Source organism: Excalfactoria chinensis, chromosome 1, assembly GCF_039878825.1.
Source record: "Excalfactoria chinensis isolate bCotChi1 chromosome 1, bCotChi1.hap2, whole genome shotgun sequence".
NCBI lineage: Eukaryota > Metazoa > Chordata > Aves > Galliformes > Phasianidae > Excalfactoria > Excalfactoria chinensis.
Genome location: NC_092825.1, coordinates 129,103,026 through 130,143,093, shown reverse-complemented (window position 1 = coordinate 130,143,093; position 1,040,068 = coordinate 129,103,026). Strand labels below are relative to the sequence as shown.

The 1,040,068-nt window shown below is 43.0% G+C and overlaps 21 protein-coding genes across 35 annotated transcripts in view; 12 read left to right on the top strand and 9 right to left on the bottom strand.

The window, feature by feature from the left end:
- Positions 1-1,861: 1,861 nt before the first annotated feature.
- F10 (coagulation factor X) lies at positions 1,862-13,717 on the top strand. The gene is made up of 8 exons (XM_072347136.1): positions 1,862-1,983; positions 4,060-4,220; positions 5,622-5,646; positions 8,269-8,382; positions 9,271-9,411; positions 10,225-10,478; positions 11,466-11,583; positions 12,383-13,717. The coding sequence occupies exons 1-8, from the start codon at positions 1,914-1,916 to the stop codon at positions 12,925-12,927; spliced, it is 1,428 nt and encodes a 475-aa protein (XP_072203237.1). The 5' UTR covers positions 1,862-1,913; the 3' UTR covers positions 12,928-13,717.
- Positions 13,718-21,906: 8,189 nt separating this feature from the next.
- PROZ (protein Z, vitamin K dependent plasma glycoprotein) lies at positions 21,907-27,793 on the top strand. The gene is made up of 8 exons (XM_072357375.1): positions 21,907-21,988; positions 23,367-23,530; positions 24,172-24,196; positions 24,950-25,063; positions 25,678-25,809; positions 26,451-26,536; positions 26,616-26,739; positions 27,282-27,793. Exons 1-8 carry the CDS (start codon positions 21,922-21,924, stop codon positions 27,791-27,793), a joined length of 1,224 nt encoding a protein of 407 aa, XP_072213476.1. The 5' UTR covers positions 21,907-21,921.
- Positions 27,794-28,353: 560 nt separating this feature from the next.
- Positions 28,354-41,353, bottom strand: PCID2 (PCI domain containing 2). The gene is made up of 15 exons (XM_072358692.1): positions 41,235-41,353; positions 41,003-41,076; positions 39,141-39,230; positions 38,726-38,799; positions 38,284-38,349; positions 37,713-37,754; positions 37,181-37,235; positions 35,433-35,536; positions 34,641-34,716; positions 34,379-34,520; positions 33,396-33,496; positions 31,431-31,504; positions 31,147-31,272; positions 30,830-30,953; positions 28,354-29,318 (listed from the first exon to the last, which is right to left on the bottom strand). Exons 2-15 carry the CDS (start codon positions 41,036-41,038, stop codon positions 29,229-29,231), a joined length of 1,200 nt encoding a protein of 399 aa, XP_072214793.1. The 5' UTR covers positions 41,039-41,076; positions 41,235-41,353; the 3' UTR covers positions 28,354-29,228.
- Positions 41,354-41,869: 516 nt separating this feature from the next.
- Positions 41,870-74,973, top strand: CUL4A (cullin 4A). The gene is made up of 20 exons (XM_072335093.1): positions 41,870-42,098; positions 42,439-42,554; positions 45,849-45,952; positions 48,129-48,198; positions 49,719-49,792; positions 50,927-51,089; positions 52,590-52,679; positions 53,518-53,600; positions 55,476-55,543; positions 58,228-58,346; positions 60,605-60,797; positions 62,127-62,231; positions 62,650-62,760; positions 63,068-63,153; positions 64,043-64,150; positions 65,764-65,877; positions 66,920-67,025; positions 71,949-72,121; positions 72,964-73,116; positions 73,376-74,973. Exons 1-20 carry the CDS (start codon positions 41,930-41,932, stop codon positions 73,469-73,471), a joined length of 2,301 nt encoding a protein of 766 aa, XP_072191194.1. The 5' UTR covers positions 41,870-41,929; the 3' UTR covers positions 73,472-74,973.
- Positions 74,974-78,044: 3,071 nt separating this feature from the next.
- LAMP1 (lysosomal associated membrane protein 1) lies at positions 78,045-95,273 on the top strand. Its single transcript, XM_072358610.1, has 9 exons — positions 78,045-78,202; positions 86,755-86,870; positions 87,948-88,161; positions 88,267-88,428; positions 91,565-91,782; positions 92,928-93,050; positions 93,409-93,478; positions 93,650-93,820; positions 94,189-95,273. Exons 1-9 carry the CDS (start codon positions 78,169-78,171, stop codon positions 94,326-94,328), a joined length of 1,248 nt encoding a protein of 415 aa, XP_072214711.1. The 5' UTR covers positions 78,045-78,168; the 3' UTR covers positions 94,329-95,273.
- An 862-nt stretch (positions 95,274-96,135) lies between these two features.
- On the bottom strand, positions 96,136-121,297 carry GRTP1 (growth hormone regulated TBC protein 1). Its single transcript, XM_072345559.1, has 8 exons — positions 121,125-121,297; positions 120,103-120,254; positions 114,605-114,763; positions 110,041-110,165; positions 108,870-108,966; positions 97,456-97,628; positions 97,163-97,348; positions 96,136-96,616 (listed from the first exon to the last, which is right to left on the bottom strand). Exons 1-8 carry the CDS (start codon positions 121,160-121,162, stop codon positions 96,527-96,529), a joined length of 1,020 nt encoding a protein of 339 aa, XP_072201660.1. The 5' UTR covers positions 121,163-121,297; the 3' UTR covers positions 96,136-96,526.
- A 27,936-nt stretch (positions 121,298-149,233) lies between these two features.
- ADPRHL1 (ADP-ribosylhydrolase like 1) lies at positions 149,234-166,497 on the bottom strand. The gene is made up of 7 exons (XM_072356359.1): positions 166,284-166,497; positions 163,229-163,393; positions 159,577-159,702; positions 157,298-157,438; positions 154,090-154,217; positions 150,976-151,108; positions 149,234-149,391 (listed from the first exon to the last, which is right to left on the bottom strand). The coding sequence occupies exons 1-7, from the start codon at positions 166,495-166,497 to the stop codon at positions 149,234-149,236; spliced, it is 1,065 nt and encodes a 354-aa protein (XP_072212460.1).
- A 5,375-nt stretch (positions 166,498-171,872) lies between these two features.
- DCUN1D2 (defective in cullin neddylation 1 domain containing 2) lies at positions 171,873-190,862 on the bottom strand. Of its 2 annotated transcripts, none has more exons than XM_072343396.1 (7): positions 190,733-190,862; positions 188,454-188,670; positions 186,653-186,821; positions 185,562-185,692; positions 175,954-176,036; positions 173,605-173,701; positions 171,873-172,490 (listed from the first exon to the last, which is right to left on the bottom strand). In XM_072343396.1, exons 1-7 carry the CDS (start codon positions 190,733-190,735, stop codon positions 172,411-172,413), a joined length of 780 nt encoding a protein of 259 aa, XP_072199497.1. In that variant the 5' UTR covers positions 190,736-190,862; the 3' UTR covers positions 171,873-172,410. The 2 variants fall into 2 exon arrangements, with proteins under 2 accessions (XP_072199497.1, XP_072199488.1); XM_072343387.1 differs by having other exon boundaries at positions 171,927-172,490; positions 188,454-188,824; positions 190,733-190,814.
- A 172-nt stretch (positions 190,863-191,034) lies between these two features.
- TMCO3 (transmembrane and coiled-coil domains 3) lies at positions 191,035-220,006 on the top strand. Its single transcript, XM_072343373.1, has 13 exons — positions 191,035-191,172; positions 192,863-193,381; positions 197,116-197,295; positions 200,168-200,359; positions 201,140-201,268; positions 201,919-202,011; positions 203,150-203,336; positions 204,182-204,299; positions 204,897-205,092; positions 211,040-211,190; positions 216,170-216,249; positions 216,763-216,912; positions 218,504-220,006. Exons 2-13 carry the CDS (start codon positions 192,935-192,937, stop codon positions 218,615-218,617), a joined length of 2,037 nt encoding a protein of 678 aa, XP_072199474.1. The 5' UTR covers positions 191,035-191,172; positions 192,863-192,934; the 3' UTR covers positions 218,618-220,006.
- A 4,702-nt stretch (positions 220,007-224,708) lies between these two features.
- On the top strand, positions 224,709-259,847 carry TFDP1 (transcription factor Dp-1). Of its 3 annotated transcripts, none has more exons than XM_072336402.1 (12): positions 224,709-224,843; positions 225,832-225,916; positions 237,577-237,643; positions 249,008-249,114; positions 252,352-252,473; positions 252,743-252,908; positions 253,092-253,235; positions 254,451-254,519; positions 255,480-255,631; positions 256,432-256,598; positions 257,048-257,129; positions 258,502-259,847. In XM_072336402.1, exons 2-12 carry the CDS (start codon positions 225,905-225,907, stop codon positions 258,647-258,649), a joined length of 1,236 nt encoding a protein of 411 aa, XP_072192503.1. In that variant the 5' UTR covers positions 224,709-224,843; positions 225,832-225,904; the 3' UTR covers positions 258,650-259,847. The 3 variants fall into 3 exon arrangements, with proteins under 3 accessions (XP_072192503.1, XP_072192487.1, XP_072192494.1); XM_072336386.1 differs by having other exon boundaries at positions 253,089-253,235; XM_072336393.1 differs by lacking the exon at positions 224,709-224,843 and adding an exon at positions 225,268-225,380 and having other exon boundaries at positions 253,089-253,235.
- Positions 259,848-265,203: 5,356 nt separating this feature from the next.
- On the bottom strand, positions 265,204-270,280 carry ATP4B (ATPase H+/K+ transporting subunit beta). Its single transcript, XM_072326537.1, has 7 exons — positions 270,169-270,280; positions 268,729-268,857; positions 268,306-268,419; positions 267,174-267,373; positions 266,220-266,273; positions 265,811-265,903; positions 265,204-265,365 (listed from the first exon to the last, which is right to left on the bottom strand). The coding sequence occupies exons 1-7, from the start codon at positions 270,278-270,280 to the stop codon at positions 265,204-265,206; spliced, it is 864 nt and encodes a 287-aa protein (XP_072182638.1).
- An 18,161-nt stretch (positions 270,281-288,441) lies between these two features.
- TMEM255B (transmembrane protein 255B) lies at positions 288,442-354,464 on the top strand. Of its 4 annotated transcripts, XM_072352543.1 has the most exons (10): positions 288,452-288,584; positions 297,291-297,433; positions 301,605-301,667; positions 315,536-315,625; positions 334,929-335,009; positions 338,519-338,604; positions 340,381-340,540; positions 346,167-346,310; positions 353,745-353,931; positions 354,043-354,287. In XM_072352543.1, exons 1-9 carry the CDS (start codon positions 288,524-288,526, stop codon positions 353,910-353,912), a joined length of 996 nt encoding a protein of 331 aa, XP_072208644.1. In that variant the 5' UTR covers positions 288,452-288,523; the 3' UTR covers positions 353,913-353,931; positions 354,043-354,287. The 4 variants fall into 4 exon arrangements, with proteins under 4 accessions (XP_072208662.1, XP_072208644.1, XP_072208634.1 ...); XM_072352561.1 differs by lacking the exons at positions 353,745-353,931; positions 354,043-354,287 and adding an exon at positions 353,010-353,559 and having other exon boundaries at positions 288,442-288,584; XM_072352533.1 differs by having other exon boundaries at positions 353,745-354,464.
- A 4,110-nt stretch (positions 354,465-358,574) lies between these two features.
- Positions 358,575-400,567, bottom strand: GAS6 (growth arrest specific 6). Its single transcript, XM_072340191.1, has 15 exons — positions 400,343-400,567; positions 400,023-400,189; positions 386,577-386,601; positions 385,748-385,810; positions 380,073-380,195; positions 378,311-378,430; positions 376,388-376,513; positions 375,833-375,954; positions 374,783-374,901; positions 374,208-374,397; positions 371,057-371,221; positions 369,592-369,760; positions 361,563-361,735; positions 360,916-361,144; positions 358,575-359,207 (listed from the first exon to the last, which is right to left on the bottom strand). Exons 1-15 carry the CDS (start codon positions 400,485-400,487, stop codon positions 359,056-359,058), a joined length of 2,088 nt encoding a protein of 695 aa, XP_072196292.1. The 5' UTR covers positions 400,488-400,567; the 3' UTR covers positions 358,575-359,055.
- A 34,907-nt stretch (positions 400,568-435,474) lies between these two features.
- Positions 435,475-603,190, bottom strand: RASA3 (RAS p21 protein activator 3). 3 transcript variants are annotated; one of them, XM_072345786.1, is made up of 26 exons: positions 602,251-603,190; positions 528,129-528,246; positions 517,495-517,598; positions 506,076-506,170; positions 492,894-492,970; positions 468,788-468,868; positions 466,211-466,283; positions 462,024-462,103; positions 458,601-458,705; positions 457,970-458,126; positions 456,962-457,110; positions 453,228-453,342; positions 452,233-452,307; positions 451,732-451,855; positions 451,143-451,249; positions 450,456-450,533; positions 449,587-449,664; positions 448,955-449,028; positions 447,939-447,986; positions 447,316-447,339; positions 445,088-445,194; positions 444,061-444,143; positions 440,537-440,748; positions 439,670-439,773; positions 437,808-437,991; positions 435,475-437,344 (listed from the first exon to the last, which is right to left on the bottom strand). In XM_072345786.1, exons 2-26 carry the CDS (start codon positions 528,203-528,205, stop codon positions 437,269-437,271), a joined length of 2,487 nt encoding a protein of 828 aa, XP_072201887.1. In that variant the 5' UTR covers positions 528,206-528,246; positions 602,251-603,190; the 3' UTR covers positions 435,475-437,268. The 3 variants fall into 3 exon arrangements, with proteins under 3 accessions (XP_072201887.1, XP_072201868.1, XP_072201877.1); XM_072345767.1 differs by lacking the exon at positions 602,251-603,190 and adding an exon at positions 562,911-563,217; XM_072345776.1 differs by lacking the exons at positions 447,316-447,339; positions 447,939-447,986; positions 602,251-603,190 and adding an exon at positions 562,911-563,216.
- A 60-nt stretch (positions 603,191-603,250) lies between these two features.
- On the top strand, positions 603,251-621,635 carry CDC16 (cell division cycle 16). Its single transcript, XM_072335053.1, has 18 exons — positions 603,251-603,408; positions 603,759-603,813; positions 604,409-604,506; positions 605,154-605,192; positions 605,668-605,808; positions 607,692-607,851; positions 608,466-608,560; positions 609,142-609,275; positions 611,147-611,226; positions 612,948-612,997; positions 613,609-613,682; positions 615,100-615,225; positions 615,316-615,468; positions 616,079-616,142; positions 617,074-617,135; positions 618,544-618,679; positions 619,685-619,775; positions 620,262-621,635. The coding sequence occupies exons 1-18, from the start codon at positions 603,361-603,363 to the stop codon at positions 620,525-620,527; spliced, it is 1,872 nt and encodes a 623-aa protein (XP_072191154.1). The 5' UTR covers positions 603,251-603,360; the 3' UTR covers positions 620,528-621,635.
- A 2,124-nt stretch (positions 621,636-623,759) lies between these two features.
- Positions 623,760-643,494, top strand: UPF3A (UPF3A regulator of nonsense mediated mRNA decay). Of its 2 annotated transcripts, none has more exons than XM_072350287.1 (10): positions 623,760-623,971; positions 624,415-624,521; positions 629,341-629,447; positions 630,898-630,996; positions 631,087-631,197; positions 635,185-635,240; positions 635,332-635,490; positions 637,464-637,624; positions 640,220-640,458; positions 642,117-643,494. In XM_072350287.1, exons 1-10 carry the CDS (start codon positions 623,774-623,776, stop codon positions 642,182-642,184), a joined length of 1,305 nt encoding a protein of 434 aa, XP_072206388.1. In that variant the 5' UTR covers positions 623,760-623,773; the 3' UTR covers positions 642,185-643,494. The 2 variants fall into 2 exon arrangements, with proteins under 2 accessions (XP_072206388.1, XP_072206380.1); XM_072350279.1 differs by having other exon boundaries at positions 640,220-640,514.
- A 2,998-nt stretch (positions 643,495-646,492) lies between these two features.
- On the top strand, positions 646,493-657,287 carry CHAMP1 (chromosome alignment maintaining phosphoprotein 1). Of its 2 annotated transcripts, none has more exons than XM_072361280.1 (3): positions 646,493-646,684; positions 647,122-647,222; positions 653,602-657,287. In XM_072361280.1, the coding sequence occupies exon 3, from the start codon at positions 653,661-653,663 to the stop codon at positions 656,496-656,498; it is 2,838 nt and encodes a 945-aa protein (XP_072217381.1). In that variant the 5' UTR covers positions 646,493-646,684; positions 647,122-647,222; positions 653,602-653,660; the 3' UTR covers positions 656,499-657,287. The 2 variants fall into 2 exon arrangements, with proteins under 2 accessions (XP_072217381.1, XP_072217373.1); XM_072361272.1 differs by having other exon boundaries at positions 647,122-647,237.
- A 3,357-nt stretch (positions 657,288-660,644) lies between these two features.
- On the top strand, positions 660,645-722,551 carry SEPTIN10 (septin 10). 3 transcript variants are annotated; one of them, XM_072340036.1, is made up of 10 exons: positions 660,645-660,730; positions 703,437-703,554; positions 704,183-704,378; positions 705,953-706,139; positions 709,003-709,164; positions 709,903-709,999; positions 711,779-711,947; positions 717,586-717,718; positions 720,127-720,314; positions 721,713-722,551. In XM_072340036.1, the coding sequence occupies exons 1-10, from the start codon at positions 660,722-660,724 to the stop codon at positions 721,726-721,728; spliced, it is 1,275 nt and encodes a 424-aa protein (XP_072196137.1). In that variant the 5' UTR covers positions 660,645-660,721; the 3' UTR covers positions 721,729-722,551. The 3 variants fall into 3 exon arrangements, with proteins under 3 accessions (XP_072196137.1, XP_072196127.1, XP_072196145.1); XM_072340026.1 differs by lacking the exon at positions 660,645-660,730 and adding an exon at positions 697,992-698,136; XM_072340044.1 differs by lacking the exons at positions 660,645-660,730; positions 703,437-703,554; positions 704,183-704,378 and adding exons at positions 704,385-704,996; positions 705,526-705,581.
- Positions 693,423-697,865, bottom strand: SOWAHC (sosondowah ankyrin repeat domain family member C). Its single transcript, XM_072340014.1, has one exon. It carries the CDS (start codon positions 697,782-697,784, stop codon positions 696,318-696,320), a length of 1,467 nt encoding a protein of 488 aa, XP_072196115.1. The 5' UTR covers positions 697,785-697,865; the 3' UTR covers positions 693,423-696,317.
- A 5,768-nt stretch (positions 722,552-728,319) lies between the features above and the next one.
- On the bottom strand, positions 728,320-965,278 carry SH3RF3 (SH3 domain containing ring finger 3). 3 transcript variants are annotated; one of them, XM_072347435.1, is made up of 11 exons: positions 964,817-965,278; positions 820,207-820,482; positions 813,796-813,891; positions 788,589-788,936; positions 776,979-777,079; positions 773,488-773,658; positions 769,630-769,886; positions 765,888-766,192; positions 744,697-745,034; positions 736,984-737,031; positions 733,238-736,469 (listed from the first exon to the last, which is right to left on the bottom strand). In XM_072347435.1, exons 1-11 carry the CDS (start codon positions 965,210-965,212, stop codon positions 736,301-736,303), a joined length of 2,505 nt encoding a protein of 834 aa, XP_072203536.1. In that variant the 5' UTR covers positions 965,213-965,278; the 3' UTR covers positions 733,238-736,300. The 3 variants fall into 3 exon arrangements, with proteins under 3 accessions (XP_072203555.1, XP_072203536.1, XP_072203546.1); XM_072347454.1 differs by lacking the exons at positions 733,238-736,469; positions 736,984-737,031 and adding an exon at positions 728,320-728,553; XM_072347445.1 differs by lacking the exon at positions 736,984-737,031.
- Positions 965,279-997,364: 32,086 nt separating this feature from the next.
- Positions 997,365-1,040,068, top strand: part of EDAR (ectodysplasin A receptor) — a 74,116-nt gene continuing 31,412 nt past the window's right edge. The window contains exon 1 of the mRNA XM_072350198.1: positions 997,365-997,635. The gene's annotated coding sequence lies outside the window, so the exon portion shown is untranslated. The remainder of the gene's footprint in view (positions 997,636-1,040,068) is intronic.

The following is a 1,040,068-nucleotide window of genomic DNA, read 5'->3' as shown; positions in this document are numbered from 1 at the left end:
GGCATTCTATGGTACATGTGATACCAAATATCCCATAATCTCTGTTAGTGACATAGAGGAATGGGGGGTTACTCTTTTAAGAACAAAGATGGGAAAAGCTGCAATTTCCAGAGACCTGGAAAACAAGGTCTTACAGTATAAAAGCACGCCTCAGAGGTTCTGGTTATACCTAAAGAAATAACAAGACATAACAAAACCCACTGTGAGCGAGAGAAAATAAGAAAGGAAAGCATTTATGGCAGCAGAAGCAGCATGCAAAACAAATAATATTAAAAAAGAAACCAACAATGAGGAAAATTCCCAGGGAGAAAGGTGAATGGGGGCAGCAGGCAGCAAATAAAGTCTCGTTTTCACCAAGATGAGGCACCTGGCATTGCAACATCATCCCTCTAGGCCCCTCAAGCTGAAATAGCTGTTTGATTTTACAGGCTCCACCGGGAGACTTCTCTACTGTAAATATTGATATTATGAACAAGTCACCCTGCAGAAAAAGGGCAAAATGCAGACAAAACATCCAACCAGTATTAATGGCTGTGTGACATGACTTTCGCACAACAAAGCCAAGAGTTAAGCATATTTTTAACACAGCAGCCTGTGTAAACAATCATGGAATCATAGAATCAGTAAGGTTGGAAAGACCTCTAAGATCACCTAGTGCAACCCCAACCCATCTCCACCATGCCCACTAACCATGTCCCTCAGGGCCACATGCACAATGTTCTTTAATGGTGACTTCCACCCCCTCTCTAGGCAGCCTGTGCCAGTGCCTCACCATTCCTTCTGATAAGCTGTTTTTCCTAACATCCAACCAGAACCTCCTCTGGTGCAACTTGAGGCCATTCCCTCTTGTCCTATCACTGTTACCTGGGAGACGAGGCCAACCCCTACCTCACTACAACCTCCTTTCAGGTAGTTGCAGAGAGCCATAAGCTCTTCCCTAGACCTCCTCTTGTCTAGACTGAACAACCCCAGCTCCTTCAGATGCTCCCCATAAGACTTGTACTCCAGACCCTTCACAGATTTGTTGACCTTCTCTGGAAGTGCTCCAGAGCCTCTGTGTCTTTCCTGTAGCAAGGGGCCCAGAAGTGAACACAGAACTTCAGGTGCGGCCTCGCCAGTGCGGAGTACATGGGGATGATCACTACCCTGCTCCTGCTGGCCTGTGGCTACAAGCTGTGCTACAAGCCGTGATGTCTTGGCCACCTTGCACACTGCTGGCTGTCAACCAATGCCCCCAGGTCCTTTTCCTCCACACAGCTTTCCAGCCACTCTGTCCCAAGCCTGTAGCAATACCTGAAGTTGTTGTGACCCAAGTGCAGCACTGGGTCTTGTTAAAGCTCATACAACTAATGGAAGGCAAGTTGTGGCAGCAAGGAGACCTCGCTGGGCACAGCATTGGGAAACCCCCAAAATAGGGAGACAGAGGCCAGTTCTGGAGACCATCTTTATCGGTGAGGGATCTCTGTGCCACCACAGGCCATGAGGCCACAGGGTGGTAAAGCCAGCATAGCCAGCATTAAGCATGGGGATGCTGGATGGCAGCAGCAAGGAGTGAGGCTGCCATGGGGCACTCCTCAGCATCACGCCAAGCCCCACACCTGCCAGCACCAACTTGGGTGAGGGGCCAGCCTCGGCCAGCACTTGCTCAATAAGCTGAACATTCGTTCCCAACCTCTTCCTTTAAAAAAATAAATAAATAAAATAAAAAAAGAGAGAGAGAGAGAGAGAGAGAGAGAGACTTCTAATGGGGCCACCCCCCGGCTGAGAAATCCCACAGCGGCTTTCCCCCTTCCAGGGCGCTTCCGCTATTTCTGGGTAGGGTGAAGCAACGCCGCCGCAGTCCCTGCCCTCCCGGGGGTGAAGGCTCCGTCCCGTCCCGTCCGGTCCCGTCACGGTGCCCATCCCGCGTCACCATGGCCGGCCGCCTGCTGCTCCTGCTGCTCTGCGCGGCGCTGCCGGACGAGCTCCGGGCTGAAGGAGGCGGTAAGGGGCTGCTCTGGGGGGCGTCTGCTCTGGCGGAGGAGGGGGTACCGTCCTCACAGTTTGTAGGGAGCTGCCGTGGAAACGCCCGCATTGAAAAGTGCCTCCCGCACTGTGCGTGAGGGGAGCGGAGGCTGCGGACCCCAGGCTAGGGAAGACCGGGCTGTCACCCCCAAGAGTGCCCCCTCCGAGTCCTGCCGGAGGGCAGAGCAGCGCCTCGGGGCGGGGAGCGGCCGGGGGGCACCTGGGGTGCTGCGAGTTTGCCGCTGGGGCTTAGCCCTGGGGGTCCCCCTGTAGGACGGGGCTGCTGGGAGCGCGGCTGCCTTTCGAGCGCGGCGAGGTCTCGTTCTTGGGCTCTGCCGGCTGCCCCTGGCCGCGGGCTGGGTGCAGGGGTTGTGCTGAGAGGGTCAACATCAACGTTCAGAGCTGAAAGCCACACCGGGTGGCTTCTCTGAAGGCTTTGACTCTTCCTTTAGTGAGTCAGCCTGCTTGGGTTTTACAGCAAGGTCCTTCCTCGGCCAGCAGCCGGAGTGTCCTACTTGAGCTGACCAACAGCCAGAGCTCGTTTGTGTTTTCGAAGAAGGCAGGACGGCAGGAAGTTCGGATCTGAGAACGCTTATCGGCTAGTTCAAGTTTAGGAAAACATCCTCATGCAGCAGTAGTGATGTGGAGGCAAAGGAGTACCGTGCCACTGACCCCACCGGCTGCATCCTGTCACTGTCCTGCACTGCAGGGAAGGACTTAAGGACAAACGAGGCAGTGGGTGAATGAACTGACTGTTACTGAGCTAGAAGTTAGAAGCATCGCTGTAGCCCTCTTGCACAGAGCCTTCTTAGAGCAAGTGGAGCACCACAGTACACATAGGCTCCGTGCTGCTGCTTAGTATGAACGGCACTAGCAGAATTTGGCTCCGTTATCAAAAAATATGGTAACTGATCAGCTAATTCACCTCTTGCTGCATTGAGCTGTGTAAGGTCAATGCAAGCTGCCCATTGGTTTTCAAGTCCCATCTGCAGCACTGCCTTCCATGCTTCACACTGTGACTGGGGAGTGCTTTTTCCTCTGTAGGTTTCAGGGTTTTTGAACGCTAGCTTTCAGTGTCCACAAGCTTTCCTAAAACTTACACTTTTTACAAGGTAATTTGCAATCTACTACAGTGTTGCTTCTGTGATCCCTGTCAGGTAACATGTGCACAAGTTACTGCAGAGGGTTGTGATGGCTCATGCAGCCAAGTGACTGAGCTGAGTTTAACACCTCTGATCCTTCCATTAAATAATCAGTTACCTGCATCTTGAACTTCGAGGCAGCAGGTCATGTGCTCTGTGACATCAAGCTTTTAAAAGTAAAATGACCCAGCAACCTGAACTCCAGCTGTACTTTCTTCAGATGCTGAAGCTGACGTTCATTTACCTCTGCTCTTGATTAAATCTTTGAATACAGCTGCATTGGCTGTACTTGCACACTTAGAAGTAAGGCAATAGCGCTCTGAAAGACAGTTGTTAAGTGGGAAGAAAGACCCAAGGGCAGCACACTGGGGCCTGGGGTGGTGAAGGGCAGTAGATCTCACACATTGGGCTGTTTCTTTTCTGAAAGCGGGACTGTGAAACAGCTGTTCCCATCTGCCAATTGATCCCCATGCTGGCAATTCACTGCATCTTCTGTTTGTGTGGTGTTTGTTTTCTGGACCACATGTCTCCAGAGCAGCCAGTGGTGTTGCTTGGTTGCCAGCTTTAAAACCAAATCAGGGGCTGCAGCCTCTCTTGCTTTCACCGTGGCAGGGCAAGTCATTCTGTTCAAGCCTGGAGTCTAGAGCAGGAGCAACAGAAATATAAACCCTTGGCAGTAACCTGAACACTTTCTTCTCAAGACTAATTTTGTGTGCCTCTGGCTTGTCTTGGAATTACTGATCTCACAGACCCTGAGATCCCATCTGCGTGAGGGCTGACATAACCAGTGATGTTGCCCATGTGCAGTGTGGTGACAAGGTCTGACTTGTTTTCCTTTCTTCACTTATTTCTGATGACTCGTTACCACCACCATGTGCTACCCAGTAGTTGTACTATTTTCTCTATTGTCTAGTGTTCATCAAGAAAGAAAGTGCCGACAAGTTCTTGGAAAGAACAAAACGTGCCAACTCGTTTTTAGAAGAAGTGAAGCAAGGCAATATTGAAAGAGAATGCAATGAGGAGCGCTGCTCAAGAGAAGAGGCGAGAGAAGCCTTTGAAGACAATGAGAAAACTGTAAGGATGAACTAATATGAAACATAGGCCTACATATTTCATGTCTACAAAACAGTATTGATGCATTATGACTTGCCAGTGTTATTGTTGATCACTTACCACAAAGAATAGATGGTGATTTTGATTGTGGTTGGAATTGCTAAGGCATACACATACAAAACCAGTCATCATGTATCACCCCACAATAAGGACTCAATTCTTTTACCTATTCTGATCTGCTTAATTGCCATCATGAGGCGTTTGACCTTTAAATAATTTGGTACTCCCTATGTTAGAGCTATTTTCTATTGTGGCGTAGCTGAGCAGTGTGACTATGTTCAAGAGTTCTTAGATGGAGAGCCCATGGGAAGGCTGAGATGGCAAATACTGATGAGGAACTTCATGTCATTTTTTTTTCCATATTTATCCCAAGAAGTTTTGTGTCCAAAATGATCTTTCCAATATTTGAATTGTCAGAACATGTACTGAGGACGGTTCTTTATGTTAAATTGCCCGCATGGAATGAAGTTTGTGTTTGTGACTTTTGAGTCACCTTCCCTGCCCTAGAGGGTGCTTAACTTTAGCTAGAAGTGCAGACAGTGCCCAAGCTAAAGGAGGACCTACAGAGATGGGGAAAGTATAGGAACAAGGGTGTCAGTAGAAGTATTATATGGAAACTGAAGTGACTTGCTGGTGGAGGGAAACTGGGAACACTGGCTGTATGTGGAACAGCCCTGAAACTGGAGTCAAGGCCGGATTCATTTAACTGTAGTGTTACTTGCTGGCCAGAATGTTTTTGGAGTGGCCCTGAGGTGAACTGGGTGTGGAGTCATGGGTGCATCACCTGGGCACTTCAAAGCGCAAGTGTTGAACCATAGCAGAACCAGCACAGCCTGTTCTACCTGGTGACCAGACTTAGCTGGAAGGGACCGTCCTGGGCAGACAGCGTACCCAAGGTACTCAGTGAGAGGGACAGAAGCACAGAAGTCAGACAAAATGTTTCTAAACGTCAGGATTTCTGAAGTCCTGCTCCATGGGGGTACAGGGGAAGGAAGCTGAAAATTTGACATTGTAGGAGGGTAAGGAAGTTCAGTCAAAACCAAGGGCAAGATGCGGTTATGCAAGAAATGAAGAGCCTTATGCTGAGTGACATTAAGAAATCTCTGCGGAGGTTTAGGTATTTTTGAAGAGCATGTGAGACCTGTCTCTCTTGAACTGGGCGCTATAGGTGGTTTTAACCAGATGGTTTTAATTAATGAAATGACAATATCAGACTGCAAGACGCTATTTGCCTGTAAATTAAATTTTTGCATCCTCTGTATGAAAGCTCTGATATTTTCCTGAAGAACTGAATTCAGAAATTCTCATCTAACTCTTCTTGTTTTCTTTTGTTTTTTTCCCTTGCCTCACACCAACCCGTAGGATGAATTCTGGAATATCTACGTAGGTAAGGAAGAGTCTGCATTTGTTTAGAAAGTTAAGCTTCCTTTTCGCAAGGTTGAAAAGGATGCGCATCTTACATAACCACTTCCTGCTGCCTTGTTGATTCTTTTCACTGTTTCCCCTGAAAGAGGAATCTGATTGAGTTACAGCCTTGCTGTTGCTCGAACCCAGTCACTTCATTTGATGGCCAGATTCATCAGCCTCCAGTTCCTGGGATGATCTTCGTCCTCTCAAAAAAGAATACTGGTCCTTTGCATGCCAAGCGTACTGAGAAGCAGAAACTGGGCGTCTGGCTCTGCCCATTCATCATCATGCAGAGGGTCAGCCCGAGGTGGAAGAGTCCGAGTTGCAAAGAGTCATAGACGGGGGTGGCACTTCATTGCATCAGGCAATGTAACACATCAGTCTGTACTGCACAGCCGCTTACCACTTGCATGTCACCATCCATGCCACAGTGTTGCTGATTCCTGTAAGACAGAGATTCGGTGGGAATTGTTTTCAACAGAGCTGCTTTGCATTCAAGAATGACATACCAGTGGGTTAGCAGATACTGCCAGTCAGTCTTTTCGGGTTTTGTTTTTCTGAAGGTTTGACTTGTACTTATTAGGGTTCTGTTGTTCATAATAAGCTCACAGGGACATATTTTTAATGTATTATTGATTGGTAACATGTTCTCCTGAAGTACGTGTCTAGTCTTTGTGTAAGGAAAAGTACCTCAAAAATGTTGACCAGAGGTTGCTCAGCTTTGTCTTCTGAGTCTGAAGAAAATTGAAGACAGCTGCCACAAAGAAGATGCAGCCTTTCAAAATCCTCTAAGGGAGGGGTGGGGGGGAGGAATTCTGCATCCTACAGGGTGAAATTGCCAACAGAGTCTGCGTCAGTGCTGCAGTGAACAGAAGTGGAAATTTTCAAACCCTTTTCTCATGAGAATACAGGCAGTGGAACATCAGTGCCAGTGCTCACAGCGGAAATGCCAGTTTCATACATCCTAAACCACAGTCCACGTATGCTCTATTGGTGTTTAGAAGTTCTGAAAACCACAGCTGCCCTCAGCCAAGTTAGAACAATTCATTCTCGTTTCTTTTTTTAGTAGGGGATTCTGCAATGTTTTTGTGCAATATTGATAGAAAACTCAGTCCCCCAGCAGCAACTGCAGTACAGGGAAAATTAAGAAACTATGGTTTCTATCAGTAGGATGCTGCTTGGCTGAGTGCACTACAGAACAGTGCCCTCCAGTACAACAGAGGAGGCAGAAAGCAGGAGCTGTGCTGCAGGCCTCCAGTGTGCCTTTGTTTTAATAAATGGTGGTCTTGCCTTTCCACCATGGAGGACAAGCATCAGCTTTCAACATCTCTGTGGTGGATCATGTGGATGCAGCATTTGGAATGCTGGTGTTTGCAGTCACGTTCAGGTACAGAAGGAAGGGATGGAGAGTTGTGGGGTAGTACAAAAAGCCCCACAAGTGTTCTCTGTGTCAGATGCAGCTTCAGCAGTGGAGTTCACAGCCAGGGGCATCTTGCAGATGGCACACTGGATCTTTCGGATAAGCAGTATCCTGCATCTTCTCTCTTCTGTGGGCACTGCTGTTCTTTCAGCTGCTCCAAATGGAGCAGAATAGGTGGTAACATTCAACGTGTGCTTCTAAGGCAATGAATTAGCACTTCTCCAGATATCCTCCTTTTCTTACCGTGCAATTCAGAAGGGCTTGGCAGGTTCATGTGATGCAGGAATGTATTCGTTACTGCAGGTTGCTGTGTGGGAGAGACCATGGCAGCAAGCATCAGTGCAGGAGTGAGATGCCTTCATGGGGGTGGGAGAAAGGGATGCTATGTGGCACATGCCTCCAAATGCAGCACAGCCTGATTTCCCTTCTTGTGACTGTATTATTTGTGAGCTACATGTGTCTGGGGTCAAGTTAGGCAGTTGTTCTCGTGTCATGGAAAGGAAGAGAGACTGTAGAAATGTGTTTCAAATACAGAGATCCCAGCTTAAATAAAGGGAGAGTGAGGTAAGAGCTAATTCCTTGACACCGACGCTCGTACCTCAGTGGATACAATGGGACATTTTTCATACCACAAGCAGCATGAAACAGGAATTTGTCCCGCAAACATGGATTTAGAAGAGCTTTTAAAGTGTTTTATTTTGTTTATCTTCTGATTCATATGCTGGTTGCTTTAAAAGAGCAACACTGTGGGCAAAACACATGCACGTGGGACGAGATGACCTTTAAATTACTAATAGTTGAGTTATTATTACGTGGAAATGGCAGGGAAATGCTTTAAACAGTAGTTGCAACACAGAAAGGTCCAGTCTGCTTTTACAGTCTTCACTGTAAATAATGTACATTTTGACAAGCAAGTATTAATTTGTCTTCTTAGGAAAAAAGCTGTAACTACACACTGTCAAACAGTAGCCACCAAAAACCGATTGCAAAACTGAGGATATATATATATGAATCACGCTTATTTGGAATGATTGCAGTTGCTCTTGCTCTGCCTGGAATGTGGACACTCACAAGACATATGTCTTAAAAAGAATGATTGCTTGTCAAAACTAACCCCCCTTCAGAGTTCATTGAAAATATGTTTTCTCTAACAACAATTTGGTTTTTGGTTTGTTTTTGTAGATGGTGACCAGTGCAGCTCAAATCCTTGTCACTATGGTGGACATTGTAAAGATGGACTTGGTTCCTACACTTGCTCCTGTTTGGATGGTTATCAAGGCAAGAACTGTGAATTTGGTAGGTTTCTCCTTCAGACAATTGTGGCAGAGAATATGCCAGGTAGCTGAAGCATAGATGCTTAGCAGTCCCTTAGCAAGCATTATTTTTCACTTGGAAAGATGCATAGAATAGGTGGCCATCAACAGTGAGATATAAGCATGTCAGTGTCTGGATGGTGATAGTGAGTGCTCCAGTGTTACACTTGCTCCAAAGAAAGCGCTTTTAATTATCAGAGTGCCTCTTTACATGAGCTTAAATCCCCAAAGCATGACAGTAAATCTAAGAACCACAAGATTCTTATTGCTGATATCAAAGAGCCTAGACTCCAAGCTCAGAAGTACAGTCCTGTTCAGCTCACAGCATGAAGAACCAAAGAAGGCAAATCTCTGAAGGCAATACAGAGACTTGTAAGCCTTGCAAGGAATCATCTTTTTTTCTTATAAGTCTTTCCTGGGTCTCACATCTGTGGTATGCAGCTACTTCTAGTGACGTTGCTGGAGTGTGATTGTCCAGAAGTAAGAGTGGAGGGTGTGGAACTGAAGGTCAGAAACAGATCTGAGGGGAGTGGTGAGGAGCTGAGTTTTTTAAGGCAGGAGGGAGGAATCAGGCAAGGGTTTACCAATAACTGCACTTCTGTGTTAGTATTTTATTAATACTGTCTCTCCTTTTGAAGCTCACCGTGACACAGCCACTATTTGCACTTGGGTTTCGCAAGTATGCTTTGTGTGGTGGATGTGTTTCCTTTGTAAGGTATAAGCTAATGTTAGCCACTTGTGCTGTTATTAAAATGGGCTTCAGGTCTTTTACAGGGGGAGCTTATCCTGTTTAAAGAGTGCCATTTAATTTAATTAACTTCAAGATCTTCTATGAAGTCAGTGTTTATTCTCCAAACTTCTCTCTTTATAGTCATACCGAAGTACTGCAAAATAAACAATGGCGACTGTGAGCAGTTCTGCAGCATCAAAAAAAGCATGCAGAAGGATGTCGTGTGTTCCTGTACAAGTGGGTATGAGCTGGCAGAAGATGGCAAACAGTGTGTTTCAAAAGGTATGAAGCCATATGGTAAACTAATAGCAATGGAGGTGGGGCTTGTTTCATGGCTAGCAAATATCTTTTGAACTATATTCTACATGGCATAGGTTTAAGGCCGAAGCCAGCTGGTTTGTATTTTCATGGCCTTCCATGTGTGAAGTGATGTGATGAACATCTCAGAATAAAGCTAAGTAGTAGTTTTACCTGATCTCACAGTACTACCTGAGGAAATAAAATGCTGTTGACAGGAGAAAATCGTGGTCGTGTCTTGTAGTTGTAGAGAAAATTGTAGCTGTATCTTACATCCGTATAAAATAGCCACTTGCAGAAACCACTTTTGATTTCAGTTTAGTGAAATTAAATAGCAACAACTGACATTAAATAATTAAGACTGATGCTAATTTAGGTACATTTTCATTGTATTCCAACAAATCAGGGAAGGGAGGGGAATGTGAGTCAACTGTATGATTCTGACATTGGTTTTTATAGCCTTTACGACCTGGGCCACCTCTCTTACACAGTAAGCTGAGTTTTCTAATTAAGGTGATTGTAGTAAGAGTAGGACAAGCATATGGCAATGTGAAGAACTGAAGATAACTTTAAAAACACAGTGAAAACACTGTGCAGAGGCTGAACTTATGGACAAGCAAATACCTTTCATCTGCCAAAACATCTGCTCTTCCTCCTTTGTTGCATCTGCCAGGGCTTTGGTAGTCTTGAAAACAGCTGTATTAACTGATTTACTGTGAGATGGTGTTGTCAAGGAGTGTCCTCTTGTATAGGTGTTTCAGTCCTTCTTCTCTAATTGTAGCATTCTTTTCTTTACAGTAAAGTACCCATGTGGAAAAGTCCTTGTGAAAAGAACTAAAAGGTCTATCAATTTTCCCACTAATAGTAGTACCAATGCAACTACTGATCAAGATGTCCCCTCCACAAATGGAACAAGTCTGAAGGAGGACTTCACTGCTACCACAGAAAGCCCAACTCCCCCTCCTCGCAACAGATCAAGTAACACAGATCCAAATGTCGATACCAGGATAGTAGGTGGGGATGAGTGTCATCCTGGTGAATGCCCATGGCAGGTAAATCTCATGCATGTGTTTTTGAGGGAAACTTCATAATTGTTCATTGAATTACTTTGTGTTCTGCTGTGTGCTATTTGTAGTTGGAATTGGCTGAGCTACCTGAACTCAGGCACTTGTGTGTGCTCTTCTGCAAACTGTGGCCTAAGAATGTCAAAATGAATGGTTTTGTGACATTTTAGGTTGTGCTGCTTTTAACCTGTTACCAGAGAGGGCTTTTGAGATGTGCTGATTCAACAGTGTTGTCTTTACAGGTTGTGTTCCAGTTCTGTGCATAAGCAGTGCTGTTCTGGCCGAGCTGACCTGCCTTTCTTTGTCATCTTCCTTTGTCTTTCTTTGCTCAACCTTTCTAAGGAATGATGATTTACCTTCTCTGTTTCTCTGAGTGAGATTTATCATGGAGTGCTTTTCCATGTTAGTCTGCTCACTCACTGGGACCATTAGCATAATAATCCAATTCTGTATGGGAATAGTGTTGTGTAGATCTGACACAGGTGAGAGCAGGTGTCCATGGTAATGTGAGCACAGAGCTTAAACACTTCTAGCAGGTTGCTGATCTAATGGCTTGACCATCACTACCTAAACTTAACTGAATCAACCTCTAGTTGCAGAAGTCAATATCATACAGTACATTTGTGCATGTGTTGTAGAGGCTGTTTGCAGAGCCAGAGCCTATCAGGAAATTATGCTTGCTTAGTGTGGCTTGAGTACCCTAAGTGTACAACCACATTCTCAGTGCCTTTGTCTTGCAGCTTTCCATCCCTGTTCCCCAAGATAGCAGTCCCTTTAGGTAGTATACTTGACAGCATGTCAGGGGAAGCATGCATTTGCTTTCATAACTAACTTCTCTTAACTTGTGGAGCACTGCATACATGCTACTGTAATATGCATGTATGCGGTGTGCAGAGAAAACAATCAGCTGTTTATAGCTCATTGAGAATAAGCTGCTCCTTTAAATTTAGCACTTATATTTCTTTTGTCTTGTAGGCCGTGCTGCTAAATGAGAAAGACGAAGAGTTTTGTGGTGGAACTATATTGAATGAAGATTTCATCCTTACTGCTGCTCATTGCATAAACCAATCCAAAGAGATCAAAGTTGTTGTTGGTAAGGCGCTGTGTATTTTTTTCTTGTGATGCGCGAGGATACGTTGCAGACATTCTCCGTCCCTGTTACCCATGTTAGATGTAACCGTATCAACTGGTTTGTTACCAGTTTGGTGTTTCGGTGGTGTTATGCTATCTACTGTTTCCTACTGCAGAAATCCTGCTTTGTAATCACTGGCACAGCTGAAGTAGAAGGTGATAATGGCCATAATTTCTTTGCCAGATAATTGGAAGGGTTTAAGAGCAAATTCTCTGGAAGTGTTGGCGAGCACTGTGCTTGCCAGAGAAATGCTTCTCCAGAAAGCTCATCATGTTTTCCTGCAGGTCTGAAACACATCAACTGTTTTCTACAGGAACACTGAGGAAAGCTGTGACACACAAACTAGTGGAAGAAGAAACTCTTGTCTATCTCACATTAGCTCACTGCTCCACTTCTGAGAAATGATACTAGATCAACACAACTTTGTATTTGCACTCTTAGTTTTGATCCAGAGCAGATTCACTTCCTCAGTATAGGCCAGGCTCAAGTTGCTGTAAAACATCCACCAAATTTGTGTTAGTTTAGTTGAATGATTTTATGCTGATTTACATAAACTGGTACAGAAAGCTTCATACACAAAACCTTGGAGCTGAAACTGCATCCAAGCATGGCTAATAAATATTGAAGTCCATTCTTGCAATTTACTTGTACTGTATGAAGTCTTAGAGTGGTAGCAATGGGAACACTGGTGTCCTCCTTTATCAAGGCTGTTCTTATTCTCTGTTATCCTATTAATGATCCTTTTAATTATCTTGTACAGGTGAAGTGGATAGAGAAAAGGAAGAGCATTCTGAAACGAAGCATACTGCAGAGAAAATATTTGTTCACTCTAAGTACATCGCCGAGACTTATGATAATGACATAGCCCTCATAAAGCTGAAGGAACCTATACAGTTTTCTGAGTATGTTGTCCCAGCATGCCTCCCACAAGCAGACTTTGCTAATGAAGTGCTGATGAACCAAAAGTCTGGGATGGTTAGTGGCTTTGGGCGTGAATTTGAAGCTGGACGGCTTTCCAAAAGACTGAAAGTGCTTGAAGTCCCCTATGTTGACAGGAGCACTTGCAAGCAGTCCACTAACTTTGCAATAACAGAGAACATGTTCTGTGCTGGTTATGAAACAGAGCAAAAGGATGCTTGTCAAGGAGACAGTGGAGGCCCCCATGTAACCAGATATAAGGATACTTACTTTGTTACTGGAATTGTTAGCTGGGGAGAAGGATGTGCAAGGAAGGGCAAATACGGCATATATACCAAACTGTCCAGATTCTTACGTTGGGTAAGGACGGTCATGAGACAAAAGTAGTAGTGGTGTGGTTCTCAATCCTTCCATTAGAAAACAAGGTGCAGTTTCTCTAATGGAAATGTTTCTTATTTTATTTTATTTTAGCCACATCTGCTAAACCTGTTTTGAAAGCTGGTTTCTTGAAGTTATGGTGCTGCTTCTCTTTTTTTCTTGACTTTAAGCATGTATCTGTGGTCTGCTGGTGTTGTTTTCAGTTTGTACAGTAAGGGGCTTTCACCAAACAAAATGTCTGCTCATTGGTGTCTTCTGATTGCTTGACTGGTTATTGTCATTTTGGTTCCTTTCTGTTTGCCCAAGTGATTCCACCAGAGGCTCCTGGACATAACAATATGGAAGTGGGAAGGCTAGGACTTCGGTCAGTCCTCCTACTGACACCCACTGACTCAGTAGGGAGTTTGCTCCCACTAGAGCTTTTTAGCTTCTACCTGTGGATGTCTTCAGAAGATGAGGGGAGAAGGGAAGCTTCCTTGGCCAAAGTTGAGACACAAGTAAGTATTCAGTGTTTTGCTAAATAACCACGTTCCACAAAACTTCCCATTTAGGTCCCAGCAGCTAAGTAAAGTGTTGTGTTGCTTCATATGGTTGTACTTCACTCTAGTTTAATTTGAACACTTATTTTCTGCTCCTTCAGAAAAAAATAGCATGTATGTTCACTGTTTCCTGTATCATATTCTGGATTGTGCATGGCTGAGGATCAGAGAGGTCCTTCTGTGTGTACTTGTTCCAGGTGCTACTGTAAGACGTGTTATCAGTGTACATCAGCATTTGAAATAAAACGTTATTTCTTTTTTGTTCTTTTTTTATTCCCTCTGGTCAACTTACACATATATGAAGGCAGAGTCTTGTTTGGAAGTGAAGAAAGAGTGCAGGTCTTCAAACAAACACGTGACACATTTCCCTTGCCTTATGATTAGCAGTGGCTCAACAGTCAGATTTTTGTATGTGGAGCACTGCTCCTGCAAACATTCTTCTTCAGACATTCTCAGCTGTAGTTCTAGTCTCAGAAATCATGGAATAATTTGCAGTAGGTGGGATGAGTGAAAGCTGTCTTGTCCAACCCCATGCTGAAAGCAAGGCTAACATCAAAGAGAAATCGGGTTGTGCAGGGTCTGATCAAGTTTTGAAAACTTTTGAGGCAAAGTTGCTACTCCTCTGGGCAACAGGTTGCTGTGTTTTAGAACACTCACAGCTAAAGATTTGTCAGATCCACTTGGAATTTTCCTTGTTGAATGATCTAAATGCAACTCTCCCTGGCTTAACAAAACGTCATGGTTTTGTGATCATCGGTATTCCACACCATCACATCAGTTTCCTCAAGCTTTTTATTATGCACTATCGTGTCTGGTTCCCTACTTATCCTGATGGATTTTCCAAGGTTCCTCTTATGACGCTCCTATGCTGTTTAAGTATGCTAAACTTTGCCAGACACCTGCCTCTTATCTCTTAGGGTCTGAGTGGGTACTGTCTAGTATTGTATAGCAGGTGCTGTGAGGAAGACGGGTTGAAAAACTAGAAAGACAGCTCTGCTCAGCACCAAGGTATTGCTGCAGTCAGCAGAAAATGCAGACGTGAGGAACTGCAGGTCATTTACCCTGGATTGATGATCTCCACCTGTATAAAATCACAGGAGGGTTATTTAAATGTTTGTTCAGCAATGTTAGTTCCATGAATTTTTCTGTCCACTAACCCTTTGTCCCACATTCACCTCATACACCATCAGGGTGAAATGTCTGTTTTCAGAGGGAAGTGCTCAGGCACAGGTGCTACCCAAATCCCATTCATGTACTTGTGCTAAGGGCACTGTTCTGCAGCAGTGAAGTCTGATGTGACACTTGGACTGGACTATATATGTAAAGTGTTGGGATGGCTGAGGAGAGGACCTCCCTCTGGTAAGGCTATTGCTGGGAAGAGAGGAAATGTCATTATTCTGTAGTATACAAGAGAATGTCCTTGGGCTTTGCAATCAGAGTTTATCTTTCACCAAGCTTTAATCTTGTATCATGGTGCCTACAGAGCACTGGGTTTTCATATTCCTTCCTTATTCTGTAACGCCATCTCTGCAGCAGCACTGAGAAGATGAGTGAAATGTCTGCTTGCATCTTTCCCTTACTGATGGCATTTTACTTGGTCTCCTAACAAGACTCATAACCAATTCTATGGCCAGCAAGAAAGGACAGAATAAAAGCACTTTTGTTTATACAGATGAATTATTCTGGGGCCATTTCACCCAGCAAGACTAAAACAGGTCCTAAGAGTCAGGCAAGAGGTAGAGCACACAGCAGCAGTGCAAACTGGTGGATTTTAAAGTGCCAGAACTCTTTGTGGCAAACAATTACTGCTGATTTAGACAAGAGCTGCCATTTATCAATGGTCAATAGTGGAAGTAGAAGCTCAAAGCTACCCTCAGGTTGTCAGGTTTTCTTGGCTTTCAAGGAAAAGGCAGTGCTGAGTAGAAATGGTAGAAAGGAAGGATGGCAAGCAGAGTGCAATCACACTGAAGCTTTAGAGAGGAATGATATGATGAGTTTGGAACTGAGGTCATTTGGAACTGGAGTTGCCTAGTCTGGAGGAGGCTGAAGGGAGACTTCCTTGCTCTCTACAACAACCTGAATAGAGGTTGCAGTTAAGAGGGTGTCGGTCTCTTTTTGTCAGGTGACAGGATGTGGGGAAATGGCCTCAAATTGCCCAAGAGGAGGTTTAGATTGGATGTCAGGAAGAATTTCTTCACAGAATTGGTGGTCAGGCATTGGAATGTGCTGCCCAGGGAGGTGGTGGAATTCCCATCCCTGGAGGTAAAGAGATATGTAGACATAGACCTTAGGGATATGGTTTAGTGGTGGGACTTGGTATGGTCAGGTCAATGGTTGGGCTTGGTCTTAAGGGTCTTTTCCAACCTCAGTGATTCAGTGCATCTATTCTATGAATAAGAAGCCAGGGCATTTGTCAGGCCTAGTCTGAGTTAAGTATCTGGGCAAGAGCCCCTTGAACATGAGACACTGGATCTCATGAGAAAAATGAGGCTTCTTTAGAATTAAAACAAGGAAGGTAAAAAGAGTCCAGACCATTTGCAGTGAGGAGGGTTCAAAGAGATCTCATGGAAATACTTCTACCTCAGTAACTGGAAAAGCCTCTAATAGGTTTTATCTGGGTGAAGTCTCGAATGTTGGATTTCCTTAAGAAATGAGAAAGAATGCAGCACAATGGGCAACCATAAGGAATGAAGACGGGCAAGAAGGCCTTCTTTGTGATATCCTCCAGCACAGCAGGGAAACACACTGCTGCAGGGGCTGTGTCCAGATGGAACTCATTTTCAGCTGAAGAATTACCCATAGTGATCAGAGCCTCAGACCACAAGGCTCTGTCATTAGCTATCCCCATGGAATGGCATTGGCCAATAAATATAATATATGTGTTCAAAAGAAGGTGGAAATTGATGCATCTGTGAAAGTACTGTCCAGCATGGTGACTTCGTGAAGCTTTGCTGTCACAAGGTACCTACAAGCTGCCAGGTTGGCACTGTTGTGACAAAATGGCTTTTACTGCTTTAACATTGTCCTTTGCTTTGCCTTTAGCAATTTTGTTTTCTCCAGAGTTAAGAACCTTTGCTCTGCAGTGCTTCTTACTTAGCAGCTGCCCCAGAGCCTTGCAGGAAAACCAGAGAGAGACACCAAGTGAGTTCACAGGATGGCAGTGATGGGTCACTGTCGGGCAGTGTGGCTTCTTCCTGTTGTCTTCTTTCTCCTTCAGATGCTGCAAACAGGTGCAGTCTTCACTTTAACTTGGCTTTCTGCTGCTTTGCCTCAGTCACACAGGTAACTATTTGCCATCATTTGCACTCTGTGGAGCAGAGTGCCAGCAAGAAAACCTGTTAGCATTGCTTTCTTACCACGTTGCTCCCACTTGTCAGCTACAGTTATACAGTATATTGCAGTATATTCTTGGCTGAGTAATTGGGGGAATACCATTTGGGTGTGAAGTGACTGTGTGGGTGTTAAGGACAGGGTTAATATGTCAATATGCAGGGCTTTCAAACTGGCAGCACAAAGGATGTGCTGTTCTTTTGTCCTCAAGAGATGTGAGAATTCAATGATCCTTACTATCCATGTTGTTCTGTAAGCTACTGACAAACTGAACCTGTGGTGTTTAATAGTGCAGAGAAGAGCCAGGACTCTACACTGTAAAATGACAGAGTTTATTATGAAGAAAGCAAAGGAACAAGATAATAAAATTAATGTGTTTTTAAAAGAGAGAAAATATATGGATACATCTATTAAAATAAAAGCTCACTTACATGCCACGCTATCCCAAGGTCTAAAAAGGAAAGGAGGATTAATTAAAATAAAGAACTGTTTCAAGATTTAACCTCCAAAAGGAAGCATAGAAAAAATAGAATTGGGTCAAATCACAGAAGATCAGCATAAAAAATTGCAAACGTCCCGGCATAAAAATAACTAAGGCCTAAATAAAATAAGATAAATATGGTATGAAAATCAAGCACTGATCTAAGAATATGGGAAGAGAGAACAAGGAGAATGCTTCCCCACTGGTGAAGATCATCTTTCTTCCTTAAGGTATCAGATTATTTGTGTTCAGAGAGGAGAAAAGGAACTCCTGAGTTGCAGCTGTCAGAAACAAATCACATCACATTAACCTCATTTCCCCCAAGGACAGGATAACAGGCTGCAAAAGATGCCATACATCCTCATCATTTTGTATAATACTCTCACTCCAGCAGGTAGGGAAGCATGATCTGGATGAAGCTACAGAGAGATTGGTTCACATCAGGCTGTGGGGCTGTGCAAGTCAGTGTTACAGCATCAAAGGAAAGCTGGTAGGTAGTGCAGGGCTCCACGGAGGTGAGCCTTAGGACCTCTGCTATTCAGTATCTTCCCTAGTGACACAAAGGGCGGGAGAGAGTGTTTACTCCTGATATTTATAGCTGGTTCCAGAATGAAAGACTACCATAAATCAACATGAGAGTACAAGACCATCCTTTTAAAAAAAAAAAAAAAAAGAACTGTACAACATAAATAGGAGGCAATTCAGGAAGAGCAAAACAAAATTCCTCTTAGCCCTGCCACGTATAATCAAGGGTGTCTTTAAAACATGTGTAACAAAACAAGGAAGGAACTGAAGTAGTCTCCGGTTCCACTAGACAAGAAGTGAAGACAAGAAGCAATGGGATCGTGCCACGCTGTGGGAAACTCTGTGTGGATATTGTTGTTACACAGTTAGTTGTTATAACGCTATCTAAGAGTGGGTTAGCTGCATGGAATCATAGAATCATAGAATTACCCAGGTTGGAAAAGACCTTGAAGATCATCAGGTCCAACCGCAGCCTAACCAGTAGCCTATCTCTTAAAAAACAACAACAAACCTCTGCTAAATCATATCCCTGAGTACCACATCCAAACGGCTCTTAAACACATCCAGGGATGGCGATTCAACCACCTCCTTGGGGAGCCCATTCCAGTACCTAACCACCCTTTCTGTAAAGAAGTTCTTTCTAATATCCAACCTAAACTTGCCCTGGCGCAACTTGAGGCCATTTCCCCTTGTCCTGTCACAAGTCAGTAGTGAGAAGAGACCTGCCCCACTCTCACTGTAAGAACCTTTCAGGTACTGGAAGACGGCAATAAGGTCTCCCCACCTTGAGTACTGTGTCCAGTTTTGGGCACCTCAGCACAAGAAAGATATGTAGATACTGGAGCAGGTCCAGAGAAGGGCAACGAGGCTCATGAAGGGCTTGGAGAATCATCCCTACGAGGAGAGGCTAAGGAAGCTGGGGCTGTTTAGTCTGAGGAAGAGGAGGCTGAGGGGAGACCTTATCGCCTGATAAACCTCCCATTCAAAGGCTGCTACTAACTCAACTTTCCTGTGGAAGTAATTGTTTTATAGAAATAAATCTAGACCAGAATAATGTCTAAGTAGGATGGTATATCTAAAGACTCTGGAAAAAACTGCTTAAAATCTGAAAACACGTGGAAACCGACTGTGTATCCACACTTGAATCTAAGGAACTGGCCACATCACTGACACCAGTGTCTTGTTATATTAAGTAAGTTAACTGATCTGGCAAAGCTTGCTTGTAATTACCAGTATCACTGGTTTTCTGATAATCTCCTGCTGTGCTTCAGAGACACTTCTTTCACCATCATTACTTGTGTTGTGATTTTGGCTGTAATAAAGTGAACATATTACGTACTCCACAAATTACAATATTGTTGTAAGTCATCATTTATATAAGGTGTTATTTAAGTTAACAGCCAAAGAGATTTTAAATCTGTGAGGGTGATTTTTCTTCCAAGAATAAGAAAAGTCTGACTCTAAAACCAGCTGAGCCACACATACTCTGTCTGCTTTACTTTAATTCAGAGAAGAAAAAAGAAGACCCACTGTTCAATTCAGTGGTACATAAAAATGATGAACTAGACTGTAAGATAGTTGGATCCCAACAGAAAGATAAAGTGCTCTGTGATGTACTTTAAAAAGTGCATCAGTGTGTAAGAACAAACGTTGTCTGCAGAGGCGTTTCACCCAGCTGCTTAATTGCACAGAAAATTGCAGTTCTCAGGAGACGCGCCAAAGACAGGCATCGCATTACTGATGCTCTGCCTCTGTCAACCTTCTAAGCCTTCAGAGAGAGGAGGGAGTTGTAACTCAGGCCATTCTGGAAGATTTACTTTGATTCTTCCATAAACACCTACAAATGCCAGAAATCTTTTGTTGCAGATGGATATTTTCTTTTCCTGTCAAGAATGCCCAAGTCAACTTCTAAATGTTGTACTCCAGCCACGTAGCAGTTGCACAAGCCTACAGAGTCTGTCTCCCATGGCTTGGGAGCCAGGTGTACAGCTGGAACCATTTCCACCTCCTGGTCTCATCTGGCCAGGATGCAGCTAAAAGCTCTCATGTGGTGGCCTTGCACTGAGCTCAGGGCAGGGCTTCCCTTCTGCAAAGGAAGGGACTGGATAGCCATGAGGACACCATAAATCACAGCGTCTGGACTCAGTTGCAGGGCTGTTCTGCAACCTAAGGGAAGAGAACCAGGTGGAAAAAGAAGAGCAGAAATGGTAGAGGGAGGCTTCAGCAGCTGAGCACTAAGCAAGAACACTGAGCCTTGTAATGGGCTCCGAAGAGCCCTGTGATATCTTTAGAAGCAGAAATAGATAATGTCAGCACTTGTCTGCAGAGATGTCAGAGTAGCTCCAGGATATTTTCTGTTTTCACAGCCAGACTGTCAGGGGGCTTGCACAACCTCAAGAAAAGCCCTTGTGGGTGCAGAACACCCTAGAGGGAATCAGCTCTCCTGTGGTTTCATTCCTGCCTTGGGATGTCATGCAATCTGCAGCCAAACAGAAGGGCAGTGCTGATGTTCCTCCAGTACAAGCGCAAGTCCCTCCAGCTTTTAGAAATGGTGATGCCCTTCAAATACAGCAAGAAAAGCTTTTTCTTCTCCTGCAGATGGTGAACAGCACTGGTTGGCTGCTGCCCAGACCTTTAACTGAATTATAACTCATTTTAACTGTACTAAGCATTAAACCTTTGCAGAATATGTGCTTCTCCTGTTGTCCAGTTCTTCCTCAATCCCTGTCCCCCAGCTCCCCAGGGAGGTGGAGGCTGGAGCAGCTCCTGCTGTGGGCAGAACACATCACCCCTTAGCCTTGAACCACCTCCAGTGTCCACAAACCAACTACGGTGCCCTCGTGCTGCTCAGCAGCAGGACTTCCCAGGTACAGACATGGCTGTGAGCCCAGCCATCAGCTTTCTCTATTTGCTTAGTGCAAGGGCAGTGTTTTCTGGAATATCATTGCTGTACCCTTTCCATAGCTGAGTGTGCATTTCCCAAAAATGTGTGACAGTGACAGAGATCTCAGCTGACAGCCAGACAAGTCTGCAGCAAACAGGGGTGCTGGACGTGCTGATAAACTCTGTATCCATCTGCTCACTGTGATGTTTAAGGGAATGGAAAAATAAATTCCATTTGCTCTTCCTAAAGGATCATGCAAGCAAAGGACTGCCTTTCTAAGCCCCTCCCTTTGTGCTATGTTCCTTAATTTGTAAGAACTGTTGCAATAATGTCAACACAGAAAAAGCAAAGTGGTTGCTGTACATGGACTGAGTACACCGTGGTCTGTACAGATGTTCAAGGCATGTTTTGTTTAAAAAGAAAACGTGAACTTGTAAACTAAGCTCTACAGATAATACAGCTTCTGAAGCTGTGTGTTGCTACCACTAACCTAATCTGAATAAATATCTGATACCAACAGGAGTCCTTTAATTGGCATAGGCTTGCAAAGTGGGAGCAGCTTGTATAAAAAACAGATGAATGCTTGCAGATGTACATATGTGTGCTGCAAAGCCCTGTACTGACATCAAGTGGTGACATGTAAGCGTGCTGAGAGGAGACAGCCTGGCTCTGTAGCAAACCTGATTTTTATAACTCCAACTGATGCGAAGTTTTATTTGAGAGTTTACTCACATACTCTCAGATTGGTGTGTTCTTTATGTTTCTAAAAGAGATTAAACAGCACTTTCCCCTCCAGGCTGCCCCAAACCTGTAAAGTGAAGCATGTGCATATTGTGCCCTGCCACAATAAAGGTTTATGTAGAGTTGGTGAGCACAGCAGCCATGCTAAACTACTGATCCTGGAGTCACCACCAAGCTTGCTATGGCACAAAGAAGTGCTCATGTTGTCCACCTCTCCCCATTTTGAGTTACGTAGGTGAAGGCTGGGGGAGGAATATCCAAAAGTTGGAGGTTTCCAAGCATGCTTCGCCTTCTGCCTTTGCACTGAGAGAAGGAGCACTGTTCAACCACGAAACAGGTTTTTTCAGGGTTTCCACATGTTGACTTTGAGGCTGGGCTTTGCCCTCCGAGGTTTTGTTTTCTCTTGAGCAGATGGACTTTAAACTTCAACATCTCCCGCTGAGCCATTTCCCCAAAGAGCTGCAGGAATGCAGGCAAGCCACCATTGATCGCAGAGAGTAGCAATGGCAAGATGCTTTTGGACAATGTTGTTTCTTCTCTCTGCCCTTTTCCTTCAGACAGAGGAGACAGGTATGGCCTTTGTTTTGTTGTGGCTTTCATTCTCCTTTGGGCTCCTTGTCTTGTAAACACATTGTGTTTATGTACCTCCTGTCACGTTTGCCTTGTAGCACAGGCTGACACCACAAACAGCTGTCTGTGTTTCAGTACATTTTTGCTGGGTTGATTCTTATTTTCACATGCCTAAGTAAAAATGGCAGTAGGTTACTTGGGGCATTGTAATCCAGTAATACCATCACTGACATAGTAGGGAGAATTTTGTTTTGTATTCCTAGTTGCTGCTGTAATAAGAAGAAAGGTCAGAAATATATGGTTTTTGTATTCATCCTCCATGGTTTGTCCAAGCGTGCAGTGGGGGTCTAGACAACTTTCAGCAATTCAGAGCATGAAGGTGAAACATAGTCTTATTTAATATCACATGTGAGCCTGCTGCATACCCACAAGCTTTCACAAGCGTAACTAAGGAACTCCAGAATATTTTTTGTATTGCTATTAATATTCTTCAATTCTAATATTGATTGATTATCTCAAACTTTGGGCCCCCAAACACAGTATAAAATGCAGAACAACCAAGCAAACAAACAAAGCCAGTCCCTGCACCCCTGGATTTACCTTCTGAGTACAGGAGAGCTGACAAACACGCGCTGACACACGTGGCCATGTCAAAGGCAACAGTGCCGCCCCAGGCCTCCCCCTGCTAGGCCAGTCCTGTTGTGGACATCATTGCAAATAGGAGTTTCAAGGTTGGATGTCTCTCATGTCTTCAGCTTCTCATTCTCTTTGCTCAAAAAATATTAAGGTACCTTCTGTATGAAGGGTGGCATTGCTGGGGGTTGCTTTTATTTGTTCCCTTTGAGAGATGTGAGGTCACGCTTGGCAGCAAAAAATCCCCACGTGGTCAGACCAAAGGCATCAGTTTGGATTCCTCATCATTACAAATAAATACAAATAGTTTTCACTTCTGCTGAAAGCCCCATGGACTCTAACAAAATAGTGTCTGTCTGCCTCTCAGAAATCCTTTTTCCAAATTTTACTGAGACCAAAGAGACATGAAACCCACAGCACAGCAAAGCCTATCCACAAAACACATAACCAACCATGGGTCTTTAAGACACAGAGCTTGGAGTTGTACCAAATGCCCCCTGCCTGGGAATAAGTAAGGCACCCCCAGAAGAAAGAAGTGCTACATTCCTGTGACTCCTCAGCCTGGTTTAGGCTGTGGAAGTAGACCTTTTTTGGAGTTTATTGTGGCTGAAACTCTGAAACATCCAAAGGATTTCTTTTCACAATAAAAATTGGCAGCTTAATAAGATCTTAGCAAAAAATAAAAGTGAAATCATAAAAGATAGCCTAAGTGCTAATATCATCATCTTCCCATACAACATTTCAGTGTTTATATCAACTGATGAGGCAAACAAAGTTATCAAGAGGCATCGACGTGCCAACTCCCTGCGTTTCGAGGAGGTCATGCAAGGCAGTTTGGAAAAGGAATGCCTTGAAGAGAGATGCACGCTCGAGGAAGCAAGAGAAGTATTTGAAAACGATGAAATGCTCGTAAGTATTTTGTTTTCCTTTGTGCGTGTGAAGAACTATTTTCTTGTTGGCTTTGTTTTGCTTGTTATTGTTTTATTTACAATGAGTTCCAGCAGCTTGCTTCCACTGTTTGGGTTTCTCTCTGTGTAAAACCATCTTCTACACTTTTAAAATCCCTTCCTGAAATTGATGTGTTCTGCATCTTGTGTTGGAGAAGCCCACAGATGTTATCCTATCCTGATCACATGCACAAATAAGCCCCAGCATCCCCTGGGGACTGAGAGGGACAATGGAGTGCTGGGATGGAGGGAAGGACCAGAGCAGTAGTAGGACTTACAGAAAGAGGATCTTTGGGGCAATGGCCACAAGTGCCAGTGTACAAGAGCAATGTACAGTTGGATGCTCTGCTCTCTAACACAGAAGTGTGAGCAGAGACAGAGTTTGCAGGGACGAAGAAAAAACAGCCACATGACTGGTGGTCCAAGTGCCTCAGGGCAAGCTCAGGGGCAGCAGGCTGATAGAGGGGCATTGGCTGCTCCCTATGGGAATGAGGGGACAGTATAATCTTTCATTTACTGCTTCTGTTTTACAAAGCACTCATGGAAAATGATGTTATTTGAGAACTAAAGTCCAGTTTTCCCTTTTTTTCCCCTTTTTTTCAGAAAATGTTTTGGGATAACTACTACGGTAAGTTAGTCTCTTGATTTCTATCCTCACACTAGTGTCATGCTCTGAATATTACGCTTCAGTCTTATGCTATTTTCGAGTTTTCAGCAGTTTATTCAACAAGAAACACCCAGGTGCTATTTGTTATGTCTCTAGTAAAGCAAGAGGAAAAGTGCTGATGTGAAAGGATTTGACAAGTCACAGATAGGAAGAAATAGCTAAGACTGCAGAGTGTGTGTAAGCTGTAGGGGAGCAGATGCTATCATAGGAAGCAGCGTGGCCTTGTGGAACCAGTATGGGCTAGGATGGCAGCTGTGGCTCAGGGTGGTGTTAACAGTGAGCAACCCAGGAAGGGAAAAGAGGTGTATTTTTCACTGTATGCTGAGCATTAGTTTAAGAGATGACTGGCAAGTAATGAGCCTGCAAAAGACATGGGGTGATGCAGCCAGGCATTCCCTGGGCACGAAGCCTGGAGCAGACGCATGCAGCAACTAGGCCTCACCCCTCCCTCACCACTGCATGTCCAAAAAGTTCTCTCACATCTCTTTTTAATTAGTTTTTATTCTTTTGCAATCTGAGGTTTACATAGTGGATAGGGAGCCATTAAAAATAGCTGTGGTATTAATTTCCTGTGAGGGTGGGACCGCTTTTCCTTGACTCCAGCTAGGTGCTGCTCAGGACTTTTCATAGAGGAAGCCCTGTCCGCCTACAGCTGAGCTTTCAGGGGTAGGAGTGTTTCACCAACTCCATCTACATCTGGCCATCCTTCCCCAGGTGGCTGGAGGTGCTCCTCTAGCCCATGCCAGCATGGCGGCCTATGCGAGGACAGCATCCGTGGCTACACCTGTACCTGCACCGTGGGCTTTGAGGGAGAGAACTGCGCCTTTGGTGAGGCACTGCTGCCAGGACACAGGCTTGGACCCACTGCAGCGTGGGGTTAACATGCATTATTTCCTGATGCTCCTCCAGCTGAGATGCTCAACCTAAGTATCCTTACTTATGCTAAGCCACAGTTTGCAATGCTACCCCACATGCATGCCTAATGGTTATCAGATACTACTACATCAGACCAGATCTTCATGTTCACCTCCGACAGGTTTTGGTTCCCTGCCCTGAGTTCTGCACATCAGGGCCCTTCCCTGCAGCCCACTGAGGAGTAGCACCTGCTCCACAGGAGCCACCAAGAACCACACTGAGTACAGATTTCCTTGCTGCTCCTCTGCCTGTGAGCTAAATCCAGCACCAAAACCTCTTCCTATCGCTTTGCACTGAAGGTTAAGTGAGTTAAGTATAGTTTATGAGAACTATAAATTCGCTTAAGTTGGAAAGCAGCAAGCTGTAGCCTTTTTCTTCCTCACACAACACCTGCCTTTTGAAAAAGTGCAGAAAGCCACCCTGGTGCAATTTCTTAGTGCTTTCCTTAAATGAGCATCCTTTCACAGGTTCATGTGCAAAGCCTAACTCTTGGTTACTAATGCTTTTTCTCTGTCTGCTCCATTCAGCTAAAAATGAATGCCGGCACCAAGGGAAAGAAGGATGCCAGCACTTCTGCTACCCAGGAAGTAATTCCTACCATTGCTCCTGCGCTGATGGCTATGAGCTCGGGAAGGACAAAAAACAGTGCATCCCGTTAGGTAGGTGTGAGTGTGAAAGTTAGATGGGTTTTACTCAGATGAGTTTTACTTCAGACTAGCTCTAGTCTGGTAAGGAGGGCTAAATGCCATTAGCTGTTAAAGCACATGGTTACAGGGGCTTAGTTCTGATTCAGCTTCACCTGAATCTGGTTTATATGATCCAAGACGAGAACTCAAGGCGTAAGAAGATCTTGTGAATGCAAATTAACTGAGATCCGCTTGAAATGCAGGCTCCCTCTCTGAAGCAGAACACAAAGGCATCCCCCTTATAGTCTTAACTTCAGAAAGGAAGGCCGAGAATTACCCTGCCCAGATACGAAGATGAGGAAGCAACCTGTGATGATAGTTGGCTGGAGAGGAAGCTCTGTTCATAAGTCACAGGCAGTGAAATCTGGTGACCACAAGCCTAACACAGTGACCAAACCATTCAGTGCCATTGCTAAGCTACCAGACAACACATGTTAAATTAATTATTCTGATTTTCACCAGCTGAGAAATTGTCCTTTACCCAAACCCTACAGCATATGGAGAATGAATAACATACTTGCAGGTAGTTTTTGTCCTGAAATCTTACAGCATGAGTTGTTTTGTTTTGGAGGGGTGTTGTTTTTGTTGTTGTTGTTTGTCTGTTTGTTTGCTAGATCAATGTGCATGTGGCACACATCAAGACAGCGATAACCTGATCGGTGAAACCCCAAAGGAACATGGCAAACAATTTCCTTGGCAGGTATTTCTAGCAGTTCATGAAGTCTATTACTCAACTTCCCATGGACAGAGCTACTTATCTTCTTTTTGCATTTTCTCAGGTCCTGTTGCTAAACTCAGAAGGGAAAGGTTTCTGTGGAGGAGTGCTGCTGAAAAGTAACTTTGTACTGACCACGGCACAGTGTGCCCTTCTGCACAATCATTTTAAAATCAGGGTTGGTGCTGGTAGGTGATCAGACATTTTCTTTGGTTGTAGCACTTTTCAGCATGGATAAGCTTCTTTTAAAACAACAGCTTACTACAATTTCTGCTGCTTACTAAAATTGTCCAAAACCGTTGTTTTGGGCCACAAACACGCTGTCATCTCAGTTAAACACCTTAGTTAAATTATCAAGTTAGAACTACAGCCAAGGAGAGAAACAAGTACCTCACGTAGGCAATTCAGATGGGCTGTCTCAGCACCTAGGATAAACTAAACCAGGTTCAGAGTTCACTTGCTCTGCACCCCCAAGGAAAGAAACTACTCATGCCCAAATTCAGTTCTATTGGTGGGTGTTTATCCTTCCCCTGTGAATTATGGATGCATCTACCCGAGACTGAAGCTGTCATTCTTAATTCACCTTTAACGCATGTGTTTCAAGAAAGAGCATCTTTCTCTAGCGTAGATACTCCTCAGCACAACTAGGCAGCTGTTACCAATGTGCATGCAGTTATCGAGTTTCTGGTAGTTTCTTCCTAAGAGCAGTCAACATGTCGTTGCTTCACAGGGCATAACAGAACAAGCGGAGCTGAGAAGATCATGGAAGTTCATGAGAAACACATACACATCCGGTACGATGAAGACACTGGCGAGAATGACATTGCACTGCTACAACTCCAAGAGCACATTGAGTGCAGTAACCACCAGCTTCCTGTATGCATCCCTGAAAGAGACTTTGCAGAACACATTTTGATTCCAAAATTGGCTGGTACAGTCACTGGTTGGAAAATGGAAGGTGGTGAATTTCAAAGCGATGGGTTGCAGGTTTCATATCTTCCCAGCGAGGACTGTGAACAAATACTCAACGTAAGCCTCACAAACAGGCAGTTTTGTGGACACAGCCAGGAGGCCGTAGACAAACAGCTGGCTGGAGGGAGCTTTATGGCCACTGTGTATAAAGGCACGTGGTTTCTGACTGGTATCCTGGGACCTTGGCCACTAGAAGATGATGACAGGAAAACATTTTTATTTACCAACACTGCTAGGTACATGATATGGTTTAAACAGAAAATGAAGTAAGACGCAAACACCACCAATCCTCCAGCACCAAACCCCTACCAATCGCTGCAAGGAAACATGAGGAAGCAACCAGTAGAGCCATCTGGCTATCACAATTTGCAGCAGTGGAAGTCGCAATGATGATACCTATTTAACTCCAATTCATACGGAAAAGCCCATTTGTCTTTCCTTCCTCTGTTGGTACACAGTACTGTAAAAGCCATGATGCAGAAAACCTAGCGGCTTTGCTAATAAACAGACGGAACTTTAAGTTTACTAAACTGTTTGCTCTAAAACTGAAAAAGTACTGATGCTTTTCTAGTCTTTTAAATGTTGCTAGAATAAGTCCTTCTAATACTTGCTATCCTCAGGTCCGATTGAAGAAATCCATGCTCTTGTTTCAGCATTTGTAGAAGTACAACTTATAAAGGGACACTCCAGGCATTTAAATGTGTATGTTGATAAAGATCTGATTCTCTCATCACACTGAACATTCTTCTTGGTAGCTGTGTTTTGCCATAGGAATTATGTCTACTTCACTGTCTACTTCAGTTAGTGAGTAAAATAAAATCAGACTGTCAAAGAGGGGGGAAAATGTTTTATTTTCTTTAAAAAAAAAAACACAAACAACTAAAAACCAAAAAAACAGATAGAACTATCCCCTCATAACCAACAGGTACACTGTAACCATCCTCTTTCCTACTTCCAAAATAGAAAAAAATAACCCAGAACAAACACACAACAGAAGGAACACTTAAAACGTTGGACCCAGTGGCAGCCTCTTCCCAGGAAGCAGAATAAAACAGAATACAGGTAAGTTACTTAGATGCACTCTTTTGTTCATCACAATACATTTGAAACAAAACAATAAAGGAATTTTAATGGTAGGACAACCAACAAATCTATCCCTGAGTACCTACAGGCAAACATCCCACATATACTTGAACTTCTATGTATCAATGACATAGGCAAGCTTTTGGTGTCAAGAGCAATTTCTCTCGTTCTTAGAGAAGGCTTGAAGAGAATACTTGGGCCAGCAAGTTCATCGAAGAGATTTAGAAAATAGGAATCATAAAAAGAAAATATTACTTCAACACTGAATAATGGATTACCACATGTAACCCACTTGTTTTCCAAAGGACAAATGTGGAAATAGTAACACAAAGTACTTTGTAAAAGGTTTTAAGTACTTTGGGAGATCTTTGGAATGCTTTGCTTTTATTTCCTCAGGAGATACTTTTAATGATCTAGAAAACCTTCAGAAACCACTACTGAAAAGGAGTTCATGCACTTTGTTACACTGGCAGCCTTGGTCATTCTGGGAAAGGAGCCACAAACAGTTCCTGGTATTCCAACCCTGGATGTGAACCAGGTATTTATAATGTTCTCTGGCTGATGAGGAGCAGCTCCACTGGGCAAGTTGCATATCTGTTCTTGCATGAGTAAGACACAATACTCAACACACCGTTGACAGAGGAGGAAACGGGTTCTGTTTACTGACCACGAGTTTTTGATGCTGATGAGATATATAGCCTTTAATATGACCCTGTCAGGAGAAGAAAATAGTGTTAGCACTGGAAGCTCGTTATACCTCAAATGTCGTTAGATTAAATCAAAGCTATGTGTACATAGTCAATCACCACCACATTAAGTATTTGTAAGGACCCAATTTACGTGAGTCGCATCAAACAGCAAGCAGAAAGTTGGTACCATATCCATGCTTGTGTACTAATGCTGCTCTTGGACTGCCTGCTGTCAGGGACCGCTACTGTTTTGCTTACATTCCCTTGAAGAGACAGAGCTCTGGAGAAGTTCCTAATTTACTCTTGTTCATTTTAAAATTGGAATTCTAATTAATCCCTATTTCAAATTAAAAAAAATAAATTCTTCCTTTTAAGACATGTAGTGTTGCAGCACTGAAAGAAGTCTTCCAGTTACCTTACCCCACTCTCTTCTACTCTAATTAGGTACCAAATAACCCGTTTCAGAAACAAAGAATCACAGAATGGCTTTGGTTGGAAAGGGCCTCAAAGATCACCTAGTTCCAGCCCCTTGCTGTGGGCAGGGTTTCTAGCCACTAAATCAGGCACTAGATCAGGCTGCCCGATCCAACCCAGCCCTGAACACCTCTAGGGATGGGTCTGACACAGATTCTCTGGGCAGTTTGCTCCAGCACCCCACCACCCTCTCAGTGAAAAACTTCCCTATAATGTACAATCTAATTCTCTCTTCTTCTAATTTAAAACCATTCTCCCTAGCTCTATCATTATCAGACTGTGCACAAAGTTGATTTCTCTCCACTTATTAGCTCCCTTTAAGTATTGGAAGGCTGCTATCAGATCTCTCCTGAGCCTTTTCTTCTCCAGGAGAAGTAGTTTGTTTTCTTGTTGACACTGCAGTGCTGCTCCAAAACTTCTGATTTATTAGGAAACTATTGACTTCAAGCTTGTACCTGTTCACAAGTAGTGAAGACCCATTTAGAGTCAAAGACAAAACAAGAAACAAGGAAATGTGTGCCCCAGGTGTTAGAAACGCCGCTTGCAACACTGGAGGCCCGGGATGGAATCCCCCCTGTGGCGCAAGTGGTAGAAGTGCCGCTCTGCTACACTAGAGGGCTCGAATCCCGGGAGTTGGACTCGATGATCTCTAAGGTCCCTTCCAACTCGCACGATACTAGGATACTATGAAATGTAGTTCTTCTGATGCCGGAATGCCAACAGTCTCCTACTTCAAATGCAGAAAAACAAATCCCTTCCTGGTACTAGATATAACTTCAGCATTTTTAAACAAAGATTTGTATGTTACTTAGAAAAATCAGTACCAAATTTGTAATGCATAATGAACTGCAATTATAACTGATTCCTGCAAAAGTCAGAACTAGAGAAATATCCCAGGGCAAATGAAAACATCTATGCTTCAGGAACAAACAAATCAACATTTACACGCAAGAAAAGGTGAGATTACCGATATATTTCTGTAACAAACTTATAGTCTCTGCCTAATGCTTTTTACTGTCTGGTGTCTGGAAGGACTCAGAAACAAGCAGGAAGCACATACCATGTATATAAGGTTAGCTAGAATGCACTGGACTTCATCAATGTCAACATCGTCTACTTGCATGAATTTCAGAGCAAAAAGAAAGGCATCTAGGGAAAGCTGATGTGTTTTGAGTAGTAAATATCTGCAAGAAACAACAGAAAGTCTGTTATTGAGAAACAATAACTTAGAATTCTGGTTCATAGTAGAACAGACATTCTACTACAGATTCACTTTAACAGGAATTCTGCACTCCTTGAGAGTGCTGAAGAGCGTATACATCTCAGTCCTAGCTGAAAGCACATTGAGTCAGCTTTTGTAACTTTTGTTATGCTTACACTTTCTTAAAGAGATTTCTGTATGTGATGATTTTCAGCTTCTCGAGGATAAGAAAGATTCCACATCGAATGAAGAAAGTCTCATGCTTGGTCAGAGCTTCATTCAGGAGGAGGAGATTGCCTTCACTAGAAGGATGGAAGAAATGAACACGTGAGAAGGTTACATCCTATCAAGAAAAGGAAGTGTATGACTTGGTAGGAATCCTTCCTCAATCATGCCAAATAAATATGTTTTAGTTAAAGCTTTTTGAACTACTACACAATGTAATAAAATAACTGCATACCTCACAGCCTTTGTTACTTCAGCAAACTGCATAAGGTCGTACTTTTTTAAGAGCTGAACAGTTGGCATGTGGCCCTGAAAAACAAAAGGTTTCCAAGTTTGCCAGGATAAAGTCATGTTCATTTTAAATGTAATCTATAATGTGTTTGACTACCTTCTTTTTTTGCTTTGCAACAGAACAAATGCTAAATAAAGTATTTGAAACACATCCCCTTGTCCTGTCAAACTTCCTGCAACCCAACTGACAATAATTAGTTGTTTAGGCAGTCTCTTGATATCTGAGTGTTAGGAAACACCAAGATTGTGTGACATAAGGCTTAGGCAGGTCCAAACTCTGTGTTGCAGTTTTATGACCTATTTGCAAGCAAAAGAACTGTGGGAATCCCAGGCATTACTAACAACACAAGCAGTGCTTCAGCACGGTTATGTGTTAGCTCAGTCTACTAAATTATTTCTTCGCTGTGCCTCCGTATGGCCATTAAAACGTCAAGAGAAAAGAGAAGAAAGTTTCAAGAAACAAATTTAATTCTCACTGTTAGATCAGGTAAGACTGAATCAGGCTCACTTATCAAACAGAAACTTGGTTTTGTTTTTTCCCTTTGCAGAGCAGAGATCGGATTGCATACCAACTTGGTCAGTATTTAAATTTAGTTACCATTACACGGTGCTGCTGCTAATTCCTTTCCTGGCTGGGTGGATGAGTCAAGAGCAGAACTCAGCTGCATGTTTACTGAGCACTGCTAGGAATGAAAAGAAGGAAAAACAACCCCCAAACTCCCCCAAAAACCAATACCCAAACTATTGTTGTAGTTCTAAGGTTAGTGTTAGCGTTTGGATTGTGATTTCAAAAAGCTACTGTAAAAACAATGACCTTTATACAGATTCTTTAGTGCCTCCTGAACTGTTCAGAAAAGCTACCATAACCTTAGGCACTAAAGGGTCCACCAGTTTAAGGAAGGCTTAAGGTTTGTTAGTTTCCTTTTATCAACTCTACCACTGAAAATAACCACTAAGAAAGACAGTGAACAACAATGAAAACCAGAAGCCAATTATCATACCCACCATGCTCCCCCCTTACATGTAATTTCTGTCTTGTTTGCTTGTTGATACTGCAAGGGAATGAAAAGGGAGCACAAAGGGGTAGGTGAGAATGGTCATGACTCATTCTGCTAGGGCAAATGTGGAAAATGGGAACTCTCAGAACTGCACGATAAAAACATTCTCCATGAGAAATTTAGTAATGGAGTGAGAAACACTCTAGAATCTAGTCCTTGACCCCTCAGTTACACTGAATTAATTGTACAACCCCACTAACTCAAGGAATAGACAAATGCCAGCACAACATGCAGGAAGGACAGGAACAAGAAGCAGAGATAATTCTTTCAGCAAAAAGATGGAGAGAACAAGTGGTAGCCAGCTGACATGCCTTAAACTGGGCAATAGTGCACAAGGTACAATTATAAAAACAAAGACAGGAGTCCTCTCTTTCCTGTGGTAAACTCACCATAACTGTCTCCAACCATTTATGTACACACTTTCCTTCCCTTTGCCAGGTGAAAGCAACACAGATTTGTACCAGGGGATCCAGACATTCCCTGGATGCCATTGCACAGTTGTCACCACGAAGGCACTCTGGTACATGACAAGTCAACTTTGGGCTCTCTAAAGAAGCACTTATTTTCTTATAGCAGCAACCTCAAGTTCCACCTTTCAGAGGGGAAGAATAAGGCAGGGGGGAGAAAAAGCAGCTTTACTTCCTCCTTTCCTACTTTGCTGTAAATTACAATTCAATATTTTCTGTCCTTATTTGTACAACATCTGCATGTGCTGGTGTTTATGGAGGTCAGGCACAAATAACCTCTGCATTCCAATAAGGGAAAAGAAAGAAAACTGAGAACCACACTGAGTTTCAGTTTCAGCTTATCTGCCTCCTGAAAAACAATTTGCAGGAATAACATCTACTCACCAACAACATTTTTACTGGCAGCAGGTAGATCAAAATCATTCTTTTGTTTTTCTGGCTTGAACGGTGACAGTGCTCAAAAGCAAATGAGAGATACTCTTCAGCTGCAGACACAAATAAAAGCAGTGATAGTCAGTAGTCAAGAACTAAGACTGATTCATACCATCACCTGATTCTCTACTCAATGTCCATTTCTAACTTGAAGCTATGATATTTGGAATGATATCAAAAAGAACCACATCAATCAAAACACATTAAGAAACACAATGTAAGAATTATAGGTGAAACACATAAACGACAAAGTATTACAAGAAAAATAAGAGCTGCAGACATGTCAGTGATATCACACAGCATTATAGTATGAGAACTTTTCCATCACTCTTCTCTTAGAAAGAAAATAAGACAGACCTGACAGTCTGAAGATGCTTTTTAGATGTCACAAAACCAGCTCTCTAATAACATTTTTTCCCCTTGAAGCAATGGGCTATTTGGACAGAGGCTTACATTTGTAATTAAAGGCTTATGTCTCAGCTCTAAAAGCATTTGTGAATGACAAATCTCAGAAACGTGGTCTCCAAAAATCAATGCACTGAGAACCTAATTCCACAGCACAGTTTGCTAAAGATATCCTACATAGCATGGAGTAACTTCAAGAGGACAAGACAGCTGCAGAGCCTCCTTAGTGAAAACTTTTACAAACCTATTCTGTTGGATGCTATTGCAGGGAATAATTGTTCTAATATGCATGCACACAATGCATTAAAGTAGAGGGAATTTCACAGAAACAAGTATTTTAAAGCTGGCATACACTAGAAACAGAAGTGCTATGTAATCTCATCTCTAATCTGACTCAGCCTGTGGATCTTTCAGCCTGACTACCTTTTGATCAGCACGAATACAATTGAATCTTGCACACATTTGGAACCACACACACATAAGCCAGAGTTCACACCAAGCAGCTAGAGTTTAAATGTGGCACATAGTACCTTGCTTAAAGTCGCTGTCAAACATGGCTTTGCGTCCAACGTAGTATCTGTATGTAACTCGCTGTGCCATACTATATTCATCCTTCAAGTTTGAACTGTCAATTGCTCTAATTAAGGGTTTACATAGATGGAGCTTATTGATCTGTTAAATCAAATTAACCATATTTTATTCACAGAGCGTAGATACGCAACATCAAGCTAAAAAGGGTGAGTTTGACTTAGAGTATGAAATACAAAGCAGCTTACCAGACTTAAGCCCTACCTTAAAATAAATTTTGAACAGCTGATTCACAAGAAACAACATGCCCCACTTTTTGGAATCTTCAATGCCTGCTCGACTGTCGTAAGAATAGAAAACAAAACAAAACTGCTAGTACTGAACACTGTAGTAAAATAATTACTTCCTTTTTTTTTCTGTAGTAAATTCCATGCCTAGATAAATATCTCATGGATGTTTTTCAGGATAGAAACACGTGTCTGAAAATAGAAGCCTACTCTTTGCCTTAAATCATGCCAGCTCTATCTAAATGGAATGTCTCCAATCTTAAATTTTAAATAGCTCTGCTGCATTTCTTCTCATAACAGTGAGAGATATCATGCAGAATATTATTCACCTGCAGCAGGATCCTCCCTCCAGTCTGCATACACCAGCAAAGCAGTTGCTGGTAATATTCAAGGTGAAAGAAAAAACGATGGGGAATAAAAGCACTTTATCTACCTGGGAAGCCTTAGAATTGCTAAGACAGTAAACCGAAGAGTCACCCATTCCCAGTCTAACCACACTGAAGTAAACTTTATAGTTGAAGAGTGTACAAAAGGGTTAATAATATTCCCTGACAGGGTCAGTCCCTCCCAGAATCACCTCTTAGAAAGGTTAAACCTGAAAGGTGGCCTCTCCAGCTGCAATTGATAGTCAAGACAGACTATACATGAGAGGAAATAAGCCTCTGAAGTGTTTGTTCTTACGTAGATACAGTCCTAGTAAGTAGAGAAAAGTTTATATAAGCTCTTAAGAATATAATCATACAACTTTTACAGAGCATCTTTCACTTACGTGTCACTGGCACAGACTCGAAAACAGCTCATCAGCAGTTCTGCTGCTTTTTCTAGCATGTCGCCAACTTTGCTTTTCCCCTTCTTCACCAGCTGTTGATCTGCCTATCATTACATGACAAGAAACAGCACCAAATTCTATGTTCTAGTTCACTGGGTTGTAAACAACTTAGTTCCTTAATACCGCATTTTAACAATACATTTGACATGCTTATTATTACTTAAATCATGAGAGTAGCCATGCTGACAGGAGGACTGAAAACAAAACAGAACAAAACACTTGGAGAAGTTCCTGAACACCCTGTACCAAACTTAATGCATAGCAGAGCCAGTCAGAACATTGAAAATAGCACTGGCCTTCAGCAACGCTAAGTTTAACGCAGCTTTCAGAAGCCCAAATTCAGGATCACCTTATAGCTGAGTTAGAGGATTAACACTCCCAGTCAAGTTCCCAAAGAACAAAACCTGAGCTAAAATAATGTCTTTTAAACACGAACAAACAAAAGTTAATTCCTCAGTTACACAAACTAAGATTTAGAATTTACAATTAAGCTTCTCTCCACAGCTCCGAGGACTAGATTTTACTTCTAAAACACACCCAACATTTCCTGGTAGAAGTACACACTGCTACAACCCGAGACTTTAAAGAGAAAGGAAAATGCACGCTACAAACCAAGCGATACAACAAGTTGGCAATAATGTTTATATAATGTGAGAAAGAACCAAGCACTAGTTAATGAAGAAATAAAACAACAAAGAAAAAGGGGGGGAAAAAAACCCAGTGAGTAGATATTTGCTGTGTGCTTCCTAGAAAGTTTAATGTGTGCTTTCTCATTCGCTGAAATTTAAGGACAAGAAATAGAAATGCAACCATTGCTGTAGAAATCTTTTCTGTACCCACATCTTTTGAGCACATGGGAATTAGAAAATAGCATTCTAACCCTTCCAGTATAACTGACCCCATTCTTCCTCTTTCTCGCGCATCTCAAACCCACAAACTTGCCTTGTTCAGACTGAGAATTGAGACTTGCTACAGACCAGACACACAAACACACACAAAGCCTTCTTCATGCAAGCATGGAAATACTGACAAACTCTCCTGTAGCTTGAACTCCTAATTTCATTGCTTTAGGTTAAGTGACCAGGAGCAAAGCCATGACCTGCCGCTCATCTCGGGTCAAGAATTTCTCTGTAGATGCGAGCTACTCCAACTCACTAGCCTGAGCAAAAATTATTTCAGTTTGTTCATTTTTTGGCTGTGGGTTTTTCTTTTGCTTGTCAGGAGCTGTAGACTCAGCAAGGGCTCCAACGAGCATCAAAAGCAACATACACACACAGAAGAGGGAAACAAGGCAGAAACTTCACTCACTAAGGTGTGGTGTGTAGTTAGATAAGCTTAGTTGTCCTGTGTATCCCTACTCCTTCAAAGACTCAGGTTGCAAAAATAACACATGGAAATCATGAGCTGTGCCACCACACTCTTCTATGACAGTAATTAATCGCTTCATATGCTCTAAACTGTGAGTTGCATGCAGGTGCCCAGAAACCCTGCCATTCAAGTGGTAAATGAGAGTCAGGCAGACTGAGCAACGTAGTTCCTCAATAGGAGAGGACAAATCTAGTGCATTAACAAAATCTTAAACAACAAATTGAACACTGAAGAGCAAAATTAGGCTTTGTAATCTAGTCTCGAACATTTCCAACACAGAAACTCCCAACAGGCTAAGGTATTAAGGTTGTTTTACTCACATTATTAGCAAAAATTCGGAGATCAAGAGCTACAGCATACATAATAGGTAATGCCCTGGAAAAGTTAAGACACAGTATAAATGCTAATCATGCAATAAGACACTTTCCTCTTCCTAGCTGGTCATAAAAGTGTAAAAATATATAGGAACTTTTATTTAAAAGATGAATCTTTTTAAAAGAAGCCTTCAAGAAATCAGCATCTCAGAAGTCCTACACCAGAGGAATTAATTCAGACAACTTTTTTACTGTGGCTTTAAAAGCTTTAAAAAAATAGAACAATAGAAAAGCTATTTCACCTTCAACAAATTCTTAACATATTTGTTTACAAACATTCTATGTAATTAAACTTAATGTATACATAGTTTTCACGGTTTCAGATCTAAAAACTCAAACAGGCAGCAAAAACTATTGGGTGGCATTTAAGTACTGCTGGAGATAAAAAGGTACTGCATACAAACTGAAACCAAGGCTACGTTATTTTACCAATGAAAGACAGGAGTCTAGTTTTTAAGCTAGACTATGATATACTCACCAGTTTTCTTCTTTATGTGCCTGAAATGCTCGCAGGAAAGATGTATTGTGTTTAGGAGAATTTAAAATGCTGTGAAACGTAGCACAGACTATAAAAAAAATAGAGGTGTTGTGTGGTACTATATGCTACATGCTGCATGAAAGAGTAGAAACCAACAAAGCAGCAATTAAACAAGGAGAGACAATACAAAGACCCAGAAGGGAACAACGTAAGCACAACCACACACTTGTACGGTGGTAGCAATAAGAAACGCTGTTTACTTAGAGATAAACCTGCAGTTTTCTTTAGAAGCATCTTTCCCTTCATCCAAGCAGAAACTGGGATGTATATTAATGATTCAGGTTCTCCTGCTCCCTGTGAGAAATTATGCTTTTGTTTTTGAAGCAGGAGATAAGTTCCTTCTTAGTCCTACAGAAAGCTGAAAAGAGCATACCTGGATTTCCTTGAGAATCTAAACAGCTGAAGTGTAATTGGAACTAGGCCACAGCATATTAGATTTGAAAAGGGATGAAGACAACAAGAGAACCTACTCATTCTGAAAGCGATATGCAACATACATGGGAAAGGATATTGAACAATAACTGTTTGGCACTTGTATGCTTCTATAAAGTCATGGTTTCCAACGGCGTAAGTACATCTGTCAAAGAAAAGGTGCATTAGTGCAGCCAAAAATATCACACATGTAAGACAAATATTTCTTCTTCTGCCTTTTAACAGGTACAGACTTTACAGTTAAAGGAGATGCAGTAAATAGAAAATAGGAAGCGCTGAAATCAAAGCTTTGTCAATTGCCATATACAGATGTCCTATAGGTACAACACAAAAAAAACCTTTATGTGGAGAAAAAAAGAGAAGGCCTTTATTTTCTATCATCCTAGTGCTATTTATAAGAGTAACTAAGCAATTTTTCAGATATAATCACTTTAAAATAACTGAATAAACTTAGGGATATGCTTCCCTGTCCCTGCTGAATGTCTTCTAGCTGACTTGCCTATTCCTAAGTCCATCTTTACCTTAAGTGGGCTGCAAACATTTCATCATATGGTGGCTCCAAAACCTGTTGACACTTTTCCTCTGGAGATGGAAGCTAAGGATAGAATAAATCAATTAAAGAAACATCCACTACACCAGAAACATCAGACAGGTATTTTATCATGGCAGACTTACACATACATGCCTTTGCTAGAATCTTAATTATATTAATAACAAACCTAGTGTAAGACAATGCTAGTGTGCACTCTATGTACATGATCAGATCAGAGCTTGTCTTACATAAAGCACCTGCAATGCACACAGCACAAGCACCAGACAATTATTAGCCATAGGTTTGCTCTCCATATTCACTCCCACTATGCCACGTTACTGATGTAGCAAAAAAAAATGCATAAAACATCAAAAACAGATTCTTCCGGAGTAAAAAGTTCTTACCTGAAGCCTTGGATTTGCAACGTGTGGATGTTTAAATGATACCAATTCTGCACAAAACTGTCCATCTCTGCTGTCAATAGCTTCTTGCACCTAACCCACAAAACAGGCATAATATACAATTAAATCCAGCTACAGTCATACAGCATATTTATAGCATTCATCTATGGCAGTATCTTTTCAAACATGAGTTTGAAAGGTTTAAAGCTAAATAAATCAGCATTGTATTTTCAATACATCTGTTTCTCAGAAACGGAGAGGATGAGAAGAACGCTATTGTGGTTCATCCTTGTATGTGGGATACAAGCAAACCAGAGAACCTCAAAATAACTTATATGCATTTACTATCATAAAAAAGGGTTGATAACAGTGATGGAAATGGGATGGTTCAGAAAGAAGTAGCAAGAACATCACACTAAAAGCTCAATACTGAAGGCTCAGCAGAGCTGATGTCTGTGAGAACCTGCTCCTGTCTTTCCATTCTATCTGCCATAAACACGGGCGTCCAGCCTTTTGTCTTGCCTGGGCCACACTGAGTGAAAAGGAATTGTCTTGGTCACCTATATATAGGATGCTGCAATTAGGTAATGCCTCCTAATTATCTCCATGGAAGCAACAACAGATACATTGAGCACGGTAGCACTGTTTGATAGAGAACGTTCTCAGCTACAAAGCACTATTTTTCAACACAGTCATCACTACTACCTATGCATTTTTGCCTGAGATGAATAAGACCCCCTCATGCTGCTCTTGTGAAAATCTGCACCAGTGGAAGTGACCCACTGCCACTGTTGCCACTATTGAAATGTACTATCCACAGAATCATAGAATCAGTAATAGAATTACCCAGATTGGAAAAGACCTTGAAGATCATCAAGTCCAACCGCAGCCTAACCAGTACCCTATCTCTAAAAACCCTCTGCTAAATCATATCCCTGAGTACCACATCCAAACGGCTCTTAAACACATCCAGGGATGGCGATTCAACCACCTCCCTGGGGAGCCCATTCCAGTACCTAACTACCCTTTCTGTAAAGAAGTTCTTCCTAATATCCAACCTAAACTTGCCCTGGTGCAACTTGAGGCCATTTCCCCTCATCCTGTCACTTGTCACTAGTGAGAAGAGACCTGCCCCACTCTCACTGTAAGAACCTTTCAGGTACTGGAAGAGCACGATAACGTCTCCCCTCAGCCTCCTTTTCCCCAGACTAAACAGCCCCAGCTTCCTTAGCCTCTCCTCATTGGTCTGATTCTCCAAGCCCTTCACGAGCCTCGTTGCCCTTCTCTGGACCTGCTCCAGTACCTCCATATCTTTCTTGTGCTGAGGTGCCCAAAACTGGACACAGTACTCGAGGTGAGGCCTCACCAATGCCGAGTACAGGGGCTCACTGTAATCAGAGTCACTGTAATCACATCCACCATTGGGTCTACACAAACCCAGTGAACGATGAATCCTAATGGGTGCCATTTTTTTCCACACAGAGGAATTCAATGACACATCTTTGCTTCATCCACACTCCCATATCAGACACCAGAGTGTCAGAGTGCCCCCTCTGCTGCCATCTGTCACATGGTAACAACAAGTAACAGAATACTGGTGGGAAGGTTCAGCCTCTACTGCCATGCCACCATCCTCCCTTTACCATACCTACAGCAAACCACTAACCCATATCTCCTAGCTCCCTATCCAGACGCCTCTTGAACGCTACCAGGGTGGCAGCTCCACCACCTCCCTGGGCAGCCATTCCAGTGCCTGACCGCTCTCTGAGAGAAAAACTTCCTTCTTATGTACTTTTAAGCTCTTCTTATGAACTTTTTCCACGTATTCGAACCGCTCATAGATACATAAATCAACTCTTCCTTACCTGCTGCAGGTACTGATTTATGGTGATGTGCGCCATTGGAACAGAAGGGGCAGGAGTCCGAAATAAATCACGTTCTGCAATAGAACCGCAATCTTAGAGAAGGGAAAGCGGTGGGAGCCCAGAGGCACCTCCTGCTCCTCGCCCTCAGGAAGGACGGGACGGTGATGCCCCCGTTGTCGCCACGCTCCTGCTCGAACCTCTCCCGCAACCCCCAACCCGGACACTGACTGACCTCCCAGCCATGGCGCGACGCAGAGCGGCACTTCCGGCAGTCACCGGATACTTCCGGCAGTCACCGAGGTACCTCCGGTACAGCGACGACACCGCCTCTCGCCTATCCCCGCCCCCAGCGCCGTTTGGGAGGCGTGGCCTATTCGCGGCAGCCAATGGTAAAGCGCGGTGGGCGGGGCCAGAGCGCGCGTCAGGCACAAACCGCGTGCATCGGGGTGTGTGGCGCGTCAGTGGGCGGGGCGGCGGGAGGAGGAGGGGGAGCTGCGCGCCGGTCGTGGCGGGGTCCGGCGTCAGCTGTGCTTATCTGGCCCCGGGAGCTGAGCGCTGTGTTCTTGGGGCCGCAGTGTCCGCATTGTGAGGAGGTGACGGCCGCGCTCCGCTGGCAATCTGTACAGAAAGCTGAATAAAGTTCCCCGCGGGTTGTTTGTAAGAGGCTCACACCGAGAGTCTACCGGAGTTTCTCCTCCCCGTAGCTGTCCGTCCCGGGAGCCATCTTGCGAGCGGGGCCGCCCGGGAGCCGGTGGGAAGCTCTCGGGGAGGGCTGGGCTGCCGCCCGCAGGCAGGGCCGGAGCGGGGTGGGGGAGGGAGGGAAGGAGGGCGGGCGGTGGAGGAGGAGGAGGAGAGCGGAGGCGGGGACCGGGCGGTCCAGCCCAGCGCAGCGCCTTGCCCCGGCCGGACACGGCGCCCGGGGCGGAGATGGCGGACGAAGCCCAGAAGAAGCCGCACTTGTCGGCCCTGGTGGGGCACACCAACGGGCTCACCAAGCCCGCCTCGCTGGCCGCCGCCACGCGTGGGGGGAGCGGTGGGGGCGGCGCGGCCGGTGCGGCCGCCGCCTCCAAGAAACTCGTCATCAAGAACTTCAGAGGTGGGTGCGGGGCCGAGCGGCGGCAGGTGCCGGGCCCGGCCTCTCCGCACCTTTGTTTACCGCGGGGCCCGCTCCGCCTTACCGCCACGCGCAGAGCCTGCCGCCCCTCCCGTAACCGCCGCCCGGGGTCTCGCGTGGGGCCGCGGGGTTGGGGTGGCCCCGCCGCAGGATGGAGGAGGAGGCCCCGGGCCTGGACGCGCTCAGGCGCTGCCGTCTCGCGTGGGGTCGCGACCCGCCCCGTGGCTGTGCCCATGAGCGCCCCCGGGCAGAGCGGAGGAGGACGGCTGCGGGGAGCCGTGCCCCTCGGGCCGCCTTCAGCCTCCTCCGTGTTCCCCCGCAGAAAGGCCCAAGCTGCCCGATAACTACACGCAGGACACCTGGCACAAACTTCACGAGGCGGTGGCAGCCATTCAGAGCAGCACTTCTATTAAATACAACCTCGAGGAGCTCTACCAGGTAAGGCCCATAGGGCGGTGTTTGCTTTTGGTGTAACGAGGAAAACAGAGACTCTCGGGACTTCAGATGAAGCAGGGTGTATTTCTGACTCGTTAAAGGCCAGTTGTTATCTCCAGAACGCTCTGTCAGTGCTGTGTTTCCAGACAGTTCACAGTGTTGTGCCTCAGCCTCTCACTGCTCCTCGGAGAGCTGTCGAGGTCTGGGCCCGTGAAGAAGCAATTTGTGTCGGAAGGTATTGAGAGCTGCACTTGGGCATCCAGCCACCCCAACACTCTGCCTGCTCCACATCCTGAAAATGGGGTCTTGCTCTCTCTGGGCTTTGCAGTGTCTGTGTTTTACAATGGCTTATTTGGTACATGCCTTGGCGTTTGCGAGTAGCCAGCATTAAAAGTATTTGTTATGATACTCAGACTTCAGTGTCGGTACTCTCTGGAGAATGAAGGAAAGGATCGCACTGCTCGTGTTGTTATAAAACATCACTGATGCAGTAAGTTGTGCCACGCGGCCGAAGTTAACTGTGAGCGTTTTGTGGGTGTTTCTCTGCAGATGTGGATCTTGTTGCCCACTTCGGCACTGAAGATGTTAATGTTCTCACCCCAAATTTACTAGATAATCAACAACGGTAGTTTTGATGACAGCTGTAAAATAGAGACTGTGAGGGAGGAGAAAGGCATCAATCAGTCTGTGCAGGGAACGAGCAGGGTGAGTCTGAGAGCTGACCTGACTTCTCTGTGTCATTAGATGGAGTGTAACGTGTGGCACCAGAATGGCTCGTTGTGTGAAGGCGTATTGACCTAATATAACTTACTGCCTTCAAGCTGGACTGATATACATATATACATCTGGTAATACTTATAGGTTTGCAGAATCTGAATTACATAATACATTTGATGGTTTTAAATAGAGTGTTTGAGAAATCCTGCATTTTCATGCCCAGCTAGAAAAACACAGATGCTTTGAATGTTACCTAACTTGTTTTCAGAGGCTCGGAAATGAGATTATAGTAATATGGGTATGAAATTGCCAGGGCACGGACTTGAGCTTTGGCAGTAGAGGAGGAGGGAGATCTCAGATAAGCTGTAAAGAGAGAACTGTGCTTTTTGCTTATTCTGTTTGCAAAAAAATGTGCATGTTGTAAGGACAGCCCAGCGGTCAGGAAGTCATTGGTGCAAATCAGCAAGATTCCTGTACGGTGGGTGGTGGCTGTGAGCATGCCCGTACATACATACATATTCCTTCTGCCAAAGGAATAAGAGGAAGTTCAGCATCTTTTGGAAAGCTGACCTGTACGTACAGGTCTCTGTAACTCTTGGTTGGTGAACACAGAGCCATCCATGGGGAAAATGTCTGTGTGTGTGCCGCTTCTCGTTGGCAGCGCTCCTTTATGTGCATCTCTATCTGGCACCGTGAGAGGAGGAGAGAGCCTGCTGGGGCTCAGTGCAGCGGGCAGTGGTACCCCAGCCTGCCTTTGAACTTCTTGATTGATTGATTGAATTTGGCACGGTGGCAGAGTTAAAAACAAGGGACGATCGCAAGGCCTGGTGGGAAGCCCAAAGCATAGTCTTTCCCAAGCGGCAGTGGCAGCATGGGTTAAAGCACAAAGGTGCTTGGCAGAGGCAGTGAGCAATAGGAGGGTGGCAGCCAATTTTTGCTACTAAAATAGAAGTGATGTCTGGGATTGGTGGTAGATTGCCTGGATCTGGGTGGAAGTGGCTGATATTTGATGGGCTACAGAAAGTGGGGCAGTGCAAAGAACTGCCGAGCGAGGAGCGAGTGATAAAAATAATGGGAAAAGAGAATTCCCTTTGCAACAAGATCCTAAATAACCTGAAATAGGGCAGCAGCTGCCCTTCTTGAGGGCATGGAATAGAACATCGTTGCAGTAAAGGGGGAAAAAAATAAATGGCTTGAATTGGACCAGGCGTTTGTGTGGGTGGATAGGAAAGGCTGTGTCTTAGAAAGCGTAACCAAATATCTGACCAACAGTTGTGTGATGGCTGTTTGTTTCAGAGGTTACCTCATGTAACCTGTTCTAAGCCTGAAGTTAAAAAACAGCATAAACAAAAAAAGTAATCATGTAATGCCTGCTTGTTTCCATCTTGTGTGTTTTGGAAGATAAGCTCTTCAGGATATTAGAACTGATAGAGGAAACAGTACAAGCAGCAATAACTAGCTTACTAAACAGAGGACTCTGCTCAAAACAAGCCATTAAAATGGTTATTTGAAACTTGCACATGGCTCGTGTAGGTGAAGAGCCTACAGTGCTGTCTTTCTCATGTCGTAATAGAAGTGATAATTATTATTACAGCTTTTTCCCCAGACTCATTGTGTGCAAGATAAATAAAGATCAAATCAGATTTTTTTCAGAGGCAGCAAAAAATCTGAACAAAGCAAAACATGAAGAAGAAGGAAATTACTGGTTTTCCCCCTCTGCCTTAGTCAAAAAAAGGAAAGCAGAGAGAGCTTGCTGAAGGCAGTGCTGTGGTGATAAGGCTGTGGTTTGAAGCACACTTCAAGCCCATCCCACTGCCTAAATTGCTACTTTCCCCTTCACCTTTCTATTGATCTGCTCATATGCTAACACAATTCTTTTTGTTATCTTAAAGTAAAACAGAGTGGAGAACGTGTGCTGGTACTGAGGCAAAGAGTTACATGCTGGCATTAGGCAGCATAACTTGTCACATCTCAAACAAAATACACCTATAAAGCTAAACTTTGAGGAAAAACAAGTAAAGACTGAGAAAACACCAACACTTTGCCCAAGTTCACTGATGCTGTCAGCAAATTCATCAGCAAAATATGTCACTGTCAGTCCTTTGGAGCAAAGGAAAACGTTCTTGTGTCACTCGTAGTTGCCCGGATGAAGCAGTGCTCTTAAGTATGGTGCAGGATCATCTCACAAGAGAAAGGAAACCAAGGTGAGGTTAAAGGAAGAGATGAGCTGACATTCTCATCACATTTGGATACTTTTCTATGAAGCACTGAATGGCCAGAAGTACTGCTGTAAACTTCACAGTCCTAACAGAATGTTTGGCTGTCTTCATTGTGATTCATTTTAGGTGCTGTGGTCTATTAATAAAATAGTTTATTGAAATACGGGGCACAAGTTAAAATAAAGCGCGCCTGGAACAAAATCTAAATATAGGCAGTGGTATCAAATGAGGCTACGTTTTCTCTTTGGCATTTCCACTGAGTTTCTTGTGAGGGGAAAAAAAAATGTTGATTATACAGGGACAAAAATGAGAGTTCACTTAATTGTTTTTAATCTCGTCTGTTAACTGTTTTTGGTTTTAGGCTGTTGAAAACCTCTGTTCCTACAAAGTCTCTGCTACGCTGTACAAACAGCTGCGACAGGTCTGTGAAGATCACGTGAAAGCACAAATCCTTCAGTTCAGGGAATATCCTTTTCCTGTGCGAAGAAATTGTTAGAATTGGGCTTAAATCATTATTTTTAAGTAAGTTTTAAAACGATAGTCATAACGGTGGTGTTTGCAAATGTGAAAAGAGGTTCTTTGTTTACCACTGACATATTTTCAGATGGACCATGAGCGACTTGAGTCATCCAAGGGAATGATTTCAGCATTTAGAAGCATGGTAGCAATGAACCATTAAAACAAGTATTTGTTTTGTTATGAGTGCAAATGCTACACTTAATCTAGATTCATAGTTGCACTATGAATCTAAAATCCTCATGGATCTAACAGCAGGTATGGATTTCTGTGGCAAGTGTGTGGTGGAGGTGCTTCCAGTACCAATAGCTGAAGAAAAACTAATTTTTAACAACAGTGCTGGGTGTCTTCTGTAAGATAGTTCTTAAACCTCTCTGTATGGCCAGTTTTAGGTACTGGTCAGCAGTGATGTTTAATGGAGGCATTCACTGAGCCCTATGGATACCTCACGTGTACCTTGGGAGACAGATCAAAGTTTAGAAGATCACTTGGCTGCCTTGTGACCTTCAGAACACTTGCATTTCACAGCAAATTTCCCCATTGTTTTCTCAAGTTCTATTTCTAGGCTTCTCTTTTTTCCCTCTGAACTGATGACAAAAGTACTTGCAGATCTCTGGAAGCTTGAGTGCAGACAGTACTGTTTTCTGAAGTCTGTTGTGCTTTGCATGCTGAGAGCGTGCTTTATGTGTCTTGTATGTAATAGTCTACTGGTCTGTGCTTGCTGAGGAAGTAGGGTAAGTAGAGCCCATGCCCAGCAGGTCGTTCCCAGAGAGCGTCTTGGCAAACAGATGCTGGCGAGTGCTGGGGTGAACAGATGCTGTAGTGATTTGAGTGCTTGCCCTGCTTCCCAGGTCTCTGGTGGATATTCTGTTACAGAAAATGATTGGCTGAAATAGGAAGAAACAAGGGAGTGGGGCCCAGAAAGAGCCCTCTTTGTAAGTGAATGCCTTTAATGTGCTTAGGATTGTGACTCTCGGTTTCTCACTTCACAGCATTCTCCAGGTAGGTGCCTACACTCATAAAGAAGATAAATTGCTTTCTCTGTTCCTTTTTTTTTTCTTCTTCTTTTTTTCATTTTATGTGGCTTAGCTCCAGCACGGCGGTTTTTATTTGAGTTTTTGTTGAGTTCCACTAAAAGGACCTTGCTTCTACATGTCATACATGAAACACTGATATTGAATTGGCACTCTGAATTCACCTCTTAATTAGGTGGCATATTTTTTTCTATTAGATTAGATTCGATTCATTTTTAAATGACACTCAACTAAAAAGTCCATTAGTCAATACAGTAACCTCTTAAATGTAACAGAGAACCAAATCTGTTGGTCAGCTTTAAAGCAGTATACAGTTGGCCAGTTTTGCATCCCTGATTTTTGAGGCTTAAGAAAAACTTGAGCTGTAAGACTTTGCGTTCCCTCCACAAGCCCAATAGAACCAATATTTGGAGAGCTGAGAACTCTGCATTCTACAGGCATACTGCTTTCTACCCCAAGGACATGAGATTAGATTAATCAGATTTGACCAAAGGGAATTGGAGATGGCATTGTGTAAGAAATGAAGGCAAAGCCACTTTTGGGTTTATTCGTGATACACTAGAATTGTAGTAACAGGTAACAATTGGATCCATTGTATAGCGAGTAAAACTTTATGTTTTAATTGCAGAGACCTAGAGATGTATAAGGAAAGAGCACTATTTGGATTTATTGAGGATTATTTGAAACTGCAAATGCTTTCAAGAGATTAGGGTCACTCCTGTGGTGCGTGGTGTGAACTCATTAAACAAAGTAAACCTTTCTATCCAGCTCACCTCCGTGGGTGATAAGGTTGGTTTTGACACTGATGGGATTTCTTACTTCAATCTATATCAGAGCTATACAGTGCAGTCGGTGGATGGTATTAGTGAAGGGCTGTGAGTGTTGTTCCTTGAAAACATAGGGAGGTTTTTTGGAGAGCTGCCAGTTCCTGTGCTAGGCAGAAGCTTTGTAATTAACCGTTCATCTCTAGGCAGTCCCAGCAACATCGGAATATCCACGAAGGAGATTTGCTCAATGGCTGGCAAAGATCATCTCTGGAATCTGACCTCCAGTGTTACTGGCGAGCTAGTTTTCCTTAATAGGTGCTGTACAGATTCTCTGGATAGTCTTTTATTTTTAAAGAAGATAAATAAATGCTGGCAAGATCATTGCAGACAAATGGTAAGTTGAGTGTTTGTTCAGAATGTGTATCCTTGAGATGTACAGTCTGGCAAAAGGGATTTTGTCATGGTTTTAATTTGGGTCTGTGTTGCACTTCCTCCAAGTTTCAGTAGGACTTTTTGCTTTCTCCTTTGCTGGCTGGGAGCAGTTCTGTTGTCAAAAGTTACGTTCTGCTGTATTATTGGTTTGCTCTTCATTGATTTCCTAGTGGTAACCAGCTAGAATATCACTCAGAAACATATTGACTCCAGTGAAATCGTTCAGCAACTTCTTCAGTCGTCTTTGTTTATAGATAGCTTCAATCACTAGATTAATTTGTGGCTTTTATTTTGTGTTTTTTTCAAGACAGGGCTGAATTTCCTGACTTACTGGGCTGAGAAACAGGAGGAAAACAACTCAAAAGAATTGGCCTTTTAAGACCACTTCATTATAATTCTAAGTTTTCATTGCATTGTCACCGAGCCCTGGCTACAGGTGCCCAAAACAGTGGGGCACCCAAATTACTTCCTTTTCCCTCCCCTGTGAGAATGGGCAGGGATGTGTATGTGCATTTTACCTCAAATGAAAATGGAGAGTGTTGTGGAAAATACTCTAAACAAATTTCACAGTCTGATGAAATTAAGGTTGAAGGTTATTGCCTCGAAAGTTTAATCAAACTGGACCCATGTTTTTATAAATACATGGTGTTTTCTTTCTGTGAACTCTGTTCTCTTTAATTACTTGTGAGAGTTCGTTTTCTTGGTTTTATTTATTCATGTTTATTCCTCAGATCAGCAACCCTGGAGGAAGTGGCTTTCTTGCCCAGGTGCTGAGGTAGTACCTGTGGTGTCAAGAAAACAAAACAAAACCAGTCTTGTTGCTGTTTTACTTTTAACGTGGCTGGCTAGAATTTGTGTGAGCTTGAGAATTGCTTCAGAAGCAATGAAATCCTTTAGAGGAGGATTGAGTAAGCATCTAAGGATAGGAAATTCAGTAGCTGGCCTGGCAGTGAGTTATGTATGGACATCCTGAGGTACTGTAATGCTAAATTAAAAGCTGAGCAGCCTTTTGAATGAACAAAAGTAAAAATGGATGTTTGTGAATGGGTCATAAGATAAAGCCCACTCCTTTTCTCTCTCTTAATTTAAAAAAGAATCCATTTCTACATTCTTCCTCTTGTTATAATTAATAAGTGTATATTTTTCTCATAAATTTTGACAACTGCCTTTCACTATGAAGATACCACTGCTGAGTTTATTGCTGCCTGCCTATAAGCACTAAGGCCAATAGAATTTGTCATTATTTGCTTATTCCATTAATTGCTTATGAATTTGAAAATTGTCTTGAATCTATTTGGTTATAGTGATTAGTCATAGCATTAATGTTAACAAATTACATACCAGTAGAGATGCAGGTCACCAGAAGAGCTGAAAATAGGTGTAGCAGCAATGTGTCTGCAATGTAATTTTCCAGAATTTGCCTTATAATTTAAAGTGCTACATGCTGGCAAAGAGAAAAATGTTTTCTTGATGTATTTTCAGATCATGATCAGAAGCATTTTCTTATTTTTGGATCGTACGTACGTACTTCAGAACTCAATGCTTCCTTCTATATGGTAGGTGTCTGCATGTGTGCTCCTTTAGTCTGTACAATTTGTACTGTATTTATAAAGGTTGAAAATATAATGTGAGGGGAAAAAACAGTATTGGAGCTGTGTAGTAGGTTGATTAAACGTTTGTGTTAATTTATGGAAACTTAAGTCTCTGTCATATCCACCTTCCCCAGGAGGTAATATGAGGGTAAAAGAGGAAGGTCACTGTGGATCAGCTGCCAAGTTTGTGTGAGGCTGCTGCTCCTGGGCCTTCGCTTTCAGTCTAGTGGTTCTTCAGGTGTTCCTGGCTTGGCAAAGTTCAGAGCTTGGCTATTGGCTCTGTTGTTTTAAATGTTAGGTGCACTCACAAGGTGCAGATCATGTTTCCTGCCCTGGCCTTTTGTGAGTTGAGACCCATGGCTCAGAGCTCTGTGATTAACCCCTGCTTGCTCCTGCAGTTTGAGCACCCCCACAGTCATGTCTGTTTCTCAGCGTCTTTCCTGAGAGATATTTTGTATCATCACCAAGACAAACAAACCCATACTTTGCCAAAATTTTCTGGTGTCTGTATTCTGTCTAAAGCAAGAAAAGACAGAGATAAATTACTGAAGTAGCAGCATGCCTCTTCCCTGTGTATATTACATCTGTGCTCTCCCCTCAGGATGGGGAGGAAGCTGGCAGCCTTCTTCCTCCTCTCACTGGTTAAGTCCCACATGAAGTCTTTCGTTCTGCACTCTGCATTGGTCTTCCTTCAGCTTTTTTGTGTTAGGCTGTCTTTTACTGAACGCCATCAAAGAGGTCTGCTTGTACTTGGTCTTTTTTTTCCTCGTACTGAGAAAGTCACGTTTACCCGTTTTTATTCAGATATGTATTTAGATTCAAAATTACAGCAGTAATTCTTTCTCAATAAACAGATAATGTTATAGTCTATTATGGGAAACAGATGCAGGCCAGTCACAGTTCTGACCTGAGGCTTCTGCATCTGGCAGAGCCTCAGTTGATATTGTTGTGATAGTTCTTCTTATAGAATATATACATGATTAATAAACTCTCTCTGCGTAACGTGTATACAATACATACACATACGTGTTTCCTATAACATGAAAATTTTTGAAAAGAGTCAACAAAGTGATGTATTAATTTTCATTATTCACACAGGGACATGGGGCTGGAATTATTTAGAAATCATGTCATTAGTGATAAGCAAGTTCAAAACAAGACTATTGATGGAATCCTTCTGCTGATTGAACGAGAACGAAGTGGTGAAGCAGTGGACCGAAGTTTGCTGCGTAGTTTGTTGAGTATGCTGTCTGATCTGCAGGTGGGTACAGCAAACCTCAATCATTACTACTAGTTTTAGAAACTGACTTTGGACTTTTCTGGTGTGTGTGTTATACAGAAATGATTTTATTCTAGTAAGCGTGTGCTTCAAAATCTTTCTAACAGATTGAGAAAGCGGTTCCCTTTTCTTTGCCCAATCCACAGTCTTTCATACTCTGTTTTTTAAGTGAGATTTCTGTGCTTGTTTTTTTTCTTAGTTGGGACATGTCTGTGTTAATTGCTTGTTGTTTCTGCTTTCCATATTAACTTTCCTTTCATCCATAACTTTTAGTGTACCCAAAAGATTTAGAACTGATAATTCTGTTCAAGAGAGAAGACTTCTTATGATATGAAAAATCATTAGCAGATCTGAAGACGTAGATCTGATTTGTGTGCTCTTTCCCACTTTTTTTTTCCTGTTACTTGCCAGTCTTCTCTTAACTGCATCAGTTTTTTGTAGGTACTACCAGTGAGAACTACTGTTTTGTTTTGTTTTTGTTCAGCAAAATACACTGCTAAAGGCATCTCCTCTATTAGATCCTTCTTACAGGTCTGCATTTCAGTCTGCAGTCTTCTTCACTCTCTCAGAAGTGTTTTCTTTCTTCACTAGAGAACCTAACAAAGTATGTTCTTGTATATTAACAGGCACAAGTGTGCTTTTGATCCAGGATCTCTGCTTCTCTCTCCTCTTTCACTGGAGGTTAGCTTGTGGTGAAAGATGAATTAAGAACACAAATCTTATATTTCATTCAAAAACAATTAAGCTCTTACTCATTCCTGATTTTTAGGCAATTATAAAATTGAAGACCAGCTGCTGAAAGCTGATTCCTGCTTGCATAAATCTTGTTCTATTGCAGTTCCCTGTTGTAAAGCTTTATACGTGGTTTATGTAGAAATAACTCCTTATTATGTTAGCATAGGTCAGAAAGTTAGTGAAGGAAAGGAAGGTAAGATATAAAGTCTTGCATTTGACTCAGTTTAAAGAGATGGCTAAAGGAATCAGTCAGTGTCTGCTTATGACATTGAATACCATTACACTCTGAATACCTGTCAAGCCAGAGATTTTGTGTTCAATGCACTGAGGAAAAAGTCGAATACTTGAAAGTACTTCCCCTTATCAGCTTTGCTCCTAAGGCTCGTTACTGAGAGTATCATCATTTTACTGATGGGAATTACCTGTTTTGTTTTACCAGTTGGAACTGGCTCAGAAATATCAGTGGGGGTTTTGAGCTCATGTGGATTAGATGTCATTGCTGTGCTGTTGTGTTGAGTGCTGGTGTTTGTGTGAATTAAACAGAAACCTGTCAGTTTAGACACGCTGGGAAGTCAGCTCTAATTGTGGTCTTTCTAAAACCGGTAGGAAAGAAAGCAGATTTCTGCATTTGTACAACTTTAAACATTTATTTTGCCTTCCTGAGATTTTACTTGCCTCCAAGTAAACCAGGGTATGCTACCTTTATTGGCAGCTTAATGTCAGTAATTACATTGATTTCTTGAACAGGTTTACAAAGAATCATTTGAACAGAGGTTTCTGGAAGAGACAAATTGCTTATATGCTGCAGAGGGCCAAAGATTAATGCAAGAAAGAGAGGTAGGTGCATGCTGTAGTTAACTGTTTTTATTTTAGTTCTGTCTGCTGTGGGAACTTCTGGTAGCATCACAGAGTGAATACTAAAAGAAATTTACAGGGGCAAATGATGCTTTGGGGACTGCAGTATTGTATCAAAGAGAAGAACCAGTTCCAGTTTGCCATGATGTTGGGTATATGTATAGATATCTAGTATTTGTATATTGCATATAGAAACATAAACTAAGGGTAGAGAAGTGACATTTTTTGTTGCTAAAGTCATTCTGCCAGAAAGCTCATCTCCATGTAAAGCTTAAAAGCGTGCCATGAGCGTAGTATTTTTTCTGAAAAGCTGTGAAATATCCACTGCCACCATTTTACTCTGTACTTAATAGCTAAATTAACTGTTTACTTGTTTTAAGAAATACTTTGTTGCATTTATTTTGCTGTTTTGTTCCAGTTACTTACTAGTTAAGTAGACCTTGAGACATCTTTGTTTTCTGTGCTTTTGAGATGAAATTATGCTCTGTGGTGGGCAGCCTGAAAATGTGTTTCTTCCTGAAAATGTACATGGGCAATATGTCCTGGTTGTCTAAAATAGAGCGTGCTACCTTTATTAATTCAGTTCATTCAGTGACTCTTTACTAGTTGAGAATAGGTAGGTGCAATTACAATACTTTCATTATGAGGTAATATGGATCAGTGAAAACACGAATTGTGTAGCATATTACATTGCTGTGTAATAGTCATTTCCAATCCATGCTCTCATTAAATTAGAGTTTTAAAATACTTGTCATGAACAAGATGGTAGCTCATGATACTGTACTCAATTGTTCAATTTGTCCTTCTCTTCTCTTGCAAGGTCCCAGAATATCTTCACCATGTCAGTAAACGTTTGGAAGAAGAAGGAGACAGAGTGATAACATACTTAGACCACAGCACACAGTGAGCACAAATTTTGTCGTTCTTAGCATAAGTCAAGCATCCTTCATAAAACGGTGTGACTATCCATGGCTGTAGAGACACAGAGATCATCTCTGTACATACTATTTGGTGTTTTTATTGTTTCTTTAAATACTTTAGTTATATCAGAACCCATTTATTTTAAAGCCAAGTATTTCTTCCTTGAGTAAAAGGGGAGAAATCTATCTAGAAATCTTCCAGTATGAGTTGAAGTCAACAAAATATAACTCAAACATTCACTAGGGGGAAGAAATGTTAAATTATGACGTGGAGTAAAGAACATGGATACAAACATTCCATTTTAGTTTACAGTGGATCAGCTTTGGTACAGCTGCTGCCAATGGGTTGTGCAAGGCAGCTTGTTCTTTTTGACACTGAGGTATTGAGTAAGAGCATGCATTTTACTGGGGTAAGAACGCACAGTCACTGATGGGCTATAAATGTATATATAATTTATAAATAATGCAGTGGTAGCTTTTAAATAAAGAATATAACTAGATAGAACTAGCTTAGAGCTCTTTGCCGTCACACCTTTTTATTTCCCCTAGGTGAAGTGTTGCCATTTCATTGGGTGTTAAAGAGATAATTGAATAATTTTTGTCTTCTTGTCTTATATATTTGAAGAAAACAATAAGTTAAGCACATACCTTATATATCATGGTGCGTATTTGAGCTTGAGTTTTCTTGCAAGGTGCCTAGCTTCTTCATGCAAAATTAGTCAGGTGAAAACATGGAAATATTTCTGTATGTAAATATGATATTATGTCTGTCTGCTTTTTAGTAAATACAGCTCTGCTTCAGGCAGACCAGTTGTCCTTACTTTTTCTGTTGTGAGAAGGTCTTCTGGGGTAAAGGATAATATTTTATGTAACCTTGAATCCTATTCTTGAGGACAATCAGCAGTTGTAGATAGCAATAGCTGGAAGCTTAAAGAAAACAAAAGTAGCCATAAAAATGGCTTGGTGTATGAAGACCAAGGGCCTGCCTAGCTAGTCTTTCATGTTCACTTAGTACTTTAGGAAAAGAATAGAGTAAGTACATGTGGTGTCCTGACACGTACCTGCCTGCTTTTGGCTCAGCATATTTTGTGAACCTGATGCTGTTTGCCTGTTTTGTATTATCCATTGGGTCTCTTTGAAATACCTGTGCCATCTCACTTGGATTCATGTAAGCTTTTCCATCTATGGCATCTTTGGCAAGGAGACTTCCTCCCCCCCAGCCCAGCAGCACACCAGCTACCCCATAATAGATCACTTCCTTTTGTTTATTTCAAGTCTGGGTCACAGTGCCGTCACTGATATCTCCAGCTTCTCAGATCTTACGTTGGAAGGGAGAGTGATCAGCCTGTTGCTTTTCACCTTTTTTCGTGCCCATCAGTGTAATACTATATGTGTTACTGCCAGGTCATCACTTTCCCAGAGTCCAAGCCCAAATGTGTACAGTTGTTTCTCTTGCAGCTACTGTTACATAATTTGATCATCCCTATTCTCTTTTTTGGACCATTGCAAATTTGAATCCCTTCTTTTGACATGAACTATATTGTATTTAATTATCTGCATTCACAGGTGGTATTTTGGCAAAGGTGGGGATTTAAGAAGGATTGTTGGTATTTAAGTGTCTGCTTGTAATAGCTTGCTTTATGGTATTCAAAATTGAATTTCTTTTTTAATCCGTGGATTCATTGTTTTCTTTCTTAGAACACATATGACTTTTTTTCTTAACATGTAGGCTCTGGTTTAAGTAGAAAATTGTTGATATTTTTAATATGATAATGTGAATTGCTCATAAATGCACTGAGGCAGGAGGTAACTCCCTTATGCCATAGTACTTCTAACATACTTTTCTTGCCTTATTTAGGAAACCACTGATCGCTTGTGTGGAGAAACAACTACTAGGAGAACACTTAACAGCTATCTTGCAAAAAGGTATATATATATTTTTTTAATTAATGCATTATTTGATAATCTACAGATTCTCGTGGTCTGTGATAACTATAGGATCCATAGCTTTTACTTAATGAGATGTATTAGCTGTGGAAAAAAAAACTTATGTGGACCCAGAAAGCTAGTTCAGTAGAACTGTTACAACTGTTGTGTATCAGATCCTGTATGTGGAAACAATATCTAAAATGTAATTCCATATTTGTATATGTTGTTAAACCCCATAAGTCCCCTCTGACTTGGAGCAATGGGCTTAGGGATTGCTTTGGAACTATTATTTCCTTGAGCATGCAAACTTCCAAGTGAAAGCTACGATTATTGTTGTAGTTTCTCTTATGTGATGGTTACAAAGCGTGAGTGCCATAGTGTCACATATCCTTGGGACTGGATGGTTAAAGAATTGTGAGTTATTGGAGCTGACCGCAGTCAGAGGCAATGCACTTCTTATTCTTTCCTTTTTATTGTTCCTTCTGGCTGGTAATTCTGGATTTGAACTAAAGTCTTCTTAGCAATTCCTTATTCAGATATTAGTGTCTTCAAATCAGCATTTCTCTTTTCCTCTTAACTTTTAGTATTTGTCTTCTTCCCTAAATTCCTGGGTTTGGTCTGACCTTTCAGTATTTTAAATGATCCTTTTCTTTTCTTGCATTAGCCACCTTTGAGGCTTAAGATCTTCTAGCAAGTTATGCTTATGTCTTCGTTCTTTTAGTGCTGTAGTACTGATGTCCCTAGTACTCTGTTATCTTCAGGCTCCACCACATCAATATTTAATACTTTGGGGTTGATAGATGTACTCCTTTTACTTATTTCTTCATCCCTTTTTTAAAGATAGACATACGCTCCCAGTTTTCTCTGAGCTACTCTGTGAATTTCACTATTTTCAGTCCATTTACAAAAATAAGCTTGTTTATCCCATCATAGTTATTTTCAAGATTATTGTAAATGGTAAGAATAACTAGTATTTTTGTTGGTACATGTCAGTTTTTGCTTGCTTTTTAGCATTATTTTCAAGTCACTTCTCCGATGATAAATGTTTTCATTAGTTGACTCGGTTAAAAAATAATGTTCTTGTTTTAATCTGCACTCTCTCGGTTAATGATGTACATTCACTGTCCACGCACATTTTTGAAGTTAATTTGGAAGTCTAACATCACTTGGCTTACTTCACTTTCTGCATTCGTTTGGTCCAGGACACATTGTAATCTACTTGTAATATTCTAGGATTCAGTACAAGTAGAAGGAGATACTGTCTTTTGTAGGTTTTGTTCCTTAGGAGAGAAGGCATATGATGTAGTCAGTTTGATACAGGGGAAAAAAAAAAGCTTACAAATGCAGGGTATGTATGAGATACTTTATTTCGTGTATTATTCTGACTGCCATTTAATAGTTACTGTATTTTATTATTATTGTTTTTAATTGTGAGTACAATAGAGATTTGTAAGGCTGTGACAGTGCTTTCTGGAAGTTGTCTGAAGCGATGTCGGAAGATATTCCCTCAGTATCGGTTTTCATTAGTCAAGGATGTGACAGTATTTTTTCCACCACAGTTTGTATGCCAGAGGAAGAAGGAAGGTTGAACTCGATCAGCTAGATTGTAACAAAGCAGATAGTGCATTGGTCTCCCTAAATGAGGATGGAGCAGTGCTTGGATGTGATGGAATTGGCATTTCCTAATTTCAGCACCGAAAGAACATCAGTCACTTGTATTAATGTTTGTGTATTTTATCGTTCTGTATACTTTTAAAGTAGTTTAATTCTTCTGATATCTCAGTGTGGGCAAAAGTTGACATCATTCTTGGACATTGTTTACCTATCTGAACATGTAAATAAGTTAAAATTGCAGTGTTTTAAGATGAAGGAGAGAGTGTCAGCTACACCGATGGTGTGCATTGTCAACTTGTGTAGAATCAAGCTTTCTGGATTTTAAACAGTGGCATAAATGCTACCTTCCCCTTTTACTGAAGCCTCTGTCACTAACACCAGACAATGGATCTGTGATTGCGCTGGGACTAAATACACAGTGTAAAATTTGAGGATATGGTGAATGTAGTTGTGAAAAGCTTTCCATTTAGCCCCGAGCTTTGCTTCTCCACTCATTAGTCCACGGCCTTGTCTCACATAGGATGAACTGACAAAGACAAAAGTTGCTTGGAAACAATTTATAATTGTGTGTTATTACGTCAGTATGGATGTGGATCATTTAGAACGCGTTCTTAATTTAAAAACATGACTCAACACATTCCAGAGGGAAAAAAAAAGTCTTGCCAAGTATATATCCTTGTTTTAAATTTAGGACACTCTACTTAGTGTAGTTTGTGATATTCCTTAGAGATTCTGTGAGTTCTTTTGATAAAACTCTGCGCATAAAATCAAGTACTGTTCATAAACATGCTGCAAAAGGCTTAGAGTCAGCACGTTATTGGGGAAAGTACTTCAGCTGACTTAAAAGATTGTAACATAAGTCATTTCAGCTGGTTTGTACCAGGGAACTCGTTAACCCTGAGCATAGCACTCACTTGTCTTTAAAAGTTTACGCTTTTAAGCACACTGGAGGGTCTGTTGGTGTATTTCATAGGGATTTTTGGCTTTCTCTTGTATTTTCACTTGTGTTTATACAGTGCTATTCAAGTTTGCTTGTACCTCTAATTTTCTTTCCTTTTCTTTTTAAGGACTTGATAACCTGCTTGATGAAAATAGAATATCAGATTTGACACAGACGTACCAGCTGTTCAGCAGGGTGAAAGGGGGGCAGCAGATCCTTCTGCAACATTGGAGTGAATACATCAAGGTATTTCAGAGATCCCTTAATACACTGAAAATGTATGCTGTTATCATAGGTTTATTCTGTCAAAAAGAAGAATAGTATATCATTAGGTATATGCATCAAAACCATTTTAAGCAAATATGTTAATGCATCCCCCCTCCCCCCAATAATAATCACATGGTGAGAAACAGCAACACTTAAGTTTTGGTTTTTAAATTCCTAACTACTTGGAAATTGCTTACATCATACGTTTGAACAATACACAAGGAGCTATTCTGGTTTACTTTTAAATAGCACCACGTTCACACTTGTTTAGAGTATGCTGGATTGTAGAATGTGTTGAGTTTCGGTACAGATATACTCACCTGTTTTATATAGTTTGAAATGCAGGAGAACAGCAGAATGTAGCTGTTCTGCTGCAGGTTGGCAGTGCTTCATGTAACCAACTTAGAGCAGTGTGATCAGTAAGATGAATGCTTTAGCTGTTTTGAAAGGAATGTTGCTTTTGAAAACAATCCCTGGTGGAAGTGGTGTTTAGGTAATTGTGGTCTGTTTAGCTAGGTGTAATAGTAAAGTAACATGCTGCATCTAAGCAGATGAAGGCAGTAAAGCTTTACAGAAAATATTTCTCTCTGGAGTTGATCATGCTCATGTAGTTTTCTCCTGAATCATCCACAGTTATCTCTACCTTAGAGACAAAGCGCACAACATCAGTTTGTTGTGGAGGTGACTTTCTGGCTTAGCCATACCTGGAGTTACGTGCAGCACATGGGAGAGAGGCCATGTCCCCATCCACCCCTAAAGCCGAGACACAGTTTGCTCAGCAGATTGTTGAGCAGTGTCTCCACCACCTGCAGCCCATGGATACGTGATCAGCTTGGCCAGCATGTAGAAAACTATGGGAAGGAGGACCAGGACCTTGCCTTTCAGCAGCAGCAAGTTGACTTACCACGTCATCTGTCTCAGAATCAGACTTTCAATGGCCTCATTTTAAAGAAATTTTTCACGTGCTCAGAAAGGTAGAAACCCATTTTCCGTAGAGTCAATGAATCTTCTCCGTTCCAACATCTCTATGTTAAAGTACATTAAAGTGTGAGGCTACAGGAACTTAAATTCTATCCTGTGAAGCAGCATAAGAAAAAGTACATAGAGACAAAGTCCTGGAGGGAAGACAAGTGCACTGCTGTCGTCACCTTTTTATGATTTTAGGCATGCCACTTAGCAATGTGTATCTCCGCTCCCCATTTGCAGACTGGAAAAATGCTTTGCAATTTTGGAGCATAGATGATGGAGTCTGAAAGAGATCTGGATGCTGTTAATGAAAGGGAAAATGGACTTAGTGCAAGATATATATAATGAGTCCAAGGATGCTTGGCACGCTTGTGTTTGACTTGATTCACTCAGAAATGGTTCTTGAGAAAAATCTTAGTGAAAGATTGCAGGGATAATCAGGTATTAAGTGGAGATTTTGAGGCTTGTGAGGAATTTTTCCATCTTTACTTAACTGTGGTGGAAAACATAACACCATATTGATGTAGATACACCGATTAAATACTGTTCAGCTGTTACTGTGCAGGTGGTCCTCTTTCTCATGGTGGAAAACTACTCATTCTGTGTAGGGCAATGTTTGGTGTTGCAAAGCAGCTGTAAATTGTCTGATAGGTTGACCTCGTGGGCTGGTTTGGTTCAGTGGGCAAGGGATACCATAGTTCTAGTTCTTGAATAGTAAATGAACAAGAAAAGAAAGTCGGGTCTGTGGCTTTTGCTTGCCAATGGGAAAATCCTGTTTGTTGAAAGTCAGCTGATCTGGAGCCCTCACAGAGTGAGAAGCCTTGGAGGAATGAGCAGCAGTTGGATTTCAGCCCTCTGTTCCTGTCAGTGGAGCTCACTGGTGGGCTCCAGAAGAATAGTACATAGTTTGCCATTATACTTTTTAAGGCAGTTTCCGTATAATTTCTTTTACATGAATCATGTAGTTCTGTATTTAACTGTAAACCTGTACATCATACAGTCATGTCTACTGTGTATTTTTGTTTAGCTCCTGTCTTAAATGTGTATAATCTTTAAATCAAACGCTGATGTTTGAAATCCATTAATGTGTGTCTGGGCTTTTTATTTTAAAGTTTAATGCATCTCATTTTCTGAAACTGGGAAGTCACATAAGCAGCTCTGTGAAATTATTATTCTCTCGTAACGGTTGATTTTATAAGGGTGAATGTGTCTGCTGGGGGAGACAGGTAGTGCTCTGAAGTATTTTATCATCAAAAGTGTTTGTTTTACAGAACTTTGGGACAACAATAGTGGTTAATCCTGAAAAGGACAAGGATATGGTGCAAGAGCTACTAGATTTTAAGGATAAAGTGGACCATATCATAGAAGTGTGCTTTCAGAAAAATGAAAAATTTATAAACTTGATGAAGGAGTCCTTTGAAACATTTATCAACAAGAGACCAAATAAGCCTGCAGAATTGATAGGTACACAAATATTTTTCTGTAAAATCTTTCCAAAACCTGTAGAAAGCATGATAAGATGATGCTGCTGAGTGTGCTAGCGCAATAGTGGTGCATTATGCAGTTGCTTTAGGAGATTTGCTTTGGGAGCACTGCGGGACTGAGCAGCGCGGGGTGTTGTTTAGGTGTGTGCGGTGTCCCTAAGGAGTACATCACTTGGCTGTCCTGCACCATGCTTCCTACACTGCAACTGGGCTAACTTGTGCTCAAGGAGCGCAACGCGAGTGCTGCCGGTGGTGTGAAGGGCTAGGGGAAGTGTAGCCAAAGCAGAATTCTTAACTGCGGTGGCAGATGAGTTCTCTGGGTCTTAAAGATCTTTCAGAAAGGAGAAAGTACAGCCCATCTGACTTGAAGCATGATGTTGGAACAATTTTAAGGCCTTCAGGTAGAAGAAGGAAGAAAAAAATTGAGTATCTTGAAGGGAGAACTAATGTTCATTAAGGGGAAAAATCTTTTTACTGGGGTTATCCCTGATCTGGTAAAATCTGTCAATCTGTTTTACCTGCGGCCAGCATAGCTATGACATTTCCCACCAGTAGAGGATTCTGCTCCTTGTTTTTTTTTCCTCTCTTGCCTCTATTCAGCGTAGTTTGTGGCTTCATCCTAAAATGAACTTGGTGGGTCAAATTGTGCAACCTACTGAATGCAGGTTAAAGGCATGATACGGCCTGCTGTCATCTGCAGATTGTGATGTTTCAGCTATTGCAGTGGTTTCCTTCTTACCCCAGTAGGTCGCGTAGGGATACTAACGTGGCTTAATCAACGTTGAGCTAAATTCATCGCTTAACAGTATTCCTAGCATTCCGAAGCTACTAACTTGAAAGCATTGCTTCTGTTTAAATTTTTGTATGCTCAGAGCAAGGAGCAAGAGGGGTTTGCTAAAGGTTTACAAAAACTCTAGTCCTCTTTGTGTTGTTTGTTTCTGTTTCTCATAAAATACATTCATATGCATTGTACGCTTCCAAAAATGTTGTCTTTCTATGAGTAACATGCTTGCAATGAATATAACACAAAATATGGGAACTTCTACTGCTCTAATTTTAATGATTTTACTGTGTTCTTTTCTTGGATGGTTCCTTTTTGTGTTATTTTTTTTCCATGATGGCAGTAGTTACAATAAACGCTCTGTCATTCCAATGAATAAAGGGGTGGGAGAACAGAAAATAGAAAGCTTAGCACTTTCCCTATATTTTTTCATACACTGTACTATTTCAAGTGGGAAATGCTGAAGTTGATGACTTTAGAATTTATTTATTTTTTATTAAGGTGTTAAATTTTTTTATTCATTTATAGCAAAATACGTGGATTCCAAATTAAGAGCTGGTAATAAAGAAGCGACGGATGAAGAGCTGGAAAGAATCCTCGACAAAATCATGATCATATTTAGATTCATTCACGGTAAGAAATATCTGTCCTAAGTTAACACATATTTTCTTTGCTACTAGCTGAACTTCAGCCCTCTGAGGAGTGTAGAAGATCATTTTTAGTGTGAGCTTCCTTGAGAATTAGTCTTATATCTGAGTTGCCTTGCAGTTGAAAGAGCACAATAAATACAACAGGGAGGACAAGCTTCTTTGGAGGTGAAGTTACAGTCTGTGGTGGAGACTGAAGAGCGAGAGTAAGATTTAGCAAAGTATGGTAACAGAATAATTCAAACATAAAAAGAACTAAGTGTCTATGTAGTTTTCTTTGCTGTTGGGTAGCGAATATTGATCTTCTGATCAGTGTGTGATGAGTTAAGGCTTGTGTCACAAACCTGAATTGTGATGGTGCAAATAGAATGTATGGCTTTATTTTTGTTTCAATTTCCATGCAGGTAAAGATGTATTTGAGGCATTCTATAAGAAAGATTTGGCCAAAAGACTGCTGGTTGGAAAAAGTGCATCTGTAGATGCTGAGAAGTCCATGTTGTCAAAGCTTAAACATGGTAGGCTGTGTTAACTGTTTATTACTTTTTGGAATGTAGTTTGGAATCCTCATTATCTCATGCTTTAAACAGTGACAAGCCAGATCTTAAGTAATATCTGAGCATTGTGCTCAGTGAAAACTATTGTATTGACCTCTCAGAGACGTGACTGGTTCATTTAATCTGCCTGCATAGGAGCAGAATACGTACTTAGTTGCGGGTGCTCCAAACCCTGGCAAATCTGGCACAACCGTCTCTGGTTAGACCTTCATAAATTGTTCTGTGCTTGTTTGTAATTGTGGGATCTTTGCTTTAATTTGTGTGACAGAATGTGGGGCTGCTTTTACCAGCAAACTGGAGGGCATGTTCAAGGACATGGAACTGTCAAAAGATGTCATGGTTCAGTTTAAGCAGGTACCTTCAGATTGTGTTTATGTGCTAAATTTTGAACAGCGATGGGGAAGCACTTGGCAGTGTTAAACCTTGAATTAAGCTAGCATGAAAGTAAACAGCTTTTGTGAAGGGCCCTGATCGTAGTCATAGAGTTCTCATAAATCTATTTATAGAGCAGAATTTATTTATTCTTTATCAATTCAGAGATAACCTTTTTTACAGATTTATGTGATGTCTTTTTAAGAAAATTGAAGTCTAAATGCCACACAGTAATTTAGTTTGCTGACATCCTTTAAAGTCCATATTCCTTAATTCTGTAAACTATCGCTTCTCTTTGTGAATGACCTATGCCAGAGAGACTCCCTAAAGGTTGTTACAATGCATAGAAACCAAATGTATCTCAGGCACTGTACTTCAAAACGGTTGGTGACTGAGGAAATATGCTGCAAGAAAATGTGCATGTTTGCCCTGTTGTTGTGCTTCTCTTGGGCACCTTTTAGGGGCCTTGCTGTAGACTGAGTACTGGGATAGAGGCCTGACTTGGAGCAGCTGCTCCACTACTAAAATACTATAGTGATTTTTCTGTCCCAGACTTTATGGCCTGTTGAGGAATGATCTTATACTGAAATATATAAGATTATACTGAAAAATATAAGAAAATGTGTCGTCTCACAGAGATCTCAAAGTCCTCAAAATTTTTGTCCTGGCTTCTGGTTGAAAGCTTTTGTTTTGCTTTCTCTTCTGTGCGTGTGTGATACCTTGTATTATGTCTAATGAAGGATGTGACCTGTAGGAATTCATCATTATTCTCCAAAGATTAGATTTCTGATTTAAGTCAAGCATATATTTTTTTCTGATTTATCATGCAAACAGTAGACCTGAATGATTTGTTTTGTCTCTTGTATTTTAGTATATGCAGAACCAAAGTGACCCAGGAAATATAGACCTGACAGTAAATATATTAACGATGGGATATTGGCCAACTTATACGCCTATGGAAGTTCACTTGAATTCAGAGGTTAGTTTTTGAATGTTCTTTCTAAGTGTGGTTTATGTAGTACTATCACAATCAGTATCACAGGATGAATTAATGCCCTTAATTTAATGTATTTCTGGAAGACTTTAACTTCTTTTTCTCATTTCAAAGATTAAAAAGTACAAGTTTAAAACATAAATAAAATCTGCTCTGGGATTTTTTTTTTCATGTGATTGCTTCACTTGATTTTTATTTTTTTTAACTTCTTAATAATACTAATCTTAAGTTAGTATCAAAGGAAAAATAAGTGTCCTAATTAACATTGCATTTGAGCAGTTTAAAACAGTTCAGAGTAATTAGCCAGTCTAGCTACAATGGTTGTGAATACTGATCCCGCCAATACATTACTGCATGATCTCCCTCCCCCCCCCCCCCCCTTAAGATCCTTCCTGTCTATAATGTGTCTCATAAAACTAGCCCGTGTATAAATGGTGTGTCTGGGGGAAAGAAAGGATTGCTTCAAAGCTGACATATTCTGCAGTGCTTGTATCTGTAGGTATCTGTAGCTGTGTATATTTGGAGTACTGTTCCCTGTGGTACTTGATCTGAAGTGCAGCAAACACCTAGGAAATCAGGGCTGGTGACAGTGGTCCTCTTCTATTCAGAACAGTAGAAGCTTTTGTGCATTTGCCTCTGTGCCATGCTTTCCTGGAGTGAAGGACCATGAAGGTGATCAGAGGGCTGGAACACTTCTCTTGTGAAGACGGGTTGAAGGAGCTGGGCTTGCTTAGCTCCGAGTAGAGAAAGCTCTGGGGAGACCTCACTGTTGCCTTTCAGTACTTGAAGGCAGCTTATGAGCATGAGGGAGGAACAATGTTTTACTTGGCCTGATAATGATAGGACAAGGGGGAATGGCTTTAAACTAAAAGAAGGGAGTTTTAGATTAGATGTTAGGCAGAAATTCTTTACTCAGAGGGTGGTGAGGCGCTGGCACAGCTGCCCAGAGAAGCTGTGGTGCCCCATCCCTGGAGGCGCTCAAGGCCAGTTTGGATGGGGCCCTGGGCAGCTGAACTGGTGAGGGGCAGCCCTGCCTATGGCAGAGAATGTGGCTGGGTGAGCTGTGAGGTACTTTCCATCAAAAGCCATTGTGTGATTCCTCAGTAGCACTCTACTTTGGAAGGGTCCAGCCTGAACAACATATCATGAAAACAGAGGAATAAAAACCTGTTACTTGGAATTCAAACATTGGAATTGGACTTGAGTCTCTGTAGGACAAACTAAGGGAAGAAAGTTAGTAGTCAGTATACAAGTGTGAGGTGTATGCTTTTTGTTGGGTGGCCGCTTAGTTGGAAGCAAAGTCCAGAACAGGAATAATATTTTAGAGGTTTAAAAGTCTTTATGGTTCTTCTATTTCACTTTTATTTAAGAAAAAAACAGAAGTTAAAAGCTATGCTCGAGCAAAGAATTTATTTCTTGCAGAGTAGCACCAACATGTTTGAGAGCAAAGTTTAGTTCCTTTGAATTTAGCTTTTTTTGCACAAAAAAAATGCATAGTATGAAATATTGTTGAGGAGAACCGAAGAAATTATATATGAAAACATCCAGCCTCACTGCACTGGTAAAACACTAATGAACTTTGTCTGTTTGTTTTGCAGATGATTAAGCTTCAAGAGGTATTTAAAACCTTTTACCTAGGAAAACATAGCGGTCGAAAGCTGCAGTGGCAGACCACATTAGGGCATGCTGTCCTGAAGGCGGAATTTAAAGAAGTGAGTTTGTTAATAGAAGTTTGCTTATTTAATGCTTAGCCTGTTGGAGTGAAATTAAAGTTGGTTATTCAGAATCCAGTCGTGTTTAGTATTTCTTATTTTTAATAAAGGTAGTAACGTGTTTAGTGGAGGAACAATCACTGTTCAGTAGTTTTATTTTGAGCAGAAAGTGGGTTTTTTCTAATGAAACCGTAATACCGCCTAGCTAGAAGATGTGAGTGAAACCTCCTATTTGTAGTCATTCAGACAATATTATTGAAGTAAGGAGGGTTGTAATGAAGAAGAAAAGTAGAGATCAGCATCTTATTTTTTAATAGAGGATTGTTTTGATAGTAGAAATACTGGTGACATTTTTAGAATGCTTCACTGTTGCAAAAGGAGAGTGAAGGGCATTAGTGATGTAATGACTGGTTAAAATTTAAACGCTTGTTTAATTATTTAAGTCTTAAATAATCACATTGTTTCTTAATGTGGTTTTGTTTCTTCTCATGGAATATCTTGCCTTGCAAATGAATGCGGCTTAGTTGAAATAGAGTAAACAACAACAGTGTTATTTTATAAACTCACTGTAAATAGTGGATTTTGGCACTTATGTATCAACTAGGATAGAAAGATTTGTTGTTAATTGACAAAAGAGTGTACATCTGTCTGAAGAGTTTTATTTCCTTTTCATAGCCAGCTGGAACAAACATTTTACTACTGACGATACGAGGTTGAAGTATAAAGAAATTTGCAACCGGTTGTAGCAAAGCCAGAATTCCATATATTGTAATTAAAATGAAATGGTGTGGAGTAAATGCTGGGCCGTTCTAATGAGGTTCTGATTTGTACCATGCTACTGCTGTTAGATAAACAGAAAAGGTTTTAAAAACATCCTGTCTCCTTGATGCTGCATTCAAGCAGATTCTGCTGTGTGAATGGCATTCAAAAATGCACATCTATAAATAAAGAATGTACAGCTTCTCTAACTTAACACATGTGGGAGATGCAAGAGAAGACAGTCTGAAAATGACTTCTAAATCTTTGACCTTTCTTTTTGTAGGGAAAGAAAGAATTCCAAGTGTCGCTCTTTCAGACGTTAGTTCTGCTTATGTTTAATGAAGGAGATGAATTCAGTTTTGAAGAAATTAAAATGGCCACCGGTATAGGTAGGAAAAATACTTTGTGGTTCTTAAGTTTTCTTCACCGAGTGACTGACAATTATGGACCTGTAGGTAAAAATGCGAGTGGTGATAAAGGCTTGTTGTATGTACGGATTATTTCTGTTCTAGCACACTTTCAAATATTATAATCTGAAAATGATCTGTTATGGAATGCTGCCATTTGGGGGCAATTCAAGAGATTATTTCAATTGAACTGTTCTGAGAGCATGACCATCTCTTTTCCACCAGTGTTGCTGGAGTGCTCTGTTTACAATAGATCTGATTTGTTAAAAAAGCAGCATCTGGTAGCAAGTATGTATGGTAGCTGTTCCTCTTGCACTGTGAATCTGAAGATGGATGGAATATAGAAAACTGAAGAGAACTCAATCTCTGCATCAGCCAATAGGTTATATCCTGTAGCCTTTGCTTGTCAAACCCTAAGATCCACCCAATGAAACAGCTGCTGAAGAATCATAGAATCACTGAGGTTGGAAAAGACCCACAGGATCACCCAGTCCAACAAGAAGTATCTGAATACAGACAAACCCTAAAATACTGTAAATATATTTAATAAAACATTGTAAGAAGGGATTGTCAAGAATCCTTGTGGTTTGGAAGGATGCATTTCAAAAGGCAGCACAGCCTAAGTACTCCAGCTTCTCAGACTTGAAGCTTCAGCTTGCTTAGTCACTCATTCCATAAATACTAAGGTAGCTGAAAAAAACTTGTGCCAGCATGAATGATAAGCACTGGAATAGTCCAGAGACTAATTAGGTCAGAGTACAGTGCTTACAGAACAAACATAAGCTCACACAAGCCTGATCCAGATCCTGCATTCTCACTTTGTATTACTTTACCTTGGAGCTTACGTGCTTGCTGCCTTACAGCAACAGATTAAAATCCACTGCATGAAAACACGTTACATTATAGCACAATAGAAAGGACTTCAATAAACTGTTATTAGGGCAGACAGCTAGAACTGATGGATTGTTGGGAGCTGCCTATTTTATGTCATGTAATTGCACTGAGTGCTATGCCTATCTCTTAAGAGGAAGTAGTGTAGAATGTAATGAGGACAGTCCATGGCCCACAGGTTGCCCACGAGTCCAGGGGGGCTGAAGTAAAGTCTTTCTTCCACACATGGCATTCAGATCTTCTGCCATTCCCATTTAGCAGTCTCCCTCCTTGTAAATGAAAGTCTTATGGCCAAAAGTGCTCTCAGGAGTTGGTCTCACACTGCCCCCTTCCTGCCTTCTGCTACTTGGCTGATCCTTTTGCTGAGCAGTACTCTGGATTTTGCCCAGCAGTGATAAGCTGTGAAACTGTTGACCACTGTGTGTTAAAAAAACAGGAAGCTTACAGCATTCAAGGGACAAGGTTCAGTGATGAGAAATGCACTGGGAGGTTTCTCAATGCATGGAAGCCACCTCTGTCTTAGGAAGTCCCTTGGTCCTAAATGACTGAAACTCAGCAGTAGGGTCGGAGAGGGACAGAAGCAGGGAAGCATGGAACGTTCCTGCATTAGCTTTCCACTTGCATGCTCTCCTATGCATGTCAGCTTATGGCCTGTCAAAGGCCAGACACTGGTCTGGATGGACCTTCTGACCCAGATGTGTGTTGTTCTGTTCTAAAGCAAATGCAGATGGATGCTGAAACTCCCAACTCTGAAGTATTGTGTTCAGCTACTTCCTTTACTTTGGTGTTTACATGTGCTAGCCCTTCTTTGGGGGTGCTGGAAGCTTTGTGCGATTCTTATTTGGTGTTCTATTACAAGGTGTTAACCAGTCTTTGCACACTGGTAGTTACTGCAGAAGAGGTCAGATCTATACCAGTGTCATAAGACAAAATATCACAAGTTGAAGCATCAGTAAAGGGCACAGAAAGATCACTGTCAGACAGCAGCGTTTGATGACATTCATGTGGAAGCTGTAGAGGAACTTTCCAGTGTAAAGGCCGAATTAGTCTCTCACAACTGAAGTGAGCATTGGTGTGAGAAGAATGGTAGGTGACAAGAGCAGTGGTTTGGGAGTTTAGTTTTGGTATTTGTTCTTGGTTTTTAAGTTCATGGAGTAATTCTGCAGGGTGTCAGGCATGCAGTGGGAAGAAGAGAACTAATAGGCTCGTGTATCGAGGAAGAGCAAGCACGGTGAGCAAGCATATGCATGGTGGTCACTGTACACTTGATTTTTTTAAAAGTTCTTGGTTAGAGCTCGTAACAAGCTCTTAAGTAAGTTTTCATGGCTTGTGAGGTAAATTCTCCTGGGTGAATAATTGATTAGAAGACGGAAAATAGCTAGGAATTAAAAGGCTGCTTTCACAGTGAAAGGAAGCTCCTAGTGGGGATTCCCTTGTTATTATTCAACTTAGTCTCTAACAATCTGAAAAAGAATATTGATCTGACAGAATTTGATGCTTCTTCCTTAGGAAGGTCGAAAGTTCTAAAAGTTACAAAGGGATCTCCCACTCAAACAATTAAGAGATCAAATAGCATCCAGTGTTGCTGAATACAGACACATCTGCAGAGAGAGAGAAATAACTTCAACCACATGTGCAGAGACTGGCTTTGTTGTGTGCGACTACCACGTATTTTGATCCAATTCGTATAACATAATGCAGCTGTTCTCAACTGAAACAGAGTCAACTGTTTAAGATTAATGGCTGGCCTGAAAGCTGTAGTTCTCAAGCTTCAGATCAAGTCAGCCCCCAGTTTCTTGCACATGCATTGATGTTTAGTTGAGAACACCGTGTGATCATAAATTCTGCTCATTTAATATGTTCCTGTGGGCCTCTTAGAGGCATCATGGATAATGTACAGGAGTGAGGTGTAAAGCATTTGGGATTTTCCAGAGTTAGAAAAATCTGTTGTGTAACTCTGGTAATCTCCCTTCTCCTGTTGGAACTTTCACAGTGGTTCCTCACGCTTTTCAGTCAATGTATCCCCGGCTCCTTTGCTGACTGCAGCAGGAGATGGAGCCACTCAGATCAGTATTTTTGTGGTCTACTTGAGAGTCATACTGATAGTCTCTCCATATGAACATCAGTTTGTGTGGCAGAAGCCAGTAAGAAGGTATGACTCAAAACTTTCAATTGTTTGGGGAAGCACTTCACACAGTAAAGCTGAGCAATCTGCATTCCTCTCTGCACTTGGCAGGAGAACACAGCCACAGGACAGAGCATCAGTTAACTCGTATCAGTCAAACAGTTGTGATCTACTGTGTGCGCTATACAGAGGTGAAAATGATATCTTCTGTGATTCTACTGTTCAGACTCTTAGTCATTTATGCAGTTAGCTACATTGCTGGATTTACAGGTTTGTTTTGTAAATGGCCTGTACTTAAAGTAGGTGAGTGTCTGAGTTTCTAAACTCTAGGATACTGAAATAACCAGAAAACTGGTCTCTGCCTGTTTTATGGACTTTGTCTGTTGTGTCTTTAAGTCCCATTTAACACCAAATGTCTACACTGTTCTGGGACAAAACATGGACTGTCACCACATTTACACACGACCCCACCCACCCCAAAGATATCCCATTTGTCTTCGTATCCCTTTGTCTTTATCCATATAGAACATAGAATCATAGAACAGCCCAAGTTGCAAGGGGCCCACAAGGATTCAGTTTCTTTCCCACACAGGAGCACTCAAAAAACAAACCCTGTGCCTGTGGGTGTTTCCTTGAACACTGACGGCACGGCGCTATGCCCACTGCCCTGGTCAGTCTGTTCTGTGCCCACACACCTTTCCCTACAGACCTTCCCCCACTTTCATAGCCATCCTTTGGACACTCTAACAGTGTTATATCCTTGCATTTTGGCACCTACACGCAGTGCTGGAGGTGAGGCCACACACACAGGGCAGAGCAGGACAGCCTTCCTCACCTGGCAGCAGTGCTGGGCCTGATGCACCTCAGGGCACAGTTGGCCCTTTGGGCTGGCAGAGCACACTGCTGGCTCACATTCAACCTCCTGATAGCCAGAGCCCCCAGATCTTTTGTGTGGGGATTAGGAACCTCAACAGTATGCTACCTATGCAGAATTAATTAGGCAGGGCAGGGACTTGTGTTTTGTAGTCAGAGTTAGGATAAATTATACCCAGTCTCTTTAGAAGATATGAGATTGCTGCTGATAGACTGATACAGTTTGAAAATATATCAACTGTCACCCAGAGAAAGAGTGGTTACGTGCTCTTTGGTTGCTGTGCTTCTTTGAGACATACTGTCCAAATATATTCCTATTTTTCCTGCCTTTCTTGTTATTGAGAAAGCCTCTCTGAGATAAATGAGTTTCCTGCTTTTCCTTGCATGACTGAAAGGTGATTTTGAGTTCCTAAAATTTCCTTTGCCCGCTTGTTTCCACTCCTTTCCCATTGTGGACAAGTTTTATGAATATAATAGTTGTCAGCGGAACCTTCTAAGCCAATAGAAAGATGTTTGGTGAGACTTCACTCCTGTTTTCTTCTTTGTTTTTCATTTGTGTTTATATTTGCATCCGAGTGTTTAGAAATAGCGATGAAATCACCTAAAATGAGTGGTTTAATTTTCTTGTCATCATCGGCTGAGTTTTCTATTGATGTCCTGTTACTGCCAAAGTTGCGGCAATAACACCAGGCTTGTGTTGCTGAGATATTTTTCTTCTGATACTGCTGCTAGATAGAAGCTTTGCTGAGGTGATCCCTATGTTCCTGTCAGGTCTGTATTCTTAACTTGTGCAGCTCTGTGCACACTCGCAGTACATACTCTCAGCACTTACCTATGAGACGTGTGAGGCCAAGCTTGAAGACTGTAAGCTGTTATGTAATCACAACTTGGCTTGGAAGAACACATTAATATAAAAACCAGTAATTTTTTTTCATTCTGTACCTAATTTAATTGCACAAAACTTTTCACATTAATGTTTTGTTCTCTTTTCTCCTATACTTTGAATTTGTTCACAGAGGACAGTGAATTAAGAAGAACCTTGCAGTCTTTAGCTTGTGGGAAAGCACGAGTACTAATTAAAAACCCAAAGGGCAAGGATGTAGAAGATGGAGACAAATTCATCTTTAATGGTGATTTCAAGCATAAGTTGTTTAGAATAAAGATCAATCAAATCCAGATGAAAGAAACAGTATGTATTTATTTTTGCATTCATTCTGGTTAACTGTTTATCCATGTCCCACGTGGAGAGACAGAATCTCTGCATTTCCTCTCATAGCTTTTGTATTAATAGAAGGGAAACGTACTTTAATTAGAAGGGAAACGTACTTTAATTTTTTGGTAGCGAGGATGACTCACTGATTCTAAATCTCACTGAAACTGAAACATTTCAGATTCCTTCCTTTGCCTACAAAATTAAATGCTATTATATTGAACTGATGGTGTGGTCTTGCAGATGTTTCAATGTGTCTTACACGTTTTCATGGTACGGCTGAAGAGCTGGTACTACATTGAACTCATGACTCGAATGTCACTGTGTCACTTTTCTTTATTAGGAGGGTAAGAAGGCTGTTAAAAGGTCAGGGTTGTCCCCTCGTTTGTAGTGGATATCCTTGTTTTACTCAGTTCCCAGTTCTGGACACAAGCTGATGTGTTTTAATTAGTATTGAGTTGTTTCCTTTTGGTCTTTGTCCATGAAAATTAAAAAGTAAATTAGAGTTGAGCAGTTTTGTGCAGAAGACAGTATTTAGACTGTCAAATTCTTGCGTGTTCTTCTGAAAATATGAAGGGAGTTCTTAGAAGGTAGTTTATCAGATTTAAAATGTGACACGATCTTTATTTAGATTGTCTTTACTTAGATTATCTTTAATTTTATATTTGGCTTGCTTCAGCAGCACGCTTCAGAATCACTTAGTTCTTAGCAAGCAGTAATGTATGTATCTGTCCCATAGTCAGGCAATAAAACTACAGAAACACAACGGATAAAATGATAGCAATAAAAGGTGATACTTGTGGTTTCGTATTGTTCTTTAGGTCGAGGAACAGGTGAGCACAACTGAAAGAGTATTTCAAGACAGACAGTATCAGATTGATGCTGCCATTGTACGAATAATGAAGATGAGAAAGACTCTCGGTCACAATCTCCTCGTTTCTGAATTGTATAACCAACTGAAATTTCCAGTAAAGGTAACAGATTTTGTTTTTCAAACCATCCTAGGATTAAGTATTAAAATGAGCCTGTGAACAGAATGAGCCAAGGTATCAGAAGGATACAGTTTACCTATCTAGTACGGTTCATTTTCTTAATGTAGTTTTTAGCTGTCCTATTTGTTGTTGTTTTGTTTTCATCTGTGGGGTTTTTGTTTGTTTTGGTGGAGGTGTTTTAAATAAAATAGATTGGCATTCGTATGATTAACTGTTCTACTGATCTCGTCTTTTCTTGAAGCCTGGAGACTTGAAAAAGAGGATCGAATCTCTCATTGACAGAGACTATATGGAGAGAGACAAAGACAACCCCAATCAGTACCACTACGTTGCATAACGAAGAGGAAATACATATCCAAAAAAAAACCACCAAACAACCACAAAAAGAAACAAAATCATCCAAATATATCTTCAGGACAACAAATACTTATGCTGTTCAAGACTTTATTTTTAGCAGATTTCAGGTTGACGTGTATTATTCAACCAGCTGCATGCACTGCTGTGGACGAGAAGCAAAATGACGTTCATCGATCATCCTTATTCAAGACTCCTTACTAGTTTTAAATGTCACGTTTTTGTTTCTTTTAGATATTTGTTTGTTCTTTTTGGTTCTTGAAAATTTATTTTTACTGTTTTTGCTTCACAATGTCATTGAAGTTGGACGGAAAGGTAAAATTACCTGTGCAAGACATACGTTTGTGAAGGATGCAAGTCTGTGTTTTCCATTTCTCTGTTCTAGCTGCATCCATAAGGACCCTATATGCTGCATTCTTTAGCTACAGTGACAAACTTGGGTAACTTTTTAAAGACCCCTAATTGACGAACATTTATGTACAAGCGGTGTTGTTGAAATACACTGAGTTTTTGAAATTACGCCTCATGAAAACTCTCCACCTTGTGTTTGTTTGTAACTTTTTTCTTTTCAAATGATTATGAACTTCAGTCTGGTTTGATAAATCAGGTTTTGAAGTGAGATCCTTTATGTGCCAAGAGGACAACTGTGTGTGTAGTGAGTTGTTGGGTTATTTAGATAAGATATAATTATTACTTTATTTCTATTTCTGCTGGGTTGAGTGGCAAGGATTAGATAGAGTCAGACGCCCTACCTCATTTTAGGGCAGCTGGTTTTTATCACTATGTATGTGCTTGCCACAACATTTAGTTTTGCCTTTAAAATCGCCTACAGGGAAACTACTGTACAGCGTGATCCACTTTAAGAAACAAACCTTTTTTAAAAAAGAAAAGACTTTTATGGTCTTGATGTTGTGAAAGCATAGCTTTTTTTGTCTTGAAAGACTGAGGATTTTGTGAGTATTTTGTTACGTATTGTATATATGTAAGTGGATTTGAATTAAAGAATGAAAGACCTTGTAGATCTGTTAGATAATTGTAACTATAAAGAAGATACCTTTTGTGGCACTGCTTACCAGATACTGTTTATTTCCCAGATTTGCATACTGGTGTGTTTCATTCTGTAAAAGAACAACCAAAGGAGTTTTGAGCATGGCATAAATGCGAACTATAACAGCAATATTTTCTGAGAGATACTTTACTAAGCTTATGCAATATGGATTTAGTGTATCAGTGGGAAGGCCACCATCTCAAATTAAACCTTGCTGAGATTTGACATCTCACAGATTTACATAGTGGAGTCCTCATTCTGTCATCTGGTGTCATTAATTGTATCGCATTCTTCTGAATTGTTTTCGTTCCCTTTGTGTTTAGGAACTAAAAACATTCAGTTTCTTGTATTTAAAACATATTTAATATTGTAATTTAATGTAGACTTATTTTAATATTTGAATCCAGTTAATTCAAATAAAATCTTTGATGCATATTAGATTTCTTAGCCTCTGTTAGAATGTGGCACGAGTTTATTTATGTAGTTTGTTCTTTAACATTAATTGCCTTGAAAGTGACTTTCCACACATGCAAAAAGCAGTCGGCTCCATCTTTCTCGACTTTTAAAACAAACAGGAACGTGCAACTCGTATATGGAATGGGCAGAGGCTTTATCCACATAGAAAGTTGGCAGTTTTAGACAGTAACTGATACGAAGCAGTGAACGTGTATTACCTTCCCTTTCTGAAGCCGTCTTCCTGGTTCAATAGGTTTAAACCACATCTTAAGAGCAGTGGTGCTATCCTGAAGATTAAATCTATTCTGCCTTGCAAAGAGATGTTAATTGACTGATAAAAAAGTGCTAAGATGTGCAGTTTTTCTTAATTGCCATAGCCGAGGACTCCTTGGCCAAATTACTTCGCTGTAGCAATTAAAAATGAGTAGTTCCATGAACAGTGGCAATATTGAAGCCTGTCATTCTGTGATGTATGCCCTCTGTCCCTAACTTTATTCTCCCCCATCTTCCCCATAAATAATCTCAAGAAGCAGTTCCGTGGAGTTTTTATGCATAGTTCTGCCTTTCTTTTGATAGGAGTTAGCAGAAAACCAGTAGAATTGGTTCTATTGTTGGGGCTTTTTTTGTAGGCTGCTGATGGAAATTGGCTGAGCAGCCTGTCTCAAGCAGTTTTTTGGTTGATACTGGCTATTTGGTTCACTGTGCCCCATGGGTGTATCCGTGACCACATGGATGACATTGCTAAAAATTACTTCCTGGAAGACTGCTTAGTGATGAAGACATCAGGCTGCAGCAAAGTAACAGATTTAATCTGCAGTACGTCTGCATTCAGTAGAAAATATTCTTAGAGCCCGAATCATGGCAGTTCAACGTCCTTGGAGCAAATCGTGTAGCAATCCTCTTCGGTGGAACAATAAAAACAACAGCAGGAGTCTGGGATACAAGGAGGAATCCACGAATCCTGCCAAAATCTTGCAGTTTAAATCAGTTGATCTTAAACCTTCAGTTTAATTCAACCAGGCACATATTACATGTTGTTTTTTTAAAGCCAGTTTTTCATCTCAATGTTTTCTGAGGGATGTGTGCGAACACAAGTGGATGGCTGATGGTTGTAGGTTCTTCCTGAGTCTGGCAATTGGAGTTTTGCTATCAGCCCCTTACATCCTTCTTCCTGCCCACTCCTTGTGCCACGTTGCCCTCATTCTGTCTTTTATCTCACCTTGCATTACCTTGTCTAACCCCATGTTTATAATATAACTCCTTTGGTCTGCTCCAGCTTCCTTATTCTGCCTCTCTTTGGGGAAAAAAAGAGAACCCACACCTTTTGGGTGAAGTTCAATGTGTCAGTTATGCAAAGAGACCTACTTAGAGCTTTATGGTCTTTGACAAGTGTACTATGGAAAGTGGACTCTGTACTATAGATTCAGTTACCTATTTCTGGCTGTGTAAGAACTGTTTTCCCTTGGTGACAGCACTCACTTGGATCTCTGGGCTCCATCTGCATATCAGCCTTCATAGGCGCAGCATTTTACATTTGTTTGTATCTTACACTGCTATCAAGTTTGCTTGGTGTTGGCCAACAAATGCAGTGAGCAGTGAGGCTGATGGCCAATATGTTTGCATGAGACACGTTTCATTAGGAAAACAGACTAACAAACACCAAGTCAGTACTGCTGGCAATAATGCGGAGCTTGGATATAGTGCAGTCTCTACACTGCTATAAAAGCTAATGATCCACAGCACATAATATCAGTGTCGTTTACTGCTGGTAGCCTTCTGTTCTATAATTACCAACCTCTTGCCATAGTATTATTGTTTGATGCAACATATACACTGATGTTGGTAGTAATCCAACAATCTATCATTTTTCAATTTATAAATGCCTACTTTTTTTTTTCAGTAGAAAGGACAGTTATGATGTTGAACACCTAAACGTGCCACAGGGCTTCTCTCTTCATATTGTATACTGACAGACCTTACTTCACTCTCAGCGCAGGTTTCAATAGCAGCGATAAAAAGAAATGGGAACAACCAAGGTCCCACTTCCACTAACGTCCACTCCTTTGCAGATGACTCACTTGAGCACTTGACCAATGCTGCTACTTACGCCCTTTTTAAAAGCTGACTAACTAACTTCTGCTTTTGGTATTGCACAGTGAGAATAAAGGCTGCTACGAGTGCTGGAGGAAAACATAAATAAATGAAAACCAACATATTTCCACCTCTAAAAAGCACAGATAAAAACGCGGCGTAATTAGAAGGTCTGCTTACGGCAATAGCATCAAGATAGAAAGGCAGACCCTCAAGCCACACTTAATCTTTGGGAATTTTCATGAAAATAGGAAGTGTAAGTGAACTGAGACAACCGGCAGGGAAAGGTCGCCCAGCCTACAAGAACTGGCCTTGATTCAGCAGCTGTTGGTAACTAAACTGCATTTCCAAGTAGTTCTAAGTGAAAACGTGCAAAGGCAGCTTGGGAGCAGAAAGGCTTCTGGTGAACCTGGAGTGAGCTGTAATGAGCAGGATGACATGGCAGTCGTTTTGAGACAACAAGCACGCTGCTGTTGGCACACTTTCTAACTCCAGAAATAGCAAAATAAGTCCTTGTAAGGTTTCGGATGAGGAAACTCTATCCTCGACAGCTCAGACGAGAAAGAGTTGGATTACATTGAATTACAAAGCGATCATATGTCTGGGCTCCGTATCTCCATTACTACTCTAACATCTGATGACTACACTTCTTTTTTGTTGGTGTTGTTTCTTCTTCTTCCCCCAAAACAAGGGGATTTCTTTAGAATGCTATCCATAAAAATACCAGGCAACACCAGAAGCAATGTGACGGCGCAGTCAGTTTTGCCTGTACAGTGACAGCTCAGAGCTCACCGTTTAGGATTGGATGAGATACATTTATACACAGACACATGCTTACAGAGATAACAGACCATTCGCTTCCATTGCTTTTATACAGCAGGGCCTAGATGCATTTCTTCCCCCCCCCCCACAAGCCCACCTCCCCTTCTGCGTCTCACACATCACGTGAGGACGCGCGGGCGGGGCCAGTGACGTCAGAGGCCATATGACCGGCCGGGGCTGTCTCCTGTCTCCCTAGCGCGGTGCTGCGCCACCGCCCCCCGCTCCTTCCTGCCCTTCCGCCGCCCGTCGCCTCCTGCCCCGCTATGGCGCGGGTGCTGCTCGCGGCCGTCCTGCTCGGTAAGGGAAAGCGGGCGGGCGGCCATCGGCGGTAACCCCGAGCCCGGTAGGCTGGCATGGCGCTTGGAGGCCGCTCCGTGCCGCTCCCCTTATGGCTGCCCTCCTCTAAGCGGAGGGGTTCGGTGCTGGGACGCGCGGAACGAGGGGGACTGAAAACGTGAGGGCGGCTTTGGGGGGCTGCGGCAACAACAGCAGTGCGCTCCTGGAATAGCGCGTTGCCCGGGAGCGCTGTGCCGTGGGCCTGGGGATTGCGACAGCATGGGAGGCGGCTGAGGTCGCTCCGGCGGTAGGCAGCTGTGTGACTGTTGGCAGTTAGGCTGGGCCCGACGGCTGTCGCTATGGGGCCCGGCTGCCAGGCCTGCTCTTGGGGTTGCTGCCTGCAGCCCGAGAGGCACCGAGCTGCTGCTTGAGTGTGGAATCGTTGTGGCGCGTGTAGGGCTCCCATCAGAGGCTCGCACTTGTTTGCATTCCAGTCAGACGGCGGTTCTAAAGTGATACCGCCCGCTGCTGCTTTGTTCTGGGGTTGTGATAACCCTCCTCTGATCAAATAGCAACTGTAAACATCGCTCAGGCCATTTAACTGCTTAGCATGTCATCTGTGTGCGGCTTCTGTTGAAGCGACAGGCAAGTTGACTTTACTACTGAGTAGCAGTTTACTAACAGCCGTGGTTTTCTACTCGTGGGTACACAGACATCACTCCTCCCTAGGATCTTAGAACCATAGAAGCATAAAATGTCTTCAGTTGGAGGGGGCCTTAAAGATGGGCAGGATCTTGAGGGGGAGCTCTGTGGTGCAAACAGCACAGATAACATCCATTTTCCTGCAGCAGGACAGTGGCTGGGGCAGCAGTGAGGAGCAGCGCAGCCTTAGAGGAGCCTGTCAGGTGTTTGCAGCCCCTTAGTCATCAGAGGGAACGCTGATCAGGTTAAGGCAAGATCACAGGCGGCTGAGGGATTAGCATGGGTGGGTCCAGTGGGGAAAACATTTGGCAGGGCCTTGACTCAGGGATAAGAGATTGATATCTGCTTGGTTTTCTTTTTTCTTCCCTCCCTACACATTGGTTACTCTTTCCGTTTCTTTTCACACTGAGCAGCAAGCACTGAGCTGAACGTTTCGCATGTCAGCATTAAGCATCAGCTGATGATTTTCCTGACTAATAGTGAGATGGTGAGATGGAGAGATCTGAGTGCTGCTGAACACAACGTATCAGCTGTGCTGTGTCTCAAGCTGCTGCCTCTGCTTCTGCTGTGCCAGAGCACCAGTAGTTCTCCGTGCTAAAACATGGACACAGCAGAGAAAACGTTTCCCAAACAAATCTAAGTTTAGTCAGATGTTGATTGATTCAGTGTCAGTGAGTAAATAATGTCTAGAATCCGGGGGGGGAAATAATGAGATAAAGGTACCGTGATGCTGGCTCAGGATTATTGATGCACAGTCCTCGTGCTCTAATTGCACAACCTTCGTCTGAAGGGGAATTTCAAACTTTGCCACCAGTGTGTTTTGCTGTTTGTACTTGCAGTGAATGTGCTGATTACAAGAGCTTTGGTAACAGGCCAAAACACTCCTTGGGAATGGCAGCTTACACGGGGAGAAACTTAGCTAACAAATTAGAGCTGCTAAATAATGTGGTGTTATACTATTTTCCTGAGTCTTGGGGTTGCTAGTTATATGTGACTGTGTACTGAGTGGCTTTCATGAAATGCAACTGCTTATTACATTGTGCGACTTCTGAAACGTGGCTTTATCAAACGCTGCCCTTAACCATTGTGCTTGCTTGATGGCTTCTTTGAGTGTATTGGCACAGTGTTAAGGGACCTGAATGTGCGTGTGGCTGCCAGGTCCATCACGTGATGGCTTGCTCAGTCCGGACTCTCTGGCTCACAAGGCCAAGGCTCTGCCAGCTCCAGTCGCGCTGTTTGTCTGAGGCATGCTCCTTAGCTTTGTGGTTAGCCTCTGTTGAAGGTTTCACTTTGTGTAACCTGCTTCCAGATTGTTCTGTAGTGTGTAGGATGGTTTCTAATCACGTTTGCTGCGTGTCTGACTTCATGATGCGCTGATGTCCTGCTGGAGCTGAATCTGAGAGCAGCAGCGTCTTTGCCCTCTTTGTCACCTGGCAGGACTGTTGCTTGCCAGTGTTGCTTTCCAAGGGTGAGAGCAGGGACAGAGCCCCTGCCAGCAGTGGATAGAGTTTCAGATGTGGCTCAGCATTGCATAGGGGCATGTGGCTTAGCTGCTTCTTCTCCAGTGTGGGCTTGGACATGTGGTCCTTATTTAATTATTGGGGCTGTCAGCTTAATTGAGGGGCGTGTTAGCTGTGTGGTGTGACACAGCAGTGCCAGGCAGTGCAAGTGCTAAAGGAACTCATGTGAGTGCTGGGATGTCTCGCCATGGTAGGTCAGCCTTCCCGCAGGACTTGTGGCATCAGCCGCTGTAGAGCTGTCTCAAGACTTCCTTCCTCTAGACTGTAAACCATAAGAAGCTTCATGTGACTAAGCTGGATGCAACTATGGCCAAATGGCAAGTGTACAGCTGCAAAGTATCCTTTCTATTATAGTGCTCCTGTGCCATTGTGTTTATGAAGGCAGAGGTCATTAATCCACCTGTATATTTGAACTGAGAAACAAGATGTTGTCTATCTTAATGTAAATCAACAATGCTGAAAAGGTAGTCTGAGATTGACTGTATTATTTCATCCCTGCAAGTTGGCAGGGATGTGTCTTCTGGGACTGGATCTGGAACACAGCAGGTGCTGCACAAGTGCAGTTCATCCCATTCTCTCCTATAGTACTCACCTACATCTGGAGTTGAACTCTGGGCTCCTTTTATCCATGCTTTACACTGAAGCATGTCAAAACAGCAGCTGAAGTGTGCCCGGCCTTATCTCTTCCTGATGTTGAAACCCTGCACCCAGTCTGAGTCCATTGGTGGCAGGTAAATACTAAGTCAGAGGTTTTTCTGAAGACCAGCTTGTCTCGGGAGAAGCAATTCATGCATCGAATCTGCTTTGCTTTCATTCGTTCCCTGGAAGCAGGAGGGTGGCTAAATAGTATGATCTTTAAAGAGAAATGTATTTTTCAAGTTCTTAGGTTTTTTTTCTCCTGTACTCTCTTGAGGGTTATATAGGCCCAGGATGAAAGCAAGTCATATTGCTTGCTCTTCCAATTGTTCGAGGTATCCACCTGGGAGCGGTGGTTACATTAGAAGGTGTGATTAGTGGAGAGAATTAACTCCTCAGGAATGTTTCCATTCTCATTTCTGGCATAGACATTAGAAGTCTGAAGCACCAAGGTCACTGTTCCACTCCTGAAATGGCACAGAGTTGACAGGATCCTTCCAAACCAGCAGAGGGAGTGAATTACTGGGTAATTCTGTTTGCTTCTTCAATGAGAACTAAACCTTTTCTGGATAAGAAGCAGCATTTCTTAGCTCTTCATGTTGGTGCCTCATGGATAGGAGCGTTTCCTGTGCTCTCCATCAGGCTCCTGTGTCACTTAGTGCTGGGGATGTGTCTGACTGAACTGGGATGGCTTGCTGCCCTTTACTCACACCAGGTAGCACAGAAATACCGAAGAAGGTTTTGTTTATGCAGGAGAACATAGTAGCAAACCCTCAATTGCATAAGAGTCGCTTTAGTTTGCTGTCCTTATCAGTGGTCCTTTTTTCTAGTGCAACTTGGAGACAGTGAATCATTAACTGTTTTAACCCAAGGTCCTCTTTGTAGGCAGCCAGTGTAAACAATTGCCATTAATGATAGGTGCTTGCTTTTTTTTCCTCAAGCACAACAGGTATTCATCTTTTCCCTTTAATAGGTTTCCATTATACAGGAGTGTAGCCAAAGGGTTGCTGTGCTTGACCAGCAGGATTTGAATCATTCAAAGGTTGAAACCTGAAATCATCTTGGTGTGGGCAGGAGTGGCTCAAGCATCCCAGCTCTCTCTGAACCGTGTTCAGAAGGCTCAGATTTAGATTGTTCAGCCGTGCCAGCTTGTTTTGCAACCATTGTAGTTTTCGGTTTGAAGTGAACCGTGGTAGATCAGCGAGACAAATAGTTACGTAAGGAAAGAGGTTTCGTTTCTCTTTGACTTTATTCCATCTTGGAGTGTTAATACACACGGCTTGTTTTATTCTCATGTAGATAAGAATGGATGCTGGTTTTAAAGCAACATATCAGGCTGTTTCATAATCATTTGTAGCTTCAATCTTTCTTACATGACAGGATAACTTCAGAAATGAGCTCAGAAGGGAGATATCTTACAATGTTTCAACTGAAAATATGCCACTGGAATAAATGTAAGCAGGCCTTTTATAGGAACCTAATGGAACACAGAGGAAGCATCTGGACTACGTGAGGTTTCTTTGATGCGACTGCATTTCTGGTGATTCTCCTGCCGGATATTCATACCATTTCCAGCTGAACGAATATTGAGCTTCACAAAAGTTGCTTTTTTTTTCCTATTGAGATTCTGCGAGCTGTTGAGCTGTGGGAATCTGAAGTGCTGCTGCTGCTCTGGCACAGGTAGTGGTCAAGTAGGGTGCTGTGCTCAAGAAGAGCATTCCAAGACCAAAGAGAAGAAGCTGGAGGTTGTATCAGGTTTTGCATTGCATATCAAATGACAGTGTTGTTGTGAGAAGTACAAGCAATAGTCCCGACTTGTAGGTCTGTTGTAATTAAAATCGTGCGCTATTTTATGTAACTGAATTAGAAATAATCCCAAGACAGATTGATTCAGCATCAGTTTGCTTTTCTGTATTCCTGACATTTTGACTGTAGGCTCTTACTATTTGTGGGCTGCTGATGATTCATGCCTTAATCACTGGTCCATGCTGAAGCAGCCTTCTCAAACTCAACAGCTGCTTTCCTCCCAAACCCTGTGAGCTGCTCTGAGCTGGCTGCCTGGAGCAGAGAGTAGGCAGGAGTTTCTTTTCCTCAGTGCCTTCATCTGTTCCTCTGTGCTTTTACTAATTCTTCTTTGCCCTCCTGTCCCATATTCTGTCAATGTGTTCTGTGTACCTCTCTGCTTCTGCCCCAGAAGCGTGGCTGTATGTCGTGCTGCCAGCACAGTGCTTGCTCTGGTCACCGTCCTCATGAATGCCCATGTGCTTGCAGGGAAACAGCTCACTTCACCACTTCATCGAGGTCAGCTTGCTGTCTCATGCCTGATGTATGTCCTGTGTTGCTCTGACACTGCAAATCCAGCAGCTGTTGAACAGTTCTAAGGAGGGAGTGGTGTTTTATGCCTTTTGTTCCTCTCTAACCAGACTGAGTTTCGCATCATGGTATGAGCTTAGCCTTGCGGAAATCTAGTAGCTATGCTACTTAATGTCTTAATGTTTGCTCGGACCACTTAAACTTGTTGAGAATGATTTGTCAACTGTTCATTCCCAGAATCCATGCTCCACTCAGTGCTTTCTCTGGTACCTTTGCATTGTCTTTTGTTCTCTGAATCACCTGGAATGGGTAGGACTCGTATTTTCTGCAGGGTTTCCTTAATGCTGTTCCAGTCCTTTCTTTCTCCTGCATTTCTCTTTGAAACTTGTTAGTTTTTCTTTTTGTTCTTTTGCTGCCTATTACTTATTTTTAGTTCTAAGATCACCATGCTCTTTCAGTAGGTATCAAACAGGCAGTCAGCAAGCATACTGGAGATGTTCACTCTGTCATGTTTCCCACTGATAGAGTTAGTCCAAGCAGTCACAGGCGGCTGTTTTCTGCCTCTATGCTGCTTTCTATGCAGTGCTAGAAAACTTCAAGAAAGTGTAAGCAGCTCCGTTGTTGAGAAAACAAGTGCTTGGGTACTGTGCAAGCAGTTCCAAATGGAAATTCAACTTGAAGGAAACTCTGAGAACTGAAACTGCTGTGTGGAGGAACGTCAGTTATTTCTAGTACTGCACTGAGTTGTTTGGGTCACCTTTTTGGGGGGAGATGCATTCTTTTCCTTGGAGATGAAGGAAACTGTTGCCGCGGAAGAAAAACAAGGGAAAATGCTTACTGAGTGCCAGAGAGATTGTTTCCAGTGTGTTCCTACAACCAAAGTGCCTTCCGTGCGTGCTGATGGCCTTCGTGGCCTTTTATGATAGAGTTACACAGTGTCAGTGGATAAAGGAAGAGCAACTGATGTCATCTACCTGGACTTATGCAAAGTGTTGACACTGTGCTGTATGACATCCTGGTTGCCGAACTGGAGAAAAAGGGATGTGAGAGATGGACCTCTGGCTGCATAAGGACTTGGCTGGGTGGTTGCACTCAAGAGTTGCAGTCAATGGCTCAGTGCTCATGTGGAGACCGGTGGTGAGTGGTGCTCCTTGGGGGTTGGTACTGGGATTGGTGTTATTTAATATCTTTGTAGGTGACATGGCAATGAAATAGAGTGCATCCTCAGCAAGTTTGCTGCTGGCACCAAGCTCTGGGTGCAGCTGACATGTTAGAGGGAAGGGAAGCTATCTAGAGGGATGTGGACAGGCTTGAGAAGTGGGCCCATGCCAACCTTATGAAGTTCAGCAAGGCCAAATGCAAGGTCCTGCACCTGAGTTGGAGCAAGCAAGCACAGATACAGGTTGGGTGGAGAATGGCTTGAGAGCAGCCCTGAGGAGAAGGATTTAGGGCTGTCAGTTGATAGAAGACTCAACATGAGCCAGCAGTGTGTGCTTGCAGCCCAGAAGGCCAACTGTATCCTGGGTTGCATCAAGAGAAGTGTGACCAGCAGGTTGAGGGAGGTGATTCTGCCCCTCTGCTCTGCTCTCGTGAGACCTCATCTGGAGTAATGCATCCAGTTCTGGAGCCCCCCGTATAAGGATTTGGAGCTGCTGGAGTGGGTCCAGAGTAGGGCCACAAAGATAATCATTATCAAAGGGCCGGAGCACAACCTCTATGAGGACAGGCTGAGAGAGCTGGGGCTCTTCAGTCTGGAGAAGAGAAGATGCTGGGGGACCTTATAGCAGCCTTCCATTACCTGAAGGAGCCCACAGGAAAGCTGGGGAGGGACTTTTTATAAGGGCAGGTAGCGACAGGATGAGGTGAAATGACTTTAAACTGGAAGAGGGGTAGATTTAGACTAGTTGTTAGGGCAGAGTTCTTTACTGTGAGGATGGCGAGACACTGGAACGGGTTGCCCAGTGAGGCTGTGGATGCCCCCTCCCTGGGAGCATTCAAGGCCAGGCTGGATGGGGCTTTGAGCAGCCTGGAGGTGTCCCTGCCTATAGCGAGGGGCTGGGACTATAGGTGATCTTAAAGGTCCCTTCCAAAGCATTCTGTGGTGATACCCAGTCCAGCTGATAAAAGCCCAATTTGTCCTGATTGCCCCAATGCTATTTGTACACACTGTAGTCCTGTAGCAAAAAGTTTTAAGTTGTGATTCGCTTTTTAAAAACCTCTGGAGAGTGGGAAAGCCAGCTAATGGATAATCCCTCTGCTGGATCTTTTTGCTAGATCAGCAGTTGAATGGATTAGCATGTTTGACTCTTTAAAGCTTATTTGCTTGCGATAAATGGAGTGGTTTGTCTTGCAGCTGCTTTTTTTCAGGTTTTCTGTGAGGTGACAAAGTGCTAGCAGAAAACAGTGCAGGCTTTTTGTGGTGAGGTTTGTTCTGGGTGTGTGGGGATAAAGGCTATCAGGAACATGAAGAGAAGCTTCTGCAACCAAGAACTATGGACAGATGCTACTGAACACAGATGCAGAAGGTACTGTCTGTGAGGCTCTTAGTGCAAATGAAGTTGAGGATAACAAGCACTCGGCCAGTGCACATGCCCCAGCTGAAGGCCATCAGTGTCAGCCTGTGCAAGTCTGTCCTGCTGTCAGAGGATGATCCTGTGCTCCTCCAACCACACAGTCCTACCCCATAGAGTCAGTAAGAGTGTGTGAGTTGTGCTGGTGCTCTGAGCAGAGGAGAAGCCCTGCTTTAGTCAGCAGCTCTGTCTGAGATTAGCTTAAAGCAGGCAGGAAGCTGTGACCCCTGTCTGTGTCAAGGTCTTGGCCCCCATCTTCCTCTCAAGTGCAGGGAGTGTGATGGCAGGCATGAAGGCTTTCCTGACAAGTGTGGCACACTCCATCACGCTGCATTTGGCAGTGCCTCCCAAACATCTGCAGTCAGTCCAAGCCCACTAACTGCTGCATTCAGCATGTGTGCAGTTGGGTGTCTTGGTACAGTGGGAAGAGAGGCTTTTTGAGGGGTTGCTGAGCAATATAGGGCTGCAGGATCTCACGTGTTAAGTTGGTTCTGGCTGAAACGTGCAAAATAGTTCCTGTGCAGGGTGAACATGGAGTTGCTGCCTTGAACAGTGTGACTGATGTGCTTGTTACAAGCTTTTCCTATGCTCTCAGGACCCAGCACGTCAACAGCTTTGCTCTGGGCAGCTTTGTCTTTTATAAATGGGGTGTTAAATGTGTCCTGTTGGTTATTGATGTTAAGGCTACTATGGAAACTTAGTTGTTACGGTCCCTAAACACCACTGCTGTTCAGGATATGATTTCAGAATGGAGTTTTGCATGCTTGTCTTTGCTTGGATTGAAAAATTAAGTCTTATGTGATCTTCATTTAAATACTTGTCACTCTTACAGGCTTTTTACAGGCTTGCTCTTCATTTGACGTGAGAGATTCAACAGGCAAAGTCTGCATAATTGCTAACCTGACAGCAGCCTTCTCAGTGGAATACAAAAGCAATGGGCAAAAGCAGGTAATGGGAGGCACTCCTTTCTTGTCTTGTGTATTTTGTACCATGTGTGGGGTCTTTTTGTAAGTGTGCGCTACTGAAACTTTGAACAAATATTTAAGCTTGAAAAACTGCTTCTGCGAACACTCCCCTCTTTGTCATGTTACATCAACTTCTCCTTAATTACCAATGGTTCCTGTAATTAAAGACCGGGCTGCCTGAAATTACCACAGTAACACAGGTGTGGAACTTAGGCTGAAATTCCACATACGTCCCATTGGTAGCTGCAATGACTTTCATCATGACTGTAGATGAAAGCAAATGCTACCAGTCTTTTTAGTAGTGAATGGGATCGTTGCGAGTTACTCAGATGGACTAAATCTGAAGCAGCCACTGGTATGTAGCTTTCAGACACCTCTGAAACCTGTGGTCTGCTCCCTTAGCAGGTCTCTGTAATATGAAATTAAAACATCCACCTGCTTTGCTGGCGCTTATAATTTCTATGTGTGATTTGAGCTGTGTGGTCCATTTTCCAGCACTGCTGGTGTGAAATCCTGCTGATGGTGCTCTACAAGTTTGCATTCAGAAGTAACTGCTTTCATAACATGCTTTGGCTGTTTCTTGTTAAGCCATAAACTCAAAACTTTCTGGTGAATGCTGTTTGTCTTCAGGTGTCAAGTTACTTTGCCAATATGTATTAAACTCAAAGAATCATATCCAAACTGCATAGGCTGCCATTTGCTTTTGTTCTTTCTCAAGTCGCACTACAGGAAGCAAAACTTAAAACTCTCCCATCTTTCACGTGTCCAGAATTTGCCAGGTTTGATTTGCCTGGTGTTGGGTGCACCTGCAAATTCATAGCCCTGGCTTAAGGGGGGGAGTCTAAGAGTTGATGAGAGGATGTAGGGTTTTGTCCTCAAATTTGAGAGAGCATTATTCTTAGAAATCTGAGTGCCAGTAACATGCTACTTGCTGTATACTGGTAAGTAGATACCTTATAATGTAGATGCACGTCACTTGTATGTTTTATAGCAGGTTCCTAGGTTATTTGAATAGCTGTAATGTTGTCCCTTTTGTGTGTTCTCTTTTCTTACCCCACAGTTTGCACACTTCTTTCTTCCCCAAAATGCCACATCGCAGTCACACAGCTCGTGTGGTGAAGGTAACGCATCTCATCCAGTTCTAGCATTGAGTTTTGGAGCAGGGCACTTGATAAGTCTGGATTTCTCAAAAACTCTGGATGAGTACCAAGTTGAAGAGCTCACTTTCCACTACAATCTGTCGGATGAAACTTTATTCCCTAATGCATCTGAAGGTAAAATGAAAACTTGCTGTTCTTATTATGTCACCCTTGCGGATGTCATACTGATTTGTTTCCATACAAACTGTTACCTACTGATGCCATGTGATCTTTTCACAGGAAAAGTGATGGAAGTGACACAAAAATCTGTTATTCAGGCACGTATTGGCACAGAATACAGATGCATCAACTCCAAGAACATCCATATGAAACGTGTGAACATTACTTTCAGCAATGTTACTTTGGAAGCCTATCCCACAAATGGCACTTTCAGTACAAACAGTAGGTACCTCGTAACAGAAAATGTACTCGGTGGGCTAATATTTCCAGTAATAGGTGTTACCTTTAAGTCTTGATTCTACATATTTAGGCATTTGTTGACATGAAGCTGATAGAAGAATCTTCCGAAATGAATAAACTTGCTTCAGGTTTCCTCTGGGAGTGTCAGTGTTCATGGCCCAGATTGATCCAAGCAGTGTGTTCTTGGTGTTTTGTGCAGGCATCAGGGAGCGTTTCTCCAGCTTGTGATCCCTTCTGCCTATAAACACCTGCTGCTGTAGGTCAGCTGGGCATGTGGCCCAGATCCTGGTTTGGGGAGGTTCTCAATCCCTTTGAAGTATTACTCTGTGCCCAAGTAATGTGAACTGGTTACTGTGCGCTCTGGGGAAAATATGTGGTAGAGGACAGCTGTGATCAGTCTGCAGGGAGCAGTACCTAAAGCTTAACTGTAGGTGGATTCATACAAGCTATGAAAACGTTACCTCAGCTGCAGTCCCCAAAGACTTTTTGTCCCAATTTACTTGTATTTTAGCATTTTAGAATTTCACTTCTGTAATAAGTAGAAAACAGGCTACTTCACAGTGTATTCATGCTCTGTTTTTGTGGCAGTGTTCTTCAGATTACACGGCTCTTGTTTGCCCAGGGCATTTTAGGGAGCGGTAAGTCTTTGTCTTCTGTTAGGGCAAGTAAGAAGTCTTCATCTTCTCAAGGTGACTTGGAACTCTTCTTTCCTGTGCTGCTAATCCCAGTTGTGCGCTTGCAAAGTTGAATGTAATCTTAAAGCCAGAGTAGTGAGTAGTTGGTGCTGGCATACAGAGATGCATTGAACAAGTGCCTTCGAAAGGAGTATTTGTACTTTGTCCCATCTCCCTGCAAAATACTTTGATGCATGGTAATATTGGAGTTGACTTTTTTTTTTATGGCTGCTTCACACTATTGACTCTATTTTAACGGGTGTCATTCTCTCAGTCACATTTTTCCCTTTGGTGATCTAGTTTGCAGCACAGCTGTGGGCATGTTTTAAAATCTCCTTACAGCCTATTCAGCACCGCCTATTTATGGTCTATTCTTACAGTCCTTCAGTTGAACTGTAAGGCAATACTGCATTATTTTGGGTGGGTGTTCCTTGTGGAACACAAGGTCATCAACATTTGCTTTACTTTCTGTCCATCATTACTTCCTTTTCTTTTCTTTAGCTTTTTTTCTGTCTGGTGGTATCACTGTCTTGACGAAACTATCGACGTTTGGAAATAGACAGATAGTCCTTAAAGGTCTTGATCCTGAAAACAACTTGTTCTTCCCAGATCAGTTCCTTCTTTCCACTTTCAGGCTTGAGACTTCCCCCATGCCTTTTGGCAGCTCATTATTGATCAACTTGCAATCTGGAGTTCTCCTTTAACTTCGTTTTACCTGCGGTTCTTTCATTGCAGGGTATTTCTGCTGGTGATCTGAGCAGTGATCACTGAAAGGAAGTAGAGTCAGTAGGCAGGGCATCTATAATAGCAGCAGTTACAGTGTACCTACAAGTTAACGGCTGAGGTTGCTGCAGTGATTCCCAGCTCTGAAGAAAGAGGGTTTTGACTTTCTGTTGGTACAATTGTCAGCTGCTTTCCTGTAACTGTCAGAAGAAGACAAGAGCATCTTGCCTCCACATCTGTTTTGCAGAGCTGGCAGGAGCTGTGCTGTAAGTTAGTTCAGGAAAAACACTATATATCAAAATTCCACCTAGAACTAACTACCGCTTGAAGTCCATCTCTGCCAAGTTTAGTAAGAGACTGTATATGTCGAGGCTTTGCAGACAGTGGGAAATTATCCATTTATGTAGCATTTAAAACTGGCTGCCTGGTTTATTTGTTACATCAGCGCAATCTGGGACCTGAGTAGTGTCTGATGAACTGACTGAAGGTAGGGTCACTCCTCCATTCATCCACCTTCTCTCTGCTCTTCCCCTACTCTTCCACAAATAGAGTAGAAAAAGGAGTAGCAAAGCTGTGCGGTGATAGAGTTTGTACGAGTTCACAAGCTGTGGGTAAGCTGTATTTAGAGTTCTTTCTGAGTCAGAATCAAAAGCTAAGTTGCTTTTTAAGTACAGAGGCTGTTCATTACTTACCCATTATCTGCAAGATAGGAATGGACTGTGAGGCTGCAGCAGTTACTGTCATCCTTACAAAGTTGCAAGTTGTTATCCCTAAAGCAGGGAGATGACCTTGGCTTGGAACAGGAAAGCCTGTGCTACAGTAACATCTTTGCTATGACCTTTGGTTTTGGCTTAGATCCTCAATGCAGGAAGCTTCTTGGCTATCCTCAACAAGCTCAGCTCTTGCTGCCAGGTATTTGCAAATACTCTGGCAAATGAAGCCACTGTTCTACCTCTCTCTTTCTACGTGGAAGCTGGTGCTGAAACTGGGTGAGAAGTCAGGCAGTCATCTTCACTCAGCCCTGCACCTCAGGTGGTAGGTAGCTGTAAATGCAGGAGTGCAGAGAGGGTGGACATGAAACCCAAATGGAAAGGATACAGGAGACCCCTTGCTATCAGCAGCAGTGTCTTGCAGTCACAGTGGAGGTGCAAGAAGTCACAGCATTGCTGTGAGAACTCAATAGGTCCAGCATAGTATTCTTATGTTACTGTGAGTATTGACGCAATGAAGAAGTAGGGTTCTCATGACTTGGGGACATGAGAACCCTACTTCTCATGACAGAGGGGAATGAGAACAACACACCCCTGGGAGACTGCTTTTAATAATGGGCATGAGAATTATTCCTCTGCTTCTGGTACATGGCTGCCATGTCCAACAGGGGGAGTCCTTGAAGCCTTGCAGTGAGCAGACAGCAGGAATGCTGGCTCTGTCAACATGGAGTCTCTTGTTTGTACTGATTTGATTGTGAAGTAAAGTGATGGATATCAACAAAAGCAGATATAGGTACCATGAACTTCTGTAAATAACAGCAGAGGTATTTTCGTAAGCTAGACTCTTAAACTTTGAAATAAGAGTTCAAGTAATGTTTTTGTTATTGTTTGTCAGCTTTTACTACCTTCTCTTAAGAAAAGCTACTTGAAATTGTCCTCCTTTCCCTCGAGGATAAGAAAGGCAGATAATCCTGTAACTGGTGAAGACTGAATGTTTTCCTTTCTTTCCAGAGACAGAATGTAGGGAAGATATGGTCTCTACTACCACTGTAGTATCAACAACTTCAAAACACACTACTAGCCAGGTGCCGACAACCAGCCCAGCACCAACTGCAGCACCCTCGAGTCCCGCAGTTGGTAAATACAATGTGACTGGCGCCAACGGAACCTGTGTCCTTGCCTCCATGGGGTTACAGCTCAACGTCACCTACCTAAAAAAAGATGAAAAGGTACATTTCTCTTCAAAACCTTCAGGTTCCTTAGAGAAAACCTGCATAATTATTACAGGGTATTTCTTTTTCATAAAACATATATATAGTGTTTGTTTGTTTCTTCATAGGGTTCATCCATGATTGTTCTCTCTTTGAATTGCTTAGCTTGGCTTACGGTAGGGTCTGGTTAAACTCAGTAGCTCTGAAAGAGGTCATGACAGATTTTTTCCTTTAGTGAGAGTACTAAATTTGTCTGTCAGACCCATTTAGTGTACGTGGCCATTCTACAGGAGCAGGAACAATTCTAGGACCCACCTAGTCATGCTTTGATATCAAAGATTCCATCTAAATGAGGTACCTGATCTGTTAAACAGAGGAATTTAGCCTGAGGTGCCTAAACGAAAACAGTGGCAATTATCTTCCCTTCTAACATTGCTTCATTGCAAAACTAGACAGACATGACAAAGTTTTAGGGGACCCAGAACTGCCTGAAAATTACTTCTTCAACTCCCAGCTGATTCCAAAGAATATTTGACTCAACTGAAATGATGTAATCTAGTGGATGGCAGCCCTGCCTGCAGCAGAGTGCTGGAACTGGATGGGCTTTAAGGTCCTTTCCAGCCCAAGCCATTCCATGGTTCAGAGTTACTTAGTTTCAAGAACTGATTTCATTTCAGTGGTGAAAGTGCTGCATGGATTGTGTAAATTGCAGCCTTGGTGTAGGCTATTTGAGTCCACCAGTGCAACGAAGCCTGGCTTGCCAGCCTTGTCTACAAACCTGTTTCCTATTAGCCCGTAAGGCAAAGATATGAGCCATAATCCCAGGGACTGCTGAAGGTCTTTGATAGGAAACAACCACCAAAGCTCAGTAGACCTACACATTTACTGTGGAGAGCTTCTGTTGTGAGCTTTTTCAGTATCCTGTGGCTTAACCTGAGTTGACGTTGAGTAGATAGCTGTGTTGGCAACTGTGTTTAAGACACATAGAGCCACGTTCCCTGAGCTGCTGCCTGTTGCATGGCACTCTCACACAGCTGGGCTGGCTGATAGCAGATCTGTCAACCAGCGAAGAGGTGGCAGTCAAACCAGAAGTCTCCTAATGGTGTAGCGGTACATTAGCTTCTTAAGGAATAGATACTGTAATCGGTCCTCTTTTCTCATAGATGGGGTTAGATCTGCTGAATTTCATACCAGGTAATACAGTTGCTTCTGGAACATGTGAGAATACATCCGCCTTCTTGAATCTGGCCTTCGAGAAAACAAAGATCACCTTCCACTTCGTATTGGTAAGGATCTCTAGACAAAGCACGTAAGGTCTCTGCGGTATTTTTGATGTGGGTTTGTTAATCTGGATAATTACCACAGCAAAAAGAGCCGACTATGGGAAGGGGAATGAGTAATGGCTTTGGCTTTAATACTACGATATAGGGGATTTAATTCTTAGTAATTCTTAAGAGGAAAGAATGTAAACACGTTCTTCTTGGAAGGGGAATTTCTTTCCTTTGTGCTGCTGAACCTATAAAGGTTTTTTTTACCCAAGCTGGGAACGGCTGGTGCAGCACAGGAGCAGCAGGTGAATAAGGTGGTGTTGAACAGCGTTTATTTACGATGAAAACTACTGGTGTCTTTTTCTTTGTTTAAAAGAATGCAAGCAGTGAGAAATTCTTCCTGCAAGGTGTGAATGTCAGCACAACTCTGCCTTCTGAAGCAAAAGGTAGGGACTATTAAAGTGTACTTTCAGTAACCGCTTCCTTAAATATTAAGGGTTGCCTGCATGAAGGAACACATTAGAAATGCTGGGGAGGAATGTCTTTTGAATTCGAAGCTCAGTGAGCTCCCAGCTTCTGCTTTTCAGGATGCTTTAATAGGACTTTCTCTCACGCAGCTCCAACATTTGAGGCATCGAATGACAGCATGAGCGAACTGAGAGCTACGGTGGGGAACTCCTACAAGTGCAGCGCAGAGGAGAATCTCCAGGTCACAGACAAAGCCCTTGTCAATGTATTTAATGTTCAGGTCCAGGCTTTCAAGGTTGATGGAGACAAGTTTGGGGCAGGTAAGGAGTTTACATTTTGATACGGGGGTGGAGGGAACTGCAATCTAATAGAAACCTAAGTCTGTAGTCAGGGGAGGAAGAGCTGTGCTTAGTCTCCATGTGTTGTATTGCGGGTGTTGTGAGGGCTGATAAGGTGTTTGAATTGAAGCTAGTATAACACTTATGTAAAAAGTGGCTTTGAAATAACTGGGACTCGTTATAACGAGTTGAGCACAGACGGTTGTGTGAGAGGTGATAAGGTCTGGGAAGTTCCTTGGTGCTCCTGTTATTGCTGTTCTTTGTGACTGTGGTTAAAACAGTTCAATGGAGCTGTCTGCCCAGGCGGGTACCTGGACCGGTGCCTAACGTAACTCTTTCTCCCTCTTTAGTGGAAGAATGTCAGCTGGATGAAGACAACATGCTGATCCCTATAATAGTTGGCGCAGCCCTTGCTGGTCTGGTTCTAATTGTCCTGATCGCTTACTTGATTGGCAGAAAGAGGAGCCACGCTGGGTACCAAACCATTTAATGACTTGCACTAAATCCCACTGTAGGTGAAAAGCAATTGCAAGAAGCTGGAAAAAAAAACCCAACAGAACAGCAAAGCACCCCTCTCTCTCTCTCTCTCTCCCCGAGCTAAGATCGATATCGTAAGGGAACACCTTTTCTTGCAAATTGCTTCTAAAAGTCTGCTTTATTAAACGTGAAATCATCTTGCAGCATTTAACTATGCACAGAAATAACTTCTGACAATTCTGGTGTTTAATTTTGCTAACTAGTTGAACTATTTACCCACTTAGAAACGAGCTAAAAGTTCTCGGGTTTTTGGTTTGTTTTGGTGTTGTTTTTTTTTGTTACGGATGGATGGTTTTTGTTTTGAATTGGCGTTAAGGTGAAGTCAGCATGAAGATGCTGGAGAGAGATGGCGCTCAATTTACATTGACTCAATTTCAGAGCTCTTAACAAAGGGAAAACGTTCACGGTTGGCCCTGCTGCCATCCGGCGATGCTAACAGCACTGATGGTGCATTGACAGAAACCCAGTAACAACTGACAAAATGGAAGTCGATCTCAACCCCACCTGGTCTCTCGGCTGTGTACTTTGTATTACTAAGCTTTAAACACGATGCCTGGCACGTGCAGGGTGTGAACGACGCAATACTCCAACCTTACAGGAACTCGATTGGACAGCAGCTCCCCTGTTTGATCTTTTTGATGCTCCGGCAGCTCTTCAGGAGCTGCTCCTTTTTTAAAATGGGTGTTGTTTTTATTTACTTTTTTGTTTTGTAAAGTGATTTCAGTCTCTTCTGTTGGAAGGTCCGGAGAGATCCTCTTACTGCACATGTGTACAATATAGGTCTCAATCTGCTGATTCTCTTGCTTTAAACTTGGCTGAGGGGGTTGTACACTTTAAGGATCAGTTCTTATGTACGCATTGCCTGTAACAATGCTAATAAAGACACTTTTTTTCTGTATGCCCTTGAGTTGCTCATCAGTTTTTATAAACCAGGTGTGGCCATTGCCATGGTCATGGTTTGGCTCTACAGGAGCTCTGAGCCAGCCATCGTGTGGGATTGTTAAACTACAGCTCTGTTCCTTCTCTGCCACAAAGGTGGGGCTCACCTGCACGCAGCGGTTTGAAATGGCACTGCCTGCTGTTGCAGAGGTTGTCCTTGGCAACAGGGAAAGCTGCTGCATGTCAGTAAGCTGGGAGCTGGAGAGGATGATGCTTAGGTTAGATTGCAGCGTACTGAGAGACATCAGTGCAAAGGCCTGTCCTGCTCAGCACTGCTTTCTGAAAGCGCTGCTAGGATGCTCAGTATGAGCGCTCCCTCTGCAGTCAGCTTTTTACCATCCATTGGGAAGCGTGCCTGGCTCAACTGCATTCACAATGATCCCTTTCTTTTTAAAGCAGGAAGGTGAGGGAAAGAAGGGATGTGGCCACGAGAGGGCTCTGTGAGGACAGCCGTTCAGCAGGGGCCGGGCTGCTGCTTTGCTTCTTTCTGCCAGGAGGTGGAAGGATGCTTGGACTTGCATCTACATACGGCTTTGGAGCTGGCTGCTGCTGTGTCGTTAAGGAGGAAGTCTGTTCACAGCTGGCTGGGCAAGTGCCTCCTTCCCAAGAGCACGGGTATGTGAGGATACAGCATCTGCAGCGTAACCCTAGAATAAAGCAGCAGCATGGACCAAAGGACAGTGTCTTCTTACAGCCTTCCCTACACAAGGTGAGAAAGAAATGGTACTTCCACATCTGAGTCTTGTTCGATGCTGTGCTCTTGCAGCTTTTGAGCCAGAAAACCTTAAATGAGCGTAAAAAACACCAGGAAAAAACAAACTCTGACAAATTAAATTAGATTTATTTTGTACAAATGGTAAGAGGTGTCAGAGTTAATACAATATGAGGGATATGTAATTCTATACACCTGTTCTGACATTACAAAACACCCTGAATAGACAAGGAGAGCGACTTCAAGAGGAGTGTCCTTACACTGATCATATTCTACTCTGAAAACACTTGAATTCTTACAAAATAAGGACAGAGCCACCAGCTGCAGTAGTTCCAGTTATCAAGTCTGACATACAGTACAAAGCATCAAAAACACTTACTTGGAAGGCAGGAAAAAAATTGGTCAAGTGTCAGTTTAACTCATGGAAAGCTTACAGAGTGCTTCTAGTCAGTGCAAAAAGAGGAATGTGTCCGTTCCTGGAGTCGGAGTTCCTGTGGTCGCTATCCCTGAGCAAGCACCTTCTCTCTGCACGTCTCTCGGAGCTTGTCGATTGTTGCCATGGACAGACTGCCGGGTTCTGTGAATATTTTCTGGGGGCAAAAATGAGACAGTCCTGTTAAAATGGAGCCTTTAGCCAACGTGCCAACAGAAAAAGAAGCCCTTCAGGGACAGGTGTTTGCATCGGCCTCTGAGCTTCTATTCTCACACTGGTTAACATTTAACAAACCTCTTATTCTAGACTCTTTATGGAAGGGAAAACCCTTCAATCATCTTCCTTTCGAATAAAACTACACCTGTGATTTACCTTTCCCCTCAGTTCTCCAGTTAAAAGACTCATAAAGCACTCATGGTTAAATTCAGCTTCCTTGTCTATAAGCTAAAGTGAAACCTACCATAGACATGCCAGAGCTGTGCACGGAGCTCTGAGAGGGGCACCAAACTTCTGGGGGCAAAAAGCCACCTCCTGCTTTGTGCTCTATGCGTTGCAATAACAGCAATGGCACAGCTCAGCGAGTGGGTGCTGACAGACCTGCTCCTGTTGTCCCTACATTTCAATCTTCTGGGGTAAGCTCTGAACCTTTCTAAGTCAAAGTCAGTCCTGTCCACTCCTAAACTGAGGGTTGTGGAGAATTTACCTGCATGAAGGTGTGACACTCCGTTACAAAGGTTCCTTTGGTGATCTGCTTAAACTTGTCACAAATGTCAGGGAAATTCGTGGCTTCCAAAATGAAAGCTTGATGTTGCTTAATTAACGTTAAGGCCACGCGGAAAATGATCTTTGAGCCTTCGTAGAACAAGCAATCCCATATTCGGAGCACAGTCTGCAGGAGAAGAAAGAATTCAGCTCGTAGGAAACTACTGCTAACGTGCTACAAAGGAAACGATAAGCACGAATGTACATTGAGAAGAAAGGAATGCCAGTCATCACCTCCACTGGAAGGATGTCAATGAACAAGCAGATGAACCAGCGTGACACCACAAGGGTCCACATGACTCCGTGTCTTTCCATCAGCTCGGCCACAGCTGGAACTTTCATCTTCACCAGCTCTCCCAGGACTTCCTGGTCGGTTTTCAGGCCCAGCATTGCAGGACTGTAATAATCTTGGAGAGAGGAAGCCATTGTTTAGTAGGCAGTAGAAACTCTTTTCCACAGAACTGAAGAGAATGCCCACATAGAGCTGAACATACAAAGGCACGCTGAGCCCACATGTTCCAAGTCCCAGTAACTTAAACCACACAGTGAAGATACGCCTGCATTGTGGTCATACAGCCCCTCTCTTAGCCAAGGATGATCCCTGTAATGAAACAACATTCGTGCCTACCAACTCGTCTCCTACTCAGTTTATCAGAGCTCAGGTGGCCCAGCAGAGGACACGAGTCACGTGGATGCCCAAAGAACCCACATGCTGAGGTGCCCACCAACACACTGAAGCTTGAGCGGGTGGCTTCTACCACACAAAGCAAACCTGGAAGGTGCCCTCGTGCTGTGCCGTCTGCCTCACTATGAGCTGGGAGAACTAAGAGGTACTGTGCTATCCCAACTGCAGAACATCCGCTGCCGTTCTCATGGCACTAAGCAGTGTCACACTCAACTCTCAGGAACTGGAACTCCACTGTCTGTCTGTGGCTCTTACTTTCTTTGTTCTCGCTGAGGAACGATGAGCAAAATCCCTTCACAAGCAGGAGCAACTGCCATGGGATACACTGCTTTACCCGCCTGTCTCTGACACGCTCCACAGCCAAAGCAACAAGGAAGTACACAGAAAACAAACAGAGCTACACCCTGAGCTCTAAGCCAACATCACAACTCTCCCCACACACGTTATGTGCATTTGTGAGATGAAGCACAGGAAGAGTAACGTTAACTCATGAAGCAAACTTTGCTCAAAACACTGCTTTCATGCAAGAAAACCAACTTGAGGCAAAAGAACAAGCCTGCTCTTTGCTCCCCTCCTTGCTCCTCTCATACTTCCACAACCATTAATTTTGGTGTTCCTGTGACACGAGAGCAACAAACTTCTTCCCATCGTCACCAGTGAGTGTCCTTGGGAGGAACAAGGACCCCGTGCCATCACCTGATACTCTCAGATCAACAGCAGCCGCTATTTTTAATTAGTGCAGCAGAGCAAATGCCAGCAGCTCAAAGAGAACGCAACCGGACACTGTGCTGCGCTCCAGGAGCTGCCCAGCAAAAAGCTCACAGCCAGAGACTGTGCATCCGCTGCTCCATGAATGAGCAGAGCTACGAGCAGCTGAGAAGCCTCAGCATAAACTCCAGCTGCGTACAGGTTTGTTAGACAAGAGGCCAGGCAGCTGGGCTGCACACAGCTCTGCTGGGGTACTGCTGCCAGATTGCAGCAGGGAAAAGTCATGTGCAAGGGGCTGCATCCAAGATAGCTTTATATGTATGTACTTACTGTGTGTTAATTAGAGCTACCAGGGATATTATATCATTCTCTATATCATGATATATGTATTCGTGCCTCCAAAATGTCCCCCATCGCTAACGCCACTCTGTGTGCCTCCTTGTCCTGATCTTCTGCTCTGCCCAGTCTCTCCCAGGCTGAGTTGTCCTTGTTTATAAACAAGCCAACACAAACCTACCCCTACACAGAGCCCTTCTGCACAAGGATGCTGTGCAGCAAATGATTTCCACTCACCTGCCATCCCAATAGCCCAATATTATATATAGTCCAATAGCGTTATATCCTTCCGCGTTGTGCCATGAGCAATCTGAAATGCCTCAGTCTGCATTACCCAGAGCCAATTAGCATATTCATTACTATCCCCTCTATGGCAAACACTGCGCAACTTGTGACCTGGAACGGACCTAAGCCAGCATCTGCTCCCAATCTGCCACTCACTAATGAAAAATAAATAAGTACCGAGCAGGCATAGGCCAGCATTGTACCTATTGATCTGGGCTGCTTTGCGGGAGCATCCTCAGACGAGAGGTTATCTCCTGAGAAAACACAGTGTCAGCTTCCTCTTATTTCTACCTTGACAAATGGAAGCGATTTAGGCAATCGCACGCTACGTTACTTTTCATGTTCCAGAAGGCAACAAATGAAATACCGTACTAGAAATTATTCTTCTAATTTCTTATTCATTACTAAATTCCACAAACTCATCTGGATGAAAACCAACTTTCCCAATATGAATCACAGAATATCCTGAGTTGGAAGGGATCCTTAAGGATCATCAAGTCAGGGGGGAGACCTCAAAGACCATCTAGTTCAGGCTCTCCATTTCCAAGCTCTTTAGCAAGCCACCCGTAGGCTTCCCCTTGCTTTCCCCACATCATCACCCGCTCCGTTCCTGGGGCAGCCCACAGCGAGTGGCACCTCTCCACATCCCACCCCACATACGGCTGCCTGCCAGCATCCCCCAGCAGTAATGAGATTTGCAGGAAGTAAGGATTTGTGAGGACTGCACGTCCTTGTGAGGTGTTACAGCTAGATTAAGCGGTTCCAAAAATAAAAGTTTAAGAAGCAGTGCTCTCCTAGCCTTGAATTACCTCCCCGAGTCAGAGCTGAAGAAGTTATAAAAGAATCCTTCGAGTCTGTCGTGCATATGTCAGGTTAAATATAAACACTCCTTCTGCAAGAAGCAGCCTAGGAATTATTCTTAGTATTGCAGAAATACCTAAGGTACGACCTGAGCCCTGCTGCATGCCTTCCAGCATTTCTAACCATCATTTCAAGAGCCTACATAACCCAGCCCGGGACAAACAGAGCGATTTGTGCTTATAAGAGTATTTAAGAGGGAAAAGATTCTCCCCTTCCATTTTAGAAGTTCTTCGCAACGTGACCTCTGCAGTACAATAATCAGTCTGCCCACTGATCCCACCAGCAGGTAAAGGAGCTGAAGAGCTGCAGCATGCTGTGCAGCCACCACACCTACCGGTCTAAAGCTGCACTCCTTCCTTTGTAAAGTTTTCTTTCTCAAAACCAAAACTGGTTCATTTTTACACCGTTCTGCAGCGCTCCAACGTGGCCCGTTGCTGCAAGAGCAATGGGTTTGTAGCCAGACTTTCTTCAAGGCCCGTGCAGAAAAGCAGAGCAGGCTTTGGGCAAGAACAGGCTGCCAACTGCAACCGGCTAGCTTTAGGAAGAGCGTTGACTTCTACACTTCCAGTCACAACAGAAACAAACTCTTACTGCACGCTTTTGAGGTAAAAGACAAAACAAAACCTTTCCAGCATTCTTTCACTGTTTGTTCCCCATGGGCGGCTCTCAGCCTGCTCTGGCCAGAAAGGCAGGGCAGTGCTCTGCTCTTCTGTTACCACCATGGGATAGTTCAAAAAGGTGAGACAGGTCTTGTAGGAATCTGTTTGGTGAGTCTTTGAGTAAAAAAAAGCTGAACAAGACACGTTTGGGAGGAAATCAGAAAATCACAACAGGAAAAGGAGGAAAACCACGAGTACTGCCAACTCTTTTTGCACTATCAGGTCGAAATGACCCCCTGCAGATGTCCTGGCCACAGCGATATCCTGCAGATACGTGCTTCCATGGCAAGCTGAATTCTTACACTTAACGTTGTTTTAAAAACAAGATTCCCACCCTTCAAGGGATGACGAGTAAAACCCCCAAACAGGCTCAAACCATCATTTTTAATTCATTGGGTCAAAGCGAACAAGAACTTCTGTCCTGGAGTTCTGAATGCAGCAGCAGCAGCCATCCCACACACCACTGAACAGTAGCTCCAAAATAAACACAGATACAAGCAAGCCCAATTCATTTTGGATGGCTGCTACCTTAAAATAGGGAGAATACAGGCACTGTATAGATGTTTACTGGCTGTGATACCGGGATTATGCAACAATTTTAGTCTATGCTGCTTTGAGATATTATTTAACACCTTTTCAGCAAGCACAAACAGGCAGTGTTTTATTTTCCCTGCATAATCCCATTTGTCCATGTTCTTCTCTTGCCTCTGATCCCACATTTGGGAAACGGATGCTGGGGGACAGAGAGAGCCTTTTGGTTTCTTATTTGCTTTTCAGGCAGCACAACGGGATTCTGAGCAGATGTGGCAGCTACCGTTTGGAAACAAAAGAGTGATGCTCTTAAAAATAAAGACCAGAGAAAGAAAAGCAAAGGTGACATTGTTCCTGACTTCGCAGTGGACAAAGATGAAATACGAAGGAGCAAAGACTCTGTGTGCAATCTCTTGGACACAGAGAAACAAAGCGAAACTGGCAGCACGTTAGAAAGCACAAACACAGTTCAGCCATTCCAGTAATGAGGAATGAAGCAGGCTGGGTTTGGTTTTAATAGTAACTCACTGTTATATGTTTGATGCAGCTGTGCATCATTAGAAACAGATCTAGATTAAAGACACAGCTACCAAAGCACTCATGCACAGACTGCACATAACAGAACAAAGTGCTGTTGGTCAGTTTTCCTCTCTGACACAGGGTTTGGGTTTTGGGTGGTCCTGCACGGAGCCAGGATCTGAACTCCATGATCCTTGTGGGTCCCTTCCAACTCAGGCTGTTCTGTAGTTATGGTTCTATGAAGTCTCCTCCATTGGAGAGGATCTCATGACCTAACAGAGCAGATCACCACAAGTGCTTGCTGTGCCTATGGAAGAAGCAAACACAGCTGCATGGCGAGTCTTACAGGATTGGCGAGCACTGCTGAACAAGGATTCTGGATTTCTGGCTAATTCCTATATGGGATTAGGAAGAGGAACTACTTTATCAGTTCACTGCACTGATGAGATTATTCTTAACCTCTCAGCATAAAACACACACTTGTATTATCTCACATTTAAAAATAACCACACGAAGTTACATTTTCTTCATCTCCTTACAACAATGCTAAGAGTCACAGTGGGAGCTCCCTAATAAATCACATAAAAGACTTGGGCACATAGATGCAGGAGGCTTAACCAATAAGCTAAGCAGACACACATGGCTCTGGCCTGGTATTTGGAGAGAAAAACAAATCCAACCCTTCAGCTTCAAGAGAAAGGGAACAAAGCCCACAGTCCTCTTAACTTCAAGCCTGAAGAAGGTAACAAGATAATTAATTTTAGCCATCGCAGAATCACAGAACGGCCCGGGTTGGAAGGGACCACAAGGATCATGAATCTCCAAGCCCCCAGACACAGGCAGAGCCACCAACCTCCCCATTAATACTAGACCAGGCTACCCAGGGCCCCATCCAACCCGGCCTTGAACACCTCCAGGGACGGGGCATCCACAACCTCTCTGGGCAGCCTGTACCAGCACCTCACCACTCTCATAGTAAAGAACATCCCTCTGACATCCAACCTAAATCTCTTCTCCTTCAGCTTAAAACCATTTCCCGTTGTCCTGCTATTATTCACCCTTTCAAAGAGTTGACTCCCCTCCTGTTTGTAGGCTCCCTATAGGTACTGAAATGCTACAATGAAGTCACCCTGCAGCCACTACTGGGCATTGCTCACGATCTCCTTCATACCATTCCTTTACTTCCAAAGCACATACCCCTCCACAAACACATCCTTTATGTAGATGCATCATACTATGTTTTCAAATAATTTCAATGCTTGCTGTAGCTGATCAATTTAAAAACAAAACACAAGCATTCCAATATCATAAGTTACAAATAAATCCACAATAAGCAGGTTTTAGCTCAGGAAAAGCCCAAGTAGTCTTTGGATATATTCACTACTGGAGGAGAGAGTATGTCACTTCACTCCATGTATGACATTAACCCAACCAACATTAGAAGCCTGCATCTTTGGTTTAATGTTCACATTTAATGCAGAAAGCTGACTTGACGGCACATGAAAGAAAAGGTTATCAGCTCTACTTACTTTTAAGTCTTAAAAGAAGCATTAGCTACAACCGCTTGGATGTGGTGCTCAGGGCCATGATTTAGCAGAGGGATGTTAGAGTTAGGGTAGTATTGGTTAGGTTGTGGTTGGACTTGATGACCTTTAAGGTCTTTTCCAACCTGAGCAATTCTATGATTCTGCGATTCTATGACTTAAGCCCCGCTGCCAGAGTGCTAATACAGCCATGCTGAGGAATACAATGTTCTTTAGCATTTCTAAATATGCTGGGTTCTTTTGTTGTGCGCAGCCAAAGGTTCGCATGCTCCCACACTAAAGCAAGACTGAGAACACGAATACTTTATCACACACAAGACAAAACTGCAGTACTCCTACCCAGCTACCTAAAGCACACATACTGAACAATGAGCTTGCCCTTTTACTGATGAGTCTTGCAATTTGCAAGGGGTGTTTCTAGGAAATATTATTATTATTCCGTAGTATAAATACACTTATCATTTGAATGAAGAACAGCCCCAGTTCCTCACTTCCTGCTGTTTCCCACCTCCCAAGTCACCTAGCAGTTCAGATTTGTAAGTAATAAGCATTTCAGGCTTATCAAGGTTTCTAAATATACGCACACGATGACCCCAACATTCCGCTTTCGGCTTATCAGGACACGGCATGCTTAACTTCTAGATAAATACAACTGACCTCTAATGTTCAGAGATGAATCCTTTCATTGTGCAGCTGACTAACAGCAGAGTATGTCCAAGTCTCGTATTTTCAAACTCATGACTACTCAGCCTCTCTCCCTGGGGCAGATGTGATGTTGCACCTCAGAGCTGCACACGACTATCGCTTCATGCATGACCAGAGGAACGCTGCACGGGTGTGTGAGGATTTTGGCAGCATGCAACCCTGCAGCTGGGTGCTACCAATAGAGCACGATGAGGAAACAGCCCGGAAGCAAGGCTATAAAAAGGGTTTGTTATCAAAAACAACTCTGCAAATATGATGTCATGTACATTACAGACAGTCTTGCAAGCTCTCCACACCAAAGGCACATGCTTGCAGTGCTCAAGCACTCTCAGTGAAAGGACATGTTTTTCATTATGTGACAGTCTCCTGCTAAGCTGCAAATTCAGCTCAGCGTTACACACTCAGGTCCCACGGTGCCTTTTACCTGCACAGCTGACTAAAATTCTCCATGTGGAACCAAGTTCTGCTTCCCCTTGGAGAAGCAGGTCTTCAAAGACATGGCTGCCTTGCCAGCTCTGCGTTATGATGTTCCACAGCAATCCCTCTGGGCATTCATCCAGTCATCAGAAGGAAATAAATGCACGTTTACTTGCAACTAAAAGATAAATAAGCAGTCTACACAGAAGTACTTCATAGGTAGTAAAGCATTCTGTATTCCTCAAGCAGCTCCTTCCTTAAAACCTGAAGTCTGTCTGACAGGACTTCAAAAGAATGTCATAACATTGATCAGAAGAAAGATATGAGGATATGCAAAAGCTGCATGAGTAATTATGTTCTGTTACTCAGTTGAAATATTCTCATCTCTTGCATTACGCAACAATACCTGCAAGCCTATGGCTGATACAACTGTGAACCAGAAATGTGTCAGTTATCTCTTATCCAAACACACAGATGTTTGCCTTAACCAGAAGTGGCTAAGCTGCACACCAGAACAGTATCTTGCATTGCACCTTTTGTCCTTGCAGATAATGCCCGTTAGTGAGTCTGCCAGTCTGGTGACCATGTCAGCATTCAAAACTCCATTCTTACTTGAAGTTAGTTATAAACAATCGGGCAGCAAACCAGTTAAACAAACCAACTAACCACTTTTAAAAGCACCAGGCTGAAGGAAGGTTGCTAGACTGACCCCTGAGGAGTACTTGTAGGCTAAACCTAAATGAAGCCCTATGAGGAGAGGCTAAGGAAGCTGGGGCTGTTCAGTCTGAGGAAGAGAAGGCTGAGGGGAGACCTTATTGCCGTCTTCCAGTACCTGAAAGGTTCTTACAGTGAGAGTGGGGCAGGTCTCTTCTCACTAGTGACATGTGACAGGACAAGGGGAAATGGCCTCAAGTTGCGCCAGGGCAAGTTTAGGTTGGATATTAGGAAGAACTTCTTTACAGAAAGGGTGGTTAGGTACTGGAATGGGCTCCCCAAGGAGGTGGTTGAATCGCCATCCCTGGATGTGTTTAAGAGCCGCTTGGATGTGGCACTCAGGGATATGATTTAGCAGAGGGTTGTTAGAATTAGGGTACTGGTTAGGCTGTGGTTGGACTTGATGATCTTCAAGGTCTTTTCCAACCTGAGTAATTCTATGATTCTATGGTTCTATGAAGCACTTTATTAACAGTGATGAGGAAAAAGAAAGAGATGGTGTTAATGCTACTGAGCTGAGAGATGTTTTTGTGCTCTGACATGAGACATGTTCTAGGTATATTAACTTCTGCTATCTATATATGATATATGTATAGCGGAGTGTATAACTGCCACATTTTTCCCCTGTTAATTTCCCACCTTATTCACAGATGCATAAAAACACGACTACTACACTCCTTAAATTACATTCCAGGGTACCACATTACTTCCTACCATCTGCTCTCTAAAGTAATCCAGCCTCCCCAGTATTTCTCCAACGGAACAAAGAAGTGTGTCAACAAGCAGAGCTATACTGAACACAAGTTGCAGACACGTGCATTCTCAGTTTGAACTGAATCCCTACTGGTTCCTCTGGGCCACACTGTCTGCTCCAGCATCTTCTGACTGAACCTGGGAATAAAGAGATCTCGGAAACACCTAAAACTTCAGTTAAACAATTCAATTCTCCCATGCTATGGGGTGGAGATATATTCCTAATCCCTCCAAAGGCCTCGCTGAGAAGCTGGCAGACACAACAGACTGTGGGACTGCCTTCAGCACAAGAATGAATCTCTCTAGCTTCACTCAGCCGTACTGAGCAGTGCTGCATCCAGCCAATGTGTGGCACACACCCAGCTCCAGTCCTGCTCAACTTTTGCAGGGTCAGAAGGTTTTTGAGGGCTGTAATAGGGCAATTCAGCCAGAAAGCCTCTACTTAAATTGCACCATTGCCAAGCTGTCCCCTTCTGCCAGGGCAGAGGAGCTGCACTTCCATCACACTCTATAGCACATGCCTCCTTCATCCTAAAGCAGGGAGGTGAGCCCTGGTTTCAGGAACATGATCTGTTGCTGGTTGGCTTCACCTGCTGGCCAAAAACCCTGCCAGTAACCAGGTACCAGTGTGGAAGTTGAGTGCAATTAAATGTGTGTGGGCAGGGGCAAGGAAGCATTTGTTATAACACTGCAGAGGGCAGAAAAGGGATTTCCAAATTGTCCTAAATATCCATGGATTTAATCAGCAGTGACAGGACACAATCAGAAACGAGGACATAACCTGGAGGTATATCTACTGCAGTGAAAGAGGAAAGCACAGGCTGTAATGAAAACTGACCAAGAGAAGAGCAATGAAACTAAAGGAAAAGATCGTCTCATCAACCTGTTGGTATCCAACAAAACTGATTCTTCCCTCTGAAAATCTGGATAATGTACAGTATTTCTCTTCGTCCCCAGCAAGTAATTATATGGCTTTAAACTGAAATGCACTGTAACCAGCACTACTAACACAAGGGATGTACTCAGCTGAGAAAGTTTCTTCATGGACACAGTCTGTCTGTCTCTCTCTCTCAGACACACATGCATAATATTGATTGAAATCACGCAGTTGTCTTACCCACCATGCTATGAACATTATCAGATAACTTGGGCTCATGCTGAGTCAGCCAAGCTGGAAGAAGCACCTCAAGCTCTCTCAAAGCTGGCTGTGGAGAAAAGAGAGCCTGCCCAGCATAACCATTCTGAGCACATACACCTTTCCTCACTTACAGTTGAGAGCCTCTGCACTGGATGTCTGGAGAAGAGGCTCGGGGTGACCTTATTGCTGTCTACAACTACCTGAAGGGAGGCTGTGGTGAGGGTGAAATCAACCACTTCCCCCATGTAACTAGCAATAGGACTAAAGGGAATAGCCTCAAGTTGTGCCAGAGGAGGGCCGCATCAACCCCCAGTGACGTCAATGGCATTTGGGCAGTGACAGGCCACATGGCCGAGGGCAGCTTTCAGTCTCCTACCTGTTTGCACAGCTTACAGTTCTCAAGGCTGAGCCAAAACACGACGGTTGCTTTCTTTAGGCTATTTTTATAGCTTGAAAGTAAACTTCGGGGCCGTAAGTCTCAAATATTTGCAAACTGATTCACTGAAGTCAAAGTGCTCCTCGCCTGTCTCTAATCCAGCAGTTTGCAAACGAAGTCCAACCATTCTGCCTACATTTAAAGAAAAACTCAATTTGTATATGATGCATTCAGTGTTTTACACTTACAGATGGTAAAAAGATCTCTCGCAGCAATCCCAGCTCCTTCAGCCACTCCCCATAAGGCCTGTGCTCCAGACCCCTCGCCTCTGCCTCTCACCATCATTTAGCTGACACCGTCATACTGCACTCAGCCTCCAACCACCTGGGAAAAACATCTGTTCAAAAGCAAAACTGGACCAACAGCGAATTTCAAAGCTTCCTTATAGAAAAACAAGTTTCTCAACACGGCTTTACATTGAGGGTGTAGCTGCAGACATTCCCATGTGATGCTCGTGGGAATTTCTGACAAAGCCATTCTTCCTCTAGAACTAAATTCCTAGAAAGTACGTTCCCAAATATACTTTATAAGAGTATAGCACATAGCTGCGCCTGATGTCAGCTTATGGTTCTAAGCTAGTCTATGCACGTGGTGAGATTCAGCTTATATACAAGGCAAAATTCAGCAGGTAAGCTCCTACTGCAAAGCCAGGCATCCAGGCAAAATAACATAGGGAGCTGCTGAGCAGACATAAATGCCATCTGTACCTTACGGTGTGCTGTATTGCCCTCAAGGCTCTACTGACCAGCCTGGCTAGATCCTGTAATTGGTTATAAGAGCTGTGATAAGAAAGTCACATACACACACAGACGGGGTGACATTTGTTTGCCTTGCTGCGCAATACTACTGCACAGACAGTGCCCAAGGCACGCCTGCTCAGAGGTCCCCAGCCTAGCAGAAACCCACACCACCTTGCAGCTACTTCTGAAGAAAGGTCACACTGCCTCCTGCCAAGTCCCTGCGTCAGGCTTAGCACTCAAGCTGTGTGCATCACCCATCTTCGTGCTCTGCAATCACTGCTTCATCTGAGCCTCATCTCATATTCCTGCTACCAGAAGTGCCAAATCCCAGACACCATCCAAGCCCTGTTCCCCAGCATCACAGTGGCATAGGAAGACAACTACCAAACAGGTATATGCAGGGAGTGAAAAATAACAAAACCAAGGTGAAAATCTGACTGCGGAGCAGACAAGTTTGGCCTGTATGTTGTCTTTGCCTTGTTTCCACGTCCCTAAAATGTCTAAGTCCACATAAGCCAATTAAACATCTAAAACCTTGAAAAATTAACTAAAATGCCAAGATCAAACAAAAGCCAGGCTTTGGTATACAAAGATAACTGTGTAAGCCCTTAGCATACCAGGCAATATTCTTCCAATAAGGGCATCTAGCAACCAAAAGGACTCCTCTTCATTCTTTGTAATAAGAATCAGGTATCCAGCTATGAAATTCATGCCCTGAAAGAAAGAGAATAATCTTAAGATGCAGGCATTTACCTTAAGAGTTTCTAGGTCATTTCTCTTGATTAAGGGCTAACTTACTTCCATTCTACACAGTTGGAACATTAGGTGAAGTCTAGTAATAAAGGGCACTGGATGAACAGTAGTTTATTGTCTTTCTGTTTCTCAGCTTTAAGTTGTCTCAAGTATGTCTGTTCTACCACAAACAAGACAATACTTATAACAATACAGAAAGCAAACTAGCATGACAATTTACGTATAATGTCCCTGAGGTGCAAGCTCCCCTGGAAGTTTCCCTAGGTACAGAAAATTACATTATCTTTAAATATTTACAGGCTATGAAAGCCAGCACTGGTTACATTGCCTTCTTCAGTTTCACCCCTTTATTCAGCTTTCTCCCCGCTCTCTTGTCTTCCAAGCTCAACTTGTGCAGTATTGTTGGTGGCCACAGGCAGCAGCGCTGTCACGGCTCTGAGGAGGACAACAGCCACCAAAGAAGCAAGAAGCTTTTATGGAAATCAAGATCTCCTTTCTCAATCCAAATGTCCCACCACAGAAGGTCTTGTAGCACTTCCAGAACGTGGAAATATTAAGACACTGCACCTTTCCCAATGGCTCGTTTTCAAGCTTTGAGTCACTACAGCCTGGGCAGACCTTGCACGGCCTTACACAGTGCTTGGCCTCCTAGTCACGACATCAACTATTTGTTTCTAGGCTGATAGCTTAGTAGTTGCATCCATCTATGGTGACAAGAGACTGCCTGGCATTTAACACTGCACACAAAGAAAGCTTCTCTTAAGTGTAAATTCACAGGGCTCTGAACTTCACTGTTTGTACTAGGGGAGGCAGTGCTATGCATGCCCCTGTCCCAGCAAATCCACCAGCACTATGAAAATGCCCCCCCCAAAGAGTCTTCAAAGGGAAAAAACTCTGCAAAATACTACTTATTTATGACAAGCCTCGGAAAGCAGGAAGAGAACAGAAGACTTTATAAGTGAACTTCAACCAAATTTTCTTCCCACTTGCCACCTATACTAGGAGGAGGCACCACAAAAATTCGTGATCACATACCTGACAATATCCTACTGCCTTATTGTGATGTCCATATGCCACCAACACATTGTAGAGCGTATGCTGCAAGCAGGGATCAGCCGTTCTACGGAACTTCACATTATCTGGAAATGTTCTGTTCATGTCTAGACAGAAGGGGAAAAATAGACCAAAAGTAAAGAGTTATTCCTTCCTTTGCCTTCCAGATTCTACAGATTTCCTGAAGTACAATCAAACCCTCATTAAACCACAGTTTTGGTGGATGAATTTTAACAAGGAGCAGCTTTACCCCTATTTTGGCTAAAAGGCCATCTGCATTTGTAGATGATCTATTCCTAGAAAGACTAATCTCATTAGGGTACAGAAATCAATTCCAGGCAGATCTATAGGAATTCTGCAGAATGGATTCTCTCATGGTCTGACTGCAAAGGCTACATGAGAGCAAAGCACTCGGGCCAACAGAAAACGATTTTCATCTAATTTATCAAGCCAAATAGCACGAAATGAGCTGCACCTCTAGCAAAGCATATTCCATAACAAACCAATCAGTTGACTTATCACCCAGGGGGCTTCCACCAAGTATTCCCAAACTATTAAAAAAAATAAAAAATGAATAAAAGACCTATTCCTGCAATTGATTATTTTCACTTGAAATCAGGGTTTCTTTGTGGTTTGGTTTTAATTGGGGTTTATGATCTTTTTTCCCCCCCTACGATGTGACCATTAGACAATTTGTTCCTTCCTTTGTGCAGGATAACTGAGAAGGAGACTACGCACGTCCCACCTGCTTAGCTCAGTGCTGAACTGAGCACTGTGCAATTACTGCCATTTCAAAACACCCATTTCTTCCAGATCAAACATGAATCTTTACAAAGGACTGGAAAAAAAAAGGAGTGCAGGTTTGAACCAGTCGCCCCAACACTCAATAGTGTTTGGAAAAAAACGGGCAGAGTTAAGTTTTAGCCAGCTTCACCCTACAGAGTGGTGAGCAAAGGTTACTTGCTCTACTGAGTGAGCACATCTGATCTGTAGAAGCACAAGTTGAGGGGAAAAACCCTATTTAAAAGCAGCATTACTTTGAAGATTTCCAAAACCCGAGACATTAATAAAATAACAGTTCTGTTGGTTATATTTAACAACAACACAAAAGTGAGATACAGTAAAGCAAAACAAAGAAGCTCAGTGAGAGCATTGTTGCACAGATATTTGTGTTTATGAGTTATCAGATCTTATCAGCTATTTCTGCAGAAAGGACAAAGTCTATCACAGCTTTGACACGAACTGGAGCTATAAGCAACTAAAAGGTGGGAGTCCCCCAAAATCATTCTTAGTCTCATGGAATTCAAAAGCATTAAGAAGTCATCACACCAGTCACCTTTATTCCCTTCTGAAGTCAATAAATCATTTACAGAAATGGGAGGGTTGGAAAATATTTCACCTTTCATGTGACTTGCAAGAAAAGCACAAGGAAAAAGATCATTTTAAAAGGACTTGATCAGCAGCCAGGCAGTTATAGGATAACTATGTTTGTTTGGTTTCCTCTTGGTAGGAAGAGAAGCATTGTATCTGCATAATCAGAATAATTTGTTGTTTATTCGAGTATATGCTGGACTTAACGGAAAAGATGAAAGCTGACGTTTCAGCTCTTCCCAACAGCTGTGCAGAGCAAGGGTGAAGAAGGAATAGGAAAAGTCCAAACAGAGGCCGACCAAACTGAAGTCATCTTCAATTTCACAACCTTGGGAAGAGTCTGTAGAGAATCGGTTCCTATTTGCTTCCAGAGCATGTTTGGTTTTGGTTGTTTTTTTTTTTTGTAAATAGAGCACAAATTGCACAAACTCCATTCCCTCTCATCTCCAAAAGAACTGGAGGAGCAGCAAGGAAGGCTGCAGGTAAGCTACTCTGAGAAAGTATCACTACACACTTTTTCCCTACGGCTCTTCCTTCAGCTATTTTGGCAGACAGACAAGGTGAGGAAGCCATCTGGACGTGACCTGTTAAGATTCTCTCACACAGAGAACCCAAGGAGCTGATGCTGTTGCCTCCTAAATGCCCTGAACTCAGTGAGTGTTCCCAAACCTCACTAACAGGTTCACTCCTTTCAGAGAAACTTATTTGTGGGTTGAGAGTAGAACATCCACTGTCTCCAGTGAAAAGCCAACAGCAATTGCTTGCATCACTTTTCTGAACCTGTTACAAGTGATCCCACAAGCACCATCTGACCCACACAGCCAGGCCCTCACACCAGAGGTCACGAGGCATCATACAGGCTGAGGGGACTGTGAGTTTCTTGCCATTATAGCTCATGACATGCAGGAGTACAACTGTGCCTGTTAGCTGTGTGGGTACATGAGAAGAGCACACTATAGACTTACCTGCAATTCAATGGCCTGGTCTAAGGGTCACTCACTGCAAGCAAGCCACATTAACTTACAGCCAGACCTCTTTGGAACCAGCACATAGCCTTTGCATCAGGACAGCCACATTCTATCATACCAACATCACTTGTCCTACAAGATTTACTATAATAGGGCATGAACAACAAAGCTCAGTAGAAATGCATTCCCTTCTAAATATGTACAAACTTTGAGCTATGAAAACTTCCATCAGAACTTAGAGACAGGCACTGTTCAAGCTCTTAAGTTTAAGACTTCTTCTCTCTCCTGTACTTCTCTTAAAAAATAGAAAATATTCCAACAGCAAGTGTCATAAAGCAAAAGCAGCAACAAAGCTCATCAATTAGGAATCAGCAAGTTGAAAAGGGAAAACAGTCAAAGTTTAAGATTAGTTGCTATTAGTAGTCAGATTTTTCTTCAAAACGAGACCAGAGCTCTGCACCCATGCTGTACTGGGGGCCCAGGCCTGGACACAGTACCCCAGGTGAGGCTTTACAAGGGCAGAGCAGGAGACAATCACCTCCCTCTCCCTGACGCCCACCCTTCTTTTAACGTAGCCCAGGACACCATTGGCTTTCTGGGCTACAAGAGCACACTGCTGGCTCATGTCTAGCTTTTCACCTATCACAACTCCAAAGTCTCTGTCAGCAGGACTGCTCTCTAAGAGTTTGTCTCCCAGTCTGCATTCATACCTAGAAGCACTTCAACCCAAATGCAACACCCTGCACTTGGCCTTATTGAACCTCATTAGGTTCTTGCGAGCCTGCTTTTCAAGCTTGCCCAGGTCTCTCTGGCAACTTAATTATATCCCACTGAAGACATTTCCAGACTGCAAGTAAATTCCAAATGCAAATGAAAATTGTTTGGAGCTTCTGGGCACATAAAAGAAACAAGAAATGTTGGCTTTTACACATTTCACAACTATTTTAAGGCAATTCTATGACTGGCCTTGCCCTCCCAGTTCTCCTCCTGACATAAGAGGAAAACACGGTTGCTTTTCCCTTGTTTTTAAACCACAGCATTGAGCTGGCCTATTACTTTATAGCTAGACTCCAAGACTGCCTGAAATAGACTAAGGGAAACTGCCAAGCATGAGAAGTGAATGGCAACACAACTCCACATCTTTATTTAGTTTTCTCTTACAGAAAAAAACACTCTGATGGGAAACCAACGTAGGTAAAATGTACTGAATGTCATACAACAGTTCACATTGAAACAGACCCCAACTAAAGCCCACAGTAATAAAATTCGCACAGTCAAGAAGATTACAAGAAGGTAAACATAATATTTCCATTCACTTTTAATACTTCTCTCCTTTAGTCCTCATACATTCACACTGCTATTTCAGTTAGAAAGGAAAATTATCACTCTGAAGTACCAAGTTCTTTCCCCCCCCCCCTTCAAATAAAGCCCTCCAACCCATCTTTCCTATATCCCATTCCCTCATTTGAGCAACAGCCAGGCAGCTAAAAGATAACTGAGAAAACAAATTGCTTCATCTCTCTCTTGCAGCAAATACACTTGACTGAACACATTTTGCTCCTTCTCCTGGCCCTTAGCAAGGCTGGCTATAGAAACTCAATGTTGTAGTTTCCTCTGTATTCACAAAATTAAGAGTTGTGCTATTTCTGTCTCTGAGCAGGATGTGAACCAGAAGATTTCTGGCTACTCCTTGCATTTGCAGGAAAATAAAAGATTATGTTCCAAAATGCCTTACTAAGGTGTGTAGTGCTGCTGTGGAGAGGGAATTTGGCATAAAACAAGAGGAATTTCAATGGTTACCTAACTCCAGATAAAAATCAGTAAAGCCCCAACTTTAACTGCCTGGCCTTTTCAATATGGAAAATGACAACAGCAACTGCTTCTACCATTGTCATATCGCCATCACTGCTTGCTGCTCTTCCAGGTCCTCTGGGGGAGGAAGTAATAGACACAAAGACAGACCTTGCAGTAACTCATCATTCACCTAATACCTCCTAGTTTGTTCCTGCCCAAATAATTTCTAATCTTCCTTACTGTTTTTGACCACATGATAATCCTGGAAAGAACTGTACTGTTAAAGAGCTTATGGCTAATCTAATTTACATGTTAGTTCACCACTACTACTAAAACCAAGACATACTTGATCTCTTACGTTTGAAGGGCACAGGACAGCAGATAGACCAAGATTCTGTTATCAAGACAATTACCTGTTTTGATTGCTTCAACCAGCTTGTCGTTTTTCTCTCCTTCGAGCAGTCTCTGGTAGTATCCAGGGTTTTGCTCCATGTTGGTTTGAGCCCCACTCACGATCATCCAGATCAATGCACGGTGTTCATTGGGAATGCCTTTCCTGATATATCTCTTCACTGCAAAACAAAATAGTGGGGTTTTTTTTTAGTTTATTTTTAAAATATTTCCATTCACACTTTTCTTTCAGAATAAGTAAAAGAACGTTTAAAAGTCAAAGGAAAACTCTTGACTAAAGATTATCATGGTTTCAAACCCATGCTACCATTTAGGATAAACATTTTCTTCTCAGCTACACAGTACGTTTTAGACTCACTCCTAAGTTCTTGCCACTCACTCCCCATGCTGATCTTCAGTTCCTGCCCTCGATCTCCCATAAGGATTTTGAATCTTTCCCAGCTTTCTGGATAGAGCTATAAACAGCGATCTTTGTCCTTTTTCATTCAGGGAAGCACCACCTTGATCTCTCCATAACATCCTCCAACACTCTACCACTGTTTGCTTGGTTATGCTCTAGCACAAACGGTTATGTTAACATAATGCTGGGATTTCAGCTTAGCACCTAAGTGCTGAAACCATAGCAAAGATGCATGTGAAATAGGACGCTACTGTCTAAACTCATTTAGAAGTGATAAAAATGTGAGCGAGCAGCAGATTTTTCTTCCCAGAATAACTGGGGAAGTCTTTTTCAAATCTAAAATAGCTGTTATTGCCTGCATTGTACCATTCTTCAGTGTTTGTTTTTTAATTTATGAAGATGATTCAGTATGAATGAGGAGGGTGAAAGATTGTAGGAAGAAGCATCAGGCTTATTAACAGCCAAAGCAGCTTCCTCCTGGGAGTGGAATGAAAGACATTAACACAGAGTCAATGTTGGTCATTAATTCATAATCCTAAACCCTGATGATCCAAAAAGATAGCCAAGCATTTGAGGTCCTCTAGCTTTTACCAGGGAGAAGAAGCTGACAAAGGCAACAGATATTTCTTACTAAAAGAATGGGGTTTGAATAAGAATGAGGAATCCTTTGTTATTCCACACAATAGCATCACCTAGCCTCCTCATATCCAGTCACACAGATCTGTAACTCAAGATAAATGGTATCTGAATTAAAGGCAACTGGCCTTAAAAACAGCAGAGTTAAAGAGTTTACAGGAACTCAGCCAGTGACTTTCTATACACATTCACCTTATTTTAGCCCTCTATCCTTCAGGAGTCCAAGCTGCTTTCTCAGTGTCAATGGAGAGATCCGTGCATCTCTAACAGGCAATCCACCCACCTAAAATCTGGTACCTTTGGATCCTGCCCTTCACACTTGCAATAAACACTCAGCCTTCAAGGTGCAGTTTTTGTTTAGTGTTCCCATGAGCGTTTATAGCTCTCCTGTTCCAGCTGTAAAGTAACTAACTACAGCCTTCTACAGACAGACTGGAAATAATTCTTAAGTTTCCATGTTTAATAATCCCCACTTCACCTTTTTATTTACAACATTTTGATCTCGATGCTCAATAATTCCCAGGCCCAGCAAATGCATGAATGCATCTGAGGAACCCCAGTCCAGACGAGCCTGCAAATGCTCCTAAGAATCCCACTGACTGAGCAAATTACTGAGTTATCATACTGTAACACATAAATTTAGATGGTACTTTTTCTGTAACAACTATCAATTCTGAAAGGAGAGCCAGAATCCACATCCGGCAACATGACATGTTAAATTCAGAGATGTGGGGATGAGCCTTTGACCTTGGCACAAGGGGAAAGCAGCCCTGCAGCATCGCATACACTCATTATCCCTCAGTGTCATCATCCACATGACATTAGGTGGCCAGAGGCTCATATCAGCCCAGGCAACTGCCTATCCCAGCTTCCCCACTTCATGAAGAATGGAAAAGCCCACCAGGAAAATGATAATTCTTGACCTTTTTATCATAAAATAAGGTTGGATTTACCTTTTATTTATTTATTTTTCCTTCCCCTTTACACTGCTTCACTCTGCACCATAGACAGACTGAGCCTGCAAATGCTCTAAGCGTAGCTGATGAGTACATTACTGGGCTATCTTACTGTAAGACAAATTCAGATGGTATCTTTTTCTGGAACAGCTATCCATTCTAGAAGCAGAGTTAGCATCCACCTCCAACAGCACTGCATATTAATTCATAGAAGTGGAGATGAGTCTTTGACCTTGGCGCAAGGAGAAAACACAGCAGGATGCTTTCCAGAAAGGCCCCAGGAGAAAATAAAATAACAAGATGGCTTCACAGATAAATCTTCTGGTCCTGAGGGGGAAAGTGGCAAATCAAGTTATGCAGGAAAACACCAGCTAAAAACAAAAATTAAACTGCTGATAACATTAGAAGAGCGTAAAAAGCATCTGTATGTTACAGTTACGATTAAATTCTGAGGAAAAAGTTGCTGTAAAACATACAAACAGACTTCCTGAGATGCTCCTTCCTTCCTCCAAGCCCTGCACAAGAACAGAAATGTTCCCATTACAATCCCTACTTCACTTCTTGCTATGCTTTACCAACCTCCAAGACCAGAAAGGCACCTTTTGCCACTGGTCAGTTTTGACTAATGCACTCATAAGAGAGCACATCCAATTCTCTTGTACAGCATACTTTTGGTCAAAGTTAAGCTCCTTTGGGTAATTATGTCTGATGGTTTTGTTGCCTTGTGGTCCCTGAAAGATAGTAGTGAAATAGATGGAAGCAAAAATTAAGTGGACCTCAGCAATTAAGGAGACTGAAATAAGAGGCAAGGGACCAAATACCACCTAGAAACGTGCACATGCATAGAAGTCACTGTAGATGATAAGGGCAGAAACTGAAACAAAACACCACCAAACAATATGAAGGAAGAGACTGGAGAATGAGCAAAGGGAGCTATCAGCCAAAATAGCCATGACCCGCCCTGCCAGAAGGCTGTGATCCAGAACAACAGGATACACTCCTTAATTATCCTCATTAAAATGTAGTCTAATTACTTTTCTTTACGGCAGAACAGAATCACATACATACATACCACACAGGGCATGAGAAGCACGTGAACGCACCACATTTCCAAACTGGAAAATTAGCACAAGTCATCACTTCTTCCTGTTCACCCGAATCACCCTGTTCAGAGGAATTCCAAACTTCTCTGAATGTAAAGAGAAATGGGTGTGGAGCCACAGAGTTGCCTCACTCATGGCTAGCCATAGCAGGATGCCTTTTAATACAGCCCCAGGAAAACTCCAAGTGAGGATATGGGCTTGCTGATACATCTACAGGGTTTGTGGGGAAGGAGGGAAAAAGCACTCCTCAGTTATCTGCAGTATTGTGTCCAGGCATGGGAACCCCAGTGCAGAAAGGACATTGAACTCTTGGAGTGTGTCCAGAGGAGGGCCACTAAGATGATCAGAGGGCCAGAGCACCTCTCCTATGAGGAAAGGTTGAGGAAACTGGGACTGTTAGGGAAGGCTCAGGGGAGACCTCACTATGGCCTTACAGTACTTGAAGGGAGCGTATAAACAGGAGAGGGAAAGGCTGTTTACAAGGGTGTGTAGTGATAGGACAAGGGGGAATGGTTTTAAACTGAGACAGGGAAGGTTTAAGTTAGATGTTAGGAGGAGGTTTTTCCACACAGAGGGTGGTGATGCACTGGAACAGGTTGCCCAAGGAGGTTGTGGATCCATGGAGGCATTCAAGGCTGGGCTGTATGTGGCTCTGGGCAGCCTGGTCTGCTGGTTGGTAACCCTGCACATAGCAGGGGGGTTGAAACCAGATGATCATTGTGGTCCCTTTCAATCCAGGCCATTCCATGATTCTATGATTCCCACTTACGGCTGACTTCTGCAGCAAGGAAGGTGATCGGAATCAGCTCCTGAGCAAAGCCTCAGAGCAAGGACCCTCGTTCTGGAGGAGTGAAACTCAGCAAGAGCACAGAGACCTCCTGCTCTCTGGGTTCCCTCAGGGTCATCCTGCGGGGTAGGGCACACACCAAAGCCACTACTTACACAATTCTCTGTGCATCTGCCACAGACCTTAATACTGGTATCAGAGGGGAAGTATTTAAATCAGTAATGGTACAGGTTAATCTGCTGCTCTCCTCCCCCAAGGTATCAGCTGAAGATAACGAGGGAGGTTTATTATAACAACTTTAAAATTTACACTCAGACCGTATTTCCCCAACACCGTTTGTTCCAGTTATTCTCCTTAAAGTTACATGAGAACGCACAGTTGACAAACTGAAGTACCTTTTGCTAAAATTAATAATGTCAAAGATGAAACACCAGCACAAAGGGACTTGCTACCATCAAGGCTGTCTGCGTCCTCTCAGGGGATTTAGTACATCCCATTTCTCACACACTGCTGCAGACCTTTTGAAAATACAATACAGTGGCCTGTTACTGAAGATTGACACAACATCGATGATTATTAATGGTTATTACATTAATGGTTATGAGTGGTGTCATGGCAGCATGACTACTGCCATTGAAGCCTAATGGACAAGCTAAGAGAATTAGTCAAAGGTTCAACTCTGAAACAATGCCAAAGGCATTCACACTGCTGTGTCACACGAGTGTGACAAGGCTGGAACAGGCTACGTGAGAGAAAAGAGCCGTGACCAACTCACAGATATTACCAAAGGTTGCACCTCTCACAGTTCACACATTTTAAGAAAATAAACAATTTTTCCACAGTCTTCACTAACTCAGAATATTGCAAAGTTGCCATTATATTAAAATTTAACACTCTAAGCAAGAAAAATAAGAGACTAGTAGTTACTTTCAGGTAACTGGGCTTGGAACAGCCTGCACAAGGCAGTGGGCACAGCCCCGAGCTGCTGGAGTTCAAGGAGCATTTGGACAGCACTCTCAGACACAGGGTTTGAATGTTAGGTGGCTCTGTGTGGAACCAGAAGCTGGATTCGATGATCCTTGTGGGTCTCTTCCTACTTGGGAAATTCTATGACTCAGGGATTTAGCAACTATAGCTTAAACCTTCGTTTCCTGGTGATCCTCAGCCTCAAAACTGACATCGCTCCATACACGGGTGAATGTCGTTCTACAAAAGGAAGAATCTGAAAACTTCAGCAACCTAAGAGCTGTCAGAGCTGTCAGCAACTGCTCTCCTGGCAGAGCCCTCACACCTTCACCCAGGGGGCTTGCAGACTCTGCAGCACCGCACATCTATTCAAAGAACGCCATGCAACAAACAGCTGAACGCCAGCATCTGGAAGTCCCCGTGGCTGTAATCTCTGGGTTACAGATGTAATAAGATATTATCATGTATGCCAAAGAAGGATTACTCCTTTGTAAGCTTTAAATCATACCAACTATCTCCCCAACAGCAGCGTCTTCGCTCATGTATCATTACTGTTTATAATAAGAAAACAGTATTCATCATTCAAAAGCCCAATCCAATGCAATTTACACAGGTTCCAGCATAACGCGCTAGTACCTACAAGTAACCACACCTTTTAAACTCTTCTGTATGCTGTTTTTCCCCTTCAGGAGCTTGGACCATTTTATGGCTCTTCTGGTGAGCACCACGAGGTATCTGGAAAAGAACGCTTCGTAGGATGCATAATCAAAGTCGTCTGGCCTCTCAAACCCATACGGATCAACCCTGCAAAACAAAGCATTCTTGTACAACCGTTCCTACATACCTACAGTTAGGAAGAATACAAACAAAAAGCAATAACGCTTCAGATGGCTTCCAGCTGCTATTTCCAAAAGCAGCCCAAAAAAAAAATCTCTCCTCCCAACAAAACCCTGCTGTATGCACACTGTAAAACACCTTTGAGACATGATGTGGAATCCATATAAGCGAACTGAAACACACACCGCTCGCTCAGTCAGTTTTACAGACTTCACTGCTTTTAAGAGTTTTCAGAGCAAACGATCTGCTCAGTGCAAAACTGACCCAGATGACTGCACAGAACCCTATCTCGGGCACTAATGGAGCTTCAGAGCCACCCCAACCAGGCTGGGTTTCGGCCGGATGCACCTTGGAAAGGCGGGCTGGTGGCACCTTCCATCCCGCGCCGCTTCACACCTGCAGTGCTCACAGAACGACGGGGTTTGTCCCCGCGGTGACACCGGCACAGCCTTAAATACACGCGAGCACACCGGTGTGCAGCAGAGCGGAACGCTGCACCGGCAGCCCTCAGACCTTCCTCGGGTGACAGGGGAAGCCCAGAAAAGGGGACGGCCGCGGGACCCCCCCCGTCCCGCCCGCACCTGCCCCGGGTGCCGCCCCGCCTCACACCTGCGCCGCGGGCGGAGATGGCTGCGGGCGAGGAGGCCGTGCCGCTCTCGCTGACCGTGGCCGCGTTGCCAACGGGGAAAGGGCTATTTTAAGTCCGATAAAGTCCCCGCCAGGAGCCGGGCGCCGCCGCTCCGGCTCTCGGCTCGCCTCCTCCTTCAGATCGGCAGAAAGTTGTCCAAACGGCGTTCCCCACGGGCCGCCCAGCCCCGCCGAGTCCCCCCACCCTACCTGTACGCCCACTCCCGGCCGTCCTCCAGCCCGGCCATCGGCCGTCCGCGCTCGGCCCCCTCCGGCCGGGAGCCGCCGGCGGGCTCTCCTCAGGCCGAGCAGCGCCGCCTCCGCCGCCCCATTCGGAGCTCCGGCCGCCGAGCTCAACTCCCCGACGCGCTCCGCCGGCTGAGGGGCGGGGGCGGCCGCCGGGTTCCGCCTCCCGTGTGCCAGGGGCCGGGCCGGGCAGGGCAGCTCCGCGCCCGGGGCGGCCTCAACCGCCTCCACTCGGGCGGGTGTCGTGCCCCAGCCGCCTCCTCTCTGCGCCGGAGCGGCTGGGCTCTTCGAGAGACCCCCCCCCCATCCCCACCCCGGGGCGAGCGAGGCGGAGACACGGCGGCTCCCGTCCAGAGGGTCGGCTGCGGCCCTCCGCCATTTCAGGGTGCGCAGCCCCTGCGCTGAGCCCGCCCTTGGCACGGGAATCCTGGCCCCGTGTGCTTAACTTTATATATAGTTCTGACTTGACTGTCGTATCTGAAGTATGGATGTATATATACGGTTGCACCTGAGTATCAAATCAGGTGTCTGGTTCTGGAGCCTGGAGAGAAGATCTCAAAATGAGTCCCACTCCTCAGGAGTGTACATGTACCCAGATTTCAGCACACATCAGTGTGCTGAAAATGCAGCTAAGAAGTCTTTTACCAAAACCGGGATTCATCTCTTGGGTAGATACCTTCCCAAAAGCCAGTCCTGTTCCTCTATTGTACTTCATCCCACACAACTGCCACAAACAGATGTGCCTCTGATGCTGTTTGGGATGTATTTCCCATTTCTGTCACCTCATGAACAAATGTTAGAGACCTCAGTGTGAGCGAAACATCTCACTAAAACACAGTGAGAAGGGCTCCAAATGCCATCATTCTGACCAAAGGAATTTCCCCCTAACCAGTGAGAAGAGGTGGTTGTGTGTTTGGATTCATTCAGTTGGTTTGAACTATTTTTTTTTCCCCAAATCCTCAAACTCTGATACGCTCTTCCATTTAACTTCAATTCCCCAAATGATTCATCCCGTGCGTTGTTACATTAAAATCCTATTAACTTTAGCTGCTGCCTGCTTTGTTTCTACCACAAACTAACCATCTACTGCGGCAGATTGCTAAAGGTGTGTGGAGGAATAATAATACCACAAATATTAATCCCCAGAAGGGCTTCCCTGTTTCCTGAGCCCGCCCCTACCATCAGCACACTGATCCTCGCCATCGAGGCATGGAGTAAGCCCAAACCTCACACAGACGCTGTGCTGTCTGATTGCTGCAGAACAGGGTGGAGAGGGGAAAATTATCTTCCTGCCTGTCCTTATTTAATCAAGTTCTGACTTTGCACCAAGCAAGCGTTTGGAAAATTACAGCCACTGCCAGGGAAACATTATCTAGTTCAGACAGCAAAATCATAGTTGCTGAAGACAACAGATGGGATTTCAGGAGGGAGATCAACAGTTGTTCCTTCCCAGAGCGCTCCTCAAGAAAGCTGTGTGGGATCAAAGGCACTCACCCACACAGCAGTGTGGATGCAGCTCAGCTCCAGCAACAGGGAAAAACATACGGCTTTGTACTTCTTTCGTCTGCCATCAGAGCAGTGGGAAAGTTCTTGATTGTTCAGCAAAACGTAATGTTTGTCGTGAAGGCTGGGAAAATTCTGGGCTGAAGTTGGGCTGTGACCATTCTGGCAGGAGAATGATCCCTCTAAATGGCTGTGCGGCATTGCCAGGGTGCTGGAGGACTGGTAGGCCCAGGGCCCAATTGCGGAGTGGTGAAGGTAGAGCCACTAGCACCTTTGCCAAGCTCTCACATTGACATACTGCCAGCTTTACCTTGCTCAGCAGGCAGCTCTGCCCATCACTGGTTCACATAGAGCTCACGGGGAGCTGGGTTTAGAGAGAGAAATGCTGTCCCACCAAGGGCATGGAGACCTGCTGCTTTCTCCCCAAAAACTAAAACCACGGGCTTGGTTGGCACCTCAATTATGCTTCGTCTGACCAAGCTGGGCTCTGCTGTGCATCTTCCTTCTGAAGTGGTTCCTTCCAAGATCCCCCACAAACAACAGGCTGTAGCTTTGATTAATTAAAGGCACACCTGCAGCACATCAAGGATAGCCTTGCATATACCATGGGGCATTTTACCGTCAGCAAACTTTAAATATTATATACTTTTCCTTTTGCTTTGATGCAAGCTATGCGGTGTGCTCAAATATATGCTGGTTTTGCACAAAAGCACCCATTAAACTTCGCATAGGTCCTGCTAGAGAAGCTATGTAGAATGTTAATTAATAGAAATAATTACTGTATTTCAGTGGTAAGTCATAGCAATAATTTCCCCTCCGTACCAAGTATAATAACACGAAGCAGTGTGCTGTCTGGCAAGAGAATACCTCGGTTGTCCTTTATAGGGTGTCAGTGCTGCTCTCTTCTGGGCAGATCATATCACACTGTTTTAAAGGTATCCGAAGGAAAAAAAAAGAAGAAAAAAAGAAAAAGAAAAAAAAGCATGAAATCTCAAATCTGAAAACTTCACCCACTTGGTTCTTATCAGCAGGAAAGGACAACGGTGACATTTGATCCCTGACTTCAGAGTTTGCTGCCGTGGCTTTGTCAGTGCAGAAGGGCAGTCACAGTGCATTCAACCCAGTGAAGCACCTTCCTAACATGACACTTGGCACCTATTTTTCTTTAAGCCTCCAGAACCATCCGGGACTGTATTCCTGAGGTTTTTACATCTTGGTGAGTGTGTTTGTTAGGTAGAAATTCCCATCTTGCTGCATGCCAGAGTAAGTCCTTAAAATAGCGACTTCCCTGTAAGGCTAGGCATGTGGGTCTGCTCCCTGCAGGGCAGACAAGCACCGCCAATAGCGTTTCATGGGCTGTGGCATTCAAAGCTTCACTTGCCTGTATTGCATTTGCCTGGTACTTTAGCTGGGACCACTTCCACAGTTGCATTTGTAAGGCAGTTATTAAATAAAAATAGCAGCAAAATGTTCAGCCTTATCAGGAATAATAATTTCAGGTAGCTTTAGACCTGTGAGATGGACCATATGTAGGGGATTCAGCCTGTAGCATATGTTGTCATGTGCGTTCACATGGGGAACATGTTGAGTATGTATTTGGAAGGAGTCGTTTTGGATTGTCTCCACAGTTGTCAGGCTGAAGGGATGGGTAAGTGGGTGACCTGGCCTGGGGAGGATCTTGTCCCTTGGGAAGAGTGTGGAGGGGAGATCAGCAGTTCACCATGAGATATCTCATGCAGAACAGCAGGGAAACTTCACGGGATAAAATTACCCCTTAGCTATGAAGGATAACATAGATATCAGAGAATGAGGTGTTTTTTTTACAGTACTTAAGTATTTGAAAACAGAAACTTGGAATAAAAACATGTTTCTGAAATAAAATTTTCAGTTGCCAGTGCTTAGTGAATACATTGCTGGTACAAGTCTGTGGCTATTAATGCAGGATTCTGTAGTGCCAAAGCTGGCAGAACATATTAGAGTAATGCAATCTGCAATAGCTCTAGGCAAAGTCTCCAGAAAATGTGACTACCTCTTTGCCATGAGCAAATATACATACGCACACAAAAAGATAGGTCTTGTGGGTAACTGGATGTTCTAGAATCCTAAGGAAGTGGTGAAACTCCCACAGCATATGTGATTTGTTGTCTCTGTGTCTATGTTTAGTGAACCATTCCATTGGAAGTGTACCCTGCCTTGTTGGAGCTCTGCTCTGCACTGATTTGGCTTCATGGAACCCTTGAATCATATAATAGTTTGGGTTGGAAGGGACCTTAAAGATCATCTATTCCAACCCACTTGCCTTGGGCAGTGACATCTTTCATTAGGTCAAGGCTCAGTCCAATCTAATACTGAACGCTTCCAGCGAAGGGACATCCCCAACTTAAATATGGCCTTCCTCAAAAACTTCCTATTCCTTACTTGGTGAAAAATGTTTAAATTAAGCATATTTGTCAGCATAGAAATGCCCAGTAAGAAATGGAGATATAAATATATATATATATATATATATATACACACACATCTTAATCACTGGAGGTGTACGCAGTCTAAGCACAACGTGCCCCAGAATGAGACAGCTCATCCAGCTGGCCGGGTTAAGAAGTGCCAATTCATCCTGGCGCCTTTGGTTCATGTCTAACCACCTGCCTACCCAGTTCTGTCAACCTTCAGCCCACGGGTGGATGGAAGCTCTGGACGAGTAATGAAATGCTGAACTTGCTCCATATATCTGTCCCAGAAAATTGTGTCATGCTTACATAACTAGTCCGTGGGCCTGATTAAACCTGCTCATGTGAACTGTTCCAACAGCAATTGCTGAACTTTGGAACAGACTGTATAGCAAGGACAGAAACGTAGCTAAAAAAATAACAACTTCTCTTCCCCGAAGGCTTCACAGCTTCACATCGATGCAGGTTACTAGCTGGTAGAACGAGCTATAGTCCCATGTGCCGTCTCAGGCGGCCAGCCTTTTGATTACTCTCAGTGTGACTGTGGCCCCAGGAGCCAAAGCATGCTGATATGAGCAGCTATAAAAAGGAGCTCTAACACTCACTGCATACCACCACAGCCGCCTGGAGAATCAACATTACCCATGGAAATCTCTGTGGAAGGGCTTTTGCACTCAGCTGCCATCCGCCAGCTGCGTCAGCCAAGAAAGCTCAAGGCTGTAAGTGACAGTGCTGAGAACAGCGGGAAAGAGAAATGATGTGGCAGTACCCTTGGTGTGAAAAACACTGCAAAAGCGTAAGTCAAAGGTGATATGGAAACCGTACTTCAATGTTAGGAAGTATTCCTAGGACAGGGACAAGAAAGTAGCCAGTAACTCACAGAGCAGTGATCATCGGGAGTGGAATTAAGTGATGCAAATGAGAAGTTTATGATGACTCCTTATTCAATGAACCCAGCTTAGGCCAGGCCACAACTTCAAAAAATGTGATTGCAATTTGGACTGACAAAGTATTTTCCAAATGGCTGCGTTTTGTTTTGTTTTTCCCTATCTACTTGAATGGTCATAGGCAGCATACTGAAAGCACTTCAAATTCATGCTGCTGTTGTTTCATTTTCTCTGTTGGCATGAATGCAACGCTTGCAACTGAATCTTGAATTTCTCAGAGGACAGTGACTCCCTCTTATTTCTCCCACCTCCTTTTCTTTCCTGTCCCTGATGAGGTTGTGAAGGTACCGTGCCTAGCAACTCCCAGATCTGCTGGCTGGCACAGGGTTTCATCTGAGTGCTCCCTCAATACATACATACCGTGATTCTACACTTGGCTCTGTATGTGACAAGCAAAGGCAAACATTCTCCTGGCTTTCTGCTGAGCTAGGACTCCTCCAAAGACACTCATTGCAAATGTCTCAACAATAGCCTATTCCATAAACAGAAGCCAGGGTTATCATTACAGGCATTTACACACAATCATTTGATGTATGTATTTCTATCTGATGCATTATTAAAATGTAAGTGACCTAAATTTCATTTGTACGTTTCAAGTTTTTCTGATATTGTTCTTTCCTTTTCACAAAGTCACCAAACTGAGAAGGGATATGCAGCACTGAAAACTATCAGCAACGTTTTGGTATTTCCATGGTTTGCACAATACACGTACTGTTACCAAACATGTCTTAGGCTAATTAGCTTTCCTGATCTATGCAAAGTCAAGTTTTTCACATGGTTGCAAACGTGTAAGCATCTTCTTATTAGAATTTGGTGGAAAATTGACCATCACTGCCATAGTCACAATCCCTATGTAGATGTAAATCAATTTACCCCAATACACAAATAATACAGCCTGCATTAGACCACCACACTTTAGCCTGCTGTAGACATGCCTTACAGGGCCCAGTAGAACCCTTAAATTATGCCCCACTCAGATTCTACTTTTCCCACTGTATCTGCATGTAAAACTGTGCCAAAGAATGAGGTTGAAAGTAATTCCAGTTGCAATTCTCTTAGCTAACACTGTTCTGGATATGTACCTCAAGCATAACTTAATGCGTTTCAGTAGATGTATATATGTCCCATACAAAATTTGCTGAAAAACATAGACATCTGGGTATTTAATCATTCTTTGTAGAATCGCTCAGATTGGAAAAGACCTTAAAGATCATCGAGTCCAACCACAACCTACCCATACGACCCTAAATAACAACCCTCTGCTCAATCACATCCCTGAGCACCACATCCAAAGGGATTTTAAGCATCACAGGGATGGTGACTCAACCACCTCCCTGGAGAGCCTATTCCAGTGCTTAACAACCCTTTCTGTAAAGAAGTTTCTCCTGATATCCAACTGAAACTTAACATGGCACAACTTGAGGCCATTTCCTACCACCTGTCACCAGTCTCTACCAACCCTGTTCTCATTGCTTCAGAGGTATCTGAAGAGAGCAATAAGGTCTCCCCTCAGCCTCCACTTCCCCAGACTAAACAGCCCCAGTTCCCTCAGTCACTCCTCCAAATATATGTGCGCTAATGAAACAACTTTCAGCAAAGAAAGATCAGAGTCAGTCTCACCAAAGCCATGGGTGCCAGGAGGCTGGAGCTGAGTATTCATCATGCCTCTCTCAGTCACTTTTAGTTCTCTGTTCCAGCCAGTGAGCGAGTTACTCAGGGAGAGGAAATGGTTCTCCTACAGTGTGGAAAACTCTCAAGGCCTTCACCTAAGCTCTGAAGGCGATTTTTCTCTTCAGCTCCAGTGTGCAGCTCCAAAGCCAAGCTATCATTGCTGCTGCAGTGGAGCCCCTCAAGCTATATGCTAAAGCAAAACAGGTTTTGAATGTGAAGGTACAGCCACAATTTTACTTTATGTTTCAGGAGACAAGGAAAGCAAAGAGTTGCATATAGAGAAACTAGATCAATTTGCTGTCAAATAGGGAAGACGCTGGTGCATTGGATCTAGTTCTGCAGAGCACTGGAGAGATTTTTCCCTGTGTGCTGTAGAATCAAACATAGCTAAGAGCAAGCTTGCAGGTCTTGCACCTGTATTCAAGCTGAGAATCCAGTGGTCAGATCCCAGGAAGACAGATGATGACCTGAGAATTTCCCAAGACTGACTGAGAGAATCAGAAAAGAAAAAGAAAGGGAGAGTTTCCACAAAGAGCTGCAGGGATTCCTGCGCTAGGGAGGATTCAGCCTTTCAAAGTGCACCATCAGTATTCAGCAGGGTGACTGGGACCTCGTCTGTATGGAAAAACACGGGTAGCTCTTCTGGTTGCGGTGGCTGCCTTTTCGATGTGTGGTTACTGCAAGAGGTGGTTAGTATTCACAATGTGTTTTCTATTGTGAAACAAATAACCAGTTTAGCAAGGTGTTGTATTTCCCACAGCAGCGACAGGCTGTCTCTGGCAGTACTGAGCGTATACCCACTGTAGAAATCTGCCATGGATCCTTGCAGTCAAGCTTATGTGGTGATAATAAACAACACTTCAGAATCTCACAGTTGCTGTAGGGAGCCCTTGCCAAGAGGACCCTTGCACCACAACAAGAGACAGCCCTGGTGTACTGTTTTCTGGGAAGAAATAACGATTAGGTAACTCTTACATAAGCACCAATAGCTGTTTTTAGCTTTCTGATGGTCTGTTTTTCCTTCTGAGCACCCTTCGGTATCTTTTGTAAGCATGTTTCCTTGTCTATAATTGGCTTTGTTGACTTGTGCTTCAACAACATGCAAAGCTACCTTTGGATGCTCTGCATCAGAGTACATCATCTGGCATTTCTTGCTGAGCACTTTTGAAAGCCACTGGAGAAACATCAAGTAACATTTGGGAAATATGCAGCAGATGATTGCAAAGAGCATAACTGCAGATGCTGAAAGGGTGATTACAAGGACATGCAGGATGCATGTCTTGCCATTCCTTTTTTAGCACTTAATTAAACTAAAAAACCAAAGGCATCTGGGTCCCCCTCCCTAAATGTACTTCAAGAGAGTGAGGTAATGGTCTGTACTGTTAAAGTGAGCTTGCAGGGTAAGAATAGTTTAGAAGCTATTCATTGAGAGGCAAAATCCCTCTGTGACAAGCATGAGAACTGGTGAGTCAGAACACCACAGGGAGCCGTTGCATCCAGGGTTTGCAGCTCTGAGTTGAACACAGCTATTTTTAGGGGACCCATTGTGCACACCAGCAGCACCAATGGCTGCCAACATAGACAACCAAACTTCTACAACCAGCGACATCTTATGCAGCTCTCGAGATTTAGCTAAAGCATGTTTGCCAGGTAGGCATTCAGTAATTCACAGTTCTAATTTCCTCACTGATGGGTGAGGATGTTCATAAGTGATAACACAGACTGGTTAAAGCAGCATCTGAGCACCTGTGAAGGCTCAAGCATGCAGGCTCCATGGCAAGCAGTGTGGGGCAGGGAATGCTTTGATCAATGTCCACAGCTGGAAAGCTGCTGAAGACACATGGGAATGTCAAAAAAGCCTTAAAATCACTGTGGGTTTGGTTGTCCAGTCTCAGTAAAACACCCTCTCATCACTTCCAGTATGGGAAATGGATGGAGAGAGCCAGGTCCTATGAAACACAGGAGGCTGGTGTTTGACAGAGTCCCTTGGTCTCTTGTGGTTTGTGGTCAGCATGGCCTCTGATCCCATTGCAAATTCTGTACCAAAAACCCTTGCCCTGAAGCAGCAAGGGGATTGCTGTGGTTGGTGCTGTCCTCCTCCCAGGCCTCTCACCGCACTGTGGGAGTGACAGGAGACATTGGGATTATTTTTATGAGCAGTCATCTTGGGCAGCAGGTGAATGATTGCCATCCTATAAAGCAGAAAAGAAGACTGATCCACATAGTGACAGGGCTCTAAGATGCTGGGCTCCTGTGCTCTGAAAACCCCACAGTATCTTCATATTCAGCTGAGCCAGAAAGCCTCATATATGGTCAGTCAGTGGTAATGGCACAGTGAGCCTTACAGCAAGGCAATTTTTTTTCTCAAGCCAAATATGCTATGCATGCAAAAGGATTTCCCTTAGCTTTTCCCCTTCTCTGTCCACAGGACCCACAGACAGATGTGGGGTCAAAGACAAGCTATTAACTCCTAGAAATGAAGCAGAGTCTGTGCATAGCAGGAGGGATGAGGATGCTCTTGACAAACATGACCTTCTGAGCAGAGCCTGAAAAGCTGTTCCTTTTCCCTCCCTGCTTCACATTAGCTGTGCTCTTACCTTGTCTTGGTACTGTAGGAAACCTCCAGCCTCTTCTGTGCCCTGCAGCTGATTGTTATGGGTTTATGGTCCAGTAGCCGAGAGATCACTACTGCAACTCCAGTAGTTCATTGGAGAACAGGAGGAATGGAAAAAGCCCCCCCACCAAAACGTTACGTGAATGCGGTCATCAAATTGTCACCAAGTGTATTGGTTATTAATATACAGATGGTAGCAAATGTACAGAAGGAATAAGCAAAGGAAAACTCACCAGTGGTGGTGCCTTGGCTGAAGAAGCTGGGGCAGTCCTCACTGGAGAGTGCTCTCCAAGAGATGCTGCCTCAGTGGGAGTCAGCCCTTAAATGAGGTCTCAGAGGGGATGGAGTCGAGCTCCACCCCTTCCGGGAGCACAGCTACATCACTCACACCTGTGCTCCCACACCTGACCCCATACTTGCCTCAGCTGATTAATCAGAGGTTCAGGCTGTGATTACCAATCTCCCATACACCAAGTTTGAGATTTGCAGCCAGAACGCAGCATGTGTGCTTATTTGGGAAGCTGGTCAAAATAGCACATTGAAAATGTTTTTTGGAACGCCTGCCTTTTTCAATAGTGAAGCTTCAAAACGGAAAGACTACTGCGTTACTGAATGTTTTGTTTGTGCTAGGGGTTTCCCCAGGAATTAATGAGTAGCTGCATATTGGAAAGACACCCCTGAACACGTGGCTCTTGGGAGGGCTCAGAAATCTTTATTGAAAAATAAATGGAAAACTTGACCCATGGAGCACATTCTCTGTGCTTCTTGGAAATATCTTATTCATGTTCCAGCCTCATTTTGTAGCCTTTGGGCAGGACTGAAATACAAGGGAAAAGGTAGGAAAGTAGAAAGGATGAGAGGGAAGCCAGCAATGGGAAGTGAGTGCATCAGAACATGAGATTATGGCAAGTAGAGTTTCCATTTGGGCAGCTGGGGAAAAACATGCCTTTTTGCATGTATTTAAAGTACTCTTTTCAACTTCATATTTTTACTATTTGGTGAAGGAGTCCAGATGAGATTAAAATACAGATGTGGATTATGAAAAAAAAAAAAAATATGGAAACCATGTTTTCCTAAAAGCATGTGGTGATTCAGCAGGGTCCAGACTCAACATTTTTTACCTCCAGGGGGAAAATCACTCCAAATCTTAGTGTTCCACCTTACTGTGGAGACTTCAGGTCAGTCAGTCAATAGGAGTACCTCTTACTTAACGTTGGTGTCTTAATAAAAGCCATAAAGGGAACAAGAAAATGAAATTATATTGGGATCATCACATACCCTTACTGCACCTCCTGGAAGAGCAGTCTTAATGACTCTGTGCTATGTAGATTGTACCCTGTATATACTGCTGAAGTGGGTGAGAAAGTCCCCTCTTCCCTTTGCATGTTTCATTCCCCTCATGTTTCATTTGCAGCCAATCCTTATATTCCTATCCTATCCTTTCTCGCCCTATCCCATATCCTTAAATCATTATGGGAGAGGTGTTAGGGAGGGCAAAGAGTTAACTCTTCTCATCACTTCTGTCTTCTGTCCCAGCTGAAACTAAGACACATCTTCACACAGGATTCTGTACTCTGATTCCCTAGAAGAGGTAGGGATTTTGCTTTTATCTTCAAATGGAAAACCTGCCATCTGCAGGCCAGCGAGACCACTTGCACGGGCCTGGGAACAGAGCAGCCCCACAAACTCAGGGACGCCTTGTTTGTGACACAGAAGATACCAAAATGCAGTTTCAGCTCCAGCTTTCTTTGCTAGGCCAGAAAGATATTACTAAAGTGCTTTTATCTATTTGAAATAAATCTCAAGGAGAAAGTTATCTCGTTATGGTGATCAGGAATCACAGCCTCATCCAATTAGTAGCGAAAGGTCAAATCCAAAATAAGATGTTTCATTTTAATATATATTTTTTTACATTCAACACTAAAAATTGAGGTCACTGAGGCAACATCAGTTTCACTCAGTCTTGTATAGAAGCTCTTTCAAAGTTGCCAAAAGGAAAACATGCATAATCACTACAGAGGAAAGAATTTGCAGCCCTGACTTCATCATGCTTGTAAACTGTGTCTTAAATGCTGTCATGCAGCATACTAATGAGAAACAGAAGAGCCTCATAATGCCTCCTGCCCCTAATTCACCTCACACTTGGCTTCACTGGTCCTAGCAAGTGTGAGCATAACCCACCCCTATTTACCATGGCTTCTTCTGGCTCTTATCAAGGGTTTGCTGATGTCTGTGCCCCACCTGTAGCTTCTGCTATGTGATGACGCCAAGGGCAGCCACCTGGTGAGATGCAGCCCAGTGAGAGCTGCCAAAGCTTGGGGTGCTGTTGTACTGGTTGACTTGACTCACTCTTAGGACGCTTCATCAGTCACGAGGCACTCAGAGAGGAATTTTAATGGTCTGCAGTGATCTCACTGCCTTTGGAAGTGAAGGTGAACCAGTTCTTCAGCCTCTAGGAAGTGGAAGCCTATCTCACCACAATTCAGTCTGTAAGATTTGCCAACAGCTGATTTTTGGTTTGTGCTTGGGTTTCTAAAAGACAAAGTATTGAACTCCAGCAGCTTGAGGCCATGCCCACCGCCCTGTGGTGCAGCCCCTTTCCCTGCCCCCAGCTGCCCTTCCTCTAACATCTCCATGCCGTTCCCTCGGGCCCTGTTGCTGTCACACAGAGCAGAGCTCAGCGCTGCCCCTCCGCTCCCTGTGAGGAGCTGCAGCCGCCATCAGGCCTCCCTCAGCTCCTCTGCTCTGCGCTGAGCACACGGAAGGGCCTCAGCTGCTCCTCACACACCTTGCCCTACAGACCCTTCCCCACTTTTGCAGCCCTCCTGTGTACACTCTCTAACGGTATTATGTCCTTACGTTGTGGCACTCACATGCAGTGCTGGAGGTGAGGCCACACAGAGTAGAGCAGGACAGCCGCTCCCCTCACCCGGCATCAGTGCTGGGCCTGGTGCACCCCATGTTGTTGTCCCTTTGGGCTGTGAGGACACACTGCTGGCTCACATTCTACTTGCCAGAAGCCCCAGATCTCTTTCTGTGGGGCTGCTCCCCAGCCTGATAACCTGGATGGTGGGACAAAGTGAACCCTCTGCTAGAGCCCTCCCTATCTTCTGTGGGAGCAGAGAAAGGGCTCAGCTTGGGCAGGAGATAGGGTAGCCCTAGGGTTTGCTTCTCACAGGGCAGCCTCAGACTTGCCTAAATGCAAGTAGTGCTTTCAGGTCACTCTGGAGGGCAGAGGTGGCTGTACCATGCCGTATTTTCAAGGTTCAGATCTGAGGGACTGGCGGGAAACAGGAAATGAGGTGTACCATGCTCTTTTCAAAGCCTCTTTTCCAAGTATTTGCATAACTAATGCTCTGTGCTTTATACCTATTCACAGCTGTCCCATATGAAACTGGGCTCGTGGCAGCTCTCTTGGGCAAAAGGAGAAAGGTTTGCATACTGATGAGGAACGCACAGTCACTCTTTGTATTTGTCTCTCGTGCTCCTTCCTTTATAATGACAGAATGCCAACAAGATCGGTAGTTGGTATGGTTTTATTATTTTCATCTTCTTGACACACAAATAAGACTCAGTGGTACAAATAAATAGCCCATATACAAAGGAAAACGGGTTTATTAAGAAATCTATATGACGTGACAATGGTACAGGCTTTCTTGTTACATGAGGGATATAATTTGAATGAGTTAATAAAGGAGATGCCTTTGGGGATTTTCCGTTCTTATGCAGTAATTTCCTTGAGTCTGAAGATATTTAGAGTTGGGACACATTCAGTGGGACCCCATCTGGACTCTTGGATCACAACTGCCCGCTGCTGTTCCCATTCTTTAGAAGAATTAAAGAGCTCAGTAGCCAGAGCTAACAACCCAGAGCTGTGTGCTCACAGCCCACTGTGTCTGAACAAGTCCTCTTTGTAGTTCACTCTGGTGATGTAGCTTGACTAAACATGGTTGTTTTCTGGTAAGGATGGATGGCTCTGCAGCATCCAACAGTTTTATTTCTTTATTTCCAGAAGCCCTGGGGAGCAAAGTGATGGGAAGCACTCACCTTCTTTTTGGTTTGCATCTCAGCTGTGTCAAAATTCTCTCATTGCTCTGCAAGGGTCAGAGGGACTACTGCAGTGATTGCTGGGGGGCAGGCCAGAATGCTGAGGTCTGTGGGATATACAACTGTAACTCTTCATGGCAAAACCAGCCTGCTTTGGCTGCACTCACCCACAGGCCAGTTTCTGCACACCACTTCTGTATTTTACAGCCTGTTTTATGTAGGTATAGATGACTGTGTCCCATTTGGGACATCCATAGTCACTTGCCATCACTGAAAACATCATACCTGACAGCACTATTCTGCACTGCACACACCCCAGAGGCCTGCTGTTGTGCTGCTTGCCAAGTGAGGCAAGCAAAACTCTTCTTGCACTTGCAGCTTGGCAGAATACAAGCAATGGAGGCAGTCAGGGGCAAGTCGGAAACAGAAACAGGAGACGTGATCCTTTTGGATAGTGTGCAGTGATGGGAAGAAGAGAAGAAATGCTTCCCTCTATTTCCCTACTCTTTCCACCACCGTGTGACTTTCACTCCGCGCTTCTCAATGCTCGCTCGTCACCTGCTGTACAAATTCAGCCACTAGATGGAGCGTTTCCACAGCCGAGAGATGCATCTGTGGCATCTCAGGGCTGGGAGAGATGTTGCCCAGCGGCAGAGTGACACCACTGTGTTATTACGTGCTGACTACAGGTGGACAGGAAAAAAGAGCTAAAATGGTGGGAAAAGTTGCGTTTCAATATGAGATCTTCAGTATGCTTTTCAGTACTTCTATTGCCAGCTCCAGTGACAATACAGAAAAGCACAACTGCAGCTTTAATTCTCAGCCTCTATCATTTTTGTTGTGCACAACATTTTAAAGATTGAGGCAGAACTGTAGAAGAAGCTGCTAAATTACCAATCTGCTTCACACCTCAGAGCCTTGAGTGTGCATTTGTCAAATGTTTGTTGCCTTTGAACAACCTGGAATGAATGAGAATCAGAGAGAGACAGATGGAAAGAGAGCAAAGGACATATCCAGAGGGCACTTGACCTGCTGCTGGTTTGGGGGACCAAAGAGAGTTGTTTGTTCTTCAGTCAGAAATGTGAGAGGATGAGCTGGAGATGATGACCACATGTTCAGCAGTGGGAAGTACACTGACTGTGTGACCACTTCAGTGTGGAGGTGTTTGGGGTCCAAACTTGGCTATTTGAGTAGCTCAATAATCCAAATACCCAAGTCAGTCCTTTGTGATTTCCACACCTCTGAGCCCAGCTGGGAAGTATCTTGCTGAAGTGAAGTGCTTGGGGAGCTTTTCACTGTGGTCTACTTAGAGAAGACATAATAATATGAAATGCTTTATTGAACTCCGCTGCTGAAGGGAGCCTTCATGGATTCTTTGCCTGCCCTGATCTCTTCCCCATACTGACCATGAACTCTCCTTCTAGAACACTGACAACCACAGGGCATCAGCCACCTTTCTAGGACGCCTGTCTCAGTGTTTGACCACCCTCACAGTAAATAAATGCTTCCCAGTGCTCACTCTGACCCTCCATGGTTCAGCTTTGTGCCATTCCCTTGCATCCTGCCATTGATTCCCAGGAGCAGAGTCCAGCACTGCTGTCTGCTTCCTCTCCTCAGGGAGCTGTGGAGAGCAATAAAGTTGTCTCTTGGCCTCCTCCAGCTTGGACAGCCCAGTATCCTCAGCTGAGGTCTGTTTAGTTGACATAATCTATTGCTAAGCCAGGGCTTCAAGGAAGCATTATAAAAAATGGCAAAAATATTAAGAATAATTATGCCTTTCTACATTTAGTGAGGGCTAAGGACATGATGCCCTCAGGGACCTCATGTTGCTCCTACTATGTTTTAGTAGAGCAGAAACCTGTTATGTAGTGTGGGAAAAAACTTGTACAAATGACACTCGTCATGCAGAACTGCAAAAGCCAAGAGATGGGCCTGCAGGAGCAGCAGCACTGATCCTGATTAGACATGGTGAAACAGCAACCCTGGAGGGCTTCCTCACTGACTCTTCCATCATCAGGGGCCCAGAGCTCACCCATAGGCTGAAGGAGGCCCCCAGGGGACTGGAGTCCGGAGTGGGGAATAAAACTTATCTTCTCTTGCATATCATTCTTGGGCAAGGGTTGCACCAGGGTTTCAGCTTGCCCTCTTGCAGTTTCTGCTATAGATGATGTTGGTGTGTGTCCTCCTCCTCCCACCTTTCTCTTTCTTAAATACTCATCTGTGCACTTAAGCATGCATTCAATGTCAGCCTGTCATGTCTGAAGTGCAGGTGGCATGTGCTGCTCACATGGGTGACTTCCTGCTGGGCAGAAGTCTTTGATTTGTCACAAAGCAGTCATCTCTCAGGTGGGAAAAGGGGGGCAACAACAAGAAAAAAGCCTTTAGATTTCTTTTGAAAGATTAAAATGACAATAATAAAAACAGCTTCTCTCATGCCAGCAAGCAGGTCTGGCTGCTGTTCCAAAGGGCAACTCACAGAATTTACTATTCAGTGCTGGTACAAGTCCTTTATGTCGTAAGGGTTTTCTCCAATGGGAAATGAAATCATGGGCAACAAAACGTAAATCAGAGCTTAGGCTTAGCACTAAGTCCTTTACATGTGCTAGCCTATAAAAGCTGCGAGGATGACATAAACCTCCATGCACAAGGGCGGTGTTGTACAAGTAATAAATTCCCTATAGCCTCTGTTTTGAGGACCAGTGTCTTATACAAACACAGTTCTCATTTTATGAGCCTGCAGGTGCCAGGAAGCCTAATTTGTGATGTGTTGTGGGCAAGAAATCAAATCCTAAGCCACTCTGGTAGCTAGGGGACATTGTGTGTGTCCCCAGTTCCTCCAGATAGTGTCCCCTGGACAGCCCAGTTGTCTGTCACCTATATGACTTGAGTGCATTACGTCAGCAAACAGATCTGCTCCCTGTGTGCTGCCAGCCCACCTGTGTCCTCACTGCCTTGCTACTGCAGGTCAGGGCACCCTGCCAGCCAGGGACGGAGCACCAGCTGAGCTGCTGGGGCAACGTGCTGTGGGAGAGCATCTGAAAAAGTCAAGGGGAGGCACAGGCACAGAGAGAGGTGCCGTGCATGTAAGAACTCTCTTCCTGACCAGCCCTGAAGCTTGTTGCCACCTAAGAGATTGGGGTTTTAATTGGCTTTTTTGAGCACAAGTAACTGGGGGAAAAAAAATTAACCAGCTCTTCAGGCCATGCTTTTAAATACCCCAAGCTGTCGCTATGCTAAGCTATAAGCTCCCCTGGGGTGCATGGGGGAGTTTTGTTCTAACATCTCTGTTTGTCACAGCTTTCATAGAATCAGAGAATCACAGCATTATAGAATCACTAAGGTTGGAAAATACCACTGAGATCACCTAGTTCAACTGCCAGCCCATCCTCACCATGCCCACTGACCACGTCTCTCAGGGCCACATCCACACGGCTCTTGATCAGCTCCAGGGATGGTGACTCCACCTGCTCTATGGGCAGCCTGTCCCACTGCTTTGCTATAACACCGTTCACCAGATGCAGAGGGGCAGGTGAACTATTCCATCCCCATTACTCCAAAATACAGTCTGTCCCACCTACGCTTTACAGAATCCACTGATACACATTAAACACAGAAACCACAGCCCATCAGCAATGTTCAGTGATACCGGCTGCTTCCTGTTGTTTCATGTCACATCAACCTGTAAAAGCAGCACTTGCTAAGACTTCTGATGCCTGCTGCAATGCTGGCAGTGCCCACACACCCGAGGACCTGGGCTGGGACACAACCCCAGCTGAAGATGAGCTCCCCTATTGGGGCTTTAAGCCCCTTCTGCTGACATGGCCCTCTAGAGGAGCCCTCAGAACCTTTCAGCATTGAGCTTTCCACACTCTTACACTAGTTGAACGTTTGTCTGCAGTTATTAAGAATATCTCGAAACGGTTTATCCCTACCAAGAACAATGCATGCAGTACAAGGCCAACGTATAAATAACTTCAGAAAAGGCTAAATCATTATTTTCCCAATATCCGTGAGGTTGAACATTTGCATTCACAGTAAATCCCGTTGTAACATCAATGTCCTTTGAGGATCTTTCACCGACATTTTTCCCTTCCTTCCCTCCCTGATAGGCACTGAGTGGCTAGCATTGCCACTCAATGCAGCCATAGACCAACAGGCCCCATTAATCGATACAAAGGCAGAGCCAGGAACAAGTGCTTTTTGACTTAATTAAAGCTGACACCGCCTACCATCATTCCTGGAAAAAGTATGAGCGGGGTTTCATTAGAATAAGTAAATACAGACAGAGCTCACTCTGAAGAGTTGTCTTTGTTACAAACAAAACCCACTAGTTAGTACAAGGAGTCTGGAGCAGGACTGAATTCACACCGATCTGAAAGCCCTCCTCATATTTAATTTATAAACTGATGATTAATTCAGTGATTAGCTAATTCGTTTGCAGTGATTAATTTAATTCATGTCTTCAGGCTAATGTTAGGAAAGAAAAAAGCCCTGCTCAGACAGATGCACATCAATGTCCTTGTGATTAAAAAATGATAACGTAATGCCCCAGAGAGTAAAGGAGAAAAGAAAGATCGAGCAAATCAGTGGCACAATTAGTTGTAAGGTCTCACTTAAGCTGCAGCGGTATGTTTTAGCTGTGATGTTTAAACGTGTCAGTAACTCTAATGATCAGTGGTTTAAAAGACGAATCTAAGGGTCCTTCACTGTAGCTCTCCACCGTGTATTTGGAGAATGGTGCTGTTTTGGAGCAGTCACCCAGCTCCTCTTTTCTGCCACTTGCTGTGCCAGCTGCCTGCCAGCCAGCCTCCCTTCCAGCAGCACCTCTCTCATCCTTCCCCAAACCCTTTGATGACAGTGCTCGGTACTTCTTGAATTCAGGCTGCTTTCTTCTGCTTTCAGTTGGACTGTCACCATATTTTGATGCATCACGCGATAGGGATGATTTGGAGGATTTCTCTGTTTTAAACAAACTGGTCTCCTTGGGGACAGAGTTGCTTTTAGATTCTACACCACCACTTGGCAATGCAGTCTGATAGCTCTCAGAGCCTTCTTTTCCTGAGGTATCAATGCTGTGCTTCCCTATCTTATCTGAAGGCTGTCGCTGGTATTCCTCTGCTCCCCAGGGCCCGCTCCTCTTCTCTGTACTACCAGTTCCAACCGTAACTTTTTCATCAGATGGTGGTGCTGATGGTTTCTTTTTGGCTGTGATATTCTTCTCTTGGAGCTTCAACAACAGCTCTGGGGATGAGGACTGACACATTCCAGAACCTGGATCTTTGCTTCTATCTTTTACAGAACATGTGTCAGGCTTTCTAAAACCTTCAGTTCCAGTTTCTTGTTTATGTTCCCCTGGAGTCTTTTTCCCAGGCTTTGCTGGTTTACTTGAGGGAGGTAACCTCTGGTTCCCGGAGTGCTGGTGTTCATCGTCCTCTTTTACAGCCTTCGTTTTGGGTGTCATGACATCCCCTGCTACTGAGGTCTTCTGCTTCTCTCCTGAAGTGTTTTTTCCTTTGAAATTCACCCCTTTGTTTGAAGGAGGTGTCAGGAGCTTCTCAGAATTTGGCTGTTCATCTTTTTCTTTGGCAACATTAGTTTCAGGCTTCTTAAAGCCCGCAGTGGCTGATGTTTGTTGCTTTTGATCTGGAGAAAGCTTTTCCTGGGGCAAAACCGCTGTCTCTGATGATACTGATCGGTACTTCCTGGGACGAAGAAATTTCTTCTTCTCTTTTGCATTGCTATCAGGCATTGTGAAATCCTCAGAACTTGGTTGTTGTTTTTCTCCTCCTGGAATGTTTTTCCCAGGCTTTGCTGATTTACTTGGAAGAGGTAACTGGTGTTGCCCCCAGTGCTGGTTTTTGTCATCCCCTGTTACAGTCTTTGTTTCAGGTAACTGGACATCCTCTGTTTCCAGTGCCTTTTGCTTCTTCTCTGATGAAGAACTTCTTTCCTGAGGTCTCTCCACTGTCTTTGAAGGAGGTGACTGGGGCTTCTCAGAGATGTGTTTAGTCTTTTTTTCAGCTAACTTAGTTTCAGGCTTCACAGAGTCACCTGATGCAGTTTGTTGCCGTGTGTCTAGAGGGGAGAATTTCTTTTCTCGCTTCACCAGAGGACTTGATGATGGCATTTGATTTGTGGAATCGTATGAAGTATTTCTCTCTCCTTCAGAACTCTTTTCGTGCTGCACTGTATTATCTTTCATATCTCGAAAGGTGTTCTCCCCATCATTGGTCTTATCATCATGCCTTGATGTATTTCTTGGCAGCACTGAATAATCCTTGAAGTTCAACTTTATGTTTCTTTTCCCTGCAGTGTCATTTGTGTGTCTCATTGGTTCACTTGACGAGGACAGCTGGTGCTCTTCATTATTGCAGCAGATGTTTCCATCTACTGTCATATCATGTTCACGTTTAATGAAATCTCTTGTAGGTTTTAGGCACTTCAAACCGTGCCCAGAACTTTTCACTCCTTGAATGTTGGTGTCACTCTCTGAGGGAGGTAACTGGGATGTTTGAGGACTATGAGCATTCTTCCCACTTGAAGAGTTATTATCGTGATCCATCAAATCACTCGGCGTTGATACTTGTTCCCGCTCAAATTTATACAAGACATCTAGCTCTTCTATCTCCTCTGTCTCCATCCTATCATTGCCACGCTTCGTGTCATTGTCTGAGGGCAAGGGCTTATGTTTTTCACGTTTGGAGACATTATCAGTACCTTTTGCACACTTCTTTTGGCCTGACACCAATTCACACGAAGGAAACAGGTTCTCTTCCAGCATGTCACTTCCTTGCTTCAGGGTATCATCTGAAATCTGTGTTTTATTCTTCTCCAAGAGTAACAGGGGATTTCTTGCTACTACAGTTTTATTTGCATGTTTTCCTATCTTCTTAGTTGAAAATGAAAGACAGTTCTCAAGGCTCTGACAAGCAATTGTCTCTTCAGCTGCAGCATATTCATTTTCTGTTGAGTGATATGGGGACAACGGTTGGTTATTAAAATCACAGGCAGTTTTCTTCTCCACTGCAGCATTGTTTTCACAAACTGTGGACTCATCTGAAAAGGGTGGTGGATGCTTCTCAGAGCCACGACTGGCATACTCATCATCCACACCACCAGCCCCCGGTGTTACCAGACATGTAGGTGGAAGGGCCGGGGGATTTCCAAGTGTGTAATGGATTTTTTGTCCTGCAATCCCACTCATTAGTGTTGTTACGGGATTTGATGAAGGTGACAGCCATACTTCAGAGTCAGGCCATGGCACCTCATCTGCAGCGGTCTCTTCACATTCAATGAAGTTGTTAGATGGTTTGTAACATGTCTCCAGGTCAGTGAAGGTACTCCTGTCCAGGGCTCCATCATTTGAAGGACTCATCATCTCACTTGAAGAAGGTAACTGGTCCTTCCCAAGGTCCTCATCTACAAAGTACAATTTGTGCCTTACAAACTCATCTGACAAAGGGCCTTCTTTCTTATCGCAGCCAGAAGGGACATGCTGTTCTGCAGCACCAGGTTTCTGCTCCTGGAGATCACTTGAGGAGAGTGTGTGTTTGGTCTGATTTGCATCTGGATTTGATATCTCGACATTGTAATTACTGAAGTGATTTTGTGGGCTGGGCACACACATTTGAGGTGGCTGTGGCTGCTTGGTTTGGGGTTCATTTTGCATTTGGTAGTTGGGTGTTTTATTCTCCTGTTCTTCCATAGCTGAGCTATCATTATAACTTCTGCTAGAAGTAGAGCACATTTTGTTTTCATTATATTTCTCCTTTTCTTTGTCTTCCTTGGAAACTCTGCTTCCTAAACCTGGCGCCTCTTTTTGGACAGCTGGTGGCCTTTTGTTGGCAGCTTGCGTTATGTAACTTAGGTGTCGATCCTGCATTGGAGGCTCAACTTCACAAAGTGCTTGATCTCTTGGAGAGTAAAACGGCAAGGTGTTTTCCAGTTCTTTCTGCTCTGGGAAACATTTTTTGCCTGCGAAGAAAGGATCTTTTTCTGGCTCTGTGAAATCTTGGTCAACTTCCTCCAAACTGTATACATGCATAATTATTTTGGGAATCTCACTTGTTTTAGTATCCGGAGGACTTGGTTCACTGGATCCTTCTGCTGTGCTAGAGTGAGGTACGTTAGAAGGTGGGCTGTCATCCTTGGCATGTTGCACAGCCTTGGTAGTCGTCATTAGTGAAGGTGTATCAGGCCCAGCTGACGATTTATTGCTATCGCAGTCTAGATTATGTTCAGATGAGAGAACATCACAGTCTGCAAGGGCTTCATTTTTACAGATGGAAAAAGATCTATCTAGACTAGGATTGAAGCAAGGTCTTTGCTTTGAGGAATCTGTATTGGTCTCAGCACTCTCCTTTGCATCAGGCATCTCTTTGGGTGCCACTGGTTCTTCTTTGTCCTCCATGTGCTGCGCGGCATGTATTGGTGTTTTGTTCTCACCAGGTTTTCTCTCAGAATTCCCCTTTTCCTTCAGCCCTGTGTTGTGATCACAAGGCTGCATCGTAGCATTATTTTTTGACCAACTCCATGGATGGTTAATTTCTGTAGCCATGCTGAGTCTGGGCACTGGCACCATGGAGCACACTAAGTACTGGGACTGTGGACTGTTTATGTCTGTGGCTGCCAGTGCTGCCATGCGCAGTACTCTGACCTCTGGCTTACGGATAGCTTTCCTGCTTGGGATGGTTTTCGTCTTTTTCCCACCTTTGCGCAAGAGTGATGCTTTCACCTCTGTGGCTGAACAGAGGGAGCTTTGCTCAAACTTCTCCTTTAGCTTGGACAGGACCGAGCTCCTGTTTACTATTTTTGGCAAGCTGCTGTTTGGCCCTTTCTTTTTCCAGGTGGGAATCTTTTCCTTGTCTTCTTTTTCTTCAGCAGCCAAAAATTTCTTCAAAATGTCCTTCACTGTGTTTTTCCCACTCACGCAGCCCCACCTGACCCTCTCACTGGGCACCGTGTCTTCACCCTCTTCTGCTGCCTTTCCGTCTCCTCTTCTCTCTAACTTGTTGCCAGCCCTGTTCACCCATAGCCTCTCTTTAATGACCAATTTACCAACTTCTCTTCTTTTTTTGACATAAGGCTCGCGATTGTTGTTCAGAAATCTGGACCGCAGGAGCTGGAATCGGGTAGGGTAACGGCCCCTGTTTGAGTCTGGAGACCACTGTTTGCAACTCACCTGGTTTTCTTTACCTTCCTCCCATTTTGTCCTCTTGCTTCTGAGCTGCGGGTCGCAGGCGGCAAGCTCAGTGACGTACAGCAGCAGGCTGCTGAGGACAGCAAAGGCCCCTTGCTCTGTTACCATCCTATTGAGCTTCTTCTTCAGCACCAAAGGGTCTATCAGCATCTTATCTCCACAAGAGTTAGTGCTTTTGGTGCTGCACAAGAGAAAACACGCATATTCTTTTCAAGTTGTCAACATTGCTGCTACCTTCTCATTTTGCTTTAGTGGCATGCTACCATGCATAAAATGGAAAAAAATACTTAAACTTATAAGTTCTCAAGAGAGTCATCATTAGTGGCCTGTTAAAAAGCATGCAGAGTGCTTTACAAGCTTTGTGAGGCATCGTGTAGCAGGAGCGTGCAGAGCTTCACAGCCCCCATGGCACCATTGACTGTTCCTTCTGCACTTTGTGGCAAGTGGGAGCACCCAAGGGAATGAGCAACAGTAGCTGGGGAGACCACATCTCCTCCGTGTCCCGCCTTGCTCTAATTTGATATTGAAGTGTCCAAATGCAAGGGCAATATCAAAGGTATTTTCCACTCCTGCTAAGTGAAGTGTAGGTAAGGATAAATACATTGAAGACATAGGTGGCAAGAGAACATAGTTCTGCCTCTGGGTTATAAAAACGCTCTCAAAAGACTCAAACAATTAAAACAAAATCTCAAGGCTGGGGAGCATGAATGTGTTGCTGATAGTTTTTGCTACTGGTAGTGTTTAGAAGTAAGGAAGGAAGCTTCCAAAACAAACTAAATAAAAACTAAAACAAACAAGCAAACAAAAAATGCCCACATGATGTTCATTGTTTGCCTTTTGATTGAAATCAGATGTACAAGTAGTTCAGAATTATGCTCTTAAATCTGCTTTCCAAAAGGGTAGGGGCACACGGGTCAGCACTACCCAACGTAACAATAACCCTGGCAATGTCACTTGACTGCAAGCCCCCTTAATCTGGAGCAAGAAGGCTGATACGTTGGACCTACACTTGAGATATTGAAGAATAAGGCTCTTGGACAGCTGGGGATTTAGGCAATGCTTTAATTGGTATGGATCAGTTACTAAATAAAATACTGAACTCAGCACAAAAGCTGGAGCGTGAAGTCAATAACAATAGATTGGGCTGGGAGGGGAGAAAGCAAGAGGTGTCAGATTTCTAACACCAGAAAAATCTGGAAGGTTACTCCATCGTGCAGTGAAATAGCTTCACACACAGAATGCAGCCTGCATACCAGAAGGGTATTAATTTTTATAAGCAGAAGCAGAAGAAGAAATTCTTCCAATTAAACCCATGTGTAGAGAGTGGAGAAAGGCTGCGGAGGCTCATCCATTGGGGAGTGTCTTCCCCAAAAGGCTGGGGAAGGCCCAGCTGTGCCCCAGCACCTGGTACCCCACAAACTCCAAAAGAAACTGGAACAAGTTCCCCCAATGTGAGATTGCAGGGGCTGGTTACAAAGTGAGGGGCTGCTCCTCAACTGTCCGGGTGATGACATTTGGATTCCACTTGGCTGAGTTTCAAGTGCATGCACATATTGAAAATTACATCCCTCAGCAACGGGATGAAGTTGCCATCTTGAATGGAAGAAGGTCTATTTATAATGACTTTGTAGATATTTTTAGGGGGCAAGAAAAGAAAAAAGCATGACAACTGGCAAATGTCTAATGTAACAAACAATACTGCATTGGTTTTGATTGGGAAGAACTGCATTTCAACATAGCACAGGTGCTCTCTCCCACGTGCACAGTGTGATAACATCTACCCTGTCCTTAATGAATTAGACAGAGGCTGAAGAAGCAAGGCTGCCATGTTACGTCAAGATACCCATTTGTAACAACTATAGACATGTCCAAAACTGAAAAATAATAAATAAACAACAAATTGGGGTATAACTAAGGCTAAAAATACCCTAATTCACTCTTCCTATTAAAGCTGGTCTGTCAGGATTTTCACTGAGAGCTTGCCATGGCAGAAGTTTGCTCCTCTCCTCCCTAAAAAGCACCTAGTGTGTTCAGAAACACACACACGGGCACATCAATCATTGTGATATAAGGTCTCTGATGTCTCAGAACAGCAGCAGAACAGATGTCCTGCTTGCCTTTCTCTTCTATGCTACTTTGGGTAAGTGTTCACAGTAAGATACGGGCTAGTCCCGTTTTCAGTGAGGTCTGCATTGCCAAACTACTATTGATTGTGAAGGGAAGAAGATCAGATTCTCTTTACTATGAGTATTAAGAGTAATTTTTTACTTAAGAGCTATAAAATCCATACAACTTCATTGAAGTATATTACTTGTGAGCTCTGTTCAGGCTTTTCCTTTCATGCTGGTGGTAAGATATAAATGAGTGTGTTCTTACATGACAACCTCATAAATATAGAATTTATGGGATTACTGCATTGCCTTAAGTACTGAGATATGTTGTGTGGGTTGAGTGTTTGATCTGTACAGACCAGCAAGCAGCAGATGCTGAATAGGTAGCTATGGTACCTATTTAGGGCACATAGGCACCTTCCAAGGTGACTTTACATACAAACCAATCTTACAACCATGCCAATCTGAATTGCGTTCTGTGCACAGATGGTGGTACGATGAAAGTATGCTGAAACCACACAGAAAATATTGGGTAGTGATAAAACTACACTGCCTCATTGGTTGGAGAGCAGCACGCTTCCCCCTCACAGAGGGAGTGCAATGATGGAGGATTTCTCAGGTATACCAGGTTGGGAGTGTGACCATCATTTTTACCGGGCCGAGACACCATCCCTAGCATTTCTTCATCACCTCTTCTTATTTGCATCCTGCTTTTCTCTTATCTGGTGATCTATCAATGAAATATAATCTCAATATAAATAACTGTCAGCTCTAGTCTCACCTACATACCTGGAAAGAATGGGGCAGGTACCCACTGTATGCAGGGGAAACTCCAAACCAGCAGAGGCTCTGAAAAGGTCACCTCTGAGTGAATTATGTCACAGGACAAGCTGGCTGCACAGAGCCCTCTCTGAGGCTGGGAAATAGCCTGAGGAAGACTTCGGCCTCTTCCCCTGGTGATTTTCATTGTCCTTAAAGCACGTGATGCTGCCTTGACATACTGCCAGCTCCTGGCAGTGCTGCTGTAAGGATGTGGTTTTCGGAGACTGGAGGACAGTTTGCTTGGACCTTTACAGGAGGCGAGGCCATCTTCAAAAGTGTCCTGCCTTCTTGGCCCATGAATAATTAAGATACGTAAGACAGGCAATTTACTTATTTATTTATAGGTTCTTTGGTGACACTTAGCACGGCAGTGCTGGAGTGGCAACAGCCTGAAATGTTAATGGGCCGCAGTGCAACCCTATCCCAGAGGCTGGTCCGTCCTGAGGAAACCTCTGTAGTGGACCACACCATGTAGTGGACAAGGGACAGCAAGCACTCTCCTCTGTCCCTGCCAACACCCCAGTGCCCCAACTCACTTTTCTCACTGTGTTAGGGTTCTGGGGGCTGCTGAAAATAGGGTGGGGGCATCCTGTAGTGCTTGCTAAAAGCATATGGCTGGCAGTAAGGCACAGGCCTTTTTAGCGTTCCCAATGAAATGGCGGCCAACACATCTCACCCCAGCAAGCGCAGAAATGGTGCTTTGTGAGTTCACCCCTTTTAAACCACCTTCTAAATTTGATTCTCTTCTTTGTCTCTAAAGCTAAACTTGGTCCTCATCAGTCTGGACACATGGTGAAGTGGGAACAAAATAGTTGTTAGCACACTTCATCTTCTTGTGATTCCTTTTTTTTTTTTCCAAAGGAAGAGAAATGGTCGAAGCACTGGAGAAGACCCTACCTGATATGTTCTTCTCTCTTCTCTACTGCTGAATTTATTACGGCACCATAAACTGTATATACATGCACAGCATCTATGAAGCTAAAAGGAATGTTTTCAGGAAGTCTTGGTATTCTCTTAAATCAAATGCTACTAACAAAAATGGCCCTTTTTGTTTAACATATCTCCAAAGCAAACAAGAAAGCACCTTGCAAAGCCAAGAAGAAAAAGCATGCTAAAACAACGGTGTTTGAAGTAGCTGGTAGTAAGGAAATCCTTTTCACATGGATATTGTCATGCATGCTGCTATTCATAACAACACAGACCACCTGCTCCTGTATCTGCCACAGTGACAATCCCAGCAATTGCTTACATGGAAAAAGGAATAGGAAAGTACTTATGTATTTTTAGCTACCTTTTTAAAACACAGTTCAGCAGCTGGAGAAAGATAAGAGAAACCAACACCGTGTAGTTAATCACTAACTGTGAAGATTAGAAAGGGTTACACAGACCTCAGTTTCTGAGCTTCTGAGGTAAAATGTGAGGTTAAACACCAGGTGCTAATTCCGTGCTTAATTCTTTCACAGCATTTCACTAAGGATTCCTGATTTGTGCCCATGCTGCTGGAATATCAGGATCTCCTTCATCCAGTCCTACTGTTTACAGCTGCATGTGGCTTTTAAATGAATAGCAGTTTTATGGTTTTATTAAGAAAGACAAAGAGAAAATGAAAAGGTAAGAGAAATAAGAAGAGAGAAAGGAAAACAAGGAAAAACAGAAAGGAAAAAAAAATAGTGATGGAAGGAGAAGGAGAAAGGGAAGGAGAAGGAAGGAGAGGGAAGGAAAGGGGAGAGGTATAGAGAGGGGGGAAAAAGAAAGAAAGGAAAAGAAAAAGGAAAAGAAAAGGAAAAGGGGGAAAAAAAAGAAAAAGAGTAGTTGTAATGGTTTATTTCCAGGGATTCTGTTTCTCAGACTTGTGAAATGTATCACAGCCTGACTGTTGACCTATTACAACTGCTTGAAGACCTCAGCCAAAAATTCCGATACTGATACAGCAACATATAATCTGTTCAGTCTAAAAATAGATTATGATGCTTAGGAAATAGTGTAAGGTTAATTTATTTACAATCATTTCAGTCGGTTGCGTTGGTAAAAAAGGTTTGCTCTGAAGACCAAAGAATGACAACAGTACGGTTCAGAAAGTTTGGACACAGATGATTTGCTTATCCCTTGGGGTATTTTCAGTGTTGGCTTTTCCTTTTCTGGAAGCTTGTAATGTAACAATACCTTGCACCACTGTGCTGATGCGAGGATCAGCGGTTCATTAAAGGATAATCCGTGAGATGGTAGATTTACAAGTGTCACAGCCACATTAGATTTGAGAACGTGGTACAACAACAGTGGTGAAAGGATTGTCAAATATACAGAGAATATCCCCATAAGGGGGCAGTACCATTAGTTTTGCAAGAAAGCATTAGTTCTCAGAATTAATTCTGTGTGTGTCATTACTGCTCACAGCTGTTTAGAAAGTGGCATTATAGCAAGTTAGACTGGAATCAGTCGAAAGTTTTTATTTATTTTTTTCCATTTGAGATTATCTCACGGGCTTAAGCAGCAATATCTCTATTCAAAAATCCTTACATCTGTAAAAAAAAAACCCCACAAACACTGTAAATACCTAGTTGTTCTTCAATTATTCAGCTATCTTCACTTGCACACAACCTACATACATCCTTTCAGACTAACTCTCAGCTAATTCCTTTATCATTAAAGTCGAACAGTTATCTACAGGATTTGATATAGTCTTTATAGAAAGAGAAAATGGCAGAGACAGTTTTACTTTTCCTCCATGGACAGTCGGTAAAGGTTCTCGCCCAAGTACTCTAGCCTCTCTCTTTGCTCAAGATCCTGGTACATGCCCTTAGGAACCTTGCTCAGGCCGTACACCAGCCCATAGAGGCAGCCAGCGATAGATCCCGTCGCTGCACTTTCTCCTGCGGGTTCAAGCACAGATGCAAATTTCTCTTAGGGTCACCTTTAAGTACACAACTACAGCACAGGGGCAAAAGTATAAAGCCACTGATGGAAGGGACACGACGACTGAGCTGTGTTAGTCCCAAAGGCTTTTAAGACCCCGTGTCTTCTCCCATATCTAGGAAGGTAACACCAAGCCCACATACAGCAATGCCTCTGTGATGTGTGCTTCTGAGTTAGAGCTGGTCTCTCCATCTCCTGGCCCCCACGGTACCTTTTCCCACAGGTTCATCTGATCACTTTTAGAATGTATGTGGACTTTTAGGATTCACAGCATCCTTTCTCAGTGTTTGAAAGGAGCATCTCCTTTGGTCTGTTTTGAAGTTTTCACCCACGCTTTGTACTTGGTGCCCCCCTAGTTCTAGTGGAAGAAACTTCATAAGGTTGTCAGATGCAGAGGATGGCCAGTAGAATGGATAAGATCATCCCTGACAGCACAGATTGACTGCTTATTTGGGCTGGGAAAAACCTGCCGCAGCCCAACAACTCTTGCAAGCAAACAGCCATTATTAAGAAAAAGGGAGGGAAGAATAACTGCAGCAGTTTCTGCCGCACGGCAAACACCACAGAATCATCATAGAACTGTTGGGGTTGGAACAGACCTCACAGCCCACCCACTCAGCCCCAACCCCTGCTGTGGACAGGGCTCCCCCCCCACCAGCTCAGCTGCCCAGAGCCCCATCCAACCTGGCCCTGTGTGCCTCCAGGGATGGGGCACCACAGCTTCTTTGGGCAGCTGTGCCAGTGCTTCATCACCTTCAGTGGTTGGTGACATCTATGCTCTGGATTGGAAAGTGCACCTTAACAACACAGCAAAGCACTTCAATATGATTTAAACCATCCAACCACATTATGCAGCAACAAAGCTTATTGCTGTGCCTGCAGGTTCTTGATGGCTGGCCTCTACAACGAGAGGCTGTCAGCTTCCACTGCTGTGACTGGGCAAAGGTGGTTACAGGTGTTTTTGTGCTGGGATCATTGCCCATATCTGCCCTGGCCCAGCAGTATGCAGGTGACAGTAGGAGTTGTCTGGCACTTGACTGGGCACTTTACCATTTTTCTCCCTTACTTGACTTCACTATATGCAGTTAAAATGTGGCTTTGCCAAAGGTGCTGGTATTTTGGCAGGGGAAGATGCCAACCCTTTACTAAGTTATAGTAGATTTACTTTTCATTCAACTCTGGCAAAACCATGGGACTCGGACAAGTAACATTTGACAAGGACTATAAACAGCTTGCACGACAGCTGCTCCTGAAAGAATTTTTGATGGTCCAGGGAGGCTGTGGAATCTCTTCCTTGGACATCTCCAGAAGCTGCCTGGCCATGTGCCTGGGCACTCTGCTCTGAGTGGCCCTATCGGAGAGGGCTTGGGTCAGATACACCCTGCTCACCTTAGCCATCCTGTGGTTCTGTGATGGTGTAAAATCAGGGGATGTAGAAATAATCAGTGGCACAGCAGAGTGATCAACAGCAGCCATACATGAGTGGGAGATCACAAAACACAAAGGGGAAAGGGAGCTGGGAGCCGCGGCAGCGCCCTCACCTCCGTGGAACATGGAGCGGTTGCAGAGCTCTGTCCAGTCCCCACCGCACCCCAGCAGGGCATCGTAGGCAATCATTGGGGCATCATGGCCCCTTCTCCCACCCCGACCTTCAGAACTCCATCTGCGGTATGTCTGCAGGACAGATAGAGGCATCAGGGCGGATCAGTGGAAAGAAGGATGTGCACTGCAGTTACCACCCTGCATCTCACTTGCCTGCCATGTCCCTGTGTTCTATGACTAGAACACAAGAAGGCATTTGCTGCTCTAGAGCTTTTCTTCTCTGGGCCTGTTTCACAGTGAGAACATTGCTGAGGGGAAGTGTGGAAGTGTCCTGCCAACTGCTGACAGTTTTGTATGGGTGCATTCAATAAATGGGTATCTGCACCATCTACTGACAACTGAGTACAAAACGACTTCTTTCATATTTAATTTTCCAGAAGTAGAATCATAGAATCACAGAACGGCCTGGATTGAAAAGGACCACGGTGACCATCTAGTTTCAAGCCCCCTGCTGTGTGCAGGGTCACCAACCACCAGACCAGGCTGCCCAGAGCCACATCCAGCCTGGCCTTGAATGTCTCCAGGAATGGGGCATCCACAGCCTCCTTGGGCAACCTGTTCCAGTGCGTCACCACACACTGAGCAAAAAACTTCCTCCTAGGTTCTGCCGCACTCCTGGTCTCCCTGCTGGCTGGTCCCTTCTGGAAGCAGCATCTAGGGACAGAAGCCCCCATGCCCACAGTGAGGACAAGGCACTAGGAAGGATGTGGAGAAACTTGGCAGGCCAGACACTTGCTAAGCCTAAGAAGTAGATCAAGACAGATTCAAATTTCACACCCTAGAAGTCCTTATTCATTAAAAACTAGGGTTGAAGAGGGTTTATATTATCAGTCTTCCTTCTGCCTTTGGAAAACATTCTCAACCTCTCTTGTCACATGTATGCAAATATTTCTATCTGCCATGTTTTATGTGGATTTTGAAGAAGCTCTGATTCGGTCATTTCTTTAGGGACTCAGTTTCAGACTGTGTTAATTCAGGTCTCTTTCTCTGACTTCTTCTTGCTGAGCCATTCTCTCACCTTCCACTGAACAACAATGAAAAGAAAACCTGTAAACGCAAGAAGCGTTTCTTCCTCAGGAGAGGAAAGAAGGGGAAAAATTGAAGACCACAGTGAGGTTTGCAAAGACAGCAGAATTTTTGAAGTCAGTTGAAAAGAACTGCCCAAAATCCCCAAAGGAACTCATGGCTCCGATTAATTTATGTTAAAATCATAACTTCCCCTTAACAGGAATGGGCAGCTTTAGTTCCTGGAGCATTAGTTGCATCATGGTAAGTTAGCTGTAGCTGTTTTCCTGTAGCATGGCTTCTACAATGTGTATGAAGATAAGCACATATATCTACTCAGTTCCACCTGAGCCAGCATATACTTAGTGATGGTTTATCTACACAGACATTAAACAAGGCAGAGCTGGGTAATCCAGCTTCACTTCATTCCCATTTTTTTTCAGACTAGAGACAGCAGCTGTTTACTTTGCCCTCTGACACAAGTGAACTTTATAGCCTTATTCCTACAGTTTCCATTCTGGCGGAGCAGCACGGCCACAGGTGCAGCACTACCAATGCAAGCACACTGACTGTGGAAGCGCTATTCTGGGCCAGCAAGCCAGCTTCTCAAGTTTCGCTCCATTTAGCCCACGCTATCGCTGATGTTCTGCACGCATCTGATGTCACCTCGCTTTGCTGGGAATTCCTTACTTGAGGGAGAGCACTCCTTGGGATTGATCTGCTCCAAAGCAGAGTTTCTCAAGCTTTTCAAGGGGGCAGAACCTTGCATCCTGGTGGTGCAGCTCTGTGCTTTGGCCACAGCCCATCTTCCCTGGGTAAGGGCAAGTGAAGACCAGCATTGGGGAGTGGATGGGTGCAGGTGTAATCATGCTGTCCCTCATGCTGAGAGAACTGGGCTCCTGCCAAGCCCTAGAGGCAATTCCCACATCCTCTCCTTGCTACAACCCCTGTAGCTGGTCATTACAGCCACCTCCTACTAACATCTGATTACCCATCTCATATGTACACAGAAATAATCTGGCTTTTTTCCCCCTATATTTCTAGTTATCTCCAAATTTAATCCGTACCTGTCTATACAGAATGTGATCTTTAGTGTTTAGCAATCAAATGCTCTTGAAAATGATCAAGGAGAAATACTGATCAGTTTAATCTCTCATAAAACTCTGCAAAAACTCCATCAGAACTAGAAGGAACAAAAAACTACTACGTTTGTAGGACTGAATTGATAAAATAAAACTGGAAGACTTAGTAATTGTATTTAAAGCAATTTTTTTACTACCCAGAGTCAATCTAGCTTCCACTGGCACTTTTCACTGCAGAAAGGAACATCTAAATATATACGAAGTGTCTTCTCAGAATAGAGCAGTGTTTTAATACTCTGGAAAAAGGGATTGATTTATGGGGAAGGGTGACAAGAACCACATACTTAGTTCTTAGCTGCTAAGTGGAGAACATTGAGAGGTGCCAGCAAGTATCAGAGAGCTGTAAACACCAGGGAAGAGGAGTCATTATTTATCTCGAGTTAAGAAGTTATAACCTGTATTAATGAGGCAAAAGAAAGTTCACAGTTACTGTAAAACAGTACCACATAAAACATGGTAAAAACCCTCTTGAGACATCTAAAACTAGCTGAAGCACTGCTGGTATTTGCAGATCAGTGCTTAGGAGGGCTGCATTCTGTTCAAAGGACCTTAGCTCTATTAACCCAGCTCCATTAGGAGGCATTTCTGTGGGCACAGCTCCATTGGTCTTCAAGAAGAGCCTCCAGCTGGTTAGCTGTCTTTTCCACCTCAAATAGCTGTGGCTGACAGGGGTTCACTTATAAGCCTTATACCTGTGCTGAGCATCACCACACCTGATATTAGGACTTCCTCTCCCATTGTAGGAACCGTTAGCACCTCAGGGTTGACTGTAGCTGCTTCTTCCATTAACACGTACCCACACCAAGGATGGGAGCTCTTTACACTTTGTCTAGTATTGGTGTGTCCCACTGAAAATACCTCACTCATGGTAGAGCCTTTCTGGGTGCTATCTGAAGTCACAGTTACCTTTTCTCTCTCTTCAGCATCATAGTTGTCTGGAAAGACGGCTTTGTTCTGGTTCTCCTCATTGATTTCTCTCTCCTCCAAGTAAAATTGCCACTTGGCCTCGAAGTAAAACCAGTGCTCCTGATATTCTGAATGCAAAAGAAATTAATGATTTCTTTCCTGAAATACCAACACTTCCCACCTCAGTTTTTTATTCATACATTGCCTACAAGATTTCTGTCCATGACTGTGATTTTTCAGGAAAGGGCAGAGGGGAAAGACCAAAATTTCTATTTGGGTATATTATAATCCTTATTAAAGGTAGTAAAACAGAATAAATAACACACATACCCATACAAAAAGCCAACTGTAATATCCGTAGGTCTTTCTCCTTTTTAATGTAACTTCAGGAAGGATATCGCTACTAACTTTTAACCTGGTGCATGTGAATACTCTTACTAAATTCAGTGTGTCTTCAATGCAATGATCAACCATTTATAAAGGCTTGAAAAGTGACACTGAATACACATGTGCACCTCTGCAGAATTTATGCCTGAGCGAAAAGGGAGCTAGGAGTTACAAATGAGATGGACAAGGCAACTAAGTGTGCCAAGGCAAACTGGCAATTTGGTGTGGGACTATTTGTGTGTAGATTAAAATGTGACCAATTCTTGCTGCTTTTTCCCTGGTTCTGGCCTTTTTGGTCACTTAGTACTGAAAATAACTGAGGAGCATATGCACAATCAAATCAGTTTTCTGAAGGATGTAACCTACCAAGAAAGGCTGTGAGTTGGGGCTGTTCAGCCTGGAGAAGGCTCCAGGGAGACCTGATTTTAAAAGGGCCTAAGAAAAACAGAAATCTTTTACATGGTCATCTAGTGACAAGACAAGCGGTGCCAGTTTTTCAAACAGAAATTAAACTGATTTTGGATAGATATGAGGAAAAAAATCTTCACTCAGAGCGTGGTGAGGCACTGGCACAGCTACTCAGAGAAGCTGTGGTGCCCCATCCCTGGAGGCGTTCAAGGCCAGGTTGTATGGGGCCCTGGGCAGCTGAGCTGGTGGGGGGCATCCGTGTCCACAGCAGGGGTTGGGGCTGGGTGGGCTGTGAGGTCCCTTCCAACCCAAACCATGCAGTGATTCTATGATTTTTCTTCTTTTCCTAAAAAGCAGTACAAGTTTTTCTCTAAGCCATTTTAGGTCTTTAAAGCAGTTAAACGCCATGTAAACAAAACCAGGCTGCCTTGTATGATCCAATACCTTCAAGAGGTAGTAGATCAGCAGCCCCACGCTGGGCTGAACCTCCAACCACATGGCCCCATACATATGGGAATGTAGATCTGCCTGTGCCTGTTTTGCCCAATTACAAGGAAACTAGCTGTCAGAATTCTAATAAACATTCAGAAGAATGAAAAAACATGGAGCCACTAGGCCAGAGAATATTTCAAGGGAAAAAATATATCTCATGAAGATAAACCATATTGGTTGAAGAAAACTACCAAAACCCATCCCACTAGTTGGTTCCAAAATTGCTTTTAAATACACAAATGAGCTGACAGGTTGTGTCGCATTTTAAAGCAGACATTTTCCACTTTCCTTTCTCCCCCATGTACATAAAACATCAAAACGTCATAGATTACTATATTCTATTTTCTCAATAAGCAAGGAAGAGTGATTGTTCCAGTGCACAGGCTCAGAAGCAAAGGGGGAAAGGAAAGATTCTGATTGCTTGGACAGCCAGTAGCATGGTCAGGTACCCCATCCACCAGCCACACTGAGGCTCTGCCTCATTCCTTGTGCCCAGATGGAAGCTACATGTGGACCCATGGGCTGCCTGGAGAGTAAATGTAACTGAGTAACAGAGAGGGGTGTTGAATCCATCCCTCCATGTCTGAACATCATGTTTGTTATCCAAGGGGGGGTAAAGCAGCCAAGAAGTGTTTTCTGAAACAGGAGGACTCTGCTTGGCAGGATATCTTTGCAGTGAATCTCACCAGGCAAGGAGCTTATCTTTAATGCAGAAGACTTATCTTGCTACCAAAATAGGACGAAGCTCAACAATACGGACATTGCCCGCACAGCATGCCTCAGGAGTCCAACACACATACCTCCATGCAGAGGGGTCCTGCTCTGGTGGAGTGACAGGAACCTGCTGGAAAGTCATTCAGAGAGGATCTCACACTAATCCTGCACCTGCTGCTCATAGGTCTGGTCTAAAAAAATCTTAGTGTGCAATGAGACGCGAGTAAAAACACTGTGTTTTTCAGGGAGGCTCCCTGCTTCGTTCAGGTTTTAAAGCAGCAATTCTCTTTCCTGGGTAAATCTTCATTTCTGAGTGCTCTTGAGTAATTTCTTTTCCATAGAATACAGTCTTTCTCAACGGTTGTCCCTTGAGATTAACAGGATAATCTCTTTCCTCAGTGTTTTAAGGTAATTATACTTGTCTGCCCACGGCAGGTCTCTGTGTTGCAAATGCATCACTCCCAGGTAAGAAGGAACTAAAGTACCTCTGTCCTGAAGACCACATACATCAGTGATGTAGCAATATCAAGTTTGGCAGTTGTGGTCTGCTCACTTGTTTTAAACAAAGATACAAGGCGTTGTGCTTTAAATGTTTGTTCAGAACTGCTGCAAGTCAAATCTGCATCTGTGGTCAAAAACTAACGCTTTGTCAAGAGGTGCCTGCAAGTGAACTTCTCCTGGCAAAATGAGTAAAAAGGCAGTGGATTTTCTCATGGAAGATCATAGAATCATAGAATCATAGAAATACCCAGGTTGGAAAAGACCTCAAAGATCATCAAGTCCAACCACAGCCCAACCACAGTACCCTAACTCTAACAACCCTCTGCTAAATCGTATCTCTGAGCACCGCATCCAAACGGCTCTTAAACACATCCGTTGGACTATGTCAATGGATGGAAAGAGCTGAGTAATTTATATTTCAGCAATGTGTTTGCCTAACAACCCGCTAATTAATGTCTTCGTTCTTTCTCTCTCAGCAATCTTTGAATACTTCCTATAGATAAAATTGTACAGTGTGCTATTTTCTTTGCATTTTTTTGCCACCAATATATTGGGCACCTAACAGATGGTACAAGAGGAAGGCACCGCCTGTAAGAAAGCTTATAGTCTGAGCAGACTAAGCAGGATGACAGTTTGAAGGGTCACAAGGTGAGGGGAGAGCAGCAAGGTGAAACTGGGCATTTCTTTGGAATCTTTCAGACATTACCTGCCATGTGACGAATGGTCTTCTTGCAGTATTCCTCCGCCATTGGCACAACCTTCATCATTTCTCTTCCCCACTGCACCAGGGGCTTCCCTTGTATTGCATACGCCACAAAGAGAGCTGTGCATAGAGAGCCTAGAAAGCCTGAAAATAATAGATATAATTATTACCATGTGATCTGTGCATGTGCTGTCCTTGTCATGTCCCTAGTAAAATCATTAGTAGGATGTTGGGAGATTAACAAATGTACATACCCTACCACTGTCTGTTTACTGGCTGGCTCTTGGCATGTGGAGATTCTTGGCTAACACATGGTTCCCGGTGGTTTATGACTTACTTTGTTCAGAAGGGAAATTCTGTTCTCACTGGTGTAACTTGACAGAAATTGAGTTAGGGCTCAAAAATAAACATCATCCACTAAGAGGGTGGTGACGCACTGGAACAGGTTGCCCAAGGATGTTGTGGATGCCCCATCCCTAGAGGCATTCAAGGCCAGGCTGGATGTGGCTCTGGGCAGCCTGGTCTGGTGGTTGGTGCCCCTGCACATAGCAGGGGGTTGGAACCAGATGATCATTGTGGTCCTTTTCAACCCAGGCCATCCTGCGATTCTATGATTATGATGATTTGATACTGAAGATCTAATTGAAGTCACATGGAATAAGGGTCTTGCACAAGAGTGCTCACTTAAAAGTTATGTCACCTTGCATATGGAGTCATTCAGCTCAGTGAACCTCACACTATTTCTGGCTTATTTTACTCTAGGGGGACAAGTCCATTTTATCTAGTTAGATCCATTATTTTCTTTGGGCTATATCTGTCTTGAAGAAGCAGTTGTCTGAGTAAGATGCTGTCTGCATGTCCTTGTAGGTATTCCTCTTTGGGTACAAAAATTACTTGGAGAGAATTTTCTATTAATGGGCACTTACATCTTCTATGATGTCAGAAACAGACAAGCTTGTTTCTCATATTTACTTGTGATCTTGCCATTTTGTCAAATGCAACAAAACCAACCCAGAGCAATGGGCAAAAGAAGGTTAACAAAACAAATCTATCAGTCAGGCAAGCATTGGGTGAGCAGAGTATTGTTGAGTGTGCTTCACTGGGTGCATGGTTCAGAAAGCATTTTCTCATGCACAGAGATATTCACGAAATCAGTGTGTTCTTTAAAAGGCATACATAAATTATTTTAGGAGGTTACAGCTCCAGAGCAGATGTTACTGCTTCTGTCTACCATAAAACCTTCAATACCAGGTCAGGCCAAAGTCACATCTAGACATCTCAGTTGGGTTTTTTTCAGTCTCTGACTTAAGAGACTCACAGCTAAACTTTCCGTGGTACCTTTTAGGATGTTAGTGATGTTCATCATGCCCTTTCGTCCCCTCTTCTCACTGCCCCCCACTGTGCCACTTGTCTCCTTTCCAGCAGAAAAATCCTTCTGGACTTAATTTCTCCTCGTGCAGAAGGCATTTGATACTCCTTGCTGCCATTTCCTGGCTCAAGTGAAGTCCTTTTTAGAAGTGGGATGCCCAGACCTACAAGCAGACTTGTTGCTAATGAGCCATAGATGTTGCGTGTTGCCTCAAAAATATTCTCTACTTTGCTTTCAATACTTTTCCTTTAAATTTATGCCATCCTGATGGTTTTTCTGACTGCTTTAGAGCACTGAACATGTTGAACTTGTCACTCTTCATTATAATTTTATTTATTGCTCTTTAAAGCAGACTGAATGAATACATGTTTAAGCAGCATGAAACTATCAGATTGACAGTCTTGGATATTCAGAGCAACATTAAATCTAATTATTTATGTTTTGTTTAGATAATAATTCAGATTGTGTCCTAAATGTATGGAGTTGGAATTTGTTGGCTTTTTACCCTTACCTGCAGTGATCAGATGTGACAAGACCAGTCAATAGAAAAATGTTATTATCCTCTGAACCGTAAGCTCACCCTGCAACAGTGAGTCATCCAGATGTACACAGATCCTGAGTATAGATCAGGGCAAGTGGCATGAATGTGCTTTGGATGAGACAGCGTGTTTTGTTATTGGGGTTATAGGAAGGAGCACTCCTATGCTTGAGATTGCTGTTTGTATAATACACGAACCTGTAAACAATCTTGTATACATAAATGTACATATACTGCCTGAGCAAAATTCAAACTAAGGCCTTGGAGTCTGCAAACCAAAAGCTGCTTCACCAAGTGAAGGAGCTGTGTTAGTCCTCTCAGAAGTGAAAAGCAGCTGTGGGCACATCACATTAAAAATACACCTGCAGATATTACCTGTAGGGTGGTTGTGAGTCATTCGTCCACACTCAATGCTCACTTCAATAAGTGACTCCAGCCTCTCTGGCTTCCAGTAACGCATCCCTAAGCACATCGCTTTGGTAGATGCTCCAAAACCAGAACCTAAAGTAAAACAACAGTGCTAAGCACTTGAAAAGAGATTGTTGATGCATAAATATGTTGATACGATCAGAAAGAAGCACATTCTATTAATTCAGCGCCTAAGTGGGAGCTCTCCAGGAAGCAGGAAAACAGCATGCAAAGCAAAGTTACAGATTTGGGAAGGAACAAGTTTGACTGTTTTGAAAGTTTTGTGCATCTAATTTGTCCAATTTATTCTAATACTAGTAGATTCCAGTATATTCTGCCCGTATACTCCAGTATTCTTGAATGCTACAAAGAGCATAGCGGGTATCAAAGAGCAGCGTGCTCTCCTGTTAGCAGTGTTTGATTCAAACTCTCATGTCACTCTCACTAATCCTTGGCTGACACCTCTTGCTCCAATGCCAGCAATGGAAACAGCACTCTGCCAAACAGGTACACTTTTACTATGCCCTTATTTAAGTAGTTATCATGCTGAGAGTACGTTACTAAAACTCTTTATATGACTGTTACAGCTAATCTTACACTTCTATTACCTGGTTCCTTCTTGAGAGCCCCACAGGTAGCTCACAAAGTAGCTTCTATTTCTTGATAAAATAGCGTGTCAGGAAAACAAAAGATAGAATTCAGTGATTTTACACGTTCTCATCATGGCACTGCCTGATTTTACTGAGCTTTTGGTTGGGAATTTCTGCCTCATGCAGTGCAGAGTTTATGTGTTGATAATCTGCTCTTTCTTTTAATCCTCAGTGCTGAGTATATGATTCCAGGTGTTCGTCTTTTAAACAGTTTACTGAATGCAGAGCTAAATTTACTGATGATTTTCTCTCCAGTACTTATCACAGCCATATCAGGATCCCACTGAAGTTTTAATGAGCTTATCTTCACAAGATACCAGTGAGGTGATTATCTCCTCTTTATAGCTGGTGACCAGTGCCCAAAAAAGCATTTACTCATTGCAGGCACTCATTCCAAGATGGATAGGGTTCGATTTTTCAAAGTACTTAGCATGTTTTCAGCACTGCCTTCACTCACTCACACTTCCCAGAACCTTGGGTATTGTGGAGAGCAATTAGTGTTTCCCTGCTTGGCCCCTGGTAGATAAGGGGAAATATTTATGACACCTAATTTTAGCATGTGTGGGACCTACATTTGGAGCACGTCCTTCCTGCTTTTTCCCACACAGGTAGCAAGGAAACATATTGTCTCTGTTAGCAAGTATGATGGCACAAGAGAAGCAATCCACAGTGATGCAGCCGATGCCAAGGAGCAAAGGCCAGTGCTTTGGACAACTGGCTTCAGAGGAGCCCTCAGCTGCTTACTGAGCTGCACTCATTTTGGCTCTCCTACAGCACTGCTTTCTTTTCATTCTCAACCCAAACAACTGCTGCTTGTGTGCTCTAAGATCATGAGCATAATCAAAGTGTGAATGATAGTAAAGGGATGCAAAGTTAACTGCCCAATCCAAACTAAACCATTAACTCAGGACACCCACTGGCATCTCCAGATGTAACACAGACCAACCAGGATCTGAATTATTCTCTAGATGGTTGCTTGTTTTCTCCTCAGGAAGCAACTCTCCTGAGTGGGCACCTAGGTTAAGTGATCTGACAAGGTTAGATGAAGATGTTTCTTCCCTTCCTCCCGAGAGTCCAACAAGTACATTTTGTGCACAGTAACTTCCGTCTCTTTAACCTTGATTTACCACCAAGGGCAGCCTAAATGGTCAAATATCAAACAAATGTGGTATGGAAGGACTTTGACAAATACTGATTTATTCTCTGCAGGCTTCAGAGCTTTCTACTTCATCTCTTACAAGCCATCCTGATAACAGTAAAGAAGATCCTCTCTAGGACATCTTTGGCCACTCCTCTCAATGGACACTTGTCTTGCAAATGACACATTGCTTCATAAGTATGCTGCAAGGGCAGTGCCTGGCTACAGATAGAAATGCCTATCTGTTCCACAAGTCACATAGACACCACAGCAAAGAAGAAGGAAAGTAATCTTGTCTTCTAGAGTACCAGTCAGATTAACTGGGAGAATGTATCTTCTGCTTGCAAGAACAAATTCTTCATTAAAAAATCACAGTGTAAGGGCTCCACTTTAAAGGCAGTTATCTTCACCGTTTCTATAAGTGATCTGGATGCAGGATATAAGCTAAGAGCTCATACAGAAGCTTAAACAGAAGCTGTTGGACAGACTTGGGCAGCTCTTGATGGTCATAGGAATCTCATCACCCTTTAACATAATTTGAGTACCAGTGAACGCGCCAATGAATGTGGCGGTAGGTGGCCAAGAGACACATAGGGCAGTTTAATGTAAGAAGTTGACGTGCTGGCTATACACACACAAAGCTGAGCAGAAGAACTTTACATGAGCAGTTTGAAATTATCTAAGCTCCAGTTTGACTGTTCCATGAATTCTAGCACGTGAAATTTGCAAGAAGAGGGATGGCATAAAATGGCCACCAGAAAAGAGCACTTTGGTAGCGGATCATTCAAGGTATCACCTGCCATTGAGCAACATAGATTTTTCTCATCTCAAGTGGAAGTTTGTGGAAAGTCAGTGTGAAAGTAAATCATGTGTGAGATGTTCAGAGTAATATTTGTGGGACCAGATGGAGACAGTGTGTTATAGCTGCTGGATCTGAAGGAATTCATTTTAGACATTCGGATGACCGCCAAAGGGGCACTGTCTCAGATCAGCCCAGCGTATGGCTGGTGGGCAGGGTAAAGCAGAGGGGATCCTTCCCCACCTAGTCGCTATGGTAGTGGCAGGGGCTGGGTGAGAGTCCTTTTGTTTTGCATCAAATAAAACTGGCTGCAAAGATCCAGAAATAGCTGTGGCATGGTGCCACCATGTTTCTATCGCAGTGTTACATCAACATACAATGCTGTTGAGCAGCGTCTGTACATGCCACAGCAGTACTGCGTCACACTGACATGGTGCAATGCCTGTATGGGCAGCCATGGCCGCTGCAGTCATTAGTGGCACTGCTCAGGTCTATGAGTGTACACAGCTTCATGTGTGCTAATTAGCTGGTAGTAGAAATTCTATTAATCATAAGATGAAGTGATTGCAAAGAGAAAGTAATGGCCTTGGGAAGGGAATATTTGGGATTATCAGTTAAACAGCTGTAGTTCCTGGCATTGCATCCTCCTGAAGAAAAGTAGTGTATGACTGAAAAGATGTGTGTCTGCAAACATTTAAATGATTAAAAAATAAATAAATAAAAGGCAGAAAATATTTCTTAAAATAACCATTAAACTCAAGGACAAAGACCTGGACCCAGAGGCACAGAGCCAAGGACAAAGTCTCTTTAAATAGATATTAAATGGGGAAGGGTGCGTTTACGAGAGGACACGGTGCCCTAGAGCAGGAATTCCTGGCAGACCTCTTGCCATCCCCAGGCAAGCATGGAAATGTTTCAGGGGTAGTAACTTCTGACATCAGGGAGGAAAACAAAGCAATTTCCTCGTAACCCCAAATCTAGAAGGTGGGTGTTACCCAAGCCAGTGTCTGTGAATGTAAAGCAGTACGATACCCTTTTCGTTGAATGGAGTGTGCCATGCCAGAAGGTAGTTATCTGGCTTCAGCTCCCGGCAGCCCTCGATGGTTGCAGGGTCTGGCCGCCTCCCTGAGAGCTTGTCCACAGCATCCACGTAGCGCTTCACCAGCTCGCGGTACAGGTCCTCCAAACACCAGTAATCTGCTCAGAACAGAAGCGAAGGCTGTCACATGAATGTAGAATAGCAGGAGAGTGCCGACAGCAAACACAGAAGGCTAGTGATGCAGTTAATAGATGTTCCTATTGCTGTTTTTAGTATATGATGGCACAGTGCTGGTGCTACTATGAACAATTTTGCAAACTATGAGAGCAGGCTGGAGAGAAAACACTCCTGTCTCTCTGTTTTTACCTTTTCCCACTTTTCACTTTTCATTCCTAGAACTGAACAGACTGAGGGGTTCTGCTCCCTGCAGCAGCTGCTGAGGGGCTTTCTCTCACCCCAGGTGTGCAGTGATGCCCAGGCCCCGCTGCATGTACCCACTGCTTTGGTGCCCACTGCACCCAGCTTGGCCCACCTCTGTGCTCATCCACAGCCATGAAGTATTGCCCAAGGAATCTCTGAACCTACACTGTTTCTTCAGTCTAAGTGCTGCTTTGTGCTGGTCATGCCCTGGTTTGCATTAAGGAAAGAGCCTTCACTGAATCCTACAAGTTCAAAGCCAGTGGGAACAAAGGAGGCTGCCAGCCAGCTGTAAGTTTTCTGTATACTCAATGAGCACTCTGACATGTGGTTTGACTACGGATCAAACGATCCCCCATATCAAAGTGCCTTGTCCCTGGAGGTGTTCAAGGCCAGGTTGGATGGGGCCCTGTGCAGCCTGGTCTAGTATTAAATGGGGAGGTTGGTGGCCCTGCCTGTGGTGGGAGACGGCTAGAAATTCATGATCCTTGAGGTCCCTTCCAACCTGGCCCATTCTGTGATTCTGTGAAATGACACCAGGGGAAGTTCAAGAAGCGTCTTCATTTCATCAAATATTGGTGATTTCTTGAGATCTACAGAAGCACTTAAATTTGGGAATGAATTCTGAACCCCGTCAGCCACAGAATCTCTGAAGTAACATTTCTGCAGGCAGACAAATAAAAAAGATGCAAGAGTAAAATGGAATTTCCCTTCCTTTTATAAGAAAAAAGCCCTATCAATTACACTGGCCGTCTCACATACAGTTCTGGAGGAACAGGATGCTTTCAAACTGCCAACTCTTTCCAGATTTAGGAATCAGATGTCAGCTTATGAGGTTGTGAGCCAAGAGCAGGATTTACCACCCTGCACCTCCTGCAAGAGCCCTGTCCCCATAGCCGGGGTCCTGAGCCCACCGTGGGGCCTAGACATTGGGCCTCAGCAAGCAGGCCAATGGGACAGGCTCTTTCTTTAAGTGGGAACACTCAATGGCTTTAAACTAAAAGGGGAGATTTAGGTTGGATGTTGGGAGAAAATGCTTTATTCAGAGAGCAGCAAAGCACCGGCACAGCTGCCCAGAGGAGCTGTGGGTGCCCCATCCCCAAAGACATTCAAGGCTAGGTTGGATGGGCCCTTCTTCTCCCAAGGGTGGTGAGCCTGACCAGCCCTGCAGATTGCTGCATCCCCTCTGCAAGAAGATGCCTGCAGGACAAGCAGCCCTGCCTCCCTTCTGGGAAGCAGAGGAAATGAATTGCTTTCCCCTGTTTATGAACGTTGCCCTGAAATGAAGATTTTGCACTAAAATTCCCTTCTCCTGCTTGTTGTTTTCTCACCAGCCCACGGCAACATCTATTTGAAAGCTCATCTGATCAGGACAAAGAAATAAGAGCACGAGATAAGCATAGGTGATGAAAATTAGTGAGACCTTTCTTCAAAGAGGGCAGCACTCCTGCTGCCTGCAAGATTTATTACTATACTCATAGTCCAACCGGCTCGACTGCTCAGAAGTTATGGTTTTGGACAGTTCAACAAGCAGAAAACATACGACACGTATTTAATCATAGCCTATATTCAGAAATATGTTAGTCATCTTTGTTCTTGATAGGCTGACATCTTGCCCTTATCTTTAGTGTATTAGCTACCCCTTAAACCATTGGCCAGCCAACAGCCAGGCATGAAGCGTCTGCCACACTCTTCAACTGATCTCTGCACGCTAAATTTAGAGCACGTTAGAAGCAAACAGAGATAAAGCAACGAAGCAGAAGCACATTCATTGACTGTAACAATACCCAGCTTAGCTGTTGGGTTCTGCTGCTATTAGTTATCCAGTGCTACATGTGTTAAATGAAATCTGTGCTAAAAGTCTGCCTCATTAGAAGGAGACAAAACGTTGTGGAAAGCCGGTTGTCTTCTAATGGATTTCTGGTGACAACCCAGATGGTCTCAGAAAGCCTTAGTTCAGTGGGTAGGGTGTTGATAATAATATCACTTAGCCTGACAAACAGTACCACCTCCTGAAAGAAAGGTTTTCTCTCAAGCTGCTGTGCTTTTAGAAGACATACTAATAACTTGCCCCATTATTATCATCATATTTTAGAATATTGTTCGGATTAAAGGTGCAGAGCTCTCCCTACAAAGCAGCTTGCTCCTCTGCTGCCATTCATTTTAGCCAGGACAAGATACCAAGGGTACTCCACCCCCGCCTGTAGCATGGAGCACAAACATGTTAGAAATGCACTCATGAAAGCCCTGATCTTTTATGGCAGAATTTCAGGCAGGTTTCTTTCTAGTGGCTGTACTGTTCCCTAGTCTATATAGCGTACAGATCATCTACTTAACAGTTGTTTTGTTGCTCTTCACCTGCAGCATTTCAGGTCGTTAAGCTTTAGCCAGCTTTATAAAATGAGGAGAAGCACAGAGAGAGCCCCTCCACACATGAGAAATCCCAGCTCCTCAGCTGGAGCGGTGGCCACAGGACCACGCTCATGGAAGAGATGAGCTAAAACACAGCCTCATTCCCATCAACAGCATTTCTGACACACTTTTTCCTGACTTGGGCTTATTCTAAGAAAAAGCAGCAACTCTACAGCTTTGTTTCATTCCAGACTGCAGTTCTGAGTCCATCTTACCTACCTGTGATGACAGCCTCTGCTGTAGCCATGTGCATGAGCGTGTTGTCACTTACTGGCCATTTATCTGGGGAGAGCACCAGGTTCTCCAGCCCTCCGATTTCCTTCAGCTCCTGCTGGATTTTTGCACCTAAAGCATTGTCCTGTCGGGAGAAATTTCTGTAACCAAGAGCATCCCCTACCCCAGCCAGTACAAGCGCAGCCTTAAATTTATCCATCCCGGAGATACTTCTCGCTTTCCACAGCCACCGGATCTGGATCTTCCTTTGTTCCTTTGCCTCCGGCTCAGCTCCTCTGACACTTTATATCAGCCATTGTGTCACCCCACGAGTGCTCTCTATAAGGCAACAGCTTCCTTTTCTGGCTCTGCAGATGCCATCTCCTGTCCGGGACCCAATGGAGAGGAAATATTTCATAAGCTGAGGACTTTGCAAAGGCTTTGTTCAATGAAACTGCGGGAGCGCGCCCACAAAGCGAAGTGCAAAAACAACATTTCTGCCACACTGCACAAAGCAAGCCAGGAAATGCTGAGCCCTACCCGGTGCAAGTAACTCTACACCCAGAAAAGCAGATGGCTTCACGAGGGTGTTTATTTACTTAATAACTTGCAAATTAATACGTTTTCCCGTACTTTTCTGATAGGCTGCAGTCAGTCTCGCTTTCAGGGACTGACCGAGAAGCTGAAAGCCCGCAATAAAAGAGGTGCCCATTAATCAGGAACCACAAGAATGATGGCTAAGGTGGCAAGAAAGCCCACCTGAAGTAAAACGCCCATTTCTAATGATGCTGCACGGCAATATTTTGTCAGCAACTTTCTTGCTGTTCCAGCAGGAGCATTTAGCTAATTCACTGCACCCCTGGACAAGCAAAATGCCAGCTTCAGTCCCAAGTGCTGCTGCCTGGCAAAGAATGACTTTTTCCTAAGGCAGAGCTTATGTGAAGCCCACATCTGCACCCGTAAAGGAAACGACTTTGAAAGATGTATTTAAATGGCAACCTGCGAATCTCAGAAAGCTTTGATTAGAATGCATTTGGCTTTACTGCAGATAGGATAGGGGATACCTGGGGAAACAGCTTTGTTTTCCTTTGATCTTTTATGGGTAGCAATCCTGATTGCTTTTCAGATGGTAAAGGGCTGTGGTACAGAGATGCATCCTGCTACCTGCCAGAGTGATAAGCAGTTAATCAGAGACAGGATATTTCACATGAGTATGAATACTACTGTACTTCACACAAGAAACCTTAACATGGCTTCCAAGCACTTGGATAACAGTAACAGAAGTGCTGAGCTTTAAGGAACACTCCAAGTGCATTTCTTTGGTAGCAATGAACAGTTCTGAGTGAAAAAGCACACAGCAAAGGGCAGTTATGCCTTATGTCCCAGGGGCACTGCATAGGGCTGAGGGCTATTAGCTATGCAGAATGGCTGGGCAGCCAGATCCAGAGATGGCCAACCATGGACAGCTGTTTGGATGTGGTGCTCAGGGACATGATTTAGTGGAAGGTTGCTGGTTAGGGCAGTACGGGTAGGTTGTGGTTGGACATGATGATCTTGAAAGTCTTTTCCAACCTGAGCAATTCTATGATTCTATGTCAGTCTGAAAGGGAACACTCAAATGGAAAACTCAGGCAAGCACGTCTTACAAATAAACCTTGGAGGCACAGTAGTTTCCAGTCTGACATCTCAGTTACAGGTCCCTGCAGCCTGCTGCAGCACGCATTTGGCACTCCCACAGAACATTGTCATTCTAAAGCACATGGAAAGACTTGCAAACCACCTGCTGAGGCACTGCGGAGAGCTAGGATGGGCCTTATCAGATGAAAGGTTCCCTTCTGGAAATGGGCAAAGCTATTCTTAGTTTTCCATTTATCTCTTCCTCCTAAACGTGGCTGGCAGTACTGCCCTTTTGCCTCCCATAGACTTTACATTGATGCACGCACACACAACTGCTCGTAACATAGCCCAAATTAGGAACAAAGCCCTTAGCTAATGGAAATAAGCTAATGGAAATAAGTAAACTGCACGCGATGTCCTTTAAATGTGCTGCTTCCAGTCAACAGAGCATGAGCTGAGATGGCTGCCACCAACAGCCCGTCAGCATTTTGAGTAAAAGACGACTATGCCGTAGGTGCCTGACCTATGAGTCTGCCAGTCAATACACTCAGTAGGAAATGCCCTGGATTCAGATTTCACCTATTCCAAGGACATGGAGCTGTACCCCAGAAAAGTACAGTTGATACCAGACAGGACTTCTCAACAGTTCTGTTTTCTGCTCCAGCTCCTGCTTAGATCTGAACCTACTCACTAACCCTCAGCAGACGTATCAGAGATACGATGTTGTGAATACCAAAGGGAAGGGTTTCACTCTTGCATAAGGATCGCATCTTTAAGAATGGAACTACTTATAGAAGACACTGAGACCCAGGAAAACAAACAAACAAACAAACAAAGCCTTTACTTGTTTAATTACTTGGAGGTGCATCATTTTTATGCTGCTTCACACCACTGCCTTGAGAGAAAAATGTTTCTTCGGTGCCTCTTGATGAGCCAGGTGCCGGGTTGGCGGAAGCTGAGGGGAGCTACAGGTTGGAAAAGCTATCATGCCATGACTCAACAGCCATTTTGCTTTAACAGGAGAACGCTTGAGGCATCACAGAGGCTGGGGAGAGATGCCATGGGGAAAGCACAGAGGACACCTATTTTGCTCTGGACTTCATGAAGAGAATTAAGGACAGCTGAATACATACCTCTGAAGGTCTCTGCACAGATTTGCCTGCAGAGCTCAGAACCTAAGACTGAGCAAGACTTCCCCTGCAGTTACATCTCCTTGTTAGTAGAAACTGAGGATGCAAATGGGAGAGTTCAGTTGCTATTGGGTAGGCGTAGTGGATCCAGCACTGCAGCTAAACACAGCAAGCTGCTTAAAAGCTTAAAGGTGGCACAGATGAACAAAACAGGCAGGCATTTATTTCCAGTATAACTGCTAAAAAAAGTTGAGTTATACCCTTGCCCTCTTCTCCCTGATGGAATAAAAATGCAGGAATCCAATAAAGTAACCGAAACAAACCAAAATCCCACTAGCCTTTGCAAGGCTTCCAAAGCAGAATAGATCCCACATGACCGACTTCGATCCTTTATGTTCCAAGTCCCTTTATTCCTTTTTCCATTGCCACAAAATTAATACACGTACAGCTCACTTAGCAGCAAAGCTCCCAGGTGCGTTGCACAAACGGATGCCTGCGGGTGTGTTCTTCTTGGGATGACACGCGTGATGATAAATTACATTTAAATATAGAATTGGCAAGTCCAAATCCTATGGCTCGGTTTCAAATGCTCTAGGATGTAAAACCAACCAGCTTGGCAACAACTTGAACAAATACAAGCAGCTTGTCTAGGAACTAATATGGTATGCAGGGAACAACTTAAAGATTTCTGTACCATTTATAATTATAAATTGATCGGCCTACGCCTTACCAGTATATGAGCTAAAATAAGTCAGAGAGCACTGCGAAGTGTAAGAGTGAACAGCAGCAAATATTAGAATTCATAAGGAAATCATCATCTGAGAGCAGCTTATTTGCATTTGCGATTGTTCAAGCTTGAACAATCCATATTTATTCCCTACTTAAAGGAAGGTAAAGGTGGTTTCAAGTGGGTACAAGACTGGGAAGAGCAATAGAACAGTAAAAATACTGCTACACTTTTACCCAATCCTCTTCGGTCGGAAGGCCTAAGACAGGCAAACACTAGTGTCTGTATGGAAATGGAACGCTGTGCTAAGCACCTTCTTCCTTGGATTATTAAGTCAAAAAGCCTTCAGCCACATGCATTTGTTATGCTTCTTACTCTGAAATGTAAGAGGGTCATCAGGTTGATTTGAGGGAGTTCTCAGCACATACGAATGTTTCACAAGCAACTATGAAACTGATTACATCGCACACCAATAGATTAAATTCTTCTGCTTCTTCTAGATAGGTTAAATATTTCTGCTCTGTTATACTATAAGTTCTAAGGGACAGAGTGTGAACTGCAAGCACTCCACTGCTATGGGCTCTATAGAAGCAGCTGATGCCATCGGATGGAATATTTATTCTCCAAAGCCTACAGGACAGACAGAGAAATTACTAGTTTTGAGTAGGCCAAGTAGAAAAATCAAATGCATTACAAAGAGCATCATACTGTTTCTGAATCTCTGTAGACTTCCACAGAACACTGGGATTATGTACACAAATCCCCTTCTAAGAAGATAAAGTCAGAAAGTGAGAGTGTGTGTTAGCGTTATGGGCTAATTTCCCACATGACACAGATAAGCACCTGAAGATTGAGACACTGACATCTAGTGGCTGTCATGCAAGATCCAACACTTAAAAACACCGCTTTGGCTAGGAAGACAAACAATAAATAACAAGTTGGGTATTCATGACTTGCCTGCTGTCTTTCCATAGGTAGAAAATCTGGTTATTCTTTTAGCCCTGCTTTTTAAAGATCACGCACAACTTTAGTTTTCTCAAGTAGAAGAATGAAGGTAAACTCTCTGTACCTAGTATGTACATTTGTTCTTGTAGGCTTCACTGCCATACATGGTAGCCAACTGATATGTGAAACTAGTATTTAGAGGGTTGTTTTTTTTAAAGGAGACTGTAAGTTTGACCAGTTTTTATATCCTCACAATTATGGAATAAAATTGTTACCTGATGTGAACCAAACAGATGCGCCATACAACTTAATGCACAATCTTTGCAAATTCTTGTATCCATGCAGCTCTGCTTACAGCACATGTATTAATCATACCTGTAGATACTCTTTAGCAATGCTTTGCTTTAACAAACTTTTACAGAAGCTACGACCACCTCTTTTTTATGAGGTAGCGTTTTGAAGAGCCCTGTGTGAAAACATGTCTAATAATTGCTGGTAAAAAGGTCACGTTCTTAAGCACTGGAAGACATTGGGAAGAAGGAGATTGACATTTATGCACTTTATAACTACTGAGAGGGGAAAAAAATACATTCAGATTTGATAAAAACAGATCCAATTCAACTAGCCTCAGGATCAATGACAGTGTATTTTTTCCCCCCTCACATAAATATTACTGAATAGACAAAGTATCCTGAGGCTATCATCATTAACGTGAAGTTTTCTTACTTCTGTTTCCAAAGTAGAAGCCAACCAGTGAAGTCTCTGGGCTTATTCATGCTTACTTTCTAGGAGATGTGTCAGGAACTGCACTACTCACAAGTTGTTGAATTCTTGCTAGAATTGATGATACGTTCCAAGCTACAAGTAAGAGTTATATTCTACCAATCCATTATTTAAAATGAAAAAATACACAATTGAAGACTAGCTGGATAATGATATCAAACATGAATTGTAAAAGCATCTTCGGCTGCACAAAGTTAACTTCAAAATGGTTAATAAAAAGCTGGAGTCACAACACAGGATAGAGAAGCAGCTCTTTCTCAGCATTGCGTGTGCAAGTACTTCAAGAAGGCAAAGATGAGGAAGTCAGCCTCAGTGGAAGACAAAAGGCTGGACGCGGTCAATCTTTGTATCTAAGGCTTACAAATATAAATGTAAAAATCCAGCAACATATTTAAAAAACAACATGATTTTACAGTTCTGTATTAGGACAGATCCACAGAGCTGACTGTTATAAAAACACAACATAGTGCGTAAGTTTTATTTAGGGATTTAATTTATATACCACAAATACTGCCTTTAATATAAGTACAATATAATACAGTTTTATTTATTTGACTGCTGGTGTTCGCTTTGGATCATGAACTCAATGGCATGCTGTGCTGTCAAAACTTCAATAATAAAATGGCCTCTAGTTAAACTTCTCTGAAGTATAAAATCATGCAAAATCTACATCCTATATGATACAACCAGTACAATAATTGAAGCCAATAGCCTGCAATCAGCCTGGACCATCTTCTGAGCTTGTTCACGAAGCGTCCGCAACTCTCAACCATCATTTTTGTTAGGCAGAAAGGAAGAATATCTGTTTTGTCTCTGGAATCTCCCCATGACCACTGAAACCAGCAACAACGTGCACAGCTATCAGCCAACAAATCTTCATTACCTAACGCAGTTCAGACTGCACATTTAGTCCACGCTGATGAGTCTGGGGTTAGGAAGTTTTACGCTTTCCTCCTGTGACTACCGGTCGTGCATATTCCACAAAGTCATCTATAAGAACAGGCCATGCTCCTAAAGAGAAGGCATGCAGTTCAGAAATTAACACATTATTATTGGCAATAAGTAGGTATAGTCTCTAATATATATATATACATATAGTTAGTATATATATAGTTTTGCAGTTAGCAGTATTTTCATACTGCAACACTGTGACCCTTGTACCATAACAATTTCAGATATCATCTGTTATATCATTGTGTGACAATATCTTTACTTTCATCTACATATTACAGCAAGATTTTAATCATTAACATTTTGGCAACAGGTAACATCTTTATCAGTTCCATCACTGATGTCACTGAGTGCATCCACAGTAAGCTTGCTGATGACACCAAGCTGAGTGGTGTGGTTGACACAGTGGAAGGAAGGGATGCCATTCAGAGGGACCTCAATGGACTTGAAAGGCGGGCCCAGGTAAATCTAATGAGGTTCAACACAGTGGAAGTGCAAGGATTTAAACTTGGACCAGCTATACAGATGGTATCCTGGGGTGGCCAGCAGGGACAGGGAGGTGATTGTCCCTCTCTACTCTGCCCTTGTGAGGCGCCATCTGGAGTATTGCATCCAGGTCTGGAGCTCCCAATACAAGAAAGTTGTTGGAGAGGGTTCAGAGGAGGGCCACAAAGATGATCAGAGGGCTGGAGCACCTCCCTTATGAAGGCAGGCTGAGGAAGCTGGGTTTGTTCAGCCTGGAGAAGGCTGCAGGTTGACCTCAGTGCAGCCTTCTAGTACCTAGAGGAAGCCTATAAGCAGGAGGGGAGTCAACTCTTTACAAAGGTAGATAATGGCAGGACAAGGGGAGATGGTTTTAAGTTGAAGGAGGACAGATTTAGGTTGGATGTCAGGGGAAAGTTCTTTACTATGAGAGTGGTGAGCTGCTGGCACAGGCAGCCCAGAGAGGTCTCTGGAGGTATTCAAGGCCAGGATGGATGGGGCCCTGGGCAGCTTGGTCTAGTATTAAATGGGAAGGCTGGTGGCCCTGCCTGCCGCAGTGGTAGTAGAGCTTGATGACCCTTGAGGTCCTTTCTAACCCAAACCACTCTACGATTATATATTCCATTTTTTATTTAAAGCAATATTTCAATAACGCTGTATCAATTTGTCATGATATTCAGATATTATTTACCTTCTTCATCATAGTTGGACATATCATCTGCAATCATATTTCCAAAGTCTAACAGAAGATTCCAAGTATCTTTTGGAATTGATCTTTTATGATGTTCCTATAAAAGAAGAAGGGCTCTGTTCAATATAATCTATTTGCAGATTCCACAGAACTATTTTGACATACACAGAAACAGGTGGTTCACAATTATTTATTTTAATAAGTTGAAACTACAAGATGAACCCGCTACTAAAAAAAGACAGAAAAGAAAGAAAACAACTACTTCACACTTCCAGTTATGGATCTCATTGTCCAACCATTTCAACTTGAGCCCTTTTATCCTACCATTACCCAGCCTGTCTTTCAATTCAGTTACAGTTGTACGTGTCTTCCGCCTTTCACTCCCAGAGTACATTCTGGATCCATCATCTCAGCATTTCTTCTAGTAGCCTCCCAGTACCTGAAGGGGCCTACAGGAGAGCTGAGGAAGGACTTTTTATAAGGGCAGGTAGTGATTGAACTGGAAGAGGGTAGATTTAGACCAGATATTAGGAAGAAATTCTTTACAGTGAGTGTGGTGAGACACTGGAACAGGTTGCCCAGTGAGGCTGTGGATGCCCCCTCCCTGGAAGCACTGAAGGCCAAACTGGATGGGGCTGTGAGCAGCCTGGTCTAGTGGGAGGTGTCCCTGCCTACAGCAGGGAGGTTGGAACTAGGTGATCTTAAAGGTCCCTCCCAACCCAAACCATTCTGTGATGATTCTATGATACTCCCTCCTTCACTGTAGTGCGCATCTGCATCTGCTCCACTTGTTCTATTCTCTAATACCACTTCTTTGTCTAATTTCTGCCTATATGTTCCTGCCTCATTCACACAGAACAGTTTCCAGCATGGCCAGTTTGAGCAGCATGCAAAAAAGCTTCAGTTCTAGTCAGTGTTCTCTCAGCTTTTAGTCAGGCTCCCATTCTCTTTCTTTCTTTCTTCCTCACAACCCCATTAAGAGCCTTAAGACCTCGCTTCACTTCCCCATACTGGCCCCAGCTTGATCAGCCGGATCAAGGATCTGGCCATCAGTAACCATCCCTTCCCTTTCCACCCATTCTTTTCCACACCACAACCAGCCACACAATTCTGCAGAACAATCTGAGCAAGCTCTGGCACTTGGTCTGACTCCATGAGAAACCTCCTGATTAGCCTGGAGAAAGAAAAGTGTAGTTTTAGCTGGATTTCTTTACCGCCAGCTTAGCAAATAGAAACAACTCACAAGCAGTGGTCAATGAAGTGCCACAATTACTCTAAAGGAAAGCAGCAGAAACATGTGGTATGGAAGAGGCTGTGGAGAACCACAGCATCTAAGCAGTTGTGAGTTGTAGGATCATTTAATCTGTTCATACTGCTGCATTACTCGAAGTCAGCAGGGGTGATTAACTGAAAACTCAGTTTCATTCCTGAAGCCCAGATCTGATTTGCAGCAGGAAATTGTAACTGCATGTGAAAACAGGCTCAGTGGAATGGGTTTTTCTGCACTTATATAACACCATAAAGAGTCCTTAGCTTGCTGCTTTTTTAGGTCATTTTTGTTTTCCATCCATCCATTTATTCTAAAGTTTTGGCTCAGGTTAAATGTCTGTAGCAAAATAAGACACTCTACAACATAACTCCTCAACTACTGATAAAAATCAAACTGAGAAGTCCAAATAGATTATACATTCTTTTGCAAGGACACAGAAATGGAGCGTGGATGAATAAATCACTTTTTTTACCAAGAACATTTTGTAGTTTCTGAAGTTTAATTCATACACCTTTACTCCACTGCCCTCAGAACTGCGCTGACAATACAAAGGTGCCACGGTCAGCTCACAGCTGTTGTCCAAAGTGAGCCAAAAGAATTACTCTGACAAGAACTTCCGCTAAGAAGTTGCCTCTCAGGTTAAGTCAGTCATAATAGAATTGAGTTTAAAAAAAGACAGTTTCTGCATTAATACCACAAAAGGCAGAGCATGGTAAAATATGTGGCTAACAACAATCACAGCTGTCTTGAGTGTAAAGACAACATAGGTTCAATCTACAATTATGGCCTCATTTCATGCAGAAGTTATTGTAAGTAGGAGGTTACAAGGTTAAGCGAGCAGAACGCACTACTGCTTTGCTACACCTTTTTTGCTTTCTTCTCCATTAGAAAACTGTATTAAGAAGGTTTATTTTGGCTTGGTCTAAGACTCTCTTATATCAGCTCAAAAGAAAAAGGAAGGAATTCAAAGGAGGCATTTAGACAGTCAGTCTCTTTCTTCATTGTGAGCACAGCACCATCCATATGAGCCAGACTACTGTGAACTACAACAGTCAGGGATGAATGAACTGTGTACTTACCAACAAGAATTTATTCCAAAGGTCTAGAAATTTAAACCTTCCTGACAAGACTAAATTCCAGTAGGCGATTGCCATTTCTAGATCTGCAAGACAGAAAGCAAAACATTAAATGTTACGCTACATTACAAGCAACAGATCTGTTACAGTTAAGCAATTAATGCTACATTCAATATATTACCATATAAATGAATTACATTCTTCTACAATTGTTACAGCTGACAGGAAAAAAAAAGTAATGATAAAAACTGCATATTAAACATTACAGTCCTAAAGAGTGAAGTCTTCATTATTGCCCAGCAGTGCTGGCTTAAAGATGCAATTAATCTCCAGAAACAAAACACAACAGCTATCGATCAGCCTGCCCACAGACATGAAGCAAAAATGTGGCAAATATGGACACCAACCCAAACACTGAAGTTTGCAGGTGCCAATTACCGTAAGCTTATCACATTTTAGTTACCCGTGGCTGGAATAGGATTTTAAAGACAAGAGGGAATGGAAAAACTATTTCTCTGGGCATAATAATACTACAGCAGCCCTTACAGCAATACAATTTTCTTCATCCGGAATCATTTATCAGAAGAACACCTAGAACCAAAGCTGGAAATGCAAGTCCATAAAGTGGATCCTATTCTACACCACAACCTAACAGCAGAGCTCAGTTCATGCATGCCAGCAAGAGGATGCAGTACTGCCACATGTTCAAGTGGAAAAGGAAGAACAATATTAGATGCAGCATAAAAGAATTTCTTGAAGGCCTGTTTCATTCTCAGCCACACAGTACCTAAATGCTTCTGCCCCACTCTCACAGATAACACTGTCATGGATTCACCAATCATTGTGCAACAACAAAATAAAGGCACATCATTTCTTAAACCACGAAACGCTTTCAATTGGTGTGTTTAGTGTAGGTTAAGTATAAACCAAATATGAAACTTAACAGAAATGACTATGGTAGTAGCAGATGTAAAGGAAGCCTGGCCTGCCTACATGAAGGGAGTGTGGTATTTGGAACTGTGCATATCCTATTACAAAGCAAAAGTCAGTGTCACCTGGCTTCATACCCAAAAGAGAAGTTCCAGATTGCAACACAGCCAGTTTCCTAGAGCCTGTTTCATAGTGTGAAGCCCAGACTAAGATGATAGAGATGCAAATTAATTGTTTGTATCTGTTATTCCAAACAAAAACCAAAAGAAATGAGAAGGGAGAAACTCTAATAAACCTTATGAGTTCCTAAAACACACTGTGACGTGTCTGCCTTCAATTCCATTCACTCAGGCTTCATTACGAAGACTCAGTTTTTCTGAGCTGATCTTGTAAGCACTGGCAAAATGCACAATGATGAAAAAACAGAACCACGGGCTGGCTGAGGCTGACAGGGCCCTCTGTGTCCCTCAGGCCCACCCGCTGTCCAGCAGGGCACCCAGAGCAGAGTGCCCAGGGCCACGGCCAGGCAGCTGCTGGAGATCCCCAGGGAAGAAACCCCACAGCCTCTCTGGCCTCATGCCACGAGTTCTGCATCCCACAGAAAGATGCTTTTTGCAAGGTGGAAATTTTCCGTGCAGTCTTAAGAATACGCATCTCAGCGCTGCACAGTTACAAAAGCATCCATTCTAAAAGACAAAATAAAACTGCAACAGTATGCTGGTTTTGTCCAAAGACAACGTATGAGAGCTGTAGAGTTGGAAATGAAAAGATAGCTGCATGAACCTACGAACCTCTGGAAACTAATGTCTAAGCAAGGACTGTGCGCACAAGTAATCAAGGAAGCGAGGAAACAGATAAAATCATCAGATTGCAAGGAAATGACTGGAGAGCAGGATTTATGAAGGACATGAAATTAAGTTCATTTAGACCTGCTGTGCCAAAACAGCACTCTGGGATTGCAGCACTCACTTGTCATTCCTCTGCCAAATAGAGCTTTCCAGCTCTCTCAGACAGCACTACCAACAGAGCTGTTTATGCAGTTCTGTTTGAAGCTGTCAGAATACAATAACCAATCCATTTATATTACTGACATAAGAGGAGAAAATAGGCAGAAAACAAAATAGCTAATTTGGAGGCCAGTATAAAAGAAAATAAGATATTTACAGGGATACTTCAATATTAAGCGTGGTTGCCCATAAAATCTGTTGTTGGCACACTATTTTCTACACATTATGACAGTATAGTCTACCATGTTTAAGAGCTCAGAAAGAAATCATTATCTTCATATCAATGTGATAAAGCTTTCCTACATTATATACTAGTCATCTTTGTGAAAGACTCTGAGCAGCCTGTAAAAAGCCCCAGCGTTCAGTCAGACAGTAAGTTGAATACACTTTGACTGGGCAGGACTTTCTGTAGTAGGAAAGTGTCTGGAAATGTTACCTCACTTACAGATGCAAAAGAGAAAATTAGCCGAGAATGTAACATAAAGATCGTGGGAGGAAAGAGTTGCTTTTATTAGATAAGTTAATAAAGATTAAAGAACAAACAAACAAGAAAAGATAACAGAGGAATCTGAAATGGAAATTTCAGAGCCAAGAGTTCCTTCACTTGAGATTTTCCCTCCTCACTGCTTTAACCAAATCTTTATTCTATAGCTTTGAAAACAAGAGCATCCAAGAAATCCTATTTTTTTTATGCTATGTTTGGTACAGTAATCTGAAGAACTGCAAGACAGATCTATTTAAACCATTCAACTGCCTATAATAGTTTATTACACCTTTATGAGAGACTGAACTTCAGATGTTTTCTTTATAGTCATGTGATTTGTGTAAAACAAACCCAACTGGTGCGGATGTAGAAATGGTGGAAACAAGTGTGAAACTAAAGAACTAAACTATGGCACTATCCCCACCAAAACAATAAATGGGATGAATACTTGCAAGATTCAGCGAGTTACTTGATCCCTTGTATTCCTCATCTCTGAATGATTTTAACAGCCCTCTTGGGCCTCCAAATTACTGAGGATATGGACACAAAAATAGTTTGTTTCCTAATCATAACGTTTTTCTTCTACGTGCAAATAAAATCCACATAGAAAGGCAAGAAAACACCATCAGGATTCAACCTGGAAACCCATCAGCAAACTGTCAAACATTCAGAGCAAAACAACCCTTATCTACAATTAGGAGCACTCAGAGAGAAGGGGAGAAGCAGAGGAGTATGAAGCGAACACTGGAATTGGCTTAACTCAGGATCCAGCTGAGCTGTACCCATTCATCTCTGGCAAAACCATTAGCCAGGAGCTCCCCAGTGCTCTGTGTTTGAGAACGCATAATGCACAGCATCTGAATTAAGCCTCTGGTGGATGGGGAGGCACGGTGAATCACAGCATGTGGATTTCAGAACATCTCCGCAGGAATCAGTCAGGGTCTGACTACTTATTAACTCTATCTCAGTATCAGCCATGCTGAAGCAGACTGATTCCACATGGAATCTTTTGTGCTCATTTCGAGCATCCACTGTACAAAAGCAGATAAACTGCTTCTAAAAGTGAGCTAGGCTTAAAAGATGATAACTATCTGAATGTCAGCGTGAGGGCAGGATAATAGATCTGATTATAGCCAATCTTAACATCTTTCTGTCTCTCCAGATCTCTCCATGTACAGTTCAAACAAACAATAACTGATGACTTAAAGTTGTCTGGATAATACATATCTTAATTAAGAGTCAAACTTGAGTAAAAGAATCAACAAGGCATTACTAGAATGGGAAGTTACATCACATCTTTGGTGCCACTATAAGCCTTTTTTCATCAGAGCACCCTTTTCTATTCTAAAGTTCTCCTAAATTGCAGGTGTTTTCAGAATGAAAAACAACAACAAAAAACGAACAAAAAATAAAACAAAGACCATACGGACAGCCCAAGGCTATTCAAACACCTAAAATACAGTATCTGCAGACCTCTTCCAAAATAAACATGAAATTAATATGTTGGATTCCCTCAATTTCTTCATCTACTCACTCTTCCAAGCGCTCTAGAAACGGATCAATCTAATTCTTCATAGAAAGTGGAGGAAATGTTGACAACTAGCAAGAAAGAAAATGATATCCTTGTATAATGTCTAAGCATCTCTAAAGACTCTCAAACTTGAGATAATGCTATGATGAAAGCTAAAGATGATGCTGCTTCAATTAAAAAGAGCATATTATACTCATCTGCTCATAGAAGATGCAACCTCCTTGAAGTCCACATACCGGATGCAAAGATAGTCATTCTTCTGGTCTTGAGGTAACATTTGATTCAAGTCTGAATGCCCTCTTCACGTATCATGTCTTGCTTGATCCCAGGAAACTGGCAGAGAGAAGGAAGCACAACCTTTTGAGCCAGTAAGTAGGTGAAGGGGCCACGAAGGAGTGATGAAGGACCAAATCTTTTTGTTTCCATGTTGAAAGCTGAAGACTGTGAAGGAATGGGTTAAGTTCCTCCACTGTGCTGAAACAAACTGTAGTTAAAGTCCTGAGCACGAGGAACATCTTCAACAAATCTTGTTGAGGTTCAAACGGGAGATCCACTAAGAGACTCACAATAAGTACCAGGTTCAAAAACAAAACAAACAAAAGGAAAGATGGAGCTAAGGCCTTGTTTTGAGCTTGAACAGTGTCCTTGGAAATCCTGACCGCTCTGTACACAGCATGACTGAAGATCTGTAATCTTATTCTTTAATCGGACAAGAACGAGGATGCAAAATTTCACTGACTATAGCTGAAAAAGCTAAAACATGGAGTAAAATGTGAGATAAAGATCTCCAAGTATGTTTGGCAAAGCTTAAGAGTTATTATAGTATACACAGTAGCAAGACTATGAGAAAGCAGACTAAACAGGCAGAACCAGTTATCCACAGTAATTCTTTGTCAAGGTCTCCTGGAAAACTGGACCTTAATAAACCGTGCCGCTCACATTACCTCGAAAATACAAAGCACTCAGATGAACCTTAACATATCCAGACATTATGTCTGCTGTTCAACATGCAGCCACTGAGATGGCACTGCTGTGTGAAACTTCTCTTTTCCTGAATTCTGTCCGCCGCTCAGAGGGCAACAGATTTAACACTCATAAACAGACATCTTTTTCTTCGACAATAATCAAATCTATTCAGATGTATTTGAAAGAGACTTGACAGTCGGATCCTAAGCATTGTAATCAGAACACCGTTTTTCTGTTTTAAAGGAAATCCTGGTAATACGCTTTTGCTTCCTGCACCTCACTACTTACATGAGCCATCACCTAAGGGGACTGGTACTACTTCAACTTCTTTAAAGAACCTATGTTCAGACTGAAGCATGCTACTTAAGAAGCTAATGAAAATAAATGGAATTCAATTTGGATGAGGCTACAGAGACAGAAGTGCTGCAGATATAAAGAGAAAGATTCCGTGGTATCACCAAACAAACCACGGAAAAGAAAGAGACTAATACAAAAGGCAGTTCTACCTCTGGGAACAAACACTGAACTCTGTGCCTAGTTTGGGATCTGATGGAATCAATACAACTGAATTTACTAGAGAGGATTCTTCCCAACTAATAACGTAAATGCAGAATTTCTTGCTTTGGTTCTGAAGGGAACTGTAGAATAAAAAGAAACTAAAGAAGCAGTAGAAAACAGGTTGTCCTAAAAAAGAAATAAAACCAACACAATATTGCCAAAAAAAAACCAACAACATAGGACTGCTTTCCTGCAATGACTTTCACTGCACCATGAAAATAACTACGTCAGGTACCACTAAAGTTCTTCTTTTTATCCATCACCAAAAAATCCTTCTGTTCCTTCCTACTCCCTTCCTAACAAATGATGTCAATAAATAAAAGTTGCTGTCTCCAAAAGAGGAAATGTTTGGGACACAAGAACATTTTGGTTTGTTTTCTTCCTCCCGCTTCAGGTAAAGTTGCACTGAAAACTGACAGTAAACTCCAAATGAACGTCTAGAACTTCAGTTTTGAAAGCACCGATGACAAAAGCAAAGCTGGAGATGGCAAAACTCATCACAGCACACCGAAGCAACCTCAAACTGCTACCTGCCATACTTTAGACCCTGCAGAAGTCAAAGGTGTTTCTAGAAGACCACACCGAAGTGTTGACTCTCAATTGTTCTCTGCCGAACTAGAGAGACATGGCCTGTACACAGGAGTGACTCCTGTATCTAACACTGCCCAACACGTAAGTAATTTGGATGATACAACATAGGAAATCTTAATTAAATCTGCCATTTACAAAGCGTAGCATGGTGGAAGATGGGATTAGAATTCAAAGTTATCAGTACAAACTGGGAAAAAAAAACCAACATCCCGAAGCACTTTAAATAGGGAGCACTTTGTTATGGAGAAGTGCAAAGTAATAGGGCTAGTAGGAATAATCAACTGCAAAAGCCAAAGACCAGGATCAAGAGAGTGTACTGCAGTTAAGCATAAAACAAGTAAAATAATAGATCACAAGATGCAGATATTGTCAGTGTTAAAATGTAGAAAAACAATACCGAGTTGTAAAACGAGGAGCAAAATATCTAAGGCACAGGGAATGCTATCTTTATCACAAGAAATACAAATATTAATACAAGATGATGCTTCTATTTATTAAAAACATTAAAAATCAAGCAAAGAACCTGATTCACTATTAGAGCATCAGTTTGTCGCTGACACTAGCTGTCAAATAGGAGTATACCTGAGAATGAAGAAATGTTTTCCATCTGCGGATCACTGCCCTGAGTAATGAGTGCAACAGCTACCAGACTTAGTGGTTTAAGTTCCCTGTATAGTAAAAAGAAAACACTGGACACTTCAGGCCTCGGACAAATCGCATTAAAATATTTCTTGCCGTTCAATTGGGAAATAATTCCTTTTGTTGTTTCCATTTTATTAATTCCATTCACCTTTATTCTTTTTGCGAGCTTAGTGAGCTCACAGCCTTCGAGCCATAATTCAAATGTGAATGTATGGAAATGAGTAGGCAAACACTATCACTGGAGTACATCATCAGAAAAAAAGGTAAGCAACTAGGACAATAGCTTAGGAGCATCCTATATTTACATAGCACCGTGTGTCATCTAGTCTGCATGTGGAAAGGAAGAAGAGATCTGCACTTTAAAAGGATCTAGACAGAGTTAGAGGTTCATACCAGCTCCACATTGGATTAATAAAGAAGCAGGCTTTGTACATCAATGAGATGAGTTCCTGCATCTCTTCAACAATACACCTTGCAGTCATAGGGACTCAAATACTGCATGCTTCCATATAGTTGTGGAGAGAATGAGTTAGGATCAACAGAGAGAAAATCCAAAGCATACAGAACATACACTGTGCAATAAAAAAATACCTAATCTTACACTAGAGGCAGCTGAAAAAACTAGAGCTCTCAGCACACAGAAATGCTCTTGGAGGGCAACTGACTGAACTTCTTTTCCTTGCTGAATAGCCTTTTGCTAAAAGAGAACAAGAATTATTTTCAGAATAATCAGAGGAGAAAGCAATATGAAGCTCACACCAATCTATTTTTTTTTCTTCCACTTCTCTGCTCCACTGAATATAACAGCGTTCCTTGAGAAGAGTTCAGCTCCAAACTGATGCGGTATCACTTTTTTGTTTGTCTAAGCTACCAGTCACCCGAAGAACCCAAAAATGCCATATTAGACAACATGCTCAGCATCCTTGTTTCTACTCAATCTATGGAGGTCCAAGCTCACACTGGACAGAAAAGTGCACCTCCACAAGAATAAGATTTAATATCTGGAGTCACCTTAGTAAAACAAAGCCTGACCAAAAACATCCCCATGTTGCTGTGAATTTGGCATCACTTGAAATTAAGACACTTGAAGTATTGCTAAAATTATCATAATTCTTCAAACCTGAAACCAGTAACAGTTCCAATCAACTTTTTCTCTAGCATATCTTACACGTTCTTTCTGTACTGCACAGTTTATCTCACTAAAGCTTTATTTTTTTTTAGTGCAAGGAGGCATTTGGGTGTTTTATTGCTAAGAAGACACTTACAAATGAAAGGGCCTCCATACCAAATAAAGGGAGGTAATGGAACATAAGTAAATTTCCTTTTTCCTCCTCATGTCAAATAAACAGTACACTCAGTTCCATAATCTGGGTTGGGCTGCCTTCCCTCCCCTTCTCTTTGTACAGACTTGAGAAATAAGTCTAAAAAGCTTTTCACCTAAGTACGACTTTCAATCTGGAATAGAGCCAATTAAAACAGGAAACTATTTGTAATATTTCTTTAGGTGTTCCAGAAACTCCAACCTCCGCCATAACTTTTTTCCTGCGGTCTGACAGAACTAGGCTTCATCATGAAGAGAGGCAAGAAAACAAACAACTAGTTGATGAACCTGAACTCCAACCAGCTACTCAGAACCACTGTGTAACTATTTCCTCTTTGTGTCTGGAATGGTGGCATGTGACCCACAAAGGGATGACAAGCATAATGAGAAAAGAAATTAGAGCAAAAGATAAAGGGAAACTGACTAAAAGCTGTCCACGTAATTCCTATTAAAGAATGAGGAACAGACACTACTGGTTGAGAAAGCCCAAATCAGCACTATGCTTTACCAACAATTTTTGAGAAAGACTGCTTATTGACATATATATCAAGTGATGCAGACACAGAATCGAAGTGGCTAGGCTAAAAAGAAACCAACCACTTCATTGAATAGCCTGGGTTGAAAAGGACCACAATGATCATCTGATTTCAACCCCCCTGCTTTGTGCAGGGTCACCAACCACCAGACCAGGCTGCCCAGAGCCACATCCAGCCTGGCCTTGAATGCCTCCAGGGATGGGGCATCCACAACCTCTTTGGGCAATCTGTTCCAGTGCATCACCACCCTCTGAAACTTCCTTTTAACCACTACACAAACAGAACAATGATGACGTGATGCTGTTCTACAGAGGGAAGTTTTTATTCCTTTCTATACATTCATAGTAGATATAGATTTGAAATTTCACCTTACAATCTTTTTCCACGTCTATCTATTCACAAACCACAGATATTTTTCATGTGAATATAAAAGTTGAGTTTTTGAGAATGCAACATTTGAATTTAAATGATGTATTTATTTTACTACAGCAGTACAAGGCATGGATCTGGACAAATCTCAAGATTTAGAGAGAATATTCAATTAATACTTTTTATGTTGCGTGCCTATTTCTACTCGCTAGCTTTGAACCAAATCCATAACATTTATTTATTTATCTTCACATAAAAGCTGTGGGCTAAGGCTAAAGGTTCTAAAAAGGACAATAACTTCTGCCCAGAGTTTTTTTCCCCCACTTTTCAAGCTAATACTGAAATTTTCTTTCAGTTTTATTCCGAACAAAACAGAAAACACAATTCATTAAGTTCAGTTCTTTGTTGTTGTCTTTTTTTAACATAAAATTACGTCAGGGGTCCAAGAGCTGCTTTGACGAGAGAAGAGAACATCAGAACTAACAGAAATCCCTGTTACATTATCTGCACCACATGAATATTAAAGAAGAGAAGAACTAAAAGAACAGAGAAGAGAACTCAGGAAAAACGATCCATAAGCTTACTATAGAATCGCTGATGACACAGCTACACTACCAAATGTATTAGGAACTCAGTTCACTGTCTCTAGATATTTTCCCCACTTTTTTCTACTTACCTAGACCCTTCTGTCCAGGATTTTTTGCAAAGTTAAAAGTAAACTGATAAAAATCTTTAAACTTTGTTGGATCCTTCAGTTCTTGTTCCAGTCGTGGCAATAGAGCTTTTAATTTTTCTGTGGAGTCACACCTGTTGCAAAAAAGAGATGACATTATTTTGCTGTAGGTTATTTTAAGGGTTAGTTTCAGAGCAAAACAAAACAATAGTTACCTTAAAAACAGGAGGTCTTTTTGGAAAGTCTTTTTAAAAATATGATCATATGCCTTTACTAAACAAACTGAGATGGAACATTATACATAGGTCTTCATAAGCACACAACCCAAACAGGATTCCTTTTGCAGTCTCTTTGTGAGTTCACGAATTCAACAATCATAGAATCATAGAATCACCAAGGTTGGAAAAGACCCACAGGATCACCCAGTCCAAACATCCATCAACGACCAATAGTTCTCACTAAACCACATCCCTCAACACAACATCCAAATGTTCCTTGAACACCTCCAGGGTCGGTGACTCCACCACCTCCCTGGGCAGCCCATTCCTCTGCCTGACAACTCTTTCAGAGAAGTGGTGTTTCCTAACGTCCAGCCTGAAGCTCCCCTGGCACAGCTTGAAGACATCCCCTCTAGTCCAATCAAAGATCAGATGTTACACTGTTCTTAAAGCTGACTATATAAACCTCACTGGAACAGACTCTCCAGGGCACTGGTCGCAGCCCCAAGCTGCCAAGTTCAAGGAGCATCTGAACAACGCGCTCAGACATATGGTCTGATTTTTGTGTGGTTCCATGCAGAGTCAGGAATTGAACTCAGTGATCCTTACAGGTCCCTTCCAAGATTCTGTAAGATTTGTCTTCCTTGCAGTACCGCAAGAATCATTCTACTTCTACCTTCCCAAGCCCATTGTTAAGGTTTTGCAGTAACGTGCCACTGTAAGGATGACAGGACACTACAGGCCTTTAGCGGCTATTAAGCTTGTCACCACTACTACCAGCTTTTCAAAGTTTCACATCTGATTTAATTAAAAATGTTCTGATGAGAAACTGAACTCAGGCCTTGCGTTTTGAACTGCACAGAAATGGATACTTACCCCAGCTCTGTCATGCCATCTACAAATTCCTTTTTACTGAATTCACACTGAGTAGCCGCTCTGAATTTCCACGCTACAACCAGAACACTGATACTGGCAGGGTCCAGGCTTAAATCGTCACAGAACTGTTGTATTCCATCAATGCCAATTTTATTTTCATCTTGTGGGTCTGCAGTTCAAAATACACAAAGGATCACTCTAATTATTCATAACAATATTTACCGACAGTCATCATCAGCAGAGTTCTGATACCCTGCAAAATTCAAGTGTTTTTGACTTTACTGAAGTTTCACAAATGTCTTCACTTAAAATCAGGTTCTAAGTACCATGAAGAATAACAGTAGGTAAATCAAGTGCTCTGCAAGCATCCCTAAGAACTGCCTTGTGATTCTTTTCTAAATTCCTCAGGTAACTTGTTAATAAAACAGCTGTCTTCTCTCCATAATGCTCTGTGCAAGATACGAACTAACAGGAAGAAATAAGCCTGACCGAATCTACAACACAGTAAAGCCGGTATATACATCAAAGGGCAATGTATTCATAGGTTAGTATGTTCTGAACTTATTAAGCAGGCAATCAAAAAACCTACCCAGTAAGCCCACAGAATTTTTCCTGATAGCGATAGATGAAAATACACTACAACTATTCCAATTAACTGAAGCATTTTTGGTTTGCATTTGTTAGGAAATTTACCACACCGTGGCTCAAACAATGCCACAGCATAACAGATCCTCAAGCTAAACCTGATGTAGTTCTAAGGGAGGTATAATGCCATTCTTAGATATCTTGGGAATAACTGAAGATCCGAAAGCAGAACGTATGTGTGCTGAAATCAAGGAATCAAGCCTTTAATCGTATTCTTTCCAGCCTTCTGAAAGTTTCAAGGTTAAAATTTTAGCGTGATCTGTGTTAGAACTGCAAAGGTGTGCTGCTAACCATAGCACAGACAGATAACTGACTGAGCTTTCCTTCGCAGAAACAAACGGGACAGTTTGCCATTGCTAGAATATTGCCAATGAATAATATTTGTAGGTTTTTGACTGAATTTCTACATTCTTGACAGCATTTCTGAGTTACCTGGATCACATATCACATAAGTTCTCTTCCTTTTATTTTTTTCTGTTACTTTTAAGAAATGAGGTTAAAAAAAGAAACAACTCTGCCTTTAACCCACTTCCTTTTTTTCCTACCAAGCCTATCCAAACAGACACATCATTTCTGCAGTAAGAGGAGAGTAAAGAGTAAATCAAGGATGGAGCTCCAAGACTAGTTTTCTGAGGGTTTTTATTTTACTGCTCAGACAGATTTCTAGCTGTAACGTCACCTGAAATGCTTTTCGATTTCAAAGCATAGAAATACTACTATATTTGAATGAAACTCCTCCAAATGTTAGTACAGGATCATGCGTGTTATTTTGCCACACAAAGTATATCATCCGCGTATCTTATAGCAGCCAGCAGCAATAAATCAACTAAGTTCCATAATAAGCTCTACTCCCCTTCCCACATATGCAGCTGACACAATTTCCTCGTGGTCGGTTTTAAATGCTCTTAGTGTTCCATACACAACTTTGGTACATACTCCTGTAGAGTTCAAAATAGATTCCCACTGCAGAATTACACTTATTTCACTTGTCTCATTCTTATCTCACTGCTGCATACACAAAGTGAGAAGCAGAAGTTCGCAGTCTTTCCTTGGAGCTCCTTCAGAGCGGCAGAGGGACAAGCTACAGAGATACCACCCAAATGACATAATTACAACAACAAAAGCCAAAACAAGAGAAGAAAAAAACAAGCCTTACCTTTGTATCGATTATACAATTGCTCTAATTTCTTCCTGTCTACCGAATTCTTCATGGATTCTTTGTAGTACAAGTCTGGATTCTGGAAATAGTTGTCTGTTGCCACTTCTAGCTTCCATTCATTCTGCATCAAGCAGTATATAGCAGTCCTTTCCCCAGCCTGGGTAAAAGCCATAAACTGGCGGACCTTGTCCTTCTGAGATGATTTAAGCTTATGCTTTGGGATGCAAAAGAAGCAGGAAAGCCAATGAAGCTAATCCAGAGGTTTGTTTCAGCATTCTATTACTAATGCCTACATTTAAAAGGTTTTAGTTTTCTTGCTGGTGACAACCTTCACTTCAGAATTACAGGAAGACAAAAGCCTTGCTCTCCTGCAGTTAAAAAGACAACGTTTTCTTCCACAAACTGAAATGACAGCATCTATACATACATTTTTAACAGCAAAAATTCTGGCAGTAATCAATCTGTATTCCTGCTTTACTGCTTGCATATGCAAAAGCGTTTCTCTGTTCTGTAACATGAGCAAGCACGAATTTCATCATACAACAATATGGCTATCTTCTGAATATACGCCTGTTGCTTATATAAACAAGAAACCACGGAGGCCCAACGTACAGATGCTCAGGTCCTGTACAAGACCTCTGTAAACAGAAGAAAACATAAACCTTCCCAGTGGTTTTCCTGTCATTTTCCTAGCACTAATGGAGAGTTTCATCCTTTCAAATGATCACTTGAAAAGTCAGGAGCGTTTCTCCCATTTTTATGTAACTTCTGCCAACAGAAGACAGAAGGCCAAATGAAAACAAAGCAAGTGGCAGAGACGTGGTGAATTGCTACAGTGAGACTCAAAAGTTCTCGAAAACATGACCTAAAACTTTAACGTGGTCTGAAAAAGAAAACGATATTTATGCTATCATCATATCAACAAAGCAGCCTGCTGTAGTGGTACACAGGAGCCTGTAGGGAGTTTCTCTTCGCTCATGGCAGCAGCCATATCTACACCTACACACCACATTCCTGTGTTTCTGGAGAACCCAAGAGGTAGGAGAGGGGATTTTATGGGGAGCACGTCTGCTATTACCATGGGTCAGCGTGGAAGGAGGAGGAGATAACTTTAAATCAGTGTGTTCGTGCACTTCCTGATTCTGTTAAACCACTCGCAGTCAGGTGCAACAAGGAACCTCAAACCTGAGAAACCTGTCTGCAATTGCTCTGCTGCTGAGGCCATTGGATACAGCAGAAAAGATCAATGTCCCAGCCCCACGAGTATCAGAGGAGGAGCACAGCACCAGTGGCTGGGGCAGCTCTCAGCGCCCTTCCTATCTCTCCTACGCACATGGATGGAGACATCTCCACCGCAGATGGTCCCGAGACAAGGAACGTGTCACGTGAACAGGGTACGGACTTCAGTCCTTCTTATCGCTTCTCAATTTTATATAAGCATTAGGACAGAAAGCAGCTTTTCAGGGAAGTAAAAAAAAAAAAAAAAACAACCCGATGGGGAAAATAACTACAACGTGTTTAGGGAGGAAAATCCTCACTATCCCTTCACTTTCCCTATCCTTGGTGGCTCCCCCACCAAGCTTCCAGCTCTCCTTATGAGTTAGATACCCCCAGACCGAACTCCTCCTCGTGTACACAAGCTGCCGTGCCGGCAGGGCCGACAGAGCTCACGCAGCGGGGTCACTCGAGGAGAACACGCGGCTACCCGCTCGCCGCTCTCGCCGTCCCGAGTTCCGTGAGACGGGGAACCCCACGCGTTCTCTGTGGGGCCGGGGGGCCGTTTCTGGAGCTCGCGTCCCCGGCGTGCCCTCTACCACCGCTATCCAGCCCCAGCAGCACGGCAGCCCGCAGGGAACGCCGCGGCAGAGGCCGGGGGGGGCAGCGCCTCCGCTCCGGCAGCGGCTCGCCTCGGGGGCCCGAGGGCGGCCCGGCCCCGGGGACGCGGCGGAGGGACTCAGGGACCGCGCGGCGGCGGGCAGCGCAGCCCAAAAAAGGGCAAGGTACGCGGCGCCGCGCTGCGCTCCCGAGCGCCCGCCCCGGGTGACCTTCCCGCCGCCCCCCAGCGCGGCGGCCGCTCCCGTCGGCTGCTCGCCCCCCGCCGCCACCCGCCGCCCCGTCCCCGGAGCGCTCGGGCACGGCGCAGCAGCCGGCACCCCAGAGGGGCACGGGGGGACGGAGCAGACGAACGGCCGCAGGGCGCAAGAAGCCGGGAAGGGAGCAGAGGGTTCTACGCTCGCTGCCCGCTGCCGCCCGCTCCCCCTGCGCCCGCCGCCTACCATTTTACCACCGGCGCTTTGACCAACTTCACCGCCCGGCGCCGCCGCCGCTACCAGCACCGCCACCTCCTCCTCCTCCTCCCGCGCAGGCGCGCAGCGGCCCGGCCGGCGCCGCCTATCAGCGGCCGCGCTGCGGGGAGAGGAACGCGGAGCTCGGGGCTGCGCGCCCGCGGCCCTACCGGCAGCGGTACGGCCCGAGCGGGGACTACAAGTCCAGTCGTGCACCGCGCCCGGAGCTGCCGGCACGGGGAGGGAAAGGGTCCGTCTCGCCCCGAGCGGAGCGCCCGGACTACGTCTCCCATGCGGCTTTGAGCTTAAAGGCGCCGCGCCGGCGCTCGGTCTCTGGCGCAGGGCGAAGGGGCGGGCGAGGCTGTTGACGCGGAGGGCGCTGCTCTCTCTCTCTCTCCATGCTGCGGTCACGTCCCGGCCGCTGCCGGCAGGTGAGGGCGGGTGGGTAGCGGCCTCCTTCCCTTTCCCCTTCGTGGCCGCCTCCCGGTACCGCGGGGCGCTGGGTGGGGGCTCGCAGCTCCCGGCCCCTCCTCGCCTCTCCCTTCCTCCCCTGAGCGCCCCCGAACCGCTCTCAGGTGGATGCCGGCGCGGGGCCTCGGGCTGCGAGAGAGGGCTGGGCCTGGGGGTTGGGTGTCTGCGGGGTGGGAAGGAAGCAGGGACGGCTGCGAGGGTTCTCATGTGTGGATGTCGGGAAGAGGTTCCGCACCAAAGGGCGGTGGGCAGGGAACGGGCTGCCCAGGGCCTCGAGTGCCGGAGTGCGAAGAGCATCTGAACGGCGCTGGGTTTGGATTTGGGGTGGTGCTGTGTGGAGCCGGGAGCTGGACTGCATGGGCCTTGTGCGTCGTTTCCAGTACGGGATAAGTAGTCTGTGACTTTTAGCTGATCCATCGACCATCTTCTAAATGAGGTGTCTGCTGTGTGGCTTTAGAATGGCACGCTTCAGTGGCAGATGTGTGTTATGTGTGGCTGTGTGAAGGGAGAGTTGGATTGTTTTCAAGTATTGTGAGCTGTTTTGCTGTAACATCAGTGATCTTGTGAACGGTGAGAGGTGGAAATGGATTCTTCTTGATTTTTATCCTGCTTGGATAAACTGTGTAGTTTAAATATGGACTTTACTTTCTGGGCAATAATCTTGTGAATGATGCTGTTGTTACTTCAGGTGTTCTTGTAAGTCTGTTTCAATATCACGAGGACCAATTAGTGTTGAAATAATGCCTCCAGACCATGCAGCCTTGAGGTCTGTGATCTAAACTGACAGTGTGTAGAAGTCCAGGAAGCTCTGCTCGTGTTTTTTTTCATAGGCTCCTAGAATCATTTACACTGAAAGGGACCTTTAAAAGCCATCTTGTCCAACTCCCCTGCAATCAACAGGGACACCTACAGCTGGATCAGGGTGCTCAGAGCCCCATCCAGCCTGACCTTGAGCATCTACAGGGATGGGGCATCCACCACCTCTCAGGGCAACCTGTGCCAGTGCCTCACCACCCTTATTACAAAAAACTTCTTCCAACTCGCACAATACTATGATACTATGATGATATATCCAGTCCAAATCTCTCCTCCTTTAGTTTGAAGCCGTTTCCCCTCGTCCTTTTTCCCTGTAGAAATGTTTCTTTCACGTGCGTAATGCATAACTTAATCTCGTCCAGTTAAGGTTTGTTTTGTTATGTCTCATGTAATTGAATGTGCCAGTGCTTCTAAGAATGCATAAGCAAAAACTGGATATGATACACATTTTAAGGATAAAAGCAATGAGAGTTTTACTGATGCAAAGAAAGAAAGTGTTCTGGTGCTGGGTTGAAGTACGACAACAAATGTCATCATGGCATAGTATTCTTAATGACTTTAAGAAGAAGCGCAACTTAATACCGTGTGAGCCGACTAAACATTCTGCACGGTGTTTTTAAAACAAGATGACCTCTAGAAAATAGGCAAGGAGGAAACAAAATCGTATCAATGACCTTGGGCTGTTTCTCAGTTTTGCTAACATTGACTGAAGGAGGCCATCTACGTCGTATAAAAGATTGCAGTGTAAAATGCCGTGTTTGTTTTGCTTTGTAATTTGCTTATCCAGCAGCCCAACATGACTGTGTTTGATTAATGATCGGTACTGTCTTGCAGCACGGTGTGTGTCCTGGAGATGCAGAAAGCTCTGAGCAGTTGTGGATTATCAGTTGCTCCCAACAGTGAAGAATGAAGGCGCCTGGATTTATTTCCCTATGGACGTTGACTTCATTGCTTTGTGGCCAGTTAGGAAGTACTGCAGAGCACGACGATGTAGTAAAGCACGCAATCAAGCTGCATCGTGGGAAAGGAGCTGTTATTACTCAGCGAAAGCAATGGGTGATGGAAAGCTGCAGGAAACTATCAGGTCTCCTTCGCCAGAAGAATGTTGTTCTCAACAAGTTGAAAAATGCTATAAGAGCAGTTGAGAAAGATGCTGGGCTGTCAGATGAAGAGAAACTTTTTCAGGTGCATACCTTTGAAATATTCCAAAAGGAGCTCAATGAAAGTGAGAACTCGGTCTTTCAAGCAATCCACGGCCTTCAGAGAGCACTACAGGGTGATTACAAAGACGTTGTGAATATGAAAGAAAGCAGTAGGCAGAGACTGGAAGCCTTGAGAGAAGCTGCAATTAAGGTTAGTTACTCTCCACCCCCACTGTGGCTATTACTAGAACAGTAATATCTTAATTTCATTATGATACTTTTTTCAGTCTGTTCTATACAAATAAGTAGATCTACGAGAAATTGCAGGTTTACATTTTAAAATAGTTTTCAAATGAAATTAGGTGTGTTTGGTTTCATTGGCAAAATTAGAATCCTGGGATAGATCTGAAAACACAGTCGCAGCCAATAGTTATTTGAAAACAAAGCTAAGCATAGTTGCAAGACCCACATTGACTACTGTGTTGAAAGAAGACAAGAGGTGAGTCTGCACACAGCGTGGTTGTGCTGTATGAACGTCTTAGGTTATCAGAATGGAAATAAGGCGACAAATTCACGATATACTAAATGTTTTTTCCACTTTGGATTAGAATTGCTCATCCCAAACCTGCCTTTCTGGCAGAACAACTTCTTTATTTTATGTACTCATGGGGATGTTAGTAAAATGGAGGTACAAAATATTGGTGTCCGGTTTTTGGTTTGTTTTGCCTTGGTGTATTACTCCTAGCCTAAGAAGTGCAGGTATGGAAAATAACATCTCCAAGAAACAGATGGCTGAGGGAACTTTACTGAGAAAAGTAGGGGTGTGTAACAGGAGAGCTCAAGTACTTAAAGGAAAGTTTGGGTTCCCGGGTCATTCCAGACCTGTTACAGCTTGCACAGTCTGGCACCCAATCTGGTAGCGCTCAGAGCATGTACTGAAAGTCCTCCATTGCGAGAAAATGTTGCTTAGCTGACTTGGCATTGAAATCACTTGTTTCCTAGTCTCTGCCCCTCAACCGCTGAAGAAAAAATGCTAGGAATTTTCTTTGCATCTTCTTTTCTTAAAGAAGAGGCTGTTCTTGTCAAAGGGAGTAAAAGGAAAAAGCACAGGCAGGCTACAGAGGGCAGAGATGAGGACCCAGGCAGGGCAGCTGTCTGAGACGCACACAGACCAGGTGAGAGGGGTGGCATGAGACTGCTCGGGCTCAAGGGAGTGCAGTGAACAGTGAGAGGAAAGGCTGCTGAGAGTAGAAGTTAGGATGCAGACAGAGGAAACTGCAGCAGTCTGTGCAAACAAAAAATGAGTCGCTTGGATCCATGTATGTTCCAGTGACTCAGTATGACTGTGATACTGGCAGTTAATGGCAGTGCCAGCTTCTGCTGCATAGAAATAGTAAACATTGCTACATTCTTTTTCTTCTAACTTTTTTTTTCCCCTCAGAGTTCTTCACATAGCAGCAGTGAAGCCGTCTGTAACCTTTTGTCTCATTTACCTAATTCTTGGCAGCAATACAGTTGTAAAACAAAAAGAGAGAGAGCTGTAGTACAGCTTGAATGTTGCTTCTTCTCTTCCTTTATAAAAGGAAGCTTTTGTTTGTAGTGCTGTTTTAGAGGTGTGTCCTGTAAGAGTTTAACTTTTGCAGAGGTGGGTTGTGTAGGCTTTTTTAGTATATCAAGGGATTCATTCATTCAAGCTGTCTTTTACACCACTCCTTATGCCCCTTACATGATTGTTCAAGCAGTATTTGTTGCTCTAACCTTGTAATTTGCTTTATAATATGAAATAGAGGAGGAGATGATGGGCAAGCACGTGCCAAAGACGAAAATGACACGCATGGAGTAATTTTTTGTGTTGAAAAGATGTTCACACATCAGGTCCAATTTTATTCCAGTATGTTTTTGTTGTCATCATATTTGCTGATACTCATAAGAGTATCTTACTCATAAGATATTTTTCCAAAGAGTGGTTGAATGGAAAATACAGATGACTGTAGAGTATACAGGACTCACTCAATCACTTTATTTCTGTCAAGTTCAAGTGCTTGAAAATTGTTAGTATCAGAGTATGTATGTGATGCATTTTCTGCTGGTTTCTGCTGCTGGGAAAGAGTACAACAGGGTCATTCACGGCAGGGAAATGTGGAATCATAGAATCACAGGATGGCCTGGCTTGAAAAGGACCACAATGCTCATCTGGTTCCAACCCCCTGCTATGTGCAGGGGCACCAACCAGCAGACCAGGCTGCCCAGAGCCACATCCAGCCTGGCCTTGAATGCCTCCAGGGATGGGGCATCCACAGCCTCCTCGGGCAACCTGTTCCAGTACGTCACCACCCTCTGTGTGAAAAACTTCCTCCTAATATCTAACCTAAACCTCCCCTGTCTCGGTTTAAAACCATTCCTCCTTGTTCTATCATTATCCACCCTCATAAACACCTTCCTGCTTATATACTGTGCTTGACTTTGCTCAAGGAACTGTGGGGATGTTCTGGAAGAAGCAGCAAATCTTACCTACTTTCTATCTGCTTCAGATTTCCTGGGTGTCCACTACTTGTTCAATGACGGAAAAGATGAGCACTACATAGATGCATCCTCCTCTGAATTCACTTTTTTCATGTTATTGAATAAACAGCAGACAGCAGTAACGCTACTTTCTTAACTAGTGTTCCCTTTCTTTTGCACACATTGCAAGGTATTCCCATCTTGTGCTTAGTGCAGAATCCTTATGTGTATTACCTTGCTTAAAACACTGTTTAGCATATACTTTGTGATCAAATGTCACCAGTGCTAGCATGAAAAGCAGAACAGTGTTGGTTCTGTGGTACTCCTTTGCATAACGTATAACAAGGTGTTTGAGAAAACATTTCCATCTCATCAACACCATTCTGTTACTGTTCCACTCAACAGCTACAGCTATAACAGTGGGTAAAAACTGATACCACCTCCATCGGCAACGCTTTATTTTTTCCATTAAAGGATCTTACAATTAGATCCAAATTATTTCCACAGCTCTTCTTACTACCTTGCTGTTCAGAGACAGCAAACCTGCTTCTTTTTTGAGGGCAGAAACTCTAACTTTTATTAACTCCATCTTGAATGGTAAGTTGTTGATTGAGGAGGATTGGCTGCAGATTTTACATCTTTTTTACATCTTTTAAATGATGTCTGTTAGCAGAGAACGGTAGAGACAATATCTTTCCCTGAGGCTGTACAAGAGTGACTGACTCTCACTCACCTGTTGCATAAATAAGCTGTTGCCATTGGTCCAAACACATTAGTAGCTACATTGTTTTTCCCTATCTAGAGTTATTTTAGGAACTGGGGCCTTTTCATCATTCCAGTGTGACTGTGGTAATTCCAAACGGTGGTATACAAGAACCATAATTCTGTGGTTTCATCACAACCTGGAGCATTCATCTCATTGACAAGATTGTTTTCTTTAAAGGGCTAAACACAGTTATAGGCTGCTCTGAATGTAGTGTTGTCTTGGCATCAAGGAATTGTTTGAATTATACTCATCCTTGCAGGGGTCAATGGGAAAAAGGTCCATCTACAAATGTGTGTAGAGAAGGGAAAGCTTCATTTATTCCAGCAGAGGTCTTTAGGACCATTGTAGATGCCATTGTGGGAAAGGTAGACAAAACCAAAGGGAGAACAACGTCTATCTGATCTCTAGCTGGGTATGGCAGTGTATGAAAAATAGGGATTGAAACTTGTATGTTCAAGCAGTGGAGTCTGACTTAGGGATTACTTGTGTTCCTTACCCCCTTCCCTCAGTTACAACTGGTACAATAAAAACATGATTCAGCCTCTATTACAATGTCCATATTGCATCTGCAATTCTATTGGTAAGATGTTTTATGTCAAAAGAAGCACATGTTAATATCAATGTTTTGCTGCATAAAGGCCTGGCTAGTGCATTATCTGTGTTCTGAAATTCAACAGGAAGAAATGGAATATGTTGAACTCTTAGCAGCAGAAAAGCATCAGGTTGAAGCCCTTAAGAACATGCAGCATCAAAACAAAAGCCTGTCAATGCTCGATGAAATCCTTGAAGATGTCAGGAAGGCAGCTGATAGACTGGAGGAAGAAATAGAAGAGCATGCCTTTGATGACAACAAATCTGTAAGTAAGGTTTTGGGTTGTCTTTTCATTCATGTGTATTTGTATTTATGTTGATATTTGCATTGTAGGGGTATTTGTCTTGTATTAAAGACAGTTATTAGGATTTTAGTCACTGCTTTGAACAAACAAAGAGGAAAAGAAAACAACACCTTTTGGCTCTGCATTTGTTTTCACTTTCAAGAGAAGAAAGCATTTAGTAGTAGGATAATTGCTTGTTAAGAAAGAGCAAACAGGAATCATTATTCTTTTTGTAGATTTCTCTGCTTGGATTTGGAAGTATCCCTGTAGGTACCACTTACAGTGACAAGTGTATTCCATCTCACTGAGACAGCTCATGGGAGTTACGACAACTCTGGGCTGGTGGTAGGGACTGTGATATTTAGACTTAGCAGAATATGGAGTTACTGTGTTAAGTGGAGACTCCCTTTTTATTGTTCTCTTTGATTTTCTTGAGATAGTTATAGGCGAACAAGAATCCTTGCAGTTAGTTTTCACAACTTGCACAAAGGTGTATTGTTCAAGGTAAGGACTTCCACTTCTGACTTTCTCTGCTTTTAGCACCATTTGTGTTGTTCTTGATTTCTGTGTTGCATGACAGACAGTGTCCCTCAGGTAAGGCCGTGTGTAGTTTGATCTGGCTGTACATCAGTTTATTCCAGTGTCCCGCTCTGTTTTTCTCAGAGACAGACCCTCAGTTGGTCCTTTTCATATAATAATGGATTGCAGTTTTATTTGGTTTCTTCGTTTTGAAGATTTTTGTTGATTTGCAGGTTGTTTTATAAGACAAATGTAGCTCACGATTTCTGCTGAGGAGGAAAAACTATTGCTCTGTAGGAGAAAGTCAGGTGGGCTTTGTGATTGTACTCTCTTGAGGGAAAGTGAGAGTAGCTTTTTCTCTACACCAGAAAGCTGCAATTATACACCCAGGTAATCCTACCTAGCTGGACCGAGAGTGTAGAGAAGAGCTTGCTAGAGTGCCCTCTTCTGTTACACTGGGATATGACAGCCGATTTTAGTGATAGTACTATTTCATCTGCAATAGCTGATCATTGAAGGGAGAGAACAACGTATTCTTCTTGTCCAGTGTTTCTTTTATTTTTTTGTCTTATGTCTCTAGTCATGAAGTAAAGAAAAGCAGTAATGAAATTCAAACTCGAGGACTACTTAGAATCATAGAATCACAAGGTTGGAAAGGACCTACAAGATCATCTAGTCCAACCGTCCTCCCTTTACCATACCTACAGAAAACCCCTAGACCATATCTCCTAGCTCCCTATCCAGACACCTCTTGAACACTGCCAGGGATGGATTACTTACATCCCTGTCTTTGTGAGGACTGCCTAGCGTATTTTCTCTCAAGCTAACTGTTAAGGATGTAAAGGCTTTTATTAAATATATATTCAAATAGAGATGTATAATAGATAAAAATGGGGGGAAAAAAAAGAATATGAGCTAACTTATGTAATAGAATACAACAACATTTGTGCGCTGTTACATAGAACACCTTTTCAGGAGTTGCTGTTTTAAGAATCCAGCATGATATCTTCACAATATATAATTTATAGATATATTAGACAGGGGAAAAAAAGGCTGTTTTTCATAATTGTCTTAATCTTGCAACATTTTCCTTCTATTCCTAATATTGTTTCTGAACTAGACTGAGCTCCACTAGAGGATGAATACATTTATCCAATTCATCACTTTGACATGGTCTTTGATATAACTTAAGTTTTGCTACAGAGAAGTCTGGTTAGTTTCTATTCACGCAGCTACCAAATACAAACGAACGCTCAACAAACTCTGTATGAATTTAGAATCCCAGGTCTTCAAAGTAGATGCTTTGATGCTGATGTATGTAATACTGTCATTTTGCTTAGTGAATGTTATCATTGACCTCATAACTTCAAATTCTTAAGTTGGTACTAGAGCAGATGTTGCCTTGTTAATGTTTCAGTTTTTAGGTAAAATGGGGAGACTGCTCTAAGCAGTTAAATAATTCTTATATAAAAATCAGTGTATTTTAAACTGTGAAGTCAGCGTTTAACAGTACGCTCTAAGCTCTGTTGTTTTTTTTTCCCCTTGTAGTGGCAATAAGGTTGTGGGGGGAGGGGTAGATAACAGAAAAGCAACAGGATTGGGAACCTATTATGTATTCTGATTAGAAACAGTTCTTCATGAATGCTGACTGTAGGGAAGCCTTTCTTCTTTGTTCTGATACTGTGAGAACAGTTTGCATGTATGTGACATGCAGCTGCTCCTGCTTTCTCTCATCAGCTGAAAACATGAAAACCTGCTTTGGTCTCTTAGACTTGACAATGGACACTTGGTTCTGCAATGGAAAATAGCATGGTAAGTTGGGAGCTTAGGGAGGTGAAAGTGGAGTAGTCATAAAGAAGCAGGTTGTAGGCAAAAAGTGGGTGAAATGCAACTTTCATAATTTCTGAAGAGAAAACGGTCACCAACCTCTCATTCTAGCACTTAAGAACGCTGATGTTTGGTTAGAGATATTGTACTTCTAAGTCATTCTGCAGACTTCAGTATTTATTTCAGTTTCTTGCATTGGAATTCTACAGCTTTGAAACCCCATCTTTATGATATATATATATTTTTCAATGGACAACTTGGCTAAAGAGGCATAGAAAATTGGCCTGGAAAACCTCTCATTGATTAAAATGAAAAGCATTTTCAGTTATGAACATCAAGTTTTGATAAAAAGGTTGAAAAGATTCATATAAAAAGAAGCTGCAGTGTTTTTAGTCAATGTGAATACCTATCTGGAGTAACTTTAAGCACAGCTAATAGCCTTCCATGTTAACATATGCTTCATAGATGCACATCTTTGTTTTTCTTTTTTTCCTTCTTTTTCTTACAGGTAAGAGGTGTAAACTTTGAAGCAGTTTTAAGGGTGGAAGAAGATGAAGCCAACTCCAAAAGAAACGCTTCAAAACGAGAAGTAGAGGATGACTTAGGTCTTAGTATGCTCATTGATTCCCAGAACAACCAGTATATCCTTACCAAGCCCAGGGATTCAACCATTCCTCGTGCTGACCATCACTTCATAAAGGTAATAATTTTAGAAATGCTCTTGTCTTTTTTTTATAAGACTTACTCCCATCAGTTTGTATGCTAGTAATGTTTTATTGGGTTGGATACAATTTCACGTTTTTTCCCCTATAAAGCTACCCTAGCATTCATTATTTTCCCCTTCTCCTTGCAATCTGGCCAGTGTGTTCTTAATTTTAGCACATTATTCATAAGACTGATGATGGTACCACGTGGATGCTCTCTGTTCAAATGTAGCTTAACTCGTTGCTCTTTTGGGGCAGCACAGTGTTAAAGCAAGCTACTAGTTTACCTGATAAGCCATTTGCATATTGTCACAACAGAGAATTAATATATTCATGTACTGTGATAAAGGAATGGAAGCTGCAAAATGCATCAGTATGTTATTGTATTTGTTCTTCGTGACGAATAAGTGGATTGAGATATTTGTTTTAAAAAACAAAATTGATCTATTCCACTATTGTGTTTTAATGCAAACTGCCAGTCTGTCCAGCAGCCCTAATTAACTGTACGCCTCCTACAGTACACTTTATAAGTTGATCAGAATTCCCCAAAGCTACTTATTACTAAAGGGTTAGTACTTTGAATGCTTCATCTACAAACAGAAGTGTTCACACCTACAGTTGTGTTTAGGTTAGTTTACCAAAGTTTTGTTTTGTTTTCTCAGGCAGTATTCTACATGTAATTTGACAGTTCCACTTACCTTTGGAAGGGCAGTAGTCTTTAATTTTGCCACTGATTTGTGTATCCTTTATACTAACACGTACATTTTACACATTAGGATATTGTGACAATAGGAATGTTGTCTTTGCCATGTGGCTGGCTATGCACGATGATAGGATTGCCAACTATGTTTGGGTATATCATCTGTGGCGTTCTGTTAGGACCATCGGGATTAAATAGCATTAAGGTAAGCACGCATGTTGTTTCTTGACTGATTGCATTTACTGACATTTTTAAGAGTAATTTAAGAAGAGGTATGTCCAACTTCAGATGTACATGTTGTGAGTAGTGGTCTGCTGTGCATTAACAAGTTGACCAACAGGCACAACAGGATAGATGCTAAATGTGTGTATTACGTTAATATTAACATAATAGCTTAGAAATTATGTCTTCACAACATCTGCTGCTACATGGGTGCTTACTGATACTGACTATCGGGCTTAAAAGTAAAATGAGTAGAAATAGTTTAAATTTTTTTTTTTTTTTTCAATTTCACATTAGAAAAAAAAAAGACTAAAAAAATACACTTTAAACATTCTATGTTCTAAAATTGAAAATAAATAATAACCTTTATGTAGTACATGACTTTTGGATTGAGAAGGTTGACCACTTAAGTTAAGAAACAGGACTGTATGGTTGGCATTAGAAAGGTTCAGCAATGGATTTACAGAGACCATGAGGAAGTGGGAACTACACTGCTGAGGGAACTTGTGTTGCTGTATTACTAGCAAGTGGATTTCCTATAGGAACATAATGAGAAACTATTTGTTTTGTAAATATAATTTGCTCTATAAGTAAGATTGCTATGCACTGATATTTATTTTATATTTTTAAAAGTCTATTGTGCAGGTGGAGACATTAGGAGAATTTGGTGTATTCTTCACTCTCTTTCTAGTTGGCCTGGAATTTTCTCCTGAAAGATTAAGAAAGGTATTTTCTTTTTGTTGTACTTCTCAATTACCAGATTTAACTGCTGCTGTCACCAGTTCTATTTCAGATTTGTACATGCTTTCTATAATATACTATTTTGTTATTATACAGTTTTGAAAAGACAAATATTCAGGAAAGAATAGCATTTGTCATTTATTCGGTGTCTCCAACAAACTTTGCAACAAAATAGGTTGATTGCTAGAAAAATCTCAGACAACTGATGGCAACCCATCTCTGCTTTATTTTAACATGCAGAAACATGCAGTTGCTGTTATGAAGCGTCTGGTGATGTTTACTAGTCCTGTAATTAAAAAAATCTGTTTGTTAAGTACTACGTACTGAATTGATGTTACGTGTTGTACTGCCTAGTAAGCTGATTCTGCGAGTATGTTAGCATAATTGTATTACTTGCAGTGGCCATTGGGATTCAGCAAGAAGGTACAGGTTGTTTTTGATCTTAATTAACAAAAAACAAAACTCATAAAACTAGCTAGAATGTTAATATTGGAAACTTACTACAAAAGATGTGAAGTCTGTATGCATTTAAAGAGTTGCGTTTTGTGATCTGTCCCAAACTGATGGTTGTGAGTTCAAGAAACTATAAAAGCTTTCTTTGAAATGTGTTGAAGTCTGAATATTCAGAATACTCTCCTATTTTAAGTCCATCTAAAGTCAAAAATGAAAGTCAGTAATTCAGAGGTTCTTAAACAGGTACTATGCAAACTGTTACTAGATTGCAAGCAACTTCAAAATCGTGTGTGGACTAGTATGATTTGGGCTGCTGGTATTTATGATGGTTTACACAACTCCCTATGCTGTGCTTTTTCCCCTTAGAAACACAGTAAGTAACTGGTCTCCCATTTGATTTTAATATAATTTAGCCCATAGTGGATCTTTGACCCTTAATTTATTGGTTTACGAGCTCTGGGAAGTGTACTTAATGAGACTTCATGAGGTAACGAGCCTCTTGACGCAGAATATTATCTCCTAGGTAATAATATCTTTAGAGCTTCGGGATGTGTATGATGAGAGCTGCTTATGACTGCAGCCCCTGATGGTGCAACTTTATCTGCTTATTTGCTCTGAAAATCTCTGTAATGTGTCAAACTTTATAATAAGAACTTGTTTTCTTCCTGAGGTGTGGAAAATATCTTTGCAAGGACCCTGCTACATGACGGTTCTGATGATTGCCTTTGGTTTATTGTGGGGACACTTGCTCCAAATCAGGCCAACACAAAGTGTCTTCATTTCCACTTGTTTGTCTTTATCAAGCACACCATTGGTGTCAAGATTTCTAGCAGGTACTGTTCGAGGAGATAAAGAAGGTAAGTGTGATTTAAGTACGGACTGCCGTAGTATCTATAATAAAATTTGATAAAAGCGGACTTTATGATGTTATAAGAGAAACTAGTTTAAAAATGAAACAAAACCAAAACATTGTCTGGTTTGCTAGGGATCATCATTTTTTAACACCGGTCAGTGTTATATGTGGTCTTGTTATGGGGTGCACCTGTTCCTTATGTAGCCAGTCTTCTTTGGATAGAGAATGGTGTTAAAATCAGCACACAATTGACTTTACTGGGGCTCTGGATGCCTGGTGCTTTTTAAGAGGCTACCAGATAAGTCAGTTACTACCAGACTGTCATTGGGGCAGAAAGGCTAACTGAAGTAATTCACATCATTTTCCTGCAGGCTAAGACCAGCTCTGCTAGTCTTTCAAAGATAGCAGCTCTTCAGATAAGTACTTTCAAGTGCCACATTGCTGTCTTCTCAAAAGGCTTCTACATGTTTCCTTTCAGCAGTTTTGCCAGCCTTCTTTCTTCCCCTTAAACCTCTCTCATCCATAGGTGCTGTAAGGTGTTTTTGTTTTCCTTCTCCCCAGAATATTCTTATTCCAGTGCCAAAAATTCAAAGTGTTTATTTTCTATATGCTGGCTCTTGTTAAATTAGATATGCCTGTTATTCTGAAGACTGTAAGCTTCTGTAAAGAAGTTCCAGTAAATACATAACAAGTGCTTACCTGCAAAACAAAGTCAAGCTTTGTATGATACTTTGACCTCACCTTGCTGAGAGCTTTACATAGCCTTCATTTGATTAAGACACTGTAGATTTCTGCAAGCATTAACAGAGTCTGATAAATGTCTCCATGACTGCTTTCTTTGGTGTACAGGGGATATTGACTACAGTAGTGTACTACTTGGCATGTTGGTGATGCAGGATGTGCAACTCGGCTTATTTATAGCTGTTATGCCTACGCTTATTCAAGCGGGAGTGAGCACACATTCCAGGTAAAAAAAAAATAACAAAGAAAAAAAGAATTTAAAAAATCTTCCCTCCCCCTGGCCTTTATAGTTTAGTATATACATTGCAAATACGAATATGAAAGCATTACCTTTACTGTCAGTCCACTAAAAGATAGGACTTTGTTCTCTGCGTTCCTTTCACTGTTTGTACTTGCCATGCTGTATGATGATATTCTTTCTGCTCTAGCTACCTTAGTCCAGTCTAACATGTAACCTGAAATTTGTAGTGAAAAGTTTATTTATTTTGTTGCTAATTTCTTAGTTTATTACTGATTTCTTCAGACTTTATTCTCTAAAGGCATTTGTTATAAAGGCTACCAGATAGAATTATTGGTTACTGTTTACTATGAAGAGCTGTCAGCAGAAGTCTTTTTGAATCAACGTGGAAGTAAACTGTGTGCTGTAAAAGAGACTGATGCATTAAGCATACCTAGTCTTTGTATTGTCTTGTGTTGCAGTATCTTACTGTAGGTACCCAATTTCAGACATCTGTGGAATGAGATCTTTTCAGTCAAGGAAAACTGTTTTAGAGGCAAGAGAGCACTTGAAAGAAATGTTCTATTTGTTTTTTTTCTCTTCCAGCATTTTCAAGGAAATTCTGAGAATACTGATACTGATTGGCCAAATTCTCTTTTCCCTGGCTGCTGTTTTTCTTATATGTCTTGTTATAAAGACTTATCTCATAGGACCGTATTATCGCAAGTTGCATGCAGAAAGCAAAGGGAATAAGGAAATCCTCATTCTAGGAATATCTGCGTTCATCTTCCTAATGTTAACGGTAATCTTTTAAATTAATAAAACATTTTAATGTGTGTGGTAGAGTTTACTATATCAGTGTCATAAAAGCCATCACACTTGCTGTTATTGAATGTCCACATAACTCTGCAGTTTAATTATTGGGCTTTAGAATGTTTTAAAACAGAAATGCGCAGATGACTCATTTGTCACAGCACAGTTAAGTATTAACTGACACAACCTGAATGTCAATAGATTGAACTTTTGGTAATTTGTTTTATAGCTACTATAAGAAACGTGATTACAATTTTAATTTTGAGGTATTTCATTCATGCATTTGAAAATAATTTAGGATGGGTTTTGAGATACTGATAATGGCTCATGGCAACACTTAATAGTTCATTTTCAATGGCAAATTTTTTGACATAGGTTTTATTATAAAATAGCTTTTTCGTTATTGTTTTTCTTTCTTTCTGTGGGTCATAGTTGGAGATGAAGTTGAGAAAGTATGGAAGTGCCCAAAGGTTCAGATTTTTTGCTGAAACAAAAACGTACAGGATTCTTATGCAGGAAGTGGGTTGTACTAGAAGACAGGATAGAACTTCAGAAGTCATAGTTCTCCAGGTTATAGATCACGTTCATTGATTTTGATATCTCTTCTGGGTTTGGTTTATTTGGCCCTGGATCTTCCATCCATTGGCTTCTGTCTCACATTTCAGCCCCCCAACAGACTCTTCTGTTGGAGAACAGACTGTGACAGCCAATGATAACGCTGTGGGTTTGAGACTCCTTTCTCCTGCTTGTGCAGATTGTTATGTCCTCCTTGAGAACTTCTGAGAAAAATAATTAAAAATGTTCCAGTGTTTGGAGCCTTTTTTGCTAGTCATGTTTGCTCAGTTATTACAGGGCCAATAGGGAAAGAAGTTAGCGAGAACATACCTTCGCAATTCGTTGATTTTTGTTATGTGGGTTAAAAGCAGCATCCCTCTAAACAGCTGCTCACATTCCAAACACAAGTGCAACTTAATAAATAACAAAATTATTTCCTCCTTTTTTACTTTTTATCAGGCAGACGTAACATTTGTAGAACAGCTTTAATAAAAACAAAACCCTATGTACGTCACATTAAATACTGTGGTACCTAGAAGCACTTCATCTTGCTTTGATGAAGAAATGATCTGCATATATTGATCTGATTGAATTGGGTATATTGTACCCAAACTGACATCAGATGCAGGGGAAGTGGTGCATGTGACTTAATGTAATCTATGTATACAAACCTGAGGGGGAATAGGTTTGAGCATATTGGATGCATATCGCAAAAATGGAATGCATCTTCAGCATGAGAAGGGTTTGAAAAGAAACAAATATTTTGTGTGCTTTCAAGCAAAAGCAGTTTTCCTTTTAAACTTGATAAATAATGTATTAAAAGGATCAGCACAAAAGATGCTGCATGCAACCTTGGTAAACCAGTTCAAATGCTTTATGTTCTCTGGTACAGATACACTTATTACTGTTCGTAGTACAAGCTGTGGTTTAAGCACAAAGACTTAAAGGGGAAAAAAGAAATGAAAAGAAGAAAACCTCCTCCAGCAATGTGGTTGTCCTATTGAAAGCTTCACCAAGAAGATCTTCTGGAAAACAAATCTGAATAGTTGTAGATGTCCTCTTATTTCAGGAACAAAAGCACAGGGGGCAACCTAATTTGGAAAAGCTGCATGAATTTGGGAAAGATCAACTGAAGTTTTTTGGGTGCCAGGCAGGAAAATAACTAAACTGACTTAATGCTTGCAAAGATCTTCCTCCTTCAAAAAACAAATCTAAATATCAACAGAATTTAATTGTCTGCTCATATGGAATTTTGCTTATTTGTGTAGTTATAAAAAAGCTTTTGGAGGGCAGAGTAAGAGAACGTATATTTTAGCAGCTTTAACTAAAGTAAACTGTGGTTCCATTTAGGAAAAGTTGAGAGGTGTTTTCAAACAAAATGGTTTAGCTCTCTGTCTAACACATGAGATAATCTGCAGGCCACATCCTTCCCAGTGCATGACTGAGGAGGTAGGAATTATATGGTGTTTGTACTTTATGCATGCAAATACTTATGTGCTTCCACATCGAAGACCATGTCTGGGGTTCACCTAAGTTTATCTTATGTTGGGATTCACATGTAATGCACATTTTATGTATATATAAAAATTCATTTATTTTACTTATTTCCCATGATTCAAAATCTGGAGATTAGAATTAGAAATGAAACGAGAACCATTAAAATCAAATTCTGTGTGACTATATGGGAAAACAAGGAGGAGGATGGGGCAAAGAAGGTCACTGCACTGCAGTGTTAGTAAGCAATTTCAGTGTATTATCCTGTCAGTTGAGGGTCTTTGTGTATGGAAATGGCTTTTGAGCATTCCTTTGTCTAGAGCATTTCTGATCTGCTTCGTTCACTTGGATAACATTGCAACTCATAAAATTTGAAACTGGAGGACATAAGGGATAGATGGCCAAAATGGCGATTTTATGTCAAGACATGAACTGTACTACAGTGACCTGAAGAACAGGTCTTGTGTCAGCCAGGGTGTTGACTAGCTGTGGGTAAAAACTGGCTTTTAGTTTGACTGCATCATGGTAGATCTGTGGTGACAACAGCAAGGGGAGGGGAATTGCCAGCTGCCTTTACCTCAAGAAGTTGAAAATATAGCTGTGTTATTGCAGTACTTCATATAAGAAAGCCTGCATACTTTTTCCTGCAATCTATTAGGAATGTAATTCCTTGTTTGCTGGAGTACTTCCCAATGGCTCGTAACCTGCTTTTGAACTCTTTCCTGTCAAGTGAGGGGAGAAGATTAAGAAAGAGCTGTAATCTTATATTCAAATTAATTATTTCATAAAATCATCTGAGATGGAGTTTTAAAAGGCTCACAAAAAAATTATTTCAGTTCTCATTAGGCTTTGCTTCTTTCAAGTGCAAACTTAGTATTCATCTCTTCATCTTAGACACGTTTAAGTTATGAATGCTCCAAATATTAATACATACACGTCCCTGAGGGGTTTCTTTAGTTTTACTAACTTACCCTATTCAGGCTTCTATGATGATTAAGGAGTAAGATATGCTATATAAAAGAATGCAGGCAAAACAACTGCTGAACAAATAGCTGAAATTCAACTGGAACATGGCATAGCAGTAATGTTTATTTCTTTCTTTATTGCTGTGGTAGAACATTTGAACATAAAAATCCTGTATTCCCGTGAGAGCAAAGCAATCCTCTCTGAGTTAGGAGTAAAATGGGACCTTTGAAAACAAATGAAAGCTAAATTATACAGAGGTAGAAAGATGCAAATTGACAGAAGCTTTCATTTAATTTTGAGTAGAAAAGCTTCCTGTAACAGGAGTTGGGAAGAGGATGGAACACGTCTTGGGGAATACTAACTGCCAGAGCCATGTTCAATAAAGCAAGACATTAAAAATGGTGCAGACAGAGAGGGAATACTAAATGCAAAATATTTCTCAAGTTTTGCTTATAAAAGAAATCTTGTTGAAACTGCCATTGCGCCAGTGAAACTCTTCATTGTATGTCTGTGTGCATTAAAATAAGCCCTGTCACTACAGATGTAGTTGAGGAATCGTATCTACTTACTGATAATGCTAGTGGACAACCAGTAATTAGGATGGGAATAGAACAAGTAGTCTTGGTATTAGCCTAGCTGTAATTCTGAAGAACAGACTGAAGAAAGTCAGGTGTGGTTAGGAAAATATCCTCATTTTGCTTCTGTTGTTCTTTGTTTATTTTTTCTTGCCTTCTCATCCATGTTTTTCCATGTGTATTTCTTACACAGATAAAGTAGATCTGAGGTTGTGTACCACCTAGAAGGAATAGCATAATTGCATTTTTACTTACTAGGTCCTTGAATTCATGCTTAGCTTGATTTAGAGTAAAGGAATAGGTTTTAGGTTTTATGCTGTGGGAGCAAACCCAGATAGACATAGTTTGCTCTAGTTGTACCTGATGCCTTCTAAACTAGCATTTGGTATGATAGAATCATAGAGCCATAAAATGGCCTGGGTTGAAAAGGGCAACAGTGATCTGGTTTCAACCCCCTGCTATGTGCAGGGTCACCAACCAGCAGACCAGGCTGCCCAGAGCCACATCCAGCCTGGCCTTGAATGCCTCCAGGGATGGGGCATCCACAGCCTCCTCGGGCAACCTTTTCCAGTGCATCACCACCCTCTGTGTGAAAAACTTCCTCCTAATATCTAACCTAAACCTCCCCTGTCTCAGTTTATAAACCATTCCTCCTTGTCCCATCACTATCCACCTTTATAAACAGCCCCTCCTGTTTAAACACTTCCTTCAAGTACTGGAAGGCCACAGTGAGATCTCCCTGAAGCCTTCTCTTCTGCAAGCCGTTTCCCACTTAAAATGTTCCCTGCTTGAATAGTGATTCATATAACAGCATAGCATTGTGCAATTCCAGTACAAGCGGTGATAAATCCCTTCTTAAGTGGTAATATACCCGAGTGCAAGTGAATATTCAAAATATTAGCTAAAAAGGTTTCAACCAGAATGTATGTGAGTTTATAGCTGAGAAGTAGAAATAATTCCAAGTTTACTTGAAGAAGCTATACTGGATCTGTCATATTCAGGAAGTTAAGACTTTCAAGAAGTGCTTCATATCTATATGTTTGTTATTTTAATTAATGTAGTACATTTCTTTCTTCCCCCTTACAATTTCAGGCTTTTGTGCAAAGTGCCCTGCATCTCTGAAACTACACTGAGAAATTCCTTTTGTTTTAAGATACAAGTGTATCAAAAGTGGCATATTTTACATATGTAAACGTGGAATGGGATTTTTTTATTGCTTTTGAACAGTCAGCAACCATTTGCATTGACAGAAACAATTTGTTTTCTTAAATACCTTGCAATAAGTTAAAGACTAGTAGCACAAGTGGCATTATGTGATGAGCATTCAGACACTGGCACTGAAATACACAGAAGACTGGATTTTATTTTCAGTGGCATTTTATGCGTGGCTTGTTTATCATGTCTTTTGTTCTTCTCTGTTAATTTTGAGTCACTTGAGTGTTAGCTTTGTGCCTCAGTGTAACACCATCGGACATATGATCAATGCTGTCCATAAATGTACCATGCTGTATCATTGCTTAAGCTAAATTATTGTGGAAATAAGTCTTCTGTTTAAATATTCTATTAATATTAATAGAGTTGTCCTTTCTAAGAGAGGTGACTATCCTCAGCAGCATGGCTTTAAAGTAATTTATTCCTATGAGAAGTGCTGCCTGCTTTTTTAATGATATAGGCATTACCTTAAGCAGTTTCTTTGGTTTTTGGTTCAGTCTCTTTGCATGTTTAATCTTTCCCTTGAAGTGCCGTATTAAAATAATAAGAAGAAAAGAAAAACCAGCAACAAAGAGTAGTCTGAATTCTTTCAAATAGATGCTTCATTCTGCAGCTAACTCCACATGCTTAAATTCATCGCTATTCAGTAAAACACACAAGCACATTCAGGTCCAATTTACAGTAATAAACTGTCTATTATGTCTGCTACATTGAGACTGTTCTCCCAAACTGTTAGGTTTTACTTTTCTCTCCTTTGTTTGACAGTTGGAAATTACGCAGTTCTTGTGGCTTATTTTTATAGCCTCGGTGTATTGTGGAATGCTGACTTTGAAGCTGTTAGTCTCTCTTTGAGTCTTTGAAATCAATTGCCATCCATAAGAGTGACATAAAGCATTATGATCCAGATTTTAAAAAAATAGCTTTATTTTTGTGGGGAAGGAGGTAACACCGTGGAGGGAAAATGCTTTTGTGAGACTTGGATAAATACAGTGCTGCAGAAAACAGAAATAAAACTTGCATAGGTATTTGCTACATCCAGTGTAATGTATAGTTTTGTAATTGTGCAGTGAAATGGTATATATGGTCACCCCGGGCATGAGAACAGTAACAGATTTTCTTGTTATTCCTTGACAGATCACAGAGCTGTTGGATGTTTCAATGGAGCTGGGATGTTTCTTGGCTGGAGCTCTGATCTCTTCTCAGGGTCATATGGTTACTGAGGAGATTATGGCCTGTATTGAACCAATACGTGACTTTCTTGCCATCATTTTCTTTGCATCTATAGGTAATTTCTAACAAAGCTTACTAAAAATAGTGCTGCCCTACAAATGCAGGGGAAGGAAAAGAGAATCGATGTCTACAAACTGGAGGGAGGAGGTGGATTTTATTTCTGTGTACGCTGAGACGTTAAACAATGACACAATTGGTTTGACTTTGCTTATGTTTTAAATGCAGCATTACTTTTCACGAGGAATTCCCATGTTGTACTGTCAGCTTTTGTTTTAATATAACTTTTTCACTATTAATTCTGAATTTGTCTGAACTATTTAAAAAGCTAACTAAAATTCTAAGGGAAAAAGAAGTTAATTCTTTTATTTGTTTGTTTCCTTAAAACTATTCTTCTGTCTTGGTACTGGATATACTTAATTTATACCAGAACCGTATTACCATTTTGAGTCAGCAAACGGTGTAAATTTCAGGTCCTTAATGTTTGCTTTTCTCTATGAGCAGAATATGGTAATGGAAGTAGATCCTTTTTCTGGCATCTTGTTTAGTTAGGAAAACGTAATCTGCATGTTCTCAGCACAGGAAGACTGGGCAAGACTGCCTGCTGACTGAAATGCAATAGCGATGCCTAGGACCAGAGAAGTAATTCATCATGTTTGTTATCCAGAGCATGTTCATTCTGAGAATATTTATATGGTCAACTGCTATCTTCATTTTAAACTGCTAGATTGTCTGCGTTTTAGTATGCCTTGCCTGACAGAAACTGAAACACATTTCTAGAGTGCTTTGGTATACTGAATGAGGAGACATGCTGGGTGAAAGCACTCGCTTCTCCCTCTGGACTGTATAGGAGACGCATATCTTATCTGGGGAGCTTTGCAATGTCTAGAATAAGGGATTTCACAAATTCCATTTCCTTTAACCGTTACTCACTCAGAAATTCTTGTATTTTTTTCTTCTTTTTGGTCTTACCGTCCTTTTATTTCAATATGTCTATTCAAGTAATAGCAAATCCCAGTACTTATCAGAATTTGCGTGCCTTACCTTATATGTTTGCCTGTTGTACCGTAACCGAAACCAAAAGTGTTTCTTGGCAGTTTTCATAATAAAAATAAAAGGAAGAAGTTATGCACACCAGTCTCAATCTGTTTTGCCCAGCCCACAATAATAATTTGTGCTGATCAGTCAGATAAGAGTGTTTGTTTGAAGAGCTCACTCACCACTTTATTAAGAAGAATTATGGTAAAACTTTAGATGAGTAGTTGCAAAATGTTCACAGATAAGTCATTTATATCTTTTGGTTAAGAAAGTGAGAGATGCTGCAAAGAAACCTGAGTTCGTATTAAGTGGCATTTTTTAAGGACCACAGGGAAATACTCTACTTTGTCATCTGCAAACTTACTAAGGGTGCACCCAATCCCCTCATCAAGATCGTTAATAAAGATGTTAAATTGATGCGGCCCCAGCACTGAGCCTTGGGGGATGCCGCTTGTGATTGACCACCAACTGGATTCTACTCCATTGAGCACAACTCTTTGGGTCCGGCCATCCAGACAGTGCTTTACCCAGCGGAGCATACACCCATCCAACCCATGGGCAGCCAGCTTCTTCATGAGGATGTTGTGGGGGACAGTATCAAAGGCTTTAAAAAGCTCTTAAAGGCTTTTAAAGTCGTGACAGATACAGCATCCAAATGCATCACTGAAGTTACTTTTCTGATTGATTGTCCTATCTTGAGGATGAGTCAGAATTAATCCTACTGGCTGAGGTTCAACCACCAGAGCTGTTTTCTGTTATCTTGTCTACTGTCAAGAATCTCTAAGATTCCTCTTCTTGATGCTGGATTTTCCAGGACATGGTGGTGACTACATTTGGATCTCCATGTGCTGTGATGCAGCAGGCAGGTAGAATTCATTTAAAGTAATTGGTTTTTGCTAAGAAAAAAAGGTACTTATTTAAAAAAAAAAAAAAAAAAAAAAGTGTAAAGTCTTCCTTGTAGTCATCCTTAAATGAAAATATACCAACTTATATGAGTGAACTGTACCATTTGGCTTGACTTCTGGTGCAAGGCTACCATCTACCCAACACTGCTTAGAGCTGAAGGACCATGGACCATATTCAGCTATGAAAACCTACCTAACTGGTACACCAGCTATTAGTGACAGGCCAGCACTACCTGATGATGTGGCTAAAGTTTTTGAGTTCTTGATTGAAGTGTTTATTCCATCTTAGAGAACAAGTCTTTATTGAATCCTGAGCCTAGTCGCAAAGTCTAATTCAACCTGTTGAAATAAGTGCATCTTCTGTCTGTGAAGTTAATCTCTGATGGCCTTCATGTTGTCAAGAAGGCTTGATGTGCCTGTATAGCAGCCTGGTTTTACTTGTGGCCTTATCCTAAGTTTTTGCATGGGACAAGAATCTGTAATAACTATGAATTCCACTATGATGGGCTTTATTTTGCCCAAAATGTGTGCATGTACAGAGCTGTATATTTGTTTTCTCAGAACTGTGCATGCAACAGGCTTAGGCTTGCTTTAGCTTAGAGACACTTATTACCTGTAGATGCTTACCTCCACAGGATTAGTATAGAAATCTGTGGTAGTTTGTACTTCAGCTCTTTAGAATGAGGTAATAATCTCTATGTTGGGAGGCAGTCCAAATGAACTTCAGGCTGCCTGTCTGCTCCAGAACTGAGAAAGTTGATTCACCAGTAGTGATGAGAGCCCTAGGCTATACTTACAGCCTCCTTTGAAATGTTCAGTTCCAGATATGCTGGTTGGCCCTCTTGTCAAACAAGACATTGTTACAGGCTGTGTTTCTCTAGCCGCTTTTCATGCACATCATCTCTGAGACCAGCCTAAAGGTGAACAAGCAACATGCATGTGATACACACCAGAGAGACAGAAGCTATTTGCCCCTCTCTGTGTGTACGCACACGTCTAGATTTCTTTTTTAATACAGCGTTCATCTCTTTTGTTTTGCCATCTCTTTCCTTATTCTGACAGTCCTTTGCATTTGTGCGTCTGTGGTCAGACAGAATTTAGGAAATAATATAGTGTGTGTGCCTGCTGAGTAGCACTTGTATAAGAATCTCTGAAATCACAGTGGAATATACAGACAGACAAAATACTTTGGAGTTGCTGCGTTTAGGAAGTGAAGACGATAAATCTTAGTTCTGTATCTTTTGGCTCTGTGATCTACAAAGCAGGGAAAATTAGTGACAATTTATCGTGCCGTCCAATAAGAGGTTACTGCATTGATTTACAGATCTTTTAGCCTTCAGCGGAATCAATTAGGTTGAAGGTTTGGCAACTATTGGGAATTTATCGAGAACACCACCTCTGGTTTTAGTTTCCTTTTTAAGAGCTTCTATGAAAGTGGGATGAGCTTCCGAAGAAGTTTACCTATACAAGTTCCTCATATCATAGGTGATGGACTTAGTCACCTGTAAGATTCTTTTGCACTGATTTCAATGACTCCAGGACTTCTCTAACAAGTATTTGTTTTCCTAGGATGTTCAATACTACTATATTATTATAGTATATTAGTCTATACTATTATTAGTATACCATTATATTATATAATATAAATAATATAAATATAATAAATTGTATTATGTAAATATCCTATTATAGTATATTATAATAATTATAATATAATAATAATTTAATTATTACTATATTATAACTAGGTATAGTTCTGAGCTTTTGTGCTCTTTGCAGTTCTTATTACCTTGCTTCTTGCTTTTCTTGTTCTAGAGCAAGACTTGACCTTTTACTGATTCTACAGATAAGCTTAATGAAAATGCATGAGTGCTTATTAGGAATAAAACTTGGGTGTCTGAGACATAAGGTTCTTCCACATTTCTCTATATTCATTTTCCAAGAAACAGCAACATCAAAATGCCTACGCCATAGCAATGTGGCTTTATGCAGCTCCTTAGCTTGCAGATCATACTCACGGGTTAATGACTTCCCCTGATTCCATTCCAAGTGATTTTTCTTGTTCAGGTGATTTTCTGTGATTGTATGTGAGAGTCATGGGGTGAAAGCAATTTTCTGTTGTAGTTGTTATGTATGTAAAACCTGAAAATGACATTCTTTCCCCAGAAATAGTCCATTACGGCTTCATACAAAAATGCTGAATGGCTAGCAAAGTCTATATTGCAAACACTGCAGAACAACGCCATTATTTCCCCGCAGTATTTTTATAGCTTTCATGACAGAGGTGTGTTTCATTTGGGTTCTGGATTGTTAACTGGTGTGGGAGAGAGAAAAAAATACACATTAAAGTGCTCGTGCATCAATCGTATACAATTTATCTTGATTTGGAACGTTGTTTGAGATAAACCCTACCAAAGATTTGGCAAGGAGTGTCTTAGTGACGAAGTAGGTAGTGTTGGTAGGTACACTGAGGGTTTTGTTTATTTTTGAGACTACAGTCCTGCAATTAAATCTGTTAGCTCTAAAAATGATAATAGTGACATATCAGCATTAAACTTGGAAATATTTCTCTCCAGGGATTTCTAGAGTATCAAACTGGGTATCGTTATATTCAGTGAGATCAGAACTTCCTCATCGTAGTTTGATTCTGGAAGTTAAAAGTTTATCAAGGCAGTGGTTACAAAAATCTGGAAAAAAGTCAAACGCTATTTGCAAATACCATTGCAGATGCTTCTTGTGAAACATTAGTAGCGCTCAGCAACAAACTGCGTATGCTTTAAATAAGATAGACGTGAAACATACCACAGTGTAGCAGATAGCTTCAAAGGGAAATTAAAAACTAAAACCCGTTTAGTACTGGTAAATGAAATGCAACTCCATAGTATACCTATCTGCAAAATGGCATGGAATAAAAATATATTGTTTAGGAACTTGGAAACACTGCATACTTTTCTGTTTACTTGTCTGTTCCAACAAACATAAGACTTTGCTATTTAAGACTTGGCTTAGATGTGGGTCTGAATGCTTGGCAAAAGTTGTTGGTTTTAAAAGAAGTACTGAGATAATAGCACTTATTTTATTTTTTTCCTCCTAGGACTTCATGTTTTCCCCACATTTGTAATATATGAACTCACAGTGTTACTCTTCCTTACATTGTCTGTGGTCATAATGAAGGTATTTGTTTCTTTTTTTTAATCTTTACACAGTCTGAATGATCTTAGCATGTCACTATGAGAATTGTACAGAGACTGCACATCCAATACAGCAATGAATATTACACATTGATTGCAGTTGGAGGAATCTAACTGATACAGTTTGACATGACGTTCTTAGAATTTATATAAGTACTCTTAAAAATAAAAGATCTTTCTTAATGTAAAAGCCTTATAGACATGGAGAAACACCTATTTGTCTAACTTAGGATTCGTGACCAAGTTATCAAATCATCAAATGTTTTATTATATATATAAGATGGTACTTTTTACTCTGCTGTGTACCTTAGGCCTCTTTTGACATTAGTACAGATAACATATTTAAAAGTCCACTAGTCCAGTGTCGTATTTGATGCAATGTATCTTCTACTGATTGTCCTGTTTTATCCATTATGCTTCCTTTATTTAAAAACTAATTAAGAAAACAATAACAACACGGCGACAACTCAAAAAAGAAAAAAAAATGTTTTCAAAGTTTGTCTTGGCAGTGCTTGTCCTTTCTCTGATTCTTCCAAAGACCAGCCAGTATATCAAATGGATTGTCTCAGCAGGACTGGCACAAGTCAGTGAATTCTCTTTTGTTCTGGGAAGCAGAGCACGCAGAGCAGGGATCATATCTCGGGAGGTAAGCTATTTCAGAGTCATTAACTTTGTTTTCTGCATCTCGATATCTTACGGGGATTTTATGTTACAGCGTATTTGAAATATGCACCTATTTGGTGTCATCTCTAAATCGTTAGCAAATAACCACACATACACCCATACAAATGGAAACATGCGCGCCCTTAACAAGATTCTTAGTTTGATTTTTCAATCATTAGACTTCTTGGACTTAAGATATAAAAGTTGCAAGTTTTACACCTAAAATGGCGTTGTTACAAATGCTTTTCCTTAATTGTTCCTCCTTAAAGCTTCCTTATTAACTGAGCAGTGAATTGTAGCTACTACACAAATCATTAAGGCTTAGAAGCCTCCTGCTCTTTTGAAATGTTGATAGAGCTATGGGAAGAGGTAACTGAGAGCATAGGAACTGAGGAAGGAAACATCAATAAATTAGAAGTAGAGAGCAGCTATGGTGAAATGGAAGTTGACTTAATATTTAGACAAAGAAAGGAGCAAACAAACTTGTTGTCACCGCCTGTGGAGCTTGTTAATTTTAAATCTTCTGCGGAAGAAATGAGCTTCTAAAGTAGTTCCGAAAAAAAAATGTCTTATGAAGGAAAACTTTAACTCAGTCATATATTCAAGTTACGAAAACACGATTCTCTCCAAATGAAATCTGCTCTGCAAACTTCAGCAAACTACAGCTACTGAGATGTAACAACTGACCCTGCTTTCTAAAGCTATCCGTGTTCTCCTGTGTGTCTCTGCTCACAAAAGTACTCTGCTGGCTGGCCCTCTGAGCTTTCCATTGTGTGAGCAGTAGGCCGTATAATGCTGGAACCAATTCCAAATTAAGCAAGTGTGAAAAATTTACACAATGCTGTTCACTTGCGTATGTAAAAGTGATTCATTTTCGTGTTTACTCCTGCATATAATTAGGAGTTATAAATACTGTATGTTTGTATAGGATTTCAAGAGAGCCATACGTGATAACTGAATCAGTCTAGGGGGGCCCACCCAGTGTGTTTGGAGGGAGGCCTTCAGGCTTTCATTTTTCCTGTGGCAGTTTTCAGGCCATTATCTACTCCATAAGTTTACGTAGCTCTGAAATCGCCCAGAGTCGCTCTTCTGTTTTCTTCCCACTGCCATTTTGTAAGACTCTTTCAAAACATGTAACCAGAGCCCTCATTTCAGAAGATGTGTGGTACAACTTAGGGGAATGTTTGTCGTTGGCTTTTTTTAAGCGTTTAAAATAGTAATGCGTTTTGCAATGACATATGCAAACCTGAATTGGTTTTGTTTTTTTCGTAAAGTGGTCTTTAGCCTTTGACTTGTTGGCTCTGCTTTCAAAACTGACCTCTTAACTGCAGATCTAAGTAGTTAGTTTAATATGAGTTCATTATGTTGTTTCTGTAACTGAACGTTCAAACCAGGTAAACTGATAATATGATTGTGCTTGCGCTTGTTTGTTTTTGTAACAGTCTGCATGGGTGGATGAGGAGACAGGTGAAGTTTCCTGAAAATACTGTTGTGAAACATCTGATCTCACCAAACTTCTAATAGTTTCTTAGTTTGCCATGTAACTGTGGAGAGCTTTTCTTTCTCATTCCCAGGTCTATCTTCTTATTCTGAGTGTGACCACTCTAAGCCTTTTACTTGCCCCTGCCCTGTGGAGAGCTGCAATTATGAAATGCGTTCCGAGGCCTGAAAGACGCTCGAGTACTTGATAGGACTTGCACATGAACAAGAACGCATCTTCTTGGAAAGATATCTTCATTGCTCATTGTATTTCTATGCACTTGGAAAACAAGAGGTTTTCAGTAGTCCTCTTAACATGCACTTGGTAATAAGCCTTACACTGACCTTAAAACAAAATTCAACACTAAAGAGCGATTTTGTTTTAATTGCACGCCTCTTACAAAACTGGCTTTCTCTGACAGATTAGGATCTGCCTGAGTATTTTTTTTATCTGATCAATTATGCAGAGTCTAAATTATTTTTGTAACTGTAGCATCATGCAAATTTTGTTATTGTTATTATTTTGCCTGAATGTGCCTTTTAATTCTCATCCTCCTTTTGTTACTGTTAGTTCACCACCAGATTTTGTTTAAAAAAAGAAGCGTATTATGGTGCCTATGGTATCTCCTTCCATTAAATGACTTGAGTCATTTTCACGTTGAGGAATGAGTTCAGTAGACCAGTGTAAATTCAATTACAAAACAAATCCGTAATGGTGAGTAAAAGTCTTAGTTCTTTATACAAAGAAGAAGTTTAATTTTTGGTATCAAACTGTTTTAAGCAGTCAAATACATATTCCAAATGATACAGCCAATACTGTATGATATTTTGTTCCAAATTACAGCATATAATGTGTTTTCTTATAGTGGTAACTTTTGTGTGAGTTTTTGCAGTTATTTACATACTTGATTATAAGTTTATGGTGAGAAAGGGCATAACTTAAGTTATATTTGAAGACTCGATAGCTCTCATGCATTCCTGTTCCTAGCTACTGTTACAGTAATTGTTTACAGTTTTGTTTGTTTGTTTAAAATCCGAGATAAACTTAGTAGATATGGGTAGTCTAATTTCAAGCAGATGCTTATTAATAAAATATGCTCCAGAGGTTGGGTGTTATTTATAATATTCTGCATTTGAAACTATCTTGAGTAAATTAATTTGCACAAAACCAGAAAGGGCAGCTTGAATATGTATTTGGAACTCCACAACTTTATAGTTTGCATTTACATCGAATAAATTGTTCGTCTTTTAAAATATTGTGATATTTAACGAAACATTGTTTTGAATGTGATTCTTAGATGTAAGTGCTTTGTTCTTTAAAACATTACAGATAAACAGGAAAAGCCTTGTAAAAGCCTATTCCTGAAGAATCATAGTGAAGATTTAATTCATAGACTGTAGTCTGTGACAATTTAAAAGTCATCTTGAGGTTTATCTGTTTAAAACAATGCCATTAAAATATATTAACACTTCAGGTCAGTATTATACTGTCATTTGAAACAACTTTGATACCCACCAAACAGCTAGAAAAATGTATGTTACGTATGTTTAAATTGCAAATTAAAAATGAAAGTCGTCCTCCCACTAGCAAAACTGACAAAGCTTTGGATGGACTTGTGTGGTTTATACGTCTTTTCTCTACCATAGTAGCGTCAGCTCCCTCCTGGGTTTTCTCTGACATCTACTGAGTTTGTCAAAAGAAGAAGACTCATAGAATGGTTTTGGTTAGAAGGGACTTTAAGAGCCAGCTAGTTCCATCCCCCCCTGCCACAGGCAGGGCTGCCCTCCACCAGCTCAGCTGCCCAGGGCCCCATCCAACCTGGTCTTGAGTGCCTCCAGGAATGGGGCAGCTGTGCCAGCGCCTCACCACCAAGAGAAAATCATTCCCATAACATGTGGTATTAATCTCCCCTCTTCTAGTTTAATGACATTACTCTTGTCCTGTCAGCATCGGCCTGTATAACAAGTTGGCCTCCCTCCTGTTTTTAAGCTCACTTCAAGTATTGGAAGGTTGTAAGGGGGTCTTCTTGGAGCAGTCTTCTCCAGGTTGAACAAGCCCACCTCCCTGAATACTTCTTCATAGGAGAGGTGCTCCACTTCTCAGGTCATTGTTGTGGCAATCCTCTGGGCCTGCTCTTGTAGCTCTGTGACTTTCTCATGCTGGAGGCCCCAGACCTAGACACATTGCTCCAGGTGGGACTTCATGAGGGCCAAGCAGTGAAGGGACAATCACCTCCCGCTCCCTTCTGGCCACCCTTCATTTGATGCAACCTAGGATACTGCTGGCCTTCCAGGCTTCAAGGACGCCCAGCTGGCTCACATTCAGCTTTTAGTCCACCAGAACCCGATAGGGCTGTTCTCAATTAGTTCTTCTCCCAGTCTGTATACATATCTGGGATTGCCCAAATCTAAATGCAGCACTTTGCATTTGGCCTTTTTTAATCTCATTGGGTTCACATGGATGCACTTTTCGAGCCTGTCCAGGTCTTTGGACAGCATCCCTTCCTTCTGTTTGATCAACTGCACTGCTCAGCTTGGTGTTATCCAGAAACTTGCTGAGCATGCACTCAACCTCACTGCATGTCACTGATAAAAAGGTTGAAAAGCACCACTTCCACAATGGACCGCTGCAGACAGTACTCATCGCTGGCCTCCAACTGGACACAGAGCCATTTGGTTACAACTATCCAACCAATTTTTAATCTACTGAATTGACCGTCATTCAAGTCTATACCTCTCCAGTTTAGAGATAAGGATGTGATGTGAGACTGCATCAAAAGCCTTGCACAAGTCTAGGTAGACCACAGGTAAGCTACCTGTCCTTTATCCAATGATGTTGTCCCTCCTCCATAGAAGACCATCAGACTGATCAGGTACAGAAAAAAGAAAAGAAGAAAGAAAGAAGGAAAAAAAGAAAGAAAAGCCATGATAGGCCATGAGATAGGCCTCCAAGGCCTCCATCTGGCTTCCAGTATTTCTCTTACCCAGTGGGGCCTTGAAACTATTATACAAAGTATAATCTGCAGTAAGTAAACCTTTTGTATAAATAAACCACTGTGGTTGGTTGTATTTCTCTGAAAAATTCCTGTTAGGAGAGTAAGGGATATTGATGGTTTACATCTCTTAATAGAAATATATATTTCACAATTACCTTTTAAAGGATTTGAGTGAAAAGACCTTTTGGTTCCTGGGTCCAAACAGCAAGTATCTAGGTGACCAGGGGCTGTCTCATCCTTTCTATTTCTTTCCTGAATAAGTTCTGATTTGGTCCATATTGAAGAAAAAGAAGTAGTAATATCAATATTCTGTGTGTCTTTGCCTGGGATTAACTGACTGGATACTAGATGTGAGTCCAAATTACTGATTAGACACATTAGAACTCTATGAAAGCTTTAAGAGTTCCTGTTTCCATCTTCAAAGACGAGGAGAAAGCAGCATCACAGTACCTCTTATCTGGTTTTACAGTTGGACATCCTTTGCTTCGTGGGCAGAGAGGCATGTGGGAGTGCCTCACATGAGAAAACTGTGCTATAGGATGATGCTTGATGAAGGATGTGAGAAACCTTGTGTGGTCTTGCTGCCTGCTGGAATGAACCCAAAACAGTTAACCACAAAAGCACTCCTGGGTTTTGTCTGGGGAAGGAATGTTATTTCTGCTCTGTAAGCAATCCTGGCAGTGCTCCAGCACATGGGCAACGTGGAGTGTGGAGGAAACTGGACCCCTAAGTGACAAGGGTAAGCTGTGCTAGCAGTGTTAGTAGCTTGGCTGGGAATGGCAATAGCTTATTAACAACAGCAAGTACCAGTCAAGCTACCGTTAGCTGATCTGACAGTGAAGGAGGCAGTGATGCCAGTGAAAGGAGAAGGAAAAGCAGCAAGATGTTCTAAGGGCTGGGAATTGTGCGGCCCACCCTGCCCTGAAGGAAACAACAGGCAGAAGATATGGGCCTACCAGCTTCATGGAGCAGGAAGCGTGTTTCTTTGGATCTCCCACAGACTCCATTGAGTAATTACCACAGCCAGTGGGGAGAGGCGTCTTGACAGTAGGAACAGTGAGCCATCAAGAGAGAAATCCCAGTTTCTGCAGATAAAAGACAAACTGGACAATCAAGTGACCGGAGTGGCTAGGGACAGCTGACCCTGCCTTGGGGGGGATAAAACCTGCATCAGGGAATGGCAAAACTCTTAAGGTTACAGTGCCAAGCTGTATTTTTATTTCTTAAAATAGAGCAGAAATTTGAGAATTGGGAGATAGTACCTCCCAAGGAGGCCAAATGCTGACAAGCTTATCAGCTGCTATGAGGTCTGTATTTAAGGAGCTCTCACAGGTCCCTCTCTTAAGATGGCTTGGCTTCAATTTCCAAAAATCAAAATGGGTCCCTGTGCATGTTCTCTGGCACGTTGCAGTTTTCTGATTGTAGGTGAATTAAAACACGTTCTCCTCATCTCTGCGTCTGCTGTGGAGTCACAGCAAACTGATGTTTGGAGTTGCGATCTGTTCTCATTCTGAAATGGGCTTAAGATGGAGAGGCGGGTCACAGATGGACAGTAACGCACAGCAGCCTTCCATGGATGCAAACACAAGTCCTGCAGCTCCAGAACGCCTAATGGAGCACTGAAAATGAAGAGAGAGCAGAGAGCTGAAGATTTTCCTGCTGGTGTAACAGCAAGATTACACGACAAGTGTAAATAGAAGAACTAGAGCAATTAAAAAGGTAGTCTTCAATCGCTTTCTTCACTGACTGGTCAAGAAAGAATCAATTCTTGTTTGCAGAGAAGCCACCGCCACCATGTCCCGCCAGGAAGGAAGAATGGGGAGATGGGACCATGGCGGCTGTCAGTGCAGGGCAATGCATGGCCATGGTGCCCACAGCAGTGAGTGGGGCAGACACAGAGCGAGGGCTTACCATGAAGGAAGCTTTTCACACAGAGGGTGGTGACGCACTGGAACAGGTTGCCCAAGGAGGTTGTGGATGCCCCATCCCTGGAGGCATTCAAGGCCAGGCTGGATGTGGCTCTGGGCAGCCTGGTCTGGTGGTTGGTGACCCTGCACATAGCAGGGGGGTTGAAACCAAACCATTGTTGCCCTTTTCAACCCAGGCCATTCTATGGCTCTACGATTCTATCATCTAGTCCAACTATGAGCCCACTTGACCATGTCTCTCAGTGTCACACAGAATCACAGAATCACAGAATGACCCGGGTTGGAAGGGACCTCAAGGATCATGTAGTTCCAACCCCCCTGCCAGGCAGGGCCACCAAACATACGCCTTTACTAGATCAGGTTGCCCAGAGCCCTGTCCAACCTGGTCTTGAACACCTCCAAGGACGGGGCATCCACAACCTCCCTGGGCAGCCTGTTCCAGGACCTAACCACTCTCCTAGTAAAGAACTTCCCCCTAACATCCAACCTAAATCTTCCCTCTTTTAACTTAAAACCATTTCCCCTAGTCCTGCTATTATCAGCCCTTTCGAAGAGTTTGCTCCCCTCCTGGGAGTAAGTTCCCTTCAGGTATTGAAAGGCTGCAATGAGGTCACCCTGCAACCTTCTCTTCTCCAGGCTGAACAAACCCAACTCCCTCAGCCTGTCCTCATAGGGGAGGTGCTCCAGCCCCCTGATCATCTTCGTGGCCCTCCTCTGGACCCTTTCCAAAATCTCCATATCTTTTTTGTACTGAGGGCTCCACACCTGGACACAGTACTCCAGATGGGGCCTCACAAGAGCAGAGTAGAGAGGGACAATCACCTCCCTATCCCTGCTGACCACCCCTCTCCTGATGGAGCCCAGGATCCCATTTGCCTTCCGGGCTGCCAGAGCGCACTGCTGGCTCATGTTAAGTTTCTCATCTATCAGGACCCCCAGGTCTTTCTCTGCCGAGCTGCTCTCAAGGACAACTCCTCCCAGCCTGTACAAGTGCCTGGGGTTCTTCCGGCCCAAGTGCAAAACCTTGCACTTTGCCGTGTTGAACCTCATTAGGTTCACCCGAGCCCAAGTGTCACGACCCGAGTGTCACCCGAGTGTCACGACCATGTCTCTCAGTGTCACATCCACAGGGTTCCTGAACACCTCCAGAGACAGCGACTCCATTGCTGATGTGTTCCCCAGGTGTGACCAGTGCTGGAGACAGGAAGCACCTTCCCACCCCCCACATGCTTGGCAGTACACTGAGCGCTGTACACTCTCTACGACTCTTAAAGGGCCCCGCGGCGACCACGTGCCCGTCCGAAGAGCAATCTCGCGCCGTAGCTTCCCGCGCGCTCGCCGCCGCCAGCGCCGCAGGGCGGGGAGTCGGAAAGCGCGAAAATCCCGCGCATGCTCCCTCCGCCCACGGAGGGGCGGACGGTTGGCTTAGCCGCTCCGCGTGTGCCCGTGCAAGGCACGCTACACCCCGTGACGTCAGCGCGCAGCGTCACGCCGGTGGGACGCACAAAAGTGTAAGTTTCAATTTTTTTGGATCCCCCCCTTCCATTCCCCATTCCCAGCACTGCCCCCCCCGCTGCCCGCGCTGCCGCCGACGGAGAATAGAAAGGAAAGGAATGGAAGCGGCCGGCGGGATCGCGGACACGCACCGCCGCGTTCGTTCACCCCCCCCCCCCCCCCCTCCCGCCGCCCCCCGGGCAGGTGTGCGAGGGCCGCGGGCCGCACGGTGACAGCCCGCACGCCGCCCCCCCCCCGCCCCGCCGTGCCGGCACGGAGCGTGCCCCGCCGCCTCCCCCCCCCCAACACACACAGAGCGGCCGTTGGGCGCCCGCTCCCTCCTTCCTTCCCTCCCTCCGCCCCTGCCCCCTCCCGCCGGGCTCGCGGGCCCGCGCGCGCCGCCCGCCGCACATGTGCAGTCGGGCGCCTCCGCAGCGGCAGCTTGGCGGCTCGGCAGCTCGGCGCCGGGCGGGGGGTGCTGCGCGCCGGGACCCGGGCTGGGGGGCGGCGGCGGCGGGGGATGGAGCCGGCGCTCTCCGCCTTGGGTCGCTCAGGTGCGAGGATATGGGGGGAAAGGATGGGAGTCGCGGGGAGGCGCCGCCATCGGCGTGGCCCCCCGCCGCTGAGCGGAGGCCCCGGCGGAGGGGCGGGCGGCGGCTGCGGTCTCCGTCTGCGGGCGGGAAGGGAGGGGGGGGGCGGCCCAGAGGCCTGCGTGTGCCCGCCGCCGGGATGGGGGCGGCGGGAGGAGGCCCGACCGTGCTGTACAACCACCCCCCAGTGCAGCTGGACGGGAGGGGGGGCGGCGGGGCGTCGCTCCCACGTGCTGGCTGTGAGCGGGGGCGTCGCTTCGACGGAGCGGGGCAGGGGGGGGAACTTTGCGCTCTCCCAGAGGGTTCCGTTCTGAAGCACGACGCTGTGGGGAGCAGCCGGGATTTGGGGCGGCGCAAAGTTTGCCTCCTCACGTTGTGGAGAGCTGACTGATGGCTGGTTGTGTTTGCTTTCTAGAAAATAGCATCGTGGTCCCAGCGTCCCGCAGGCAGCAGGATTGTAAGAGGATTGCCTGCTAGGCTGGGGTAACATGGCAAAAGATGTAAGTATATTTATAGCGCATCACATGCAGGGGCATAGCTAATAGCATATTTTTGCTTTTGTTTTTGCTAACGGAAGCAAAGCAGGTCAGGCTCTGTTATAGCTGGCAGTGCAAACGTGTGAACCTGACTCTGCTGCACCCCAGGCCCAGACTGTGCTTCACTATACGGATGCTCTGACCCCAAACCAGCTTCAGGTCTGCAGCAGTTTCCTCAGAGTAGTCCTGGGAATCTACCGTCCTCATAAAAGCTCTCTGCTCGTTGGCATTAGATGTGTTCACATTGAGCACCACCCCAGGCTGCCTTTGACGTGGGTACAGAAAGCCCCAGAATACGCTGTTCAGGTGCTGTGGTGGTTGGTGGCTCTGTGCTGTTGTCTCCAGAAGTCACCAGCTGAGTGTCACTGCTGGCTGGCGCTGCCTCTGCTGCTGGGTGCATTCAGGGCAGCAAAGCCTCCTTATCTCCTCACTCTTTCTTTGCTGTCCACTCAAAGATGCCGATTACTGTCTGTAAGAGCAAGCATTGGGAGCTTGCAGCACAGACTTCCACTGCCATCCACGCCATGACTGGTGGCCTTGAGGCAGGCCTCAGAAACACCTTTGCTCTTATCCATTCCAGTATTCTTTTATGAACCATTTGAACAGGTTCCGCCTTTCAGATATATTTCGTTGCTCGTAGCTACTGTAATTGGACTGCCACGGTTCTATAGAGAATGGAGCGCTCTGTATTCAAACTTGAATGTATCTTTCCCCCCCCCCAAAAAAAAAGACAACAAAATAGCAAACAAGTTGCAAAGCAAAATGCTTCCAATTCTAAACAGCAGGTTACGTTATTACGTGAACTGTTGTAGCTTTCGGAGAGTGAGAATTACCATGAAATAGTGATTGGTTTAACAAGTTCATCTTGTAGGGAATTTTAGGAGTTCAGAAGCACATGAAAAGTATCTCGGTGTGCAGAAGCGCAACCAGAAATACATAGTCACTGCACGCTCGCCTGTAAAAGATAAGGGTGTTCAAGTGTGCTACAGATAGCAGAGTTCAGGGAATGAAGGGCTGTATGAGCAGGGAAAAAAATGGAAGAGGAGGGGTGGAAGAGGAGATGAAATAAGCGGCAGCTCAGAGTAATGCAGACGTTAGGATACATCCGTTTCGTACTGCCATTGGGAAGGAGATGGGCTGAGCGAAGGGCTGACACCTGCAAGCACAGATCGGTGTTATAGAATGTGTGTGGGAATATAATGGGGGTAAGGCATCTAAGAAGGAACCTACTTATTGAGAGATCCATCTTGCTGTAGGAGGGGAGTAGTTAAGGGAGGAATAACGTGCGCAGCAACAAACTTCAGAAATGGAGGAAGATGCTACAGGTGGGAACAAATAGATGTTTTCAGTGTCTTCTAAGAGCGGATCAAGAAGTAATAAAGTGAATTTGGAGGAGCAGTAGTCCGGCTCAGGTTGTAGGTGACGCGTTAAGTGTGCTTGAACACTGGCACAGGGTAGGGAGAAAGTGTATGAGGTCTTAACTGAAGAACTGTGTAACCCGCTTTCAGAAACCTTTGCATATATGTAAAATCCTGTTTGAGGGAAGAAAGATGAACCGCATTAATGGCCCGCGGTTCTGCTGTGTCACCTATCAAGCGCTCTAATGGACTGCGAGATGTGGTGAAGAAGATGGCATAGTTGATGAATGCCCCCACCCCTTCCTTCCCTTTTTCATTTCCAGCAGGGCTGAAGTGGCACAACTGTGGTGAGGGCGGTTTGTGCCGCTCACCCCCCAAGTCTGGAGGTGGCATTCCCATGGCCAAGCATGTATCAGCACGCTGCAGCTGGGGAACGTGGGCTCTGGGGCTTGTGCTGCTGGGTCCCGTGCTGGCAGCTGCTGGAACAGGCGGCCCTGCAGAAGGTGTGGAGCCAGGGCTGTGCTAGATAATGCTCCCGCTTAACCCCTCCTCCCACTTGCTGAAGGAAAATACTTCTTTTCCTTACGTTGCTCACTTCTAGCTTTCCAGCTGATGCCTCTATTATATGAAAACTGCTATTTGAAAATATCTGTTTGGAAAGTTAAACGCCTGCTAAGGCTAAGACTTTACAGGGGAATTGAAGAAATGGGCAGCATGATGGAGAGTACTGGCGAGCCCAAGAAAATGCTTTTAAAAAGGACTAAGTAATTGCAAAAGTAGCGATCAGGTAAGCTGGCAAGATAATGCTCGCAAGATATTTGACCAAAGTCTAAATTCTGTTAAATATTACATTAAAATATATCCCTCTAATGCTTTTCAGAGTGTACAGTAAAGAGAAAATAAGCAAGGAAGCATTGGTTTTTGGCAGAATACATTCCTCTCCTTTGCTGTGGTCAGTAAGCTATAAGGGGAAGGGAAAAAAAGATGCATTCTGATGTGGCACCTTAATTAAAAGCCTGTAGGTTGAGTTTAAAAGCATAATCACAACTAATCCTGTGACTGGGTTAAATTGAGAGATAACAGTGTAAAAAGAGGTAGCAGCTTGTGAAAGTCCATGTGTTTGTGGGCATTCCAAATCGTATTTTTCAGAATGGTTGTATTTAATGGTTAGGAGATCTAGAATGCTATAAATGTAGAAGGAAAAAGAAAGAAGAAACTCATTTTCCAGTGAGATCTGGTCATAGTGATGAGCATAGACCATTTCTGGCTTGAGGCATGCGAGCATTGTGTGGAGCTGAAATCAGTTCTAATAGAACCAGGCAGGCCATGGAATATCGCATTCGGTTTAGAAGAGCCGAGTTACTAAAAGGACTTCACTTCTTCATAATTTAAAGGAACGGTGGGGAAAAAAAGATGAGTGGGGGAGGGAATGATGGTTGCAGTGTCTTCAGGATGCGCACACCATGGAAGCAGGAGCAGTCTGCTGCATCTCAGAGGCAGAATGACAAGCTGTGCTCAGTTGAGGGCAGTAGTGTTAGTAGCGTACAGTCTGGTGTGTGTGTTTGCACCACGTATGTCTTCTTTGAGAGCAGTGAACGCAATGTATGGGAAATTTCTTGGTCTGAAACAAAGGTGGCATGTCCAGAAACTCCAGCTTAGCCACATCCCCTTCCTGGTTAATAACTTTCATTCTCTGAGACTGTACTGAGCCTACCATAAAGTCTTCAGCTGCTTTTACAGATGTATGTCATAAGCAGGACCTGGAGGAGCAAAGGTCCTCAGCTGACTTACGCTGCTCATGGGATTAGTGGTTAGGTGGAGGTAGAGCTTCCTGAGTGAAATGCTGACCTTTCTTGTCACCCGTGGCATGCGTAAAACTAGGCAGCGCAGGGCATCAGGAGGAGACAGAAAGTAAATGTGGCACCTTAATTTGTCTTCTGGTTCCCAGTGTAAGTGAAGGCTGCTTGCTGGCCTTATTTGTATTCAATTGTGTATTAGAATTGTCTGATAAGCAAGGCGATAAATACTTCTTAGTATCAGTAGGTCGGTATTTTCTTCATCACTCAGTACCTGGTAGCAGAAAATCCAAGTTAAGGTGTGACCCAGGTTCTACTTTCAGATACTTCTGCTGCAGATGAACTCTGGTTTCATGAATCACACACAATGGCATTGGTTTGAGGATGACTTGTTCTAAGATCATATATATATTTAATTTTCTGGTTTATTCTACTGCTACCTTTTTCTTTAATTACTGTGAGTGATATTTATCTTGTCCTCTACTCTGCTTAAAACACATTGTCTGTCCTCAGTATTTCACTGTACTTTCATTAACGTCGGTGAGCACCAGATACAGCCCAACTTTGCAAAGGAAGCCCTGTGTGTATCTGTAAATCCTGAAGACACTATGGGAGAAGTTCTTCTGGCATGAAGTTCAGCAGGTGGTCTGACACTACCAGACTCCTAGAGACACAGGGTTTAAGATCGATGGCTTATTTAATTGAATATTGAGAAGCCACTTGGGTACATACTTTCATCCGATGAATTTATCTCACAGTCCTACTTAAATATCCTTGGAGCAAAATGTGTACTAAAAGGTAACATAAGAGTAGAAACCAGCAAGCTAATCGCTTACAGCAGTGTCACTTAATAGGTCAATAGGTGTGTTCATTTTGGGGAAGGAAGTAGATCTGTGCTTCTGTACAGGTTATTTTGCTGGGACATCCCAGAGTTGACCTTCTAAAATTGCTTTTAGATGGTGCTTGTGCATCAAACTTGAGCAAGTCTTCATGGCAAGAGACAATCACATTTGGAATAGACTTATAAGGATGAAGATCTTATGTAAAAAGTCTTTTTCCTGCTTCCAATGAAGTACTGTGAGAGTCTAGCAAGCACTGAAGAGACTGCAAGCAGATTTCTTCTTAAAGTATCGGCATGTGTTTCTCTTATTATGTTTATTTTTGATTATGCCCTGGAAGTCTTGGTGAGACAGCTTATAGGAATTGAATTGTCAGTGGATTTCAGGAGCTTTGCGCACCTTGTTTGATATCATTTTAGCTCAGTGACTGCTCAGGAGCTTGATTTATTTCTGTCTGCTTGTAGTTTTAATGTGTTCAGAAGTTGGTAAACTGGAGATGAAATAGTATTATGAAATCAGGTCTTATGAAAGCGCATGTCAGTCTGGGTTTTCATGCCGCTATGTTTTTAAATCTGCCTTTCAGAAGAATGCAGAAGGAAAAATAAGATCTTTGCATTGCAAATACATAGTAAGGCGTATTTCTTATTTCCCATGTTAGTTCTTATTTATTAAACAGAGAATGGCAACTCAGAAGTTACAGTCACATTGCTAATTTGTTTTCTCTTAAGCTTTACTTCTTTATTAATTTGATGTGTAGTTAATGGTAGGGGCTGCGCATGTTTATTTGTAGCATTGCTAAGTAAATGCAGTGTATGCTGACAACACGCTCAACAAAAATGCCAGGTTTCAAAAGTTAAATTACACTAGGGATTATTTATTTCAGTCTTCGTGTTTGTTTGTTTGGATATCGCTTAGCAGAGATTTATTGTGTCTAATTGAAAGTGGGAGCAAAAATTAGGGCCAACATTTGCTAAACATTCTCAGCGTCAGAATGGTTCTCAGAGGATGAACAACTTGATTTTAAACGTGTCCAGTTGTCCATATGCCCAGGAATGCTGCTGGCTGTTTGTCTTATGTTGCGTTACATCACATCTACTAAGCCCCATGATATCGTGGTTATGCAGACTTAGAAGGAGATAATGTGGGCTGATGTAGCCTTTTAACACACCAGTAAGGAACTTGGTGAGGCAGGCCAATCTTATTAACGTAACCTGTTGAATTTTTCTGTGTTCCAATACTGCTGAGCAAATTTCTCTATAGATTTGATTCGATTGGAAGAAGAAAAGCCTAACAAAGTCAAATCTACAGTGGCACTGGGAGCCAGTTGTGGGAACAGCAACTGCTGTTACCTCTGCGTGGGAGTGTTGAGGTCTGGAGGACACAAAAAGGCTGAGTAACTGGGTCTGTTCAGCCTGGAGAAAAGAAGACTGAGGGGGGGAAATCTAATAAATGTTTACAAATATCTCAAGGGAGGCAAATGACTGAGGCCAGGCTCTTCTCAGTGGTGTGTGGCAATAGGACAAGGAGCAATGGACTAAAACTTGAATATAGGAAGTTCTATACAAACGTGGGAAGACTTTACAGTGAGGGTGAGAGAGCACCAGACCAGAGAGGTCATGGAATTTTCTTTATGGAGATATTCATGACCAATTTGGATGCTTACACGTGCGACCTGTTGTAGGGTATCTGCTTTAGCAGGGGGGTTGGACTCAGTGATCTCTTGAGGTCCCTTCCAACCAATGCACTTCTGTGAGCTCAGGATTTCCTTTCCTGATCAGTTTATAGTAGAGATGGTGAACTGGTGCTTTGGTCATATTTGCCCTAGGAATCTCGTATTCAGCATTGCTTCATACAGCTTTGCAGTTAGTTTGGGGGGCAACAGCTTTAATGTTGGCAAAGATTGTGTCGCTTGGGCCATTTGGTCACTGTGAGAAACAATCCAGTACAATAATTGTAACTCTGCTTATATTTTTGATCTGTGTGATTTTTTAGGCTGGGTCAATGTTTGACTTGCCTTCCAAATGAGTTCTTCCTGTCTGAAATTCAGCAAAGATTACATCTTATTCTGTTTAGAAGAACAGCCTGCAAAGCTAATGGCCTCGGAATGTTACTCAATGGAGAGAAAACCATAAATGCAACTCCACATATGTCAGTGTCCAGTGTATGTGCAGTACCAGTGCAGCACGTGTTCAGAGCAACAATTGACTGTGCTTGACTCTGCTACTAACCCATGATGATTTGTGTATTTTTTAATCTTCCCAGGCTTCTGTATGACTCAGATTTTTTAGTGTCTTAGTGTTTGGTTTGCACCTTGCCTAGGTTAAGGAGCTAACAGTTCGGTTTACTCTTTGGGAAGCTTTTTTCTTTGGTGTAGGTCATTGCCCAGTGGTTATCAATCTTGATGATGCTGTGAAGTGAGGATGTGGCATATCTGCTTTAGACGAAGGCTACTGGGCATAGTAGAGTAACACATGAGAGTTGTGTAGGATCAGCGTCCTGTTGCCTGACATTAAAAGATCTTTTGCCTTACTTTATACAGCGAGGCATAGTTGCCACTTCATTTGCAAAATGGAATTCAAGTATTTTAAACTTAAGAACCTTCTTTCCTTTCCTGCAGGCCTCTGCTATATTCCTTCATTACCTTTTAATTTCTGTGAAAAATGAATTGTCTGTCTTTATGGGACAGCCTCCTGTATCTATATGATAATTCATTTCCAGGGCATATCATCTGGTCCCTGAATGAGGTGAGGGTCCAATGGGGAAAAATAGCATATGGTCATTTTGTTACGAATGACATCTGCATGTCACTAGGGGTGGAAATAAAACTAAGGTTGTTTAAGCAGCATTACTTCTGATTATAGGCTTTTCTCCATTCTGTAGCTGTGGTCATATTCCATTATGTTTGTTTGTTGCCTCCTGATGATAAAATAAATCCCAGACCCCTACGTTGTGCTTAAGGAGACACAGTAAAATTACACGGCATAGTGCCTTTATGGTTACTGCTTACTTATCAAGTGTGAAGTCCTGCAGATTGGTACTCTGTACTGATCAAATTAAGTAGTTTGCTCCAGATGTGTGGGTTTTTGCCAGTTGACTTTGCAAATGCCTGTAGACAGTAGAAGCATCCTCCTAATGCCTTTGACAAGCTTCAGGAGGAAATTTGCTCTATTGGGAATACTTGTCCTTTCTCACTTCTCCGTTCCCTACTTGTATTTTTACTACTGTATGCTCTGTAGTTGTGGCTTAATTTAGCATAGAATGTGTTCGCTATCCCTGTTCCCATGTTCTTCTCTTTGCACAGGATCCAGTCTCCTTGGTCTTTAAAAACATCTAGGTTCCCAACACTTCTGTTTCCTGTACTTCTTAAGAGACTCCCAATTACACTGATCTCCTCATCTGTCAGTGCCGATGTTGTCTGCTTGTTTCTCCATCTGTCCCATTCTGACTCCCATTCTTTAAGCAGTGTTGTGTATTTTGACCTGTTTCTCCTGATTGGTTGACAAACCTAGTTCTGTGCCTCATTTTAGTGGTCTTATCCTGATGTTAGCAACTGAAAACCTTTTGAGAAATACCTTTTGGCAAATGCCTCTGTTTCCACTTATCCTCCCCCCTTTTTTTTACCTTTCCCTCTTCTTTCAGCTCTTTCTCATAGAGCATACTTAAAATTGGGCTCATTACATAGAAGCGAGATAGAAAAGGTATTTATATGGCACAGAGGCAGCTTTCTCTTCTTTGTATTTGCTTATCTCATTGTAGCGGAGGGACCTTCCTCTCAGGTTAAGCTTGATAGATATTGGATGTGTACCTGTCCAGTTATTCTACCGTCCAGGTCCAGCAAGAAACTAATGTTTAAAGCTTTTAATGAATAATTTCATGCTAGTTTCTAGCAAGAGAGAAAATTGCAAGTCTGGAAGGCTGTGGAATCGGTACTTTCATTGTAAGGGTGTTGAATTTCTACTGTTGAACTTAAGAGATCACAAATGCTAGCTAGCTAGAATTAGAGGGCTTGGTAGATCGCAAATTTCATTTCAGATTTACTTCAGTCCAAGAAAAAATACTGTTTCACAATTTACTTTCTTTCAGATGGAGACCACTTAAAGTTTTTCAGCTTTTATGTGGAAACGATGCAAAAATCGACTGTCTAGTCCCTTTGGCTGCAGCTGATCTTAGCAGGCTGACTTCAATTGAGCCTTTAGTATGTTTAGCCTATCAGTGGTTTTTTAATCACTAGAAGTTCTGAGCAGTGTGATGAGGTGGATCCTAGGTGGTGGCTGAGTTCTCTACTCAAGCGTAGCTTTCGCAATTAAAGGGAGCAGATTCACTGATTTGTCCATTGGTCTTTAATCTTCTGCTTGTGTTTAGTGGAAAGGAGATCAAAGTTTTTGCTGGGAACAGTTGCTGGACTTAGACGCTGCGTTGAGTGGCAAAAGCTATTTGTTTGTTCTTTTTACATCTCTATGGATTTTGTTGAAATGTGAAGAGCATGAAGGGTGTTATACCTGTTACCAACACAGAAAGTTCCTTTACATAGCCTTGCAGAAGTTTATGTACCTAGCATGCCTCTTTGAAGAGGAAAGCAACTCTAAATTGAGAAGTTGCAGGCAGTTAATAAAGCCTTCAGAATCAAATATTTAGATGGTGATATTGCTCCAGGCAGCACTGACATTATCATCAAAGGAAGCTATGCATCTTGAAGCTCAGAATCATGAGAAGAAAACGTTTTCTTTTTATTCTGTTATCAGATGGGAAAAAAATATCAAAATACCTTGATACAGGTAGCTTGATAAGGCCTGAAAACTAAATGTGTCTTCACATCAGAAAAGGTTGATACCCTTTTTGGTAGAAGGTTACTTTTCTACTGAGGAAAACAAAAACCAAGTACTTCCTACATTCGTTGTGGGTCTGTGACTGGGATATACCTACTGGGAGCTGTGGTCACTTCTTCCTCTGAGTTCTACTTTAATTCTTTTGGGAGCTGTGCTGGGTAGGGTATGGAGGGGTAATCCGGGACTCTTATAACTGCCCTGTAAAATAGTGGGAATTTCTTTCAAGTATGCACTGAGAGATTTTTGCCTAGTGGTTCTCGTGTGAAACAAAGATGGTGGATTTTTATATGGGATGAAAGTCTTACTGTTTCATTCCTGTGTCACTTAAAGCAGTGACTTTGAGGAGACTCGAAAATAGTGACATTCTTGATAACCTCATAGTCAAATACTGTATCTAGAAGCGTGAAGCGCACACACTGAGCCTGGAGGAGGAAAATTTTCGCTATTAATGAAATGAACTTTCATTATGAACCATAGCAGCTTGGGGTGCTGTTTGCTATTGAATTTGGTAGTGCTCTTCCCTGGCAGTTTTCTTGGAGCCTTTCCTAGGCATACGCTTTCAAGTTGAATATTTACCAGCCGTGTAACGGCCAGAACTGAACCTTCGGCAAGATACTGGTGTGCAGACTGTTGTCTTCATCATTTTGCTGGCTCCTCAGCAGTTGTTTGCTGACTGTCGTTCTCTGAGTCTTCCAAAATTACATCCTACTGTTGACTGAAATGCAATGTTTTTCCTGAACGTTTTCCAGTTTGTCATTGGCTTGCATGCTTTCAGCCACACAGAAACATGATCCAGGTTATGTGGCACTAACCTGACCCTTTGTAACGCCGGGTGGTGTTTCTAGAGCTGACCATTGGTTTTGGTAGTTTATCATGCTGTATCTCGTTTATGTAGAGGGAAATGCAGAACTTAATAGGTGATGTAATGTATTGGTTGATTGCGTACTTAAGGATAAAGTGAAGTCATAGAAATGGTTATATTGGAGATTGTGCCAGTTAAAATAAAGAGTTGGGGGCAGGGAGTGCAAAGAATAACTGATTACTGAATTACCTGATGTGCAGATTATTGAAATAGCATTCAGTGTAGCGACTTGCATACTTGAATTCCTGAATAAGCTCGCACTGTAAATATTTGTCTTGTCACTATAACTGATATGCAAGCTTGATGGAAGTTTTCTTTTGCATGCTAAAAGTCTTTCCATTCTCATTGGTGCATCTCTCATTCTCATGAGCAGAAAACCATTGGGTGTCCTAGGAGCGCAAGCCTTTTCTTTCTATTCAACAACAGAAAGTGAAGGATTGCATTTAGAAGAATTGGGACAGTGAGACAGTGCTTCCTGTGTGGTTTAGCACTCCTGTTGTGTAACTGAGGTAGGGTAGGGAGTATGATGTAATACCTCCAAATTTGTCTTCATATCCGATTCACTTTCAGTACATTGAGTTCCGCTGTCCTGGAAGTTTATCTTGCCATAGAGCCTGTTTTATAACATCTTTGTACATGTTAGCAATTTCATGTTAGTGAATAGCATCTTGCTTTGGAAAGGGTCAGATGTAGTCTGTTGGCCTGCGGGGTTGTGTAGGTCTGGTGTATGGGAGTAGGGCAGGAGAAATGGTATTTGTTGAAGCTGTTGAAGTGTTTCCTCTGTGCTGCTGGGTCCTCATCTCCGCAATGCTAATACAGATTTCTGCTCTTAATACTTCCCTTAGCAGAGTTTCTCTTCTGCTCACCTCCCAGTCTGTCCTCAGTGTTCTGTCATCTACTTTTCCCCTCTTCCGTTTCAGCGAAGAGAAAAAGTTATCAACAGTTTCCTGCCTTGTGAGGTTCCTTCTGGCTTATGAACTGATTGCTGTCATACACCTGGATAGCAGCAGCACCACAGCATCCTCTAGTGGTCCGCTTGGTTTGCTGAACTTGCTAATTACCAGCAGGGCTCTTCAGGTAGCCTTTTGAGGGGAAAATTCTGCTGCTGTCTGACAACAGAGCACTTAATTATCTCACTTAAACATCTGCAGTAGCCTTCAAGTATTGACAGTGTACGAAATACAGTTTAGGGACATTTCAGCTTCTGTAACACCACTTGCTATACTGTGGTGAGTACAAATGTTAGATTTCTTACTGTTCTTTCTAAGTGGAAACAGACTGTGTGTCCTGCATTCATTATTCCTTCAGGACTGCTTTGTCTGGAGATAATAAGGAGTTACTGTGTCGTGCATTTTCTATCCAGAATTAATAGTATATATATTTTAATAACTCCTACTGAGCTTTCTCAAAGGATGCAGATTACTTGATAAAACTTGGATGAAATCCTTCACTTAAGACCTCTGTTTTCTTATCTTTAAAAAACAACAACCGCAAACAGTGTTTGTTTTTAATGCCGTTTTTCTGCTTAGCCTGGCATGGGGCACTTCTTACCACCTCTGTTGGTTTTGCCGTAATGTTATCAACTTCAGCGGCAGGTTGATAGTTTCTATACAGCAAAATATATAGTCACAGATGTTAGTGGTTCTAATTAGCAAGGTGTTCAGCTATCTGTTAAGAGACTGAGTGTACCTTAGTAAACTTGGAACACAAAATAGCAAGGTATGCGTAAACTGATTTTCTACTTGCTTTTGGGAACATGTTATTTATAAACAGCTGATTTTAAGGTTTGGCTAATATTATGCCATGAGCAGTGTGGTTGCATACGTGGCAGATTAGTGAGGAAATGTGAGTGGTGCCAACAGAGTCTTCCAGTGTGATTTCTTCCCTATTTAATGATAAAAGGCTGTGTTTGTCAATTTAATAAAAGTTACTTTCTTTAATAGGCTGGACTAATTGAAGCCAATGGAGAGCTTAAGGTGTTTATAGACCAAAACCTAAGTCCTGGAAAAGGTAAGAACACTATTTTTAGTAAGACTGTTTCTTGATTGTTGCTTGTTATGCTTGTTACTGGCTTTAATCTGCTTTCTTAGCTTTAGCAGAGCTTTTCTTACGTTACGTGTTATGTGCTCAGCAAACAAGCTGTAGATCTTGTTGTAGTTTTTAAGTGTCTCTAAGCACAGTTTCAGTTGTACTTTTACTGCCATTCTGTACACGATCCTCACATTAGAGTAGCTAACAGGCTATGATGGCCTTACGCATCTTTTGGGACAGTTTGTTCTAACAATTGGGAGAAATACAGGAGTGCAGTTATTTGAGAGGGGTTCTGGCAGTGTTTATGATCTTGCATTCACACTAATGCAGTTCTGTATGTAATAATAATTTGAACAGAACCATTTTGGACTCCCTCATAGTGGCTGTGCTTGTATGACAGTAATACTGTCATACTTTGGATTTTCTATGTGGTCAGTCTTCTAACCGTTTTTTACTGCATTCATCAGCCTTCCTCAACACAAGTGACACAAATTGTATATGCAATTCCAAGTTGGATGAACATGAATACCTCCATGTTTTTATGGAGGTATCACTATATCTCAGTGCGACATTGTGTTTGTGGCTCGCAGTCATCACTCAGTACATTATGGTGGAGTGGCTGTTTTCCTTTGTTGCTTCCAAATGCTGATAGTCTGGTTTACTTGTGTGCAGTGGATGGAGTGCTTTGGGAGGTTGTAGTAAGTAGGGCGAAACTGATTTGGACTGACTCACCTGCTGCTTCTTATCTATGTTCTCATAAACCTTCATGCTGACAATCCATTGACTTTATGCATTGATGGATTACCCTCACACTCAGATTAACCTGTAGTCCATTCCCAGGAATCTCGAGTCTAGTCTTCCATATCCTGTTTTGTAGAATATCCTGAGTTGGAAAGGACCCATAAGGATTATCAAGCCCAACTCCTGTCTCCACGCAGCACCACCCCAAAATCATTCCGTATGACTCAGTGTTTGTCCAGACACTTCTTGAACTTTGCCAGATTGGTGCCGTGCCTGGGAAATGTGTTCCAGTGGCCAGTCACCCTCAGGTTAAGAATCTTTCATTAACCCTCAGTCTAACCCTCCCCTGAAGCAGCTCCACACCATTCCATCAAGTTTCAACAAGCTCTTTTAAGCATTTATATTTACAACTTGAAAAACTTCAGATTTCTACCAGCACTGATTTAACTAACAAGTTTTGTTTTTAAAGCAACATCTGACTTAATTTGTTTTAAGAAAATACTCCAATTAAGTAGAAATGTTAATTTTACAACATCTGTTTTGCACGATACATGTGATTTTTGAGCACCATTCTGGAAAATGCTCTAAAGTTGCTGTTCTTCATGCTTTAAAAACATCCTTAGCATGCAGTAAGAGGTATTGATCTTTATATGTGTTAGGAGGTTGCCTATCCAGAAATTGGTTCTAAATTCACTTCTGTTTGCCCATGCTCTTGTGTATTTCCATTAAGGAAATGTAACACCCCATTAGCCCTAAAAAAACACAGCACTTTGTGGAATATCTTTGGTATTCAGGGTGTTTCCAGTCCCTGGATGAAAAGATGCAGTTAATGCAGGTTTTTAGTATGTCTGGTTCCTGGGAGATTCTGATAAAAAGATCCAAGTTCTCCTGGAAGTCTCATCTTTAGGGAGATGAGGCATGAAATTTCTATCTTAGTGCAGCTTTCATGCTAAGTGCCAAGTCTGTTGGACTTGTAGTCTGATGGGGTTTACGTGGCACAAATCCACAGACACCATTCTGCAGCGTTTGGTTTGGCACAAGTGCCACCATTGAAGGTTTTGATGTCTGTGCTCTGTAGCCAGGAAGATGGTTTTCTATTAAAGCCCTGCTCCAAAGAGAAGCGGCAATTTAATGGGAAGAAGACACGATGTAAATAGGTTTGTTTCAGGAAATCCTGACAATGCCAGGCTCTTAAAAAATGCAGATTGTCTAGTGTCTCTCACTGTGAGTTATTGAAACGCAGAGGGAAAGGTAGTGGTTATCCAGCCAGCTTTCTGTTGATAAACTTACAAAGTTAGATGATCTCATAGCTGATGCTTGCCCTGTGCGGCTGTATTTACTGTCAGCTTGTGACAGTGTGGAGAAATGCTAAGTCCCCTTGAAATCAGACACAAGTTTTTGTGCCTCATATCAAAAGAACCAGTTGCCTTTTTTTTCCTCTAAAGACTCAGATGCTTATTATCCTGTATTCAGGGAGTGTGTTTTGCATGAATTGTTTCTAAATTTATCACCTAAGTTAATAAATCATCAAATTATAGTCAGAAACAATGCATATAAAAATGTTAAGTGTGAACTAAAGTGAAGCTCTAGGGGCACCCATACTGTGATTCATAGCAATATAACCCTTTTTTTGCTGATAATCAGAAAGGAGATATTCCTTTATCCAAGACAGAATAAGAGAGCAATTTAATTGTCGAGTTAGGTTCTGAAGTAGCTTGGTCATAATTGCTTGCTTAGAGAATCGTAGAGTCATTAAGGCTGGAAAAGACCACTAAGATCATCTAGTTCAACCATGAGGCTGTCCCCACCATACTCACTGACCACATCCCTCAGTGCCACATCCACACGGCTCTTCAACACCTATAGGGACGGTGACTGCACCACTTCCCTGGGCAGCCTGTGCCACTGCAGCACCACTCCTGAGAAGAAATGTTTCCAAACACCCAACTTGATCCTTCCCTGGAGCAATTTGAGGCCATCACCTCTCAAGTTATGAGGCAAGGATAATATGATTCGGATACTTGGCTTATTATTCTCATTTGTTTCCATTCTGGGATTAAAAATTTGAAGAAAATACAGTTTTGTTATCTACTGGGTTTGTTTTGAAATATCGGCCCGACTCACTGCTTAAACTGGGAATTGCTCACATTCACCCTGTACACAAGGGCTTCAACTGATGATCAGAGTTAGAATTCGTTTTGAGAGTTGGAAACTATATTTGTGTCAGAGGAATTGAAAGAACTTTTAATAGGAGCTGAACCAATAAAACCTTGTCAAGTGTCTGTCCTCTAAGATCTATTTGGCAGTTAAATTTCTAAGTCTGTAAATGCTGCTGTTCATTGAGATTGTGTTCTGAAGGAAACGACTGCGTTCTAGACACTGTTCCTAGGGTCAAATTAGAGTCAGTATTAAAGAATACAGTTCTAATCCTACCCCTGGCTTGTCAGGATATGTGGTGAAAGAGAACATCTGATTCTGGTGAGTGGTAGTGAGAAAGAGAACCAATGAGTAGTATTTAGTGCTATATGGAAGTTAAAGCTCTTCAAATACTTCTAAAATTAATGAAAAATGAGGTTTGCATCATCTGTTATGCCAGTAGGTGGCATTATTGGTACGTAACAACAAGGGCTTGTAAAGGTGTCATTAGCTCCTTTTGTTTCCTGTGCTTTAAAATAAGGTTTCGTGCTACATGGGCATAAGGAACTTGTGTTTGGTTTTCATTTCAAATTTAGTAATTTAAAAACTTGACATATATAAATTATTAAGCTGTATGTAAGCTCTTACTTCTAAAACACCATTTAATTGAAGCATCCTGTTCTTGTTAAATGACAGTAAGCTTTTTTTTGTCAGTGTAACGTAACTATTAATTTTATACAGAGAGATCAAATTCTCCCTGATTTTTGACAGTGTTTGGAATTGCACCTCTGGAACAGAAGCAGAGATCTATTTCAGAGCCTGGGATGCACCCTGCAGCGAACACTTAACTGTGGATTATGGAACACTGGGCATTACAGACAGTTCCAAACAATCATTATCATCTAAAGTCAAGCTGGCAAATAAAACTGTATCTGCCACTAGGAATGATTTTGGAAAAAAATCTAATGAAACTCCAAGAAATCTAATAGTAGGTCAGACCATTTATTTGAACTGCCTTGGAAAGACTGGTCAGTAATACGAGGGGTAAAGTATTGGTATATCTAAGAATTGCAAGAATTAGCTAATAGCATAAATTGATTTCAGAAGTTTACTAAGCACCATAGCATTCATAGAATCATAGAATTACTCAGGTTGGAAAAGACCTCAGAGGTGGTCAAATCCAAGAAGAGCCCAACCATAGTGCCCTAACTCTAACAACCCTCTGCTAAATCATATCTCTGAGCATTAAATGAGGGAAGATTGATGTCATTGTAAAAGATCTCAGTATTGCTGATAGAGCATGTTATCTTGGGCAGTGTGATTTGCTCAGTACAAAACGTCACTCTTGGTACCCAGCTAGAGACAGTCACCCACGTGCATTGTCAGAGCTTACAGTGGGTTGAATCCTTCAGAAGTAGGTTGATGTTTTTTGAAGATTAGTACGTAACTAATCGTATTGTGTCTGTGGTGGCAAGGGAGAAGTTCCAGACTGCAGCTTCTAAGGAAGCCTGAGGAGCTCCTGGGATTTGCATGACACCTGTCTTCATTACCAGATCTTCTAAGTGCGCCCTTTGTGCTTGTTCTGTATGTTTACGTGTAATCTATAATAACCTAAAGCTAGTCAACTTGATGCTTTTGTGGTAAGAAATGATTTTCTTAAGTGATGTGGACTGGATAAATGGGTTCTTCACTTGATACTTTCATGTTTCACCCTAGCTGTGTTTTCAGTAATGGTCTCACATTTACAAAAGCAGCAACTCAGACTTGATGTTTTGGAGTAGTTTTGTAAAACAAAATGCCCAGAAAAGATTGTAAGTGGTCCTTGTGAGAACTGTCTGGCATTTGATTTCCCCTTGATCTCTATCTGGCATTGAGGTTGAATGAGATTGTCAAGCACTACGTACATCACGTTGTATTGAGGCAGCTTTACGGGTCTGAGGCTTGAATATGCTTTCCTGCTGCCATGATGAGACTTGGAGGAGGAGGCAGAAGGAGGAAGTCTGCCCTGTAATTCATACAGAAAATTTAGGTTGCTGATAAGCTATCTTGTCGTTCCAGGATGTTTTTAGCCTGTTATTTTTGTTGCTGCCTGTGTCATCCTGCTGTGTAAACAAGCAGAGGACTTTCCTCGGGTTACCTGGTTGTGTTCTTACTGCCTTATGTCACAGCTGTCTGTAACTGAAATTAGTGGGAGGTCCTACTAACCACCTACTGAGCAGTCAACTGCATGGCCATAGTGGCCAGATGCAGCTTTTGCTGAGTAGGATAGCATCAAGTGAGATCTAATTGAAGGTGATACGAAGACAAGTAGACCCCGTGGCAGCAACTGTAGCGTCAAGTCTTTCAGAACAGCATAGCCGTATCTGCAGTAAGTCCCATGAATTGAAAAGGCCCTGAGAAAAATCTATAATCTGGTAACCCAGAGCTTTGTAATTGGAAAAAGAAGCTTTGCAAAAGAATGAGAATGGAGTTTGTAGAATTCCCTCATTCTTCTCCTATCTCCTCTAAAATCCACAAACAGAAGAAAGATGCTAAAACTGGTGCTGCAATATCTTCCGGATAATTCTTGTAGTATTCATGTAATCTTACATCAGTAATTTGCATCCTAAGAAGTACCAGTACTGGGTCTTCTTATACATTTATTTGTCATTCCAAAAATAAGTCACGTTATACTCCGAATGGTGCTTGGACTTCTCAGAAGTGATAATTATTATCATTAGTGTCATTTCTTGGAACCACCTGGCTCATGGGAAGCCTCATTGGTCTTTTTTTGATCTCTTCAACTCATACTCTCTTCGCTCCAGTTTTATCAGGTTATTGATGCGAGTGCTGGCTTTAAAAATAATAATAATAACTCCTGTGGCTTGTATTGAGATCAGCTTAGTAATGCTGCTGTCTTTCAAGCTATGTAGCTGTCCTTCGCTAGATTCAGCTGCTCTGTTAAATACCATTGATTTCAAAGCTTATAGAATCTAACCAAAAGTTGATGGAGTTCTTAAGAGTAGTTTAAGCAGTTGTACTGCAAAATGTCATCTGTGAGCTTAATTTTCTTTAGACCTTTCTTAAAATAACCCTTTGCTCAACTCCTAGCCTTCAATCATGCAGTGTTAACTTACAAACTGGTATGCTGGAGGGTTTGCGACTGTGGAAGGAAATGGTAGGAATTACTTTGACCGCAGAAAAACCGTTCTTTTTCTCACTCTGTATATATTTTTTCTTGGGATGTGATAATTGAGGAAGTGCTTTCAAAATTACCTTCTTTAAAAAAATCATACACATTACTGCCCCTATGCTAGAAGACAGGCTTACAAGTCTTAATGTGTTAAAGCCTGCATAATCAGAAAACTGACTAGTTTTTTTAGTTGATTTCTGTTGTTGGTGCAACTCTTGGGTTTGTTTCTATAAGCCAGAAAAGATCCTGTTCAAGAGTTCTCCCCTAAATGAAACCAGTAGTTAAAACAGGCAATCAGACCCATTTTCTTGGTGAGTAAAGCACTTACCTAGAAATGTTTGTAGACAGGTGAATATAAAATGTTTGGTTAAAGCATGTTGCTGCTTTTGCTGTTCAAGTTTGAGGTGATATTACTTCTTGATATCATCTGTATCATTATGTCATGTATAGAAGCATTCTATAACTATACGGTACTGAAGTTCTACTTCCATTTGAGCTTAATGATTGCTTGTAAGTTGCTTAGAGTTTTCTTCCATACTGACAACGTTTGGGAGCCTGAGAGTTTAAGTAGTACGGTTTTGTCTTTCAGTATAACTTTTATGCTTCAGCTGGCCTTTTACTGTGGTTTTTGAGGTCTTTGTTTCTCTAGAAATAAAAAAAAACATGAGGATCTGGCTGTATTAATAATGTATTTTGAAAAGTAAGAAGAGCCGGTGCCAGGCAAACTGTTTGCTAACATTCCAGATTTTACATGCTGCTCTGGATGCTGTCTCTTGGCCGTAAAACACAAGATTATTTGGATTGTGCTAATTGATGTAACAGTAATTAACAAATGATTAGTGACATTCTTCTGAGAAACTGAGCTGTCAGTCACCTTTGGCGCTAAGTTAATAAAAATATTTCTGCTTTATGCACTTAAACAACTTCCCCACTCCTCTCAGAAACCAGAGTATTGTGAGCCTTTGGGATAAAGTGCAGTTGGATTTTTAGAGAAATGCACATCAGGTAGATAAGAAAGTCGTAGGATACATGCACTAAGCAGGCACAAACTGAAAACATCCTTGCTTTTAATGCTTTTTTTAAATAAAAAAATCGAGCAATTCTGCTTTAATGTTAAATGTGTTCCCTTTTATGGGTTGACTTTGCTTAGAACTGAAGCATGTTACTGTTCTTCCAGTTGTACGTCCTTGCCCCTCTCAGTTTGTACATACAGACAAATGTACTTTGCAGTTCCTGGATAGGGCCAGGCTAGTTCCATCACACAGTGCCACAAAAATGTTAACATGCTTAAAAACCTTAAAGAAGCATAGTGTATATTCTTCCCTTCACACTGATGTTGTAGTTGCAAGATAACTGTTTGTATTCATAGAATTTTATGAATAATATAAGGAAGCTAGAGGCCATCTAATTTAGCCTAAGGATCAAAGCAGGGGCAACTTGAAAGAATGGGGCCTTGAGTAACTGAAATTTTTATGTAACTCCAGTGAACTTCCTAGGCAACCTGTTCTTGTGCTTGCCGTTTTCACTGGGAATGTTTTAACACTGGTATCTAGTTGGAGTTTTCTGTGCAGCTTCTGGGGACGGCTGCCTCTCTTTTGCTGTGCTTCTCTGTAATTACCTATTTGATATCCAAAGGTGACAGTTATATCACTACAAACACACATCTTCTCCTGCCTTAACCATCTCCAGGCTGAACGCATCAAGCTCCCTCAGCTTCTCCTTATACATTGTGCACTTCAGTACTCTAACCACGTTAGCAGTTTGTCCAGGAAATATTTACCTCTGAATTCTAAAAGTACTTAATGAAGGTACTTCTGTTATGTTAGCCCAATATAATTATAACATGTAAAAAATAATCAGTAAACACATAGATAAATGTGATAATGAGCAGGAACTAATGCTTTTCCACAAGGAGGGGAAAAGGGAAGTTAGGAAGTCTTTGTTCAAAGTCATGCTTTGAAAGAATCAACAAGCATTTGGATAAGGGTTATCTAATCAGTGTGATGCCCTTGGATTTGTTGAAAGCAGTGGTCTAGAAAATAAGAAAGTTATCAAGGGCTTTAATCAGCCTGTTAAAGAACTTAAGGTGTCAGAGAATGGGACAGTCCTCACATGGGTTAATAATTGATGAAAGCCAAACTAGATATAATGAGGACCCCAAGTGAACTGTTACCACTCAGAAAATTTATTAAAGTCCTTGTAAGTTACATGATGGAAACATGAAATTAGTATGTGTTGGGGAACAAGCAAATTAAATTTTAAGAGTTATATAGAAATCAACAGAGAATAAAATAGAAAATGTGCTGCGGAGTTGTACAACAACATACAGCATGCCTTCTTCATGAGTGGTGTGTCCCTGTCCCCTGTGAAAACAAGTCTCAAACAGGAGAGCTCAAAGGTGTACGTGCAGTAAGGATTGCCAGAGGTAAGGAGAGGGCTCTGTACAATTAGAGATGAGTTGACAAGGAGTCTTAACTTGAGAAAGAAGTTTCAACTCTTAACTCTGGGAATGGAACCTCCAGTTAGCTTTCTTGTTTTTGCAAGCAGTGAGAAGGTTTAAATAAAGGCACGTTGGCAGGAAGCTGAGCAGAAGATACGCAGGCACTCGGAGCTGGAGTGGTTTATATCATTTTCAAGCATTCTGCATAGAGGAAGGCAGAAAAAAAATGGCAGAGATAGTGGTGGCTGTACTCAAAGGAACACTGAAGAAACAGGAAGGCGTAACAGGCTGTTACAAGCTAGATAGCTGCCGACTCTATGAAAGAGCATTTGGAAGTTAGTTAATACATGAGAGTGACAGGTTACAGCATGGGTGTCCAACCTTTTGGCTTGTCTGGGGCTGTATCTACAAAGGTTGTTCTGAAAGTAATGCCTCCTAATTATTTCCATGGAAATTTCCAGTGGTATGGAGAGCACAGTAACACTGTTCAATGGATCAAATTCTTACCTACAAAACATTCTTTTTCAACCCAGTTGCTGCTGTTACCTATGCATTTTCACTTGCAATGAACAGGAGCCTGCGTGCCATGCTTGTAACAATCTGCACTGACAGAGGAGACCTGCTGTTGCCATTGCTGAAACTCAGCACCTCACTGCTCACATCCACTGTTTGGTTTCCATCGCAGTGGTCAGCAGCTGTCAATGAATGTCAGCATATGCCGTTTTTTCCACAGGGAGGAATTCGGTGACACACCTTTGCTTCGTCCACCATTGTGTCAGAGTGCCCCACAGCAACAACATTTAACAGGATATTGGTCAAAGGTTCAGCCTTTACTGCTGTACTACCATCATCCGCCTCTGACATTGTGGACCAACGTCATAACATAATGGAGCATTACTTTTGGAGCGACCCTCATAAAATATGCAACATTTTTCATGTATACAAGTCACGAAACCTATTTATTTGTTTATTTATTAAAACATACAAAAGGGAGAACAACAACAGCATAACGCTGGTGGGATACACGACCCTGTTTTTGTGATAGCGACGCATCAGTCAGGTTCAGTGGCAGTGGCTGCAGTTCTCAGTGAGCTCTCCAGGTGTTTGTCACAGGTTGTTAATGGAATCCTACTCCTGTGCTTCATCCTAGGGAATAGTTGTTCACAAGTGTGCATACTGCCAAAAGCACTGACATGAATAAGGTGTGACTGTCAAGCAAAGTATGTTTCTCTTTGCTAAGAGAGAGCTTATAGAAGTCCAGTAGACAGACATGATCAGATTATGGATTGCAGTTCTGTATGTTCCATTTGAAAATTCACACCTGTGAATTTGATGCTGTTGATTTACATCAGCTGAAAATGGAGTTGCAAATAAACAAAAAACATTGATGATCTCTTCGGCAATCTTGAAATCTGTTCTCAAATTTATTTGTCAGAGCAGAAGGAATGGCTGCGTATTTTTCTCTGTTCACAGGACAGCGTATCAAAATCCATAAATGTAGCCTTTCCATCATTTGAGCTGGCACTGCACTACATCCTGCACCCTGGTTTCAGCCTGCATGGGGTTAATAGCACACCAATATTCAGTTGGTGCTGAGTGATGGTGTTGCCCAGCCAGCTGCCCTAGGCCAGGGACTGCACCATGGGGCAGAGCTACCACCATGATGGTTCAGAGCAGGGGATGGTTGCAGTGTGAGCTGTGCTGGGCCACATGCAGCCTGTGGGCTGTGGATAGGGCATGCCTGGACTACAGCATCCCAAGCAGTGGGACTGACAGTAGATTCTGCTGTAAAGCTGTCAGTTTGTTGCGGTGTAGTAATGGCAGCTAGGAAGGACAAGCCTTTAGGAAAGCAGGGCCTTCAGATTTGAGTTCTCTCCAACTTTCTGTTGACTATCTGCATTCATTAGAGAGGAGGAGAGTATCATGGTCTGATTAGGGACTTTCCTGATACAGCTCTGGTAGAAACGTTTAATTACTGTCTTTGTATTAGATAATGGGAAAAAGAGAAAGCTGTGCCATGCTCTTCTAATTCCATTGGCCCCTTTGAGAGAGATCTGAGGGAAAGAACTGTCAAACCTCTCACCTTGTTTGCCCCATGATTCTTTCCTGGTATCTTGTGGTATTGTGCATTTTTTTTGGTCGTTGACATGACTCTGTCTTGGAAATTCAAATTTCTAAGGATACCCAATGTTTTATTTTTGTCTTATATAGTTAAAACTTAACCATCACTGGCGACTGTGGATAGTTTATGAACAGGAAAATAACAGCTTTCCCTGCAGGGTTGGTCTGCTTTGTTCGCTGTGTTTTGCTCAAATTCTGGCTTCTTGGAGACTTCTGTTCTTTAATTCTCTTCAGCTGGAAGGGGTCTCCAAGAGAAAGAGGAAGGTTGGAATTACTCTATTGGAAAGTCCATGCTAACCAAATGTAATCTCTTGTAGACCAGCATGCCTCTGAAGGGTATGTCAGATGCTGGGGAATTGGGCATGGATTTTGAGTGGTTAGAGAGAAGACTTGGGTAGCCACTAAGGGAAAGGGGGTTGAAGAGGAGGGGGATATGCCTTCTATCATATACCCGTTAGCTCTACCACTGTGCTTTGAGAGAATAAGTGGACCATAGTGAGTTAAATCATGCTCATTCTATGTCACTGAGCTGATTACACAGAAGGAAGGTGAGAAAAATATATTAGGAATCTTAATTTCTTTGTGTCTCAAGAGCATGAATGCTGCATTTATGTGGTCTCTCTGTGGAGCTCAGAACTCATTTCTGTTAGTAGGCTTTGTACTTAAGAAACTGGAATTGCTAAAATAATACAGTGTGGCTGACATGAAGATTTCTGCTTCTATTTGTTTTTAGGAGTTGTTTCTCTATTGGCCGTTCATCCCTCTACAGTAAATACACTCGGAAAACAGCTCCTGCCAAAAACATTTGGACGGTCTAATGTCAACATTGCACAACAAGTGGTAAGGAGACGTGTTGGGTGTTTTTTTACTTACATGCTGTAAATCTGAGTTGTTGATTGATATCCAGTATCACTTGTCATGTGCAGATTGTCTGAATGTTTCTAGTTTTAATAGACTCACTGAAATAGAACAAGTGTGCTTTTGCAGAAGGAAACGACACGACAGTGAAATCAATAGGCAGATACCTGAATATTCAGATTGCTTTCTTTTTCGTTAGTGTTTCCACTTCTAATCAGTGGCTCTTTTCTATGTTAGTTTGAAATCAGTCATAGTTACATACTCAATTTCAGTTGAGTAAATAAGCATTTACAGCCCTGTGTGTGTGCGTATGTAACCTGTCTTCATCGCATGTTTCAAATGACAAATGCTCATTCATGTACTTTCAGTCTCTCATCGTAACATGAAATTGCTTCTCGATGGTGTCTTAGTATGATAACTGTGTGAAATTCACACTTGCAGTGAAGAGTGTATTAGCATTTTAAGTCTTATTCTAAACATTTTTAGTGAGAAAAAAGGTGGCCTGTATCAGAGCAAATTTGTATTGACTCTTATCAGTACAAAATGAGATGCTTAGTTTTATGTTGGCGAAGAAGAGATGTAATTCTTGTTCGATATCTATATCGAGAGAAATTTACACTGGCCTTATGATTCAGAATGACAGCAAGATGGCAGGAAATAGTTAAAACCCTGAAAACTGGGAAGATATTTATTTATTTATTTATGCCAATAAGCAAGATATTCTTGGGAAACAGAATTGAGGATCTTCCATCTGACCCTGCTCAGCTTTCCAGCCTTTGACTGGTAAAGCCAGGTTTTTAATACTCAAATATTCAGTTTTCTGAGCCTGCGTTGTTATTCAGTTGGTGTTATTTTTTTCTCAGGAGAAAAATGTGGATGGTGACAGCAGTGTAGCACAGTGGAGTGGATTGTGAAGACTGTCTCACTGTTCCGTTTTCTTGATGTTAGTTATTCTTAAGGAACTCAACTTTGATTATGTTCTTTGTAAATCTAAAAACATTTAAAAAATGTAGAGAAACAACAGATTTCTACTTTGACTTTATTCTTTGCCTCTTCCCTCCTTGTTTTCCCTCAGATTCCATCCATATTTGTTCTATTATTCTGTGATTCATCCTCAATGATCCCATCCATAAACTTTCATTTTAGGATGTTCCCAGTGTCCCAATGACTTCATTCTACTGAACTCTTAGTGTTATTTTAATGCAAAGTCATGATCATCTGTGAACTTCTTAGACGAATCTGAAACTCTGATCTTCCTTAATTATCAGTCCATACTTGTTTACCTTTGAATAAGGCACTTGGTATTGCCATCCTCTTTTGTTCAGGATTCTTCACTTGGTTACAAGCAGAGGCTTACAAGTTATTTCTGGAATTCTGGAGCATTTCTGTATTTCACGTCCTTGAAATACTGAAAAGAAAATCTTGGATGTTTGGAAGCAGTGAGATGAAACAGGACCTTGGAACCAAAAGTACAGACTCTTTGCCTCTATGGAAGTTGTCTTTAAAAACTGGTAGAGATGCAACTTGCAGCCAAAAAAAAGAAAATCGATGATCTTTTTTCTTATTCCTGGTGGGCACTGTGAGAGTAATTAGATTTCAGACAGTTATTTAAAATAAAAGCAAGTAACCGCACACTGAAGAAGCTCCTTTTTGCCTGTAGGATTTATCTGTTCCTCTGTGTTCTATAGAGAAACCGAATAGTCTTAACATATGATTGTTCATTATATGAAGACTTCTCAATATTCAAGAGGAATGTTAGGCTTCTTAAGGATACTTACTGTATTTCTAAGGTTCTCTATCCCTCACATAGAATATTTGCATAATACATGAACTGAGATCTGAGCCGTACCCCTTATGTGAAAGCATTGGGCCTTATGATATAAACATATAACATAAAAGCTGATTATTCTGGCTTGTTTGCAGACTTCTGTAAGATGGTGAGGGATTACTGAGCAGGTTTTGAATTTGCCAAACAGACTTCAGTTTTACACTTTAGCCTGTGGGGTTATCCATCCACTTTGTACTGCTGAATGTTTAACAGTAGTACCGAGCATAGTAGACTTCCAGCATTTGCTGCTGCCAACTGATTTGTTTTTCTCTGAGCTTTGTAATTCTGCTCCCTCCCCTGTGCTGGCTTGGCCTCTCATCCTACTTTACAATCTTAGGAATTCAAGATGTGGCACCAGGGTGGTGGTGGGACTGTTTGTGGAACTGGGAAGCGAGGGCATAGAGGGAGACCCTCTAATTTTGACTTCTGCAAGCAAGCTGTTGAGTAGTCTCTTCCAGTCTCTATCACTGCATACTAAGAAACAGAGATTGGCTGCTAGCTTTCTTCTCTATTGTCAGTGTTATGTGAATGGCACAGTGACAGTCTTCATGGCATTCTGAGATGTTGGTGAACCAGACTTCATGAGATCAGTGAAAGAGTTGTGGACAGAATCACAGCTGCAGAATTTCAGTTATCTAAGGGCAAAAAAACAAAGAAGTGCGATCAGACATTTAGAATGTGCCTGAAAAATGTTCATTATTTTATTTATTATTATTTATCTCCTCTTAAAGATGTTCTTTCAGGAGCGTCCTAACATGAAGCTAAAATAGCTATAGTGTAGCTGTAGAATCACAGAATTATCAAGGTTGGAAAAGACCTAGAAGATCATCTAGTCCAACCATTACCAATACTCCTCAGCTAAATCATATCCCTGTAGTTTCTCAGTGAATGAGAAAGGTACACCTTTCTTTTTCTTCACTTCTAATGTACCCATACTTTGTTTCAGTGAGAGAGACTGTGCCTGTAGGAGAGAATTCCTTGATGCTGCACTATTTTTTCTCAGCTTTTACTGATTTTCAAATCTCCTTGTTCTGTACATTTATATTTTAACAGTAATTCACTGCAGCATCTTCAGATGTAGTTCGATAGGATTTTTTGTTTCCCTTGGCCATGTCTAAATGAGAGTTGAAGCATTGTAAGACATCCAGTAAGCATGAAAAGCCCATTTTGGAAGGATAAAATATAAATGGTTATTGCTAAGGAGTGATTTAGCTATGTGATATGCGGTCTGAAGGCTTTTGTGCTCGTGTGTCTAAGCTGAAAGCATCTGTTATGAGTGTGTAGAAAGAAAGCATTTTTTGTTCTTGAATAATGTGTCAGGAATTATGCAGCACCTGAATATCTTGGGATAGTTACGGTTATTTTCTGAATGATTTCTATCTTTGTTGTAGGTTATCGGTACACCTCAGAGACCTTCAGTGCCAAATACTATCCTGGTAGGAAGTCCACATACACCTAACACACATTTTGTATCACAAAACCAGACTGCAGATTCTTCGCCGTGGTCTGTTGGGTGAGCAAAATAACAAAGGATCAATAAATTACTTAGGACTTTTGCTCTGAATGTTTGCTGTGATAGTGTATATGCTCTTCATGCTAGCAGTGTGGGAAAGACAGTCTGTTTACCTTCAAGGGTGGAATCATACAAAAAAGACATTGGGAAGGGGAGAAGAGTAGAATAAAAGGGAAGAGCTTGGATTTTTGTGTCTGTGTTTGAAAAAGAGATGTTAAGTATTCCAAAAGTTCAGATCTTCTTAAAAAACGTATCATACGTATGTTTAGGAAACGGAACAGAAAAGGAGAGAAGAGCGGCACAGGTTTACGTCATTTCTCTATGAAGGTTTGTGAGAAGGTACAAAGAAAAGGAACGACCTCATACAATGAGGTGGCAGACGAGTTGGTTGCAGAATTCACTACCCCTGATGATCACATTTCACCAAATGAATCAGTGAGTATATGGGAGGCTAGTTACGTGTGAACCGAGTGGGGAGGCTTAGATTTCTTTTCCCATTGCTTAATTAAACAGTTCAGATAATAGCCAAGTTTACTCATTTGCTGTAATGTATTTATTTTCAGACATTTTTGTCATTTGTCAGGCATGTTTTTGATTAACGCTCTACGTCTACAGCAGGCTTATGACCAGAAGAATATTAGACGACGTGTCTATGATGCCTTAAATGTCCTCATGGCCATGAACATTATCTCTAAGGAGAAGAAGGAAATCAAATGGATTGGTCTACCTACAAACTCGGCTCAGGAATGTCAGAATTTAGAGGTAAATGTATAGGAAATTCACAATGGATTTGTTTTGAATAAAAACTTGGATTTGTTTTTATTCTACATGCGCAAACAGTCTTCTGAGATAAAAAGTAGAATCGTTTGGTCCCTTCTGACTTTCTTTTTAATTTATGTTTTTGCAACATGCATCTAAACTTCCAGATTGCTTGAATATATATATATATACATATACATATATATATATGTATATACATATATTTATATATATATATAAAGTAGTTCGAGTGTTTCTAATTAGAAGTGAATCAAAGTGAATGATTAATGTGTATTTCCAACATTACACTAGTGGTAGTCGAGAGTCAGGAATGCTGTTTTCTCCAAATGCCAGAGAAATAGTACATCTTCAGCAATAGATGTTCAGTGTCCATCAGTAGATGCAAATAGTGCTTGCTGCTTCTTTATTGCTGTAGGTCTCTTTTGTTTCTGATACTTAGGCAAATACATCAACACTTTCTTACTGCAAGCCTTGGAAGGAAAGTTAAATGTTTTATACCAAGTGCCATTCCCCAGTTTTGGCTGAATTTTTCTGTTTTGTTTATAAGCATCCTAAGAGTCCCACATTTGCATGATAGTGAATGCAAGATATTTAAATAAATCAATGTACTTTACCAGGAAAGAATTAGATCTTTGTGCTTATTCTTAATAAGTGTAAGTTAATCAGTAGAACTTAAAAGCAGTGTAGAAGCAGACAAGTGCGAAAAGCATTTTTGATCTGTCTACAGAAGGGGATGATTCTGAGATGTTGGGTTTTTTTTTGCTATTGCTGACCTTCTAATCAGTGCTTAGTACTGCGGGAACGTAAGCAGCTTCATTTCTTTAAGCATCTTTCTCTTCTCCAATAGCTCCAATATCAGGAGGGTATACCAAGTAGATCATTCTGGTCTACATGCTCCTGTCCTCCCTCCTAGAATGTGGGTAACTCTTTGAGGCATAGCTTCCACTTACAAAGAGGTTCTGATGCTCTTCCTTCTATGTTCTAGTTTATTTCTGGATGTCTTAACTCTTTGTTACAGTTTCTATCAGTAGTACTGATGTGAGACTTTGTAGATCTCTGCATCTTCTGCAGCGTATTAGTGACTGATGCACTTGTTGCCTTCATTTATCTGGTATTTAAACAATTTAAGGGGAGAAAATGTTGGTAGAAAACACTATTTAAAACCTACAAACTAATCAGTTTGTTCTCTGTCTTAAGGTGGAGAAACAAAGAAGACTTGAAAGAATAAAGCAAAAACAATCTCAACTACAAGAACTCATTCTACAGGTACAGTCAAGGTACTCTTGTCTATAGGGCAAGGTAACTTACATCTGTATTCCTCTTGTTTTGTCCCGCTGGGGAATGGGAGACCTCTAAGAAGGCTAGAGATGGATTTTGGGATGCAGGTAGCACTAGGACCGTGGTGGTGACTGTTGCTTCTGGCAAAGGCAGCAGCCTTCTACAAGCCATGATGAGTTTTTTCCTGTAGTTGTATGTTTAAAAAGAATCTGTGTTAACAGGACCAGTAATTCATACTGTACTCCTTGGTATTGTACAGTGAATGTTTTTCTGCAGTAGTCCTCAGATAAAATAGCTTGACTGTAACAGGTCATCTCTCGTGATGATCTTTGTCTTGCCTTTCTTGAACGTTGCTGCCCCTGCTGTGCAGGTGGCTTAATTGCATTGGAACAGTTGCTAAATTACAACTTGAGCTCCTTTCTAGATTCCACCTAGTATTTGGTAGGTAGCAGTAATCCCCTGAGTCATGTATTGCTGGTTCCCTGTAATGTATCTCTAAGTAGTTGTGTTATGTATGCAGTTAAGAATGAGAAGACATTCACATCCCACACTTCAGCTGTTTGAAGCATGTAATGTCTGCAAAAATGCAGTCTTAATAATTCAACCATTGTTGTGGAGTGTGATAGCTAAACAAAGTGGAAATATGAAGCTGTATGAAACTTGCTTTTTACAGTCATCGTTGTCTTTTCTCTCCGTCAAAGTTCTGTTCAAGGATCTGTAGTGATGAAGTTATTAGAAAATGCTTTTTTTTCCCCTTGTTTAATCTTTATCATGTTTTTAATACCACGTTTCTTGTTTTTTTTCTTGCTTCTTAAAGTTCAGGAACATGGTGAACCTTTTTTGTTCACTTCTGTGTTCATGTGCTGCTGGTACTCACAGGGGATTTCTTAGGTTAATTGAATCTTGAAGTTTTAATTCAGAGTTCCATATCACTATTGCTTTTCGTAGCAAATTGCCTTCAAGAACCTCGTTCAGCGAAATCGTCAGGCAGAACAGCAGGCAAATCGACCGCCACCTTCCAATTCTGTCATCCATTTGCCATTCATCATTGTGAACACCAGCAAGAAAACAGTGATTGATTGCAGTATTTCAAATGACAAGTGAGTTAACAAAGCTTTCTGGCTTTTGGTACGGCTCTGAGTTCTGCGTCTATACTGAAGAGTCAATCTACATTTGTTAAAATGGAATACAAATAAATCATGCCTTTTATAGATAGCCAACGTGCAATTGAACTTAGCAATGTTGAATAGAAACAGAGTTTTTTAGAGCTTTGTAATAAACAGAATAATAGTGTTCAGATTTAGTAATGTAAGATTTATGAACTGTCTAGGAATTTTTAAAGCCAAGTAAGGCAGCTCTACTTAAGTGCTGCATTAACAATAGGCGCCAACTTGGGCCTAATATGAAATATAGTCAACAGACTTGACAATGTATTTTCTTTTTAGAACTGCTGTTCCTTGCTTTCAGTTCAGAAACGTAGGTTTTTCATCTAAGACTGAATGTAGTGGTGGTTTCTGCTTGCACTCTTAGCTTACTATGAAGCTTAAAAAATAAGTGCCTGGTAGGCAGTCAGCTGTTACCAGTAAAAAGGAACAGGAGAAATATCAATCCATGTGCAAAATACTTAACTAAATGTTCAACTAGAACTTTCAACATCTGTTAAAGATGCATATGGGATGCAGAACTTTAATTTTAGTTGAGCTCCAGTTTGATTTTAGCTTAAGTTTTAATCTGATTTTTAATTACCTGCTGTCGAATACGTATATCTTGAAAATTTTGATTACTAAGGGAAGTGTGTCACTAACACTGTGTTAATGAAGTTCTGCAATTCCTGAAACTAGAAGTGTCTGGTAAGATAGTTAAAGTAATTCAAGCTAACTGAGACATTTTTCCTCTACAGGTTTGAGTATCTATTTAATTTTGACAATACTTTTGAAATTCACGATGATATAGAAGTACTAAAACGAATGGGAATGGCCTGTGGGCTGGAGTCCGGAAGCTGTTCAGCAGAGGACCTAAAAATTGCAAGGAGTTTGGTTCCCAAAGCTTTGGAACCGTATGTGACAGGTTAGTTAGTGTAAGAACTGGTTTGTTTTCCTTCTTTTTTTGTTTCCTTTCCTTTTTTTTTTTTTATGAGCAAAACTCATGAAAAAGTTTCAGCTAATTTCCACTGGCTTGTGCTGTAGATTTATAAGTTTTCAAACGTTTGTGCCTTTTTATTGTATTTTGGGGAAGGGAAAAGGTAGTAAGTGCGAACCTGGTCATGGCTTTGTTTTATTTATTCATTTTCCATATGCAGGAATAGTGAAGACATCTGGCTTGTTCACTTCAAAATGGTGTTTGTTCTGAAATGTTATAGTCACTCGCTTGTTAATTAAGAAATATTGGGTCAATATGTTTCATTGAATTGGCTGTGAGGCTATCATTCTATGGACTCCAAAAAGATGAAGCTTTTTTACTTGATTAGATTAGCGTGTTTGAAAGTATTGCTGAGATACATATGTTTGTTTCTACAGAAATGGCTCAGGGATCAATCAGCAGTGTATATGTCACATCTTCGTCAGGTTCTGCATCAAATGGCACAAGGTTTTCAGCCAGGTGAGATGGGATTATCGATTAATTCTTAACATCTGTGAGCATGAAGAAAAATTAACGTCAACTGAAATACTGTGCGAAACTAGTTACGGTTTGATTAAATGTTGTGCGATGTGTGCTTGAGTTTATCCTCAGATATTACTTTTATTCGACTGTTGGTGTTGTTAACAATGTCACTAAGCAAACCTTTTTAAAAGTACTGGAAAATAAATTGAGTAGGCAGGTGTTCATTTTAGTTAGATTTGACTTGATGACAAGAAAGGAGATACTTCTAAGACCTAATCAGGGCACGGTTCTTACTTGGTTATTGTTATCTAGCCTACAACAGATTTTTGTCTTTGGACTTTAGACCACATCATACACTGTGAGAATGACAAGTCATGTCCTTTATGTAGCTTTGTACAGACATGTGCTATTTCAGAGCTTAACTGATATTTTTTTTCTTGCCATATGAGGCACTTTTTCCTTCTGTAGTAATTAATGACAACTTTTTTTTGTCATTACATGAATCAGAAGTTTCTCTTGGGTGAGCTTTGAGTTGTTGGAATGACTCAAATGTTATCAAAATGTTTAATGCTGTTAAAAATGCTCGAATGAAGGGAGTCAATTAGCTGAGCAAATTACTTGTATACGTATTATCAGACATACGTTTGTCCAGTGGTGTATGGAAAGTTAGCTTTATAAGGAAGATCAGTTGCATTTGTCCAACTGTCATGCAGCTAATCCAGTCTGGGCAATTTGAAACCAGGTGAGCGCAAGTTACAGATGATGTAGGTTCTTTTCATAACAGTGCCTTGTCTGTTATTTGGGAAATTGCTATATTACTTAAATTCATAAGGAGGTCCTAGTTTTTGGCTATTTTCTAAGTCATTTCTGTTCATAGAAAAACACTCCTATACTGATGGGATATCTTTAGAGAAGGAAATGGAGTTTTATTCTTCTTTCTTTTCCCTGAAGATACTTTTCTGGTGGCTTTTTCTCACTAGTCTGCCTTCTGGTGGCAGGAAGAATTAACCAAGAGCAGCCATGAATTCTTCATTTTTCACATTCTTTGAATCAAGATGAGTGCTTCTAGAAGGCATAGGATTCACTTGGGGTGCTTATGTCAGGTGCTCCAAAACATTTGGGGCCTTAGATAGCTGTTGAGCATTAAATTCACCTACTTCAAATGAAATCTATAAAGCACGTGTATGAAAGCACTTCTGAAGGGATTTTATCATCAACCCCGTGGAAGAAACACAGTAAGAACCATTTCAAAATGTGTTAGTTTTCAAAGTAGCAGTGGCATTAAAGAGATGGAGAAGATACGTGATAATAAGCGCAGTAACCTGGGAAGTATCATTAAGCACTACCAACTGGACTTTTCTTGTTTTAGTGACTTTTCCAATGGTGGAGACGGGATGTTGGCTACGAGTTCCAATGGATCTCAGTACAGTGGCTCCAGAGTTGAAACACCAGTTTCTTACGTGGGGGATGACGATGATGACGACGACGATTTTAATGAGAACGATGATGACGACTGATGCCCTTTGCTTGTAGACTTGTTAAAATTCAGCAAGCTTCAGGAATAAATTGTTCTAGGGAGAGAAGTCTCAAATAACTTTGCCCCATCCCTCAAGGAAAACGTTGGTAAGCAGTTCTGAGTTTAGAAATGCACCTCTGATAAGCAAGCGAGGATTGTTTTATGTAGGATATTTTTAAATGTGGTGTGGATGTGTGTTTTTGATACCAGTGTGTTAATGCAGAGCCTTTATTTACTCTTGGTTTAGGGGTTTTTGGTTTGTCGTTTTATTTGGTTTTGTTTTTGTTTGGTTGGTTTGTTTTTTTACTTGAAGGAAAATGGATTTTGCCCCCAAAATGTTCTTGCTAAGTTTGCTAAAGAAAATGTAGACACATCATCGAGAAATAAAATGCTGTCCTTCTGCGGAAAATGAATACACTGAATGGCAATTTATTTGGAGTGTATTTTGGTTATACCACTTTTGGAGGGATAGAGAGCTAATGTAGTAGTGTGTTTTTTTTGTTAACCATGCAGTGTCCAAAGAACCAAACAGGAAAGATACGTCCTACTTTTTATACATGTTAAATTCCAGAAATGTTGTTGTGAACGGATTTTCCCTTAAATTATATCTAACATAATGATTCCATCAAGTTTATATGCTTGTCGCTGTTATGTCGGGACATAAGAATTACAAACTTTTTGGCAAATGTTTACTGCCAGCTGGTGCAGCTATATAAAATGTCTTGAAGGTTTGGAATGATTTATTGCTTATGGTAAAAATTGCCTGATTTCTTACAGGCAGACTTTGGAAACTTTTTATTATATAGTTGTTTACATACTTATAAGTCTATCATATAAAGACATGTACTGAAACAAATGTTTGTATTTGTTTCATAAGCATCTTCCTGTAATCTATTATAAAGTTGAAATTAAATATAGAGAATGTTTTAAGTTTTTTAACTCAAAATTTGTCAATCATTTTTAATAGTTGGTTTTTATAAGAGGAATTTCAGGGCAGGTGGTAGTCTTTTTAAATTTATTCACAAACAATTAACTGCACAAATACTGTCAGCTGCCTATTCTAAGACAGTAGTCTTTTTATTGAAACACAAATAAACTTTTCTGTAATATTTTATGGAATATAAAGAGACTATAATTGTTTGACTTGTTTAACCTTGGCACTGTTAGTTTTTATTAATAAAACGCGCATGGGCATTTTTAACAAGCTCTGTGGTTTTTCTAATCGTAGGCTTATTCTAGAACATGTCACTCCTCCTCACCACAAGACGTAGAGCTGACTCTCTCAGAATACCAAGAGTATACCTGCACTACTGAGGGTTCAGATTTTTTGTTCTAATTTAATGATTTCTCCTCGTAAGTCTGGATATCATACGATGCAAAGAGCAATATCGGGCACCGTGTTCTGTATTCTTTCATATCTCCTCATTTCAGACCTGTTGCTCTTCAGAATGAATGTCAGGCCAGTCTTTGGACTCTAAACCAGCTCTTCTATTTAAAATCCCACATTTACGTCCTAACTTTTCATTCCATATTCCCCAGTCCTCGCTTCCTGTCACACATTCCCTCATCCTCAGAACAGGTCTTCCTAATGCCTTCTGTGCGCTTCTGCCTTAAACCTTTTAGATATATCCCGTTCTCAGCTCTTACTGAAAGCACAGGTTGTTGAAATGGCTCAGTCACCCTGCAGGACACTGCCTGACATCAGGGTTTGTTGCTTACACAAAGGGAGGCGCTGCAAAGGCAAGTTACTAGGATAAGTTCTCTGTGGAAAGGGTTCTTTCGCATCCTTGAACCTTCACAGCTGACCATGCATTAAGCAGGAATTGAACTAGGGGTCATCTGAGGTGCCCGCCAGCCTGAGTTATCATATGATCCCTTAAGGGAGAAGAAAAGGAAGTTACAAAGTACCATGTATCAGTCTCCTGAGTAGTCTCAGAAATGGATCATCCGGCTTGCCGAGGACTCAGCAGAAAAAGAATGGAAGCTCAGCTGATGTTCAAAAGCTCCCAGGAGCTGCTAGGCTCCTATGAAGAAAAAAAAGTGGTTAGCTGAGCAGGGAGGAGGCTGCCTTCCTTAGGATGGGGTTTCTAAGCAGAAATGCAGGTGATGCTGCGAGCACGGTGAAGGACAATGGATGTACACAGGCATTTTCTGCTTGCAGCAGATGTTTCCACAGTAGCCCTCGTCTGACGTTATGGTGCTGCTCATCTGGCCACATCAGCCTCTCAGCAAAAACTCAGAGAGGCGCTTTCTCCAGAGAGACATTCAAGGTCTGCCAACACCAACAAGCAAAACATGAATGAGAGAAAATGGAGATTGTCGGTTAACGTCTTTGTGGTCATAAAGGCAGAATGCTCTGATGCGGTAGAGAATGAAGAAGAAAGATTGGTGTTAGTTAAAAATCAGCAGTGCTTTGCTGTGCTCTGCTAACACCCGTTGGTTCTGTGTTGGGATGTTTCAAGCAGGCTGAAATCCAAACCTAGGCTCGAGGATTTGATTTTCTCTGTACGTTCACTGTGGGTGCATCGTGGTACAGCAGATATTGCAATCATAGCAGTCCTGACAGAACAGAAGATAAAGTTTTTTGCTTTGTAACTTGTTGAACGATATCAAAATTGGAGTCTTTGGCAAGTCTTGTGTTGTTTTGTCACAGGAACATGAGAAAGCTCACTAAAAACAAAGCAGAACATGTAAGCAAATACTTAAAGCTTAAAGACCTGCAACCCCGGTAACTTATTCTAGGTGGACTGAATCTTTACATTTCTGATGATGATTTTTAATGAACCCTGAGACTGTGAGTAAATGCCTGAGGAATGAAAGAATTCCAGAATTCCATCTTTCGAAAGTGATGTGAATACGACCTCTGTGAACGTGGTCTGGAGGGCCTGAGATCGGCAGTGAACATCATGTTAGGACAAGTGTTAAAGGATTTAGTTGAAACTTAATTCAAAGGCTGGAAGATTAACTATAAAACTGACCAAGTGCAGAGTAGGTCTTAACAAATGAACGTGTTGTGATAGTGCAGCTGATTTTAGCTGATTAAGGAAGCAATGGATATATTTCAGTATCATTAAGCACTTCCAGTTTTGTTGCGTTCTGGTTTTAAATTGGTGCTTTACCATATTGATACGCTGTGTGTTAAGGGGTTAAAAAGTGCCCGCTGCCAAATCAGAAGGAGGTTTGTGTGGCGTTATCACTGGCTGAGTGGTTGCATCAAATCACGCTGAACTACTGCTTAAGGTTGTCTTTGGTAACCGGAAAGAGGTATATTTTAAAAAGTAAATGATATGATTAGAAAAGAATAAAATGACCAATAGATGCAGATTGCTTGACAAGCAAAGTCGTGGCCAGAATGCTTTGTGCAAACCACATCTTTTGAGCAAAGAATTCAAGGTAACAGTACAGAAGATAAGATTATGCGTTGAAAAGGTGGGATCCACAGAATGATCTGGTGCTGCAGTAGATGGATGCTGCATATAAGTCTCCTACACAGTGTTTTAAGAAATTAGCTAGTCTGATATTTGGATGTGTGGGTAGAACTGATCATTAATTGTAAGGTGATTTTAAACCTGGATACAAACAGTAGGAATGGCATTGAGCAACTGTGTCCTTGTTGGCCTCACCGTTAAATGGATTGTTGGAATGATTGGAGAAGGCTATGAGAAGACCCTTCCCTTGTTACTTGAAATCAAAGGTCAGCATCTTCTAGTAACGAGATTTAAGGAACTCTTGATTTGTGGGAAAGAAACACGAGACATGTCTGGATTTCTGTCAGATCAGGTCACACAAAATGATGTCATTGTAAGGGGTTCATCAATACAAGAGAAAAGAGACACGAGTTAGAGACTGGAATTCAGTATCAGACTGCTTGAAACGAGCTATCTAATTGGTGAAGGTGGTAACAACCCTCTGGCGCACGGCACAATTGGAATGATAAAATGCTCATTTTGGTAACGGTAGGACTGACACATGAGCACACAGATGAAGCACATTACTCCTAAGAGTCCTCAGAATTCAGCTTCTTTCTCATTTTAGAGCAGGTTAGAGGTGGAGCCCCATTTCTGCACATGGTGTCTTCATCACCAAAAACACGATTCAGAAATCATCAGCTCTTACCACTCTGGCATCAAATAAAAGAAATTGGAAGAGGTGAAAAGTGAACTTTGTCCCCAGTGGAAGAGAGTCATTCAAATGTTTAAATTGGAGTGGGGAGGAAGGGGTACAAAACCAACACTTATTCTTTCATAGTTATTTTTTTGTCTTCTATTAAACATCATAATCTTGTTTGTGATTGAACGTTTTGTGTCCGAACGTGATGAAGCTTATGAAGGGGCTGTGTGTGCAAAGCATGTGATGTTTTTTGCAGGCATGCAAATTGTTGTTCTCCATCCAGTTACTGCGAGTAGCACACAGACACCTTTATTTGCTGCGTGTTGGTCAGTATCAGTCTTTTATTACTGGAAAGAGGTAATAAGCAGTTAGATAAAGTGATGAGGTGGAATTCCCGAGGGCAATTGCATTGACAGTGTTGTTGTGTGAGACCATTAAGCAAAGACTTTATACACAATACTTAGCAGCTGTGAAAGCTGGAGGGCAGATGTTTTGAATTTGCTGATAGTCATAGCAAAGAACCTCCTTTAAGCATTGAAGAGCTTGTATTGATATTTTTCTTCCCTGTTAATATTTATGTGTGACTTTTAGTATTAGACTTAACGTTTCAACTACCAGATGGGCAGTTATACGATTGTTTGCAAATGGATGCAGTAGGAAAATGCAGCTCATCTTCAGAGGAGGTTCAGGTTGGATATTAGGAACAATTTCTTCTCAGAAGTCGTGGTGCTGCAGTGGCACAGGCTGCCCAGGGAGGCGGTGCAGCCACCATCTCTGGAGGTGTTGAAGAACTGTGTGGATGTGGCACTGAGGGACGTGGGCAGTGGGCATGGTGGGGGTGGGCTGGAGGCTGGACTGGGTGGTCTTTTCCAATCTTAATGGTTCAAAGTTACTTCTGTTAGTCTGCTCTGAGTTGAACTTCCGTGTTTAAGAGAAAAGTCTGGAAACTGAAAGTTACTGCATATAAAAAAAAATGATAAAATGGATATAGATAAAATAACGCAGTTGGTTGACGCTACTTTCATGCTGTCTTATTATCTGCCTTTTCCCCTGACTAGTGTCTCTGTTGCACAGCTGATGGGAAAAAGGATGGCCCATCCCAGTGCTCTGCAGACATGGGCGGCTGCTTTTCCTTTCCAGTGTCTCAGTGGTCTGCATCCAATAAAACTCGGGAGTCTGTTTTTCTTATGTGTTATTTAGCAATGAAATGCACTGCTTCAGTGTCTTGGTCAAAGAAAGGTTCGTGAAGTCTGACAGGTTTTTTTCAGTTGTACTGGTTGGTGAACCAATGACCTCTAGTGTGACAGAACGTACCTGTATTGTGTGTGTGTGTGTGTGTGTGCAGATATGTATGTGTGTATATATATGTATAAGGAAGTAGAGACTTGCAATAGAAGTGCTTAAAAGACTGGTAAGTGAGGTTCATCTAAGGTGAACATACTGTACATACACAGCATGTTTGTGGGAGGGCCGGACCTCTCCAAGTTCCGATTCATTTCAAGTTTTAGTTTAATGTCTTCGTTTTTCCAGATTATTCCAAGTAACCCACAACTCATTGCTTTATATGGCGGTTCTCAACACAAAAACCCCCTCAAGCAACCAGCCAACCAAAGAAGTGTTTTTATTGTTAGAAAGAAATGGCAGGTGCTAGGCATTAGAAAAGCTACAGAACCCCTTGGAAGTTCTTCTCTTGCAGTTATTGATTTGTCAACTGAAGTCAGACTCAGCTGGCTGGTACACAAAGCAGTGCATTGGCACACAGATAACTTTGCTGTCCCTTGAAAATTTAAACATCCTGTACAAGGCAGATTGAGAAGGTTATTATCTCAGAGCTACTTATTTTTCGAGCTATCCTATTTGCTTCTACAGCATCCAGTACTCAGTATTATACATCAGTTACTTATTAGAGTTTGAAAAATGATGGAAAGCGATGTTTTGATCCCATGCTTCCTTTTCTTGGAAAGCACACCTGCTTGGGTTAGAAGACACGTGTTTTGTACAAGGGTTTGCACAGAGGTTTAAGCACAGTGTAGCCACGGAACACGAGGCTGTGTACATTGGGGATAATTCCCACCTCCTCAGGCTGAGTGATGTGCTGGGTTTTAGTTATATGTGTTACCTCTCAGTAGAAAATCATCATCATAGTATCATAGTATCGTGCGAGTTGGAAGGGACCTTGAGATCATCAAGTCCAACTCCCGGGATTCGAGCCCTCTGTGTAGCAGAGCAGCACTTCTACCACTTGCGCCACAGGGGGGATTCGAACCCGAGCCTCCAGTGTTGCAAGCGGCAGTTCTACCACTGCGCCACCAGGGCACACTAAAATGTCTGCTCTCGCTGTAATTTGAGTACATTCATATGGCAATCATAGAAAATAAATATCAGTCAATGTGACAGCAGGTAAGTCGTTCTTCACACATGCTTTGTAGAAGCGTCTCTCGCTGCTCAGTCCTCTATTTTCAATTTAAATTCCACTTTTCCTTCATATGGGTCATGAACGTTATCGAAGGTAATCCCGGCTCCAATGATTTTGCACACTATATTGACTTCTACATTCTTGGTAATGTTGAGGAATTTCACCGCTACCAAAGGATTGCTGTAAGTGGGCTAAGAGGGAAAAAAATAAGAGTTCTTTATCTCACCAGTGCCGGTTTCTGAATCTTAAAATAGGCCTTCTTTCCAGTTCACATAAAATCACAGGAAAGCTGCAGTCATTTCATTTTACACAGAGATCGTCACCATACAATCAGAACAGTTTGGGTTGGAAGGGAGCTCACAGCCCACCCAGCCCAACCCCAGCCGTGGGCAGGGCTGCCCCTCACCAGCTCAGCTGCCCAGGGCCCGATCCAACCTGGCCTTGAGCCCCTCCAGGGATGCGGCAACGCAGCTTCTCTGGGCAGCTGTGCCAGCACCTCACTGCTCTCGGAGTAAAGAATTCCTGCCTAACATCTAACCTAAATTTCTCCTGTTTTATCTTAAAGCCATTCTGCCTTGTCCCATCGCTATCTGAAGAAGATGAAGAAAATTAAAGATGAAATATGTGGGCACCCACCTGTGCCTTCTTTCCATAGTAGGGGAAGTAGTGCAGGTTGAAGGTGCCATTTACCGGGTAGTATTCTACCTCCAGCGGGCGGGATTCATCACCCTGTTGGTAACACAAGAGAGGTTTGTTGGCTGCCCCCTGCAAATATTTCCTTGCTGTTGCTCAAGTACAGCGATCTGTTCAGAGCCAGTCTTCAAATAAAAGTGGAAATCTGCTGCTATCATTGCTAAGAAAAACAGATCTGCTGAAAGTTGCAGAAGGCTTTGAAGAGTTACTCTGGTTCATAAACCTCAGCACTGGGAGAGCAAAACAGATTGCAAGTGCTTTTTGGTTTGGTTGGTTTTTGGTTCTTAGGCCACTTGGCTGTCAGAGCTGTGGTGCTCAAAGCCCTTCAGTTCAGCCCTCACACACTTACTACATAGGTGCAGTCCACTCTTGGTGCGGTGCCATTGCCAGGATAAAATTTGATTATCTGAAATAGAAAGCATGCATTTAGTCATCTTGGTGATGGTCTGGAGACAAAAGGGAGCAAAAGACGAACTGAGCTTCAGATGCTGCTGAATGTGTTCCTGCATAAGGCCCCATCAGTCAGACCTCCTCAGTTCGGTAGTGGGGATATTGCCTGGGAGGCGTTCAGAAAACAGCACTGTGAGTGTCCTACTAGGAAGCTTCTGCTTTGGCTGAAGCTCTAGGGCCCATTTGGTCCCACACAGTAATAGGGTAACTTCCTTCAGTAGCAAAGACAGAAGGAACTGAAGTCCCCAGGGCCTTGTTAACTGCCTTTCTTCCCACCCTGCATGCAGCCTTGCTGAGGAAAACAAAAGAACTTCCTCAGGAAACACCTCCAGTTTTGCCTGCAAACATCAGGTGTATGGTTCTGCTCTCACAGTTGGATCTCATCTTTGGGTCTTTCAGGAACTGATGGAGAACTCCAACTCTTCATTTTGTACTAAAATGGTGCTACAACGCTCAGCATTTTACCTGAAATGTTCACTCAGAGGTTTACTTTGCAGGTTGGAGAAATGGAATGTGCAAGAAGCACATCTCTGAAGTCACTTTACTTAGAGCCCTATCTTAATGCTTTAACAGGAGGATCTCAGTTGCACAGAAGAGAAGCTTTTACATACTGTTTTTTCATTCAATAGCACTACAGAGATGCTAACAAAACTGCCCCAAAGCTTCAGAAATTCTGTTTATGTTACTCTGCTAGGGGTTGTGATGAAGCCCCACTGTTTCTCTGGTCACTCTTGGGGAGAGTGGAGTGAATTGTCTGCCCACTGCAAGACAGAGTTGAGCTCCCCAGCTGAGAATCAAGAGACCCAGTGTTTCCCAACTAATTCCTTACTGCTCTGCAGCCTGACGTTGCACTTACCCTGTTCATCTTTACAATAAAGCAAGGTTTTCCTTCTGGAAATCCAAAAGTAGGATCTGTGATGCCAGAGCAGTTTTGAAGCATATCTGATGTAAACTTGCAGGAGAATTTTGTGTTATTTGGGCCATCGAAGGTGTTCTGGATGAAGTACGTGTTGCTTGTGCAGTTGATGTTCAGGTGCTGAGCAGCTGGGCTATATGCTGGGTTTGTGAAAGAAGAAAGAAAATTCCTCTGTGAAGCCTGTCATAGAGAAGTTTACAATAAGGGCTGTGATGCACTGGTACAGTTGGCATGGAGAGGCGGTGGATTCCCCATCCCTGGAGACACTCAAGGTCAGGCTGGATGAGGCTCTGAGCACCCTTGATCCAGCTGTAGGTGTCCCTGTTCGCTGCAGAGGAGTTGGATGGACGGCCTTTAAGGGTCCCTTCCAACTCAAATGATTCTCTGATTCTATCGCAGTATCAGGTTGTATATTCTGTGATGGGTGGCTGTACTTCAAACAAAATTGGGATTAGATGGAACAAGGAAAGCTTATTTCTTATTTGTTTTAAGAATACTTGGGGGGGGGGGGGGGGAATCGAGTTAAGGCTGGCAATTTGTGTTGCAAGCTCCAGAAAAAGGCAATGTCAAATACAATTTGTTCTCAGTGCATGTATGGGAAACAGAAATGTGAGAATAAGGCTTACAAGGAATATAAATGTATTGAAGTATGAACGCAAATGGAGCACCCAACCTGTTCTGGCTATGCTTTTTGATGACACTATGCGCTGGCTCCACAGGACTTGCTATGGCACTTTGATATTTGTAGTCAGAAATAGGATTAGATATAGTTGTTCTGTTGACCTTTCTCCTCCCATTTCTTTACTGATTGCCTATTTTGTTAAAGCTAAAAACAACAACAAAAAAGAGCCATGGAGCTGGGCTCTGCTGTTAATATACACGTTTATATTTGATGTATAGATTCACAGAGTGATTTGCTCCTGCTTTTCAGAAGATCTGTTTCCAACTCAAAATCGCTGATTTCAGAAGGACAACCAGAAAATGGAAAACCTGCAGGTTCTCAGCTGTAGTAAGGGAGGAGTGACAGCACGTTTCTCCACTATTCTGCAGATGACCTTATTGTCTTTTTTACCTGCCAGAAACGTGTGGAGCATTGTCACCAGCCCCTCCCAGGTCTTGTTGTCAGATGCGTTGTAGTAGATCTGTAGCCCTCTGTGCCCATACACGTCCGGTCGTAATGTTACACCTTCAAGAGGGAGGAGTGGGGAAAGGCAAAGCAGAAGAGGTGCTGTTATCAGAGCAGATCACAAAATAATCCCAGTGACTGCAGTGGATTTCCCCAGGACTTGTACTCATTTACAGTAAGGAAATGAGCTGTCCTGCCAGGAGAGAAACAGCTCTTGAAAACACCGTGCTTAGTATTACCCAGAAATGATATTGTCAGCAAACCTCAAACTAAGAGAATCCTGAGAAAGAAAGCTTCATTAAAATATTTAACATTTGTTAAGTGCTTTCAGGCTGAGGCTGAAAGGGATGGTTAAGGTAGTAGCTGTACCTGGGGACTTGAGCTGGTCTTGGTAATCTGGCTCGTAGGGATTCACCGTCCTCATTAGGGAGTATATGGAGAGGGCGAAGATCCCAGTCATCACCACGTAGAAGGCCAGGTAGTACAGGCTGATCCACACTGGGGGAAAAGGAGGGGAGAGGTCTTTGGGCTCATACTGAGCGAGCGCTGCAACCAATGGCATCACGTCAGCAAGAAGGGAATGAGCCTGGGCGTAGCTGGCACTTGGGTTGTTTAAAGCTTGAAGGATTGTGTGGCTTCATGGAGCAGCTTCCCACATTAAGGCCATTCAGCAGCTCGTTGCACACAGACTGGGCAAAAGAGCCAATAGATTTCATCGATAAAAGCAAGCTGCTGCTTGTATTGCTTGCACCGTGGAGCTCAGTGTTCTGGGTGTGCTTGTATTAAACCCATATCTCACCTCCAGCAAAATGCACGTCTTGCTATTTCAGTATGGGGTGAGATTGAGAGTAATGCTATTTTTTGTGCATAAGCGCATAATGTATACACAGTTGGGAAAGATTCACACTTAGGTCTGCTTTTTGTTTACAGGAATGGCTAATAAGCTACAGTTACACATTTCCCATCAGAAGAAAACCTTCTGGAAGCTTGCAGCTACACTTATGACCTGCAGGAAATGCAGGGACACTCTAAAATGTTCCAAGCTGCAGTTCCCAGAACACAGATCATCAGCTCATCAAACACATTGTTATGGCAGACATGGGCTTGGCTACAAACAGGGAGCCTCAGCTGAAACAGGCATTAGTTCAACGGTAAATTAGATTTACTCAACATGCTGTAATTTAAAAAGGAAATTCAGAAAAAGCAAAACGTGGTTCCAGAGAATTGGACAGAAATTGTCTTCCCACGCTTCCCCAGCTAGCTCTAAAGTAGCGAACATCAGTGCAGGTCTGCATCACAGTGCTGCCATTGCTTGGCCCCATCAGCCTGGCATCCGCAGGGCTGAACAACGCCAGCGCAGCAGCAAGGCCAAATTCCCCTACAGCAGAAGCCCTTATAGCCTGCAAAGTCAGTGTCATGTTATAGCCATAACCCTTAGCTATTAATAAGATGTGAACATGTCTAGTGGGAGGTGTCCCTGCCTATAGCAGCGGAGTTGGATCTAGATGATCTTAAAAATCCCTTCCGACCCAACCCATTCTATGATTCTATATATCCAATGTTGTCCTTATCAAATATTTGGTCCAGAAAGGCTTTGAAGTATTTGCAGGAGCTTCTTGGATCAATGTTTTGACCTAATTGACTCTATTCAGAGAGGAGGGCTATTGGAAGAGGATTGGGAGCACATCTGAGAATCGAGGTTATAAAAAATTCCATCCTCCCATTACCTCCCATTTATCAGAACAACCCCCCATCCCTTCATGATTCCTAAGGGCGGCAGAAAGGAGACCCTTGTGCACAGAAACGTACCCCAGTTAATCAAGGTCCTTCCCATAAACAGCTTCGTTTCCGGATTCCAGACAAAACGGCGGAAATTTTCCATCCGTTCACTGCAGGTCTTCTTTTCATTTAAAGTTGCCATTTTGCCACAGAATTTCCCCAAAAAGAGGCTTCCTCGGAAACGAAGAAATTCAACAGGGGCTCAAAGAGTTGCCCAAGCAAACTGCTTTGGTTTTTATACCTTTCCCTCCGCTGAAGGTCGAGGAGATCGCTGCCTATACCAACAAAAGCCCCTACACTGATTACTGACCGCAGCAGATGTGGTGCTTTATAGGTAGTGCTGATAACACTCAGTGCTGAGGCTGGCAAAGGAAAGTCAGCTCCTATCAAATGCCCTTCCCAGGTAAACGGCCCCAAAGAGATTGGCAGGATTACGCACTTCGCAGAGTGCCTTACGGCTTGTGATATGCTCTGTATGATAGTAGTTATCGATACAGATAAAGAGAAGGAGAGCCTTTTCTCACCGGTTTTACTTTATGTTCTTCCCTTCCTCCCTTCCTTCTTTCCTTCCTCTTTCTTTCCAGTTAATGTGCAAATACTGATTGCAATACTCCCACTACAACCTATAGAACTCTGTGCAGAGATATGGGATTTCATCCCCCTTTTTAAACACTGGCGTGCCCTGCCATTCATCTGCTTCACAGTATGTGTTACGGTGGCAAAATCCTTAAAATGGGAACATCTGACAAGATTAACTGGCAGGCTTTTGGTTATCTGGACACTGAGACCGCTGTAGTTGAGCCCTGTGACATGGCAGGGGTTTCTACCAGCTAAATAATGCTGAATTGCTGAGAAGCACTACAGCTTTATATTGATTTTCTGCCTCAGGTCAGGCAGCACGATGTTATATCGCAATAGCCACTGATTGAGGGTGGTTTTACCTGTTTCCAGATGATAAAATGGGAACCAGGCTCAATGAAACAAAACTAAGGTTTACAGACATTCTTCCAGTTTGTATGGCCCATGGAAAGAGGAGGATGAACAAGAAGATGGCGAAACCAAACCTTCCTGCATTCAGGAGTTCGTGTTATGCTGTGTGGGAAGCTGGCAGTACGCTCTATGAGCCCTAGGCCAAGGATTTCATGTGATCATCATCTCTCTTGTGTTATATCTCGTTTGTCTGTATCTGTTGCTGCATAGGGAACCCCAAGATCTGAGGAGCACGAGTGCAGCGCACAGCGTGACAGAGGCTGAGAAATGTGGATGGCAGGAAAGGGTCTTGGGCCTTGAAAACTGCAAATGGAAATGTACAAAGGTAGCAGCAGTATCTACAGTAAAAGGCAAGAAGAAAGGGGAAAAATACAACAGGTGGAAATCTGCCCTAACTGGAAGCTCCAGAAATACAAATTACATAAACACATTAACCACATTAATACAACAGCATAAATAAAATTACTGCAAGTTAATTATATCCTTATTTTATAATGAGCCAAGTACATCACTTGAACATGAATAAATTAAATACATAAATATATTAAGAACAGTAAATTACAAACACGTGTTTACACACAGAATCAGGAGTAGGAAAAACAAAGCGTCAAAGTCCTTTGAGAGCAGGCGGTTAAATTAACATGGCTTCTCTCTCCAGTACTTGGAATTGTCAGTGAAAACATCAGAAAATGCAGGCAAAATATATGTAAGCTCTTCAGTGGTGCTGTTGCTGCCTGTCATGGATGCTTCTGACCAAGCAGAGCCACGTCACCTTCATCCCCTGTCCTCTTGCCAAGATGCAGCCAAGACCATGACAAGGGAGGCCCAGCCATGGTTACTCCTTCTCTCATGCCTGATTTTAGAAACATCCCAGTGGGAACCTGGAGATTTTCCACCTCTCTTTGGACAAGCTGACTCAGAATTTGGTGCTTCCTGTGAAAGGCTGGGGGGAAATTCTGGAATGAAAAGATTTGTAAAGACAGATTTTTCCTTGGAGGGTTTTTCCGTGCAGTTTTTCTTTTACCTGACATCTGCAGGTAAAAGAGGAGGTAAAAGAACACCAAAAGCCGGGGTCGGGAAGCACTGGTACCCACAAAGCTGAATTCAGAGCTATCACAACATGACAGCTATGTGCCATAGACCAACGTGGAGCTGTGACAAGTAAGGAATCCTCATGGAAAATTCATGTATGTGAATGGGAATACGCACTGCCTGTCTAAAGAGGTTTATTAAGGTAGCATGGAGATATGACTATTCCAAAGGCTCTGTTGAAGGGCTCCCAGCCACTGCTGAGACCATTTGTCAGGATATTTGTCACCAACCAGTGGACACCTCTCCGTGTCTCCATGAGAGGCTCATTGGTCTTAGTACCTCCTTGTTGTAGTCCATTAGGATCCAACCCATGCCCCTTTTCCTCATCCGGCCATGCAGGGCTAGCCATCAGCAGTATGTGCACTGCCCTGGCCTCGCAGCCAGCTCTGGTCTCTTTATTCCACCCAAATGCTGCAGCCTTTAGTTGCAAGGCCATGGCCATGGTGGGCATGCACGCACACTGCATCCAGAGAGCAGTGAGGTACTTCATGTACTCAGAGCTGCATGAACGGGGACCAGTGTTTGCTTTCCCCTGCTGGTATTTAATGTCTGCATCTCTGACCTTGGGCTGGCTGCTCAGCTGAAGGACAGCCAAGTGGCAGGGTCACACAGGAGCGTGGCACAGAACTGGAGGTGAGACCACAGCCCTGCTTTCCCTTCCAGCAGGCAGCAGAGGTAGCACCAGTTTTGCAGTTTTAATGATTGCTTCAGGCTGCCTTGCACAGGGTAGGTGGGGATGCTGCATGCATTTTTCTGCTTCTGCTGACCTCACTGTGTGCAAGGCAAAGCCTGGCCTCAGGGAGGCCCATGTTCTCCAGAAGAGTAACGGAGAGTACGTTCAGGAGAGCTGTGCTGTTGTGATCAGAAGTAGCTGAACGCATACCTGCAAAGAGGATTAGTACAGTATGTAAGCTTGAGTAATGAGCTTTAACTTTAATTTAGCCTCTTTCTGGAGCACCATGACTTTTAAGCTTTGCTCTAGCCCAAAATGCTGTCCTTCCAAGATACTCTCCTTGGTAGAAATGAATGATGGCACACCTTACACAGCGGTGGCTCACCCTTCTTTATGTTCACTGCTCACTGCAATAAGCTGCTGGAGCTGCTGTAGGTCTTCTGCATGGTACCAAATGGGAGCTCAGCGTCAGTGTTAGTAAAACATTAAATATCATTCACTCATGATAAGGGCAGGCAAAGAGGGAAATGTGTTCTGGTGGTGGGTCCTGGGTGGTGGCATCTGTTGGGCTCCCACCTTCTGTTTGTGGAGGTTGCCTCAGGGGTGATGGGAGAGCTGGTCTTTGGGGTTCATATCCACTAGCAGGAATGAGCTTTGTGTCTTTCTGTTCTGATTAATGGCTGTTTTCTCTATTAAATGGCCAGGAATTGATCAGGCTTGCTGTGCCTTTCTAGTGGAGAGTAAAGAGCATTTTATATTCCTCTTATTTGCTTTTCTCCGCTATTTTCATAGAATCATAGAATGGCTTGGGTTGGAAGTGACCTCAAGGATCATCAAACGCCAACCCCCTCACTGCAGGCAATTCTGCAAGTTGACAAGATAGCAGCACAACCAGGGCTGTGAAAAGTGCAAAGCAGCCTCTCTTCGGGGCTGACCTACCACTTACTGTGGTTTTTCAGAGGAGCTTGGCTGGCCTCTGCTTTTCTGCCCTGCTCGTTTGTCTCAGGGCTGCTGACATGGCCCCATCATGAGCCCAGCCATCTCCATTCATTCCCATTCTGCCCTCAAGGAACTAAAGGAAACTAGTGCTAAACTGAGCACAAAAATAAATGCCAACACTCAGTGATGTTCCTTTCAGATGGACAGTGAGTGAGTGCTAAAGCCTGGTGTTGTGGGGTGGCATAGTACTCCTCGCAGTGTCCTTTGGATGATGGAGAGAGTAATGAGGTCCTTGGGAACACTAAGCATCCCACAAAACATCTCCAGCAGTTCTGGCCTCATCAACTTTTGCCAAAGGGGTTTTTCCATCCGCACAGATTGTCACAGCCTATGGTCTTCATGTGGTGTTGCAAGGAAACAAGCCACATTACCCAGTCAATGCCCCCACAGAGCTTCTCCCTGCCTCTGTGAAGCACAAAATCTTGTTCACATCAAGTAAAGCAAAGAACTTACATTTGGTATAATTGGTATCTTGGGAGTATTATCACTATTGTTTCAAATCGGTTACAAAAAATAAAGGGTAATGGTGTAGTTAAAGCTGCACACACGCTTTTTAAGCTTTTCTCAACATTACAGGATCATAAAACCATTAAGGCTGGAAAAGACCTCTCAGAACATCCACCTACCACTAGTGTTTCCCTACTAAACCAGGTCCCTCAGTATCACATCTAAATGTTTCTTCAGCACCTCCAAGGATGATGGCTGACTCCACTACCTCCCTGGGCAGCCCAGTCCAGCACCTGATCACTCTTTTGGAGAAGATATCTTTCCTAATATCCAACATGAACCTCCCCTGGCACAATGTGAGGCCATTCCCTCTCGTCCCATCACTCTCCTTCCCTTACACCTGAGATCAGTGGTGGCTCATGGTGGTTAGGGTGAGCTGCAGCAACCAGAGCTACATGATGTCCATATCGACATCTTCTTTGGCCTCAAACCTATTCGTATGGGGTCACGAGTACATCTGTGAGCATGCTTTGCAACTTGCTCTCCCTCCACAGGCCTGCAGCATCACCTCACTCCTCTCCCTGGGCTGGTGTGTGCGTGCAGCCCTGAGGGGCTGTTGCCGGGCTGGCAGCAGGGAGAGATTTTCTCGAAGGAAACACTGCCTTTTATCCCTATTTATTTCTTACTTTCCACACAAAAATCGGAACTCGGCAGGGCTGAAGACCCCGCAGGGCCACACCGGGCCCAGCCGCGGCCTCCTCCCTGCTCGCTGCACGGCTCCGGCGGCACGGCGGGCGGCAGCAGCGCGCAGCATACAGCCGGCTCGGCACCGTACCCGGCCTGCCCGCCCTCGCCTTTGCCTCGGCCTGACTGTAAGCAGAAACTGTGGAGATGCTTGTGAATACCACGTTCAGTTCTCAATTGCATTTGTCAGTTCTCCCACCTGCTGATAGATTTGTTCCTTCATAGAAGTACGTGTTAAGACCTTCAGACTTAGCATGATGAGTTCCAAAGATTGTTTTCATTCAACTTCTACACCACTATCAGGAAGGCAAGCCTGTACACCTGAACCATCAGGTGAAGAAGGAGAAGACATTGGATCTAATTTACCCCCAGTGACTTGAAAGACCCTGTGTGAGACTTGCAATATAGCTTTCAATAAGTGTTCCTCCCACTGGTCTCAAAGGAGGGTAGACAGGGCAAACCTGGAGTATGTCCAGCTTCTCAGCAGCCAGTCACACTTCGGCAAGTTGCTTACACTAAAGAAGCAACAAACCAAAACACTCTGTGCATAGCTAAGGAGGTTGTGATGCTATTTTATACATGTTTATGCTATTCCCAATAAAACACACTTTCAATTCAGTAAGCCCCTTCTGTATCTGTTGTTGGGCGGTTCACTATTTAGGAGTTAAACTACTGCCAGATTATTAGGGCTGTATCTGAGAAGAGTTCTCACCTCTCCATTAATCACTGAGAGATGCTTGAATTGTGACAGTCCTCAGAGCACCGATTCTGTCAAGGAAAAAATTATGGAGAGGCATCAGGAGAGATAGTAAGACATCACAGAGTTGTTCATTGGCATCTTTTAAATAAAGGAGATAAACATATAAACTATGAACAAATTGATTATCAACAACAGACACACGATGGCCTGGTCCGCAGCAGAGCCTTGTAACATCTCTTAATGAGTAACAGCCCTGCTTGATATTCACACTGCCACAGAGATCCACTTACATGGGATCCCAAAATATTCACTGCGGGAGGGTTGGAGCCTTGCAATGCATTTACAGATGGGGACACAGAGACAGGGCATTCACAGGACTTGCCAAAAGCATATTTTGGATTTGATTGACAGTTCTGGACAGGCTTTTCCCAGTCTTAAAATGTACGTCCAGAAATAGATTTTATCTACTGCTTTTATTTTCCTCCCTGGGTAGATTTTCATTTGGCCATGAAAATAAATCCTAATTATTTATTCTTTTAAATTTAGAATCATAGTTTCAGGGCTTTCAATGAAATTGTGTTTATTTAATTGCTCAGTGAGTGGCACTGAGCAGAAATATTAGTTTTACAGGCTTTTCTGTTTACGTGGGTAGCTGTACTTTATATTCCAGGGCATACTTTAGGTGAACAAAAATATCCCTCAGATACAAGTCTGAGTGAAGACCTCGGGCCATAACATGGTAGTGAATCAGATATTAAAGATGGGATGATAGCCTCTCGAAGGCTGTATTAAATGCTTCTTTTGTATGAAGAAAAGTGAGTAGGAAATCTTGATCACTGATTTGAACAGTGCCATATGTTTTCACGAGAAGAATAACAGCTTTACTCCCCCATGTGTATGGGGTCTGATTGCTCAAAATCACTGGCATATATGCAGATGATGCCCTTCTTAAAACTCGAGTTTAACATTTTGTTTTTCCTCCTCCCTTTGTATTTCTCTCTGCAATCCCATTTCAGGCCAAGTCTGACTTCACACTTGAAAAGCAGCTTGGTAATAATATATCATTTGGGAAGCGTCTCATGTAACAGTGCTCATCTAAAAAGAAAAGAATTAGTGGAATGATGCACAACAGAACCAAAGGGAAGCAAGCACAGTAAGAGATGTAATATCTATGACAGGCAACATGATACTTTACAATTAGAAAGCCTTCTTCTATGTCTGCTGTACTCTTTCTTTCCATCCTGCATTTTACCTTCTACTTCCTTTGTGCTTTGCTTTGCTTTTCCAGTTGCTGGGAAGACACTGGTGCCTTTTTCTGCTACTATTTGCCTTTCTCCAGCTTTGTCCATCTTGTTCAGAGCCTGCTGCTGGCCATGGGATGCTTCTGACCTTGTTTCTGGATGTGCCAGCTGCCTTCAAGTCACATGTTGTATTGAGTCTCCTGGCTTTCAGGATGGTCTTCTATCTCACAAAACCGATGACATCTTTGAATAATGTAAGTCTGACTGAGGAGCAACATGAGGAGAGAATATAAGGTGTCATCAGGGGACACGCGGAGTGGCAAATGAGCCAAAGACAATCATGCATGCATAAGGCCCCAGCAGAAGGACTGGGAGGCTGGAGGTGGGTACTCTCTTCCCAGCACACATTTTACATTAAGTGGCTTTATTACTTTTGTACAAAGGGCTTGCAGGACAGCACACACACAAAAAAAATCTCTGATGTGAGTTTTATTTCATCTCAGGGGCTGAGTCCTGTGGGGGCCCTTAATTTACCACCCATTTGTTGAGCTTCTCTGTGTCCTGAGACTGCTGTCCCAGCAAGACACAAGCCCCTCTTTCATGGAGGTCCTGGAGCTCTTGGGAAGCCATGGATCTCCTGGTGGCCCTGTAACCCTCTTCCCAACTCTATTAATCTCCCTTCAAACAGAAGGGCCCTCCTTGATTTAGTAGTACCAATGCAGAGGCCATGAAGTACTTTTGATCATTCTGTGTGCCAATGTATCTCTGCATCTCTTTCAGTTCCATCTTTCCGGACATGAGGAGAAGCGTGCAGTATTCATCTTCACAAATATCTTCCCCTTTTAAAATAAAATGTAGCTGTCCACCACAATATTTAGGATGCTTATCAGTCACCTATGGAGCAGAAGGCAGGATGCATCCAGGAGGGGCAAACAGCTATCCAGTTTCATTAGAGCCCAATAAATGAATGATGGATTGTCTGGTAGAGCAATCTGGGCTATCAGATGTCCTTTCATAATAAGGAAGTGTCAGGCCTTGCTTCCTGCATGTAGGAGTCTCCTTGCAATCATCATGACCTTGCAAGCATATATAGGGAAGTATTACCAACTGCTGCACGCCACTTCAGTGGGTTCTGAGACTCACTTGGTCTCTCCTCCCTGTGGCTGCAGACCTTCATCATTTCCTTCAGTGCACTTTTTTCCAGGATACTGATGAGGTATTGTGACACAAATCAGCAGATTTGCTTTGAGGTTTGTAAACAAGCCAGTATACCATCATTTCTATGTAATGTGCCCATGGCGTATGGACTGCGTGGAGAAGAAATGCTGTCCTCTTTGGAGAAGCAAATACATGGCAAGAGGGGAAGAAAGCTGACTTGCTTTTTTCACTATTTACTAGACATCCCTTTTCCATCAGTGGTTCTCTCTAAGCACTCGGCAATTGACTTCTGAAGGGAAGAGAGATGGTGTTGCCTCCTGAACATTGTCTATTAGAGTCTTTCACAAAAGGAGTACAGTTCTGATCCCACAGCTGTAACAAAACTGAGCTGGACTGAGCTAGACCAACACACCCTGTATATTTGTGAATTTACTGGAAGCTAAAAGACAGAGAGGCAGTTCATATCCACATAGACACATTCTTGTCGGTGTGAACAACCCATCTATGTTTTTGAAGCTAACACAAAACCCTTCCACTCCCTGTCCCTTTACTATATGGTTGCCCCCTCCTCCAGCAAGATTGTCCTGGAGGTCCGTACCACTGCCAAAGGCATTAAGTTGGCTGATAGGTTCACATGCTATTACAGAGGATTGATAGGCAGAACAATGACACAAGTCTCAGATTGAATAAAACAAGGATAAACTCCTCCAGAGAGAAATTGCTTGATTTCAGAAACCTCCATTCATCCAGTGAGTACAACACAGATCAAGAAGGGCCTTCCTAGGCAATGCTCTTCCTCATAAACAAATGCAAGAACATCCCTTCAGTGCAAATACAGTTATCAAGTGAACCTAATGACTGGTATTGTATGAACTTAAATGTTAACTGTTGTGTGTTATATTATATGTTATTTACATATACGCTAACATTAACTTGCAAAACAAAAGAACCTTAAAATTAGTCAGAGACTATCTTTACAGAGAGTGTAAAAATATGAGTTCAGTGCATCTGGTGTCCATTTGGGAAGGTGAGAAAATGGCAGAAATCTAATTTAAAGTGGCTTCAGTGTCAAAGGTATCAAAACAATCCTGCAGTTCAATAGGCAAATCAGCTGCTTGGAGCCTTTTAGTTTCTAGTTGCACTTGCAAACTCCTGTGTTTAATTTCCTTCCTTAAGATCAAGCTCACTGCGCATGTGTACGGATGTGCACATGGAGATGCAGGTGTCCTGTATGTTCCTACATCAAACATGTACTTGTGCCAAGCACCAGCTCCTGTATCAGTCCTTGTCAGGATATATGAGTTTGCTCTCTTGATTTAGTGAAAGTGGCTTTGGACCCAGAGTCCAAAACTTCAGCACTTCCATAGGTAATCTCTTTCAGCCTCTTTGTTATTGGCTGCTTTGAAAATGGGTGTCTCTATTTTCACCCAGGAAAAAGGAAAGAAGATCCCGTTTCCTCCCGATATGGAATGAGAACCCCATTTTTTCCATGTGAGTGAATTTTGCTTTCAGGATGTATTACTTCTTTCTGTAATGACACCGCTCAGAGTGTTTAATATATTGAATCAACTCTTTCTAAAGAAATAAGATATCACCTCAGGCAGTCTTAGACCTCCTTACTGGCAACCTCAGCAACCAAGCATTATTTATAAATGAAAGCAAAGTAATCAATAGCAGCAATACAAGCTTGGTGTTCAGTTTCCCCTTCTGAAATTTCCAGTGTTGCTGTATTCCAAACCACGTCTCAGTGTTGGCTGCTGTGGGGCCCCACTGAGCTATTTGAAGAGTGTCATCACACACAGGCCATGCTGGCTTGAGGTTTTCATCCCCTGAGGTAGAGCTCAGACCAACAGCACCTATAGAAAGTGCTCCTGCTCTTGGCCAGTATCAGATCTCACTAAGCAAGAGTTTCAGGCAAGAGATGAACGATGCTAGGACAAGTGGAGCTGCTCAAATCCTCCAGACAAACTGTTGCAACCTGAAGCTGACAGAAAATAATTTGAGACCTCGAGGCAAGTCTAATGCAATTATAGAGAAGCAGAGCAAAAGATGAAAAGCAGGTAAAGGGAAAAGATGGAGTGTAATCAGAAGCAGCAGTCAGTAATCGGATAGGATGCACAATTAGGAGCAACTGTTCTACAATACAGGGTGGAGGAGGGGGCCTAATTCAATTCCAGAAGCACTGCCAGAGCACCACAGCACTCTGCCTGCCATTTGTTTATGCTGCAGGAGAGCGCTCCCAAACGCAAATCATCATTACAGTAAAGAAGCTTTCATTTCTCTCTTGTTCACTGTGCAATTAATTAAAAAATCAACTTTTATTTGTAAAGTCACCACAAGGTTGGGGTCAATTTATGTCTTGCTGAAAGCACAGTTGCTATCTGAGGAGTTAAAAAGCCGCAGCGTTTACTGCCTGTCTCCCTCCCTGCTCTCCTTAATCCTCCCTCTGACATTCCCCCTCCTCTGCTGAGATTTTGCCTTGGCCCTCGATCTCATATGACATTTCCCAGCAATTGCCCCCACCTCCAATCCCACTGGGGTGTTTATGTCCCATTTCTTTTCATTTCTGTTTCTGTATTTTTTAAGACCTCTCAAAAGCAGGAACCGTCCTTCTTTTACCCTGTATGAGAAGCCAGTACATGCTGGGTGCTGCATGAACAGCACATACACTGCAGAATATTCCCATTCACCTAAAGGTGCCACTCATCAAAATGAGAAGGGTAGAAGTTTCCAAAAGCAAGTTCATATATAAATACATGAGCGGGTAATATTGAGATTAAACACTTGATATCTTTTGTAGGGTGCTGTATAGCAGGAAATTTTAAATGCAGAAAGAAAACTGTAGCTCATAAATCAGCAACCAGCTTATAGCTTAAAAAAATAGCTAAGTAAGAGGTAAAAAATGGAACAAAACACTCTAGGAAGGAAATGTTTGGTGTTTTTCTTATGGTGCACTGTCGTTAAAAGGGCAAAAGAAATTATTTCCACAGCAGAATGGAACACTGGCATATGAACTGCTTGCTTGCTGAGAATTAAAAATCTCTGAAAGCTGGGTAAGATGAAGTTTTGTTGTCAACAGGTGGCCATCATTTTCCAGATTGATTAAAACAGTTTCGTTCAGCTGAGAGAAAGTTCTCTAGATTTATGAGGATTCTGCAGTAATTAAAATTGTTTGTGCTCGTGTACAGAAGGAACAATGTATTTATATGAGAAATAAGAATGATGTACATTTTTACGTGACTGCTTTCAAAAAAATTACTTTCATTATAGCAGGATTGTAGGTCTGAGCTCTTGTTTTATGTCCATGTCTTACAGTGTTTCGTAATCATTTTTCAAACTTAACGTCCTTTCTCCAGTGAGGTGGGAAGTGGCCTTGTGTTCGGCATGGACAAACACCGCGCACATGAACATAGAAGAAAGCTGATATGTATCAAATTTAAACTCTAGTTCAACCCATATTAATATGGGTGTTTGGCCTAAAGCTGAAGGTCCTACAAGTTCTGCCCAAGTTGAATTTAGACCTCTGTTATGGAGGCCGCCTGGGGACAAGTAACACAGTGTGTACAATGAGGCCTTCTCACATGGAATCCCAAATGTCAGGCACTTTGAGAAGGTCCATGAAGAGCTTTTTTACTGTTGCTGTTGTTGTTGTTTGTTTTGTGCGTGCATGTGTTGTTTTTGGTTGTGGGTTTTTTTTTTCTACCCTTAGCTGTATGAATTTCTGTTCCCAAAGGTTGTGACTTCAGGTTTCGCTCATCTGACTTTGCTAATCTGAACTGTGCCAGAGTCTGACATCATGTACAGGAGCTTTCTACAGGTGTAGGAAGAGCCAGACTCTAGATGTTAAATTATCCTAAGTGTACTGTCAGAGTAGAGAGCGCTTGGGTCTTGTGCCATGTCCCTTGTGCATGCCAGGCTGGCATTGTGCTCAGCAGGAATTTGGACGCAGAGGAAATGTAAAATCAAGGTCCATAAAAGCAGACTTGTTTTAGCATATAAGTGCTCCCAGGTGACTAAAAAGTAACTTTGGAAACATGCATCCATAAACTCTGCTCAAAAAGCCCTCAAGGGATTATAAATTGGATCAGTAAACTTTGTTATTACTAAAGGAGTTGTGTTGAGAGAAGAGTGCCTTTACTTGAAGGAACCTAAATTAAAACTTAACAGCCAAATGAAAGCTCTTTTGAAGGTTTTATTACGGGAGAAAGCAATAAGCACCGTTAGCACTTGAAATAAGATGCTAGATACTGGTATGCGTGATCACATCTACTGACTCATTTGAACATTGGGTAAGTGTTATTTAAAATAAAACACATACATAGCACATGGCAAGCTGGTTCCTCAAATGCAAGCAGCGATTTCCAACCAGGTCCTCTGCCTCCTTTTTGCCTTATGGAGCTGAGCAGATACAAGGAGCCACAAAACTGTGTCCAACCCTGAAGCCAGGCTTTCTCTTCTGTGAATGCTGACAAAATTCAGGTCTAATGCAGAGTTCTCATTTTAGTGTTTGATGGTTTGCTTTTACTAGAATGAGCCCAATATTAAACTAGATCCACCAACATTTATTCTTTACAACTGAATGTCTGGGTCACTCTGATTGTGTATGTTTTATTGTAGGTTGTTCACAACCTTTGCATGGGTGAGATTTTGTTAGCATGGATCTTCCAAAAATGGCTGATCTCTGTATAAACTCACACAAGTAAACAGCAGTATAAAGGCTATGTCAAATTGTTTTTTAATTAGTCCCACTAAGGTCTTACAATATAGCTCATTTCTTTATGAATCCAATAACACATTCTAACAAGATGCTCATATATGGGAGTTATGGCAGTGTGACAGTGTTAGCTATGTGCAATTTCACTAATTCAACAGATATTTTTTAACATCTCACTTGCACCCTGTATCCTTTGGGCTTAGTTTTTATAATTTAAACCCCCAATACTTTCAGATCTCTGCTGATGGAGAATAAATAAGTGATACATTCCCACTTTTTGAAGGGACCTTCAAAGACTCAATCCAACAGCCTGACCTCTTCAGGGCTAACCAGAAGTTACAGCATGTTATTGAGGGCATTGTCCATATACTTCCTAAACGCTCATAGGCACAGGACATCAAACATCTTCAAACACCTTGCTAAGAAGCCTGTTCTAGTTTGACCACCCTCATGGTAAAGAAATGTTTCCTGATATCCAGTCCGACCCTTTCCTGGCATGAAGCTGTTCCCCTGTCAATAGATAGCAGGGAGAAGAGACAGCACCTCCAACTCCACTTTCCCTCCTCAGGAAGTTGTAGAGAGCAATGAGGTTGCCTCTCTGCTTCCTTTTTTCCAAACCAGACAAACCAAGTGTCACAAATCAAGGCTGTTTTTGGAAAGGAAAAGAGATATGAATATTAGTCTAAGTAAAGATTCAGTACCATATTACTGATGGAAATGGACATCATCTATTTCTAAAAGTTCCTTGCATCATTTCCACAATAGATTCTCTGGAAAAAATAAATAAATATCATGCTTGAAGATGATCAATGAAAATATTAGGTTTCTTACAGCTTCATTTACCTCATTAACTTAAACAAAAGGTTGCTTTGTAGACAACCGATCACACTCAAATAGAACCTCAGGAACAAGGATGAGGAATTTGTGAATCATCTGTTACTGTTGCATTTATGTTGGAACCAAGCAGATGCTGCAGCTAAGAGGAGCAACCTTAAAAATGATGTCTTGATCATAATCTAGGACGGAAATCCAGACTGTAAGAGACTTGGATACAAAGCCATCCCATCTACTTAACACCTTAAGTTTACGTTTTTTGAAATGAGCAGTCATATAAGAGGACAAGGTTAACGTAAGATATAAACCTTCTTTCTCAGTCTGTGAGGCAAAAGGAGATCCTGTTTTATCAAGGTATCTGTTTACTATGAAGAGTCAACTCATCTCCAGGCATAACTTATTTTATCCCTTTAAAAGTCTGCGAAATCAAGGATGGTGCCAGGCACCATTTGCACATGTACCTCCAGAGGTGTTGCAGTGCTTACATAGAAGTTACATTGCCCATAGAAGTTGACCCTACTTGTGACCACTTTTTTTACTGGCACTGAAAAAAACCTGCACAATAGGGGGACTGGTTTCCTGCTTCTATTCCAGTTCTCTTATCTGCTGAAACTCCTCCTAAGCAACTGCAGTTCTCCAGTCATTTTGTCACCTTTTGAACTGCAGCACTGGACCGTTACTCCTCAGCAACTTTGCAGCACTGCCAAAAGTAGCAGGGCTTTCTTCCAGGCTAATAGGCGGTTCTGAATAAAAGAAAGCAAGTGAGACAGAAGGGCTTTGATTTTGTCCCCCTTCTACCATTTCAATTCAGTGGGATCTGTAGAGTCCTTCAGTCCTCTCCATCTCTGCCATCCTCTTGCACTTGGTATCCTAAGGAAAGATGCAGATTTGTCATCAGGGATGAAGGCCTTGTATACATCGAATACTAGTCTGACTCTTGGTCATTCTAATCCATTCTGAAATTTTATCCTTTTTATTTCTTCTATACATTTTTTCCATTGTGAAAAGTTTTGTGCAGCAGTGGCTTTGAACCTTTTGTCCTCTATCTGCATGTCTAAACTTCCATAGCAGCAAGCAGTAGTCCATCATCTGGGTGCTTAAACCTCCTCGGTAGCAAGTCATGGTCCACCAGCTACTTTTAACTTTCTGTTCTTGATAATTCAGTATATTACAGAACAAAGTGACTGGCAAGCTCTAAACTGCTGCTCAAAGTGTCTTGGCCCTGAAGATAGAAAACACATTTTAAAACCTGTCACCTTTTTTTATTTCAACATCTCTCCTTATCTCCAGAGGCAGCCCATGTTACCACATGCACCATTAATTCTGGTACTTTCAAATCAAGCAGAAAGAATAAACCATGCTGTGGTCCTCCCTTTGTGCTGCCATAATAAAGCAAGATAGGAATTTGAAAGATAAAATACTGACATTCTAACTTCATTGAACACTTCCTTCCCTGCAGAAGTATCAACAGAGAATACAGCATCATCTTTTCTTTTAAAATTAAAGGGCAAGTTTTTCAGCTTTGTTTGAGTCAGCATGTATGCTGTCACAAGTGGGGTGGTGTAAAGGCAGCCCCTTCTAGGGTGATATGGAAGGAGTCTGAGAGGTGTGACTTAGCTAAAGCAGGGGCTGGTCTAAGTCACTGTGCTGGCCTAAGTCACTAAGTTACTGTGATGCTGGCAGAGAACCATGTTGACTCTTAAACCTGAGCCCACTTGCTGTTGGTGTACATCTCACTGTCTTCATCTAAATGTGATTCACCCCCTCCACTGCCTTATTTTGCCAACCCTCATCTTTACAGTTAGATCATCCTCCAGAAGGACCCAACTTCTAAGACAGGTTTTATGGCCTTTTTTTTCTGCTACATCTTCAAGTATTTATTTAATCCTAAACATAATATTTTATAAATTGACAAGATTCTTCTCTCCTGTGTGAAGTAAATGCTGCACTTCTGACTTTTCAATGGACACATACACTGAAAAAATGTTGAGACCGTACTACAGTAAGTGCCCGTCATCTTACTCTGCTCTAAACAATCTTCCTGAGCAGTTTATAAGGGCCTTTGGGAGGAAGAAAGAGAGCCATTTTCTATCACTGCAGTACCTCTCCAAAGCTTGTTAAGTGACTTCTGCAGTGAGCATCAACAGCTGACCCACTTGTCTCTGCTCACTTTCTCCCTCTGCCATCTTCCTAGTTGATCAAACTATCACAACTGATTAAACTACACCTACCTCCAAACTCTGTTGTTCTCCTTGTACCAGTAAATGTTTGCTATGGTGGAAACTATATCAGAATATCGCTCCAATTTCATATTTTATTGTTCAGAGTTTCTGAGGAACACTGTGTGTTATCTAAATGTGAGGAGTCTGTAAGGCAAGTATGAGATCAGTTTGACAAATGTTGGAGTAGATTACAACTCTTGAGGGGCTTCCTGGTTGGAACTTGCCTCTTGGCTCTCCTTGATTGCAATTACATTGTAAAACAGTCTGCTAAGAAAGAGAACAACATAACTGAGACTTTAAATCTGAACTGAGCAGAACTGTTGAGTACATCTTAGAGGAAACAAGCTTGTGTGAGAAGAAAGAGGTGCAAGGAGTTCTTTCCCATCACTGAGACTACATTATACATTGTCTGCGACTTTAACAGTGTCTACCGCAGTAGAAATGAAGGGCACCTTGACTAAGTTAGGGAGCAGCTGATATGAAGAAAGGTACAGGATGCCTCACTTACTTTTGGGCTTTAAAAAAAAATAGAATTTAAGTGGGCAGTATAATTCACTGTACAGTTAGAGGGATTTTTGAAAATGCTTCAAGACAGGCAAAATAATTAAACATTTAAACATTTAAATTTGCTGCTTAGAAGGGTAATTGCAATTGTACCTATTAAAACAGTTTCATCATCACATCCAGATTTCAGATTGATTTATTCTTGTTGCAATAGCATAGTTACTTTGGAAATTAAAGCCACATTTTCTAGAGGAGTTTCTGTAACATGCATTCCAAAAATTGACCATGTGTTTCTTTTTGAGCTGACAGCAATACAACCATATGCAAACATTTTTTTTACCTGCGTACCAATGTACAGTTCACAACACAAACTGTTTGGGTTTTCGTTTGCTTGTTTGTTTTGCTCGATCCCATTTATTGCTGTTGTATTGTTGCTGCATTTCATAGAATCATAGAATCATAGAATTACTCAGGTTGGAAAAGACCTTGAAGATCATCAAGTCCAACCGCAGCCTAACCAGTAGCCTATCTCTTAAAAAACAACCACGAAACAACACCACAACAACAAACCTCTGCTAAATCATATCCCTGAGTACCACATCCAAACGGCTCTTAAACACATCCAGGGATGGCGATTCAACCACCTCTCTGGGGAGCCCATTCCAGTACCTAACCACCCTTTCTGTAAAGAAGTTCTTCCTAATATCCAACCTAAACTTGCCCTGGCGCAACTTGAGGCCATTTCCCCTCGTCCTGTCACTTGTCACTAGTGAGAAGAGACCTGCCCCACTCTCACTGTAAGAACCTTTCAGGTACTGGAAGACGGCAATAAGGTCTCCCCTCAGCCTCCTCTTCCTCAGACTAAACAGCCCCAGCTTCCTTAGCCACTGGGATATCCCACTTCTTCACACCACACGCATGTCACAAGATGCTATGAATCCAAAAAGTTTACAGAGCTCAAAAACTGACTGCATAAATTAATGAGTGAAAAGTTTCTTGAAAGCAATTAAACTCACTTCTGACGCACATGGATCTATGTGTAATTCATATATCTTGGATACCTGTGGATGCTGTCACGCATAGCTGTACGTTCTGAATCCCTTTTTTTAGCTGGCACGTTCTTTCAGATCTTCACTGATAAAAAGAAAACAGAATTAAAACAAAACAACAACAACAAAAACCCCACAGCCAGGCAAAATGCACATTGGAAACTGGCTGGAGCCAGGAAGCAGTTTTTGAAGTGATTTATCCAGCAATTGTCTTTTAATAGCCAATGACAACTTCATGGTTACTTATCTTGTACTTTTTTCACTTCCTGCATGATTTCCTTAGCACGTCCAGCTGAATTAAAGAGCAGTACACTTAACCATGCCAATAAATGCTACTCATAAATTACGGACAAAGGAGTTCTTTTTATTGTCAAAATCCTGTGTGACTGGGAGATCTGGCTAATTAAAAGTCCCAAATTTAGCCTCAGCAGTGACTGCTTTCTTGGTTTTCATTTAGGAGTTTCATTTAGGAATGGGAGGAGGAAACAAACCCTAAATGTTCTGAGGAATATGAAAGCACCACCAAATGTGATGGTGAAGAATAAAGGGAATTGGGATAAGTCCTGCTGAGAGTAGAAGTTGTGGAGAAAAATTCGGAAAGAAGGTTTTTGTCCTGTGAACTTTATTAAAGCTGAATAAACCTTTCCCAAACATGTTCTGTTCTCTGCTAGGGGAGAAGTCCAGCAGAAGGAATGGCGGGCACCTAGACGACGCAGCGGCTGTCGGAACACACTTGGTAAAAGCCTAAAGAAGTTAGTGCCAGCTCCCAGCTCCTGGCTAGCCCACTTTATAGGGCAGGGTGTCTGGGGACAGGGTCGAGCAGCCCTCCCCTCGGCCAGCAGCGGTTGGTACCTCCTGACGGACCGCCGCAGCCGCCGGCTGACCGCCCTCCCCTACCCTCCCCGCCCCGTCCCGCCCCGCTCCGCCCCACTCCCCGTGGGGCGGACCCTCCCTGCCGTCCGCACCCCGCGGTCAGCCGCGGCGGCATCGCGGCTTGGATCGGAGCCGCCCGCGGAGGATGATGGCACCGGCGACCGCCCCTACGGTGGCGGGCCCGCTGGCCCTGCTGGACCCCACAGGTGAGCCCCGGCCCCGCGGAGAGCTTCGAGGGGAGAGGCGCTTCGCTGCTGTGTTGGCTGGCGGGGATGGAGGAGCGAAGGCGTGTCCGCCCGCGTCCCTCGGAGCTGGGTGCCGGGCGGGCGACGGGGCTGCAACCGTGTGCTGAGGGATTTACAGACTGCCGTCTTTCTTTCCGGCGTGCCGCTGTGGTTAACAAATCGCCGTGCTGGCGTGTTAGCGTTCAGACCATATAGTTTTACTCTGAGGAGAAGAGCAGGTGGGAGTGCTGAGGGGAAGAGGGACCCGCAGCCGGCAATGAGGTGCTGGGGATACGCGGCCCCTGCCGTGCACACGGAGGTCCTAACCACCAGCCGCAGCGGAGCTTAAACTTCTCTTTACACGTGGAAGAACAGTCTCAGTGTTGAAAAGGTGACGGGAAGATGTGCCGTAACATAACTTGATGTTTTCAGGTGAGCAGTGGGAATCTGCAGGCTGTCCTTAAAGTTAACGCTGAGCTGAGCTGCTCCTTCAATTATTTATTGGTGAAATAGATGCTGCCAAAGCTGTGAGGTCATATCAGTACTGCGCGGTAGCACTGTCGCTACACAACGGAGTGTCAAAGCACTGTGAGTTTGGGTGGGTTGGTTTTGTTTTTCATAATGGAACTGTTTTCTGTGGTTCTGAAGGAGTTGAATATATATCACACTGATATATATATCGCACTGATGGATTCTTCCTCACCGGTTAAAGAGACGGACCTGATACACGCTGCTGTCTTGTGGCTTGGAATGAGTGCTGCTGCATCTGCTTTAATTAGTTCAGCACTCTGGACAAGTCAAGCATTTAATCAGGAAAGAGACAGCAACTGCCGGTAGTAGGTGTGAGTATCCCTTTTAAGCATCCCAGTCCATCACATTTAGCTTTAGGAAGCAATGTAGGATTCATTTGGAAAATAGACAGTGAGAGCTATAGCCAGGAGAGAGATGGTACTGAAATGAGCACCGCAGTAATTAAAAATTATTAATTTATCTCCAAACATCTTCCCTTAAACATTTGCTTTGCAGCACCAAAGCAGCGGATGCAGAATTTGCATTGCTGCTTTGATACCATATTCCTCTGTCTGTGGTGACTTTCTGCTTAAGTGATCTTGTTACGTATGATCAATGCCACTCTGTCCGAAACACAGAATTGCAGATCTTTCATTAGGTAATGAAGATGTACCTTTTCTTTCTGCTAACAAACTTTCCTCACTTATCTTTTCTCATATTAGGATGTTAATACACATCTGGCTGGAGCATTATTTCAAATAAGCGTTTCCATTTAGATCACCCTAACTAGATCAAAGAGGAATGTATGAAACTGCATGCTACCAATATCTAGCAAATGTGATTTTGTCCCAGCAAATTGCTACATAGAATCATAGAATCATAGAATTACTCAGGTTGGAAAAGACCTTGAAGATCATCAGGTCCAACTGCAGCCTAACCAGTAGCCTATCTCTTAAAAAACAACAACAAACCTCTGCTAAATCATATCCCTGAGTACCACATCCAAACGGCTCTTAAACACATCCAGGGATGGTGATTCAACCACCTCCTTGGGGAGCCCATTCCAGTACCTAACCACCCTTTCTGTAAAGAAGTTCTTTCTAATATCCAACCTAACATCTCTCCTTGCAAAAAAAATGTATGGACTTTATGATATCTGGAGCTGGATTTCAAAAGGAATCGTGAAGTTAGTAAAACAGAGTTGTCTCAGTCTAAATTTAGACTTCTTTGAGTTAAATTGCAGATCACAAGCTTTCCAGAGTTGGATGTACTGTTTCACTCTATTTTGCCCTTCCTTAGCCTCTGCCCGCTTTCCATACCATGGACATGTTGCATCATATATTCATTCATTCTCCTTTTATACTCATACTTTTCTTCAGTCAAATACAGAGCCTGCAGTTCATTAAAGGACCTAATGCTTTGCATTGTACCAGAAATCTAATATATACCCTCCCCACAAAGCCACTCGTTTTCCATGGTTGTCCAGCAAATTGAATTTATCCCCCTGGTCATTGTAAGCAGAGCATTGTAAATAATGTTGCTTTGTGCCACTGATGAACAAAGAAATTTTGCTGTATTTTGTTGCTATGTGACCAGCAGAGCTTGATCTTCAGTGAGCACTTCTTTCTGCTCCCAAGGATGAGATAATAACATGTACACACTCGCTACTGACGGGGTCTCAAGCTACTGAGAATAAGATGAGAAGATTTCTTTCCACACACTTGACTTTCAGCGTACTAAGATATGAATTTGATATGTTAAGCAAAGTGGAGTGAGGCTCAGAGTAAGAGTTCACACTGCATCATTATTAAAGAAGTTTAAAGGGATACCTGTCAAAATTATTTTGGGAGTCACTTCAGTGTTAAAAACTTGTAAGGTCAATAGCCTTCATTAACTCTTCCCTGCAGGACAAAAACATCCACAATGAGAGGAAAAATCAACCTAGAAATGCTGACAGCAACTTTTACTGTGCTTGTAAATGACTTGTCTTTTATGTGGTCAGCCTTTGGTCCAGTGCTTACCACAGAATTGCTGGGGAAGAATCAGGCTGGCTGGCTGTGCTATGAGCAGCACCATGCCCTTGGGAACAGTCTGGCATTGTTTTTGGCTGCACAGACCCATGGGAAAGTAATAAAAGCGGATCCAAAAGCTGCATGGCAACTGGTAGAAACAGCAGTAAATAAAGATTTGGAAAATCTTGGGAGACAGCATGACTGAAATAGCATAAGGGAAATAACAGTAAGAACCATTTGCAGCCCTTTCCATTTGAAGATATTGTGCTGCTTTACAAATATTACTTAGTCCTCAGAATAAGCTGGTGAGGTATATACATATAATTTATACACATTTTGATAAGGGTGCAAAACGGTTTTTTGAGGTGACTAAGGAAACCCAGACTACCAACAGAAGTCAATTTAGAAACCAATTTCTACCCACCTAGTTTTACAGTGTCTTGACAAGAGATTTCGTGTGCTACCGTCTGCTATAGAAGGGGCCTCTCTCCACACCTATAAGTCATCTCTGCTAAGGGTACAGTCTGTGGCTAGCTACAGGTAGTTGTGCGAGCTTCTAGTGTAGAATGTAAAAAAAGGTTGGATATTTGCATCCAGTTTGGGATGTAGCTGGTAAAAGATAAAAGAATGTGAAGATTGAAGAGTATTGCATAAATTGATTATGCTTTGTGGCTGCTTTAAATATCAAAGTTAAAATGAAGTTCAGTCAGCAAAAAAAAGATCTTATAAATAATGACATCCTTTTCTGTTTTATCTCACCAAGTCCAATTTGCCCCAGTTACAAATCAGAGCATGCCTTTTCCTAAGATATTTTCCAGCAAACTTAATCTGGGCTATCAAACTCATGTCTTTCTTTTTTGTATATCGTTGATATCATCGATACAATATAATCAAAACTTCACAAAGCAGCTTGGACATATACTTTATCTCCATGCAATCTGATTAGCTTTTGCCAGTACAGGTGTTACTTTGAAAATGCAGTAGCTTTGCTCCTTGGGTACATCTCATAAAAGCTGACATTCAGTGTTTTCAGAAACACTTGTCTGAGGATCATCTGATCCACTGACCTTCAGAAGGTTTGCATTCTTACGTCCCTTTAGAGTATGTCTACATAAAAACTGCAGTTTTGGAACAGTAGGCATAAGCACACATACCCAAACCACTTTTAATCTAGCTGTCTTGACTATTGTAAAATCATAGAATCAAGGTAGCTCAGGTGGAAACGTACCTTTGGAAGCTGCCAGTTCAACCTCCTGGTGAAGACAAGGTCAGTGTTGAGGTCAGACCGGGTTGCTCAGGGCTTTTTCTGGTTGGATCTTCAAACCTTCTAAGGATGCTGACAGTAAAACCTCTTTGGGAGAGCTGTTCCAGTGCTTTCCTCTCCTAATGTTAATTCTTCTTTTTCCTTTTTCCTCACCTGAACACTTTTGTTTCAGTTTATGTTCGCTGACTTTTGTCCTTCTGCTGTGTACCAACTAGGAAAAGCCTGACTCTGTCCTCTTGATGACCAATGACTTGTAGGCATTGGAAGACCTCTACTGGCATTGCCAAAAGCCATCTCTTCTCCAGACCAAACAAGCCTTGTTCTGTCAGGTTCTTCTTACACAATGAGTGCTCCAGCCCCCTCCAGCTTCTCAGGACTGTCCTGTTGAACTCATTGCAACCAGTTGATGTCTTTCCTGTACTGGGGGTCTAAAATTGGATATAATATTACATGTGATCCAACAAATGCTGAATAGAGGAGAATAATTCCTCTCTGATCTGCAGGTGATACTCTTCTTAATGCAGCCTTCTGCTCACCTTTGCTGCTAGGGTGCAATACTGGCTGATGTTCAGCTCACTGTCTGTCAGCATTCCCAGGGTGTTGTTCAGCGGAGCTGTTCCCCAGCCTAGTAGTTCTCAGCCAGTATCATTGCAAGCACTGCTTCTTGTTGTGCTCTGAACTTTACCTCTGCCTGTTAGGTTCTCTAAATTTTCTGCTGGCCCCTGAATGGCACCCCTGCCCTCCATAGTATTGATTGGTCCTGTAGTTTGTTATCATCTGCCAGCTTGAAGAGCATGCACTCTTACCACTTTCTCCAGGGCATTAATGAATACAGTGAAAGGGACAGGTCCCCCAAACAGCCCCCTGTGGTATTCCATGTGTTACTGACCTCCAGTATATACTATACATTAACCACTCTCTCTGAGGTCAATCATCCAGCCAGTTTTTTAAACATTTGCTTGTCTATTTAACCAGACCATGACATCTCAACTTGGTTTTGAGAACATTGTAGGATGCTGTGTTAAAATCTTTGCCACATTTGGAGTGAGTGACATTCACTGCTCCACGACGACCGACTTTTTGTTGTGGTAGGCAGTTGGGTTGGTCAGTTGTGACTCTTGCTCGTCTCCTTTTGCTTATGTACCCAGAAATGTCTTCCAAGAGGACACGCTCCATAATTTTTGGTTCCAGTCTCCCAGGAACCAACACATGGCTGATCTGCTTGTAATTCTCTGAATCACTGTTTTGGCCCTATTGAAGACGGGCAGTGTGTTTGCCTTTCTTCAGTTACTGAGAGTTCCCTGGTGTCAGTGACTTTTCAAAGATGATAGAGAGCAGCAAGAACCAGTTCTCTTGGTATCCATAGATATAGTCAGTCAAGTGGATTTGAACGCATTGATCTTTATCAAGGAATCTCTAATTCAGTCCTTATCTACTGCAGGGGGTAATTCTCCTCCTTGGTTCGTATCTCTGAGAGGGAGACCTTGTTGGTGAACACAGGAATCAAGTACGTCAGCTTTCTGCAGCAGCTTTTTCATTTATCTGGTAGTTCTGAAAAGGCAGAATAGTTATGAAACCTCGTCGTTTCTTCTGGTCTGATTTTCATGGCTGTGGAGGGTTAGGCTGGGATACGGATTCCCAGTAATGAATGTTGGTCTCACCTTTGACCATGCTGCAGTTTCCTTTTCCCTTTGAATGGATGTGGTGTGCTTAAGAAGGATCATTCACTGGGAAGGCTTTGCCAGAGAGTTGATATAAGCACCGTTGATATAAGACCTTCTTTCATTCTCAGTCTTTGCCATGCGTCACTGCAAGTACCTTACACATTGCACATCTGTATGCATCACTGCATTATTATGTGTATTACAACTGAGATAATTCTAATCTCTTTAAAAATATTGATACTTGGATGTATCATGTACCCTAAGCCTCCTCATGCATAAGCAGAGGCTGAAGCAAAGGTACGTGTATGGTGATGGTGGGAAAACAAGTTCAAAGGTTCTGGGGTAATCCTGCCTTCCAGCCCTTCTGTTCCTCACATGTTCTGCAGTGTTTCAGTTGATGCTATCTGTGTAGTGATGGGTGGGTTTGCTGTATGATGGTCGGTGATAAGTAACACTGATCAACTTTTCAAAGTTCTTCTGAGTCTGAATTAATATTTCACTAAAAATGTGTAGACAGAGCTGGTTAATTCCCATCTATTTTCCTTCACTTCCACTTATTTATGACCATTGGTCTATGGTAGGTTTAGAAATGTATATTTATTTTATTTTTGTAAATCCTTTTAGATTTGTTTCCCCGTGTGTATCGTGTTTGGCTAGAAGGAATGAGAAGAATTATGCCTTGTCAAATAAGGAGGCCAGGTTCTGAATGCACCGGTCAGATTAAAGGGTGTCTGTTTGTATGACTGTAGAAAGAATCACATTTCAGTCTTCTACTGAAGAAAAATAGAGTTTTGCTCTGGTGCACTGAAGGAACCCATCATCACTACCAGCAAAGTTCTCTGTCCTATAACTTGATTTCTATTCTAGGGATAAGGGAGATGAATGAAGTATTTGAGTCTTTCACACTAGCAGAGAATTCATCACTGCCAAAGAGTTTCCTGACTGACTGCTTAGGAGATTTGAAGAGGACTGAATGGATTTGGAGAAACCAGCCTCTTTTCCACATGTACTTTTCTATAGGTTAGAAAACAACTCATTGGACAGATACGTGAAACTTTCTAAGAGTGGAAAGAAAAAACAGGAAATCCTATTGGTTTTCTGCTGAAAAACAGCAAGCAACTAGTTTGGATATTGTCTGGGAATCTGAAACTAAGTACCTTAATCCATATGCTGAAGGAGAACTTTTATATACATATACATATAATTTTATATATATAATTTATATATATATATATAATTTTTCTCCTTTTTTTCCCCTTTTTGTCTTGAGGTTTACCGGCATACTTTTATTTGGTGTCTAGTGTGCTGCATTTCCATCTATTACTTAACACTGCTGGGGCTGCTTACCTGAGAACTGTATCTTTGAGGTGGAACAGAGAACAGATTGCTGCCTTGGTAATGTCAAAAATACTTAAAAGTGTGAGTTGTAAGAGCTTGAAGACTAGAAGTCAAGTAATAATAAACCAATACATTAAAAAATCTGGTATGCATATTGAATCAACCATTTTGCTTCATGGGAAGGGTAGCTGACTTGTGGAGTTACACATGTGAAGTCTGCTATTCCATTCTGAACTGGCTTTGGTGAAACAGAACTGGCTTCATTTAAACCCATACACCTAGTGAAGAACGGATTGATAATGAAGAATTTCTATGTCCTCTCTGACTCTCTGTTGATTAATGGGGAGATTAATGGCCAGAAGTGGACAGCTGGTGCACAGGCTGGAGGAGTGAAGCCAGAGAATTACTGGAGAGTCCAATGAATTATTTCTTGATGGTTATTGGGAACACGTAATACATGCAGATGAAAGAGATGTACCTAAGCTCAGTAGATGATATTTATTTTCAGCAGAGTTACTTGAATTTTATACTAAAGGACTGGACTCTGTTTTCTCCACTTCAGGAATACCAGCAAACATACAGATTTTTCTTATACATTTTCTTAGAAATACATTAATTTATTCATTGATATGATTTGCCTCAAGTTTGCAAGTCTGGCTTCTAAACTGAGTAACGTGATTTTAAATTGGCCACATAACTAAAATGTCTAATTGCAAATGGCTTCTGCTTGTTCTTTGACTTTCTTCATCTCCCATGCTTTGGTTTGCAGCAGAACCATCTTGTCTCACCTTTAGAGTCCAATATAAACAATAATACCTTCTCTCTCACACTGTCCCCTCCATGATTTGTGCTGTTGCCCACAACATTCAGCACAGTGCCAGCCTTTGCCTCACCCTCAGATGAGTTCCAAGTGTGCAGACTGCTTTGTAGGCTACAGAGAGAAATACACTGCTTCCATGCTGTGAGCTCTTGCTGCAGATCTGTGCCACCAAGTTGTAGCCTGGTGTAGCACAGCATTGCATGACTTAGCGCTCCAGAGGTGATCCTGCACGATCTTGCCTTTTGGAGCAGAAAGAGCCTGAAAGGGGCATTATGAACTCTGTCTGATTTCTTTGGGTGCATTTTGTTCATTAGTGTCACATAAGGATTGCTGTTTACATAAGTCTGTGATGTGCTGTGGTGCTCTGATGTTAGTAGTCTGTGCCTGTTGCTCACATATACCACTGTGATAACAAGGGTAAGTGGCTTGAAGCAGGATGAAAGCAGTAAATAAGCCTGCTGCCTTTGCTTTGGAGTACCTGAATGCAAATCCTAGTGACAGTGAACCTACTTAATTGAGCAGCTATTATTTGAAAAGGTAGTCCCAGATGTCATTACCTGATTAGTTACATTACAGATATGTTTCAGAGATATAGTTTGTTTTGCTTGCCTTAGTATTAATATGAACACCATAGTTCTTATAGTATGTAGAGCACATGCTAATCTTGTTTAAAATATAAATTTGTATATTCTGCCAAGATAGACTTAAATTGGAACTTCACAAAGGTGAGCATTGTTCAAGGCTTGCAGGATTTGACTTACAGATGTGAACAACGACTTAATTATTACAGAAAATAAGGCATAATTATCATCACCCGACATTCAGTTCAGCTTAATAAAAGCTTATCTTGTACACGTGCCTAATGTGTGTTCATTAATCTGTGTAGCATTCCAGCTAACTCTGTATTTCTTCAGTCTCTCTGTTGTCTGGCAGCAGTTTGCATTAGTGGGAGAACAGCAGTGGATAACAATGTAAGAGTTTAAGAAATGAAAATGGTCGATTATTTTGTATTCTGCAGTTTTTGCAATTCAAAACTCTTTTTTCCCCCTCCTTTCCCCATCCCCCCTCCACTTTTTACAGGGCAATTTGCAAAAAGGAAGAAGACTTCACTTTGGTTCACAGTCTCTCTACTGGTGGTGTCCATTTTCATACTGACCATAGGTCTGGCAGCTACAACAAGAACAGAAAATGTTACTGTGGGAGGCTACTACCCAGGCATCATTGTGAGTAAAGAAACCTACTAGATAACTATATCAGCTGGATACAGAAAGCTCTAACTTATAAAAAGAAAACAAAGAAAAATCAGTTGTGTTGCATTGTACAGAAGGAAGATGCTTATTTGTTTTGATCTAGTTCTAGTGTGTGATGATGTAGGGGGTTAAACACTGAATTGCCCTGAAGGGGAGGCTTTTAGGGGACATAGAGTACAAGTTTGCACCACACAGCAGTATGCTGAACTCATGGGCCTACGCTGGAGCCTGTGCCTGACTTCCCAATAATTTGTTACAAATGTGGGCATACAAGTGACTGCATCACAGTCATGGGATAGAGTTAAATGAACTTTTTTCTCCCCTGATGGTGCAAAGAGTCACTCTACTCTTCTGTCTATATACCAAGAATTCTGCTAGGTCTAGTGGAGGGAAAATGCTATTGATGGGCATATGGAAGCTTCTCCCTAGGGTCTACCAATGTCCTTCATTCTCTTGTATAGTCTTGGTGTCTGTCCTCATGCACAGGTTCTCCTTCCAAATCCTTTGTATTGTTTTTACTTTTGGAACATGCTGCTTAAACATGTACCTGCACTGGACACGAGGCTCATGCTGCATCTGTTTAATTCTTTTGTGCTCCTATGCCTTCCAGGGAGGCCTTGCTGGTTCATCTCCTATGGCTTTTTCCAGTCTCAGAAGTGATTGGTCATGTCTGAAAGAGTGGAAAACTTCAGGAGACAGAAAGCTTTTTATGTGAATGAACTGAATTTTAGAAAAGAAAAACAAAAACAAACAAACAAACAAAAGCAAACAAAAAACAAAAACACAAAAAAACAAGGGCAGCAAATAGTTATTATAGGGCCTTATTTGCCCTCCCTTAGATAGCCAAGAGGAGGTAGTAAAGGATGCAAGGTAAAAAAAGAAAAGTGGTGGGTCCCAAAGAGGTACTGAATGAGGGGTGAGGGGTCTGGAGCACAGGCCTTATGAGGGGCAGCTGAGGGAGCTGGGACTGTTGAATTTGGAGGAGGTTCAGAGGTGACCTTATCGCTTTCTATAACTACCTGAATGGGGGCTGTAGTGAGCTGGGGGTTGGCCTCTTCTCTCATGTAACTAGTGATAGGATGAGAGGGGATGAACTCAAGTTGCGCCATGGGAGATTCGGGATGGACATTAGGAAATTCTACTTTTCTGAAAGAGTGGTCAGGTGCTGGAATAGGCTGCCCAGGGAGGTGGTGAAGTCACCGACCCTGAAGGTGTTCAGGGAATGTTTAGATGTTGTTTTGAGGGACACACGTTAGTGAGAACTATTAGTGATAGGTGGACAGTTGGACCAGATGATCTTGTAGGTCTTTTCCAAGCTTGGTGATTCTATGATTCTATGAAAGTGTTGCAAGGTACTGTTAGTTCTTGTTCTCTTTGAAATGCCCAAAGAAGAGGGCATTTCATCTTTTAATACTGTGCATACATACTGCATTGCCATTAATAACTTATGAGTTAGAACTGTTCCTCCTAAGCAAGTCCTCTTACATCTTAGTGTAATGTTGAGAACAGGTCTTTCAGAAGGATAATTTTGGGATAATGATCTATAAGGAGTGCTGTTTTAAAAATAGAACAAAAAGTAGTTCCAAGAATAAGACCTTAAAAGAATGACTCTTCCTTTCATTAAACTAAAATAGATATATTAATACTGATAAAAATCCTCTGTAAATTGAAGTAAAGTATTTTAGGAGGCCACATTTTCTGCATTCGTTCCCTTGAAAGGAATTTCTTTTGGAAAGTTGTGTTGAATCAGTGTAAGAAGCCATAGACTCACGTGCTCAAAAACATTTATTTCAGCATTTAGTTTCTTTTAGGAAGAAGACAAGGTCTGTTCACTCAGAAAAATAAATTAATCTGCTAATTTTTAGATGTTAACCATTAGTAGTATCATATCTGGCCATGTCAGAGGAACTCTGCTGTCCCTGCCCCGTTTTTCGAGATTGCTGACTCTTGTGCAACACTTACAGATGACTATGGAAGACCTTTAAGAGCTCAGTAACCTTCAAAAGGTGCTCCTCTTCTCTACAGGCAGTAGAGGGAGCTTAGAAAACTGGCATAGCATTGATCCCAAACCTCTAAATAGATAGAACTCTATAAGTGAATTCCACATTACCTATTTAATTGTCAGGCTCATAGAAGTTTAGGAGGTCAGGCAGTGTCAATTACAATTAAAAATAAGATCTAGTTCTCATAGAATTTAATGGTAAGAACATAACTTTCAGGCTGGAAGTTGGAGCTTCTTCAACCTCGCTTCCTTATAACTACTGTTTATACTTAAATACTTCATATCACTTATGTGTGATTACTGCTTGTATTTTTTTTAATTTTCTATTTTTATAATCTTTCAACCAGGAGACTACAGAGTCCAAATATCCCAGTCATCATGCTGACTAATTCCCAGAGTTCCCAACCCAAGTAGCTTGTTATCTTAACAGATGAGAATAGCAGCAAATATAACGCTAAACCAGTCTCAGTATTGCTGTGGTTTTATGTGGTATGATGTCTGTCTGTGGTTCTATGCCTTCTGATTTAATTGCTATTGTTATTTATTTACTGTTTTTTTCTGCATGTGGATAATATTGCTCCTCTGTGTCCACTGTGTAAGCCTTAAATGGGACTGCATGCGTTTGTCTTCAGATGAAAAATTGGTGTTAGAACCAGCTGTCGTTTTGATGTAGTTGTGTGAATTTACAAAGTTGCTGTCCCCTGAACACAGTGTCCTTGCTCACAGTTCCAAGTCTCTCTCCTATTCAGCAGTCAGCTCAGACACGCTTCCACACTCTTCTAGTCTCCGCTTTTCATCCTTGTGCCTCCCTTTCACATGAATCTTCCCAAAGCACTCAATAGCAAATCCCTTTCCCTACATTTGCCTTTCAGAGGAAGAATCATGGGTTCCTGTTGTGACTTTGAGCAATTAAAGTGTTTACAGGAGATTTTCTTTCTGATGTGGGTGGTTGTGCATAAGAACAAGGAGTTCATGGGCCCCACTCAAGCCCTTGACTGGGATGCTTAGTCCTTAAAACTTAATTGGTCTTGGAAAAGAGACTTTGAACTTAGCTTCAGGAAGGGGTTTAGATTCCTTAATCGAAAAGTCATGCTCTATCCATGGAGTGTTTGTATGGGAGCGAAGGGGATGGTTGAGGGCTTCTCCAAGCAGAGGAGTGCCAGCTGTAGCAAAGAGGGGAGCCAGAACATGGAAGTGATGGGGTTGAGACTGAGGTGGTAGCAGAGAAACATATAATAGTCAGGCAAAGCAGGGAGGGAGCACTGTGGAGAAAGATCAATGGCACCAGCACTGCTGTGGCTGCTTCTGTATCTCTGACCAGCTGAGTCTTGCCTGTGGGGCACAAAAGAGCTTCCTTTTGTTCAAATGAATGTGAGCCTGATGGGAATCCTGATACCAGAAAGCTGGAATGAAAGGCTGGTTTCCCTGCAGCCACTTTACCTCATGTTGGGCAAGAATGCAAGGAGTTTCCATCTCTCCAAACTTTCACAGACCCCTAATACAGAGCAGCATTTTCCTGCTGGCTTAGTTCTGAACTAGCACTGACAAGAACAAATGCCGCTTTACTCCACCTTCCTTTCCTCCTCTCTCCTGTTATGGTTGCAGCTGGTACTTGTCTCTTTGGCATTTTGGCAGGGACTTTTTCTGTGTGATGGTTTTTAGTCATCAACACCAAACAAACCCAGCTGTAGGGTAATGAACTTGGGTCACTTGCATGGCAGTAATGCATCTGTTTTTTGAGGAAAACTCTTTCCTGTTTCCTGAAGCTCTACATTTTTCCAAGATAATGATGTGCGGGTGAAATGTCAGTGTTCTTTCCTCCCACTTCACTTAATTTTTGCTTTACAATTTGTAAAACAAGACATGATTATGTTAACAATAGCCAGCTTATAAAAACATATATTTTCACAGGATTTCCTTTATTAGATTACAAGTTTTACTCTGAAATATTAAAGTCTTGGATTTCTGGTCATTCCCCATCGCATTATATGATTTATGTCCAGTGATAGTGTTCACCTTTTCCCCTGACCCAACCAAAGTAGTGGTATAATCATACCTGCTCAGATATCACTGCTGTGCTTTGGTATGTTGACCAAATAAACTGACCTCATATGTTTCTCTCGGTTTTGTTCTTTACCTTAGCTTGGCTTTGGATCTTTCCTAGGGATTGTTGGCATCTACCTAGTAGAGAACAGAAGACAAATGGTAAGCAATGTCACTTTTTGTTTTAATTTTTTGTATCACAATGTCTTAAAAACACAAAAAGCAGAGGTTTTCAGTTGACATAAAACTACTCCAATATGATCCAAAATATTAGTCATGTTTTTCACATTTTCTGAGCAGCTCCTGAGAAGTATGAAGTGACTGTGATTCTATCTGTACAGGGAAAGGGATGATTTATGGGGATCATCACTTCTGACAATAGAAACCTCGTGTTTTAAAAACACTAAATTAATTTCTGCTGACTTAGTGAATTCACCCAGGGCAGGGTCAGCTGAGTGCGAGTTTGGCCAGGACTGTGTAGCAGAGAAAAGGATGGGGAAGGAGGCAAAATGGAGGTGATGTGCCAGTTTGGGCATCAATGTGCCAGTGATCAGCTCTATCACAAGAGGCGATCTCAGCCTATAGAAGTTTCAGTCAACACTACTTTCCCAAAAATCCACATGCTGAAAAGAAGAATCTTGCTGTCAAGATTCCCTGGCTAAATCAGACAGGATATGATGTTGCTTTGTGGTTTGTTTTTATATGTAGCTTGGCTTGCTTTTATTTATGTGAGGAGGTCATATAAAGTCCTTGGGGTCATCTGGGTAAAGGAAGGTGCGTTGGACTGGGTTTGTAGAAAGTCTTAGAGTTTCCTCACTCTCAGCAAAAAATAGCACTGTCTTGGTTAAATAAAATGATGTCCAACGTGTACTTTACAGTAGACTGATTACAGCTAAGCATTATGAGCTACAATTCATTTAATAATGCAGAGTCTCCACAGGTATAAATCAAAAGAGTGGTGTTGGGCTTAGAGGAGGAACTTACTGATGTACCTTACATTTTATGAACAATTTTTAAGTAGTCTGTTTTGATTTCCTGTTTCCTTCTTAGTAATTCCCATCTTGATTTCATTATTTTTAGACAAACTTATTTCATAGTATCAGAGTTGTTTTTTGTTGTTGTTGTTTTGGTGGTGGGTTTTTTTCTTTGCATTTTTTGAGAGTTTAAGTGGTATACTTTCATGTACTCCTCTACTTCGCAACTTTTGTTTCTGTCTGGGCTTCCCAAAGAAATGAGGTCAATAAAGCCATGAGGTTTGTCTGTATCTTTCTCTGTTCCCCATTCAGTTTTTTGAACGTGATAACCAATTCCAGGCAAATTTGGCAGGGAGGTAGAGACTTCAGAGATGTGCAGCTCCTTCAAGTTTCAACATGAAACAGGTGGGCAGAGAATAGTAAATTAATTACTCCCTGATGCTATGGTGTCAGCTCTCCACCCTGAAAAACTAAGGATTCCAAGTGGGATGTGACCTGTGAGTCATAAATCTGCAACTGATTTAGGACTCATTAATTTTGCTGGTAACAACACAGCTTATTTGTTTTTTAAGAACCGTTGTCTCTATTTCTAAATTGGAGACAAGGATGAATTCCAAAGTTCAGAGTTGCAAGGTAGGGAGAGAGGTTGATAACAGTAGCACTGTTTTCCACAGCATTCATGCTACTTTACTAACAACTGTAATATTTTAGGGTTATTGTACCTTTCAGTTTTCCCCTGTCCTGCCTCTTAGTTCTCCATTGCTTGTCTTTACCAGAAAATAAAATGGCTGATAAAAAGAAATAAGGTGGATGAGTTGTTTCCAAAGCTTCTAAGACTCAACATGTTGTATCATTTGCACAAGGTGAGGGGATAAATCTAGTATTTTTTATCCTAGAGCCTGTTTGCATTTCCCAGCACAGGACAAGGAGAACAGCTTTCTATTAATAACAGTTATGATCTGGCTGTCGAAATACTGTTTTGTTAGTGAACAGACCAGGAAAATATCTAGAAATTTTAATTATGCTTCTTGTTCTGAGTATCATCCACAGTGGGCAAAGTCTCTAACGCTGTCCATGCTAAGGCTGAGTGGCCTGCTTTCACGTGTTTCAGAAAAGATTTGTAAAGGGTTTACATCATACTACAACTGAGAGCAGCAATTATTCCCTGGAGTGTAGCTGAGTACGTACAATTGAAAAGGTTTAAGGCAGCTTAAACAAATTTGCAGGCATCAGTAATTTGTAAATACTTAGATAAGCATAGAATTGTGACAGAATAAAATCATATTCTAGTAAATCAAAATTCTATTTACTGCATCACAGCAGAAGAGGGCATGGAGGAAAAGGAATTATTTACTCAGTTACTTCTGTTTTAACTGGAATTCCTTTAACAGTTACTTGCCTATAATTTGAACTTAACCCAGAGTAGCTCTGACGGTTATCTGGCCCCTGTAATGAATCAATACTTCATTCTTAGTCTTTTTCTTGTTTCTTTTTTAAATTGAAAATTAAAGTGAGGTCAGTTACATTAGAAGAAAAAGCCACACCTGTTTCTAATTGATGATATCCCCATTAATCTATGTCCCTTTTTATCCTGAAGTGGTATTTATTTGTGATCTGCCCTCTGTATGTCTAGTTTTTTTCATGGCTGATGAAAAGCTAAGTGCAATATGAGATATGTAATGGTTAGTAGAGCTAGTCCAGCAAAAATCCACCACTCAATAAATGTAAACATGGAGTTTAAGAAAGAATGGAAGCACACTTAGGCAGAATGGACAATGGCTGGTTCTTAAAACACAACATTAATAATGCTGCACTTCTTTGACCTTGTTTTTGGTGTTCCAGAGTCCACAATGGGGCCTCAATGTGCTGACCAAGATATAACCTTTAATTTAAGGGAGCTGCTACTTGCAGAATCAGGCTCTGCCTCATTGACTAGCATGATTTCACTTGAGCTCTCAGCTCTTCATGCTTGCCTCTGTTATGCAGAGCTTGGCACCAGCAGAATAAAATCTCCCTTTGACTAAGGATAAGATGCCTTTGCACTGATTCGGGATGTTTAGAACTAGCAAACAGCAGAAATAAAAGAATAATGTGTTGCTGTTCCCTTTTTCCTCTCTTGTCCCCTGCAAAACAGGCTATGGTTTAAACAAAGCATAGCTTTAAGTTACTACATTTCAAAGGCAAATAAATAATCCAGATGGATGTGTGGAAGATTCACCCTTAAATCAAACGTAGCTGATTATATGACTTGAAGTATCCTTGTTTATTTGCTTGCTTGCCTACTATCTCCTCACAATATGGTACAGTGTATTCCTGATGAGAAAACAGGACGCTAAAATTAGATACAGAGGTAGGGAAGGGTTTGTGTTGGTAGGCACAAATTAATAAAATGTATACAAAAAATTACCAGTGAGGATACCTACTCTGCTCTGTTCAGACAAGCTGTGCTGCTTCTTTTTCTTGCCAGTCGAGCATCATGAAAGGAACTGGCTTTAGTGAAGATTTTCATGAACTATACCAATTGCTGACAGATTCCATATCACATATTAAGCTAATTGAAGCATCAAGTTTACATAAAGAGAGATACCATTACAATTCTGTAGACCTCACAAATAAATGGAAGAAGTCCTTGCTGTGGTGCCGGGGGAAATGCAGATCATGTAAAGGTAATCATTTTCATTACTGGAACTCAGGCTGCCAAGAAAGTCAACAGCACTTCTCTTTTTTTGGTGATTATAGTGTTTCAGCTGTAAATGTGTGCTAGATTTTGTAGTGTGATTTAACAGCACAGTTTGTAAGCAGAATGGAGATTTGTATGCAGGTAAACAGTTCAGGTTGACAGTGATTCTTGTATGAGCTCAAGCGTAGCTCTTTTTTACACGTCTGCATTTCTTTCATAATAGAACAGCGTCTTACTAGCTGATAAATTAGAGCAGCTTATTCCTTGAGAACATCTTCATGGTCTCTTATGTTTAGCTTCTGGACTGCTGTCATGAGGTAACCTTTAGAGGCATCACCTTCTCTCCTTAGGTCCCGGAAGGAGCCTTCAAAGGTGATTTGGACTAGACTATTAAGTTGTAGGTAGGGAAAGAGTAATAAAAATAATCCCATGTTAAGTGACATTATATTTGCCTTCTGTAATCCTGAGGAGATCATAAAATGTATTTTACTGTAACTGCACAGCTTTAGAGCAGGGCAGCCTATGTGTAGATTATGCAGTGTCATTTTATGCTATAAACATGGCTCAGTCTTGGATATTAGCTCCCTTATTTGGCAGGAAGCTTCTTTGTAACCCCTTTTTAACACTTCTGGAGAAGGATTTTGCGTGTGGTCAATCCGTGGTAGTTCTGGGAAATCCCCATTACTCCTTGTTATGAAGGAAAGTTCAAAGGCACCTCTGATTCAACTAGTTGCCCAAAGCAGGGGCAACTTCAAAGTTAGAACAGGTTTTGCTGTTGCATGTGGACATCTGCAGAGCTGTGGTTGAATGCTTCCCCCTGCTGTGATGTCCTCAGTGAACTTGCTCAGGGTGCACCCTGGGCCATTACTCTGAGCTCAATGAAGATATCCAACAGCTCTGGCACTGACAGGGGCACCCTGAGGGGCACAGATCCCACTTGGATTCCCACCGACCACTGCTCTGTGGTCCCAGCTGCTTCCTAGACATCTTATATTCCACCCACACAATATCTTTTGCTCCATTGCAGCTATAAAAATGTGACAAGACAGCAGTAGAACCCTATCTAGATGCTGGGTAATTGATCTGAAATGCGCAAATACACAGTGGCCGTTGTCAGTTTATCTTTTCTGCTCACCACATATTTCTGATAGCAGGAACCACAGACTTGGGGAAAGAGCCAGGATATCACACTGCTGCTCCAGGCCAGTTACGGCATGCCAACAGATACTCTGCCAATTGCATCTAACTGCGTCACAGTATAGTGGTTATTTCCCTCTCATCTGACCCTATGCCAGTCTGTTGTACCTCTCCCAGGTCTTATTCACCTTTGGTACCATGTGACACAACATGGTGCTGGATCAGACTCAGAAAAGAAACTACTGTGTTTACTGTTGTCTTTGGCAGGAGGAAATGCCAAATTTACTACAAAGGAGGAACATGTAGGAAAGAGACTTTTATCTCCATTTGGAGAGCTTTCTTGGCAGCCATAATGGCTTCAGTTTGCTTCTGGAAGCTTTTATTGAACAGATACAGGTATGTACATATACATGTATGTATATTTGTATGTGTTTGTATATATATAAATAAATATATATACATGCACCAGCACAGTTTATTCTCAACACTGCAATTTTTTAGGGTTTTCACTGTTGGTTTTTTGTTTTTTTTTTTGAGTCTGAGACTTAAGTTACCAATTCAGTTTAAATCCTCCATCTTGTTAAATGGGAGTCTTTAGGGATGTAGTCCTCTAAGATCTGTGCTTACAAACAGTATGTAGAATTAAGGACATAGCAGGATGTTGGGTTTTTTTCTCTGCCAGTTTGTTTTCTCGTGCTGTTTATGTAATAAAAGCATTACAGTCACATAGTTGAGAACAGAAGTAAACTTTATGACCCATTAAATGTGTTTGTGGAACAATACGGAAATAGATTACTTTCCCAAGCAAGCAGGAGACAGGGAATAAAAAGAGTTTTGGTAAGGAATCTTGGATAAATGTTCATGTGCTCATGGATGATAAAGTGAGATGGGATATGTCCAGAAAAAAAGACAAATAGTTTCTGATCCTCTGTTTGAAGAATTAAATAGATGAGTACCCCAGCTGGCCAGATACAGTATTCCAGACACAGCAGGCAGAACTTCACTACGTGCAAGTTTATAATTTGATTGTAATACATTCCTGATAAATAGCGTGCATGTCTTAGAAAACAGTGCAGTCACTGTAACGTGAAAGAGGATTTATAAAAACAGATTATGGATTTAAGTACATATTGCTAAACAGTACCAGCCATAGTAGTCTTGATCTGTGTCAGTTCATCACATTTCACCAGGGAGCACAAGGTCTTATGACATGCAGCATGCTATTTATTTCTGTTTTATTGTTTTCATACTGCTCTGAACAGCTGCCTCTGTTTCACTGATCAAATGAACTTGTTCCTCTTTAATCAATATCAATAATCAGCAGCATCCATGTAAGGAGACGTGTGATGGATTCCTATAACGTCAGCACTGCTGATCAGTGAATCTACATTTGTTTCACTTTTATTCCCATCGACTTTAATGCTGTATTTAATTTTTGCTTCTTTTCTATGTATTTGATATTCTTAAATGAGGGCTTTTGCTGATATTCAAATTCTTACAAGTCTGAAGTTCCTACTGGATTAAGGCTTGCTTAAGCTGGTTCCAAAACCATTGTGTTTATGTTGTTGTTGTTTTATGTATTATATTATTCTGTCATCATAAAATCCAAGGCATTCTCCTCTCTTTACACATTACCCATCTTGCTCCACTATCCCAGGCAAACGACTGAGGGAAAGTAGTGATGTGGAGGAGAGAAAATGTAAGTCAGAGCAGCCAGCATCAAGGGAAGAAGAATGGAAGAAGTATTGACAAGATACTGATTTTGGTAGCATGTATACTTCCTCATCTAGGCCACCTCTCTAGCTAGTGGAAAAAAGACATACCTTCAGAAGGTGATTAATCCCATCCTGTAATAATTTTCCTGTAGAAAGTTTCTGGAAGTGCTTGGCCTGCTGTTGCCTACAGAAGAGCAGAGATGAGCAGCTGAAATAAGTACTTATAAGTAGCTGGAGTTAGGAATGATGAAATCCATCCCCTACGGGAATTATCTTAGCAGTTCCACCACATATAAACAACACTCTTGGTTTCACCCAGGAGTCTGTGTAAGAACCAGTGCTTAACCTCGCATGGTGCACTGCAACATTCCTCTTTCAGAAACATGTTCCGAGACTTCACACCCTGTGTGAACAGTGATCTTCATATGCTATGGGGGAATAAAAGAGCACCAATAATAGAACATAACCCCACACTGAGATTAAAAATACTATTTTAGATGGCCTTCTGCTTTTTGTCTTGGAAAACATGAAGCGAGTGCCATTCTGCCTTTCATCTGACACTGGTTTAGCAAGGTCTGGAGTCCAGTAGTTGGGACTGTCCTGAGTCTTCAGCAGACATGACATTGCATCAGCAGTGATGGTCATTTTAACTGAGCCAAGACAAGCATTTATTCATTATGAACAAATTATCCTGAATTTATTCTGTGCTCTTTGTTTACATGTACATCAAAATCATTCTCTGATTGCAGTGTAACAGTGACTCCATTTTCAAAGTCTAAGTGCATGTAAATTGCTTGATGGAGGTTGATTTCATTCAATTGGTCATTCTAGTAAACAATTGCTCAAACAATTTGAAATAGTTTTCTGGCTGCTTTAGATCTGGTTTGTAGGTGACATTAGATTCTGAGAGAAGGAAAAACACATTAATAACTTTGCTTCGTGTTTCATAATGGCTAGTGATTGAATTCCCTTCTAGGGGAAGAATTATCTTCACTTTGTATAGCATCTTTTGCAGAAACTGTATCTTCAAATGAAAGGTTAACAGACAGGATATGTTACAAAAAGATGAGGGGAAAGTGGATTGGCATAATTCAAGAAGCCCTTCTGGAGGGTGAAACCATGTGAGAGACCCAGACTAAGGAACTGAGTTAACTATACAGGGAACTGAGTTTTTATTTGGACAATACAGTGTTAAGGGAAAATGTTTCCATTACACTTTTCTAGATGACTGGAGTTGCAAAAGAGTTAAAGTGCTAATCTCAAAAACAGTGAGGGTAGGACAGCAAATGCTGGGGGAGGGGGGATGTGTGTTTGGAGGGATAGGAGAGAGGAGAGATGCTGTGTGCACAGATGGCTGGGAAATCCTTGTGAGAGAGCTTAACAGAGGTATTAAGGGGTAGGTTTGGTCTATGGGCTTTCACACCCTAAAGAGAAATGGCAAGCAAAGAGAGCTGCTTGGGAATGGCTGATGCACCTGTGGCAATGAAATTTTATCCTTGTTTGACAAAGCAGTGGTGAAGATGCCATAAAAGAGGGCTCCACAATTTTAAAATAAAAACAAGAACTGAAGATTAGTGGAGACAGGGAGACAGCAAGGAACATGCTGAGGGATGCAGAAGTAATAATAGTATGCTAGATGGTGACAACTGTTAAGTCAGTAGTGATGGAAAAAGAAGTTGCATAAGAATAAAAAACTCATTTAGAAAGAATGTAGCTGAAGGGAACTGAACCAAAGACAGCTAAACACACAGTAAGTCAAAGTGTGCAAGAAGATTTGCTAGGAAGAAGTCACTGAGCATGTGCAGAGGTATCCACAAGTGTCTGCATCAGAGAATCCAGTGCCAACAGTAGAAACAGATGTAAACCAGCAATAGTACTGCCTAGTGACTCAGGTAACTGTTCATAAATATGCATGGACCTAGGGAGGATTTGTGCATACACTTGGGAAGAACAATGTGTGGATCCTTCCCTCAGGCCTCATGTACCGGGAGCAACATGTGGTCTTCTGGTTGCTATCTCTATTTCCACATCATGCAGCATGGCACATCTTTCTTTCTCCTGTCTCTAAGGGCCTACGTGCTGGTACTACATGGTGTTGGGTTGTTCTGCTGTGCCCAGCATGGAGTGTCTCAGATCTCAGAGGGATGAGGGCCAGTGTGGCAGCCAGAAAACATGGTCATAAAGTACACTGCTCCATGCAGCTGGGCTGTGTAGGCCATCTCCTGCCATGGGACCCAGCACATCCATTACACAATGCTGAGCATGTTGTCAATATGTCAGTTAGACACTAATTTCTCCCATTCCCACAACTGTCACAGCAGATGTCACAAGTTCCCAATAACTCAAGGAGTTTGTTTACTTGACCAGTAAATAAACTTATCCTGTCCTCAGGATTAATCTGTGTGATAGGAGGAGCTGGAATAAGCAGTCTTAGATGACTGTGCTTCCTTCTGTGTTACTCAGCTGTGCTACACAAGTCCTTGTGGGCTGGAGGAGAGCTAGGAGTGTTATGTCACCTTCTTGTGTATTTCCTGACCTTGGGCACTCATGTAGTCCTTTGCCATTGGGACCTGAGTAATTAATGAATTATCTGCACAAGCTGAGCAACAAGACTACTGGAGGAGATTAAGAAAAAGCAGTGTACATTCACTGTGCCTGCCTAGGGCACAAATTAACTGTATTGAAGGAATAGAAGTAGATGTCAAGAATTCTGCATTTTACTGTTCTGCCCTTCAGGGCATAAAGCAAGAAAAGAAGAGATATTTTCTGAATGGAAGTGATGGCTTTATTTTGAAAGTGGGTTTTGATCTTGTTATTTTTTCTTCTCCTTGGCATAAATGATGTCTCTAATGTGGTTTCTGTGTTCCGTACCAACATTTGCTTATCTAATTAATTCAGCCCTTTTGTGCATGTGAATTTGCTTAAATTTCTCATGGGACCTTTTCCTTGCCTGTGTTCCACCAACTGGCCTTTTCATGTTGCTATTTTTCCTAATTATCACTGACACAATACTGGAAAATAGTGAATTTCGTCTCAGGCAGGAAAACAAAAGTCTCCTTGATGACAAACAGCACAATAAATCCAGCCCTTATTCATTACAATCAAAACCTACCTTATACTTCAATAATTCCCAAGAATGCAAATTACATAAAAGAGGTGAGACAACCTAGTGGCTTCTGTCAGTACTTCTGCTTTTTTCCTTTTTGCTTTGGCCACTTGGTCTCACCCTCTCATTTGCACTGGGTCTAATACTCCTTAAATCTCCCCTCATAGTAACCTGATTTAACTTACTTTGGGGAGCAACTTTCCACCTAGAGAGTTGTTTTACTGTGTCTTCAGGCAAGGACTGTATGCAACAGTACGTGCCTTTTTTGACACACTGGAACAGGTTGCCCAGGGAGGCTGTGGATGCCCCATCCCTGGATGCATTCAAAGACAAGCTGGATGTAGCTCTGGGCAGCCTGGTCTGGTGGCTGACGACACTGCACGTAGCAGGGCAGTTGAAACCAGATGATCATTGTGGTCCTTTTCAATTCAGGCCATTCTATAACTCTGTTATTTGAGAAAGGCAACAGAAAAGAGGGCTGGAAAGCATGGGATCAAATTTGTGATAGAAAAGCAAGACACCATTTCAGAGCGCAGTAAGCAGCTGTATAAGCTCAGCTCTGTAGTCTTGATGATATTCAAGACTATATATATATGTAGACTTGATGAATTTAGTAGCAATGATGGGGAAAGGTTTTAGATTCCTAACCTGTCCACTTGATCTAAAGTCACAAGACTTGATCCAAACACTAGACTGCATCACAGTGTCTGTCTGAAGGTTTTCAATGATGTCTGTTTCACCTTGCTGGTAATACAAGTATCTGCTCTTGACATTTGCTACATAATTAGATGTCTTACCTTAGGAAGTAAATTACATTCATGGATGAGATCCGAGCTCTAGTCCTTGTCTTCCAGAACTTTAACAGCACTTGTACTCTTAAGACACAGACATTTACTGTATTCTTTTTCTCACCTCCTTCATCTTCAGTTCAGTCTGGGAAATAGTTCTTCAGCTGTTATTTAGGCTGTCAGAAAAGTCTCTCATCATTAGGAATTTGTGTCATTGTAACTAGTGCTATGACTGAAAGTGGAGTTAATTAATAATGAACATGCTAATCCTATCTCCTGTGGTGTGACAGTCCTCCAGGTGAGCCTGAATTACAGTGGTGCTATTACTGAAGCATCAACCTTTGGAAAGAATAGGTTGGCGGGCTGTAATTTGTGAAGCACATCACCTCCTGTAGTGAGAAACTAATTGGCCCAGTTGTGAAAGCCAGTGTAGGAGCCTTGCCTGAGCTTAATTTTGATCACAGGAGCAAAGCTTCTTTCCTACGGGCAAGGGAAAAAAAAAGGCGATTGGGGGGGGGGGGGGGGGGGGGGGGGTGAGCTACAAAGAAGAGGATTTTCCAAATTAGAGAAAATTAATTCACAATTAGTAGTACTTTTATGGCCTCTCACTCACAGCACAGGCAGCATTTAGACGGTAGCAGCATCACAAATGCAATGCAGTGAGTTTTCTCATCTTAGCTTCACAGGCTATTAATCTACAGCCCTATTAAGGTGCCCTAACAGATGCAGTTCCCAGTTGAGATTGCACCACATGTGAAAAATGGTCTGTTTTGCATCTGTGACATAGTTTTTGTAAATGTTTGTTCTTACAGCTTCATCTTCAGCATACAGAAATAAAGTACAGCGGTTCTTTGTTTAATAGCATGTGCAGAAGTCCCTCATTCTAAGTGTTATTTTGTTCTCCCTTTTACTGAAACACCTCTGCTAAGTGTCTGTCCTTTGGTTTGGATTGTTAGACCCACACAATACCATGTTCAGTGTTTAGTAACTGTTTCCCTTGCAAGTAACCTTATTATTAAATTGTGTACCTGGACCAAGAGCAAACATGTTCCAGTAGGGACAGGTGTAGAGAAGCTTGACTGCACAGCAATGTAACAGCAAGATCAAAACTGTTTCTTGAATAATTGCTACAATAGATAGTTATGAATAATGAATAGTTTTCCTGACAAGGATATTGCTGTTAAAAATGGAGATGTAATGATGAGACGAATCAATATTTATTTTTTAGAAGTGCTGCCCTGTCTACCAACAAAATTCTCTGTATATAAATGAAGCGTTCTGCTTTTCTTTCTTGCCACAGATAGGCTTGGTAAACTCAGAGCTCCAGCAGTCACCCACCACTCAGGAAAATTAGCTTTTGAATTTACAACAGCACTCCATTAGGTTGTCTTGGCTGCATTTTTTGGAAAGAAATGTATAATATGTTTATGTGTTCATTGCATTCTCAGTAAGCAACAGAAGGCTTGAGGAAGAATATAAATCTGTAATTTTCTTTTAAGGGATTGCATTGTAACTGTACTTCTTTTATCTATCTCAAACATATGGAAGTCCACTGAAGTCAGAAGTACCCCAGCTGAGTTAGAGGCACATCCTGCCACTTCTGCTTTGTAATAAATATTACTTTCATCAAAAAGCGAGCTTCTTAATTCCAGAGACCACTCTGGAGCCTGGCTGACAACTTCTGACTTCTGTGCTGCTCCTTGAATGAAGAAATGCTCGCTATGATTGAGGAGCACAGAGTCAGCTCTAGCTACTGTACGTATTACAATTTACCATGTACCTTTGCACATGGTCTCTTATGGTGAAATGGAAGGGTCAGCTTACTCTTATTAGGTGATTTAGGCTTTCTCAATTAATAGAAAATGTTGGTTTGGGGATGGTAAATCATCAATAAGTTACTCAAGTGTGAAATGAAAAGCCACCTGGAGGTCAATTTCCAGTACATTTATCGTGAATGCAGGCAGTGTGGAAATACGTGGCTAAACCCACCAATTATTTGACTGACTGCTATGACTTGAAAAACAAGATAGGAATATCAGACAATAATGACTTAATTTGGACTTTGGCACTGCTGCTTTTTCAGTCAGGTTCTGTAGTATGTTCCTGCCTTACAGCCCGTGAGTGTGCAGTGGTAATAGCTCTATGCAAGAAGCCAGAGCGAGCCACACCTTTATTATCTTGAGTTTCACACTAAGATCTTTAGGTGGCCAGATAAAAGACATTCTGCCATGCTAAAGAGCCAAGGGATAGCAGAGGTTTGAGAGGTGATACAGTGGTTTCTCAGGGTTTCAGCCTTATTACTTGCACAGTGGAGCTGGCTGTAGGCAATGTGCAACAGGTTGTTGACATCAGCCAGTGCTGTCAGGCTCAGGCACTACTGCTTGCCTGTTTCTTCCCCATGCTGAGGGTTCAGATCACACAGCAATACCTGTGATCACTGCATACCACCTGTGATTACAAACTATGATCTTGAGCAAACAAAATAATAGAACAGTTTGTCAGAAAGCATTCAGAAGCCATGATATTTTTTTAGCCTTCTGCTTTTACGTAAGTTGTACTTTTTTGCTGATTTACTGAAAAACTACATCCAAATGTTAATATTGCTTTCACCTGTATGCTTAATGTTATGGGCTTCTATGGTTGTAATTTCTTACTTGTCCAATATGCATTTTCCTTTTTTTTTATTGCAAGGTTTTATGGTACATTACAAGGCCTATGCATGCAAAAATAGTACTTAGGTAATTCAGATAAGAGCTTTGTATGTGCTCTTAACACTCAGGCTAGAGCCATGCTAAGGACATCTGTAGCTGCTAAAGTACATTCAAGCCCTTTGCATTGACCTGCAATAAACTGTGGACTTGAGAGCCTGAAGGTTTTAATTGGAGGACACCTGTGGAGGCACTAACAAGTCACATATCTATTGGCTGTTGGCAAGGGAGGGAGGTCAAGTGTTAAATCAACTGAGTCTTGCTGGTAAAGGATTTAAAACACTTAATGAACAAAACTGGCTGGCTAACATGGACAGCACTGTTTGTGCTGTGGTTGTGGTATAGGATTGGGCTGTGCCATGCTATGCTGTGCTGTGCTGTGCTAGCACTGAAAATGAGGGATAGGCTGAGAGGCACTGCCCTTCTGGAGGTGCTAGTTCTAGGAGTCCATGTTGCATAACAAAGCCAGGTCTGGTTTTGTTGTGGCATTGTACACTATGTGGAATAGGAAGAGCTTTCTTAAAGTTCACACACTAGGTACAAACTTCTTATAATGCCTTTATCAGTGCATGTGAATTGCTGTCACTGTAGAGACTGATGTGAACAGGAACATTGCTTTTTGCCATGCTCCTTGCAGATACTGCTGCTGTTTTATTTAATAAGTTGATTTAGAAGAAATCTTTGCTGAATCTAATAACTCTAACAGCTGAGGTAATTTTCTTAAGTTTTGAACTCGGTTTGTCAACTCAGCATTAAGATTTTCTGCTTTTTTTCTTTTTTACTCTATGATTGGCAGTCAACCGCATAAATATGAAGTTACAGCTGGCAAAAAAAGTAATCTAAAATGCTAGGAAAAACAGTAAAATGTTCTACTTAAGTAATTATATTGAAAACATTACTCATTCTGTTTTTCTCTTCTCAGTTAGTAGCCTCCATCGTGTTTATCAGCTTTGGCGTGGTAGCAGCATTCTGTTGTGCAATAGTTGATGGAGTGTTTGCAGCACGGCATATAGTAAGTATAGTGATTTTCTGTCATCTTTCATTTCTGATGACTTATGTCCTTTCTAGCAGGAAAACATTTTGTTTTTGGTTTATGTCCAGCATCATGTTATTTCTTGATAGTTCTCTTTGTTGGAGAAATATCTTTTGGCAAAAAAATGGACAGGAAAGCCCATCATGCCAACTATGATGGTGCCAACTGTTTATTAATCTCTCAGAGAGGTCCAAACACTGAGGTGCTGTAAAATGATGTAATGATAGGTGTGATAAAACGCATACCTGCTTGCAAATGGAAGATGCTTCAAACACTACCAGCTCCTGTTTCCTTTTGCACATAGGATTTGTGAGCATGGTCAGAATTTGGAAAGCACTAAATGGTAATGAGAACCAGAAGTCCCCTTGGAAGTTTTAGTAGGGAAGTAGATTGTGGCAGCACAAAGGGAACATTCTGTTGGAGGCAGCAGCAGAAGAGGCAGGCTTTTGTTGGATCTAGTGTGAAGGTGCACCTACTGAGTTACAAATGATCCAAACTTCATCATCTAAGGTTGGGTCCTTTACCTAGAGTGACTGGTATTTCCAATATGTCTTCCAAACCGAGTCCTTCTTCTTTGTAATCATGGTTTATGGTAAACAAACCCTGTAAGATGGCCTGTTTTTTGCTTGGATTTGCATGGGCATTCTACTGGATGACTCCTGGTATAACTTTGTCTCTGATTAGGATAGAAGTGTAAACCCACAGAGCTTTTCATGTGAGGTACTTAGAAGAAGAAGGGAGCAGATTCCTATTCAGATTTTTTGCTGACAAAAGTCCAACTGTTATGCCCCGGAAAAAACATTTCCATTTATTCATATATTGGCTCTAGCTCCTAATTTCCCAGGAATCAGACTTATTTTTGTCCTGCTTTCATACAGTCGTTAGAAGGTGTTTGGATTGTGCTTGTACAGTAAGGAAAACTTCAACAACTTGGTGTTTTTTGGGAAAAAAACTCAGAATCTCATGCTTCCTGAGGGGACGGGTTATTCTCCTTTGATCACTGTTGGCTCATAATGCGATAGGTTACCTCCAACTCTTAACAGGATAAGATTAGCTCCTATTCAGCATCATGCCATTTTTAGTGACTTGTTTGCATTTAGTTGTATGTCTACCAGATTTTGTGTGGTAGCTTCTTAATCTTCCCTGCCCACAAAGTAGGGTTTTCAGAAGTTACGTACTATTCTTAACATAGACATAACTTAATTGGTAGTCAGCCTTATGTATAGGATAGCACACAGTCTACAATGAGAGCAAAGGGAAAGCCATGTTAACAGCTCTGCCTGCCACCAGCCTGAGAGCCAGGGTGGTATGGCAAACCCTGTGATCTCCCTGCCAGTTTGTTGACATTGCAGCCAATCAGCTCTTATCACAGTGATGCCATCATGTAGCCACAACCACATGCTGCTGAGGTTACACATGCTCTCACCTTCTTGGTGGTGAGTTCTTGTGTTGGAGGCCAGTGAATCTCAGAGATGAGTGTCAGCCTTTTTCATTTCTCTAAGCACTCTTTTAGTCAGTTTTCACTCTTCTGGCCTTAAGTTCCTTTCACAAATGTTACTTAACTATTCCAGAAATAGCATTGCTTCCTAAGTAAATGAAGCATCAGTATCATATTTGAATATTATCATGTCCTTCTATCTGAAGAAACAGAATCTCTTACGTAATACCTAGAGTTTGTATTTGTCTCCTCTTTATTGGAGTGTCAATAGCTGCATGGCATCTCTTTCTTTTATGTCATGCTCTTGATGTGTTGTCATGGACTAAAAGTGATTCGGTTCATTGCAGTGCTTTCCGGGGACAGTATAGGCTAGAGGGTCATCATAGCAGAGCATGAAGGCACAAGGTCATCCCACTGGCCTGATAAGAAGGCATCTTGCAGTCCTAGGTGTAGTTGTGCATCTGGTTAAGTCAGTGAGTGGGCATAATGGTATCATCTGTGAAGGGCTGAAGACTGGAAGGGGCTGCTCACCACCCAGGCATTCTTCAGTGTGCTGGAGATGTACAATCCAATGACAAGGAGCTGATGGAGTCATAGCATGACATGCTTCACAGAAATCCATTTCCATCTGTTTACACTTGTTTCCAAATGTTTACATTTGAACTGTCTCTGCTGATCTCCTTTGGGTTTTATAGCACGAAGAAATAACTAGTAGTACTGTTTAGTTGGAAAACTAATTTGTATGTCAGTATCCTTCTCATTTCATCTTGTTCTGCTCCTCCGTCTAAGAAGCAGCTTAATAGGATCCCGTGAAACAACAAATGTATATCACCTCATTTTTCTGACTAACAGACCAGGGGAAATCTGTAAGGATGTTGGTAAAGATAAACTCACAATCTGATCTGTGGAAAGACGGGGCTTTATCAAAGGAAAGTATGTGATGCAGGCTACTGTGTCATTGCTTCTGCATTACCTTCCTTCTGCTTCACAGCTCCTTTTCTTCAGGAAGAGCACTAGCAACTCATAAAGCTCATTCTGCCACAGGCCGGTACCAGCAATTTTCAGAACTGTCTTATGCTGTTGCTTCTTTGGCCTTTGCCTTTGGTGTAGCTGCTGGAAAATGAGAATAAAATGTCCCCTGTTCAAGGAAAGGTAAGGACAAACTGCTTGCATATCAGAGCAGGTGCCTGGGCCTACGTTAAAACCAGGAAGTATTCGTGTAGAGAACATGTGCGATGTTCGCTTTTCTGTCTCCAGTATTAGGGCACTGATACCAGGGCTCCAGGTTCCTTTTCCCCTGGGGGAAGAATTGCTAACTGAAGCCAGGCTGGCTTCAGACATCAACAAGTACAACATCCTCCTTTGCATCAGTTTGGAATAAGAAATGTCTGCTGTTTATCACTTTATTTTTAAGTTCACTTGAGTTACGAGGGATGCTAAGAAGACAAATAGTAATGGTACAGATTTTTCTGTGTGTGCCTGCTGTCAAATGGAGACTATTATTGTTGCATGTCTTTTTTGCTTCTCCTGTAACAGGAATAAGAAAATGGTTTTTGCCGTTTTATTTATTTTCTTTTCAAGAGGGCATAAAATTGACAATTTCTTCCTGGGAAGGAATGGATTTCAGGAAAGAGATATTTAAATTATTGAAGACTCGGATGAAAACACTTTGCTTAAATAGAAAGATCTGCAGCACGGCACTTACAAATTAAAGAATGGAAGGAAAAGTAGCTCAATTCTTAAAGTAGCAGCTTATTGATGAAGAGTAATGCAGATGCAGTTTATTGTAGCATGTCACCCTCCAGCTGCATTTTTGCCCTTTAAAAAGAAAAAAAAGCCAGAAGGGAATGGAGAAAATCAAAGTTAGAATTAATGTGGAGTGATGCTATTTGAGAAAGATGTGGTTATTGCAGGACTCCATTATCTTTGTTAGTGTTTGCTTGAGACGTTTTGTTACTCAGTGGATGAGAATAACGCGGTTGTGCGACAGCTACTATGGATGACTCAGCAACTTCTTGTCACCGGGAGACCCCATCTCACATTCATATTCTCTGCTGTACCTTCTGCCCTCGTACAGTGACTGCAAGCCTTGACAACTGCTACATGATCCTTCACTTTGCTGATATCCCCTCAGGCAGATGCTAAAATAGCCAACAGCAAGAAATTGAGTTAAGAAGTGAGGAAATTGCCTCTAAGAGCTTCCTGGGGAGGTCAGGTAGATGAGGGGTAGCAAAGCCATGAGCAAACAAGTTGTAGATACAAATGCTTTTTATCTTCTTATTTTTTTTTACACACACAGCTGGTAATCAAGGGATATCAATACTGACACATGTCTAAGTCTTATTTTTCCTGAAGCATGTGATAAAAAGAAACTCTTACCTGCCTGAAAGCTCTAGGAGAAACTAGGGACTTGGGAAGGATAAGTCCTCTCTGTTTGACTATTAAAAGCTGCTTTTTGATCTTACTCAATGGAATTTGTAGACCACATCATGATAGATGTATTCAGGGAGATTCACTTCAGCAGACATGAAGACCTCAAGATATCACCAACAAGAACATATGTCCAACTTGTCCGCAAACACCTCAGGGGCTGTTTTGCCAAACTGCTACATATCCAGTCTGAACTGCTGCTTGGGTTTATTCCAGCTCTTATGTAGGATTTTACACTGACAAGAGTGTGGTCAAGGATTTTAGCTTCAGGTTCAGCTGTGTTTAAAGGTGCGTTAGATTCTCTTCTGAATTTATGTCACCAATAGAAAGGAGGAAAGGTGCTTGGATGCTCCAGCTTGCATTTCATTACCATTTTTGGCTTTAAGACTGAACTGGGACTAATGTTCTCTGTTTATGAAGCTTCAGTATTGATAATGACCCTTATTTACCCTATAGTTAATAATTGCTACATCCTCTTAGCTGAAGTTCTGGTTTAATGTGGTTTATAGTTAGACGTGAACTGCTTTAATAGAAAGTGGTTTTCAATAGTGTGATTGAAAACCACTTTTAACCCCCCTCCCCCAAGAGTCTGATTTTTATGTGTGCCGTGAAGGGACAGCATAAACTGACAATTTGCAACTGCTGCACATATGCACTGTGCTGTCCCCTTGTTATTGGAGCTAGGTTCCTCTGCCAAAGAGAACTGTAAGGTCTAATGAAAACCTTGAACAATTACTATATTGCTAAGGCATCTTAGAAGTATTTCCATCCTGGACCCAGGATCACCCCTTCCAGTAACTTACCTGAGTTCCCTGGGTTAGCCACTCTTTCTCACCTGGTGCTCAACCATGGGTTCAGGCCATAGCTTAGCAATTCCCATACAGGCCTTCTAACATCAGCCTCCATATTTCTTATCTGGGTGGGCTGGGACACATCTTTGAAAGAATGTTTAGGAAGTGTAATGCATAGTGACTCTTCGAAAGATGATTAAGTTTCTTGTGACAAATCGGCACCATAATCAGATGTACTTCAGGTCAGTTCTTACGGGCAGTCAGTAATATAGTACAACTTACTTAACTACCAGAAACTGAGGAATCACTATGATAAGAAGTGAAGCCTGAAGTGGGCTGTTTGTAGGGAAATCAAGTAGTAGCTTGAGGAGAAAAGCATATGGTATGTTGTTTTGTGATTCCAGGACTCTATTAGTATAGAGATAGACTATAATCAATTCAAGAATTCTCTTAAGTTTCCACAAACAAGAAACTGAGAAAGCCTTGGAAAATGAAAAGTTGGGAAAACTGGTCCAGAGAGAAGATCAGTGGGGATCTTAGTGAACTTTGCTGGAAAACACAAATGTTTGAGGAGTTTTTTTGTTGTTGGTGGTGGTGGTAGTGTTTGGGTTTATTTGTTTGTTGGCCTCTTTTATTCTTGCTTCATGCCTCCCTGAATCTCAGCAGCGAAGTGATGGAAGATTAAAATAACATGCATAGGCTTTTCATAATGCAGGATATGGAATTGTGTTAACCATTGTAGAGCCTGTGTGGTAAAAGTGTGATGTGTGTGATGCAGTGGCTTGGAAATAACATACTGTCTTTACATGTTATAAGTGACCTCGTCTGGCTGAAGTATTTTGATGTGACTGCATTTATACAGAAGAGGGACTTGAAGGTGCCTCAGGTGTGATGTCTCTCACTTCAAGCAAAAGTTCACATTCTCATCTTGACTAGCAACTAAGCTAGCACCAGTCCTTGATTTACAACAGCAGATTCTTACAAGCTGTTCTCAGTACTTCAAATGTGCAGGAATTGGAACAGATAAGGAGAGGCAGACTCCAGTCCTGGGCTCCCTTCTTGTACTTTATCTGACTTGGTCTATGTGCCAGTTTTACATTTATCATAGGCATCATTCTTTTCCACTGAAGTTATCAAAACTCATGCATATTTTTGAGGAATAGGTGTATAAAGGAGAGTGCTGTAGATAGGCAGAGTTGCTCTTCTACCATTAAATCTACAATGCATATCAAACCAGGCAGTGCTAAAATGTTCCTTGAATTCCCCTGTCCTTTGAAGCATCATGCTTTTCACTGTCACACTTCCCTTCCATTTTTTTTTTTTTTGCTGATCTGGCTTCTTCCTCTTCATAGGGGTTAGTTAAATTGAAGCATACCATGATAGCACTAAGCCCTGAACCTTCAGTTGAACCAGGAGAGACTAAAATACATAACCCTAAGAGGAGATCTTTAGTAAAGTGATTTAAATGCAGCTGAAGTGTATCAGCCGTACTACATACAGATTTGAGGGTTTAGAAATTAAACTGGAGATATGTCTTCTCTGTATGGGTGTTAATTCAAAATACTGTTTAGTAAGAGTGACACTCTGTTAACTTACTTTCTAGGAAGCTTAGAGACCTAAGGATGGGAAAATGGAGTCTTTCATCTGAGTGACGCTAATGTGAATTAGCTGCCATGCTAAGTAATAGCAATATGGCAGCCCCATCTAGTGAAGAAAAATCTACATTATACAGCTGCAGCCCTGGCAAAAAGGAGTGTTCAGCTGGATGTGGATTTTACTTCCTTCAGCTTGCTCGAAGGATGTAGATCAGGGTTACTTTGCATTGTAACTCTTTCTTCTGGCTGTAACAGTACAAATACCAAATACAGCATTTTTTCCTTTTTCCTTGGTGTACTGGCTGTCCTTTTGGACTTAGGCAGTTTTGATTCCTCTGTTTGGAATTTCTTGGCTGTCTCTGCACATCTCTGTGGCTCAGCATGAGCTGCCAGGAACTGCTGAGCTCCAGCTGTGGGGTCTGGGCACATACATACTGCTGCTGGCCAACATGCTCTCTCTGGCTTCTGCACCGCAGCCACCAAATACCTAGATAAGGGAGATGAGTGTTGCTTTTTCTTTTTCCCCCCTCACAGAAACCATGTGTAAAATAGTGTTGTGTGGGATTTTACACCTTTGGTCTTAATCACCATAGCCATGAAGGACACTGAGTGACAGTGAGACTTAAATAGCCTGGCTATTCCCTTCAGTTGCAGCAAGGTAGGCTGTATATTGCCAAGCCACTGCATCACACATATCACACTTTTACCACAAAGGCTCTACAATGGATCTGGTGATTTCTGCTTCAAATCCAGAAGCCCGGGCAGGGGAGGTGTCCACACAGCAAACTGCTCATCTCTTGCTGCTTCTTAAAGCTTTGGATAGAGAAACCAGATGCTGCATATGCGCTCTCAAGAATTGATGGCACCATCTGGTGGTTGTACAGGCAATGGCCGAGAATGTTTGTCCTTTTTCCATCTTGAAAGTATTTTGTGCAGATTGTAGAAATTTGGTCAAGAATTGCAACACGAGTGCCCAGCAGCTTCACCAAAAACTTCTGCATTTCACTACAGTGTGGCTCCATAAATTCATGGCTTGTAAAACAATCTACTTTCATGGCCCAGAGCCTTTCACATTTTGATCCAGGCTCTGCCGATCTTTTAAGTCATCTGTTGTTCTGAAAAAGCCTGTTGGCCTTTCATTTAAAGTAAAAAATGAACATCTGTATTTCATATCTAAAAAAAGTTGTTACCTTGAAAACTGGTGATAGAATTTTCAACTCAAAGAATAAGTAATTTCTTAAGTTAGCTAGCTTGTCTGGAGAAGAATACAAAATGTATTTTACATTCTCTATAATGCTATATGAAGCCAAATTATAGCTAATTACTTTTAATTCCATTTCCATCCTGTATGACTCACTAATATAATAACGTTGTGTAGCATATACTATGAAGGTGGTTTTTGTTGTTTTTTTCTTTAGTTCAGTGAGCTCTAATAATTTCTTAGTGAAAACAAGAACTAGTTCTGTAGTGACGTTTGTGTTGTTGGCTCACCAGGGTGAAAAGGGTTTTGTTGATAAAATTCTTCAATAAAAAGTGTGTAAGTTTGTGTTCTGTGCATTCTGAAGTCAATAGCCAGCTGTCACACAGTATTTACTACTATTAGACCTTGCATCTGACACTGAGATGGGAAGCACACAGTGTTTTCCTACAGTGCCAATTACAGGAAGGCTGAAGCAAAGGAAAAGCCATGCATCCAGACTAAGTCATTCCTGCAAGATTCTTCTTTTGTACTGCAAAGTTCTATGTCCACACTTGTATGATGGTTATTTATGTTCATGCATCAAAATGTGATTGAATATACTTTAAGCCCAAGGATGAATACTTTTCTTTGCACATCACAGTCCAGATGGTAGAGATCTGTATGCTGGATAGCCCTACGGCCTAATTTGAAGAGCCCTGGAATGAGTTTACAGATATCTATTAATGTAAGTTATGTCAGGTGCTTCCAGCCATTTTAGGCCACTGCATTGCTGTCTGCTCTGACATGCTCTCGACAAGCAAACTCACCTTTTTTCAGGTAAAGATCTCTCCCACAGCAACCACAGTTACATCAATGCTCAGAAGTTCTTTCCTGGGTCGAAGAAAGGTTTTAGGGATGCTTTATTATCTTGTGAATACTTTCAGTTGACATGGAAAGAATAGAGAAAAAACATCCTAGCTCTAGGCTACAACTACTAGAAAAGTGTAAAGCAGCAGGTATAAGGAAGAATTAAGCATAAATTTAATCATGTAAATGGAAAGTCCTCTACTAGGGAGATGTTGTTAACTGAGCTAACATTATCTGTGAATTAGTGAACACTAATGGCCACTTGCAAGAGGAAACTAATTTGCCTGTAATAGTGGGGTGTTTTGTAAGGTGTTAGTGTCCATTTCTGCTCTGTTGCTATGGAATAAACTCAAGCATCATACCCCTCTCGGGTGATTAGCTGCTGCTTCCACTCTGACAACTCCTGTTTGCTCTCCTGAATGCACATCTCCATGTAAGAGGTAACACTGGGCTGTATGGGTGTTAGTAGTGTGGATGGGGCAGTGTGGATTCAGAACTGAAAACGAGTCCCAGGATTTTATTTGGCAGTATATGTGTAGCCTGCATGACTACTGCTGGATTACTGAGTCTTGTGTTTATCTCTGCTTCACAACAAACATTATTAGCCTGGAAGGAGTTGGTCGTGGCATAAGCCAAGGCTGTCTGATAACAGAAGGCTCTTTAGTCTTGCAGAAAAGCACAAGTGCACCAAGTTGAAGTCAATGCTAAACAAACTGAAACCATGAAGTAGGCTCAGGTTTGATGACAGTAAACTATAGGATCATCTTTGTCAAGGATATGGATGGTTCTTCATCACTGACATCTTCAAATTTCAAGTTTCTCTTTACATAATCTCATGAAACATATCCGGAAATTATGAATTTAACACAGAAGTCTTGAGATGAAATTATTTAGCTTTGTTATGGAGAGGGTCATTCTAGAGCAGGGTATCAAAATAAAGGCTCTGTGAACTGCTTTTATGGTCGGATTAAATCTTATTGCCAGAATGTGTTCCCTACTGGAAGTTTTTTCAGGTTCGCAGATTGAAAATGTAGAAAACATTTGGTCAGAATTTCTAATGCAGGTCTTCTGGAATTGAAATCTGTGAAGGAAATACAATCTTTAACATGAACATGACCAAAACATTATCTCTACAAAAAACACCATTCCTCAGCTCTCAGGTAACACACATGACAACCCATGATGAATCTTTGGATGCATCTAAGGGCTTGTCAGCAAAACTGTCATCTAGCTAATATTTTCTGGTCTAGAAGAAAGGGAATTTGTGCTGTATGAGGGAGTGTGAGAAGGCTTCAGGGTATTTTTCTAAAGAATCTGTAGTCTGATCTTCCATTTCCTCTATTTTTTGGACAGTTAAGTACCATGCATATAGCCTGAATATATTGATATTACAGAGGACCTGTTATGCTGCTTTAATTTGGTTGCCAGATATTTTTCAGTAAGAAAAATAATTGCAGCCCCTTCTATGGAGAACTCCCTCCAGTTTGCAGAGCCTCTTATATTAGCAGGAGCAAAGCTTTCTGATTATACAGTTTCTTTTTCTTTTTCTTTTTCTTTTTCTTTTTCTTTTTCTTTTTCTTTTTCTTTTTCTTTTTCTTTTTCTTTTTCTTTTTCTTTTTCTTTTTCTTTTTCTTTTTCTTTTTCTTTTTCTTACCTAAAGTTCCTTTCAGATGTAGCTAAGTTGAATATTCTTAAAAACCACATTTTCCTCCCTGCTGCAACTTGTTATCCTGAGGGAAAAGGGTTGGCATTGTGTCAACCAAACACAAATATTTGAACCATTCTGCAGCACACGTGTTATGTTTGGATGCCAAAGAGTGAATCTCTTGTCAGTGGCAAAGAAAATGAGAGATTCTTGGTTTCTTTCCTAGCAGCATCTCTCTAGATTGATCATGTACATTTTTGCAGCCTCTGGGACAAGGCCAGGGAGAAAGCTGTCCTAGGCCTTCTGGCTCTTCTTCATGATCACAACCTTCACAGTTGAAGCAAACAAGGACTAGCCCAGCTCCCAGGGTACACAGGCATTGCTCCACTGGCTTCCCTTGGTGATATGTAACAGCCCACAGTGAGATCCTTCTTTAATTTCATGAGTTTAGTCATTCAAGCTGCAGTAAGAGCAGAACTACTTGAGCTTTGAGGTAAGAACTACTTGAAGGTGCAGTAAGGGACCTTTTACTACAATTGCAATAGTGAGGGAGAAGGTCTGCTCTTTTGCTTAAAATCTGAAGTTCCCATTTGGAGAAAATATTAAGGGAATGACACAGTTGAGTATATGGGAGCAAATGACCAAGTGACATTTCTGTTTAATTACGTGATCCTGTCTCACAGTGAATGCAGTGTCAGTATGCACCACAGTAGAATTTTCAGTGCACTGGGATAATAGTATATCTGACACTTCTAATTCCCTTGGCCTCAAAAATTAAATCATTTGCTTTTAGCTTTGTTTTCAGTGTAATTAGATGCAAACTGCACTGACTGTATTGCAAATCAGCTCTAGAGATATGGACGGAGATTGTGCACATTCTGTACAAATAATTGTACTGTAACCATGCAAGGGATGTGAGCAGGATTTAGTATGTATGTGAAATAGCACTGCTGTTCTAGTTTCCATTGATCATAGTCTTCTGCATCTGTAAAGTGCTCTCTGGGTCTCACAGACATTCAAGAATCAGTTCTGGGGGCTAATTGTTTAGCAACTTAGAATTAATAGATTGGATCCAGGGGGATTTACTGTCTTAATTCCATTTTTAACCTTCCTTACAGAGCACCAGCCATGGTGGAATTTACATGCAGCATACAAGGCATGTTAGTTACAGTTCAGTCCTAAGAAAGGTGGTGACTGGGCCGTAGTCTGCTCTGAAAAGTGCCATCTACTTCCCTCTCTTGGGCTGCCAGCAGGAGAGAATTCCTTTCATTGTTTCCTATTCTCAGAAATGTTTCTGGACTATCAGCAGATGTTTCTATCCTATGGTAATAAATGTGATGCTGCTACAAAGATACAGGTAGGGGAAAAGTAGTAACCACCTGCAGATCTCAGACTGGAGAAATAGTGCTTGGCATTTTTTCCCATCATTTGTCACAGAAAAAGCAGTGCTTTGACTTGCTCTGTGAACAAACAGAGTGAAAAAAGGAAAACACCTAGAATCATAGAATGGTTTAGGTTGGAAGAGACCTTTCAAATCATCTGGTTCCAACTCCCAGGCTATAGGCAGGGACATCTCCCTCTAGACCAAGTTGCTCAAACCCCCTTTCAGGCTGGAGTTGAATGCTCCCAGGATCCTGTTCCCTTCTGAAATGAGTTCAAGCGCATGAAGGTGGGAAAAATCAGGATACGTATGAAACATTTCACTAATTGTTTAGATCATTTTGATTTTGTAACTTCTGTCTTTCTATTTCTTCTGGGGCTTCTCTCATGGTCTTTGAGCTCTCTTATATTTTGGGGCCTCATCTTGCAATCTCCACCATGTGGATAGACCTTTTCAACCTAGCCCCTCCATGTGCTGTGATGAGCGCCAGGCGGGGTGACCTGCTCTACAGAAATGAGAGGGAGTTTGATGACAAATTGCTGGGAATAAGCAGCAACTTTGTGTATTTTCTGCTCAATATCCAGCATAAAAAAAAATCAGACACAGGTTTGTTAGTGCATTACTCAGATTATAGTGGGGTTATTTAGAGGCTCCTATCAGTGGTGTGTCATGCCCTGAAAATTAAAAGCAATGGTGTTTCCACTGCAACATTAAAACCTCAAGCATCTTATTTGAATATATGCATATTCAATATAAACACTGCTCAACTAGTGCATTTCATACAGACTCTTTTCCTTTTCTTTAAGGTAAAAAAAATTCCACAGGAGCATGATAAACATGAAAAACCTGCATTTCAGTCAGCAAGTCATTCAGTATTTCAGATGTTCAGGTTAGTGTTTTGCAGTAGTAGTCTCAAAGATTCATATATTTCAAATGTAAGCCTTAAGGCAAAGAGGAGGAGAGTTGTTTCATATATTTGAACTACATTACCACGAACAAGATAAACAGTTCTTGTATTCTTGTGGAAAAGTTAATAACTCATGTGATACAACATCATTTTAATCGAGACAGCAATCAGTTCACATTACAAACCTTATAATTGAGGTAATGTAATCAATATAAGTAATCAACTATAATAAGCAATTAAGTATCTAACTATATCAAGCAATAACTAAAATTACAGCCTTTAATAATATCAGTAATTGCATCATTAGAAACTTAGCTTTACCAATGGCTTTTACACAAATTTTTCACTACATGAAATAGCAACTGTAGGTATCATTGGAAGGTCCACAGCTCATCCTGAGAAACATCATACAGCTAAACATAACTAAAGAAAAACAAGTCTGATTCTAATGTCAGGCTTGGATATAGCACTGGTCTGATGCACTAAGGCAGAAGTAGTCTTCCTCCTTGGAGTCTTGTGTGGCCCCAGCTCTCCAGTACAGCCAAAGCAGCCACCTCTGATGACATACCATTTGCAGCACAGCAGCCCTCAGGTGAGCAGCGTCTTTCAGCAGTCCTGCACACACTTCTGTGCAGCCTGCCACCACCTGTGCCTGCAGCAGCTAAAGGTTCCGGCCTGCTGAGCCTCCATGGAGATGTGTGGAGGTGGCAATTCTTGCTTCTTTAACTTGTCGCCCGTGTGCTTATGAAGACTGACAGACCTATCCTCTCACATTCATGCCAGGCAAAGTAAGGCCAGAAGTCACTGGGGAAAAAAAACCAAAAGACTATTTGGAGAGGACTTAACTGTTCCAAACCGAATTTTATTCATATGGAACAGGCCTATCTGTGCACATCATGTACCAATGGGTCAACTCCTGCATCCAGAGGCCTTTTCCTTGGCTACAGCTGTAATACCAGTCCTGAAATATTTCCCAAATAAAGAACAGGAGCTACCACAGGTAGGACGTATCAGTAGACTTCATGTTCTTCCTGTAACTTTCTATACTTTCCCATCTTACTTCCTTTCACAAGGCAGAGAAACCACAAAAGATGCTTTTCCAGTCGCAGTCTTTCAGACATTTCTCCATAGAGTTAAGGGTTTTATTTTCTAGCATCTGGATTTCCTTTCAGGGCTGTCATTTTTCAGAACTTGGGATTTTGTACAATCACGGCATTCCAAATTGCTGTCAGCCACATGCTCACAGCCAATTTATCATGTGTTTCAGTATTTGTAGCCAATGCAAGAGAGATGGAGGTGCCACTGCTAGTTTAAGTACTTAAGCATCTTAGTACTTCAGTCACTGACTGAAGGAACATGCCTGCTCAAGCCAATGTATCAAAGGCCTGGAGCCACATCCTGGCACTCCTATAAGATCAGTCCTGATGCGGAAGGAGGAGAAGAAAAGTCTACATTTCCCTGTGGTGATGACAGGCAGCCCCAGCATACTGGTCCTTCCTGAAGGGCTCCTTTCCCTGTGCTCCATCCTGCCCATTGACTCCTGCTGTTGGGCTCCCATCCCTTCCCAAGTGCTCTCTAAAATACAGAAGTTACGAAAATAATGTCATTATTACACAAATTCCAGTGCATCATATGAGGAACACTATTTTAACAATTATCTGCAAACAATGTGTACCAAAGTTCAACTTATCACAGATCAAAGATGAGGATTCTGTGGTCTACCGGGATATTAAAGATTCTCTATCAAGCACAAGAGAAAGCATTGGTCTGTAAGAAGCTAACTGGTTTATAATGGTCATTGTAATTAGTTTGTTTTCCATGAGCTGATATGCGTTCAGTATTTGGAACAAAGAATGTAGAGAGGGCGAAGGATATTATTTCTTCCCTTTTCTTAAAATAGTGAAGTTATGCAAGATAAATTGCTTTCTGAAAACCTCTTCTACTCCAGAAATTGCAAAATGAAAACTGAATTGCACACGTGAATAAATGTTGAAAGCAACAGTAAAAAAAACCCAAAACACTTTACTTCTGATTTCAGGAGGTATAATTGTGTGCTTCATGTGGAAGTTGCAAGTCCCAAGGGCACACAGTAGGTTTTTTTTTCCTTGCCTACAGCACTTTCTTGCTGTGGTGTTGAGGATGCTAATGCATACCTTATATCTAAATGTTCCTTAGTGTTCTCCGTGTCACAGCCTATATGGAAGCTGTTAATTACCTTTTAAAAATACACAAAAATTCTTTTGGGAATGTACTGAAGGACTGAGAAGCAGTTCTTAACCAGAGAGATATAGAAATGGCAAAAGATCTGTAACATTGCCTCTCATTACTTGTACAGGGTGGGAGCTAATCTGCTGTAGTTCAGATCCCAAAACCATGATCCACTCTATCTGCTTTCTCAGATTGCTGTTATGTTGGCAACTTGTTTAATGAGATTCTTTGGAGGCTCTTTGGTCTGTATGCTCCCATGTGCTGCCTCATGCCTTCAGCTACAGAGTCAGTGTAAATGAAGATAAATATGCTTCATTGAATTATTAAGGCTGGAAAAGGTCACTAAGACCATGTGGTACAACCACCAACCCATCACCACCGTGCCCACTAAACCATGTCACCCTTTCATTTCTCTCTCTCTAGAAAAGCATGAACGTTGGTTGCCAAGAATATGCCTTTGTTCATATCTTCATGCCTGCTTTCATAAAGCTGACAGAGAACCTGATCTTGAAAGGAGTGATTATCTCTGGAACACCCCGAGCTGCTGGCACAAGGCTGAGCTGGCACATAAGAATTGTGCTTTGGTTTGCTCTTAGGATTGAACTTGAAAAATCTTGGCAGCTCATCTGCTATTCGCTGCCATCTATGCTGTAGATGAAAAAGACCTACAATAATGTAATAGAGAAAAACAAGTAGAAAATAAAACACTTCAAGTTAATGAGCCACTAAAAACATTAGTCTGATTTTAAACTACTCAGTTTTATTTATATTAGTCTTTCAGATGTGCCTGGACCTGTTTTCTGGTCCCCAGGGCAACTGGTGTGGAAAAGCCCAAGTCATTACTGTTATGTCTCATAGAGTGACAAACAGAGTGGTGATGTCCAAATTGCTTATTGGGAATGGTTGTTGGTCCATGCTATTTCAAACCAGGCACCAAAGTTATTTTGGAAGAGTGACAGCTTGCCAAGGCCAAAACTATCACAGGCAGAATTCTAACAACCTAATGGGCTGGATAATCAAGTTTCAGGCCTGGGAATGGTTCCTGGCACTCTTTCATCTACACTTCTATTGATGCATTCAGGGAAGCTAAGACTAAATAAATACTGTAATTGGAAAAAAAATAGCCCTCACCATATAATTGTTACAGTAAATTATTAACAAAATTATGTTTTATGTCTGTGAAGTGTGGGATAAATTTCAGTCAATATCATTTACACTACGTTTCCATTTTCAGAAAGTGCACTATATGTAAAGGAGGTGGAATTTTCCCTATGTTATCCAAAATACGTGCTCTCCAAGGAAACAAAAACAGGAGTGGAAAAATGTACTTTCCATACCTCAGTTAAAAGCCACACAAAACCATGCTCCAAAGACATTATGTCAAATTCATCAAGGATGCTATTCGAAGAATACTCTCCTTATTCTCCTTACGCAAGTGATGTATTGCAGTGCTCTCACTATCAAGGAAAACGTGTTGCTTTTCTAAACTTGGTATATGCAGCCAGCAAAACCAAAACCCTCTATATTTGGGCTGAATCTTATGTAAAGGTGTAAAGCCTTTCCTCTTACTTGTCTGCTCATCATTCACAGGCTCTAGTACACATGCATGCAAAATACGGAAGTAAAAACCATATAAAAAGATCAGGGAGAGCTATTTTCATCCATAGGGTTCTATTCCGAGCAACTCTGATTTGCCTGCAATGAAGAGAATTATTAGCTATCCAAGTTTTTGGTTTGGTGTATGCATATAAATACATAAATAGAATAGAATAACAGCTTTGTAGCTACTAGTATTGCTGTAAGCAGTTGCATCAAGGACTGGTGGCTCTTGCAGGTTCATTCACAGTCTACAGTGAACAATATTAAAAGACAAAGTATTTTTGAGCAGTTCATCAAGAACAGTGTCATAGCTTTGAAATATGTCTCATTTGCCTTTGTTTTGAAAGAGGCCAATAAAATCCAACAGGTGCTAATGCAGTGTGACATACTGTTGGATAATTTTCAAACACTTGGTGTATGTCATGTCTCACTCATGTAAATGCCTTAATAGCACCTCTGTGACTTGGAAATCAAATTGACTCTTATAACAGTTAACAGTTCAGCACCCACAATTTACCCATATTTAAAAGCTGCATGCTTTAAATATTGAGTTCTGTGAATCTCTGTGTAAAGTCACTGTTATCTATCCTTTCTTATTTTTATACACCCTATCGTCACTCATTTGAATTGATTTGGAATTACCAGATTGACTGCATATACAGATGTATTTAGAAGAAATAGAAAGCTGCCTATAGCAGAGCAGAGGGCCTGCTTTTCAAAATTAGGTGAATGCTGGAATGTACACACTTGCCATGACTGTGAATGTAGATATACTGACTGTATTCACAGTGGTTCCTTCCATGACACAGCTCTGATCTTTTTGCTGCATGGCAGTATGAAGCAATAATAGCTGGTATGGCTTAATCAGTCGTCTCTCTTTTGGGGACAGTGCTGTTTCTAGCATTTCACAAGCACTCACAGATAAAAACTGCTTTCTCCATCAAAGACCACATCAATAAAAGGACCTTTAAAAAACATACATACATACACATATATATATATATTATTATTATTTTAAATAAGAGGACGGAGATGTGAAGAGTAGTAAATCTATGTGAGCCAAGAGACAGAACATTTGACTTGGAAGGGACCTTTAAAGGTCAAGTAGTCCAACTCCCCTGCGCCTATGGCTAGATGAAGTTGTTTGGAGCCCCAGCTATCCTGACTTTTAATATCTTCAAGGACAAGAATACAATGCATGTCTGGGCAACCTGTTCCAGTGCCTCACCTCTTTTATTGTAATAAAAACCTTTTTTCTTCCATCCAATCTAAATTTCCCTTCTTTTAGTTTGAAACCATTTCCCCTTGTCCTATCACAGCAGACCCCATGAAAGCATCTATCCCCTTTTTTTCTTGTAGCCTCCACTTAGATGCTGGCCATAAAAGTGAAATTCCTTTTGCCAATATACCAAATGTTCCAGTTGTTGACCCTCTGGATCCATCCAACCCTCCTCAAGTAATATTTCCTCATCAGCAGGACTGAGAAGAATACCACCTGGTTCCCCGTGCCTTTGACCATCTCTCATTTCCAGGATCTTCCAGGATAAAACTGGAGCTTGTTATTGTTGGGGATATGATGGACACCTTTTTTTCATGGATTTGCTTCTCATGCTAGAAAAAGACATTTGAACAGCTCATTCTTCTCCCGTATCACCCCCATTTCATCCCCAAGCAACAGATGAATCAGTGCTGCAGGATGACACTATGAAAAGTACAGTGTGGCCTTTGGCTGATCCTATGCTTGCTATGCTAGCAGAGAAACTGCAATCCCGTTAGCTCTCCCAGTCAGATCTGTTCCTGGAAGTCATGGCTAAAGGTTGATGCCTTTCCAGGCCTGTGGAAGAATGTTGTCCTAGCTCAAGACATGGCATGCTGTTTGTGTGGTATTTACATTTCCTCTTGAGAAAATAGTAGTTACTAATGCACTTTTTCTTGCACTTGTGTGATATAAATATTTTTGGATGCAGGAAATTAACCTTTCCCTAACCCTTAGGAAATGGTATCCAAACATTCTTAGGTTTGCTAGAGTAATCAGAGAAGCCAACACGTTGGAAGAGCTTTATTCATTGACCTCTCTGCATTCCTGCCTAACTCTGCATTTCTACTGATAGATGTATTTTGGGTCAGCAGATTTATACAGTTCACACTTCATTATCTAACAAATGTAGAATACTGAGAAGTGATCATAAAGAGCATAGCTCTTTCTGCAATTCCTAGGTTAGTACTAGATAGGCCAAAAAGCTTTAAAGCCCAGGCTGATGCAGTGAAGGTTAGTTGACACTAATTTCTGCTAAAAACCAAAGTGAACTTTTGCTTGAAAGTTATCATGGAAAGAGGAAACAGCAGATAGTGAGATTCCATCTTCTCTCTTGGAAGTGGTCTGATTGACATTGGTGATGATGGCATTTGAGTGCTTTGAAGGTCCAGATCATGACTTGGGACTAGATAAGTGACAAAAAGTTGAAAAACTATTTTATGATAATATAAGTCATTCTCACACTTTGGTTTGGGATTTATACCAGATCACATAGAACTCTTCAGCTGCCAAATGCTCCCTAGGCAAGTATGTTTGTATCCTGAAACTGGCTGAGGCATGCACCCACTAGCCTTCAAGTGGACTTTTGCCAAGTTCAGAAACACACATCTTTCATCTAGCCAAGGACATCTCATTGTGTCCCTCCTCTGTGTCAGCTGTGGGAATTGTCACAGGCAAAACTGAAATTACGAGCAGCGAAATACATCTTTTACAATAACCATAAATGAAAAAGAAGACAAAAACAAATTTATTGCAGAATACTTCCCCTGGAATGCTTTCATTTCTTCATTATTCTTTGTTGTTGTTATTCTTTTGTTTCGTTTGGTGGTTTTGAAGTGAATGAAGTAAATGGAATGCTTAAAGTTTCAGGTATTCTACCTTGTTTCACTTATGGACATTGCTGAAATCCCTTAAAAGAAAGTCACATAACTTGAGGACATATTGGTGAAGTAATTCTTTGTGCTGATTAAGAAGCTGCCAGGAAAAAGAGTGACTGGGCCATTCTCACAGAGTAGTGCTGTTTGACATTGGGGAAGGAAGTATTTTAATCCCAGGTGATGTCCTCTCAAGATAGTTGACTGGGACAGTGAAAAGTAAATGATTCAGCTTAATGGAGCTGTAAACATCCGGCATGGGGATATGAGACACAGTGCTTTCAAACTTCCTCCAGACTGAGTACTTTTCTGTATATTCTTCTCTTTACAGGAACCTAGGCCTTTGTATAACAGAAGATGCCAGTTTTATTCAAGTGGAGTAGGATTCCTATATGATGCCTACCAAACAGAGGTAAACAAAGTTGCTTCCTCATATGTTCATTTCTCTTGTGTTTCAAGGGGCTGGGGAGGAGGAAGGCAGTTATAAGAGAGTGTCTCTGTGCATGTAGGTTGATGGTAACCCAACTGTTTTTCCTTTCCCACAAGTGAATCCCCATCTGTCTGAGCTCTGATGACTGCAAATCATTACAATCAGTAAGATTATGAGTCATCATCAAAGTTTATATCCAACACACTACTCTGGGATTTGAATGATTACCAGTGCGTATATATTATATAAGAGATGTCTGAAATGTTTTTATCACATTGACTTTCTCTAAGGAGGTTTTTGTTGACCCACATTGTCCAGAAGACTTCAAATATTCTCTGTATTTATCCAGCATAGGCCAAAAATGTCTGCGGTTTGTATGCAGCTTTTATTATCTCAAGGACATTAAATGACATGAAAAGTGCCTATACCCAAAGGCTATAGCCTCTGGAGAAATCCAGATTTAGTTTCTTTTCCTATTTTTCATTTTAGTATTATGGTAAATTGATGGGAGTGAAAAGGAAATCAGGCAGAGCAGGATGGAAAACAAACTTACAAAAAGCTTGATGTTCATTTGTTCTGTTAATAATTCTAGATAGGTTAGCAAAGTCTATTACTAACCTAAGCAGTTAATATTGCTTAAATCTTGCTAGGGCATTCTGCTGTTGTTTCCACAAAATGCATGCCAAAAATGTTTCATTGACATCCTTGCTTCAAGAGCTACCCAGACAGACTCTATCCTCTTCCAACATATCCATGCACATTCAGGCACAGATACCCTCCACATAATGCTTCTGATTCCTCTTTTGAGTGTTAAGCTTGGGTCACATTGACTTCAACTCCCTGCAGGTGACCCCAGCCTCAGGCTTCTGCCTGGAGAGATCTCCTTAGCTCTGCAGATGTTGGGAATGTCTCAGTTTGGGCCACCCTGAACTCCTTTCTCTGTTCTAGCAAAAAGTTCACCACAGACATATATTTTAAAAAGTGTGGTTAGTTTGTAATAACATTCTTGTCTGGTTGTCTATGGAGCTGGAGTCAGTGTGTGCTAATTCAGTTACTGATCCATTGCATCTGAACTTGGCCTTTGCTTTCCTGAAGTCAGCCAGCTGGGTGAGCAGGAGAACTGCTTTGCATTCCAGGCGAACACCAAACCAGGAAGAGAGATTGTTTTCTGAGAGTGAGTTTCCTTTTGATTGCCATATCTAGCTTCTGAGTGGTCTCCAGCTCATGGAGTCTGGTGGATACATTTCTTTTATTTGCTCAAAGCAAAAATAATTAGATTTTCTTGCAGTTTCTATGAGGTGGCAACATCTCTTGAATTGTGCTGAGGGGATAGACAGGCAAAAACAGCCACCATATGAAAAAGTTAAATGTCTGGTCACTGAAATGGAAAAATATGACTTGACATGCAAGACACCCACAAATGGACTGTTTCCACCACCCTTGCTCACACCACACAGAAATTTGTTTATTTTGGTTTATCCACCGATCACCTAAAAAGGATTGTCTTGCTCTTTACATGCTTTAAAAATGCAGTGATAAAAATAGACAACTACAATAACTCCTTTGGCCAAATATTTTATACATTTTGAAGCTTCAAAGTAACTAAATCATTCTATGATTCTGTGTCCAAGATCTTGGTCATAGAATCATAGAATTACCCAGGTTGGAAAAGACCTTGAAGATCATCAAGTCCAACTGCAGCCTAACCAGTACCTAACTCTAACAACCCTCTGCTAAATCATATCCCTGAGTACCACATCCAAACGGCTCTTAAACACATCCAGGGATGGCAATTCAACCACCTCCCTGGGGAGCCCATTCCAGTACCTAACTACCCTTTCTGTAAAGAAGTTCTTCCTAATATCCAACCTAAACTTGCCCTGGCGCAACTTGAGGCCATTTCCCCTCGTCCTGTCACATGTCACTAGTGAGAAGAGACCTGCCCCACTCTCACTGTAAGAACCTTTCAGGTACTGGAAGACGGCAATACGGTCTCCCCTCAGCCTCCTTTTCCCCAGACTAAACAGCCCCAGCTTCCTTAGCCTCTCCTCGTAGGGCTGATTCTCCAAGCCCTTCACGAGCCTCGTTGCCCTTCTCTGGACCTGCTCCAGTACTTCCATATCTTGTGCTGACGTGCCCAAAATTGGACACAGTACTCAAGGTGAGGCCTCACCAATGCCGAGTACAGGGGCAGGATGACTTCCTTAGTCCTGCTCACCACACCATTCCTGATGCAAGCCAGGATGCCATTGGCCTTCTTGGCCACCTGGGCACACTGCTGGCTCATATTCAGCCGACTGTCCATCAGCACACCAAGGTCCCTTTCCGTCTGGGAGCTTTCCAGCCACACCTCCCCAAGCCTGTAGGGTTGCTTGGGGTTGTTGTGACCAAAATGCAGGACCCAACACTTGGCCCTATTGAAACTCATGCCATTAACCTTGTCCCATCGATCCAGTCTATCCAGGTCCCTCTGTAGTGCCCTTCTCCCCTCAGGCAGATCAACACTCCCTCCCAACTTAGTGTCGTCTGCGAACTTACTGAGGGTGCACTCAATCCCCTCATCCAGATCAATGAAGATGCTAAACAGAAGTGGCCCCAGCACCAAGCCTTGGGGGACACCGCTCGTGTCAATATTTTCCACTCAATAATACATTTTACATGCATTTTACAAACAAAATACTTATCAGCTGTTAACAGCATTTTTTTTTCCCCTGTATTTTCTGTCCTGCTAGTTTTTAAAACATAGAAGTTCTATAAGATTTCAAATTCAAACTAAAGATCTCAGGAAAAAAAAGGTGAAAGCCTTTCAATTGGACTGTAGATCCAAATAGAAGATAAATACTTACCAAACTTAAGGATTCATTATAAGGATTTCTTGTCTGGATTGAGAATGGTTTATGTGTTTCCACCTTTACTGTACTAACATCTGCCCAGTCCGTGCAATTCCTGCTCACAGAAATGAAGCTTTTCAGCTTTATATTCAGGAGCCTGCAAAATAAATCTTTTGGGCTTTATAATCAGGAGTCTGCTGTGAATGGTAGTTATTTGCTGGAGCGCTTGGATCTTCTGTGAGTGGTTTTGTTTGTGGGTTTGGATATTGTTGCTGTTGTTGTTCTTAATTATTTCCTTTCCTTGGGAGGATGTTACTGACAGGCAAGAGCTTCCATTTACTAGAAACTCCTCAGAGAAACTGAAATTTTTGCCCATTTCCCCACTAGAAAGGATGGTATATGCAGTGGCTTACCATAGTGCGTCTCCCAGGACACACTGTCACTGTGTCACTGTTGTAGGGATTGACAGGAATGGGTTTTAGCAAAGTAGTGTGGAGCACTGTAACAGCGACTGAAAACATTGCTGTGCCCTGGCACACCATCCTTCTGCTTAGCAGTGAGTGACACTGTAGTACCTGCATCTTGGGGGTCAGTATGGTGACTTGTATGTTGCACCGAAGCACTGAGATTAAAAGTCTGTCTCTTCTTTTTTTTTGACAGGTGACATGTTATACCTTAAACACCAGGTGCCAGCTGAAAGTGAAGAGTAACACGTGCTATTGCTGTGACCTGTACAACTGTGAGAAGTAAGTGCCTGTGTGCAGCCAGTGGCCCCTGAGAAATCCCTGGTTGTTTGTCCTTCTGCATCAGTGATGGTGAAATTTCCCCTTAGGTCTGGAGAAGCAACTCAAGGGGCTTGTATGCTGAGTAATGCAGTTCCTTGGTCACTGGTATCCAGATGTCAATGGACGGGAGCTCAGGTGTTATCTGTTGGTGTAGTCATTTGTCTTAAGTATATCACAGCTCTTTGCTGTATGATCAAATCCAACCACTCTGTCATAGCTCCGTCAGGATTTACGGGTGATTTTGCAATGCGGTTTTCTCGCTAGATGTAATCAATCATTTCTTCTACCAAAATGGGGAAGACAAAATGAATGGAAACAGCGGTGGCCATATATAGAGATCATGCTGCAGGCAAATGCAGAGTTCTTTTTTAGTAATAACTTCTGTATGCATGGGATTTTACTAAGTTGCCATAGGATAAATACAGAGGGTCTTGTGAGTGCTTCCTGAAGCTGTCCATATGACTTCATCATTACTGAAGCGTGAGAAGCCAGAAGAGAAGAAGGGAGGAAATGCCTGGATATCCTTACAGAGATCAGCAGAAGATTATCACAGGGCTGCCATGCAGTCATTTATCAGCAGTACAACAGTGGTTAAGAAGACTACATCACGGCCAAGTCCAAGGGTGTATAGTGAGGAATAGAAATGGAATGAACTCACACAACTGGCTGGCCACCTGGACTGTAGATTTCAATGACAAGCAGCGCCATGACTTGCCACGTACAAAAAGCTGAAGAGAATTTCCTGGGGTGCAACTTCTGTCACATTAATTCTCCACACAGCTCACGATCATCCTATCATGCACTTATCATGCCTCTGTAACCTATAGTTCACATAGAGTCCCTCTTCTTTCTTTTCCTCTGTGTATTTCACATCTTTCTTCCTTCCCATGTCTCTTGTCTTGCATTTTTTTGTTTCTTTTCACATATAACCAGCCCTGAGTAACCTCAGTTCTCTGTCAGCTTTGACCAGCATGCTACCAGACACATATAATTCCAACGTATGACAGTGAGTCTGGCAATATGAGGTAATACACAAGATTTATGTATGAAAGAGTTGCTTTTGCCCAGCACTAAGGCAGGTACTGAGAAGACTGACAGGAGATTGTTTTCAGGTTTTGCAGTAGAACATTGCACAATTTCAGCAAGGCCATGTGGATTGACTCCACAACATGCCTGGTTGACAGTGACCACTGCAGTGTAGAAATACAAACAAGCACATTTCTGGGTATTATAGACTTTGACATCTTTATACTGTACTTTGTAGCATCTGTTCATTTGGAACTGCAGACACCGTAAACAAATGTGGTCAACTGGCAAAGTCTCCGTTCATGTGGTTGAATTAATACTTGAGCAACTTGCTGGAGATGCCAGCAGATTTCCAGGTGGACTGGGAAAAATAGCTGTGCTGAGCATGTTTTAGCTAGTAGCTAAATGGCAAGGGCAGCACCCATAACCAGGTTATCTCTTTGTTCAGAGATAACAAAGAGATAGGATACCTTGCTTGTGCCAACACCGATCAACTAAACTAGAGTTGGTATCTGTAGAACTAAATGTCTAATGGTTATTTTAGCCAAGCAGGGCTTTCTTCAGTTCATCCGAGCAGTGTTAACATCCATAGGTGGGAGTGTGAATTAAGTACTTTGCCAGAGAGGAAAGTAAGCAGGAGGGATTCAGATCCTCTGGTTCTCTTTGTTTTGTGCAAAACATAGCAGTGACGCTGTCTGCATTCCCTTTCAGTTCAGAGCAGTCCTCCAGCTACTACGAATTTCTTGGAGTGAGCAGCTGTCAGGATGTGGTTCACCTGTATAGGCTGCTGTGGTCCTCTACAGTCCTGAACATCATCGGGCTGTTTCTGGGGATCATCACAGCAGCCATTCTTGGAGCATTTAAAGACATGGTAAGGCTTCCAGTTTTTTGTCTTCTGTAATGACTTCTGCGCTTGCTGATGTTATCAAGTGAGTTAAAAACCAAGCATTAAGTACACAAAATAGGCACTTTAAACATGTTTCCTGTGTGGTCTGGGAGTCTGTAGCCACATATTTAGGCTAAGCAGTTGCCAGCTGCTCACAGCTAAGTAGGTCAGGTCCGGTCAATACATGAGTGGAAGGGGAAAAACAGACGTCTGCATGAACAGATGCCGGCGCTTCATTTGTGACATCTTTTATTTCCTTCTAATTCAGCACTGAACATGTGAGCAAGAGCAGAGTTAAAGGTTACGAGTTTGTAGATAACATAAAACTCAAGTCCATGGTGTGATGATTTATGTACTTGTTTTCCCAAGAACAGGGATTAACACTGAAGGACCTGTCAAGTTTTTATTCACATAATTATTTTCAGGTCACATTAACCTCCTCCGTTGTTTCACCGAAGATTGCCACACTCTAGCTGCTCCCTGTGCCACACAGATAGATACATGCCACTGCTTTCAGAAGAGGCTGTGTGCCAGGGGAAATGGACCAGTGCAGTGACTCCCAATGGGGTGGGCGCACAGAAGCATAGATGATCCCCCACCCAAAATTGAATTGAGCAGGTGAAGGTGTGGGGATAGGGCTGAAGCGCAAGAGCAGAAGCGTTGTGTGAGAACAGCAAATGTCTGCTGGTGACAGCAGCAAATTCCTTGTGACTATTCACATGGAAGAGAAGTGATTAGAAGGATGAAAGGAAAGAAGAGAGAGATGAAACAGGGAGTAGTATCCCCTTTGTGGCCTTCCTGCATTTCTGGGGCATCACCTGCCAGAAGTGACGGATGGTTAAATTCTCTAGGCATCCACTCTTTACAAAAATATCTTCCACTACCAGCAGCAAGTTACTGCTCCTTGATGCAGATACTGAGGCAGTCCTGGAGAATGGGTGGCTGCAGAGGGTAGGAGGTATCTCAGAGAGGACGCAGCCATGTTAACTAGAGTATGAGCTACCAAAAGCTCAGAACTGATGGCAGCTGAATCTTCTTGTCCTGAATGTTGTGATGGCGGCCCTTTCGTCCCTGTGCCCTACTATCTGCCTCTGTATAGCAGATCCCTCCATTCTGTGATACCCAGCTGCAGGAGCAGACTGTGAAGAAAGGGACAGGATGGGGCAGAATTATAGAATCATTAAAGTTGAAAAAGACCTTTGAGACTATCTAGTCCAACCATCAATCAGCCTATCACCACCATGCCCACTAAACCACGTCCCTCAGTGCCACATCCGCATGGATTTTGAACACCTCCAAGGATGGCGACTCCAAGCCCTCCCTGGGCAGCCTGTGCCAGCACATCACCAAAGAGTTGCCTACTGTCTGCTGCCTTGCACCCAGCTGGCAGCAGAAGCATACAAGGGCCTTAAAACCATGCAACACAGCACAGCCATAAGTTTGTATGCTAAAAGTTTGCAAATGTTTGTGCCTTTCTTTAACTTAAAGCAAGCAATCACACTGAACCTTTGCATGTAAGCAACGTGCAGCTGACCCTTCCTTTGTGTGAGGGGACCTTTGCAAGGAGCTAATAGCAAACAGCAGCTAGCTAAATGGGAACAGCTACAGCTGCTTGAGAGAAGCTTTCTTAGTGCTTCTTGCTGAGCCAGGGCTATTAGTGCTTCCCTGAGATTTGAAAAGCTGTGGAGAGCCAGACTGTACCCATGAAATCTGCCTTGCATCAGCCCAGGCTTAAATAGGATTTGGACTGAAGCTTTGTAGTGGGAGTGAGCTCCAGCCCAGGCAGACCTCAGTGCTGCAAGGGGGGGGGGGGGGGGGGAGGGGGGGGGTATCACTGCATTGCTCCTAAGGGACAGCAAACTGAGGAGACATTCCTGGGAGAACTGCTCTCCATGTCCTGGTGCATTCCCTGTGCTGGGAAGCAGAGCTTGGGGCTAGCCCTAAGTCATTCAACCAGGTGGCAAAAAGCCTTGAAGGGGATGTACGGCAACTTAACCCAGCACTCTGCTGGAGTGGGTCTGTTGGGGCTCCAAGTAAGAACTGGACCTGAATAAGCTGTTTAATATCTCCTCTGCTGCAGGAGCGGAAAAAACACCTCAGTAGCTTAAGGAGAATTTATGTTCATCAGCCCAGCACAGGATGCATGCTGTGTTTGTGAAAGGGTTAATAAATGAGCGATCCAAATTGAAATAACTATTCCTTGCTCCAGATTGTGCTTTTTCAGGGGTTCTTTTGAGGTACAGAACACATCAGCTTTGCTCATGTGCTGTTTGCTTTAAATGAAAAGGGGTAACTTGTAGGGGGCCAAGAAAACATCAAACTTAAGAAGGAGAGAAGGGAGACTGAGAGAAGGGAGAATGGAACTGAGATAAGAAAAGGCTTCAAAACTTGTGGGAGGACAACTGCCTTTCTTTCAGGATGTCACTTGCAGCCCACTGCAGTGCCCTAGGGCACAGCTCCGAGGTTGGCTTCCAGGAAACACAAGGCTGGCCAACTACTCCAACAAAGCATCTTGTTTATCTCTACAGAATGCTGGCAACCAAAACACACTGCAAGGAGAGAGAGTCTGAAAAACAGGGTAGTTGCTTCTTATACTCATCACATTTTTGATAGAAAAGAAGTATTCTTATGGTTGTTGCAGGTTTTCTTTCCTGTGACACATTCTCTGCAGACCCTGGCGTGCTCCCTGTGGCTTTGCTGTGTGCCAGAGAGCTGTGCTGGCCCAGTGGGAAACACTTTATCCTCTCCTGAGCCTTGGGGTATCAGCTCTCTGCAGACCCTGTGCCACTCGGACTGTCTGCTGTATCCACAGCAGTTGTGTCAATACCTTCCTTTTTAGGTCTACCTTGTGCATGGATATGGGACTCAGGCTAGGCGGTTACCTTAAAGTCAACTTTACCAAAAGTTTAGATTAAGACATAATGTAAACAGAAGTATCCAAAATGGTAAAATATCTTGATCGTTTCTTATGTTTGACAGGGGTACAAAAACACATGAAAAACTTTACCTGCTATTATAAAGAGTTAACTAAAACATCTCCCTTCCCTGCCCTGGTATTCATCTGATGATTTGGAGATGTTTTCCTGACCCACCTTGCCAAGGAATCTGCCTGCCTGGAGTTTAGGATTGCATTCATCTGAATGACCTCTGGTCCTGGAGGAGTGTGTTGGCTCTTTTTGTTTCTTTTATTCTCCTTGGAGTCCTTAAGAGAATCTGAACAGATGAAATATTGTTCCTGTCACTCCTCTTCCTTTTTGACCCTGCACATAGCAGGGGAATTGAAAGTAGATGATCACTGTGTTCCTTTTCAACCCAGGCCATTCTATGATTCTGTGATTCTTCCTTCACCCTGTTCAAAAATGGAAACCAAAATGAACCCCTAATCACTCATGTCTTGCAAAAGAAGGTGCACTTTGGTGTTAAAAGGACTTGTTTCAGCTTAAAACCTCTCCGTCTACCCTTGCGTTGTGGTTTAACCAGCAGGTGGCTCAGCATCACACAGTCGTTCTCTCACTCCCCCCTTCTCAGTGGGATTGGGGGTGGGAAAGAAAAACAAAGTAGAGCCCGTGGGTTGAATTAAAAGCTATTTACTAAGATAGAGAAAAAGAAAAGGGAAAAAAAAATAGCCATGACAATTATATATATATATATATATATAAATATATATATAAAACAAGTGATGTACAAGCCATTGCTCAACACCCCGGAGCTGACGCCCAGCTAGACTCCCAGTAAGCAGAAGTGAGTGAGATTCACTCCCATCGTCTTCAAAACTCTCCTTCCACATGGCGCCATATGGCATGGAATATCCCTTTGGACAGTTTAAGTCAGCTGTCTTGATTCTGTCCCCTCCTGGCTCCTCTCTCTCCCCCTTCCCCCAGCCCTTTGCTAGTAGGAACTGAGAAACTGGCATGGCCTTGGCTTTGTGCAACACTGCTCAGCAACAACTAGACATGTCAGTGTGTTATCAGCATCATTTTTCTCCTATAAACAAGACAGTGTCATAGCAGACACTGTGAAGAAAAGCAATTCTATCTCAGTTGAAACAAAGACACCTTGTATGTTACACGACTAGTTTATCATAGCAGCGCTACTAGAATACTTGATATCAGCATCTAACCAGCCTCAATACCTCATCACAGGCTCCAAGTTGATGGCCTGGTAATAAGGTGCTTGATCAGTGGATTTGGGGTGATTGACTCTGCAAACCTGCCCCCTATGACTGCTGTAATATTCGCCTCTAGCAAGTGGAGAATGCTGGTGCTACAGTTGGAGAGAACATAAAGGGATTTAGAGAGGTATCAAGAAGGAACAACCATATTCACTCATCAGGGTTTGTAAAAAGGAGATGTTTTGTACCTTGAAGATGAGAGACTTTCCTTCTCATATAAAATAGGTCTTCTGCTTTCAGGGATGGCCTTTCTCTGTGCCACCTCCTGGGGTGCTGAGTTTCTCCAAAGAGCCTGAACTGCCAGATAGTTTCATGCAAAACACCAGTCACCTAGATGATGTTGTCCATTTACAGTAAGAATGAATGCCCCCCTCCTGTCTCAACCACAGTGTGTAGGCTCTATCTGAAGGATGCTGTTGTTCATGTCTCTCATAGACAAGTCTGAAAGGAAATGCCAAAAAAACCTCCTGGCTGCTGCTTTCAGTAATTGCCTTGCAGTCACTGTATAAAAGCAAATTCCATGCTCTCATGTAAAGGAATCTGCTAATAAAAACAACGGAGGGGATAGAAACCACTGGGTTTGTCTCAGTTTGCAAAGCAGAGGGCCATTAAGATCTTTATCAGAGCCCTTGTCATCCTTTGCAAATGGTTATGTAGCATAAGGTTTTAGGAACACAAGTCACTGTCACATTCAGCTTTTTATGTTGCTTATTGTTGGTGTTGGGTTTTGTGGGTTTTTTCCTAATTTTATTGGTTGATATACAGTGAGATATTACTTCTTCCTGACTGCAGCTAAGGGGCACGCCAATAGAGTGATGAGATATGCTAAAGGATTCGATTGAACTCTGATGCAAATGAACATCTCTGTTGGTTTTGTGCAGCGGGAACGAGATAGGCATATATTGGGTGGTGCCACAGAGCCAGAACTCCATTTCACAAGTGAGTGGGAGCTGTAAAAGGAAAACAGGTGCTGTGGAAAGGGAGGTTTTTGCAGAACTGTGTAGGAAAGCTGAGAGAGGCATCAGCTAGTAACTATAGGAGAGGATCTGCAGCAAGGTGTGAAGGGCTGGGTGCTGGAGTGGATAAGAAGAGGCAGTCAAAGCTGTATGCTGTGCTTTTCAGGGTGTCTCTGGTCTGGAGTCCTGCCAGTGCTTCTGTAAGCGCTGCTAGGGAAGCACCTGCTGTCTTTTATCCAAGGAAAGAAGATTAAAATAGCCGTGTAATTCTGGCCAGAAAATTCATTCCAGATACACCCTCCTCTCATTCTGTTTACTGTTTTTTAAATGTTTATTTAAATTATTATTATGTTTTGTAGTACTGGTTCACGCTGGAAAACTGGGAGTTGTTAAATTACAATGTCATTTGTGGTGTTGGGACCAGTTTCTGCTCCAGACCCCTCTGCACAGTGCTGATGAAACTGTTGTTTTCTATGCTCAACAGGTACCTATGTCCCAAATTGCTTTCAGTGCTGCACCGCCTCCTCAGATCCTGTACAACCCTGCCCAGCAGATCCTGACATACGCTGGATTTTGTCCTTCTGCAGCAACAATTTCTACATATCCATCCTACCCGTTGCCCCTCCAGGTACAGTACAAAATGGCAACCTTCTTACTCCATCAGAAAACCTCGAGCTGTTACACAGTGCCATCTCCATCTCTGCAGTGGTAAGTCTTGGCTCCTGAAGGGTCTGGAGCAAGGCCGGGAGGTTGGATCCCAACTCACAGAGTTGTCTGTATAATCCTTTAGCCTGGGTCTAGCTCTCATGTCTGTTCTCGGATCTCACATTTTCTCTGGTCATCCTGGGGACTCTTGACTTGGAATCTCAGTGTGGGGTTAGAGCTGCACTGCAGCAGTCACAAAGGTGGAAACAGTTGTTATCCTGGGCTAGGTAAAGAAGAAGCAGATGCATCTGCATCAGTTATACATGCCTTAGCCCACATAACTCTTAGTATGGGAAACAGAAAATGAGGTCTCATCAGATGGAAAGAAACCAAGGGAGAGATGCAAATAAGAGATCTGAAAAACTGAGTGATATAGGAAGGGTTTTGGCTGGATATTAGCAATAATTTCTCATCAGACAGTTTTAGTTGCACCAGTACAGATTTTAGTGGCAAAAGAAACGAGAAAGAGGAAATGTTTTGAGATGCCGAACAAGATTCAAATGCCATGGAATGCTGTAAAAGAGGGGTTAGGGATGTTGTCCTTCAGCTGCTGTTAAACACAGTGAGTGCAGCCCAGAGCTGGCCTAGAAAATGCAGTGAGTGATACTGAGGATGTTATCTGATTGTTTTTTGCCCTCATAGCCTGGTGGCAAAAGGCCTTTTTACCCTTCTTTACCAGAGGAGTTTGAACCTTCATAGCCTGCTCCTATTCCAGCTGGCTATCAAATAGCTTTGGTGGAAAATGCACCATTCCTGCTGCCAGGGACCCTCTGAGGAGCACAGGTGAAACTAATTCCCTCCACAGAGGGTCTTGGCAGCACATCCCATAAGCCGGATGCCTCACATCCTCAAAGGGCTGTTGTAGAAGGTAGCCCATGCTACAGTGGCTCCCTGCTTAACATGAGACTTATTAAAATGTATCTTTTCAGACACATCACTTTCCTACTACACAACATTTAGACGTCTGTACCTCATCAGAGTTTGGGATGTGCTCTGGGGGCTGACACATGCCCTGCAGGCTCAGGCTGGTTTCTGTATCTCCCTTTTGAACCTCCCTGGCCATGGCAAGGTGTTGGGCCTGGCACAGCAGGTGTCAGTCTTGGCTATGGCTATTGTCATGCTGGCAGAACAGCTCCCTGCAGCCTCCTGGGCCATATCTGTTCAGGGCCAATGACCAACCACACCAGTGAATTGCTAGCCTTCTCCTATTGTGGGTTTGGTCCAAATCACCTAACAGTCTCAACACCTGTGAAGGGCTCAGAAGACAGCAAGGGCAATGGACCATTCCTGGTTAGAAATCGGCATAGAGATATTCACACTTTTTTGGTAGTAAGAGTTCAGCTGTAGGGATGTGATATGTGCTTTGCCAGCTGGCTTCCCAGCCAAAGAACAGTCCTTGGCACATCGTATCTATTAACAAAATGAGGAGGCACTTTTGCAGACTGTTGGTTCAGAGGAATAAAAGAGTACACCCAGAAATCTTTTCTGTTTGTTTGCTTGCTTTTAGCTGAAAAGCTCTGCTGTTCGGCAGAGTTCAGTTAGCATGTAGGCAAGAGCAGAGAGAGAAGGGGATAAACAGCAAGCAATGAAGCTGAAAAAATGCATGTAAGTAGTCCTGAGGATCAATTGCAACCACTCAGTCCTGTGTCCACTGACAGACAGAAATATTCATCCCAAATTCTTAATCGTGTTCCAAAACAAGCAGTGAAACTGTTCCCCCTACCACAGATTCATACTATTTCTAAGAAGCATCTTCATTTATCTTCCCTTCCTGACACTCAGAGGTGGACATCACCAGCTGTCTCCAAGTCAGGAGAGGTTAGCAAGAAGTGCGGGGGATCCAAAAGGGAAAACACTTAATCCTTTTCTTGGAAGAAAAAAAACAACCAGCAGTCTTATTGTGTGTGCAAGCTAATTCTGTTGTACTCTGGAGACAATTCCTGCTGTAGTATAATACAATAGTTACGAGTTAAAAATCATTGCAAACTTACTCAAAGTTACAAAACAGTGAATGTGAGAAGCAGACCTGATTTGGAACAGCCAAATGCTCATACAACATGCTCATCCACTGGGAGCTGTGGGCTGAACGCATAGGGCTGGAGGCCTTTACAATCCTTCTCAGTGCCGTGTTGCTGCCTTCAGGCTTCCATAAGCCCTGCTTGGCTGGTGCTGTAATTGAAGACTCTGGGACTACTGTGATTAATCTAGCTAAATGCAGGAGCTGTTGGCATGTAGAAGTCTTGTGCTGTGTGATAATGAGACCAGGTAGCCACCTGGTACTTGCTGCTGCTCTAAGAGGGCCCAGGTCTCAATGTCCCTATATCACATCAGTGTGGATGTTTGGCACACTGCTTGGCACCCCAAAAGGGATACACATGCAGGCAGCTGCATGAAGCTCTAGATGTCTGCAGTGTAGGAGACTCCATCTGAGCAGGTCTGTTCACTTAGGTGGTGCCATCATTGAGACCTGAACGGAGACATCAAACCCTGTTATCCTATGACTGCGACACAGTTACCTAATGATACCACATCTGAGGTGGCCTCAGGTTTGCTAGACAGCCATAAAGGACTGGATGATGGCCAAAGGTCTACACAGGCCTTGCATGGACTTTTGGAGCAGCACGTAGAGGCCTCATAGGGTGCCAATGAACACCTCAAAGGTATAACATTTTTGCTTCCAAGTAGACCAGGATCCACCTCTGCTGTGGCAGTGCTTAGTCACATCACCATACCTGGTGTAATCGGGTTATCTAGATTTATCCGTGATAGAGGCTGCTGCCCCTAGAAGGGGAAATGAACAAAAACAACGGCAGCAATCTAAGGAAAAGAACTTATTTTACTAAATACGAGACACAATATGATACAATATAACTACAACTACTATATCAAACAAGGCAGAGAAAAAGAAAGAGAGAAAAAAGAGTCCCGGAGAACCGGGGGCCTACTGCAATCTCTAGGCGACAGGCTGGAACGTTGCTGATAGAGCGAGACAGCAGGGATGGAGCGCTCCAAAGCGATAGACAGGGCGAAAAGAGGGGCGTTCCAGCCTGGGAGCGAGATTATATGTGTGTCCTCCTCCTCTGGTGATTCATCTCTGGCCGCGTTGTCCCCTGGGATATGTAGTTTCCTCCAAGAGCTGAGTACTCGGGATGCTGCCATTCCACAGATCTGGAGCATGAACCTTCCACACTTCCGCATACCCTCTGTTACACTTCCACATACCCTCTATTACACTTCCACATACCCTCTGTTACACTTCCACATACCCTCTATTACACTTCCACATACCCTCTATTACACTTCCACATACCCTCTGTTACACTTCCACATACCCTGTTACACTTCCACATACCCTCTATTACGCTTCCGCATACCCTCTGTTACACTTCCACATACCCTCTATTACACTTTCTTATACCACCAAAACAGTTCATACCGCACATGATGTCATGATGTAGAATATTGACAGCACAAAACCATGACATTCCACCCCTTATTCTACATTATTACATCATGGTTACACAGATACATGGAATTACTGACTGCACTCCCCCAGCATCAGTTTGCCCTGTGGTACACACTGAACATCCCCATCCTTCTGCATCACCCACCAAGTGCACCCAGGTCCCTGGGCAAAAACAGTTCCACGGACAGGTTTGCCATTTCCAGAGGCTGGAAGGACCCAAACAGCTTTTCCCAACATGCTCTTCACATGCACAACAGGGACTTTATCTCCTTCTATGGTGTGTAGGGGACTAGATTGGCTAGGACCATCGCGATTGACAGATCCTCTAGTATTGACCAACCAAGTGGCTTCTGCCAGGTGCTTCTCCCAGTGCTTAAATGTTCCACCACCCATTGCTTTCAACATCGTTTTTAATAACCCATTATATCGTTCAATTTTACCAGAGGCTGGTGCATGGTAGGGAATATGATAAATCCATTCAATGCCGTGCTCTTTAGCCCAAGTATTTATAAGTGAATTTTTGAAATGTGTCCCATTATCAGATTCAATTCTTTCTGGGGTGCCATGCCGCCACAGGACTTGTTTCTCAAGACCCAATATGGTGTTTCGAGCGGTGGCATGGGGTACTGGATATGTTTCAAGCCACCCAGTGGTTGCCTCTACCATGGTAAGCACATAGCATTTACCACTGCGAGATCGTGGCAAGGTGATATAATCAACCTGCCACGCCTCCCCATATTTATACTTCTGCCATCGCCCTTCCTCCCAGAGAGGTTTCATCCTCTTGGCTTGTTTAATTATAGCACACGTTTCACAATCATGAATAATTTGCGCAATAGTGTCCATAGTTAAGTCCACCCCTCGGTCTCTGGCCCACTTATATGTTGCGTCTCTTCCTTGATGGCCCGAGGTCTCATGGGCCCATCGAGCTAGAAATAGTTCGCCCTTATTCTGCCAGTCCAAGTCAATTTGAGCCACCTCAATTCTGGCTGCTTGATCTACTTGGTGGTTATTTTGTTGTTCCTCTGTTGCTCGACTCTTGGGCACGTGGGCATCTACATGACGCACCTTTAGGGCCATATTCTTTGTTCGGGCAGCGATGTCCTTCCATAGTTCAGCGGCCCAAACAGGTTTACCCTTCCGCTGCCAGTTGTTTTGTTCCCATTGCTGTAGCCATCCCCATAAGGCATTGGCCACCATCCATGAGTCAGTATAGAGGTAAAGCACTGGCCATCTCTCCCGCTCAGCAATGTCTAGGGCCAGCTGGACAGCCTTTACCTCTGCGAATTGGCTCGATTCTCCTCTTCCTTCTGTGGCCTCTGCAACTTGTCGTGTAGGGCTCCACACAGCAGCCTTCCATCTGCGATGTTTCCCAACAAGGCGGCACGATCCATCAGTGAACAGGGCAAAATTCTTTTCGTTTTCTTTACAAAAGCAAGATAGTAATGCTCAGAGTGAGCAGCTAGCTCAGACTGTTGACAGTTCGTCTGGAATTTCAAGGTCACGCTCTCAGTGAGCAGCTATGAAAAAATAACACTCCTGTAACAAAGCTTTTAGAGAGCAAAAAGAGAGTTGTTGTGGAAGCTAAAAAAGCAGCAGATCTAATCGAATCAGATTGCCCGCATTCTCCACCAAGATAATGTAATCGGGTTATCTAGATTTATCCGTGATAGAGGCTGCTGCCCCTAGAAGGGGAAATGAACAAAAACAACGGCAGCAATCTAAGGAAAAGAACTTATTTTACTAAATACGAGACACAATATGATACAATATAACTACAACTACTATATCAAACAAGGCAGAGAAAAAGAAAGAGAGAAAAAAGAGTCCCGGAGAACCGGGGGCCTACTGCAATCTCTAGGCGACAGGCTGGAACGTTGCTGATAGAGCGAGACAGCAGGGATGGAGCGCTCCAAAGCGATAGACAGGGCGAAAAGAGGGGCGTTCCAGCCTGGGAGCGAGATTATATGTGTGTCCTCCTCCTCTGGTGATTCATCTCTGGCCGCGTTGTCCCCTGGGATATGTAGTTTCCTCCAAGAGCTGAGTACTCGGGATGCTGCCATTCCACAGATCTGGAGCATGAACCTTCCACACTTCCGCATACCCTCTGTTACACTTCCACATACCCTCTATTACACTTCCACATACCCTCTGTTACACTTCCACATACCCTCTATTACACTTCCACATACCCTCTATTACACTTCCACATACCCTCTGTTACACTTCCACATACCCTGTTACACTTCCACATACCCTCTATTACGCTTCCGCATACCCTCTGTTACACTTCCACATACCCTCTATTACACTTTCTTATACCACCAAAACAGTTCATACCGCACATGATGTCATGATGTAGAATATTGACAGCACAAAACCATGACACCTGGGTAGATCAGGTATGGTTAGTTTAGTGGGCAAATAAAAAGAGACAACAACAGGAAGGCATTTTGACAAAGCTGTAATCAGCAGTTCTTTCGTTTACTGTGGCATGTGATAACAACATCACTCAGTCCTTACTGGAACAACAGCCAGTCTTAGCCAGAGGGCTGCCAACTGGTCAGGTAAATGATTAGCTGTGTGGGGACTGGAGGTGATGACAGCGGTACGGTTGTGCCAGCCATGCCTGCCAAAGAACTCATTACAGAAGCACTGCCGGGCAGACGTGTGGAAACGATGGATGCAGTTTGAGGGTGAGAGAAGCAGCAACTAACAAAAAAACCCCAAACCAGAAACCAAAGCACACTAAGCCCAACAACTGTGTTTGGAGCTGATCTAACCAGCAGGTCTTTGGGTATTACCTCCACCGCCTCCTGGATAATAGTGGTGCATAAGCGCCCTTCCTGCCTCAAAATCCCTTCTCTCACTAAGTCACGCTGTGGTAGAAATGCAAGACTTTCCCCCTCTGTGGGAGTTTACAGTCCCCTGAGTCCTACAGAGAGGCTATTTGGGTACCATGGCATGGGGACTGATAGCCCTGGGTAGCTCTGAGGTGCCACCAGCCAAGTATCAGCCTTGATATCTCTATCTAGATGATGGATAACATTTTTTTTTGCATGGTAAGTACTCAAGACAGCACCGTTTTCTCGCTTGGATTTTTTCATTTCCCTTGAAATAACAGATCCGTGATTACTATTTTTGTTTAAATTCCAGGCACTTTAGGCCTGAACCTGAAGGGAGCTGAGCACAACTCTTCTGATGAAGCCCATGGACTGGCATGCGTTGGCATGTGAGGGGAGGAGTGAAATCCTGACCCTCTTGAGACAAAATGGCAAAACTTGGCTTAAAGTAGTAGTAGGATTGTATCCAAAACTTTAGTCCCTGGATGCATCCTTATGTTTGAACAAACCCTGGTCGTTACTCAGCATGGGCTGTTTTCCTAAGGTCATTTGTCACCCCTCTTTCCAGCCAAAGCCCCATTAACACTGAGAGAGCTGAAAAAGCTACAGGGAGACACATGCCTAACTGTGAATTTTTAGTGTAAGAGAAGTCTGCATTTGGCATAGCAATAAGACCCTTTAGTTAAGCAAGTATTACGACTCTGAGATAAATTTAATGTCAGTGATGCCTGAAGACTAGCAGCTCCATAGAACTTAATCAGCCAGTTGGGTGCCGGGCTTCACCCAGGAAACATGCAGAAATTCCTGTTGTGTTCTGTTGTTTAGCTGTATGCACAATGTCTATTAAAAATGACTTGGGTTACAGATGGAATCTGTCTTCTTTCACTATAAACTGTATTTGCTACCCTTAAGCAGGTGTTTGGAGCGTTATGCTGCGACGCAAATTAACCATGGGGCGTACTGGATAATACTTTTATGACAACTCAGAGCTACAAAACGGGGTCATAATTGTTTATTGAAGAAAATATTTTTCTTTGTCTACATACAGCCTGCCAGCAATTTTCCAGGAACATCATCTACTGACATTTCTTTATCAGAAGAAACTCAGCCTCCATCTCAGTCCAGCTCCAGCTACGGTCTTCCCCCCAATGCTCCACCCCTCTATGCACCAACTTACTTCTTGCCTGGAGAAAAGCCTCCACCATATGCACCGTAGGACCGAGTATTTATTTTAGGTAGTTAGCAGGCATTGTTTTTCAGAAACCTTTGGAAGCCCTGTGCTGTGCAGGCACTAGAACTCTCCAAGGAACCCACTACAGAGTGTGTTACAACCACTCTGCTTTTAGGCACATCTCACTAAGCGGAGCAGAAACCTGGAAGTGTCAGGGCAAGCTCATCAGCAGCGGGGTTACAGCTCACCACCCAGTCTGCCCGCGGTCAAATGCAGTATTGCTTTCTGTAGTAGAAAGTACTACACAAGTTCTTTCCTCCATATACTGCAGAGTGGTTTTTCTTCAAGAGGAGAATTGAAGCAAACAACTCTGGATACGTGCTCTGCTGTCATAAACCAGCATAGAAGGGTTTTAGTCTGTGTTGTCTGAATGAGCATTCCGGAGCCCTACAAGTTAATCGCTTTGGGTAAGAAGAGCCTACGTGTTTGTTTGCTTCTGGTATTTATTTAAGAACCTTTTTGGTGAAAGTATTGTACCAATAAAAAAAAGTGTGTCGATTATTTTCCAATAAAACTGACTGTGTATATTTATGCTGTATCTCAGGCTGTTATATTTACGAAGACAGAAGAAAGAACAGAGGGAAACACACTCTACTGAATAGTTCCCTCAGTTTCAAGCAGAAAGGTGAATTTTACTGGATTTGTTTTTATCTGTCCCTTGTGCCAATCTAATCTGCACAGTAAAATGCTATGGCAGTGTGCTGAAAATGCCATTTCCAGACAGATACTTAATCTGCACTTTAGCGTTGGAATTGATTCCTTCCTAGTGAAAAGAGGATCATAACCAGAACCCCAGTTCTTAATTTTTAAGCTTCTCAAGTGCTGGTCCTGTAATTCTGCAGCCACTGAAAGAGAGCTGATGAAAGGTCGGAATTCCCTCATATGTTTTCCTGTTGTACAAAACTGAAAACCCTTCGACAAGGCAAAGCAGCAATACTTGCAACAGTGTCACTGATGGGAACAAAGTCGTTTGTACCCTGTCACGAAATCACTGAATTGTAGGGGTCGGAAGGGACTTCTGGATATCATCAAGAAGTCCAACCCCACTGCTAAAGCAGGTTCCCTATTGCAGGTTGCAAATGAAAGTGCCCACACCTGTCCTGAATATCTCCAGAGAAGGAGACTCAGCAGTCCTTCTGGGCAATGCGTTCCTGTGCTCGCTGTCATAGGGAAAAGCTTCTCCTTATGTTCACTTGGAACTTCCCATGTTCCAGTTTTTTCCCCATTGCCCCTTGTCCTGTCGCTGGGCAACAAAAAGAGTCTGGCACTCTTGACTCCCACCCATCAGATACTTGTAAGTGTTGATAAGATCCCCTCAGCCTTCTCTTCCCCAGGCTGAACAGTCCCAGGTGTCTCAGCCTTACTTCATTAGGGAGATGCTCCAGACCCTTAATGATCTCTGTTGCCCTCCACTGGGCTCTCTCTAGCAGTTCCCTGTCCTTGAACTGGGGAGCCCAAACTGGACACAGTACTGCAGATGTTGCCTCACCATGGTAGAGGGGGAGGATCACCTCCCTCAACCTGCTGGCCACATATTTTGTAGTACACATCCCAGGATCCCAATGGTCTTCTTGGCCACCAGGGCACACTGCTGGCTCATGGCCAGCCTGTTGATCACCAAGACACCCAAGTCCTTCACCGGAGATTTCTTTTCCAGCAGGTCAGCCCCCAACCAGTACTGATGCATGCAGTTATTCCTCCCCAGGTGTAGGACTCTACACTTGCTCTTGTTGAACTTCTTACAGTTCCTTTCCACCCAACTCTGCAGCCTGTCCTGGTCTTACTGAACAGCAGCACAGCCTTCTGGTGTCCCCCTCACTGTGCTTACATGATCATAAGTTGAGATCCTTCAGCACACGGGTTACTTATTTTGTGGCAGACGTGGCTACTATAGCATGAAAACCCATCAGATGCCTGCATCCCACCACTGTATTTTGCTTCTGAAAGAGGGATGATGCTGCCGCTTGCTCTGTAGATCTTACTGTCTAGACAGCAGTGAATCTATAGAAATTTCCTGAATGCCGAAGAGCAGAGTGGGGAAAGGAAGGTATTTCTCACTTGACTTTAAAGCAGCTGCTTCATATTATGGAAATATAAAGAAACACTATATAAACAAAACCAGCCTACTTGACAGTTTCCTATGAAAGGAAGTGACACCATCAGTCCAGCTGAAAATAGAGCAAAGAATGATCATCCTTTTGCATCATACTTTCCACCTTTCATGAACTTCTGTTAATTCATGTGCTCTACCTCTTATGTTTTTTACTAAAACCGGTATTAATATGCATAAAATCAGAGGTTAAATTATATGGCTCATAAAAGCCATGTTTTTCTCCTTTACATTTCTTTTCTGATACATGAAGTTTTAGACAAGCAATGCTAAGGTCAGTGACAAGGTGCCTACTGCTGGCGAGGTCGGGGATCTGAATCCAATTAAGAGAAACACAAGTCAATACGGAGACCGCTATTTTTCTCCTGAGTAAAAATCTAACGCATCCAAAATGCCCCTTTTTTGTGCGAATGCATATTGGGAAGAACACAACCACCTCAATCACGCACTGAGTGGAACACGAGTGGACTTGCACCACCTGCATTTGCTTCTGAACTTTTGGACTCAAAACCCAGAACAGACCCTTTCCTTCTGAGTTGAGCAGCTAGATACTGAACAGTATTTCTCTTGGGTTGAAGCACAGTGATTGAAGAGGAATAAAGGAATGTTTATTATTATTATCTTTTCCCTCTTTTCAACAGTACACAGAAGCAGCTGCCTTTTCCTCCAGTATTACAGTATTAAAGCAGTCAAGCTTGAAACAGAAGTTCCCCTCCCCCACCCCCTTTCTGTAATTCTCCAGACTCTTCCTTTCTCTTCGAAAGCACATTTTGGGTTGGGGGTTGTTGTGATCTCTGCAAAGTATCTTCACATACACACACAGATATGCACAGCCCTGGAGATATTTTTAGCTCTGAATTAGACTGCTTTTAGTAGATGGAATTACAGTCTCTTTCACAGAGTATTAAGCCTGAGACTGCAGACTAGCACAGTGTACCGCAGGATTCATGTTTCCAGTATCTGGCCTCATAAATAGTACCACTTACATTAACACAAAGGTCAGGAGTATTGGTGATTCACTTGTGCCACATGTTATTTTCTTGGGAAACACGACGAAAAAATATACCAGAAAAAAAAGAAAGAAAATTAAGGTAGACATAAGACTTGGTTGCTAACACACTTCTCTTCAAAGAACAAAGTAACACGGTTTGTTTCATCTTCTAAGTTTGTTTTCATTAGAGCTCCTCCAAGTTGAAAGAGTAGGAGACGCATTCTGGTGAATAACCAGGAAAAAGAAACAGAAAACAAACCACCGCAGTGAGGAAGTGCTACTTACCACGGTACCTTCAGGATTCCCTGCTCTCCCTGGAATCACAGACAGATGTTTCTTAGCTTCTCCATCACATCTCCAGCTGATGCAGAATCATTGACTGTAGCAGAAAGCTGCTCTTGGGAATAAGTTGCTTTCTCTTGCTTAGCAACAAAAAACAAAAGCACAGGACTACTTCTGCGTTTTACTATCCATGTAGAGTCTGCCAGCAAGCCTGCACGTTATTGCTATCTTACTTAGCAATTATCCTTTCAGACTGGCATCTGGTCATACCTGAGCATAAAAAGGCCTTCTGACAAGTCTTTTCCTAAGCGCAAAAGAGTAGGCTGGCTGAAAGTGATAAGCTCTCGTCTTTGCTGCCATACTGCATCATTGCTGCTTCACTCGGCCATGATATGGAGCTATGATGTCATGTACTTTCCACTGTTAAATAAAGCAGAACACCAGGAAAATTTTGGGATAGTCTTGCCCCTCCATCCTTTCCTCTGGGGATGTTGTATCTCCACAACTTGGTCACAGATGTTGTCACATGCAGATTATTAGACTAATCCGCAATATCTGGGTCACCTTAGCCTCCCAGTATTTGGATTTCCACCACAGCATCTCTCTCACTGTCTCAGTTGTTTACTCTAACCTGATGGACGACAAGGACCAAATAAAGCAAGGTTTGAGCATCTTGAGGCAGGGGAAGCAAAGCCTGCCCCAACTGCACAACGTCAGCTTAACAGTTAAATGCACTTTGTGGTGCTACAGCTTCTCCTGAGCAAACCACAGGCATATTCTCACTGCACTGCAATTTGGCCTGGCGAGCTCTCACAATCACAAGCCTCTGTTCTCCCATTATGCTCACGGTGAAAGAGCCAACCTAAAAATCAAGCAGCAAAAAAATGTCATCACCACATAATATTCCCAGTCCTTGACACCTCATCATTAGCTTCAGTGGTTACTGACACAAAAGCCATATGGCTTTCAGCTTATGGAGCCTTTCCTTCTGTTTCCTGCTGACCCAGTTTTGTTTCCCATTCTCTGCTGACCAGAATTTTTCTAAAGGTCACAATTGAGTCTTCTATCTGCAGTACCAGAGACTGCAGCAATAACAATAGCAGCAACCATTTGCTCTCCAGCCCATGGAATATCAACATAAGCACGTAAACCCCAGCCTACAAACAAAACCAAAATGAAACAGAAACGCTCACCAGTTTCATCTTCACATCAAGAATATCCTCAGATCCCACTGCCAAAGAGCAGAATACAGAATAACCGGAGTACAGGTAAATTAAGAACTTGTATGTAAATATTTTATTCTTTCATATTTTGCAGATCAGAAAGCGGTGTCGGTAATAAAAATAATACAGAATTATTATTGTTCTTCCCGTCCACACTCATATATTACCAGGTTTTCCGAATTACCGATAAAACTGTCTCTTACAGTCTAAACATAACATTCACTTTAAGTATATTCTGTACTTTTGCCTTGTTTAATATTATTCTTCTGGACTATTTACAAATATATTACAACCTCTAGACCTCGAAGCAAAGGAGTATTTCAATAATCAATCTGACGTAAGGATCAGTAGCTCCTACATAACTTCAGTGTTTAAGAGAAACTATACACGCAGTGCGGTAGGTCTGAATAATTTATATCTTAAAAACAAAAAAACAAAAACAAACCAAAAACAAGGGAAAAAAAAAACAAAACAAAAGCATTGAAAGTTTGTGAGTACAAAACTTCCGCATTGCAGTGGTACCTATGGACCTGCCTCAACGGGAGGGCAAGAGTGGGATGTGATGTCGCTGTGCTTGTACAGCGCCTCATCCAAGTCCAGCGCCTTGCCCTTCAGCTTCACCGTCATGCAGCCGTGGTAGGATGCTGTGACCGGAGTGGTGGTGACATTAACATCTGTGCCAAAGGAGAAAGAGGCATCTGTGAGGGCATCTTCTGCAAAAACACCCATCATAACTACACTCAGAGAGCTGTACTCATACAAAGAAGTGGACACCTGTCTTATAGTACCTCACATGAATTTAAACTAAATTTTGAGTCGGAAGAATCTGTCAGGGTGTGCTTAATGTCTTCAACGCTCATCAGAGGAGTCATTGAGATTGCTGTCCTGTATAGCAGAGCTTAAGGACAGCAGGGCCTTTCAAATGGATTTGTAAGATACAATCAGGAGTAATTATGAAGAAGATTTTCTTTGTGTTACAGTCACAAATCTGGTCAATGTTTCTGTTATGAATAGAAATGGATCTGTTTGAAATGTGGTCCTGTAAAGAGCAACAAGTCTTGTTTAAAGGCCCGTTCAGCTGGTCGGTACGCACACTGCCTGGACAAACACCTACACATCATATAACTTACATCATTTAGGGCTCATCAGAATTGAAAATACCACAGAAGAGAGAATAAATGCCTCTATGTTCCTTCTTTAGCTATTTCTTCTGTATCTACAGTGTTACCTGTACTTAGTATGGGATGTCATACATATCTTGACCCAGGATTCTTCATTGCAAACAGACCAAAGAGATTAAGCGTGAGCACTGCACTTTGTTTTTGTTTTTGTTTTTTTACCACTGGGTAATGAATCAGGAAAAAAAAACAATGTCAAGTTATCAAACTCTGAATGAGCCAAACTCACTTCGGTCTGACCATTTGATGCAGTTATTTAACCCAGACTGATGAATCCAACCGCGGTGCTGGAATGTTTGTTCATTTGGCAAAGTGACAAGGTTTCTCGGTGTGAATGCTGGGTTCCACTCAATGGCCAAAGCAGACCAGAGGCAGGAATTCCTGCACCTCAGTAGAACCAAGCAAAAAGGGAAAGCATCTACATCCACAGAAGCCAGATGGGTCCGAGAGCAATAGCTATGACAGATCCCACTTAGCTCTAGGCAATGAAATCTGTGCTTCATCCAGTTAGTCTGAGCTAACAACAGAGAACTCGGAGCAGCTACAGAACAGGACTGGGTTTGTGTACTAGAGGGTGACCTGAAGTCAAGCAGGTTCCATCTCTTGCTTGTACAGTGGCTGGCTCACAGTGCACCGTGGTGCTCTGGAAAAAGTCATATCTGGGGACTGAGGACTGATAAACCAGTCCAGCCAGAAAAAGAGGCAACATCCTGACTCAGCCAAAATTCATGACTCAGGTGAAAGTTTGATCTTTCAGGTTTAGAGCAGAAGAGTAAACTGACCTGTGATAAGAAGATGAGTTGCTGGAAAGCCAGCAAAATGTGATAGCCCCTTGGTTGTGCCTCAAGAACCCTCTGCTGGGAGGAAATATGCAAATTGTGGACTGCTGTGCTCAGCTTGAAGAGGCCAGGGGGAATCACCACGCTTCCCAAGCTTCAGTCAGACAATGTCAGGCTACTCATGACCACTGGAAAGAGTCATTTTATCAGAGAACTTTTATATCAGGAGCCCACACAGACCTGGGAGTCAGCCATGAGATTAGATTTTAGAGATAAAACAGCAGAAAACTTCAACACATATGTTTGAGAAGCTGGGAAGCACAGAACGAGGCTCCTGTTTCAATGAGCTGAGACAGTTTTCCTGACTGCCAGCTCATCAAGGTGAGGTGAGGTCTGAATACCCTGCTAGGAAACTGGCTGCTCACCTGGCAATCCTCCCACGTATGTCTTCACTGCTGACTGCAAAGAGCTCTCCAAGATGGACAGGCTGTCTTCTAACTCAGAGGTGCTTAATTCACTCTCTCCTTCCATCCCATCTACCCTCAGGGATAACTGGTCTTTCTTGAGTAGGATGTCCACAGAGTGTTCCTTCTTATCGCAGAGATTTAGTGCCAGTCTGGACACAACTGTGTCCTCCACGGCCAAGATGACAAACTAGACATTAAGGGAAAGAAGAGTTAAAAGGCAGTGAGCTGAATTAAATCTAGTCACACTTACGGCCTGGAGTGACACCTAAACTTGTCTGCTTTGTGATTATTACTGAAGAGCTCCAGAGAATGGAAATTCTTCACTTATGACGCTGAACAGCTTTTATGTCAGAAAATTCTAACAAAATATGCTGGCATTTGAGAGACCAGCTCCATCTTTTACTTAGTCTACATTTGCTAAGAGTTCACGAGAACGGTATAACACAGATCCTTAAGGGGCGGGACTTCAGCACTCCAGCCTCAGACCACATTCTGAACTGGCAAGTGCAAACAAGCAGGCATAACTTGACAGCTGTTTTGTGACAGTGACTACCAGCTCCCCGAAACAGCAAGGAGTCTTCTGTAGAAAAACGCTTAGTCTTTACCTGTTGTTTCAGTTTCTTTGTGGAGTGATAGTCGATCAAAGACAGTGATAGAGGGACAGATGCTTCTTCTGTAACCAGAGCAAACATCACACCGGTATCTGTTGCTGGCTGAATTACAGCATTTACTTCTATTTTCCAACTTGTTTTGGTTTCATTTCCAGAGGAAGGCTGCACTACAGGAAGAAAAATAAAACAACGTAGCAAGACAGACATAAGAATAACAGGTGAAATGGTAAAATGTGCAGTTAATGTTGGGAGAAGAGAACGGAGGGATGAGCACTGTAATCGGGTTATCTAGATTTATCCGTGATAGAGGCTGCTGCCCCTAGAAGGGGAGAAATGAACAAAAACAACGGCAGCAATCTAAGGAAAGAAATTATTTTACTAAATACGAGACACAATATGATACAATATAACTACAACTACTATATCAAACAAGGCAGAGAAAAAAGAAAGAGAGAAAAAGAGTCCCGGAGAACCGGGGGCCTACTGCAATCTCTAGGCGACAGGCTGGAACGTTGCTGATAGAGCGAGACGGCAGGGATGGAGCGCTCCAAAGCGAAAGACAGGGCGAAAAGAGGGACGTTCCAGCCTGGGAGCGAGATTATATGTGTGTCCTCCTCCTCTGGTGATTCATCTCTGGCCGCGTTGTCCCCTGGGATATGTAGTTTCCTCCAAGGGCTGAGTACTCGGGATGCTGCCATTCCACAGATCTGGAGCATGAACCTTCCACACTTCCGCATACCCTCTGTTACACTTCCACATACCCTCTATTACACTTCCACATACCCTCTGTTACACTTCCACATACCACCAAAACAGTTCATACCGCACATGATGTCATGATGTAGAATATTGACAGCACAAAACCATGACATTCCACCCCTTATTCTACATTATTACATCATGGTTACACAGATACATGGAATTACTGACTGCACTCCCCCAGCATCAATTTGCCCTGTGGTACACACTGAACATCCCCATCCTTCTGCATCACCCACCAGGTGCACCCAGGTCCCTGGGCAAAAACAGTTCCACGGACAGGTTTGCCATTTCCAGAGGCTGGAAGGACCCAAACAGCTTTTCCCAACATACTCTTCACATGCACAACAGGGACTTTATCTCCTTCTATGGTGTGTAGGGGACTAGATCGGCTAGGACCATCGCGATTGACAGATCCTCTAGTATTGACCAACCAAGTGGCTTCTGCCAGGTGCTTCTCCCAGTGCTTAAATGTTCCACCACCCATTGCTTTCAACATCGTTTTTAATAACCCATTATATCGTTCAATTTTACCAGAGGCTGGTGCATGGTAGGGAATATGATAAATCCATTCAATGCCGTGCTCTTTAGCCCAAGTATTTATAAGTGAATTTTTGAAATGTGTCCCATTATCAGATTCAATTCTTTCTGGGGTGCCATGCCGCCACAGGACTTGTTTCTCAAGACCCAATATGGTGTTTCGAGCGGTGGCATGGGGTACTGGATATGTTTCAAGCCACCCAGTGGTTGCCTCTACCATGGTAAGCACATAGCATTTACCACTGCGAGATCGTGGCAAGGTGATATAATCAACCTGCCACGCCTCCCCATATTTATACTTCTGCCATCGCCCTTCCTCCCAGAGAGGTTTCATCCTCTTGGCTTGTTTGATTATAGCACACGTTTCACAATCATGAATAATTTGCGCAATAGTGTCCATAGTTAAGTCCACCCCTCGGTCTCTGGCCCACTTATATGTTGCGTCTCTTCCTTGATGGCCCGAGGTCTCATGGGCCCATCGAGCTAGAAATAGTTCGCCCTTATTCTGCCAGTCCAAGTCAATTTGAGCCACCTCAATTCTGGCTGCTTGATCTACTTGGTGGTTATTTTGTTGTTCCTCTGTTGCTCGACTCTTGGGCACGTGGGCATCTACATGACGCACCTTTAGGGCCATATTCTTTGTTCGGGCAGCGATGTCCTTCCATAGTTCAGCGGCCCAAACAGGTTTACCCTTCCGCTGCCAGTTGTTTCGTTCCCATTGCTGCAGCCATCCCCATAAGGCATTGGCCACCATCCATGAGTCAGTATAGAGGTAAAGCACTGGCCATCTCTCCCGCTCAGCAATGTCTAGGGCCAGCTGGACAGCCTTTACCTCTGCGAATTGGCTCGATTCTCCTCTTCCTTCTGTGGCCTCTGCAACTTGTCGTGTAGGGCTCCACACAGCAGCCTTCCATCTGCGATGTTTCCCAACAAGGCGGCACGATCCATCAGTGAACAGGGCAAAATTCTTTTCGTTTTCCGGAAGTTCATTGTATGGTGGGGCCTCTTTGGCGCGTGACACCTCTTCTGCTGGTGATGTTCCAAACCTTTTACCTTCAGGCCAGTCCATGATCACCTCTAAAATTCCTGGACGATTGAGGTTCCCCATTCTTGCTCGATGTGTAATCAAGGTAATCCACTTGCTCCAGGTGACATCGGTAGCATGATGGGTGGAAGGAACCTCCCCTTTGAACATCCAGTTCAGCACTGGCAGTCGAGGTGCCAGGAGGAGTTGTGTTTCAGTTCCAACTACTTCGGAAGCAGCCCGAACCCCCTCATATGCGGCTAAGATCTCCTTCTCAGTTGGAGTGTAGCACTCTTCAGACCCCTTATATGCTCGACTCCAAAATCCCAGGGGTCGGCCTCGGGTCTCTCCTGAGGCTCTTTGCCACAAACTCCAAGTGGGACCTTTCTCTCCAGCAGCAGTGTAGAGGATGTTCTTTACATCCTGTCCCGTCCGTACTGGCCCCAAGGCCACGGCACGGGCTATCTCTTGTTTTATCTGCTCAAAAGCCTGCTGCTGCTCAGGGCCCCATGTGAAATTGTTCTTTTTCCGCGTTACGTGATAAAGGGGGCTTACAATGAGGCTGTAGTTTGGAACGTGCATCCTCCAAAAGCCCACCACACCCAGGAAAGACTGTGTCTCTTTCTTGTTAGTTGGTGGAGACATGGCAGTGATTTTGTCGATCACATCTGCTGGGATGTGACGACGTCCATCCTGCCACTTGATACCTAGGAACTGAATTTCCTGGGCAGGCCCTTTTACTTTGCTTCGCTTAATAGCAAAGCCGGCTTGTAGAAGAATGTGAATTATTTGCTTTCCTTTTGTAAAAACTTCCTCTGCTGTATTGCCCCACACAATAATGTCATCAATATACTGCAGGTGTTCGGGAGCACCACCTTGTTCCAGCACAGTTTGGACCAGTCCATGGCAAATGGTTGGACTGTGTTTCCACCCCTGGGGCAAACGGTTCCAAGTATACTGAATACCCCTCCAGGTGAAGGCAAACTGTGGCCTACATTCTGCAGCCAAAGGAATGGAGAAGAAGGCATTAGCAATGTCAATGGTGGCATACCATTTGGCTGCTTTTGACTCCAGCTCGTATTGGAGTTCCAACATGTCTGGCACAGCAGCACTCAGTGGAGGTGTTACCTCATTCAGGCCACGGTAGTCTACAGTTAGCCTCCATTCTCCACTGGCTTTACGCACTGGCCATATGGGGCTGTTAAAAGGGGAATGAGTTCTACTGATCACTCCCTGATTCTCCAGCTGACGAATCAAATCATGAATGGGGAGCAAGGAATCCCTGTTAGTGCGGTACTGCCGTCTATGTACTGTCTTTATAGCAATTGGTACTTGCTGTTCTTTCACTCGTAGCAGCCCCACAACAGACGGGTCCTCTGACAGGCCAGGCAAAACAGACAGCTGCTTAATATTGTCTGTATCTACAGCAGCTATTCCAAAGGCCCATCGATAGCCCTTAGGATCCTTGAAATGCCCCCTTTTGAGGTAATCAATACCCAGTATACATGGAGCCCCTGGACCAGTCACAATAGGATGTTTCTGCCAGTCTTTACCAGTGAGACTTATTTCGGCTTCTAACACAGTCAACTCTTGAGAGCCCCCAGTCACTCCAGAAATATGGATTGGTTCTGTCCCTTCATGACTGGAGGGCATTAGAGTGCACTGTGCGCCAGTATCCACCAGTGCCTTATATTCCTGTGGTTCCGATGTGTCAGGCCATCGAATCCACACAGTCCAATAAATTCTATTATCCCTGTCCCTCCCCTGACTGAGGGTAGGGCCCCTCTATTGGTTACCTGTGATAACCGGAGCAGCTCTACTGGTGGTTGGTCTATTCTGTAGTTCTCTCACCCGTGCTCGCAGTACAGAAGTAGGCTGGTTATGCCACTTCCTCATGTCCTCTCCACAGTCACGTAGGTAGCGCCACATGGAGACACGTGGTGGAATTGTACTGTTATTCCTTGCTCGAGCTGGGAAGCGTGTGCGTCTAATTGCCGAGACTTCTGATCTTACAGGTGAGGAGTAGTGTTCATCACCTTTAATTAGTTTGATCAGTTCCTTTAATAGACTTCCTTGATCGTTCTGATCTTCATTGGACACTGCTGATACCTGTATGGGTTTGTCACGATTGGTCAATGGAAATAGTTTCTCGTGCATCTCATCCAGCCGGTCTTTTACTTGTGAGATGGCAGAAATAGTGGCGGTGTACAGTGGGGACAACTGATGTTCGAAGTATTGAAGTGTCCTAATCAGTTCACTAACTTCGGGCCTTCTGTTGTGGTCCACATATTCTTTACACGTTGTTGCCAGTGATGACGCGTATTTCTCTGGTGCTGTACTTGTAAGTTTCTGCCATATGTCAGGATCGGTCTTCACATTCTCAGGATCACGTTCGTTTAAATTCGCAGGGTTGTACAACAGTTCCACCATGGCCATTTCCCTCAGATACTGGATACCACTTTGGATTGTATCCCATTTAATAACGTTAAGCTTCAAAGCTGCCTTGTAGGGGTGCCTTACTTTCACAGCTGCTAAGAGTCGCTCCCAGAGGGTGGCATCTTCATCTGAACATCTGCTAATTTCTCTGTCGATAGCTGTGTCTCCGGAAATGTTTCCTAGCTGGCGTGCCTCATTACCATCTAGTGACAGGCTGTGGGCCCCGTTGTCCCAGCAGCGAAGCAACCAGGCAAGGATACCTTCGTTTTGACGCCGTATGAACTCCTTTCTTGAGCCTTGGATCTCAGTCAGCTTTAGAGGTCGACGATAAACAATTTCCTCCTCATCAGCCTCTTCTTCACGCCTCTTAGTCTTTCTTTTTGCCTTTCTCGGTGCCGATCCAGACGAGGTACCTTCTTCTGCTTCCTCTTCTTCTGCTCCTCCTTCTCTTCGTTCTAGACGCGTGGACACCCGTCTCCATTTCTTGCCTTCCACAGGGGCAACTGATATTGCTACTGATGCCTCCCGTGACTGATTAGAGTCGACCTGGATATTATCTTTGTTGGTCTGAATCTCAGATCGGAAACTCTCTCTCTCCAGAATAGTATTATACAGAGCACGGTATGCGTAAGCCAAACCCCAAATAATGTTTACCTCCTTAGATTTCTGACCCAAGTACTCACTTAATTTCTCAGGGTCCCTCAGGTGTTCAATAGTGAAATCCCACGACACTGCGGGTCCCCACGCTTCTAAGATCTTTCCTAAACCTTTCCATATTCCCTGCCAGTCAGCATTCTCTGGTTTTGGAGGAGACTTCTGCATAGAACGAATGTATAGGAATACATATACATTCACTGATATTGATAACATGAACATGAGTATGAGACCAAGAATTAATATTACCTCGGCTGTTGAAAAGCGTACGACAATCTGAGAGTACAGCCTGTACACTGGATTGAACATCGTGGTGTCTGTTAAATTAGCTATTCCATCTGGAATGTATGTGCCGACAATTAAATTATACCACACTGCGTATAAGTACCAGGCAGGTGTCTCCATCACGGTTCTTATTAGGTTATATAGATACAGAATTCCGCAAAAAGAAAGCACGTATGGACAATATGTTGAGAGGATCATGATTGCTTTCAATCCCCTAAACAGAGCGACTGGAATGAAGAGTGGGTTCATAGCTGATAGAAGCTAGCAGGCCCTGTGAAAGTCAGAGCTAACTAGCTGTGCTCTGAGAGAGCAAGAAATCTCTTTGTTTTCTTTACAAAAGCAAGATAGTAATGCTCAGAGTGAGCAGCTAGCTCAGACTGTTGACAGTTCGTCTGGAATTTCAAGGTCACGCTCTCAGTGAGCAGCTATGAAAAAATAACACTCCTGTAACAAAGCTTTTAGAGAGCAAAAAGAGAGTTGTTCTGGAAGCTAAAAAAGCAGCAGATCTAATCGAATCAGATTGCCCGCATTCTCCACCAAGATAATGTAATCGGGTTATCTAGATTTATCCGTGATAGAGGCTGCTGCCCCTAGAAGGGGAGAAATGAACAAAAACAACGGCAGCAATCTAAGGAAAGAAATTATTTTACTAAATACGAGACACAATATGATACAATATAACTACAACTACTATATCAAACAAGGCAGAGAAAAAAGAAAGAGAGAAAAAGAGTCCCGGAGAACCGGGGGCCTACTGCAATCTCTAGGCGACAGGCTGGAACGTTGCTGATAGAGCGAGACGGCAGGGATGGAGCGCTCCAAAGCGAAAGACAGGGCGAAAAGAGGGACGTTCCAGCCTGGGAGCGAGATTATATGTGTGTCCTCCTCCTCTGGTGATTCATCTCTGGCCGCGTTGTCCCCTGGGATATGTAGTTTCCTCCAAGGGCTGAGTACTCGGGATGCTGCCATTCCACAGATCTGGAGCATGAACCTTCCACACTTCCGCATACCCTCTGTTACACTTCCACATACCCTCTATTACACTTCCACATACCCTCTGTTACACTTCCACATACCACCAAAACAGTTCATACCGCACATGATGTCATGATGTAGAATATTGACAGCACAAAACCATGACAAGCACATGGATGGACTGCTACGCTTCTTGCCAAAGCACCTGAACATACAATCAGAGGAGAAACTGGCATCTGTTTCCTTGTTTTACTTTCTGCAATCTACTGCTTTTCAGAATGCCAAAGGACAAAGTTCAGTTTTTTATCACAAAGGGAGATTCAAATTCCCACGGCTGTCAAGCCATGACATTCAGAGAACTGCTGCGAGGCACGGCACCCAGTCCTGACATTGTTCTTGACTGTCAAAATATCACTGAGTCATCTAAATCTGACATACGCTTCTATAGAAGCCTGTTTTAAACTGAAAGAGAACACTACGGTGATCACCAACTAATCACCTCCTGATCATCACCCTGTCAGAATTGTGTGATGTTGTATCTCACCTGTTCAACTTGGAATTAAAATTGCTGGCACCTTCCTTACTGACCCAGTGCCCTTGTAATTCAAAAACTGATTCTGGCTATGAAGGCCACAGCCTCTGCAGCCTCCCCACATGTATTAGCTATGCTGGATAATCATATTTTGCAATAAATATAAATGTAAATAATCTCCTCAATAAAAGAAGAGTAGGTGAAAAAAGGACATAAAAATGAGGGTGCTGAGGACTTGTCTGTGTGAAATACTCTCATCTACACTTTGTCCATGTGTTGTAGCATTTGAATCTGTATGGTAAATAGACTGCTAAACAGGCCAGGCTGGGTAAGGTCCTGGGCAGCTTGATCTATCTGTGGTGTCCCCATTCAATGTAGTGGAGTTGGACTAGATGGCCTTCAGAGGTCCCTTCCAACTCTAAGGATTCTACGATTCTGTGACAGACAGCTGACACGACAACTTGTAGTTCTCCTCATCCAGGAGAATGCACAGGGCTGGAGGCATCTTCTCTTGACAGAGGGACTGTGAAGCTCCCAGTGTTGCAACTGAGCTGGAGTTAGCTGAGGTGTGAAATGCACTGGAGCCACAAAGAGAGAACCCAACTTGTGCTGGCCATGTCCTTACTAACTAGCCATGACAACTATGCCTTCCTTTGCTGTGAATCACAAGTTTAGCCACTTTCTCGCCATCCTCAGCTGCCAGTCTCTTCTGCATTAATCAACACTGGCTAGGCATACCTACAGAATTATAACTGTTTATTAACCACATTTGTTTAATGGCAGGACAACAGTCAGAAAAAAACAACAAAAGTACTTACTGTAAGTAAGATTAAATATGGCAAAACCTCGGCCAGGATAGAAGGACCCTCGTCCTGCTACAGAAAAGCACTGCATCCTTTCATTCATCTTTATGGTCTCTTGGATAGTGCTGTCCTCCCCGTTCAGCCAGTTCCATGCCCGCAAACAGCCATCCAGCCGAGGGTTTATCTAGGAAGAAAATCACTATCTCACACCTTAAACTACTGTTGAGTGAAGAATAGCTATTTCAGGCACAGAGGATATTATGATATCAAATAGGATAAATCACTTTGACATGCCAAAAACATGGAAACCAACTGGTGGCAAGCCCGATCCTGCAATCTGAAGGAAATATATGGTCAGTACTCCCTATGGAACTGCTCTGGGCTCAGCTTGTTTCTTCAGGACTGAAGGGAGCTGACTAGGGCAACCACTGATTTGGTCGTAATAATTCTGTTGCTTCTACATGCTGCACATCATCGCTGCATTTCATTCTAAAGCTTTATAGCTAGAGCTTTGTGACTCCCATAATTCTGCATTGCGAGCAGTGGAGACTAAATGGAAGGGAAAATAAATCCTGTGTGTCACTGCACACATCATGTTGGACTCAGTCATGGCAGAAGCTGTGTTCTGGCTCTAGGGAGAGGTGGCTGTGCATGCTACTCTGCACACCTTGTTCCTTCCAGCTTCTTGTGCAGTTATCCTGGACCCAACTCCAGCAATAAAACACATGATAGTATGTAAAGAGAAGGCTCCCTGCAAAGTGCCTCAACCAGCACCATTCTCCCCAGTTAACTGAAGCAGAGAGAATTAAGTGTCCGAGCCAGGATAAAAACCTTTTAAGAGTTTTTGGCTCTTAATCAATATCCAGGCCACACCCCTGGCTCAGTGCTTCAGAGAAGCACTGGCCCTGAATGACTCCATGAGAGGAACAGAACCCTGCCTCAGCTGCTGTGCTGCCTGTCCCTGAGCCACCAGCTTGTCACCTCATTTAAAAATAAGGAGATGCCAATCTGGGTTTCAAGGTGCCAGCTCTGTGTGTGGTGGACATACAAGACAGCCCGAGCAGCAGCTATTTCAGACATGCAGCATCATCTAATCTCATCCACAGAGTGCCCTAACTTTCATTCGTATGCTCTAACTACTTGAATTAGGAAGAGATGAAGAAAAACAGGCTCCTGTTTTCCCTTGGGTCCTACAGCACCAAAGGGCTATGCCATGTGCTTCAGTCCTGTGGTATCCTAATTCTGCAGTCCTGGAGTGGGATATATCTCACCCAACCTCACCAACAGTCTCAGCTTTGCTCCTGGCTTCAGCTCTCTCTATACTCAGTGGAGAGAAATCTGTATCCAGAAGGTGATAATGCTGCCTGTTTCAGGGCAGGCTGAACTGCTTTCAGAAGGGCTCCGCATTACCCCAACAGAAATCAATGAAATCAAGCCCTTCAGACCTACAAAGCAACAGAAGTGATCATGCTGTTCTTACCGGCACAATAAGGTCCTTTGTTTTGAAGGGAATGCCTCCTACTGTCAGGTTCAGCTGATACAGGCCTCTGTCTAGGGTAAACAGGTCCCCTGAGACAGCTATTTTCATAACTGCATCCCTGTTGACCTTTACAACCAAACTTCTCTCGAGTTCTTCAACAGAGATCTGAAGAAGTAAAATTGTAAACAGAAAATGTCAGTACGAAATGAGCTGTAGCCTCAATTAGAAGACAGACACCGCAAGCAAAATCCCCAGGATGCAGAAATATTGTGTGTCTCCAGAACTCTTGGTTTACCTGCTAAGTTGTTTTCCACCTTAAGCAATCTGGAGTTCCACTAATGGCAATGACAGCCCAGAAGAGCATAACAACTAACTGAATGGATCAACTACATGACATCTGTAGGCTGCTCTAAGCAAAATTTAAATGCAGCAATGTGTTATTAGTGAGAAACTTCTCACTCTGACAGCTTGAGAAAGCAAAAGCCAGAAAGACAGACAAGAAGGTGCCTTTTGTCGGCCCAGTGAAGGAAACAGAAGCCTTCCAGCCACACTAAGTGTAGTTGTAGAGTGCTGACCCCCCAAAAAAAAGAATAACTGAATATGTCACATTTGAGAAGGTCATAAAAAATGTGCAATAGGCACATTTTCTTCCAGAAGGTCTCTGCAAGTTATATCTCCACATCTCCAAAAAGCTGCTTTTAGGAACAGCCTATCCTCACTGAAATTTCAAACACTTGCTGCAGTTTGAATGGAATTACTTTACATGGGGTGTCACACAGGAACAACAACCTATGACAAGGTGTATCCTTACAAAGCAAGAGACCAGGCTGCACGGAGAAACACTACAAAGCCTCCAGCTTGGTGGGGAGAGAGGAGGAGGAGAATCCCAAGGCTGACACCCAACAGCCTGTGGTAATGGCTTGTCCTGCTGCAAGGAGCACTGAGTCTCTGCCATAGTCTGCTTAGAGACTGCCAAGCAGATAGCTTGATGCTCCCATAAGGTCTAGCCATAAAAGCAGGCACTTCTGCGTCTTGGCATCCTGCCTTGGCTACCTCTGGCTGCTCCTTGCTCAAAAGCAAGCAGGCAGCTCAGCAAGGGACTGGGCTACAGACAGCTGCTGGGTGAGAGCCAAGGTGAATCTGCTTGGGATTGCTTAACTGTCAGCCTGAGTAAGCTGTTTTTTGTGCCAGCCATACAGTCCACATACTAGTACTAAACATTGCAAATAGGAAAATAAACGATGGTTTGGGGGGTGAAATCGAGACAAACAAAAGGCGACTGCATTATCTGCTCTCGGCAGATCACACATGCCACCTTATTCAGCTGGATCACACATACATCACTGTATTAAAAGCTCTTTTTGAGGCTTGTTCATTTGTGTTTTCAGTGCTGGGAATAATCACCTAGAAGTAGATTAGGACAGATCAACACAGAGAGTATACCTACATAGAAATATTGGCCAGAACTCTACAAAATGCCTTAGTATTTCCATAAAAGGATGTAACTTTTGTTCAAGATCAAGAGCCATTGCTTTTTTATATCATTTGCTTTTAAATAGCCAATAAAATAGTAACTTTTCTTTTCCTATCTGCTGAAAGCTAAATAGGAAAACTACTGTTCCCTCACATTTGCGAAGTTCCCACCAATACCCAAAATCTGGGTCAAACCAAAACTAAGGGTTAGATCCTGTGCAGGCTGAAGTCCAGAGTGAAGCTCCCAAATGGCACTTGAGTCTGGACTGTGACCATGGAGCTATGGGTTGTGCTTCATGAAAGATGAAGTTGAAAAATGCATAGGAGTCCACACTTGAAATATGTGGCTACATGGAGACAGGTTAAAAAGAATAACCCTTCCCCAATAGGACTTCCCAAATTCAAAACCACACCAGGCAAAGGAAAAAGGAGAAATGGTCCCATTCAGCCCAAGGTAACAGCAGCACTGCCGGCTGCGATGGCACCTCTGTCCCAACACTGTGTGGTTGCCGGTCACTAACACAGACTCCACAGCACCCACAGGGCTATCTGCCTGCATTCAAAGAGAGTTGGGACAGTGGTTTCAGACACAGGGTTTGAATGGTGGGTGGTGCTGTGTGGGGCTAAGAGCTGAAACTGATTATCTTTATGGGCCCCTTCCAACTTGGGATATTGCATGATTCTATGAACTCTACAGAAAAGCAAACCAAGCACACCACTGCAGCAACTCAGCCAACTGGTTATGATGGTGCATGGAGATAAGAGCCCTGGCATTGAGGACTGGCAGGAGACCAGCAACTGTACTTGCTGCCTAAAAACCATAATTACTTTTATCACACTCCCTTCTCTCCCAGAAGGAAGCAAACGCAGCCTTTGTACTGTTTACTCTGCAACTCTCAAGTGTCTGAACATTCTGCACTACTTGAAGACAGAAAATACGCTTCTGATATCTCCTACCAAAACCAGTACAGGAAAGTTTGCAATTCCTTCATAATGAGGACTGGCACTCAACAAGTATGTTACACTCCTGTCTTAAATGACTTAGCATGGTAATAACAGCTTTTTGTAACTCCTAAACCATCTGAGAAGCATCAGTTCTGCTTTTCACATCTCCTACCACCATCTTCCCTGTGCAGGCAATTACATTCACCATACTGCAAATTAGCAGGACTGATCTTTGTAACAGACCCCAATATAGATTTACAAGGGAAATTGAATGTTTTGTTTGTAAGCAAGATGGAAGAGTTAAAAAATACATACTGTAGCATAATAGATCTGTCAAGGCCCAGAGCCAAGCCCCATCACTAAACTAATAAATAACCCATAATGAACACACGTATCATAGGCAAAAATGACCCCCCTCAGAGACTTCCTTAAAAGATCTTCATCTAGCCCCCTGCCAAACCCCAACCAGAGAGCATCTTCTCAAAGTAACATGAAATGCAAACCAGTGATGCTGTCTAGTTTACGCTGGATATAAAGTAAGATTTGACTTGTTTGGAATGGTATCCCATTTTCACCTTTCCGTGGACAATGTGTGCAAGCAGAAGCTCAAATGAATAGGCCGGAAAAGCATCTTCTCCAAAATACTATAAGTACACAGAGTCTAACCATGCTTAGCAGAGCCCAGAAGGAAGGTGCAAAGAAAGGTAAGGTCCCAGAAGCGGTCCATACTCACTGTCTGCCACATGCCATGGTTGATGAGTGGTCCGCTGCTGGTCACGCGGCCTATCCCGCTGTATTTCAGCTGCAGCTCTAACCGTCCTTTGCGCAAAGCCAAGACTACCCAAGTGCTGTCTTGATGGCCTCCAGCAAAGAAAAGGATACCTTCAGGATCAAAGGTTCTAAAGTCGAACTCAGCCACAAGTCTGACCGCACAGGTGTCAAGAAATAAATTAGTTATGCAGAGTTCAAAAACCACCAAGTACTTTCCATACAGATAGCATCAGCTCTAGCAGTTTTGTTCTGTTAAAACATACTAGCTTTCAATGCACTCTCAAAAGACTTACTTAAGCTGTGAAGATAGATTATGAAATGGCATAAAGAATAATAAATACATTATGATACTTTAGTATCTATCTGAGGAGCTCTGTGGCCAAGACCGCCTTTCTCAATTACTGTTTTGGATAATGTTTTGCAAAACAGGACTCCATAATCCAAACAAATAAACACAGCCATTGAAACAACCATTACTTTAGTGACATGCATCAAAACTGGCCAGCACATTCAGCTGTCCTTCAAAATTGTCCTCACCTTGTCAGTTGTTTCCTCTTAAAGCGCAGTCTGATGACAGGAGTTCCACTGAACATCCTCCCCAGGTATAAGGATTTAACGCTTTTTGCAACAGCAAAAGGCACACATGGTATTATGTTCTATAATCAAAACACATTTTTTGAGCACTTACTCTTTTCACACGACAGGATGAGAATTAAGCAGTATGCCTTCTTTTCTCAAACACACAGCTGCTATACAAACAGCAGGCTAAGGCACTTTAACAGCTTTATTCTCAAAATATCTGTTTTAGTTCTGGGAACATTTCTTCTTTCCTTCCCTCACTCCTCTTCTTTGCCTTGACTGAATGCTTTCCTGTTGTGAAATTAAATCACATTCACAAGATACAGCATATGTTTTCTACTGCAACTCAGTGCCCGCAACACCACCAGCTCTTGCTGGTTTATACAGAAGGAGCCTTTGCCACTGAAGCCCATCAAATGCCTGGATTGAGGATGTATAAAGCCCTAGTGCTGTTTTGCAACTTACATCGTATGCCCTGAGACCTTTGCTCTTGGTCCTGCTGGGCCTAACTCAGATCAGTTTGTGCAGTTAGAGGTAACTCATGGCTAAACAGAGGGCTGGCTGGGCTATCCTGGTCAAGCATTGGAAGGGGGAATTGTGGATTCCTCATCCCGGGAAGTAATTAAAATACATTTGTTTGTAGAACAAAGGTACATGGTTTAGTGATGGGAGTCAGCAGGTCATGTTGATGGTTGTACTTTGTGATCTTTTTCAATCTGGATTAATGTGAGATTCTATTCTACGATCCCTGTCACATTCTTTTTGGATTGGAACAGCGGAAACCTAAGAAGAGAGACTCTGAATGAAAAGACCTCCATGAAGAGCTAACAAGACTCCTCCATCTTACCAGGTGAGCCACTGTCCCCAGCTCATGTACCCTCGGCAATCTGACTCCCTCCTGCTGGTCACTCAGCTCAAATGGCTTTGGTCCAGTGCTTCATCAGTTATTCTCAATTGCAAAGTAAATTAAAGGACCATTCTGCATTATATGAATGAAGTCTGACATACCTCACATGTATTCATATCCTGGGAAAGTTTTACTCCCCCTCTGCCATCACAATGACAAGTGTAACTCCCTGGCAAGTTGACACACGTCTGTTCACACAGCCCTTCTTCACATTCATTTATATCTACAAAGACCAGCAAAGAAGAGAGGAGAACACAGCTATTGGATTTATCTGAACACGAATTATTTGGTGAAAAAAAAGAGTGAGCAGTGTTATTTTGTAGCAGCTTCTATCTGACCATCCTCATGTGCTCCATATCCATAGATGGTACTTACTATACCACAGTATACAAAGAGATACAGCAACATGCACAGACACTTCTGAGCTTCCATTGGATCTTGTACTTCTCGTAAGTCCAAGAAATCTCAGTATTCTGCCCCATACAGGCTGGTTCATGCACTAAAAATCACTGCAAGCTCAGTGTGTTGCTCACAACTACTGAAAGGCAGTAAGACCTAAAAAATTCTTTTACTGAACCCTGACGATCAATTTCTGGTTATTTCTTTAATAGCTTTAGAGCATGTAACAACGTTAATGTGTTATTTCATGAGCTTACCATCACAAGTCTTTCTCTGCTCATCATACCTGTAGCCTGCATCACAAACACATTCATATGAGCTTATCAGATTTTTACAGCGAGCTTCTCCACAGATGTCTGCTGATGCTGCACACTCATCTATGTCTGCAAAACAAGTAATTAAACAACACTACATCAGATGAGTAAAATCACTTCACTGTTTGCACACCGGAGTGGGCTCAGGCTCAAGCCATCGCTCCATTTTGGTAAATGAAAAACCAGTATCTTTAGGAATCTACCTCTAGGGTTCAGCTAGACATAAGGCATGATGTCAGGCTTTCAAAACCAGTTGTTGCTTCTTTCTTTGAACCATAAAACACCATTGGAAAGGACAATGCAAAATGAGCCTGGCAACGAAACAAAGCAACCCCATGCAAAACCAAAAAACCCACTCTGTCCATGGGATTGAAAGTGGGGGCTAAAAAGCAGGAAACAAGGAAAAGCAGTAAGACTTTTAATAAAACACAGAAGCAGCATCAGTCTGTGGAAAAGCTGAGATTTCTGTTCTCAGATGAGCAAACTACCTTTTCTTCCTTCAGCAAAACTGAGATCCAGATCTGCTGATCTGCACTAGTAAAGGGGAACTGAAGAAGGACTGTCACAAAGAACAAGTCTTGTCTGAGAGATGTTGTGTGGCTGTTGTGCCTACAAAAGCAGGCAATGGACTGGAACTGGAGGTCTGTCAAAGCAAACAAATGCTTTTCTAACTTGGTAACTAATACTAAGCAAAATCCTGGTACTGGAAAAACGTTTGTAGTATAGAATTTCATATTTACCTTTGCTTTCTAACACATCTTAAAACTACAACCACATCTTACACTTTGTGATTTTCCCATGTATTTGAAGTAGTCTGTGGTAGTCTATCCATAGTCCAGTGTATAAATCAACAGGCAAAAACTGATGTTGTAGTGTATGCACAGAATGATAGGAAGTAACTGCCAGAAACTGTCAAAATGCACAAAAGCATTAAAATGCAATAAAAAATCCCAGCTAGCATTAATTGCACCTGCTGTTAACACCAGTAACATGTTGGCTGGGCATGGACACATAGCTTGTGTGTGACGTTAACGGTGTTCTAATAAACACTGCAATACAAAGCTAACATCAACTCATTTGAATGTCTGCGCACATCAGAATGGATACCATGTAGGCCATACCATCATCACTCCTGACTGCAGAAGTGACAAATAATATCCTGCTCTTTTGGCCGTTAGCATGAATATGTTGAGTCAGGTACGTGAACTGCTCAGAACTGTGTCACTGCATTCATAAGGGGTACATATGCAGACTTGTTTTTCTCAAGACACGAAAAACACTGAGAGCTATCTGTGATCACACATGAGTGTGTGTCTCAGCACGCAGTTTCTTAACGCTTTTAAAATCTCAGTTGCCCAAGTTCTGTTACGTAAATTCACTCCACCATTTCAGACATTTACTTCAGATCCCCACATTCCACTCCCAGCTGCCATGTCAAACAGCGGCATGCTTTCACTGGGGCCTTTCTGCAGTTATTAACAATCAGTGGCAGTGCATTTATCTGTCTTCACCTATCTCAGTTAATTACTTGCTGCTGCGCTTATCTAGATTAAGAAAAATGAAACAATAAATACGCAAACTAAAAACAATAATCACATATAGCACAACTCATGAGATTGGGAAGGAGTGTAGCAATGCAACTGGGCAGTCCTTCCTCCTCTCAGTGTCAGGATACAAGGACTGATCAGCTACAGTGATTTAACACAACCCCAGCCACAGACCTCTGTGAATCCAGCCTGTACTGGGGCAGTGGAAAGCAGCGTGGTAGGACCACAGAGAAGACAGGATACAGTGATGGCATGAGCATCTGCTACCATCCCAGACCTCAGCTTCTGCTGGGCTGGGAGGCAGGACAGGAAGGCTTACCTTCACATGTTTTGCTGTCTTTAAGAGCATAACCACTGTAGCATGAGCAGCGGTAGCTGCCGAGCTTGTTGAGGCAGATCTGGTTACAGCCACCGTGCTGCACTTTGCACTCATCGATATCTGCACCAAAAGAAAGTATTGCAGTCAGCTTTTCACCTCTGACATGATCTGAGGAGTGAGAGTGGGGTAAGGAGCTGGGAAGGGGAAAGAGCAAACAAGGAACACTATCACATCTGCAACCTGATGGTTACAAGAAGCACAGAGATTTCATTTAAGCACTTCAAGTGCATTGGCTTGAGTTCATTTGATAACAGAAAAGACAGAGCAGGAGCTATAACTGAATCTCCCCCCCATAGGTCAGACAGTGCAGCAGAGTATCTTCAGCCAATGGAGGTGAAGAAGAATTTGCTTGCAGAACATATATTACTCATATACTTACGTATATTTATTTTTATGATGGTACAATCAAGTTTGGTATTAAACAACACAAAAAGATATCCTCACTACTACAGAGAACAAGAAAACACAAGAAATTGTGAGTTCACAGCTACTGTGCTTCACTGACACCAGCAGCAAAGGCCTGCTTGATTCAGGAGAGCCTCCTGTATGCCCTACCTGCTCACAATGTCCTGTCTGCATAAGGGACTCCGGAGTCAGCTGATAGGTAGAACAAAAATTTCATGGCGTTTTGTATGAAAAAGAGGGGGATATGCTTTGGACTGGCCAGTTGCTAAGCTCTCATGGCTGCTGAGAGCTGATGAGTCAACTGTCTCAAAAACTTAAATACACTGATTGTGAGTGAGCCTATAATTTCACCACAATATTCACAGTGGGAACACAGGATTTGGATCTGCTGCTGTCTTAGTGGCCACAGTCCTGGACTGGCTGGATGTGCTTTATGGCAGCCATTTAATTTTGGCAGGCAGAACAGCAGAGGCCCTGACAGCCAGAAAAAAAACAGGAATCAGAGAACAGGAGGAATTTTTCAGTATTTCATTACAGAATACAGAAAATCTCTTTGGGCTTGGAACATACTGCATGAATAAATACTCTGCCTGAATATTCTCTCTGGAATTGATGGGATTATACAGTGGAACATGAGTAGAAGCTGTAGTAGAAGCTGCAGTTCCCCATCCCTGGAGGTGCTCAAGGCCAGGCTGGATGGGGCCCTGGGCAGCCTGAGCTGGTGGGGGGCAGCCCTGCCCATGGCAGGGGTTGGGGCTGAGTGGGCTGTGAAGTCCCTTCCAATCTAAGCTATTCTATGAGTGGACTTGCAATAACACTGCACCACTGAGAAGGGATGTAGAAGACTAATGTCAACAGTTTGTGCATTAGCAAGAAATGACAACCACCTGCCGTAATTGTCTGTTGCTACTGCAAGGAACTGGGCAGATAGGCCAGTTTAACAGGATCTAGAATTTGCCCTCTGTTACCACAGTGTTAACAGCATCAGTTGAGGGAGCTGCATTTGCAAAGCAACCACCAATTCAGATGTGATGCCCTTTTCAGAGGAATGGGACAGGAAGTTGGGGCATAACCTCTTAGATTTCCTTGTCAACAGCAAGCTGAAATCCATTACAGCCATTTTAAAAATGCTGGCAGGCGGTTATATGATTTCTATAAGGGCAAAAGTATGAGTGGTGTGTAATGCAGATTCAGTACTATGACTTTTGAACTGAGCATCACATCTCACACATCTAATTTAAAATAGAGCAAAGCCAAACACATCGCTGTTACAGAAAGATAACGAAACATGCATTACCTTTATCACATGTTTTTCCCTGCCAGCCACGTTTGCATTCACAATAGAAGTCCCCCTTGAGATCTTCACACCTGACAGTCCCCTCTTTGTAACAAGGATCAGGAGAACACTGATTTGGCAAATCTGATTTACAAAAGGAATTAAAAACAAACACAGAACAAAACAGAGCAATGCATTGAGGTCAATGACGACAGCTCTTAGTAAAAAGACACTTGAATACTAACAGAGAATCACTATCAGAAGAACTTGCACCTGAGAAAACTGGAAGCTAATGCATATTGCTGACATGCCAAAGAAGCTGCACCAGGAATGTGAGGTGGAATTCATTTCATTGCTAAATGAAGTGAGCTGCTACCACCCCCCCCCCCCCCCACATTTAAAGGGCATCTCGTGGAATAAGGTAAATTCTACTCTCCTCACTTTTGGAAAAACAGAAAGCGGACAGCAACCAAACACTCAAGGAAGAAGGGTGATCCACCAAGGTTGATAGATTGGCTTCTATAATTGGTTGTCTGATTTTCTTTTTTGCCAGAGCTGAGCAATTTAGGCTTTTCTATTATGCAGAATGAAAATAAATAACAAACAGCTACGTGTAGATGGCATCAGAACTGTAAACCACTCATCTGGTTTGCAAACAGTGCTGTGCTCCTAGCACGCCAACACAGAAAAAAGCCTAACTCTCAGTTTTAAGCCAAGTTTCAAGAGTCAGCAATGGATGTTCTCCACAGGGCCGTAGAAAGAAAGTAGTGTCCATATTCTGGGGAGGACTAAGGGAACAAGTATCAAACTATGACACAGTTGAGCAAAGAATAGTATTCACCATTACTCTAGGTATGGTGTCATGCAGATAGCCGAATGATAGCTCCAAGGATTTCCCTGTCCTCTCAAAAAATGAGTTGGGAGCTCTTATGTAGTATCTGTTCTAGTAGTGTTGCAGATCAGCGACGTCCTAAGACTGTAAAGGTATAAACTGTTTTCACAGCCTTAACCAGAAGGAGCAGTGCAGAATACATTTAAAAAGGAAGTCCTAAGACATGAACACATGATGCTTGGGCTTCTCTTTGGCTTCTCTTTTGGTGAGCAGATGTGGAAGTTTCTTGTGCCAGAGTAGGGCTGGCAGTGCTACAAAGCAGTGACACTACCCAGTCGTTTTGGTGAAGGAGACTGAAGCTGTCACAGCTGCTGCAGCTAGCAGCCTTTAGGGGAAGGACTGCTGTCATTAGCAACACCTACAGTCCCAGTCTTGGCAACACATGCTTACAACTCAGCAGAACCCCGTTCAGCCCAGATAAAAGGAAGACTATACAAAAGGTTTTACAAAAAGGTAAGTTCGCATCACGTCATTAGCAGCAGCTCTCTACACTGGGCCAAGAACCATGTCCACTGCTTAGACAAAATACATTGATTTAAATGACAAAGTACAGACATCTGACTCATCCTGCTGTAAAAATTATTAGAGAAACTTCATGAGAAGTGCAATATGCAGTCAAAACAATATTTTAAAAGTATTATTTGTGTGTGACATTAGCAGCCTTACACAATTCTTCCTACTGCACTCTGTTCACCACTGTGCCCATGGGCCTTTTGGACTTCTGGGCTGTGTTTTGGACAGCTGTTAGGGCTGGTGCTATGTTAGGCAGAAAAATAAGGTAAGAGAATAGGGTTGGACTGTGTTCGTGTTATATTTGCCAGGAAAAATATGTCAGATTCTTACTATGGGCTGCACTGCACATTCCTCATTAATGCAACCTCCAGTGGACAGCCCCATCTACATTACACGAGCCTAAACCCTGCAGACACCAAATCACTTGAAGACTGAAGTTACCCACACATTAGTGTGGCAGTTTATCCACATTATTGTGGAGAACTGATTTCTTATTTGCTGTCCATTCTTCATTTATCACAACATGCAATATAAAGATGTCTGCCATTCCTTTCTCTGTAGGGCTTTTCACAGAATCACAGAATCACAGAATTGTAGGGGTTGGAAGGGACCTCTAGAGATCATCGAGTCCAACCCCCCTGCAAAAGCAGGCTCCCTACACCACGTCGCACAGGTAGGCGTCCAGGCGGGTCTTGAATATCTCCAGAGAAGGAGACTCCACCACCTCCCTGGGCAGCCTGTTCCAGTGCTCCGTCACCCTCACCGTAAAGAAGTTCTTGCGCACATTCGTGCGGAACTTCCTATGCTGAAGTTTCAGCCCATTGCCCCTAGTCCTGTTCCCACGCACTACTGAAAAGAGACCAGCCTCGCCACTACGGCTCCCACACCTCAGGTATTTATAAACCTGGATCAAGTCCCCTCTCAGCCTTCTTTTCTCAAGGCTTTTAACTCAGTTTCATGATTTCACCCAACTCTACCAAAACACAGCTCCAGCCACTTCCTCCCTTCAGGTTCTCTTCATCTGTAACTAGCACAGCTTCAGCTCCTAGCTGGGGGCAATGTCAATGAGCAGATAATAACTCATCCTGAGCCCCAACCGAATGCTCTACAGAGGACAAGGGAGAAGAGAACCAGAGGGCTGTTCTGGGATAGAACATGACTAGAATCCTGCCAAACAAATGTGTATTTTCAGTATTTCATCTTGATGCTCAGAAACTAGAGCCTGAGTAACCCTACAGGACAAGCATACAAACTCAACCTGCAAGAGCCTCACAGAAACAATCATCTCCTCAGCACAAATTAGGTCACATTACTTTTCTTCCTCACCACTCCAGCTTTGCAGAGTTGAAGCAAAGCCACAAATAAGGTAGAAGATGTGCCACACAAAATACAACACAGTCATGTGGGCTGCCTCCAGCACATGCCCATCAGAATAACCCAGGTAAACCCCTGCCCAAAGACACACCACCAGAGGCAGTGGTTAAAGTGAGGACGACCCATCACAGAGCAGCTCCTTCTCTTGGGTAGATCAGAATTTGTATACAGTAAATAGAACAGTTTACGGATGGCAAGCCAAGTCTTTTTGAAGAAGCACCAACCAATCCATCCAGACATGGCGAATGCTGTCAGTCAACTGTGTTGGTAGCCAACACAGGTCAACAGGGCTTGTCTTGAGCATCCTCATTCTTCAACTCTTAAACTGGATTCTCATGTGTCTTGCAAAGTCAGATGGAAATAATATTGCATAATAATAAAATCTTTCTATCCCATCAATAATATGCTGATAGTCTGCTCCTCCTCTCATGAGCATTTGAAAACACAAGACAGTTCTATGCACTCCTTGTGGATTCACAGCTGAGCAATCTCACCAGCTTCACTGATGTTGATTTACACCATTATAAGCAAAAAAAGAGCTCTTGTTCCCATTGATTTACTCAGTCTTCAGTAAAAGTATTAAAAGTAATAAATAAGTGACACTTTGTGTGCTTTGGTCTATGCCTGATAGCACATATACGTCTCCTAATTGTAGACAGAGAATAATGTTTCAATTTCTCAAGTACATGCGGAAACAAGACTCCCTGAGTACAGACATCGCGGCTTCCAGTTCCTAATCCTGCATTCTGAACTAGCATTTTGATATTAATAAATGGTACAAATTAAAACATCATTTGGAAAATGCTAGGTTACGAAGATTACGACACTCAACACATAACAAAAATCTCATTGTTTTTTTAAGGTCAGATGTAACTCGGGTTTCCAAAAAATCTTGTAGCATTTTCCAAACTCTTGCAGAATCAAATCCCTGAATCCTAGCTGACCCACAATACCTCCTTTAGAAAAAAATCTACCTCTGCAGATCAGAATATAGGTATCTATGTGTAAAGCAAATATCTATGCATGAAGCAAGCGTCTGAGTTCTGTCTGCGGTCAGTGGAGATCTAGTCAGTACTATGGAGTACATAAAGTGGTCTGGCTCTCCCTAGAGCAGACACAAGTTGGTCAGTGGCATCACTATACAGCCACTGAATACAGACTTACTCTCCACTGACTATAACGGGACCTACACACCCATAGGCAACTGTGCTGGAAACACCTGCATCTACCTGTCTGATTCTGGAGTTGAACCCTACCTGCAGCCTCAATCTAAAGATCCTATGAAACAGAACATTCAAATGTCCCAGTAAGGTGCTTATTCACTAACACAATTAATATGTGGACCTTATTTCTAGCATAAACGAAACACCCTCCAACTGTTGGGTTATGCAGTGTCCCTTCATGTCAGATTAGAAGAGCCTTCCACTACCTTGTTTTGAGAAGAGAAAGAGACTGTTAAGAAACATCACACTTAAATGTGTCTCGCAGGCACAAACCCTGGAGAGCTACACAGCCTTTTGGCAGCGTCTAGGAAAAATAAGACATGCTGGAATCAGCTAAGCACAAGGTCTGTCATTTTTCCAAGCGCATTTCAGGCTCCTTTTCCTGTGAATTAACAATGGCCAGCCAAAACTCAGCCACTTAAAAATATTTTAGTATTTTAATGGGGGAAAATATTGTCATTTTATTGCCAAACCACCGCATCTCCAGTGGACTGAATCCCTAAAAACAATTACTCAGCTCTCATTTTTTCAGAACACAGAAAATATCCTCACCCTTCAGACTTCTGTCTCTGAAGCACAGATCAGCTATTTAGAGCCAGTGTTCCCAGCCGATGCCACCATTTGCAGCAGCAGCAGCTCCCACCTCCCTGGTGTGCTACGCACAGGAGCAAAGAGAAACACCCAGCCTCATATCCTACACTGAATTAGTCTGCACAGCACACAGGTACCTCAGGTCTGAGAGCTCCCATTCCATTGGCTTCAACTTCTGTGAGTGATACGTGAGGGCATTACATGAGGACAAGTCTAGACACACCACTTATTAACTTTGGAATTCACTCTTCAGAAAAGAGTGCTCATAAGCATGAAAGCTTGACAAAATTCTGATCCTGCTTTGGTAGCACTGGTCCGAGCATAAGAATGACCCAACTCGGTCACAGTAGAAGACTGAACCGCAGGGGCAAAAATGAAAGTAAATACACGTGTGCATGGTTTTCTCACCATTTTCAATGATCTGCTTCCATAGTATGTTAAGAATATTTAAGAGAATGTTTACATGGCATCTTTAGCACTGCTAAGCTCAAGAGGAAACTGGAAAGGTCTCACAATTTACTGAAATACCAATCCCTAGTGTCAGCAATGAGTAAATACCTCTCTCCCTTCTACACAGATATCAGATTGACCTCCAAACTGATTTGAAGATTTAAAGGCTGTAAAACCTACAGCACAATCACGTGATGAGTGCAAAGGACCTCCTATTCAAAGCTGTCAAAAGTCTGACATAAGCCTGGGTTACACTGTAAGCTTTTTTAAGGCTACTTAATGGGGGAAAGACAAGTTAGCATTCAAAAGAAAACTAAAGGACTAGCATGGAGTACAACCTTATGGTAAATCTTACTACTTGTCCCTCTTGCTTCTCAGTTCATCCAGACATCAGGGAAGTGGTAGGAAATAAATGTCCTGCATCATAAAATATCAAACCACTGAGTGATGAGTGAGAAAAGGCAAAAGGTTCTAAAAGTGAAAAAGCCTCGTTCTGTTGTTCAGATTAGACAATCAGTATGGAAGGTCAAGCACAGAAAATAGAAAGAACAGTATTAAATACTAGTAAAAAATGTAGGTAACTGGCCTGGTTTCAGTATTTCAGGGAGCACAAGAGAACATTTAGCTAGCATATACAAAACAAAAATGCTTACTATGTACGCATGTAAGGAAGTCTGGACTTCTCGTATATGGCGACCCATATTTGTGAATACAAGCTGAAGAAAAGAAAACAAAATTGGTATTATTACAATAATTACATGGTGGTTGTTCAAAGTATGTAAAAAGATATCTAGCCTGACGGTGTTTCAATAAGCAAGGTTTTGGAGGGCATATGCAAAACCTATGCAACAGTATCATCTCCCAGATGTCTTTGACTTCTTAAGTTCATAAACATTTTTTAGCTCTGATGTACAGTGGAGTTATAAGCCATCTGAAGAGAATGATCATTTTACCAGATGACACTATAAATGCATACTAGTAGCTACTCAAATCTGGCCTAGTAAATCTCTTCTGAATCTAAAAGGCACGTGGGGTTTTCTCAAATTGTTGGAGTTTGTGCTTTTAAATGCTACAGGTTAAACACAAATAGAAAGCAGTACGGTGGCACAACGATGACACAGTCAGTAGAAAAAGCCAGTGGACCAATCAATAACATTTCATAATACAGAGATCAATTAATAGCTAAGATAATTTAAAAGGGAAGAAAGTGGAAGTCTAAATTATTTACCAGTTCTAGAGGCCACAAATAATAAATGCAACATCAACATTTTAGCACACACAAAACGCACAATCTATGCAAATATAAGTTTTAGAAAAGCCCTTAAAATCACATACAAATGTAGAGTAAGTCTTAACATTAGAAACCCATGCTTATTGCAGTTCTGGTTTCCATCACTTTCCTTAGAAGAGCTTCAGCTGTGACACACTCCAGTGCCAGGTACCACATGCCAACGAGGTAACAATGTAAAAGCTGCAACTCACCCAAGTATTTCGGGTAAAAATATTCCTGTAGGAGGAAAGAAAAAAAGCAAAGATTTACTGAATTATACTTGCTTTTATTGTTGTTCTACTAGTGTTTAACAGCTGCTGTTAGTTTGGTGGTCTTGCACAGCAGCTGTTAAATAAGATCCAAACATAAAAATCCTCATTTCTTTCATTCCGAGCCAGAAGAAACACGTGGTCACAGATGTATTTTGTCTCATGAGGATAGTGAGAAACATCAGTTCCTATCTCAGTGCATGGCTGGACAGCTGACCTGCCAATAGCAGTGACTGAGCATTAAGCCACCTCACCACTATCTCAGGGGCAAAGGTGCTCACTGTAAGGTACAGAGAGGAAGACGGATATAGGCATGAAAACCAGAGGGCAGGTACAGAACAGCTTGGTCATCCTTGCCTCCTCAGAGTCCCTCTGCTGAGTCAGAGCACTTGACACAGTAGCCACAAAAATAAAAGGGTACACCTTGCTTTTGTAACAGTTAATAACTTACATCTCCAACAACATCCACTGTCATGCTGCCCACTACATCACCTCATGGAAGCTGCCCATACAACGAAAAGAGTACTGAGAGTTTGTGGGGGGAGAGAGACACAAGAGAATGGCATGGAACTGTCAGGGGAGGGTCAGGTTAGGGATTAGAGAAACGTTCTGCACCAGAGGGTGGTGGGCACGGCCCCAAGTGCTGGAGTTCAAGGAGTATTTGGACAGCACTCTCAGATACAGGGTTTGAATGTTTCACACAACATGAGCAATTTCACTATCACATGCATTTACAGAGAGAGTGGGACAGCAAATGTCATATATGCTACAAAATTAATTTGGACCATGCCACGTGCAATATTAGAAACAACGTATTTTATTTCATCCTCTTATTACAGATCTTTGTAGAAGATAACGCATATATACAAATGTATATGAAGAACACTGATAGGCACACAGTGTGATTCAGTTTGACCTGGACTGTCTAATGCAATCAATTGGTTGTCAAGGTCATATAAATAGAGTTTTTCACTGCTGCCATCCTCTAGAGAAAAAAACAAATCAATCATTTCTGGAAAATATGCTCCAGTTAACTGAAAAGTGCCATGTAAATATACAGTCTAAATCATGAAAGCTTCAACGAAGAAGCAGCAGAAGCAGCCCATGGTCTGATTTTCAGTTCCAATACAAAGGTGATAGACAGCATCTTTTGTGGCTGAGCTTTATAATATCTCTTTGGGTTCAGAAACTGAGCGAGTAGTTCAGAGCTCAGTACATTTCCCAATCCTTTTTATTTATTATTTATTTATTTTAAGGCTTAGGTTTGGAAAAGACAAGTCAAAAAACAGAGTCAAAAGAAAAGTACATCTATGCAGTCTAAATATTCAGATTATTCAGATAAGCATCCAGCTAATCCATAGCCACAAACTGAAATTCAGCCAGCACTCAAAGAGAAAAGAGATATCTGCAAGTGATGAAATACACCACATATATAGTTATTATTTCCCCTTCATTCAATATTCATCACAAAATCATGCAGATGTATTTTACCACCACCGCTAGGATAATCCAGACGCTGGCAAGAACTACTCTTTCTGCATCCACAGGACAAGAATTAGGAGCCTTCGTATGCATGGCTGCCTGCTTAACTGCTTGAAATCAGTGAAAGCAAAGGTGTAAAACAAACAAAAAAGAAGACCACCACCAACAAAACAGAAAACTAAACTGATCAGATGTTTGCCCAGTTAAAGATTCATCTCATGTCTAACTCACACAGGACAGCCAGACATGCACTGTTTCCAGTGTGAGTGAGCAATTCTGTAATGCCTCTTCAGATTTCTGTAATGTTTTACTGACCCACGAGCACTGAGGAAGATGAAATCCCTTGGCCCGGTACAGATCATGTCTCTGACAGAAGTCTCAGACTCATTTTCCTTCTGCCAGAAGACTTCAGTTCTATCTTGAGGGTCCAAGAAAAATAAAGAACACTCAATTCTACAATGCCTTGTCAGACTTCGGTGCTGTAATGTCTTAATGACCCGCAGATGTTGAGGAAGATGAAATCCCTCAGCCCTATATCATAGCATCATAGAATCAGAATTACCCAGGTTGGAAAAGACCTTGAAGATCATCAAGTCCAACTGCAGCCTAACCAGTACCCTAACTCTAACAACCCTCCACTATATATATCATGTCCCTAACAGAAGTCTTAGATTCATCATCCCTCCACCAGAAGTCTTCAGTTCTGTTTTTGGGATCCAACAAGAATGCCTGGAGAAATGCTCTGAGGCTTGTTAATAAGAAGATTCCCTGTTGCCATTCTGTTCATTTCTCAACTAGTCACCTTAGACTTCAAGCTCACTATCTAGAAACCCAGTCAGGATTCCCTGGATCCAAATGCAAGTTAGTTAACTCTGACCACTGTGGCTTCTATATTGATGCTGATCTCTCTGTCAGGTGGTAACATCTCAGTGTGTATATGAGGAAGACAGAGGTGCTCCAACCAAGGCCTCCGATGAGTACCAACGTTCAGAAGAAACCAACCTTCACAAGAGATGGTTTCACAACTCTGTCTGCCCCTGACCGGTCCACCAAAATGTACTCCCAGCCCTGCCTCTTGTGACCCAACACATTCTCTGCCTGGTTCTCACTTGTCAACCAGTGTTACCACATGCCATGCCATCTGCCCCCAGCAGTACAACTCAGCACAGCTCTCAAGTAGACAGGGAGAAATGGGGTTGAGACGAGGAAGTGCCTCATGTCTGCAGGCCTCCACCCTTCCAGCCATGTGGAAAACATGGCAGTACGCCCATCCTCCAGACAGGTCCTTGCAGGCTGATTGCAGCTCAGCTCAAGAGGCCTTTTCTCTGCAGAGATTTAAGCACTACAGCCCCCACCCTTGCCACACAAACACATGCTTAGTATAGAAGCACTTTTTGATGCAGCTAATTCAATAATTGGATTCCAGAATCCACCAACAGTGCAAGATCTGGGCAATTCACAGAATCACAGAATGGCCTGGGTTGGAAGGGACCTCAAGGATCATGAATCTCCAACATTTCAGACACAGGTAGGGCTACCAAACTCCCCATTTAATACTAGAGCAGGCTGCCCAGGGCCCCATCCAACCTGACCTTGAACACCTCCATGGACGGGGCATCCACAACCTCTCTGGGCAGCCTGTTCCAGCACTCTCATACCAAAGAACTTCCCACTGACATCCAACCAAAACCTTCCCTCCTTCAACTTAAAACCATTTCCCCTTGTCCTGCTATTATCTACCCTTTCAAAGAGTTGACTCCCCTCCTGTTTATAGGTTCCCCTCATGTACTGAAAGGCTGCAATAAGGTCACCCTACAGCCTTTTTTTCTCCAGGCTGAACAAGCCCAACTCCCTCAGCCTGTCTTCACAGGGGAGATGCTCCAGCCCTCTGACCATCTTTGTGGCCCTCCTCTGGACCCTCTCCAACAGCTGTCTTTCTTGCACAGGGGGCTCCAGACCTGGACACAGTACTCCAGATGGGGCCTCACAAGGGCACTGCAGGGCTACGGAGTTAACTGGGCAGAAGTACCAATTATGAACTTCTCTGCAAAAGAAAACCTGCAACGTTCCTATGCTCACAACATCTTTTCAGCTCCACAGCCAAACTGTTGCTTATTGCTAAGATCCAGAAGTTAGTGAAGTTATACAGGGCATTCATTTGTCCTGTTGCTTTTTTAGAGACGATGGAAGAACACCAAATCAGAACAGCCCTTCCATGACTCACTGTGTATAAATAACCCTTCTGCAAACATAACAATAACTGTGTCTACACCAGGAAAATGCTCTCACTATTGCTTAAAGTAATTGGCAGCATTGAGAACCTGAGCCAGAAGGGCCTGCCAGCTGCTCCTGTTTGCTTTGTTTGAGTATCAGGTCGAGTAATTCTGCTCAGCACTGAACCCAACCAACCCCACGTCTGAGATGCAACAGCAGCAGATGAAAATCTACAGCAGGACTGCAATACTGCCATCACTGAGGGACCTCACTGACTTGCATAAACAGTGGTAATTTCTGAAGAGCAGTTTCTTAGTGCAGACAGGCTCCTGTCACTGGCAGCTTCCAAGCTGCTATGATTACAAAGAATAAAGGAAACAAAAGCTACATCAAATTCAGACGTTGCAGAGCAGCATGAAAGGGCACAAGTCCAATTAACTTTGCCTTCACAGTTCTGCTTATGAGATAAAATTTGCCTCCAGAAATAAAATACAGAATAAAAAAGCCCATATCAGAACACACAGCTCTGCCTGTCAGCAAAAAAACTTGTCTTTGGCACAACTGATGCTTCTACAGGGCCGTATTTGCTGAGCAACCCGTAACAGATGAGCATGCCATCTGTTGCATCAGCACAGCGACAACTCCCACATCATGCCCTTTGCTCATCTCTGTCTAGTGACTGTTTTTTTCTCCTTTTGGGACTGTTTGCCTGGGGCATGGCTTGACCTCCTTGTTTATACTCTTTATGTTTCCATTCTGCAGGTCTGCAGAGCAATGGCACTACTAGCCATAATTGGCTGCGAGTTACTGTTTGACCTGGGTGTGTATTTACACCAACCACTGTTTAACTGTACAACTTGGGAATGCAAATTTCATTAATGCCGAGGAGCATACTGCAGTGCTTTTTAAACTGGGCCCGAGGCTTCTGTTGCACAGCAAACCTCATGCTGAATGACTGGGTCTCTCTCCCATATCGTGTAATTGAACAGACCTGCAATATGAAACTTAAAACTCCATAGAAACTATAGGCATAGAAGTTAAGCTTCAGTCAATGCCAAATGGCTTATGAAATCATTCCTCCTCAGTGTGAGCAGCTCAGCCAGGTCAGTTGTATTCCTATCTTGCTCTGAAACAATGTGCATCCTCTGTGCAAAGAGTAAACTCTCACAATCTTGCAAGAGAGGCCTCAGATAACCAGGCGTCAGATAACACTGGCAAATGTGGTTCAGTTGTCACTTGGAGACTTCAAGCAAACTCAAGAAAACTGGATCTGATGAAACACCTCGTGTAAGTAAAAACTTTCATCTCCACTTAACACCCTATATTGTGTCACTGCTCTCCTGTTATTTCATATTTAAAACAGAACAGAGTATACATCCCAGTGAATGTGGCTTAAATGCTTGAAATCTCTCCTACAGGTTCTGCAATATTTTATCCACTGAGACAAGATTGCATTTTCCCCTCTTCATTCACTCTAATGATACTGTTGTCTTTTAGGATTCTGCTTAAGTGCAGCTTATGGCAGCAATGTTTGGTCATTTTAAGGGACCACCACATTTTGCCACAGTGTGGACAGGCAAGCAGGAATGGGGAAGTACATTTGAGACAACTCCAGGCCCTTGTGACAGAATCTGACTTTACACTTCCCTGTTCATAACTTTAACAACTAAGTAACTTTTGCATTTTTGTTCCTACCCCACACATTTTCTGGAACTGAGCTAGGACTTGTTGTTCCAGGAGGCAGCCAAATGCAGCAGCTCTCCAGATGCACATGGTTTTGTACAGTGCCAGAATAACAGGTTCTCCTTTTATCACTTTATTTATGCACCCCGCTGGCCAGTAGCATAAAATGTTGCACAGACAACAGCAACATTCGCCTCTTTTCCTGGGTATCCACGTTGTTTTGCAGCCTTGCTCTTCCTCTTGGCTCCACTGCTCAAGGCAACAGGAAGAAAACCCCACACATCAGGAAAAGAAACTTCCCAACAGATGTTGTGCATGTGTGAAAGAGCCTCTACAACAGCGTGTCACAACAAAACAGTGATGAAGGTATAAATACGTGAGGCAGACCTGCTGAAGAACTTCAGTCTCATTCTTCATAGCTTGGTTCTTCATTTATTTCTTCAACAGCATGTGCTGTGATGATCTTTTGCTTTTCCACAGCACATGGCCTTCCCTTCCTGAAAACATGCTATCCTTTCCAGTGTGATGGCACAGCCATCTGTGGGGTGGATTGGACTGTAGAGCCAACCCAGCCAGAAAATGATCCTTTTTCCCTCACGACTGCTCTCCTTCAGATTGGTTCCTTAAATTAGTCCACGCAGTCACGCAAGCTGCTGGGCAGGGAGGGTGAGCAGAATGGGCGAGGGCAGATTCACATCAGCTGAGCTCCCAGATGTGAATCCAAAGCTGATAAAAAGTAATGAGAGTGGAGGAGAAGTGAGCTGGGAGAATCCCTTCCCACTCTTTGCCACTGGTTCTGCTTTCAAATTGCTACAGTTTGGGTCATTTAACGGTTGCTGAATTACTTCACCATGAAATGAACTATGAGTTAATGACCATTTTTACTGCTGCTTTGTCTTGCCCCAAGACATTCCCCTCTTCCCAACCCAGCTCTGTGTCCCACAGCCTCCAGAGCAGCCATGCTGCCCACATTTCCCTTGCTATATCCTTTCTCTAAACCTCTGGTGCTGGCTCCATCCTCGTTCTTCATACCTACTGGAAAGTAATTGCTCATAATGCATTAAGTTCATCTAGAGTTTGGAACGCACATGAACCATAACTGCCAATTTATATATATTCAGTTTCCCATACCTGACTCTCAAGCATCTAACACAGTCTGTATTAATTCCCAGCAGGCTAGTCCTCATTTATTTTTTATTTTTTTAATTTTATTTATTTATTTTAATTTAGAAAGAAAACAAAAGGATTCCATAACCACAACACTGCTTTCTTCATTTATTTCAGCGGCTTTCTTTCCCTCTCATTAAAACCTATTGTATTCTGCTAAAAACAAAAACCCTCCAACTTAACCTAACATTATCTGCTTTTTCCATTATCCCCCTCCTTGCCCCAAAACTGCATAATCCCCTGCTTCAATTTGCAGTTCTTAGCACCTTTTTCCATTCTAGCTTTAAACAACCCCTTGGTGTAATATCAGCCACTTTTGTTCTCCCTAGCTCCTCGCCTCACGGTTTACTGAAATGTGGAATGCTTCCATGATGGGCTGCATCAGTATTTCCAGCTCTATTCTGATAATCTGTGCTTAATTCACACGAATGGAATGGAAACAGGTAAGGACCAGGCAAGCCTGACTTCTGCAGCCTGACTCCTGCAGAGCTGATGGAAGTTTGTCTGCTTTGACCAGCAGCAAACTTGACTCACCCTTCTCAATAACCTCTGATAATGCAGCATGTAGCTAACAAATGTACAAGCTGCATTTGAAGGCAGGCTCAAGTATTTCTGTCACCCTCCTGCTACTAAAATCCACCACTCAAGCAGATGGCAGTCCATACTGCCAAGTACATACGAGGCATACTGCACCACTGTCCCCATCAAGTAGAAGAAAGGGAAGGGAGAACCTGGTGAACATTCAGATCGCACCCCACAGAGGGCTGGGATTCTTCATGTCACCGTCGCATAAAGCTCATTGCTTCATCTGCATTTCAGATTCTTGCTAAACCCAGCCTAGAAGAAAGAATGCTGGCATTGCTAGATGTTTTGTTAGGATCAGCAGTTTTCAAGCCATGAAAGCAAAATGCCCCAAATACCCTGATGTGGTCATGCTGACCTTGACTGAGTGGGGGACTGGACAAGACACCTCCCACATACCTTCCAGCCCAAGTTATTCTGCAGTTCGGTGCCATGTGTACCCCTTCATAGAGTCATAGAATGACTAAGTCAGAAAAGTCCACAAGGACCATTTAGTCCAACCCCAACCCCTCTTCACCATTCCCACTAACCATGTTCCTCAGTGCCACATCCATACATTTCTTGAACACCTCCGGAGACAGTGGCTCCACCACCTCCCTGTTGCAGCTCTTCAACAGTAACAACAGCAAGCATGACAAGCAGTGCCGAACAGATGCTGTACTGATAAACTGTGGTCCAAAATGATTAGGCTTCACACATTCACTGTGTTGAGCCTTTTTGCACAGAGAAACTCCTTGCATAAGTAACTTGATTTGCTGTATTTACTTTCCAATGTTTCTGAGAATACCAGCAGCCACGTTACCTTCTGCCCTCAATTTTACATGCTTGGATAGCCACATTTTTAGAACAGGTCAACCAAATTCCAGAGCAGTTTATCAGTCAGTTAACAAGCTGTAGTACCTTGACTGCATACCAAGGTCAAATATTTCTGCAGCAGAGCTTTTTATAAGGCCTCATCAACATTTGAAATGAGATAACATTCTTATCTCCACATCCAAAATATTCTGCAACTTCTCCCATCCATCAAACTTTGCATATCTTTCCAATAGATTCCATTTACAAACACAATGCACCACATTTCAGTCCACAAATCCCATGAACTTGCTTTCCAACTGTATTTTTTCCCACCATACCATTTCTTCATTTCCCTGCTTGCTATCTCTAGCCTAGCTGAAACTGTAACACAAAAGCCCTCCCAGAATTCTGCAGTAACATCTAAGGATGTTATCACCAGCTGCATGAAAAAAGGCTGCAGGACGCATTAACCTGGGCTCACGCTTGTTTTTACCATGTATAGTCATACAAATTGCGCAGACTGAGTTTTGTTCTGCCTCCTAAAAAAACCTCACAATCTAAAAATGTTTCAATTGATCTTCCTTCCTCCAGTCTGGGCAAGCTGATATTTATATTTTCCGTGACTTAAAAGACAAAAGCTGTGCTGGCCTGCAAATGAATGGCTTTTTAGCCCCACCTAATACGCTATTATTAGCAGTTGATGTAAGGAATGGCACATGTGGCAACACCCGCATGCAGGTTTCAGGCAAAGCCAATCTTCTACTGACTGCTTGCAGTTTCTTTGAAAAGCTGATCACCAAAACAATGAAGGCCTGATGTAGAACAAGTGTGCTCTGTTACAGGAGTATGCAATTCCATTGCTGTTCACGGCCTTGTCCAGTAAATGGTTACCTTTCCATAACATAACTCTTGTCTGGATGTATCTGTTGCTTGGCTGGAAAGCATCAAGGAAGCTACCTAACAGCCTTGCTCCATCTTGTCTAAACATCTGGAGCTGCCTGACTGAACCATTTAATGTAATTTCACATCTCAGCTTTAAGTCATATGTCTGTGGTAGGTTGACGCTGGTAGGCATCCAAGCACCATGTAGCCACCTATATGGCCTGTCAGCAACAGGACAGGGAGGGAGGAAAGGAAGAGCAAAAGCAAGAAACCTTGTGGGTCAGGGTAAAAAGTGCTTACTAAGCAAAAGAGAAGTGGAAGAAGAGAGAAAGAAAACAAGACAAAGCAAGTGACGCAAAGGCAGCTGCTCACCACCTGCAGGTAGATCGATGTCCAGCCAGATGCCAAGCAGAAGATGTCCAGCCAACCCCCATTCCTCTCCCTTTTTACTACCAGGCATGTTGCTACACAGCATGGAATAGCTCTTTGGTTGTTTTAGGTCACCAGCCTGGCTTCCTGCACACCCTCAAATTGTTCACTGGGTTGGGAAAGGCAAGCTCTGACTAATCACTAATGAACCTTCAACCATCATGGCTGCAAGACCACGGCCCCACAGCACAGAGAGCACCCATGGGGCTACATTCATGCTCTTCTGGAATTTTACAACATAAAACTGGGGAGATGTGGACAGACCCAACATCTAATTCAGCCACCAACCTATCCCTACCATGTCCACTGACCACATACCTCAGTGCCACATCCACATAACTCTTGAACAACTCCAGAGATGGGTAACTCTACCACCTTTCTCGGTAGCCTGTGCCCAATGTATCACCAGTCTTTCTGAGAAGAAATTTTTCCTAATATCCAACCTAAGAAGCAAGTCGTGCAGCTTCTTCTGACATGACCTAAGCAGTTAGCCTCTCTGACCACATTCAGCCTTCAGAGACAAACATTTCAGCCTTCCTACATGCAAGAAATCATCAGCTGTCAACAGTAATCAGTACATTTCCCCAGTCACTAAGAGGTCCTCATTCTACCGAATATGCCAAAGTGTGGCAGCAGTTATTGCAACTCACAAACTGCTAGGCAATGTTTGTTGAACACTTCTCACCTTTCCCCAGCCAGCTCTCTCTCAGCTAACTTACTTCTCCTATCTGCCAATAGGATTGGGCGTAAATGAAGCATCAGGGAGATGGCAGCACAATAATTTCCACTATTTAAGAGATACCTCCTCTACCTCAGGTGCGTAGCAAGAAAATATAGCAAGATTAAGCCAAATGGAAGGGCAGGTGAGCAAAATATTCTGCTCTTCACATCCATAGGCACTGCCAGAAGTCATCTATGCCTTACAAAGAACAGGTGGCTTCCAGCGTTTGCAGTAGTAACAGCTCATACGTATGACTCCAAGCTTTGTGCATCGGAAGCCTGCTAATGAACAGCCACTGCTGCCTTGTGCCATATGCTGGTTGGAAAAGATAGGAAGGCCATAAATCCACCTGACAGGAGGTGCCATGGCTGCTCCTCAGCCAAATTCAAGCAATGTGGAAGTGAGGAGCAAGGACACGCTGCCCAGAGCAAGTAAATTCACAGCTCTTGGGAGCTCTGAGTCAGAACAGCAGCCAGGAAGTTTCCCATGATAAAATACAGTGTTTTGCTGCAGAATCGTAGTGATTGGAAGGGACCTCTGGAGATCATCAAGTCCAATCCTCCAGCTAAAGAAGGTTGCCTACAGTAACAGGAAACATAGGAAAGCATCCAGGTGGGTTTTGAGTATTTCCAGAGAAGGAAACTCCACAGACTCTCTAGGCAGCCTGTTCCTGTGCTCTGTCATCTTCAAAGAAGCTATTTCTCATGTTCACATTGAACTGTGTATCCGTTTGTGCCCACTGCCCCTTGTCCTATCATCAGACACCAATAAAAAGAGCCTGGCCCCATCCTCTTGACTCCTGCCCTTTAGATATTTATAAGCTCTCCCCTGTGCTGAACATCCCCAGGCCTCTCAGCCTTTCATCATATGGGAGATGCTCCAGGCCTCTAATCATCTTTATGGCTCTCCAGTGCACTTTCTCCAGCAGTTTGCTGTCCTTCTTGAACTGAGGAGCCCAGAACTGGATGCAGTACTCCAGATGTGGCCTCAACAGGGCAGCATAGAGAGGGAGAATCACCTCCCTCAACCTGCTGGCCACATTCTTTGTACACATCCCTGGATGCCATTGACCTTCTTGGCCACCAGGGCACACTGCTGGCTCATGGCCAACCTGTTGCTCACCAGGACACCCAGGTCCTTCATTGGAGAGTTTTTCTATAGCAGGTCAGCCCCCGACCTGTACAGATGCATGCAGTTATTCCTCCCCAGGTGTAGGACTCTACACTTGCTCTTGTTGAACTTCTTACAGTTTCTTTCCACCCAACTCAGCAGCCTGTCCAGGTTTTGTTGAATCACAGCACAGCCTTCTGGTGCATTGGCCTCTCATCCCTTGCTGAGGGTACATTCTATCCTTTTATCCAGGTCACTGACAAGGTACGTGTGAAATCAGCAAGGGGGCACAGATACTAGGAGCTCACTCAGCCTCGGTGGTATTTCTTCAGAGGTTTCCAAAACTAGCCTTAACAGCAGTAATGAAGGGAAATATATATGTACCTTGCAATGACAGAAAGCTTTGTTTGCCCTGTGGAACATGCTAAAACAGCGAGATTGGCTCTTACGTTGCATGCTGAAAGAGTTTAAACCCAAATGATTTCACTCTTTTCATTAGCGAGAGAACACTGGGAGAACCCTGTATTTTTTTCAGTACACACAATAAGTACCAAATATTGATTCAAATTCCCGATGCATCTACACAGCCCACCACCCATAGCAGATGGCAGAGCTGCTCACCTTGGGTTTGCCTTTTCACCAGAACACTACAAAATTCCATTTGCAAAATTCCTCCTGCTCTGTAGTGAATACTTATCCTAAGCTTATGGATATCAATGGGAATATGGAAATAGCAATGCGAGCCACTCTCCTACACTGCGTATTACACAGAATCACAGGGGTTGGATGGGACCTCAAGAGATCATCGAGCCCAACCCTCCTGATAAAGCAAGATCCTTACAGCAGGTTGCACAGGTAGGCATCTGGCTGGGTCTTGAACATCTCCACAAGAGACTCCACAACCTTCCCGGGCAACCAGTTCCAGCACTCCGTCACCCTTACCACAAAGGCCTTCAGCATGTTTGTATAGAACTTCCTACGTTCAAGTTTTAGGCCACTGCTCCTTGTCCTATTGCTACAACCACCGAGGAGAGCCCGGTCTCATCCATTTGCCTCCCACTTCTCTTCAGATATTTGTAAACATTAATCAGATCTCTCCCCTCAGCCTTATTTTCCCCAGGCAGAACAGACCCAGGTTACTCAGCCTTTTCTCATATAGGAGATGCTCCAGGCCCTAAGTTATCTTTACATCCCTTTGCTGGACTCCTGAGAGATCCGTGTCTTTTTTGAACTGGGGAGCTCAGAACTGGACACTATGTTCTCAACATTGCCTGGCCAGGGCAAAGAGGGAGGATCACTTCTCTCAACCCCCAGGCCATGCTTTTTAATGCACCCCAGCTGCAGGCAGAAGCTGCTGATGAGACGCACACAGAACTGGCGCACCACTAAACGCTGCCTGGGCAGCAGCTCTGTATTATGCTCTAAATTAAAACTTGGCAGAAAGCAAAGCCAACCTCTCTGCTGCCCTTAACACTGCTTTGTAACAACAGCCAGCGCCTGACGGAGCGCACATGTCAAGGCTTGTCCCAAGGAGATGCAGAAGAGATCCTCCGTCCCTCCCTCACCCTTGGTGCATGTACTGTGTACAAACACACCTACACATGCACACACATACACGCTTCCTATCTCCTCGAAGCACCGAGCTATTAAGAGGAACACACTGTGCAATGCCGGCCTGAGAAAAACACCTCCTGCTGCTACTCGGTGCCAGATCAGCTCTGCAACGGGAGCGGCTGCTTCCAAGCAGTGTGGAGAGGAAGGAATGGGGCAGGCGAGCCAAGCTCTGTAAAGCAGCACAGCCGCATGCACACACTGTGCAGTGAGAGAGGACAGCAGACGTGACAGCCTGCAATAGGGAGCCCAACAAGGTCAGCCCTTCAAGCTGGGTGCTTCTAGCTGCACCTGGCTGGGAGAGCACAGCAGCAGTGGGCCTGACAGGCGAGCCTCCATAGTGACAGCTCCTGAAGCTGCCTACTCCAGAGCGCTCACCCAGCTAGAGCTGAACAGGGAGCGTCAGCGTGTGTTCCTCAGAAACCTCAGCTCTGCCTCAGCGCAGCAGGCGGTATGGCAGCAAGGTGTCCGGGACGCACCGCCTCACCTTGCAGTGCCCTGGCGGCAGGGCTGCGTGGGGCCCTTCCCTCAACCAGCATCCTGCCGGCACGCCCTGCTCAAGTACCCGCAGCATCCTCCTCACAGGGGCACTTCCACCGGCCCCGGCAGTGGGTGCCGGCCGTGCCAAGGGGCTCGCAGCCTCTTCCCAACGCTTTGTCCTCCTCCCACCGAATCCCCGCCGGGCGGCGACCCGCCACCTGCGCGGTCCTTACCGTTTCGGGGTCGTTCTCGAAGACCTCCCGGGCCTCCTCTTTGCTGCAGTGCTCCTCCACGCACTCTCTCTCCAGGTGCCCTTGCTTGGTCTCCTCGAAGATCTGGTAGGCTCGCCGCTGCCTCTGCCGCAGGAACTGGGCAGCCTCCGGGGCGCGCAGCAGCACGGCTGGGCCAGGCGGCGGGAGGAAGAAGGGCAAAAGGCAGCGATAAGCGGCCGAGCTCGGGAGCGGCGCAGCCCCGCGCCCGGCCGCCCCCCGCCGCCTCCTCCCAGGGAGATGCCGCGCCCGACGCCGGGTTCCCGGTCCGGCTCGGTACTCACCCTGCGAGCAGTCCGCCGCCAGCAGCGCCAGCAGCAGGGCGGCCCCGAGGGGCTGCGGCATGGTGCGGCGGAGCGGAGCGGAACGGAGCGGGGCGGGCGGGGAGCGACGAGCCTGCCGAACCCGCCGGGGGAGCCGCTCGCCCATCCCACCCAATGGCTCCCGGCCGCCGCGGGCGGGACACACCTCGCGGCGGGGCACCGGGCTCGGCCTCACGCCCCCTGCCCGCCCCCCGCCGCCCACCTGCCTGCTGGGCTGCCCCCGCGTGGGGAGGGCGCTGTGCCCGCGCAGCTCTGAGTGGAAGGGCTTCTCCCCCGCCTACGAGCGTGTTTCGTTCGCCGCTAATGCTGCAGTGTCTCCTGGTGTTTTACAATCGGCTCCTGAGGAAAGAGGTTGGTACGATCCATACCGCTATGTCACGCGCCGCTCTGCTAACCCTTCTCCATCCGCGCTCACACGGCACACGTCCTGTGTAGGAAACCTACTGCAAGGGGCTGGGCTGGATGATGTCCAAAGGTCCCTTCCAACCCCTATGATTCCGTGAAACCCCTTTAGCTGTTACCCAGAGCTGTGGGGCACAGCTCCCAACTGCACCTGGAGTTCACCGAGGTTTATTGCTGCTGTTTTCAGCAGACAGGTGAATGTGACAGATCATAGAATGTCATTTATTTTGCTATATCTAACAGACACCCATATATCCACAATAATCTACAGTATGCGCAGTGTAACTAATGCAAACAACACATATTACATATATATCAGGTTGGATATTAGGAAGCATCTTCACAGATGTGGTGCTGCAGTGGCACAGGCTGCCCAGGGAGGGGATGCAGTCTCCACCCCTGCCGGTGTTGAAGAACCCTGTGGATGTGGCACTGAGGTCAGTGGACACGGTGAGGGTGGGCTGCTGGTTGGACTGGATGATTTAATGGTCATTTCCAACCCTAATGATTCTATGATTCCTACCTTTCCTGAGCCCTGCATTCTGTGCCTGGTAATGCCATAGGATACCCTGAATTCCCTTCTTCTAGGAGCCCATGATCACACCCTTTTTGTTTGCACGCATACATCTCTGTTGTATCCCGCCTAAAGCAGCTCCTTTCTAAAGCAGCAGAGCTTCAGGCCATTTGGGCCGTAGTTTCCAGCAGTGCTCCAAGGAACAGTCCTACTGTTCCCACCCTTTAGTCACGTCTGCTTCTTGTGCTGGCATGCAGCAAACCTAACCAGAGCAACCCAACTAATCTGTGAGGTGGCTGCCCCGGTGCTGCCCTCCACCTCCCTTTCTGCGTCTGCAAGCCATCATCATGGCATTGCATTTCTCTAAAACATTTCTGAATACGTCTAGAAGCAGAGATATTTGTGGGCTCTGGAAACTACTTTATGTTATGTAAACTAGTGGCAAGTTTTCTTTCTTTTAGACAGGTTTGGGTTTTTTTATCCTCTTATTCATAAGAACACACGTTGAAACCCTATGGTAAAAGACAAATCAAAAGCTTTTTGAAAATACAGGTAAAGAATATGATCAGAATCACCCTCCTCTACAAACAAAATCACTCCTTGAAAGCCTAATGGATTTGCAAAAATATGAACATCCACTTGATATGCAATGCTGATTTTTCTCCAGTGTGTCACTGAGTCTACTCATTTTATTCCTCCTTACAGCTTCCAGTAAGTTGCCTGGCACAGACCTCAAACACTGACTTGGGTGAGCCCCAACATTCTTTAAACGGTCACGTTTTCCACCTTCCATTCTTCTGGCACCGTTGAATTTAAGGCAGATTTAAGCAGTTAGTTGGATAAAATGGGATTTCGTTTTCTTCAGAATTTGCATACTCGTGCCGTCTGACCTCAGCTGTTGCAGTGAGCTCTCAGGGAACATAAGAACCAAGATAGAAAAATGCTGCAGAAAATACTGAAGCAAATGTTATAGGAACTGCTCATAAACTCAGCATGTCCCACTTCAGACTCCCTTTTGACTTAAAAGCCATGTTATCTACGCAGAAGTTTCCAGATGTATCTCTGAACCTTTATGATTAGCAGGTACTCATAGATTCTACTGATTAGCGGACTGATAATGTATGAAATATGTGCAAAATGCAATAGATTTAATAGATCACTTGATTTTAAAATATCATTAAAAATACCGTAAGATATTAAAGAACAATAGTAATAACAATAAAAATTATTTGCTAAGTAACAGATCCTGGGTCAGGTATTCCAAATCCTGAGCGTAATGATCAGCCTGTCTTCCTCACCTAGCTCCAAACTCAACAACAAAGTAGCATTTGCTTTTGGGTGAGAAATACTGTATAGACATAAGTCTCTGCCATAGGGTGTAGTGGAACAAGGTATAGATGAGCAAAGTTTCTGCAACTAATTTTAACTGTATTTACGAAGTTGTAGAATGAAGATAAAAATGCCCTGAAAAAGGGTACATGGGGCTTTGCATCTTCGGAGTTAGAGATACTGAGTTATGAAGAAGAGGAAGGGATTCCCAGATGTGACCTTCCTTCCTTTCACCCACTCACTCATCCATCCAGTCATCCTCTGATCCGTCCATCCATCCACTGATCCATCCATCCACTGATCCATCCACTGATCCATCCATCCATCCATCCACCTGTATATCATTTCCTCAGCCTGGAGCATTGTGGAATGGTGTTTCTTGTTGACCATCTCTGGTGCCACCTTGTTCATATAACACACTAGCTTGACCCTGAAGAGAAATTGGTCAGACCTATGTACTGTGAATTTTGTCACAGTAACAAGGTTATCTCTGATGTTAGAGGTAAATGATGGTGTGTCATACTCGTTCCACATTTATTTCTTACTTTTTTTATTCCTTCAAGTACTGGAATAGGCTCCCCAGGGAGGTGGTTGAATCGCCACCCCTGGATGTGTTTAAGAGCCATTTGGATGTGGTGCTCAGGGATATGATTTAGCAGAGGGTTGTTAGAGTTGGGGTACTATGGTTAGGCTGCAGTTGGACTTGATGACCTTCAAGGTCTTTTCCAACCTGGGTAATTCTATGATTCAAAAGTGCTTCAAAGATAACATTCTGGTTTTGTTTTTCTTTTTCCTTGCCTTTCTGCAAGGTGGGAGGGATAAAGGGATGTGAGATCACATGAGAACATTTTAAAAAATAGCTGGCTGTGGAAGGTAATGTACTTAACCAGCAAATCCCTATGGGAGTGAGAAAGCTGATTCCATGTTATTTGACCAGAATGTGCTGCAGGCTGGGCACGTGCCAAATATACTCGGCACATTAAGACCTGGGAGTTGCTCCTTAATTGTGTGAACTGTAAATTGCAGCCTGATGCCAGGAAATAAACTGGAATTTTCAAGGACAGAAGGCTCTGCACTGTCATCCTCCCTGTGTCACCCTTGATGTCACCTCAATAGTATTTCCCTTCGTTAGAGGTCAGAATTGTGAGCTGACCTCAGAAAAATGTCTTCAGGCACCAGCAAACCCAAATGCCAACCTGGACAGCGGCATTCTGTCTGCTGTGAGTGAAGAAATGTGCAAACCCCTGTTCACCATGCTGAACAACACTGAGCTAAAGCAGGCAACCTCCCACCCCAAGCTCCATAAACCAGCCTTTGCAGGTGTGCCCTTCAGTTAAGGATATTAAATTAAGGCTATGTATTGCTTGAGGATGACGTGTCCATCATACCATGCTCTTTTCACATCTCCTTTTATTGCTACTGGGCACAAAAATTCTATAGAGGTTGAGAAACATGTCAATTTTCACCCACACGTGAGCAGGCAGGGAAGAGAGCCCACAAACTAGAAACATGGGGGGCAGAAAGGTTACCACGGTGATGCCTGACAGTGACTTTGCATTAAAGAAAAAAAGGCATCTCAAATATTGGTGCTCTCACCTCTCCTCTTCCAAATATGAATCCTTCCTGGCACCACACAACCATGTATGTTTGTTTGGATTAAGCCAATGTTCTTGTGGGAGGATGTGAAATTTCAAGAGGAGATCTCTAATAATGTTATAAAATACCTCTTATCCAGCATGCTAGAATCAAACATTTCCTAAGAAAAACAAACACAGGAAAGGTTTCATTACACCACTTAACTCTTTAAGCAAATAGCATGTCGATTTTCAAAATACACATAATTTTACTAGAGGAAGAAAGAGATGAGAAAATAAAGCAAGTGTAGGCTCAAGAGAAAGAAGAACTCTGGGATAAAGAAGTGGAGTTGGATATGTGGAGAAAGATATGAGAGGGAAGTGAGTTACCTTCCACACATAGTTTGCTCAAAAGTAAACTTCAGAACGGACTTCTCTGGTGATATGTCCCTTCAAAAATGGGTCAAAACCAAGAGGGAAGAGGAACAATGGTGTGGGCGTATGGACCCATTCCTGACCTAGGGTGAGGACAAGAGCTCAACAAGCCTAAATCCCAAACCAGGCTCCCAAATATGAATGAATGTGTGAGTGGTGTAAAGTATTTCATAAACACTGTGAGTAGAAGTAATTTGTCTGTAGTTATATCATCAATTGTATATCGAAGTGAAAAGTCCCATATGAGTTCATCATGGTTTCTAGTCTTAGGAATTCCACAACTGCTTGTTTTCTAGGGGACTTTAATTGATTGAATAAAGCTTAAAATAAATACAAACAAATTCAAATGTGACATGAAGAGCCAAAGAAAACTGCAGTCAAATTGTCAGAACAGATACAAGCCCACACAGTGCATTATGCCCTGTAAAATATCAGCAGGGATGACGTGAGCACTAAGCTGCTAAATGGACAAGCTAAGAGATAACGTGTGTGTAAACGGTCCCCGAGGCAGGAGGGAGTGTGCTGATATGTCCACGACTGCCTTTGAAGTAGGCTTCTTATCAGAAGAGCATGATGCTTTCCTTATTGCTCTCATCAACACAAAGCAATAAGGACATAACTCAAAAATGGCTTGTAGATGGATAATAGATTGGCTTATTGGAAGGCACTGGCTAACCCTCCTGGCTGTGACATGATGTGAAGGGGTGGCGAGAGATGAGCATATTGTTTCCCTGAGATGTGGCAGTGCAAATGCTCTGAGCTCTCAGATCTGCCTCTTTCTCTCCGGCTGCCGAAATGTTCTGAATGAGCTGAATAGCACCAGGGCAGAAATGCAGCTTGACATTTTTGGGCTTAACGTAACAAAACAGTGGAGTCCTTTAATGGCAACTCTAAGTTATTTACCAGGATCTCTGTTCTTTACTGGCAAAGTGAGCAAAAACTGTTTGAACATTTGCCATAATTAACATTTCTTATGTGGCTGTGTTTTATTTTAAGCAGGTAAAAATGCCGATAAGTCATTTCCTGTGCAGCTCTGTGCCATAACACTTTATTTTTGTCTCTCACCTTTTTCCTAATGGCAGCAGGAAATATTTATCTCCTTATTGAAGCCAAACGTGTCCATTAGTTATTTGTCCCTAACGAAAAGGTGAACAAAAGGGGTAGCCTAAATGAAATTCCACAGATGTAAAGCACAGACTGCTACCATCCTGTTTGTGTATACGCACAGACACACATTCTGTGGCTGAAAGTGTACTTATTAAATACAACAAAGAAGGCATTTTGCCCTCTACATGAAATCTTTATTATTTTGTATTTGCAGCACAGTTGCATTAAATCCACTTTGCAAAATGACAGCAGGGCTTCCTGTAGCCTTTTATCAATGAGTTAGTTGCCCCAGCAAGGTTTGTCTGCATGGTGCTACAGACTTCAGCAAAGGAAACAATGGAGGGGAGTGCACCAGAGCAAGGCAAGCCATGGACGTGGCTGAGAAACTGATTTCTATTTTATTAGTAACAACAGAATGAAGATTTCCGTAGGCTAAGTAAAGAAGGAGTTCTGAGTTTAGTTCTAAAATAGGTGGTGGTGTGTTGTGTTTTGGTTTGTTGTGCTTCTGAGAGGGAAATCCTTGCTGACCAGGTTGGGAGGTAATAAAAAGTGAATCATGCCACTAATAGCAATATGGAAGTGGAGGTTGGGCCAGAGCTATTGTGCTGCTGGCTCGTCATCGGTGAGGAAAGTGTTTTCCAGATGGGATGTTGTTAGCCAGTCTGACTGCTATGAGATTCCCATCTCCTAAAGCTGGAGGAAAGGAGCACTGAGCACTGTGATAGAGCTGCAGGTGTCCCTGTTCATTGCAGGGGATTTGGACTAGGTGAGCTTTAAGAGTCCCTTCCAACTCTAATGATTCTATTATTCTATATTGAAAAAAAAGAAAAAAAATCAATGACAGCAAAGGCAAACAAAACTGAGGTCTGGGGTGTACAGAAGGGCTCACAAGAACATGGAACAAAAGGTGTTATTGATGTAGGCTGCAACGTGGGAGTCAGGCAAACAAAGAGCTCCTCATGGAGCTTGTGTGACCTGTGTCTGAGGGCGCTGCCTGCAGAAAGAGAGAAATTCCTTTTTTTGCCTCAATTCAAAATATCGAAGTTCAGTAGTGTGTTATTTGAACCAGGAAAGTTATGGGAGGCATATTTCACTTTTCACTTCCGTATTGCTCTGAAGACCTGATAATGTGACTGTATGTTGCAAATGAAAGCCTGTTCTGAGCCTGTGTTCTGCCTTTGTTATCAAATGTCAAAACTTTCTACCATTGGCACTTGGAAGGTGCATAAAGCTTATACATCAGGGAAGTGCAGTATTTCATTCCTGTGCAAGCCTGTATTCACTTAAACATACCAAGCCGCTCGTGCCTGCCAGAAAGCTTTGTGTTTAGGAAGACAGTAATGTGGCGAAGAGAAAAACAGCAGGTGTACACAAAAATAAAATGTAAGAAGTCCATGTGTCTGCCTGTGACTACGTACAAAAATGCTTGTGCATGTATCTCCATATTGCCATGGCATGGCACCCTACAACCACGAGTCACTTGATTCTCACAGTGCTGCTCTGAGACAGGAAAGGATTATTCCTGTTTACAGACTAGAAAGCTGAAGCCTGGAGGTGAGGAAGTTCAGATATAAGACACAGGAAGAGCTAAAGTTGGCTTTACTTTATCACAAGTTTGTTGGTCTTTTAAGTCCGAAGTTTACACTGCCATCTTTTCTTTTAAACACTTGATCTCCAAATTCTCTGCTGAAGAGGGGGAATGATGGGTAGAACAACACGCAAAAAAGAAAGAAGACAGAATTGTGCTTTCCTTCTGGGAGAGATTCTTTCCCCTCCCTTAGCCTGTGCTGCTGGGTCTGTCAGAGATGGTGATGGCAATGCTGCAGTCTGTGGGCAGGTTCACCCACTGATGCACAACATGATGTTCCCTGAGCCTTATGTGTAGAACCCATATTGGACTTTGCTGCAGTTCTGCTCTCCATTTTCTGACACGTGGCTTGTATCGACTCTCCCCAGACAAAACCAGCCACCCAGTGAGTCAGTAGGTTCCCTTCATCTGTCATGACTTTGCTTTCATCTCTGATTTGGCACCCATGGCACCACAAAAAAATATATGACTGTGTGAAATTATAGTTTGTTTCTATGTTGTTTAACCAGAAATTCAGATTTTAAGTCCCAGAAATTACATGCTGGTTACTGCTAAGAATGAATGTCAAGTATCCTGCTAAGTATCATAAAATAGTATAATCACAGAATGGCCTGGATTGAAAAGGACCACAGTGATCATCTGGTTTCAACCCCCTGCTATGTGCAGGGTCACCAACCACCAGACCAGGCTGCCCAGAGCCACATCCAGCCTGGCCTTGAATGCCTCCAAGGATGGGGCATCCACAGCCTCCTTGGGCAACCTGTTCCAGTGCGTCACCACCCTCTGTGTGAAAAACTTCCTCCTAATATCTAACCTAAACCTCCCCTGTCTCAGTTTAAAACCATTCCCCCTTGTCCTATCAAGGTACTTGGTATTAAACAGAAAGCTCCCAGGTAAGACAATTTAACATGACAATTCAACATGAGTGAAAACACCTCAAAATCTGAGAAATTCCCTTCAGTTATTACTTGGTTAGAAAATTAGGTCTAATGTTTCTTACTGAAGTTTTCCAGCTGTTATTTCTATTGTCATTGGGTGTGCATTGTTTTCAACACTGTGCTCTAGAAATACTGTTACTGCACAGATGCTGTTGTTGAAGGAGGAAGAGGACGGTGGGAAAAGAAACCAGCAAGTAAGCCCAGCCTATTTAGGGCTTCCAGTCGGTTTATGAGGTGCAGGGACAATCCTCATGCTGTGCCAGGTGCACTTTCTACCTGGAAATGAGGCTGAATTAGAAGAGCTTTCTGTTAGGTGCAAAGTAAGAGGCTTTGGCAGTGCCACTGGTCTGGCAGCCAATTTTCTTGGCTGTGCCTCCATCCCCTGGCACCAACTGCGTGGAGGAAAGGAGGCTGCCTCCACCCCAAAATGTTCTCCCTGTGTTAAATCAGAATTGCGTATGGCTGTAGCAGTGTGCAGCTCCTGATTGCAGAGGATAAGCAGGTTGCAAAGCCTAATTTTTCTGGAAAGGAAGAAAATTAAGGCAAACAACATTGGCCGTGTTTTTTTTTATATGTGCAGCTTGATGCTTATCAAACCAATTGTGCATGAGGTGCAGAAATGGTGGGATTGTCCTCCTTGTCTTACAGGGACCTCACCAAGAAAACTATGAAACTCTTTGAGTTACAGTCGAGTGCAACCAGGGCCTTCACATTTCTAAGAGCAAAGCAGCTCCTCCAGACAAATTAAAGAAAGTGGAGAATTGCCAAAGCAAACATTTTTGTCCAGCTCTGCTTATCTGATGTTACCTCACGGGCTGATGCCTTATTGTAGCAAGTTATTTCCTCTGCTAGACATAGAAGCAGGAGCAAGTGTGGATAAACAATGCGTGCAACCTAACTCCAAACATTGAACTATTTTTGCCTGCCATGGTAGGGGTGTGGGGATAAGAGGCATAATTAAGTATTCCTCAAAGTGCCCAACTAAAGGGATTTCCTAAAGCAAAGAAGAAAGCACAAAGCCCACATAGAAGCCAGGTTTGTTGCAGAGTGGGCACCCTGCACTCTGCAGACTGGGATGGGTGGCTCAGGGAGACACATCCCTGGGGAAGCAATCCACTCACCTGGATTCAGATGGGGCAGATGCTTGTGTCTAAGCCCCTCACCTCTGGCATACTGAGGGTAGTAGATATCTTTAGCAGCACAGTTCGTCTGAGATATGTCAAGTGTCTGGCAGGTATTCACTTCATGAATACATATTCATCAACTAAACAGAGATTGCTCCGTGGTGGGTGTCTATGGAATAAACTTCAGCATTTCATCACAGAAGCCCACAGGTCAGCATGAGAGCTCCCTATGGCAGTTCTGTCAGCTGTCATCTTTGGCCACTGGGAACTATAGGGTTTGGCAATGAGAGAGATGGAAACCAGAAGCCTTCCTTCCTGTGTTCAGGATGCTAACCCTCCAAAGCAAGAGTGTAAAGCTGTCCCGAAACAGGAAGAGTGACAGGAATCACCCTTAGCAGGTAGGAAGTGTGCTTTGATGTGAGAAGGCCCTTGTCCTCCACACCAGGAAGGAATTTGTTAGCACACAGTCAGTTGTGATGGGCTCATCAAATGGGACAAGGTAGGATAAACAGTGCATGGGATAGCTGTGTGGTCATTTTCCTAGGATTCTTGTAGACATTCATGCAACACCAAAAACTTGTGAGCACCAATCCCCACACAAGCATGCTTGCAGTGCACGCAGCAGCATGACTGCTCTCATCCATTGGCTTAATGCTGCTGCTTCAGGTGATGGCAGTAGACAACCCAAATGAGGGCAGTCTTTACTTTTGTTTCTCCACCTATGGGAAGTCCACAAAGGATTGAAATTGGAATCAGGGGGTTTGCAGTGAGGACTATAAGAAGGCCCAAGGGAAGCTGACCAGTTCTGAAGGCTCCAACTTTGTTCACACCTACTCCTTTTACCTTTTTCCTCATTATCTGGGACTTTGGGATTACAGTCAGCAAGGAAATATCTTAAAGTGGAAAGGCTCATGAGACAACCATAGGAAGATACACACTGACCGAGATTCCGGCATTCAGGGAATATATTCCTGCTATCAGTAATAGTAGCACGTCCAGGGTTGTTTTTACATGCAGGCTTAAGACTTCTGCAGCCTGTATTGATTCAGAAGACCTAATCCCTGCAGCTGCAAAATGGGACTGACTTGAGCCGTTCAGCAGCACTGTTTATATTTATACATTCCTGTCTGGTTGAAAGCTGTTTCTTTTGTTTTTGTGAGTCCTTTTTGTTTTGTCTTTCTGACTGCAGAATATTTGGGAGAAAAAAAAACCAACAAACCAACAACTTAAATGTGATCCAAATCTAGAAAAGACAACTGTGACTGTCTGGGATTACTTGGAAAATTTTCTTTCCTACAGATGAAGAACGATATAAAGGGGAAATCCTTAAGTCTTCCAGGAAGCTCCCCACTGATTAAGCAATTTGTTTTTGTTGGGGGAAATGGTAATGTCTGGGACATTGCCAACATCTGTTTGTGTCTTCAGAGTCTCCTGAACACTCAGATACAGTGACTGATTTCCAGTTCCCCATTCCATCACAGATCTGAGTACTTTACTGTGAGGCTTTACATCAGTATGGAAGTTACATGTCAATGCCATTGTCATGTAGTAAAATTTTGAAAGCATTCTATTTTTCAGGCAGGATATCCCAAGTCTGTTGCCTCTATGGCAGCAATAAGGGAGCTCTGGAACATCTTAGAGTAGTCAAAGAAATTAGATATAGCACTTCATTTGTCTGTTATCTGACCTACAGAGGAGATACACACAGCAGTGTAACTTTGCTGTTTTTCACAGCAGATTGACAATATTGAATCACTGCACCTTAACAGACACTAAAAGTTGCAAACCTAACTGTGATCCTCAACATTCCCTTTAATGGATTGTTTTTTCATATTACACCGTTCATTTCTCAAGATCTTTTTGAATGCCCATCCTGTTCACCAGAGGGCTTGCCCTGTTCTACCAGATAGGAAGTACTAAGTACGATTTTCAGTACATTGTTGAAGTTATTCTTACAAGTATTGAATAGCTCAAGACTCCAGCCTTTGAAATGTCTAGTTCACACATCCTTCTATTCTGATCATGAGTTACTGATAACAACATTCTGACTACAGTTTCCCATCCACTTACTTCTCCTGGTTGTATGTGACCTGCATAAGGACATAATGTGAACTGGTAGCAAGATCTTGCTAAACTGAAGAGATATTGCTCCTCCCCTATCTACAAACCTGTTGTAAAAAAATAAATACATCTTTTTCCATCTCATGGAAGGATATTGTCTTAATTTGGTATGATCTGCTCTTGCTAAATCTGTGATAAGTGATACTTCTGTCCTTGCTTTGGTTTTGTTTGTTTGTTTTTCCCCGAGATTTACAAGAGGTTGGTTTGCATCTGGCTATAAAAGCTTCCAAGAGCCAATAAAATTGCCAATTTAAAACCATTCAGAAATAAAAGGAAAGCTCTCAAACAGGTGAACTGAGCAAACCATGCAAAATCAGCAAGATGGTCTCAAGACACTTTCCAGTAGACAAGTGTATATATCACATGGGACCTCTACATAAACAACTTTGTCCTTCCTGGCTGACACAGTAGGAAGGGATGAAGTGAGTGATGGATAAAATATGTTTCCATTTTGAGCAACCTCATGTCACTGATGGTTGAATTATAAGGTTGGATGAAGGGGAGAAACAACAAGAATGGGATATGAGCAGCTTTAAACCAGTCCTTCCTTATTTTAAAGTCTATCTCAATACAGAGGCCAAGTTCCTTGGGTCATTAATGAAGTTGCTTTCAGTAGATGTAAAGTGTCTCAGACTGGAAGGGAATCCAGATTACACCACCTGCAGTGCTGCTCCTTCACTAGACCTCCAGGTGGAACTCTTGAGAGCAAGGGCTTTTGCTATTGCAGAGATCATCTCTGAAGATGGATGCATTTTGCCTACATTCAACAGAGCTGGAAGAAGTACTGCACTTACTTGTACAGTGAAGTGTTCCCTTCTGTGAGATCACTGCAAGCCTATTTCTGACTTGACTTGAAGGGAACTAACAATATGAAATACTCCCCTTGGTAGCAAGTGAGCAGAGCTCATTTGTTTCACTTAACAAAAATAAAATAAGCATAATATTTTCCTTCTGAAAATAAACAGGAATAGTATGGTAAGAAGTGAATCAAAAATAGATGTTTAAGTCATGAAAAAATGCCTTTCCTTTTTGTTATTTCAAACCCAAATCATTTATATTCATTTTGGCTTTTCCAACAGCATCTAGTGGTAATGAAGTAACCCAAAACAAAAAGAGCATAAGTCATGGAATCAGAGTCATGGAAACTTCACGGTTACAATCCCCAAGCACTCCATAAGAAAAGCCCAGTTTTGCAGCAGGTCTCAATTACATTCACGGTAGACTACAGGGCAACTACATCAGCTCCTATATGCTGGTCAAGCAGAGAGGCTGATTAGAGTGGATGAATTGTGTACACAGGCAGCTGTGGTTGTTCTCTTGGTTATCTCCTCTCCATTTTCTTCTGCCAGCACACAGGTTTTTAAAGAAGCTGGTACCTCAGATTAGCCTTACGATAAGCTGTAGGCAGATTTTTCTGCTGAAAATCAGGCTGGTGATGAAATCTCCTTTCCCAAGAATCCAGGAGTCAATGAACATCTTGGCTACATATGTGGCTTGTCTATTTGGGTTTATTTTAAATTCTTACTTTATGCAGACACATTTTCTATTTTGTTATTCGGCAGACAAAGGAAGATACCAGCAACACAAACATTGTCCCAGTGTGATCGTTAAGGAGCAGACTGTGGCCCTTGGAGAATGTGTTTTAAATGGAAAGAGGAGGAGACCTCACGAAAGATTAAATGGTTTTTAATGTGATGTTGTTTTATAAGCAAACTGAGTGTTGGAGAAAAAGAAAAGCCAAAAACAGACATAGACTAAATATGTCCTCTGTAAGCTTTAAAAAGCCCCAGTGCAGAGCCTGGACAGTTCATTACAAAGACAAGTGCAAAATCAGCAAGCCAAACATCATCATCAATTGTTTGTCTAGACATAAACCTCCCACCTTCTCCTCGGTCCTCATTGCTCTCCATTCCTGAAATGCCTTTGCAGTGACTGCCTGTGCATCCTTTCAGATGAGCAAGGAATCCCCATGTGATGCTCCAAACGTCCCAGTCATTCATTTCTTTGTGCCATTTGACTCAGGTAACAAGTTTCCACAGCTACAAAATGAAAGGGAGGAGGAGTGCAGGTCTGAAATGAAGTACTACTTGTAATAACAAAAGAAAGAGGGGCTGGAGATACTTTCTTCAGAGCTGAGGGGGCTTCTGTCTGTGTGGCTGTGGTTTGGAGTGCTGTAGGCTGGTGAGCTTGCTGAGCATCCAAAGGGGGACCTGTTGTTGCTTCAGGCAGTGCTTCCTATGGAAGGACATCTCATGGGAAGTTCAAAATACCTCCTAGGAGCGAGTGCAAGGAGCCATATGAGAACTCTTTGGCCACACGGGCTCTTGGGTTCTCAGCAACAGCAGGTCCCAGCTGGATGATGCATGCTGGGGGAAATTTGGCTCTCCAAGAAGACCTGGGGTTGGTGGGCAGTGTGGTCCTTGCAGGGCCACCAGGAGAGAAGGGGCTGGTGGAGGTACAGGGCTCTTGGTGTTCAAGGAGGTCACGTGAAGTAGCTGGGGTGGAGGTGTGTTGGGGCTGGCTTTGCCAGACCCTGAGTGTGGGGATAATTTCTGGCAGGGAGAGGGGCAGGTTATCACATCCACATGTTGGGGTGCAGATGTCTGGGCTAAGTCAGGCAGCAGATGCATACAAAGCCACAGGGGGAGTAGAAGGAATGAGGCACCCTGGGGTGGAGAGCCATTGAAGGGGAGCACAGCATAAGGGCTCCAGTCAGCTGAGGACTGCATAAATCCATTGAAAAGCAGGATGAGTTCCCATCATTATATGGTTGTCCAGTGACTTCAGGAAGAAACTCACCACAATTTCCTTTCTGAAAAGTTGCTGTTTTGAAGCAATCCTGTATGTTTCACAGATGTGCCAATAATACTGGCTTGAAAAAGCTTCTGTGTTCCAAAGGGGAATATATTTTTTCTTCTTGATGAGAAGTCAAAGAAGAAAGGAATGGACCAAAATCACATTTCAGTGTATTTGTTGCTTCCAAGCTCCTAATTGAGACGAACAGAGTTGCACAACATTTAGTGTGATTTCATCCATGATTGTTCTCCAAAGGATCAAATGGTACATGAGACACTCATGCAGATGGCCAGGCAAGTATCTCCTTAAAAATTCCAGCAGGGTGATTTTCTGGAAATCACTCCATGCAAAACATTGTCCAAATTCAATTTGAATGAAAAAGCACGTCCGCAAATGAAGCACGTGGCCAGCTTTTAGCCTTCAAGGGCATTAATTTCTTAGTTATATCTCTGCTGTCAAGCAGAAAGAGTCCTATACTAAAAGCTACAAGCATCAACATCTTTTTTCTTTCCTTAACAGTATCTTATGATTTTATCTGGTTACTTGTAAAATCTTCAACTTGAGATGCTATGGGAATAGTATCTATTCTGCTTGACAGAGAAGAAAGAAGGGAACGAGGACAGAAAAGTGCTAGGGCCTGAGCTAGGGCCTGACTTAAGCAGCACAAATGTGAGCTCTGCAATACTTGGTGAGGTTGAGGCATGACTCTCTTTTGTTGAGCTGCAAAGAACTACTTTGCAAGTTCTGCTCCTCTGGAAAAGCTGTGCACCTACATGCATCTCCAGTGGCATATTTATGGCAGTTAGGGATCCAAATATCCTTAATTTCCTTTGAGTGCTTTCATGTCTTTTTTTTAAGAGAACTATTTGCTCTACTGGATCAACGGACTGAGTCTTCAGCTTGTGTTTTTTGGCCTTTAAGGCTGAGCACAGGTTTTGATCTCACAAGGTATTCGGCAGATTTCATGATGATAAGACGGAGGCCTTTTCTCCCAGCCGCCCAGCTCTCTGTAAGTCCTGCAGATCAGTTCTTAATGATCAGACAAGTTTACAGATCAAGAATAACCGTTCATTCAGTGGACAATCTTTTTGCAGCTAAAGCATACGTGCTATTCTACATACACGAGTGAATCCAACAAAGTATATTAAGCAGAAGAGTTGGACAAGGTGAAGAAAAATCTGCAGTGCTATAATTAAAACAGCCAAAGAAAATAAAATTCTAGAATAACAGCTATTTGAAGGCAAAAGCTCCCTCACACACAACTATTAAAGTACATATTAGCCTGATTTCCACATTTGACAGGATGAGGGGAAATGGCCTCAAGTTGCGCCAGGGCAAGTTTAGGTTGGACACTAGGAAGAACTTCTTTACAGAAAGGGTAGTTAGGTACTGGAATGGGCTCCCCAGGGAGGTGGCTGAATCGCCATCCCTGGATGTGTTTAAGAGCCGTTTGGATGTGGTACTCAGGGATATGATTTAGTGGAGGGTTTTTAGAGTTAGGGTACTGGTTAGGCTGCGGTTGGACTTGATGATCTTCAAGGTCTTTTCCAACCTGGGTAATTCAATGATTCTATGATTCTATGCAATGTGACCTGTGCAGTCAAGTGCCCATCTGTCTGTAACCTCATTTCAAACCAATTTTGGCATGCGCAGTCCTTGCCACTTGGGTTTGATATGGCTGCAGGCAGCAGTTTCAAAAACACTGCATGCTTACAAGACCAGCAGCTATGTAGGAGAAAAAAAATATCAAATAAAACCATCATGAGAGGAAGAGGAGAGAAAGCTCCATCCTTACTGGCTCCACATTGCATAAGAGCTGGTGGGCAACACAAGCAGGTACATGGGAAGGAACTGGAGATGATGTGGGAGGAGGCTAGGAATCTTGGGATAGTCATGAGGATATTTCTTTGGCCATTTTGGTTTTAGAGCTGTAAGTCTCTTCCCTCTTCTTAGACTTTCTGTTTTTTCTTTTATGTCAGTAATGACATATAAATTCAGTTGTATATTCAAAGACTTACAGAATCACAGAATCACAGAATGGTGTGAATTGGAGGGGACCTCAAAGCCCATTCAGCCCCACCCCATGCCATGGGCAGGGCTGCCCCCCACCAGCTCAGGCTGCTCAGGGCCCCATCCAACCTGGCCTTGAGCACCTCCAGGGATGGGGCACCACAGTTTCTCTGGGCAGCTGTGTCAGTGCCTCACCACCCTCTGAGTGAAGAATTTCCATCTAACATCTAGTCTAAATTTCCCCTCTTTTAGTTTAAAATCCTGCCCCCTTGTCCTATCCCCATTTTACTCAGGTAGAAAGTTGATTTCCTTCCTGCTTATAAGCTGTTAAGTACTGGTAGGCAACAATAATGTGCCCCCAGAGCTGTCTTCTCTCCAAGCTGAACAAACCCAGCTGCCTCTGCCTGCTGTATAGGAGAGATGTTCCAGTCCTCCATATATTGGAGAGGCTGCCAGTACAGTCTATATTATAAAAGCAAATAACAGAGACTTCAGAGGATGGGATGGCTGCCGAGTCACTGCAGTAGGTTGCAGCAAGTCACCAAACAGAAAAAGACTACTAGAAACCAGATCTTGTTCATTCTCCTTCTCCCAGGATGTGTTGAGGTCCTTCTGGGGGGTCTTTTCCATTCCCATTACTTTCCAGGCTGACTAAATTTCTGCAAAACTTTTCAAATGCAAAGTCAGACTGTGGCTACAGGAACTCAACAATCTCAGCAATCACAGACTCACATGTTCTTGTTTTCCCTTCAAATGCAAACAAGCAGTCTCAGGTTACCAAGTTTAGGTCACTGCTTGAATCTTTCCACAGTTCAGTGCATGCAAGTCAGAGGCTCACTTCCATGAGGGCATCAGCTGGAAAAAAAAAGGTGCTGCTTGGAGCATCGTTATCTTATGCTGTGGGTAGTTGTGTGCAACTGTGCAAAAATGGAAGCAAACCAGAACACAACCACAACCCAGAACACAGTGTGTTCATCTGGCAGCTGCACAGCTAAACTTGCAGGAGTTCAGCTCCAGTCAGCTTTCTCCTGAGGTCCCCAGACTCTTATCCTTCAATAAACCGGGAAAACACATATTCAGCTTTACCTCAGGCAACCTCACCGTGCAACTCAAACTATTCCCTCGGGCGCAGGTGATTGCAGCAGGTCCAGTTTACAGGACTATCATCTCTGCAGACTGCATCATGCAGGGCAGCTGGCCCCCACATTTTCTCCCTTGTGAACAGCACTAATATCTCTGCAGTGCTGTTAGTGTGGGGCAGATGCCCAGCTGTGCTCCACCAGGCTGTGGCTGTGACAGCTGGGCTCCTGCTCCCATTTGTTCTTATCACATTAGCAACAGCACCAGGAGCGAGCTCATCCCAGCAAGAGAGAGGAACATCTCTCTCTGAAACGTCAACTGACAGACTCTCCAGTCACTCTTTGCCTGCATAAAGGGAAAAGTCTGACCATTGTGATGTTATGTGCTCACATGCACCAGATCCTCCTGGGAGAAGGCAGGTCTGTGTGAGAGGGACCTGAAGGAAAGCAAAGTGGAATTGGAGGTGAGGGCCTGATCCTGATTGATGGCTGTGCCAACAGCTGGCCCTGGATGTGGGCATTTCCTCTTTTATAGGGACAAGCATTATGCTGTAGCTGTAAACATCTGCTGTGCAACAAAGCCTAACGAGCTCTTCCTTTCTCAGCATTCCACGTTGTCCGGGTGATTGGCAGCAAAAGGCAGTTGTCTAGCTGCATCTATCTGTCAAACTGATCTCAGATATGCAAAAGTGAGTGAATTCTGCTTCTTTGCAGAGAAAATAATAAGGATTGTTTCTGACTAAGCTCAGAAAACTTTGCCATGGCTGATTTTTCTGGACGCTCCAGCCCCTCGTGCCAAGATACGGTATCACAGAGCAAGAACAACTAAACAGCCCCAGGTGGCCCAGTTGTTTCGCCTCAGCCTCCGTGTCTTCTCGCAGCACTGTCACAGACCCTGTTAGAACTGGACAGTGCAGACATTGCTTTTCAGAGCCAGGTTTGTCAACAGTTGGAGTGGATCCTCCAGAGCTCCGTTCTGGGACTCAATGCACTTTGGCTTGGCGCATGTATAAAGTATGCTCCGGTTTAGTATAAATCGTCTCCCCATGTACTACCATAAAGGAATGTGGATGATCCTTTTGTGGTTATCCACAACATCTTTGCGGAGACTTTGGGAAGAAAAACAAATAGCGCCTTTCCAGATGTTTTGAAATGTTACCTCCAACTGTGAGGCAGGAGAAGTTTAAAGAGAAATGGAGCTGCCGTGAGGTGTTTGGACTGATAACCACAGGTAGAAGAATAAGCCAACTTCCAAAAATACTGTTCATCTGAGATCTCTGCGGCTGATGTTTTTACCGATCCATGTGGTAATGCACACACTATAAAGACATTCAGTGACTCAATAGGTAGCCAGCAAGCTCCAAAATACAGTTTTATTGCACAGATTCCAGTCTGCGTGAACTGAAAGACAAGGCAGAGCTCCTACTGAGTGCTATGGAGAAGTATTCTCTACCATTGATTAGACTGGTTAGATTAGATGGTCTTAGTGGTCCTTTCCAGCCTTAGTGCATCTGTGATTCTAAGATCATCTATTAAGTTGGATCATTGTATTGGTAACAACTCCAGTTGTGGTCTCCATCAAGATGTTAGACCTGTAAAGGCTGAACTAAAAGGATCTGCAGAGGTTTCTCGGGGTGGTGTAGTATAACTCGTTTGTTAGTTGTGTTGAAGTGCTGAGTTTGGGGTTTGCTTTTTCAAGAATTCCTTCATCAGGACTCAAAAGATACTTTGAGAACTTCTTCAAAAGAAAAAATCTGGTCTTCATTACGTGCTACCTCATATCAAGTGGAAAGAGGAAGACACCATTATTTTAGCTCAGTTTGGGACAGTGTGGTCTGTATCCTGCCACTGATCTATATCTGGGGCCCCAAGCTTTGGCCATTAACATTTCTGAAGAAGTATCAATGGCAGGATATAGCCCTTTGTTCTTTTGTGCTATAGCCATGAGGAAAATGAGCGGGATCTGGCTCCCAGGATTCTGAGCTGGCCTGCAGCTTTTAACTTTATGAGAATGGCTCGCATCCCGTGATGAGAAATGCCTTTGGAAAAACAGGCCATCATCTGATAGCTTCCAAACCCTGATACTGCCAAGCAGCAACGACTTTCTCATTGTTCGTGCATACCAAACATTGTAGTGCTTTGGTGGCGGTTTGTATTTAATAACAGTGCGCTCTTGGGTCTTTCTGGCAACACATCTTGACCTACTTTCACTTATTGTATCCTAATCTCTCATCAAACAGACAAAGGTATGATTTCCCTGAAGCTCTTGCGTGCTGCATTAGCCCCATGCGTGCACGCTTGACTGGAAAGCAATAGAGGTCTATTCAAAGCTCTTTCCAGATGCTAAGTATTCCTCAGGTCCTTACGTCCCCACATCCTTGCAGCTTCTGCAGTTATGTGCTATGAAAGGACAGTGATGGACATGCTTCTGGTGGTCCTGAGGGAAGTGCTTTCTCTTTGGTGTCAAGTCCTGCCCCTTCCAGTGCCAGCACAGGGTAGGGCTAGAGACTCTTCAGATCTTTTTAAATGTCACTATAGTTAGATGAAGGAATACACATTCTGTTATTCATTCATTCATAACACATGCAGGATCTCATAACTCTGTTTATAGATTAGATTACAAGATTTACTATATCCTTCTGAGTCAAACCAGTGGTGAGTTTTATAACGGGATGCTTGTCATTGAGAGGTGGATAATTTTGATGAATTATGATGATGAATTTATGGACAAATATCTTCTGATTCCAGAAAATTGCACCTGATTTCTGAATCATAGATTGAAACCCCTCTTTTCCATCCCTGGCATCAACAGATGTGAAGAACAATGTGGTAAAGAGTAACCTAGACAAAAGGTCTTTCAGCGTGGTGTTTGCTAGTGCCCTAATTGATTTATAGGTTAAGATTATTACTGTACCACTCTAGTGATTTCTGACGTAGACTTTGATTCCTGACAACGTGCAAGTGAGCAGTCTAACCAACTCCCCACTAATCAGTGTTGATGTATTGGCCATGTCAGACACGTTGTTAAATGTTGTGCAGTTTAAAGCTATGATAAAATAAAAAGATCTTGGTGTAACCTTTTAAAAACAAAGCCTGTTCCACTGTCAGTTGCAGCACTCTTGCAGATTATGTTTATCTACACTGTTGGGGTGGCAGCGGCAATGTGCTGTCCATAATATGCAGGAGGCAGAATTGAAGATGTCTGCAATGAGGTGTTGTGCAAGGCCCAAAATCTGCTGGAAAGAGGAAGGAAAAAGGAACATCTGGAGTTTAATTGGGATCACTACTTGCCATGGCTAAGCTAACTCTCGCATGTTCACTACTGTTTGCCATGCTTCTTCCACTATAATACAGTTCACAAGATTTCCTATTGCTCTTTCTTTTGATCTGCCTGGAAGGAAAAACACTCTGTCGCCATGAGCTGAAGTCTGCAGCAGCACAAGCACAGAGCTCCACAACCCTCAAGGCTCAGCAGAGAGCTCACTGCATGCCCACCGGCTCACACCCCTCCCAAGCTTTTCCCTTCTGGCTCATGAAAGGAACCTATGAGCTGCCCAGAAACATTATGAAATGTGAACACAAAGAGGTAACTGAGGGGTTCAGGCGGGGACACAAAACCTGATCAGTGGACACCACTGCAGTGAGCTTCTTCCCCTTGCCAATTTCCTCTCACAAGCAAAGGTGCAGAATAATGACTATCTCCTGCTGGCTCCAACCACCTCCATGTGGGAGCACAGCTCTGAATTTATTTCCCACAAGAGAGATTCCTGTTTCTTTTATTTCAACTAGTGGTTAAAGACAATATTTGTTTTTATGTTTTTGTTCTGCCTGCAGCAATGCCTCCACAGCACGTCCCAGGCTGCTGCTGCTGCTGCTCTATGATGCTGAGGCAAAACACTCCTTTGTTTTGGACTACTCATGGGTTGTGAAGCACTTCATGCCTCATCATCATAGCTGATGCTGGGATTCAAAGCTCTTCTGTTGTGCATGCTATAAACCAGGCAGTAATTTCAAAAACATTTTTATTGCCGCTAATTTCCCTTTAGGGAGACTGTAAAACAGACTCTTCGTGGAAATCTCTGGGCTGCCTGGAGGAAACATATGAGAGTGATTAGTCACATTTGCTAACCAGTGTCACAGAAATCACCCCTATGCCCCTGTGCCCAGCTTGGGATGTGTTTACATATCAACTCCTCTCAGCTGTTCTGAATGCTGTTAACCTCTCAGGAGGGGAAAGAGTTTCCTTAAATTGCTCCTCTGCTTCCAAAATTAACACTTCATCCAATCTTCTGATTGTGGGCTGCATATGTCCCATTTTCAAACAGCTGTGCTGTAAAATGGCTTAGAATCATACAATCATTAAGGCTGGAAAAGACCTCTAAGATCATCTACTCCAAACAGCAGCCCACCCTCACCATGCCCACTAACCATCCTTCAGTGCACATCCACACAGTTCTTGAACACCTCCAGGGATAGTGACTTAGTGCTTTGGTCTGATACAGCAGAAGGCAGCCCATGTGCAGGCCCAGAAGAAGAGGAGACCAAGCTCTACTCAAAGCCTGGGTTACACTGATGTGGAAAACGAAGTGTTGGAGGCAAGAGGTCCAGCTAAGCTGCTCATGGCTGCCACCAAGCCCTGGTCAAGCTGAGAGCTTTGGGTATAGTAACAACATTTGGCTTTCATTAGCACTCTGGGGCATGGCTGAAAATGGCATTGCAGATTGCTGAAATGGGGTGACAGGGCTGCACATCTTTCCCAGCCACACAATGCTTCCTCTGCACTTTGGCTTGGCCTCAGAGCAAGTGCCGAAGAAATGAAGTGCTGGTCCCTGCCCCTGCCCATGGAGACATAGATCTGCTCCTGACTGCTGTCCAGGAGGGGCATGCAGGGCTGATGGTGCATATAGCACCTCATTTTGCAGATTTGAACATCACAGAGCCAACCAAGGGTGAAACACTCTAAGCCCAAAAATGACACAGTTTTGTCAAAATGGAGTCACACTTGACGCATTTTAAAACTATTTTGGAGTGTTTCATTGTATTTTTCAAGAGATATAAGTGAAGATGGGCAAGACTAAAAGCTGTGGCCCAAACAATGCTGAGCTTGGAGCTCAATCTGCTGCAATAATCTCCAGAATCACAGCAGTTGTAGGTAACTCTTGGATCCTACATCTTGTACTCCTTGTTCTCAAGGTTTTCCTTCCATAGCTTCACTTCTTTTGCAAATCAACAAAGTTCAGTTCACATGAGCACTTGCTTGACCATGGTGTGCTTGATTTTTAAAGAAACAAGGCACAGGACACTGAAGATCTGGTAGATCTCTGCCAGAATGAACTGCAAAGTAGTGTGAAAAACTCCCCATCCCTGGGGAGCTTAAATGCAACCGGTTTTCTTTCTGAGGGAGCCAAAAAATTCAGCATGAAAACCTTCCTGGCAGGACTTGTATGCTTGAGCTGATGCATTCATATGAAGAAACTTTGTCTGTAACCACAGAAACAGAATATCCGAATACACTGGCTGAGCTTAAGCTATGATTCTGTCAGGAAACGTCCTCTTTTGGGTAGGTGTGGGTGCCTGCTGCTTGCCAGCTGTGCCACTCCTGATATTGTGAGCACCGATCTCCAAGGGAAGGCAAATGGCAAGTGCCTGGTGTTGTCCTCCTTGGGACTGATGTCCTGGACATGCAGGTGAGGAATGACATCTCCCATAGCCCCGCCATTGGTGCCATGTCTCTGTGTGCCCTTCCTCCTAAGTAGGAGTCTCAGAAATAACCCACCGAGGTTGTTTTTCTCCCGATAGCCTTCCAAGGCCTTAGCTCTGCAGCCACAAAACGCTTCCAAGCAATGTTGAGCACATGGGAAGCCGCATCTGTTGCTTGTGACAAGTTTTCTTGACCCTCGGAGGAAGTGGCCGGTGTGAAGTAGCTGAAGGCTGCACCTCACTGCATTTGCATATGGTTTTCTGGACTCTATAAGTGCAAAGACAGAAGTGCTAAAAGAAGTCAGTTTCAATGGTTGTCAGGAGGCAACTCCAGACAAGCCCAGCCCACGACGAGTCTCAACTCAGATTATTGATTTATTCTTCTGTGTGGTAAAAATCTTCACTTTTCAAAGGCCAGGCATCGGTGCCAAAATATGAGCAAATACCACAAAAATTAAACACCCACAAGACAGAGGTACTGTATGGGAGAACCACACCCTCAGGAGGTGCTCTGGTTTTGAGTCCTGCCCAATGCGGGGTTGCTAGCTCAGAGTGTCTGGTGGGACAACCCTCGTATAGATCAAATGCTAGATTTTATTCAGGCTTTCGAGAAGGTTACACTCTCTTGCTAGAAGTCTTTTTCAAAGCCCAATGAAATCCCTCTGAATTGTGCCAGTGAGCTTTTTGGATCAGGGCATTCATTGTCAGAGTTTAAAGACGTGTGGATGGGATAAATTTCAACAAGAACTCATGCGGGGACCAAGTACCTGTATCTCCTTTTCCATGGCATTTCTACATATGCAGATGCATACAGCTCAGGGGTGAACCCTTCCAAGTCACTGTGCTTCATTTCTGGAGAACAGTGAAGATAAGATAAATGTCAAACACCATTCATGAAGTCGGGTCAGACTAGGCAGCTACCTTCCCCATAAGTAGTATCTTTCCCGTTTGGGTCCCACTTTAATAGCAGCAATCATATTTTCTATTTCCTTTATAATAGGAAATATTATTCCGGTGGGGTGAGTTGGTTGTAAACACATCTCAGGCTTTCCAAGTGTGTACACAAGGTCCAAGCTGGTAGTATCTTAAATGGTAAGAACTGAACTGCAATTTGAGGTCAGTCCTTCCAATTCTTAGTGCTCAAATACAACTGAGATCATGAATTTACTGTAATAAATGGCAAGATATTCCTGCGCACAGGAGATGACAGGTTATAATTTTGAAAGCCTAGAGGTGTATGATAAAGGGAATAGAAAATATGATTGCTGTCATGCCAGCACAGGATAATAAACTCCTAATGGGTTTGGTAAATTCAGTCCCAGAAGGATGCAATAAATTAAACAATAATTCACAACAGCCAGCAAAATTGAAGTTTCCATTGACTTCATCGAGGGCAGGTTTGATCCCATAGGACATTCTGGGCTGTTTTGGTCAACAGCTTACAGTATTTAACCTTATGATTTCCAGCAAAGAGAGCCACACAAGCCTCCTCACTGCCTCTCAGTGCTCTGAGGCTGCTCTAAAGAAAACATCTGCTGAAGAAAGCACAGGAGGAAGGGATGAGACCCACACTGCCTAGTTTTAGATGGTGAGCTCCCATTTGCATTTTAGGTGTTGAAAAACTGTTCTCCCGCAGTGTGTGAAAATACCTTGTATACTTAAGGGTGTCTCTTCAGGTGTGTCAACACAGGCACTGCCAGAAACCTCCTGTAAGGAATTTGCTTTAGCAGGGCGTTGGACCAGGTGATCCCCAGAGGTCCCTTCCAGCCCCTGCCACTCTGATTCTGTGAAGAATAAATGTGAAGGTGAAGGTATTTACCCTAATTCCCTCTAGAGATGATGGCTGAGCATCACCTGATTGAGTGCCCTCAGGACCCAAATAATTCCTAAATTCCTAAAGATTCCTAAATAATCTCTTCCCATTTTGCCTGACTTTGATGTTCAGCCTCAAAAGCCCCAGGACAAGGAGAAGAAAACCTGTTTTGGAGCAAATGACCCTTCAAGGACATTGCGAAATACAGCCTGAACTGTGCGTTGTGATCAGTCCTGCTCATCAGTGCCAAAAGTCAAGGTGAAATCTTGACTTTTACAGGAAAGGGCAAGCAACTCTGCAACAGGTGGAATGTCCAGTGATGCACAACATGAGCAGAAAATGATTCTGTCATTCAAGGTCAGGGTAAGAAACAGTTTGTGGAAGCATAGAATCTTTTGAGTTGCAAAGGGCCCTTAAGTCATCTTGTCCAACTGCCAGTGGATGTAGTGGGTGCAGTCCCAGCAATTCAATAATTTATGCCTTCAGCAGCCATGAAAACCAGCTTGAACTGGTCATGAAACTGTATCTTACAAGCTGGTGAACAGCTGTAATCTTACAAAAGTACCAACTAGAGAGGGCATCAGTTCTCCCAAACTGCCCCTTGATTTACACCCACACAAACTGTCCTGGGTGAAGGACTGGGTGGCTGGAGACTTAGGTATCCTGTGTGATCTGCTGTAGGGAAACTGCTTTACTGGTGGGTTGGACTCTCAAGGAGTCCCTTCCAACCCCTATGGCTCTGTTCTTCTGAGTCCAGAAGAGCTCCATTAGCCTTGGCAGATACAGGATGCCTCCTGCCCACCCAGAAGGAGCAAGCCAAGCCTCACAAGCATTGCTGTCAGGAGACAAGAAGAAACAAAAGCAACAGCTTCTGAAGAGAGTTTAAAGTGGAGCATGGTCTCCCTCAGGAGCAGCCACCAGGGCTCACTCCATTTTTAAGGGCTAAGGCTTAAAATCTGCCAAATGATCCAAAAGTCGTGCAGATGGAGGGAAACACAGTGCACTGGAGCTGCCAACCCACAGGTGTGGAGGGAATTTTACCACATATTGTGCGTAGTAACTGAATAGGGGAAAGGCAAACAACATTTTTCATAGAAGACAGCTTACTCCCGATAAAATCTGCTGAAGATTAATGGCCTTGCTCAATACAGTTGCTGAAGATACAAATACATTTACATGCTACAGTTGGACACGTCCTTATTTTCAGTGTTTCTTTTGTGCCTGATGTACGTATGAAGAATCTGTGCTACACTGACTCTCATTTGACCAACCATCGGGAAGTCTCACAGGTAGAAGACCAGCACTGAACACGGTTGCAGGAACACAGTTTCCTGTGGTGACCTGAAGGAAGCTACTCGAGCCTGTTTTAACTTTGGAGTTGCTATCTCTGATGAGAACAAGGAGATCTCATGGAAAACTTTGGGAAGCCTATCTTCTGTCCTGTAATAGAACAATAACTTGAATAGTGCTCTCAGCTTTGATAAAGTGGCTTAAATTTCTGTGGCCACCAACACTGAACCTAGAGCCTGTCTGCAATGCAGGGAATCAGTTTTCCTGGCTGATCTCTCTGAAGGGGCTGAAGTTGGAAACACAGCTCTGCTACGGGTTGTCCAGAGGTGTCCTGGAGGCCCTCTTCAGAGTACAACATACTGGAAACATTCCTAAAGCCAGAGCTTCTCAAGACTGTGGAACCAGGGGACTGAGTAGAAAGAGTAGATCCAGATGTGCCCAGGATGGACCTTAGACAACCCCTTACAGCAGTGAGGATCCCGGCACAGGTAGGAAGTGGTTTGCGCGGAGCACTTTTTGCCCTCAAACTTGAAGATTTTGTGAGCTTTGTCTATGACTGAAGTGCCTCTGGCTCAGAAACTCCTTTGCATCCCTGATATTCCCTCAACTCTCACAGTGTTTCAAAGAGTGAGTGAAGCCATAGGTTTCAAACTAGGCAGTAATCTGGAAATATTCAAATGCAAAATACCCAAAGAAATAGTTTGAAACTTCAAAGCAATCTGGCTGAACAACAGTCACTCTACAAGGCTGTCCCTCCTGTGAAAGCTGACAAAAGCTCCTGGCAATGGCACATCCTCTCCCAAGAGACTGCTGAACTGGGAGAGGACATGTACCGTGGCTCTGGGGAAGGTGTATTGAAATTAGCATGGACAAGAGGGGTCTGGATATGCACATTGTTCTTGGGCATGTCAGAATGGTTGAAACTTCCCAAATCAAGGTCCATCCAGCCCAATTCCATTTCCAACTCAGCCACAGGCAGATGTAAGGAAAGAGCATAGAAACAGGTGAGCACACTTCCCTGCAGCATTTGGCAAACAATTTGCTGCGGTGGATGTCTTTCTGTTCACACATTTTATCTTGGTCATGGATTTCCCCAGTCTGTTTCTGAATTCATATGAACTTCCAGCAAGGACGGTGGTCCAAGAAGCAAGACCCTGATGTACACACAACCCTTAAGTTTTGGATCTCTTACTCACTGTCAGTGCCCCCCGACTCACATAAGAACGCATGCAGAGCCAAGGAGCTTCCTAGCCTAAGACTGCTTCTGAGGACCAAAATGAATGCCAAGCCAGCAGGTCTGGAGGACCAGGAACTTCTGGAAATGTGAAACCAGATGCAATGCACAGGCAGGATTGAGACTTGCAAGAGGAGAGCAAGGGGTGTCTGTAAGGTATGCAAAGAACATCTGGTAAAAGGATAAAAAATTATAGCAGTGATGGATGATAAATGAAAGTACATTAAAAAGAGAAGTTTGGCAGGGTGTCTGAAGCAACTGCCTCTGGTAGAGACTGTTTTGGACTTTATACTAATGATCTGGTGAAAGCACTGCTCACCAATCACAAAGGATGGGCCCGTAAAGTAGGCTGGAGGCTCTGAGAGGGGTTTTCCTCATTTGGGAATGCAGGGGCAGCACCCCAAAGAGCCATCCTCACATCAGCAGTTTGAAAAGGGAGATTTGCTGATGGCCAAGCCCAAAGGAGAAAGGTCAGACTGTCACCCTAATCCAAAGTGCCCAAGAGGAACGGCACTGTATGCTTACAGAAATGCATCCAAGAGTCTTGGATCAAATCTGTCCTTGAGCAGCACTGTGCACAAACACGTCACAACAGAGGGAATATAACAAGAGAGGTCTCTTGCTGACTCTCTCACACAGGCTGGGTCCTGTGCGCCTTTTCTTACACACAAAAGAATTCAAGAAAAATACATAAGGGCTGTTTTCTTTCTTCTGTGGAAGTTGCTGCTTCGTGTAATAGGTGGGACACTCTTGAAAAATGGGATTCCCAGCTCCCGTGGGTGAGAGCTTCATTCTGCACTACTGCAGCTCACGTGCCTGGAATATACTGTGAACTGCTCTTGCCAAAGTCGGTTTCTTCCAGAGGATGATGCTTTCAGATGATGTCCAACTTTAGAGGATCCATGAAAGGCAACTAAAAAAGGAAGGGATGTAATAAAAGAAGTGGAAATAAACACAGAGAACCCACACTTTAGGAGTCGGTGATACTGGAAACATTGGCAAGCAACACTGGAGAATGTACGGCTGGTGTTTCTGGATGCTGTGTGGATTATTCCAATGGCTTCTTTTTTTCTTTTTGCATGCAATATCGCACCTACCTTGCTTGGATGATCACTTGGCTGAGGGTGTGCCAGGCCCTGTTGGCAGCCTGTGGGACAGAGAGGTGCGTGCACCCCCAGGCAGCTTGCTGACATGCAGTCATGGGAAATGCTTTCTATGTATGCTTTTCAGTTGTGTCATCCTTGGAGACCCCTGACTTCCCACAAAGGGCAGAGATACCAGAGACATGTCACTGACTGACACTGGACTTCTATGTTAATCAGTTTTGTTATTCCTTGTTCTCTCAGTCCTTTCAGTAGCCACGGCCACATAGATGTAGATGAACAAAGAAAAGAAACAGGAAAGATCCTTTCTCAACTTTATTATCTTGAGGGTTACTTTATACTAACAGCAGCTGGATCCCATTTTGCAAGCTGATGTTTAATGGTTTATTTCCTCAAGCCGAAGCTGTCAGTTTTGCACTCGTGACAAAGCATTACAATTCACACATCTCTATACATCAATGCCTCAAAAAGAAAAAAATCAAGCTAACAAAGTTCTCCACACAAATATCAGCCCCATGCTCTCCTATGGGGCTTTCTAGCTACTTAAACTTGTTTTAAGTTTCCAAATGTTTTTTGAAAGAACAAAGTGCCAATGAAGCACTTTGGCCGGGCTCCTCTATCCCGCTGCCTGCAGACTAGCAGAGCCAGCTCTCTGCTACCCGGCAGCTCAGCACATGTCACACACTCGTGGGATTCTTGGAAACCCTGTTGTCCCCACCAGCAGGAAGTAAACAGTGCTGGGACGTTGGATAAGGACGTCAGTTTTCCTGTAGGTCACCAAGGGCTTCTTTGAGGTCCCAGGAGGAGGGCAGGGAGGAGCTGCCTGGCTGAATAAGCCTCCATTCAAGTTTAGCCAGCGGGATGCCCATCCTTCTCCTCCACAGCTTTTGCCTTCTGGCACTGACCTGACTCTGCCACCCAAAATCTCTGCGTCAGACCCAACATTGGGTGTCCCGAGCTGCTTTTGCAATATGCTGCTCTGCTCTTTTACAGGACCCTCTGAGGTGGCTTCCAGACACCAGAGCCAATTTTTGTGTGCAAGGTGAACATTAACTGTCCTATCTGCCACCTCAGGAGAAGCCCTCCTGACAGGGGTCTCACACTGGGCAGTTGGATGGAGGAGAGATGATGGTTGCTCCCAGAGCAGCCAGCCCCAGTTGATGGGCAGCCATAACAGGCTTTGTTCTGCAGGTTTAAGCTCCCCAGTGGCTGCAGGCTTTCATCTCACTGCATCAACCCCAGCTAGGTCATAAAGGCACTGAACAGAGAAAATGCTCCTTTCAGTTCCAGGCCCTTCAACTACAAGAAAGACATGGAGGCCGTGGAGCATGTCCAGAAAAGGGCAATGAAGCTGTGAAGGGTCTGGAGAGCAAGTCTTATGGGGAGCGGCTGAGGGAAATGGGATTTTTCAGTCTGGAGGAGGCTCGGGGGAGACCTTATCACTCTCTACAATGACCTAAAAGGAGGTTGCGGTGAGGTGGGAACCAGCCTCTTTTCCCAGGTAACAGTGATAGGATGAGAGGGAATGGCTTCACGTTGCTTCAGGGGAGATTCATGATGGATACTAGGAAAAAATTCTTCTCAGAAAGAGTGATGAGGCAGTGGCACAGGCTGCCTAGGAAGGTGGCCTGTCCCTGGAGGTGTTGAAGTAATGTGGAGATGTGGCACTGAAGGAGGTGGTTAGTGGGCATTGGGGGGATGGGCTGGTGGACGCCATGATCTTAGTAGTCTTTTCCAATCTTAATGCTTCCACGACTCTGCTTTCTGTACAGCACTCGGCTGGTGGGCTGCACCTCAGGGCCTCACACTGATTGCGGCCCTTTGTGCTGAAAGCAGACAGGAACACAAAACCATTTCTTTGGGCCAAAGAGGCCCCAGCTCAGTATGGGTCTCTGGCCATCTTTTATTGAGCAGTACAGAAATGGCCTGCAGGGGAACTGTAAATAGGCTGGCGAATGAGAATCAGAGGTTTCCGGTCTAAATCAAGTTTCTGAGACATAAGACTCTCTTTTATTGGGTTTTACAAAGTTTTCTAGGTTGCATTGAAAGGAAGGAGGCACCAAATGGAGGAAAAAAAGAAAGTAATCAGGTGTCCATTAGTGGACACTGTTAGCAGTATATTGAGAGGTCCTGAGTGGTTTCCCTATAGAATCATAGAATTACCCAGGCTGGAAAAGACCTTGAAGATCATCAAGTCCAACCACAACCTAACCATGATACCCCAACTAACAACCCTTCACTAAATCATATCCCTGAGTACCACATCCAAACGGCTCTTAAACACATCCAGGGATGGCGATTCAACCACCTCCTTGGGGAGCCCATTCCAGTACTTAACTACCCTTTCTGTAAAGAAGTTCTTCCTAATATCCAACCTAAACTTTCCCTGGCGCAACTTGAGGCCATTTCCCCTCGTCCTGTCACATGTCACTAGTGAGAAGAGACCTGCCCCACTCTCACTGTAAGAACCTTTCAGGTACTGGAAGACGGCAATAAGGTCTCCCCTCAGCCTCCTTTTCCCCAGACTAAACAGCCCCAGCTTCCTTAGCCTCTCCTGGTAGGGCTGATTCTCCAAGCCCTTCACGAGCCTCGTTGCCCTATAGCCTGTTCTAATAACACTTTGAAAAAGAGAAATAGGAGGATGGAGCAGTTTTCTCACTGACTGTGAGGCAGCACCGCTGAGCTACACACAGCTGAACTGCCTCAGTTTCTCAAGTAGCACTTCCAAAGGTGTAGGTCTTCTGTCATTTCATGTTGACCAAAATAAGAGACTGGGTTAACCACCGTACTAAGTTGTGTTTGATGAGTCAGATCATGCCTGAGTGCCTTGGTCTTTCTTTAGGCTTCCCAATTTCTGACATGGAACACAGTTTTTCAGTGCTGACACTCATATTGGTCCTTTCATCTGAGCAGCGCTGCAGTGGCACAGGCTGCCCAGCGAGCTGATGGAGTCACTGACTCCGGAGATGTTCATGAACTGTGTGGATGTGGCACTGAAGGATGTGGTTAGTGGGCACGGTGGGGATGGACTGGTGGTTGGAGGAGGTTTTTCCAACCTTAATGATTCTATGAATCTATGATGCCATGATTCCAGTGCCTCTGGGCCCTGGTGAGTGCTGGTGAGCACTGACCCTACCTGGGCTATATCACGCATCATCCTGTGCACAGAGGGCAGACTTGGAAAGACAGTGTTGCTCACAGAACCATTGTAGGGGGTAAAAGGGACCTCTGGAGGTCATCTAGTTCAACCCCCCTGCTAGAACAAAGAGAGTGGAAAGTAAGGTTCTAAACAAATTTATAAGCTTGAATTGAAACAGAACAGGAGCTTCTAGCTCTAGGCTGTAGCCAAAAGAGTTAATGTGGTTTTTGGTTAGGTGCATGAAGAAATAGTCAGAAACAGGGAAGAGCTGGCAAATCTATCCCCGGATGACTGGATTTGAATACATTATCTGTCTTTTGAAGATGCTGAATAATCTGAGAAGAGTGCAGTCTGCTGCCAGACGGAGGCTTTGTCTGGAAAACATCAGATCATGGCCTACAGCATGTCCATGTTTCTCCATGGCCACCTCTTGTGTTGTTTTTGTACTCTGTTGCCAAGCACATGGGTTGGTCAGATAGGGTGAAGAAATCCAGCCTGCAGAGACGTCTGGCTGGCCCCCTGTAAGCCCAGTGCTGTAAATGACATATTTGCTCCAGTAAAAATGATCTCAGAATAGCCCTAGATCTCTCAGCCTTTCCTCATATGGGAGATGCTCCAGGTCTCTAATCATCTTCATGGCCTTGTGCTGGACTCTCTCTCCAGCATTTCCCTGTCTTTCTTGAACTGAGGAGCCCAGAACTGGACACAGTGCTCCAGATGTGACCTCATCAGGGCAGAGTAGATGGGAAAGAACTCCTCCCTCAACCTGCTGGCCATGTTCTTTCCAATATACCCCAGGATACCACTGGTCTTCTTGGCTACCAAGGCACACTGCTACCAACCAGGGTGCCTAGGTCCTATAAGCAGACTGGAGTGAGGTTAACTATAACACAAGTGTGAAGAAGAGGAGAATGATAACCCTTTGGGAATAACCATTACAGACAAGAGCTCCTCTGTTCTCACTGAGCGCTACATCATATAACAGGTGTAACTCCTCCAGGTTAGGCAGGCAGCCTATAAGAACAAACCAAGCTGAAGATCTGGCTTTTTAATTAGCATCTGCTCATCCTCAGCCCTTGCAGCCAAGGTTGGGTGATCCAGCGCCAGCAGACAGACAGCATGCAAGAGGCTCAGCCCATGGCATGGGTCCCAGCACCACCAGCAGAGCCCTGCCTGACATGAGGGTCCCCAGGGTGACACTGTGCTTCAGTAGTGGCATGGCAGAAGAGGGGTTGGTTGAGAAGCACTGCAATCCCACAGCCCAGCGCTGGCTCCAAACTCAGGCAAATATTTCTTGGAAAGGGATATCTGCAGGTCAACCATCACGTGCCTTCCAGGGAAAAGCAGGCAGCACAAACAGAAAGAAATCTGATCTGCACCCAGTGGGAATAGTGGGGGGAGAAACCACACAGTACGTGAGATTTATGCTGCCTTTTCCAGGCCGTGCCCTTGAGAGATGCTCTGCAGCCACACGGCACAACCCTGCCAGCGTACTACTCTCCTTTTGCTATTGCCAATAGGAGATCCTATTTTTAATTAAAGAACGCTACTAACCTTGATGTGTTTCTTTTTAAGTCTTGTCTCAGACCTGTTTTCAGAAGATAAGTCCTATGGGTTGGTTCTATCACAGGTGTGATGGTTGCTGTGCTCCCAATGCCTTTCAGCTGTGTGGTCTTTAGTTTTCCTCCCAGCTGGCCCAGAAATAAGTGCATGGCTGACAGCTCCAGGCCATGAGCCACAGCAGGGGAATCTCTTGTCCTGCTTGCTGTCACTGAGAACGGGAAGGATTCAGCCCTCTGCCAAAAAGAAACACCCTTTTACACTGCAGGTACCAGTTAAAAACACAGTGGATGCACGGTGCAAGACTTGAATCTGTCTGCTCAGGAGCTGTTGGGAGGATGCCTTATCCTGGTCCACTTCGTGGCATACCAGGTGCTGTTGGAGCAGCTCCAGCTTCATGCCCAACCCAGCATGCAGATGCACAAGAATTAAAAGGCAGCATGAGCAGGCAGAGCAGAAAGGAGAAGGCAATGAATGCTCACACCCCGTTCAGGTCCACAGTGTTGTGCCACGTGAGCTGGAATGCACAGACCCAGCGTGAACTAATGCTGACAGAAGAGCAATCACGGCATTCTCCAGGTTGGATTCGTTGCTGCAGAGTGCAGTGCTGAGCAATGCTGTGGGACGGCTCCTGCATGACAGCACTCCCACCTAGCGGTCTGAGCCTTCCCTGAGACACCATGGGCAGCAGGGAAAGGGCAATGTGAGAACTGGGGCCAGCGGGGTTTGTCTCCTATCACCCTTGGGTGGATTTTGCCTTGCTGGCTTTAGATGTTTTTACTATAAGCTCAGACACTGAAAGCAGTCACACCAGGATTCTCACTGCAGTGGAATGGAAAATGTTTAGGGTTTGATTAACTTCATCCTCAGGCTGTCACCTAAAATTGCGAGTCACCATTCAGAGGTGCCTAGCTGCCTCCTGTCAAAGGAGGATGAGATACAACCCAAAAAGTGAGCATCTCCATGATAGATGTCTGAGTTGGGAGGGAGAGATCCCATCTTCTCTGTCTCATGGTTGTTCTGGGAACACTGACAGACTTTGCTTCCTGTGGGGTCTTCATCCATCCCCATGCAGACTTCTACACCTCCCTCCTTTCAATGCAATGTCTGACACGTGGCTTCTGGGCAGGATGAGAAGTAGGACGTGCAGCTGAGCTGTAACACAGATAACCTTGCTGAAGAAAGCAAAACATGAGGCATTTCAAGAAGTGGCCTTTTTTTGCAGCTCCTGTGTTCAAGTGAGTAGCTCCCATTCTCATTGTTCAGTCAGGAGGGCTGGGCCGTAGCCTCAAAATGAGTATCCTAGAATCCTGTTTTATCTTGTGTTATTTCAGGAACCCAACACAATTCTTTGCTCTACAATGGCTTCTTCCAGCCTTTTCTTACACAGCCCAGATTCAGGATCTTGCACGTGCAGGAATACAGTGCTTGTCTTAAAACCCTGTTTATCCCTCAATGCCCACTTGAGCTTTGAAATAACTCATTTACTGTTTAACATTAGCTCAGAGTCCAAAGCAAACCTTTGCCAGTCAGCTTGCTAATCTGTTTCTCCAGCAGAAATGGACGCAAGGTGGTGGCTCTTGCAAAGACGCTGTCCTTTATCTCCAAGTGTCACACTGCATCCCAGCCTCTGATGGCACACATCTCCCACTGCAGCCTTCTTACATAGCCCATTGTATGAAGCGTGCTTTACAGGATTAGAAATTGAAATGAAACAGTGTGAAGTATTGCAGTGAAGGGATAGAGCGAAGAATCACATCTTTAAAGGCGTCTCTGATAGCCTCACCGTACAAGCCTGTCCTCTCAAATCAGTGTCTTGTACAGGCAGCAGTCACTGGTGCTGACTTCTGAGAGCCTCTGTAAGGGTCAGAGGGGGCCCCCTCTCTCACTCTTCCCTCCTGTCCCTTCAGCAGGGTCCCAAACAGCCACAGCAATTATGTAGTAACACAAGGAAACAGCTGAAAATGTACAGTTGAGCAGTAACTGCCTTCTTTGCTGCATTAGACTGTGGCTGGCTCAAGTGTCAGTTTGGTTCAGTACAGAATCTCACCATGTTGACCCAAGGAAAGGAGCGGACATAGAAAAAAGAGTCTGATGGACAGAAGCCCCAGCAGAGATAGGTTTACACTCACAAAGATCTCCATCCACAGGCCAACTTGATCAGCTGATGCTCTGCCAACAGCCAGCCCCGGAGACCACGGTGAATCTAAACAGACTCCAAATGTACACACAGTTTTCAGAAATAAAACATTTTTTTTTTTTTTAATTGGCAAGTAGAACACACATAACAGGTCATTAGTATTTTATAAACAATATTAAGTTACAAATACATGTTAAAAATTGCAGTTCATGGCAGCTAAAAGCTTTGAGTCCAAAATGCATCTCTGCAACGCGTCATTATTTCCCTTTCCCCAGTATGCTGGGCGAAGATGAATAAAAGATCATCTACTGTCTACTAGGAGGTGGTCTAATATATACTCAAACAAGAAGAAAACCTCATTCCTAAGAGCATCACTAAGAAACAGAGGCATTCAAAGTAATTCAGCCATCTTAACTCATGTAGGATGCAAGGAGGACACAGTTGAGAGTTACTCCGTAACACTTTAAGCAAAGATACAGACACCTTCACATTAAACCCATAGTTCAATGTTTCCTGTTCCAACTCAGCTGAACACCAAAACTAGCTTCTACCCCACAGAAGTATAAAGTCCATCATGCAGGCTTCTGTGCCATCAAAGCTAGATGTTTTGTAGATCAGACCCTTATACAGAGGAAAGTTACCAAGTACAACTAAACAGCGTACATAAATATATATCTAATATTCAGCAGATCTTTATTCCCCTCCTTAATGACTTTTGTTGGTATTAGTGAGATACACAGCTCATTCCATTTTGTACTACACTCAGAACATTAACAAGTTACCATAGATGTGTTAATATACTAAATACCCCTTAGCGGGTCTCTTTAAAAAAAAAAAAAAAAAGTATTTAAAAACAGTTTTGGAAAAGTAGAAATCTATTTTCCAGAAAAGCAAGCAGTATCAGGACGGCGCAGACTCCAGCCCTTAAACATCCTCTCATATAAAAGTCATCTTGACGGCTTTTGTGGCTGGGACTCAGCGTGTCTCATCTGCCAGACGTGTTCTGTTCATCCTCCTTGCTGTGGGTGGTACAAGGTCATCAAAACCAGCTTACTTTGCCTTTCAGCTGGCAGACTGTGCTACCGGTCTGTATGAAAAGGGACACGTCACTTTGACCTCAGTTCATCTCTTTCTTACTCACGTCTGTAAGAGTCAGTTTCGTTACACCACTGAGATTTCATCTTCACGACCGAAGTCTGCTGAATGTATCTGGAGAAATGACTTTGTATCTCAAAAATATCAAAAGTACCATTCAGATCTGAATTTCTATTAAAAACTGTGCACGTTTAGCAAAAAAATTATGCTGCTGTAAAAACAAAAGGCCTGCACCTCGGCCTGCTCATAATACAAGCTACAACACAAGAGATTATTACACTAAGAGCTTTTTTTTTTCTCTGCTTCTTAACTAAATGCAGGCATTAAAAGCAAAGTGTTACTAAGCTTTTCCTAAGAGAGCACGCAGGGGTGTGGCATAATATACATTAACCAGGAACAAAAACAGTTACAAACAACGAGGCTAGAAAACGCCGCGTATCGGCAGCACGCCTGGTTTCTGAAACGTAAGGAACTGCATGGGAGTCGTCAAGATGAAGTCCACACACCTCGATCATTGAACTGATCACTAGATTCCAAGAAACCAAAGCAAATTGAAAAATACACAAGACAACAACTGCCTAGAAGGCAGAGTTTTATCATCTGTCAATAGCCAGATGAATAAAGTGCATAGCAACTATTATAACAGTTTCTTGAAAAGACGATACGTTTAGCGAGTCTCAAAGTTTGTAAGCTTGACACTTATCCATACATTTTGCTACATGTGTGGCTTCCCTTTGCTTTGCTCTTTAGCGTCACCGATCGACCCTTCAGCACTGTCTGTGACATCCTTCACACTTCATATGGAATGTGCTGAGATCTCTGACTGCTGCCTAATGTACGTCTGGAAGCTCTTGTCACCAATAGGATGTTCTCTAGAATTAAAACAAACAATAAAAAGAGTATTACACGTAGAATTTTCTGCACCACAACATCAGAACAGAAAGTGAATACACACAATGTTTTTGCCTAAGTTTGATTTGCAAAACTGAAACTGTAATTACATATTGCGTCTCCCTCAAAAGTGGAAGTACTGATGATGGACTGCTGAATTGATCCTGGTATTTGTTGTATTTATTGCTCACTTCATGTGCACAGGCACAACTTTAGTCAGACATATTTCATTATTATGAATTATTTTCATGAATTAAAAAGGAACATTTAGAAATTCCCATTACTTCAAGTATTTAACATGTTGTGACAGCAATACTATGTCAAAATCTTACTTTGTGTGTATCTGCAGGATCTTTTTGAATGTGAATATTGTGATGGCCAGAACACAAGGAAGGGAAATACCACATCCAGTAATGTTGACCTGCTGGGACAGCCCATACTTACTGGCTTCCATATTTTGTCTTCTTAAACTTATCCCTCTTATACTGAGCATGCTCTTGCTCTAAAGTTCCAACACCTTCAATAATCAGCTTTAGTGTTTTATACGTCTCTTTAGGGTCATCAATGATGAATGTAGAATATTCTTCCTCCTCAGGACCATCATACACAGATTTGCTGCCACAGGCCTCTGCAGAAAAAAATAAAGGTATACAAATAGGTATCAGATAGGTAGGAGAAAATAAAAAGTGGGAAAGCAGACTAAAAGTACTCAGTCTAGAATTCATACAGGCCAGCAGTTCTCCTTGTTTTTTATCATTATAACTACCACAGAACTGTGGCCAACATCAACAGAAGAAAGAGCAATTCCCTGCCCTTTGCTGGGCTGTTGGAAGGCACAGCGGCTGGCTTATGCCTAATTCCCTCCTCCTAGTCTCATAAAGAAAGGGCAGCAAGCTTGGCAGCTGCTCCTGGCTTTGCACAACTCTGTCCTACGCTCTACAGGCAATGCTTCCACCAACATTACCACTAGCACCACTACACATACATTTTGAGAACTCTGACAGAACCTGGGAATTATTTGCCAGACTGTTGCAGGGTTGGGCAGCATGAAATCAAGTGTTTTATCTGTCAGAAGGACAGGTTATGTCATACACAGCATTAGGTACAGCGCTTTACAACACACTGAATTCTAAACACTTATGGGTTGCAGCAGTCATGGAAGATGTTTTACAACAGTATGTAATATCACATTCCATCCTATGCAGGGAGCATTCCTGGCTACATCAAGACACTGTTTACATGGACATGTGCATCACATCTATTGTGTGATCTACTTCATCATCGAAGGTGAGCACATCAGAAAGGGAGAGAGCGTTTTGCTGCTTTCCAGCTCTACTGCTCTTTCAGTCTCAGCTGTCCAGTTACCTTCCCCTTGCTGTGCTGCCTGTGCCAAACCTGCGTCCTTTCCCCTGACACTGAAACTCAATGCTGGCGCTGGCAGCGGGGATTCGGAACAGGGGAAGGCTGGGCATTGGTTCACACAGCTCGGAAGTGGTGGGAGATCTTAAGTTCGCAATTGCATGGCATCCAGGACTAGATTAAAGTGCTTTCCAATCTGTGTGTTTGACACCACCAGCTTATCCCATATTACAGAATCAAGTGCTATTTAAAGATCAGTGCCACAGTGAAGGCTTCCCTGCCACTCCCTGTGCTAAACTGGGATTTCAAGTCTGGCACCATGTACACCGGATACTTTTCTTGGCATGTCTACCAGTACTAACTTCCTCTGCTGTTTCTTCTTTCTTTTGTCCTTCATGTCACATCTTTGTTCCCCACAGCTCTTAAGGCTTTCTCAGCCCAAACACCACTTCCCATCCTTCCACAGACACCCAAAGCTGAGCTTTTGTTGATGATTCTGAAAGAGCCTACCTAGGAAATCCACTTAGATCCAGCCTGTTCTGGGGATCTGAATCAGGGAATGTGCACATGGCTCCTGGTAATATAAAACCACGTTGCACTGAAACCTCAATTTTGCTGGTACTTCTTTTCAGGACCAGCAAACTTCTGGTTTAGTCCACACATTGATTTGTCAATTCAAGGGCATCCAGGCTATACCCTGTGCCCATATTTCAGGATGGTTAAGACCATATTTCAAATAACTGTTTATTATGGAAAAAAACCATGCACAGACTATGAGACGGCACCAAAAATAATTCACCCAACTACCTCAAGAGAGCAGCAGGGGAAACAAATAATGGCTAAAGAGGATCTGATCTGCAAGGCTGGTGTAAATAAAACACGCAGTTTTTCAAAGATATTTTTGCTCTGTTAAGCATGTCAGAGGTGCAAAAATGTTTCAGCCTCACCTTGCATTTTCTCCAATTTTGGCATATATAAGTTGAAAAGAGAGTAGATGCGTTCAGTTTCTCTATCTCCATCTATATCCAGTTGTATGTTTGCTGGTAGGCCTCTGCAAAGCATCAGGAAGAGGAGTTAGATGTTGAACAGTGCATTATGGCACTATAAGCACTCAACAGGGATGAAAACAGTATTCCTGAAAGATGACGAACTGTATGTAACAGAGCATAAAACCTGATATTCCCAAGAGAAAAGGAAGAAAGATTCAATCTTCCCTATGCCTGGATTTATCCAGCATGTTTTCACTGTGACTTGAAAGAGAGAACTCGGTATCCAGACATTTTGATGAGTTCATCTGTTATAACCAGATGGAGGAGCCAAAGCACTGTACTCTCAGCTATCTGGGTTTTATATTCCAAGAAAAACTACTACAGACTTGCAGCTTTCCTCAGTGTAGATGAAAATAAGTTTCCTAGAAACAAGACAGTATCTTTGCATTGTTAAATGCATGAGACCATGAGTAACCTGCTCAGAAGAGACTGGTTTGGAATTAAATCCAGAAGCAGATGCTTGTCTGTTTCAGAGATTCACAAACAGAACACTGAACAGATTTCTGGCTTATTTTCTATTAGAAGATGATCAGAATCAAAATATCCCACAGTCAACTCCTATCAATGCTCTGAACTCTAAAAATCTCAGCATTTTGACTAGCATATGCAGATATTGACGGCATCAGAAGTGATAGCAAGGATGATCTCTGAAAACACCTCAATGCCTGCATGTCCGGCATCCTGGTACCTGTATTTCTGCCACACTGCAGTGATCCACCTTCTCCTGGTAATATACAGACCTGCATGTTATTCACCAATACTCACCCTGTGCAAGGTGTGCAGCCAGGAGTATTATCTGCGGTAGCTTTACAGCAAAGCCAGTGGCCATTAAGATAGGCAGAGGGATGGTAGACTGTGAGGCGCTTCTTGTTGCATTGGCTAACTTTGGTGAGTATATCAATCCAGTCCTTGGCCTCCACGCAGTTGTTTGCTTGAATATACAAGACTCTTCTTTCTGGCTGGATCACCTGAAACATCTGCAAACACAGAAGTAAACCACAGGATAAACTACCAGAATGAGTCGCTGAGCCTAGCAGCAGACTCAGACTGATCAATTAATTAGAATAAAAACCAATACTAAAAGAATGCACCAATAAATATAATTCCACACAAAACGAAGAAACAAATGTGCCCTTGAAACAAGACTTTTCAGCCGGTACAAGGACTAAGATACAGTTCCTGAAGGAGAGGATTTACAAGCAGCTGGTATCAACTTGCTGATTGGGCCTCAGCAAGATTTGTTGTCAGCCTCAGGGATGCAATTTCAGTAATGCTGCAGCTCCAAATTTTGGGTGGCTGCAAGAAGGAAACAACACCGGGCTTAATGGAAATGCTAGTCAGTGGGAGGCAGAAAAGAGAAATAAAGAGAGTCTAGAGCCAGCCTTTGGGGCAGCTTTGCTCTAACTGCCATGTCTCTAGTCTTTTTAACACTTACTTCAACATGATTTTTTCCTGTTACTAACTTCCACGGTTCTGCATCCAACTACAGCTAAAAATCACAGTAATGTAGTTTTCTCTGTTTCTCTTTAATTGCCTGGTTCAAATAACTACACATTAATTCTGCACTATGGTTTGGGCACTCAAAATCTAAATGAAAGCTCCCCTGCCTGTTCAAAACAGCTTCTGCTCTGAGATGGCACAACTGCCTTTATCTTCAACACTTTGAAGACATAGGTTTCGAGCCTTACTGCTTAATTACACTGATCCAAATCTCACAGACTGAGATCCTTCCTTTCCTCTACCTTCTGCAAATACTTCATTTTAAGGGGTTTTCCTCTATCAAATATTCCTAACCTATCCTTTTCCTACTCCACTTTTCCATTTGATTATTCAAATGGTTAGACTCTGCACTGCCTGTATCATGTTGAATATTATTTTCCAAACAGCTGATTTCTCTGTAGTATTTCTGAAGAAACAAGGATGCAATACAATATATATATATATTTACACGTACATACACAAATATATATATATATATATTTATATATATATATTTTGTGGTTCTGTGTGAAGCCAGGAGTTGCAGTCAATGATCCTTGTGGGTCTCTTCCGACTCAGGATATTCTACATTTCTAAGAAGACAGAAATTCATCTTTGTGTATTACAAAGATTCAAAATACTGGTCTGAATTCTGCACCTGGCAGGTTGTAGAATCAAAGAAGGGCTTAGGTTGAAGGAGACCTTAAAGATCATCTAGTTGCAATGCTCTGTCACGGACAAGGTTGCCAACTGCCAGATCAGGTTGCCCAGAATTCCATCCAACCTGACCCTGAATGCTTTCAAGCATGGGGCATTCACAACCTCTCTGGGCAACCCGTTCCAGACTCTCCCCACCCTCCAAGTAAAGAAGTTTTCCCTGACTATATCACTGATAAACATGTTGAAGAGCACCAGTTTCAAGATAGACCTTATACCACTCATAACTGGCCTCCGCATGGACACAGAACCATTGACAACAACCCTCTGGCAATGATCATCCAACCAATTCTTTTATCTACCAAACAGTCCAATCTTCAAATCCATGTATCTCCAATTTAGAAATAAGAATATGGTATGGGACCATGCCAAAGGCCTTGCATAAGTCCAGGCAGACAACATCAGCTCCTTTGTCCACTGATGCTGTCACTCCATCATAGAAGACCACCAGATTGGTCAGGCACCATCTGCCCTTGGGGAGAATGTTGCAGGCTCTTGGCAGGCACAATCTTCTCTTGGTATCTTTCAAAACATCTTGCAAATATACTTGCTAATTTGTGAATAAACAGCTTTCTTGTAATTACAATGTCACTTTCCAGCATGAAACAGAAGCTACAACAGTAATTTCCCTGGATTTAGTATCTTTACAAACCCCAGACAATAATCAGAAAGGCACAAAGATTAACATATCAGCAGTAGAGGGGTTGCTAAGGTCAGTCCAGCACTGCCGAAATACTGGAGTAGAGTCCTTTTAATAAAACTTTTCAGACCATAACTAGCAATCCAAGTTTGGATAATGGGGACAAAAGGGAAGAGGAAGACAGAAGGGAAGAGGAGCACGCAGCTCAACTCCTGTTGGCACATGATGACAGGAAAGATCATTTCACTGTCCAGCAGGAGCAAATGGAGCCTTCTGCATTTGAACAAAGGAAAAAAAAGAAAGAAAAAATGTAAGGGGTATAGCTTTATGTAAGGGGATACCAACCTAAGTGAACTAGCACACAGCAAATGTTACTGAGAAGCCAACAACTAAGTCACGAATTTCAAGTGGTTGCCAAGACCTTTAAACCATCAAAAACATCAGCTGATCCTCAAACAACAGAAGACCTGAATACTTAGATTCACACTCCACACCCTGCAGCGTGCTTAAGGAAAATGAAGGCTACTTGAAAGGCAATACACTGACTTACTGGCTTTAATGCCAGACGTTGCTTTATCAGGAGTGATGGAAATAAATTTGGTACAACTCAAGAGTACAAATACATACAGAATTATTTACAGAAATGTGCATCTTTAATTACAGTTAGCACCCATGGTGGACTGTGTGTTGCAAATACACCTGATGTGGATTTTTGAGCATTCTGCTCTCACTGAAGTATTCTGCTTATGTACGGGGATACAAATATCACCATGGGAAGGTGATAATGGTGTTTTCTACTGCTGCTGGAAAGCCTCTGAATCTTACTTTCTTGAATAGATGTAGTTACCTTTATTTCCATAAAGTATTTAAGAATCCAAAGCAACTCAGGTTTCTGTTCATGCTCACAGTAATATCTTCTATTGTTAACAATAAAAGGATATTTTTCCTATAATAAATCTTTTAAATAAAGGGATATTCTGAATGCAAACCAGCCCAGCAAACTCAGCGTAAGCTAAAGACTGCCTTGACTGAAAAGTTAATCGGAATTACAGCTCAGCTCCTCTCATCACACAGCAAGTTTTATCTCAGCTGTATGTCCGTGATCCTTCACAAACAGAAGCAGCAAGTTCCTTCATAACAGAGAGGTCTGACAGAAAAGGCAGAGACTTGATTACCACACCTGTGTACAGCACTACGGAGCCCAGACAGCTGATCAGCAGTGGTCAGTACTGAGTGTGCTGCAGATCACGAAACCCAAGGACTGCTGACTGCGCTGTTAAGAATCTGAATGGGCTGTACTTTTGGAAACTCCTGCTACTATATACAGAACAAGCAGCTGTGGTTGTACATCTTTCAATAGAAACCCAATCCGGGTTACAAAAGGGAAAAAGGTGATTAGTCTGGTGGATCCAGACCAGCCTAACAAGGAAGTTAACAAAGATGACCTACTTACATTTTTCATTTTAAAGGATTCCTCCTCCAGTCTTTCCACTGCCAGAATGTTTTCAATTGGAATGCTACACAGAGGGTGATCACCTGCAGAGTGCAATACACAGAGGCTGAGCAACTTATTCACAACTCAACTTCACCCTATGCCCTTATTCTGACGGCTGATTCAGTCCCTTTGAAGATCATTTTGACTGCACAGAAAAAAAACCTTTCACTCAGCAGGGATTTACCAGCACGGTCTTGAAGCATTACCTTAATTTCATTTCTGCTTTCAGCAGCATTATGGTATGCTAGCAAATCTCTGAGAAATTGACTACTGCAGCAAGACACAGTATATTTCCTGAGGAGGTAAAAGAAATCATTACTGTTCACTCAGCTGAACTAGGTTTATGGCGGTGATGTAAGATCTCAGAGTTGGGTGTAAAATGATGACTGTCATTATCTGAACATCTTTTTACGTTTTTCTCACTCCACATTTACTTATTTAATAGACGGGAGTGATATCTGTTTTCTACTATTGAACCACTGGAATTAATCAGTCAAAAGCAAAATTCCTGATATTAGGCAGTATTAAGAGAGCAAATGTTTGTAGGCTCAAAGCTTGCAGCCAATCCCCAAGCAGACTGCAGTCAGTCATGTCAATTCCACAGAATTCATAAAAATCATCAGAAATGCATTCGACAACGTTCAGTGCAAAAACAAACAAACAAACAAACCCAGTGCAAGGTATCTCAGCTCCTGAGTTTTGTTTCCTCAGACTAGGTAACCAAAACTAAAGATGATGCTTAGTATCTAATATTAAACAAATACTATGAAAAATCCCACTTATTCATATAGTCCTATGTTATCCAAGACTCTTCTCTAGCAATTAGTACAAAAATACTAAAGAAAGGGCAAGAACACACAGGCTGACGAGACTTCTCTGTACTGTGCCTCCTATAGTTACAAACCTAGATCTCAGTGTTCAGTTCTTACAGTACATTTAATCTTAGCATTAATGTATGGTAAGAAGAGACTGGCAAACCTGTTACCTTTGCTTTTTTGATATGTAAACTCATGGTTTGTCAGGCGAAACCATCTCTTCTTGAAGTTTTTCATACCAAATCGTTTTCTTCCCTGCGCTCTCTTGATCATGAACCTAGTAAACAGGACAACAGCTGTTACAACAATACACCAGATTTTACACTTAAGAAGATATATAAGCATACATATAAAATATGTATTTATGCATATAGATATACACATATATACATATATATACACACACACAATGGCACTTGCAAAGCTTTAGGAGGGGGCACAGTGTTTTCTCATTATTGAGGCCTTGTCTTGACAAGGAAAGGAAAGTCACATTTGGATAGGTTTAGTGCATCTGTTAGTTAAACCTGTCCTTTTTCCAGATCTCAGTATGGGGCAAGATATGTAGATTGATTTGTAGTGTACACACGGATTCTAGCTGATGAGCTGAACTGTAGCATGTGCTCTTTCTGCAGTTACGAATGCAGCTAAACGATTTCCTAATGCAGCAGAAAAAGGACCTACTAAGCTTGACAACACAAGTCTCTGTAAGTCTTCTTTCTTTTCTTTTATTTTCTTTTTAAGCTCAAAAAGTTTTAAGTATATTTAAGAGTTAAAAAGCAGGTATAAGGCTTCCAGAGCACAGGTCCTGTGCTGACATGCTTTAGTCACTCTCATGCTCTAGAAAAAATCACCACGTTCCACAATGCCATTTGCAATTGCACATTGATGCTGCAGTTAGAAATGGATATTCAACCACATACAAAGCAATTTGATGATTGAAAGAACTCCCTCCTTATTGGTTTTTTGGGTTGTTTTTTTTCTTAGATGAAGGGTGTTCATCTAGTGAGCTGTCAGTTCTAATTAATTTCAAACTTGAATTAGCTTGCAAGGAACTGTGCTGCACCCACCACCTTCCTAACCACTAAATCAATCCAAAAGCTTTAAGGTGACTTTGGAAAGCCTGTTGACTTCTTAGTGCTCAGCCTCACTTTTGGTGTAAGATATGTACGCAGAAGGAAGTTGTTAATGGCTACTTTACACATTACATTAACTATTATGCAAAATAAATAACTGCACAGTGGAGCCAGTAAAAACTACTCAGTACAGAGCACTTCTTTTTATCAGGTGGGAAGGCACTACACAGCAGAAAGAACATACAGAGAGAATGGGGAGTGATTTGGTTGAAGATTTTCAATAGCAGAGATAAAATGCTTAGACAAGCCAATCCTATTTCTTGCTTCTGGTATCTTCAGTCAGAAACAATTGCATTGCATCCAACTGAACAGTAGGGCTGTTTAAAGCTCAAACAGAAGCCCAAGTTCCTTTAGACTTTAACTGTTTTGTGACCAGCTGGGCTGGTGCCTCCTGCTCATTCTAAGTTGTGTGGGCAAAAGCTGACAACATTGTACAGAGGAAAAGATACATGTCTTCTTCATTAATCATCCTTAGTCACACACCAGTTCCATTTTTTAAATGGTTGGTTACTGTCTCAGTCCTCATCCTTGGATTCCATAAGGAAGATTTAATAGAACCATATGATTCAAGTCATTACCAGGCTGACTGGATGGGTGGTAGACTTTGTATTTCAAGGCTAAGGCAAGTTTCAAGGGAAAAGCAAATACCCTCGGGCTGGACAATCCACTCTTCAGGTTAGTTTCTTTTCATGCTAACACTTATAAGGTTACTCAAAACTGTAGATGCCTACTAAGCCACCCTGTTTAAGAAAAGCAAACTCCACAGTACAGAGCTAAGAGCACATTTCTAATTTAATTCTTCATTGCTGATTTAGCCAAGGGAAGAACGTGCTTTCATTTCTTACAGACAGGCGAGCAGCATTTAAAACCACTGAAGTTTCAAGGTCAATTTAATAGGGTTTGTTTCCAGTATTTGCAGAACGTGTGAAAAGTCTGAACAAATATTCAGAAGCACAAAGGAAAATAAAACAAAAACCACAGTCTAAGATGAAATCCATTCCAGTGCTGGGTGGCTGGAGAAACCTTTTCTTCTTGTGGTTATGGTAGACCCAACTTTGGATCTGCCTTAGTTTTGCTTAGAAGCGTCAGCATGCAACTTTAACCCACAAGAAAGGCAAGACTAATTCTCTCCTTTTGGTTCTCCTCCTTTTGGGAAGAACCAGGCAGACAGCTATCAAGCAGTGATGGCATGATCCATGTCAGCAAACCCAAGTGCCAGTGACTAAAATTGTTGGTACTGTGCATTCAAGTACAAGAGTACATACGCTATAGCTTTCCACTTAGATATTCTTAATGGAAGGACAGATTAGGAAAAAAAGGAAAAAAAAAAAAAAAAAAAAAAGGAAATGAAATGAAATAAAAACATTGCAAAGACAAGCAGAAACCCCACTAACCAGCCAACCAACCTGGAGAAAAATTCCTTCCCACCCATCTTCCATGATACAGTATGGCAATAATGCAAAACACTGGGAAAACAGACAGCTGAAGCCCACTCTAAAACCTTGAGAACAATTTACATGAATGCTGTTCAAGAAGTGCCTCGAAGTGCAACCTCTTAACTACTTTCAGCGAGTTCATTGGGATATATCTAATGAATATTAAGCAAATGTCATGTCAGTGCTTCTTGGAGCCCCTGCCTACAGATAAAAGTCCATAATTCTCAACTTTTAGCAGGTTTTTGTTTTAAGGAAGAATGGAAAAAAAGGATTTAGTCAGCACAAGAAATAAATAACAGTATGTTCTCTGCTACTTTTACACAGGCATTTCAGGATTGTTAAACAGACTGCTTCCTTCCCAAAGTTAAGTCAGACAAGACTACTGCTGTGAAGGAAGGACATGCTGTCAGCCAGTAGCTACAGCAAAGCACCAACTGCCCCTACCATCTTACCTGCATGAACTATTACCATCAACTTTCTTTACTGTTAGTTTAAGAGTCCTTACAACAGCAGCCACAGGCCGAGCAAGAAAAGACAGAAAAAAATCAGACAGGAGCAAAAGAAAGACAGAGGCAGAAAAAAAAATCATGTTTTAGAGTTAGAGGGAAAATGTTACAAACTATACATTTATTTTTTAAAAACAAAAGAATGATAAATGTACAGAATTAAAATAGACAAACTTGCTTCTAGGGACAGACCCTCACCAGAGAAGTGAACTGCAGAGGCTAACTGGAAGGGGTCATGATCTCACTGAAAACCTAACTTCTGAACTATGATGACAGCTTACTCTCAGCAGCAGCTCAGCTAAACTCTTGACTGGAAGAATTTGGATTTTCACTTTCCTCCGAAGTCCAAAGCAGCTGTTTTCACAGTGCACACAGATGATCTTAAAAACTCATTTTTCAAACACAAAAAAATGCCAATGGTTAGTCTCTAAAACAATACGGTATACATAACATGGTTCCATGAAACACAAAGATACCGTAACAGGAAACTGTTCCAAAGGTAAGACCAATTTCCCTCAAAATGGCCCTGAAACTCATTAGCATATGGATTTAGTAGGGCAGAAATTCCATTTTCCAGCTTTACCCTCACTAAGATATGCAGTATCTGCATTCACAGCAAAATTTTACAGCTTTTGTTCACAGTTGTTTAAAAAAGAAAATTGAACTCGATCTTAATACAGCGCTGATTTAAATTCATTCTGCCTTAGCTGTGCTAATTAAGGTCTACGGGCTTCTTTTTCCTCAATATAATTCAAAGTATACTTAAATTTAAGATGTTTAAATTAAATGAAAGGATGTTGAAATCAATTATAGCAGCCACAGAGAGTAGAAACAGCAGTACAACAATCTTCCTACATTCTTTTCTGAACATACAGATGGAATAGGGGTGGAGAAAAAGATAGCTGCCTTAGAATAGTAGCAAGCACAATATTTAGAAGGTGCTGTTGCACGTGCATGCTTACCCTTCTTTAAGCAATATAGGCTGCTCTATGCTCTTGTGATCTCTCCTTCCTGAAGATGAAATTAAATCTAGAAACTAGAAGGTGAACAAAAAACACAGATAAAATGACAGTACAGCAGTAAAAAAAAAAATAATATCCTAAACATTTGTACAACACAGCACTGCAAGGAAATACTGCAAAAGTAATTCAACAGAAGGGTACTGGCAGATATTTGAGGAATTTGGGAGCTTTCCTGTGTTGTAAACTAAAAATAGCACAAATGTTACTAAGTGCAAAAACTGCAAATGACCAGTGCTTCTTTTCCAAGCCTTTTCTTTGGAATATCTTTCAATTTCTTCTGTGCTAAGAAATGTTCATCACAGATCTGCAGCACTCTGTGAAGTACGCATGTGACTTAAGCTCTAAGCAGCAGCCTTACTGATCCAACCTAACCATTAAATAGAAGCAGATCCAAACAGATTCTAATGCTACATTCACATCATTTGATACAAGTTTCTCAAAAACTACAATTATCAGGAGTCTGCTTTTTCTAGCACACACTTCCTAGTTTACAAGCAGTACATAACAGGATTCTGAGCTTCAGTCTCAACCACCCCTAAAGATTACTAAGAACATTCGCAAGTATTACGTACATTTTTTACTGCATCTGCATATTTCTGCTCATTGAAATAGTCATAAAAGGTAGCCATGTAGGATTCCTTGAAATTTGCCTGGAATACAAAACCAAAACCATGCACATTATGTTACAGTTTGTACCTCAAATTATTATTTTCAACAGCAGCAGACCATGACAAAAATCACCGCAGAACTGTCCAGAGGTAAAATAAATGAAAATCTACTTTCCTATTGTACAGCACACGTTCAAAAAGGTATTACCAAATTTCTATTTCAAAAAGGTAGTAGAACACATTCCTAATGCTGTTTACTATAATTAATGTATTGTTCAAAATCTTCAAGCTTCTGCTTTGGCTTTTGAACCTGGTCCTAAATCTGAAAAACTGTAGGAGAAGGAATTCTGTAGACTAATAGTTGAGGTACAGATTCACCTGTAGTTGCCTGTGTGAATGGTAACTAAACCACCAGGATCCCCAAACTGTCTCCAGATATAACAGTTCGGTGCCTTAAGTTTTAATTCAATTAGAAATCCAGAGCATGGGGATCTAAATCTAATTTCAGCACTGACTGACCAGAAACTAAATAGGTATGAAAAGAAAAGCATAGTAATTTCCCTTAATGGGAGATTCTTCTCAATTAAGGAATGCAATGCCCTGGAACAATTTTCTAGGTTGGTCATACAACTTTGCTATACTAAAATGTAGTTCAGATTAAGACAAGTCTATTTCTGCCATGAGCATGAGGCTGACAGTCACAACAGACAAAAAGAGTTTTGTGTAAGACAAGTGCAACTCAAGAATTTTCAAGGCTCTATTACAATGGGTGATAAAAGCTTAAAACAATCACTTTCTTAAATTAAACCTTTAAATGAAAATGATACACTTACAGATTTAGACTTTGATAGGCTGCCCAATGTTTGAATAGTTTTAGAGATGAGTGTCAAAGTTCGGGAAGTCTGTGGATCCTAGGAAAGAAAAAGGTAGTATTATACAGATGGAATATTTAAAATATTTCTTATTTCTTTCTTCTCTTGAAGAAAACTAACATAAAATTGAAACACTATAGGGAAGGAGTTGTTTCTTTCTAAGGTTTTTGACTCATGTCACCACGCATCATACCCATTGCCTTTGGCTCTCTGAAGAGCAATGACATGCAAAACCAAAGAGACATCTATCTTGAAAACTGTTCAGGTCCTCCCTGTTCCCAGTAAAAACAACTAACAAAAAGTTTGGCTAAGTAGCTTAACAGTCAAAACACCTCCAACTGTTGCCGACAATCAATCTAGCATTAATGTAAGACAGCATAAACGAAGCAGTGATCATATTTTCCAAAGTAACTAAGACTATCTACCTTGTCTGACCTTAAAGTTCACTGTTCCTTCCATACTTCTCAAGTTCTTCACGTAACTGTCATTCAACATAGGCTCCCATATGCAAGACAGACCTAGCAGATCTTTGATCTAACAAAGCTATTTCTCCTAGGGATTACTGAAGTAATGTAAAAAAGAATCTTGCTAGACAGAATATGGTGGTAGAACTATATGCATAGCTAGAAAAAGTGATGCAGTACTTACTGGATGGTGTGGTGAAAGCTGAAAGAGGTTTGGAGAAAGAATGGCAGGAGCAAAGAATCTCAAGAAAATAAAGCTGCTGACAGCAGTGTACCTCACATCTGGGTCACCTAGGTAAAACAAAACAAAAATACTTCTACTCAGTATTTCAATAATACTTCCTTCAAAACCTCCTGAAATTACCAGGATGCCTTCAGAAAGTTAATTCAAACATTTGCTGTAAATACATATAATCTACAGATTCAATCTTCATTATTATAATTTGCTGCCCTTCATGAAAATACATAATATATTATAATGTATTATAATATATAATACATTGTAAATGCTGGAACCATAAATATGTACCAACAAATTGCTCTTTTAAAATGCTGTCTTTGAATGATGTTTAAGGAAAGCTCACGATCTCCTAAAGTCATGTTTCTTTGCAAAATGAATACTCAGGGGAAAAACAGAGTTCATACACATCTCAAATTGTATTTTGGATTATACACTGTCCAATTAGAAAAAGTATCATGGATCACAGAGACTTCTAGACTGCATACACTACACCTACCAGAGATATAAAGTAAAATAACATGTTGAAACTCACCCTGAAAACGTTTAGCAGCTGATTCTCTCAGAGAAAAGAAAATATCACACATGACTGTAGGACAGCTTACACCAGATTTTGTAATGACAGTAAAAATGCGATCAACATACTGCCTCAGGTTTTCCTGAAAAAAACACAACAATTATGACAAAATTAATTTGTTGTTGTTATGGAAAGCTGTATTATTCCTGGTTTTATTTGTAATGGAATCATTAATAAGAGACTCTCACTTTTCACATTATATGCTTGTAAAAGAATCTCGCACTCAGTGATATTCTCTTCAGTGAATGTACTTAAGAGTAATAATGCTCTAAAAAAAACAAACAACTTATATGCTAGTATGACATATTCCTTCTTTTCACAGCACTGTTTCACGTGACACTGCTAGAGACATAAGAGACACAGGCTGTTATCCTTGCAACCAATGTTAATGCTGTCCGAGGTCCTAAGTTACACAAGGTTGTATAAACAGATACTCTGTCTTCAAAATCTAATGCATACCCTGTTATTTTCCAGGTTTTCGCCATCTTTCAATTTCACCGGATCGATTTCACAAGGTTTATGTACCTGGCAGATCTAGAAAAAAAGATACAGCGCACAATTAATATATTTGTTTACCTTTAAGCAAACTTTTCAAGGAGAAAAAGTCTTGTAAAAATCCTCACCTGCTTCCTGTATAAAAAGCCAAGCGCACAATTTGTACTTTTTTCTTGACAAAGCACTGAAGGTAAATTACCAGCCATCTTTATTTTTCCCAAAAGGAATCGTTAATTTGTTCTGTTCTTTCTTTCAACTGAGATGAAAAATTATTCAGATGCTCTCATGCAAGACTGCTCAAGAATAGCCCTATTTTGCTAAAAGTCAATTTCCAAAGTCCACCTATATTCTCTAAAAACTGGACATGTTTTTGATGAAACAGTAAACCAGCTGCTGAAGAAACTGTCAAATCATTTGAAGGAAGTCTGTGGTCTGAAAGTATTGCTCAATCACTGCACTAAGAACCCTGCACCCACCACTCTGGACTGGACAGATAATAAACCATTGCTACAATATATACATCACATACACAGTTATCTAAGAATCATTTGATTACTTTAAAGCCACTAGATGAAATGTCTCAGCTGCAGCTTCCCAGCAGCTTTCTGCTGTGTATATCCCTTATCCATTGAAGTTATTACTTTTTTAATTCCTCAAAAACAATACATGGTAGATGTTATAAAATGGCATAATTTAATTTAGTTAGACAAGTGGAAACTTTCAATTTCCTTTAATACAATCCAACTGTTTCAGAGCTGGGTGACTCAGCTGTGGCTAAGCTAAAATACCAAAAAGGATTTCAATGTACGTAGAAATTACTTAACTATTTTTCCTACAAACTGCCTTAAAATTAGAAGGAAAAACAGTACCTGCTCCCTGAAGGCCTTTTGAAGTGACATTTTAATTAAAAAAAGGAAAAAAAAAAGAAAAGAAAAAAAAGAAGCCTTTAATGCTCTTACCTCATCTATAATTGGCTTTAGTGTAACTTGCAGATAGTGCATTCCTGCCAGTTTCATTGTCTCGTCGATGCACTTGGAAGTTAATGAGTTTCCTCTGAAAATGGTGTTTGGATCTCTAGAAGTGAACAATTTTCTGTAATTTAGTCTCTTTGTAATAAGCTGCTAACATATGGAAATACAAGCAGTAGTTAAATAAACAAAAATTCCTTTTGACACAAGCCTGCCAGTAAATGCAGTCATGTAGTCGCTTCCAGGCTGGAACAGAATAGCAGCAAGCATGTTAAATCCCAAGGGACTAAAGATTTTTTGGCCCATTCACACAGCCTGATGAGGCTTCCCTACACCATCCAAACACATGGCAACGACGTAGGCTCAGAAGGGTTTACAATACAATACGAGGGAAACTGCACCTGTTTTCACACGCTACTGAACAGCATTTCTTTGATTAAGGGAAGGAAGGGAGCAATTTCAGTCTTGTAACAACACTGGACATCACAAATAACCTTCTCCTACCAAATAAGTGGTTGTAAACTGGGAGGGAGATGAAAACACCAGCTCCAGTGACACAGGCATCTCTTTTAAGTGACCCACAGCACTGCCTTCTGATAACACTATTAAACACAGCACAGATCCCTATTCTGAACTGAGAACTGTGTATGGGTTGATACCCATACACACACTCTCACATTTTTCTGACAGATCACCTCCACAGAATTCTTCTTGTACTAGATACACAGCCACCGCAATTTGCTAAAAATTACCTCTCTGCACTTTTTTGTTGCATTTTGGAAACTCAACTGAAAATTGTATATTAATTCTAATTATGTGGATCTGTATATAAGCAACTCTGCCTTCTAGACGTATATGATCAAAAATTGACTACACATATCAGACCAAGTTTGCTAGTTCTTGTATATGCACTAGCATTTTCCCTGCTGCTTGTAGCTTACCACAGTTGCACTCATTTACAAGCAACAAATAACAGGATTCTTTTTTTTTCTCTTTTCCTTTATTTATTTTTTCCTTTTTTTTTCTTTTTTTTTTTTTAATTAAAGAAGTAAGCTCCCTGCCTGTTACAAATGCCCAAAAAGTCATGAAAACAAACATCTTTGCCATTTTATCTCAGGAACATGACTGACAAGGGAGCAGCAAATTTCCTCATGCTGCATCAATGAAGCAGTTCCAGCCAACCTGAAGCACAGAAAAATACACTTAACCTATGGGAAGAAAAACGCTCTAACCCCCAGACACACTGAAAGAAAGGCAACCCCCACAAAGTCTTTATTTTGTACTGAGGAGGTGCACTTCAGAGCCAAAGTCTGCCATTCTCCTTCACTGCCAATTGGCTCTAATATTGTCAGCCAAGAACGTGATTATGCAGGCACAAGACTTGTAGCAGTATCTGTTCTTTGAGATTTGTCTGGGGTTAATACTCCATCCTACACCACTAAATTGCCAGAACACTAATAAGTCAAGGAAGTGACTTACAAAGAGGGACCAGAAAAAAGATTCTGTTTTCTGCTATCCAATGCCACATCTGATCCTGTCTTTGTTCCTCAGCCCTCTAATTTGAAAGATTAGATACAGAGCTTGCCTCAAATACTCATATTTAGGAAGAAATTTGCTTTTTGTTTAGAACAAATCCAGCAAACACTTTTACTCAGCACAAAATGACTTATTAGCACACTCTGAAGCTGAAATGATTCCATATGAACAGCTGAAGGTTTTTGGTTATCATCAAACTATCGATACAGAGAAGAGTGTGAAAATCCCTGCTCTCAGACCTTACAACAGTTTTCCAAGTAAACTCTGTAAAACATGATGGGAATTCCTCCTCAAATGAAACTCATCAGTTCTTCAGAAATTTTATAAAGAACTCTGACATTAGAATCATAGAATCACCAAGGCTGGAGAAGACCTCCAAGATCATCCAGTCCAACCATCCACCTATCACCGGTACTTCCCACTAAGCCATGTCCTTCAGTACACATTTCTCCTCCAGGGACAGTGACTCCACCACCTCCCTAAGCAGCCTGTGCCAGCACCGGACTGCTCTCTCAGAGAAGAATTATTTCATAATATCCAACCTGAATCTCCCCTGGTGCAACTTAAAGCCATTCCCTCTAGTCCTGCTAGTTAGGTGGGAGAAGAGGCTGACCCCCACTTTGCCACAACCTCCTTTCAGGTAACTACAGAGAGCAATAAGGTCACCCCAAGTCTCCTCCAGACTAAACAATTTCAGTTCCCTCAGCTGCTTCTGCTAAGGCTTGTGCTCCACTATTTCTGATACAAGCCAGGATGCCACTGGACTTCTTAGCCACCTGAGCACACCGCTGGCTCATGTTCAGCCAAGCATCAAACACCACCACCATGTCTGTTTCCTCTACACAGTCTTCCAACCACTCTGCCCCAAGCCTGTAGTGTTGTCTGGGGTTGTTGTGGCCAAAGTGCAGGACCCAGAACTTTGTGTTGCTGAACTTAATCCCACTGGCCTCAGCCCATCAATCCAACCTGAACAGGTCCCTCTGCAGTCTTCCTATCCTTGGGCAGAGCTACACTTCCCCCCAAACTAGTGTCATCTGCAAATGTACTAAGGGTGCACTCAGTGCTCTCCTGGAAGTAATCAACAGAAATAGCAGACAGACCCCAATATCAGCCCCTGCAGAACACCACTCGTGACCAGTTGAAAGCTGGATTTAACACCATTCACCACCACCCTCTGGGCCCGGCCATGTATCCAGTTCTTTACCCAGCAAAGAGTGTTATCTATCTAAGCCACAGGTTGCCAGTATCTCAAGGAGAATACTGTGGGAGACAGTGCTCAAGGCTTTGCTGAAGTCTACATAGACTACGTCAACAGCCTTTCCTTCATCCACCAGGCAAGTCATTTGATCATAGAAGGAGATGAGATTGGTCAAGCAGGACCTGCCTTTCATGAACCCATGCAGTCCAGGCCTGATCTCACACATGCTGTGTGATCTCCCTCAAGATGATCTGCTTCATAATCTCATTTGGCACAGAGGTCAGGCTGACAGGCCTTTAGTTCCCCGAATCCTCCTTACAAACCTTCTTGTAGATGGGAATTGCACTGGCAAGCCTCCAATCCTCTGGGACCTCTTTGGTCAACCATGAATGCTGGATGATGCAAAGTGGCTTGGCTATCACCTCCATGAGCTCCTTCAGGACCCTTGGGTGGATCCTATCCAGCCCCATGGACTTGTGGCAGTCCAGAGGGAGCAGGGTACCCCTAAGGATAACTGGTCTGAAGTCGAAGTCCCTCATAAGAACATGGGCTGGCAATCTTGCAACTTCTGCCAGCTGTTCATAGAACACCTCATCTGTCTCTTCATCCTGGTTAGGTTGTCTACAACAGACCTCCACCAGGATGTCCACCTTGTTGGTGCTCCCCTGATCCTTAATCACGGAGATTCAACCTTATCATTCCCAGCTGCAAGCTCAACAACATCAAGACACTCTCTAATAAAGAGAGACACACAACCACCCCTCATTCCTTGCCTACGCTTCTGAAGAGCTTATAACCATTACCATCTTTCCGTAATGGCAACTAAGTCACAGTTTTCCTGCCACACAATGGCTTCCTGGCTTAGCTGGGGGGAAAAAAGAGCAACTTCAATAGTTTCTTTTGAAACTGCATTTAGTTTCAGAAACTGGAGTATAGGATCCTAACACAAGCCAACATGGAGCTTGACAGCAATTAGTTTGTTGATACTTACTGAGTTCTCTTCACTTCAGCACTTGCAATGGCACTTATGAAAGGCACAATTCTGCCATAGTGTAAGAAAAGCCTGACGAGAGGTATGGCTGCTTCCTGTTTTTCTCTGCAGACCTCACCCAAAATGTGTGCAGCTGATGCTGAGACAGGCTGAAGAAATAAAATAGAAAGAAATAAAAACTTTGAGAGATCTTCATAGGACAAGCATCATTTCATTCTCTTCCCCTTAGTTCTTCAGTGCATAAACCCACATAACAATTGCAGTGGTCAGTTACCTAAACATGCCTAAAGATAACATGGCTGGGCCTCACATTCCAGTTTTTATTGGCTTTAAGTTTTGATCAGAAGAGGGCAGCAATTTAAAAACTATTGCAGTACAGTCTTTTTCCCACATTTTTAACAGCTGACTTTTCACTGAATGTGACTGTTGCCTGGGAAGCACCTGAAGAACTATAAGCCTTCTCATTTTCACACTATGGTAACAACAGAAACCAGATCTGGAGCTGAAAAAAAACAACACTCAAACCTCAGGTCCAAGCCAACTGCTAAAACTATACGTAACGGCAGATGAAGTCCATCCTTCTGACATTTTAGAGCTGGTTCTCTGTTTGGGTTGTTTTGTTTCCTCACTTTGTTTTGTTTTTAAATTATGCAAGTAAACACGTTCCTCTTCAGTAAAGGAAAACCAATTGATCAAACTGAAGTTTACTCTGCATTTTCACACGTAAAATTAGAAAGCCACAGAGAATATGCTGCTGTTAAAACCACTGGTGTTCCTGGGTGTGCCTCCACCCACCATTCTATATGCAGATAAAGATCTTTTCTGTAAGGACAGAAAACAATCATGAAGGATATGCAGAGCTTAACAAGATCCCTGGGTGTAAGAAGGAAGAAACTAAAGATTCTGGTAGTTATACACCTATGGTGCCAACAAGACTGTGCCTAACATTCAGGGAGAACCCTGCGAGGATAAATTACAGGTAAACAACAAGCAGCACAAGCAGATTACCTCAACATCTGCAGATTTTAGCAGGAGGTCTCTAAGTGGACTGTAATAATCTGAGGAAAAAACATGGTCTTCAGTGTAAACCACATTTAACCTTAAGGAACCCAGGTCATCAGGTTTCAGTGACTTGTTACCATTATCTCTGGGCTGCAGGAAATACCTGAAATGCAGAAGTAGATAGTTTGTGCTGAAACACAAGATTATCTCAGGCTATACAAAAGCATATATAAAAGCTATAGATAGTGATACAAACGATCTTTTTAAATTTACTGAATTACTTGAGAGTTCTGAATCAGAATTTTTAATCATTTCTTAGCAACCAACTCCAACATGGAAAATTCTGATCATTTCGATTTAAGCCAATGTAACATATTGAATAATACCAAATAAATAAATAATACCAAAAACTCAGTGTATTAAAATTCCCACACGCAACACACAGAGAGACTCAAATCTCCAATCATATTATCAAAACTTCTTGTTCTTACATCTGCTAATATCATTCTGGCTTGCTTACAAAATTATAGATACAAATTAAACCCATTTAAACTTTATCACATAGCAGTAATTATTCAAAGACTTCACAGCAAACATATGTTTCTACTCATACTCCCAACAGAAAAATGTCAAGTACCATGCTTCATAAGAACTCGACTGTCGCAGAAATTTCAAAGGAAGTCTCAGTTCTCCTAGAAACTCATCTCCAAACTTCAAGTTACTGGCATTCCAGAGATCAACTCTGCAATAAAAAGAAGTAATTTTAAAAGAGTCATAAGGAATAAGAAAAAAAAAACAAACAAAAAACAACTCTTTAATTTTGTTGGGTTTTTCTCCTCAAACCCAGGAGTTAGAAAGTTCCACAACTGTACAATACCAGTTTTCAAAGAGGTAAGAGGCTAAGACTGACTTAACAACTCATCTCCATGAAACACCAGTGAAAAATCATCTAGAATACCTTTTCCTCATCTGTATTGTTTCCACAGTCCATACTGATAAAGATCCAGGGGCTCTCCATATATCTCAGATAAAGGAAAAAATACAGATAAAATAAATACCATGGTGAAAAAGGGCAGAGACCTTCGTCTCAGGCTAATTTCACCTACCAGCAGTTTAAGTGGCAGTTTCAAGAGTGAGGCTGAATTTCTACACAGCCTTTCCCAATGCTTTTGCTTCTGGGAAGATTCACCATGTCAAGCTTACAAATATTTGCATCTAAAGTTGTTCTGTACAGACAGTAAGACTGTTCTATCGCACAATATCACATGTTTATTATCTGCAATCTATGCAATTTCTGTCACTTAGTCCCTCACACATGGAAGTTCTGTTAGATGATGCTTCCTTGCCCTTCACACGCTCTTTAACATTAAGGATGTAAAACAATTGCACTCAGATTCAAAGCAGAAGTACTGGTGTCTAACCTGGCATTTGTGGACAAATGTCACAATATCCATCTCAGAGTAAGGGTTTCAAACTCTGGGACAGATGTTTCTGTACGTATTTTAAGGCTTCCTCTGAGTGGCACTTTTATTTTAAAACAATCACAGCTAAGAATTTCTCAGCTAAGTGACAGTCTGAATATGCCTGAATATGACAGTCTGAGGAAAAAAGTCTGTATGGGGAAAAGCACAGGCTCTTGAATGATGAAGATTTTTAGAAGAACTGTAACTGTAATCTGGATAAGGTGCAAAATGATTTGATTACGGGCACCTTCCTAATCTGAAGCAAGTCACAGTAGGTTGTCAAGGAATGAAGACTGATAGTCCTGCTAGGGGTTTATCCTACCTTATGTAAGAGCAGAGCATGTCACTTATAAATCCCCTGAGCCTTGCATCTCTCACCACTGTCTCATGCATCAAGTTTCATACAGCAGACATGTCAAAAGTTCATGTTACATGCCTGCTAGTTTAAGTTCTTCAAACTCTAATATTTTAACTATTTTTTTTAATTTGCAAAAATGATCCAAGAGGAAATGCCTTTGAAAATTCTACCTTCTCTATTCTTTCTCCACATCCAATTGATTGCAATCTTACAAACTAATTCAAATGGCTAAATGCAGCTTCTGGAGGGGCTGAATCTTTTGAGAAGGTTATTTACCCATAGCCCAACTCTTCATTTACAAAGTATTTACAGGCAATTGGTTTCTAGTTTATGCAAATGCCTTCTAGATGCTCACTGGCAATAACACTTTCAAACATACACAGCCTCGCACATGTGAGGAACTCAAAACTCAAGGTAGATCTCATGCTGTACAATAAGCAAAGCAGACATGCAAATTCTGACATTATTGTTTAGTGCACTCGAAGCATAAAGCATTAAGTAAAAGAAAATATTATACACAAGACCCTAGAGTCTAAACCGTTATTCTAAAATAGTCAGACACTGCTCACAGAGAGAAAGAAAGAACAACACTGAGGAGTAGGAGGAGGAGAAACAATGAATTTCAGCAGAACATCTGGTCCTTTAGTGCTGATATGCTCTGCCTGCAACTTCCTACACCCACTCAGAAAGAGAAAATTTCATAGCTTTAGAGAAAAGCCATGAGAGACTGCCTCTGTACCCCATGGAATGGTATTTTCTCAGGAGAGAAAAAGAAAACAAACCCCCAAGTCCATTAATTGTATGATCCATCCAGAGGGCATGGGGGCAATCTAACTCTGAGAAAACAGAGTGAAGGAAGTGAGGGGGCTGGGAGGTGAACCCGAGATGGAAACAAAAACACTCTGTCCTATATGGGACAAACTGTCAGAGCAAAGAGTTTGCCCAACCAAAACTAATTCTTTATCTACTTTCACTTATTCTTTAAGTGCCAAATCTTTTCCCAACTGTTTTACAAGTCTTTCACATCACACTGTGATGTGTTGTTGTTAAGGAATGGAAGACTTTTTTGAAACTCTTCTACATCTCTTGTGTCTCTTGCATACAGTCTCCCTTTCTTGTTTCTCAGTCCTGGCAAACGTATGTCTATTAATGGTCATGCAGTGCACGTGATATTACAGTAATGGGCTCCGTGAACCAGTAGTTGACAGGCAAAGTAGAGGGTAACATGGCAGCCCTCATCCATTCATCAACATAAACACATCTTGCTTGGTGGGAATAAGTACTGTTCCCCTTGCCTGCTCCCTCCTCTTTTCCTTACTGCCAGTCACGCTTCTGAAGGGACCAAGGAATGTTTTGAGAGAGGAGCCCTCACTGAGTGAGAACACCTGGAGAAAAAGGAGTGGAAGGGATGCCTTTCTTCCTTTTCTTTCTCTAAATGCTACAGCACAGGGAGAAAAGAAACATCACACCACATGTGTATGTAGATAAAGCAAATTCCACCTACTGTGCACCCAAATCACCAGATGGACTAAACCTTTAAGTTTCAGGTATGTGACAGTACCTCTCACATGAGATACCGCAAGGCTTTGCAACCCCTACTGTTTCCTCCCCACTCTGTTCACCCATCGCCACAGACACTGTTGACAGACCTCTGCAGGTTTTAAAATAGCAGTAAGTGGGTGGGTGGGGTTGTTTTGTTTTTGAAATCAGAGTTACTTCTTTCCTGTGCGATGGATCATACCCAGCCTCATAAGAAGGGGTTACATTCTGGTAGGAAAAAGAGAAGAGAAACTGCCTCAGACCCAGAGAAAATTTCAGCTCAAGACTTTCCTTTCATGGAAGAAGGACCTTATCTGGGTTTCTAAAATTAAGCGACAAAAGCAAACAGATCCTTTAACAAAGAGCATCACAGAGCTCTTGGGCTCTCTTGGGAAACAGAGGGAGGGAGGGTTGAAAGGGGAGACCACACATAAAAGACTGCACCTAATGATAAGCATACACGCATGCACATTATACACACAGAGAAAGGATACTGAGGAAAAGAATGAGGATGCCTCCCACAGCAGAACTGTCACAAATTCATATAGGATGTACAGGATCATGCAGGTAGAGGAACAGACGCGGTGACAGAGAATCCTCTTTGAGTCACCAACAGTGAAATCATGCTTGTCATTTTGAAAGAGTTTACTACGAAGTACACAACTTTGGAAGATTATTAATAGAAGGTATTTTATATTACCTAATCTCCATTTTGTCAACTTCATCAACGTCTTCAATATCAAACTGGGACTTCTTGTTGTAGCTACTCGGTCTTGTAACCTAATAAAAAGGAAGAACCTTTAACAAATTAAACTGATATAAAAGCATTTCTGTGCTACTTCTACAAAGCTCTGGAAGATTGTGGCATTTGACTATCAGCAGTGAATTCATCCCTGATTCTGAAAACATTCAAGCATGGTAACAAACTTGTAGACTGCAGAATCCTCACTATACTGGTGTGGGAAGAATCTTCTTCAAGGGTAACTAAATGCTGCATTCTTTCTTTACCTGAGAAAGGATGTCTTTAGTCTTTAATACTACTTTGAGTTTACACTGGCAAAAGAAAAAAAACCATACAAATGAATACCACTTTCATAATCCATCAAGGGAACTAAAAGGGCAATTAATACTCGTGTCTTAATTACAGCTGTACAAGAGATGCCCGAGGCATTCTGAAGATGAGAGAGGTGGAAAGCAAAACCACCATTAAAAACATTTTACAATGGATCCAATTAAAACTGGGAAGTTCAGCCTGTCATGATATCTTGGAGTTCAATTTATGACACCCCCACAAATTATACTGAGCAAATCAGTTGTCCAAGAGATGCTACACTGTGCTACATATGTCAGAACTTAGAACCAGGTGCACGCTTCAGCAACTGCATTTGCAACGCTGATAAAGGAAAGCATGGGTAGAAAAGAATGGGAAGATAAGCTGCAGGTGTAGTGCGTTAGCAAAAGAAAGCTTTTGTACAAACATTTCTTAAAATCTCTCTTCTAGCATGATCTAAAAAAGCCTTTGATATTTTTGTTTTTTTCATAGTGTGTCAGAAACTTGAGAAAAAGGCTACCCCACCCAGCTGAAACCACAGCAGGAACTGATCAAACACAAGTGCGTATGATATGTGGGTTCAGCTCTTGGTTGCACACAGAAGCTCAGCTTTATTGTATGTTTAAATACTCGTGCGGCTTAATGCTTCCTCACAGAAACTGGCATTTATTGTAAACCTGACTTCTTGTTACATCAGATGCAGACAGAACAAAACAAACAAGTAAGCCAAGGATGTAGCTGCACAGACAGAGAGAAATGAGAAAAGAATCTTCAGACTGGACACCCAAAAGTCTTTTTGTGTACTTAAGAGAGGGCTCCATATTCAAGGTGATACACATGAGCCCAAAGGTACCGTAGCAGTACTGGGGACCAAATGCTCTAGCCCATAAACAAATGAAATGCACCTTTAAGTCCAAAATCACGGTAATTTAAATGCATCCTACAACGTCAGCAGCTCAGAACAAATTTTCTCATCCCACCCCTGCAACCATCTTCACCGTGGCTTCAAGAAATCATCCTACCTAACAGAAAATTATGTATTTTCTATTAGCATTGTAAAGCTAATGGTGTAGTTCTCGATAAGAAAGCAAACTGTAGTGTTTTATTACCTGCAAGACATGAGCAACAAAAAGTTGCAGCAGAGGGGTAGCTTACAGCACATCCTTTTCAATTAAACGCTTTGTTGAGAAACTTTGTTGGAGTCTGCATGCATGAGGTCCCTCTGTTTGTCTGCACCACTTCTTAGTATGCAGATTAATCAAAATGCTAAAAGGAGAGTCCAATGAAGTCCAACAGTTTCAAGGATGGAATTAGATATTAGGGAACTCTCAGCTCAGACTGCAAGCTGACAAGCTTATTTATTAGCTACTCATTGTTTTTAGCACAATTGATTTTGCAAACAGGCTCCCAGCACTACTTCCTTCTTCATGAGTGGGAGATTTCCCTGTAGCTGTGTACAGAACTTAAAGTCTCTTCACTGCTGCAGCTGAAGTGCTGGTGAAAATGGCTCCAAGCCACCAGGTGCAAGTTTCACTTGTAGCACCCTTAAGCAAGCCCTTCCAAACCAATGATAAGCTGTTTTCCATTTAGCTAATTAAGTCTATTTTGCTGCAGAAAGGAATGCATGCCTTCACTGACTTTTACAGATTTTCTTCCTCCTTAGAGCCATGGCCAACTGCTGTGCTAGCAGACTGCAGGAAAGCTGATGAAACTGTTTGGAAGCAGTAAATGATACGTCTGTCAACAGCATGAATCTGTGCAGCTCCACATGAATCAGGTTAGCTACAGGTCTGCCCACGTCTCATTAGTGAATGTATTTCCCAGCCCTAGCAGTGCTACTGAACCTTGTTCCTTGGAGACATTTAGCCTGGTATATACTAACTACTCAAAATGACACAAATTCATGATGGATCTGTTGGCACTGAGGGTATGTTTATTCTGGCTGATTCAGACGTTGTCCAAGCACTGTCCTTACCCACACAGAAAACCCATTCCTCTGAGTCAGCAGAACAGTGAGGATATGGGTTCCAGTTCAAATTTTACATTTGCAGATACCTGCAAGGAACTCGGCTCTTAGCATACAGGCAAGCAAAGAAAACCACCAGCCCCCTTCCCCAGCTCCAGTTGGAAGGTGCTTTCTGCTCTTCTCTTTCCTCTCCCCATCTGGCACCACCTGCCAAGTTCAGTGTTTAAATACCAAATGTTCGCTCTTTCTGCAGCGTACAGAAGGCAGAGGAATGAGACAGGTGAAGCTTTGTGGTGTACAAGATGAATTCCTTGATTAGGCTCATTAAAAAGCTCTCACTGTCAGACACCTCCAGAACTGCCTATGTTAAGTATCAGGACGCCCATTCTAGTTTATTAACACAGAGCATTACTCCTGTTTCACTGCCAAAGGCTGCAGCTCTGGGACAGGTGACAGACTGAAATCCTAAATACAGACACCGCAGTGCAGTCTCAGTATTCAGTACCATGGGATCTCTCCTCCCCACTCAGTGCAGCACACCTCTACAGTCACGAGTCAGGTCAGACCCATAAATGCTCAGTGCTAGCCAAAGGTAAGGCTGCAGTGAACTTACACCCCAGGAAGAGATTTGATGGATGACTGAAGAAAAGGTTATCCTGACTAGGCCTCAGGGCTTCCACTCATTTGGGCAGCAAGAAAGTGTCAATAAAGAGCGTGAGTATCTGTTCCTCAAATGCATCAACGAGAGTGCACTGCTGTTGGTATGACTGATTTGAGATCAGATGGTACAACGGTCAGCTTCTAAGCAAAGACGGCAGTGTGCAGAGTGGGTGGGTTACAGCAGTAAGGCCCCTCACAGGCACTGCATGCAGGATGTATGCACTTTGTATCTGTATGAAGCAACAGTGCTCGTCTGGTTCCTCCCTCCCCACATCTCCTCTCTAACATGGCTGCCTGTGCCCCAGGACTAGCTCTCAAAATCACATCCCTAATATCATTCCTATGCCAGCAGCTTCTGATGCAGATGCAGCCTGGATAATGTACAACACAGGAAAAAGCAGGGCTTTCCAGTGATATGCCAACTGCATGGTATTATTATTCTGGCTTTTCACTGATTAAATTATACCAGATAGGTTTTTGAAGTATCTACTGAAATAGAAAAATCCAGTGTAGACCAGGACTAAAATGTCCAAGAGAAAAGTAAAAGAGAAAGATTCACATACTTTACAGACAGAATGAAAAGTATCAAGAGGCATCCATATGATAATCACATGCACGCATACATAAGGACACACCATCATTACTTTTGCTACAAAGAACCAAAACTAGCACTTTTTAAGAGTTATACTTTGTCTTAATTGGACTTATTGAATACGTTCTGTATTAGGTAAAGTTGTAGGGGCTTCATGAGCTAGTATTACAGCAGGCTGAGAGACTACTGAAATGTTCATTTTAACAACTATCTTTCCTCTATGGTTTTCACTGTTCCTCTGAGACAACCTTCCTTCCATTGGCTGGAAAGGAAGGGTGGAGCTGCTGTAAAACCACAAGTTAGAAAAAATATACATTTACAAAAGCCCATTCTTAACTCTCTCGAAACTCATCTGGGTTGAGTTATACCTGGGTTGAATAAAGCCTGCTACTCAGGGGAAGTGCCCAAGTTGAGGCTTCTCCTTCAGAGCACCTGGGCCGAAGCAACGTACTGCTGCCTCAGCAGACATCTAGTCTGACCCTGGATACTTCTTTCCTCTGCACCTCGCTTTGAAACAGCCTTCAAAGAAGACAGCTGGCACAACATGGGGCAGGATGCTGTGCCAACTATCTACAGTATAGTATTTCAGCTTATCACCCATTCCTTTGAAATACCAACCTCAAAATAAAACACTTCATCAAAATGTGGATTGTTGGTCTTCTTTTTAACTTTTGTCTTTTTGGCTTCCGATCTGAATAAAGAAAAGAAAAGAAAGTGTAAGAAAACATCAGCAGAAGCACCATCTTAGAACAGAGCCACTGAGGAACAAATGGTCACTCATTAGGTAAAACTGGCATGCCATGTGGCTCCAGCACAGCGAGGCATACAAACACACACATGTTTAAGAGAGCATTCACTGCAACCTATTTCTCTCAAGTAGCAGTAATCACAGTTTGCTACCATTTCTTAAACTAAGTCCTTGAACTTGTCCATGTTCTTACTTTCTTGATCCAGCAGCATCTTGTATATGAACAGAATGACTTGCAAGAATGGAGCTTTGAACAGCAGTATTTGAAGGGAGAGTCAGCTCGAGAGTTTCTCATACCCTAAGAGCATAGGAGTCAGGAGGACTGATGCAGATATTTCTGTATTTTATAATCTTAGCCCGAGGAATCAATGAATGCCTTTCAGTGGTGTTAAACAATCAAAAAAACATTTTCTCACAAGAATGAAGAAGTTTTTTCAAAGGAACAGCAGAGCACTGAAGGTCTTCAGGCTTCTTTTTAAAGCCTCACTTTTTATACACTTAAAAAGATTTAATTGGTATATACCACTCTCTTCCCTGCAGTCACAACAGCCCCTAGTAAATGGCTTGTTGTTGAATTACAGTGAGCAGTGCTGAGCAGAAGTCTCTAATTTCTACTGCTCTGTAGGAACAACACAGGGCAGACCTCCCTCAGACCACTGGGGAATAGGCCTGACAAAGTTAAGCACTGCTCATTTGTCTCTGGGCAGCATCACCCACCTGTATCTGCATTTCAGAATACAGACATTTCACTGCTTGGTAATAGGCTAGAGCCAGCCAGTGCATTCCACATCAGCCAGCCAACAGCTGTTTGATGATTACCAAATGCTACAAACCTATGCTTAATTTGTTCTAGTTAAGTACAAGTGAGAAACTGCATTGTCCTGTGTCACATGTTCCCCTAAAGCTCTCTAGCAACAACAAGGCACAGATAAAACAGACACAGATGGAGAGCTGCAACAACCAAGTGAAAAACTAACCTAATAATCATTTCATTCCAGAATCTGTCCCTCATTTCTCGGGCAGCAAAGCTGCTTAGGTAGCTTGTAACTGTTTTTATTAACTGGATGTATACATATACAGTGGGCAAACAAAGCTGGGCTAAATTTCTATTGCCACTACACGCTTCCAGTGTGATTTGAAAGGTCCAGCCCACAAACATACAGTGCTTTCCCAGAACCAGCTCCAGCTGAGAGATCCATTGGCTCTGTAAGTACAAACTACGGAATAAACAACAGAGTATTTGTTGATATTTTTATGCTTGGCACTGCATAAAATACAGTAACAAAAGCAGCTTTCCGTCTCCTAAACAGGGAGGCAATAAAAAAGCCGGAGAAAAGAATGATACACAGATTAAAAATACCTCACTGTTCCTATGAGGAGATGAGAGATAAGAGACTAATCGCCTGCAGGACATGGGGCTGATTGCCTATCCCATCTCATCAGTCACACTTGCCAATCAACCTCTTTACTGATAAGCCCATCAGGGAGGGGACTGGGAAGCAGGATGTAGAACGGGAGACGATTAAGGCAGGCACAATTATTGGGCAATTAAAGTACTGGATAGGAATAAGCTGCATGCTGCTTGCTGAAGATAGGAGGCAAGCCTTCTCTCCTCAACAGAAAATGAAAGAAAAACAGACAGAACAAGATGGAGCTGTGCTCCTTATTTTAAAGGGAAGTATGTCATCAGCTGTCATACATTATCCAGACTGGGCAGGGGAGGGGGAGCAGATGAAGAGAGGCAAGTTTGGACATTCAGGGATACTAGAGTTAGTCAAGAGATCTCCATACAGTTTCAGTTCTTAACACTCAGTGCCATCCGAAAGAAATTATATGCTTAAAGAATCTGCATGTAAGGTATTTGTCAAGAATGTATCTCCTTTTCTAGAAAAGAACAGGAAAATTTAATCTAGTATTTAAACTAAGTATTATTATGCAGCATCTAAAATTTTATCCATGCAATTATATCCACACACATCAAATTACAGGATTGAGCTACCCACTGTTTTCTACATATACCTTAGTTTGCCATACCCTGAAAGCATAAAAGACCCTAAATATTCACATACAAATGCGCATGTTCTCCAAGATGTTGATGTATTCAGCTTTATCTTCTGTCCTTGCCCAAAATTAAGGCAACAAATTTGTTAAAGAAAAATGGCCTCCAACTGTGAGGTGAGAAGATGCACAAATGAAACCTAACCACAAATTACATACTCCAAGTTATTCAAATTATTCAGGGATTATTCAGACCTTTGCATAAAACAAAACTGAAGTAAGCCTCAAATTACTTTCTTGAGTATACCTTAGTAGTTCATACACAGACAGATAAATATTTAATTTCACTGCTGTCTAAATATTCTGTTGACCTGAGAAAAGAGGTTTCTAGACAAAGGAAACAGAAAATATCCTTTTGAAATGGAAGTTTCTGGAGGAGCAATACTTGCCTGGAAGGTCCTGCTAAGGTAACAGTGGCATAGGGATCACATTGCCCATTCACAATGGGAAGGCCTTGGCATTCTAAAACTCTGTAAAAAGAAGAAAAAAAAAAATGCGGAAAATCAGATCAATAAAATAGGAAGAGACTGGAATGAAAATAAAAGCAATGTATCTTTATCCTGCTCCACTTTCACAATATCTTTTACTAGAGAACTGAAATGTAGCCAAGCACAAGCCTCTAATTTGTAACTAAAACTTGAGAATGCATTTTGGTCTTAAATAATAACTTTAACATGGACAAAATTAAGGCTAAATTGCAGAGAAACCTTAACTTGAAGGACTCTTACTATTCAAGAAGCACAGCTTAAGGTTCATGAAATAAAGAGTATGCTGTCAAGATGGGACCTGTCAACACTTGAAAAGTCTCTAACAATTTATTCACCAGACAGCAATAACCAGCATTTATTTCTGTAACAAAGGATTAAGAAGAAAAACAACACACACATATCCCTGCAGTAGTCAAATAATTAGTCAAATAAATAGGCAGCTTAACCACAGAACTTTTACTTACTTCACATAAAGGGATGACTACCGTGATGGATTCAATACAGACATCTACTTTTACCAGGGGAAGTTCTGCTCTAATCCAATCTAGTTAAGTTCAAACACCAAGGACAAAAAGCCAGATCACTCGAAGGTGCCACACACAGGCAGAAGAAGTAGCATGTTATATTTACAGTTGGATTCCCTGACCTAGGATAAAGGCTAAATAATTGGCTTAATACCAACAGCCCCAAATTATTCCAATTTGAAAGGAAAATGCTACTTTTTGAATTCCAAAAAGGTAAGCATGAATAGAAAGAACCTTTACAGGGAACTCCACACTACAGCCTTCAGGCAGAGTAGTAAGAAGTACAGGTGGGAAACCTGTAAGCGCAGGCAGAAAGTCTTTAAGAGGAGTCAAGTCCAACTGGATTTTTCCTGTGAGTGCAGGAGAGGTCACTTCTTTGCCAGTACTTTTTATCCTAACAAAACTATATTCACAGAGAAAACACTGTGAGCACGCCTGCTGGTCATTCTTCTGAATGGCTTGAACACATTCATATGTGAACAGAAGAACAGCACACTATGTGTCAGTGTCAAAACCCAATCCCCTTCCACTGCTTCCTTAAGGCAGCCTTTAAGCTCCTTGAAATGAAACATTAGCTCAGTGGTTTTCTAGCAGTCAGCCAATTTTCTGCTGCTCATGAATGGTTTCCAAGCCAGCTCTCATCCATACAGGAAGAGTTATTTGAAAGTTACACAATGAAAGCATGTTCAGAGACAGAATTATTCCTGCAGTCCTTTCAGAATATGTGGACAATAGAAAAGGATCCCAGGCAGAGCGATCTAAACCTGAGGACACTACACAATAAAATCAGAGATGTGTCTGAATGCTGGGAAGCATGGAATTATCTATATACACAAGCGTGCTCTAAGTATACATATGCACAACGATAGGGTTTACTCTCATGCCACCACCTAGAAAAAAACCTTTTTTGTGGATAGTACTGACACCATCGCTACAGCTGTCACCAATGGTTACACCAACAAGCAGTATCATTAGCTGGTCAGAGACAACACAGCAACACTGGGAATTGACATCTTGAATCAGGTGTACTCTAAAAAGCTAAGCAGAAAACAGAATGACTCCTGATTTTGTGCGCTCTCCGTGTTTGTATGACTCACCTCAGAAGACAGAAGTTACCCATTCATAAACAGCTCATAAAATCATGAATGATGTGATGAACATTTCCTCACAAAACAAGAGTTAGGAGGCAAACAATGAAATGAGAAGGCAGCAGGTTTAAAATAAACAAAAGGAAGTTCTTTTTCCACACAGTGCATAATGAGATTGTGAAACATGTTGTCACAGGATGTCACAGAGGCCAAAAGAACACAGGGCTTCAAAGTGAGATTACACAGATAATGAACTGCAGGTTTGAAGGGAGCTATGGAAGCATACTGGTCCAAAAGCCTCCTCCTGCTCAGAAATGCCCGAACTGCTGATCAAGAAGGGTGTAACACTGGAACAACTATGCCATAATTAAAGTATCGTTCAGCAGCAAATATTAGAAACAGCTCGAGGTTAAACCAGAGATGTGTTTAAAATAGTTGAGGAGTGTTTCGTGTTCTCTGGGAAAACAAAAAAAAGAACAAAAAAAATCACAAAAAAAAACCCCAGAAACCAAACCAACCAACCAACCAAATAAATCGGAATACACTGATATTCTCTTAAAGTCATAATGACTTAGAGTAAGATGTTTCTCTGCCTGCAGTGGGAATAAGAAAAAGCGAAAGCAACCTTGAAAGAAACAAAGGGTGGAAAAACAGGAAACAGACACTGACACGAATGGCATTCAAAGCCTTTCAGGTAATTTTTAAAAGAGTTATTGTTTAAGGATGTTGGAGAAAGCAGGCAAAAAACTCAAGACAGGGCACTGAGGAAGGAAGGCCATGTCTGGAAAAAGGTTCATTCGGTTCTCGTGTCTCACTAAGTATTGTGAGGAATGGCGGTATAAGTCAGCAAAACACAAACATGCTCTCATTAGTTGTAAGAAACTAGTAGTTGTAATTCTAGACCTGCTTTCGTTATGGCCATTTTCTTCAGTCATGGGAAAGTTGTTAGGTAAATTAACATTCCTTCTCTCCCAATCTGTTACCAAAATACTTGCTTTAATGTATAAGATGGAAAAGAGCTAGAACAAAACGACAGCTACACGGAGACAAAATAAAACAGCACCCCAATTCTCCCACACTGGTATCATATTATTAGTGTTAATATCTGGATTATGAGGGGGGAGAAAAAAAGTATAATGTTTTCTCTGCTAAAGCAGTGGATAGACTAGGAAGCAGTGAAAAAAGACAGTAAAAATGATTAGAGCTCTTGCTCAAATTATCTGCAGAATTAATTTAATATAGATGTACCAAGATAATGAAGAAAGTCTAGGCAATCAAGCTTATTCACAAATTACAAGTTGACTCATAAGCCCCCAGAGCGAAAATGTCTGGTGGCTGTTAGACCCTTTTCCGTCCAACTGGTAGTTTCTGCTCATTAGTTGTCTACAGGCCAGCTGGGATATGGTTAGTAATCCCTCGCAGTTAGCATGTGCTTGGGCTGGGCCAAGGTTACTGGTAGGTCATATGGGAAAACTCTTAACACAGCTGCCTGCTATATTTTACTTGTGGTTTATAAAATTAACAGGTTTCAAGGAACAAGAGATTTCAGTTTTCGATGTGGTTCATGACCAAACCTTCACAAGACTAAATATGCTTTGGAAAATTCCCAGAGGGTAAAAGAAAACCTCAAACCCAAACACATCGTGAGCACGTCCCCTTGCCTTTGAATTGTGTGATTGCAAAAGTCAAGAGAGAGGCAGGGATAGAAGTTTTTGAGAAAAGATCTTTCATCAAAGACTAAGCAGCTCACAGCTGAAGGCTCAGGCATTCCTGCCTCTGGGCTGCCAACCAAGAGCTGTAGGCTGTAGACTCTGAGAGCCTCTAAAACGATCACACCTCAAGATCAGGCCTATAACAGGCAAGAAACATCAGAGCGATCCAAGTCTGTGGGAGTTCCACACCCCTTTCTTGGAATCACAAAAATTATTTGAGAATTACAGGTTTTCTGATTAGTCGGGGATGCACATGTGTCATCAGCATCTTTGGGAGCCAGGATGTGCAACCGATGCAAAAGCAGACATGAACAAGAATGAGAAGGGATACAGCTGCGCTCACGGCTTTCCAGATCAAACCACTTCCCCAGGAAATGGCACCCCCCAAGGTACTTCCAGAGTACCCAGTCAGCTCAGCTCTTCCCTCAGCTTCAACCTAGGGACACTACAGCATTCCCATTCCCTTATCTCAAGTCAGACTGTTTCCTCTCTGTGACTCCTCAACAGAAAATACACTTTTTCTACACAATCTACCAGTGAACATAATCCATGTATCATAATTGTTTTCACATATGTACAAGATTCCTAAAATAAATCTTAATGCTTTATTATTTTTCATTTGGAGCATCTGCTTGTTCCACCATTTCATGTGAGTTTATCTGAAGGCTTTGTCTCATCTGAGTTTGTTTAGATTACACTCACATTCTTCCCCATTATCATTTTGAAGTCAAGAAACTCCCCCCTCCTTGCTTGCTCTAGTGACCTAGTCACTACTTGATTACTCAGTGCTTTGTGCAGCAAGTCTGACTGGACTGAGAATTATCAACTTAGAAGATGACTTTGTGGCAGATTTGTCATGACTGTGATCCAAAGAATGCATCTTTGGCTCATGGTTAGGTATTTACAAGGTAAGGGACATTCCAAAGCTCAGGGTATGTGACTTTCTTAGTTCTCTCTAGATTTATTTATTTTTTCCCTACTGACCACAAGATCATCTTGCAACATATAAAACACTCTGGTGTACAAACATGTCACATTCAGTTCATTTTTCAATGTTGTTTTTCTTTCAGTGCAGACTTGCATGATGACTTTGAAGTTATCACTACATGACAGACTTCCAAGCATACCTTGGCCAATCTCATAGCTATGCTGGTATATGGCTGCTGCTCTTAGGTCTGTGAATCACCTTCCTTCTTGCACTGCAAGCAGGAACTGTTCCTATGCCTCCTCCTTACTCCCTTGATATGCATGGGACCAAGACCTTACTAAGCCAGTCATATTCATGTGCTTTAAAGTGGCTTTACCTGTCTGCTTCTGCCTCCACAACTACTATGCACAAAGATACAACATCTAGCTCAGGAATTCCCTGAATCATAAATTTCTGGAGGCCAGGAGAGTGTGTCACAGCATGACTGCACTTGTAATTCTTTATCAGACATACTCAGAGCTTCCTGGGTTTTTTGTCTGACCAACCGTTCTATCTTGAACTGTTCGCTTCTGAATAGTAATCTGTTGGATCTGCATTCAGGACGGAACAAACACACAACACTTTTTACACTATGCTAACTGAGTGGCCTATGGTTGGAGAGGAGTCCCAAAAGATACAGCAATCCTGAACAAAACACATCATTAATCACTTTTATCACTGTAATTTTTCAAGCCACTTCTGCACTACAGTTCTCCATCTCTCCAGTAAATCTGAAGCCAGAGCCTTTAATAAATCCTCCGCCATACTGCTTCACTTAAGCATGCCCCTTCATTTCTTTTGCTGCCTCTTCAGGAAAACCACTCTCCCTTTAGGGAGTTTTGTTGTTTCCATTTTTTAATGAACAAACACGTTCTGGCTTACAAACAACAAAACACATGCCATCTCCTTAACCCCTGAGAGAGCTAATAGGAATTTAATTGGAGCCACTTTTTGCCATTCATGTGATGATTCACTTTGCCACACAGGTCTGGGGCACTAAATGAAATCCTGCCCTTTTCAAATATATGGCAAAACTGTACCTGCATTTCACTCATTGTGTATCTGCTTAAAATTAAATGCTGTTCTACCACTGATACATTAGCTCTGTAACCTTTTTACATAACATGTTGTATGTTTAAACTCATATCCATTTCAGCTCCTGAAATCTTGATAGAGTTTATCCAGGACACAGGAACAGGCTGTGCAGGCAACTACTTAGGTTTTCCTTTCTAAAATACCCTCCAAAGCCTCCACATCAAAAGCACAATAGAAACCTTGAAACTGACTTTGCAGCATCCTAATGAGCTTTAGGTTTTAACTGGAAAACTCCATACGAGCAGCACTTCTGTCATGTACACATAACTCTTGCTAACACAGGACTGTTAATCGTGACTTCCTTCTGGCAGAGCAGAGGAAGAGGATTTAATTGTTTGGGTTCAAGCAACGATTCATTTCCAAGATATTTACTGGGGACATTTTGAAGCAAAACAGGAACAAATATTCATACAAGGCCAACTAATAATATCTAGAATCCAAGGAAAAATTAGAGAGGGCAACTCCTGTTTCACAAGCTGAAGTGAATAATGTTAGAGATACCACAGAAAAACTACAGGCACTGCAAAAAATCATTTTCTTAAACATAAAGAAGAAATATTGTTGATATACATGCTCAAACCATGATCACTTCAAATAAACTGCAATGAAATGTACCATGTCAGTGTAAGTCTAAACATTTCTTACCAGTTTAAAATCACATGGACTTTTCTTTGCTATTAATATGGGAGCTGTTCTGCAATTTGAACCATCAAAACTGCTTCCCAATATCAGTTATAGAAAGGCTTCTGAAACCATACATTTGCAGAGCACCATCTGTACTCTGTACTAAATAAAGAAAACAGGATAAAAAGTGGGTGTTAGTCCTACTGTTCTCACAGGACGAGGAGTTAATTCATTAGCAGTTCATCCTGTTTATGAGACGACCACAGAAGAGCTGCAAGTTCCCTAAAAGCCATTTCAGAAGCGTTTTTCATTAGGTTAATATATTTAAAGAAAAAATAAAATTAAATATCTTCAGTGACAGCGCCCCGAGGGCTTCAGCAAAGACAAAAGCTTGCCAAAATTCTGAATTGCACTGAGTTAGTGACTGTTACTGGCACTGACATCAGCATTTCCTCCTGCCTTGTTCTCTGACTTGCAGCCTCAATTATTAACAGGGAGCAAGAGCTGAGCTGTGGGAGAGTAAAGAGGAATGGCAAGGAAGGAGGAGGAGAATTTTGCAGCACACATATTTTCAGAGGAGACAGGAGATTCAAACGTAAGTTGCAACAAAGCAGTTAGTATGTAAAAATTATAAGGGAAGAGTAGGTGCTAACAGGAAAGGATGAATTTGCTTAATGACAGAACTGTATTGGATCTTGTAATGGAAGAAAAAAAAAATACTCAATTTGATACAGTACGGCAGGAAGCCAAAGAACAGGTCAATACATCAAGGCAGCTGCAGAAGCATTTGTGTGAAAGCAGCATGGTGAGGAATGTAAAAAAGAGGAAAGCACAAAATGATTACAATTATGATATGCAGCCTTGACAATGATTAGAGCCTCAGCAACAGATTTAGCTCAGTTGACTGTAGCCTAAGGCAATACGAGATGGAAGAAGTGAGATACTGTCTGCATAGCAGATAAGGAAGAAAAGACCAGAGACCAAAACACAGCATGCAAGTCTACATAGCAAGGCAGTTATAGCCTGCTTAATGAAGCTGGCCAATGACACCAAAGTCTCCCATCTCCTTTTCTTTTGCTTGGTAATACCAGTTGGCCTCGAGACAATACACTGTGCGCTGTATGGGATATGCAGGGCTTATGGAAAGCAAACTGCAGTGATCTTTGACTTGAGATGTGCTCAAGTGTAATCTGCATCCAGGAAGGAACTACTTGCACTTGGTATAAACACCTTTCAGGACACTTGTGGATGTCCCTGAGTACATGCATGAACACATAAGCAAACAAAATAAGCTGCATTAGCATGTCCTGATTTCCCCATCCACCAGTCATCTGAGGCCACAAACATCTCCAAACATTAGACTGATTGATAATGATACAAAAAGATGGATGACAAAATGAAGAAGCTCGTTTTGGAATGACTGAAATTCATTCAGAGATTAAGTGTGATACATGGCAGGGCAAAAGTTACCGAAAAAGCAATTCAGGAATCACTCAAAGAAAGAGCTTTTGAGTCTACTGACAGGGATCTGATTATGTGGTAAGTAAGAACTTAAAGAGGTGAAAGACAGAAGCCTTACAGAACTTAAGACAGAGAGAAGAAAATAAGATCCTTGGAGGAGACAAGAAGGGAAGTATTCAACTAGAAGAAACAAAGAAAAGAACACAACAGAAGGAGCACACCCCTAGCTTACCTAAAGGTTTTCTGTCTAATTGTTGAGTACGGATTTCTTCCTAGGTGGCAAGTATAGTCAAGTCAAACAACTATCCCAGGTTGGCCACGGATGGTAACATTAAAAGAAATAAAAGATCTGAAACACTGGTATGCAACCTTAATAGACAGACCTCTGTCTCTCCCTGAAGAGAGAATGTAGGAGAAAAGCACTGAAATTTCATGCCAAAAACACCCTTTGACCATGGGTTGCAGTAATCCTACTGGATCAAATCTCTACAGCTCTTAGGCTGACAGTGGGGACACAGGAAGGCAAGGGATGGGAATGAGATGACTTCAGCAAGGTCACTGACAGAATGAAAGCCCAGCCAAGTTTCCTTTCAGTACCATCTAGTCCAAATATAATGTTTTTTCTACTAACTAATTTTTCATGCAGAGTCTTTTTCTACCACATTAACTGTATATACTCATAGCAGTGAATATACCTTTCTAAATGAAGAGATCAAATAAACTCACAGGTCAAAACAAATTAAGCAGTAGTTATTCAATCTACATGGAGGCTGCAGCCTTCTGTATTTGACATGCCTTGGCTCACCTGAGATAGGTACAGCTTCCAATACTTTAAAAACATAACTTGAAACAGGTCAGAACAGCTTTTGACTTCATTTATATGAATAATCAGATGATCTGTGATCTTGATTAACAGCACTTCTAATTAAAGGGTTTTGATCTTTCTTCCAGATGCAGTACTTGTGTTAGGGAGTTGAAATAAAGCTGATTCATCACCTCTACTGAAACCTGACATCAATTAAACTCCCAACCAAGTCCCAAAGCAATGTTGAGGCACTGAATTCATTTTGATAAGAGAACTGGACTAAGGTTATGTGATTTATGTCACAGCTCTCATGGAAATGCTCTCTTGTAAGTAGAATTCTAGATATACAACTGATGACTTGATGCTGTCCATATTTACTTAGCTAAAAAACACCCTTAACTTATCCATCCCACTGTGATTACAGACAGTGCAGTAACCAAACAGAGGAGAAAAACAACAACAAAACCTACACATAACTCATTCTTTATCACACATCTAACCACAAAATCACAGCATTCTATTCTGAAAAAACTGCTTTGCATTAAAAGATAAAACACATTAAAACTCTTAAATTTGGATCAGTATTCAGGTACACCAAGTTTGTGAGGGGCAGCCAAAAAACACAGCTGTAGAGTCTTTTCTCATTATCCAAACAGAAAGACAGAACAGGCTTGGTAAGTTCAATTTATCTCACTTTTTCCAGCAAGGCACATAGAGCTATTCATTCCAAGATGCACAAACATCACAACCATCAAGAAACAAAGATTGTAATAAAATTTCCCAGGAAATTAACTAAATATATATATATATATTTATATATTCCTTGATGTCTCTGATTTGGCAAGAGGAGAGAATAAACAGAATTCATAAACCATTCATGCAAAAAACAGCTGTCACAGAATTTTGACTTAATATGTATGAATTTCTCCCCTGGCCCTTTAAGGCCACTTCATTGTGACACTTGATTATGCTAAAATTACTAAAATTCAAATGCACTGAAAAAGAACACGTAAGGCAATACATGTGCAGCTTTTCAGAGCTGCTGTAACACTGTTCTAGACCAACTGCTTCCCTTTCTTCTGATTAGTACTTGTACATAGGGCATGGCTGTTGGTGCTTCTGGTTCCTGCTACAGCCCACCCCCTTATAAGCCTCAGGAGAAATGAGGACCATCTCTCCTGGAGATGATCTGTAGTGTTCTGTGCTTAGACAATCACAAGTTGTGTACAACACAAACTGCAGGAACAATGTTTTGGGGCCTTTCTAAAGAAACACCAAAGCAGGTCATGCAGACAAACTCTGCCTTTAGCATTGTCCTCTGAAATAACACAGCTGTGAAGCACCGGATTCTTCAGACTCTCCAGTATTTTTAAGATATAAGGAAAATACCTACCTGCAATGATCCTGCCTGATGTGTTCTCCTTTAAAGATGCATACATATATTGTTTTTGAGCATTCAGTGATTTAGATTTTTCCAAATGAAGGCCTACACCTGAATCATCACAGAGTAATCCCCAGAAGATGTCTGGAGAGGAAGATACAGGATTTTAATAGAAGATGTCATGGTTTTGCAATGTTGTAATTTTGCTATCAGTATTTCACATCATAACATCATGTTAAGCATAGATAATTTTGACGAATCTGCTGCTCACAGAAAGAAGACTACATGTCCCAGGGAGCACCACGGTCAGTCATATGACCAGGACTATATAATCTCACTTCAGTGCTGGACTCGCTCTCGGATCCTGCCAGCCATGGGGGAGTGTGTGGAAGCGTTCCAGCAGTTTCGCCTAGAGTTACAGTAGGCCTCTCGGTTTTGGGACTCACTCTCTCTTATTTTACTTGATTTGTTAACCTTAATTCCAATTATATTGCATTATATTGTGTTATTCTGTATTCCGATATAGTATTTAGTAAAATAGTGTGCCTCCTTAGATCGCTGCCGCTGTATTTATTTTCTCTTTCCTTGTTTTCTTTTCCTTTTGGGATAGCGGCCCTGCAGGCCGTCTATACCCCTGTCATGGGTGCCGGTAGATTTTAGGGTAACCTGTGACATAATTGGTGGAGGATGCGGGCAAATTGCCAAGAAATTTGGGCAAAAAGGGGCAAAAGTGGGCAAAAACTGCAAAAGCTGCTGTTTTTCCTGCTGTTCCTTTAGCTTCTAACAGAGCTACGAGTTTTTTTTTTCGTTAAGGAGCTATCTGAAGTTTACGTTTCTGCACCTGGGAGCTTGACCTTGAAAGTCCAGGCGGACTGCCAATACCCCGGAATATTTTGTAAACTTTTAGCTCTGCTATCTCGTTATTGTAGAGAGGAAAAAAAATGTGTGCTCTGTTAAAACTGCTAGTAAAACTGCTTTTCAGGGTGTTGTATGCTCCTCGTCCCTTCCCTGAATCCTTAATGCAGTTTTTGAATGCCCATTTGACCGCACTGTTAATTTCCCTGAACATACTGTTGGTTATTTTATTAATCTCACTCAGTATCTGGATTTATAACATTCTGAGGAAGTCTTCCCCAGAACCAGAGAATACTGAGTGGCAGGGAGTGTGGAGAGGCTTTGAGGAGACTTCAAAAAGGCAGACATCTTCAGTGTCATGGAACTTTACTCCTGAACACTTGAAGAATCCTGAGAGCTTGATCACATATTTGAGGCAGGAATGTTGCGGCACAGGCAGATCTCAGGAGGCACAAATGATTTGGGGCCTGGCTAATGCCTATTGGGCCTTATTCAATTTTGAAGCTGAGAGAGAGAGTCTCAGAGCTGAAAAGGCAGAGAGGGAAAAAGTTTCTGAAGCTGAGATAGAGAGTCTCAGAACTGAGATGGAGAGTCTCAGAGCTGAGAGAAATGACCTCCTATATCAGCGTGACACCCTCCGGTCCGAACTTGATGCTTTCTGGTCCAGGCAAGACACTCTCCAGTCCGAGCGTGACACTCTCCAGTCCGAGCGTGACACTCTCCAGTCCAAGCGCAACGCCCTCCAGTCTGAGTGTAACAACCTCCGGTCAGAGCAAGGCTCCTTCCCGAGCCCAGGCGAGGCAGCCTGTAGCGGAGCAGCGCAACCCCAAGCGGACGTCACCGGTCTCAGCTCTCCCGGTGGGTCTGTTCCATATCTGGAAGGGGTTGGTGCGCTTCCAGGCTGAGCAGGCGCCCACCGCTATGGCCATGGGGCAGGAGAACTGCACTGCCCCCATCCAGCCCACTGGAGGCCCGGCTGTCCGGCATGAGGGGTGGCCTTAGATGTGGCTGAACGGGAGAGGTGGCCAATGCTTCATCTTTATACTGACTCATGGATGGTGGAAAATGCCTTATGGGGGTGGTTGCAGCAGTGGGAACAAAACAACTGGCAACGACAAAGAGGTAAACCTATTTGGGCTGCTGAACTGTGGAAAAACATTGCTGCCCAAATAAGAAACATTGTTGTAAAGGTGTGCCATGTAGATGCTCACGTGCCTAAGAGTAAGGCTACTGAAGAACATTAAAATAACCATCAGGTTGATCGAGCTGCCAAAACTGAGGTGACTCAAATAGACTTAGACTGGCAGAACAAGACTGAATTATTCCTAGCTCGATGGGCCCATGAGACCTCGGGTCATCAAGCAAGAGATGCAACATAAAAGTGGTCCAGAGACCGAGGGGTGGACTTAACTATGGATGCTATTGCTCAGGTCATTCATGACTGTGAAATATGCGCCATAATTAAACAAGCCAAGAGGATGAAAACTTTTTGGGGGGAAGGGCGATGGCAAAAATATAAATATGGGGAGGCATGGTAGATTGATTATATCACCTTGCCATGATCTCACAATGGTAAGCGTTATGTGCTCACCATGGTGGAGGCAACCACTGGGTGGCTTGAAACATACGCAGTACCCCATGCTATCACCCGAAATACCATATTAGGGCTGGAGAAGCAAGTTCTATGGAGGCATGGTACTCCAGACACTGCCCCAGCAGTTCCACTCCTATCCCTGTCACCTGGGCAAGAAGCAGGAGCCCATGGTGAGGATGGTGTGGATGTGCTAAGTGAGCCACTCCGCAGTGAGGGGGGTCATCCCGCAGCCACGAGGCCTGGGTTCACTGTTCCCCTATGAGGGTTTGGAGCTGAACTCTCCAGGCCAGGATGTGAGGCTGCTGGCACAATCGTGTGCCCCGGTGGCGCGGTGATAGAAGTGCCACTTGCAACACCGGAGGCCTGGGTTCGAATCCCCGCTGTGGCACAAGTGGTAGAAGTGCCGCTCTGCTACACAGAGGGCTTGAATCCCAGGAGTTGGACTCGATGACCTCTAAGGTCCCTTCCAACTCGCACAATACTGTGATACTGTGATCACCTGCTGGGGAGTTTCTTGCTGAGCCTCTCCTTGATGCTTCTGTTCCACTGAAGGGAATGGATGACTTGGAGGATGGCCATACCACCAGCAGTGATGCTGGTCTGCTTCTCCCCTCTGCTTATGCTCTGGGCTCCTGCCCTGACATCCAGTGATGGAGACAGAGGAGGACAGTCCCAAGAAGTCCTCTGTGCAGTGGCCCTGTAGCTTAGGGAAAGGATGAGTGCACCTTGACGTGGGGGACGCCCTGCTAGTGCTGCCTTTCTCCCTTTCTTCCCTCCACCGTTATCATGTTCCTCTTTCTGGCAGTTTTGCCATTTCCTTGACTTAGCAAATAATAGTGTGTTAAGTTACGGAGTTTTATTTTCAGCCTAAAGATTTGCATGAAAATAGATATAAATTGTTAAGAAAATAAGGTTGCTGATTGCTCACGACTATATATATGTGTGTGTGTGTATAATAAGCATAATGTAATGATGTAGAATAAGGGGTGGAATGTCATGGTTTTGCAATGTTGTAATTTTGCTATCAGTATTTCACATCATAACATCATGTTAAGCATAGATAATTTTGACGAATCTGCTGCTCACAGAAAGAAGACTACATGTCCCAGGGAGCACCACGGTCAGTCATATGACCAGGACTATATAATCTCACTTCAGTGCTGGACTCGCTCTCGGATCCTGCCAGCCATGGGGGAGTGTGTGGAAGCGTTCCAGCAGTTTCGCCTAGAGTTACAGTAGGCCTCTCGGTTTTGGGACTCACTCTCTCTTATTTTACTTGATTTGTTAACCTTAATTCCAATTATATTGCATTATATTGTGTTATTCTGTATTCCGATATAGTATTTAGTAAAATAGTGTGCCTCCTTAGATCGCTGCCGCTGTATTTATTTTCTCTTTCCTTGTTTTCTTTTCCTTTTGGGATAGCGGCCCTGCAGGCCGTCTATACCCCTGTCATGGGTGCCGGTAGATTTTAGGGTAACCTGTGACAGAAGACAAAATACTTTGACTAGCTGGATGGGATACAGCACCAGGTGAGGTTTCCTGCGCACTCACAACACACTGGAATGGCAAACCTGGTATCCTAGAAGGAACAATGTATTAAGCATATCACTGACAGCTTCTGATTGCACACTGTCCCATTCTGCATTCTACCTTGAAATCCCAGTCATGAGTCCTATGCTCAGCTAAAACCCGTGATATTCCATCCCAAAGAAGGCAGCATCAAAAAGTGCAGTTCCATGGTTGTCGATACAACACTAGGATCTCTGGCAGTGTGAAAGAACGCAAAGCACGCTCACTTTAAAAATATGCCTTGTGTATTGTCACTTCAGAACTCCTCAGTGAAAAACAAGATACAAATGAGGGTATGGTCAGGTGGGCATTCTGGTATAACCAGATGTAATTAGTAGCCCACATCAACTTAATAATTCCAATTATTACACAAACAGTTCATACTTGCATTAAGTATCTCCTTGTACTTGGGAACTGAAAGAAACCATCAGAACTGCTCAGTCTGACCTCCTTCATTAGAGTGATTAAATCTGCCAACTAGTCAATTTGTGCACTGAGCTCGTAATATTCCCTGCATCCTCAGAGCACCTTCTTGAAAGAAATCAAGACCGAGCCCAAAGGACTCACAATGATAAAAACATCCTCACAGCGTTCTACAGGAAACCATTCACTGATTAATGATAATGAACAACAGCAAAAAAGTGCTTTATTACTTGCTTCCCACTAGATTAGCCTTTAGCTTCCAATCATTGCGTGTCACTGTGGTAAGAATAAGTAATCATGCAATCAGAATGTCCCTTCTCTGAGTACAATACATACTAAGGTTTCACCACTTTGAGGTTTTTCTTGCATAAATCAAACACACTCTCACCCTAAGACACATTTACCAGCTTTCCAGTTCCTCCTGTAGCTCTTCTGTGGATGCTTTCAAGTCTAACAGCATCCTTCATAGCCTGACCTCCTCAAGATAAAGGCTCTGAGAAAATGCTGTTTGCTTACATTTTGCCATCCTGCCCTGGTGATTTTTACAATCAGTCAGTGATTTCCACAAAACCCGAAAGAGTGGTAGAGCTGTCAAAAGATACACTGGTCCTACATTTTGGTAAATCCACTAGCTGTGAAGTGAAGAGAGCACTACTGGGTATCCCCAGAGAAGGAAGGGCTGCAGGCAATAGTGGCTCAGTGACTCAGTGTAGCCCATAACCCATCAGTACACACAACGCGTAGAATCCAAGTCAAATGTCTACACCAAAAGAAGACAACAAACAAAGGAGAGATCTGATGATTTTAGCTGTGTGAACTCTGCAAAGCACTGGCTCAGCTAGCTAAGCTCCAGCACAACAATGTACCCAGCAACAAGAATATGATTTCTAGGTCATCGTGATGGTGTTGGGAAAGAGATATTTTCTCATTATTGTCACATACAAAGGCAGACTTTTTGCCATGGCTTCCTCTCAACAAATAGTTCTGCGAACAATAGAGTTAATGAAGAGTGTTTCCTACGCATTGTGTACCATGTCTCAGCTTTCCTTATACTTGAAAAAAATAATTAAAAAAAAAAAAAAAATATATATATATATAAAACCCGACTTCAACACCTGCGGCCCTTTGACTTCCCCTTTACCCTGCAGTTTCCTCTGTTCCTACCATACTTTGATGCCCCCAGCTTCCTCTGCTGCTATCTAAACATCATCTTGTCAAGCACTGCTCAAGCAACCGATAACACTTTCAAAGAGAGGTGTGATTTTAAGTTCCATCGCATCCCATTGCATTGTTACTTCAGAAGCTTCATTAACACTGGTTTTGGTTGGTAACTGTGATGGAAGCTACAGGAATTCCAGCAATCATTCAGAATGAAACAGCATAGAAATCTGACTTTATGTTATACTAAATACTGTGTACGACAAAGAGCTCTTTGATACAAGCCACTGTTTTCTCCTAGGGACTTGCCTCAAAAGCAACTAACTGCTCCAGATGATTGCTATCAGAGGGCATCACTGAAATGGGAAAGGCTGACGCCTGGGGTACTGCCAGTATCTCAAGGTGGTAACAACACACAGATCTCAAAATTCATGTGCCTCTTTCAAATACGGATCCTACAAGAATGCTCTTTCATGCTCTCAATCCACACTAACACTGTGACCTCAAGTAGAGTTAGAAGTTAAAAATCATTTATTAGAAGGATTTATGCTTGAATACTTTGCTTCAACGTATAATCCCAGACGATGTTTGCTCTGGCTAAAACAGGAAGTGCCGTCACGTTATTTAAACAGTGGCACCTATTGTTGAAATAGACTGGCCTAGAATAGCTGCATTCCAGTCTTACATTACAGAATAAGCCTTATATTTATTCCACAGCCAGGCGTCGATTCGGTCTCAAAATGGTTAAGGGTTTGTTTTTTTTTTTTGCTTTGTTTTGTTTTTTTTTAATGCTTGGGCTGCTGCCAAAAGGCCTAATCAAAAAACACACTCTTAATTAGTGCTACAAATAACAAGATACTTGCTTGTGACCTGAATGAACAGAAGGAGTTTCAGGAACAGAGAAGAAGTACTGAAGAAATACTAAATAAAAAACAAATAACGGTGAAACAGATACTTCAGTTAGTGAGAAACTAGGCAGCAAGGAAAGGTGATATTTATAGGTATAGGGAGGTTTGGTGGAGAGTGAGCAATTTTAATTTGATTTAGACCATATAACAGAAAATTTTTGGTGGCAGTAGAGAAGCAAAGGGAAGAGACCTCTTTAGATGGTAGGCATTTTATCCTCAATAGCACCAGAGCTGGGAGAAATGAAAACCCACGTACTGTACTAAAACCTTGGACAGAGAAACATATCTATTCCTTCTCCATTCTCTTCCTTGTCCCCCAAAACCAACAGCACTGCAGCACAACATAATAAAACACCAGATACTGTGTGATTTCATCTGTGAGCAATTTTCCCCCATGAATTCGTTATGAAACACATGCAAGATTAAAAGCACAACCAGGATGCCATCCTGCAAGAAAAAGCATAACACGATGCAGGGAGAGATGCTCTGGAGAGAGAAGACTGTGCTGCATTTTAATGGATGCATACATTTATTGAAAATTAAGCCTTGAAACTACTTTATGCCCTCATTAGCATTCCTTACCAGCAGCAAACAAAAGTTGATTTTTTTTCAAAATACCATGACATAAAGTGATCAGTGCATATGTTAAACCTCCCTGCTTGTAGTCAGCAATGCCATTTCTTTCCTAACTGATTCGGCTTATATTTCGGGCAGGAACATAAGCTTCATTTGACCCTGAAGCAAGTTCAGACCTGGCTGTAGGCTGCCTTTCTGTGCAATGGAGTAGAAATGTATCTAAAGCAGCATACAAATGCTATGTTCCTTAAATTCAGAATCAGCAAACGCACGTGGCAAGGTGGTTCGTGGACTGAATGTGAATGGAATGCAACTTCTAATTTAGAAAAGAAAAAGACTGGATGATGCAGCACCCCCAAAAGAGGGACAAATCCTGCCCTACAGAACTGACAAATAAGCAGAGCTCTCCATTTCAAAACTGAGATCCACATCTACCCTACTACAGCAAAGTGGAATACTGGGAGAGACTCGATCCTCTCATGGCAATAAATGGCCCCAGAGTTTTCTGCACTGAAATGGCGCGCAAAGCAAACAAATGTTAACAAAACAACAAAAAACAGCACAGAAAAGCATCTAAAACTTTGCTACCTACCCTTTCTGAACTCCTGTTTCCTGCTCTTATCAGTATCAGAGATACAGCCATGACAGAAAGCAGACACATTTTGCTCTTCTGTGTCATAGACACAATAAAGTCACACATTTCAAAGGTCTCTCACTAATCCAACCCTTTTGACACTTTCTTAACCAGTTCCTGGGATCTGATGAAGATCTGAAGGAAAGAAAACCTGCTCCATCGTGAATGAGAAAAGCAGGAAGGAAACTAATTAGTAAAGGAAAATTTTCAGCTCAAAGCTGACTCAAAGATGATGCCTATTTGTTTTTATTTTATACAAAAGCATTTAAATATATTCTGTGGTTGAAAGACAAGCTGCACTCCTGTGGTTTTTCAAGGCATCTCCAAACACAATCACTGGTGACAAGAGCAAACCTTCACTAGTCAAGATGGGCTCATGTTTTCCCTTAATTCTTAAATTAGGATTCAGACTGCTAATCCATGAACAGGAATAGCCTTTATCTCAGCCCTTCCAACTAGACTTCATACACAGAGGTTGACCACTTATAATTTTCAAAACAGAGTATTGTTTATCTTAACCTAAGAAATGCCACGTTGTGCTAAGACAATTTTAAGTTACAGAAAGACAAGCTGTTTTTAGGTCACTGGCTGCGAACCTGTGAGCAACATGCTGCCCACACCACTTTCCAAAGCTCATGTGAGCAATTAGAGATCAGACACTGCCCATTGCATGGTCTGTGCTCTATCCACATGGCAGCCAAGGCTGGGCTATGGTCACCCTGTCTCAGCACACCCAACACTAAGCAGAGACCTGCTTTAAAGGCACTTGACAAATGACTCCGTCCTTACCTTCCCCCTTTCCTCTTCAGAAGAGCTTTTAAAGCTCCTCAATACCCACAGCTCAGTCACTGTTCTCTTAATGACCTCTGAAGTGTTTATCTTAGAGATGTTGTATCTACTTATTGTTTCCTTTCCTGCCCGTCCTTGCAAGCACAGCCCGTTTAACTGTGCTCCATATGGTCAGATTGCATGTGAGACAGCTCAGAGTTCCACAGCATTTCAGTCTAATTCATAAATCAATGCAGAGAGGCCAAATCCTCCACACCATGACTACAAATGCTTCATTTATCAAATAAAACTTAGGCGTTGCTCGTGTATTTGCAGATTTGTGAACCACTCGCTGGAAAACTGTGTCCCTACAAATGAAAGGCAGTGGCTGCTTCAACTGTATAGATTTACCATGACAGGGAGAAAGAACAAATGGAAGAGCAGAGGGGTGGAAAGTTCTCCAAAGTAGATGTTTGCAAGCTTTTTTAAACCTAAGGGAGAGACAAGACATAAGACAACACTCCAAGGAGCAGCTGGGGACACTGAATAAATACAGACATTTAAATGTGACTAATTACATACACATGCTGGAATTCTCAGAGGAATATCAAGGAGCCAGACTCCCAGCTCACACTGACTTTCAACAGGAGCTCAGTGGCCTGCCCCTCTAGGCATTCTGGAAGTCAGACGTCATCTTGCTAAATACAGAACACCGCTTCTAAATGTTGCCTCTGGTAGTGTAATCAAAGCAAAGCCTACAGACTTCCTACAAAGTTATCTGCAGGAGCCCTTCTCTTTATTAAATAGTATATACTGAGCCCTTTTCTTTGTCAAATAAATAAAAATGCACATATCTCCTGATCACAGCCTACACTGTTCTGCGAGATGACGGACAGCTGGAGCAACTCAGAGGTCTTAAGCCTCTAACAGACCACCCTTCTGCGCTGAACGCAAACAGGCTGCACGGGTTCTGCTTTAAAGATGGTAGGGAAAGCTCTACAAAAGGTCAAGGGCTCCTTTCTGAGCACTTACGCTGTGAAGATGGAGGGATATCTGCATATGGAAAGCGGGGACTGAAAAAAAAATCCAAGGGAGAAACACAATCCATTGTTTTCCAGATGTAATTATGGAATACAGAAACATACAAACTATTTATGACTTAGTCCAAATGTTTCAAACTGGCATAGCTGTGGGATTATCCTTCCCTGTTACTCGCTGCTCATTTTCTGTCTTTTGCACTGGAGAAGGGTGCAGTTTCTTGGATGTACAGGACTACGTCCTGATACAACTTCAGAAACATCAGGGGAAAAAAATGTAACTATACCACTGCTCAAAAAGCAGCCAGGAACCTTGTGTAAACACAAACGATAAAGTATGGGCACAAGCAAGGAGGCATGGAACTCAGAGCACTTACTTCAATGGCCTTACTACCTTAAAACATTCACAAAACTATGCATCACTGGCATATGACAAAGCACTCGACAGGTAAGAGATAGCCTTCACTTAACAGACAATGAAAGGTAAAGCTTGGTAGATGTTGGTAGCAACAAGAAGCAGCAGCTGACTGTGCAGAGGTCTAGGAAGGCTGCAGTTATAAACAGCGAGGAAAAAGACAACCTGAGATGATCTGTGAGTGAAGAAACCAGACCCCACAGTGGGAGAAACCAGAACCTACAGATTAAGACCTTTTCCTAGCAAACTTTGTACTCATGATGACTATTTTCATGGCACAAATGTAGTCAGTATAAATGCAGTTACACAAGGGAGTGAAGCCCATACATGTCTGCTTGAGAAGCACCTGGGCAAAAGTCTGTGCTCATTAGGCCAAAGGCATCCTCTCTCTGTATGGCATGACCATACAACATATCAGTTGAACTGGATGATCTTTGACTGTACGTTCCAATTGAACTATTCTATCAAAATACCGCATTCCAAATCCTGTAACAGGATCCACAGAGTCTCAGTTGATGCTCTGCCCAACTCAGTCACTGGGACCACCAAGTTTCATAGCAGTTCCACAGAGGGAAACCAAGAGTAGTGAAGTGTTCCCTGAAGAAGCACGCCAGAAATGAGAGCTCTGGTTTTCACTGAGGATGACAGCAGGAGCCGCCTGGGAACACAAGAGTGTGGTGCCTGCATCTGTATTGTCAGTGTAACTTTTAAATCCACTAATGCTTCTCCCTATAATCTCTTTTACAGAGATTCAGTCCAAGAGATTGTGCTGTAGCAGCTGGCAGAGACTAGGGCCTCGGAAGGGTTCTAATGAAGCACAACAGCTTAGTGGTTTAGGGCTAAATGAAATTACTGAATGCTTCCTAGGGGGAAGCTATTAGGTAACAGTTTTGAACTCCTTTTTTTTTGCTTCCTCTGCAGAAGCCAAGGAATCTCACTCACACACCTTTTGCATTTTAAATAATCCACTACTTAATGCTCAAGAGCTCAGTACTTAGCAATTTTAATTTGCCTTTCCATTCAGATGAATTTTGCCATCCTCTCACTGAACTAATTGTTCACGGCACTCTCCACAGGGCCACAGACTGCTGAGCAAAGGCCCCAGCTGCTGTCAAGATATTATGGAAAGCAGTGGCGGTGGCAATGCACACAGGCACAGAGGGCACAGCACTGAAGATATGACCTGTGGGTGAGCTAGTAAGAAAACTCATGTTTATTTATTTAATAGCTAGGCGACAATAAGTTTTCCAATTACTCCTAGTTTTCATTCAGACCACATCTGTGTCTGTTAAATACAAGCATTATGCCACCACTTAAAAAAGGGTGAGTCTTTAAGGTATTTTTAAATAGTTGCCCACTGGAAGCAGTTTTTGTTCTCCTGGGTTGTTTAATCAGCCTTATCTATGTGGTAGCTTGCAGGATAACGTTCGCCCTTCTGCCACTAAGAATCCCAAAATTCTCTTAAGGAAAAACAAACAAACAAAGGGAAAAAAGTATAGGAAGTCAGGGGATTTCACAGGATGACAAACTCAGTTATCACGGATTTACACCTTCGTTTTGTTTGTGTGCTGCAACAAATGCAAGAGACGTTCAAAAAAATAAACAGATCAACAGTTATTTTCACAACATTCATCTGGTGGCTGCACTCCTCTAATTCACCCAGCCTCCACTTTTACTTCATGAATGACCTGTAACAAAGGTTCTGCCTCTCATCTTTGCCCTTCTTCACGCATGGCAACTTCTGGTTCCATATCAATCCAGTCAAGCATTACCTAATTACTGCTCTCCTTTCTTGCATGTCTATGCACTACAACCAAAATATCTAGGAACAAACCTGAAAGAGACTTCAGACAGTGTTGAAAAGCACTATAAAGCTGCAGTTCACTGTATACTTCCCTAACAAAAATGTGTACCATGAAGAAAATGCCAAATGACACTGTGCATTTCTTCCCAACGTAATCATTCCCCATTCCTTTCCTATACTATTCCATGTGTCTTTCTCATTCATAAGACAGACTGTCACAAAAACCTGCACCAATGGAGCTACATACTCTAGAAATATTTTTGTTTCTGAATTCCCTTATGACCATCTTAGCTCTACTCCAATCTACCACCCAGAAAACAAATAGCTGTAGAAACTATCCAGAGCCAGAGTGCTCGGGTTGTCTACTGCAGGAAGACTCCAGGAAAGATGCCTCCAGCAGACAAAAGATTGCTTGGGATCTGATTTTCAGGTTTTGTTTTTAGGGCCCAAGAGCCAGATTTAAATTAAAACAAACAAACAAACAACCTCTGAGTACTACAAGCCAGTGGCTAAAACTATGTAATTTTTCCACACATTTCAGTTAATACTTTGTATTTACTGAACAATACATTCAAAATCAAAGTTACAGAATGCTTTATAAGCTGTTCAAATAATGTTCTTTGTACTGGACAGAGTAAAAGGAATAGTCTTCAAAGCAAGGCCACAAAGGCAAGAATTCGATTTAAAATCTGAGTGGTCAAATGAATAGAAAGGTAGAAAAAAAATGCTGCATCAAAAGCTAAAACTGCCTTATTGCTCTGCATGAAGCAAAAAGCTGTATATATAAGACTTTGAGAAGGATCTTTTCAGACTTCTATTTCCAGCATTTTAGGAATATCACTGAAAAAAGCACTGGGATTACAACACTACCAAGATCTGATTTAACTAAAGACAGTCTGGCTGTGGTATGGCATACTGCCTCAAAACAAAAACAAAGTGAGAATAACACTCTTGAAAGTCCTTCAGCGTATAACCTAACTATTCAAAACATGACGGTGAGAGTGAAAGGATGTTCCACATAATCTCTGCTGGCAAATTGTCAGACACCCCATGGTTTTACCTCACAGCTGGAGTTCAACGGATAAAGACAGAGGCCTTTCCTGCTGCACTGCATCATATAGGAGTGCACTTTTCACTTCCAGAAAGACTAAAGCAAATGAAGCTGATACATGGAACAATTCTGCTCCTTCTCCCTCTCTAGGCACACTATCCTCTGGGCCTGTTCCGAGAAACAGTCCAAGTGTAATGATAAGCTCACTGTTCCAAATGCCCCATATAAACATCTGCCCTCACACAGGTGACAGACAGTGGAGTAGGACAATAAACCATACTTGCCCACCTTTGATTTCCCCCTCTCCTGCAAAGGCCTAGGATCTATGACAACAGAAATAACACTTCAGCAAAAGATGACAGCCTAGGACTCAATAGTTTCTGGCTTGAAACCCGGTTTTTCAGAAACACCATGACTTGGTCATATTCAAACTACAGTAGTTAAATGAAGGTTGGGCCTTCAACACAGTGCACAGCTATACTGACATGGCAACTTTAGACCTTAAAGAGGTACAGCTCTGTTCAAGTGGTTGGTGTAAGCATAATCCATGAAGATCAGAGCCTACACAGCAACTTTCACCGTGCTTCATCAGATTTATTTCTTTTAACTGGCAGACTACAGAGCAAAAGATTTCAAAGATGCCTACCCACAGAGCTTTGGTAGGGACTGTGTGTCTAGAAAAAATATATACAGGCATGCAAGATCATAAACTCTGCATGTTCACATGAGCCTAGGAGGATGGAGATCAAGCTCATGGCACACCTGCATTTGTTAGTAGATCCCAGCTTCAAATGATAGCTTTTTAAGCAAAGCCTTTGCAGAGGCAACAACAAAACAATGTAAAATATTGGTCTGAAAATAAGGTTGGTCACTATTTTCCTAGCGCAGTATTTCTCTATTGAAACTATGACCAACCAGCTAGAAATGTATGATACTAACACTCCAATTTTGATGACATTCTGCCACACACAGAACAGGAGGTAGATTCCTGACAGAGGTCAACCAGTACTACACTGCTCCTTAAGTAACCTCCTGAAAGGCTCTGTTGTGGTCATATGGCAATAGCCTTCCGACTCCTCATATGAAGGCAAAATCTTGATGCCTGTTTGAGTCCTAGGACTTCAAGTTTTCAGTTAATTTAAGTGAGATTTTCAGACTGCTCTAATAACTGATGGCAGACTTTTGTTTGTTGAGTCAGCTTTGTAACACCCTGTTAACACACAGGCTACGCTACTACTTCACTTAACTGGTACCACCCTTAAAATGCAAATCAGAAGGACATTATTCTGGGATGTTTAATATTTCTAAAATGACTAACTGATATATTAACATGTAAACTGTTAGGAAGAAAATCGTGTGAAGTATATGCAGAAAAGGAGAACAAAAAAAAAACTCTCATCCTGTAAATAAATTCATATGAATATTGCTGATTAACAACAGCTGTAACTAAGTTCTGACCATAAGAACATTCAAATTCCAGTCAATGCCATGATTCCTCAAATGACTTTTAAATGAATCACTCTCTATATATTTCTTCGTAACTTTTAAGTCCTACCGTGTTGCAAGCTTATGGCAGACGACACCAGTGTCTGTTATGACTTCACTCAGCCTCAGCTCCAGGTGGACCTTTCCCTGAAACCAACAAAAAATAACACATGAAAAATGAGTGCTGTGCATACCCAGCCACACCATTCCAATTGAAAACAAAGCCAGTTGACTAACACAAGCAATTCCAGGAGCAGTTCAAAGATTAGTTAACAGTTGTGCAGGTGACATGTTTAACTTCTTAAGGAATATAGTTTAATAGCCACTTCACTCGATTTCAGTACACAATCCTTCATTTCCACCCCACCCCTTTTATTGTATTTCTGTATGTTTTACTAACTGAGGGAAATGGCGTGTCTGCAGTCTGGAGTAAAAATATTCTGTTGTAGCTTTATTTGTATTTAGTATTTTAAATATCAAACAAAGAACTCCAACACAGTCACTGAAAAGATACCACACCAGTGTGTTATAAATTGCAGCCTTTCAGTACCTAAAGAGAGCCTTTAGGAGGGGAGTCAACTCCTCGAAATGGTAAATAACATCAGGACAAGGGGAAATGGTTTTAAATTGAAGGAGGGAAGATTTAGGTTGGATGTCAGAGGGAAGATTCTTTACCAAGAGAGTGGTGAGGTGCTGGCACAGGCTGCCCAAAGAGACTGTGGATGCCCCGTTCCGGGAGGTGTTCAAGGCCAGGTTGGATGGGACCCTGGGCAGCCTGATCTAGTATTAAATGGGGAGGTTGGTGGCCCTGCCTGTGGTGGAGGTGTTGGAGATTCATGATTCTTGAGGTCCCTTCCAACCTGGGTCATTCTGTGATTAAAACACTGGAAAACTGAAGGGGCTAAAAATTAAGAAATAAGTAAAACTCTGAGACGAGTTCCAGTAAAACTACACAGGGCAACTGAATTAAAAAAACAAACAGTCAAACACATCACTAGCATTCATAGCATCAACTGCTATACAGCCTTCAACTCCAAATTGTCACACTGAATTTATTGTGACTTGATGCTTTAACATGCCAAGAAAATAAAGTCAAATCACAAATACAGACTGCGCTACTCTCATTAGGTCTATTACATTTCAAAACATGTGCATCAGGTTCTTCTGGCAAAAACTATTACCATATATGGATAGAGTAAACAGAAAATACATTTTGTTGTTAAATCTATTTTGACATGCCAGTGTTGTCCAATCATCTTGTTTAAATCACGATGGCCAAAACTGAGTCATTCATCTTTAAAACTACTTCCACTCCACCCTTGTTACCAAAGTACCCTAAAATCTATCCCACTAGGTCTAATGTAGGTGGAATTGTTGACTCAATTTTATCTTGACTCATGTTGCCAGCCCTTTCATAACATCTTCCAGATTTGACTTTTCCTCTTTTTTCACATTACCAGAACTCCTGCCAAAGGATGCCTATCTTGCATAACAGAAGGGAACGAAGATCAAACCCTGACCCTACTCGTATTATGTTGTTAAGATCTACCTCCTTTGCAGCAGATTTGTCTGGATGAAAGCTGGTGAAAGCAGATGGAAGTAGAGCGGGGAGTGCACTAACAAATGGCACAGACACTCAGAAGTTCAGCTCAAGCTCATTTCCCAGCCCTCCTACGTTTAGCAGTACAAACAAACTCTGAATCATAGAATCATAAAGGCTGGAAAAGACCTCTCAACTCATCTAGTCCAATCAGCCCATCACCACCATGCTCACTACCATGCCACTCAGTGCCATATCTCCATGTCTCTTGAACGTCTCCAGGTATTCTGACTCTCCACCACCCATGGCAGCCTGCATCAGTGCCTCACACTCCATCTGCAAAGCCAGCACGGAATGCTTGCCCTGAAGAAATCAGTGAATAACAACATTTATTACTGCAATAGTCTCTTTCTCCATCCTTCCATACACTCCTTACTAGAGACCAGTTTTACTGCACAATCTTGAATTCACTTCATGCTTCCTTGCTTTCCTGTGGCAACTGACACTGCTGTTCATCCAGAAAACAAGAAAAAAAGGCCCCTCCAAGCTATATAAACAAAACCCCATAGAGTTTGTGTCTCCTACTCCTCGTTTTTCACGTCTGTTTTAACAAAGAAATTAATCCCTTCCTTTATCCTTTCACTGCACACAAACTTCAACATCTGTCATTTCTTTCCCAAACTGAGCCTGGCCTCATGAACAAGAGAAGCAATCCCTGCACAAATGAATAAGGCCACTTCTAGACCCATCTGTCTAAAACCTCTTCCTGCTACAGTGACAATCATACATATGGGTGTCAGGGGCTAAACACAGTTGGCTGAGTGCTTGGATTACACAGGACAGCTTTCTGGCTTTATTTTACAGTGTTCCCCCTTGCTTTTCGCTCTTCTCTCTTCCACATAGTTTATCACTAGAGCTAAACCATGGGGCTCTAGAGAACAAATTTAGATTATGAACGTGTACAACCACTGCTGCCATCTTTGTTGATATCCTCTATATTACCTTTATCGGAGAACTCAGCAATGAGCTTTGAAGGAGTTAAGAGACAGGGAAAGAGGTCTAGGAGCTCTAGAGAAAATATCCTCTTGTAGAAAAATGCCAAGAAGGTCAAGTGTTTTTACAGAGATACATCTGCTGACTTAAACAAAGGCATGACTGATCTCTCTCAGGAAACAAAGAATGCTTCCATACACCTAAGCGAGCCTGAATGTAAACTTAGTTTACAGTTCCAGTTTACTAGACCCTGCTCAAATTAAGTAATTACAACAGAAGCTGCCTACTTCCAAAATTAAGCTCCAAAAACGCTCTTGAGTAAGCAGCACTTCACACATTTTCCCAACTACATTAAGAAGAAATACGGTGCAACCTCCTCTGGGCTAAAAGCCAGCGTTTCTTGTATCTCTCATTTTTCTCCTGAGAAGACTCAGAAAAATGGCCAGCTGCTGAGAAAGCGACTCAAAGCTTCAAATAGCAAAACAAGGGTCACAAGATCACTCAGCCTGCAGCTTTACGACTATTCCCAGACTACTTCCTTACTTCCAAATAAAGCTCAGATATCTAAGTACATTTTAATAAGGCTTATTATATATATCTAAATGAATAACTTACTTGCAGGCTTAATTCATAGGAAATGTTACTTCTATGTAAACTGAACTCTTTTTCCCAAATCAATAGCAGTGTTAGACAAAACATAAGTAAATTTACTCCTTCACAATGCTAGCTGTTGGTTTACAAAATACCAAGATAGCACATTATTCCAAGTGAGGCAGAAAACCACGCAATAAATCAGTATTATAAAAATCAAGACTTAACCAACAGAAGGTCAGCAAATCATCTACACTGCACGCAGTGTAACAAACAGAAGGGTTGGCAAAACGTGTAGAATGTGTTAAATACTGAAATATTTACATAGAAAGTATATCAGGATGTTCCTAGAAGCAACTACGTTCATTAGAAGACACTTCACATTTGGAATAGCAGGATTTTTTCAAGGAATGAGCTGCAGAAGGAGTATCAACACAATTGCTGAACAACACTTCATTTTTCATAAACTCCAGATGATATAGATGAGTGGGTTGATAGGTCAAATGTCCTTCCTAATCAGAGCCAAAACACCATAATGGGACCAGCCAGGTTCCATTTTTCAGTTCCTGATTAAAGAAGTCATCGGTAGATTGAATTTCTTGCAGGCAAGTAAAGAACACTCAAAAGGAAATCAGTAATGAACAAAACATTAAAAAGTCCATCCTAAGAAAAAATATGTGCTTGTTAAAGATTGCCTTTCCTAAGTAAATAATAGAATCGAGCTCTAGTCTTGTTAACTAGTCTTGTTAATGCTACTGAGTAACAAGAACTACACCACACAGATGACTAAAAAATGAACTGGAGCTAACCATAACCTTGCAAAGGAAAGAAAAACAGAATCCAAGTTCTGTTTTTACAGGTACAGGAAAAGCTTGTCTACACAATTTCATTTCTCCTTGGAATGTAACTATAAGTTACCAAAGAAAACACCAGCAGACAGCTGTAGAGTAAGTAGAATTACACAGATACTACTTACCTGTATCACATTTCCAGCAGTTGCAAATGTCTGGTTTAATTTAAACGTGGTACGTCAAGTGAGGAAAGAAAACACAACTACAAATTATCCTAAGGTTATTGTTTTGAAAGAGTTCTACCATGCTGGTACAAGTCCCTTTTAACATTTTTAACAAAGGCTGGGCCTTAGAGGCAGCATCCCCACAGTGTAGCTTGAAAAACAGGAGCTAGTCTAGTCCATTAAGTCATATCTTCAAGGAAGTATCAACTATATCTTCACTAAGTACATTCCTTTTGTACTGTGGAACCCTTTTTAGAAACACTTCACTGTTAAAAAGTGAAGACCTTAACAACACATATGTTGCTAACTCTATAAACAAAAATATATATAACATATCCAAATCTGCTTGGATGAATATCAAATACCAAGACAACTATCGTCACATATGAGGACTGTATACAAAGCAGTAACAGAAGATACCTGAAGACTGGTAAAAAGAAGTGCTAATCCACTATCAAGCCTGCTGGACAAGTGGCTGATGGTCACCCACCATTCCAGTTCTCACTAGTCTGCCTTTGCTGCAGACTTCTCACCTCTAATGTGAGAGTGTGTGTGCATGGAACTTTTCAAAGCTTTATCCCACATGGGGACCCTTACGCCAGTAAAGCTCAACCATATCAGCTCTGCAGCTTAGCTCAACCCTGCTCGCTGCTCTGAAGTGTGGGAAGAGGGCCTGAAACCCGCCTTTGTCTCTTTGCTCTTCCTCCTGCTGGTACAGAAAGGTTGCAAGCAGTATCACTCCAGCTCTGAAAGATGAAGAAGGGAAGAGATGGAACAGGAATGGGTTGTGGGAGAGGGCCAGGCAAAGCACATGACATGAACTGGCCCATGCCAATACCAGCATCTCATTATTTTGGAATCTCGTAAATTGAGGATTGTAACATCCCCTGTGACACTGGTTTACTTTCCCTTGCTAGAGGAAAATCACTGTTTAGCATTTCACTGAGAGCGGTCTGCAGAAAGGAGCCTTGGAAAAACTTGCTTTTGCACAGAGACCATTGGAAACGATGGGATGAGCTGTACTGTTGCTGTATCTGTCTTTCCAAATTTTGTTTCAGGCAAAAGTAATCAGACCCAGTCTATTTTGACACCCTCTTGGGCAACTTCCTGAGATGTCATTTTCTGGCACTGGTAAAGCTTAGAAACAAACAATAAAACCTACTCGATTTCTAAGTGCTCATTAAATGCCGTCTGTGAGGTAATGGGAGAAGAAAGAGTAAGGGTGCAGCTCTGCAGTACGAAGAGCAGCCCCATGTAAGGTCACAGCACAAGCCTGGGTCAGAAGGGTGAGCTTGTCTGCTTGCTACCTACATCTGCTGCTGCAAAAACCTTTCCTTCCTTTAGCAGAAGAACAGCAGGCTCTGGCAGCAGGAAAAGGGTCAGGCTCCAGATAACCTCAGATGGGTTTCTGGACCACAGTGCTGCACACAAAGATTTGGAACAAAATCCAGTCTGTTGTTGATGAAAGCATAACAGAACTAATGAACACTGCATGGATTTGTAACTGCTACGCAGAGCAGAACTGATGTCTGCTCAGTCTCTATATGTGCAAACTAACAAACGCAAGCAGGTCGCAACCACTCAGTAACTGACAAAGCACCTTCACTTGGCACAGCGTTAACCCCTACCATTTTCTAAACTTCAATATGACCAAAAACCTTGGAACTTATCAGCCCTGAAATTTGTCTTGTGTCCCTCGGAAATACTTTGATATGATGAATGATGTCATTATCAGCCAGATGCTTTCCTTTCCACAGACAAATTGTGCTCTGCAGATGGAGAATCCAGGTGTGTTATTTTGAAACAATGCAAATTCATTATTCATCAGGAGGTGCTCTGGACCACATGCCAAGTTTCTCGGCTAGCTTTTGAGAAGTAACAGAGCAAAACCGGATAGGCTGTCTTGCCTGTCTGTGCTGTTAAGTCTGAACTTGGTGCTCTCACACTGACATAGGGAGGAAGTGTTGTCACCATTGTGGTTTCCCCCTGATGGGCAGCTAAATTCCACCATATTCTCTCACTCCTCCTCCTCATAAGAATAGGGAAAGAAAACATGAAGGGCAAAGGTTTGGGACAAGGCCACAGAGATTGCTCACCAATTACCACCACAGGCAAAACAGAATCAACAGAATCACCACCATAAGATATTTTATTTTCTATTCCTAACAGACTAGAGCAGTTAAAACTGTAAGCAGACTAAAAACACCTTCTTCCCATCCAACCTCTTCTACCTCCTCCCCTCAAGCAGTACAGAGGAAAAAGAAATGGAGGCAGCTATCAGTCTATAACACTGTCTCTGCCACTCTTCCATGGTTACTGCCGTTGTTCCACATGGGCTTCCCACAATGCTGTCCTTCCTGAGCTGATCCCCATGGGCTTCCCACAGGCTCCCCCAGCATGGATCCATGCCACAGGGCCTACCCTTAAGGCACTGCTCCACATGGGTCCCCATGAGCAGAGCTCCCCCAGCCCTCTTGTCCCACTGCAGGCTCCTCTCCACAGGCTGCAGCTCCAGCCTAGGGCTACTCCTGCAGGGCTCTCTATGGGGCTGCACCTCCTCCAGGCTTCATCCACTGCTGCCCCATGGGCTCCTCCATGGCAGCATGTGAGGAAATACTCTGCATGGTGCCCGTGGGCTGCAGGGGGACAGCCTGCTCCTCCATGGGCTTCTCCTGGGCTGCAGGAGCTTCTGCTCTGGGCCTGGAGCACCTCCTGCCCTCCTACTGCACAGACCTTGGTGCCTGCAGGGCCAGTTCTCTCAACTCTCCCAGCTGCTGCAGAAAACCAGTTTTCGCTTCCTTACTCTGCTCTTCCAGAGCACACCCAGCATTGCTTGAGGCTCAGCTCTGGCAGTGGAGGGTCCCTCTGGAGCAGGCTGTGACAGCCATGGGGCACTGCTGGGCTCTGCTCACAGCAACCAAAGCCCTAACATGTAAACTCAATACAGCAACAAAGCAGGATCAGGTTAGTAAATCTTCCTTTTTATTAACACAGACATTATTATGAAACATTTAAAACACTGGTAAACCATTCAATTCTCTGAAATAATTGTACCGGTAGGCACACAGCCTTAAGACTCTTCCCACTTTATCAAAACAGAGATTTCACATCTTTTCAAAACAACTGAGAGAGGGGAAACCTAAAACCCACCGTTCATTAAAAAAAAAAGAGGGTAACACCCATTTATTTCCTGCCTGTGGTGGAAAGCAGATATCAAGTCTGGAAGCAGCTTCTTCTTTTTAGATTTGCATACAGTCGTGCTTACAGTGGGGCTGCACAAAATGTGTCAGTGACTCATCTTCATGCTAGAAGAATTCAAATACCTACACACTGTTAATTTCAGTGTTGGGCAGTGGGTATGCAATGCTCTTAACTGTTCAACAGAGCAGGCATTTCTATCAGTCACTGGAGTGCTATCACCCTAATACAGTTGCTCCTAAAGACAAATTGCTTAACCTCATTTTATCTTCAAGCCCATATACTTCAGAAAAGTAACAATTAACATCGGAACCAGTCAAGTTCAGCACAGTTTGCTCCCTGCATATATAAATTAATGCTTTTTATAGAACAGGAAACAGACAGACATGGGGAAAGACCACGGCAACTTCCACAATATTATGAAAGTAGGGCAAAAGAAAGCAAAAGTAACACATTCCCAGCTTCCTCTGATGATCTGGGATCAACTGTCAAACAGGACTGAATTTAGTAGACCTAATTCAAAAGCTTGTGGTGAAATCCTGGCTCTGCTGAAGTCATGGCAAGCCTCCCACCCTGGCAAGGCCAGGATTTCATTCATGAAGCCTGATGCCTGGAATACAGATGCTGCTTTCAATGGGAAGGTGCTGACAAAGGAGTAGCACACAGTGCCCTGGATATATTCCTCCAGCTAAAATAAAGCATTTTAGAGCCAGTAGTAATTTCCAGCAACAAAAGTGATTTCCAGAGATTTCCACCTACAAAATGATTATAGATGTACTCTCCAAATATACCTATAGGCAATGTTTTCCACTCATGATGTACAGCCCACCAACTGATGCTTATATTGCTTCACACTCAAGAACAGGCGTACTTCAAAAGAATGAAAGGCCTGGATAAGCAAAATGCTAATGTAGTAGTCAAAGAAAGGACTTCTGGCGTCTGAGGAAAGTATTTCTCATCATCATGAAATTTTTCGCACAAGTCCTCGAATACAGAAGGTTAAAATGTGAGACAATTCGCTTCCATGATGATGGTATTCTCTCTTTTACATACTTTTGATAACTCAGTAGATACATTTCAGATACATCAAAGCTCTTACGAGAAGGAAAGGAAAACGAGCAATTTTCAAGTTGTCATGTCAGGTTTTACTCGTGTGTTTTTTTAGGTCTTCTTCTAGACCCCAATGAATTTTACATAAGACCTTGAGCATGACTGGCTTTGAAAAAGCACTCTATCAATTAATACTGAGAACTCTGTTGCAAGAGAACACAACCATTTTACATTTGTCATTGATGTGGAGGAAGCAACTCAAAGGACACTTGAAAATGGGATCTTTTTAAAGCAAGAGCCTGTACAGGAAAACATGGCAGAATGCAACTCTCCTTGTATTTCTCCCCCTCTTACTGACTATATTGTTTGGAACATGCAAGTGCATTTTGCTATTAGTCAGAATGTCTCTGGTTCTTATCATACAATCATATCATAGAACAGCTTGGATTGGAAGGGACCTCAAAGATCATCTAGTTCCAACCCAACCGCCATGGGCTGGGTAATCATTTCACTGATTACATACACACAAAGGGAATCTGGATTCAAGCTTCACAAACATATTTAACTGTGAAGGGCTCAAGTTACCATGAAAAAAAACAACCAACAAAAAACATATGAAAACTGCCAAGAGACCTTTGCTGGTTTTGAAAGGTCAGATGTGTGCTTGGGATCAGTCCCCACTGAGAACATATGGACCCCTGGGAGCACCTGTCATCTACTGCCCCAGGCAAATAGTGAATCAGTTATTGTCAAGTAAACTTCTGCATGTGGAGGAAAGGCAATCATTCACGGATCAGGAGACACATACACACAGCAGCACAGCAAATTTTTGCTTCCAATTATCAAAATGCATGAGAAAATGGCAAGTCCTGAAAGACAAACAGCTAATGAAGTCACATCCAAAGGGAAGTGTGCAAGACCGTGCTTTCACTGAGTGCAAACAGCTTATCAAGTTCGGTCTTCTGCTGCTAATCCTTCCACCCTCGACCAAGGCTTCACGATTGGTTTAATTACTGCACTGAGATAGATAGGTAATGCTCAATCTGCACCCCTGGACTGAGTTGCTGCAGAGCTTCTCTACCACTTGGCACACTGAACAGCAGCAGGTGGCTTTTTGGCCACTTTTTGCCTAGATGGATAGTGTCCTCTTTTTTCTTTCAAGATGAGCAATCATGCAGAACTTAGGTATGTCTTCCTGCCAAACAAGGAATGCATGTGGCAATAAAGCATCTGACAGCAGGGCTCATAACCATGTAGACTGATGATTAAGCAGTCCTATTGTCAGTAACATTCTCATCTACAATAAAATTTATTAGTCTTAGCTTGACTCCTGACAACACAAAACATCTTTGCAAGTCAGTAAGAATTAGCAGAGTTGGAAAAGCATAAGACCCATTGCAAAGCCCCAAGCTAAATATCTCAGCAACTGTGTCTGATGCCGTTATACATTATCAGTGACATTTTGATTACAGCATCAGAATAATTGAAGCAGTAGCTTCCAAGAAAAATTTGTGGACATCGTACCATGGAATTGTTAAGGCTGGAAAAAAACACTAAGACCATCAGCTCCAACTGTCAACCCATCACTGCCATGCCCACTAACCGTGTCCCACAGTGCTAGAACATCCACATGGTTCTTGAACATCTCCAGGGATGGCAGCTCTTAAAAAATGCACTCCACTTCCATTAACACTAGAATTCAACACTGCTACTCATTTCCATTTGCAAAAAAAGAATGTGATTTTCCTATCATATATCAGCCTCTATGTATGAAAACAGAGAGAAGTATTTCCATCTGAAAATATGTATCACCTCCGTAACTCACAGAAGTGAAGTCTAAACCACGTCAATAACAAAACGTTCATTATACGCATTAGACTGCAGATAGCCAGCTAAAAATAACAGTTTTACATCAGAAATGCTGCTATCCACAGTTTCAAGTCAATCCTTCTGTTCTCAGTATCAAGGCTGAGTGTGTCCCAGGGCAGAGTATCTGAGAACCAAGGCACCCAAGATCATTAATATTTCATTAATACTTTAATAATCCACTGATTCTAAGCTGGTTTGCAATTTCTGATTGTGCAATTGGTGTGCTTAAAACCTGGATATTTCCAGGCTTGGCAAACAACAATTCTACACGAGCTTAATACCTAGTTTCTTTCATATCATGGCCCGATGATTAGAGAGAATTAGAAACCAGACTTTTTTTGTTTTGTTTGTTTTAAATTCATCACTCTGACTTGTATGACCTCAAGCAGGTCACACTCTCATTGACACTTAGTTCTCACTCTATTCAGCATGTGGGAGTGACAGTAGCTTGCCTCAATGCAGTGCTCTGATGCATAACTAAATAGCCATAAAGTGCTCTATGACATGGAAAACAGTATTAAGGTCACTGACTGACTAAAAGAGAAGTAAAATTCAGGCACTTCCTGGCACGTTTCAGTGTTTATCCCCTAGATATGCAGCCAGTGGAGATAACTGCTAGAACGATAAACCTACAGTTGCCACATTAATATTACTCTCTGATTATTGGTATTAGTATGATTCATTACAAGTGTTAACCACCTAAAACTTCTTAAATGATTTTGCTAAAAATTGGAGAAAAACTGAGTAACGCTGCATACTTAATATTATACAAATACTCTTTTCTCTTATAAATGCATAAGTAAGTGTTTAGGAAAAGGCTGTATACTGACATACCACAAGTTTAAAAAAAACACAAACAAAAATACTCACTCATTTGGCTATCTTCCCATACATAAGAATTTCTGCAAAATACTTACAGATTTGTTCCCACTGTTTGAGAAAGCACAAAGCCCTCGTGTTGGCTACTTAATATAAAGACTGCTGAAAAATTAAGTAAGTGGATAGAACCATCAGAGTGCTACTCATTGTCAAACTATTTGTAATAAACGTTTCTCACAGAACGCAGAAATTGCTTTTAACTCCTGGGCTCTTGTAAAGAAACAGTGGAAGTGATAAACTGTGTAATTACAAGCAGGGAATACACTTTCCAGCAAACATCGTGCTCTTCTTCTCTCCAAAAACTGATTGCAAACATTTCAGTTCACAGTCCAAATTACCTATGCTGTTCTAGAAAGTACCCTGGGTCTAAAATGATTCCTCAAGCTCATTCTGCATAAACATTATGCCAAAATAAACTATGCAGAATCATCCAAATATCAATGTTTTTCAACTGATCATAGGATCATAGAATCACTCAGGTTGGAAAAGACCTTAAAGACCCTCAAGTCCAACCACAACCTAAACAGACTATCCTAAGTCTAACAACCCTCCACTAAATCCCTGAGCACCGCATCCAAACAGGGATGGTGACTCAACCACCACCCTGAGGAGCCTATTCCAGTGCTTATCAACCCTTTCTATAAAGAAGTGTTTACTGATATCCAACCTAAACTTAACATGGCACAACTTGAGGCCATTTCCCCTCGTCCTGTCACCTGTCACCAGTGAAAAGAGACCAACCCCACTCATGCTGTGAGTACCTTTCAGATATTGGAAGAAGGCAATCAGGTCTCCCCCCTCAGTCTCCTTTTCCCCAGACTAAACAGCCCCAGTTCTTTCAGTCACTCATCACAGGGCATATTGTCCAAGCCCTTCACAAGCCTTGTTGTCCTTCTTCAGACCTGCTCCAGCATCTCAATGTCCTTTCTGTACTGAGGTGCCCAAAACTGAACACAGTACTTGAGGTGAGGCCTCACCAATGCCAAGTACAGGGGCAGGATGACTTTCCTAGTCCTGCTCACCACACCATACACTGTATGGGCATACATTATAAAGAGGAAGATTTTGTATCTGTCAGGAAATAAACACACTAAATTTATTGTTTTAAAGTCACTGTCACAAGAGGCTCTGAGGTAAGAAGAAAGGGAGGCAAGGGTAAACAAGATAGACTTCAATGTTAAAAGGCTATTAAAAGCCTTTCCATCACCATTGGCATCGAAATGCGGCATTAAAGAAGATCAATATTCTACAAGAGAATGTTACAAACTGAACAGGCTGTCATGAGGCTTTCTTTGCATCACATGCACAACAGTTTATTATCTGTCACTCCAAATAAACAGAGAACCTACCCTTCAATATGTTGTTGCATACGCTTCACTGTACATAACCACACTACGTACTGCAACAATTGTGCAGGGTGTCATTTTTTGACCTAGTATGGACAGACCAGTGTGCAAACTGGAAAGTCATTATGTTATTTCTAACCCCAACACACACTTACCTAAGCAGCATTTCCCACTACACTTACTGGAGTTTGTTGCACAGGTCAGACAATATCTGAGCTCCTAAGCAAACACTGTAGTTCAAAAGTGGGTTTGGTTTCTATTGTTTTGTTGTTGCTGTTGTTTTTAAATAGAAAAAATTGCTAGTGTAACTGAATTATACACACTTAATATTCTGCTACACCATTTTAAACTTGTTTTTTGGCCGAGATGTATTTGTTGCCAATCCTGTGACAACCTGCCTATATAATCCTTTAAGATAGTATCTGTGCAGGTACTGGCTCAACTGCCTGAGGAATCAACAGTTATTTATGTTTTGAAGCTATTTGATACCTAGCAGATAACCACACTCTTCCTTGAATTAGTAATCCTGGTAGTCCACTAAGTTTTAATTATTTCTGCAAGCAGAATCCTGGCCCCATTGACTTGAGCACACTCATAATTCGGCCTATGCACAGACACCCCACACAAGCTGCACATATCAATGAAACACAGGCTATACTAATGAGCAGTACTTCCCTTGCAGTGATGCAACACACCTGTACTTGAGCCACAGAACCCGTGAAGCTATTACATGGCCCTGTTACAAACACTCCTTTGCCAAGCTCATCTCACCTGTACTTCTGAGTCGGCATCAACATGCTGGAGTTGAAACCAGGTGTCTCTGTTATGATACTTCTGCAGATCTTCTTTCTGAATAGCTACCTTTCCTGTAAATAAAACAAACCAGAAGCACAGTTTAAGATATGCTATAGCTCCCCTAGAGTACATTTCCATCAAAAACGGGTTTCAAACACTGATGGCTTACTCAAAAAATTCTTCAAAACAAGCAAAGATTTCTTCAGAGCGTTTTTTCTTTTTTTAAGCACAGTACATAATTCTTTCCCATTAACACCTTTTTCCACTTCATATTATAAAAGACTTTAGAATTCCTAACATCATACATCACAGACTGAAGCACCGCGCTGTGTGGGTGAGTTTGCAAGCAGGCCTGTAGTAAAAATATTATTACTTCTTGGACATGACAATTAAATGTGTGGTGGAAAAAGCTCAAAAATGGCTGGAGGTTGATGGGGAAGGTGTGTGTTTGAGACTTTTGATGGATATGCCTGTAAGAATCCCAAAATAAAGTTCCAAGTGTGCAGTTATTGTAAACAACACTTTGCTATATTTTTATAGGAAAGATGCAGCAAAAACAGGTTTCCAAGGCTCCCCAAATCCACACAGCTTGTCTGAAATCCAGAAGTTCCTGTCAGTCTCAAATTAACCATGATATTATGCTTCTCTATCCGCTCAAATTTTGGCCTTTGCAGAGTGTTCCCCCTGGCCCTCCCATCTGCTGGGCTGCTTCCATACACTCTGCGGCAGCTGCTGCTGCATTCTTCCAGCACACTCAGACTACTTTTGGTGACGCTTTCCAGACTTTCAGTCCCAGTTAATAAACAGGTCAGCCACCCTACCATGGCTGCCCTCCTCAGCATCTGACATGGTTTCTGCTCTTGCTTCCACAAAGCTTCTGCCCCGTTTCTCCCACAGCTTGCTCCCTCTGCCCCCGGCACACTCCTCCCCTTCTCATCCTATGCAGATTACCAGATCCATCTCCTAGTAAGCTTTACACCAGAGATTACCGTAGCAGATTAAGTGCACCACAAATGCAGGATTAGTGATTGAAATTACTTAGAAGAACAGTAAATTATACAGACCTACAAAGCAACATGGCAGAAAGGTTAAACGTGAAATGTGCTAAAGAGAAGACATGCTGCTGAGAACCTCTGCAATGATGGCTGTGTATTTTCACAGCTATTGCTTTTATTCTCCAACTACACTGGTATGTGTGTAACCCAGTTTCTCTAAAACACTTGGTCAGAGGAATATGTTTTCAAGGCATGACTCTTCAGTAATTGCTGTGAACTTTACCTGAGATTGTTTACTTTCAGTGCTTGCCATCCTTACTGCGCTCTTTAGTCTCCTGCAGAAAATCCCTCAGCTGACTGCAGGGTAACACACACTTCACAGGTGTGTGTTGCCAGTAGCTTTCAATCACTTTCACCCCATCTCCTCCCCCAAAGGGAGGCTCTTTATGGAAAGCTCAGGGATGATTTCAGCAACATCAACACCTGCACAGAACTGAAAAGGTGTGACCATTTCCTCTTCTAGTAAAGGCTCCCTGAACTCGGGATGGTGAAGCCAACCCAGGCAGGTCCGACTGCATGATCAGCTAGTAGGAAGCACAACAATCTGTGCCTCCAGCTCCAAGAGAGTTAACGTGGCAGCACAACTGTTTTGATTAGGAAACCAAAGAGGACTGTTTGCTCTGCACACAAGCAATTCTTATTAACTAGTGAAACTCATTGGCCAAGCTGGATGGAACCCAGGGCTTTTCACTGCATACTGAGTGATCCACAAAGAAGAAAAATCTAGTGGGAAAATGTATGTGTGTTGGCAGGGGTTGGTGGAGAGTAAAGAAAGGACCTATACTTCAGCTAGTATAAACATACATAGAAGTACATTACTGACTGGGTGGATGGTTTAATATGTCCTGTTTAATAATTCTATGCATAGCAGCAGCCTACAGAATGTCTATTTATAACTCCCAGTCTGTAAGGGCCACGTCCACACACCTACCCAAGCTACGCTTTGGCACCACAAGGCTCTCAAAGGCCCAGTGCCAGCACTGAGAACAGTTGGGTCCCACCCCACTCCTTATAGCCTTGCTTGGTCTCCCAGTTGGCCAACGCAGCAGCTCAAACAACTTCTGGGCTCAGAAGAACTGGGTTACCTCTAGGCGGACAAGCACAAGCTGTCAGCACCTGTCATTAGCACTGATACCACATGGTAAAGGCCTGCGGTTCTCCTTGAAGATAAATCTGATGCCAGAGGTCCAAAAGGTTTACTGCCACTCACTTAACAGGACTTTTTCTCTTCGAGATTCCTCAGCACGCTCCCAAACTCAACCCTATTGCACAACACTCCTTCTCAAAACCTGGGCTGCTGCCAGATGGCAGTGACAGACTCCAAATCTTCTCTCTGAGGCAACCCATCATTTATGCTGGTTTCCTCAGAGCCACCCAGGGCTGCAGAAAGCTTGCCTATGTTAGCTCATGCTTTTAGACACTGCACAAGAGGAGGCAGGAGACAGAAGAGCATGCGGAGTGATATTTAGTCACTTTAGTTACAAGGTTTTAAAAGTAAATAATCTTCTCAACCAACAGAGGTTAGGTAAAAGCATTCTTCTAATTTGAACTAATTCATTTCTCAATGTCCAGTACTCATCGGGACCTCAGGCTGGGGAGCATGGGGCAATCCACACACTCTTCTGCATGTTCTTCATCCAGATGACAGTTATTTTTCTATATTCCCCAAATTCACACAACAGGTTTTCACTGGCATGTTTAAATCCTAAGCCTTGCATTCAAAACAAAGATGAGACATTCCACGCTTGATGCCTTATTCCTGGGAGTCAATTTAGCAGAAAAAAAACCCCAAAGCACTAGCAACCTGTTCTTCCAAACACACAGCCAGCACTTGGTGAATGAAGGCACTACTCAGGCCCTTTGCACCTAAGGGTGCAAAGACCCCTCCTTTCACTACCATGCACTTTTGTCCCTGCAGCATGCCAGATTGAAACTGCTGAGGAAACCAACTTCAGAAACACCAAACAGCAAAAATAAACATACTGGAGGAGGCGAAGGTAGGAGCAAATAAGTTTCAGGGGTCATGTGTGGGCTGACACATAGATCATTTCAACCAACCTGCTTGACAACTGATGTCATATTGACACAGTGGGAAGATTTGGGGAGAAGGTTATTAATTTGGGCACAGAGGCAGAAATAAGCAGAGATGGGTATAGATTTCCGGCCTCACCTCCTGAGAAAGTGTTGTGAGCACAGTGCACCCTCCACACCTGTCCCTCACTGGAGTTCCAATTGCTCTTCCCAGGCAAGTCAATGCAGGCCAATGGCTTGCCCTTGCACTTCTCTGGGCTTCATTAAGAGCTTAACATTTCCATACCAAGACTAGCATGGCATTTGTAACTCAGCTCCAGCACTCTCCATTCAGTTGTAGCAACCTTCTCTCTGGGCTATGGGCTGGTGACAAAAGGACAGGGCAATAACTTGAGGATTACACCTCACCTTTTAATACTCTTTTGCAGATCTGCAGAGTGTTGTTTGCCTCACAGCTGAGGGATCTGAACACTTCTGCCAGCTCCTAGATGTATGCCTTTACAGAAAAAGAAGTCAGATTGCAATAGGACAGGAGTTTGTCATTTTAAAAGGGCACGAGGTTCTATCTGAAAAACCACCTGACATTTATTTTTACAGAACCCCGAAAAGACAGCATTTCAACAGCTCCAGAATCTTCTTTGAATTGTCTTGAGATACTTACACACTGAAAACAATGAAACTTTGCATATGGCTGCCAAGTGAACAGAAGCAATGTATTGGTTGTTAATATACAGATGGTAGCAAACATACAGAAGGAATAAGCAAAGGAAAACTCACCAGTGGTGGTGCCTTGGCTGAAGAAGCTGGGGCAGTCCTCACTGGAGAGTGATCTCCAAGAGATGCTGCCTCAGTGGGAGTCAGCCCTTAAATGAGGTCTCAGAGGGGATGGAGTCGAGCTCCACCCCTTCCGGGAGCACAGCTACATCACTCTCACCTGTGCTCCCACAGCTGACCCCATACTTGCCTCAGCTGATTAATCAGAGGTTCAGGCTGTGATTACCAATCTCCCACACAAGCAATAAAATGCAATGTTTTTTAATACAATATCAACATTGTCTGTAGGATTGTTAATTATATATACTATATGTAATTTATAGCAAAGGCTTAGGTCTGAGTCACATGTTAAGAGGTCCCAAATGCCTAATTGATTCAGTCTTCTCTAATGTCTGAGTAGGGACTACTTCACCTCCTATGTCCTGCAATATCAGGCAGTAAGAGGTCATGGGGAACAGTTCAGAAGTTGCTTTCTGCTAAGTACACAGACCCACTATATCACTGAATTCATTTAAAATAATTGATCTGAGGGTGCACAAGGAGAATCACTTTCATCAGCTGGAAAGACTAAGGACAAATCAGAATTGATTTGAATCAGCATTTTAGGCTGTGAACGGCTTCCATAACCTTGAAATCTCCAGCCAAAAAGCACTGCAAACTATTCCAGGCTATGTGGAATTTTATAACTATCCTTATAAACGATTAGTTGTCATGAAATAGAGAAACGTGAAAGTAAAAAAGGGGTAGATGCTTGCAGTGCTGAAGAACTCTACAGTAAATTTGCTTTCTCCTCCTGCAACATGGAAAAATATTGATATAAGTCATCTCTCTAGCTGAGGATTAGAAAGATGATAACGGAAATTGGAGGCAACAGGTCAGAGAGCCTTAGAAGCAGCAGAATGGCTCCTTCCTGGCTCCTGTGTTGCACACCAAGAAAAGCAAGTACTACCAGACCACCATTGCTAAGAATTAGTGGTAACAATGGCAGGACACTTACAGCATAGCAGCAGCATAGCCTACAAAGACGACTGAGGTAGACTACACTCATAACCCCACTTTCATCTGTTTTTTGAATAATTAGTCCTAGTATAAGAACATAAGACTTCTGATACCTATTTTTCCCCTTCTTGGGATTTGTCTTGAATAATAAGGCAGAGAAGAGTAGGCTTGTGATTAAAACACAGCTTCTAACCTTAAAAGAAGTAAGGTGCTGCACTACATGAACTACCCTCTACCATGTTAGCTTTGCTGCCTTATACCACAATTTCTACTCTCCCCTTTGCCTCCTTGAAGAACTAGCTGCATAACCACACCAGAATAAGCTCTCTGCCAACTGCTGTCTGGGACCTTTAAATGAATCTACATTTGAGAAACGTGGTATGGCTAGTCCATGGCTTATCCCCATTGAAGTGTAGTTGCTGTCATTTGCCTTGCCTCCAGCAGGCGCTCACGCTCCTGAGCATGCTGCTTGCATTGCACAGCCAAGTCCTCCAGCATCAGCCTCTTCCAGTTACTTCCACCAGCAGTCACCGCTATTAAGTTGTCTTCACAGATTCAGTCTTCTCTTAGTTCAAGCAAGACTTAAATCCAACAAAGGCTGCTTAACATCTCCTCCTTCTGAGATATGTATTGAAGAAAACACAGCAGGCCCAACTCAATCTATGCTATCTAGAGGGATGCCTGCGATGGAAAGATAGATCTATGATATCTCAAACGCAAACACTATGAACACTGTCATTTGGTAATAGCAGGGGACTGTGTAAAAGGACAGTCCAGGTTCTAAGTTTTGTTTACAATATGCACTTGTAGAAGGAAAAAGGAAAAAATACGCGTTTTTGAAAGCCCAATTTTGTTTTCCTGCTTTTATGATCATCTGTTCTGCTAAAAGATCTCGTGAGTGCACCCTAACAAATTATTCTCATATTCTCATGTTTATTTCAGGCTTTCCACACAACTGTAGAGAATCTTCTGAGGATAATTCCAGTTTTACAGTTTTCCAAGACTTGTCACTGTGGGACACAGTCATCTGTTTCCTTTATTTCATTAGTAGCTATATTTATACCACGCCGAGTAGATATCATTCCCATGTCATCCAGCAGTACACCACAGAAATAGTAAACCAAGTTTTGACTTCTGCCTAAGCAGAGGACAAAGGGAACAGTTTTCTACTACAATACTGATCTCTACTTTCTGTTTATTTGCAGATCTTTTCCTCTCTTACCTATCAAGAAGCGTAGGTTAGCAAGAAGATTCTTTTTCAATTTTCCTTTAAACCCCCAAAATATTCAAATGATGATGGTTCACTTATATTTGGCAACAATTACCCAAAAGCCATAGACAGCTGGATTGTAGGAGAAACTCTACAAATGACCTCTTCAGCCTTGAAAGTGCTTATTAACAAAGGCACAGTCACCTATAATATGCAAACCTCAAACAACTTTCAGTTCCAGTGTGTTCTCATTCTGTGAGAATGTCTATCACCTACAAATTTGGTTTCATCTAATTTAGCCCAAAGCATATTAGTTTAATTACCTCTGCAGGCACTTTTTTCCCTCCTATTGTCTTACTTCACCTCAACTAGTATTAAGCAAAGCTACAGCCTGCCAGAATACAGAGGCCCCATGACTTTCAATTTGGTGTACAGCACACCTAATAACCTCTATAAATTGACTTACAGCAGTGAGTTGTAGTAAATGTAATTAACAGAATGACTTATTAATCTTCCCTCTGTTAGCCTTCTAGCCCTGCACTGAAGAGCTTATGCATGTGACATCCATGGTGTGGGTTTTTTTCCAGTAAAATTTCACACCCACTAGGACTGCAACCAAACCACCCCCTCAGTCAGGAGTAACCCAGGTGTATGAAAGAAAGTTCATACTCCCCAGTGCAGTAACAGAGGCACAGGATCCAGTGCATTTCTTTCTTTCCCTCAGAGCTTCAGAGTAACTTCATTTTATTCAGTTCAGGATCATGCTTTATATAGATGTTAGCAAGTCAGTTACATGCATCTGTTACTAAAATAAATGAAGTGCTGGGGAGCAGGGAGCTGCTACTCCTACTTTGTAATCTGAAAACAAACCAAAAGAGTACCTACATTTAAACAGTATTCACCTTTACTTTCAGTAGTACATTTCCTACTCAAGGCATCTCAACGTTCTATACGCATCAGTATATCAAGCATCAGACACTAACAGTCAAGGCACACATTATCAACAGACAGCTTAAGACTAATTTATTTGCACAGTAACCGTATACTGCACATTTTAACTAGAAAAATCGTATTTCATATCCTCTGAGATGTGCATTTCTTCCTTATATTTGCATTTCAACTGGTGTCCAAAATTCTTCCAAGACACAGCTGTTCCAGATCTGTATTTTTAGCAAACAAAATCCTACATGACTTAGCAAATTATTGTTAGGGAAACACAAATGTAACAAACAAACATGCAAACTCAAAGATATCTCGTATCTCAACAATCCTCCCATCCTGTATGCCAAAACACTTCAGTATGTTCCAAAAACATATCTGCTACACGTGCTCCAGTTTCTGACTATGTCTGCTTCTCCTCGGAAGTTTCTATCAGAGGTTTCAGGGGGTTCTTGTTTTTCATTGTCTTGCCCCCACTCCTTCCGGTTTTGGTAACTTAAGCATTCTCATCTGTCACACACAGACTTGCATTTTGAATGTCAAGAACTTATCATTACCAAGCTGTACTTCATATTTGAATAAATAAGAATATGCCCACTCTGAGCTCCAGACACCCTGGAAAGCAGTAATGCAGCATCAAGAGAAAGTTCTGGCAAAATTAAATAGTGATTCAAAAGGAACTTTACTAGCCAGCCATCTTCAAAAATAAAAATCACTACTTAAATTCTCACCCACACACACATTCTCTCTCTTTCCCTCTTGAAACCCGCTCAAAACCAGCCAAACAAACAACACAAGCACATGTCTTGTACGTGCCATATCACACAGGAAACGTAGGCAAATCCACAAGCTAAGAAACACCAAACTTAAAACTAGTCCCCCTAGATGGAAGACACAACTCCCAGTTCCCTTCTTCGAGAAAGTTCACTGCTGGATGAGCACGGGTAACCACGTTTTCTTCAGCAGAAATGTCTCACGATGACATAATAAAACAATCAATCTCTATAATGCAAACAAAGGGCCCTATTCATAGGATTCAGCATTTCAGTGGAGAAGAGCTTGTTCCAGCATTAAGCTAACCAGGCTTTTTCAGCAGGGACCGCTTCCTAACCTCCCTTACTCAAGTCTCCTCAGAAAAGTCTCTAAAGAGTTGAAAGTTCATATTGAGTAGCTCTTCTTTTTAAATACTGTCAGAAAGTGACAGTAATTCTGGATTTCTCTTCTCTCCAGTGCCTTTCAGATATTTGCAACGTTTCCACATCTTTGAAATGCTCTTTACAACATGCCTATGATAGGGAAGGAGGAAAAAAGATGGACAAGAGGGAAAACTCAGGCTACAATAGCTTCCATAAAGAGGTATTAAAAACCAGAATGATTTTATTTTTTTGTTTTAAATCTAACCTGATTGATCTTTCAATAATCCAAAAAAGGTCTCTCTGTATCTTGTGCACAGTTTTCTTTTCACAAGCTGCTCTCAGCAGCTTTCAGAGAAGATTGCTCCAGAAGCTCATGAAGAATTGCCCTCCAGTGTCAGAGCTTCATTATTAAAACAGGAACTAAGGAAACATGGAGAAAAGGAGACAATTTGCACTTCTCTGTTGGCAGTTTCATGGGTCTGTCTTGTGCCAAGTGTTCAAAACCCCTTGTTTTGAGAGAAAGTAAAGCCCTTAGCAAGAAAAATACCAGCCCGTGGCCTGCCAACTCATGGGACACTGCAGCTGCAGAAAACTATGACGCATATGAGATAAGATGACTTCAACACGAGAAACTGAGAAGTAGAAAGAAAGGTGGTTTTGCCTCCATGTTACAAGAAGAAAACTGAAGATCAGAGAGACCAAAAAGCTTTCCTAAAGCTCGCTCAATAATCATACACTGACCACCTTTCTCCCCAGGATGCGTACACCAGAGCTAAACATTAATTTTCAGTTATCTCACCTCCACCCCAATACTTTACCTAATGCTTTTTCTGCTAAGTACATGCATGTCCAGACACAAATAGGAATTCTTCCTGTGTAAAAGCATTTCCTCAGGAATAGGCAGTTTAAGTTGCTACCACATAGTTCTGCAGAGTAAAACTGACCTATTTCACTATGCCCAAAAGATGGAATTCTTCCTTCTTAAGTGAAGTGCTCTTGGCCCACAGCTTTGTCTGTTGCTGTTCTGTATTTACTTATTTATCTTTCACTGTGCTCTTCCTCAGAAACAAACACACATTTTACCTCAAGTAGGAAAGTTATAAGCACCAAGCACCATAGTGAGGTGTGTGAGGAGCAGCTGAGGCCCCTCGATGTGCTCAGTGTAGAGCAGAGGAGCTGATGGAGGCCTGATGGCGGCTGCAGCTCCTCACAGGGAGCAGAAAGGCAGCACTGAGCTCTGCTCTGTGTGACAGCGACAGGGCACGAGGGAACGGCATGGAGCTGTGCCAGGGCAGGGGCAGCTGGGGGGCAGGGAAAGGGGCTGCACCACAGGGCGGTGGGCATGGAACGGGATGCACAGGGCTGTGGGCACGGCCCTGAGTGTCAGAGTTCACAGAACATTTTGACAGAGTTCTTGGTCATACAGTCTGATTTTTGGGTGGTCCTTGTGGAGTCAGAAGTTGGACTTGATGGTCCTTGTAGGTCCCTTCCAACTCAGGGTATTCCATGCTTCTATAGAATCTGTTTTTACTGTCAAGTTTTACACTGGAAATTCAGCAGAATCTGGACAGCTCAAAAAACAAGAAAGTCCTTAATTCCTGATAGCTGATACTTGTTTGTGACTGAGGGAAATGCATATTTACTCATTTTAAATACATACATGCATCAACAATACACAGCTAAGAGAAAGTTTCAGTTTAAATTAAGCTGATATATCTGAAAACAACAGAATACTTAGCAGTAGATTAACATGTTATACAAAACAGAGAGTAACACCTTGCCTAAGAACTCCTTTAGTGAAGGTTAATCCAGTTTCCACTAACTTTACTGAGCTTTGAACCAAGCTTTATAAATCCCTGACACAGGACAGTGAATATCACCAGAAGTCTCACCGTGGTGCAAAATGCAACATCCACAAAAAGAAGAATGCAAAGCTAAGGCTCTTACCAACCTCTCTAAATCCATGTCTTTGACCATGCAGGTCAAAGGGGAAAAAAAAAAAAAAAAAGAAGAAGAAAAAGAAAGAACTGCAAAGTTCTATACACAGATGATCGCAATTAGTGACAAAGAATTCCTTAGTGGGTATGTAAAATATATAACAAGAAGTTAAACAAAAAGAAGCTAGCAGTTGCATGACATACAGAGAGACCAGCATCACTACTTTACGCATATTAACATTACTGCTTTTTATAGCATTATACACAGTATTGCTCAGCATCAATATAGCCATACTATACTATACTTTTTTAAAATGACAGTCAGGTACAACTTCAAATTTAAAAATGAGAAACTGAAATTAAAAAGGAAAAAAAGCCACAACAAAAACAAGCAAGCAAAAATGATGCCCCATCTCTGAAGGCATTTAAGGCCAGGCTGGATGCGGCTCTGGGCAGCCTAGTGTGGTGGCTGGTAACCCTGCACATAGCAGGGAGGTTGAAACCAGATGATCACTGTGGTATTTTTCACCCAAGCCATTCTGAGATTCTATGAAAAACAGTTAAAATAACTTCAAATGAAAACTCTTCCTCTCAGAGATAATTATTAAGCTTCTAGAGGTTTTCACAAGACCTTTATACATACAGAGATATATCTAGTCTCATCTAGTTTGCTGCATGAGAAATGCGAGGCAAGTAATATCTGGCAGACACCCTGCCCAAAGTAAGCAACAGCTTGCTCTAACACTGCTTGTAAAAATCTATCACCATTGTGCTGCGAGAATCTACAACCAGTATCTATTACTCTGCATCTCATTACTGTGGTCATAGTTTAACAGCATTTCATGCAGGTAACTGTAGTGAGCCCTATAGTACTGCAAGACTGAAGACCCTGCATTTGAAAAAAAATTACAGTAAACAATGATGTTGCAACATTTAGGTGGTGGTTTATTGATTACTTTGATTAAACAGCAATCTGCTTTTGCTGTCATAATACACAGCATTTATCTCCCAGCCTTCTCTGTGTGTAACATCCAAGGCACTTTTGTCATCTGACAAGAAGGAGAATACTGAGCATTACTTACCACTGTCACAAGTCAGACATAGCAAGATCCCAACTGTTAAGACTATATATGATCATATGATATATCATATGATATATATATATATATATATGATATATAGATATAGATATATATATGATATAGATAGATATATATGATATATCATATGATATATATATATCATGATATATATGAGTTAAAAGTCCAAGAGGAGTAAGCTATAATAAAAATAATGATTTATATGATCACCTACCTATGATGGAATCCCTTCGAAAAACATCTCTGTCAAAAATATAAAATGACAGATGGCGAAAGGTCCGAGGAATTTCACAGTAAAAGTCTTCTCCATAGAAGGGGCTGGGTAAGGAAAAAAAAAACAACATACAGATACACACACACAAAGAGAAAGAAATTAGTGTTGGTATCATGGAGAAGCCAGCATCCTTACATTTCACACTTAGAACACCATGCTAGACTGTGATAGTCACTCCCACCCATGGAGGTACACCTTCAAGCACCATTCCAATTCTGCTCTTCCCACCTACCTTAAACTACCACAGAACAAGATTTCCTAACGTGAAAAGTTCAGTCAACTGGTACTAGCTAAGGCTTGCAGCTGACTAGATGCTTGGTAGCCTTGCAGATCTATTACTGCTTGTTAGGTTCCTTTAGAATAAGACAAGATTTTAAAAACATAGAAATAAAAAGCTCTATCTCAGCGTGAAAATCTCTTTTAGAGACTTATGGGGCTTTCTTTAGACTGTACCAATTTAAATGGGGGAAAAAAAAAATATCTCAGACCCCTAGAAGCAATCTTTTCAGTTCCTGTCTATCCAATTATACGGTTGAGGAATTATTTCTATGAACTATAAGCACATATCAACATTATTTATTCAATGACAGGTCTACCATTTTACCACAGATTTTTAATTCCAAGTCACTCATGCTTCAGTAGATCTAAATTGGTGGATGCAATTCGAGTCATACAGACAGATACAGCAAGTATGGCAGAGGTAAACTTAAAAATAAATCTCACATCCTAAGAAGCTCAAACCATCTCCCCTACGAGGAGAGACTTAGGGAACTGTGTCTGTTTAGCCTCGAGAAAAGAAGGCTGAGAGGGGACTTGATCCAGGTTTATAAATACCTGAGGTGTGGGAGCTATAGTGGCGAGGCTGGTCTCTTTTCAGTAGTGCGTGGGGACAGGACTAGGGGCAATGGGCTGAAACTCCAGCATAGGAAGTTCCGCACGAATGTGCGCAAGAACTTCTTTACGGTGAGGGTGACGGAGCACTGGAACAGGCTGCCCAGGGAGGTGGTGGAGTCTCCTTCTCTGGAGATATTCAAGACCCGCCTGGACGCCTACCTGTGCGACGTGGTGTAGGGAGCCTGCTTTGGCAGGGGGGTTGGACTCGATGATCTCTAGAGGTCCCTTCCAACCCCTATAATTCTGTGATTCTGTGATTCTGTGAAATCCATGAGGCTTTTTCTTCCCCTTTTACATACAGACCTCTTTATTGGCTTGGCTAAGCACGAAGATAGGAGATAGAACCATACTGTAGATTTTATCATTACTGAAAGCTTTTTATGTTAGAAAATTACATATCCAGTAGTTTAAAACGTCATAGCATTGACTTTTGATTTTTCAGCCTCCTGTATGTCAGCAGATGTGATTCCCTCGATGTCTTTCAGGTCACCAAAGCACAGGTATGTTACATCACTCAAATACTCCTGCTTGTATTTCTGCCATCTCTCAAAATACGCTGCCCCAATATTCCCCAACTGTCTCACAAGTTAGCTGGCAAACCTCATTCAAAGCACCAAGCACCACAGCACAAATAAGTTCATCACTGCGTTTGAAGAGACACGTGCATGTCATACCACCCAGAAGCATCTCCCAAAACACAGTAAAAACATTTTAGTGGAGTCACTACTCCATCAGCCACAAGGAAAAACACACTGGATAAACATCAAAGCCAACAGTGCGCCCACAAGTCTAAACTTCTCCACTGAAATGGTCTCCCATTCCCTGAAATAAATGCATCCAACCGTAAGTCAAGGCACTGTGACCCACTTAGTCATCCCTGCTGTGAAGACGGAGGAGAAAAATCTAATGGTTTGAAATGGCAGCTGAATGCTATATTCATCCCATCCACCACCTCCAATTCACTGCTCTCAATTAGGTCATCTTCACTTATTCTGCTCAAAGATTTTATTTGGAACCAAGAATTCAGTAGCCACTGTTCCAGGTACAAAATACTCCAACTCTTTGAAACAAGAAGCTTCTACTAAACTGACAGCTACCAACTATCCCAGAGGCCACACTTCAGGCAGCTCCAAATTCCCGTTCGATGCACATGGTGCACGTTTTTATGCACAGGCTTAACCCAAAGGGGTGACAAAAATGCATAAACATCACCCAGATATTTAGGGCATTATGCATGCAAAACACTTGCATCGTTCTGAGCTCTAATACTCTGTTCATCCATAAAATTGCCCTTTCCGCTGGAAGAAAACGACAGATGAACTTATTCGCTAATGATCTTAGCGTGAAATGATAGTTAATGAACTGTGGATTATACACCCATTTCTCTGTCAAGAATGTTAGAGAAGCTTCAGTTTATTGGAAATACACACGCACACACTATAAAGCTCACTTTAATTCAGCTCAGCTGATTCTGAGGAGAAAGAGCAGGGAACAGACAACAACTGGGTTCTTTGGCAAGTCCTCTATTAATCATGATCACGAGGTGCTGGTCAGAGGCAGAAGATAATCCAACTCCATACCAAAGCAAGACACACACAATGCTCAGAAAAGCAGAATGGACAACAGGAAGTGTCTATTCCAATACACGGTAACTGAAAGAGACTAATTACCTAATAGAAGAAATGCTATGAAATCTGATTTAGCCATGCACAGATCCCATCTTGTCACTTGGCTTAACCCCTCCAAGATCCCATAGCCCTTTATAGCTTTCCATCACTCACATAACACCCCTGAGTCTCACTGCATTCCTAATAAAACCAAGCACGTCTCCAATTCAAGTACACTCACTCTCGGTTGGATAATTACCCAGCAAAGTTTTGACTGTGAGGAAACATTAAGGTAAATCTGATCCTCACCCATCTCAATTTGCGGAGCTCTGCAGAAATAGTATCTATTGTCAGAGGGAATCTAAAGTAACCACACAAGTGCTTCCACTTCACTGTGTGCTTATCCTCTATGCATTCCCTCAGAACAGCACCATTGCTATCTCCCACCCAGACCCAGAAAGTAAGAGGCTGCAGCAGGCAAACTCCATGATTTATTTCCCACACCATATTACTGTGAGCATGAACCACAGGGCTCCAAAATGTTGTTGTTTTTTATTTTTTTCCCCCAAGAGAACAGATAAATGACTCCCTCTGCCCCCCAACAGCCAGTTAGTCAGACAGCTTCAGTAAGTACTTTTATTTTGACATGGCAATTAATAAAAAACAGCAGCATCTGCTTACACAGCCCTCCAGAGCCTGACAGGACGCTCCAAAACAAATACTAGAACTAACCCCGCTGAAAACTCAGGAATCTTGCAGAATCGAATCAGTTCAGATTCAACCTCCAAGTTCTGAGTTCAGATTTCATTGGAGACTAAACATATGCTCATAAGAACCATTATTCATTCAAGGAGGAGAAATAATGAGGGTACCCCTCCCTTGACCTCACAGCACGGGTTGCACATCAACACGGTCACGGCTGAAGAAGACTAGCATTGCCATCAGTTCAGGATATTACAAATAGATACCAAACAGATAAAGGGAGCTGCTAAGGACAGGATTTTACAAGGACTGAAGTGAAGGATGTCCACTACAAGGGGACAATCAGTCTCCTTCCACGCTGAACAAAGATTATCCAGTACAACCGTCCACCTACCACCAACACTTCCTGACTAAACCACGTCCCTCACAGCACCACACCTACACGTTCCTTGAAGGGAAGGTGACCCAGTCACCTCCCTGGGCAGCTTTTATACAGTGCCCACCACAGACACAGATACTACATGATCTCTTCTCAGAAGACTTTCCCCAGGAGCTTCTGCACCTGCTGTGACAGAAGATATGCAAAGCTTTGTTGGGAAAACACAGTGAAGTAAAAAGAAGATGATTGGTGCAATAGAGGGAGCAAGAACACTGTGGAATCAAATCCAGAAAGTTCCCTCCATGTGCTGTTTCACTCATCCGGAAGCCTTTCCCACTTAAAGGTATTTATTTCTGAATCTCCCCTAATGCACTGGTGATGGATTTTCTCAGGAGAACACAGGGAAGGGGAGAAACATATTACTGTGCAAGTAGAATGAAAGCAAGTAAGGAAGAGAATCTTCAATACAAACATGATGAACAGGAACTTGAAATAATTCAAATTTGGTTCACTTTTACGTGTTTTACTGAACTCCAGAGGCAGACTTGCAGCTTTAATTCCATACCCTAGGACATCTACCAAAACCACTGCAAATGGTACTGACTCCATGAAGTCTCTTCTTCTCAGTTAATCTCGGTGCAGAAACATTCATTTAGTTTTAGGCTGTGCTGCAAAAGCACCCCGTGCTCATTTCTCAATATCTTAAGACTCACTAAAGCGGTTTTGTTTTTGTTTTGGCACTGGCAGCTCAGTGGATGAAGTGAAAGAGTTGCATGATGAATAATAATGAAACCCCCTCAAACCAAAATTCTTTGTGTATCAATTTTTTTTTTTTAAGTGCTTTTTTTTTTTGCTTGGAAGTAAAGACTATTAACATGCCACAGACAACTCCACATCCTCTGACTGCTTCAAATGGTTTAGAAATACTGGATTCATCCTGCTGCATGAACTGAAGACCAGAGTTCACATCTCAGTGTGAGCTGGAAGCGAAATCAGTCTGTACAAAGGAGTACGCTTGCTTGTTTCTACTACTAAGCCTCTCCTATTGCTTGGCTAATATGTTTTACGCTATGCTTAGAAGCATATGTAAAGGGATGGGGGTGGGGAGGGGAAAAAGGGAAGAGAAGGTTTATTCAAAGCAGGAACAGCCAGCCAAATAAAATGTGAATACACTTCAGTCTCCCACTAGACACAGAGCTACAAGAAAACAGGCAAATAAGACAGGATCTTTAGAAGCCAAAGTTGGCAGATGCGACGGTCGCTTCCTTACACAACTTATTAAAAATACCCAGTATTATATTTGAAGCAGAGATTTGGCAGAGTGCACACAGCAGGAAGTACGTGGCACACAAGGCAACATCCAAATCCAAACATACCACCTATGCCCATTGTTAAGAATGCAGACTGCAGTCTTCCAGACATCCGCTAAACCCAAGCCATTTTTTTCCTCACGTCGCCATGCAGACACCCAAATGGCAGAGCTGCATGGAGCCACAACCAGCCCCACTACGCAGAGAAAAAAAATAACGTGGTGCGCATTTTCTCTTCCCTAATATCAGAACACAGAGACAGACACACAAGCTATAGTTACCGTCCTCACTTGACAGTTGCTGGTTTGGCTCAATGAGGCTTACAGGGATTATGATAACTTTAAGTAGCAGCCGTTTGGCCCCCAGACACCTCCCAAAATATTCTGTAAGACGACACACGCAAACAACAGAAGTCACATTACAGCTGCATTGGGGTTTTTTTTTCACTTTTCTTTTTTTTTTTAAGTGGCTCAAAGCAGCCTACAGCACCAACAATTGTTACTCATATGGGTGGCTTTTCGTGTGAATAAATGCTCTCATTCATAAACCCTGCCTTGGTCTCAAGGCTCACTTCATTCTCCTCCTTCCATTAAGTCCCGCTTCCTTTCCTGGCACCCTTCCCAGCTGTATTACTTCCCTACATGACCATGCAGTCCTTGCCTTCAAACAATAACCCTGACCAGACCAAAGTTGTATCCACAGCCATCCTATCCCTTCCCTTAAAGGCTTGGGATGCTTCAGAACTGAAATCTACTCTTAATAGGAACTAAAGCCATGGTCAGATACAGTCAAATGCAAAAGATGGCAGACCCCAGAAACCGACTGCACGCTGAGGAAAGAGTTAGGAGCAGGTGAGAGAGAAGCTACAGAACACGCCGACAGCAGAAGATATGCTGTACTCAAGGTCTCTAGGCTGGGGAAAGCTGCTACTTCAAGGAGGTGAGCTGGCAACCTAAGTACATGGCAGCAGCTAACTGAGCTGATTCCGGCAACAGTCCAACTAAGGGAAACAACTATGTGCTTAAAATTTGAGAGCTGGCCTGCATCCAAGATGTTATCGGAACACGAGAGAAGTTTAGCTATGCAGCCGTCAGCTCCACACGCAGGAAAACACAGCGTCTGAGCAAGCCCAGAACGCAGAAACAAAAACCACCCACAAAACATAAAATACCAGCGTTACTTAGAGAAAGTTTCTGCGAGCTGTCAATTGAATTTGTCACCAGACCTGATGCTGAAACAAAGACAACTGCCTCCCGTGGAAGGGAACGCAGCCATAACTGCATTTGCAGCACATTTCACTACACACTCACAAGCACACTGCTTCTTTCACTGGAAACTACGAGGGGAAAAAAAAGGACTGTGGGTGGAGAAAGTGCTTCTGGCTTCATTTTGTGTTTCATTCAGGCTTTGATCGCTATGTTTAGCACGTGAAAAATTCCTCAGTGAAATAGTGGAGAACTAAATAATGACAGACTCAAGATGCTTGGCTCATCTGTCTAAAGCACACAGCGTCAACCATTTGATTCTTAATGTGTGACAGTTTTTGCTTTTATTCATATCCTTGAAACAAATTTAGAGATGTCACATTCCTTCCATTCTTCACCTATGATTTGAGAAGCAGCCTTGATTTCCTGTTGCAGCTGACACTGCCCTTTAAGTGAATGGAAACATCTGATGGAAACAGCCAAGGCAAAGTCGGTCTTAATGCCAACAAGCCAAAAAAGTTTATCCTTCAGGAAGAACTGCTACTAGAACAAGACCCTCACAGCAGTGCCTCAACTCCGGAGCTGCCCATGGGGGAAGGTAAGAGTTGGTTCAGCACAAGAGATTTACGGGCAACATCACTGTCAGGTTGCTTATTTGCAGCTCAGACCTAAAAAGATGCTGTAAATCTATGCACTGAAAAAATAACAAACACAACAACCTCACACATTTCTTTAGACACAAAATATAAAGTGGCTCCACATACATCTCTGCTAGGTCTCAAGGAGTAGATCTAATTATATTCAGTGCCATTCTCTGTGATAGTAATATAAATATTGAAAAACAAACTCTTCAACAGAAAAGTTTATTAGATCCCAACTTTAACTGCCCTCTCCTTTGTATCTTATGACTAGCATGTGACCCGCTCAGAATTTACTAAAAGCCCATGCCAAGCAGTTTATGAAAACGGCACTGTTTGAAGAGTTCAAGATTCTCTTCCATCTACTCACAGAGTTCATGGTTCTCTTCCTGGGAACCTGGAAATCTTCCTCTGATCAACTTGCACACTAATCCTGCTTGTCCAAGGATCCCCAGAGAAGTTAAATGACTCTGAACCACCCCATATAAATAGGACTTTCACGCTTCCCTGCGCTTTCATAGGAGGACCAGCCCATATCATAACCCCTGGGCTTGTTTTGGTCAGACACCACCAAGTAATTCCCACAGCAGCCCTCACACGGCACCAGTGCCACTACCCAGTTTAACTAGAGCCCAGAGAGACAAGATGGCAGGAATAACTTAAATTCCTGCTTGTAATTTATGAGTCCCACCTGACTGCTCAACAGAGGTGTTAAGGTTCACCGTGCTGGCTGCTCTCAGTTTTTATGATGCAAGCTTTGATAAAGGGCACCCGGCTCATGGAAAGTCTCTCAAGAGCAATGGTAAGGGCACTGGAATGGGCAACAGGATGAGCTGGTTCAGTTCTTAATGCTCTGAATGATTTATTTTCTGTTGATTTAAGAGGTTACTGATCTCAGCCGTCTTCCTATGCCTCTGCCACAGCCTGATAAAATATGAATCTGTTGCAGAAGATTAGGGCAGAGCTCAGGGAGATAACTCTTTACAGTCTCAATGCAAAACACAGGAGATCGTGAGTCAGAGCGTGAAGGCTCTGACACAGACTGAGCCAGAACTGGTCACTCATGCAAGTCCTCCTGGGAAAGAAAAGGAACAGCATCCTTCCTCTCATTCACTGCTCCTACTTAAAGTTTACATCAGAAGGCATGCCTGGAGAAATACATGTTGTTTGTTGGTTTTTTGTGCGTTTTCTTTTTGGTCTGTTTTTGGCTTTTTACTGCTTAACAGAAGACCAATGAAGTTAAAAAAAAAAACACAACACAAAAAACTTACAGAAGAACGACTGTCATGCACTCACTGAATTCCCCAGTACACAAAGCAGCGTTTCAGTGCAACTCGTAATTACAAGTCTTTTCATGCAGATAAAAAAGTCATTTTATGCAGACATGATGGAAACGATAGGATTCTCCAGGACACGCAATTTTATATGAGGAGACACTGTTTCCAATTGGTAGAGCTGCACATGAAACACCCCTCAGTTTAGAGATTCACACAGAAGATCTTTTCATAAACTACAAAAGAAAAAGTAAATAAAAGATAGAGGGAGAACCAGAAGAAGTGACAACGCAGGCAATTCTTTACTACTTTCTTTTTTTGCTACCTGTGACCACAGTGACCCAACCTCATACCATCAGTTTAGTGGTAGGGGAACAGAAAATGGGCATGAATGACACGGCATTCAAGGCCAGCCACATGGATGGTCAGGCAGGACTCTGCTATTTTAGCCATGCTCTGGCCCAGCTCCATGTCCCTGCTTCCATCTAACGTCATGGATTACAGCAGCGATACCTCAGAAAAAGGCAACCAGCACATGCTTCCCTACTATGCTGGTGAGTGCCTGGGAAATACTATATATGAAAGCAAGGATTTCTCTGCTGCATACAAATTACATGGGCCTTAGGGCACATAAATTTTGCCTGCTCAATAATTTACGGTTAGTCAATGAGTTGAATCAATTTACAAACAAGCATTAAAGAATGTAACAACATTACTGGCTTCTCAGTTATGTGCTCATCTGAGTCTTTCAAAAAACAATAGGCTAGCACTGCACTGATTTCCAAAGTGTCCTCTTCTGGAAGTCTATGCACTTATTTAAATATATTTAAACATAATCATATGAAAGATTATACAGCGCTTTGAGCGTACCTCACTAAATAAGAGCAATCACGATCAACAGATTGGGAATACATCCCAATTTTACCACTGATGTATTTGGGATTTTTGTCTGCACTTGTTTGTTTTCATGAAAGAAAAACAAGGCCAGAAAAACATTTATATGGATAAAGGCAAAATCCAAGTGCTAATAGTGCACTTAAATGGATTTTCAGGGACTGAGGAAGTAAGCTTTTAAAAAACGGTGCTTGCAAATAAAGGCCTACTGACGGAAAGACAGTCAAGACAACCATGGAAGAGGTCAATTCATTGGGAGAATGAACACAGAGATCGCCTTTAGTCAATCCTTATATCAGGGAAAATCGGACTGCAAAGGATTTTGAGAGGTCATCTGGTCTACTACTGCGCAAGTAGCAAGTTCCCAATATTATGGTCAGGTCCAGTTATATATAATCTAGAAGCACTAAAGATGGGAATCTACCCCAGTGCTTCAGAATCTTTAAAAACAGGAAGATTTCCTTCGTAACAAACCTAACAAACTTCCTTTTCCATTGCAATTTAAATCTACTACTTGCAGTATCCATACTAGACACACAGGGCAATTCCCTCTCTCACAATTCTTTAAAAATATATTTACAGATTAGTGTACAGTCAGCCCTCTTCTCCATATTAAACAGTTCATATCTTTTAACCTTTCCACATCAGTTATGTTTTCCTGGTTTCTGACTATTTCTCTGCTCTGAATTTACCTCAAAAGATAAAAAGAACTCAGCTCTATAGGAAATGAGAAACCTTCCGGTTTCTGCACAGTCTCAGCACACCTTTTTAGCTTTCTAATGACACCTAAAGAACGCTGGAATTTTCCCCACTAAAAGAACATGTTGCTCATGCCTTCTACTAACAGTTATTTTCTCAAAAGAAAGAATAATTGGATTAGTTCAAGGAAATGACATCAACTATTATCATACACCCCTCGTTCTCCCACCTTCATCCTCCCTCTGAAGGACTTTAATGATCATCTAGCAAAAACACCAACTGCGCACTGTCTGGTTGTGAGCAATAGGGCTGCAGCTGGTTGACTCAGGACTGCATTGAAATGAATGACGAAGTCTCTTCTAGAGAAACAACTGTTCCAGGGACATTGCTCATCAGTTATTGTAAAAAAGCATACTGATTAAATTAAGTTAGATACACTACAAACACTGTCATAGAAAAACACTTCCTCTGGTTGTGCTTAGTCAAGCTAAATGCCTCAAAAACCCAACAGTCTTAGTTATGGACCCCTGTGCATCCTATCAGAAGATAAGTTGAGGAACAAAGACTTAAAAAAAAAGAATTACAAGAGAACAATACGAACCCTTCATTCCAGATTTTAATGTAGCAATGCAAAACTCCTCATAGATAGCTGCAAAATGGAGTTCAGAACTAAAAAGTTTAGGGAAGCTCCAAAAAATACTGCAAAGAAAAAGGAGCACTGCCTGCACATTCTTTGGAGAACAGTGTATGTGGCTTGCCTTGGTGGAGATGCCTTCCCATATATACAGACAAGAACCACAGCACTAACACTTTCACCAATACAGTGTTCTTAAAACTAGAGAGAGAATCACGTACACCCTTTACCTCCCCCAAAAAACCCTGTCTGTGGAGAGTTACACAAAAACAGTAAGCAGAAAAGTAGGTTAGAGTACTGAGAAGAGTTAACAGAACACATGTATCCATATTTGTTACCATAATGACTTTTCCACGATTTTGGTCCTGAAAACCTCCTCCTGGTCCAGGTTTACAGTACAGTAGCAATCCCTCATCTTGTTTGGCCCCGGGTATGTAGGAAGATTTTTGGCTTCACCTAAAGACAAGAAAGAAAGAAAAAAATGACAGGAGGATTATATAATAAGAAGTTTCCCACATATTAGTCAGCTATCCACTAATGCAGCATCAGGAAAAGGCTAAAGTGAAATGCTTCCTAAATGAAAAGTCCCTATTATGTTGAGCAGCAGCATTCTGTTTCCAAGACAGCAGCTCCTGACACCCCCAAGCTCAGAGTTCATCAGCAGCTAGGATCAGCAACAACTCAGTTTATTGCCTCTGATCTGCCTGCATGTACTGAGGAGCACGCTGCTTCCTTCCAAACCTTAGTTTTCATCAGTCCACCCATAAGACACCAGGAACACAACACAACACGGTGAAAAAGCTTTCCAATACAGCCTGCTGATTTGATCTTAAAAACATAATTGGAACCTGGCAAATGAGGACTGCCCTCAGCTCTACTGCTTGTCCAGATGCTGAGATGGAAACAAGTCACTTCAGTCAGAGCCTTACGCCACACGCTGGGCTTTCAAGCACTTGGATGAAGTAACTGGCACTAGGCTGCCTAAGATCCTCACACAAAGGTACCATGCATGACACTTCATATTGAATGTTTGTTTTAAAACTGCAACAAGAAACGTGTGTATCCTACAGAACGACAAACAAACACAACAAAAAGAGGAGGAGCAAGAGACTACAAAACGTATGAGCAAAAATGAAGACTAAACCAATTTCGTCCTCTTTTTATCCATTAAAAATAAAGCTGGGCAGACTGATGAGACCAAAACTTTCAGCCAGGAAAGTGTGCATTGCTCCCTAGGGCTTTGCTAAAGCACCTTAGTACTACCTGGATGGGTGTTTTAAACTCAAAGGATAAAACCTAGAGAGAAGTCCACAACGCATGTGGTAACTAGATTGCTTTTTCCTGGGAAAAATACAAGAGATAAAACACAGAAGCACAGACCAAGGGAACAAACGTTTGTTTGCTAGAAAGGAAGGGAACTCTAAATGACAGTGTAGTTATAACTTTTTATTAGATGTCTGCGGTTCAGCTGTGTTTTACTAGACATGTGCCCTTCCCAAACAGCTCCCAAGCAGCTTTACTGACAGCTAACAGTTAACAGAATCACATTCCATATTTCCAGCCTATCTGCAGTAAAAGCAGAGTTTTTCCCCTCTGCAGAACTGTTCAACAGCAAATCTGATTCAGTGTGCACGTAACAACTGAAGAACTACAGCAAAGACATATTAAGCCAACCAGCACCTTCAGCTGGTGCAGGAAAAGCACGAAGTAACATGTGCTTCATGTATCAATACCTCACTTCAGTGATCCTCTTTAAGTTCACTCCCAGCTCAGCTGACACAACTTGGTAGCTTTCTTCCAACCTCCTTTGGAGCTGTGAGATGTGATACTAAAAAAGCTGGCTGCACGGCAATTCGCAGATGTGTCTACAACATCTGTTAGCGTACCCAGTGTGGCTCTGAATTAAGCCGCAGTGTTAGCAATGGTTTAATTGCAGAAGCTCCGGCCAAAAATACATTAAGGATTACTGAGGGCCTGCACAACCCGCACTGCAGTCTGTTCTGCTGTGATAAAACTCCAGCTCCTATCAATCTGAGGTCAAGCATCAAACGCACTAGGCACACAGATGCCGAGCCCTGTGCTCTCACACTAAAACCACGTGAAACCAGACTCGACTCTGGATGATTGAGTGAAGATCCCCAGGGAGAGCACGCGGTGACAAGATGAGTTGCAATGGATGCGCAATCAGGAGGTCTTCCCCTGGGGGTGCCATGCTATTCCCACAGCTCTTCCAAGAGAACGAGACAAAACTTGTCATGCTCAAAATTAAAGAGGGAAAATAGAAGCGATTCCTCTTCTTCTGTGCTTTTCCCCATTTCCCACTGCAACACAAATGCACACACTGAACTACATTTGGATTTCATGTGCTTGATTCCTAGGCAGCTTTCTGATGTGCACACAAGTCACTGAAGGGCTTTAGGCTAAGACTTCATCATGTCAGAGCACTCCATGGGAACAGTATTTTAAAACTCAGTTCTCCTTGTTAGTAGACTTAGAGAAGAAAACCCACCAATATTAAAACCTAATGCAGTGCAAAGGAGAATAACCAGTGGCATCAGCCAATGCCTGCAGTCTACAAAGGAAGGATCACCATCAGGACATTAGAAAACACAGGAAGAAAGTATTTTTCCCATTTCACAGAACCATAGAATGGCCTGGGTTGAAAAGGACTACAATGATCATCTATTCCAACCCCTTGCTATGTGCAGGGGCACCAACCACCAGACCAGGCTGCCCAGAGCCACATCCAGCCTGGCCTTGAATGCCTCCAGGGATGGGGCATCCACAGCCTCCTTGGGCAACCTGTTCCAGTACGTCACCACCCTCTGTGTGAAAAACTTCCTTCTAATATCTAACCTAAACCTCCCCTGTCTCAGTTTAAAACCATTCCCCCTTGTCCTATCACTATCCACCCTCATAAACAATCATTTTCCCTCCTGTTTTTAAGTTCCCTTCAAATACTGGAAAAAAGAAATTACTTTAAAAGGCGCCGAAAAGCCACTGAGGCCAGAACAAGGGATTAATTGACCAACCCCATGTATTAATCATGTTACTGACTTAAGAAGGAGCTTGCAAAAAAAAAGAAATGCAGTTTATTCCCAGCACTGCCAGCAACCAAGGGCTGTTTAGATTCCTCCAGCACTGACTAGCTGAGAAAGAAAAATCTGTCAAGCTTTCCAGCACAGCTAAAAATTCAACTCTCCAGCCAGACATTTTATATCAACAAATGCGCTCTGTTAGAGCTTCAGTTGCTCTTCAGATTCCTCCAAGACAAAAACGTTCCTCCACATCACTGCTTTGCTATCCACAGTGAGGCTGAACAGTTCGGTCGGTATTCCTTTAGAAAAAAAGGAAGCAAGCACAAATCACTAGATACAGTCATACAGTCACTCAACATTTCTATGTTCCAGATCTCATGAGATCAGGTGATTTGGGCAAGGATTTCATAGTTTAACCTATCTCTGTAGGGTACACATTTTTCACCAGTGATATTTTCAAGGCACAACTCCACTCTTTTTTCCTCTCCGTATTTGTGTGGCAGCAGCATGCTGGAGACTTAAGGCAGTTTGGTGACATCAGGTCAAAACGCTCACCTTTAAGACCTGAATAAGAAACAAGTGTGTTTCATAAGATGTCTAAGACTTTGACAGTTTCACATGGATGCACTTTGTTTTGCAGCATAAGGCTTCTGTTTGGAAGCCCTGCAAGTAAAAGAATCGATGTAAGTTCTCAATGGTTCCCTCTGTCCCCGCTATTGCACACTTTCAATACAGATGATCCAAATTGATCTGTGTAATGCACTCAGCTTAGCACCAAGTAGCTAAACTTAGCAAAAGTAAGTTCAGCTATGCAAATAGTTCTCATTAGGTGCAATAGAGGGTGCAAAAAATAGACTATCCAATTCTGAGTACCTCGCTGACCTGCTATTTTATCCTCATGAATGGGCTGCTACAGCCTAAGAATGGACTGCTGCAGCAGCACAGACAGTTTAGACCAAGCTAGACACAGGGCACGCAACAGGATGGAACAAGAGGAAGAAAAAAACTCCAAACTTCCTTGTTCTTTCCAGTGTCACGTTCCTGTTCTAGTAAGACACTGGCAATGAAAAAGTAGGAGAGAGAAACAAATATATTGGATACTTGTGAGCGTAACTGATGAAAACAAGGAAAGCTCTGGAGATATTCCTGCAAAGAAACAACTATGTATATACACGTATGCACGCATCTCCTTACGGTTTTGCAGCCTGAAACTGGAAGCGCCATGTATTTCTCACTGAATGCAGATACCCGGCATTGTGTCATCTTTGCTTTTAAATACTTCCCCAGGTGCAGTTTTCTGGAGAGCACAGAATGCCCAACTGACAGACATCATTCCGACCCTTCTGGAATGAAATTTGCTGGTCCCATGCTTCTAAGCGTTAGGTCACATCCACGTACCTGCCAATCTAAGCGCATTCACAAAAGCTCCGTGCCAACACATTTACCTTGCTGTTTCTAACAGCAATATACTTGATTTCATCAGAATAGCATCACTTCCAAAACTATTTTAAATAAACAGCAATCAAACAAAAACAAACCAAAACAAACAAAACCCCCACGTCCAAAAAATAAATGCAGTAAAAGCAGCTGAGCTTCCTTTAGCGCAGCATTTGACTTCAGGGAATACACAGAAAGACCTGAGTGTAGAGGGGGAAAAAAAGAAAGGAATCTGAAAAGGGCAAGATATCCAAACCAGCAACAACAATTCATTCTGCTGCTGCTGTGTTTGGGAAGCTCTCTCCAAACAAACAAGCTCTTGGATAAGCCATGTCAAGAACAAAAACACAGCAACGATTCACACCAAGAATGAAATGCTGCTCCTGTCTTTTGCCAGGCTCTCTATACTGATGTGGATGCTGGTATCTGGAAAACAAAACAACAACAGAACTCATAGCAGTATCTCAAACTCCTTTAAAGTTCTCTCTCCTCTGGAAAAGCCTTATTCCTTCAGCAGCCAGAAATCAAGCAAAGATGAAAAAGGAAAGCACGAGTACACACCAAGAGATCTGATTCTCTACCAGAATTTATGCCTAAAAGATTCCTCATATGCAAAACCCAGAATACACATCAAAATTAGGATGCCAGAAAAATAGTAGTTAATGCTTACATTAAGTTTAATTAGAATGGAAAATACAGAACTACCCAACAGCAATTAAAACATGCAGAAATACCTGGATGCACTTCAATTTCGGGGACTGTATGGATTCCAAATGATCAGAAGCTGTTGCTTGAATTTTGAACATTGAGAAAGCAGTTAATTGATTAATTACAAAACGTGCTTTTTGGTGCGAGGTGGGTGGTTAGATGCATTTCTAACTGCAATGGCACAATAAGAATACAGTGAAAAATAGTTCCTTTAATATCATAGAGTCATAGAATCAAAGGCTGGAACGGACCTACAGGATCATTTAGTCCAACCACCTTCCCATTACTGTTGCTACCACAAGCTACTAAACCATCTCTCATAGCTCCTCATCCAGGCGCCTCTTGAACACTGCCAGGGATGGCGACTCCACCACCTCCCTGGGCAGACATTCCAGTGCCTGACCACTCTCTGAGAGAGAAAGTTTTTCCTTATGTCTAATCTAAACTTCCTCTGGTACAACTTGTAGCTGTTTCCTTGGGTCCTATTTGTTGCCTGAGGAATCAAAAATGGCCATAGTCAGAAACCTTCTATTTACATGGGATACCACTTTTGCTACCAAATAGCCAGTCTGGTAATTACCTGAAATTAACATAACGTTTGAAAGCAGAGTATGCAATTTTACATGCACATAATTCCAACATGTAGGTAAAGTGTGTATGACTCAAAGGGGAAACGTTCAATTTATTTCTGCCTTTCAAAAAAGGAAAAAGCAATGAAAAAAACATAATGTGAAGCCTCAAAGACTGGAGTGTTACTATGGAGTTACATAAGTGTTCTCCAGTGTACTTCTGTAATAAGTCAAAAATCAATATATGCTTTTTAGGCAATATATGCTAAGTGTCAAAAAAAAAATACTCTCTCCACATAACGATATGGGTCACTCAGGCTGCAAATACAATAAACCCAGAGAATTCATCGCTTTGCCTCATCTGATACTTGCATTAAAAAAAAAAAGAGAGAGATTTGTTTTAGAACAGATGCGATTAGAAACGCTCTAGCTGTGCAACAATCCCTCTTTACTTCCACTGTGGACATTTACGCAGGCACACACTTTGCTCTCATGAAGAGACAGATTGCATTAGATTTCTAAACCAGGTCAAAAATAGCCATCTGCGAACAGATTTTGATGATCTGGAAAATGAGATTTTTAGATGACCTGTTCTTAATGTAAGCCCTGGCCTGCCAGCCTCTTTCCACGTGAAATGATTATTATGTACAGTACTCGGGAAAAGCACTTCCTCTGCAAAACAATATCGATGAGCTGGGCCTTTACAACTGCACCACAACCTGATAACACAGCACTGCTTCAACAAGTCACCAGCAAGGAGACAAACCATGACATATTAATTACTAGGTTTTAGACAAGAGCATCACGAGGAAACCCTCTGAGCTTTGAAGAAGTAAGCAGCATTAACCCCAAACCCTTTGGGGCACTAAACTGAAGACCACTACAGCATCGATGCCAGATGATACCCCAACACCAGAAGCTACTTATACCCACGTAGATGTGGTTCTTTTATATAGGGAAGTTTTAGCTCCTTCATAGATCAGAGACAAACATTTGGCATCCATTAAGATCCCTTTTGCATGATGCACTTCAGCGTTACACACAGTGCCATACTGCTATGCTGCCACCCTGCCCACTCATATGAATAAATTCAATAATCATGCAATAATTTAGGTTGGAAAAGACTTTCAAGATGACCAAGTCCAACAGTCACTGTGACCTACCAAACCCCACCACTAAGCCATGTCCCTGAGCACCACAACCACAAGTCTCTTAAAAGCTCTGGGGATGGTGACCCCACCACTTCCCTGGGCTGCCCACTACCACAACCTCAGCACTCCCCTCATGAAGAAATTCTTCCTTGTATTCAATCTAGATTTTCCCCAGAGCAACTTGAGGCCAATTCCTCCTGTGCTTTCACTTGTCATGTAACAGACCGACACCGTCCTCGCTGCAGCCTCTCTTCAGGCAGATGTAGAAAGAGACGAGGTCTCCCCGGAGCCTCCTCTCCTCCAGGCTAAAGTCCTAGTTCCCGCAGCTGCTCCCCATAACTCTTATTTCCTAGTCCTTTCAACAGCTTTGTTGCTGCACACACGCAATCAGCTCAGGCCCCAAACTGAACACAATACTTGAGATGTTGTTTTACCAGTACTGAGTACAAGGGGACAATTACTTTCCTGAACTTACTCCACAGCAGTTAGGAGTCTTCATATCAGTCTTCCTCTGATCCAAAACATGTATTGAGACATAAGATCACAGGCTTTCCCATAATCTTCAACAAAAGCTAAGCCTAATCAACTACAACCCACACGGTGGATAGACTTGGACCTATGACTCTGAATGGCTGGTAGCTGCATTCCCTTTTTCCTTCACGTGTGTGAATATTCTGGTTGTCCTGCATCACTGCTTTCCAGGCCTTCTACGTTCCTGAAAATCCATCACACGCCATTCGAACGGCTTTCCTTTACTGTTCTGGGTGTAACAGAAGCAGCTGAGGATCTTATCACAGGAGAGCAATAAGAAGCTCCAAGCTGACGTTCTTACTTTTCCTGTTATGAGGCAGCAAATACAGAGGAGGCTCAAAAGATCCCGTAATCATATGTAATGATAAGTGCTTGCAGCACAAGGGCTGTTAATCAAATCCCAGAGCTTGGTAGGAAAGATCTATCCAGCAAGCTCCATGAGAGCTGCTCTCAAAATGAAGAGCTGCAAGATAATTTGATTTTGTACAAGAGGAGAAGAACAACTCTCCTCAAGTGATTAATGTAACTGGTTGCAAGCCACTTGCCAATATACGTTTAGCATGGGGAATCCAATTTCTCTAAACATTCCCTTAGGATGGTAACTTAACTCCACAAAACAGAAATTGTACAAGTCCAGCTGCGTCCTTTACAAACTAGGAGCTATTCTGTGTAAAACAGCACTTGAAGAGATCACTTTACAGGAGGATATTGCCAGGAAAGAGGTGGTCTCAAGGAGTTTTGATCTGAATTCACAGCTTTCCTGCTGCATGCTGAGGTAAGCATTCCAAGTTTCTTTGATGTGACTTCCTTGTGCTTCTGCAGAAGAACTGATGAATTAACCAAACTGCCTCTTTATCAGTGTTGATACAATACTAGAGACAGTTTACATGTACTACTTTTCAACCCAGCTTGTATTCTGAAGATGATGCTTTGGATCAGAACGCATCTCATGTGACTTCCCAGCTGCATACAGCAGAGGTTTTTCCTACTGACTGCAGGAATGTTAGGGATTGGATACAGGTTGTTCTGTGCCTCTGCATCGTGACCTTCACGTTGGGTTGGGTTTTTTTCTTTATTATATATATTTTTATTATTTAAAAACCAACAAACAAACAACAAAAAAACTGTTTCCTAGCATTTCTGAATATCATCTCTCAGCAAAGCTCAAGTCACTGAACATCTGCTGTGGGAGGCCATGAGGGAGAGCGCGAGGGGCAGAGGAAGTAACTTTAAACAGGCCACTCCATCACAGGCAAACAGGCAGTTTCAGCTATTTTTGGAAGAACAGTATGAGGCAGGAAACATAAGCGAGTGATTTACAACATCAAACGAAACGTGACCAAAATCCAACATCAGTTCAACTGCTCCCTTCTGAAGAGTTTCTGTGCCTTGCTAGAGCTACCTTCAGGCGCCTTGTCATTGCTGGAAACCAAAAGTAATGTTCTCAAGTACATCGGCGTAAGTGAAAGTTTATGTGAAAGTAAGTCTCTGTTTTCACCTATCGCACACAAAACCAGAATCCAGATGACAAAAAAAAAAAAGGTAGTTTTATACATCTGTGTATATTTTTGTATATTTCCCCCCCGCCCCCAACCTCTTTTTTTTTAATGTAGATCAAAAAGGCACAGCTGTGTGGGAATAAAAGCAAGCCATGCAAAAGGAATAATGCCCCCTCTCTTCCAGGACATTAATCACTTCTATCACCAACAGCAAGCGACTAAAAGCTTTTACAGTAACATGAAAAATACCAATCTGTCAATGACTGTCTTTTGCTTACATAAAAAGCTAATAACAAAAGAAGTAATTGCTGGAAAGTTGAAGCTTTACCAGCAACGTTAAGAAACTGTAACTTTCATCCAATGAATAACCCTGTTGTCCATAATTGCTCATGCTTTAGAGTTACCCTTTTTGAACTGCCTTCACTAACCAAAGTTTCACAGCATCAAGTTTAGGTCAAGTTCATTTTGTCCATCTGATCCCACAGCATTCAAAACAAAACCCTGCTACTGAGAAACAGGGTGACTCAGAGCACAGCAGCTCAAGGCAATATTAAGGCAATACTGAAGAGTCCCCTAAAGTTAGGGATTAACTGTGCAAAGAACACCTTCCTTCATAGACTGAATAGTTCCCAGTACAACATTTATCACCACGAAGGAGAAAGGTTTTGAAACCTCCCCAGCTTTCTTTGATCTCGCCTTTCTTCAGAGTGAAAACGTGCTTTCCTGCAAGAAGGTCAAATTCATTTTTCCACACGAGGATCCAACCCCAGAGATCTCCTCCAAACCTGTAGCACTTAGCAACTTCCTCTAAAGCCAATAACAGGCAAGTCTACAACTAATTAAAGCTTGACATGGTCTCAGTACCGTGCTAGTCCACCTACACATCATGCGCCGCCTTGTACATAATGAGCATTTCATGTACTAAAGAAAAAATTAACAACAAATCCTTCAATATAAGAAAAAAAAAGGGGGGGGGTCATCAACAGTTCTCAGGTTATATCCTTATTGTGGGGACGTGAGTGAAAGAAAATAATTCAAGAACACTGTAAAATCTCTAGCTGTCATTTTGGCTGACAAACGCTATATTGCAAGGACGCCCAAGTACTGAACACAATGCTCAGATAAAGGTATTACATAAATCACTCACAGTTTTGGTTTTGCCTTAGTTGCTGGACCCTCATTTACAAGCACTTTTTCCAGTAAAAAAAGATTTATTTTGCTGTTGAGCAACCTGCATTGCACAGATGCATGCTGACAACGCACAAGATTTTATGTAGATGCTGCTAATTTCTTCCTGCTAGTCTGCAGCCCCAACTCTCCTCACTACATCTGAAGCTGCATACAAGCATTTGAGCTTGACGAACAAATTGATCACTTGCCAGTTTGAAATGCTGCACAATTAAAACTTCAAGACTGCAAATTAGCAAGGAACCACCGCAACTGGTTTGCAGACCTACTGATCTCATTGGGGAGAGAAAAGAGGACGACGTGGCTCTGCTCAAAAGCCCAGGCTGCCTTAGCTACTGCCACCACACACTTTGCCACACACTAAAAACAGCTAGATCCAGAACAGCCACAGCCACACACTGACAGAGCCGGGCTGTGGCCATCCAAGATCCCAAACATTCAATTTGGCACGTCAGCAGACTCTGTAGAGATTTATTTTTAAACAGTAAGATTCCTAACTTGCTGCTGAAACAGAACTTTCAGTAAGGAAATACAGCTGAAGAGAGACAAAGCAACTAACACATAAGGAAGGAAATGACAGTGCCAGCTACCTGTCTCCTGTGTTTGCTCTTGTAGGCATCTTCCAGAAGTTCTGCCAGGCTGAGCTGTCACCTGGCCTTTGTCACCTCGCAAGCTCACCAGCACATTCCATCAGGTCTAATGGGGCCCAGGGACACACCGGGAGTTCTTCTGCATGAAGATCAAGTACTGTGACAGAACTTCATGCAGTAACTCATCTCCGAAGGGCAAACATTTCTGTGTAATCCTATCTCCTCCATTTCCTAACTGTTTCTTGCTTTCAGAGGACAGAAGTGCTTTGCCAGCTTAAGTATACTTCAAGAAAAACTGGTCTACTGTGGCATGACTTCAATAAAGTACCTTTTATTTCATAAATCAACGACGCTGTCCCACCTTACAAGAATAATACATACAACATCCAGCTAATCTCTTAGTATTTTTGTAACCTACTCTCCAAAATACTCAAAGAGTTTATTTCAGATTGATCCAAATTGACAAGCATTATTAATGCTTGTAAGTTACCGTACTGGAGCCATTTGTTTCCCTTTTCTCAACGTCACCCGTTGTTCACAAGTCCATACAAGTCTAAAATACACGCGTATGAATCAACCCAAGTTTAAGTCTTTGAAAATGTCAGACTCTCCAGCTCACAGTGTAGCTGCAGTGTAGGTCTCATGCAGTGTGTGGGACCGGCTGGTAGGTGTCAAGCAAAACTGTGAAGAAAACAAAAAGCCTCCTCTAAGGTCCCACAGTCTCCTGGATGGTGGAGCCTCAGGGGAGAACCTTTCAGGTAAATTAAGTGAACATGAGAAAGAATACCTAAGCAGTCAGTTGTTCTTGCTTGACCTGAAGTCACAGGGTCACAGCTCCATCTCAAAGCACACAAAGCGATTCACTACAGCTGAAGCTTTATCTCAACGTACTCACCCTGCACCAGAAAAAAGAACTGCCAAAACACAGGATCAAATCCTCCTCCAGAATAAACAAACGTAACAGAGGCAAATGAATTTCAAAGAAATACAGGTTCATTTCATTTCAGCAGTTATACAGAAAAGGGAGCAGGATTCAAAGAGAGCCCCTGAAGAAGCAGAGCTTGTTGGGACTCATCCAGAGGACGAGCATCTTTCAAAACTGCCAATGACTTTTGGAAGCCGGGCATTCCCTGTGAGCTGCTCATGCACACCCACAGAGTTCATCCAAAGTTGAATTTTGTACTGTCTGTTTAGCCGCTACGTTCTCAGTGAAGCAGATGCATGACAGAAAAACCAGCAATGTGAATGAATGCTTCCAATAGTTCTGAGTGCCCAATAGCTGCAAAAATCAACTGAAAACTGAGGGCCGAAGCAGAACACTGCATAAAGCTACGTACACAAAAGAATCCCGGTTTGAACTTCCTGTACATAATCTCATTTTCTACCTCGTCGTTCTGCACCTCTGCCTGATTTATGAGCATTTTCTTATCAAAACACTGTTAACAACTTAAAGGATGGAAAATATTGCTGTTCAAAAGAGCCATAATCAAAGTTTAATGCGGAACATTAATTCATCTTACCTTCCACTCAGGCTTTCATCTATGAACTGTGACAGGGTTTATTTCATTTCAGCAACTTCCAATACTCCCCTACTGCCTTTCAAGGCACAAACAGACACTGCTCCCACTTCAACACAATTGAGGTGCCTGCATTAGCACCTACTGTTCACGCAGGCTTCCGCCTAAGAGGATGCAAAGCACAAACACAGTTTTGTTTTTCTGAATTACCATTTGAAGAAGTTCCTCTTGCTGTCCATTGACTGGACAGAGAGCACAGCCAGCTGCCGGCCCTGCCCAGGCTAAGGGCTTGCAGCCACACAGTACACAAGTTCTCCTGGATCTTCATTGATCAGCCGCCTCATGCTTTTTGTATGGGTATAGTCCTTTCAGGCTCCTATTTCTTACAGCAAACCAGCACCCATAAAATCTTACTGTACCAAAATAGAGAACTTCCAGAGCCTTCATAACAACACATTTCACAACAAGGACTGGAAACTGCCAACGGTGTCCTAGCATCATTTGAAATGCCCATCTGACTCCAATCGCATCCCAGTTACCAGGACTAAAACATACTTCTCAATAGAACAGTGCTGCTGATCTCAACCAGCAAGCAGAGGCAAGGAAAGAACAGGGAAAAAAAAAACCCAAGCGCTACGTAACTGGTCAGCGAGGCATCAACCTGCGGTACAATTTATTTCTTAAACAAGATTTCAAGCTGTGACTAATCTGATCTCCCTGAGAGCAGCAGCATCACATGAATCTTGGTCTGAGGAACAAAACCAAGAACGAATGACTCATTGTGCAGGCAATGTGATGAGAACCAAATGCAAGACCGTCCAACTTCAGTAACTGCGGGAAGAGGAAGAGAGTGTTTACTTCTTCACTCCTCAGCCTCGAGGACAGATAACACAGGCACAACAGCGAAGAAAAACAAGCAAGAAGAGGCTGAGTTGGGCATCATCGTTTATTTTAAAAACAGAGATCAAAACCACAGGGTTCTGGAGTTGCTTAGTGCAGATGTGTGCACATAAATACAGCGCTGGTGGAAGCTGTTGAGATTTTTAAGAAACACCTCCCCCCAAAATACCATTTTCCCCTCTCATTTCTAGAAAAGCTCATATGATTAAAATCCACACTTACATGGAAATCTGTAACTTTCCATGGAACGTCCACAATCCGGCTGTTGTTTTTTGTATGCAAAGTATAAAGCAGGATATTAGAAATGGAAAGTGACCCACTTTTTCTAAGCTATGCAAAGTATTAACGTAACGAAACTCAATCAGTGTTAGTTTCCTAATTTGCTCGTAGTTTCAGTTGATCAGTCACTCGTGTGAGCCGTAGAAGAGGGGGTGAGCGAGACGTAATGCCTGTGAAGCACTCTGGGACTGTTCAGTGCATCGCATACTTACAGCAGCAAAGCAGCGTTCAGCTACTTGTGCAGAAGTGAAGGAATTAAGAAGTATGTACAAGAGGGACAACTGGCAACTGATCTGACATCCACAGTCAAACTTCTGCTTTTGTAACAGCACCACCAGCTCCTAACTCTGCCTCACGCGGCGCAAACCTGCCCTGACAGCTTCTGTAGCAAAGGTGCAACCGGGGCAAGGGCTGTACGGATGCAGATGACACTCCTCAAAATGACTGAGCCCAAACAAATGTTCATCCATGAAAAAAGGCGGGAATAAACTCCCATAAATAAATAAATAAATAAGAGGGGAAGCAAAGGATGCTTGATAGGGTGGAAATATAAATACAAAATAGATACAGAAATGTGATGTTAATCTCAGCTAATAAATCTGACATGAAAAGCTTTTCTCTGTCAAACCAAGATCCAGCTTCACAGTTTGAAGGCGACACAGCTATTCAGTGGCCACGGTTTGACCACTAACATTGCCTGCCACATGCTGCTTGCAGGTGCAGCATGTACTAGCTCTGTCATTGACTTAAAAATCAAAAGCAACAAGCCCTTTACACTTATTCAAAGGGTGAACTCACACAGTCAGTGTTAATAAGCATCTGTTGGCCAAGTTATACCTGTGCAATATCCACTTAACTTTAAACAACTTCCCAAAAGCCCCATGTGAATTCACAGCTCATGAAAGAATCACAGCCTGCAGTCAGGGCACACTTCTGATAGTCACATGCAAGATGAAGCTGACTTCTGGATTACATCGTATGCTTTCACTGACGGTAGGATAGCTTCTCACCGACACTTACAATAAGCAGCTGCAAAACTTAAAGCATGCAAATAAGCATACATAACCAAACTCTATTTGCTGGAGAAAAAGATGCTATTTTTACCTTTTAGGGTAGAACAGCCTTAGAAGCCAAACCTGCGGGCATGCGTAGTGAGTATTTTTAAAGCTGGGGGATGGGGATGAATACACCAGATATTTGGCTGATGGAAAAGATCAAATACTTCTTTAGAAAAACCACCAGGAGTTCAAAGCTGTTCGACATCAGCTAACCCCTTACTCATGCCCACATAGTCTCAGGAACGGTCCTACTTGTCTTAGCAAAGCGATACCACACAGCAGAGCTCTTCTGTGCAAGAAGTTTGTATTCCCAAGCAAGACGTTAGCTCTTTCAGTTAAAGATCTGGACTCCATCCCAGTTCTGCTGCAGACTCCATCTGTGCTTGTGCATAATAAGGCAGACAGCTAACTCCTGTACTCAAAATACCTCCCTCTGTAACACTTCATATTCGAAACACAACTTGAGTTCCTCAGATGAAAAACTGCTCTGCGGAATTGCATTACAGGATCTGCTAATGCAACTGCACAACGTGTTGCAGAAACTGCAGGTGATAGCTAGCTACAAAGAGGCCCGTGAAGATGACCCAGCCAAACAGATGCTGCTGCTCAGCAAGAAAAGATCAACTGTACTCACTGGGGCTCAGAAGCCTCCTGCCTACTTATGTGACAGCACATGAAGAAAAAAACTGGACACAAATTTGGATTTACCAACACGGAGCAGGAGGAGACAAAGCATTCGGACCCTCCGAACAAGAAAGTAAGGCAGACAAACGGCTCCCAGTAACCAAGAAAGGAAATATCTCATTGCTGGCAGGATACACCTCCTAGCAGCCTCCTCTCTTTGAGAGGTAAAATAGCTCCCAGAGGCTTTACAGAACAAAGCATGACAATTCAGATATGAGAAAGGTACCACAGGAGCTGGAATGCAGATTGCCCAGAAAGGCTTCATGACAGCAATCACTTTAATGGTGTTTGTCTTTCCCCTCACGGGAAGGTGCCCAGAGTGTGCTGCACCAAAACACTGGGGCAGAGAGACTCCAAGCTAACACGCACATGCACAAAGAACAGAGGCACAGGACAACACAGACACAGTCATAACAGCTCCCATCAGTGCCTAAGTTCACCTCTAAACACTCCAGCACTGTAATATCTGAAATAGCCATAACCCCTGCTCTGTTATCAGCAGATCTGAAGCAATCCACTGCCCTTCCAGAAGGCAAACTATTTGTGAACGTGAATATTAAAAACCTTCAGCATAGGAAAAGCTGAACTTTCCTTAGCTTCAGATCTAACTTGCTCTGAAACTATAGTACTCCCACTGCAAGCTCCCAAGTGAAGTAGAGGATACCTCTGCAACTGGGAGAACAAACACAAGTTTGCTATTTGACCAAAGAAACTGCCCACAAAGATAAGCAAAAATAACACTCTTTAAACATTTGTATATATATTCACTTAGGTGATAGCATTCTGGTTCACTGATATTTATGTATTTCCTTGAGAGTTTTCACAGGCATTAATCTGAATTTCTCTCCTTTGAAAGCCAAATAAAACAGAATGGGTTTGTGTAATAGTATGTTCTTGGCGCATACAGGATATTCCTCTGGAGAAAGACAGCAAATGCTATTTAACAGCATAAAATTGGCAGGAAATCTCAAAGGCAAGCATTATACCTAACATTTTTAATATTAACTGATCTGCAAGTCAGATTGCATTGCAGTCTCTTACATGCTAGTATTCCAAGCCTTGCTCTGCCCCAAAAGACAAAACAAAGCTCAAAGGGGGTTATCCAGCAGGCAGTTCCACACCTGTTTCAATAACGGTGAAGTTTCACAGTCACTTGAAGCCACCATCACACAGCTGATGTATTTAGCTGATGTATTTAGCCGTCTTCCCCTCACACCCTCATGAACTCATGCTGCAGAGCAGATCCGGCCAGAACAGAACTTCTGTATCCACTAGCTCTAGCATAGGAGAGGCTCCTAATGAAATCACGCCACAGATATTTGCCTTGTCACATGAGGAGGGCTGCAGTGACAGCACACGGGACAGAACATAAAGAGCTTGTGTGACCACACGGCATTAGACATGCATTTCTAACAGGTTTATGGTATGTGTGCTCTTGAAAAAAATGCGAGGCTGCTGTCTCACAGCAACTTAGACTACAGGCTCACTTTCAAGGCTATTCTTACTAGCATTGTTCCATAATGCCGTCACCTAAAAGACTCAAAACCAGCACAGCCTCTAGCCTATTTGGGGTTAGCACTACAACAAGAAGCTGCTCTACTTATGAACAGGTCCAATGGAACCAGGCCCCATACTTACTACAACTACCTGGCCACCATACGATGCTCTCTGCCAGTCTCCACCGCTCACTTTGCTGTTGAGCCCTCTTACTTCAATAACTAATCATCCAGCAAAGGTCTCCAAGTCTAGTTATATGTTCAGACAGGAAGCGCTGAAAGAAACCTATCTGTGCAAAACAATACTGAGTCTTATTCATACCACAATGCCGAAGCTCGAATGAGACAATTTAAATATGATTTCACAAGACTTTGACAGTCAACTCGTCTACATTCATTCAGTCTTCCCTTTAATTCAGCTGAATCACAATGATCACATTGACTGTACATTATGTTGTGTAGCATCTCTTTCCTTCACTCCTTACTAAAATGTAGACTAAAATATAACCAGAAAACCCACAAGGGAATCATCTGCTGGCCACATCAAGCACACTTATATCCTACTCACTGCCGGCAGCACTCATTCTCCATCTGAGAATGAAGCATTTTGCTCAGAATGGTATTTCCTCTGGGTTTCTCTCCAGCTTCCCCCACCACAGCACCCAAGGGGCAGAAGCAGCCGAGAGCAGCCCTCTGCATGCACGCAGCTGCAGCAGCATCAGGGTGCTCCATTTCCCCAGAGCTCTCCGGCTATGCACAAACCCAACTCTGAAGGATACGCACCACAATCACTGCTCCGCCAAACCAAACCTCACAACAGTTCCTACAAGTAAAAACCACATTTTCTTCCTAAATGGAGCATTTATTCACTCTGCCACGCACACGAGCTGAAGGTAGGCAGACCTATTAGACTTTATTAATAATACTGTCTTGAGATTGTTCACAACAGCTGTTTCCTCTTCAGGCTAGAGGAAAACAGATGGCAACAGAACAAGAGCGAGATAATTTTTTAAAAAATTAACTCTAAAACGTGGCTCTTGTACAGGATTTCTTCCACTCATGCATCTCCAAATGGGATAGTTAAAAAAAAAAGAGAGAGAGAAAAAAAAACTGCTGCCAAATGTTATTTTGCTAGTAGAATATATAACAGCTTGATAGCGTGATTAACATACTAAAAACAAGGGCAGAACAAAGAACACATCCCATTGCACAGAAAAAGAATTGCAGGTTGCACAGAACCCCAGATCACAAAGCTGTCGCTCCACATTCCCGACAAAAACACTCTGAACGTCGTTTATCACCTCTCCCAAACACCTCTGGAGCATTAAAGATGGGTGTGGAAAAGATGGGTGTGTTCTTTGCAGTGTTTATTTGCAACTTCAATCGAGATTCGTAAGAATGGAAAGCAGCATGAAGAACATTTCATTATCCTTGTGAACACAACGAGGGGATTTTATTTGCGTCGGCCTGGCAGCCCAACAACTGCATTTCACACGCGTTCCTTAAGAGCAGAACCGAAGAAACTATAAATACATCGCTATTACATTTTAAACTTGGGCTGAGGGAGACCACATATTATTACTGAGCTACCACATGCCAAGGCAACTGTTGAAAAGTTTCTAAAAATTCCTAGCAAACAGCGGTATTTCTTGTCAAGCAGCCGTGAATAAACCCGACTGGTTGCTCCTTCCAATGGACCAAATGAAGAGTAAGGCAAAAAAGTTCGGACAGGAACACAAGCTGTGCTTCTCAGCTCTAAAGAAACACAAAGGTTAGGGGAGTGTGAAAGATTCCCCTTTCTTGCTTTTTCCCCCCCTCAGACGCTCTTTAGGTATGGTTTTAGTGGAGTCCTGTACCACCAGCCCGGGTTGTAAGCCTCAGCAGCATATACTGGGGAGCTGTAAAGGAAACACAACTACACTTCAGCATTTTGTGGGGACAGCGTGTCTCAGAAATCACTCTTTGGTTTGGTATACACTGAAGAACTTGCAATTTGCACCTTTTATTTATTTCTTTTTCCAACCAGGCAGAGGAATTCACTTGTGCAAACAAAATGGTTTCTGTCAGCTCTTCTCAAACCCCAGTGAAGATGTGCAGCCACTCCTGTATCTGGGCTGTTAAGAGTTAGGGTAGTATGGGTAGGCTGCGGTTGGCCTTGATGATCTTGAAGGTCTTTTCCAACCTGAGCAGTTCTGTGATTCTATTCTCCTTCTTCATCAACACGGCAGTTGGGTCTTCACTGCCTGTCCTAGCACCAGAAAACCAGGAATCAAATAACCGGAGCTATCAGACATTGGCTTTACAGTGACAACAAAACTCACCCAAAAGATAAGGCCTGGTGTGTGTACGTAACTATTCAACCCTAAGGAAAAAAAGAAAACAAAACAAAACCCACCATACACATCATTCCAGTTGGCAAGAACGCTTAGAAACAAAGATCATCTGAAACTCTTCCCTAGGGAAACTTGACCATATCATTACTAGTACAACCCAAGCTATGATTTCTGGGATTCTTCCACATAATGTTTAACTGCAGTAATTTTCAGGCAGTAACGCCTCCAAAGTGCAGCGCTTCTGGTAAGGAGATAAATACACGAATCTGCACATATATCTTATTATACATAGCATATAATAGCAAGATGTACTACATATATATAATTACCTACATGATTATATACTACAATTATGTTATTATAACGTGGGATACATATTTATATATTGTATAAATTATACAGCAATATATAAAAACCCCAAAGAGCAGCTTTAAACTCTGAAGCTTTGTTCAGCTAACATTTCAACAACTTCGTTCTCATTTTTGACAGCACTTGTTTTGCTGCTTTCACATACAGCTTGAACTGAGCTGCACAACAGAGGCTTTTTCCTTCTACCAGCAACAGCATATATCACATGATGGTAATCTTCACTTTTTGCATTATATCGTAAGAAAATGTGAAGTGTCCAGAATAGCCTAAGTTTGTGAAGCTTTAAAATCCAAGCAGTGAAGAGAAGAATGGCATAAACAAAGACATTTCCTCCCGCACCTCTTAGTCTTTCTGGCCTGCATTCTAGAGGCAAAAGGTGATCAGATTTTTGCAACTTGATCGGCATTTTGTTCAGCGTCTGTGATCTCAAGTAAGACAGTGAAATCTCAGACAGACATGCTCATGTATTCCCTAGCTGTGACCGTATGAATCAGTTTCTTCTATTTATGGAAAGCGCGTATTAAATTAACTCTTGCCTTGGCATTTATCATCCACAGGCTTCATTCTCAAATTCATGGGATATCCTCTGTCCAGCACAGGCTGCCATTCCAGCCGAGTTGTGTAACTGCTGCTGGTATGCCGAGCCAAAGTTGACTCGATTCCACATTACAGATTTGAAAACCAACAAATCATGATTCGTTTGCCAGCTGCAGAACTCAAAGGGGTGTTGTGACTTCCATTCCCCAGTTCCAGTCCCACTTTGAGACCAGTTTAAATGGTACCTCTTCCTTTAGCTTGCTCCCTATTGTAAATGCAAAGGAGATATAATCACCTTTATCCAAGATCTGCCTTGTAAATTAGAAGCTGTCTTTCTAATTTCCAGCACAGACTCAGCCTTGCTTTCTTCTAGAAGCAGAGGAAACACCGTAAGTCAAACCTACATTCAAAAGAAAAGAGATGGGGCACAAGAAGCTTCCTTCCTCATTCCTTTGCTCCCCTGACAGATCCCCATTAGAGATGCCTGATGACAACTACCTGTATCATACAGGCTATCTCTAATAAAGCTCTCTCACTTATCACTCAGAAGTGCAAATTACAAACAGTTCACACCCAACAAAAGATGTCTGCTGAATAGATAGCACTGCTCTGTGGTCTTCCCAGCAGGGAGGAAAAAGCCACTTAACCAGATAAGCGTGTCCTTTCAACTTCTCTCCCCTTCCGCCTCCTTGATGCATCTTCCAGCTCATGGTACCTCATCCAACACAGGCAGTGCCAGAATCAGCACAACCCTTTGGTGAGAAAGCTCTCATAAACCCCTATGCTAACAGGAAAGCCACTCTGGGAAGGAAGGTGTGATAACTGACTGTACACTTTGAATTCGCTCTCCCTTCTCCTTGGTTTAGCGAGATCCTCTTCCACATTCTTCGCACAGCGACTGTGAAAAGCTTTCTCCCACAACTGCTCTTTTTACTCTTTGCTTAACTTGATTCCCTGTCATCACCCTGCTCTTACACAAGCAAGATAACTTGAGATACACAGCAATGCTTACTGCAAGGAATTACTGAACTCGCATAGTGCAGACTTTGTGTGCATGTTAAGAGACAGGTGAATCTTCCACGATAGGCATTCAGCCTACAGCTTAAAACATTTTGAATGAATTGCTCATCTTATTAAATAATAATAGCAATAAAAAGAATCACACTGAAATTCTTCATTCTTCTAACTGGGGAGAACTAAAGAGGAAGACTCAGGCACCACAAGTCTGCCTATAAAGCACCGGTCATTGCTCACCCTTCCATAGAAGCAGAGCATTACAAAGACCAAGACAAACCGCTGTCCCCTCAAGCAGCAGTAAATTCACATGCAGACAGAACCCTCCCACCCCAAGCCCGGGAGAACCACAGGTCGAGCTGAGAACTTATTTGTGCAGCTCTCCACAGCCCTTCTGCCTTTTGCAAGAACCCCTTCAATGCAGCTCCTACTTGTGGATCATTGGGAGTCTAAAAAGTCCTTATGACTTTCTGTCTGGGATAGGGGAGAGGAAAAGAGAAGGAAAGAAACATGATGCTAATAGTTCCCTTCAGCTAACCAACAGAATGGTGCTGACATGATGTAAGAGCGGGCTTGCCACAGCCCAGGGAGAAGTTAAGAACACGGACCAGAAACTTCACAAAATCGGACATGGTTTTCAAACCACAGAAAAAGGGAAGAAGAATAAATCACTAAAAATGTCACAGAACGAGAGCTTGCTATTTGCCAAATAGATGAATAAAGGGACAAAACACAGCTGCAAAAGGTTAGGGGGGCTTCACGAGAATTTATTTGCTTTCCATCCCGACAGGCCAATTAGCAATCATCGTTATATGCTGGAGCAATAGCTACCTAATAGCTAGTGCCTCCCACACCCCCTCTTAACCACAAATAGCTGTGGAAACGCTCTCCTCACAAAGCAAGTCACAGCGACTTCAAGAATCACAGTTGGAGGTTGGCTCCCCCAGCACACAGGATGCGTTTTATTGCCACAGTCAGCATTACAAAACAGGCAGCCCCGTTTTCTGTTATTGCAGCTGCACTTCTTCTTTTCACCCTTTAGGATTCCCACCCCAGGATGAGGAACTGCAAAGTTTTATTAGAGAAAGGCTGGCCCAGACAAGCCTTTTTGGCAACATCAGAGCTCCCAGGGCCCTGAGCACCAGTACTCCCCCAACCCTCAGGTTCCAAAGCCTCAGCTTGAGGCCAACTGTGATCCACAGCTGCCTGAGCTCAGAACAGTCCAATGGGAAAAAGGAGCTGTGTGACAAAGCATTGGTAAAAGCCTCACTGGGCCCCCTGCTCCCTCAGTGACCAAGGGCTCTTCAGAAAGGTAAGCAGCTAGAAGTCAGATTTGTTATTAGGGCTGTGGCAGGCTTCTCTTGCACCATTCAAACTCCACGCAAGTAGAAGAGAAGCTACAGTCCAAGTCTTACCCTCACACAAATCAGTGCCCTACACCTGGATGGGTACCTCCATGTGGTAGCGCAGTGCTTGGATTCCCATTGCTGCCAGCTTACAGAAGGCGATAACTGGAGTGAGAAACTTGGAGAAGGATGGGAAGCATCTGAACATGTCCTGCTGCAGGAGGGACAGAGGTACGCAAGGGGAAGAAAAGGGAAAGCAACAATTTAGTACCGACTTCCCAGTAACAGCTTCCTCCCTACTTTCTATTCTCCAGACCCAAACGGTCACTACAACTGTTTTCTACTCAGCTCCTGCCCTCCTCAAGCACTTCAGCTAAAGCAGTTGCATCGACTCAGAAGTCAGCTCCTCCTGCAGATGTTAAAGTTGCTAGGCAGTCCCTTGCTTTAAAACAGGCTTTAAAATAGGGATTTAATTAAAACAGGATAAATAAATAAATAAATGCCTGAAAACAGAATTTGGGATCTCCTCTGACCCTTGGGAGAGCTATTCATTCTGGTATTGCATTTTATTTCCCCAGCAGTGAATATGCTGAGCAGGGCTTTCACTGCAAGAGCCCTGTGATGTCCAGGAGGGTGCAGAAGGCATTAAAATGCAGATTGACAAGAACAGGATCTCAAAAGGAAGGAAACAAGACTTTGCCAGGCAGAGAAACAGAATCCTCCTTGCGCTTTGCTGTACCATGCCCTAGTCAGGCTCTTGCTGCCCTCTGCACTGCTTGACTAGAGCAGCTCCATTCCCTTGCAGCTGGGAGCCCACTCTGGGGGAGGCAACTGCCCCTCACTTCTCAGCACGGAAAAGGTGCACAGGGAACAGACTATGCAGAAAGAGGACCACCAAGCACAACAGCAATGCCCCAGTCTCACGTGTTTGTAGAGTCAGCACTTTTCTTCTTGGGAGTACCCGAGGTGAAACCTCAAGTCCAACTTGCAAACACACCAGTCAGTCACTGTGGCAGCTGAAGTGAGCTGTGCAGGGAGTGTGTGCCAGCCTTAGGATGAGGGGGGAGGAAAAGCAGGTAGAAGAATCCAGAATTAGCCTTAAATTGTCACTATGCCTGGTAGGTATCATTTTTCAACCCTGTTTCCCACTTAAGACTGTTACTTCAAACTCAAAAACGACAGAAACAGAACTCAAAGAAGTCCACAGCATGCCAAGCAGGACAACAAAAGAGCTCATCACAAGTGTTGTCAGAGCAGGTTTTGAACTGGACAAACGCTTGGTATGCAGCATATTTCAGCGCAGGAGCAGGATACAGAACTGCTCATGAGGTACCTTCTTAAGAACTTAATGGACTTAAAGAAACACAGTGTTTATTTATTTATTTATAAGATGTATTGCCATATAGCTGGAGTTTCATGTTCACATGAACATCAAATTAAGAGGCCACTAGACAACCCTCACGCTGGTACCACTCAACTTCAAGTATTTGGACTTTGGAAGCTCACCAATGCTTCACAGAAGTACAAACCCCTTCTTTCTGTATACTGGCCTCAGATTGGCTCATAAGCTTGCATGATGATCTATGCCCAGTATCATTAGGTCATACACTCAGAGGGCAGTGAGGCACTGGCACAGCTACCTAGAGAAGCACCCTGGAGGTGCTCATGGCCAAGTCGGATGGGGCCCTGGGCAGCCTGAGCTGGAGGGGGCAGCCCTGCCCACAGCAGGGGTGGGCTGCGGGGTGCCTTCCAACACAAACCATTCTGTGACTCCACATAAGTAAAGTATCCACGCTGTCTTACAGGCAGAACAGCACCTTTGTGTTTCAGTGACTATCCTAAATCAGTCTGTCTTTCAAATAGTTATTATCAAAGCTCATTACGGTTAATTAAGGAATTAATGAACTTAAGGAAAAAAAAAATAACACCTGAGAAGAATGTAAAATGGGCCAGGTCACACTCCCTGTCAATTGCCCTGACTGTCTGGATCCAAACCATCTGGGCAACTGGAAGACTACAAACCAACATCAGTGTGAATACAAGGTTTATAGCTAAACCTAGAAAGTGATGATCAGATCTGGAAGTCCATGCATAACTAAAGACCATTCAGAGACCCCATCAGTAACACACAAGACTTGGAACAGCAGAGTTAACTGAGTTAAAAAAGCTTCAACCTCCTCCCCTTTCTCCCCCAGGCACTCTCAGTTCAGAGCCCTACAACACAATTCATATTGCCAACTAAGCGTTCCACTCCTCAAAAGAAATCACGTAACCATGCTCTTGATTATAAGTTTTTTTTTGGTGCCATAATTTTACTTTAATGCCTGTTAAAAATAAACAAACAGAAATCCCGATTAAAATGAAGCCAACACACTGGCTCAAAGCGACGTATTGCAGCTTTATACTTCCATCACCCTCATCCTGTGCTGGCCTATTTTATCATTAATCTCATGTTCTCCACAGAAAGCTATCATTCAAGCACATACAAAGCACCACAAAGCAAAAAATCGAGTGGGCTTCAGCCCATCCCTCCCACACTCTGCTACCCCTACAGATACAGATGCTCAGCACACTTGGCTTCTAGCGCACTGAATTAGTGCCCAGGAGCACAAACTTAATCAGGGCTATGAAGCAACACAACTTTGCATTGTGCCTGCTCTGATAAGCACGGCATTTGCTCCTATGGGATTCCCAATACAGGGCGCATGGTGCAGCTGAAATAGGGACCCTGCCTTAAAGAACAAAGAGACACAACATAATAAAGAATAAGATTCGGCAAGTTTGACTTGATAAAACTAGGAGAAAAATACGCTCTCAGTTCCAGTGATTCGCTTTGCACAACAAAGGAAAGCCTACATTCAAGAGAACGAGGCAGAAATTTCTGTTACCTGAAGGATGACTGACTCCCATTACCAGACGCATACAAACGAATTTGTAGGCGTCACTATGAAACTCCAGTAATGACAGCACATGCAACATTTCCAGCTAGACTATTACAGAGATCAGTTACATTCAGTCCTGAAGTTGATTTAGCACAGTCATTCACATGAATATTTTCTGCTTTCAAACCCACAGCCCTCTGGAAGGCTGTCACAAAAGCAGGTGTCAAAACACACTAATTATCAGCCTGTTAGAGCTTCCCTTTTACTCAAGTTATTTTGCCACATCCCAGCATCCCAAATTCCCCCAAGCGCTTTTTAATTCCCTGTCAAAAGCTCCTGCCTCAGTACTCAAAAAACAGATAGGCAGGATATAGCGGGTCTGAATAAAAAAGAAATGGGACATTTGTTGGTTTTTTCTCCCCCTCAAGCAATTTTGCTTAGTAGGACAAAAAAAGCAAAAACAACCAACAAGCCCCACCATGGTAGGGAGGGGAATCAAATACAGAATATCACTGCTACTGTCTTGCAATCTACTTCCCTCTAACTCTGCACACAACCCGAATTTCCAGGCACCACCCCAGCTTGGCTCTCTGCTTCCTAATGAGAGGGACCAGACCTGGCTCTGGTCAAGGCTGGATTTGTGACCACAATCTCCTTTCTCTTCACTAACAGCAAGGCCTGTTCTGCAGCAATTCCCTGGAGCTCCTCTTCTACAGTATCGTGCCCAGACTGGCCTACACTGCTGCTAGTGGGAACTCTGGTGTTCACAGTGGTCAGACGGAACAGCCAAGAGCTGTTGGCTAACAGCAGGTAGCAAATGTAACTGCTTGGAACAATCTACAGAGGGCAAGACCCATGTTGGCAGAGATTAAAATAAGATGGTTGGGTCAAATCCTACCTTAACTTTGGGCCAACAGATGCTAACCGAACACAAATGTGCTTCTTCAGGTACCTTAACAACTTGGCACTGGAATATCAGCCAAAGCCCTAAATGTTAAATACTTACAGTATAAAACGTGACTCCGGCTTCCCAAAGAGGAACATATCGCAGGAGGTTTGCAGCAACAGCTGATGGGTACCTTCTGCTTATCTACTAGGGAACGCTTACACAGCCATTAGAAATGAAGCACCACGTGTACAAAATGCAACTCCTTGGACCTTGGGAGGCAAGCAAGGATAGAGGCACGGTCCCAGCGCAGCAGGAGGCCTGAGAAGGCCTCCACACCCAGACTGGGTGTAGACTACTGAGAATCTGCAGACATCAAGAGAAGGGCCTCAGTGACGGTGAGAGCAGGGCATAAACCTTAAGGGAGAACGACTCTACAACGTAAGCAGAACAGGTAGCACTAGCCCTGATTTTCTGATGAGACCAATGAATTAAACTAACACACAGCTACACACATTTACAAGCTTTTTCCTGTGATCAATGACATTGTTTCTGGGGGAGAAAAAAGAATCAAGAGAAGACAAAAAATCAGCTGTCGTCAGCAGGTATGAAAATGCGATATCCAGAGACCTGACAGGTCTCACAGTGCCAGCATTCCTTGCTTCTCTCTGCTGAACTGCCTTAAAAGAGGCAGCTAAAAATCAGACGAATATTTCTATGATAGTGAAGTTCTTCATGAGAAAGAAAATGCCGCCTCTTCAGCGAGATTGCGCAATTCAGAAATGGAAGGGAAAACAGCTAGTGTGAAGAGGAGAAACAACGCTCCTAATGCAAACCAGACCCGACAGCAGGTGTCTCGTGAAGGTTCTGAACTGGCACGATGCCACTGCACATCTTCATGAGTACAGCCAGCACGCAGCAGCTTTCCTCTCCATCCCAGCAGCAGCGCTCACAGCTGGCAGGTGACAACAAGTAAAGAAGCAGCCGCTGGGGGGCTGGAGCTCGATGATGCTTGAGGTCCCTTCCAACCCAAGCCATTCTGTGGTTCTATGATTGGCTCTGGAAGACACAGGGCAACCACTCATGACATTTTCAGGATGTAAAGCGGTCATAAAAGCGCCTGTTTTGTTGTCGTTAAGTGTTTTGTTGGTAGGACAAAACAGCCTTGCCACAAATAAGCCCAGTTCTGTTAGACTGCTGCGTTCCCTCTCTCTCAGACACTGTTAGATATCTGCAACAACGCAATTCCCGCCGGCGAATCTTTACTTCAAGCACTGCAGGGCTGAGGGATGGCTTGTCTTTGTCGCGCACCTTGTCACACACCCCCAGCTCAGTATTCCAAGGCTGCGTTCTCGAGCCCCGCAGCACTCACCAGCTTCCCGAGCCAAACTGTAAGAGCAACTGTAAAATGTCACACTCTGTGTCGCCTGCAAAATAGATCTAATTTTGTATCACAAACCAGCGATTGTTCCAGGAGGGAAAAAAGAGAGGGGCGAAGAAAGGGAGCTTTTATACAACCGAGCAGATTTTTCTTCTCTTCCTACCACCCTCCTGCCTACAATTTTGGAAGCTGAACGACTGCCAGAGAAATCACTGAAACTGCTTCCCGTTGAATTTCTGAAACAAAGCACCTTAGAAGTTCCCCGATACGCTTCAATTCCGCTGATAAACTCGAGGGGAACACGTAAGCACCTCTAGGACCTCGCTGAATGCTTTCAAACACAACAGCTCAAGAAGAAGATACTGAGAGAAACAGCTTTCAGAAAGCTGCAGGGCAGCCCTGAATGGAACAGGAAATGAGGAACAAAGAAAGGAATTTCATAGATTCCAGATGTACTCTAACACCAGCTGGGAAACACAAGCAAGAATCAACTGCAGCCTTGTAAGAGGCTGCCACTGACTGTTTTCTTCGGGACTTCTCGAACAAAACTAAGTAGCTGTAAACAATTTGTAAATAGAAATATTTTTGGAAGAAATTGGAAACAGTAGTAAAAATAAACTGCTTCCCCTCTCTCCTAAAGAGTTTAAAACTCAAGCGTCGGAGCATCTGGTTTATTGGAGCTGCTTCTTTAAACACAGGAATTCTATATAAGCAGCCATAACAGAAGCACAACTGTACGCAAAGTGTTTCAAGCTGCCAGTTTTACAGCTCTTGGAACACGAGAGGCGACTGAAAGTTGAACGCAAGGAAAATGAAGAAGCACAAAGTTCATTTCTATTATGCACCTCCTGCAGAATTGGAACTGAACGGCTGTTTACACTTGTGAAATGGTGAAAAAAAGAAAGCAGTTATCAGTCACTCTGACTTTATCCCCACAGTTACAAACTAAAACAGAAGGAGCGGTAGAACCCTGGGAAAAAGAGCTCCTTTGCAAGCCCAGCCATCTCTCTGCTCCCTGCGTAACCCCGTGTCTCCAGAGCTGCAAGTTCCTTTTTCAATACACGAACTCGGGCCTTGCAAGGCAGACTTCTTCTAACTGGGTTTTGAAATCTCTTTGAGTAACGACTCCAGTGACAAACAGACTACTCTGTTTCCTCCCAAACTCACTGTAAAAGATGAAAAGAAAGCTGAAGGTTACATCTTATGGGACGTAGAACCGTGTTATCAGAAGAGTCCTCCTCTCGCGACTGGGAAAATTATTTGTTCTTTTCAAATGAACTTCAAGGCTCTTCTCCAATTTGTCGCAGATGGCTCATCTGCAAAGCTTCATCTACTGCTCATCCCCCTGCTGCAGGTGTATACAAGTAAAGTGCAACAACACACACATTAAACACTGCATCAAGTGCTACCTGCCCAAATCCACCACTCACCGAATCAATCACAGAATCACTCAGGTTGGAGAAGACCTTAAAGATCATCAAGTCCAACCACAACCTACCCATACTACCCTGACTAACAACCCTCTGCTCAATCATGTCCCTGAGCACCACATCCAAATGGTTTGTAAGCACAACCAGAGATGGTGACTCAACCACCTCCCTGGGAAGCCCATTCCAGTGCTTAACAACCCTTTCTATAAAGAAGTGTTTCCTGATATCCAACCTAAACTTACCCTGGCGCAACTTGAGGCCATTTCCCCTCGTCCTGTCACCTGTCACCAGTGAGAAGAGACCAACTCCACTCTCGCTATGAGCACCTTTCAGATATTGGAAAAGAGCAATAAGGTCTCCCCTCAGCTACCTTTTCCCAGTCTAAACAGCCCCAGCTCCCTCATCCTCTCCTAACAGGGAACACGCATGAACCTCCTCTTTTGTACTGCAGCAATTACCCACTACATGCTCCTCATCCTTTCCAGGTGTTGCAGGCAGTCACACAGCTAGACAGCTCAGCAAGTAGGGAGCAACAAGATACAGCTGTTGGGCTAATGAAGAGCTCTTCATTCTGCCCTGGTGCTCCCGCTGGGAAGAGGGAACAACCAGCAATGCAGTCTCACATCTGGAAAGAAAAAGGTAAAACATCTGAGGTCTGGAAAGTACAAGTGAAGAGCAGCACTCCCAACCAAACTGAGAAGGAAAGGAGGTCAGACTGGGCTGCAAGGCTTCAATGGTTTTGTCCTTTCCTCAGAAGACCTCAAAAAACCCCAGACATCCGACACTTTCTTCTCACATAGTAAAGGGGGGGAGGAAGAAAAGCCTCAAATCCCCCCCACAATCTCCAATGAATGTGTAACACATCTAACACTTGGCAATGAGCCATTAACAGCTCTGAGAAATGAAAACAGAAGGAAAAACAAAACACAAATCCAATTCTTTATCATCTTAAAGGCTCACGTTTCACTTGGCAAAAAAACTTTCACCTAGAAAGCTCTTCTATAGGAGGAAAACAACACATGAAGTTTCAGGGAAGTTGCTTTCCCTTGGTAGAGGTTAGGAAGGGGGAGGAAGGAAGTTAGATTTGTTTTGTTTTCATTCCAAAACAAAGCTTTCAGCTGCATCCTAAATTCAGTCACCGACCCACCATGCTGAAGCAATCAAAAAGGCCCTGTGAAAGAACTGGCGTTCCATAAGTTCTAATAGATGTTGATAAAGCCGGAAGCTGAGATAGCAATGTTCAAGTGTGTGACCAGCTTTACAGTCTAATAAAATACAATCTGTTACTACCTCCGACCGTACCTCAAACACCAGGATTCAACCACAGAACAGCCAAACTCCCGCTACTAGCAGCACTGAAAGCGTAACAGTATGACACAACAGCACATGTTTTAACTTCTGTATATATCTCTTTCTTGACTTCCTCCTCAGATGCATGAACAGCCCACTGGCATGCAAACATTCGTTTTGCTTTTTTATATCTGTGGCTAAACATTTGCTGAGCTGAAATGATGTCTGCTATTTACAGCTTTCCCCATATCCAGCAAACTACGCTTTCCATCCTTTACTCTGAGCTTCTTCCTCCACTCACAAAACCCCTAAGGTTCATTCTCCCAGCACCAGTTAGCAGAGCCTTTACCCACAAGTGAATTGTAACAAAATTAAAGGTATTAAGTACTCCGTAACAACCCTAAGTGGATTTTGCCTCATCCTTCTGCTCCTCCCCAAGAGACAAGTGGCTACGTGAGCTACTCGAAGATTTAATTCAGCTCTCAGAGAAGTGTAACTACTGCTTCCAACAGAATGATTCTCAACTCGGGCTCCTCCAACAGAGATCTGTCAGTCCCTCACCGGTCACAGACTGAGAAAGTACAGGGGGAATATCTGGCGGTCCATTTGCAGTCTGTTCTGCCTAACTCCTTTGAGAATGTTAACCCAGTGCATGTCATCAATGGTAGGTTAGCAGTAGGCTGCTCTTTTGCATCTGCTTTCTAATCCTGCTTTGGGATGAAAGCACCTTTCAGGCACGGGGAAGCATCCCTTAAATGGGAGGGGAAGCATCCCTTAAATGGGAGGGGAAGCATCCCTTAAATGGAAGCACGAGCGCACTGAATGACTTCCCACAAAGCGCTGACTTGTGTTAGCATATCACAGAGCCATGTGCCAAACGCGGATGAGCATCAGGCATCAGAGACCAAAGAAGAGGTAGCACAGAAGCTAATACTGGGACCTACTCAGCCCAATAATCTAAGGAATATGTTTTCAATCTACTTTAAAAACAAAACAAAACTTGTAGAATGTTCCAATGCAATGAAAAGTTTTCAAAAGCATTTGCTGGGAAACAGGGAAGCTAAGATACCCAGCACTTACATAACGCCCTCGTGTAAGAGCATTTGGTACTCTGACCAGCAGATAATCACCTCCATGAGAAGACAAGAGAACACCATTAGCTCTCACAGCGGAGATTGCTTTTTCCAAATTTATTAATTCCAAAAGAAAAAAGAAAGTAAACAGAAAACGTGCTTCCTGCTCTCAGAGGCTCTGAGCAGATGTTTCGTGGTTCCATTCATTAGAATTTAACTCTACACAAGGCAAATCACGCTGCCTTCCATCCTCGCGCAGAATCATTTCTTCCCTTACAAAAAATAAAGTTAATGAGTTAATTAGTGGATAATCTGATGTCAGGCATCCTTGATTTCTGCACAAGACAAGTTCACTCAAGTATTACCCAGTGCTACCTTAGCTTCTTACTTGGAGAAACTGCACTTTGTTCCCCACACTTGCTCCAGTCCCAGCTGTCCCCCATAGCCCACAGGCAGCCCCAGCATCTCTACAAACAGCACATCTCCCAGCTCCACTCCGTTCAGCACACCCGACACAACACCCACCAAACTGCGCTCTGTTTGAACTATTAAACCAGAGGTGAAAAATCTGCATCACGTACTCTGCACCCTCCTGTCAGACTCAAGCCTTGAATAGCTTTCAGCGTGACAATTAATAATAGCATAAGTTACCGCTTTATTTTAACGCAGCGTGAATTTGAATTGCACTCGATAACCTTTCGATGCGCAGAAACGATCCTGAGAAGTCTTGAATATATTCAGGGTGAGATGCAAATAACTCTTCTTCCTTTCTTAACTTGTTGCTCCACTAACTTTGAAACACTGCAAAGACGTCAGTGATTTTCTAAAAGAGATTTTACACTTCCTAAATAATCACCTACTATGAGATAAATCTATAGATAGAAGGACGTAATAGGCAAAAATTCTCTTTTTCTAAAAATACCTACCGAACAACCTCCCGCCCCACTTAAACGGGAATAAATCCTTTTACAGTATTAGGCGGTGAGCATGTTTAGTCACACTTACTTGCTTCCATGAGTAACCACTTAAGACAAGGCAGCAAATCCCAACAGACAACATTAAGAGGGACATCTTCTCAAGGCAAAGTGGATTTCCCTGATCAATCTTAGGATTATTAGACTGACGGGGTCATAAAGTTTGCCAGAGTCAAGACGGGTCCTCCGTACCCTTACAGAAATGCAGGGAGATGTTCCTCTCATTGATTTATTCCTTATCAAGTTTCATGATCGAAGGGCAACAAATACCTTCTCATTGCAACCGACCTGCTTAAACGCTAGGATACCAGCACTTGAGCAAACACTCACTCCCTGATTTCACCTAAAACTCTCAGCTTCCAAAGAAAAGCCCAATTCCTTTCACAATATCTGAAGCTACGTAGCTCTCTTTAAGTTAGCAAAGAAGCCATGGGACAGTTTAACCTATACAACAAGCCTAGTCGCAGCTAGAAAACACACAATCTTAGAGTGGAGCCTAATGCTCTAAGAGACACGAGTACTAGATTTGGGGAATCGTGGAACACTTGTTACTTTACAGGGAGACGAGTGGTTTTGGTAGATGCTCAATAATTTCACAAAGGAAATCTTGCCAGAGAGCTCTCTGCTAAGCAGGATGCAGCCTTCCAAAGCCAAAATGATGAATAGGAGCTTTGAATTTTTTCAGCTGAATGTTTAATATTTGATGCCATTTAAGGAGAAAAATGGAGCCATTAGGTAGAGCGTGTTTACTAAATACTATTAACAGCACAACGCAAGTCATGTTGTCAAGCAGAAGCACGCTCTTTGTAGTTTCTCCAGCCAATCGCCAGCCACAGAGTTCTTCTGTTGTTTCCTTTCAGGTTTTGAAACACTGACTCATGGAAATATCAGCACTGCACACTTCCTCAAAGTGGCAATCTTATAGGAAGTGTTTGTTTAGTCTTACATGACACATTGTTTTGTTTATGCAGAAGGGATTCCGGTAAAAATAATTTTCTATTAAGGAAAAAAAAAAGACAAGAGGACAACAGTTTCAGTGAAGGAGAGCCAAGAGGAATCCGTTTTGAATGGCCATTTGAAGAGCGCGGTCATTAGCACACGCATTTCATTTTCTGTTTCACCGTATGTCACTTATTTGCAACAGATGTGAGCAAAAGTAGTCGGGCATCAAGTTCTTTCAGTTCAACAAACCAGAGAATCAACCAGAAACCGGACAAAGGGCAGCAGAGTAACAATCCCCCCCTACCAAGTTGCTACTCACAGCAGCTTGACAGCATTCACAGTGCTGGCCCGTGACTTCAGCACCTCATGGGGAATGGCTCTGGAAATGGCACATTGGTGGTAAGGCAACCAAATGAGGGAAGTACAGGATCCTGAGCAGCTCAGGAGTTCACGCTTCCAGTAGATCAAACAGATGAAGACAAATCCAAGCAAGGCTAAAAAGAGCACTATTCAGAATGGGGAAGCATTTAGGAGATCTGGGATATCATTTCCCATCTAAATCAGTCCCAAAAGAACTGATAACAGCAGCAGCCACGGACAACAGCTTCATTTACCTGCAGCTTCTTGGAAACAACACAAGATCCAGCCATAGCAATACATTACATTTGGACACACAAACATTTTCAGGCTACCAACAACCTGTGCACAGCTCAAAGCCTTCACCCTCTCTGTTAAGAAAGGGACACAGCCATGGGTGCTCCGTGCTGACCTAGCGGTGCACTGTCACTGATTCACCCAAGCATCAGCCCTGTGTTTCACCAGATCCACACACAGCACACTTGTGTAACTGTGCCCCTGTCCTGATTTGCAGCAAACAGGCTACAGGCTGAGCAACGCAGAATCAAGATAAGAACATCTGGAAGTTGGTCAGATCAGTCAGAACTTGGCCACGAAACAGACTTCCAAAGGGCAGAACTGACTGTAGGCCTGACCACTTCTAAGTGTGATAAATGAAAGCGAGTCGTGAAATAATGTACCCTTCGCTTCTCGATGATTTACCCCTTAGCCATCACAAGACCTATCAAAGCCTCCTGTCACTACACAAGAAAGCAATCTGAGGGATATTCGACAGTGGGAACTGCTAAAAGACAAACGAATTTGCTGTTGGGGATAGCAGGCCAAAGCAGCGTCCCAGGACACCTCCTTCCTTACCCACTCACTGGTGCCTTCTGCAGTAAGCCTACAAGCCCAGAAGGAATTGCAGGTGGAGGCTCCAAGATGCCAATCGCTTTACAAAGCTCTCCCGCTAGAATTACCTCCTCCACACACCACAAACCACTCCCGCCACCTCCGTTCTATTGACAACCGTCCCCAGAGGCGGTCAGCAACAGAGGAGCGTTTCACTTTTCCACACCAGCCCCCACGAGCGCCGCGGCAGCCCATCACGGCGCCTTCAGCCGCGATCCGCCGAGCAGAACGGTCCACTCCAAGCGGGCTCAGCGCCGCCCCCTGCCGGATAGCAGCACAGCGCCGGCTGCAGCCCCTCAGCGCGCCGCGCCGCTCCCGCACCCGGACCTTCTGCCAGCGAAGCTAAGCGAGGCAGCCGCTTTTCTACCCCGCTGCCCGCGATCCGAGGCAGCCAAAGCCCTCGTTGCCGTTCTGCGAGCACACCGAGCGCTTCGTTCTGCAGGAACTCCGGTAACTGGAGTCGGCAGCAGGACAACTTCAGGCGGCGATCGGAGCGCTCCAGAGCTCCTCGCCGCTGCCAGCATCTCCCAGCTCCTCCGCAGCCCGCGGAGCTCCCGGCCCCGCACTCGCACCCACCGATGAGGGGCAGCACGGCCGCGGGGCTTTCCCTCAGGGGCAGAGCTGTCCCAGAAGCCGCGAGCCGACATCATCCGCCCGCTCCTCCAGCACGGCAGCCCGCTCCGGTCCCACAGCCGAGCCCGGCCGAGCCCCGCCGCCCGCTTTCAAACTTCCGAGCGAAGGGAGCGCGGAAGCCGCCCCCCGGCCCTCACCGATTTTAATCCTGACGCTCTGGAAGACCCGCAGCCCCTCTTCTTCCACCGCCATGGTGCCGCCGTTCGGCAGCGCTCGGGCTCCTCCGCCGCGGACGCTCGTTGTACCGTACCGTGCCGTACCGTGCCGTACCGGGGCAGCTCGCTGCTTGCTGCGGTGGAGCAGGCAGCGCGCGGCTCGCAGCGGGGCCGCCAGCCAGCACCGAACGGAGCGGAGCGGAGCGGAGCGCGGCGCAGCGCCCGCCTCCCGTCCCTCGCGCTGGCAGCGCCCGCCCCTCCGCCGCCCCCTCATTGGTCAGAGGGCACCCGGCGGCGGCCGCTGCCTGCAGGGGAAGAAGGAGGAGGGGGAGGGCGAGGGGGAGCTGCGGTGCTTTGCAACAGCTGGAGCGCGGCGCGCCTTGGGCGCTCTGCCGCGGGGCCGCGCCTCAGCCGCCTTCCGCCCGCCCTCTCCCCCCATCTCCGTCCCGCCGGGCGTTAGGGGGCGAGAGATCGGCGCTCGGGGGTTGGCAGAGGATGCGGCACGGAGCGACCGTTGCGAGCGGCCGCGCCTCAGCGTGTGGGGAGGGAGAGACGGAGCGGTGTTCAAACTCTTCAACCCGCAGCGCCGAGGGAAAGGGGCGCTGGGGGCGGCCTCTATCCGGCAGCCGCTCCTTAGCGGGGAAGGCCGTGGTGCAGCCCCTGCGACATAGCAGCCCACATGTTCAGCTGCCTGTCTACGTCTTTACATCTGCACCGCGAGGTCTGCAGGTTGCTGGGGCTGAGGAGCACACGAACTCGTTGCCAGAATTTGGCACAAAGTTCCACAGAGGACCGCAGATTGTGCACAAGATTCTGAAGGGGTTTTTGTAAAGCACGGGCCTCCGCTTGCCAACATCCCTTCCGTAATTCCCTCCTCGCAGCAATGTGCTCTCCATTACATAGCCCAGTCTTACCCACCCTGTAACTTGCAGCCTGTTCCCCCTTATGCTTCAGGCCCACTGGAAGCACCAGAGCACCTCTGCCTGCTGGGTCTCTGTCCTCTGTGACGCCCCCAGTCCTCCCCCTCCTGACAGCCTCTGCCATTTTACCACCACAGCCCCAATTTCATCTCTCACAGTTCCCCTAACTCCTCTATCTTTGCCTCCCTTTCCAGCTGGACAAGAACCAGTGCAAGCAATAGCCTGAATAGAAGCTGCAAGATGCCAATCAGAGCTCCTAATTTAATAAAGTAATCATAGAATGGCCTGTGTTGAAAAGGACCACAATGATCATCTGGTTTCAATCCCCCTGCTATGTGCAGAGTCGCCAACCACCAGACCAGGCTGCCCAGAGCCACATCCAGCCTGGCCCTGAATGCCTCCATGGATGGGGCATCCACAACCTCCTTGGGCAAGGATGCTTAAGAAGGATGCTGACACAGACCAGCCAGCCCAATTGGGCTTCTCAGATGCTGGATGTGTCAAACAGGTTTTGAGGATGCACGTTGTAACACTCTGGACATGCTCAAAGAGAAAAAGGGATATACAGTGCTTGTTGATTTTGCTCCTTCACCACACATGTGCACACCTTGAACATATTTGCACAAAATAAATACAGGCCCACTGAGTCACCTCACTGAAGAGGAATGGCAAACGAGTGTTGTGCACTACGCAGTACACAGGCAGAAATAAGGACTTTCAGCTACAAGCAAGTGGATGCACTCTCTCTGTTATCAGGATCCCTATAAGCTGACCCCACTAAAGCTCACAAATTGAGCTTACATAAGTGAATAAATGAATGAATGAATAAATAAGAAGGTATCTGTGGTGATTCAATAACAAAACTTCTACATGCTGATACTGGGAACTGATAAATCTTCCCCAACAAGACCAGAGAGAAACCTGTTTCCTTGTTGCAAATACTACAGATATTTCATAATATTTTACTTCTCTTTGATTTCTGTGTTTGCCTTTGGGACATAAAGACTTCAATTGACCTCATTTCCCAGTCAAAGCTTTTCTCATCCGCTGAAAGTTGACCCCAAAATAGTCATTAAAAAAATCAATTCTGTTCCCAGCATTGGCTGCTGCAAGAGTTACTCTCAGCAGACACTCAACAGACTATCCTTCCCAATTTGCAGCTGTGCTCTTCTCAGATAGCCACGGCACTTAGAATCATAGAATTACCCAGGTTGGAAAAGACCTCGAAGATCAAGTCCAACCGCATCCTAACCATAGTACCCTAACTCTAACAACCCTCTGCTAAATCATATCCCTGAGCACCACATCCAAACGGCTCTTAAACACATCCAGGGATGGCGATTCAACCACCTCCCTGGGGAGCCCATTCCAGTACCTAACTACCCTTTCTGTAAAGAAGTCTTTCCTAACATCCCACCTAAACTTACCTTGGCGCATCTTGAGGCCACTTGTACCTGTGCACCCCAATTTCCAGGCAGAACCTACCACTCTCAAAAGTTTGACCCAGGAAAAGTTCACCCTGCTTACCCCCTCACATAACTACCTTATGTGTTGCCTGAAACTCTTCTTACGGGTGCGTGGTGTTGGTTACAAAAAGCTGCCGTGACTCTCATTTGTTTATTATGAAAAACAAAAGGTCCTTCAGACACTTTGAAATGCTTTGCTCATAAATATAACTATACGCAACCTGAAAAGAAAGCATCCCACTCCAAATGTGTGTCTGGGTCACAGTCAGCAGTCTGGGGAGCTTTAGGACTGTGTGCTTACCTGAGGCTACACCTCCAGGCTCACTGCAGGGACAACACAAAGGCTGGTTTTCAGAATGGCCTGGCTTTACCGTGGATATGTCTGAGGAGGTTGTGGCAAAACTAAATACAGTAAAGACAGCCTTTTCTTTAAAGCAGTCCAGCACCACTGACTTCAGTGCCTCACCGTAAACGAAACGCTCCTCACCATGACGTAACCCAGCTTCCTCACATAGGAGTGGACAAATCGTTGTTATTTCTGGTTTCTGGGCTGTGCTGCCCAGACACTCTGCAGGTTTCCTACCAGCCCTTTTCTGCTGGAGCTCTCTGAGAGTGCTCCTGTATATCAGCGTGTTAGTTTATTTTGTGTTGCCTAATTCCTTGACATGAAGCTAAAAGCTCTTTGCTTCCTCAGTAACAAGCATCTGCCTCCAAATCTACATGCTGTGTAGTCCAACAATGTAAATGAAATCAGTGCTTCAAAGCTGCATGAATATGTATTTTTAAAGATGTTAAATGCATTATAAGAAGCAGCCGGGGAATGTGCATTGCTTTTTCAATATCTCCATTGTTGAAATGAAACCTCGACACCAACGTATCACATATATCTGTGTATTGCAGATAACATGTGCATGCAACATGAGGTTTGCAGCTGCTGGCATTCTGATCAGAAAATCCAGGCGAAGTGAAATGCTGCCTTTTAAGACATGAATGAGTCTGTTAATGACAATATCTCTTCCAACTTCTGTTCATCCAGGCCATATGGGTTTGTATTACCAGCTCTTCAGAGGATTCTTGGGTCTAAATTAGACTACAAAGAAGGTCATTTTCTGTGACTCATTTGTGCCAGGCAAGAAAATCATTTCCTCTCTTGATCTCCATGATAGCTTTCTCTTGGGAGGAAAGAGAATATAAGAAGCTTTCTAATCTCCTTCTGCATTATGCAAGAAACTAACAAAATATGAGCCCACTGTCCTCTGGGTACCAGAGTTGCTACCTATATCTACGTGGTATTACTGCTTCTTAACATTTTCCTAGGTTCTTCTTGTCATGAGCCCCAGAAAGCAAAAGGCTGATAGCAGATCTGCCTGTAATGTGATTGAGCAAACTTTCATTCAAAACAAGATGAAATGGGGGGAAAACAAAAGGGGATGGGGGGGTTGGGGGGTAGGAATGGAAGATTAAAACAAACAAACAAGCAAACCACGCCAGGGACACTGTCCTTTTTAGGGAAAAGATAAAGTGCTCAGGAAATAGAGAGAAAATAAAGTGCATAATTAATAGAGAGGCTAATGGAGACATCGTGAATCTACTCTCAGTTATGCCCCTGTGTTGCTAAACAATCTTAGAGAAATGTATGTGCAATTCATTTTCCCATAAATGATTTCCCATAAAAGAAGTGGCAACTCCCTTGCTTTTGCGAAATGTTTTATACTGTACATCTGTGTTATGCTGTAGAAATCATTTCAATCTGAAAAATCACTACAAATTGCTTGAATCTGAAAAACATACTAACAAAAAAAGCCCAACATCTCAAAGACTAAAGAGTTGCCAGCATGGCAAGCATACTGCAAGCATACTGCAAGCATGCTTCTTTACAGTGAGGGTGACGGAGCACTGGAACAGGCTGCCAAGGGGGGCTGTGGATTCTCCTCTGGAGATATTCAAGACCCGCCTGGACGCCTACCTGTGAAGCCTGCTGTAGGGAGCCTGCTTTGCAGGGGGCTGGACTCAGTGATCTCTAGAGGTTCCTTTCAACCCCTACAATTCTGATATTTGAGAATGCTGGAGAAATCATTGCAGTTTTGTGCAGAGCAGACCACCGTGCTCCATTCTGTCAGACAGCTAACTGTAACTACAGACAGCCAGGCTGCTTTGCAAGGACCACATCACATAAGGAGCTGTACCAGAAGACTTTTGCCTTGCTCAGTGTCTTCAGTTTTCAGGTGTGCATTAGTAGATACTTCATAACGTGGTATAGGAACTGGACAAATAATGTCCTTCAGCATAATCACCTAGCTTGCAGTAACCTACAGATAAGCCATTTCTTCATCTAAACCTTGTTGCCATATATTTATCTTAGTGGCTCTTGAGAGAGCTTTTCCAGTGAGTGTATAGGATCATTTTTTTAATCCATTCATAGATTTTCCCTTCCCAAGTCAACCTTTAGCTATGAATTGCATTAAAAGATTCTTCTCTGTGTGTTAAAGTGTTGGCCAATAACCAAGTCATTTATAATTGCCTGCGGCAGTCATGAACTTGTAAGCTGTTTTTACACTTCATTTCCATCCCCAGCACTTCTTCCCTGACCTGAAAGCCTAGTTATTTTTCTTTTACAGAAGCCTCTGATCATCTTCTGTTTCTTTCACCATAGTTGTCATTCCTGAAGGTGCAGAGAATGAGGATCAAGCAAGTATTCAACTATGAGGACACCACCGATGGATGCAATGACGTGATGGCTTTTCTTTTCTTTGGACTGTTTCCCTTTTCTATCAATTCCTAACGTTGTACTGAGCGCGTCAGTGACACTGAACATCCTGCTGACTTGTTGCTTTTGGTTCTTTTTTGGATAGAATGGCTTTAGTTGCCATCCTGTCACAGTGAAGACCTGCCTCTCTGGAATGCTACCAGAAAAGGGAAAAAGAAAGAACACCAAAAGACTTTTTACGCTTTTAGTCAAGATCTCTTAACAAGATACTACCAAAACAGTGGCCTTTAGATAATATACATATGTGTGTGAGTATATGGAATATATGGGAATATCCAGTTTAGCCTTCAGGTGCCTGGCTTCGGAATAAAAGTTAAAAAATCAAATGAAATCTGCTCCAGAAGTCTTAGAACCAGCTGGTCAGGAAAGTGCTCCAGCCCTTCCCCCACACCTCATGCATACTGAAGTATGGCAGAAATATAATGAGCCTACAAAAGGAGGAAATGAAGAATTAGCCTGGGATTACCTGTGTCTCTGCAAATTAGGAGCCTGCATCTGACATAACTACAGAGGAATGAAGAAAGACTAAAGAAACAGCCTGTAAGTTCGGTCTGGCAAAGAGAAACACTTTGGCCATTATATGAAATGAAAGAGGGGGAGGAAGAGAATGATGAAAAGTTTTTTGTCAGCAAAATGTGGCCAAGGGAGCGAGCAAGTGACAAGAAAATACAGATTTCACACAAGTACAGAAGGGACAAAGTTTAATTGAAGGGGAAACACAGAAAAGAGCAGGCGCTACTGAGATGGCTGTTACTGAGCTCCGTGTGCGCGCCATATATATACACAAATGGTCCATATAGAAGTATAGATAGTAGATCTATGAATCAGGAGCAGGAAAACTGGGGTTCACACTGTGGTTACTACATTTAAAGAAAGCAAATGTCTGTGGTCCCTGGATGCTGGAAGAGAAGCATATCTACCTATTGTTCCTATCACTTGTCTTGGCAAAAAAAGCCTTGCCTTTTTGCTGTTTGTTGCTGTAATGCTGGGCCAGGAAGAGGCCAGGAGAGGGAAAAAAAATGGCTTTAATTACAGGAAAAAGGGGCCAGTGAGAACTGGTTGTTACAATAGCCGAGACAGGACAATTCCTTTTTGTGTTGTATGTTTTAAAATTATTTCTAAAAGAACAATTTGCTTTTTCAGTTCTTGTTCATCACTTCTGAAACTCTGTCAGCCTGATGTCCTTCTACAAACTGAAACTGTGTTAGAATCCAAATCCCTACAGGCAGCTAGCTGTACAACATTCAGTGTCCTGATGAAATATAACAACAAGAGATACCTTCAACTTCAACTTGTAGGAGCACCGTGTCCTGACTTTTATCTGCTTTATTTGAGCCTATAACTTTTTATTTGCTATTAAGGAACAAATCCCTTTATTCTTCCATCAAAGATTATAATGTAATGAAATTGCATTAAAATCTTACAGGGAAAGGAAGCCCACAGTGGTTACATACAAGAACGAAATGTGGTGAATTTTACTACAGTTTAGTAGCTTTGCATCCACTCTCACCTCTCCCACGTCAGTTTTTTGTGGACCTGCTGTAAGTAAAGTGAAAGCAGCAAATAATCTTGAGAAAGAAAAACTGAACAGCAACAGGACTTCCTGCCTTTTCATAAAATACTGGGTACTGCTGTTTACAGTAAATATGCGGTTACGCAAACAAGCATATAAATGTTCCTATTTCACAAGTCATTGCATATGGGTGGCCACAATCATCACTTGCTTTTTTCTTTTCTTTTTTCTTTAATGTCATCTGTTCATTTACAGTCTTCCCCGTTCTGGATGAGAATGAATTGGACAGCACAAGGCTCTATCCTTATCCTCCAACTGTAAGGCAAAGCTTCAAATCCCCTTAATTTAGCAGGGCTAGTAGTATCTCTTCCAAGTGAACCCTTCAGATAGCTCGCACTGCAGCTTCTCCCACCCATCGCCATCAGGGAGCAGTACAGCGCCCAGGGGGAAGCCACAGGGATTACACTACCAGCACCTACCTGAAAACACCCATAAAACAAACACTTCTCAGTCTCCCAGCTGGGCTCCAGTTTTGCGGCACATGAAAGATATATGACAGACGCTATAAAGTTTACATCAATTTGGAGAAGCTCTGCATGATTTCTGCACAACCAGCACTGTGAGTAAGTAACACAGCTATCCGACACGAGGCTCTAAGCTTTTAATAGTCTTTTCCATATAGTCACACATTTACTGTGGGTCAGATCCTGTTGTCTTCTATTTGGTCAAAAATCCCATTTCCCATTGAAGTCAACACTGGCGGGTCAGCATGTGAACGCCAGGCTCGCTCTCCTTGGTGAATAGCTTCCATTCAGCTCTCTGGGATTAGTCATGGGCATGAGTAACATCCAACAAGGGCAAAAGGAGCAAAATCCGGTCCTCATTAGGGACTGCTAAATGGAAACATACCTCATTCTGTCAGTAGGACCACTTGCGCAGGGAGCTCTGTTGGCAAGGTGCTACCTAAGAAAGACAATGCAGCGCAATTTGGCACCATGCTTTTAAGACTGATTTTTCCAAGCAGTGGCTAATTATCCAGGCATGACTGCATGGAGGAGCTCTCTCCCATCACAGTGCATGAGCAAAGATAATCTTATACCATGAAACACAATTAGCCAGATGGTTATTTGGAAGGTTTTGGAATAGAAGCAATTTCTCTGATCTGTGAGATAAAAAATAAAATCAAAGCTGAATTTAAAAAAAAAAATAAAATAAATCATACCACACTTGATTCCCAAGCATTTAATTACATATTATCATGGGTAACTACTAATCTGCTCCAATTATGCAATCTTATTTTATTGATGTCAGAAACACATTTATAGCTACTATATAATGTGTATATTGAAGTAAATATCTGAGTAAACAGTCTGGGAAACACATCATTTGTACTCAGACTCGGTTACTAGCACGATTATCATCTGCCACCTGCTGGAAATAGCTGTGATATCTCAACCCAGTTCCACAGATGCAAGCTCTGGTCACTCATCAAGCAAGCACAGATGTCAAAGAGCAAAATATCCTTATAGAATCATAGAATCATAGAATTACTCAGGTTGGAAAAGACCTTGAAGATCATCAAGTCCAACCGCAGCCTAACCAGTAGCCTATCTCTTAAAAAACAACCACGAAACAACACCACAACAACAAACCTCTGCTAAATCATATCCCTGAGTACCACATCCAAGCGGCTCTTAAACACATCCAGGGATGGCGATTCAACCACCTCTTTGGGGAGCCCATTCCAGTACCTAACCACCCTTTCTGTAAAGAAGTTCTTTCTAATATCCAACCTAAACTTGCCCTGGCGCAACTTGAGGCCATTTCCCCTCGTCCTGTCACATTTCCCCTCGTCCTGTCACAAATTATAGATAGAGTATATTCCTTATAGTCTAGAGTAGATTCCTCTTGCACCCAGGGGGAAAGTTCAATTTGCACATGAGGGACTCTTAGTGCATCCACACAGAAACCATATTGTGACACTGTTTCAACAAATAGGAACTGAATCTGCAGAGAACAATGTTATGTGCCCTATTTGCCCCTACTTGACCAGAAAACAAGATATATGAACTGAAATTAAAACATCCGACCGCTGCCAAGCTGGCATAGCGCTGCCATATGGGATCACAGGGGATTTGTTCCGTTAACCACATTGGCTTTGAGCTTCACTTGAAGAGTTGGGCCATCTTGCCATTATGGCTGTCCCTCCAAACCCTTCAGAGGAACAAAACCTGCCTGTCCAAGACATCTGCTCTCACTCACAAATAAAAACAAAAGAGAAAGGTTTGGATCTGGATGCGGTATTTCTTAGAACGTCAGAGCCTTGCAACTTGCTGCCTCGGTGCCAGTAAACCAGAGCAAAGAATCCAAGTGAGCCAGAGGGTGAATTTAAAGCAGCATTGCAGGACCTCCTTTCCTCTTTGCCTTGCCATGGATGAGGCTGGCAAGACATGCAGGTGAGACCAGCAGTTCTGGTCGTGCAAGTGATTTTTGAAGGTTATCTTGGTCTGTGGGATGGAGTGGAGAATGAAAGACAAGAAAAACATTCTCTGATACTACTCACATCCAAGCATCGAATAAAATGATGATTAATTTTTAACTTTGTCCACTAGCTAAAGCAGTTAGATGTTTAGAGCAGGAAGAAGTAATATAAGCCCTGACAGCACTACCTAGCAGTTTACAGCAACATCTGAAATGCAGCACAACGCACATTAGTAAGGATTAATGCTGGCATCTGCTCTCCTGCACACACCGCTGGGCAGAGCAACACACGTCTGAGCAGGCTGCTCCAGAGCAGCAACACTCACACAGTGAGCACTAACCACAGCCCATGCATGCCAGCATGCACCCACCCGCACACATACCAGGCACTGTTTCTGTTGACATTGGTTTTTAGCCAGAATCATGGAATTATTTGCATTGGAAGAGCTGAAAGCCCATCCAATTCCAACCCTGTGCTGTGGGCAGGGCTTACCCCAACCAGCTCAGGCTGCCCAGGGCCCCATCCAACCTGGCCTTGAGCACCTCCAGGGATGGGGCACCACAGCTTCTCTGGGCAGCTGTGCCAGCGCCTCACTGCCCTCTCAATGCAAAAAACCTAATCTAAATCTTCCTTCTTTTGGTTTAAGACCATCTCCCCTCAGCCTATCACTATCAGACTGTGTCCGATATCCCAACCAAAAATGAATGCCTGCTCGAAGCTTCCATAAAGGGCCAAGCACAACAGAAGCATCTGGCAGGTCTGCTTTAGTACAGCAGCAGGTGCCCCAGTCTTCCTAATCCCTCCTTCAGCACGACAGCACTCAGCCCTTAGATAGAAGTGTCCAGGTATACTGCACACAGGGACAGAGTGTGCCCTCTCCCCCCAGCAGCTTTTTCCAGTTGCTTTTTTTATCCCCCTAACTATAGACAGACTCCTCAACCCCTCGGCTGAGTGGTTTGCTTTTGAGTTATATGATAAGTGTGTGCCTTTGCAGGGTCAAAGTCACAGCTTTGGATCCTATCATGTAACATACTGAACTGGCAGAAGAACATTTTGGCTTCTCTCAGCATCTCCAAAGGCTCATCCAGGGAAAGGCAGTGAAGGAAAGGAGACTCAAGCACACCCACAAGTGGCTTCAGTCATGCAGCTCAGTTTGTTCGAGTGCTCGGAGTTGGTCACATTAAGATACTTCATAAAGTAAAGCGAGGGATTGTTTTTACAATTGTTTTACAGATCAAAATTAGTATGAATCAAAGCTGCAATTTTAAGTCTGCTCCTGTTGTTTAAGCACCATTTCACACTAGGTTTAAGAATTGAACACAGAAGTTGCCCAAAGAAGCTGTGGTGCCCCATCCCTGAAGGCATTCAAAGGCCGGGTTGGATGGAGCCCTGGGCAGCTTGAGCTGGTGGGGGGCAGCCCTGTCTACAGCAAGTAGGTGATTTTTGAGGTCTCTTCCAGCCCAAGCTATTCTGTGATTCTATGATTCTATGACTCTATGATAAGTTAATCAAGATATAGGTTCAAGAGAGTGCTAGGCCCAATTCTGCAGCAATAGCTGCCTTGGACAGCAAGATGATGGAGTTGTTGCCATTCCCCTGCATGCACACAAAACACTTGGTGTAAGACGACCAATACAAAGAGCACTGTGCTCAAGTGGGCTGTTCCTTCTACCTCCTAGCACAGAGAGGGAAATCTGGTTCTATCCACTAAACCTCAAGCAAACTGTCTGTTGAGGCCCAGCTCTGGGGCGACCAAGCTGAGCTGAAAGAGCAGCTTTTCCATTTTTGTGTGGGCCCAAAGAAACATCTTTGCCCACTTGGCTCCTCCCTGAACATCACCAGTGAAGCCTGAAATTCAAGACAGCCCTACATGAGAGCTAGTGATCACCTCTGTAAATAACTGACTTTTGCAGGCCTGTTTGAGCGTTCAGTAACTCAACAGCCATCAGACAGCACATGGACAAAGAAAGTTGAAGTGGCTATTAAAAACCAGAAATGTTTTGCTATAAACACAGTGGCTTTTTTTGTTGTTTTGTTTTGTTTTTGTTTTAAACGAGTTATTGCAGTACAAAAAATGACGCCTCACACTGTGGGTTTGCTCATTGCATGAACTGAGGCATACCTTCCCATTAAGAGCTCAGGAAAGAGAGCTTCCTATACAGCACTCTGCTTATTTACAGAGCCATATGAAGCATTATTAATAGCTTACACCTTGTCTTTCCTCAGCGGGCAGGAGGCAGGTCTGGCTAACAAAGTCTAATTGGTGATCTATTTTATATATGAATAAAATACTCTTTGGAATTCTTTGCTGCAAGGTTCAGTTCTTATTTGCTAGCCGTTAAATGTATTGTTTGAAATGCTACCACCAGCTATTCATTCTTTTTCTTAGCAGAATACCATGACAACCATCACGTGACTGGCTACAAACATACCACAAGTCTCCAGGGCTTTGCTTTAGGAAGGCTCAGGCTGATATTACTCATGCTTTTATTTTCTTTTCCCCAAAGCCCAGAGTCTGAGATGTTTTACTTTGTGTAAGATGCATCGAGCCTACCAATTTTACCCTATAGCAGTAAATATCTTCAGCTAGAATGGGGCAAAGCAAAGTACAAAGAGCGCAGGAAAAGGGTAGGTACAATTGCCTGATAAAGAACAAAAGCCTTCATGAAATAATAAGCTAACCTAAAAGCTCCAGCTCTTCTCTGCTCATTCTTAGTACTGTTATGGAAGCTAACAATCAGCAGTGAGTTACAAGAGACGTGCTTAGAGAATATCCCACAAATGTAGGTATGCTTTTTGTGTCCATCTAAAGTTATCACAATGATGTTCACCAGAAGTGAAAAGGATTGTCAGTCATCTCCTCCGCAACACATTACTGCTTCCTTTTGAAAACACATAAGCAGTGAATACAATCAGTGATGAGTCGACTGTATTGCTACCTTAGGAAGACTGTATCACAGTATAATTAGCTTTAATATGAAGAAGTAGTTCTTCATTATTTCCAAACCGGGTCTGTTTCATTAACTGTATAAAAATATCTTCCTTCCTTCCTTCCTTCCTTGCATTGTTCCCATAATTTGACTTGCAGGTGGAAAAAAGTTAAAGATGAGGTAGAGAACTGAATTTGAGATATTTTCCTCATCAAATGGACAGTATTGAAATAAAGAATTACATTTCCTTCTGCGTGAATTAACCTTGAGAGGCTTGCTAGGACACCAGTATGGCCGCCTGAGCAGCGGCTCTTTTAAACTGGGGCACTGGTTGGAGTGCAGCAGAAATACTCCCTGCAGCCATCATGCTCATAGAACTCTCTTTTGTTTGGCATACAGAGCACTGAGTGCGCACACAAGGGCATTCAGAGGCTGAGAATAGAGGTTAGATATCACAGTGCTATATAGCAAAGAAATGTATTTATAGTGAACAAAACATTTCCCACAGCTCAACTGCTCTTGGAGTAAACACAAGCAATCAGTTCTGATTATTTTCTTCATGAAAAGCAAGTAACATTAACTTCAGGCACAGGGTGCCCTACCAAGTGTAGGGTTGTGTTCTTTGCTATGGGGTTCTCAAGCAGTGCCCAGTTGGACTGGCCAAGGAGTAGGCTGTCCAGGTACCCCCTGCCACACTGGAGACACCTCAGGTCCCATCTGGCTGCCTTGAAGTTCCACTCTACTCCCCATTGCCACCATTTATTCCATGTGGTTTCTTCAGCTCAAGACAACGTTTATTCCTCCTCCCCAGGTAATGCTATTGTTTTAAATTCATTAAAATAATTAGCTCCATAATTTGTTTTTAATGATCTTTTTAAAATGCTAATAAGTAGAGGACTGGGATTAATTTCAACACAAGAAGCTTCTAGCATTGCTTGCTTCTTTCTGGCAGCATCCTGAATTTGCATCCCTCTGGAAAACCTCACACAGCTCAGGAAACCTGGGGCTTTCTTACACTAGTTACAAATAGAATCACAGAATTGCTCAGTTGGAAAAGACCTTAAAGATCAAATCCAACCACAACCTAACCATACTACCCTACATATATATATGTGTGGATATGTGGATATATGTATTTTTTTTCTGCTGGGTGCTTCCATAGTGAGGCCACACCTGGAGTACCGTGTCCAATTCTGGGCTCCTCAGTTCAGGGAGATGCTGAAGAGAGCCCAGTGGAGGTCCACAGAGATGGTGAGGGGCCTGGAGCACCTATTGTATGAGGAAAGTCTGAGAGACCTTGGGCTGTTCAGCCTGGGGAAGATAAAGCTAAGAGGGGATCTTATCAGTGCATATAAATATCTAAAGAGCAGGTGTCAAGTGGATGGGGTCTGGCTCTTTTCAGCAGTGCCCAGCAACAGGACAAGGGGAAACAGGCACAAACTGGAACACAGGAAGTTCCATACAAACACAAGGAAAAAAATCTTTCTTTTGAGGGTGACAGAGCACCAGAACAGGCTGCCCAGAGAGGCTGCGGAGTCTCCTTCTCTGAAGATACTCAAGACCCGCCTGGACTCTTTCCTGTGTAACCTACTGTAGGGAACCTGCTTTAGCAGGGGGTTGGACTGGGTGATCTCCAGAGGTCCCTTCAACTTTGTGATTCTGTAATGAAAACTGCCTTCCTTCTCTTGGAGTCTCCTTTATCACCACCGCCGTAACCTGACTGCACCCGCAGACTTGGAACAGCTGCCTTTAACATTTTAACTTCCCACAACTCTTCTTCTGAGCAAGTCTGGCTTTGCTGATATAGTGAATCATATGTTTAGTAGGGTTACTGCTGGCTAGCAAAACAGAACATGACAATTAAAAGATTTCCTGTCATGATATGCAAGGGTATTTCCAACAAAAGCGGATAAACATTCCTTTTCTGTTGCAGATCCAAGCAGCAAAACCCTTAGTGGACACAAGTGCCCATGCGGCATACAGCCACCTTCATCTGACGCGGGGGAAGCTGAAAGTGTTGTATGGGGTGTTTCACTTAGCACTATCAGGCTTACCTTCATTATCTCCTCTCAAGGAAAACAAAGAGACTACCAGATGGCTCTACCACGGACTGCTGTGACAGGGCTATCCAGAACCGTGGATAGCATACTCCCAGATACACATTATTTTACTTCTTTGATTGCTGATTGAATCAAACCGCTTCAGATTGACAAGCAATAAAGCATTCGAGCATCCTTTTAGAAGGTACTTCTGCACAACCATGAAAAATAAATGACAAGTTGTTTGGTTTTTTTTCATGCAACAGGAATAACACAATCATCGAGATGCACATGGAGCAATGAGCTGAATAATAGGATGTTAACAGATTCAAAGCACAAGAAATAACAATGGGTAGCCTTGACTGGCAGTTATCCTTCCAAATCTTACTGCTCCCAAGAGGTAAATCTTTATTAAAAGATGAGAGTGGAAAATAAGTTGTTACCTAATTAACTGCTCACAAAAAGGAAACAACAACAATTCAAAGCGCGGTAAAAAAATATGAGCAGCTAAACCCCTTTTAAAGACTCAATTTCTAACACGGTGCCCCTCAGGCAGTGGGAGCATTGCCCATATAAGGACTTCAGAATTAATTTCCTTAAGATTGTTTGTCATCACCCCATGTGACATAATAATCCCCAGGCACTCGAAAATCTTTTCGCTATCAAAACAATTCATTTCTTCCCCGTGCATAAAATCACACGCTATATTAGGATTCAATTTGCTGTTGTTACGTCTTTCTATTCGTGTAAAAATAGCACTGATAAAATTCCTCTGAAGATGGAAAACTTCTGCATGTTAGCACAGAAAAGGAAAACCCCCTTCATGTTAATAAAACTAAACCAAAAACAAAACAGGAACCTGCTACTCTTCAACTAGTTCCTTTGAACTCCAGGTCCCATCACCTGGAATTGAGACTATGGTCCTAATCTCTTTCTCATCCTACTTCTTCTCAGTGTGCTCCAGAAAGAAATCACCTTCAGGTTAATTCAGAGTCTGAAGGGATTACTTAATGCATCGGTATTTAGGTACACGGATACTACAACGTGGCCAGTACCTGACCTGCTTTGGTTACAAACCCTAGCAAACAAGGCAGGTGCAATAGATGCCCTGCAGTAACTTCCAACTCCCACTTATGACACTATTTTACCCATTATAATTAATTACAGAAATAAGAGATTATTAACAGTGTCCATTTTAAAACTGAAGTGAAAAAGGCTAATCAAGGAAATCCTTCTAATGATGAACAGAACTAACTTGCACTGCTTCATTACACCTCTTTCCACTTGTTCCTAACACCCAGTGGTTACTTCTCTTCCTGTACGTGCCTGCAGCCACCCCCCAAGGACAAAAATGGGCTGCAACTGGGCTGAACCCAAACCTCACTTAAGTGAATGGAAAAACTGGTTTGATCCAAAGCCTACCAAAGAGAACAGAAGGACTCTCACTGCCTTCAGAAGAGCTGGAATAAGTCCCATCAGTTGCCTGTATGGTGTTCATCACAATCCCAGATTTTAATGGGAGTCCACGAACGCTGCTATAGGCGCAAAGAACAACAATGAACTTAGAATATATCTTGATAAATATTTACAGAAATTCTGCTTATACTTATACACACGCATTTGCTGTGACTACAGGGAGGTGGTTAAGGGTCAAATTCACTGCACTGCAAAGTGTTAGCTCTCAGTGGGTCACCAGTGCAATCATGGAAGAAAGGTTCTCTCAAACACTAGCACAGAGTTTGATCTAACCACTGCCTGTCAGGCTCCGTGTAAAGGTGATGGGGTGAACACTGTTAGGTACACACAACACAGCACTGTTGTTTATTGTGGTCTTGTAAAAACAGAAGCATTTCTGTATTCCTTCTGTACACAGAGTTGAAGGAAGATGGACTTGCAGTCATCGGAAGAGACAACCGCTGGCTGCTGGAGGTGTCCTGCATCATGATGACAAAAGGACAAATGGACAACAAAAATGGCTATGGAGTAAAACGGTAACATCAGCAGCACTATTTCTATCTGATGATCAAGTTACCTTCCCAGTGACAAGTGTAGATAAGACAACCTGCCTTGTGAGAACACCTATTTCAAAAGGCAGCCTTAGGTATAATAAGAAATTCAGCAAGCCACTTGCTTGCCCTGTCACACAAAATCCAATGCCTTTAAGTTAGTTTTTCAATTTAAGAAGTGAGGGAGTGCAATAAAATAAAATAACATTGCCCTACTGTCAGAGAAATAAATGGAGAGAACTTATTATGTCTCAGCAAAGCTGTTGTTACCGCTAAGTGAGTCATTGCTGCTGACTTTGCCTGTTGTTCCAACAGACACCACTGGAAAGAGGGAAATACAAACCCTATGGATGAGATGAAATAAAAATAGAGGGGAAAAAAGAATTAAAATTAAAAATAACTTAAAAAAACAGGAGCAGAAAGCTTGCAGAATGATTTACTTCTCAAAGGAGACTAAGCAAAGTATCCCCTGAAGATTTATCACTAGGGAGAACCACCTCACAGACTTTTGATTCATGAGGAAATTCACATCACTAGAAGTGTGCAGTACGGGGACAGGCTTCTGAAGTGAAGGCAAAACCCAGGTTGTAAACAGAGTATAGTTTATATAGCTTAGGTTGTAGTTGTTATCTCTGGTGATTCGTTTACAGACTACTAGCACAGGCTGACTGCCCATCAGGCCCTAAAGTGTTTCCAGACAGCAGAATGCAGCTCAGGTGCCATTGACTCAGGTAAAACTCACTGCACTACATGCTGAAGAATATCCTGGCATTTGAACAGCTCCTTGGGAAGACAGGAATGATCTGAAACAGAGTTTGTTATGTCCATATCATGCAAATCCACATCACGTCTTGGATATTATACACTTGTCAATAGTGACTAATACCCAGATCAGCATAGGCATCAACAAGCATCAATAAAATATGCTGCTATAGGTATGATTCCCATAAGTTATGGAAGGAGAAGATCATCCTCCTTTTTTTCCAGCCCGTCTTTCCTTTCTTAATTCAAGTGGCAAACTCACACTGGATCAGTTCTGATTTGTATCAAATCTCTTCACAACCTAAAAAAAAGCCTTGAGAAAGCAGCACAAAACTAAGCTGACAAAAACAAACAACCCTGGTTAGCTTTTCTGCCACTTTCCACAAAGGCTCTGATGCATTCCAAGGATAGAGAAGACCACAGCAGCTGGCAGCAGTGGGGAAAGGAGCAGGGAGAGAAAGGGGAAGAGCAAGTCCTTCCTTTTCTGGTGGCAGGAAACTGCTATGAGATCAGCTTAGCTGCCTGGGAAGTTTCAGTGTAAGAAGTCACAGGAGGATGAGGACACAGAGGAGTTTGCAGTATATGCTTATCTCGATTATCTTTGTATTTCCCATCTCAGTTCATCAGGTTTGTAAACAAAATAAAGGCATAAACCAAAGCAACTGAAACAGATTATTGAGCAACTCAGACACCAGTCATGTCCTCACCTACATTACAGCAATAAAGCAATTTCCAGGCTGGAAGGCTGGTGCTAATTCGAGATAAAAGATTAAACACACAGGTTTTCCTCCTGTAAAATGGACCAAATCTCTTTTCTGTTTGGAAGACCACAAACAAAACCTGTCCTTTTAAAGAGAACTAAAGGATTGGGTTGTAAATGTTGGTTAATGCAGATCACAGAGGAGAAAGTCCCTGCAGGAGAGGTATAAAAGCTTAGGCGAATGTTCCTATGACAGAGGATTGACAGATGTTTCATATTCTGGCTTCCTAGGCGTGGGAATATGAGTAACTGTTGAGAAGTTTGATTCTGTTTATATGTTTTTCTCCTCTGGTTTAAACAGAGACAAATGAAAGCAGGAGCTGCAAAGAGTGAACCTAGAGAGCCGTGCCATGCTGGATAGAGTTACAAACTCTAAGCCGCAGTATCGAGTTCAGAGGTGGCATGAGGATTGGCAACGGGCTGAAAAACACTGCAAGATATCTCTGTGGGCGGTGTAAATCACAGAGCCAAAAGGTAATCCTGAGCTTCTGTTTTTCCTTCCCGTTTATTTCTGGATGGGAAGTGCACACAGAACGTTCTGCTGCGCTTTTGGATTTATATAGTCTCTTTCAAAATGTCCGGCGGATAAAACCATAACGCAATGGGCTCACAGCTGGCTGAAAGGTTGGGCTCAAGGGGCCTCACCACTGGCTGACATGCTGCAGAAAAGGGGGTCACATTAGGCTGGTGGCCACTTACTAATAGGGTTTCACAGGGCTCCATTTTAGGGCCAGTTCTCTTTAACGGTCTCATCTATGAGCTGGGGACAGGTGTACTAATTCTGTGGATGCCACTAAGATGGGAGAGGCCTTGACTCCCCTGAGGGTAGAGAGGCCTCATTACTAGTGGAAATAAGGTTAAAAACAACAACAAAAACCAGCACAAAACCGCTATACGTGGTATTAACAGGCTTTCCCAGAAATAGAAAATGGACTGTCTTTAATTTTCCATGACCAAACTTCCTGGCTTTGAGCCTGCCAACTCACAGACTCCCAGATTTCCTTGGAAACCAAAGGGAAGCAGTGGTGGGCAGCACTGCCCAGCAGGCAGGGAGCTGGCATCACCGCCGCCTCTACTCACCCTCTGCATCACCTTGTGCTGCTGGGCCTCCAGGTGCTATGTGCTGATTTGTGAGATATGTCTTCTGTCATGGGAATATGACTCAGTCTACACAGGTGTGGTTCAGACCCCGCACACCCTACATTACCCTTTACCATTATTAGCCTGAGGACACTGAATTAAACCTTTTTGAAGCCTGTTCTTTCTAAACATTATGTAAACAGACTTTCAAAGATGCAGCTCATCCAAATCTACCTGAGGCTTCCTGAGGACAGTAAGTGGTATTTCTTTTATCCCAGCACTGTCCTTATGCCATAGGATTTGGTACCAATTCCAAATGATTTTCTCAGGAGAGGCAAGGCTCTTGAAGGAAAAAGCAATAACAAATGTTTAGCATTGCAAACAAGAAACAGAACCTCTCACCAACTTTATATTGCGACCATGTTTTCATTTTGGCATACTTTCATGAATGCATAAATAAATTCTTATAGAGAAGTAAACATAACCTGCAACTTTGCCCACCTTGACTGTGTTCCATAACCAGTAGGCAGTAGAACATCTGTAAGAACTTATCACTAGTAAGTCCTTTTACTAGACTCCACTTCAGAAATGGCTGAGCCACTGTGAAGAATCACAGAATAATTAAGGTTGGAAAAAAGAACCAAGAACATCTAGTGCAACTGTCCACCTACCACCAATACTGGATAAGGAAAGGAGGGTAAGGAATTGGCCGGATGGTTGTACACTGAGAGGGCCAATGCCAACCTCATGAAGTTCAACAAGGCCAAGTGCAAGGTCCTGCATCTAGGTTGGAGCAACCCCAAGCACAGATACAGGTTAGGCAGAGAATGGCTTGAGAGCAGCCCTGAAGAGAAGGATTTAGGGCTGTCAGTTGACAAAAGACTCAACATGAGCCAGCAGTGTGTGCTTGCAGCCCAGGAGGCCAACCGTATCCTGGGTTACATCAAGAGAAGTGTGACCAGCAGGTCGAGGGAAGTGATTCTGCCCCTCCGCTCTGCTCTGCTCTCATGAGACCTCATCTGGAGTAATGCATCCAGTTCTGAGCCCACAAGGACATGGAGGTGTTGGAGCAGGTCCAGAAAGGTCCACAGAGATGATCAGAGGGATGGAGCACCTCCTCTATGAGGACAGGCTGAGACAGATGGAGCTCTTCAGCCTAGAGAAGAGAAGGCTCAGGGAGACTCTATCACAGCCTTACAGTACCTGAAGGGCCCTACAGAAAAGCTGGGGAGGGACTTTTTATAAGGGCATGTAGCAACAGAATGAAGGGAAATGGCTTTAAAATGGAAGAGGGTAAGTTTAGACTAGATATTAGGAGGGAATTCTTTACTGTGAGGGAACAGGTTGCACAGTGAGGTTGTGGATGCCCCCCCACCCCTCTGTGGAAGCATTCAAGGCCAGGCTGGATGGGGCTTTGTGCAACCTGGTCTAGAGAGAGGTGTCCCTGCCTACAGCAGGGCAGATGTAACTGGGTGATTTTAAAGGTCCCTTCCAACCCAAATCATTCCATGGTTCTATGTCCACCACTGAAATGGAAAACACCAACTAGAATAAGAGAGTTCCAGAAATAGCAGTATGCCATTTGTCTCCTCTGAAATCTTAGGAAGTAGCAAAGGGCTCTTACTCAAAGTCTCTCTTGGGTAACTATGGCATTTGAAAATGCTGCTGTCCTCAGCCTTCTGCTTTAACCTTGCTCTGGAACTCTTTACTTTTCTGGCATAGCTGACCAGTAGAACAGGGGTTCATGAGTTGCTTCTGGGATTACAAATCAACATACTTTGCATTAGCATTATTTGATTCACTGGTCTTGTGAGAGTGGTAACCTTTCCTCTATACAGCTATTTGCAGCAAAAATTGTGAGAGAGATTCCAGCGTAAGCTGGGCTGCCTGGGGGAAGCAGGTAGAAGGAGCCATACAGTTTAAGATACTGTGGTTTTAAGTACAACAAAAAAAAAAAGCATAAAGCAAGATGGTATAAAAGCCATTTCCTTTTATAATTACTAACAAAACTACTTTGCATTTACAAAAGATGACAACGAAGGAGCCTTACTGGGAAAAGGACCGTCACTAAAGAACTGTAGCATTACTAATAAATTAATCTGAGTAAGATTAGGGCTTTTTTTATCCTTGTGATGGTTTTCATCTCAGTATGAAAACCTCCCCAGTGAAAACACAGCTGGAAGATGATAAATACTTCAGAGGGAGGGTTCTGAAATGTCTTCACAAGCTCAATGAGCCTCTTCCTACAAGGAACAGGGCTCAGTGGACCAACACCCTACCAGCACAGCCACAGAGACCGCTTCCTTCTTTACTCATGATACTTTATGCAATTTTTCTGTGACTACATTCCCAAAGAGAAAATACTAAAAATACACAAGATTTGTTTCTAGCTTCCCTTTTAATGGGATTTAGCAGCTTGAAAGAAAGACAAACAGAACCACGTGACACATAAGCTCTCCGCATGTTACAATCTACCACTTTCAGATCATCACTGATTCAGTGTTCAGGGCACAGAAACTCATGCACTCAAATGCATTATTACTCACTTCTTTCTTTAATTCTTCAAAAGAAAATGTGTATTAAGATCACAAAACTATCTCAGCATAGCAAAGCAAGGAAGCGTCAGTTCTTTCACTTGAAGTACTGAATGGAACGAAGCAGGATGGAATAAATGCCAGCTCTTGCTTTAAGTAGGATTTCATGTGTAATCATTTTGGAGGCTGTCAACTTTCAGAACAGACATCCCAGCAATGACTGGTTGCCTCCTGGAACTTGAGAATGTTTTCTAAGACATTTTCTCCTTTTGTAACTTCAGTTCAATTAATAGCGTCCAAAGCACTAATGATGACCACCCGTTTCCTGAAGCACAGAACCTCTGAAATATAAGACTGCTGCACAGAGCCTATGGTAGGAACAACAGCTATCACAGCCAGTCAATCTGCCATATAACAGGGAACTCCAGACTTCAGAAAATGTGCAGCTTCCCATGGCAGGATCACATTTGGAGAGAAAAACTTCATCTCACCCAAGAGCCTGGGCCAAGAGGGAGAGAGGATCCCTGTTTGCCCAAGACGATAGTGGGATGTACTGTGGCAACTTACTGAGTATGCCCAAACTTGGTGTAGGAGGGGTGACCCCAATTCCAGCTGGTTAGGGCTCATCTCAAGCCACCAGCCATGATGGGAGAGCGGCAGGGCAGTCAGACTCATCCGTTTTGGTGCTCACCTGTTCCAGCAGTCACATCAGGCAAGCACAGGCCAGCTGTTCCATCCAACTGAATTTGTTTCTAAGAGAAGGGTCAAGCACCCTTTAAGGAAGAGCCTACAAGACAGCAATTTAGTGAATCAAAACTCCCATCTGTAGCAGAAGGAAGAGGCTGGCTTGGCTTCAGAGAATACTTTTTTTTCTTCTTCCCTGTATATGTCCTATGCCTTTATAGCTATAGTCAAACAGTCACTAAGTCCCATGCTCTGTGTGGTTCCAGGTTGAACCATCGGGGCATTCTGTGAGGGGTTAGCTCTCCTTAGTAAGTTACATGGATTGAAGGGGCTGGCTCTTCTTAGCAAGTTATATGGATTGAAGCAAGCTAAATTCTTTAAAGGCTTCTAACTGGAGGATAATAAGTTCATCTGCATTCAACTGCCTTATAGTTAAGCAGGTACATTGCTCTCTTCAAATCCCTGGCTTCAAAGTTGAAACACTTCACTGCTGAACCACTGGCATGATTATAAACCAAATACTTGAAACAAAGCAGAACTAAAGTTCCACTATTAAAAAAAGAATAAAATCAAAGGTGTTGAGTTACCAGAAATGTTAAGCTGGGTGTCGAATTCTGCGTCTGTTTTCACTACTGTAAATCCAGGCTAACAGCCTCTATTAAGAGTTAACGTGGATATAAAAAACTTATGCTAAGAAGTCACATCAAAAGAAATTTAAATAAAATAGGAGAGGAAAACAGCTTTCCCTTTGTTGGCAAGCTGAACCAGTTCATTGAAGATGAATTTAAGATAAAGGCCACAGCTGATGCAAGGAAGGAGTAAAGCCACATACTCCTTCAGTAAAGTGGAAAATGGTTACTCACTGCCCGGCAGTATTAAACACCAAAATAGCTCTTCAAAGGGTCAATAGAAACACACGGAGCACAGCAAAAACTGTCACCACTCAATAATCCCTACCGGTTACCATGGAAAACTATGACTGCGGACACAATCAGAGCTTGTCCAAGTTAGGAATGAGTAATCTCGTATTCACCACCACCACCCCTCTTTCATCTGGACAAACACCAAATACAAGTATATTCATTATTATTTCTTTAAATTTATCACAATACCAGACAAGATATTACTTAAATATTCCTGAACTATTCGTTTCTGTCCATTTGCTTGTGTTTTAAACGCAGTTCTCATGATTTCTGGAGAAAACCATTCACCTCCACTCTGGATTTAAGGAAAAACAATGAACTGCCACCATATTGCTTGTGGTTTCAAAAAAATCAATCAAGCTTTCAATAAACATTGTGATTGTATTATTGCATTAAAACTCATGATGCTGACAACCAAATTGTTAATCTGTTCAGTGGCTTTGTAGGTATACAACAGGTTCCAGTTTGTTCTTATGAAGCTAAGAAATCTTTGGAAGGCTTTTCACTTGATGCCCCAAAATCCCAAAGACAGAAGGAAGGAAACATCACCAATGTAGTAATAAAACTGTAATGATAAGGATCTTTGTTCCTTCCCAGCACAGATGTTTGACTCTCATGGCCAACCTCGCTGAAGTCAGCTTAATTACCCTATGTTTTAAATGCGGCACTTTGTTTAGCACGTAACTGCACTGACACAGTTTAACTTGGATGTATTAAAAAACTTCAGCTGCAGAAAGGCAATGTAAAGAAAGCAGCAGAGTCATGCAGTAACAGCCAGGGCTTTCTAAGATAGAGAACAGCATGGCAAGACCTGCACTTTATGTTGCTGATTTGGCCCTTCGGCATTAAAACGTGCTTATCCCTTCATGAAGCCTACCATAAAGGATGGAAATGTTATCCCTATCACTGCTAAGAGAAATTTCAGAATAAGGGCTGTCATATTAATCTGAGGGTCACACATGCACCTGATTCCCGACTCCCCATTCACACCTGCTTCCTAAAGGTCAATTTACACGTCAGAACAAGCCAGCTCCAAGCAAGGAGCTCTGTTATAAGAATTCCAACTCTACTCCTAACAATGAAGCCGAATCAGCTGCCCCCAGCCACCTCATTCTGCAAATTCAGGCACGTTTACTTAAATCTGTAGACGGAGTTCAAGGCCCACATTCACAAGTCAGTGAGAGTCTGGTGCTCGAAATACCATCCATGGACACCACTTCCTTGCCAACAAGAGGTCCAATCATTCTTTTACTTTTCTGCAGATGACAATCTAGAGGCTGAACCACAATGTGGGGAAGCACTAGAGCTCGTTGGGCTACAGGAAGACACTACGTAGTTTGTCATCCTGGAGCATTGTTACAGCTCTCCAAATTACAAGCCAGCTTCTACTAGAACTTTACACATGGCATCTAAAAAACCATACCACTTTTATTCCCACTGCAACATCTTCCCTCCCAAAAGCAGAGGAGGCTGCTCTTACAGAGCAAGGCTGAAAATGTTAATGGGGAGGCACACAGCCGCATTCACAGTTGCATGCATAGTGCAAGAGGCAGGAACAGCGTAGTGCAAGGCACATGTGGTGCAGCACCTGGTGACAGTGATAGATTTCAGCCTCAGCCCCATAAGAAAGGGCAGAAGCATAAAAAACTGGGCAAAGAAAAGGCATGGGGAGAAAGAATGTTTCCAGGCTGGGAAGGAAGAAGCCTACAGGAAGGAAGATGGAGGTGCTGAGACTACTCTGCTACTGTGTCAGAGGCACAGGCAATGACAAAGCCTCTATGCCTACTGTTGTTTCAGCTCTCGTGCATCATTCTGTCCACAGCAGCCAAAGAAAAGTTAAATGAGGAAGAAAAGCTGGAACAGAATGTCCTGGTCACCTCCACATCCGGCATCATCCTCCATTTCCTTATTAGCCAAATATAACTCAGATTTGTTTCACTGGGGTATTTTCTTTCAAATCAGCAGATTCTCTACTGTTCAATTAAACCAAGTCATGCCGAATCTGTAGGAAAACACAGAAGCTCAAGAGGCAGGGTTACTGCCACTAGACATGTGTGTAGAAGCAGTGCATTACGGTACCATCTCCTGGCAATTCACCTGTCTGAAAAAAGGAGAATATTACAAAGTAGCAATCATTTTTAGTAAAATATATCTATATAAATAAATAACCTTGACATTTTTCTTCAACGTACAGAAGTTTGAGCTTTACATGTGTTGGTATAGGAAGAAAAACCTTCTTTGCCTTCTTCAGTAAAACAGAGATGGAGCCTGTACAGTAAATCACAGCTACTTTTCTGTAGTGTTTTCTTGTAACTTTTGAGCCCTTTAAGAATCTGATTTAAAAGAATCTCAAAATAGACAAGAAAGGTGAGATTTTTGTTCTTTCTTATCTATTTCAGCGATGCCCATAACCTGCGTCAAATTAATCTTTCATTCTGCATCAACCAGCAAATTTTGAGTTGCATTTCAATTCTAAACTCAGTTTTCTCCATGAATTAAATATGGCACCTAGTAATACAATCACTGCAGCAAGGCTGGGATTTTTGTTCCAATAATACATTGATTAAACTCTGCCCCCAAGAGTTTCGGTTTTCCATATGACAAAGATTGCTTTGATTATCGCATAACCGCATTATCTATGTATTAGGGTTTAAGCACAGAGGCATGATTTGGAAAGCATTTGGAATTGTGCCTGTCATATATAATCTATACACATATGCACAAATTAAAGCCCATTGAGCCGGATTCCCCGGTGCCTTTCTGGAGCTCAGCTGGCATAGCTGCACTGAAAATTGGTGCCATTATGAGGAGATAGACGATTGCTCCTGGCCCCCACCTCCCCCTCCCTAGAGCTCCCTTCGTGGCTCTGCTTGCTGCATCCTTTGTGCGCTGCCAGCTCTTTGTTGTGGGGGCTGTGGCCTTTGATTTGATCCCGCCGCTGTGTCAGAAACAGAAACTGGGATTTGCTGAACAGCATGTTACTGATAATTACTTTAATTTCACGTCTCCATCTCTGCCAGGGTTCTCATGCACAGCAATGCTGGCTGGCTGCACAGCACAAGCTTCATTTTGCCTCTAGACTCCTTACTATGAGACTTAGCACAAACCAGAACACATACAAGAAGCTAAGAGTGCAAAAAACTGGGTCTTCACCACACATAGCTCCACTCCTAGGGACAGCAGGAACTGAATTTGGGGCCAGCTGCTGAGGACGCATACATAGCAAACTGCATGCAGCTGTAGCTGGAACACACCTGTGAAAACCCACTGTGAAAGGCAAGCAAAGAGGGTATAACCCTCAGGAAATACTGGTTACCCACTAGACAGAGTCTCTGCAGCTTTGCTAGCTTATGCCTTTTGTAACGGTTTGATCTCCATTTTGCTAAGCATGTTCATACAGTCTTGAAAGCAAGCTTCTTGTGTGAAAGTATTGTGTTCATGTTAGCTCATCTTCATGGCTGTTTTAACCGGAGTTAGTTAACTTTGGATAACTGATCTAAGATAAAGCTCAGACCTCTAATGGTGTTTTGCAGTGCTCTTACAACCTGCATTGCGCTTCTGGAAGATATTAACAGCCAATAGCTAAAGTATTTCATTTCTACAGCTACATCCTAGGCTAGACAAAGCATGATCAATAGATTAATGTAATAACATGAGAAGATGCACAAGCTGGCAGATAGAAGCAGTCCAGACCCTGTAACTGGTTCACATTCGTTGTTAGTGCAGAGATACCTGAAGTCAGCTCCCTGTCCCTCTGGTTATGTTGGAACATCAGCCAAAGCAATCCTCACCTCGACTGTGAGAAATAAAAACCAGTATTTGCAAACCCTTGAAGACATCAGCCAATAAAAAGTGTAAAGCACAGATCGTATTGTAATGCTAGGAATGAAAACCTGCAAAAGTTTGTAAATCTTCAGATAGGGGTAAAAAAAAAAGGAAAAAAAAAAAAAAAAGGATTCATAACAAACTTTGCTGAACATCAAACAAAATTCCAGCAAATGGCTGCTGGCAAATAGAGCCAGTCTTGACTTCAAGCAAGACTGATGTAAGTTCTTTAGAGATCGGAGCTGAATGCTTTATGCAACGCATTTCAGACTTAGATTTGGTGACCTGCAGGCAAGAGCCTATTTCCTCTGTGCTGAGTGCAGCTAGTAACAGCTGTAAAACAGTGCTGGCTGCCTGACAGGGCACAACACTTTCATCCTCTGACCTTTCTGAGAAACAGACCAAGGCTGGTATAGGTGCACACTTGGACATTTTTTCCATTGTATAACATATTATCCCCATGCAACCAATTATTACGCCGTAAACACGACTTCATGTTCATCATTTCTCAGAATGATGAATATCTTCTCCAAATGAGTTTGTAAATATACATACACCCTTTAAAAAAATCCTGCTTGTGGTTGGGTCTTCTAACAAGTTCTACTTTGCATGCTGCTACCTCCAGTATTAGAATGAGATGCATTTGGTCTGAATATCCTGTGCAACAAACACTCTCACCACAGTGTGCTTGGCTTACGTGCCAAACCATATGGAAGCTGAAGAAAAAAGCAATCTGGAAGTTTAAAATCGGGTGCTCAAATAAAATACACTGTTTCAAAGCACCCTGTGCTGTCAGACTGAAAGCAAAACAACATCAAACTAGCTGTCGTTGGCTGGCTAAATATGGTTCCACATCTCAATTAGATAATCAAATTCAAATTAAAATGTTTGCTTCTATTTTCAAAACATTGCTTATCTGACCACACTCTTAACAACAAGAAACTGAAGCCACAAAAATCGAAGGGTAGGGAATTACATTAGGTTCAAGCAGGCAAAGCTGACTATACTATCTCTTCCAGTAGAGAACTCCCCTTGACTGCAGGATCAGGGCCTTGGAGGAGAAGAGGCAGTTGCAGGGGACCTGAGATCTTCATAGTTCCTTCACTTCTTTTCTGCACGCTGCAGGAGCTGGGTTGCCATCTGGCATGGGCTTGCAGCAGCTGCACTAAATTAACCTGAGCAAACATATGGGGACAGGTGCGACTAACAATCAGAGGGAGAAGTACTGCATTTCAATTGACCTAAGCAAAGTTTATGGGGAATCTGCACCTCTGAGCATGTCATGTTTCACCTTTCAGCTTTATTCTTCAACCTTTGCAGTCAGGAGGAGGCTTCAGCCACTTCACTGCTCCCAGACACATTTTGTATTACACCTTTAAGATAAAACTTTTTCCCTTAAACCATGCACTGTCTGGTCAACATAAATATGATAAGCAGTAAAAAGCTTTGGATTTTTCCTGATTACTTCCATTTACTAAACTTTAAAAGACAGCTTGTCCTCTCAAAGAAGCATTCTGTTTAACTTGAAATATAACTTGGTTTACTTATGCAAATGGAGAAATGAATTTATTTGCAAAGAATGCAATAAACAGCTCACAATTCTGGAAACACATTTTAATGTCCTTAGAGGGACTGGGAAGTTATTAAGTATAGTCATACTGTCTGCAGAGGTGACTGAGATTGTTGCTGAATGCCGTGTGTCTCCTGATAGTTTTCTCTTTACACAACAGAAATACATTCCTTCTAGATTCCACATGAGGAACTTGTGTCCCAGGGAGGTGAAATGCCCACTTCATTTAAAGCCCTGCTACTCGTGACTCACTTGTACAGAATGGCCCTGTTCATTTCATTGTGGTCAATGTGTGAAGCTCTAGGAAGTGGTTTTCAAATCCACAGCTTCTGCAAGACTAAATGATTCAACTTAGCTGAGTTCACAGGAACGAAAAGCCTGCATAACAGAATGAGCTCATTCAGAAGATTGCATAGGGCTGCTTAGGTTGTAGAGACTGGGACAAAAAGTTGGAGAAAGCTGCCCCTTGTGCATGGCTTTGTGTTCGGAAAGGCTTGCCAAATCTGTTCCTTTTACCTCCCACCCCACTGCTGTTGCGGTTAACCTAGCACAGCCACACACATGCAGTGACCTTGAGATACCTCAAGCTTCAGTCCTTCCCTATCATCTGCTTCCATGCAAGAGAAGTGAAAATGACAGAGCATCATGCAGAATCTGGCTCTATGGCAACAGGAGTTTTCCTCCTCCAGCAGAATTCCCTTCTGGCTATTTGCAAGTACAAAATAAACACTGCAACAGCTGAAAAAAAATACGAAGTCTGGTGATTTCAAGAGAAAGCTGGTTATGAGAGACAGAACCTGGGACCTCTCTGCAGGTCCCTCCTTAGATGCACAGGCCCTGCCTCCAGATGTAGCCTATTGGACCTGCAAGATCTCCAAGCAGATTTGAAGCAAGGTCCAGACAGAAATGAAGATGTGTATGCAAGATGGGCTGAGTGAAGTCCAATCACGTTAACAGGTGAGGGCTTTGCCAGAAACGTCGGGCAGGAGAACACGTGCTGAAAGTGAGTCACTTAGCAAAGATCATAAAGTATACATACAACAGGAGCACACAAGGCTGGTGTACTGTGCTTCCAAAGGAGTGCATTACTCTAGAGGCTAAAACAACCAAGTTAGAATAAAAGCAACTCTTAAAGACTCATGCCGAATCAACAGAAATGCCACTTATATTCTTACTACCAACATCCAAATAACCGATCACATTTCATCACAAAGAAACATGTTGCTATTGCCCGAGGCAAGTGCAGAATCTACTAATGAACCAAATAGGAACAAATGAGATGTGAAGTCTGAACTCGACAAGCAACATTCCAGTTGCTGCCATAATATTTTGGTGAGAGGAGTTTTAAGAAGGCAGATTCTTCAGTGGAATTTGTTACTTTTTGTACAATGTATCTAACTGCAGCACAGTGCAACCCCAAACATAGGCAGGTGCCCACATTCATGCACACCTGTCCTTATGTATTGGTTGTTAATATACAGATGGTAGCAAATGTACAGAAGGAATAAGCAAAGGAAAACTCACCAGTGGTGGTGCCTTGGCTGAAGAAGCTGGGGCAGTCCTCACTGGTGAGCAATCTCCAAGAGATGCTGCCTCAGTGGGAGTCAGCCCTTAAATGAGGTCTCAGAGGGGATGGAGTCGAGCTCCACCCCTTCCAGGAGCACAGCTACATCACTCTCACCTGTGCTCCCACAGCTGACCCCATACTTGCCTCAGCTGATTAATCAGAGGTTCAGGCTGTGATTACCAATCTCCCATACACCTTGCAAGCACTGGCAGCTATGATACTTTGAGAAGTACCACATGCAAAAAGGAAATGAAGCAGTTTCAAGTGCATGTTAACATAAGGCTCACAAGTCTCGCTTGGAAAGAATCAAGTATAGAACCTATCTCAGCCCAGGTAAAAAGTCTCCTGTTTCACATTTAGTGATCAATATGAGTAGTAAAGTACGCTCGCATTTTCTTGACCAGCTCACAGACCGAATCAGATAAAACAACTTAAATTGCTCCTACAGTAAAGGCAGCCAGTAATCACAGCTACCAATAATGTTATTCCTCTGGTTCCTAAAAGCAGCGAAAAAATATCCTCAGCTTCTCAGAGTGCAGTGAATTAAACTGCTACGGGATCACAGACCAGCAGCATTTCTAGGACCTGTACTCATTACACATACCTCTATTGCCTCCAGAAGGTCCCTGAGCAATTCTTCCATCTCCTTCCTGCCTATGTTGAATGCTCTGTGTTTTTCTTCCTACTTGTCATATTTATTTTTCTCAACAGTATTGTCTCCTGTCTGAAGATAATTTAATCACAGCGTTACCATGTAAATTTTCAAGAATGGATGAGTTAAGGATGCTATAAGCCGTCCATCAAAACCAGGTTTTTCCCTATAGACATCTGTGGAAATGCTTGGAGCAACAATCGTCTCTCATTTCCTCTCTAATGACCAAACCACTGCAGTTCTACCCACTGATGCCTAAAACATTCCCTAAAATATTTGCATTGATTGGGCGTAGCTTTTAAATCTAATACATCCAAGCTGACACAGGGATAATACTAACTGTGAAGCTTCACAACCATGACCAGCAAGTAAAACAGAGGCATCACAGTAAAGCCTTGCTGTAAGCAGCATGCCACAGCTTTGGCTTCCTTCATGAAACAAGCACATATTGCAGGCGCTGTGGGGCAGGGCTCCACTACTTCCCTGCTCATTTCTCTTTCAGTTTAAAGATCCCTAAAATCATAAAAGATTGTCAGCTATCCAACAGTTGCAAAATACCAGGAACGCTTGAAGCTTCTGATACCAGCGTTTATACATAGAGCTGCTCCTTCATCCATCTGGAGCAGAAGAGAGGGGGTTACAGCCCAACACAGCACTGTCCGTGCCTCCCACCAGGTCTCCCCCCTTTCTGCACACAAGCAGAAAGGACCCACACTGGCAGAGACACTTTCTGGGGTTGCAGGCCTCTCCTGCAGTACATCTTGATCGCACTAGGTGATATTGCTGAGGAAAGACATACGACCCAAAGAGGTGTGCCCTCGCACTGCAAGCCAGTGCCTGCAGCTTCCCACACTGCACAAGATGAAAACAATAAAGGCTACAGAAAGCTTTCTATCTAATTTCCCATGGCACTCAGGACAAACACTTGGGGCTGATGCAACTCCCATTTCTTGTTAGCCTGACAAATAGAGGTGATTATTACCAAACCTAAAATACTTGTGAAAAACTCATTAATAACACCGTTAGAAAATGAAATGGCCAGGGAGCGGGGCTCTGCCTGCTTGGCCATGCTGAACAGGAGATGAAGGTACCACTGCTGCGAGACCTCCTCAGCCCCTGCTGGCTGATGTCACTCTGTGGCACTCCAGGTCCCGTTTGGTTCCATGCACCCAGCAGGAGGCAGGGTCTCTCTCTTTTTGCTCACCACAAGAGGACACGAATTATTTGTGCAATCACTGGAGGCAATAAACAAACTCCCGTTTGCTTGTTTTCCTTCAGGTGGAACAAAATACATCCAGCTCTTGAAATTCTCAACATATCGATGCGAGGAACACGGGTTCCGTTTGTAAGTGAATCACCCCAAGGCTCAATAAATGACGTTTAACAGTGACCCCTAGTGTTGTTCAGCAGCACCTTTGCTTTCCGTTGCAAGAGTATTCTACAGCTTATCAAAAATAATAGTAATATTAACATAACAACCCACCAGCAAAATCTCCTGTTGGCACATAATATGGATATCTAAAGGAGATCTAGATGACAGATTTGTTGCTGACATTTTATTTGAACAGAGAGTCGCTGTACAATTCTATTTTGTTTTCTTTCCCCAGCCAGGCCTATGTGCTACCAATGTGACTAATATGTGATCTTACCACTGATATTTTTATATTGCTAATGTAGTGCAACATGTCAGCTCTTTCTGATGAGAACCATTTAGGGAGACCAAAAAGGAAGAGTCTGAACTGTATCTACAGTATGGAGTGGGGGAGTAAAAAGCAAAGGGAGAGGAATCTGGAAAGTAAGTAGAAGAGAAACTCCAGATCCTAGGCATAATGGCTGCATAAATAAATATACTTACATAGCTTGAGAAGATCATCAGCTCTACAACATTTTTGTTATCTATGAGAATAACCAGGCCTACAGGAAAGCTGGAGAGGGGCATTTTATAAGGGCATGTAGCAACGGAATTAAGGGAAATGGCTTTAAGAGGGTAGATTTCAGTCTGGAGGAGGCTCAGCGGGGACCTTATTACTCTCTATAACTACCTGGAGGGAGGTTGTAGTGAGCTGGGGGTTGCCCTCTTCTCTCATGTAACTGGTGATAGGACTAGAGGGAATGGCTTCAAGCTGTGGCAGGGGAGCTTCAGGCTGGATGTTAGGAAACACTGCTTCTCTGAAAGAGTGGTCAGGCAGCGGAATGGGCTGCCCAGGGAGGTGGTGGAGTCACTGACCCTGGAGGTGTTCAAGGAATGTTTGGACGTTGTGTTGAGGGACGTGGCTTAGTAAGAACTATTGGAGATGGGTGGATGGTTAGACTGGGTGATCCTGTGGGTCTTTTCCAACCTTGGTGATTCTGTGATTTAGACCAGATATTAGGAGGGAATTCTTTATTGTGAGGGTGGTGAAGCACTGGAACAGGTTGTCCAGTGAGGCTGTGGATGCCCCTTCCATGGAAGCATTCAAGGCTATGCTGGATGGTGCTGTGAGCAGCCTGGTCTAGAGGGAGGTGTCCCTGCCTATAGCAGGGGGTTGGAACTAGGTGATCTTAAAGGTCCCTTCCAATCCACGTTATTCTATGATTCAATGATGATTGTACAAAACATTAAAGACAATAGGTACAGTTCTCCAAACACTACAACTGCCGTAGCAAATCCAGATTGAACCATGTGTAGCCATAACCTCATGTAAAGTATCTGGTTTGACTTGAAATTAATGAAGACTTCCATTAGCAAACCACAAATAAAGAATGAACAAATAAAAACACAGCAGAAGTGGCTAATTAAGAGCCTGAACATGTAAAGGGTGCAGCACTGCAGTCAGCACTGACTCCAGGGCAAATGGAGGAAGATATGCTTCACGGGCACTAATACTTGAATTTGCTGAGCTGAGTTTGAATATATATTTTGCTATTCCATGCATTAAAAATATGCCATTGCTAATCTTACTAATCTTCATTTGAAAAGGATATGAGATCATCAATATGTTAAAAGCCTACTCAGTCCCTGCAAACCATACAATATTTTTGAGACAGACCTATTCTACTATGCATTTTATTTTGACACACAGCAATTTGGATCAACAGAAAACTGAATGCTACCAAATGTGTTTGTTTGGATTTTTTTAATCACTGTCTAATAAATATCTTCAGACATTTATTCAACCTACTGTGGAAAATAAGCTACAAACGTCATCCTTCTTGAAAGATCAGGTGAGAGAGAGAATGCAGTAATGGTTACGAGAAAGTAAAGTGTTGTCATGCCACAGACAACTACTGAAAGCTTAATACACCTCTCCATCTCCCCATGTCATTTTCCACTTAGACTAAGGATCAATCTGTAAGTTTTCAGCTTTTCCAAAGACAGCAGAAATTCTCTCACACGTGCACACAATCAATCAGGTGGTCAGAGAGAAAAATTGCACAGTAATCGGGAATGACTTTAACACTAGAGGGCAGGAGAGCATCCTTTAAATCAAAGTCTTGCAGGTTCAACAGTTAACCTTCACCTGCAGCACTCCTCTTTGGTCTGATAACGAAATAGAAATATTTCTATTCACGTGGACTACTTGCATCTAGTAAAGGTCTCATGATTCTACTCCTATTTGCTAGCGCAAGCAAAGCAATACCATTTGGAGCTGAATAAAATGAATAATGAAATCTCCTTTCACTACAATTTGCTGTTTCAAAACATATATTAGCACACCTCCGGTCACTTATGTAACTTATGTAATCACTACTGGCAGATTTAGTTAATGCTTAGTTAGGCTTCTCCTGAAAAGGATTTTTATATATTGTATATACATATCATATATACACAGTATAATATACTGTAGTCAACTGCAAAGAGATCCTTATTTATCCTATTTACTGAACTTCCTTCCTCATGCAGAGAACCATCATGTTCTCCTCTCACTACTGATCTCCTTGATACAGGTGGCTGGGACTGACATGTATCAAGACTGACAGCCTCTCCTGGCTCACAAGCATCTCTCTCTGCTGTACAGTAAAGATGTGATCTAACTCAGCCTCAGTGAGAGGTCGCGTCTTCGACGGAACATCAGAAAACTCACTCATTTACAAGATGCAGCCATGCCTATTTGTGGAGTCAGCTGAGCCCCCCGTGAATGAATCACAGACTCAGCCGCCTGTCTGGAGAAGCAGCGTGCTCAGTTCTTACTCTTACACATGTACTGAGGGATGTCGTAAAAAGAGGGGATTCACCTTGTGAGCACAACCCTGCCCAAATGCAAACGTGATTATGCAAAATGCCCAGTGCACCTGCCAGTCCAGTGATTGTGATGTCTCTCTAATGGGAGATTTTAACCTACTGCTTCGTGGGAACAAGTTTTTGGTTGTGGTTTTTTTCCACTTCACTGAACAGTGAAGTGCTTCTCTGACACACGTGCTGATGTATGCAAGGGTCACATAAGGACCACACAGCGATTAAAGAATCTCTATGAGTATTAGCTAACCTGAAAGAGTGCCGTGGTTTTATTTTGTCCATGCTGGTGCTACCTGCAGTAGCGAGCAGTCTTTGTCACAGCCAAGGGAGATGAATATCAGATGAAAGTGTGCATCTGCTCCAGCTCCACTCTCTGTAATACAGGCTCGATCTCATAGTCCAGAGATAAACTTTTCATATTACTCACTGTTTTAGTGTCCCAAAATCTAGAAAGCAAATTTTCTGACAATTACATGCACATTTCAGGTAAACAACAGCTTTTTACTTAAACATTTCCATTCAGACCCACACCCCAAGCCTCAGGAGTTCTTAAAATATCAGACCATGCATATGTTACATCATTCATGATTCACAAGCACGGTCTGCTTCCTTCCTTCTCTATTCATCCAGTTATCCAAGTGTTTTTTGTTCCCGTACCTTTACTGTACTGAATAGGAAGAGCTACCACATGGCATACAAAACAGTTGTGGGATTTTTTTGTTTGTATAAGTGCTGCAGCTCTGTGTATGAAAACATACACAACGAATCTTTCAGTTCTGGGAAATGGAGGGTTTAGAAGCAGTCTCGATTTTGAAAAGGTCAGGCTGCTGAGTCCCACTGCACGGAGGACTTCACGGATTCCTCTTCTAACCGAGATATCTCCTAGCCTGTGTACAGACACTCCTTAAACACAGCCACCTCAGGTCAGTGCAGGGGCTACTGTGGACTCATTTGGCCTCCCAAACCAAGGCCAATGGCATAACCTAAACCGGTGGCAAAGGAAGCCACCAGGAATGTACCAGGAACATTTCAGCTGCCTCCCAGCACATCCAGCTTGGCTCACCGCCTCTACTTTTTCTGGACTTTGCCTCTACTTGTGCTTCTTAGAGGAAACCTAAGGGACACTGAATCCAAAAGAAAATCTAAAGGAAGCAAAAATTATTTCTTAGGGGCAAGTCTTACTTCTGCGCCACAACTTTGTTAAAATCTACCTATGGAGGAGCCTATCTGTAGGCAGTAATAGAGCTTTGTAGTAAGTGTTGCCTTTTGCAGGGTTCAAATTTAACCTGGACAGCTTTATATTTTATTACGAGTAGCTAAAAGCGAAAGAAAATTCTGTTTTCTAAATTGACTTAAAACAAGTTTCTCTGTAGAGTTTTGAGCGAGAAAGATTAAGCATCCTTAAGCATATCTCTGGCACCTCTGGTAACCATAGCGGTCCACAACTGCATGTGTGAAAGAGAAGTCGGTTTGAAAGAGGACACTCTTCTAAATTAAACTCTTGGGAAAAAATGAATCCAAATGTGATTTTGATTACTTCTGATACCAGCCACAGGACTCAGTGGAATCACTCTGCGCCTACCACTACTGCAATAAATCCAAACCTGCTGCAGAGAACAGATCTAAATGTCAAGTTGATTTATTTTAGGAAAAAATAAATGAAAAAAATCCGTAGGTTTATATCATTCAGATAGCCATAAACAGCAAGCAGCAGCAGACCCAACAAAGGTTTTTTTCCTAGGGACTGAGTCATGCATCCCCGCAAGCTGCTTGTCAAGCCCTGGCTTCAAAGTTAGGGCAGTAAAAGGTCACTCACATACACCAGAATCACATGGGATGGCTGGGTCTGGGGCCCTCTGCCCCAACTCCTTCCCAGCAGGGTCACCCAGAGCAGGGTGCACAAGGCCATGGCCAGGTGGCTTTGGAGACCTCCAGGGAGGAGATTCCACAGCCTCTGGGCATCCTGTGCCAGCGTGTGGTGAAGCAACTTCTCTCCCCCTTCTACTAGGCTTCTTGGTGCTTGGTGTGATACATCTCCTTGGACAGAATGTGGAGGACCAGTATACGGAAGAGACTCCTTGTGCCTGGACCCCATTTGCCCTTGGGTTTGAGGGGCAACAAATTGGAACATCAAAGCACCCCCTCATTGCATCTGCCTCCTGCTTCCCATCCCATTGCCTGGGAACAGTTGTGGAGTCAACTATCTCTTGACAGCCTAGTACACCTGTACCCAGGCTGTGGCCCAAGGAAAGCAATAGGAATTTGTGAGTCCACAAAGTTCTGATGCAACTTGTGGCAAATACCAGAACATTTTGCCATCCAAAGGGGATGATATGGAAAAGACCCTGTCAAAAGTCAATTACCTTGGACCTTATAGTGATTCTAAGGGAGAACCTTTGAACTCTCATGGATCACAACAGGCTGTGACCAGTATCTCCCTGAGGCTGGGATGCCTCCAATGTGTACCAAATCCTCAGGGCTCTCTATCAACAAGGACCAAAGTTGTCTCACTTGAGTCAGCCTCAGTCATCACCCACTGAGGAATGCCTGTATATTGTGAGTATTGTTCTGAACCCCTCTAGAGAGAAATGCTAAGTATAGGCTAGCTTACTCTTCTTCCATCCACCTCCCTACTCATATATATGTTCTTTAATGATACAAGCATGGGTGCTGAGATATTTTATTGGATCCACATATCTCTGGTTACCTATGTGTGCTCCTGTGAGTATCTGTTTCACATCTGTACACTGATTTAACAGGATATCCTGTTAGTAAGTTAGTGCGAATCTTGTCATCCATGATACTGCGATCAAGTTGCTGTTTAATTGTAACATATTTCAATCAATAACCTTATTATCTCTGAATTAGTTAATGAGTAAGCGTCAACAAAATTCAGTCTTACTCATATTAATGAAAAAAACCTTAAATCACCTCTAAATATAACTGGGTGAAATATATTTGCCATTTCCTGTGACGACACAGAGCTCTGCCACCTGCACAGCACAGAAGTGCTTCCTGATGTTCACATGGAAATTTTCCTCTTATCTACACAAAACAGCTGAGTTGGAACTGTCTCTGAAACCACCCCAGAAAGACCATCTGTTGCTGGAGCATTTGAGAAGCCTCTTTCACCACAATATAGTCCTCAATTCCAAAGCCCTAACGTACCACCTCACTTCGGTTACAACACCCAAGTCTGAAAAAAAGCTTATCTTTCCAAACATAAAACTTTTTTTTCCACATAAAAACCCAAAGTGAACATGCACGCTTTAACTGGAACCAGTTTACAAGAACAGGCATGAAGCTGATTCAGGGCAAAAGAAATGAAAGCATCAGCAGGAAGTCATGCACTACTATGAGAATACTGTACCTAAAGATATTCTTAGATCAAAAGAAAAAGAAAAGCAAGAAGGTTCTCAGCGCAGATAAAACACAGACAGTTCCACAAGTGAGACAGTTTTAATATGACTGTGCAGCCCTCCCCCTCCTCTCAAGATTTGAGATACCAGAATGCAAGTCTGTAAAGCATTTTTTAACTGACTCTCCTTGTCTTCATATCTCTTAGTACTACTAGCAAAGCAGAATGTATATCAATGCCACTTAACCAGCAGAATAGTTTAGCACGTCATGGTTTCCATTGGGACAGAGTTGATTTTTCCTTTGTGGTGTCATGTTTTGGCTTGCAGAGAAAAACAATGTTGAGGACACACCAATGTTTTAGTTGTTGCTGAGCAGAGCTATACAGAGCCAAGGACATTGTGTTTATTCAGCTTCTCATGCTGCCCTGCCAGAAAGAAGGCTGGAATTGGGGGGGGGATGGAGGGGGAGAGAATGGGACTGGGCACACCGAGATGGGAGGGGATAGAATCTAGCATAAACTATCTGACCTAAACTGGCCAAAGGGATATTCCACACCATATGACATCACGTGAAAAAAAAACTATAAAACTGAGGGGAGTTGGCTGGACATACATATACATATATATGTATATCAATATATCATCATTACTATTATCCTTTTTTCCTCTTTTTTTTTTTTTTTTTTTTTTTTTTTTTTTTTTTGGCTAAGTAGACAGTTTTTATCTCAATCCACAAGCCCTACACACAACAGCACATCACTACTTTTGTATTTGGAAGAGAAACTGATACAGTTGTGAGAGAACTTAACATTCAGATTTCCCCTCTCAACCAGTACCTCACAAGCACTGCCTCACAGCTTGCTGTTCTCAGTGCTGTGGCTCTGATCTCTTTGGCCACACTCCTCCATCACTCCCAGGGAAGGACTAACCTGCCTAAGGATGCTCTTTGAACAACAAGGTACTTCATGATCAGCAAGGCAAAAGTTCCCCTTTGCAGAAAGGGGCCTGGATCCCAACTGCCAGAGCCCAATAGAGCAGCACTGCTTGAGCCTCCTCATGCGGCTCAGGCACCCATGTCACAGCTCCCACCCGTGCAGAGACTCACTTGGATGAGCCAAGCTTTCATGAGAACACAAGATAAGAAGCACATGACACACAAGCATTGCAGAGCAACCTGGGATGATGGACTCTGATATGACAACATAAGAGCTACAGAGATAAAAGAATGACATATCCTCTGTGCATTTCTGTACCTCGGTTTTCTCACCTGAACAGAGCACTCCTTGGGCCTCCCCAGGACGCTGTAGGTCGCAGATCTTCTACACAGGTCCCAGCAGCTCCTCTTGAGATGCTCAGCACCTTCACCCACCCTAACAGGCGCAGTCTCTTCTCTTCCAACCCCCACACTTCCTGTGCATCATTTTTTTCTTTCCCAGCCAAGTCTTCTGTCTTAGAGATGAGCACCAGCTCCTATCTCTTTCTGTTCTGCCAAGATAGTTAAGTGTCCCTTGCTCTTTCATCAGGTTCAGCAGCTCATTGGCCTGCTAGAAACTACTGAGCTCTGGTAAGCTACCACTACACTTGGTCTGTGAAGCAAATGTGACACTTATAATCAAACCGTGGGCCCTACCACTCAGTAGCTTGCAAACAGTACAAAAATCCCAGCTGAGCTGCTTTTCATAGAATCACAGAATGGCGTGGGTTGGAAGGAACCTCAAGGATCATCAAGTTCCAACGCCTTGCCACAGGCAGGGCTGCCAACCACTGGATCACAGACTAGACCAGGCTGCCCAGGGCCCCATCCAAACTGGCCTTAAACACCCGCAGGGACATGGCATCCACAGCCTTTCTAGCAACGTGTTCTAGCACCTCAACACCCTTCTCAGTAAAAATCTGCTCTCTGACATCCAATCTAAATCTCCCTCTGGATGTCATCCCTCCTTTCTGCTTCACCAACCACACCGCTCAGCTTGGTGCCATCAGCACACCCGCTGAGGATGCATTCCATCCTATTATTTGTCACTGATGAAGATGTTAAATAGTACCGGACCCATGACAGACCCCTGGGGTCCTGCTTAGAAGCCCTAGGTGTGTGAGAGGTCAGCAGATGGGTACGTATAAGACAGAAACGAATTAACCGAGTCTAAAGGAAACTGGCATTCTTTTATGCCCTCAACCTGACATCAGCCGCCGCGCCCCCGGAACGCGGCGCTCGGGGCGCGGCTCCCGTCAGGAAGGGGACGGTCGGCGTTGAGCGGGGCCGGAAGAGGCGGCTCAGCGCGGCACGGCGGGGTGGGAGCACGCCCAGCCGCCGTCAGCGTTGCTATCGCGGCGGGCTGTGTGGCGGGCTGCGCGTTCATACACGGCCCGCGGGAGGATGAACCTGGAGCGGCTGCGGAAGCGGGTGCGGCACTACATCGACCAGGTGAGGCGCCGGGCGGCGGTCGGTTGGGCTGGGGCCTCGCTGAGGCCCAGCGTGGGGTAACCTCGGGCTGAGCCTTCGGCCCTCAGCTGAGCTGAGATGGGACGGCGGGGACCGCCTGCAGAACGGCCTCATTTCACGTTGCTAACCTCGGCGTCCTTCTGATGCTGTAGCACTGCCCCTTTCACGCTGATCTTTGAACTTGCGAGGAACTCGGATGTAATTCACCATTCATTAGGCTTTGCATACGTAATCCGACACTAAATGCAAGTAACGTGTAATAGATTTCAAGGTAAGCCAGGAAAGCAGATTTCCAGTAAATGATAATAACTATTTCTGTCATTCCTTTACAGCAGCAGTATCAGAGTGCCCTGTTCTGGGCAGACAAAGTAGCTTCATTGTCTCGTGGTAAGCGTTACCATATTGCCTTGTTCTTCAGTCATTTCTTTCTGGTTAAGTCTACTTCAGTTTCTTTAAGTGGCTTTGATGACAAAAAACCCTAGGCTGCTAATAATTGATATTATTAAGCTCTGCTTCTGCCAGCATGGATAGAGGTGCAGAGGGATAATCAGCTTTCACCTTAGTTTTCCACTGGTCTTTTCAGTGGGAGACAGTTGTGAGTTGTGTTTTTGTGCTCCCACTGTTTCCAAGGGCAGTGTAGCTTACAGCTCCCATAGACAGCACTTTATTGTTGCCTTTTCTTACATCTATATCACTGTTATCTCCTTGTGTACTTCTAGTATATACTATTCATTCTTTTGAGCACAATCATGCCTTTAGTTTTGAAATCTAACCTTTTTCTTTCCATTTTAACCTTGCAGAGACAAAGTTGTTTTTATGTATTATCCTTTACATCATAGAGTGTATGTTTTATGTATTATCCTTTACATCATAGAGTGCTGGAATAGTGGAGAACCGATAATCTTCTCGTAAACGTTCTGTATGAAAGTGTTTAAAGATATTGTATCAATTGATGGTTTCTAATTTCTTCTTTATTTTTAAGAGGAACCTCAAGATATCTACTGGTTGGCCCAGTGTCTTTACCTAACAGCTCAGTATCATAGGGCAGCACATGCCCTTCGATCACGTAAATTGGATAAGGTGAGTCATTTTAGACACATTACTGTTGTTCCACTTACAAACCTCTGTTGTTAACCACAGTGGCTTCTTCACTGTCAGAGGTGAAGGTCCATGGGAATGTTGTTTATAAAACCTACATAATGCAGTTTACCTGCACCAAATGCAACAACACATTTCAAACTAGATATAAGGAACCATTACCACGAGGGAGATGAAGTGCTGGAAAGCTTCCTGGTGATATGGGTGTTGACCTGTGCCTGTCAGTGTTCCCAGGCATTTGAGCAATGCCCTCAATGACGTGCTGTAACTTCTGTTTAGCCCCGAAGTTGTCAGGTAGTTGGTCAGTGATCCTCGTAGGTCTCTCCCTACAGAGCCGTTCCATGTATTGGCCCAAGATGTGTCACAGATAGGGGTCCAAGGATGGAGCAGCAGCAGATATGGGGAGGTGGGATGTCACTTATAGTTACTACAGTTGTCATGCTCTGTGAATGAGTGTGGTCAAGACAGGAGTGAACACAGTGTCCTTTGAGTATGAGAAGTTGCAGACTTAAGTAGTCATTTTGATCAGGAAGATTTTCCTTGGGTGAGAGGGCAGGAGAAGCTGTACAATTGAAAAATGAGAGAGTTCTCTTTCTTTATTACTAAAATGGATGCAATTTCTCTTTCAGTTATATGAAGCATGTCGCTACCTTGCGGCTAGATGTCATGTGAGTACGCGTTTTTACCTCTATTGGAAACAAACTAAGTAATAGGTGTGTCTTGGGAAAATTAAATGTTTTTGAGGCTCAACATTCATTGGAATAATAAGTTTAAGTTTTGGGACAGTTGATTTCTACCTTTAGCCTTCAATATGGTTGTTGGAGAATCCATTGTGGTGCTGTAGTGCAGAAATCCAATTAGCCCTTTGTCCAGAAAAGAAAATATTTCTCTAATATTTTATGGGGAAAGCCTGTAAATGATTTTAATATAAGTCCTGTACTATTGGTGTCTGGTGAAATAGTTGATTATAACAATGGAATGACATATGCATGTAAATTCCAATTTGGACATAAAAACCCTACTGGTAAATACTGGTTGTTACAATCTGTGCCTTTGAAATGTAACGCTAGGTTTACTGATGCATAATGTACAGATGTTTCAAATCCCAACCTTGTTTTTTTCCACACACGTGTCTGTGGTTAGTATGCTGCCAAAGAACATCAACAGGCCTTGGATATCCTTGATATGGAAGAGCCAATCAACAAAAGACTCTTTGAGAAGTACTTGAAAGATGAAAGTGGATTGAAAGACTCTACCACAGACTGGGAGATGTCACAGTCTTCTGTAAGTGACACTTTAAAAAATAACTGTTCTGTAACTAAAAAGTGTATGTGAAGTTGAAAAAGGATTTTGCAGCTGCATGAAGTTTGAAACTCGAGGTGTTCAAGCACTCCTTTCTGGTTAAGGTGGCTTTCAGAAACGCTGAATCATTCCTCTTCCAACCCATAAGTCAGGTGATGGTTTGCACATACGGAAAAGAAAACTTTAACTCTTCATTTTTGCAAAGTAATTTACAGAAACGTCCTGCAAAGTGCCTGTCAGTAATCTACAGAAGGACGTTCTCGATCTGGCATTGATATTCAGAGTCTTTTAGCTCTGTAGCGCAGTTTCTGTCTTGATAATGTAAAGTAACATTTCTTTCAGTTGTACTTCAGGTTCTGAGATGATGCAGGTTTTCCTCTCCTGTAGGTATTTATTTTTTGATGAAAGAGTTCCTTCTGCGTTGTCACACTTGGAAAAGTTGTGGCAATTGAGTGAAGTTTTTTGAAGCTGAGTGGACAAAATTTTGTGTAGGCACACAGAGGAGGTTCTCAAAGTGTATTTAGACTGAAGAGTCTGTGAAGAATTTGCTCGTCCAGTTGTAAAGTTCATGAGCTGAAACTGTAGCAGGAGGGCTGACAAACAGGTTTTTACCTGAAAAAACAGAAGCAAAATGAGTTAAATTGTCGATGTGAACTGATTTTCTTTTCTTTTTTTTTTTTTTTTTTTCCCTTATACTGCCTTATGTAGACTTTATATTAATTGGTTTAAACCAGAAGAGGATTAGGCTGAATTACTCTGTTGCACCTTAATGGAAATGTTTAAGCTAGCCAGGCTAAAAATAAAGAAACAGCCTTGGCTGTTCACTCTTTATCCTTCGCTGTTTTCCCCATCTCATAGTACTTTTGCCCTGGCATCTAGTTGACTGATTATTGAACTAAATTGAGTCTGAAAAGTAATCCAGTCAAAAAAACTCAACTTCCTCAGCCCTTATCTTTGTGAATGCTTATGACAGTGTAGTTCATGAATGCAGGGAGAGTAAGTTTGGTTTGCCAAAGGAGGGGAGTAGTGAGGTTGGTACAGTTACAAGGAACTTCCATCAAACTCCTCACCAGGATCACAGCTTTATCCAAGTTTACTCATTTGATTGATTTGCACCAATGCTTGTTCTGGACTAAGAGTGAGCTGGGAACAGTGTTACCCTTTTTTATTTGCCAGCCTCTCAGATTTGACTGGCTGTTAAAGCAGCTGTACTCTATAGTATGCAGTCTTCTAAGATAATTTGCCTGGTTAGTGTAACAGCGTACATGCTTAATTTGCAGCTTCTTTGCAAGTAGCTTGGTGGCAGTTCTGTAGCCTTCTGATTGAACTGAAGCCTGGAGTTTTGAAAGAACATGTTAGTTATTAGATGCTCTAGTACTTATTTGGTAATAATTATCTTTTCACTACTGTTTTAGATTGAAAAGAAATATACATTTACCCAAAGTAGCTGAGTCCGCTGAATTGGCCTTTTTTATCTCTACTGAAGATATTCTTGTCTTAGGAGAAGTGTGTTGTTTAAAAGAAAGAGGCGTGTGGAAGTGTCCATTTCCCTTCAATGGGGAGTGTAGTTTATCTGTTTTACTATTCAGTGGCAGAGATTGGGTGCTCAAAGCAGGAAATACAGACTCCTGTCCTCCCTCTACTTATTTCAAGCATGTATTTGTTTGGCTGTAAGTAACCTCAAAATGTAATCATTTGATTCTTAAGCTCATAGAAGCTATTTGTATTTGAAAACAGCACTAGAAAACCGGGTTCCGTTGTACATGAATGCTTTTTACTTTTCAGGGAGCCCATTTGATTTGTGCTCAAAAGCAAATTGCAAACATTGATTCAGTCTTTGACCTCCAGCCCTGCTTTTCCACCAGATCAAGAGCTCTATATGCCTTTTGCGAGGGAAGATCTATGATGCTTTGGATAATAGAACCCTAGCAACATACAGCTACAAAGAAGCCTTGAAGCTTGATGTTTACTGCTTCGAAGCGTTTGATCTTTTAACATCGCACCATATGCTGACAGCACAAGAAGGTCTGGATAGCAATATTTCTCAAATACAAGTAAAATTTATTCGCTTTCTTAATATGCTGTTTTCCTGCGTTAAAAAAAAATAGCAATGTAGAATTTAAAAGCTGAAGTAAAAATTGTCCTCAGTTGGTAGGAAAGTATTAAAAGTTTTTTAAACTTATGAAATAAATGAAAATGATAAGTTTGAGTAGATTGTATTTGAACATTAGTTTCTAGTCTTGCAGTGCTGGGAATTAAAAGGAACAGAGTAACCCAGCTGTCTCATTTGTTAGCTGCAGAAGCTCCCATGCTTTGAGCTGAGCAATGTTTTTCCTTGTTTTTAACTTCACAGCCTTTGGATATGCAAAATCCTACTGGTTTTTGCTTCTCTACAGTAGGTGTTATTTAATAGACCATTCTGAGAGGTTAACAGCCATGTCGAATGAGTTACTATGACAGTCACTAAGTTTCTTTTAAAAGTCTAGAAGGAAGTGAGAATTTGATCATTAATTTCCGTAATTAATATTCTCTTTTTAATGCATCTGTACTATGTTTTTGCATCTGAGTTCTTACTGTGTTTGGTCTTGTCATTTTTTTCTATAATGTAACTGTTTTAAATTGTTCTTTAATTCCTATAGAAAAGGAACTTCTTGAATCTCTACCTCTTAACAAACAATGCACAGAAGAAGAACAAGAATTGCTGCACTTTTTATTTGAGAATAAATTGAAAAAGGTAAAATCTGACTAAAAAGCTGTTCAGTTACATTTAAATGTTGACTTCAGGTGATCTTTATTAGTGTTTTTACTCTGAGCCTTGGAGATACAAATGCTTCATAGTTTTGGTCATTATTCAATTTATGATGCAGCAGATCTCATTTTATGAAAGATAGTGTAATAGCTTTGTGTAATTCCATCTGGTTTAGCTTGGTTTTCTGAGAAAATTTTAGGTGGGGAAAAGTACATTAACAGTGTAGGCAAAACGTCCATTACCTGAAAATAAGAGGTTATAACAACATTCTTCCAACATCTTTTTTTCTGGAGAGATTGTGGGAATACTGGAAGCCAACTTTATCTAAGTCAGTATTCATTTGTACGGCTTATACTTCATATACTGACATAACCAAGCATCTGTTGTGCTCCAAATAAGCTTTTAAAGTACGTTGTAAGTAATCATTTTATCAAATACAGATTTTAATCAAATTCAGTTTAAAACAAAGAGTGTTAAGCGTAGCTATATTCTTTTAGAACTAAATCAGTATTGATAGCATCTGATATTGGACTGGATTTGCATGTTGTGTTTCTTTTGTCTTGCAGTATAATAAACCCAGTGAAACATTGATTCCTGAATCAGTAAATGGTCTTCAGGAAAACCTGGATGTCGTGGTGTCTTTAGCTGAAAGACATTATTATAACTGTGACTTCAAAATGTGTTACAAGCGTACTTCACTGTAAGTATACAAAGGGACTTTTTAAAGAGTTTTTTGCAGTATTTTATGGAATAGTAATTACAACTGGACTGACTGTTCAATTCATCGTAGAATCGTTTGAGTTGGGCCCTTAAAGGTCATCTAGTCCAACTCCCTTGAATGAACAGAGACACCTGCAGCTGGATCAGGGTGCTCAGAGCCCCATTCAGCCTGACCTTGAGTGTCTCCAGGGATGAGGCATCCACCACCTCCCTGGGCAGCCTGTGCTTCACCACCCTAATCATAAAAAAACATCTTTTTTTTTCTTACATCCAATCTAAATCTCTCCTCTTTTAGTTTGAAACTATTTCCCCTCGTCCTGTCACAACAGACATTGCTAAGGATTCTGTCCCCTTCATGCGTAAGTTTAATAAAATATTTCAGGTAGTTAAGATGGATATTTTGTGCCCAACAGTACGCACTTTTTCTGTAATGTTTAGCAAAATCATCCAGAGCAAAACTCCAGTTTATCAGTATTGTGTTGTTTTCTTCTGTTCATTCTCAGTTTTTCATGTTATCTCCCTGCTTTTGATCTGGCCTGCAGAACAAATAGATTTGGTTTGGTTGGTTAGTTAAAAGAGCATCATTTCTCTGGTGGTGAAATTGCCTGTCAGTTGTTACATAGCCACGGTGTGCACAGCCGTTGGGTTGTCAGATGGATCAGAACATTGCTTCTTAATTAACAGAAAGCTCAACACTTATTTCCAGAGCTGTTTTGTCTGCTGGCCTGATAGCTTCCTTTGTAAGAAAACTCTAGTTTTGTGTGTGTACCGCATAGTCTCTGAATGTGAGTCTTGTAAAATAAAAGGTTCCGTTTACAGAAAGCTTTTTTTATATCTCAAACCATCACCATGTAGATGCCCTTTAGAGCCCAGTAGGGGCAAGATTTCTGGAAAGGCTGCAGAGAATGCTGACTGCTTTGGTGAGCATCTGAGAATGTGATTCTGTTGAAATAAATGACTCCAGTGAAGTCACTTAAATCCTACTTTTTTCTCTGAAACTTCCTAATTGCCCCTCCTCTAGCAGAAAGTGGCAGGAGTGCGTAACTCTCAAAGAGGAGCTTATCACAGATTCTAGAGCTTGGAAATGGGAATCTCAGAAGTGAGATCCCATGCATAGAATCTTACAGGGAACCTTTTATAGACTTTTTTAGTTCTAATTTGAAATGCTTTGAATCGTTTTTAAATGTCAGCAAAACTCTGAACTATCTGAAGGTGTACTTCTAGGAGAGCGGTGTCATAGATGTTGTACTTCTGATATAAGAGATCCTGCAGATTTCAAGACATTTGCTTCCCTACTTACTTTACCAAATGGCAGCGCTTAGAAAAAGGGCACAAGCCAACAAGCCGTGTCCTGCATCTAATCCATTTCTAAGTGTCACTATAAATAAAATTACTAAAACTGAGCTAAGCGTGTTTCCTCTGACGTGCTGCTTAATGTTGTAGAGCCTATTTCCATATAAGCTCAGGAAGTACAGGAGTATTGCAGGAAAGTTGCTGTGAAGGCCTGTGGAGCTTATAGGACAGAGAACGGTAATATTGGTGTCTGCTAGTTAAATTAGAGGTGACTGCAAACAAATGTGTCCTGTGTTCTGTTGTTGTTGTAGTTATTCTAATTGTATGTTCAGCTTGCCAAAATGTTGTTAGTCCTATAAAGCTAAATGATTGGTCATCTTTTCTGGTCTGAAATCTTTATGATGCTGGTAATAGGTACAGTCTAGTTACAAATGGCAATCTAATGCTGGAAGGGGTAATTAACTAGAACATTGCGCAATATGAAAGCAGCCTATTTCAAACACGTTAAGGTTTCTGAAATGTGCATTTCATTTATTTTATTTTATTGTTATTTTCTAGAGTGATGGAAAAGGATCCTTTCCATGCAAACTGTTTACCTGTCCATATAGGGACACTTGTGGAACTTAATAAAGCAAATGGTAAGAAATGCAACATTTAATGACAGTTAAAAACAAAAACAAAAACAATTTAAAAAAAGATTCAAAGATGCCAAGAAATTCCCTTGTAAGCCATTTTAAACATTGCCATTTCCAAAATTTGATGTGAAAAATGACAGGTATTTTTCTTCCTATTTGTGGTTCCAAGTGAATAATGTGAAGTGAAAAAGAAGGGATTTATAGAGCTAATGGTGAAGGACAGGGAAGTGATCGTGCAAAGAATCTGTTCTCAGTGGTGATTACAAGTGTCACTGGGCTACGTACCCAGAAAGATTGCAAACTCTATTGTGCCACTTCAGTTGTTCGATTCTGTTTTGAGTTGTTCTTCATAGAGTATCTAGCAACAAAATAAAATGCGTTCATTTGAACTAGGAGGAGCCCTTCGGCAGTGCGTATGCTTAGGTTGTAGTGCTTTTTCCGTATTCACAGAATGACCTGGGTTGGAAGGGACCTCAAGGATCATGAAGCTCCAACCCCCCTGCCTGGAAGGGCCACCTCTTCCATTCTTACTAGTTCAGGTTGCCCAAGGTCCCATCCAACCTGGCCTTGAACACCTCCAGGGACAGGGGATCTACAGCCTCCCTGGGCAGCCTGTTCCATGACCTCACCACTCTCCTAGTAAAGAACTTCCCCCTAACATCCAACCTAAATCTTCCCTCTTTCAACTTAAAACCATTTTCCCTAGTCCTACTGTTATCGACCCTTAAAATATTATAAATATTAAATATAAATATTATATTAAATATAAATATTTAAAAACTTTTTGTGCTCTCTCCTTGCCTTTGCTATTGTGAAGGTCTGTTTTTAGTTGAAATAAATCTATAACCAGAGAACACCTTTGGAATTATGAAAATAGCTGGGATAAATTCTTCTCACTTCAGACTGCATATAAACATACAGATCCAGTGAAGGCCTTGAATGTCTTCAATACTAATTGGAAGATAAAACAAGGAGCTCATATGTTTTGCAGTCTCCCTCAGGATAGCACATTGTAGTGCACAAATAGATCAGTAGGTGTACTGTTACTTGCAGTGTTCAGTTATTTTAAGTCTGCATTGAGAACTTGTTGTAAATAAGCTGATATTTTTAAGTGGTTTTTCATATTTGATTTTTCTGAAGCAGAGGAATTGATGCAGAGCACTCAAGTACTGAACTCATCAATTGGAAAGCACCATGCTCTGAGGAAACTGTTTATGTACTGTAATGCAATTTCAGAAGACATTAAAATTGTCATCCTGTATCTCATTGCTTCCTGTAACCTGCAGTCCATTTTCTAACAAAAGTAGTTATTCAAAGAAGTAATTGCATGGAATAATATAGTTGCTTTTGTCCTGTCTTTGGCATGTTAGTGCACAGGACGCTCATTTTGAAATTGATCTGGCCGATACGTTATTCCTTTTTAGATGTAGAAAGCTGAACTGTGTTTTACCTTCACACAGTAGATTTAAGTGTAATTCTGCAGGCATTTACTGTAAGATATGGTAGTTACCCAAGTTGTTGCAGGGTTCTTAAGGAGTGGGATGTAGAGCTAGTTGCAAAAATGCCTCTATGTTGAGGCAGTGTGAAGCATGACCACAAAAACGTTTTTGTACATGGTGCGTTAATAACGCTAGATGTGCTGCATATTCATATAGGAAGTTAAGGGGCATGAAACAGCTGAATGTTTTAGCATATTGTTATTTTCTTTTCTTGTTTCTTTTCAGAACTCTTCTATCTTTCTCATAAACTGGTGGATTTGTACCCAAATAATCCTGTAAGTTGTTCTAAGCCTTCATTACCAAATAGTTTTCCTTAAATAAAAGCAAGCAAGAATGGTAATTGTCAGTTGGAGGAGTGTGTGTGTGTGTGTGTGTGTGTATGATTGGAACTGATTAAAATTGTTCACACCTTCTGTGTATTGTTATTTTCTTGTGTATTGATTTCTTAATGTAAGAATAGTCGTAAAACATTCAGTATGAGGATTTCACTTCGAATAATCAATCATTCAAAATGTGTTACAGTAATAAATTAAGCCTTTCTGGACAATCTGTTTCAGTGTTCATTGTGAAAATGGTTTTCCTTTTATTTAGTCTGAATTCCCCATATTACAGCTTGTCCATACTGCCTCCTGTCCTGCCACTGCGCTCCTTGTGAGAAGAGGCTGGCTCTGTCTTCTGTATTCCCTATCATTAGATAAAACTGAAGGCAGCAGTAAGCTCTGCATTTAGCTTTCTCTTCTTGAGGCTGAACAAACCCAGTTAATGACGTATGCGTGCCAGCATTCTATTTGCTATACACTGATCCCCCGTAAAGTATAGGCTGCGATGATGTTTCACTAAAATCAATATTGTATATCTAATAATTATCTTGGTTTGTAATCTCTAGGTGTCGTGGTTTGCAGTAGGTTGCTACTATCTCATGGTTGGCCACAAAAATGAACATGCCAGAAGATACCTCAGGTAGAACTTGTTTTTCTCACTTGCACATCTGTTTCTTATTTGCTAAGTATTAAATGTTCACAGTTGTTGTTAGAGCTCAGTAAGCAGAAGGCTTTGTGTGGTTGTTACCACCGCAATATTTCTTTTGTTTATACCCTGTTTCTGGCATGGCAATTTAGACCTCAACCTTCCAGGTAATATAATTATTAACAGGCTTACATGGAATGTCTTGCCAGTCACCTTCCTATTACGAGCAGGTGCAATCATTGCAGGTGCAATCACTTGTAGCACTAACTTATACTGACTATGGCTAGGTAATCCAGCCTCAGTTTTTAGCTTAAGGACACTTGGGCATTCTCTCAGGTCCAGATTTCAAATCTAAAATTGAAGAGTTAAACAGAAGATCCTGCCATTTGGCTGTCTGGTTCTATCCTTGCATTAACAGACATGTACTTCTAGGCTGCTCAGCCCGTCCACTGCCCTTTCCTGTGATAGATGTGTGTTGATGGTCAGCACTGGTTGGAGCTGTAAAGTACAGCATTTGTTTTGATAGTGTAAGCTTAAACTGAGAAGCCTTGAACCAACCTGTAGTAGATTGGTTTGGTAGTGTACTACTACTACAAGGCTAACCATAACTGTAACTATCTGGAGGTACCATGGATAAAAGCTCCCATCCATACCATTGTTTTGGAGTCACAGGACATCACAGAACAGAGTAGAAGGCACATCTGTTCTATGCCCAGTAGTATATAAGTATCATTCCAGTTGCTCTAGGAGGTATCTGTGTGCTCATCTGTTCCTTCAGATCTTGCATAAAGCTCAGCACCAAGTAGGGAAATGAGGTTTTGTCAGAACGTAATGAAGCTGCGTTGTAATGTAACCATCAAGTCAACCTGTGTAGAGAGCTTGGGAAGAATGTGAGGCATTTGAATTGAATTTAAGGGAATGCAGCAAACAAGCATTCTGGATAAAGTGGTTCGTGGGACAGGTTTTTTGAAGTAAATTAAACTGTCTGGGATGTAGGGTGGAAAGATGCAAATGTTTGTGGGTCAAGTTTTGTCCCAGAAGACAGTAAACACGACTGTCATTAATTGTTAATTTACATATATTTAATACATTACGTGTCACTACTGACTTTGTCTGTGTTTTACCTGCTTTGCCTAATATAGTTGTTTCTTTTCAGTAGTGTCAAGTAATTTCTGATGTCCATGAACAGCAATAGAAATAATACAGTGAATTCTTGAAAATATGTAATACTAGTAAGTGCTGAATAGTTCAAACTTCTAAACTGACCTTTAAAATGAACGTTATTTACATCCAGTCATGAAAGATTATCCTAATAGATACCCAGTGTCATATGACATTGCTACATACGTACTGTCTGATGCAGATGAAATTTGATTTTAAATGTTTGCTTGTAATCCGCTCTTGTTTTCAGCAAAGCTACTACACTTGAGAGGACCTATGGACCTGCCTGGATAGCATATGGACATTCGTTTGCTGTTGAGAGTGAACATGACCAAGCAATGGCTGCGTACTTCACAGCTGCACAGCTCATGAAAGGGTATGTCAGAAGTGCCTTATTGAGAAAAGTTGAAGTCAATCCATAAGTAGTAGAGAAAATTGACCTGTATCTCATGAATTTTCTTTCTAGATGTCATTTGCCAATGCTCTATATTGGACTGGAATATGGCTTGACCAACAACTCAAAGCTAGCTGAAAGGTTTTTCAGCCAAGCTTTAAGCATTGCGCCAGAAGATCCTTTTGTTATGCATGAAGTCGGAGTGGTTGCATTTCAAAATGGAGAGTAAGCTTGCAAAAAGAGATAAAATACAATTTTAAGGAAGGATTATTCTGAAGTGTGATGTGCTAGTATATCTATTAAAGTACTTACATTCTACAGCTCAGTGTAAAGAATCGCCTGGTTCTCAGTTTAGATCATATTTAAGGTAAAGGCTTGCTTTCTAAATTGTTCTTCCTTGTTTAAGATAGAATGAGGGAAGAACTTGGAGCTTGAGAAGCATGCAGAGTTGTGTGTGCTTGTCATTGGGTAGCTGCAAGCCCAGAAGAATTGTCTGTTTTCCTCACACAAGTATATACGTGCAATAACATTTTGTGCAGTGAAGCATTTTGTCAAGTCAGGAGACTTCAAATATATTCTGAAAAAAATATAACAGATAAAAAAGTCATTCATTAAATATCCATGATTTATTTCTGGTTTTGTTGCTTTGTTTGTTTTAACTTTGTCTTGTCAGCCATTAAGATCAATTGGCAACAATACTTCATTTTTAATGATAATTGCATTCGTACAACCAAATACGATCAGAGCACTGTTGATTGTAATACAGTTTTCTCATGCTGCTAATTAGAACTCTGTGCTAATTCACTTTTCTTTCCTCCCTGCTCCCATTAATTAGCTGGAAAACTGCAGAAAAGTGGTTTCTTGATGCACTGGAAAAAATCAAAGCTATTGGAAATGAGGTATTTTTCCTATTAATATATATGATCATAAATCCATAAAACTCCAGGAAGTTCTATGTATTAAGGCAAAAGCAATGCAATATAAAATTGACTTCAAAATCTGGACCATCTGGTTGTAATTATGTGTTCAGTAAGTGAATGTGTTTAGATAAGAGTCATCATACATTGTTTTCACTGCTACCAGAAATGGACAAAAGTATGTTTTAATTTGAGATTAAAAACAAATGATTGCAAAGGCAGAACAAAACTGTAAGTGTTGACTGGGAAGTGTGGAACCCAGCTTGCATTCTTAGTCTTAGGTATTAGTAGTAGATGAATGGTTTTTGGCCTGAAGGTGGAACTGGGTCCATGTGTGGGAGGTAACTTCTACCACGTGGAACTGCGTTCTTGAATCCCTTCCAGTTTTGTTTGGAAATCTGTAGGCATGGGTTTGTTTTCTTTCTACCAGATGGAGGCTGTGTAGGAGTGGATCCAGGGATGCTTAACTAACTTCTGAAAGTTAGCTGAGCTGTGAACTTACAGATAGCTTTCTAATGATTTTTAGCTTAAATTTAGTAGTGAGGACACTACCATATGCTGCAGTGTATCTCCTACCAAGATAATGACCTTGCTTCTGGAGTACAGTGAATCTCTGACAAAGTAGAAAGCACTGAAGAACTACAATCCTGTTTGGACAAGACATAGGCTTATTAAAACAAAACTTGGAAGAAATGTAATTGGGTTTGGGGAGTTAGTAATTGAAAACAGGCTTATTTGGGCTTTGAATACATGTATTGAAACAACTGAATGTTTTTGTGAAGTTTTTCTTGGTTGTGATTGAATTGCCTTGTTTGTTCTGGGGTGTGGGTTTGTTGTGTTGTTTAAGTAGCCCTACAAAATTTAGCTACAATCTAGCAAGCTGCAGCTACTTGAATTGTTGATTATTTTGCAGATAACAGTTGATAAATGGGAGCCTTTACTGAACAACTTAGGACATGTCTGCCGAAAACTGAAGTAAGTAGAGGGTACAGGAGCTCCAGTTATGTGTAATACTACAGAAAATGTGTTTTTCTGGGCCTCCTTGTTTTCATCAGGGCCGTTTACCACAAGAGGGCAATGTAGAAGCACCTTGTAAGAAAAGCAAGCTTCCCTACATCCGTTTCTGAAACAAGTGCACAGATTGCTCCTTATGTACAGTCTTTCACATGCAAGTTAAAGTACTTAATATGAAAGCCTTTCCTTAGCTGTTGATTCTTAAATAGAAATTTGGTCATTGGCTTTTAGCTCTTCAGATGGGTCCGAAAGCAAATGAGCTACTATCACAATCCTGACGTGCTTGACTATGTCCAGTGAATTCAGCACAAACCCACCTTTTATGCTATTCAATGCTTGGATCAGAGCTTTAGCTTCTGTTTTATTAATTTAGCTCAGTGTTCAGTGACCTTAACGATAAAATGTTACTCTGTGGCTCTTAAGGACAGGAGTGGTTTATATTTCACTTCATATCTGCCTTCTGGGAAGAGAAAAAGGAAGTGCAAATGACATATAAAAGCTTTAGTAGTTTTAACATTGATAAATGTCCTCTCTTTAATATTAACCAGTGTTGTCTTATGTTTAACCAGTACCGTATAGTTTTTCATGTTGTGGTTTTAACTGTAGTTTGCGTTACTAAGATGCAGATGGAAGAGATTCCAGTTAGATATAAGCTGTATTGTAGACACTTGCTGTCTTTGTTTTTGACAGCTTGGTACTAGGATGTGCTAAATGTGACACTTCAATTTTGCAGAGTAGCACCATAAAGTACACTTAAAGTACACTTAATTCGTGGTTTGTAAAATAGCAAATGCAATAAGCAGTCTGTGTAGGAGATGATTTTCAAAGAAAGCGTGGCTCGTGTTTGAAAGAAATTACATCTGTGTGTAAATCTTACTGTTCTAATGAAAACAGTGTCGAAGTGGAAGTAACAGAAGTACCAATATATGCAGCACTTAAGGGTTGTGAAATCTCTGCCTGAGGAGCTTTTCTCATTTTGAACAATGAGTGATTCAGTCTCATTGCTCCTTTACTCCCCTGGGGAGGAAAATGAGAGCTACAGGAAGAAACCTAATTTAGCAGTGAGCAGCATTAAATACCTGAAGGAATTTACCATGTCAAATTGCTAGAATTTTCTCCAAGAGGGACCTAGCTGCAGGCAGCTATTGCGCTGTGTGAGGGGAACAGTGATTTCTCAATTATGCTGAGGAAGAAAATTATCAATATCTGTGACTCCTGTGTGCTTTTTATGCTAAGAGAATGAATCAAAAGCCTCAAGTTCTTGACAGGATTGTCTGCCGTGGAGGTAAGGAAGTTAGCAATAGAATACTATAAAAACATCTTCCGCTCTCAAGCTTGCTAATAGATATTCTGTATTTAACCCCATCAGGAAGTATGAAGAGGCACTGGAATACCATCGCCAGGCTCTAGTGCTAATTCCTCAGAATGCTTCTACTTACTCTGCCATTGGCTACATTCATAGTCTAATGGGCAATTTTGAAAGTGCAATTGACTATTTTCATACGGTATGTATGCTTAAAGGGCTGGTCACTGATTCACTATTTACCATTACATTCAGTTTGGATTTTGGAACAGATTAGATGTTTTATCCAACCCCCAAATTATTGATTAATTTATTATTATTATATATTTTTAGTAACTCTTCCCTACTTTTCTATGAATTAAGAGCTTTTTGGGTTTTTTTTTAAGCCAGTTTTTAAAATTCTGTTGGTGGATCCTTCTTGTAAACCAACTGAATTACCCTATACGTTGTGTGTACATTAACAACTTCTACAGCTGAAATAGATGGGAATTACTTTAAACCGTGCTTCAAAGAAATTCTATAGTAAGTGTAGATGTTAAAAATAGGCCACTTTCTGCTGTCATGGATTTATCTGAGTGTGCTTAAGAACCATTTGGATGTGGTGCTCAGGGACATGATTGAGCAGAGGGTTGTTAGTTAGGGTACTATGGGTAGGTTGTGGTTGGACTCAATGATCTTTAAGGTCTTTTCCAACCTGAGCAATTCTATGATTGTATTTTATTATTTCCAGTACAGTTGTGATTTCATGTTTTCATTGAGTAATGATGGATTTTAATGGGCGCTAAATGTTTCAGGATTCAGGTTGATTGGGTTGAGAATTTAGCTGCAGTTACATGTACTTAGAAACTTGTATCACATAAATTCAGTTGTAATTACTTAAGTACTTCTCAGTCTATTTCACTATCAATTGTAGTTTAGCTATGCAAAATTAAGTTCCTCACAGCTTTTAGAATTATTTTAGTAGTATATCTTACTTAATGGCTTACTAGTGATTCTCTGGGTACATGTCTGTTTCTAGTTGTATTTTTGTGGTTTGCTTTCTTTAGTCAGTTCATATGAAAATATTTTGGTTGCACGGTATTTTGCTTTTACAGTAGAGACTACTTTGGTCACACTGTCAACCAACGAGCTCAGGATGGTGGACTTAAGATGCAAATGGTTTTATATGCAGCTAAAGGCTTTTTACTATTCTGTTTTTTTTTAATAGGCCCTTGGACTTAGGAGGGACGACACATTTTCGGTCACAATGCTCGGACATTGCATAGAAATGTACATTGGTGATTCTGAAGCTTACATTGGTAAGTCATTGAATCCTTGGAGAGAAGTCTTGCATCAAGAATAGACTGCCTACCGTCATCCTGCTTTCCCAGCAGATTTTTCACACAATTGAAACAGATGTTTTTTTTCTCAGAATTGTCAGTTAATACATCTGGAAGAACCATACGGCTGTGTTAAATACCTTATGTGCATCATGGGTTGCATCAACTTAAAACGATAAAGAAACCCTCATGGAAAGCTGGGAAGGGAGGGAATTGGCAGCTGCTCCTAGTAGCACACTTTGAATCTGAATTTTACTTTGTGTGTGTGCGCATGTATGTATGTGTATATATGGGTTGGAAGCTGCTAGATTTTGTCAGACCAACACTTAAACTTTGATTATTAAGCACTGATGACTCCTTGTTCTGAACGCATGGAGATCTGTAGTAGTTTCTGGTTATTTTTTTTGTGATAGGTTTTGGGGAGTGTTGGCTAGGAATAAACTAATGGTTTGTCTGTTTTCCCAGGAACAGAGATCAAAGACAAATTAAGATGTTACGACTTTGATGTACACACAATGAAGACCTTAAAGAACATAATTTCACCTGCCTGGGATTTCAGAGAATTTGACATAGAAAGACAGACTCTGGATGAGAGCGGTATAGTAACATTAGAAACATCACATCAAAGGACAAATACGGATACCAGCCGGCCATTGGAAGAAACGTTTGAGATAGAAATGAATGAAAGCGATATGATGCTAGAAACGTCCATGTCTGACCATAGCACATGACCATAAATTCCAGTAGTGGGCACATTTTGTCAAGTATTTGTTCTAGTGTTTTTGTTATGGTGTTACACTTTCAGGAATTTGCTATTTTTATATGAATTCATACTACTGTGCTGTATTTAACATCGGAGAAATAATGCTTGCCTTAAGGATGATTTAAAACATACAATGAGGGACTATTTCCAATTTTATTATTTCTACAAAATTAACCACATGCGATGAAGTAAAAAAAAAAAAATAATAATAAATTCACATTATGTTTATAAAACTGTTTACTGATCTTTGTGTCTGCCATCAGTAAGACTGTGAAGGTTGAAAAATAACACCTAAAATGGAACAGTTTACAATGTTGCTGAATGGATTAGCCAAGATCTAATACAGTATTGTTGTAGCTCCTGAGTTTTCATCCTGTCTGTGAGGAATGCTTTCTCAGTAAATAGACCAAAAAATCCATGAGGTTTCACACTTACTGCTTCACAAATGTGTATTTCTTTACAGAGTGATTTCAGTGGATTTCCATCACTTGACTCTAATTGGACACGAGTTAAATTGATGACAAAGCATGTTACTTTGTTACGCCTTCTCCTAATTATTGTTGACTTCTTTGTTGTTATTCTATATTGTGCTACTGAGAGGACGTGTAAGAACTGTTTCTGGTAAGCTGATTGGCAACATGAATGAATTGGCAACGAACATGAATGGCAAAAATACCAAGGTAAATCAGTGTTTCCTGCAATCAATGATACCTGAACTACTTTTCAACAGTGTAATAATGAAGTTGCAAGCCACAGTGTACGTCTGTAGAAAATGCAGTCATTCTCTTCTCACGCAGTTGTTCTACCAAGGCAAAGGATTAACCGAATAATATACAATTTTTACAAGTCTCTAGAGTGGTATTTTTAAATGTCATTGGCTCACTGAAAAATAATGGATGAAAGCATGTGTTGATAGAGAAGCAGTGATTTGTCCGTCCACTGAACAGAATGGGGTCTGTCTGCCTTCTTAGTATGAATGTTGGACATATTTTGTGTAAGTATCTCTCTTTATGCCTGTTCCACCTGTGTCACTGTGAGGGGCTTAAAATTAAAAACATAATGCTACAAGCTGTCATAATTTTTTTTCTTCTGTGACTTCTTGCTGGATTTTGACATTTAATGTTTAGAAAAGATTCTCTGAGCCTTAGTAGTCCAGGCTTCAGTAATAAGTGCTGTACTCAGCTATGGTGAGGCCGCATCTTGATTACTGTGTTCAGTTTTGGGCTCTTCACTACAAGAAAGACACTGAGGCTCTGGAACATGTCCAGAGAAGGGCAACAAAACTGGTGATGGGTCTGTAGCACAAGTCTTATGAGGAGCGGCTGAGGGAGCTGGGATTCTTTAGCCTGGAGAAGAGGAGGCTCAGGGGAGACCTCATTGCACTCTACAACTTCCTGAAGGGAGGTTGCGATGAGGAGGGGCTTGGCCTCTTCTCCCAGTCAGCAAACACGACTCGAGGAAATGGCCACAAGTTGTACCAGAGGAGGTTTAGACTGGACATAAGAAGGAAGTTTTTCTCTCAGAGAGTGGTCAGGCACTGGAATGGCTGCCCAGGGAGGTGGTGGAGTCATAATCCCTGGCAGTGTTCAAGAGACGTCTGGATAGGGAGCTAGGAGATATGGTTTAGTGGTTTGCTGTAGGTATGGTAAAGGGAGGACACTTTGACTAGATGATCTTGTAGGTCCTTTACAACATTGTAATTCTATGATTCTAAGTATTTCAGTGCTCAAAAACTTTCAGCAAAATAGAATGACTGGTCTAAAATAGGATTTTTACACTGTATCTCACCACGTTTGTGTTAGCATTTAAGCAATCATTTTCAGTTCCATTGTTAGCACAAGATGGATGTATGATTTCCTTTGTATAGTTTTCATCTTCTTTACTGGGATGTGGTTTATAAAAGTGGCATATTAGGGGGCAATTCACTAAATATTTCCTATACTTTTTATTGATGCTTTACATAAATAGGAAGAGAAGGGATGAACCTAAGTACATATATATTGAAATCCTGCCTTTTTACCTGTTTTCTGACAGTCCATCTTTCATTAGTAGTCTTATGAGCTATGACTGATAATACTTTTGTTTATTTTTAATCTAGAGTAGCTAAATTTAAGATTCTGGTCATACATCATAGGAAGAAGTTTCTTTGTACGTGTTGGGCTGACTCTAGCAAATCTGGCCCTTTGCTAAAGTCAGCCATGAATGTCTGTGTTTGTTTTCTCTTTTCCAATGTTGCCATTGACTAAGTAGCTTTCAAAATTGATAATATTTGATATCAGTTATGATCTGATGGTGTGTTGGCTCTGATGGCCATCCTGTTTAGTTGTATTCCTGTACTGCTCGTAGCAATTGACTTGCACCTGTGACACTTCCACCGCCGTTGCAACACAAATTTGTGTGCTCAGGTTGTGAATCAGATATGGGAACTGGCCTAGCATTTACATTTTTTGTTCTCTGTCTGATTTCTCGGGTTGAAAAATTGTGAACTGCTGTGTTAAAAAGTCATCAGTGGGGCTGAATGGAGAGAAAAGGGAGGGTACAGAAAACTGCTCCCGCTCTAAAGGCAACATGTCATGATACCTCAATTCTGCAGCTATCTGCTGAAGATTTTTGGCTGGTTGTTGCTAGCCCTTCTTTATTGGCACTAAAAGTTACCTAGAAGGAAAACATTTTCAGAACGTCTTAAACCGTGAATGATTTTTCCTGGACAACATCAGAGGAATTCTTGATGAAGCTTAGTTTGGCTTCCAGCCCTTCAGGCAGATACAATTAGGTTAGTGCTTGTTCAGCTTACATGTTTGCCTCAGAGAGGACTTCAGGAAAAGCTTCTTTCCTTAGTTCTGTTCTATCTGCTCATGTTCTGCCTAAACCTTCATCTTTGCACCTGCATCTCCTCCTGTGCCTCCCAGCACCTGTCCTGCTCCAGCCCGTGATTAACACATCAGCTAAAGCAATGTCTTACACATAACCTGCTCTCTTGCAATCTTAAGCCACTGTGGGAGCTCTTTGCTGTTGTCTTCAAGGTTTTGGTGATGGGGATGTAGAAGGATGAGGGCAGATATGACTAGAGATACAGACAGCCACGTCACATGGCGACCGTCCCTACTCCGGGGGCTAAGGAACTCCCCTCACCCCTCAGCGGAGTCTCGCGAGATTCCGCCCAGCAAAAGGACAGTTCTCGCGAGGTTTCCGTCTGGTTGCGGGCGGCGGCTCCATGCGGTCGGAGCGGGAGGTTGGGCTGGGAGCGGTGAGGGGCGGCGGCCGCGAGAAGTGGCCCATGGAGGTGCCTCTGCGCCGGGAGTCTCCGCGCCGGGAGCCGGACGCCGCTTTCAACCCACCGCCGTCCCCGGCGCCACCGCTTCCCCCGGCGCCGGTTAAACAGCGAGATGAGAAAAAAACGGCGCTGAGCAAAGTGAGGGGTGTCGGGGTTGGGGCTGTGGGGGCGCGTAACCGCCGCGCTCGTGGCGGGCTGCGGCTGCAGGTGTGGCGGCGCGGCCCCGTGAGGGGAGAGCCCTGCCTTCCACTGTTACCGCATCGGGAAAGCGGAGCCGCGGATGTTGAGTTGAAATGGAGTTAGGGAGCGGTGGGAGCGGACCGTCCCGATCGCTGTGTGGCCATTTTGGTGCTCGGCGCGATGCTGTTGAGTCCCATAGCGCCCACCTTGCTATGAAGGAGCGCACCTGTGTGTGTGTGTGGTGTGCTGGGCTTGCCGGGTACCGCCCAGCGCCAGTCCTTGTCGGGACGCCGAAGCTGCAGCCGCAGCTCCCAGGTTAAGGGAGAGCTTTTAGAAGAGGCGATTTATTCGGTCTTTTTCGTGCTGTTTAGATGGAGGATAACTCTCTTTTGTCTACGCAGGTGGTTATTCGACGGCTTCCTCCTTGTCTAACCAAGGAGCAGCTGGAGGAGCAGCTACACCCTCTCCCTGCTCATGATTATTTTGAGTTTTGCACTGCTGATCCCAGGTGAGGATGAGCTGTCCGTGTAGGTTTTCAGGTGCTTAAAGCCTAATTAAGGAAGTTTGGACCCTAAGTTACTTATTTTGCCCACGGAGCCTGTTTTGTAAGTTACATAAAATGTTTGGATGCATACATGTGCGGTGATAGTACATCCCCGCCTCTTCCTTGTATACTCATGGTTTTAAAACATATATATGTATATATTTGTGCAAATAGAGCATAGGTTTGTTTGAAACTGCCATCCTGCTTTTAACTTTAATTGGTAAAAATTATTAGGTTGTTAATCAGCTGTGATAAAGACAACTGAGGGCAAATATCTAAATTCTCATGAATGTCATTCGATTCTTAATTTGCTTATGTATTCTCGTCTTTATTTCATACCTTTCTTTTTTTTTCAAGTAATCCACTCTTATTCATTTTTGTCTCATTCAAAACTTAAAAATGAAGCAGTGGTTGACTGACAGTAAGGTAATTTCTGATATACTTATTTAACGTACTCAGCATCATACAGCGGCAAAATGCCATTCCCTTTTGAACAGAGCGATTTCTAGACGAACTTAACCATGGAAGTAAACATAGCATCTTATGTGCTACATGTTCTTGTGCTCAGAATAATTAAAGGATGTGATTCATCTTGCCCAGCTTAGCCTCGTTGTGTGGTGAATCATCCTCCACATATATATATGTACGTAGATATATGCTCTCTCAGAGTCAGTTCCACTAAGTGAGAGGAACCAGTATATGTTTAGTGAAACTTTGTGGCAGTTCATTGCTTGCCTGACTTAGGCTGTTAGGCATATACACAGCATCAGAGCCATGAAGGATGTGAAGTTAGGTAAGGGTAGCATTTAGTCTGCTGGAAAGCCTTTTTAGTTACTTACATTTTTCTTGTGAACCTGGTCGTCCGTATTTCCAAATGGTTTTCTTGAAGGCTTCAGTCCCGGCTGTTTACTTAAAAAAGGAAGAAGGAGGAAAAGCATGCCAAGCATTCTCCACAGAATATCTTTGTCCTAACAGCACAAGCACCAGGAACCAGTTCAAAAATGTACATTTTAACTTTCCAAAGCAGTAGTTGGCATAAGAATCTAAGAAATCACCAGCCTTTGGAAAGGTAAACAATGGGCAACAGTCGGCTTTCTGTGATTATTGCTTTATTGGCCCAGCATCACGGTCATGTTTTCCAAACATCGTCTTTTTGTCTTTCACTGATGAGCTCTCTTTCCAGTTCTTGTACCAGGCATATGGTAGCAACCAGTGCAGAAAATTGAGGGACAGTGAATTGATAGAGATAAAATGCTACCCAACAAAAGAATGGTTTGGAGGAGCTTCTCAGAGAGGAGCACACTTTTTAGAAGGAGAGCGAGACATACAAATGGGCAGGTTATGATTCAGCAGCAGATTTGTCTTGAAATGGCGTTAGATCTCATTTTAACCCCATCTGGGGATTCCAGAGAACAGAAGTTTGTAAGAGTTCATTCAGCTTTCTCCAGCTGTGGAGTACAGATGTAGCACTTCTTCACTCTTAAGCTGGGCAACTCTTTGTCTGAAAACAGTGTCAGAGATGGAAGTTCAAGATGGTTCAGAAGCAGTTAGTCAGGTACTTAGCTAGACAAGTATTTATCCACAAAGACACGAGCCCAGTCCCTGGGCTGCAAATGGCTGAAATGATACACGAGGTGAAGTGTCACTTTGTAGTTTTCTCTTGTTTACACGTTTCCTCTGAGCATCCTCTACCAGTTGCTCTCAGAGAGGACTTCTACTTTCATCTTAGCAAGGTCATCTCACCCTGGAAGACAGAACAAACGTTTGTGGTCCTACCTACATGCTTTTGTAAGACATGCGTACATATATCAACTCCAGGTTTACTGTTCTTGTGATAAAGGTTACTTGTAATTTTATAATGTCTTGTTGTTATATGCAAACTGTAAAACTTTTAACAACTTCATATAACTAAAATGCCATTATTGTGTAAACGCTGTTACATCCATTTCAGTAAAATCATTTCACAAAGTTTGACTGTTGTGTTGTATTTCATTCATTTTTTCTGATACATTCGATTCACTGCATTAAGTTCAGTTTTCTCTCTTGTACATTGGTATCAAAATACAAGCAAAATTGTGTGTTTCTGACCGATTCTGTGGCCTTTAGGGATGTTTGATAAGCATGCTATATCCTATAGTTAACAAAGAAGAGGCTGCCTACTCAATGGTCTGTCTTGTTCTCAGGTGCCAAAAAATAACCGCATCTTCTAGATATTCTTTTAAGGCTACGTGTATCTGAGCCTTGTAAAACCCTAGTGCAGTGGTTGAGCTCTGGTCCTGCAGGACTCGGGTCATCCCTCAGGATTGGTACTGACTGCAGAACTCACTGAAAACATTGTAAGAGATGCTAATAGGAGCTTTGCTTCTGTGAAGTCCAGTCAAGTAGTTGACGCCATGCCTCGTATCAAAGACAGAATCTTGTGAACCGTTCTCCTTCATCGGCCATTATAGCTGCTTCCCTCTGTTTTGCTCAGGATTATTGTAGGCAAATGGCAAGATGGCAGCATGATAGAAAGGAAACGCTTGGGAAAAGAGAACCAGCTGTGATGGTAAAACTAGCCATGCAATCTCAAAACTGAACTTCAGATCCCAGGTGGTATCTCTGCTTGCAGATAATTGGTTAAAAAAAGAAAAAAATGAAACGAGGAGGAGGCATACAGGGCTCAAGGTCCTTTTCGTCGTGCCGTGCCTGGGGAACTCGTGGAAGGCAAAGTCCTGCAGAGCAAAAGCTCACAGAAAAGCTGTGTTTCCTCCAGTGTCTGCAGAGAGCAAGACTGTAGCTTCCTGTGAGAGGGCAGCAGCCATAAAGTGTGCGTACCATTAAAAAATCATGAAAGCTGTTAAATTTCATCCCTTTTTTTTTTCTTGCTTTGAAAGCACCGAGATGGAAGCTGGCTTGTTTCAGCTGCACTGCATGTTGCTAATGACTCCACACGCTCCTGGAGATGCCTTGTGTTTCATGTACAGACCGGAGGTTTGCAAATCTGGTAACAGAACTCTGCAGGGTGTGCAGAAGAACGCTGTGGCCAAGCACATCCCTATGTCACCATGCTTATTTGGTTGAGCTGTCTAGATGTTTCCTGCAAACAGACTGTACCCTGATAGGTAGCATCTGTGTGGGCTGTGGTGGATAAGGAAGCATGCTTGATGTCTGTAGCATTTGTGTCGACAGCATAGCACTAGCTGTGCCCCATCAGGCATTTCTGTGGTTGCCTTCCTCCTTGGAGACCTTCTGAAGCTTCATGGCCCTGGGCACCCCGCTCTTGATGGCCCTGCTGGAGCAGCTGTTAGGCCAGAGGGACCCAGAGGGTCCTGCCAGCTTGAGCCATCCTGTGCTTCTGTGATACCTGCTTGCAGATCATTCAATGCTATTCCCTTCCCAGAATGTCAAAATAGTGAATAAATATGTATGATATAACAATTCCATAGAACTAGAAGGCACATCTTCTGCATGCTTTAGAGGCACCTTGTAACATACCTAAGTGAGAAAAGACCTCTTAGCACTTTGTTGAGTGCTTCTCCTGACTATGGTGTCAAGCACAAGTTGGGGCATTTTACAGAATGGTTAGATATCAGCAGTGCTGCTCTTTGTAGTCGCCTTCCAAAATGCAAGGTGGAATCCATATGGACGCACATCTGAAAAAGAGAAAATGATGACTTGCTTTGTAGTAACTGTCATTCTTTGAGATGCCACCTATGAGACCCCCATCTTTGCTCTTTCTCACTGGATGTGAAAATCTCATTCTGAAATAGCTGTGATTTTAAATCTGTTTGCAGCTGTGTGTGCTGGTTGTCTTCTGCTGCTGCTGCTGGTGAGTTTATGTTAAGACAGCACTTGTATGGCAGCAGTACTGTGAACACAGGTATAAATTACGGGCTCACGTTCAAATCAAATACATTCAAGTATATTGAAAAAAAAAATGTATTAATATGAAGACATCACTAAAAGCAGATTAAGCCAAACGTTTTTACATCATAATTGTGTGGGAGAGAGACTTAAGTGTGCACCTGACACTTAGCTGATGAGTGGTAATGCATTACATTACCACAGTTCCATTGGCGGAGGTGGTGTGCCAGCCCTGAGGTTTTGATCTGGCACGCTAATATTTAGAGTGGAACCAATGCCAACAAATTCTTGAAGGATCAGAATTACATTGGGTAAGTACCTGTTCTTTCTTTTGCTAAAAAATGCTTTTGATTTTCTCAGTATTTTTTTCTCCACAATTAGACATTGCATATATATTCATGCGCATGTCAAATGGAGTTTGTTTATTTGTATGGAAAGCAGCATATTACCTTGCCAAGTATTACATCATTTAATCTTTCTTTAATGTGAGAATACAGCGATAGCTCGGCAATTTCCAGTTCACTGAAAGCTTTTACTTTCTTTCTACTATGTCAGCAATGGAAGTCTTTCTTAACATGCCCAAGAGGTTCCCCAAAAGCACTGCTGTTATTCATTTCTCAAGTCATAAACCAATAGACTTAAAGTTTTGATCCTGCAAAATGGAAATGTACTCTCTGCAATTTAAGGAGACAAAACAAGCTAGAAACATTTGTCTTTGTTCAGAGTAAATTTCACAGTTGTATCAGGAATTCGGTCACTGAGTTGATAGATACAGATATAATAGATGTTTTTATATGTATTTAGAAATGTAAGTATGCATGGTTAAGGTAGCTATTTCCTAGAGAGAATGAGAATGGCAGTGTGATCTATCTATTTCATTTTTCCAGGCCTGAACAGAATAGTAAATAACAGAAAATGACATTGTTTCTTGTTGCAGCCTTTATCCTCATCTCTACTCAAGAGCATACATTAACTTTAGAAATCCCGAGGACATCCTTCTTTTTAGAGATCGCTTTGATGGCTATGTCTTCATTGATAATAAAGGTTGGCCTATTTGTAAGCTACTACGTGTGAATACATATATACCTACATACCGTTTTAGAACATCAATTCATTTTCATTTTTTATAATTAAGCATTTTTTGTTTGTTTGTTTGTTTGTTTTTCTTTTTTCAATATACAGTTAGTTACATAAAAGTATACTAAAACAAAATCTGGCTATTGGAAGATAATGAAGTGAAAAAAGTATTTGTCCATGCAGTCTTATTTGTCTGCGTGGTGTGCACACTTCATCTGCATTTTCGTAACTCAAGCAGTACATAGTCAGGATCCTATTCATTACCTTAGGTGAGCTTCACAACTCACCACAACAGTGACCCAAAACATTGCAAGCACGAGTGGCTGGATCTTTGCCGTGTTTCTGTGAGATAAAGCGGTGCTGTGCGTTCCCTTTCTGAGAATGCAAAACCAAAACCAGCATCCTCACCATTTTGGTTACGCAATTTGAGCTATGTATGGTTTGACTTTTCAGAGAGCATTTATGTTTGATAGAACCTCAGGTGTTTTCAGTCTGATTTTTGTTAACGGTGTGTGTACTCACCTGTATTTGTCGATAAGAGCCTGGACATCTAGCGTTCCAAGCAAAGGAGTGATGAGATTAGTTGCTGCCTTTGAAATGTTTAGTCTGCAAGTTTGTCCAACAGATCTCTGTAACGTAGATGTGCATAAATTCTGTTCTACAGTAGTATTAAGCAGACCATAGCCAAGAAGTAGTGTGTTACTGTGGCTGTTCCTCACCTCACTCACAGGTTCTGTTAAAAATTGCATGGGTTGTATAAAAGGAACTTTCATCTGTGGGTTGTACTGAACATTGTCTGTTTTGTGTACTGAGTGTTGCAGAGGTCCTGTCTGGTCTTACTGGAGTGTTACTCTCCATAGAAGCTGTCTGTCAAACTAATAAATATCTCTGCAGCTTTTCCTACCTCAGATATTTTATGTTCCATCCCTCAAAGTGTTTAAGGCCAGGTTGGATGGGACTTTGGGCAGCTTGACCTTTAAGGTCCCTTGCAATCCAAACCAGTTGTTAATTCTGTGACAAGCTTCTAACTTGGATTGGATAGATCTTTCCAAAGATGGAGAACAGCACATTCCTCACAGTATGTGACTCCCAGATTTCAAATTCTGCTGTTCAGTAGGAGACAGATGGTCAGTTTGACGTGGTTGTTAGCACATACCAAGCCCAAGCTTAGATTGCAAGTGCCCTCCAGTGAAGCTAATAATAATGTTTAAATGATTCAAATATTAAAGTGTTTTGTTTGTAATCCAATATACAGCCACGTGCGAATTGTCCTTAGAAATTCAGGATGGGATTTTAGAAACATTCACCTTCACTTTCAAGTAAGGCTACCCAACACAGACATGAAGGGTTTGGAAAACGTTACTTGAATACAAGGAATGCTTCCCAAAACAAAACTTAAGTGTTATTCTCTTTTAAGGTTTGGAGTACCCTGCAGTGGTTGAATTTGCTCCATTTCAGAAGATTTCAAAAAAGAAATTAAAAAAGAAAGACGCCAAGGCTGGGAGCATTGAAGATGGTAAGCGTATCTTCTTGGCGTCACGGGGGAAAACAGATTCCATTTCTGTCATGAAAAGTACTAACAGAATACAAAACTTTATCTTCACAGACCCAGAATATAGGAAATTTTTAGAAAGTTACTGTGCTGATGAAGAGAAAATCTGTGCCAATCCTGAGACTCTTTTGGGAGAGATTGAGGCCAAAACAAGGGAACTCATTGGTCTGTTTTCTTGACTTTTCTTATTTTTGAGAATATTAAATATATTATTTTTATATCTTGAAGGTATTACCTGCATGTTATGACCTGTTCAGTCTGATAGAGGCTGAGGTTATCACACTTAGGATGTTTATTTCCGAGCCAAGTATATAGAGGAAAGACCTCTCCTGTTCTTTTGAGGCTCTGTGCATGGAATCACTTGAATTCACCAGAAGTTCTGCATGGGGAATGGCTTCGGTTAGGTCCTTCATACTTCCTTCTGCTTACAGACATGTTGTAAAAAGACAGAAGATTTATTTTTAAAAGATAAAATAGCTGAATACTTAACAGTTGCTCTCTGACATTAGCTGCTTTTATTGTGAAGCATGAAATGACCTCTGTTCTCACAGTCAAGGTTCTGAAAAAGCTTTGAAAGTAAGGCTGTGCTTTATTCTCTATATGCATGCAGCATGACTTTCACAGTCTCACGGGGAATCTTTAATAAGATACCACTGAAATCTTCCTGAATAAATTACATCAAATTTTAATTACAGGTTTTAGCAATATGAATATTTCTAGTTACAAGCAGAAATCATGAGTGTATTGTCAACAAAAGGCAACTGTGTGCTGTGATCCATACTGTGCCATATAACAGAAATACGATGCCTTTTTTTCTTTTCAGTTCAGTCTTTCAAACAGTACCTTTATGGGACTGTCTGTAGTGACTGTAACACTCCACAGTAGTACCATTTAGATAATTATTTGACCATTGGCAAACGTGTAGGAGAAGAATGTTATTAGAAGATGCACAAGGCAGATCTGGAAAGATGGGGAAAAAAAAGCAGATGGGATGAAATGCAGTGTTCAGCGCAGCAGTGCTGACTGCTCACGTCTTTCTGAGGTCAGAGTATCTTAATTGCTAGGACTGTTAGAAAACTGAACTTTGTAGAGAAAAACAAAGCTGTTAACTGAGTGTGCAGCACAGACATGAATGATGAGGTGCAGTTAGCATTGCAGGAGGCGGTCACAGGTGATGAAGCCTCCCTACTAATGTACTAAAGGCAAGGAGCCTTGTCCAGCTCTGGCTTGGAGTAGTTCTGCATTTTAGTACATTGTCAAAGCTCTTTCAGGACTCCTGCAGTACTGAGAGAAAATTTTCCTGGCGTAGGAAAGACCTATTTTTCATTCCAGATGTGATGTGATCTATATCTTTTCAAAGCCTCCAAATAATAGTGCCATGTCACACCGAGAAACACAGATAGCTCTTTCCAGAATACTGGAACTTGGCAGCTGTCAGAATGCAGCTTTAAGGGAGGTTGGCACCTCTAAGTGATAACATCTAGATCACTGGAGCACGCACTCTTTCCCCTGCTGTGACAATTCGCTAGGAAAAAAAGAATCCAAAACCAACCAACCAAGGAACAACTTTTGCTGTTACTTCTTTATAAGGTAAAAGTAGCCTGCCCTTTTTTTTTTGTTTGTTTGTTTGGTTGGTTGTTTTGGTTTTGTCCCTGCATGTAACAAGCATTTATGCAGAGTGGCATTAATTCATCTTAGTAGTGGGCTCGGAACTTGCGCAACTTAAACACTTCAGAGGAAATTCTGTAGTTATAGAACTGCGGACATTTAGCAAATTCTGTTATCAGTAACACTGTTGCTCTTTTCAATATGGAAGTTCCCCATTAATTTTATTTACCTCCAGATCATCCCAGCATTTAAGAGCAGAGCACAAGCAGTCAACTTCTTCTAAGAAAGTTTACAGTTTCCAGAAAATTATTAATAATGTAAAAATACTCCGACTCTCGGTGCACATGATTATTCTGGAGAGCTGCAGATTTCAAAATAACAAAGTTGCCTGAAAGCAGCTTGACGTAAAGAATGTTAACGTTCCACGTATGTTAAATCACAGGAAATCAAATCAGTTGGTTTTTGTTATCAGTACAAAAACAAAGATCGCTTCAGCGGATAGCAGGCTTGTAGCAGAAGTGTGTGAGACGTTAGGTGATGTGTATGTCTAGTTTCAAAGGTGCTAATATCTACTTGAGTTAATGAAAGATGTGCCCAGGACTTTGTTGGCAGAATTGGGCCTCACATTCTCAGCATTTCTCCAGGTAGCGTTGCTACTGCAAACCAGCATGGTTTGTGCATCACGTCAGATGCGTTAGCTCATCAGTTTCAGTGTGACAGAGAGATATAAAACAGAATTTCTCTGTAACAGGATAAAGGTAAGCTCATTCTTCTGGCTTGTTTATAGAAAGCGAGATAAAATATACAAGTTATTGCTGATGGAGTTCTTCATTTCATAGTTTATTTTCTTTTAACATTTCTTAAATGTTTACAGAAAAAAAACAGATTTTCATTTAGAGTAAGGCTTATGAATGAGGGGAGTAAGATTCAAGTTTTATTGATATGCATCTTTTTTTATCTTCCTCTTCTGATAGTACTCATCACACTGCCTCTCTTCCGTGAACTTCCATGTTGCCATTTCTGATCCAACCCCTTGCACTGCAGCCTTAGTCATGTCTAGAGTCAGGTGCTGGACTCCTGGTGTGGCAAATCCTTCCCCATACCCTCTGGTGACAATCTGTGGTCAATTCCAGTGTGTGGAAATGACTGGAGATGCTCAGACAGGGAACTTAGAAGGGCAGGAGAGGGTGGCAGAGCTCCAGCTCTGGGAGACTGGAAGGGAGGACAGTGAGGACCTAAAATTTGTTAGAAATTATGGGCAGGTGGGAAAGAAAGAAACAGCACTGGAAGTATAGGGGTAGAGAGAGGAATATCTCAAACCAGCAAGTCTGTTTTGCTTGTTGCTTTTGGCCATTGATATTTGCTGAAGATAAATAACGAATCAAATCAAACCTTCCAATCCATAACTTCATAACAAAGCCTTTTTTGCTTAGGTTTTCTGTTTGTTTGTTTGTTTGTTTGCTATTAAGTTATTTAGCTGTTCTAAACTAAAAAACATTCAAATGTTTTTGGGATATGAGGTTATGTCTAGATTTCAGCTATGCCATTTTAAATTTGATTGAGAATTCCTTTATTTCTGTTCCGTTTTCTATTCTTTCTTCCAAATCATATTAATTCTCTTCTGGTTGCAGGAAGAGACTATGAGGATTGTAGAGCATTTTTTAGCTCTAAGTATTTTCTGCATCTTTGTCCTGGATCATCTAAGACTGCCAACATTCTTTTCAACTACTCGCAGTATGTGGGTTCAAATTTGAATTCAGTGCTGGCAGCCATAGATGCCATATATATGATACAGAATTTGATGACATCTTCAAGCTTTAGTAGTTATTGGGGATGGCTCAGACAAGTGGCTTAGTCTCAATTTCAGAGTATGAAGATAGCTCCGAAGCTATTGGTCCATATTTGGGAAAGCAGAGCCTTATTGAATTTGTTGACACTGTTGTATCCTGGGACAAACTACTTATCTTTAATTATTCTTGTTTTCCCATGGAATGGTGAATGCTTGATGGGAGTCCAGGGGAAATGTTATATATGAATGAAAATGTTTCTTTCATAATGTACTTTGAAATTTGGGACTGAAGAGTGATATGTGAGATTACAGTAATGTGAACTGTACATGAACAGCAATCTAACTAGGCTGTAATGTGCAAAAGTTAAAAGAGGAATAGATGTAGTGGTAGGAATGTGGTAGAATTTGATACTGAGCACATTTATTTTTTTGCTGAATAGCTCTTTGGCCAGCAAGAGAAAAATGCCATTCTCTGAACTGAAAAGGTATGATTTTAAGTTTAAAACTTAAATAATTGAGCAACACATTTCTGTTGCTTCTTACCCTATCAGCAAGAAAAAAAAAAACACACCCAAATAATGTGTTTCTAAAATGGAATGATGGGACTACCATCCAGAATATATGAGATAAATAGGTTTATATATTATTTGGCTCCCTTGCAGATAAAGTTAGAAAGAAGGGATTAGTACTGAAGTAAAGAAATGAGTACATATTTTAGGAGTTGAACACTATATCACAAATTTTTTGTGTTTTAGCTAGAAGAACAACACCCCTTTTGGAATATATTAAAAATAGAAAATTAGAAAAGCAGGTACGTTCAGATTTTTGCCTGAAGTTCAACATTTATGTTTCATGTGGTTTTCCTGTGGGCAATTTACAATTAATCGTTTTGAACTCTTCAGAGAATTCGAGAAGAGAAAAGGGAAGAACGAAGGCGGAGGGAACTGGAGAAGAAGCGTCTGAGAGAAGAAGAGAAAAGGAAACGCAGAGAGGAGGAGAGACGTAAAAGGAAAGAAGCAGAGAAACATAAGAAAATTTCTGATAAAGAAATAAGGATCAAGGTACCTTAACCAAACCAAACCAAACCAAACCCAACCAAACCAAACCAAACCAAACCAAACCAAACCTCCTCTGTTGAAGTTATTCAGAAGTTCTTTTGGTTTCACACTGTTTAAACTGCGCACTATGGTATTATCTGGTAATAGCAAAGTCGTTTTTACTGGAAGGAGAAATAAAGTAAGGCTTAGACTAAGGGCTGTTGTTGAAAAGTCTGACTAATTACTTTAGATACAGTGATGTGCTAATGCAGTTACACTGACAGGAAACTTTGAGTATATCCTTATACAACAATGCCACATTCAATGCTGACATAACCTGACAGAACCAGATTGTTCTGTGCTAACGCATCAGAGCATTAATGCAAATATGGCTTTTAGCACTTTGTCATGTAAATCTAGCCGTATGTACTGAGGGTGTTCTTTTGTTTATGCTCAGAACTGGTTTATAGTATCCTTTAACCCAGATATTAAAAAGTCTTGTTATAATTTATATAAAAGTATATCTTTTAATAATTTTAAATTAAAATTCATGTGCATAATTTTTATAATGTTATGCATTATTTTTATAGAATGTGTAAATATTAGCATATATAACTGTTTGTACTAATTGTGTACATTAACATCATTATATAAAATTTCAATCTGTGTTATATTTTAACACTGAACAGAGGTGCTTTTAATGACTTAGGTGGGTGCATTTTGTGGTATTACGTCTCCACATTTAAAACCTTCTTTGTACAAGACAAGAAACATGAAAGAAACAACAACAACCCTATTCATTTCATCTAAATTTTGTGGTACTGGAAAGTTTTGTAGGCTCTTTGATGAGGTAAACTGATGTAAAAATCTGTAGCTTAATACAAGGATGCACAGAATCACTCCAGATCTTGTGAGGGAGTCAAGACACAAAGCTATGTAGCTTAAACCTCTTCCTTTACATCCTAGACAACACTTGCCTCCATCTAAACATATAGGAACAGTATGTTCTGAAGCACTTATACTTTTTTTCATATTTGTGTGTAACAGACATTCCGGAATGTCAGGAAAAAAAGGGGCTTGTCCTTTAAAAGGTATTTCCCAAAATTTGTTGTCCAGAATGCCCTACTATTTTTGGTCTGTCGTTTGTGGGAATGTGACCTTGAGAACTAGTTCTGGCCCTGAGGAAAGGAAAAATACTGCCTGAAAGAAACGTTTTAGATTCTTCTAGGTGTATTGAAGAGTAACAACTTTTCAGAAGAAAAATAATAATAATAATAATATGGTGGAATGAAAAGTGTGTTGAGATATTCTACTCGTTGTTGAAATGTTAGAAAACTACTTTGAGACACGGTCCTTCTATGAGGGCTGTTGCTGTAATTCTAGATACTGCTCGTGCCCCATGTGGATTATTTGTTGAGGAATAACAAAATTCTTGGAAAGCTTAATCTCCAAAGTTACAAAGTTACGTGATATTTCCTGCTAACCCCTTAATTTTTCCTCACTCTGTATTTTTGCTAAGGTATTTTTGTTAAGCGCCAATTTCCACATGCCAGCCTGTCCCAAAGTGTTAGCGTGTCACACATTTTATACGTAACACTTGAAGGAGTGAACTATTAATCCAGCTCTTTTTGTAGTATTGTAGAGGTTCTGCTTTTATTTTATTGGCAATGACGTTGAGCTCTGTTTTTATGTGATTTCTAAGAAATCATTGACTATACGTAAAACTCGGGAGAGAAGAGTAGGTAAGTGATTTCTCCGGTATTTTTCACAAATCTAAAGCATGCCGGTGAATGCCTGTTAGTGACTGTACCTCCTTACCAACAGTAAACTGCCCTTTAAAAATGACTTTTAAAAATGTATACTTTATAATAAAAGATACTCATAGCATTTAATAAGGTATCTTAAATCTTAACAGGTCATTCGATACATTGTTAAAGCGTCCATTACAACAGAAGATAATAACTATCTGTCATAATATATAAACAAATATTTTCTAGCTTCTTAAGAAGCCTGAAAAAGGAGATGAGCCCGCCAGCGAGAAGCACAAGGAAAAAGACGAAGAAGCTGACACTGAAGAAAACAAATGGGATAAGTCTCCTGGACCTGGGAGTATAAGATCCAAATCATTGGAAGGTTCACTAAAAGAGCTTAAGGAGAAGTAAGTATTATTTATCTTAGGGACGTAGATCCTAAATGCTTTGATTTGAAGGCTTAGCCAACTTGGCTGGGTGTTTGTCAGCAAGGAGCTGATTTCATTTTGCACATGTACGAATCTCTCACCGTCCTTTTTGTTAAAGGTGTTTAGTAACAATTTACTGACCTGATGGCAGTAGTAGTGGATGCAGTTAATTATTTGTGAAATGCTTTGAAATCCCAGATTGCAAGGATTTCTGTGCAAAAAGTAATTGAGAGTTTCATTCTTATTTCACCTATTCCATACCAACAGCTTGGGTAAGGCCCAATTTCCATCACCGATGTCAAAGTCTAAATTGCCTTCAGTCTTCACTTTTCATCATGCTTTCTTTGTTTTCACTGCAGTAAGCAGATGATTGTGTTTGATAACTGGGACGATGGCAGAATAGTTGAGGTGTGACTGACAGCCTTATGATAGGTACAGAAGGTTGTCTCTCACTGCCTTTCATGTAGCATACTCAGTAGTAGAAACAAGAGGTATAGCTCACTTCTGTAGCTCATGTATCCTCAAAGTGTGCTGGAAGTACTCAGCAGCTGGTTCTCTCTTTTATATGATATATATGATGGGCATGTGTGTCCCACTGTGAGCAGGATTCACCCAAGAGAGATGTAATGTAAGAGTAATGTTGCTAAGAGAAATAACACTTTTCCAATTCCACTGCGCTCTCAGAAGAACTACTTTGCAAAATAGAAGAGCTGCAACTGAGATGTCATGTGTCTGTAACTTCGGGACTGAGCTGTACTTTAAATGTTACCATTCTCCACATAGGTTATTGAGTTTTGTGAAGAGTATACAGGAGCTGCAAATATTCTCATAATAGCAGATAGAAAAGCAAAGAAATGTAAACAATGGAAAATAGACCCAACAAATTTGCTAACTAAAACACTTGATTCACCCATAATATCCTACATATATTGCTCATCTCTTTTATCCGTGACCAGGCACCTGAAACATGTGCTCAGAGTTTCATTCAGCATCCCATGTCCTGAAAGGTCCTGACAGGTGCTGAAAACTTCAATTTTCCATTCTGTGGTGGAAAATGAAAAACATTCAGGAAATCTTGAGTCGATGTTCTTCAGCAAAGGAAAGACAGGAAAGGAAGGGTGCCCAAAAATGCATACAGGGACAAGTCAGTTTTTTGGTAATAAGGCTTTTTTATGGACTAAGCTTTATGTTCTGCCATATAGCATTTTCAGTATTGATCCTGTAAATGTAACGAGGTGTCAGTACAGCTTTTCCAGGTGTTAAAGAGAATCCTTTTTGCTGTGCATGTACAGTAAATTACCTTGTCTTTCCAAGTGCTTGCTTCATCATGACTATTGATTATTAGGGTTAATAGATATCGTGTTATTGACACAGAAATCTATAACAAGCCAGAACTTGGAACTCTACATGAGCAGCCAATTTAAAGCTTGCTAGCTGTAGCTTTCTACATTTACTTTATCATTTTGTATTGCTTATCCTCCTGTTTCTACTCCTCTTCCCTATGACTGAACTGTAGAATGCTGCTCCAGCCACTCTGGAGCTGGGGTCTGTATCCCTCTCACTGAGCACAAGTGTTCCTCCATCGCCCACAGGAGGAGACTGCAGGGCACTGGGAAGCACTGCAGCAGCAAGTCCGTGTGTGCCCCCTGTCTTTGGAAAGGACATGCTCCAGAGCCTCGCTAAGACTTTCCTCCTTCAATTTTAAGCATTTGAATATAGGAAACACATGAAAAGAAAGTACCTGTATTTGCTGCTTTCAAAATTCTAATCTACTCTGTAATCTTTCTTCATTACTTACGGTTTTGTTTTACGAGAGAAGCATGTGCTTGCTGAACTGGAACAGTGGAGTGAATGAGAGAGCTGAGAGTTGTATCAGACAGGCAGCACAATGTTGCAAACTAAGAATCTTTATAATATATACCCGTTGCGGCGTAGCATAACTGTAAGTATTACATTGTGATAAGGTAATGATGCTTGCCCAACAAAAAGAAATGTTAAGGTAGGCAAAAGTGTTTGGAGACAAAATAAATGCTGGGAACGCAAGCGTTCGTTTTCTCAAACACCTCCCAGAAGTTCCAATGTGTGACAGTGAATAATTTCTGTTAACAAATGGTTACAGGGTACACACACAGTTCCCTTGGGCACTGAATGCTCCCTTTCAAGGCAGTACTCACACACATAGGTACGGGTCTTCTCAAGAGCAGCCACAGCACCTGGCGATGCAGCACAAGGTTATGCGAGGAGCACTGGGGGACTACAAAAGGGATTGCAGAGGGGGATAAAGGTTGGAGCAAAGGCTTCCCACAGCAAGTGCACAAAAAACAGATTTTGCTTGCAAAGTTTTATCTGCTACTTTCTTAATGCATCATGGAGAGCTGGATGAACACAAGTGAGACGTTCAGCAAAATTGCACATAACTCTTCTTTATTAAAGGAAAAGTAGTCTTCACATATAATTGACCTAAAGACTGTCCAAGACAAAGGGCAACTTTGTATTCTGTACTTCAATAGCTTTTTTTTTCTTTTTTAAGCTGTTTATTGCTTGGATTTTCTTTCTTTTTCTACGTGCTTACAGGTCACAAAATGATAGTGACAAAGAGCAAAGAGATTTGGAGAGGAGATTTCGAGACAAAGAACCTGAAAGGCAAAGGTATCGACTGGATGATGGCAGGAAGCATAGAACTCACTATGAGTTTGACAAGTTTGTGAGAAGGAATGAAGAAGAGCTGAAATGGGGGAAAGGATACAACCAAGACAGAGGAAAGAAAGGGAACCACAACTACAGCTTCACTGTGGAGGCAGTAGACAAACTGGGTAAAGAGGACAAGTGTGATGACATGGCATCCAAAAAGGAGCGCATAAGAAATAAGGTTCTTTTATTCATTTAGGATAATCTTTCATTAGTTAAATATGCTTCAAGATCACAGGTTTTCCTTTTGCAAACTTAGCATAAAAGATGCTTTAAAAAAAAACAACAATTTTTTATTTCATTTTCAGTAAAACCCCAGCTTCCTTTTCTTGCTGTCAAAGGACAACAGCAGTTAAAATAAGTTATGGCCACAGGTCTCTGCTCATTTGTATGTACCATATACAGCATACTTTCTGTCTTACGTTCAACCCTGGCATTTTTAGAACACTATTCTTGGAAGCCTTGTATTTTACAAGCATACTAAAGATTGTTATACTTTTAGTTTGCAATGAAATCCATCAACTGTATCATGCTAGTCTTTGTGTTTCCATTACCCTGCCCATAAAGTCCTTTCAACTGACCAGGACTTCATTAAGGACATGACGTAAGTAAGGACATATCCAAATAGCTAATTCAGAAACAGTGGTATTTAGCTGTACCAGATCTTTTCAGGAGGTGGTTATCCTTGTCAACCTCATTCTCTGTCTGTTCTGGTCCTAGATTTTCTGCACAAGGTGACTGAAACATTATTTTGTGTAGAAATTTATTCAGCCCTTTCTCTTCTTTCAAACCACATTCATGATATGGGGTGGGGGTGAGAGCTGCCAAGGATGGTGAGCTGGTCATCTGTGGCATGAGTCCATGTGGATCACATACAAGGCTGGCCCAGGTGGATTCACTGTGCAAGCCATGTGGGTCATTTTGTGCAAAAAAAAGGTCTGTTTTAAAATAGGCTGCTTATTTTGTTTGCAAAACTTACTTAATACAAGAATTTGACCAAAAAGCTGTGGTTGTGGTGAATGGGTTGCTCCATAACAATAAAAATGGGTAACTCTGTGAGTAGAATAAACAATCTACTAGGAAAAGACTTCTTAAGCAATGTTTCAATAATACATTTTATTATGGAAATTTCAAGAATAAAAAGCACTTTCAAGAGTTGTGGAACTTCCCTGTTTGTAGGTTCAAGGTCTCTTTTCCTTGTACGCTGCTCCTTCTCCCATTTCCCAGTGGTCAAATCAGTGTGTTGTTGGGTCACACACGTGACTGAGTCAGCAGCTCTGAACACGTTCAGTTGAGGATAATCTTCTAGCCGTTACCTGCTAACCGCTGCTCTGGTTTATCTCATTTTATTGTGCTTATAGTTAATATTTGTCACTCATCTGCCAAGGTGCAAGTGTGCAGGCTGTTGTTCTTCCTGGCCGCTGCTGGTGAAGGTAGCAACATATGTCAGAGTTTCACCTAGGCATGCATAGCAGCACTGTGTTCGATAATAGCCAGCAATATTTCTCCTTATTTACGTCAAATGTGTCATAAGATCTTTCCTTTTTACAGCTTTCTTTGCTTATTCAAAATGCTTGGCTTTCAAGAATAGCACTGTAAGCAAGATAGATATTAAATACTCAGTTAATTTTCATTACACTTCATTTTTTCCCCCAGCTTTTATGATATGTGAAGTAATTTAACACAAAATCTGCTTTCTTCACAAAAACTAATCTCTTTAAAACCCCACCTGTGTATCCCACACAGGTTTATCAGATAGTTAACCTCATCTGCTCCCCCCTAGGATCGCCCAGCCATGCAGCTGTACCAGCCAGGGGCTCGCATCCGAACGCATACGGGATCCATGAGTAAAGCCTACGACTGCAGTGGGAAGTCTCTGGAAGATGCTCTTGACAAAAAGTATGAGGTGGATAACTCAATGGGAGGCGGCTCTGAGAAGAGTGAGGAAGCAGAATAAAACAAGCTAGAGAGAAGACTCGTGGAAAGGGATGAGCTTCAGATTCAACATCACCACATAGAGCCGTTTCAGAAGCCCGACACCAACAAAACTGTCATAGCTTTCTCTTACTTCCTCCGAAATAAAGAACTGGAGATGTATAAAGTATCTTACAGCAAAGGAATGTGATTGCTTTTGTACATAAAGCAAAGCAAACACCATTTGCCTAACGTAAAAGCGATCTGATGTTTTATTAGATTCACCTTGAGATATAAAATCTCTAGTAGTTTTAAAGGAACGTTTCTAGAACACTTGAGAAGCGATCTCACCTTTCCAAGCCTAAAGAAACTAACTGTGGATTTGTGTCATTGTGAGGCCTGAAGCACTTCCAAGCGTTGGGTGCACGGCAGTTCCAGGGCCCCCTCCTGCACATGGCAGTGCCCTGGGGAGCTCCGCAGCCAGCAGTGTTTGGAGGGCACGAGGAATGGTGGCGAGTGTCTGTACGTACCTCGTTGTGTTCATATTGTTTTCCAATTAACTACAGCGTCAAATAAGTGTTATCAAAGCTACGAGTGTGTTGTCACAGTGTCATTTTCGGAGCCACTGCTGCCTTTTATGTTTTAATGGATTCTTGTACTTAAAGCAGAGAAAAGCTAACACAAACCTCAGCACTTCATGCATCTGGTTTTCTTAAATTAGCTGGGTTTTTTTTCGTATGGTTTTGACACTGTCTTTTCCAGAAGTGATTGTACAGCGATGACTTTTTACATGCTGATGTTTGATGTAAGTTGCGGTTGCAGGATCCAGACGACGTCTGACACGTGACAGTTCTGAAGTTCAGTTTGTTTAAAGAAAAACAAACACGAGTGTCAGCTGCAAAGTCCCATTTTGTAAGATCCAAGTCAAATTCTGCCTTCTGATGCAGGCACGCATATATGTGTGTGTATATATATATATATTTACAGTGTTTCAACAACAGCTGCATGTTTACGGAAGGACAAAACTTACGCATCTTTTACAGCTGATAGTTTCATAGACATTGAAACGGAGACCTGCTGGTGTTGATTAAGTTAAATGGTAAGACACTCATTTACTTTTTACATCCTCCTGGAGCATTTTGTTAAGCGTAACATCTAGCTGTTCTACACTGAAAAATTACTGATTGTATTTTCCAAGATAATAAGCATTACGTGAATAAAAGCAACAAGATTTTCACTATGATTTTAAGAAGTGATCTTCTGTAGTTTTTCTGTCTGCACTCTAAAAAACATAAGTAGGGTGCTGCGCTACTCCGTATTCCTCAGAAACAGATAAAAATAGTGCTGAGAAGAGTTTTAATATCAAGCTATATGAGTGAGAAGCCAACTAAAACTTCTTCAAAGTGTAAGTGAAACAACTGTTGGAGAATCATTTGGTTTTATCTTCAGCTGAAGTTTATCTTGTTTACCAGGTTTATTCTGACTGCTGAGCAGGGATCTGAGTTCAGCTTCTTGGCTGAATGAAAGAGCCTGGCTTGGTCTGAGGAGAAGGAAACCCAACCAGGACAGTTCTCCTGCAGTAGAGGCAGACAGGGCTCACCAGACTGGGGTCTGCGTAAATGCAACCATTTCCAACCCATTCAGGTGCCTAGGGGACGTAGGCAGAGCCCTGATGGCTCAAGCAGGAGTCTTGTTTGTGAGAGGAACCCATAAGAGCAAAAGAAGAGCTTGTGCACATCCTCACGTGCTTAGTATTTTTTGGCCAAAGGCGGCTCCCAGGCTACTCTCTCACCTTTTGTATTGGTTATTAATATACAGATGGTAGCAAACGTACAGAAAGTATAAGCAAAGGAAAACTCACCAGTGGTGGTGCCTTGGCTGAAGAAGCTGGGGCAGTCCTCACTGGTGAGCAATCTCCAAGAGATGCTGCTTCAGTGGGAGTCAGCCCTTAAATGAGGTCTCAGAGGGGATGGAGTCGAGCTCCACCCCTTCCGGGAGCACAGCTACATCACTCTCACCTGTGCTCCCACAGCTGACCCCATACTTGCCTCAGCTGATTACTCAGAGGTTCAGGCTGTGATTACCAATCTCCCATACACCTTCCCATGAGTGTTTGGGCTGCAAGTACCTCTTGGTGGCATTAAAGGCGAGTAACTAAATAGCTTCTTTAACAGTAAACTTCCACTTGAGGATTTGCCACCTCTTTGTTACCAAAGATTGGACTTGTAACCTTGGCTCAGTAAAAACTGTCAGGACTTGAACATTCACATATTTCGGGACAAGCTGTCACCCCCTCACTAACTAGGACACCTGCATCCTGTTTGATTGCAGGGAAGCTGGCTTTGGGTTTACACATCTGCACACACAGGGTATCCAGAACATTGATATTCACAGGGGAAGCCGGGCAGGAGGAGCTGCCACCTGCTCAGTGCTTGCTCTTTTTCCTACGCGCCTCCTGATGACACAAAATAAATGCAGGCTTGCAGCCTGTCTTTGTACAGAGTCACTGTGGCGTGAGAGCTTTATTTCCACAATAGCAACTTTGTTTTGCAAATTCAGCTCTGCTGAAAGTAGATCCAGCTTCCCTGAGAAACGGGAATTGTATTTAGTTACATCACAGTTGATTTGGGTTCCATCTGCCTTCCTTGTTTTTACAGTATAGTGCTGTCTCTTCAACACAAATCGTCACCACCTTGATAGCCTCGCACAATTTCTGTTGTCCTATTTCTTACCGGATTCCAAGGTCATTGGTATACGGAAATCACCTTGTCTGTCAAGACGGAGTTAGACTCCATTCTGTCATGATCTGTTGTGTCAAAGGAAACCGATGGGGGATATAAATATCCAGTAAGAAATCTGCACTCACACCTGTAGTGATTTTACAGAGAAGACAATTCAGTTCCCAAGCATCATTCTGACAATTTCAGGTTCCATTTTTAAACACATTCTGCTGCTTATTCTTACTGAAAAACAAATGGCTATAAGCCACTTCCAGAAAGTCTTGGGAGGTACATGGCTTACCTCTTCACGCTGCATGCGTGCATGCTTTGTGCTGGAAGATATTTCCCAAAGGAGAATAGGAGAAGAGCAACAAGCCTTAGCTTGCTGTCAGGTGCCCGTGCACGAAGAGCTGGGAGCTGATGCCAAGTGAGCACCCCGATGTCCACGTCCTGTATTCAAAAGGAAACGAACCTGAAAATCACTCAGGTGCCCCAGCCTGTTCCCCTGGTGCCTACAGAGAGGTAGCACAGACTCTTAGCCACAACTGCTGCCAAACACACTGACTCTGCGTGGGCTCTGAGCTGTGATGGATCACTGCTAAATGCCACCTGATGTTACAGCAGAACGGGGAGACAACCACCAGCCCTTCTGGAAACAATACAGGCTTGGGCTAATGTTTCAGCACTGCTGAGGTTTGTGTGCAGATTCTATCTGAAAGTGAAAACAGAAGCAGTTTGTGGAGGTCTTGTGGTTTTCCCCACACTGTAAGCCAGAGATCCTCAGGGGGCAAATGGTGACAAGTGCTGTACCAAGTACATATAAAACATAGAGAGGTATCAAGTACATATAAAACATGGAGAGGTACCAAGTACATATAAAACATGGAGAGGTATTTTAAGGTGGACACGTTCTCCTCAAAAAAAAACCAACCTGGTCCTGTAGGTCATTTCCAACCTTGTGATTCTATCATTCTACGAACTATTTAGAATCATGGAATCATAGAGCTGCTCAGGTTGGAAAAGACCTTAAAGATCATTGAGTCCAACCACAACCTACCCATAGTACCTAACTAACAGCCCTCCGCTCAGTCATGTCCCTGAGCACCACATCCAAAGGTTCTCTGGCACATCCAGGGATGGTGACTCAACCACCTCCCTGTGGAGCCCGTTGCAGTGCTTAAAGAAGTGTTTCCTTTATTAAGCCCATTCTCTGCAGGTGTCACAGTAAACAAGAGCTCCGTCGCATGAAGCAGGTTAGATCCGTAATGTAATACAACACGGGAACGGAGCTCTCGTTACACGCGGCCCACACAAGGCCCTCAGGTAACAGCAGCACACGATCCTCCCGCCGTTCCCGCCGTTCCCGCCGTCCCCGCCGCGAGCCGAGCGCAGCCGCCACTCCGCCTTACGGCAGCACCACATGACCGACGCCGCGCGCCGCCCGCCCGTCGCGGCGAGGGAAGGCGGGAGGCCGCGGGGGGCGGGGCTAAGCGCAGCGCCGGCGCTTCCGGTTGGGCGGCGGGCGGGCCCGGGGGGGGCGGTGAGGCGGCCGCCATTCGGCCGCGCGCCTCCTCCCGGCGCCCCCCCGCGTCCCCCCGCCCCCTTCTCCTCCTCCCCGCCCCTCGCACGGCCCGAGCCCGCTAGCGCCGCCGGCACGGCCCGGCCCGCCGCCGTCGTCTTCCCTGGGTTGCGCCCGGCCGCCGGAGGTGCTTCAGCGGTGAGTGCGGTCGGAGGGGGGAGGCCCTTCCCGCCGCCCCCCGGCGCCGAGCGGGCTCCTCTCCGCCCTGGGCGGCGGGCTGGGGCCTTCCTCTCGGTCGGGGCCGCCGCGGGGCGGGGGGCTGCGGGGTTCGAGTGGAAGCGAGGCCGGGAGGCGGCGACGTGCCGGGCCCCCGCCGGCGACGCCGCCCGGGGATCGCGGGGCGGGAGCGGAGCGTTAGGAAACGCCGCCGGGGCGGTCGGAGCCGGCCTCGTGCAGTGCCGGGCCCCGCGGGGAGGGAGGGTCCGCCGCACCGGGGCTGTGAGTCGGCGGTGCCGGGAGGCGAAGCCGGGCGCGGGCCGAGCTGAGCGATTTGTGGCAGGGAGGTGGAGATTCCGACTTCATCCTTCCCTTCCCTGAGCCGTCCTCACGTCGAATTTTGTTTGGTTGTAATGCAGGTGGAGTTCGTAGCCCGAGGTCACCGCGGGGAGGGTATGGTACAGCGTGCCTGTGTGTGCTCCTTGGGCCACTGCCGCTTCGTCAGCTCGGCTCTGCAGAAGTACGTGTTTTTGAGGTCAGTTTTGGAAGCTAACAGCGCGTTGTTGCTAATACAGTGTTAGACTGCCCTGTCTGAATCATGAGAAACGGTAATTTCTTAATCTTGACGTAGGTATGTCAGATACTTTGTACTTTAGGTTGCCCCTGGGTCTTATACTAGGAACTCATGTTGCTCCGTAGACTTGTCCTTCTAGCAAAGACAGAAGGCCCATGAGGTAGGTGAAGTGCTGCATCCTTCGTGTTCTCGAAGCCATCTGCATCCGATGACACTGTTCAGTTTTCCTCTGAGCTGAACCTGCGACTTCATCGTGCAAGAGCTCCCTTGCTGGACCAAGTGCCTGCTCTCCCAGCACATCTCTCAGTGGTGGCTGGCAAAGTCAGGGTGTTGGAGCCTCCTCTCCTAGTGCAGTTTTAAAGCTGGACCCAGCGATCACTGCTGATGGAACACTGCACACATGTGATTGCTGGTGTTCAGAGCTTGACTGTGAGTACAGTCAGGTTCCTGTGGGCTCTGCGGGCTAGCAAGAGCATGGTACTGCCTCTTGTTCCCTGTGTGTTGGAGCCAACCCTCACATCTCCTCCGTGTACACTGGGAAGCACCTGCTCCACCACTGCCTGTGGGAGCTGAGCTTCTGTTTCTTGTCAGCCATCGCACAGGTACAGGAGACGCATGGTGTTGCCACAAGAGCGCTCCCATCTACTTCTTGGCACTGCAGGAGTGTGTCACTTTCCCTTTGGCTTAAACACAGCTGCAGTCCGATCTGCTCTTGCTGGTAGAAGTGATGGTGCAGCTGTATCCAGGTGTCAGGTGCTGGGTGTTAACTTTACAGTCAACCATCTGCATTGGCAGAGAATGTGGCTGATCTTTGCCTGGGCTTCCACCAATGGAAGTGAACAGCCATCTTTCTTGTGCAGTCACAGGGCTTGTCAGAGCAGAGTTGTGATAGGTGGCACCCCGTAAAAGGGAGAGGATTATCTGAGGAAGACATTTCTAGGAGTATGGGCTTACTTCATCCTTTGCTTGGTGAAATGATAGAATGGTGCTGTGCGCTTGTGTGGGAGGGTGCTGGAAACCATTTCTTCATGCTAGTATGTTGCTCATTTTTCAGGATGGTGTGGATGGCAGCACTATTTTTAAGTCCCAATGGATATGGAGAATACAATGCGGATATAAAGAATCATATAAAATATATAACTTTCTTTTGAGGGCCTTTGAAGCTGTACTGGCACCCCTGATGTGCTTTGCATACAGTTGTTCTCTGCTTGTCTCTCATTAGGATCAATTCTTTATCAGGAGGGAAAGAAGCATAGCTCCTTTTGTCAGTGAGAACCAGGACGGACTGGTTTTGAGGGATGATACATCAGTCTGCATGTTGCCATATTCTGAAATGTTAAAAACAACCTGTAATTTTCTATGCTCGCAGGCAATGTAGATCTTTAGCTTCGAGCCCTTCCTTGTCTCACTCTGGCACTGCCTCGAAACAGTCACAGCTTATCTTCTGTGCGGGATGAAAGCAGGGATGCATTAAAATTCGCAACAGAGTGTACAATGTTTCTCAAACAGATGTGTAACTATGGGATTGAAATGGGATTGAGAAGTAGAGACATTCTGTTAGTTGCCAGAGTCATTGTGTTGCGCCTAACACTGTGGGCCGATTTTTGGTGGCGCACAGCGTCTCCTGCAGATTTCTTTTATGCCACTGGGAGGTTTGTGAGAGGTGTTGGGATGAATGGCTAATCCTGCACTGGGATCGTGACGAACAATGAGATGCTGAATCCTGGAACTGGGTCTGAAGTGGCCGTAAGTCCTGCTGGGGAAGAGTTAGGAGATCTGTTTGCTTTCTGCCTTAGTTTGGGGTTGGGCTGTTCCTGTCGCTCAGCTCAACACAAGCTGAGTCCCTTCATCAGATTTTTCACTTGAGTCCTGGGTGTTGATCTGTTTCCCATATAGGCCAGCAAAAAGCTGTGGTCGAGCTAAGAGCTGAGCTGGCGCCGGCACTGTTACTGTGCTTGATGGTGAGCTTGTGGACAGGAGCACTTTGCTGTTCAGATTCACTGGAAATCTTAATGTCTTAGGAAAAAAATCTGAAGAAGCTTTGGCTGCCCTTAGCTAAAGTTCAGTATTACAAACTCCAGAATCTTAGTAGAGGCTTCTTTTCTTGTCAGTACTTTGTCTTGAAGTGGAAGCAGGGTTTGTGGACAGGGCAAGTGTAAGTGCAGGGCTTCAGGCTTCTGCTTCACTTGTATTCTTATGGAGTTAATTGGTTCTGTTTGGTTATATCTGTATTTGTGGTTTGTGTGTTGCAGTCCTGCAAAATGAGGTGATGCAGAAATAGCAATTAAGGAATCCAGGGCACTGTGTAGTTGCAAAGTGGTGGGAAGCCTCAGCTCCAATCAGTGTAACGTGGTGTGTCCTGCAGCTGTGGGTTGGGACCTGACAAGAGTGCTTAGAAAAACTGCACAGCAATTATTTGTACTTAGGCAGACAGCAGCTTTTTTTTTAATCTTAGGGGCCTTCAGCAGGTCTGAAAGAAACTCCCACAGTCCTGTTGTGTCTGCTGTGTTCAGTGGGAACTTGTTTGTCACCACATGCTTGATCTTCATCCTGAGATTTCCACTTTTCTTCAGGGGGGACTTGCAGATGACCAGAGCAATGTTTGAGTTTACTGTTTGGTCAAAGGCACGAGGCACTTTACTGGGTGCTTAGCCTTTGTATGGACAGGAGTTGGAGCAGTGTAGAGGTAGGTTCCTTTGAGGTCTGCATTGAAGTGTTTATGCAGAAGCAGCGTGGTCCATATTGTTTAGTACTGTCTCAGAGATGCTGCTGAGCAAATGTTATGTTACGTCACAGTTCGTGCAGGTCCTAAGCCATGGAATCTTGGTTACTGAGCATATGGTTGCTAGCCTGGCTGGTCTGGGGCTGTTTGGAAAACAGTGACTTGATGTTCTTCAGACTGCACTCAGCTAGGCAAGGCAGCATCTAAGGCTCAATCCAGTCTAAGGTGTGGTCTGGTTGAAGACAAAGAGAAATATGAATCGTGCAGTTATCCATGTGACAAAGCTGAGTATAGCTGGCTGGGGGCTGCAGCACCTCTCCTACAAAGAAAGGCTAAGAAAGCTGGAGTTATTTAGCTTGGAGAAGACTCTGGGAGGCAGCATTGTTCCAGTTCTTAAAAGGAGGCCTGCAGGAATGTTGGAGATGGCCTCTTTACCAGGGTGCATAGCAGTAGGACAGGATGTGACAGTTTTAGACTAAAAGGTAGATTTAGATTAGATGCAAGGAGGAAATTCCTTACCATGAGCGTGGTAAGGCACTGGCACAAGCTGCCCAGATAATCTGTGGATGCTCCTTCCCTGGAGGTGTTGAAGACCAGGCTGGATGGAAGCTTGGAACCAGGTGGTCTTTAAGGTCCCTTCCAACCAATGCATTCTGTGATTTTAAGTTAGAAGAGGGCAGTAATTGGAGCTATGTGTAAGCAGTGGCATTTTGAGCTCAAAGGGAGAAGTGAGTAAGGATGTTAACAAGAAAGTCTTACAGACTGGATGTTCAGATGCGTGCTCAGTGAACCTGCTGAATTTCAATGGCAGTACAAGTTAATAGTAGCTCAGCACTGTGCAGATTTGTTACTGGTCTCAGAATAGCTACTTTAAAACTAGAGTTACTGTTCTGCATAGTCATGGTCAAAGACGTGTCAGGACTGAGGATCTCTTGCTCAGAAGTATGTCTAAATTAAGTAGAGATGGCAGCAGAAGAGGCACTTTCTGTAGTGATTGCCAGCTATGGTGTGCTGAAGTTATAAAAATCAATAATGGTGGGTGCAAGAGAAAGTAGAATCACCTCCTGGTCAGAAAAGCTTAGCAGTAACTGGGACAGCTTGTGGAAGGGAGGCAGGGAGGACTTCTGTTGCATTTGAAAGAAAATGGAAATTCTCATTGTAAAGTAAGATGGGACCAAATAAAGGCGGAGGATGGAGACTGTGTGGAGTTAAGAGATGAAAGTAACAGATAACTCCAGAAATTGCAGCATGTAGGTACTATGTGAAGAGGAGGAAAGTCGTGAAAAAAGGGGAAGAGATTGCCTGGAAAACTGTGTTGTATACTGTGATAATTTCAGCTGGAAAATACTTTTTTGTTCTCTGGGGGGAAAATAACTAAAAATAGAGAATTCGGGTTTATTGCCACTCTGTATTCTCTTCCATGTCTGAAACTGTGATTAGAGCAGTATGTTGTTATTGTCCTAAATACGTTTTGTCGAGATTGGGTTGAAACACATTTGTTTCCTATAGCTCTATGTCATCAGTTTGTTGGTTTTGACTTACAGAATCTCCTTCTCACCCATTGCTGTAAATCCTTCAGCCAAAAAAAAAGAACCTGAATTGCTAGGAGTTCTGGATCTGTTGGAGTGTTAGGACAAGGCTTGATATGGGTCTTTCCAGTTGGCGAGTAGTTTGCTATTGCACAGATAGAAGCCTTAGTATGGCTCCTCGAAGTACTGGAACATAGTAACTTATACCAAAAACTCCTTCCAGTTCAATAGTTGTAGAGCAATGCAATTACTTCTTGTGTAGATGGCACGTAGTTCTCATAGTGTAAAGCATGATTCATCTTCAGGCTCTGCTTGTGGACCCACCGTGCTTCTTGACTGGAACACGTGCTCGTTTGGAAAAGCTCCCTGTTCCTGTGGCTTAATGTAAAGTACATAGATACAGCATGTTCAAAGTCACTGTTCCAAGAGCCACCACACCAGTGGACCTTTATTTCTTATGACTGTGTGTCCTCTGTCCTTTAGCCAGTTCCTTGCTGGGCTTTTTTTTTTGCTGTGCCCATGCCATCCTTCTGCAGTACTGCTAGCCTGCTTTCCTTCTGTCCCTCATTATAACCAGAGGCAGACACTTCTTGTTCTGCAGGTTTTAAGGCTGGTTGCCTACTGGCCATGTTCTAATTATAAGCTAAACAGAACCAGTAACAGTTCAGTGAAATGTTCAGCCATTACCTCAGCGGTGACATTTCCCTAGCCTTTGCTACTCTGTTTCTGTTTTCCACAGAACTTGTAGAAATTTAACCAGAGATTATATTGCTTTGCCCAGTTTGGTTGGGTATTCACTGAAGGGCAATGTTTTTGTGTAAGTTTCATTTCCGTAAGAAACCAGAGCTTAAAATTAATGCTGTAGGAATAAATTGAGAAAACTTGGATTAGGTATATATATATTTTTTACTTGTTATTAATCTATATATATACTCAGGCCTTAAATTGGCACACGAACTTTGGATGTAAGTCTTACAGATTAGGTTGATATGGTGGTGTGGAACGTTCTTTAATTTGAATCTGCAAGGAAAAAAAATAAATAAAAGCAAAGTGTGCAATTCATATAAGTGCTGAGAAACGTCTAAATATTGCTTTTCAGCAGTGATAACATCCATGTCTAGGTGGAAGTGGCTTATAGAGCCTTGCATCACTCAGACTTCATTTTCTTTTTGTTGTGGTAGGTAATTGGGGTAGCTTCTGATGGAGATACTGGAATGCAGAGTCATTATAAATGCTCTGCGTTTCTGATGCTGCACTTCTGTGTTTTTGTTGGTTTTCATGAGGTCTTACAGAAACAGTAATTTTGAGACATTGCCATCCTGTCCCAAAACAAACAAAGTATTTTGTATAGGAGGACTGGCACGCAGATAGGATAAAAGTCTCTGCTGTCTGATTTTTGAGATAGAGTTGGCGATGTTATTAGGGCAACAGGATGAAATAATGGAAAAACTGTTCTTACAATAGATAAAGTTCTTAGGAACAGTGGCTTTAGTTTTTTCATGTAATTAGTGAAAGGAAGATAGCGTTCAATGGAGGAAGGCAGAGCGTAGGATTTAGGCTTCTGTTATCTTACTGATTTTTTGTTTGTTTGTTTTATCAAAAACATTTAATTTGTTCCAGAATTTTATGATGGAGAATGCAGTTTTGAAATGGCTTGTTTTTACTGGCACTGTTTCAAAGTACTTTCTGATTTCAGTTTACATGCATAACATAAACAAAAACACTCCGAATCTTGGAAGAAAGGACAACTGAGAAAGCAAGTCATATTTCTCAAATGGATGTGAACTTAACTCTTCATTGCCTGGATTCTTAGAGTTTACTGACGTATTCTTTTTTTACACTGTTAGGAAGGCCTGCTGTTAGGTAAAGCTTTGATTTTTCAAGTTCTACCAATGCAAGATGACTTGGAAAAGCCAGAGTTATATTTGCATTTCTTTATGAAGTAGTTAGTACCTGTGCAAAACTGAGGCTTCGCAAAAGGATGGGGGGAGGGGGAAACATACAGTTATTTGACAGAGCTAAAATTAACATTGAGATCTAACCATACAGATTTATTTTTTCCCCTTTGTTGCAGGAACTCTGAAGCTTGCTCTTTGTAAGGTGAAGTGCTGTGAAGACTATTAACATAGAAAAATGGACATGTTGCAGATACTGCGTAAAACCACAGAACGCTTGGAGTGTGATCACTGCAGCTTCAGAGGAACGGACTATGAAAACATACAAATTCACATGGGCACCATACACCCAGAGTATTGCGATGAAATGGATGCTGCTGGTTTGGGTAAACTTATATTTTATCAAAAAAGTGCAAAACTGTTTCACTGCCACAAATGTTTCTTTACCAGCAAGATGTATTGCAACGTGTATTATCACATCACAGCACAACATGCAGCACCAGAGAAATGGAACGAGGAGCGGAAAGGACAGGTAGAAGGAAGTTCAGATTCCTCCAAAAAGAATGGTGCTGCGGAGCCCCAGAAATCAACCCCTTCCCCTGAGTCTCTCAGACCTGCCCTTTCTCCTGAAGTCCCCAAATCTGAATCTAAGCGTCCGAAATCATCAGTGTCCCCAGAGTCCCAGAAATCAGCTCTGACTTCTTCCTCTGAGCCGGAGAAGTCAGCCCAGATCATGTCCCCAGATTCAGTTCAGGCTGTGTCTCCAGATCCAGAGAAATTAGTCTCGTCTGTGTCCTCAGACTCAGAAAAATCATCCCCTGATGCATCCCCTGACCCACAGAAGCAATCCCCTGATGCATCCCCCGACCCACAGAAGCCAGCTCCTGCTGTGTCCCCAGACCTGCAGAAGCCAGCCGTGTCTGTGTCTCCAGAGCCCCGTCGCCATTCCCCTGCTGTATCACCAGAGCCCCGTCGCCATTCCCCTGCTGTATCTCCAGAGCCCCGTCGCCATTCCCCTGCTGTATCTCCAGAGCCCCGTCGCCATTCCCCAGCTGTGTCTCCAGAGCCCCGCAGATACTCCCCGGGTGTGTCACCAGAGCCAAAGAAACCTACTCCAGCTGTATCCCCTGAACCACGAAGGTACTCCCCGGCTGTGTCTCCAGAGCCTCGGAGGCATGCTTCTCAAATGCGTAGGCCTGCTTCTGCTTCTTCCCCCGAAACCCGGAGGCCTGCTCCTGCAGTTTCACCAGAGTCGTGGAGACCTGGTCCTACTGTTTCCCCTGAACCCTGGAGATCTACGCCTCATGAAATGCAGAAATCTTCTGCGGTTTCTCCCTGGGCTCCAAAGGCTTCTGTAGAGTCTCGGAGGTCTGCCCCCGACTCCCGAAGGTCTGGCCCTGTTGCATCACCAGAGTCTAGGAGGCTTGTATCTGACTCGTGGAAATCGACGTCCTTCTCTGAATCCCAGAAGTCCACTCTTGTTTCTTCTGAGCCATGGAAACCCATCTCATCTGTTTACCCAGAAGGCTGGAAACCTGTTCTGTCCCCTGACACGTGGAAGCATTCTTCCTCTGTTTCTCCTGAGCTTCGGAAGTCTGGTCATGCTGTTTCCTCTGACTCTTGGAAGCCTTCTTTCTTTCCCGAGGTCCGTAAACCTGCTACTTCAGTGTCTCCCGAATCTTGGAAACTCTCAGAGTCCCGGAAATCTATGTTTTTTTCTGAAACTCAGAAGTCCACCTCTGCTGCTTCCTTTGAGGTTCAGAAACGATCCCATTTCCCTGAGCCTCGGAAAAGAGCTCTGTTCCCAGAGTCACGTAAATCTAATCCTGCTGTTTCTACCGACGTCCAGAAACGTGCTGTATTTTCTGAGACCCAAAATAAGGTGTCTGCTTCTCTTGCTTCTACTGAAGGCCAAAAGCATGCCTTATGTTCTGAAGCCCAGAAGTCAGCTCTTGTTTCTCCTGAGGTCCAGAAGCATGCCCTATTTTCCGAAGCCCAGAAACTTGCTCCCGTTTCCCCCGAAGTTCAGGACCATACTTGCTTTTTGGAGTCTCAGAAATCAACTTCTCCTGAAATTCAGAAACACGGCCTCTTCAACGAGGCCCACAAACAGGCTCATTCTGCTTCTCCAGACACACAGAAACAAGCTCTTTTTCCTGACTCCCAGAAATCTGCTGTATCCCCTGATATTCAAAAGCAAGCTGTATTTTCTGAGCTGCAGAAACCTGCTGCTTCTATGTCCTCTGATGTCCAGAGACATATTGAAACTACTATACCTTCTGAAATACCGAAAAACATCCTGTTTTCTGAGTCCCACAAATGTGTTCCAGGCTTTTCCTCTGAGCCCCAGACACCCAGTGAGTCTGGTGAGAGTGACTTTCTTTCTCACACTTTAGATGATCAGAAACCACTGGATGACTTATTCTCACCAGATGAACAGTCCATATTAGCCAAAGAATCACCCGAAGACATGTTATACTCATGCCCGAAAAAGAAGCCCAGGAAGGAAAACCAAGACAACTCAGATTCTGAACTGAACAGCAGCGAGTGTGGAAAAGCAGAGATGGACTCGATGGAGATGAAGGAGCAAGAATCCAACAGTGACCAAGAGCAGTATGATATGGAGTCCTCTGATTACAGCAGAGAGAGCAAAATCGGTGCAACTACTCCCAGTCAGCCACAGTGCGTTCTTCAGTTTACCGAAGAGAAAGAGGCTTTCATTTCTGAGGAAGAAATAGCAAAGTACATGAAGCGCGGCAAGGGGAAATACTACTGCAAAATTTGTTGCTGTCGTGCAATGAAAAAAGGTGCCGTCTTGCATCATTTAGTCAACAAGCATAACGTTCAGAGCCCATACAAATGTAAGATATGTGGCAAGGCTTTTCTCTTGGAGTCTCTTCTTAAAAACCATGTTGCTGCTCATGGTCAAAGTTTGTTGAAGTGTCCGCGTTGTAATTTTGAATCAAATTTTCCCCGAGGCTTTAAGAAACACTTAACCCATTGCCAAAGCCGTCATAACGATGATACACCTAAAAAACACTTGGACAGCCTGGAACCACTTGAAGAACAAATTTAGCCTGTATTTTTCCTTGTGTTAGAGAAGCTGAATTTACAACAGTGTTCGGAAGTGTTGCTGTATGTTAACCGAGTAGTTTAGCGGATCTGACAAGTCAGAAGATGCATGGTTTGTTGTACTATGTTTAACTTGTCTTATAGATGTTTTACTGAAATAATTTACTTTTAAAAGTCATTTTAAATACATGTCCGTGTCTTTTTATTACCCATCAGTAGAGTCATATTTTTTTGGATGTACTATGTTTTTGAAACCAAAATGGATACAAACTAGTTTTGTAAAGATTTGTAAAACACACAGGCGATTAAGGACTGGAGCGGCAAGCGACCCCTGTATTTCTGTGAAGAATGAGCTTGGTTTTTTGCATTTGTTAGATGTCTTATTTTTAAAAATGTTTTTATCAAATTTTTAAGATGAAATTTCTTACCAAATTAAAAGCGAATGAGCCAGGCACGAGAAACTACCAACCCTTCTGGAACAACTTGGCCCCGAGGTTGTAATTGAGTGTACAGTCATTTGTTGGGAATTTCTTGCACTCAATTCTCTGTCTTTCTTGTCTCAGTTTTTAGAAGCATTGAGGTACTTATTTTGTGATTATGTATTTTGGCCATGTCTTAAGCATGAACTAATATGCATTAAATTGGTGGATTAAGTCAGACTACGTATAGCTCAACATTTTCTCTTGATAATTCAGATGTTTGTAATGTCAGGAAGAAAAAAATCCCATTTCTTGTATCTGGTGAAATGTTATGCTTTAATCTTTTAACAATAAAAGAAAACACCCAAACCTGGCATTGGCCACTTCTCTTTTCCCCCGATTCAAGAGCAAAGCTTCTCATGTTCAGTGTGTTGTCTTGAGCAACAAAAGATGCAAAATCACCCTAGAGTTCGGCCCTGCATACTTTGTATAAGCACTTCATAATTCAGCAGGAGCATGGATTATAAATGCAGGTAGTATGAAGGTGGTTTCATTTTCCCTAGGCTAAATTGTGGGTGGACTGAAGCAGCTGTATGTGTTGGCTTAGAATTGGAAGGTGGAAATACTGACAAAAAAGCCCTGAAACCGACAACAGCCAAACAAGAAGCTATCAGACTGGGAGATCTCCATCTGTAAGCACCTACCTAAGAGCTTCAGAGTGATCTGGTTGAAGCTTGTGTTGTGCCTGCCATCTTGTGTTTCAAGAATTCTGGAAGAGAGGAAGAAAGTGTTTCAGGCTTTATACTTAGGTGTCTTCTTGTTCCTTTCTTCTAAGAACACCCTGCAGGAAATCTTGCTCCTACAGAGGAGCAATTGTACTCTATCCTGCCAGTTGCAGCAGCTTCTGTGTATTTCCATGGGCACAAGACTAGAATTCTAGATTGCTTTTCTTTCCATGAGCAACAGCAGAGAAATCTAAAAGACCAACTCATGAGTCTACTTGACTACAGAAGCTTTGCTACTTTGCGTAAAAGCTGCCTTTCTCTTCAGCTATGATTTAATCGGTCCTGGCAAAGCCATTTGGTTAAAAATATGCCATATGCCATTGGAGTAACAGAAGGAAGTCAAGAAGGGATGTGTCTGACTTGGAAGCGGTATGGATCATGGAAAACTGAAGGACACTTCTGGTGTGTGTATTTTGGTGTTCAGACTGCTGCTTCACCTTTCCCATACCACATAGTTCTGAGATCCTTAAGTATGAGTAGGAGAATCTGGTGGGAATCTGGATGGATCTGGCTTGTTTCTTGGAGGAGACCCCTTGGTTTCAGCGCTGAACAGTTCTAACTTCTTTTGGAGGTGTAGTTTGGTGTAGGAACACGATCCGGCCAGGGGTTAGGAACTGGGGAAAAAACAAGAGGTTTCTCTACAGTGCAACTATTACAGATACTGCAGTTTCTTCCCTATCTAAACCATGAGGGCTGCTTATGCCTGAGAAAGAGCATAATTACATACATTAGGTATAAAGAAAGCAATTCTCTGTTATTCCCCTCTTCTCCACCAGTTGATAGCCTGCGCTGGGAAATACGGTAGGCAAAAGACAAATTCCACATAGAGTATCACAAAGCATAGAAGGCATAGGTGATGCATGCAGCTGTGAAGGGATTACCTTGGTTAAAAAGAAAAAGGACCTCTTTGGAACTGGTATTTTCAAAGGTGAGTTTTTTTGGAGCTGAACTTGGATTTGTTGTGAATATTTTAATTAAAGTTTTTTTTAATCATGTAAAATAATTTTGCAATTGAGCATAGCATGTTGTGTCACCACAACTATTGCAGAGCTCATACATAATGTTTGAACAAGGACAGGAGAAAGAAGTTGAACTGCTTGCTGTCGTGCTGCTGTTACAACCAGATCTGAAGAGACTTCCACCTAAGTAAGTAAGTGGTGGTCAGATAATTGCATGCATAGCTTCTGGTGCTTACTTTCCATGGGGAATGAGAAAGGTTGATTAAGGAAGTAATAACACCAGATAAATCAACTTAAACCTTGGAGAACGTGAGATTTATGGAAGTGAATGTGAGACTGAGAAGAAAACGGATGGATGTGGGGAGTTGCAGCTGAATTCCAACTTTTCTGTGTATGGTTTGTAGCAATCTGAAAAAACATGGCTTATTTCTTTTATGGTGCGTAATGTACACGAACAGTTCCTGGTGCGCTTATAATACTTCGCATTTTCTTTCCTGTAGGCTTATATGACTTAGCATGTACTAAAATCAGTCAAGCAAAATGGTTTCTAATGTATTGCTCGGTCAAGGGAGAAATCCCAAATGTAGTTTATAACTGCAGGCACAACCAGGCTGGGTCAGCACTTGGACATCAATCAGTTGTCTCTAAAGATCACAGCCATAGGCATCCTACACAAAATTAACACTGAAATTCATATAGAAAATATCAGAAAGCTTTCAGTGTTGCTTTGTAAAGCTTCTAAGACTCACAAATGGCTTAACTGCTGCTATTTGTATGTAAATAAGCTGAACATGTTTTGCGGCTTCTTGGTATGTCCTATGGACTGCATTTCAGTGTAGAAAGAGTCAAAGGAACTGTAAGTCATCAAACAGCACCAAGTAATTTACTTGTGATGGCACAGAAGCCTGTGAAGGTTGGTTTTCTCTGCTTCCCAAGTGTTGGGAAACACTTGTTTTCTTGCAATAACAAACGGTGCATGTTAATGTAAATCAGCATAACGCAGTCATCCCCCAGCTTTAGTGTATATGCTGGGCCTGTAGTTGGGTGTAACACCAACATTCACATTCCCTGGATCTTCTTTTGCAAGAATTGTTATTTTTAGCAGTAAATATTTTAATTTCCTTCAGCATCCCCGGGAGTATCGAAATATCTGTCCTGGTAGATCAGCTCTAGATCAACGGAGTCGTTTGGAATACAACCATTGCAACATGAACATTAATATAGTGCTAATGGGTCTTGTATTCATGAGTAAATTAACTGTGGAAAAAAAACATTATTTTTTTTAATTGAGACCACTCTGGATTCATTAATTCAGAGTTTTGCTATAAGGACTGTGCGTCCTCCACAACCCCCTGTTCTGAGAAGGGGCCTCTGAAAGGAGGATTTATTTTTAGTCCCTTTAATAGAAGCCAAATCAAAGTAATTCTTGCTTATTTGCATTGTCTGACGTACTTGGCGGGCTGTTTTTTTCCCCAGCTGAACAATCACAGTGGTAGGTCTGTTTATTTTATTTTATTTTCATTTTGTACCACCAGCGAAAGTGTTGTCATCTCCATAAGAAGCTGCCTTGTCCCTTCCTGGTCAGCTTATGGAAATATAATGGCAGGCTGCCTCTGGAAAAGAGGAAGAAGAGAGTAGTAGCGGTCTCTCCCTTGCCCTCACAGTATATCATAACCACATTTCTTCTGTCCACTCTGTGGTCGTACAGCCTTACGGCAAAGCAGAGCAGTTTGCTGATCCTGCTGGAAACCAGCTTCTTTTCCCTCGTATTGTGGAGCAACAGCAGCCTGCTGAGCAGCCTTGCCTCACAGCTGCAGGCCCCATGCACTGTACACTGTGTATGTTGCTTCTCAAAACAAAGGGCCGGGACAGAAGGGACAGTAGGCTCAGATGGCTTTATGGCAATGCTGGAATAACATTTGAATCCTAGACCGCATGGTGAGCTGCTTGCAGGAGTGTCCTGGCAGCTCAGCTGTGTGATTTCCTCACATCTAATTTGTCAGTTGCTTGTTGGGTTGGTCTTTTCCTTCAGTGCCTGCACCTTCTTAGTCTGTGTCTCACTGAATGCTCCAGGTAAGATTCTTTATATGCCTTGTCCCTAGTGTTCAAGAGCCGTGTGGATGTGGCACTGAGTGATGTGGTCGGTGGGCATGGTGGGGGTGGGCTGCTGGTTGGACTGGATGATCTGAGTGGTCTCTTCCAACTTTAATGATACTGTCATTCTGTGGAGAAGTTAATAAGGAAAGGGAGATCACAACCTGTTTTTGTGTGAAAATAACACCGGAAAGGAGTGGAAAATGAAAGATGTGGACAGCATGGGATCAGGAGATGCCTCAGGAAAAATAACAAGGTGAAAGGAAGTCTGCATCAAGTGCGTGCATTGTGCACAAATGCCTGCCGGGTGGCCAACAAGCTGGAGGGACTGGAGTTGTGTGTGATCACAGAGCAGCGCTGTTGGAATGACTGGAGAAAGCTCAAACTCCTTCCGTTCTCCCAAAGACATGACATGAGATGCTCGGCAATGCTGTTGCTGCAGATGTAAGCCAGCCCACTGTCATGCTATATGCTGGTTTGTTCCAGAGAGATGAGAGTGACCAGATGAGGAGGCTGGAGGAAATAAGCTCTGTAGCTGATATGTCTCAGTGTGTCAGTGACACATATATTGGTGGTGCAGCCTCACAGATGGGACAGAAGGCTTAACATGAAGAGCATATGTGCACTAAAGAGATAGGGATGTGACCTCCCTGCTGTAGGTCACATTTAGGGGATTACAGCTCGCCTTAATCCATGCACCGTTCCTTAACTTCTCACTGTTGGACAGCTCTCCCGTGTGATTCACAAAGCAGAAACCAGTCTGTTAAAAAACTTGGCTGTAAATTTCTTTTTAAGAACCAGGGTTTTAGCAACTAGAAAGGGCAGAGCAAATCAGGTAGGGCTGAATGGTGGCTAGGAGCTACACACTGCTTAGCAAACGAGCATGCACACACCTGTGCATGGCCTATGTGGACCAAAAGATTAATTCCTGAATGAATTTGTTGCCACAAGTTTCTGCCAAGTGCCCTGCCCACCGCTCTTCCTCCACATCTAAAACAACACTGTGGTTTCAAAGTCAGTATATGAAATAATAAGACAATATGAAGTATTACCTTCTTCTAAAAGAAGCAGCACTACTGTAGCTATCTGCAGGTAGGGCTTGACACGAAGGATCAGACTGAATCTAGCTGGCATGCATAAGCGCAAGATAGAAATGTGAGGGGCAGAGACTGTCATGTGTGTGCAAATGAAATATGGCTTTTGTGGGTATCACTTGTTGAGATGTGAGAGATTTTGTCCTCATGTCCGCCTTCCTGCAGATCTCAGAGCCAAGATAAAGTTCAGAACTGAAGGCCGAGCAGCCTTTAGGTCACAATGCGTTTTTCAGACCCCTGATCCTAAGAGGCTTCATTTGCTGTGGACTTAGCAGGTTGCAGAGCAATGTGCCGGCTCTGCCCACCAGGGTCCCCCACCTCTCCCACCCTGCTGCAGCCCCTCGCCTTCTGGTTTAGCTGTGGCTGCTCCATTCAGCTCTTAGAAGCAGAGCTGAAACAGCTGCTGAGATAAAAGTGAAGTGATGGATGGACGGGGAGAGATAACAGCAGCTATGATGGTGCTGCAGAGCTCTCGGTGTTACTCTGCAGCAAGCGCTGTTTTACCTCATCTGCTGCCCCGAGCCCCTTTCTGACCAGACGAGCCATTAGAGGGAGCTGCAGAGCAATTTATCAGTAGATCAGCTTCAAGGCAATGTTTTCAGACCTATTAAACGCGTATACGGAACAACAACACGTAAACAGTGGGTTCAGGAATCAGCTGTGGGCTTTCCTTCTCGTTGTGGTGAATCAGTTTTGACCCTACAGAGACCAACCTCCCCACCGCTGTACGCACAGCCCTCGGTTTTAAGGCGCTTGTTTGTTTTCTTTGACGCCCCTCCCCGCTGTCCCACAGCACGTGTGTTATTTATACCGATATCTCAAAGACTGATCTCATCCTGAAATAACAATATCTGGCTGCAGCACTGAGGGCAATGGAAGGACCAGAACCAGGAATTCTGCCGGGATGGAGCCGTGCGGTATTCAACTTCCTGAGACAAAAGCTGTTTCCAGCTACATAGTACAAACATGCCCCCAGACTGCTGTCTTGCATTAGATTGCATCTACAAGCAGGGTCTGGGCCTGCTCCAGCATTCTCTCTGCTCGCGTTCATTTGATGGGGTAAGCCAAATGGTCGGCTTGGCCTTAATGCAGCTGTACTGCCACTGAAAGCACGGGGAAACCCAGAGGTAACAGCTCTGCCATGGCAACCCAAAACCTTCCTGCTTTGCTTATGGAGAAAATCAATCAATAAATAAAGACCCAGAACTCTCTTGCTTTCAAACCTCTTTGGGGAATTATTCCACACTGAGGCAGTGCATGAAGCATCAGGAGGGAGAAATCTGAAGGCTTCCATCGTTAGATATTCTGAAGCTGTTGGTAAGAACTCCCTTGACACGTCCCATTAAAGAAAGCCAGGTGAAGCTGTAAGGCTCTTTCAACCCACAGAGCCACAGGATGGCTGAGGCTGGCAGGGCCCTCTGGGTCCCTCTGGCCCACCCCTCTCCAGCAGGGCTACCCAGAGCAAGGTGCTCAGGGCCATGGCCAGGCAGATGCTGGAGATTCCCAAGGAGGAGGAGGACTTGTTTTTGTATTAAAACTCATGTTTATATTAAGAACAAGAAATACAAAACAAGGTCACATCACTTGGAAGCAAACGCTCCTTTCATCAGTGATGTCCTGCCATGGGACAGGCTGACAAAATGCCTATGACAAATGATGCGGGGTGGGACTGCTGGCACAGCCCTCTCTGCAGCCTTGAAGCAGCAAGGAAGGGTTTGCATACCTCCGTGTTTGCAACACAACTGGAATGATTTATCATCTCCTCTGCGCTATGTCAGGACGTTTATGTCCAAACAGCTGAAGTGAAGATTCCAGTTTGGCTGATAAATCACACAGAACACGAAAGCCCCACCACTGGCCCGCCCAGCAGTGCTGACATTGCTGTGCTGCAGCCATGCTGGGCATCCTGCAAACGCAGCACAGGCACTTGGGGTGGTGTGGGCACTAGGCAGGGCTCTGCTGGGGGACCCCAATGCTGAGCACAACCTTGGGTGTCCCCTGAGCAGTCCAGGGCTATGATGGCTGCTGGCTGGTCTGTGCTTGTCGTGCAGCTGGCCGCTGGGTTGTCTGCATGCAGACTGGCTGCTGATGAGGTGCAATTGGGTTTATTTAATTAAAGAAGGGGAAAAAGAAACACTGGCTGATTGAGTTTAAACTCAGAGGTTTATGAGAGAAAATGCCAAAGTTAATTACAGTCACCATCCGTCTGAAAACACCCTTCCTCTTTAAATACCTCCAATGCTGGTGATGTTTTAATATCCTTTTGAAGTTCACTCCAGTGGGGAGGGCTTACATCCAATGATTTTGTTCCCCAGAATCTCCAGCAGCCGATAGAGCAGCACAGCGACCTCATGGCACAGCTTCTGTAAAGGGAACATGGCTGTGGCTCCAACCATGGTGAGCTCAGCTTTGTGCAGGAAGCATCGTGGTTTTTCCTGGGAATGTATTCAAGGAGGTCACTGTGGACACGGTTCTGCAAGGAGCAAGTTGCAACCAGGAACAGCACTCCTTTCCCCAGCATCTTCTTTCCACTACCTGACCATCCCACAGAGTGCAGCTCACCCCACAGTACTTAGGCACCTACATACGTGTGCGCACCTCGCCCTTACAGCTGTGTTCTGATACACGAGATATGGGACACCCTGGGATAGTCCCCCAGTCCACCTCTAAGTCACAGCCCAGTGGGAAAGCACAGCATTTACCCCACAGTGCTCCCGCTGCACAGCTGCACTCCCTGCCCTCACCAGATATGCCTTCATGATGCTGCCTCGTCTCCAGGAGGTGCTGAGGTATTGAAGTTAGCGCCGTGACGTCGGACTCGTGGTGGATGCAAGGTGGCTGTGGGGCTGGCAAGAGGAAAACCAAACCCAGTCCATTCAATTAGAAGCCTATCTGTCTCATTAGGTGCGTGTTCTCTGAAGCAGTCGTTAGCTGGCAACTGAGGCAGAGCTGCTGACAGAGCGTGCAGGGGAGCGTATGAACTCGTGTACTGAGTCCTGTGAATTCAAGGAAAGCACGAGGGGGATTTAATCTGTGTCTGGAAGGGAAAATTCTTCATCCTGCTTCAAAGAGAAATAACATCCCTTTTTGTTGATAAGGAGACGGTGCTGCTGCCAGTCAAACAGCACAGTGACAGCTCCCTGAAGCCTCACTGCTCTTACGGCTGGGATAAAATCTGCCCTAACGGGAGCAATACAGAATTAGGCAATGAGATTAGAGATTGTTCCTGAATCAGCCCACTAGGATTAGCCAGGCTTTGTTCCATGGCAACTCAGCTACGAATAATCAGGGCTGCAAACAGCGCTGTTCCTGTTCCTTGGGTGGAGCACGGAGTCCAACTGCCGGTCTCCAAATGCTGTTGTTGGTGTGTTTGGCCGTTCTCAAGCGTTCCTGCTGCTGTGCTGCAGCTGTTTGCTTAGAGCTGGTACTTTTGCCATCACGGGTGATGTGTACAGAGTTCAAAATCCAGCAGACATGCTGAGTTCATCAGCATGACGGTATGATTGTGCTTCCATATAATTTCAGTGGGACGTGATTTACAGCGCTGGCAGTTTGGGGTTACTCCTGTCCCTGCCCTGAGTCACTGGTGGCATGAGAGGCATGAAGGAAGGTGTGAGACGTGGGCTGGGTGCTCCACATGCAGGCTGGTCATCTGCAATGTGGCTCTACTGGAGGGAGAGCTCAGAACACCACCTCATCTCATTCACACTGCAGTGCTCACACAGCGGTCCCATTCGTGAGCAGCTCAGCTGAGCCCAGGGTAAAGTGAGCAGACTGATGGAGCGGATTTTGGCAAGAAAGGGCCTTGAGAATTTTATAAGAAACAGAAATCAAGCCTTCCTTTATGTTACTTTTTTATAATTATTTTAGTGGCGTTTGGCCTCTTCTCCCAAGTAACAGCAATAGGATGAAAGGCGATGGCCTCAGGTTGTGCCAGGGGAGGTTCAGCTGGGCTGTTAGGCAACATTTCTTCTCAGAAGGAGTGGTGCTGCAGTGGCACAGGCTGCCCAGGGAGGTGGTGCAGTCACCGTCCCTGCAGGTGTTCAAGAGCCGTGTGGATGTGGCACTGAGGGAGGCTCAATGCCTCCCTGGGCAGTCCCTGTAGGTCAGAGCTGTGTAACAGGAGCCCTGTTCTGCCTCTCCTCCCCACATGCTTGCTGGTGTTAATACAGCAGCCACCACTGCTCTGGGCATCCAGGAGCCTCTGTTCTCAGAGTCCTGGTATATGGGAAGAGCAGAATACTCTTGGCATTAACCATCTGGCTGGAGCATGTTGTCCAATCTCCCCTGTCAGTTCTGCCAGGGTTGGCTTGGCCTAGTGGAGACCCTGCGCCTGTAAACTCTTCAGATAAGTTGCTTCATTGAAAGTTATTCTGGAGTGTCCGCTTACTTTTAAAATAATGTAAGAAATAAACACATAATTTGTGCTTGTGGTTGCGTAGGAACTCTGCGTTTGAAGACCATGGCTGCATAGCAAACACCTTGCAGAGAGATGGCAGATGGTCTTTATGGGCCACGTCAATTGGAAACCTGCATGCAAGTTTGCTGAGAACCTGAGTCTCTGTGAATGCAGCCATTGGGCTGTCATGGATTATCCATCCATGTCAGAGCTGCCACATGTGTCTGCAATGTGTTGGGCACTGGTGCTCCATCTGAGAACTCCCCCGGCAGCGTGGTTCACCAGAAGAGTGCTAATATGAGCTGTGATGCTGTAGCTCCTGTGTACCATCAGATACTCTTGTTCCAGCAGCAGTGCTGCTATGGGGCACACTTTTTCCACGAGGGGAAGTACACCTTGCTTCCATCTGTTCCCATTTAAACAAAACTTTTAAACAAGAATAGCACAAAGACTCCCCTTCCCTAAATTACAAGAGTTTATTCAATGCTTCACTTTCTTTTGCCAGGCTCATAAAGAACACCTCCTTTCTAATGCTTTGCAGGGAGAGCACTGATTCTTTTTTCCACGGCTGATTTAATCTGTATATATTGCGGCCTGATATCCTGCAGATGTTTGGCTAAACTCTGACAAAAGAGCCCTAGTGAACCACCATGGGAATTTTATCATAAGCCTCTGAGGAAAAAAATGTCCATCCCATGGGATGTGTCAGAGGTCAAAGAGAAACTGACAGACCTCCTCCTGGTTTTGACAACAGCCATCATCTTAACTTCCATTTACAACAAGTATATGAAGGTTTCTGTCAGCAGTTTGTTCTGTTATTTATATGCTGGTAGGGTAACTAATTATTGCAAGTTCCATACGCTGCTAATCTTGCCATAATGGTATTTCTAGTATGACAACTTTCATCTGCTGACTAAACAAGCAGAGGCTTGCCTTTTCTCAGCGTGGCCCTGAGTCAAAAGCACTTCACTGGGATTTCAGGCCGCGAAGGCTCATCTGTGCAGCCTTTGCACCAGTGCAATCAGGCAAGTTTTAGTTAAAGCAGCGCAGCCCTAAAACACGGGTCCTTAAGTGCTTATATCAGCACAGCCCATGGGGATAAATCTGTGGCAGTAATCAGTCCACGCTAGGATAGCTGCATGGAGCAGATGCCCTCGTCCAACCAAGACAGCCCCACTGACAGCACCAGTGTACAGCAAGCAATGTTCTAATATATCATCACAAAGGTATTTCATAGCAGGTTCTGCAAAAGAAGTATGAAGCAGTTTGTGTTAGAGACGGGGGCTTATAGCCACGAAAATGTGAAAGCAAGTGTTGAAATATATACAGCAGACAACGAAAATGACATTTAGAATCACACAAAAGCGTTGTCATTCACTGCGAGTATCAAGTGTACTTCTTCCATCTGCCCAGTCTAATATAAACAGCATGTACATCTGAAAACACCTCTATCAAAACATTACAGATACTCATCTTGCCTTGGGGAGATGATAAGGGAAGAGAGCAAACGAGGTATGACAGCTGCTGGAGGCATCATTTAGTGCATGGTTAGAAGGCACCCACATTCCTCTCTAATGAGCATGGTGAAAACATACCTAGGATAGCATAGGTGAGATGAGACGGGATGATACTGGTCACAGATAACAACTGAAGCATATTAACATTAAAGTTGTTTTCTCAAATTGTTTTCTCTGTGTTTTTCGGAATGTTTTTCATTCAAAATATTCAAGTTCACCACGAACAACAACAACAGCAACAAAAAGATGTAGCATTTAAAGCTTCACTTTGGATGCTAAATTTACTGGAACAAATGGGAATGTTTTTATTGCCACTATCATATTTAAAACCAAGTCTCCCTTCTGTCTGTTTTATTGTTTTTTTTTTTTTTTACTCTCATAGCAAGCTGTTATGGTTCAATCCCCCGCCTCTTCCCAAATATACACAGCACTAAGCCAGCAAATTCCCTGCATGAATTCCTGTTTGAAGGAGCAACTTTGGTTCAAACTGAAACTCCTGCAGGGAAGGAATCCTAGAGACAGTTCTGAAGGAGCTTGGGCTAACTGATCACAAACATTATTTTCTTGGCTGATTATCCGTGTACTCACATGACTTTTGTCCCACCTCCCCAGTGTGCTATCAGTAAGAAAAGTGAAGCATCAGGATTTGATCTGACCCTCACTGAAGACAGGAGCCAAGCTGCCATCTGACCTTAGCAGTAACTCTGGGTCCTGGCTGGCTCACAGACAATCTCACTCAAAGAACAGAAGAGCAAGAGCCAAGAACCAAGGCCCTCCAACACCTCAACATACAGCGTGCCCTCTTCTGAAAAGTGCTTCAACCTATCCTGGCGTCTTTTGCCCGCAGTCTGGAGGGAAGTACTTAAAAACCCATCAAACAACAGATTTCAGCAGTTGACCCCAGCAGTTCTTCGGAAGGACATCATTTCCCTGATGCTCGTAACTGAGTTACTGGAGAGCTGGCTGGCGTTTGGCCAGAGAGCTGGCTCCTCTGCCTATTGCTGCAATCATTCCAGTCCACTGTCACAACCACTGCCGGCAGACTGAAAAAACAAGGATATGTTAAACATGCTTCAGTTTTCGTAACAGTTTACTAAAGGAGAGCAAACAGCTTATTGCTGACTTAGAGATTTAAGAAGCTGCAGTACTTAGAGACAGATGAGGCCATTTTCTGGTAGCTGTTTCCACACAGGCACTGTTAGAAACAGTGATAAAGTGTTGTTGATTTTCCCGAGCTTCAGAACCAGCCCATGCTCTTGAGACAGCCCTCTGACTGAGCTGGCTGGCACTTACATAAGCAGGACAATAAGGAGAAATACTAACTTAACCAGGGGCTGGAAACATGCTCCCCTGTCTGTGTGATTGATGAGTGGGTGTGATTTTGTGATCCTGCCCTAGTCTTGTGTTTTTACTCACACAACAGACTTGCTGGGATTCAAGTTCATTAATGTAGGAGAAAGCTTTCTCATTGACTTGATATTAAAACAATGAGGCGCAACTATGTCTGAACAAAAACGTATTACGTGTCATCAGAATATGGTGGGGAAATATTACTTATGTTTTCAATCTTATTTCAACCCTACATGGTACTGATATCATCTTTCTCTTACAGTGTAAATTTTAGATTGCTCTTTATCCTGCATTTTCTGTGCATTTTGCTGTAGCAGTTATCTTTGTTAGGACAAGTGCTTGTATCTCCTCATGAATAAATTTAGGCTCCTTCCCTGCTGTTCTGGCAGCAGCTAGAATCAGTGGGGATCCACCACTGCTGTTAGACAGGGATTTGCACAAGGATGAGTTTCCTCATTGCAAGGCACCTGGTTCTCATCCTAATCAGCACTCCAAGGGTCACCAGTGGCACAGTCACAGAGTCATTTGCTCTGCCTGTACAAAAGGCCTGGGACAGAAACAGCCAAGGGATCACACCAGAGCATTGTTGTCGAGGAACAGAGACCTGTGTCAGAAATGTCCATGTTATGTATGTTAATTATTTCACATGTCCAGCCTGAGATATTGAGGATTCAGTTTTTGGAGCCGTTCCCTCGGGCCCTGTCGCTGTCACACAGAGCAGAGCTCAGCGCTGCCCCTCCGCTCCCTGTGAGGAGCTGCAGCCGCCATCAGGCCTCCCTCAGCTCCTCTGCTCTGCGCTGAGCACAGGGAAGGGCCTCAGCTGCTCCTCACACACCTTGCCCTACAGACCCTTCCCCATCTTCATAGCCCTCCTGTGGATGCTCAAGTAGTTTCATGTTCCTTATGAAAATTAAGATAGAAGTCCCTAGGAGGTCTTTACTGAGCATATCCAGCTCATTTTTTTCAAACATGTGGTAACCTGGATCTAAGCAAAAGCATATTTCCTGTCCATCTGCCATTCCTTCCTGCTGAGGACGGTGACACTTGCAACCTTTATACTTTTTAACATGAAAAACAAGTGTCCCTTGTTGCTCTGTCGTAGCACCTGACCTCCCACAGCTGACAAGAACAGAGGCCACCTCTTCCCCCTCCAAACATTTCATTAAATCAGACTGAAGTCAGAATGGAAAATTTCAGACCATCTGTTTAAAGTTAAAAACAATTGAAACCGAGGTTATTTTCTGTCATGAGCTATCAACCATGACTATAGTAATCAGATTTCAGTAAGTTCCTTTAAGCTGCGTTCCTTCTTTATTTATTATTTATTTTCAGTAGAAGTGATGTTTGCAATCTAGAGCTCCAAATGCACTGGAAAAGGAAAAACAAAACAAAAACAAAAACCCACAGAACTCCCCTTGCTGTATAAATAAACAGAAAGAAAATACTCCTCCAAAGCCAAAAACCAGGGGTACTGCTCACTGCTAGGACTCCAACCTGTGTGGCTGCCTGTGCTAACCGAAATGACCTGCTTTTCAGGTGGCAAATGGGTTTGATGCTATCCTTGGTAGCAGATTGCTTTCATCCCCCACCCACAGCTCTTTGACACCAGAATTTACTCAAGGATGTGATTCAGCAGTGGGCTGTTAGTGAGGGTAGTATGGTTAGGTCACAGTTGGACTTGATGATCTTGAAGGTCTTTTCCAACCTGAGCAATTCTATGATTCGACCACTGCCTTGTTATGGCATCAGAGGAGTTAATGGCACAGTCTGCAAACCTTCACAGAGAAAAAAAACAGTTGGATTTTTTTTTATCTTTTGCATTTGTTACATTTTTTACATTTTTCACATATTTGTGGTTATTGCTAGCTAGCAGGTGACCTGCAGGGCAGTGTGCAAGCTTAAATGCTTTAGTGGCTATCAGATCATCAGCTTCACGATCACCTAGCAGTCAGTTTCCACTGGAGAAAGTCTACCAGGGTGAGGATGAGTCTCTAATTGACCACATCCCCAGTGCATCACCATTAGATAACACAAGGAAATGTGCTCACAGTTTGCTGCTTCATCGCGCTGTGGTGAGTCACTCCCCATCAGCTGGCACTGGGGCAGCAGAAAAGCCTGAACTGAGAGCAGAGATGTGAAGGTGGGTATCATTCCCACACAAGGTTTTTTTTCATACGGCGTGTCTCCCATCCTTCTATCAGAGATGAAGGTTTGCCCCGTGCTGCCCCAGGAAGTCTGTCCTCCACTTGTCACCCAGAGCTGAAAATGCTGGCACTTGGGTCGGCTGCTCCAAGGTGTGTGGTGAAGTGCGTACTTCTTGAGCTCAATGGCAGCTGCCACTTCATGTAGGGATTAACCAGCTGCCAGCCTCCAAAGCAATAACACCCACTTCTCACTAACTCCCACTTCTGAAAGCACCCTGGCAGCCATGGGGCTGTATGCCTAGAAGAGGAGAAGGCTGGGCCATGACACCCTGCTCTGAGCACTGCACTCCCTGTGGAGGATTAGCTGCCCCTTGTGGGATTCCCCATCTGACCACAGCCGTCTGTGTACTGCTGTGTCAGACCAGGGCCTGGGTTCCTCCTATGGTTGGGGCACAGCCACTGTGTGTAGGCATCTCCAGGAGATGTCATCTGCCTTGTTTCAGACACCCACCTCCATACAGGAAGCCTAAGCAGCCATTTTTGGATCAGATCATCCTGCAAAGCTGTACTTGAGCAAGACACATCCACCTCTCTACGTTCAGAAATAAATCTGGAAAAATATTTAGCTTTACTTCCTCCGAGGGGAAGTTGGTTCAGAACTGATTTATTGCTGGAGAGGCAATATCCTTATTATACCTTCTCTCTGTCTGGTAAGATAGAGAAGCAGAAGTTAGCAGTATCTTTTAAAATGTCTTGAGAAATGCAGGGTTTCTCATGTTCCTCTGGAGGAGTGGGAGGAGATTTGTGTTGTGAAGTATCTCTGCATTTTTCCCAGTACCAGCATCATTTTGTCACCCACATGTAACCTGTCCACAATAACTGCAATGACTGATGTAAGACTGCGTGTGTTGTTTTAGGTTCTGTCAGCTGCCTGTTCACAAATATAATGGGTACATGAAGTGCTGGTACCAGACCAAGGTGTTTTGAGTTAGTTCGGGGACTCAGAATTACCTCACAGGATGCACTATATTTTATATCATGTCTGCGACAATGTACTTTGCTGCTGTAATCCATTATTAGCTTCTCTTCCAAAGATTAACCTCTTCTAGTTGGCTTCACTGGGCCCGTCTTTCTCTGCAAGCACATTCCCTGAAGAGGTGAAGTATTCCTCCAGTGTACTCCATATCTGACAACTACTCTCTGAGGTGGTATGTAGACCTTAAGAATTAGTTTCAGTGTATGGAAAAAAAATGCTGGAATTTGTGTTTTGTTCAGCAAGTGAGAGCGAGCATTCCTTCCAACGGGAAACAATTTTAATGGTTTAGCTCTTGTAGCAGCATGCCTGTTAAATCCACATTAAAGGGTGACCCAACTGCTCTTTGTCAGTATTTCAGAGCCAAATGGCAAGGCCTTGTGCTGCCCTGCATCCACAGAAATGCTGCACTTTGAAGTTCAGTGCTGGTTATCAGCAGAGCCTGCCGAACTCCTCACCCAAAGTCCCTTCCCCTAGAGCTGAGCAGCCTCATCAGCTGCGCGTGGGTTCTCAGTCCTCCTTTGTCTTTATTCCCTTTGCTGAAAGGATCCTCTTTTCTCCAAAGGGTGTCTCTTCTCATTCACTGGTATCACAGCTCAGTCTGCTCCAGAAACATGCCTGAAGATGACCGGCACATGTTACATCTAAACCAACAGATTGTTCGATGTGAGTTCAAAGTCCTTTGATATTAACCATGTATGTAATGCAGAGTTTGGTTAAAACTCGTGTCCCATCTCAAAATTCCATATGAGAGTTCCTCCTGCCTTTGTCTAGTGCTGAAGCAGCCTGCTGTTCTAGCCTGTTCTAGACTCTTTGTCTCTATCTTCTCTCTTTCTAAGCCAATGTCCTTAATGCCGGTTGTAACTCTCCTAAGACATCTTTTTGTCTTTTCTTAAATAAGTAAATAAGTAAGGCCTGTTAAACAATTTCTGCCCCTTATCAAGCTTTCCATTCCTAAGAAAAGGGGGGTTTTCTTCTCCTTTAGGGACATTTGTTCTGCTTCTCAGCATTACTCATTTTCAGTATACTGGCAGGTAATATAGACAGCAAGTTTTAGCGACAGATTTTCGACATCTGAGTCAGAGGATGTATTATGGAAAGAAGATAATGTTCTTCAGAAGGAATCAGAGCGTTCAATTTAGGACATGCGAAATGTAAAAATCCTCAAAATAAAAAGGTGGCAACAGCTCACCACATTATTCTTGGAGAAAATATGGCCAAATTTCTTCAAGAAAACATGCGATGTCTCTGACATGTTTCATCATCCCTCTTTGCAGGAGAGGTTTAGGTTGGATATCAGGAAAAACTTCTTCACAGAAAGGGTTGTTAAGCACTGGAATAGGCTCCCCAGGGAGGTGGTTGAGTCACCATCCCTGGATGTGTTTAAGAACCATTTGGATGTGATGCTCAAGGACATGATTGAGCAGAGGCTTGTTAGTTAGGGTACTACGGGTAGGTTTTAGTTGGACTTCATGATCTTTAGGGTCTTTTCCAACCTGAGCAATTCTATGATTCTATGATTTTTTGCATGAGTCATGACTTCGTATGAATGTAGTACCGCATGGCTTTCATTTCAGTAACCTGAATTCCATTCTTTCTAATACAAAGAAAAACCTTCAGTCCTGTGTCCTTTCTTTGTGGTTATAAATGCAAATCTTTGTGGAACTGCTGTACAAACAAGCTTCTGTGATCTTTTGACTAAAAGCGATGAGGAACACTGGAAACAGAAGGCTTTTCAAGATACTTCTCGGTTTCTACAATGTTTTCTATGCAAAGGGTAACTAAACAAAGTTTCACAACCTGTTTATGTCTCTTTTGTATTGCAGACAAGACCCTCTGCAGGATCCCTAACTGCATGGTCCTGTGCTAGGCCTTGAAATACCTTGAAGAGAAGTATTGAGACGTCTTTCCTTTCTCTTAGAAAGCCATTCTCCACAGGCATCACCGAAGGCCCCTCATGACCTTCCTCACAGGCTTTCCTTAAAACCCCACTTTGCCGTGCTGCCTAGCAGCAGTAGCAGCAGGCTAGTGACACTACTGCCAATTGCATTGACTGCCTTTATGCCAGCCTTTGATTGTTCCCTCTTTTTTATATACTGCCAACAGACTAAAGGGCTGGGGCAGTGCTTATCTCCTCCTTTTCTGTATACCACTTAGCTCACCAGGGTCTAGTTCACAGTGAGGCTGTCATGGAGATAACAGAATCATAGAATCATAGAATGGCCTGGGTTGAAAATGACCATAATGATCATCTGGTTTCAACCCCCCTGCTATGTGCAGGGTCGCCAATCAGCAGACCAGGCTGCCCAGAGCCACATCCATCCTGGCCTTGAATGCCTCCAGGGATGGGGCATCCACAGCCTCCTTGGGCAACCTGTTCCAGTGCATCACCACCCTCTGTGTGAAAAACTTCCTCCTAATCTCTAACCTAAACCTCCCATCTCAGTTTAAAACCATTCCCCTCGTCCTATCACTACCCACCCTTGTAAACAGTCATTCCCATTTCCATTTGTGTACTCCCTTCAAATACTGGAAGGCCACATTTCTGTGTAGAAATAATAGAGTTAAATGAAGGAAGTAATAAAGCATAGCTTTAGCATGTTGTACATATTTTTAAATGTTTACTAATGGAAAAGATCACCATAGAAAAAATAATTGTTGCTATTTTTGCCCTGTGTAGATCTTTTCATCTATAAAATTCTGAGCGTGTTAATGAAAGACTTAGCACATATCCAAGTACAAATATTTCCCATCTGGAAAGGATGGGATGCTGAGAGAGAAGTAACCCAGTGCCAACAATGTCCTCATTTGACGTTACCGCTGCAGATCTGGGGGTAAGTTTCCATTTTTAATTAGCCAGCACTCTTGGTTTGACAGGTTTATACCCTCCTCTACTTTCTGATGCATGGGCCTGTAGTCACCATCAGATCTTGAGTGTTTGCTATGGGCATGTACCAGCAAATCTTTAACTTCTGAAGTGACTCAGTCATTGGAAATGCCTGCATGCTACTCTGCTTGAGTTCAGCAATAAGGCTAAGTTCAGTCTCAGAGACGAAGTTGGTAATTTCCTTCCCACTGTACCATACATTTTGTGTGGTAAAATCATTCCTCCCCTTAATTTCTTACTGACATTATTAACATTTCAGCTTTTCCTCTGTGGGTTGGCAATCGTCTCTTCTCTGTCGGAAACAGCCAAGCAATCAGTGTCAGCACTAATGCACACCTTTCCCTTGGAGTCAGGCATCCCAGAATTCGTTCTTTTCTGTAGGAAGCAGCAAGCCTTTACCTTTCTTTAATTAAAACCTCTGCAGGTGGTTAGATGGCTTTTCACTTTGCAGTACATCACGGGGAAGAGATGAAGGTAAGGACTTTCTCATCTCCTATTTGACAGCAAGGTAAGTGGTTCCCATACATGATTTGGAGGCCAGAAACTGATATGCAGCACTCTGAGAGTCTAAGTAAGTGCTCTCCCCATTTCACAAGCTAACAAGCTCTCTGCTGTCCACGGGTCAGCTCTGAGTCAGCCCTGGGTTTGTGCCATGGGCCTGTCACGAGGAGCCAGGCAGCCAAATAGGCAAAAGGTGCCACAGTCACACACTGAGCTCCGTCCTTTTGTAGCTGTTTCAGTTGGAATTCCCTTTTCGTTCTCCCCTGAGCAGACAGTGACTCAGACCCTCTTTGGGAGGGGGAGGCTTCACTCAGCTCCTCTCACTGAGCTGTGTCCTTTCCCCTGCCCAGCTCTGCTGGCCCTGATGCTACCTGCCCAGATGGCTCAAAACAGAGAAGAGGAATGAGAAGGAAAGGTGGCAGGTGGCAGCTGTAGTAGGACCAGATCAGGAAGCCTTTCCTCCTTGGGACATGCAACATTAGGAGCTGCATCTTTCTTTCTGGCTGTGCTGTGGCTGGCTGTTTAAAAAACATCCCTGTGCAGCAGACTTTGAGATTCTTGCTTTAAAAAATCCACAGCTTTCTGTGATATTTTCCCCAGCTCAGCCAGGGCCAGCTTCAGACACAAGTTAAAGAACTTGTGAGTGTCAGGCTCAGGTGAGGGGGCGCCTTGATGCTGCTCTGTGTACTGGCTGTAATGCTTTAGGTAAGCAAATTGTTTCAAGGGGTGATCAGTCCTTCCTGTCATGTTTGTTGCATGACCTTTCCTGTGTAAGATACATAAAAGCCTCTTCTGTGGCCTTCCTTTGATAACAGAAATCTGGCAAAGCTGTGGGTAGCCCTTCCCAGGTGCCCTTCCTGTGATGAAGCCACCCTGTTTTGCAAACACTGAATCGGCCAAGATAGCTGCTTTGGTCAGCAACAGAATTTGCCTACATTAAGGGCTGGGAGTGAATGAGTGAAAAAGTGGCAAGCAGGCCTATGGGGACTGCCATACACCCATGCAGTGCTGTTCTTTGTGCAGCCCAGACTACAATAATCCTTTTGTGCAAATCTGAGGGGAATTAGCAGAGGTGTTTGGTATCAGTTGCCAGCTGTTTCTTTCCCCTCCTGTGTTTTTTTTCACTTCTCCTGGTTGGACAGAAAAAGAGATTGAGTTGGCTAGATGGCTGATGTCGAGTCCTTAGATAAGGCACCTAAATATCTGACTTTTATCACTGAGTTCTGCAATCAGTGTAGGACAGGAGAAAGGGTAATGGTGAGACCAACTCATTGCTAAAGCTTGCTAACAGGACAGGAAAACGTGCCAGTGGTACCAAGTCAAGCTCTAAGACCTAGATCTTCACTACTCAAACTAATTAGACAGCACCTCTGAGATCTATAAACCTATGGCTGCTACTCTAACAAAAGTCCTGGAGCCTGTGGTTTTGTTCTTAGTGCAGGACTGAAATGCGACAGCTAAATGGCAATGAGATACCTGAGGAAAAGGAAATCAAGCAGTGAAGTTTTCCAGGTTGGGGGATAACCCAAACCAATCTAAGTCCAAATTCTCCTTAATTATGTTAATAGTAGACGGAGAACAATCTGTTTCTCTCGGCTTTTGACCTGATCACTAGGACTGCTACAAGTATTTCATGTCTCTTCATCCTGTTTTCATCTGGAAGAGGTTACATGGTGTATAGTGTCTTGAGGAGATCAATACCCAAGTAAACTGAAGAATGCGAGTGTTCCAAGAGGGAATAGCAAGCTTTCCTAATGCTGCTTTGATAGCTTCAGAACAGTTTGCTGTTACATGACCACCTTGTTACATGACCTAAGGAAGGCGTATTAGCTAAGGTCCCTGGCCCATGGCAAGAGGTTTGGCTGGAGCAGGTAGATCACAGTGCCATGTTGTGTTCTGCAGCACCATGTGTATGGTCAATGGTTTTGTCTGATCCTTTTAATTGCAGTAGAAATTAAAAACTGGATGCAACATCTGGGATCCAACTATTAACCTAGTTTTCTGAGGTTGCCTAGAATAGTGTGTAGTGTTTTCTGCTTACTTATATTCTGGCATCTATGAGGGACATTATCACTGGCAGACAGAAGGAGCCATAGGGAGCCCAAAGGCCAATCTTGTTGCACAGGGTATGGTCTGTTTTGTTGGAGGTAATTTCACACTGCCATAGGCACCTTTTAGAATCAGCTCCTTGCTGGGGCACCAAATTTGCTGGCAGATTCTAGCTCACTTGCAGAAATGGATGTGCCGCAAGTAATCTCCCTAAAGCTGTCTACCAGCACATGGCTGTAGATCTACAGCATGGGTCCTTGTCTTGCTAGAGTGATGAAGAAATCCCTGCCAACTTGAATGTCGCTGAGACGGAAACAAAGTAGAGAAGTGTCAAAACACAATAGGAAAAAAATCTTTCCTTCTGAAGTAGACACAGCAGCAGGGATGGCGATGAGCTTGTGTTATGCTAGTAGAGAGAAGTAGTCTCCAGCTGCTACACTGTGTTGGAATTTTTTATCCTGTGCCATGCAAAAACATGCAAGTTACACATTAATGTGCAAGGGCTGCTCCAAAAGTAATGCCTCATATTTTACTATGTTGGCCCACAGTGTCAGAGGCAGATGGTGGTGGTACAGCAGTAGGGGCTGAACCTTCCCACCGGTATTCTGTTACATGTTGTTGCTGTGTGACAGATGGCAGCAGAGGTACAGCCTGATAGAATGGCATCTGACATAGAAATGCGTATAAAGTAAAGGTGTGTCACTGAACTCCTCCATGCAGAAAAAATGGTGCCCACTGACATTCACTGATTCCTGATGAACATTTATAGAGATCAAACAGTGGGTGTGACCACAGCAAGGCAGTGGGTGGTGCTTTTTGGCAGTGGCGACAGTGACATAAATGACAAAGCATGTTCCAAACAGCCATGTACAGATGTCACGAAATGCAGAATGGCTTGATCAGCCCAGTTGCATGAATTATGACCAGGTAACTGTGCATGGAGCTGAATATCAGCTTCAGTGCTTTGGAAATGGTGATGACAGCGTTGGAATATTGCAAAGATTGCATGAGGTGAGTCCCACAGATGCTCACCTAGGAACAGAAAGAGTACCATACGAAAATCTGTCACGACCTGCTGAACCAATACTGTGGTAAAAAGTGACAGTTTCCTGAACTGCATCATTACTGGAGATCATAGAATGTTTGGATTGGAAGGGACCTTTGTGAGTCAGGCCAGAGAAGAAGACTGTCTTTCTCTTACAACACAATAACACCAGGCCCTGCAGCAGTTTAAAGACCATGGAGCACACTGCCAATCCCGGATGCACTGTCCTACCACATTCACTGTATGGCCTAGATTTGGCACCTTCTGACTTCTACCTGTTTGGGCTGATAAAAGACAGGCTTCATGGGTGACGTTTGCCTAGCAGTGATGCTGTCACAGCAGCTGTGAAACAGCCGTCACCTCTGCTGGTGCGGAGTTTTGCAGGCATGACATGCAAGCTCTTGTTTATTGCTGGTAAAAATGCTTATCTACTGATGGTAACTACACTGAGTGTTTTGTAGCTGAGAATATGCTCTACCAAGTAGTGTTACTGTGCTCTTTTACCTATTGTAGTTTCCGTGGAAATAAATAGGAGGCATTACTTTCAGAGCAACCTGCGTAGTTTCTAACATTAGTGGCAAGGGCCCCAGGAGAGGGACAAATGCAGGTGAATCATCACAAACCCATGTTTTGCCTTTTACAGGTTCAGTGTTAAATGCTGCTTTTAGTGTTTCTGTCGTTATAGTATGAGAAAGTCTTACAGCTTGGGAGAGTTACGATATGGGAAAGTCTCTGCTCTCTTTTACATTGTGATCTTAGTAGCTAATGTGAGTGATTGGGGCACAGTGAAAGGTGTGTTTGGACAACACAATCTCAACCACTGTAGGGGAGTACTGATACTAAATGCACCTGCCCCCTTCTTTCCTTTTCTATTGCTGATTTGTTCAGCCTGACACTTGTGTTCTTCTCATCCACCTTTGCTAAGAGTGCAGAAAACTGGCTCCACGAAGAAGTAAATCCTTGCTATGGCAGTGAGATGGATACATTTACTGGAGGGAACCGGCAAGGATGGGAGCGTGTGCTGGGAAAGAGCAGGGGTTGGGAAAGAATGGGGCAGATCTCACTGGAAACAGTGAGTGCTGGAACAGGTGAGCTGTCTTCTCCAAATGCAGCCCTATTGCTTATGGCTGCTGAACCCTGGCACCATGGCAGACCTCAGCCCCAGGAGTCAATGCTGGATGGGCTTTGCTAAGCCTCTAGCTTGGGGGAAGTTATACAGTCCTCTAGGATAGCAGAAAGAAATGAAAATGAGGAAAAGGGAAGTCGAAATGCAGGGGTAGTTTTTCACATCCTGCTGCTGGGATTAACTGGTGCGCTCCAAAATATTGATGGGAAAGTCAAATGAAAAATCAGAACAGCACATTTGTTACTCAGAGGCACTCAGCCCTAACATATACACGTGCAGGGGAAAACATGGTGCTGTAATCTGGCTCTGTGCACACCAGATCCCAGCGCAGATGTCACGCGGATCAGCCCAGGCCACGTGATCCCTGTCCCACTGGGGAGGGAGGAGCGTGCGGCAGGAGATTTATGCTGCAATTAGACTGTGTGAGAGGGATGGCAGATGACGTAGCATAAAGCTAGAGAGGTGCAAGCAGGTGATGTTAGATCTCAGGTAGAAAATCTTGCCAATGCAACACATTAACTGCGGGAACTGACAGTGCGGCAAAGCCTAAGTCAGCACTTGCATTGCGTATCTGCAATGTGTATTATTACTAGGAGTCCTAGTGCTCCTAGCCACAGATTTACTGCACTGCGAAACCACAGACACAGGTAGAGGAATGCAAATGAGGTCTGGCAGCATTCAGAGCTCCCAGCTCTACTGTAAGCACTCATCAGGATAGATTAACAGCTTGCCATGTCCACCATCTACATGAAAAGCTGGGAAGGGGGATGTGATAAATTACCTTTCCATATTCTGATTGCATCTAATTTGGTGACTGACCATCTGTCTACTTTGTTTAGCTTCCTTTTATGTCTGCACCATATGTGCTGGCTTTCAAAATCACTTGCAGATGTAGATTTCATATAACAATCCCTTTTATTCTTTCACATTAGACGTTCAAGTGTATGGAATCAGATATTTAGATGTATGGAGTACTGGAAAAATGATTGATTTATTTATTAACCAATATATTTCTATATTTCCCATCATCTTTTTTCTCTCTTTTTCTTTATATATATATGTATATATATATATATTTCTTGAATGTGCGTTCTAAAGGGACAGCCCTCCCAAGCACAGAGCCCCAGTCCCAAGTACTGCCACACACCCATGTCCAAAGGGCCCCCACGTGAGGAAGCTATCAGTGTTGCCCCCAATGACCAGATCCTTTGAACAGCTACAGGCATTTCCCATAGAGTGTCAGGCCTGCATTGACAACAACTGAAAGCTTTAAATAAGCAAAACATGAAATCCACATGGAGTGCCTCGACTTTGCCTAACAGTTTGTTCCTGAGGATTTCAGGACGACAAACTCTCAGCGCTCCTTAACTGGGAGTGAAAATGCTTTCAAGACAGCCCTGAAATTAATGTATTTCCAAAGATGCTTCATCTCCTCTCATGTCCTTTTATTTTCTGGCTCAGCTTTATCCAACATGCTGGCACCATCCTTTTGCTACAACTCATCACAAGCAGATTCTTCTGCCTGCTGGCATTTGGCTCATGCTTGAAATGAAGGATCACAAATATTTCCATTTCTTTCATCAGAAAGTTAAGAATCTCTGCATTAAATTAGCAGTGATGAAAAGTCTTCTCTTCAAGCAGGTCTCGGTTATTCATCTGGAAGTAGGACAGCATGGATAGTGGGCATCTTGAATCAGAGGGAGTTCAGAATGAGCGGAAAGAAAACAATATTTTGACTTGCACTGAAAGAGAAACATTTCCAAAACAGCTGCTGAAATCAAAAGGCTTGAGAAAAGGAATTTGAGGATAAATGAATTACTTGGTTCGACCAAAAACGTATCAGCTTTGAACGCTTTCTTTTGTATTTCATTTAGTAGGAAGGAAACTTGAAGGAAACATTGGAAGTGAAAGCTGAAAAGAGATGCATTTCATTCTCAAAAGAAACCAGAACTGAAACAAATGATTATTTTTTTTCCAAAAAGCATTTTATTTTATTTTTTTTTTTCTGACAATTCCCAGCATTGTGATGTTACTGGAGCTTCTTGTGCCAGTAAGAGAAGCACCTCTGAGGAATAATTCCTGCATCTGTCTATGTAAGTTGCTTTCCAGGTGGGAAGAAGAGCAGAGAGAGCAGGGGAGGATGCAAATAGCCACGAGGAGACAGCACTTGCAGGTTCTGCTGCCATCTCCTCCAGTGAAGGTCCCTGGGGCCCCAGCGCTGGTTTGCTGGCAGGACTCGCAGAGCAAATAAATGTGCCTGGGGCGCCCAGCCTGCACTGCGAGCAGATGGAGAAGTCTGGAGCTCATAGGAGAAAATCAAAACCTCTTGTTCTGAAATGGCTTCAGTCTGCTGAGGGAGAGATCTCTGTACGGATGGTAAAATAAGCTGAAATTCTTATTGATGGCATAACCCACTTAGCATTCCCATATCTGTGAATTTAGGGAGCAGCCATTACACCACGGACTTCTTGAGATCTCTTGAGAGCTTGTTAGTGGCACCTGAGGTGAAACTTTGATTCAGGGCAAACTGCTTCCGCTTCTTTGGCATTTGATTTTCCTGAAAGTCATTTCTGAATCTTAGAGTCACAGAATCATTTGAGTTGGAAGGGATCTTGCTGTCCTTGGGAGACCACTATCAAATAACTATTTGCTCCTGCTAATACAGGGAAGGCATGAGAAATTTCTGCCAAGTAGAGAAGAGATTCTTACTGTCAAAGGCAGGATAGCTCAGCTCTGAAACATTATTTGCTTGTGACTGAGTACTGAGATAACCATCTTAATGGGGAAATAGTTATTTCTGGAAAGAATAATCCCTTGCAGAGCCATCTTTATGTAAGCATGATGGAAGGTGTGACCATAAAAGTGTGTGTGGTATAAAGGAATGAATAAAACCTCAAACCCATACATAATTCAATAGAAACATTCCAATCCAACTATTCTGGCAGTGTGTCATTATTTGTAAGGGCGTATGGCTGCTGTCTAGTGTTTGTTTGCTCTCCAGATATACTATGTACTCTGTAGATTAAAAAATAATCTGTTTTGGCATAAGACAAAGGAAAGAAACAATAGCTTTAAAGCACAGATATTAAGCACAGAAATGCTTCTGGTGGCAATCACACCAAGCAGCAGGAGGCTCACATTGAGTAAAAATGGTCTGGTACAGCAGGTTCTGGCTAGCAAAGCTCCATTGTCATTTATGAGTAACCACATTTAAGTGGTTAAGATGTCTTCAGTCTGTTCTGATTTGGCTGGTCTCCTTGTGCTTGCTGCTCTCTGAGCACATAATAGACTGACCCTGTCATTTCATTTCTGCGTTCGGTAACACAATCCTTTCTTCATCAGGTCACTCTTCCATGCATTGCTGTTTGCCGAGTATTGCACTGGAAGAATGCAGGAAAGGTGATCATAGAACCATGGAATTGTTAAGACTGGAAAAGGTCAGCAAGACCATCTAGTCCAACCATCAGCCCATCATCACCATGTCCACTAACCATGTCACCCCGTGCGATGTTGCTTCACTTGGGTTGGGCAGCAGAGGGGAGAAGTCCAAGGCAGGAGGGGCTGGGCTAGTCGAAAATGCTTCAGCATAAGTAATATGTAAAATTTTAGGTACAGAAATTGCACATGCAAAATATGCCTTTGTGAATTCTGGCATTAGGGAAAGTCTGGAAGCCACAAAGTTGACTACCTTTAGCTGACAGTAAAGGAGGTTTAGATTGAACTACATTACCCAGTGTTTAGGATCCACCAAAAACAGTTGCAAACACGCACAGTACATCTCAGGATCACCAGTGGTTTACCACTGTCAGAAGGGGCAGACAGCCGTTCTCCGTTAATCCAAGCCTAACCACACCAGCCCTGCTTGCAGCCTCACAATTGTGCCACTGCTCTTGAACTAGAAATGGCAAACAAATTCTCACTGGGCAGGAGCTGCCCATCTATTTCTATGTCAGGGTTACTTTTCAGTCAGCAGAGCAATTTCAGCTGGCTCTATCATTCCTCCAGACAAGCACTAGGATCAGCTCTTGGAAGCACTGGAGGGTCCCACATGGTGTGAGGGCTGGTGGAGGACCAGCACCTCCCCACCAGTGGTCAGGAGCTCGAGGGCTGTCATATCCCAGCACCTGAGGGCTGATGTACTGTAATTGTGCAGCTCAGAGGTGATAAGGGCCAATACTTTCTGCAGGATTCACAGTGCTGCACTGCTTTTTTTTTCTCTCCAGGTAGAACTTCTGAGTTTAGAGGGAAAAACAGTTTGCTGGGGACACAGTTATGTGCACCTTACAGTTAGAAGTGTAGGTGCAGAGTTGGCAGGCATGCTGTAAACAACATTGGAAAAAGCTGAACCTTTGGACTGAGAATTACTCACTTCTGGTTTGCTTTATTTCTCCCCTCCCATATCCTGTGAATCTACAGAACCAATGCTTCTCCTTATGTCATCAAACCTACATCAAGTATGCATGCTTTGTCCTTTCCACAGAAACTCGGAAAGAGAGAAATAACATAAAGACAGTTGAAAATCTCATTAAGAAGCGACTATCAGCACAGGTCACTGCTGCCATAATGCATTTCTTCTGCCTCAGTGTTGCTCTTTTCAAGTTTGTGATAGTTCACAGCCTGTATTTTGGAGCACAACACCACCTACTACAGTTCCCACCCTTCATGCTGCTGTGCTGTGCCATCTGAACACTGAATGCTGCCTAACTGTGGTGTAACCAAAGACCTGAGCTATTTGCATGGGGAGGGACTTTCTGGAGTCCAAGCAAGGCTTGCAACCAGAACAGCTTAATACTGCAAATGTACACGGGAAATCCAGAAAAGAGTTTTGTGGGACTTCCAGAACAGGAAAGATTTAGTCCCTTTTCACTAATAGTATGAGGAAATCCCCATGTTTCCCTTAGAACGTTTTACTGTAACTAATTGCAGATGACAGTCTTGTTGAACAGGACTAGCTCCAGCTCTGATCCTTCATAAATACCAAATTCATTAGGAAAGAATTAGAGACAAACTGTTGCACATAAAAATCTGCTCAGGAATGGAATGCTTTCCATGGTGTTTTTTTCTTCTTTTTTTTTCATAGAAGTCAAGTTCTTCAGTTCAAACCAGCTTTTAGGGGCTGCAGCAATAGGGAAACCTCGGCAGGATAAAGCGCTCTGACTGAAGATTATTGCTATTATTCATATTCTGGAAGAAGGAGCTAATTGTGCAAATGCCTCTCCAAACAATTCAGGAGGGTGCTTTTTAATACCTTTACTTATATCTCTTATTGCTCGTTTAAACTTCAGACTGCTTCTGGCTTCATTTTTTTTTTTCCCCTGCCATACATACATTTGGTTGCAGTGTGGTTGGTTCATCTCCAGTTGTCACTGCCTTCCTTCCTTTCAAACAAACCTTGCACGTGCAGCGGTTAGCTTGATGGATGCTTAGCTTCAGGGTCCAGTTCTCTGGAAGAACCAGAGCTTGACACTACACTGGGACTGAAAAGTGTGGAGATGTCAGCTTTCTGCACAGTCATCTTTTCAGTTTCTTCACCTTTTCTCCATCCTTTCCTACTGACAGCCATTCTACAGTTTATGAGGAATGATTCAGGTGACTACCCTGCTGTGCTGGAAGCATCAGCAGGCCAAGCACTGCAAAAAATCACATCCCCTGCCCCAGCAGCTCCCCACCGTGAACACAAGTGCCTGTTTGTGCAGCACCTAACGGATTACACCACCTCATAGTGAAGTGTGGTGAAGAGCCACTTCCACAGAGTTCCTAAGAGAAAAGACAAGTAGATCTGAAAAGAGATCAGATGAGAACAGCTGCAGAATTGGAAACAGGGAATTACTTCTATTTTGCCATACACAATCCATTGTCCTGCTCTCTCCAAAACAAAACAAAACTACTTCATAACTTCACATGTGATCTTCACAGTCCACTTCGGAGAGCACAAGAAAGAACCACATTCCCTGTGGCTTTTGGGATCTGTTTCCCACTGTCCAAGTCCAAAGGTGCTTTCATAACCTCCCTGCCTGGCTGTTCTTAGCCCTGAGGAGAAGCTGGAGCTGAGTTGCCCAAGCACCAAAGTCTCTCTCTGACCTTAATTTACTTCAGATGCAGGGGAGGCCTGGTTTTCAGCTGAGCTGGCAGGCCAAAGGGCTCACCAAGCACCACTGGTCAGTCCTGTGCAAAAGACTGTGGGTACACTTGGGAGTAGGATGGGGATGGAGCAAAGGCAAGCACTGTTTGTCCTGTGGAAATCCAGGTGGGCCTGCATAGATGTAGCACCAAACCACAGTGCCAGTCAGCCAAAAACTTTACATAAAATGAAACCTGGGTGCTGTTTTGCTACTTTGGAGCTTTGCTGGTGGATGAAATCCCCAAACAACTTTCTTTTTGAGTTTAGTGTTTCCAAATCAAGTAAGGCACTTTCAGTTCTTCGACAGCAGTTCTTAAGCCTCGAAGCATGGAATATTTTGCAGCAGTCCATGGAGAGGCAGCACATTATTAACACAGAGCTACAGTGCTCAGAAATTAATATGGCTCCTTTGAAGTTATGTCTGGCTGAATTTGCAAACGTCAGAACATAACGCAAGAAATAAAAGATGGATTGAATACTTCCTTGAAGTTGTTCTTTAGTCTGTGTACTAGCAACTTATCTGCTATGCCATAATTTCATAGAATCATAGAATGGCTTGAGTTGGAAAGGTCCCTTAAAAGCCATGTAGTCCAACTCCCCTGCAACTAACAGGGACACCTACAGCTCGATCAGGGTGCTCAGAGTCCCATCCAGCCCGACCTTGAGTGTCTCCAGGGATGGGATGTTCACCACCTCTATGGGGAACCTGTGCCAGTGCCTCACCAACCTGACTGTAAAAAACTTCTTCTGTATCCAATCTAAATCTTCTCTTTCAGTTTGAAACCACTTCCCCTTGTCTTATCTAATTTGCTATAATGTAGTTCACGGTGTGCAAATGATGGGAGAACTCTGGTGCTCTCCTGAGTAATTACCTTAAAAATTTATGTTGGGTTAAAATTACTCGTCCTCAGAAAGTCCCTGTTCCCTCCTTTGACTATAAAGAGATTAAAGAGAGTAACTGATACAGGTATTTAACCTCTTGATGACAGTATTACTAGTGCAAATCCTGCTCAGTCAAGGTGGCAGTGCTGCTGCCAATAACATGAGTTAGCAAATGCATGCCAGCAGCAAATGCATTCCTGAGCTTGACATGAAGGAAGCACGGATGAGGATAATCATAAGGAAGTTCTAGTTAATCACTGCTTCTACTTCACACCCAGAGTTAAGTACATGAATTAGGGTAATACAGGGCAATTTTCAGCAAAAAGCAAACAAACCAAACCAAAAAACCCTAAAATTTTACTATTCCCTCCCTGTGAGACTGCAATTTGTAATCTGCACTGTAATTCCATCCAGCTGTCTTTTCTGCTTCTGTGCACAGACACATCACCACTATGTCAGTAAAGAAACAATTATTCTAACAACAGAACTAATAAATGCCTTCTGTTAGACGCAGGATTTAGCCAGCAAACACAAGCAGACCTTTTACATCAATCCTGGCTGGGATGAACGGCGACATTTAATGTCACCCACTCGTTCATGAATTGCTACGTTGTCACTGCAAGCCGCAGGGTAGAGGAAAATAAAAATGAGACAAGTGCAGAAAATGCAAAGTTATTCATGGGACTGAAGGAAGGGCGGCTATTTAAAGATGTTAGTCAAAAAGTCTAAAGTGAGCAAACATTTGAGTCCTACGTGAATTCCATATTTAAGACTGTAGGATTGAATATTTAATGAGAATTTGGTTAACGCCTTGGCTCTTTTTCAGGTACAGTACATTTCCTACCTATTCAGAGGTGTTAACTTGGACAACTCACGTAGCATTTGCCTCTTATTTCCTCAGGATTATAATATTCAGTCGGGTATTTTTTACAGCAGTATTTCTCATTATTATGTGTCAATTGCAAGCAGTGTAGTAGTGTCTATAGAGAGTCTAGAGATGCTGTATAGCTAGGGAACACTGCTGTTAGAATGAAACATAGGAAGCTGAGAATGACAGTTGCCATTTTTCTTCTTCATGTTCCATGTATCAAAAACCAGATCACAGGGAGCAGTGAGATTAACAGGTACATAGCCAAAATTCTGCTCTGAAATCAGATTAAATGTCAATAGTAATTAAAGCTAAGAAAAATAAAAACATCCAACATTCCCACCCTGCAGCCATCAGTACTGCTCTAGGAGAGCACATAGCAAATAGATGAGGAGAAACACAATGGACTATCATCAGATAACTAAAAGCTTCTTTCTATCCTGCAGCAGTGGCTGTTTGTTACGGCCTACAGATACCTGCTCGTTTCTTACTGCAGTGCTGCTGCCTCTCAGCACTCTCAGCATCTCTTCCTTTCCCTTTCTGGCTTGTGGAAGGACGTTTGAGATGATCTCATAGCAGCTATGGGATCTCCATGAAACAGAAATTTCTTGGAGGCTATAAAACAGTGAGTTGATCTCCATGACTTCATTTCTATTCGTGCAGGTAGACAATAGGTTGGAAACTTTTCGGTGCTTCCTGAGACCTCCTAACTGGACAGGTATTCCTTCTTTCTCAAAACTGTCTCTTTTCTCCACATTAACTTTGAAGCACTTTCAAAGCCAGTCCCAGTTCCATGCTGGCCATGAGGTGCAGCACCATAAGAAAAGCTAAAAATGAAAAAGATAGGTCCAAGTCCAAGCAAACATATTACTGAGACAGGACACCCAAACAATTATGAAGAGTTGCTATGAAATCCCCTTCAGATACAAACATACACGCTATTAATAACAACAAAGTTAATGTGGAACATTCAGGGTCATAGTGAAGTGCAAGAGGAAAAGCAGCAAAACATCTAGGCAAAAGTAGCCTTTTGTTTTTTGTATGTACATATGGGTATATGATCCCTGCTTGGCTGCCACTGTTTGAGTTGGCTACAGAAGTTCTAGGGATAACGGGTCAGGAGCTGCATCTTTTCTTGTGTTTGGACAGCACCTGATACTATGAGATCCCAACTGTGATTTGGCAATATCAACCTGCAAACTGCAGTAGTGGCATTGTCAACATAAGCCTTGGCAGCTCAGTACGTTTCCTCTGTTCCCAATCAATTAAATTCCATTCCCTCAGTGTCACTTCCATGTTGTTTCACTCAACCTCAAATCCAGAGAGATGATGAAAAGTTCACAAGGCCATAAAGGACCATAAATAGTCACACCCACATCAGCAACTGCATAACTTATGGTAAAAATTCCATTCTAAAAAGACCGCTTAGGAAAATAATATATTTAAAAAAATAATAATCAAATCCCATCTCCAAGGTTCTCCTGTCACTTGTTTCAGCCAGAAAGGTGACACCACTTCAACTAAATGTAACGCTAGTATTTTCTGAGTAGACAGCTCTTCGTTACTGACCCACTGAACTCATGGGTGCTTTCTATAAGGATGAGTGGGGTTTAAACTGGACATGGAAAATAGGACCCCTAAAGAACGGTATTACAAAATGGGGAACACTAAAACCATTCAGAGTCGAAAAGAAGAAGCTGTTGCCCTGTGCTGCTTAGTCACTGTGTGCGCTGGCAAGTTCCAAAGGCATTACTTTTTTTTTTCCTTCTTCCTCTTTACCTCGCATGTTCAATTGGAAGGGTGTGTAGGGAAGCAAACTTTCAAAACGATTAGTCATCTTTAAAGTTACAGACTTCTATTGTTAACAGGAGACTAAGCAAAGCTTTCCAAGATGTGGATTCATCTAGGCAGCTATCCAAAGGGACTCATCTGTGGGGGAGGATGAAGTGGGTGCTCAGGCTGTGTACAACTCCCACATAGGGCCCATCATAAAATATAATAGTCCTCTATGGCTAAATCATACAGTCAGAGGTAATCTTGTCAGATTGGCGTGGGAACATGAAGCAAACTTTAGGTGAGAATATTCTGGGTTAAAGAAGAAAAGCCTGGTACATCCTAGCTGACAGTTGTCAGTGAGCCCTTCAAAGATACACCTCTTGGAATACAGTACTGCAAGCCAGTACCTGCCATGCAACTTGCTCTCATGCATTGAAAAGGCAGTCTCAACAAATTGTGTAAAGAACAGATATGATAATTTCGTGTTGATCCAACTGATTCTATCAGCAGCTAAAGAGTAACAACATACCCAAAGCATCAATATACGCTTTACAAAGCGCTTAGCACCACTTACATATAAAAGCCTTCTCAGCACTCTCATTTCATCAATAGTTCAGTTCATGCCATTGACATACAAAAGTGCAATACCTGTGTAAAGGCTGCATCTCCTTCAAGGGAAGTACTTCAAGCAGTTTCAAAAGGCTTGAACGTCACCGCTGCTACAACCCACGCTGTGCAGCTGCAGGCCGCGTGGAGTGGCAGTTCTGGCACTGCAGCCTGTTCTACCCAGCCCATCTGTGATGGAAAGGGAAGGCAGAAGACAAGGGAGAGACTGGCAGCTAACAGCTCTCTCGTGGGAGGCTGTTGGACCAGCAGGACCCAGCCACGCACTCCCAAGTTAACAGAGTTACTTCCACTAGGTATATCTAGGGTAGGACTGTATGTGATGGGCAACAAGGGAGAGAAAAAGCAAAAATAAGTGCCGTTGTTTTTTCAAGTGTTACCAATGGTTTTTGGTTTTTTTTTGTTTTGTTTTGTTTTGGTGTTTTGAATCTTTAATATTCCATGCAAGTTTATTTTCAGTGAACAGCTCTGTAATCTGCATATCGTCCCTCTGCATTAAAAGTAATGACAGCAGCTCCTCAGTATGAACTCTCCCAAGCAATTTCTGTGCCTCGACAAATACTGCAAGCATCCTTTATTTCCTAAAAGTAAACAACGAAACAAAACAACAACAAAAAAACAACAACCCCAGACCCCCAACAAAAACAACAAACACCACCCCCCAAGAACAGACACCCACCCACCCCTCAGCTTCAAAAAGAGGTACCTATCAGTCATAGCCACTCCATCACCATTCCCTCAGGCACCGAGGAACTGTTCAGGAGCCTGAGAATTGACTAGAAAAACTGAAAGGCCTCCAGCTTCAGGGGAAAAATATTGAGGAAATCCCCAGACTCACTTTTCATGGACAAGAACCGTAAGTGTGCGTGCTATAGGCTATCTTGTTTAGACAGGTAAGAACAGCTTCACTGATTCACTGGCAGTGATGCAGATACATGCAGGGACATAGCTCTGTTGATTAGCCCTCTTGCCTCTTGACGTGCCTGCCACAGGTTGGCAGAATACCTTGTAGTGAAATAAGCGGATGCTAAAGTAGATTCATATGACTCGCCAGCTTCTTTGTCACTGTTCCTCTGATCAATGGGAGGAGATGCTTTACAGCTGTCCACACTGAAGGGCAGATGCAAGTAAACTACAGTGATTCACTCTATATAATCCATTTGAAAGGACACAGGACGCAGTTACACCTTGACCCAAATATTACTTCCTTCTAAGGCAACTTTTCTACAAGGTATTAACAGCTTAACTCCTTGGAAAAATCTCAGGATAGGATTTCTTCAGCTTTTACCACAGAAGATGGAATACCTCCCCCATAATGCAGTTATATCCCAAACAAACCAACCAACCGTGGTGGCTTGGCTCAGCTTTTTCCAGCAATGTGCATAATTAGGACATATCAGCACTGAATTTGGCTTAACTGAAAAATGACACAAGGTAAATTCTGGAACAGTTGCAAAATGAGAAGACAAGATGCTTCAGTGCAGCAACATTGAAAATTCAGAATCACGTTCCATCCCCCCCCAGACTGTCATTTAACCCCAACTGAAAAGGATTTGGGAGAGCTGCTGCCTAATATTAATCTAACGCTTCTTCCTCCTTAACACCGAGTTAGGGACCTGAAAAGACAATGGCAGCATGTATTCATTTTCCCCCTCAACTTGAGCAGAAAAAAAACCAACCCCAAATCCCCACCAATTAAATGACAAAACACATGACCAAACCTTTTTTTTCAGGATCAGGTCTCCAAAGTTTAATGTCTTCAGGCTCATTCATATGCATTCTCTATAGCTTTGGCCACTCAAGGCACAGCAAATTAGGACTGCAGTCCCCTCACCCTTCGTTTCTCGTTAATGGAAAAGTAGTTTAACAGCGCAATGCTGAAGGGTTTCTTTCCCTCAAGTTAAGTGGGATCAATCTGATGCATAGGGATTCTCATGCAACAGCTGGAGCTACACTCAACACAGAAGAGTTGTTTGTATTTCTTGCAAATTGTATTAGCTACACTAGAAAATGTTGGTAAGAGAAGCAACTGAAATACTTGAAGTCAGATGTGAATTTACATTTGAGCTCTCAGCGGGTCATCTCTCCCAGGCATTTCTCTGTAGCAAAAGAGAAAGGTGTTTAGATGGTTTTCTGAGCAACCAGGCAAGCCATTGCATGATCAGCAAAGCTCACATCCTCGCTCTCCCCACATAACCTCAGCTGCTTCCCCTACATCCCCAAGAACACTTCCCCTTCTTCCTCCTCTCACTTCTGTTCCCAAACCACCAACTGGGGGTTGCTCGGTTGGGAGCTGCATGCATCCTCATCGAACAGCACAGCAACAGCTGAGCCTTTTTTTCAGTCTAACTATAAACTTGGATGGCTCTCAGAGGAGTTACTGGCAGCATGTGGTCCACTAGATTTCACTTAAGTTTTAGTGAGGCGACAACTTTTAAAAGATATTTAGGTATACCAAAATATGACAGTCTTGCAAGGCAATGAAGTGAAATTTCCCTTTAGAGAAGCTTCTGCTTGTAGTTAAGACACGTTACAAAAAGCCTTAATCCTAAACCTTTTTTAATTAGGTATTGACCTTTACTCAGTGGCAAAAACTAGCATTAAATCTTCTCAAAGATTTTTAGTGGCATAGAAATAAGGTCAGGGTGCTATTTTAAGTCAAGCACCACCGCTCTCCCAGGCCCTTATTTAGATGCACTTCTCTACAAAAACCTTGCTGTGTCTTCATTTGCTTTGACATGAGCTATTGGAGAGGAACCGCTAAGGAAAAAAGTTACTGTTCAGCAAACTACTACCACATTTTTTAACTGTCTGACTCTTCTTTCGTGCAAGACAACCTCAGAATCTTTGCAATAAAGGAAAATGTAAAACAATAACACAATCATTAAGGTTGGGAAAGATCAGTGGGATCATCTGGCCCAACCATAAAGTGGTTTTACCATCCAGCATGCAAGCACTACCTGCGTATATAGTAGATTCAAGCCTTAACAATCCACAGGCTCTTTTTCTTTCAGTAAAACAAAAGCTTGCAGATTTTCAACTCCTAACCATTGAGAAAGACACCCATAGAAAGCAGTATCAATAAAAAGTGACAGGCTTCCAGGCCTCTACAATATCACAATCATAAGATACAATAAAAGATATCCAATGTTTACATCGCAGTCTCGCTGCCTTGCACACTATCACAGGAAGTGAATAAACACATTCAGGAAATTCAAGTGTACTATTAAAAAGACACCAGTCAGTGCTCCAGTTTTCTGTACCATACAACTTTATTTCAAATTCACATATTTCTAGGCAATGTATCCAAAAATATTTGACTCAAGAGTACCTTTAGATTCTAGATATTCTGGAACAGAGCATCAAGCCTTTCCTATCTCCAAACAAAACATAACTTTCAGCTCATGTTATAAAAAGTAACCGTGTGGAATGTGACAAGTCATAATGTGAAATCAAAGTGCTTTAGTCCCGCAGAGCAAACAGACACTAGTGGTTATCCAGCCATTTGTCAATATACCTCTACCACCAACAGTACCAATTTTTTAGGGTTTGAACTTGCTGCAATGGCACTTCACCTCGAGAAAGGCTTTGGACCATTATCATGAAGTCTCGTCAGCTAACAGTTACACCATATGAGCTGGCAAGTGGTTTCACTTAGAAACCTTAAACAGTGAGTGAGAATGATGCATCTTTTTACCATTTTCCACGTTCCCTTAGTAATTATCAAGTTCTACCGTATTACACAAGATAAAACGATGTTCCAGCTAGTCTTTTAAAACCCAAACTGTGCTGTATTCCAAATCCCAAAGCATCAAAGCTCACAAGTGATTTCCCCAAACCCCACCAGCTAAGACTCAACGCTTTTGTGCAATTATTTGCTATTCACACGTGAAGAGAAGAATGCTTCACTCAACAGATCCTATGAAGAAATAGTAAGCAGAAAGTTACTTCAATTAGACTGGGAAGTAGATAGTTGCATGGAACATACTCCATTCAGAACTGCCATGTTGAGGAGAATTCATGTTGCAAGCATCCAACTGAAGACCTTTTTGCAGAAGCCTAAAAAGCTATTTACCTTCCATAACGAAGGGAGTTTAGGACTTCAGCATTTCATTCTCTCCTCTGTTGCAAACGAGCTCTGCAGAATTACACGTATGATTTTTTTCAGACACTCAGTTGTTGTACGAGCTTACAGCCTAAAAAGGAAGGGCTGAGGGAAAATTTCTGGTCCTGTCCAGATGTAAAGACAAAGTGCTTTGCAAGACTGACTATATCCACTGTATTTGTAGCAACCAACCCAAAATGAAGGCACATGAAATCTATATTATTAGCTATAAATTATAAATTAAAGCAGAACCTCTGTATAATTTCTAGCCTTTCTGCATGAAATTAATGACCAGCACCTATACAGAGTTTCAATTATTTTTAATGTAACTATTCCCAGGAATACTTAAAACGTTGCCTGCATGCTTACGCAAACACTGACTTTCATTAGGTTTTGACACAAAGCGCAGATACTGATAATTTATCTGCATGGGAAGTCTGAAACAGATGAATTGCTGCCACTCCCTTCCTCTGTCACTAAAAGCGTAAGCCACCAGCAACAGCCACAGACAGCTGTTACCTTCAAAGTGCACCACTCCCAGCAGCAGTTTCCCCATGAAGCGTTCTAGCAGCTGTGGAACGCACTTCATCAGTGTCTCAGGTTTGGAATTTACCGTGTTGAAGTCTACGTACTTGCTGCTAAAGTTACCTGACGGGCTGCCACACGCATTCTGAGGAAGCCAACTTGAAACACACTTTGACAAATGCTGTGTTGAGATTGGCAGTACCTTAATGTCTAAGCACAGCTCGACTTCCACCATGAGCAGCATTCAGGATCCAAGGACAGCTCATTCTCAACGGGAGCCTCCTAGATTTCACTGGCATTGCTACTACTAAAGCAGACAAACAAGACTTGAGGTCTCAGAAAGCTTTAGCAGGCAGATAGCATGTTCCAAGCCTTGGTTATTTCTCCAGAAATGCCAATTTAAAAGAACTCAAACACCATTGCCATCACTCACCTGGAGTATGGCATCACACTGCCCTGACTGAGAGGACGTTTCAGAGTTCTGGTTACTCACTTGGTACCCTTCTCTGCTCCTTCTCTCCTCTTCCTATTTCTGCGGTAAGTAAGTTGAAGGGATTGGCACCCGACTTTTTAGGCAAACGTAGACCTGTACCTTCTACATTACAGGACCACATTAGAGTTTCATGAAGATTGCATGCAATGGTGTCTGTGCTCTTTTCTAGAACAGAACGACTTTCACATGTAACACATACAACACAACTTGCTGATTTCAAATGCAGTGAGTTATACAAACAACAGTAACAAGACTCGACCAGACTTAATAAATGGAACTGTGCTAGGTCTGGCACTTGAGAATTCACAGTGATTAACATAAAACTGCTTTGCCTAAGACAAAATAAGATACCAAATATATAGAAGACTCTTCACTTAGATTGTATCAGTATCCCAACAGTGACAAGCAAGCTCAGTAGTACCTCAGACAGCAGAGACTTCAGCAGACAGCTAACTTTACTCACTGCTTGCAGTGCAATGGGATTTTTTTCTGTATTATCTGCAACATCAAGTCTGGCAATCTTCAGTGCATAAAGTAAACGTAGACTCAAGTCTTTGCTGGACTGAAATTTGGACAAGAAACTGTTATATGCGATCTCATTTTGGGTACCAACTCCACACTGTGCCAGGTGGTATTGCTGTCAATGAGAAACTTAAAATATACCTGTGCATTACTGTGGTGGTGCTCTTACATAGCAAGTTATGAGCAATTTATAGTACCGGTTGATAATACAAGAGTAGAACATCCGCATTTTCCTTTCCCCAGCTCAACTAATCCTAGGAGGTTTATGAACACACGTCTCTGACCCAGAAGCACCCCAGCACTTCTCAGCACGCCCGCTGCCCCTTGTTCCAGCACCAAGGGCCCAGCCAAGACAGCCACATCCTCGGCAGCTGCCAACCACCCAACTGCAAGTTCCAGCAAGGCTCTGGGACTCACCTCCCCCAAGCACACGAGTTCAGATGAGCGCCCACTTCGACCTATACCCTGGGACACTCTGGTCCAGGCACCCACCTCCCCTTCGACCCTACCCAAAGATGTTGGACTTCGGCCTGAGCTTGAATGATGTCTTCAGGGATTTCTCCTCGTGCTCGTCCTCCTCGGTGTCACCACGAAAGGAGGGAGTGTTGTGGATGATCTGAGTCCTGAAACGGATCTTATTAAGCCGAGGCTTCATCCGCCCACTACCTGAAGCTTTCCTGGCCATCTCCTTGCCCTTGCCCAGCACTGCTGCCCCGTCAGCACCCTCATTTTCCTCCCCAGCGCTGTGATGGTGGTGATGGTGGTGGGAGAGGCGGTAGCTCATGAGGTTGGAGGGCAAGACCTTGGATAGCCTCCAGCGCACACTCCCGTTGCCAGTGGTCCCCTCCTCCTCTTCCTCCTCCTCGTCCAGGGCTCCCACTAGGCTCCGCATGTCCCCCGAGGTGCCCTGCTGCAGGTACTGGGCGGCCTTACGCCCGCTGTAGTCGCGGATGTCCACGTCGGCATCATAGGCACCCACCAGCAGCTTCACCACCTCGGTGTGCCCGTGCATGGCGGCGATGTGCAGCGCCGTGTGCCCGCCGCTGGTGCGCGCATTGATGTCCACGGGCAGCTGGTGCCGCTGGGCGAAGTTGACAAGGGTGGCCAGCAGCTCCTGCCGCCCGTGCTTGGCGGCCCAGTGCAGCGCCGTGAAGCCGGTGATGAAGTCCTTTTTACAGAACAGCGCCGGCTCGCAGCTCAGCAGCCCCTCCAGCGTCTCCCACCGCCCGTCCGAAGCCGACACCATCCACGCGTGCTCCAGCGGGTCCAAAGCCACCGAGCCCGTCGTGCTGCCCTCCTCCTCGGCGGAGGACGAGGCCACCGAGGCGCTGTCCGAGTCGCCGCCACCGCCGCGCCCGCGGCCCCCTCCGGGCGGGACGCCGCGTTTCAGCTGGGGCGAGCTGCCCCGCGCCGTCTCCCGCAGGCTCCTGCGGCCGCCCGCCGCCCCTCCGGACCCCTCCGTTGCTTCCTCCGCCGTTACCGCCGCCTCCTCGCCGCCGCCGCCGCGCCCGGGCGCCGGTCCTCGCCGGGAGCCCTTCCGCTGCCCTCCGCCCGCCGCCGGGCTCGGCCGGGTCGCCTCGCCCCGCCGCCCCTCGGGCTCCGCGCGGCCGTCGGCATCTCCGCCCGCAGCCGCCTCCCGCTCAGCGGCCGCCCGCGGGGAGGGCGGTGGGCTCGTCCGCTCCGCGCTGCCCTCCGCCGCCGCCTCGGGGCTCACGGCGCCGGCGGCTCCAGGGGCGCAGTACCGGCGCCGGAGACACACGTACTTGGCGCCGGTGTCGGGCTCCTGGCGCACGGTGGCCACGGCGTTGACCAGCTCTTTGAAGCGCTGCCGGGCGGCGGCGCGGCGCTCGGGCTCCGGGGGACTGAGCCAGCCCCGGAAATGCTCCCGCAGCTCCTCGTGGCGCGCCCGCCCGCCCCGCTCCGCCAGGAACCGCACCACCGCCTCCTGGCCCAGCTCGGCGGGCTCCGCCATCACCGCCGCTTCCCCATCGCGCTACCGCTGACTGCCGCTCAGGGCGCGGCGCGGCCGCCGCTGCCGCCCGGGCCCCTCCTCCGGGCGGTCCGCGGCCGCGCTCGGAGCCGCGGCGCCGGCGCGCCCTCCTCCGGCCGGGAGGGGCCGGGGCGGCTCAACCGGGCGGTCCCGCGTCTGCCCGCCTTCTCCGCCGCCCGCTGGGTGCGCGCTGCCCCCGCGCCTTCCCCTCCGCCGAACGGCTCCTCCCGGTCCCCGCTGGGGCTGCGGCGGATGGGAGGGTTCTGCCGCGGCTCTCCGTCTCGTCTCGCTGCTGTCCGTACCTCCTGGGACCATGGCCGGCGCGGGGCAGCCGGTAAGTCCCGCCGCGGGGAGCAGAAGGGGCTGCCAGCGCCTGCCCGCTGCGAGGGGAGCGGGGACGGGACAGCGGCCTCCCGGGAGGAACGGAACGTTACGGTACGGTTGGAAACCGACTGGAGTCCTCGTAGTTGGGCAACCGAAGCTGCCAGGGGGTTACAGACGTTGTGGAAGGTCTCAGAGGGCGCTGTGAGTTTCCAGATATACGCTGCATCCTGGATATCAGGGAAACACTGCTCTGTGAGGGCAAAGCGATGGGCTCCTAGGCTTTGAAGGCACAGAACCCATCAGTGTGTTAAGGCTGGAATTCTGAGTATGAGTGTGAAATGAAGTCCTCAGTGTGAAAGGTGGCTGTGGTGAGGTGGGAGTTGGTGCCAGGTAACAGCAATAGGACGTGAGGGAATGGCCCCAGGTTGTGCCAGGAGAGATTTGGGTTGTATGTACATTAGGAAACTGTGATGAAGCAGTGGCACAGGCTGCCCAGGGGGTTGGGGGAGTCACTGTCCCTGGACTTGTTGTAATGTGGAGATGTGGCATTGAGGGACATGTTTACTGGTCATGGTGGGGATGGGCTGATGATTGGACGTGGTGCTCCTAGTGTTCTTTTCCAATGTTAATGATTCTGTGATTCTATGAATGGAGGACAACCACTGTACTTTGGGAGTCTCCCTTGGTAGAATCACTGAGGCAGGCAGAGATCTCTGAGATCACCAGGTCCGACCATCACCTAGCAGTATGAGTCCCAGCGCTAAGCCTTGTTCCTTAGTGCTGCATCAACACACCTCTTAAATACCTCCGGAACGAGGACGCCAGTTCTTCCCTGAGTGGCTTGTTTCAATTCTTGACCATCCTCTCCATGAAGAAATTGTCACTGATAGTCAGTCTAAACTGCCCCTGGGACATAATTCCTTGCATCCTGTCACATGAGGAAGGAGTCCAACACCTCCTCGTTGCAACCAGAGAGTAACTCTCCTCTGGGCCGGTTTGCGGGAGGCCAGTAAGATGTGGAAAGGATAAGAACCTAAGAGCTGAAGTTTAAGGAGCACTACAGAATGTTTTATGCTGCTTGAGGTTGCATGGAGAGTGTGAAGAGAGGTAGTAAAGTGGCAACAGAGACTGGGAGTGGGAGCAGAGGGCCCACTGGGTCTGTGAAGAGAAGAGAGGAGCAGAGAGGTGGAAAGCTTCACAGAGCTAAGAGCAGAAGGATGAGATTGGTCTGTCATAGGGAACAGTGCTTTAGCCCTGGGTTTTCAGGTAATACAGTGACATCAAATAAGATTCCCCAGCTTGGCACATGCTGTGCAATCACTGAAGTGTTTCTGAGTGCTTGTGGGAAGGATTTTCTTCTCAGCCCTTTCACAGAAGGAATGCAGAATCACTGAGAGTGCAGCCTGGCCTTACCACGCAGTCAGGCTGCACGCTGTCTGAGATACACGCATTCAGAACTTCCAACTTTTGAAATGTTGACTTCTGGGAAAGTTCTGGCAGCCGCTGTAGCTGTACAACAGTGCACAATGCTCAGCATTGACTAATTAAAGGGGAGAAGAAGAAAGCGACCCACGTTGCAGTCAGACACCCGTTGCCAGCTGCTGCCGCTCGCACCCAGGGCCTTGCTCCTTGTATGGACAAGAAGGGCCATGGACTGCAGCTGACTGCTGCTGTCCAGGAAACACAGAGCCCTAGTGGCTCGCAGCCAGCCCAGGGCACGTCCGCTGAAGCAGAGCGGTCACTGCGTCAGCGCCGATTGTTTTCTTTTATCACAGACATCTCAGTGTGCTGCAGCAGATTTCAGCCCCTTGCTTTGTTTTGCTCCTTACCTGCAGTGCAGGAGAGGTGCAGGTACAAAGCACGCCACGTTCTCAGGTTACTTAAACACCTGCTGCGAGAGAGAGGCCTTCGTGACATTTGCAAGTGCCTGTGAGATCACCTCCTCACAAGCGGAAAATGAGCAAGGCGTTTCTGCTTTTTTGCTTCTTTGCTGCTAATTATCCTCACGTAGAATGCAGCGGTCCTCAGCTGACAGCACTGCACTTCTTGCTCTGCCTGTATATATATCAAGGAAGTTTTGTGGTGCTCGGTGGTTTGAGGCAGTCAGCTGCCTTGTGTGTTGAAGTGGACTAGAAAAAAGAAACTTGAGGTACACAAGAGTGCCAGAATGCTGTGTAAAAGAGCCGCGAGAAGATACTTTAGATCAGTCCCTAAAAGCTGGCTGCCGTTTTTGTCATAGTGAATAAATCACTTGTTTCCTCTTGGTAAAATTTCTCATATGATTTTTCTTTGATTCATCCTCTGGCCAATCATTTCCTATGCAATGGTGTTTTTTGCTTTGTATTAGACTGTATTAGCTGTTCCCTCTCTTCTGTGTTGCTTCACCCTTTCTGTTCCCTCTGCTCATCCCACCCGCTCCGTCTCTCCTTCATGCATGTATCTGAATAGAGATTCACCAGCGGTATGCATGGCTGCATCTTCAGTTTACATTTTGACCACTCAAAAACGGAAAATAACTTTCAGAGTAGGAAAACAGAATGTCTGCTTTGAGGCACTAGCAATGGTAATATCTATTGGATTGCATTTAGTGGCATTAGGGCGGTAATTGATTGTAGCAGCACAGTGTCACTTGGTATCGGGGAATTAAAATGAATTTTCTGGTTTAATGAATACCCACAGCTGTTTGCTATTGTGAGAGACTTGGGACTCTAAACGAGTCGCGTTTGCAGAGCCTGCAGGCCAGCAGACTGCTGAGGTAGTGGTTTGCTTGGACTGCAAGTCTGGTTCTGCAGGAGGCTTATCTGGGACACCTGTGTAAGTTGGAGATGCAGCCTTTGATGTGGAATGGCCCAGAGTTGTGCAATTTTAGTCTGAAATAGGTGGCGGGGTTAAAATAGAACTTTGTTTCTGAAAGGAACATTTTGAAATACTGCCTTTGTGTCAGACAATTATTTTTGTTTGCACATTGCTTCTAATGAGCTAGACAGCTTTCTGCAAACCAGTGTACACAGGGTACTGATTATGCTGGTTCTGTGAATGTTACACTGCCTTTCAAAGAACAAATTGGAGGGGAGGAGCAAGATGTGAGCTGATCCACTGCAACCTGCCTGTGTTATTTGCTATTTTGATGCAACTATTCGTTCTAAGAAAGAAATGAGAAACAGGAAGAATTTATGGGAGTCTTCCAGCCCTAGTAGCGTTCAGACTGCGGGCTTTGAGTACCGAGCTGAATAAAGTTGGGTGATGAGCTGTCTTCTAACATGATTTAGCTCCTCCAGCCAGCTGAAGCCAATTCAGAAGGACTAACTAGTACAGAAATTTTACTGCTTTTGCATGATTTACGTTTGGTAATGTCTTAGTTGTCACCATTTTCCTAACAGGCGATACAGAAGCAACTTGTTTTTCACCCAGATAATGTATTCTTTCTTAGAAAAGTAGTAAGGGTGCAGACGTATCAGGCTTGTGAATTTATTGTCTCTGATATTAGGTTAGATAGTAATGCAGTGAGGCTGCATGGGGTGCTGGCACACACAAGGAGGCACACTGAGAGAGTGGTCAGGCAGTGGAATGGGCTGCCCAGGGAGATGGTGGAGTCACCGACCCTGGAGGAACATGTTGTGTTGAGGGACATGATTTAGTGAGAACTATTGGTGGTGGGCGGATGGTTGGACTGGGTGATCCCGTGGGTCTTTTCCAACCTTGGTGATTCTATGTAAACAGGCAAAATTCTGTAATGTTTCTCTGTAAAAGTGATTTTCAAGACCCTGTGTTACCTTGTTCTGACCACCCTGCAGTCTGTCAGTCTTCTCTTTAAAATGAGAACAGCAGGGCAAGGCATTAAAACCTGTTCTCATGACTGATACAACAGGTACTCTTTGTGCTTGAAATTCCTGCTGTTACGTACTCTGTGGCCTTGCACGTTCTGGCTGTCAGGCCACGTAGAGTTGGTGAGGTGTGAGGTTTGGGGCGGAGGCAGTGGTTGGTGGTTAGCTTGTTGGTTTACCAACTCATTAGCTCTGGCAGAAAGAACTGAGAAGAGCAACCTTGTGATGAAGGTTCTAAATTACACGTGGGGGAAATACGACTCACATTCTAGTGTTTTTCCTTCATTATGCATTTGCAGCTTACCGGGGCGTTTCTGGTGTCAAGCTTTTGTGTTCTCTGGTTCACAGAAGTTTTATCCGTTTTTGTGATAAACAACCGATACGACAGTGGAAGAAAAGATTGTTTTTTTTTTAGTTCTGTTCCCAGCAAACAATACACTTTCATGCTGAATTGTGAGACTGTGATTAATCACTTTCTTCCTTTTGAACACGGAAGTTCCGGAGTTAGAGGCTGTGAGGACTCCTGCTGCTTTCCCATGTGCTGCGGGTACAGCTGTAATATGAGGTTTCTCACTCTTCCCCTTGCTAAGCAGATTTAATCCTGTTGTAGCGCCTTGTGGGTGATGCAGTCATTGTTTCTAGGGACTTCTGGAGATGGCCAACAAGCTTGTGGCTTTTGTTGGTTTGGCCACAGAAATTAAAGTGGACTTCAATCAAAAATCCCTGCGAAGATGGGGAAGAGTCTGTAGGGCAAGGTGTGTTTGGAGCAGCTGAGGTCCCTCAGTGTGCACAGTGCAGAGCAGAGGAGCTGAGGGGAGGCCTGATGGCTGCAGCTCCTCAAAGGGAGGGGGTCAGGGAAAGGGGCTGCACCAGAGGGCGGTGGGCATGGAATGGGCTGCGCAGGGCTGTGGTTTCTCCTCATGGCATTAGTCTAAGTAGAGATAGCTGACTACATTGATCTAAACTGAGAGCGTGCACAGTCTGTAGTCCCACACAAGAAATCCTGAGCGAAACCAGAGGAGGGGAACCATCTGCTGTAAGCCATGCCTGCATCGGTTTTAGTTGCAAGCAGTCTGACACGTGCTGTGCATACCTGCTATAAGAGGTGGCACTCCTGCGTGCTTGGAAGTATTAAATGAAGATGGTTCTACAGTTGGCTATATACACATTCCCAGGAGCCACTAAGGGCAAGTGGATTGCAAACAGAAGAGGCAGAATAGCACGGACTTGTTGCTGTTAACACTTCTGATATGGCACGTTTTGAAACACAATTGTATGAACTGGTAATAGTTCATTATCAGTCATAATGTTATAAAGTTGAGCTGAGAGATTCTTTTTTTCTCCTGGACTGCTGCTTTTCTTAGTTCCTTGTAAACTGTAAGGAATGAATTCTGGCTTACCACCAGGGTTCCTTTCTTGCCGTTGCTAATTGCTTTGCAACTCACTTTGATAACTTACCTTTTTCTTCTTTTTCTTTTTTTCATAGCAGAGTGATGGCCTTCGATCCTTATCCTTGTCTGGCCATGTTGGTTTTGACACTTTACCCGATCAGCTGGTTAACAAATCCATCAAGCAGGGCTTCTGCTTCAACATTCTTTGTATCGGTGAGTGTTGTTTGCTTGTAAGCTACGCCTCTCCTTAGGAATTGACTTGTTAAGCATGAACTACAGTTCCACTCTTTCCCCAACTTTGTTCATTTGCATCAATCATTAGGGTTGATATTTAGTGTTTTTATAAAAAACAAAGCCCCAAAATGTTGAAGTGGGCCTCATGCACTTACTGATCTATGGATTCTTTTGAGTGAATGGTTTTACACAGTTTTTATTGCAAATGAGCTTTAGATCAAGAAGTCTTAAAATCGAAGGTGATGATACAGGCATATTTCTATGCTTACCAAATAAATGCTTCTGTATAAAAACTGTGTCAGACTCTGTGGTTTCACAGCTGGTTACTTAGCTTTTGAATCCAATGGTTAATTTGTCTCCAGTTCTGCTTATTACTCATTATAGGTAAGTATTAACTGTCCCCTGTCTATGCAATACAAATTTAACAAGGTATTTAGCACTCCTTATATTAAAAAAACAAATAAACAGGGATGCAGCAATTGTTCAGAGAAATTATTTAATATTTTTCGGTGGATTTGTCAAGTTGTTCTGATAACACTTGGTGTGTATGGCAGGTATTTTATCTCATGTGTAAAATGTCTCCCCCATCCCTTCTGTTTAACTTTAGGGGAAACTGGATCTGGGAAATCTACCTTAATAAAGTGTCTATTTAACACCAGTTTTGATGACTCCGTGCCAACTCATTTTCACCCAAATGTAAGACTTAAAGCTCAGCGATATGAACTCCATGAACGCAATGTTAGTTTGAAACTAACCGTTGTGAGTACCGTGGGATTTGGTGACCAGATAAACAAAGAAGATAGGTAAGTGTTGCCTTGTTGCTAATGTATGCTGCAGTCTTTGTCTCCAGTTCCAGTTTGATTCTTCTTTGGGCTTTGTAGTAAATATTTTTCTTACATATATTCTAAATACATGGTGAACTACTTTCTCTGTGTACAAAAGCATTTAGTGTTTTCCTTCTTGTCTAGGAAACTGAGAAATCAGCTGAAATCTGCTCCCTTCTTTATAATAAAATCTTTTATCAATACGTGTAAATAAATAGTGTAGTAGTGAGTTTCTTTTGAGCAGGGTGACATGTTCCACAGGAGACTATTTAAACAACCAAAAAAGATTATGATATACACTATGTTATAGAGAGTAGATCGCTATCCCTGGATGTATTTAAGAGCCGTTTGGATGTGGTGCTCAGGGATATGATTTAGCAGAGGGTTGTTAGGATTAGGGTACTGGTTAGGCTGCGGTTGGACTTGATGATCTTCAAGGTCTTTTCCAACCTGGGTAACTCCATGATTCTATGATTCTGTAGGTTGTTGTTGTTTTTCCTAATATTGGATCGTATTAAAGACTTCAAACTGGAAGGAGCATCGTGTGGATTCTTGAAGTCCTTTGTTTCTAAGCCAGCTTAATCAAAAGATACAGAGGTGCAGTGCCAGTTTTGTCTATGCTGTTATGAATTGAAGATTTTAAAATATTGAGCTGTATCTCAGCTGTTTTGTTCTTTCATTATAATGAATTCTTATAACCCTTTGTGCTACACGAGTGCCTAAATTGTGGTAATTATAAATGAAGTTTAGAGAATCATGTTAGGATTGTCATGAGATCGCTGTCCTGTGATATCATGGGCAAAAAGCTAATGCTAGAGACTTGGGTGAGTGTGATGTATGTAGATATTAATATAGATACTAGAGGTGTTGATGTAAGAAGCTGCCTTTTAACCCTTTATTAATTATGCTTTTGAATTTTGTTTGCATTTGACTTGGTCTAGTCGATTTTTGTGGCAGCAAAACCGTAAGGTCCTGCTGCTTGGACATCTGGCAACACTCTTTTTAAAAGCAGACCATAATTGTGTTTTAAGTAGGGTGAAGTTTACTTAAACTGTGCTGATATTGCAGATCAGATTTTCATTCTTCTCTCACGTTCCTCCTTTCCAATTTTTGTTTATTGTTTAAGAGCTCTCTCATGTACACTACTTCATCTTCAGAGGATACTGGAAGTCCTATTTCTTGGTACTGGTAATTGCACGTTCTTTCTTGTATCTAGAAGTTTCGTGTGTCTTTATTGAATCTGAGTGTTCTGTAGTTGTACATCTCTTGGGAAGATCACTAATAAGCAAAAGTAAATTTACATAGCTCTTTTTTTTCCCCTACTGATAGTATCTAGAGAGTATTTTATCTGTTTAAATGCACAGTTATTTCTGGACTAGCATCTCAGAACGTAGGATCAGTACATTTAATTTTTGGCTGTATTATGCAGCTATGTGAGCATCCTGTTCGCTTGTAAAATGAAAGTGCACGCAACAGTACAAGATTAATTTATTTTTTAGCCTGTTTGGGAGTAGGTAATGTCTGGTTGTTTAATTCTATTTTCTTTCTTACAGCTATCAGCCAATAGTGGATTACATAGATGCACAATTTGAAGCCTATCTCCAAGAAGAACTGAAAATTAAACGTTCTATATGTAACTACCATGATACTCGCATCCACGTTTGCCTCTACATCATTTCACCTACAGGCCATTCCCTGAAGACTCTAGATTTGTTAACCATGAAAAGTCTAGATAGCAAGGTAAGACCTTGAAACAGCTCTTAGGACTTGTTCTGTTTTCTGACTCATCTTGCAGCTTATAAGTCTGCTACCAACTCTTTGTTCCAAATCTGTGTGTTTGGTTTAAGGATATTGTATTTTGTTTGCTTGTTTCTTAACTTCAGAACCACTTAGTTCAACAAAAAGTACACTGTTCATCGCTTATTTATTCACAAATAGGAAGAACACAGAGGAACAACCTCTTAACATCTTATTGTGATTGCATAGGATACCATTCATGAGTACTGTAATGTTTCTAATAAAGTTTGTAGTTTGTAGTTTAGTGTCAAGTTTTGAGGCTGCTGGAAAATTGGCATTGGTGTGAGGGAAGAAAGTGATAGCTTTGCATGTCAGACAGAAGGATGATCAAGAGGGGCTGAATTTGGTGCTAGCACACAGCGAAACTACATGCATGGATGAAGTGTAACCTTTATCCCAGTGGTTTTTCTGTGGTTGTCTTAGTTGAACTACTTTTTAAACTACTTTTTGAAGTTAAACTTCAGTAAGTCTGCACTGTGTTTCAAAAGTAGCAGTTTCAGCTGCTCCTTCACATTGTGCATACTTAAGTGTTTTCCTCAGTCAGTTTCCTGGATGAGGGGACTGATTTAAACTGAAAACGAAATATTTTTGCCTGGTTAGGAAACTAATAAAGCAGAAAAATAATCTGTCTCCTTGTAGATCTGTGCAGATTTTAGTTCTGCCTGGAAAGGAGCTGCTGCGTGCAAGGGGAGGCGATGAAGACTGCTACTTTAGTTTCAGATGTTGACTTTTTGTGTGGGGTTGCAGTGATTCTGTGTTGATGTCCTATGGCTTTCTAATGGAATTCAGCTTTGTGCAGTGGGAGTTGTGATTGGGGAAGAGACTGAAAGGAGTCAGCTGGTGCCCAAGTGAGCAGCAGGCAAAGATGGAAGCACTGGGACTTGGAGCACATTTGGATGTGGTCCAACTCAATACAGTTCAAGTCTCCGGTTAGTACAGTTTGGTGTGTGCTTTCAGTTAGTGTTGTTCTTGGATGAAAGTACTGAGATACTAGTCAAGTAAACATTAGGAGCTGCAAGCAGAAATAAGTCTTGTTTAACAGATTAAAAAGACTATTTCTGTTGCTTATCTAAAGCCGTGGTAGTACTGCTTTAAAAATTTAATGTCAGGTATGATTTAACATCAGTATTGATAACTAGACCCAGTTTGCAGTGATCTTGCTTTTGTTTTGTTACTTGTCTCCACAGCAATATTTCCCTGCTATTTGTTACCAATCTCTCCTAGTTAGAAGGGCTTGAAAACCTTTTATGTCGAGAAGGCAGAGTGAAGGTTAATTAAAGTCTGAGGACTCTCTTCCTTCCATCCATTTTTAAAGCTATGCAGTGGAAAATCTAGATCAGTATACCTCAGCTAATTTAGCCGAAGCTTTGGTTTTCTACTAGCTATGTCAGGTTGTTTATAGAATCAGTCATCAAAATAATGTATGTAGCATTTTGAATTAACCACATATAAGTTCAGGCTGCATATGCTACACTGTTAAGGAATATCACTAGTTAATTTTAGAAGTCATGCTTAGTGTTGGTATGAGGAAACTGGGGAGGGAGGAGCCCTAGAGGCAAGAAGATGAAATAAGCGCGAGGGTAAGAAACTTCAAGTTTAAGAAATAAAATAGTTTGTTTTAATGATACTGATTTGAGATATTAGTTTTCTTCTTTTTTTTTCTGAAATTTGTAACACCATTTGTTTTATTTAGAATTAGAGGGACTGCACAAAATTCAATTCCCTGAACTATTTCTGAAATGTGTTAGGTGTTCCGTGTATCTGCTTTGCAAGCACTTGTTAGAGTAGCTAAGATATCTTTCCAGGGAGGTTGTTTATTTGACTTAGTGCTTACTATTACTTTTTCCTGCCCTCCTGACACAGGTCAGTGTTTTCTTGGAGTCTTTTGCTGTCTTTGCAGTCTCAGAAAAATGACTGAATGGAGTCTTGAAAGTTCATGCTGTGGAAATTGCTTTCAGGCAGGATAGTTGGAACAAAACAAAGTGGGTTGTGTGTGTGCTTTTGTTCCTTTTTCTTTGTGTCTATAATCAAGAAACCATGCAGAACTCTCAAATTCTCTGAAATCTGGAAGAATTATAGTGATCCACCAGAATTTTGGACAGTAATTCTTTGGAGGAGTGGTAGGAAGGTCGTAGATGCCAAATTATTCTGAAGAGTACTGAGCTACTGTCATAACTATTTTAGTAGATAGGTCAACATAAAGCAGTAGGATTGAATTTGGAATTCTGAGTAACTACTGCAACAACTTGGAGGTGAGATTCTTCATCGTTGATGTTCCTCTGCCTTCAGCAGATACATGTCAAGCTCATGGCTGTGCTAATGGAGTAAGAGCTATGGGTGACAGTAATGAGATGAAGAGGACCTTGTTGTACCGAAAGGGAAGCTGAGTTGTTGGCAGCCTTTTCTTAGTGCATTTAACTTCCCAACTTTGAATACCTGACATGTCCCCCAACCAAAAATTCCATTTTTTAAACAGAGATATAAATACTTCATGCCATTTTGGTAATAAGTGGGCATTGCTGTTCTTTTGAGTGATACACTGTATGAGGTCTCCTTCCTAATTCTTTTGTCAGAGTTAGTTATGAGGAATTATATTAAATAAAGTGTTGCTGTTTTCAGATGGTGGCAGTGAAGATGTTATAATGATTTGTGAAGTTTTCTTTGGTTATAGTTGAAATTAATCAGATATTGATGGAAACGTTTAGACTGCAAGGGTAGTTTTGAAGAGCTTATGACCAATGAAATTTGTTAATTTAGTTGTTTCAAATGGATGCCTTACAGATTTCATGTAATTTGTCATTAATAGGTGAACATTATACCAGTTATAGGCAAAGCAGACAGCATTTCTAAAACAGAACTGCAGCAATTCAAGAGGAAACTCATTACTGAATTAGTTAGCAATGGTGTCCAGATATACCAGTTTCCAACTGATGATGAAGTCGCTTCTCAAATTAATGCCATCATGAATGTAAGTAAATGGCAGTCATGTCAATATTTCAGTATTAACACATCACTGTAACACTGGTTCATGCCTGTTCTGCCGTGTCTGTGTTGAGGATTATGGGTTTGTATGTTTTGCAAGTTGGTTATTTATTTTCTCTGTCTTTAAACAGCTCCCATGATTCTGGGCTCACTCAACACCCCAGGTTTCTCTGTCCCTTTGCTGTTGGCGCTGATTGCTTTGGGAGGCTCTTTCTTTTCTGGCTCTGGAAAGAGGATCTCGCTCATAAATACTTTTCATTGTTTCTGGATGTTTAATATGTATCCACTAACATAGATGAACGGATTTGCTCTTTCCCATAGTGAACACAGCCTTACAAGTGTTAGAGAAGGTACTCAAGTGACTCATTTATCCAGTTTTCTCTGTTTTTTTATGTCTGCAGTACGTTAGTACCTTTTTTGTTTGCTTTTTCCTATTTTTTTTCCTTTTTTTCTTTTTTTGTTACTTTCCTTCCATATTAGGACAGATTTTCTTTAGGAATCACAGAGTCAGATGCACTCCCAAGTTTTTTCACTGTTGTGCTTTCAGATCAACCCTGTCAGCTTAAGCTCAGCCTGTGAAGCTAGACTTGGGTGTTTTGAGTATTCTAGCTATATTTGCTCCTTGTGTGGTAGGCTTTTTTATCCTTTGTTTTTGGAGAGCTTGCTTTTCAGTTCTTACATAAGAATGCTGAGAGATAAGGCTGTGTTTGTGTGACTCTTACAGGGGTATTTACCTTTTGCTGTAGTGGGAAGTACAGAAGAGGTGAAAATTGGAAACCGAATGGTGAAAGCTCGTCAGTACCCTTGGGGCATTGTACAAGGTAAATTGATTCTCAAGTGTATAACAGTGGTGGCTAATAACAGACCCTGGGAATATCAGTGAGTCTTGTAATTAAAAAAGAGCATAAAAATATGCAGGTCATTCTGAAAATAGTGCGTCATATTTTATTATGTTGGCTCACAATGTAAGAGAGAAATGTTGGTGGGATGGCAGTAGAGGCTGAACCTTCCTAACAGTATTTATTTACATTTTATTGCCATGTAATACATGGCAGCAAAGGGACAGTCTGAAACAATGGCATCTGACACAGAAATACATATGAAGCAGCAGTCTGTCACTGAATTCTTGCATGCAGAACAAATGACATTCATCAGCACTCACTGAACACTGGTGGATACCAAACAGTGGGCGTGAGCAGTGAGGTGGTGAATGCTGCATTTCAGCAATAACAGCAGCAACGTGAAAGACAAGTCATGTTCCAAATGGCCATGCACTGCAGTTCTGCACAAATTGCAGGGTGTTTCAATTAGCTCATCCATGTAAATTGGTAGATTATGACCAGGGAAATGCGTATGGAGCTGAATCTCAGCTTCAGTGCTTTGCAAATGATGGTGGCAATGTTGGAATATCACAAAGTATGCGCCAGGTGGACCAGGTGGAATGCTCACACAGAAACAGAAAGAACTCTGTATGCAAGTTTGTAAGGACCCACTGAACCAATACTGGGCTTAAGGTGACAGTTTTCCTGGGTCAGATCATTACTTCTTATGAGATGTGGTGTCACTGCTATGAGCCAGAATCAAAACAGCAGCCTATAGAGTGGTGACATGAATCTCGAAGAGAAGGTTCAAGACAGACATTTCAATGGGAATTGGGTGTTGCTTCTAGATTTCCTGGAACCTTGGCAAACCATCAACTGACAGCTACATTGCAATTGCTGACTAAGGTGAAGGCTTGAACTTCTAGAGAAAAGGATAATTATACCCACCATATAGTCCAGGTTTGGCACCTTCTGACTTCCATCTGTTCGTGCTGATGAAAGATGGACTACATGGGAAACATTTTCTTGGCAGCTGCCATTACAGCAGGAGTGAAGCAGTGGGTCACCTCTGCTGATATAGATTTTTACAAGCATGGCATGTAGGGTCTTCTTCATAGCTGGTGAAAGTGCTTAACTACTGGTGGTGACTGTGTTGAAAGAGAGTGTTTTGTAGCTGAGAATGGGCTATATAGTGTTATTGTGCTCCTTGTATTTGTTGTCGTTTCCATGGAAGTAAATAGAAGGCATTACTTTTGGGGTGACCTGCATGCTTTTGTGGTCTTTTTTAATTGTAAGGTTCACTGATATTCGTATGAGCTGGTATTAACCACTACTGTCATGTTGATTGTATTTTGTATAAGCAGCTTAGAGAATTTAGAAATTCATATTTGAAGTCTGCAGTAACTGGTAGTTCCAACACTGATGCTTTCCTGGAATCAAGCCTTGAGATGCTGTATGTAATATTTGGGTTGGTTGATATTATGGCAGTGCCTCTAGCACTACCAGATTGTAAGATGTCCTGATTGTCAGAAGAAAAAAAGATAAATTAAGAGTTGTTCAATTCAGATGTGAAATCAGGACATACTGGAACACGTTCAGTGGTACATACGGTTAGTGCTTCACTGTGTGTATTAGAAATCACAAGAAAGTGCAGGAGGTTTAATAAATACAGATCCCTTTTCCTGGAAGCACAGTTAGTTAACAAAGATCTCAATGCTATTTAAAATGTTTTGCCAATTTCTGTACTTGTGTATAATGACCCCACTTTTAACTGATTAGTGGAAAATGAGAACCACTGTGACTTTGTGAAGCTTCGTGAGATGCTTATTTGCACGAATATGGAAGATTTAATAGAGCAGACTCACGCATGCCATTATGAGCTGTACAGACGCTGCAGACTGCAGGAGATGGGCTTCAGAGACATTAACCCTGAGAACAAGCCAGTAAGGTAAGATTCCATATTTGACTCAGTACAATACCAAACGAGGTTCATAGTTAGAATGGTTCTTACAAGAGAGAATGTTTATGTATTATAATTTTTTTCTAAATCAGTGTAGGTACACACCTGTTTGTTCATTTATCTTCATGGAGCAGTGTATCAGCTTATGTGAGCGTTGCTTTTACAGGCATACAAGCTCTATTTCTGAAATGCATCCTTTTGATAAAAAAAACTGGGAATTTTAATTTTCATTGTGGAGAATACCCATTTTTTTCACTGGTGCATACACTGTATGGCTTTTGGAATGTTAGCATTACAGAAATAATGCTGTTTTACTTTTTCTCTGATAAGGTCTGCGCTTAAAATTCAAGAGGAGATGAAGGAAAAACTGTTACAAAATCACTGTTTGCACTGTTGACTTCCTGCATTATCTGCTGTAATAACAAACATCTAGCCTTTTTGGGTCAAGATATCTCTTACTGTACTGTAGGAAGTTACTACTTGCACTCCCTCCTGAAGAGAGTAAAAGCGAAGGGTTAGAGACACTCAGCCATTCCATGTAGTAAAGCTGTTTTCTGTAGGAAGTATTTCGAATTTCTATATCCAGTTTGTTTAATCTGTTATTTCCAGTTCCTTCCTCCCTTTCTTCCAACTTCCTTTGGTCATTTCTTATGTAGAGCTGTATTTTGTAAACATGCAAATTGTTATCATCCTGATGGGGAGAAGCTGATGCTTTGGGAATCTTCAATGTCTTAACGATTTAGCAAAGTACTATTAATGCATAGTCACTTTGGAAAATACCAACCTAAACCAGGCATGAAAATAAAGTATGGATTTGCATTAAAAACCATTTCTAATACTTCAAACCAGTTGGATTTTTAACAAGAAATCTAGCAATCTCGAACGTATTTAAACGTTCTGGTAAAAACAGCTTCCCTTCAGATGGCTTTTAGCGGCTTAAATGCTTTGCTTTCACTTTTACTTTGTGCAGAAGTTCTAAAGCAGTTGCAGGTACTGTAACTCACAGTGTTGAAGCAACATCTCTTACACTTTCACTAGGTCTTATTTATGTATTGTTCAAAGTGATCATTTAATAAGAAGAATGTAGTCAAGGAGGGTGCTGGTCATGGGCACTTCTTTGTGAAATCTTGTTGTCAAGGCACGTTTAAAGAGCAGTTCATTTAGTTGACCATGAATCACCATGACATTTCTCTTGACTTAAAAAGAAAGGAATAAACGCTTTTCATACATAGAGACCAAAGGTGAATGAGATTGCAAGCCCAGTGTAATTGACCACAGACTTTTCATTGGGTTTGGGAACACACACTAACAGCTGATATCTTATTTTCTTTGTCAAAGAAGAGTGTAAAGATTTGTCCATGGGGATATTGGCTGCAGTGCCTTTTGCTTTCCTGACCTTGAATTTTGCAGTGTACAGCCATTTCAAACTAAGAATTCTGAAATTAAAAAAAATAATGTCCACAGAACTATATTTTTTTCCACAAATACAAGAGATATCCTTGCAGAACCCTTCAACAATTAACACTTTGTTAACAAAGTAAAGTAGCAGGGTTGTCTGCTTTGGCATCAGAATGGCATAGTATTTTACATGCTAGAGGCTGATTTAATGAAGTTATAGGAAAGATTACTTCCCTCTGGTGTGTAATTTTTATGCATGGGTCACTAGATGTCAGCTTATTGAGAGTGCTGGGGCAAGACACTACTCTTTAAGAATTAATTTTGGCAAATCACTTCTGTTGGAAATGTAATTATTTTGGAAGGATAAGAATAGGTATTGTATGCAAATCCAACAACATAAACTTCTTCCCAGATCTACAGAGAAAGGAAGAAACAAGTGGAACCAGATCTAGGATGTGTGATTGTCCCTTAGTTGTGTGGTGAAAGACACAGGTCTGAAAGGGAAGGCATTTGGTCATTTGTGAGAGACATTTTATGATACCATAAAAAGGGAAGAGAATATAGCAGATCTCTATGTGACATAATTAGTAACCTCATCCATAGGGGCTATCCTTTTATTCTAAGTGAAAGTGTAGGATGATGATCCTATTTGTCCTTCAGTATGTTTACAGTTACATACTCAGGGATTGTAAGACCTTTAGTTTTAGTCTACAAGTAGTACAAATAGCAGCATATGACCAAGCATTAGAATTTCATGTCTTATATAAATAGTGACCTAAATTCGTGTTGAAAAGTCACATTTTATGCTTGTGATGTAGCTGCCTACATGCTAAATTTGATAATCCGAGTTGGATTGTTTTATGAGAAATTTAGAAAATCTTACAGCACTGATATTTGTAGCACTGATGTGATTCAAATTGTCTTTTCTAAGGAAGGAAAACAACGTATCTAAAAGACCATTAGACTTCCTCAAAAAGTCCCTTGGAATTGGGAGTTCATCTGACCAAGTGTTGATCCTTGTATTTGAGCTAAATATTTTAACCTCTGTATGGGAAGACTGAACTCCAGCCAAAATACATGTTTTTTTCATGCTTTTGTTGGGAAAATTGTAATAATTTAGATCTGCCACATCCTAATTGTTGTTTCATACCTGCATAGGTAGTCAACTGAGTCAAGGGACTGTGCTATTGATACCTGCTATTAGTTAGCTTTCTTTTTTATGATACGCTTTCTCTGATGTTGGAATGTTATATAGAACATTCCAGGAATGTTTTTCAGACTTGAAAATTGTTTTAAATTTTAAATGTCCAAACTGCAAAACAGCTTGAGTGCCTTTCTTAGCCAAAGTCCACAAAATATCCAACAGTTGTGTTCCACCGAGCAACGAATTTCACTTCAATTCGAGTCTTAGTTTATGAACAGAATGTGCCTGATTTGCATCTCTATTTTTGGACTTCCATGTTCTAAGCGTTATGCAAACAAGAAAACTCCTGTAGAAAGGTAGGTGATAGTGCCGTTAGAAGCCATGTAACGGGTTAGTAAAGCATATGCTTTCTTTACAGAGTACGAGGTATAAAATTATTGAGGTCCAACCAAAAAGAATGAGAGAATGCATGATTTATATATATATATAAGTGTATATATATATATATGAAAAATTATATATATATGTATATACATAATACACACACACACACATATATATATATATTTCATATTTTTACAACATGTAACTTGATTACATGGCTACTGGTTAGGCTGTGGTTGGACTTGATGATCTTCAACGTCTTTTCCAACCTGGGTAATTCTATGATTCTATGATTACAAGGTAAATCCAGTGTCTGCAAGGTTAATCTGTTACTGATATAAGGGTTCCTCCTTCACTGATTTATCTGGTAAACTAGCTTAGTCTGAGTCTGAAGATGTCCACATACTGAAATAAAGCTGCAACTGCAGCATTTTGGTTTAGTCTTTTTAGTGCTTTAGTGCTTTTTTGCTTTATTACACCCCAAAGGCAGACTGCTTGCTAGCAAAACTGATGTACAGCGAGGCTGCTAACTCTTGAACAACCTGTGCTGTAGCTTTATTGTTATTGCATGTGCTGTCTGAACTCAAAGGTAGTGTGAATTAATATACCTGTATGAAAACCATGTCTGTATTTCAAGTGTCAGATACAGTATTAGGACCTACGTTGAAATAACTAAAAAAAAGAAAAAAAGACCAAAGCAAAATGTTGTTCTGCTGAACTCATTTAGTTGCAAAGTATCACTCAAATATTGTTGGATAGAAGAAGAGCTTTTTGACTTTGTGATCTTACAGAGCTTTAAGTCTGCATGTGCAATTTCAAGATGATTACTCTGTCTCCTAAGGTTATATTTGGAATAAAAGTAAGTAGGTAGGATTGGGAAACTGTCCAGTCATCTTCAATTTAAATACAGAAGAAAGAGATTTCAGCTTCCTTTTTGCTCTAAATAATTGAGTTTTGAGATGTCCTGTTTCATAAATCTTTCCATTAATAAACCCTTTCAATAAAAAATGTTGAAAACTGAGGGTAGGACTTCAAACACAAGTACAGAAGTGTGTGTATAATCCATTTAATTTTAAATAAATAATAGAAAGCGGTAAAGAATAAAAAGCAATTTTGGGTATTTTATATATGTTGTTAATGTAATAAATAAATAAATAGATGTACTTTACATCAGAGCGAAGGACGTGAAAGACAACTAGCAAAGTAATAGCAACTGGTGATACCTGAGAGTCTGACTAGTCAGTTATATGGAAGTGCTTAGTGGCATACAAGAACAGCCCCAGAATAAAGCGGGAGTTGTTCTGATGTTTCTGCATGTCCTTTACCCCTACAAGATACTGGAGAGATCCTTTTGGTTTTGTAATAACCATAATCGCAGCTCTGATCCTCCGTGTGGAATCGTGTGATTTAGAGGAGTTGTAAAAGTTTTGTTGGAAGAATTTGTAGCACTAAACAGGTATGCTTTTTGAAGTTACTGTGCTCTTTGGGATAGGAAGTGATACGTGTCTGCACTGGCTGTATTATTTTCTTCCCAAGCAGAACTCTGCTGGCAGAAAGTGGTAGTGTATAATACCCTGAAAGTATCAACTACATGGTAGTATTTGTATGGATTATCAGCATATTTTAATTTGCTATGATATGCTTGGATACAGAGGAAATTTCTTAATTTTGAGTACCTGTTTTTCATTGGAAAGAATATTGTCTCGCATATTGGAATGTCTATTAGAGTAAGTTTGGAAAAAATGGAAGGAAAGGCATGGAATAAGTGCTCGTGGATGTCATCATGGGATCTGCCTCAGTTATTTTCTGATGGCCTTGGGAATCTGCAGAGATCCTAACTGACTGGAAACTGACTAACATTATTCCAGTTTCCAAGAAGGGCGAAAAGACCCTGGTAACTACAGACCTGTCCATCTCATTTCAGTGCTTGGCGATATCATGGGGAGTATTACTGTGGGAGCGATTGATAAACATCTGAAAGCCAACACAGTCATGGGTCACAGCCAACATGGGCTTGCAGGGTGAAGTCCTGTTTAACAAACTTAATGTCCTTTTATGACAAGGTTACCCATTCAGTTGACCAAGGGGAACCTGTTCATGCCATCTTTCTGGATTTCTGCAAAGCTTTCAGTGTTGTTTCTCACAGTATCCTTCTGGAGGAAATGTCTGACATGCAGATAGAGGAGTAAGTAACATACCGAGTGAGCAATCAGTGATTGTGTCCAGGTGCATTGTGTTTGTAATGCCCTGCGTTAAGGCTGAGGTTTCACGATGTGGAAGTTCTGGGGGAATTTTTTTTTGCAGTTTCAGCGTCATGATTAATAAACAACTTCTGCCTCCAGTGTGAATAAATTTTACTTGAAAGTTACCACTCTGGTGTTCTAGAATGTGAGATTTCTCAAGTGCTTTATTTACTTTGAAAAGTAAAGTACTGTTAACTTTGATATTTTATGTTTTTGCAATGTAATACTTAAAAACTTAAAACTTAAATAATTAAATACTTAAAATACTTTGCAATACTTAAAAACTAAGAAAGCTCAGAAACCTGTTTCTACTGAAGTCTATGAATTAATGCCTGGAGAGCTATGAAACTTAATATTTCAGATGTTTTTGCTTTGTTTAAATAACGTTCCAGACTGTTAGTTTTCCATGTTGAAATGAACACTATGCTGGAGACCTGCTTATGTTTTTAAACTTCAGTCTACAGGAAGCCTATGAGACAAAGAGGCGCGAGTTTTACCTTGAGCTGCAACGAAGAGAGGAGGAGATGAGGCAGAAGTTTGTGCAGAGAGTGAAGGAGAAAGAAGCTGTACTGAAAGAAGCAGAGCAACGAGTAAGCATGCTGGTCTATCTTGAGTTTATGTGCTGAGATATGAAACTGTTCTTAGCAAAATCACAACTATTTTCTAATAGGTGGCAGTAATGCTTAAAATCAGAAGCAGATTGACTGCAAAGATTAGCTTAGAAGATTGATTAGACACTCAGAAACAAATGGCAAACTTTTATGGAATGAGAGAGGTTATGGTGCACAGGGTTTAGTTGATAGCTGGGACAAGAGAGTAAGAAGGAATATGGTGATGAATATAATGGTCATGTGTTTGTCATATTGGCACAGCAGGTGCTTTCCAGGCATAGTTTGCTGGAAGAGCAGTCTGTCTGTTGGGGCCTCTAAAAGTCACATTACAGCAATTTATGACTGTTAACCATGGCCTAGTCACTAATGAATCATGCAATTACAGTTATTATTTTTTGTCCATTACAGTAGAATTGAGTTTCGTGGTAAGATTTTAAACAGAAAAATACTGTTGTCAGAGATCCCTTCCTGCCATGTCCCATGAGTTCTTCTCACTTGTAGATTGAAGAAGGAGTTCAGTCTTATATTACAATAATAGTAGGTTCATAGAGTATGTTCAGATGCACGTTTTAAGTATGAAGGGGACTTAATATACTGTATTTTCTAAACCTGTGTAGTCCCCTGTACTGGTGGTGGAGAGAATCAGGTTCAATCCTTCTCGGTATGAGGTTATCCAATTGGAATAATACTTGTTTGTGTTCCAAATAGGCACAGCTAGGTTTTACACATTGTCTTTCGACCCTTCGATGTTTTTCTTTCTGTGCTGTACAGCATGCAGTTTCTGTGAGCTCTGCATATTGCAATTGAATTATGGATATCAATTTTCCCAGTTCCTGATGTGAGAAAACGATAATGCAGTCACTTGCAAAGAACATTTACCATATACTCTCTTGCTGCTCGTTCTCCTAGAAGTATGTGTATATGGTATTAAAAGAAAAACAGGAGTTTCTGTTGTACTCAAGATGGCTTTTGTGTCCTTCATTTAGAGGAAATTTGTACTTACAATGTGCAACATTACTGCTCTGGAGCGGCACAGTTGCATTAAGACCTTATGTTTTCTATCCTGAATTGTTTTTTATTGCAATGCATTGGATTAACTGTAGTAATGAAATAAATGATGAATAGTATACATCCGTACACACACATCTATAAAGCCTGACAACTCTATTGTATAGGGTAGGCATACCGATACATTTATAGTATTATTTTTGTTCTTTCTTTGTGCAAGATGGAAATAAATCTCTCTGACTTTTGTACCTATACAGCTGCACTCAGATTGAGTTATACCACTTCTGTATTCAGGAACAGGTTGTCCAGAGATGTGGTGGATGCCTTGTCCCTGGACACTTCCAAGGCAAGGCTGGATCAGGCCCTGGGCAACCTGATCAAGCTGTGCATGTCCCTGTTCACTGCAGGGGAGTTGGAACAGATGACCTTTAAAGGTCTTTCTAACTCTAAGGATTCTGTGGTTCTATACTGACATAATTCAGGGGGACAAGCTTTGTGCCTCAGCAGGTACTTCAGTTCACTTGAGTCTGAAGCTGTGCATGTAGATTCTAAATGTTTAATGTTATATTGGTTGGATCAGAGAAATGACATAGTTGAAATCCAAAGGTATTTTAGTAGGGTTATAATTTTCAGCCAGATGAGCATCTTGATCCAGCTGGGCAGAAGGACACCAAAACAGGGGTAGGTAGGAGGTGAGGAAGGGAGGCACGCAGTACTCCTTGGTTACCATGCACAATTACACAAGCGTTTAAACAGATCAAATACATTCTACAGGTAGAATCCTTTAATACATTAAAAACAAACAAACAAACAAAGATTTTTTTGTTGCAGAAATGCAACTAACTTCTGGCAGGTAACAAGGAATTCCCCAACCTAATTGTGTGTATATATATATAATATAATATATATATATATACATACATGTAATTAATAAACATAGTAAAACACATGCCCTGTGTAACAAAAGTTTGCATGATTTCTTGCCTGCCTGGTTTTAAGAAAGTGGATTCTGCTTGACATATTCTGATTTAATATTTTTGTTTCCTCTCTAAAGGAATCTTTGCTTTTGATCTAAGAAAGGTACATCCTGCAGTAGATTAATACTCATGTAGTGCCTTCCATCATTTCCACCCTCTCTTTGTGTGTGGTAGCCTGGCATCCATGGGGAGAGTACAATATAAATCTGATATATTCCCCTGGATTGCTGATTTTTTGGGAAAGAACCGCAATTTTTATTTATTATTATTATTATTATTATTATTATTTTGTAGTTTTAACATTAGCTGAGGTGGTTTTACTGTTTAATTGCAGAGTTTTTGTGTTGTGATATCACCACCTTGTGTTACCAGTTGGAAATGCATTTTCTATGCTTTCAACAGATACAGGCTAAGTTTGAACATCTCATGCTAATGCATCAAGAAGAGAAACTGAAATTAGAGAAGAAGAGAAAAGCTCTAGAGGAGGAAATAGCTCTGTTCAACATGAAGAAAGCTAATGCTGAATTACTCCAAACAAAGCCAGCGGTCTCTACTCCTGTTAGCTTGAGGAGGGACAAGGACCGCAAAAAGTAAGTGCTTTTGTTAGGCATCAGTGGCAGCAGTAGAAAATTCTTTCTCTTTTCTAACATAAAGTCTAGTCATCTTTTAAAGAAGGTGCAAATGTGTTCCTGTTCTGTTGTGTGCTTGAAATTCTATCATGCTTGGATCTCTGGCTCTAAAGTTAACATTTAGAGTAATTGCTGTATATACTATGAGCATTCTTTTTTCTTCCCCCCTCCCCATCATGAAGGGACCAAGGTTTTCGACTTGAACTGCTGTGTTGTGACATCAGAAATGAAGAAGCTGTGAATGTTCACAGAGCAAGAGGGAGAAGTTAGAGAGGGAGATAAATTCAACCAGGGAATCCCAGAAATAGTATTGACTGCAGCAGATTTTGAATGTAGGTTGCATTAGCTTTGTGAAGCGACCTGTCTGCTGCTGTCCCATAATACTTGATTCGTCTTCCTGTTACTGACTTGTTTGAGAAGCGATGAATAAAATTGGCTCTAAAATCACACTGTCTGCGGAGTGTAACCTGATGCTTCTCTTGATGTTCTTTCCCTCTCCACACCAAAATAAAAGCTTGAATAAATTCTGCAATTTTAGAGGTGTGTTCAGAAGCGGTCTCCAGATTGACGTGCTCAGCCTCTTCATTTATAGACAGTAGATTAAATAATGTAAACAACAGGTGTCATCAGTTTATTATTTACCTTTCCTGATAGGTTACAGTTTTTATATGTGGAAGTGATTTTGTTGATTAATATCTCATGGCACTTAAAAGCAGATATTTGTACACAAGTTATGCATAACATAACTTGTGCACAGTGCACTTGTGCACAGTGAGAGTGGGGCAGGTCTCTTCTCACTGTTGACAAGTGACAGGATGAGGGGAAATGGCCTCAAGTTGCACCAGGGCAAGTTTAGGTTGGATATTAGGAAACACTTCTTTATAGAAAGGGTAGTTAGGTACTGGAGTAGGCTCCCCAGGGAGGTGGTTGAATCGCCATCCCTGGATGTGTTTAAGAGCCGTTTGGATGTGGTGCTCAGGGATATGATTTAGCAGAGGGTTGTTAGAGTTGGGGTACTATGGTTAGGCTGCGGTTGGACTTGATGATCTTCAAGGTCTTTTCCAACCTGGGTAATTCTATGATTCTATGATTCTATAACCCCTAGAGTATGAAAGCCTGAAAGCCCTCAGAAGCTTTGTAGTTGCATGTACTTTCACAAATACCAACAAGACAGCTGTGAAATTTTGGGATGTATGCTAGAAGCTTGCTTCTGGTTTTTGACAAATTTTATTGCATTTCAAGTTAATGCTACTGATTTCCTATTCCTAGACTTCTTTTTTTGTTTGTTTGTTTTCTCTCTGGTTTAGTTTTATTTCTTCAGAATACGTAACAATTCATATGCTTGCCTTTGTTTTTCAGTTCCAGCTTTACATAGTACCAATGGTGGAAGAATGATCATTTCTTTTGGGGAAGCTGTGGTGCACAGTATGGTTTTGGAGGTCAAGGAGTTGCAGTTTCTTACTAAAGGAATTGGACGGTCTCTCTTGGTTGCTGCAGGCTATGAGAGAGTTTATAAGTTTGAGTGGCATGCACATGGTGCAACATTGTTGTCATTGTCTATGGACTTTGTGTCTGCCTTGATGCACACTTGCTTCATGTACCGTGGCCAACTTTGATTCATTTTATGTGCATTGTACCAAAGAAAAGATTCATGCTAAGAACAGTTCCATTCATAGTATGAATGCCTTAGTACAGAAGTATTCAGTGAATATACCTACTCTAGCTTTTCTAAAGAGTTATTTTCATATGACATATCAGTCTACTAAATATTATTTAATTCCAGTGCTTGACATAATGTAACCATTTACTTATTTTGCTAACGGTGGTTTATTTATAGGCTTTTATTTACAAGCACCGTCCTCATTCTCAGATGCAACCCATTGAGATACTCTGCAGTGCTGTGCTGTTGCATGATATTTTATCTAACGTTACTAACGATTTGGAAAGTACCTACAACTTCTTGTTGCTTGTGACGGGTGTTCAGTTACAGCAGAGGTTAAATTAACACTGTTAACTTCAAGAGCTTTGGGTTAAAACAACTTTCAAATGGTTTGGGGTTTTTTATTGTATTTTGAGTAGTCATAGTAACAAATGGGAAACATTCTCCAGGAAATGCAATTCTCTGAAGTGATTCTGTAGGACTTTTTAGAAGTGAAATACTAAGTTGACAGAAATAAAATACTTTGGTTTTGCTTAAGTGTTGCTGTTGTTCTTCCTCTCCCTCCCATGTTACTAAAGACAAGGTGTAGGAAAAGCTTAAATGTATTACATTTATTGATTGGAAAAACATGTATGACTGCATACTGTGTCTGAAGGACAGTGTGACTCATCATATGTCCCTGTACTTAAAACCAGAGCTTTTCTATTCACGTAGTGCTGCATATGAGATTGCTTTCCTTGAGTTCCACAGCAATGGGAAGGAATATAAAAGGTATGTAAGCCCTTTCCTGACCAGAGCAGGGTCTAGCTGTGTTTGTTTTCAGTTGGTTCCACAGCCCAAGCAGACTGTGACATAAGAGGGAAAGGTTAAGAGGAGACACCCATTTAGTCAGCACTCTCTGCCAGCGTGTAACTGACACTTCTTTCATGAGGGGAAAGCTGGCTGGGGCCAGGCCCTGTGGTTGTTACCTGATTGCTCCCTCCTGAGCAAAATCTTGCTTGATGAAATGTACTTTTTGTTTTCCTTTGTACTGTTGACTGGGCTGTCTGCATGCTGTCTGATTAGAAACAGGGGACGTGCCCTCCTTGACAAGGGTAACAGCCACATGAAAGAAGTCTGCTTTTTTGAACTCAGCAGTAGGTGTGGACATGTTCTCCTATGATCTTGAGCAGAATAGTTACAATTGAGTGATGTGTACCATCAGTCGATTGTAGTGTGGGAGCTTCCAGCTGCTGATTTAGTTCAAGCGTGGTTCTTCACATGCATTACAAAACCAGAGATGAGCTGGTTATAGCAGGACCACTACCGGCTTGGAGATGGTTAAGCACTGGTTGACCCCAGCTTGGGCTGGGAACCATGAGCAGCGCCATATAAGTGCCATGTCTTGGTCGGAGCTGTTTTATGCTGAAGTGCATGTGTTATCCTGGGGGTGTCTGCATGGGCCCTGCAGGACTAAGCAGCCAGACAAAACTGGGGCAGGGCTTGGGAACAGGCAGGAGTTGCAGGGAGTCCCTTAGTGGCACAGGATCATCTGAGAAGGCCAGTGGGTTTTTTTCCTCCTGATATTCATTCAAGCAGTGGAGAGTCATTTGTAGGTATGAGTAATTCTGTAATTAAGTTAGTCTAGAGATTAGATATAAGGATACAGGTGCACATCACAGTTGGACAGTCAAATGAAGTTCCAGGAATCACAAAGGAACAGCTAACTATGTTTCCCAATCAGAATCAATCAGGTTGCCCAGAGGCTGTGGATGCCCCCTCCCTGGAAGCATTCAAGGCCAGGCTGGATGGGGCTTTGAGCAACTTGGGCTAGTGGGAGGTGGCCCTGCCCAGAGGAGGGAAAAAAAAGAACCTTTTCAATAACAGCAGTAGCATTGCATCAGTACAAAAAGGAAAATAAATGAATTGAGGCCCTTCTGTGGAAGCAGCAAAACACCGTAAGGGATTGACACGTTCAGGGTTTTAAACCAGAAAAAAGGCATCAGCACTGCTTTCACTAGGGTGCGCTCCAAGGACGTGGCTTTCATTCCTGGCAGCCGAGACTAGCAAACAAGCGCGGTTAACTGGAGAGGGTTAAAGTGATGATGAAAGCATTTTCTAGTGTGTTATCTTGTGACTGTTCATTATGACGTGTTTGTTATGACCCCCATTCTGTGTTGCTGGAGACAAAATCCAGCATGAGCTAAGACCACGAATGCTGAGTTCTACTCCTGTTTTGTTGGTTGTTTCTTTCTTTCTGCTGGATTTCCTCAACATATTATCAAGGGTATTTTACTTTACCTCAGTCACAGTTTAGCATTCAGAGGGATGCATTTCTGTTATTTTCTGTGGGTTTGCTTTTACATTTTTGTGACTTAATAGATTTCTGTTGTACCAACACGTTTACAAATGACTTAAAGATTGCAGCTGTTTTAATTGCTCAAACAGTCATTCAATTTGTCACCTGCACAGCTAGAAAAGCCAAAGCTGTGTCTCCTTGCTGTCGCACAGATTATTTAAGGGTGACTGGGAGTAGTCAGAATGGATTCGCAAGGGGGAAATAATGCTTGCCTACATGATAGCCTTCTTAACAAAATCAGCAGTGAGAAAATCAGAAGCGAGAGCTGCGGATGTTATTTCAACTTTGGGGAGCCATTTGGTGCCTCCATAACATCCTTGCAGGTGAACTAATGAAGGTGCAGATGAGTATGAAGAGTGATCTCCAAGACGTGAGATCCCTGGTCAACACATAGAAACCACTGCAGTGCTTAACACTTGGTCTCAGTTCCTGCTGGCAGCTATTGCATTCCCACGTGATGGGAGCAGGAAATGCTTTTTCTCCCATTAGCCTGCATGCTTTTGGGAAGCTGATGCTTTCCAAGAAGAGGAGACAGAGGGGCAGAGCTTTCAGCATGGCTAAGATCTTACTTTTCTGCCTCCCTGGGGTGGAGATGTGGAGCTGGTCCTGACCAGGGCAGAATTAATTCCCTCACTCAAAACTCAGAAGACACCGTGGTAGTTCTAACTTCTGGCACTGCTGTAAGAGGGAATTATTAATCTGCTCTTCAGTTAAAACTTGGTTCAGCTTGCAGAAGACTATCTGCATAGCTCAGAAACTGGTATATGCTTTAACGCAGCGTTGTTACGGCAGTTCCGAGGAACTGGATCTGCAGTGTTTTTGGCTCGTCTGTGTGAAGGTTTTTGGTTTTCTGGGGGAATGTGACAATCCCTGTGCATCTTGGCTGAGCTGTCTGATGAGGTGTGCAGGCAGCTGGAGAGGTGAGAAATGTTGAACCTGAGTCACAACCTTTTCCTCTAGCATTTGTTAGCCTCCCTGTCATTCTATTAAAGACTCATTTGACTTATAAACTCTGGTGAAGAATTCTTGCCATCTGCCATCTAGAAACACAGCAGATGAGGCTGACGAGCTGTACTGAGGAATACAAAACACAGCTGCTGTTTCATGACTGTGTTGACAATAGACGAATGACACCAAAGCTTTGCCCCAAGGTCGTATCTTTTTATATTCCTAATAATTTAAAATGTGCAACTGCATAATGCAAGTATGTAAATGTAAAAAATAATTTCACTGCCTGCCTTGATGGAATTTGAGATGGGGATGTTTGTTTTGTCACTGAAGTTGCAGAAGCTTTTTTGCTAATAACAGCTTCTCAAGGAAAATGATTTTCCTCAGTCTTCAGTGTCGAAATCTATTCAGAAGTGGGAATGTTTTATTTACATTTCTAGATGGGAGAGCAGAACTGTAGTGGATAAGGCTTGGATCTTTAAGTGTAATGTCATCTTTCTTTCTTTATTTGCTCACCCTTTATGAAAATGAGCCATGGAAATAAATCTGTCATAGCTTTTAATATGCAATTGCAGTCACACAGGAAGTCTGTGATGGAATGGATGCTTGGACCAATACCCCTTGCTGGAATCAGACAGTGGCCTGCTTGTCCCCTAGACTTTGTGTATAGTTCTCAAACCTGCTCATGTTTTGGCTGATTAATAACAGAGAAAAGGTTTTGTGTGTGATAGTCTACAGAAGGAGGAAAAAGGCCTTCTCAGTACTTTGGATTAGATTTGTGTGAAGCTTTTCTACCTGTTAATCTGGGATTGAAACGCCTTCTGCTGCTCCTTCAAGTTTCCCCAGTCACTTAGGTGTGAGGGGTACTTATGTTGGTGTTTAATGTCTTGCTCTTGGAGCAACATGGTCCATGGTGTGGATGTGAAGCGTCTTTGAGCCTGTCCTCACTGGAAAATAGCTTGCCTTGGGTAGGCATGTTTTCTATTCTGACTTGTCAGTCCATCTTACTGTCATTTTCTGTTTTCATTTAGGTAAGAAAGCATGCGTTGATCCAGAATGGAAAAAATGAGCAGGTTAAAGATAATATCAAATTTGACTCTCTGCTCCAGTATAGATGCAGTTATTTATAACTACGTGAGACCGTTTCAGCAAGAGATGAGGAAGACCAACCTCAGAAATTCCCAGTCTTGGTGGATAAGTTCATTGTCTGAAAGGTGAGAAGTTTCAAATCCCTGCTCCAAATTAGGCGGAAGAAGGAGCTGGATTTAAAACTCTTCTCACACTGACGTTTTTGTGTGAATGTGTTTCCTTTGGTTCCTCATGGAGCAGGGTTTTCTTGTATTTCTGCATGAAGGTGCTGTTAGAGAGGGCAGGTGCTCCTGTGTGACCACTGGGAGGCTTGGGACTCACCAGGACGGGAGCCTTGGGAACCAACTGCATCCAGGCTCAGGCCTATGTGGGCCTACGTTGGCAGATCTTCCCATGTCAATAAATACAGATACTGCATTGTGAGTGTACTGCACCAGGGATTGATAATGGCTGCAAGCAGATTGCTGTCAGTCTAAGTATGTCCATACAATAATTACAGCCCAGCGTGCTCACTGATAACAGCCGTGTTTTGCAACCTGCCTGCGCAGGTTGTTTAAACAAACAACAACCCAATCAGTACAAGCTTACGCACGTTTAAAAATGATTTGCAGCATTAAACATTTGATCAAACGCACTAAAACAAATCCTGAAGCAGTAAATTCAGTACCGTCTGGCACAAGAGCATCCGTGCATTAAGTGTGAGCTTATGGCTTTGGAAACCGCCTCAGGAGTCTGGGGGTGGAGGAGCAAGTTGGACATGCCGGTGACTTTATAACACAGCTATTAAGACGTGTTTTTCAAATAAAACGTCCTGATGTAGAAACTCAGAGCAATGGATGAGACCAAGGACCAGTGTTTTTGGAAACGCTGCATCTGTTTGCCTGAAAGGCTGTGTTTAAAGAACACTACGGTTTTCTTGGAAATCGAAAAGGAAAGGTATGTTGTGGTTGCTCTCCGTCTTAAGTTTAATGCTTTTTTGGGCTTATTTCTTCCATCTGTATTGTAAAGCCTATTTTTGCCTTGTTTAGCCAAGTCGCCAGAGAGGGGTGCTAAGTAACTGCGCTGGAAAGGTTGGAGCCGTGTCCTGCTGTAAGCTTGGGTGTAAAAACAAACCCACAGGCAAAGAAAGGCTGTGAAAGTCCCACTTCGTACAGCCAAAATTAAAGGACTGTCCAGAATTTACTCCCCAGAAACAACTGGGATGGAAAATTCTCAGGCAACTGAAGTGTGTGTAAGCACAGAGTTGTGCCAGAATTCAGCCACAGGAGATGTGAGAGGCTGCCCTATGAGGCTTTCAGTTGTGTGGAGCCATCAGAGGAGGGAAGGCAGAGGCTGCTGGGGCAGGTGTGCAGTGGGGGTGATCAGGATCCTGGCCTTCTAACACGAAGCATTTCGTACAGTGTATTTTAAAGCTTGGGTCTTCAAGAGGGAAGACTTGAGATTTTTCTGTCTTGTGCTAGCTGTCAAATAAGTGAGTTGTTTTTCTTAGACCAGTTCACAGTGTATTTTCATACAGTGCACAGTCTATTTTCTTTTAATACTAGACGTAACTGTACATCCTTTTCCATCTTAGCTACTTGCTCAGTAACTTTTCTTGTGACGATTCTCAGCCTCAAAAGCCGAAAATGGGCTTTACCTAAGCGCAAAGGAATGCTCTTTGGTAATATGTTCAGGGGTTTACATCATAAAAACATTCCTCAAAGTAAAAACTGCACAGCTGATGTCTCTGTCCTCTTGCATTTGCTGCCGACACCAGAGTGGGAAGATGCGCTCTGGCAGGTGTTGCACAGTGTTCTGTACCTTAAGGCCAGGTGTGAAAGGTGGTGATTAGAGGTGTGGATATGTCCAAGTAAGACAACACGTACGTCAGACGACTTTCCAAGTCCTGTAGTAATGTTTTCCTGTGCTCAGTTGTGTTGCTGACACCTCCCGGTTCCATACTGGCTCCAAACATAGCTTCCTAGTCCTTATAAAGAATAACAAGACATCAGCTTGACATCTCCTGGGCTTTGTACCAGCACACACTCATGTGGGGTCAGTCAGCTGTTACACACCCTGCAGAAATCAGGTGGGGACAAAACAGTGGGTATCTTGCCTTACAGTTGCTGCAGTGTTGTGTCCCACGCTCATGCTGATGATCAGCCAGCTCTGACCCAGGTGGTGTCCTGCAAGAGAGAACAGTGCTGTGGTGGGCCCATTGTATCAGAATCATACCATCACTGCATGGTTTGGGTTGGAAGGGACTTCACAACCCACCCAGCCCCAACCCCTTGCCGTGGGCAGGGCTGCCCCCCACCAGCTTAGGCTGCCCAGGGCCCCATACAACTTGGCCTTGAGCGCCTCCAGGGATGGGGCACCGCAGCTTCTCTGGGCAGCGTATTCTGTTGCAAATATAAGAAACGCTCTAATAAACACAGGTCAATAATGTAGCAGATTAACTTCAGGAAACCTGAGGTAAAATCTGAGTTAAACTCATTAGGAAATTTGAGTGAGACGTTAAAGAGATGTGTCCAGAATAATGCGTTGGATTAGCAGTAACTATATGAACCACTTAGGGGGCTCAGGCAGAACTGCAGGCACAGGCAATGCCCTCGGCGGTGGGAAGGGGCAGGCACCAGGGGTTTGTATATTCTTCTTATCCCAGCTGGGAGCATGGTGAGGCAGTGCCTTAAATCAAGCAGAAAGCAGACTGGTTTTACATCCCGAAATGATGACTGGCCTTGATATTCAGCACCTCAGAAGCAGATTTATGTTTAAATTATAGGCCCTGCTTGGTGAGGATGGTAATTTTCAGCTTTCTACAAAGGTCTTTTGTGCTGCATGCCTCCTGCAAGCTTTATTTTGGGGTCTCCTCTCCTCCGTCACACCTGCACCGGGCTGTCAGCAAAGCCAGCGCCACAGAGTCCTCTCCTGCATGGTGGCAGAGGAACGGCGGTGCTGAGACAAAGGCAAACACTAATCTGCATTGAGCCTTAATGAAGTTAAATTTCACCTTAACTGCACGCGGTGCTTCTGCTGTCTTTGTTGCGTGCCAGAGGCCTTTTTCCTAATTGAAAATGATAGCTCCCTGGGTGCCGGGGAGTCACATGGCAGCCTATTATTGCGGGATATGTTACGTGCCCGCTATATTTCACACACTGCCTGGAGAAATGCAGCGGGTTTTATTGGTATGAGGGACAGTCCCTCATTGGGTTGCTCTGCCTCATGTGTACATCCTCAGTGCTGCTCATTTCCAGCTTTATTAACGTCTGGGAGGTGGCAGAAAGGCTGCCATACAGAAATTAGCAGAGGGAGCAGGAAGGGAAATATCCTGCTGACTGGCCTACAGGGATGGATGTGGGTGCTCACATGGGTGTGCTTTAAGTAAAGAGACATACAGCCCCTCAGCTTGTTTGACCGTGGAAAAATTAAAAAAGGAAATTCTTTTGTCCTTAAAAAAGGTTAATTTAATCTATCAAACCAGGGAGATTAATGAAAGTACAAAACCTCATGCAGTTTAGAAACTAAGTCAGTTTTAGAATGCTAGATAAGGCTAATGACAGAATAAATCACATCATGACCATCAGGCAAGTGCTTTGTGACTAACGAGCTCCTGGGCAGCTGGCCCTGTCCCTGCAGCATCACAACTGGGCTGGATCCCTCTCCCCACCTGAATGGGGCTGGGCTGCAGGGCAGAGCTGGAGCTGGGGATCCAGGACACACATCTATACTACTGCTGTCCCATCTCATCCCACCGCATTGTTCCATCCCATTCCATCCCATCCCGTTCCATTCCATCCTGTTCCATCCCAATTCTACTTCATCCCATTGATTCCATCCTATCCAACCCTGTTCCATCCCATCCCACTCCAGTGCCCGCCAGGCAGGGCACTGTGAGTGACACATGCCTTGGATGCTCACTTGGACTCCACTTTGTATAATTAATGCCCATCAGAGCAGGTGCTGACAGCCTGATCCTCCCCACACCAGTTACCCCTTTTGCTTTCTTGCTCTCACCTAATGAGTATTAATTTAGAAGAAGTGAAGCAGTGCTTTTTGCAAATTCTCTTGGGCAAAATTTATGCTTAATTGGTTGTGTGTTTCCAGAGCGTGTTACTGTCCCAACCTGCCCTCAGTCCTCCCATGGTGTGAAGATCCCCCATGAAGGGGACCCCGAGAGAACCCAAACCTGGGTGCCCCCAAACAGTGGCCAGAGCCCCCCAGTTGAGTTGCCTTCCCCACTGCTGGGTTCTCCCTCCCTATAGGCAGCAGTGAAAAAGCCATCGATACGTTCCAATGGCCTTCTCATCCTGCATTTCAGTTGTTTGGCTGCACTGTATTAAACAACTTGGGAGCCCCACGATTTATACACCAACAACTTGTGTTGTTTTTGCAGATCTGTTGCTTTTTTCCTCCCTCGTAAAGGAGCATTTTTCTGCATGAGACAGATTTAAAACTGAAAATAAAAATAACACATTAATCCTTTCCTTCCTCTGCCTCCCGGATGAGCGAAACTGTTGGAGGAAACTCAGAACTGTTCCTTAATTTATGGGGAGATGCGGGAGCCTAAATCAAGCTCAGAGACGATTGCATCACAAATTTTCTGCACAAGTTCAGGGAGAGCAGCCCTGCAAGATGTTGAAAGCGCGGAGTTGTTGACCTCCCATCTGAATGGCCACGGGCGACTCTTCACTCCAGGCTTGGGGTAAAGGGAATTACCGCCTTCCCTCTGCAGAATGCTGAAGCACACGGTGGGCTGCTCTGGTACCCACAGCGCAGGGGGCAGCCCCTCGCAGTCACCCCCAGATGGGGCACTGGAACACTGTGTCTTAATACCAGAGGAGCTGAGGATGTGCCAGGGTCGTGCTGGTGGCTTCATGACAGTTTGGGGGCGTGCGGCCTGCTGAAATACAGCTGGGGCACCGCAGCGCTACGTCTCATCTAAAAGGTATCATTTGTGAAATGAAAACCCACGGCAAAGAGCTGATGCTGGTCCATTAGAATAATATGTAAACACCGGCCCCGCTGTTTAACTATCACGTGTTTTGATAGCCTTTATGAACTGAAAGGCAATTCTCTCCCCTGGCTGCATTATTATATAACCTCATCAGAAGATAAACAGCCTTCTTGCCCCCAAACATTTTGCAATTTGCATTTAGATTGTTCGGTGCCGACATTCAGAATAAGATACTTCCTAGCTTTGTCAAACAAAACCCGGCTGTCATTTAGCACAGCAGCAGTCAATTTATGTTCCTATTAACGCAGATCCCAGGCAATTATCTGAGGAGAGGTGGGGAAGATCTTAACACATTGCCCCCCGCCCTGTGTTTGCTTGTGTTGCTGAGGGCGCAGCTGCAGCTGCAGGGTGCAGAAACACACCCATGAAGAAGAGCAGGTCAGTGTTCTGCTGCTGCTGCTAGGGGAAATAGGAAGAGAGAGGTGTGGCTTGTAGGTCCTTTAGGTACCTATGCATTGAAAGCGGCTTTCCCTGTTGGAGTGGGTCCAGAGGAGGGCTATGAGGATGGGCAGAGGGAGCACCCCTCCTATGATGACAGGCTAAGGGAGCTGGGCTTATTCAGCCTGGAGAAGGGAAAGGCTTTGGAGAGACCTCACTGCAACCTTCCTGTATTAATAGAGGGGAGCTTATAAGCAGGAGAGGGACTAAAGCTTTTTACATGGGGAGAAGCTGTGGTGCCCCATCCCTAGAGGTGCTCAAGGCCAGGTTGGATGGGGCCCTGGGCAGCTGGTGGGGAGCAGCCCTGCCCATGGCAGGGGTTGGGGCTTGGGTGGGCTGTGAGCTCCCTTCAACCCAAACCATTCTGTGATCCTTCATTCTATGACTTCTTCACCAAGCCCCTGGGATCCTGTTTTTCTTTTATGGGCAGTGGGGTCTCACCAGGGTGGTATATATGGGAATGGGCTCAGCTGAGCTTTCACTGTAAGTATGGGATGAGGACAGGACTTCAGTGCCAGCACCTGCCTGGTGGCCTGGCTTGTACAGTTGATAAAAACCAAGTGGTGTTCTGTGGGTGGGGAGACACCCACACCCAGTAATTAGAAATACAGCTGCGCCCGACTGGAAAGTTATTTTTGCTACATGAAAGGCTAGGAGGAGAGGACAGGGCCCTCTCCAGACTGGATCACTGCTTGGCTCCCCTGCCAGGACAGCTCATTTATTTGGGTTGGCAGTCACTCACTAAGCCACACATCTGCCAGGTTCACCATGTTGTAAGGAGCTGCTTGTGTCAGGAGGAGCTCTTGGATGCAGGACAGCCCTGCAGATGTTGTCCAGGTGGTTCTCCTCTCCACAAGCGTCTGGGAATGGCCAAACCGCTTAACAATTTTACGATTATTATTTTTTCTTTTGAAACGCGGCTGGAATTGCCATTGCAGCAGCAAAGCACGAGGTGTGGGGCTGGAGCTTGGTCAGGTACACGGCCTCAGAGGGTGGTTGCCACACTGCTGGCACCTTGCATCTGGCCAGACTGAGATGGAGGGAAAGCTGGTGCCTGCCCACATCTAGGTTCTTGCAGTTCCCACATGTTAGTATTTGTGACTCAGCAGCTTGCTCTCCTGACTCCCTGTCTGTGTGCAGCCCAGGGATACATGTCCTGTCCCTGCTCTCTTCCTCTGGACCTGCCCTGTTTTCTTCCCATCCAAGGTCAGCGTTGACAGGTCTCAAGACCTACTGAAAGAAGACTCAGAAGGAGACTCTGTCTTCTGGTCAGGTAAACCTTACAGTTATCTGGCCCTTTCTTACGGGGGAGTTACCAGTAAGAGGAAGCACTCCTTGTGAACTTCAGAGCCACTTACTTAATGTTATTTGTTCACTTTGCCATCTAATTAATAAAGAGAAACCTCCGTCGAGTTGCCTTAATGTTTATTTTACTTAAAGAATCAGAAACACAGTCATTGTAGTTCATTTGTACTCATATCCGCCAACAATTCCTAAATCACGTTAACATTCATGTATAACAAAAACATCTTCTGAGCTGTGCAAAGTTCAAAGGGATTGTTCAATTACTTGAACACGCTTCTAAAACAGTGAACCTGGCGTTTTACGAACCGAGGCTGCCAGAGGGATTCTTCTCTTTGTTCCCCTGTTGTAGGAGATGCAGATCTCTTTCCCCTTTCCCTTGTATGACAGGTGGAAATGAGACCACAGCACACATCAAGCCTCTCTCAGTCCAGTGCTTTCCAAATGGCTCTGGGTCACTTTTCTGTCTCACCGATCTGCGTTGCGTTCTGCACTTGTGCTCCTCGCATGGAAGTGATTTGTCCAAGAAGATTACTCGGTAACCCAAAGTGTGATGATAAGCAGTAAACAGGGGCCAGAAACAGCTGTTATTAAAGCAAATCCCCCCGGCAAATACTTTTTGCAGGAGGTATGAGGTTGTTGCCCATTAGAAAAACAACATCTCCCTTTGTAAAACATTTATTTAAAACGCTGATTTCATGATACAATATCTGCGTGTTTTCCTTTATCTTCTCGCATATCAACTTCTGTCCTGTTAAGCATTCAAAGGTAGAAATCTGGACCCATTTTACATCTGGCTAAATACAACAGGCAGCAACCAAGCCGTCATCCTGTTTTGTTTTGTTATGTGTAATAAATACACCCATGGAGCAGAATTTTAAGAGAACGTAAACCACTGTAAGCTGTCAGAAAAATCTCCTCGTGTCTGGCAGAGCTAACCCAGAATTTTCATTGCAGTCGATAAGACACGTCCTGACGTTTCCAACTTGCTAACTGTGCAGTCCTGTTTGAGGTGCATGAATACCAGTTCTGATTTGGACCAAACAGATGGACAGATATGGCTCTATTCTCAAAGAAGTCTTTCCAGAAGACACTTCTTCAGTCTCCTATTGGTTAAAAAAAAGGCAATTTCCTCTCAACAGTAACTAAACTTTTAGTGGCTGACTCATTACAATCTGGAGTACGGACAAATGCAGCAATGTTAGATACAAAAAGAAACACCCTGAAAATAATGCCTGTCTGTTTGAAGGTGCTATACTTGGCCATGGACTGTGTTTCTGGGATCTGTTTGTTACACGTGACAGCGAGAAGAAACTCGTTTTTGCAGAGAACAAAGTCACAGAGCTGAACTTAAACAGGAACGTTCATGGGTGTGGTTTTTGATATGTACTAGAAGACATGGCTTACATGAAAACAAAACTTACACCTTTGCATATGAAGTACTGTCAACGCAGTAACGGCGTTCACCCACTGGGCCTCTTCCTCTCAATAAGATCATCTCCAGGTTACAGTGCTTCCAGCACGCTCCTAAATGACCACCACATGTTGGCTCTGGCCAACGGCCAAGGAGCAGATACAGCTAAGAAAATTCTTTCATCACATTTCATTCAGCAAGATCTGAGCTCTTTTTAAGTACTCTCACAATTGCGTTATTGAACTTTTCTCATTCTGCTTTGTAGGAATAACACTGAACTCGCTTTACACTTATTGCACCTTTAAGTCCCTGGTAGATGGAAGCTTATATTGCCTGATACAGTTTGTACTGTAGCTTGATCATTATAAGAAATTGAACAGTCTCCAAAACTGTACATTTCTACAGTAAGAAATCACATATCGATAATGCTAATTACAGCCACCGCAGATCAGCTCTCATCTCCATGATGCAACGACAGAGGAAAACGCCACGGTCCCAGTGCCACCTAGAACCTGCAGTGTTCTTCTTATTGCCACGAAATAGTCAATTAAAAGGAATCCTCTAGGAATTGCTTCCAATTCTGGAGTCACTATCGCTCTCCAGGCAGAACACCGTGTTTCAAAGTGGGTATTCAGACACTACGAATACACAGGAGAGAGTGCATGTGTGCTCGGTGCACGGGCACGCTGCTCCCAGGGTATTATTGATCAGTGACCGAGCAGCTTTTTCTCTTTTCCTCTATGAAGCACAATCAGTCTGATCTCGATCTTCAGCTACTTTTCTAATTTCATATGCTGAATGCAAATCTCGTTGCAGCCTCTCTGTTTAACCAAACCGAATCTTTTGCAGTTAAAAAAAATAGCACCAGATGTATGAAAAAGAGGAAATGTCTGCTCTAATAGGAGTATATATAAAGTATAACAATTCTTACAGTAAAAAGGTACGTCATACAAAAAAGCGATGGGAAGTGATACTGAAGGACAAAAATCCATGCTGCATATCATAGGGGCAGAAGACGGGCAAAAGGGATTCCGCTGGAATAACCACAGTTTGATGGCGGAGCTGTGCTTCCTCCAAGATCCACCCGGCGGTAGCACCGGGACACAGCGGGTGACGGGGACTCTGAGCATTGACACACCTACCGACAAACTCACGCAGCATATCTCTGAGGTATATAGAAAGCATGACGTTAACGTTTTGGGCTCCTCTCTCTCTCTCTCTCATGACGACACGCGATTCCTTAGCCAGGGTTTTCTCCACCCTCCCCACCCTCTTATTCCCTCAGGAAAAACAAAATCCCAGTTTAAGAGCTTCCTAGCACACCTCCGTGAACTCTCAAATCCATCTTGCATAGGCCAGTAATAAGAACACTGCAGCTCTGACAAATAAGTTACAGCAATATAACAACTTTCCTCTTAATTTTTTTTTCTTTTCTTTTTTTTTTTTTTTTAAAGATATTTTCTCTATAATTTACACAACGGGTTAACAGCCAGAGTTTAGGCTACGTACAGTCCATGTGGGCATCCTTTCAGTCCGTGATTCCAGGCGGAAGGCACTACTTCAACATACCACCGTATGCACCGCGCGATTCCAGAAGCACAGCGGGGCGCTGTGTCTCCGAAGCTGTGGACTGAAGGGCCTGGGGGAGTCTTTGGAAATAAAAATGGCAGTGGTTATCAGTCCAGTTTCCCTTTGCGGTCTCTTCTTGTGCTATGCAGTTTCCCCTGAAAGCTCCTCCAGTCCAGAGAGCGGCGATCCATCCTCAGAAGCTCTCCACAAAGCTCCCAGGGAAGAGTCCCGTCCTGCCATTCCTCTGTAGCGTCCCTTTGTACCAGCCGTCCTCCCGCTTCTTGTGCACGAACACAATGTCACCTTCCTTCAGTTCGATCTCGGCCTCGCTCTGAGGCGGGTAGGGGACCACCACACGGTACCTTTCAAAAACAAAAGGGCAAAGACCTCATCAGACACACATCTACCCATCAAGCTGCCTGAAACCCACGCAGGGCTGACCTGGTCCAGGAGTGTGCCTGTGCGGGCTCAGTTCCTCAGGTCAGCAGCCCCGGGGGCTCACCCAGGACAAACTTCCTTTGGATTTAAGGAAGACTGCTGTGATTTGAGTCACCTCACTTCTCTCTTTCCCTCATGTCCTGTGAATCAGAAATTTTGAGGAAAAATGCGTTTGGAAACATCAGTAAGTTAGGCTTTTGCATCTGATGCTGCTATGTTTTTTCTGCCCAGCTTGACCGGCGGTTGTGCTTGGGACATGCCATAAAGCTGGACTGTGACAGAAGGATGTGTTGTCAGATGCCTGGGGTGACAGCCTTGCACACCGCTGCATCCATGCAAGGGATCCATGTCATCCCAAATTGGAACTGGCAGTGCTCTGGCCAGCTGCCTTCGATATCAGCAGAAACTAGCTAAAGCACTTCACAACTTTCTTCTTACCATGTGTCTTGGGAATGCAATTGGAGTCCCTCAGACCTGGAGGGGAACCTAAGTTGGAAAGATAAGAAATGACTTGTGCAGCACTCTCTAAGCCAAGAGGGAGCCCTTACCCTGAGCCACCTGCAGGGCTCTCTGGGAACTGGGCTTCCACTTGTCACACCATTTACTCCATTGCAATGAAGCAGAGATGGACCCCATACAGCTGTTCTGCTCTCAACCTCATCATCCTGGAAATCCAGACTGGGCCCTTTCACATCAGTGCACTGGTGTGTAGGGCTGGGAACGTATTTCTGCTTTACTATTCTTCCTCAGAGCACATACATTCACTGTTCTCTGGCATTTGATTAGCAGTCAATAACTGTCTTGCTAATTGCAAAGTAATTAATGCAGTAAGATAGTTAAAAGATGAAGATTAGCTAAAGCCCATCTCCTGAGGGTTCCTATTTCCACAACCACTAGATGGCTTCTGATATCTCAGTCACCTTTTTAACAGGCAAGTATTTATTTAAATAACATCCTGTCATCTAGAACTGATTTCAACACGCTCTAAAGGATATGGAGCTCTCTCTGCAGCCATTCCTTTGGGGTATGTTCTTTACAGAGAGAGTAGTGTGGTGCTGGCACAGGCTGCACGGAGAGGCTGTGAGTGCCCAATCACTGGAGGTATCATATCATAGTATCATAGTATTGTGCGAGTTGGAAGGGACCTTAGAGATCATCGAGTCCAACTCCCGGGATTCGAGCCCTCTGTGTAGCAGAGCGGCACTTCTGCCCCTTGCACCACAGGGGGGATTCAAACCCGGGCCCTCTGGTGTTGCAAGCGGCAATTCTACCGCTGCGCCACCGGGGCACACGAGGTGTTCAAGACCAGGTTGGATGGGGCCCTAGGCAGCCTGGTCTGATACCAGATCTGGAGGTTGGTGGCCCTGCCTGTTGGAGCTTCATGATTCTTGGGATCCCTTCCAATTCAAGTCATTCTGTGATTCCATGAGTCCCTATGAGATGGTACCAAAGCAAGGAGCACTTGAGAAGCAGCTGCTGATTTTCTTTGTAGACACCACTTGGGTACATAGTGACCGCTGTTCTGAAACTAGGGATCCCACTTAGTATTGCCACGACAGTGAACATGCCAGTTTTGGCTGCATGTTTGGACACCTCTGTGGACTTGGAAACACATTCAGTTCCATTTGGAGTGGAAGTTCTGCTCTAAAACCTGACCACAGCCTTGTTAACTTTACAGGGCAACACAGTCATGTAGAAAATAGTGTTCAAGCGCCATCAAAAATCTGTTGGTCATCTCGGTGCCTTGGTCAATAAATCTAGTTGTCACTGCCTTTCTCTGTGGAAAAGCAAATAGCAGAGGTTGAAAAGCGTGCTTCTGGCTGGCTGGGGGAAAAATGGCCTATCACGCTATCATCTGAAGAACTGCTACACTTACATTATGAGGCTTTGCCAATTACAGCCATTATGCAAATGAATGCACACATTATTTCAAACACTCTGCCGCAGTGTTGATTAATTAAATTATCAGAGTGGAACAGTTTTAGCTAAGACGATGCCAAGTTTCAGATCTCCCGACTCTACGTACAATCACAGTCTGCCTGAGCTGTGCTCCAGCATCCTGAAAGGCTTTGAGGAAGAGGAGGGATGGACCTGGACAGCAACTGAGTGGTGCAGAGGCAGCCCCAGGCCATTTGGGCAGATCAGTTCAAAAAATATAGAAGGTGTTTTTGTCTGATGTAGGGTCACACTAAGAACAGAGCTGGGACTGCCAACACCTCATACCTGAAGTACACAGCCCTCCTTTTAAAGACAGGGTACACCTTAGGAGCGTGGAGTTGCTGCTCCCTACATGGCTCACATGAGGAGGGAGGTGACCACGCTCAGTAAGAATGTGCCCATCTTCATTGAAGTGATTCTCAGAGCACTTCCATAGAGAGTTAAAGAAATAAATCTCAGCCACAGCCTCGCAAAATGAAGCACTTCTTCCCATTTAAGGAAACCCCAAGTGCTGTGGTTTAAATTCAATTAACTGCGGTACTTCATGGGATAACATTGAAGTGCTTTTGATAGAGTAACGAAATCTTAGATATAAAAGACCTTGCGAATCAGTTGAGAAATCCTCCATGAAAGACCAAAAAGATTCTTGCATTTTTTCCCTTGTGAGGTTTTAGAAGCAGTGCCGGGCAGAGCCAGGACAACCAAGGTTGCAGCGAGCAGAAAAATGATCACACGGCCTGGCTGCCAGCAAGGGGCTCGCGGGCACCATAAATCGCTCCTGTCAGAGCATGTGCTGCCACTCGGAGACCTCCAGGTGGCATTTCAGCCTTGATTTTTTTCCCCCAGAACCTCACTGCAAATATATATGGGCCATATTTTCTTGGCAGAAGAGATCTTTTCCCTTCCCTCGCTCCCAAAAAGGCAGTCCAATGTTCTTCTATTTATATCTCTGCTCTTCGTTTCCCTTTTTGTCCCCTTGTCTTTGAGAAGCTACGGTAACACTGCAGGTTTTCTTACCCCAAAATGTCTCTTGACATTTTAGACGGATCTCAGAAACACTTCTGTTTTATCCATATCACATTACACCTCTCAATTATGAACTTTTACAAATGCTAAGTAGCTGGGCAACAGACTTGATTACAAGTGAGGTGAGCACCTCTGCCTTTGTTACTGATATTGGGTATTTTCTCTTGCAAACTGCACCTTCAGAGGGCTGTTCTTCTGCCCAGCCTTCTGAGAAATCCCCATTCTATGGCCCTGATGGTCATTCCACAGTGGTTTTCCTTCAGAAATTCACCTGCTCTTGGTAAGGTTAAAAATACCCCCAGATGGCACAAGTTTAGTAGAGGGTCAGAGGGCAATGAAGTTAAAATCCCTGCTGGCTGATGCGCCAAGTTGTATTAGCTCTGCAGGACATCAGCAGTTGCAATTCTCCTTTCCCAGCAATCAGCTTCTTTCCTATTTCAGTTCCAGGGCACAGACTCCACGCTGACTTTGCATCCCTGGGTTGGGCACTTAAAACTTGGAGGGGACGGTAAGGTTTGGGGAGGGTCCTCAGTGCCCAGGAGAAAAATAAGGGGAGGCTCTGAGCAGTACCAGCAGGGATGGAGAACAGGTTTGCCTGGGCACTGGTGAACAGGGAATGAAACCCATGGCCGTGTCCTTACAGCACTTGTCCTTTCAGTCAGCTGTCCCACCCAGCTCTCCCCTCACTATCACCACTGACGTGTGCAAGGTGCAGCTAAAATTCCTGACCTCTGATATGTGTTACATGATGGAAGTTCTGCTTTCATTCCCTTTAAAAAAGCAAGAGTGACTCAAGATGGTAGACATGTAGATGCATAAAGACACCTTAAAAGAGCAGTAACATTTCACAACCACACATCTGAGAGGGAGAAATAAGAGACGAAGATGGCCCATGACTTCATGTTGCTTACTTTCAACTGAGCCTTCCATTGCGTGATCACGGATTACTTTTCCCACAGGATGCCTGCCTCATTTAGTGCACACAATGTCCTGCTCTGGATGCAAGTCAAGGTTCTGACATGGAAGAGATATGAGCTTGCTGAAGACACTTCATCTTCTGCAGAGTTTGGGTGATGTCTGGTGAGGGACCCCAGAGAATCTGGCTGAGAAGCACAGGTGTGAGGCATGTGGATTGTCTGCCTCCTCCAGCTGCAAGGCCTCGTGCCACAGCTCCCACAGAATGAGCCTAATCTCATGCAATTCAGCTATGTAGGAGTCAGTTGCCTGCTCTAAGTTGCTCATGCAGGCTGTCACTGTGAACAAACAGGCATGGAATGGTACTGATCAGAACCCACCAGTAATTAAAAGCTGGGCTCAAGGATGGACGTTGAGGAAAGAAACAAAATAGCAAATATCTTCTCCGTGAGTAAATATGCGTGTCCGCTAGATTGATGGAGCTACAGTGGCTGCAAAAACAGAGGCGCAACAAAGCAAATTAGGACTGCAAAGCTAACCTCTGATCTGGGCCCATTTAAAGTGTTTGACTTTGAATGCTTAGTTCAAGAGTCTTCTTGTAAAAATACTGCACTGAGAATAGGTTTTAGGAGTCCAGTGCTGTGAATCCAATGGATCCCTTGTGTGTTTGTGATGTGACATGTTTTGTGAGGAGATAACTCAACTGTGACAACTGAGTATCCATCCCAGATAACTGCTGCTCCTACTTATCGCTGGAGCTCTGTTTCTCCATCCTTTCACTGACCCATTGCAGAGACCCGCAAAGCACCTCTGCACACTACAAGCCAGAACCTGTTCCATTGCTCTGTTTTCAGTGTCTGAACCAGAAGAACAAACCTCAGCTGGATCCTTCACCCTCTGCTGGAAGCACTGCAGGATTCAATTTCCGAGATGGCTGACCCCAGCTTCTCAGTCTTGAAGTAAGCACCCAAGACAGAGGAGCACTTAACCGTGTGCATACATGTCACTGCTCAGTCAGAACATACTCCTGGGGTCATGTCTCTGGTATCACTTTCCAGGAAAGAAAAAAGCCCTTCCTTTGCTTTCCCTTTTGGCAAAGAAGATATATGTGCATGACAAAATTGAAGTCAATGGGCGTTAAGCACATGCTTGAATGCTTCCTTGAATGGGGAGCTCAATTTCTAATGTGGCAGTGATTTGTAGAAAGGATAGATGGAAACATGGAAGGGTCTATTTTAAAGGTTACACTCACTGCTTCTATCTAATTCTGCAGTGCTGCTGTGGTTACCACTTGTTCAAAGGCTCCCTGAAAACCATATAAATGCCAGGCAGATATGCCAGTCGTGACAGTAAGTCTGGATACAACCGCTTTACCAGGCTATAACATGGCAGAATTAGTGCCAGTTACTATAAAAGAGTCAACAACGCGTGACATGTTTTACTCAGGTTTGCATCTGGGAACAGTGCCAGCCAGCGAGGGGAACATGACTCACGCACATACACTCAGCTCTCCCATTTTGCTTTAACGTACAGTCAGGTTTTCTTGAAGGGGGTGGCAAGGCAAATGTTTTGCTTTGGTGCTGCTAGGCAGACGGCATACCCTTCTTCCACGCACTGGTGTCAGGGGGATGGCGGTGAGTCCGTAGCTGCCTGATGGCATCCTTGCATGGGATCGACTGTGCCAGTCCAGTTTCTTGCACAAGCAGCTGCTGGATAGAGCAGCTGTTGGCAAAGAGTGTGCGGGGCACATGCAGCTTGACGGGGTGCTCAGTTGACAGTCAGTCACTGCAACACAAAGTGACAAGGACACCACCTGGGAAATTTCTCCGCTCCGCTGCTCAGACTGTGGCATGCTTTGCAACAGGGAGCAGCAGAAGGAAGGTGGTTTTAAAAATGCACTGTGGGAAGCTACACTCAGAAGGCAGAGATGGGCACTAAGTATCCCAGCAGCCCAGTTAAACGTCAAAGGTAAATGACAGGTACATTTCCAATCCAGCCACCCGCAGCTAGGTTTTGTAAATATCAAATGGAGTAGGATACAGTATTGCTTTCCTTGCTCTCTCCGTGTACAAAAAAATGAACAGCAGCATAAAAATTAGCAGTGTCTCTATGATGGTGAAGCTCAGTTCACTTTCCTTTCTGACAGGCTGCGCTCCCACGTAGGGCTGTGCTGTCAGGCAACAGGACAGGCAGTTCTCCTGTTAAAGCTGCAAGTGTAGGGCTTTGTAACACACCTCTGATATGGCCTGTGGCACATCTGCTTGGTTTCCATCAGTAGCCTGGACACGGTGAGGGCCAGAGATGCAAGCCAAACCCTTTGTGAGAAGTAGCGGTGCTCTGCTGCCTGTGTGAGCCTCTTTTTGAATGCTGTAAATATTAAGGAATGTGCTACTTCTTCCAACCTTCCAGCTCTCTGTCTGTGTGTGCACAGATGGGCGTTGGGAGACAGAAAGCCAAGTACAGCTAAGTGCACTGAAATGCTCTGCAGCTTTTTAACATTTCAGCCAGCATCTGAATCTGTTTATCTAACCTTTTTTTCCACACCCCCCACCTCCCTTTTCTTTCTCAGAGAATTGCTCCTACTGTGCAGATGAAATGCACCAAAATGCAAACAAGCAAAATATGGAGCTGAGTGATGTTGAATGAGAGTTCCTCCACTGCCAGATGTGAAGAGAACAAGTGGTCTGAAAACTGTAATTTGTTGGGTTTTTGTTGTTTTTGGTGTGTGTTTTTTTTTTTTAAATAATTCGGTACTTCTGAGCAATTTGACGATTTAATGAGCACAGATGGATGTGGGATGAATTTCTAAGAGACAAGTGTTTAATGTATCTGCTCAGATTATTCTAGGCCTAAGCATTATCCTTCCTAGTGCGTGAAGGTAATTAATATTTCCCATTATGGCATGAAAAAAGCCATATGATCAGTTAAGGAATGCAGATACACCAATGATATGGAAGTTAATTCATAAATCAATTAGAGAATCTTGCCTGCTGTGTATAATTAGGGTTACTTCAATTATAGCTTATTTTCAGATTTAAGACTCAAGAATCAAAATGCTTAAAACGAGAGGAAGTTCCTTACCACCATATACTGCAAATGGAAGCATTTGCACAGTGGTAGCAGTCTAAATCTATTCTCTCCTCATTCCAGCAAGGCTGAGCGTGTCCCTCCGGTTCTATTCTGTTTCATTGCAGCTGCTTAAAATTGTCATTAGTTGAATGTTTCACCGTCAGGATCCCCCTGAGGTGAAATGAGAAATGTGCAGGATATGGGACCAGCCCCGGAATATTAAACAATGTGTCCGGACTCCTTTACATCAAAGATTGGAAAGCAGCACCTCAACGGCCAGCTCCGAGGCACCAGGGAATGCTCTTCCTGGTTTCTTTCCATGGCTATGTTTAACTAAAGGTGCAGCATTCCACTGATGTAGTTACACCGGCGCTAAATCTGGTTTATATTGATTTAGCTTTTCTTATAGCGTTAATCTAAACTGATGTGGACCAAATTAAGTGTGCCTAAATAGGGATTGGTTTTTCACTCTTTTCACTAAATTGGTTTTTCATGGATTTTAAAGACAAGAGACTACTGCGATAGTCTGCTCTCACTGCCTTCATTACAGTGCTGGAGGACCTGTCTGCATTTATTTCTGCTTCCAGTGTAATAGCTGTGCTCAAAGTACAGCATCTCTTTTAGACAGATCTCCCAGCTCAGCATAAAAATATTCCCAAGCCTGTCCCTTCTGCAGTCTCTTACAGCTTGGTCCCAAGCTGTTCCTAAGCCTGTTCCTTAACAGCTGTGATAGAGCTCTTTGTTTCACTCCCCCAAAGCACACTGTTTCAAATCTCCCATTGTTCTTAGGATGCCCTGCACCCAACTTCGATTTGCCTCGAATTTGACTCTCGTGAAATACGCTGTTATTCTGTGTTCTTCTATGGAAGAGTTGAATTATCCCTGTACCAATGGGTCTGCCCTCTTCATCACCATCCTCCCACTTTAGTTCCTCAAATAGCAGAAACTTTATGTTGTAAAGTGCAGGTCCAAGGCCCAATTCATTTTTCTAGGGATTCCTGATCTAGAGTTAGATTTGATGCCAAACAGTGAATCAGGCTGCAACCCACTTACTTAGTCAGGATTTCAATGGGCATAGGCAAAGCTGCTCACAGTCAATCTACAGAGCGGCAAAACTTAAACTACGCTTGAGCAAATGAAATGTGCAGCCCTCCTACAAAAGCCCTCTGAGGACATAGTGACCTATGGAGATATGCAGCTTACCTTTCCCGAGGCAAAGGCTTGGGCTCTGGCCGAATAGCTGCCATGGAAGACAGGGGCTGCCTGGCAGGAGAAGGGATGGAAAAATTCAAATCCAAGGAGCCTGTTTTCCTGTGCAGAGGCTCCAGCCCCATAGCTCCTTGCATTTCGCTCTCGATAGGACATGAACCTGCCCTGCCATGGCTGGAGAGAGAGGAGATCTCTGGTCCCACCGCCCCTTGGAGGACTCCTTCTATAGCCGCCTGCGGGTCGTGCGTGGGAGACACGGATGGTGGTGAGCGCGACTTCTTTTTTGTCGATGCTCCTGCTAGCAGCTTCAGCAGCCCGCTCTTCTTCTCCTTCTGCAAAGCAACAAAAGGAAATGCGGGCAGTGAGCAGACATCCCTCATCCCTTTGTTCTCCCTTTGGAAAATCTCACTGTGCATCGGGAACCTTCCCCAGGCTGCCTGTATAGGGATGGGTTCAGGTAGAACCTGAGCCTTTGCTAATCAACATCCTACAAAAATCCCTCCCCATCCAGCAGTGCTGAACTTATTCAGCAGAACAAGGACCTGTTATAGACAACCTCTGTTTTCAAAACCACGCAAGCAGTGATCACGTGCCTCTTGAAAAAAATACTGCAGTTGGTGGGACAGCAAAGGTGCAAACTTCCCATGCAGAGAAGGAGGCAACCAGACTGCTGCTCTCTCTCTTCCAGGGCACTCCTGTTCTCCAATAGAGGAACTCCTGAAAAGTAACACAGCAGGTGCTATGATGAAAAACAACCAGAGGGAAAGCAAGGGAACCGCTCGTCATTGCTGCCTCATTTGCTGCTTGCCATTTTACTGCTTGATGCAGACTTACCGCAGGGAGGAGGGGGGCATGAAACAGTGTTTTAATGCTTCTTTCTAGGCCACGCTTCCTTCCCCATCCTGCTTTACACTGCTGCTCATACCCACATCTCCCTCCTAGAGGTAGGTCACCTCTCCTCTAGTGTTAAGGTTGCCTTATGTTTGAATTCAGACCGCAACGTTCACACTTGGCAATCACAATGTCAGTGCATGGGTAGTTTCAAAGTTCTGCTGTGGTTTCTGATGCAGAATAAAGCAAACAAAATAAAAGCACTCTTTCAGTTAATGTGGAAATAAAACTCAGCCTCTTTCACCAAAGAAATTCATTGGACTTTGCATGTTTTATAAGTGTGAGAAATTCTTCTATGTGTCCATCTTAAGCGCACACAAATATGGGGAGGGGAAAAGGAGCCCAGCAAACACAGTACTGATGGAGCAGAATGATCTCTCCACCTTTGAGCAGGAAAACTCTTTGGAAATACAAGCCAGCAATTAATTTGTTTGTAGACAAAATGTCCCATGCGAGATTTAAAACGATGCTCATTTATGTGCTGACTGCTGAAGTCATTTCTCAAAGCAGCTTTAAAGAATAGGAGGACTACAGCAAAATAAATATAAGCTTTTAGAAGATGCTCAGAGTAGTAAATCTACTTGCAAATGTACTCAGAGTGTCTGATGTCTCTAATGCTTAAGTTCTTGCTTGCAGTCTTTACTGTCATGGACTCGTCAGAAAGCAGAAATACCTCGGATGTTAAGATCTGTACATGCAAAAGTAAAGCACGATGATCTCTAAGGTCCCTTCCAACTCGCGTGATACTGTGATACTGTGATATCCAATGATTTTTAAAGAGCAGAGTCTGAACTATACTTCCAGGTGCTGGTCTCCTGGGACCCATTCCAACTATTAAGGTCATTTGTCACTTATGGGTTACCATATAGATTAAAGGACCCGTCCTGCCAAGATGCTCACCCAAGCATAATCTGCAGGAGTGAAAGAAGGGCTGTATGGCACCATCGGGTCAGAGTCACCAACTTCATTCCCCGGGGCATAGAAGAGGAGAAGACCGAAGACATCTCCTGTCTCTGATGAGGAGGAAGAACTCCTCTGTGTGTGATGGAACTCAACTGAAGAACCAGAAAACATTTCAGCGTTTCCTTTCACTTTCTGATTAAGAAATATTGCTGCTGTCATCATTAAATCAAATTGTAAAGCTCTTCACAAAATTGAGAGCCTCCTCTTTCCCCTCGACTCACTGAAACAATAGCTCGAATGATCCCAGCATACTGTGTCAATACGCATTTGAAGGTGTCTAAAGGTCAGTGACAGAACACAATAGCCATTGTGGGGCTCTGGAGAAATGGCTATTGTGCAGCAGTGAGCACTTTGAGTCTCTTTAATTGGCAGCTTTGCACATGCAAAGTAACTACACGAACTGAAGCCCTGTATAATGAACAATTAATATTCCTATGTGGTAGCAGCTTTTCTAATTTTTGCTTCTAATTTAAATACCTTGGGCAATTTTCATTTGAAAAACCTTGGATGACTTGGACCATTTAAGGCACAGAAGCCAGAATCTTCGGATAGAAGGAAATACGCGCATTCACAACCATCTGTGCATTAAGCAGAGTCTGACAGTCAGCTCATTTTGTTTACAGGAACAGCTCCCACCCTACAAGGTTACTCCTGACATAAATTTCTGCACTGAAGCTGCTGTCCCTCAGACAGCAGAGAGCTACAATAAAAGGGCTGAGGTACCCCTTGTTCTGCTTTAACAAAAGCAGATAGAGATATTAACAAAAGCAGATAAATAAAGAATTGATTTTTAGGCTCCTTGTAGTCAACTGTGCATCTTACTCAACTTTTGAGACTAAGATCTATGATCTTTAAAGAGCTGAGATGTTGTACTTAGCTAAGCCAAGTCAAAAGACCCAAAAGTCCCATTATGGCTTTGGGGGGAGATATTTGGAGGTGAACAAATACAGAACGCCTTAGGGTGCCTGGAGTGTAGACATTGCATCCAGCTCTCTCTCCCTCTGAGTCTGCCAGATGTTCTCAGCCTCTTCTGGTACTGCAGTACCAGACTCTCTGCTGATGCTGCTCAGAGCAAACCAAGGACTGCTGGGAGTTGATGATTTGCTACGATGTCTCTCATGAGAAACACACTGGTTTTGAACTTTCTGCAATCAGTAGTTCAACATAAAACCCATCAGGCCTCCTCTCATCTGTAAACGGTCCTAAGTTAAGACTCCTTGTGCTGTGGGAATTCATTAGTGCTCCAATACTACGAAGTCACACGTTTCTTTGAGTGCAACCAGTCGTTTTCCATGGCTTTAACAGCCAAAAAAAGAAAAGAAAAGGGAATTTGGAACAGAATGTTAAAATGCAATCCCAGTAATGATTTATTCCAAGTGTCCAAGTATTATGAATTCATTTAATATTCAGTATAATAGCAACCATCCTTCATAAGAAATTAATTTAATATTTATATGGCTGTCCAAGAGAGTCCTTTCTGCAGCAGTTTCACTGTAAATCAACTAAGCACTAATGGGCTGTACAGAAATGCTCACCGATTGGTTTCAGACGCCGCGGGTTTTGAAAAGAGAGAAGTTTACAGCGGACGTTTCTGATGACTGCAAGGAATTACCTTTCTGGACAACAAAAAAGATGCCTTCCCTTTTCCATTCATGGGCTGCTGTTCTATTGCTTTCTAGGAAATCTGTAATCTACCGAAGCAGCTGTGTAATTATTGAGTTTTCTTTGTCTGGTAGCTACGTTTCCAATTGACTGCAAACTGTGTTTGACGTCTCTGCCTCCTGAACCCACCAAGGTCAGATCTTTGCATCTCTGTTGATGGATGGGTTCACAGTCCTAACGGCACTTCTCCCATCTCCTGGCTACTGCCCACATGTCCAACTGAATTTAAATCATCATCTTTGTGTTGTGCAGGTTTTATTCTAGGAGGTTCGCAGTCAAAACTTCCAAGCCATTAATTTTGTAAGGATCAATACCTTCTTTAAAAAGGAGAGAAAGAATGAAACGAATCCCAGGCTGTTTCTAGTTAAGAAAAAAAAAAAAAGGACTGTGAACACAGACGGTATATATAGGTCAGAATTTCTTACTTCCCCAACAAAGTCTAAGCTCGAGACTCTGTTCCTATGGTGTAGCACGAAGGAATCTCAAAGGAAATCAGTCTCTGGCAACACACGAATGGAATTGGCAACACTTCTGTGACCCTGAAGCATACATTTGGGAAGCCATCACTTAGATAGGTGCAAGATCCCCTGTGGAACATTTCGCTGTGGGAATATTTTGAAAAGTAAATACAGTCTGAGCTTAAGAACCCATGAAAGACTAGATCAAAATTAAAGTCTCAGATATGTAAATGTTGAAATATTTTGCTTCACAGTAATTGGGGATGATTTTTCCCCTCATTAATAACCCCACTTGAAGATAATAACCAGCTCTTCTTTCAGCTTCAGAGATGAGATGAGCACAGAATGCAGCTACTTCGTTGATGACTGAGTGATAACAGAGTCCCATATCTGCAAAGTAATAATCATGCTGTAATCCAAACACCAATTATACATACTGGTTTTAGTTTGTTTCTTTTTTTCCTGCTTTGTGTTTTTTGTTGTTGTTTTTTTCCATCAGCAGCTCCTAATACTCCATTTCCTACCTATCTAGGCTTATTAAATAAATTAGGAGACCTTACTGCAGCTGACAGAAAATCTGGTTCCAGCCATCGAAAAGAGGCAATTTCTCATGCAACACCAGCTACATCAATAGATAACAGAGCCAGAGGGAGAAAAAAGGTTTCATTTAAAAATGAAGAAAAAAGAAACAAAATTGCTTAAATGCTGCCCTGAGCACTGAAGAACAAATGAGGAACTCACCAATCAGTCAGTACCCCCCAACCACCACTTTCACTGTTTGTTTAACTTGGCCAGTACTTGTTACAGTAAATTTAAGTTAGTGTCTGGAGAGTAGTATGCTTTTACTCTGATTCTAACTTGGTTACTGGTGATTGATGCGCGGATTAAGAGGGTAGGGAGTACTTTGAACTATGTATTTTAAGGAGAAAGCTGTTTGGGTTTGCAAAATCCTTTAAGTTATTTGATTTGAGATTTTGATAATCACTGAAAAACCAAACGGGCACCACCTCAAATGAAAACCTCGTGTTTGTGAAGTCTTTGGATATGGATTTGCCATTTGTAGTTTGTCATTATTTCTGATGAGGCTTAAGTGACATGCTGAACAAGACAACAGTAATTACTTCTAAGTAATTACTGTTAAGTAATTGCTGTGCAGCAATTACTACACAAGCATTGCTGCTTTTAAGGACTAGTTTGGTAGAGTATATTACGTAGAAATATGAGGACTCTTCTGAAAGTAACTCCTCCTGTTTTATTATGTTGGCCCATGACATCAGAGGTGGATGTTGGTGGTATGGCAGTGGAGGTTGAACCTTCCCATCAATATTCTGTTACATGCTGTTGCGGTGTGACAGATGACAGCAGAGGGGCACTCTGACACAATGGCGTCTGACATGGAAGTGTGTATGAAGCAAAGGTGTGTCACTGAACTCCTCCATGCAGAGAAAATGGCACCCACTGACATTCATTAACTCTCGCTGAACGTTTATGGAGACCAAACAGTGGGAGGTCAGCATAGCGAAAACTGGACCACATGGGCAACATTTTCCTAGCAGTGATGTTATCATAGCAGCTGTAAAGCAATGCGTCACCTCCACTGGTGCAGATTTTTAAAAGCCCGACATGCAGGCTCTCGTTCAACACTGGCAAAAAGGAATAGCTCCCGGTGGTGACTATGTTGAAAAAATAATGTCTTGTAGCTGAGACAAGCTTGTTGCTTGTGGTGAGCAAGACTAAGGAAGTCATCCTGCCCCTGTACTCAGCATTGGTGAGGCCTCACCTCGAGTACTGTGTCCAGTTTTGGGCACCTCAGCACAAGAAGGACATGGAGGTACTGGAGCAGGTCCAGAGAAGGGCAACGAGGCTTGTTAAGGGCTTGGAGAATCAGCCCTATGAGGAGAGACTAAGGAAGCTGGGGCTGTTTAGTCTGAGGAAGAGGAGGCTGAGGGGAGACCTTATTGCCGTCTTCCAGTACCTGAAAGGTTCTTACAGTGAGAGTGGGGCAGGTCTCTTCTCACTAGTGACATGTGACAGGACGAGGGGAAATGGCCTCAAGTTGCGCAAGGGTAAGTTTAGGTTGGATATTAGAAAGAACTTCTTTACAGAAAGGGTGGTTAGGTACTGGAATGGGCTCCCCAAGGAGATGGTTGAATCGCCATCCCTGGATGTGTTTAAGAGCCGTTTGGATGTGGTACTCAGGGATATGATTTAGCAGAGGTTTGTTGTTGTGGTATTGTTTTGTGGTTGTTTTTTAAGAGATAGGCTACTGGTTAGGCTGCGGTTGGACTTGATGATCTTCAAGGTCTTTTCCAACCTGAGTAATTCTATGATTCTATGATTCTATGAGAATGCGCTCTACTAAATAGTGTTATTGTGCTCTTTGTAGCTGTTGTAGTTTCCGTGGAAATAAATAGGAGGCATTACTTTCAGAGCAATCTCCATGTCTGTAAAATATACAGTTTTTAATGGAGACAACTAACTCTGGCCAGAAGTCTATTACACCGTCAGTATATTAACTCAGTAAGGAACAAAAAGAATTCATTATGTCGTTAGTTTTTAAATTCCAGCAATTGTAACACATGTACATGCACAATTATATTAGACTTACGGTCTCTGACTTGTAAAATAACTAACTAGTATTAAAGTCATTAATCACAGAATCATTGGAGGTTGGAGGGGATCTCTGGAGATCACCAAGTCCGACCCTTTGTGCTAAAGCAGGTTCCCTACAGCAGCTTGCAGATGAAAGCATCCATGCAGGTTTTGAATATCTCCAGAGAAGAAGACTTCGCAACCTCTCTGAGCAGCCTGTTCCAGTGCTCTTCACCCTCACAGTAAATATTTTTTTCCTCATGTTTGTATGAAACTTCCCGTATTCCAGTTTGTGACCATTGCCCCCCGTTCTGGCACTGGGTACCACTGAAAAGAGCCTGGTCCCATCTGCTCGACTCCTGCCCTGTAGATATTTTTAACTGTTGGTAAGTTAGGCCTCACAGGGCATTTCTTATGTTTCAATAACCCAACTGCAAAAATAAATAAGTTCAGATCAGTACAGGAAAGCACACAGGCACTTAATCACGTGCTTTTGTTGAACTGAGGTGGACGCAAGGCTCTACAGAGTACTAAATGAGATACAAGGGGAATCTAAGAATGTATTTGCATATTCAATCAATATGGAATGTCAGATCTTTTAAACACTGGAGCAAAGTTAAAGACAAATATTCAGGGAGAAAAAAGCTGGAGTGGAAGCAGAGAGACTCAGCTATCAGTGGGCCTCCTGGACTCTACTGCATTCTTAACAGGCAGAAGGAAAAACTAAGTGTACTTTAAAACTATTTATGGTGAATGAGAGACAGCCCATTTGCTCAACTGTGATCGCCTTTTTTTTCCTGTGTTTGATGGAAAGACAAGCTGATGGATTATTATTATTTTTTAATTTCATTGCTTTTTTCTCATCTGTTACATAGGGAATAGGTGATGGCTATGGAAAGGGTGGAAAGTTTTAAGATATGCAACGTATTCCATGCTGTCGTGGGTTAGCCTAAATCTACCTGCACCCAAGACAGGGGGGCAGTCGGCCCGCAGGCCGCTGGCCCTGAAGGAAAAGAAAAAAAACAGGGAAAAGGAAATAAATACAGCGGCAGCGATCTAAGGAGGCACACTTATTTACTAAAGACTATATCGGAATACAGAATAACACAATATAATACAATATAATTGGAATTAAGGCTAACGAATCAAGTAAAATAAGAGAGGGTGAGTCCCGAAACCGAGAGGCCTACTGTAACTCTAGGCGAAACGGCTGGAACGCTCCCACACGGCTCTCCCCCTGGCTGGCAGGATCCAAGAGAGCGAGTCCAGCACTGAAGTGAGATTATATAGTCCTGGTCATATGACTGACCGTGGTGTTCCCTGGGACTTGTAGTCTTCTTTCTGTGAGCAGCAGATTCGTCAAAATTATCTATGCTTAACATGATGTTATGATGTGGAATACTGATAGCAAAATTACAAAGTTGCAAAACCATGACACATGCCCTGATTACAGTTTGTGTTTGTATTTTTCTTTTAGTGGGAAATACTGAAAAGAGAGCACCAGGGGACTGAAACTACCCAAGAATTTGATAAAGTTACTCAAAATTGTGTGCTGATAAAGTGAAATATGATAATGCCAAAGAAAGTGATGAAACTATGGTCCTAGCCAAGTCCGTGGCAACAGTTACACTTATTTACAAGCAGCCTGTATGTCTGGAAGTAACCACAAACTCAGATGGACGTGTTTTAACCCTGAGTTTAGTCCACCTCTTCCCTTCAAGTGTGAGCAACCTCTCTGGGAGCTCAAAACACGGTTATGGACATCATATCTTTGTACATATTTGGCATTCATTTCTTTTTCTCCCTCAACAATCCAACGCAGCTATTAGTTCATGCTCAGTCTCACAAAGTTTCCTCATCTTGTATTTCCATAAGGAAAATCTAGCCCATTGGAGAGCTGGGCACACGCTGCAAATCCCAAGTGAAAGCAGGTCTATAGAATACATCACTGCATAGCGCAGGTGACTTGGGAACAGATCGGTTGTTTCTCACAATGCAGGAATTAGAGGAAGTGTAATGAGATTATCAGGCAAATGGCTCAAGCAAAAAAAAAGAAATAGGAAGCACTTTTTCACACAACATATAATTAAATACAGAATTACTGCACACAGGATTGTGGAAGCCAAAAGTAAGATCGGGTTCAAAGGGGATTAGATAAATTAATGGAGAACAGATCTAGCAAAGCCTGTTAAAATAATGGTATGAATCCAATCTCTGCTTCAGAAAGTCTAAACAGGGAGATGAAACAGTACTTAGAGCAGATACAGGGTGCCCCTACCTTGCTACAAAGAGATCATAAAATCAGTGATGATGATTGCTACAATAAAGAAACAAAGATATTTGGCAAGAGCATAGGAAACAGGACAAAGCCAGGAACCAGTCCTTCTCTGTACTATCCCAGCTTTAGAGACTCAGCTGTTCAGAAACTTCATCAGCTGCAGGTGACTGAGCGTGCAAAAGGCAGCCAGTAGGATGCAGTGTCAGCCAAGGAAGAGACAAAAGGTTGGGAAGTGCAACCCCAGAGTAATTTCTGCAACTGCAGATTCCTCAGCTCCATCTCTAATGAGCAGCACAGCACAGACCAAAGGCTGCAGAGCTTACCCTGCACCAAAAGCCACCAAACCACTGGCAATGGGGCTGATGATGCTCTCCTGCTTCCAGGAGCGCACCTTGCTTCCTAATCTGGGGTCACAATGCCACTGTATATACCAAGGGCTTGCCTGGAGTCAGCATGGAGGTCTCCTACATGATGCCAGCCCAAGGCTTGAAAATCTACCCTAAACTGAAGCCCAGCAAATTACAAATCTTTTAAATTTTATTTTAATGTATAAACCAGGTATGAAGAAATGATTTAAGACTAATTGTAGTTTCTAGACAATCGAACAGACAGACAGAGTATGAGCACCCTTCTGAAAAGTCAGGCTCATTTATTGATGCTAGAGGAAAATCTATCACAGCTTCACTGACAACAGAGGATTCTGAAATGAGAAAAAGATGTACAAACACAGTAAATGGCAGACTGCATAGAATTAGTGTTTTTAAATGTGATGATTTAGACTGGCAGGTTAGTTTGCTGCTTCTTGTCTCTTGTAAGGAAATGAAGAAGATTTATTGGTCTTGGGGAGCGCTAGGGGCAACACTCACATTTTGCAGAAAGCCAGAGGAAGCTCACCCACCTAATACTTGAATGAAGGAGAACCAATGATAGAATTCAGGATGTGCTTTGACATACTCCAATCTTACACATACTTAGCTTCAGCTCTCCCCATTCACAAAGGATGGATTTCTTTTCAGTAACAATCAGTTAAGATCACACGGTCTTGCTCCGTAATCTGATTAAATAAGAGACAAGTGAGATTTGTATTTTTATGGAAAGCAGAAACATGTGGGTAAAAGGTTTGGATTAGTGGAGGTCATCTTGTCCCTTGTCACTGATGAGTCTATTCCCGCTTGGTTGACATTGTTGCAGCAGCCATGCCACCTCAGGCTGTAATTTCAGCACTTCCAACGAGCTAAATAGTTTTGGGGTGGTTGGCACTCAGAAGGGAAGATTGCTTGTGGAAAATTCAGGCATCACAGCAGGTATATTTTTCTCTCAAAATCAATTCCCCACAGAAAGGAAAAGAGGTTGCCTGTGGACAATGAAAAATTGGCAGGATTTGTGTGTACCAGACACTGAAGTACATTACAGTGAAATAATTCCTACAAACAATTCACCGGTTCATAAAAGATGCATTTATCTCGAGACTGAGGAGACAGCTGAGACTGACAGAACTTATCACAGACACGTGGACTCTGGCCCAGAGGCTACAAATGCAAAAGCTCCTATTGCTTGGGCAACGTACTTCTGAAAATTAGAGCTAGGCTTTGCAATGCTTGGGCAGAGGGCAGGAAGGAGAGGGCCCTGATGGCTCGCAGGTGATCTGACATTGCAGAAGGGGTTTTGGACACAATCAAAGCCGTGAACATGAACGCTTCTCTCTTGAAAGCTTGCCCTCCAGTTTTGGCAGCTCCCACAGCATCAAATTGGAGCATCCAAAAAGCACTATTCTTGGTGTATTTCGTATAGAAAAAAATCAGGGCTTGCCTTATCAAACATCCTCATGAACATCCTCTAGGTGAATGCCCTTTAAAAAATGAAGAAAGGTACCCAGAATCATTTTAAAGGATTGAAAAGTGGCTGTCAATGTCAGAAGGATGCCCGGGCATGTATACGACAATTTCTTTGATGAAGTAACCAAGGCACCATAGCTTTCCAAATGTCACAACACTTGGGTTGTAATTACTACTAAGGCTCTGTGGTAGTAAAAAGCTTGCTAGAAGCTGCTTAAGAACAGGCAGAACTTATATATTATATAGCAGCATCCTTTCTTCAGCAACAATCAGGCTTCGCTTTTCTCCCCAGTTTTGTCTTTTTGCTACTTAAACAACAAAAATGGAGCCATCAAAGACAATGTGCTATAAATAAATAAATAAATAAAAGCAATAACCTTATGCCAAAGTCAGGACTTGGGAAGAATAATATTCTCCTTTCTTAAATTCGAGATCAGAGCAAGGAGGATCATCAATGAAAAAACCCCAGGTTGCTGTAAAGCAAACAGAATGACCAGGACGCAAGTAGGGAAGGGGAGTCCAAAGCACAGTGGCCTTTTTCTCCTTTTGTGCTAAGTTCACTCTGTTTCATTCTACCATCCATCCTGTCTTCCTTTCCTTTGTCTGTTTTACCCAGTTTTTCTTCTATGACACGTGACCTCCAAGTATGACCATGTAATTAAATACAATTGAGTTAAACTGCTAGGCAATGAGGCAACGACGTCCGCTCCATGTTCTTACATGTGATCAGTGCACAAATAACCGGCAACAATAACAGGTACACAGCACATTCCTCTTGCTCTATCAACTAGTTGTCTGATAGAGGACAGAGTGACCTGAAATTGAAGGTGGGTCCTGCCAACTACCAGCAAAAATTGGGCAATTTTAAAACAGAAGCTTAAAACGCCTCTTGTGAAGGCATTGGTGACATAGACCTCATATCTGAAAATGATAGAAACTATAGAAAGATAAAATCACAGCTGAGCTGGAGCAGAAATGACAGCTTTGTCATAATAGTCTGTCTCACAGATGAAGTTGAGAAACCCTTTACACAAGTCAAATATAAGTGCCAGAAGATTTCCCTTGACCACAGTGGTTGATCAAATCATGTTGCCTAAAGACTGACAGCCTTTCTTATTTTCATTTGAGCAAAACAATGTGGGTAAACATTGATTTTGAATCATCCCGTCCTCAGTTTGACCACAGCTGATTGCAACGTCTCTGTCTGTAAAGATAAGAGAATTAGTGGCCCATTAGTTAAAGCAATCATGAGTTCTAGTCAAGCCCCTATACTTATGATTACTATTGATGTATCTGACAGTCTTCCTACGGTTGAGCAGACAATATGATGAGTATCTCCTATGGGTCTGTCCTTTCAGCTTCCACCTGCTAGGACAGCAATGTGTGTGTTTGAGGGATCCCTTCCAGGCCCGTGCTCTCTCTGTTTCAACTCAGCAGCATATGTAGAAGAAGTTAAACTGCAGACAGACAACCAGCTGCTGCCAGTTGCTTTGCAGTGTGTTCCAGGTAATGAATTGCTGTCAAATGGGAGAACATTTCAAACGGGTGCCAGCAGAGCTTGTCTTAGGCCCAGTGCTGTTCAATCTTGTCATTAATTACATGGTAAATGAGCCAGAGCCGCACTTCTAAAACCTGCAGCAGGCACTGAGTTAGTCTGCAAGCAGTTGAGAGGACAAATGAGAAGAATTCAATACAATTTTCCTAAAATGGAGAAATGATTTTAAAACAACGTGGTGAAATCTGGAAAGACAAACATGATGTGCAGCTGCCTGGAGGGGTAAATCAAATGCACAGATGCAAAACGAGGACTGACCTCTCTGCAGAAAGGGGGTTTCAGTGAATCACAAGCAAGATGTGAGTCAAGATGCTGCTATGAAAAGGCAAATGGCACCTGTATACACATTAACAAGCACTTTATATGTAAGCTATGGAAAGTTCTGACTTGATTCTGGTCACTGCTAACAAAGTCTCAGCTGAACTCCACTCTGTAGCACTACTCTATCAAACCCCAACAAGCTTCAGACAGTCCAGGGGAGAGCAGAAAATACTATCAGAGACCTGGAGAACAGTATGTGTGAACAAAGGGTAGGAACTGAGCTCAGTTAGGCTGAAAGAAGGGAAACTGCATCTAAGCCTGCCAAGCAGAAGTATCTGGTTTAGACATAAAGCCTGTCCAGAAAAAATTAAGAAGTTGGAAAATCAGTTTTGTCTTTTATGTCCTGATCAAAGCCTGGGTTATGAGTTTCTCTTCCCACAGCAGGCACCGTCCTGTTGATAGGCTCTGCCTGCCCGACCTCACCCTCTGCTGTCTCGAAATTTATAATATGATACATATTATACATACAGGTATAGGAGGTAATAGAGATCTCTGAAGTCATCAAAAAAGCCAGCGAGTTCCATTTTTAAATATGCCAGTTCTGAACTGATTGTGAACAGGGATTAAAAAACACAGTGCAGAAAATTTACTTTACTGTAAAATAAGTTGGCCGTGGACCCATATTAAATTACTTCTCTCCCTGGGGCATCTGGTGATGAAGCCCAATGCTGGTCGGCTGCTAGTGTGCTGAGTACAGTTTGAGGTGAATTAATATTTCAGCTTCTGTAGTCTTAACTTAAAGACATGTATCGGTGAGCACGAACCAAAGGAAATATATGTAAAATGTAAAATGACGAGTTATGTCTTTATAATTGTTATATATTTTTTTAAATGATTGACCACTTGACACTCAGTATTCACTGATTACAGGCAGATCAAGTGTCTGAAAAAACAGCTTCTGCATGGTGTGTTTTCTCAATTCCTGAGGACAGCCTTTTCTCTAGAGGGCATAATAACAGTATTTTTCTGTAGACCATCAGGGACAAGCACTGGCTCTACATCCTGACTTGGTCTGAAGGGAATTACTTGATGCATGAGACATTCAGACCAGAAAAAGAACACACAACAAGCATCAACAAGAAAACCCCAACAGACTGAATTTAAAATGGCTTTACCACTTGGCAAAATAAAAGCTGAGGACTGGTGAATCTTTCTGCTGCTGCTGCACAATGCAAAACAAACAAAAATGTAGGAAATAAGAAAAATACCCCTCTGCTACAACTTGGTTATGCCCTCAAGTGACATGATAAAAACAGAAATATGCTGCAGGTTTCTGCTCTCTGCTACAAAGTGATGTTTCTACGGTGCTGATGTTGGACAGAAACTGCAGAGCTCTGACAGAGCTGGCTGAAGTATTTCTTCGTTGATCTTAGATGTTTTAACCCATCTATTAAGAGCAGTTATAGAGCAAAGCAAAGAAAAACACCAGAAGCTCTGTGACCAAAAAGATAGACTGGATCGATGGGCCAAGGTTAATGGCATGGGTTTCAATAGGGCCAAGTGTCAAGCCCTGCATTTTGGTCACAACAACCCCAGGCAACCCTACAGGCTTGGGGAGGTGCAGCTGGAAAGCTGCCTGATGGAAAGGGACTTGCACTGTCTTTAAGGCATCCAACTTTTTAGTGTGGCTTTCTACTGGAACTGTTTGATGCTTGTTGGGAGCAATGGGGTGGTGTCAGGAACAGTATTTGCACTCTGTTTTTTTAACCTGTTTGTGGGAACTGACATTAGGAGTGAATGAGGGATCCTCAGGAGACCACCTGCAGGGTGCCGTAGCCTGAGGCAGAGAGGAGGAAAGTAATGGGACAAATGGAGAGTGGGGGAGCAGGACTGCTTTTACCTTCTCATTGGATGGCCCTGACAATGCCTTAGCATCCAGAATACATCAATGCCTTTCATCAGTGCCATAACTTAAAGGGCTTAAATCTTACCTGGCTAAATCAAGGGGATGCCTGCTGCCTGCTCCCCCAGCATGGCCAGATCCAGTAAGCCAGGACTGTGCCATTCCATCTGCTGGCATGGGAATGCCAGGGAAATGCCAGCAGCACAGTGCTTGCACGCAGACACGTACGTACGCCTGCAGCCTTCTGTCTCCAGTGCTCCCATACATGCTCTTCCTTTCGTCAGCCCTACTCTTTTTTAACAGTGCTGAGGATTCAGTAGAAACCTGTAGGTCCTATGTGCTGTAAAATTAGGCTTATTCAAGTGCCAGCACAACACTGCATCTTAGCATGCAAGCAGCTTCGCTTCCATTTAGGAGATAAAGTGAATTTCCTCTAGACACTAAAGAACTCTCCATCCTTGCCTCCCCTGGGTCTGCTTCCCCTTATGGCTGCAGAGTACAGCACAGAGCCACTCGAAACAGTGTAAGAGAAATCCACTGCAGCCACTTCAGAAATTCTGTGACAGTGTTACAAGGCTGATAAGCAGGGTGGAGAGAGGGGAGAGAAGAGGAAGAGCTCTCAGAGCCTGCTTGGCAGTAAAGCCAACACTTGAAATATCTGTGGGGAGTTTGAAAGCATTTCCTAACATCAAAAATGCGAAGAAGAAAAAGAAATTTTGATCAATGGCTCATTGCCCTTGATCTAAGCAAAAGAATCCTAGCCAGTCAGAAATAACAGAAATCTGTTTTATTGTAAAGCAGAAGTTTTCTATGTTTTGACAGCTGGGACTCGTGCTTTTGGCTGGGTTATCTGCCAGCCTTAAAATATTTATCAGTGTGTTGCCAGGCTTTTGTCCTTTCAAATTGAACACTAATGATGAAGGAGAAGGTGCTGGAGAGATATTAAGCACAAGCTCTCTTGCCCTAGAGCAGAACTCTGTGGCCTGAATTCACATGACCAGAAAAAGAGGTTTCCACTCTCTGGCCAAGTTTCTGGTGAATCACTTGCCGGTCACAGAGCCAAGATCTGCCTTCTGGAGCATGGGAAGCAGCAGTGCATCCATGATAAATGCAGCCCCCTCTCCTTTGTTGAAAGGAAATGAATTAACAGTATGTATTCTGCACACAAGTCTCCAGAGAATTGGGCTAAAATATTCCAGATCAAAGAATTCCTCATGAAGAATGAACCGGAACACGCGTGCAGCAGAAAAGTCAAATGTGATTCTGAAAATGAACAGTGAAATGGTGGTGGTGGTGGCCAGGACCAACTCAGATGTCTTACAGACTACCCAAGCTAACCAGCTTCACAGAACTTATCCTTTGTCAGGTCCATGAAAAATTTTACATGGTTATTTCAACGTTGCTTCTTCCTGATGCTTTCTACATTTTGATATACTTACTGTAAGAATTCAAACCAGACTCTTTTGCTCCTGTTCAATTTGTTCACTTTAATGTCCCGTTCTGCTTTCATTTAGTCACTTGGCTGTTATTCCACTTCATACTTGTACAACTCTAGGGGCTGTCTTAGGTGAAGTGGCTACAAAGTGAAAAACATTAAATGATTTCATACCTACTAGGAAGATGGAATTTCTCTTCCAAAACTTCAGGGTCACTCATATTGACTTTGTATTTGGAAAATCTACTTCCATCAACTCAGTTCCCAGCTGCCTTTATTCGTCCCAGGGTGACCACTATTTTTGTCATGTCATTTTCTATCCGCACAGTCCTTGCAAGTGTTCAGCACTCTACTTCTGAGACTGATCTTCCATTTTCCGGATAAGGAATTCAATTTCTCTCGTTGATGAGAAGTGATAACAAACTCCTCACTCAGGGACACGTTAAAATGAGAAGAAGTCACAACACAGACACTAACAGTAAATGAAAACTGAAGGTGCGCTACCATGTAGAATCCCTTCCTTCAGGCACTTTTAGTTTTACCAACTGATAGCTTAGCCACACAGCTTTAATGTGAAGTAAAGCTGAAGAGCATCTCCGAGTTTACAAAAACAACATTCTGAAGGGCCTACAGTCTGCAGTGCTACATAAAGTCAGGGTGGGTTACTAAGTGTGGGCTCTAGGCTGCAAACCAGGGAAGGCAGAGGAAAGCACTGCAGCAAGGAGGAGCAGCAGAGAGGGAATTCTCTCTATTCATGTCCATCCTGGCATGTAAAACAAGGCCAAGCTTCAGGATCAAACCCTGGTCCACAACCACTAATCTCTGTGGGTTTGGCTCTCTCCCAGGACAGTGTAGGGGCAGAGCGTAGGCCATGCTACGTATCAGGACTGTTCTTGATGAGCAGTCTTGAAGAAGTCAGCCTATTTCTGATGGGGAAGAAAGCTTAGAAACATGGAAGCCTTGGCTTGTCCTGCTTTATAATGAATTCCTTACATCAGGATCAGGCCAAACTGACCGTACCATTTGATGATTGCAGCCATTTTGAGCAGAACCAATATTTGACAATGTAAGTGGCACCAGTGAGAGGACAGACGTTTACTGGTTCAGTCTTCACATGCAAAACTCTCATTGTGATTTGCTTATCCAGCCCCTCTTTCTATTCCAGCAACAAAGTTACTAGCTTTAAAACTGCAAATAGATTTTTTATCTCAGCATAGTTATAAAAGCCATTTCATTTTACATTGCCAACTTTCAAACGTTTCTTTATACATTGGCTAGGTAAAGCAGTAAGGAGTTGGTGTAGCACAGTGATGAATTAATGACTTGCTCACTAGAGCAAGTTCTTATTTTCCTCTTAAGCAGATACCAGGCCAGACATTTTGGAAGAGCTTAATCAAAATCCTCATCAAAAGCCAAATGAGTGGATTTTAAAGAAAGTTTAATTACAGTGGTCTAACCACCCAGCATGATTTGCTTGATTTGATTAATGTAATGAGGAACACATTTAATGAGAAATGCATTAATTCATTCAAACAAGTGGTTTTATCTGAGGTATTAAGTATCGGCCCAGATTATGTACAGCAGAAACTATTATAGCAAAAATTGGCTGAGGTCAGAGCAGTAGTCATGCCGTAATTACAACCTCTCAGCCATAAGCTGAACTTGTGCAGTGCTTGTCATGATTGAAAAAGCAGGACTCTCGACTCTAAAAAGCCCCCCAAATATAGGGCTTTGCTTCCATTCCACAGCTGGGATCTCCATCCCTTGCTTTTGAATGTTCAGAAAATTCAGGAATTGGAATGGTATTTCTCTGAGTTTCAGATGGTTACACAAGCAGACATTATGAGCAAACAACAAAGCTGGAGCTCAGTGGGCTCCTGACACCACCCACAGCCCTCAAGCAAACAGCCCGTTCCCCATTTTCATTCTCTTCTACCTCTCTCATGCCCTTGTCACTGGGGATTGTACTGTCAGCCCTTCTCTGCTTCTTGGCTGCATCTCCCCACCTCTGCTATTGCCCTCCTCTCTCCTGCGCTGCCCTGGGCATGTTACCTCCTTGACTTCTGCCATACGATGTCTGTATTCAGTCCCTGTTTGTTTTTCCTGTGGTGTCTGCTCTACCTCTGCGTGAGCTGCCTTTCCTGTTGCTTGGTACCGAGTCCATACAGCCCTGAAATGTCTTTGATTTAACAGCATGGTTGCACAGTGGACTTAAACACTATCTATTGCTTGGTCTTACCTCAGCTACCACCAGCAGCTTTGAAACTGCTCTCTCACAGGGAAGGAGGCTGGTACCAGCATCCTCCTGGGATAAGTGCACACTGACGAGTGCGGATAGGCATGAAGGCCATGTTTTGCCTCTTGTTCATCTCCCATTTAAGTCAGCCCAAGTGTGACAGTCAGACACTATTATACATCTGAACACAGGTGCCAACTTTCACCTGCAAGTTTGAAAATTCGGATGAAGACTTTCAAACAAATAAGCTGAAGTGAAGAAAAAGAAACCTCAAAAAAATAGACCTAAGGATTTCTTATTTTCTTTCAGCAGAAGATAAGCAAGCAAAACATTCCTACTGAACTGAAAACCATAATTCTTGGGATTGTTTCTGTTGCTCGCTTTTACATCACGAGGAAAGAAGAGTAAAAATTGGAGTGACACTCCCCTGATTTTAGAGAAATCCTGGAATGTGCTTCATCTGCCTGCTGCACACCAACTGGAACTGGTGAAGTATCACTGGTGTATTAAGTATTTGCACAGAGAAAAGCATTAGCAGTGAGTGCCTCAGCAGTACACTCAACGAGGATGTTCCCAAGGTAAAAGCAATCCTGTCTTGGAACAAGCTACCCTGGTAGCACATACAGACTTCTTTAAACAGCTGCCCCTTGATGTCATATTTGGTACCACTGCATGGAACTCGTAAAACATAAATTAGTAGAGGATCATATCTTAAGATACATTTTCCCACTCTCTCAGCCTGGTCTCAAGGAACCAGCCAACCTTTCTAATCTTGTCATCTGAAGAAAACTTCCCAAGGATCAGTATCTTTGACAGCGCTAGAGTGATAAATGCAAAAAAACTGTCTTTACGGCCCACACAGAAAACACCTTCTACAACAGAACCATGACATCCAGTGGATCCTCAGCATGGCCATCCCAGAATATGCACTTCTTCCCACGTACTACGTGAACTCTGTAGTACAGGAAACTCGCACTGACAATCTGTGTGCAAATGAAAATCTCAGTTAACAACAGGAGAAGGTTTCTCAATACAGCCATTCTGCCTCTGATTTCTCAGCCCTCACTCTCCATAGAATCCTACAAAAGAAACTGCAAAGACAAAAGTCAGAGTTAAAATCCAGAAAATGACTGGATCCCCCAAAAACACCGAATCCAACAACAACGCTGATTTTATGGCATGTTGCAATTTACCTCAGACACTGCTTGCTAATCTCATTTTCTCAGGAGATAATTACCTGTGCATTTCTTCCACCCTGTGTTCAGTAGAGCTGAAGACCTTATTATGACTTCTCTTTCTAACATCCCCTCCGTTCCTTTCATCTTGAAGTACTTGACTGATTATTATAATGAAACTAAACTCAGACAAATTGCTTCCAGTCTTGGCTTATCTGGCAGTTTGCAAGTCATGTCCCTGCTCCTGTTTTTCACCGCTCAACCTTGTCTGTTTTTTCCTCCTAACAGGTGTAGCAATAACATATATTACCTCTCTCCACAGATATTCCTTCCGAGTGTTATAGCTGCTCCCTGTATACCCCCAAATTTGCCCTACCAGACTTCACTTTGGAAATACTGAGTGTGGTTCCAGATATGGCTCCAGTTCTTGATTCACAGATTCCTTTCTGAATAGTAACATGGCTTTTAGTCTGGCGCTATCCAAGCTCTCAACAGCTTCAAAGAGATATTTGGGTTTGATTTGGATTATGCAGAGGGTAGGAGCACAATTTAACTGGCCAAACATCAGTCATTATTTATAAAGGGAAAGGAAGCATCGTTAGTTCAGACCTTCCTTAAATGAAAGTGAAATATGACATGGAGGAGATTCAGGAACATATTGCTCAACACAGTAGAGCACAGTTTTGTACCACTATGTACACTCAGAGATGGCAGATTTAACATCACTTCTCTCCAGTACTTCCCAGGTACTGTACTGATCTTTGGCAATGCTCACCGTATTGAGGCAGTATATTATTTACTTCTCTTTGTGAAGCTCAAAAATCTTAACTCTCCTTCCCTGCATTCAAATTCAGTATAGAATCATAGAATCATTAAGGATGGAAAAGACCTCTGAGATCATCTAGTTCAACTGCCAGGCCATCCCCACCATACCCAATGACCACGTCCCCCAGTACCACATCCACATGGTTCTGGAACACCTCAAGGGACAGTGACTCCACACCCTCCCTGGGCAGCCTGTGCCAGGGCTTAAAGGTGTAACCATTTGGGAACGGCTAACCAGGATCTTATGTAGAAACTCAACGCAAATAAGCATAGGAAATTTTGGTGTGTCCCACATGGGCCTACATAATCGCATGCTAGTTGTAGGAAGTATTAAATATGCTCCTACACAGAGCTCTGAAGCAACATGCAAACATGGGGGGTATACAAGAAGGTATATTCACAGGCCCAAAGGAAAAGCAAGCCTCTTTGTCTCTTCTTCCTACAGCAGTACAAACCAGGTGTGTGATTCCAACAGGCCATTTCATCAGTGGGCTCTGCTAGGCAGCATGGAGATAACTCTCATCAGATAAATGGAAGCTGTTAACCCAAGGAAAACATTTGGTGAAAGCATAAACCCAAAAGGCTGAGTGCTGAGAGCAGCTCTCCACGCTGGCTCTGCTCAGCCAGGTGCATCAGAGCCAGAAGCATGGCTGCCAGGGCTGGCTCCTGCAGGGCTGTGTGCTGCAGTGAGACACTTCTGATGCCCTTCTCCCTGCTTGTCTGTGCCACAGCAATGGCATTTTATGCAAGAAACCCAGATATTTGCAAAGTAGTAAAAGAGCTCCGATTGCTCGCACGTTTCCGCAGGCAGCTTTAGTGGGTCTCTGTCACCTGATGTAATTTCTGCCATGTTGCTTGGCAGACTGCTTGTGACTTGGCCATTTCTTCTTGAGACCTGGGACCTTGTTACAATATCTTTCCACAAACCTGTGAGAACTGGATGCTGGTTATCAGAACAAATAGACACATTCAGCAGGAGAGCAGCACTGCTCATTTATCCTAGAGGGCAAAATAGGAGCAGTACCAGGGAGGGGTGGGGAAAAGACAAAGCATGGAAACAACCCGAGGCACTGCAGGTGATTAAAACCCACTTCTGCCCACAATAGCAGCCTTTACCTTCTCGTTTTTCCTCTCTTCGGCCTTTCCAGCAGCGCTGGGGCTAGCAGGGCTGCCCAGGGGTCCACCACCTGCCTCGCCGTTGAGGTGGGCTGCGCTGACGTTGGGTGGTGTGATGGCAGCTGCGGCAGAGGTGAGGGGGATGAGGGGCCGGGCCCCCGGCGTGGGTGGCTGGTGGCCATGCTGCGGGGAGATGGCAGAGTGAGGCCGGATGGTGGTGGCCGGCAGGCGGGAGGGTGAGCTGGGCGTCCGCAGTGGTGAGACCGTGGCGGTGGGACGCTCTGGCGCTGGCACTGGAGGGTGAGCTGTGAAGGGAGATCAGAGCATGGTTAGGTCCCCACCGTGCTGCCGGACTCAGTGCTAAAAGGACGCTGGGGGCTGTGGGAGACCTACAGCGCTTAGCCTGCACTGAGGATACCTGAGCCTGAAAGTGTTTTTGGCAAAATCCTAGGAATCCCTGAAATGCTAGGGGACAATAAAGCATGGGGCCTAAAGGGTTAGCCTGCACGATCCATGATGACCTTGTAGAAGGCAATTACAAATGGAGGTCTCTTGTTTCAGCCTTAACAAAAAGATCAGCGGCACAAGACTGAGCTGTGCAAGATAAATTAAGCAGGAATTCACTAGAGACTTTCTGAGATCAGCCTCATCTCTGCCAGCAAGGTCCCTTAGAGACTGTGCAGTGCCTTTTAGTCTAGCTTGCCCTTATGAGCCCACACTGGCTGTAACTGCTAGGAACCTGAACTGGTGCTCAGCTGTTTAATGGTAACCACAGCTCACTTCTGAGGCCACCTCTCCAGGGATCTGTGAGCCTGTTGTATGTCCCGTGTTTCAGAAACGTGACAAAGCTCCAGGTCCTTTCCCACAAAGATGTTTCCTTTGACTTCCATATTGGTTGATCGCTTACGTGTAATCTACTTACACTTCAGTTAGGTACAGAGCAGAAGCTGAGTACACACTCAGACATTCCCCCATCTAAATGATTCCCTAGTAGAACTGACTGGCAAATACCCATTTCACAAATTATTTCAAGGTTCCATAATCTGATTTAGTTCTGCACCAGTGCAATATCTGAACATCTGATCATCAACATATTGACCCTCTCAACAGTGACCTGTTCTGCTAGCCAGGGCATCTACCCAGAATGTGAAAGCACACAGTCTAGTCACTGGGCACTCACTTTGCTTTCCCTCCTGCTCTTGTTGCAGCTTTCCAGATGAAGTCCAGCTGAATTATGCTCATTTCCAACAAAAAGCTTTATTTCAACAAGACAAATTTCTTTAACCAAGACAATTGCCCTGAACTGTGGATTCCTTACAAATTTACCTGAAGGATACATTTTAATGCAGGACCAAAAGCAGCTATCGGACTTCCCTGAATCTATAACTAAGCAACAATTGCAGAACAACTCAAACCACTATTTTTTTGTTTCTATAGATAGCAACAGCACCCATTACCAGGGATTAAAATGACAAGGAGTGTCATTTGTCACACTGTCTATACCAGCTGCGTATTTATGAGGTTGGAAGGAAATTTAATCCTTCAGCTTTATGCCATATAATGCTGGACCTGATGGGCAAGAGATCATCAGATTAGCACCTCTAAAGTTTCCATGTTTCTCCCTTGCAGGAACTCTCTAACCCTACAACATTTCTTTTTGTTAACACTGTTCATAGAAAACCAACAAAACTATCATTAACTGGTCTTAAACTTGCAGTGATTTTAGATGTAGCATGAGAAAGGGCCTAAAAGTTGTCATTAGAGACTCCTTCAAGGCTGTTATTATCAGTAATTCCTTTCTCCCTGGATTACCAAGAACATGTATTGGAAAGTGCAATCCATTTCTGGAGAGCCAGAGCACCACTGGTTATCTTGAACTGATTATCTCCTGATTTTCCTGCTTGAAGCTTGTGTAATGAGCAATCTCAGCTGCTAGAAATCTAATTTACTGGGATGGTTAAGCTTGCAGGGTCAAGTTTGAACTACTGGTTGCAGAGAGGAATGGCTTTCCTAAACCTGAAGGAAAAGCACTATAATGGAATTTCACAGTATGTATCTGGATGTGGAAGACTAATTTGATAATAATATTAGGTACATTAATTCTTTCATATAGTCCTCGGTGTTTATAAACACAAAGGAATAAGAAAGCAAGAAAACCAGCAAAATAAAAGGCCTGAGAAAAATCAACAGTGAGCAAAGCTCCCACGTTTTTTTTCTGCAATTTCATCTTCTTACTGTTACAATGCATGGCTTTGCTCTGGGATCTCTGGATCTGGACTGTGCTGCATCAAACATGCTATTAATTAGCAAAGCTCACTGAAGGCTATTTTTGTTCTACACCACTCATATTTCATTTTGGGTGTATTCCTACATTAGTGGCCTTGTGCAAAATTGATTTGTTACTCATACATATTGCAAGCCAACAGAAAACGTGATTTGAATACCGTGCCAGCTTGCTTCTCCTGGAAGGCTTTTCGAAAAGGGAATGTGCATTACCCTGTCCTGCAGGACTTTAGAGACCTTCTTGAGAGGCAGTGGTCCACTATATATCAGTCAGGACATCCATTATGGAGAAAAATACTTCAGGGGAGCCCACCTGCCTGTCCGCATGGGCAAAGAAGGCACTGGGAAGCTCTCAGAAGCTGAGCTGCCAGAGACACTCTCCCTAAGCACCCTGCAAGCGCTGCACGAGAAGGGGCATTGCTGCCCTTGCACTGCAGGAGCAGTGCGTCTTGAGCGTAAAGCAGCAGCCCTTTAAACTACACAAAAGGAGAATAAATAGGTTCTCCCCCAGTGTGACACGGCTGGCATTTAAAGTCCTGCTGATGTTTGCTCAGCAGAAAGAGCTTGCTCAGTTCCAGATTCAGATTCACGTGCATTTGATTACATTTTCTTGTCTTTGGCCTGGACTGCGCAGGAAGTGAGATTAGATGGTCACAGTGGTCCCTTCTGGCTTCAAAAGGTATGAATCCGTGACTTGCACTACACTATATTGCTCATTTGGGTTTGCTTCATTTTTATCAAAGATCTCAGTTTTCTACAGTCACAGCCTTTGCTGATCTGCCTTTGTAAACACCGTGGCTCACATCCCTATAAAATACCAGAAACAAAATGTTTTAAATTCTTCTGTGAAGTTCCACCACAGGATTTACTTTTACTTTATTCAACATCAGAGCTGCTTAACATCAGGGAAGGGGAAATAAATTGTGCTCCAGAAAATTGTGCCATACATCAAAAAGGAAACCCAGAAAGAACAGAGCCACCCCGTTGTGAGAAGCTCTTATTCTTGTTCCAAAAAGGTGGCAGTATTTTTCAGATCTCTTGCTCTATCACTAACACCGGTTCCCCTTCTGCCTAATAAATACCTTTCAGCCCTGAGGCCCAACGAAATGCTTCCTAATTTCAAGATGTGTGTTCCTTGCTCTGTGATATGGGCAGTATTTCTCCGTCAGCGTGCCGACCGCACTTGGGACTGCTAATCTCCTTAGTATGCAGGGTGCTTGCTTTCGCTCAGATAAATTGAATAAATATTTGTAAACACTGTAATCTATTTCAGCTGTAGCAACAGAACAATCTGATAAACACAACGTGGTTCCCAGAGATCAATAGAAGCCTATAAATATTACAAGCAAATAAAGCACACTCTATTCCGTGCGGAGCTGTGCTGGAACTGGTGAAAGCAAGCTGCAGGAATGGGCAGCTTGGGGAGGCTGTGGAGGCTCCCGCAGGAACACGTACGTACCCATCTGCATGGCGCTGCGGGTCTGGCTGGAGGGCTGCTGTGCTGAGTACCTCAGGCAGTTGTTCAGCTGCGGAGAGGCTGCCTGTAGCTGGGGATGCGTTTGAGGAGTTGTGATGGGGACGGCTGGCCTGACAGCTGTGGTGGCAGCGGCGGCGGCGTGCACAGCCCCGACGGGGTGGATGGATCCTGGGGCTCCTTTTGGGGCCTGAGCTCCCACGGCTGTGCTGGCCCTGGGCTGCCCGGCTCCCACTGGCACCCTGTGAGGAGATGGAGATCACGGACATTGACAACCAGGCACCATGCTGATGGGCATCCCCACTTACTCGACAAGGTACTCCCTCGGGTATTTGTACCCTTACAGGACACAATAGGTAAACCAGAGGACATTTTTACCCCCTCACCCCATGCGAAGAAGTGTGGGGTGAAAACAGAAAAGATAACTTTTCCAACCATTTTTTTTCTTAAGCTACACTTCCGTCTATATAATTTCTACTGAAAATGCAAATCTGAGTACAGAAGAAATTATCTCTCAAATACTGTTTTATGGGCCTGAAGCTATTTTACAGGCAGTGATGGAGCAATAATTAAAACAGACTTGGAGATCTTCCTTAGGACCAAACCTGCATACAGCCTCATGGGTGGGAAACAAGTCAGAAAGCAGCAAATTGGTGTGTAGCTTCTAAAGGTGACTGAAAAGCAGCAGGCTTGCCAGGGGTGGGCATGCCTGAGCTCCGACCTTACCTGTGCAACCAGCCCTAACTTAGACTTGCTAAGGACACAGAAAAGGCAAGAGAGTGTAGCTGCCCTTACTGGGAAGGAAATTCAGACAATAATTGGCCCCTCTTTTCCTGCTATCTTAAGCTGCATGTATAACTCTTCTCTCATCTGAATGACCATGAAGACCTCAACAGGGAGGAAAGAGGTCATGCAGTGAGTTCAATCTAAATCACATCTCATTCCTCTTACCATGGAGCTAGAAACTCTTTGACCAGGGAAGGAGGACATCAATGGACAAATCTGACTGCTGCTCAGCAAATCTTGCTGAGTTTCTTATTCAGGTTGCTGACTAATTTCCCAGCAGGAGACGCTACAAAACAGAGGTATTTTGTGCTGTCCTCCTTTCCTTGGTTGCTCCATGTGCCAAGGGCTTCCGCCAGCAAAGGGCAGCGAAGGGGGATATGATGCAGAACAAATTAAGGAGGAACTGGAAATAAGACATTGTCGGATGTGAGAGAAAGAGGAGGATATAATAGACAGAGTAAAAGACCAACATATGGGGGTGAGATTGGGAAAACTACTGGGGTCCCAAGCAGTTGTGTGGGAGAGGCACTAAGAGGGAGTATGCTGAACAATCAGGTGCAGTCCAGAGGATAAGACAGACTGGGGAAGGAACCCCAAGAAAAGACTGGAGGGAGGAAAAGCCAAATATGAGTGAAATTCTGATAGAGAGGCCAAAGGACAGGTGGGAGATATGGTTAGAAGGTTCAGAAAACAGCTGTCCCCTCTGCCCCTTCTATTAAAAAAGAAAAACACAGGAAGAAAAACAGCACTGTAGTGTTGGTGTCATATAAAATCTAGACAGGGTTTACTTGGATTACATTTTGCTTCAGACACTTTTCGTCAGACTTCAGGTAGGAAGAGACTAGGAACCCCACCAGCTGGAAATCATGACTGTCATCTGCCTTAAGCTGGCAGTGTAGGAGCAAGGTTCAGCTTGAGCTGGCTTGGCCATCTGTGCTAGATTGGGTTTGCCAGAAAAGGACACCTAATAGTCCACTGAGGGCTGCCTTTCGGCAAATATACACCAACAGGCACATAAACTTAATTTGTGACTGCAGTAGAGCTGGATGGAAGCTGGATATGGCAAATTTTCTCTGCTGCCCTTTGTCTGTCAGTCTACCTGAAGGGGCTTGCCCTTTTCTCACCCTGCTTTCCTCACACGTGCTCTGACAGCTTGTAAATCTAGTTCACTGTTATTAAATTCACGGTCAACTTCTTTTTCTTGCGTTTTGTAAGGAGTGGCAGAAAACCATGTATGAATCTAACCCTCTGCTTTGCTGTCAAAATGAAGGGGAACAAAGCAAGTTTAAAGTGCAGCAAATAAGGTATTTTGTTGCTAGCAGATTTTTCTTGCTGCTCTCGCTGACAGTGATTTACACAGGAACTTAATTAGCGCACAGGATCATAAATATAATCATAAAGCTGCTTTTGGGCTTTGTGGAAAGGACTTTTGCCCTTCAGCACTTTTGTGTCTTGCTCTAGCTGTGACATGCTGCATTTAATAAAGTCTTGCTGATTCAGATCAACAACACTTCAGCACGAATCGCTTTACTAATTAAGAGCTGAAGAGACAAGGAGTGAAGGCTGCTGAGGGCCTCTATAAAATCAGGTAAATACATTTAGGTTGATGAGCAGTGAAGACCCCATGAAGTTATGATTTATTTTTATTTTTTTAGCTAAAATGAAGTATTAGGACTGTATTAGGCTTAGTCATCATCATCTCATATGTTGTTTATTTTGCTCTTGCCCAGATCACACATTACAGACTTCATATAAACTGAAGATGGAAGAAACCTGGACCAGTTTTTGAAGATCAGCACTCTCTGAGTGGTGGAGTACCTTTCTCTGAAGAAAAACAAAAGATGGGGGGATCGCGTGCCTATAGGAGGATGCAATGACAGTGCGTGAGATGAGCTCAATTTGCAAACCCAGAGTTGCTCTAAAGGAATGATGGGCAAACACGTGGCAGCATTTGTCTGCAAGGAGCATATGTGGCAAAGCAGCTGGGGACGCCTGTGAACTTTCTCCTCACATTTCAGACTACCTCAAAGCAGGCTATGGATCAGAAACACTTTGATTTGCTCTTCTCCAATACCTAACTCTGACAAATGGCTTTCCTCCCCATACATGCTGCTCTTTCCTTTTCTCATCTCATGCAACAGGTAGTTAAAATGAAATTACTTGCTGAACTCTTCTATCACTTCTGAACACTAATGTTAGTCTTGTCCTAAATGATCCAAAAGCTCTGATTTCAGAAAAACTAAATCTAGGTCAGGAGCTACTACAAAGCAAGCCACAAGAATTCCTTGCTCTGTTTAGTCCTGCCACATGACCAGTAGTTAGGAAACAATGCAAAATAAGTAGCAAATAGATTGCAGAATCATAAAATCACTGAAGTTGGATGGAACTTTTAAAGATCATCTAGTCCAACTCCCCAGCAGTGAATGGGGATGCCACACCTACAGCTTGACTGTGTTGCTCAGAGCCCTGTCAAGCCTGGCCTTGAGTGTTGCCAGGGGTAGAATCACGGAATCACAGAACAGCCCAGGTTGGAAGGGACCTCAAGGATCATGAATCTCCAATCCCCCTTCCACAGACAGGGCCACCAACCTCCTCATTTAATATAAGTGTAGGTCTAGTGCATAGGGAAGGGCATCCACTCCTCCATGGTTGACTTATTCCAGTGCCACACCATCCTTATTGTAAAGAAAGCTTTTTTTTTTTTCTTTGTATCTAATCTAAATCTCCCACTCTTTTAGTTTGAAACCATCTTCCCTTGTCCTGTCATAGCAGACCCTGCTGAATATTTTGTTTCCTTCTGTGCAATAATAAAAGCTGGGAATGTCAGACTGTAAAATTGGGGGTTGTAAATGCTGTCACCTAAAGCAACTCTTCTGAGAGTGTGGAAAACTGATGCTGCACCAGCAAGTCACATTACTCAAGTCCGGGACGGACTAGAAAATTTTAGGTATGGGGAACGTGATTTAAAAGCAGAGCCACCTTGTTTTCAGCATTCTCCAGGCACCGAATCCTTCCTACCCTATCTCAGGCACCTCCACCTTGGCTGGCAGTCCTCACCTGGAAACAGGTGTCACATAGTTTCCTGGGAAGACCCCAGACATGCCGCTCCTCAGAGATGTCCCCTTGAACCAGCCATCCTGGCACTTCTCAATGACTCGGTACATCTCGCCTTTGCGGAGTTCCAGCTCATCAGTCTTCTGGGGTTTGTAGGCATACAGGGCCAGGTAGCTGCAAGGAGAGGTCACACAAAGAAAACACACAGCTGACATCAGCCACCGCCTGTCCCAACTCAGCTCCAGCCCTGTGGAGCAGAAGGTGAGCAGATACACTGCTCTGAAGCGGTGTTTGGAACAGGGCATCATTACAGCACAAGGAACAAGGAATGGCAGAGACAGATCAGCTGTGTGCTGAGACAATAAGGGAATAGCAAATGAGATTAGAGGGAGGGGGTAATTTAGAGATTAGCAAGGCAAACTTCCCACATGGGGTGCAACTGAAGCAAAACACTGCCACAAAGCATCACTCAGCTCAAGAATTTAGTAGCAATCTCAGAAGAAGAAGCAGTTGCAGTCAGTGCAACCAGGACCCAGGCAGGAAGGCTTCCCAAGGTCTAACATCTGGATGAAGCATACATTCCTGTGCCTCAGGGTGTGAGCCATCTCTACTGTGGATTCTCCGAAGAAGATTTTCTTATGGGTAGGCTACCTCACAAATGTTAAAGGCTGCTTTTCTTGCACTTTTCTCTGAGCTACTTATGCTGGGTAGTTTTAGAAACAACACACTGAACTGTTTTAATGTAGTTTGGTAATACTTGAACAGTGTGGGAAAAGCAAAAAATGACAGAGGCTGACACAGCTCAGTGGTAGAATGTGGTTGTGGATGTTTTCTATGCAAGTATACTCAAATTTATTTAATGCCAGTCCCAGTATATAGAGTCTTTTATTTATTTAATTACAGCTTTTATTTATTCCCTTTGTTTAGAATCTTTCTTTTTATCTCTCTTTTGTTCTTCCGCTGCTACTTCGGGGACGTGTCTAATGTTGTGAAATGACTACAACATAAAGTCCCTGAAGGTATTATCTCTGCTTAGAGATATCCTTGTTGAAAATTAAGAATGATTGCTCGCACTACGGGGAATAACAGAAAGCCTGGATAGGATAGCAAGAATGTACATGCAGAACAACACTTCCTTTGTAAACACCAATCTTTTTTGGTACTGTCACCTTTATACAAATGCATAATGGGATTTCTGGTGATTCTTGATCAAGGTTGTACATTGAGTTTTGGGTTTTCTTTTGTCTTTGTGTTTGACAGGTACAGAGAGATTAGGACAAATGGGGAAACACTTATGGGAAGTGCATTTACACTACAAAGTGCAGCAGAATGCATTTAGGCTCAGGGGTGGGTGAGAAGAGGTTTGCTGCCCAACTTACAGTTGCAAACCAGAGAAATAATGAAAACTATAACCACTGTGATTTTAGACTTGCAGCCAATAAAAATGACACATGACTTTTTACATTTGCTTTCTAGGAAATACAATTGCTGAATAAATCCTGTTAGTTTTCCTGATTCTACTCCCTTATGTCACCAGCAGATTTCCTTATTTTGATTCTGAAGGCAGTAAATAAACAGCAGTAATGAGCAGGATATGAAATATTTGGTAACGGCTCCTTGGGGCATCCTTAGGCTGATGTGCCTGGCCATATTTACCACGTGCATGGGGTACAAAGACCTAATCAGAAACTGTATTTCACTAATCAACAGATGGAAGAAACCATCCTGCACATTTTTTGCTTAGGTCTATATAATTAGGTGGTCCTGAGCAGATCTGCTGTTGTTCACCTGAAGAAAAACATGAGGCTACATCTGAACTGCAGAACATTAAAGCATATCACCCTGACATGAAATAAGGTTACATGCTTCAGTGCTAATCCTTCAGCACAGAGCCCTGCAAGGACATAACTCAAAGTGTTGAGAACTGCATTCACTTGAGGGAGCAAAAAGTGTGGCTTCAACTTCTCCTTTTAAAATCACTGGTTAAATTTGGCTCATGTTCAGGAGCTAGGGGTAAATTAGGGGTCAAGGACAGAACGTTTTAGATGGTCACGGTCACTAAGCCCCTTTCCCAAAGGACTACACCTAATAATGTAATTTACAGGTTGAGATGCTGGAAGAAGGTTCAGAGAAAAATGCCCTAATGTGGATTATAAGCTGCTTTCTTTTGCATCTGTCTCCACCTCTCCTATGAGTTTCTTTCTATTCTCCTTTGCAAACTCTCCCAGCTTGGTTCCCTAAAAATGTCCAAGAAAGAGCACGCGGCTCACAGTCTTGGCCTGCGAGAACAATCTGTGAGTCCAGTTATAGTGCAAAACTCCCACAGCCCTGTCTAGTGCTGTGCTTCCCCAAGTCTAGTACAGCCTTCAGATAATGTTAACTCTTTGACCAGAGCTTGGATTGTCAATGCAAAATGTCTGAATGGACGATGAGGCTGCTTCTCAGGAGAGATGGCAAGAATGGAAGGGAGCAGGGGAGGGCTGCTGAGGCACAAGGGCAGAGGCACTGCCATAGAACTAGGAATTGGCCTGATTCAGCAACTAAATATCAGAAATACTGCTGATTGTGGCACCATTTGAAATAAACTTTTGCTCTGCGGTGTGTCACACACGCTTCAACTGGGTGTCTGTAGGGTGATGATGTGACCTCTCTGTGGGGTACCCAGTGACGTGTAGTACCCCACAGGTGTGCAGGCCCTACAGTGGTACCCAAGAACAACTTCTTCTTTGCTCTGCTCCAATTTCACCATTCTTCCTAAAGCAGATTTCCTATATTATTTTAAAAGATAATTTCTGAATTCAGACATTATTTTACCCATTAAAAAGAAAAACAAAACATCTAAACTAAAATACTGGTACGCGTGTGTATGTGTCTATATAGTTCTACTGCTTACATGAAGCATGTGCGATCAGAGGAAAGGGTTCAGAAGTTTGACTATACAGGTAACAAATAAGCCAGTTGGACTGGAAGAGATTTGTTTGAACAAAGGCTATCATTTTGTTCTGTACCTAGTCAATTTTCTGTTTTTCCACACGCTATATAACAAGCTCACATGCCCACGATACCCTTGCACTTTATATGTTTGTTTGATGCCTTTGTTGATGGAAAAAAATGCAAATGGGTCATCTTTTTCTGGTTAATGATCAATGTACCAGATGCTTGATTACCTGGGACTACATCTTTCACAGAGCTTTAGCTGAATGAAGAAGGAAGATTTTCCCTAGTTGAGAGGCATTCAATTTCCTTAACGGTGATTCATGTAGCTGTAATAAATATACCAGGAGTCTAAAAGGGCTCACACAGAAAGGGAAGTCTTGCTTCTCATGATTCATTTTTCACCTTCATCAGAGGCTGAGTTGTGTAAGAAACTGTGTTTATCTCTCTTTTCAGTGCTTCTGATCTGAGATTCATGCGTGTAGATTTCAAACACATGCACACATGCACATGATTGGATACAAAGAGTAAGAAGTGAGTGAGACGAGCTGGCTGCTTACATATTGAGGGGAAGCTGGACCTTCGGTGGTATTCCCTGATCTCCAATTATTGCACTTGTCCTGGGACCAGCCACCGTGGCCGTTCCAATCGAGGAGGAATCCTGAAAATAGACAAGAACATGCAAGGATTAAGGCTGAAGCTCACCGTTACCTGAAACAGAAATGAAGGCACATCATTTCTCAATTCACAGACTTTCTACTTTCATAATGCTGCACTAAAAAACCTTCTAGCCTTAACACATTCTAGAAGCACGTTTCCGACAGAGGGGATATTAGCTTATTAGCTGCATTTCTATGTACGTGTCAGAGAAATTCAGATGTAATCCGTGTGCAAACCTTAACTTTTAGGAAACAAAACTACTTGACTGCTCTCTAAAATCAGCTTGACACGCAGCAACAGATCTTTGCTTCATATATATGGCAGAGCTAGACGTGGGATGTGCAATAGTTTACCTGAGAAAAAGATATTTTACTAAGTCCAGCCAAACGCTGGATGCACATCCATCTGTAAAATGGATCTACGAATCCAAGATTTATATACAAAATGCAGATCCAGACAGAGCCTCTTCCACGCAGCAAAGATTCTGAGCGGTACACAGACCTCCAGTGCAGCATTTTTCTTTCCAAATACTATCTAACAAACAGTAAATTTTGGTCTATTTTAGGAACAGAAACACAGAGACATTTCTTTGCACTTACAAATGACACTGAACTAAACCAAGACACACATTGCTACTTAATTAAAGGATTTCAAGGTCACCTCATTCCAGAGAAGCCCACATAATTATTACAGTGTCATGTCTTGATATCTCATTGCTAATTTATATTGCTTTGCTGAATATTAACATAATATCATTAAGAAATCAAGCAGTGAAATATGAAGACTCTGCTCTGTGACTCCCCAGCTTTTGGCAACAGGCAGCAAGCTGTCTCCTCTCTCACCAACATCCGCACTCAATCATGAAGTTGTAGTGACAAGTACATCTCCTTTTTCTCATTACTTCCCCACTTTCTGGCTGCACATTCAAACAAGGAAGATTCCAGGCAGCTCTTAGCCTTATGTGTAAAAGTAAGTATTCTTTCCAGTTCTGCAGCTAAGGCTCTATTAATTCTGCCTGTCACATCAGTGAGGTAGTAACAACCCACCCAAAAATGTAGGCATAGCTGGGGCATCATCCCTCACTTGTTTCGAGCTTGTTAATGAGGAGGATGCTGGGCAGAGAGACAGAGTACACATTTTACCCAGCTGAGAAATCATCTGGAGCAAACTTCTTCACGTTGTGCCACCAGCGTGTGTCTTGTGGGAGCTGCAGGAGCTGCCTCCAAGAGATGTACTATCCTCCCCTTAGATCATGCAGCCCTCTCTCTGCACACCTCTGCTCAACCCCAGAGCAGCTGTGTTAGCACCAGCCATTTGCTCGTTTTTGCTGAAGGTGGTGGCTACCGCAACATCATTGCTGGAAACACGAGCCCAGATTCTTTCTATTTGTTATTATGCTTGTGCTAGCATACAGTCCTAGGGATTAAAACATAATTATCATCGTTCCTTTCCTCCCTTGACCAAATTGAAGAAGTCTGCATAGCCCTGCGTGTTTTCTATCCATTTGATTTTTGCCTGTTTTCAGGTTTCTTGCCTGTTGTCTGTTACTGTAATACCGCTGCATCTGGTGCTGCTACCTTGGACTCTACAAACTGTTCATTTTTGCCGCTTTGCTCAGCTTAGTATCATATGCATCTGAACTCTAAATCAGTGCCTGCTTCCTGATTATGGTTCAGTTTTTCTATAGCTGCTCCCCCCTGCAGGCTTTGACACGATGGAGTTCTTGCCAGTCTGCCTACGTCCCAGCTTCTCAGCATCAAGTTTTACTCTGCGGGACCCAATGGCCTTCTACAGCGCTGAATCCAGCTCATCTGTTCGTGTCTTGGCGTTGCCTTTCAGACAAGTACTGTTCTCAGCAGCTCCATGCACCCCATGCTCTGTGATGAGTTCTCTCAGTGGCTGCCTGATTGCTGCTACGTGCCTGAAAGTTCACTGCTTTGCATTTACAGCCCCTGACACAGTTGGTGAAGGCTTTCTAAGCCCCCTCTTTCAGGCTTCCCATTCTCTGTTTCATTAATAACTAGTTAGCTCATATTACAAGATACAACGCTGCAAGATTGTTTTGAAAGATAATAATTTGAGAAGATTAGCAGACACTGACTATTGTGAGAGACTCAGCTATTATGTCCCTACACTTTTGATTACCTTCGCTAAAAGCTTAACTTTCTGCTTCCCCTTTCCATAGTTTTATGCAGGTCTCTGCAGCTGCACTGGCAGCTCTCCTGGAGCACACAGAAGGCAGCAGGACTGTTTTCCTCCTTCCTATAGCCCTACAGCCAGGTTGTACTTTCATTATCATGATCTAAGGAACAAGGTACTAAACAGAGGCATTCCCATTCCCCATTCACAGGAATGGGAATCTGAGACAACACTCTGATTTTTTGTTCTTTATTGGATAACCTTTGGGAAGTCTGTGTACTCATCCATCCTTTCTAATGGCCTAATGTACAGACATTACACGGAGGAGGCCCCAACACTGCAGCATTGGGATACTCGTCCTTCCTGTACCTCTGCTGCTCGCTGTCACTAAGCCTCACTGAGAGGAGATGTCTCTCACAGTCAGGTTTTTAAGAGGCACTGATAAAAACAGGCATCTCACAGAGTTTGCTCAGAGAGGCACTAAGAAGTATTTCTCACCGATTCCCACAGATTTTAATGCAACCTAAGTAATAGAACTCATTTCTGAAAATGCCTTTTAGTGGCCCTCTGTATCCTTATGAGCCTCTAATGCCTTTAAATGCTTGGCCACTGAGCTTCCAGACAAGGCCTGCTGTGTAATCACACTCCTCATTAGGAGGACATCTACCTAGTGATGGTGTGCAGCTTTCTCAGTTAGACCCTGCCAATGTTCACCCCAGGTACTTAGGCTACTACACAACTGACTCATTCCCTTCCATCTGGCATCCTCCAGATGGACTCACCATGATGCAAATCCCCAACTCAACAGCAAGTGCTCTTCTCTGCTCCAGGACAGACTGGCCTAGCTGCCTGCACAGGGGCACGCTGAGGACCACCTCCAGATACCTCTACACCAATCCTTGCTCCTTTGTGTCCAATGCAGAGACTAGAAAGCAAGGCTTAGGAGGAGCTGTTGATAGGACTAGGATTGTTTAGTATGGAGAAGAGGGGGCTCAGGGAAGACCTTATCATTCTCTACAAGTGCCTGAAAGGAGGCTGAAGCAAGGCAGGTGTCAGTTTCTTCTCAGGTGATAAATGACAAGATGTAAGGCAATGGTCACCTGTGTCTTTAGGGGAAGTTTTGATTGGATGTCAGGAATTATTTCTTCACAGAGATGATGGTCAGGCATTGGAAAGGACTGCCCAGGGAGATGATGGAGACCCCATCCCTGGTGGCACTTAAGAGATGTGCAGAGCACTAAGAGGCATGGCTTAGTGATGGGTCTCAGCTTGGTGGCTGCACTTGGTTATCTTGAAGGTCTGTTCCAACCTCGATCATTCTGTGGTTGTATGACGTGCTGCAGAGTTATGCCACTGTACCCTGGAACTCTAAATGTTGAGTAGAACTTCCATCTGACTCAGTGCAGTTTTTAGTCACTTAAATAAATGATGGCACCAGGCACTGTTTGGGTCACATCCAAAACAAAGAGACCCACAGCTAGCTGACAAAACTGAAGTTTCCAGATGACTGTGCAGCCTGAGGGTCAACATTTCCTGATGAGAATGAATAGTGCAGCTCTCACAAAAGCTACTGTGACATGCCTGAGCTCAGATGGGTCTCATTCCTCCTCCAGCTGATAAGTGTTATTTACAAGAGAACTACAGGAGCATCAAAACAAATCACGCTTTAATGTATATGTAATGATACGGTTCTATTACCGTTCATAGCATATACTCCTGAGTAAATAATACACTACTGAGATGTTGTTGCCTCTTGTGTCAGCTCTGACATATATTTAAAAACAACCAGACAGGCAAAACGTTACCGACAAGCCCACAGAGATCAGGAAATTAAAGGTAATAACTGCTCATCTGGGCTGGAAGTTCATTTCAAATTCATTCCCTTTCTCTCCTCCTATCCACACCTCTGTGAAAGCAGAAGGATTAGTACTCTGGACGTCTAGCATAAACTATCCTTTTTCTCTCCCTTGTAGATTCACTTTAGATTCCCACTAGTACTTTGAGGCCATGTTTGTTGTTTAATTTGAAAAGACGCAGTGCCTGCAGGGATTAGGGAAGTGTCTTGTAAAAGCACAGGACTCGGTCTTGGAGGGGAATAGAAGCCATGAAGACGATGATAAAAGTAGGAACAGGGTACAGGGATATTGCAGGTTGCAGCAGCCTTCATGGAAAAAATAATTGCTGCTGCTATCAGGTGAATGTTCTATCATCAAGAAAATCACCAACCAGAAATTGCTATTTTGACTTCAAAGCAAATCCAGCTCTGTCTCACCACAGGGCACTTATCACATTCATTAATTCACAGGGAAATTTCTTTTAATGTCTTGAATGCATATTTACAGCTTACTTAAAATTTCTCTTTAGTATTGCTTTATAATAAGAGAAAAACATTCAAACATTCAACTCACATAGGCTGATGTACTGTCCTCTGGAAATACCACAAAAATAGGCTAATGGTCTTTAAGATTCCTGTGACTCATTTCTCTAATTCACTTGACTCCATAAAACAATGACTGTGGCAATCACTCTGGGCCTTAATGTTCCCAGAAATAATGTATAAGCACTTAATGCACGGTGGTGCCACCAAGTATTGATGGAACGTGTTATACGTAAGACCAAGTAGCCTCATCAAATGCTAATTACCACAGCAGGAGCTGAAACGGACTTTCCAACTCTGAAGTAAGACTTTTTCTTCCCTAATGGTATGTGTGTAAAAAATAACAATATATCCATGAACAATGGCAGCTGCAGCTGCATAAATAGCTGCATAAATTTCCAGTTTCTTCCTGCAAAAAACTGGAGCTAAATTTATGAAATCCAGTATTTACGGAGGTGTTCTTACAATGTATATCTATGGCTGTGGATAGCGGTCAGGCTGAATATCGCACCATCCTGTGGCCCTGATTAATTTTTGGCTCCTAATACTCAAACATCCTAGAGCGTTTCTCCCATGAATAGGTCACTGTGTTATGAAGAGAGCTGGAGAAATCACACAGATGTAATTCCTGGAGCTTCCAACACACTGCAGTCTAAAGATGGTTGTGAATTGGAGAGAAAAAACCAAACATTTTTTGCCACCTTCTTCCAAATGTTCCTCCGACATCACCATCCGTAAGAGGGCTGATTATCCTAGTTTGCAGCTTCTCAGTTCCCCAACTTGAGGCCTAATTAAGCATTATGCGGATGAGCACCAAGAGAATTATATTTTATTCAGTCTCGTTTTCTCTTAGAGTAACCTTTCCAGCACTGAGCACTGGTGTCTAGCTCTCCTCCCTGGGGCTCTAAATGGTTTTACAGCAAATAGGTTCTCACAATTTTGGGATCAAGCAACATAAAAAATTCAAAGACAGAAAGACAGGAAAGATAAAAGTGAAGGCTTGACCTCTAAAAGATGTTAATTTAATCCCAAATTCATAATTATCCTCTTGATAATTGAACAACAAGCTTATCAGGATGCTGTGCAATGGCTCCCGTAGTAAGTTCTTCTCCAGAGAGATGGTAGTGGTAAACAAGCAAACAAAAATCCCACACAAACAAGAAGAGAAAATACACTCTGTGGTCAGTTCTGCTCAAATGTCATGCATGTGCACATGGAGTGTGTCAGACGGACAGTGCTTTGTGGGGTAGTGCAAATACCAAGAGAGAGAGCCTCGCTTGCTCTTGAGTCTTCCAAATCAGCAGCTGACTGGCAGGCAGCATGAAGCCTCGGGATTACCCCTGTGCAAAAATGATTTGAGCGGTAAAGTGTTTTTGGGTTAGTACCCTGAGGAGTAGCTGGAAAGAAAAGCAAACTTGTTTTTGTTTTACAGGCAAGAGGATTTCATGCACAGTTGAATAAAAGCTCTTCTAAAGCTCAGCCTTCTCTGCTTCGATTCAGTCAAAAATTAGATTTTGTGGTTCCTGAAAAATGTTTGAAAACGTATTCATGATGAGACAAATTACAGGATAAAGAGACGACACTGCCTCGTGCTGGTAGGGAACTGTGCTTTGACCTGGATCCTCAGTAGCTTATGTAATCAGTCCATAGATTTTGTCAGCTCATGTGTCTCATTTGCAGTCATTTTGACAAATAATGTAACATATCCCAATATACGGAGTATATTTTAAGACCTATTAGTAGCATACAAAATACACTTTGCATGCCTGCCTGAACTTCTGCTTAAAAAACTAAGTTGCTTCCAACCTCCAACAAGAATTCTTGTAATTTAAAATGGAGATGCAACAAATAGGCAATGCTTGGCTCCAGTTGGAAGCAATTCATAGTAGAACTGGGACAATACGAAAACTAGGAAACAACGTAGGTTAGACTACAGCAAAGTCTTACACCGCATTTATGACATATGTGGATCCAAATAACAGGAACACAGGTCAGACCAACTAATATTACTTCTCTTGCCATTCTGACCAGCGCAGCCCCTTGAGATGACTGCCACTTGTTTCAGCTGTCTAAATCTCATTACTGGATGTCCATTCCTTTGTCATCTGCAGCCAACAGCAGAGCAAGCTGAATACAATTTGGACTCCAGACCAAAGCTGAAGAATACATGACTTTCTCTTCTTTTCTCAGAGCCTGTTAGGCACTTGAAAATTCAAGGTTCATAGTTTCTGGATTTTAAACATAATCTGTATGCTGCTCATGGCCAGCACATTTAGGCTATCAGCCAAGGCTCAATCGGAGTTCTGCTATTACATTTTCTCAGCTAAAATTCAGCATTTCTAAGTAACTGATAAGGAGTCACACTTCCAAATGATTTATACAGGGAGACACTCCAAGGAAGATTTTTCATTTCAAATGTTGTTGCTGCTCGGGATTGGGAACGTGCAAGACATTGTTCTCAGCTTTTCCTGAACATGTGGCCTCCAGTTAGGAGCCCATTCTGACACCCACAGACACAAGCGGATTTCCTGTGCATAGTGATGAGTTGTTCGAAATGCGCGCACAAGTTCCTCCTGCAAGGAGCATCCTTTCTTCCCCTCTCAGCTGCTGTCCTGGTGCGCACACAGCCACACTTCATTATTCACGTGAAGTGTTTTCTGCCGAAAACCAGGGTGTTTGGTGTGTTACTGACCTCTGACCCTTCCAAACAGCAGGGATGAATAATTCATAAGGGGTGCAAATGGAAGCAGGACGAGCCACCTGAGGCCTAGGCATGATTGCTGTCTGGGGGGGACCTTTCCTGCTCTCTTGGGAGTCTCGGTTACGAGCAGCTCCTCTGCGCCCATAGCCTAATTCAGCTTCTGTTCCATCACAGGCATTTCACAACTTCAATAAAAACCCATGATGGGGCATTCTGCACAATGCACTGATGCTATCACCTTTCAGATGGAGGTCTCATGTTCAATGAGTGACACTTGGCATGCAACAAAAAGCACAGAACAAATTTGGCTGCAAGCAAAATGAAAATCCCAGCATTGCCCCTTTGAAAATAAATTCTTTGTATCTTGACTACTGTGCTTTCCCAGTCACTGTTTTATCCTTCTGAGGTGGTCTGAAGTTGATCCCGCTTTTGAGCATCCCTAGGAGGGCAGTCAATGAATATATCTTTTAGACTCCCAAAATGCATCTTGTGTATTCGGGAGCAGTTGACTAAGTATTGCTTAAAGAACAATGAATGTGTTAACAAAAGCCTGTAGACTGCAATTATGGAATTAATAAATGCTTTAATAAAAATGCTTTCAGAGCCTAAGATTTCACACTATGGTCTGAATGTCAGCGCTCAAGATGCAGAGATTTGTGCACTCCTGGAGAAGCAGAAGGTTTATTATAGCCTAACAACTCATAAAAACAGAAAACATGTCAACTCTGCATGAAAGTCTGGTTTCAATTCACAAATACCAACAAAAACCACAGGAATATGGTACCATGCATGACATAACTTTTAAGGGGTGCAATACATTGAGCATTTACTGAAATATCTGAAATGTGCACCTCGATTTTAGGTTCCTACAGCCGTTAACATCTCTGTTTCCTCTCCAGTTTGCAGAAAGAAAGCAAGTGACCCAGATGGAAATGCCTCTGGTCTATAGGGAAATGGACACTATTTTTTGGAAGGCCGTTCCACCAGGCACTGGCCAGTTGCCCAATGTGGAGCAGCTGATGCTATTCAAGAGCTTCTGGGAATGAATTAATAGAATCACAGAATCACAGCACGGTTTGGGTTGGAAGGGACCTCACAGCCCACTCTGCCCCACTCCCTGCTGTGGGCAGGGCTGCCCCCACCAGCTCAGGCTGCCCAGAGCCCCATCCAACCTGGCCTTGAGCACCTCCAGGGATGGGGAATTATGCTTGTTCAATGGATAGGTTAATTGGGAAAAATGCATGTCAAACTTGTAAAAAAGGCAGACCCTCCCTTCCTGCTCATCACTGATCCTGCTATGTAGTTACTAAACTGAACAAAAATCCTCTATTTCTTTTCATGTGGAGATGAATTTAAACAAGCAGTTGAAGTGTCTGAAAATTTCAAGGATGTTATTTAAAGATATAGTAACCCAAATTTAGAATCTAAGGATGAAAGGCATAAGTTTGCTTGACAGCCAGCACTGAAACTGGAAATTTGCTGTGTCCCCTATTAAAAAATATACTTCGGCCAAATTTGCTGCTGCAGGTTAGCAGGGGCCTGAGATGGTTATATAGAGAGGACAGTGAGGATGACTTGCAGGACAGACAGGTCCATCCGCAAGGGAGGAAGGAGAGAGTGACCCTGCTTCCCATGGCTGAGCTCAGTGCGGTTTGGTGGCAGCAACCCTCCAGCAGAACAGCCAGCCCATGGGTTGTCAGCATGTCAGATCCCTAATGAGACACACAGGACGTCTCACCTTAAAAACGTCAAATGCCTTCAAGAACCAAACAGTCTGAAAACAAGACTCTTGCTGCTCCAAACACCTCAATTTGGCTGTGCCGAGGTCCGCTGTTTGTGCTGTTTTGGCTGGCATTCAGCTACGCTTGAATAAAATAAAAATTCAGAGTCGATCTCCTGTCTGAGGCTGCAGCATCGTTAATTGTTTCGGAGTGCTGTCAGGTCTCAGCAGATAGCAGAAAAGGAGCTGCGTTTCTGACGTTTTGATTTAAAATGCAACCACCAAAATTATGGATTTAATAGGTACATAAATATAGATGCCCAATTTAAATGCTCATTTTGTAAGAGGCAGATTCTGAGCTCTCTGCAGACCTCTCTAAGAGGGCTGGAAGCAGATGAAGTTGTGGTGAGGTGGGGACTAGCATCTTCTCCTACGTAACAGAGACAGGATGAGAGGGAATGGCCTCTAGTTGCACCAGGGGAGGTTCAGGTTGGATGTCTGGAAAAATTTCTTCTCAGAAGAAGCGGTGATGCAGTAGCACAGGCTTCCCAGGAACATGGTGGAGTCTCCATCCCTGGAGATATTCAAGTAAATGTGTGGATATGGCACTGAGGGACGTGGTTATGAGGACATGGTGGGGATGCATTGTAGGTTGGACCAGATGACCTTAGAGGTCTTTTCCAACCTTCATGATTTGATGAACCTCTTTTCATCAAGACTGAAATCAGCAAGCAAGACTCTTCTTCCCCTCTCTGGGTTTTGGCTAAGACCACTTTGGCCAGCAGTGATAGAGGCTTGTCCCCAGCTGCCTTACCTGCCTGCCTGATCTGAGTCCTGAGGCAGAAGAACTGGAGCTACAGCACTGTCCCTGTGTCTGCCTGTCCCCACTGGGCTGGCTTCACTGCACTCCAGCCCTAGCTGTGCCTCTCACCATGACACAGATTTCATGCTCTTCTCTCGGTGTGAAGGACCCAGCAAACCTCCCTTCAGCATGCATTTAAAGCTCCTATGGGGAACACTGATTCCTTCTTGGCCCCAGTCACATGCATCCAGACACCACAACAGCCTGTGAAATGAGTAGGGCTTTGCACACCAGTTGTTGTGCCAAAGCAAGGGAGGGTAATTAAAGCACTTTCTACTTTTTGGTCTAATTTTTGTACTGTGCTTAGATTGAGCCTTCACATGACTCTGGCAAAGCGTGTGCACGCTTTTCTCTTCAACTAGTACAAGAACAGAAAAGCCACAGACTGTCACATCTCTGCAAAGTCCAAATGTGTCACTCTGAGTGCCAAAAACCTGGGTGTCATTTACTTGATGAGCCTGGGACCCTCACTCCCATCTAGAGCTTGCACTGAGTCGCAGATGTCCCAGTACATCTTGGCACACACATCACTTCCAGCAGGGGCTGTATCCTCACCTTCACACTCTTCAGCAGTGAGGTTTGGGGCCATTATTATTCTCCATTTTCTTCTACACTGCCAAACTGCAAATTTCCATTCGGATTCCCTTTGTAAGTAAGTGGGAGTTTGCACAGGATTTCAGCATGTCCCCAGGGCCTTTGCTCCTGCTTTGACCACCTCTCAGCAGCAGCAGCCCAGAAGTCCTTTGGATCTGCTGGGATTTTTGAGCACAGAAGAAGTAAAGGGCTACCCATCGGCATGTGTGCCGGTCTGATACCTTGTTGAGCATTTCTGGGAAGCAGTCGCTAACCAGGTACCAGCTGCTTCCCAAACTACAGCACAATTGTTTGTCTGCCAGTCATCTGTAAGGAAATAATCGCTCTAAATTTTTTTCTTTGGACCTGATGTATACCAAGCACATGAAGTCCATACTGGTAATGTCACCCTAAGAGGGAGCAAGTACAGTACGGAGTAAGGATAACAGGATCACTCAATATTATCCCTCTCTATAACAGAAAGTGATGGAATATGCACACACTGTAGGATTATGTTTTCCTTTTTAATGTAGGTAAAGTCAATAATTGCATGCAGAGGAGGGCACCAATGCTGGCAGCAGTGCTGGAAGGCATGTCCTAAGTGAGGAGAGGCTGAGGATACTGGGCTGCCTAGGCTGGAGATGAGGAGCCTAAGAGGTGACCTCCACTTTCTGCAGCTCCCTGAGGAAGGGAAGCAGAGGGAGATGCCAAGGTCTGCTCCTGGGAATCAATGGCAGGACGCAAGGGAATGGCACAAAACTGCACCAGAGGAGGATCAGACTTGGCAATGGGAAACATTTATTTACCATGAGGGTGGTCTAACACTGGGACAGGTTTCCTAGAGAGGTGGCTGATGCCCTGTGCCTGTTCAAGAGGCATTTGGACAATGCCCTTAACAACATCCTTTATTCCATTTTTCTTTGAATCAAAACTAAAATGATTTGGCCTTATTCTCCAGCTCCTCATGCCCACCCAATCACTAATGCCTGGGCAGGAAAAAATGTGCTAAATCCTGTCAAACAAGAGAAACAGTGCTCTGCAGCAGCTGGCTCCAGCATGGGTTGTTTGGGAGGAGGTGAAGCAGCTCTCAGCCATGCCCTCCAAACTGCAGGGCCAGGCACAACCTCTTACTCCTTACCTGGGCAGGAGCGCTGGAGGACAGGTGTGCTAGGTCCCCAATCCTGGCAGCTGCCCGTGGGTCGCTGGAGCTGATGAGGACGGGAGCGCTGATCTCCATGGAGTGCCGGTTGCTGGCAGCCTGGGAGGACTTGTGGGTCATGCTGAGGGCAGTGAAGGAGTGCCGCTTCTTGGCATTCTTCTTGCCCTCCACTGGCCGTGGAGCTGCTGCCGTTGCCCCTGTGCTGCTTGCTGTGGGACACGGCCCCAGTCCCACCGCTGCAGCTGGGTCTGGTGGTGCCTCACAGCCAGCAGCGGCTGCTGAGCAAGTCTTGTCCATCTCAATGAGCTGCTTGGCAGAGTCGTTGAGCTGGGTGCAGGGAAAGGGGACAGAGAAGAAGGAAGGAAAGGAGGCAGAGGAAGGGAAGGAAAGGGAAAAGGAACAGAAAGGAAAACAAGTGGCAAGAGAAGAAAAGTAGAAGGGGAAAAGGAAGAGGATGGGAAGGGGATGAGATGGGGAAAGGAAGAGAAGAAAAAGGAAGGGAAGGGAAGGGAAGGGAAGGGAAGGGAAGGGAAGGGAAGGGAAGGGAAGGGAAGGGAAGGGAAGGGAAGGGAAGGGAAGGGAAGGGAAGGGAAGGGAAGGGAAGGGAAGGGAAGGGAAGGGAAGGAAAAAAGCAGGAAAAAGAACAAGGAAAGAAAGAAAAAGAAGGTGGTAGAAGAAGAAAACGAAAAAGGGGCAGAAAAGGAAAAGAGAAAGGCAAAAAGAAGAGGTTGAAAAAGAAAGGGAAAAAGAAGGAAAAAAAAGAGAAAGAATAAAGGACATTAATGACCCATCACAGCTTGCTGGTGGCCACACCTAGATCACTCTCATCTGAGCAACCTGAATGGATGCATGCCACAGGGATGCTGAGCCTGCATGCATTCTGGTCCCAGCAAGGGGATGATGCTGGTCACCAAGGTGGGGGTGGCCAAACCCAGGCAAGGGGGGGTGGTCTCAGGCACTGAGGCCCCAGACATCACAAATCAGTGCACAATTTCAAACCCTTCTGATTTTCTCTCCCTGTCTCCAACCTCATAGAATCAATTATCATAGAATTACTCAGGTTGGAAAAGACCTCGAAGATCATCAAGACCAACCGCAGCCTAACCAGTACCCTAACTCTAAAAACCCTCCACTAAATCATATCCCTGAGTACCACATCCAAACGGCTCTTAAACACATCCAGGGATGGTGATTCAACCACCTCCCTGGGAAGCCCATTCCAGTACCTAACTACCCTTTCTGTAAAGAAGTTCTTCCTAATATCCAACCTAAACTTGCCCTGGCGCAACTTGAGGCCATTTCCCCTCCTCATGCAGGCTATCCCCAGACAAAAGCAATACAAAGGCATTCTTCCCACTGTACCACGTCATCTGGAGAGGAGCATGATGGCCCCTGAAAGAATTGTCTGGGATACAGCTTAAAGAGTATTTATACTCAGTCCACGTGATGGGTTTATAACTTAAGTATGAAATCCACTGAGAGAGTAGATCACCGAGATGTCCAGACTAGCTTTCTGCCCACAGTTTTTTGTTCGATTCACACTTTCAGATACTTCATGCCTAAAAATGCCAAAGGATTCTCATCTCCTATACAGGCAAGCTACTTCTCACAGATGGGTTGGTTTTTAGACATGCAGTTGGAGTGAGTCCAGAGGAGGTCACAAAGGTGATCAAAGAGTTGGAGCATCTCTCCTATGAAGAAATGCTGAGGAAATTAGGCTTGTTCATCCTGGAGAAGAGAAGGCTCTGGGGAGACCTCACTGAAGCCTTCCAGTACTTAAAGGGGGCTTATATAAAAGATGAAATGTGACTTTTTGCACAGACAGTGATAGGACAAGGGGGAACCAAATGAAGGAATATTTGGATTAAACATTAAGCTGTGGTGCCCCATCCTTGAAGGCATTCAAGATCAGGTTGGATGGGGCCCTGGGTAGTCTGAACTGCTGAGGGGCAGCCCAACCCATGGAAGGAGACTGGGACTGGATGATCACAGAATCTCAGAACTGTAGGGGTTGGTAGGGACTGGTGGAGATCATCTAGTCCAACTCCCAGCTAAAGCAGGTTCCCTGTAGTAGGATTGCACAGGAAACTGTCAGGGCAGGTTTTGAATATCTCCGCAGAAGGAGACTCCACAGTCTCTCTGGGCAGCCTGCAGTGCTGTCACCCTTAAAGGAAAGGAGTTTTTCCTCACGTTCACGTGGAACTTCCTGTGTTCCAGTTTATGCCTGTTGTCCCTTGTCCTGTCATTGGGCACCAATGAAAAGAGCCTGGCCTCATCCATTTGATTCCTGTCCTTTAAATATTTATAAGCATTGATAAGATTTCCCCTCAGTCTTCTCTTCTCCAGGCTGAACAGCCGCAGGTTTCTCAACCTTTCCGCACAATCATCTTTGTGGCCTTCCACTGTACTATCTCTAGTAGTTCCCCATCTTTCTTGAACTGAGGAGCCCAGAACTGGACACAGTGCTCCATGCGGCCTCACCAGGGCAGAGCAGAGGGGGAATATCACCTCCCACAACCTGCTGGCCACACACTTTCTAATACACCTCAGGTTACCTTCTTGGCCACAAAGGCATCTTTAAGGTCCCTTCCAAACCAAGCCATTTTGTGATTCTGTGTTCGCATAATACACAGAGTACACCCTGAAGGCAGAAGCAGCGCGATCTGCACAGCACTCATTTCCAATAGATCTTCCCTCAAGGGGTGCTAACAGCTGAGGGAAAATGCCACATTTCACCAACAGACCTTTGCTTCAAATTGGTATGCAACGCAATATGTTTGCATTTAATGAATAAAAACACCATATGAAAAACGAAGCCATGGCTAACGCACGCATGCTTTTTTGCGTGCACTACTATTCTGAGAACCACACAAACCAGAGGTACATGTGATACTGATCTGGACCAAAACTAGGCTGTTTTTTCTTTCTATTACTACCGTATGAGTTATGGTAGCTTCCAAAAAACTCAGTCAAGGACAATGCCTCCTTGGGCTCCCCAAAAAAGGAATACTTGCTACTTGCTGTCAAGCCAATTTAGAAACCTATTACAAGTGAATACAAGAAAGGAAAAGGGAGGGATGGAAAAGATAACAGTACAAGTGCACAGTTAAACAAATGTGCAACCGAGAGGCTTTTATGGCTCCAAATCACTGCCAGCATGCTGCAAACACAAATGAGAAATAGATATTGCCAGCCTCATGCCAGCCCTCCTAAGTCTGAGAATACTTCTGATTCCATGAGGACTCACTTCCACAAAAAGGCAACAAACACCAGCACCTAGAGAAATGTCAACCTGCAGGTTCCTTCATTCAGTGTCGGCCACCATCAAGGCAAACAGGAGACTCCAATTAGTGATGCTCCATGGCTGTCAGAGCCCTGGGAGACCTACTACCATTCAATTAGCAGGCCATTTTCCCAGCTGCACTCTCCAATGTGAGATCATGCTTACAGTCAGCATAGTGCGCTGCACCTGCCAATTTTTGCCAATAACAGCTGATCCCATTTCAGATTCTCCAAGAATGTCCATTATTTCCCACTTCATCATGCTCTAAATTGGTACAACCTAATATTTGCCAGCAGGCTCCAAGTTGCAGGAAATCCAGATGGTTCCCCTCCCTTAAGTAGGTGTTACAGCTCTGCTTACCCAACTGATGGAGATTGTCTAGTTGAATTATTTGAAACACTAAGGAGGAGAAATACATCAAATTCTCACAATACTTTTCAACAACAGAGGGTGAGGAAATTCTTTGCCAGTCAACTTAAAGAAGGATAGGAATATATTTTAGCTCTCTGACATGAGAAAATATGAACAGTTAAAAATAATAATAATAATAACAATAATAATAATTCCTGAATTTACAGCAGCTCTCAGTATCACACACACAGAATCACAGAATCACAGAATGACCCGGGTTGGAAGGGACCTCAAGGATCATGAAGCTCCAATCCCCCTGCCTTGCAGGGACACAGTTACTAGATCAGGTTGCCCAGGGCCTCATCCAACCTGGCCTTGAACACCTCCAGGGATGGGGCATCCACAACCTCCCTGGGCAGCCTGTTCCAGGACCTCACCACTCTCCTAGTGAAGAACTTCCCCCTAACATCCAACCTAAATCTTCCCTCTTTCAACTTAAAACCATTTCCCCTTGTCCTGCTATTGTCGGCCCTTTCAAAGAGAACCTATATCCCCTCCTGGATATAGGTTCCCTTCAAGTACTGAAAGGCTGCAATGAGGTCACCCCGCAGCCTTCTTTTCTCCAGGCTGAACAGCTCCCTCAGCTGGTCTTCATAGGGGAGGTGCTCCAGCCCCCTGATCATCTTCATGGCCCTTGTCTGGACCCTTTCCAACAGCTCTCTGTCTTTCTTGTACCCAGGGCTCCATACCTGGACACAGTACTCCAGATGGGGCCTCACAAGAGCAGAGTAGAGAGGGACAATCACCTCCCTATCCCTGCTGGCCACCCTTCTCCTGATGGAGCCCAGGATACTGTTTGCCTTCCAAGCTGCAAGAGCACACTGCTGTTTCATGTTAACTTTCTCATCCACCAGGACCCCCAGGTCCTTCTGTGCTGAGCTGCTCTCAAGGATCACTCCCAGTCTGTACAGATGCCTGGGGTTCTTCCGGCCCAAGTGCAAAACCTTGCACTTTGCCATGTTGAACCTCATTAGTTCATTAATTCATTAAGAATTAGATAATAAATCCCAATGGCTGGAATCCAGCTTAACAATGAGACTGTTCTTTTTAAAACAGCAAAACCCATTACTCTTCTGTTCACAGTAAAACCTAGTTAAAAAAGGTCAATAAGAGGCCTAGCATCTAAACAAAGGGCGATAAAAAACAGCCTCATATTGTTATAAACAAAGTCATTTTCACTATTGGTAGAAGATTAAAGGCAAAAAGAAAACCCCTTCTCAAAACAGTCAAGCTAATGAACTTCGGGGAATGTCAAAGTCTTCCTGAAATACTGAGAAAAAATTATTGTAGCCTGCCAAGATAACAAATGCTTTATAGCTTTACCACTTTATTTTTGTAGAGAACTCTGTTTTTAAACAGCTTTGCCCACGGATGCTGGAAAGTACTTCCCAAATAGGCTATGAGCACCAGAGAAAAGGTTCTGCTTACTACTCTGTAAAAGCAAATGATGTCGTCCCTCCACAAAGAACTTTCAGAAACCCTTTTTTTTAACATAAACATGACTGCAAATTTCTTATTTTAAACTCTGACTGTGTAAACAAGCATGGCTTTCTGGTGTCTGTCATCCGATCTTCAGGCAGATCTGCTTCCAGACGAGAAGCTTAGTGGAAAGTTCTGACCCACAGTCAGTCTCAGGAATTTGACATTTCTGAAGACTGTAGCTCTTATGACAAACCCTAATCCCGGGGTGCAGCCTTCTTGCTTGTTTCTGATCTCTCCTCTGAAATTCTGGCCCAGCTAATCCCAAATCGTAACATGTCCTTGAGACTGCAATCATAGGACACCCCAGAAAACTCAGGATATAGGGCTTGGCTTCAAACAACAAACCAGGCAAACACTCCCAGAAGCCCTGCATTCCCTGGGAAGGCAAAAGCCTGCGTGACCAACCCATGTGGCTGCTAAGGGATGCTGTCACATAAAAAGTGAGATGAATCACTGAGGGACAGTGTTAATCCTAGCTTTAGTCAGAAAAACAAATTGTTACTGTGGAACTCATTATGGAACAAGATGGGCGCACAGGAGACTAGGTCAGATTTAAATAATTAACTTTTGCTATTCTGGTCTGCAATGACAGCATTTTGGTCATTTAATTGTTCATTGTTACAACAGAATCATAGAATCATTGAATTGGAAGGGACCCCTAAAGGCCAACTAGTCTAACCAATCTGGGTGCTCAGAGCCCCGTCCAACCTGACCTGGGGTATCCCCAGGGAAGGGGTATCCACCACCTCTCTGGGCAATCTGCACCAGTGCCTCACCATGTTTATTGTAAAAAAGCATTTTTCTTATATCTATTTTTTTCTTATACCCACCAGAAAGAAGAAAATGATTAAACCATCATAATTTCTGTGAGTAATCCATAAGCAAGTGTAATGGCAAAACTCAGCATCTTCTCCAACAGATATCCCAGTGTGTTTGCTAGCTAGCCCATGGCACTGGCAAATGGCTGCAGTGCACCTGAGACCTTCAAGAGGACCTCATGACACACAGTGACCAGCACAGCAGCTGCTGGGTTGGTGCAGTTCCAGATGGCATGGTCTTCTCCAAGAGAGGGGACAGTAGGTATTTGTTGCTGAATGCTCTTAGTTTTCTAGGCACTGAGGAATGGGTAAAGGATTCACTCTGACTGATACCTGACCTGCCACAGAGAGGGCCCTTCTCTGTTTTTGGTTTAGCAACATACTTGGGTGCATGTTTCAGGCTGGGCACAGACTGAAGAGCTTTGAGTAAGACTAAAATGTCATTCTTTTCTGAATAAGGAAGGATTGCTTACATTCTCAGCATTACGCACGTGCTTAAGTATTTTATTAGACCGGCGCCTGTCTGAACCAGAAAGTGCCATTTATTAAGGCTCACAGGAAAACACTGTTTCATTTGCTCTATAAGATTATTTTTCTGTTTCTATAGGAAGAACTGGCCAAAGGGTGGTGCTCTTCAAATACCGATTTAAGACCAGAAATGCATTACTTCAGGCCCCCTTTGAAGGTATGCAAAACTCCCCAGTTCAGTGTAAACCCGCGAAAAAGAATAAACTGCTCTGAAAAAAATAAAATAAAGAAAGAAAAATTAAGATTGCTAATAAAAGTGCTTCGCAACCTTTCTCTGAAATATTGAAAATACTTCCACCCAGGGACTGCTAATTTTTATAATTTACAGTTCATAAATATTGAGAGGATCACACACATCCCTATTTCATGCCTTGCAGAAACTTTGGCAACTTCAAGTCCCAGAGCCGATTTTGTGATTAAAATAAAGCAGTCTGAATTTATGACCGTGCTTTCAGCTCAGAGTAGTTACTTTCAGGAAATATTAAGTTCTTATGCCCTCATTAAATTAGTTTTGATAGTATTATAATTTATGCTTTGAAACACACTGAGGTTATTAAATAAGTATAAGGGCATAACTATACAGGAACCCCTGTCTCTTCTAGTTTCCTGACAGGACTGCATCTGTGAAAGCATTCTCATCTCCAGAGAGCAGCATTTCAGAAAGCTAAAGCAGTTTTCCTCCTTGGTACCCCTACTGGCAAATGCAGGTTACAGCCCCTGTTCTAGTGCAACCAAGTAGCACCCTTTGACTCAAATGGGCATTAGAAGAAATGTATGTATGTAACACTTGGCCTCAAGTTTAAACCTTCATTGGGTAAGCCAGCACAGGCAACACACAGCACTTCCAAAGGTTTACTAATGGGATATTAGCAGACTAAGCTGTGCCAAAGGCTCTTCTCTAAATCACACTGAATGCATCTATACTTTTCATCTTGTATATGTTTCATAAATTCAGATTTTAAACTGTTTAGAGGAAACCTCCCAAGTTCTCCACTGGGCAGAAGCTGCATGACCCTACCTCAATTACTCATGCACCATCTTCTAATGAAGAGTCATTAGTGAGGCACGGTTCAAGAGAAAATATTATAGCTAAAACAAAGCACTGTTGAATGTTTTTGTGTTAATCATTTCTGTAACGATTCAGTATTGCCTTTTTTAATTTACTACCAGGGAAGAACAAGCAAATGTGGAACAGATTTTCTGCAAGTGGTTCAGCCATCATAGAAGACAGATTTCTGAAACCCCACACTGTGACTGAGAGTAGAGTCACTCCATGTGCCCAGAAAATGCAAGAAGAGCAATAAAGGCATTTGCTCAAACACATTCACAGGGCATGATAACTTCAGAAATACTTTGCTAGGACACAACCCAAACTGCAAGTGGTGCCTGTTCCTCTGCTCACAGCCTGAGTTCTGCTCCCTCTTCCAAAAGCCTGATAAAATATCAGCATGTTTCAAGAAAGGAGGAGAAATCCTGAAACATACAACCACCTAGAATATTGCCTTCCTAGTCAGGGCCATATATGTACACATTTGTGTGGAGTCTGGTAAAAGCAAGCCAATCATTTCTGCCTACAACATGGTTCCTTGGGAGGCAACGGTACTCAGCAATCTATTTCCCTGTCTTACAAGACCTTTCTCATTTAGCAGCAATGTCACTTTTAACGCACTGAGAGGCTGAAGGAATGTAGCATATTAGAACAGCATGTGCTTGGACGAGCGTGTCATCATGATCCTGCAGAATGAAAATAAATGATGCGTGCAGCAGAAGTAAACACTAAGCCTTGGGTGGTGAACTGGGAATTTTTTTCTCTTTCCCCCTATTCCCAAACAGTTTTAAGATGGAAAATTGTTCACAGTGATAGAGAACAAACACATGGCTTGGTGAATCCCAGAAAAATGTGTAGTCTGCTGCAAAGTCTGCCCAGGAGCAAAGCACAGCTAATAACCTTATGGAAAGTAATGTCCAAATTGCTGAGAAGAAAGCAGGAAAAACTAAATGCAGTGGCATTAAAAATAGATGAACTCATCAAAAAGAGGTATGCTTTCTGCATCCCTCCCCACTTCTAGCTATCTAGCCTTCAGCTCCAACTATGAGGACTATTTTGCTCTGATCTGTCATCTCTGAATCTCAGATCTGCCGTACATCTTCAATGTGCCTGAGGATTTCCTTCTCTTCTCTTCCTGTCTGTCCTCTACGGACACCATTTTTCATAACAAGATGCTCATGATGGAACCAAAGCTCCTTTGAAATCAAGAAAAGTAACTAAATACAGCTTTACTCAACATCAGAAAGATTGGGAGAATCCAGCCTATTTTTGCGTATAAATTATTCAGAAAGCTATATAAGAAGTGCAGTCGTGAATTCATGGGCTTGATTAATTCCTTTGAAGTCAGTGGCAAAACTCCAGCTGTTTTCAACGGTGGAAGGTCTGGTGCCCATCTGCCACCAATTTCAGCACCAGCAGAGACCCAGTTGGAGACTGTGAGGAGTTCACTGACAAACTGGTTTATCATCAGAAGATGAAATTAATCGGAACTGAAGCGCTTCCCCAGAACATCCCAGCTTTGACAAGATGTCCACCACAGAACTGTTTTCTAGATTACGTTTCTCAGCTAAAAAAAAACACAGGTGCATGGACTCTGTGCCGCGTGTCCCTGAGCACAGGAATAACCACTGGAGACCTAAGGTGACATTATCACTTTTGTGGAAGCTACTGGGTTTCTGGCTACACTGAGCCTCCCTCACTCACTTCCTCACTCTAAACAGAAATCCTCTGTGCATCTGTGAGTACAGGTATCCATCCACAGCAATAGAAGCCGTTCAGATGTACTCTTGCCTCACTGATGCCCAGCAACTGTATGAGCCCTTTACAGTTGCTGTCAGATTCTGCAAAGAGGGGAAACACTCTGAAGCAGCTTTGTGTTGAAATCTAGAAACACCTTCACTTACAGAAGCTGAGCCAGCTGGATGTCAAAACCACAGCATGGGCTAGGAAAGATCCTGAGTTCTTGGCGCAGAGCTTTGTGAATGGCAAGTGATCTCAAGGCAATACCTGCAGAGCCTAGCTGCTTTAAGGAGAGCCAAACCTCATGTTTCCAGTGTTTTCTGGAAACCTTCTTCCTCCTTCCCTCATGTTCCACAAGGCTCCTGGTGCTAATGTTTTCTTGGATGCTCAACAATACCTACAACATTTTTAATTAACTGAAAATTAACAAGTTAAATACAAGCAGTTAAGGCAGAGGATCTCTTTAGAGTTAATGCGCACATGAAGCCTGTGAGTTTCAAAGCAAATAACTTTCAAGATGTGGTGTGTGATCCCGAGTAATTATAAATGAATTGGTAAGTCAGACAATACTGTGCTCACGTTGCTGAATGGACCTTTGCTGCATGCACTGTGGGACGGAACCACTAGACACCACATCATGTCCTTCTGCACATTCTCTGAGGTTCATTCCTGGAAATTCTGTGATTGAAGAAAGTGTGTTTGCAATGTGCAGAGTTGTTGTGAAAGAAGCAGAAATATTATAAAGCCTTTTTCAAAGGAAATAACTTGCAGTGTAATTTAAAAAGGAAATGGAAGAAAGAAACATTAAGATAGATATAGATGCTAAAGTCCTATCTGAATTTGATTACAAAAGTGTTCTGGTGGATGCTGAGAAAAAGTCCCTCATGCAACCCACATCATGCAACTTTATCCACAGAAAACATGAAGTTGGATAAATCTAAGAAGCCCTTGGAATAACAATACAAGGAGTATTTGGGAAAGCTAAAGTTATTTTTCAAGTATTGCAAGCCTTTGCCTGTATTGAGGAAGCAAGGAGCCTTTGCTGAGGTGATTTACAACTTTGTGTAAAGTAAGAAATCTCATGCAATTGGGGAAAATTAAGTTTTATATGCTGCAACTGAAGATTACCTGCAGGGAATAGCACACAAATAAATGTGCTTCTGTTTCTATCTCTGATAAAGCAGTGAAATGAAGAATGAAAGCAAATGGCAAGAAAATATTTTGGTTCAACTGCTTGTAAAAGGAACCAAGGTACATGCGAAACAAGCAGGCATCAGCAGTAAAGGGTTGCAATAAACAGTCTTTGCCCTGGGTGTACTATATCTGGAGACATTTTTGACTGTGCACTGCTTTTGCAGACATGAGACAGAGAAGGACTTTTGGATGTGGGACAAGCTTTTTGCAAGAGAATAATGCCCCATGGGGCTATATAGCTAGATGTTGCATGCACAGAGCTCCTGCTAGAGTTGGCTACAAAGCAGGGCTGCTGATTGCATTAGGGAGTCACAGCAGCAGCTCTGGGGTCACACTGCATGATACCCTGGGAGTAGCCAACTTCAAAGGATGCCAGCCACCAGATGTGAAAGCGGATGCATCATTGGAGAGCTGTGTCCAGTCTCTGGGTTTGCTATTTGCCAGTCTAGGTGAAAGTGCAGATTTTGAGACATAATGTGCTGCTGTTCTACCTGGATGTCTCATAATTGCCAGAAGGGAACGTTTCGAGGCATTCCTGTGAAATGTGGAATGAAATACATGTGGTCACGATGGGCAGCACCAAACCAGGATGCACTGACTGTCCCATGACAGGTCTACTTGCTCCTGCTCATGGGTGGAATAAAGAAAGAGTTGCTCAGAGAGAGGTGTAACTTACCAGCCTGAGTTTGCATCTCGCAGTTGTCCTATCCTGTGTCTATTACAGTGAAAACTGCTTGAAATTACTTGTGCGTTTAAAGTGCCTCCATCCCACAGAGATGATGCCTGGTACAGCAGCAGAGCTCTCTTTTCCCTCAGCGGGTGCGCTACTTTACATCCTTCTTCACTCTATGCCGCGAGCAATTATTTTTAAACAGTTTTCACACAAGGTTGTTTTCCCTTGGAGTCCTTTATACTTCTGTCATATTTGGGAAAAGGCGGGTAACAATTTGGGAGGGCACTTGGAAGCAGTGGCTGTGGCACAGGCTGTAATCATGCACATCTCATCATGTAGGAAGCCTGAGCTGAGGAAAGCTGAGGGCTCTGAAAGCCAGTCTGTGAGATGAAAGTGTGTTTCCTTTGCTACATGGTGATGTAATTGGGTTCACAATCCTCCTCCCTCGTCTTCTGGAAGAAAAATCCAACAAGGCTGAACTGTGACAAATTCCCTCGACTCTGCAAACTCGACTGAAAACGGCAGCATTCAGCCTCACACTCATGGTGTGACTGACTGCCCTTTGGCTACAGGAACCATTTGTAGCCTTCTTTGGAGAACTGGAGACATTACAACACAACTGGGTACACATTTGAGGTCAGACTTTTGACTGACTTGCTACTGGCTGCAGTTAAGGAGCGTACTGAACATTCTGCTAGCAAGCTAGAAAACACTTTGTTCAACCTCCAGCACTTAATTTCTGGTTGAAAGCAAAGGATTTGCACCCCGCGTTGTTGAGCCATGTAGTGAAACAGCTAGCACCTTTCCTCCCACGCACACAGGAAGCTGGATGCACGCTCTGCTGTCTGTCAAGGCCTGCACTGCTCTGGGTGTCACTGCCAGGCCTAGGGAGTGTCACTTCCCCAGCGCCAAGCACCTCTAAGCAGATCCCTTAGGATGCTTGGGCACATGTGCCACATTACAGCAATAAAGTACGATGATTGCCGACATTAGTCATTTTTATGACATCCATATGCAAATGCTGTTTATGTTAGTATGCTACAACTGGAAGGAATTTGGAAAACCACTGCTCTAGGCCATGTTGCTTCAGTTCTGAGATGGCAAAATTAATGGGCTAACAAAAAACCTGCACAGTAGGAAATCCTTTTGAAAGCGCACAACGCTGGCTTTTATTTTCCCCCTGTCTGTTGAAATACTCAAGCCTAAATATTTTCCTAACACATTCCTTCCTGAAAACAGATTGCCCTGGGTTGTACCTACGTTCTGCAGGCAGAGAAACAAGCTGTCCCAAGGGAACTCAATTTGTGCAAACTGACCAAACCATGTGATGCAGTTACACAGAGACATTTGTTAATCATACTTATTAATTTTGCCATTAAATGCTCAAGAACTCCCACCATGGATCACAGCTCCAATGCAAGCAGTGTTACATAAACAAAGAGCAAAAGGATAGCTCTTGGCCCAAAGAAGGTATGATCAAGGATGTAGGCAGGACAGGATATATAGATATAAACAAAGTATACAATTAGACAGTCTTTTTCAGGGGGAGGGACAAAGAATGATGGACATGGTAAATCTGTAACCATCAGAGTCAAGAATGATTTCCTAGGAGAGTCTAAAGGAGCAATGCTGATTCAGCTGTCCAGATTTCTTTGAAGCGTTTTTTTACAATGAAGAACGGAGCACTACAGAAGAAAACAAGAATTTGAGAAAAATGACCAAGGATTGGCATCACTGATTGATCAAAGGCAGAAACTGATCTTTCAGTAGTAAATTAAAGGCAATAGAATGAGAGATAAATGAGTAATCAAAGGTTTGCAAGTATGGACAAGTTGCATCTGTTGAACAGGACCGCAAAAGTGATCCATCAGAGTGAAAGAAGTGGCAGAAGATGAACAATCCGGATGGTCATAAATAAATCAGGTCTGCATTTGTTACGAATGCAGAAAGGCTGCAGCCATAGACAAGATACATGATGATCAGAGTTTGATCTTTGAGGATGTACAGCAGTCAGGTTGGCCAAAGCCTAGGTAGAATTGCCAGATATATAAGTGAATGGAGCCAGGTGTGAGGATGCAACTGCCATTGGCAATGTCATTCTAATTTGCTGCAGAAGCACACTGATCCCTCTTTAATCAATGACCAAAAGGGAACAGTAACATATTTAACTCTGACAGTATGCTGTGTGGAAACCTCAGGTATATATTGAGCATAAATTGCTCAATGCAAAAGCAGACAGATTGGTCTCTGGAGTGGTGTGGAGCTGCCATTGCTATGACCTTAAATTATTCTTCCAGGAACAGTCTTGTGCCAACAGGGACATAAACTAGAAGCAATGCTTAAGGCAGAGCATGGGTCCAGGCAGCTGTCGAAGAAAAGCTAGCAAGCTGCCACACCAAGAGCTCCCAGACCAGGTCATAGTTCAGGGAACTGCCAGGAATGGAGTGACGAGCACTTTATAGCTCTCCTTCCATCCCAGTAATTCATGTAACAAGGGAAAGGAAAAAGCAGGGACCTCTTTCTTTTGGGCAATGCCTCTACTGAAGGAGAAGGTTTTAGCTTGGAAGGAGCATTCCTCTCTAAGTGCTAGACTGGAGCCATGACCATTATTTCCATCCTCAAAGGGAAAAGCACACAGACCTACCTCCTGGCCTAGGAAAAAGGAGAGAAAAAGGAGATGAGGAAAACATCACTGTAAATTCCTTACTCTGCTGCTGAAGCAGACACAGATCAGAGGAAAGGAATCAAGGAGATCCCCAGCAAGAAACATATAATTGAACTCTTCTTCCTGCATGAACAACAGCGAAGACAGGTTCTGAACCAGGAGTTCTTTTGCCATTTCTGCTCTCTTCTCAAAAAACAATAAAACAAGACAAAGTTTACTCTTCCCTCAGTGTCCTCTCCTGAGAAGCAGGGCAAGAGAATATCTCCAGCATGAGGCCACCACTACCTGAATCCTCTAGTGTGCCTTCTGCTTTGTCCCAAGGTTTCCAGAAAAATTCTGTTATGGAAAAATTCTATTAAGGAAACTTCTCTCATGAAATTTCCTGTCAATTTGATTCAATTGTGTCCGAGCAGATCGGAAAACTTCAAAGTCAGATTTAGAGCAGGACACTCCCTCCAGCCTTACTTAAACCAAAGGTAATGAGATTAGCTTTGTTTACAGAATATCTAGTGCTGCTTTGTCATAAAATTACAGCTTAATAAAATAATCAGATAAATTGAGGGATGACCAGGAGGAAAAAGAGGTTGCTCGTACAAAGACCCGTGTTCCTCACCTCACTGCTCTGATGTGATGGTTTAGAGCACAATTCAACAGCAGCATCGCCTGAAGAGTATCTGTGGGGTGAGGGTTGGTGCCCTGGTCATGCTTTCCTGAGGTGAGCGTGAGATGCCACATGTCCTACTTTCCCATCTTCACACTTTCTGCCCTGTATCCACATGAATGCTCAGGTGCCTATGCAGTAAATGGGAAGATGGAAGAGACATGACTGGAAACTAAAAAAAACAACGACAAATTAAATGAGTAGCTTTCAATGGGATGAGTTCCCCAATCCATCTCAGCACACAGCCAGAGGTCTAGTAGTCCTGGAACGAGTAAAGTGACAGGAAAGTGTTGTCATGGATGAGGCAAAGGCAGGACAATCAAAATCCAAAGGCTGACGGCAGCCCTTGTTTTTGTCAGATTTGACAGCATCACACCCAAAAATGGTACAGCAGAACTTAAACAATGACAGATTTATTTTGTAAAGGAAAGAAGTAAGCAAAATCAAAGGCTTGCATGCAATTACTTCTAAAGAATAGGCCACATTTAAAGAGATGAGCCTTCAAGAAACCTGCATTCTGCAGAAAATGAGGAAAAGATGGAGATCCCCAAATTAATTCCAACTCTCTCCCTGTTTCTGATTATTGTTTTTAATCTGCTTGTACATATTCCTCCTCTACTCTTGTGAATGTAAGTATTCTCAATATTCAGCACTAATACCTAACAAAATGTTCGAGGATTTGAGACTTAACATCTGGTTTTGGCACAGCTAATGATATTTTTCAGGCTAAAAATCAAATTCATATGTTAGTTTTGTTGCTTGAAGCAAGCATTCAGCACACATATGTACTTCTGTGTCTTTACGCATACTATGAGGATAGTTGGAGCACTGCAGGAGTTGCCATAATAAGAAATAAGAGGTAAAAACACTTCATAGCTTCATCATATTAGCAAACTACTCTATTGAAACTAATGCTCCCTGAAAGTTTAGAGGGTCGAGCTTAACCAAATATTGTGGCTTGCCAGCATGGAAGAATATTTATGTAAGATGCTGTCTTCAGAAAGCAAAGACAAGAGGTGGCCCTAGAAGGCACCTCCCAGGGTATCATTTATAGTTCCACTGACACCAGCTGTCCATATTATCCCTCAGATGGAGGTAATCACACCCATGGTAGGCATAGCAAAGGATAACGTATGCCCTCAGCTCTTCCAGCCCCTTCGTAGGGTGACATTTTAACACTGGATCCTTTATTTTGACCACTGTCACAGCTGGCACGTGGACACATTATTCCCTCCGCTCATCAGGCTATTGCTGCCAGCAAAGGGGGAGACAGACACTAGGCTAGGGCTCTCTCCAAACTCTTGCACCCTCCCTTTGTGGCTACATTTGGATCACTGATTTGCAGCTGCAGAGCTTTGCATCGCAAGGAAAACACTCCAGGAAGGAAGCTAATTAAGATGTGCAATACACACTAATAGCAACAGCAGGAAATGAAGTGAAGAATGTGTGAGAAATAACTGAGTCCTTTAGGATTTTCTTTTTCATTAACTGCTAGACAAATCATGTCTCTGATGACATATATCTTCTTAATATATGTTCATGCATTAGCTCTAGGTAAGTGAGACTGGAAGAGATTTTCTTTTCAAGAGGAAAAAAGACGTCAAGAATTCAGCACTGCTGAAGTGATCTTTAGAAGCTGTCAGAGGCGATCAATGACTGGAAGAGACAAAAGCCCATTCCTGTGCCTTCCCTAAAAAGCGCAGGTTTCTGACAGTGTGCTCTTGGGCCACCTCAGGACCTGGGATAGTGGGTATGCTCCTTGGGAGATAGCACAGATACCCTTCACTGTTTATAAAATGTTTCACTCCAATGGTTGGGTGCTATGAGCGCTGCTGGGAAGTCCAAAATAGTTAATGCAAAGCATATGGGCAGAACCTAACCTTAAGTTATATGCCATCTCTTGAATTGGTCTTCCAGAAGGCCGAAGGTGTGGATCCTTTGCTGTAAGTATTTTTCCACTAGAAACTCTGTAGGATCCCAGTAACGTTTACTTTTTGTATGGAGCAGCCTCAGCTGTTCCAGAAGCAGAACAAGGAAAACATGGCTAGTAAAAGGTGCACCTATGCTCCCCCCAAATTTACTGTACATTTGTCTGAACATTGTTTAAAGGTTATACAATCTGTTATCAGAGATGGTTAAGAGCTGTAAGAGATGTGACTGAACATGCTGCTTTAGAAATATACAGAAGCTTTAACACTACCTAACAATATCAGAACAAACACTGATAGCTATTTGACAGATAGGTACTTTTAGAAATTGATAAATATTGTCTACAGAACAAAAGAACAGACCTGATACAGATAATGAAGTGGTGGGTTGCATGTGCAGTAAATGTGGAAGGCCTTTCCCTGGCATTCTGAGCAGAGTACAGATCCCCAGCCTGAGCAACCACAGAAGACGGAGCCCAGGAGTAACCCTCCAGTTGCCTTAGGCCAGCGTTGTCACCCCTGCTTTTCCCTCCTAGTCAATGAATAGGAACAGGCTCTCTCACAAGGAGGTGACATACTATTGATTTCTCCATTAAGCAGCAACGCTTTCTTCTTTCACTATGAGCACTCGGTTGTCTCACTCAGTCATCAGGGAAAATGTGGATGACCGGCTTGGATGCAGAGGACTACTTATTAATCAGATGAACTGTACTTAGAGACTTACAGGGAATTGTCTTTAAGCAAAAAGAGGGGAGACTTAGGTTAGATGTCAGGTAGAAATTCTTTACTCAGAGGGTGGTGAGGCACTGACATAGGTCACCCAGAGAAGCTGTGGTGCCCCATCTCTGAGGGTGTTCAAGGCCAGCAGATAGGGCCCTATCTGGTAAGTGGCAGCCCTGGCCACAGCAGAGATTGGGACTATATTTTCTTTAAGTATTCTTCTAGCCCAAGCCATTCTATGATTCCAAGAGTACATCCCATTCCAGAGGTGGTACTGGAGGCAGGACTGCCATTCTGTTCCTGTTCTGCTGCTGTACAGTGTGACTCACCAGCGTGACTGGGCTTCAGCAGATGACTTTTCTCTTACAATGTAACTGAAAACATAGAAGTTTAAAACAGGGAGGAAAAAAGGATGAAAGGACTGCAAGTGAAAGGAAACATTAACATGGATGAAAAACATCGGTAAGAGGAAAGGCTTTGTATAGAGATATTGTTCTCCACCCAGGGAACATGGGGGTCATCACTGGCACCGGTTTTGCAACACAAGCTACTCTAGCAGCACACTAACAGAATAACATCAATTCTGAGGCAGAAAACAAAATCCTGTGTGGAAACTGCACAACATGACAGAGCAGTACCCGGCACTGAAAAACACGTACTCAAGCACAAGCACAGCTCAGAAGAACTGGAAGTCAAGGGAAGGGTTGATGAGTGCTGTATGCTGAAAGCACATGTAAAACACAGCAGGAGAGCTCCCAACCCTCTCACTTTGGGGAAGAACAGTAAACATGATATTGCAAGGGAAATGCTGGAAGTCCATAGTCCTACAGCTAGAGAGAGAGATCTTGTCATCACAGCTAGAGAATCAGTCCATCTTACTTCAGTATCTAATTTGCACGTCCAATTTTTGTACCTAGCAGGCAGCACTTCAAAAATGTCCTGTACAGATATAAAAAATGATGTATATGCTTTTAAAAGACTCAGAAAATGATCGTATTTGCCAAGGCTGTGTGCTTAAGTTGGCAGGACTGGAAGCTGCCTATAAATAACTCTGGAAAGTTATTTTTGCAAAATAAAATCTAGGGAATACAGATATTAATGTGGTGAGTGAGGAAGATGTTTCAGATTGTGACAACTTCTGGTTCAACAGTTCCTGAAACCACCATAAGAGATGGTAATACTTTATATGTGGTTTTGATGAGTAGGAAGATTGGTCACAGCACATAAATCCGAACAACTTAATAATGAGTTCATTTGTGTGCAACTAGGCAGAAGGACAAGCAACAGAAGACCTGTAACTAAAACTGTCAATTTCCAACAGGCATTTTTTCATAACCTAGGGCTGTGTCTAAATTTATGTGCGGGCTCTCAGCAAGGCTCACCACAGGTCTCATGACTGTCTGGGTTGGAGGATGACTCAAAGGTGACAGTGCTCCCACCCACACCAGCACACAGGCTTCCTCTTTGTGGCACCCACTCAAGATGAACTTTTGATGTAGGAGGAACGTGTTCTCTCACGCAGACAGCAGAAGGCAATCCTGCATCAGCTTGTCCAGAAATAGCCTAAGGGGAGTGAGAGATTAAAAAAGGCCTACTGAGCTGAGGAGCTCAGCTAATGTGATGTAGGGGGAACTGGGCATTTAATTCCAATAGTGACAATGCCAGCTCAGTTTTGTATCCTGAAGATGGAGGAAAATCTTATATGCATGAATAATCACCTCATAAAAGATGCTAGAAACTCACAGCGAACTTCGCAGAAATGACTTTAAGATTAAGAAAACCGGAAAACAAAACGATTGCCCAGAGTCATATTAGTATACATTTTATATTGGATATTAAGACAAAAAGCAAAAAGTTGTTTATTTACATAACTAAAAGGGAAAAGAAGACATTGAGCTGTTATGCAGAAAAGGTGAGACAGAGATTAAAAATAACGCATATATGACTCCCAAACTAGTGAAGTTCCTAGTCCAGTAGCAGTACAAGATGCAAATACATTGACTATTGTGAAGAACATTCCTGACTGGCTTACAAAAGAACTGTATATTACTGTTGTGCACAATAGACGGAGCCTGCTTAGGAAGAATGACTGCCCTATGTCCTCAGTAATAAAGTAAATATGTGTTTTAAGGTACTGGTTAGGCTGTGGTTGGACTTGATGATCTTCAAGGTCTTTTCCAACCTGGGTAATTCTATGATTCTATGATTCTATTTAGAGCGTCGGTCTGCACTAAGACCTGAGAAATCCCAGGTCTGTGGCCATAGCTTTCATTTTAGGCTTCCCAGTTTCATCTGGAAAGCACAAAAGTTTCTGTCGGCAATACATCCAGAACAAGATTGGAAGGGTGGTGCCTGGTCTATACATTTATATACTCTGGAGAGATTGCAAATGGGAAAAGCAGTGAAAACAATTAACTGAGGAGATGGACGTATTTCAGAAATGTGCAACAGACACCCAAAGTTTCCCTTAACGAACAGAAGCACATTTGAATATTTAATCTCCTTCTCCCTTCTGACTGCTAATACTCTTAGCTTTGCTGACTGGCATCACAGTTATTTGAAGCTACTTAAATTATTTTACTTTGTACGTACGTGACAGCACTTTAAATCAGTAAGTTTTATCCACTGATTGACATGAAAGTAGCAGTAAGTGTATAGGTTCTTACTGAGGTCTGTCTTGCAGCTTGTAACACAACTTCTGCACTTCTAAGTTAGAACGTGAAACACAGCAACTAGATTTTATACTCCATTCATGTAGACATTTGATACCAGAAAGTATCCTGCAGTATTCAACCATCTTCTATGCAAGGGGAAATCAAGTAGCACCAACTTTTTAGAAACCATGGAGGTGCAGGGATGAGAGTCCTAAAACAATGCAATAACAAAATCTGAAAATGCCTACCAATAAAGCTTTTCAATAGAAATTAGCCAAACACCTCTTAGAGTTTATGTTATTGCCAGCTTTACAAGGTTCTTATTCCATTTTTAGCTGACACACAAAGGGAGAGAGAAAAGGAATCAATTCAGATGTTAATGGGTGTAATTCTGAACTCATTAGTGTTACACCGACTTACTATTGGGATGAATTTGCTCCTCTGAGATTTAGTAAGTCAGCTTTTCTAAAATCATCTACGGTTTCATTTTATCCTCTTCTAAAAAGCCTCAATTTTTACTGGCATTAAATGATAATAGCAAGGCTAAAAATCTGGGCAGTCCTTAAGAATAGATAACGCAGTGTTTTTCGGATATGGTACCAAACAAACCTTGCTACTGTATGCTTCCTTGTTTAGAAGGGTGTCATAAAAGGGACTGTGAAAGGTACAGATTTGCTCCAAAGAGCAAACATATCTTCAAATGACGGGTCAGGCTTCAAGGCTGAATTCACTGTGGGAGTCTCACAGGGGTCCATCTGTCCTGCAGCTGCAGGAGGAACAGAACAGGTTGAGGAGAGGGAAAACACAGACAAGAAGTATCTAGAGTGATATTTGGATATCTGGTAGAGAAAAAACAATCCAAAATCCACCATCTGGATGGAACGTCTGACTGTGGGCCGCAGCACCAGGAAAACACTGAACAATCTCAAAGTGAAGCAAAGCTTAGACTGGGCTGTGGAAAAGGCTTTGCTGCTTTCAGACCGGCTCTCCATCTCTTCCTGGAACACGTGGTTTTCACATTAACTCAACACGCACGCATGCAGGTGTGCTAACTGCTAGACATCTGCATTCATCTGGTGGCTAATAAAGGGCTGCCCTCAGCAAAACAAATAGTTATACGGCTAAGGACAAATTCTGCTGGAAAGATGGGTCTCTGTGACACTAAGCAGTGTTCACAGGCTGGGATCCTGGCAAATGTTCCTGGGTACCCCTGTATGGGGTGAGTTGTTTTAAAGTGATTGGTAGATTCAGTGCTACAGTACAAAGCTGTTACATGTGGAGATCTGCACTGCAAAGTTAATTCTGGCATGAAAAATCATTGTTTTAATTAAGAAATGAATTTAGCTTTAGATTATTATTTTTTTCCTTTTGGCTGCACTCTTTCTAAACACAGACTCACAAGACTTCCCCCTCCACCTCCCCGGGTCTCGAGGGAGTCTTCTAAATCCACACTGCAGGGCATGGAGACCATCAGGTCTGCCTACTCTCCTCCTCCTTTCTTCAAGACCTCCTTTTTACCTTTTCTTCATTCTGACTGTTGAGAACAGGAGAAGATCCCCATTACTCTGCTTCGCTGCTCTGTAAAAAGACTTTTAAAACTCCTAATATGACTTAATCACAGCTTTCAGTGCCCCTGCTGCCATAAAACATTATTACAATGGGCTGGCACTTCATCAATTGTAATGTGCTGATATTACAGTCACAGCCGCGCTCCTCGTAATTGCCCTGCTCCACCACAGACTCAAAAGGCTTCTTGATCATGGAGAATGCCTCTCTGCTCTGGGGCTGCAGGCTGGCTTTCTGGCCTAACAAATCTGCTTTTTGTAGTTCGCAGCCATCAGAACAGGATTCGGACCTTCCAATACTCGACACACTGTTGCCCCCAACTTTCAGTCCTGCATAGCTACATCTATTAGAACATGCTTCATCACTGTTCTTCGTTGTTCTCAATTTTATACGTAGCAGCACTATACTTATAACTTCCAAGCAGAGATAATAGCAGTTATTAAGAATGAAGGAGCTAGCTCAAGGACAGTAAAATAAAAGAAATCCAGTTAGGGCTTTGAATTCCTTACAGGTCCTAAACACTCCACAGTAAGAATAGGACTGCAGACCATACAGATTATTAATAAGATGTTTATTTCCAGGCAAAAAGCACCTTGAGAATCGGTTTTGATTGTGTTGTGGATTTATTTTTCTGCTGACAAATTGAAACGCAAATGATCAGCCCAAAAGGCTTCTACTGGAGATGAAGTATGACAAGAAATAATTGTAAAAAAAAGGTGCAAACTTCCCTTGACAGCATATTGTGTGTGACTCATTCTGTAGCAGTCACCATTGTGAACCGCGAATCAATATAACTTATACTACTGTGTATCTACTGTGGTTTGGGACAGAGATGACACCACAGAGCCAGGAAAAAGCCTCTCTGCAGGGAGCTGTCAGGCACAGCAGGCAGACAAGCACCCGTGCTGGACACTGAAGGAATAAAGCATAAAAAAATGTCATGTTACACTGTACATCTGGACAACCACACATAACGCTGAGATAACAGACTTCCTAGAACACTGCGGGGTGTCTTCCTCTAGTATTTTGTGGCACTGCTTTATGACACTACAGTCTTGTTCTGGAAGTTGCCCTCACAGATGCAGAAATTCAGTATCCTTGAGCCATCAGCTTGTTTTGTAGCACAGCTCTGCCTGCTGTAGTGAGAGCCTTGTTTGGTCTGTGGGAGCAGTTGGGGACATTAAAGCCTGACATTAGAGATGGACTCTGGGCTGGGATTTGCTCCATCCACAGCTTTGGGCGGCATGCAAAATCGTACACGCTTCAGCTGATCGGCTCACACAAGTGAAAGGCTACTGTGTGAGTTTAGCTTTGCTTATTCTGCACATTTTGCCAAGATTCTAAAAACCACTTAATGGACTTGGACAGGCTCGAGGAGTGTTTTTAGATGGAAGTACTACTTGTTTAATGGATTCATTTTATAAACATTGGCACTGAGACTTTCAAAAATTCATTGGGATTTGGCCTGCTGATTCCTCCTAATTTTTGATGTAAAGTAACATCTCAACCTGGCAACAGTGAGATAACTATAAAACTCCAATAGCTTCATAAGCACATTTCATACTCAGAAAAAGGCCTCCATCCTCTGGGATGTGGATGAAATAAGTAGCTGATGTTCATGTCTGGAGGATCTTTCCTCTTTGGCTTTACAAACCATGGCACATGTACTACATCCATGGCATCAAAGTGTCTCATTTGAAAATGCCCTTCAGATATTGTGATTTCAAATTTATGTAGATAAATTATGTGTGTGCATATTCATGTAAACAGGTACATTAAGGTACATAGCTGTACTTTCTTTTTATATAAGTGTATGTCTATATATGAATGCACATACACATTGCTACGCACATTATCCCTGGGTGCTGGGTGACTGGATGTTGATATCTCTTTAAAAACTTCCAGTATTGATTTTCTGCCTCTACACAACCATGCCTCTTATTCCTCCATGGTTGTCTGGGGCACACTTAGTGCACCGTGAACTTCAGTGAGACAACACTGCATTTCTTCCCAACGGTCTGCTCAGCTGAGGCTTTGAACTCTTCATCCTACAGGCACAGTAATTAAAGAGAACAGATACCTAGGGGTGGAAGAGCAATGGGGATGCTGGATGGTGTGCAGGTAGTGCAAGCACTGGCAGCCTGAAGGTGAGACTAGACCCTGTGGAAAGGTGGCAGTGTGTAACTGTGGCTGTCTGACAGAGGTCCCCCTATTCACATTTTCCATAGCAAAGTTATGGTCACCCTCCCCATCCCACCCCCCTTAGGGGCTTGAAAGACAATAGGAAAGAGGATGAGACCTGGGAGAAATTCTAGTTGTCTGTTTTAATCACAACAAACTGAAAAGGTCTTCACATGCTCAGAATAGAAGAAAACTAGTCATTAACTTATGGGCAGCAGCTGTTTTTCCAATAATGGCTCCTACACATTCTGGTTTTAATATCATTGTTCTTGTCAACTGTGGGAATGCAACGTGTATTAATAATGGTTTATTCCAAATTGGTCATTGTTGGAGTTAATAATTAGGTACTCAGGCACTAATTATCTCTGTTTTATCTCAAGCCATTAACTAAGAAATCTGGAGAAGTAATTTAGGATGCAGGCATCAGAGCTGCATGCAACAGTGCTTGGGTAGGCTCTGTTGTGCCTGTGTATGAGATACTTCGTACTGGAGAGAAGCAAGAGCCTACACCAATTCCGCTGGGTGGCTTTGGGATCATCGAGCATCCAGTGGGGAACGGCAGCACCCATGTGATGTAGGACTTGGGTGCATACCAAGTAACTTTGCAGACAAGACTAGATTAAGAGGAGCTGTTGACCCCTTTGAGAGAGGAGAGGCCTTGCAGAGTGATCTTGGCAAACTGGAGGGCTAGGCAACCACCAACTGTGTAAGCAAGTGCCCAATTATGCATGTAGACAAGGAAATGTGCAGTCTGGGGGATGAGAGCCTGGAGAGCAGCCCCACAGAAAGGGATCTGGGGGTTCAGGCTATCAGGAAGTTGAATGTGAGCCAGCAGTGAGCCCTGGAAGCCCAAAGAGACAACTGCACCCTGTGGTGCACCAGGCCCAGCACTGCCACCAGGTGAGGGGAGTAGCTGAACTGCTCTGTGTGCATGGCCTCACCTCACCAGCACCGTGTGCAGGTGTGGGTGCACAGCATAAGGATGTAATGCTGATAGAGTGTCCAAAGGAGGACTGTGATAGTGGGGAAGGGTCTGTAGGGCAAGGTGTGTGAGAAGCAGCTGAGGCCCCTCGATGTGCTCAGCACAGAGCAGAGGAGCTGATGGAGGCCTGATGGCAGCTGCAGCTCCTCACAGGGAAAACAAAAAAACAAAAAATAAAACCCTCCCACCCTCCAGCAGCCCCTGCCTCTCCTTTGGTGCACACAAGATGTCTGGCTGTGGTCCCTTCCACATTACCCATACGTATTGAAGAGATTACACCAGAAATGCCGAAACTTTAGCAGTTCCTGGCATGCATTTTGCTGACTGATTCAAACTGAACTGACCAGTGGTACTCAGGGATATGATTTAGTGGAGAGTTTTTAGAGTTAGGGTACTGGTTAGGCTGCGGTTGGACTTGATGATCTTCAAGGTCTTTTCCAACCTGGTAATTCTATGATTCTATGATTCTATGACCAAGGTAAGAGTGTATTCTCAGTGCCTTAGGGCAGAACAACAACACTTCCCTTTTCAGTTATTCTGGTATATTTTGTTCCTCTCATTCAAGATTTTCCAAGGTTAGCCTGCCCTTGTTGTGTGAAAACCAATGCAGGACATTCACAGAACCACACATCTCCATCTGTCATAGACTTACCTCAACATAAAGGATAGGGAAAATACCGATCTTGTCACCCAGCATTCCTTCCGCCCAGTTGTCATCTACCCTCCTGATGACTGTCAAGATTTCATCCTAAAACCAGAGAGACACAGAATATGTCATCAGATTTTTCCACTAGAAAGATGCCATGACATCTTAGGGAGAGAGCATATGAAGAAGGCCATAAGCCATGTAGAAATGTTCCCTCAGTCCTGGGCACAGCATCCAATGGTAACTAGATTACACTGCCAGTGCATTGAATGCAGGTTTTCCCTTGTAAAAAACAATAACAACAACAAAACAGGAGATGAAAGTGCAAAGCAGGTAAAACAGCAAAGAACAATAAAACAATAAAACAACAATAAAAAACAAGTTGCATTCAACTGTTGGATCAGCTTCAGTTTAGTTAGTTAGTTTTGTAAAACCAATGACACTATAATATCACAGTTAATCTAAGCCATCTTGCAAAAAATCCCAGCTAAAGATGATCTTATTTTGTGACTATACAGCAGGAGATCAAGAAAAGTGTAGGTAAGTAAGATTTACACTGTTCCGGGCTTTTTCTGATAGATTAAAACCTAAAGCATGCTAGTCATTACAAAAGCTCACATGACTAGAAACAAACTCTTGAGTGTTTCTGTATGAGCATGTTAGCTTATTGTTAGATCTGTGGTATCACAGCTGTGTGCTGAGTTTGCAACTGCTAGCCAGGCCCTGCCCTAGTACTGCTTGCAGCAGCTGCTGCTGCAAGCAACCCTTTGTGCCCAAATCCCACTGAGGCTTTCCTGCAACTGCAGGAAAGAAATGGGCTGAGAGAATCTGTAAAGCCAAGTTTGCCAGTATGTCAGTCCTCTCATGCCATCCAAGCTTCCTCTGTTCCCGTGCAGAAATCTGTAAGAAAGAAGATAATGTCTTCTTCCAGAAAGTTGAGATAGAGTTCCTTGTCCTTCTCACTTTATCTTCACCGCTTTCAACACCTTGGGAAAACAAAAGCATATATATACATGTGGTATACAAATCTTCATGTAACATGCTATCAATGTGAACTGCCTAGGTGAGAGGAAATACATTTTTTTGCAATTAGATCTCAAATAGGAAAAACTAATTCCTAACCCGGGCTGTTCAAGACCACAGATTTAAATTGACAGAAAACAAGCAGAACAGTGATGGGCATATTGTGCTGTTTTGAACGTGTGCATTGTGAACATGTGCACTTCCAAATAGTTTAAATGTTTCCTTTGAATTATTCATCTGAACAATCCATTAGGGGGAAAGCTAAGAGAAGCAGCCGCACACTGAATCTTTCAGCTATTTATTACAGCTGGAAGGATGCAAAAAGAATTTGTGCATTTAATTTCCTGAAGAAAAGGATAAGCATTCCCTTCCAAAGCTGTGTCTGCACAGACCATTTTTGATCTGTGTAAAGAACTGACAATTATGTGTCTCTGCAAAGTTTCCACATGCTCTTACAGAAGAGCGATTATCATAAATTTAGAATCTAGGTAAAGAGGGTAAATGTGGAAAATAGAAGACTTCATTGCTTCAAGAACCTGCTATATGTGTTCTTACTTCCTGCGTTTTTTTAACCTATTTTCTCAAAAGACTTTTTACAAAACACAGCGTGTGATGAGCCTACATTTTTGTTATACGTCTACATATACATTCATGTATCTTCTATGCTGCATATATGCACATGCACACATAAGAAATTGAGAAAAAAACTTCTGAACTATAAAACCCCATCAATCCTTGACTAGACTTCATGCTAGAGAAGCTGTGCAGTCTCCATTCCAGCGGCAGGCTGGGCAGGCACACGGCAGGAGAGGTGGATCCTGTGCTGGTCCTGCTCAGGGATGGGGCAGGGAACAGGTGAGCCTTGAAGATCCCTTCCAGCTTTGCTTTCTATGGACTTATGAAATCTGGAAGCATTTCTATTCACTGATTTTAGTTCCGCTCTGCCAAGTTTGGCTGTCGAACGTGGCCACATATGAGAAAATCAGATCGTTTCACATAATGAGATATGCTGACTTTCGAAATGTGCATTTTTGTGGGAGAGCAAAGTGCAAATCCTCGAGAATGCTTTCCATTACAGAATTCATTTTCAGAAGGGTGCTGAAAATCTCCAGGAATTACAGCAAAGCCTGAAACATCTCCTGACATTCTTTGTTAATAGAAAGCTTCTTTGAATTCACAGCCCACAACATCATTCTACACACTGGGCTGGCAAAAGCTTCAACATTAAAACAGTTCATGTCTTAAATTAGTTGGATAGCTGTGATACCTATAAATTCTTCGAAAGGTTCCCAAAAGTATCATTAATAGTGGAGAGCCACAGATCTCTTGGCATATCACTTAAACTTGCTGAACCTCACTATTTCACATAGAATAAATTGATTTCCAGGCAGCATTAAGTGAATCCAAGCTTGAAGACTCGTTTCAAAAGCCAATGGTATCCACTCGAGGTTGAAAAAGACACTTTGTGCTCTTTCTGTGCCTGTTGCTAAAGTCTCTAATTATTTGCTCCCCTATTACCTGCTGAAGTCTCTCCTTATTCACCAGCATGGGGCAGCCTTGTTCCAGCCAGGTGCGTAGGACCCACGCTGCCAGTTTATAACCATTGTCAGAAAATAAGTAACAGATAAATCATGCAAAAAGCAATCTGATTGATGGCAAAATGAACCCTTTTCCTGACAAAACAGCACAAAATTGTGTCCAAAAATAGTCATGACTCACAGTCTGATTTTTACTCTAGTCATTAATGGCCACTAACAAAGCAATATCGAGCAGATGCGCCTGCTATTCTGCAAAATGACAGCTCCATCTCCAGCTGTGGGGAGATCCTGGCACTGGCGGGATGGCAGCGAGCATCTCTGCTGACAGCTACAGCATGGCAATCTCTCTCAAAAGCAAAGACTGCCAATGCTGAGTGCTAAGGGCCTGGGATGCAGACAAGCACCAGTACAGGATATTATGGCTGCAGGATTGGCACAAGACTTGTTAAACATCAGTGTGGGCTGGGAGAGAAAATGGTGGGAAAAGAAATAAAGGAAATGGATGATGGGATTGGAAATATGATGATCAACGAAGTATAGGAAACAGCTGATGCCTTGGGAGGTTTGAAATTCATCTGCCACTGGGACTCAACCTCCAAAGGGCCACCTGGGCTCATTCATGCAAACATGGTCTAACACCAGAATAGAACTGAGCTGAATATGGACTCTGAGGCTGGAGTAACGACACAGCCAGCCAGCCAGCCATGTGATTACTCCAGATGTGCATTGCTGGAGCTGAAATCAGTGTCTTCTTGTATCAGAAGTCCTAGCCCAAGTAAGGATGGGTCATTTCTTTGAAAGACATAGCAGGAGCACAGGCTCATACAGCAGTATCATCTAAGGAGGCATTAGCAAGCTGTGTTCAGTGAGCATATCTCAAAGGTGAGTAGCGAGATGCTCCATGCTGATAGCAGCTATGTTACAGAGAATCAGGAGCTGCTGGACTTAAACTGACCAAGGGATGCAGCCAGTCATTACAGAGAGCAATGTAACTGCTCAGTGGTTGATTTGGCTGATCCTTGCTAATTGCTGAGGAAAATATACCTGAAGTTGTGTACCCAGGGTGATTTATTTTCTTGTGGTGCCTGAAAAGGCAGGACCCTCTGCCTTTACCTACGGCTAATTAGGGAGAAGGAGTTAGGGAAGCAGTGCACACAGCGTAAGAGAATGGAAGGTTTGTTTGTTGCCCTGGATGCTCAGGAGGGAGGTTGGTCTGTCCCTCCCAATTTTACACCTACAACCACATGTACAGAACTACTATCACTGATTTATCTTTGGCCTTTTCTCTGTAGAGTGTTCTGCAGATAGAAGATGGAAACAGGTAAACAGCAGAAGCCCTCTGAGGATCAGTGTACAGCATATTTCACTTCCTTGTACATCACCTCTGGTATAACAGAACACCTTAATGTTAAAAAAAAAGCCTACAGAGAGTAAATCCCAACTATCTTTTCTTTGTTTTCCTTTATTGCAACCAGCAAATATCCTAACTGCATGGTAATGAAGAGGATGGGGAAAAGCAAAGTCCAGCAAACAAGCAACAAAACATAATAACACAGACAATCTCTATGTTTGTTTTGTCTTCTGGTAGATTCAGTTATGAAGAAATTTCTCCCTTATCATATGTTTATAAATAAAATCCAATTATAAAAGTCTGGTAGCATTAAATGGTATATGGGACACAATGAGGTTGCACTAGTTTGTATGAATGGTGTGTAGTTGCAACTGTCCTACCTGAGGAAAGAGAAAATAGTGTAAATGAAACTGAGATCCAGCATCTTCACACCCAAACTGGGACATTCAAATGATGACTGCTGCTCTGAGTGAGTGCCAAATCACATCTGCAGCAACGCAGTGCCCGTGACTGTGCAGAGGAACTGGCTGCATCAGCAGATGATCTAAAATCTGAGCTAAACAGGAACCTTCATCAGCACAGGTGACAGCTAAAATTAGCACTGGGAAATGCGATGAAAATATGAGGGTAAAGTCCCAAGATGAAAAATAGATTATTCGCTGTCAGAGAGAACAATAGGCAAGACATAAAAACAGTTACAAGGTGACAGTGCTCATAGTGGAAGGAACTAAAGAAGAAAACAGCAGCAGAAGTGAAACCAAACCCTCTCTGGGGAAAACAAAGACAACCGGGATAAAAGGATGCAGAGAGTAACAAGAGGGGTGAGAAAACGAAAACTGAGAGATTGAGACTAGAGCTACACAGCAAAAAGAAACGCCTATGGGAATGGGCAGCCAAGAAAATGAGAACTATCAGTATACAAAGGTAGTTGCTGTAAAGGGAGGATACTAATAAATGGCACCACATATACCAAACACAAAAGTACCCAAGACAGCACCCAGTGGAACAAAAGAGACCACCACTGCCTGCCATACCAAATGTGTTGCTTCTATCAAGCAAGTGATGAATACCTTAGACAGACGAGGAAAATAAGCCACTATTGTACCTCTACCTGGGCAGCGTGCCAACAGATCTGTCTCAGTATATTTGTACATATACAGTATCAATATATATAGTGTCTCAGAGGTAACTCCTGGCTTTGTCCATGCACAGCTCCCACCAAGCAGCGCATTCACTCAAGAGTTTCACAGCTCCAGTGAGGCTGTATAGTAACAGGGTCTGCAGTGTTTGCAATCAAACACTTTGCTCACCGCAGAGCAAAAATGCTTGCAAATCTTTTGTTAGATAAATATGAGAAAGTACACGCTCTAGGAAATTGCATTCTGCTGAGAAATGTGGCACAATTGAAAAAGATGTTATATTTGGTGAGAAAATAATATGCTGCAAATAATTCATTGGGCTATAATAAGTAGCCTCCAAAGAGGAGGTCAGTAAAATCCTGGTGAAGGATATTTTTATCATCTATTTCATATTCATTTCCAGCATAACTGTTATTACTTTATGTGATACTGTAACAGCCACAGACAGCTAAAATAAAATAGAAAATGACAATGAGCAGGTTCGCTGCGGCTTTCAGTGCCATAAATTAACCTTAGGGGATATGCTTTATTTTACTATGGGTTTCTAGATATCCATGAATCCCATCTAAGGTCAACACAAATTGCAAGGAAGGGGTGATTGAAGCAGAAAGCAGGAGGGGAGGTGGAGGGAAATGAGGAAACGTGGCATTTTAAACCCAAAGGAAATGACAATATCTCAGTTTTCCCTAATTCCAAATGGAATTTATGGAACAGTTCCGTTTTTAAAAAATCAAAGACTTTTTAAAATGCCTTCTTTTACCATGTTTTTGTTATTAAAATAGGAAATGCTGCAATACATCGTGGTAGCGTGTTTCTGTTGCTAACTGGGATACGGTGCAATGAAACAAACATTTTGAAGCTCCGTGGCATTTTTAAGCAAAAAAACACAGAAACATCTGATTCAGTAAGGAACAGTAATGGACACGTTTCCATTTCCTTTTTATTCCTGAGATTTGGAAGATCTTGCGTAACATTTTGATGCAGATGAAATATATGCTTTTTAGAGAGAAAAGCATCACCGTGAAGAACGTATCCTCTTCTACTAGTTGAGCTGCACTGGCTTTATGTTAACTGCGCAGTACCTGCCATGAGCTATCCCAGTGACCCATCTTTTAGACAAAAAGAGAGCAACTTCCCAAGGATGCTACCCTTGGGCTTGGCCGGCACACTGCAGGAGCAGCGACTGGGCTCTGCCCAATTGGGGAGGAGGAGATGGAGGAGATGTCAGGAGACATCAATGTCCTTCAGCACAGGGCATGAGGGGGCACCCTACTTAGAGAAGGAAATCCAGGCACAGTCTCAAGAGCCACATTCCAAACAGGTCTTTTTGTGTTTGTTTGTTTAGGAAAAAACACTATTCCCCTACCTTGGTGAAGGTCAGGCAATCCTTGTCTTGATCTTTATCCTTTATTTCAAAGTCGTAAAGTGCTTTGCCCTGAGGTGGAGCTTGAGGGAGCGGCTTGATGCACTGGATGTAGCTGGCGGGGAAGAAGCCATGGTTGCCATTGAGCTCCCCATGATACCAGTTTTCATCCACTTTCCGCCGCAGTATGATGATGTCCCCTTTGTTAAACTTGAGGTCTCCGGGCTCTTTTCCCTCATATGTGTAGAGAGCTTTGCCGTAGGGAAGCTGAGAAGCACTCTGGGAATGCAAAATACACAACAGCATTAGAAAAACTCCAGCCAGAGCCAATTATTTTCTTTTTTAAAGTCACCTGGAGCTAGATGCGAAGTAATCATCCATGACCACATGACCCCAATAGCTGTGGCGACCTGCTACATGGCACAGGACTCTGAATCCTACACAAAAATGAGGATGTGAGTGGTAGTGGGATGGAGGAGGTAAGTGTGCAACACCAGAGTCAGCAGCGTGGCAACAGAGTGGCTTGGCAGTGCTCTCTGGGTCCAACTGAAACCCACAGCACCTTCTGTCCGCTGGCGCAGGTTGCTCTGACAGCAGGAATCTGTGATTAAACGAGTAGAGCGTGGCACAGCCGAAAGTAAAGCATCAGACATTACGACCTTTGGGACTGCTTTGGTTTGTGCGGTACAGCAAGATAAATGAAACAAAAGCAGCTTGAAGATTCACACGATCTTAGAAGCTGGCGAATTAAAAATTTTTCGTGGTGTTTGTTTGAGGAACTCCAAACATTTCTGAGTTTGAAGCTTTTAGTTTAGCTTTTGATTCTGGAGCCAAATACCCTTCCTTCTTTCAAATCCCCAAGTCTCATGCTGTTCACTGAGGGCTACTGTAAACAGTTATAATATTCTTTGTTGCTTATGAATTGAATGCCCCTGGGGAAAAGCGGAATAGACAGAATGCGTCAAATCTTTCTTTTAGAACTAAAAAGAGCTCTGAGGCTTTCGCTCTCATTAAAAGAAAGAGACTTAAAAAAAATCACAACGCAAAGAGCAAAAAAAGCCCAAAATGCGAATAAATCAGTGTGATAAAAAACAGAAACCTATTCCGGTGGAAATTCCTTGCTTGTGAAGAATTCACCCCAGGGGTGGATTTGGCCTGGCGCAAGACTCCCTCACTCCGGCTCTGACACCTCTTTTGTGGCAGCAAAGCTTGCCCAGCCTGTGCCTTGCCCTTTACCTGGAGCAGCTGTGGGGACAGGCAGCTCTGTGATAGTCAGAATGACCCATACAGGGGAAAAGGTGCATCACTGTGTTACCCTGTGACATTTCTCTTCATACATGGGCATTAACCAGCTCTTCTTGCTAGTACAGGACCGAATAGCTGTACAGGTCTTGGTTAGCGTGTGAATGTAAAAACTCCTGCTTGCATCACATAGCAAAGAAGTGAAGTGGGAATTATATCTGTATAACCCTAACCCCATGCTCCCCGCACAGGGATCTGATCTCTTTTGGATGACTTGTCTCATTACCCGTTTACTGTTTTCCTTTTTTTCCCCTCTGTATTTTTCTTGGTTTTGCTGAGTATGAATGAAGGTACCCGCTTGAAAACCAGTACATTGGAAACTCCTTCAAACATAACAAAAAGTGTAAGAACACAGAAAATCAACTAGTGGCAGCATCCCATTGATAACACGTTTTTTTCCAATGTCAGGACAGTGACATCAAAGTGACACCCTTGACACCAAAGCTTTGTTTCTCTTCCCAGCATTCTGAAGTTTAAGCACACGATGCCACGTTAGGCAAAGCACGGATTGCATCACCTATCTTAAAAAGTTATTAAGCTGAAAGAAAGACTATGCAACTTGGAGGAAATCTACAAACAAAAGACGTATTACCTTAACTCATGCTTGGCGAAGACAATTAATCAAGCACGGAGCAAGACTTCTGCCAAGTGGGTGCTGAACCATTGCTGATCCAGGCACAAGCCTGGCAAGCATGCTCCGGTTCACCTGCCCGAGATGGGGCCTTCCTATTCCTGACGTCTCTGTAGTGAATCAAGGTCATGTCACTTTCTTTACTTTTAAACCTTTTTGCTCCCAAGCCTCATTTCTGCCTTGTTAAAAATGAACAGTACCCAGAACAACAGAAAAAGAAATTGAGTTTTATGCAGTCTCACCAGTCATCAGCTCAATTCTTACACAGTATGTGCTGGGCTTCTACTGTTAATTAATTGAGCTGGCTAGAAAATGATTCAGGTGCTTCTTTATTCCTTAATCTGATGAAAACACAGACTTTTAAGCAAAGCAAGCAAATTGTAACACAACAGCTTGGATCCGAAATCTGGCATTGTTTTATCTGGAAACACTAATGGGGCATTCCTAGGGAATTTGCAGTTCAGGTGCTTCATGCTCCTGTTCTCTTTTATGGGCCTTGTTACGGACCACATCATCTGGCTGGGGACTGCCCTGCTCACAGAACGTCTGCACAGAAGTACTGAAACTGCAATTACCAGTGGCAAGGTGCTTCCAGAATGAAACGTTTCCATTTACCACCTAACCGCATTTCTCATTCTGAGCCACAGCTTTTCAATCAAAACAAAACAACAACAAAAACCCCAGCCCTTCCCTTCCCCCTTATTGTGTAGTCAAAAAGATACCCTGTCACTGAAAAACAGCTGTAATATAGACCTTTCCCAGCCTTTCTCTAAGGCCATTTTGATTAAAGCAACACAGATAAAGCTTGTGTTTACTGCTGCCCAGGCAGAGGTAAAAAAAAAAAATAAAAAAAGACCCTAAAAATTTTCCAATAAAGCTGCTTTTCCATTCTAAAGCTTGAAGTGCCTGTGCCAACCTAGGAGAGAAACCCAAGATCACAATTACAAGGAAAAAAATAAGGAAATCACAAAATAAACCCTCGAAGGTTCCTCATTCAGACATTTTTCTGGCCTAAAGGTCCAGCTTTCAGTAGACTTTCAATCAGTTAAGTAACATAATGAATTCAGGTCTTGGGGCAGTTTATTATTGTTTCTACTTTTAGTTAATCTGTACATGCCTAAAAGACTGGATTCGGAAAGTTCCTCTTTATATCTGAGAAATGAGCATTAAGAATATTTCAAAAACAGAACTAAAATGACGGCTGCTGCTCTTCAGTAGTTGTAACATCACTCCCCATCAACACCCAGGTCATTGCTGGAAATCTTCATGGGATTGAACTTTGCCAAATCTTTGTGCAAGGTACTTCTGGCCTAACCACTCTGCTCTCATTCACTGGACGCCCTTAATCCAGAGGTGAGGGCACTGACCAGGACTCATGGGCAAATCCCCTAGCCCTACTGAGGAGTGAGTACTCCCCGTTTTCTCTTCAAAACCTCACCCCTGAGCCCTTTTCCTGTTGCCTCTTGACGTTGCCTCAGCATTTTGGTCTGACATTGTCGTCATCATCAGCATGCCCAAAAGGTCCATTGTGCCAAACCTTCTCCCCTCATCCAAGGGAGCACGTCCCCTGTGGTGTCCCCTACCCAGGGACCAGACCAATGCCCCCTCCTGTCCTGCTCTCCTGTCCCAGCACCCCATCCCCAGCCACCGTGGGACTTAGTCAGGCACTATGCCAACAGCTTTCAAATGAAACAGCCTCAGTCTCTGGCCATGCATTAAGAAACCAATTTACCCCTTGATTTATTGTTAGGCTACCTGGAATTCAGCTAGAATGTGTATTAAATTTCAATACTTCATGTGGGCGTGTATAGAAATGAAGAATGCAAGGAAGAAAGGAAGGAAGGAAGGAAAGAATGAAGTCATATCAATGGCAACGGCCAGTTTCTGCTTTCCTGCCAGAAAATGCTGGTTGGCACAGCGCTGAATGCTGCCAAAGGTTTCTTTTCACTCACAGCAATCAATAGTGACGTAAAAGCCTGAAGCGTTAATATGCTGAAAAGCCCCTCGCAGAAGACTTAATGATATGTTGGCAACTCAGTCATTCTGCATTTGTGTTTCAGCAACGTCAAATGGCAGCAGTTAAGCAGAAACCTGCTGGCAAATTGACAAACAACAGCCATGAAGCAATTAAGTGGCAACGCTGGAGAATTTTTCAATACGTATCCTGAAGAACAAAAGGAGGGGGAAGAAAATCCACAAACGTGCTTATTTCCAATAAATTCTTCCAGTAGAAAGCTTTGTAGAGCATGAGCTGCACAGGTAGAGCAGGTGTTAGGTTTCCAAAAGTAATGGAAAAGAGGTTTTCTCAATGGGCTCAAAAGCAATGTGAGCTTCAAGCCCACCAGCTTCTGCACCCAGCACCTGATAAAGGTGGCCACTCTAGGAAAAGTGACACATGCATGTTTTGTAGGTACTTTTGCTGCCCTTCGGCTTTTTCTATTTCACACCCTTTGCTGTATGCAACTAGTTTTTCTTGAGATAGCAAACAGAATCTGGATGTCTGAGGTGAGTATGCACGTAGTTTCTGGGTCTATGCACAATTAGGGACACTAAAGAAAGCATCAAGATCCCACATGCAAAATCACCAGAGAGGCCGACAAGATTTACCAGCTCACAAACACACAAGAGAAAAGTCCAAGACTAACTCTTGGTATCAGAACATTGTAGTATGTAAGAATCCAAATGTAAAATACAAAAGGGAAAGGCCTCCAGCTACCAAACCCAGACAGAAATGTTACGACCCGACACCGTCACTCGCTCTCAGCCTCCATACGTATCAAGTACTCATTCACATTCCCCAAACCCAAGAAACCTCTTGAGGATGCAGCCATGGCTCCATCCAACAGACAGACTGTTTATCAGTTGTGTGAAACCCATGCTGATGCTGCAGGGTAGCATTCCTCACCCACCATTGTGTGGCTTGAGCAGTGCAAGGAGGAAAACCTCCGCCCCTCTGCTGCAAGGGTGCCCACCAAAGGCAGGCATGATGCTGCCAGCGCACTGCATTGCAGCCTCATCCTGAGCACTGATTCAAGAGGATAAAAGAACCATGAATACACAAAAGGTTTTCCAACAGTGCTCGAGTGCTTCTTTCCCTCTGCTCTATGGCATCATTCACAGCCAAAGCTACACTAAAGCAGGAATGAAACCAAACAGATCCATAACATGCTGCTGTAGCAGCCAGGGAACACCACTACTAAGGACAGATAAATTGTTTTAAGCTGTACTTAAAAACACAAAGAAAAAATAGAGAGAAGAAAAGACACAGAAAGGAAGAAGTCATGAAAAGTCTGCACATTTGTAACTAAACTGTAATTAAACACAAACCACTAGCAGAAGGCATAAATAATAATTAAAACACATTGTGTTAATTTTTTGCCTCATTTACTCTGGAGCATCACGCAAATCACAGTCTACGCAGAGATCCGGTGGTGATCCATGGGTTTGTGTTTCTGCCTTCGGACCTGCAGGAAGCTGCCTGTGAGCAAGATGGGTAACCCTGCAGCAGATGGTAACTTGCCACACACGGAAGCTTCTCACAAATCACATCAGCTGTGGTGGAGAGGACATGGACTGTGTGGTCAACAGACCAACAAGATCTCCAAACAGGAGACTGGCTGGGCGCTTATCCTTACTACTTTGCAAGCACCCACTCAAGTGAAGTGACTTAAATCATAAGGGGGAAACATCTGTTCAGCACGCTCAGGGATAGGGAAGCAGGGAGCAATCTCCCAAACAAACTGCTGGTGGCCTCCACTCAGTTTGGACCAGCCAGCAGCAAACACAACAAGCAGCTCAGTCAGGGCAAAGGACAAAGCAGGGGGCAGTAGGGACTGTTCACTGCCCCATTGCTCTTCTCCATTCACCCCACAGACCCATCCTGCCCATACTCCTTTCTTCCTGGGCATGAACCCACAACAGCTGCAGATGCCTTCAGTTTAACATCTTTCTAGAGCATCTCACTTAATAACCTTCAGATACACAGGGACTTTCTGGCTGAGTCAAGAATTGAAGTGAATCTTCTAAATCCCAGACCACTGCCTTTAAACACGGAAACTGTGTCATTTGGGCACAGGTGTCTCTGGCAGACTGGACAAGGCATTTATTCCTTCTGTGGCTTCTGAAAATAAGGACCACCAGAACATGACAAGATCTCCTACTCTCATTCTATGGATACAGAAATTGAGGCAGGGAAGGCACGGGGAAGAGAAGGAAGAGGCAGAAGAAGCATTAAAGGACTTGCACAGGCTCGCACACAAACTCTGCAGGTGTTTCCCAGATAAAAAAAAATGAGAGATAGAGCTCACGTGCCTTTGCCTCAGCTGTACAGATTTTAGATATCAGTGTCTATAAATACCTGAGGGAAGGGTGCACAGAGTACACAGCCAGACTCTTTTCAGTGGTTCCCTGTGCTGGGGCAAGAGGCCATGGGCACTAACTGGCACAGAAAAGGCTCCCACAGGAGCACTTGTGCTGCCCAGAAGCTGTGGGGTTTCCTCCTTGGGGATCTCCAGCAGCTGCCTGGCAGTGGCCCTGGGTACCCTGCTCTGGGTGGCCTTGCTGGAGAGGGGGTGGGCCAGAGGGACACAGAGGGCCCTGCCAGCATCAGCCAGTCTGTGGTTCTGTTAACAGGGCAGAAAGCAACGAGAATGCAACGCACTGAAGAAAACAAGGAGGCTGGGACACACTTCAGCCAATGCACTTGTAACAAAAACAGAAGTTTGTCTTATGTATGACTGCTAAGAAGAGTGATTGCCTGTGGGTCACTTGACATGACAGAGCACATCTGTGACACTGCCACACTCATTCACACAACGTTAGCGATAGGAAAATTAATTAAAGATAATCTAATTTGATACAAAGTAGCAAAGAGGGAAACCAGCAACGCGTTATTAGTCTGCTCGGTGGGAACCATTACTAAGAGCCGAAAACATCACAGTTTGAAGGTGCAATCTTTTCAAAATCATCTTTGAGCAAAGAAGTAGCGAAGCTGACAATAAAAGCAGCGCTTCACAAAAAGTAGTTCTTCACAGAACAAAAATAGAACCTAATGCTTCATATACTCTATGCAGTTGTCATGCTTATTATTAAGAAGTAATAAATCCCAGTATGAACAAAATTTAAATTAAAGCTCTACTGTTTCCTTTAACCAAGGACTTAGACGTAACCATTATGTCCCGATCCTGGCTGCTACTACTGCGGAGCACTGCAGTCCCATTGACACAATATGGACTAGCACTACGCCCAGCTCCTACCTAGAACAGGAGGCAAAACACCTCTCACCTCTCTGAAACTGTTCCGAGGTGCTGTGAGATCTAGGGAACACTTTAGGGGTGTTCTTTAGAGAAGTGCCCAGTTGAGGAACATATCTCCCATTTCCAGGAGTGTTTTCTGCACTTAGCATGAAGGTACCATGCTAAATGCTCAGCAAATTGAGACTAAACAAATGCAAGCCAATGGGAGCACCACTCCAGTCCATCAGCTAACCCAGAGAAAGGAAAAGTGCAACACCGATCACCAAAAAGCAAAGGACACGTTTAGTCGTCTTCAGCAGTGGGTTAACAGAACACAAACTGCTTTATAAAGAGAACAGCGCCTTCAAGGTTCTTTTGTAATTTAGACAGGATACAGGCCTAACTCACATTTTACCTTGAAAGGTCCACCTTGGGACACACCAAGATTAAAAAAATCTTTCAGACTTTCAGACTGTAATCAATGCCTGCAGCACAACTGAGAAAGAAACAGCAGGCTTTCCGCTGCACAGCTTGTCAAATAGGTATCTTTAGGATCTTCTGCTTTATCAAAATAGGAGTTCGGTTTTATGATGCAACACCATCTCTCTCAGGACATTTAAAAACTTGCCTATGAGAGTGTCCCATGCTGAGCTCATCTGATTTCATAATCACGACTAAAATAGCTTCACATATCCTGCACATCCCATGCTGCTTCAGCCAATCATTTAGTGCCTATCAATATTTAGAATCACAGAATCAGAGAATCACAAGGTTGGGAAGGACCTACAAGATCATCTAGTCCAACCGTCCTCCCATTACCATTATTACCACAGGCCTCTAAACCATCTCTCGTAGCTCCTCTTCCAGATGCCTCTTGAACACTGCCAGGGACAGCGACTCCACCACCTCCCTGGGCAGCCATCCCAGTGCCTGACCGCTCTGAGATAAAAGGCTTTTCCTTATGTCTAATCTAAACCTCCTCTGGTACAACTTGTGGCCATTTCCTTGGGCCCTGTTTGTTGCCTGAGAGAAGAGGCCAAACTCCTCCTCAACACAACCTCCCTTCAGGAAGTTGTAGAGTGCAATGAGGTCTCCCCTGAACCTCCTCTTCTCCAGACTAAACAATCCCAGCTCCCTGAGCCACTCCTCATAAGACTTGTGCTCCAGACCCCTCACCAGTTTTGTTGCCCTTCTCTGTACAGGTTCCAGGGCCTCGATGTCTTTCTTGTAGTGAGGGGCCCAAAACTGAACACAGTACTCAAGATGCGGCCTCGCCAGAGTACAGGGGGATGATTACCTCTCTGCACCTGCTGGCCACACTATTTTTAATGCAGGTCAGGATGCCGTTGGCCCTCTTGGCCACCTGGGCACACTGTTGGCTCATGTTCAGCCGAGCATCAGCCAACACCCCCAGGTTCCTTTTCTCTTCACAGTCATCAAGTCACGCAGCCCCAAGCCTATAGGGGCCCAAGCCTATTTACACATGCAAAGATCTCTCTTGCCTCATAAAGTGCTGTTTCAAGTAAAGTCTTCTCAAGCTACATGCACTTCTGTTAAGCACCAAGTGAGTACCAGGCTCAGGTTAAACCTCTAGCAGTGTATTCACAGCTATTGCAGCTCAGAGGATCCGTGCGTAACATCAACCAGCTGTTTAACCATGGCAGAACAAAGTCCCTGAAAAACCTGAAGCTTTCCAGATTCTCTGTTCCTTAAGAAATTGTACTGTCAACACAATGCTGGCATTGTAGGTCCAATTCTGTTTTCAGTTAAACCACTTTAATCCAGTTAATCTTGATGAAACGGTGTGGATGTATAGAAAATTCCAATGCAGCATAGAGCTTTATCTTACACGTAATCTCCTCTGAAACAAAGCTGAATGGCTGGCAGCCTCTACCAAGGAAAATATTTATAGTTTTTCATATGTTGACCACAGGCTTTGCAAAGCCTAGGTATGGTCTGAGAAACCATCTTCATCTTCCAAGCAGAAAACAGTCACTGGATCTTATGGGCAACATTCTACCCCATCATCCTGGTGTAAACAAAGGGTGCTGCAAGCAAGTATTTGAGAGCAGGAGATAGTCTGAGCAAGCCCAGCTCACGGAATCATAGAATGGTTAGGGTAGGAAGGGACATCAGGACACTCAGCCTAAGCATGTGCAGCATGGCCTCAGGAGAAGCCCGAAGTCACAGAATCATTAAGGTTGGAAAAGACCTCTAAGACCATCTAGTCCAACCAGCAGCCATTCCCCTCCATGCCCACTGACCACATCCCTCAGTGCTGCATCTACATATTTCTTGAACACCTCCAGGGACGGAGACCCCACCCCCTCCCTGGGCAGCCTGTGCCACTGCAGCACCATTTCTTCTGAGAAGAAATTACTCCTAATTTCCAACCTGAACCTGCCCTCATGTCCTATTGCCATTAACTGGGAAAAGAGGATGACCCCACCTCAACACAACCTCCTTTCAAAGAGCTGCACAAAGACATAAGGTCTCCCCTGAGCCTCCTCTTCACCAGACTAATCAATCCCAGCTCCTTCAGCTGCTCCCCATAAGACTTGTGCTTCAGACTCCTCAGACTCCAGCTCCGTTGCCCTTTTCAGGACATGCTGCAGAGCCTCAGTGTCTTTCTTGTAGTGAGGGGCCCAGAACTGAGCACAGTACTCAATATGCAGCCTCACCAGTGCCAGGTCTGCAAGAAGGTTACTGCAGTAACTAGCAGTTGTTCAACAAAGGAAAAAGCAAACAACAGAAAGAAATCTGTTACTTCAACTTAAATGGGCAACCTCACTACTGTGTGCCACTTGGAAAGGTCAAAGAGAAAAGACAGCAAAGCCTAGCCTGTCAGAGAGCAGGAGAGATGCTATAAAACAGGTCAAAAGTAAATGGGAGGAGCTGCAAGTCAGGATGCCGTGCAGTTTTAAAAGTCATGTTTTTTGTTGTTTTTTTTTTTTTTTTTTTTTTTTTCCAGGCTGCTTCACCTCTACAACAGCAGTATTTACAGATGTGGAATTTTATACAATTCTTTACACTGTATGTCACAGAAAGGAAAAAAAAAAAAGATTTTAGAGAAAAAAAGATTCAGAGTGCAAAAGTGTTGCCTGAAAGCCCATAGGACGTGGCTCTGCTAATGGCTTTATTTGATCTTTCCTTGTGGAAGCTGACAACACACGGGACAGCTTACATTTTCCAGCAGTGCCTCTGTAACCTCGCCACCCAGCCCGATACCTTTGGTTTGCTTTCCAGCCTTTCCACATCTTTCTGCTTGGCTCCCTGCCTCGTGACTCAACCATTTCCTCAGCAGCAACGCTCTCCCACCTCCGCCCCAGAGAGGACCTCATGGCCCAGCTCTGCGGCAGCTCATCGGAGCTGGGTTTCCTCCCAGCAGATACCACATCTGAGAGACACTGCTCGCATTGCAACTTTTCTTCTCTCTCTGATGGACCAGAAGGAGGGGAGAAGGGGCACATAGACTTCTGGAGACAGAGCTGCTCAGGATGGAGCAGCAGCTGTGCTGCAAAGGCACTTTCCATCTGGCGAGGCTCCCAGAGCTCAACAGAGGGAGCCCCACTCCGGCAAATGTCTCTGGGCCTGCTGCGAGCGGGGAGCAGGCCTCGCTTTGCTACATAAATACATGCACACCAGGAAAATCCTTCTCCTTTTTGCCTCCCCCACTCCACGGTAACTTGAGGGTTGCATAAAAGCTGCTGCTACTAGCATTTCAATCACTGGAAATCAAGATAATCAGCAACGCAAGCCACTTCATCAGCTGCAGTTCACAGGCTCCAGCACCCAAACAGCCTGCGACAGCTAACGGGAGTCTGCAGGAGGCAAAACACAGAACAACCTCCAGAACTCAAAAGATTTTCTTTTCTTTTTTTTTTCTTTTTCTTTTTTTTTTTCTGGGGTGAAATAGGGTCAATAGGGAACAGTGTCACGGTCTGAGGATTCCCTGAGGGTGTCAGTGTTAAAAAGTTTTCGGGTGGGTTTACAGGGCATCAAGCAGGGGGCTGCTGCCAGGGCTACAGGGTTGAGGCTGGAGGGGAAAACAAGCAGCCACAAAGGCCCTCTGGTGTGGCAGTGGGGTAAATAAGAGCCTCCTGAGAGCAATGGGAAAGCAGCTTTAGTGCTTATTTCAGACGAAGGAGAAGAATCTAAAATTGCTAATGAAAAGCCAGCACCACTTTATGGTAAATAAGTGCGAAGCAGAGGACCTGCCTCTTTTCGCTGTGCCTCGCTCACTACGTGTGGCCACAGAACTTGGTCTTGCACTACAAAGCCAAAAATCTGGTTTCCTCTCATCCCAAGGTTTTGTACGGCAGCTTTTAAAAACATGCTCTCGGAGGACTTTCTGATGTGTTTTTAACAGTTTCATAAATACTGCATTACCTGAACAAGGCCTTTGCTGACCCGACAGGGCATTGGATGAATGCACCGCCAGCTGCATACGCAGCGAAGCTAAAGAACATGTTTCCTCAGTAGCTCGGTTGTACACTTCAATAGGTGGATAAATTCCCATGTCACCACAGAATATTTACAACTGAATCTTATTTATCAACGGCATACCCTTACCAGCAGCCCATACAAATCCTGTTACACAAAACCTGCCACGGGTCTTTTTTTCATGGTTACATTAAAATCGCAGAGGTTTCTTCTGCACTGGGACAGGCTTTGTGAGAAGAGACAGCATCAGGAGATGCTAACGTTTAAATATTCTCAGCTTCAAATGTCGTTGGAAGAGGAGTTAACTGTGTGAGCAACCTCCTGGTCCCTCTGCTGCCAGGGACCTTTCCATGCACACTGCATCCCTCCACACTCAGGAACAAACATACCAACCCACCGGCTAGGAATTTAAGGGAAATTATTTCCCCTCGTTTTGCTGTGACTAGCAAAGTTGAAATATCTGGTATCCGTTAGGAACAGAAGAAACATGCTTTTTAAATCACAGAGTTTCAACTCTGTCTATTGAAAGGGATACCGTGGTTACTATTTCCCCCCAGAAATGTTCTGGGGGAACACTGCCCATTCCCTGCCTTCTCATACCCTGCCTTGACAGCTTCATCCTCCCATCCAGGTCTCTCACTTTGAAATGACTCATTAGCTACAACCTACCGACACACACTCTTCACAGAGATTATTAGGAATCACTTTCAAGACCAAATCCTGCTGACAGCACAGACTGGCACCTTCCTGCACCAGTCCTGAACCAGCTTGCAGCTAGAAGGGTTTTAATTAACTCCGGCTTTGATAAGCAGTGGGCAGCAGGACCAAGGAAGCTAAAGAGCATCTCACACCCCAGCATCCCCAGATGTTGTCTCCTCTGTGATAGGAAAGGTCCCCTGTTGCTCCACACTTCCATTAGTAGCGGGTCAGCTCCTCCAACAAACCCCTGTGCGTTTTGATGTTACAGAGCAACAGTAGTCGAAGCAGACAAGGAAATCATCAAGGAAGATACAAGGCTTCGGAATGCAAATCACGCTTTTATGCCATCCTCCTGAATCCCCTCAGGGGAGAGGAAAGTTGATTATCTGCAGAATATGGGTCACAGTTATGCCTCAAGGATCTTTTGGTGCTCTGACTGCTGCTGAAATACTATGGGGCTCCTTGGTGCCTTTGCAGGTTAACACTTTCAAAGCGCTGTCCCTGTGCATAATAATAATACCACCACTAAAAAAACATTATTTCTTGCACCCACTTCCCAGGAGTTTCCCCTCACTCTGAATGTAACTGATACTTCCTCCTGCACTCTCAGGCATGATTAAAATGATGGCTATAGATGTTTGGAAGCACCACAGATTTCTAACTCTGCATGGTTTCTAATTAAAGGGACACACACTGGATGCTCGTGCTACATTTTGCTCCTCTACACGGCTATTATTACTACATACGTTTCACTAGAAGTCAAAAGAATATCCTCTGCTTCCCATAATAGGATCCTGATTTAGACTGGATAAGCACCAGTCATTAATTTGGGTGAAAAATGTCTTTAGGAAAGGAAAAAGAAAGGCTTGAGTTGCAGTTAGCCCTCTGACACAGACACTAATATTAATGAGTGAAGTGTTTGAATTTCTGGCTAAGCTGGAGTGCGTGCTGTCCAATGTTGAGCGCCAGTTCTAATGAGGTACAAGGGAAAAAAAAAAACACACAACCCACTCCATCAGCTACAACAAAATCTGCAAGGACTCATACAAATGATTAAGCAGTAGCATTGCTGTCTGTGTTAAGATCTCTGCTGCTACAGCCAGCACACTTGTTCTTAGGATTGACTCTTCTCCATGGTGAAGTGCATCAGAAAACTTGTTACGCTCTCAATCACACATCTGTGTTTGCAGTACATCTTGGAACGTTACTGACATATCTGACATATTCTTCTATCATCAGCAGATGTGTTTCCACAGAGCATGGTCAAAGCCACAGGCACGGTTAGCTTAAGATTTTGGGAGCCGTGGCCCCACACACTCTCTGCTGTAGGATACAGTGCAGTGCTTGCCAACCCCTCTGCATGGGTTGGGCATATAGCAGCAGCTTGATGCGCTCAGTGCTGCTCACGTTCTTTCCCTTCCTTGTGTGGTCCAGGCACAGACAGAGCTGAAACCTTGCCCCAGTTACGCTTCTGTGCTACCAGCACCTACACCTGACATCTACAAAGCTGCACAATAAGGCCAATGCCTCTGTCTTTCTGTGTGAAAATATAGGGCTGCAAACCTCAAAAGGGAAAATATTTCAGATTACTTGCTATTAATATAAAGCCAGCTCATAAACTCTATTTGCAAAACTGTACACTAATTTTGAGAACTACAGCTGCTCCTCCCTAGATGTGATAACCTTCATGTTTTCCAAGGCTCGCTTCTGATTTTGCCTACATGAACGTAAATAAATCAGGAGCTCTCCCACTGACCATAATGACAGTACCACTAATTGTCACTGCTGTGATCACACAGTCAAGTTCTATGGCAAGTGACACTGGGGGCAGTTGCATGACAGCGATCCTATACTGCACTGTGTGCACCATTTACCACCTAGTAATACTTGAAGTATGGGATGCTTTTGCTTTTAGAATCTCTTGTAAAATGCTACATGCCATAAATAATTCAAAGCAATAATAATGGGATGCCTGGGCATTTCTTTTCCAGGTTTAAAGACAGCTCTCTAACTCAGTGGAATAAACTGTTTTTACCAAAACAGTTTTCACAGCTGATAAAGAAATGGATCACAGAGCGATGCACTACATATTAGCAAATAAAAAAAAGACTTAACAACCGAACAACACAGTGCTGGTGTATATTCATCTCCTGTGTGGTTCTGAATCCCTTCGGAATGGAATTGAATTCCTGTGCTTCTGCCCTGGGCTAACACTATAATTGCTGACACGATTGTAAGGCAGGAGCACTGGCTTCTCCTCTAGCCATGTCATAAGACTGAAGAGCATTTTGTTTTTCAAAGAAAGATATTAGACCCCTGACTTCAGGAAAGTGTTGTGGCATCTCTCAGAAGAAAGAAGAGGCCTTGGCAGCTGATAGAGTATGGACTTAAGTGTTGCTTTGCAAAAACAGAAATGCACCCTGAAGAAGGCAACATCCTGTATTTCCATTACATCAAAACCAATTAAGCTTTGTTTTCCCTGCCCATTATAATTAATTACTCCAACATACTTCCTCCACAAAGCTATTCATAGTTACAGATGTCACACAAACTCAGCATATCTCCCAAGATTAAAGATTTGCACCTACATTTTGCAAAGCCATTGGGGACAACATAGGCAAGCAGTCGCATTCTCCTTTGCAGAAGCACAGTGTGTCCCACAGGGAAGATAGTGGGATTACACACCAAATGAGAGAGTTCAGTTAGAACCAGAGCCACCCCCCACTCCCCACCCCCCCCCTTTTTTTTCTTCCATTAGCATCCTCTGTAGGGGTTATGTAGGCTCAGCCCTGCTATAAAACCACAGCTTTGATATGACAGTAAGTGATGGAGTTCCAAGTCTGCCAATGAGCGCTGGATCCACTGCTTGAGCAGATGGGAAATTCTCTGTTGAATTTCAAAGTAAAAGCATTTACTTTCCTTGCTATGCCAGTGCTTTCTTTTCACCACCTCGTCCCTTTGCCTGCCAAAACCTCAACTTAAGAACTGTCCACATCCTGGTTTGAATGGAGTCAGGACTTTAAAGATTATGCCTGTGCTTGAAAATTACGTGCGAGTCCATTACAGCACAGCAATAATTCAGCTGTAACTGCCTAATGGTCTAGGCTGGAACTAACCAAATACGAGCAAATCCAGAATCTGGGCAAGTCTGAGAAAAGACAAGAAATGATGAACAGAGACCCCTGAGAAACCACTGGAACACCAAGTCTAGCCCTTTGCAATCAACTAGAAACGTTGCAGCAGATACATAGCCCTCAGGTGCTCAAACATTCTTTCCACATGCTCCAATTCACCACAGGCAACAAAGTACTTCCCAAAGCCCTGTAAGAGCTTAATATCAAGAATGACCAGAATTTGTAACTCTCTTTTTAATACGAAAAGCCTAGGAAACTCGGATAGCTTTCTTTCAGACAAGGTAACTTCAGTAAGAAGTTTAAAAGTGATGATGACGGTGGAACGATTCTGTAGACTGAAATCTAGAAAGCCATCTGTGTTCATGATGTCCAGAAGAAGAGTCAGGAAATGCTGCTTAAAGGAGATCAAGCCCTTGAGCAGATATTACATGAGAAGGCAACAGCAGCTTAAGATGTTTCCTTCCATGTTTGCCAGTACTGACCTTGTTCAGACAAATTACGAATCTCTGCAATTCCTCTGAACTCCCGTCATTAGGAGTGCACGCGCACACTCCATGTCTGACATGCATACGTTATCGACATGAATTAAAACAACCCGCATTTGTACGCTGAGCAGCTGGTCTGAAATTTACTCCGGCGTGAAATAAAATAAAAGAACTCCAAAGAACTATATATGCAGCTGGGATTGCTTATGAGTGAAAAATGTGGTATCTTTATAGCCAACAGCATATGTATTCGGTACGCAGATCTACAAATATTGAATTCACTGCCAAAATCATTGTTAGGCAAACTGGCTGATTCTCTGCATCTCCCTGATGATCTAGAAGGAACTTGCAGATGAGCAGGAGACAGAGCACCCTGTGAGTATTTCAGGTCACATCTTTATGGTGCTCACAAGGCAGTGCCCTCTAGCTGGTCCCAGAGGAGCTGGTACTCCTGGGTACCAGCTGGGTTATGAGCTCAGGTACCAGGGAGATGTCAGCACTGCTGTGATGCCCTGCTGGGGTGGCTGTCATGCCGCAAACTAGACTGACTTCTCAGAGCAAGCTCAGGTACCTCTGCTGAGAGCTGTGGTGAGAGCTGCAAATAGCATCCACAAAGCGACAAATACCAAATAGCATCTATAAATGGACACCAGAATGAGATGCTGTTTTCAAAGTGATGTAGTGGCCTCCTGAAGTGTCTGAGATGACACACACAGCAGCCTCTTCCTCTGCATCACTTAACCAGAACAACAGTGACATTGCTTAGTTTTGTCAAGATTAAAAACAACAACAACAACAAAAAAAACTAATTAAAAAATCAGTCTTCATTTATGTCTTTCTCCGAAACATTAACAAACACTAAATTCCCCCCTTCTTATTTCAGATAATGGAATCTGTGTAATGAGAATCATTTTTAATAGTGCTTCTCTGTGTTTTTACTTAGGGCATATTTTTACCCACTGCGTGGAGCTGACTTTGCACATATTCATTCTGCTATTTTAGCAGTAGGAGACTAGGTTAACACACCAGTCACTCACTCCTGGAGATCTGGATTCAGTTCCTGGCCTACATGACAAGTGATAATGAGTTTGGTTATTGAATCTCCAGGGGATATTTGTTCACATTACTAAGCAACCGCATAATTTGGCAAGATGTGTTAAGTATGTGCTAAGGATAAGACCAGGGGCCAATTGCTCAAATGACTGACACTATGCAGCCTCGCTCTGATCACTACACTGAGCTCCTCCTCTGTGTAATTCCGTCAGGAACCAGGAGAGCAATGCAGGTTTTTCCACACGTCTGTCTGTGTTAGTTTATATTGAAAGAGCCAAGTGCACAGCACTGCAGGTAGGAGCCAGGTCTTCAGATGTACAAAGACACAGGACCTATGTCCCTGCTATCAATCTCAGCCCATAACTCGAGATTACTTTAATCAGCTGTGCAACATTATTTTCAGCACTCACAGCAATGCAAACCCCAGGCAGAAAAAAAAAAAAGCATATTACAAGCTGAAGAAAAATCATGAGATTTAAATAATCAGTACGTAATACTTATTTGTGTTTGCCTTTTGGTCATCAGCTCTTTGGGCTTTGCATCTTAAGGCTTTTCGCTACAAAAACAATGTTTAGAAAGTTTCACTGAAACCAAATGCGTGATCTCCATAAAACAGTATGATGGCCATTGCAAATACCAGTAACAAAGCTGTGCTGTCTATGCATTTCAGGATTGAGTATCCTTAAAATGGTCATATCGTTTCTGCAACCAATGTGGCAAAGGTAGTCACTTATTTTATAATAAATGCTGCTTCGAGATCTTTCGATCCCAAGAACCTTGCGGTCTCACTGACTGTGTTCCAGCTTCAACAGGAGATAGGACTGGGACTTCACTGTCTACATCTCTTAGGTATCACTTGTGTGCCCCCAGTGGCGCAGTGGTATAAGCTGCTGCTTGGGGCACCGGAGGGCCCGGGTTCGAATCCCCCCTGTGGCGCAGGGGTAGAAGTGCCGCTTCGCTACACAGGGGGCTCGAAACCTGGGAGTTGGAATCGATGATCTCTAAGGTCCCTTCCAACTCGCAGGATACTGTGATACTATGATACTATGATGTCCTTTCCTATATCCTTACACTGAAGCATTAAGGTAGTAAGTAAAAAGCCTTAGCCATGGGCCACAGCCGCATGCTGCAGGTAAGGTTCGAAAGGGTTAACAATTCCAGAGCACAATGTCACATCACTGCATAGTTATATAACAGAAGTCAGAAGTCATCAACAGCTTCTGTGCAAAGTCAGGTTCAACATCTGGCAGGCTTAAACCTCTAACTAAGAAGAGAAAACCAGCAGTAATTCTGCTCCCCTTCCATCAGGTACAGTGATCGTTGTGGGGGTGGCTGGTAGCTGAGTGAATCCAGAATGACTGCAAGTCAGGAAATGACCTGTCAGCCAGCTCCAAGTCTTTTTTTGGCACACAAGCCTCCTGGGGAGGACAGTGGCAGGAGTGAAGCATTTATGTCTGATCATTTGGGAATTTTATGAATAAAAAGATAAGGTTCACTTGCTCTGAATCACAGAAAACCAGAAAATTCTCCCTACAACAACCAAGAAAGTCCATGAAAAAAAAAATGTCACTGAGAAGAAACCATGGTGGAGCACGGTGTTACTCACAGGTAAAAGCCATTCCAGTTATGTTCACCATGAGCCAGGGGCACAGCTAGCAATTAATTAAAGAGGTCCCATTTACACTGGAAATGATGTTGTAACACTGCTGCAGCCCCCACTGAAGGTCTGGACAGTGACAGCACCTGGGCCATTGAGGGAAGGTGAACACGAGCCTTGTGTGTGGCTACTGGGCACAATGGAGTCCCAGTCCCCCGTGTGTGAGCAGCGACGAAGCCAGCAGTGGGAGTGAAAGGGAATGGTACAGCCTACCTAATTTGGCAGCCTGTCTACAAAAACCTCCAATAGTTATCAGAAATGACAGAGAAAACATTTCCTTTGATGTAGAGCTCCTGTCTGCTATTGAGGGGATGCCAGAGACTGAGAACTGTGAAAAAGGAGCAAAGCGAGGATGGCAACTTATCTAGCACTTGCATTTATTTTATATGTATTTCCCTCTCTTTTCTCAGAGCGCTCCACCTTCCCCAGATTATCTTTAAATCAAACTCTGCTCCAGTCTGATGTAGTTCTTTGGAGCTGTATAAACCTGTCCGCTCAAATGCTCTGCCAGCAGAAAAGCTATGCCAGCTTTAACTTCTTCAAACCGATGATAAATCCTACAGCTGTCAGAAAACACCGCTGGAACGCCAAAGCAAACTGCATTTCCCAAGTCTGTGGCATGGAGAACGAGCCCTAAACCCCAAATGAAGGCTTTTAAAAATCAAGTAAAGCTATGATTACTTTTTGCTAATTGGAAGACCATGAATACAAACACCACTTTCCTCAAGCACGAAGCTGCCTTTTCTTTTGCTAGATTCTTTCTCAATGACCATATCTCCATATATGAGACCATTAAGGTGGAGTCACCTCCTTCTAAAAAGTCCAGCACCACCACGACAGGAGAAATATGGATATATGGTGGGCTGAGAGGCCCTGGGCATCAGCAGTAGGATGTCCAGAATGCATCCTCCAGCCCAGCCAGTTGGTCCAGCAGTCAACAGATGCCTGACCAACAACAGCGTAGTAACTGTTGGCACAGCTGCCCCAAATCTCCAGCCATCAGGACTCATCGACATAAATCAAGCCTAAGCCTCTGTTGAAAAGAGAGTCCAAGGGAAATGAGAACGAAGAGACATTTTGCTTTTGGCACATCAGATGCTAAGATACTCAGGAAGATGTTAACAAAAGACCTCTTGACTCAAATTTATGCCACCGTGTCACGCGAAACACGAGCCATGGCAAATTAAAAAATTATGGCCTGATCCTACTTATTGCATTCATGGGGATAATGCTGATGATGTCATCAGAGTTACGGCAACTTATGCCAGCTGAGGAAATGGCCCTATATATTGCATAGACCATGCCTGGACATCTTTGGCTCCTAGAAACTGCTGAAGCAGCATCTGTTGCAGGTCAGCTTTCAGCTGCAGGGATTAGGCAGCTCAGGCAGCTGGTAACAGGATATGGGCTTCTCCGTCCCGCTCCTGGATGGAATTCAGCCCAGGTTCAGGCTGACCTTTGTGAATGAACAGTTGTAACGTGGCCATTCGTGGCATGCCAAGGGGGTGACCCCAGCTCTCTGTCTTCCAGCAGACATGCTTCTGCTTCATAACAGCACAGCTTGCCCATCTCGCACTGAGAAGCTGGTAGGGATGCTGCAAAACTGTTCCTTCCACCACTCGGGCTGAGGTAAAGGCACTCTGGTGAGATAGATGAAGAAATGCACAAGGTCACCCTACCCAGGTAGAGTGTTGTAGATATTAACCCGAGATTATTAGCTCAGTGTATTTTAGCCAAATGAAGGCTGGCATTTTCAAGCAGCTCCTGGGAGACAGAGGAATCTTCAGAAACATTTTATTGAGGCAGCAAAGTAGAATTTATTTTATTGAAGCACCTACTTCTGCCAGACTACAGAGTTCAAAGGCAAAACTCCATTGATACTATCTTTGAATGTCAAAAACATCCTGGTTAACTGAACAGAAAAAGGGATCTCCTAACTCTCCCTCTGCAAACAGGAACAATTTGGCAGAGAACAAACAAGCAGTAGGGACCAATGGACCGCTCTGGGTATGTCCCCCATGGAATGGTGGCTCCGCTTCCCTCTGGGACTTCTTTTAGAGATGCTGAGGAGTGGCTGCAGCCTCGCAACCCCAGTTTTGGTGTGAGAGAGAGAGCACAGGATCAGGCTATGGGGCTGGGGCAGGGGGCAGCTTGAGCAGACCGGGCTGGCTGGCTGAGGTCCTTCACAGCTGCAGGAGCAGGATTTGCCCCAGCGCGGTGAGGTAATGACACAGTTGGGGTCTGCTGAGTTTTGTAGCTGGAGCAGGAATTTTTCTGGAATCGCTCGCTGCTTATAAATGTAAAAAAGCAGTGTGCTTATACAATGCCGAGACTGAAGGCTTGAGCAGTGGGACAGATAATATAATACTCCTTCTGTGGCAGCGTCATTAAATAGAAGTTTGTGTAGAAGCCAAAGCGCAGCACTGCAAATCTCTCTCTCACTCCCTGGCAAAATCCTCGCTGCCTGCATTTTTCTGTATTACTCATTACCACCAGGAGAATGATTTATTTTGAAATAGGAGGGAGAGGAGACGCTTGGCACTGCGGCTTTGAAGAGCTCCAGTCTTCTCCTCTGCAAAAAGCATTCCGGCAAAATAGCGTTGGAAAAAAGACAAAAAAGGAACGACGACAAAAAAGAACTACACGTTAAAAGTAAGGAGAGAGGAAAAAAAAAAAGAAAGAAATGGTATGGTGCGAATTCCAAAATGATTCACATCCTGTTCCCCCTTCCTCAACGTAGGTCTCTGTGGTAGGATGACGATCTCCTGCAAGCAGCCTTTCCTCCGTGGTGCAATTCACCGAGGAAGGTCAGCACAAGGTCTATGCAAACCTGAAAAGTCGTCCCCCACCCACCAGCCCCCACGTTATTAGTGCTGATGGGAATGATGGGTGGAAGCGAGGCAGCAAACAGCAATTGCTTATCAGCCAGAGAAAGGATGGGGGCATTCAACGGGATGGCAAATGTTGGCATAAATTCTGTGTGCATGACACATATGACATCTGCAGCAGGGAGGGCATTAGACAGCTGGATACTCCTTGGTTTGAGAAATGAGAAACTCGAGTTAATTAAGCTGTAGTGACCCCTCAGCAAGGAGGAAAAGAATCTCCCTTCCTGCAGTATCTTCTCTATTTTAATGCAGCTCCCTGAGGGGTCTGTGAGCAGTTCCCTAAATTCTTTTTATAAATGCCCCAAAGGAGTATAATTTTTTGTCTAGACCAACACAGTAATAATTTTCGCATGTGAAAAAAAATAAAAGATAATAATAATCTTCAAACACTCTTCCTGAATTCAGTTTTATTTTCCTACGAAATCTAATGATGTCTAAAAGCATACTATAAGAGCCTTTGACACCAAACCTTAAAGGGGCTCTATACAAATGCTGTCACTCTGGGTCACCAGCAGGGCATTTCTGATGGCCATTAAATTGCTCCCAGTCCCTGCAATTACAGCTTCCCTCTCCCTCTCTTATATTCAAATGCCAAAGGAAATTGAGCCTTGAAGACTGTCTGAGAAGTGTGCAGGAGATGCTGCAGACACTTTTTTGTTCTCACTCTCAGCAACATGCAGTGATCCAGGAGGTCCTGCTCTCAACTGGGCAGCATCTCCAGCACTGCTGCCCTCATTAACCATGCAGGCTGTCATTGACTTCTTCACATTTGCTATCTGTTAGATGGGCAGCTGTCAGCTTGCTGCTAGCCCTGCTCCCTCTTCATAGCCCCATGGGGCGGCCCGGTGCTGGCAGCCCTTCCCCTTGCCTGGTCTGTAGTGGGGCAGGACTGGTCCATTGTCAGGAATCAATCACAGCCCACCCCACACTGCTCTCCTCCATTTATTAAAAGGAAGCTGTCGCTTGATTGTGTCCATGTAGGACGGCTGGTTTAATCAGACTGACAACCAGCTGCCAGCTCAGTATAAAGGGAAATGATGGTGCTGACAATATGACAGCTCTCCAGCAAGGCACCTATGGGATGTGGACGAGGTGGCTGTGGACAGGTTATTAGAACAGGCCATGCTGCAGAAAATCCCTGTGCAGAGTAGTTTAACTACTACAAACACCTTACAAACTTGTCTTCTTTCATTAGGTTTTGTCTAATCTCATTAAGCTAACATTCTAACCTATGGAAATAAACCACCTGCTCAACAAACAGCGTGCGGCTCTAATTGCCATTAACAGCAGATACCCACCAACCCCTTGGTGCATCAGCGATGTGCAAAACTTGCTGTAGAGCCCCCTGCTTGTGCAAATAGCCTCTACAGGCTCTGAAAGGTCAGGGAATGTGCAGTTTCCCCGCTTATCCTGAGTGCTGGTGCACTTCTCCAGCAGCTGGGTGAAGAGATCCCTGTGGGATGCTCCTACAGCTGGGGAAGCACCAGCCCACAGACACGCTCCTCCACTCTGTGCCAGCACCGTCTGTCACTGCCAGCAAGACACTCTCCCCCTTGTGCAGAGCTCTCGCATTCTTTATATATTGCACAAGATTCTGTTTCCATCTCCAAGAATGATAAAAACTGGCAACACACTCCAGATTTACTCACTCAGGTTTATTCCTGTACCAGCAGAGGTGAAAATCTGCCTCCACGCTTTACTATTTGAAGCACCATTTGTGAAATTATTCATTAGCACTTCATTTATAAGTCAGACTTCTAAAAAAGAAATTATTGGCAGCATCTCCCTCTTTCAAATTCCTAACTTCAATACAAATAGATTTCTGTTTCAGTGATCTGTGGATATAATACCTAGCCATAACTTTTCGAAACGCTTTTAAATGCTTGACCGCAGATCTTCACCACTCGCTTCCATTTATGAATGGTCCATGTGCCTTGGCGCACAGGTTTTATTTAAAAGGAAGCATGTGCCTAGGATGACTCCTTTTGGGTTACTGATCATTTCCCCAGATTGCTGTCCCACATAGACTTGCTTTACCTTGCATAGCTGTTGGGTCCCCTAGGTGAGCTTTCTCAACTCCTTGGGTCATGGTTACAGGGCCGGATGTGACCAGGTTACGTTGTTAAGGGGTCAGCAAAGCTGGCTGAGTCCATCGTGCCCTCTCACCACTAGAGTTCATGTGTGGGCTGCAGCCTCAAGGAAGGGCAAGAGCTAATGGGATCAAATCTGACAATGTGCCAAGCTCCCATGCCTCCTTCTCCACTTAGAAATACGTTTGCACTACATGCATTTTGCTTAGAAACATCTGAAAAGATGAATAAATGAGGAGATTGATCGTACAAACTATTACACACAGGAAGTCTCCCTGCACCCCCACCAGTGTCAAATCTCATAAATCCACCGAGACCTTCCAGATTTCCAGCTTCTCTACAAGGCCCAGCTCCTGGAGCTCCACGGAAAGGGAAATCAACGGGTGGCCTTGATGCAGCCCCATCCATCAGCTCCTGCCTTCAACAGATACACGTAGAAGCTGGAGATGGGTTCCCCATTGATCAGACCTGCTGTGAGAAAGCTGTATTTTAAATAATGATGCATTTTCACGAATCGAGAAGGTTTTAACTCAGATCTCCAGGGATGTGAGTCCATAAAGGCTGTCTACTGAAAACTGCAGTGGCAAAACACCACCAGATAATTTTCCTGCCTGAAAAAAGAGGTCATATTTTGCTGAAAAATTAATCTCACAGTATGTGCATTCATTGTACAAATGTATTCATTTTACTGAATACTTAAAAAAACACCCAGCTATTCATCTGTTGCCTTAATCGAGAAATTACAATCGCCTGGGAAATATATATATTGCCGTTTACTATTTATAACTGCTAATAAGCCTCATCCTTTGAAGTAAACAAATTTTCATTTCCAATCCAAAAGATTCTAACAAAACAAAACAAAAAAAAAGCATCTAATTTTCAAAACACACCAAAAATGGCCTGAATTAGGCAAGTATTATTTCGTTCAGACAATTCCCTCTCACGTGCTAATTCCCATCACTTCTCGCCATATATGACACTCTTGCATGAGCAGAAGTCAATTTATAATGCATATTTGCTCCAATAACTTATTAAATGGCAAAAGGAGAGGAAAGAGAGGCCTTATGTGGGAAGAGAGATTTAGAACAGATCCAAGAAGAAAACACGCTGCAAGACAAAAGATAATCGTAACTGGGGCACTTCTGTAATCTGTTTTTCAACTAACAGGAATTTAAATTTTAGACACAGCCTTTGATCTGGCTTTTCTGGGCCTTTTAAAAGAAACACGTATCGTACAACAGCCGCGAGCAAAGACAGCCTTTAATTTCTGGTGGCTAGAGGGCTATTCGAGATCAGAATGTGCAAGGATTCCTTGTTTCACCGAGGCAACATCTGGGGAAAGTTTTGTGGTTTTGGGATCAACCCCTCCTATCAGCAGTGCTTTCTGAATGAGCATCACCAGCCTCTTCATGCTATAAAAATGGCCTAAAATTATCAAACTTGGCTCTGGGTTTCCCTGAGGTAGAAGGAGTTTTCCTACTGAGCAAAGCAATGTTATCTAGCTTCTGCTTCCACTGCCCTGTTTTGCTGTTTGTCTGTGCTTGTTTTACCACCAGGAGGGCGAAATGGAAGAATGTCCAAATACAGAAAATATGCCTGTACACAGAATAGGGCCGTGTAACTATTACACCACAGGCTGTGTCTTCTGCTGTGACAACAAATACGTGTGCAAGCAAGAAAGTCAAGAAATGCTGCAGACAATGGAGCAGAGCATCCTCTGCATGCAATATGATTGGGCTATTGTTTAAAATCCACCCTAGAAGATGAAAATATTTCTCTGGCACAGCTGCGAAGGTAGAAACAGCTCAAATTATCTGCTGTGTAAGCACCATTCACATGAATGAAATATGCCCAGGGACTATGAATCTTGTCACAGTCTTCTCTAGCTGTATTATCCATAGTGCTCACTCTCTTCTTTTTAGATAGGAAACGCATTTCTCTGCTCCTTTATGTTTACGTTGTTGGGTTTATTTTTGTTTCTGTTTCACATTACTTATGTCTTCTGGGCAGACAGCTCTGTTCTGACGGTACAACTGCAATAGACAACTTCAGAACTGAGGAGAAGCTAAGGAAGCTGGGGCTGTTTAGTCCAGTACCTGAAAGGTGCTTACAGTGAGAGTGGGGCAGGTCTCTTCTCACTGGTGACAAATGACAGGACGAGGGGAAATGGCCTCAAGTTGCGCCAGGGCAAGTTTAGGTTGGATATTAGGAAGAACTTCTTTACAGAAAGGGTAGTTAGGTACTGGAATGGGCTCCCCAGGGAGGTGGTTGAATCGCCATCCCTGGATGTGTTTAAGAGCCGTTTGGATGTGGTACTCAGGGATATGATTTAGCAGAGGGTTTTTAGAGTTAGGGTACTGGTTAGGCTGCGGTTGGACTTGATGATCTTCAAGGTCTTTTCCAACCTGGGTAATTCTATGATTCTATGATTCTATCTTTGCTCTGAGAAGAAAGCAGCTTGTGTGTATGCTCACAAGAAATGCAAACTCCAAAGCTCAGCTACGAGCACGGTCCAACCACTTTCTGAGAAGCACCATGGATATGTGCTGTGCTTTCTGTTTGGAAATTTCCCTTGCATAGCCTGTCCATAAACACGGTCAAACCATCTTCTGGGATGTATTATGGGCACACTGTGACATTCTGGTTGAGAATGTCCTGGTGTATATAACCAAAATAGTCTTCTATTTTGCTTTATTAATTCTTCTCTTTGGAGATTTGGATGAGTAGGCCATATCCCTCATGCCCTTTGCCATCTCCATGAACAAGCCAGAAGGGTAAGAAGGGACAGAGAATGACAACGGGCTGTCAGTCCTGTCTGCCATCCCCCATACTTGGATGCCAGCCCAATGCAGCACATCCCATGAGCGCCAGGACAAAACATGGGTACGTGAAGGCAGCAGAAAAAATAAGATAATAGCTGGATGAAGGAGTGCTTAGCAGATGAGGGAAAAATTGGAAGTCCTTGCTCCTATGAACAATGATTGGATTGATACAAGACGAGAGCAAAGAAGAGTCTTTTTCCCAGGGAACAAAATTACCTTGTTTTTCCAAAGATAATTTTACAAGTCTAAACCAAAAAGGTATGGAGTCATTGCATCCGCTCCAAAATTTAATCCACTCTATACTCATAAAATCAACACACTTGTATGAAATCAGCCTCTCCTCTTCATCCTTCTGACTTGTTCTCATGAGTCACATTAGAAGAATAGAAAATGTTTTAGGATTCAAAATCTGAAATATTTGAAGATATCTAAAAATAGCAACCTTTGAGCAGTTCAAAAGCACATAACATACTAAACCAAACACACTTTTTACCCTGTTTTAGTATCAAATTCCAACCTCTCTTGGCAGATGCTATTTGGAGGATCACCTCTGCCCTTTTAAGTCTGATTCCTGCTAATTGTCTGCTGAAAGCTGAATAAATATGTTTTCAGTGGAGCCAATGTGCTTTGAGGGTTTTGGCTGTCCGCTGATATGAAGGATCCAAATTTTCCTCGTTCTTGGTTTTTTTGGTTGCTGCTGTGGTTTTGAGAGAGATTGTGTTAATATTCTGAACGCGATCCAAGCCTTCATTTTACTTGAGTAATTATTTCCACATTATTCAGTGCTTCCAGCCATGGAAATATTTCCTGGGTTCCTGCTGGTGGTCATCTGCCCCACAGTGTAACAGGAGCTCCATTCGTCCAATTTGTTTTTTGGTAACTGGGAGGTTGTAGCTACCTGTGGAACAAGATTACTCCAGAGCCAGCCTTGGCTCGTTTTTAGTTTCTAAGTTAATTCTTGCTTCCGCATAGCATTAATTTTGGGATTCAGCGAATACTTAAACTTGTCCTGATTTTGAAATCTGACTCAAGGATTTTAAATGTTATTTTCATTCAGCCCGCAATTGATCCCCCTACTTAAAGGAGACTTTTACTATTACATACTTTCAACCAGTTTGAGGTTTAACCTCATAAAAATCTCCTTGAGGTGATGACCTTTGCACAGATCCATTTCCATCACAGCTGATGGTGTTACTTGATAAGTATTCACTACTTCACCTTCCGGATGGGCTTGGCCTCAAAGGCTGTTGTTTCGTGGCACTTGAGTTTCAAATGTAAGCTTTGAATGGTATCAGAGAAATTAAGAGAGATGTGAACAAGATCATAACTAGGGTTCCAGACTGCTGGGCACTCCTGAAAAGAGGAGTTGGCACCTCACAAGTCACAGCAGGGCAGAACCTGCAGGCTTCATTCATAGAAGTAGGCCAAAGCCCGCTGGTGCTGCTCAGTGTAAGGATTACACGAATTAGCTCAGCAGCTGGCCAAAAAAGCTAATCTTTCTTGCTCAGTCCTCTACTCAAAGTTGTGCCCTAACTTATGTTGTGGTTTTTTTTTGCATTTCTACTTGGAAGTCAGAAGAGCTTCCCTCCAACTTCTGAGACGCTGTCAGCAGGCCTGGGCTCTGCAGTGTTTTAATTGGTTCACTTGGGAGCCACCCAGATATGAATTCCTGATTTATGTTAATCACGGACTGAAAATTCTCTTTATGCTGGAGAAGTCCTTCTATTCTGGCCTCACTTAATGTCATAGCGGGGAAATATATATGAATGCGATTAACATTTGTTCTTGACTTGGCTTGGACAGAAAAAGAAATCTCAGAAAGTGTAAAATTTACCATTTCTGTTTTCAAAGGAGAATTAAGTAACTCAGGCTTTTGAAAATGCAAAAGCAGAGGCTGTGTACCCATCACTTCTACTTTGTAGTCTCAGATGCTACATGCATATATCTGGGAGATAAAAAAAAAATCAATAAGAGAAACCAAAGGGCTTTAAAAATGTACATTTACTCTCTTAATTCTGGGCTTATCATCCCTTACATTTCAAAAAGCTGGAAGGAAAAAACTTTTTTCACATTGGAAAGCAAAACTTGGCCAACTCTACTGCAACCCCACAAAGTTTACCAGGACACTTTGGAAGAGCAAGGCTCACAAAACATGGAGTGATAGAAGAGGACTGGAAGAATGGAAGAGCTGGTGCTGATGACCTAAGGACCATGCAGTATATGTTTTCTGAGCTTTACTTTGGAGAAGGCTGTAGCCTACTGCCAATTACAAGCTGGAGTGCCTGACATGCTGGGCTGCATATTATCCCATTTAGTTTCCTCTGAAATGAATTAAATTTCTGTGCTCCATGACCAACCGGGAGTCAAAGTGAGTGGGATTCTAGGGTGAGATGCTTCAAATGCAGTGTTGGTCCCAGAGGTAACACCAAAGCCAGACGAATGCATGGAGGCCAGACTGAAACACAGCATTTACTTCTGCATCAAGAAGACTGATGGAACATCAAAAGTGCCACTTCTCCCCAGCCTTACAATGATCTCCAGCCCTTGGCATGCAGCTGCAGCAGGCTGCGACAACTCTTCCTTCCCTAAGGCTCATGCTGCTGTACTTGCACCAGTCCCAGCAGCGTTAAGTCTGAGCTCCCACCAACTCATGCCAATACTAGCCTCCTTCCTGCATGCTGCTTGTCAGATGCATGTGCTCTACTTGGGCTTGCTGCCCAGTAAGCACACGTCACTCATCAAGGCACTACTTGTTCAGCTCTTTCTCATGAAAACTGGCTCTTATTCATCAAATGAAAGCTGATGAAAGCAGAAGTCCACCAAAAGGGAATTTGGTCTGATGTGCTTTTTATTCTTTTCAGGCTTGCAGGCATGCCTCCTTTATTTGCTTGTGTGTGTTAGGTACAAAACTCATATTCTTTAAAGTCTGTTAATGTGTACTGGAGGTAAGTGAAACAGGATCTGGTGTTCTAGTTTCACCCAGTGAAAATTTAGTGCAAATGAGCCCTGTCACAATCAATAGATTTACACCAACATGAGTGAGGAGCAGATGAGCCTTCAGTCCCTGAAGGAGCAGCACTAAGAGACCCTCAGCCCACTTAGGTAACTGCACTGCACTTCCAGCACTTTCCCTGGTGGAACTCGTCTTGCCATGATGACACCCCGTGTATCACCCCAGTAGTTCAGCACTCCTTCCTCACTTTATGCTCCTCTGTGAAGAAAAGCTATAATTGTACTGCTGTCATATGGTGGAAAGATGGGTGGGAGAAGCAGAACCATAGCAGATCAAGCAAGCATTCATCTGACTGCCTTCTACAAATGGAAATGAGGAGCCTTTGGTTGGTTTTTTTTTGAGATGCATAGATACTTCAAGGGAAAGTCCATTCCAAGCTGATTTTTTCTGTAGTGGTAGACAGTGCTATTGCAAGGCAGGGAGGACTTTTGCTCACCAAGCAATGGGAGATGATAGATACAATGAAGTTGGCTCAGTCCAGACTTACCATCTGGTTTCCTCATGCCTTCCGTATCTTCCTGCATAGCAGCATCTCTGCCTGAAGATCTCTCCTGAACAAGCAACAGCCTTCTGCCTTCCTTGTCCTTCAGTTGCTTGAGAACTTGAGAACTCTCCCATTAAATGCAGTCCATTCAAAGTCTTGCTTTTTTTTTTATCAGTCCTTCCCACTCCTGCCTGCATTGTTCCCCAAGAAGACTGTTCCACTTCATTTAGATGCTATGTCTTCCAGTTTTGCCAATATAGAGCTATAGTTCTAGCTGGGTGTCTTTTACGTAACTCATGTTTATTCACCTCTTCTGTCCCCTAGCACTGAAGGAGGGCAGTGGAGCTTTAAAACTGCAGAGACTGCTTTTAAAGAAAAACCACCCATTTTGTGTGTCATTCATTCCAACATGCTGAAGACCAATTTTCCCTTAATAGGGTCTCAGGAACCTGGAGAACATGAACAGGACATATGAAGCAAAATTGCTTCTTTTCTAATAACCCAGGCACAGGGCAAAGCGCTTTGAGAGTCTTTCATTCTGCGCTTATTTATTGTTCATAATTCACCTCCTTCTGACAGAGAAGGGCATGACAGAGCTAATTTAATATTTCCATGGTCAGATTCCATTCATATTTGAGTGAAATATCAGTAAATAAAACTGAAGCGCCATTTATTAGGCTTCTGAAAGTGTCACAGGTTAGGTTATCAAATACATTGTGTGCCGACAGCATAGACATTAATTCACAATTCTACTCAACAGTCAGTGGCCCAGGAATCACTCAATCCAGCTGACCAGTGCTTTTGAAAAGACATGAACTCTTCCAAAAATATGACCTGACTAAAAAAGTCCAGCTGAGATAAATGAGAAACAAGTGAATATGGCACTTTATATAGCAGTGTTTAATGGAGCTCAGCAGAGATGGTTGGTTGTGGTGGAGAGGGAGGAGTGCATTTCATTTAGGGAAACATGGAATGGATTTGTGCCAAATTGTTCCAGGCCATGAAAGATGAAAATCTCATTCCCAAAAAGATGTTCTATCTCAGCATTCACCAACTGAAACAGAGTTGATTTCTTTCTTTTTTCTTTACATGGACTTATCAATTTCAATCACCATCTAGCAGCTGGCTGCTGCCAAGTCCTGGCTCTGCTGGAAGATGCCTGGAAACACTGAGAACCTTGGCTTCGCTTGGTGTTTGCAAGTCTTGCAGGCTCCCCAGCTTTCAGCAAGTTCACTAGAATTTATTGAGAGCCAGAAACCTGAAAGGTCTACATAAGGACACTTCATAAAGGCTAGGAAAAATAGAGTTCTGCTGCTACTTCTAGAACTGAGGTAGATCTGAACTCATGCTGAGTTTCAGAAATACTGGAAGAAACATTTCCTTCCCCTTTTCCTCAGCGCATACATTGTTTTCGCTTCCTGCAATGTAAAAGTGGGGAATTATGGAAATCGCATAAAAGAAAGCTTGATCTCACAATATTTCCAGCTGACTTTGGCAACTTCAAGAATACTGCGTGGGCTGCTGAATTACTCGATGTACATCCAGTCTGACCCATTGAAGTGCACACATATGAAGTCTGAAGTGAGTCAGAGTTTAATAAAGTGCTTAACTTAAATTGCCTTAAATGTTTTGAATTCTCAGGGGTCAAACGTCACGTTTAATTTGACTGCCACCAGTGAACTGTGATAGACCTTTTTTGAGTCTTTAAAGATACCAGAAGTCTCTCAAGACTGAAAATGAGGGCTTATATGACCCAAGGACTACTACATCAACATTCCCTACTTCATCACTCATTATGAAATAAAAGGAGTTTGCAAGTATTATAATGAAAGAAAGGAAATAAGAGAAAGACACAAAATAGGAGAGCTACTCAACTACAAGCTTTAGTTGAACTCCTGAGTTTGGGCTATGATTTATTCCACCATATGTGTCATTCACTGGACTGTCATAGTTCATCTCCAGTTAGTGCTATTTACCAAATCAAGTCATGCAAAGAACAGGCAGGGAAGGATCGCTCACTGTATTACAGTACATCAATCAAAAGGGTTATTTTCATGGACTTGGTCTCTAATCAAGCAGCAAATCATTCTCCAGTTTTGCTATCAAGGACCATTACTTTTAGGAAGTGCTTAATCTGAAAAAAATGCATCTATTTGAAGCTACAGGGTGTCCAGTAAGATATACTGAAGACAGACAAAATGAAATATGTGCCACAGAGTTTGCCCTCTCTGTAGCATTTTATGAATAGCTTATTTGTGGAGAGAGAGGTAAGTTGCTGGCAAGACAGAAGAGTTCCCGCTTTCTATTTGCCTGACTTGTTGAGTTATTACAAAGGTCACTTCTGCACTTCAATTATCTTGACTGCCACTTCTGATGGGGGAATTTTCAAAATATATTCAAGGTGCTTCAAATATTTTCAGAAAGCTCCAGGGTACATGTGCCTTTTTAATTTAAGTACCTAGATAAAATTACTGTTATGTCTGCATGTTAGAGCATTTTCCCATCAGAGATAGGAGTCTGTAAAGACTCCACGTGGCACCATCCAAATGGGGCTGTCCTCCTGCAGGATAAAAAGTGAAGCATCTGAACCAGCTCATGCTATGCCATCTGAATCTGCTCATATCGAAGATCCATTTCCATTCCATTTCATAGAATCGTATGAGTTGGAAGAGACACTTAAGAGTCATCTTGTCCAACTCTCCTTCAATGAACAGGGACACCTACAGCTGGATCACGTCTTTCAGACCCATGTCCAGCCTGACGTTGAGTGTCCCCAGGGACGGGGCATCTCCCACCTCTGTGGGCAATCTGTGCCAGTGCCTCTCCACCCCTAATGTAAAACTTCTTACTTATATCCAGTTTAAATCTCCTTTTAGTTTGAAACGATTTCCCCTTCTGCTGTCACAACAGACCACACTAAAGAGTCTGTCCCCTTCCTTCTTACAGCCCCATTTGGACACTAAAAGGCTGTTCTCAGGTCTCCACAGAGCCTTGTCTTCTCCAGGCTGAATAGCCCCAGCATTCTAAGCCTGTCTGAGTAGGAGAGGTATTCCATCCCTTGGATCATTTTTGAGTCTCTCCTCTGGATGGGCTCCAACAGGTCCATGTCTCTCCTGTACTGAGGATTCCACACCTGGACACAGTACTCCAGGTGGTGCCTCGCCAGCACAGAGCTGAGGTGCAGGATCACTTCCCTTGACCCACTGACCATGATCCTTTTGCTGCAGCCCATTTACTGGTCAATTCCAACTTCAGAGATCATATACTAACACAGAAGCAAACAGAAATTAGTGCAATTAGTGTTTCCAGAGCTTAGTCTAAACATGTACACTGTGTGGAGAGCTGCAAAAGCTGATGGGATATAGGAGCCATGTGATGCACGGGACTTGCACCATCTCAAAAATGCCTGCTCTTGTTTGCTGCGAGCCTTTGCTTTCAAGGACAAGGTGTTCCGAGCAGTCAAAACTGCCCCAAGCAGACAACAGAGCTGTAAGCCAGCTCCCTGGTGCTCTCCGTGGTAGGAAAACAGGATGGAGCGTGGACGTAACAGAACTGACAAAGCCTCGTGCTCCAACTCCCAAATTCCTGTTTTCAATGTCCAGCTGTTGTTCATCAAAACACCTTGTTCCAGCACTGATCTCTCTAAAATTTTGCGAGATCACTGGAAAAGTACTTTCATTTTTCAAGCAGGAAAAAGGCAAGAGGAAAAACAAGCAAGCAAGGGGTGAAAGCATCACAGCCTTTTCTCTTCTTTATCCCTTCAGACTTCTTCCATGTTTCTAAGTGAGATGTTTCACTACAAAGTGTTCTCAACTGCTTTCACAAAAGAGGAAATTCAGTTGCTGTCGAATGACTCCCATTAGTAACCATTCTTTGTTATACATAATGCACGGGCAATATAGAATTACTTTGTAATGGGCATTCAAAATGTGATCTAGATAATGAAACACATGTTGGATGAATGTGTCTTAATGCCTACTCTCTGCTGCCAGCCGCTCACTCTGCCTGCTTCTGCCTGCTAATGCCTGACACTGAGGAAATGCCTTTCCTCACCATCAGAATCACAGAATCAGCTGAGCACGAACACCCAAAGGAAACCAGGTTTTGGATACAGCGCTGAATACAGACAATCAACAAAGCGTACCTTCCTTTTTCACGTATTTGTTTCAATTACGGCTTACTGAATCATCTTTGCAGCCCTAGAGAAAGCTCAAGAGATGATCAGTGCTGCTCAGGAGGTAATTCAGGACGCCTCCTAGAATATTTGTTCTTTTTAATCACCTGCCACGCGCTGCTTGTTTTAGGATGTTGTCACTCAGAGGCTGAAGAACAAAAAGGAATATTAAACTGAAAGGGTGTCTGCTTGAATGTGGCAATTCCCTGCATAAAAATGAGTTCCATTAACAGGAAAGCCCATCCCGTCTCACGGCAATATTTCAAGTCCTTGTCTGTCTGTAACCTCAGAGGAATTTAATTCCTCTATATTATTTAAATTATACACTAGAGAGTGAAATTATGAGGTACTGGCCATTCCAAATGCTTTCTTTTAAATATATAATTAAAAGAGTCAGCAACCCTTCTAACTGTGATTTCATCAGGACAGTCTAAAAATATATATATATATGAATTTACTGGCATTTCTACAGTGTCATTTTGTTCTACAGACTTTGGCAAGTAAGCCAAGGCTTAAACAATTGCACTCGCGGTCTTGTTCACTAATACCCAAGCAAGTACAACCAGTAAGTGAAATGCCAGCAGACCAAAAAAGGCAAAGGAGACCTAAAAGAAGATAGCGAGTGCTCACAGGCTCCTTAGTTCAAAAACAGAACTACATTCAGTGGTTTCCCACTTCCTAAAGCAGCTTGCCCAGAACGTGGCTGCTGCCTGGTTCACGAGCCCTGGGGACTCAAGCCTGGGCCAGGCTTTTATCTCGGTTATCCAACTACAAATCCAAAGCAGCTTGTTGGTCTCAGAGGTGTTATTTCACTTTATAGGTTAGAAGCAGTTCTGCCTGAGCAATGCAAGCTTCTAAAAAATCCCTTTCTGAATTGAGCACTGGTCCGAACAACTCGAAAATCAGCTGTACTGCCAGAAACCATCACAAGTAAGTGGGACTGCAGTCAGCAATGTGCATACCCTGTAACTACACACTTCTTGCAACAATGCTTTCCATTTTATTTTGTTTTTTTTTTCCTACAGGAATCAACTGTTTCAATGTTCTACAGTCCTGTGTGAAATTGAACCTCTCAAATCCACAGCAGGTCCAGTACTGTACAAGCCATACAGCACCGGAGAACTAGAGAAATATTAATGTTAAAATTAAAAGGTTTCTTCCTCTTGAAAATAAAAAATAAAATAATAATTAAAAAAATAAATAAATTTCTTTGACAACGAGACTTGCTGCAGAACTTCCAGCAAGTACTTACACCATATTAGGATCATTTCTTCAGAGCATTCTTAAGCAGGAGACGAGATTCAGAATGGATTTGAACATCACGCACAAAATGGAAAGAGACAGAGTTAAGTATCTCCATAGTGGAACATAGAATCACAGAATCACAGAACGGCTTGGGTTGGAAGGGACCCCAAGGGTCATCAAGTTCCATCCCCCTGCCACAGGTAGGGCCACCAACCTCCAGATCTGGTACCAGACCAGGCTGCCCAGGGACCCGTCCTGTTCTAGTGCCTCACCACTCTCTGTAAAGAACTGACCTATGACAATCTAAACCTTTCCTCCTTGAGCTTAAAACCATTCTCCCTTGCCCTGTCGCTATCAACCCAAGTTAAAAGTTGATTCCCCTCCTTTTTATAATCCCCTTTTAAATACTGGAAGGCTGCAATGAGGTCTTTTTGGAACCCTCTCTTCTCCAGGCTGTACAAGCCTGGCTCCCCCAGCCTGTCTTCATAGGGGAGGTGCTCCAGTCCTCTGATCATCGTCCTGGCCCTCCGCTGGACCCTCTCCAACAACTCTACATCCAACATGCCTTTGAGAAGCAAAGTAAAGAAGTTCAAATCCATTCTGTCTCTGGATAGCCAGCCAGCACTACTGGATGGGCACTACTTATTTGTTTTCTTATTTACTGGCGCGGTTCCACACTCTATAAAGCACGTGCTCAGTGGAGCGGGAATCCATGTAGCTCCCTTCTCAGCTCTGACACAAGCGGAATGAAGACTTACTCTTTTTCTGCTCCAGTGAGTATAGTTAGCACTTCCCAACAAAACACTTGCAGGGCTAATGGCTCAGAGCAGCCCTGTTGGTGCTCAGGGCATAGCCCTGCAAGAGGTGAGAATTTCTCAATTGTTTCCTTCACTTTTTAGCCTGGCTTTCAAACGATGAGGTGCTACTACAATGTGCCCACCCCTCCCACTGCCCTAGTGACTTTCAGCCTGCTGGGCACTTTCAGCAGGGAAAAAGCTCAAAGAGGCCATGATGGCTGAACCCACAGCAGAAACACAAGTTGGAAGGGAAGGAAAAGTAATAACCTTTTGAGTTCTTGAGCACACAAAGAACTTCAGCCCAGCCACGTGTTATGAAACAACAGCATCCTCGGGTTAGAACAACTCTGGCTGAGGAGGGGATTCTCTGGTGCCTACCAAGGGATGCACGTGTCTTGCAGCTGCAGCGTAATCCAGTTAAAAGTCAATCAACCAAGAGACACGAATCCTTTGGAAAATAGGTGACATTAGTTTTGCTGCTCGTGGAGCTATTTGATTATCAGCTGAGACAGCGCCTCTCTTTGCTGCAGGATAAATTAATCCCAAACAGAAAAGAAGATGGGAGCACCCAGGTTTAGCAGTAAAACACAACCTGGCTTTCAAACTCCTTTGCAGAAGCACTGAAAATTTGCAAGGAATGGAGATCTGATCCTTTTGGAGTAAAATGAGGTGAAGCACTCTCCGTACAAGTGTCCTCCCAAGTCTGTATTGTAACCAGGTAATAGCTACCCTCACAGTAAACTGAGGATCTTTCTTCAAGTGTTAGATGACGGTACGAGCACAACTGTGAGAAAAAGCGTCTCCCTAAAGGAATCACTGCAGTGAAGTCTTGAAAGCATCAACTAATGTTACAAGGGAGCCCAAACACCCACAGCAGTATTTCCTGTGTAGGTAATACAAAATTCCTCAATAATTCTGTTACTCCTCGCAATCATAAACAAGCCCATTTCCCCAGCTTTGTTCTCTAACAGCACAGCGAAAGCTCACGATAAAGCTGTGTTGTTTTCCCTGGAGCACACTGTACTCCCAGCCCTTTCTACTTCTCCAGCTCTCCAAGATTTCTAACGTATAAATTGCAGAAGTTTAGCCTGAGAACCTCAGCTAAACTGCGCTGAAGGAAATTTCTCTTCCTCTTGGCAAAATATGACTCGTGCATACACACGCATGTAACTCAAGCTAAACTCCTCATACTTCAGGAATGTGCAATCTGCATAAGCAAGCTGCACTTTTAGCTGGGATAGTGAAGCAAGAAATGCTCGAGCCTGTCACTACTGAGACTTTAGCTTGGCTTTTACACTGCTGAACTCAAAAACTCTGGATTTATATGTATATATTTTTAAAGGCCAAATGACGAAAGTACTTCAGATGAATTAAAAGTAAAAAATGGAACGAAAGGAACTGAAAAAGAATGCTCTCTTTTTTCCTTGCCAACACTACAAACAAGTGCCAGGAGGTTGGGCTGGCAGAGCAGATCAGACTGGAGCAGCTGGGAGGGAAGGTCTCGCATTCTTTTCCCCATTATGAATGGGTGAGTCCCAAGGACTGTGCTGGGCCCAACTTGGACAGAGCAGCTAGAGGGTAAATGTTTACTTAAGCCTATGTCAAACACTTAGAATTTTTTCAGTATACAAAACCCAGCTAGAATGTCATGAGTAAGTGAATACTGGGATGTGGTATTTCCTCTTCTGCTGAAAAGGCAGTTCATTTTTGAAATGCAGTTTTGGTTCTGATTAAATTTAGGCACAAATTCAGGTGAGTTCTTTATTTATGCATGTGAATATTTCCATTCCCTGAACTCAACTACTGGACCCCTAGAAAGTGAAATACGCCCTGCTGCTCCCTCAACTGTTGTTGCAAGCGCTAGCAAGAGCAATTGCAAAGTCTGCCTTTTAGCAAGCTGCTTGTATGCCGATTGGGGAGGAGCTGGTTCTCAATGCTGAAGAGGCTCTTGAGGAAACTTTGCCTGGCCTATGAGACACACTGGGCTTCGGGAACGTCATTAAAGGTTTGGGGTGAAACTGTGAGCTCTGGACGCTGGAGGGGAGCTGGTGAGTGCAAAGGGCTTCTGGTTGTCACCACTAATCCACTAAGGACTGTAGATCATTATTTCAGGTCAGTACGCTAATTCGACAAGTGCCTTGTCTTCTCTTAGGTACCAACACGCTGGCATCACGTTTTGCATCCTCTACTCCTTGCTCAAATGTTTTCTGCTCCGAAGAAAAATCCTTTGGAGCTAAGAGAAGACTTACACCCAGACCTCCTACTACTTCCAATTGCCTGAATGACAATCTTGCAGTAATTTGGAAATCATAAACAATTTTTTATTTTTATTTTTTCCAAATTTGATTACTAAGAAGAGAAAAAAAGTCCTCATATTACAGGGCTCCGTCTTCATAAGTTAAGATAATGTCAACTCTGGAGTGTTCTTACAAAGACAGAAAAAACCCTCTGCTTTTTATCAAGCGGTATCTTTCAACTACAGACCTGCTTAACCATTGCCCAAGTGAGCAGACAAAACTTCACCCTGTTCATATCCTGCCAGTTAAGGTTTCATGCAGGAACAGTTGCTTGAGTAATGCGTGTGTCAAGAACTCTTATAAGTCCTACCACGGCTGTGTCTGTACAGAATGCACCCACCGCACATCTAAGCAGCCACAGGAAGATCACCTTCCCGCCTATCTCAGGGCCAAGATTAAAAAACGAAGGATCAAATCTCCTCCATAGAAAGGAAGAAAACAATTATTTTATTATTTTTTTTTCCTAAGTAGTTTGGATAAATGCTCAATTGGAGTTTACTCATTGGATTCACTGCACCAGCAGGAATGTCAGAGGATTAGTAGCAACCCTCATGTGTCCCAGGTCCATATGCTTCAGGACTTCCCCTCTCACACTGCAGCACGGTAAATCCCAAGTTGCCACCGATGTTTCTCTAGTGGCATGCTGCTGCTCTTGGCATTAGGTTGTACATCCTTCAGGGTAGAGAAGCTTCTTAATTTGCCTACAAAGTACTTGCTATTTGGCACTAGCAAAAAAAGGGGAAAGGATGCATAATACATTGTGCTCTGAGGTCCTCTGAAAGGTGTCAGCAGATGCACAACAAACCCATCCATGTGTAACAATAATGCAGTAGTATATGATGTCGACATTTGCTGATCAAGTGAAAATAATCAGCAAGGGCATTCATTTTCATGGCTCACTAATCCAAGACCAATACATTCATGACCTGCCCAGTGCCAAAAGCAAAGAAATAAAGAGCTACCTAAGCATGAATTCCATTTGCCTTCCTGACTTTCTGGGTGTAGATGAGGTAATCTAATGTCTACTTCCTTCCCCTATGCACTACCTCTCCTTTGCCCCCTTGCTCCCACAGTACCCAGTGTGGGGTTGATCTGGCACAAGCTCCCAACCCAGTGGACAACTACTTGCTTTACTCTCCACGAATTTCAGCATCATCGTGATGGCTCAGCTCTGCCACTTAGGTCACCTGTGTCACCTAAAAAGGGGGGACAAAGCAACATGGCATGGCCAGAGTCCCCACTGCTCTAAGCAGTTCAGAGAACCACGGAATCACTATGGTCAGAAAAGACCTCTCAGATGATCCAGTCCAACTGTCCAGCAGCCACTGATACTGGCCACTAAACTATGTTCCTTAGTACATCCACATGTACTTGAACTAGTTGTGCTCCATGCTAGTGGTGCTACAAAGTCCTGTGACCTGCTTTGGCTCCCCAGCACTGAAAGATCTTGAACCAGAAGAGCTTAGAGGTGATCCAGAAGAAGGGCGACATGCAGAAAGATAAACACCAAATTCAGTTTCTTGTTCCCACAGGGAGAGCGTGCAGGCTGTATGCTGGAGGGCAAGTGATGAGCAGTCAGTAAATAGAGTCCATGAGAGGTGAGTAAAGGTCACTCAACTACAACATCAAATGGAATCTCAAAATCTTGGTCCAAAGATCAAAAAGGGTGGCCAGAAGCAGATGCCTACAACATCAGGTAAGACTAAGACCATCTTGGGCATCACTGCATTCAATTAATCCTCCCTTTTGTTAATCAAGCAGAACAGAAGCTGACTGTCTTCCTTTCCCAAACCCCTCACAAGCTATTTTTGCTTCACTTCTAAGCTGTTACGGTAGTGCCGACCTCTCAGTGTACTCACAGCGATGGCAATGAAACACTCCAGCAGAAATTAGCAGTGCGGGGGAAAAAAAAGAAAAACAATGGGAGCACGGAAGAGGTTCTTTTCTCAATCTCCAGAAATGAGAGGAGAGCAGTGTGCCATCTGTCGGCTCAGAGAGCTCTCACTGTGTACGACCTCTCAATGATATTAAATGGATGTGATATTTTTAGTTTACACATTTCTTCTTTTTGCGGTGGCTCAGAAAATCCCCTGCAGTCTGATGAAAGTTATTTTGCTGCAGTATAATTTAATGGCAATCCTGTGAGCCTCCCGTCAGCCGCAGCAAGATCAACACAAGCAAAAACAGTGCCGTGTGCCCATCAGAACAATTTTCTTTATGCCTTTGGTAAGCCCACAGTGAATTCATCAGTGTATTCAAAGATACAGTCAGAGACAAAAATGCCACATCCCAAGCTTTGCATATACAAGTACCAGTCAGTTTTAACAGCACCACCATCTGTTTTTTTCACATACAGGCATTACAACTTCCAGAAGCCCAGTAAAACACTAAGCCATTAAACTTCCTTGGAGCTTTAGACCATCTGCTTCTTCACCCCAAAGGCTTCCCTTCCCACCTATGGGTTTGCTTTTTCTTTATCCCAAGGATGAGAATAGAAGAAAATAGTCCTCCTGCATAAGTACAGGCTTCAGCACAGGCAGGTTCATGGGTACGGTTACGACAGGCTAAAAAAACCAACCTTGGAGGAACTGTGATCAAACTCTGCATTTTCACAACTACACATAAGGGCAGTGTGACATGTGATGCTTCTGGGAACACACGCAAAGGCTCAAAACAGCATTATAGTGGATTCCCAGGGAATTTATCAACAGAGATTTTTTTCTCTTATTCACTCCTCCAGCAATGGTGTGTTTTAAAGAAGAGCATAAAAATGTGTAGACCCCATGGCGTCCAGAGAGAAACCAGATCTTTGTTTGTATACTTACTAATATAATTTAGATCCCCGGTGATAAATGTCTTATGGATTACGCCTTTTTATGCCTGAGTTCATTGCACTTTCCCACTGAGAAAACATTCTGTCAATCAACTTAGGTCCTGCTTCCTCTTTGTCTTATGCCAATTTTCTTTCACAGTGCCAAATCCTGAGCTAAAAGCTTACAGCAAAGAGAACAGATGGGCAGACAACTGCCCTGAGCTGTGGAAATGCTGCAAACTATTTTAAACAAAACTGTAATATATATATATACACATATACATACATACATATATACATACGTATATAAATGTATATATATATAAATGTTTTGCTAAGAGGGTTTCATGTAAAAGGAGGAACAGTCACATCAGCATCTTCCAGCCATAACATCTATGATGTCTGCAATGAAAACAGTACCTTCAGAGGCTCAGCTTAATTTCTATTTAAATGTAACAAAAGAGCTGGATGCCAGTGCCCTTCCCAGCCCCCCCAGCAGTACTGCATGTAAAAGTATTCAATGGGCCTTGGAGCACAGGAACCCAGCTCTGCCATCGTCTCCTTCCATCCCTGTGGGGCTTAGGGATTTCTGACTCTGATGTTAAATCCTAAGCTCTAGCTGGAGGGAGCAGAGGCCTCTAAGAGACATGGGTAGCCTAAGTCTTACCCAGTTACAAGCCAGTTTTGCACCTATAGGCATCAGCTTGGAAGCAGCTTCCCCAATAGTTGCCTCTGTGTATTTACCAGTATAGTTTTTCACTGTATGAATGCTGTATGCATAAGTAGGTACAAAATGCATTCTTATTTTCAGTACTTACTTTTTAAAGCCATCTTAGCCTCCCATAGCCATTTGCCCACATACAGATGTGTAAATGACAGATTTTGATTCAAAAGCCTTGAAAATAAGAACAATTTGCTACTAACACACAGATCAAACAGCTGGGAAGAGAGAGAAATAACATACATAAGAAGTGCGTTAACGAGCTCAGAAAACAAGTAGGCAGTGGCATAAATAAGATAGCAAGAAAAGTTTGCGCTGCTTTGGGAAGTAAAATTTTCTGTGTACCAAAAAATTATGTCACATGAAGATACTGATGCAAAATACTGTTGGCTGTTTTAAGCAGGCTTAAGAAAACGGTGTCTCTGAGTCTGTATAGTCAATGCATTAAGGATTATGTCCAACCTCATAAAATTAGAAGGCTTTGCCCAATGCTTTCTATTAAGTTTCTCACCAGTACTGTGCACAGGTAATTAAGACAGGTAAGAGTTCTTATACATGCTTACTGTATTCCAGCTTCCCAATATGTTTTTTTTCCTTAAGATTATGCTGCAAGGCCCCTTCTTTCTCTTGTGCTGGAGATACATCAACTTAAAAAAAAAAAAAAAAGAAAAAAAGGAAAAAAAAAAAAAGGCAATGGCATTCCCCAGACAGGTCATTTCACACATCCTTTACTTAACTGATCAGAAAACTCAGCTGTTTCCTGGACAATTGATTTGGGCAATATGGCTTCAGAATCACACAGAATCACAGAATTGTAGGGGTTGGAAGGGACCTCCAGAGATCATCGAGTCCAGCTCCCCTGCCAAAGCAGGCTCCCCACACCAGGTCGCACAGGTTGGCGTCCAGGAGGGTCTTGAGTATCTCCAAAGAAAGAGACTCCACAACCCCCCTGGGCAGCCTGTTCCAGTGCTCCGTCACCCTCACCGTAAAGAAGTTCTTGCTCACATTCATGCGGAACTTCCTGTGCTCCAGTTTCTGTCCATTTCCCCTTGTTCTGTCTCCACACACTGCTGAAAAGAGTCTGGCCTCACCACTTTGCCCCCCACACCTCAGGTATTTATAGACCTGGATCAGGTCCCCTCTCAGTCTTCTATTCTCAAGGCTAAACAGACCCAGTTCACTTAGCCTTTCTTCATAGGGCAGATGCTCCAGGCTCTTCACCATCTTTGTGGCCCTCCGTTGGACTCTTTCCAAGAGATCCCTGTCTTTTTTGTACTGGGGAGCCCAGAACTGGACACAGTATTCCAGATGAGGCCTCACCAGGGCAGAGTAGAGGGGGAGGATCACCTCCCTTGACATACTAGACACACTCTTTTTAATGCACCCCAGAATGCCATTGGCCTTTTTGGCCACAAGGGCACACTGCTGGCTCATGGCCAACCTGTCGTCCACCAGGACGCCCAGGTCCCTCTCTGCAGAGCTCCTCTCCAGCAGGTCATCCCCCAGCCTCTACTGGTTACATGTAATTATTCCTCCCTAGGTGCAAGACTCTACATTTGCTTTTGTTAAACCTCATCCGGTTTCTTAATGCCCAGCTCTCCAGCCTGTCCAGGTCTTGCTTGCTTGTCCAGCACAGCCTTCAGGCGTGTCAGCCAATCCTCCCAACTTCATGTCATCAGCAAACTTGCTGAGGGTGGCCACTATCCCCTCACCAAGGTCATTGATGAAGATGTTGAACAAGACTGGACCCAGCACCAACCCCTGGGGAACACCTTTAGTTATAGGTCTCCAACCAGACTCTGCACTTCCAGTGATGACCCTCTGTGCTCTGCCAGTCAGCCAGTTCTCAACCCACCTCACTGTCTACTCATCTATCCCACGCTTCCTCAGCTTTGTTATAAGGATGTCATGGGAGACAGCATCAAATGCCTTGCAGAAATCAAGGTAGACTACATCCAGTGCTCTCCCCTCATCCACGCAGCTGGTGACAACATCATAGAAGGCCACCAGGTTCGTCAAGCATGACCTCCAACTGGGGAACCCATACTGACTACTCCTGATAATCTCCTTTTCTTCCATTTGTCTGGAGATGGCATCCAGCACAAGCTGTCCCATCACCTTTCCAGGGACAGAGGTGAGGCTGACTTCTTGCCCTTCCTGAAGACTGGAGTGACATTGGCTATCTTCCAGTCTTCAGGCACCTCCCCCATTCTCCAAGACCTCTCGAAGATGACAGAGTGGTCTGGCAATCACCTCCACCAGCTCCCTCAGCACCCATGGACGCACTCCATCAGGTTGCATGGATTTATGAACATTGGTGTTGCCTCAGCACTCACATACTACCTCTTCCCTGACTAAAGGGAAGTCTTCCATTCCCCAGACCCTCTTACTAACCTCCAGGGTCTGGAATTATTGAGGGAGAGCTTCAGTAGTGACCCTACTGTTTATCAGCCCAACCAAGCATTTAGTTGGACTAAAAAACCTTTTCTCCTTTTGGCTTGGTAGAGCTGTTTTCAACTGGATTACTGGGGCAGATATCCCAAGTCAGCAGAGAAATGCAAAACATATACCATAATGGTGAAACTGTTTCCTCGAGCTACATCAGAATAAGAAAACGTTTCCATCTGCAAATGTGTTAGCTTACTTGTTTTCAATAATGCAACTTTAAGCCTGACTTGACATGAGCATGGACAAGCCACAGGCTTCCCCAGTGGTCTACCCACAAACAACCCAAATTTTTTAAACAAAACTTGCCCTCAGCTGCATCCTGGAGTTTTCCTGGTTTGCACATTCAGATTTTACTGATGGACCAAGCATGCAAATCCAGGATTCGTGGTGGGAGGAAGGAAGCAGGATGTGCCAGTGACCAGACCTTCTCAGGGCCCATGTGGTGCTGGGCTTGGGCCTGCTCAGCTGCTGGAGCACAGCACCGCAGTGCAGAGTGAGCACCTGGCCAAGCCTCCATGGGGCTATGTGTAGCAAGGCTGGGTCAAATGCCACCTCCCAGATCGTGCTGACAACTTAATACAGGCCTAATTCTACTTGCTTCTCTAGAGAGAGGTCCCAAAATACTTGTTGAACCTACTTCACCTGTCTGAGACAGAAGAGGCTGATATGGGGTCCATCACAGAAAGTGTCAGTCCTCTGTAAGTGGGGCAAACTTGCACCACCATCCTGTCCCTCAGCTTTTGGTGTGTTCTCCCTTTGTTTCCCTCACACAGCATCACTTTCAGAGGGGACAGCAAGCACTGAACCGCAGACAGCATTCATACCTTCAGTGTTAATCATAGCCTCCTAAATTTCTTCATTAGCTCAAGCCACTGCAACACTCTGCTAAAACCCTCACTGAGAGGCAGAGCCCTCTCAAGAACTCTTCTATTTTTCCCAAGATAATTAAAGACCTTGTTGCAAAATGACAGCCACTGAGAAAACATGAGATTTTATCCCATTTTTAACATACACTACTTTCTAAGCAAAGTAAAAAGTGGTCACATTTTCCATTACTGTGAGCTATTACGTTAATTTCTGATAACCTGTCTGAGGGCCATGGTGGGAGCACTGGGACTAAGCTTTGGGTCAGCGTGCTGCCCCAGCCCCTCTGAGCACCACCCAACATTTCTTGTCACACTGACACTTGAGAATTGATACTCTGGGATCTGTTAGTGAGGTGTCCTCAAAGCCAAGGAAGCCACAGGACTGGGACCTCTACCTTCTGCTGTTTCTACACCACTCTAGCTGGGGTAGCTCTAATAGTGAACAAAAAAACCACAGGTTAGAGTGGCTGAAATTCAGGACTCTGTTTTCACACAGTAAAGGGCTCTGTATAGGGAACTTGGGCAGTATAGCAGGAGACCTCAGCTCTTTTTCTCTAGAGACATAAGGAAATCCACACCTCATTTCAGCAGGAGAGAGGCCCTGGTTCACTGCCTCGAGCAGGCAGCAGACGCAGAGATCTGACACCAAAGTAAGAAGACGTGCCTTTAATCTCCAGAATTTAAAAGGGTTTGTCGTCTCTGCAACAGACAGATGTTGCCTGACAAATCTAGTAATGAAACTTTCATAAATCGTAACATGTTCTTCTGTAAAGCACAGCTCTCCGAGGCTACCAGGGAAAGGGTAAATGAGCTCCCGTCCCCATTCAGAGCACATGAAAACATCCTCTGACGGTGAATAAAACATGTCTTTATCACCAAACTCCACCATTAAAATGAAAGCCTATGACCTGCTACCCCAGCTGATGATAGCTTTACATTTCAGGGGGAAAAATTACAAAGAGAAAGCAAGACACCGCAATGAAACTTTGAAGACAACCAGCTGCACGTGCTTTATTTCCAAATACAAGGAGAGCATCTGTACGCCTGCCTGGCAGAGATGTGATACCAATTCCAAAGGCTGTTTAATATGGCTATTAACAGTTTATTTCCCTTCCCCTTCCCCCCCCAGTGTAGATGCAAACCATTTTTGTGAGTACTTGGAAGCATACTAGGGCCTGAGAGCTTTGCTCCATGGACTTGCCTCCCATGCCCTACTATCCTTCTCTGCAGCCAGAGCCTCCCTCAGAGTTTTGAGGAGCTGCTTTTGGCTCCTGCCTCTATCTTAGCTGTGATCACAGGAGGAGAGAAATCTGACTGCATTTTGATGCCACCAGTTGCAAAGTCCGAGAACAATATGCATTGAGACTTGCAGCTGTTTCCTGCACTGCGATCATTTGTAATACCGTGAAGCCAGAATTCCCCACATATTATATCAGCCTGAATTTAAATCAACAAACAAAGCCACGGCTGCAGTGCAATTTAGCAGAAACCACAGAAGCACACACTTCACACTGAGGTTTACTCCTCGCTACACAAAAATGGTCTGGAGGGCACATGCAAAGGAACTTGTCCATTCTGTCCCCAGAAAGCAAGCAGGATCACACTCATGAAGAACAGGCTGAGTTTGGCACAGGCTGCTTCTAGTGCAATCATTTCAGCAGAGAAAAGGTGCTCCAATTACTTCAGCACTGCGCTGGACTTTCTACAGATGTTCTGCTCCTCTAATTATATTATTTAAAATCCATTTTCCAAATCTCACCTAAAGGTTTCACTGACTTTGCCTGTGCTACCAACAGATGATCTTTTTCTGCTTAAGACATGTACAAACACCATCATTATGTATCGTGCTACCAGTGCCTCTTCCTCCCTGCCCTGAAAATACTCGGTGCTGTTTATACATTTGGCTTGTGTTTCAGTTCACCCCATCATTTTTTGAAAGCGCTTCACAAAAAAAGCTGATGCCTATCAGCAAGAAGGGACGTGAGAAGTGTCCCCGATGCAGCACTGACAGCAGCAGCGGCGTCCCGCACAGCCCTCCCCGTACTCTACAGCCCCTGTAGCATCTGTTGGGACGCCAAACACGGTGCTATCAGTCTGAGCTGCAGCACAAAGATCGGTTCAGAGGTTAGGTCATCCCATTTAACTCCCACACAAAGGCTCCAACATAAAACCCTACCCTGATTATTTATAGCATAAATCAAGGCACTGTCCAGAAAGCCCGAACTGTCACAAGCTTGTCCCAACTGGCCTTATCAATAGCTTGTTGTCTTGCCTTATGCCAGGCCTGTCTTCAGTGCCATAACCATGCAAATCAAAAGCAAGTCATGCATATATATTCGTAATTTATGTGCTTAGGGTTAACCCAGCACCTTTGGTGAAACCATGGAAGAGGAACTCTGACAAAACAGATCAAAAATTGAGGATGTCTACAGCAAAGCACTTCTTTACAGCAGAAAATGTTGTGAAAAAATATTCTCGGCAGCAGTTTTTTAAATGCCCGGTTAGCAGTAAATGGATTAAGTTTAATGTCATGCCTCCCATCATTTAAGCTATTTATATCCCCCATTTTTGTAATTTAAGTCCCTTTTACAAGGAGTTAAGAAATCTCACGCTACATTTTAACGGCAACCCTATATTTTTATAAAGAAAGATGTGCATTCGTCATTTTTATTAGCGTCTGTCACATATTCTATTTAGGGTTGAGAATACATAAAAGAGAAGAACCCGGTGCCGTTAAGCGCTGGCTGGACAACATGATGCAATGCTGAAGCTGGGCACAGTTTTCAACTGTAAGCTGTTTGTTGCACTAAAACGAAGACTCAGCACCACATAAATGTTTCATGAATTTCTATCAGATTTGCTGAACTGTCAGCTTCAGACAAAAAATAAATAAAAAATAATAAAAAAAATCAGTGAAAAATGGAGAGGCTTCATTCTGATGTTTTGAAAATGAAAGCTTCCGATTTTCTCATTTGAAGTTACTTCCGTATAATTCTTTCTTATTTCTTTCCGTACGTGAATTTGTCTGAAACCAAAATAAAACCTTTCCTTTCACGCCAAGACAACATGGTTCACCCAACCCAAAACACTCTGGAGGCTGTGGGGTGCGTTTGGGCTGTTAGCCCTCCATTTTCTGAATAGTTTGTCTAATTCACTCCATCTGACACAGAACCATCCTTCTTTTCTTCCCCAGAGACACCCATAAACACAGATGTGTTGCTCTCCATCCTCTGCTCAGAGGGTGTTTTTCACACCCAGCGTCTGATGTTCTGTGAAACAGCCTTAATACAGGCAAGGCCTTAGAACTTTAAATACTTGATACTGATAAGCAAAAGAAACAAATGTAATAGCGACAGAAATACCCAGAAGTTGGTTAATTGTGTTTTCTTCCAAATTTGTAACAGCTTCCTTAGGGTTCTCCTGTTCCAGTGCCCAAGAGGCTTAGTCTTATAGTATTATTTAGCGTGGCACAGGGATTCAAAAAGCCCTTAAATTCACCAAACATATCAGCTGTAACAGCTGTGGCAGTATCACACAAGGTGACCTTTCTGCATCACTCTGACTCTGAAGACCAGACGTGTCTCATTCAGCCCTAAAAAGCGGGCAGCTGGCTTTTATGGCAATGGAGGGGCCACCTCTCTGGGCAGCTGAGAGCAAAAGGCAGTTCAATGAGGTCATTTTATTCTGAGAGAACTACCTCAAGAAACAAGCAGAATAGGCCTTTGCGTGTCCCGCCATAAGCACATGACTATAAGGAGAGACTGACCACTGTATCTTAGGGTAGGTGCACAGTTTTAAAATGAACTTGGTCCAGCACAAACCCAAAGCTCTCAAAGCCCCTCCCCAAGTGAAGGGAAATGAAAGGCCATTGGGCCATCCAGAATTGGGCCAGAGGTGCCATATTCCTGGATATCAGCATTTTCTCCCTTATCGCCTCAGAGATAGTTGTGATTATTGCTGATGGTTTTCCTTTTCCTGTTGGCTCCCCCAAGAGTTTCCTGTGATGTAAACCTTGCAGTGAGGCGGAACAGTATCACCCAGTTCCAGTGAAGTCCATGTCATTCATAAAAATGCACTTATTATCCTCAGTACTTTCTCACTGAGAGCACATCTGGGCACATTTCCATTTACTCGAAGAAAAATAGAGAAAATGGTTATTCTAAAGCCAAAGATGAGTAACAAATCCACTCTTCTGTAAACAAGCATCTTCCTAATACATCACTTGCAGAGGAATTCTAGTTTCTGGAAAACTCAAATAAAAAGACCGTTATTATGCAATAAAGCACATTTTATTGTTCTTCTCTATTTTCAGTACTATTACTGCAGATTATTTGCATCTAATCATTATTTATTTTTCAGTTTTGTTACATGCCAAAAAACAGCAGGAGTATTGCAGCAGATCAGGTCATCTGCAATGAAACTATGCTGCCACACACCCAGTATGTGACTTCACCGTAAGACGAAGAAAGAAACATAACTTAAATGTAGGCATGGGAGAGATAAGTGATGTATTCTCCCAGTGAATATCCATTGCGTGCCTTATAAACATGTCATACTCCGAAAGTTTTTTATGATGTTCAGATTTTCTTTTAAGAAACTACACGAAAATGCCTTTCTTTTCTGTTTTATTAAACATGTATAATTTGCCGAGATAATTCAAATCGTTTTACATCCTGCACTTTACATACATTATGGGTAGTGTGTCTAAGAGGATGAGCTACAAAAATAGAATTATCTCTTTCAGGACTAATTGGAAGGTATCAGGATTCCGATGATTATTATAGAAGCTATTATCTTTACTCATGTGTCTAAGTAAGAATCGAATCTAAAATGTTCATTCCTAATTTAGTCTGAATCTCTGTTCTGTCTCTTCTGGTGATATGGATGATTTACCAGTTTTAAAATACACTTGCTGGATAATTAATGCACTGGCAGAGCTTTAGTGCCTTTCTCAAGCTCAGTTAATTTTCCACATGTTCATATTCCAGCCGTAAAATCACCTTTTAGTAGAGTTCACAGTATAATACGAAAAAAAGGAAAAACACCCCAAAAGATTTATAGTTCATGTCTAACTGCAGCTGCAAAGGCACAGAATTAGCAGAAGCACAAGTAGAGTCATTCTGACTTGTCAGTTGTCAGTAATGCTTGTCGGATTTCAGATCATAGGTATCATCTCTATGCCCTTTTCCCCTGCAGGTACAATACATTTGCACTGACAGACAGTGCAAAGGAATGACACACGTCTGTCTGCGTCTCCTAATAGTCACCCACAGCTGCTACACTGACATTTCACAACTGTCCTCATTACTGTCACCGCGTGAAGCGCAAATGAGAGAACTCCACATGAAACTCTATCAATTTATGAGACCTTGAGACTCATCAAGACAATACCCGCTTTGAAGGAAAATAAAATGCTTTGAAAATGCATATAGAGAAATCGCATATGGAAGGGAACTGCCAAAGTGACACGTCAATATGTGAAATACTCTTCCAACCTAATCATTTGTACAGTTTGAAAGTTACTCTTTCACTGCTAAGACAGAATTGACTGTGAAGACGTAAGAGCAATTCTTTTGATAATTACTTCAGCAACATGCGTATAAATAGCATTACAATTGAATCTTGCTCAGAAAATCCTTCTGTGTATTGGCAGAAGATGGATTTATGACAGCAGTGTCTAGAGAGAGGGGGAGGCAAAACAGCAAAGCAAGAAGAAAAGTTAAGAAAAAAACCCACACGATTCAAGCTAGATGTATTTATAATGTGGGGTTTTAGGTTAATAAGAACAACCTGAGGTAACTGCTTTACCTTAAATACTTACTTAATGAGCACTAATTAGAAGTAAGGACCAATATAAATTAATTTCTAGAAGCTGTCTCTGAACAGCAGAGCTTCAAAACATGATGCAATTGTACCCTAATGCCTCCAAACCAGAAGGCTATTAACAAAATTAAATAGCAAGACTTGTTTAAAACAACTCTTACCATGATGTCTTGACTCAAGAGTTCAAGAGTCAACCTGAGTACAAAAGGATGGGGTTAGCAACAGTGCAAGCCTCGAGAGGCAGAATTGTAACCTGCAGCATCTTTCTGAAATCAGGCAGTGCTGGGAACAAACAGGTTCAGAAGGGAAAGCTATGAGGTCTCGGTGGCTGCAAAGGCACATCAGAGAGGAGGAGGAGCAGCAGTGCTAACGCTGGCCCTGTGTGATTTGCTGCAGGCTATGAAGAGACCCAGATAATGACCAATTTTCTTCGAACAAAATCATTCTTCTAACAGGGAAGCTCAGGAGGGACATAAACTATAAATATTCCGAGCTGTTAAATTACCTCATCCGTTAACAGGTTTTTATTTTTGTCCTGGCATTATTTAATATTAAGTACAACAAACGATCCTAAGATTTTTTGTGCCGCCTTCATAACAGGGTGAGATAATTTTCTTCTGTACGATGGTGTCAGTAGCTTTACGGTGAAGTACACGTGATTAATAAAGGATTGGGGGGATCTACAACGGAAGAGAGATTACTGTCAATAGCTTTCATCTCTTACCACTGATTCAGCTCCCTAAGTGTTTTCAGCACAAGAGCATTGGCTTACGGAAGCATTACTGAAAATATATTCAGCGTTGCAATGGCTGCTCCTACAAAAAACAAATGGCAGCAAAGAAGGACAAAAGCTGAACACTTCTGAAAATGTCATCACAGAGCTTTATGCCACTTTGCTCATCATGTCACATCCTTAACTATACTCACATGGCCATGCATACCTTCCCTACATCCAGAGTAAAGCCCATTTCCAGCTGCCTCTGCATGATCCACCCCAAGGAAAGGCTGTCAGCGGCCATCTGATCGTACAGCGTGGCCCCTTCCCACTGCTCTTGCAATGCAAAAGGATATTCAAGAAGGTGCAAACGCCATAAGCATATAAACCAAAGTCTGTAACTTAGTCCTTGCAGACTAAGGTATTTACAGGATCAGGGTAGAATCACAATAACAGAAAGAGAAAAAAAGAGAGAATTCAGAGATACAAAGGATTTAAGATCAAAAGGAACTAAACAGACACCTACATTCTTTGGACTTTTAACCAGTCGTTTCTGAACTGAATCCAAAAACTTGCATTTGTTTGAATTCTACTTCATCTCAAGTTAAAGGAAGTCTTCCACACAGACATCAAGTTTTGGTCATAAATGAGTAGGAGAGGAAGAAGCAAAGGCCTCTTAATGCAGTTTGATTCAGTGGCTCAGTTGTGTACACTACAATTAACGTGATTTCTCACTCGATGTGGTGAGATTTCAGCTCCCAGCCATTGACTCTTGCCAGCTTTTGTTCTGCTGCCTTAAAGAGCCTGTTAATAACCCCTTATTTATTTATTTATTGCAAAAAGAAATGAAGACACCTCTCAATTTTCTTCTAAAGAGCAGAAAAAGACCAGGCTTGTTTTGTTTCTCTGCATAAGGCATTTGTTCCAAACCTGCAAATCACTGTTCCCCTCTTCAACATCCTATTTTTTTCTATAGCCCAGACCTGCGTGTTAGTTGTCCCAAGTCTGATATCATCAATACCACTTTTTGATACAAAACCTCCCCCATATTTAATAATTTTTCTAGGTTTCTTCTCACCTTCTCAACATTTAACTATAGCCTCCTAGTTCTTAGAACATATCATAACGTGCTAGATCCCATCCACATAAGAAGATGTGTCCTGTGCTCACTGCCTTCATTCACAGAGCTTTGCATTTCTCTGTATTAAGAGGCATTCAGTGTGAATGGGCCTGTTTAGCACGTGGTATGAATCTTAAATGTGCCCTAACCTGGTGGACACTCGGTGTTATCTTTTGCCACCACTGAGCTGGAAAGCACTTCAGAATCATCAGATTCTTACATGTAATCTTGCATTTTTCTTTCCAAATACAAAACAGAAATGATTATTGATTCATTTCTGCATCGCTGATGACTCTGCCATCTCCATCAAGCAATGCCTTATACTATTGCTGTCCTTTCGTTCTAACGTACTTAAATGATCTTTACTGCCTCCAACTCTGCTAACCATTGATTTTTCTCTGATATCTTTAGCTTCTCTCATCAATTTGCTACACTTCGTAACTTCTAACTTACATTGATTACCAACTCTTATCTTTTTTTTTTTTTTCTTTTCTTTTTCATTTTGCTATAATATTGCTTCTTCATTTCTAATTACTGCCTCCCTAACAATCCTGCAAGAGGATGGGCCTTTGGACAGTAGCATCCCATTCCATCAGAGAAACTACATTATTTCATCCAATAGAATTCCCCTTGAAAACTCTTTTTTGCATTCTTATAGCAAAATATTCTTTCACAGTTAATTTAACTCCTAGTTTTCCTTAGCTTTGGGTACATATAACTCATTCATTTATGCCACGTATCTGCAAGCTGACACTAAATGCAATCATGCTATGATCACCCACAATAAGAAGATTTTAGAAGGTAGTTACTTCCTTCTCATCCCCCCTGTATTCAAATTAATAAGTGTAACAGCTTTTGATCCCTGTTTTAATACAGTGAGCATTCTGAGGACCACCACCACACTCCTTACCTAGCCTTTGCTGATAAACTGTTGATGCTTTCCAGGTCCCAAATTTTGAGCTCTCCATATTCATACAACACATGACACTGACTTCACACAGGCTGTGTAACACTACCCTCTCTGTTCTTCATAAGCAAAATAAAACCTAAGATTTTAATATTTCAGTGTTAGGAACAAATCTATCAGTTTTTAGAAACAATGTTTATACAACCATTGCATCTCTTTTTCAAGGATGGTGCTGCATTCCTGTGGCTTGTCTGAACTATCCAGTTTCCAAGAATTAAGATTATTGCTTTATCTGACATTCTTTACCACTTTAATGCAATTTGTTTGCAAAACTCTAAGTCTGAATTCTTTACTATTCTCTCTTTTGTTCTGAGTTTTATATCTTCCTTGATCCTCTACCTGGCTTCCAAGAAAGAAAACCAGCCCCTCTTCCTCCTACTCTGTAGGGACAGGGCTCTGATCTGAGTGGGAAGTGGTACGGTATCTTCCTTAGGACCTGACCTTCACGTTTGACCTCAGAAACACAGCCAGCTGTTCAAATCCTGGCTCTCCTACATTCCGTATGTATTTATCTGCATGAGATGCTATCTAAGAAAAGATATGATACCTAAGCTTTTCTCCACGTCCTTACCCCCGATCTTCTGTAATCGGCACATTTTGACATTCCCCCAAATGATTTCTTCTTTCAGTTTCACTTCATCTTTTTATGCTAAAGAGACAGTTGACAGAATTCCTGTTGAGTTCACTATTTATTATCCAAGACACTGCACTGTCACTAAGTGTTAGCTGCATTTCAGGAAAGCTGAAAAACCTTTTAGAAGAAGTTTCCTCACTCCACAAGCTGTGCTCCTTCATGTATCTTTCTCCCAGATAACTCTCTTTTCTACTCTGCAGAGGGGAGTCCTTTCCCTATTCTTCCTCATCTGCTGATCCAGTAGAACCAGGTTGTCCAAACTGTTCTTTGCAGTTGCTGTATGATGGTGGGATTCAGACTCCTCAGATCATGCATGCTGTCCTTCGCTATGATAGTAAAATCACACTCATTCACTGGAAATGTCATCTGTGATAGAGACAAGTCAGTCCGAAATAGCTTGCAGTGCTCATGTCCTGGCTGGCCCTACTTACTGTCTGCTGTGACCTCTTTCCCAAAATGCAAGATGTATCCCCTCTTCCTACACTCTCATTGAGCTTGCTGCCACTGTTTTCTCGCATGAGGACTTCTTGACATTTGCACAAAGTTTGCTGTTTGTTTGCTCCCTGATTACTCAAAGAGAAGAAAACTCTGGAGCCGACCACAGGTATGTCATTGCAATGTATGTTTGAATAAAACAGTCAAAAGGGGAAAAGCCATTAAAGATCAGGGTACAGTTACACATATGGCCTTAGATTCATCTCTCTTGATTTCAGTAACCCATTCAAGGCCCAAAAATTAGAAGCACAGGCACCCTTGCCTCTGTACTGAGCCAATGAAGAATGGTATGCATTTCCCTCAAAAGAAGCCTGAAATCAAACCACGTTCAGGAAAGTGCTTATTCCCCTCAAGTATACAGAAGGGACCTCAGTGACATGTTTATAAGTCCATGGGGCCGGATGGGTTGCACCCTAGAGTTCTGAGGGAGTTGGCGGATGTGGTCGCCAAACCACTGTCCATAATTTTTCAGCAGTCTTGGCTGACTGGGGATGTCCCGGTGGATTGGAGACTGGCAAATGTGACGCCTATCTTCAAAAAGGGCCGGAAAGATGATCCTGGCAGCTACAGGCCCATCAGTCTCACCTCGGTGCCTGGGAAGGTTATGGAAAGGATAATCTCAGGTATCATCATGGACGAACTAAAGGTCAGCCATGGGATCGGGCCTAGTCAGCATGGGTTTATGAATGGTAGATCCTGCCTGACTAACCTGATTTCATTCTATGACAAGGTGACCCGCTTAGTAGATGAGGGAAAGGCTGTCGACGTGGTCTACCTGGACTTCAGTAAGGCCTTTGACACTGTCCCCCATAACATTCTGGTAGAGAAGCTGGCTGCCCGTGGTTTGGATGGGTGCACGCTCCGCTGGGTGAAGAACTGGTTGGATGGCCGGGCCCAGAGAGTTGTGGTCAATGGAGTGGAATCCAGTTGGCGGCCGGTCACAAGTGGTGTCCCCCAGGGCTCGGTGCTTGGGCCGCTTCTGTTTAACATCTTCATTGATGATTTGGATAAGGGGATTGAGTGCACCCTCAGTAAGTTCGCAGACGACACTAAGCTGGGAGGGAGTGTTGATCTGCCTGAGGGGAGAAGGGCACTACAGAGAGACCTGGATAGACTTGATCGATGGGCCAAGGTTAATGGAATGAGTTTCAACAGGGCCAAGTGTCGGGTCCTGCATTTTGGTCATAACAACCCCAGGCAATCCTACAGGCTTGGGGAGGTGTGGCTGGAAAGCTCCCAGACGGAAAGGGACCTTGGTGTGCTGATGGACAGTCGGCTGAATATGAGCCAGCAGTGTGCCCAGGTGGCCAAGAAGGCCAATGGCATCCTGGCTTGTATCAGGAATGGTGTGGTGAGCAGGACTAAGGAAGTCATCCTGCCCCTGTACTTGGCATTGGTGAGGCCTCACCTCGAGTACTGTGTCCAGTTTTGGGCACCTCAGCACAAGAAGGACATGGAGGTACTGGAGCAGGTCCAGAGAAGGGCAACGAGGCTTGTTAAGGGCTTGGAGAATCAGCCCTATGAGGAGAGACTAAGGAAGCTGGGGCTGTTTAGTCTGAGGAAGAGGAGGCTGAGGGGAGACCTTATTGCTGTCTTCCAGTACCTGAAAGGTTCTTACAGTGAGAGTGGGGCAGGTCTATTCTCACTACTGACTTGTGACAGGACGAGGGGAAATGGCCTCAAGTTGCGCCAGGGCAAGTTTAGGTTGGATATTAGAAAGAACTTCTTTACAGAAAGGGTGGTTAGGTACTGGAATGGGCTCCCCAAGGAGGTGGTTGAATCGCCATCCCTGGATGTGTTTAAGAGCCGCTTGGATGTGGTACTCAGGGATATGATTTAGCAGAGGTTTGTTGTTGTGGTATTGTTTTGTGGTTGTTTTTTAAGAGATAGGCTACTGGTTAGGCTGCGGTTGGACTTGATGATCTTCAAGGTCTTTTCCAACCTGAGTGATTCTATGATTCTATGATTCTATGATTCTATGACACGCATTAGGTGGGATGGTCCCTCACAAAGGTCAGCAGCTTGCAAATACCAGGGGAAATACTTAGCAGCAGTTTGCCTTGTTCGAGTTGCAGCATTTTCCTAAAATAGACCGGTCAGCTTCCTCCTGAAGAGCTATTCCAACTGTGCATTTTCCTAACAGCCAGCTCTTGTGATTCTGCTCAGACTCAACCAGTGATTTGGTGAGTTAATAACACCTTGGTGCTAAGGTAACCTAAGAATGTAAAACGTGGAGGAAGTGCAGCGTTCCAGCCTTAATGTGCTTTTCCTGAGGAGCCCTGCAAGAGGGCCAGTTGTTAAGTGTTGTTATGACACACTCCTGGGCTTTCACTTTGACTTCTTTTCACATCTTGTTGAGTTTTGCAGTGCCTGAAAAGGCCATTTCAATGTGCTGAGGTCATATGTTAAAGAGATGAAAGCAGAGGCCCTCACTAATGGTGCTCTGAAAGCAATTGTTTGGCAGTTTATCACATAAATCGCTCTATACTTTTTTAAGATCGTAAAAGGAAAAATTATACTTGGTCTTCTAAGGAGGCAGTACAAAGATGATGTCCAAGAGCCACTGTTCAGCCACCAAGAGCTGGAAGGGGATCTGGAATAAATGGGTGGGGAGAGAGGAGTCCATTAGCATTGGTAGAGTATCCAGAAGAGCACTAGCAGGCGAGAGGAGGGGAGAAGGGAGGCAGAGATGTAAGAAACAACCAGGAGAAACAGGAATAGTCCAAAGCACAAGCACAGAGGCAAACAAATCCCTCATCTGCAAAGCTGACAACATCAAATTTTTGTTACATGATTTTCATAACTTCCATTTAAGAACTTCCGGTTTGGAAATGCCTGTTTTAGTTTCAGAATAGTTTGTTTCAGCTGACGTGGAACCAAGTACTCATCGGTTTAAACCAAGCAAAATAGTTGGTAGTTAAAACCAATGAAAGCAATTTCCCACAGTCAGCAGTACTCCAGCTAATCTGGCTTAAGGACATACTTAAAGTAAACAATGTACTTGCTTATTTATTTCCTTTATTTATTTACCTTTCTTACCTGCTAGGAAAAGGCTTTCTTCAAGTGCCCAGATGCTGGGTACAATGTTTAAGGTTGATGGTTTGGAGTAAGGGACAGCTTTGTCCGGTATGAAAATGAACCTCACAGATAAGCAGTTTCCCATTCAAGCCCTTTTCTCCCCAAACTGGTACAACAGCACCTGTAGAAACAGTGCACGGACATTTCCTCCCTTTATGCATAGAGGCGGCACGCCACAAGTCATCCCAGAGCAACTTTCAGGACAACCTGACTTCTTGGCAGGAGGCAGAGCACTGAAAAATGATCTGAAATGCAATTGAATTCATGCCTAGTGACATGCTAGACAGCTACTGCTCGGTAAAGCTTGGGGGTAAAGTGAAATGGGTTAAATAGAAAGTCTGTGCATAGAAGTACCAGATAGTGCTGGCACACAGAAAGCAATCATGAGGAAAGTTAGACCAAAATTTACAGAAAAAAGCACAGGCAGTTCAATTTGTTTGCTTTTACAGTCATCACAGGCAAAATAGAACTGCTAGCAAGAGTAAGAGAGAGCAAACAGGATTTTTGGCAAGCAGGGCCATTTCCCTTGTGTTCTGTTTTGTTTCCAGTTTTCCATCTCTGTTTTATCTGCTTACGCTGCAGACTTGGGATTGCAGAAAAGATAGGAAAGTGAGACCCCGGTACGTATTTTAGTCCACAATATGTATATACGGGTGTTTCAATATATTTGAATTGATTTTGAAAGTGTCTCTATGTCTTTGCAAAGGCATATTTATGGTTGCCCCCTCTAACAGTGCCACTGACAGCAGCACCAGTTGTGAAGGCAATGGGAAGCAACAAGGAGCCTTTCCAGGACCAACAACTTCACAAGCAAAATCTCTGCCAGTTCATGACCTCTCACATGTGCTGCACATCCTACTCTACCCTTAATTAGAGTTTGAGTGCCCATAAATTAAGGGATGAATTATTTTTGTATGGATGGGCATTCACGCTGTGCATCAGTTGTAAAATATTTTAATGCCCAGTGCAGTTGAAGATGACATCAGACCTTCCGAAATGTATACTAAACCTCCGGGTTGCAATTCAAAGCATATGTTCTGCCTGGTCTGCTGAGGACATAATGGTACAAAATTAGGATGCTTTTAATGAATAAAACACCAGTCACTGATACCATGTGCATTGTACATACTTTCCACTTCACAGGAAAAGCAGTTACAGCTTTCACTGCCTGAAGCCATACTACATTGCACTGTGACTGCATCACATCTAAGAACATAAGTACATTGAGCCGGTGCAGTCTTTGAAGGGGAAATGTTTCAATGAAACCCAAGGCACTGCACGGAGTGCTGCTGATTACTCCAGATCCAAATCCAACCTGTGGCTCCAGCCCTTCCAAGAGAAGCAAAATGCCTGCCTGCTGTCACCTCTTCCCATGATGCCACCAAGCTTCCTGCTTGCCTGGGTTGCCAAGCCGGATTTCACGTTTATACAGCCATACCCTGCCCATCAGTTACAGGTCTATATTATAACCTTATTATTTTCTGCCCTAAATTATCATTTTATATTCCACTGCACTGCTAAAATAACTACCATGATCCCTGCCAATAGTGACTGCCATTCCAGCAATGCTCAGAATCAAATTAAGGCTTTATCCTAATCTTCAGAGGGGGAAATTTAAAGTGTCTCACCGCAGGCCTGGCGGCTGCACCAGCAAACAAAGCCAAGGTGGATCTAATACAAAAGGTTAATGCTCATCAGCCAAAGAGGGATCTACCTGCTTTGTGTCTGCCTAAGATATCACTGCTCTAATGCAAGCTTTAAAGGCAAGACAAGCCAGAAATGCAAGAAGAATTGGCCCCTGCTCTGACAGCACTAAGAGAATAACGCTTCATCAGTATGCACATGGGTTTAACCTTATTTATTCCATGTTGTTTTCTGGACAAATATAATGCAATTTCTAAGCAGTTTATTTTGGTGTGGTGTCACAGGGGAGAGTACCTTGCTTTGTGACTGTGGGCATTTTGTTGTTTTTTTTCCCCCCAGGATTCAGCTACATTGAAATAGAGCATTTCTCTGGTAAAATATGAACATTAACAGTGCTGCAGATAAACCAGTGCCTTACACTGATGTGCCCATCTCTCAGCTCCTTTCATTCATGGTGTGATGGGAGATGCTAATACATGAGATTAGGTCTATTCACGAATCATTCACAGGCTTTGTGTTGGACATAGTGTAAGTTCCCCGAGCTTTTCTCAATTTCACACACTTGTACTCCAAACTGAGACTGCCCATAAACAAATTCTGCACTGAAGTCATTGTCACAACTGCTGAAATGCTCCGTCCACCACTTCCCTCCCCATGCTCACATCCACTGCCTTGTCTCCATCAGTGTTCAGCAAGCATCAGTAAATGTGAGTGGGTGCCACTGTTTCTGCATGGAGGAATTCAGTGACACACCTTTGCCTTACATGCACTTCCACATCAGACACCATTGTGTCAGAAGTCCCCTCTGCTGCCATCTGTCACATGGCAACAACAGGTAACGGGATATTGATGGGAAGGTTCATTCTCTACTGCCAAACCACCAACATCTATCTTCTGACATCATGGGCCAACAGAATACAGTAAGAGGCATTACTTTTGGAGCTGGCCTTAAAGAACACCGTTTATGCAATTAAGCTTAATCTCACAAAAGGTTCAGCTTTTTTCTTGAAAGAAGAATATGTCCATTTCTACTTTTCCCACTTTCACCACAGCTCCTCAGCAGAGCAAGTACATTTTGACGAGGCCTAATGACCTGGCTTTCCTAAGAGAATCATGGTGAAGTCTATTTCCAAAGTACTCGGCTTTCCATTTCCTGATCCTGACATTTCGTTCGCTTTTCAGCCGCTCAGGAAAGGCCCTGATTTTTTTCCAGAGACCTCATAATCCAGGTCTTTTTTCCTGGACGAAACACATCCGACTTCATTTAGCTTGTAAAGCAGTACTTGAAGGAATTCAAAGCGGATTGCTTCTCCCTTCCCTGTTCTCAGTGCTACCCTCTGTCATCCACGTGAATCTCAACAAACCCAGAAAATCTCCCTTTCGCTTTTTTGGCTTCATATAGTGGGAATTATTTCTGAAGAAATTTATAAATATTTGCTCTGAATGCCTGAACAAATGAGTTATTTCCTGAGCCTTGCCTCTTGATACCTTAAATCTGTTAGTAGTTTGGCATCTGAGCCTCTGCTCCCTCAGTGTCTCAGATCACAGTGCGAATTGACGGCTGAGGAAAAAAAAAAAAAAGGGAGAAAATCATCTCTGGAAAGACTGAAGGAGAAATAATTAAATAAGAAACGACAAGAGAGCAGCTACGGCTCATCGGAAACAAAGGCTACACCAAAGAAGAGCTTGTAGCGCTGGTAGCTCTGTTATCCCGCCTGCTTGCTGGTGTCCTTCCTACAGCTGTAAAGGGCAGGTCTGTAAAGACTGCGTCAGCTCTCGGACTGCGGACGGGTATTTATGAGAGCCTCTCTGCAGAGAGGTCAAAAAACACCCAACGGGAGCACAAAGAATGTCGGGCATTTACTGCTGCTCCTCCACCCTCCCGCCTGGGCTTTCCAGCAAGAAGCAAAGGCCAGCATGCCCCTGTTAGCCTGCAATCCTCTTGATTACGTCCGCAAAACATAACGGACGCAGTGATGGTTTGCAGGAGGTGCATCCATTGTGCGGCATGGAAACACCAGCTGGAGGGGCTGGACATCCCCCAGGCAGCAGCAGAGCATTGCACTGAATGCGAGCAGCACTTTAAAGCAAACCAACCACAGCTTGGCACAAAAAAGAAAAGGAAAAATCTCCACTGCTTGCTTTTGGTCTTTCCTAAAACAACTGCACCACTGAAGTACTAACAAAGAAGCAGATGTAAGATTTTCTCTGACTTATCGCCGAGGCAATTATTTATAAATCTTCTTGATTCATTATGTGCCAAACCTGAATTAATCTCCCGGTTAACAACAGAAATGTATCTGTAGCCCAGTACAACTGCAACCAGTAGTGCATGCTAGGCATTTTGCTTTATAGATTATTTTTCGAAAGTACAAAGCTATTTTCCCTCTGTTGATTATCTTAAGGAGAAAATTAATTTTCTCAAAGGAGAGACCTTGGTGAGGGTCAGCTCCTGCTGCTAGATCTTGTATCCTGCTGCTTCCGAGGGCTTCAGAGGGCCAAAGGAAGCTGGCAGCATGCGTAGTTGAGACCTACACAGAAGAGGCAGGTGGACACATATACGTTTGTGTGAGCACACACGCACGTGTGCAGAATAATATAGAAAACTGCAAACTGTATTCTCCCTCCTCTATTCCCTCCCACAAGAAAGTAAAATTAAATGGCACAAGGTCCTGCAGATCAACATACCCCAGGCTTAGCTATTTTGCTTATACAAAAAACATCTCCCTACTCATGGCCAGAGGCAGCTTGAACCAGGAAAGGCAGGGCAGCCGGCACGTCATGGGGCAGTTCTGTCTGGGCTCTAACCTCTGTACAACCACTGCAGACTTGGAGAGGGCAGTCCTGCTAATTGCACCATGCGAGTCACAACTTCTTGCTCTAAGTGTTGGGAAAGCACAGAATCAAAGAAACATTAAGGTTGGAAAAGACCTCTCAGATCAGGTCTAACCACCAGTCCATTCCCACCATGCCCACTGCCCACGTCCCTCAGTGCCACATCCACATGGTTCTTGAACACCTGCAGGGATGGTGACTGCACCACCTCCCTGGGCAGCCTGTGCCACTGCAGAACCACACCTTCTGATAAGAAATTGTTCCTAATATCCAACCTGAACCTCCTCTTAAAGCCATTATGTTTAGAGACTGATGTTTTCTCCTCTTCCCTTCTACCCAAGCAGTGTTCTTTCTTTTTAATGAAAGTGAGGTACAAGATTTAAATTTAAGCTATTTCAACAGTAATGCAGAAGCTGGAAGGTATGACTCTACTCCTCGTCCATGCATGTACATCTACCTTGTGTGGTGCATTCTAGTGTGATTTAGGAAGGACAGACCAGGGCCAGGATAATTAGCCACTAAGCAATATCAATGACAAATATTATGAAGGAATAAAGCCATTTTGAGCACTGGAACAGGCTTCCCAGGGGAGTTGTGGAGTCTCCTTCTCTGGAGATATTCAAGTCCCACTTGGACGCCTACCTGTGCGACCTGGTGTAGGGAACCTGCTTTGGCAGGGGGGTTGGACTCGATGATCTCTGGAGGTCCCTTCCAACCCCTACCATTCTGTGATTTAAAATATGCTGCTTATTTGCTGACACTAGAACAGATGTGGCTTCTTTTCATGGAAATTAAAAAATACTAATAAAATGACTTGGGTTAGAAGGGGTGCTAAAGTTCAACCAGCTCCAACCTCCAATCATGGCAATAGATATTTTCCTGTCTTGTTACAATTATCTGCCAGAAATTCTACTCTCAAAGAGGGCAGGAAAGTTAAACACGCAAGGGTACGCCCTGTGGTTCTGGCATGGTCTGGGGCATGACTGAGCAGAGTGGCACAAAGCTGAGGATGCTGCTGACCTGCAAGCCACCTGAGTGCCTACATGGGTGCTGTCACCCATGGCATTGGGTCCATCAGAGATTTTTCCCTTTGGGTTCCTGAGGACTTGCACATTTGAAACCACATATGGAGCAGCACACCGCTGTGGAGTAGATGACTGAAAGTGAACAAGAGGAAAAGAAAAACAGCTTTAATTTCCTTCATCGTTTCTAATTACCCTTTAGAACAAGAATCTTCAAATGAGCATTCACTTGAGGGGAGGATGCAGCACCTCATCCGTCGTCCAAGCAACTGGTCCACCAGTGTCACAGGGCTGAAGGTCTGTGTGGGAGCAAAGAACGGCCACGTACCTGTCTCCATCCCCATCTTTGTCCCTACAAGGGCACCCACTCTGTGGGCCTTGGGCATGGAACTGTTCCCAGCACCAGGTACCCATAGCAGGGCATGAAAAGCTGAAGCTGGCTCATGCCTTTCTGGCTCCTCCTCTGATGCTGTTTTTGGAAGGTCTTACCAGATATGCCCCTCTCATCAATACTGCACGTTTTTTTCTCCTGCCTGTCTCTCCTTTCAGGATTTCAGCAGGAAGTGGTGTCTGGCTTTATTGTCTGTTTTGACATTCGCTTCCTCTATGGCGTAGGAGGACCACGTCTATAAAAAGCTATACATACATGTATGTGCGTCTCATAGATGGAGAAATAACTATGTCTTAAATGAGACGCAAGGCGAGCCTTGATTAAATTGCCACATTAGTTATGTTTGACATCGTATAACTTTGATTAAAGAGAAACTGGAAATAAATTTATAAGGAAGATAAACGCAAATAGGAAGGACAATATTATGTATCAGGCAGAATCAGACTTATACAGAATCAGAATCAGGTTATTTTGGCCAAGGGGATTGGTCTGAATCTCTCAGTTGCTTTGTCAAGGGCCCACACGTCTAACTTTCTTTTGACTTCCAGCAGTCTGGGATCCTTTCTTTGCCATTCACAGTGTTATTAATTCTGGCTGCCTGAGTATTTTCATTGCAAGATGGAAAGAAGGAAACCAAAGATAACTTATCAAGCATTGTTCCCGTTTAGGTGCTCCTTTGAGATTTCCTTTTGACTAGATGTATTTCATTAACTCAGGATGTTCTGGCATGGATGTCTAATTAGACCAACTTAATGGATTTCATGTCACATAGGCATGTAAATCTTTCCCCGAAAGGAAAGGTTTGTAAGGAGAGATACAGTCTTTTATTAGATCTCTAGATATAACTGAAAGGAAGGAACCAGATTTTCAGTTTTCTTTCTTACCCCTTTGTGCACTGAGCAACACAAAGACCTGAATGCTGCAGTCCCTTCATGGTCCTCACGTATCAGCATTCACTCCCTTTTTCACTAAGAGCTTTTGTCACACCTGCATTTTTCCTATTTCTTCCGGAATTTTAGTCTTCAGACATTCACCTGTTTTTTGGGGCCCACTGCAAAGTCATATCTTAGCAACGTTTATATTCAGTGTTATCTGTTCAGAGGTGGAAGAGATCCCACACCCGGGGGTTTCCTTCCAGGTTTCCATACAAAACATCACATATTCTGAGAGACTATAAAATGTGCTCACTGCAGATTTTGTGTTGTCACATGCTCAACTTAAACGTGTATTTGGTAGCTGGGTATTACTGTTGTTTTGCATGTCAGCAGCACCCTTTAAGCACACACTCTTTAGTCCTCATATCTTTAGTAATAAGAGACAGAAGAGTTTGCTGTGCCTGGATTGGTGGCTGCCTGCTCTCATAAGAACAGCTCAGAAAGAACACCTACTGGTCACTTCCATCCTTAAGTTTAGCTTTTATTTTCCCAGTGCTGGAGGTATTTAAGTAACTGGCAAAGCACATTTGACCTTATTAGATCTTGTGCAGGAATTTGTAGCTTATTTATTTTTAGACTAATGCTAGCAATAATAGTATGGTCTTCAAAACATGCAGAATGCATTACGACAAGTCAGAAAAGTTCAGATCTTGGAGTAATTAGTTCAGTATATTGCTTGAAACCCAAGGATGCTTATAATTCACAGAGACGTGGAATCCCCAGCAAATCTTCTGCCAGACACCACAAAAATTCTGGATCATTCGTGCAAGTCTCCTCATGAACTTCCAACCTCTCTTTTAATGTTGCTAAGGCAAGGTTTCACCTTCATCCCGTGGCAAGTTTCAGAGGTTTACTCTTCTTGGCATAAAATCACATACCAAAAACACCTTATTTACCTTCGCAAAGGTTTGTGTGCTTGTCTGTAAGCTGTAAAAATAGGAAAAAAATAAATAAATAAAATAAAATAAAATAAAGTAAAATCAAAGCCAAAAACCAAAACCAAAACCCCAGTATTGGGTTATATTCTGGAAACAGTGAGCCTTTTGATGTGAAAAACTTTCTTAACTGCAGAGGCTAAAAATTAATTATCTCATATGTCGCTTTGCTTTGAGAAACAGAAGAGGAGAAATTGCATCCCTTCCTCTTGAAAGATAACTAAAGATAACTTTATTTTTTTGAATACATCCACATATGGGTGAAAACTGGAATCCTCCTAGGCAGGATAAGTCAAGGTTGATTTTCAAAGGGTAGGTAGTAAGAAACCCCCAAAAATTGGAATGCCTCTAAAAGAACCCTGGAATTCGGCGCCTGATAACAGAAGCTGGGGAAGTGTTTTCCTTGTGAACAAACTGGTATGTGTTTTGATTAAGCGTGTGCCTATTAAAACTTCAAGCACATCTGATTGCTACTGTATAGTCAGCTGAAAATAATACTGCCTTTCTATTTTACAAAACTGCATTTTTTTCCACATCCCCTGAAGGAAATAAACTTCCTAAGTGCACATCACTTTATCCCTTATTCTATTCAGATAGCAGCTATTCAGAACGATATATTTATATGGCTCTTCACAGAGATGTACACAGAAGTGGGTTTTGGTACGTGCTTCAACCAAGCAGACTTTGTGAAAAGTGAGTGCATGCTGATTTAGCAAAATCTTTAAATTGGGAAATTGTCATGGTCATCTGTTATCTCCAGACACAAAACCCATAAAGGGTTAAATAAGGTCACCACCAACAGGGACTTAAACCCATCAGCATACCTAATGGCTGCTTGGGGCCAATGTGCAATGCACAAACCGTCTCAGCTCAGCTCACGCTGGCCACGTGGTCACAGCATAGAAACCACTGAGCTCCATATGGGCAGTGGGCAGACGGACAGACGTCCCCAGATCCTAACGTTGTCCATTAGCTACTCCCCTGTGACACAAAGCTCACTTTTTGGATGGAGAAAGAAAAAAGTCTGGAGCCCCACGATAAGCCCGTGGGATTAATAAAGGCAGCTCGGTGTGTAGGATAAAGTAGAGCCTTTATCACCTGCAGTTCAATCTATCAACTTAAAAATACATGAAATCACAGCGCTGGCTTCAACAGCACATGAAATAAAAAGCTAAAAGGAAGTCGGTACTTGTGGACGTATTTTAAAAGATAAAGAAAGAAGGATTCCCAAGACTGAAGGTCATGTTAGGGATTTTCCCCCACCTCGTAAAGCTTAAGCACTGAATATAGTCTTGTAGTAACACAGAGAATAATAGTTGCCAGAGATTTTCTTTAAGAACATAGACGAGGGACAGGGATAAACCCAGAAGAGTATCTCAGCTTCGAAGAAGTCAGGGAAGTTATAAGCTTTCAAATTATCTCCTGTATGCCAGCTGCTTTGGACACTTCATTTTTTTTTCCCTGAAACTTAAAACTTCCTTCTAAGCTTCTAGTTTCTTCCAAGCACGTTTTATCGCAGTCACATTATATTTTGAAATGCTCTAAAACATCAAGGCAAAATGGAAAGATGAACTCACTTTAATCCTCCTATTGCACTGCAGTAAGAGCAAGCAAGCAGGATGGTGTAAGTTTAGGAGGAGAAATAGAATGGGGTAATCTCTTTGCAACCTGGTTTGGAAATCCCAAAAAGGCAGTGGCAGTCTTCCAGTGCCCAGCTGCCTGGTTGTGAAGGAGAAAACCATTTTCAACCTTAACTTGACATCATTAGGCATTTCCTTAATTGACAGAACGCTGAACAGGCTGTTATGCTGCATGGCTATGAATTACGTACCGCAAGAGAGCCTAGTTGCAGCGAGAGCCAAGTGCAGACATCAAAGGCTAATATCTGGATGCAAAGAAGTGAGAAATAAGCTGTAATTCTCATGATGAAGAAGCTTTATCAAACCCCAAGCTCTGTTAGGAGTTACATAACAAAGCTCAGCTACTCTGCTGGCTGCCAAACAGCTATCAAATATTAAAGAGATGAGCAAGAGGGGCACACAGGCACTCTTCAGCAGCCTTCATGCACGTGTGCATAAGTTCACCCGTGCGTGTGTGAGTAAGAAAGCCTTCGCGCTGACATGGGTCCCAAAGGCCAACCAGGGATTTAAGTGGGACATCTTCACCTTCTAGTTTGCCCTTCCACCTCTCCTGGTTCCTCCCAGGATGCAGGCATCCCAAAAAGGCCAGGCTGGAAGGAACTGGGTAGGACTGGGTCAGGTTCTGTCAGGAGCTTCACTGTCCATGAAGTTAATGGGCTGCCACAGATGGGCCACTGATAATAGGTCACAAAGGCAAACGGGCAACAGCAACATCAATTCTCACAGTAGCAGAGACTGTTTGAGATGCAGTCATGAAATGACATGAAAATCTCAGCTTTCCCTTTCAAAAGCAGCTCCTTGTTGGCCCCCTTGATTGATGTAATTTTTGCCGTCTTAAACTAACCTGTTAGTTTTTTTTACCTAGACAGAAGGGAAAGAAAAGGAGGGGCTGCCTTCTGGGTTCTTGATTCTTGAAGTTGGCAGTATTTGGGTTCTGCCTAGAAGACCCAAATCAATTGTTGGGAAGAAGATGAAACACAGTAAAAAAAACAACCTCTTTTGGGCATCTTCAAGACTTAACTTCAGTTTGAATCTGCTTTCTTGTAGTGCTGAGTTAGCAGGGAGGTAAGCCCTCATGACAGTGGATGAGGCTTTTCAAGTGGATCAAAGCCCTGGAAAGCAAAGAGGAGTGGGATGTTTCCACTGAGTTCCAGGTGGTTTTGTAATAAGAAGTATAATTTGATTCCTTTTGTACTCTGTGCTGACATAGCCATTTTCACAGAGGGAATAAAAACAACTTCAGGACTTGTGGGGAGCAAGGCAAAACTGCTGACTGCTTGATTTCAACTAATTCACCCATTGGTATGGCCTGATCAGAAAGCACGTAGGACAGGTATGCAAAGAAGTGCACTACAGCCAACTCTACTTCTGAATTTCTGAGGGAAAAAATAAGGAAAAAAATTGAAACTGAAGAATATGAAAAGTGTCAATGCAATATAAACAACGTAAAAAGTAATTTCAGAGCACCCCTAAATGTGACATAAATGAATGCAGATCTGTCACTGCTAGATAGGCTGAGGTTTGAGTGTGAGACATGTAACCATATGCTTGATCTATAAGTCATATATGTATATGGCAGCCAGAATTCAGGACCCATAAATGTGAAGTTATCGTAGTCTGGATGGAACTAAGAAAAACAGAGAGGAATTATTAATTACTTTTAAATTGTACCTGCTTTCATAACATAGAGAAACGTATCGATTAACCAAGGCTTTGGTACATATAAGTGATGAAATTTCCTTATGGCAAAGGCTGGTGGAGAACCCTGCTTTGTTTATAGACCATGGAGTAAGTACTGTGTGTGTAAAGTTTCCTCATGTATCCAGAAGCTTTTGCAGCAAGAAAATTTACTAGAGAATTTCTGCAACTCTGTCTAGTAAACATATTTTAATTTGCTAACAAGTAAAAAAGATGAATCTAATTTGCTAATGATTGAAGTCAGCAAAAATGTAGTGGGGAGCCCTTCATGAAGGCTCACATATTAAAAAGCACATCTAAACCAGCTGTTTAAATGATCTCTGAGAACTAAAAAGCGGAATAAGAAAAAAGGCAGTGTAAAAACTATGCTGAAAGTGTTCTCTCCTGAAAGGTAATTAATAAATAAACAAAAGCCCATCAACAGAAGAAGCTTCCTTTGATAAAAGGAGAGATTATCCCATGAGAGTCTCTCCGATATGCTTTGCAACTTCTTGCGTAAGTTTTCACCATTCTGACTAAGCCGTTCATTAACTGCCCATTCTTGACAAGCCATCTAAAACCCAAAGGCGGGCATTAAATTTCACAGCAGCACTATCCATGGCCATGGCCACGCTCCACACAGCAGTCCCCACCTCCACGGCATCCTCCTTTCAGATCTGTGCTTGATCCCAGCCCATGCCCAGCGTCCAGCCTTGCAGCAAACCACAACTCATGCAGCAACGTGTTTAATTCTTCCACTTTCCTCTTTAGTATTTGAACTTCATAGAATCACAGGATGGCTGGGGTTGGAAGGGACCTTAAAGATCATCTCATTTCACCCACTGCTGTAGCCAGGACTGCCAACTACTAGATCAGCTTGACTCCAACAAACACACAAAAGAATTAAGTTTGAGGATTAATGCCCTAATTATGTAAACAGCAGCAAGCTAAATGAAAGCCCACCAACCTACACCTAGGTTTAATTCGGCAGTGCTTGCCCTAAACAACTGAACTTTAATGCTAACCACTGACATCAGAGCTACACTCGCTCAGTTCAATAATTCAGCCAAAGTCAGTCCTTTTATCAGGCTACCCAGTGCAGGAGTGCTCTTTTTTCCCAAAAATCACCTGTGCCTTCAGGGTTTCTTTGGATAGATTTTCAATAGACATAAGCCGTGCTCTGAATAGAGTATTAAAGGACAGACCAGTAACAGAGTGAACTCTCCCTCTATAGGTTTATGGTCAAGAGACGCCAATAAAGAGAGTAAAAAGAAAAAATTCTCTCTTTTTTAATACCACTTAAAAGAACCATCTTTTTGCTGAAGCTCAGGTATGAGGCAAACAAAAAGGGAAATCCAAATGATAACAGTAGAGTGATTTAAAGCAGGCAACTCCACATTAAGTAATGTGCTGGGACTCTGATTCTCTGCAAAGGTCTGTAGAGGAGCCCTGCATTGCTTTCCCCTTCACACATTTAAGGGTGCCTTGCTCGACAGCCAGAGGTACTTTTGCTGTGGTTTCTTTTGCCTCCCTGGAGTATGATCAAAGACTCAACAAGTAATTCCTCTACCCCACACAACCTCAGTCTGAGTATCAACTTTTCTTTCATGGACGCTATTTGTACTTCATTGTTTTCAGCAATGCATTAAAAGCCAACTGGCACAGGAAGGAAGGATAGTGCAGAGGATATACATATTTTCTATTCCAGACATGTTAAACCCACAGCTCTATTATGCCTAGCACTTCAGAGACATTAAGTAAACCTTTGCTGAACATCTATCTTAAACACTGTCAGTTATGCTTCATTTCCAGTATCTCGTTTTAGTTCCATGCAGTAAAGTATGCCTATTTCCTATAATAACGTTACCAAAAATTAACAGAAACCCCAACCACCCCACATGGCTGCAGGGCACACAGCACAGGTCAGCCTGCATCCAATTGCTCTCCTCCCTTAGGTGTTCTGTCTCTATTCTCTAAAATAATTCCCTTTTTTTTTTTTTTCCCCTTCTAATTCACTGCCTCTCCTTTACCCACACACAGCTATTGTATGCACTTGGGCTGATATCTGAGTTTAATTAACCGTACTTGTATAATGTAGAAATACAATTTCGATATGACTGCTATGTTAGGAATAGTGGAGTAATATAATGGTCTACTGAAGCGTAGCACTGTCTGTTAAATTGAAGGTGCAGCATCACCTAAAACACAGCAAGCAAAGCCACCCACATACTTCATGTACTATTAAAACTCCCTTATTCAATTTCACTCTCAAATAGTCTTCTGAAAAGAAAAAGTGTATCTTGTAAAAACATAAGGTGGTCTGAAATGAAATGCATATTGGCTCATGATGAAAAAATACCCTCCTGTCACCAGCTGGAGACACTATCCACTGGGCATAGAGAATGCATCGGGAGAATGGAGCGCAGCAAGGCAATTCATGTCATTAGGCTGGTGTGAGAAATCTTGTAGCTCACGTACGCAGTTTCCCATCGCTTGATATCTCCATACATTTTCTCATTTTGTTTATTTTTACGATCTCTAATGTACAGCACGTATATACACACAAGGGGGGGAAAAATATCAGCAGATGTCTCATCTGTTCTGTATTGATCCACACGTTCCAAAACATTTCTCAGTCCAAGTACACAGGTAACATTTTTGCTGACACAATGAAGAGGAAAGTCACAGCATTAAAGCTGTCTGGCGTAGACTCTGAAGTCAGAATGACAAAAGAGGGATTATGTTTAGGCAAATGATGTTTAGACATAGTTAGGGATGTTTAAACTCTTCAGGAATCCGAGTGCTGGGGCCAACTCGGAAACAAATGTTCCTTCCTCGTCTGCAGTAAGATCAGCGTTGTGCTGCTGGGAAAATTCTTGATGAAAACAGTCAGAGCTTCCCCCACCCCCCATCTTGCTCCAAAGCAAAACTGAGGGGTTCTCAGGACCTGCTGGATGTATGAGCTTAGTGAGATACGTTGTACTCTACTACACAGCACTGACAGATCTTTGGGGTTCCACACTACAGACTGCCAATGGGATTTAACGTCTAGCTGTGCAAAGTCTGAGATGCCAAGTAAAAAAGATCCAGAGAGATGGATTAAGGAATGAAATCCTATAAAAGAAGGTGAAAAGACAGGTCTTTATAATATTGGCAACAAGCTGTTCTTTTCACCTTCCAGCAGGTAGTCCCAGACACTGTTGCCTATCCCATGACTTTTCCTTCAGCATCATTTCTTTGAAGCCCTGTCTGTATTTACAGTAAGAACTTACAGCATCTGGCCACATTCTTCCAGCTATGGAATTTGAAAGTGGGAAAATCAAACAATTCTGGACATGGCCATGGTAGATAACAGAGCTCCCAGCACCCACCTCTCTTCAAGGCAATCCTAAAGAAGAGTTGGATGCAAGACAGTGGTGGTGAGTGGAGGTTACTTTCTGCTTTCCCCCTACAGACCTGTGTAGTGGTTCTAACAGGATATACAACATTTAAGCAAGATTGATCAGATGGTCGTATGGATAGAGAACATCCCAGAAAGCACCTGGCTGGCATCGGTCTGGACACTCTGAAAAGGATCATCAAGCATATTGTGAAGTGCTTAACAAGGAGCAGGGTTGAAGCGCAGCTGGACCAACAAACCTGGAACATAAAGCAAGCAGCACACGCCCCTTTGATTTTGTACCCAAAATACAATCCCCCCTGTGGAGCAGGGGGTAGAAGTGCCGCTCTGCTACACAGAGGGCTCGAATCCCGGGAGTTGGACTCGATGATCTCTAAGGTCCCTTCCAACTCGCACAATACTATGATACTATGATGATACTATGATACTGAAACTCAAGGATGCCACTGTTCTGTTTTATGATCCAACAGCATGTGTATTAGGAACTCCAACAGGGCACAGCCTGAACAGCAGAGGGTTTGCACTGGCAAGGCATCATCTGCACAGTAGGGACTTCTTCCACTGTCAGCACTGCATAGATAGGACCACACCATAAGGACAGGACAAGAATGATCACACAGTACAGTCAACCAAAAACCACTTAATATAGCCTAAGAGCCATCTAAAACCAGAACGCTGCAGTCTTCCTCTTTAAAGTCAACAGTCAAAGGCAAAATCTCTGATTGCAGGGCTCACCACGTTGCAGATGAACCTCCAATTAGTTTCATTAGGGCAGCTGCCAGCCTGACAGCCGGGATGTCACTTGCCAAGCCACAAACTCTAGCTGGCAGTGCAGCTTTATCTGTTTAGGAAATAGGCACCTTTGCTCTGAGATGTTACCAGAACAGGATGGAAAAATGAAACGTGGTGTTCAAGTGACTCAAGACTGGTTGTGTCATTTGGAAATCTGTGCCTGTACATCAGTTTCCCTTTCATTTATTTATTTACTCCCAGCACAGGTGCTGGGAAGGATTTAGAAGGAAATGAGCAAAACTTTTGATCAGTCTTATGTTTTCAAAGATCTGTCCGTCAAATCAAATCCCTACAGCTAGGATACAGATTTTGTGTTCTGTTGCTCTACTTTTCTATAAGCCATTAAATAGCTGCCTTTATCATAGATGGGAGGCCAGACCATGACTAGAGTCAAACCAGCCTAAGTACAGAGTTAATTAATTATGTTTCAGATAATGAAGTTTGCTTAAATTTACAGTGATGTAGAAGAAAAGACCCCAGCCTGCTTCTGCTCTTCCACTGGGGGAATATATGACCAGCAGCCTTAATACTACTCTTTGGTGCCTGAGGAAAAACAATACATATTACCACTGAATTCAGAAATAGTCTTCATCATTTCAATATGGATCAGTAAAAGGGTAATTTAGGGAACATCAGACGTCTCGTTTTGCATTTTGTGGACAATAACAACCAGCTTTCACTCTCTGATTTATGGGTTTGCTTGAAGGTATTCACTGCTAGCTCTATAGCCCAGTTAAACATGATTTGTACTATTCTGGAAGCCCAGAAAGAACACAAAATAGACAACTGAGGATTCTTTTCACACCAGGAAATTCTCATTTGGCACAGAACCAGCATCGCCAGCTGTATGCAGTGTATGGGACCTGTCAGGGACACTGCTGAGCGAAAAAGGCGTGATCAGACTGCAAATTAGAGCGACCCAGTTGTTTTTAAGGTTCCTGCCTCCACCTCAACTATCTTGGGGTCTTGCACAGTGCTGCCAAGCACAGAAAGTGGCATTAGCAAAGCTGCGCCTGTGTGAGGTGTGCTGTTCATGTGGAGTTTCTCTCCAGGATGTGGTTGGCATGGAGGCTGAGCCACCTTTGTGAAGGGCCAGCTTATTCATGTAGCAGGTTTTGGCAGGGCAGTGGTGTCCATGCTGAGTGGTTTGGCTTGCAGAGCTGTCACAAACCTGTTCCCACCTCAAAGTGATGCTGGTGAGAAGTCACAGCTAGGCCAGGGCCAAGCCTCCTCAGGGTTCAGTGTTAGCTTAAACAGCTGAGGTGAGTTCAGTCCTAAAAACCCAGGCACTGTCTAGAGCTTGTGGGCTGAGAGCACCAAAATACACCTTGCACCATCGACAGAACCAGTATTAAAGCTTATCCTTAAAAACAGCATCATTTAGCACATCCAGATAAGGAGCTGCATTTTGGGGCCTCGCAGCAAGGTTGGGGCCTCCAAAGCCCACAAACTGCAGAGCTGTGGGACTGCCTTGGAGTGACAGGCTCCCACTCTCAGGTATTTCTGTCTTCTTATTCTTTAAGTCATCTTTTCTTTTTTTTTTTTTTTTTTTTTTTTTTTTGAGAAAACAGATGCTTTCCACTTAAACGTTTTGGCTAAAATCCCACTGTTTTCACAAGAATAGCTTTGAATGAAATTTTTCAGCATGTTTCATTAAGCGTGCACATTCAACTTGCATAACAAGATTGTAAAGAGATGCCCAACTGTCAACCATGTGCTTCCTTAGATTAGAGATGCTTCATTTTAACCAGAGATAAAAGCAAGTTTAGCTTATCTAGCTCGGCAATTTTGAACAGGCACTCGGATAAAAGAAACCCAAATTAATGTAATTGGGTACACATTTCCTACAACCTTCCCCCTAGCTGGCTGCATCGATGTCAGACTCCTTTTGCACACTGAGCTCCCCTCGGGCTCTCCTCACAGCAAGCAGATCACCTGTACGGTGTTTGGCTTTGATCCTGCACCGTGTGGTTATCCTGTTAAACACTCCTATTAAATACTAGGGTTGGAGAGCGCTGCCTATACCAGATTTTGGAACTAGATGATCTTAAAGGTCTCTTCCAACCCTAGTATTCTATGTGATTTTTAAACCTAATGAAGGCTACTTCATTATTAGAAGTGGTGTGTGAAATGCAGAATGTGCTATCAAGAAAAAATAAACGTATGCTGGCATTTTTTCATGTGTGTTCAATAAGAATAGTAAGATGATATACAATGACCATTCTGCGAAACAAGAGCATGAGTAATTTCAGAGGAACAGCTCTACAGGGAACACACAGTTAGAGCCTGCCATCTCCTGAATTTATTTTCAAAACAACCTTCTTTATAAACAAATGTTGGATTTTCAGCTTTTGTTCTTGTTATCTGCTGTCCCATAGCAATGAAAAATAATTGCACGGGTGTTAAAATAATCAGCTGCTTACCGAGTTCTTCTTTTTTTAACGTCTACATTAATGTCCATTCAGATATCAACTAGCTCAAACAGACTGATGGTCAAGAAACACCCTTAAAATTTAGTTTCTTACATTAATCTCCAGTTTAACTTTAAAAAGCATACATTAACGAGCTTAAAAAACTATTTAGCACCTTTATTTATATATTTTTTCACGCATTTCTGAAGAGTGAAAAAGTCAGCAAGGACTCAGTGTCTTCAAATCTAAAAATAACATCTGTTAATTGATAACATTTTGTCAAGTGAGGGCATTCAACTAACTGAAAAACAGAAGTCCAGAAAAAGGAAAGTCAAAATTCAGTCTTCTGGAGATACTTTGAAGCTGGTACTTTCTCAAAGCACTCTATAGGAATGTGTCTTATTTTCCAATGGGACAGAATTGTTTCCTTCTCATGTCTGGTATGATGCTATGCTTCGATTCTAGGAGAAAAACAACATTGATAACACACTGATGCTAAGTGTGCATCTGCTACAACAGTTACAACTGCTGCTAAGCAGTGCAGTACAGGGCCAAGGCCATTCCCAGTGAAGGGCCCAAGGAGCTGGGAGGGAACAGAATCAGGACAGCTGACTTAAATTGGCCAAAGGGATATTCCATACCATATGACATCAAGCAGAATGAGTTCTGTAGGGCAGTAGAGTGCATCTTGCTCTCTTCCACTGCTCAGGGGCTAGCTGGGCATTGGTTCAGGGGTGGTGAGCAACTAATTGTACATCACTTGTCATATACATTCATATATATATATACATATAGTCATAACTATATCCTTCATAACTATTATCCTTCCCCTTTCCTCTATCTTAGTTTTATCTCAACCCATTAATTCTTGTGTTGTTTTTTTTCTATTCTCTCCTCCATCCCATTGGGAAGGAGGGTAGTGAGTGAACAACTGTGTGCTGCTGAGCCACCTGCTGAGTTAAACCACAACAGAGGGGACTCAAAAACTTTCAGCAGTCAAATTAATACACTGCATTTGAATAGCCCAACTATGGAAAATAAGCTTAAGCCTGAACACTGGAACACATACAACCTATTGAAGACTCTCAGGAAACATCTTATTTACAGCACATCCAACTTAGTGTTTTACTAGTGTGACCTCAGTTTGCAGAAAGTGTGAAAGTGAACCTTAAACATGAAAAGTATTCAGCTTTTCAGCTAAAATACAGCCATTGGATAAAGAATGTAAATTGCTTTTCCACTTTCATCCTCCTAATTATCAGTGTGCAGCTTAAGTACTTCTAGCTTATTATTAATATCCATTTGAACTAACGTTTTTAACTATGCATAAAAACTAGAATGTATTATATTTTTTCCCTTTTCCCCCCCCATTATTCAAGGGCAGGTTGAAATAATCTGCTGAACTCTATTCAAAATGCCTCCCTGGAGGATGATGCACACACAGACCGTGCCTCAAGAGTCTTGTGATCTTGCTTGTGATCAGCACTTACACTCCTATTAAGGAGGCTAAATAGAATGGCATGAGATGAAGAAAAGTGGAGGTCAGCAGCGGTCCTGATGGAAACTGTGAACAAAAACCTGCGTGGGGACAAGACCAGCAGTCACAGAGGGTTTGTGGGAAAGAAGTCAACAAGACAGTTAGGACATGGGCCAGTTAGGAGTGAGCCAGCTCCTTATGAGGAAGCGGAAAGGACTGGTAAGATAGTGTTAGCTTCGCTTACAAGAAAGCAATAACTTTATTACAAACGGCACTTGCTGCAGAAATCAGGTCACAGTCAGCAAGCAGAGCTGCACTACGGCATCACATGAAGCACACAGTCCTCTCCACCCTGGCATATAAAGTATTCACTGAAGTTTGTTTCAAGCACAAAGCCCTCACGGAAAACAGTTTTAATTGTGTGAATTCATATAAGCAATTATACTTGAAGCTATTATGCCAGTTACCCCCAAATAATATAAACAGTCATCTCGCTGACAGATAAAACACACGGTGCCAAACTTCTTACAACAAGAGGGCAGGTGATTAATCATGTTCAGTTTTGATGATTTAATGCCACAGAATTTCTGTTCATGTTACTGACAATTAGCGCAGCTTGCAGACTGAGAGAAGAAAGCTTTCTGTTCAAGGGGAGTAACATTTCCATGTAAATGTGGGACAAAGGTTCCAAATGGATGGCAACCCTGAAAAGGAAAGATTTACTGCTCGACGTGCATTTTGGCAAAGAAAATGCTTTTAACAGTAGTAATAGCAGAGAAACGTCCTGTCTGTCCACTAATTGAATTTGAGGAATTCAGACACCCTCATTTATACCAAAATGGTTTTCCTGCCTTCCCTCTTCTCAAGCCTGGCAGATGGACTAAGGCAAAAATGTGAAATTCATGCAGTCATTGCTGCTCTTAGCCCACTTAATTCACAGGCTTTTGTCAAAACTTCTTTAGTCAAGATTAAGAGAGAGGGTACCGTATCTATCATAACCATCTGGACTGAAATTTGCCAATCTGGACTGATTGGACAGAAGCCTATGTTATGCTGAAGCCTATTTGGGCTTTGCTGAAGGAACTCGGGCACAATGGTCACCAAGTACACCAGGAGCCTGGCACATCCAGCCATGCTCCGCACTGCTCAGCTCCTCCTCCACTTACACAACTGGAAACAAGTGAAAAATGTGCATAAATCTAAAGGTTAGCATTTTATATTTCCTTCCTTCCTTCCTTCCTTCCTTCCTTCCTTCCTTCCTTCCTTCCTTCCTTTCTTTCTTTCTTTCTTTCTTTCTTTCTTTCTTTCTTTCTTTCTTTCTTTCTTTCTTTCTTTCTTTCTTTCTTTCTTTCTTTCTTTCTTTCTTTCTTTCTTTCTTTCTTTCTTTCTTTCTTTCTTTCTTTCTTTCTTTCTATCTTTCTATCTTTCTTTCTTTCTATCTTTCTTTCTTTCTTTCTTTCTTTCTTTCTTTCTTTCTTTCTTTCTTTCTTTCCTTCCTTCCTTCCTTCCTTCCTTCCTTCCTTCCTTCCTTCCTTCCTTCCTTCCTTCCTTCCTTCCTTCCTTCCTTCCTTCCTTCCTTCCTTCCTTCCTTCCTTCCTTCCTTCCTTCCTTCCTTCCTTCCTTCCTTCCTTCCTTCCTTCTTTCCTTCTTTCCTTCTTTCCTTCTTTCCTTTTTTTCCTTGCCAACTGACAGCATTTATACAAAGGGGTAAGAAATTAACACAGCCTTCGCGCTTCTTTTAAAGATGAGAAATCTATTAGGTGATGGGCTGTCAGAGCATCATGCTTCAGACAGAAGAAGCAAATTCTTTCTGATGTAAGCATACTGCAGATTGCTGGGGACAGTTAGTGTATTGACTATACATTTAGCATCCAACACAGCTCCAACGTGCTCAGACTGCCTTTAGTGTGGAGAAGAAAAGGCAGTCTGAAGAGTCCAGGGAAATAGGATCAAGCCGGCTTGGCCAGTGGGTTAGTTTATCTCATATTTCATCTGTTGATAAGCCAGAGTCCCACAGATCCCTGGGCTCCTCATGGTCAGAAAATTAGCAGAAGTCCTTCAGAGAATGTTTGCAAAATGTATGCCCATCTTTTCTCATTTACATGCACCTAACAGCTATCCTCAGTTTTGCAGCCTCTGGGCAAATGATTGCAGCAACCACCACACTGAGCAGCACTCACACACCACCTGCAAACAGCACTGGGAGAGTATCAGGTCTGTGGGCTCCTCATTTCCACGCTGTGCAGATGCTGCTCTCTTGACTTTGTCCCCTCACAGCTCTGCTATTGAAGCGATCACCTTTAGTGCTAGATCTGCTTCACAAATAAAACTAGGTATTGTCAGGCACAGGCTGTGGATTTTGCTCTCTGCTTGGTTTCCTCCAGGGAGGTGCTGAGTGAGCTCTGGTTATCCCATAAGCTTAGCAGCTCTCCCAGGATTTTCTTGAGGCTCTGAGTGGCATTTGGGTCATGGGCATGTTGAAGACTATAGCGAAGGCTGTCTGTTTTGAATAAAATATACAGAGAACTGGCTTTTTTATAATTGTAGGTAACATGTTTGGATTTTAGATGGGCACAAATGGAATATGCACATGTAAATTATGAGATTTCTGAGGTAAAAGAGCTAGACATTTTTTCCTTTGTAATTCTTCACTGGGAAGTAAAAACTGGAAAAGTTAGGGCAAGCAAAGCTGCCAGGGGAACACCAGGGGAACACCTTCCCTTGCAGATGCTCTGTTTTCAGTTAATGAGAGCTCAACTATTGGCAATACACCAAGAGGTAACACATCCACAGAGGCCCTTTCACACAAAGTAGCCGGATCCCAGGAATCCAGCTGAGCTGCAATGCTTCCCTTCCCATCCACTGGCAAGTTGCAGGCAAGCTGCATTGAACGTGGCCGTACGTAGATTTACTACAGATCTTTCAACCAAGTTCTGCTTTGCTGTCCAAGTTAACTCTTCTCAATCTCAAATCCTGCTTCAATTTGAGAGAGAAATAGGAAGAGAAGTAATTTAAGAGTTATTAAAGATGACATCATGTCACTGATGGGTGCATCCAGCCCCCCAGCATGTGTGACAGAGCAGCCTCTCTCTTTCCATCCTGGCCACTCTACATGGATGCTCCACCATTTTCATGGTGAATGTTCTCCTGTGGGAGTGACAGTGCATGGTGCTGTAAAGAGAAGGGAGTGCAGGGGCCAGAGGAGTTCCTGTGGTATCTTCATTGAAATGAAATGGGGAAATGGTTTTAAGTTGAGGGAGGAAAGATTTAGGTTGGATGTTAGGGGAAGTTCTTTACTATGAGAGTGCCGAGGTGCCGGATGAGGCTGTCCAGAAAGGCTGTGGATGCCCCATCCCTGTAGGTGTTCAAGGCCAGGCTGGATGAGGCCCTGTGCAGCCTGGTCTAGTATTAAATGGGGATGTTGGTGGCCCTGCCTATAGCAGGGGGGTTGAAGATTCATGATCCTTCAGGTCCTTTCCAACCTGGGCCGTTCTGTGATTCTGTGAAACAGTAATCAGGGGATCCAGGGAATGTTTTGGTTTGCTAACTACCAACCCTACCCAGTTGGCTGGCCTCACTGCAGCCTTGACCCTTTTGAAGATGCCACCTCAAAACCAAACACAGGGCTAGGATCCATGCACAAATCAGCACAATTACACCTTGGCGTAAGATCCTCTTGATGAGACGGGCCAGAAAACCACTCTTTCCCATCTGCTGCAAACTGGAACACAAGTGCTCCTTGGCACCCAGGCTCTGAGCAGAAGGCCTCACCCAAGAGCTCAATTCAGAAAGCAGCTTGTTACCGAAGGGCGCGGGGAGGGGGACCAACATCCTCCTCTGAAATTGGTCCAATGCAACATGGACCAGCAAACAGAGGGAAAATGACCATGAAACTGTTAAAACGTTGGTGTTGTTTTTAAAGACTGTCCCATCTGCGGACAAGTCACTTGGAAGACAAGAGGTCTCATTTCCCAGTAAGCAAAATCTCTTGGGGTATGAAACCTCCGGGTTCAGTTCATTGCCAACTTAAGGCCATTCTCTCATCCTATCACTGTTACCTGGGAGATGTAGTTGACCCCCACATTGCCACAACCTCCTCTCAGGGAGCAGCAGAGAGAAATGAGGTCTCCCTGCAGCTTCCCTTTCTCCACACCGCACAATCATGTCACACTGTTGTGAATCTACATTACATGGGACTTCGTTATCTGAGAATTTGGTGCCTAAACACAGACGTATTCTAAAAATCTGCTCCTCCAGTGAATATATTTTTGTCCAAAATGTGACTTGCAAGACACTCAGACGTCTAACATAAATACTTCTGAAGCTCCAGGCTGATATCTTATCAGATATTCAGAGTCAAATCTGTAGGTGGCTCCATTGACTCGACTTGAAGCTCCTGAGCACCCTAAGTCTGATTTTGCTATATCTTATTTTAAATGAAATTGACTGAGAGAAGACTCGCTTTATTTGGCACTTTATTTTTGTTTGCGTAATAAAACTGATAAAACATACTTTATGAACCCCTGCATTTAGTTTTAATTCATTTACTTATTTCATCAAATATTAAATTGAAAAAAACAAAAAAACATACTTTTGAAGACGTCAATGTATACAGTTTATATTGTGGGAAATTCAATTTTTGCTCTTTCAATGGAACCTTTGTTTCAGTGAGTTTCAAAGGAGCAGAAAGAAAACGTTCTGTATTTAAACAACACCCTTGTAACATCACCTAGACAGTGACGACAAATCAAAGGACACAACACATGGAAGTAAGGATAAAACTGGTGCTACTATACGGATTCAGAACAATTGCTCACAATAACGACATGTAGATACTTTATTTTAGCTTATTTGTGCTAGCTACGATGCCTGCAAGCTCTGTATACGCATTTAGATATCCACAAATGAGAATGACAACCATTGTTTTTTCCGGTGGAATTACAAATTATATCAGAACACGAATCTAAGAAATAACTTGCTGTGTTAAGTGCATGTAAAGAGAAACATATTACAAAATATTTTTACTGGCATAACATCTGGAACTCCACAGGAGGGATCGGTTTCCTTTTAGCTACGGAATCAAGGAACAAAGAGAGATTCAACACGTCAGGCAAAGCAGGAGATGAATGGAGAGAAACTGGGATTGGGGCACAAACAAGAGAAATGTGCATAGGGTGCAAATATGGGGATGTAGTCCCGACAGCCATAAGTGACCCCCTGCCCAACAAGAGTAGCAAGTAGTAATAATGTGCTCATGCCTATAACAAACCTAAGAGGTAGCAAGATGGTATCTTCCCAAGTAAAAGAAACTGCATGGATGGAGGGGGTGAGGTACTTACAGGGAAAGCAGATAAGCAGTTATTAAGACAAGAACAAAGATAAGGTTATACTTGAATGATATAATGGGCTGATAAAGCTGGGGGAGATGTCTCCTACCCAGAGTGTTTCAAAGCCCTTGATCACTGTTGCAGTGCTAACCGGTTAATTAGAGTTAGGACACATGTAGTAATTTACCAGGAAATGAAGTTTCATGGTGCCTTAAAGGAAAATGACCCAAAAAAGAGGTTTTTCATAGCATTGTTTTCAGAATGCTTTGATGTGCCACTATATTTAAGGACAAAAAATGAGGAAAGCAAAGGAATAGTTTCCTGAAGGACGGGAAAGGGAAGAGAAGGAAAGGCACTTTTAGTACAAGAGCTGAGTTTCCCAGCTCTGATGTCCAGTGTCTGAATTGGGACCTGCTACCTCCGGCTGCAGGTCCCATAGCCAGGAAAAGCCATCACTCTTCCTGCATCCCTGCACAGTCATAATGTGGTTGGGTATTAATGGGTCCCAAGCCAGCTTGGAAGCAGACAAGAAGCCTGCAGGCACTAGGAGGTTCATTAGTTGTGGTCTCCTAAGTGGGACAACCTGGGATTGAGGTGTGCTGCAGTCCCCGTGCAATCGTAGTACCTATTTAGCAGCAGGCTGATGAGCTCTGGACCACGACTCCCTGGGCACTGCTCTACACCCGGCTCCATCACAGGGAACTCACTTATTCCTCACTTAATGAATATTTAAGTAGGCTGTGCAAAGCGGGAACAGCATCGGCAAAGAAAAAGAGTATTCTGGGATCGGCTGCTCCCCTTCGCATTTATAGGAAGTGTTCCTGGAAATAGGTTCAAGTGCCTCCAGGCAGTAAAGGGAATTGAGCCTCTTGCATCTTGGGTTAGTGGTATAATTATCTGCAACTGTGTAAAAAGGCAATGGGTTCACCCTTCCTCTTGGTCTTCTAACCTGGGCTTTTATCTCATTTGCTTTTATTACAGAGCTTGAAAATGAAATGTGACACAGAGAAAGAGGAAACACTGGAGCAAGAGACGTGTTTCTTTCTTTCTGTCCTTTCTTTCTTTCTTTCTTTCTTTCTGTTCTTTCTTTCTTTCTTTCTTTCTTTCTTTCTTTCTTTCTTTCTTTCTTTCTTTCTTTCTTTCTTTCTTTCTTTCTTTTTTTCTTTCTTTCTTTCTTTTTGAGTGAGAAGGAATTGCTTTGGGTTGACTTAAACCATTTCTTTTTTCCAATTGCTTGCTCTCAGTCGGAGAACGAGAGAATGAGTAAATGCCCTATCAATTTCAGATTGGGATTTTATATCAAAGTCTACAAAGCAAGCAATGTACGTACAGACAAAGCTGCTAAGAAATTTACCAATAAAAGTAACATAAAATAATTGAAGTCCGCTGAAGACACGAATTAACAAACCCTCAGTATCTTCTTTTCATTGTCATTCTTTTTTAAAGGAGAAACTACACATCACCATATCTGTACATTCGTATATCACGCTTCAAATAGTATTCGAAGACATTACATTTCTTTGGGGAAATAAACAAAGAATTGCAGATGATCTTAAGTTACTTTTGAAACTCTTTTTAAGTTAGAGCATAAAGGGAAAAAGAATCACTATGGAAGAAATTTCTGCTTCTCCCTGGGCATCTCTCTTTCTTGCCAAGGAGTATGTGGGAAATGTCATTAAAGCTAGTTAATACGGCCTTATCTGTCTCAGCAAGACCTGGCAAACTTCATGAGCAGAAAGCTGAAAGCGCTGCTTATAATTTGTCTTTGTATTACAGTCACGTTGCTGGTCTTGGCTAGTTACACCAGGCTATTAAAATGAAGTGGCAAATAGGAACGAGGAGAAGAAAAGGAGGAGGAGAGTGAGGCGGGGGTCAGATGCAGCGGACACCTGGTGGGCAGTAAAGGCGAGAGGCTGCATGGCTCTGCATGTGCCAACCATGGGGAAGGAAAAGCAGTCACCCTTCACCCTCCAGCGAGTCTCTGCTTGAGAAGGAGGCAAATAAAACAAACGGTAGAAAAAAACCTGACAACATCTTTACTGTTCAGCTGTCCAACCATGGAAATGGTCCGATGATGGCTAAGTGTGTTACAGATGAGCAACTCTCCCCTGTATTTGACTCAGATTGACACTGTGCATGTCGTTAGCACCGACGTGAAGGTGAAATGGGTAAAACTGAGAGTGCAACTGCAGGAAAATGGCTTGGAGAGAGAGAACCGTGGACAGCCTGCAAGAAGTGAGGTATCCTGCATGTATAGCAAGTCTGCCCACACACTTTAGAGTCATTTTGCAGTCTGAACTCTCCAGTCTTCACTACATCTCCGGTAATTAATATGGGAATGAGAGATGTTCATTGTGGTCTAAATTAGATTTTTCCCCCCAAACTCCTTCACTCTGGGATCTGAAAATAATAGCATGCACAAACACTGGCACAGCAGCACTGCACTTGATGAGTACTATCCATGCATTGGCTCACTCTTACCAACCTTCCAAAACATGTAAACACCCGTGGCTTCCCATCCTGTTAATTAACACTGCCAGAGGATTATGAAACTGAACTTCACAGGTGAGATGTACCGTCACCCCTCCTATAAAGGAGCTGGTCTCATGCAGTGGGTAGCTGAGATAAGGCAGGACGAACATTGTGCACTACTTCGCACTACACAGATTCCCAGGTACTTTGGCATTATTTCCCAGGACATGTCACTGTAGGATCTTCCAATCAACCATGCAGATATGGCTGGGAACTGCTAACTTTTAAAAATGGTCCTCATTTTGCAGTGTGTCTACAACCTGAGAGCAGTGGGACACAAATGTCACAACATCTCTGTGAAGCAGGCATTTCATAGAATCACAGAATGGCCTGGGTTTAAAAGAACCACCATGATCATCTGGTTTCAACCCCCCTGCTATGTGCAGGGTCACCAACCACCAGACCAGGCTGCCCAGAGCCACATCCAGCCTGGTCTTGAATGCCTCCAGGGATGGGGCATCCACAACCTCCTTGGGCAAGCCATTTCAGTGTATCACCACCCTCTGTATGAAAAACTTTCTCCTAATATCTAACCCAAACCTCCCCTGTCTCAGTTTAAAACCATTCCCCCTTGTCCTATCACCATCCAACCTCATAAACAGCTGTTGCTCCTCCTGTTCAGATGCTTCCTCCAAATACTGGAAGGCCACAATGAGGTCTCACCAAAGCCTTCTCAAAGCTGAACAAGCCCAGCTCCCTCAACCTTTTCTCATAGGAGAGGTGCTCCAGCCCTCTGATCATCTTAGTGGCCCTCCTCTGGACCCATTCCAAGAGGGCTACATTTTCAAGCAGGCACAATCAGACTGTAAGTCAGTGACAAAAATTCTCAACCTGATGAATCAGTTAAGATGGCACTGATGCTACAGTACATTTCTACCGATTCAGACATTTCTTCCTAACTCTTTCCATACATGTCCTGCTAAACATCCTAAACTAAAACATTTAGATGACAGAGGAGCTGTCAGGAGACTCAGCAAGATCTCTTTAAACAGACTTTTTTTTGTTGTTATCATACACTGCTAGCATTGAACTCTGTGTTGTCATGGAAATCCTCTCTTTCCCCAAGATGTTTAAAGTAAACAGCCATCCCTCTGCATTTCCTCAGTTTTCATGAATGACAGCTTAACTACCACTGCCACCACTTATCCACAGGTGCTTTTGGCAGTTTAGGGAGTACTCCTCATATTTTTTTCACTGAAGTATGGAACAGAGGTCATGACATTCCTCTCAAATCACTGACCTTCCCTCCCCTCAATGACTTTTCTACACCAGACACTAGACAAAATAAAGTGCAGCACTAACCATTCATTCATACCCAGAGTTGAGAATATATCAGTTTGAACGTTCCCACCTCTCAAAGGAAACTTTGCATTTAAAATGCTTCCAAGTGGAACCTTATACTCTTCTTCTAGTGAAGGGCAGAGGAAAAGGACAATCATCCCTCCATCGGTGAGTAACATCTGCCCCTTTCTTCATCAAGGCTGCTTTTATCAGGCTGGCCAAATTTGCAGACCGCACGAAAAATGCTGAAATCACTTAAGGAAACACCATGCAAAGGCACAGCAAATATATGCCGCAGAAAATGATCTTTTCAGAGGGCCTACTAAGACGAACAACCATGTAGATGATACTGCGAGTCATTTCTTTCTTCTGCTCACCTTCATCAATATTGTCCAGTATGAAATACCTTGACATTCTGCCTGTATGAACTACTTGATATTGAATGAAAATTGCATTTTTCCTCTCAGTGCTTTTAAAAAGGAGGTCTCCTTAGATGGATATTCTGTTGACACAAATCTACGTTCTCTGTATTTCAGAAAGAAAGAAAACAACTTGCATGGAAGCCAGTATCACCACACTTGCTGTTTTCCTGCATTACCACCATATTCAAAACTGAGAGTATCTCTAATGTACCCTGAGACACTTGCATCAAGCATCCACAGGGAAGATGCTTCTGAAGGAGACACAGGCTTACAGCAAGGCAGCCACCCATCCAGCAAAACCAAACCATAGAAGTCGGTGAGGAAAGTTGAAGAGCCAGCAAAAATCTCCGTATGGATGGAATGAGTGTTGCTGCTGCTCATGTTGGAGCTGCATTTCGCATGTCATAGGTCTCTTCCCTGTGCTTTTGGCTCGCATTAAGAAATAAGAGACAGAAAAACTTTGCACAGAGACAGCCAGAGGCTCAGCAGCTCTGGCTGTAGGAAATGTTGGTGCCTTGTTGCCACTAACTTGCATAAATCACATTGCTTAAATACATCTTCCCAGTCTCCAACAACCTCATGGCTCAGTCCAGAAACTCAGAAGGAAACTTGCTCATTGCTCTCTTTATGTTCACCCCAAATTTGGCTTTAAGGTCATTTTTTACTTGCAGACCTTCCAGAAAGCCAGACTTCATCCCGGTCATAAAGCACTGAATGGTGATCAGACTCCCTGCTTCAATTCCCTGCTCCCAGCAGAGTAAATCACAGTACTGCAGGCTGGGGAACTGCTTAACAACAAATGTGCCATTCTTTAATAGTTACGCAAGATCTTTGCCATCACCTGAATTTGAGTTGTCAGTCTCCTCTGCTAAATGTCACTGGCAACCCTTTCACAGCATTGCAGCATTGCTCAAAGCCCACACAGACTCTGGGCCATGGGGCAGCTGAATGCATCCTCAGCTTTGTTTGCCAGATTATCTGGTTTTCTAACTCCATGCATATTAATCTAGAACACTGCAAACACAAAACTGTACTTTCACCACAGGTTACTGTCAGCTCGACTCACAGAAGCACACCACACTACACCTGAAGCACCATTGTGCTCTACAGCAATGTGCTAGATTCATTTTGTCTTGAGGATTTACTCCTTCAAGTTGGAATGCACGGCAAGTGGACTTGGTAAAGCCACAGAAATTTCTATTGTTTAAATATTTGTCCTGCCCCAAAAAATTATTAGCTGACATGACAGTGATTCAAGGTGTCTAATGATACTGGAGTCCCTTTTTTACCCAAAAGCCCTTCAACCTTTTCCTCTAAACTCAGACAGATGTTTGCAGCCTATGGACTGCTTGATGTGAGAATGGCGAGGCAGCGGCCATGAGCAAGGAGGGGCCACAAAGATCTAACCAGCTGGATTTTGCAACTTTGTGGTGCACAAAACTCCAAGTGAGACCTGCAACACAGATGACAGCCTTCTAATGAGACTAAAGCCTTTGGAAACCCCAAACCTGCTAGCTAAGTTGCTTTGGCATTAGCATCATTTCTTCAACACATGAATCAGAGACTTTCTGTAGTGCATTGGCTAGGTCACAGACTTGGACATTAATGGAAAAACAAAGGTAACGAACCACTTTCCCCTGCTGTTGAGTAAGTCACATGCCTGTGCTGTCAGTAACTAATTTCCACCTTTGCCAGAATAACAGTGTCTTCTCCATCTGCAGGGGATGTCAGGAAAGCACTTTCACATCCGCGGATGGAAAAGTGCTACAGAAATTCACTTTATTAGTCTGTTAAACATAGAATGTCATTGCAAACCATGTAATTAGACAAAAGAATGGAAATAGTAAATGTCTCAAACAATAAGAAAATCTGGAGCGTTGTCAAAGTCAGAGCTGCTTATCATCGTCACCATAAATTTTCTTTTCATTCAAGGTGGTTTAACACACGGTAAGGAAAGGTAACAAAATTGAAAAGATTAAGGCATGGAACGGCATCCGCCATTATTTATGAATTATAATGCTAACTGGAAAAAGAAAAAGTGTTGGAAAACAACTGTTGAGTACGTTATAAATCAAAACCAATTCTACTTCTGGGTTCTTAGACTGGAGTGTTTCAGTTTTCACACCCTAAAACAAACCACACTATAGCTTTAGATGCTCCAGATGGAACGCCTTTTTTAAAGCTCTGGAAATCAGCACTACGGTTGTGCTTCACAGATGAATTTTGGTTGGTGTGTTACTGCAATCAGTAATGCTAAAACAGTCTGTCAGGCTCTCTAGCAGCGAGAAGATAGAAGAGAGAACTCAGGGGAAAAAGAACCACACACAAACAGATTTTAAAAACCCGTCATACGTCACGTCGTGTTTTTTTTTTGAGGACACGAATATAGGAATAAAGAAAAGGCAGACACTCAGGAATGGATCTGCCAGTAAAATGCAGATCATCATTCCTCACACTCCCGGATTTATGGAGAAAAGTTGGAAGGAAGCAAATAAATCCTGCGCATTATAAACTGCAGCCTGGAGCCCTCTGAAGTATTATGCCATATAAATAAATAAATAAATAAAAGAATTGGTTCCTTCATTTCCAAATCTAGTGGTTTAAGTTACGCCCTTAACTAGAAGCTGATGGCATAATTAATTCTACTCCACGTGGTTTTGCAGGAAACATTTCTCATTCAGAAAAGTTGCTACTATTTTCTGTCAGTTAACCAATGGAAGACACCTACTGTCCCATGATGAACTTCAGCTAGGCATGGAGATTCCCATGCAGTGAGAAATTGTGACTTCTTAAAAGCGCTTCCACAGAATCAATGGACCCAATGGTAAATCGATTTAAGAAGTGCTGGCAGTGCATTCAGACACATGAATAAAATCCCTCAATCAGAGTGGGAGTGGGATTCATTATCCAACAGCAGCATTGTTAATGGAGCCTACTGGGATCTGGTTTCTGACACAGTACTGCTCCGTATCTTTATCAGTGATCTGAAAGAAAACACAAATCAGTGTTTGGGAACAGTTGGAGAGGAGCAAAAATTGGAGTGCAAGGGGAACAAATACCTCTGTGGCTGTGCCAAGCATGAGAGGGGAGCAGGAAAGCTGTGTGCTTAGCTGAGGTGAAGTCATTACTGGAGGACCTGTCCTTTGGGGACAGGATTGACAGACTGGAGCCAGCTAAGGAAAATGCTACAGAAATTATCTGAGATTGAGGAAATAAAACAATACCAGAAGACTTTCTTATTTGCCCAAGAGACAGCTCAGAGGTGACTCATTAGCAGCATTCATGTAGTTAAAGAAGAAGGAGGTTTCCAGAGATAAAATATGCTTTAACCTACTGGGAAAAGGCATAGAAGTATCCAAAGGCAAGTCTAAATTCACACTAAAAGGCAGAATTCAACACTAATAAGCATCATTTAACATCCCAAGACCCTTCTCTCATTTGCTTTGTTTTTTCAAACAAAAACGAGATACTGCACTAATGTGGTGGAGCATCTGTTAGAAATGAAAACAACTTGCTTTAAAATAATAACAATAATAAAAACCCTTCCCCTTATATGGGCACACAAACTTCTTCAGGGCTCAGCACTAGCTGAACCATCACAGTCAGAGATGGATTTCTCGAGCAACAGCAAGCGCCACCTAACAAGGCCCTGATGGGAGGCCGCAGGGCAGATGAGGCCTGAGCATGGCTGCCTCGCTGCCTGCGGCTGAGAGGCCCCGCCAACTGCTCTGTGAAGTGACTGCACTTAACTCATTAACTCTCCAAGATTAGCAGAAGGCGCGCACCACAGCCAAGACCAACACAGCCAAATAAATGTAGAGTTTGCGGGCCAAGTCACAGAGCTACGACAAGCCAATTTTTTTTTTTTATTATTATTATTTTTTTCTTTTTAATGAGGAAAACATTCACTAAGTACTTTTCACTCTACAGACCTTTGCAAAGCGCTCTGGATGACTTGCCTCAAAATTCCCAGGATGGATATGACTGACCCTAGATCAAGCTCCAACAAAGAACTTCAGGAAGACGTTTTATTGTGGTGACATTATTTCTGAGTACATTAAAAAAAAAAAAACAGGTACACAGCAAAAGGTCAGCTTCAAACTCACCTATGAAAAAAAAAGCAGAATACATCTGAAACAGATCATCACAAAGAGCTGCCAGGCCAGGAGAGCAGCTGGATGTGGGTGAAAAGGGTGAAATTTCTGCTGCCTGTGATCACAGCCTTTCTGAGGGACCAGCTATGCTTGCCCAGGGCATGGCAAACATCCAGAATCATGAAGCCAAAGAGTGCTTCCAAGTCAATAACCTCTTTACATCTGTTAACGTTATGGTCACCACAAGAGTTTTCAGTCATGTTGCGAGTCAAAACAAACACAGGCTGTGTTAATGGCTTCATGCTTGCTGAACCATCAAGCATCAGGCAGGTCTGAGTGCTTCCATGCATGCATTTTGCATTAATGTGCTGCCCAAGGAAATAATAAGTTAGAGAGTTTCCATGAAGCCTGGCTGGCTTTAAGATATGCGCGCACACAAAAGCCCAAGGAGACCTTCTACAGGAGGACTTGTGAACAGTTAGTGTCTGCTTGAAGCATTAAGACTACACCAGGTGGCCAGCAGGCATCTTTCTCATGATGCCCTAATTCTCTCCAGCCCCTCCCACCAGGTCATTCTACATGCTCATTCCATCTCCCTGCCCCACCAGCAACCTGGGAAACCCACCTGTGGATCAGTGCAGGGTGGGATTACTCCATCTCCAGATACAGTCGCTTGCTGCCACCTGGGTGCAGCTTGAGTCACATGCACCCAGGGAGTTTACGAATGAGCTTTAGGTGCTGGCACCTAGTTGAAGCCAATGGGAGCTTGGGAGAGAACCCTGCATATGACGAGATCCAGAGCAAGACATTCTGCATGCTTGAGGTGCAACACCATCATGCACTGCATCGCTCACCTCTCCCAGGAATGAGAGTAACAACCAAATTCTAAGAACTCCTTATTATAATTGTTCCCTGAGAAACTCTCCAAAAGTCTGTGCTTTCCAAGTGATGCCGTTTACTTATAAAGCTTCCCAGAAAAATGATACTGATGTTGCATAACCTGTATGCATTCTCAGAGCTTCCTATTAAAGTTGTATGAATACGTTCCTATACCTGAGGTTGCGCACTAAGATGTCAATAGCTTCTTTATATAAAAAGGCAGAGGTATGGAGGCTGACAGCAAGCTCATCTTTTAAATACTCACAAAGTCCCCAGGGAACTATAAAACTCTAGAAGTATTATGCATTATTGAGGAAAATAAAGTAAGAAAAAGTAGAATTCCATATAGAAAGTGACACATAGTAAAGTGTAATTCACACAGCAGAAGAACATAAAAGCATGAATAATAACCTAGTATTAACTATATATAGAAGTTATTATTAGAAGAAATCACATCTTTTCTTTATATTACAAATTCAGAGACTTCTAAAAAGAGTTTGGAAAGTGACAGGACTTTATTCAGAGAACTTTATCTCAAATGTTAAAAAAGGTTTAAAAATAAAATCCTTAAGAATAAAAGTTTATCTGCCCCTTCTACTGCCGCAAAGCCGTTCAGAAGCAAGGCTGACACTTGGTGAGAGAGCCAGGAGGGAAACCCAGTTATTTCAGCCACCATCTAAAACATGCTAAGATTCATCACCCCAGTTCCATCTGTTCAGCCCATACTGCCTCACTTGGGCAATGCTGAATTAATTGTGATATAACCAAGTCTGTAACAAGGGCCATCAAAACAGGCATGTTATCACCCCAATAATTACACTGCTGACTGAAACATGTATGGCAATTTCAATGTTAGCAAACAGGAAAAGGTAGCAAATTCCACATTGGATAGAATTATGTCAGCTCATTGCATGTAAAGTGTTCTTTTTTCTTCTCTTTCTTTGGTCTTCTGGTCACCTTTACCACACACCTTCTCCAACCACTTCCCTTGAAACCCAACACAATGTTCTGGATTGTCAGCCTTTAGGTTATCGGTGTACACTGACACTGGCAAAGGAGACACTTTAGCAAGCTGGCAGGCATGGCCAATCCACAGACATTATAACTCTATGCCCTCAGCTACCTATGTCTGAAGTATGATCTGAAGTTAACTTCGTCTTTAAGACTAAATCCTTCCAGTTATGCTACTGGCAACCATTCAGTAGCCTTTAGGAATACATACATCCACATTTATCCTTTTCTTTATCCAGCTGCTCAAAACTTGCTTTTCAAAACCTCTGCATAAAAACTCTGTGATGTTTGTAAATTTTACCCAGAAGTGAAGAAGAGCAGAAGTCCCTAAAGGGATGAAGTTAGACAGGGGTGAATTTTCCTTACTGATTTCAATAGAGCAGAGAATATGCAGATCTCTGACTTTGTGTTTGCCATTGAAATACTCCAGCTGCTGTCAGGTGTGTAAACTGATGAGGGTTACAGTACCAGAGTAGAGGCTCATTATAAACATGCTAATTACTACCATGGAGATGGCAAATGCAGCACTTCAGACAATGTGAGTGCTAGGTTGCCAAAGTTGGAGAGCTCTTACTTTAGGGTTTATAATTAATAACGTTGCTTATGATGGCCAAACTAACAAAGTAGAAGAAAGATCACATTTTTTCACTGGATCATTGAACACTCGTCAGAAAGACTGTATTAAAATCTGCGCAATTTGATTTCTAACTCACAGCTTCTAACCTTAACCCTAGTTCACGAAACAATAAAATATAAAACAATGGTATATATCAAGTAAGCTACTTCATATTCACAAAGGCTTCCACAAAGAGTTGTCTTCTCCCCAGACTCATTAACTCCTTCTTCTCTTTTTTCCAACTCATTTAGACTTGCTCTAATGAGAAAATGCTGTGATCCAAACCTAGAAAAATCTGCATCTTAGGAACTGGCTACAAACCAGTGACTATCTACATGGATCCAGATACATTTCCTCATGTTTCTAGCATGCAAAGAAGCCTTTTGCTTATTTGTTTCTCCCTGAGGAGACAGCAGAAAGGATTGTGGAGGGTCAAATCTTTTGCAAGGTACTAAACAGTCTCTTAGTTTGAAGAGCCTAGAATTGTGCAAAAGGTAGTTTTTGCAAATAGTTTTAAGCTGTTGTGCTTAAAGAAACTGAAAAAGAACGTATCACGTTAACACTGAAACACAGAATATGGTTATATCTTCAGTTTGACATCTGATCTAAAAAGCGAGGAAATCACTCTCATTTAACTCACTTTCACTCTAGCCCAAAAGAATAATACAGACAAAGAATGGAAAGATTGCACACTGAGACCCACATGCAAATCAGGAGCCAAAAGCTAATCTGAACCCAAGGTAAAACTCAGAGAATTGAGAATATCTTCTGCTTTCAGCTACAATTAGCTGTTCCACATTTAGGACAATGACTGTGGAGAATTTGGCCTATATCTTCCAGGAGATATCAGCGCTGTTAATAAAACGCATGTATTTTTAGATTTCATTCAATCTCTTTGAACAGACTAATAATTCTGAGATAAAAAATGACAGAGGGGAAAAAAAAACAACCAACGTATCAATGAAAAGCCATCAGGGAATGACAGCGCATTAACCTGCCCGATAACTGCATTAACCTTTGCCTGAAGGACTTTTTCTTTGAAACTGTGACAAGTTGCCAGCACATCAGAATATCAGTACGCAGGCGCCATGCCACCCTATGCCTTTCTGTTGTAAAAGAGCAGCAATTATAATAACACAACTGCTTAAGACACAGACAACGGTCGCAGTACTGACCATTTAATCAGGTAGGGAATTTCCTTACAGGCAGGATTATGAACATGGCAATCCAGAGTCTTTTCAAAGTCACCAACAACAAATATTAATTATCTTCCATGAACTACCTTCATGGCTGCCTGTGTAAACTGGCATCCAGGAGCCTTGAGGATTAATTACAAGTAATGAAGCTCGCTTCTGCCTTGCACAGTTACACGCAACTCCCTGCAAATGAGTTTGACCTTTCCAACATGGCATGCTCTGAAATTTCTTACCCAGAACGAGACAGCCTGCAGTCAGTGTGTTCACATGAGAACCACAATCAGTTATTAGCCATGTCAATGCTAAACATGAAATAGGTATCTAAAAAAAGGTGACGCTTAAGTAGACATCACTATGTGAGCCACCGATAATTAAAGAGACTTGCTGAAGAGAACGCTTCCTGACACTTGCAGTCTTGCAAGCACATATGGAAGGTTAATTTGCACACACAACTCCATGTAGAAAGACTTGAGTTGTGATTCTTGAAGCTGCCCCAAAATCAGAACGCTCCAAGGTCAAGACTGCTGCAAGAACGAGCTACAAAGCAGACACACTGCTGATGAACTATTGAGATAAGTTCTAACAGCACATCAGAAACATTTCCATATTCTCAATTTATGCCATTTAATAATTAACATTATGAAATTCTATCATGCGTCCCACATTGACATTTTTTTTTTGGAAAAGAATCAAGATAATGAGATTGTATTTCAATGTTTTGTAACAGGAACACACACAGAAAAAAAATTATGTAATCGCTTGTTCCTTTGAACAGACGGGACTTCTGTTAACCAGCTATGCCAAAATACACCGTATCACTTCCACGTGATACAGGAGCCAGGAGGGGCTCAGGACTTAGGGCCACACAGAAGACAAAAGGAAGTGTTCACTGAAAGGTCTCACTGGCTTCAAACACGTCGCTTCATGTCAAGCAGCAGCGGTACGAAAGAAAAGTGGAAAAAAACTAATTTTTCAAAGTTTTTCTCCAAGGCATGAAATCATATTATAAAATCACATTTGACAGGAGAATTTAAAGACGCCGACTGAATTGATCTTCATGAGCAGGAGCAGCCGTGACCTTGCCCTGGATAAAGTGAACACCTCCTCCTTCAGTGCGCTCACTCCTCAGTCTGGGAATTGGCAGCTGCTGACAAGTGTTTGCTGGTCAGTTTGCATTTTCATAGACTGTAGCTGCTGCCTTCAGTCATCACTGCCAGTAGAGAAGAAATAGTTCCAAAATGCCAGAAAATTGACAATCTCCACTCCTGCAGAGGGAAGCCACTAAATCTAACATCACTTCTCATCACCTACCCTTTATAGGTCAGACGTGTCCAACTGGAAGTTAAGATTAAAAATGGCTTTGCTACTAATCTTAGTGCAAACATTAGTGCCGCTCCAGTACCCCACGCTGTACAGAAGCAGGGCAGATGAAGTAATCAGCTGTCTGGCTGGCCTCTGACCTTGGCTTCCAAGCACCTGCAGTCCAGAAGTGACATCACAAATGTGTCTAATGATCTTTGCCTGTCTGGGTCAAGTTTATTAATAATGACAACGATAAATATGAGTCTTCTCACTTCAGATCTGTTAGAGGATGCTGGATCCAACTTTCATTTACGTTATTTACAGTCAAACAAACACCACTTAGGCTGTGACTCTCAAAACAACAGAATCTCCTGCTTTCTACAGCGCCTGCTAGAATGACTTGGGACAGATTTAACAAGTCTGAATGAATAATTACACCGGCCAATTTTCCATATGACTTTAATTTCATTACTGTTATTATCTCTGGAGATATTCACGTGCACATCCCACTGGAGCATTTCAAACTTGGCCAAGGATAACATGTTTGGTTGTACGTATTCGACTGCATTCAGCATACAGCAGTTTCCGACGGTTTCCCCAAGGATCTGTTCCCTGGGTGCACTTAGTTATTTTTAAACAAAAACATAACTTCATCGCAAATGAAAAAGCAAGATGAAATCTGTTTCTTCCTTCTGTGCATCTGGGTGGCTGTAAATTACAAGAAAAAATCCTGGAAAATCAGCGGCCATAACAAGAACCTTCTGCACTTCTCAATGAACAAAACCATCATGGAGCTGTGAACCAAATTTACAGAGCAGAAATACTTGTCTGCTTCATTTGGGGAAAAAGGTTTGAGGTGTAGGAAAAGCAGCAAGATAATGGTTTACACTGTACGGAACTCCTCAGCTCCATTCTCTTTTAATTAGTCATCATATGGAGACGGTGTTTACTTCTGTTTCCTCCTTTCAGCTTTTGGAGACAAGTATTTCTACTGTATTAACTACAGTAGTGCAAATAAAAGAGACTCAATAACTCACCTGACAAAGCATTATCTCTTTTTTTGCTTAGTTATCCACTGATAATAAACATGCACTGGAACAGGTTGCCCAAGGAGGCTGTGGATGCCCCATCCCTGGAGGCATTCAAGGCCAGGCTGGATGTGGCTCTGGGCAGCCTGATCTGGTGTCTGGTGACCCTGCACATAGCAGGGAGGTTGAAACCAGATGGTCATTGTGGTTCTTTTCAACCCAGGCCACTCCATGCTTCTATGATTCTATGTAGAGTCATATTAGCAGCAAAAGTAAAGCATACAGTGTGTTGCCACCATCCCAGCAGCCACTGCAGAGCTATGGGATGCTTCTTGTTGCTGCTGACACAACTAGTTCACAGACAGCTGGATAAACCTGCACAGATGGTTTTTGCCTGAGACACTCTGATAAGTTACATTTACATTCGCTTAAAGCTTGGAGAAAACCAGCAATTTTATTGTAAAAAATGATAAATTTCCATTTTATTTTGCTTTAACAGTTTCCTGTAGATTGATATTCCTCCTTGTGTATGATGTAGCAGACAACAGACGATTAATGTTCACCATCCGGAGTATTCTCTGCTGTGTAAAGCTATTCACAAAATAGGTCTGTTTATTAGGAGCTACGGTTAAAACAAAAGTTTCCTGGGAGGAAGATGGCCAAAGTTTAAAGTGCAGAGAGTTTCAATCCCAAGAAGACCACTTTTGGCCCAGGCCATTGGCTCTAACCTTCACAAGCACAAACCAGGCTAATCTTATGCTTGATGCCAGAGGAGACCTGACAATTTAAATAATTTAGATATTCAGCTTAAGGTGATGCAGCCTTCACATGGAAGATGCGGCTATTCCCTCCCTGAGGTCATTCAGATAAAATAAGCTAATTTTGCAGTGAGAAGCAGCACTGAAGACACCAGACTCAGCCGCAGGCAATTTGCTTTCCGCTTCCCAGAGCCGGCAGCTGATGAGGATGGCAGGACAGCCTGCAGAGATTTTTCTTAGCTCCTAGGCTACCCTCATCTTGCTGTACCCACAGTGACCCCCTGCAAGCTGCGGGGATCTCTGCTTGGAAAGCCTGGTGGAGCACTCTGCCATCCCAATTACATCCTGCTGACAGTTTGCCGGAGGGGCCAGGGGAGCGTTAATCACTCCAAGCAGCACCAGCTACAACACCATGTACTCACAGCCCTGGGGCCACCTGTTCCCCTCCTAAATTTGGACGGCATCCATCCCTGAATGTGTAACCTAGGCTATCTAGGGATTTTTCTTTCTATATTTCTTAAGTATTTCATATTCCTTGAGCACCGTTAACAGTGATCAAATAATCCAACAATTCTCAGCAGCCACATATAGTTCAGTCTCCTTCTAATTTGAGCATCACGTAAATGAATTGGGGTGAGCCCAAAAGTAAAAAGGCGTTTCAGGCAGTAATGAAATCTCAAATGCTTGCCTGCATCGATTTATTAATGTCACCACAGAGCAAAAAGCAATACAGCCTCCAAACAAAACACGCTGCATCTGCATCTTGCCTATCGCTGATCGCTCACACGCATGCGTGCTCTGTGTCAATGAGCGGCTGCAAGGCTGTTGTACAGGTTCCTCCTTACCGAGCTTTCTCAATTATTTCATGTATAACCCAGACAGAGATGCTCTGATAAAAACTCAGCAGAAACAGAGCGCGAGCAGCGTGCCAAGAACCACACAGACTTGGCCTGTGGACAAAACACAAATCCACAGCCATGGAAAGGAAAACAGAAACGAGGACAGAAAACCAACTTCTCTTTCATTCTGGGATATGGAAAATAGCAGCACGCTTTTCAGCAGCCGCTTGCCTACATGAAATATTTAAAACTGGCTCTCTGCAGCACAGGCAGTCGTGTTCCAGAATCAGGGCCACATCTGAGGTCACCGGGCTCCTTGAGCAGCGCTTGAGTGCCATAAGGAATTACAAGAATCTCCAAAGTTGCACCAGTGTAACTGTTAATCTTTGGGAAGCAAAACCTTTCCTAGCAGAAATCCCCTGAGAGATTGTCACAGACTTGGCCTACACCTGTTTCAGCTCCTATTACAAAAAGCGGGGAGTTATTTTGACAGTGAGCCAGATTGTTGAGGGGAAAAAAAAAATGCTTATAAAGTACCTGTCTGCACAGCAAACTACCGCATCTCAGTCTGTGAGGGTTAGCTATTGGATAACCATCCTTTTCTCTAACAGTGCACTGTGCAGACAGCTGTGCCCCGAGAGCCCATCTGATGGTCCCACCCTGGTTTGCACAGCTCTGAAGGATTTTTATGGCACAGGCAAGCGCTTCACTTTTACTGTATAGTGTTTCCAGGAATTCATATACATTTACTTAAACCTAGATTTACATGAGAGCATTTCATGGTGACAGTACTATGCCTGAGCAACAGAACGTCTCCGTTTTGACGTGACGACGATTTGAGAAATGCTATTTTAACCATGAGAGAGAAGTTGGAAGACAGGCAGAAAGAATGAGATCCTGAGTCCTTCCCTTAAAGACACTGAACCGTGAGGCTGGTGTAAGGCCGACCTCAGAAGTGGGTGTTTGAATGTGTGTATGTATCCGTGTGCACGTATACATATTTCCCAGCCTTCCCTGAAAGACTGGAATACACTGGGCAAAAATTTCCAAGACTGAGAAATAAAGCTTTACTTGTTTATTCTTAGTGTTCTTCCAGCCTGCGCAAATAAAATAAAATAAAATGGATTTTCCATTCTGTGTCAAGAGAAGTGCTTCATTTGAATCAAGAACTGAACCGACTTACTTTGCTTTTCCCTTTGTCCTATTATTTAGTTTGCATCAACATAAATGATGCAAATGAAAATGCAGAGGCCGTTCATCAGATGCCCCGTTTTACGTTCACTTGCGGTTTCTGGTATACAGAAGAGTGGACCAAAACGCTTTACTCAGTTTTATATGTAAGTTGCTGGACTGTCACTGCAAACTGGAGATTTTATCACGTTTAAAAAATCACCCATAGCAGAAAGGCAAGCCGACTGCCTTCTTGGGGTTCACCTCTTCTGTCTCCTGCTCTGCTTCATTTTGCCAGCCCTCAGCTCTCTGGCAGGTTACTGCTGTGGCTTCCCAGCCTCAGGCAGTCTAATTCCATCTATTCTCAGATGTAATCTCACTTCTTCTACACCCTAATTGAAGGTACGGAATCCATCACACGACAGGACTGAAAATTAATTACGCCGTACCTAACTGCATACGAGGTTCACGTACCTGGTGTCACAGCGACCCAAAAGGCATTTACCACATCATTCGGGTCCATTAAAGTATACCAACCAACCAGTGAATGACTAGCTAAAAAGCTGCCAACTTTTAAATTCCATAGCGCTAATGAAATAAATTCCCAAATCATCATCCTTGTAGCATCTGACAGTGCCTACTGCAAAACACAAGCTTCAAACCTCATGTAAGGAACCCCACGAAAATTTGACTTTTTACAGTTCAGCATAATAACTGAAAAAGGAAAAGTAGTACCGTCGCATTAGGACATAGCACCAATCGCACTAGCTATTCAAGTAATCAGTGCTAACTTTCTACTAGATCCCCTTCTGTTCCCACAGTGGAATCACAGAGGTGGCAGGCCGGCTGCTAAGTCTCCAAAGTCATTGGGGAACGGTCTGCTGGGAGGGTAGAAATCACTTAAGAAAGACTGAGACGATCCATTTAGAGGAATAACAGAACAAAGCACATCACTGAGTTTCAAGTGTGTAACTGTGCAGGAACGGAAGCACCCAGCATATGCATTTCAACAAGTCCCACCTGAAAGCTTAGAAATAATGGACCTGTTTAATGGCAGAACTGTGTACAACCCCCGCTACTGGCATCTTGGTTTAACAGAGATATTGCCCAACAGACCAGGTCCATTCCTCCCTTATTTTTCTAGGAGAATATAAAGAAACCATCTGATCATAGAATCACAGAATCATAGATTGCCTTGGGTTGGAAGGGACCTCCAGGATCATCAAGCTCCAACACCCCTGCCACAGGCAGAGCCACCAACCTCCACATTTAATACAAGGCCAGGCTGCCCAGGGCCCCATCCAACCTGGCCCTGGACACCTCCAGGGATGGGGCATCCAGAGCTTCTATGGGCAGCCTGTGCCAGCACCTCACCACTCCCTTGGTAAAGAATCTTCCCCCAATATCCAACCTAAATCTTCCCTTCCTCAACTTAAAATCATTTCCCCTCGTCCTGCCATTATCTACCCTTGTGAAGAGTTGACTCCCCTCCTGTTTGTAGGCTCAATCATCTTTTTATTAATTCCCAGTGACCAGACTGCTATTTTCACTGATGCTTGACACAGCACATGTACTCACTGGGCAGAACCACAGCGCTGTTGTGCCTCTCGTGCCAAAAGACAAGGATGGGTATCAATGTATATATGCAAAATGGCCCATCGCCAGCAACAGCTGCTGAGGAGGTACAGGACTTCCTTGACTTAAAATATCCAAAGGATTTCTATACCAGGTGGATATGAGCTTCTGAAAAAGCTTTGCATTACGTTCCATTGCTCAACGTTAACCTGAACGTAGCGAACAGAATGAAGGATTTCATAAAAATAATTTCTGCAGATGCCTTGAATTTAAAAAAAAAAACATTCCTCCTGGCCACGCTTACATTTCACTCCCCACAGCTCTCTGTTCCCACCAAAACAGCCTCGGGCCCATAGCATGCCTTAAGCAAACAGTTCAGTGAGGTCACCCCAAGGAGCCGTGCCAGCCTCAACCCAGGACAGCCTTGGGCGAAGTTCTGAGGCTGGCAGCCCCAACCATGCTCCTCGCAGATCCCCTTGAGTCCCTGCCAGCACCTTTGCCTTCTGTGAAAGCAAAAATTATCACAGCTAAATTAGTGAGTCCTGCGTGCCAGGTGGTTCTCCAAAGGCGCTGCGTGGGCTGCTGGCTGCAATGTGCTGGCTTTCCTCTTTATTTCCAGATACTGAGATGAGAAGAGGAAAAAAAAAAAAAACACAAAACAAATTCTGTGAGTACATTCCTGTGTGAGGCATCCCTCAAAGGCAGCCCCACTATCAATGTGAAACTGGAAGAACTAACACCCGGCATGGCCACTTCACACCCTTAACTATGTCCTGTGCTCACACATAGACTACCAGTAAAAACAGTCAGCAGAGAGCTCCTTCCCAGTCTGAGCTGCCAGAAACCTAGAGCACAGCCAGGTTTGTAATACCCAGCCTCAAAGATTTGTTGGCACCAAACACAGTGGTCCAGCATAGCTCATGCTCAGCCCATGAAGAGTTCTTCCAGATTTGTTTCAAGGAAGGGAATATAAATCTTCGCTGCTGCTTTATCTTGAAGCCAGTCTGGTTACCTACCAGTTCCAAGAGCAGGAGGATGGAGATCTGTTACACTAGCAGATATGTCCACTCTCGTCATGAAACCATTCACATTCAGTCTTGCGAAACTGTAGGAGAATCCAGTAACCGCAGTGCAACTTTGGACTGCCTAGAACAATCATGGCGCAAACTGATGGTGAAATCTCTCCTGGTGCAGTTTGTATCCACTCTCCCTTGATCCTCCATGTAGCTCCCCGTGGAGAGAGAGCTGCCATCTCTTTGTCGACACCCTTTAAGTACTGGAACACTGTGATGAAGTCTCCCACGAGACACCTCCAGGGGGAAATGATCTTATTCCTTCAGTCTTCCTTCATAGGGCAGGTCTTCTGATTTTTTTTTCAGCTACTCCAGTTCTTTTAGTATTATTTTTTATCCTTTCATCAACTCCCTACTCACTGCTCATATGTACGAATAAATATGCTTCTCCTGAGTTAACTTCAAATGTAATCTAGAGGTAGCAAACTTAAAATCACTGCATGGTGCCCATAACTTCTATGTAGCAAAGGAGCTTTTACTGTGCAGTTTATTGAGCTGCTAAGTAACCACAGGACTTGGCTGAACAAGAAAAGGGCTGAGGACAAAGACAGGTAAAGGTATGGAAGTTCTCCATGCAGGAAGATGCAAAACTTGGACTGGACAGAATATAAAACAGAGATGGACAAGGCACTAGTAATACCACACACTGTAAGTAGAAACTGATTTCCTAATGACTTTGCAGTAACTTATTGCACAAGAACTAGTGTGCACGTAATAAATAACAGTTAACAGGTCTGATTCTTAAGTAAAGCACAATTATAATTCTGATTTGTGAGGCAGGATATGGTCCCGGCCGAAACTATAAACGGGTTCAAAAAGAGATTATCAAGTGTTTCTCAGAGATAAATCCCTTACTGACCACCAAAGGCCGTGATCTACATGCAACCACACAACACAGAGTCAGGGAAACTCTCATACTGCTGGGAAAGGTTGTTTTCCAGTGGTCCCTCATTGTATCCTGTTCCCTGGGCACCTGCACAGTTTAGCATTGGAAACGAGCTACTCAGAGCTTTGTACTACACAAAATCTGGACAACCCCAAAGAAAATGATACCCAGGAGAAAAACACTGGTGCTTTGTACATGCATCTATAAGTCATTTGCACTACAAATGCAGTATGTTTGCCACATCTAAAATATTCTTACTTCCCTTGAGTAATTCAGAATTGCCTTTGAGAAACATGGCAGACAAACAGGTGGGGGAAGAAAAACCCACACGGACTGAAAATGCCCTTCTTGGCAGGGTTTGGTTGGTACAGCCTTCCTCCCTACCCTTCCTGAAGATGCAGAACCAACCCCTTCCCATCCTGCTCAGGATGCTGGCTGGACTTTGTGTTCCTCCTTCTCTAGGCAGATATGGGCTTGTCATGGTTTTGTGCTGTCAATATTCTACATCATGACATCATGTGCGGTATGGGTCATTGGCTGAGGGTACAAATAGTGTGTTAAACAGTTTACCAATGACAACAACAGTTTACCATGACAGGGCTGCACGGAGGACACAGCCTCCAGGCTCCCTCAGAGCACCTTCTCCACCCTGCTCCTTCCCACAAACACTGCCATTGCTGACCTGCCTGCTCCAAAACATTTCCTCTGACAAAAACACAACTAATTTCACTTTCTTTCCTGCAGAACACAATGTAGGGGAAGAGCTGTGCCTGCTTCCCGCTGGCCTGGGCAGCGCCATGCCCAAAGCATCCTGCTCGAGGGAGGCCCGCAAGATGCTGCCATTATTTTTTGTACAGTGCCAGCCGTGACTGGGAAAACACCGAGCCCATTCCTGACAGGATGCGCGTAGGTGTCGGAGCCAAATCCACGAGTTAATTAAAAACTGTATTTTCTATGGGAAAACAACACGGGCAGCATAATAGAGCTATAATTATATACAGGTTTCTACTGGCAACTTGTTAATTGAATCTTATTCTGTTTCTTGAAGGCGAGCGGGGCTGCTGTCACGCCCTCTTTCGTTCCTGCTGGTATAATTTCTCCAGCGATATTCGCACTGAGATGTCAATACATTCATGTGCCTGCTCTTAAAAGGGGCTCGGCATAATGTTCCGTGACATGCGCATCCTGAAAAGAAGCCACTATGCTGCATGGCAAATCACTACATGTGTAATTACCTGCGTCGTTTCATATAGATTTTCAAAAATGAAATTGGATAAGTCTCTTTCTATCTCCAGCCCTGCACTGTTGTCATAGCAACCCGACACTTTTTCTCCCCCCTACTTTTTCCCAAGGGACAAAGAAAACCACTGTAGGCTCCGCAAATCGGCACAGATTAAGCACAAATAGTTTGCCAAATGCGTCCGTTCTCTGACGTCTCTTACTTTGGTAATTGCCTGCATTGTGCTCGCCCAAACTGTGCTGCTGCAAACACAGCCGCCTGCTTCCCACCTCACAGGATCCCTGCAAAGCAATCCCAACCACTCTCTTTTGCCCCTGCTTCACTCTGACACGCAAATGCATCTGAGCCCATTACATGTTTTTGTTGTTGTTCTCCACAGCCATGACTTTCCATTTTAAATATCTCATGTTCCCTCACACATGGATCAACACAGGTGAGCTCAGTCTGACTCCACCTGTACTGCTGACTCCTAAATAGTTCTGGTGAGCAACAGGTGGAACTGCATGCCCGTGTCCTACTGACACTCCCCTGATGTGTGGCATGCTAGGGAGAAGAGAGATGAGATCCAGGTTTTGCGACCACGCACACATTTGTATGGGAAAGTTAGAACAGAATCACAGAATATCCCAAGTTGGAAGGGACCCATAAGGATCAATGAACAAGTCCAACTCCCTGCTCCACACGGGACCACCCAAAATTCAGACCCTATGTTTGACAGCAGTCCCAAACGCTCTTTGAACTCCAGCACTCAGGGCCGTGCCCACAGCCCTGTGCATCCCGTTCCATGCCCACCGCCCTGTGGTGCAGCCCCTTTCCCTGCCCCCCAGCTGCCCTTCCTCTAACATCTCCATGCCGTTCCCTCGGGCCCTGTCGCTGTCACACAGAGCAGAGCTCAGCGCTGCCCCTCCGCTCCCTGTGAGGAGCTGCAGCCGCCATCAGGCCTCCATCAGCTCCTCTGCTCTGCGCTGAGCACATTGAGGAGCCTCAGCAGCTCCTCACACACTTTGCCCTACAGACCCTTCCCCATCTCCATAGCCTCACATTAGCTTTTCACATTTGTAATCTTTTCATTCCTGTGAACTTCCAACTGCATTTGAGCACTACAACCACCCAAGTCCCCCATCCACACGAGGTCCTGGCACCTGCACAACACAACCAGCCGCCCACGTCAGTGCCCTCCTCCAGATGAACGAGGCTGCTTTCTGCCTTCAGCACAAAATGAAGACAAAGTGCTGAAAGGATGATGATGACCTCTCATGCCAGCTGTCAGGAGGCGATGTGGAACGTGAAATCGAGCATGAAGCCTGACTGGCGCTGGGTGCCAGCCCTGTCCACTTGCCACTAGACATTGTTCTCACAGATGTACCAGGCTCTGTCCCATCCCAGGTCATAATGAGCCACAGATGTGAGACACATTACATATTCTGAGCCTGCAGCGATGAGACGCTGCACATAGATGCTTCTGCCACATTTTCACTTGCTAATTTTTAATAATTACAATTTAACATCATTGTGCATTTCATATACTGCAGAGGCCAACTCAGCAATCATTCTAAAGGGCTCTGATTGCTTAACAAATCTTGCAAATAGCTTTCCAGCATTCTGTATAAAACAGATATATTCTGAAACTTCAGTGCCACTTTGATAGTTCTTGAGGGCGAAGTAATAAATAATTAGGAGGTGCCAAACTTGGGAGATACAGAGCTAATGTTTCAATTATAAGCATCTCTGCATTGCTTTTAAAGAACTTCAAAATCTGTGTGGGGAAAAAGAAAAAAAAAAAGAGCTGGCGCAATGCAGAATATATTTACACACATCAAAGGAAAAGTCACAGGGAAAAAGCTTAATTAAACTGAAATTCTGGCTGATAATTCAATCAGACTTTTCAGAAGGGAAAAACACCTTATATAACTCGCGGAAAATACGACAAATGTTGGAAGGCCCAGAATTCCCCAAACGATGCTAAAATTAAATCCCTTCAAAAGTTGCAGAATTCACTCTATCAAAAAAACCTTAACATTTTTCCTGTCACCCTTTCATGTAATGATGTAGCTCCAGTTGCTTTTGGCACAGACTTAAGCTACTCAGTCTCCTGTGGTTCCTACTGTGTTAAAGAGTATAGGGAACACTGTATTAGAAACAACCTGAAGCTACCAGCAGAGCTATGTCTCCTCTATATCATACTCCAGAGCTGCTTTCCAGCACAATTTATTTAACATTAGCCAGGGATATACACAGTCTTAAATGTTCCTCATTTTGGAGAGGAGATGCAATAATATAAAGCTTTGCAGATGCTTGAAACACAAAGAGCAAGACTTTTGCAAGTTATGCCTGGATATTGTTGCCTCTCAGCATTCATGAAGGCATATATATTTTCAAAAGCACGTGTCGAAATGCTGCATATGAGCACATTTTGTTCAGAACCAAGAAGTTCCATTAAATGAAACAGAATTCTACCTCATTCTACTCCAAGGGACTTGCAATGCAATAAGATCTGTTTTCAGCTGCTTGCTAGCTGAAATTACAAGCCTGAGGAAGGGTCAGGTGTTTAAAAGATGCACGTATCATACTCAGAAAGGGAATCCGTACACACATATTTTGGATGCGTTTTTCACGTATTTCTGTCTTCAAGGCTTACGCTTCAATTGAATGCATGCTCTTCAGGCTTATGGAGAGGACTTCTGCCTTCTAGGAATACCTAGAGGCAAGAGCTTTGGATTCTGTATGTTAATATCTACTTTGCATCTGTAAGAAAAAAAAAATCACACTTTGTTTTTTCCTTTTTTTTTCCTGAAAAACAGAATCTTCTGAACTTACTACTAAGTATCTCTTAACATTTTATGTGATTCACCCACTTGTTCCGGGAAGAAAAATAATTCTGCATTATGAAAAGTTATGGTGTGTGAAGCATCAAGTTAATAAGTTCATTTTGTTGCATTAAAGCAGAGAGAAGGTTAGAGACTGAGAAATCAGGCTCAGTGCAGAAAACGAGTTCTGACTTTAGATTTGGAAGGGCGAGCACTGCTTGGTAACACAGATCATCACAGAGTATTTCTAGGAATAAGTACAACAAGCCAAAACTGGTGGTGGTGGTAGGTGCTAAGAGTTTAAAATCTAGGTCAGAGGAAGGAACTAAACAAACACAACACATCCTTTTTCATTAGCTTCACAATTGATTGTGTGAAAGTCTCGTCTCCTTCCACACTTGTGCACAGGTGACACTAACTGCATCACAGCAGAGCCAAGGCAGGCAGGAGAGGGAATGACAGAAATGTTAAACAAAGGGAGCTCAAGGGACACATTCAACGAAGCATGAGATATCACATCAGGGTAATAACACACCTGACTATACTAAAGAGAGCTCACTTCTGGAAGAATTCATTCATAACGGATCCTGCAGAAAATTTACTTTTCTCAATAAACATAAAGACCAAGAAGTAAATGGGGATCCCCAGAGGAACTGTGCTCAAGTTAAAGCCTAATAATACAGAAAGCAGCTACTGCATTTCTTCACAGACATGCAAGTGGTTCTTACGCCCCAAATTTTTATGATACTCCATTTGCATTCTGCTGCTCAGCCACCTGGTTTTTCATTTACAGATGGTCCTGAGATCACAGTTTGTTATTTTATTCAAACATAATTAACAAACACATTTCATCCTTGCATCAACAAAGATCTGACTCTCCATGAACACAACTGAAATGGAAAACTTCAGTAGACAAATGCCTTACTGCTTTCTGTCATCCCCTTAGGGATGCCTTCGATATCTCCCTCTAACTTTGCTGTCTTCAGAATAAGCCCTTTCCAATTGCACCAGGGACACAGAAAGCAATAATGACTTAAAGTCACTATCGTTTTTCTCATCTTTAAATAGAAAAGCAAATTAACTGATGAATGCATCTGCTATTTCCTTATCTTTTGTGTTCAATTAACCACTGTCATTCTGAGTGACAAACACAGTCTCTTACCATCTGCCCACAGCAAATCTGCCTTACGAACATTTCCCATCATTTATTAATCTCTATAAATCAACACGTCTTTTTTCTAATTCTTAAGGTAGCACTTTTGCTGTCCTTCTGGCTCCTTCTCTACCATGATGCTCACAGCACCCTATGTGAAAAGCACAAAAGTAATCTCCCAGCTTTTCCAGCAAGCGGGAAAAGTCTAAATTTGAGGGCTGAATAAAAATGCACAAGTCGAAAGTTTTATTTCCAGCATCTTGCACCCTCTCCATCCTTGAAGGCTGAGACAGGTGGTGTGAGGAAGCAGGAGGGCACAGAGGTCAGACCTCATGGTGTTTCCCATGCCATCCTGCAGCAATCCACCAGGATGACTCTCACGCGGCACGTGGAAGCCTTTAAGCTCAGCCTGACTTTGTTTCGCTTTCTGGGAACCCCTCAGCAGCTCAGGGCTGAAATGCCTTTCTTACTTGACCCCTTCTGGTACTCCATTGTCACTGACATTGAAACTTGAACAATGCCCAGTCCTGCAAAGCAGCTGTAAAATCCTTTTCCTTTCTAGAGGATGCACTGGTCAGCTCAGCAAGACAACTTTCAGGCTGTGCAAAAGCCTGCGTGGGCCTCAGGTCCTTTCAATGGAAAACACATAAAAAACAACCATTCTGTTAATAACACTTCCTTACTCACAAAGATTTCGAGCATAAAGACATCTGTATCTCCTCATATATTCCTGTGTATTGTTTCATATGTTACAAGGAGGACCCATTTGCTGCTCATACGGAAATACAGCTCACATTTGTGAGCCTGGCATCACGCTCCCAGTGCAGTTACTCTGTAATATAATGCGATTGTGTCTCTGCTCCAGCTATTAAATGGGCAAGTTTATATGTACAACTTTGTGGAAAGAATGAAGGAATCATTAACAAACGCAGTGACATCACTTTTCAGACGGAAGTCTTAGCCACTGCAGGATTTTTATTCAAATTATGTAAGAAAACAGTTCTGCATTATTTCAATAGGACACAAATCTCCTTTCATTTTATCTCGGTTATTCTTTCAATCAGTACCAGAGTAATTAAAGATCTTCAGTGTCCAGGATTTGTCTGGTTTTGTTTTCAAATAAGCTTTCCTTATCTGTGAAAAGACTTTCTCATCTATTTTCTGAAGCTGTAGGAGATTTACAATACCTAAGGATTACAGCAAGATCGGGTGGGTCTTCATTTTTATTTATCAACCTCTGCTCTCTTTTCCAGAATTCTTAAACACTGTCCTTCTGTAGATGGCAAATTATCAAGTTGTGTTTATCATTCTCCTTTCTGCTTTAATTTATTTGTCCCACGTTCCCCGTTGTGTTTTTTTTTTCCTAATTCCCTTTACAAAAATCTATAAAGGAACACAATATGCTGAGGAGAGATAACTATAAAATGTATTCCAGAAAAAGATTTATCTATAATTTAGCAAGTTCGTTTCAAAATCATTCCATTTAGATCATTTTTTATTTCAATCCTGTATAGCAGTCATCATCAAAATATTATTTACTACTTTCAAGGGAAAACTGTTTCCATGGCATTGCCATTACACCTAACATAGGGGCCGGGGGAAAATGGTTAAGCTCCCAAGATGATTTCTATACTCCCAAGGCAGAGGGTCTGCAGGCAGCGTTGCTGCAGGACCTCTACTTGCTTGCAGCAGGAGGGCATGAGAACAGTCAGCCATCAGCAGCAGTTAGTTCTTCCAGCTGGAGAGACTCCTTCCTTCACTGCAGTTCCCATCTGTTTTCCTGAATGATGGCCACATTTGGGCAAACACCACCAAAATTTCACTGTGGCGTGGCATCAGAAAAATAAGCCCCTATCATGTCTGTTCTCGTTTGAATTTGAAGTGCTCCATTTGTCTCCAAGGTTGATCAGATCTGCAGGCCCCGTTATTCAAAAATGGAAAATTTGGAGTGAAAATGGCCTCACTTTCTGACTCTGCGCTACGGCCCAGCTGAACCATCCTGAGGAAAATACGGAGAAGCATCTGTGAGAAGAATGACATTAGTGAAAGGCCATGGGTTACAGAAACATGATTCATTCACACCGCCACAGCCAGAGAGAGAACCTACAACCCTGCGCTGCTCTCTGTGACAAGCAGGATTTCTCTGCAAGGGGCAAGGGCTTGGGTGGCTGACGGGCTGCAAGGCTCATTTGTTTCTCAGCTTGAAAAAAGAAGACAGAAACAAAACCTCAAAATGCCGGATGACAATCCTGAGTGAAAATCTGGGCTCTTGGAGAGAGGAGAGGTTTTTTGGTTGGGGTTTCTCCTGGAGACTCCCTCATTAGTGGGACCCTGATGGGTCTCTTCTAACTCTGGGCATTCTATGACATCTTCCATGGTGGAACAACCTCTGCTGGGGCACGTGGGTCTCAGTCCTACACAGAGCTCTGCCCTTGTCTTCTGGACACCCTCAGGACTTGCGTCTTATGCAGAAGCTGAACACTTCCTTTGCTTAATGTGACAGTTTAAAATACAGACTTTGGCTCATCTAGTAGTTCATATTTTCTTCTATTATACCCTGGGGCCCCAGGCAACGCCTCCTCCAAACATTTATTCTGAATGTGCCCAATGAATAATCAGTTGTTGTAAACTCACCAAGGACATCCTGCTATCAGAAGGCCCATGGTGACAACAGGGACAGTGAAGAGCCACAAGCCCGGCCAGCAGTACAGCAGGCTCTGCCGCATGCTTCCCCTCAGGAGAACCCAACTGGGCACCAAGGACAGATGTCATCAGATATGTTTATAGACTTAGAGATAAGGTGGAAAGCTTTAGTCTATAACATCTTCTGCTCCTTCTCATATTCAATCAAGTGTATGTTTGGAATGACATTTACATAAGTTTTTGGTTTTGAAAATACCAAAAAGAAATGTTTCAACTATCCAAACTTACTACTTTGGTTTTACATATAGCCAAAATGATTCAGCAGGCAGGCTGAGATGCCCTAGAGCTGTATTTCTGGAGAAAAACAAGCCAGTAGGAAAGCATTTTTTGCACAGCTCTCGCCTGGATTTGGCTTCCTGCAGCTCTGTCTTTGCTGCAGTCTTAACTTGAATTATCTGCACTTATGCCACCCTCTCCAGCTGAGCTGCCACACTGTGAAACAGCAGCATGCAAGTGTCAGGATTAGCAAATGGTATGATTTTGTTAGCAGAGCAAATGGGCTACAGTGCCAACAATACGGCCAGGGGAAGTTTTTGGATGAAGAATTTATTTGTCAAACAATGCAGTTCCAGAAGCGTTAGAACAGTTCACAACTTCCACTTGAATTTAGAAAATAATCCGGTAAATATTTGATATGCGTTAGATTGCTAAATGATTCAGAGACCTCCAAGCGCTCTCTCTCTTTCCCTACTTTCAATTGCTTTTTAAATAAAAATGTTTCTCATCTTTCATTTTGACCCCCTTCTCGGGAACGACGCTTGGCTCTCACCAAAGGTCTCAGAAGATCATTTCCCACCAATACCGATGCCATCACCACTCAGACCAGCTGTTTCCATCTGTGACCTGAACAAGCAAAGCTCCTCCACTAGCCAGTGGTGCAGAAGACAAGTACTCTTATTTTCCTTATGGCTCTTCCCAGGTTAACCTTCCCTGAAGCCTGCAGCAGCTGCTGCAAACGCTCCTTTCTCCTTCACTCCCGGCTCTCTCTCTCCTCTGCCCTGACACCAAACATCCTCCCGGGGCACAACAAAGGAAGGGACAGCTGTGTTGAAGCAAAGCCTGGAAATGTTTCTGTGGCAGGGAGAGATGGCTGAGCTGCTGCCACTGGGCAGGAGAAAAAAGAAGAGAGAAGTCCAAGAGATGCCTGATTTGCTGCTGCTGGCCCTCACCACAGCAGAGCTGGGGACAGCAAGCTGTGAATTTTTAAGTCATACTTCAGTGAATCACCACTGCACTACTCCTCTATATTACATATTCAACATCTACTCCACAACAGTGTTAAAAATAACTGATTTACTTCAAGCAGGCAGATGGCTACTAAATTCTCCTCTGTTTGCTGTATCCTCTAGAAGCGAGACTTGTATATTCAATATATATGCTCTGTGATATGAAGAGATGAGAAATATTAGAAGGTATAGAGGTTGGAAAGCCACTGGGCTTCAATACAGTCTCAGAAGAAAAGTGAAAATTTGGCACTGAAGCTATGCCTCCTCACATCTTGATGGAAAACACTGCCCAGAAACTGAACAGCCAAGCCAAACTGAATAGTTCTCTGGGATCTCTTCTGCACAGTAGGAATTGAAGAGGATAAAGGTTCAGGAGACATAGCTGCCTGGATGCTGCTTCCCAGCCTCCCCAGTTCAGGTCTTCTCTAATAGAACTGCACAAATGGAGGCTCTGAAATGCTGGTAAGTGCCTATTTTCCCCTGTTGTGTCTTTGAGGAAAGATGGCAATGCGTAGCCTGGAGCTGCAGGAACAGAGACCTGATAGCACCCCAGGGCTATCAGGAAGTGCCAGGAAGTGCCTCCAGGCTGGGTGTCCTGCAGCCACGCTTATCTTTGGGACACTGAGAACAGTACATACGTGGCAGCCACTGGCAGCAGGGACAGGATCTGGGAGCAAACTATGGAGATAAGCTACTAAACAGGGCAGGTTCACCCCTTTGTCTATGGGCATTTTAAAGAGCTTTCCTTGCATGGAGAATAAGTAATAATAAAAGAATCTTACTTACTATGACGCTGTGTCTTCAAGAAGAGCTTTTCAACAACCCTCAGGCATTCACCAGCATCATGAAATCTGGTCTTTCATCGACAAGATAGAAGCATGGAGCTACCAGAAATCAATGGGAAACTGCTTGTGAAGCGGACTGCATGATACTACCCTTGGTCTTCACTTTAGCATTAGCCCTGAGTCCTCTGCAGCACACAAAACAAAAGGTGAGCTCAGATGTATCACCTGAAGTGACAATTCGCTGACCTGAGAGCTGCAGCGACTCCAAAGGCACAGCGGCCAGCTGCATTGTGCTTTCTTGTGTCATTGGAAAAGGTCAGCAGGCTCCTGCAAGAGCCGCAGGAAGGACTGCTGGAGCAGAATGCCAGCTCGAGGGAGGATTAAATTATGACACCTCAGACTCCGGTTTTATCTTACGGTGGGTGATTTGTGCGCGAGGCACAACAGAATGGAACAGACATCTCAACATTTCTCAAAAGCTTTTCCTTTCCAGAGGACCTACAACAGACATCGTAAACTGTTTGTAATACGAGACTAGCAGGTACAAAGATAGTGTCTGGGCCTCACCAGATAGCTTTGCTAGGCCCTGAAGATGTATTAACGCCACTGGAAAAAGCTGTAAATCAGAAATGTAGCTCTCGTAGGGTAACCAAACACTCTTAAAGAGCTGCTGAGTTTGGATATTAGTGGTCCTACACTAATAAAAAATTAACTAACTTGACTCTGAAAATGGAGGTAAAAAAGCAGGGATGTGCCCGTCCCTGGAGACCAAATATTGAAACTCACTTCCAGAGTTCCAGAAGAACACAAAACTTTTGTTTTGTTTTGCAGCATCAAAAACCACAACCACCTAAACAGCAAAGGCCCAGATTTCCTCTCCCCGTCAACAACTATTACAATTAAATTATATCGTTTAAAAGCAACAACAAAATGTCTGCGTCACACTGAAACGTGGAAACCAGAATGTCTGCATCCAACATTTACGAATCAAGGCATGCCTCGGGGAGGACCTTTACAAAACTTCTACCATGCTGCCATGCAAATGGGCAATGGGTTTGCAGATGGCAGTGGGCAGCAGGAGCTCGGCCATGGAGATAACCCGAGGCATTACCACAGCCTGGGCGTGGAACAGTCTGTATATGTTACTAAGGATCTTCCTTCCGCACTGATTTGAAGAAAAGGGCGATCTTCCATAATTTATTTTTACAAAAGATATCCAAGGATCTTTACAGCGATAGAAATGCAATTACATTCTTGCTCCATGAATGTATGCATCAGATCTGTACCAATGGTCTTATGGGTTTTCCTTGGCAGTTCAGAAGCCTAGAAACCTACACCTGCACTCTTCCATCGCCTGATTCCTGAGACCCATCTTTTCAGTCATTTATGGCTCTGGTAGAAACTTCAGGAACCTGCTATCTATCCAGCCCTCCCTGAGATCTCTCCTTCTAGAATGAAGAGCTTATTTACTTATTTAAGATTTAGCACTATAAGCATTAATTTCCTTCCCTCCACGCCCATGGTACATCAGTAAACACTAAGCAACAAGGCAAAAAACAACACAGAGCACAGCCCATCTTTGGGTAGCTTCGTTAGTCTATCAAATGTGAAAGCTATTTCAGAAATACAAAACCTTATCATAAAATAATGATACGATGTTTGCTACATCCGACTAAGCAAAAAATAAATAAATAAGAGGCAATTTATTGGATAGTCTACAAGATCCCAGTTTATTTGGGTTTATTAATAAATCATGATAATTGCGGTTCAGTTGTTTTGCTATTAAAAAGTCTCGATATTGTGTTTGTTTCTATTAAAGTAATGATTTATAGGGTACTTGTTACATTAAAGCCGTTACAGAAACATCAATTTATCAGTGAACTCTAATGTACAAATAAACTGGAGACAACATGTTCAGTCCAAATAAGATTTAGCCTATTATTGGCTTTCAAAGTAAGGATGCAGAAAATTGAACCTTTGTATATTAAACAATATTGTAAGTAAATGTAGCTTAGTGCTTTGTTTGTTCACTATATTTTAATAAGCTGCCATATCCCCTTGCATTACAAATCCTTAATTCTGTGTTGAATTTGAAGCAGGAATACAGCAAGATAGAACAAGAGCTAGTTTTACATTGTTTTTATTTCAATTGCAGGCAATATATTCTAATAACCTCAAAGAAGGAGGCTGACATACAAAGTTCTTAGAAAAACACTAAGTACAAGCTGCTAATTGTTCCAGCCAAGCTTCCGAAGTTTCTGCGACCAACCAGAAGTAAGGCAACTTCAGCTTTCTTGAGGGTAACACCAACTGTGGCACCAGGGAGCAGTTTCAAGCAACCAGGTGCAGAGAAGACCAACTGGGAAACAGCCAACAACCATTTAGAGAGACACGGCTTATAGCCATCCTACAAACTATGTTTTACCAGCTTTCAAAACCAAGGCCCCACCTCAGAAAAAGGAAATCAACTGCACCCCACAGTGAGCGAACAAAATATGTCCCCGGTTTGGTTTCCATCTAAAAAGCTCCATGTCCCCATGTGTGGGCAAGTCGGTTCACACCTCACACTTACCAGCATAGATTCCCAGTCAACTTTGCCGTCACATTTTCAGGTTTTCAGTCAACTCCTGCTAAGATGAAAGCTGTTCTCTTCTGCTTTGGTGTTTATTTCTGATAATTAAAACTCTACAGCTATGAGTGAGGCTTGAGAGGTTTTCTTATTCCTAATTCTTGGTTCAAGCACCAACACAGTTTTAAATCATGAACTCAAGATCAAGCTCTCCAAGCTCACCTCACCCATGCAAACGGAGGAGGCTGGGGCCAGGCAAAAGGTGGCACTGAGGGGTGACTGCAGCAGGACTGTCTCTGGGGGCACACTCCCACCCATGTGGCCTGAGTGCAGCATCACTGCGTGAGGTGAGTTTGTGAGTTTCAGACCAACCAAGTGCATCAGATGTGCCGCTTTGTTTTCAGTGAATGCTGAAATTAGTTCATGGGAAAGGTGGTGTCATTCATGAGTTCAAAATGCTTAGATGGAAAATGCAAGGAACTTGCTTTAAGTTTTCCACGAACTGAGCCAAAATAAGAGATGGCATTTCTGGGATGTTTGTGATTATACCCAAAAGGAACCAGCAATGAGAGGAGCTCCAGCCCCAGGGAAGAGTCCTGCAAACTGCTCACAAAGGAAAGCAGAGCAAGCCACCTTACTGCTGCATCAGCCTCACCGAAAGGCTAACAGATGGGCAGCTAGTTTCAGTGTGCAGGAGTTGGAATTTCCTCTTAAATACTTTGTGAGCTGTCAAGTGGCATTCGGTGTTTCTGAGGTGGCCAGGAACTGAGCAGCTCAGCAGCACACGCTGCACTCTGCAATCAGCAAGAGCAAGATGCAACCATGCGGCTTCTCTGGCTTCCTGGCATCGTGGGAGCAGCAAGACACAATGTGAACTGCAGTGTGTATCTGGATATATTTAATGCAACTCTGATCAGCCTTTAAAATGTGCCTATTCTTCTGTTTTCTAAATGGATTTAAGGGCAAACAGCAGTTCCTGTTGACTTCCTAGCTTGCCTTTATTCACATTATTTTGGAAGACACTAAGGATGTATTTGCAGCAAACTACTGCAGCAATTTAGTTTGAGAGCTTTTTACATGCCTGATATATAAGAACAACTGAAAAATTGTAACATAAATGCACAGATACGATCTCTTGCTAGATAGGAAGCTTTAGTTCTTACTCAAAATACTCTATTTAACCTCACGGGCTGATGATATATGATTAGCACACCAATAACAGCAACACATCACCTGGCTATTTGGTCACATAAAGGTACACGTTTAATAAAGCCACAGCTGCAAGCAGCAGTTATCAAGGCCTTTGGCACACAGTAATTCTCAGCAAACTTAACAGAGTCAGAGCAGCAGAACTACGCAAAGGATGTGTCCCTTGGCCACATCACCTGACAAGCTTTTAATCAGTTACAATAATTAATTATTAGCAATAATTGTTACAATTAATTACAGACAGGCGATATCTATTTCCTCAACATTATTAATTATTAAACAGTGTATTACTAACACAAATGTTTATAAAAATTCACTTACCCTCAGCGTGATGGAATTTCAAGCAATTGACTCTTTTACTGTTCATTTCTAACCAGTTTAAATAAGGCACTGGCAAAAAAGGAATCAATCTCAGACCAAGAGCCTGAAAAGCAATTGAGACATCTGCTGCAGCCTAGGGCTAGGCATTTGCATCTTGTCCAAGCTCTGCTCTACAACCAAAGAAGGTCCATTCCAAACCCACGCTCCCTCAAGCCAGGCAGAACGCTGATCACCGTAACAGACTGCTGGGAGAAATGATGGCTAAGCAGAATCTGGGCATCATAGCTACCAAGATTACTTTTTGAACTAAAATAAAACCAGTGAGCAACTTGGTAGCTCTGCAATTAGCACATACTAGGAAAGGGGCAGCTGAGAAAGATTTACTTTGCAGACCCAATGAGTGAGATGCGACTGGAGCACATCTGCCAACAGCCAGTGCTGGGGCTGTTTGCTTAAGTTGTTGGGCTTCAGCAGCCCAGTTTGAGCTTCTGCTCAGTGCGCTTCTTGCTGGGCATCCAGAAACTCAGAAGACAACAACAAAATGAAGCAACATAGAAACAGATGGGTAAAGCAACAGCCTACCAGGAATACGAGAAAAGGGAGAGCTGGCAGGTGTATGGCTGTTTTGCTCGCATCTTTGAACTTGACAAGTGTAGCTGGAACAAACCCGGCGAAGTGAAAGATGTCAAAAAGCAAGAAAAAGGTAACTGGTCAAATTCAGTTTATGCGAGTGAAAATTAAATGCCTGGCTGCTGCATGTGCCTTTGAAAATCTCTGACCTAAATTGAGAGAGAAATGCCCCTTGCAGAACACACAGCATGCCAAGCACTGATTTTGGATTCATCTATGAAAATAAAACAGATTATGTTACTATCAGAGGGAGTACGGTGAAGCAGCAACCTTCCCATAAACCCAGATGCATACATACATACATAAATAAATCCCTAACCTGCCAAATTTCCTCAGCTGATATAAACTGCTTTTTATGATATTTCCATTACATGAGTAAACATCACTTCCTATATATTTTTTTGTCTTCCGAGTGCAAGGATTTAAGGAAGACAAATCAAGTTTATTTTAGATTCCCCGAGGAAAAACAAACCCATCTGTCCTCACTCCTTCCCTGCTGCTTTACAATGTTCACTATTAGTTATTTCCAAAACACACCTACATTTATCCTTATCTTCAGGAGGGACGTTTATCTCACAAATATTCCTGTCAAACGGCTCTAAAATGCCAGCAGATAAAAAAAAATAAGAAAATATATAAATAAAAAATAATAATAAAAAAATGATCCCCTCAGAAATGAAATACATAACATAGCAAAGGAATAAAGATGAGACTTAACCTGTCAGACCCACAGCTGGTCCCTTTGCACCCCTCATTCAGGGTGATGTGACTATACAGGAGGAGTGGAAAAACAAGTCCGGAATCACAGAATCATACAGTGGCTTGAGTTAAAAGGGACATTAAAGACCATCTATTTCCAACCCCTTTGTGGTGGCAGTGTGCCACCCACTATTGTAACAGACAACAAATTCGTCTTGGGGCCTTTTTTACTAAATAATGCCATGCCTGTTGTGCTAACAGTGCTTTTTAAACCATCATTAAGCAAGGGATCACCCTCAGCTCATTACCTAGACGCCCATTCCAATGAATAACATTTCCATTTTGCTACAGCTGACCCAGCCATTCAGGCTCTCAAAGGCCGGTGCTGACAGACAAACAGCCAGCAGCCAAACTCCATTGGAAATTGCTCTCATATGCCTCCCTCCCAGCTCCTCGGTAAGGGAGGACAGGCAGACAAAACCCTGTAGTGCGCTCTTAGAATAATGTTTCTGCTCTGTACAACACAACGTCCGTCGTGCTATTGCCCTGTGCCTTGCGACTGGAGTCCTTACCCTCATTTCCACCAGCACTGCCATCACTCCTGCAGCACACGGATGAGGAACACGTTGCTACCCCACTCAGAAGGTGTGCAGAGCAGCATCAGGGCTGGCAACTGCACTTCTCCGTAACTGCTCGCTGTCTGACTTCCCTTGGCATCACACAAGCCCCCAAGGCACACGCTCCCACATCAGCAAAGCTGGTGAATCTCTCAAGACAGTTTTGTTTAACACAAGCACTGAGCTGTGCCATTTCATTAACCTCAGTGACAACATCTAAACTTACAGGAGCTGCAGGTTCACACTGCCCTGCACTGACAGCTGGAACACAATTCTGCTTGTGGTCAGGATAATCACAGCTCCCACCAGCTCAGCTGCCCAGGGCCCCATCCAAACTGGCCTTGAGTGCCTCCAGGGATGGGGCACCACAGCTTCTCTGGGCAGCACCTCATCGCCTCCTATTCCCATTAGAAGCATAAATTCTAACAGCCAGCCTACAAGAGTGGTGGTGAAGACGAAGTTCATTTTGCCTCTGCATTGTTTTTTTTCCTTCAATCTATCAAAAGAAAAAGCATTTCAGTGAACTTTGAACGTAACACAGATGTCACGACAAGCACTCCTTCTGCTACACTGCTGCTCTACTTGGAAAAGAGAAATAAGTTCAACTAGCGCTGATTGTACGTTTGCTTTCCATTTGGCTTTATTCTCAAACCACAGTAGTCTTTGTAATAGCGATCGGGAACAGAAAGATATATAAATTGTTTACATAATTCTTCCCTTTATTTGCTTTCATTTATTTAAAAACAAAAACATGCGACATCCTTAGCGTTCTCACCAGAAGCAAACAAACAGCTTGCCTCTGACTTGAATGGAGCCCTATTTAAAGCACACCACAAGGCTAATTTCTCATACTGGCAGCACTGTGATACTGATAACCACATCGTGCTACTGAGCCTAACTGTGGCTTCTAGACAAAACAAAACAGCGAGGGAAAAATGCATCCCCTTCTGAAAAGAAGCATTCACATTGCTCCTCAGGTACATTTAATAAGCATCATAGTACATGCGTCTGCAGATGTATGTGGTGTAGGCATTAACTTTCTCTCTGTAAGAATGCCCCAGCAAAACGTTTACTCTACCCTTGAAAAGACAAATGTTATACTTCACCTTGCACTAAAAATATCTTCTACATCTTTATTAAAAGCACAGAAATTGTATCAGATTTCGTTTTCTTTACTTCATTTTTCCATACTTCCTGCAGTCTGCAAGACCATAGGACAATTCCATCTAGCCCTCAAATGACTTTCCATAGCCATGTAACATTACCGGGTTTTTTTTCCAATCTGGTTCTATGAGTAAACTTCTACAATTTAACCCAGTCTGTGGTGCACAAAACCCAGCGATGCAAGTTTCCAGGACTGAGATAACACCGCATCTGTGTTTGCTCCTGCTGACACAGCATCCCCTCAACCATCACACTCCAAATAAGCAACCACTGAAGGGCTCCGTGTCTACTTTTCTAATTATCTTTACTCTTTCAAGTTTCAAAAGTGCAGTTTTGAGGGCACTCCGACGGACACCAAATTAAACCTTTGCAAAGCTTCAGGTCCAAAACAATAAAAGAAACAACCTGCCATCGGTGGGGAGCTCCTTTCACATATGGTAGCATGGGAGTTACAAATCACCACTGACAACATGGAAAAAAAAGTCCCCCGCCCTTGACCTCCCTTTGCCCAGGGAGGTTGTGGATGCCCCGTCCTTGGAGGTGTTCAAGACCAGGTTGGACAGGGCTCTGGGCAACCTGATCTAGTAAAGGCGTATGTTTGGTGGCCCTGCTAGGCAGGGGGGTTGGAACTACATGATCCTTGAGGTCCCTTCCAACCCGGGTCATTCTGTGATTCTGTGATTCTGTGACCTGGAATTAAAACCACGACTTCATTAACCCCGATCAGCAAAAAAGTCTGGACAGACACATCTCCCTGCCAATATACCTCTGTGTTAAGAATGCCTATTGAAAACAAGGACGTGCTTTTTCATTGTGACAGCTATAAAAACGCACGTAAACTTACACCCGGTGACACCAGTCTCATTTTCCATTTCACGCCAAGATCAGCAAAAGAAGCATCAATGGCAGATCTCCGCAATAACTATGGGACTGGACTGCCCATGCAAGACCATAGTCAAACCAAGAGAACACCACAGAATATCACTGACAGCTGCAGAAGAACAACTTATTCTCAGAAGGAGTGGTGAGGCACTGGAAGAAGCCGCCTGCAGAGGTAGTAGGACTCAGCATTCCTAGAGGTTTACAAGAAGAGGGCAGGGGTAACAGTGAGGGACATGGTTAGTGGGCACGGTGGTGATGGGCTGATGGCTGGACTAGATGATCTTTGTGATTTTTTCCAACCTAAAGATTCTATGATTCTAAGTAAAGTTGCACCTTCTTCAGCAAGCAAAAATTACCTTCTAGTTACTTCTGAAATATTAAAAGGACCTTGCCACTGACCTGGCTTACAGAAGTTTGAAGATGCTAAAAGATGGAGAATATCAGGCCACTGCAGGAGCCAGCAATGTACACACACGCACCTCAAGTTCTTGATCCCGTTCAGTTAGCCTGCTGAACATCGAGCTCCCCTGCATGGCTAATGGAAGCACATCAGGCTCCTTGAGATTTAGCTACATTACGTGCTTCTCTTAGAGGCGGATGACAAGAGGACTTACCTTGAGTTAGAAAGCATGCACAAGTCCCCACAGGGTACTGTTCCCATCACGAAACTGGAAACATCAGGTGTTGTGCCCTGCAAACAGGCTGAACAAGCCTGTGGAATGCACATGAAATGCTGAAGGTGATGTTCCAGCAGTTTCCTGTCACTGTGCCAATTACTTTTGTAAATTTAAATACCAGATTTTTTGGTAGAAAAAAATACTGCTACGTTTATGGAGTTTTACCAGTTTTCACCTCCCTTTCTCCCATCCTTGTTTTTCACAAGTCATGGTGAACACCTCACTAACTGCAGTGGTGACAGCTTACAGTAGCAGCAAAATGGCACTATTGTTTGCCATTCTGCCCCTGCTTCAAGCTTCATCAGTTCCCAGTTCCAAAGGTAGCAGAAATGAAAGGCAGTTTCAGAGTACCAGAGAAAAAGAAGGGGATTAACTATCAAAAAACAAGGGTAGGATTGGGTACCATTCCGTACAGCTCCACTTCTTGCAACCTTTGTAGAACAGTATGTCACAACTGCAAGAATAAAACCTCACCTTACAGACCTGGGAATTAGCATCTGAAAAGTCCTCTTTCATATTTTCTGTTTGTCAGCATAATCCTGTTGATGCATCCTTGTAAAGCACCTCATTCCTTAACCCCCCTGTGCCTGCAGCACGTGCTGCGTTCACGCAGTAACAATCCCATTAGCCTTAACCAAAGTGTCATCAATTTGCTGCTGAATTCAGGCTGCTGAAGTGCACTGTGCTCTGCAAACAGATCAGGCAGGCCTTGTCCCTCGGGACTGCAAATGCTGCCTACTGTCAGCTACATATCTCACTTTGCACCTGAATTCATAGTTGCTCCCAGGGAGCCCAGTGCAGCCCTAAGACAGCAGAGGCGGCAGCAGAGGTGACAATGTGAAGTCCTCACTAAAAAACTCCTGTGGCAGATCTCTGGAAAGAAGCAACTACATAAGCAAGAAGTAAAAAAAAAAAAAGAAAAACAACATCCCCATATCTGCCATATTTCTGACAGGCCAATTTACATGGAGGAAAAATAAAGTAAAATTTACATTAGCACTGAAAAAGCTAATTTAGATCACTATGGCCTTTTTACCAGTTTTCCCTACACTTCACTTCTCAGCAGTCCATTGCACGAACAGCAAAGCCATAGACAATCTCTAGGCTGGAGGTTCCACGCTTAAAGGAATCTTCACAGTCTCCTTGTGAGAAGAAAGTAAAATAACTTCACAGACAGAGGAACTGAGATAAGGGGAAGCCCGCTGCCTTGGCACAGCTGGAGAGCTGCTCAACTTTACTACTGCACTACGTCTGGTCACTGTTACTAGGAATACTTCTTTACATTATATCCTACTCACACGGGACCTTGCAGGTAAAACCAGGTCTTGGCTTTCAGGTGTTTATGGTGTAAGTTATACCAAAAATTGGCAGTGACAATATACATACTGATGCAGGGATAACAGGTGAGCAGAGATAACAGTGCAGAGAGCAGAAGACACGCAGTGTGAAGGCTCTGGAGAACCACCGCTAGATGCATTGACTCATCCAACTGGAGGAGTTTTAAGCATTTCTCAGAAATGCAGCTGATACACTTATAACGCTCCAGTTGGTCTTTCCTGAGACAGCCCAAACCGCCTAAACCCAACTGAAGGAAAAACAGTACAGAAAGCGATACAATTTCTAGTGAGGATGCATCTCCATTGCTGTTGTCCTAAGTTCTCCTCTGGAGAAAAGAAGCATTATAGAAACCTATCAGGCATGATGGGTATATGTGAGACTGTTGAGCTTTTCTTTCTTCTGAGCCAAACGAAAGCAGAAGGGAAATCACAGAATACAGGTGCACTGGGTGGCTTTGGGGTCCCTGGTCCCCCAGGTCCCTTCTCGCTCCCCCTTCCGCTTGGACAACATGCTACCATCCTGCATCAAATTCTGGCTCTTTTTGAAGCTCACATCCTTACGTGCAGGGAAGTAAAGCCAAGGAGGTAGTTGTGACCCCCACGTGCACATCTGGGGCACCAGCTCATCTCCTACTCACCCAGGATCACTCACAGAGGAACAAGCAGTTAACCACACAGCTTCCTGGGCCTTCCTCTGTGGACACGTGGAACCTACAGGCATGTGCAAAACTTTATATAAGAGCAGTCATTAAAAACCACATACTATTGGAGTGCAAAAACATCTCTGCCTTTATAGGGTAAAACATACTGTGGAAGCTAACTGACTTTAAACACCACAAACAGATCAGCCTCAGAGTATTTTAACTTTCATCTAACTACCTCGAGCGTTCTTAACATATAACCACATAAAGGAAGGGCAAAACTCTCTTTTTAAAACCTAACTTTGTCAAGATGTGTGTATTCAGAAACAAAATAATTCAGTTAGTGTTTCTTTCAGGCCCTCAGGCTAGCAAGGCTTGGTAAAGGATTTTAAATATACATATAAAAAAGTCCTCTGACTTTTACCTTCACTCAGTTCTCTAGACCCAGGGTCTACTATGAACCTAACACACTCCCCACCACAAAAATATTGCCTTTTTGTAGCCTTTCAAAATGCTTCCTAAATGCTGACTACTGCAGATGTAAGTCAAACAGAAATGTGTACAGAAATCGTTTGTACAGACTCAATTACAATGGATTTCCACAGCTTGCAACCCTCTTGTTAAGTAAATAGTATGACAAATAAGAATGCGTTTCTTCTCTAAAAATTAATACAGTGGCCATCAGACCTTTGGTATTCACCATAATCCCCGTTCCTTTATTGAATTAAGAACACATTCTCAACCAAATTAAGCCCAGAGCTTTCATGAAAATTAATTTGAAACCCAAGAATGGAATTGGCCTCGGCCATCCATTAGCATGCTTGTGTTACGTGTGAAAAATACTCTTCAAATCTCCATTAAGGAATTTATCCTCCACGCAGGGGCTGAAATGCAGCATACCTATGACCACATATGAGCGGGAGCCCATTAGCGGTTGCTTTCATCATCCATGAGATCAGCTGTTCGGAGATCAGAAGAGCACGGGGCAAAAAGCCACAAAAAGGAGAAAAAAATATAATCGTTTGTAAAATATTCCTTTTCATGTCGTACCGTGCCCATTAAATAATTAATTACAAACACACATCAGATGCTGTTAAAAGAAAAAAGGAACAGGGTGGAAATAAAAAAAAAAATCAATGATAAGCTTCAAAATGAAGTTAATAAAAGAAGTACAAGAAAAGACTGCTGTTCCAAAACACACAGGTTAAATGCTGAAGAAAGCACTGCCAGCAGCAATCGCCTGCAGGCATCCCAAGCGTGATTAGTGACTTAGTGCCACAGAAAGTGCCACAGAAACAGCTAGCTTGGAGAAACTCTGTGACTGGAGCATCTTGACACCAGGAGCTAATTGCAAACCGTGTAATCGCCTGCTCCAGATGGCCGTGAAGCACAAAGCCCTATGGCCTGTGCCCAGCTTTCCTGAGGGGCGGCACCGCGATGGTCAGGAGGTTCCTCATTCATTGTTCCCCTTTGTCAGCATCACCTCAAATTCCTCCTAATGGTCTGGGGATTCTATCGGGAAATAATAATTTCCATTAGAATGCCTTGGAGGAACCACTGTTCCCCTCGTTAAAGATATGAATTACAGATAAATACCTCGCCTATTAACGTGATTTTCCCTGAATACAAAATGAGGTTTTCCAAAACTATTGCACATAAAATATGAATGTCGTTATTCTGGGAAGAGGAAATTGCTGCTATGAAGAGTCGCCCTCCTTTGCCTCCATCCAGGCCACAGCGCAGACAAGCACTGCACATCACTGAGATTTCACATGGCCACAGATTGAGCTCTTTCACCATACACGGATGACAGCTGATCTCTTGCTACCTGAAAGGCAACCATAGGGGCTGAACACCCTCTGAAAAAGGGAAACGAGTCAGACAAGAGAGATCACAGTGGTTAACCTCCTGGAACACATTAGCTACACCAACTCCCAGTTGCCCAGACTAAACAACCCTGAAAACCTCTTGGTTTTATTCACTAACAGGAAATGATTCAGATACAGTTCTGCAAAGGCAGTCAACAAGAAGAGGTAAATTACACGTACTTGCTTTACTACATTTTACTATAAAACAATTGAGAATAAAAATTTTTCTGCTCAGGGTAAGTTTTTCTTCCTTCCTTCCTTCCTTTTAGCGTTTTGCCCTAGGTTGGCACATCTAAATACACCTCGAGATACTTCTACGTTCAAGATCAATACACGCCAGTTCATTTTTTTAAGCACACCTATCCTACAGGCTCCTGATGAAGCGATGCATCACCAAGTGTGAAACTGAGACGTAAACCAGGATTTCTTACCGATATGGAAGCCTGCTTATAAATACTAATGAAAAGCAAAGCACTGTAGGGTCTGGGGCTACGAAGAGAAAGACATTCTTTTTCCCTGAAAGCTTCATTTTCATAAAAGTGATTTACTCACCAACATGAAATGTTACATACGCATCACAGAACCAGCACGTAAAAGGATCAAAGTCTTTTCTGGCTCCAAAATTCATCCCAACTGCCCTGTGAAACATAGCTATGGTCGCAAACACAAACTTGCCTATTCCTTCTCAAATTACAGTGCGCCAGCTGTAGAACAGTCCTGCTACCTGAAGATAAAGCCAGTCTCCTTTGTCCTACAAACACATGCACTACTGAAATGACCAAATCTCAGGCGGCACTTCCCACAATAGGGCAAAAAATGTATCTATATTGGTCCTACATGAATATATGCCTTTGCCACACAGAGTAGGCAAAGGAATATCTGGGATGAGCCATCAGTACTCCTGCATGTTTTCCTGACAAAACAACAATCACCTGCGTTGACTTCATCATTATCAAGTACCTGAAGCACTGCTGTGATCAAGGGCAAACTATAGACCTATCAGTCTCCTCCCACCATCAACTCCAGACCTTGTACATGTAGATTACTGGCAGCTATTTCTTGTGGTCCTCACCTAGAAAAAACAAAAAGTCCCAGAGTGTCTGCTAAGATCCCTTTACTATCCATCACTGCACAAAGCTTTTTAAGAGCTGCAACCAGATGTTAACACCATGTGCAGCCTGAACAGAGTGGCTCAATCTCCATTCAAGACAGCTATTCTCCTGAGGCAACTTCTGGAGCTCCAAATGCCAGCAAGACCCACATCAATGGGGTATGGGGCAGGCTGAGCAGTCTGAACACAAATGCAACTCTACGAGCTGCAAGAGAATACGAAAGCAGCAATTTGCATACTCGCATGCTTCAAAGACACAGGAGGAGGCTTCTCACAAAATGCCAGTTCCGCGGTGGTTTTAAAATATGGGTTTGACAGCATCTGGCTTCTTGATAAACAACCGCTGGCGAGCCACTTGCAGCCTCTGCTGAACCAGGCTACGAGGAGGCACACAGCTCCTGGATATATCCAGAACAGTCATTATTTTAGATGATTTCCCCCACAAGAGGAGGCTCAAGGTGATGACCACATGGTCATCTCCTAGTCCGTTCTTTGTGAAACTGCATGCTGTTCCCTTGGAGTTGAAGCAGAAAAGAACTCTTGGGACAGAAACAGCAAAAGGATTGCTTAAATAACTGGCACGTGTGCAGTTTGTGTTTTGGGGACTAAAGGCCAGGAGTGCTCTATTGCCTTACCCAACCTTCAACAGCCAGGAAAGGGATGTGCAGCAGAGGCACCAGAATGACCAGGTCCTGCCAGGCTGTGGTGTGGGTGCCACTCCTGAGGAAGGAGCAGCCCATGAGGCCACCCAGTGTACCCAACACTGGCAGGCCAGCAGCAGCTGCCAGGGAGGCTTATTACACGCTGGGTGAAAACATCCCACAACAGATTCCTAAGTCATCTGTTTAAAGCAAGATGTAAATTCGCAACCTTTTCCTAAAAACAGGCATGGCCTGGCTCATACTGCCGTATGAGGAGGCCAAGTATGACCACAGCTAAATGTGCCTGTGTGTGAGGGCACCTGGCTGTGTGCACCAGGGCTGGGCAAAGGGAGGAGGAAGCACTGCTGCTCACCCATCGCTCAGCTGCTCTCACGGCCATTCATGGGCAGCCTGCAAACAGGTAGGTAATAAGGCAGCAGTGCTCAAGCAAATGCTAGCGTTTCCCAAAGACTGCTGACCAGTGCAGCACTGTACCTTGGAGGGGTTGTTCTGCTTGTCCGGGAGGCAAGAAACAAAATTCAAGCATTACACAGAGAGAAGGGGAGTAGGACGATGGTGCAGATGCACAGTTCATTGAGATAACACCACGTTTCCTCCCTTCCATCGCCCTGTTGTGACAGCACCACGGCTCAGGGCCAGGACCAGGATGCACACTGAGCCAACAACATCCTCTAGTGCAGAGAAATGAATAATGACTGCCCTCAGGGGTACTGCTGGGCTGCACCTAAGTAAGCTACGTTATTAAAAGAACAGACCCTCCAAGTCACACTGCTTTCATCTTGCCTCTCCTCGGCACATCCAGAACAATCCCTCCCTTCATCACCCTCCACCTGTTGCCAGCTGTAAGTTTAGTGCTCCTATTTCTAACCCAATTGTAACGTAAGCGCAGGCGGTAAAAAACACAGCACTAAAACCAGTTCCTCTATTTTTACATGAGTTTCAGACTGGAATTCACCCAATTTGCTAACCATATGCTTTATGGGACTTACCAGTCCTGCAAGGCTCGCAGGGCTCATCAAACCTAAGACTGAAGAGTACGCTAGCTTTTGTATTCTGCGACACTTATGTTTTGCTGTAAATCAGTGCCTCTGCTCCCCAGCTGCTCATCAGAAGCCAGGATTTTTTCACACTTGCAGCCACTAACTTCTTTAAGACACAGCCACAGCAGTTGTCACTGTGGAATGGCTTACCAGACAAAAGGAGGCACATCAGTGAACAACAAATGCAGCAATCATTTTGCCAGATGAAGAACCTGCTGGGGGAATCACCAAGTTGGTATTTAAGAATAACCTTTATTCCTTCCAATGAGAACTTTCACATGATGTATCCCCTCCTTATGAATATTTCAGTAAGTAGGCCATATATAATTAAAGACACCTGTGACACTTGTAATGCTCATCCTCCCTGCAACAGCTGACAGAGAGCAGTAACACTGGCATTATGTTTTACAGTTCTGCTTCATTCCAGCTCCTTCACCTGCTCTCCTATGCGTTACAGAAGTGAGGGTCTTCAGCCGCGTTCTTAACTCCTGACACGAGGACAGAAGCCACTGCAGCACCCGCTGCCTCCTTCTAAATAGATGCAGACAGGTCTGGCTAGAACAGAGCCCAGAAGCTGTGCAGAGAAAATTCTCTCTAACCTCAAGTCAGCCTTTTATTTCTGCAGAGGACGTCTCAGACACATGCTTAATTGAGAACATGCTGCTATAGTTAACCACAGGCAAAAATGCTTTAACGGAGATTAACATAAGTATGCATTTAAAGCTTCTGCTGAGATTAGACCTTAAGTGAGCACCACACTTGGGAACAGAGGATTATCGCCAGACTACCTGTATTCGCAATGGGCTGCTGGTAGCTGTTTTCCCCATCACTGCTGAAAGACTGTTTCCAGCATCCTATTATCAACTTCACTTTGGAAGCAATGGATTTAATTTAGGGAAACAGGTCAGCAGAACAGATGAGCTGTGTGTCACTTCTGGGTTCCTTCAAGATCTGCTTCCTCCCTGCATTCTGCAGAAACTCACGATTACCTATGGGAACAACAGCTACAAACCTCACACGCCTTGAATACATTGAACAGCCATGTCTGAGTATAAAGCTGTTTGGCAAGCCCTTCGTATTTCTTTTTTCTGAGGAAAACTTTGTGACCTCTTTGTTTATCATATTCATCCACTCAATACTACTGACAAAGTGACCGCTTTCTTTGATGGTTTGTGATGAGCCTTGCCAACTTAAATAAAGGGCTCTCCGCTATTAATCTGCTCTACTGAGGTCTCTTATTTGGCTGAACCTGTTTGTCAAACAACTGTAATAGCTATAAATACTTCAGATAAACTCACAGAAGCCCCAAAGGAAAGACAAGCTATAAATTTCCAAGACAGGTGACAATTTCCCAAGTCTGAAGAAAAGACAGATTCTCACGGATAAATGATGGGAGCGATGGTTGCACTTCTAGCTCTGCTTTCAGCCACCAATAGCACACATGAACATAAATAGCACACCCAATCAAGAAACTGCCTGAATAACAACCTTTAAAGTTTAAGGGAGGGGTGCAATTCCTAACAGTGTAAGAGCAATGGATCTACGGCTTTAACGATCGCTTACTTCTAAAGCCACTGTCTTCGCTGCCAGGATCGGGCACAGTCCATGCTGCACTAATGAACTGTTCGGTATCTCTGGACATGATCCTGGGTACCCTGCTCAGGACGGCCCTGCTTGAGCAGCAGTGGGACCAGATGAACCCTGAGGTTCCTTCCCATCTCAGCCGCTCTCTGATTCTGTCATCTACCAGCGATGTATGGGGACGTATTCTTCCTCTCAATACCCAGATTCTACTACACAGCACTGGAGGAACATCAGCTGCTTTTGTAGTGCATTTAAATGGACAGATAGTGAAAGAGAATTCAAGAAATGTTAATAATATACACTTCAGCTTAGCAAGCCTATGTGTAGAAGTTACGGCCTGTGTATGCCCAGCTCAGCTTTAATCACAGTAATAGGAAATGAGACAAACAGAATATGATTCAGAAGGAAATAAGCCAGGTCCTTTCCATGGGCAAAGATGAGAGAACCAGACCGATCGGATGAGCCAAGAGAGAGATTTGCGTGCCTTGTACAGAAGAAGCAGAAGACTGTTCACATTAGCTACAGATGACTTTGTTTATCTTAAGAGACCAACAATTTCCTATCAGGAACGTTGGTTATTTTGTAAGGGTAAAATAACAATGTTTTATACTAAAAATCCACGGGTGGAGTTTACTCCAGGCAAGCACCGATATACACCCAAGTTATGTTTCTACTGTGACTGTCCTATAAAATTAACATCTATTAGAGGAAAGATTTTTCAGATTTGTAGAAAAGTGTTGTCAGGAAAACTTTCAGGAGTCTATGGGAGATAAAGCTTTGATGCAGACTTACTCATTGGTTCTCTAATGCTGGCAATAACCTCTGGTAGCGTGGATGAACAACCTGTACCAAATGGTCAATATTTTGTGAACCTGCTCAACATGAACTATTTTCCTCTGACAGACGTATCTAAGAGCACTGGTTCCCACGCTGGGCAAACTCATGGAGAACTCCCCCATATCTTATCTGCTGCAGTAGGCACCAAAGGGCAGGACTGCATTTCAGTCGCTTAGACCTTCCTCACAAAACCAGTATTTTCTCCTTCAAGACTTCCACGAGGGGCCAGGAAGAAATCTGAAAGTGAAGAGCAGCATCCTCTATTGGAAGCTTCTCAAAAGGCAACAATCTGCACATTCAAAACTCCCTGAGAAGCACCAGAATGTGTACTCAACAAACGCAGTATCACCATTTCAGTGCTTTCCATCTTCTCTGGATATAGAATGAATACTCACAATAATACAAACAAATCATACTATAGCAAGAAAAGTAAATTGTGGCTGTGTTTCCTCTTTTTCTTTTGCCAGCTGTCACTAATACAGCCCTGAATGTTTTCATTTTCACACATTAACCCTTTTAACACAGCAAACGTAGCTCATCTCTTTGTCTCACGGGGCAGAAAGTGCATTTTAAACTTCTGAAATAATGGAGAGAAGTAGTTTGAATTAAAGCTCTACTTGTACACAAGCACAAACAACCCTCCCTAAACCAAGGAAAGTACTTTTTAAAATTAAAGTTATCATGCTGAAATTATTAACATAACTCCTGAGGAAAAAAAAAAAAAGCATAATCTTTGCCTATCAAATGCCAAAATGACTAAGTGAACCACATTTAATAAATGTTATGTTTCTCTTCGAGTTCATACACTCAATTAATCACGCACTGATAGGTGAAAAATATTTTCAAAGCTTTACATTTTGCAACGGTTTTAAATCTGACTGCAAAGGTCCTCGGGACGTGAGCCAGCCTGAGCAACTTGGAAGAGATCTCAGATCAACAGCACTTCTGCACAGCTGCCAATTTCTATTCTGTTCTGCTTCTTTCAGGGCAACCTCTGACTATTTAAACCTGCAGAGTCCCATTGCATGCAGACAGATGCCCCAGGCAGGGGGGCACAGCCTGCTGCACGTGGGTGAGCTCCAGGGTTGCCTGTGTAACTTGGCCATAACACAGCATACAGTCCCCTGCATTAATGACCACTCCTCCACCCTGCAATCACCCTCATCCAGTCTCTGGTTCACATTACATTCAAATACTCAAGGTATCCAACTAGGGGGGGGGGACGTTCATCTGTGGCACCCCACCTGTCTCCATTCTCTCCTCCCAAAATTCAAGGTGCACTTGCAACCTAGTTCCAAAGGTCCTCAGACATAACTCCAGTTGTTCTATGAGGTCTTTTACCATGGGATGCCAATCACGGTCTAGCCATTCACCTTTACTTAGACAAAATAATAGTAAAAATGAGTTAGGAGCACAGTCATGTCATTTAACGGCTACATATGTAGCAGCTGTATTTCAGAGTAGCCACTACCATCCACCAAAAGCAAATTAATTATTTAGATGTATTTATAGGATTTATGGAGCAACCGAAGGCAAAGCTAGTTAATTGAAATCCTGATAACAGATTGAAGCCTGCGCTAGATCCTAAAGTCTTTATTAAATAAAGCCATTAAGGCAGATGATAATCCCCGTGGCCTTAAATATGAATAAGGTGTAATGTAAATAATAGAAGGCAAAAACCCAATTTGCATAGAGTGAACTTTCAAATACTCTACTGTTTCCATTAAATTACCTTTTATTCAACATATTGTAATGGCACTGAGGGCACATCAGGCTCCCTTGTAATACAATTATTGTTCAGCATAAAAAGTAGTTTTTAACTTGAAGCAGCAATGAGAAAGATTTTATTTGGCTTCTCTGATACATCAAATGACATAAAAATTGAGAACAAAAGCTTCATAGATGCAATAAAAGAGAAAATAAGCAAGGGAAAAATAAACACGCGCAAACGAAAAACATCCAGAATGTGAAGACAAAAGAAAGAAACAGGGAACATAATAGTTGCTTTTCAGTTAATTTTACAGCATTTTACTATTAGGAAACCAAAGAGGAAACAATTTCAGTAACAGAAGAAACTAAACTTGGATGTAGGCCAAATGGAGCCGTAGTACACAGTGAAGTAGGTGAAACTCATCACAGCAAGACCTGTTGTGAAATGCCTGTTATGCCTGTTCCAAACACATGAATGACCACAAGAGCTTGAGGACATCACGGGTCACAGCAGCAGTGCCTGTAGCCTAAAGCCATGCAACCTCTGCCCATCTCCACCCTAATGCTAGCAGGCTGTTCTGTGCTTTAGTTTCTCACCCAAAAAAGCAACACTGATACTCGCTATTTTCTATAAGCATTCTGTGGTGTTTAGAGATATTAAATAAGATAAATATATTTATTAAAGAATGGAACTGTAACTTAAGGTCAAGATTTTACTATCACTGCTCAGAAACAGAGTATCTCTACTGGGAAATTAAAACAATCCATTAAGTATGAGACTATACTTTGGATGTTGAACAATTTTTCCACCCTAAACCTTTCTACAAATCAGAAGAGTTCCTCTAGCAAAGCTGCAATGAAATAAAGATGTGAGAATGACTCTGTATTCAATTTCTATATTCAATTTGGAAGTAGTATACCCAAGGAAACCTTCCAACACAAAAATGAAATCTTCCTTAGAGCATCCTTACTGCATCAAGATGACTGAGGAATCAACAGCAGTGCTCCTCCCAAGCTACTGTAACCTTTCAAAACACAAATACATGTGGTCTGCGGTATTTACTTTTCTCTGCCTGTGGCTATGTCTGCTAGGTCGTGTTTTCTGCGCCCATTTCTTTGGTGCACCTGTGCCTTGATGCTGCTCACATACAGGAGGAGCATGAGGGATGTGGGATGGCTGAGAAGCAGCTCAACAGCACAGCCATGTGCGAAGACGCTTCATAGGAGACAGGGAAAGGCAGGGGGACAATGTCAAGGAGAAATGGCATGGAAGGAGTGGGAACAAAAAAGAGGTAAATGCTCAACTTGCTCACTGTGTGCAGAGCCAAAGCCAGGAACAAGGGGCAGAGCCGCAACAAAACAACAGAATGACATCATCAGCACCTTGAATAACATATGTACCGGGTCAATGAAGCAAAGCCAGCCAAATCCCATTCCTCAAGTTTGCCTTTCTAGGAAGGCTTCTCCAACAGAACTTCTCCAACAGAACTGGTCTGCAGAGGTACCACAGTATCACTCCTTGTAGTACTGATTTCTCACACCTCCCACAGGAGCTCAGTCATAATCTTAAGAAACACGTGGTCCCCAAGGCTCTCCTGTGTCCCTGTGAACAGTTGGGGCATCAAAGCTCTTTCACACTTATCCTGGAAATCTGCGGTACTTTTGGGTTGTGAAAATAGAGGGAAAGTGGAGGTGGAAATGAAAAAAAAAAAAAAAAAAGCAAAACTGATTCATCCTTTCTACTACACTACAGAGAGAGACTTTTGCTCTCCTACCACACGCCTGGCAACGCTGCCAAGTAGCAGATTACTCACTTTCCTTCATTAATCACTTAAAGCTGCGAAAAACAAAATGGTGTTTATCCGAAGTTCCCTGGGACCAAAGCTACTGAACAATGAACGTTACAAAGGGCAACACACAACTGCTTTCTTGGGCCTGCAGCCACACAACTTCCAAAATGCTATTCAGCCAAGGATATGGGGAGCTGGTGTCACAGCTTGAAACCTTTTGCTTTTCAGTCATGAGTTGACTCGCAAAGGAAGTGCACCTTCATAGAAAGCATCGGAGTAACTGAGGAACCCAAACTCCAGCCAGTTCCCCACAGTGTTTCATTTTGCAGGTGTCAGCCCAGTGGTAACAAGGAGGCCTGTGTACAGAGTGCCCACAGCACGGTGAGTCTAGGGAGTTTTACCTCCATGACAGACAGGCCCCAGCGCAATGCACTTCACTGTAATGGTGAGAAAGATCATAGAGTCATGGAATCCAAGGTGTCCACCAGCAAACTCCGGCGTCTCCAGCTTACTGAGGGGGCAATACCAGCTCTAAACAGCCTCGAAGGCACTCATCAAATCTTACTGACTACACCCAACAGTTCCAAGTAGCAGCACAGCCAGGGCAAATCCTTCGTAAATGTTTCCCGCATACTTTTAAGATGAAGTGATCACACAAGACCGACTCCCACAGGAAACAAAGCATCCAGAATGATCCTCCCTTGTCTCTCGCACGACATGAGACCTCTTGGCATGACTAAACACCATATAGTCACCACAGCCACCACCCAGCACAGCCCTCTCCCAGGGTCCCCGACCACCAATAGCGCCAGCACCATTTCAGCCCCCATGTGCAAGGGCCACCATCTTCTCCAGCCTGCTCTGCACCTACTGCACTGGCAGCAGCGACAACACCTGCCTGAAGGATGGACTCTGCAGTATGGGTTAGAATACACGCAGATACATGTGATTATACATATCAGACACATGCCAAGGATTCAGGTGTGTGGACGTGGCACTAAGGGACTTGGTTTAGTGATGGGGCAACCTGACCTACTCTGACCTGACGTCAGGTTGATGGTTGGACTTGGTGATCTGCTCCAAGCTAGAGGACTCTGGTTCTGTAATTCTGTTTTGGAGATTAACATAACCACTCGTGCAACCACTCTTGAAACTGCACGTTCTTCTTAGAGAGAAGGCTAAAACAATGCTTAGCAACAGAGGCTCAGGCAAGGTAACATGAAGCAAACACTAGAAACAGATAAACTGAACAGAAAAAGACCCGTGGCTCTCTGCACCTCTGAATTTCAGTGTGCTGCTGTGAGACAAAGGGAGGAAGGCACGAACCTTCCCCTGTAACCACTGATTTCCTGGTTTGCAAGGCTTGGGATGAGTGGGAGATGTCTGTTCAGCTCTGGCTGCTGAGTTGCTGTTTGTTAATAAGCACAAAATGACCTCTCCCTGTCTGCACAGTGTTATTACAGATGTTGAACCCTGCTCAGACCCTTCTTCAAAGTGTGCTAAATTATTTTAATAGGAATTACTGCACTGATAGCCCTGACACGGAGATATACGCTCAGATAAAAGTGAAACTGACCGCATACAAAAGGAAGTCCCATGTTTATGAGAATAGGTCAAACTCAAGCTAGCACAAAACAAGTTTCCTCTCCACAATACAGCTCAAAACTACCAAACTTTCATTTTAGAATGTACCCATTTTTCATTATTCAAAAGATACTACTGACTCTGATCCTTCATTGCTGCATGACTGTGAAATGTAAACAATCAGATGTTTTCCACTGTGACCTACTCAGAAGAAAACAAGAATCAAACAAATATTCATCTCATGGTTGTCACTGATTATTTTACTCTATCTTATGATGCGTACATATGACTGTATCCTCCAAAGGCTCTGCTATTATGTGTGTTAGAAAGGAAGCATGCAAAATAAAGGGATTTTGGAGGAAAGCTGCTGACTGAACTCTGCAAGGGACAGCAGATAGATCAGTGCCCAGCCCCAGTGCTGCTGGGGCTTCAGTCTATGATTTTCACTTTTTTCCCATCCAAGTGGGGCTCCATCCCTGGAAAAAAAAGGTAAAACAGCATTGGGACCCATGCATACAGGAGCATGGGGCACAGGAGTGGTTCGGCAAGCAGTCACACGACAAGCACAGATCTATACTCGAGGTGTGCAGGAGGAGGCTGCCCATGCACACACCCAGCATCCCTCCAGCAGTACCACTCCTTCAGGGGAAAGCTGGGTGTGTGTCCAGAGGTGCAGCAGGAGTGACCAGAAGCCACAACACCAGCACACCCATGTCCATCACACGGTGACAGCACTGTACAACCCACTCCATTGCATGCACAGAGAGACAAGAATGCAGATATATTCCTGTCAAAAAGCTACAAATTCTGGGAGATACATCTAGCACAAACACATATACGTATTTACATTTGTATGCGCACGTCTTATTTACAGATAAATATATGCAAAATGAATTCAATCGTCTACTTCCTTCTACTTTACCAAGTTAGGATAATTAAAAAATCATTAATTGGAGACATGTAAGAAGGCAGCCAATAAAACAGGCAGTCTGTTAGAAGCTGTTCCAAAATGAAATTAGAAATTAAAAAGTAAATTCATAAACGCCTATCTTTTTACTGTAACTCACCAAGGAGATTTTGATTTGAATTAGCCTGAAATTAATCCACAAGCAAGCATGTTCAACAGTATTTACTGAAACTATCATTTAGTAAAGTAAATACAATAGTGCCTGGATTTGGCTGGTGTTTGGCTGTCAAACAGAAGGCAGCACACCAGGCACAGCAGTTCCCCTCTCTCTGTGACCAGGACCGTGGTATCTTCACCCATAGAACACATTCAAAACTTCAGATCTCATTTTCACACTCTGCCCATCTTGTACCTAAGCCCATGGTAATGATGCACCAGCTGCAGCACGTAATGAACCTCTGTCCAGAAGGGGGGAGACTTTAACAGCTTAATGAGATAGTAATACATATTAAAACCAACTTTATTCAGATGATGTGTCTATTCTAGTCCTCCCTCTGAAAATAACCGAGGCTGCGGGAGAACTGATCATTAGCATTTTGATAACAATCTAGTCAGCCTCCTGTTAAAATATTTTTCCTTTCATCTAAAACTGGGATTTGTTATCTTCTGCGAGCAGACCATTCTAAAATTAGCAATGGCGAATTCATATTGGCATGGATCAGATGTTAAAAAAAATAATCCCGGGAATAAAATGAACGTGAACTTGCCCGAATAACCAGGCTATCCCTCCTGTTGCTGTAGCAGTGGAGAGGCACTTCAAGCATCGGGTAAGAAACAACCTCTTCCCATAATTACCAATTCTGTACACAGAAAGGCACTCATTCACTATACACAGCACTAGTGTCGCTTGTGTGGTAAATCATATTCCAGATGACAGCCAACTAGAGGAACAAACTCCACTGACACTGATCCGTAAGGCACAACAGACAACAGGACCAAGCTTTGCACTGCGGTCCCGTTGTCTCAGCGATCAGAACATCCTTCACACCTCTGCGATGAACAATATTACACTACTACTGTAATGCACAAGGAGAAAAAGCAGCCGGGGACTAGCAAAGGGAAAGGGGCAGTGGCTGCTGCCCATCGCTGTGCATTGCCGGAGTTTGTGTGTGCGCAGGCAAACGTGCGCTGTGAATGCTGTGAGCTCATCTGAGCTGCACTCAGAAGACTAGGCAGACAGTGCTCTTCATTTCAGATGTTTCACATTTTTCTCTTGACTTTTAAATGTCTTTTTAATACCCAAAGTAATATTCCTTCCTTCCGTCCTTCCCCTGGGCTGAAGAGCATCCCATGTGCACGTATCAATAAAAATGATCACATTACACGCAAGGACTATTAGATTAAACTATACACTGCAGGGCGTTTTCAAAGCTCTTCCATTTTAAAGGTTCATCATGAGTTCTCTGTCAACACAAGCAGTACTTTCCTCAAAGAAGAGCTAACCAGCAAGTTTAACACTGCTGCTGAAGAGTGTGGCATTGGAGCCAAGCAGAGAAAGAACAGCAGCAGTCTCCTGCTGCCCTGTGTTGTCAGGAGAAAGCTCAGGCAGTAAGAGGAACCCAGACCAGTGGGTCTGAAAGAGGATTGTGGGCTGGTAAACAGAGAGGCCTTGCTTCCAGGCCCAGCTGAGACGTATCAGTGAGACATTTTCTTAATTTTTTCCACTTTCCTTTGCTTGTTTTTTTTTAAATCTTTCCCTTTTGCACAATGGTCCGGATGGCCATTTTCCAGCCTAGGACCAGGCAGCGGGCTGGCACGGTGCAGGGCTGGGGAGGAACCCGCAGCTGGCACAGCTCTGTCCTGCTCCCAGCTGCAGGCACGCAGCTGCTGTGAGAGCTGGGGCGAGGCCAAGGTCAGGCAGCTTTCTCAAATCCTGCAGTTTATCTTTGTCCCGGCTCTCATGTCCTATTAGGACTAAGCTTGGGTTCTTCCCATGTCAGCTTGCCCCAGACACGGGAAACCTGTTGTAAAATATCAGATTTTAACAAGACTGCATTGAAAATACTAGCTAGAATTCAGTCCGGTATGCAATGGGGAACCACTAGAAAGTTGACACCGGGAGCATCCCAGAGAGTTTTACTGTGCAGATGTCACCAAGCTTCTGAAAACTGAACAAATTCAACACAGTAGTCAGAAATTACAATCCTTAGAGATATCAGAGTGAAACATTCCTTATTAACAGCCTTTTAGAGGTTAAGGAGAGGCTTCCAAGGGACAGTGACACCTGACTTAAGAAGGAAGTAGCCTGCAATAGTCACAGATATTACAGGCAGGTTACGGGACTGCAAAAGGGTATTGCAGGTTTATCTGAAACTTAAGCAGCGTAAGCAGCGCTTCTTAATGGAGACAGCATGAAACACTGAACAAAGTTGTGAAACTGCAGGGAAAGCTCCAGGCACACAGTTCAGACTGAAACAGCAATCAGATAACTAACCTGAAGTTTTGAGACAGCGTGCAAAAATAACTCCAGACTCTACGAGAAGATCTTCCCAGCCCCTACAGAATAACTACACATTGGTATGGTAGCTCACACGTGAGAATCAGAGCACACACTGCAGCTGAGACCTTGGGGGACTAGCAGCTCAGCTACCCACCAGGACCCTGCAGCCTGCCCAAGCAGCACTCAGGCCTTGGCCTCATGAACACATCAGCCTTAGCTCCCCAAGGAGCAAACAGCAGTGAGGGAACCTGGGTAAAACCAGCCAGAATTAAAACGTGCACAGGATATGGCTCTCACTTGTTTGTACATTTGTCTCTCCGATCAAACAGCTGCTGAACCCCAGAAACTGTCACACACTATGTGCTATCACCATCCATGAATCACTCAGAGGGATGACGTGCAGAGATTAAACTTAGCATCCACATTTGATGGCAAGAGGAGGCACTGAAGGCATGCCATGCTGACACACATTACTAGAGCTGGTGGCACAATGCCATAACTACAACCCTTGGGCTCTCCCGGGTGCTACTGCTGCCCACCCAGCATGAGGGAAAGCCCTAAAGGTCGGCACTGTCACCATCAGGTCTACCATGTTTTCTTTGGGGTACTGGAACAGGTTGACCAGGGATTCTCCTTCTCTGCAGATATTCAAGACCCAACTGGGTGCCTAACTGTGCAGCATGCTGTAAAGAGCCTGCTTTGCAGGGGGGCTGGAGTCAATATCTAGAGGTCCCCTCCAGTCCCTACAATTCAGTGATTCTATGATTCTCTTGCTTGCAAGTAGAAACTAACAGTAATGCCCATTGCATTTCCCTAAGGCGTAATGGGCATCAATTGATGCAGCGTTTGTGGCACGGACTCAGATGTGAACGACCCAAATCGTTTATTACAAGTTCTCACATCCCTTATATACCTTCACAAGTTTTTGTTTTCTAACTTTCCCAACCGCCCTTACAACTTTCCCAACCACCTTTACATGTCAACAAAGCATTCTACAAAACACTTTTCAACTGTCCATGCAGGCGCATATCCAATCAGAGCGGTGAGTCCCTTCTTCTCCTTCTAGAGGTGTCCTTGGTTCTCATGCTGTTTATCTTGCTCCACAGCTGCTGCTCCGAACAGCTTTTCTTGTATTCCCACAAACTGACACCTGCAAATGGTAGTATGGCTGAAAAACTGAGAGTTCAGTGAATCCTGAATGTATCTGGTTCAGCTCCTCTGAAAACCAACCTCAAAACCAGAGACCTTGATATGTAGAGTGTGTATCTAGAAGTACTGCTTGGACAACGTGGTGAGACAGCTCAACCATTAGCCAACAAAACCAGAAAAAGATACGTCTGAGATTAAAAGTAAAATTAAGGTATGTCTACTTCATATTGTGCATTGCTAACAAATGAGAAACTGCAACAGAAACCTGATCCTTAGAAAGCCAACCTCAGGATTCTCTGCTGCCCAAGACAACGCATCCTCTCAGCCCAGTGGTGCCTGCAATGGATATACAGGCATACAAATGCAGGATCTCATCTGCTTCCCCTTTTATAACCCAGAGTGAGACCTTCACATAATAGAAAGAGGCTACAATACAGAAATACTGCAGTGGAAAATTTCCACAACTTCTATTCCACAGTGAACACACTGTGACCTTAAAAACAGTGCAGGATGGGACAGGGCTCATAAAAATGCCTCTTTTAGGCAGGTTCTGAAAGAGTGAATAACAAACCAGCACTGCTCCCTCTACTTGTGAGGCGGAGGAGTCCTCCTGGGCTAGCAAACTGCAGCCTCCCACCTGAGGCAGCCAAACAGCTCTGCACATACCCTAGGTGGGAGAAGCACCCAGTAAAGGCAGAGCACAGCCTGTCACTGTGCTGGCACTGCACTTCCCTTATGCTGCCCCTCACTGCCACCTGTCCCACCTCCTGGGAACACACCTCATGTGGCTCTGCCATCTCAGCCACACCTCTTGTGGGCAAATGGAGACACAGCTTTGTTTTTTAAGGGTTGTTGCTTTGTTATACAAACATTGCTCCCAGTTTATATTTGAAGTAAGCAGGCTGTAAGCTTTGCACCTGGAGTGCAAGACGACTGGTTTGGGAGGAAATTGATAAAGACTTGTACGCATTTAGCTGTCTATTTGATCTTGAGAACTCCTGAAAGATCCTAAGTGATACACTCCAACAATTGTTAAAGAAAATACAACTCATTCAGTAAGGAACCCAGATTTACCATAATGCCTCAGCAGTCCGAGGGAGCCATTTACTTTGACAGAACCCAAATTCCCCCAGCAGTTCTACAGTGGTAATGGAAACAGAGGAGCCAATAAATTACAACCTTGTGTGTAAAGCGACTACCATTATAAACCACTCTCAGCCTCCTGCGTTATCCCCAGGGGTGGCCACTCTAACAGCTTCTGGATTTTCTTCCCCTCATCCTTCTGCTGCGCTCTTTCTGCTTTCAGACCCTTTTATAAATCTATAACCAGACTCTGTATTTGCATAGTATCTTTAAGGTGAGCATCCCAAAAGATAGGGTATAGAAACAATTGTTTTTACAGGCTGAGACAGGCAATGGGAGGCTGACAGGGTTAGCAAGGGCTCACGTCTCTGCAGATCGGGACAATCACAAGAATCCTTTAGGCCCGAAATTGCAGGGAAACACCACTTCCAGACCTCTTATGCTAAAGGTGTGTGCCAAGAGCCTTAGAGCACCTGAGGTACTTCTTAAGCACTGCTGAAAGCTGGCCTTGGTCAACTCTTATAGCTGCAGTTCATCTCCAGCTCCTCTCACTCCACGTTTCAGCACTCTGGAGAGACCCAGTCCATGCTAAGCTATTGGGAAAGAACCACGCAAACCCAAAGAAAGATACACAAAGCACTGAGTTTTGCTGTCAAACAATGTTCATTTGCACAGCAAAACACGGCCACGGTAACAACATGGAAGCTGGTTCTGCTCTGCCTTCTAAGGTTAACTGTATTTCTCATAGAAACACATCCCCGGTGTGATGGTAACACACTGGTGCTCTGAAGGTCTGTGCAAGACCAGAGCCTGATGGAAGCACCTTGGCTCTGTGCTACGGCACCTCGCAACGAGCAGCCTAACCAGGGTTAGGCTTCCTAACCAGAACCATCCTTCCTAACCAGAACCCCATTGGGTATGTCCCAAGTTATATATTAAAGTGAAAGGTATTAATTAGCAAAACATTGTCATTTGCATTCAAGCCTCAGGCAGCAAATCTACACCAATTTCTGAAATTAAATAATAATAATAATACAGAAATACGGATAGAATCATAATAGCTCTCCCCAAGAGACTTAAGCTGTCCCAGATCCGTACAGGATCGGAAAAGGTGGATCCAGTCCAGCCTTATGAATGGGAAACAGTTCTTCTCCAGCCCGGTGCAGGCATGTTTGTTCCAGCAGCTGTCTGGGGAGGAGAGGTGCTGCACTGCCTCCAGGAAAGCTCAGCAATCAGCTGTATCAGCAGCTCCGAGGAGGATTACTCTCCCCTGCTGCTTTTTTTAAAAGCAGATTAGTTCAGACTTTCTCTCCCTGTAATGAACCTTGTAAGGATCAAGCGCACTGCACTGATTTGCAGGGTGCAGTTGGGAGCACAGTCAGAAGCTGTGCAAACAGCCCCGCATCCCCCCCAGCAGCATCAGCTCATCCCAGTGAGTGGAAGCAGCAGTTGTTAACCATAACAGCCAAAACGTGATCCTCGGGTCACGTGGCATTTAGCTTTCTCCCAAAATCAGATGGATAGCAACCCACACAGACACGACACAGAAGTGGAGATGCTCAGCAGAGCGCTGCTCAATCAAAGTCATTAAAGGGAGAGGACACGATGCGTTCTCATTTACAATGTGACAACTGGCACAGGGCTTAGGGAAGCGACTTCTGGGAAGCCTGATTATGTTGAAATACTAAAACATCAACCTCTCTGAGCATACTCGCATTCTCAAGTTACTCTCAAGTAAGTTTTCCCCAAAAGCATCTCCTTGTATGTGCATCCCCCAGGGCAACATCCCACAGTTGCTGGTATTAACAGACAGGAGGAGCAAAGCCTGTGATCCTAGGTGCCTACAAACACTGCTCAGGGCACAGGACCCTGCAGCAGGAGCCCTGCAGGTGCAACAAGCCTTCCACACAGCCCCTACTTCCAGTACCAGAGCAACGTGGATGTCGTGTTCCAAACAACCCACCGAATGCAAACGGCCCTTTGGGGACGCTGAACCTCCAGGTGATGACATCTGTCTGCTGTGACAAAGCAGAGAGCAAAGCTGAGCTGAAATGCGCAAGGAGAAAAGCAGAGGGTGGCATCCCGCTGCCCCGCTTCCTCTCAAAGCTCGACAGATCATTACTAAATACTTGAAACCGATGGCAGCCCGCATCAAAGTAATAAAGGCTCTGCCCTGCCACAAGTATTGCTGAGTGCGTTTCACTCCCAAACTGTTTTTTATGGAACAATGTGTGGCATTCGCCATCATTTCCTGCAGGCAAAACTTAGAGACCCCAGGACAGCTCTGTTGGGAAATGAATTAACTCAAACATCCACGACAGTGACACAACTTCACACGGCATCTCCGCAGTGACCTTCCCGAGGCAGAAGCCTGAACACCGAGGTACGGCTCAGGCACATTCCGCGGGACCAGGGATAACCCCACGTACCCGCTGTAAGTATGACGTTAGAGATAAGATAAAGTTCTCCCTCTGTCTTCGGAGCGTCGCCGTTCCCAAGTCTCCCGGAGAGGTCCGGCGGTGAATTCTATCGCTCGGGGTTATGCTACACGGAGAGGAACCGACCCTCTGTCCACCCGAGTAGACGCAGTCCTTGACATCGACTTTAAAAGCAGCGAGATCGGGCGACTGCGGGTTTAAAGCGTAACCGCATCGGCTGCGGCGCTCCCCCCTTCAACAAACCGCGCACCTCACGCTCAGACCCCCACGCTCCCGGGAGGGCAACGCCAGCCGGCAGCTCCTGCACCTGCCGGGCAGCGGGGCTGGAAGCTCCGCCGGGACTCGGCGCCCCGCTCCCCGCCGGCAGCCCCCGGCCGGGCTCTGCCCTCCCGCCCCGCGCGCGGCCCGCACCCACCTTTCCCAGCAGGGCGCTGCGGCTGGCGGCTGCCAGCTCCCTCAGGCTGGCGGCGGCCGAGGCGGCGGCGGCGGCGACGGCGCTGGGGGCGGCGGCGGGCTGGGGGTACGCGGGGGCCGCGGCGCTGGGGCTGCCGCTGGCGCCCCCGGCGGCGCGGGGCCGCTGGCGGATGCCGTCCAGGAGACGGACGAGGAGGATGTTGGCGGGCAGCTCGTCCACGCCGCAGCCCACCAGGATGCGGCACTCGGGGCAGCGCAGCTCGTGGCGGGAGCTGACGATGCTCTCCAGGCAGCGGCGGCAGAAGGTGTGCTGGCACGGCAGCACCTTGGCCGTGGTGTCCAGCCGCTCCAGGCACACGGAGCACTCCAGCAGGTCCAGCAGCGACGACTCGTCCATCGCCGCCGCGCCGCCGCCGCCGCCGGCTCCCGCTCCCGCTCCGCCGCCGCTCCGCCGCCCCCTCGCCTCCGCCTCCGCCCCCGCCCCGCCGCCGCCTCCGCCTCCCCTCCGCGGGGCAGCGCAGGGCCCCGACGCCCCTAGGGCCGCGGCGGCCGGCGGCGGAGGCGGCGGGGGGGGCGAGGCGGAGGCGAGCCGAGGTCCATCGGGGAGGCGGGGGGGCCGCGGGCGGGCGGCGGCGGCGCGGGGCGGAAGAAGGGCGCCCTGCCGGACGCTGAGCGCGGCGCTGCGGGGCCCGGCGCGGCTGCGGGGCCCGGCGCGGCTGCGGGGGCCAGGGCGGCCGGGGCGGGACGAGGCGGGGAGCCCCGGGAGGCGCCCGCGGCACGGAGGCCGGCCCCACCCGGTCCGCCGCCGGCCCGCGGCTCTCGGCAGCGGGGCTCGCCGGCCGCCTTCCTCCTCCTACTCCGCAGCCTCTCGGAGGTCCCCTCGAGGAACCGAGGGACGGGAAGGATGGGGCTGCAGCCCGCGCCCGGCGTCCCCGCGGGATCCCAAGCGCCGGGGCACCGCCAGCCGGGACGGGACGGGGCAGCCCCGCTGCGGGCCGCCGAGGCCGGGGCCGCCAGCCGGGCCCCGCCATCCCTGGCGGCGCGGCGCCCCCTGGTGCCTCCGCGCGGCCCCGAGCATCGCGGGCTGCGGAGATGGGAAGGAGGGATCGGGCCCCGGGGTTGTGTTCACGGCTCCGTGTCAGCGCCGTGGGCGTTAAAAGTAAGCTGCTGCCGCTGCTCTTGTGGGATGTGAGGGCTTACAGGAGCCCTCCTGTATCTCCCTCAAGTGACGCCTTTAAAATCGACTTCTGAGAGCTGCGTCTGGAGGACTGCTCACAGTCCTTCCGTCAGCTGTAGGACTCCACGATGCAATTCTGACGTACAAAGCAAGATGAGGGCTCTGTTGTCACAAGGTTAATCCAGCCACTGTGGGCTAAAATGTACTAAACATCAGCCAGCGAGCAGTGCTGAATTTCTGCTGCTCCTGTGATGCTGCAGCACAGAGAGAGTAACACCAGAGAGTCCATGATGCAGTCAGGTCACTGCTTGCAGTGCCCTGTAATCCAACCCATGTCCTTGCAGAGAGAAATCCCAACCTCACCAGTTTTAAACTGTAAAAAGTACTGATGCACAGAGAAACGTGAAATACAGTACCAAGGTCTTGGGCTTCTCTGGAGCAAAACTTGATTTAAGAGAAGGAGGAACAGAGAGCCTTAAGGATGAAGGAGTCAGCAGAGAGGGAGCACTGGAACATCTGTAATGAGAAGCACAGCCTCTTCGGCATCTCAGATTGCTCCCTTCTGAGATGAAAATGGTCAGAGCATGTAGGCAGAAAGTGCTCATTTGCACCACTGTAAAGCCAGAGCACACCCTGTGACCTGATGGGTGTGTTTCATTTGTCCTCCTGTTGAACTGGACTTGTTAGAAGGCCTCCCTGCATTTCATAGAATCGTGGAATCATTAAGGTTGGGAAACACCTTTCAGATGTTCTAATCCAACCAGCAGCCCACCCCCACCATACTCACTGCCCATGTTCCTCAGTGCCACATCCACACGGCTCTTGAACACCTCTAGGGACGGTGACTGCACCACCTCCCTGGGCAGCCTGTGCCACTGCAGCACTGCTCTTGGTGAGAAGAAATGTTGCTTAATATCCAAGCTGAGCCTCCCCTGGTGCAACTTCAGGCCATTCCCTCTTGTCTCCATTACCTGTCCTCAAACCACAGAAAACACCGGGGAGAACCAGAGGGCGGAGGGGATGGGAGGCTCCCTTGACATCAACAGAGGAAAGATGAAATACGCAGAAGCCTGGGATAAAACACATAAATAAGAAAGCAGAGATACAGGAGATTTAACTGCTCTTGGTTTATTTTAAAGAGATGTGGATTTTGTTTAATCTCCCCGTCTCAGCTGCCAAAACTTCTAGCTTCAGATTATAAGTGCAAAGTGATTATTTGTGAAGTCATTAAGTAATGTGATTAGCACGGCTCTTAAGCAGAGGTGCTGCCTTACACTCACTGATGAGGTGGCATATTTTGCTGTACATCCCTGCCTTCTGGTGTCTGAGGAGATGTCTGGTGAGCAGTTCCTGTGCTGGGCTGTGGAGTGACTTCACTCCCATGGTGGATGGAATAAAACCCTTTGTGGTACATAAACTTTGAAAGGGACTTTCAAACAAAAAGGGACTCAGGGAGGCAAAGTGCAGCTGCAGGAGAGCAAAGGCCGTCAAGGCATTCTAGGACTTCATTTGCAGTTTTCCTGAATAGTAATAATGTACTGGGTACTGCTTAGTGTCTCAGAAAAGGGGAGGGGAGAGGAGGGGAGGGGAGGGGAGGGGAGAGAAGGGAAGGGAAGGGAAGGGAAGGGAAGGGAAGGGAAGGGAAGGGAAGGGAAGGGAAGGGAAGGGAAGGGAAGGGAAGGGAAGGGAAGGGAAGGGAAGGGAAGGGAAGGGAAGGGAAGGGAAGGGAAGGGAAGGGAAGGGAAGGGAAGCTTTGCCTTCATACATGTACATGCTGCTCTTGAAAATGGCTAGCTTTTTATAGTCTCCTACCAAATGAAATTTCCTTATGCAGAAATTACTCAGTCTTTGCTAGTGCTTTTTCTCTGCATGTAAGGGTATACAGCACAATAACAGTTCAGTTTACACAGCTAGGGAACACTTGAACACTTGCCTACTGAATGGCAAGCAATGGGTGGCTCTTATTTCTATGATTCTTAACAAAACTGTAAAGCATTACAGAAATGCCGGGCATTATTATTATTTTAGAATGAGACAATGTAATTTAACTTGCAGCAGAATACACATCGGTCCTCTTTTGCTATTGAATTTTCCCTCATTGTCTAAACAGTTGTTCAGTTATGCTTACATCACATTCTAGAATAAAAAAAATAAGGTGCACTTGGACTTCTGAACTGAATATTAATATTCCATGGAGGAAAGCAGGGGTGCTGTCAGTTCTGTCTTTTCTTCCTTTTGTTGGGCTTAAACAGTGCAGTGTATCTAGCTATTGTTTTCAGGCCATGGTAATACTTTTGCAAAATGGGCAACTTTGAGGATGGGATCTCCTGTCTGTTTCTTTGGCTGGAGGTGAGATTTTTGATCTGGGTGAGTCTGTCTGCCTTGCTCCTTCCATTGTCAAAGCTTTGCTACTCACGTTGGGAGGGTAAGCTGTCTGTTGACTGTCAAAAGATATATCGTGCAGAAGTGCTGTCGGAAAATCCTTATGGAAGCAACAGCTGATCCGCAGTCCCAAAAACCTTGGCTGTGACAGCATCCATCCTATCAGCGTATGTGTGACAGCCTACCTAGTATCAAGGTCTATGGCATGTATTTGAGATCCCTCATGTAAAACAGACATAGCAAATCTGTTCTCCATGCCAAATTAAGTGACAGGTTAAGGAGAACTTGTTCTTTAAATTTCTCTGGACTGTATTCTAACAAACAAACAACAACAACAAAAAACAAACAACTTTGCTTAGTTTGTGTTTAGCAACAACACTGAAATCATGAAGGAAAAAGGCACATTCATTTACCTCTGCTATCTCCTTGCACGTAGGCCGGTCACACTGGCCACAGGCAGGAAAGTTGTGTGTCTACCAATGTAGTTGCATGACAACAGATGTTTAGGCAGCCCTATATCAGCCCTGCCTTGTCTTCCTCAACAGCCCTGGCTGGGTGCTCAGCTCCCTCCCCTCACCTACACATTCAACACCCCTCCATGAAAGTACAAGAGAATACCCTAAGAAGAAAAGATTCAAAGGATTTTTGTAATAAAAATGGCAGACCAACGTTAAAACTCTACACATTAGGAAAATGACTGTGTTATATTGTGGCTTTGATTCAATAAACACGTGATTTAAAATGGTACTTCCTCACAGACTACACAGTGTTCATTGCCTTCGTTCACCAGCCTATCAATTGACAGCAGTTTTTCTGCAAGTTTTATCACATTCTGTGTAGCTTGGTCTTACAGTGATGTTTATGCAGGCCAGACGTTGTCATTTGTGCAGCTTTCCCTACATGTCCAGTCGTCCTGATAAGGTACCACACTTCCAGCCCTGTTATACAACATCCTTCTTGGAGGTGCATCTTGGGCTTTTAAAAAATTAAAACTTCAGCTTTTACTATAACCTTTTTTTTAAGAGGATGAAAGATAGCTTCAAACATTTATAAGGTTACCTTCTCCACAGTAAATTATGTGTAAATTATGCAAATGGTTTTTAATCTTGGTGGAAATCAGCTTGATGTCATAAAAATGATGAAGAGGAATATTGTTCCAGTCCCAAGGAGCTTTTGCAGGTCACGAACACAGTGACAACCCGTTCGGTCTTTGCTCTGTCTAAGGAATCAGTTGCAGTTCCGTAAGATGGCAAAAAAATACATTCTATTTCTTCTCTCTTCTTCACGGATTGTAAATCTGATTAAATTGTCTTCACTTAGACACTCACATTTTTCTTTAAAATGGAAAGATACTTCTGTTAGTGATTAATTCATTTAGCCCATTCATCAAGATACTTTTTTTCGGCTCATTGGTTTCTTTGTATTACTTCTTTACACTAATCCTTCCCACTAACTCACGTGTCAAACTAACGGGATCTTTCTTGGAGGATATCTGAGGAAATGGCTTCTTGCGATGGTTAACAAGACTGCATCCTGCAGCAGAGAGGAGGCCCCTTGTTTGGCAAAGCTGCACATGGTGCTGTCACCATAGGATCACTGTAGGATCATAGAGGCACAGGCATAGCATCAAGACTTTATAACTTCATCACTGTCCTGCCAATAACCGCAAGAGATTGCCACAGTTCATCTATATATTTCCAATTAGTAGATTTTTAGAGATGAAAATGAGTTGTTGAAACTTCTTGTGTTGCAGTTGTTTTTAAAGGCTCAGTTGCTAGGCCTACTAGCTGTGTGCCCTCATAGACAAGGCCCTCATCAACTGGGGATGCTCGGTATTTACAACTTTAATCAGGGCTACTCAGCCACTGAGCTTACAGCAGGCTGCCAAGGCAGCTAGTTTGCCCAGAGCCCTGGTTGTTCTGGAGCCTGTGTTACGCACCAATTGTGTGTATGTTTGGGAGGCAGCGGAGGTGCCTTAGTGGCTGGTTCCCACCTGCAGCAAGCAGAGGCCCTGGGTCTCCTGTCACCAGAAGGGCCAGGTGCTGCTGTTATGAATGACCAAGTTATTAGTGTGCTCCTTGAACTTTAACCAGCGCTATCAGTCCGCAGAAACTGCTACTGTAAGTAAATCGATTCATCATCCAGTTATTAACAAACCATCTGCAGCTAAACCATGAATAGAAAAAATACTATGAACTATAAAATCGTTCATTTCTCTACCATGCTTCTGACCTAACACTTTTTGGGTTTGTTTTTGTTTTTGTTTTTTTTAAAGGAGAATTAATCTTATTTTCTTGCATGTGGTTCAGGAATAACTTTGACTTTTATTTGTAAAAGTTGGAAGAATAATGATTAATTGCCATACATAAGAGAAAACACGTGTTCTTTCAATCAGCATTGACTTATTTAAATCAAAGAGGAAAAACAGTAACCAACAATGCTGCCAAAATAAATGTTTAATGGAGCACAAGGCTGTAATTTTCTGTATAATGAGGCATACCATCTCTAGGAACAAAATGGGTACCATCTCTGCAGACAGGCATGTACTCAGAAACATAAAGATGCAATACACAGAGAAGTCTTTGCTCTTTCAAGCTACAGACAATACAGGCAGCAAATAACTCAATAGACTTTATTAATATTCAAACAAGCAGCTGTCAACACTTCATCCCAGAATAAGCTGAAGCTCCTTACATAGCTTTTACTACTGTAATAGCTGGGTTCACTGGCAGTAGATTGGAAAACATGCAATACTAATGAACCCTCCTGCTTCTCCTGGCCCACCATTTACTCCTTCTCAAAGTGAAAAACATTTACTACATGTGCAATACCACACTCCCAAGAGGATTCAGGTTCAAAGAGACATTTCTGGTTTGTTTCTTAGCAACATACATCCAATAAAAGTGAAACACCGTACAAACTGCAATCTGTTTGTGTTGTTTTAATCTATAATGCAGTACTTTGCCATTGCTAAAGAGGTATGCCACTACAATAGCTTTACAGTGTCTCTTACCATTAGACATATGTGGTTTTATTTTCCTATGCTGGACTGTCTGCTGCAGAAGATATTTTTGAAGACATTGTAGTATTTTCATGAATAATAAAGAGGTAAGTCCTGCTCTCATAAGGGCACACTTGCCAGGATTATGATGCAGTCTGTTACATCAGAAGAGATCCTTTGATGTTTGGTTTACAGGCAGCATTTGGGCAACTTACAAGGACTTAATTCCTGTAATGAGTGTCTGCCATCCTTCAATCCAAGGGCTAAAAGGATTTGTGTGGGGCATCTTTCTTGGAGGGACAGCAGACCTGCCTCTGTGTTATCTTCTCCCTCTAACAACTCCCTCATTAATGACTTGATGTGACTGAAAAGTATGTTATGATTTCTTGACTTTAACATGGAGTTGAGGAAGAAGAGGAGCCAGCCTGGTCCCCCAAGGCACACAGAGAAATATGCCCTACAGAGTAGCTTTCAAAATGTCACTCGCTGCAGCTGTATGGCTCTTTCCCTCAGTCATCTGGCGTAATTACTTCCCCAATGCCTACAAAGAGAAATAGGAAAGATGTGGCATTTATCTTCTTCCTATGTTTTTATCCTTCAGTATATATTTATCTTTAAAATTCAGAAATGACTCATCTCTAAACAAACTCTGCACTACTTATGTTCTGTAAGTGCTTGGTAATAACAGCTCTAGAGCACGAACGCTACATTTCCTATAGGCAAGCATTAGACAGGTGGAAACAACAACATTTACTCTATAAAGAAGTGCTGTCTTGTTATTTAATGCAATAGGAGAGAGAAAATAAATTAGCGTATGAGGTGTCCAGTTGTTCAGGGGCTTTGAAATATCCAGTTCAAGAAAGGCTTCTGCATCTCCAGTTCACATCATGACTTACCAAGGAACCTTCTGCTCCCAGTCTTCTTTGTGCTGATTTTATACTTTGCCTTCTCTCAGTTAGGCTCTTCTGTAGACTAACTTGTATTTTCCAGCAGTATGAGCTGAAAAAGCCATCTCACGTTTTCAGAGGAAACTGGCTGAGGAAAGGCAAATAAGCATCCAGCACCAGAGATGTAACTTTTGAGCTATTTAACATTGAGGATAGCTAAAGAAAACAATACCACGCAGAAACACCAGGTGGAACTAGGAGAAGAGGGAAGCAGGAGAGGAAGAAAAAGTCCTCTCCAGTTTGCTAAGTTTTGTGAAGAAATACCTGTTCCAAAAGTAGTCTCAGCAGAAAATAACTTATTTATTTATATTTCACTAATGATCAACTTCTCTGTCTGCATACAAAATTAACAGGCTGATTGGCTCTTTAGAGCAAAGAGGCAAACACTCGATTCAGAAATAATGAACATGATAACTCAACCTAATATGATAACCCAGCTTGACACCTCCTTTCTCAGGCAAAAAGCTGTGGCAAGGCAGAAAGCTTCCTTGTGCTGGGCTCCCATTACCTAAGGTTTTGGAAAAGCTGAACACTTTGTAGCTTTTGCTGAGGTCAACTGAAAGTTGTGGTTGCTGCCTGCCTTTGCAAATGAGGTTATAAAAGTCAACAAGCTCCGTCAAAATAGTAGAGGAAATGAATCACATGGTGAAAGGCCAACATTTCTCTCTCAGAAAGAGCTCGTTCCGCTGGCTTTCCCTGGCAGAGACCATTGCGATGCAAGTCCCTGAGGATTAATAGCCACCCCTTCATTTGAACTTGAACCTCAATGAGGAAATCACCCTCAGCACAGTGCGATGCTGCCTATATGTTTTGCAGAGGGTGAGCAACCAAAGGCTGTGCTCACGAAGAGTTTGTGCAGCCTGCACTTCTGGACAGCTATCAGAGGAGGAGGTGCTCAGCAGAGGCAGCTCCAGACCTTCCCTCTCCACAGCCAATGGCAGTGCTGCGCATCTGCCTGTACAGAGAAATTGTCTTAGGAAGTGTTTCAGGTTTGCTATCATTAGCTTTTGCTTCTACGGGAAACACAACTGCCAGATCCTGACATCTGTGGGGTTCGGCAAATGGGGCATCACAATCTGATGCTTCTGCTCATTTGCACTTCTGCTCATTTTTATAACTTTATAAGAGCTTTAACACCCATTCGGATATCACTGTTTAACTTCAAGTCACTCTTCAAGCTGAACTGTTGAAACCTCTTCCTATCAAACAATCCAGGATATATCTAAACATGCTTTAAAGCATAGAAAAACCTTTAAAATAATCCTGTTTATTTTGATGAGAAACACTTAATGCAGAAATGACGTGTCAAATACGTGGTCTGTACCACCAAGCAGTCAGTGCCTAGCGTTCAAGGTATGGGGTTTAAACAGAGGCACTCACAATTTCTGAGTAAAGAAGAGCCATCACCAGCCCCGGGCTTTCTCTGTGAGCATCAATTCACAAATCAGCATTCACTCTTCACAGCTTCTCTGGGATTTACCTGCCTCGTGAGCATCACATCACAATCAGAGCACTTGTTTGCTGCATCACTTACAAGAAAGAAAACACAAAAAGGTATCAAATGCAATCAAAGCACATTTTCTTTCATTTACAGAAAGACTCACTACATACCGAGCCTTCTATTTACCAAAGAAGTTATGCTTTTGACTGTGTTAATTTTCCTTTTTCTCATTTCCCACTGAGAGAGCAAATTATAATAGCTGATAACTGGAAGGCCAGTTTACACTGCCTTACTCCTGTAATAACTTGCCCTTGTGCAAAAAAAAACAACCCACACACTGATATGGAGCAGCAGAGCAGCGTTTATACCTCATTTGCAGAGCATAAATTATATAGCCCTGAATGCTGTAGATTAGGTTTTCCACTCCGTAACTTAAAACTCAACGTAATCAATAAAATTATAGACTACAGCATCGCCTTTCCAGACCACGCTTGGTGTTAACTGTGTGTTGTAATAATGCTGGTCCAAGAAGTCGAGAAATGTGAGAGAGGATCTTCTTTGTCCCTGGAAAAGCTCATTGTAGACTGTTTGCTCCACAATTCTGTGTGGGAACTCATCGCTGCTGGATGCACGTAGAATGTAAAAGGGGTGTTTATAGCCTAACAGCAGTTTGCAGTAGGTATACAAGTAACAGCATTTAATCGTTATCTCTAGAAAATGAGACATTCTTGTGAGGTCAGGTTGATCTTCAGGAGCAGCACCATCCCATGCTTTATGGTACCAATCACACAACAAGAATGTGCAGAGGCAATGTAACATGGACCTCTGTGGTGGTGGGGTTGTACTGGCTTGATTTCTTCCTAATGAGCCAAGCTCCCTGTTTATGCAAATGGACCAGCCAAGCTTTGTAATGCTAACACTGTGTGTCAAACTACTAAAAACATTTCTGACAAAGTGAGCTGGGAAAAGAGATGCAGATGTACCGCTTTCTGCTTTTACTCTGCATCACCATGTTCACAAATGTTGATCATATGCTCAAATGAAGCCCTTGGAATAGGAACGTTTCCCAACAGACTGTGTCTCCTCAAGATGTGCTGTGCAGATAGATACATGAAGGTGAAGAGCAGCAACCACATCCTTCACTGGTGGGAAGCAGTAGATAACAGCTATTCCAGACTTTTTGGTGCTCACAAAGAAATCAGAATATACATATAGACATGTTGGCTGGGCACACCAGTGAGGCATTTTTCCCAAAACAGGAAGCTGAACGTGAAGCCTCAGCTGTGGAGAAGCACTGAGTAGCAGCTTGGACTGATGCTGCCATCAGCACCTTGAAAGTGCCAGAGACACAAAGCTCCTGTCTGCAGGGTCAGGTCCCTTTTGGTGGACTCTTGCAAAGTGGCTTCTACATACGTTGGGGAAGAAAAGGTCTGAGCAGTTGAATTCCTTCCTGGCAAAGCAAAAATGAGGTCTAACACTTCCAGACAGGACTTCCTATGAGACGTGAGGCTCAGTTTGTCTCTTTCTGTTATCTACCTTTATTAAAGATCACTGCAGGAAGCATCAGTCTCTGCTTTCACAGAAATGCAAATAAGCGTGTCTGCTTTTAAACTACCTTGTGTGGCAAATAAATAAATAAATAAATGCAAAAGGAGAAAAGGTTTTAAGAAGAATGGATGCCAAGAAAAATCAAAAGAGAACTGAGGGCAGCAGTGGTTCAATCTGCTCTGGCTAAATGAACAGCTTAAGCATTACTGTCTGACATTCCTTTGGAGGCATATCTCTGCCAAAGACGCCATGGACACCAGTGGTATTGCAAGTGGTTCCCACAATAACAAAAGAGAGGGATGTTTTGCAGTGTATGCCTCAGCAACTTGAATAAATGCCCAGCTCTGGAGGAGAGGGTCTCCAGCTCAGTGTGCGTGGTATCTCCGCAAGCAGCTGGCTCCCTGCCTGGTGCTGGCAATGCAGCTGCCTGCCTCCGGGACTGATCTCCCCACAACACACACACACGTTTCTGCCTGCTATCAGCTCTTTCTCCATCACCCTCCTAAGCAACTTCAACCCTTCATAATAGCAGCTTGCCTTTCTCTGCCACCACCCTCTGGGGTAAGACCGCAAGCACACATTCCAAAACAGACTCACCATAGCCAGACTGTGGCTGCAGCTGCTCCAGAAGCACTAAGTTACAGATTGCTCTGGAGAAGCCATCTGCAAAGAGGTACTGATAGCACAGAGGTCCCTCCACCTAGGCAGAACTATAGAGCCGGGTGAAGAGCTTTGAGTACTGGTGGCTGACAATGAAGCGCGTTTTCAGTGCTTATCTCTCTGTTCTCACAACATCTAATAAAGCAGCACATGAAGATAAAAATGTAATAGACCTTCTGAAAAAGCCGTTATATATTCACCCTGTTTTTTTCCTTTTATTAGAATGAGTTGCTTTCTGCCTCAGAAAACAAGCAGCAGGCTTCTGCAGGCTCGCAAGAGCTGTCTGTTACTTGCTGAAAGGAGCTCTCAGAAATTAGCCGGGTTTTAGGGTAAACCACCCTGCAGAAAAAAAAGAGAAGTGAGCTTTTTGAACACTTTGCATTGAAAGGAACTGCCATCTCAGGGAGGGACCAGAGAAGCTTTATTGTCTGACTCCTTGAAGAAGCACTTGCCAGGGTTTTTAAATGACAGGCAATGGGAGAGAGACATCTGCCAGGGTGGAGATGAGCACAACACAGGTGGGATCTCTTTCCACAGGCCCAGTGAAACAGGCAGGGATATGCTTAGAGGCGGCACTTTGTTGAGAGGGCTTTCTCATTAGCAAGCCTCAGCATGAAGAGTACGGTGGATGGGAACTCATAAGCCAAGTGGCATCATATCCCAGCATAAGGCACAATGCAACCACAGCAGGAGACTGAGCTAATGCTTGTCTTAGGTACACTGGGGCTTCAGGGGCTGGTGGCTCACTGGAAAGGGAAACAAGTGATTTATCACCATACCACAGAGTTCTGCTGTTTCACTACATTTAAGAGACCTGTTTACCACTCAAGTAAATGAGAGGATCATTTGCTGTTGTAGAGAGGATTTGGTACCTAGTCAGAGTAACCCACTGCAGTACAGGCAACTTGCAGCTATTACATGAAAAACGAGAACCTGAACTTGGAAGGCATCTCTGAGACCCATATATCTTAAGGCTAGACCAATGCACGCATTCTGCAAAAGCTGTGAGAAGAATCAGACAGTTGTAAAAACATCCCTGGACTGCCAGACACACCTCCAGAAAAGCTGATGTTTGAATGTGTTCCCTTCTCAATTTTCTTTACTTCAAGATGGGTTTGAAAAGAGTCATTGAGCCTGCCAGGCTGGGCATGTCCTAACCCAGCTGAAGTAATTCTAGCTTACAGAGACAGGATTCTCTTCTCTTCATTTGAAAAGTGTGGAGAGAAGAAGAGTTCATAGAACCAGCAAATGCTACTTGCACTGGGCATCATTTTAAATCTGAGGAGTTAAATTCCAGAAGTATCTTCTCTAGGAAAAGAGCCTCTTTCTGTTAGATCATATGGTGCTGGTGAAAACAGTGAGGCTGAAGATAGGCTCTTCCTCTCAAGTAGCAACCTGGCAGCACTGAGACAGTGACTCTTTTTTCAGCTCCCAGGCAAAACACACAGAAATTGCTCTGGAAATTGCAAAGCCCCAAGCTTGACAATGCCCAGAGGACGTGGTATATGAGCACAGCCTATTCCCAAAGACCATTTCAGGCTTTCTACAGTGCCAGCAGTCTGATGCTGAATGTCAGCAGTGTGTGCTTTCTAGACTATCTGAAGACCACCACAAGAACAAGCTGACAGAAAAGGGAACCAAACTGGGAGCCCAGCATCACTCACTGACATCGGTTCTTCATTTACACTCCTGACTCCAAGGTGTTTCCATCCACTCCTCTCTCACATTAACTCAGGTGAAGGCAGTGGAGCAGATGGCTGGAAGGAACCTGATGGGCTGCTGAATAAAGAGCATCCATTAAAAGTGATGGAGGCTTCATTCAAAGAGCCATTTCTCATGCCATCCACAGACAAAGGTCATGTCATAAAACTGATAGTAAAAGACAGATCATGATATTTTTAATGCAGCAGGTTAAAATTAGGAGAAGCTGAGATTATTTGTGGTTTCTGCAATCACAGGGTTAAGATGTCAGTATAGATGTACCCCCCAAACACTCACTTGGGGTCCACATGAAGTTGTGAGTGCCTGTCTGGGTCCTCTTTCCTACCCCCCAAAAAAAGAAAAAAAGGGGAAAAAAAAAAGACAACACTCGTGCTGAATTATGCATGCAAGTGCTAAAAAGGATCACCTCTTTGTTCCTTACAGGTGATCAGTGGAAACCCAGAAGGGAATAATATTTGATAAAAGAACGGTGAACAGGAGCAGCAGAATAGCACCAGCTCCTCTTGTAAGTGCGAGCATATCAGAGACCTCTCCTGTTGCTGGTAAACCTTCCTTTCTGTTTGCAGCTCTTGCTGTGAAAAATGGCTAGGAGGGATGTGGAGCTCTTTGATGAGGAATGAACCTGAGAGTTCATAGTAGTTCAAAAAAGCTCTCACTGCTCATAAGAGCCAAGGTTTGACAAGCCCCTCTCCTTCCAGACTCTGAGGACTCCTTCAGACACTGAACTCCAGGAAAACAAGTTTGTGTAGGTCTCCTTCATTTATTTTTAGAGAAGAGAAATAGGCCAAGCAGCTTTCAGACATGCTTAGATTGCCTGTCATTTACTGAGACTGCAACCTCACAAGGTGAGCCCACGCCCGGCCGTAGGGGATTGGAGAATGGAAACTGGGATGCTTTCTCTACCCTGCACCTTCCTGAAAAAACATAAAATCTTGTCACACTTGATATGATAAACTCAGCAGAAAATAATGAACCTTGGTCAACTACTTTTAAGTGCAATTCTTTTCTTTAAATCATTTAGTCTGGAGAAGAGGAGGCTCGGGGAGACCATATCGCTCTCTACAACAATCTGAGAGGAGGTTGTGGCAAGTTGGGGGTCTCCCAGATAACAGCAACAGGACAAGAGGGGGTGGTCTTAAGTTGCACCAGGGAAGGTTCTGGTAGGATGTTAGGAAAAACATCTTCAAGTGGTGAGGCACTGGTACAGGCTACCCAGGGAGGTGGTGGAATCACCATCCCTGGAGGTGATCAAGATCCATGTGCATGTAGCACTGAAGAACCTGGTTAGTGGGGATGATGGAGATGGGCTGGTGGCTGGACTAGATTATCTCAGAGGTCTTTTCTAACCTTAATGATTCTATGGTTCTATGACACCATGCTTCCAAGAAGGAGTTAGTACTCAGGTTATTCCTATATCTGCATCTCCTGCAATATTTACAGATGCATATGTCTCTTCTGCAGTAGAATTACACAGCATCTTGAAGAGCAAACACGAAGTTTGCTTCTGATGAAGAGTTGATGAGTTTGAATGCAAGACTAATGTTAGTCATGAGACATCAGACATACAAGTTTTGGAAGAACTAACATTTAGGAAAGAAAAATGATGACATCTTTGCTCCAAAACTCAAAATGAACAAACATATGTTGGTTTTAGTGCCATTCTTACATCCAGTACTAGAAATCTTGCCTTATCCAGTAACAAAATCAGCATTCATTTATCACGATGATTGACTGAAGTGATCCTACTGATAATGACTTATTACAGGAAAAGTAATGGAGGGACAGTTAGTAACATTAAGAATGTCAGTAATTAGAAATTAGAATAAGTCTTCTTTCTAGTAAATTGATTTATTGTAGCAACTCATTTCAACTTTAGTATCTCCTCAACTAGAATTAGTGATATTAATACATTTTTTTACTATTCAAATTATAGCCTGGCTTTTTCTCCATAGCAGGGTGTTTCATTTAGTAAATCAATATCTATACAAGGAGATTATTGGTTGGTTGAAGTAATAAAAAATGCTAATTCTTGAAGGTTACCAATACACAAAAAAACCTCAATGGAAGGTACGTCTTTTGTAAGAACCAAGAAATCCCTGTTCAATAACCTGCCACTCTCCTTTTCATGCCTACTTTTTATTCTAAAAACCCTAGGGTTCATACAGAACAGAAGAATCACAGCATCATCTGCAGACAGTAGAATCTGTACATCCAGTTTCCTATTTTATCATCCACAGGGTCACGCAGTTCAAATTAATAAAGACATTGACAATTTGTTTGGAAAGAAAAACAACCAAACATCTAATGGCTTTAGAAGACTTGGATCTACTGGATTGATGGGAGACAATGCAGATTTATTTAAGAGAACTAATTGTACCATGTTATGCATAATGAATACCTTTCTGATTAATATTGTAGGAGCAGAAATTGCCGGCTAAAAGAATCCAATCATGCAAGGAGCGTGCTTCTGCATGGAAGGGTCCCTCACACATGGCTACTGCTGAGCAAGCAAAGTGGATCCCTAGAGAGAGGGCCAGATACAGAAAATCCTTACAAAGGCTACCGCTAACAAATCATATCCCTGTCTTTCTCTTTGTGTCTCATATATAATGCTGGCATTACAGGAAATGTAATGAAACCTGTAATGGACTTCAGTTACCTTTTAATAATGCCGTGCTTGGGAGAAAATCATTATTGAAAGGCAAAATTGTTATTATGACTGGTTTTACACAGGCAGGAGCCGAAAGGCAGTAATCGATGTAATACAGCTGTTTGTTAAAGGAAAAAAAAATAAAGGCAACTTAAATACTATTAAAGCACATGTGTTCCCATGGCCATCTCTCATAAAAATAAAAAATATCTATATTGGTGACCCTGTTTCCCTCTCAGAAGACACACTGAGAAGGAATCAAGCCTGTAGTCCAGTATGGCCAGGTACATGGTATGTCCCAGGTAGTTCATGTGTGCATCCCATCTTGCTGCCAGAGGACTTGTAATGGCAGCTGGTTCTCCCTTCTTGGGGCCATGGTGAATGCTACCAAGCTACTTTGCACCTTATTAATGAAGGAGGTAATAGGATAACACTGATTTATCCTGCCATTCCCCTCTATTTTATTTGACTAGTAAGGGTGATGGCCCGAAGGATGAACTGAGCTAGATCAAGACTGAACTTTCTCACTTTCTCTAGGGGCATTGGATTTGGCATAGTAGTTTCATCTCATCTCCAAACTGATGGAATTAGTTTTCACAGAAATGCAATCCAGGGATCTTGAAAAATATAGTCTGGAGTGGGCAGTTTATTAGAGCCTGGTGTCCAACACAACTTGGCAGATGACAAGGTGCAGAGGAATGGCACAGTGCCCACAGCATACATCTGCAGTGTTCCCTCCCGGATTGGTTCCAAAAGCGCCTGCCAAAGAAATTTGAAGGTTTAGTTCAAACAGAAATTTCCCTTACTACCATACTACCTACTGGTTGGACTAGATAATCTGAGTGGTCTTTTCCAACCTTAATGATTGTATAATTCTATGATCGCACATCTCTGCCCTGTCTACACATGCATGAAAGAGCAGAGAGCTCCTAGAGATCACCAAGGCAGGTGTCACAGGATTGTCACTGGTTGACATAGTGCAGTGCATGGCACGTACATAGCACGGCAGTTCCGTTTCATCATATTAATATTTTTTGTGCCACGTGAACGCATAATTCTCTAGTTTTCTCGTTTCTAAATCCACTACATTTTCAGGTATGCATCTTAACAGAATGCATATCTGAAGGGCACAAAATACGTATTTTATGCCTTCAGACTCCATAGCCTGTTTAAAATATAACCAACAATTTGAAACTAAAACAACAAAACCAAAAACCTGTCTACTGAAGATCAGTATCCAAAACGTTAAGTTTTGGTTAAAAGTCCCAGAATATGAACATAGACTACTGAGCTGTAATTACCACAATACTGACATCACAGGAGGAAAGAACTGGTTTACAGATGACTGTTTGACTTGATTTCTAGCTTGAAGATTGATCGTGCAACACTCGTCTATGATTTATTCATATGAAGGTCATTATCAGTCATTTTAGCACCAGAGGCAAAGCCAGTTCTGTGGGCAAACATCAGTCTAAGGCTCACTGAAGTATTTATGGAATGAGATATTTGCTTCATTTCTGGAGCAGGCTAAAATGTGAGCTCCACAGTGTAGAGAACAAGCAGATCCACTTAGTGCCTGGTTTCATCAAGTGCACTGATCTATTTAAGCCACACTGATTGGCTGTACTTACAATAGCTGTTGTGTGCTTACAGACATCACAAACTGTTCAGGGTGAGAACAGGCGGATTATACAATTTCTTAAAATATATGTGTATTTAATTATAATGCCATACTCTATGCATTTTTAACCTGTATTTAGTGCACATGCTATAAACCTGCCATGCATTTTCTGACTTTATTTTGTAAATGCTGCTTTCTCCCCTGGCCTGGACATAACCATGCTTTGCTCATGCCACCACAAAAATAAGGCTCGTGTTCTCAGAAAGTCTATAGGAACTTTTTCCTCAAACACAAGGGTAAAAATAGCATCTATGCTTTCCATTTTAACAGCAAGAAAAAAAAAAAGAGGAGGAGGGATGAGGAGAAGATGGAAGACCCAAAGTGTCCAAAAGATTGCAAATATAGAATTTTTTATACCAAGTTCCTTTTTTCCCCTCAACCTTGACACTGGTAGTTCCATATTAAGTAGAAAATTTGCATAAAGTGACAGATTTTAGTGTTATTGTTTGCCTTGACAGCTTCAGAAGGAAAGAGCTCTGACAGGCAGCAAGAAGACTCTCTGTAGCCATCTAACCATGGCTATGGAAGATGTTAAGCAGACTCCATTCTCTAAGTTTTGTTAAACAGCTCTGTCACTGCTTCTGAGCGAGGAGAGATAAGGGAGCAAACTCGCAGCCTGTTAACTCCTGAGCACATTTGGGAATACACATGGCCATCAGATATTGATTTAACATGGACAGGTACAAAATAAACTCTGTGGAACAACTGTGCCAGAATACAGCAGAGTAAATCGAGGCTCAGTACCCTACCATATTAAGGTAAAGTGCTCCTTGTACTTTACTTGCTATGGGTCTGTTGTGTTAGATAGTAGAAATAAATTGATTCTTGTAGAGATACCTGCAAGTAAATAGCATGCGCTCTGCTGGGAAATTCCACATTCCTGAAGGTGGCAATATTCTTTATGGAAAATTTCATGCAGAGAGAAGGAGAGGGACGTGATGCCTTTGAAAGATCGCATTGCACAGGAGACTGATAATGAGTAACATGCATTTTCTACATACCCTACTGTGACAATTTCTTCCTATCAGGAAAAAAAGCATTTTATAAATACATTGAAACACTTTCTTTTAAATACAGTTGTAAGGAGAAATCCAGCATAGTTGGAGACAGGAGTAACTACGAGAAAAAAGTAGAAAATCTAGCTAAGTTGATGTCCCAGCAGGGGAAAGACACATTGTGTACTTAGTGTGCGTTCTCTCACTGTCAGTTATTGAAAGCCATTATTAGTTTTGAGAGAGAAAGTGGTTTGGCTGCATCTCTCACAGCACACTAACACCAGTCAAGTGGGTTCTCCAAAGAGGCTCTCTACAAAGTGTATCATTACTTCCCCTTGATTTTTTGTTGTGTCTACTCATTAATAAAATACATGAATATGTATCCTGGGATGAGAGAGCTGAAACAACAGCCATTTGCAGAACACCACCAGATTCAATCATCGCAAATATGGTTTTCAAAGTCAGTACAGATTTGCCTTTAGATAGAGGCCAAAACTGTAGGTGTGTCACACTGTCCCCATGTCTCTTATTTGTTGAAGTGTAGAATGATAAAAGTTAATACACAGTGATAGGCATCCCTGAGCTAAGCCATGCCAGGAGGGAATTGCCATAGCTGTGGAAATCAGATCCGTCTTCTCATCATCCCACCCAGATGGCCATTGCACAGAGAGGATGACCACCAACATTATCTCCCTGATGGAATGAGGTACAGAGAGTGGAGTCTGGGCACAAGTGATAGGATATCATAGAGAAGTCTAGAGCTTGAAAGCTGAAATTAGGGGTGTGGTGGTGCAAGTATTATAGTATAATATAGTCTACCACATGTAACATAATGGAAGACTTCCCAAGACCATCTTGCACAAGACATGGTCACTATCTGGTCTCTGATGGATGCTGGGAAAATGTTAGCATAAGCAAAGGGCTCTAAGCCAAGGAAAACTGATAACGTTTCTCCCTAGTCTTCCCACCTTCATAATTAAAAGGAGAAATGAAAAAAGGATTTAGATTGTATTGAAAGGAAAAGGCACCAGGGAGCAGATTCAATTTTTGAGCCATCACAGAAATTCTCTAAAATTCAATTACAGTGATGTAGATCTGACATAGGATGTATTGTTATAGTACCCGAGAGAAGGTCAATAAAGTGTATTGTAAGGTCTCCGCAAGATTTCATCAGGACTATAATATAGATAAGTCTCATTATTTCACATGTTTTGCAGCTACTCTAACTTAATTTTCAGGGGTGCCATCATACAATTATCAAAGATGATTAAATTTTATGCCCCCAGATCTCACAGGTTATGTCTACGGGGAAAGAGTTCAAACCTATTATATAATAGCAAAGATATAATTAGACTCTGGAAAGTGAATAAATAAATCATGCTAAGCTAAAAAGGGCATCGTACCTACCAACAGACCAGCACATTTATGGCTGAAGTTAATGTCATATGATGAAAAGACCAATTTAAAATGCTGTGGATTTGTGGGTATTTTATAGAACTTTGACTTTTAACCATTTGCCAATAAAATAACTCTATTCCTCTAGACACAAAATCTATCCACGCTGATGTTTTTGTCTTCTCTACAAATACAGATGGGCCACATTGACTTAATATTGCATGTGTGGGCCAGATTTTGCCTCCAGCATTCATTGTGGAATTGCGAGTTTACAAGATTTATGTATATTTAACTTCACATTAAATTCACAAGAAAAATAATGAAAGACATGGCTGGTGGGGCTATGTTGTCTAACCACAGGTTCTGACTGTCATCTGACATGTCTCAGATATCTGGGGCATTTGAATGGGACTTGTGAGAGGTCTATTCCCTTGTGAAATAGCAGCTAATGGTGGGGAAAGGAGGCTGATAGGATCTAAAATGGCCTAGATGTCATTATATTTTAGCACCTTAGCTTTTTTCCCTGAGGGAGTATATGTCTGTATTGTTCAATCTGCACTATTTGGCACTGCCTGCCAAAGGACTCAGGTGTTCTGGTCACCAAGCTAGGTCTTGAGATAATTTTAATCGGGGCAGAGATTTAAGATGGTACTCTCCATTTATCAGTCTACAGCTTTCCTGTGGTAGTGAATAAATTTAATATTGCTAATCTTGGTAACTTCACCTTGAATTGACAGGAATAGTGGCCAAGAAATGATGAAAATGAGGAGGAGCGTGCGAGACCAACCCATCAGTGAGTGGAGAGACATGAATGGTGCTAGCCATTCTCTATGATCATTTGAAGACAAGGTGCCATCTCATGTCAATGAAAGGCTAAAGTTGTGGAAAATTCAGTGCATTAGGAAATTCTGTGCCACAATACTCAATTCTTTAAGCTAACTCAAATGTTTCCTGGGCAGGATATTGGCATTTAGAGACCAAACAGACAACTCTCTGCCAATTCAAGAATTTGCATGGAGTAGCCATGCCAGATACATTTGTGGCAGTAGGTGAGAGGAGGATGTGTAGAGCAATGAGGGGGTTTCAAGAAGCCTTTCAGAAAATGTACATTTCGTAAAGAAGTGTACGTTTATTTGTGGATTTAACTGTAGCACAGCTGGTGCTGCTTGGATGAGGCATTGCTGAGAATATGACCCAGCCCCTTTACATCTTAGCTCATTTTAGTACAATACAACTCCAATAAAGTAGAAGTATTAAGGGCAGTTAAAACCATTTGCATTGTAAACTGCCAGTTTTCTTTGTCTTAGAATACCACTTTTGCCACTGGTAGTACATGGATAAAGACTATGTGGTAAAACCCATTCTGATGTGAACTCAGGCTCTTCAGTCATCTTGGGCTGGCGCTGGTGTTCCCAGACAACCTCAGTTCTTCATACACTGGCACAGGTTGCAGATGTTATCTCAGTGACATACCTCACATCTGCAGAGCCCTCTGCACTGCTCCCCCAGACCCTGCTCCTCCCCACTGACCCATCACCTCCTACTCCACTCAGTATTTCCAGCCCTCCACTAACATCTCACCCAGTCTGTCTCTGCTCAGCTCTCATTCCTCATATTGCTTCCCAGCTCCCAGTCTCAGTTTCCCATTCTTTTCCTCCTCAATCTCCATTATTTTCTTACAAGTTTTGCTCTTAATCTGCTTTTACAAGCCCATCACTTTCTCCGTACCCATTAAGTCATCTTTTTTCTGGGTTTCTTCAGCATTGGCAAGGCTGCTGGAATTGCCAAGTATGCTCCTTCAGTACTAGAACACTCTTTATATTGTACTTAGGGATGAGAATTTCAAGTGTGATGCCCTAGAGGGGATGGAAATGACTACATTAGTCTAAGGGAAGAAGTAGAAAAATGTTCAGCAAGACTTAAAATCCCAAGAGCAATGAATATTTCTAAGGTTTTTAGAAAGTGAACAGTCTGGGAGTGATTTCTAAATGCATTTAAAAGAAGAGTGATATTAGACATTCCTGAAATGGCTTTCCATCCAGAATCTCAAAGTATGTCAGTCCTTAACTAAGCCTCACAGTACTCACAGAAAGTAGAGACTCCATCAAGCCAATCAGGCACAAGCCATGGAGGCAGGAAGTGCGGAACCCAGATGCCTGATTTCATGGGGTACTCTGAACAACTAACTTTTATGTTCTTATCAATATTAAAGATGCATAGAAAATTATCTATATGTTTACCTCAATATAATTTTGCATACTCTCTTAGAGTGAAGATAATGTGCGGATATGTTTAGGTTACATATTATATTTGTGCATGTGAACTCGATTTCTTATGTGTAGGCAGAAATCTACTCATATGTTGTATGTGCAATTTAAGAAGCAGCTTTTTAACAGTTGGCCCTGTATTTGTCCTAAGGAAAAAAATCCAGTACATTAAGTCTATATTCCTCTGTACCCAACCATAGTAGTTCACAGAGCATGCTGGGTCAGTGACTTTGCTAGGCATTTAAATTAACTTTTCTTGACAATTATAGTAATTAAGTCTTTGCTAAATTACAAGTTAAGATCAACTATATGCATTGTTGAAGCAAAGGTGGTATTAGCAAGGAGGAGGGAACAAAAAGGTTACCAAGTCCACAATTGCTCATAGTTTTTCAGATGAGATGATGTTTTCACAGACCAGACTTTACAGCTGCCATGGATGTGTGGTGAGATGCATCTCTGCAGTATGTCTTGGACACTGTTTCCTTTCCTGCTGCTCTCCCTGTTCTTTGCCTTGCCTCTTCTGTGTCTGTAAGGTCTCAGTTAGGTGCACTGAAATGCTGGGGTGAGTTTGCTGAGGCTTAGGCCTCTTGTATCCACAGTATTCACTGATGATTGAGACAACCCTCTACCTCCCCATCTTTCCAAGAACAGATCATTCTGGCTTGCTCCAGATGTGAGCCCAGCCACATACCAGTATATAAAGCATATGATAAAGGGGATTTGGGCTTAAATGTAAACTTGACCCTGAAATCAATATGACAGTAGAAATACAGCCATTGGGAAAACAGCTTAGCATTTGTTTGCCTAGAATCTACCACAACAGAGAGTTTACGGGTATTTTGTGAATTTCCAGACTAGACCTGTGTCATTTTTGGCCAGCAAACATATCATTTGGCCTGTTAGATTTTTTTGGTTAACAGAATAAAACAGTATTGCAATAAGAAGGTGAAGGACACAAAATACTGCAAAGACTGGATTGAAATTAGGTTGTCTTAAAAGCTCATCCAGTTCTTTGGTTCTGCAAAAGTAAATCAGATAGAATGGAAGCTATGGTGAATGGCACAGGGAAGATCTATGGATCCAACACTAGATATGGCCTCATGACCCTCATTCTTCTTTCCCAAATTTGACAAGTTTGTGAATGTGTTTACCAAGTCAATTTAGGATAGAAGAAAGACTGCCAAACTGACTCATATATCTTTATCTTTAGACACAAGGTATTAAGACATCAGTGCAGTCTGTCAGCCGAGGATGTTGTCCACTATCCTTGAGCAACGGTTGCTTCAGCAGTAGTTTGTTGAGTTGGTGGCTGATTTACATGCTCACTAATGTTAATGAGTAGTGTTGCCCAGAGTGATCAAGACCCCAAGCCAGAGAAAGAATAGAAAAACACAGCAGCTCAAAACAAAATATTTTGCTTCTGCTGCCACCTCAATCCTGTTTTCTCTGTCCCAAATTTTTGTTTAAAAATAAAAGAAAATAAAAGCCTTTAACCAGCAAGCAGGGAAAATACTTGGAAGAGCTCTTGTTGTAAGACAACCAGTTTAATACATACAATTGTTTGAATACTTCTTTTGGCTGTGCCAAAAGGGAAACAAACGAATATTACTCACACACCTACATATAGAATCATAGAATCACAAAGTTGGAAAGAACCTACAAGATCATCTAGTCCAACCATCCTCCCATTACCATTGCTACCACAAACCACTAAACCATATCTCATAGCTCCTCATCCAGACGCCTCTTGAACACTGCCAGGGACAGTGACTCAGCCACCTCCCTGGGCAGCCATTCCAGTGCCTGACCACTCTCTAAGGGAAAAAGTTTTTCCTTATGTATAATCTAAACCTCCTCTCCAGGCTAAACAATCCCAGCTCCCTCAGCTGTTCCTCATAAGACTTGTGCTCCAGACCTCTCACCAGTTTTGTTGCCTTTCTCTGTACATATTCCAAGGCCTCAATGTCTTTCTTGTAGTGAGGGGCCCAAAACTGAGCACAGTACTTGAGGGGCAGCCTCATCAGAGTTGAGTACAGGGGGATGATTACCTCTCTGCACCTGCTGGCCACACTATTTCTAATGCAGGTCAGGAGGGCACTGGCCCTCTTGGCTACCTGGACACAGTGTTGGCTCATGTTCAGTCGAGCATCAACCAACACCCCCAGGTCCCTTTCCCCTTCACATTCGTCCAGCCACTCAGCCCCAAGCCTATAGTGCTGCATGGGGTTATTGTGGCCAAAGTGCAGGACACGGCACTTGGCCTTGTTGAACCTCATCCCGTTCACCTCAGTCCAGCAATCCAACCTATCCAGATCCCTCTGAAGGGCCTCCCTACCCTCAGGCAGATCAACACCACCTCCCAACTTGGTGTAATCTGCAAATTTATGGAGGGTACACTCAATCCCCTCATCTTGGCCATCGTAAAGATATTAAACAAGATGGGCCCCAGTACTGACCCATGGGGGACACCATTTGTAATCCTTCTATGCTGAGGATATTTTCTTAGAAATCAGCATTTGAAAAAATCTTTGAAATAGCTTTGAATTCCTTTCGCAAGAGAATCTTGAGCAGTGTGGGTGACACACTGTAAGAACTATAAGTAAGGTAGAGGGGTAACTTAGATCTGCCTGAGCCACTATGTGGCCTTACAATTCATCTTTAAAATGAAAGCAAGAAGGGTACTGGGAAAAGGGCCTGTTAGAAAGTGACATTGCTCACGTGTAGATGATGGAGTCACCTGAGCCTTCTGATTGCCTGTTAGTCTTAAATCATCAGCATTCATATAGAAGTATTATTACAAGGTTGGAATTGTTCTTTTTAAGCAGCTGACAGTTTGAATTTATGATGTGTTTTGCAAGATAGTAATACACCGCAGTCGTACACTGCAGGTGATATGACATCATATTAAAATATTAATCAAATCTCCAATCCATCTACATCCATGAAGGCAAATAATCTGCCAAGGAAGAAGTTATAAACAAAATGGAAATTCATTGCAATATCTTTGAAAGATGTGCTACAAGGTAAAATATACTGATATTTGGAAGAGCACTGTGCACATTTCCTCTTAATACAACTTTCCTAGATTAAAGATGTATTACATGTATTAAGACTCAGGAAGATTTTCAGGGATGTGAATTTTAACTCTGTCCCTTGGAAGAAAGGGCACTGACACCATTCAGGTAGTGAATCAGTGTGATATTCTACCAGACTTGTGGTCAGACTTGTGACCTAAGGCTCTTCATTATTTCTTTTTGCTGTTTAAGTGATAAATTGCCACATCATTGTGGTCAGTTTTACCCATCATTTTATGATGCAAACTTCAATTAGACTCTGGGTTTGAATCAATGGCTCAAATCACTACCGATTTAGAAACCTCAGTTTAAAAGACATACTATATCAAAGCTATCACTGACTTGTTTGTACTACTTCATTAAATTAAATTAAAGTGATAATCATTTATTACATATCAAAAACTTTGACCATCCAAATAATATCAAATGCTTAAATTTTGCTCCAGCAATACCCTGTAATCAGTTCCTTGACGGCAGGTTACTCCAACATTTCATTTAAAGCTTACTCCGTTATGAAATCCTCCAGTTTTATCCCCAAAACAAGGTGTTTACAGGCTCTGGACATGCTTGAAACATCCACATGATAATTCAGTTTTTAATTGGCTAAACAACTTTAGAATCACAGAATGGGTTGGGTTCAAAGGGACCTTAAAGATCATCTAGTTTCAAGCCCCCTGCTCAGGGCAAGGACAATTTCCACTATGATCTAGGGCTGCCCACAAGTCCCATCCAGCCTGTCCTTGAACACTTCAAGGGATGGGTCATCCAGTTTCACTGGGAAGCCGATGCCAGTGCCTCACCACTCTCACAGTAAAGTATTATTTCTAATGTCTAAACTAAACCTACCTCTTTCAGTTTAAAACTACTAAGTCTTGTCCTATCACTGTGCTTTCTGATTAAGTCTCTCTCCAGCTTTTCTGTGGGCCACTGTAGGTACTAGAAGCCCACAATGAGATCTCCTTGGAGCCTTCTCTTCTCCAGACTGAACAAGACCCTCAATCTTTCTTCATAGAAGTGGTGCTCCAGCTTTCTGCTCATCTTCATGGCCCTCCCCTGAACCCGTTCCAAAAGCTCCACATCCTTCTTGTGTTGGGGCAATCCTGGAAACGATATTCCAGATGGGTCTTCATGAGAGCAGAGCAGAGGGGGACAATCACAACCCTCTCCCTGTTGGCCACCACTCTTTTGTTGCAACCCAGGATACAGTTGGTTTTCTGGGCTGCAAGAGTACACCGCTAACTTAGTCTTAAGATGAGAGGAGCTTCTGGATTCACAGCTGTCCCTCAGGGTTGTGATTTCCTGTTTGGACGTGAAAACTTGTGGGTTTTGAGGTAACCAGAAGAAGTAGAGCATTTTATTGAATAACTTGGCTCTTATACTGTTATTGTTACTTATCTTATGCTGTTACTGTTACTCTTATACTGATTGTATGTGCAAGACGAGTATAGAATAAAGAAGTATTTCAGTGCTGGAGATTAACTCTTCCTGCCTGACACACAGGATGAAGTAGAATTAGGCATCTGGTACCGAATTTAAGATTTACTCAAATTATTTTGTAAGAGCCAATCACAGTGTTCTGTTTAATTATACAACAATGTATTCAGCTTTTTACTAGACTTTGTTTCATCTGCCATAATATACGAAGGAGTGAATCTCTTAATCACCAGAGCTGTCAATGTCAGAAGCAAGGGGCTATGTGGGAAGAAGGCACATTTTCATCCTTCATGCAGCTTGACTCTGTCTTGGACGCACTGTCTTCAGTGTGACCTTGTGCTGGGACCTCAGTGCCTTATTATCCTGTGTCCCATGAGAAGTGCAGTGCAGGCCTGACAGAGCACTAAGCTCTTGTGCTGGCTACCACTGAAGTCACTGCAAGCTCTTCTGGAATATATCAAGTGCTGTGTACTCTGACGTGACCTGAAAAATCAGTCTTCAGACATTTTAAATCAAACATCTGAAATTACTTGGCATTTTTGATCATCATTTATCCTGTCTCCTTCCCTTTCCTATAGAATCAGGCTAACACCAACCATTTCAGACAGCAGTTGAAAATAAAATCAATATTCCTTGCAAAGCTCTAGAATACTGAGTGTTTCACAAGAGACATCCATAATATCTTGGCAGCATTCATAAGAAAGTTAATACATGTGTAGCAGGGCTTGCTGTTTTGTCATTAATAATGTTTGTGCTTACACCATTGCATATGGAAGGAAAAAAGGACTGCTAAAAGAGCTACCTGTTCTGTGTGCATGGACTGAGGCAGGTACACAACCAGTGTCCAGGGATTAGGAATGCACAGGCAACTTGCATTGCAGGCACTCCTACAACTCTGGCTTTGCAGCTTTAATTCTGGTCTGTTAGTGAGTCCCCTCTTCCCTTCACAAGCGTGTGGGTACCTACCTATGTGTCCATCCACATGTTGGTATAAGAAGCTTTCAAGTTTAAATTTCAGATATCACAAGAGAAAACTAAATAAACGAACCCTCACACTCTGAAATTATATTGACCTTCAGTCATTTCCAATTTTCTCTCTCCCCATCCATCTGCAAAATTTCCCTCATCTTCATCTTAATTCTCATCACCTTCTGCCCTTTTTTATCTTAATGGCCTCATGCTTTTAGTCTGCTATTGTCCCCCTCTGTTCTTTGTTCCAACATAATTATTGCTTTTTTCCTTTCCATCTCTTCTTTCTTCCCTTTAATCACATTCAACTTTCTTTCTAACTCTTGTATCCTTCCTATGCACCAGAGATGGGCCATTAAAAGCATAATAGGAAGATTTCTCTTCCTTTCTTGGCACAGCAGTGCCAAGAGCCTTAGGATAAATAATTATAGAGAAAATGTTTATCCAGTTTCCACAGCGTTGGAGCAGGAAGAATGTTTGGAGTACTAAAAAACTCACTTTCCTTTGTGTAAAAGCAAACAGCAATTTTCAGACTCAATTCTCTAAAATCGGTGTGGACTATAGCGAAAAGCAAACTGCAAATTTTCCTTTCTCCAAAATCTAAGTCAAAACTAATGAAAGCATTTGCTGAATACTTGCACAGGCAAAATAACTCCCTTTCTTGTAGGGCAGCTAAAGAATTGTTATCATCTGTGACATTTTGATATCAAAGATAGATTCGCTGATAAAATGGGACTGTTTTGAAAAGATGAAGTACGAGATCAGCTCACATTTTCTTGTTGAATTTGGACAGAATGTCAGCATGTGTGTAACTATTCACAACTTCAATTGAATATATACGCATCTTAAGGGCTCCCCTAAAGGACAGAATGATAAAGAAATTGACATCGGTGTTTTCTGTGTTGGACAATTTCAGCAAAGAAAATCTGAAAAGAAGTCTTGTAAAGAGACATGGTAAAATTTCTGAGATGAATATCTGACAGCAACTCTACACATTCCATTTGAAAATTTAAAGGTAATGTATTTATATCAATTGAAAATCAAGTTGCAAATGTAAATTGATGTTTTTTTGTGGTCTTAAAACCTGTTCTCAAATTCATTTATCACAGCAGAAAGCATGGCAGAGTATTTTAATCTGTTCACAGGGCTGTGTTCAGCCAGTGTATCAAAATGCATACATTTATTTGCCCGTAACTTGAATCAGCACTGCAATGAGCCTTTCCCTCTGCTGGTTTCAGCTGAGACAATGCTAATAGCGCTCCGATGTTTGGTTGCTGCTGAGCAATGAGTGCTCTCCAGGGGCTGGGATGGGCCACTCGGCAGAGAAGAGCCATCACCATGATGATGTGTGGAAGTGGGTGGCCACAGAAGGGGCAGGGCTGGGTGCATGTAGCCTGTGGGCTGTGGGTTGGACTTGCCCAACTTAAGGAAAGACACAGGCTCTTAGAATGATCCTAAGAAATATTACAGTGACGTGTCCAGAGAAGGGCAACAAAACTCGTGATGGGTCTGTGTCTGGAGCACAAGTTTTGTGAGGAACGGCTGAGGGAGCTGGGTTTGTTCAGTCTGGAGAAGAGGAGGCTCAGGGGAGACCTCATTGCACTTTACAACTTCCTGAAGGGTGGTTGTGATGAGGAGCGGTTTGGCTTCTTCTCCCAGGCCACAAGTTGTACCAGAGGAGGTTTAGATTAGACATAAGAAGGTATTTTTTCTCTCAGAGAGTGGTCAGGCACTGAAATGGCTGCCCAGGGAGGTGGTGGAGTTGCCGTCCCTGGCAGTGTTCAAGAGGCGTCCGGATGAGGAGCTACGAGATATGGTTTAGTGGCTTGTGGTAGTAATAGTAATGGGAAGACAGCTGGGCTAGATGATCTTGTAGCTCCTTTCAAACCTCATGATTCTATGCCGTGCCCTTTCTATGTGTTCCCTCTGACGTGAGGGCTGTCAAATCACTGAGAGCACATTCTGGCTGTGGGTTTTGATTTTTTTCAGCTTAGAAACTGGGACAGGGAGAAACAGAATGAAAAATAGCACAAATTAGGGTAAACATGTAAAACATAAAATCCTCTGGCACCCCTCAGATCTGTGATGTGATAAACCGTCCTCAGACAAACATCTTGCTCCAGAAGTATTGTAACTTAACTAATGAATCGTGATTTGTGTCTTGTGGGTTGACTGACTTGTGTGGTCTGAGAAGATGTATGCTTTTTGGGTGGCTGGAGAATGTGTGAGGTCTTGCTCCACATGTAACTGTTGCTTTCTCATAAGGTGCATTCATGTGGTGCTTTTCTGGGATTTGGGCAACAAACTGGGGACAGCCATCTTTAACTAGCTGCGTATTGCTACAGAGTTCTTCACATGTATCTTTGTTGGAAAGTAGATCTGAAAGATTTTAGAAGGAAACACAAACATTGAACACATGAACCTTGCTTCCACAGGAAAAGGGGCTAAAAACCTACCATTCTCCATCTGCTTCTGCTCCAAATCTTTTGCCTTTCGTTGTCTTGCCATCTTTGTTTCTTCTTGGGAACAGTTGTATCCTGTGGGCTGTAGGGAGGCAACCTCGTTCCTAGCTTATTGCATCTTTTCCAATTAACCTGCCCTGCTCACCAGTTCCTACTGTCATCTGTTTCTCTCATCTGAGCTCACTGTAGCAAGGAACTAATTTTAGGGAGTATTCACATGCTGCTAAGAGCAGCTGCCCCTTTGGAAGGTTGGCAGGCACAGCCAGGCTCTGCACTGTCACAGTGTCAGCTGTAAGCTTTTCTTCTCTGCGGGCAAGGAGGAAGCCACATTGATGCAGTTCTGGGGACAGTCTTCAACAACTGGAGCCATTAGACTGGATGACCTTCTTAATAAAATGAAAAGATGTCCAATCATAACTTAATACTAATTCATAACCTAAGGTTTGGTATATGCTACATCAAAACAAGTACACTTGTTTTAAATGCTCGACAGAATAGTGATACTCATGTCAGCTGTGGAGTATTTTATGATAGATAATAGATAACAGATAATGTAGTATATATAGAGAGATATTAGACAAAATTATCTAACATACAATACATAGGATATATAGAATCATAGAATCATAGAATTGTTCAGGTTGGAAAAGACCTTAAAGATCATCGAGCCCAACCACAACCTACCCATACTACTGTAGCTAACAACCCTCCGATAAATCATGTCCCTGAGCACCACATCCAAACAGTTCTTAAGCACATCCAGGGATGGTGACTCAACCACCTCCCTGGGGAGCCTGTTGCAGTGCTTAACAACCCTTTCTGTAAAGAAGTTTTTCCTGATAACCAACCTAAACTTACCCTGGCACAACTTGAGGCCATTTCCCCTCATCCTGTCACCTGTCACCAGTGAGAAGAGACCAACCCCGCTCTCGCTATGAGCACCTTTCAGATACTGGAGGAGAGCAATAAGGTCTCCCCTCTGCCTCCTTTTACACAGACTAAACAGCCCCAGTTTCCTCAGCCTCTCCTCATAGAGCATATTCTCCAAGCCCTTCACGAGCCTTGTTGCCATTCTCTGGACCTGCTCCAGCACCTCCATGTCCTTTCTGTACTGAGGTGCCCAAAACTGAACACAGTACTCAAGGTGAGGCCTCACCAATGCCGAGTACAGGGGCAGGATGACTTTCCTAGTCCTGCTCACCACACCATTCCTGATACAAGCCAGGATGCCATTGGCCTTCTTGGCCACCTGGACACACTGCTGGCTTATACTCAGCTGACTGTCGATCAGTATACCAAGATCCCTATCAGGCAGCTTTCCAGCCTTTCTTCCCCAAGCCTGTAGGGTTGCCTAGGGTTGTTGTGACCAAAGTCACAATATATAATCTATATCTCCATCTATTATATTATATATATAGGTAATACATAACAAATAATATCTATTAATATCTATTATAGCTCTTAATAATATTATCTATATTACCTATTATATATATATATATATATGAAGATTTTATGAATTTTCTATCCTTAAACCACTGAAAGACTTCTCTTAAAAAATACTTTTTGATCTACCTAACACTGTCAGCTTTCCACACCAGATGTTGAGTGCTCACAAGTCTGGCTTCAATCTTGATACATTACAACCTCCAGGTTACCTGTATTAATTGTGCTCAGGCCATTTGCAGGTGGGCTTTTTTTGTTTGATTGGCTGTTTGTTTTGTAATCTTATTTTCACCTCAGTGTTATATAACGTTATCTGAGTAAGATATTTCACGTTTCCTGATTTTAGGGAGCACCAGCTCTGCAGAAATAACTGGCATTCCCTCAAGCACTGCTAGCTGACAGCTAGAATTTGCAACCTGTCAAAAATTTCAGCATTGTAAGAACATATATTTTTTTGCATTGGAAGAAAGGAATCAGTGGTTTAGAAAGGTAGCTGCGACATTTTCAATCTGAAATACATCAAGGTGATTATTTTAGAGGTTTTTAAAAGCAGGAGGGAGCTGTGCATGCCCTGAGCTGTCTGTAGCTCCAGGGGACCCGTTGATTTTTGAGGTCTCCCAGGCTGCCCCGCGGTGCATCAAGTCCGGGGGTCCCAAATGTTTTGCTGAAGAACAGGAAAGTGAGGGAGAGAAATCTCTGGGAGCCGTTCAGAATTCCCTCAAAAATCCAGATGTTCATAGAATCATAGAATGACTTGGGTTGGAAGAGACCTCAAAGATCATCTGTTTCCAATCCCCTAGCGTGGACAGAGTTGCCACCTCTAGTAGACCCACCAGCTCAGGCTGCCCAGGGCCCCATCCAGCCTGGCTTTGAATGCTTCCAGGCCATTCCTGGCCATCTCTGGGCAGCCCGTGCCAGTGCCTCACCACCCTCTCAGCGATAAATGTCCCCCTGCCGTCTAATCCGTTTGTGCACAACAGTTTAGTTTTGACGTACCGGCATTTGAAGATGGAAACCAGTTCGATCAGCAAATTCCCTCCTCGTTCGTTCTATCCCAGGCACCTCCCCACAAGTGTTCCCTTGCTCCACGTCCCGGGCTCTGCCTTCCCTTTAGGAGACAGATCTGGCAGAAGCTGCTTCTTTTGCTACTCCCGAATAAAACCTCAACCCAGCCGGAGAGGAACAGGCGGACGGGAGGGGATGCTGGGCGCCTGGTCGCCCCGCACCTCTAGGTGGGGTAGGAGAGTTTTCTCAGACCGAAGCCCTGTCCCGTTCCCGGCAGTTCGCAAAACTTCTCCAGCAGAGTGCAAGCAGCCAAGGAGAAGTTCTTGGGAAGCCCTCCGAGCCTGCGAAGGCAGCTCCCGGTGACAGCTGAGGGCTTCGGCGGGCCGGAGACCCCTGGGATCCTGTTGAGGACATTCATGCCGAGCTCCGTGAGGAGGGGACACGCGTGCTGCCTGTGCCCGAGCCTCGGCACCTGTGAGAGCCCGTCCGAGCGCTCGCCCCGAGCCCTGTGCCTGCGGGAGGACCTCACGTCTGGGCTGCGGTGGTGGTGACCCCGTCTGAGAGGTAGGCTGGCGTCGGGCGGTGTGCCACACGTCCCCAGAGCTGGTGCGACTCCCTGCGGACCTGCTGTACCGCAGGACTGACGCTGGGACTCCGACTGGAAACTGTGGGTTTAGGAGAGACCGTGCTCTGAGTTTCTCTGCTCTCAGCAGTAAAGAACTGCTCTTTATTTTCTTTTATTTTCTTTTTTATTTTCTTATTTATTTATTTCCCCGTGGATGCCAGAAGTAGCTGGAGATCTTGGTAGCATCTTTGATTCAGAGTGTTTTGGGTGTATTTATTACAAGGAATCTCAGTATTCTGACCTGCTCACAGATCTGAGTGAGCCGGGTGAACCTTTTCACTCCAGTGGAGGTACACATTTCTCCCGAGGATGGCAGGGGGATTGCTCTTTTGGGTTTCATGTTAACGTTGCAAACTACTTTGCCTGTACATTTCACACTGTTGCTACACATTGGAAATTACGACCAGATACCACAGCAGCAGCAGCGTGGAGGCTGGCTGCATGTGCATGTGAATACATGTTTGTAGCATGCCGATTTTTATTTCCCCTGCTTCCACAGCCTTTCTGTGTGAGTGCTGAGGGACTGAGGTCTGCAGAAGACAGTCTACTCAACTCCAGGCACCGTGCCCTACCTGTAGTACCTGAACAGCTTTCCATGCCCACCTCAGCTGCCTCGGTGGGAGCAGATTGGGCTAACACCCACCTCAGCAGCAGATCCAAGCGGCCCTTGTGAGCCTTGCGTGGTATTGAGCTGGTTGTCTGCCATGGTTACAGCACTGGTGCTGTGGATTAGCAGAAAGGACACTTGTATACCCAAGAGAAAGTATGTTGTCATTTTTGCAACCTGTGACATCTACGTTGCATGGTGGGGCACTGGGCACTTCAGATCTATTCCCTGTACACCTTACCTAGTGCAGTGGTACCCAGGAGCTTAGGGGTGCCACCCAAAGCCTCTTTGTATGCCTCCAGCTACAAGGAAAGCTTCCACGCCTGCGGCTGCTGTTTGTTGGAACAGGTGAGGCCTATGGGTACTGCTGCCGCTCCTCTACAGAAGAGGAGGGAGACCATGTAGCGAATTGCTGTTTTGCATTATGGATCTTGAAAGGTTTTGGTCAAACGTTTGAAATGTCTGGCATTTCCATGAAGAAAAAATCACCAAAAAACCACTAAACCAGCAAGCAAGCATGGGTGATGATGAATTTTATAAAGAAACTGATTTCATTGTGCAAAAATGAAGTCAAAATCCATGTCTGTGATCAGCGTTATTTGGTCCTTTCTTCTCTGTCATAACTAAGATGTAAAAAATGAAGTCTAGACGTCCTCTACTGAAGAGCAATGCCAGTAAGAAACTAATTTTGAAATGCAAAGAAAATAAACCAATCAGTTGAAAGAAATGGACTATTTTCATCAGCAGCCAGTTTGGCTCCACACCACTCTCAAGTTCTCCTGAGAGTCCATCTTCACTGGAGGTATCTGACAACTGAAACTCTTACCAGAGGTTGGCCCGGCTCTTTTGGCTGCCAGGGTCCAACACTGGTATGTTAATGTTTGCAAAAAATGTAGCCTGAGCCCAACAGAGAGTTCAGATGAGAATGAGAACATACCCAGAAAAAGACAGTGTCTTTTTCTTTCTTTCTTTCTTTCTTTCTTTCTTTCTTTCTTCTTCTTTCTTTCTTTCTTTCTTTCTTTCTTTCTTTCTTTCTTTCTTTCTTTCTTTCTTTCTTTCTTTCCTTCCTTCCTTCCTTCCTTCCTTCCTTCCTTCCTTCCTTCCTTCCTTCCTTCCTTCCTTCCTTCCTTCCTTCCTTCCTTCCTTCCTTCCTTCCTTCCTTCCTTCCTTCCTTCCTTCCTTCCTTCCTTCCTTCCTTCCTTCCTTCCTTCCTTCCTTCCTTCCTTCCTTCCTTCCTTCCTTCCTTCCTTCCTTCCTTCCTTCCTTCCTTCCTTCCTTCCTTCCTTCCTTCCTTCCTTCCTTCCTTCCTTCCTTCCTTCCTTCCTTCCTTCCTTCCTTCCTTCCTTCCTTCCTTCCTTCCTTCCTTCCTTCCTTCCTTCCTTCCTTCCTTCCTTCCTTCCTTCCTTCCTTCCTTCCTTCCTTCCTTCCTTCCTTCCTTCCTTCCTTCCTTCCTTCCTTCCTTCCTTCCTTCCTTCCTTCCTTCCTTCCTTCCTTCCTTCCTTCCTTCCTTCCTTCCTTCCTTCCTTCCTTCCTTCCTTCCTTCCTTCCTTCCTTCCTTCCTTCCTTCCTTCCTTCCTTCCTTCCTTCCTTCCTTCCTTCCTTCCTTCCTTCCTTCCTTCCTTCCTTCCTTCCTTCCTTCCTTCCTTCCTTCCTTCCTTCCTTCCTTCCTTCCTTCCTTCCTTCCTTCCTTCCTTCCTTCCTTCCTTCCTTCCTTCCTTCCTTCCTTCCTTCCTTCCTTCCTTCCTTCCTTCCTTCCTTCCTTCCTTCCTTCCTTCCTTCCTTCCTTCCTTCCTTCCTTCCTTCCTTCCTTCCTTCCTTCCTTCCTTCCTTCCTTCCTTCCTTCCTTCCTTCCTTCCTTCCTTCCTTCCTTCCTTCCTTCCTTCCTTCCTTCCTTCCTTCCTTCCTTCCTTCCTTCCTTCCTTCCTTCCTTCCTTCCTTCCTTCCTTCCTTCCTTCCTTCCTTCCTTCCTTCCTTCCTTCCTTCCTTCCTTCCTTCCTTCCTTCCTTCCTTATAAAGATAGATGTTACAGAAAACTGCTGCTACAAATAGGCTTTTTTTTTTTTTTCTCACTCTCTATAGCACCGAGATGGAAAGCGTGTGATGTTTTAATTTCTCGTGTCAGACTTTGAGGTGGTGGTTTTTGAGGGATCGTACTGAATTGTATGCAGTGGAAATCGCCTCACTGAAAATGTTGAGCTGAATGCAATTGTACTGTAACGGTGTTTAGCATTCCTCTGAAAATGGCTTCATGTGGAACATGGCAGCTTTATGTGCAGCAGTGACATTTCCTGGAGGACTGGAGTATTTTGACATGTCTATGGTTTCTAATTGAATCCATTTAGCCATACTAGATAAATGGTCCAAGTCTCAGTTTTCAAAAAATAGCAGCGTAAGCTTTTGAAGATAAGATTAATATTAAGATAATGTTTTTCTCATGTTGTCATCAGTAGAGGAATTCCCCTCTAAGATCCTTAGCAGAGTTGTTTCCTTTAGCTACACTAGGATGGAACTGGGTTTCAGATAGTATCTATGCCGCTTCTCTTCTCAGCTAAAAGGTAGATAAATCTCAACATGAGCTTCTGTCTATAGAAGAGTAAACCAAGAGGTTCCATCAAGGCCACACCCTGCATGACTCATTTGTGAGGAGCTGGGGTAGATCTGTTTTCTTCCTCTGGGTTGTTCTCCAAACCAGTTTTTTTTCTGTCTTCTGGAGTTCTCCTGACCCTCAAGGCCCAGTATTTTATTTTTTATGATGTCTTCAGAAGATAACAGGTGCTTCTTTTCACCTCCTGGAGCAGCAGCTGTTGGGAAGAAAAACACTTCCGAAGTGTACACAGAAATGTTCTGGCCAGTGAGTCGTTAGGACAGAAAGCCTTTTGCAAAATTAGAGAGATCTTATCATATGTATTCCAAGGTGATAAATCCTTTTAAAGTGCTGTCTAATCTTTTACAGAGATTTATCTCCTTGGAATACATATGATATATATAGCTGTCCTCTGTAGATATTATTGTTCTGCCTTTGTGGTCACTGTGTGGGCAAAGTACTTGGTCATACTTCTCCCGGAAAGCTAAGAACCTGTGTTCACACAGCAGAAAACTAGGACATCCGAGTATTATTGGGACGCCAAGTAACTTGTTGTTCTTTTGTTTGATTTATTGCTCATCCAGTTCTGTAAGAAACAAACTTGAGTTTCTGGGCCCATGCAGTCAATGGCAGAGCTCCCACAAGGCTGGTGTGCCCAGCTCCTGCTGGCTCTGTGGCAATGCTCAGTGATCAAACGCTGCTTCCTGAGCCATGCTAATGTTGCATGCATTTCTTCTGACTTGATGTAGCTCAGATCTTTCTGTTTCTTCCCACCATGGAAATCAGAACAAAAGTGGAGAGGAAGTCATTTTCAAATTCATAGAGAGCTCATTAGAAACAAAAGAATAAAAGATAAACAAAGGCTATTTTAAAGCATTATCTGCTATTGTCTTTTAAAGAAGCTAAAACTGTGCCAGTGGATTTTTAAGTCTCTGTGGAGACAGTGTCAGGGCCACATCCTCCTGATCTGATGCTTTTGAGTGCTGGTTTTCAGCTGTCAGAAGTGGTATTCTGTGAAGTTAATCCAAAATGCTTGGTCTGAATCATCCACCATGAATGTACCAACAGGTTTCACATTACCGCATTGCCCTAATGTCTGACCATCTGCACTGCAAAATCAATAGCAAAGTCCTTGGTGGATTTCATAGAGTTTTTGGCATTTATTCATTTTCAGTCTGCAGAACTGAGCTTTTTTGGACTCAGTGCCTTAAATATTGCTCATTTCCTTTTTGGGCTGGTAGGGATTTACACAGCGGAAGAGCCTGCCAAAGTTGTGTCAGTTTGATGGTGGAAAGGCTTTTTCAGAGGCTTGATGTTGGTCTCGTTCCTTGCCCCACCACTCTTTCGTGTTTGGTGGCATCTAAGCTGGCCCTTGCCAAATTGCTGTGCTCACAGGGTTAGGAGGTTTTCCATGGACCAACCATCCAGGGGCTTCAGCAGCTGCTCTGATAATAAACACATGTGGTGTAAACTGTGTTTTGAGAATGTTAGTTGGGTACAGTCCGTGGCCACTGGAGATACTGGGAGAAAACTGAAACAGTTTATAAGGCTTAGCTTGACTGCACTTGTGGCAACCTGAAATACTGGTAGACCTGAGATCCTTCTGATCTTGAAGGCCATGACGAGCCTTTTTGCAAACCTTCAGCATCCAACCCTTCCCAACTGATCTTCAGTGAAATGTGTGCTTCCCTGCTGAAGCCTGGTGTATAAAGATATATGAGCTCCAGTTTCCCACTGTCTCTGTCTCTGCTGTGGAAACACTGATGGATGTGTGTCCCCTGTAGATAGCATTAATGAGCATCTGGTTCATTAGGCATTACAGCCAGGACATGGTGCTGCAAAACTTGGCTGAATCTAAGTCCAAGACAGATCTTTGGTACTAAGGAACCTTGGGAAGATTCACTTTTTCCCCCACCTCCCCTAGAGGCTGTGTTGTATACTAAGTTCTGTTACATTAGTCTCTACCCCTCTGTTCAGCAGTATTACAGTCTGGGGACCAAAGCAAAAACATATGGCCATATACCGAGAGAACTTTTAATTTTGACAGTGCATCCATCTCTTCCTTCAGATATGTCACAAAAGAAGACTACTGACGTGCCAGTTAAGCAGCATACAATTATTTGCAGATTGGCTATCAGGATTTTTTCTTTTAATCTTAAGCAAGAAGCGTTTTAATAGTTCAGTATTTACAACTATCCAGACCAGAATGCATTTCTATGACATGCCCTATTTTTCTCTCTTGAGTGTATACATGCTCTGCTGCCTTGGGAGGAGGACTGAGGAGGGAAGAATGTCTGCATATTAATAGCTGATATAAATTGGTCCTTTATAGAAATTGGCTTCTGTCCCTGAAAAGAAGGAGACAGACAGACCCTGTGCATCCAGATCACACATCTTGGAAGAGATGAATAGCAGAAATATGAGGAACAGGCTGGGTGAAAGGCTAAGATGGCAGACTCTGTTAAATTACCCGGTGCTGGTTCATAGCCTGCTATAGTCAAGAACTCTGAAACAGACGGGCATCCTCAAACACCGGACTGAAATTTAGCATCTATAACCAAGAGGAGTTTGAAATTATCATGCTAAAGTACAACTTCTTTTCTTAGAAAAAATAAAAATACGCAATAGACCTCAAAGGAACAGAGTTTAGTCAGTGCTGAGCATATTCTCATACTGTCCCTGAAGCACAGTTGCAAAAGAAAAAATATAAATCAATCAACCAAAAAAACCAAAAGCCCCAAGAACAGGCTGAAGACGTGTTCTCTCTTTGTCACTTGAGATTTTGCCATTTCTTTGCTCAGGGGGTAGTTGGTGACAATGGGTCCCCCGAGCTCAACACTTTTGTATTTCCATAAATAGATGGGAGCTCTGCGTGGGCTGCTGCTGCTGCTGCTTGGCCTGGGCCCCCCTTGCTTTCTCAGCCTTTTCCACCTGTGCGGTCGGCACAGCTCAGTGCTTTGCCTGTGAACCACGGGAGTTTACAGGCTGGCAAATTGTCGTGAGACGTAGTTCACGTGAAGTCTGGCGGTCTGAAATCCACAGAGCGTTCAGTTGTGCTGGCAGTGGGAGGGCAGTAATTTCCAAACAAGGGGCAGAGCGCACAGCTGAGGGCAGGAACTATCTCAGCTGTCACTGCTTAATCTGTCACCAAGTCTGAGTGTCAGCACCCTCCAAGGGAGACAAAAGCAGAACTGAGTATCCAAGCATTGTGGGGCGCAGATTTCTTTCATTATGTTCAAATATTTCCCCTTCATGGGCCTTGTCTCTTTAAATTTTCCATACAGAAGAAGCATATGTTAGCGTACTGCCAATTGAAGGGTATACTTTTGTGTGCATATGTAGATAGAGTTGGCTTCTTTGGGACATAAAATACAAAGGAAAAAGCCATCGTTCTTTCCTGTCTCTAAATTTTCGGAAACTGCTATTTCTCACAAGCAGAACAAAACAGGTAACAGATGGCACTGGCTAGCAACAAGGAAACCTAGATGCAAATCCAGTGTGGTATATGGAGAACATCTCTGATGTGGCAGGGTTGTGTTTTCTATCATGGTTTCTAACCGGTTATGAGAAAAGTCCTGCACTAGAATTTTGTGGTATGTAACTGGATGTGAAAGGTGCGAATAATTCAGCTGATGACCAAATGGTAAAATTGTTAAGAAAGGAAGAAAGAAACGTACAGGGGCTTGATCTGCTTCCCAGCAAAACCAACAGGAGACTCCCCAGCACTGTCAGCAGCCCTTCAAATGGGGCCCGTGTACCAGTATCTGGTGGGTACCCAGTGTCCAGATGTACACGGGCTATGTTGCATGTTCTTGTCCATGGACGGTTCCTTGGCCCAAGGAAAACGGTGCTGGTTTAACAGACAGCAGAGACAGGCATTGTCCCTCAGGAACGGCAGCAGGCCCAGCATGTCGGCCTCACAGGCCCAAGCAGCTCTGCACCCTGCCTGCCCCAAAGCTTCACGGTGACCACAACTGGGACCAAGTACTGGGGTTTGTCCATAGCTGTGGGGGACACAAAGCTTGTACAAAGCTGTTTTTAATTTAGCTTAAGTGGAAGTAGAACTAAGCCCCTGAGCAGTATCTTAGTGCAGGATCTTGGCATGGGGAAATGCAAGGGGGCACCCTGAAGAGATGCCCCAGGGACACAGCACGTGGGTGAGCCACATCCACGTGGTTGCAGCTGCATAACTGCACACATTTTCCACTTGCTCCTGCCCACAGTGTCACCTCTGCCTCAGCTTTTCAATCCCAGCCTGCAGAGCAAGGAAAGTCAGCACGAGTCCAAGGAAACAGGAGTCCCGCCAGCTTCTCCTTCCACCATGAACAAATCACTTCTTGTAGTGAACAGGTATCAGATAAGTCCCCAGTAAGGAACAGGAGAGGGCTGAGCAGTTGTGAAGCTGATGTCTCGGTCAGGTGAGACTACAGTTACACGCTTTCTTGCCGTGGAAATGGGTGCTTGCCAAATCTCCAGTGCAACACAAAGCGCTTGTTTCTTGTTCTTCAGAGCCCTGAGATAGCAGGCCTTGTATGCACAGCAACAGACAGACAAATGCACTCAAAATGACAGTGGTTTCTACTATTTACTCTTATTGCCTCTGCCCTCAGTGCTTGTATAGACAGATCCGTGGCAGTGAAGACAGCCTTACCTTGTTGGGAGAAGGATGTGGTTAAATGCTCACTGTTGTCTTCTAGAAAATGACTACGCTGATGGGGTGCCAGTCAAATATTGGCAGAAATTTGAGAGCGCCCATGTAGCTCACCCATTTTGTTGTAACTAATGTGCCCATCTCATGCTTTTGAAGGTAAAACACTTTGCTGTAGTCCTTCTCTCATATAACACTGAATCTATGCCTATAGGGAACATTAGTAGTTTTCTCCATTATGTAAGTTATGTATAAAATTCATTTTTTTCTTTGAAGTGCTGCTTAATACTCCTTTTGCATTCAAGTAAAGCCGTCACTGAGTTCACTGAGATTTGCCCACGCAAGGAGCAAAGGCTCTGTTCCCTTGGGAGCTAGTAAGCCATTTTCTAGTAATTTGTCTGCTAAGATGATAGATCTTCTTATAGCACTGAAAACAGGAACTCTACTGTCGTCCGACAGAAATGACTTTACATATTTTATGATGCAGAGCCAAAGGCACTGCTCTTGTTAGTTGGAGTTGGTGGCTGTTTGGTTGGTCTGGACATGAGAATTATCAACTTCCCCTTCCTCTTTTTTGTTTTTGTTAATGAAGGCTTTCTACCTGACTAAAATACATAGCTATATTTTTCCCTTCGGGTCATGTTATCGGAAGCTTTGAGTTGGAGGTGGGGGTAAAAAAGTTCACTTACCAAGTAAGATTAAAGCAATTAAAGGCTATGGCTCATATTTAATTTACTCTTGTAGATGCAATTTTTCATGCAGTGACAGCATCAAAACCTTTTCAAGTTTTATTGCTATTTCACATTTGGCAGAAACAACAGGAAACCATCTGTAGCAAAGCAGGATTGTTGTAAGCATAATATTCGGTAATGAAAAAAAGATTAAAAGAAAACACTGTTATCTTTACGTGATAGCTTTGAAGGCGTAAGGAGCAGGATGCCTGCATTGGCCCGTCTATCTGCAAGTATCATAAAGAGTTCTGGATGAGACAAGAGTCTCAGCAGTTGATTATTTCAGCAGAAAGAACTCGTACAATAGGAAATTTTGAATACATTTTGACTTCTGGTTTCTTACTGGGATATCTATGATGGATGTAAAGATGCATGTGCAGAGGCTTTATTTGACTGCTTATTATATATCCTGACTTATACAGCCAGGCTTGTAAGCATACATGAAATTTCAAACAGGCAAATAGTCCCACAGAGGGCAAGTGAGCTACTATCTGTCTTATACTTTAATTCCATGCTTAAAAGTCTTTTCTGGAACAGGGAAATAAGACTGTGGCAATTCTAACAGTTCATATTGCCCTATGTATGTGCCCTCAGCATGTTCTTGTTTTGTTGTGAAAAGGCTGCAGGTGAAAAACACTTCTTCCTGAAACTTTTTATTAATCGAGGTGTCAGGTCTTCAGGGTGCAGCTTCAGGGGTGCTCATGGTAGCAGCTGAATAATTCTGAAGCCCGTGGTCAGTCTGTAAAGTCACAACAGTACTGTACTGTGAGTATTCTCCAATTTCTAGTCAGGCCAAACTGCTTGCCATTATGTCTATTCAACAAAGCAAAAGAAAACTTTCTTCTGACATGCTCTACAATTTAGCCTGGACTCTTTTCTCAAGATATTGAAATTTTGACTGTGAATGGGAATGTGAAATTTGAAGTGAATGAGAAACAAACCAGCCGTTCTGCAGTTTCTCTGTCACTGACAGGATTTCACGTATTAATTACCTGCCTCCGTTCTTAAGATAGCATTTTGCTGTGCTGAAGTCAAAATATGTCAGGGAATGGCAATATCGCCTTGTTATTAATGTCTTAAATTATAGCCAGACACCCTGTTTTTCCAGTTTTCAAGGCAAGTTATGAAGGCTTTTTTTTTTCCTTTTTTTTTTTTTTTTCCCCAAGTGCTGAGCTGATGAAACATTAAAGGTTTCTTTTTCAAATAGTTTGGCTGTTGGGTTGCTCCCTTCACTCACACCTGCCCCTTGACTTAGAAATCGTCTCCGCCTCTGCAGCATCAAACAGTGAATTTACATAGACACAAAGAAAGCGTGGAAGACCCAACAGCTCGCACAGTGATTAAGATGGGAGTGCAGGAAGAGCAAAGCGGCTCAATGGTAAGAGAAATATCACAATACCCTACCTTTCTGTAAGGCTGACTAACCAGGGCTTTCCCATAGGAGGGAGTTGTGCTGAGGATGCCGCAGGATCAGCATTTGTATGTGGGGCTGCTGGCGGTGACTAAGCTGGTAACAGTGAGCCAGTCAAAGCTTAGACATGAGTCACATCTTGAACTTGTGGTTTGTAGTGGCTAAAAAGGTTTTGTACAGGATCACTGTACAAGTCTGGGACTGAGAAACGATGGGCTAACACCTGGTAAAGCTACTGCCTGCTCTGGAAGGGAACGCTTGCTTTTAGCAATATGTTAGAGCCTTGCTCAATTCCATGCATTGCTTACCCACACCATAGCCTGGGTGTGACTCTCACATTATCTTAATACCTTTACAAAGTACTTTGGCTTATTAATTCACTAAGAGCTTCCTAATTATACAAGCATCCCTGAAGAATTTCAGAGATAAGCATAAGAAGTGGCAAACTTTTTCCTTAAAAAAAGTGACAAAAAACCCCCACCAAACTCAATGGTAGAACGATATATGTACTTACCACATCAAGTAAGCAGGGTTTTTTTTTTTTTGTAAGTGCGTATGGTATTTTGTTCTATGATTCTAAGAAGCAAAGCAAATGAATGGGGAGTATGGTGTTTGGAGTTGTTTTATTCCTTCAGAAATTTCTGTTCATCCCCTTCAAAACAGTTTTGGTGGAAACACTTGAATGCAAAGACTTGAGAAGCTTCCTCAGTCTTGATGTCATGGATGTTTTTGCTATTTATTTTAGCAGACTGCTGGTGTTGTGCTTTTATTTGCTGTTGCCTGAGCCCTTGACTGAACCAGACAAAAAATTAAAGAAAAGGTAAAATACGGGCACAGGCTGCAAAAGCCATGTTAATTAAATCGTATAAATGAAGTCCAAAAATACATACAAAAGCAAAGCTGTTATCTGTGGTATTTTCCCTATCGTTACTGATGCTAGCTGGATTAATTTAACAAGTGTTGCACTCAGACCTCTGCTTAGCTGCATAGACATGTCCGTTTTTGCCGAACAGATGAAAGTTCACAAACAGTTGTCTGAACTTCACAATGTTTTTCATCTAGAGTTTTCACCCCTTTTCATATATACAGATGAAACGCTTCTCCTTAATCACAGAAGAGCAATTAGAGATGGGTGTGTGAGAAGCCTGTAGAATAACAAACAGACACTCAGAATCTTTGATTCAGGAGTACTCTGGGGTGAGGAGCAGAAACTTTCTTTTAGATCATCTTCATGGATTTAATCCCACAGAGGAACTTGGGTGCTTCAGACTCATCTGTACACAAGCGGAAGTCTAAAATTTAGATCCTTAGAAACCTTGCTCGCCTGCCCCTTCACCCCAGAGGTGCCTACATTCCTTAACACCCAGGCTCAGATCCACTGAGTTCCTTGCATGCCTGAACCTGTGCTTCTGGACATGCTTTACCTGGCTTAGGCTGTGTTGGAGAAATGGATCTGTGCATCATGTGTGAGTCCTGCTGCTGAAGGTAAATGAGCTCACATTTTTAGCCTTTGCACAGCTGGGGTGTAGGAGACGTGGCCTTGATGTCCTCTTCTGCCTGGAGGAGCTTTCTCTGTCTCTAGTGCTTCCTGGAGTGCTCCCCATAGTGCTCCCTATACTGGTCCTTGTGCTTTCTTTCCATCCCTGTAGGCATCTGTGACTCTTTGGAGAGAAAAAACTGCTGTTACCTAGTGGCTGGTGTACTTAACCAGGGTGTATGGGGCTGTGGGAAATACTCAATCTAAAATATTTAAATTTTCATTAGGGTAAGAACTGGAGCCCAGTTTCCAAATCCTGTCCCAGGTAGTGCCCCAGTTGGTGGGTTTAGGAGACATCTGTCTAAATGAGAAAGAGAGCTGTCTGATGCAAACCAGGAAGGCTTCAACAGGGAGGAGTTGGAGAGCCCTGGCAGGTGATAGCCTGCAGCCATGCTTTCCAGCAGGGACTCAGGGCTCCCCAGCTACCAAGGGGGAAGAGTTTCAAACTGAAATTCAAACACAAGAGGATGTTTTCCTCTGCCAGGCAGAGACATCTACTGTTGTGTTACCACAATGAGGCTCTTTTGTGCAGAGAGATAGAGCAGTAGTAGTACTGTATTTTGTGGAAGAGAAGTGGACTGAAGGAGGGAATCTGTTGGGAAAGACTTTGGGAACAAAGCTGATTGCCCAACCAGAATCCCAGAATGGCTACAAGACAAGGTAGCTCCAGGGGCACCAGCGTGGTTGAAGGTTGGTTTCCAACGGGTCAGTGTCTTATGACTGATTGCCAGGTGTGGCTGAAGCCATCCCCACTGGGACATCTGCAAGGACCTTTCTGCCACCTGCAGTTCTCAGAGGCTCACAGGCTCACCAATAGCCCCAGCATGGCCACTTGCACAATGAAACCTCCAATGATTATGTTTCTCCCTGCACCCTCCGGGTGGGCAGGACTGCTAGGGAGAAGGGCTGAGGGACACAGGTGAGTGAGGGAGGAGAAAAATGACTCTCTGTCTGCACAAGCTCTGTCTGTTTGCCTTGGGATCCGGTTAGAGCTGGGGAAAATACAGCCAGATGAATAAAAAAAGAAATCCATCTAACAAATACCAATAACCCTGTGGTTTTGGCAATCTCTTGAGAGAAAGGAGCTCCCTGTTCCAAACGAAACAGTAAGCATTTGATGTTGTCCCATTTTACTCAAAGTGTGTCTTACTACTCCGATAATAAATTGATATATGGAAACCATATACCCCTCTGAAATGTGCTAACCATATCCCGTGTGCAAGTCTTCAGTTCTTACCAAATCACAGTGCTTTTTAATCTATTCAAGAACAGTTCCTCAAAGAGCAAATGGGGGAGTACAGCAGAAATTTAGGAACAAGATGTTGCAGGAGCAAAATTCAGGGAAGGAGTAATAGGTGACATGAATGTGGTAGTCTTAGTTTTTTCATTTCCAGGCTTTTATAGGACTTTGAAGTAAAGACAGTCTATGTGAATCATACTCAAGGTAGACTTCAAAAAACCACTTTAATTGTAGACAGTTTGGTGTTTATTTGGGAGACCTTGCTAACTGTGTGAATACACTTTCCTCATGGCAGGCCCGCTAATTTCAGCTGTTGATGCAGCTCTCTGAATGGGGGCAGCAAAATCCGGTCTTCATGTTTTAAAGACTGACGTTAGTTCCTTTAGGAGTGTTTTGTTTTATTAGGCACATAAGTTAAGGAAAGCCATTTTGCAGTTCTATATACAGCCTTTGCTTCTTCCTACAACAGCAGTAGATGTGCAGGAGATAAACAGGACCTGAGGGATTCAGGTGAGGAGATTGGTATCTGTAACAGTGAGCAAGGAAAATGGGTAGCATGGAACCTGAGCACAGTTAAACACAAGCACTGGCTATCCCTCAAAAGGTTTGTCCTTTAAACTAGTTTCCTGCTTGCATCCTTCTTTGAGAAGAATTAGCTTTTGCTTTTCACCGTTTAAAGCACATCACTAAAACATGCCCCCAGGTCTCTGCTCAGTATGACATCTTAGGCAGGCTGTAAAAGAAATGTAGTTCCTCAGTTGCTGTTGTGCAGTTGATAGGTCTATCTTCCAGAAATGCTGCTTCTATAACCCTTTATTTACTTCAAGAAAATAGTCGCTGGGTTAAATAACTTCCTGTTTTATGGTTTTGCTACAGAATGCACCACTAGGTACGTGTATGATTCTTTCCTCACATACACGGAGCCCTGCATTCAGTGAGACTGAGCTTCCAAGAGCTTCCCCTAACTAGCGTGATTTGAAAGGACCTGCTGGACCAGGCAGTATGTCCTTAGTTCTTGGATAAAAGTCTATTTGCCAGAGCGTGGCTGTTGGCACAGCCCTCACAGATCAGAAAGATGAGCTCTAACATTTAACTTTAAAAGCTGATTTCAGCATTACCCAGCCCTCAGTGGACAGAGGCTGATGATGCTGCATTGCCCTGGTGGCATCAGGCCCTTGACAGGTGAGGGTGAGTTGGATGAGACTGCGGTCCAGCTGGGATTATTTTGATGCAGAAGCAACATGTGCATGGCACGTCTTTACCACTTTGAGTTTGTGGAGGAGCTGAAAGCCTGCATTGAAATGCTGTGCACCAGGGGAGCAGACAGAGCAGAAGGTGTTGATTGCAGCACATGGAAGGGAAGGAGGAAAAGATGCTGAGATTCCGCTTTGGGCTTTTATGAAGATCAGTGGGCAGGTGAGCAGTGGTTGCGGAAGCACTGGGTTCAGGGGACTTTCTGCTCTCCATTGACAGGTTGCTTCACTTCACCATGCAGCAAGTCCAGCAGCTGGATCAGAGTAGGAGTAGGTGGCAGCAAGAGTAGGTGGCAAGAGAGATGGTGCATAAATAAAGAGAAAGGCATAAAAATGCATGTGAGCTGGAGAGAAGCTGGATTAATAACAGGAAAAGGACTGAATGGAAACAAAACTAGAAAACTTCTGGAGGAAGAAGAAGAAGGTGACATCTCTTTGAGGGCTGGAATAGGATGTGCTGGGGAATCCAGGGTGTTGTCTGCCTAATTGATTGCTGGTGCCCTCATTAGACTAGGAGGCCCTGCGAGCACTTCTTGAAAATTGCAAGTAAGCTATTTTTAATAAGTGTGCAGCAATGGAGTGACTGCCTAGAGCCACGTATTTCTGTTTCCCTCTGTTGTGGCTGCCTGTGAGATACAGCAAGCTGAACCTGCTTTGCTTACATATTTTTTTCTCATAAAGCTGTGCTGCTTTCATTGCATTTGACTTTGGGTTCAAGCAGCATTCTGCAGCTTGCTGTCAAGGGCTGAAATGTCAGGATGAAATACCGAATGCTATTTCCTCAGATGCTCCGTGTCAGAAATTATTGAGGTCCCATGCTAAGTGTCCACAGTGGATTGCTGTGATTGCTGCCACAGAGGCACGATCCATTTTTCAATACAATGGTCACAGGCTGACGAAACTGATTTCTTTGAGAGCCTCCTCCTGCTGGCACCAGATAGAAGATATTATCTCCCAAGGAAAAAAATAAATAAATTGAAAAGGAAGAAAAAAGATGTACAGATGGTTAATCTTTCAGCTGCAAAAATAGAAGGGCATACCTGTGGCCAAGGTGAGATTGGTACTGTAGCTTCACAAGCAGTTGTGTCAGCTCAGTTCAGTAGATGTTTCTCCTCCCATCCCAGTGGCTAGATGTTTTACATGTTGTGCGATCTCTCTTCCCACCCTCCCTTTTGCCCTATTTTAAATCTGCTTCAAATGTAACCTCCTTTATTCAGATTTGTAATGGCATGATGGTTATGTGCTAGCTGGGGCATGCAAGTACCTGGAGTCCTAGGAATGCTCATAATTTGCATCCTTAATAAACCATAATTTTAAATCCTAAATATAGAAAGCGTTCTGTAACTGAAATGGATTGAAGTAGCTTCTTTTTCCCAGATCTCAACATCCCAAACATCCCTGTGAGCCTGAAAATTTTGGAAGAAGCCTAGCACTGAACTGCTTGAAACAGGAGAATCACAGAACCAAATTAGAGCTGTCTATTAGGTGAAATCCAGAAAACACTGATGAGTCCTCCTCAAAGGCAGGGTCAGTCTGAAGTACTAGAATAGCCCTTAAGGACTGTGAATTCCAGATGATTTTCTGGTCTCAGGATTAAAGGTAGGGATTGTGAACTGATGGAGAAGGACAAGATTTTCTGACTTTGCATTTTATATCAACCATCTGTTAGCTATAACAACCGCTATAGTGTTTCATATACGGTCATTTTTCTGCCTTCATGTCTCTTTTGGTGCTTCTTTTGGAAAACTCACAAAGGTTTTGAAGTACCATAAAGTAATACAACCTTATTCCAAATGGCGCGGTACCTCTTCACCCTGGGAAATGAACCATAACTGGTTCTGCACCTTGGATGGAATCCTAACACCCCATCTTTTATTGGGTGATTACTACAGAGTGGACACCAAACATATTTGCTGTCTGGTTCTGCATCTGGCTGGCCATGGCTTTCCTCGGGCATCATACACTGCCCTGGTTGTGCCAAAGTGCAGGTGCCGTGGAGGCTGCCCAGCCCTCATGGTGCCGTCACCTCCTCATGCACAGCCCCTGCCCATCTGCTTCTCCCTCCACCCACTGCCCACGTTAGGAGTTCAGCTGTCTTCTTGGTTGTTTTTTTTCCTAGCTCACAGTGTGAGCAGTTCCCGACGCATTTCTCTCAGATTATGCGGTCGGTGTAAGATGAAGTACCTGCAGCAGCCAGTCTGCGGTTGATTTGAACGCAGGCGAGTCTCAACAATGAGCTTCAAGGAGGGTGTCAGGTATAAATCTCCTCTTCAAACAGCCAGGGTGCATTCCAGACTTCAGAGACACCTCTTTGTGTGGAGGGGTGGTTGTGTGGTGTTTGGTTTTGTTGGTTTTTTTTTTTCCTTTCTGCCTTCTTTTGCTTTTTTTTTAGGGGGCCTGGAAGAGGATGAAAGTGTCGGGGTGTGTGCGTTCGTTTAGGCTGATAATGAGAGAGAGGCTCACGGGCATGGTGATTTGGCAGCCTCCTCACTTCCTGTAACAGTTTAAAAAACCTTCATCCAAGGGCTGCTTTAAGACAAACATTTTTTTGTTTAACTACTGGTGGTTTATTTTCTGAACAACCGTGCAATTAATCTTATTTGTATTAAAGAGGCAGGCTGCTTTTTGTACGCTTTTCCGAGCTATAATTAATGAAGATCAAAAATGTAACAGAGACAGTATTTAGCTTTGCATAGGTGTGACTGTGCAACATCTGTAGTGATTAGAGGAGTAAAGAAGGCGGCATTGTAACATTTTTTCCCTTCTGAGAGACACCGTTCAGGACTCTCTACTACTGTAGCCATGAGGATAGTTTTTGGTGAGGAGGCTAATCAATACCGAAAACACCAGATTTTCTTATTGCACTGAGAGATAAACATGTCATTCACAAGTTTATGACCAGATAGGTCAGGTTTGCAGGGACTGAAACTGAAATGCAAGACTTGCGCCTCGAAGGACTGAACTTGAGCAAGAGTTCTTATTGCTTGCATAGAAGTTTTCAGGCAAATGCATGTCATATTAAAACTTCAAAAGCATCACAGCAAGCTTCATGATTTTACATGAAAAAATATCCTGGATGTCTTTGCCACTAGGAATTCTGTAGCATAGATTATCTTTGAGCTATGCTGCTTAAAAAATAATTAGTTTGTATTAAGTAGTAGCTTATTTATCTTTACGTGATTAAATAAAGAACGCGTCTGGAATGTATCACTCAAAGACGTATGATGAGAAACGTGCACAGTTTTACCTTGGCATTAGCTGCCTTCTGCTCCAGCAGCTCTTCGGCTCCTCCAGCAAAAGAGAAGCCTGTTTTTCACTGGACTGGAATCAAAACACACTTGGCTCCAAGTGTGCCACTGGGACGCACAGAACAACTGCACACTTCATACTGTGGATCACTCATTTCATATTCATTCATAATGCTTTGCAAGAGAAGGTTCAGCTGTATCATTCCTGTTAATTTTGGGACTGTTCTGGCACTGGTAAGGCAAAATCAGCCATGTCATCCCCGTGATGTAGGGTATATCTGATTTCATGCACTGTTTGAAGAAAAAGATATCCTGGTGAGATCTCAAAACAGGGCCACCTCTGATATGACCTAGAGCACGGCAGAAAGGGAAGAAGAATTCATCCTTTCTTTGTAGGATGTGTCACCATCTGAGAGGTGACATACAAAGAAAGAATTATGACCCAGAGATGTCTCTGCTGCCTGATGCTGAGTCCCTGTGCCACCAGTAAGAAGAAACTTTGCTTCCAGGAACTTGGAGGCAAAAATGAGCCAGGGGTACAGGGCAGCTGTGAGCAACACTCTGTACCCCAGCAGTGCCAGCCTGGGGAGAGAGCAGTCTGATGCTGCTGGGGCTGTGGTCCCTGTGTACAGCCCCTGCTCAGGGGCTGAAGAGAGATGGACCATGGAAAACTTCACTTGCTGATTACATCATACTTCCTTCTGTTTAATTAGTGACTCATAATTTTCCTGAGTATGTGAAAGCAAAAGTAAGTCAGTCTATTGATTTCACATATTTAAATTAAAAGGCATCTGTCACATCCAAGAGACATCTGGTCTCTGAAGCTCTCCCTTTAACCCCTCTTGAGGTCAGAAACCACCAAGTTGGTTAAGGGGAGAAAAGTGAGTCTCTAGCAGGCTGGCATGAAGGGCTGGCTTAGGGGAGTTAGCATCAGCGTGTTGCCTAAGTGCCAGGAAACTGGGTACAAACAAATGTCAACAGCTTCACTGTTTTGTTTTTTAACTACAAAACTGTTGAATCCCAGAAAAAAACACACCTCTAGTAACAAAATGTGCAGGTTCTTAAAGTGACCTCCAGGAGATGAGAGGTTTTCAGGTTGTAACTTCGATGGGCCCCACCCACAGTCCTTGTGTTGCTCATCTTCCCAAGCACTTTCATGTTTTTATCTCCCAGACTGTAAGATCTTTGAGGAAGAGACGGCCTTTATTTGTGTACTGCACAACACGGAGCACATTTAGAAGTGAGCTAAAACGCTTATCTGTGCTGCAAGTAGTTTCCATACAGTATGGTTTAAGAGGGTGTCAGGAGCATTAGTTTCTCATTATTAAGAAGGGAGGGAGTAACAGTATGAACATGCTGTGCTTTCACTTCATGATGAAATGGTAGAACATGTAGCTGCCTGAAGATTTCAGCCCATAGCCCAGTTCTCAGGGCACAGGTCAGGCTGCCTGTACTATGGCAGTTTTACTCTTTAGCCAGAGTTCTGCCCCATGGCATCTGCACTTTCACTGCAGGCATTGCCTTGGAAGGGGTTTGATAAGAGAGTTTTCAGAAAGACTGAAGCAGGTTTGGGAAGCTCTGGTCACTCTGCTGGCTCTTAACAGGCTCCATTTGCTGAGGGAGGAGAGGCTGTGCCAGGTTTGTCTTTGCAGCCTGTTCACATGTTCCCACAGAACCACTACGTGAGGCCCCAGCTTCTCACCCTGCTCTCGAAATGCAACCTACTTCAAAGTGAGAGTGGCTTCTCTCCCTTTTATTTATTATCCTGCATATCTCTACACATACGCTCACTCAATGTATAGGTAAAAACACAGCTAGTTTCACTCCACACAATTCTTTTTCACATAATATAATTATTTTCTATTGCAACCTGTAAAACTGTGAATTAAATCAGTATTTTTGCCATCAGTTCACGTAGGAAAAAACCATGATGTGGGCACCAGCCACTGGAATTGTATGTCTGTTTTCTTTCCCTGACATCCATTATAAGTTGAAATGAGAAAATCACTGTGCATCTGCTTTTACGTGATCTTAAGGATGAGATCTCTCAGTGTTGCTTTTTTTTTTTCCTGTCCATAATTTTAGTAAGTAAAAGATCCTTCTGAAGAGCTGTACTAATTTGCCCACATGTATGGATGCTGCCCTTTCAGTTGTGCTGAGGGAAATGCATGAGTCTGCGTGGAGCTGGCTGGTCTTACACAGATCTGACTTCATCCTTTTGGAGTGCAGCCTTAAGGTCAGGCAGAGGGCCATAGGGCATCTCAGTTGGCATCAGACACCTGCACACAGACAGCTGCATTTACCCTCCATGTTCACTAAACAGCAGAATTGCTTAGCTGTGAGCTAGCAGGTCCAGAAAGCTCCCGATCAGCTTCCTCAGTCGTCAGATCCCTTAAGGGCATAGCACATTTCTTTTTTCTTCCTTCCCGTGGTTGTTCCCAGTTCTTCAAGTAACCACTGCTTTTATGCTTGCTACTGTGTATAGTAGATTCCTAACTTGAATATAAAAAAGAGCGCTTTACAAAGCCCTAGCGGGTTTTCAGAATGACTTGGGTGCTGTAATATCTCCAATATGAACATGTTATTAGTACTCAACAAACTCTTAAGACAGTCCTAATGAGAACAGAATCTCAAAAAATTACCACGGGACAAGATCAAGGGAGATACTTTTTGCATTGTAGCCCCAAAATCATTAAGTACCCAGAAAGTGAGCTCACTTCATTTATTATTATTTACTAGTATTATATGCCTTATGCACATAACCACTGCATTTCCAACATTGCATTGGAACAAGATCAGGCCCCTGGCATTATTTAACACACAATATGAAATTTACTTCAACTCGTACTATTACTGCTAGATAAAGAAACCGCGTCAAACCAGTAATACAGGATGTTTTTTTTCAGGCCTGGCCTGTTGTCACTGTAGTGATTAGAGATCTAAATTACAACTTTGTCCGAACCTTCAGCTCACTGTCATCATGGAAAGGAAGATCATAGGGAATTTTAGAAAATCCTGGTATCTTCCTTTGGTCTAAACTTTCTTCTTTCTGCAGCCATTTCTTCACAAAGGATGCGTGACAAAGAGAATTTAAAATATATCTGTATCTGAAGCAGGTCAAAGACTGGTCCATTGCAGTGGGTGTAGGCTGGCTGGGATCAACATGCCGTAATGCTTATGAGGAGTAATGATATTTAAAAGTCTAGCACAGAATCACACTTCCTGCATGCTTTCATGTCCATGACTCCAGAATTCCTGTGCTTTACCGATTTGTTCTCATTATGTGGAACCTGGGAAGAGTAAATTTGAGTGTGTGCTAGTACTGATCTGCAGCAATGAAGTGTTTGGTGTAAATGTTACTTGCTTACAGTACCTTGTGCTCGGAGCTCTACAGGGTTCAACACAAGAGGTATCTTCAAACCAAATTCCTGATGTCACTGAACTGCCATGTCACTGAGCTGCCATTCTTGACAGTCCCCATTAGAATTCAGAGCTGAGCTGTCATGTTGGGGATCCAGTGTCTTTTCTAAGTATAAATTTAGGTTGGCTGACAGTTTGGAGGAGATGATATGAGAGCTGAGATCTGGCACATCTGAGAAACATGTCTACATCAGTCTCAGCGTGTCAAGATGGGAACTGGTCTCATTTCCTCCGTGTTTGCCACCACAGAATCCTGCAGGCCACTTTCACTAGAGAGTTTACATTAATGTTGGTAAAGGCAGTGCACAGAAAGGGGCATTCCCTTCAGCAGTGATTTGTTCACAAATAAACCTTGCCAGTACTGTTTCTAAGCAACTGAAAGCATTTGTAAATTCAGTTCTTATTCAGAAAACAGTTTCAGACAATAAAATGGGAAGAGTCTTTGGAAAATCTGTTCTCATTCAAACGTAAGATTTTCTTAGAGAAACAGTTCATATGTTTATGTTATACTACCTGATAAAATTGTTATTTATGTGTTTGAAAGGAAGTTAAAATCTTTCCCAAAATCATGGGAAACACCTGTACTCAGATATTCTTCATATATGCTGTTTCACTCCATCTGAACTAAGTCTTCAGCTGGACCAGTAAACCATCTAGGCCCCTCCACTCAGGAAAATGTTAGCTGTCCCACGGTGATTGCCAAACGTGGAGCACCTCTGATGAGCCATCTCCATCCTTGTCCTCCTCATTATAGATGTGCTTTGTCCAAAGGCCGGACAAGTTTTTCTATCTTCCTGAAGAAAGTAGTGCTTGGTTTATCAGCTTTCCATCCTTCGTAGAAGTAAAGCTGTTTAATTTTCTCAACAGAAAATGGCAAAACGTATTAGAAGCTGTACCCCACAGGTAGGCAAGGCAGAAACAGGGTGATTGGGAAGAACCCAGCAGAGCCATCAATGGCAGCAATAATTCCAGATGAGAAAGGGGGAAAGCAGCAATCCTTATGTTCACAGTGTGAGACACCTGAGAAAGGCAAGATTTATATGAGGTATCTCTACAGAAGAGCTTTGCGAGGAGCCCTGGGGAGGAATTCAGACCTCCTGCACTTCTTGGCTCTAGTGGGAGCGGGGGGTGTCAGCGCATCCCTTACATGCTCCCTGGCACATTTGGGATACAGTGCTCAAGGGGGAATATGGGCTTCCTCAATATTACTGCTCAGTGCCATAATGAATGGCTAATTATAGGTCTTGCAGTGAAGGCGGCAGCTCTACAGAGATCTTAAGCTACTAGAATTTAAGTAGAGATGTTATTTCTGGGATATTATTCCCACAGGCCAAAATAAATTACAGTGGTATTTTACATTGGCTCACCAAAAAAAAAGTGAAATGAGCAAAGTGTAGTTTTTAATTAATCTTCTTATCAAGAAGTCACTTAAACACAGTACTTCACCGTCTGCTTCCTTCTTCTAAAGCCACTGATGTCTGGTAGAGTCTTTGGTTTGAATCTTTACATCGCACATGGTAGAGGATCTGAGCAGGTACAGTCTGGCAGGATTGATGGTGAAAGCTTGGATAGCATCTTTGAAAACAGCAGAGAGTCTCATCCTATACAGAAACAAACAAGCAAGCAAGCCCTTTGTTATCCAGTGATTCTCCAAAATAGCCAAGGGAAAATAATGCTGCTCCTTCTGTCTGCAGGAGAACAAGTTCTTGAAACTCTTCAGAGGTCTCCTTTGGATAGCTTTCCAAAAGTTTTCCATGACTGAAGTCTCCACAAAAAAAAATAAACCACATGAGAAAAAGATTAGGAACAACGAGCCCTCAGATTTCCGAGTAGATGGGGAGCCATTTTACCCTCTCTGGCAAAGTGACAGAATGATGGATGATGTTTGAAAGCTTAAAGTTGGCATAAAGATAGTCCTCTGTGGGGAGTGCATACTTCTCTCACCTAAAAATAAAGATGAACAGAATATGTTGGGATTAGGAGGAAATACAGTTTGGAAGAGGACAAGAATTAGGCCGTAAGACCTGAGGACTGTGCCTTTACTTGTTTACTGAAGCATCTGCCTGAGATTTTGTCAAAGTGATGGGATACTACTTGAAGAGTCCTTTGAGTTTACTCAGGGTGTCACTAAAGTGCAGAATGCCGAAGTTTGTATGTGACCAACATGTCGTGCTGTACTACTGAGAAGCAGCATGTGGTTGAGTGGTGGAGGATCATTAAAACAGAGGGAAGACAATAGATAGGACTATATTTTCAGTCTTCTTAGTACAGTAATGTCAGAAGGATCAGTGAGACTTCATAAGGTTGATCTGCAGCAGGAGAGACTGTCCTATGGTCCTTAAAATCTAGTCTGATAACCCCTCTTTCCTGGGCACCAAGGATCCTTCCATAACCACAGCTGAAACAGGATGCCTGTTTACCAATCTTAAACAGCACTGTCAGCAGTTTGATAGTTCAAAGGCCTTGCTAATGTGCTGGTTGGATGCCAGCCCCCTGAGGCAGGGTGCCCACAACACTTGGCATGGGAGCCAGCCTCTCTCTTCATCTCACCTCCAAACAGCAGCACCAAACTGCCTGCCCCCTCGGTGCAGCTCAGGACCTTTCCCAGAGCCGTGACTGCTGACCACACATGGCATGTACAGTAGCTTTGTATTAATTGCCTTTAAGATGCATGGCAGCTCCATCTTTAGTGCAGAAAACCTGTTCCCTGGGATGCAAGTATCAAGGAGCAAGGAACAAAGAGAAATGAATTTATTTAATTGCCAAGCCACCAGGTGGAATGTTAGAGAACCATTCCCAGTTTTCCAAACACATTTAAGGGATGAAAGTGAGCGATTCATGAGCAAGAGAGGGATCTAATCATAATCTAATACCTCAGGCCTAGAGTAACAGAGCACTGTTTCCAAAGCTTTCCATAGATTTCAATTAGTGTGACAAGATGCTAGGTGTAATGCCCAAATGATCTGTCATATCTGTTGTGGTGACAAGGAAATATCACGGTCTCCTCCGTCCCTCCAAAATTCCCTCAATATTGTATGCCAGTAGTGCAGCTGATAATGCAAAGAGGAATGAGAACAGACAGCCTTGTCTAGAAGAAGTGGCTTTTCAAATGGTCTGTAGCAGACTCTGTTCATCTTTCTGTAATATTTCATTTGGATGCATGCAGCAGACTACAAATAAGCCCATTGGTACAGTGATGTTTGCTACAGCGATTTTCATCTTCTCACCAGTTGTGAACTATTATTCAGTTGTTAATGCGCTGGTGAGTGTTCCATTACTTGGAATATATTGAGTGTTGCATTTCAGGCTCTAAGCTAGGATTTGGCTATTTTAAGGAGAATGTTAAGGTTTCTGATCAGGCTGCTAAGTAAAGGTTTATGTTAGGGTAGGTCTTTGGTGCTTGTAGTGGTATTATTATGATAGGCAAATTATATGTCTGCTTCCTTTGAGTGTTTATATATACCTGATGCTCTTTTATTAATTCTGTCAACTACCATTTTGAGTGTGTCTTTGTGTACCGTGGCTCAAATCCAGATGCTGTCAGGATCACTAAGAATTTCACCGCTGACGCTGACTTCAGTGGGGTTTCACCTGCACAGCTGTGCCTGATACAGCACCTCAGGGAAAGAGACACCCCCTTCTTACTGAATTCCCTATTCTTCCTTTGAACCAGGACTTCTGAGCCATAGAGGGTAAGAGGGCCCCAGTCCAGAGGGCTGAGATCTTGGGTGACCACTGAGCTACAAGGTGCAGGAGGGCGTAGTCACCTGGGACTGCATGCAGAGGCACAGCTGCAGCATTCCTGCCAAAGAACACTTGTGGTCATGGCAGAAGTTTTAGGACAGTGATGCAACACAAGATTTCAGAATGAAGGGGGAAAAGAGCTACATAAGAAATGAGAGAGAGCTAACAGAGACTGACTTAAAACAGCCAAGAACCATACAAGGTGTGATAGAAGTTACTGCCTGTATGCTGTGAATTGAGCATGGCAGAAGAAATACATTTGAGTGGCAATGCTGGCCTCAGCACAAAAGCTGAAATATGCCTTGTGCTTTGCCTGCCCTGGCACTGCCCCAGTGTATATTCAGCAGCCTGCTTTTGCTTGTATCCGACTATGATGGCTCCAGAAGACTGCTGGGGTACACCAGCAGGGTTCAGAAATGGTTACAGGTTTTGTAAGCTATTTTAAACAACTAGGGCAACTTGTCAGACTGTTCCATAGTGAGATAACTAAAGTCTCCTTAGCTGCACATGAGCTCACCCTTCTGAGGCAGGTCCAGAGCTTTAAAAAAATGAGAATGTTTACATAACAGAGCAAATGTTTCCCCTATTTGCAGCTTCCAAAATGCACTAGAACCATCAGTCTATCATGGAAACTCTTCTTATGCATTTCAGCTCATAGCATTAGATCATTCTTCTACAATGCAACACAACAAACAAAATCTGTTGGAAAACTGATCTGTGCAGGCCAAGTTCCAGTTCCCATTTCGGCAGCAGGCTGAATAACCTCCCTTCTGTGCAAGATGTCTTCATCGATAACCTTTGGTAAAGTGTGGCCAAAAGCAGGGACAGGAATGATACTGCCCTACAGAGCTGGCGCAATATGCTGGAGTAGCAATGCAGTATTATTCCTTTCCAGTGCAATAGAGCAATGTCTGTTGTTCTCAATCAAGAGAAGACTCCCATTTTCCAGCTGCAGTAAACATTCAGTGGGTTTCATATTCCCACACCTAAGTACAGCTCCAGGCACAAGCATTGCCAACACAGAGGACTTCAACACAAGATATAAGCAGTTGATATGTGAAACAAGACATAATAATTACATTTCCCCTCTCACACTGTGTTCTTAACTGCACAAGAATGCAAATCTTAGGCCATTTCAGTGTTTTCAGCAATAGGCATTTAAGTTAAGAGAGCTGACTGAAGGTGTTCTAGCAGACACGTTTAGAAGAAGCCTTACAGTTTTAAAGTGCCTTAACCACACCGGTTTACATTGCCCCACTCCAACTCCTCTCGCAGACTACCCCCGCGTTTACAAGCCTTTAGTGTTATTTTACTTTCTCACTCTTGCATTCATCATAATCTGTGAAAATCAGAGTTGACATGATGACAAAAGTTGTCACATTGAATATATTGTTTACTTGGCTCAACCAGTTATTTTTATAGTCTCTCTGGAGAAAGTTTCTCATTCAAATTTGCCAGAGATACTCAACAAGTTTAACTAGGAACGTGGCATTTCCTCTTCCAGAAATTCTTTGAATTATGTTCTCCAGCAGCAGACTAATTGACAACAAACATCTTCCTTCAGAGTCGCACGTCTTCCTGCAGGAGCTTTTCCCCACGTGGTCACACCTGGGTTTGGGAGCTAGTGCTATTTCACAGAAGCACACAGCCAGTTAAAGGCTCACCCAGGAATCCCAGACACGCTGCGCAATGTCTAAAGTTGAGTTTTGTGTAAGCAGGAGGTATGCACTCTGCCAACTGGTGACAAGGGTGTTTCTTCATGCCCAAACTGAGACTTCTTCAGCATTCTGTGTTGTGCATTTTATATACCGAATCTTTCCCCGGTTTAATTTTCCTCAAGGCTTTCATATTGTTCTAAGGGAAACAACAGCTAAGATCTTTTCCAAACCAGTGGAACAAGACGTCGTGTTTGAGAGGAAAGACCAAAAATTTATGTTTTGCTTTCTTCATGCTTAGACTTGAATTTACCAAAACAGTTTCTCCAAGAGGGGATAATCCCTTGTTATTTTGATCCTCTGAACACCGCAATCACCTGTGTGATCCATTGCCATCTGCGTCTGGGTTACTTCCGTATTGATGTATTGATACCTGCAGATATTTTAACCTGGAGGATGGGTAGGGTTTACTACTTTAGATTTCATTTGTGACCAACCAGGAATACTTTCCACAAACTTTTAGTTAGGAAGATTCACTAGTGTAAATATTTTACACTGTATGCGTCTGGCCTCCAGATAACCATCGCTGGCTTTCAAATTACACAGATCTCTCTATTAGATGCTTGTAGAGCTGCAAACTAACACTATCAGTTGGTAAAAATCTGTACAAGATAGGAAGAAGTGGGAAGACATGGTAATCTGGCAGCACCAACAAGGATTTCAAGGTGGCTAAGAGTTCTCTTCATATAAGGGGAGCTGAGCCCTGAATCCTAGAAACATGTTTATTTAAATTAAGAAGAATTTAAGGTGAGATCACTGCTGACAAACCTCCTAGCTATACAGATAGCTGAAGAAATGAGTAGGGCAGGCTACTGGTGAGCTGTTCTGCCAGCCACCAGGGAGCAAACAAAGCTGCTCTGGAAAGGGGGGAAAAAAAAGGGAAATAAAGTGAATTCTGTCATTATGCAATCTTTTCTATTCTGTTTCCAATTTGTATAACCTGTTAGGACTTAAGAAGTGAGCAACACCTGATCGTTGTTTCTTTCTTCCTCTTTTTTTTTTTTTTTTTTTTTTTTTTTTTTCCTCCTGGTGCTTGAAATAGCCATTTGGTTTACCTTTCTCATCTCCAGGGCTGTGGGTTTACTGCATGCATGCCCCACTGCCCTGCCTTTCGCTTTGTCCTAGTGCCTGGATGCTGAGCAGTGCCCCCAGCAAAGCCAGCTCCTCCTGAGCCCCACAGAATCTAGCAGTGCTCCCAGCCTTGGTGTCTCATTTGGGCTGCTGATCTTGCTGTACCCTATCTATGCCCCCCTTCTGCCTCAACACTGCTATAAATGTTTGCCTTTTCAAAGGTGACCCACCAGGTGTTGAGGTGTTATTTTGCTAGACATAAGTTTTTTCCAGCATGCTCTGCAAATAGATCACACATGTTTTTAACATCAAATGTAACTAAGTAAAATCTATCAAGCTGATCTGGGATTCGATCTGTCTCATTCAGGAGAGATCACCCTACTAGCTGACTTTAAGTAGCACCTCAAAGTCCTCCAGAAGATATTGAAGCAGGTGCTACCAGTATGAAGGTAGTTTCATATGAGCTGTTCCAGACAAAAATACAGGCTTCCTCCATTTCAGATGAATCCAGAACAATGAAGCTGGCTCTGGCTTTGCTTTATGGACTAGCTTTACTTCCTCGGACAAACTCAAACCAATGCGACCCCATCCCAACACTTAGGACTGCAAATTGCTTACAGATCAGGCAGGCAGTCTGTTTTTTGCCTGCATTTCTCCAAAAGCATCCAGTCAGTACTGGCTTTCTCATGTGATGATGTTAGTAGATCTCTGATCAGTTTGTTAGACCCTTTTCAAAGCAGATACTTGACTCCAGCAATTGCTTTCTCTGGGAGTGAACTCAAGCAAGCAGTAAAACACCTGAAAGACACTCCAATCTATTTTTAATGTGTTATCTTCTGAAGAAGCTTAAAAACAAACAAACAAATAAAAATAAAAAGCTAAAAACAGGTATTTTCACATTCAACCTCTTTTCAGGGCTTGATGGCCTTGGAACTTGCAAAATGGGATAATTTAGAGCTTCATCATCTGCAGAAACTTACTTAGAAATTTCATTCTCTGGATGCCCTGCTTTTCCACTTAGTAGGGGTCACACAGAGTTAATAAGAGGACAGTTTTAAGGTTAGTATCATATTAAAGCTTTGCATGTTCCTTCTGAGCTATTGGTCTTCAAAGTACAGAGAAACTGTATCTGCAGAAGCAATCACAGCTTTTTACAAAATCTCCACAATGAAAGCCTTCTTTTGGTCTTCCATGCTGAAAAAAATGCAGCACTAAGTCATCACAGTCGTACTCCAAAGAGGCAAAACCCAAGCTTTACTGTAGCATTTTTCATGATCTGTGCACTACAGATTACTCTGATTTCATTTTCTGCTTCAGAATGGCAGCTAAAAACACAAGTAGTTAGTCCCATTTCTAGTACCTCCTTCTGTAAGCCGCTTCAGGAGTTAATAACCTAACTGTCACATTTGATCAAAGACCAGTGATTATCTGCAGTGTATTCTTCCTGAAGTTAATAGATTTGTGTTGGTTTATTATAAAGAAATTATGTTGTGGGCTTCACAACAATGTTGTAGTAACTTGAAAGCAGCCAAAGGAGCACAACAAATCTGGTTAAAGGGAAGGTATGACCTATGAAGAGAGGCTGTGGACACTGGGCTGTCCAAGCTGGAGAAGAGGAGGCTTAGGCAACATTATTGCCCTCTGCAGCAACCTGAGAAGAGGAAGCAGAGGGAGTTGCCAGGCTCTGCTCCTGTGAATCGATGGCAGGATGCAACAGAATGGCACAAAGCTACACCAGGTCATACTGGGCATTCAGAAACATATATTTACCATGAGGGCGGTGAGACACTGGGACAGCCTTTCTAGAGAGGTGGTTGATGCCCTGTGCCCATCAATGTTCAAGAGGCATTTTGATTATGACCTTCTTAAAATGTGCCTTAGCTGGTTATCTGTGAAGTGGTCAGGAAGCTGGACTCAATGAAAGGAAGCCTCATGGAGGTCTATGTCTCCTCACATGGGGAGCAGAGAGGCAGCACTGATCTCCGCTCTCTAATGACAGTGACGGGGCCTGAGGGAACAGTGTCAGAGGAGAGTCAGTTTGGGGGATAGGAAAAGGTTCTTCACCAGAGGGTGGTTAGCATGGAACAGGCTGCCCAGGTGGTCATGACCTGAAGCTGCCAGAGTTCAAGGAGCATTAGGACACTGCTCTCACACATAGGGTTTGAATTTTAGATGGACTTGTGTGGAAACAGGAGTTGGACTCATTGATCCTTGTGAGTCCCATCCAACTTGGAATATTCTACGATTCTCTGATATTTGAAGGCCCCTTCCAGTCAAACTGTTCTGTTTTATTCTATTCTAAAATAAAGACTGTCTACGAAGGCCTTGTGCATTAGTTTGAGCTCAGTGTTGGCCATCAGGTGACGTACACAAAACATAGAGAGATCAATGGATAGAGGAGAAAGATTTTTTTTTGCTATATTTCAAACAGAACTGTTTTTACCAGCCCTCACAACTGGATTCTTTCTTGGCCACGCAAGTGTGTTTGCCCATAATACATTCAGTCCTCAAAAAGAGGCATTAGGATCTGAGGATGAAAGCAGATTTTTGTAGTGGAAATATTGCAAAGATGTTCTGCCAGAAAAATCTTTTTTAGCAACTTGAGCATCCAACTTAAAATAGCAGCTCATGATGTAGTCTTTGCTTTCATCCAGCACCACAGTGAAAAGCTTGAAGCTGGCATGGCTCAGCAGTCTGCAGGAGATACGATGACAGCTTTCTGAGGGTACAGATTGCTTTTGTTCTCCAGATGAAAACACTTATGATGTCAGTCTCAACATCCCCTTCACCAACCTGGCAAAGCAAGGAGCATGGAGAATGGGAACATGTTGCTATGGCATCACTGGCAAACAAATTTGGTAGAGTTTACTCCAGTAGAATGAAAAACCCAGAGCAGAGTTTAGGCACAGATTTGGGCAATACAAAAGGAATGTGTTTGCTGATGCGTAAATAGTAGCATTTCAAAACTGTTATGTCTCATACAAATGCAAGATATTTTCTCACATCTTGGTAGAAATGCCAACATGGATGTTAGGGAAGAAGGCAGAAGAACAAGTTAAAACCCACACCAGCCTCAAACATGCAGTGGCATAATAAATGAGAGTTCTCTCATCTCATCCCTACCTGTCTGCCAACTCTTTATTCTCATCACAGCTTAATCCTGGGATGTGTAGAAGAGACTATATAAACTCTTCAGTGAAATGTTCTATTCAGGATGGTCAAGGTCTTCATTAAAATACTTACTGTGTTCAGTTTTAGACATTCACCTCAAGAAAGATTGGGACAAAATCCAGGTAGAAGCGACAACAATCAGCACTCTAAAAATCTCAGCCTAATGACGTGAGATTGAATGAATTTGGATTGCTTTGCATAAACGTACAACCAATCTGAGACATGATATCAGACTCAAATATGCAGACTACTGCAGAGCAGAAGAAAATAAGCTGTTCTTCATGTATATGGTGAGCAAGGTGAATTGCAGCACCTTGAAGTGAATGAAGAGAGGTGTAGATTAGACATTAAGAGGAACTGCCTTATACCAAGAATGACAAAGTACTGGAATAAATGACCAAGGAAAAATGGTGGAATCTCTGTTGCTGGAAGATTCTAAGACCTGGATAGATACCTGTTTATCAGAGTGGTGGAGACTGACTTTGTCTTAGCATGAAACAGAAGGGCAGATGAGAGAACTTTCAGAGATCCTGTCTGGTCCTTTCTCTTTTGATGACTGAATTATTTGATAACAAATCTATAGTAAACACAAATAAACACAGACCTCAGAGTCCCCCCCCCCCCCCCTCCTTTTTTTTTCTTTTGACAAGTTGCACTTTACTGTACTGTTATATACAGAATTACTTATCAGATTTTTTTGTAAAGTCGAATGCCTTTATGGTGTACTGCTTTTGATACACTGTGTGTCTTAGAGGTTTATTTTTTAATGAAATCACAGTTGAGAGGAGGCAAGAATCTTGTTTAACTAGGCTAGTTTAATATATCTTGTCATCATAATGTTACCTCACCATCAAAATTACCTCTCTAAAAATAAGGGGATAAAGCAGAAGAAAAACATCCATGCTGGCCTAGCAAAAAGGAATTTTTCTGTTCAAATACTTGGCCACAATCTAGGAAGTTGTCAGATGTGAAAGAAATGAAACAGAGAGAGAATGAAGCTTTTTCCATGTTTAGTAATAAAATGTATGAAGGCATAACATGGAGATGCAACAACCCAAAATAGTAAGTATCCATGATCCAAATTTTCCAGTAGAGGTCTGTATGAACTGAAGAAATGTTTGCAATATTATCTAAATTCAGGCAAGTTTAATCCAAGGAGAACAATCAGTCTCTTGTCACTGCAATTATGGTAAGTTCTTAAATGCCAAAAAAGTAACTACTTGAATTTACAGATGTAAAGTTTTCTCCTTCTTTCTTATCACCCTGATGACCAGGAATGATTCAACAACAAAATATTTTTATTCCTCCTAGAATTATGTCAGTTTGTTTTCACCACCTTTGCTTTCTGCTTTTCACTTCTCTTCTGACAGCAAATGTAGTGAAGTGATCTGCCTCCATCCAGACAGTGTTTCTCTTATTTCTGTGACCTACTGCACTGCTTTCCAGCAGCCCATGTCCCCTGTCCATAGATTGACACATCCAACTCTGCCTCTTATCCTCTGGTGGCCATACTAGACTTTATTAGTTGTGTGAGACCTAACTGGGCCATTTATTTGAGGGCTCTTTCATCTTCCTTCTCCTGCTTCGGAAGTCTTTTCCTTATAAAGCCCAGATGTGTTCATCCAACCTGTGGCAAGGTAAAGCTCTGTTCTTGGCTGCAAGCCTCAGGGAGTAAGCCATATGTTGCATGTCCAGCCCTGAAAAAATAAGAAACCAAACCAAAACAAAAAGCCACAAAGCACAGTGAGAACCTCCTCTTCCACAAGCTCAAAAATCCAAGGACTGATGAGTGAGCACAAATTTCCAGCAAGTTCTGCCTCTTCCTAGCCTGGAGAGATTCTAAGTAGCTCTACCATTTCTGCTCAGCTCTTCTCCAGAACCTACTTGAATGTACCCAGTCAGGGTCAAGAAGTAGCTCAAACCATCAGGAAGGGTTAAAGTGCTGGCAAATGTACCTAATGTGTACTTCACATTTTTCCACAACCTGAAAAACAAAAGCGTGTGTCTTCTCTCAGAAGGTACAATTATGCCCCTGCAAAAATGCTGTGAAGGCCCCAGCATGAGCTGTGAGCAATCCCAGTCAGTCTGTCAGAGCAGGCTTCTCTCAGCTGAACAGTTTCCCTACAAGTACAGCTCAGAGCTTCTTTCAGAAAGGCACACAAGCATAAAACCTGCCCCAGCTCTTCCTTCACTGGTGTTTCCCCTACAGCATCTGCTCTGTGTGCATGCGTGCATCTCTCAACTACTCAGCTCCTGACTTCAGGCTGGAGTATCTGTATTTCTTCCTTCAGGATGGCATGTATCCAGGGTTTTGTTCAACTAGCTCTTCCCTTTAATTCTTGTCACTATCCTGGAGAGGCTGGCACTGTGTTGCAGAACTTTACCAAGAGAAGCAGGAGCTGCCACAGGGCAGACATCACTGCTCTCTGTGGAGCAATCTTCTCACGTGCCTTCAAGTAGAGACTTGAACATCATCACAAGGACGGTTTAAGACTCATCCTCTTCCCCATCCTGCCCCTCTGCACAGCATGGCTTCACTTCTGCTTTTCAAAGCCTTTGTGGTTTGCTCACAGTGGACTGGCATTGCCTCCAACCCTAGAGGCCCTGTGTCATTTTCTTGAGTTACATAACCCAGGTTCCACACAGCAGCCATCTCCCAACTGGCTGAGAGTTGATCAGAAAGTGGAACCCCACCAAAGGGGAGCAACAGCCTGTGCTTGGCTCTGCTGCCTTCCAGTGACACCAGATTCCCCTCTCCTGTTTGCAGCCTTGTGCCTTGCTCTGGCCCAAGCTTCTCACTCTGGATACGTGCCCGTCATGCCTCCCTCCAGCTCTGTGCCTAGACTTTTGCCCTGATTCTTGCTTTAATCCAGCATCAACTCACCCTCCAGTCTTCATTTCTGTTCTAACCAGGAGGCAGGAGCTCAGTCCCACCCAAGCCTTGGTATATAGGCGTGGTAGCACCTTGTGGGGTTTAACATTTAGGCGGTGCTAAGAATAATTAAAGGCCAAATGGATTCCTCCCACACCTTGGCTGCCCCGGGAAAGCGGGGATACGCGCACGTTACCCTCGCAATGCTGCGTGCGGGGTCCTGACACTGAGCGGCTCCTGTTTTCATGTCATTCCAAGCTGCCTTTAAGTGATGCAGGTCTGCAGCGCATAGACAGGACCTTTGCCATGTTGAAATGCCTTCGAGCAGCAACCACCCATGTTGGCAGGCTATTAAGTTTCTGTAGAATTTTGTCAAGTCTCCAGATGAACATCAAACCATCCCAAATCTCCCGAGGGGCTAAGAATTAAAAAGAAAAAAAAAAAAAAAAAAAAAAAAAAAGAAAAAGAAAAAAAGAAAAAAATCCTGACTTCACATATCATTATTCCCTGCAGCTTTGTAGCTAATTTAGAATCTGTTGATCCCGGTGCCAATAAATAGTTTATCTTTAAACTCTCTCTGTACTTTCAGACTTGGTTTCATTCTCAGGTTTAGTGTTGATTGTTTAGCTAACAATTTGGTGATCTAACAGCACGTATAAGAAGAGATATTCACTGTATGGATGTTTTCGTGTGTATTTGTTCTATTTAGCAAAACTTCACATTGTAGCTGAACATTTCTCTAGGAAAACCTGCATTCTGAGAAGCAAACGATGAATGCAGCGTTAATATATGTGCTAATGTGCTGCCCCCCAGTGGAGTCGAGGTCTGGTTTGGGAAATAGAGCTCTGCGAACCTTCACTTGTAGCATACATAAAGAAAACACTCATATGGGAAATATGAAGTCACAACATTAACTTAACCACTGGAGGGACAGTGTTAAATCTGTTCAGACGTGTTTTATGGGGAGGATAGTTTGCATGCAACTTAAATTTGCATTTGACACTTTGCATTTTAGAGTTTCTGAGGGAAACTGTAGGAAGTTCTCATTTTTAAAGGACAGTCAAATCCAAAATGTCTCAAGACTGACCAGATGTTACATGTAATACTGAAGCAGCTGGAAGGAGCTGTGTTTATTCACTACAACATCCCTTGTCATCCGGTAGGAAAATGTGTCACCTGCTGGTTTGTACCAGGAAAGATCATTCCAAGATTTATTTGAGCATATTTGGTATTTCTGGGAATAACTTTAAACCATTTTTTCCCTTCTTTTTTTTTGTTTTCTTTTTTCTTTTTTTTTCCCCTCTCGTTGGATCTTTTTCTTCCAGACATCAAAGGACTGACACTGCTTCCCAGATTTCCTTTTCCTGTCCTTGTTTCATTTCTCCTATATACTGTAAAATCTACAATCTGAGTCAGTTACATTCACACTCTTAGCTTACACAAAGGCTCTTCCATCAAACAGCAGCTTCAGATGAATCTAAATTTAAAAGGGAGCACATAACTATAAATCTAGACTGCAGAACTCAAGATTGCAAGGCCACGATGTTCACCATTGCTTGAATTCTCTTTGAATATTATCTTCTTTATTTTTCCCATAGTGTTCTGCCATGTTTTCCCCATATCACCTCTGCATCAGGATAGGGTAATACTTTTAAAACCACATCTTCATGTTTTCTTGCGATCATGTCACTGGAATGGGATGAGGAAATAAATGTACATATGAGTGATAAAAATCTCTTTTTCTCCTCGGAGCATAGAGGAGTTGCACCACCACATAACTTCCCACTCAGTCTTTGCCAGCATACATTTTCACCTTTCAGCTCCTCTCCTCCAACATGACACCTCTCACAGCCACTGCATACGTAGGCCGGTGAGACCTGCAGTCATTCATCCTTCTCATGCCCTGCTGCCTTGTGGTTTGCCTCATATGCTTTCAGCAGTGAGGCTTGCAAGGGGGAGGTTATTTATACAAAACTTTTGGATGATAGTACCTTAATGCTGAGGGTATTCTTCCCTTCCCAGCTACTTTTGGGGTCAATAGCTCAAGAGTCTTGTGAGTGTTTCTTGCAAAATAAATACACCTATGTCTTTTGTTAAATCATAGAAGAATTAGAGACTTCCTTTAGCTGCACAATACAATATGATCTTGCTAGGTAAAACCAGGCTCTTAAGTCATCCTTGACAGGAAGCTTTAATTTCTAAACGGATGCTGGTGCCATAGGCAATGTGGACTTCAATAAAGCATTGTGACATTGTCCACCGTATCAAAAATGAGCAAGCACAGAACTATAGGTCATGTCAGGGAAGGATTTACTGAACCGAAGGCTCCTGCCTACTTTCCAAAATATGTAAGAATATAAGAAGTTGCAAACTGCAATCAAAATTTGCTGAGCCTACCAAGCTGGAAGGTAGTATTCCTATTAAAATACATAGGGTACAGTTGCAAGGTTGTTCTTCCTTAGGAAGGAGGTCACGTATTTAGTCTCACGAGCTTGTATTTTCCGTAGCACAGCTTTTTGTGGTGTCAAGAAGTTTGCAGTATGTGTGTGTTCACTGGCTTTGGTGGATTGAGGGGGAGCAGGTATGTAGAGAGAAGCGTTCCCTTTGTTTAGAGTGGCTGATGTATCTAGTATCTAGGTACATCAAACAGATCTCAGACCCAACTCCTTCAGCAGGTCCAAAAGCAGCACTGTAAGCCATACTAACTGCAAGATGGAAGCAGGGACTCTCAGATCAATCTTCTTATGCTAATCAGTCCCACCACATGAGAGAAAACAGTGTTTAACACCTGTGGAGTTGGGGGGTATGTTAACTGGGAAGGCAGTGACATCCTGTAAGCTCCTGCAGGGCAGGGGGAGAAAAAGGGGGGAAAAACAACAAAAAAAAAGGTCATTAACACCTGTGATGTATTTTTAAATACACTATTACATTTCTGGTATTTTGTAATTAACCCAAGTTAATTGCAGACTCTTGGATGCACATTTCCAGCCCAGAGGACAACCAGTTTTTAAAACCAGCTTGCTCCCTTGAAAGGCTCAGCTTGACATAGCTTAGTAACGGGTTTATCAGATAAGGTACCACTAGGCTTAACGTGGTTCTTAATTAGGAATGTAAACACCTTCATTTAAAAATAAAAATAAAAATAAAAATAAAAATGAGGGCCTCAGAGAACTTGTAAAGAGATTTTACGACTATCAAGTCAATAGAGAAAGTATTGCAGCAAAGAAAGCCATTTTCTCATGTTCTTCACTTTCTAACTGTGCCTCTGTGAAGCAGAAAGGTTTGTCTCCACCAGGCCTTCATCTGATCTGAGGGGCAGCCAGCATTTGAAGAGTGTGTGGGTGTAAAATAGAAGTCTTTGTGTACAGAAATATGCCTGTAAGCAGGCAGTTTATGTGGGCACGAGTGTGGAATGGGCTGTGACTTGGGCTGCAGTTAAGACATAGTGGTGTTCCCTCCTTGGGTAAGCTCACTGGTGGGTGCAGCCAACAGCCTCAGCATGCCTCAGCTCATAACTACCCACAGACGCCGGGCTTTGGCTGCTCCAGCACGTTCCTCCCTCCTGCCTTGCACTGGGAGCCACGTTCTTGCCTTAAGGCTGCATCCCCTCTCTGTCCCCACAGGTGGGACCCACGCCCATGAGCTGAGTGGATGGATGAAGCTCACAGGGACACCTCTTTGAGCACCACCACCCAGAGCAATGCCCCCAGCCACCATGCCCTTCAGGCACCCTTGTGGCCTTGCTGCCTGTGTGGGCCCTTCTCTCATCTAAGAGCTCCCCCAGGCCTGCTTCCTTTCCCTGCTTTTCCCAATGACATGACAATGGTGGCCCAGGAAACTTGGGATATAACTCTGAATTTATATGTGGCCAGCCTTCAGTCTGCAAGAGCAATAAATCCCCTTCAAACACAGTTATGTAAAAAGGAGAATAATACAAAAAATAATGCTTGCTGGCAGTAAATATATCCCTTTGTCTGCTAGATGGAAGCCTGTTGAAAACAAGAGGCTCCAGTGTTGCTTAATGCACTTGCACGGGCAAGAAGTTGGTGGCTAGGACCATCCTGGTGACATCCTTTTGCGTGTGGTAACCTGTTCCTGGGAGGCTCACCCCTTGAAGAGCCAACTGCTGCTATTCCACGTCCATCTGGGACGCAGCAGTTCAGATGTTTTCATGCAAACCATGGAAAATAAAAACAACTGTGGTTTGAGCTCCCTTAACAGTTTTTCTGGCTTTTAGCTAAGAAATGCAAATGTACTGCAGAGCTAGGAACAGACATGATTTATTGATGGTCACTGTAGGGTTTCTGTGCTATTTACGTTTTCTGTGAATTCCGTTGATGGTCACTGTAGGTTTTCAACTCAATTTCTTCCAGTAAAGTATTTCTAAATTTCTCTACCTCTATTCTGTCAATCAACAATTATAGTCTATAAAGGATATCCATTTCTTCTAAAAACTCTAAAACTTATCTGCTTTTTAAATACCATCAGGCTTGAAAGTGCTCAGCAGTTCACAGGACTGGACCCTGAAGAACAGAAGCAAAGATCCTTGTTGATCTTTATAATGCAAGCCAAAGCTCAGACTGCTCTCATTATGTTATCTGTCATCTAGAAAGTGTAAAGCCCTATAAAAGGGAAAAGATGTTAGAAAAACATCATCATTGCTTCAGTGGTTTGTATTTTCCTAATAGGCTGCTGATTTTCTGCTCCAAATGGGAGGTAGCACGTGTCTCAGGAATTAAGGAGAGTTTCTGAATCTAAAGTTCAGCTCACCCCTGGAAGTGCAGTACTAAAAGTGAGCATTCTGTTCCTCAGGCAAAGCCAAGTCCTGTGAGAAGCACAACCTGATGCGGCCCTGGTTTTACACAGCAGAGTATGAGTGCAGTTCCTTGTTAATTCTTGCACGGGGGTTGTTTGATCAAGAAGTCTGATATGCTCATTTACAGTTCATCTAGGTCTGTCTTGTGTCTCTTCCTGTGAAAAACTCCAGTGCCCTCTGGCAGCTGTGAGCTAGTTTGAGTCCATGAGGCAACACTCCCCCTGCCCACTGCTGGTCTTTTGTACGAGATGGCCCACCAAATCCAACTGAGCAAGGAAGTGAGCAAGCTGGGAAGAATGTGCTGTAACACTTCCTGGCAGGCATTAGGAGAGGCTCAAAATAAAAGAGAAGTCTTTATGAAAACCTTCTTCGAAACATTTTGGTTTGGGGAAGGTTGAAAGGAAGCCTCTCCTGCTGGGGAAAATCCTCATGGGGGCTGGCCAAAAGAAGTCAAGGTTTTTTTCTCTATTACAGACATGAGGTTGCTGGGTTTTTTTATTTTTTATTTTTATTTTTATTTTTGTAATTGTGTGTTAGAACAAATCCCAGATTATTATTATTATTATTATTTAATTATAGAAAACAAAAGAGATCACATGACTTAGCCTAAGGGTCAAGGCAGCCTTTTGACATGGAGAAAGTGCAAGTCTGCTCACATTTTTGCCCTCATGACCATTTTTGTGCATAAAATAGCACTGATAGGAGAGCTGCAGTAGCTGCCTATGCATCCAGAAATTTTAAGGACCTTATCCTTGCTCTGTCACTTCCCCACCAAGACACCAGACTTCCTAGAGGTAGCACCTCTGAAGTGGGCTGGGGATGCTTGCACCTAATTGGTGCCCCCATTTCTACAAGTAGACAAGCTGCATATAAAAAAATGTAAGGGGAGGCCTTTCTTTCTTTCTTTTGTGTTTGTTTTCTTTTCCTGCGTCATATCTTTTATTCTTTCATTTTTCTTCCTGAGAACATTTTCAGAAAGCTGATGGCCTGCCTACACGAGAACCAACATGTATGTATGTGTAAGATGAGAAAACAGCTTTGGGTACAGACTTCCAGATGTAGTTTCCAGATAAGCCAGTCTGTGAGGAGACAGATAGCTCTTTATTAGTCTTAATAGCCCCCACATCTTCAGCGTGCATTGTCCCCATTGGCAAATTAAGGAATCTCTGATGTCCCCTGTAGTCAACACAACTCCCACAGGAAAAAGTCTTGTTGCTATGCCCAAGGAGTTAATTATTTTTCTGATGGAGGTACCAGATCACAGAGGTAATTAAAGAGGTATGTGTAGCTTGAGCTCTTGTAGCTTCTTTTTGATGTTTCAGGTAAAAGGAAGGACAGAGTTGTATCTTTCTCTGAGGTAATTCTTAAAGTGTATTTATAAGGTCAAAGTGAATATAAAGTAGATACTGGAAAGTGCGTAGTTCATCTTATCCTGCAAATGCATCATTGTTCTGTGCACTGTTTTTGTTGTTTTTTTCTGGTGCTCACAATAATACAAACTGTAACCAAGGCTACACAATAGTTTTCTTCATAGTCTCTGTGTTTTCATTTGCTTATAGTTTTCTAAGTTTATTCTCTCTCCAAGCTCGCACTGCCATCATTGTCATTCAGTGATGCGTTCCGAGATGCCTCTTTCTGAAAGGAAAATTCAAACCACATCTTTGTTTTTGCGAGGCCGGGGCCAAACTGAACTCTGCTGCTGAACTCTGAAACTGATGAGGCCCTGCAGTGAGGATTATATGCTTATCTCAGCTAAGAAGGATTTAGCAGCGTTGGAGCAGACAAAGATTATCTACCACGCACATGCGAGAAACTGTGATAATCTGCAAGAAGGCGGTTCACGAGGTTCCTCTCATAAACCTTGGGAACTCAAACAGGCACAGAATTTTTTGGTGGCACCTGTGAAGTTCATAATGATCTACCCTGCTTTTATTTTACAAAACTTCCTCTCTTGTTCTCCTGCCCAGAATATGTCTGTCTGTGTACAGAAATATCAAAATGGTGAAGCTCTCTGAGACAGCTGTTGTGCCTTTCTTCTTGTGAAGTCAAGATTTGCATCCTTGAAGTGTATCTACACTAGTGATGAAATTAAAGAAATACAGAAACACCAAAAAACCCCTTCTCTGCAGCGTAAATCACAGATATCTGTACCTTGATCCATGGGCTTCTTCTCCTTTTTTCACCAGTTTCTCTTTAAACAAACAAACAAAAAATCTAGATGACAGGAAATTAGTTTTTATGCTGTGTTAATACAGAAGCCGCAGAACTAAAATAACAGTTAAGGACATTTATTGAAAGCTGTTTAGCTTAGACCACCAACTACTGTAACCTCACTGTTTGCGTATTCTACTTATTCACTCCATTTGCTCATGGATACTGTAAACATAGTAGCAGTACTATCTAATTATCTAAGTAAATTAAATTCAAAGGCTGACTACAGTGAATACTGGGTTTTTTTGCCTTCAGACAGCATGAACCAAGCATTTTCTGCCTGAGGACATATGTATATATTTATCTATTTATGTGTACCTGCCAGTCCATGGTTAAGATGCCGCAAAGACTGTACAGAAGGACCTTTCATCTGGGAAGAGAAATACTTGAGTGACAGGGACCCAGGCGGCTCTTTTCCTATTCCCCCAGGCCAAACCTGTCCCTCACAGTATCCTGGAGAGAAGCTGAGACAGCGAGTCTCTAGCACCTCTTACTGTGGTTGCCACTGGCAAAATAGTCTTCCTTTTCCTGTCAGCCTCTGTGCGTATTTCTAACAGTTATTAACGAATATGCCCTGAAAGGCAAATATGGCTGTAATTAGCAACCCCCTCTAGTCAAGCTGAGACTTGCTGTGTTGCACACCTGATCCGCAAAGACCCAAGCCTGTGTTTTACACCTCCTCTCCAGACACCCGCTTGTCCTCAGCCAAGGCATGATTCAGGATGTACGAAGGGCTCGCTGGCTGAGCTGCTGGAATTCCCATATTGCTTAGGAGCTATTGTGTGATCCCTCTAAAAATACACTTCCAGCTCCTTTCTGTTGATCACTGCTTGCCATTCTATGGGACCATCATTTGTGTTAGTCTAAACAGGAAGGCTGACATTGCTCCACGCTGGTTAATTCTTGATTTTTATAATGAAGTGTTCTTATGCTGATGATAATGCTTCCACTGATGCATTGCTTTATCTGATATTTACATGCACTTGAAGAAGGATTGAATTTGTAGGGACAAAACTGCATAAAGCTTTCCCAAAAATCATGTGTGGTGGAGGGCCAGAAAGGATTTGCAAAATGATTTCTGTGCACCGGTACATGTTTTAATCTGGATTTCCTACACACGCTTCAGTACCAACAATGAAGAATCATAGAATCACAAGGTTGGAAAGGACCTACAAGATCATCTAGTCCAACCATCCTCCCATTACCATTGCTACCACAAGCCACTAAACTATATCTTGTAGCTCCTCATCCAGACGCCTCTTGAACACTGCCAGGGATGGTTACTTCACCACCTCCCTGGGCAGCCATTCCAGTGCCTGACCACTCTCTGGGAGAAAAAGTTTTTCCTTATGTCTAATCTGAACCTCCTTTGGTACAACTTGTGGCCATTTCCTTGGGCCCTGTTTGTTGTCTGGGAGAAGAGGCCAAAGTCCTAAGTCCTCCTCATCAGAACCTTCGTTCAGGAAGATGTAGAGTGCAATGAGGTCTCCCCTGAGCCTCCCCTTCTCCAGACTGAGCAATCCCAGCCACTCAGCCGCTCCTCATAAGACACCCCTAGGTTCCTTTCCTCTTCATATTCATCCAGCCACTCAGCCCAAGCCTATAGCGCTGCATGGGGTTATTGTGGCCAAAGTGCAGGACCCGGCACTTGGCCTTGTTGAACCTCATCCCATTCACCTCAGCCTATCCTATCTTCTTGTCAGATACAGACTGATTGTCCAAGGTCTGCATGTTTCCACATATGTCAGCTAGAAACAAAATTGATCTTATCCTTAGAAAATCCCTCGTAGTGCAGACGAGATTAATGTGTGATAGATCATATAGCGTGGGTGTAAATAAAAATGCTTGAAAATTGAAAGTGAGCCTAGGTGCTGCCTAGCATGTCTTGGTAGATACCAGCAGGTATCATTCCAACTAAGGAGCTACCTACATCCCTACTGCCAGAAACCTCCTACATCTGCTTTTCCCCACTCCTGTGCACTGTGAAAATGAAGTATGCATTAATAAAAAACAACACATGTACTCACAAATTAGAAAGTAACACAATTTTATGGCAGCATATTTGAATATGCGGGTGAATAATTAAATTTAAC

Excerpts from the sequence above, each read along its gene's own strand:
- F10 (XM_072347136.1), top strand. The coding sequence starts at position 1,914 with ATGGCCGGCCGCCTGCTGCTCCTGCTGCTCTGCGCGGCGCTGCCGGAC. Across the intron at positions 8,383-9,270 it reads AGGCAAGAACTGTGAATTTG|TCATACCGAAGTACTGCAAA; the intron begins GTAGGTTTCTCC and ends CTCTCTTTATAG. Across the intron at positions 10,479-11,465 it reads CTGGTGAATGCCCATGGCAG|GCCGTGCTGCTAAATGAGAA; the intron begins GTAAATCTCATG and ends TTTGTCTTGTAG.
- PROZ (XM_072357375.1), top strand. The coding sequence starts at position 21,922 with ATGGCAAGATGCTTTTGGACAATGTTGTTTCTTCTCTCTGCCCTTTTC. Across the intron at positions 21,989-23,366 it reads CCTTCAGACAGAGGAGACAG|TGTTTATATCAACTGATGAG; the intron begins GTATGGCCTTTG and ends ACAACATTTCAG. Across the intron at positions 26,740-27,281 it reads TAAAATCAGGGTTGGTGCTG|GGCATAACAGAACAAGCGGA; the intron begins GTAGGTGATCAG and ends GTTGCTTCACAG.
- PCID2 (XM_072358692.1), bottom strand. The coding sequence starts at position 41,038 with ATGGCGCACATCACCATAAATCAGTACCTGCAGCAG. Across the intron at positions 37,236-37,712 it reads GCACATAAAGAAGAAAACTG|GGCATTACCTATTATGTATG; the intron begins GTGAGTATATCA and ends TAACTTTTCCAG. Across the intron at positions 33,497-34,378 it reads TGACAGCGACTTTAAGCAAG|CTGAAGAGTATCTCTCATTT; the intron begins GTACTATGTGCC and ends TTGTGTCTGCAG.
- CUL4A (XM_072335093.1), top strand. The coding sequence starts at position 41,930 with ATGGCGGACGAAGCCCAGAAGAAGCCGCACTTGTCGGCCCTGGTGGGG. Across the intron at positions 55,544-58,227 it reads AACAGCTATCTTGCAAAAAG|GACTTGATAACCTGCTTGAT; the intron begins GTATATATATAT and ends TTTCTTTTTAAG. Across the intron at positions 60,798-62,126 it reads TAAGCCTGCAGAATTGATAG|CAAAATACGTGGATTCCAAA; the intron begins GTACACAAATAT and ends ATTCATTTATAG.
- LAMP1 (XM_072358610.1), top strand. The coding sequence starts at position 78,169 with ATGGCGCGGGTGCTGCTCGCGGCCGTCCTGCTCG. Across the intron at positions 91,783-92,927 it reads ACCTAAAAAAAGATGAAAAG|ATGGGGTTAGATCTGCTGAA; the intron begins GTACATTTCTCT and ends CTTTTCTCATAG. Across the intron at positions 93,479-93,649 it reads TCTGCCTTCTGAAGCAAAAG|CTCCAACATTTGAGGCATCG; the intron begins GTAGGGACTATT and ends TCTCTCACGCAG.
- GRTP1 (XM_072345559.1), bottom strand. The coding sequence starts at position 121,162 with ATGGCCGGGCTGGAGGACGGCCGGGAGTGGGCGTACAG. Across the intron at positions 120,255-121,124 it reads GGCCGGGAGTGGGCGTACAG|GGTTGATCCGTATGGGTTTG; the intron begins GTAGGGTGGGGG and ends TTTGTTTTGCAG. Across the intron at positions 110,166-114,604 it reads GGTTGAAGCAATCAAAACAG|ACATGAACAGAACATTTCCA; the intron begins GTAATTGTCTTG and ends CCTTCTGTCTAG.
- ADPRHL1 (XM_072356359.1), bottom strand. The coding sequence starts at position 166,497 with ATGGATAAATTTAAGGCTGCGCTTGTACTGGCTGGGGTAGGGGATGCT. Across the intron at positions 159,703-163,228 it reads CACTCCATTCAACGAAAAGG|GTTCTGGTTTTGGAGCATCT; the intron begins GTATCGTACTGC and ends GTTTTACTTTAG. Across the intron at positions 151,109-154,089 it reads ATGCTGAAGAGAGAGAAAAG|ACATACCGCAGATGGAGTTC; the intron begins GTAACTGTGACT and ends TCTGTCCTGCAG.
- DCUN1D2 (XM_072343396.1), bottom strand. Across the intron at positions 176,037-185,561 it reads TCCTGGACAGAAGGGTCTAG|ATCTAGAAATGGCAATCGCC; the intron begins GTAAGTAGAAAA and ends TCTGTCTTGCAG. Across the intron at positions 172,491-173,604 it reads GTCCAACTATGATGAAGAAG|GAGCATGGCCTGTTCTTATA; the intron begins GTAAATAATATC and ends CCTTCTCTTTAG.
- TMCO3 (XM_072343373.1), top strand. The coding sequence starts at position 192,935 with ATGAAGGCGCCTGGATTTATTTCCCTATGGACGTTGACTTCATTGCTT. Across the intron at positions 203,337-204,181 it reads TGTTCGAGGAGATAAAGAAG|GGGATATTGACTACAGTAGT; the intron begins GTAAGTGTGATT and ends TTTGGTGTACAG. Across the intron at positions 211,191-216,169 it reads CATTTTCTTTGCATCTATAG|GACTTCATGTTTTCCCCACA; the intron begins GTAATTTCTAAC and ends TTTTCCTCCTAG.
- TFDP1 (XM_072336386.1), top strand. Across the intron at positions 252,474-252,742 it reads TCTTCGCCGTGGTCTGTTGG|GAAACGGAACAGAAAAGGAG; the intron begins GTGAGCAAAATA and ends ACGTATGTTTAG. Across the intron at positions 254,520-255,479 it reads TACAAGAACTCATTCTACAG|CAAATTGCCTTCAAGAACCT; the intron begins GTACAGTCAAGG and ends TGCTTTTCGTAG.
- ATP4B (XM_072326537.1), bottom strand. The coding sequence starts at position 270,280 with ATGGCAACTTTAAATGAAAAGAAGACCTGCAGTGAACGGATGGAAAAT. Across the intron at positions 267,374-268,305 it reads GCTCCACACGTTTCTGGCAG|CATATAGCCCAGCTGCTCAG; the intron begins GTAAAAAAGACA and ends TCACAAACCCAG. Across the intron at positions 265,366-265,810 it reads ACTATGGAAAGAAGGCACAG|CCCACTTACAGCAATCCTTT; the intron begins GTGGGTGCCCAC and ends TTTCCCTCTTAG.
- TMEM255B (XM_072352533.1), top strand. The coding sequence starts at position 288,524 with ATGATGGCACCGGCGACCGCCCCTACGGTGGCGGGCCCGCTGGCCCTG. Across the intron at positions 288,585-297,290 it reads GGCCCTGCTGGACCCCACAG|GGCAATTTGCAAAAAGGAAG; the intron begins GTGAGCCCCGGC and ends CACTTTTTACAG. Across the intron at positions 301,668-315,535 it reads TAGAGAACAGAAGACAAATG|TTAGTAGCCTCCATCGTGTT; the intron begins GTAAGCAATGTC and ends TTCTCTTCTCAG.
- GAS6 (XM_072340191.1), bottom strand. The coding sequence starts at position 400,487 with ATGGGCGAGCGGCTCCCCCGGCGGGTTCGGCAGGCTCGTCGCTCCCCG. Across the intron at positions 386,602-400,022 it reads TCGAGAACGACCCCGAAACG|GAATATTTTTACCCGAAATA; the intron begins GTAAGGACCGCG and ends TTCCTCCTACAG. Across the intron at positions 385,811-386,576 it reads TTTTTACCCGAAATACTTGG|CTTGTATTCACAAATATGGG; the intron begins GTGAGTTGCAGC and ends TCTTTTCTTCAG.
- RASA3 (XM_072345767.1), bottom strand. The coding sequence starts at position 563,202 with ATGAGGGGGCGGCGGAGGGGCGGGCGCTGCCAGCGCGAGGGACGGGAG. Across the intron at positions 453,343-456,961 it reads GCTGAAGTGAAGAGAACTCA|AGATCCAAACACCATTTTCA; the intron begins GTAAGTATCAAC and ends GTTCACTTCTAG. Across the intron at positions 437,345-437,807 it reads AAGACAAAATATGGAAGCCA|AGAACATCCTATTGGTGACA; the intron begins GTAAGTATGGGC and ends TTTTAATTCTAG.
- CDC16 (XM_072335053.1), top strand. The coding sequence starts at position 603,361 with ATGAACCTGGAGCGGCTGCGGAAGCGGGTGCGGCACTACATCGACCAG. Across the intron at positions 609,276-611,146 it reads TGTTACAAGCGTACTTCACT|AGTGATGGAAAAGGATCCTT; the intron begins GTAAGTATACAA and ends GTTATTTTCTAG. Across the intron at positions 615,226-615,315 it reads GCTGCACAGCTCATGAAAGG|ATGTCATTTGCCAATGCTCT; the intron begins GTATGTCAGAAG and ends TTTTCTTTCTAG.
- UPF3A (XM_072350279.1), top strand. The coding sequence starts at position 623,774 with ATGCGGTCGGAGCGGGAGGTTGGGCTGGGAGCGGTGAGGGGCGGCGGC. Across the intron at positions 624,522-629,340 it reads TTTTGCACTGCTGATCCCAG|CCTTTATCCTCATCTCTACT; the intron begins GTGAGGATGAGC and ends TTCTTGTTGCAG. Across the intron at positions 630,997-631,086 it reads GGCTGGGAGCATTGAAGATG|ACCCAGAATATAGGAAATTT; the intron begins GTAAGCGTATCT and ends TTATCTTCACAG.
- CHAMP1 (XM_072361280.1), top strand. The coding sequence starts at position 653,661 with ATGGACATGTTGCAGATACTGCGTAAAACCACAGAACGCTTGGAGTGT.
- SOWAHC (XM_072340014.1), bottom strand. The coding sequence starts at position 697,784 with ATGGCGGAGCCCGCCGAGCTGGGCCAGGAGGCGGTGGTGCGGTTCCTG.
- SEPTIN10 (XM_072340026.1), top strand. The coding sequence starts at position 698,116 with ATGGCCGGCGCGGGGCAGCCG. Across the intron at positions 706,140-709,002 it reads TGAAAAGTCTAGATAGCAAG|GTGAACATTATACCAGTTAT; the intron begins GTAAGACCTTGA and ends TGTCATTAATAG. Across the intron at positions 710,000-711,778 it reads CCCTTGGGGCATTGTACAAG|TGGAAAATGAGAACCACTGT; the intron begins GTAAATTGATTC and ends TTAACTGATTAG.
- SH3RF3 (XM_072347435.1), bottom strand. The coding sequence starts at position 965,212 with ATGGACGAGTCGTCGCTGCTGGACCTGCTGGAGTGCTCCGTGTGCCTG. Across the intron at positions 813,892-820,206 it reads ATTGCCTGACCTTCACCAAG|GATGAAATCTTGACAGTCAT; the intron begins GTAGGGGAATAG and ends CTCTGGTTTTAG. Across the intron at positions 773,659-776,978 it reads GTCCAGCTTCCCCTCAATAT|CTACCTGGCCCTGTATGCCT; the intron begins GTAAGCAGCCAG and ends CTCTCCTTGCAG.